The 1,127,727-nt window shown below is 38.6% G+C and overlaps 3 protein-coding genes across 6 annotated transcripts; 2 read left to right on the top strand and 1 right to left on the bottom strand.

Annotated features, from left to right (window-relative positions):
- Positions 1 to 60,561: 60,561 nt before the first annotated feature.
- Positions 60,562 to 62,241, top strand: LOC131662970 (uncharacterized). Its single transcript, XM_058933000.1, has one exon. It carries the CDS (start codon positions 60,562 to 60,564, stop codon positions 62,239 to 62,241), a length of 1,680 nt encoding a protein of 559 aa, XP_058788983.1.
- Positions 62,242 to 178,454: 116,213 nt separating this feature from the next.
- Positions 178,455 to 303,990, bottom strand: LOC131663817 (glutamine synthetase 2 cytoplasmic-like). The gene is made up of 4 exons (XM_058934493.1): positions 303,669 to 303,990; positions 252,766 to 252,962; positions 252,238 to 252,686; positions 178,455 to 179,150 (listed from the first exon to the last, which is right to left on the bottom strand). The coding sequence occupies exons 1-4, from the start codon at positions 303,755 to 303,757 to the stop codon at positions 178,668 to 178,670; spliced, it is 1,218 nt and encodes a 405-aa protein (XP_058790476.1). The 5' UTR covers positions 303,758 to 303,990; the 3' UTR covers positions 178,455 to 178,667.
- Positions 288,327 to 1,105,255, top strand: LOC131663832 (uncharacterized). Of its 4 annotated transcripts, none has more exons than XM_058934535.1 (7): positions 288,327 to 288,367; positions 306,468 to 306,538; positions 627,782 to 628,034; positions 628,101 to 628,435; positions 713,556 to 713,841; positions 874,912 to 874,989; positions 1,105,042 to 1,105,255. In XM_058934535.1, exons 2-7 carry the CDS (start codon positions 306,497 to 306,499, stop codon positions 1,105,068 to 1,105,070), a joined length of 1,023 nt encoding a protein of 340 aa, XP_058790518.1. In that variant the 5' UTR covers positions 288,327 to 288,367; positions 306,468 to 306,496; the 3' UTR covers positions 1,105,071 to 1,105,255. The 4 variants fall into 4 exon arrangements, with proteins under 4 accessions (XP_058790518.1, XP_058790509.1, XP_058790535.1 ...); XM_058934526.1 differs by lacking the exon at positions 288,327 to 288,367 and adding an exon at positions 305,579 to 305,594 and having other exon boundaries at positions 306,473 to 306,538; XM_058934552.1 differs by lacking the exons at positions 288,327 to 288,367; positions 874,912 to 874,989 and adding an exon at positions 305,579 to 305,594 and having other exon boundaries at positions 306,473 to 306,538.
- The last annotated feature ends 22,472 nt before the right edge of the window (positions 1,105,256 to 1,127,727 follow it).

Below are 1,127,727 nucleotides of genomic sequence, written 5' to 3'. Positions count from 1 at the left end.
AAATATTGGAAAAATCTGTCAAGAATGTTTCAGTACATTGGAATTAAATGAATAAGAATTAAAAATTTATATATATATATATATATATATATATATTTCTAAAATTTCTATAATCAATAATATCGAAATAAGGTAAGTAGAAGATAGGCTTTGTAGGCGTTTTTTCAGCGTTAGAAAAATGTTTGATTTGTAGTAGCAAATGGTATGAAATACTATGCTTTAAAATTAATTTTGAAACGGTTAAGACTGATAAAAGTAGAAAAAAATCGTATAAATTTGGTTGCATCAAGTTTCAAAGATCATTTGAAGGTCATATAATAGAATTATCGTCTCTATTGTGACGTCGGTTGACGAGTCATTTCTCTTGCGCACTTTTTGGTTTATCCTATAGGACAATAACCGGGACGTGCGTTACCACTATCGCGGAAAATTCTCTTTTCGACGACGGAGGATTGAAGCTTCACTATACCACACGCTTGGCAATACGTATAGTTATGCTTCGCGTTATTTTACCACACTCTTGGCAATAAAATAACGTAACAGGGAGCCTATCTAGTATGCACTCGACCACACGCTTGACAATCGAGTGTAACTATCTAAAGTAAAAAAAAAACACCGTACGCGAAACTACGAAAGAAAAGAATGAGGAAAGAAATGAACCGAAAATTAGAGAAATTAAATGAAAGAAATTAGTTTTAGTTTCGTTATTTAAATTCTTTTACTTACTTTTTATACTAATGTCCCACACATACGGAGATCTCTTTTATAAAATACTGAACTGAACGAACTGAACGAACTGAACGAACTGAATGAACTGAATGAACTGAAAAAACTGAACGAACTGAACGAACTGGAAAAAACTGCCTAATTTTCTTCAATAGCTTCCTATTATGCTTTTCGCAAGAGACTCCCACTCTAAATTCCTTGTTATTTTTGGGCAGAAAAAACTCAAATTTTCCTGATTTAATTGGTTGGAAAATTTGGGGAGTGTCTCAAGCGTAAGCGAAATTCGAACCCTAATTGGTTGGGGGCGGAGTCTGCGGGAGTGGCCTCACTCAAGTGTTTTGGGCCCTCTTCACACAGATGGCCCTCTATGTACTATTTTCATCTTTAATTATTTAAATTAATTTTATCGAAATGCAATTGTGTGTGTGGTACTCTAATTTTACTAATACAAAAATTTTATTTAATCTATAATAAAACTAAAGTACAGAACAAAAGTTAAGGATTATATTTATCTGAAAACAAACAAGATTTTAATAGTTTTAACTATTAATTAATTAACAAAAACCCATAAAAAATACTAAGAAATTGGAGTTAATTATTATGAATATAATCATTAACTTTCGTTCAAGCCATTCTTAAATTCTCTAACGCAAAGTTGAGTATATTCAACGATTAAACACACAAAATTCACAGTAAAAATCTTAATTAATACGGAAATATATAATGAATTATTTATATAGTTAGTTTATTTATTTACAACTTATATGTTACATTTGGTTTAGATTTCTTAAATTTCTATTTGTGCCTCGTATCCAGTTTGTGTAGTTGATTATGTATGTGTTTTGTGTGTGTGTGTGTGTGAGTGCGCGCGTGCGTGTGTGTGTGTATGTGTTGTGTAAATATGTGCCTTTGTAGGTGTGTCTGCAACTCTTGTGTCCCTGTCTTCTGCGCCTGCCTGTTCCTCTTTTCTTCTCATTTTTCTTCTGATTAATCATTTCTTCCTCTTTCTCTCTCCAAGATCTGCCTTTTCCGGTCTTCTGTTTTCTTTTCAGCTTTTCCTTTATTACTTTCTTTTGCTTTTTCACCTTTGCCTTTCCTTTGCTTTTGCTCTCCTTCTTGCTAATCATTTCATCTATCTTTCTTCTTGTTAAGGCTTTGACACCTTTTTCTTGTTTCCTATTGCTCCCTCTGCCTTTCCTTTCCTCAACCTCACTTATTTTTCCTTAGTATCTTATGATTTGCCTTCTAGTTTACGTTTTTCTTTCTCTTCTTCGATTCTTCTTCTTTTCCATTTTGCTCTATCCTCCAATACCTGCTTCCTCTCGCTTGTGTAGCTGCTTTTACTTGTGTCTTGTGTGTGTGTGTGTGTGTGCATGTGTATGTTTATGTTTGCGCGTATGTTTGTGTTTTGTGTGTATGTGTGTGTATGTATGTGTGTGTAGATGTGTCTGCGAGTCTTGCTTCTCTGTCTTCTGTTTCCGTCTCTCCTTAGGGTCTTGTAGCTTCGTCTTCTTGCTTTTCTTTTTCTTTCTTCTCTTCATTTCTTCTTCTTTTCCATTTTATCTCCATCATCCACGCTATCTTTTCTTTGCTTTCTATTATTATTTTTTCCCATTCTTCCCCTTCCTTTCTGCTTTTTTCACATTTTTCTACCATGTGCTTCCAATTTTCTTCCTCTTTCATACAGATTCTGCATCTCTTATTTTCTTCTTTTTCCCAATACCTGCTTCCTCTCGTTTCATTACCCAACCCAAACCTTTCCCTTATTTGCAGGCCTTTTATTCTTCCCTCTCCTTGAATTTTCTTTAACCTTTACCTTTTCATTTCTTCTTTCAGCTCTTTCGACTCGTTTATGTATCTTGATTCTTCTAGCTTTTCTTCTAGTTCTTTTTCATTTTTTTCTTCAGCTCATCTCTTATTTCTTCCCAAAACTCTTCCCTCATTTCATCTCCCTCTTCTCCCTCTCTGTATATTTTACTTTTTTCCAGCCTTTCCTCTCTCTCCTCCTTCTTATCCTTTTTATCTTTTTCATTTCTTTCCCTTTTCTTTAATTCTCTCCATGCTTCTTTTTTTATTGAGCCATCTCTTTCTTCTCTTATTTTGTTTTCTTACTTCATTGCTCTTTCTAATGCTGTTTCTTTCATTTCTTGTCTTCCTGTTTCCCATCGTATTAGGTAACTTGGCGTGTTTCTATCTAATCCTAATACCCACTTTATGTAATTTAGTTGTAGTCTCTCTATTTCCTCATATCTCTTCCATCCCCAGATTTCTGCTCCATACATAATCACGCTTTTCGCCAGAGAATCGAACAGGTTTCTCTTTAGCTCCCAGTTTTCTCTAAATAGCTTTTCTCCTAGCCCCCATAACATTCCGAGTCCCATATTTATTTTCCCTTCTACCTTCTTTATCTGCTTTTTATTTCCGTTATTTCTGCTTATCACATATCCTAAGTAGTTGTACTCTTTCACCATCTCTATCTTCTCATCTTCCCATTCGAATTCTTCTTCCTTCCCCTTCCTCCTCCTCTCCTGCATTTCATCATCTTTGATGTTCCTACATTTAACTCTAACCCCCTTTCTTCCAGGTATCTTTTTAATTTTTTCAGCATTGCTTTCATTCCACTTTCACTCTTTGCCATCATCACTATATCATCTGCGTATCCTAATGTCCATATTTTCTTCCTTCCTATCACTACCCCTCCTTCCTGCACCTGCTTGATCTTCACTTTCAGGTCGGCGAAGGCAAGATTAAATAGCGTGGTGCTCAAAGGGCACCCTTGCCTTACGCCTTTGTAAGTCTCAAACTCCCCAATTATTTCTCCTCCAACTTTTACCTTACTCCCTGTTTTCTTGTATATTTCTTCTATTCTTTTCCTAATTTTTCTATTTATCCCTTTCTCTTTCATTGTTTCCCATATTTTCTTCCTCTTTATTTTATCAAAAGCGGCCTTCATGTCTGCAAAGAATACGAACAGTTTTCCTCCTTTTTCCCTTATTTCCTTTCCTATTATTGTTTTTAATATAAATATCGCGTCCATTGTTCCTCTTTTCTTCCTAAATCCCATCTGCGTATCACTTAGCGTTTCGTTAGCTTCTAGTTCTCTTTTCAGCTTTTTTCTCCGTATTTCCGCACATATTTTATATCCCGTATCCATCAGCGTTATTCCTCTATAGTTTCCTACTTCTTCTTTCCTCCCTTTCTTATATATTGGTACTATTATTCCCTTCCTCCACTCTTCCGGGTATCCTTCTCCGTTCCATATTCCATTTAAGCATTTTGTCATATCTTTTATCAAGCCTTCCGTGCCTTCCACCCACGCTTCATTTGCTATACCATCTTCTCCTGTCGCCTTTTTCTTTTTCATTTTTCTTATTACCTCTTTCTTTGATTTCTTCACCTTCCTCTCCTTCGCTGTCTTCGGTTTCTTCCCCTTTAATTTCTTCCTGTTCATTCTCTCCCAATTATTCCTTGAAATGCTTTATCCATTCTTCTTTTCCTATATTTTCGTCTAATCCAATTCTTTTCTTCCTATTGCCATTCACTTTATCCCGGAATTTTCTTCTCGTCTTATCTGTTCTTATTTCTTCTGCCACTCTTTTCCCTTCATCTTCTTTTGCTTTTCTTATTTCCTCTCTGTATTCTATCTTTGCTTCTAGGTATTTGCCTCTGTCTCCTTCCCCTTTTCTTACCTTATTTAACTCTGCCATCACCCTATCCCTTTTTGCCTTACATTCTTTTCTCCACCAGCTTTTTTTTGATCCTTTTTTTCCTTATCTTCTCTTTTACAACTGCGTTCTTCACTCTATTTTTTATATCTTTCCATTCATCTGTTCCCTCTATTGCGTCTAACCATCTCTGATACTCCCTTACACCTTCTTCACTCCAGTCGTCTATCATTCTTTCTTCCTCTTCTTTTCTTTCTTCCGCTATTTTGTGTCCCAGTTCCACCTCTATTGGTAAGTGGTCTGACTTTACCCTCTCCTTTATTTAAAGTTTTTTTATCGCCTCATCACCATCATCGTTACCTACTACATAGTCTATCGTTGACATTCCTCTCGCTCCTATATATGTTATTTCTCCCTCTTCATCTCCTTGTTTTCTCCCATTCGTTATCACTAAGCCCATTTCTCCTAGCCATTTTATCATTTCTTCTCCCTCTGCATTTAACACTTTATACTTGGCCTTAATTTCTTCTAGGTTTTCTTCTGTCTCCCATCCCTTCCTTCGTTTTCTGTTCTTGCATTGAAGTCTCCTCCTATAATTATTGTTTTTCCTCTATTCTCCTCTATCTCTTCACTTAGGTATTCATAGTTTTCCTTCTTCTCATGTTGCATATATACCGATGCTATCATGTATTCCCTCCCTCCGATCTTTATTTCTCCTACTATTACCTCACTTGTCCTTTCTTTCTTCCATTCTACCTTATTCATCCCTTTCCTCTCACTTACCGCCATTATTCCTCCCCCTATTTCTCTCCCCCTTCTTCCTTCTCTTCTTGAGTTCCTCCACTCTATGCTGTACCCTTTCAGTTGTTTCTCCATACCAGTTCTTGCCCCTTGCCTCTTCACCCAGGTTTCCGTTAGCCCTATTATGTCGAATTCCCTAACATATTCCCAGTCGTCTTCCTCCATGCTCCTCACCCCTGCCACGTTCCAGAATAGTATTTTTACTGCCTTTCTCCCCTCTCTCTCCCTTCTCTTCTCTCTCTCTCTTTTATCCCTATTGTTTTCGAAACCCTTCCACCCCCTTTCCTACCATTTTTCCCTTTCTCTCGCTCCACCACCATTCTTCTTCCTCTGATTTCATCCCGTTATGCCACATCTTTACCTCTTTACCTTTACTTCTTATTTCTTTCGCTTTCCTTCTTACTTCCTCTTTAATCTTTCTCTGCTTCCACGTCCAGTCCTGATCTATGTATATCTTTTTCTGTGCCAGATTCTTTTTCTTCTTCATAATTCCTTCTTTTTGTTCCCATGACGCGCATCTAATTTGCCACATGTTTTTTCTTCTTTCTCTCCGATCATCTCTCTCCGCTGTTCCTCCTATTCTTCTCAGATTCACTATCTCTCCTTTCATTTCTAATATCTCCCTTAACCAGACCTCTACCTCTCCCTTCTTTTCCCATCTTAACTCACCCTCTAAGTCTGTTACTATTATATAGTTTATTCTACTTTCCCTATCCATTTTTTCTCTCATGTGCTCTAATTCTTCCTTATTGCCTACTTCTGTTCCTCTTTGCTTCTTGTTTCCTCCTTCTATGCTTTCTTCTAGTTTCACGCACTCCTCTTCCAACTGGTCCATCCTCTCTTCCTATTTTTTCTGCAGTTTCTTTTCTCTACGTTCCGCTTTTTCCCTTTCTTCTCTCGTCTCTTTCCTTCTTTCTTCTCTCTCTCTCTCTTGTTCTTTCCTCACTTTTCCTATTTCCTTCTCCCACCTTTCTTTTCTTCTTTTCCCCTCTGCCTCCATTCTTTCCATTTTTCCCATTATTATCATCCACCTTTATCTCTTAATTTTTCTTTTGTCACAAATCTTTCCATCCTATCCCGTACGCCTTAATTCGACTCTCTATAACTACCCGTGATCCCACCTTTATTCCCTGTCTTACCTTTTCTGTCTCTGCCTTTACTTCTTACCGCCCCTCCTCTCTGCCTGCCTTTCCCGCTTTCTGATTTTCTTTCTTAACCTCAACTTTTATTTTTTTCTTTATTCCTTTCTCTCTGCTCTTTCCTGCTCTTCTCCAGGCCTCTCTCCCTCTTCTCTTCTCCACTCCTCCTCCACCTCCACGCTCTTTTCACCTCTATTTCTCTCCTCAAACACTTTTCCTCTTTGACTTTATCACCAAAACTTGCGCTCACATCCATAATACGTCCACACTCCCCTCGAGTCGAATTATTTGTATATTTCTTTATTTATATTTATATATAAAACTGAAGTCGTTCACGAAGAAAATTTTCTTTTCTCAGCTGTACGCGATTTATAATTCTGATTTACGAGCTAAGTGTGTGGCCTGTTTTTTCCTGGTCTCTTTTTATGTCGACCCGCCAATACACCCCTACACTTACACGGTTGCTTAAGGAGTGAAACGAGGAAAAGCAATCTAAACTTAAGATACGGTTCTAAGGATCTTGTCATACAGAGTTATAAACGTGATGAGAACGAAATTAAAGAGATATATATAAAAAAAAGATCTCTTGGCTTCAATATGAAAGAAACCCAAATGATGGCTTGAGAGACGTGGATTGAATTGGTGAAGTAGGATTATTTTGCTTACTCTTAGTTGCTTCATTTTCTGTAGGATGCAAAGATGGATATAGATAATCTGTTTTCGGATCTGAAGCGGCATTCTCTGCTGGTTCCGTGTTATTTTCTGTTACTGTAACTTTAAATGCTAAGTGAACCAAAAGTGTAGTTAAGCTATTCCATATGGCGCCGATTAAATGGAAAGACCATCCATAAATACTGTTTAAAGTTATTCCATTAATAAAAACCTCTATTAGTTTCTTGATGGTTTGTATAATTAGCAAGATTACAAATATTCCAGCGCTGAATGTTCCGAAAGTCATAAATTTAGTCCACATCTTATTCCAGGTATTTACTACTAATTTTTCCATCACATTTTCATCCAAGAGTTCTCCAATTATTCCTACATGATCTTTGACGAAATGTCCACGAATTGCTCGAACTACGTCGTTTACTGCTGTGGGTCGTTTCATAGGAAACATGATACGGTTTGTCAGATCTTATAAATCTTTTTCCGTATATATTCCACGTGTAGCAAGTACGGGGATATTCTGATATTTCCACGTTAATCCAGAGAAAGATTTGAGAGTGGTAGGTGCTTTCGCCTCTACTGCTCTAGGCAAAAACTTATACCAATCTTCATTAAAATAAAAAAACGTGGGTAGCAAAACGTTGAAATCAACTATTGTTCCATGTGCTTTTAAAATGTGAGTTTTCGGAGATAAAAATTTAGTGTGATTGTTATGGATTACTTTCAGTTCAGCATAACACTCTTCACTTTTCGAGACTTTCACATCAACAGGTATGCATTTAACTATATGTACTACTTCCCCTGCCGTCACGGCCATATCTCCAGGTCCTTTTATGAGATTATAAGCAAATTGATCAGGAGATTGCGTGGCAATAGCAAGTGCAATTTTCAAAATACACTGCCGCTTACATAAATTTGGCCACACCATCAAAAAACTGTCAAACTTTGAAGTTTTGTACCTCTATAAGGAATCAACCGATCTAAAAAATTCAAAGTATGTTTTGAAGCTTGTACCAAGCCCTTCAATATATGATGAAAATATTTAAAAAAATAATGTTTAATTAATTTTTTATAAACAAATGAAAAAAAAAAAAATTTCAATTTTTTTCGTCCATTTTCAAATTGGCATGAATTTGTTAAAAATAATCGGATTAAAAAAAAACAAAATGGAGGTTAAAGCTATGGTACTTCTCTTTAAAATGCGCTTTGCAGAATTTCGGTTCATTTATTTTTTAGGGAATTTTTTAATTTTATGTAAAAAAAATCACATTTTTTTCAACAGCTCATAACTCAAAAACTATGAGTCAAACTAAAAAAATCATAAGAGCAAAAATTATGCGTTTTTACTCAACGAATACGCATTCAACGTAAAATATTCAAATTTGAAAAAAAAATTTTTTTTTACCAGGAAAACAAGATTTTTATTTACAATTATTTATTAAAATTTTAGTGAAATATTATATAATGAGTTATACGACTTGTATACGTAGTATTGATTTTTGTAAACACAAGACACTGTTTCGCATATACGAGGTGTGTTCAAAAAGTAAGGTGACTTTGTATTTTTAAGAAAAAATATTTATTTATTTATCAATATTTATGTTGTCCCCTTCAAAGTAATCACCCTCAGATACAATACACTTATGCCAACGGTTTTTCCAATCCTCAAAGCACTTCTCATAAGCACTTTTCGATATAGCCTTGAGCTTCTCCAGCGATGCAGTCTTTATCTCTTCAATCGTTGCAAATCTCCGTCCTTTCATAGGTCTCTTTAGTTTTGGGAACAAGAAAAAGTCACATGGGGCCAAATCCGGTGAATATGGTGGCTGAGGCATGATTGTGGTTCTGTTTTTGGCCAAAAAATCTCTCACAAGCAAAGATGAGTGAGCAGGGGCATTATCGTGATGCAAAAGCCATGAATTGTTTTTCCATAATTCTGGGCGTTTTCTTCGTATTGCTTCTCGCAAACGGCGCATAACTTCAAGATAATACTGTTTATTGACCGTACGTCCATATGGTAAGAACTTCTGATGCACCACGCCATGGTAATCGAAAGAAACAGTGAGCAAAACTTTGACATTTGATCGAACTTGGCGTGCTTTTTTCGGTTTTGGCTCATCTGGGCTCTTCCATTAGGACGATTGGACTTTGGTTTCGATATCATAACCATATACCCATGATTCTACACCAGTTATGACCCTTTTGAGGAAATCTGTGTCGTCGTTGACGTCATTCAACAGTTCTTGAGCGATGCTCATGCGACGGTTCTTTTAGTCAAAATTTAGCAATTTTTTTTTACTCATAACAGTTTCACCGTATGCCACCGTCAACATTTCAAGTGTTTCAGAGCACTTTATTTTATGTTTTACACAAAATTTGATGCAAATCCTTTGATCCATATTTTTCGATAGCAAAAAATCGCCGAGCACGCAAAACACTTATAACCTTTACGCCTCTCACAACCAAACAAAAAATGCTATACACTTCAAACTTGGTATAGATGTTCGGGAAGAGTGTACCAACATAACAAAACAAAAAAATCGATAAGCGAAAGTACGTTGCCCGTGAAATTTGAAAAGTCACCTTACTTTTTGAACACACCTCGTATGTATTGTAATTTTTGTAACTTATTCTACGGTATTAAGTAAATAGTTCGGACTCTAAGATATATTCATAATCGCGTTTCCGAGAGTAAGCAAGAAGTTCACACGTGGAAGCTCTATAAGTTTTGATATTTCTACAATCAACGAATAGCAAACGCAGTGTTCGTCGCTTCGATGAGCCGTTTGAAATACAATTGAGTATTGTTACATCTATCGAGGGAAAGCCCGACAGCGCCGCAACGAATACTCAATTTAATTTCTAGGCAATATTGATTTCAGAGAAGAGATAATCTAAGGCTACTTTTTTCTCATAAGTATGAGTTGAGCACTTTATCGCGAGGAAAAAAAATAGCAGGCTAACCACTAAATAATGAAATCAGTTTCAGGAATAAGCTGAGTCTTTATTTCGTTTAATGCTCGCGCAAGGTAGGATTGTGAATCTTCTTGCCATAGCGACGAGCGAATTTATACTTGAGAAAATGGCTCCTTTCTACGCTTGGTAGCCCCTACAATGCTATTTTTGATATTAGTATAAATTTCGTACAGGTTTTGTCTCAAAATGGCTCGATCGAAATTGAAAATTAGTGTCATAAAAGATCAAGTAGAGAATAACGAATTTTTTGATATAAATCGTTTTTCAAAGAAAAATCGCCTTTTAAAATTATAAGTGATATAAGTTAGATATTTAAATAACACGGAATTTACAATTAATTTATGGAAAATTTTTACATAAAAAAATTACTCATGATAAGTGGAACATTATTCGAAATAAAAACCACTAACTTAACAATCTATTTTCGAATAATAATTAAATAACGAATTTGTAAATTTCTCTTTTAGCCATTATAAAATCAACAAACGGGTAACAATCGTTACCATTAATTTTATAGATACGAGATGAGTTCAAAAAGTACCCGGAATTATCGTTTTTCCAAAAAAATATTTATTTATTCGTTTACATCAATATGGTCCCCTTCAAAGTAATCCCCTCCTAGATATAATACACTTATGCCAGCGTTTTTTCCGATCTTCGAAGCACTCTTGATATTCACTTTTTGGTATGTCCTTGAGCACTCTCAGCGATTCGGCCTTTATTTCGTCAATCGAGGAAAAACGCCGTCCTTTCGTGGGTCTCTTCAACTTTGGGAACAGGAAAAAGTCACACGGAGCTATATCTGGTGAATATGGAGGTTGGGGCACGACTACGGTATTGTTTTTGGCCAAAAAATTACGAACAAGTAACGACGAGTGAGCAGGTGCGTTATCCTGATGCAAAAGCCATGAATTGTTTTTCCATAAATCGGGGCGTTTTTTTCGGATTGCTTCACGCAAACGTCGCATAACTTCAAGATAATACGTCTTATTAACCGTACGACCTTGCGATAAGAACTCATGATGCACCACGCCCCTGCAGTCAAAGAAAACTGTAAGCAAAACCTTCATATTTGATCGAACTTGACGTGCTTTTTTCGCTCTTGGTACGTTGAATGCTTCCAGGTGGACGATTGTGCTTTGGTTTCGACATCATAACCGTACACCCATGTTTCATCACCAGTTATGACCCTTTCTAGCAAACTTGGATCATCGTTGACGTCGTTTAACAGCTCTTGAGCGATGTTCATGCGATTGTTTTTTTGGTCAAAGTTCAGTAGTTTTGGAATGAATTTTGCAGCCACCCGTTTCATGCCCAAAACATTTGAAAAAATGTTATGACATGAGCCAATTGATATTCTAATTGTGATTCGGCGATCATTCAGTACCATTTTTTCCACTTTTTTCACATTTTCATCGATTGTTGACGTGCTGGGTCGACCGGAGCGTTCGTCATCTTCAACGTCATTGCAACCATCTTGGAAACGCTTATACCACTCGTAAACACTTGTTTTTTTCATAGCAGACTCACTATAGGCTTTTTGTAACATTTCACTCACTTTGTTACACTTTATTTCATTTTTTACGCAAAATTTAATACAAATTCTTTGATCCATTTCCATTAAAAAACGAAAATCGCCGAGCTCTTAAAAACACGTGAAACCTTAGCGATTACTGCAGACAAAGTAAACAGTGAATATAGCTGAAAATTTTATCATACTTCAGGGGCATGTATACCAACACAATAAAAAAAAATTTTGACAGTCGGACTCTCCAGACCCGCGAAATTTAAAAATTCCGGGTATTTTTTGAACACACCTCGTATATACAGTCGAATCGTTATCTCGAAACGCAATTTTAATTGTTTATATAAATTATAAATTTTTTATTTATTGACAACTCAGTCAAAAATCAGTTATCAAAGTGTTAAACTCTTGCTTCTCTGTCTTAATGTGCTAGAATCGCTGTTGTATATTCGAATTTGCATCATATTTATTTGTTGCAAAATTACTAACAATATTTACTTGTAAATTAAATTAAACTAACAAATACATATTTAATGACTATAAAACTTGAGATAAAAAATGCTTTTGTTCATTAGAAAAAACTTTGCAATGTTCCATTTTGCATTGTAAACGATAATTTTCCCACGCTCGTGACATCACGCTCCTTATATGGTCTTGTTATCGCCAAATTGCCCTAACACATTTACGCGTATATGAGAAGCGCGCCTTCGCTCAAGTACCGCTTTTCTCCTGTTTTCTTGCATACGACGGATTGCTATTTTGCAGCGGAAAAAAGCGGTAACTCAGACTGGACCGTTACAGAATATGTAATTAAATTTCAGAAGCGAGATTTACCCCAGATACATTTATTAAGAACTTTATCTTATGGCTCTTAGATAACTACTTGAGACATTGTTGATAAATTTATTTCTGCCAAAATTCCTGATGTTCAAAACTCTAGATTGTAAGAAATTGTTTTAAAATATATGATTCATGGTCCATACGGTACTTGGTGTCAGGTAAATGGAAACTGTTCCAAAATATTTCCTAAGCCTTTTGTTAATGAAACAAATATGGATGAAAATGGTTATCCTAATTATCGCAGGAGAGATACTGGAATTTTACATATGCAGACTAATGGTAACGAAACCGATAATAGATGGGTCGTACCATATTGTCCAATTTTATTAGAGAAATTTGATTGTTATATCAGTGTTAAAGTAGTTACCAGTATTAAATCTGTTAAATATTTATACAAATATATTTATAAAGGTCATAACGCTGCCACTGTAGAAATTGGTGAATCCAATTGAGAAACCTTGATTGATCATGATGAAATCCGAAATTTTCTAGACACTAGATACGTTAGACCTGTTGAAGCATGTTATCGAATATTCAGCAAAATACTGCACGACAAAAGTCTTGCTATAATAAGAATCATATTACATTTACCATATCAACAAAATATTACAATACGTAACGAAAACATTACAGCAGAGGTTTTCAGTTCTTGAAGTAGCATGTTACTAGATTATTTTAAATTAAATTCAGAAAATCTAGATGCAAAACTATATTATTATGCAGATATTCCAAGCCAATTTGTTTACAATAAAAGTAAGGTTAATGGTTTATCAGTTTCAAGTTGGCAAGTCCGTAAGCAAGGTTTTAATTGTATTAAACGTGTGTATTCAAGTAATCTAACATAAATAGAATTATTTCATATGCGACTATTGTTACTGCATGTTAAAGATGCTTCAAGTTTTGATTTCTTAAAAACTGTTAATGGCATCACAAACCCTACCTTTACAGCAGCATGTTTAGATTTTGGTCTTATAGAAGATGATGAAGAGTGGATTAGAGCCATAGAGGATGCAACCATGAGGATGATGTCTGAACAACTTCGCCAATTGTTTGTTTCCATTTTGATTCATTGTCAACCCATTCATCCTGAAGAATTATGGAATAAATTCAAAGATTCCATGTTGGAAGATTTTTTACGAAGGAATGAATTAATTGTAAGTTATCAGAAAGCTATCAGAATGAAGGCGAGCCGAAGACGGCGGCATTGGGTCCCGCGAGCGCAGCGGCGATTCTATGTTGCACGAGGATAGGTTGAGCCGGCCCCGATTTCGCCTCCGTCCCGCGTTCACGCGCTCCTCGTGCTCGCGCCTTCTCTCGTCGGACGAGTAACCCGCCGGTGCGAAGCCACCCGGGCCACCAGTTCTTACGAACTGGTAGGCCGGGTCGAGCCTCTGAAGCTCGAGAGGCTTCCACGGCAAAGGTTCGTGTACGTGCCTCTGAGGTGCCACCTTAGGCGCATCAGCGGCCCGCGCACTCTTCCCGGTCGAACTACCGTCGTCGTCGAGCATTTCAAGTACCCCGTTCGTGCCCGTGGAACGTGCCAACGAAGATGGCAGCGGCGTACGGCCAACTCGTCTTCGCGAGTTCGCGCGCGTCTTAGCGGCTCTCCCTATAACCGGTCTAACGGCGCAACTGGCCGCGGGGAGTCGGTCCGGCGACGAATCACTCCGGGAGTCCTCTCCAGCCGGTGGCTGGAACAAACCTGCCGAGGCGGACATCACGCGAGACCTCTCCGCGGCTTCGCGTATCGCGAGAGTCGTGAGTCGGAAGGAAGCGCACTTCCTCACTGCCTCCGACCAGGTCTGCACCGGCTTAGCTAAACGGAGTACCGTTTGAGGAGCCTTGACTTTCCTAGCAAGGCGCAACTGGCTACCCACTTCGACCGAGACCGGTCCCGCCGGCAACGGGGGAGGAATCGGCACGTCGCGGCCCGAACCGGCACTGCCAAGCTGGACAGTCGAGGCTCTTGGAGGCAGTGGTTGAGCCTCGGCTTGAGAGGCCGCCTGCTCTTCCTGCAAAGGAAGAGCGTCAGGTTTCTCAGCCTGGCTCGATTCCACCTGCTCCAGTGCCATCGACTGTTCGACGCGAAGCGCGGCGCTCAACTCGATCGCGGCAACGGATTGTGCAGAGCGATCAGGCTCGACGGGTGCGGCTGCTCCTGACTCCATCGGCGTACCTTCCATAGTACTACAATAATACAAAACCTACAAACAAAATGAAACAGCACATACGAGGTATGTTCAAAAAGTAACGAGAATTTTTAAATTTCGCGGGTTTGGAGAGTCCGCTTGTATAAAATTTTTTTTTATTATGTTGGTACACATGCCCTTGAAGTACGATAAAATTTTCAGCAATATTCATTGCTTACTTTTTAAGGGGCAGCCGCTAACGTTAGACGTGTTTTTCGAGCTCGGCGATTTTCGTTTGTGAAAAAAAATGGATCAAAGAATTTGTATTAAATTTTGCGTAAAAAATGAAATAAAGTGTCGTAAAGTTTGTCAAATGTTAACAAAGGCATATAGTGAGTCTGCCATGAGTAAAGCAAGGATTTATGAGTGGTATAAGCGTTTCCAAGATGGCCACGAAAACGTTGAAGATGACGAACTACCCGGACGCCCAAGCACATCAACAACCGATGAAAACGTGAAAAAAGTGAAAGAAATGGTTATGAACGATCGCCGAATCACAATCAGAGAAGTCGCTGATGATGTTGGCATATCAGTTGGCTCATGCCATCAAATTTTTTCGAATGTTTTGGGTATGAAACGTGTGGCAGCAAAATTCGTTCCAAAATTGTTGAATTTCGAACAAAAATAGCGGCGAATGGAAGTTGCTCAGGAGTCGCTAAATGAAGTCAATAACGATGCAGAACTACTAAAACGTGTTATAACAGGTGACGAAACATAGGTTTACGGATATGATGTCGAAACTAAGGCTCAATCGTCCCAGTGGAGGCATTCTGGATCGCCAAGACCGAAAAAGGCTCGACAAGTACGGTCGAATGTGAAGGTTATGCTCACTGTGTTCTTCGATTTTAATGGCATAGTGCATTATGAATTCTTGCCACAAGGTCAAACAATCAATAAGCAGTACTACCTACAAGTTCAACGTCGTTTGCGTGAAGCAATCCGAAAAAAACGCCCGGATTTGTGGCAAAACAATTCATGGCTTTTGCACCACGATAATGCGCCTGCTCACACTTCATTGCTTGTTCGTGAATTTTTGGCCAAAAACGAAACTGTAACGATGCCTCAGCCTCCATATTCGCCAGATATGGCTCCATGTGACTTTTTTCTATTTCCAAAAATAAAGAGAACATTAAAAGGCCGTCGTTTTACAAGCATAGATGACATTAAAAGCGAATCGCTGAAAGAGCTAAAAGCTATTACAAAGATCGAGTTTCAAAAGTGTTTCGAGGATTGGAAAAAGCGTTGGCATAAGTGTATTGTATCCGAAGGGGACTACTTTGAAGGCGACAACATTAATGTAGATGAATAAATAAATATTTTTTTCATAAAACGAAAATTCTCGTTATTTTTTGAACACACCTCGTACGTTAAACAACTAAAATAAACAGATATACAGTCTACTCACAACCTTTAACTCTACGAGGTGGTATGTATCGCTTCAATTCCGATACATGTACTCTCGCGCTACGGTGTTTGCTATCTGTTTGCAACTCATAAATCTCGGGTGAGACTACGCTAATGATCTTAAATGGACCCTCATACTTCGGATCTAATTTCGCGTTCTTACCCGCGGCAGCGTTAGAAAGCGTATGGACTTTCCGCCAGACTAGATCGCCTACTTGGAAAAGTACTTGCTTTCTACCTCTATCATAGTGACGCTTTTGCTTTTCTTGAGCTTCTTCAATATGTTTCGCCACTAAGTCTCGAAGCGCATTTAATCGCGTTAACCGATCCGTCCACGCTTGCGTATCAATTTTTGTAATAGGCAACTTCTTTTCTAACTCTCTTTTAAGACTTTTAACCGGCCGAGGATCTCTACCAAAGTTTAAGAACGCCGGTGATACCTTAGTTGACGACTGCGTCGCGGTTTTTAAAGCGTGCCTAAACTCGTGCAAATAACGGTCCCAGCTTCGGTGGTCTTTATCAACGAACATAGTAATCATAGTTTTCAGCGTCTTATTGACGCGTTCAACCGGATCGCTCTGCTGATGATATGCGGGGCACAACACGTGCTCGATGCCATGCTCTCGCAACATACCTTGGAAGATCACGCTCTTGTATGCTTTCGCATTGTCACATATCAAATACTCTGGCGTTTCCCATCTAAATAAAATTAATTCCTCCAAGGCAGAGGCAAGAGCAGGCCCGTCCGCTGACCTAAGCGGTTTCAGTTCTATCCACTTGGTGAATGGATCTTGAAACACGACTATATACCGAAACCTATTTTTGCTGCGCGGTAGCTCGACTACGTCCGTGGCTACCACGGCCCAGGGGCGTTCTACTGCACGTTTTCCCATTAGACCGAGCGGCGCCTGTTGTACAGTCTTGTACTCCTGGCACTTTTTACACTCGGAAATGAAGGTACTAACGTCGTACCAAACGCCCGGCCAGTAGTACTCACGTGCTATTCTATCGTAAGTCTTTTCCCGGCCTAAATGTCCAGAGGAGGGCTCGCAATGAGCATCGCGCAACACGCGTTCTCTATGCTCGACCGGCACTACCATGCGCCAACACTCTTCTCTGTTAGTGATCGGATCGAGCAAGTGATTTTGCATAAATTTATAGAGCGTGCTACCTTCTACTCTCCAAGTTCTATACTTTTTCGGCCTAGATAACACGTCCTGTATCCGTTGCAAATACCATTTATCGCTCGTGTCCTCAAACGCGCATACCTCATATTCGCCTTCGAATTCTCTAGATAGCGCTTCTGGCACATGGTGTAATGCCCCTTTCCTATATCTATCTCGCAGTCGTGCTGCTGAAACTCAAGTACCCACCTCTCTAACCGACCTGTAAGTTCTCTTTTATTCAAAATTTTCGTAAGCGCGCTATGATCAGTAACTACAATAAAGTGTGATCCTTCTATGTACGGTCTAAATTTCTTTACTGCGAAAAGAACGGCTAAATGAGTGTTAAGCATTCGGCTGGCATAGCATATCGGATGCTCGCCATCGTCGAATATTTGAACTAAACACGCGCCAACCGCAAAAGATGAACCGTCACAGTGCAAGTAGAAAGGGCGCGCGAAGTCCGGGCGCGCAAGAACAGGCGCCTCAGTCAACGCGCGCTTCAACCTTTCAAATGCGACTTGCTAAGCTTCACCCCAATCCCACGGTTGATCTTTACGAATTAGTTTTGCTAGAGGAACTTTGATATCACTTTCGTGTTTAATAAAGCTAGCGTACCAGCCTACCATCCTGAGAAAGCGACGCAACTGAGCTACGTTGCTCGGAGCCGGATAGTCTACAATCGGTTGCACCTTATTGTCGTCCGGACGCAAACCCTCACTGTCTAAGCGATAACCCAAGTACGTCACTTCTGTGCAGAAGAAATCCGACTTCTCGAGATTAATTTCCAGACCTACGCTAACTAACCTTTTTAACACCTTTTCTAGCCAAAAGACATGACTTTCAAAGTCCGCGCTAACCACTAGTAAATCATCAAGATACCAGAAAACGTGCGGTTCGTATCCAGGCCGGAAAAGTGCGTCCATTACTCTCATGAACGTTGCTGGTGCGTTCACAAAACCAAAGGGCATTCTTTCAAACTCCCACAAACCTAGTCCCGGTACTACGAAAGCTGTATATTGCTTACTTATCTTTGAGAGAGGAATTTGCCAAAACGCTGACTTTAAGTCGATTTTCGAAAGATGGACCGCGCCGCGCAACCTATCTAAGATTGAGTCTATGCTTGGCATTGGATAAGCGTCAATCTTTGTCACTTTATTAACCGGCCTAAAATCTAGACAAAATCTATAACCGCCGTCTTGCTTACGTACGACTACCGGCGCGTTACACCATTGACTGTTCGACGGCCTGATTATCTTTGCTTTCCACAGACGCATCGTTTCCTCCTGCAGGAAAGCCAAGATTTTCGGCGACATTCGACGCATTGGCGTTTTAATCGGGCGCGCGTCACCGACATCGATAATATGTTCGATAACGTTAGTGACTGCCGGTGAATCTCCAGACTCGGGGACGATCCGGCGAACGAGCGCCATGATCGTCTCGCGCTGAGTCTCTTCGTACCTATTCAAACCTGCGCATTCAACAAACACGTCAACTGCTTCACTACCTTCGTCGGCAAATTGACACCAATCGCTCTGATCACCTGACCGCCAAGCACGATTCCCGAAATCAATGTTAATTTGCCAGTTCTTACAGAAATCCGCGCCTAAGATCAGGTCGTGTTTTAAAGTTGACACGGCAGTCACGGTCAGCCAGGCGATTCTACCACCTATCTCAACACACAGTCTGAGATCGCCTAATGTTCGCGCCTTTTCACCTGAAATACCTTGCACGAAAATAGTTGGCGGCCTCAAACGTTCCTCGTATCTTTGTGCAAGCCACGGTCCTACAACTGACACCTGAGCACCTGAGTCCAGCAGCGCGTTATAGACTTCATTGTCTATCTTCACCTTCAAGAAAAACCTATTTTCTGTCACGGCTACTAACGCTTGATCCGACTCTTTCGTTGTTAGCAAAGGTACTGAGCTATCCTCAGTCTCCCCCCTCACCGAAACGGACGGTGCGTCTGTACAGATGTCGATGTCATTTTTACGTGCGGTACCTGGCTTTCGCCTTCACCCGCACGGCACGCCTACGTGCGTAACGGGGCTGGGATACGCCCAGCCAGCGCGAGCCGAGGAGTGCGCGTTCACTCCCCGACTCTATCGATTCCCTTGAGGGAGGGCAAGTCCCCCAAGGACCCTCGCTGGGGGCCGGGACCCATCTAAATCCCTAACGGCTAAGCGGGCCGCTCCCCGAGTTGAGACCGCAACTCACATGTCGCAGCGCGAACAGGTTCCGATCGCCGATGGTGCTTTCGCACCCGAAGCGACCTTCACCTGCCCGCCACTGCTACCCCGCGATATGGGGTCGTAACCACTGCCACCACGAGTCCAACCTAGCGACCGGGACGGGGGAGAAAACTCCCCCGCGGACCCCCGGTCTCCCGTGGTACCGTTTATACTCAGGTACGAGTCCCGGTAGAGGGCCTTGCCGCCCTTGGCACCGGTCAGCCAGCTCGGGTTCGCGGGTTCGCCAAACCCGAAGATCAGTGGAAACCTTCCCCGCTTGCGCAAAGTCGGCGTCCACCGATCCCCCTGCGATTTTAGTTTCCCCCCACCCCTTCCCCTCCCACCCCTTACTTTTCCCTACCCGTCTACATTCATCCTTCCTCTTCCCTTCTCATTCTTTCCATCACGCTTTTCCCCATCCTAAACGCCCTCTCCGCAAACTCACACATCTTCTCATAGCACTCCTTCTTCTTCAGCACCCCACTCACATCCCATCTTCCCTCTCTCCACACTACATTCATCCCCTTCAAATCTCTAAACCCTACATACAAATCACACTCACACAGTACATGCACCCAGTCCTCATTTTCATTCCCACACTCACGCGGGGGGCCCAACGAGATTCCTTTTATAAAGGAACCCGTTGAGGCTCCCGTGACCAGTCAAGATGTAAGTCGCTTCCAGACTCGGGTCGAATCCCTTCGTCCCGGCTGAGAACGACACATCCCTGATCCATTCATACAATACACGCACCTTTAGACTCCTGTCCCATCTCTCCTGCCATCTTTCCATCACCTTTCCTTCCACGAGCTTCCTATCCTCTTCCATCCCGAGTCCTTAACCTGCTCACTCGTTGCCAGATCCCCTTGTCCCAACTGTATCCCTTTCCTCACCTTGTATATTGTTATCCTCTTCCTACACTCCAAGTCCCACGGAGGCGATCCAAATAGGACCTGCATCGCCTCCGTGGAGACTGTCCTGCACGCCCGGGTACAGGCGTACAGGACCTTCCTCTGGCAACGAATGAGCTCCTCCCTGATTCCCTTCCATTCCAACACTTCTTCCCACGCACTCACACCATACATAACCGCCGGCTCTACCAAACCCTTCACCAATATCTTTAACACCCTTTTCCCCAACCCCCATTCCTTCCTCGTTACTCTCCTCAGCTTACCCATAGTTCCTATCACCTTCTCCCTCAATCCCCTCACATGCACCTTATAGTCCATTCACACTCCCATTTTCACCCCCAAGTATTTCACCTCATCCACAAACTTCACCATTCTGTCCACTTCCTCCTCTCCCTCCCCAGTCCTAACATGTATCCTCCTGTTTCGCATCTTTAGCCCCCCCTTCAGCACTATGGCCACTGTCTTCGCGTCCGACACTTCCACTCCCGCTTTTCCTCCCCACTCATGCATCACCATCATCTTACGCTTCGCCCATTCCTCCACTTCTCCTCTGGTACTACCCTCCACTATAAGCAGAAGGTCGTCCGCAAAGGCCAAGTCCACGGCGCTGAATTTCCTCCCATCTCCCTCTTCCTGCCTCCTCTCCAATTCATCCCTCTGCCTCTCCTCGTTCATTCCCCTCAACTTCTCCATCAACTCATTCATACAGACATTCCATATGAAGGTGCCCGCAATCGACCCTTGCGGCGCTCCCTTCTCCAGCCCTCTCATCACCTCATCCATACCATTCCCCATCCATACTACTCTATCTCTGAAATAATCCCCCCATAGCCTAAGATCCCACACTTTACATCCCATTTCTCTAATCTTTCTCAGCGCGTAATCCCACCTTATGTTGTCAAATGCCCCCCCGGAAATCCACAAACACCCCTCATACATACTCGCATTCATTCTCACCCACCACCTCCTTCATTTTGTTCCACGCGTCCTCCGTACTCTTTCCCTTCCTAAACCCAAATTGCATTTCATTCCATTTTCCCTCCATAACCTTCTCCATTCTTCCTATCATCATCCTCTCCAACACCTTTCCTAGCCCGCTCAAGAGGGACACCGGACGATACGAGCGGACTTCGGCCGGGTCCTTGTCCGGGGACTTGAGCAGTGGCACCATCCAAGCCTCCTTCCAAGGCCCGGGAAAGACCCCGTCTCCTCATCCTTCTTCAATCCATCGTAAGCTGCCTTCACCATCTCGTTCGTTATCCCATCAATCCCCGGGGCCCTTCCCATCCTCATCTTTTTCACTGCGTTGTCCAATTCCTGCTCCTTGTAGATCGTCCCTTCTTCCTCGTCCCACTCGCATCCCCCGGCATCCCTACCCTCGCAGGCCGGAAAGAACTCCTCCAGCAAAGCCAGAGCGCTCTCCTCCCAGGTCCTCGTCCACCCTGTCTTTGCTCTCAACTCCGCCAACCCACTCTTCTCGTACTTTCCTAAACATATCCTATATAACTCCGCCACCGCCGGTCCCAAGCCCGGGACCCTGCTACTCAAGAAGCAGGGAAGGAGGAGGGGGAGGAGTAGCAACCTCGTTAAAAAACCAAGGTTCATCTGACCCGGATGATGGCACCTTGTCAAAGGGTCCCCGTCCAGGGAACGGACCCCCCAAGCTGAAGGTGTGAAGCGACCCGTGCCAATGTAGCCTGGTTGGCTCTCGGGGGTAACGGAGAGTCTCATACGGAGCCTTGGGAGCACCTGGCGAAACTCCCCCGTAACTAGCCTTGTCCCACGCATGCGGGGCTCTGCGTGGGATCGACGACATCTTCCCTAGCTGCTCGTGGGATCAGAATGGAGGATAAAAATGAAAAACAAACAACAAAGGAAGACCGTGCCAACGATAACGGTAGTAAGGGTACCCTTAGCCCAGATAAAGATGCTGGAAATGACGCGACCTTGCAGAGTGGTGGCGGCACTGATTGTAGAGGCGAAGCAGCTGCTTCTACAGGTAAGTTGTGGCTGGATGAGTCAGCGGTGATGGGTATCGTCACCAACATCGACGATGCTCTCAGGATTATGAAGGTCGCCCTTGAAGGTTTCGATGAGGTAAAGAAATCTAAAGGAAATCTGGCTAAGGACGCCGTGAGCGAGGTATTAAATTAAATCCGAGGAGCCAGAGCAAGATTGGTCATAGAGAGCAATCGACTCAAAGCTCTGCCGAAAATTCCATCAAGTTCGAAAACAGGTGAATGGCTCACTGTCGGTAGGAAAAGAAGTAGGGAACCCACTGGCAGTAGCCCGGAGCAAAGTCCGGCGTACGCTAAGGTAGAGGGCCCAGGAGGGAAAAATAGGAAACTGTCCGCAAAAAAGGGTCGCGGGTTGGACCCTTCGTCCTTAGCAAAACTGGCGTCTCCGTCAAGTGGTAAGGTAGGTACTACTGCAATAACGAGTCAGCCAAGAAAGGTACCTCAGGTGCCAGTGGAAAAGAAGAAAAGAGCAAAAATGAAAGGTAATGGATGGAAGGCAAACACGGGAGCGATACTAATAAGACCAGAAAAAGGTAAAACGTATGCTGACGTGATAAAGGCCATAAAGGAGAAGGTGGATCCGGCAGCCCAGAGTCAGGTAAGCGGGCATAGAAAGACGAAGAATGGAAGCGTATTACTCCGGTTGAAGGGCAATGTGAGAGAGAGGCAGTCATTTCAGACATCTCTCGAAGAAAAGTTGGGAACCGGGGCAAATATGAGAGACATGACTACACGGGTACACCTGCAGATCATGGATCTCGATTGCACCGACACCAAACAGGATGTAGAGGCGGCGTTGGTTCGAGCTACAGGAGATCTCCGAGATCCGAAGATTTACATTTTTGGCCCCAACAGCTGGGAACAGTATATGGCAGTGTGTGAGATGGAAAAAGGAGCAGCCAAGAAGCTTCTTAAGAATAGGACCATCACGATAGGCTTACAGAACTGCCACGTTAAGGAGATGTACATGCCTCTAAGGTGCTTCCGCTGTTTGGAGTATGGGCACAAACGGACAGACTGCAAAGGTACGGATAGAGGCAACGCCTGTTGGAAGTGCGGAAAAGATGGGCATAAGAGCAGGGAGTGCTCCGAGGAGAATCTGGCATGTTTCCTTTGTTCTGACAAGGGTCACCGGGACACGAAGCATGCGCCGGGCTCAGGAGCGTGTGCTGTTTTCAGGGAGGCGCTGGAGGAGCGCAAAGCAGCGATAAAACGCGATGTCCAAGTTCCTTCAGGGTAATCTCCGCCACTGCCAGGAGGCGCAGCTATTGTTGACCCAGATAGCCACTGAAAGGGAAACAGACATATTGATAATTAGCGAGCAGTACAGAGATTGGACAGTAAATAAGACGTGGTTCGCTAGCGCCTCCGGCATGTCGGCCATCTGGATAAGGGGCTCTGAAAGAGGCCGGGCTAGAGGGTCGTGCGTGGGGCAAGACTTTGTTTGGGTTAAGGTGGGTAACGTGACGTACGTCAGCGTCTATCTCTCCCCGAACGGGCTCATAGCTGACTTTGAAGGTAAAGTTGGTAGATTGGAGGACGCATTGCGGGACATCCCGGGGGAACTAGTTGTAGCAGGAGACTTTAATGCTAGGGCGATAGATTGGGGAATGGATAGAACCGAAACGAGAGGGCCGATACTGCTAGACATGGCCGCGAGGCTGGATCTGACAGTAGCGAATCAGGGACGAAAATCGACATACCTTAGACCGGGATTCGGAGAGTCAATACCGGACGTGACTTTCGTGTCGGAAAGGCTTCAGCAGAGGATGGAGGGATGGCAGGTGATCGATGACTATAACGGCAGCGATCACCGGTACATCGTCTTTGAGGTTGTGGACAGCGTAGGGCGAGGCCAGATGGCTCCACCAAGACTCCCGAGGTGGAGTCTGAAGAAACTCGACAAGGAGCGTTTCTCGGACCTACTGCTGGAGACTCCGGCACCTAAAGACAGTCTGTCAGAGCTTCTAACAGCTAGACAAGCAGCGGAGTTCCTGATAAACGAGACGATGGGGCTGATAGTAAGGGTCTACGATGCCTCCATGCCCAGGAAGAAGGCGCGTCCGGACGGTAAGCGGGCTAACCACTGGTGGACGGAGGAGCTGAGTGAGCTGCGAAAAGAATGCATAAAATGCAGACGTAGGGAGTACAGGGCGGTTAAGAGACATAGGCCAAACGCACTTGCACTCGCTGTGGAGTATAAAGTAGCTAGGAAACGGATGACGACGGAAATAAAAAGGAGTAAGGACGACAGCATTAGACAATTATGTGACGACGTAGAAAACGACCCCTGGGGACTCGGCTACCAGATAGTCACAGAGAAATTAAGGACAGGGGGTGGGATGGAAAGAAGAAGTACGGATACGATGGAAAAAATTGTGGACGTACTTTTCCCGACACATCCGACCACAGAGGAAAACGAAGACGAAGGAACACTGGAGGCCCCAGTTTTCACGGAGGAGGAGCTCAAGAGAGCAATATCCCGCTTGAAGATTAGGAAGGCCCCGGGACCTGATGGAATCCCAGGAGAGATCCTGCGGCTGATATTCTGTATTAGGCCGGGGATCCTCCTGGATATGTATAACGGATGCCTCAAGGGAGGAGTGTTCGGAAAAACGTGGAAAATAGCGCGATTGGTATTATTATGCAAGGGGAAGGGTGATCCGGACGAGCCATCGTCGAACAGACCACTGAGCCTACTTGATACGACAGGGAAATTATTTGAATTGCTAATCAATCCTGTTATACGGGGCGGAGGTATGGGCCGACGCAATGGAAGTGAAAAGGTATCGCGAAAGACTTCTGAGCGTACAGAGGCGAGCGGCGCTCAGGGTGGCGAGCGCCTATCGAACAGTCTCGATGGGGGTCATAATGGTGGTCGCTGGCGTAATCCCAGTGGATCTTCTTGCTAGGGAGCGTAAGATGATCTACAACAGAAGCTCGAACGAGGGTAAGGCAGAAGTGGTAAAAGAGGAGAGAGGTAGGACAGTCGAGGCGTGGCAGGAGCGCTGGTCGAAGGACGGTAAAGGAGCGTGGACAAAAAGACTGATTCGGGATCTAGGGCCGTGGATAGGAAGAACTTTCGGAGAGGTTAATTTTTATCTTACGCAGATGCTTACGGGCCACGGGTACTTCAGATGCTACTTGTATAGAATGGGAAGGATGGGGTCGCCAGACTGTGTTTTGTGTTGAAATGATAGAGACAGCGTGGAACACACCTTCTTTGAATGCCCGCACTGGAATGACGATAGGCAAGAGCTTGCGATTGACATAGGTATAGAAATAACACCTGAAAATGTGATAGAGATAATGATCAGGACTAAAGAAGACTGGGACAGCATAGCAAGATTTGTAGAAAGAGTTCTTAGACGCAAGAAGGCTGCTGGCTGCCTGAAAGTTTAGGTTAGGCAAGACAAGAAAAAGGGGTAGACGATCAATAACAAAGTGGAAAACGGAGTCTTGGACAGGATGTATATACGACATGTGTAGGGATATACGGCACGGTCCCCCAACGGTGAAGTAATGCTAACGCGGTTCCACGTTGACGGGTATATGGTAGGTGGATATTATCTCCTCCCAGTCCCAGCACTCTAAGCTCAGGCCGGGCGGAGCAGGTTTACTGGGTAGGTGCCGCCTCGGATGGTACTGCTGTCATTTATGACGGCCATACCTGAAGTAGGAGGCAAGACCCATGTCCTAGCGGAGGAACAAGCCGGTCAGCTACTGGTCAACTTGACCGCTAGGTGCAATGAGAATTGGCCTGTTTTTTTACCACCTTTAAAAAAAAAAAACATATCCTATATATTTTCCCCCAGGGATCCCGGTTTCCCTCCCTTCTTACTGTTTCCTGCCAGTCCCTATCCTTCTCTTCCTTAATCTTGTCCTTATATTTCCGCATGCAGTCTTTCCACTCTCTCCACTTGTTTCCGTCTTCATCCCCCTCTCTCCTTCTCAGTCTCTGGTACTCTCTCCTCCTCCTCTTAGCCACCCTCCTCAACTTTCCCGTTGACCTCCATACCCTCGAAGTTATCCCACCCCGTCATTTCCGCTTTCTCCCTCAGTCCCTCCGTGTATCTGTTCCAATTGCACTTTCCCTGTCTCCACCTAATCCTCCTGTCCTTCCTTCCTATCTCCTCTCCCCTCCCCATTCTCACCCTTATTTCTATTATTATGGGATTGTGGTCCCCTAGTGGCCATTCCTCTCTCACCTTCCAATCTATTATGCACCCCTCCTCAGTCCCCGCACTCAGTGTGACGTCAATTTCACTCTGGCCGTGTGGGCCCGAGAAGGTATACTGCTCTGTCGGGCAGTTTATGACCTCCAGATCTGATCGCATTAGCCATTCCTCAACCACTTCCCCCCTCCTTGCAGCTCCCGTTCCCCTCCTTATCTCCTTGCTGTGCCACATCCGTGATGTGGCATTCGCATCCATTCCGATCATCAACTTCTTGCCCCTCGCCACATTCACCATCTCATCTATATACTCCAACCCTTCTTGCACACTCCCCCTCGACCTCAAATACACGGATCCCACATACATCTCCCCACCCACCCCTTTTACCCACACACATACCCCATCCCCCCACTTACACTCCTCTACCCGCATACATTCTATCTCCCCCCCTATCACACATATTGCACTAGTCCCGTTTTTCCCCAGGTACACCCTTGCCATCCCAGGCAAACCCCTCACCCTGCCATGCCAGACATACGGCTCCTGGAGGATGAGGATTTGTATTCCCGCCTCCAGGGCGTACTGCCCGAGGTCGCTCATCACTGCGTAGCTACGCTGGCAGTTTAGCTGTAGGAGCCTAATCCCCACCCATTCCCTTACCTCTCTATCCATGATCCGTCCTGTTCCTCACCCACCTCAGTCTTACCTTGTATTCGGGGCACTCCCTCGACCTTATGGAGTGCTCCGCCGGTTCCCCCCTCTCCCTACATCTCCCACATTCCTCCTTCCCCTTACATTTTATTGCCACATGCCCTTCCCCCCCCCACACCTAAAACAGACCACTCCCCTCTTGCATTGATGTGCCCGGTGGTCATACCCCAGGCACTTGAAGCATCTCTCCACCTCCTCATACTCCTCACTCCTGTAGCTCCCTAGTCCCAAATATATCCTCCCCTCCTTTACCACCCTATTCTTCCCTACCGCCGGGCACCTCACTATTACCCTTCCCGTCTTATCCTCCCTCCTAGCGATCCTCCTCACTACCTTCACCCTATTCCTGAACTCTTCCTCCGTCATTACACCCCTCCAATTCTGCTGCCACAGCCCCTCCAACAATATCTCATCTTTTAGCTCCATGTCCACCCCGTAGAACACAATCCTCGGGTCCCTCTTCCTTGGCACCTCCACCTTCAACCCGGCCTCCACCACCCCCTGGTTCCCCAGGAACCGACTCCTCTCCGCCTCGCTCGGCACCTCCACCACCAGTCCCCCACCGGTTTTGGCGGGTCGAATCGATGTGATTCGAACCCCCATCGCGGGTGGCATTACCTCCACCATCCTCCTCTTCACCTCTCCGCCTGTGAGCTCCTCCACATTTCCCTTCACCACCACCGCACAACTCCTCCCTCTACCGTCCTCCTCCTTTCCACTCTTCACCCCTGTCCCCTCCCTATCCAGTCCACCCATTCTCTCCCTTCTTCTCTCCATATCTCCAGTGTCCCAACCCCCCTCTTTCATCCTCTCCTCCAGTCCATCCACCTTCCTTTCGACGCCCTCCAGCGCCTCCTTCACCCTCCCCCATGCATGCCCCACCATTTCCACTAGCTCCCTCCCACTTTTCTCATACCCCCTCATCACCCCTTCCACCTTCGCTTTCTCCACCATCAGCCCCTGTATCAGTTCTTCATACTTCATGCACTGTCCCATTACGCGATCCACCACCCATTTTGTGACCTTATTGGCATCCGTCAACAGGTTGCTCCTAAGGTGATGGGTAATGGACCGCATCTTGGTCAGTGCGTCCTCCCGTGCCTCCTCTCACTCTTTCTATCCACACTCACCTTCTCCTCCCTCTTCCCTTCCCTAGTCCTACTCAATTCCCTATCCTCTATATCCTTCTTTATCATCTTGGGCCCTTTCCTCAAGTCCTCGCACACTATATAGATCTCCTTGTTCCCTCCCTTGTTCCTGTCCATTGTCTTCCTCTTCCCGAACACTTGCGAGGCCTCCCCCAATTCCATCCTCTCCTCCCCTTCCCTCTCCTCCTCCTCCCTGTTCTCCCTCCACTTTACCTCCTCCCGTCTTCTCTCCATATCCCTCCTTTCCCTCTCCCTCTTTTCCGATTCCTTCCTCTCTATTTCTTTCTTGTCCTCCTCCTCTCTCTTCTTCTTCTCCTCCTCTATCTTCCTTCTTCTCACTAGCGCCTCTGCTCTCTTCTTCTCCATATCCTTCTTCATCTTCTGTCTCTCCTTCTTCCCTACCTTTCTTCCTATCGCCTCCCTTTCCCCCTCCTTTCCCTTCGGAGAGCGGGATCTCGATCTCGCTCCCCTTTCCTCCTCCTTACCATCCCAAGACAAGAGGGATGTACTCCTCTCTTCACTGCTCCCCTTCAGGAACGCGTTTTTGTGGGCTGGGTTACCCGATTGGTCGTGCAATTTAAACATATTCTCTTTATTATCCATTCTCATATTTAAATTGGCTTGAAGGCCCTTGAGCAACGGGGCAACCACGCCTCCCTCATCCCCAGAACCCCCAACCTACTTCCACGCGGAGCTTACACGGTGCTTATCAATGGGAGTGGCCTCGGGGCCGGCAACCCGCTGCCTCCTAACGCTACCCGTCCGGGTGCCACCCGGAGCGCTTCGGACAACAGCGGTTTTTACACGCGTTGCAAGTGGCGAACTTGACCCGGGCTCCGGTACTACCGCGCGGCCTGGGCTTGCACTCCCCTCCCTCCGAAAGGAGGAGCTCCCAGTTTCAGCCCTGTACCCTCTCCCACTGACTTACACCGCACCACTCCACGCTTCCGCAGGCTAGAGGTCCAAGGGGTTCGGTCAACGCTGCTCAAAGAGCAGGCCGCCCCGAAGCCCAAGGACCGCCCCACCAGGCGCCAATTGATGGGGCCCCCCGTGCTTGGCCTACTGGAGCGATGTGTATGCAAATACATACACACCGCTCCAGCGTTTCCTCCCTGTCGCGACGGAGACGCGCACGGTGGGTTTGACAGGGGGTGCGTCTGTACAGACAACCGGACGCTTGCCTAAAGCTACGGAGTTGGCGGGTTCGTCAAATATGTGCGCATTATCTATGCGCGAATTTGTTGAGCCCGCCGTGTCGTCGGATGTGGAAGAGTCCACGCTAAGCTGAACTTGGTTTGTTCCGACCGCATCCCACGCATCGTACTTAAGCAATGTTTTGCTTGTCGCCTCGTCCCGCTGTTCATGACCGGCCCTAGCACTAACACGTTGAACCGAGGCTTGAACCTCACTACCCGGCCTACAAACGACTTGCTTACTTTCGTTTGCATCCGAGTCTAATTTCTCGTCTACACCAAATACTACCGGCCTGCAAACGACTTGCTTTCTTTCGCCTGTATCCGATTCTATTTCTAACCTTACGTTAATGATGCGATCAAAATTCCTTATTTCCGACGCAACAGCCGAGTTACTCTTCTTTCTTAGCAACTCGTCTATCCAAACCGTCCGTTCGATTTGCTTTAAGCAGGAGTCGCTGAGCGGTCGGCGGCTCCCGCACCCGAGTTTCCCTGTCTTACTTGACTACAAGTCGGACAATTTCGGAAGACAAACCCAACGGTCCCGCAACGCTGACACTCCGGCTTGGCCTCCGTCGGTCTCAGCGGGCAATTGTTTGCATAGTGCCCTGGTCGTTGGCACTTATAGCACACAATCGGCTGCGCATTTTGCGCGGCCGGGCATTGAGACCTCTGATGGCCAACCAGACCACACGCGAAACACGCGCCAGCAAAGGGACGTTGTCCTTTCGCGTTACCTACTTGGGCACCGTTCGCTTGCCCACGTCGCTGTGGTATCAAACTCGGCGCGGAGAACATCGGCACCTGGGCGGCCGGCGGCTGCGCCGCAACGTTCGGCTGAGCTGCAATATTCGGTTGCGCTGCAACGTTCGGTTGCGCAGCCTGCTGCGAAGAGCGGTTCGTCGCCTGCGGCTTCGTGCCTTGGGCATTAGCCGCGGCAACTTCGCTCTTCGGCCCTTTGCCCTTGGCCTTTACCTTTTTTTTGCTAGCGCGCGTTTCTTTAGCCGGTTCTAGTGTTAAAACCTCATCTAATTCGCTCGCGACTTGTTCTATCGCTACGACTGCTTTCTTTCCGGCCAGTTTCTTAGGCTCGGTATAAGCAGACTCTGGTACAAGCGTAACGTCCGCGCTCGGTGGACGTTGCTACCTTCTCCAACCTATCATACGATCTTCTAACGCTAGGCCGGCATCCTTGAATTGGCTTAGGTCTTTAAACGCTTTCGTTTCAAGGTATCGCCTATACTGCGGATGTAACCCTTCCACAATAATAGCTACTTGCTTTTTGTCAGAAACCGGCGGATCGAAGCGTCTCAAGATCGACTGGAAGGCCGCTACATATTCAGAAATGCGTTCGCGTTCTCCTTGCGACCTCTACATCAATTCCCTCTATAAGTGCTGCCTACTAAGCCGACGACAAAAATTGGCTGAAAAGCTCTTTCTGAATTCCGATAAAGTCGCCCATTGCTTTCGATTAAGCTCGTACCAAGTACGCGCCTTACCACGCAAACTAGTGCCTACTGCGTTTAGCAATTCTTTATCCGGAATTCTATAAAAGCGCTGACAGTCCTCTAGTCCTGATAAATAGCTAATCGCGCTCGTATTACCATCGTCCGAAAAACGAAGCGACCAGGCATTCAGCGCACTAACACCATCGGCTGGCACGCCATTGATATATTTAACGTGCTTTGGACTTTTCTTTTTCTTTTCAGCTTTCGTCGTCTTGTCGCTTTTACGCGACGCGCCTTTCCTTTGATCTCCGATCTCTGACTCGGAGGAGCTCGAGAGGTCTACGGTGCTGCCTTGGTCCGGCAAAGTTTTCGCCTTGACCGGCTTACACTTCGACGCTCTCGTTGAAGCTCTGGACTCCGAGTCCGAGTCTCCTTTTTCTCGTCTAAACACTCGCGCGCCTACGCTAACGGGCGCTCGCACAGCTCTTTCCCATTCAGAGATCCACGACTCTCTGTCAGATGGTGGGCACTCAGAAAAGAGGACCTGACTCACTGGCTGAGCGTTTGAGCGAATCTGGTAAGCAGGGCTGGCGGCCGCTGGCACGTTGAGCGCCGCGCAGCCGATCGTCAGATCGGCTTGCAACGGGTGTTGAGCCTGTTGCGCAGCCTGATCCGCACCACCCTGCATTGCCTCTCTTTCTACCCTATACACGGTATTTGTGCCGTCAGTGATGCCTTGTTGCACTTCCCGTCGGTATATCCATCGCGGAACAGCTGTTATTGCATCCCATACCTGGCTCAAGGTGCCGGCACTACGTCTCTCTGTCTCGGGCGCATTCGTCGCGCGCGCGCCTCGCTCGGGGGGGGGGGGGGGGAATTCTTACTGGACTGGTTACCGGCAAGATAACCTACTCGCGAATGGGCGTCATCGCACTAGCACTCTGAGGCTGAGCCGTACTGACAGCGCCTGTTGCTGGCAAAATTACCTCCCCGCGATCAGGGGTCGTAATCCTAGCGCCCTGCAGCTGAGCTGGCCGATGCAGAGCGGCAACACTTTGTGGTGACAAAGTCGCCTGCCCTGGCAAGCCTGGCTCTACTGCCCTTGGTGACGCGACTCTAACGTATTCGACCGGACCAGTCTGACTTTCGTCGCTGCTAACCGCCGCGTGTGTGGGTTCGCGCTGCGAAAGGTCAGGCACGCGACCTTCTTTAAAGTCGCTCGGTTGAAGCGGTGCTCCTAACTCTGGCCTTTCTATCGCAAGCGTAAAACGCAAGTAGCGTTCCCTCAACTCTTCGATTTTGCCGTGTTGCTCTGTTGAGTCGATACGGCGCTTGACTTCCTTGATGCGGGCGTCGCGGAGAATTCTACGCATGGTTACGCGATCCTTACACGCAAGCGGCATGGTGCGATCGAATCGTTAGTTTATTAAAAAAAATTCAAATGAAATAAATACTTAAAAAGAATTATTTTCGAATCCAACGACGCAGGCGAGTTGCCAACAGACAGCTAACACGCTAAAAGAAAAATATGAACGGAAAAACTATACTATATGTAACCAACCAAGGAAAAGGAAAAAAGAAATAATAAATGAATAGAATAATAAAAAAAACTATGTTCCTTCAGTGTGCTAGGCCGGCAAATTATCGTCTTGCCTAGAACCAGAAAGGAATGCAGCGTTCGAACGTAAACACACTCGGACGCTCAAATTCTCGGAAGCAAACACGTATTGGCGCGAACGACCTTTGCGCGCCGCGACCTGATACTCTAATGCTTATAGTTTCTAAGTTTTTTTTTCCTTAGACAAAGGTGCGTTGTTTTAACACGCTTTGCCCTTGCTAACAAAACGCGACGAAATCACTTTCACAAACCATACTGCCGAATTTACCGTAAAAAAAAAGAAAATGTAATTACTGATGCTACTTATTAGCTATTCGCGCACACCCATGCAAGCACTCTTCTCACTTCTGCTTTGCCCTTCCCCACAAGGGATGCCATGTAATAGAGTCGGCCTACAATGCCGATAAATTCACCACTATTGCTAATTATTTATAAAGGGGGGGAAGGCAAGGGAGGCGGTGTATCGCTCCAAGCAAAGCAGAAAGGAGAGCTGCAGGCAAAATAATTTCACACACTCAATTTCGTTAATAAACCATTTATTACAAACGCACTACCTCGAGTGCCGATGAGAGTACAAACCACTTATTACTAATAACACGCAGACTTACTCTAAACGAGATGACTGGCACGTTAGCGCCATGTCACCTCGTTAACCGGCTCAAACAACAACTTATATTAAACGCTGCCGAAAATTACGCCGGCTCGGGGAAGCTTGGCGTAGCAACGCGAACTGTGAAAATCGCCGAGGAAAAGGAGAGATATAAAGAGAGAGAGGAATAGATGACCTGACCGATATCGGCGGACGTCGCTGTCGTTGGCAGTCCAGAAGGTGCCCCACCGGCGGCTTGGCTGAAAGATCCTTGGCTGCTGTGTAGCCGGTGATTTGGCAGAAGAACCTGTCGGGTACTGTCTTGATGATGGCTTCTTGCAGGAAAACCTACTGACTGCTGCGTCGCTGGCAGAGAGAATCCGCCCGGCTAATCTGGCGAGAACTGCCGACTACTTGCCAAAGAAAGGAGGGCAGGCTTCACAGCGATGGTCACCAACTAATGCGGCCGATTACTCTCGCGTGCGTGCGCGTCACTGTCGCGAGTGCATGAGAGCCGGCTACTCACGCCTTCTCCCACCACTCGCCTCCTAATCGGCGGCACGCGGCAATGCCGGTCGCGACAAGTGCCGCGCGCCAAGCCCAACTACTAGACTATAGCTTCTCTCTCTTTCGCACTCTCAATGTTCGATCGCGTCGTCGCGTCCCTGGCCTCGTCCTCCGCTCTCGTGCGTTGCTGAAAATAAAAATGGGCAGGCATCAGGCACGTGATAATAACGTGCGTTTGATGCCAGCCGCGTGCCTTCGCCCGAGAGAGAGAGAATACAGGCATACACGGTGTAGGTTATGACCAGCCTACACCGTCACACACAAGCCAAGCGATATGCCAACATCCTCAGCAACTTCTGTGATAGTGATTCGACGATTTTCCAGAACAATTTTCTTCAGTGCTTGAACGTTTTCATCAGTTGTTGACGTGCTTGGGCGTCCAGAGCGAGGCTCGTCATTGGCATCTTCCCGGCCATCTTGGAAGAGTTTGTACCACTTGTAAACATTTTTTTTACTCAGAACAGTTTCACCGTATGCCACCGTCAACATTTCAAGTGTTTCGGAGCACTTTATTTTATTTTTTACACAAAATTTGATGCAAATCCTTTGATCCATATTTTTCGATAGCAAGAAATCGCCGAGCACGCAAAACACTTATAACCTTTACGCCTCTCACAACCAAACATAAAATGCTATACACTTGAAACTTGGTACAGATGTTCGGGAAGAGTGTACCAACATAACAAAACAAAAAAACCAATAATCGAAAGTATGTTGCCCGTGAAATTTGAAAAGTCACCTTACTTTTTGAACACACCTCATAAATCATACTAAAACGATCAATAACTTATTTTGTAAAGTTTACATGTTTTAAAACTTTTATATTAATGTTTATTTACTTGTAAATTTAGAAAATTCATTTCCCAAAAATTACGAATAATTCTCCAAGATTCGAAAAGAAATCTTCTGCGAAAATAAGCGGGAAAATCTATGTATAAATACGCTGATTTTTGCACAGGCTGGCATTCACTTCAAGCCTTGCCATGTGAGCGTATGAGATTGAATAAACTTAGCTAATACCTAAGTTCTTTCTCTCATTGTGATTAACTGAGCAAATCCTCTCTTTTCCTATTATAATTCATGCTCGACTTATAGAACACTTGGCGCTATAAAAAACTTGGGCTGAATTATATTCTTTATAAAGACTTTAGCTCTGCTTATGGGACAATTCGCACCATAAGAAACTAGGGCAAAGTCTGAATTTCCTTGAAATTTTACTTATATACTTATACGAGTATACATAATTTTTGATTGATTTCATATTAATAATTAGACTAAATTTGAAAGAAACGAACTATTAAATGAATTATAAGTGTACGAACATCACATTTGACGACTGTGACAGGACTTTTGTAACATTATTTTGCGTTAATTTATTTGTTATTAGTTATTAGTATGCCGAAAAGAATTAAACAACTGCGTGCGATAATATATAAAAATGCATCATTAGAAAAGGAATTAAAAGAATTGCGAACTTTATATATGGAACTTGCTAATTCGTTTGTTAATATAGGTAATAATTATAAGCATAACATGCGATTATTTTATACAAGTTTAAGAAATATTAGTTCAGATTTGAATCATTTAGCTGACATTGTAGGACATATAATAGTATATAGGCCAGCACCCGGTGCTTAATCTACATTGGTCATTAGATTAGTTGTTTAGTAAATTTTGAGTAAGAAACATACAATTATTTTTTAATTTATTTTCATTAATAATAAGTTTGAATTTATTTTATTATTTGTCAAAAAATTTTCTATTACTAAAATTAATTAATTTAAAAGTTATATCATTGATAAGTAGTTTTTGGATTATTTATATCTTTTGCATTTCTTTGATTTGATATTAAAATGTTGAACGAAAAACGTCCAGTTTATAACTATACTGAGTGTACTCCCGAAACAATTCTAAACGAACTTAGTGAATGACTAATTGGTGAAGAATTGACTGTGCAATAAAAAAGAACGCACGAATGGGAAAGAGCTCTAGTAGATGAATTAAAAACATTTCATACTGATCATTTTAAGTTACAAAATGATTTTAAAACAATTTCAGAAACTTTAAATAATTTAAGTCATAAAGTTGATAGATTGATAAATAAAATAATTGAATAAGATCAAATAATTAAAAACTTAAAATCAAATTTAAAAAAGTCAAATGTAATTATTTCTATTTTAAAAGATAGATGTGATGATAATTTCAATGATATTTTTCGAGCGAAAAATAATGTTACTATGGAAATGAATGAAGCATTTTCAGTACTTCGCGAAAATATCGATAAAATTAAAAATAATGATCAAAATAGATCTATTGTAAATGAAACTATTATTGAAACAATTAAACAACCTGCTTTAACGCGTCCAGTTTTTGATGATAGTTATAAATATCGAGCAGTAAAGTATTTAAATGATCTCAAACGTTATTTGCAAGCAAATAATTATAATACTGCTCAACTGTTAAGTTTGTTATCTCAATCTATGGCGGGAGTAAATTTTTCGTGGTATAATTTAGTACAGCGTGAGATAAAAAATTTTGAAGATTTTGAAATATTCTGTGCCGGATTTACATAAGGGTACTTGGGGCCCGGACCATGGGCCCCCAAAAATTTAGGGCACCCACAAAATTCAAGCAACAACAAATAAGTTGCTTTATAAAAATGATCCATTACGCATGTTGGAATAAATTAATGTAATTCGAGTGATTTATGTTTCATTAATTTGATAAAAATTCTATTCTGATTACACTTATTCAAATCAACAACAATAAACTTCATTTTAAAACAACTTTTATTGTTAATGTAAAATTAAAAAAATGCAGTTACTCATAGATAGTTAAATAATACTTTTTATTAAGTTGAGTGATTTTGATGATTAATCAATAGTCACTAATTACACTGAAAAAAGTCAACTATAGCTCGAGACCTCAAACAAGAATTACCGAACACACTCAAACAAATTCCGCTCAAGTTTTTTTTTGCTAGGATTTTCACCTATGTCTCGAGAACTAAGACAGGTGGCGAAAAATGAATTACATCATCGTAAAGAACGGAAAATTTTACTCAAGTTCATCATGCTGAATCCATTTTGATGAGTGTACAATCAAAAAAGCCAAGGCTGTGAAAAAAATATCGAGATAAGTAATTACGAGATCGTAAGAGACAAGTCTCATGTGCGCTTGCGTCGCTTCCATCTCTTCGATTCAACTAACGCACTAAAAATCTCGAGAATTTTTTTCATAGCCTTGGAGTTTTCGATTCTAGGCTCATCAAAATGGATTTAGCATATTAAACTTACGTAAAATTTTCCGTTCTATATGAGAGTGCAAACCATTTTTCGGTACCTGTCCTAGTTCTGGAGATATATGTGAAAATTCTAGCAAAATAAACTCGAGCAGAAGATGCTTGAGTGGGTTTGGCAGTTTTCGCTTGGGTATATATATCTCGATATAAAATTTTAATGAAAAGTGAAAAATAAGAAATAATGAAAATGTTAGAGATTTCTAAATTATGTTCTATTCATAAAAAAACAGCTCTGTTATAGGAAACCGGAACTTTTTCCAATTATCGTTCGATGATGTTTTTTCGCGAACTGTATTCGATACTTATATTCTTAGAAAAGTTGATGAACACGAATCAGCACGTGTACTTTGTTTCTTTACAAACGGAGCGAGCCAAAAAAATCTTTTGTCTGTCATAACGAGTTTGAACACAGTACGAAGAGGAACACCAGTGCATTAATTTGTAAAAAGAATACACGTGTACTAATTTAATTTTCACCCTTCTATTATTTGTATGAATGAATTGGTTTACTACATCTGCTGATTATATTCGAAATCAGAATACTTGATATACTTCGTTTTCTTATAAACTATACCATATAAACAAAAATGTAAAGGCCATTGGAAGACTTCAGTTTTTGACTGAGTGCAAATACTAATAACAGTACGTTATTTTTGCACTAACGTAATGTTTTGAATTTTTTTATGAGTTTAATTCAAGCAAGTGAATATGTGAGTGAATTATCAAAATAGATTCAGTGAATGAGTGTTATATTGCGATTATAAAAATATATTGGGTTTCGAATTATACATAGGTTTGTTATCATCCTTCTCTACTATCAAGAAAATGATTAAGATATTTAGTTTAATTTATATAATCTTTAGAAAATAGAACATGAATCAACAGAACGATCGTCAAAAACACCACGCGTTTATCAAAGTGATGCTGCGAAACGCAAGGCTTCTATGGAAAAACAAAAGAAAGATAATGAACTTCTATCAAAAACTAGGCGAATATCGGATTTCGTTGTTTCGACAATTTCGGTAATACCTCCATGCTCGCAGCAGCAAGAAGCTGATTCTTATTCTGCTAAATCTGAAGAAAATTTTTTCATTTCTATAAGCGTTTCAAATGTCTTGGATTACGAAGAAATTGAGAAGGTAAATATTTTCAAATAATTTATCACGTACATTATAATCCATTATTAATTAAAGTTGGATCTATTTTTGAATACTGTGACGGTAAACGTCAAATTAGCGCTGATAACCTAACTTAATTGCTGCCTGGGAGGGCAGCACCTACCGGGGGCACGAAATACGTAACGAAGGAATTCGGCGGGCGAGGAGACGGAACGCGCGCGATTGAAACCGTACCAGTGAAGCACTGGCCATCATCACGTTCGCCCGTTTTTCGTTTCGCTATTGTCGATCCGTGTGCCGTTAAAGCTAATTATTGAGAGAAGAACGCCCAGATCAGTACCAGCTAGCAGTGATCGCTGTCGTCAAGATGCCATTCAACCACCAAGGGGAGAGACCCGAGCTGACGGAGAAACGTCGCCCGCGAAGAGATCGAGAGAGTGTGTGTGAGGTTTCGCTATCGAAGGCGAAACCACGTGTGCGCGAACACGCAATCCGCGACATAAACAATAAGACAGTTTTCTCGCTGTGCGACTCGTCAGTGTCATCTTCGTACGCCTGCGATATTAAGGTAAGCTGGCCAGCTTAATCTCGCGATCGCGGTTGCATGTTTAATGATTAATTTCCGACATTCGAAGCGTGCATGTAACGGCTCCAATAACAAAGAGCAGCGAGCGTCCCGACAATACGTGTTGTCGATTAGCGAGCGTCGATGTAAACAAACCCGCGGGCCGACCTTATGTAGTATTTGAGTGATAATAAAAGGTTCTGTTCGTGTTACTAACAAGTGTTTTCAACTCGCTTACTTCTTATTGCTTCCACTCACTTTCTTATAGATTAATAGATTTACTGGTTGACTGACACCTGTCTCCCTATGCTCTCCGGATTGTATTTTGAGCATAGATGATTACATTCGCCCTTTCAAAAAAATCGCGCGAATAAAAATAATTAAACAGGGCAACCCCGTTACAATACATGCTTTCGATTCACGTTTAATTAATATCTAAAGAATTTATTTACCTTGAAGCAGGTACTCTGAGTATGAATAAATTCAATAATTGTGATGATTCCTCCTTTTTTATCAAAAATTTCAAAGTTTGGATATTTTTTTCAATTTCTCTATTATATAATCCTTATTCAATTTTTTAAGGACGTTTTTTATTGACGTTATATATGTGAGGAAATAATTTTTATTTTAATCAACATTGCAGTACAAAGCATATTAAAAAACATGTATACTGAGGTGGCAATAAATTGAATTGCGAAACGTTTACAAGAAAAACAAGGTGTGTAATTATTTACAGGGATAACTCCTAAGATCAGAAATTTAATAAAATAAAATTTTTTAAGGAGTTGATTCCAATAGTTATAGTTGTGATTTTATTTTAAATTCAGCAAACAATATATTTTGTAGGAACTAACTTCTTTAAAAAGAGGTCTAGAGAATGACATAGGATTATGGCCTCCGCAAATGAAAGAAAACATCAATTACTGGATTAAAAATTACGATAAACGCATTCAGCATTGCGAAGATAATCAACTTTTGAAAGAGAAATCGCTAGATCAGCTGTTAAGTGACAACTTTTAAAATTCACTTAATCCTGATATATGTATTAATGTAACGTAAAACTTATATGTATTAGTATTATGTATAATTGCGCTGCGCGTATTAATTGTGCACGTTAAGCACGGGTGGGCGGTTCGGCGGCCGCGTAGTAATGCGGTGACGGCGTAGTAACACTCTCGCGCGGCATGACTGTATCGCCCACGCTAACAAAGCAGTCTCGTGCCAGAGCTAATCACGAGCAGTCGTACACTCCATAATCCTCTTCAGATTTACGTACAGTTTTATTCAGTTCTTTCCATACAGTTTTGATCTCAGTTTTTGTCAATTAGTTTTTATTTATCGTTAAATTTCTAAAATCAGAATATTTATATCCTTCCTACCAGCGATTAACTTATACGCGCGACGAAGCGTACGTTCAGACTAATTTCAACACAATTACTTGTTACAAGGATAACAGTTATTATAAGGACCAGCGAAAATAAAAGGATTATATTTCTTGGACGAATATTTTGACAATATACGCATTTATATAACTATATAATTTCAAGGACACGTCTACTAATAATAATAATAAATAAACTTTTAACAAGTAAGTAACTCTAGATTCATTAGTGTAAACTTATTTTCTTCTTACCTATTTTTTTTTCTATAAAAATAATAATACTTGGAATAATTACCATTTGGCAAATTTCCACATATTCATTTCGTGTATAATTACATATATATATATATATACATATATATATGTGTAGACGTGTATGCGTTCGTTAAATTATTAATTATTTTTGCTTCGGTATTTTGCTCTCGCGACTCTTTCCATTTATTATCACAAATACCGGTCGTGCCAGCGTAACGTGATCTTCTCAATTACATAGCATTAAATCCGACGCTGACGAAGTATTTAAAATTTAGGCACGTCTCCAGATAACATGATATGCATGTGTACGGGATAAATAATACGTCTACAATATTACGACAAGCTCGGTTCCAAGCCGCTAAAATTCTTGAGTAAGCTTTAATTCGAACTATATAGAGAACCTATATATATATATATTCCAGTTATTTACTATTTATTTATTATTTAATTAAAGTTATTAAGTTAGTTATTTATTATTTAATTCGAACTATATAGAGAACCTATATATATATATATATATATATATTCCAGTTATTTGATTTTTCCCATAAATATACTTATACGTAAAATATATTTAATAATTAACTAGCGAGCGTTAAATGAGCGGGGCCTCATATATACAGCAATACACCACATCGAGTTATAGTGTCGCTCGTTTGCTAAAAAGACACTAACGACGCGTGTGTTTATAAAAAAAAACACGTAACAAAATGGTAGCAGAGCGTGGTTTTTGCTGTTTTGACGCTCCTAATTAATTAATTATTTACATTTAATATCAAAAAAATATATATATAATAAAAATATTATTTACCAAATAGGGTGTATGATTATAATTATAATATATTTATACTATAATAAAAAAAATATATTTAATTTTAATAAAGTGAATAATTTAATTAATTAAAATTAATTTTAATTAATTAAGATAATTATTAATTGATTTAATTAATTAAAAAATTAATTATTCTAATTTAATTGATTAATTTAATTATACTTTAATTCTTAATATTTAATTTTATTATTTTAAATTTTATAATATACCCACTATACCGTCCCCGAAATAAGTAGTAATATTAAATAACGCGTAATAAATTACGTTACGTTAACGATCTATAAGGACGCACGTTTGGAATATTAAGTTTTAACTAATTAAGCATATATATCCTAAATTATATATATACATATATGTGTTTAACTATACATGTATCTTAAATCGGTAAGCGATCCCTATGATAACGTTTTGAATACATTAAAATAAGAGGATAATATTATGCGATTAGTGTAGAAATCAGGAATAAGACTGATAGCACACATTCGCATTACTTAACAAAACAAAATGGACCCTGCAGCGGTAGCAGCAGCGCAACAGTAGGCGCAAGAACAGCAACAAGCAACTCTAGTTATGCTGTAATCGGCATCAACGAGTTTTGCCTTACAAAATTCCTTGTTAGGAATCCCGGAATTCGACGGAAAGAATCTTCCATTAAAAGATTTTATTCAAGATATAAAAAATGGATCTGCCACAGTACCTGTCGCCCAAAGACCGAATTATGTAAAGGCCGTCATAGCAAAATTAAGGGGACCAGCTAGGGACTGTTTGTATGGTAAAACCGTCAACACTGCGGAAGAATTAACGAAAGCCTTAAAGGAAAGATTAGCACCGTGTAAGGATTTTGCTTATTATGATGCAAGATTACATGCGTTAAGAATGAAACAGGGCGACACTGTCGGAGATTTTCATGACCGAATAAATATATTGTTGAATTGCGCAGAACACGCATTAAAAGACGAATTGGGAGCACAATTTAACGAGATTATGTTGACACCATTGAAGTCAGCCGTAGTAAAAATATTTGTAAACGGTTTACCTAAAGAAATAGGGGACTTAGTGGATGTCAAATGCCCTACTTGTTTGAGCAATGCTTATAAAGAAGCCTTGAGAACTGAGGCTCGAAATAATATGAAACCTAAGTTTGAAGCGAACAAATGGACTGGTTTCAACAAAAATTTGGACGTTGCTTACCTGCAAGAGCAGGGATTGGAATCAGAAGAACAGTTGCCCATTGAATTCGAAGAATTGCCCGCTGAATTTCAGCAACTCTATATCCAAAAGAACCAGTACCAACAGAGGCAATTTCAACAAAATCCAGAGAACGGTAATAACTACCGAAACAATAATAATCAGTACTTCAATAACGGAGGCTACTCTGGAAATAACTCTCAGCATAATAGATTTCAAGGACAGAGGCAATATCAGCCTAGGACTGGGAATTGGATTCCGAGATTCCAAGGCTCGCAAGGCCGCTCATATGAACAAAATAACAGAAGACTATACAATCCGGATACAGACACTTATCTGTATCCTACAGGAAGACGGTATGGCATGATTAGTTATGATCAACCAAGACTTGGATCGCCTCAAGGACAAAACGGCCAGTTGAAACAAATTGGACAATATCTATGAGAATTAAGACCGAATCCGCCATATAACCAACCGACGAATGCTGAGCCTTTAAACTCGCAAACGCCTCGTCCCGACATCAAGGTGACGAGCCTCGCAAAACCAACACAAGCGATGATCGAGGAAGCCAAGGCAGTTCTGGCACGACTGGCAGACCAGCCGAGTCAGAAAGAGGGAATGCCACCGGCACCTGTAATGACAGTGTTACAGAAACCCCTGGCTACCAGTATGGAGGACCAGGCGTCTGCATTGCCGCGAATCGGGGATCTGGCGATGGAGATTGTGAGGTCCATGAGCCGACGAGAGTAAGGTTTTACATACCTGAAACTAATCAAAAATGGACAGTATTTATGGTAGACAATGGCGCTTCAGTAAATATAATTAAATTTAAGACCCTGAGGTGGACAACGACTTTTAATCTGAGGGAAGCTACTTCGCTTAGTGGCATTACAGCTCATACAGTACCGACGTTGGGGACTGTTATGCTAAGCATAAATGGAAGAAGTACTAAATTTCATATTGTTTGGGACAATTTTCCAATTCAAGAAGACGGAATGTTGGGAAGAGCATTTCTGAAAATTACAAGGGCTGTGATATCTTATCACAACGATGCCTTAATGTTAAACAGCGATGTGATGAACCCAGTGCCGTTCCTGCCAGGGAATGTTCCAATAAACAATCTACGTAACGATCTTATCGCTATGTACCCCATCAAGTACCAAGAAATGCTGAAAGAAGGTAAAATACCTCCTTATGAAGGGGAGACTGATTCTTCTGAAATTAATGTAAATGATGTGAACATCAATCATAGCAAGGTAAAATATAAGATACCTGCAAGGTCGCGCCAAGTTATCCAAATAAACTTGGTACGGACAAATCTAGTGGAAGGTTATCTCCCCCGAATCAACGTAGGAGACGATCGAGTATACATGGGGCAAGGAGTAGTAACAAACCAAAATGGAACTTGTAAAATTATGGCTGTTAATACTCATTTTGATAAAGACGTGACAATAGAAGTGGACCCGAGGATCATACTGCCATTCGAGCATATGAACCCCGAAGGTAGTTCGCCCTCGGAAAGTGAAAGCGAATGCACTAGCGCACGGAATGCTGAAATACAGCTCAAACAAAAATATAAGAGGCTACTTAAACTATTGAGAACAGGACATTTGGCACCAAACGAATACAGAAGTAATAAACGTTTGATAAAACAATACCCAAATGTATTTTTACTGCCAGGTGACCCGCTACCATGTACAAGTATTATTGAACATGAAATTCACCTGGAAAACAATGTGCCCATTAACACTAAACAATATCGACACCCAGCGGCTCATAAGCAGTTTATAGAAGAACAAATTACAAATCGACTTAAGGATGGAATTATAGAGGAGTCAAATTCCCCTTATAATTCTCCTTTATGGATTGTACCGAAGAAAGCCGGAAGCGATGGCAAACCGCGTTGGCGAATTGTGATAGACTTCCGTGAATTGAACAGTAGAACTATTGGAGACGCTTACCCTCTCCCTAACATCGCAGATATTTTAGACCAGCTAAGAGGCTGTACCTATTTTTCAACTTTCGATCTTGCAAATGGCTTTCAACAAATTCCTTTGAAGGCCGAGGACAGAGCTAAAACTGCATTTTCTACTTTACGTGGACATTTTCAGTATGTACGCATGCCCGAGGGTTTGGTGAACGCCCCGGCTACATTTCAACGAATGATGGACCATTTACTAAGAGGATTGCTAAACGTCGAGATGCTAGTTTACCTCGATGATATAATAGTTTATGCAAAGGACTTGGACGACCACGAGAGAAAGGTCAGAAAACTATTCGAAAGATTGTCTAATGCAGGATTGGTCCTACAGCCGGACAAAGTAGAATTCTTGCGTAGAGAAGTCAAATTCCTAGAACATATAATTAGCGAACGAGGCGTGGAACCGGACCCAAAACTGGTCTCTGCGGTCATGGACTTTCCACGCCTAACCGGTGTAAAAAGTACCCGATCCTTTTTGGGACTATCAGGCTACTATCGACGTTTTATTAAAGATTACTCGAAAATAGCAAAACCACTGAGTGATCTAACTAAAAAGGACAGAGAATACGAATGGGGATCCGAACAAGAAGAAGCTTTCAATACACTGAAAGAACTCCTATGTAAGGCTCCCATACTGACGTTCCCCGATTTCGAGAAACCTTTCACTTTGACTACCGATGCTTCGGACTATGCTGTAGGAGCTATCCTATCGCAGGAAGTAGATGGTGTGGAACGCCCGGTGGCATATTTATCGAGATTATTGAACAAATCAGAAAGAAATTATACGACGACAGAAAAGGAATGCATTTTGTGTCTATATGCCATGAATCAATTCCGCCCATACCTGATGTGCAAGAAATTCACCCTAACAGCCGATCACGAGCCATTGAATTATATGCACAACCGTAAAGACCCAGGACAAAGATTGATGAGGTGGATGTTCAAGTTCACCGATTTTCAATACACCTTCAAATTTAAACCCGGTAAATTGAACTGCAATGCCGATTCACTTTCCCACAATCCAGTGGACCTGAACGAGTATTTAAAAGAGAAAGAAAAGTGTGAACAGGATCTCAATGACAATATACCTAATATACAGGTAATGATGTTCAAGAAATGGAAAGACAAATCAAAAGAACAAGAAGCCGCTGAAGAAAAGTCAGAGGAAGAAAAGAAAAGAATGCGCAGACGAGCAAACTCGATTGCTGGCGAACCTAAACCGATAGGTAGACCTTTAGGCTCTAAAACCAACAAACAAAGGCCGGAGTTGGAACATAGTGTGATAGCTGGGAGAACGAGGAGTAAGAATCCTGCTACATTGACGACTGCCGCTGACCCACAGCCTAGTACATCCGGTGAAAGGTCAAAGGCAGGGACTAGATTGCCTACGGATAAAAGGGATCTTACGACACGAGCTTCGGGAACTAGACCGAAGGTACAGCAAGGTCAAAACCCGAGTAATGTCTCGACTAACCGAGAAAGCGGAATTAGGACTGACATTTCCCGGAGGCCGCTGGTGCGGAAAGATACGCCTCTAACGGACGAATCTAGTGTAGAAACCGATAGGGTCACTACTAAAAGCCCGACATTTTTTCAGAGGTCTATGATGTCGTCGACGGGTATAGAGGAAACGGACGTTAACACATGCAAACAAGGGAGTTCTGAAAGTGAACCGCCGATTCCGGATTTTACTCGTACTGGATTAAGGGAACAGGAGAAAACCGAAAGGTTAGAAGATTCAGCTCAAAATATACAGGACAAAACATTAGTTGAAAACGCTGAATCGAGTATCCAACAAACGTCTCAATCTGACGAAAGTGATGGATCATTGGATATTGAAGTGACTGGCCCTCAAACGAGTAATAACACTGATAGTACTAATGACGACGACGTCTTTGAGAACAAACACGACTCTACCGAAAAGGAAATCGTGACCAACCTAACTCAAAATGAACTTGCAGAATCGTGTGCTAGGTTCGAGGAGAGTTTGAGACGACATCGTAGTGCCGAGGACGTGACGTTTTATTGGGACAATAGAGATTTAGAACCGTACGAAATCAGCCACTTCTCTGATGGGGACGAAGTAGATCCTGAATTACAGAATGTGTTAGGAGAAATGGATCCATACAGTGACGAAAACTCAGACGAAGAAATGGAAAGAAGAATAAAAAAATTAGTGGAATTGTCGCAACATGCTGTGGAATCCGAAATAGAACAAAGAAATTCTGAACTATAAAGCGATACAATAACGACAGACAATGACTCTGTTCATATCAGTGAACATGAAAAATCTAACGAAAGGGATGAGCTAATCCCTTTGCAGAGACGAGAACTATCGGTGACGCCTAATGTGAAAATTGGTGAACCTAAAAGCCGAAGTACTCCATTAAATAAGGGACAAACGGGTATTAAATTTAAGGGACTCGAAGAAATACCGGAAGAAAAGGAAAGTGTAAATAGCGAGACTACACAATCCCCGGTCGAATTGAATTTTTCAAAGGCTCCCATAGATGATGACTTCTTTTTCATCCTGCCTCACGCAAAGGGACCCATAAGTCAGTATAAAAGACCTAGCGATTATAATAATCCTAGTTCCTCAAATACAGAAGATAGCGAAACCCTTTTGGGTCCTGGGTATTTCACTTTGCAAAATAATGTGAGAAACTCTCAACAATGCTTGACTTACTAGAGAGACAACATAGTACATTTGATTTCACGGGATTGTGATAATACTACGGCAATAGCCAGATTATTAAGCGAGATAGGTGCTATTGACCTACGTAATATGAAAAATAAAAAACCTAAGATTGGACAAATTTTAACGACAAATTATAAAAAACATAAGATATATTCCGTAGTGGTAAAGGACAAATATTATAATTCAACGAGCGTAGAAACTATAAAGGTCGGATTGGCTAATTTAAAGAAGCTTTTAATTCGTGATAAGGTTAATAGCTTCCGCATATCTAGGAAAGGTGATTACGCAGATGATTTGGGACCAGGTCTGTTAATGGAACTATTGATCGGAGCCTTTGAAGGTAGTCCGATAACAGTTACCGTATGTTACGGGAAAACGACTTTGCCTCCCAAAGAAGAGAGAACGAATATCATTAAAACGTTGCATGATAGCTTAATAGGAGGTCATAAAGGAGTAAACCAAACTTATCAGAAAATAAGGGCCCGATAATGTAGATGTTTTGTAGATGTAGAGAAATGACGTACTGGACTATGTTAGGAAATGTCCGAAATGTCTAGAAAAGAAAATAGACAGACATAAAACCCATGAACCGATGATTGTCACCGATACTCCTATAGAAGCTTTTGACAAGGTCTCAATAGACACGGTAGGCAAGCTGAGGACGACACCTCGTGGTAATTGTCATTTATTAACAATGCAATGCCACCTAACGAAATACGTAATCATTGTACCCATAAAGGATTTAAAGGCGACTACTATAGCCGACGCACTCGCTAGACATCTGATTTGTCAATTCGGAGCCCCCAGGGCTATTCTTTCAGATCGAGGCACGAGCTTCTTGTCGGATATAGTTGAATCTTTGTTACACCTCTTTAAGGTAAATCACCTCACTACGTCCGCATATAAGCCTCAAACGAACGGGTCATTGGAACGTAGCCATGCCCCTCTTATGGACTTTATGAGGACTTATTCAGAAAACTTCGATGATTGGGACAGGTTGGTTCCATTTGCAGCCTTCACTTATAACACCAGCGTCCATGCTGCAACGGGCTATACGCCTCATGAACTTGTATACGGACGAGTAGCCCGATTCCCAATGATGATACCGCGGGAAGAAAAACTGCGTACTTATAATCAGTACTCAATAGACCTCGTTAATAGATTATCGGAACTAAAATTAGCTGCCGGTACGAACCAAATAACTGCGAAAGTACGATCTAAAAAACGATACGACAGTAAAATAAACATGTTTAAGGGTAAGAAAGGCGATTATGCCTGGGTCTTAAACGAGCCCCGCGTAGGCAAGGCAGATAGTTATTATAAGAATCCTTTTAAAATTATTGAAATACTAGGACACAAAAATGTTATTTTGGAGTTGCCAAATGGTAAAAGAATTAGAAAGCATGTAGAAAAGCTTAAGTTAAAACCATAGTATATATATATTTTTTGTTCTAATTTTATTATGTATTTATTAATCACTATTAGTTGCGCTATTATATATGTTGAAACTCCTTTCTTCTCATCTTTTTGCTCCTATTTATTTATTATTTTTTACTTTTCTCCTTCCATGACGAATCTGTATTTTTGTTCTTGTTCTTTAGATGTGATTACATCTATTTTCAGGACTATCCTACTACTTTTTTTCTCCTCTTCTTTTGCATTAACCGATATGTGTATTCAATTCTATCTACTGTCGTTGCTATTTCTATCTTTCTTACGGACAAAAGGACAGGAAACATATACAATAGAAAAATTGGACAATAATCCTGGACTGTATTATGAACAATTGAGTCAGGTTAAAATGAAAAGAGCTGATTGGAAAGTTTATATAGCTCTCGATATCGCTTATTTAGTAACACAGTCGCGACAATCGGTAGATTTCCGCTCATTTTATGACAAATGTGTTATTCATCTACACATGGCGACCTGTGCCAATACTTTGGGAAAACAAGGACTGGACCTAAAAATGAAAACTTTAAATAGTTTGCACAGGGACGTCATTCATGTCTCTAAAACAATGGACAGTATTGCCCCGCCCAAAATAAGGAACCCACATAGTATAAGAACTAAACGTCTAACGCCTTTTGGAGGCATTGGTACGCTTAGCCATAGCTTATTTGGACTAGTGACAGAAGACGACACTAATGAGATAAATAAAAATATAGATCGACTATTTGCAGACCAGAAAACTATGGCAAATCTAGTAGAAAAGAAAACTCATGTAATATTAACTGGCATGGACAAATTATATACTATGATGGACAAACATAGCGAAATTATAACACACCTAGAATTGCTAGTTACGGATGCACTAAATAAAATGGAGGACGACCGGAAACAATGGGACTACATTATGCTCTTGTATTATTACGGAAGAGCACTAGAGGCGCGTTTAGATCATTGTATTGATGAATCCAGGAGACTATTGGACATATTGCATAATGTCAGAGAGGGTAGGATACATCCAGACCTGCTTACCACCGACGTACTACACCAAATAACCTCTGATATCAAACACGCATATCATGACTTGGATTTTCCGATACCTTCAGAATATTTAAGAATAGAAGAGATTGTAAAAATTTCTAAGGTAGATGCAATTCACAAATCAGGACGGACATTCATAGTTTTGCATCTGCCCTTAGTGGACAGAAATTCATATAACCTTTACAGGTTGCATTCCATATTAGTCTCTCAACCATACACACCTACAGGAAATTCAGCCTACATAAGATACAAATACCCATATTTGGCCCTGAACAATGATCTAAAACAATATATGCGTTTGGATTATGCCACTCTAAAAAAATGTATAAGTACACATTATACATTCATTTGCCCGACCAAGGCGCCGCTACTGGACATTAACCTCAACCAGGATTGTGAAGTCCGAATGCTATTACAACCGTCGCAAAAGGAAATCTATAATTGTGACTTGGTAATTAGGACACAACAAACGACGCAGTGGAATTACATCGAATCTGACGGATCCTGGTTGTTTTCAGCGGTAAAACCCGACAACTTACGTATCAGTTGTCCGGGTCATAAAGATGAACTTGTCCGTCTGGAGGGCATTGGTATTATTAAATTAGCGCCAGGGTGTATACGACACACAACTGACGCAACGTTAATGACCGAAATAGATAGAAGTGCTACAGAGCAATATATCTACAAATCGGACCTTACCCTCAATGTATCCTTCCTTTACCTTATACTAAACGAATCCCCTAATAACCTCCAAATAACGTCATCTAAACGACAAGAAACGATAAAATGGGCACCGCAATTGGTTGGCTGGAAAAATAAAGAAAGAACATTAACCGAAATAGCGGGCCAGCATAAACGTGTGACGTCCTATCATTCGAATCTAATCTACGGAGGGTTGGGAGTGAATGGAATTATATTCCTAACTGCTACACTCTTGCTAGCTTATAAATGTTGCAAAACAAAGAAATGGGAAACGTGTACTAACAATACTAAGAAAAATAATGAACTGGACATAAAACAGAACCCTGCTACTATAATTACCTTCACCAACACACCAGAAACAACTAGCGTCACTCGACATGATCCTACTAATATGTTACCCGACCCCGAAATTCCCTTCTCCTTAACCAATCGTGAAACAAAATCGGGACTTCCGAAACAAAGCCCTGTAACAATCTAAACTACTGACTAATACAACGGGGACCATTAGTACCGGACTTTATCTCGTGTATGGAAACAGCATGGACGGACCCGTATTTTCTTTTTTCAGCCCTAGCATTCTTCTTGGACATAATGAATAATCAGCTTGCTTCGAGTATTGAAGATCCAAGAGGCATTAGATTCTTGTACTCGGCCGGCATAAGATTGAGTGACTTACTCGTAAAATTGGAATCTGTAGGGACGATTATAGAATTCCACTCTATAGAAAGTACATCAGGACCGGATACAAAATTGGCTCTGTGCCGATACCAAAACACCAAACAGGCTGAAAAGGCTAGAAAGCTGGCGCAAGGCATTACCAGAACTTCCCGAAAGGAAGCCGTATATTCAGCCGACTTGAGATCTCGAATATACAAGAGTATAATAATAAAACCAAAGCTACCCGTTAATAAGAAAAGATTATTTTGTAGACTACCTTGGGCAGTCCCGGAACAAAATAGGGAGATTGAATTTTTCGAACATTTTGTCGAATTTGGACGACTATTATATCATAGAGTAGTAAGAGACAATAGAGGACGGCTTTCATTCGGGTATGTACAATACTGTGATGAGAAGGATGCAACTAGAGCTTTACAATTCAGTAACCCTGAGTATGGTGCACAATATGCTAAAGACCGTGAACAAGAGGCGAAGCAAACCGCATTATGCTGGTTATGTAACGATTATGTCGATGCAAAGCTAAAAGATGAACATTTCTATACTTGCAAGTGGCAATACCAGAGGACATAGTGGTTAAACGAAAATAATTCTGCATTTAACGACAAACAACGTAAAGTTAGCAAAAAACGGCGTACATCGAACTCACTCAAACGACTGTCAGAAAAACCTAGATAGATGTCAAATATATTGGTACAAATAACAAACACCGGTGCCGTCGGCTCCTCTAATACATTGACCGAATCACGAACAGGACATGGAATGGACGTTGCTGAAATATATAGAAAGAAACCAAATTCAGAATCTGACCGTCCAGAAAGAACGGTCATCGAACAAGACTTGGAAATTACTGATGGAGAAATCGAGACTGAGGTCAACTCAGAAGATGAGAAGTACTTAGAAGATACAGCTGCGTCATAAGAAAATATTTTTTTTTATTATTTTTTTTTACTCCTCTCTTACATGAACTATTTTATATATACAATTTTATATAGTTTCGTAATGTTACGAACATTTTTATTTATCAAAACCTGTATTATTTTACCTTAAATTTTAGTATGTAAAACGGGTAAAAGGACAATAATCATATAATCGGACTTCACAGACTGTCTTTATCACTCACAACTTTTCATTTCATTTTTTCATTTTATTTCATTTTATTTTTACAGGAGAATAACTCCCTTTCCACACATTACAAAATTAAAAAAGATTACAAAAAATATAAAAACAAACGTATATATTATAACATATTAAAAAAAAACAATATCTAAATATAAAAAATACAAAACTTAATCAATCTATCAATCGTGACACAAAAATTGGAAAAAAAACAGAGTAATAATACTAAAGAGGTTTAGAACTAAATATATAATGGCAAAGTATACTAATACTAATATCGCAACCAACAACAAAACTTATACACCTAAGAACTATAATTAAAAAATAAATTAAATAATTAGAAATAGCTAACAATAACGCAGGAGTTTAGTGCTAATCGCATTTTTAAATTGTCTCACGGAGCAGGATATTATAGCTGGTGGATTTTGAAGATCGTTTACAATCCTGCACGCCCGATCAATCACCGAAATGTGTCTCAAACCGCCTCTCCTCATGCCGACAGTGAAGGTCACATGACGCTCACGCAATTCTCTCGAACGCTCAACATATCTGATCCTGCCCAAGAGATAATCCACGCCTACCAAGCCATGGCAGATCTTATAAAGGAATAATGCAGTTTGATATTCAATAACTGACGATATTGAGCCAATACTAAACGTCCTGGCCGCAGCAGAGTAGTCATGTGACAGGGGATGCATTCCTGCGCCAAAACGATTTGAGAGGAAACGGATAAATCTATGTTGGACAGACTCAAGCTTAGCTCTATTATACCGCTGTTGCGGCGCCCATACAACTGCCGCATATGTCAGAATGGAACGCACGTGAGCATTATAGAGGACAACGAGTGTGTTCGAGTCACGAAAGTCACGCGTGCCCCTGAGGACAGATGACGGTGCTCTAGATGCCGACAAGCAGATGCGACTCACGTGGAAACTGAAAGTCAGCCTCTCATCAAATGTCACACCAAGATCCTTAACTACCGAGACACGCTCCAAAGCCACACCACAGATCGAGTAGTCGTATCGTGTCAGTTGCTTAGTGCGCCCATAGGACATGACCGCACATTTGGAGGCATTTATGCTCATGCCATTATTCACACACCACGAATGGAACGAATTTATATCATCTTGCAGTGCACGATAGCCAATCGCCTCCGAGGTATTCCTAAAAATCTTCGCATCATCGGCGTAAAAAAGTATGGTCGAGTTCCTTATCGAAGCAAAACAATCATTCATAAACAGAATGAAGAACAGTGGACCCAAATGAGAGCCCTGAATCACACCTGATGAAGCGAGATATGGGGAAGAGCATACCCCATCCATCTGCACGCAGTACACGCGCCCAGCCAGATATGATGTGCACCAACGCAATAAGATTCCAGCACAGCCAAAACACTCCAATTTACTTATCAAAAGCAAATGGCTAACTCGATCAAATGCACTGGTCAGATCAGTGTAAACAACGTCCATCTGCTTTCCAGCATCCAGAACATCAACTACATTTTCCAGAAACACTGAGAGGTTAGACACTGTGGAGCGCTTGGGACAAAATCCATGCTGAGCAGGACTAATACCACGCAGCAGAAAAGACGAAATTCCTTCCGTCACAAGAGCATCGAAGAGCTTAGAGAAAACACACATCTTGGCAATCGGACGATAGTTTTTGATGTCAGCCTTATCACCCCTACCTTTGAACACTGGGATTGCATAAGATTTCCTCCAAGCCTTGGGAAACACACCCTGAGTAAGAGACTGATTTAATAATAAATAGAGCGGCTCAGTAAGCGCCAACCCGATCCGCGAGATGAAACCCGCCGGTAAGCCATCCGGTCCCGGCTTCATGGAGTCACCAATGCCAGTCAAGCCACGTTCAATATCCTGTATGCTGAGAGTTAATGCAGACAGAGAGCTGTCATCAACCCTAAAACTCGCAGGATCAAAAGGCGAATCCGTCGACTGAAAAACCGATGAGAAGTGCCGTGCAAACAAGTCCACGATATGCTGAGTATCATCTGCCCTTTCATCAACGAGAAACATCGACGGTGGATAAGAGGTGCCACCAGAATTTCTATTAATAAAGCGCCAAAATCTGCCAGGATCCGCGCAAAGGGAGTCCTCGGATGCACGCACATACTTACAAAAATCAGCTCGTTGCTTACTCTTACACAACGAGCGTAATCGACGAAACTCAGACAGTGAACATACATCACCATACGCCTTATAGCAGGCATGAGCAGCCTTCTTCTTACTGATTAACTCCCTTAAGCCACGGGACATCCATGCCGGATATGTGGATACAACCCTCCTCACTCTAGGAGTATGGCAACCAATCGCTTCAAACAATTTAATGTAGAACACGCTCACATTGTAGTCCAATGGAGCTTGGTCATCCATCACTTCGCCCCACTCAACCGCACACAACGCATCCATAATAGCCACATGATCTGCCAACCTAAAGTTAAAGGATGGAGGTTGTGATTTCACAACTCCATCCCTTGCCGCACAGCGCTGACCCACCTCGCGAACATACAGCAGATGAGAAGCATGGTGACCATCCGATGGAGATAATGGATCCAGCGGAGAAAGCACCTCGAAAATCCTATTCGTGAAGGCCAAATCTAGTGAATACTCATTCAATCCTTTCGTTGTTATCCATTGGGAGCACTGAAGAGACACCATGCAGCACTGCAAACACTCCGCCGCCGCTCTAATCGATGAATTTACACGACGATCGTCCACAAAACCCAGTCCAGAGCCCCGTGACCATGTGCACAGCGGCAAATTGAAATCGCCCAGGATCGCAACAGGCATATCAGGAGACGATAAGCAGATGCCCTCCAGTGTCTGGCAGTATAACTCCATGGATGAAACAAATGCATGCCCAGATAATGAAGTGATTGGTGGCAAATACGCAACAGATAATAGCAGCTCGTGAGGGCAAATCAGTCGCAGGATCAAATACTCTAAATTAAATGAAGCAGAAGTTATTATTTTGAACGAGTATTGATCATTTAACCAGATAAGCAAACCGCCTCCTCGTGTTTTACCACTCCCAATGATGTCTCGATCAAGACGAACCAAATTATATCCAGGTATCCTGAGAGCGGAATCGTGCACAGACGGGTCCATCCATGACTCTATGATGACAATCAAATCCGTCTTGGGAGAGCACATGAGAGCACCATGTATAAATGATTCCAATTTAGACTTAAGGCCACCGACGTTTTGATAGTAAATGCTGATTGCCGGCGATGAAATTGAAGTGGTTGCGTTCATTAGTTTCCCTGAGTCACAATCTTTGCGATGCCATTTACCGTTCTAATCTTCAAATTACGCTCACCCGCCTGCTCGCGCAAATTCAGCTCAGCGATACACTTTTTCAGCTGCTCACGTTGCTTGGGAGTACGATCAGGACCGCATTTGACACCTTTCTTATCTTTGAAGACCGCTGACGAGTTCCGAATAAGCCAAACCGCATCACTGGATGACATGAATACAATCTTCATTGGTCTGACTGTGGACTCTGATTGTTTACCAAGTCGCACCACCTGCAGGCCAGCACGATCGAAAGGCGCGTCACAAAGTAATGCTTGCAAAGAGGCAAGATCCGCAGCTGCCGATCCCGTCTCAGCAAAGCCATATAATATGCAGTTTTTTTCCCGCCTTCTAATTTCCGTGCATTCAGCAATTATGGCATCCTCCATATCGCTTGGCATGCTTGAGGCGTTTGACTCCAGCTGTGATATTCTCTGCTCATGCTGGTCAATCAATCCAGCATTATCCTGAATCGCGGAATGCAAATCATCAATCTGCTTCGTCAGCGCTACACAAGTATTGTTTATTTCTTGCTGCAACCCCGTTATCTGTTCATTAATAGACGAGAACTTTTCGTTGAGGGAGCTTGTTATTTGCTCAACAATCTGGGACTTTATATCTACTATAAAGCCCTTCATCTCATCCCACGACGATATTGGTGCCCGCTGTGGAGAAGCAAGAGTCTGCATGGACTGGCATACCGGCATATTATCCTTCGATTGGCTAAGGGAACAATTTGCTAAGCCGATATGTGATAATCGCCCTTCACCACCAGTAATGTTAGGCGAATTAAGGGACTTATAGGGATTAGGCAACACATCATCGCCATCCACGGAAATCTCCAACTCCGTTCCAAGCAGAGATCCCGTCCCGGGTCGCTCGATGTCCTTTCTTCCGCAACATTTCTTGAATGCGCCGTTTGACAACTTGACCGCTTTTCCAGCACAGCTGCGATGAAAGTATGATTTACAGCCCGGGCACTGCACTGCATCAGCCAGATTGATGAAACCCTTATTCGGGCAAGAGAAACATCGATGCTCGATCACAGGATTCTGAGGAGGAGCCATCCTTAACAAGGACTATTTAGAGTCACAATGCGAAAAAACTTAACAATTAATAATTATAAACAAAAACTGTAAAATTATTTAATTAGTAACAACTATAAACCGTTATGTTCACGATCGAACAATCACCAACAAAATAGGCTAAATTGAGCGAGGCTTAACTGCTAACCACAATTAATAACACGTCTTACTCTGACAGTAGCTGAGACACAACTTCATTCATTCATATACTCTCTTTAAAACTTTTACTAATGTCTCTCTCTTGTATATCCTTATCCTACTATTATTTTCTTATACATGGACATAATCTTACAGGACATAATCATGTCAACGCCCAATAGGATGAACGCCTTAACGAAAGGGGTCACAGTAGCACCCTACCATCAAGAAGAAAACACCTTGGTGATTACTTTCCCTTGGACTACCGCGGAATCTGATGTAGTCCAAAACCTCCTAACTTATAGACCTATCGAACAACTGCATCAATTAGAGTCTCGACTGGATGGACACAAGTCCCTCCGTATACGCTACTGCGCCCACGCGGACTATCATTCGGCCTTAAACAACTACCTGAATGATAGTATCCAGTCCTTAAATCCCAACTCTCCCAGAGTTGTGATCAGAGAACACGAATTTGGACATCGGGTATTCCTCCGAATCCCGATGTACTGTTCGCGGGAACAAGTATTTAAGGACTTGGCACTCTGTGGGACTCTGGACTATATGTATTTCACGCCTATCACGACATATGGTTCGCACTTCCATTTGACCTGCAGTGTGCGATTTGTGTCCAAGGGTTCTGCTGCTGAGGCTGTCCGACTATACCATAGGGTATATGGAGCCAAATTCAACGAACTGGAAAGGATTGTCCCCCTGTCCCTGCACAACAAGAATCAGTACATCTTTCATGCACAATGCAAAAGCATTGTCATGAAGAGGGATTTCGAAGCCCATAAAAACCTATGTAACAAGCAAATAGGTAAGGATTGGAAGAAACATTGGCTATGTGACAAGTCCTTCGAAAAACGAAGCTTCCACCTCCATCTACGTCAATGTCAATATAAGGACTGGGTGGAACCAGAGCAGTCCGAAGATTCTGTGGGACAAAACTTGGTATTCACCACCATCCTGGAAAACATTTTGGACAAGTTGGCAGCGATGCCCATAAACGCTACCAACCTTTAACTTTATCATTCCTTAGAAACCTTTTTTTTTTCTCTCTTCTTTTCTCCTCTCTTTATAAAAAAAAAATAATAAATAATAATATAACATGTATAGTAACCAATTTAATAGTACATATATTACCCGTTTTCGTCATCCTTAATCATTCATGTTTATTCATTCTCATTGGACATATAATTCCCGAGGACGGTAATCATTCTAAGGGGGGGAGGATGTTAAGTGACAACTTTTAAAATTCACTTAATCCTGATATATGTATTAATGTAACGTAAAACTTATATGTATTAGTATTATGTATAATTGCGCCGCGCGTATTAATTGTGCACGTTAAGCACGGGTGGGCGGTTCGGCGGCCGTGTAGTAATGCGGTGACGGCGTAGTAACACTCTCGCGCGGCATGACTGTATCGCCCACGCTAACAAAGCAGTCTCGTGCCAGAGCTAATCACGAGCAGTCGTACACTCCATAATCCTTTTCAGATTTACGTACAGTTTTATTCAGTTCTTTCCATACAGTTTTGATCTCAGTTTTTGTCAATTAGTTTTTATTTATCGTTAAATTTCTAAAATCAGAATATTTATATCCTTCCTACCAGCGATTAACTTATACGCGCGACGAAGCGTACGTTCAGACTAATTTCAACACAATTACTTGTTACAAGGATAACAGTTATTACAAGGACCAGCGAAAATAAAAGGATTATATTTCTTGGACGAATATTTTGACAATATACGCATTTATATAATGTGACGGTAAACGTCAAATTAGCGCTGACTATTTAGCTTAATTGCTGCCTGTGAGGGCAGCACCTGCCGGGGGGACAAAATAGGTAACGAAGGAATTCGGCACGCGAGCAGACGGAACGCGCGCAATAGAATTTGAACCAGTGAAGCACCGACCATCATAGTGTCTACCCGCTTTTCGTTAACGTTACCGCAGATCTACGTGCCTTTGACGATTACTCGCCGAAATAGCGATATTCAACTGAGAGCCAGTGGTCCAGGACTGCAGCCGCCAAGGAGCCTTCCAGCTACCAACTCGAGGCCCAGCCGAGTGTGTGTTTGTGAGGTTTCGCCATCGAGGGCGAAACCATTGTGTGCGCGCATTCGCGACCCGCGAGCAGAACAATAAAAACAATAAAAACTGTTCCGCTCTGTGCGAGATATTTGTGTTCTCCGATCGCCGACAAATAAGGTAAGCTGGCCAGCTTAATTTCGCGATCGCGATCATACGAATAATAATTTGATGCTAACATTCGATGCGTGCATGCAACGGCTCTAATAACAAAGAGCAGCGAGCGTACCGGCAAAGCGTGTTGTCGACGAGCGAGCGTTCATGTAAACAAACGCGCGGGCCGACCTTTTGTGAATTTTGAGGAATAATAAAGGATACCATTCATATTACTAACAAGTGTTTTTCGATCCGCTTTTACCTCATAGCTTCCACTCATTTTAGTATAGGTTATTAACAATTATTGGTTGACTGACGCATACTTTCTCGTGCTCTCCCGGATAAGTAGTGAGCATTGACAATTACGCGTGCCCTTTTGAAATAATCGCGCGAATATAATAATTAAACGGTTTTACCCCGTTACAATAACTATATAATTTCAAGGACACGTCTACTAATAATAATAATAAATAAACTTTTAACAAGTAATTATCTCTAGATTCATTAGTGTAAACTTATTTTCTTCTTACCTATTTTTTTTTCTATAAAAATAATAATACTTGGAATAATTACCATTTGGCAAATTTCCACATATTCATTTCGTGTATAATTACATATATATATATATATATATATATATATATATATATATATATATATATATATATATATATATATATATATATATATATATATATATATATATATATATATATATATATGTAATATATATATATATATATATATATATATATATATATATATATATATATATATATATATATATGTGTGTGTGTAGACGTGTATGCGTTCGTTAAATTATTAATTATTTTGGCTTCGGTATTTTGCTCTCGCGACCCTTTCCATTTATTATCACAAATACCGGTCGTGCCACCGTAACGTGATCTTCTCAATTACATAGCATTAAATCCGACGCTGACGAAGTATTTAAAATTTAGGCACGTCTCCAGATAACATGATATGCATGTGTACGGGATAAATAATACGTCTACAATATTACGACAAGCTCGGTTCCAAGCCGCTAAAATTCCTGAGTAAGCTTTAATTCGAACTATATAGAGAACCTATATATATATATATTCCAGTTATTTACTATTTATTTATTATTTAATTAAAGTTATTAAGTTAGTTATTTATTATTTAATTCGAACTATATAGAGAACCTATATATATATATATATATATATATTCCAGTTATTTGATTTTTCCCATAAATATACTTATACGTAAAATATATTTAATAATTAACTAGCGAGCGTTAAATGAGCGGGGCCTCATATATACAGCAATACACCACATCGAGTTATAGTGTCGCTCGTTTGCTAAAAAGACACTAACGACGCGTGTGTTTATAAAAAAAAAACACGTAACATCAGCAAGTTGGGAAGAAAATTCGGAAATGTAATATCAGTCTTTTTCAACGTAAATCTTCCATAGGTGAAATTATTCATATTTCTTGGTTATGTTTTTCACCTGCAACTGGTTGTTTATACTGTTTTTTTACTGTAAATTATTCGATGAGTCGTTAGATAGGCAATTTTTAAGTAGCGGTTTTTTCAACTGGAAACATGCATACGAGCGATTATTGCAGCATGAAACTTCAGCATCTTATTTAAATTTTCTAGTCAAATTCAATAATCTAAAGAATCACAGTGGATGTATTGATGCGCAACTTCAAAAGCAAGTTGAATCTTCAACACAGTACTGGTATAAAGTGCTAAAAGGTTTCATACATGTAATTTTATTTTTGAGTGAACGTGGGTTAGCCTTCAGAGGTTAAAATAAAACTGTAGGATCTCCAAACAATGGCAATTTTCTGGGAATTATTGAAAAAGAACGATCCATTTTTACAAGAACATCTGAATAAATACGGAAATTGTGGAAATGGCAATGTCAATTATCTCTCTTCTACTGCGTATGAAGAATTTATAGAAGAAATAGGAAAAACAGTGCAAAGTGAAATATTAAAACATATAAAGAAAGCTAAGTTTGATTCAGTGTCATTGGATGGAACAAAAGATAGAGGTCATAATGATCAATTAACAATTATTTATAGATATGTGGAAGATGATAAACCAGTTGAACGATTTTTCAAATTTTTTTGTAATCAGAAACATAAAGCACAAGATATGCTCAATGTCTTAATAACAACACTTGAAGAAAATGATTTAGGTATTGCAAATTGTAGAAGTCAATCTTACGACAATGCTTCAGCAATGAATGGCAAATATAATGGATTACAGGCTTTAATCAGGAAGAAAAATGTTTTGGCAATCTGGGTTCCATGTTTTGGGCACTTGCTAAATCTGACTGGTGAAGGAGCTTCAATAGCATCAAAAGCTTCCACCTCTTTTTTCATGTTCTTAGAAGGCTTATTTGTATACTTTGTAGCATCGGACATTCGATGGGGATTGCATGAAAAAATAAAAAAACCTGAATTCGCTGATAAGGGAAGAGTAAGAGTTCCTAAAAGGATCGAATGCACGCGTTGGTCTATTCGCGGAGAAGCCTGTGATGCATTTATTAGGAGCTATATACCAATATTAGAAACTCTATCTATCATAAAAGATGACAGAGATAATGTCTACGGAAGTAAAGCACAATGTGAAGCTGACGGACTTCTCACAAAAATGTGTCTTCTTGAAACCGGCATCATGGCTTCTTTCTGGAATGATGTTTTGATAATTTTAAATAATACAAGTAACACGATACAAAGTCCTAAGATACTTATAAATACAGCTACATCGTGCGTCAGGTCATTGCGAAATATTGTAGCAGAAAAAATATCTTCTTTTGCTTATTATGAAAATTTAGGTAAGGAATTAACCAACGTTTCAGAATACAAACAAAATCGTGGCCATCGTAGGAATGCAAGATTGAATTCTTTAGACTATGCTAAAACACTGGAAGTTTCTCCTGAACCATCTGAGTTATTTCGTACAGCTGAATTTATTCCACTAATTGATACTTTCGTAAGTGCTCTAGAAATGCAAATCTCTGCCTATACAGAAATGGAATTGCGATTTGGTTTTTTATCAAATTTTCATCAAATTAGCAGATTGCAAATATCAATATGTGCAAAAAGATTACTTGATATCTACAAAGACGATCTAGAGTCTAATCTTGAGATGGAGCTTTTACAATTCCAAGAGTTTTGTTCTGATTTGTTAGAATTTGATCCAGAAAAGTCATCTAGAGAACAAGCCATGTATACTTTGATAATTCACAAAGAAGTTCATGAGTCGTTTCCCAATGTTGAAATACATTTGCGCATGTATTTAACCATAATGATTAGTAATTGTACTGGAGAAAGATCATTCTCAAAATTAGATTTGATAAAAGATGTGCTAAGAACATCTATGACGCAAAGACGTTTGAACTATTTGACTGTTATGTGCACAGAACGTTATATAGTTCGTCAAATAGATATTGACACGCTTATTAGAATTTTTGCAAAGAAGAAAGCACGAAAAGTTTATATTTAAACGTATGGCAGTAAGCGTAAAATATGTCAATGAAATAAAATTTCTTGAATATTCACTATAAATGAAATAATTTTAATTTTTTAATCCCTTGCATGAGCCCCCACATCATTCGTGCTCATAGCCCTTGGAAAGTTAAATCCGGCGCTGGAAATATTATTTATAGAGAAATTTTCGAACGCTGAAATACGTAGAAATATTACTCGCGAAATAGAATTTGGCTAATATTTTAATGGTAAATTGACTCATTATAATTATGCAATACGTAAAATTAATTTAGCATTTGATAGAAATGAAAATTTAGATTAAGAAGAATTAATAGATAGATTATCTCGGCATTTTGATAGAGATGTACGTTTATTATTTTAAGCTAGACATATAAAGGAAATATCAGAATTTATTAAGATTTTATCTTCTTTAGATAATGATGATTATATTAGTTCACGTCATAACACATGGATCAATAAGTCCCGAGACTAACCCAAAGATGGCGCTCGTAGTAAACCAGTAACCACGTCTTTCTAGAGTACTAACCTTTGCTTGAAATGTGTCAAAATTTTAAGTCGATCGGACCAAAAACAGCTGAGTTATCGAGGTTGGAGTAAAGTCGTTTTGTAGTTTGTTTAAAAAATGGAAAAAACCGAGTTTCGTGTTCTCATAAAATATTGTTTTTTAATGGGTAAAAACACCGTGCTAGCGAAACAATGGATTGAAAAATGTTACCCGGACTCTAGTCCATCAAAAGCAACGATGTATCGGTGGTTTACCGAGTTTAAACGTGGTCGTACCGACACAAATGTCGCGGAACGCTCGGGTAGACCTGTGGAAGCCGTTACACCGGAAAATGTGAGTAAAGTGACAAAAATTATAATGAAAGATCGTAAAGTGAAGCTCCGTGAGATTGCTGAGATGACACAGATATCATATGGAAGTATATTTACTATCCTTCATGAAAAATTGAGCATGAAAAAGGTTTTTTGCAAGTGAGTGCCGCGATTGCTTTCGATGGAACAAAAACAGCAACGAGTCGATGATTCAGAAAGCTGTTTATCCCTATTTACTCGCAACAAAAAAGATTTCTTGTGTCGTTACGTGACCATGGACGAAACATGGATACATCACTACACTCCAGAGTCGAAGCGGCAGTCATCTGAGTGGCGCACAGTTGGCGAAAGCCGTCCGAAACGTCCGAAAACGCAGCAGTCAGCTGGCAAAGTCATGGCGTCAGTTTTTTGGGATACGCATGGCGTGATTTTCATTGACTACCTTGAAAAAGGTAAATCGATCAACAGTGATTATTATATTGACTTACTGGTGCGTTTGAAGGAGGAAATCGCAAAAAAACGACCGCACATGAAGAGAAAAAAAATCCTTTTTCACCAAGACAAAGCACCCTGACACAAGTCGATGAAAACAATGGCAAAATTGAACGAATTGGGCTTTGATCTGCTTCCCCACCTCCCATACTCGCCAGATTTAGCCCTCAGTGATTACTGGCTCTTTGCTGTTCTTATAAAAATGCTCCAGGGAAAAAGATTTGGCTCAAATGAGGAGGTCATCGCTGAAACTGAAGCTTATTTTGAAGCGAAAGATAAATTTTTTTATAAACATGGTATTGAAAAATTGGAAAAGCGTTGGAACCATTGTATCACCCTAAAAGGTGATTATGTTGATGAATAAAAAAAAATTTTGCAAAAAAAATGTTGTTTTCATTGTTGGTTTCGAGACTTATTGATCCATGTGTTACTTAAAAAGGTAGCGGCATAGAACAACAAATTAATAGTATAATCCAATCTAATCTCAATATTTCCAGCGCTCTCCTAATTCTCGCGGCGCTAGCCGCGATTTCCGCGTTCTCCTTTGCTCCTCTTCCTCTCTCCGTCAGCATCCGAATGCTGACGGAGGCTGCGAGATTGGTGGCGAACTGGGCCCGGGATTCGGATCTGCGCCTGAACGCGGGCAAGACCAAAGCTATCATGTTTGGAACTAACAAACATGTCAATGACATTTACGCTGAGGTCTTGCCTGGTGTTGAGGTGCAAGAGGGAGTATTTGTTCCCTTTAGTAATGAAGTGACCAGTCTCGGGGTCGTTCTCGATAGCAAGCTGTCGTGGAGATCGCACATTGACCGGGTCGCGGCGAAGGTTTGGAGAGCTCTGTACGGCCTGCGTTTTGTTAGGCCGTGTACTACGGAGCTGCTCCGGCGCAGACTGGTGGAGTCGATGGTCCAGCCTCACCTGGACTACTGCACCGTGGTGTGTCTGGGGGTCTCGGCGGAGCAGAGGGAGCGGCTGCAGAGACTGAGCAACGCGTGCGTAAGATACATCTATGGTATCCCGCGTGATGTCTCGGTCTCTCCATATAGGTCGCGGTTGGGTTGGCTTCGCGTGGACGTACGCAGGGAATATTTCATGTCCCTGCTAATGTACAGGTGCTTGACCATGCGCGAGCCTGGCTACCTGGCTGAGCTCTTCATAGGGCACAAGTCAAGGTATCCGGGTAGGGCGGGGCAGGCTGAGCTTAGAGTTGCTAAGGTTAGAACGGAGACGGCTCGCAGGTCTTTCCAGGTGATGGGTGCCCATCTCTGGAACACTCTTCCATCTGACTTGCGGCACGCGCCGTCGCTTAGCAGCTTTAAGAGGGGGGCGCGCGGATACTTTGCGTCATTGAGGGCGTAGGGTGGTACCACTGCAGTATTCTTATTTCTATCAGTTTACTGTATAAATGTTTGTACAGTTATTTATTTACGTGTTTGTAGTGAATTATATTTGTTTATTTATTTTTTGTGCTGTTTTGTGTCTGTATGACGAAAACTAGCCTAAACTTTTGACTGCATTACTAGTTATAAGCAAGCTAGACTGTAGTGATAAGAATTATTGTTTCCTCTGGAATATCGAACTGTGAACTAGTCAAATCCTAGTCTATTTATTTTAACGTAATAACTACAATCATAATTTTATTTATTGACTGAGGAACTAAAATTGTAATCGAACTGTGATGAAATGTGATGCCGGTACGGCATAATGTAAACTAAAGCTGTGACAATTACTGTATATATTTATATATTATTGTATTTTATGTTTTGCCATCACGGTGAATAAATTCTTATCTATCTATCTATCTATCTATCTCTCGCTCTCTCTCACTCTCTTCGCACTCTCGCTCCTTCTCGCGTTCTTCTCCGCTAGCCACGCTCTCCTCTCGCCAGGCCCTGCAACGACACGAGCGCGTGAATGCTATGTCACTGTAAGGGTTGAGGATTGAGCAGGAACCACAGTTTTTTTTTTTTTTTTTTTTTTTTATTTACAATGAAATTAACACAACACTAGAACCAAAGTTTATTTATAGTTCGCAATAAAACTTAAAGATACCGCACCAGAGAATCAAAATGTCACAAGGTTGAATTTTAATACATTGTGATTGAACCACGATTGAAGAAAAAAGAAGAGAGAGCCGGCGGAGGCACGCTGCACTCCCTTTTAAATACATTCGTTGCTATGGAAATAACATTCGTTGTTATGTATAAAACAATTTATCGTGCATTTACGCTGTCAATTTTTAATAAACAAATGCGCATGTATTCACGACACTAATCGTTCTTCAAATTTAATCAATAAAATTTTCATGGTTCCGTTTTTATCGCATATTGCCCTTCTTTTAATTTTTTCATAATCTTGATTTCTCTCTTTTTCGTAAATTTCCCGCAATTTTGGGCCTTTTCGTATCACGCCTTCTCGACTCGCCCTCACGACCTTATCTCTCTCTCCGTTCTCCCCTCTCCTCTTGCCTGCACCCCCGCTCGCCAGCCTACCGGACCGAAGGTTGATTTAGCCAGGTTTTCCTCGCTAGCCTCCCTTACCCGTTGAATTTGCTCACGATACGAGGGCTTATCCCTCGTAAGGCCTGCAGCCTCCGAGAGCATTTCTCGGAGCTGATATGACGGCTTCACGGCGACGTTTCTGCGGAATGCGCAAACGTCCACGTCTATGGGTCGAGCTAGTGCTGAGCAAGTGGATAGTGAATCATTTCGAGAAGACAGGCGTGAATAGGCGTATCGTTACAAATTTTTGATCGTAGTCGCTACATTTTTCTTTTCTTTTCGCGTACAAATTTTTACGAGCGTATTACAAATATGAAGATGAAGCTATGCCAAGTGTTTAGGCCCAGGGATGGTTCCTGGTGCATGTTTCACGCGCGTTTTTTTTTTTTTTTTTAAATAGTGTAGTGTGCGCCGCTTACGTTTTTAACAATCTCCCCCCAGTCTAAGAATTATTTGAAATTTTAGACTCCCTGTAAAGGACTAAATATTTTTACTAATTTGTTGACAGGTCGAACGAAATCTTTCTTTCCGGCGCGCACTTTCACGATTCTAACTACTTGATCGGAGGTGTTTCGGTAGATTTCCACAACCTTTCCTTTTTTCCAAGTGTTTCGCGGCGCTTGATAGTCTGTGATCAAGACAATGTCGCCAACTTTTAACGCTGGAACTGAAGTATTCCATTTTTGGCGCGGAAGTAAAGTGGGCAGATACTCGCGCAGCCATCTTTTCCAAAAACCGTTCGCGAGATGTTGCGCGATTTCGTAGGTTTTACGCGGATTTAAAGTTTCTGCTTCATATCTGTCTATTTGCACGTGTCCGGATGACGAGCCGAAAAGAAAATGATTAGGCGTTAGCGCCTCCTCATCCTGCGGGTCTACTGACACATGTGTCATAGGACGCGAGTTAACCATATGCTCTATTTCTATGAGGAGAGTCACGAGTACTTCTTCCGACGGCGCCTGCTCGTTAAGCGCGTGTTTTAGGGCAACTTTTACCGATCTAATGAGGCGTTCCCACGCTCCCCCCATGTGAGGAGCATCAGGCGGATTGAAGTGCCATTTAATTTGGCGCGATTCCGCAAACTGTTTTTGCTTCCGTATGTCTAAGCTTTTAATTTCCTCCGCTAATTCTTTATTTGCCCTTACGAAATTGGTGCCATTATCGCTATAGATTTCCCGCGGGCACCCCCTCCTGCCCCCCAATCTCTGAATAGCCATGATAGTTGAGCTCGCGTTCAAAGTATGTGCTATTTCTACATGTATTGCTCGCGTCGTCATACATGTAAAGAGCACACCCCACCTCTTCTCGCGGCGACGCCCAATTTTCACCTCCATGGGACCGAAATAGTCGATTCCACAGTGAGTAAAGGGCCTAAGACCACTGGCTAAACGACAAGTAGGTAAGTCGGCCATCGGAGGGTTCACAGGTTTCGCTCGGCGTAAACGGCACGTGACGCAATTTTTTGCGAGCCATCGTAGTCTCGTGCGCAAACCAACAATATAGAATTGTTGGCGCAGTTCGTTGATGACGCTTTCGTTGTTCGCATGATCGAACTTACGATGGAATTCGGCTATTAAAAGTTTCGTGGCATAATGCTTAGCGTCTAAGATTATTGGTTGATTTTGAAAGTGCGTGGAACAGAATTTTGAGACCCGACCTCTCGCGCGTAGCAAACCGTGCTTGTCAATGTAAGGCTGTATGTTTATTAATTTACTACCTCGATGTAACTCTTTCCCTTTCTGAAGTGTCTCAAGTTCTCGTGGAAAGTGTGCAGACTGAATTAAACGAAACCACGTTTTTTCAGCTTCGAATATTGCCTCTAAACCATTTTTTGTCGATTCGTTTGCGTTTTGTGGTGACGAGTTGTGCGTTCTAGTTTTACTACGTCTATTTGTCTGAACGCGTTTCTCGCGAGATTTTTGTTTCCAGATAAAGAAGAACTTTCTTACACTCTGCATTGTTCTCACTATTCTCGACCAGCCTAATATCCTTAGTTCGAGCGGAACTTCCCATTTAGTAGGTTCGGTAATGAAAGTCACACCTATATATGCTTTGCGCGATTCTTGTTCGTCTATTTTTTGTTTTTTACACGCTTGCAAGGCTTTCTCTTTTGGCCATGATTCAGGCCGCTCGCGCAAGAATTCGGGGCCGATAAACCAACGATCCTCCAAAAGCATTGACTTGTTTGATTGTCTTGTTGCGTCGTCTGCGGGGTTCAATTTCGTTGGGACCCAACGCCATTCTGAGACTTTGCTCAACTCGCCTATTTGGCCCAACCGATTTGCCACAAATACCTGCTTTTCTCGCGGCTCCCCACGAATCCAGTGTAACACTGTCGAAGAGTCGGACCAAAAAACTCGCTTCCCTATTTTAATGTCTAACTCTTGTTCTATGGTGGCCGCGATCTTTGTGCCTAACAGAGCCGCCTGTAATTCTAACCGCGGGATTGTCATGGGCTTCTTTGGTGCGACTCGTGCCTTTGCCATCACGAGTGATAATTGAACGTCCCCATTATTTGTTTCTATCCTAAGATACGCGACTGTCGCATAAGCTTTCGTGCTTGCGTCGGTGAAGGTGTGTAGTTGTGTTTGCGCGTCGATTTTTCCGAATCTCAAATAACGCGATATTTTACAGACTTGCATTCGCGGAAGGTTTCTTAACCATATGAGCCAAAACTCGAACTCGTCGTCACGAATGCGCTCATCCCAACCGACGGCACTACGCCAAACATCTTGCAGGATCAACTTGGCTTGAATGGTGAATGGTGATATTATTCCCAAAGGATCATACACTGACATCACTATACTGCTGACTTCCCGTTTGGTTGGTATTGCATCACCTCTTAATAGTTCTGCACGAATTTTCTCAAGGCCTACATTAAAGCTAAATGTATCTTCCATCCGATCCCAGTAAAGACCTAATACGCGTTCGTCGTTGTTGCATAAGTTTGTTCGGGCAAGTTTGCTTTTGTAATCGTCGTGTACGTCGTTGATGACGTTCGGATCGTTGGACGCCCAACCGTGCATATTAAAGTTTGCTTCGCGGTTGATGGCAATTACGTTGCGGACACGTTCTCGCATTTCTTCGGCTGACTTCCCCGATGCGAGATAGTCATCCATATAGCTGTTCTTTATTATGCTGCGCACAGCTTCGGGTTTTTCGAGAGCGAAACGTTCGGCGTTTTTGTTTTTGACATAGATTGCGCTGCACGGTGACGATTTTGAACCGAAAATCAAGCTTACATTTTCCCAAACACTTGGCTCACAACTACGGTTTGCCCCTCGCCATAAAAAACGCTGTGCCCCTCGATCACGCTCTATCAACTTGATCCGCAGATATATGTCCTTTATATCTGCTTTTACAGCGATCGCGTGTTGACGAAACCTAAGCAAGACGCCGACCAACGATTCGAGTCGACCGGGGCCAGTCTCGAGTAAGTCGTTCATGGATACCCCCCCAGTTCGCGCGGCAGCGTCAAATACTAAGCGTACTTTATCGGGTTTGTTTGGGTTCTCAACCCCAAAATGCGGCACAAACCATACTCGCGGTCGCCTCACGTTCTCTTTGACCTTTTCGACGTAGCCGTTCTCAATTAACCTCTCCATTTCTTTGTAATAGCGCGTGGCGAAAGACGGGTTATTATCTAATTTGCGCTCTAACGAATAAAGACGACGCAGTGCAGTTGCTCTGCTATTTAATTCCGGCATCAGTCCCTCTTTCCATAATAAGCCCGTTTCCCATTCGCTTCCCGTTTTCCTAGTCGTCGCTTCTAAGATCGCTATGGCTCGCTCATTTTTATCTTGAGATGGTTTCGCTTGCTCTATACCGAGACTTTCATATTCTAAATACCTATGTACTATATTGTCTAGTTCAAATAACCGTTCTTGATCACAGAGTTTCACATCATTTTTCGTAAAACAAGAAAAATGCACTAGTACATCGCTTCTTAGTGATTTTTCCTCGATGTAACCGTGTAGCGACCAACCTAAATGCGTGTGAGAAATCACGAATCCGGTGTTCTCGACCCGTAATACTTCGTCGTACTCGATTAGCGGCCAGTTGTCTTGTCCTATGATAATGCCCAATCTAACATTCTCAAACGGATGAAGTTCGATGTCAAGTATTCTCTTTACGCGCTGTACGACTTCTATAGACAAAGATTGCCGCGGTAGTTCCAAGCGAGGAACTATAATTGCGAGTTCAATTTTCTGTACACCGAAAGGTCCACTCACGGCGAAACTAGTTCTTTGACATTTTACACTATCTGCACTACCGTATAATCCGTGTAAATTTATTTCGATCGTTTTTCCATCAATTCCTGCGCGACGCGTAAGCTCTGAATCACATAACGTAATTGTTGATCCCCCGTCTAGTAAGGCGTACGTTGCGACCGCTTCCTTCGAACCTTTAATGCTTAATGGTACTATGCGCAAAAGGCCCTTTCTCCCGCCTAGTCAGTCTTTTTTGTCGGTCGAATCAATGCCTTGCGTGTGATCTTTAAGTTTGTCGCGTCCCTGGCGACTACTCGGATGTTCCTTTCGCTCATTATCGCTACCTTTCTTATCGTCCGAATAGTTTCGATTTTTATCGTTCCTAAAGGTGTGTAAACGAGTGTGGTGATTCTTTTGACAGATATCACATATAATTCTCGATTGACATTGCTCACGCCGGTGACCTGTACCCAAACACTTAAAGCAGAGCTTCATACGCTTGATAAAGGACCAGCGGCGATTGCTGGTTTCTTTTTGAAATTTTTCACAAGCGCTTATGTCATGGTTGCTACGATCACAAAACTGACATCTGCACTGTATTTTGTCGTTGCTGCTTTCAACAGCACCATTGATTGTTGTGCATACTACCCCGGATCGCGTAGTTTTCGCATGTTTTCTCGCACCGCTTTCATTCCCGCTTTTCGAAGATGCCATTTCAATGTCAAAAATTCCCGCACGCATGGCCATATCCGATTCTTTTGATAAAAACATTGTTAATTTCTGTAGTAACGACGCATCAGCAGGCAAATCCATTGCACTGTCCACGTATCGATAGTATGTAGACTTCATGTCCTCGGGAATTTTATTCACAACGCTCATTAGTAGATCGATGCTACTTAAATATTCACTCATATTTAACGCCTGAAGGGCCTCGACGCCGCTTTTTAATTGAGTCGCAAACACTGATAAATTGCTTTTTCCGGACTTCAGGCATGGTAACGAGTGAAGATCTTTTACAATGTCTTTCGCGATTAAAAATTTATTCCCGAAGTGTTTTTTTAGCTCGTCGACAACTACGGTTGGGCTATCGGTGATAGACAGCAGTGTCTTTACAAGTTTTCTAGCCTCTCCCGACAATGCCTTTTCTAAACGCGATATGTTGCGACGAGCGCTAAACAAGTCTGCCGTTTCCTCGTAGGTTTTATAAAAATGCAGCCACTGCAATGGTCTGCCTGAGAACTCGGGTAATTTCCTGTCAACTTCCTGTTGCTTCGACATACGCGAAAAATTCCTGATCGACGCGCCTTCGCGAATCACATTCATCGTTTCGATTAAAGTTTCGGACCAAAGAAGCATCGCATTTTCTACGGGAGTCTCACGTGTAATTGACGCATTGTTCAGCGTGGTACCTTCATTGTAGTTGTTCGATCCGCCGGTGCTGTTGACGTTGATGTCTTGGGGGTGTTGCTGCCTTTGAGGAGTTGATGTAGCCGGAGTTGGTTCGATGATGTTTACCTCTGCCTCTAGTGGGTAAACAGGATTTGGACGTCATCTTTCACTGGGTAGTGCAGCATCTTGCCGCTGCTGCTGTTGTTGAAATCTCGGTGTTCTTGGTTCTCGCTGCCTTTGTCGTGTAACTCTGCGGGCAGGGGTAGCCTCTGGTTCTGGTTCTGGTATCACGACGGCCTCGATGACTTGATTGAGATTTTCTTCGATAATCTCAGCGCGGCGCCGTCTTTTTTGTTGGTTGCTCCGTGTTGCTGCTGCCGCTTGGCGTTTCCTCGGTGCCATCGTAGAAACGAGGTGAACGTGGTTACGGATCCTGAGCTGAATAGAACTGTCCTGCTCAAAATTTATCGAGGTTCCTCACCCGGGGCACCAATTGTAAGGGTTGAGGATTGAGCAGGAACCACAGTTTTTTTTTTTTTTTTTTTTTTTTTTTATTTACAATGAAATTAACACAACACTAGAACCAAAGTTTATTTATAGTTCGCAATAAAACTTAAAGATACCGCACCAGAGAATCAAAATGTCACAAGGTTGAATTTTAATACATTGTGATTGAACCACGATTGAAGAAAAAAGAAGAGAGAGCCGGCGGAGGCACGCTGCGCTCCCTTTTAAATACATTCGTTGCTATGGAAATAACATTCGTTGTTATGTATAAAACAATTTATCGTGCATTTACGCTGTCAATTTTTAATAAACAAATGCGCATGTATTCACGACACTAATCGTTCTTCAAATTTAATCAATAAAATTTTCATGGTTCCGTTTTTATCGCATATTGCCCTTCTTTTAATTTTTTCATAATCTTGATTTCTCTCTTTTTCGTAAATTTCCCGCAATTTTGGGCCTTTTCGTATCACGCCTTCTCGACTCGCCCTCACGACCTTATCTCTCTCTCCGTTCTCCCCTCTCCTCTTGCCTGCACCCCCGCTCGCCAGCCTACCGGACCGAAGGTTGATTTAGCCAGGTTTTCCTCGCTAGCCTCCCTTACCCGTTGAATTTGCTCACGATACGAGGGCTTATCCCTCGTAAGGCCTGCAGCCTCCGAGAGCATTTCTCGGAGCTGATATGACGGCTTCACGGCGACGTTTCTGCGGAATGCGCAAACGTCCACGTCTATGGGTCGAGCTAGTGCTGAGCAAGTGGATAGTGAATCATTTCGAGAAGACAGGCGTGAATAGGCGTATCGTTACAAATTTTTGATCGTAGTCGCTACATTTTTCTTTTCTTTTCGCGTACAAATTTTTACGAGCGTATTACAAATATGAAGATGAAGCTATGCCAAGTGTTTAGGCCCAGGGATGGTTCCTGGTGGATGTTTCACGCGCGTTTTTTTTTTTTTTGAAATAGTGTAGTGTGCGCCGCTTACGTTTTTAACAGTCACCCATAGCCACGCTCGCCCGCTACATCCATGAGAGGAGAGAGCCGCGCACAGGGCTAGCAAACATCGCTATCAGCCCTGTCACAATTTTTCAATAAAAAAAAGAGTAAGCAATCAAATTATTAATTTTTTTTACTTATCTATATCTCCTCTCTTTTAGAAGTAGCTCGCAATCCAAAAATTTTCCTTTTATCGTATTTGGAAACTACTTTTGATAGGTTTCAAATACAATTTATATTAGGAAAACCGGGTTCTACTATTAATAGGATCCAGGGAACTTCCCGCTTTCAGATTACAACTATTGATTGGAATCCAAGAGCAGAAGTACAGGTTTAGTGGCACTGTCCCCTTTGGTATTATTAATTTTCGAATAATGATCCTGCTAGTTTATGCGAGAAATCGCAGACTAGCAACAACAGAATCCTGAGACTGCGCGAAGTCTCAGGTGCACCTGAGATTTTTTGTTGCCACACCGTCACATAAAAATTTTGAAGGCCCCGGAGGGATCACATTCGAAAATTTAGAAATATTCTTTCTTAAATGTTAAGAAAAAATATAGTTAGGGTTTTTCCTTTCTTTAAATTATATCAGTGATTAATCAGAGTAAAATAAAGTTAAAAATTGATATAATTAAAGTTTTTTTTTGTTGAAATCTGTGAAGAATAAAATAAAAATAAATAAAAGGAAAATTTTTTTGAGAATAAAAATTTATTAGTAAGAAAATCACTGATTTAATTGAGAAAATAAAAATAAGTTTTGTTTTAAGCAAGAAGATAGCTTAAATTGAAAGTGAAAATTAATTGGAGTTTATTTGAATAGAAGTTAGAAAATTTTTTGTTATTGGAAAATTAATGGGATTCATTTTGCAACAAAAAATAGATTAATTTAGAAAATTATTGAAATTTGAATGAGTAAATTAATAAAGAAATTAGAGAAAAATAAAGAAAATTAAGTTGCTTAAGAAAAAGCTTTGAAAATTATTTGAAATTTGAAGAAAGTTTTCTGTTATGTAACGGGGTATTTCGCTCGGCGTGTTAACAAAAATCTCACCCGTTAAAGAAAGGATGTTCCCAGCGTCGCGAGGCTAACCGCCGCCTCGATCAGCTCGTTCGGACAGCCTCGATCTTCTGACCTTTCGCCCTAGAGCCCGTGAAAACCCGCACGTGGAGAACACTTGCGGCGATCCGGGTTGTCCAGTGACTCAAGGTCGGGCAGGTTCTGTCATGGGCGTCAGGAAAGGAAAACCAAAGGGAATTCGAAAGGAAAAGTCTCAGCCAATTGTCGCAATATCTGCAGCTTTATTCCTTCTTATTGCGTTCAATCTTACAATGGTAACGCTATGGCCGAGAGATTCCGCCGGGCATCTCGCGCTCGCGATGAGAGAGAAAGATGCGTACTGTCTAGTTTGGCTTTCCGGTCAACGCGCATTTACATTTAATGTCGGGGACTTACGCTACGGGAACGAGTTGCTGCTGACAAGGTATCCTCGACGGTATCCATGGGTCACGTCGGTTTCTGGCCCTTCCTTGCAGCACACCTTTCAGTCAAGGTTTTCCCTGCCTGGGTTCGCAGTTGCCCGCGATCCTCGACTGTTGCCTCAGATCGCTCTGGGCAACTAGCAGTAATAGGCAGCGAATGACCTTTCCCTGAGCCGTGATTCTCAGCGACCTTGGAACCACCGGGTCTTCGCGTGATATCGGTCGAGGAGCTCCTTAAATTCTCAATGCAACCACTCGTCACTCGTGTTTTTCTTGCCCGCAGGTCCGGACTCGACTACTCACGCATTCCTCCTTTGCGCCTCGCGCACGCCGGCCGGCGGCCTAATCGCTCTCATTCCCTTTCCCCTTTTTCCTACTGTCCCATGCTACGCGCGCCTAACACGCGCTGGCCGGTGCCCTAATCTCTCTCCTCTCTCCCACTTTTCCGTTCGTTCGCCTCGCGGGCGCTTTCCGCTTCTCCTTCTCTGATTTATTCTCGCGGGTCGGCTTTTGCGTCGCCCCACGCGATGGAAGCGCTTAGGCTCTACCTTTAACGAGCGACACTCGTTACAGTTAAAAAAAAGTACAATATCTTGAGAGGAATCATTTTTATGAACTTTTACTGAAAATAAAATTATAAATCAGAATAGGAAAATTGCCAGGAAAAAAAAAAGTCTTTTGGTCTTGAAGAGAAAAATTTGAGAAAGTATTTTAATTACAAAAATTGTCTGAGTTGCTAACCGCAAAAGAATATATTAGTAATAAAAATTAATTTTTGAGGAATTTTTATAAAATTGAATAAACGAATGGAACAATTAATATAGATAGAATAAAATCCGTCTTGAGTTTAATATAGAAAAAGAGTCAATTAACGAAAGATATATTTAAAACTATTGACCGAAGTAAGTTTTTGAAAAGTTACAAAATTGTGGCTAACTAAAAACTACCGGTGTTTATTGAAAATTGAATTTGTATTTGAAAATTATTGACTAAAAGTATACATTTATTTTACTCAGAAATAGGATAAGATTAAATAATAAGTTTTTTTATTTTTTTAATAAAATTTTATTGTTAGCTAAATAAGATTTTTTCTAGTTGTAATGCCACCGTTCGTAAGTTTTAATACTTTTTCTAACGATGTAGTCGATACGGTAGACGAATTCATTGAAGATATTACAAATTTAAAAGACAGTCAAATATCCGTAATTGATAGGGTTAATAACCATATATCCGATATCACAAAAATAAATAATATAGGTCGTAGTCTAACCGCATGTGTCGCGAAACTTGAATTAGAAAATAAGTATAGAATTGAACAAATAGCTAGCTTAGAAAATATTTGCGTAGATTTAATTAAAATTAATAACATTTATAAATAACAAATTAAGACATTAAGTAAACAAACAAAAATTAATAACAAATTGGCCACTCAACAAAAAATTTCAAATAATATTTAAATAATAAAAATAGTAAAACGGACTAAGGCTTTTGAAAATTTAAATTTATAAATCAATTTTACGCATACCTTTTCAAGTAGGAAATAAGTAGAGTAGATTAGATTAAATTAGAAAATAATATTGGCGCGGTAATAAATATCTGTTTTTTCTCCTTTTTGCTAAAAGTGAAAATCCAAGACAAAAGATGCAATTTCCCCAAAAAGCGAAGGAAGCAAATCGCACGGATTTACGCTAATACGCCAGGAGCACGCACTCCTGGAGAGCAACGCATATTTAAGACACTAGAAATACAAAGGAAAAATACGGAAATAGTAGACAACGGAACAAGGTACGAAGCAAGACCGAGTTTAGATGATAGGATAAATCTTTTATTATCCAGTAATATCATTCTAGCTTGCAAGCACGGGAAGAATTCCAGTGCCTAAATTACATTAAAAGTTTTCGAGAACTCCGAAAAAAAAGTCAGAAAACCAGAAGACTATTTTAAAGGAAATCCAAACCAGCAAAAAGCGCATTGATCGCCCTAATAAAAATCAAAAGAAGATTAAAGAATATAGTGAGAAAAAATTAAAGAAATTACACTGAGAGTTATTTAAGCCGGAAAAAGGAATTCTAAAAAATATTAAAATAGCAAAACAAAATACCCAAAGCAGCGAAAAAAGGATTCAAGAAGAAATAACGAAGCTCAACAAAAGAATAGCAGAGAAGCAAAAAGAAATAAACCAATTAATAAATGTTCAAAGAAAAAAAATAAAAAGAAACCAATAAATAAAATTTGAAAATAATTAAATTATTTATAAACAATTTACCTGGCCCAACTCCATCCTCATTTGTAAATAAGATCCGAATTAGAATTGAAATCCTATGCTAAAAAAGTCACAAATATTAAGCGTTATTTTTTGTTGTTGATTAGTCTTCTTTGATTGTTTGAAACTCGAATTTGATAAAAGAAATAAGGCATTAAGAACGCTGTTTTATCTAATTAAGATAACCAGTAGTTAGTTTTGATGAGCGAGAACAGGGATAAACGACTTATACGCAGCCAGTCGAAAACCTCGAGTGTTAGCTGGACATTTAGTAAAGTTGGCGGAGGTCTAAGGCGAGAAACAGAGTCACTTCCTGATTTAAATAATATTCAAGACAGTCCTGCTTTAGATCCAAATTTTAATCCCAACAGAGATTTGCGTTAAGTCGAAACTGCGTCCACTTCACATATCTTAAACGAACCTATTCCAAGTACTGATTTACCGACTCCTTTTATTAATTATAACAAAATCCCGCCGGCATCGATAATAATAGCAAAGCAGAAATATACGCCGAAACCAAAGCATTACCAGTACATGTAGTATCGTTAAATGATGCATTAAGTGTAGTGCCACCATTTGATGGAAGACTAAACCAATGGACTCAATTCTTAAAAGGATGCAAAGAAGCATTAAGTATAATACCACCAAATATAGAGGAAAATTTAACCAAACGCTTAAGACCAAAATCAGAGGGAGAATCACGTGCTACAGTAGTAGGACTAACATTTTCCACTGCAGATGAATTGTTAAACCACTCAGCGAAAGAGTGTCGCATAGATTTAAACAACAACTACGATACAGAAGTTACTTGCCAAATTTGTCGTAAGTCAGACCATTCAGCAAAAGAATGTTATAATACGAGGGGGGGGATTAATAAGTTTTTACAAAAAGAAGGAAAAAAAAGTTTTGCGTATATATTTTTTTTTATTTTTCAACATAATCTCCTTGAAGGTCGATACATTTTATTAAATGGCCTTCCAGTTTTTTTAACCCATCAAAAAAATATGAATTCTGAAAATAGGCATTTGTTTCGGCGATGACTTCTTCATTCGACGTGAATCGTTGTCCGGCAAGCCATTTTTTGAGATTAGGAAATAAGAAAAATTCACTGGGAGCCAAATCAGGTGAATATGGTGGATGGTCAATTAATTCGAAGTTTAAATCGTTAATTTTTGCCATCGAAACTGCGCACGTGTGAACTCGAACATTGTCTTGAAGAAAGAGGCATTATTTTTTGTTCAAGTGAGGACGTTTTTCTCTGATTTTTTCTTTCAGTTAACCTAATAATAACGCATAATATTGTCCAGTGATCGTCTGGCCTTTTTCCAAGTAGTCGATGTAGATGATTCCATACGCATCCCAGAAAACCGTGGCCATAATTTTGTCAGCTGACTTTACTGTCTTTGCCTTATTTGGGGCTGGTTCTTCTGCGGTAATCGATTGTTTGGACTGTTCTTAGGTTTCAGGAGTGTAGTGATGTACCTATATTTCGTCTACAGTTACGAGTCGACGCCAAAAGTCTTCCGGATTAAGACGTATGCGTGCCAAAAGTGCTTCAGAGGTGACCACGCGGGTTCGTTTGTTTTCAACAGTGAGCAAACACGGCACCCATCTTGCTGATATTTTTTATATCCCCAATTTTTCATGTAAAATTAAATTGATTGTATCCTTTGATACACCTGTGGCCTCAACTAATTTTCGCAATTTTAATTTTCTATCACTCAACACCATATCGTGGATTTTGTTGACCATTTCAGGCGTACTCACCTCTATGGGGCGTCCTAAACGAGGTTCATCTTTTGTTGTTGTACGGCCGGGTTTAAATTCATTTACCCAGTTATAAACAGTCTTAAACACAGGGGCAGACTTGCCATGAATGACGTTCAACTCAATTGTGATTTCTTTTGGTGTAAGGCCTTTAAAATGAAAATGTTTTATCACCGCTCGAAACTGTTTTTTCCATTTTTGAAATAAACCAATAACTTTTTGTTCAACCAACGCTCACAAAAAAACGATTTAATGAATCGAGCTCAAACTTTGTACGATATCTAGTTAGTGGTATTGCTTGCCAAAAACATCATAATTTAAGCGTGACAAGCGCAATCTCTTGGATTTTGTAAAGACTTATTGACCCCCCCTCGTAGTAGTAGTGTTACTCCAAACACTAATTGTTTTTATTGCAAGCAACCAGGCCATTATATCCCTAATTGTCCAAAAAGACAACCATATCGTCATCAGATTCAGGGAAACGGGCAGCAGTCCTCTCATCAGAGCGCAATGCAGAGGACCAATTCGAATTAAGCGGATCAATTACAAAAGGTAGAGGTATCGCTCAATCTTATACCGTAACAAATGAATCAAAGATTTCATTTAAAGTCCCAATAACACAGGCACACAAAAAAAAAAGTTATCTGAGTTTGAGACAAGACCCATATACTTACAGGTTTTTGGGTGCGCTGAATCCAAATCCAAGGTCAGATTTTGTCCATCACCCTCCGATTTTCCCCTAGCTAGGGATACCACCCTCCAAGCAGGCTAACCTACATAACCCTGGGCTGAGCGACTTCTATCAACTAGGTATCTTAACAAAAATGCATTCCTCCTTAACAGACAGGCTAACCCACATTAACCCTGCATTTCTCATCCCCACAGACCCTTACAACCATTAAAAACCACCCCTACCAACCCCCAAGCAGGCTAATATACCTATCCCTGGGCAGAACTTTTCTTTTTTTACACAAAAAAAAAGTTATCTGAGTTTGAAGCAACACCCACATACTTATAGGTTTTTGATTTATTAGTTCTTCAATTTCGGACGCAAATCTAGTCTTCAAGTTTTTGAGTGCGCTGAATCGGAATTTGAGGTTAGATTCAGTCCATCGCCCTCAGGTATACCACTAGATAAAGAAGAACCTCGCCAATAGCATGAATAAGTTACTCCCGTGGCTCTGAGGTTGCCTCATCTCTAAACCAGATCCCAGACAATAAGAAGATTCTATTGCAGTGGTCTCATAGTATATGAGGCTATGGAGTACCTCCATTCGAAGCTTTTACAGTTTGGAATAGGTATCCTTCTCATCAAAGAAGATGAAAATCTGAGAATTCCTGCTGCCATGGCATTTTATGGGGGCGATGACAACTGCTCCAATGGAGATGTGTAGAATGATTCGCTCCCCAGAATGTTATGGTAACGAAGCCAGTGAAGGCACGCTGCCCTGCAGGGGGACTTTCGGGTGCGAGGATGATGCCGTAGTGTGTCCGACGACGAGTTGACATTGTCCTCGTCAAAGTCGGAAAGCCCTCATACTTAGCCCTGGAGAGGTATGAGGGTTATCACCTCCAGGACGGCGGACTCATCTGTGATCGGGCTAGGATCCCAAACGTGCGGGGCTCTTTACGAATTTATGGCTACTTCAACTCACAAAAACCAACCTCCAAAAACTACAAATCAACCACTCCACAATTGCCCTAGTGACTCTAATGTCTTCTGCTATGTCTGTGGAAAATTCGATGTCCATAAAAATCGGTTTCCCATCTCTGAAGAGATAAGAAAAATCTATAAAGATTGTTTTAGAAGTAATGTTAGAGCCTTGAATCATAGTTGGGTTCCATCGTCGATATGTAAGGCTTGTAATAACATGTTCACGCGCTGGAAGGCTGCAAAAGAGCAGAGAGAAGAGATTCAACTCAAAATCAAACTACCGACTCGTTGGAGAAAGCCCCAAAATGAAAGGCAATGTTATTTTTGTAATACAAAAGTATCTGGGTTCAACGTAATAAATAAAAGTAAAATAGTGTACGTGGATGTTTCATCAGTTACAAGAGCGATTGAATCCGATCCAATTAATAAGAAACAGAATGAAAATTTACCCTCCCCAGTGAGTCAATCAAAAACTGATGACAGGGGTCATGATTTGAGTGAACAAGATGATAGATGCAAGGAATCAGATAGATCTGACGATGAAGATGAACCCGAGGACGAAGAGGAATCTGAGGACGAAGATGGAGACTTTAAACCATACAATACTAAAAAGAAGCCTATTATATTGTATACACAAAAAGCATTGAATGACTTGATAAGAAATATAGGACTCCCTAAAGACGCGGCAGAATATTTAGCTTGAGATCTGAAGAGGAGAGGTATGCTAGAACATGGTGTTACATCAACTATCTACAGAGATAGAGAAAAGGATTTCCGTAAATACTTCGATGAAGAACAGACTGAAAAAGGTAAGCTAGTCTACTGTAACAACGTTAAAGGACTCATTAATACACTGAAGTCTGATATATACAAGTCTGAGGATTGGAAGCTCTTTATCGACTGATCAACCCGGAGCTTAAAAGGAGTGCTGCTCAATAATAAGAATGTATTCACACCGGTGCCGAGCGTTCACTCAACCTAGTTGAAAGAGGAATATACGAATTTGAAATTACTTTTGGAAAAAATCCATTATTCAGAGCACAACTGGCTTGTATGTGGTGATCTCAAAATCTTATCCATGATTTTGGGACAACAATCGGGATTCACTAAGACACCCTGCTATCTCTGTTTATGGGATAGTAGGGATCGTGAAAACCACTTTAAAAAATCAAAATGGGATCCAAGGCTGACATTTCAAACAGGAGTACACAACATCATCGCTAAGCCACTCGTGGAACCTTCAAAAATTTTGATTCCCCCACTTCACATCAAGCTTGGACTGATGAAACAATTCGTCAAGGCAATTGATAAAAATGGAGATTGCTTCCAATATTTGTGTCAAAAGTTCCCTCAAATTTCAGATGCCAAGTTGAAAGAAGGAATTTTTGATGGACCTCAGATACGAAAAATGTTGAGGGATCCTCAATTCGTTAAAACAATGACAGGTCTTGAAAAATCTGCTTGGCAAAGTTTCCAACGAGTTGTCGAAAATTTTCTAGGTAATAATAAGAGTCATGATTAGAAAAAGATAGTTACAAAACTTGTTACAAACTACGGTAAGTTGGAGTGTAATATGAATTACAAACTTCATTTTCTTGATTCTTATTTAGATGAATTTCCAGAGAATTGTGGAGATTTCAGCGAGGAGCAAGGAGAGAGGTTCCATCAGGATATAAAAGAGATGGAGAGGAGATATCAAGGCCGTTGGGATATCAATATGTTAGCTGACTACTGCTGGACCTTGCTGAGAGAGGATCAAGGGAGAAAAAGAAAGAGACGGAACCCCCTCCACAGGTCGTTTGAAGACAAGAGAACAAGGTATCATCGAAAAACCATACCGTAATCTGTTTTCCGAGAACAGATAGCTCCAAGTTTTATTAATACAAATTTCTGATTTCAGGTCCATATTGATAAGAAAGTCATCATTTTGGATATTGAACAGTGGTGGAGACGAAGAGAAAAAGATGCAAAATAGTTGGAATGATATTGACAGGATCCATTGTCATAAAAGATTTTCCTCGTTTTGAGGTTATGTTCCTAGTGTTATTTATGATGAGTATATCTCATTTTACGTGAACTCAGCATAAGCCCTTGAGTTAGGCAACATCATGGGTCTTGTCTCAAACTCAGATAACTTTTTTTTTTATGTAAAAAAAGAAAAGTTCTACCCAGGGATAGGTAGGTTAGCCTGCTTGGGGGGTTGGTAGGGGTGGTTTCTAAGGGCTGTAAGGGTCTGTGGGGATGAGAAATGCAGGGTTACCGTGGGTTAGCCTGTCTGTTAAAAAGGAATGCACTTTTGTTAAGATACCTGGTTGATAGAAGTCGCTCTGCCCAGGGTTAGGTAGGTTAGCTTGCTTGGGGATTGGTAGGGGTGGTTTTTAAGGATTGTAAGGGTCTGTGGGGATGATAAATGCAGGGTTAATGTGGGTTAGTCTGTCTGTTAAGGAGGAATGTATTTTTGTTAAGATACCTAGTTGATAGAACTCGCTCTGCCCAGGGTTAGGTAGGTCAGCTTGCTTGGGGGTTGGTAGGGGTGGTTTCTAAGGGCTGTAAGGATCTGTGGGGATGAGAAATGCAGGGTTACCGTGGGTTAGCCTGTCTGTTAAAAGGGAATGCACTTTTGTTAAGATACCTAGTTGATAGAAGTCGCTCTGCCCAGGGTTAGGTAGGTTAACCTGCTTGGGGGTTGGTATCCCTAGCTAGGGGAAAACCGGAGAGTGATGGACAAAATCTGACCTTGGATTTGGATTCAGCGCACCCAAAAACCTGTAAGTATATGGGTCTTGTCTCAAACTCAGATAACTTTTTTTTTTGTGTGCCTGTGTAATTAACACAAACTTCTTAGGTGATATCAAATTTCAAATTATGATTGATACAGGCTCAGAAGCTTACATAATGAAAATAGGAATGATTCAAAGTTATACAGAACATATAAATAGTACTAAATGCAAACAGTTAAAAGGAATAGGCTCAGAGGTCTTTATCACATTAGAAACAATTACACTATCGATATTTGATTTACCGACGGAATTTCAATTAGTACTAGATGATTTTCATGATCATGTCGAAAAATTACTAAAGCTGGTATAATACAAGAATCTACTTCACCATACAACATCCCCATATGGATCGTACCTAAGGCAACAGACAGTAATGGAAGAATGGTGTTGGACATGTGCGGATTGAACGAAAAAATAATTGCTGATTCGTATCCAATACCTAACATTACACAAATTTTTGACCAAGTAGGAGATGCTAAATTCTATTCCGTGCTCTATCTCGCTATGGGATTTTATCAAATCAAGATGCACCCAAAAGATGCGCATGAAACCGCATTCAGTACTCCTTTCAGCCACTATGAATTTGTGCGTATGCCATTCGATTTGAAAAATGCGCCCGCGACTTTTCAACGTTTAATGGATACGTTGGTCCGCGGACTTCAAGGGCTAGATCTGTTCGTGTATTTAGACGATATGGTTAAATATGCCAAGACACTTGAAGAACATGATCGCAAATTCCGAATGTTGGTTGAAAGATTACGAAAAGCAGGATTGAAATTGCAGATTGGAAAATGCAAGTTTTTAATGCGACGAGTTAATTACTTAGGTCATATAATAAGTGAAAATGGTTTAGAGCCAGATCCAGAAAAAATTGAAGCAGTGAAGGAATTTCCAAGATCAAAGTCGGTTAAAGCTGTACGTCAATTTTTAGGGTTAGTGGTTATTATCGTAGATCCATTAAAGATTTTGCGAAAATTGCTAAACCTTTGACCAGGCTTTTGCAAAAAGATACGGTGTTTAAATGGACAGATAAAATCAAAAATTGGTTTTGTGAACTTAAAGACTTGCTGTGTAGCGCTCCATTACTACAATTCCCAAATCTTGATATAGATTACATAATTCGTACTGATGCCTCTGGAATCGCAATAGCAGGAATACTCTCACAAAGCACTATTGGATCTGACCAACCTATTGCATACACCTCTCGAGTACTACGTGTCCGGAATTGAATTACGAGGTTTACGAAAAAGAAGCGCTTGGAATTACTCACAGTATCAAAGCATTCAAATCATATGTCTTCGGAAGGAATATCACCATTATTACTGATCACCAACCTTTAGTTTGATTTAAGTCAGCCGACCTCAATACCAGGGTTTTGAAATGGTGTTTTCAAATTTCTGAATATGACTATGAGATAATTTATCGCCCAGGCAAAGCCAATGCGACAGCTGATGCATTATCACGAAATCCGATAGAACCAGTTAATGTAAAACACATACGTCAGAATGATAGAGAAATTAATAATCTAGTTTACTCTTATATTAGCAAACAGACAGGTGAAGAATTTCAATTCTTAATTGATTCTACTTCCACTACCAATATCATTAAATCCTGCTGTGTACCGGACGATATGTATACCTATCCAAATGTCCAATATCATACCCACGCAGGGTATTTTTGCTGAAGATGATTATCAAGAATGTGGATTTGTCAAGTTAACAATAGCCGGAAATGAAATAGTATTTTTAGTTGTTGCAAATTGTCAAATACTATATCACGTAATCATAGGTAAAAATTTCATTTACGACACCAGTACGAGAATAAACTATAATAACAATAGCAAAAACGAAAATAACGCAATAAAATCTGTTATTAGTGAGAGTAACATGCAAAAATATAGGAAAATTTATAATTTATATACGCCCCTCATTGACGAAGAACCTCCTTTATTGAATATATATAATCCAAAATATAGATGGACACAGTATATGATTAATAGTTTATCTGAACAGAGTCTAATAAAGGAAAAATATGCTTTAGAAATTCGCGATGAAATCGATCAAATTGACCTGACAGATATTAATGGTTTAACCTACAGAACTTTAGGATTAATAAAACTGAAATTATTTCAGATACCAATGAAATTCTAAATTGTGCAAAATGACTTTCCTGTAAATTGCGAAGGCATAATAGGATCTGATTTCCTTTTTTCTAGTAAAGCAAGTGTTAATTTTGACACAAAGACAATAAAAGTAGGAGACAATTAAATTCCTTTTAGAAGACGGAAAATACTAACACAAGAGAATAATAGTTACATATCAGTAATCACCGAAGCAGACAAAACTCATCAAATTCCTGAAGTAAATATAGTTACTAGAAGGCAGAGACAACAAATGGAACAGTCATCTGACCCTGTGGTAGTTTAAAAAGATACTGATAAGATAAAACCAATAAAACGTCCACGTGGAAGACCGCGAAAAAACCCTGTTGACAATAATAGTGGAAATGTCACTCCACGCTCCGAAATACCTTCTGTCATTCCTTCAACTAATGAAGCTGCTTCAAAGCGTTATCCGCAAAGAACACGAAAAGATATACCAGACTATGAGGAAAGTGATCTAGACGACAGTGAATTCGAAGGTGAAGCACGGGTTATACCCGAAATACCCGTGCAACCCAATCAGAATCTACCTCACAATATATAAGATACTGATTCTGAAGAGGACTCAATGAATAACAGTTCAGATGAGTCCGTACATGACAAAAACGACATCGCTAATATAGTTAAGGTTAAAGAAGCCATACATGTGTGCAACGACAATGTTGCTTATTTTATAAGCAACAAGACCGCCCAGAATGGTTAACTAATATTAAGGACTGTATACATATTACTTTAAAAACATTAAGAGATATGCTAATTAATACTAATCAAAGTGAAGTCTGTATTGCTCAGAGTAAACATATAGAGAATTTAAGTTGGTCAGAAATAGTGTATTTATTAGATAGTCTCTTTGGAAATAGTGGAATAAAAATAATAATTTGTACGGATAAGTTAGAGTATGTACCCTTAGAACAACGCGACGGAATCTTTTCTGAATTCTATAAATCCCCAATTGGAGGACATCGTGGTGTTTCAAAAATCTTTTACCGCATCAGGCAAGAAAATTATTGGGAAAATCTAAAAGACAATATACAAAGACGAATTCAGCAGTATCTAGAATGTCAATTAAAGAAATTAACTCATTTACAGACCAGACAACCCATGATAATAACTGATACATGTGCTACAGGGTTTGATAAAATTATTGATGATATTGTAGGCCCTCTAAAAAGAATAATAAAAGGAAATGAATACATTTTAACCATGCAGGATCAATTAAGTAAATTTTGTCTAGCTGTCCCATTACCAGACACCTTATCATCAACAATAGCGGACTCTTTTGTTAAGAAATTCATTTGTATTTTTAGGTTTCCGAAAGCTGTACTTACTGATCAAGGCAAAAATTTTTTAAGTTCACTAATTCACCAAGCGATTCAAAATAAAGAAATTAAAAGCCACAACATTCATGCCTCAGTCCAACGATTCCCTTGAGAGATCTCATCACGTACAAATTGAGTACTTAAAGCAATACACCGATGTTGATAACGATTGGGATGATTAGCTCGACCTAGCTATCCTAAACAACAATACCTGTGTACAAGAAAGTACCAAACATACGCCATATTAAGTTGTATTTGGCCGCTTAGCTCGAATGCCCTCAAATAATCCCCCTCGTAAAAGCGATATGTTACCTACATATAAAGGATATATAATAGATTTAGTTGCGCGTTTATGTAGTATTCGAAAATTAGCTTATGAAAATTTAGTTTAAAGAAAAATCAAAAAAATATTATGATAGACATATAAATCCGAAAAATTTCAGTTTTGGTGATTTCGTTTTTCTAAAATCGGGACCTAAACCAACTAAATTCAGTGATCATTACTCAAGACATTATAAAATAGTTAGTATTCTTCCAAAACATAATGTAAAAATAGAGACTAAAAAGGGCACAAAAATAGTTCATTCAAATAGACTCCGAATTTCGCATATAAATTAATCAATCAAAGAAATCAAGCCAAAATAAAAAAAAAAAGAGAGAGGAAAAATATAATATAATATAAAATGAAAGAATAGAAATCATACAATAAATTATATATATTGTGAAACAAACAATAGATAATTGAACAAAAAGAACATACAGGGTGTCCCATTTTAAAGGAACCACCCCGAAATTTTCGACGGTTGGCGTTGTACAAAAAAATTGTTCAGAAAACAGTTGTTTGGGACAATGGGAGCAACCTTTCTGTGAAATCCGATTTGACCTTGAGATTCATTTTCAAGGTCATTTGAAGTTCAAAGTCATTTTTTGAACAGGAACCCATATTTTTGATCCCGGATTCGGAAAGAGCGGAAAATTCTACGTTCAGATAACGTATTATGTGTGGGGTGCGGTTAACCTCCCCCCCTCGCCTAAGGTCATGTATATTGACTCCTACAAATGACCTTGAAAATATATCTCAAGGTCAAATCGGATTTCACAGAAAGGTTGCCCCCATTGTCCCAAACAACTGTTGTCTGAACAATTTTTTTGTACAATGCCAACCGTCGAAAATTTCGGGGTGGTTCCTTTAAAATGGGACACCCTGTATAATAAAATATTTTCTGATTACAGAAATGATGCATTCTTCTTTGTTATCACTGATATTCCTAACAATAACTAATCCAGTTACAGCCATCATAGGATACGATTGCGGAGCAAGATCTCTTAATATAATCACTATATCTTTATTAAATGTGGAAGAATGTGAAATGCCTTCTACAAAAATAAACGTAACAAGAAAATACATTCAATTACTACAGTTAAATAACTATGAAACTGCGCAAGTGATCCAATGTAAGGTCCAAGTAGACCGAACTGTTTATTATTGTGGAATGCATTCACACAATTCCATAATAGAGAATGGCGCAGTAGAATATTTAATGGATGTAAGCCAACAAAGTTGTTATGATTTGCACAAAAGCATAGCTTTTACTTTGACAACTCATATGTACTTAGAGATATTAAAGTTAATCAAATCACAGTTAGACCCGCGATATGTGCAGGAAGCATAGATCAGAATCGAAAATGTAACGATGGTAGTTATTCCGATGCTTATGGAAGCTGGAGTTCCGTAGTTGTTCAAGCTAAAATAAAAGTAACTTTACAAGAATATACCGCTTCTGTCGACTTAGATAATAACCAAATAATATTACGTAGTGGCGTTAGATGTATTTTAGGTAGTGAACATTGTATAGATTCTGAAGGAGGATATACTTTTTGGGAAATTATACCTAAAGATATATGTAAATTTAATCGGTATCAAATATTGTATGAAGGAGCAGACAATCAGATTGAAGGTGAAATAGAACAAACTTTATATTCGTTAGTAACACAAGACATCGCTTTCGTGTTAATATCCAAATCCAAACGTAATGTATGCGGTTACGAAATTATAGTTACCGAACACCCAAAATTATTTGTTTATGTTGTCGAAAATAATGCATTTTTTCTAAGTAAGAAAATATCAATGAATAACCTAGATATATTTGCGTATGTAAATTCTAAATTTGTATATGTAGAACGTCGCATAAAGGTACAATTAAGTTGCATGTACAAGGATGTTGTCGTACGTCGCTGTAAACATGAAAGAGAAATTTCGAAAAATGCACTTGCAATTGCTAGTCATCTCCCGATCAGTTTGCCTATAATCTCATGAAAGAACTCGGATACATGGCTCTAACAGCAGGAGAGGTATTGCACATCGTTAAGTGTATATCCGTTGATGTGAAAGTATCGCAAGGCGACGAATGTTATGCTGAACTGAAAGTAATCCATAACAACCATACCAAATTCTTATCTCCTAAAACACATATTTTGAAAGCTTATGGGACAGTAGTTGATTGTAATGCTCTACTGCCCACATTCTTTTATTTCAATGACGACTGGTATAAGTTTTTGCCAAGAACAGTAGAAGCAAAAACTCCCACCACTCTTAAGCCTTTTTCTGGAATAACTTGGGAATACCAGAATATTCCTTCACTAGCCACCAGCGGAATATATATAGAAATGAATCTACAAGATTTAATGAACAGAATCCTGTTCCCTTTGGAACAACCTGCAGTAATAAATGATATAACCTGAGAAATTCGTGGACACACCATAAAAGTCAGTAACGGAATAATTGGAAAGCTAATGAATGAGAATGTAATGGAGCAGTTAGTAGTCAATACCTGGAACAAAATGTGGATGAAATTCATGACCTTTGGTACTTTCAGTGCTGGTATACTTGCAATTATACTAATTGTCCAAATCATTAAAAAATTAATTAAGTCCTCATCAATGGAATAACTCTACATAGCATTTATGGATGGTCTTTTCATCTGATTGGGGCTATATGGAATAGTTTAACTACCTTTCTGATACATTTAGCATCAAAACCTACAGAAGCGAAAAGGGATGTAGAATCACCAGCAAATATTGCTACCGCTCCTGGACAGAAATTATATCCAACTCTACATAAAAAAGAAAATGAAATAGCACAACACAACCAGAGTAATTCAATTCCAGCATTACAATCTCAAGCAGTTAAACCATCGTTTGGGTTTCTTCCATGTTAGGCCAAGTTCTTCGAGATTATAGAATATAAAACCTTGATTATAGCATGATACGACAAGATCCTTATAATTAGAATTAAAAGTTCGATTGCTCTTCCTCGTTGTACTCCTCTAGCAATCGTTTAAGTGTGGGAGTGTGACGGCGGGCCATATATGATCAAAATTTTTAAAATTTTAAAAGAAAAAATTTTCCTAATATTAAGACCAACGGCAGAGTTGAAACCGTTTCCCATGAGCTCTGAGAACCGAGCCGAGTGTCGCAAGAAAATGTTCTTGATAGTCTCCATAATAGAATCTATAGTCTACATTTATGTAAGTGTGCATTCCTTTTTTCATTACGCTCTTCTGCCCCTCGTACCTTCGCACTTACATATGAAGTGCATGCAGCCTCCGAACACGTGAGCGCTAAGATGCCGATGAGAGAAGAGGGCCATGGGATCGCGTCTGCATCCTATTCACATCATAACCGATGAATTTTTCCCTTTCCAACTAGAAATTAGGCATTAGAAATTATGAAATAATATTTTTTAAACTTGAATATTTTGACTTCAACAACATATCAGAAATAATTTTGGCCTTTCAAAACCTCTTATCGAGTTTTCGCTCCGGAGGTTAGTTTAAGCAGAAAATAGAATATTTAAAAAAATACGATAATTTTAATGAATTCACTGTTCTTTAGCGACCTTTTATTATAAGAAATTAATCTACGAATTGATACAACGTAGCGTGCGAGATAACAAGCATCGCTCTATTTTTATTAGATTTTATTATTAGATAACTATTGATAACTGTATTTTGCGGCGAATTTAATTATAATGTTGATTGTTAGTATAACTAGTTATGTGTTGATTGATTATGTTTGTTCCGACTTCAATTAATTAATAATTACGAAATTTCAAATTAATATTGGCTGCTTATGATACTTGAAGAGCTATTTTACGAGCTAAGGCTTGTACCCTTGCGTCTGCGCCCCCGCTCCAATCAGGGCCCGAAAATCCAGCGAGGAAAATCAGAAGAAACAAACGGACCAATTAACACATCATTGCCTGCTCAACTCCTCCCGAAACCGAGGCTGAGAGAGGGACTCATCACCCAACCACCCACCTGATATAAAAAGGGCTGCACAAGACCCAAAAGTCAGTTGCAATTGCAGTTGCAGTTGCAGTAGCAGTTGCAGTTGTTCTCGTAGTTGTCAGTTATTGTAGTGTGAGTACAAAACAGATATCGAGTACCAGTGAGTGAGTGCTGAAGGAAGCACAAGGATAAGTTAACCAAGGATCTAAGCAGCCAACCAGCCAACCAGCCAACCAGCCAAGAAGCCCAAGAAGCAGAACAGATAAAATAAAACAGATCGACCAATATAGAATAAAGACCCGCAAATTAACAGTGTCAAGTTTTCAATAAAAAAAAAGAGTAAGCAATCAAATTTTTAATTTTTTTTACTTATCTATCTCTCCTCTCTTTTAGAAGTAGCTCGCAATCCAAAAATTTTCCCTTTATCGTATTTGCAGACTACTTTTGATAGGCTTCAAATACAATTTATATTAGGAAAACCGGGTTCTACTATTGATAGGACCCAGGGTACTTCCCGCTCTCGGATTACAACTATTCATTGGAATCCAAGAGCAGAAGTACAGGTTTAGTGGCCCTTCGGTATTATTAATTATCGAATAGTGATCCCGCTAGTTTATGCGAGAAATCGCAGACTAGTAACAACAGAACCCTGAGGCTGCGCCAAGCCTCAGGTGCATCTGAGATGTGTCGTTGCTACGACGTCACATATTAAAATAGCTACACGCCAAAAATCGGTGAGACTAAAGAAATAAATTTATTTAAATGTAAAATGGGATAATCAATATATTAATGTTATTTTCATAATCATACCTAAATTAATAAAAGATTGTATTATCGGTTATGATACAATGAAAAATATAAAGCTCAAACTTGATACATATAATGAACAAATTTATTTTGAAATTAATAATTCTTTAGAAAAGTTAAAATATAACGTTACATTTATAGATGAAAGTATATTTCAAAGCTTAACTATTCAGTATGATACTGTCTCGGAATTTGGTAATGATCTGCCATACTCATCGATCTAACTCATAATGAAATAGACGTAGGTATCACAAATGATGATTTTGTGAATCTAACTCGAGGGGAAATTGATGAGAAAGTAGATGAAAGCTCGAACCTCACCGATGCTCAAAAAAATGTGATAGCTTCGCTTGTGTAGGAATTCAGATATATTTCGTAAAAAACTAGGTTTATTAAAAGTATACACTCATAAATTAATTCTAAAAGATAAAGAACCTTATTGTCCAAAACAGTATCCTATACCGTTAAATTATCGAGAAAACGTTTGAATTGCAATTAAAGAAATGTTAAAGGATAGCGTTATTCGTCGATCAATTAGTAATTATATTAATCCAATTGTTATAAGTATTAAAAAAGACGGATCAGTACGATTTTGTTTATATGCTCGAAAACTAAACAAAAAATTAGTAAAAGATTATGAAGCCCCACTACATATTTAAATAAATATAAATATAAATAATAAATATAAATAATATTTTTCAACATTGTTTCGGAGTATAATTTATTTCTAGTTTTGATTTGACAAGAAGTTTTTGGCAAATTCCTCTCGAAGAAGAAAGTAAAAAATATACGGCATTTATTATCGAAGGTAATACCTACGAATGTAATGTCGTACCTTTCGGTGCATGCACTAGTACAGCAACATTAGTAAAAGCTTTAAATTTGTCAATTGGCGATTTAAAACAATTTATAATACCGTTTGTGGATGATATATTATGTATTTCTAAAACATTCAATGAACATATACATCATTTATGTACATTATTTATATACTGTTGTAGAGATAATTATACATTGAAATTTTCAAAATCTAAATTAGTTCAAGAAGAAATAGAATATTTAGGACATATTATTACTCTATACGGTATAAAAGCTCGAAAAAGTAAATTAGAAATAATTCAAAATTATAAAGCTTCAAAAAACTTAAAAAGCTTGCAAAGCTTACTTGGATTTGTAAATTTTTATACAAAATTTGCAAAAAATTATGCTGAAATATGTAGATCTTTAATGAATTTATTGCAACAAAGCAATGGCTATCAATGGTTACCTGAGCACGACACAGCTTTTAATAATGTGAAAAAAATATTTAGTGATACTATTACTTTGAAATTTCCTGATCCTAGTAAGCCTTATACCGAGTGTTCCAGACCATCCGTACAGCCATTTTAAAATCGAAAATTCGTGTTTTTGTGAAAAATGTTTCAGATGAAAGTTGTTTACGACAAAGGGGGCCATCTATCTGTATAATTAGTTTTGACCTTGAACATTGTTTTCAAGGTCATTTGAAGTTCGAATTGTTTTTTTAAATGGAAACCCCTCTTTTTGACCCCGGATTCGCACATAGCGCGAAACTCAACATAATACTTTATCCAAATGTCGGATTTCGCGCTATGTGCGAATCCGGGGTCAAAAAGAGGGGTTTCCATTATAAAAAACACTTCGACCTTGAAATGACCTTCAAAATGAGGTTAAAGGTCAAAGGTTTTTGGTGCATTGGGTGGCCCACTCTGTTCTGAACAAATTTTGTAGAGGTCATTTTTCGATATCTTAAAAATTAAAAAAACGCTTTTAGGCAGTTTTTCAAGCATTTGACCTTAAATCGACCTTCTCAAGGCCATGAAAAAAAATTTTAAAATCCCGTTTTGGACGTAAAATTTCCCGCTCTTTCCGAATCCGGTGTCAAAAATAGGGGTTCCCATTTAAAAAAAACAATTCGACCTTCAAATGACCTTGAAAACGATGTTCAAGGTCAAAACTAATTATACAAATAGATGGCCCCCTTTGTCGTAAACAACTTTCATTTGAAACATTTTTCACAAAAACACAAATTTTCGATTTTAAAATGGCTGTACGGATGGTCTGGAACACCTGGTATATTAAGAATTGATGCTAGTTATCATACTATAGCCGCTGCTTTGTCACAATTAAATAATGAAACCGATGAAGAAGTTATAACATTTATATCTAGAACTTTATAAGGCGCGGAATTAAGCTATTTCACTACTGAAAAAGAACTTTTAGCTGTAGCTTGGTCATGTCTAAAATTAGAAACATATCTAAGAGGCGCGAATGAAATAGTTATACGTACATATTATGAAGCGTTGAAATTTTTAACTACTTGTAAATTTACAAATGCGAGATTAGTGAGGTGATGCTTGTTTCTTCAAGACCACAACATCACGTACGAGTATTTACCAGGTAATAAGAATAAAGCAGCTAATTGTCTATCTAGACATATAACGAACTGCAGCAACAACTACACCGATGAAATTCAAGTCGCTATGTTGATGAAAGATCCTTCTCGAGATTATATTAAACATTTCAAGAATTTGGATTTATTACAACAAAAAGATGACTATATGGGTTATTTTTGGCTATTTCGATTGACTTATAACCCTTAGGTTACGGATTTTTTTTTATTTGGCACAATTATTGTACACATGAAAGTGAGATTTTTCCCATATTTTGATATCGATACATTAATTATATCAAAAGTTATTAATAATTAAAGAAAGACGATAAATAATTTTCAAACGGCTATATTTTAAAAACTAATAAAGATATCGAAGTCGGATTTTTTGCAAAATACTTATAATGCCTTAAAATTTCGAAATAATTACAATAAACAATAATAATTTTTTTTCGAAAGTTATTGACTTTTTGTTTGAACAATTGCTAATATCTCAAAAAGTATATTTTTTTTGAAAAATTCTTGCTCCTACGAATTGCTATCGAAATCAATTATAAAATTTAAGGGCCCGACATATTGGAAGGCGTAGCCCTAATTAAAAGAAGATGCCTCGGTGTACGTCGCAACGGCAGCGGGATGTCTTCGTGGTCTTACGCCGAGGCGTTTTCTTCTAATTAGGGCTACACCTTCCGATATGTCGGGCCCTTAAATTTTCTGATTGATTTCGATATACTTTTTGAGATATTAGCAATTGTTTAAACAAAAAGTCAATAACTTTCGAAAAAAAATTGTTATTGTTTATTGTAATTATTTCGAAATTTTAAGGCATTATAAGTATTTTGCAAAAAATCCGACTTCGATATCTTTATTAGTTTTTAAAATATAGCCGTTTGAAAATTTTTTATCATCTTTCTTATGATTGATTTCGATAGCAAAAATCCTTAGGAACACGCAGGAACAAGAATTCTTCAAAAAAAAAGTATACTTTTTCAGATATTAGCAATTGTTTAAACAAAAAGTTAATAACTTTCGAAAAAAAATTTGTATTGTTTATTGTTGTAATTATCTCAAAATTTTAAGATATTATAAGTATTTTGAAAAAAATCCGACTTCGATATCTTTATTAGTTTTTAAAATATAGCCGTTTGAAAATTTTTTATGATTTTTGTTAATTGTTAATAACTTTTGATATAATTCATGTATCGACATCAAAATTTGGGAAATATCTCACTTTCATGTGTACAACAATTGTGCCAAATTAAAAAAAAGATCCGTAACCTAAGGGTTATAATTCAACCGAAATAGCTAAGAATAATCCATTTACAAAATTTACAAGGACGATGGACCCACAGACTGATACCATACGTTGGTCCCTGGAAAGACAGAAAACATGGAGAGGTGGATTTCTATCTCACCCAGTTTCTGACCGGACACGGATACTTCCGAAAGTACCTGCACAGAATGGGTAAGGTAATTTCCCCAGACTATGTACTGTAGGGTGTCTTGGGACGACGCGAAGCACACGTTTTTCGTGTGCGACCGTTGGGCCGAGCAAAGATTGAGACTGGAGAAACAATTAGGGCCGATTATGCCAGAAAATGTGACGAACGGAATGTTGACAACAGCCGACGCATGGTGCAAGATCGCGCTATACGTTACGAATGTATTACGAAACAAAAAAACGGATGGATGCTTGGAAAATTGAATGAATGAGAAAATTTCAGAGCTTATTTGGGAATGAATGGGTATTAAAGGGATGAATGTGTGCTTGGACACGCAATGACAGCCGCCCAGTCTGAAGTAATGTGATAAGCAGTTCCGGGCTGGTTGCGAACAAGGAGAGATATGTTTGGTCGGTATTGGTGGCCTAAGCTACTGACTCCCACACTTGGCAGGCTTCCGTCAGTTGTCCGTAAATGGATTCAGACTCTCCTAAAAAAAAAAAAAAAAAAATTTAAGAAATAAAGAAAATTTTGATCATAGATATATAGTTAATAACAACTTAGTATATAAAAAGGATAAAGTTAATAATAAAATATTGTTACCTGAAATAATAATTCAAAATATAACTGATTACGTCGCGACTTGTCAAACGATTTTACGCTGTTTCAATCCGCCGGTCTCGGTTAAGCGTCAATTATCCATCCTCATCGAAGGCTTACATCAATAATACAAGCGGTATCTCGAGACGAAAAAGTTTAAAGATTGAACGGGTTTAAAGAGGCAGGATTGGCATTAGAAGATCGTATAGCAGTTTGGAAAAGGTGGCAACGGTCGCCAACAGCCGACGTGACGTTAATACCAGAATCCGCAGACACTGAGACCAAAAAGTCTCAAGGTAATCGAAAATCGGTAGGAGTTATTGAAGGCCTTAGCGATGGGATAGAAGAATTTAGCGATAAAGCCATCAAAGAAGAAAATCCAGCCAATGAAAAAGCAAGGTAAAAAGGGCGAAAACCAGGGAGGTGAAGTTTCCGTGGCTGCAGCCGGCAGGCAGCAGTCGCCGGCGAGCGTCCGCTCAGCAGAGTTACAAGAGTATCCCCTAGCTTGGTTCCGCAACAGTGCGATCAAAAAGGTGACGTGGTCAAGAGCAAGCACTTGAGTAGATAAGCAATGTATGTTCTGGGACACAATGGAGCCGACAAAGGATGCCGCCAATGTATAGGGATACGTGTATGTTCTGGGACACAAAGGAACCGCCCGATGAAGGTGTCACGGTAGTGAATATATATTTAATATATATAATATCACCATAGTGCTTAAAAGTCGTACTCGATTGGAAAAGAGCGCAGTCTTTCGAGACAGCCCGCTTCACTAACTTTCTTAGCAGTGACAAGCAGTAGTAGTAGTAGTAGTAGTAGTAGTAGTAGTACTAGTAGTAGTAGTAGTACTAGTAGTAGTAGTAGTAGTAGTACTAGTAGTAGTAGTATTACTAGTTATCCTACGTGCTTTTTCATTACAATGGCTTCTATTTTTTATTTTCAAAATACAGTACGCGATTTATGGAAAGCCTATTACAACTCAGATGCTAATAAGGATGATTTTATTAGATGGAAAAATATAATAATTACCGCTTTGCATTCTCTTGAAGAATATATGTTACGGCTTAACTTAACCCATTAACGTCCAAAATGTCAAAATTTCTTGCACGTTTTCAAAGTGATTTTTTCCTATGTAATTGGCGTTGAAAAAATTCTTGAACCACATATTCTGATGTAAAATTGCATGCTCTTTCAGAATCCGTTGCCAGAATCATGATAAATCTCACAGGAAAAGAGATATGCTCGATTGAAACATAAAAAACACCTAAATTTTCGAAAAAAAAAATTTTTAGGATTTTTTTTCAAAGTGTTACGGTGAAGATATCACCTTGCGACCGTGATCAAAGGTGATCATAGGATTTGAAGTTTAACAGGGAATTTTTTTGTTTACTTTGAACCATCGCTTCTTTACAAAATGGCGGAAAAAACGAATTTTTATTTTTTCAATCTTTATCAACTTTTTTCTCAAAATCTATGGTCTTTAGAAAAAAATTCATAAAAACAAAAATGCCTTAGAATCGCTTGAGGAACATTCTCAAATTTTTTCAGAATTTTTTGAGACAATTTTTGATTTTTCGGGAAACTTGGGAAATGGAATTTTCAAAAATGTCTCCAAAAATTCTGAAAAAATTTTAAGATGTTTCTCGAATGATTATAAGACATTTTTTTCTTATGAATTTTTTTCTAAAGTCCATAGATTTCGAGAAAAAAATTGATAAAGTTGAAAAAATAAAAATTCTTTTCCGCCGCTATGTTCACTTTATCAATTTTTTTCTCGAAATCTATGGACTTTAGAAAAAAATTCATAAGAACAAAAATGTCTTAGAATTACTCGAGAAACATCATAAAATTTTTTCAGAATTTTTGGAGACATTTTTGAAAATTCCATTTCCCAAGTTTCCCGAAAAATCAAAAATTGTCTCAAAAAATTCTGAAAAAATTTGAGAATGTTCCTCAAGCGATTCTAAGGCATTTTTGTTTTTATGAATTTTTTTCTAAAGACCATAGATTTTGAGAAAAAAGTTGATAAAGATTGAAAAAAAAAATTCGTTTTTTCCGCCATTTTGTAAAGAAGCGATGGTTCAAGGTAAACAAAAAAATTCCCTGTTAAACTTCAAATCCCATGATCACCTTTGATCACGGTCGCAAGGTGATATCTTCACCGTAACACTTCGAAAAAAAATCCTAAAATTTTTTTTTCGAAAATTTAGGTGTTTTTTATGTTTCAATCGAGCATATCTCTTTGCCTGTGAGTTTTATCATGATTCTGGCAACGGATTCTGAAAGAGCATGCAATTTTACATCAGAATATGTGGTTCAAGAATTTTTTCAACGCCAATTACATAGGAAAAAATCACTTTGAAAACGTGCAAGAAATTTTGACATTTTGGACGTTAATGGGTTAAGTAGTGCAATACTACAGAGATGTCAAATATGCGCTACTCATTTGAATTCAATCGAAATTAATTTAGATAATTCCATAAAAGTCGAAGGAAATGTTAATTCATTACGAGTCATTCCAAACCAAATTGAAGGGGACGGAGTTATTTGGCGCGAAATAAATTCAGCATTTGAAAAACGTATCATTTCTGCATTCATAGCCAATCAAGAACATAGAGATATAAAGTCATTCTTAAAAGCAGCAAATAAACTATTACAACTACAAATACCAAAATATCTTTCAATACATAATACTCTAAAAATAAATATAGAAATGTCAGCTCAATTTACCGTAATAAAAGATAATGTAGAGGACATTCAAGTAAAGTATTTCAACACCGAAAATGTTTCTATTTACAGAACGACAGATCTTAAATTATGGTTTACAGAAAATATTGAAGATGTTATACTTAAAAATTTAGAAGAATTTCAAGGAAAAGATTCCGATTGGACATTAAAAACTATCATCGGTATTACTGTTAATATAAATAAATGTAATCCTTTCAAACTTGGCTCATATATTCAACTACCAAAACAAATAGCAGATAAAAAAGCAATTATCAACGTTCAAAATACAGATAATGAATGTTTTAAATAGGCTGTACTTGCCTGTCTTCATCCAACTAGATTTCATAGCGAAAGAGTTCAAAATTATATGTCCTTTGCGAATGAATTGAAATTCGATGATATAAACTTTCCTGTTGAGGTAAAGAATATTCCTAAATTTGAAAAATTAAATAGTATTTCAATAAATCTATACATACTCAAAAAATACGGTTTTAAATTCGAAGTCTCACCATATTATATATCAACTTTAAAACAAGATAAGCATGTAAATCTTTTGTTACTGCAAAGCGATTATATTGATGAGAAGGAAACAGAAAAATCTAATAGATCAAATAACAATGATAATTTCAAATTAAAATTCCACTATGTATGGATTAAAAACTTATCTACTCTTGTTAGAAGTCAAGTAACGAAACATACCGCACAAATTTATCTTTGTGAACGCTGTCTCTACTATTTTAATAATAAAGAAAAATTGAATATTCATAAGACAGATTGTTCAAAATTAAATAAATATAGAGTTAATTTAACTAATTTTCCTCTTCTGAAATTTAATCATTATGATCGAAAAGAAATGGTTCCGTTTATTATCTATGCTGATTTAGAGTGCTTATTGAAACCAGTAAATAATGGACGATCCTTCCAAGATCATGAAGCCTTTAGTGTGGGGCTTTATATAAAATATAGTTATGATGATTCCAAATCAGTCTTTAAGATGTATAGAAAAAAACTGAATGAAGAACAATCACCCGCACAATGGATTATCAAACAATTTCAGATTTTGTTAGATGAAATGAATCAAATATATAAGAATGCAATAGAAATGAATCTTTCATGGCGTAATCAAATGGATTTCAAGATGAGCAAAATGTGTCATATTTGTAGAAAATATTTTCAATATGATGAAACAAGAGTTAGAGATCATTGTCATTTGATGGGCCGATTTAGAGGTGCTGCTCACGCATCCTGTAATTCAAATTATAAGAATCCTTATTTTATACCAGTCGTCTTCCATAACCTTACTAGATATGATTCTCATTTTATAATAAAAGAAATAGCTACTAGCTCTGATCTTGAGGGAAATGTGACTGTTTTAGCTGAAAACAAGGAAAGATATATAGCTTTCACAAAACACGTGGACGGTAGTACTATAAATTTTCGATTTATACTTAAATGTCTTCATACTTAACCAAACTAAATATCGTAGAGCATGAATTCAAGATAGATAAATATATAAAAACATAAATAGAATTATTGAAGAGAAAAGGCATTTTTCCATATGAGTATGTTAACAGTTTTGAAAGATTAAAACAGACTCAATTACCACCTATCGAAGATTTTCATAGTCAATTGATAGATAGCAACATCTCTGAAGCTGACTATGAGCATGCTCAAAAAGTGTGGAATGCATTTGACATCATTGATTTAGGACAGTATTCTGATTTATATTTAAAAACTGACGTATTACTCTTGGCCGATATTTTTGAAAATTTTCGTAAAACTTGTATGGATGCGTATCAACTCGACCCAGCACACTATTATACTACTCCTGGATTAACATTGGATGCTATGTTAAAGTGTACAAAAATTGAGCTAGAACTTTTAACCGATATAGACACGGTTTTATTCATCCAAAAAGGTATTCGAGGAGGTATTAGTCAATGCTGTAATAGAGACTCAAAAGCTAATAATCGATATATGGGCTCAAAATATAATGAAAAAGAACCTAGCAAGACTTTGATGTACTTTGACGTTAATAATTTATATGGATGGGCGATGACGCAATCATTACCATATAACAATTTTAAGTGGGTCTCTAACATCGATGAGCCTCATTTTTTCAATGTTTCCGATAATAATGAGGTTGGATATATTTTAGAAGTTGATCTAGAGTATCCAAAAAAACAACACGACGAACATAAGGACCTTCCACTTTGTCCTGAACACAACACACCACTTGGATCAAGACAAAAAAAACTTTTAACAACACTGTATAATAAAGAACGGTATGTCATTCATTATAGAGCGCTAAAGCAGGCTATTAAATACGGACTCAAAATAAAACAAATACACAGAGCACTTCAGTTTAATCAAAAGCCGTGGCTTAAAACTTATGTAGATTTGAATACAGAAAAAAGAATACAAGCTAAAAATGAATTTGAAAAGTTATTCTATAAACTCATGATTAATGCAGTATACGGAAAGACTATGGAGGATTAAAGGAAACGAAAAGACGTTAAATTAATTAGTGCATGGAGTGGCAGATATTGGAGCAGAAGCACGGATCGCACAACCCAACTTTCATAGTAGTTCAATCTTTGATGAAAATTTAGTAGCAATACAGTTATCATTGACGTCTATTAGTATTAAAAAACCAATATATATTGGACTTTGTGTGCTAGATCTCTCAAAAACATTAGTATATGACTTCCACTATGGCTACATAAAAGAAAGACTACCTCATAAGGCAAAATTACTTTATACTGATACAGATAGCCTCGTATATGAATTTCAAGATGTTGATATATATGAAATAATGAAAGAAGATATCAATAAATTTGATACATCAGATTACTCAGAAAATAATCAGTTTAATATGCCGATAGTTAATAAAAAGGTTCTCGGTATTATAAAAGATGAATGCAATGGTAATATTATGAGAGAATTCATGGGACTTCGAAGTAAAATCTATAGTATACTAATAGAAAACCATCAAGCAATAAAGAAAGCAAAAGGCGTCAAAACACATACTGTCATAAAAACAATAGATCATGAAGATTTTCGAAACTGTTTATTGGATTTAGAAATTATTAGGCGTGAGCAATGTAATATACGAAGTATATTGCACCAAGTAAGAACAGAAAGAGTGCAGAAAGTAGCACTAAGTCCATATGATGATAAACGATGTATATTCGATAAAAATCCTGATACACTTCCATGGGGTCATTACAAAACTATTGAAACGTCAAAGCTTAAAATCAAGAGTGCGGAACAACACAGGAAAAGAAAGATCATAGAAATGGAAGAAAATCCTCAAGAAAGTTGTAAGCTTCCTCCAACCTCCGATAGAAGTCGCTTAGAACAGAGTAGTAATAGTGGGGAGGAAGAAGGCTTAGTTAGGAAGAGACTAAGGATAGAATAGTGAGAGAGTGGGGACAACGGTAGAGTGGGGAAAAACGGCAGACATGGTGACTGAAGTCTGGGGAGTATGGGCAATGGAATCATATGAGAAATTACTCAAGTGGGGATAAGGCGAAAAGAGAGGGAAATTACGGCGGCTCGAGTTCTCAGAGAGGGGACGCATGGTACAAAACGGAGAACACACCTTAGTCCGTCGCAGTTATTCAGCAGTAGGTTGAAGCAACAGCAGTAGTCTCTCTTCCTAGTTCTCCTATTCGACTTCTAGATTTTCTCTTAAAAGTAAGTTTCTTGTATACGAGTAGCTCTCCAACTATATCCTAGTAGTATTTATTAATGTTTGATTTTTTTTTATTGTAGAATGGATTTTTCATCCATTAACAAAATAGCCAAATCGGCATTCTTACCAAGAAAAAGAATGACGCAATTAGAAAATAACTGCACCTATATGATAACAAAATTAAAATGGTTAAATACTCGCGATGGATTGAGTGTTGTTATAACCGTAGATGACCAATTTGAAATGTTTCTACCTAAGCGAGTAAGCTTAGCGTTAGAAAAAGATGAAGATATGTTGAAGAAATTATTCGAGTCTATGGAAAAAAAGGAGTTGTTTATTTACCATCGAGAAGGCTCGAATTTTGAATTTAAAAATTAATCTAGCATAAAGTGTAAATGTATACATAGTAAATAAATTTATATTTAAAGTTTTAATTATGTCTTTAATCCTAATTTAATTATTCCTTCAAATCCTTTTTTTTTTGGAGAGGTTGAAGCAATTACTTATGCATTCTTTCTGCCGAGTTTCGACTTAGTGTAAAGGTCTCATAAGCAATTTTAGTACTGGAAGCACCTCACAGGTGAGAGCGATGATTGGGGCTCTCACCATTCCCTAACAAAAAAATAAGAAAGAGAGAAAGGAGGCGATATCGGCGGCTCGAAAAGCGAAGTAGTGGGGTTATATTCTAAAATAGCGATAAGATGTTAATAGGAATACCATTCTGTTCGAAGCAGTGGTAAGAAGAAGAAGTAGTAGTAGTAGAAGCTTAGCCATGCTAGCTATAAGAGACAACAGGAGATCTCACTCCTCTTCTAAGCATGTATGGTTTGCGAAGAAAGTTAAAATACATCATCTTCCATACTAAGAAAAAGACTCTAGAAAAGGTATTTGGGAGCAAATAGCACGAGATAACGAATGTTTCCAAAGACGTATTGCTGAATTGAATAAAGTTATATCACGAGTATTACTCAAGAAACGTATATTGATGATGAATAGAATGCTTGGTCCTATATTAGAAAATCATCACACTATATATATGTTAAATAAAATGGAAATCTAATTTAAAGTAGAGGGAGACGGTTGTGGCGGCTCGAAAACCAAAGTATTGGAGAAAGGTTTTAAAAGAGCTGTGAGCCTCGAAGAGCTTCATTCTGCCGCAAGAATCGAGTAGTAGTAGTAGTAGCAGTAGTAGCAGCAGCAGCAGCAGCATCAGTACAAACAGCAGTGAGAGCAGTAGTAGAAGTAGTAGTAGAAGTAGTATTAGAAGAAGAATACGTAACATTCTAGATCTCTTTACCTACAGCAAGATAAATTTTGAAATGTTGAATAACATTGGAATGAAGCTTTTCGATATACTTCCTGAAAAAAGTCATTATGAATTGTATGAAGATGAGAATTATCTAATAACATTCATGTGACAAGATAAATCTCGAATTATTCTTGAACTCGATTGTGAGTTCGAAATTGTTCTACCGGACCGAATGTCAAGAGCTATAATTCATCATTTGGATCTTTTTATTTATCTTTCTGATAGAGTACAAAAATATGCATTATTTATTCAATATCATGGATGTGATCGATTTCAATTTAATATTAAGTAAATGTATTTGTATATCTTATTGTATCTCAATAAAGATTGTATTATATATATTTATTTTCTGGAGAGGTAAATGAGTCATTAGTGTTTCTATTAAAGCAGGTTTCGACTTATCTTCATGAACTCACTAGTGTCGAATATAAAAAATGGAAGTACCTCACAGGTAAGAGCGAAGGTTGGGGCTCTTATCCTTAAAATAAAAAAACAATATAATATTTATAAATTTAAACAATTATTTATTTAAATATAAGCTAGATACATATAAATTTATATTTGTAATTCATTGTTGTATAGTATCCTCATTTATCCAAGAATTGTGAGTATTATCAAAGCCAAGCCATTTTACAAAGACTTCATTACCCCGTCTTTTGAGAATTTTTTTTACAAGATAAATATCAGGATACATAGCTCTCTGTAGTTCTTGCTCATAAAAACCACCAACAATGGGATTTTCTTGATAATCTAGTAGGTGATATGTTACAGGTTTAGTTCTCGAAATACGATGAATAGTAAAAATTTCTGTAGACCAATTAAGCGTATATCCTTTTTCAAAAACGTGTTTAGACTTGCTTACTCGCACTTTATCTCCTACCTGGAATTTCGGTTTTTTGAAAACATAATGATCGTAAGAGAATCGTGTCAAGACCTGCATTTCATTTTCTTTAGTCACGTCTTTAGGCTTCATATTTATTGTACGATGTTTTTGATTATTATAAGATTCTATTAAACTGGGGAGAAAGTCAATCCACTTATAATTTCCTATTAAACTGAATTTTTTCCACATAATATTTTTTAGTGTTCGATTGAAACGTTCACAAATTGATGCTTTAAGATTGCTATAAGTAGAATAAAGGTTTATTTTATATTTTTTCATTAAACTTTGAAAATTTGTATTGTAGAACTCTTTGCCTCTATCCACTTGGAGATTTTTAGGAATGCGTCCCTTTTTTAATAGAGATTCCATTGCGTTAGTGACATCAGTAGCAGTTTTCTGTTTTACTGGAACTCCCCAAGCATATTTAGAGAACGTATCTATAATAGTTAATAGATAGCGAAAACCTTTATTCTCTCTAGAATAGCTTTGCATCTCAACAAGATCAGCTTGCCACGTCTCATCTATTCCGCGTATATCGACTTTTCGACGAGGATAGTTTCCACGTGCTGGTTTATGTAACTCTTCCACCACTCTTTGATGTTTCATTATTTCAATCTATTTGTTATAATTGAATGAATGAAAAGTCAGACAGCTTAATCCTTATTTCTTTCTCCTTATTATTATCATTATTATTTGTTTGTAAATATTGAATCGCTTCTCCATACGATCGTAATTGTATTCTTATTATATTTAAAGATTTTTTAAGATTATTTATTGTAGTCGTAAGCGTATCGACGTTAGCTTCACTAGTTTTTTGCAGATTATTTATTGTAGTCGTAAGCGTAGCGACGTTAGCTTCACTAGTTTTTTGCAACGTTCGTAAGTTTACAGCATCGTTACACTCCTGAGGATCGGCTATATAACAAATTCTTTTGTCATTCGCGTCGTATTGTCCTTCTTTAGTGATATTATACCCTATACCAGGAGGACCTCGATTACCTTCCTTTTTTTTCAATATATGTCCAAACACATCAACACTCATTTTATTACTGAGGAATATTTAGGATTCTCTTAATATATATAGCCAGCTTCACGTAATTCTTCAATGATTGAATAAATTTCATTAATATGACTAGGATTATCAGCGGTTTGTTCGACGATAAGCAATCGCAATCGATCAACGAGCTCGTTTGGATCATCCCAATATACATAATCAAATAATGTTCCTTTTCTTGCTATTTTATAGTTAGGAAAAAGACCTCTTCCATCAATAGTCAATTTTCGCTTCTTAGCACTACCACTTAAAGATAAATTTGGACCAATATACTTTTTGAATTTATTTACATGCTTATTGCGATATTCTCCATTTTTTTCATATCTCTTACGATGAGCGTTAGTGATTTCAAGAATTTTTATATAATTTTCAATATCGGATGAACTGATTAAATTAGAATTAGGTTCTTTACGAAAGAGAAGTTCCATTAATCCAGGCGTCTTGCTGAATGCTTTATCATTCACAGTCACATTATCGTTTTGGAAAGAAATTGGAGAATTGCCTATGACATATGTATTTTCATGCACGCGAACGCCAAATGTCTTGTCTAAATTACTTTTCTGTTGCGGTTCATGCAATAATCGAATATAGTTCCCTACAATCGAGTCATCCAATAGCTGTTTTTGTTGTTTTGTAGTTACATTTGAACTAACATTGTCTAAATTTATTGCAGTTCTATCAAATGTTGATTCACTAGTCTTACTAAATTCGTCTTCATCACCATCATCAGTAGCATCAGCAATAGACATAGCGGATTCAAATGTAGAATCAAGCGGATATGATGTAGAATTTAAGTCATTAACAGTACTATTGAAATATCGAGATTTATAGGGAGTGTCAGCTGTTGTTTTTGACTTGAAAACTTTATCGAACGTAATTTTCTTCTCCTTGTTCGTTTCCTGTTCAGTATTATCGTTAGTTTTATCAATAGCTACCTCCACAAGTTTCTTCAATGGATCAACCATAGGTTTAAAAGTTTCATTCAATGTATTTTCTAAATCAGCTTTGTCACGTTTTATTAGTTGATACTTACGTCTGATGGTATCACGAGCCTCAGATAATTGCTCGAGCATCTTCTTTTCTTTTTCAAAATTAGCCATGTTGACGCTTGCAATTTCTAAAGTTAAATAATCTTCATTCGTTCACTCCGCTATATTTATAGCAAAAGAATCAAATCCTTTTCTATACCATCCATGATTGATTGATCTATTTCTATCAATAACTATAAATCCATGATTATCGTGTCTCCAACATTTTGAAAAAATTGCTTTAAACTTCTCAAAAGTCATATCTGAGTTAACATGATCGTTGTAAATATGTTTAATATTCACGTCATCTTGTCGAAACAAAACTAGTAAATTCATTTTATCTCGAATGAGATTCTTCGGTATGCGAGCGTATGATTGACAGAGATAGAAACTATCTACTTTTTTATGTCTTCCCATACAGAAGAATGCTCTCACGTTGTCCTGCTTTTCAGTGGCTATATCATCAAAAATCATGATGGAATTTGGATAAGCTTTATCCGGTGAAACAACTGCCTCATGCTCGCTGAATGCATAATACTGTATACCATCAATCGGTTCCAATAAATCTTTTAAAAATTTATACTTTGGTTGATTGAGGGACTTTGAATAAACATAAATGTTTTCAAATCTAAGTCCATTAAGATGTGTGATTAGAGTTAGCAAACAGTTAGTTTTCCCGCAGTTACTAGGACCACAGAAAACTGCTCGTATACTGTCAGGCAGTAGTTCACCATGTCTTTTTTCTCGTTTTTCCGTCTCAACCACATTATCAAAATTTATGACTTGCAACTTAAGTAGTTGCTCTTTGAAGTGCATATTGTTTTCTAATCACCGATCGAACGACGAATGAGACTACTAACTATAAAAAGACTGTTTATATATTTTTTAGTTTCATTAAGACTTTGTCTTCTGATGAGGTCTGATCATTTGTTACAAAAGAAAGACTGGTGGTGCTGGCTTAGTGAATAAGATCATTAATAACTTACCATTCGAAGCTCATTTGCCTGGTTATCAGTATTGCGGGCGGGGAACTAAATTGAAAAAACGACTTGTTTGTGATGATGTTGGAAAAAATTCGCTAGACGCTGCTTGTAAAGATCATGATATTGCTTATTCTCATAATCGAGAGAACATTGAGGCGAGAAACGAAGCCGACAAAATTCTAGCTAAACAAGCCTGGAATAGAGTACAAGCGAAAGATAGTAGTTTTGGTGAGAAAGTGGCTGCGTTTGCTGTAGCCAACATAATGAAAGTTAAAAGTAAACTTGGTATGGGTGTTAAAATTTTAAAACGAGGAAAGAAACGAGGTAAGGGATTAAAAAATCGCCAACGACGACAGCGGCGAAAGACACATGTAAAAAGTAAAAATCTATCAATTACATTGAAAAAAATTATTAACGCTACCTCGAGAAGTGTTGTACCTAGTAATAAATCACTCTTTGTCATTCGTTCGGCTATAAAAGGCGCTAAAGAAGCTGTGAAGAAGGCTGGAGGAAGAAGAAAAATGAATTTTCCTCGTATTCTACCAATTCCTAGTAAAGTGGGTGGAGCTCTTCCTTTTTTAATTCCATTATTTGCCGCTTTCAGCGCCATTGGAGCTTTAGCTGGAGGACCTGCTTCAATAGCAAAAGCCGTTAACAGTGCTAAGGCTGCTCAAAATTAATTGAAAGAAGCTCATAGACACAATAAAACTATGGAAGCTATTGCTATTGGTAAAGGACTTTATTTGAAACCACATCGTAAAGGTTATGGTCTTCATCTGAAACCATATTCAAGTGGAAAAGGTTTAAAAAAAAAAAGCTCGAAGTAACTTTACCTAATCGAGCACTGACAGATCATGATATAAGAAAATATGCTAAAATACTAAAAATTGCAAATTTTCGAGGAGTTTTTATGCGTGATGCTCTACCGACCGATGGACCTCGATATCAAGAGACAGCTATTGTAAATTTGGATAATAAACGGGGACCAGGTTACTCATTGGGTAGCATATAAAAAGAAAGGCGATGAGGTTATGTATTTTGATAGTTTTGGTAATCTACAGCCGCCTATAGATCTATTGCTTTATCTCAAAGTTAATAGAATCATGTATAATTATATTAGATATCAAGATTTTAATACATATAATTGGGACCATCTTTGCCTCAAATTTCTTTTAAACAAACTATAGAATAGACAACTAGTATAAAAAAACTTATTCAAAGAATGACAATCATTTGATATCTGTCATGGAAAATACACTGACATTCAACCTCTTGGGAACATCATCCGTACTCGAATCATGTTATTTTCCACCGATCGAATTGATACCAAACAAAAAATATGTTCTTCGTCTAGTTGAGCTATTGACATTTAATTCAATACCAAACATTGACATTGGTTATAATAAATTTTACATTGAAGGTCAAGAAGCTATCACTTTACCGACTGATAGCTACGAAATAGAAGATATTGAAAGCTTTCTCATAGACGCATTAGCACCTAAAGGTATATCGTTTAGCCTAAAACCAAATAATAATACTTTACGTAGTGTCATTCTGTGCAGTCTAAAAATACATTTTAAACCAGAAAATTCTATTGGATCAATTTTAGGCTTCACTAAACGCACGCTTGTTGAAAATGAAATTCATAGTTCTGACTTACCCGTCACTATACTCAAAATCAATGCTTTACGTGTAGAGTGTAATATTACTACAGGCTCTTACATAAACGATCGCAAAGTACATAGTATACATGAATTTTTCCCAGCAGTCCCCCTGGATATAAGATTATAGAAGTTCCCTCTCACGTCATTTACCTTCCAGTCGCTGTGAGGAGCATTGATCATTTTCAAATTCGTATAGTTGATCAAGTCGGAAAACTAGTTAACTTTAGAGGAGAAGTCATCACAGTGCGAGTACATATAAAGACCATATCTTAGTAATGGGTATCATGTACAATATAAAGAGCGGCCGAGGCTGTATTAAAAGACAAAAATGTCGATCAGCAACCAGTCAACAGCGAGCTATCAGACAGCTCACACCTCAGAACATTCAATTCCTGAAAAGCTTGAGACTAGAAGTCGTCGAAAATCGTGGAAGAAAATATTGTGCATATTAGTGTGTTGTATAAAACAACAACAACAACAACAACAATATGGAGGGAATTCTAGACATTCATTCAGCTGTCGCTTTCGATGACTCTATAGCTCATTATGAAGTTCATGCGCATCAGCCTTATTCATTATCATATTTCAATAATCGCGATGAAATTCATATAGCAATTCAACATCAAGATTTATCTCTGCTTCCATCGCGCAGTATGATTCATATTTGTGGTAGGTTGATCAAGCCGGACGGTACTACGCTATTTGAGAACACTTTATTAGTCAACAACGCCCTCTGTCATTTGTTTGAGGAAATACGATATGAAATAAATGCTATTGAAATTGATAAAGTGAAAAATGTAGGCTTAACAACTCTCATTAAAAATTGGCTCTCACTCAATCCATGTCAGAGCTCTATCGCTGAAAATGCCGGACTGAATGGTGATAACAATGAAGTTTTAATATGTAATGCTCTAGGTTTTTTTGATGTTACTATACCTCTCAGTATGTTGATGGGCTTTGCTGAAGATTATCGGAAAATTGTAGTCAATGTCAAGCATGAACTTAATCTCACAAGATCAAGAGATGATTTGAATGCTATTTTAAGTATTCCAGTAAGGAATACTGATGCTTCAGAAAAATCAAAAATTACTTTGACTAAGGTAGAATGGTTGATACCATCAACCATTCTACCTGTTGCAGACAAAGAAAAAATCAAATTACTCAATCAGATCGAACGACATCGTGAAATTACAATGAGTTATCGTACTTGGGAAATGTATGAGTATCCAAAATTACCACTTACATCAAAGCATGTTTGGAGTGTTAAGACTTCCAATCAATTGGAAAAGCCTCGCTTTGTTATTTTAGCTTTTCAAACTAAACGTAAAAGTTCGGCGAGTGTTAATTCTAGTAATTTTGATCATTGTCATATTAGTAATGTGAAGCTATTCCTCAATTCACAATGCTATCCGTATGGAAATCTCAATTTAAATAGCAATCAAAATCAGTATGCTGTTCTCTACGATATGTATACTAATTTTCAAAACGCTTATTATGGTAAAGAAAACGAGCCGTTACTCAATAAAAAAGATTTCATTAATAAAGTGCCGCTAATAGTTATAGACTGCTCCAAACAAAATGAAACATTAAAAAGCGCGCCAGTCGATGTTCGCCTAGAATTTGAAACTCGGACTGATTTTCCTGAAGATACTGCAGCCTACTGCTTAATATTACACGATCGTATTGTACAATATAACCCAATTAGTGGTGATATTAAAAAATTAGTTTGAAATTAACAAGACATTATGTAATCAATGTATACAATGCTTTTCAATAAAAAAGAAAAGAAATTATATATATTGTTGGAATTTAATAAAAACTACCTATAACCATACTATATAGTGACTACGACGCCCTATACTTTCGATTGGTGAGGTATGGTGACTATGGCGCCCTCTACTTTCGAATAGTGAGGTATAGGCTTTATATAGAACGAACACGTGCCTCTACTCTCATAACGATTTTGGGAACTAGTAGAGTTCACATTAACTTCAGCATCTTTTCAAATGGATTTCGTAATAGATTTTCAAGACTTTCAAAGTTTAAACGAGACTTTTGTTTGTAAAGAACTCGCATATCTACCATTCGATAGATACTGTTCCAACTGTGTTTTTCTTCGAACTACCATATCATTGGTTTCAACTTCCTTTCAAGTGTCGAAAAGTGAATCATTTCTTAGAAACGTGTCATCATGGTTTATTATGGAGATCCGGTCTTATTCCATATAAAAATTTAGCACGTGTACTAAACAATCATTTAAATAATTCTAAAAATATTTATGTATAAGGATTAAAAAAGAAACAATGGTTACAAAAAATTTTACCTGAAATTAAGTATTTATATTTTTTTATGTTTTTTGTTAGAAATTAAAATCATTACTAATTAAAAATTTTTTTTCCTTTTTTAGAAAAATTTTAGAACTTGAAAGCGAGATGAGATGTCCACCAATGAGCGCATTACCTTACCCATTAGAAACAATGTGTACATATCATTACAATAAACCAGCTAACTTTGTATGTGCCGTTACAAATGCACAAAGATTGTTTTTATGGATAAAAGCTTGACTGAAGCAATCTGAAATGGAAGGTATTGATGAAGTTGACAATATTACATATAAAAATTCAACTCAATATTTCAATATAGCGATGTCAACTACTGAAAATAAAGATTATAGACAGACTGTATTATATTCAATGTATAGTTGAATGAACAATAAATTAATAATTAAACGAAAATTCTATAAGTTTTATTAATTAATATTCGAATAAAATCAACTGTGAGGTTGAAAGGTTCCCGAAATCTAATGAAAATACTATAGTGCTTGCTTAGAGAAAGAGAGAGAAAGCAGCATATAGCTTGCCAAGCTATATACTACCGTCTCTCCAAGGGCCCAAATATCCTACTATTAAATGAGAGCGAGAGAGAGAGAGAGAGAGAGAGAGCAGCATCCACACTATACAGCGTATGCGTCTAGCAAGCTAGAGACGCTATCCCCCTCTTCAAGGGCTATATGGCGCACGCTCCTAGCAAGCAGCTAGAGACGCTACCCCCTCTCCAATGGCTATACGGTGTACGCTCCTAGCAAGCAGCTAGAGACGCTACCCCCTCTCCAATGGCTATACGGTGTACGCTCCTAGCAAGCAGCTAGAGACGCTACCCCCTCTACTAGGACATGCATCTAGTCAGCATGTTTACTGTTGAAGGAGAGCGAGAGATGAAGAGAGGGAGGGTGAGAGAGAGAGAGAGATATATTTTTTTTAATTTAAATCAATTTATTTAATTTTATTAAATTACATTAAATTTAATTAAATTACAAAAATTTTTTAATTTCTTAATTATTTTTTCTACCACATGGTTTGGTAGGTCGTGTAGGTTTCCTGTTAAAACAAGAAAATACACTAGGGTCCGGGATTATTTTAATAGATTTTACCTTAGGTACCACTTTCTGCGTGCTCGTGGTATTAGCGGTAGGTAAAATCATGCTGCTGCTGCTGCTGCTGGTAGCGATGATTGCTGGTGGAAAGGCATTTTCGATGCTACTCATGGGGTGTCTATCCACAGCATCAGTAGCAACATTCATCTAAAAAATAATATTCATTTTTTTAAATTTAGTTATTAAATAAAAAATGTATTTATCTATAATAATAAAAAATTTCTTCTTTGGTGGAAGAGATGTAAACGCTGCTAACGGAACAGCGTTTACACATTTTTTTTGGCTTCTTTTACGGCTGTTGTTTCGCTCGCAGCCCTCGCAGCCTTTTCGGCTGCAGACTTTGCAGCCCTCGCCGTCTTCTCGGCCGCAGCTTTAGCAGCCCTTTCAGCCCATTCAGCTGAATATTTTGCAGCCTTTGCTGTCTTTTCAGCCGCGGCCCTTTCGAGCTCAGCGGCCCTCTCGCTTACAGCCCTTTCAGCTGCAGCTTTGTCGGCTGCAGCTTTTTTGGCTGCAGCTCTTTCGGCCGCAGCTCTTTCAGCCGCAGCTCTTTCAGCCGCAGCTCTTTCGACCGCAGCTCTTTCGGGCGCAGCTCTTTCGGCCGCAGCCCTTTCTATCCTCTCAACATCGCTCTGTAACTAAGAAAACAATATATATACTTATTTAAATATACTTATTTAAATATAATTATTTATATATATACATACCTTTATAACTACTTCTAATAAATGTTGAATATGTCGCCTATGCGACGGCTCCGTCACGATTATATTTAGCTGAAAAGAAAAAATAAAAAGATTAAAAATAAATATATTTGATATTATATAAAAAATGCTTACCACTCTTAAAATGGCAATCAATAAACAATAAAATATGCTAGTTGGTAAACTAGCTAGCAAGATCGGCAGAGTTGTCTTTGATAAAAAAATAAAAAATTTATTATAAAAACTATCTTGAATAATTAATAGAATATATACATAAACTACTTAAATTAACCATGAAAATAAGCATGGCATTTATTATACTAATTATTTGTACACTATCCATTTCTTTAATTTTTTTTATAAAATCCAAAGAACAGTTACTAAAAAATACTAAATGCTTCGTCGATGTATTCTTCTTGAGCACTACCTAACGATTGACTCGGGAAAAGATTTTCGGAAAAATCAGGATGATTCCTACTCTCCAAAAGAAACTCTAGTCAAATTTATAAAAATCTTTAAAGGAAGAAGAACATTGATTTCGCTTCAGACGCTCAGCATGTTGGGGATGTTAACGCAACTAAACAAGGCTAACTCAAAAACCTTATCTCTAAGGCAAAAAAAAGCAATAAAATGACTAACAGACAATTCGTCATTACGATTACTCTATCTCCAATCACCTGCTGCGTAATACATACTTTTGAACGCATCTTTATTGAAAAAGCAACATCGAATGCGTTTTAACCCTCAGCATGAGGTAAAGCGTTATTGGAGAGAGTGCAAGCTGGTGTCAGTGGTCGAAAGTATCCTAAATTATATGTGGCCCTGAAAAAGGATAGTGCACGCTGCTAGAACGCATCTTCATTTAAAAAGGAACATCGGTTTTGCTTTAGACTCTTAGCAACGACTTCTACAGCAACCTACCTTAACAACCTCTGTAGGTGGGTGGGAGAGTGGGTGAATGGGGGGGGGGCACTGTCGAAGGGCCCACTGGCTTCTGTCCCAGGACATACGCATATACCTTATGCATTGGCGGCGCATCTTCAATGCATAAGCTACATCGATTACCTTTTAGGTACTCAGCGGGAGGTGTCAAAGGTACATCAAATGCCTTTTAGACACTCAGCATGGGGTCTCACTCTGTCGAAGGAGTCCCATCAGCTACATCGACTACCTTTTAGGTACTCAGCGGGAGGTGTTAAAGGTACATCAAATACCTTTTAGAGAGTGAGAGAGAGAGAAAACAGCATCCGTACTATATAGGACTACTATATAGTACTACTGCGATGTACGCACCTAGCAAGCTAGAGACGCTATCCCTTCTCCGAGGGTTCACACTCAGCCAGCATAAGCGCCCTACTATCGAAGGAGAGCGAGAGAGAGGGATAGAGAAAAAGAGAGAGAGAGACTATTATAAAGGGTGTCCCATTTTAATTTACCACCCCCTAAAACAGGTTAATAATTTGCTCTGAGAAAAAAATGTTTCAAATAAAATTTGTTGGGTTTGAAGCGGGGCATCTTTTGGCTATTTCAGCTGCGACCTTGAACATGACCTTCAAGGTCATTTGAAAGTCAAGACCAAATTTTCATATGAAATGTGCATATTTTATGGCGGATTCGGATTCTACTAAAAAAGAAAAACACTTTTTGTATGAATCATTTTTTGAAAAAATCCCAAATTTTTGTTGTAAACGGCTTTAAAAAAGTAGAAAAAATCACTAGATATCTCTACCTTAAACTGAGGTTAGAATTTTTCCCACAGTTAAGAATGATTTTGATGAATGTTACTAGATTCAATGAGGGACATATTGTAGTGACCTTCACCACGAATTTGCTTAAGAGCCATCAATGTCATTTGAAGGTCATCAAGATTTTTTGAAGGTCAAATGTTTATTTATAGGTAACCATTACATTTTATCCGAGGAATTAGAATATTAGAATTAGAATATTTTTCTCGTAAATGCTTTATTTCTCGCTAAAAGACATTTTTTTGCTTCGTTATCGTTCTATTGGTAAGGCTTGTAAATTCTTACAGCTCCTCAAAGCTTCTCATCATTAGGTTTTCATTGACTTTCTGAATTTCAGATTAAATAAAAATTAAATTATTAATTTAAGATTAAATATTCCCTAAAAAATCTACCTACAACAGATAATGGCTGACTACACGCCAATAGAGATAGTCAACATGATCAAGATTCTGGGAGAATGTCACGACAATTACAAGGCTGCAGCGAGGCTGTACGCTGAAAGGTATCCGGACGCTCGTCATCCTACTAGGAGGAATATTAAACTTCTAACGATAAGAACTCAAGGAGGTAACTTAAGAAGGAAGAGGCGACGGACGGGCCCAAGAGAGCATATTGCGCTTTGGGTTCGTGCTGTAATTGCCGAGGATCCTCATATTTCGACGCGACAAATTCAGCGAATGCATGGAGTACCCAGATCAACAGTTTCCCGTGTATTGCGTCATTTTAGATTTCATCCATATCACTTGCACCTTACACATGCCATTGAGCCTGGTGATCCTGCCAGGCGACTTAGATTCTGTCAATGGGCAGAAACACGAATGCGCATAGATCCATTTTTCTTTGATCGGACTCTCTTTACAGACGAGGCAAAGTTCGACAATATGGGAGGAGTTAATCTTCATAACGCGCATTATTATGCAGAAGAAAATCAACATTGGCAGCGAGATCACCGTACACAAAGACGGTGGTTAATTAATGTTTGGGTGGGCATAGTTGGGGAATACGTTGTGGGTCCAATTTTTTATGACCGTAATTTAAACGGCGAGCTTTATTTAGATATTCTCGAGAACCAAATTCCACCTCTTCTAGAAAACATTCCGCTAGAAATAAGGCGAGACATGTGGTTCCAGCAAGATGGTGCTCCCGCTCATCGTCGACTACTTGTCAGGAGATTTCTGAACGCGACATACCCAAATAGTTGGATTGGAATTGGTAGTCCAATCTGTGAATTCCGTGCGCGATCGACAGATTTGACCCCATTGGACTTTTTTCTGTGGGGGGCCGTAAAGCAGAGAGTTTACGCGGAAGCCCCGACGACGGCACAAAATATGATGGAGAGAATTGTTGCAGCATTCCAGGCGTTAACCCCACAAACATTAATAGATGTCCAAAGAAGTTTTCGGCAGAGAATACAAATGTGCATTCAACAAAATGGGCAATTGATAGAGCACTTGAGACATTGAAATTTCCGTGACTAGCTGGACGAAGGGGTCTTGCCTTAAGTGGTTGGACGTGAAAGTCTTGCCTTAAGTGATCCAAAGGATACCTCTGTCTTTGTTTGAAGCTAGTAACATTCATCTAAAACATCTTATTTCTAGAACAAATTCTCTTTTCAGTTAAAGGGAGAGCTACCTACCTATTGATGATCAAAAAATGATTCAGACAAAAAGTGTTCCTCTTTTTTAGTAGAATCCGAATCCGCCATGCAATATGCACATTTCATATGAAAATTTGGTCTTGACTTTCAAATGACCTTGAAGGTCATGTTCAAGGTCGCAGCTGAAAAAGCCAAAAGATGCCCCCCTTCGAACCCAACAAATTTTATTTGAAACATTTTTTTCTCAGAGCAAATTATTAACCTGTTTTAGGGGGTGGTAAATTAAAATGGGACACCCTGTATAGTTTACCAAACACCCTACCAACTTCTACAGCATCCTACCTTAACAACCTCTGTGGGTGGGCGGGGGGGGGGGCACTGTCGAAGGAGCCCACTGGCACGCGGGAGGTGTCAAACGAACATCAAATGCCCTTTAAACACTCAGCATGGGGTCTCACCTTATCGCGATTAAAAGGTGTCACTATCGCGACACCTTCATCGGGCGGCCTCTTTGTGTCCCAGAACATACACATATCCCTTTCGACAATTTCGACCAAAAGAAACGTCGCATGAGCATCGCCCAAGAGCTACTGAATGACGTCAACGATGATCCAGATTTACTCAACAGGGTTATAACAGGTGACGAAACATGGGTATACGGTTATGACGTCGAGACTGAGACTCAATCGTCCCAGTGGAGACATTCTGGATCACCAAGACCAAAAAAAGCACGCCAAGTTCGATCAAATGTAAAGGTTTTGCTTACAGTTTTCTTTGACTGCAGGGGCGTGGTGCATCATGAGTTCTTGTCACAGGGTAGAACAGTAAATAAGGAATATTACTTGCAAGTTATGCGCAATTTGCGCGAAGCAATCCGCCAGAAACGTCTGAATTTGTGGAAAAATAAAAATTAGCTTTTGCACCATGATAACGCCCCTGCTCACACATCGTTGCTTGTGCGCGAATTTTTGGCTAAAACCAACACAGTAACGATGCCACAGGCACCGTATTCCCCAGATCTGGCTCCCTGTGACTTCTTCTTGTTCCCAAAACTGAAGAGGCCCATGAAAGGACGGCGCTTTGCCACGATTGAGGAGATAAAGACGGCATCGAAGGATGAACTAAACAAGATCACAAAAAATGATTTTTTGAAATGCTTTGAGGATTGGAAAAAGCGTTGGCACAAGTGCATTATATCCGAGGGGGATTACTTTGAAGGAGATAAAATAAAAATTGATGAATAAATAAATATTTTTTGAGAAAAATAAAAATTCACCTTACTTTTTGATCACACCTCGTACATTGGCGGCATCCTTTGTCGGCTCCTTTGTGTCCCAGAACATACATTGCTTATCTACTCACTTGTTGTTTGCTACAAGTGTCGATAACAAGGGCATTATGCCAATAATTGCCTGATTCGATCGGCTGAGCGTGTACCAGTTTGTCAAGTTTGCGGGACCGTCGGATTCTTTTTCAGGGATTGCCCTGTCAGTAATCAGGCAAATCAGGGAAACATCCTTGCAGGAGCCAGGAAAGGCGAGAACAAGGCAAAATCTGCCAGTTCAGCGCCTCCTCTCTTAGTTAGGGTAATAGATGAGAATCCGAATGTCAAGCATGTGATTATTATAGAGTACGAGGATTCGGAAGAAAATAGTACAGAGTATGTAGGATTGAGTAATGAACAGCATGAAGCAATTAAAAGCGTGTTAAAGCGTAAGCTTTCTATTTCGAAAGTAGAGAAAATTCAGGAGCAGGATAGCGTAAGTTTAAATTTTCTCAGTAAGGCTAATAATACGACCGAACAGGTAAATAAATGCGATATGGTACAGGGAAATGCAGCATTCAGCTCGAAATGTCGTAACTCCACATCGCACAATTATTTACCAAACGACAAGGCACGAAAAGCTATTGGTCCAGGTTGCGTGTGGCAATTAGCTCGCCCGAGAAGTGTTCAGCGAGGCAAAATCGCTACGCATGAACACAAGACAGGAAGGTTCAAGTATTTCGTCCACGGTTAAGCAGGCTTTGGAAAAGGCCATCGCTTTTGAAAATAAGGACGAACCTGCAGTAGATTTTTCATGTGAGAAAGCGAGCTCAAACGCTGCGCTCTCGTCGGAGCGAGCTTCGGTAAAGGTCGCGGCTATGCGCGGTATAGGTGAGCTTGTTGATGATGTGGTTTGGTTGAGCGAACGTTTGGTCATTGGTACCGACGCACTGTCCGTTTCAATAAGGGGAGGATCTGAATGTAACCCAGGACTTCTTAACCAAACGACAAATGAATCAGATAGAGCGATAGTCGCAATAGTAGAGAACAGGTTCTTTATTAAGGTCGACATAGGCGGGTAAGTCTATACAGCGCTGTTAGATTATGGTGCACAGATAACAGTATTAGGGCCGAAGTTTGGCTTACGGTTTAGGGACAGGTTAAGACCGCCTACGATATTCGTACACCGTATCTCAGGTAAGAAGCCGCGTACGTGGGGCGACTTAAAGCTAAGTATGAAAATCGATGGTAGGACTGATTGGTTAATTGTGACAGTAATGTCTACGCTTAAACATGATTTGATTTTAGGTGCCGATTTTTTAAATAAGTGGGGCATAAATATCAGTTATAGTAATCGCGTTGCCGGGCAGGCGACCAAGGCAATTGGTATCAGCTATCAGAGCGAGATAGCAAAGCGGTAGATGTTTTTGCAGAATGTGCAGGTTTGAGGAGGTATGAGGAGACTCAGCAAAAAACAATCATGGCGTTAGTTCGCCAGATTGTCCTTGAGCCTAATGAATCGTTGGCGGTTACGAAGGTTATCGAGCACGTCATAGACGTAGGTGATGCGCGCCTGATAAAGACGCCGATGCGCCGAATGTCGCCTCTAATATTAGTATTCACGCAGGAAGAAACCATGCGACTATGGAAGGCGAGAATAATTAAGCCATCGAACAGTTAATGGTGTAGCGTGCCGGTGATAGTGCGTTAACCAGATGGTGGTTACAGGTTTTGTTTCGATTTCAGATCGGTAAATAACGGTAACGAAAGTAGACGCGTATCCGATGCGTAACACAGACGCTTTTTTGGATAGGTTGTACGGAGCAGTATACCTGTCGAAAATAGATCTGCGAGCGGCATTTTGGCAAATTCCGCTATCGGAAAATAGCAAACAGTATACGGCGTTTGAAGTCCTAAGTATAGCTCTATAGGAGTTTGAGCAAATGCCGTTCGGTTTGGTCAACGCATTGGCTACTTTCACGCTTCTTATAGATGTGCTCTTCGGTCTAGAGAATGAGCCGGACGTTTTCTGGTATCTCGACGACTTGCTGGTAGTTAGCACAGACTTCGATAGTCGTGTGTTTTGGCTAGAAAAGGTTTTGAAGTGTTTGGTTAGTGTTGGGTTCGAAGTCAATTTAAAAAAGTCCGATTTCTTTTGCACCGAGGTAACGTATTTAGGGTACAAGTTGGATAGCGAAGATTTGCATCCGGATAATGACAAAGTAAAGTCGATAGTAGATTATCTTGCGCCGAGTAACGTAGCTCAATTACGCGGTTTCCTAGGTATGGTAAGATGGTACGCGCGTGTTATCGAACACGAAAGTCCCATCCACGATATAAAAGTCCCGTTGATTAAGCTCATTCAAATATACCAGCCGTGGGAGTGGAAAGAAGAACAGTAAGTTGTATTTAACAAGTTAAATAACGCATGAATAGAGGCGCCGGTACTTGCGCGCTCTGATTTTGCGCTTCCTTTTTTTGACGTTCGTAGATGAGTGCCCTCAATGTCAAAAGTATAAGGTAGTTCAACAAGCGTCACAAGATCTAATGGGTGAAGGGGTAGTAGACAGGCCATGGGTAGTGGTAGCGACTGATGTGAAAGAGCTGCCCCGTAGCAAGAATAGGTTTAAATGTATAGTGAATTTCAGGATTTAAGTAGTATAGCTATGTATGGTTCAGCATGTTTCAGCCCTGGCCTAACCCTTCTATGTTAATTATTATTAATGTTAATAATAATTATTTATAATTTTTTGAAGGAGATTCCTAGGGCTTCTAGTCCCTAGGGACCCTATACCTATTGCTTTCTGTCTAATTTAATTAAATGTATTTTAAAAAAGTTATAAATATTATTGATAATTTACTTGCTACATTGAAAACGAATGAATTGAAATGAAATGAATAGAAAGCGACGATTGAAAAAAATGAAGAGCAGATCGGAGAATCGAACCGGCATCCTCCAGGTTGGCAGGCTAGCGCTCTACCACTAGAGCCAATGCTACATGTACCTTAGAGGATGCTTATTGTGTATATTAGCTACACGAGCATACATTTGGTATAGGGCCCGAGCGTGCGGAGGAGGAGAGGCGCATGCCGTCTATAGTTCTACCTTGAGGATGCGATGTTATATTAGTAAATGCGTGTTTTCTCTCCCTCTCTCTAGTTCTGGCTCAGCGTAGACCACAGCGCGCGGAGGAGGAGGGGAGCGTATGCTGTCTAAAGTTCTGGCTTGATGGGGATGCGCTGCTGTAGTAGTAGTAAACGTGCGTTCTCTCTCTCGCTCTCTCTCTCTCTCCTACTCTCTAGCTAAGCGTGGACCACGGTGCGGGGAGGGGAACGTATGCTGTCTATAGTTCTAGCTCGGGATGCACTGCTATAGTAGGCAATGCGTGCTCTCTCCAGGAAGGAAACTTCACTTAATACCATAGCTGTTTTCGTGAGAATGCTAGAGACTACGAGTGCAGTGGCTCGATTGACACCTCCTTGAGATGTTCTTCCTAAACATCTCTGCTAGGAGAGAACCTTATTCCCTTCCGTTCATCCTTTCTTGCAATCGCAATGATTATTTTATTATTTAAATAAGCACACATTTATTATTTATTTAATATTTATTATTTTTTAATTATACATTAAGTAGGGTATACTTTGTCTATAATCTTTATGTTCAGTGTTCGACATAGCTATTTTTAAATATTCAGTCGAATTTTTGTATGAATTATAGTCGTCTGTAAGTCTTTCGACTGTATCGATCAATTTTGATTTTACTTGTTTTTGTATTTCCATTATCCAATCGTATATCTTTTGTATATTTACCGCAGCGCATACTATATTCTCGCGATTTTGACTATGATATATGCATGATGATTTAAATTTAAGACTTAAATCTTCCAATCGCGGACATCCCATTTCTGTTTCGATATCTAAAATGTTTCTGTAATTAAAAAAAAAAATAATTAAATTCAAATTTAGAATTTTGTACTATTGTATATTATTTGAACCTACTTTTGAGGAATAATTTTTTTGAGCCAATGCTTCTTTTGTAATCCTTTCACATAAATATTTCTACAATTAGGTAAATAACTGCGTATAGTACAATTTAAAAAATTATATAGTAAAATACCATTTTTCCATAATAAACCTATAAAATTGATTATATTAAATATTTCAAATAAAATCAATGTTAATTAATGATAATAAAAAATAAATACCATGATAATGTAATTCCAATCACTTTTTAACACTTTGATATTCAATAGGCAGTTTGAGCCAATGATGCGGAGGTTTAAAGATTTGTACTGTGGGTGAAGTATTCGAACATACTGGTAAATAGGCAAACTCCTTACAAATAAAAATATTATTAGGACTCTGAAAACCTTGAATATCTAAAATATAGTCCATCTTAGAGTGTAAATCTAATTATTCTCTATGATATGTGAACTGAATCGTATCTCAAAGCAATAATGACTATATTTTTATTCTGAAGATCTACATATAAACTCTTTAATACTAAATTAATAAGTTAGAGGGTGCTACAGTCGGTTCACCCCAATCTTTCGTTTTAGCTATCCCTTCCATATACTGCCAACAGAGATAATAGTGTTGCTTGCAGCGCCTTCACTTTGCTAGCAGTGCCCTCATTTTGTAGGCAGCGCCCTCAGTTTGCTGGCAGCGCCCTCACATAACCTTAATAAACCGCTTCGGCCTAGCAAAAGAGCGCAGTCTCTCGAGACAGCCTGCGAGCTAAGTTTGCCTTACCTTACTCCATTTGCAAGTAGTTCCTCAGTAGTTAGTTGAATCCTTATTGATTTGTTAAACAAATCAATATTAATTACCAAATGAAAACGGGTTCATTTTAGAGCTGTTCACTACCTTTTCCATCCTTTCAGCATAATAATCCTTTATACAACTACAGACAAATGACTCTACAAGACAAAAAAAACTAGATAACTAACAAAATGACTTCTATCGCCTATTTTGAAGAAACAATTAATAATTTGTGGAAAGTTTATCATCATTTGGACGATTTAGATATAGACGATTGTATTAGATGGAGAAATCTAGCAATTAATGTTATAATTTCAATTAATGAATTTATAAAACGACCTGATTTAAGTAGAGCAATTCGACAAAGATGTCAAACTTGTGCTTGCCATTTGAATTCTATTGAAGTCAATTTAAGTATAACTATAAAAGTTGGTGGAAGTATACATCCGTTAACAGCTATTCAAGATGAAATTCCAGGAGATGGACTTGTTTGAAGGCCAATTCATTAAGCCTTTGAAAATCGAATTAGTACAGTCTATATAGTTAATCAACATCATTTAGATATAAAAACATTTCTAGTTGCTACAAATCAACTTTTACAAATTAAAATACCTCAACTTGTTACTATCCATAATAACTTGAAAATAAATACAGAAATGGCATCACAATTTATTATAAAGAAAAATCAAGAAGAAGATATTCCAATCAAGTATTTCAATACAGAAAATGTTTGCATTTATAAGACTACTGATCTTGATAGATGGTTTCAAAATAACATTAAAGATATTATACTTAAACAAATCGAAGAATTTCAAGAGTCTCAGGCTGGTCGTTAAAAACTATTGTTGGACTCACTATTAATATAAATAAGTATAATCCATTTAAACCATGCTCATATGCAGGGTGTCCAAAAAAGTTCCGGGACACCCCAGTAAGTCTTGAGATATAACTATTTCCGAGGAGATTAAGGTCATTCCTGTAGTAACTTTGAACGAGGAATCCAGTGGTGAACTTGGTTTTGACCTTGAGCTTGACCTTCAAGGTCATTTCAAGGTCAACTTTTTTTCAAATGGCAACCCCTATTTTTGACAACGGTAATCAAAAGAGCGGGAAATTTTAGGTCCAAACATGTACTCAGGTCATAGGTCAAAGATGACCTTCAAGTTCATTTCAAGGTCATTTAAACTTCACGACGGTCTGACGTTGTGTAAGGTTTTTATTATTTTGGAGGAGATTCTTTTGTAACTTTTCACAAGGAATCCAATTCCTAGACTATTTTCTGTGGGGTTATCTCAAAGATCGAGTGTACAAAACCAAACCTCAAAATTTAGAAGAATTGCAACAGAGAATAATTGATGAATGTGCTCTAATTCCTACCGAAATAATCCAAAATGCGGTTAATGGTTTTTACCATCGTTTAGCTCATTGTCGAAAAGTGGGTGGACATCATTTTGAACATTTGCGATAAAAATCTTGTGCATTCTGTAGCTTAACTAGTCGTGAGAGGCAAGGGGACTCACTCTAATCAAGCACCCCAAAAAGTAAGAGGCAAGGGGACTCACTCTAATCAAGCACTCCAACGGAAACAGATTTTACTACGTCCACGTCGTTGTTCCTGGGTAACGCAAAATGTAAAAAAATTGACCTTAACATGACCCTTAAGGTTAAATCCAAGATGACAATTGGATTCCTTGTGAAAAGTTACTAAGGAATCTCCTCCAAAATGATAAAAACCTTACACAACTTCAGACCGTCATGAAGTTTAAATGACCTTGAAATGAACTTGAAGGTCATCTTTGACCTATGACCTGAGTACATGTTAGGACGTAAAATTTCCCGCTCTTTCGATTACCGTTGTCAAAAATAGGGGTTCCCATTTGCAAAAAAAGTTGACCTTCAAGTGACCTTGAAGGTCAAGCTTACTAAGTTCAAAGTTACTACAGGAATAACCTTAATCTCCTCGGAAATAGTTATATCTCAGGCTTACTGGGGTGTCCCGGAACTTTTTGGACACCCTGTATATCATTACCGTCAAGCTTAAATAATAAAAGAGCCTGTTTTAAGGTTAAAAATGAAGACAATGAATGCTTTAAGTGGGCTATACTTCCATGCCTTCATCCAGTTGAAAAAAAATTAAAACAGAGTAAATAACTACAAGCCCTATGACAATGAATTGAATTTCGGCTTCCCTGTAAAAACAAAAAGTATACCTAAATTTGTAAAGTTGAATAATATAAGTGGAAATTTATATATACTTAAAAAATATGGATCGGAATATAGAGTCTCACCGTGCTATACAAGGTGTCTCATTTAAAGGAACCATCCCGAAATTTTCGACGGTTGGCGTTGTACAAAAAAATTGTTCAGACCACAGTTGTTCGGGACAATGGGGGCAACCTTTCTATGAAATACGATTTGACCTTGAGATTCATTTTCAAGGTCATTTGAAGGTCAAAGACATTTTTGATTAGGAACCCATATTTTTGATCCTGGATTCGGAAAGAGCGGAAAATTCTACGTTCAGATAACGTATTATGTGTGGGGTGCGGTTAACCCCCCCCTGTAAGGTCATGTAGTGGTCAAATTTATGATTTTCTTCATCTATGCACAGGGATGATCGGGCAAGAGTAAGGTTAATTGTAATAACCCAATAACTCGATAATCCAAATAACCCAATAATTCAATAACCCGATAACCCCAATAATTCAATAACCCCAATCTCGCAAAAAAATTATAGGGTCAAACAACAGTGACCTTGAGCTTAAACTTTAGGTTGATTTTCAAAGTCGTCTTCATGTATTCAAAGCCTTCATGAGAAGTGTCATTTTCCATTTTGTAGGATAGCATGTTATTTCGTTCTTTTTTCTGGTGTGATTCCGGACAAGCCTTCTTAGTCGACTTAAAAGGAGGGAATATGCCGGATTATTCGAGAAACGAAATTATTGATATTCGGTTGTCTCTCGGGGCATGTCAAAGCCGATATCGTGCTGCGGCAAGGTATTACCCGCAGCACCCGGCTGGGTAATCAATACCTTGCCTTCATTGGCTGGGTAATCAATACCTTATTAACCTCACCCTTACCCCGGTACGATGGGGGGGGGGGTGAACCGCTCCCCCAACATATTACTTTATCTAAACGTAGAATTTCCCGCTCTTTTCGAATCCGGGATATAAAATGGGGGTCCTTATTCAAAATATCTCTTGGTTATTGGGTTATTGGGGTTATCGAGTTTTTGGGTATTGGAGTTATTGGGTTTATGCAAATAACCTTACCCTTGCCCGATCATCCCTGTGCATAGATGAAAAAAATCATAAATTTGACCCCTACATGACTTTCGGCGAGGGGGGGGGGTTAACCGCACCCCACACATAATACGTTATCTGAACGTAGAATTTTCGGCTCTTTCCGATACCGGGATCAAAAATATAGGTTCCTATTCAAAAAATGACGTTGACCTTCAAATGACCTTGAAAATAAATCTCAAGGTCAAATCGGATTTCACAGGAAGGTTGCCCCCATTGTCCCAAACAATTGTTGTCTGAATAATTTTTTTATACAACGCCAACCGTCGAAAATTTCGGGGTGGTTCCTTTAAAATGGGACACCCTCTATAACGAAATTAAAACAAACTAAACATGTGAAGTTACTCTACTACAAAACGAATGTATTGATGAAAATGATACAATATATCTCGAATACCAATAGATGATGAAAAATTCAAATTAGAAACTTACTACGTATGGATGAAAAATGTATCTGCTCTTCTTCGTAGTCAAATTACTCGACATATTGAAAAAATTTATCTTTGTGAACGTTTTCTTCATTATTTTACTAACGAGGAAAATTTGAAATCTCATGAAATTGACTGTTCCAAAATAAATAAGTGTCGGATTAATTTACCTGACAATGCTTCTTTAGAATTTGAAAATTTTAAGCATAAAGAGGATGTTCCATTTATTATATACGCCGATTTTGAATGTCTGTTAAAACCTATAGAAGATCTGAATAGAAATCTCAATGTTAAGAGATATAGTTTCCAAGAACATGAAGCCAGAAGTATTGGATTATATGTAAAATGCCGTTATGATGATAGTAAGTCGATATATAAGTCATATAAAAAAAAATTAAATGAAGACGAATCACCAGCATTATGATTTATAAAGCAATTGAAGTCCCTAGTGATTGAATTAGAACATATATATAATAATGCAATAGAAATGGACTTATCATTTATTAATGAGCAGGCGTTCATAACGGCAAGAAGATGTTATATTAGCAACCAATATTTCCAAGAGAACCAGAAACGAGTTCGAGATCATTGTCATTTAACAGTAAAATTTAGAGGTGCAGCTCACAATCATTGCAATTTGGATTATATAAATGTTGCTTTTATTCCAGTCGTATTTCATAACTTTACAGGCTATGACTCACATTTTATTATAACAGAAATTGCTACTAACTCAGAATTTGAAGGAAAGATCTCTGTTCTCGCTGAAAACAAGGAGCGATACATATACTTCACAAAAGAAGTTGCAAACAGTCGAATTAGCTTTCGTTTCATTGATTCCTTTCGATTTATGCCTACATCTCTAGATAAATTAGCATATTATTTACCTCAGCTATATATTGTACAACGAGAATTTCAGAAAGATAATTACACTTTAGAACAGATTAATTTACTTTTAAAGAGAAGGAGTTTACCCACATGAATACATCCAAAATTTAAATAGACTGAGACAGAGTTACCATCTATTGAAAAATTTCATAGTCGATTGACAGATAGTGATATTCCTACTGAAGAATATAAGCATACTCAAAATCTATGGAATATTTTCGATAGTATTTGGAAGAAAATAGATTTAGGAATGTATTCTGATCTCTATCTGAAAACTGATGTACTTTTACTAGCTGATATTTTTGAAAATTTTTGATTAACCTGTAAAAATGCATATGATCTCGATCCTGCTCATTATTACACCACCCCTGGATTAGCATGGGACGCGATGTTAAAATATATAAATATGAAGCTTGAACTATTAACAGATATAGATATGGTATTATTCATTTAAAAAGGTATTCGCGGAGGTATTAGTCAATGCTGCAATAGATTTTCAAAAGCAAACAATAAATATATGAGTTAAGAATTCAATAAGGATGAGCCAAACAAAATTTTAATGTATTATGTCGTAAACGACCTTTATGGTTGGGCTATGACTCAATCACTACCATTTGAGGGCTTCAAATGGATCTCAAATGTAGATATGTCAAATTTTTTCAATGTCTCCGATGATAGCGACGTAGGTTATATTTTAGAATTAGATCTAGAATATCCATAAGAGCTATATGATGATAATAAAGACCACCCTCTTTGTCCTGAACATACCAAATCACCTGGATCAAAACAGAAAAAAATTTTGACAACGCTTTAGAATAATGAACGATACGGTATTCATTATAGAGCGTTAAACCAAGCTCTTAAATATAGACAAAAAGATATATAGAGCGCTAGAATTTAAACAAAAACTATGGCTGAAACCATATATTTAATTAAATACTGAAAAAAGGAAGCAATCTAAAAATAAGTTTGAAAAATTATTTTACCAGCTCATGATTAATGTTGTATATGGAAAAACAATGGAAGACGAAAGAAAAAGAAAATATGTCAAACTAATCAGTCGATGGAGTGGTAGATATGGCGCTGAGCTCGAATTTCACAACCAAATTTCCATAGTAGTTCCATCTTTCGTGAAAATTTAGCTGCTATTCAATTATTCTGGACAACTATCAGTATTAGAAAACCTATATACATCGGTGTATGTGTATTAGATCTTTCATAAACATTAGTCTATGACTTTCATTATGGATACATGAAGCAGCGAATTGGTAAAAAATGTAAATTACTTTATATTCATACTGACAGCCTCATTTATGAAATTCAAGATGTTGATATGTATGAGATCATGGAAGTAGACATTGATAAATTTGACACATCAGGTTATCCTGCTGATAATCAATTTAGAATGCCTCTAGCTAACAAAAAAGTTCTCGGTGTTATGAAGGATGCGTGCAATGTTGCTATTATGAGACAGTACATTGGATTACGAAATAAACTATATTCGTACAGTATTGAACTAATAAATAAGGAGCCCTTGAAAAAGGCAAAAGGAATGAAAAAACATATAGTAAAAAATACAATCATTCACTCAGATTATGGAAAGTGTTTAAACGAAATGGAAATTATTAAACGTACCCAAAGTAATATTCAATCTAAATTACATCAAGTAATAACAGATAGAGAGAGGAAAAGACAGCACTAAGCCCTCATGATGATAAACGTTGTATTTTTGATAATAATCCGGACATACTTTCATGGAGGCATTATAAACTCTCGAAATTGCTGAAATGAAATAAAGAGTTGAACAGCTACGAAGAAAGAGGTATAGAGAAGAAGACGAAGTGATAGAAGAAAATAGTAATATGAAAAGATCCGGAATTGAAGAAAATAATTCTAGAGGACACCACTAGCGAAAGAACTTTACTCCTTCGATAGTTACTAGATGGCGCTGATGACTAGTAATGGAGAGGGAGAAGCAATGGATACCTGAGTCTACAGAGTGGGAGAATGGTTTTAGATGAAAAATCATGAGAGAGGAGAGACTGAAAGAGAGGGAAGCGGCGACGTCGGCTTGAGCTTTAAGAGTGTGGATGCCACTTATAAAACTCAGAGCTCACTCTTGTTCGAAACAGTTGCTCAGCTCTCACTCAAGCAACAGTCTTACCTCAACTTTTTATACATCTTCCACTAACCATTGAAACAAGTAAGATATTTAAATAATTTTAGTTTATTAATACCTTAGTAATAAATAAATAATTAATTAATTGTTTGATTTTTTATTTTACAGAATGGATTTCTCAGCAATAAATAAGATTTCCAAGACGACTTTCCTTCCTCGGAAGGCGATGTCCCAATTTACGCCGAATACTTTATACCAGGTTACAAAAGTTAGATGGTTAACAACGAAATACGGATTTAGCGTTGTCATTACAAATGATGATGAATTTGAAGTGTTCCAACCTAAAAAAGAAAATATCACTCTTGAAAAAGATGAAAAAATCCTGAACCTGCACCAGACTAGTGAGAAGGAGGAGCTGTTTATTTATCATAATGTCGGTTCCAACTTTGAATTTAAACATAATTGTATCTTCAACGAAAAATAATTAATGTATTATAATACTAATGTAAATAGCTGCACTATAAATAATATAAAGAAATATATCTAATCGAATAGTTTTTTTTTTCCTTTGTTTAACTATCCTCTTATTTCCTTTTGTGGAGAGGTAAAAGAAGTCCATAATGTAGCCCTTTCCAATGAATTTTATCTCATTGTAAAGGTGACTCATGAGTGACGATTCGAAAGTAAGTACCTCACAGGTGAGAGCGAAGGTTGGGTTTTCACTATTCCTATAATTAACCTTAAGTTCCGATAGAGGGCAGTCATTCGAGTTCTAATATATTTATAAGAAGGATGCATAGTTTGCTTTACCATCATTCAGTGAGAAGAAATAGCTATAGCAAGACTATCCTCTTGTGATTCATCATGGCGCCTATTAGAAGAAGCAAGAAGAGCAATCGTTCTTCGAAGCATGTATAGTTCACTCGGATAATATTCAAATTCATCATCTTCCTATTGAAGACAAAGACTCGAGGAAAGGAGTGTGGGAGCAGCTTGCACGAGATCGAGAACGCTTGCAACGACGTATTATGCAACTAAGTAGTATAATATCGCGAGCACTATTTAAAAAAAGTATAATAATGATGAATCATATTCTTGAACCTATACTAAAATATAATTGTATAGTATATACACTTAATAAACTAAAAATCTAAGTGGAGGTGCAAGAAGCAGCAAGTGGAAGGAGATGAACGTGGCGGCTAGAAAAAAAAAGTGTAGTAGTGGGGTAAAGGTCTTAAGAGAGAGAGAGAGAGAGAAGAGCTCGGAAAACGTTATTCTGTTAGAAGAATCATCACCAGTAGTATCCACTATAATTCACCCAATATCCACATATTTCAATAAAGTATGTACAGTAAATTTATTATAAAATATATTGTGGAGAAGTAAATGAGTCACAGGTGTTTCTACTGAAGCAGGTTTCGACTTGTTCTAATGGACTCACAAGTAATGATGCTCAAATGGAAGTACTTCACAGGTGAGAGCGAAGGTTGGGGCTCTTACCATTAAAAATAAAACAAAAATTATTAATTATTATTATGATATTTATTTGAATAAAAGTTACTTTACTCAAACTTCTTTATTCTTTCATACGTATAAAGTCTTATCTACCCATGAATTGTATAATCTTTATTTCTTTCTCCTTATTATTATTATTATAATTATTATTATCTTCTAACTATTTAATTACTTCTCGATGCATTAGTATTTCTAATTTTATTGTATTCAATGATTTTATAAGATCATTTATCGTAGTCGTAAGCGTAGTAATGTTAGCTTCACTAGTTTTTCAGAACGTTCGTAAGTTTACAGCATTGTTACTCTCCTGAGGATCGGCTATATTACCAATTCTTTTGTCATTCGCGTCGTATTGTCCGTATTTAGTGATGTTATACCCTACACCAGGAGGACCTCGATTTCCCTCCTTTTTATTCAATATATGTCCAAACACATCAACACTCATTTTATTACTGAGCAATATTTAGAATTCTCTTAATATATATAACAAGCTTCACATAATTCTTCAATAATTGAATGAATTTCATTAACATGACTAGAATTACCGGCGGTTTGTTCGGCGATAAGCAATCTCAATCGATCAGCGAGCTCGTTTGGATCATCCCAATATACATATTCAAATAATGTTCCTTTTCTAGCTATTTTATAGTTAGGAAAAAGATCTCTTCCATCAATAGTCGATTTTCGCTTTTTAGCACTACTGCTCAAAAATAAATTTGGACCAATATACTTTTTGAATTTATTTACACGCTTATTGCGATATTCTCCATTTTTTTCATATCTCTTACGATGAGCGTTAGTGATTTCAAGAATTTTTATATAATTTTCAATATCGGATGAACTGATTAAATTAGAATTAGGTTCTTTACGAAAGAGAAGTTCCATTAATCCAGGCGTCTTGCTGAATGCTTTATTATAGTAGTAGTAGTTTTTTTTTTTTTTTTTATATCCGAAGAGGGGGGAAATGCGCAACCGCACCATCAGTGGCCATGCGAGACTCACTGGTGTGTGGGGCTGTACCTTACTTGTACGACCCACTAAAACCCTTCCTTTTTTTACCAGTTCTCATCGAACATGAGAACACCACCCTAGACCCGCTTTCACATTATAAAGGGTGGCCTTTTCTTCGCTGGTATGGCGTTTACTCCTTTCTTTTCCTCTTCTTCCGGAGATCACTCACGGGGTTACTCATCGATGTCCCACGCCCGCCTCCAGGCTTGCGTGGTCTCTTCTTTCTTCTTTCTTCTTCGCCTATGGCACGTCGAAAAAATACTGTTCTGCGCCTCAAAAGACGCAGGGGTGGTGCTAGGTCGTCATCTCATGTGTGCCGTGTATTGTCGACCAAGCATTCTCACGTCTTCGTACTGTCATACCTTAATCGTCGACCAGTCCACGTCCTTTCTTCAACCTTAGAACCGTTTCCACGAACTTGGCTACGGCGTTCCAGTTTTCTTCTTTCTTGAGCATCAACTCCACGATATTTTCGGGAGTGAATTGTCCAATCTTATTCTCTAATAGTCGTCGTTCTGCCTGCCACAGATCACACGTGAAGAAAGTGTGTTCTGCACTGTCGGCGTCGTGTCCGCAGCCGAGGCAGTTAGGGCTTGCTACCTTTCCCCGCTTGTACAGGTAAGATCGCAAGTACCCGTGTCCGGACATCAGTTGGGTAAGGTAATAGTTTACCTCCCCGTGGCCCCTGTCTATCCACTCTTTAAGTTTTGGTAAGAGGCGTGCGGTCCACCTGCCTCGGTGGTCCCCTTCGTACCTCTGTTGCCACTGGTCGACAGTTGCAGTCCTCTCTTCTGCCGCTATCTTTACTCTGTCCAAGGCTTGGCCAGTTCCTTCTGCGTCGCGTCTTCTTTCGTTAAGCGTCTTCCGCTCCATCGCCAGCAAGTCTACTGGGATAACTCCCGCTCCATCGCCAGCAAGTCTACTGGGATAACTCCCGCAATAGCTAATACCGCAGGCTCTGATACCGTGCGGTATGCACTACTAATTCTGAGAGCAGCCCTACGCTGGACTCGAGCTATTTTTATGCGGTAAACTTCCTTTTGCAGTGTCTCTCCCCATATCTCCGATCCATAGAGTAGGATGGAGTCTGTGACTGACATTAGAAGTTTCCTCTTGCTGGCCCTGGAGCCGCCGACGTTTCTCATTAGTCGACTGAGCGATTGTGTAACCGCCGATGCCTTATCCGCTGCTTTTCTGATGTGTTCACCGAAACTCATCTTCGAGTCTAGGGTGAAACCCAGATATTTAATGTGCTCCTTCGTCTCGATATCGAGGCCCTCAACATGCATCTCTTGGATGTTATCGAAGGTAGCCTTATGCTTCCTTGTGAGGAAGATGAGCTCTGTCTTTTCAGCCGCAAGATCCAGGCCGTGGTCATCCAGCCATCTCCTGAGTATCCGCATTACGCTGGATAATTTCCACTGGATTTCCCCCTTGTTTCTTCCTGTGATGACGATTGCTATATCGTCTGCGTAGCCTATCAAGTAACACCCATCGGGCAGTTTCAGTCTCAGGATATCATCATACGATATGTTCCACAGCTCTGGTCCCAGGATTGACCCTTGTGCGGCTTCAGCGGTTACTTTCTTAACTCTCATACCGTCTCTGGTTTCATATAGGAGCTGTCTGTCGTTGAGATAATCGTCCACCATGCGAAATAGATAGGGGGGGACGTTATATTTATCTCTCAGAGGACTCACCATGTTTTCCCATGCGACCGAGTTGAACGCGTTCTTGATGTCGATAGTTGCAAGCAGTACAACCTCCTTCGAATGTTGGTTATTATGTTGTTCTTTCTGAAACGTTTCTCTTACTACTGCAACTGCGACGGCCGTGGATTTGCCCCTGCGAAATCCAAATTGTCTTTCGGAGAGGCCCCCTCCAGCCAATACAGCTGCCTGAAGTCTAGGTCTGATGAGCTTTTCTAGCACTTTGCCCGCTGTGTCCAGCAGGCACAAAGGACGATTGCCCGATGCACTATTTGGGTCACCTTTCCCTTTGCCTATGAGCACCAGTTTCTGCCTTTTCCACCTTTTTGGAAAACACCCTGTTTTCAGGCATGCGTTGTACATGCGCAACAAGGTGTAGGGCGCTATTTCTCTGACCAGCTTCAGAATTTCAGAAGGGATTCCGTCGGGCCCTGGGGCTTTCTGGTTCTTCATGGATCTCACTGCTGTTTTCAGTTCTCTTTCGGTGAAGGAGGGGATCTCGTCAGTCTGGACTTCTACTTGATGAATCTGCCTCTCTTCGTGTTCTGGAAATAGTGTTGCGACTATTTCGTCCATCACTTCGGTGTCGCGTGATGGTGGTTTTGCGTACTTTCCGAGTTTCTTTAGCACGATTTTGTAACCCAGACCCCACGGATCATTATCCACTTCGGCACAGAGAGCTCTCCAGTGCGATAATTTACTCTTCTTGATGGCTAGGCCGACTAGCTTTCTTGCTTTTCTCTCGTCCACCTTACGCGCTTCTATCTCATTCCGATTATTTCCTCTTCTTGCTCGTTGAGTTCTTCTCCTCAGGCGCTGGCACTCTCTTCGTAGATCCGCGATCTCATTATTCCACCAGTAGACTGGGGGTCTTCCTTTTTTGTCGTCCTTCCTTGGCATTGACGCCGCGCAAATACGCTTGAAGAGTTCCATTGTTGCTTCCACGAGGCGTTCCGCATCTTCTGTACTTTACGCCGGCATTTCCGCTAGTGTTTTTTCTCCTTGCCGTATCACTGATCTGAAATTTACTTCGTTCAGCTTCGCTAGATTCCATCTTGGGGCACGCTGTTGTTTTCTTCTCTGCTGGGATTGGCCAGTGGAGAAGGTGATGTATAGATGATCGCTATTGTTAAATTCATCTAGTCCCCCCAGTCATTTATAGATCCTGCTATATCTTCTGATGCAAAGGAGATATCAGGCACAGTCTCTCTTTGGTTGTCTCTTCTGAAAGTTGTTGTACCGTCGTTCAGCACCTCCAGTCCGAGTCTGGCTGCCATATCCAAGACCTTTTGTCCTCTCGAGTTGGTCTCCGCCGATCCCCATTCCAGGGCCCTGGAGTTGAAGTCTCCTCCGAGAATAATGCTGCCTTGCATGTTTCGTAGCACGTCCTCCATTCCGTCGAGGTATTCGTCGATACTGTCTGGTTTGCCGGGGGTGATAGGTCTGAAGTAGCAGCTCACGTAGGTGATCATGCCGCTTTTTATCCAAGCGAATCCGTTCCCATTGCCTCTATCGTCTATAGTCAGGTGGTCTGGCTCTGGAATCCAAACCGCAGCCTTGTGCAGCTTATCCGCGATCCAGTTCGGTCCGTCTATTTGTGCTGTGCCGATTTCGCTTATCAGTGCAATGTCCACCTTTTTTTCTTTGACCATTACCTGTAGTAGAGCGAAAGTCGCAGGGCAGCGACGGATGTTTCCTTGTAGTACCCTTGTCATCTTCTTGCTGTCTTAAAGTTAGGCTTCCCCCATGCCTCGCGGTAGGTCTTACATTTTCCTGTTCCCAGACCGTGCTTCGTGTCCTCTTCTGGTACTCCCGCGTCTATGCAGGCAATACATTTTTCTTCCTTTGTGCAAGCTCCTGCCTTATCCCCTATTTCAGCGCATTTGTAGCAGTAATCTGTTCTGTCTGGGCCTTTACACGTGTATGACGTATGCCCGAACCCAAGGCATTTGTAGCACCGTTTTACGGGATTGTACTGCCTGATCCTGCAGCTAAAGGGGCCTACGAGTAAGACTTTCATTTTCATGAAAGTAACCGCATTCCTAGCTGGTAAGTTAACAAAAGCTATCTCCTGTTCCCTCTGATTTGGGTTTGAGAGTTTCACTACAGGATCCTCAGCCAACCCCGGGATGGCCTTTTTTACTGCTGTTTGGACCTGCTCTACTGTATTTCCGCTGTTTAAGTCGAAGACCCTGACAGAGGTCGTAGCCGGTACGCTTTCTAATTGGCCGGTGGCTTTAACAGCTGTTGTCAGGGCGTTAGTAGCAGCGGTGGTACTCCCAGTCTTACCTTTAAACTTTATCAGCAAAGCTCCACTCCGTGTTTTGCTGAACTTATCAATCTTTGGTCCCTCCTCAGGTATCGTAACCTCGTTAATACTTTTGAAATATTGAAATATCCGCGAACGATTTTCCTGGTGCGGGTTTGATGGTTACCGCATCTTGTGGGGGTCTCGGCTTTCTCCTTCTGTTCTTGTTCTTTTCCTTCTTTTTCTTCTGCTGGCGTTCTGATACGGGTGTTCCCTGTGCCGCTTGCCTACCTAGGTTAGCGCTATTCCTTTGTGCGCGTTGCAAGAGCTGATGTTGCTTTCGGCGGTCTCTTGGGTTGAGTTCCCAACCGCTATTCTCTGAATCCCCGAATATCGAGGATGCTGACGATGGAGGTTTGTTTCCATCTTGGGACCAAACATCGCATGTCGTAAAGGACGCTGCACTTTCGGTCCTAATTCTGGGCACGTTTGCTTGCAGTTGGAGGCCCTTTGCAGGCCTACTCTTTTTGTCCTGCTGTGAGCTCCCACCCGGTGGGCTAGAAGGCTTCCTCTTTGGTCGTTGTGCTTTGGCCTGTTCTCAGAATTTCTTCCGCCCGGCGCAGAAGTTTTTGGCCATCTGCTTCTCGCCTTTTGTAGACGTACTGCAGCTCTTGCACGGCTTGCTGCAGCTGAGGTGTGCCTTTTTTGATGGGTAGTGCCATGTTTTTCTGCCTTTCCATTGCTTTTTGGAACCCTTCAAGTATCTCCAGCATCTTTTTGAGGCTCGCCTGTATGAGCTGGTCTGACTCTTGTACTATCTCTTGGTGCCTGGTCAATAGCTCGACGATCCTGTTTTGGGATATTGTATGCGGGGTTCCCTCCCCTAGCGTTTGTACAACTTCGTTGACAGATTTATTGTGGCGCCACCAGAAACCGTTGGGCCACTGCCGTTGCTCACCCGGGCTCTCACCGGATCGGAAGCATCGGACGGATTGGGTACCGCCTGGTTTACCTCGTTATTTAATAAACCTGTCATATTTGCTTTTTTTTTTTTTTTTGCCCAATTTCTAGCGACGATTGCTTATTCGTCATCTTCGTGCCGAAGGTGCTTATATCGCAACTAGCCAGAATAACTATTGGCCGTTACCCAATTAGGGTAACGTTAGGGAGACGTGCTCAGACGTGGTGGGACTTCCTGATCTGAGGTTCTCTTGATCTCTTGAGTCTGAAGTTATGTTTGTGTCTGTGTGTTGTGTTGTGCCTATGTGCGCGTCTGTGTGTTTATGTGTGTGCGTGTATAAGTGGTAGTTGGTCCACGGGAGGTATTTTATTTCCCTCCAACCCTCTCCCCGCTGACAAGTCAGTGGTGAGCGGGCTTCCCCCATCGGCCATTAGGGTTCGCTCCACATACGCGGTTACCACATCCGCGCACGGATAATAATAATAATAATAATAATACTACTACTACTACTACTACTACTACTACTACTACTACTACTACTACTACTACTACTACTACTACTACTACTACTACTACTACTACTACTACTACTACTACTACTACTACTACTACTACTACTACTACTACTACTACTACTACTACTACTACTACTACTACTACTACTACTACTACTACTACTACTACTACTACTACTACTACTACTACTACTACTACTACTACTACTACTACTACTACTACTACTACTACTACTACTACTACTACTACTACTACTACTACTACTACTACTACTACTACTACTACTACTACTACTACTACTACTACTACTACTACTACTACTACTACTACTACTACTACTACTACTACTACTACTACTACTACTACTACTACTACTACTACTACTACTACTACTACTACTACTACTACTACTACTACTACTACTACTACTACTACTACTACTACTACTACTACTACTACTACTACTACTACTACTACTACTACTACTACTACTACTACTACTACTACTACTACTACTACTACTACTACTACTACTACTACTACTACTACTACTACTACTACTACTACTACTACTACTACTACTACTACTACTACTACTACTACTACTACTACTACTACTACTACTACTACTACTACTACTACTACTACTACTACTACTACTACTACTACTACTACTACTACTACTACTACTACTACTACTACTACTACTACTACTACTACTACTACTACTACTACTACTACTACTACTACTACTACTACTACTACTACTACTACTACTACTACTACTACTACTACTACTACTACTACTACTACTACTACTACTACTACTACTACTACTACTACTACTACTACTACTACTACTACTACTACTACTACTACTACTACTACTACTACTACTACTACTACTACTACTACTACTACTACTACTACTACTACTACTACTACTACTACTACTACCCGAGCGCGGATGTGGTAACCGCGTATGTGGAGCGAACCCTAATGGCCGATGGAGGAAGCCCGCTCACCACTGACTTGTCAGCGGGGAGAGGGTTGGAGGGAAATAAAATACCTCCCGTGGACCAACTACCACACACACACACTCACACACACAAACACACACACACACACACATAAACACACAGACGCGCACATAGGCACAAAACAACACACAGACACAAACATAACTTCAGACTCAAGAGATCAAGAGAACAAAGGAATAGCGCTAACCTAGGTAGGCAAGCGGCACAGGGAACACCCGTATCAGAACGCCAGCAGAAGAAAAAGAAGGAAAAGAACAAGAACAGAAGGAGAAAGCCGAGACCCCCACAAGATGCGGTAACCATCAAACCCGCACCAGGAAAATCGTTCGCGGATATACTCAAAAGTATTAACGAGGTTACGATACCTGAGGAGGGACCAAAGATTGATAAGTTCAGCAAAACACGGAGTGGAGCTTTGCTGATAAAGTTTAAAGGTAAGACTGGGAGTACCACCGCTGCTACTAACGCCCTGACAACAGCTGTTAAAGCCACCGGCCAATTAGAAAGCGTACCGGCTACGACCACTGTCAGGGTCTTCGACTTAAACAGCGGAAATACAGTAGAGCAGGTCCAAACAGCAGTAAAAAAGGCCATCCCGGGGTTGGCTGAGGATCCTGTAGTGAAACTCTCAAACCCAAATCAGAGGGAACAGGTGATAGCTTTTGTTAACTTACCAGCTAGGAATGCGGTTACTTTCATGAAAATGAAAGTCTTACTCGTAGGCCCCTTTAGCTGCAGGATCAGGCAGTACAATCCCGTAAAACGGTGCTACAAATGCCTTGGGTTCGGGCATACGTCATACACGTGTAAAGGCCCAGACAGAACAGATTACTGCTACAAATGCGCTGAAATAGGGCATAAGGCAGGAGCTTGCACAAAGGAAGAAAAATGTATTGCCTGCATAGACGCGGGAGTACCAGAAGAGGACACGAAGCACGGTCTGGGAACAGGAAAATGTAAGACCTACCGCGAGGCATGGGGGAAGCCTAATTTTAAGACAGCAAGAAGATGACAAGGGTACTACAAGGAAACATCCGTCGCTGCCCTGCGACTTTCGCTCTACTACAGGTAATGGTCAAAGAAAAAAAGGTGGACATTGCACTGATAAGCGAAATCGGCACAGCACAAATAGACGGACCGAACTGGATCGCGGATAAGCTGCACAAGGCTGCGGTTTGGATTCCAGAGCTAGACCACCTGACTATAGACGATAGAGGCAATGGGAACGGATTCGCTTGGATAAAAAGCGGCATGATCACCTACGTGAGCTGCTACTTCAGACCTATCACCCCCGGCACACCAGACAGTATCGACGAATACCTCGACGGAATGGAGGACGTGCTACGAAACATGCAAGGCAGCATTATTCTCGGAGGAGACTTCAACTCCAGGGCCCTGGAATGGGGATCGGCGGAGATCAACTCGAGAGGACAAAAGGTCTTGGATATGGCAGCCAGACTCGGACTGGAGGTGCTGAACGACGGTACAACAACTTTCAGAAGAGACAACCAAAGAGAGACTGTGCCTGATATCTCCTTTGCATCAGAAGATATAGCAGGATCTGTAAATGACTGTGGGGTACTAGATGAATTTAACAATAGCGATCATCTATACATCACCTTCTCCACTGGCCAATCCCAGCAGAGAAGAAAACAACAGCGTGCCCCAAGATGGAATCTAGCGAATCTGAACGAAGTAAAGTTCAGATCAGTGATACAGCAAGGAGAAAAAACACTAGCGGAAATGCCGGCGGAAAGTACAGAAGATGCGGAACGCCTCGTGGAAGCAACAATGGAACTCTTCAAGCGTACTTGCGCGGCGTCAATGCCAAGGAAGGACGACAAAAAAGGAAGACCCCTAGTCTACTGGTGGAATAATGAGATCGCGGATCTACGAAGAGAGTGCCAGCGCCTGAGAAGAAGAACTCAACGAGCAAGAAGAGGAAATGATCGGAATGAGATAGAAGCGCGTAAGGTGGACGAGAGAAAAGCAAGAAAGCTACTCGGCCTAGCCATCAAGAAAAGTAAATCATCGCACTGGAGAGCCCTCTGTGCCGAAGTGGATAATGATCCGTGGGGTCTGGGTTACAAAATCGTGCTAAAGAAACTCGGAAAGTACGCAAAACCACCATCACGCGACACCGAAGTGATGGACGAAATAGTCGCAACACTATTTCCAGAACACGAAGAGAGGCAGATTCATCAAGTAGAAGTCCAGACTGACGAGATCCCCTCCTTCACCGAAAGAGAACTGAAAACAGCAGTGAGATCCATGAAGAACCAGAAAGCCCCAGGGCCCGACGGAATCCCTTCTGAAATTCTGAAGCTGGTCAGAGAAATAGCGCCCTACACCTTGTTGCGCATGTACAACGCATGCCTGAAAACAGGGTGTTTTCCAAAAAGGTGGAAAAGGCAGAAACTGGTGCTCATAGGCAAAGGGAAAGGTGACCCAAATAGTGCATCGGGCAATCGTCCTTTGTGCCTGCTGGACACAGCGGGCAAAGTGCTAGAAAAGCTCATCAGACCTAGACTTCAGGCAGCTGTATTGGCTGGAGGGGGCCTCTCCGAAAGACAATTTGGATTTCGCAGGGGCAAATCCACGGCCGTCGCAGTTGCAGTAGTAAGAGAAACGTTTCAGAAAGAACAACATAATAACCAACATTCGAAGGAGGTTGTACTGCTTGCAACTATCGACATCAAGAACGCGTTCAACTCGGTCGCATGGGAAAACATGGTGAGTCCTCTGAGAGATAAATATAACGTCCCCCCCTATCTATTTCGCATGGTGGACGATTATCTCAACGACAGACAGCTCCTATATGAAACCAGAGACGGTATGAGAGTTAAGAAAGTAACCGCTGAAGCCGCACAAGGGTCAATCCTGGGACCAGAGCTGTGGAACATATCGTATGATGATATCCTGAGACTGAAACTGCCCGATGGGTGTTACTTGATAGGCTACGCAGACGATATAGCAATCGTCATCACAGGAAGAAACAAGGGGGAAATCCAGTGGAAATTATCCAGCGTAATGCGGATACTCAGGAGATGGCTGGATGACCACGGCCTGGATCTTGCGGCTGAAAAGACAGAGCTCATCTTCCTCACAAGGAGGCATAAGGCTACCTTCGATAACATCCAAGAGATGCATGTTGAGGGCCTCGATATCGAGACGAAGGAGCACATTAAATATCTGGGTTTCACCCTAGACTCGAAGATGAGTTTCGGTGAACACATCAGAAAAGCAGCGGATAAGGCATCGGCGGTTACACAATCGCTCAGTCGACTAATGAGAAACGTCGGCGGCTCCAGGGCCAGCAAGAGGAAACTTCTAATGTCAGTCACAGACTCCATCCTACTCTATGGATCGGAGATATGGGGAGAGACACTGCAAAAGGAAGTTTACCGCATAAAAATAGCTCGAGTCCAGCGTAGGGCTGCTCTCAGAATTAGTAGTGCATACCGCACGGTATCAGAGCCTGCGGTATTAGCTATTGCGGGAGTTATCCCAGTAGACTTGCTGGCGATGGAGCGGAAGACGCTTTACGAAAGAAGACGCGACGCAGAAGGAACTGGCCAAGCCTTGGACAGAGTAAAGATAGCGGCAGAAGTGAGGACTGCAACTGTCGACCAGTGGCAACAGAGGTACGAAGGGGACCACCGAGGCATGTGGACCGCATGCCTCTTACCAAAACTTAAAGAGTGGATAGAAAGGGGCCACGGGAAGGTAAACTATTACCTTACCCAACTGATGTCCGGACACGGGTACTTTCGATCTTACCTATACAAGCAGGGAAAGGTAGCAAGCCCTAACTGCCTCAGCTGCGGACACGACGTCGACAGTGCAGAACACACTTTCTTCACGTGTGATCTGTGGCAGGCAGAACGACGACTATTAGAGAATAAGATTGGACAATTCACTCCCGAAAATATCGTGGAGTTGATGCTCAAGAAAGAAAAAAACTGGAACGCCGTAGCCAAGTTCGTGGAAACGGTTCTAAGGTTGAAGAAAGGACGTGGACTGGTCGACGATTAAGGTATGACAGTACGAAGACGTGAGAATGCTTGGTCAACAATACACGGCATACATGAGATGACGACTTAGCACCACCCCTGCGTCTTTTGAGGCGCAGAACAGTATTTTTTCGACGTGCCATAGGCGAAGAAGAAAGAAGAAAGAAGAGACCACGCAAGCCTGGAGGCGGGCGTGGGACACCGATGAGTAACCCCGTGAGTGATCTCCGGAAGAAGAGGAAAAGAAAGGAGTAAACGCCATACCAGCGAAGAAAAGGCCACCCTTTGTAATGCGAACGCGGATCTAGGGTGGTGTTCTCATTTTCGATGAGAACTGGTAAAAAGAGGAAGGGTTTTAGTGGGTCGTACAAGTAAGGTACAGCCCCACACACCAGTGAGTCTCGTATGGCCACTGACGGTGCGGATGCGCATTTCCCCCCTCTTCGGATATAAAAAAAAAAAAAAAAAAAAAAAAAAATTATTATTATTATTATTATTATTATTATTATTATTTTTTTTTTTTTTTTTACAAGGAGTTGCGTAATCCTTTTTGCGGATTCCCCTTAGTCTTGATCTAAGGCGGTATGTGGGACTCCCCAAAAAAAAAAGACAGGCCTACCCACTAAACCGCCATCTCCTTGTTGTCCTTCCCCCAGCCAGGGACTATGTTGATATTATTTCTGACTGGGGGTTCTGTCTGTGTTCCCTCGTTCGTATCGTTTTACCGTGCGTCGTTACGTCGCGTCAATCCGTCTGCTCAGTCGTCCTTCAGACAGTCGTCCGCGTTCTTACATCTTAGTATGGTTTCCGTATAGGTAGCGACTAAACGCCACCATTCGGGTTTATGCAGCATCACCTCTACAATGTTATCGGGGGTGATGTTGCCAACTGTTGTCTCTAGTTCTCGTCTGAGTCTTGTCCAGCGGTCGCACCCGAAAAACGTGTGTTCCGCGTCGTCTCGTTCGTGTCCACAATACTTGCAGTCGGGTGTTCGTACTCGGTTCATATTGTGGAGGTACCGTCGAAAGTACCCGTGGCTCGTCAAGAGCTGGGTGACGTGAAAATTCACATCACCAAAATTCCTTCCAAGCCACGGTCTCACGTCCCGTATCAGTCGTCTCGTCCATTTGCTACCGCGTTCTTCTGTCCATCGGTCTTGCCACATGTCGATCGTCCTTTCGCGTTCAACGATTGCCGCGTTCTTTCGTCCTATGTCTGCGCTGCTCCCATAGATCCTTTTGCGTTCAGAGGCAAGAAGATCCATGGGTATTACGCTCGCCACCACCAGGACAGCCTGCGCAGAGACTGTTCGGTAGGAGCAAGCGATTCGCAGAGCGCCCTGTCTCTGTACCATCGTCATTATCTTACAGTACTTCTTTGTCTTCAAGGAATCTGCCCATATTTCCGCGCCGTATAAGAGGATCGAGTGAGCTGTCGCCATTAGCAGTCACCGCTTTCCTGGTCTCGGTCCCGTCGTGTTTGCCATCAGGCGGCTCAAGGATGTTATCCTCTCTGCCGCTTTTCGGGCTGTCTTCTGTATGTGAGACCAGAAGGTCATCTTCGTATCGAGGGTTACCCCAAGGTACTTGACTTCCCCTTTGGTCTCCGTTTCGTATGTACCCACTCTCATGGGTAGTATCGTCTGTATGCGTCTTCTCGTGAGAAGCATAAGTTCCGTCTTTTCTGTTGCGAGTTGCAGTCCGTGTTCTGTCATCCATCGTCCAACTCATCTCATGGTCTGGTTCAACGTCAGCTGCGCCAGCTCGGGAGATCTCTCCGTGATCACCGCCGCCACGTCATCAGCGTAGGCGACGAGGGTCACTCCGAGTGCCATCCCAAGCCGAAGCAGACTATCGTATAGACCATTCCAAAAGTCGGGTCCCAGTATCGACCCCTGAGCCACCCCAGCGGTGACCTGTCTCGTTACCTGTCCTTCGATCGTCTCGTACGTTATTCGTCTGTTTCTCAGATAATCCTCCACAACCCGAACCAGGTACGGTGGAATCCGAAAGTTGCTTTTCAGCGCCTCCAAGATATCCACCCACCTGGCCGAGTTAAAAGCATTTCTGATGTCGAGCGTCGCTAGCAGCACAATGGGTCGTGCCGCATGGCAGTGTCTGTCTAGTTCCAGGAAAGAATCAATCACCTTTTGGATCGCTCCAATCGTCGACCGACCCCTCCTGAAGCCGAATTGCAAATCTGAGAGACCCCCTCCGGCCTGTATCGCGTCCGTCAGTCTCGGTCTGAGTAATTGTTCAAAGAGTTTACCAGTAGTGTCAAGTAAACTCAACGGCCGGTAGGCCGAAGGAGTGCCAGGGTCGCCCTTACCTTTTGGAATAAGAACGAGCCTCGCCTCCTTCCACCGATCGCTGAACGTTCCTGTCGTCAAGCACGTATTGTACAGGTCGAGAAGTATCTCCGGCCGTAGACGAGCCACGAGCCGGAGGATCTCGGATGGTACTCCGTCCGGTCCCGGTGCCTTACCCGTCTTCATCGCATTCGTTGCTCTGATGAGCTCCTCAGCGGTAAAAGCGGGGGGCATTTGTGCGTCCACGTCATCCATCACGTTTGTCCTAATCGGGTGCGTCGGAAACAATCCGTCAACAATCCGTCCTGCTGTTTCGGCATCTTTAAGTTCCGGTGAGACTCGGGCCCCTAGTTTCCCGGTCACAATCTTGTAGCCGGTTCCCCAGGGATCCTCGTTCACCTCCTCGCAGAGCTTCCTCCAGCATCGCGTCTTGCTGTCCCGTATTGCTTTCGTCAGCGTCTTCCGTGCTGTTTTGTATATGGCCTGAAGGTTTTCCCTTTCGGGTCCACCTCCAGCCCTCGTCGCACGTCGCCGATTTGCCAGGCATATCTTGCGTAGCTCGGCTATTTCGTCCGTCCACCAGTATTGTGGTCGTCTTTTTTGTATCTGTCGTCGTTTCGTCATTGTGCTGGTGCACAAGTTGTTTATGAATTTCGCCGTCTCGTCTGTCAGTCTGTCCGTTCTTCGCCGGCCCGTTAGCTCAGGAGGAATCTTCGACCCCGGGGCTGATGCCGCCATCAACTCCTCCGAAAATTTTTGTCGGTCAAGTTTGTTAAGGTTCCACCGCGGGGGTTGGTGGATTCTCGTTTGTCTCGTTTCTGTCCGTCCCGCCACTTCGAAGACAATGTATTGATGGTCGCTGGCTGTATAGTCCTCGACCACCCGCCACCCCCTCAGCCGTGGCAGGATTCTGTCCGACGTCATCGTCACGTCAGGGATGGAGTCTCCAATCCCTGGTCGTCTGTACGTCGGCGTGTGTCCCGTATTAACTACTGCTAGGTCCAACCTTGCGGCCATTTCCAGCAGCAGTCGTCCACGTCGGTTCGTTTCGTTCATTCCCCACTCGATCGCCCTCGCATTGAGATCCCCCGCAACGATGACATCTCCGGGCAGGTCCCTGATCCCGTCCTCTAACAGCGTCGCCTTCCTTTCGAACTCCGCCGCGGTGCAGTTAGGTGTCAAGTAGACGCTGACATAAGTGACAGCGCCGACTGTAGCCCAGACGTAGTCGTCCCCGACTCCGCGGTTGGAGACTCTAAATTGAGCGGCGCCCCTTACCCAGATAGCAGTGGTCTCTGTCCTGTTTGTAAATTATTATTACTATTACTATTACTATTACTATTACTATTCATTACTAGTCATTTAATAAAAAACTCTGATGGAGAACATACTAACGTTGAGTCTGTCAGGACATTCATCAGTTCTTGAAGTAAATTATTTTCCACCAATAGAGCTATCGACTAATAAAAAATATGTATTAGGCTTAGTTGAGCTCTTAACATTCAATACCAAATATTGACGTTAATAATAAATTTTACGTTGGTGAACACGAAATCGTTTTATCGACAGGTAGTTATGAGATAGAGGATATTGAGTTTCCTACAAGAAAAGTTAACGCTTAATTAAATATCAACTAGTTTAAAACCAAACTATAATACTCTACGTAGTGTTATTCAGTGTAGTCATAAAATAAATTTCAAACCAAAAGATTCTATTGGTTCAATTTTAGGCTTTACTAGCCGAGAGCTATCTGCAAATGAAACTCATAGCTCTGATTTACCTGTAACTATACTCAAAGTGAACGCTTTACGCGTAGAGTGTAATCTTACTACAGGTTCTTATATAAACGAACGTAAAGTGCTTACTATATATGAATTTTTTCCAGCAGTACCACCAGGATATAATATCACTGAAGTACCTTCACATATAATTTATTTACCAGTCGTCGTGAGAAATATTGATCATTTAGAAATACGTATTATTGATTAAGACGGAAACCTAGTTAATTTTCGAGGAGAAGTCATCACTGTATGGGTTCACATCAAAGCAATATCGTGATGGAAATCATATTTAACAACAATAAAATTGTAACAATATAATTGTAATAAAATATTTAACAACAATAAAATTGGACGAGGATATATGAATAGACTGCAATGTCAGTCAGCGATCAGTCAACCGACAACTACCGCAGCGCTCACACGACAGAACATTCGGTTTCTCAAAAGTCTAGGACTAAAAGTGAAAGAAAATACATCTGCTGGCGCAAAGTATCTTGTATATTAGTGTGTTGCTTACAACAAAATGGACGAAATTCTAAATATTCATTCAGGTGTCGCATTCGATGAGTCGATAGCTCATTACGAAGTTCATTCGCATCAATCTTATTCATTATCACATTTCAATAAGAATGATGAAGTTCGTATCTAAATTCAGCATTAAGATTTATCCATACTTCCATTTCGCAGTATGATTCATGTTTGAGGTAGATTAACTCAGGAAAATGGAAATGTAGCAGTTAAAACTAAGTTAGTTAATAATGCTAAATATTATTTGTTCTAGGAGATAAGATACGAGATAAATGCTATTGAAATAGATAAAGTAAAACATGTTGGCTTGACAAGTCTTATAAAGAATTGGCTATCACTCAATACGAATCAAAGTTTAATAGCTGAAAATGCTGGTTGGACTAGGGACAAAGAAGTATCACTTACAAATGACGAAGGTTATTTCGATGTTACTATACCTCTCAGTGTGCTGCTTGGATTTGCTGAAGATTACCGAAAAATTGTAGTAAATGTTAAACATGAGCTTATTATTACAATATCGAGAAATGATTTGAATGCTACCATAACTACACCTACCAATACAAATGGAGTAATTAATTATGAAAAAATTAAAATTACTCTGAATAAAATTGAATGGTTAATGCCATATGTAGTAGCAGCTGATAGAGAAAAAATCAAATTATTTAATCAAATTAGTCGTGATAGAGAGATCACTATGAGTTATCGCACATGGGAGTTATACAAGTATCCAAAATTACTTCGCACACCTAAACATGTTTGGAGTATGAAGACATCCAATCAATTAGCAAAACCTCGTTTCGTTACTATAGCCTTTCAAACACAACGAAAAAATGAAGTAACTGCTTCTGCTAGTCACTTTGACCATTGTAACATTTGTGATGTTAAATTATTTCTAAACTCTCAATGCTATCCATATAGAAATCTTAATTTAAACATTAATCAAAACCAGTATGCAGTACTCTATGATATGTACGCTAACTTTCAAAGCGCATATTATGGAAAAGAAAATGTACCATTGCTTAATAAAATAAATTTCATTGAAAAATGACCGTTAATCGTGGTTAGTTGTTCGAAACAAAATGAATCTATCAAAAGTGCTCCTGTAGACGTCCGCCTAGAGTTTGACATGAGAGAAGATTTTCCTGATAATACTGCAGCATATTGTTTAAATCTACACGATTGAATTGTACAGTATAATCCTATCAGCGGGGATGTAAAGAAATTAGTTTGATGTAGTTAATGTACTCTCTAAATAAAATGTAATTAATACATCTAAATATACTCGTAAGCTAAACAAATTAAAATGCATAACATACTATACATCATGTTAAATTTTATGAATAAAAGCATTTAATTTTAAATATATGTCTTGTAACGAGCCGGCTCGTTACAGGGAAAAATCCGCCGAATATAGAGCCATCGCGTGCCATGCGCGGGCCAGCTGCGCAGAAAAACCGTGCGCGAGCGGAGAGTAGAGAGAGAGAGGACGGTGAGGGGTGGTGGTAGTGAGGATGGAGATTCACGTGTGAACCGGCTTGCCGAACGGAAGTAGACAAAGGAAGAACACTGCCCATTAGACGATAAAGGAAAAAGTGGAATCGAAGAGGAATACCGAAGCAAGTACGCCAAGAGTGAGCGTCGTCGCCCAGGTGACACAGGATTTGAGGAGTGTCGAGAGGACCAAGAGGAGGAAACGCCTCCCGGGCAACGAGAACCGTCACGTGAGCTCGGCAACTGAAGAATCGGCAGCTAAATTTTCCGTGGAATTACAGCGAAGAGAAGTGAGTAACTTCTCCGATACGTAATTAACTGCGAAAAGATCACGTTAAATTAGGCGCGCGAGAGTAAATTCGTATGTCTCTCTCTCTCTCTCTCTTGTGAGGCACTGCGCAGGCGATATAAACGCACAGGACGTGCTGATCTCCGCGATGAGCTTATTAGGCTTAATGGCGAGGTCGACGTGCGCATGGAGCAAGAGCGTAATTCCTTCCTTAGCAAGCACTTAACTGACACTCTTGACAGTGGTAAAAATATTTGGAAGGAAATGCGGCGCGTTGACTTGCTGCCGAAGAGCGGTGAGGAGGAGTTGCATGGCTTTACACCGGATGAGCTGAATGCCCACTTTGCGGGGGTGTCCGTCTCTCCGCTCGAGAACATTGATGATGTCATAGATGAATTAATAACTGCGAATGAAGAAGGTTTCACCTTTCGCCATATCGGGCGTAACAATGTGGCTAGAGCTGTTGCACACTTTACTACTTAAGCAACAGGAGTAGATGGATTCCCGCAGAAGCTGGTCATGAAGGCTCTTCCGGTTATCGGTGACCATCTTGTTAAATTGTTTAACTCCTCATTTGCCAGGGGTGCCTTCCCGAGTTTCTGGAAGCGGTCGCGATTGGTTGCTCTGAAGAAGATCGGAACACCATCTTCCACTTCTGATTTCCGACCGATTGCGCTGCTCTGCTTCCTGTCGAAGGTACTTGAGAAGCTGGCCCATGATCAGATCACGGAGTATTTGAGTAATAATAACATTCTTGATCCCTTTCAGACTGGTTTTCGAAGGCATCATAGTACTCAAACGGCCTTGCTGAAGCTGACTGATGACATACGCATGTCTATTGACAAAGGCAAAGTAATACTTTTGCTGCTATTTGACTTCAGCAAGGCCTTTGACACCATCTCTCCGTCAAAGTTGCTGTGCAAGCTTCGCTCAATGGGCTTTTCAAGGTCGGCTTTGCTTTGGATCAAGTCATATCTGCAGGGTCGCACCCAACGGGTATCCTCTAAAGCGGGCGACTCGGGGTGGCTTGAAACCAATCTGGGTGTCCCGCAGGGGTCCGTTTTGGGACCTCTACTTTTCTGTCTTTTTGTCAACGACCTGCAGAATGTGATTGCTGATCGGGGCATTAGCCACATCTTGTATGCTGACGACTTGCAGATCTACATGAGTGTGAGCAAGGGTATGCTTCATGAAGGAATATCGCGGTTGTAGCGTGTGGCGCGTTTAGTGTCTGACTGGGCGGAGTGCTCCGGCCTGCGGCTCAATACTGGTAAGACAAAAGCAATTATCTGTGGTTCGAGACCGAACATTAACACCCTAAACAGTGAGTGCTTGCCAGGCGTGGAGGTGCGGGACGGGGTCTTCGTTCCTTTTCGAGATGAGGTGGTCAGTCTGGGTGTGACGCTGGACAGCAAGCTGTCTTGGCGGCAGCATATAGACCAGGTGGCCAAAAAGGTAAATAGGGCGCTGTACAGCTTGCGCTTTATCAGGGCTTGCACAACTTCATCACTTAGACGGAGATTGGTCGAGTCCCTGGTTCAGCCGCATCTGGACTACTGCGCGGTCGTGTGCCTGGATGCGAGCAAGGAACAGCTACAAAGGCTGCAGAGGCTCAGTAACTCCTGCATCAGGTATATCTTTGGTGTCAGGAGGGATGAGCACATAACTCCTTACAGGAAACGGCTTGGCTGGTTCCTCTCCAATTCTCGCAGAAATTACTTTTTGGCGGTACTGTTGTACAAGGTTCTGCGAATGAGGGAGCCACAGTACCTATTCCATTTATTTGCCTTGCACGTGTCCAGGTACCCGGGGAGGGGCTGTAGTGAGAGGGCCGAGCTGAAGGTGCCATCGGTGAGCACTGAGGCTGCACTAAGATCATTCGGGGTCGCGGGGGCGCGATACTGGAACTCCCTTCCTCAGTCGCTCCGGCAGCTTCCGACGCTTGCCTCATTCAAGGTAGCGGTTCGGGGGTACATCCTGAGCTTAGACAGTGGTCCGGAGGGTCGGGGTGGAGTGGCCAACGGTGTGGCCGTACGGGCCGACTAGTGTTTTTGACTCGGCAAACTTAGCCTCGATTAATGTAACTCCTGACTGTGCAATCAGCACTTAAAACATCAAACACCGGAGTTTTAGATAGAAATCAGCAAATGAACAGCACGTCGTCTCATCTGTTGGCTGTTAATTAGTATGTTATATGACTGATTTTACTTTGTTTTATTTTATTTTATGTTGTATGACTAATCAATTTTTATGTTATACGACTGGTTTTGATTTTATGTGTATGACTCATTCTAATTTTTATGTATGTGACCTACCAAAACTTTATGATATGTGACTTACTGGAAATTTTATGTCATACGACTTTAATTGCTGACATGTTATAACTGTACTATTGTTATTAGTTACACTACATTTGTATTGTAACTAAATTTGTAATTTTTACCGTGGAGTAAATAAAGTTTGTTCTATCTATCTATCTATCTCTTACGGCAAGACATCGCGCGTTGTAAATGCGCGACTGAGCAGTGCGCCATTCGGAAAAGCTCTCGGCCTTTTTCTTCATGAAACGTGTATCAAATGTCAAGTGAATAAAAGGTGTCTATAGTTGATCGGCTGCCTTGTTTATTGACGCGGGCAGAAGCCCACGTGCCTCCACTGCCCAGCCACCCGAACCCACCGACTTCCCCGCGTGAGCAGTGCGCCGAGCGCGCATTCGCCAAGCAGCCGGGAGGTAAGTCTTCCCCCGACGAAGCGGCGGTTAGCTTCGCAACGTGGAAGCGACGGTGAATGATCTTTGTTAACGGATACAGATTTATTTCTTCGGATAAATCTCCACCGTTACAGTCTCTACTCAATACCTAATCATAACAGTATACTATATGTAACTCTCGCTCTCTCTCTCTCTCTCTCTCTCTCTAGCTCTGGCTCAGTATGAATCATAGTGTGCATGCTGTTATAGTTCTAGCTTGGAGATGCACTACTATAGCAGTAAACGCATGCTCTCTCCCCCTCTCTTCTCCGCTTAAGTTGACATCTTTAGTATAGTAGTAAACTACTCCATTTCCTCTCCAAGCTAACTATAGCTACACGCAAGCTCTATAGCGCTCTACACTGTATGCTACGGACCATATATATATATATATATATATATATATATATATATATATATATATATCGCACATTTTCTTACAAAAGAAAAATTAACCTATTATTTATTTTTTTATTTAGTTTATTTTATTAGTTTATTTTATAAATTTTACAAATTTTACAAAGTTTTTTTTTTTTTAATATTGTTTTAATTTCTTTGATCCGACGACCTTCGAGGGGCAAGTATGTTTCCTTACTGTTGGTTGTGCCGGAATCAATATAACTTTTCGTCGAATATACTCGACATTCTTCACCGTTGGAATAGTTCTCTGTAAAAAAAAAAATTTTAATTATAATTTTTAATTTACATTAATTAATTATTTACTTATTTCTATTATTTAAGTACTTACCGTAGCAGTCAAATCGAGTTGCACATCGACTTGTGCTTCTTCTCTTTACAGCATGTGGATATTGCTGTTGATGATGACGATGACGTTGCTGTTGATGACGATGACGTTGCTGGTGATGACGACGTTAACGTTGCTGATGATAACAACGATGACGATAATGTTACCGACGCTGATGATGTTGACGTCATCAAAGATGGTTCATCATCATGATCCATCATGATGGGGGTTGATGATGGTCCAGCTGATGTATTTATGCTGGAAAGCCTTTGTTTAACTTTCGCAGCAAGTTCATATTGCTCTGCTTTAGCCAAGTCTGCTTTGCGTTTTCACTCCAATCGAGTGGATTCTTGCTGCCTCCTCATCGCGTCCGCACGTTTACGTTGATGTATCTGCGCTTTTACGCGATAGTTGACAACCTTATCAATTTGATACGCGACTTGTTGCGCCAACATTCTGGCTGCTATGGATTCCTTGATCCACTGAAAAAGGAAAAAAAAGAGAAAAGACAATTAAATAATAATAAAAATATAAATTAATATAATTTTATATATATCAATAATAATAATAATACTTACTTGTTGAACAATCACCTTTATTTGTTGTATTTGTAGAGCCTGAGGATTGCTTTCGTCTACAAATCTTTGTAACTGAAAAATAAATGAAAAGAAATATATAAACACATATATATATTTATATAATGAGAAAAATACTTTCAGTTATTAATATTACAATTAATAGCCGATATAACCGCTCTCTTGCTACGATCTGAACGATGGGATTAGTAAGCTGAAATTGAATAATAACATCATTTAAAAAAAAAAATTCTAAAATTTATTTACATTATTTTAAAACTATTTAAAAATTGTACTTACATTTTCCAAAAATTGACACGCTCTAATAATGTTATCAATTTTTTATTTTTTATGAAATAAATTTATAAAAAATATATAAAAATCTTATAAAAATTTTTAAATTATAAAAGAACACCACTTTACTGTTAACAGTTTGAAGTTTCCCTTAAGAATGACCATCGAAAATCCTATCGAACGCTCGCATTATTATCATGTACGATTTTTTCTACAATATGCGTAACGCTACAGACAAACGCAGACATTCTTCGAATGAGATAGGGCGTTTGCATTTCCTCTAAAACTACATACATTACAGTAAAACAAATAATGTAGAACGTAATAGCAATCATATCCATTGTAAATATGATAAGCTATGCACGTTCCTAGGTTATAGCTACCTCCTGTTATAGCTATAAAGTAGTCGAGAAGCTTGATCATCTTCAAAACCATCTATGATCTACATTTGTGATAGTCATAGACAACATAATATAAAAGTAATAAGCATAAATGCTCTCTCTTTCTCTCTTCCTAAAAGTAGTGGGGAAGCTTGATCACCGTCAAACCATCTGTGATCTACATTTATGATAGACATAGTTAGTTTAAGATAAGAGGGTAGGTAGTAGGCATAGCTGTTCATGCACTCCCCTCCTCCCCGTGCTCTGGTCCACGTTAAGCCAGACCTAGAGAGAGGGAGAGAGAGATAGATAGATAGATAGATAGGTTCTTTATTTCGCCATGGGGTAACACCCCGTCTGGCAGTGTAGAAACAATACAGGCAATACAAATAAATTATGTAAAAAGAAGAACAAATGAAAACAACTTGTAACAAATAAATAATATTGAAAAACAATAAATAATTAAGATAACGCAGAAACAGTTTCTTAAGAATATAGGCCCGACGATTTGCCAGGACTTACAAAATACAAACGGCACCAGAAAACATAAGTGAAAAGTGGTCGTAAGGTAAACGCCAGTATTAAAACATGTTGATAAGCCGTAGAAAATAAACAGTTACAAGTAATATTAAAATAACAAGACTAATACAAGCAGAATTAATAGTAAGAGATTAGTTATACAATTTAATATGACAAATGTGAGTGAATAACAGTAGATTTAGAATTAAAGGTGTAAGTAAGATAACTTAAAATTAAGATAACTAGTAGAAAGACTCGCGGATGAGGCTAATATTAAAATGTTAAAATTCTGGTTATGTTTTCAGTGAAAAAGACTAGAGATGCAGTGATTTCATGCGCTCAAAAATCACAAAAGTATGGCGATAACGCACATTTATAATAGTTAATAGTTGAAGCGTTTAGTATATAGATTTATAGCACGAGGATGATGTTTAGGGAAAAAAAAAAAAAAAAGAACTTGGACAAGGAGCGGAGGGTACAGAGGACGATTTTTGACGATATAATTTGGTTGATAATGTGGAAGAGTTCAAATGAGGGTATACCAGGGATAAGGTTTAATGGCTATTTAAGCAAGGTGGATGAGATGTAGATCAAGGTAGAGAAGGGAAAGAAAGATACTAGGTTTTTTGTTTTAGAAACCATAGATCCAAAACCAAGTTTTTATGAGAGGTTCCGCAGTCTGGAGCGAAGGCAGTGACGTTTACTGATTCGGGAACAGTTGGATATGTGGAAAATTTGGGTGTTGGTTCTAGTTTTTCGTGTGTAGCGCGCTGCAGCCATAATTTGGTTTCCTGGTTTAAGAGAATGCTGTGTATCCAGTGTTTAAATGTTGAGATTTGGTCCGTAGAAAAACTGGTGACGCTGAGGGCGTTAAGAATTGCGCTGAGCGAGTATGGCAAACGAGTAGTTCCATGCCTCGGTGCGCGGAGCCTTATACTCGAATACTGATGGGAGAAGGCGATTTGAGCGACGAATAGGAGCATTTTCTAGTAGTCGTGAGATATGGTGTACCAGGTAACACGATGACTCCCTGGAAATGGTGGTATAAGCAAGAGTTGCAAGGGCTCTGTAGCGAGTCGAGGTTAGGGAGAGCCAACCTAAAGCGAGTCGGTGGTGAGTGATGTGAGAGTCAAGGGAGATGGTGGGAATGAATGGGATCCAACCGACCACAAAGCGTACACAGGCATTCTGAGCAACCTGCAACCCACGGGCTCGCTTACCGTCAAGCTATAAAAAAACTATCGGGGCGTAATTGAAATGAGGGAAAATCAGTTGCTCCACTAGCTGTTTTTTGAGGGAGATGGACAGAGATTTCCTGTAAAATCGGAGAGAGGCAAGGGATCCATAAACTCTTCTAAGGATGGTTTTCACGTGATCGTTCCAGTTTAGAGTGGACGTTAGGGTTATACCTAGGTTTTTCGCGGAGGAGACATAATCAAGTGGAATGCCGTTTATTGTTATTTTAGGGATGGCGTTTACATCAATGGCCCTGACATATTGGTCACTACCCAATATCATGACCTTGGTTTTGGATAGGTTTAGTGGGATCCCGTTTTGTAGGGCCCAGTCTGCAATAGACTGAGCGTCTAGTTGAAGATTTTGAAGGGCACAGATCAGGTCACAGGGGTGGCAATGCAGGTAGACTTGAGTGTCGTCAGCATACATCATATAATTAGAATAAGATAAGGTCGAGGATAGATCTTTGATGTACATAGAGAACAATAGAGGTCCCAGGATGCTGCCCTGAGGCACTCCAGTGGAGAAACGTGAGTTTCGAAGTTTGAGAAGAAGACGATCGTGGGGAATTACATCGAAAGCCCTGGAGAAATCCAGCAGTAACAAAATAATGATCTTTTGGTCCTCGATGGCTCTACGAACATCATCCAGGACCCCCAGAAGAGCTGTCTGGGTACTATGATGTCTAACAAAACCAGCCTGACGTGGATTTCTGTAATGATGCCTGTCGAGATAGGAAGACAGCTGGTTGTGGACCAGTCTCTCCACCACCTTAGAGACCTCAGATAGTCTCGCAATCGGTCTAGTGTCCGATAAGGAAGCGGGCGAGGGTATCTTGGCCAATGGAGTAATGAGAGAGCGTTTCCACGAAGTAGAAAACAGGCCGCAGGTCAAGGACTGATTTACAAGCCTAGTAAGAGAGGAGATGCAAGAGGATGAGGCAAGTTTAATCATTTTAGTGGATAAGCCATCGTATCCCTGAGTCCTGGATGTTGATACATTCAGAGCATCCAAAATTTCCTGTCGTGTGGCTGGACAAAGGTCAAAGATGATGGATGGAATAGTGGAATTTAGAGTAATCGATGCGAGTATATTGAAGGAGTCGTATGTAATGGGAGGAGCAGAGTTTACTATGTTTGCAAAGTGGGAATTTAGGGAATTTGGGGAAAAAAACTTGAAGGGCGAAGGATGAGATCTTTTGGTGATGCCCAGGTTTCGCAATTCACACCATTTTGCTTTGTAATCCCTGGCAGAAGAAATCTTATTGGCGATGAAGGAGTTTTTGGCGGTGTCGAGTTTATTTAAGATGTCATTTCTGAGACTGCGGAACGTGGAAAGGTCATTGGGAGAGTGGGTGGAACGGGCCAATCGGTAAGCGAGATCTCGCTGTTTCATTAACGAGAGAATGCTGGGACTGACCCATGGCTTACGCCTCGACGACAGAGTAATCTGTCTGAGAGGAGCAACAAGGTCAAAGGATTTAAGGAGAGCCTCGCTGAACTGACGCACTGAGTCGTCTAGGCAGGCAAGGTTTTGGCTATTTAATTGGTCAGTTTGTGGTTGAGATTTCGTGGGGAAGTATAATGCTGTTTGTAGGGCGGGTAAATTGGCGAAACCGTCGTGCAGTGCTGATTCGAGAGCCGACCGATCCACGTGATTCAGTCCTCGTGTGAGGATAGTTTTTTGAACAGGGGTTGTGGATTTAAATGTGTAGATTAGAGAAATGAAATCGTGACCAGCTATGAATGGAGCAGTGGATTTGCTAAAAACCTGGACTGCATTAAGGTCTTTTACAATGAAAAGATCAAGGGTGGTGTGAGAGGGCGGATGTTGGTCAAGACAATGGTGGGTAGGTAGTGTAGAGACGATGTGGAGACGATAAAGATCGAGAAGAGACAGTAAACTTTGGTATCAGGAAGAAATTGAGAGTTAAGGTCAGCATTAAAGTCGCCGGTGATAATAACGTTGTTATAAAGGGGTAGGTAGATTGAAAGGCAGTTGAAAAAGTGGGAGGGAGAGCAAGCAGCAGGGCGCCTATAGACCACAGCAATCAGCAGCTTTGTAAGATGCGATTTAATCTCGCCGATCATAAATTCAGGTGTGTTATCAAAAGATGGGTCTGAAGTGGTCAAGATGTCGAAACTGAGGTGCGATCGAACATAGATGCCAACACCACCCCCCTGCTTGCCTATCCTATCAAGTCTGTAGAAATTAAAGTTGTCAAGGGCAAGATGAGAATCAGAAATGTCAGGCGAGAGGAAAGTCTCAGTGATAGCTATAGCATCATAATGGGTGGACTGTACGTGGTTTTCAAGGAGAGCGAAATGACGAGGAGAGTTTAGACGGTTGACATTTATGTGGCCTAGAGAAAAAGCAGTGGATGAGTTTGCTGATTTGTTATCCGAATGGCGTCATGACGTGGTAGGGGGGTTTGAGGAGTGATTTGTTGGTTGGACGGGGAATTGTGAGACTGTTGGGCTAAAACAATTGGTAGCTGAATTTGAGTGTGCGGAGGTAATATGAGTAGTGTGAGCAATACTAGAGGATAAGACCGGTGGCCTCGATCGGGGAGCGAAGCGCAATTTTTCCGGGGGATGATTTGAAGCCCTCAAGGGTGTAGCATGAGTGGACGTGTCAATAGGACGAGGACCCCGTAATGGCCTGCCATTTCGAGCAGGACGCGGCGAACAAAGATCAAGGTCGCCTTCAGAGAGTACAGGGATGAGTGGAGCTCGAAGACTTTCACGCATGTGGATAATCATGCCGGAGATAACGTGGCGGGCATACCCAAGCTCACGACTACGGGCCTGAGCCTTGACAAACAGGTTATGCAGGGGTTGAGGCAGCAACTGACGAACGAAAATGGGGTTTCCTGAACCACAACCAAACACGTCTCTCGCCGTCTTGCCAGCAAGCCTCTTCGAGCTCTCGATCAGGATGTCCCGAGAGACAGTACAGTTGATTCGGACCACAAAAGCTGTTGTTGTGAGAGAACTGGAGGGCCCCGGTGAAGCCACGTCATTTTGTATTGGGGGAGAGCGAGAAGGCGTCCATTTTCTGGTGGAGGCTATGTGGTTTCGGGCATTTGAGTAGCCCACTGCATCAAAAAGTAACCCAGCGACGTCCTCCAGCGTTCCGGAAAACTTGTTGGGAAGGCCCAAAATCAGCAGCTCACATCTATCCCTAAAACCCAGGCAGGACCTCAATGTCTTCACATCGTCAGCGACGCGCTCCACCCTGGAGAGGACAGAGGCCTGTCCAGCACGCATTTCGCTACGAAGGGCCTTAAAGTCATTCTCGATAAATCGAGAAAACCAAGCCGGAGCAGCGTTATCCATGGCGGGGCTGGAACGGTGAGGAAGAATTAGTGGTTTGTCAGGTAAAGCTGGTGATGAAAGAGTGGAAGGGCTGGTAGACAAGGGATTCGCAGGACAGAGGAGCTTGGTGACTCGAGATGAAGATGGTGAATATGGCGAGGCAATACGCTTACGATTTTGAGCAGGTTGAGTGGAAGCCAGAGAATCTGTGGTGTTATAGGACGAGTATGTGACAGAAGGGATAAGATTTGGAGCAGTGGGATTTGGAATGGTTGTGAACAGACAAGCAGTCGCGACAAGAGAAAACAGATGGATCAGAGGAGAGTGCTAAATCCGAGCAAAAACTATGAGAGAGTTTGGCACAATGAACACACTGCAAGACTCTGTCTGTTTGACGACTCAGTGCATCGCCACACACGGAGCAAGTGGACAAGACCATGAGACAAATATTATAAAATCAATCCGGAGATATATATAAACTAGTGTACAATGGGTAGAAAGAGAAAAATTTTTATGCGAAAACGGTTTGATAATTATTATGTAAAATTGAAATGAGAAATCTCTTGACCTGAATTTGAATACGTGTGACAGAGAGATAAAGCAATCAGACAAGTACGAAAGACTATGCAAGCATATTCAAGTCAAAAAACGAACGAGATCGTTACACGAAATAAGCAATGTAAATGAAATTAAGATATTTAAGATATTTGAATTTGGCGCAATTTAAATGATTATCGACTGAGAGTAATAGACAGAGTATAGAAGCTTATGTATGATAGCGCAAGTGACATAGATCGCTGTGGTAGAAATACACTCGGACGAGAGCATCGAGATTACAAAATGTAAACAACGGATTTAAATTCGAACAGGATGTAAACATTACATGGAACTTGAAACGGATAGACTTAAGACAAAAAGACGATGACAAGAATATAAAATGTAATGAGATGAGACACTTTGCCACAGATGATATAAAATAGATGAAAAACGAACGAACACGAGTGCTGTCAAATACAGACGCAGATGATAACTCGGCGCGACCATGAATTTACTCGCTCTAGTTTTTGAAATTTATGCTAAATGAGAAAAGGAGCGATGATCGGCTGTTTGTTATCGTTGACTCAATTCACTTGAATATGTATTGTTTATAAGCAACAAAAACTTTACAAATTTTACGTTAAAGAATGATTTAAGTATGATTTAAGTATGCGACACTTTTGTAGATAAATTTCAGGCAGACTGAGATGTACGCTCAAAGACAGTGGAGCTCTACTTAGACAATTTTGAATGTTAGCTGGTCGTTTGCAGGATGTGCAGGTAGCCGTAAATAAAGCTGGAGTGCATGTTGATTAAAGTAGCTTGTAAAAATGCTGATTTCTTGGTGCAGGCTCGTTCTCCATGGTGAGCAAGTAAGCCGATGGAAGGTGTGTGTCTTGATTTGAGTTGACAAGTGAGGTTAGGTTGTGAGAGCAGAAATGAAAATCAACCAGTGGCCTGTTTATTTTAGTTTTAAACTAGGAAATCCATTCCAGCGTGAAGGAGGCCAACCAGATGATCTCACCTGCCAGATGTGCCGCTCAAGAGATGCGTAGAAATATTTAAATTATTGAAGGTTTGCGGAGAACATAGATAGTACGTGTCGTTACTCACCGGCAGAGAGAGAGAGAGAGAGAGAGAGAAAGCACGCATTTACTACTATAGCATTGCATCCTCAAGTTAGAACTATAGATAGCATGCGCTCCCCTCCTCCGCACGCTCGGGTCCTATACCAAATATATATGCGCGTGTAGCTAATATACACAATAAGCATCCTCTAAGGTACATGTGGCATTGGCTCTAGTGGTAGAGCGCTAGCCTGCCAACCCAGAGGACGCCGGTTCGATTCTCCGATCTGTCTCTTCATTTTTTCAATCGTCGCTTCATATTAATTTTATTTCACTTCATTCATTTTAAATATAGCAAGTAAATTATCAATAATATTTATAACTTTTATAAAATACATTTAATTAAATTAGACAGAAAGTAATAGGTATAGGGTCCGTAGAGACTAGGAGCCCTAGGAACCTTCCTCAAAAAATTGTAAATAATTATTATTAACATTAATAATAATAATTAACATAGAAGGGTTAGGTCAGGGAACCAAAGGGTTAAATCAGGGACACCCACAAATATTGTTAATAATAATTATTAACAATAATAATTATTATTATTAACATGAATGGGTAAAGCCAGGGGACCAAAGGGTTACGGCCCCCCCTCTCCCGCAGGTGAGCTAAAACATACAATGCTATACTACTGACTTATTAATTAACAAGTAACCCTACCCAAGTGTCACTCACCGATTTTAACCAAACTTGGCACATCGTTAGAGCACTAAAAAATATTGAACCCGTGTTTTTTTTATTTTGGCCGAATCCACTGTTAAGGGGTAGAAACCACCCCTAATAACCCCTAACCAGGCTAACCCACCTAACTCTGGGTAGAGCGAGTTTGATTAATTATTTTTTCACAAGAAAGTTAACTTCTCAACCCGGATAGGCTAACCCATTTATAACCTGATATAACCGATCCCCACAAATTACTATATCCCTTATAAACCATCCCTATCAACCCCTAAGCAGGCTAACTCACCTAGCCCTGGGTAGAGCGAGTTTCATCAGCTGCTTTTCTGTAAGAAAATTAAGATCATAACTATTGATAGGCCAACACAACCTTAACCTTGATATATCTTATCCTAAAAAACCCGTTAAATCCTCATAAATCACCCCTATCAACCCCTAAGCAGGCTAACCTACCTAGCCCTGGGTATAGCGAGTTTCATCAGCTGCTTTTCTGTAAAAAAATTAAGATCATAACCACTGATAGGCCAACACAACCTGAACCTTGATGTACCTCATCCGCACAAATCCGCACAATCCTCATAAACCGCTCCTATCAATTTCCAAGTATTAAAATGCTTCTATCTTTCAATACATAAAAAATATAAAAAACTTAATTTAAATTAACCTTTAAGGTGTACTATCCTAAAGCTTCAGTTTGGTACACTGTGGATGTATTTACGGTCTCTTTTACAATTCGTATCTTGATTTAATTTTCTATTTTATTAAATTTAAATATATTTTATATTTTATTAAATATAATATTTTTAACAAAAGTAAATTTTTCTGGAAATATGACAAACATTTTTTTATTAAAATATAAATATTATATTTAGAGATTTACAAGATCAAAAGTGAATTTTTCACACATTTTTCAATTTTACATCCGGGTATTTTAGTCCTGTATGTACCTTCAGGGTTAAGTTTACGCGCAATCAGATGATATTAATTGATTCTAAGGAATAATATCGAAACGTCAACCTTAAGCATCATTTAAAATACCTATACCAACTAAAAACAGAACATAATTTAAATTTATCTACTATCATTTTTTATATCAACTTATAAGAAATAAATTCAAAGAGAAACAGAAGAACCGTGTGGAATAAATAATTTGATAACTTACGAGTATCTTTTTCTTTCTTTTTATTCAATAATAATTCAAATAGCCCACCATGCTGATGAACCCAAAAAATATTTTGAATTTATTGTATTCTGCATTTAATGACCCAGCATATAATATCCAAAGTCAAATAACAGATGAAGAACGATCTTTTGCTTCGTATTTAACAGACCTAATAAAAGTTTCATCGAATACTAAAATTTTTGTTGAAAATTACGAAACTTTATGTTACTATGATGATAGTGTAGAAGCTAATGCTATAAGCGTGGAAGATGAAGTAGAAGAAGATTTCGATGACTATGAAGAAAAAGAAATTTCTGACCAATCAGAGGATGTCGATTTGGATTATAAACAACGAGCAGTTACTTTTTGGCGTAAAAGTAGTACTAAAAAAAGGAGAAGTTTGGATTCAGTAAAGAAAAATTTTAAGATGGTAAAACATGAGAGAATGCTGTACAGATGGGAAAAAGAAATAGAAGAAGGAGGATCCAGATTAGAAAAGTTACGCAATATTTCAAAATACGTTTTACAGCAATTCAATAATGCTACTGAAAATCGTTTACCTGTTCATGATATCGATTTAAAAAGATGGGGGTTATTGGCAAAAGAAAGTGTACAATTAGCTTCAAAATATTTTAAAGCGTCGCCAAAATGGGTGCATAATTTTAAAGTGAAACATGGAATAGTTTCAAGAAAAATTAATAAGTTTGTTACTACTGTACAGTTGACAAATCAATACGAATTGAAACAAGCAGCTTCTGAATTTGTAGACGAGGTATGGTCAGAAGTGGAAGCAAGAGGTAATAAAAATATTTATAATTCTGACCAATCAGGGTTTAATCTAGAGGTTCCGTACTTTATCAATCATAGGCACCCAAAAAGTAGAATGTCTAGCACAGTCGATAAATTCTTTAACACATAGTTATACAATTCAGCCAATCGTTTCAGCAGATGGAAAACTACACTCACCTTTGTTAATAGTTTTAAAAGAACCTGATGGTAAATTTGGACCATTGGTACAATCTACTATTTATAAAGCAGATAATATTTATGTTTTACCTTCAAAATCAGGAAAACTAACATCTGATATTGTAACTGAATGGTTTAAAAACGTTTTTTTACTTGCAGCTGATACGGATAGTTTGTTAATTTTAGATTCTTGGACTGGACAAAATGAAAAAGTGTTTGAAAAATTGGATACAGGTATGAAAAATATTCAAATTAAAACTATACCTGCTGGAACGACGGGAATGATACAGCCTTTAGATGTCTATGGATTTAGACCTTGGAAAAATTTTGTAAAAAACTTTTCAAATATAGTTATGTTGTACAATTTTAGCATTAACTTACATATACGTAATAACATTTTAAAATTACAATCTCTTACGCATAACCAGTTTTCTTCACCACGATTTACAAACATGTTCAAATATGGATGGTACAAAAGTGGTTACGTACTTGAAAAACCAAATAGTTGGCAAACCCCTGTTCAGTATTGTTTTCAACATACTAATGTTAAATGCCACTTTTGTATGCTATTTGGGATTGTCACATGTGCATGGTGCACCAAATGTCTTTGTATAAACCACTTTTTTGCTCTTGACAATGTCGATAAACCACACTATTGTAAGCAATATGTTAATTCCATATAAATATTAAAATAATAATAGTAATTTCATTATGAATATTTTATATTTTAAATAATAGTACATTTTTTATTGTTTCGTGTTACTTTTGTCTTCACTAATTTTATGATATTTAAACGAACTCCACTTACTATAAAAAATCTTTTAAAATTCCAAACGGCCCTTTTCATGGCCAAATGATGTGCAAAATCTGATCGATAACCTCCACGCGGTGCACATTGGGTCACGCTAATGTCGACGGTTCTTCAAAAAGTAATTTCAAATCACAGTTACTGTTATTCTCAAAATATTTGAGGTCAAAAGATTTTTTTCAACTTTTTAAACCTTAAAAAAATACAAAGATAATACAAGAAAAGTATAGTCGTTGTTACAAAAAAAAGCTTGCGAATGAACATTTTATTTGAAGAAGCTTACTTCCAACGAGTTGGCTGCGGTTTTATTTATTTCTATGAAATTTTTTATATGGTTTTAACTCATTTTTTATACAAAAGTTTTATTACAAAGTAAAATTTTGTTGACCTTTCTCTGGTTGTGATCTTTATTTTCCTATAGAAAAGCAGCTGATGAAACTCGCTCTACCCAGGGCTAGGTGAGTTAGCCTGCTTAGGGGTTGATAGGGATGGTGTATAAGGGATATAGTGATTTGTGGGGATCGGTTATATCAGGTTATAAATGGGTTAGCCTATCCGGGTTGAGAAGTTAACTTTCTTGTGAAAAAATAATTAATCAAACTCGCTCTACCCTCGCTCTACTAAAATAAAAAAACACGGGTTCAATATTTTTTAGTGCTCTAACGATGTGCCAAGTTTGGTTAAAATCGGTGAGTGACACTTGGGTAGGGTTACTTGTATGTGGGTCAAATTAAAACCGCTACGGTCGGCAGACTTTCCTGCTCTCGCCGCCGCGGTCGAGGAGTTAATTCTATTTTGGTGAGAAACTCCTGAGTATATAGTTAGCAATAACGCGAAGACGTAGAAGAGCAAAGTATTTCAGGACAAATTGCGAGAGTACGGTATCGAACACTTACTTTGCCCGGCGTATCACCAGCAGAGTGACTTGGTAGAGCGTGTTAATCGTACTTTAAAAACGATGATAGCGACGTTTGTAGATGCCGATCACAGGAACTAAGACAAATATTTGTATGAATTTCATCATGCCATAAATACTGCGACTCAGGCATCTACAAAGGTACCGTCAGCATTTTTAAACTTTGGTAGGGATCCGCGTCCGGTAAAGAGTTTAAGATGCGAGATTGAACTCCGCCACCGCCGGTCCCAAGCCCGGGACCCTGCTACTCAAGAAGCAGGGAAGGAGGAGGGGGAGTAGTAGCAACCTCGTTAAAAAACCAAGGTTCATTTGACCCGGATGATGGCACCTTGTCAAAGGGTCCCCGTCCAGGGAACGGATCCCCCAAGCTGAAGGTGTGAAGCGACCCGTGCCGATGTAGCCTGGTTGGCTCTCGGGGGTAACGGAGAGTCTCATACGGAGCCTTGGGAACTAGACTTGTCCCACGTATGCGGGGCTCTGCGTGGGATCGACGACATCTTCCCTAGCTGCTCGTGGGATCAGAATGGAGGATAAAAATGAAAAACAAACAACAAAGGAAGACCGTGCCAACGATAACGGTAGTAAGGGTACCCTTAGCCCAGATAAAGATGCTGGAAATGACGCGACCTTGCAGAGTGGTGGCGGCAATGATTGTAGAGGCGAAGCAGCTGCTTCTACAGGTAAGTTGTGGCTGGATGAGTCAGCGGTGATGGGTATCGTCACCAACATCGACGATGCTCTCAGGATTATGAAGGTCGCCCTTGAAGGTTTCGATGAGGTAAAGAAATCTAAAGGAAATCTGGCTAAGGACGCCGTGAGCGAGGTATTAAAAATCCGAGGAGCCAGAGCAAGATTGGTCACAGAGAGCAATCGACTCAAAGCTCTGCCGAAAATTCCATCAAGTTCGGAAACAGGCGAATGGCTCACTGTCGGTGGGAAAAGAAGTAGAGAACCCACTGGCAGTAGCCCGGAGCAAAGTCCGGCGTACGCTAAGGTAGAGGGCCCAGGAGGGAAAAATAGGAAACTGTCCACAAAAAAGGGTCGCGGGTTGGACCCATCGTCCTTAGCAAAACTGGCGTCTCCGTCAAGTGGTAAGGTAGGTACTGCTGCAATAACGAGTCAGCCAAGAAAGGTACCTCAGGTGCCAGTGGAAAAGAAGAAAAGAGCAAAAATGAAAGGTAATGGATGGAAGGCAAACACGGGAGCGATACTAATAAGACCAGAAAAAGGTAAAACGTATGCTGATGTGATAAAGGCCATAAAGGAGAAGGTGGATCCGGCAGCCCAGAGTCAGGTAAGCGGGCATAGAAAGACGAAGGATGGAAGCGTATTACTCCGGTTGAAGGGCAATGTGAGAGAGAGGCAGTCATTTCAGACATCTCTCGAAGAAAAGTTGGGAACCGGGGCAAATATGAGAGACATGACTACACGGGTACACCTGCAGATCATGGATCTCGATTGCACCGACACCAAACAGGATGTAGAGGCGGCGTTGGTTAGAGCTACAGGAGATCTCCGAGATCCGAAGGTTTACATTTTTGGCCCCAACAGCTGGGAACCGTATATGGCAGTGTGTGAGATGGAAAAAGGAGCAGCCAAGAAGCTTCTTAAGAATAGGACCATCAGGATAGGCTTACAGAACTGCCACGTTAAGGAGAGGTACATGCCTCTAAGGTGCTTCCGCTGTTTGGAGTATGGGCACAAACGGACAGACTGCAAAGGTACGGATAGAGGCAACGCCTGTTGGAAGTGCGGAAAAGATGGGCATAAGAGCAGGGAGTGCTCCGAGGAGAATCTGGCATGTTTCCTTTGTTCTGACAAGGGTCACCGGGACACGAAGCATGCGCCGGGCTCAGGAGCGTGTGCTGTTTTCAGGGAGGCGCTGGAGGAGCGCAAAGCAGCGATAAAACGCGATGTCCAAGGTCCTTCAGGGTAATCTCCGCCACTGCCAGGAGGCGCAGCTATTGTTGACCCAGATAGCCACTGAAAGGGAAACAGACATATTGATAATTAGCGAGCAGTACAGAGATTGGACAGTAAATAAGACGTGGTTCGCTAGCGCCTCCGGCATGTCGGCCATCTGGATAAGGGGCTCTGAAAGAGGCCGGGTTAGCGGGTCGGGCGAGTTCTTGATAAACGAGACGATGGGGCTGATAGTAAGGGTCTGCGATGCCTCCATGCCCAGGAAGAAGGGGCGTCCGAACGGTAAGCGGGCTAACCACTGGTGGACGGAGGAGCTGAGTGAGCTGCGAAAAGAATGCATAAAATGCAGACGTAGGGAGTACAGGGCGGTTAAGAGACATAGGCCAAACGCACTTGCACTCGCTGTGGAGTATAAAGCAGCTAGGAAACGGATGACGACGGAAATAAAAAGGAGTAAGGACGACAGCATTAGACAATTATGTGACTACGTAGAAATCGACCCCTGGGGACTCGGCTACCAGATAGTCACAGAGAAATTAAGGACAGGGGGTGAGATGGAAAGAAGAAGTACGGAGACGATGGAAAAAATTGTGGACGTACTTTTCCCGACACATCCGACCACAGAGGAAAACAAAGACGAAGGAACACTGGAGGCCCCAGTTTTCACGGAGGAGGAGCTCAAGAGAGCAATATCCCGCTTGAAGATTAGGAAGGCCCCGGGACCTGATGGAATCCCAGGAGAGATCCTGCGGCTGATATTCTGTATTAGGCCGGGGATCCTCCTGGATATGTATAACGGATGCCTCAAGGGAGGAGTGTTCGGGAAAACGTGGAAAATAGCGCGATTGGTATTATTATGCAAGGGGAAGGGTGATCCGGACGAGCCATCGTCGGAACAGACCACTGAGCCTACTTGATACGACAGGGAAATTATTTGAATTGCTAATAAAAACAAGACTTACGGTAGCAATTGACGCGGTGGGTGGTCTGAGTGAAAAACAGCATGGTTTTCGCAAGGGGCGGTCGACAATAGGCGCGTTACGTAAGATTACGGACAAGGTATTTGAGACGAGACAGGGAAAAAATCGAGATAAGCCTATAATCTTGACTGCTACGCTTGATATTAAGAACGCCTTCAACTCCGTCAGATGGACGGACATTCTAGAAGCCTTGCAAGCTCGCGGGTTGCCCGACTATCTGGTACGCGTGTTGAGGGACTATTTAAGAGATAGGAAAATCTCCATGTATGATACGGCGGACGGTAGAGTCATAAGGGATATCACAGCAGGGGTGGCTCAGGGCTCGATTCTTGGTCCACTCCTCTGGAATCTCACTTACGATGGCTTGCTCGGGCTACAAATGCCCGACGGTGTATCGTTGGTCGCATACGCGGACGACGTGGCTATAGTGATAGAAACGCGAAATACTTGTTTAGCAGAACAGACATTAGATACCGTCATGGTGATAATAGGGGACTGGATGAGAGAGCACGGGCTAGAACTTGCGATACACAAGACGGAACTGCTAATTATGACGACTTGGAAGATAGAGACCATAGTTACAATGACGGTAACAGGGACTCAGATGCAGACTAAGAGGGAGCTCAGGCAGTTGGGGGTCCTGCTAGACACTAAGTTGACTTTTTGGCCACATATAGATAAGGTAGCAGACAGAGCTGCGGAGAGAGTTGTTGCTCTTGGTAGGTTAATGGCCAACCTCTACGGGCCCAGGCAGAAGACGAGACGATTATTAATGTCAACCACAAACTCAATCCTGTTATACGGGGCGGAGGTATGGGCCGACGCAATGGAAGTGAAAAAGTATCGCGAAAGACTTCTGAGCGTACAGAGGCGAGCGGCGCTCAGGGTGGCGAGCGCCTATCGGACAGTCTCGATGGAGGCCATACTGGTGGTCGCTGGCGTAATCCCAGTGGATCTTCTTGCTAGGGAGCGTAAGATGATCTACAACAGAAGCTCGAACGAAGGTAAGGCAGAAGTGGTAAAAGAGGAGAGAGGTAGGACAGTAGAGGCGTGGCAGGAGCGCTGGTCGAAGGACGGTAAAGGAGCGTGGACAAAAAGACTGATTCGGGATCTAGGGCCGTGGATAGGAAGAACTTTCGGAGAGGTTAATTTTTATCTTACGCAGATGCTCACGGGCCACGGGTACTTCAGATGCTACTTGTATAGAATGGGATGGATGGGGTCGCCAGACTGTGTTTTGTGTGGAAATGAGAGAGACAGCGTGGAACACACCTTCTTTGAATGCCCGCACTGGAATGACGATAGGCAAGAGCTTGCGATTGACATAGGTATAGAAATAACACCTGAAAATGTGATAGAGATAATGATCAGGACTAAAGAAGACTGGGACAGCATAGCAAGATTTGTAGAAAGAGTTCTTAGATGCAAGAAGGCAGCCGGCTGCCTGGAAGTTTAGGTTAGGCAAGACAAGAAAAAGGGGTAGACGATCAATAACAAAGTGGAAAACGGAGTCTTGGACAGGATGTATATACGACATGTGTAGGGATATACGGCACGGTCCCCCAACGGTGAAGTAATGCTAACGCGGTTCCACGTTGACGGGTAAATGGTAGGTGGATATTATCTCCTCCCAGTCCCAGCACTCTAAGCTGAGGCCGGGCGGAGCAGGTTTACTGGGTAGGTACCGCCTCGGATGGTACTGCTGTCATTTATGACGGCCATACCTGAAGTACGAGACAAGTCCCATGTCCTAGCGGAGGAACAAGCCGGTCAGCTACTGGTTAACTTGACCGCTGGGTGCAATGAGCATTTGCCTGTTTTTTTACCACCTTTTTTAAAAAAAAAAAAAAAAAAAAGAAGATGCGAGATTGAGGTGAATGCACCGGTTATTAAGTTCGAAGGCATGGAAGGATAGGTTACTGAATTCGTTACGTGACTTGGTCGTTAGACATCGACGAGGCACAGGAAAGGCAGAAGAAATATTAAGACAAAGGTTGGCGTCAGGTGCTCTTTCAGGTAGGCGATTTGGTTTGTCGCAAAGTGCATACGCTTTCAAATGTGGCGGCAGGTAAAAACGCTAAACTTGATCAGAAATACGACGGGCCATTTAAGATAATCGCGGTAATTTCGCTCGAGATATATGAGTTGGCAACAAGCAGCAAGCATCGTATGACTAGGGTGCATATTACCCAGATTAAGCGATACATACCGCCGCGTAAGGTAAATAAATAGGTTCGCAAGACAGGATAGGTGTAATACCTAAGTTGTTTGTTTTAAAGGTCGAAGAGGTTCATTGACGCCAGGTGATGATGGATGACGAAACTGAAGAGTCGGGCCGCATTCCTGAGGCTACTGATGTCCGAGAACTTTCGGGGCAACGGCAGCACGGGCACACACAACGGAAGTTGCGAGGGCCATGGAAGTAGACCGGGTATTGAGATCTGCCGCCCTGCTTTCGGGCGTTGGGCAGGCGACTTCTTATGAAATCGAGGTTGCCTCCTGCACTTCGCAGTTGGCTCGGGCGTCGGTTGATAACGGAGAGGCGAAGGAGCTGCCTTTACTGCTGCCTTTGCCTTCGCCTCCGGTGTCGTTTGTGAGCAACCGGCGTGGGGTTTGCTTCCTAACCGATAACAGAAAGGCGGGTTCGATAATCTATTTGGCTGCACTAACGTACACGTGGGATGAGACAGTGCGTCGGAGTACAACATTTCGGCTCATGACGCTTTGCTTCCGCGAAGCATCGGAGAGGTCGAGGATTAACGTCGCGGAATAGGGAATTGTCTTCCTGCGGGCGGAAGCGAGCAGCCCAGGCGAGAAATAGCCAGGTTCTCGAGCTATCGTGGGTTGATATCTCGCGGGTAGAACGACCGCGTTGCCGTGACGTCTTTGAAATGGAATAGACGCGTGGAAGGTTGATTGAGAAAAAGAGGTCACATGAGTGCCTTAGCGACCCAGTTGAGATCCAGGTTTCCCTAGAGGTGACATAGCTAGAGCCAAGGGAACAAGGGAATCTAAGGTAGTAACAAGCCCTGAATCCTCTGTCGGAGAGCCCAAGGCAAAGAAGCCCAGGCACCGGTGCAGAAGGCGGTTTCGTGAAAAGCTTGCGCGTCGAGCGCAACCGCGATCGACCTGTTCTGGCGTTGTCACCTTCGTGTCACGGAGATCATCGAGGAAAAGATAAAAGGTCAAGCCATCACTCTCTCCTGGATTTTCTCTCTCTCGCAGTGATGTGTAGTCGCGTGAATTTATAGATAGCTTGACGATCACTCGTCGACGACCTTTATTCGATCCTTTACCGCTATTTTGTATCGCCTGATTTACTGTAAAGGTTAAGTAGCTAGGCATTCACTTTCCGGCTATTTCGTATGGACTTTTATGTTAGAATAATTTACGTTTGTTCTTTAATTAGCGTACATAATGTAATAGGTGTTCAATTAATAAATTTATTTTGTGATTAGTTTAAGGGCGCATTTGATTGTTATGTAATAATAAGGTTTTGTTATTTTGAAACTAATAAATGTGGTTTATTTACTCGCCTACTTTTCCGATTGCATTTAGAGCAAAAGTGCCTCTCTTGCCTTTAAAATATGTAGCAGTGTCAAATCTGTTACAACTCATAGTACTACTTTAAAGTGAAAACTCGTGCATCAGACACAGATAAACCGTGTGAGTGTCTTTTATGTAATGAAATAAGGTGTAGCAAAGGAAATTTCAATTTAATTAATAGTTGAAAAGCATTGGCATCTAAACTTGTAAAGCCTGATAAGCGATCCTCTAATTATTTTAGTTTGATCTATAAAGTTGTTAGTCATATTTGCAACAATAGTACATTCTTTAAAACGTTGCAAACCATATACAGAATGCACCTAAATAATCTGACCAATTAACTTCTTTACAATTAAAGAATATGTGACGGTGTAGGCCCGTCATGGCCTGCGCCGTGTGCTTGCCTCCCTCTCCTTCTTAGACAAAGGCGTACGGCCGGCATCAAGCGCACGTTATTATCACGTGCCTGATGCCTGCCCTTTTATTTTTCAGCTACGCACAAGAGCGGTGGAAGGAGAAGCCGTGGACGCGACGACGTTCGAATATTGAGTGCGAGAGAGAGAGAAAGAGAGAGAAAAACTATAGTTTAAGTTGGGCTTGGCGCGCGGCACTTGTCGCGACGGGCATTGCCGCGTGCCGCCGATTAGGCGAGTGGTGGGAGAAAGCGCGAGAAGCCGGCTCTCATGCACTCGCGAAGGAGTGACGCGACGCGCGCGACAGCAATCAGTCGTACGAGAGTTAGTTGGTGACCATCGCTGCCTGCCCTTTGTTCGGAAGAAGTCAGCATTCCTCAGCAGATCGGCCGGACGAGATTTCCTCTGCCAGCGACGCGGCAGTTGCCCTGCAAGAAGCCGTCATTGAGGCAGAACCCGACAGCCTTTTCTGCCAGGTCGCCGGCCACGCAGCAGCCAGGGGTTTTCCAGCCTAGCCGCCGGTGGGACACCTTTAAGGCTGCCAGCAACAGCGACGCCCACCAGAATTTGGTCAGGTCACCGATTCCTCTCTTTCTTTGTATCTCTTCCTTTCCTTGGCGATTCTCACGATTCGCGTTGCTACGCCAGGCTTTTCCGAGCCGGCGTAGCTTTCGGCAGTGTGTAATTTAAGTAATTGTTTGAGCCGGTTAACGAGGTGACATGGCGCTAACGTGCCGGTCATCTCGTTTAGACTAAGTTTCGCGTGTTATTAGTGATAAGTGATTTGTACTCTCGTCGGCACTCTAGGTAGTGCGTTGTAATAAACGGTTTGTCAACGAGTTGTGTGTGTGAAATCATTTGCCCGCTGTTCTCTTTCCTGCTTTGCTTGGAGCGATACATCGCCTCCCTTGCCTTCCCCCTTTATAAATAATTGGTAATAGTAGTGAATATATCGGCGTTGCACGCCGACGCTATTACAAATAAAATAAATTAAACAAATGTAGAAAATAGTAAACTAAAAATATAAAAATATCATTGTCGAAACAGAATGGGAAGCCTGTGACTTTTACAGTTATTCCAAAGAAAAAATAGTAAATCATATATCGTTTGATGATTTATGCAATTTAAAAATTGACTTAAATTTATCTGATAAGCGGGTGCGAAATATTTCAAAATTCATAAAAACAGGCTCAGGAAATATTATTGAATCACATGATTATGAAAATTTCATGCATATGTTTCACACTTTGGATAAGATTTTTGATATAGATTTATGTGACTTTGAGTATGTAAAAAATGGCGTAGTATCCAAAGTTCAAAGCTCTGCAATTGTTTGTAATAACTTAAAGTTATTTACACTGCAACGGTAGTCGATTCAATTAATCGCACCGTTCGCGATTCTGAATTTCGCGCGTTAGTTCTAAGTATTGAGAGAGAGAGGGGGCGCGCGATCTTTCAAATTAGCAGTTACGCCTCAGCTGTTGATACGAGAGGATATCGCCGGAATTTTGTTTGCACTGTTTTCTCGCCGAGTGATAGTTTACCCAGAGTAATTACGCGCGCGAGTGCAACAACGTGATCGGCAGATTACAGCATCACGGTAGCAGCATATTTGCAGCTGATAGGCGGTACGAGACAGCGCAGCTGATATAACAGTTCCGGAGGCAGTTGATACATTTTATTGGCATCAACAATTACGGCTGATCACCGTAATTGCACCGCAGGGTAGGTGCACCTCCCTTAATTATCGCGAGACAAAATATATTAAGTATTTTGTTCAACCGTTTAGTGTTAAATTTTTTGTATTCGCGCCGAGCGTTAGATCGTGCCAATATTCGAATCTTCTCTCTCTCTCTCTTTCTCACCGGAAAATTATTTAATTGTAAATCCTATTCGCGTGCGTCAGTCTTTCGGCCCGACAAAGACTGTATAGATTTTTTATGAATAAACTTTGTTAACTTATTCGCCGATTTCGTCATATGATTTTCCTAATAGTTTAAGAAATTGAAATAGGCTTAGGTGTTAATCCTATTACGCCTAGGGGATTAAGCGGAGAAGGAGTAAAGTCGCTCACACTTCAAACTCATCGAGTGTCACGATACATGTGACTTAAGGTGAGTTCAACTCCGTTTGATAGAAGACAACAAAGAGAAATCATCTGACGTTAAAGCGAATACACGTACTTACATACGTGATTAACGGAGCGGTGGTTTGCTCTGCATCGTGGGAGTTTGCTTATAAATAAATTTCTCATTATTTTGCAAGATCCTCCCCCCTCGTTACAACACATAGTATAATTAGTGAACGAAATCTGTATGATTTTCATTTGAATTTTGGTATTGACAGTAGAAAAGTTTCTTTGAAATTTACATTATATATTAAGTCTAAAAGAGAAGAAACATGTAACAAGAAAGCTTTCAAAAACTGTAAAAAGTGGAAAGACACTCGAGTCAAAAAATATTTATCATTACGCTTGCTCCAGCTATATAAGAAAATTATAATAATATAAAATGTTCATAGCTGAAACTACAAATAAATAAATGTTTAAATAAGTACCCAGTATCAATAACTACGGATCTCAAACTTGATAAAGTAATTATAGGACTAACAAGTAATTTAAGATAAGCAAGCTATTGTGCATGTATTTGATGTAAAGTTACGAAATATAATTTACTTTCATATGGTGATTCAAGAGCAGTAACAAGTTGTCTTAATAATTACAATAACTGTGGTAGTTATAAAAATATAAAATACAAAGTTAAAATTTTTTAAAATTATTCTCATCCGCCATTATTATATGCAGATAGTTATCAATCAGTTTTAGATGTAATTGTTCTTCCTGAACTACATCTTTTGTTAGGCTATGTCAATATGCTCTATAGTAACATGCACAAACAGTATCCAAATTGTACTGTGAAATAGGTGAAAGAATGTTATATTTATAAAAGTTTTATCAACGGTCGTAACTTTTCATTTGAAGGAAATGTACGTAAAAAATTACTAAACATTATTAACAAGCTTCAACAGATATCTAAAAGTGATCTTTCTGATTTAAAAGAATACATGGCCGTACACTGCTGGTCACCTACTTTAAGCTCCCCGCCGCAAAATTAGTCAAAACTTAAAGTTTAAAGTTCAATGTTCTGGTAAAAATTAACGCACAGAGTCGCGTGGGGGCGTGTTTGAAAGGTCTTTCTAAGAGCATTCAAATGGTATGACTCCTGGATGCCAACCATTGTTTTATAATTTTTTGCAAGCAATAGATTAACATTGAAATTCGGAAAATTTTATGTTAACATTGAAAATTTGCCAAATCTGGAAAAAAATCTTACAAAAATGTAAGTTAGAACATTTTTTAGCTTTTATCAAGCTCTATCTGAATCACTGGTCAAAGAATTATTTTCGTCAGAACCGACGCGCGCTCAGGTATTTTTTTCAGGAAGAAACAGATTTTTTAAACATTTTTTATCTCCGTAAATTCTAAAAATTCAAAAAAATGTATAGAGAAGAATTTTTCTAAGACCAAAAAAAAAAAAAGAGAAAATTCATATTTTTACATAATTCATGATATTTATTATGGAATAATATTGAATGAGTGAAAAAAAAAATTGATGTAGTTTTTTATCTTTTTTGTGAACAAGCTGCGAAAAAAGTTTTTTTTTAAATTGTCAAACATTTTTTTTCAAAAAAATTAAATCGGAAGTTAAATCGGAATCTTTCGCCGCAAATATAATTTTTGATTCCACCTTTAAACGCAACGATAATAAGGACGAAAGTCAGTTTCATGAAGCTACCCTTTTATTGGCTTAGCTAATGCGTGACATCAGTGGCGTTCTTCTAATTTGTTCGAATTTTATGAAATTAATATTGATATGGGCAGTTTCACTATGCTAGTTCTAATTATTTGCATGTTTTAGTACAAATCATCATCATTTTCTGGTATATATGATCTTTTACTTGTTCATTTATCGCATATAATATAATTATAATTTACTCGTTTTTATTTACTTTATTATTTATGTACCTTTAAATTGTTCGTTAATCAATTTTTGTCTATTCCTATTCCGCTTTATTTCAATTTTACATCTTTCTCACGCATACTTGTTTGTCTCGGTCCAATATATGAGTCATGTACATCATTTAAAGTACAATTTACTACACATAGTCAGTTTACAGCGTCAATTTCAATTTTCCTCGAATTCACTATCTCGTCTTATCTTATTAATAATCGGTCTCACTTACTTTCATGAGTGAGTTACGCTCGCTCCTGTTTAGTCTGTCTACTCGTTCTTGCTCAGTCTGTATCGGCAAGCCAAAATAGCCGCTGCTGCTCGCGCGTGTACACCGCGTGTTTCGTTACCGGTCTCTGGAACACCTCCTGAAGCGCTTTCCATCAGTTGTGTGTGTGTGTGTTTTCCAGGTGTGTCACCAGTAATGAGCAGCAGTCTCTGTGGCGCTCACGATGCCGTTGATGATGTGCAGCAGCCTGGCACAGCTTATTGTCGACTGCCGCTTCATCTTTGATTTTCTGGTTGCCCTAAGTGTGTCAGCTTTTTCGGAGTGTTTTTGGTGGTGCCTAAATATCCGTCCGTTATTTCATTCGACTGCACCTCCGTTGCATTTTTTTTGCGTTTTTCTTTCCTATTAGCAACACGTAGTCGGGCGTGTGTGTGTCCGTGCTCTCCAATTTCTTCATCGTGCTGTCCTTTATTTCGTCTTTCGTCTCTACTACTTTTCTTATAGTGCGCTTTCAGTCGAATCGCGCTCATCAACTTGTTGCATCGTTTTCTCGGGCGTCAGTGGGTGAATTTGAAAACAAAAGGGTGTTTTCATTAGGGTGCGGGTAGGGAATAATTATTTAGCTAGTTATGGGGCGGCAAGGGACGGGGATGTCTTTCCTGAGATACAGCAAATAGTACTACACTCTTCGATAAAGCCTTATAATGCACAACATTACAGTTTAATTAAATATTCCATTACTCTATAGAACATAATAGTATGCCTTATCTGGTTATAAAGCTTTGTGTAGTTTTGTAGTTGGGCTGATATCTTTCTGACGGGGCCTTGGCTAGAATAGACGGCCCTGTCTGACTCGCTCTCTTTCTCTCACGCAGCTTCGCTCCTTCGCTGTTGCCCTGGCGAGCGTTTGAAAGTTACGAACCGATACCGATGCTTGCATCGCTTTATTTCAGGGCCAATACCTGAGCAGAGCATCGTCATTGGGAGCCAATTGGGAGCGAGAGCGGCTGCGGCAAGAAGAAGAGAGAGAGAGATTGACGCGTCGCGAGTAGAGAGCGAGCGAGTGCGAGTGACCCGTGGCGATCCGCTCGCGAGAGCGAAGCCGCTGGCGTTGCTCAAGCCGACGCGCAAACGGTTGTCGAGAGAGTTCGAGCCGAGATTTTGAGATAAACGGATCGATTTGACGGCCGAGCATGCGCACGTGAGAGAAAGCTAAACAGTCAGGTCAAGACAAAAAAGTCAGACGACGCCGAGCATAGTACAGCACAGATAGGATTTTCAACGACCCTTGGAGCATCGTGAAATCCATCCGAGCCTGCTACAAGCCTGCCAGCAGTTCCTGCAGTATTTTCTGCCAACAGCAGAATCAGCAGCATTTCCTGCCAGCAGCTCCAGCAGCAGTTCCTGCTAGCAGCACTAGCAGCGATTCCTGCCAGCAGCCTTCACCAGGTCAGGTCGTCTCTCTTTGTCTCTCTATTCGCGAGTGCGCGACGCGTCGGCGAAGTGCTCGCGATCATCCGCGAGCACAGCGAAATTAACGAACAAGGCAAGTCCCTCTTTTGTAATCCTCTCAAATTATTGTACCGTGACCCCGTGCGATTGTCTGCACGAGCGTAGCCACGCGGCCGTCGAGGACGACGCGTGAACTCACGTCGTCGCTCTTTTATTGTTAAGCGTAGAGGAATAAATATTGTTAACGGTTATCGGGAGTGATTATTGTGTGCGCCCGTCATTCCTTTCCTCTCAATCCGAAGCCCAAAACGTTAATTTAGTGACGAGGCCCATCGTCACCGTTCAGAGGAGCGAAAGAGCATCCCTTACTTTTCCCCTTTTTAAATAATTTGTGATACGGCGCTTGGGTACAGGCCCTTGCATGGCTCGTGGAAATTACCTTTCCACAAAACGCGTTAAATTTTAATCATTAGTGTCACATCCTCTTTAATAAGATGGATGTGGATAATAATAAATCTACACGAGCTTTGGGAGATAAACGGATTTTATTTAGTAATAATAAGAGCCAAGAGTTCAATATAATTCATTAACAAAAGTTGAATTATCAAAACTATTGTGCGTTGCAATTTAGCTGCCATAAATCGAAGCGTTATTAGGATCCTTGATTTTTCAGTTTTTTGAATTTACTAAGTTCGATTAGTTGCCAAATTGTGAACTTGTAAAAAAATATAACGTATAAGGATGTAACAAATTAAAAAATTATTTTTCTGTCATTATTTATTAGCTTAAATATACATATTAATGCTTTATTCATCCTACATATTGTATGAATCATTTAATTATTATTTATATAGATAATATTATGTTATAACAAATTTGTATAGTGACCCTAATAATGATTAAGTACATAAATCAAGTTTTCAAAGCTTATATTACCTGACTTCATAAAATAGAAAAATATGATATAAATAGAAACTACAAATAATTATAAATTTATATTAAGGACACACGTACGAATCAAAGCATTTGTAACAGAGTAGGGGTCACAATTACTACTAGGTCTACGATCTTCAAGGTATCCCTTGTTGGCTTCTGCAACACCTCGTGGTATTCGAATACTGACATTACGATTAGCTACTCCCGAACTAAAATCATGAATGCTGCTAGTTTCGCATTTTCCAGTAAGTCTACGCTTATTATCCTCGCCATCATTTGGGTCATAGGCTTGTATATGTTGAGAGTGTCTTTTACTCAGCTTTTCAATGGCTCGTTCGATTTCTTCAATACCATTATCGGCACGCATCGTTTTGGTAGAGAAATTACAGTGTGCGCCAGCACCATTCCAGTGTCCAGCCATAGGTTTTGGATCAAGGCTAACAATCACACCAAATTCTTCGGCAATACGATGCAAAATAAATCGGGCGACCCATAATTCATCACTGGCAGCTATACCTACAGTTGGACCAACCTATTTATAAATTTAGTAGTTATTTATTTAGATTATATAACACATAAAGATATTAAATATGTGTATGTATATACGTATTTATGTATGTATGTATGTATGTATGATTCTTAGCTATTTCGATGGACTCAGAGATACTAGGTTACGATTTTTTTTTTCAGATTTTGCAAAATTATTGTATACATTGAATTAAGTTTTTCTAGCAAATTTTCTTTGCGAAGTATTAAATATAAAAAATTATTAGCTATTAAGGAAAAATGATAAAAAGTTTGAAGGGCAATATTTCTAAGTCTAATAAAAATATTAAAGTCAATATTTTTTAAAATACATGTAACATTTCAAATTTTCTATATAATTACAACAGTAAATAGTAATTTCTTTCAAAAGTTATTAACATTGGTTTTAAATGTTTACGGATAACTCAACGAGCAATATTCTTCTTTTAATTCTTGTTTCAATGGATTTATCAGGGTTTTTTTATAGAAATCAGTTATAAAATTTATGTATCCAACATACGGAAATAGTCTAGTAGAATGAGACCAAAATTAGTTGAAATATGGGTGTAAGAACAAGAGATGAAATTCTTATTGAAATGGATCCAAAACATGATGGTAAATGATATACTAATCAGAGCTTCGCAAATATCCTTGTGCATTTTTTCGACCTATTTTCGAATTTTACACGTGAATATTAATTTAATGACGAATATGTATTAAAAGAAAGTTGTATAACATGAAATTCGCAATGCTCAGCTTAGTACATCTTTTATCATGATGTTTTGGATTCAATCCAGCAAGAATTTTATCTTTTGCTCGTACATTCACCTTGAATTGTAATTCTACTGGATTAAACGGCATGGCACAATGTGAAAGAAAACGCTTAGCATGCGTATGATTGCGACGACGTTCCACTGCACCTTGCAGCAAGAGGCCTCTCGATTTTCTCTTGAGTTATTTGGTTTACAAAACTCGATTAAACTATTCCTGTAACAACTATTATGTATTTAAATTATTTAAGTTTTTTCTCTCTACATTTATAAGGGCTTGAGACTGACGGTTATTAATTAGCGGTCGCATGAGAAATGTTGTATCTCTTTACTAACTTTAAAAATTTTGTCGATTACTTTGTTATTTTATTAATAATTCAGTAATTTATATAATTTTGGAAAAGAAAAAGTAACATGGTGGAAGAAAAATTTAATTTATCTAATTTTATCGATAATATATTACCAAAAGATAATCTCATTTATCAATTATATTAAAAGTATTTGTTGTCATTCCATTTGGAATACATAAATACATTGTATAACCAGACAACTAGAATGTATTTATAAAAAATTACTAAACAAGTTTAAAAAATAATGAAATTATGGCAAATCTCAAAGTAGATAAATTAGGAATGTACGGAATCAGACGGGCACGGGATCATTCAGTGGGCGTGCGATTCCAGTCGATGCTGGTGTTCGCTGAAAGAAGAGTGAGGATTTAAGGCATGCGATTCCATCGAATGAATGATTTGAAGATATATAAATTTTTATTCCTTGTATTATTTTTTATATATGTATTATATTTTAACGATACATAATAATTATTAATTTATTTACAAATCATTTTATTAATAATATTATTGAATATTATTAAAGTACATTACTCACGTTCTTCTATTTTAGTAACACAAACCTCTTTTATGTGATTAATTCACCCTACGTTTTTGAAATATTCTCTTTTTTAGAAAATTTCGCAATTACATGATCACGGACCACTGAAAAATGAGTGGACTCCACTCTTTTAATTTCTTTTTATCGTAACTTATTATAACTTTTCTATAGCCTGAGCTGTACGGACATAAAAATGTTTCAGTAATTTTTCACTAAAAGGCTTCAGAAATGTTTCTAACCTTTTATGAAACCTTGCTGAAATTTAGCAGTAATATTTCATGCTATGTGGCAGTGAGTATACAGCTAGTTTAAATCGTTATATTTGGGCTCTAAATTTATGTGACATTACGTATTTTCGGATATTATTTTTCTGAGGTGATTGTGACATGATATCACGTTTTTTCACGTATTCCTTTAAAAATTATAATTACTAATTTAAAATCACTTTTAATGAATATTGAGAAAATAATTACATAGAAAAATAAAACTCTAAATTTTTAAGGATATTCCTTATGGTTAATTACAATAATATTAATTACATTATTTTAAAAGTGTTTTACACGATAAAATACTCTTCAAAGTTAGATATTTTCATCTTAAATAGAACATGCAGAAATCAATAATTCATGAAAATAACTGTATACAGTTTTTCCTCAACAAGTCACCTTTATTAATATTAGAATTACATCAAAATAAAAATACAACCTTATAGAGGAGCAAAATGTGAACAATTTTCTTTTCAAAAAGTTTTCAGTAACATTTATACGTTCTGAGAAAAAAATTATTGAAAATTAAAAAGTGTAAATTGAAAAAATTGTTGTCACAAAATCTGTAGGTTACGCAAAAATATTTTTGATACAAAAATTGTTTATATTTTTGTACTTCAGAAGCTGATATTTTTTATCTTATCCTAATTTTAATATTAAAAAGATGATTTTCTAGGGTAAAGACCATATAAAGTCATTTTCATAAATGATGAATTTCTTATAAGTTATATTGTAAAGATTTTAAACTATATTCATCGTGTTTCAATTAGGAAATGCTAACACATAAAAGCTATTAATTATATTCTTAGATGAATTGTGACAAATTTGATTGCAAAAAGTTTAAATGAAGAAATCTAGATTTTAGTCGAATAATGAAATTTTGTTTAAATCTTCTAAATAAGTGTTGGAATTAATCATATAATGTTATTATTGATTTTTAACATTAAGTATTTACTTTGGAGCTGAAAATTATAATATATGATAAATTTTAAGTTTTTTGACAGAAATAAATATCAATTACTTAAAAAAAACAACTATTAACTTTAATAGCTAGTATATGTAATTTTCTTGTAACAAATATGTTATGAAAAGGGTGAAGGAATATATCTAAGAATAGCATCAAGACATACGCTATGCCCGGCACGAATACATAATGAGAGGCAGGAGGTACGTTCGGGTCACACGGGAAAGCGTACAAGACTATTCATCCCATCCTTTTCATGATAATTTTATTTCACAGGTCACTTTCTGCGTGGTCATTTTCTATACAACACCCATACGATGGGGCACGCAAGAGAGACAAGTGTGGGAACTCGTGTTCGCTCTTAATTACAATAAATTTGGTTTTTACAATTACGAGTAGTTCGGCGTCCGAGATGCAACTCGAGTTGCGCGAAGACTTGTTTGCGTGTAAACACGCATTTGCTGGCCCTCGGCGCCACTGCTCGGGCCCGAAGATGCGAAACCTTGTAACAATAATGTATGCTTTACAGGAAACTATGGGTAGAATAATAATTTTATTGTGTTCGGTACAGAGTCCGTTTCACTGATTGAGTGATGGAGTCTGGCGCGCATAGCTAAGAGTAATTCATAACAAATTTATTTATTATGGTGAAACCCTACTCTATACATATAATAAATTAAATAAAAACAAAAAAATTTATTTATTAATATAAATATATAACAATACTGTTTTAGTATTGGAAACAATCAGTGTTTTAGGCTGAAATAGCCGTTCATCATATATCACATGACTGTTATCCCTATTTATCAAATTATTAAATAGTCGGCTTGCGCAGAGTATTGAAGAGAATTTTTTTTTTCACACATGTGAAGGATTTACGTAACAGTATCAAGCCCCACCTCTATCCGTGAGATTCAACTTATATAACTAATCCCTTTGATCCTTAAAGAAAAACGTTATCTAGCATTTTTAGGGACAGAATTAGTATTGGACAAGTATTTTTTAGAATACTTTTTCCAAGTACTTTTTTCTTCCCCTTGTTTTTTCTATCTCCATCTTTATCATTGAGTTTTATATATGCGCTATTCTATTTTCGTCCCATTTGATTCACTCATAGTTTGACAGTTCATATACACATTATCAAGCGCTGTGTAGTGAATACTGAGGCTTGAATGATCTGCTGTGATGTGAACACACTATAGCTAATTTAGCTTATTTTGCCGTTCCATAACCGACATCGTCACTATTACGACCAGGCAATCCGAATCTCTGTAGCCACTCCTTGTATGTGGCACTAAAGACAAATATATTTCTTGGTTTTCCCAAAGTTACTTTGATAATTTAACCAATTATGTTATAAGGCCAGTCACCCGAACTCTAAGAGATGCCATGAAGATGACGTTCATGCCAAGAGTTCTCTTTCCTCTATTTCTGTGTTGGTCTTTTTTAGCAAAAGGTGATTCGAAGAGTCATATTAAAAGATTTGCTTGTACGTGAGAGGAATAACAGCTAACTCCTTCAAGATGATATCACCTCTAGATGGCTTGAATCCCTGCAGGTCTACTACGAAAGACTTTTCGAATATGAATGACTGTTAGTGCTGATCCTCGTTTTATACTTGTATTCCTTCCTGTTACCCTGTCGAGCCACCTTATCTCCGCTTACAAGATTGTACTGTATAATATACGATCATGTAGAATCAGACAATAGGCTGCTATAATATCTGAAGAATTTCCTTTGGCCTAATTTCTTAAGAAATTCGTTTTGCTTTGAAAAGTCAATCGTTATTAGCAATATTTTCTCAATAAAATCTTTCTTATTGAGTACAAGCTTTACATCTTTATTGTGGTGAGCATTTTGAAAATTTGCAAACATATCGTAAAGCATGGCGTATTGATTTTGATTAATTGTGACGGGCGAATCGATCGTTGAGTTCGATCGCCTTATTCGCCTCTCTCTCTTCCACGTGCCTTCCCCTGAGCCGCTGCCACATCGGTCTCGGTTGATGAAAACCGAGTATCGACGCACGATGTGGCTTTGTTGCAGGTTTGATTCCTGATCGGCGGAGATGGAGCGAGAGCGGGAAACAGAGGAGAGAGAGAAGAATTCCGAGCTAGTTGAGCCTCGCGACAAAAACAAGTGTGTGAATAGTTGATTGCCATCGAGTAACCAGCATTAAAGAGGAAGACCAGCTGCATCCACCTAGAAATCCACCGTTGGAGGACTACATAGTGGGCCCAGCAGACGTGGACTTCCGCAGCAGCGCTCCCTCCTAAGGTCAGGTACCCTTTTTCTTTCTCGGTGCGCGCCTCGATTTCTCTCTCTCCGAGCATTGTATCGGCCGGACGCGGACGAGTGGCTGCACGCGTAAATTCGCATCGCACTCTCGGGAATTCGCGGAACAGTTGTAAGGTGATGTTCTGTTTCCTGTGCGTTAATTCGCACGGAACGGACTAGCCCGGACTTGGCCGACGCATACGTCAAATGCCGTATGTAAATTGCTGTTTTAATAAAGTGTAAATAAATGTCCGAAATGATGAGTTTCTTTGTGCAACCTGTCTCTCTTGTAACTAGGTAAATCGCGATCATCGACATTACCGGAAAACATAAGCCCTCGTTAATTTTCCGCGACGAAGCGAATGTGCCTTATGAGCCTTACCCCTTAAAATAATTTGTGACGCGACGTTGTTCGGGCTTATTTCCTATACGGATTTCAAAATTATTAACGTAACACATGGATCAATAAGTCCCGAGACTAACAATGAAAACAACATTTTTTTTGCAAAATTTTTTTTTATTCGTCAACATAATCACCTTTTAGGGTGATACAATGGTTCCAACGCTTTTCCAATTTTTCAATACCATGTTTTTAAAAAAATTTATCTTTCGCTTCAAAATAAGCTTCAGTTTCAGCGATGACCTCCTCATTTGAGCCAAATCTTTTTCCCTGCAGCATTTTTTTAAGATCAGCAAAGAGCCAGTAGTCACTGGGGGCTAAATCTGGCGAGTATGGGGGGTGGGGAAGCAGATCAAAGCCCAATTCGTTCAATTTTGCCATTGTTTTCATCGACTTGTGGCAGGGTGCATTGTCTTGGTGAAAAAGGATTTTTTTTCTCTGCATGTGCGGTCGTTTTTTTGCGATTTCCTCCTTCAAACGCACCAGTAAGTCAATATAATAATCACTGTTGATCGATTTACCTTTTTCAAGGTAGTCAATGAAAATCACGCCATGCGTATCCCAAAAAACTGACGCCATGACTTTGCCAGCTGACTGCTGCGTTTTCGGACGTTTCGGACGGCTTTCGCCAGCTGTGCGCCACTCAGATGATTGCCGCTTCGACTCTGGAGTGTAGTGATGTGTCCATGTTTCGTCCATGGTCACGTAACGACGCAAGAAATCTTTTTTGTTGCGAGTAAATAGCGATAAACAGCTTTCTGAATCATCGACTCGTTGCTGTTTTTGTTCCATCGAAAGCAATCGCGGCACCCACTTGGAAAAAATCTTTTTCATGCTCAATTTTTCATGAAGGATAGTAAATACACTTCCATATGATATCTGTGTCATCTCAGCAATCTCACGGAGCTTCACTTTACGATCTTTCATTATAATTTTTGTCACTTCACTCACATTTTCCGGTGTAACGGCTTCCACAGGTCTACCCGAGCGTTCCGCGTTATTTGTGTCGGTACGACCACGTTTAAACTCGGCAAACCACCGACAAATCGTTGCTTTTGATGGACAAGAGTCCGGGTAACATTTTTCAATCAATTGTTTCTCTTGCACGGTGTTTTTACCCATTAAAAAACAATGTTTTATCAGAACACGAAACTCGGTTTTCTCCATTTTTTAAACAAATTACAAAACGACTTTACTCCAACCTCGATAACTCAGCTGTTTCTGGTCCGATCGACTTAAAATTTTGACACGTTTCAAGTAAAGGTTAGTACTCTAGAAAGACGTGGTTACTGGTTTACTACGAGCGCCATCTCTGGGTTAGTCTCGGGACTAATTGATCCATGTGTTACGTGTGACATTTATGTACAGTGACTATCGGTAGATATTTTTCTGCTTTTGTCAATTGTATTTTTATTATATTTTGCCTCACCACTTTAAATGTGTAACTGCTTCTGGCTTCAACAGATTTTCAAATGGCGGAATATTTTTTATGTTGTATACAAACATTAGAGGAGATTTATTTTTTAATGTATTCATTTTTTTATTTACTGGATTCATTTCTTTATTTTGATTATCATGATAAATCTCGTACTTGTTGGTGAATTGACTTAACCAGTAATTTAATAATTCAACTTACTGTTTCTTATTTGGTATTTTGTTGTCTGGGCTGCTTCATTGTCTTTTGCTGTTTACAGTTTTTTATTGTTTCGATGTTGTTTTGAGTTGGAGTAGACATTGTGCTCCTTTTTGAATGACCTTTCTGCTGCTACGATAAAAAAAATGGGCACAAGCCAATACAAAATTTAAGAGGTAAAAGGTTTTTATTATCTTCAGAATCTCCGAGAGAGAAACATAGAGACGACTGCACTGCACATATGTTGATGAGGCATTTGTGCAGAGAGTGGTGCGGCAACGTAGTACTGATGCACAGTATACTATTTCCCTTTTTTCCTAAAATCTAATATTTCGAGTAATTCGTCGAATTAGTTTCAACAGTCTTTTTATCATCGAATCGATGTTCCTTAAGCGGCATTTTCAATCGACGAAACAACCAAAAGTCGCAGGCGAGCTATATCAGGACTATATAGAAGCTGGTGGAGCTGCGTAACACTGTATTTCAATAAATACTGCTGTACAAGGTTTGATACATGCGCTGAAGTATTGGCGTGATGAAGAAGCCAGTCACCGGTTTCCTAAAGTTGCGGTAGTTTTTTCCTGATTACATCACGCAATCTTTTCAAAACTTCAACGTAGTACTCTTTATTGATTGTCTGACCTGTAGGAGCATATTGGTGGTGCATAACACCTTTATAATAAAAGAATATTGCTGAATATTGCTTCGACTTTGACGGGCTTTTATTCGGCCGAGGCTTGGATGGAAGCTTCTAGTGCGAAGATTTTTGTATCGTGGCAGGATCATAACTAAACTTTTTCCAGGGTTAACGAAAAATTTTATGCCAATACGGTGATTGGTTCGTTATACCATTTTTAGTAAAAAATGCACTGCGATGAACGCAAAAAAAGTCGTTGTAAACCTCGTACTATCATAGAAATAATCGTCGACATGAAATTCGGAATTATGTGGATTTTGAAAAAATACATTATTCAATTTCTTTTTCAATTTGCAAAAAGCTGTAAAACTTGTAGTGTAACTTCCTTCCTAAGTACTGTAAAAGTCAAGTTTTATTTATTTTTCATTGTGAAAACTCTGCAGTATGTGACAAAACTCAATATCGATATCAAGAATTCAACGGAAATAATGAAAATTATAGTATTTAGTAATTTGTTGCTATCTTTTTAATGGAAGAATTTTTCTTGACAGAACTTTTATTGACTTAAAGATCTGCTTAAATACCGTTGTATTCTACATTTTTATCTTATTTCAAGCATGCTTAGCCTTTTTAATGCACTTTTCAGGATTCGAGAATTACATATTTCATCTTGGTATTTAGATTACAGACAATGAAAAGATGCTCTCGAACATTAGAAAAATGTGTAGCGACTTGATTTTTTCGGCCGTTTAGAAAAAAAATTGTACTATGTTGTCATATATCTATATATTTAACAATATGTACACATCTATATACTTAACAATATGTCCATATCTATATACTTAACCTTTTCGCTCTGGACTGGTCCATATATGGAACAACAAGAAAAACGAACGTAATAGATGTTTATAAGATCAATTTAATGCACTAAATTTAGGAAAAATATTGAAAACAATCATGTTACTTCTTTGACCTTCAAAATTAACTTTGAAGGTCAAACAATGAAAATACGTATTTGCGTTTGAAAATTGGTATACCTACGTTTTATGAGTCACTGAATACGATAAAATTAGTACAAAAATTCTAGTGACTTTTTTGACCTTGAACTTTGAAGGTCAAACAAAATTTAAGATCAAAGAAGTGACTAGAACTTTTTATACTATTTTTATCGTATTAAGTGGTTCATAAAACATAAGTATACCAATTTTCAAGCTCAAATACGCATTTTCATTATTTGACTTTCAAAGTTCAAGGTTAAATATGAATCTGACATTTTTTTCACAATTTTTATTGTAATCAGCACATCAAAAAACACTGTAAAGCGCTCTTAAACCTGCACTTATAATTTTTTATATTAGCCTTAACTTTCTCTCCGGAAGTTGTCCGTATATGAACCAGTACTCCGTGTGGTGACTTGTCATAAGAAGTTTATTGACTTAAGTCATGAAATTCCGCTTTATAAAATTCAGCGGTCAATTTTAAAAAGAAAAACCTCCGGAGCGAAAAGGTTTACAATGTGTACATATCTATATACTGAACAATGTGTACATATTTTGTAACAGGCTGCCGTTTAGTCTAAAATCACGCAAACGTACCTTTAAATGTGACTAAACGACGCCTTGTTATCTATGTGCTTAAAGCACAATAACCTACCTTGCCCCGAAGTGCGCCTGCGCAGAGTCTTCTACTTCTCCGAGTTGGGTTCCCCCAACTCGCCGCTCGGCGGCGCTGTCGCTCTTACTAGTAGCGCTCGTGCGGCCGCCACTGGAACCTAGGTTATTGACTCGCGTCTAGTGATACTCGCACGATTCGTGCTTCGCAACCGGCGAATTCGAATCTCCTGAAAATAAACACTGGCGCGACCTCCGGACAAAGGAATGACAAAATAACGACTATTTAACTCGAATATAACGATTAAGATGCTCTTTATTTAGCTAATTAAATTACACGGGGAATTGGCCGAGAGACTCACGCACGCACGCGTGAATGACAACACACGCTAATCGAGAGAGAGAGAAAAAACAAACTCTTCGCGCTCGCTGCGCGGATTCGCACGCAAAATTAATACAATGATTAACAACAAAGGAAGAAGGTGCACCTACCGCAATATCAATGAGGATACGGTGGCCAACCGTATCCGACAATCAAACAGTTGATCGACTGACTCGCTGCTCGCTGCACTGCTTCCAACACTTTTGCTGCTGTTGTTGTTGCCGCTACTAATGCTGCTGTTATTGCTGTTGCTGTTGTTGCTACCGCAGTTGTTGCTGCTGCTACTGCTGCTGCTGCTGCTGCTAGCACTCACCCACGCAAGTCGCAACGTCAATGGCAAACAAACACAAAATTCGAACGGCTCGGGAAAATGGAGGTTATCGGCACGAACGGACTGAGTGGCACAGTCATACTACCGGTCGGACCCTCCCCTCCCGGTCATTGCCCCTACGCTCTCTCTCTCTCTCGCGAACCGAGCGCGGCTACTCTCGTTTAGCCGCTCGCTAACCTCGCGCGAGTCTACGATTTTCGGTAATCGTTGCAATTTATACACTTAACAATCATTCAGGCATGTTAACTGCCCTATTAACTTGCGTCAATATTCAGGGAATATATACTCCGCAACAAAATTATCACAACAACATTTTTCATAGAAAAATTGCCATTGTTCAAATGCTTGTAACTCGGTCAATTTTCATCGTATTGAGATCATTTTTTTGTAGGGAATTTTGTATACTTTTAAGAAAAAATAATTTCCAATAGCTGCGAGATAATACCACCTTTCTATGTCTTAAGGGAGTACGGTGAGAGATAGAACCAAAAATGAGAATCGTTTGAAACTTTAACTATATCTTTACTAAAATGCTTTAAAGCTATGGTTCAAATTTCGTGATCGTTCAGAGTTTCAAAGCCGATAAATTAATTATTGAAATTAACATGTGATCTTATGGGGAAATGTACTTTTTATCGTTTATTAAAGCTTTCCAAAATGAAAAAATTCCGAAAAAATTCTGAGTTGTGTAAAAAATGATTCTACATCCATATCCGTTTTCAAAATTATCAATCAGAACCTGGTTTGATCGTAATTAAATAATTTCTACCGCAAAATGATGAGTGACGTCAGCGAATAGGAGATACGGCAACGTCGTATCTAACCTGCGCTCCCCGATTCAAATGTGTGTGCTTGAGTGACGCATATGCTTTAAAATATACAACTGTTTGGCTTGATTACAATTACTTAAAAAAAGACTATTAATAAAAAAACAGTAACAAATTTAATAAAATCTGTATTTATTGCAACAATTCTTATAAAAAATAATTAGAAACAGTAATTAAAAAATATTTTCCGAAGTAACAGTCTCCAAGTAATCACTCAACTTACGAATTATTTTCTTATTCTTAGTGACTTGTCCATTCGATAATAGCTGATACAAACCATCAAATTTGTTTGCTTTATAAGCTTCTTTTATCATAGTGCAAGTAATATCAGCAGCTATTATTTTTTTTATCATAATAAGAGACAAACAATTTTCATAAATTTTAAAAGATTATAATTTAGGTAAATTAATTTTTTTATCAGCTTGTAGTTTTTTTTTCCCTTCTTAGGGCAACATATGAGAGCCAGCATATGTGCGACGTTGCCAAACTTACGCTTGCTACTATGTGAGTCAGTGAAAAGTCAAGGCGTTCTCTCAACTAACTAGTTGCGTACCCACCGTACTCCCTTAATTAGGCCTACCAACTTTTTTTTCTTAAAAAACGTAATATTTTGCACGTTTACCTGGATTGGCACAAATTTTTTCTCAAAAAACCACAAATACCATCTTAAAGTTGTAACGGGGTATGAATCCGTATTAATTTCTTTGTCTCGCCTAATGCGCAGTCGTAATGCGCGTCGGAATGCGCGCGACGAGATCGAAATAATCAATTTTTGTTAACTAATCGAGGAGTGGGGAAGGACAGGTATTAGTAAACCAACTCACTACTAGCAAAAGACAACAGTAAATTAATGTTTCAATCATACACAGACTAGTTTATTTGCTATATAACCTATAGTACAACACATTTGGCCCGCGCATTTACGTTTATACGATGTGCGCGACAATCTTACGTGCCACCATTTCGATTACAGTCGCTCATTCGTGTTATTCGTTTGCATATTCGCTCGTTACCGATTTCTTTACATTCGCAGACGTGAGGGGAGAGCTAAAATATTACGCGCGGTTATTTAGCAATAATCATAACGCGAAGCTGACCAGCTTATCTTATACAATTAGTCGCGCTGTCAGGGGGAGCAATTCAACGTCACCTCTTAACACGTAGCTCCGGTTGCCACTTTTCCAAATTGAAAACGAGGCTAACTCTGTCATCCTGCTGCTTATATTCAGTCTAGTATTCGCGCTCCTCGCGACGTTCACGCTCACGCACGCTATTCAATCTCACGTTATTTCTCGATTCTCGCGCGTTGTTGACCACGAAAGGGGTATTTCTTGACTCTCGCATGCGGTTGCTGATTCTAACGTTGCTCCAAGACTCCTGCACGCTGTTATCGGTGTCAAAGGCGCTCTCCCACTAGTCCTTTTGTCTTTGCGCGCGTTCCTTCCCATTTCGGACCGAGTTCCCGTTTTCAACTTCCCCGGGCCGATAGATGTTGTCTTCGCAGGCAACCACGCGATCAAGACGGTAGCGCAAACCGAACGTTTACCGTCACAAAGTATACTTTTCAACAAACACTTAAAAAAAATTCAACCTTCTACGATTTTTTTTGACCGAGTTATGCGATGTCAAAGATATTCCTATGTTTTAGCTAAATACCGCCAACATCAGCATTACCAGAGTTATTCTCGGGGGACGAATTTATTAGGACGGATTTTTATGGTATTTCATACGATGAAAATTGACCGAGTTACAAGCATTTGAAAATTGAAAATTTTTCCATGAAAAATGTTGTTGTAATAATTTTATTGCGGAGTGTACTTTGCTTCCGTAATTGTTTGGTTGTTTTCATATTAAGTTGTCTCTTAATATGAGTGGAGCAGTTAAACAGCGGTGTATTTATCTTCTTGCTATTCTCTTTCCACACTACTGGAAAAAATTAAGGAAACAGAAATATTCGGAAACTTTCGAAGATTTTTGAAGAGCTGTATTTTTGTAAAAAATGATCGTATCGAAATTTTTTAAAAGTATTCTGAAGCTTCTAGCTTTAGAGTTTTGAGTCAAAAATTTACATCTACTATAGCTACTATTGCACAATTCTAAAGAAAGGAGCTTGAAAAATTTTTTTAAGTTCACGAACATCGGAATATTTTTTTCGGAAGTTAAATTTTAGTTAGTTTATTTATTCGACTCCAGATTTATTTTTTTTTTCATCTTTTGATATTCATTTCTCACTGACATATCGAACTTTGAATAAAATGGTCCTTTTTCCTTCAAACGCCAATATATCAGCAACCAATAATCGCAGAACAAATAAAGGGGTAGTTTTAAAAACTAGAATAAATTTCCTACAAAATCTGTTAGTGAATTATTGAAAATAAAAGATTTTTCAATCGTCGACATTAATTTAAATAAAGTACGAAAAATGGCTGTTTGGATTTATTATAGAAAACTTACCGCAACTTGGCAATCATTGCAAAAAGTACTGTAACGGTCGTATCTATAAGCTCTTCTCTTATTTTTACTGGATTACTGCAACCCACTAAACTCATGAATCTACATATATCAATTAATATATTAAACGGTGACACCTTACATATTATATGGTTGTATTAGTGCTAGAGTCAAATTTCATGACCATATAAGAAGCGTGACGTCACTCTATTTATAGATATAGATATGATAAATTTTATTGTTCAATTCAAATGCATTATTAAGAGTAATTTCAATGAAACAAAGTATTTTTTATATAGATTTTAGGATATAGATTAAGATTATAATATTTTTAATTACTTTTAACTACTAAATCGTATTAAATTTTAATGTGCAAAATTAATTTGCTTATAACTTTGTAAATGTTAATTATTATAATAAAGCAGATACTCTCAACTCAAGATAACTATCTAAGAAACATGAGTAAAAATCCGTTTTATTGATAACAACTTAGTTATTACTGTTATCAATAAATAAACAATTAATAATTTATTTAAACAAATAATAGTATATGAATCGAAAGCGTTAATTTTGTACATAATGACAACATTGTTATAATTTATTAATCTTAATTAACCGATTTTATACTTACTGCAACGATTGCCGAAAATCGTTAGGCCTCGCCTGGACTGTCGAGCGTGGCTAAGTGTAATAGCCGTCATCGGCTTAGGTTAGAGAGAGAGAGGGCGCGTTAGAGGTAATGACCGAGAGGGGAGAGCTAGCGAGTCAGTATGACTGTGTTCTTCAGTCCGGCGACATCGCAGCTTTTTTCCCATTCGAAGCAACAACGTGTTAAGCCGTGCCGAGTGATATACAGGGAGAGTAATTAGATAATCTGTGCTGTGAGTGGAGAGGCGAGTGCGCACACTGTGCAACGTGTGCAGCATCGGCAGCATCGATCACAACCTCGGTAGAATCCACTGCGCAGCGTAACTTCGGCAACGAGAGGCGGTTGAAGAGGCGGCGCATTTTTAGCGTAAGCGGATACGGTTGGCCACCGTATCCTCGTCAGATCAGCGGTAAGTGCGCTGCACTCTGTAATTCATTTTGCGTGCGATCCCGCGCAGCGTGCGCGGTGAGTTTTTTAGGTAGCGTGCGTGCGACTAATCCGCGACGTCCGCGAAATCAACTCTCTCTCTCACTCGATATATTTTGTTGATACAGCGTGCGTTCCGACTCTCGGCAAATCGTCCCTTGTACAGGATTAATTTCGTCCAATAAAGTGGTTAGATATTAATAAGAGGCGATCTTATTATTTCGTCTCACCTAGTCCGGTGTCGGTGTTTATGTTTACATTTTGATTCGAACGCACCGGTAGTCCAACACAGATCGCGAAAGCTATAGAAGGAGCTGTTCGTCAACCGAGTTGTCTGCAGTGGCCGACGGAGCGCTGGTAAGCAAGCGCATCAGCGCCCCTTGCGGAGAGTTCGCACATCAAGGTTGGATCGCTGAGAGGACTCGGCGCATGCGTACACCGGGGCAAGATGAGTTAGTGTGCTCGAAGCACACAGATAACAAAGCACCGTTTAGCCGTAGTGATAATTACGTTTGCCGGGGATTTGCGACTGAACGGTAGCCTGTTACATTACATTATAAGATTTTGCAAAAATACGAAAATTGATTATTATTTAAATGTTAGTAACTAATTAGTATAGTAACTAATTAGTTAGTAACTAAAGTAATTCATGTTTGGAATTACTTCTACAAGCTATAAACTACTTTTATATGTAGAATTTTCTTATTATTTTATTGTAAATATTGTGCTATTGTATTAATTAAATTCATTAGTTAATTACTTTTAACTTTATTTTTTGCGATAAGTGTAAATTATACTTAAATTATCTCTATCAACTTCTGTCAATTTTACATGATATAGACTTTTGTTAGTGCTGTCTATTCTATTGTAAACAAGAGAAAATTATTTTGCACATTTGCGTAAACAGCTGAAGAGGGTTGTCCTGCGTAAATAGGCCGGAAAATCTGTGTATAAATACGCTGACTTTTGTACAGGATAATATTCTCTCTTAGCCTTCCAAAGTAAGCGCTCAAGATTGAAAACACTTAGCTTATGCCTAAGTTATTTCACTCTAGTGATTAACTAATCAATTCTTTCTTTTCCTATTTTGATTTACGCTCGACTCATAAAACACTTCGCGCTGAGAGAAACTTGGGCTGAATTACATCCTTTTTTCAAGAGACACTTAAGCTCTGCTTATGGGACACTTCGCACCCCAATAACTCGAATCCAATATTGTTAGTGCCTCTTGTCCTATGACGCGCGACTTTTTGGATACTTTACCGATCAAACTCTCTGATGTTTCTCCTGATACCGTAGGTTATCGTCCTCCTTTCAATTTTCACGTCGTTACTCGGTAGAAAATCCTGGACCTTCTAACTTTCGCCACATCTAGGACTTATGGCTCTAACGGTATATCTGTAAGGATGCTATAACTTGTCTCTTCGTCGTATCTTTCGTCTCTTACGCATCTAGTAAATAGATCCCTACTAAATAGATTTCTTGGAAGCGTTCTTTTATCACCCCACTGGCCAAGATACCCTCCTCCGTTCTTTTATCGGACACTAGGCCGATAGCAAGGCTATCGGAGATCTGAAAGGTACTTGAGAGACTCGTTCACTCTCAATTGTCTTCGTACCTGAATCATTATCGTTGCGGGACCCACGGCAGGCGGGTTTTATGAGCTTTCATAGTACTCAATCTGCCCTATTGGGTGTTCTCGATAATGTCCGAAGGGTCATTAAGATTCGCAGGATGACGATACTGGTTCTGCTGGACTTCTCAAACGCTTTTCACGTTATCCCTCATGATTGCTTGATAGTCAAGCTCCGATCATTAAGCTTTTCTTACTCCGCTTTGCGTTGGTTCTTCAGTTACTTAGCTAGCAGGCTGTTGTCGATGAGAGCGGCGGTGTGTCGACATGGCTTAGTACGGCGACTTGGAGCAGGGCAGCATCTTGAGGCCTTTGTTGTTCGCTGTCTACATCTCTGACCTGCCCATTGTCCTCACTTATGCGACCTACATGATTTATGCCAATGACACCCAGGGATACCTGCATTGCCATCCACACGACCTTGCGATGGCATTGGACAAAGTTCAGCTAGACGTTCAGGCTACAGCGGACTGAGCCTCACTAAATGGCATCCCCCTAAATTTGGCCAAAACAGAAGTCATGATCCTAGGCAGCGATCAGTATGTTAGACATAAATGTGAACTCAAATAGCTTCCCTAAAATCTCTATAAATCATATTACACTTGAATATGTCTCCAGTGCCAGAAACTTGGGAGTTATACTGACGTCTATTCTAAATTGAAAAGAATACGTCAGTCTGGTGGTATGAAGGGTTTACAGTTCGCTTGTCTGGCTTTGCTTCTACCGGAATTCCCTCTCTGTTGAGCTCAGAAAGCAATTGGTTGAGCAGTTGATTTTTGCCTATTTCGATTACCTCTCAGCAGTCTATATCCAGCTGGATGAAGAGCATATAGCCAAATTATAGGTAGCCCAGAACGCCTGCTTACTCTTTGTGGCAAGCTGGATCCCTCATATTTACACAAACCACCTAAGCACTCATATCATCCACCATAAACTGGCTTTAGGCTGGTTGTTGCTCATCACTAGTTGATACAGGGCTCTTGTTATATCGGCCTATGCTGTTGTATCGAGAAAATCTCCACAATACTTGGTCAAAAACTTGTCCATTCTATGCGATAATTCTTTTCGCCGCTCAAATCGTTTGCCACCATCAGCATTTAAATATAAAGCTCCTCGTACTCAAGCGTGGACCAGTCCTTTATTATTCTCACTCAAAGAATGTTGAATTTCCTAAATGTGACCACTTTCTCTCCCAATCAGGTTTCCAGTTTCAAAACTGGACTCGCAGTTAATTTTTGAACCGCGAGGTCCAGGTTTGGATCGATAGAGTATATTCATATTTCATTATATGATTTTATTTCAAATTCAATATTCATATATATTTCTCAAAGTCAAACAAATTCTTACTCATTAACGTGACCGACCATGAGAGTACGAACAAAATATAAATAATAGGTGATATTAACATCACACTACCAATATCTGTAGTTTTTTTGGCTCAATAGATACCAAAAACATTTCTAATTGTCAAAGTGATCAGTTAAACCGTTTTTCCCGACCAAATTTACAAACTTTTGAAAAGAATTAAAATAACACGTTTTTGTTCCTTATATATTAATAAGTAATGTATAACGGGGTTAATACCGTTTATTCAGTTCAATGTGCACGATCGTATCGAAGAGCGCGCGTCATTACCTATACGTTCAAACACGAAAACCGGAGAGCAGGAGGGAACGGGTATCAGTCAACTAACTATCTGCTATTGAAATAAATACGATGAAATTCTAATCAATATCACATGCGAGATCGTTTATTTCCTCTAAATTGTACACTGTATTCGGCCCGCGTGTTTATGTTTACAAGACGCTCGCGCAACAATAACATGCGGAGTCAGATCGCTCGCCGCTCTTTGTTTGCCGAGATAATACATGCACGTTTTCTAGCGAGTACGAGAGATTAGTTATTTAGCAATTCAGTCGCGATCGCGAAATTAAGCTGGCCAGCTTACCTTATTAATTCTCGCACGGGAAACAAGTGATACGAAGAAGGAGGCTCTTGCAGCACACACTAGTCTTTCGGCAAACATTTATATGCGAGTGATGCTGCCTCTCGTTTACGGTTTCACCCTCGATGGCGAAACTCTCCACTCACGCACGCTTGCACGCACATTCGCCGGACGTAAGCTAGGTTACCGCTTTTCTCTCTCGTCTCTGCCTTCGGAAAAACTCGGGAAAATATCCAAAGTGTTCACTGCACGGCCCGGCGATCAAATTCTAATCCTCGACAATCTCAGGCAATCTCGATAGCTGATCCTCGACTACCTCATTTTCATACGCGCGCGTTCCGTCCCGTCGCGTGCCGAATTCCCTCATCACATTTTCCCCAACCGGTAGGTGCTGCCCTCGCGGGCAGCCGCATGGTTGGGCCGTTAGCACTAATAAGACGTTTACCGTCACAAATGATAATGACTAAAAAATTTATTTTTCTCTTTTTGTTAGAAATCTGGGATCGAAAAATTATCAAATTTTGAAAAAAAGAAGAAAAAGAATTTTTGGTAATAAATATAAAATTGTCTTATTATTTATCAACCACCGGTATATGATATTTTATCCATTTTTGAATCATGCCTCTCCGGCATTTATCCCTTGCCAGAAGTCGGTCAACGTGTAATTCTTATTGAAGAGAGTTATACTTGGTTACGTTGGTAATATGTGGAACATGAGCGCATCAGTTGTATACTGTCCCTAAAGACGTTATCGAGAATCAGGTGAATATGATCGTCGACCGGAGCAAGGTTGACAATGGGTAACAACTCCGCCAGATGATCAAGCAATTACTCATCATGCTCGACAAGAACCATTTGTTTATATAAATGCGTACTGTCACTGCGATTGTGACTAAACGATTTTTTGAGAGAAACAACATCACATTACTAACTCATCCTACGACGAGTCCTGACTTCAACTCCATTGAACACATTTGGGATATTATAGGCCATCATCTACGCCAGAAATATCCGAATTTGTTATATTTAACAGTGATAGAATTATATGAATTAAATTATATAAAATTATATGAATGAAAGCTTATATGAATTTCATAAACCAATTATCAATTAGCGATTGGACGATGCATTAATATGCTGAATTGACTGAATGCAGTGATTCAAAGTATAGTTATTTTGTTTTGCTCTTCGTCAGTCATTGTCAATAGTCCATACGTGCAATAAATAACCTACGTCGTGTTTTAACTTTCTCAAAATCTTAAAAATGAATTCCCATGGCGATTCAAGTGTATGCAGTAATGTATACCGGGGGAGTTTTTAGAAATGGCAAAAAACGTGACTTTGAATTTATTCCCGCAATCTCAAAATTGAGGTATACGAAGACGTATAATATATTAAAAAACTGGCGACAAGAAAAAAATATAAATTCTTTTGCTGAAGTGTTTTAGCATATTTTTTACCATTCGTCATCATGACGTTGTGCGGTTTGGAGCCGCCCGACTCTTCTCTATACTAATATTATAAATGTCATCCATCCACAAAAGTTGTTGCAGTGGTTTGCTTAGTGTATAAAAATTTCTATCACACTAGTGAATTAGTGTCCAAATATAACGCAGCAAGATCCATCAAATTCATAAACAATTCATTCGTGATCTGCCAAGACCATCTTAATCTAGCGCTCACCTCATATCTACGATACGATATTTCATATGATCAAATCTATCATATGGTAATTTGATCGAAAAAGCAAGACAACTGATAGCTCAACTTAAACTTGTAAGTAGAGAGTAGATAAAACAGAAAATATTAAATTAAATCATACGCGAAAAATAAACAGAAAATGGCCAAATCATGGAAACGACAACATATGAAAATTTCGAAGAACTACTGAAAACAATTTAACAACAGAACTATATAATAAAATAAAAGAAAAGAACCAATTATTAATTAAACTATTGTTGAAAGAAAGACAAAATAAAATTCAATACCATTAAAAAATTCATATGCTGAGGTTACCATAATGCCTAAACCTACTGCAAAAAAGTATCAAGATTAATAGTTAAAAAAGCAAATAATAACGACGATACTAATCATGAAAACGTTGTAGCTAATTATTTGACTAAGGATAAAACTCTGCAAACTAAAAAGTTATATATAAAAAAACGATATATTTATAATAAATTGCATGAATGAAGACAACTTAACTATAATTGAAAAAACGTTAATTAAAAACTATCAAATAATATTAAAATTCAAAAAGAACAAATTATAAAAGTAATAGTTAAGATTACCGGAATCTATAAAACTCTCACAACTAATGAAAAAGATATTGAAAGAGAGATTAATCCAAAAAATTTTAGTAACTTTGAAGATACATGGAAAGTCTTAATATCTTCTCAAGTGATCGACTAAAGGTAAGTAGTGTATTAATTGAAGTAACATCTAATTTATACAAACATATTAAAAATAACAAAAATATTCATTGGATGCCAAAACTCTAGAGTGTTTGACGTCATTAACACGTATCTGTGTCACAAGTGTTCGAGGTTCCGCCACAGTGGTAATAAATGCAAAAATGAAGCCACATGCACAAATGCGCTGGCAATCATACAGTTAACAAATGCAACAGTAATGCCACTAAATACCCAAATTTTAATTAAATATTTAGAATAACAGAAAGAAACTGTAATATGCATAAATATTAGACATATTAATGCCAAATAAACTGCTAACTTTTATTAACAGTCTAAATAATAAACCTGGTATTACCATATGCACAGAAACTTGGAATGTTGATTATCTCTCGATATTCAACATTGTAGGCTACAATATGTACTACAATAACAGTAGAATCAATAAATTCTATAGAGTAGTAATATATATCAGAAATGATATAAAAGAAAAGACAGAAGTAGTACATCATAAGAACCTTAAAATATTAACCTCTAAGATTATCATGGAGAATAATAACTACTCTCAGCTATATACAGAACACATGACGTGCATAAGACTGAATTTGTAATGAACTTGAAGTCATTTCTAAAAAAATAATACAAGAATAAAAAATGCAATTATTGCTGGCAATTTAAACTTCAATATCCTAAGTGATGACATAATTGATCAAGAATTTCTACAAGTTCTATTAGAAAATGGATATACTTCAGGATTTAGTAATATTAATCGACTGTTCTTAGATATTGTACATAACAACATAGGTACTTACATTGACAACATATACGTAAAATCAAAAAACGCGAATCAGAGGACTTTTCTACTTACAAGTCCCCTTAATGATCATTATTCGCTTTTAAATTTTCTAAATTGCTTCAGTAAAAATATTGACTCACCAAAACACTAAAACAATATTAATTTTCAAAAATTGATAACTATCCCCAAAACTATACGAATAAATTAATAGACGACATACAACATTGTATTAAAAAAGCTCAAATAAACAGCATCACTCCAAAAAACAACAAACAGATGAAACCAAAATGCCATGGATAATTAAAGCAATACTTCTTTCATGTAAAATTAAAAAAAATCTCTAAAAATTTTGGCGTAATGATCCCAATAACATAGATAAAAAATAAAATTATAAATAGTATGTCGAAGTCCTGGACAAAGTTATCAACAAAGCTAAAGAAATATACTCAGCAATATTCAGGAAGTTCAGATGGGAGTTCCTCAAGGTAAAATCCTAGGACCACTGCTCTTTATAATTTATATAAATGATATTTTACAAGCTTTGCCAGATAATACAATTCTCTCTTTTGCTGATATGGCAGTCATCTAAACTGGTAAAAATTGAAAAGAAACAGGCACAAATATTAACAATCAATTGGATGTACTGGTAAAATGGTTAGCCCATAATAAGCTATCAGTCAATATTGATAAAATAGCTAATATTAAATTCGGTAACTACTGTAATAGCACACCTAAAAGTTTGGAAATAAAAATATAAGACATGACAATACACAGAGTTGAATACATTAAGTATCTAGGAGTGATTTTTGATAGTAACATGAAATGGGAACTTCACTTGCGTAATATCTATAGAAGGACCATATATTTAATTTTAGTCTTTTACAAATTATCAAGAATAATGAATTCCGACATACGAAGCATTCTTTACTATGCACTATTTCACAGCATTAATTCCTATGAGAGAATTGCGTGGGAAGGAGCTTATTCAGGAGATTCAGGATCAATTAAAGGATTTCAGAACCCACAAACTAGATTACTGAAAATAGTTAACCGAAACTATTTTGTAACGGAAAAATAGACATTAAATATTGAGCAAACCTTCTCTTTAGAATCATTATTATTCCCCTATAAAGTTTTATCTCATACGAGGTGTGTTCAAAAAATAACGAGAATTTTCGTTTTATGAAAAAAATATTTATTTATTCATCTACATTAATGTTGTCGCCTTCAAAGTAGTCCCCTTCGGATACAATACACTTATGCCAACGCTTTTTCCAATCCTCAAAACACTTTTGAAACTCGATCTTTGTAATAGCTTTTAGCTCTTTCAGCGATTCGCTATTAATGTCATCTATGCCTGTAAAACGACGGCCTTTTAATGTTCTCTTTATTTTTGGAAATAGAAAAAAGTCACATGGAGCCATATCTGGCGAATATGGAGGCTGAGGCATCGTTACAGTTTCGTTTTTGGCCAAAAATTCACGAACAAGCAATGAAGTGTGAGCAGGCGCATTATCGTGGTGCAAAAGCCATGAATTGTTTTGCCACAAATCCGGGCGTTTTTTTCGGATTGCTTCACGCAAACGACGTTGAACTTGTAGGTAGTACTGCTTATTGATTGTTTGACCTTGTGGCAAGAATTATTAATGCACTATGCCATTAAAATCGAAGAACACAGTGAGCATAACCTTCACATTCGACCTGACTTGTCGAGCCTTTTTCGGTCTTGGCGATCCAGAATGCCTCCACTGGGACGATTGAGCCTTAGTTTCGACATCATATCCGTAAACCCATGTTTCGTCACCTGTTATAACACGTTTTAGTAGTTCTGCATCGTTATTGACTTCATTTAGCGACTCCTGAGCAACTTCCATTCGCCGCTGTTTTTGTTCGAAATTCAACAATTTTGGAACGAATTTTGCTGCCACACGTTTCATACCCAAAACATTCGAAAAAATTTGATGGCATGAGCCAACTGATATGCCAACATCATCAGCGACTTCTCTGATTGTGATTCGGCGATCGTTCATAACCATTTCTTTCACTTTTTTCACGTTTTCATCGGTTGTTGATGTGCTTGGGCGTCCGGGTCGTTCGTCATCTTCAACGTTTTCGTGGCCATCTTGGAAACGCTTATACCACTCATAAATCCTTGCTTTACTCATAACAGACTCACTATATGCCTTTGTTAACATTTGACAAACTTTACTACACTTTATTTCATTTTTTACGCAAAATTTAATACAAATTCTTTGATCCATTTTTTTTCACAAACGAAAATCGCCGAGCTCGAAAAACACGTCTAACGTTAGCGGCTGCCACTTAAAAAGTAAGCAATGAATATTGCTGAAAATTTTATCGTACTTCAGAGGCATGTGTACCAACATAATAAAAAAAAATTTTATACAAGCGGACTATACAAACCCGCGAAATTTAAAAATTCTCGTTACTTTTTGAACACACCTCGTATGTATAGCGTAAATGATAAAAACACTACATATAATAGTATGCACTTACCAAAAAAAATAAAAAGTATTAATATAAAAAGTAGCTGTAACAGAGAAATTAAAGTCCTCAATTATAAAAGTTTTCGAAAATCACGCTGCATAAAATCGATTATAAAGCAATCAATCAGTCATTAATCGCTATGTTCAAAGATTTTTTGTATCCTACTTCGAATGTCCATGAGGATACAAATCTCCTTAACAAGATTTTACTGAACGTTAGAATATATTTATGTGCCCAAGGTTTTTGCAACTTATACAATAGAGCCTATAATAGATTAACTTCGTACAATTATACTAAAGTGCAACAAAAAAGTGATAAAGTCCTAAAAGTTATAACAGACTTAGCTAAGACATTTTTGAAATCATGGACTGATTTAACAGACACTGTGAAAATCGCTCTAAAATTAAACATAAAACCTCACACTAAGGATATTAAATATTTACAATTTATGAAAGCTACAACTTTAAAATCAGAATCTAAAGAATCCAAATCATAAGGTAAAATATAAACCAATCGAAACTGTTTTTGACACTATTGATAACATAGCTGTTGAAAACACTAACAAAATTTAGTGCAAAAGACACTGCTAACCCTTGGAAAACCATTATAGTTTGCAAATTATAACAAGATAACCGACAGGATTATTAACTATCTGGAAAACAACAAAGTTCTTCTCTATTTTGATAGAAGAACTAAAGGAACACGAACTTTCATTAACTCAGTTTACTCGCTAAAATTTCAACCAAAACATAAAGAGCTGATAGTTGTAATGATGTGGTGTTCATATATACTTGCAATTGCGCCAATGTTATACAACATCAAAGTATGTTCTCACACTACAGGGAAACATGTGCGATTGGACTCACTTGTCCAGCCCGTCTAAACAAGATGGAAAGGACAATATATTCAAAAGAAAAGAAAGCAAGCATGAAATACTACAACACAGCAAGACAGATGCTAATCAAATTCTGGTTAAGAAGAGAGCAATAGAATAATACAATATTAAGATTACATTTTTACTGCTTAACATGGTAGTATTCACTGCCAAGTTTAGGCAAGCTGTACAATTGTTGCTTTTATAAATAGTAGTTTCCTTATTATTAAAATTTTTTCTTCCTTCTTTTCTTTTTTTTCTTTTTTTCTTCTGTAATTATATGCCAGACCATCACATAGGTATATATTACCTCTACAAATATTTTGTAATGTATGTACGAGGGTGGTCCGATAAGTACTTAGCCTCAACGCCCGATGGCGCCACTCTCGTAAAAGAAATATTCTATCACGTAGTACAACCTTCTCGATGGTTACCGTCAAGATTTTAGCCGGATCGGAGTTGTAGTTTATTTTTGAGAGCGTGTGAAAGCAAGTGTGTCCGTTGATTTTTGAAAAATGGAAAAAGAGCAGTATCGGTTGGTGATTCGATTCTTGTTTTTGGAAGGGAAATCGCGCAGCGAAATCAAAAAGCGCTTGGATGCTGTGTACGGTAACTCTTCTCTTTCGATGGCGACCGTCAAAAATTGGTTTAACGAGTTTAAACGTGGTCGCAAGTCGATTTTTGAAGAGCCACGTCCAGGTGCTTCGAAAACGGCTACCACGAAGGATAACGTGAAAAAAATTCACGATCTCGTATTGGCAGATCGACGATTGAAGGTGCGCGAGATAGCGAAGATCGTAGGCATCTCAAAAGATCGCGTGTATTATGTCCTGCATGAAATTTTGGGCATGAGAAAGCTGTCGGCGCGATGGATGCCGCGTTTGCTCACTCCGGACAACAAGCGCAACCGTGAGACATCTTCAGAGCAATGTCTGACGCTGTTTAAGCGCAATCCGAAGGAGTTTCTGCGTCGTTTCGTGACAGTCGGCGAAACATGGATCCACTGGTATACACCAGAGAAGACAAGAGACAAACAGAGACACATACAGACATACAGAGAGACCAAGGAACAGTTGAGACAGTGGACTTTACCCGGCGAAAGTGCTCCGAAGAAGGCGAAAACTGCCCCATCGGCCGGAATGGTGATGGCCACCGTTTTCTGGGATTCACAAGGTGTTATCTACATCGACTACCTGAAGAGGGGCAAAACGATCACAGGGCTGTACTATGTCGAATTATTGGGCCGATTCGATGTCGAATTGCAGAAAAAACGGCCCCATTGGGCGAAGAAAAAAGTGCTCTTCCACCATGACAACGCACCGGTTCACACCTCCGCCGTCGCCTTGGCCAAATTGGTTGAATTAGGCTACGAACTGCTGCCCCATCCACCGTATTCTCCAGATTTAGCCGCATGCAACTTCTTTTTGTTTCCAAACTTGAAAAAGTGACTCGCCGGGCTGAAATTTGAGTCGAATGAGGAGGTAATCGCTGCCACGGAAGCCTACTTTTCAGACCTCGAGGAAACGTATTTTTCAGACGGGTTAAAGAAGTTGGAGCATCGCTGGGCCAAGTGTATCGAACTAAAAGGAGACTATGTTGAAAAATAAAACGCCACTTTTCCAAAATTTTCGTTTTTCTTTTGTAGGCTAAGTACTTATCGGACCACCCTCGTATGTATTTTGCTAACCATATTACTTATGTAATTATTCTGGTAATAAATAAATAAATATTTTGCTCAAATCATAGGAAATTTTTCGTCGTTGACTTTGTTTGCTCACACACATACCCACACATATACACGCGCGCACACACACTATTAGGACAGCGCTTGCGCTGACGGGACAGGCTGATCCTGACACACCCGAGTTCCTCCAGTGGAGATGGTGATATTTTCCAGGGTTTTACCATTTCCTCAACTAGGCGGTGTGTACAACCGTACCCAGATGGGCTTTTGAGACCGATGGTAATGATATCTCATGCGGTACCTCGAGCGAACATGGCGAATTCCCGAGTATTTAACCTTGTCCCACGCATGCAGGGCTCTGCGTGGAATCGATGACAACTTTCCTAGCTGTACATGAAAATAAATTGGAGGAAAAATCATAAAATCAAACAAAACAAGAATAATTAGGCTGCAATACATTAGCGGCCAATGGCAAGAACGATAGATGTGCGGACGAGATGCAGCGCCTATCTGACACAATAGAGGATCTGTTGAAGATGCTCGAGGAAAAACAGCAGAGAACGGTAAACAACACCACAAGAGGCCTCGCACAGAAGGTGAAGAGTGCTACCAAAACCTGAGGAAGGAATTGAAGAAGAGAAAGACCCTTAAACAGCCAGCAACAACCCATAGTCAGGCATAGAAGTTGGTTGGCATTAGGCTGGAGTAGTTGAGAACCCCAATGAGAAAACCGCTGACGAAAGGTGTAATGGAACACCTAAGAAAAAAACAATCTCTTTGTACAGTCTACATACGAACAGAATAAATAAGAAAGCGAAATAGCAAAGGGCGGCACCTTGTAGTCGAGAGCCTGTGAAACCACAGACACCTCCCCAGCACAGCAGCCAAACGGAAATGAACAAACCCGAGGAGGACTCAGGTTTGGACACCGAGGAGAAAAGGGGAAAGAAGAAGAAAGAGGCGAGGGTCATCAAGAATGCTCAGAAAGCGCGCTGACCTTGTATTCGGCTTGCTGGCTCCTCATAAGTGCGAAAAAATAGAAGTTCTATGTGGACATCTTGAAGAAGAGCAAGGAGATAATACCTAAAATGAAATGGAGGAGAACTTCGAAAACGTACGAAGGACGACATCCGGCTAATTACTGATCATGCTCAAAAGTAAGATAGGAGATCAGACGGGTTTAATCCAAAATTAGGTTGAAGAGATGCTGAATGAGGAAGCACAGATTACCAACAAAACCCATGAGGTGGAAGTATATCGCGGTGAAGAATATCGAGGACACGGCAACCGAAGAAGAGATAAGGGAAGCACTGCAAAAAGCCGTTGGCCAGAACTGCGGAATCAAGACCGAGGCGATAAAGTCGATGCGGAGAGCATATGAGGAACCCAAATTGCCCACATCAGACTAAATCACTGTGACATACTATAGCACAACGCTTATGTAAACAGGAAGGGAGTAGAGAGCTGAGATAGCAATTAGCATATGGTTTTGTCCGGGCATTACTGGGAAATATCAACTTCTATAGTTATCCTGCCCCACCAATCATGGAGACTGACCAGTTTATGGAGTTTCTCAACAGACTACTCAGAGACGTAATGGAACACGAACCAGCAGTTGTTGCAGGTGATCTTCATGCCTGGGCACTGAACTGGGGTAGTAAGAAGGTAAACAAGAGAGGAAGAAAAATACTAGAAGCGATAGCGGACTTTGAGGTAGAGCTTCTCAATACAGGAGAGTTACCAAAGTACGAACGAGAAGGGAGGACATTAATCATCGATCTGATACTTGTTCGCACCTGCCTCCAAACACAGGTAAATAACTGAAAGGTGAATGATATATTCAACGTGAGTTACCATCGGCTGATTTTCTGGGAGATGGGAAAAAGGAAGCCTTCTATAAAGAAAATCAACTCTCGAGGATGGAGGGTGAAAGACTTTGACCAGAAACTCTTCAAAGTTTCCCTGGATACAAGTCCAATCATCGCTACCAATGCAGAAGAAGAGTCAGAAGAAGTCATAAAGAGAGTTACGACTGTCTGTAACGCAACGATGGCCTAGAAAAGTAGTGGCAACCGACTCCCACCGGTATACTGGTGAAATTACAATATTGCAGAGTACCGGAAAAAATATATCAGAGCAAGGCGGGAAGCTACGAGGAGCCGTAAAAAAGATAGAAACTAGGAATAAATCCAAGAAGAGTACAAGACAACTGGACTAAGGTACGTTAAGGCCATAGAAGCCAGCAAAAAGCAATGCTTCCACGAGCTGCAAGAAGAGATGGAATGAGATCCATGGGGAAAGCCCTACAAAGTGGTGATAAAATGTCTTAAAAAGCTAGAAATAAAGCCGCCAACCTGTCCAGTATTGCTGGGAAAAGTGGTCGAGACGCTGTTTCCTCAGTAACCTAAATACGATGTTCAGGTAGACGTGAATGCCGATGAGGAGATTCCATCAGTGAAGATGGATAAACTGATGAAGGTCTACCAAAAGGTGGGGAACTCCAAGGCGCTAGACTTGAACGGTATTCCGAATATAGCACTGAAGGTAGCTATCAAAAACTGCTCTGAACAAGTTCTTGAACATGTACAGCAGGTATCTATGAAAGAAGTTATTCCCAAACAGGTGGAAGAGACAGAGGTTGGTACTTGTCTCTAAAGGGAAGAAACCAGCGGATGAACCAACATTATATCGTCCACTTTGCATGCTTGATACAGCAGAGAAGATACTAGAGCGTATAATCCATGGAAAGATCGAGATGATATCGGAGAACTAATTATCAGGTAACCAATACAGTTTTTGAAAAGGTTATTCGAAACTCGAGCCTATTAAGCGGGTGATCAATATCACGGATATGAAGTATTGTTTTATCGCTGTCCTGGACATAAAGAATGCTTTCAACTCTACGAGATGGAACACATAATAGAAGTGCCAGAGAGGATCAACATACCAGAATACCTGCAGGACAATTGTAAATAGCTATTTTACTAACAGTATTCTGAGGTTTGACGCAGATGAAGGTTCTAGAGAGTACCAAGCTGCAGGGAGTATATCGCAAGGCTCGGTTCTAGGATCACTCATGTGGATCATCTTGTACGATGCTTTGCTATGGCAGATACTGCCAAGGATAGTAACACCAGTGGCGTTCGCAGATGATGTCGCCCTAGTTATCGTCGAAAAATATAAAAAAGATCTGAAGAACCTGTTTGCTATGGCTTCTACAAAGTACCAGAAATACCTAGAGTATTTAGAACTGGAACTAGCCGAACATAAGACCAAGATGGTCCTGGTAACAGGTAGAAAAGTAATTGAGACGGTCACTCTAGAAGCCGATAGATATCACATTATTTTCCAATCGTCCATCCGATATCTGGGAGTAATGAGAAATGCTCGACTAAATTTCAAACAACTAGAGAATGTAGCAACAAGGGCATCTGTAACAGAAAGAGAGCTAGCGAGGCTTATGCCAAACATAGAAAGTCCCAAGCAAGTTGGGAGAGCACTACTGACGTTGGTGATCACATCGATTATCACGTATAGTATTGCATGGTGGTCAGAAGCGTTAAAGATCAAGGAAACTCGCAGAAAGATGGACTCAGCCTACAGAAACAGCGCATTGTGAGTAATAAGCGTATTTCGGACGATCTCCAATGAAGCGGCAGAGGTTATTGCGAGGCTACTGCCAGTTAGCTGAGGAGAGAAGACACATCTGTCATGGGAAGCAGTGACAACCTTCGCAACGGAAGTGCTACAGGAACTACGACGCGAAGAACAGAAGAGGATGAGACTCAAAATATCAGATTAGAAGATAAGGAAAGAAAGTGACTGAATGACGATCATGAAGAAAGAAGAGAACTTCTGAACGCTATGACGCGGTAATACCATCAGGGTTGTAAGGAGATTTGACAACGAAGGAAGAGCGGACAGCTGCTGACACCTCCTCTGGGAAGTAGTACCCAACGGCAGTTCCTCGGGGGATATGCAGAGTAGGTGAAAGATTTTGGGAGTTTTGTGGGTAGTATGCCAAAGGGTTGCCTTCATAGAAACCTGGCAGTGTGAGCCCCACACAGTGAGAAGAAACGTGCCTTCTCTGTCTTGCGTAAATACACTCTTCTATTCCTCTGAAAACACACACATACAGACATAAACAAACACACACACATATTGAGTTAATGTACGAGCAGTTTGTATGAGCAAAAATCCAAACTAAAGAAAAGTTTATTTTAATGACAAAGATTAATTAGTAGAAGTGGTCGCACTTTAAAAAGATTAAAATTAAAATAAATAGATAACTTTCAAAATTTTCATTTCTATAAAACTAATCAATGTTTTATGTGTGATTTTCTAGAGAGAGAGAGAGAGAGAAAAATTAATATTTTCAATGGAATATATACCGATGTTTTCTTTATTGGCGTGTGATGGTGGTATCTTAGTTAATCACATATCGACATCGACATCGTGTATATCGCGATCTGATGAAAGTCCCCCTACTGCTTTAACGTTCATTCCCATGCCCCTGTATGTGCAAGTGATGAATAATAGATGGAATAAAAAAAGTACTATCTGATAAAGATCTGTAGAATTCGTTGCTATGTATGTATGATGTTTCAAAGTTTTATGTTACATTCTGACTTTGACATTAATTTAGTACAATACCATTGGTTTGAAAAAAGCTGGTGATGACAAAATAAAAGTTTCATATACGTTTAAAAAAAATTTTTTATTAGTTATTCGTATTATATAATTTTTATAAAAACAATAATACAAATTTCAAAAGATATCTCTCTAAATATTTTAATCTTATATTACTCTTCTTAATCCTAGCGCGCGATTTTTCATACTCATCAAGATTCTCGATAAGTGATTGATCCTTGCCGGCAGAAATATATCGAACTTTGCTTCGAGCTCGAGGACAACTTTCTCACAGAACTTTATCTTTGCTTTCTTGATTGCAGTTATGACGTAAATTATTTGGATGTCCAAGTCTTTTACTCTCTTGATAGGCGGATAGTTGAGTGTTTTTGCTGTTGCATTGATAGCCTCAATGATTATGAAAAGAAAATGTAACAGAAAATTGAAATGTAATTATAATTATGATAGTCTAGTTTCAACTTATTATAAGTAGAATGGATAATTTTTTTTTCTAATGAATAATACATAAATTAATGAAGAACCTATTTTTATGAATGCAGAAAAAGAAATAACACCACACCTAACGGATATAGGGCTATCTATTTAGCATCTAGCTCTTTGAAAAACGGTTAATCGTTGAACTTAAACGCTTGCACGTTAACAATGATTTTCATACCGAATCTGTAATGAGTCATGAAAGTGAGTTGAAATAATAAGTGAGTAAGATAACATTTTTGCTTACCGTGTAAAGAGTTGAGCACATGTCATAGTTACTTCGCACGATCAAATGCATAGCAGCATCATCATAAACCTCACGTATATAACATTTTTCCTTTTCTATTCTCACACATACGCTAGCTCATCTCTTATGTTCAATGTGATATGAAAAAATGTCTGAATGATAAAGACCTACATATATGCGCGGTGCAACTATGTTCTTTTAAAATACTTAGAGTTCATCAACTGCTACGGGGCTAACACCGCCCGCATACTATCTCATATAAATAAGTCTCAGCGACTAAATCCAATATCCATACAGTAGTTATGTTCTTTTCCACTGTTACAGTACTAAGCCAGCATCGAGCCCCCTATTACTCAATTTTTCGTTGACTCAAAAGCTAAATTTCGAACGTATACTATAACTAAGTCCCTTTTCTAGGTGCATGAGCTTTCTTTTGCTCTACACCGCTATAGCGATAAATCCGCATTTTGCACAGCTTCTCTCTCTTTCTCTCTCTCTCTCTCTCAACAGCATGCCAATACATTTCAACGGCTAAAAGTAGAAACGCATGCAGCGACAATGTTTCTACATACGAATTCGACTATAATTTAGTAATTTTTCATAAATTATTTATTAGTTATTTAATAATTTTTATTAGTTATGTATTATTGTTGTGTTATAGTGTAACGTTTTGTTTGATGTTACGTTATAATAAAATTCGAATACTAAGATATATTTGCAAATCGCGTTTCAAAAAGTAAGCAAGAAGTTGACACATAATATTAGACGCTTGATATGATTGAAATAGCAGTCGTTGTTATATTTCAAAATCGCTATTGACTCAATTATCAAACAGCAAACATAGTAATCATTTACATAGTTCGCTACTTCGACGGGCCATTTAAAATGCGGCTAAGTATTGTTGCATCTATCAGGAAAAGGCCCGGCAGTGTCGGAAGAAGTTCTCGGTCGAATTTCTAGGCGAAATTACTATTATCGAGAGAGGAGATAGTCGAAGGCTGCTTTTTTCTCATAAGAGAGGGTCTTATGAATTGAGCTCTTAGACTATCATATAAAAAAGGTTAAACATTGAGTAATGAAAATTAGATTTTAGATAAATGCTCAGTCTTTATTTCCAAACAGTGCTCGCGCTGCTAAGTAAGGTAGGATTTATAGTTCCCTCTTGTAGCAGCGACAAACGAATTTATATTGGGTGTACAAGTAAGTTTCCAGCGTTTTTTTTCTAAGTTTGAGGCTTTATTATGAAAATATGGTTACATATCCTTCATTCAAAATATTGTCCATCAGAAGTTACAACTTTTTCCCATCTTTCAGGCAATTTGTGAATTCCGGACCAAAAAAATTTTTCATCTTTCGAGCCCAAGAATGTATCAAACCAATTTTTGATTTCCTCTGCTGAAGTGAAGCGTATTCCCGTAAGAGCGTTCTGCATCGACCGAAACAAGTGAAAGTCCGATGGTGCCAGGTCTGGGCTGTAAGGCGGGTGAGGCAGAATTTCCCATCCACTATTCTCCAAATAGTTCTTCACCGAAGTCGCAACATGTGGCCTAGCGTTGTCGTGCTGCAAAATGACGGACTCATGCCTAGTCTCATATTCTGGCCGTTTCTCCTGTAACGCCCGCTTCAGACGAATTAATTGGGTTCGATACAATGGTCCTTTGATGGTTTGACCACTCGGAAGCAGTTCGTAGTATATGACACCCTTTTGATCCCACCATATGCAGAGCATGACCTTATTCACGTGAATATTTCGTTTCGGCGTCGGTTGGGCGAGCTCGCCGGGCTTTGTATACGAATGTCTCCGTTTAGGATTGTCGTAATAAATCCATTTTTCATCGCCAGTGACAATACGATGCAAAAATGATTTATTTTTGTACCTCTGCAGCAACATTTCGGACATGCAAAATCGCCGTTCGACGTCCCTTGGCTTCAATTCGTAGGGCACCCAGTTTCCAACCTTTTGGATGAATCCCAATGTTTTTAGGCGCAGGGAAATGGCTTGTTGTGTGACGCCCAATGCTGCAGAAAGTTCTTTTTGAGTCTGACACGAATCCTCACTCAGCAAAGCGTCCAATTCCTCGTCTTCGAAAGTTTTCGGCTTTACGGAGCGATCCTTGTCTTCAATTTCAAAATCACCAGTTTTGAACCGTTTGAACCACTCGCGGCACGTTGATTCACCAATACATTCCGTACCATAAGTTTCCGAAAGCAAACGAAAGGCCTCAGCAGCACTTTTCCCCATATTAAAGAATAGAAGCAGCGCTTCCCGCAAATGACGTTTATTTGGCTGGAAACTTGCCATTGTTTTGCTCGATAGAATATACGATACTGATAGAAATGCTCAAATGTCATGCTGCATAGTTGTTTACAGATGCACAACCTACAAACATAACACATGGTGTCTGACATTTCTGCCCGAGATCCACTGGTGTCGCCTTCTTTTGACAAACGCTGGAAACTTACTTGTACACCCAATACTTGCAAAAGAGGCTCCTTGATAGCCCCTACAACGCTATTTTTGATATTTATACAAATTTTAAATAAGTTTTGGTCATAGCCTACATCGTGTGTCCCTTCCCTCTCTTTGACATTGGCAAGAACTCACGGCTGGCATCAGACACATTCTTATTCTTCAGTACCTGATGCCTGCCTTTATTTTTCAGCATTAGTACCCGAGAAAGAAAGGGAGGGAGAGAGCGCCCTACTACAGTGCGAGCTGGCTAGAGAAAGAGAGAGAGAAAGAGAGAGAGAGTGCGTCTTAAGAATGCCGGACTATAGGCGCTGCATTAGCCGAGTTCGGCAGTGTCGCGCGCCTCAAATTAGGGAAGTGAGTGATGGAAGAAGGTGTGAAGAAGAGCGGCTCTCACGCATCAGGCAGTAGTCAACACCGCTCATTAGGCAAGAGAGTTCGCCACCGACAGTACGCATTACCACCAGCAGAGGCAGAAGCCTTCCTTTGTCTGCCAGCCCATCGGTGCAATCTGGTCGTCGTGCGGAGAGCTGCATCCTTTCAGTAATTCATTGCTGCCGGTCCTGCTGAATTTTCAAAGGATTTACCAAGGAGCATCGAGTGTCTGCCTGCAAGTTTCTTCCTCATCGTCACTCAGGTTACTGCTTCTTTTCTCTCTTTCTCTCTTGATCATTTAATTTTCCTCTCTTTTTGGTATCCGCGACTTGCGTATTGTGTCAGGCTCTCACAGGCCGACACAAATTGTTTGATTTAGTATTGTTATTTTGATTGAGTATTGTTCTTGTTTTTGAGTCGGTAAATAAGATGGCAAGGTGCTCGCGTGCCGGACATCCTATTTAATTATTATGTTAATTAGGTTAAGATATTTATATGTGTGTGACTTTCGCCGGTACTCGTGGAAGTGCCTTTGTAATAAAGTGTGTTCTTTCAAATCGCATTAAGTTATTGTGTTCACCTTTCCTTTTCGCTTTGCTGGGAGCGATACACTGCCTCCCTTGCCTTCTCTTTCTAATAATTAGAAGTAGTATTAAAATTGTCGGCTATCAGCAGCCGATACTATTATAAATTTAATAAATTTTAAATATTACGTTTTAAGACGCAACATCTTAATTGTTACTTTAGGTGCTGCTTTCAGGAAATGTGTGTTTTTTGAACTTGGATTGTATATTTTATGTCTCAAACTTAAAAAAAGGCTATGAAATTTAATGATAAATAAAAAAGTGATTAGTAAGTAAGATCTTTATAAATACGAGCAAACAGACAATAATGTGTTAAGTGCACTAGATGTTAAGAGAACAGGTAGAGAAGGTTGCGGATCAAGAATACGTCCGAGAAAACGCCAAATATAAACGATGGAGAAAGCCAAACGTAGTGCATGTATTGCAGATGCGCTCAGAAAAAACGATGCTTATATAAGCATATCGAAAGTATAAAAAACTCATAAGTGTTCTTAGGCTTCCGTATAGTATCTATTTGGTAATATTTATTATAAAATTCGAGGGGTGTTCAAAAAGTAAGGTGACTTTATGGTTTTCTCAAAAAATATTTCTTTATTGGTCGATATTTGTAGTGTCCCTTTCAAAGTAATCCCTGTTAGATATAATACACTTGTATCAGCGCTTTTTTTAATCATCGAAGCACTTTTGATTATTATTTTGAGATATAGCCTTGAGTTCTTTCAGCGATGCAGTTTTTATCTCCTCAATCGTTAAATATCGATGTCCTTTCATGGATTTTTTAAGTTTCAGGAAAAGAAAAAAGTCAGTGGGAGCTAAATTCGGTGAATATGGAGGCTAAGGCGTGACTGTGGCGTTGGTTTTGGTCAAAAAATTTTTCGTGAGCAACGATGAATGAGCAGGTGCATTATCGTGATGCAAAATCCACGAATTATTTTTCCAAAGTTCCGAACGTTTTTTGCGTATTGCCTCTGGCAAACGACACATAACTTCAAGGTAATACTCCTTATTGACCATGCAAACTCTTTGTTCCATTCTTCTCGATAGAAGAAAATCGCCGAACACCAAACACTTCTACCCTCTAACGCCTCTGCTAGAAAAACAATACGTGTTATATAGTCAAAGTTATGAATATAAAAGGGCTTCTATCTCTCGAAGCTCGATGCTTCAAAGGTACACGAGCGCATAGGCGTTATCGTGACCGTAAAACCCTTAGTTCCTAGAATTAAGTTCTGGGAGGCTACACGTGATTATAGTTTACCCAGATACGGATAGAATCAGCAAGGAAACTGTTCTAGGGTGGTAGGTTAAAACAAGCGGGAGGACAATTAAGAGAGAAAAGATGAAAAATATAAGAATAGAACTGATCTCAAGCAAACAAACAAATACCTATCGAAATTTAAAAAAAAATACAAATAAAATATTTCAACTTATTCTTGCTTATGTTATCTTTATAAGTTCATCCATTTTTTCCAAATCTCCCTAATAGCCAACTTATCAATATTTTTATCGATTATATACTTCCAATACGTCAGTAATAGACCACGTTGATCTATTTTTATCTAAGATATCTGGCTAATGAATTCTTTTAAACCGTATTTTCCAAGATTCCAGCACTTAATTTTGCGTAAGTCTTGACAGGCTATCTCGTAGTCATATTTTCTGACTGCTGTCTGTGCTAGTAATTTTTTCTTGTTGCTCTTCTACGAGGTGATCTATATGAATACTTCGAGCCAGATGAATATCAAGTTGGCTCACGCTAATGATCTTAATTCTGTGGTCAAATTTTAATATTAGATCTATCATATATTCTTGATGGTGATCTTGAGTAGCTTTTTATACATAGCTTCGTTCTCTGAGCGCTTTGATCATTGACAGATTCGCATTCCCTTTGGTCATTTTTATGTCGAACGGAATAATAGTTTTTCGAATTTAGAACTTGTCGACTCTATTTACAGAATTACTTCTATGGCGTGAAGAATGAGAGGTACGAATGCTCCAGCTACTGAACAACCTGCTAAGTGTGCAAGTTATAACGTTCGCGCGCGACAAAGCTTAAAATCCGGGAAGAAGAGGACACGAACGCACAAATAATAACAATGTTTATTGCCAGCTGATTTATAAAAAATAAAAATAAAAATACATAAAGTACAAACAAGTAACCAAACAAACAAGAATTATGGCTCGGCAATAACATACGTTCTATGCCAACTGGGCGACGCAGCGTCTTCGGAGAAGAATTCAACAGTTGCAGATCGGCACAAATGCTCATTCACAACAATGAGTTTTTCTGTCCTAGCGAGAATCAATTGTATCACTAATACTCATAATTGGGCAAAAGGACCTCTCGGATCAACATTATTCGTGGAAGTCACGCGCACGCCTGATGACAAGGGAGAGATAGAGAGAGAAAGAGTTCACGCTACCGTTGCTGTCACTGCTCCTGCTATTGACCTTAAAGCCGCTGTTGCTGTCTTTGCTGCTGGATCTTTGGTTGCGGGTGGTAACTGGTGAGGTACCAATGGAGCTGCTGTTCAAGCCAGAGCAATCTGGATCATTTAAACATACACCGGAAATCGAAGTCCAGATGCAGAAGTCCGCATCGTTAAGGGAATTCACGTAAGAAGTTACAAAAATCCCTCTAACATCTCGAAGTAAATTTATCACGATTGCTACTGCAAATATAATGAAGCATGCAAATCAATAGCTCAATGGCTCGCGTCGCAAAAAAGATTCAATTAAAGGTATACATTTTATTTCACTCCGAAACACAGTTTCCAGTAACTGTGATTATTATCGATGAACCTACGTGTAATGAGTCGCGAATGCCCGAAATATATAATTTAGTGAATTATTGGTAGTGGAGCGACTATCTCGTCACAACAATTAACTCTGCTGGACATTGGCACTTTACCTTTTTGATTTTGTTGGATCCTCTCAAACCAATAGCAAAATAAAACCTACACGCTATTTGATGAACACAGGAATAATGGACGAATGCTGGCTGGTTTTTTCAAAAAATCACTTTTGCTCCTCTCTTGATCGAGAAAAAAAAATCGTCATTGGTCAGATTTCGTTATTCGGATGTCTGATGCGCCTTTTAATTCTTTCCAATTTTATATTGTTTTATTTCTCTTTATTCTCTACTTTGTCTATGAATACATTTTGGCTCTTGTTTAAAGTTTACTCCATTTTTAATTGGAATTCGCGAAATGACTGTAGACAGGGTCAATTTCACTATTTACTATATCCAATCACTCACTCATACGAGTACAGTTCATCCTATTTGCGAGTCATATAATACTATTATCTCAATATATGACTGTTCTATCTTACATTAAGTCGCATACATATAAATTAATTTTGCTTTATATAAGTCATTTTATTCGCTTCTTTATTGTATTTTTCATACATATATTTTAGGAACCATTCGTATAGCCGCTGCAGTCAATTACCAGATAATTTTTCATTTCATTACATTTCATGTTGATATCAGTCATCTCACACATACTCATTTGCCTCGATACAATATATGAGTTATACACATTTCACTAATATAAAAACTTTTACATAGGATTGATTTGTAGTACTAACTTGTCTCTGTCTGATGATCGTCTTCTCAATTACGTAATTTCATCTCGCTTGCTCTCTCTAGTTTTCTCTCAATTATTTTCTCTAGATTTCTTATGTGACATTAAAATGACAGCCGTCACTTCGCGCGTACAGGCCGTATATCAGTGCCACTCTTTGATTACTTCCTAGAGCTTTTCCTCTCGTCTGTTACGCAGATGTGTGCGTGTGTGTTAAGAAGCCCAGAGCGCTTACGTTTGGCGCCCAGGGCATCGTCAATGGTGCATAGCAGCCTGATAGAGCTGTTTACCGACTGCTGATTTTACCAAGTTAATCTGACTATATTACGTGCAGCAGTTCTCTCTCGCGAATATAACCCGCCCGTTTTTTTCGTGTACATTTTTCCTTGCATTTTTTATTTTTGGAGGTAGCGGTTTCCACGAATACCGGAAACACGTTGTAGCTAGTCTCTTGTGACTTTTTTTATCACGACTGTCTCAAGCGTGGATGGGTGAACACATACAATTGAAGTGTCTAAGTTAGGACTCAATTTGGCGAACATTATTCAGCTAGTTACGGTAAGAGAGAGAGGTAAGGGAGAGAGAGAGAGAGAGAGCGACGGCGACTTTTCTGAAATGTTGTGCAACGCTCCAGAATTTTAATCTTCTAATGCACAGCATTAAATGCGTTATGTTAAGGTCAATTATTATACTTTAATTGGAAAAAAGCATATTTCTCAACATTTCACAGATTTTATTTCTTTCCTAACTTTATTCCATACTAATATTCGTAACAAAAATTGTAAATTAACAAATCAAACAGACCTACAGTTTGATCGTCCAAGTAATTATTACAGTTTTCATGCAATAATGCATAGTTACCAATTATTTTCTGATTTTTCTCCTTGCGTAAGTTTAATTTCATTATAAAAGTAAATTGAATAATATTGATTTAATCAGAAAGGAAACAAACTTCTTCTTTTTTCTAAGTATAATTTGATCGTAAGCCTGCAATGATTTTTGTTTAACATTTAAGAATTTATCTAGTGAGTTTGTTTGATTAAAACAATTGTGCACAGGCCAATAAAATTTTACAAAAGTCAAGAATCTGAAACCAGACATAGTGTATTTAATAGATTTTTATAAGCTGATTTCGAATCTGGACTTAGAACTACTTTATCACCCTTGATTTTCCAGATATCTTAACCTAAAAGCGTCAAAAATACACTTTTTTGCTATATTTGATCACCTGTAACATGACGAAGGATTTTCTGCGTAATTCTGACCACAGTTCCTAAAAGAGCAATTCTTGGGCTACAAAAAGCATTATTCAAAATTAATTTTATAATTTTTTCAACGGAGATATGATCGTTTGAAAAATGTTTGATCTGAACATTCTATTATATAGGCTTGACATCGATCATTGACTTCTTAGATACACTCTTTTTGGTCTACGCCCGCGCGTGTTAATCGGGATGAGTGTATGCATTGTAGATAATGTTTTGGAGCGCGTGATTTTAATTTTGGTAAAGTGCGAATTAAACGCAACATTACCGCGGATGCAGAAGGTAAAACGAAGTGCGACTCTTGCCACAACGACGGTTAAAGAGGGAAAACGACTTCACGAAAGTTAAATAGAGAAAAGAAAGAAAATTTTATTTTATTTTTTGATTTACTTTAATTATTCCTTTTTTATTTTATGCACTCCACTTATCGTAGCTTTGCGCGCTTACAATAAGCTTAATTTGTCTTCACAATCTTCTTTTACTGCTTGGTGTACGGGGACGGCTGCAAGCTTAGTCCAAGGCTTACTCCTGAGTTGGACAGCGAACAGCAGAAAAACTTGTTCTCAAGGGCCGTGTAGGACCTTTTATTAGCTGGGAATGGTTAGGTGGTTTTTCCCTCCTCATCCTCTCAAAAAAGCTTCGTTGTATAGTTGGCTCCATTTTCCTCATTAGCAGCAGGATTTTTTTGTCCAATTTTGGCGGCGTTAATTGCACTAGAGACAGGAGTTTTTCGAGATGAGCGGGGCAGAGCGAAAATTGAAGTTTGAGCCTCTCTTAAGAGACGGACCTACTCATATCGTTTCAGTCAAAATGTTAACTACAATTATTAATAACAATTACGCGCAAAGCTACGTTTAATTAAACTACTTAAAACTAAACAAGAATTTATAATGGTATTTAATTATAAAAAAAACAAATATGGTCCAAAGCTCATGCGTTTATTCATTATTTAATAGTTTATTATAGTTTAATTAATTTCAACTTATAAAAAGCTCAAAGCTTCCGCGAGATTTTATCTAAGGAAAGAAAAATTCTTAATTAACATGAACTTTCTACCATATTCTTCGCTAATTCTTATTAACATAAATTTTGCAGTGTTTACTATTACTAATGTAGAAACATAATTTTTACAATAGACATTTTAGAGCAAGAAATATGAAGATAGCGGTGAATATAGTAGATTATAAAATATTTACTTTTTATGAACATATAAATAATTATTAAATAATTAGCACAAAAGTTTAGGGAGAATGGAACAACATCTTCATTAACATTATACACTTGAACTTAAAGAACACGTCAATTACTCAAAAGTTGAATAATTATAATAATATTACGTAATATGAATATAAATGAAATAAAATGAAAAAATTACGCTCATGTTTTTTATTTTCCTGACTTAATTATATTAAGAATAAAAAAATCAGAAAGAACTTGAACGCTTTGAGCGTATTTAATAGGTAGAAAAATGTGGATATATAAGCCTCATAGATTTAAGTATTGAATTCGTTATTATATTAGGAGAGTGTAGTTGTGCGAAATAACAATTCCAGTGTTTAATATAAGTAATCTTTAATTATAATCAAACAAAATTCAGCCGGCATAAAAAACCCCAGTCCTGAGTGGGGGAAAAGCCATTTGAATAGAAAGAAATTAATACAAATAGTTACAGATAAGTGACTTAATCAATGAAAATTATTAATATGACGCTAACTTGACGGTGAACAAATCAATGAAGTAAGTAAACTAAGAAAATCTGTAATACTGCTGACAATTATAGAACTAAATATGAATTAATACACACGCATACAATTATGAAGGCTCACTTGCCTTTGTCGAAGCGCGGATTGAATGGCCATTCAATATAAAAAAAAAACGTTTACCACAGCCGACAGCACACAGTGCTAGGAAGGTGTCACCTAGAACAATCGTAGTACCAACGTCTTGGTCCTGGGCACCGCCTACTACGTTGTTCCTGGTCGAAGGTGCGCGTATGCAGAAGATGGTAGAGTCGGGCTGAAGCCCAGGCAGTCGGTGACACCTCAAAGAACACGCCCGTGTCCTCAGCTAAAACCTTGATCGGTCTTAACCCTTCCGTCTGGCGCTGGGTCGTACACAAGCCGTGTAGTCGTATATATAGGCGGTCGGCGCGCTTTACACGCACTCCAAGGGCCAGTCCCCTTTTTAGCGGCTAAACAAAACTGTCGGGTCGAACGGAGAGAAACCGAAAGCTGAGATGGTTTGAGAGCGAGAACTGTTCTTGGCGATTTCCCGAATCGCACTGTCGCTCCGTCATTGCTCAATGTGTTTGGGAACAAAGCACATGAAACTTTTTTCAGTGGTGATTGTGTCCATCAGCAGGGACTGGGAATCGAACCCGGACCTACCGGGTACGAGTCTGTCGCCCTACCGACCGAGCCATTGCAGGTCCCTTTTTTTACTTTCTAGTTCAAACGTGATGAGTAATTGGTCGTGTTTGTGGTTTTTAAAGTTATTTTAGTTTGCGGAATCTCATTTATTTAAAATATACATAGACAATAATTAATAAAGAAATAAAATTATTTATACATTCATGTATAGATGTATTTATAATATATTTCTTTATAACTCATTTTTATATCACTATAATTCGTTTCAAAATAATATTAAAAGTTCATACATAACAACATGCAAAGTTTATACATAACAACATGACAATTAGCTCTAAATTTGTTGAAATTGTATGAAATTTTGAATACGTAGGTTAGCGAAACGAGGGTTAGAATGCATTAAAACGTGCTAACAGCGCTTGGGGTATACATACATATGTAACCATGAGAATGCTGTTATCATTATTTATATTCGTGTATTGAAATATATAGATATATTAAAAAAAGAGACAGATGATACTGAGAAAAAAATTAACCTAATTTTGACATTTCGAAATTTCAAAGGCAAAAAAACTTAATATAATGACAGAATACCACGAAAATGATATTTAAAAAGTACGGAAATTAGATCGACAAAAAATATACATGTCAATTAGGACAGCAAGTGAATATAAAATAAGTACAATTTATAACTTTAACCAGAGACTTGTTGAGCAAATAAAAGGGGTTGAAAATACTAGCGTGAAGAATAAAATTTATAGTAATGCATTGGAATTTTATCACTTGAGCAGTGTAATTGATGTTGAAAAATAATTTTATACATTATAACAATAAAAACAACGCAGCAATTGAAATAGATTGAAGATATAGGTTTAAAAAAGCTGAGACACTATCAAATACGCAAGCATTTCATGCCTTTTTTCCCATAAATGATGATGATACATCGATATTTAAGTGTAAAAGTTTTTCCTAATCTTCTGAATATGAAGTAAGGAGAAATAATTGTATGTTAATGTCAATATTATTATCATTTATTTATTATATTTTTAATTTAATAAATCTATTCTATTTTCATGAAATTGAATATCAGTTTGGAAAAAAATAGTTAAATAACTTTCTAATATACGAAATAGTCATATAGTGATAGTTTGATCTAATTTTGTAGACAAAAGGCTCACGAGGAAGCCGAGAGACCTGTTACTGCAAGGCACACTGGAACGTCATCGTAACCGTACGTATACCTAACCCTCTTCTTTTAATTGGTACTGTGCCTTTTGATGTGTTGGGCATTTAAATTTTATAACTATTTTCTAAAAAAAAGCTCTCAGAAATTCTTTAAAGCAAAAAAAATACTTTTGGAGTTATGTACATAAAATATAACATAAAAGCTAGTAACTTTTGAAAAGAAATTACTATTTATTATTGTAATTATTTAGAAAGTTTAATAGGTTACATGTACTTAAACAAAATTTGACTCCGATGTGTTTATTAGTTTTGGAAGTATAGTTTTTCGAAACATTTTTATTACTTTTACTTAATAGTTAATAATCTTTTATATAATTAATATTCGAGATGAAGATTTGGAAAAAATATAGTTCAATATGTATAATGACTGCACAAAATCTAAAAAAAATTCATGAACTCATGTCTCTAAGTTCAATGAAATAACCAAAAATTATTCATTCTTGTACATATTAGGATGTCCCTTATTTTCCACATGGTGTCGTCAAGCATATGAATTTTTAACATTCTGAGAATTTTCCAAAATCGGTTTATTAGAAACCTGGATATTTTATTGAACGCTGAGCATCTAAATGATCAAAAAGTTTGGAAATATCATCCACAAACATTTTATTTACTTTGGTTATATAGGAATAGCTGTTTGTCGAAGAAGATATTCAATTCTTCGCGTGATGGATTCAGCTCAAACATGATTAGTGAATTTCTTTACATAGATATGAAAGCCCTTCAAATATTTTCACCAATGGGTCCTCTTAACCAAGCTATAGACAGAATAACTTTCCATTTTTTACTATAAATTGACTAAATTTATAGTTAATTATAAGACATTAGCATTAATAAAAATTATGTCAGTTTAGCTAACACTTATATACTTATTAAATACATGGGTGCTAGTACAAGCCATTTTTAAACAAAACAAAGTATTTTCAGCCGTCATGTTGTTATCAAAAAACTTACGTATATACTATTTTATCAATAATTAATTGAATATGAAATAGGATCACAAAATATAATTTGATCGGAGCATAAATTCTATTTAGTAAAAATTCTAATTCTATAAAGGTGCTCTACGCTCTTCGATGTTATTACATATATTTCGACAAGTATGTGACGTCCGGGTCACTATCTCAGGTACGTCTGAGACGGACGTAATCTCAGGTCCTCTATTTGGTTTGCGTGCGTACGCTTAAACCGGGACGAGCAATTGGAGAATCAGAGCTTTTCCATTACGCGTTTCGCGTAAAAAGAGTGAAAAAAAAAACTTGACTGCAAACCTTCCATCAAACACCAGGGTACAATGGAATCGGGACTTGGATGTGAAAATCCCAAACCTTGCCGGAATTATCACTGTAACAGGCTGCCGTTTAGTCTAAAATCACGCAAATATACCTTTAGATGCGACTAAACGACGCCTTGTTATCTATGTGCTTAAAGCACAGTAACCTACCTTGCCCCGAAGTGCGCCTGCGCAGAGTCTCTTCGATGTTCCGAGTTGGGTTCCCCCAACTCGCCACTTGGCGGCGCTGTCGCTCCTTGCTAGTAGCGCTCGGGCGGCCGCCGATGGAAGCTATTACCGATTCGCCTCTATTAATCTCAGCGAGCTCCGTGCTACGCTACCGGCGAATTCGAATGAAACGTAAACAAATATAGGCGCGACCTCCGGACAAAGGAAAAACACAATAACGGAAACTCGTTTAAACAGAACCAAGGGATGATTTATTAAATCAAGCAAATTACACGGGGAAATAGCCGAGAGTCTAACGCACGCACACGTGAATGACAAGACACGCTTTTCGAGAGAGAGAGAAAAAACCACGATTGCCGCGAACTACCTGCTCGCACGCAATAAACAAATTCTTCGCGCTCGCTGCGCGGATTCGCACGCCAAAATTATTACAACAATTGATTACGGGAAATAAGGTGCACCTACCGCGATACCGATGAGGATACGGTGGCCAACCGTATCCGAACAACAAGTTGTTACGCCGCTGCGACGCTCGATGCGCTGCCTCTTAACTGTCGCCGCTGTTGCTGTTGCTGCTACTGATGCTGCTGCTATTGCCGTTGCTACCGCTGCTACTGCAATTGTTGCTGCTGCTGCTGCTGCTGATGCTGCTGCTAGCACTCACCCCCGCAAGTCGCAATGTCAGTTAGCACGGACAAGAAAACTCGGGAAGGACGGAGGTTAGATCGGCCGGCAAACAGACTGAGTGGCACAGTCATACTAGCGCTCGGAGCCTCCCCTCCCGGTCATTGCCCCTTACGCGCTCTCTCTCTCTCGCGAACCGAACGCGGCTCACCTCGCTTAGCCGCTTATTACCTCGCGCGAGTCCTACGATTTTCGGCAATCGTTGCATCACATAAAAGAATTTAAGTTTTCTTTAACGGCGCGACTGTCCTGTAGAAAAGTATCCCAATCCTTGTTAAAATATTCTTCTAAGACTTGTTTTTTCGAATTCCGATCTATTTTACTAGAAAGGAAGAGAAAAGATAGAAATAACAATTTTGTTGAAACTTACGTTGGTTTTATTCAATAGACTTGGCTGGTACTTGGAGAATCCGAATCTGACACTTGGTCGAATGTAGTAAAGCTTGAGAGGCTTGCGAGGAGCGAGAGAGTGCACGATTTTCGCTTGCGCACGCCCTTTTAAACCCTGGGGGTGGTTGGGAAGAAAATCCCTCTTTCAGTCCCTCAAAATTTGCAAGAGTGGAAATGCCAGTAAATTCTAATTGGCTGACCGAGATTTTCCCTCCTTTTCTCTTTCGGATTTCGGGCCCTAATTGGTTCAGGGGCGTGGTGAGAATTGGGGGCGCGCGTTCAAGAGTTTGGGCCCTATCTCGCTAGATGACTCTCCAAGTACCATTTTCATTACAGATTTTCTTATAATTATTAATTTATTTATTACGTAAAATTGTTACAATTAATTCTTAATAATAACGCAAGTTTCTTAATATTTAACATATTTTATGCGAAAATCTTTGATCCTACATGTTTACAATTAGTAATTAAAATAATTAACTCAATTCGTTGTTTAATTAATATGGAATGAAAAAGGGGCATTATTTAATTGTGAACTATATAACTGATTTGCTAAAATTCATTTAAGTAACTGTTTTTCGGCTATGTATCTCATTTTCTAATTTATAATTTAAAAACTTTGAGATATTTTCGATGATTGCGCGGTAACTATGTTTCTAATCAAAAAGTGTGTGGGAGGTTTCAAGAAGCTGCGAAATTTTCCTATCATGCTGCTATTTTCCCGATTCATTTGTGTAAAATTAATTATTAAGATTTTTTTTATATAGCAAAAGTTTTAGCTTCTAAAAGTGGAAAACTTTTGGGTGAAATCGAATAACAGGATGCAGGCGGAATTCCGCGGCTCCTTTACTCTATATCTAAACCTACTCAAAAAAACTTTACGATCTTTCGAGGTAAAATTCGGAAAGCGCGCGACAAAGGGACGGCTATTTTCACGTGTCCTCCAGCTGCTTCAGCTGAATGCTCTCCCTTTGCTCATTTACGGAGTTAAAATTTAAGCTACGCAAAAGTACATGAGGACAAAATAATTTATTGATAATAAACGGCCCGACGTTACAAGTACATTACGTGTTTGACGTCGTATCTTTTGTTTCAAGATCATAAGATCAAACATGAAAATCATATAAAAAAAAACAAAAAAATAATAAAATCAACAAAATGAAAAATAGAAATTAATAAAATTAAAAAAAAAAGATACATATTTCAGGTAATAACATCTATTTTGCTTCTAGATCTTTGCATAAATAGAGAGATTTTACGAGGGTCGTTTGAAAAGTCCGTGCAAAGTTAGAGAGATGGCGCTACTAGTGCGTATCAAGGTTATTTTCAGTTAGTGGCATATCTTGGAAGAGCACACACCAAGTTTCAGCAAGATCGGCCAATTACTTTGCGTTTTACATTCGTTTCAATCAAAGAAATCGAGTGGTTGTAAAAAATTGGACGAAAAAGAATTTCGTGTATTGATTAAACATTATTTTTTCAAAGGCAAAACGCCTCAGGAGATTAAACAGAAGCTTGATAAACATTATGGTGATTGCGCACCTTCGATTAGAATGGTTTATAAGTGTTTTCAAAATTTTCGGAGTGGCCATATGAGCACAAAAGACGCTAAACGTTCTGGACGCCCTGTTGAGGTTCACTTCAGAAATCATTGATAAAATCCATGATATGGTGATAGCTGACAGAAGAGTGAAGATGCGTGAGATTGCTAGTACTGTAGGCATCTCGAGCGAACAAGTACATAATATTTTGTACCAACATTTGGACATGAAAAAGCTATCCGCTAGATGGGTGCCGCGATTGCTCACGATTGACCAAAAACGAGATCGTGTGAAGTGTTGCAAGAATGGTTTGTAGCTGTTCCAGCAAAATCCGCAAGACTTTAAGCGTCGTTTCATCACTGTAGATGAAACATGGATACATCACTATACTCCTGAGACCAAAGAATAGTCTAAACAATGGGTTACCAAGGGGGAATCTGCTCCGAAAAAGGCGAAGACAATTCCTTCGGCCGGGAAGGTTATGGCGACTGTTTTTTGGGATTCGCAAGGAATAATCTTCATCGACTATATGGAAAAGGGTAAAACCATTACAGGCGAATATTATTCATCGTTATTGGATCGTTGGAAAACCGAGTTGCTAGAGAAACGTCCACGATTGGTCCACAAAAAGTCCTCTTCCACCACGACAATGCGCCAGCTCACGCCTCACCAGTTGTGACCGCAAAACTGATGGAGATAGGGTTCAAACTCGTTTTACATCCCCCCTATTCTCCAGACTTGGCTCCGTCGGATTACTATTTGTTCCATAATATGAGAAAATAGCTGGCGGAGAAAAGATTTGATTCAAACGAGGAGGTGATTGCAGAAACGCATGCCTATTTTACAGACTTAGAAAAATCCTATTATTTGGAAGGGATTAACAAACTAGAGCAGCGTTGGATGAAGTGTATAAGACTAAAAGGAGACTATGTTGAAAAATAATAAAGATTTATTAAAAAAAATCAAGCAGTTTTTATTTTTGCACGGACTTTTCAAATGACCCTCGTATATGTATTTGAGCACATTTACAAAAACAGACCACTGCGTGTCAACACTTTTCCTTTTAATTCAGAAATGTTTTAGCAATTATAAACATTCCTCACTGATAATATATGCGGAATTAAAGGTGTGCCATGAATTTTATCTATAAAAAGTTAATAATGCATGGTTTATTAACGAAAAGGCATAAAAAAAGCTATGATTTAAGAAAAAATTGTGTGTCGCTAACGATTTATTTTTCATTTCAATTTTTCAACGGGCTATTCCTAATTGTAGAAATAGAGGAATGGTGCATTCCGAACTGTGAGAGCCTGAAATGGCGGAGATTAGGTATGGTCAATGACACCCAAGATTTCTGTCACGTGTAAATTTTGCTTTCTTGTGGCCGCTTCCTGCTGCCATATGGTTATTTTTCACTATTTCCGGTATTCTACGTCTAAATGTCTCTAACTTTCGTACTGGTAGTCTCGACTAGCTCTTGGAGTTAGTCTCTTGACGCAAAGTGGAGTTGCGAAACGAATTAAGAGAACGAATATACTTACATGCAAAATTTCGCTGCGGATTTCCATCCGAAGCGCAACAGAATAAGGTTGCGAATAAACGATTCGACCTCGACTAATTTTTCCCTTCTTTGAAGTACAGAATTTATAAATTTATGTCCACGAATGTCATTCAACAATTGAAAATCTGCGACAGCGTTCACGTTATTTTTTTCAATTAATTCATTTTTAATTTTCATTGTTTAAAATCTATCTCTGACAATAAACAAATGTTGTTTCTATTATATATTTATATAATAAACAGCAGTATACTCCAGTAAGTATACGAGGTGTGTTCAAAAAGTAAAGTGACTTTTCAAATTTTACGGGCAACGTAGTTTCGACTATCGATTTTTTTGTTTTGTTATGTTGGTACACTCTTCCCGAACATCTGTACCAAGTTTCAAGTGTATAGCATTTTTTGTTTGGTTGTGAGAGGCGAAAAATTAACGAAATTCGGGAGCTATAAGAACCTCGCAAACGCCGTGGCGGACAGTTCGTAAGAATTCAAGCCAAAGACTTCATTTCAAACCTCCGTAATACACCCATACGTAAATTTAGTGTAATTATATACATATTTGGTAACTACAGCTGTAAACGACCATAAAACATTTTGTTAAATCCTAATTAAACATTACTTGGTCAGAATAATACTAAGCTAGTCTATTTCTGTATTTCTTAACCTGATCTACAAGATGTCTCAACTATAAGGTCCCAGGTATTGTAACACTCATTCATTTATCTCTCTGCTTCCTCTTTGTTCATATTTCTACTCCATATCTTAAATATATCTGTGAAATGTAAGTGAGCCTTACCCACTAGATTTCATTTTGATACGTTTCAAATGTTAGGTTTTAACGGATAGCTAACGCCAAAGACGTAACAATGTGATAATACAACAAAATAGCGCATAATAAATTATCATTAGTCTTCGTTTCCACAAATTTTGTTTGTTTTATCATTGAAAAAACAATATATATATTTTTTACTATATATTTTTTTTATGATTATTTTAGTCTGCTGTCCATTACAATTTATAAATATTTACAATATTGTATTTTATTATTCATAATATATTATTAATATACGAGTACTGTCCTTGTTTTACAGTATGATTGATATAATTATGTTAATTTATTTACCCATTCTTTAGTTTCTGTTAATTTGGGTGGTTTTAAAGTCTGGAATTATATTTTGCATAGAATTTTTTAATTTCTTTTTTTACTGTTGGTATCTGTAAATCATTTCGGATAATTTTAATCTATACGAACAATTGGGCCCGCACTATACTGCGTAGAACTTTCGATTGAAATCTTTCCAGAATTTCGATATTCGAGTTAAAAGCAGCGCCCCATAGTAGAATGCCATATGTCCAATCTAGTTTAAGTACAGCTTTATATAGTAGCAGTTTATTTTCAATTAACAGCTCCGATTTTGTTTCGATGAACCGGTACATTTTCCTCCATTTTAGACGTAGTCTAGTTTACGTTTAGTAAATATATGTTCTTCACATGTAAGTCTTTGGTCTAGGTGAATACCTAGATATATATTACTTGATTACTTTGCAGAATATATTTCTCGTTTAATCTAATAGGAGAAAAGGTTTCTTTTCGAAGCGTGAATATGGTATGTATTCATTTGCTTTCATTTACTACACCGGCACACTAAAAGAAGTGGTCTGTACTTTTAGGGAGACAAATACACTTTTATCTATGTTGATCCGTTGAATTCGAATGCGTCGTCAGATATGCCAATATACGTCCAAAATCTTGCGCAAAATCGAAAAATAACTTAATATTACGAAAAAACGAGGATAATCGACGTTTTTTACTGAGACATTGAGCACTCTAATCTTTTTATATGTAGAATAGACATGTTTCTTATGTATTATGACACGCTAAATTTAAATCTGCCATCGGAATCGATCGAGCACTCCCAGTTTCTCGAAAAAGTCAAAAAATAGCTCAAAGTCATTGAAAAATGCAGAAAATCGGCATCTTTCACTTTGAGAGTAAGCCTTACAATTTTTCCATCTAGAATAAGCATATTTTTCAAGTATTTTAACTCGCTGAATCTAATTCTGCTGTCAGAATTGACCGGACATCCCCAAGTTTTTCAGAAAAATTGAAAAACTTCTTAAATTTACCGAACAGCCTTTTCTTTATCATTCATCTTCGTCATGAAGTTTTCACCCTGGATAAGAGTTCGAATTTGGGGACCGTAAAAAATACCTTCTTTCAACTTCACATCACTAATCGCTGGAAATTTTTCTCCTTGTATCGAAAACAGTCACCCTCTTTATCTAGAGCTTTAACTAATTGTTTTGTGAGGCCAAGTTTGATGTGGAGTGGCGAAAGTATATAATTCGATGGATTGATTAATGATGCTTGTTTGATATTCTTCGATCCTGAATCAAACTTAGTTCTCTTTGACCGGTCTTTCTTAACGTAATGATTAGTTCGGTCTCTGCTATTCCACAAACATAAGAAGTAGGGATTTTTTGTATAACTTGATTGTTGGCTATAATTGTACTTTATTAAATCCAGTATTGGACTCAAGAGAAATACAAATATGTATACATGATGTCGTATGAGTGGATAGAGTAGGAAGATAATTAAAATAATTCAGAGCATGCCAAGTCATATTCAAATATTGTCACCTTATTCAAATTCGTTACACTTAGTTAGTTTAACTTGTATCGTAGTTACAAATTCGGAGTATGCAAGGTCATACTCGAAGTGTTGTCGCCTTATTCAAATTCCTTATAATCTAAACATCTTTGACCGCTTGATTTACATACGCGCAACTATTTACATTCTCAACCTTGGCTTTGAAATACACAAGCATCTTAAAATTTAATATTAATTCCAAAAGTTTATGAATCCAATTAGTCGGATACACTTAATTATTTGTCATAATTCGCCTTCTCTTATTCACGTGGTTCACAATATTAAGTCTATTAACAATACCATCGATTTTCTCGATTCAAATCATCACTTACATGATAACGACAATATAAGTTGAAATCGCCCAATGCACCGTGGCGACATGGATTTCCAAGAAAGATCATTCATCCAGAAAATCACGCTCCAAATTCCACTGAGCACATTTATCACGTGATTCCATCGATGTTATTGCGCCGAAGAGTCGCTGGCGTAAATCAAAGAAAGGGCAGCCTCCCGGGCCGGACAAGCACCTTGATATTCAGATCGTCGCACGCTGCTAATGTTCCCTTGATGATTAGAACAAGTCACTCCATCCAGAGTAGGTTCGAGGAAATGGTCACTGTATCCAGGGAATGTCCAAACCCGGCGAGCGCTGTTTGAAGAATGCCCGGAGCTAATCGTGCCGCCGGCAAACGCGCGCAAGCGACACCCCCCTCCCCCCATACGACGGCTCTGCGAGCCCGCCAGCAACCGAGCGCTCGAGTCATACGTCACATGGCCTAGAATTAAGATTGCGATTTAGAGATCACCGCAAAGTTTCCACTGATGATCCGAGTAGTTTTATTTTATTCAAAACTATTTTGATGTTTTCATAAATCTCTCAGCTTTATAGAATGAGCTATAGGCATTGGTGCGAAATTATTTCCGTTATGAAGTAATACAACTTTAAGACTTCTTTTTGATGAATAGATGAAAACTCTTCATTCTTTATAAATATCTGGCCTTAATTCATTAATCAGTCTTTTCACATCTGAACAGTACACCAATGAATTCTCTTCGACTCTTGTGAAAAACTTCCGAAAATCTTTCTCTCTGTTCCTATAAACATAACCTTTGGTTTTCTTAGCCAATAAATTTTTCTTCTTTAGTACTGCTGTCAGATATTCTTCTCCATCTTTTACTAATCCCAAGTCCCATAATGAGATTATTTAACTCCGATTGATTGAAAATTTGAGGAACATTACTTGATTCACTCGTTGGTATTAGATATTCATCTTCCTTGTCGATATCAGTTTCGTCTTCTTTCTCGGTTGATTCGATAATATCCATCTCTTCATCCTCGCAGCAGTCTACAAAACATTGACACTCGTGTGTCTGTAACTAAGGTACCTTCTCGCGGTAACAATGTATAACAGGTTCATCTGGCAAAGTCCTTGGGTAAGCGGCTCACACGCCGTCATGGCAGGCACACAGTGTTTTACGATGCAGGGATTGGAAAACCTAGTATCGGCGTCTGGTCAGAGCGAGAAAGCGAGCCCATAGGCGTCCTCATCAAGTGACTGCAGCTCTATAATAGACTTTGGTAGGTTCGAGGTATAAAATAGATATAGTGTTGAATCTAGAACACTGCCCTGCGGTACTCCTGCTTTTATTAACTGACGTTCTGAAATGTTTTTAAAATAACCGTACCGGATCTGCGATCGCGCAAGAAGGTAAGAGAAGCAGGATCGTGCGGCGATGGCAGCAACCAAACCTGGGATCTTACTCACTTATGGAGACTTTCTAGGTAAGGAAATGCCTGTAGGTACCGTCAAGCGGATACAGGAGGTGGTGGTGAAAGATGTAACCGAGCTGGAAGAGGGGGCAGTAGGGGAGGGGGGAGTGCGTAGAACGCACCGGTATAACTTAGTAGTAGGGGGGGGAGGTGAGTCGACAGCGCACGGGCCGATTAGCAGGGGGGAGGGGTGAGGTGAACATGCACACACCTCAACTCACACGCTTCAACTCAGTGAGCTGATACCCCTCTAAGTTGAGGCCCCTCTAGTTTACCTACTCACGTACTTTTTTGTAGCGGCCCATACGGTAATTTAGGTGGTAAAAACAAGGTTGCCAATTATAATTATCTACATACGCTTGAAGTGCATAAGTTGGCGAGACGCTAAATTCAAATTATCATATCTCGGTGAAAGAAAAAGATATCTGAACGATTCAAAATTTATTTTGAAGGGAAAGACTCATACTTAAAAATATATTAATTAGTTTGACCGAAAAAAATTATCTTATGATCTTACATAACCTCAAATATGTGTAAAAGTCGTGTTTTTTGCACTTGAAAAGATTTACAGTGTTTCTTTTGTAATGTTTTTCGTTCTTTCAAGTGGGAAACTCAGTTTTTTGGGTCCAATTCCAAAAACGGGCCCAAATCTGGCTCAACTTGAAAATTTCAAATGGAAACTACTGTTGCTTATGGCAGATTCGAATTATGGGGAAATTACACGTTCAAACGTGATATCAAATTTTACCGAAAAAATTTGTACTTTGAATCCCAAAGTTGCACCAAAAATAAAAACCGGTGGTTTTGGGGACTTTTTGAATTTCACAAACTTCGCTTGTGTTTGTTTCTTAATTTTTTTGTATTGTTTATTATAAATATTATGTACATTTTTTTGAAAAATGATTTTTACGCAGTTTTTCTGGCTCAAAAAATAATTTTATTTTAGTTAAAAATTTTTCTGAAAAAACTATTATCAACCTGTTAACAGTTTATTATGATTTCTGTTATTATTATTATTATTATATTGTTATTTTTAGGAGATGTATTATTATGAATTGTTTAAATAATATTTATAATAAACAAAATATATAATAAAATGTTTTTTTATTGCCACTTTGGGACTCAAAATACAAATTTTTTCGGTAAAATTTGATATCACGTTTAAACGTGTAATTTCCCCTATAATTCGAATCTGCCATAAGCAACAGTAGTTTCCATTTGAAATTTTCAAGTTGAGCCAGATTTGGGCCCGTTTTTGGAATTGGACCCAAAAAACTGAGTTTCCCACTTGAAAGAACGAAAAATATTACAAAAGAAACACTGTAAATCTTTTCAAGTGCAAAAAACACGACTTTTACACATATTTGAGGTTATGTAAGATCATAAGATAATTTTTTTCGGTCAAACTAATTAATATATCTTTAAGTATGAGTCTTTCCCTTCAAAATAAATTTTGAATCGTTCAGATATCTTTTTCTTTCACCGAGATATGATAATTTGAATTTAGCGTCTCGTCAACTTATGCACTTCAAGCGTATGTAGATAATTATAATTGGCAACCCTGTTTTTACCACCTAAATTACCGTATGGGCCGCTAAAAAAAAAATACGTGTCTAATATTTTTTGATACTCTAATCGTATGCAAAGTTTAAAGAAAAGCGGTGACGGACACCTCCCTGCCTTCCCTTGTGAGAGCAAACGGGCACCCCCATCTTGCCGAAATTTTTCTCATGTCCTATTTCTCATGCAAAATCGAAATAACTGTACGTTTTGAAATCTCTGTGGCCTCAACCATTTCGCACAATTTTATTCTTCGGTCACTCAATACCATGTCGCGAGTTTTATTGATCATTTCCGGAATGTTTACGTCTACAGAAGGGCCTGAACGATGTTCATCTGCAGTTGATATACGGCCACGTTTAAATTCATTTACCTACTTGTAAATAGTTGCAAATACAAGAGCAGATACACTATAAACTGCATCTAATTGATCTTTGATTTCTTTCGGTGTAAGGCCTTTTAAGTAGAAATATCTTATCACTGCTCGGAACTCACTTTTTTCCATTATTAACAAGAAACAAAAGTTGTTCACTTTGATCGACGATCAAAACGGAACTACTCGATGGATCTGACTGAAATTTCGGCAGCACTCTATTTATAAATGACGCTTGCTAATATAATATAAGTTGGGATGCTTTGAAAGCCATTTATTGGATTTTCTAAGGACTTATTGACCCACCCTCGTAACTCAGATTTTCGTTTAAAAATAGTAATGGAATTATATTTAATATTACCCAAGCTAAATAAATCATAAAAGGTGCTAAAATAAAAGGTAAATTAATCCGTTTCAATGGATATAGAATAGATAGCAAAAGTTTAAAAAAATATATAAATATTAAATTAAATAGAAAATAAATAAGAAAAAAGAATATACAATTGATTATAGAAAAAGCTATATAGTCTAATAATAGAAATAAGATTTTTAGCCCTTTCAATAAACTTTTTAGTGGTACAGCTACTGAATTCGCAGTGAACGTATCATTTTCAATCATTCCTTAAATTCGCCAAAAAGGAATAAAAACCACATATACTTGCAAATATAAAAAAATACATATAAGCTCATTTTTGGCCTATAATTAACCGTTTAAATTTCAACTAATTTAGTGAAATTGATACTACAAGCCTCCGTGATTTGAGGTGGATTCGGTCATACGAGTATATTAATAATATATTATGAATAATAAAATACAATATTGTAAATATTTATAAATTGTAATGGACAGCAGACTAAAATAATCAAATAAAATATATAGTAAAAAATATATATATTGTTTTTTCAATGATAAAACAAACAAAATTTGTGGAAACGAAGACTAATGATAATTTATTATGCCCTATTTTATTGTATTATCACATTGTTACGTCTTTGGCGTTAGCTATCCGTTAAAACCTAACATTTGAAACGTATCAAAATGAAATCTAGTGGGTAAGGCTCACTGATAAGTGACAACTCGCGCGAGTCGAGTTTGTCCCGTACGAAGGCTCTTTTAACAGCCGAGCGGCCTTAGATTCGGGCGGTAGTCAGGCTTTCGGGCACCCCGGCCCGTTCGCGCGTCAATAATGAAATTTGTGTTAATTATAATTCGATACTCGATATCGTTTTTGTAAAATAAATAATTGAACGTTTATAACGTTCTTCGCTTATTTATTAAAAGCAAAAATGTAATACCGATTCTCTTTAATATAGTGGGGAAGCATATGGATACACTTATGGATGTTTACAATTATAATATTTATTCTAGTCTCTTTCACAACATAAATTAGTTAAACAGAATAGAGATATATATATATATATATATATATATATATATATATATATATATATTCTCAGACGCGTAATTTTCGCGTCGCGATGTCTAGTATTTTTTTTTGGTTACATAAAAAAAATTACTCACTTCGTATTATTATTGTAAATATAAATTGGTCCAGAATATTCGCTTCGTGAAATGGCCAATCACTTTTTCTTTGAATCTGATCAGATCAACTGGTCCAATATGTTTTTTTATACAATGCTGTAGTAACACGGAAGACAATGCTAGTTCCTATGATTTTAGTTGTCTAATATCTTCTTTATCCAATAGCGTAGCAACACGCAAGAAAATGATAATTCCTGTGATTTTTTGTTTACGCAAAATTATTAGAGCAATCGTACTCGACACTTCTAATATTTAATTATGACTCAAACAATTAAAAACTCAAACTTCTATTATGGTTTTAATTTCAGTAGGAAAAATATGCGGCCTTCTTAATTGAGCGCTCGCTTCTAACTGACTAATTCTCTGTCGCTCTGCTTTCGCTGGTTTATTATATAGCCTTTGTCCCTAGCATACCGTTTCTCTCTCGCGCATAAGCTTCAGACGTTTACGCTTCTCGTAGCGGCTCGTCTTACCTAGCTAAGCACGCCGACTGCAGCATGCTGTCGCAGCATGCTGACGCAGCGTGAATCATCCTCTGCCGCTCATTCCCACCGAGTCGCGCACACGAATACTGCTAGCTATACTATGTCCGAACGGAAATCCCGAAAGCAAAATATTATTCGATAGTATATAATTGTAATATAATAGGACGTCACGTAACATCCCTTCCCTCTTAGAATCGTTGCCGTCCTCGGTAACGTTTTGGGTCCAATTAGGATAGTACAAGAATAAAATAATAATATACACAATAATGATAAATAATATAAATGGTTATAAGATAATATAAATGGTCCTCTTTATTCATATATGAACAAAATGATTAATGGAAGAAGGCAAAAGCTCGTTAATTCGGTCCAATTGTTACTTGCGCAACGCAAGTTGACGGTTATCGTGTCCGGCTGTTAAATCTAGTCCCTCTAAATCTAGTAGACAGGAAGCTGGATCCTGGAGTAACAAATCTCGGTCCTTTGGATTGGCTGAGGGAGTTTGCAAGAACAAGGTCAGCTTGTTTATATTGTCAAAGGGGGACCTGTTGTAATCGTAGGTCCCTAAATTGCACTCTTGTAAATGTTGGTCCCAATCGGAAAGGTACACTGACCTTCCACAGAACCAATGCGTTCTCAGAACATTTCTATTTTGGTATCGGCAAATGGTCCCATTTGCTTCCAATTCTGTTTTAGTAACGTAATATCCGCAGGCACTATGATAGACATACATGGACCTGTTCTTGAGTTTGGCTGTGAGACGACGAGGTGGCGAATGTTTCGCCTTGTAACGTTTATTCAGGTTACTCAATGCTGAAGTGACACTCCAGCCGAATATGTATTTGATTACTCCCACTGGCCCGCAAGAGCCTTGCCATATTTTAATGTAATCAACAGGTCCAAACCGCGTGAAGTCATCGTGGATCCGTTGTTCCGGCCATGGTTCATTTCGTTCATCTCGGTGCGGTATGAGGAAATGCAATCGTCGATCGGCATCATCCTCCCTCGCGTAGGCCGGTGCGGTCGATCGTGGCGCGAACCCAATTGGGTTCGTTGTTTCATCTTCGTCCTCCGAAGAGTACTCATCTGAAGTGTGAGATGACCATTCCCCTACGGTACACGGGAAGAATCGTAATACTGCAGCAACGTATTCATGCTCATGAAGAAATTCAATAATGGTTTCTCCATAATGTGAGGAGGATGGGCCTGCTGCCGTTGTAGCGGATCGTATGATCCCCACGGTACTAAATAGTTTGATGACCGCAGCTTCTTGTTACGGGTCATCAAATTTGACTCGAATTGCGGTGGGGGAGTCGTCTACCGGTGCAACAGCTCGGAGGCGAATTCCGTTAATTTCTTCCATCCTAAGGTAAAGTTAGTTAGTCCGGTTAGTTGCGTGATCAAGGGAAAAAGTACATAGATTCAAGACTAGACATAGACAAGAATAAAGAGATAGGTCACAGATTAAAAGTTATGGGTTCACTAAATAACATAGTAATAATACAATTTAAAGGGTCAATAAATTTTCCTATGACTTATAATTTATACAGCTGATTCGAAGTATATTCTATCTTCAGGGTCGATTTCTGTTATCCTGTCTTCTTCCGTGAGGTCAATTCGTCGGGCTTTTCGTGAAGTTGCCCGTGCATTAGGAGTAGGGTCCATTGATTTAATTTCTGTTAGCGTAACAAGATCTGGAAAGGGTCCATTTTTGTCTAATCTTATATTAGGTCAGCTCGTTCCGGTAGAGTTTATTTTATACACTCTTCTCATTTCTGATTTAGGGTATTGTTTTTTTATTTTTCCTTCCCTGAGTTTACTTTGTTGCTGCCATTTGCAGGTAGTATCATGTTCCTCATAGATTGATGCGTCTATCCATTCGTCGCAAAGCCAGTGGTGCCTAGTTTCATCACTATGGTTCCATTTTCTTTTCCTTATATCAGCATATCTAGCGCCGTAAATAGGGTCGCATTCTTTTAAGGCTGTTGCGGCATCACCAGCTTTGTAATACTGAGCGTAGCCTATAGAAAGGGCTCCTTTGTTATCTCGCACCACTTTATGATACACTAAGGGTCCGAACTGTACGAAGTGTTGGAAAAATGAGACTTCTCTATAACTCTCTACAATTATCCAGGGAAGTCGACAAAATAGTCGGGTTTTTTCCGTAGACCTGGAATCATTTGTTCGTAATGGTTTCGGTTTTCCAATACGGGCACGACTTATCTCGCTTATGTTCCAGTTTTTTATTTTTCTTGCTTCGACTGCATGTATAATTCTAGTAAATTTGCAGAGAATAATTCTTGTACTGTTGTTCGTGAGATTTTGTAGTGAATGAAACTCCTCTATGGGTCCGATACTCTCTAATCGTGTCAGGAGTTCGCTTAGCGCCTTATGCTTTAAGTACCGTATCTTGATGCAGGTCGGGTCTATCATGGAGTGGTCGGACATGTTACTCATGGCGATATTGGGTACTTCAGTACCAATGTTTCAACAAATTATCAATAATTTATTTATTAAAATTCATACAGACTCCGCTGTCTGGATTTGTAAACTCGAAGAATTTTCAGATTTGCCAACGGATTAGATATAGTCGCGGAGGGTTTCGGTTTCTTCGAGGGTTGAATGTGAGGGGTTTCAATTTGAGTTTGTTTCTTGAATCGTTCTTCAGGCATCAGGGCAGGCGTTTGCTTCTTCGTAGTCAGTCCGAGGCTATGAAGGATTGGTCTGCGTCGAGGATGCGGTGTATGCACGTGAGGTGACTCGTGTACTATGGTATTATTTAGTGCTTTTGTGCGTACAATGCAACATTTATAAATTATACTGATAATTATGATGATTAGGATATTAATACTGAATCCTCCATAAATCAATCCTGATTGCGTTGTTGTGATTTTTTTATGATTTCTTATTATTTGCGTGTTGTCCGTGATGTCGCTTAATGTTTTTTCTTGGCTAGTCCATGTTTCAGCTTGTGGGGTCCATTCTTCCAATTTAATATCTGTTTCAGATAAGTAGGTTAGTGTCGGGTAAAGATTCGTTAAGTTAAGGGTTAAATTCGGTTGATATAGGTAAACATTTGTATTGTCTTTCCTCACTTCCGTAAACAAGGTCGCATCCTTAGTATAACCGATGCACCCCGGGGCAATTATTAATATTCCTACCCCTTGTATCTCGGTTTTTTGGTCCACTTGGTTCGGGCAGACAATTCGGACTGTATCTTGTTGGTTGGCTGAGTATATCCATGACCCATCCGTTGATATATAATTCCAACTGGTAATTCGTTGTATTCTCAGAACTATGTCACAATGATATAGTTCATGCCTGGATGGTTGTAGTAGTAGTCCTAGTTCGCATTTACTATTTAGATTAGCATCTAAAGCAGGTCCTCCTACCGAACATATAAAAGTATAGTGTGTTCGCACACAACTTTGCAATGAATGGTGGTCCATCTGTATATACTGTCTTTGATCCGAACTTAATGCCAAGTACGGGTATTCGTGTCTGGTATACGTGTATATGCAGATTTTCCGGTTGAGCTTGGTGATTGCGGTACCAATACTGAGTGCAGACGGTATAGATTATAGTAATTCTTGTCAACTAAGGGTACATGAATGACAATATATGTCTTCCTTTCTCGCTGGATCGCGTCAATGCTGAAGATTTTAATAATTTCTTTAATTCGGAGGTGTTCCGTTGGAATTGGGAAATTGAGGTCCGTTACCATGAATTTTATATCATTTGCTATCTGGTGCAACATGTTAGGATCTATAAGGTCCGGATGTATTTTGCCCCTTTTTAGAGCATGAATAATTTCAAGAAGTTTTTCCGAGCTTTTGATAAGATGATCTAATTTTGCCTCTACCATTCTTCCAAGTAAATGTATTGAAAACATGTACCTCAGTCGGGCATTTTCATTTTCTAATTTCCTGAATTTTTGTCGCATTTGGAGGTTTAAATTATAAATCCTGTCCCCGTGGACGTCCATCATTTTATATAGTTTATCCATTCCCGTGGTAACTATATGGGTCCTATCATTAAAGAGTTTAATGATATCTTTTTGGTCTGCATATAATTGATCTATGTTGGCTTCTATTTTATCAGTTTCGTCAATGGTCACTAATCCAAATAAACTATGACTCAGTCTTCCTATGCCTCCAAAAGGTATCAGTCTTTTCGGCCTGATATTTTTAGATCCTTGGACATCGGGTCGCTGAATATGTCCCATGTTTTCAATGGCTCCTTGAATCTTCATTCGTATTTGTTCAAGAGCGATTGTCTTCAGATCAATGTGATCCATGCCGATTATATTACCGCAATTTTCCTCATTGAGATGCCTAGTACAATTTTTCAGTAATGAATGTAGGTCAATTATAGCAGTGGTCTTCGCCAAGAACAAATTGAAGTTGATAGATATGTATATTTTCCAATCCGCCCTCTTTATTCTCATTGGATCTATTCTTTCGTAGTAGATTCCTGGGTTGTTGTTTAACTTCTCTATAGAATAACTTTTGGGGTCCATAATAGACGGGGCCAATACGAAGAGAAAGGAAAGTAAGATTAGATACATACTAAATGAAAGGAAGTATATTAAAAGAAATAGTACCTGAAAGAACAGAACAAAGTAAATAGTATAGACGAAGAATATAGAACAGATAAGATAAGTGAGTAATTGTACTTATATAGCTACCCCTGAAGTTTAAGTTTATCCATATGCTTCCGTATCGTTTTCCCATTGGGTAATTCTAATAAAACGTTCTTATGATTCAAAATTTCAACGATTTTTTAGAGGTTTTTTATAATAACTATCGGCTTTTCCTACCCGAGGTTCGTTTAGTATCCAGGCGTAATCACCGACTTTCCCTTTAAAGGGTCTAGCGTGTTTATCATACTGGTCTTTAGATTTTTCCTTTTCACGAATTTGATTATCACCCGCCGCTATCTTTAGTTCTGTCAAACGTAAGACTAGATCGCGTAGATATTGGTTATAGGTCCCTAATTTTTCCTCCCTAGGTATCTTCATGGGGAAACGAGCGATTCGTCCGTAAACTAGTTCAAAGGGGGTGTAACCAGTTCCATTATGTATACGTTTATTATACGTCAAAACCGCGAAGGGGGTTAATCGATCCCAATCGTCAAAACGTTCCAAGTATATTCGTAAGAAATCGATTAATGGTGCATGGCTTCTTTCAAGAGACCCATTGGTCTGAGGTCTATATCCGGAAGTTGTTAAATGATGGATTTGGAATAAGTGTAATAATGATTCTACAATTTCTACAATTTCTGAAAGAAAGCTTGTCCCGCGATCCGACAATATTGCTCTAGGGGCACCGAATTGGCATATTAAGTGTCTGGCTAACGCATCAGCGATAGTAGTCGCTCTAAGGTCCTTTATCGGTACTACAATTAAGTATTTGATCAGATTGCATTGCATGGTCAGCAGGTGAGAGTTTCCACCAGGAGTGGTTCGTAGTTTTCCTACGGTATCTATTGATACTTTATCGAATGCCTCGATTGGTGTGTCCGTAATCAACATCGGTTCCTTAGTCTTGTGGCGATCAATTTTCTTCTGAAGACAACTTGGACATTTCCGTACATAATTTAATATGTCCTTTCGTAGTCCTGGCCAATAGTATCTTGCTCGAATTTTTTGGTATGTCTGGTTAATGCCCTTATGGCCACCCACTAGGCTGTCATATAGTGTTTTAATTATTTCCATCCGCTGGTTTGCCGGTGGGAGAACCACGTTCCCATAGCAAACAATTACTTTTATAGGACTCTTTTCAAAAATTCATATTAATATTTCCGTTAGTAATCCAGGTCCAAGGTCATCAGTATAGTCCCCTCGTCTAGCAATCCGGAAACTTACTATATTTCTTTTAATCAGTACCTTCTTCAAATTTGTAAGTCCAACTTTCATAGCCTCTATAGTAATGGGGTCATTATATCTGTCTTTTATAACTACGGAGAAAATATTATGGTTTTTATATTTGGTCGTTAATATTTGTTCGACCTTAGGTTTCAAGGATTTCATATTGCGTAGGTCTATGGCTCCAATTTCACTTAATAATTTCGAGATAGCAGTTTGGTTATTACACTCTCGTGACATAAAATGTACAATGTTATCTCGTCGATAGGTTAGACATTGTTGGCTCGTGCTTACATTATTTTGTAAGATATATTTTGCAGGTCCTATTGAAGAATTTCCGCTCCCGGTTTCATTGCTTGAACTCGGGTTCTTATAGTATTCCGGTCTTCGATATTGGTTAATTGGTCCTGTCGGCGGCAACGGGAAGAATAATTCATCATCTACGGGTGTTTTCGAGAAGTGTAACTCCACAGGGCTCTTGTTTCTAGGGTCTGACTCTTCGGGTATACCCTCAAGCCCTCCGAATCTTTCCATGAGTCGAGGTCCTTTAACCATAGGAGTTCTTCTGGCTCCCGGTATTCCTGTCTTAATAGTCGGGGTTACTGATATCTCTCGATATCGTGGCTGTCTTAAGGTTTCTTCAGCTTTCTCAATTCTCTCGGGACTTTCTTCCTTAGTCCTATCCGAGAGGCGTCGATTTTTACTTTCATCCGGGCGGTCTGTGTCCGAGCCACTGTCATGTCCTAGATGAGTTTCCATTAATTTTTGCGAATCTTCCACTAGCTTCGTTATCCTATTCGCCATTACCTCATCAGAATCATTTATTTCATCATATGGGTCAAGCCTCCATAATGTCTCTTGTAGTTCTTGGGGGGGCTCGTCTCCATCTGAGAAATGAGAAGGCATTTCTATGGTTCGGTTGTCTCGCGCAAGGTCCATATCGTCCCAATAGTACGATTCATTATCTAAACTTTTATGTCTTTGCAAACTGGCTTCGAATTTTTCTGCCGATTCCCACACTTCGTTTGCCGACAAACTTGTCCTCTGTGCCGGGGCCCGTTATTCACATCTTTTAGTAGAACTTTCATTTTCTGATAATTCATCGTCTTCCCCAGAATTCCCGCTGGTTTGAGGTCCACTAACTTCTAGCTCTATTCGTTCAGTGGATTCTGATTTATCACTCTGGCCTTCATCGCTTGAGTCGTCTCCTTCCGTTTCGGTTTCTCTTCTCAGCCCACTATGCCGCGGATCTTCTATCGGGGGTCTGTCATCCGTACTGTCTTGGACATTTTTCGGACCTTTATCCTCCATCCTAGTTGAGGATAACAAGGGTCCCTGAGAGGTGCTTGTTTGTTTCATTCCGATTTCGCTGTCGGAGTCTGAAACACTGGCACTAATGTTTTCCTTCTCCAGTCGATCTTAAATATCCTGGACCCGTTTATGTCGTCCACTCGGCAGGTATTGTCCAAAAGATGAATCTTTAACGAACTCGCTGCTATCGATCTCCTTCACGGCAACTTCGATGGCAGATTCATCAGTCGACGTTACTCCTTCCCGCTCTGTAACTTTAGGCGAGGTTTCCTTGTCCGATTCACCGGTTTTCAATCCGGGATCATCTATTGCCGCATCCGATGTAGTTTTTCGTAACGCCTTTAGCCTCTTGGGTAAGGGTTTATCTTTGTCTAATTTAGTCCCTTCTAATTTGAGTTTAGAAGTGCCGGGTCTGGGCTTACTCGGTAATCGGAGAGTTTTTTCTGTGGTTTTCACGAGCTTCTTGCTTCGGGTTCTTTCAGCAACGGTACTATGATCTAAATTTGGTTTTTCCTTATTCGTCTTGGCCCCAACAGGTCTTCCTCTTGTCCTTGGCTTATTTGAAATCGTATGAGCCCTCTTACGATTACCAATCGACTCCCGTGGATCTTCTGTCTCTTGTTCGTCAATTTCTTTTCCTTCGGTCTTACGTTTTAGCATCATTACCTGAATCTTCGGAATATTTTCATTCAGCTCTTTCTCTATCCGAGCCTTCTCGTCCAAATACTCCTGTAAGTTAATCGGATTCCTTGAAAGTGCGTCTGCATTGCAGTTTAATTTTCCAGGTTTATACTTGAATGTATATTGGTAATCTGTGAACTTAAACATCCATCTCATAAGCCTTTGTCCTGGGTCCTTGCGATTATGCATAAAATTTAGAGGTTCGTGATCAGCAATTAGGGTAAATTTCTTGCATAAGAGATAAGGTCTAAACTGATTCATTGCGTATAAAACTGCAACACACTTCTTTTCCGTGGTAGTATAGTTTCTTTCTGCTTTATTTAACAACCTAGAAAGATATGCTACAGGCCTTTCATGACCATCCACTTCTTGTGATAAAACCGCTCCTATCGCATAATCCGAAGCATCTGTGGTTAAGGTAAAAGTCTTCTCAAAATCAGGAAAAGCTAGGGTAGGGGCCTCACAAAGCATCCGCTTCAGCCTTTCAAAAGCCTCTTTCTGTGGCGGTCCACAGTTATATGCTTGATTTTTTCTTGTTAAGTCACTGAGAGGCTTGGCTATCTTCGAGTAGTCCTGGATAAATCGCCGGTAGTATCCAGAGAGTCCAAGAAAAGATCTGATACTTTTCACTCCATTGGGCGTTGGAAATTTCTTTACGGCTTCAATCAATTTAGGGTCCGGCTGAACTCCTTGCGCACTAACAATGTGTCCCAAGAATTTTACTTCTTGACGTAGGAAATTTACCTTGTCCGGTTGTAAGACTAATCCTGCGTCGGTAAGTCTCTCAAACAACTTCCCTACCTTAACTTCATGTTCGTGTAAATTCTTAGCGTAAACTATCACGTCATCCAAATTATTATTATTATTATTAACCAGAGTATAGTACAAAATATTACAACAAGTAGTAATAATTATACAATTTTAAATTACAAATTGGTAACCCGGCAGAGGATAAACCTGTTCGCTGGTCTGGTATTTTAAAACTACTAATACACTAACATTTCTACATTCAGTAGTCCTCGCAGCAACGCATTCATCATTCGTTGAAACGTCGCTGGCGCGTTCATTAGTCCTTCCGGCATTCTGATATAATGAAAATGTCCATCAAAAGTTGAAAATGCCGTCTTCTCCTTGTTCTCAACTCTTAAGGGAATTTGTTGAAATCCACTGATTAAGTCAAACGTCGAGAAATACATTGAACCTCCCAACTGATCTAGAATATCAGCAATATTGGGTAAAGGGTAGGTATCACCAATAGTCTTTTTATTTAATTCTCTAAAGTCGATGACCATCCTCCACCTTGGTGTGCCATCACTTGCCGGGCTTTTAGGAACAATCCAGAGCGGCGAGTTATAAGGTGAGTTAGATTCTTCGATTATTCCTTCCCTTAAGCGTTTTTTGATTTGTTCCGATATAAATTCTCGGTGCACAGGAGGATGCCTATACTGTTTGGTATTAACTGGTACTCCGTTTTCTAAGTGTATTTCATGTTCTATCAAGTTAGTACATGGTAAAGGTTTTCCAGGGAGTAAAAACACATTCGGATATTTCTTCAACAGCTGTTTAATACTCTTGAGCTCGTGCGAGTTAAGGTGTCCTGTTCTAATCAATTGCAATAATTGATTACGCCGTTTCTCGGGTTGGTCCATAGTCCGCGATCTCTGAAGGCTACCTTCCTGATCTGAATTCGTGTCACTAGAGAATTCCGACTTGTAATATTCAAATGGAATAATTTCCTTTGGGTCCACTTCTATGGTTACTTCTCTCTCGTGGGTATTGATGGCCATAATCTTACAGGTCCCATGATCGTTGATGACTATGCCTTCCCCAAGAATCACTTTATCATCCGCCACATTTATTCTAGGTAAATACCCTTCCGCGAGTGTGCTCTTCCGTAAATTAATCTGTATAACTTGGCGAGTCCTTGGTGCTAATGTATATCGTACCATGCCAACCGGCAGTCCCTCTTCGCCATTTGTAATCTTATTATTCACGTTTTCGTTACAACCCAGTCGTTCTATTCCTCTGTATAGGTCCGCTGTAGTTTCAATATCCGATACCTCATCTTCACGAGCTCTAATACTCATAGCTTGTATCAGGTCATCTTGTAATCGGTTAATGGGAACATCATTCGGTAAAAACGATATCGGGTTCATTACGTCGCTATTTACCATTAGGCTGTTATGATAATACGAAATCACTGCATTGGTATCGATCAAGTAATCTCTGCCTAACATCCCGTCCTCTTCAATAGGAAAATTATTCCATATTATGTGGAATTTTGCGGATTTTCCATTAATCGTTAATATCGCCGTACCTATGGTCGGAACGGTGTGTGCCGTAATACCGCTCAAGGTAGTGACCTCCCTCGGATCAAACCTCGTAGTCCAATTTAATGCACTAAACTTAATTAAGTTCACGGCCGATCCATTATCAACCATAAACACGGTCCACTTTTTACTGGTCTGTGGTATACGAAACCTTACTCTTGTTAGCGCATAGATCTGATTATTTCCTGTGCCTAGTCCCCAATTTGAGGCAACTGCGGTGACTGGTTCGTTAACGATTGTGGATTCTTTGGTATTGTCATTACTTTTGCTGGGGGTACTCCCGGTTTTTCGGACGTCGATACTTCCTGAATTTCGGTCAATATTGTCTTCGCATTCGGTTGAACTTTCTCTTGATTCTGGCGGTACATCTGACAGGGGCCCGTTCCATTCGCTGCTGGGCGAGCCCCATCTGAGTTTAAATTACTAGCATAATTATATTGCTGGTACTTTGGATTAGGTCTAAGCTCGCCTCTTTGCTACTGGTCGTAAGCTATTGTTCCATAGCGTTTTCCAGACGGATGATGATAAGAGTCTGTATCTGGGTTATATAGCCGTCCTGCGTGTGGTCCACTGTCCTGAGGATTTTTGTAACGAGGCTTCCAATTCCTATTTTGGTTCTGTTTCCGCCCTTGAGATCGACTCTGTTGCTGTCCTTGATTTCTCTATACAAATAATTGTTGTATTTCTGCGGGTAATTCATCCCACTCATCCTCTAATTGTTCCTCTTGGTCGTTTTGTTGATCTTGAACGAATTAACATTGAGGCTGCGTAATAAATTCGTCCATTTATTAGGGTTCCACCCCCATGCCTCGCCCTTGACTTATTTCTTGTTTCTATACGCAATGCTTCTTTATAAGCATCCTCCAAGGTTTTAGGCTGTTTAATGTCCACTAAATCTCCAATTTCTTTTGGCAATCCATCTATGAAAGTCTTAATAGTTGAGTTGCACATTGAAGTCATCATCGCCTCAGTGTACTCTTCTCCGAGCTCTTCTTTCAGCGCGTTCTGCGCACAGTTCAAAAGGATGTTTATCCTATCATGAAAGTCCCCAACAGTGTCCCCTTGCTTCATACGCAGGCTATGGATTTTGGAGTCGTAGTAAGCGAAGTCTTTGCAAGGTGCGAATCGTTCCTTTAAGATCCTGATTAAGTCATCAACTGCCTTAATGGATTTTCCATAAATGCAGTCACGGGCGGGTCCTCGTAGTTTAGCAATTAGTAAGCGGACAAAATTCTGTTCCTGTGGATCTGTAATCAACGCTCTTCCATTGCGGATATCTTGGATGAAGTCTTTGAGCGACACATTTTTTCCATCGAACTCCGTAATCCCTTGTATTATATTCTGTAGGGTAAAACTTGCCGACATACTAGTCAATAACTGTAGAGTAGCCGACTCCATTTCGTTATGGTCCTAGGTCCTATATTTTTTCTTCTTTTATTTTATTTTTATTTATTTATTTATTTTTTATTTTTTTTTTAATAATAATAAATGAATAAGGCCGATAATACAATGATTATAATTTATTCAAATAATCATTATATTAACAAAATACCAATTATAATTATTAATTAATTATAATTAACAATTAATAATTTATTCGAATAATAATTACCAATAAAATACCAATTATTATCATCAATCAGTAACAATTTATTATATATATATTTATAAGTTTCTATTTTAATAATTAATTTATATTCTTCCATTAATTAATAAATAAATTATATTAATAAAATATTATTCCTAATAAATATATTATTCTTATATTAATAAATACTTTTAGTAGTAAAAGTAAAAATAAAAATAATTAAGGGAAATTTTAATAACTGAATGGTACGGGATAATGCCAAGTGTAAGTCCCCTATTACAACGGAATAAAAAAGAAATAAAATATTTCGCAAACGCGCACGTCAAAATTTTAAACGATCGTTCATAAATCAAGGGAATTTTCCTAAGCCGCGTTTGACTTTCAAATATTTGTAAGCAAAGGATCACGTTACCAATGCTATTCCGTCAACTAATCATGAAATGTGGGAACGGAAAAAAAGAGACGCACCCGGTTTCAGACGCGAACACTCTGATTACGCTTACGTGACCGAAAACGAAACTCCGATGAATTCCTGAGCGCCCGATCGTGTGAAAAAACAATTTTTCCGCGTCTCCGGCGTGGCTTTAGCTTGCTCAAAAACGAGCGTCCTATTCACCCGTATCGCGTTTCGAGATATGAGAGAAAAAAAGATTAATATTAATAATGATGAAAAAGACGGCGGATTAATTAATATGTATGAATATTAATTAATACGCGTCAATATATTAACTATGTAATACTATATATTACACACTGATCAATAATACATATATTCTAATAGTAAAGTGTATTAATACTTATTATATTAATACTCGTGCTACCCAATATATAAATAAATTTATATGGTTATTCGATAAACTATCGAAAATGTTATCAGCGCGAGGGAAAAGCGAAAAGACCAAGCCTGAAAACCACGCTCTGCTACCAATTGATAAGTGACAACTCGCGCAAGTCGAGTTTGTTCCGTACGAAGGCTCTTTTAACAGCCGAGCGGCCTTAGACTCGGACGGTAGTCAGGCTTTCGGGCACCCCGGCCCGTTCGCGCGTCAATAATGAAATTTGTGTTAATTATAATTCGATACTCGATATCGTTTTTGTAAAATAAATAATTGAACGTTTATAACGTTCTTCGCTTATTTATTAAAAGCAAAAATGTAATACCGATTCTCTTTAATATAGTGGGGAAGCATATGGATACACTTATGGATGTTTACAATTATAATATTTATTCTAGTCTCTTTCACAACATAAATTAGTTAAACAGAATAGAGATATATATATATATATATATATATATATATATATATATATATATATATATATATATATATATATATATATATATATTCTCAGACGCGTAATTTTCGCGTCGCGATGTCTAGTATTTTTTTTTGGTTACATAAAAAAAATTACTCACTTCGTATTATTATTGTAAATATAAATTGGTCCAGAATATTATTCGCTTCGTGAAATGGCCAATCACTTTTTCTTTGAATCTGATCAGATCAACTGGTCCAATATGTTTTTTTATACAATGCTGTAGTAACACGGAAGACAATGCTAGTTCCTATGATTTTAGTTGTCTAATATCTTCTTTATCCAATAGCGTAGCAACACGCAAGAAAATGATAATTCCTGTGATTTTTTGTTTACGCAAAATTATTAAAGCAATCGTACTCGACACTTCTAATATTTAATTATGACTCAAACAATTAAAAACTCAAACTTCTATTATGGTTTTAATTTCAGTAGGAAAAATATGCGGCCTTCTTAATTGAGCGCTCGCTTCTAACTGACTAATTCTCTGTCGCTCTGCTATCGCTGGTTTATTATATAGCCTTTGTCCCTAGCATACCGTCTCTCTCTCGCGCATAAGCTTCAGACGTTTACGCTTCTCGTAGCGGCTCGTCTTACCTAGCTAAGCACGCCGACTGCAGCATGCTGTCCCAGCATGCTGACGCAGCGTGAATCAGCCTCTGCCGCTCATTCCCACCGAGTCGCGCACACGAATACTGCTAGCTATACTATGTCCGAACGGAAATCCCGAAAGCAAAATATTATTCGATAGTATATAATTGTAATATAATAGGACGTCACGTAACATCCCTTCCCTCTTAGAATCGTTGCCGTCCTCGGTAACGTTTTGGGTCCAATTAGGATAGTACAAGAATAAAATAATAATATACACAATAATGATAAATAATATAAATGGTTATAAGATAATATAAATGGTCCTCATTATTCATATATGAACAAAATGATTAATGGAAGAAGGCAAAAGCTCGTTAATTCGGTCTAATTGTTACTTGCGCAACGCAAGTTGACGGTTATCGTGCTTAATCTATTATCGTAATAGGACGTCACATAACACTCACTTATATTTCACAGATATATTTAAGATATGGAGTAGAAATATGAACAAAGAGGAAGCAGAGAGATAAATGAATGAGTGTTACAATACCTGGGACCTTATAGTTGAGACATCTTGTAGATCAGGTTAAGAAATACAGAAATAGACTAGTTTAGTATTTTTCTGACCAAGTAATGTTTAATTAGGATTTAACAAAATGTTTTATGATCGTTTACAGTTGTAGTTACCAAATATGTATATAATTACACCAAAATTACGTATGGGTGTATTACGGAGGTTTGAAATGAAGTCTTTGGCTTGAATTCTTACGAACTGTCCGCCACGGCGTTTGCGAGGTTCTTATAGCTCCCGAATTTCGTTAATTTTTCGATATTTGCAGTTTTAAGTAGGTCTTGCTTGCTACACCGCAATTTGCAGAGTACGACATTAGTTTGTCGTATATCTGTTTGTGGCAAGAGTTCATAAGAGTACAATGATTTTTTGCTGACATGTACAGAATTTAAGTTTCTTTAAAAGTTTGAATTTCGGAACTTTATAATACAAGTCAAGAGACGTCGTAAGTCATAACAATATATCTTGCTTGTGAAGGAACGTATCATTGAAATTGAACTGCATGCCAAAAATTCAAAATATATTGATAAAAATTTTACTCCGAAAATCAAATAGCTCATAACTATCACTATCTATTACAGAGAATTTCAAACTGGAAACAATCTAGCCATCGAATATAATAGATCCAAAAGCCTAATCAGACATAGAATTATTATGCTGAGAATAAACAAAACTTTTATTAGTTAGCAACTTTAAGAATATACAAAACTATAATTTTAAAAAGTCACAGACATGTATCTCTTAAAATATTTCCAAAATTCAGCAGTACTAAAAAGAATCTAAACACGAAGAATAAAAAAAGCAGAGAAATTGAAGGAAAAATGAATAAAGGCAATAAGGAGACACTATTAGAAATGAGTGTTTTACACAAAGATAGATTGCTGAATGAAATTGCCATTGTGCAATAATTTATGTTTTTAACTTTTTTCTTTTTCTGTTTCGATTTTTATATATTATGTATCATGTATCATCTTGTGTACCTCTGTACGTTTCGCTATTTAGTAAAAAAATGACGAATTTAAATAAATAAATAATTAATATAAGTTAAATTCTTGTGAGTGATATTTCCAAATTTCAATCATTATTTAGACGTTTCAGCGCAGAAGAAAATATCGATCTTTGTCAAATGGTCATACATACATACGCTCATACGCACATATACATATATCACAGAGTAGAAGCCACTTACCTGAAATTCCCATTGAGAGGGCATAACTTCTGCATTACTGCCTGAAATATTGACCCCAGCATATAGACAAGCACGGTAATGAGCCTCTACAATTTCACGGCCAATTACTCGATTAGCTCCAACGCCACAATAGTAAGGTCCTTGTGGCTCAGGGAAACCATTTTTGGGCCAACCTAACGGTCTACCATCCATATCTAAAAACGTGTACTCTTGCTCTATACCAAACCAGGGTTCCTCAGCTTCAGCTAACTTTATCGCCTCGGCCAACGCGGCTCGTTTATTCGACTTGGTAGGACTCATATCTGAAAGATATGTATCACATAATACGAGAATATTATTACCGCGACGGAAGGGATCTCTATAGATAGCTTGTGGTAACAAATAAATGTCGCTATTGCCACCCTCTGCTTGATATGTAGAACTGCCGTCGTACTGCCATCTAGGTAATTCTGCAATTTTCATTATTAACGTTTATAATAATAATTATTCTTAGCTTATTATTATCAGACCAGTAATATTAAGGATCACCTGTTGCCGTTTTCGGTAAAAAATCAAGAGTTCTGGTTTTACTTCGAATGCCTTCTCCGGTTCCATCAATCCATATATATTTTGCTTGAATTTTTTTTTCAGGCTGCGGTAAAGAATAATACCTATCCAATAGAGTCTTATTTAATGCTGCATTTGGCGAATCTTCAAGAGCAGCTTTGAATATAGTGTTAGTTGAGCTGTCAATTTATAATTAATATATTTGTTATAAATGCATTTGATTTTCAAATGATTCTTTACATAATTACTTTACGATAAAAAAAGTTCAAGATAAAAGTCATGACAGAATTAAATATTTCAGTATTTAAATATTTCCAACAATAATCTTTGTAGATTTGAAAACCGTAGTATTAAAATCTAAAAATACTATATCTTAGGTAATAACAAACATACACACTTCAACAGAAACTCTTGTAAAATACTTTTTGAATTCTTTCAAATGGTATCTTTCACAACTATACAAGATATAAAGGGTATAGAAAAAATAATATAATCTTATAATGGTTGGTTATATACAGAGATGATTTAAGGACGTTCAAGGTAACTCGTCCCTCGGTATGAGGCTAACCGCCGACCCGATAAGCTTCTGGTATGTACAATGTTAGTGAGCATACGTTTCGTGTGGCTGAAAACGAGAGCGTAAGCACGAAGAAAAATTGAGAGACAAATAAGAACAAGTTAAGATTTTTTACTGCGAGCGTTGATTAGTAAATTCTTAAACAGGCAAATATAAAACATAACATGATTTATAACATAAAGAAAAAGATGACTTCATTGTTCCTTTCGGCGACAATATTCTACATCATTTCTTAGTCGAGAGATTTGGATGAACGCAAACGCAAACAAAAACATCTACAAGCCGATGCACTTGTTGACTGCTACGGGTGGGAGAGAGATAAATAAAACAAATTGATCGCGAACTATCAGTGTAAACAAAACCAAAAGAAATTCGTAAAATTATTATTTTTTATTTACCTGGTGGCTGCTGCAATCAACGATACCGGTCAGATTTTATAGACACTCGAGGCTTGTTGATGCTTCTCCATGACTCACCGGTCTTTCCGTTTGACTCGTGGCGTCCGGAGAGAGACAGCCCGGACGACGACTTTTTTATATTTGTAGCACCGGCCATCGAGTTATCAATGAATGCATTTTAGTCTTCCATGAACTGTGTCATCGCGAGGATACATCAATGAAGGATCGATTTTTTTTTCCTTTTTCTTCTCCTTGTCGGTCTTAGTAATACTAGCTGTCACCTAGTCACGTGCTGCTGTCTCTCTTCCACCGTGTTCCTCATGTTTCTCTTTCGTGCACTCCCGAATTTTCTGCCGAGTTCTCTCTTACGTTTGCATACACTGTTATCCGTCGCAATCGCTCTTTAGTATACATGCGCGTTTTAATGAATCCTTATTCTTTAGAACCCCCTTTAATCTAAGAAGGAGCTCCTACGTAGACGATCTTGTAAGAGAAGCGTGCCTATTTATGATGAGAAAGAAGACATGTCTGAACTCTAAATTAAATAACGCATGTTCCGTGGCATTTCCATTATTCTGCCGGGACAGCTCCGCCGGGGAGAACTACAGACGTTGGCCTCTCCGACTGCCCTTGGATAAGATTAACAAATCTCATTTGGAAGATATGATAAATCTACATCCGGTCGTCGTATTTCCTCTCCGAGACCTATTCTCATAAATAAAGTCAGGATAAAAAACTCGACCAGGATAAACAACATGGATTTGGCGTCATCCATCGAGAGTCCATGATATGATTACTTTGGTGTCGTCTCGGCGGAATGGCATATCCAGAGGCTGGATAACACTCCAGAGTCCACGCCTGGGTAAGCTAGAAACTCGTTGAGTCTCCGGAAGGAACTTGGAGCGCTGCAGGTGGAAAGAAGGAAAGCTCACATGTTCTTGACCTGCTAGAGCCCTCTCTCCAATATTACTTACTAATCTATACACGCACAGGCACTGTGACATCATCCAACGAAATCTGAATCAGTTTCTACAGAGCACACCCTAAAGTTTTACCGGTCGCGATTGTCAGTGACTTGAGTTCCACTCACTTCATAAACGAGTCCTAAAAAACCATCAAGTAGTTGTAGTGATTCTTAATTCAGAGTAGCTCAACAACATCCGTTGCAATAACTATCCACGGGTGTTCATCTACCTGCTTGATCATCAGGCCTTTTGGTTTGTACCGGCACCTTGGCATTCAGAATATGATTGCAAAAAATAATGCACGTCATATCACATGCCCTTCCAGAATCACTCGTGTGCAATGCAATTATACGTTTTCTCACGTTCGAAATGACCATTCGACAGCTCGCAATGAGCATCCTGCATGACACATTAAAGAAAGAGGATGTCATCTCCTCTCACGATCCTGGTGCCTCTCCAATTGGTTCCATAGTACCGGAGGTCACGAAGATCGTACATCGGCCTATCTCGGAGATAGCGTTTATACTCTAGGTTCAACCCCGTTATTACCAACCGCACTTTTTGTTTATCGGAACACCAAATTAGCGTCAGCGAGCCTTTCGTTCAATCGGCTGCATGTCCTCTTTCGTCACACCCCCCAATGACTTGAGTACATACTCGTACCATGACACCGGTGATGGCACCATCGGTGGTACGCCCTTTCATCTTTACTGGTAGAGCTTCTAGTGATTGACTCCTCGGACCCAGGCCTTTATCGCGCTACTCTTGCCACACTCGTTAAGTCCGACAACGAGATCGGTAGAGTCGGAGCTCCAATCAACGATAGCTGTCGCTTCTCCTCAAACTCGCTTGAGACAGCAAAATGTTGTCACCATTCACGCACGAGCTTTTGAGGGCATTTGCGTTTGAGAGAGGCAGAATCCGATAACCACTCTTTTCACTAAAGGTCTGCTCCAGCACTTACCGATTGCCTGGAAGATCGAGGTAGTATAGGGAAGGGTTGCTTTACTGACACACTTTCGACGGCGCCACGATTGCAGGACCATAGCCGAGGACTTGTAATACCGCCATCACCTGCTGTAAAAACAACGGATCAAGTGGCGGCACTGGCACCGTTGGGGCTGAGATACCCACAGCTTCTCTCCCAACGCCAGTATCCTCCCTGTAACCCTCCTGAGATCACCTAGCGGCCACCATGGAGTCCTTCGAGATCTCGCCTGAGTTAGAGTTGGTCGAAGCGTTCTTATTTCCCTCCCCAATAATGGTATGGTTGGCATTATCCACGCTGGGTACCGACCCAACCATAGAGGGAGAACCTACCTCTGTACAGTAAAGCTCAGCAAGAACTTGCCCTCGTGGGGCGGAGAACGCAATTGGAGATCACATGTGTTCAAACTACGTGCGTAAGCGTTGGTCCCGTCCCACGTTTTCTACCTCACCATGAAAGGGCTTGGATAAGTTCCTCGACAAAAAATTGAAGGGGTAAAGAGATGCCTCGAAGCCGGACCGCGCCGACGCCATGAACACGCGGAAAACGCGATCCTAGAGTATCACAAATTTACTATCGGAGCTCAGCCTCTGAGCACGCATATGCTCTATCAGATTCTCTCACAAGATCATAACAATACGAGGGGGGGCATCGAAATCATACAGAGCGACAATTGCGATATCATCACTTCGCGATCCTAAATAAAAACGAAAAACGGGTGCTAACAACATATTATTGCAACCGTTTTGCAAATTCCTACTTGCGCACTCGTCGCGCTATCCCCACCAGGGATGCCATGTAGCGGAATTGATCAAACCAATAATTTAATTAAATTCTTGCTCGCGGTCGTCAGTACAATATTTAAAATAAATGAGTGTGTAACCAAACGTGTGTGTTAGTAGTGAGCGAAATAAAGGAAAAAAGGATGCGAAAAAGGATTAACTCGAAATGACAATCGTGAAGTATCAACAATGATTCATTTCTAATCCCAGAACAACTAAAAGAAAATAAAAGAAAAAAATACATGTAATTACTTGGCAAAGTACGCTCATTCCGTCTAAGTTCAAACGGCGGCCTAATACATAAAATCTATTCAATCGGATGATCTACACTGAGACTTGATAATCCAATTGAGCCGTAATTGCGCGCGAGATTTCAGACCCGGCATAGGGGCCAACAATATTGTCAGGCCACACGCGTGCGCGTATACCGACTTCCGAGCAATGCAAGAGAGAGAGAGAGAATAATCAGCACTGACCTCAACCGCTGCTGCCGATACTCCGCCACTAGCTAAGCCTGTATCACTACTTCGCTCCTCTCGCCTTTCTTGGTGATCCACTCCACTACTGCACGCCGAGACTGTACGGGTATTGCCGGTACAGATTTCATTGGTGAGACTGATGCGTACCGGTCGCGCGGCGAGAAAGATTAGCTGGGTGCGACCCAGTCAATTACAAGCAATCCACAACCAAAATTTGCTTACACACATACGCACACATGATGTGCGTATACTCGTAAAGATGTGACGAATCTCCGCACTTCTTGCTGAGTCAAGACTGCGAGAGTTGTCAATCTCCGTCCACCTTGGGCTCAACTCTATAAAATTATTTACGGGTTCTATCGGTACAGAAAGCTGGTGCTGATCTCTCAGGCCAACCGATCGCTCCGGCGTACATGACATAAATAAATCTAACAATAATTAAATTACACTAGGCGATCACTTTTATTAGGATTCATAAACAAATATGCTTAAACTATATTACTCCGACATGTGGGTGAACGAATCCGCTCAGCCTGAACCACGATAAATTTCAGCGGAACATGCGAACGAATCCGCTCAGCCTGAACCTCGATAAATTTCAGCGGAACATGCGAACGAATTCGCTAGGCATACGCGTTATTTAATTAATAATTTAATGAATAATAAAAGCTAGATGTAATTTATCCGCGGTCGTGTAGACAAGCGGGAGCTGGCATAAGAGAAAATACAAATGCTTATGAGACATATCCATAGCGGAGAGGCAACGTCGGCGAAAGCGAAATCCCGTTAGCAGAGGCATCTGCACGATGACCTGATGATGATGCGATACACCGGCTTGGACGTGAATTGGCTCTATCCTCCGTCATCCTTAGTCCAGTCAGATAGTCTCAGATGCTGGCATCGATGTCCTGACTCTGCGTTGAGGTTGCTTATGGTTTCCTGAACTAATCGGTCACTTTCAATCTTTTCGCTCAGCTTGGTCAAAAGAACTTTTATTGCCAGCAGTTGTCTATAAGGCGGCCGCCTTAAACTTTAGCTCGCGTCTTACCGCCCTTCTTTTCTTCTCACTTTTTCTTTTATCGCCACGCGCTGCTCCTCTCCCCACTTTTTCCTTCCAAAATCTTTGTCGCTATCGCTCTCTCTCGCTCTTCTCGCTCTCGCTCAAGGCGCCACTTCGCTAGCCGCTACGATCTCTTCTCCTGGTCCTGCAATGTACGAGCATGTATTCTTTGTCATTACACATGCTTGGTCGCTGCATTCTCGCGAGGAGAGTGCCGCGCACAGGGCCAGCGAACACACTGTAGCCCTGACTCAAGACAACAAAGGAAAAAAATCGAACGAAAGAAAGATCACACTCGCGCATGCTCTTGACCTACCATCGCCATACTACCAAGTGTTCTATGAGTCGAGCCCGAATTACAATAGGAAAAGTGAGGATTTGCTCAGTTAATCACTATGAGAGAAAGTACTTAGGTATTAGCCAAGTTTATTCAATCTGATGCGCTCACTTTGCAAGGCTAGGAGTGAATGTTAGCCTGTGCAAAAATCAGCGTATTTATACAAGGATTTTCCCGCCTATTTTCGCAGGACAGCTCTCTTCGAGTTGTTTACGCAATTTTGAGAAATGAATTTTCCAAATTTATAAGTGAATAAACAGTAATAATGAAATTTTAAAAATATAAACTTTATAAAAGTAGATATTGATCATTTTAGTATAATTTACAATTATCGCAAAAAGTATCTTCAACATTTATTAACTAATAAAGTTAATTAATACAATGGCATAATATTTACAATAAAATAACAATAAAATTTTACATAAATTAAGTTTATCAATAGTAGAAGTAATTTCTAAAAAGAAATACTCAAATTAGTTAATAACATTTGAATTATAATAAATTTTCATACTTGTAACGGTTTTTTCAAAAATCTTATAATGAAATTACTAGATTAATTAATTAAGATTAATGAATTATAAAGCTGTCATTAATATATACAAACAACGATTTCGATCTATATACAACTTTATGTTTAAATAAATTATTATTATTATATATTTAAATAAACTATTTATTTATTGATAACAGTAATAATTAAACTGTTACCAATGAAAGCAATTCTTACTCATGTTTCTAACAAGGGAACCACCCCAACCCGACCTCACAGATTTGAATGATTTTGAGATATGTTGTAGTAATTGAAAAAAAATTAGATACATGTTTTTTTTTATTGGCCCATAAGGGCTTTTAAGGGGTGAAATCCACCCTAAAAATCAACCCCTAAAATAAGTTTTTTTAATATTTCTCAGCATCAAATGAATATTATTCAGTAAACTCAACGTTAAAAAATTTCTTATAAAAAGGCGCTTTTAAGGACATAACATTTATACCGACGAGTTGCAACCCCTTTTTTAATAGGGGTAAATACACTATTTTTTGTACTGTTTTACGACATGTAATATAGTAAATCAGCTCGAGTGATTTAAAAATCGCACTGATAATGAGAAAATACCAAAATTAAATTGACGTGTTTCCGGATTATTAAAAAAAATATGTTTAAAGGGTGTTTCACGACCTAGAAACCACCCCCCTCAAACTATCAACAGGTTAATGCACATAACCCTAGAATAAACAAGTTTAATCGTTTGTTATTTCTTGAAATAATTTTATCCTATGCATGAGCGAGCTACCTCAACTAACCAACCTGCCTCTAACCCACCAAACCCCCATAAACCACACTTACCGAACCACATGCAGGCTAATTCACCTAATCCTGGGAAAAGCAACTTTAGTCGTTTGTTATTTCTTGAAATAATTGAATTTTATACCATAACCGAGTTATCCCAGCTAAATCACATACCTCTTATCCACCTACCCCTAACCTAACTAATCCCCACCCTTATCAACCACCCTTACTGACACATAAGCAGGCTTAACCTCCTAACCCTGGGAAACACGAGTTAAGTCGTTTGTTATTTTCTGAAATAATTTAATCCTACGCCTGAGCGAGCTACCTCAACTAACCAACCTGCCTCTAACCCACCAAACCCCCATAAACCACCCTTACCCAAGGAAATGTAGGCTAATAAACCTAACTTTGGGAGAATTGAGTTTATTAGTTGTTTTTTCTTAAAATAATTGATTTCTACACCGTACGTGGGGTATCCCATTTTTTTTCGATAAAATATATCTGTAGCTCAATCACAATTTATAACAAATAAAAATATGTTTAATACATTTTATTTTAATAGTACCAAAATGGCGAGAAATATCTCTTAAAAATAAACACGAGAATAACACGAGGTCGAATTATCATTTATAGATCTATAAATATATATTTATATTCGTATGTAGATACATAAATATATTTACGTAAGAGCCATCGTACGCGATAGTACATATATTTTGATTTTTCATAATAATTTTCATCTTTTTCTTTTTTTTATTTATTGGTAAATTAAAATGTATCATTCAACGAATTCCTTACAGAAATGAAAATCGTCGAAAAAGTGTTTGAAATATAATGATCTTTTACACCAACCACACTGTATTATAGCAAAATTTTTACATGCTTCTACTTCGCAATGTATATTGCAAGAATCTCCAATACTAAAATCAACAGGTTTATCTGTTTTAGCTGGTTTTTCAGCAATGTAGCCGCTTTTATACCAAGCGTATTTAAAAATATTTGTATATCTTGGTGAAGAAAGCTGGTTATGGACAAGAGACTGCACTTTTATGATGTTATTTCTTAAATGTAGATTCATTTCAAGGTCCATCAAAATTACTTGATCTGATAAACGTCGAACGAAGTTTTTCCAGATAAGAAATCCATAAACATCGAGTGGTTGGATGTTCCCCGTCGTTCCTGTGGGAATTTTTTTTATATTAACAATTTTGTTTCTCGGCATCGTTCCCCTTAGAGCTTTATCGCAATGTCCATTCCAAGAGTCGAGTAAAAATACAGATTGAGGTCCAACATTTGGGTAAAATACTTCTTTCAACCAAATTTTAAAATGATCTAAAATAAAAAAATGTCAAAATTTTTTTATGTCATTGCATTATAATAAACAAAAATATACTAATTTGTCGTTAATTTTCCAGATTTAGATGCTTCCACATGCACATTTTCTGGTCTAAATAATGTTTTTTTGGTGATAAATTTATTTATTTTTTTAGATACTATTCTATGAGCTTTTTTAAATTTTAGTAACCAATTTTGAGAAGCCTCAAATTTTATATCTTCATGGCCAACAATTTTTTGAGCTTGCAATGCCCATTTCCGTATATCTCGATCATGCACTATCGTACCAGCTGTAATAGCTGCAATTTTTTCTCAGCAAGTTCCATTTTTATTAATTGTTTTCGCTCAACGTTTAAGTTGACTTATAGATGAAACTTTTCTGAATCTATGTTGTACAGTATCCAGTTTTAAGTTTTTGTTTTTTCCGCTCCTCCAAAATTCTACGGCTCTTTGTTTATAGTCAAATGTGATTTCATCATCATCATTTGTGCACTGATTTGTTGGTGCAAAATCAGGATCAGGAAAGTGATGTTGTACTTCATCTTCGATTATGTTAGCATCAGTATCTTTATAATTTTCATGAAAATCTAACGTTTCTTCAACAATCATATCAATATCATTAAACTCATACACGGTATCTATTAATATTTCTTTCAACTTTTCTAATTTAATTTCTTTGAAATTTATCTCACTATCTGGTATTTGTAAACTTTGAAAATATACTAATAATAAATTAACTACGTTCAAAGGATTGATCTTCATGTTTTAATCTAAAACAAAATCAAGATATAAATACTCTTTTTTGCAGTTGAATAATTTTACAAAAGACAAAAGAAAACCTAGTCTATAGATAGAATTCGATCATATGTTTTTAACAGTTATATTTCACATGTTTACAAATCAAAATATTTGAATAAAATTATATATGATAAGTGACATAAATACTTACGTAGTAGACAAAAACTTTTCTTCTTGTTATGTACTATATTTTCGTGTTCCGGAAATTTGTATGTAAATATAGAAATAAGTTTATTTATAAATCCAGCACTATAAAAAAACTTTTAAAATTTTTAAATTTTAAAACTTTTTAAATTCATGACTTTTCTTCAACTACTATGAATAATGAAATATGTATCGGATGTCTTATTATCGTAAGGGGCGTAGATTTGATATAACTTATCTTCTTCGAGCCATTGATAAGACAAAATTGTAAATAAGATAAAGTGTACAGCAAAGTAAAGTACCAACAAAAAGTAAACTAAACCACAAGTGAAAATTGAAAAAAGTAAACAGTTTATAAGTATAGGAATTGAGACTATAATAACTATTTATAACTATTAATATAATCAATTATTTGTTATAATTTCTTTTCTCATTGACAAATTGTAAATGATTAAAAAAGAAATAATAACTATATTAAACTTCCACTTTTGAAATTAATAATTTTCAACTGTTATTACTTGTTATTTTTCTTTATTACGATTTAAGTTTACGTTTAAAAAATAATAACTATTGTTATTACTCTTTTATACACTGCTATATGTAATACAATGCAAATAATATTTTTAAAAAAACTGATACTATAACTATTATTATTAATTTCGAAAAAACGAAATAGTTAATAATTATTTATAATTTATTTTAGTCTCAAATCTTATATTTATAAGCCGTTATTAATTAGTTTTATCTTTTTTGTATTTATAATGAAAAGAAAATAATAATAATTATTACATAAAATTTGTAATACTTGTATGCAACATGAATGTTATTCAAGAAATACATTTATTTTTCGCTATTTATATAAGGTTAGCCCGCATCTGGTTCGTTAACGGTGGTTTCTAAGGGTGAAGGTTAGTTAGGTTAGGGGGAGGTGGATAAGAGGTATGTGATTCAGCTGGGATAACTCGGTTATGGTGTAAAATTCAATTATTTCAAGAAATAACAAACGACTAAAGTTGCTTTTCCCAGGATTAGGTGGATTAGCCTGCATGTGGTTCGGTAAGGGTGGTTAATGGGGTTTTGGTGGGTTAGAGGCAGGTTGGTTAGTTGAGGTAGCTCGCTCATGCATAGGATAAAATTATTTCAAGACATAACAAACGACTAAACTTGTTTATCCTAGGGTTATGTGCATTAACCTGCTGATAGTTTGAGGGGGGTGGTTTCTAGGTCGTGAAACACCCTTTAAACATATTTTTTTTAATAATCCGGAAACACGTCAATTTAATTTTGGTATTTTCTCATTATTAGTGCGATTTTTAAATCACTCGAGCTGATTTACTATATTACATGTCGTAAAACAGTACAAAAAATAGTGTATTTACCCCTATTAAAAAGGGGGTTGCAACTCTTCGGTATAAATGTTATGTCCTTAAAAGCGCCTTTTTATAAGAAATTTTTTAACGTTGAGTTTACTGAATAATATTCATTTGATGCTGAGAAATATTAAAAAAACTTATTTTAGGGGTTGATTTTTAGGGTGGATTTCACCCCTTAAAAGCCCTTATGGGCCAATAAAAAAAACATGTATCTAACTTTTTTTCAATTACTACAACATACTTCAAAATCATTTAAATCTGTGAGGTCGGGTTGGGGTGGTTCCCTTGTAAGTTATTCATCATGAATTTAGAGTATCCGCATTATTCTAATAATTAATATTTACAATGTAATAATCAAATCAACTTTGAATATTAAAATTCAATATAATTGAATAATTAAACACAATTAAAATTATTATAATCTAAATCTATGCACTAAAATCTATATAAAAATTGCTTTGTTTCATTAAAGTTACTCTTAATTAACATATTTTAATAAAATAACAAAACTATTATATCTATAAGTATGTGACGTCACGCTTCTTATATGGTCATGAAATTTGACTCTGGTACTCAGACAATAAAATAATATGTGAAGTGGAACAGTTTAATATGCTAATTGATGGAAACAAATTGATGAGTTTAGCGGGTTGCAGTGATTCAGTGAAATAAGTAAATAGCTCATATATAGGACCGTTACAATTGTTAGAATAACTTGCATATACATATACTATAAAACGGGCACATGCGCTAGTGTAAACTGTATGTATACGTTAGTGTCCTGCACGGTACTTAGAATTCTTGGTCTCGACTGAGAGACGTACAGAAATCAAGTATCATTTATATGAGTGAGCCCAGTTTTTATCTTTTCTTGATGTGACCATGGAATACGTACATCAAATTATTGATCAAGAACACGTTTCCATGCCAGTGATTGGACACGCTGATGCCAACAAGAGTAAATAAATCATTTAGAGAAGGGGATTCGGTGCAAATTGTGCAACAAAAACGTTTCATTTTTCCTGTGAAAGTTTATGTGAAATTCGAGTACGGTGCCAAAAATTTAAATTAGAAGATAGTGAAAACCATACAATTTAAATAGTGCCAAACAAAAAATACAAAATAAGTAACATATCGAAATAAATAAAAGAAAGTTGGTAGAAAAGAACATTGTAGAATATAGAGTTAGGAAATAACATTAAAAAAATGCTAAGATAAAAAGAGACTATAAAGTTATGTCAGAAGATAAAGCTAATGTGATAGATTGTAGTTATACATTTTTGTACAACTACTATCTATATAACTACAAACCTCGTAAAACATTAATGAAATATCGGGAAAGCATGAACAGGTTTATACTTCAATGGCAGTGCTAAACATAGATCTCATAAACTTTAGAGAAACCATGAATACAGAAAATTAGTTAGAATAGTACAAAGTAATAGATGAAGAATTAGAGCCAATGAAAAAGAATGATGTACGGAGTATTATAGACAAACTGACTATTACTTCGAAACGTCATAAAACAAATACGAGGTGTGATCAAAAAGTAAGGTGAATTTTGAAATTTAGCGGGCTACGTCCGTTCGATCTTCGACTTTTTTATTTGGTTATGTCGGTACACTCGTCTAGAACATACGTTCCAAATTTCAGCTTTGTAGTATGTTTGGTTTGTTTGTGAGAGGCATCAAGGTTAGAAGTGTTTTGCGTGCTCCACGATTTGCTGCTGTCTAAAAACATGGATCAAAGAGTTTGCATTAAATTTTGTGTGAAAAATGGAATCAAATGTTCCAAAACACTTGAAATGCTGAAAGTGGCATACGGTGAGTCTACTTTAAGCCAAAAAAATGTTTACAAGTGGTATAAACTCTTCCAAGAAGGCCGAGAAGACACCGACGACGAACCTCGTTCTGGACGCCCCAGCACATCAACAACTGATGAGAATGTTGAAGAAGTGAAGAAAATAGTGTTGGGAAATCGTCGAATTACCATTAGAGAAATTGCTGATGATATTGGCATCTCATTTGGTTCGTGCCAATCAATTTTGACGAGTGTTTTAGACATGAGACGTGTGTCAGCGAAGTTTGTTCCGAAATTGAGCGAAAGAAACGTCGCATGAGCATCGCCCAAGAGCTACTGAATGACGTCAACGATGATCCAGATTTACTCAACAGGGTTATAACAGGTGACGAAACATGGGTATACGGTTATGACGTCGAGACTAAGACTCAATCGTCCCAGTGGAGGCATTCTGGATCACCAAGACCAAAAAAAGCACGCCAAGTTCGATCAAATGTAAAGGTTTTGCTTACAGTTTTCTTTGACTGCAGGGGCGTGGTGCATTATGAGTTCTTGCTACAGGGTAGAACAGTAAATAAGGAATATTACCTGCAAGTTATGCGCAATTTGCGCTAAGCAATCCGCCAGAAACGTCCGAATTTGTGGAAAAATAAAAATTGGCTTTTGCACCATGATAACGCCCCTGCTCACACATCGTTGCTTGTGCGCGAATTTTTGGCTAAAACCAACACAGTAACGATGCCACAGGCACCGTATTCCCCAGATCTGGCCCCCTGTGACTTCTTCTTGTTCCCAAAACTGAAGAGGCTCATGAAAGGACGGCGTTTTGCCACGATTGAGGAGATAAAGACGGCATCGAAGGATGAACTAAACAAGATCACAAAAAATGATTTTTTGAAATGCTTTGAGGATTGGAAAAAGTGTTGGCACAAGTGCATTATATCCGAGGAGGATTACTTTGAAGGAGATAAAATAAAAATTGATGAATAAATAAATATTTTTTGAGAAAAATAAAAATTCACCTTACTTTTTGATCACACCTCGTATAAGAGATAGAAAATGGGTAGATAGTAAAGAAAAGTGAATACAGAAAGTAAAATTACTTTCAAGGATAGACTAGTTGTTCGTGCCGCTGCACGTTCTGAAAAGAAAAAAAATTAAAAGAGAGATAACATAAACAGATCGTTAGACTGTAGTCCTCGCTGAGCATGTATTTACTTTATGGTATCGCATCTGGGAAAATCCCAAGAAAATCATCATAGGCCCCTTCGACCACCGCTGCACGTATCGCACGTATCGCATTCTGTTTGAGCCAGGCCCTTGTAAGAGCATCTGAATTTTAACGTTAAGGCGTCCAGCTGAATGAACAGCGTAGTGCCGGCTGTGCCCATAACTGAGATGTCGGCACCACGCTGCTGTAGATGGCATCTCCCTTCTCGCACATGTGTGCAGGAATTGTCGCGTTTAGAAAGTAAGTAGCTCTAACTGAATGTACATTTCGCATAAATAGTGATGAAAAGGTAAATTGTCCCCCTCTCTCCCTCTTATTGTTTGTATGTAAATGACCTAAAGTACGTATTAAAAGGACATGAGGTTTCTATCGTATTTTTATGTTGGTGACTCTCTGCCTCCGATTTAGCAGTAATTTGAATATGTTACAGCTTATTGAAAAATAAACGATACGTGCGGTGCATTTTCCTCTCCTAGTGTTTTTTTTCAGTTTTCTAATTTGTGTTATTACTTCTTTTCTGCTTATATCGTTGATTTCGTTTTTTCCTCATTCTTTTCACAGTCCAATGTTATTTATCTTCTGCTTCATCTAGTTTTTCCATAAAGTGATTTTTTCATTTTTTTATATAAATATTCGCATCTAGTCCTTCCTTTCTTTTCATATATCTGTTTATGTATGTTCATGCTTCATTTTCTGTTTTGATGCTTTTTATTTTCTCTTCTTCTTCTTTCTCGTGTTCTACGACTTTTCTTTTGCAACATTCTTTATAATCTTTTTTCTTGCGCAGGTATTCTTCTTTTTCATTTTTTCCTTTTTTCCATCTTCTTACTATATATCTTAGTTCTCTCTTTTTCGCTTTCCATTCATTATCATGCCATACTCTTTCTCCTAACTTCCATTTATTCTTTCGTTTCTTTACAATAGGTAGGCTTCTGTCACTTTTACCTTTATTTTATTCTACATTTCTTGTACAATTTCTTCATTACATTCCCATTCCTCGCAATTTTCTTGATAAGTATTTCTTGTTTCTTCTGTTCACTCTCTTCTATAAATATATTCCTGTTTGTCCGTTGTACTTTTTGTTGATTCTATTTCGCCTATCTCAAGTTCTAATGGAAAGTGGTCTGATTTCGTCCTTTCACCTATTTCCAGTTTTTTAATTAATTCTACAGCTTCTTGGTTACTTATTATATAATCTATCGTCAAAGATCCGTTCTTTCTACTTTATGTATATTCTCCATTCTCTCCAAAGTTATCGTTTATTATACTTCATCCTCTTTTCTCGACTGTGCTAATTAGTCTCCTCTCTTCTGTGTTTATTACTTCATCTTTGTTTTTCCTTTTAATCTGCCTATTGTTGTCTTTTTCTATTATTCCACTTTCATTCCCAGTTCTTGCGTTCCAGTCTCCTCCTATTATTAGTAGTTCTTCTTTCCTCTCTTCTGTGTTATCCGTGATTTTTAGTATTGTGTCACTTACATCTTGACTGTAAACAGTAACTATTTTCCAAACATTATTATTGTATTGTAGGCACTTCTCTACCGCATTCTCACTCTATTCATACTAATCTATTTCTGTAATCTCATTTTTTATTCCTGTAATGATTCCATTTGTATTTGTTGGACACTATTTTTTATTATGCTTTATTTTCTCTTTTGTTTCTTTGTTTTTTTTCCATCTTTTTCTTCGATCCAAGTTTCTGTTAAACAAATTATATCGAAATTATTTAAATATTCTCATATTTCACTATCTTTATTCATTCTTCCCGCAATATTCTAATTAATTATTTTCATTCCTCTCCTGTGCTTCTCTTTTACTGTAATTATTTCCTATTTATCTTCCCTTGTTTTCATCTCTTTTAGTTCATCCCATCTATACCATTTCTCATTGACGTTCACTTTCATATAACCTATCTTCGTAATGCTACCTTCTGCTTTTTTTCTTATTTCTTTTTGAATTTCCTTCTCTTTTTTTTATATCATTATCTGTATATGGGACGATCCATGTCAACCGGATCACTGCTGTGTCCAAAATTTGATGTGACCAAAAAAATCGTGCAACGACTCATTTTAAAGCTTAGGATATCTACTTTCTGATGCTGTGTGCGCCTTTGCAAAATCCAACATGGCGGCTCCAATATGGCGGCTACAAGAGACAAACTCGTAAACAAAAAATTTTATTTTTTTAATTATTAGTAATAAATGTTAAAAAAAATTAATATTTCATATTTTTTTATGAAAATCTGGCTCATTTCCTACAAAAAAGTAACAGAGACCATTTTCGCTAAAATGAAAAATAAAAATTATAATTTTTTGAAAATTTTCAAAAATAAAAAACTTTGCGATTTTTTACTCAGAAGGAAATGACTTTGGAAAAAAAATTTAAGGAACAAAATTGCTTGAAATTCATCAAGACACAAGTATGAATTTTTTCGAATTCCTTTGTGCGATTTTTTGCTTTCTGGATTTATCGGATTGTTTGAAAAATTAAAAAACTTCCCAAGATCTTTTACAAAAATTCAAAAAAATCGCTCAAAGGATTTCGAAAAAATTCACACTTGTGTTTTGAAGAATTTCAAGCAATTTTGTTCCTTAAATTTTTTTTTCAAAGTCATTTCTTCTGAGTAAAAAAATCGCAAAGTTTTTTATTTTTGAAAATTTTCAAAAAATTATAACTTTTTTATTTTTCATTTTAGCGGAAATGGTCTCTGTTACTTTTTTGTAGGAAATGAGCCAGATTTTCATAAAAAAATATGAAATATTAATTTTTTTAACATTTATTACTAAAAATTTTAAAAATAAATATTTTTGTTTACGAGTTTGTCTCTTGTAGCCGCCATATTGGAGCCGCCATGTTGGATTTTGCAAAGGCGCACACAGCATCAGAAAGTAGATATCCTAAGCTTTAAAATGAGTCGTTGCACGATTTTTTTGGTCACATCAAATTTGGGACACAGCAGTGATCCGGTTGACATGGATCGTCCCATATATATCTCTTTTTAGCTTCTTTTTGTTTGTCATTATTTGTTTTTTCATTTTCCAGTTTTCTAATTTTGCTACTATTATATTTCCTTTCAATATAACGTTTGGATTTCTTACCTGGTACACTTTTTCTACTTTTACCTTTGTCTCCATACGTATTTCTCTGTCTATACTCTTCGATATTTTCTTCTAGGTTGTCATGTCTAAATTTTTCGCCTTTTATCATGATGTTGAGCATTCTCTTTCCTCTCTCGTTTCTCTCTTTTTCCCATTCTATTTTCTTTATCCTTGTATTCAAATTTTTTTTCTTCTTGCCAGTTTTCATTTTCTTTTCCCTTTTTTTCTTCTTTAGTTTTCTATTTCCTTCCATTTCTTCTTTTCATTCTTTCATGTGTTGTACGAACTTATCCTCCACGTTGCTTTTTACTTTTTCCTATTTTTTATTCATTTTCATACCTAGTTCATTAATTGCTTATAACAATCTTTTTTCTGTTTCTGCTTCTGCTTTCGACGGCATTACAAAATTATCAAGTGTTTTGTTGTTTATTACGCTCTTTCTTGTAACTTTTGTTTTTGTCGATGTTTTTTGGTTCATGCCATGTGCGTTTTTAATCTCTATAGCACTTCTATAGCTCCTCGTTGCACATAACCTCTAAAAGCCTTGTTCTGTCTTTTTCGCTTTCAATAACTACATGGCTTGCTTTTTACTTATTTCCTTCAGTCTGTTTTTCTTTCCTCTTGCTATTATTCACTTTCTTACTAATGTTTTGCTCTTATTTTACCATTAATCTTTATATGTCCGTGACGCTTTTCCGTCGCGTGTTGCTACTCTCGCGCTTAAACCGGAAGTCCAAGAGGAGAAGTGTACAAGGTTAACTTTTTTATAAGTTAAATATTGTTGACTAGTGTTCACGTTATTTTGCAACACATAGCAGGTTCCGGCGATCCATTTCTGCTATTGCTTTCACTCTAGAACTAGGGTTTCGATAACCCTCCGGTCTTTTGTACTAATTAATTGGTCCAGACTATGGTGGTAAATTGAACAATATTTCATCATCCGCCAGCGTTTCCGAAGAATGTAAATCCATGGGTGGATCATTTTTTATTTCAGATTATTCGACTATGTCATTTAATCCTTTGAATCTAGACGTAGAACGTGACCCTTTGACCATTGGAGTAGATCTGGCTCTTGGTGATCCCGCTTTCACATTTGAACTAATTGATATCTTCCGATGATGTGGTAGTGCAAGGGTCATGTAATCATTGGCATCACTCGCTGTTGTCCCGCTGTTGTCCGGGTCGATCAATGACGCCGACTCTCGACTTTCGTCTTTGGGTTGGGTTTCAGTTTTCTTCCGTGTTTCGGTCAGTTTCTGAGGTCACTGCTTTTGGCGATTCCTCTACTAATTTCCTCCATAAATTCGTCATTTCTTCATCAGTAGCATTTATATCATCATAGTTAGAAGTCCCAAAGTGTTTCTTGAATTTCTAGAGAGCGACCGTCTCCATCTGAAAAATGTGACGGTATCTCTATGGTTAGATACTTTGTGCAAGTCCTTCATCATCCCAACAATAGGATACATTGTTCAAGTTTTTATGGTGTCACAGACTGGTTTTGAACCTTTCCACCGATTCCCACACTTCATCTGGCGTTAAACTGGTCCTAGGTTCTCCCTCTAGAATGTTTACAACCTTTCCGACTTCTTTCGTTTTGAATACGTTGTCCTTCTCTATCTCTTTGAAGCTTGCGCTCCTTTATAGTCCAGAAACTATTACTTTAATATTCCTTTCGGTTTTTGAGGACGGTCGTATGAGTGCACCATTTTCGTCGATAAACTCCCCAACGTCGACTTGTAATTTTTGTTTTCTTTTTTTGGATATGTTTGGTTACTTCCTTTTCTTAACCCGCTGCGCTACTTTACTACTTTACTACTACTCTATTTTAGTGGAAAATGACACAGAATGCCGTGAAAAGATATATCACTTTCCATTAGCTTCACTATCACACTCTAACGTACTTACTTTCATGTTTTCTCAATCTACCCGATCCAAAATATCTTGTACTCGTTTGTGTCGCCCAGTTGCCGTATACTGTCCAAATGATGTGTCTTTAGTCGAATGGATTATCCTAGAATCTTCCACAACTACTTTTATCTTAGATTTTTCTAACAAGTTTTGCTCCTCCGGTCTAAAATCTATTCTCTGGCACGGATTCAGTACTAGAGCCGTTCATTGAAGGATCTAACTTAGTTGATTTTACTTTCTGTACTCCTTTCGGTAAAGCTTTTTTTTTTTCTGCCTTTTAATATCCATAGCCTTAGTGTTATACGATAATAAAAATAAAATTTATTGTAAAATAAAATAAAGATAATAAAATTTTGGAGATAACATACTAGGTGGTTTCAAAGTTTGGGTAGAAGGTACGACCCTCTTACTTTTCATTTTTTCCGCTATGGTACTATGGTTCAATTTTAATTTTTCCTGGTTTATCTTTCGCCCTACAGGTTGGCCTTTATTTTTAGGCTCACCGAATACTGTATGAGCTCTTATGCGTTTTACGATCATCTCTACCGGGTCCTCCGAAATCGATTTCATACCAGTGATTTTACTTTTAAGCATCATTACTTTGATTTGCGGAGAGTTTTCATTTGATTCCTTCTCTCTTTTCTCCTTTTCATCTAAATATTCCTGGAGATTAATCGGATTCCTTGATAATATATCTGCATTAGAGTTTCATTTTCCTGGTTTGTACTTGAACGTTTACTGATAGTCCGTGAACTTGAACATCCACCTCATAACCTTTTATCCTGGATTCATAAGGAGCTCACTGTCAGCAATCAAAGTGAATTTCTTGAATAATAAGTATGGTCGAAACTGGCTTATTGCATAAAGAACCGCGACGCACTTCTTTTCCGGCCTTGTTTACTTTATTTTTACTTTATTTAGTAATCTTGAAATATAACTACGGGCCTTTCAACTCCATCTACTTCTTGAGAGAGAAACGTTCCAACAGCATAATCAAATCGTCAGTAGTCACCGAAAAAGGTTTCTTAAAGTCTGGAAAGACTAAAATAATAGCTGCGTAGACCAGCCTTTACAGTCGTTCAAAGGTCTCTGTCTGGTTCGGTCTCCATTCATACTTTTGTCCCGTTTTAGTTAGATCACACAAAGGTTTTACTATCTTCGAATAATCTGTAATATATCACCTATAATATCCAGAAAGACTAAGGAAAGATCTGATTTCTTTAACGTCCATGGATCTTGGGAAATTTCTAACTGCCTCCCCTAATTTAGGATCCGGTTCTACGCCTCGTTCACTCACTATGTGTCCTAGGAATATGACTTCCTTGTGTACGAATTCTACCGTATCTGGTTGTAATACGAGTCCTGCGCTTAGTAACCTATGGAATAGTTTCGTAACTTTTACATCGTGGTCTTGTAAGGTCTTAGCGTAGACTATAATATCGTGGAGATAAGCGAGCATCTTTACATTTAGTAATCCTCTAAGTAACGCGTCCATCATTTGTTGGAAGGTCGCGCGGGCATTCATTAGGTCTTCTGTTAATTTAATATATTTATAGTGTTCATGCATAGTAGAGAATGCTGTTTTTAGGTGGTCTTTTTTTGCAAAGGAACCTGTTGGAATCCATTGGCAAGATTGAATGTTGGGACATAAACGCATTCTCCCAATTGGTCCAATATTTCGACTATGTTAGGTAGTGGATACGCATTTCCAATCATACTTTTATTTAATTCTCGAAAGTCGATTACTATCCTCCATCGGGACGTGCCATCGCTAGTGGCTTTTTTCGGAACTATCTATGACGGTAAGTTATAAGGTGAGTTAGATTCTTCTATTATGCCATCCCCAAGTTATTCTCTTATTTGCTCCTCTATGAACGCCTTGTATGCTGGAGGATGCCGATATTGTTTTGTATTTATAGAAACATTGTTTTCTAAGTGAATTTTAAGTTTCACTGAGTTGGTACACGTAGTGGTTTACCAGGCAATAAGAAGACACGCGGGGAATGTTGCACTAAACGCTCAAAATTTTCATATTCATTAAGAGATAAATGTTTGGTCCTCAACAGTTTTATAAGTTTCTTATACTTCATGTTATATTGAAATGTAGAATCCTGTGATACGTTCCAATCACTTTCACTATTAGAAGAGAACGATGACTTTATAAGGTCAAACGGTATTAATTCTTCCGGGTCTACTTCTACGTTGCATTTTTTTCACGGAAATTTACAGCCATAATTTTACATGTACCTTTTTAATTAATTAATAACTATTGATTAAAACAATAACTGTAATTAATACTACTCCTCCTCTTAGAAGTTTCGTGTCGTTGTTCACGTCAATTTTAGGGAGATGTCTCTCCCGTAAATTAGTTTTCATTAAATTTATTTGTATTATGAGGGATCCGACGCTTTAACGTGTATTTTATCATACCGGTCCCCTGTGAGTACATTTTGTACGTCTTCGGCACTTGCGGTACTAAGTAGTATTATGGCATTGTTTGGATCGGATTTCATCCTGTCTTTTGATACTTTATCATACTTTTGTTTAATCGTGAGAAGCTCGTTGAGATCATCTCACAATTTATCTGTCGATACATTGTCTGGGAAGAATGGTATTAGGTGTAACTAATGTTTAATATTATTAATATTATTAATATTATTAATTGTAACGCGGTCTCAATAAGAATTGCTACAATTACCCAGGAATCTCTTTCGATTCCTCGGTGTATTATATTTCGGGTTGTTGTTCCTGAATATAAGCTATATTAAAGGCTCGAAAAAATTTTGACCCATTGCTAATATAATCGTCCACATTTTTCAATTTAGACTTATTTATGGTCTCTATCTGCAGCATTTCTTTGTACGCTTCATTGAGAGTCTCGGGTAGCTTAATATTTACCAGGTCAACGACTTCCTTTGGTAAAACAGGTATACAAGATTTTATATCACAAGTAAGCTATAGTATTCCCGTAGGATCTTGGTGCGCTGAATCCAAATCTGACCTCAGAATTGTTCCATCACGTCAGGTTTTTGAGATATCCTAACCCTAAAAGTACAAAAAACACTGTTTTTTGACATATTTGAAGTTATGTAGCATCGTAAATACATTTTTTACGAAATACTATTTAAAGTATCTTAAAGTACAAATTATTCCCTTTTAAATGCCGTTGGGTTTGCCCAAATATCTTTTTTTTCGCCGAAATATCGTATTTTGAAATTTTTATATTTATGAATTTCGCAAAACTCGGAAATCCATTAACCCCTTGTTGCACGAATTTTTTGGGTCAGTGAATTTACTCGAACATTGTTACTCGGGGGGTTTTGGGGTCCTTTTACGTCCTTCTAGAATCATTATCCAAAAAATACTAAGAAATATATCGTATTCTTCCAGGACAGTTGGCCGAATTTTTAAGCTCATGGTGAAACCTCAAAAATGGCAAATTTCCATTGATGATATCTTGATGAAAAAAAATGATATCTTAAATTTGAAAAATGGGTTTTGAAGGGTAAGAGTGCTTCTTTAAGATGCCGTCAACCGTTTTTGAAAAGAATATAAACTCACGATGTAATCAAGCCTTGAATATGGCCAAAAAACGTGTTTTTTCGACCTTTAGGGGACGATTACTCAAAAACCTGACGTGATGAAGCAATTCTGACGACGGATTCTAATTCTACGCCAAAAATTACTTCGGAAATGACCCTCAGTTGCAAAAGAACAAAACCTTGCAGGCCTGTGTTATTATATACTGGATGTCCCATTTTAAAGGAACCACCCCGAAATTTTCGACGGTTGGCGTTGTACAAAAAAATTGTTCAGACAACAGTTGTTTAGGACAACGGGAGCAACCTTTCTGTGAAATACGATTTGACCCTGTGATTTATTTCCAAGGTCATTTGAAGGTCAAAGTTATTTTTTAAATAGGAACCCATATTTTTGATCCCGGATTCGGAAAGAGCGGAAAATTCTACGTTCAGATAACGTATTATGTGTGGGGTGTGGTTAATCCCTCGCCTAAGGTCATGTAGGGGTCAAATTTATGATTTTCTTCATCTATGCACAGGGATGATCGGACAAGGGTAAGGTTAATTGTAATAACCCAATAACTCCAATACCCAATAACTCAATAACCCCAATAACCTCAATAACCCAATAACCAAGAGATAGTTTGAATAAGGACCCCCATTTTTTATCCCGGATTCGAAAAGAGCGCGAAATTGTTGGGAGAGCGGTTCACCCCCCCATCCCGTCGGGGCAAGGGTGAGGTTAATAAGGTATTGATTACATAGCCAGTGAAGGCAAGGTATTGATTACCCAGCCAATTAAGGTAAGGTATCGATTACCCAGCCAAGGAAGGCAAGGTATTGATTACCCAACCAATGAAGGTAAGGTACCGATTACCCAGCCAAAGAAGACAAGGTATTGATTACCCAGCCAGTGAAGGCAAGGTATCGATTACCCGGCCACTGAAGACAAGGTATTGATTACCCAGCCAGTGAAGGCAAGGTATTGATTACCCAACCAGTAAAGGCAAGGTATTGATTACCCAGCTAATGAAGGCAAGGTGGGAATGCTCAGCCGATCAAGACAAGACGTTGACTACAGATAGAGTTATGGTCAAGATTGTAATACAAACATTTATCTCATAAGATGTTCAAAAATACCCGCGTTCAAATTTATGCAGTGTTGAATTCTACGTTCAAAATTTTCAACTGTGGACATCAAACCGTGACGCGGAATAGCTCTGCAAGCTTGTATGATGCGTTGCATCATATCTTGCCGTGTTGTTGGTTGCTGTGCATAAACAACATTTTTCAAATAGCCCCATAAAAAGAAATCTGGACTTGTCAGATCTGGTGATCTTGGAGACCACTCATTAATGTCACTACCAATGCCTATCCATCGTCTTCGGTATCGTTGGTTCAAGAAGTGACGAACCATTAGTGAGCGATGACACGGTACACCATCCTGTTGCCATAATCGTCTTCTGGTTTCCAAGTCCACATCTTCCAATAATTCTGGTAATTCATTCTGCAGGAAATCAAGATATGCTGCGCCGTTGACATTCCCATCGAAAAAATAAGGCCCTATCAGATAACTATTTATTATACCGCACCAAACTACGAGGCTCCATCTATGCTGATTATCAACATGACGTACCCAATGAGGGTTCTGGATAGACCAATAATGACTATTATGGCGATTGAGTTGCCCATTACCATGAAATGTAGCTTCGTCCGAAAACATGACGTATCTGAAAAATTCAGGATCTTCACGAATCCTTGCTTGTGCCCAATTCCAGAATTCGAGTCTGCGGCGGAGATCATCTGGCATCAAAGCTTGAGTCAAAGTTATGTGATATGGATGAAATCTGTAAAGCCGCAAAAATCTAGCGGCTGTTGTACTTGGAATTCCAGTACGTTTCTGAATTTCACGCAATGAGATATGATGATCCAAATCAACTATTATTAAAAAAACGAGAATTCGTGGATCGTCGTTGTTCTGTCTCATAATGCAACGACGATTTCTGCATATTCGTTGTCGACATCTCTCTCTTCGTTCAATGATTTGGATTCTCACGTGGTTTGGGTACCGAAACCTCCCTGGGTAATTTTGACGGTAATATCTTGCTGCAGCACGATATCGGCCTTGACATGCCCCGAGAGATAACAAAATGTCAACAATATCGTTTCTCGAATAATCCGGCATATTCCCTCCTTTTAAGTCGACTAAGAAAATTACACTTGAACTATCCTGAGAAGGACTGTTCGCGAATCGCTATTGTCATAAACAATACTAAAAAAGTGTTATTAAATAATTTAGTTGAAACTTTGTAGGCTTGTCCGGAATCACACTAGAAAAAAGAATGGAAATAACATGTTATCCCACAAAATGGAAAATGACACTTCTCATGAAGGCTTTGAATACATGAAGTCGACTTTGAAAATCAACTTGAAGTTTAAGCTCAAGGTCACTGTTGTTTGACCCTACAAATTTTTTGGGATATTGGGGTTATTGAATTATTGGGGTTATCAGGATATTGGATTATTGGGTTATTTGGGTTATCGAGTTATTGGGTTATTACAATTAACCTTACTCTTGCCCGATCATCCCTGTGCACAGATGAAGAAAATCATAAATTTGACCCCTACATGACCTTAGGCGAGGGGAACGGGTTAACCGCACCCCACACATAATACGTTATCTGAACGTAGAATTTTCCGCTCTTTCCGAATCCGGGATCAAAAATATAGGTTCCTATTCAAAAAATGACTTTGACCTTCAAATGACCTTGAAAATGAATCTCAAGGTCAAATCGGATTTCACAGAAAGGTTGCCTCCATTGTCCCAAACAACTGTTGTCTGAACAATTTTTTTGTACAACGCCAACCGTCGAAAATTTCGGGGTGGTTCCTTTAAAATGGGACACCATGTATATCACACCGGAGTTGCGTCCTGCGTCCTCTTCTGATTTTCGTTGCTGTCTTCATCGCTCTGCTCACTAGACTATGTCCTCACTCAAACCAACTTCAGATCTCTTCCCAAACCTATTGTACATACTCGTTTGGAATGACTCTTGGCGTTCTGATAGTAAGAAAATGAGAAGTTTGGAATTTGTTCAAAGCAAATTTAAAAAAGTAAAAAATGTTCTATTGCTCTACAGATAGGTAAAACAAGTTGACCAAGACGGTTCAAGATTAAAAACATTATTCGATATATATCAAAATATGTAAATCAACAAGTTAATAATGCCTCTGAAAAATGTTTACCAATACATGATATTGATTTAAAAAGGTAGGCATTTATAGCAAGAAATAATGTTAAATTGTCTTCAAATTTATTTAAGATTTCGGGAATGTGGATGTATAATTTGAAATTGAAGTACAAAAAAGTTTCTAAAAAAATTAATAAGTTTGTGACGACTGTTGAACTATCAAAGGCAAATGATTTGAAACAAATGGCTTCTATATTCATAGAAAAAATACGAACAGATATAGAAGTAAAAGGCAAAGAAAATGTTTATAATTCAGATCAGTCAGGATTCAATTTGGAATCTCATACTTGCCGAACAATATCAATCATTGGAACATAAAAAGTTGAATGTCTGGCTTAATCTTTAAACTTTTTAACTCATAATTACACAATACAGCCTATAATCACGGCAGATAGTAAACTCCCCTCTGCTTTACTAATAGTTTTGAAAGAATCTGATGACCAATTTGGACCAAATGTGCAAAAGACAATTTACAAAGCAGAAAATAATGTGTTTATCCTTTAAAATCAGGTAAGTTAACATCTATCCTCGTTAAAAAATGGTTCGAAAAAGTATTTCTACTAATAGCTGGTATTAATAGTTCATTAATGTTAGATTTTTAAACTGAACAACTATTCCATCGAACTAACAAAGGAAAGAAAGTTGTCAAAATTCAAACTATATCAGTTGGAATGACTGGTCAAATTCAACCTCTGGATGTCTTTGGATTTAGACCATGGAAAAATTTTATTACGTACTTTTCAGACCTAGTCATGCTCTACAATTTCGATATAAATTTACATTTATGCAATGATATATTAAAACTACAATCACTAACATGTTGCCAATTTTTATCACCACGATTTACTCACATGTTAAAATATGCAGAATGGAAGAGCGGCAGTGATGAGAATTCGATGACGCTACAAAAAATTTCATTTTCACGAAGTCGTATCACATCTATATCTTTTTTACAACTATGAGCAAGATGCTTGGGAATGTCGGTTATGAATCTTGATCATACTCGTATAAATGATATAGATACGATACAACTTCATGAAAATAAAATTTTTTGTAGCGTCATCAGATTCTCATCACTGAAGAGCGGTTACATAGCAGACAAGCCAGAAAATTGGCAAACAGCTGTTGAGTACTACTTTCAAAATATTGATCCTCTATGTAAACTTTGTCCTGACTAAACAATTATTAAGTGTGTATGGTACACAAAATGCCTTTGTATGCAACATTTTTTTGCATTAAACGATAAGACTTGGCACATCGTTGAAATAAATATTTTAAATAATTAAGAGATACTCTTAACACATTTAAATAAATAAAATCTCATACTCATCAAAAACCAATCGGCCCTTTACAGGGCTATAAGATATGCCAAATCCGTTTGGCAACCTCCATGTAATGTATATTGGGTTATTCTAATGTTGACAGTACAGAAGATTACATGGCCGATTATTCTATCTATTATTTGCTAACAATATGAATGGTTTGCAAGGTTACTCAGGAATAAGTAAGTTAGAGGACTAGGGCAAATTTATTTGTCAGGATGAGGTACATCAGAATTAAGGTGGGTTAGCCCACCTGTGATCAAGATCTTAATTTTCTTATAGAAAAGCAGTTGATTAAACTCATTCTTCCCAGAGTTACGCGAGTTGGAAGGAGTAGTTTCTTCCCCTAGAAAATGGATTTCGTCAAAATAAAATAACACAGATTCAATATTTTTTAGTGTTATAACAATGTGCCAATATGTAATTGAAATCGGTGAGTATTATTAGAGTTTGTTGTCAGTTCTTGATATGTGTCTAATAAATCAGCTCTTCATTACTATCTCCGCATAGAAAGAATCTCTGAGCAGAGCTATGGGTAGCATTTCCTGTTCATGGTTCTTGAACAGCAGCTACTCCATCATAGAGCTTCTATTGAGCATTTCACCAATCTTGACGCACGCTGTATCCTACCGCAGATGGTTCTTCCTTTTAATGTCTGTGCCTTCACAATTTCAATGGACTATCTTCATATCCCTGGTCGATACATGAATTATAATATCCCTCCAAATTTTCATACTCCCCTTTCATACCTAACAGTTCTTCAATATTCCCTTTAAATCCATATGACCCCTATACATAACAGACACATAATTTTCCCTTATCCTATTGACTCAATCCTTCCGACATATTTTCTGCTAACCCTAAAAATTGAGCCTTCTGGATTAAACCTTTTGCTATTTTTATTGCACTCTATTTTTAGTTTTATTGTATTTATATAGTTCATGATTTATTGCGTTTTTACTGTCTCGGCGTTCACTTTGAATTCTCGTCAAAATTTTTAAAATATTTGAAAAAATGTTCTTAAGATATATTTATTGTATCTTGTCGCTTTCATACTGCTTGTACTTTTAATTTGTATTTTTTATGTTGTATATATCTTGCAGCCTATGGTGTTGTACTCCATGGCTCAATACAGTTTAGTCAGTCTCTCTCTCTCTCTCTCTCTCTCTCTCTCTCTCTCTCTCTATCTCACTGCTACTAATGTACCCCTTAATTTAACGCTTCAATCATTAAATCAATTATTATTTAAGTGCACCTTTTTTGCTTTGACTTACCCCACCGTTCCTTACTTCCGTTGTAGAAAATGTAGAAAAAAAAGAGATATAAATACGACGAGCACGCCTTGGCATAATTTGAGAAAACTCAACGAAAGATCGGTCGTAAAACTAGGGGCTAGTGTTGAGTTTCACAACATCGTTAGAGCCCACGTGTGCGCCATTAGAAATCGCCGCCGGTAGAGCTTGTCGTCATGTATGGGAGACAGCCCTCGGTCGCGTTAAGGGAAAAAGTAACTGTCTCCCAGGGCCGCTCACAACTATCTCGAAAAAAATGTTAATAAATTTCGCCTTAGTTTAGTCCGGCGTTTTTAGTTTAAGACTCGTTGCACTGGGTGGGACGAGCGATTGGCAAATTGCGTGCTTTCGAGTGCGTACTAGCTCGATCGAAGTATGATCACATAGATAATTATAGTGATTGGAGGCTCTCTCACCGCGCTGTGGCTCGCGCTTTGGATGTGCGTGATTTCAAAAAAGCATTGTCGCAGTTGTAACGCCTTAGGTGGCTTCAAGAAGATAACTCCTTGAAGGCTGTAAGCCTCTCGAGGAATGGTATATGATACTTCTGGGAATTGCAGGTCACCCAGAGAATTTTATGCAGAATTTGAATCTCTAGTCAAAGATACGGGTTCCAATTGAAAGCGCAACATTACCTTTGAAATGATCTGAGGGAGGGGGGTTGTTGGAGAGATCATCCGTGCCCAACATTTTATCTGATTTTGATAGATTTTGACAAGGAACCAAAATCCTTGATAAAAAATAGGGGTTTCCATTGAAAAAACAACAATGACCTGGAAATGACCTTGACGGGTCGCGTTCAAGGTCAAATCCAAGTTCATGAATACATGGTCCCCTCGATCCTGAATAATTTTTATATGAGTCATTTTTTGGTTTTTCGGACTTGTTTCCGAGATATTCAGCTGTGAAAGTTAACATGGGACACCCTGTATATTAATATATCCGTGCAACAAAAATACGAAAACAATGCAGAGAATGTTGCTGTAATATTTCTTGAAATATTTTAGTAACATTGTATGAAGTATTTCAGAAACATTTCTATATCGGTCCCATGAAAGTGTTAGAAATATTGCCAAAAACAGTTACTACAATATTTTTCTGAAATATTTTAGATATAATACAAGACATGTATTTAAGTATGACACACAAACATATTGGATATTGTGAGATTGTAAATAATCCATGGGAATACTCAATAGGTAACTTTTGCCAATCCCTTCAAATCCATCAACGAATACAAATTTACTCTCCGCATTTTTTTTATGCGTTCTAATGTTTTATCAAATATTGTTTTTTGTCCTTTTTTTAGAGAATTAATTTTGTCTTGTAATTTATTTCTTGTATTATTATTCTCATCAGTTTTTTTATTCGGTAACATTGTCATTTATGTACGATGTGATTTCAGGTAAATTGAAATTTTCCAAACAATATCCGTTAACTTGTAAAATTTTGTCTGATGATTGCAATGACATGATTTCTCTGACGTTTTGTTTGTATTTCGGATAATATTAATAAATGTTGTATTTGTCATATAATTTTCGAGCATCTCTTGAATGTAGACTACACAAATAAATGCAAATAATTCACATAATGCATAAGAGAAGTTTATTCATTGCATTGCATTCACTAATCTCTAATCAATTCCATTCTCGGATAAATTCTTACAACTTACACTTAAAAAACGCATTGACTGAGTAACCGAACGAGCGTCCGTGAGCGATGTATCCTCGGTTAGTATTATAGTAATATTTCAATGAAAGATTGGAGAAATATTTCAAAACTTTCAGGAAACCTTACTGCAAACTTGCAGTAATAGTTCATCCTGTATGGGTATGTTATAGGTAATAAACATCTATTTATTTCCAAAATCATATACATTAATATACATACGAGGGTGGTCCGATAAGTACTTAGCCTCACCGCCCGATGGCGCCACTCTCGCAAAAGAAATATTCTATAACGTAGTACAACCTTCTCGATGGTTACTGTCAAGATTTCAGCCTGATCGGAGTTGTAGTTTATTTTTGAGAGCGTGTGAAAGCAAGTGTGTCCGTTGATTTTTGAAAAATGGAAAAAGAGCAGTATCGGTCGGTGTTTCGATTCTTGTTTTTGGAAGGGAAATCGCGCAGCGAAATCAAAAAGCGCTTGGATATTGTGTACGGTAACTCTTCTCCTTCGATGGCGACCGTCAAAAATTGGTTTAACGAGTTTCAACGTGGTCGGACGTCGATTTTTGAAGAGCCACGTCCAGGTGCTCCGAAAAAGACTACCACGGAGGATAACGTGACAAAAATTCACGATCTCGTATTGGCAGATCGACGATTGAAGGTTACTTAATTGGCCGGAAAATTTAGGGAGTGTCCCAAGCGTGGGTGAAATTCGGGCCCTAATTGGTCGGGGCGGAGCGTCCGAGAGTGGCCTCATTTAAGCGTTTCGGGCCCTCTTCATATAGATGGCCCTCTATGTACTATTTTGACCTTTTATTGTTTAACTAATTCTATTTAAAATCAATTGTGTGTGTGGTACTCTAATTTTACAAAATATCTCTTAATCTATAATAAAACTAAAGGAGAGAACAAAAGTTAAGAATTACGTTTATCTAAAACAATCAGGGTATTAATAGCTTTGACTATTAATTAATTATTAAAAAGCTTTGAGAAATGCTAAAAAAAATCAGAGTTAATTATAACAAACACAATTAATAACTTTCGTTCAAGCCATTCTTAAATTGTCTAACGCAAAGTTGAGCGCATCCAACAATTATATATACGAAACTCGCAAAGAAAATGAACCAATAAATACGGGAAGATAAATTTCGCAATTTTTCAAGAGACCTGCAAGCAAATCTGCTTCCTTTAATTTAAAAGAAATTAGTGTGACGGCTAGCCGTAACTTAGTTTTTTTTATATTTAATTATTAAATATGACGAACGGAGTGGGAACCTTCCTGATTTCCCACGATGAAAACGCATTCGAAATATAAACTTTGATAGTGGCCCGAGCCTGCGTACTCAAGCTTACAATCAACGCTCTATCCTGCTTTGTCCCACACGTATGTGTTGACAGGGGCCTACGATCATCGCGTATACATCGTGAAGTGTTATCACGCTGATAATGGAAGGGGACCATAAAAATGCAATCTATCTTTTTTTTCCCACCGATTTTTAAGAAAATATCCGTAATATTAAATAGATTTTCATCAATTTTGTAAGCCATTATAATGCGCACCTTTTTGTCACCGAATAACCAATAAATAGAACAATAATGTATTTTATAATAAATCGTAAAAGGTTTGAATTTTTCTGAATGTTCATAATAGTCACTATGTATCGTCATAATTAATTAAGTTTAGTACAATTATGTATAAGTAATTATAAGCTATAGCGTTACTCTTGCTCTTAAAAGTGGCACTCCGAGAGCCATCTCTGGAGAAAAGGGCCCAAGTTAAAAAGGGACCGCCCTTTCTCTCTCTGAAAATTCACGCCCACAGACCAATAAAGAAATTCTGGATATGATTAGAAAATTTCCCACCAATACAAAATTTAGCCGTTATCGCTTCATGGGCCTGAGGAAAGGGATTTCCACCCAACCACCCACGGCTTATAAAAAGCTCTGTACAAGGCTGGAGAGTTAAGTCAGAGGAAGTTAGAGGAAGTTAAGTTCAGATAGAGTAAGTGCGGAGTGAGCACCAGGAAGTCCCTAATAAGAAGTTTTTACCAGTGAGTGAGTCCCGGAGGAAGCATCAAAGAAGAAAAATCACCCAAGTATATTCAGAGCATATAGAGAGAGAAAGAGGCCAAAGAGCAGAGAGAGAACGCAACTTTAATAATAACTAAATTGATAAAATAAAAGTAAGTAAAATCTTAAACCTGGCTATCCTTTTCTTTCTTTAAGTAATCCGCCTTTCTTTTGGAAATTCATTAAGCGTAAGTCTGGTGAATTTCCATTAAAGTCCCTTAAGAACACATTAAGCGTGAGTCTGGTGTGTTCGTAATAACATTTGGTTATTACATTCCGCGTTAGCATACAGTTTTCTCAACGCAACAATATTGCTCGTCCCGGCTTATGTGTTACACGATAGCCAAATCAGAGCAACCCTGAGTTTACGCTTGCTCCAAGCGTACCTGAGAGTGACCCCGACGTCACATTAGCAATAATGAAAATAAATTATTTAAAATAAAATAATACTACTGTTGGCAGGATGCACATGTGCGCTACAGATCTCTACTTTCTAAACATGCGCGCAATCTGGCTACTCTGGATGACGCGATCGTAAAATCGCTCTGATAGTCTCCAGCATCCGAAAGTCGCCAGATGCGCGAGCCGAAAACTGCCGTTCACAGGAAAAATCGTCTTTATTCAGCCGTACGCAGTTTTTCATCTTAATTTACGAGCTAAATGTGTGGTCGGTATTTTTTTTTTATCTTATTCTCTTTTTTTTTTGACCCGCCGTTACACCATAACGGACTTCATTAGACAAATGTGAATTGGTTTTGAAACTACACAATGAAGGTAAAACTTCACGTGAAATATCGGCAACTTTGGCTATGGAAAAATCAACAGTTAATGATATACTCAAAAAACTCAAAATCCATATTTTGAAAAATATATATTACTGATGAAACGCGTTATTAAATTTATGACTTGTAATATCGAAAACTGTAATAAATAATTTATTAGTACTTTCTCAATGGGTTAAATTATTATTGATATTTATCCTACTTTTTTAATATAGATTGCGACATTACTAAATCTTTATTTCACTCTTACACATTAAAAAATCAAATTATCGATTAGTGATAGAAAATATTTGTAATTTTTTACGAAATGATTTATTTGCTGCTAGTTTCATTAAATAAGTCTAGAATAATACATTGCATTATCGCCAAAATTACTCGAATCAATTATAATAAATTAAATTTTTGTCACTATTGTGACGTCCGGGTCACTATCTCAGGTACGTCTGAGGCGGACGTAATCTCAGGTGCTCTATTTGGTTTGCGTGCGTACGCTTAAACCGAGACGAGCAATTGGAGAATAAGAGCTCTTCTATTTCGCGTTTCGCGTAAAAAGAGTGAAAAATAAAACTTGACTGCAAGCCTTCCATCAAACACCAGGGTCCAATGGAATCGGAACTTGGATGTGAAAATCCCAAATCTTGCCGGAATTATCACATAAAGGAATTTAAGTTTTCTTTAAGGCGCGACTGTCTTATAGAAAAGTATCCCAATCCTTGTTAAAATACTCTTCGAAGACTTGTTTTTTCGAATTCCGGTCTAACTATTTTACTAGAAAGGAAGAGGAAAGATAGAAATAAAAATTTTGTTTGAACTTACTTTTGTTTTATTCAATGGACTTGGCTGGTACTTGGAGAATCCGAATCTGACACTTGGTCGAATGTAGTAAAGCTTAAGAGGCTTGCGAGGAGCGAGAGAGTGCACGATTTTCGCTTGCGCACGCCCTTTTAAACCCTGGGGATGGTTGGGAGGAAAATCCCTCTTTCAGTCCCTCAAAATTTGGGAAGAGTGGAAATGCCAGTAAATTCTAATTGGCTGACTGAGATTTTCCTTCCTTTTCTCTTTCGGATTTCGGGCCCTAATTGGTTCAGAGGCGTGATGAGAATTGGGGGCGCGCGTTCAAGAATTTGGGCCCTATCTCGTTAGATGGCTCTCCAAGTACCATTTTCATTACAGATTTTCTTATAATTATTAATTTATTTATTACGTAAAATTGTTACAATTAATTCTTAATAACGCAAGTTTCTTAATATTTAACATATTTTACGCGAAAATCTTTGATCCTACATATTTACAATTAGTAACTTAAATAATTAACTCAATTCGTTGTTTAAATAATATGGAATGAAAAAGGGGCATTATTTAATTGTGGACTATATAACTGATTTGCTAAAATTCATTCAAGTAACTGTTTTTCGACTATTTATCTCATTTTCTAATTTATAATTTCAAAACTTTGAGATATTTTCGATGATTGCGCGGTAACTATGTTTCTAATCAAAAAGTGTGTGGGAGGTTTCAAGAAGCTGCGAAATTTTCCTATCATGCCGTTATTTTCCCGATTCATTTGTGTAAAATTAATTATTAAGATTTTTTTTATATAGCAAAAGTTTTAGCTTCTAAAAGTGGAAAACTTTTGGGTGAAATCGAATAACAGGATGCAGGCGGAATTCCGCGGCTCCTTTACTCTATATCTAAACCTACTCAAAAAAAACTTTACGATCTTTCGAGGTAAAATTTGGAAAGCGCGCGACAAAGGGACGGCTATTTTCACGTGTCCTCCAGCCGCTTCAGCTAAATGCTCTCCCTTTGCTCATTTACGCAGTTAAAATTTAAGCTACGCAAAAGTACATGAGGAAAAAATAATTTATTGATAATAAACGTCCCGACGTTACACTATAATATAAACTCAACTCGAAACCACATCTACACGCTTATTTGCGGCTGCATAACAGTATATCATGTGACTATATCAGCCAATCGGATCACGAATAAAATGCTTGAACACGGTACTGATTATTTTGTGATAAAGGAATTTTGTAAGGGGATAAAACTGGAAAACGATGAATTACATTATGATCATGATGCACTAAACATAATATTTTTTATGTTTTACTGTTTTGCTAAAAACAAATTATATTAGAAATGGCAAAATTTCAACTAAAATCAACTTAAATTATAATGCTTTTTTTATTTATATACATTTATATACAAATAAAATGCTTTAAGAAGGTCGGTCAGGTACATCGTAGGTAGAAAGTAGGTAGAGATATACATATAATTGACTAAAATGGTGATAACTTTGGCAACGTCGCTAACCTATACTGTAGGTATATAAACGCTCGCCGACGCACTTTTAATATCTGTGTTGTTTGTTATTATTGCACATGCAAAATGAATAAAAATGAGAAAGCGAAAAAGTTTCTATGAAAAGGAAAGCGCGTATACAAAAAATTTAAAAAAATTTACGACAATAGGCAACGGTAAACAGAAGTCAGAAAGAAATTGAGAAATGTTTATGGATGTAAGAGTAAAAGCTCTCAGAAAGCTAACCTCAAACACACTCCCTCTCAAAAATACTGCAACCTGTAACGTACAAGGAAAAAGAATTGTGGATATTGGAATGCTTGGAAAATAATTACATTGTCTAAAATGTAAAAACATACTTTTTCTACCCAAGAAAGTTGATAAAGTACGGTTTGGGCTAGCTTTTATTCTTACTGTAAAATGTGTAAATTGTCAAAACACTACAAGAATTTCTACTGATGCAAGGCACATGACGTAACAAAAAGTTGATAGGGCAATGAGATTTCACACTATGATAGAAAGTCCTCGGTAGCAATGGGTAATTTGACAAATTGAAGTATAGCCAATCAATTGCAACAAATTATTCATAACGTATTTATTTCAGGAACTCTCAATGCTGGAATGGGGTACAATCATTTGAACAAAATTCTTGCTGCAATGGATATGCCAATACTCCATCACAATTCATTTAAAGTATACGAAAAGAAGTGGGTATTGCAGTAGGACAAATGGCTGAAAATAGTTGCATGAAAGCATGTATTTTGGAACGTGAACTTACTGTGAAAAATATTTCAGAAATGCAAAAACTTTTGTAAGTGGAATAGGTATTACGTTGAGTGTATCGAGTATGGCTCATTCCTATTAATAATCATATGTTATTTAAATTGAGTTTTTTATTCAATTTTGAGATTGAAAGTAAAAGTTAGATTTATTATAAGTAGCAATCATGATTTTTTTCGATTTTTGTAAAATAAGTAGCTACACAGATTTTATACAATGGCTATACAATCATTTTTAACTGAAACGATTTCTTTTATGTACATACAAAATCGATCAAGTAATTCATATACATATTTACAATTATTAGTATGTGCATTTAATGTTATTTACATACATTATACATTAGTAATTAAGTATTTATATTTATGTGGATATAACAACTTATATTTACTTGTGTTTTATTACAAAAATATAAAATGAATACAATAAAAAATTATATTATTTCCCTCAATACATAAATTTACATGTTTTTCTTTTTATCTGTGATTTTTCTTTTATTTTTATCTTACAGGCCTAGTGAGTTAAGAAATAATTTTATACTTCCAAATCTATGTCACGTAGATTACGCGAATATAAATGGAATCTCCCCAGACATAGTCATTAGAATCGCTGTGGCATATAACATCGGCTAACCAACGAGAGGAATTGGTTGTGAATACGATCGCTTATCCCATGCAGCAGTTTTAATTAGATATTTTTTCAAACAAATTATCGGTTTTGTGTCGAAAAATCGCAAATTTCGCATGTATGATATTGGCCAATGTAACGATCATGACTGTAGGCTCAATTTTACAGGTGTAGCTAAAGCAATGGAATCTGCAGCTGCAGCTGAATTAGCAAACGATAATGAAATTTTTTAAATATATCATGTTGAATTAAGAGTAATGATTGGATATAATGATTGTGCATCTATATTGGCTATTCGGGCGGCAGTGGTCACGAAATTATCTAGCACTCCGACAAAAACCACACATCCAAAAACGTAACAAATGAGTTGCATAAAATCAAAAAAGAGCATAAAGAACTAAATACAAACACGATAAAATATTTAACACGTTGTTTCCACTACTGTGTATCTCAAAATGCTGGTGACACATTTTGATGACTGTAACAATAAGGTATATAGGCAATAAGGATCGTGTTTTCAATAATCACTTTAATTGCGACAGTTGGTGTAGCTACAAAGAAAATCTAGATACATATAAGCATTCAATAATATGTCATGAATTCCGAAGTAAAAAATTACATGATGCACTATACTGGTTGTATGATGTACTAGCTACGAGGGGGGGTCAATAAGTCTTTACAAAATCCAAGAGATGGAGCTCGTCACGCTTAAATTATGATGTTTTTGGCAAGCAATACTACTAACTAGATATCATACAAAGTTTCAGCTCGATTCATTAAGTCATTTTTTTGTGAGCGTTGGTTGAACAATAAGTTATTGGTTTATTTGAAAATTGGACAAAACAGAGTTTCGAGCGGTGATAAAACATTTTCATTTGAAAGGCCTTACACCAAAAGAAATCACAGTTGAGTTGAACGCCGTTCATGGCAAGTCTGCTCCTGTGTTTAAGACTGTTTATAACTGGGTAAATGAATTTAAACGCCAACCAAAAATGAACCTCGTTCAGGACGCCCCGTAGAAGTTAGTACGCCTGAAATGGTCAACAAAATCCACGATATGTTGTTGAGTGATAGAAGATTAAAATTGCGAGAATTAGTTGAGGCCACAGGGGTATCAAAGGGTGCAATCATTTCAATTTTGCATGAAAAATTGGGGATGAAAAAAATATCAGCAAGATGGATGCCACGTTTGCTCACTATTGAAAACAAACGAACCCGCGTGGTCACCTCTGAGGCTCTTTTGGCACGCATACGTCGTAATCCGGAAGACTTTTGGCGTCGACTCGTAACTGTAGACGAAACATGGGTACACCACTACACTCCTGAAACCAAAGAACAGTCCAAACAATGGATTACCGCAGGAGAACCAGCCCCAAAGAAGGGAAAAACAGTAAAGTCAGCTGGCAAGATTATGGCCACGGTTTTCTGGGATGCGTACGGAATCATCTACATCGACTACGTGGAAAAGAGCCAGACGATCACTGGACAATATTATGTGTCATTAATAGGTTAGCTGAAAGAAAAAATCAGAGAAAAACGTCCTCACGTAAACAAAAGAAAATGCCTCTTTCTTCAAGACAATGCTCGAGTTCATACGTGTACAGTTTCGATGGCAAAAATTAACGATTTAAAGTTCGAATTAATTGACCATCCACCATATTCGCCTGATTTGGCTCCCAGTGACTTTTTCTTATTTCCAAACCTCAAAAAATGGCTTGCCGGACAACAATTCACGTCGAATGAAGAAGTCATCGCCGAAACAAATGCCTATTTTGAGGGTTTTCAGAAATCATATTTTTCTGATGACTTAAAAAAACTGGAAGGTCGTTTAATAAAATGTATCGACATTCAAGGAGATTATGTTGAAAAATAAAAAAAAATTACATCCGCAAAGCTGTTTTTTCCTTCTTCCTGTAAAGACTTATTGACCCCCCCCCCTCATACTATAGTTGACAGGAATGCAGCTGGAATATCCAGCTATACAAACGAAAGTTTGAATATCATTATTGCGAATAAAGCTCCGAAAGCATGTTATAACGGAGGATCAGCAGCATATGATTATTGTCTCGAATTTACAGTCAAAAAAAACATACAGGAGAAGAATTTGTACCTATTGGGATCCACACGATAAAATATTATCAAGTACTTGATTCACAGGCAAAAAAAAAGATATGAAAAATCATTGACAAAAGGCTTTAAAATAAACCGCATATTTCTTAAGATAAAAAAAGAATTGCGCCACAAGAAAGAATGCTTTGAAGGCTCCGAAAATTATTAATCAGACATAGGGCTTTTAAATTTCCACTCTTCCTATTTTATAAATCGTCGATAACTTTTCTGCACTTCTAATAGTTCATTTTGAATTGAAGACTGGAGGTTTCTTAAAAAATGCTAACATTTTGCACATCACTGCAAAACACAGAGATACAACTTTCTCTGTTTACATAACTCCAACGCAAAATATTTATGAAAAGACAAGCGAAATAATTGATTTACATATATTATCTGGCAAATTGCATTTACATAAAAATATCGTTGCTACATTCTATTTGTCGGTAGTTTTGCAAGAGTTTTATAAATTGTTAAATGGACTTGATAAGAAATGTATTTTAGTGGCACATAATTGTAATTTCCATCGACCAAGTTTATTGAGAGTAATCTAACGCACATTTCTTACAAATCATTTTTACTCAGTGATATATGAATTTGCGGACACCTTGTCTCTTTTAAAAAAATCAACAGGAAATACTAAAATGGGTGCTAATAAATTAGCAATATATAATTACAATATATCTACTACTCGTATTAATGCGCATGATGCATTAAACAATGTCGTCATGTTGGAGCAAGTAATTATAAAGTTCGGGTATTTCATCAATAACAATGACTAATAGTGCAATGACATGGATAAAAGAGATTTATCATATCAAAATATGAATTACTTAACAATTTGGAAAAATTGGAAATCTTGAATTCTTGCTTCGCTCGCGACGAGAAAAAAAATTATTGCTGCTAAAATTTTCTACGAAATAATATTTGATACTGTTTGAAATACTGTGCGCATGTGCGCGGGCGCTCACCGCGGCGCCTTCTCGTTGCTGCGCTGCTCTGCTGGCTGGCGCTGCCATTCCAGCTATACCATTCCTACAACGCGGAGCTCTTCAACTGGACTTACTTATTCTTTTGCTATTTTTGAGTTGTAACTTAGTTAACATTAGATTAGAGTTTATAATATCTTTAGAGTAAATCATTTATACAGTTTCACTTATATATATGTATTCAATTAAAAGGTGTTTGTTATTTCGATTTATCCTAATATTCCAACAGGTTATCGGCCCTGCCACGCTTCCACTGCGCAGCAAAAATTGTAAATTATAGAGGTATGTTAAAAATTATTAATGTGAGTTGAAAAGAATCTACCTGAGCAACACGAGTTCGCGATAAATAACAAAAAAAAGCAAAGTGAGCTAATAAGCACACGGAAAGTGTCGCATTCCGAGTACGCAAAGTATTCGAAGAACAAATATTTTTTTATTTATCACTCAGTCAGCCGTGCACTAATAAAAATATCGAGCGCGCAGTCATTAGAAAAGAAACGGCATAATATATTAGAGCGAATTAATAAGAGAGGGCTGGAACTCTAGAGTAAATTTACGACATGAATAAAATTACAGAATAGTGCGGTTGTTCTGTCGCGTTTTTTCTTTTATCATGCAGTGGCGTAAAGGCATAGATCGGATCAAGGTTAAAAGTAACAGTAACATTAGATTTCTCGCGAGTGACATAGCTTTGTTCGTGAATTAAACGCAATTGAAAGTCGGTATCATGAGTGACGGTTGAACAAAGGGCTCGACGCCATGACACCCGGCTAAAATACGAGGCAACAAGAAAGCGCGCGATAAAAGAGTAGCATCGCGCATGCGCTAAACGAATAGTATAACGAGAGAGAATGCGCGCGCAACAAACAGCTAGAGGAAAAAGAGAAAAAAGTAGAGGTAGTGAGCGCGCGCGCTACTAAGGTGTGTTCACAACGGTACTTGTGACACAACCTAAGGTCTGTTGCAACTTTGGAGTGAATTGTCAAATACCAGACAGTGACCCGGTATGGGACTGCCTGCGTACATGACATGTACTACGATTAAGCTAATGTAGATCAAAATAAAACTAATACCATATATAAAATAAAATTAAATACAATAGAGGGGGACCGCGTCGTCGGTCAGGAGACGGGGGCGGATGAGACAGGTATATACATAAATATTAACAAATATGATAATTTCTAGAGCTTGGATAGCTATCGAACAATCCTAGAGTAATAGAGTGCGGATCCGCGATTAATCAGAGTTAAGTACCGAATGTTTAAATGGAGATATTGTTCCTTAGCACCCTCAACTGTTACTAGTGACGCATTGTCGTCAACCCCTGCATCATCCGCTTCCGATACGACAGCAGACGACCGGGGCCCCGAGTTCGTCGTCCCATCGAACTCCTTACGACCCACCGCCACAACCAGTGCGAGGACTCGTAACCCCCGCATGATAGTGCCCCTTCGACCTCCTCAAAGGGCTGGCTCGGCTTGCGCACCGCCCAGGGAAGACCCCAACGCTGTCCTCGCCACCCGACTCGAGTCCATAATGGCCTCCGCTGAAAAGGTGGCCGAGCTACAGGCCAAAGCCTGGCCTCAAATCAACGAGGCCATCAAAGAAGCAAGACTTATAATGGACGCCTCACTCGAGTCAAAGCGACTCGAGATCCAAAAACTCACGGTAGGATCAAAACATAAAGACGCCCGTACTAATACTAGCGTGATAACCTCCTCGCCTTTATCAAGTGGTGGAAACCATCCGTTTTCCATCGAAAGAATTTTAGACCCTGCAACATCTAATAATAATAACACTAGAGCTCCTGAATTAACTGATCGAGACATTGTAACTAACCCTGATGCAACGTATCCAGAGATCAACCGAAACAACATTACTACCGATATTAGTAACCAAATAAACCAGACCTTTGGTGCATTGGCCAAAACAATAGAGAGTACTAACTCCACATCCAAAGCATCTTTTAAAAGGGATTATACCCTTACGTCCAAGGCTAATATAAATGTATGGTTGGATCGATTGAAGTCTGAACTATCGGCAAAAGAATTATTAGATGTGATAGATTCAAACACTAGACCCAAAAGAATCTTCGATGTTGACGAAGTTGATAAAAGAAATAGACTAGTTAGAGACATTATAATAAATCATCTAGATGAAAACTATCACAAAATAATTTTTAACATAAATGACCCTAAAGAAATATTAACGAAAATCAGAGAACACAGAAGAATAGAGGCAAACACAGACGATGCTAAAGTGAGAGAGGAGCTGTACAGTATTAAAATAAATAAACAGGATAAAGTTTCAGTATTCATAGATAAATTTGATTCAATTATTAGAGAATATGAATTATGCGATACAGCCATTCCTCTCACCGACGCAGAGAAAACGTCTGCCTTTATGAAAGCTGTGAAAGATACATATCCACGGATCAGAGAAATGGATATAATTACGAAACAGACCAAAGGTAGAGGAATGAACTTTGAAGAAATGAAAAATTTCATCCGACAGCTCGAAGCCGATCTGCGAAGTTCCGGCGTTGCGAAGGGAGCCTCCGCTAACGTGGCTAGACCGGGTGCTGCAGCCACGGCTGGTGCTGGTCCCAGCGGCAAGTGTTTTAGATGTGATCGATTCAATGTCGATCACGACTTTGACTCTTGCCCGCTGATCCAGTACGGGCTGTGGTTCTGCTATATATGCAGAGACTTTGCCCATCACACGGGCAGAACCTGTCCACGTGGAGACGGGTCGCACCGTGGTGGAGAGTATGTTGCAAATAATAATAATAATAACAATAGAGAATCAAAAGAATCAAAAGGAAGAGTTAATTACAGAGGTAACAGGGGAAAATATAATAGAGGTAACGGCAATAGTAAAAGAGGCAAAGGTTATTACGATAATAATAGAGATAACAAAAATCGTAACCCTAGAGGTCGCAATAACGGTAGAGTAGGCAAACGTGGCGCAAGCAGAACCTACTACCCAAGTGGAGACAAAAATAAACAGAAACTGGCGAACGCTGCAGTAGCACTTACTGAAGGTAAGAATAACATTGATACAATAAACTATGAAATAACCTTCCTATTAGATTCCGGAGCCACAGAACATATTACAAATAAAGCTTTTATCTTGCGAAACTTTAAGAAAAGTTCAGGAACTTACATTAAAAGTGAGAACAAAAACAAATCGGCTGATATCGAGATAGACGGAAAAGGAGATTTATATCTAACGAGTTTAAATAATGAAGGTCATACTATTAGACTATCCAATGTTATAGCAGCCCCTGATATATCCGAAAATCTAATGTCCCTTAGGAAATTTGTCGATGCTGGATTTAGTATATATCTAGATGACAAAAATTTAAAAATATTCGATAAAAATGACGGATCTACTTTCCTAACCGGGTACTATAAGAAACCAAACTGGCTTATACAATTAGAAGTAAAGAATAAAATAGAGAACTCGGATAGACAAACATACAATAAATATTATTGTAGAGCACGGTTAATAACGCTAGAAAATATTTCAAAAGACCCACAAAATGTAGAAACAGAAAACAATAAAGACATAGATTTAGAAGTTGGGAGGGAGTTAGTTACAAATGAATCTATACCTAAACTTAGCCAATATAGAGACTTCGAAAATTATTCACTAGATGATCTTAAGAACGAAAAACCAATGGATGATCTATTCACGTCTTTCGAACTCGAGAAAAGATATTCAGAGGAGTTAGATGAAGGGATGTTGTGGCATGTAAGACTAGGACACCCATCATATGATTACCTACTAAAATTGCAAAAGATAAATAAAGAACTTAGCAATGTAAAATTTAATGAAAATATTAAGAACTGTGAAGTTTGCACAATGTCCAAAATGAGTAAACAACCTTTTAAAGAAATAAGAACTAGAGCCGATCATCCGCTTCAACTAACTCACACCGATATAATAGGTCCATTTAAAACAATTACTTATCCTGGTCGAAAGAAATATATAATAACTTTCATAGACGACTTTTCGAAATTTGCCAAAACGTATGCAATAACAAACAAATCTGAAGCAGGAGAATGCTTAGAAAACTATTTAAATACCATGAGGAATCTGACAGGTAAGAATTTGAGAGCTTGCTATATAAGAGCAGATAACGCTAGGGAATTTACAGGAGGAGAATTTCTAGAAGTCATGAAAAAGGAAAATTTAGAGTCAAATTTTTCGAATCCATATACACCTCCCCATAATGGTACTGCTGAAAGATTCAACAGAACTATATTAGAAAAATTAAGATCATTAATGATAAATTCAGGACTACCAAAGTCTTTATGGAACTTAGCCCTGGAAGTAGCTGTAGATGTATATAATAGAACTCCAAATTCGTCTATAGAATTCAAAACTCCTTTGAATACGATATCCCCTAATAAGAAAAATCATTTAGAAAAGATCAGGCGTTTTGGATGTATAGCTTATGCAAAGAAACCATTATCTGAAAACAAATTATCCGAAAAGGCTATAAAAGGAATTTTAGTAGGACAAACCAGTAATGGATATATACTATGGCATCCTCAGTCCGGAAAATTAATTCTAACTAAACATGTGAAATTCCGGGAAAAATTAACTTATAAAAATATTGATAAACATGAAGAAATTACTAGAGAATGGAATAAGGATTCAAACTCTATTCCAAATGACAATGATAAAGAAACACCAGAGGAGACCATGGATATATTCAATACCGGTAACTCGGAAAGCATAAAACGATTAAACGACACAGAATCCATAGGAAAACAATTAGAGACAAATAAAACCAACAAGAGAAAAAGAATAATTGATCACATATCAGAAAAACATAATAGAGTGCAGCCTAAACGAAGCAGCAAGATAAAACGAGACTACAAAGCCATGTCAGAAGGAAAGGCTAATCTAGTAGATAACAGTTTTGCCTTTATAACTCAATATAATGAAACCGAAGTATTGGGAGAAGATGAAAAATGTTATTGTTTGATGGCTACGCTAAACTCTGACCCAACCAATGATAAAGAAGCTATGGAGACTAAAGATAAAATGAACTGGTCTAAAGCAATAAACGATGAATTAGAGTCCATGCGTGAAAATAATGTATGGAATATAGTAGAGAGACCTTCGATGAATCAGAAAGGCAATAAAGCCAACATAATAGACAGTAGATGGGTACTTAAAAGAAAAATTGACTCAGAAGGAAAAACAACATTTAAAGCTAGGCTAGTAGTTAGAGGATTTAAAGATACCAATGAATACGAACTAAGAGAAACGTATGCACCTGTATCTAGGCTGTCTATAATCAGAGCTGCATTCGCTATAATCAATAAATTAGATCTTGAAGTATGTCAACTGGATGTGAAAACTGCATTCTTAAACGGTGAACTAGAGGAAGAAATATACATGGAAATACCAGATGGATTAATGTTAGATAAACACACGAAAGAAAATAGAATTTGTAAATTACATAAAGCTATATACGGTTTGAAAATAAGTCCTAAGAAATGGAATCAAAGGTTTTCGACTGAGGTAGAAAAATTTGGTTTACAGAGAGATATAAATGAACCCTGTTTATTTACATACAGAAAGAATGGCGTAATGATATTACTTATTTTATATGTAGATGATATACTTTTAGCAGGGAATAATTCTAACAAGATTAATGAAGTTAAGAGACACTTAAGCTCTGTATTTAAAATGAAAGAATTAGGAGAACCCAAAGAATACTTAAGTATTCAAATCACTAGAGACAGAGAAGCTAAACAAATAATATTAAGTCAAAGCAAATATACGAAAAAGGTATTAGAGAGATTCAATATGAATGAAAGCAAACCACAAAACACGCCGATGATAACTAGACAAGTCAAAGTTAGAAACAATAAAAATATGGAGAAAGCGGAACAACTGGGAAAACCAGAATTTCCTTATAGGGAAGCAATAGGTAGCTTAATGTATCTTGCGAATGTCACAAGACCTGACATTGCATTTGCTGTAAATTTACTAGCTAGAAAACAATCAAATCCCACCATAGAGGATTGGATTGATGTAAAGAGGATTGATGTAGAGAGTTAAAGAAATAATTGTTAGTTTAGAGAATAGAGAGAAAACAGGAACTAAAAATAAATTGTCTAAAGTACATGGTGATTACATTAAACAGTGCGTAACTGAAGGAAAAGTTAAATTGATTTGGGTACCATCTAAAGAAAATTTAGCAGACATATTTACAAAACCTCTTCCTTTCGATTTTTTTAGAGCTCTTAGAGATAATATAATTAATAACTGACTATGCTCGAGAATGTCTTTGATTATTTACAGACGCGGAAATCAACGGGTCTGAATGAGCTACTTGTGCTCACGCGCATATGCGTACAGTGGAGGGAGTGTTTGAAATACTGTGCGCATGTGCGCGGGCGCTCACCGCGGCGCCTTCACGTTGCTGCGCTTCTCTGCTGGCTGGCGCTGCCATTCCAGCTATACCATTCCTACAACGCGGAGCTCTTCAATTGGACTTACTTATTCTTTTGCTATTTTTGAATTGTAACTTAGTTAACATTAGATTAGAGTTTATAATATCTTTAGAGTAAATCATTTGTACAGTTTCACTTATATATATGTATTCAATTAAAAGGTGTTTGTTATTTCGATTTATCCTAATATTCCAACAGATACATTCGAGGAACATAAATTAATAGACTTAATTAATCTGTTTGGTGATAATTAAATTGGTGTTGTCAGAGTTACCAAATCAAAATCAGTCGCTACAAAAATTTACACATTTTTCTCGCAAATTAACGAGTAAATATTTTTCACTATTATTTAGAGAACTTATGTAATTAATAAAAGCTATTAAAAAAATGCATGAATTCCAAAAATTATGAAATTCTTCATAAAATACAGGTAATAAATTAACGAAACTGCCATTATTTCACAATGATTATTACAAAATGTAAATTGGTTGGATGTTTTAATAAAAAAAATTTTTATTCAATAATCATATTTTTCTTACTGGCTTCCTCTAAATTTTATTGCAGTCAATAATCTTTGGCTGAATTTAATAAATTATATCGTCATATCATTATGTATGTATTGCAACGGTAGTCGATTCAATTAATCGCACGTTCGCGATTCTGAATTTCGCGCGTTAGTTCTAAGTATAGAGAGAGAGGGGGCGCGCGATCTTTTAAATTAGCAGTTACGCCTCAGCTGTTGATACGAGAGGATATCGCCGGAATTTTGTTTGCACTGTTTTCTCACCGAGTGATAGTTTGATCCAGAATAATTACGCGCGCGAGTGCAACAACGTGATTGGCAGATTGCAGTATCACGGTAGCAGCATATTTGCAGCTGATAGGCGGTACGAGACAGCGCAGCTGATATAACAGAACCGGAGGCAGTTGATACATTCTATTGACATCAACAATTACGGCTGATCACCGGAATTGCACCGCAGAGTAGGTGCACCTCCCTTAATTATCGCGTCACAAAATACAATCGGTATTTTGTCCGATCGTAATAGCGTTAATTATTTGTATTCGCGCCGAGCGTTAGATCGCGCCAATTTTCGTATCTTCTCTCTCTCTCTTTCTCACCGGAAAATTATTTAATTGTAAATCCTATTCGCGTGCGTCAGTCTTTCGGCCCGACAAAGACTGTATAGATTTTTTATGAATAAACTTTGTTAACTTATTCGCCGATTTCGTCATATGATTTTCCTAATAGTTTAAGAAATTGAAATAGGCTTAGGTGTTAATCCTATTACGCCTAGGGGATTAAGCGGAGAAGGAGTAAAGTCGCTCACACTTCAAACTCATCGAGTGTCACGATACATGTGACTTAAGGTGAGTTCAACTCTGCTTGATCGAAGACAACCAAGTTAAGTCAGCTGACGTTAAGGCGAATACACGTACTTACATACGTGATTAACGGAGCGGCGGTTTGCTCTGCATCGTTTGCTTATAAATTAATTTCCCATTTTTGCAAGATCTCCCCCCGTTACAGTATACAAATTTCAAATATGTCGTGACGGTAAGGGATTGCGACGTTACCACTACCGTACGTAATGGGGGTTATTATGCAGTGAAATAATTTTACGGAAAAAACCGTAATTGCGAATTTTACAATTACCCTTGTAAGTTTTCTAAGCTTATATAATATTTCTTAGATATTTTTCTCCTGCTGATGATAATTTCATCGAAAACTACTTGTTAATCCTATTTCATATTTCAATTTGTAAGGCTTGAAAATCCAAAGACCCATGAAAGCCTATGTTGAATACCGGAAACTTTATTTATTAATATTGTTACGTCTCAAGCAAGCCAGACACCAGACGCTGATATGTTGTCGAAATAGCAGTTTGCACATGCAAGACTTTTACTTTCTCAAACGGCTAACTGCGCGGTTCCTCGCTTTTGGCAGCTTCGGTACGGATCGACCTCCAGACGGAATGTGCATGTAAGCCGATGCCGTTTCCCGCGGAGAATGAAAGCCACGTATAGCTTTCCGTCTAATATGCGCTTTTGACAAAAGCACGTCGCGGAAGCGGGAGAGACAGTTCTCTTTTCTCACGCTTTCGCGAGAATTGCTGAATAGGATAAGGAACGACTCGCGAAGCTTATTGACCAAATTAGCTCATTGACCGGTGACATTGGTTAGTACGCCAGTGGGTGGACCATCGGGGGCTTTTTCCTCGATTGCAGGGAGGACTGGGAATACTCGGCAACCGGAAGCCAAACGTGAAGTTCAACTCAAACCGAAACATTCCGCTAATCCCTCTCGACTTGTGAAGTGTGACTGGCTGTGAACGGTGCTTTAGGAACATTCCACTACTTGTCAAACGTCGAACTGCAGATCGACAAATCGCAAAGGAAACAACACCCCAAAAGGCGGCGAAGGGTAACCTGCTACGATAGGTTCTTTTTTCCTTTCGATAATTTTATCAAGCTTTGCTTGCTCTAGACTGATTTTTCAGGTAAATTAAATTAAATATTTATAAATTTCAGACGTAAGAAATATCTTATTAGTAATGTACCCAAGTATCTAGAAACTTTCTCAGGTAATATTATGCGCGTTAGTAAGCTTATGTTCAATTTTTCTTCGATACCTGTTTATTAATTATAAACCTAAGCAACCTCCTGAAGATGGTTTCCATCACCTTTTTTAAAAGAGGAAAAAAATTTTCAAAGCAGTAATTGTTTTAACGATTTAGCACCACCCACGTAGTCTGACAAAATAACACCAGAAATTTCTATCTTTGTTCCCTAATAGAATGCAAATTTATTATAAATAATGTTCAAGAAATTCTCATTTATAAATATAAAAATAATTATTTTTAGATATTATATGGAAATAGAGCATTGAAACTGTATTTTTATACATACAAAATTTGTACATGATCAATAACCTTTATAGAACTATAGTTTTTAATAACTGCAACATTTAATAAAAAAAAAATTACATTATGACATTGGGAAAACAAATTGCGTAAATTAATTTGCGCAATGCCGGGACTATGGGGGTTGTGTCTTATTTCTATTATCAAATCAGCTTAAATATCATCTATGATTTTGAAACATCACATACATAATATTTAAGATACGCTGTTTGTAAATTTTTACGTTTTCTTTAAATTTTCGTTAAAAGTTAAAAATCTTGTAACATTGACATTCGGGAACTCTGAGTCGTAATTTATAAGAATATTAAAACTGTCAAATATCATTTACTGGTACTAACAGGTCAGCTTGTTCTTGAATAGGTCAAAGTTAAATTTTACATAGCGAAAATTAAATAAATGAATACTACTGAAATAACGAAGGCTTATCTTAAAGATTCTTTCACGAACTTTAAAATGAGATGTCAGATATATAAATAATCTTCTATTAAAAAATTATAGCTTAATATTTTCATATTGGATTTATTTTCCTATTAATAATAAAAACTATAGTTTTATAAAATTTGTTGATTATCGTATACATATTGATTTGGTGTGTATATAATTACAATATTTCGATCGTTTTTGTCAATAAATAAACAAATTATCTTAGAGAATTTTTTCTATTATTTTAAAAGTTGTATTCTTATAACATTTATGAAAAATATGTGTGAATGAAAAACATTAATTAATTAAACCTTCAATAAAAGCAATTGCTGGGTACGTGTCTGTTGTTTTTTACTATTTAATATTCTAAATTTGTGTTCTATTTGTTCTGCCGCCATCCTTAACGTATCAAAAATTTCTGCTAATGTTTGACAGACCTCAGCTATAGTATAAGTGAGAAATTACAACAAAAAACAAAATACATGTCTTTATGCTAAAACATAAAAAATCAACATTTTTTCCAAAAAAAAAAGTATTTTTTTAAAAAAATTAACATTTTTATAATTTATTTAATACATTACAAATAGTATATCATATACGAACTTCCTATAAGCGCTCATATTAAATACTCTTTTTTTCAAAATTTTGTTCTCAATTTTGCAATTAAATTTAGATTCTTATAAAGATTATTCTTATAAAGAATCTTGATTAAAGCTATTTCAAAAGTTTTAACTCAAAAACTACTTTACCATAGAAACTTTTCAAGCAACGTCGTTATAATATTAAATTTAATGATGTTCGTTAAAATAATACAACTATTATGTACATACACAATATTAGCCGCCAAACAATTTAAGTTTAATTAAACTCTTTAATTTATTTAAATTATCAAATATAAATTTATTGTCTCGTTTTTATATAGTATTTTATAGTATTATACGAAAAATTACTTTTGTGATCGTTATAATTGTTAAATGACTGGTAAATTCGCAATTCAAAATATACATAAATTATTTATTCTTATAAAGTTATTATAATAAGCACTTCAATAAAAATACTCAAGTAAAATAAAAATATAAAACATATAAAAATAATTTGTCATTATCGATTTAAAATACATTCTAGTATTTTACGAAACGGTTGTGAAATATTATCGTCATCAGAAACGATAAGTAAAGTACTTGATAATTCAGACTAACCAATGATAAGAATTACTAACCGCGAAATCAAAAACGACGGTACGAATACCTTTAAACAACTACATAATGTTACTAATAGTGTTCCACTTTTGTTTTGATCAAGTTTTTTTGAATTCATTGAAAAAATAAAATAACGATAACATATTATGGATATTGAAACAAATTTTCTAAATTAGTTAAGAAAATAAAATAATAAGATTTTATAAATAATATGTTGTTAATTAATTTATAGATAAATTGTTATTATTTATCACTCTCTATAATTAAGTATGAAAGTTTAATGAAAAATGTAATATTTGACCTGGCGCGAGTATCGGATCAATGGATAGCTCTAAATATATATTAAAATAGATCTGATAATATGTTTTTAATTGTTACATAGACTATCAATAATTTTTTACATACTCACAAATTTTCCTCATTATTAATACACACATATGTTGAAACGTAGCGACGTGGTCACTAGTCAAATTGCAGATTAAAAATTTTTCATTATGCATGATATTTTTAAGAATAGTAATGAATCAAACAGATTTATCGTAAAATAATTCAAAAAAATATTAATAATAGTAATCAACAAACCAGAAGTATCTGCCAGATGAAAACCATTGGATATTATTTTTTTTCAAGATTACAGCTTCACCAACCGTTATCAATGCTTTAAATTTCATGTTTATGAGTATGCGTATAAATAACAGTTAAATGCTAATTAACTGTTTTTCTACTCCTTGAAGCGAAATTATTGTTACCCCAGATAGTTATGAATAACTTGGAACTGGCGGCGTTCTCTTTTATACAAAATTCGATAACGAAAGAGTTTCAGCTGTTGTTGATCACGTCCACTCACTTGTCTTCTCTCTCCCTCTTTCGCTTTCCCTTTCTTACTATGCTTCACGCATTTCTCTCTTATTATCTCACTCTGCCTTATATATCTTTGTATATTCACTCTCTTTTTCACTTACTCACACTGTCCTTTTTGCTTCTCTCTCTCTCTCTCTCTCTCTCTCTCTCTCTTTCTCTACACATACACACATACATCCACGCGCGCGAGCCATACATGCACAAATACAATACGTACATGTTTTTATCTTTCTTACTTGTTCACGCCCCACTCTTACTTTTTCTCTGTATCCTTTTCTTCCCTTCACTCTATCTTATTATTTTTCATTCTATCTCTCTTTCAGGCTGTTCCGATTCACTAACCAATTCCTCACCTTAATACTTATGTATATACTTATCCATATACTTGTTCGATAACTTATTAACTCACTTATAAAGTCTATTTCTTGTCTCTTTCACATGTAGACTACCTTATGAAATACCTATAATACAATTCTCTCTTAATTAGTAAATTTATTGGTTTGTATACATATTTGCGTACATATATATTATTTGTGTGTTGGCATATGAGATAAAAACATAATCACTGAATACAGTTAATACATATTAATATTATTTATATATAATCTCACATACAATAAATTATTTTTTCGAATAAATTAATATATGTCAAATAGGTATATTTATATATTTTCTGAAGTCATTTCTTAATATGCAAGAAATAATCTGTAATAATATATAATTTTTTAATAGTATATATGGAATGTATAAATTTTTTTTTAGAGTCGTTGAAGAGGCAAAACTCAATTATTTGATACCTTCGCTATAAAAATGAACTGCACTTTATTACCAGTCGCAGTCGATTATTCGTATCAAACGTACTCGTCTCAACTGTAAAAAAGTGGTAAACTATTATACAATGATTGCCAACGAAATGGATTACAGATAATTGTTTTATCGTTTATTAGAGAGTAATTTATATGTTTTTCAACTCTTGGGACACTTTTGTTTGAACTTGAGCAAGTGAGCCTGGATAGCTTCACAGCTGAATGGTCATGCGCACATATGCAATTAACAGATCTAGCCTTAGTTGGCTTTATATAATGAGCAGATTGATCGAGTATGCTGTTTTGAATGTAGCATAAAAATCTGTCATTGAGAAGATGATAATCCTATGACGAAACATCAGCGATGACCTGGCCTCTACCATTTCGTCGGCAACAGGAGCTCCGTCTCTGTGTGGATCGGATTGAGCTTTGTATCAATATGTTACTATAAAGTATCGGTGTTCGTGAGCAGTTTTGGACAACGACGTGAAAATAGCCAGCGCGCGAAGCAGTAGTAATAACTAGCCTACCTATCTGGAACCAATAGCGTGAACGTAATAACAACCAGTTTGCTTGGAACTAACACAAGTACAGCAACAGATAAATCTGCGTTATTATCGAGAGAAAGTGTTATGAAAAAGTTTGTCTTTGATTTATGTTTGACATTGAACATATACTTCGGAAACATAACGTATATAACTGCTAATATAGTATCGGTGCATGAAGAACTTGTGCTTAGATGACGAACAGGATGAAAATATGAAAAAAAAAATTACTGAAAGGATTGAACAGTCTCGATGAGATGTAGTCGATCTTTTATATCAGCTTAAATTTGCAATATGTAAGAAATATTTGAATGCGAAGATTGCTGTGCTTTTTTTAACATGCAGACATGTCACTGCGTGCATGAGATGTGCATCAATTGTTTATGATTGTCTAATACGTCGTCAAGTTATTACCAGGCGTGCTTATGCTTATTTTACATAGATTTTTAATAAAGTAAACATAATTTTCAAATACGTATGTCTTTTTTAGTATCGTGCAGTTAATATTAAATTTTATTTTATTGAAAAATTTATGATAATTTAATTTTGTTATTTCTTCCTCCTTCATTAGGTACCTTTTTTATAATTATTTCCTTATTTTGATCAAACTTTATCCAATATACCTGATACATAAAGTGATATTTTTTAGCTTAATGACGAAATCTGTTCAATTCAATTGAAATTTGGAAATGTGATGTATTTCTTGTTGATTAATATATATCACCGCTGGATTAAGAGAACAGCTAACTGGGAACCCCAAGCCTCGAGGGTCCTTGGACCGCATACTCTCGAAAAAAAAATTTGATACGGGAATCATTATATGACTTTATAACAAGTTATATAACGATTGAAAATTTTTTTGAATTCAGACTTGGAATTAAATGATAAATCTTTTATCTTCTTTCCCCGAGCTAGTGATTCAAGCGTTTTTATTGATTTTCAAAAAATAAAAAAATGAAATGGATTAAAATTTTTTCTAATTATAAGGAATTATAGATGTAATCAATCATAGATTCATACTATCAAAAGTCATAAAGTGTTAATGAAAAGTAACGGATTTTTAAAATTATTTCCATATCATATTTGTTCAGAATTAATTTATATAAAAATAAAAATTTTAAAAAGTAAACTATATAGCCAAAGAAGTATATGAGCAATGTATGTTTCAGGTCAGATTTTTTCCTAGGAACTAGGCCCTATGCTTAAGCATATATCGCCAAATCCATTTAAACTCAGGCAGGTTGGTAGTCCACATGTCACCAAAAATTTTCATACTTAAGAAGCTTGCTCTACTTGAAAAATAAGCCGATACATATTTTTTTATGTTGATATTTTCAAAATTATATTTTGCATGACTATTTTAAGTTTAGACTTAAAATTTCCAATTTAAAAATATTATTTTTTAAATCCTCTGCCATTTGTTGCGATTTTGAACTTTTTGGGCCCTCGTTCACTGCCCAGTCATATAGAGAGGGCCTATTGAATTTGATCTCAGAAAAGTGGTTCCGTATAATTAGGAATTCAGTTTGACTTGTTAAACCAAGACTTTTCCCACAGGGTATACGTATCCAGCCATCCTGGAAATATGTTCCGTCCGTACGGACTACCCCAATTTCACTAAATTTGCTACTCTACTGGACAATATCTTGGTTTTATATATCTAGATTATCATAACTTTATATATTTCTTACATTTTAAGCTTTCAACTGTATTCCATTTTATATATACATAAATTCAGAATTTTATTGTATATATAAAATCATATTATTGAATTAGCACATTAATTCTTAATATTATTTCACAAAAAGAGTCCATATGATTGGAAATAAAAAATTCAAACTACGGATATTCCATCAATTCATATCACTTCATATTACTTTGAAAAATTGTATATTACTATGATTCTAATTAATACAAAAAACAAGTAGTTTGAAAAATATTAATAGTATCAAATAAATAATGTTCATCGCAAACATGGCAAATAACTCATTTTTTTTTCATATTAAATCATTGACTGCATATTAGTATGAGAAATTGTCCATATTCTCAAGGTACTAATAACAAAAAGTAATCTGATTGTACTTATAATTTTATTAGTTCATATCAATTCAATGGTAAAGAAAGTATATTGTTTCATCATATAGAATGTGAGGATAGTTGATCCATTAAATAAAAGGGAATTTTTCAAGTAAATTTAAAAAATCAATTGTGAGCTGCTATCGTTATTATTAATTATACTACTATTTTTTTTCAAGTAAATTTGAAAAATAATTTGTAAGTTGCTACCATTTTTTATTATTTATACTACTATTTTGTACGGTCATTATAAATGATAACAATATTTAACTAAAACTCACTTAATTTCTTAATTAATGTTTTAATGTTTATAATCAAATGGCAAATCATAATAACTCATGTTTAAAATTATTTTCATATTAAAATCTTTGACTGCATATTAATTTGAGAAATTTTCCATATTCTCAAGGTTCTAATTACAAAAAGTAATCAGAATGTACTTATAATTTTATTAATTCATATCAATTCAGTGGTAAAGAAAGTATATTGTTTCATCATATAGAATGTGAGGATAGTTGATCCATTAAATTAAAATGTAAGGGAATTTTTCAAGTAAATTTAAGAAATAATTTGAGAGCTACTATCGTTATTATTATTTATACTACTATTTTTTTTCAAGTAAATTTGAAAAATAATTTCTAAGCTGCTACCATTATTATTATTTATATTAATATTTTGTACAGTCATTATAAATGATAACAATATTTAACTAAAACCTCCTTAATTTCTAATTTAATGTTTATAATCAAATGGCAAATATACCTCAATAAATGTCGATCACCGAAAAAAAAGGGAAGCTCTTTCTATTTGTGGGATTGGAAAAAAACAAAACATAAAAGTATAGGATATAATAGTTAAAGATAAATACTGTAAAATAAAAATTTACATATTATCTTTATTATAGTAAGTTAGACTATAGTAACTATTGAGTTATGAATTGTTTAGATTTGTTACCGTATAATATTTAGATGTATTACATACCATTTTCACACCATTACAATATAAGGAAAAAAAAACAGTCAAAAATATAATAAAAAATCAAATCTGATCGTCAAAATATATGCAAGCTTATATTTATTTTTTTATTATTCTATAGCCTATAATGTTTCTTGATATGAAAATTAGTTATAATATAATTAAAAATATATCGATACCCTAAATTTTACTTCAATATTATTATTTTAACATTTCTCTTTGAGATTTTTACATGTACAATGAATGAAAAAAACGTTATTATACAAAATTGATTGTATATATGCAAATTTTACCTTAACATTGTATACATAATAAATTATAATTTATCGAAATTCAACATGCATTCCAACAAGTAAAAAAATAAATCCTGAGAAAATGAAATAACATTGAACAAATACATGTTTCATCAATAAAAAATATAATGATAAAAGGAATGTCAGAACGAGGGCCCTATGCGAAAAGTAAAACGTTTCGCTTTTGCGATTTTTAACTTTTGCTTGGGTATTAGATAAATTTGTAAGTGAACATTTTTTTTTATTTTTATAATTTTACAATGTTTGAATATATGTAACAAAACCAGTTCTTCTAATTTACGAAATAAATTAGTTATAAATTAAAGTGATATGATGTGAGGATATATGGCATCGAAATATATATAGTTTAAATCGAATTATCTAAGAGTAACAATGATAAGGGATGCCAAATATTGCTTTATTTTCTTGCATAGCAGTTTACTAAATAGTGAAAGGTATATTCTGAACTAGTTTCCAGCAAAAAGTAATCCTGTTGCTGAATTCCGAATAAATTTGTAAGTATAATAAACATTTGATTTTGTACGAGAAAATAAGCATCTTGTAAATGTTCTGATATAATTAGACAGTCAAAGTTTATTCTCGAATTGAATACTGTTAAAGATGGATATTTTTTCTACAAAACAAGTAAAATATCCGATTTTTTAAATGTCCATACAAAAGCCACATACAAAAGTAGTAGAATACTCTTTAGAAAATTAGGCCACTTGGCAGTGTTACTTCAATCTAAATATCCAAGAAAAAATGTTTGGAATCAGATAGTGTTTGTTTCAACTACTATAAAGGTATATTAACCCTTTGTTGCACTGTGGTAACGTGGGTTACCACCAACTTGACTTCACATTTTCGCTATTTAATCAATTGTTAACGTATTTACATCCGGTTTTTTTGTTCATATACTAATTTATTAGTAAGAGAACATAGGAAAATGGTTTATTTGGCAAAATTGTTTCTTATAATTGTTATAAAAATAAACAAACATGAAAAAATGTCATTTTTTTCGGAGAAATTCATTATTAAAAAACATAATCAGTGTATTAACTTGAAATCTGTACTCGGGGATTTTCGAGGTCGCTGATTACGAATATGAAGTCCAAATCCCAAAATTTTCAATTCAAAATGGCGTATTCAAGATGGCGGTTCCAAAATTTTGAAAAAAAGAGATATATCAGCTTAATAATCTCTACTCGGGGGTTTTGGGGTCGCTGATTACAAAAATAAAGTCGGAATTCCAAAGTTTTCAATTCAAAATAGCGTATTTAAGATGGCGGCAGAAATTAAAAAAAAATAAATGTATCAACTTGAAAATCTCTACTTGGGGGTTTTTAAGATTGCCGATCATTAATCTAACATCAAAATTGTCAAATTTTCAATTCAAAATCGCGGATCTAAGATGGTAGTATCAAAATTTTAAAAACAGCTCATAAATCATTACTTGTTGAATCCAATTCGAAATCACTTTATAAAAATCGAGATAAAAATTATATGTAGTTTAGGTTTACATCTAAATCGTAGATGAGGTGATATATTTTGAGGTAATTTTTTGTTTTTATCACAACTCTTTTTTATTATGAATAGGAAATAAACATAATAACTTTTTTTTACAATCCTGAAATATTTTCAAAAATTCTGACTTTTCATTGCAAATTCTATTGATCAAAACTAATATTAATTTTATATTTTTACATGACTTCGTGAGCTTATATTTTTTTTATAAAAGTTACTTTTTGCACATTGAAAGTATTCAAAGTTACAAAAAGTTATAAATATGGGGAGAAAAAAAAATGTTGTTACAACCGAAATTCCTAGCGATTCTGAATCGGTTGATGGGCTTCAAGATTCTGACAACGAAGAAGACGTTGTAAACTCAAGATCACTTTTAGACGAAAATGTTTCTACTGTAAATAATAACGATGACGAAGAAGAATCAATGGACGCAGAAGACATTGATGATTCAAATCAATCTGAGATTTGGGAGTCTGTTTGTCGGCCAATATCGGATTATATGTTTTCTAAAAGCTTTGGTCCAAACACTCCAGATACAGCGAAATCCCCATTAGACATATTCTCTTGTTTATTTTCTTCTGATCTATTGGATCATATTGTACATCAAACTAATCTGTACATTTCTCAAAAAAAGGGTAAGCAAGATCCCATCACAAAAGAAGAATTAAAAATATTTTTAGGCATTAACATTCTGATGGGTATAAAAAAATTGCCGTCTTACCGAGATTATTGGAGTGAAAACCCTCAGCTACGTGATTCTTACATATCATCTCTCATGACTGTTAATCGTTTTAGTTTTTTTCTGTCTCATATGCATGTCAACGACAACTCAAAGAACCAAAAAAAGGTGATCCAAATTACGATAAACTGTATAAGATAAGACCACTTTTAGACGACCTTTCTCGAACCTTCAAAGAAAGTTTTAATCCTGGTAAGCACTAATCTGTAGATGAGTCTATGATAAAATTCAAGGGAAGAAGTACTATGAAACAATACATGCCAGCTAAACCTATAAAGCGCGGATATAAGTGCTGGACTCGCGCAGATGAGTCTGGTTACGTATGCCAGTTTCAAATCTATACTGGAAAAGTAGACAACACTGAAAAACAATTGGGAACAAGAGTTGTAAAAGACCTTACACGAGAACTTGTTGATGGCAATCATCACGTATATTTCGATAATTTTTTTACTGGGATGAAACTTCTTTCATCACTGAAAGAAGATAAAATAAACGCATGTGGCATGGTTCGGCAGAATCGTTCTGGTCTACCAACGAATATCAATGATAAAAAATCCAAAAAAAATGGACATAGGAGAATCTGAATTTATGACTACCAAGACAGTTCTTACCTGGATCAAGTGGATGGATAAGAAACCAGTTTATTTTCTATCCAACTTTCACGATGCATCTGAAGTTACTACCGTAAATCGTAGACAGAAAGATGGCTCTCTAAAATGTGTCAATTGTCCTGTTGTTTCTTCAGATTATAATAAGCACATGGGTTATGTAGATTATGCTGATCGACTTATTTCAGTTTATAAAATTGATCGTAAATCTAAAAAGTGGTGGTTTAGAATATTTTGGCATTTTCTCGATCTAACAATAAGTAATGCATATATTTTGTACAGAAAAAAACATATAAAACCAACGTTGAATTTGAAAAAATTTCGATTAAATTTAGTAGAACAAATGGTAGGATACAAAATTCCAACTGTCAAAGGTCGAAAGCGCAAATCTGACCATTCGGAAGATTTTCGTTACCAGAAACCACAAGTTTCTTTAGAGAAAAGGCGCAATCAAGCAGCTCATATGCCTGTTTCTATTCAAAGCGCAAAACGATGTGTTCAATGCAGTACAAAAAAGGATCAAAGGAGAACAAAGTGGAAATCTATGACTTGCGATGTACCATTGTGGCTTTTGCAAGATAGAAATTGTTTCCAAAATTACCACACTTAGGTAAAGAATAATGCTTACTTTTTCATAACTTCATGGGCAAAATCAAAAGAAAATACATAAAAAATAGTTGGAATAATTCTAAAAACTGAAAAAAATACTAAAAAAATTACTAAATTACTACTAAAATACTAAAAAAAGAATAAAAAAACAAAAAAAAAACAAAAAACAAAAAAAAAACAAAAAACAAAAAAAACAAAAAAAAATGGAGCTAGTACTCTTTTACGTCCTCGTCGTTAGCTCTGGGTTACGCAAAAAAAGGGGTAAATTTTCGAATGTCCCCAATATTTTAGCCACTGTTTATGTCGTAGTATTCGTCATATTAGATCTACAATGATGAACTATAAAAAAAATTATCAGATTCGTAATCAGCAACCGCAAAAACCCTTGGGTAGTGATTTTTAAGCTTGTACATTTAATTTATCGAAAATTCCCGAGCCGCCATCTTGAATCCGTCATTTTAAATCAATAATTTCTGCATTCCGACTTCATATTCGTGATCAGCGACCCCGAAAACCCCTTAGTAACGATTTTTAAGTAGATGCATCTATTTTTTGGAAATTTTGGTACCGCCATTTTGAATTCGCCATCTTGAATTAAAAATTTCGAAATTATGACTTCAGATTCGTGATCAGCGACCCCAAAAACCCCCGAGTAGGAATTTTCAAGTAAAACCACTTAAAAGAAAAATATGTGCAACAATGGGTTAAAAATAGTAATGATAAGAGAAACAATTGAAGATAATCATACCATTTTGAAAGTATCGCTGATAACATTATTGACGATGACAAGAGCAAACAATCGTAAAACGATGTGGAATTTCAAACTTACATGCTTTAATAGATTGTGACGAGAACATGGCTGCATGCTTGCTCCTCATCTATGTTTCTCCCTCCTCCCCTCTTTCGACAAGGCATGGTGGCCAACGTTGGGCGCATTTAAGAACGCGCCTAATGTTTGGCCTTTTGTTTCAGCACCAAGGTCAGACCACTGGAGCCGAGAGCGCTTGAGTTGAGGAACATGGCGAGAGAGTGAGGAACAGAGAGAGAGAGAGAGAGATAGAGAGAGAGAGAGAGGGAGAGAGTGAGCGTTTGGCCTATACAGGGTTAGGCAGGCGCGCGACGCGTGACCGATAAGCGGCGCGTCGCGTGCCGCCTAACTAATAGGTCAGGAAGGGATGGGAGCGAGCGCCGCTGAGCGGCCGCGAGACGGTCAGCGCAGGAAAAAGTGCGTGCGTGAGTGAGTGCAGTTCTTGGATACCTGGAAGGAAGGCCAACTCTACCGGCCATAGCTTTGTCTGCGACTACAGCCAGCCCCACCTGCAAGGAGAGCCAACATCGCCTGCAGATACATCGCCTGCAGATACTTGGCCAGCGATAATAGCCAGCATCGCTAGCAACAATCTGACCAGCAGAGACGACCGGTACTTCCTGCAGCAGCACATCGCTCGAAATTTACGACGTTGCGAGGAGCATTGGAAAAAAAAGTCAAGTCTTCTTTCTTTTTCTCTGTCACTCTCTCTCTGGTAATGGTTATAAGTGCGAGATTGAACAAAGGTAGCTAGGCGCTCACGCACCAGCCACCTAAGGTTTGCGTCTAATCTTAATTGCGTCATTGAGGTTGTAAGCGAGTGTCGGTATTGTCAAGGCATTTATTTGCCGGATAATACCTGGAGTTCTTTTGTATTAGTAATTAAGTATGTATATCCGTATGTAAATAGTTAGAAGTAGGTTTCCTTTATCTAGCGAGTTTATTAAGGGAATGAGTCAACGGCGTAGGTGCATAAGTTTAGGATATTTCTTTATTTGATGTTAAGTGTTTATTGATTAGAGTAATATTCTTATTTGCGCGTATTATTTAGATAATATTGTATCTCTACTTATTATTAATAATAAGATCATGAGTTCGCTTAGATAAAGGTGTCGTGTACTATTTAATTTATTTATTTATTTATTTACCTGTTCTCTCTTTTCTCCCTCAATTACCGTGAGCGAAAGTGCCCGATTGACCCACGCAACAAGAATTGGTGACAGCGAGAGAATTTTGTCACAAAATAGGCAAAATTAATAATGAAATCTTAACAGATAAATTTCCACGAGCAATGTCTCCTTTGAGAAGAAAGCGTAACACCAACCAGTTATTAAATACTAAATATATCGTATGTAGATAGAAAAACAGATGAAATAGTTTTTTTGAAGCAACGAGAGCAAAATTAAGAAAGTTGTACGATATCTACTATACCAGAAATGCCTTTGTACAAGAAAAATAACACGACAGTCATTGAATCGAAAATTTTAAAATAGCTTCCAAGAAATGTTCATCTTATTTGTAAAAGATTCGGTTATTAACATTGCTGCTATCATCCTATTCAAAAAATGATATATTGTATGTCCTACCTGAAATTTCTAAGCACATACTACGTAGAAAAAGCTAGGACAGTGGCGACTCAGAAAGAGGTTTATGCTGAACCAGACTTTTACACTGAAAAAAATTGTCACTCAAAATCAATGTGCGCAACAGAACGTGGCTAAATGGAGTATAATGCCACGCTCATACGTTTCGCGGCGCACCATCGGACTCGATGCGTTGCATGAAGATTCACGCTGCTCGCAGCAACACTGTTCTTTGTTGCACACAGCACGAGGTGATCGAATCCTAAGCACTGTCGTTCGCGTCGCACAAAAGATCTAATCGACATGACTGCGCAATGGCTATTGAAAAATTGATTTTAGACAAAATTCTACCTATTAAATATTTAACTTTAATTTAATTATTTTTCATGAATTTTTGCTTAAATGAAATGAATATTGAATGAAAAATAAAATTGATTATAGATTTTTTTACAATTTTATTTTGATTACTTAGATTATTACAGCTGATGCCTCGAAGCAATATATTTTTTACGATTTATTTCGGCCATTAAACATATATTTCTAGTTGGTAAGTTTACATGCTTGATAATATGCTCTAAGTTCGTATTTTCATTTACATTATAGGCCCAATAGTGTGAAACAAAATAATTAGTTGACATTTTTATGCACTTGACATATATATCTCCATCAACAACATGAACACTAACAAGTATTTTTCCGAATTGTGGAATATCGGAATTGTTATGAGTGACGATGACATTTTTTTTGTAGGTAATATCGTTAATTGTTACATTAATTATTATGATGTTATTTTTGGAGCATGAAAAGTATAAATATAAACTTTTGTCAAAAGTTTTTGGACCATATATAATATCCTCGTGGTAATAGGTCATATATTTCAAATGTATTAATGATAACTGTTGGCGTTTACCAAATACTATCACTGCATTTTTTTTACATTTGCCCGTTGTTAATGAAATTTTGCTCTCGCAGTGTTTTGATTCGCATCGCAAGCTAGAAATATTGACTACAGATCTTAACGGCCCATTTGTGAACGATATGGCGTTAGGAAATGAAATTTGGCTATTAATTACTATATAACAGTTTGTCCTGAGCCTGGTGCTTATCTTTTACTTTTGTTAACATACGTAAATCACCTTCAGATATAATACTGCACGTTAATATGTCACTCATCTGAAGTATAGTAACCATGAATTATCTTTTTAGTAAACGTTATCACCTACCATTAAACCTAAATATCGCACGATAAACAAATTTTCCATAGCTGCTGCTTTCAACATTCTATTTTTTTAATAAATCTATATTTATTTTGCTAGGAAGATTGCTCAATTCAAAATCGAAATCCATAGACTTTAGCCTGTGATTTAAATAATAGATAGAAAAATAGTTCTTTTCTATAATCAAATCTAATAGAATTCTTGCTAAGACAGTATTTGCGACACCCTCACAAAAATTATGCGCTTTGTCTGGTCTAGCATGTTCTAAAACGTTAAAACCCTTTACTTTATGTAGTACACAATCTGAGACATCATTCAATAAAACGTTCACTTCGTAGTTTTCTTTAGTGCGGAAAAGTGAACAATCTTCTTTTGTTAATTTTACCGATTGCTGTGAGCTAGCTTTACAAATGCGGCAGAAGTACGTATTATTGAAACAGGAAGTAAACCCTAACAAGCTGTTCTAACCAAGACTATCGCCAGTTACTAACGCAAGTGCAAAATATACTTTATAAACTTTCTCGTCGATCTTCTAGCTCATACCGTTTATTTTAAACTCATTTATTTCCTTAACTAAGCGTTTAATAATATCATAAATACACTCCGGATATTTTTTTTATGCTTTATATAAAAATAATCAGTAACGACTATACTATTTAATTTTGATGCAAAATTTGAAGGGAAGTATGGGATAGTTGTGTACATCGCCATGATGGAATTATTACCCGGATGACTTTCAAGAGGGTTTCTACCTTTGAAGACATCATATGCAATTTGTAAAGGTATAACTACATCATCATTTTTGAATTCTTTCAATATGTTGCCACGAGCTTCCTATTAATATATTTTGCAAAAAGTTTTTTCTTGGTACAGTTTACTCATGTGTTACGTCTTACGACACATCCTCTTTTGTAACAAATGCATATTCAGGAAATTCAAAACTGCTAAAATATTGACACGTCAGCAGAAAGCTGACAAAACGCGAAACAAATAGCACTCCGAAATAAAGCCACCGAGCACAAGAATGTATATTCAGCAAAAAACAAAATGTCACAATTCGATACTGACCTGAAAATTAACATATAAAAAGCAATGAACATCATTACGAGCGGAGTTGATCAGTAGTCCGTCAGTCTGTCAATAAGTACCTGTAAGACTCAACTCCGTACACACCGGTCCGACAATTGGTGATCATTTTAATTAATAAACTCGCGACTGTTACAAAGTAATATTCGTGCAAGTATTATTCTACAACGTATCCTATTCAATTCAACAAGCAGTTAGAGCCTGCTACAATTATTCAATTCAACAAGCAGTTAGAGCCTGCTACAATTATTCAATTCAACAAGCAGTTAGAGCCTGCTACATTTATTCAATTCAACAAGCAGTTAGAGCCTGCTACATTCATACAATTCAACAAGCAGTTAGAGCCTGCTACATTTTATCAACAATTAAAGGCTACGGTTATCAAGGTAGTACACTTATCAAATATACATTTCCACATATATTTATAAGTGAGACATATCCGACCACTAGTCAACATATTGGAACGTCTCATTCATTAGCTATTCGTAGTTGATGCACGAGACGTAACAATTGGTTCCGGTACGAAAAATACATTCGATTGAGATAAAGGAAATTATTTTTATACATATTAAAACTTAGTTCTTATTAATGAATTAACGTACCAAACATAAAAGAAAGAGTTCAAAAACCGCGGATATACGAGTAGGCGTCGTATTACAGAAGTAAGCAGCACACGTCACTTTCTTTCATAGTGACCGAATTTCAAAATTGCAATTTTGCAAAATTATGAAACTAAGACAACAGCAGAAATAAGTGACCGAGAAATAATTTTCAGCCAGTAGGTTAAATACCATACGTAGATAGAATTTCCTTTTTTCTTTTCTTTTTCCCCTTTTATTTTTGTCATCTCAATAAGCAATTGTGTTTCCATATACTTCTACCATAATTTTTTGCTAACAATAATTTATCTTATTTTATATATTTTTCCTACTTCATCTATTTTGATTTTGTCGAATTCCCTTTGTTTATCCCGTTTATTACGAAAGTGCAATAAATGAGCAAGAAGTCCAGCACAACGAAGGACACATCATCCATAATTAGGAAACTTACGCGATCACAAATCGACAAGAATCCAAAATTAGAAGACCTTTTAGAAAAAGGACTGGATGAGATAGCTTTCAAAAAGAGTAACAAGCTACAAAGATCGCCTATTAAGACCAAGACCCAAGAAGAAATCGTAAGAAAAGAAAAAAACACAGGAGCAATAAAGAAAATCATACCAACATTTGACCAATTAGTTGACCAATTGGCAATAAAGAAAATCATACCAACAGTTGACCAATTAGTTGATTTAACAGAAAAACAAACAAATAAAACCGACTGCACTGATTCAGATAAATATTCACTATTAGACCAGACGTTTGACACATTTGACTCAGAAAAACACGATAGATATTCAGACATTGGAGGATTTTTAGGTGAACAAAGCCTAATATTAGGGACACCAAAAGATATATTATTCAGCATAAACACAAACGAAGAATCTGTCTACACAAAATACTCATTACCAAAAAACTCTGACGAACCTATTAACCAACAACAGAACATCGAAGATTCAAAAAAAGACATTAGAAAAATAAACAAAACACAATACATAAACGAAAAGGAGAGTGAAAGAAACACTCAGCAAATTCAAAGACAAATTCAAGAAAACCAACGTATCACAAGTCCAGCAACAAACCCAATAAACATGGCAAATTCACACCCAATCAAATTATCACTTAAAGAATTGGTAAATTATGTTCCGGACTTCGATGGCAAAAATATGCCACCCGCAAAGTACATCAGAAGATTACGACGAGTAAAAAATTTAGTAGAAGATCAAGATGAACATAATGTAGTAGAATTATTGAAAGTGAGAATAAAGGGAGAGGCAGAAGAAGCTTTAGGAAACAGCTGTGTAGAAACAATAGACGAATTAATTACAGCAATACGAAGTCTATACCCAATTCAAGAAGACATACACGAACTGCGTGCTAGGATACGCAAAATAACACAAGGAACTACAGAATCAATTATCCAATACACAAATAGATTATGTCAATTGGTATTAGAAATAAAAGAAATATATAGAATACAAGAAACAAATGAAATAGCCAAGAAGAATTTCTACGAAGAATTAGATGCGGACGCAGCAAAATGTTTTAAAAAAGGAATGCGAACGGAAATAAAATACGAACTGGGCAATGAGACAACATTACAAGAAATGTCCAAAAAAGCCATAGAAATTGAAAATGACATAAATATTAGAAAAACAACAGACAATGTAACAATTAATAACACATATGCCGAATACAATGATTATTATAGACCTGAATTACCAAAAAAAATCATGATATGTCAAATTTGCCATGACCCCCAACACGAAGCACTGTTTTGCCATTCTGCAGCATGCGTCTATTGTAAAGGATCAGATCACTTTTCTAATAATTGTAAAAATTCATTAGACAAAATCAATTTGATATGCAAATACTGCAGCCAAAAAGGACACTCAATAAGTGCTTGCCCACTGAATAAACGAAGAAATATCCATTGCCAATACTGTCAAGAATTAGGACATGAGGTAGGTCAATGCCCCTACATTGCTGACTACATAAAATGCTGGAAATGTGGAGAAACAGGACATGAAGCCATTAAGTGTAAAAATAAGATCACACAAAAGGTAAATAAATGCGATATTTGTGACGAAGGAAGTCATTCAACGCAAGAATGCCCTGAGGTCTTTTGTAAAAAATGCAATAAAAAAGGTCACTCTATCAAATTTTGCACAACAGGTAAAAATAGATCACCTTATAGAATATGCACCCTATGCCAAGAACAGGGACACGAAGAACAAGATTGTGAAGAAGCGCGAATATATTTCACAGAACAAAGAAATAAATCAAGTTACAAATGCCAATTATGTGATCAATTAGGTCACAGCAAAGTACTGTAGAAAAATCGCGAATACACAACAATCTGCAAACCCTCAGCAAAATCAGCAAAACTATAACACTTACAATAGAAACCACAACAACGGATACAGAAACAATTTTAACAATGATCAAAGAAAAAAATTCTGCGCTTATTGCAAAAATATAGGTCACATAGCAAGTGAATGTAGGAAATTACAAGCATTAAAAAATTATCCAACTCAAAATATTTCAATCACATGCGAAGGTTGCAACGAAACTGGACATAACATAGATAACTGTGAAAAAATTAAAAGATTACAAGAAGAAAGAATATTTTGCAGACTCTGTAAAGGTGTCGGTCATACAACAGAACAATGTCGCAAACATGGGACAAACTCGGAAAACTCTGGAGCTCCTTTGGGAAGGAACGCCTAAAGAATGAGCAGACAATAAAAACGTTCCACGACAAAACACTCACTCTCCCAACACAAACAAAACATCACATAGATACATACAGCAAATTCAAAGAAAATATAAAGGAAATAGAGAGTACCATGCTACAGACAGATATAGCTAAAAATAGTACTGATATTAACCAACAAATTACAAATGACTGTACCAAAATATACATTATCAAACTAAAAAACCTGCTCAAGTACATAGAAATAGCCGAACCAAATTCGAATAATAAACTGCAACTACTAGTAGACAGTGGAGCACAACTAAATATTATCAAAAATAGCAGCATTCCACAAAAGCAGTTAAACAGAAATGAACAAATATCTATATCAGGAATCACAGAAGACGCAATAAGAACAATAGGTTCAACACAAATGTATATTGCAGATGAACCATTTGATTTCCATGTAGCACCGGATAACTTCTCTATTCCTTACGATGGAATAATAAGAATAAATGCCTTATCCAAACACAAATTAAGATTAGACAGAGGATACTTGGAAATAAATAATCAAAAAGTGCCATTAAAAGAAATCACTAGCAGAAATCAAACAAACACATTTACAGTACAAACCTCAAAAGAAATTAATGAACATCATGACACATGGAAACCCATAGCATTTGATAAAAGATACATAGTAAGCAAAAATGATATTGAAATAAATACGATTACACACAGCAAAGAAGTATCAATACATAAAGATGTAATTCAAATCCTAAATATAATAAGCGACATACAAGAAGAAACGAAAAATAGTACGAATGATCAAATATATGGGAATCCAGAAACAAAAATATCTCAACCTAACTATAACTCAAGCGTAACACAATTTATTGGAAACATTAATAAAGCCCTGGAAGACGAATCCAATGAAACCAAGGAGAACTATACTATTAATGATTATTCAAATTTTTGCGACACATTGAGAGATAACGTTACAGGAGAGATCGATAGAAAATATGACAAAATGACGAACCTTCACATTATAAATGATATAGAAAATAACTTCAAAAACATCAATGAAAAATTCACACCTAAAGAAACTAATTTAAAACCGACACATATATTTACAACTACGCACAACGAAATTACACAAAAAGAGACACAAGAACATGAAATAACAATACGACGAAAGCAACTGATAGATACAATAAATTTAGAACACCTGACTCAACGAAAAAAAGAAAACATAAAAAATTTAATACTGTCATTTGAAGACATATGCTGGTTAGAAGGAGATAAACTTGGCCAATGCAACATAGAAGAACACGAAATTAATTTAACTGATGATAAACCAGTATATGTTAAACAATTTCCTCTGCCATATACACTCAAGCAAATCGCATGTGATGAGACAAAAAAACTAATTACAAATAACTTAATTAGACCTTCAACAAGTGCATATAACGCGCCAGTATGGATTGTGCCAAAAAAGGGATTAACAAAAGACGGAAAGAAAAAATGGAGAATGGTGATAGATTATCGAAAATTGAATGCAAAAACTATTCCAGATCCATATCTTATACCTAATATATTGGAAATTTTCGATTGCATAGGAAAAAACAAAGTTTTTACCACCATCGATATGGTTTCCGGATTTCATCAACTAAAAATGAAAGAGTCAGATATACATAAAACGGCATTTAGTATCCCTGGCATGGGACGTTTTGAATTCAAAGTATTACCTTTCGGACTAATAAACTCACCTAGAGTCTTCCAAAGAGCACTAACAAAAGTACTCGGAGACCTATTGGAAAAAGGGTTCTGCTACTTGTACATCGATGATATAATTATCGTTGCAAATACAGTTGAAGAACATAATGAAAGATTCAAATTCATAGCAGAAAAATTAAGAATAGCAGGATTAAAAATTGAAACGAGTAAATGCAAATTTTTCCAAAAGGAAGTAGAATTCTTAGGCCACATTATAAGTGAAGAAGGTATCAAAACAGACCCAAAGAAAATAGAAGCAATAAAGAAATTTCCTATCCCGAAAACTATCAAAAATATCAGAGAATTTTAAGCCTAACAAGCTATTATAGACGCTTTATTGGACACTTTTCACAAATAGCAAAACCTATCATAGATTTACTACAAAAAGAACAACCATTTATTTGGACTGAAGAAAGACAAGAAGCTTTTGAAAAATTAAAAAACGCCCTATGCACAACTCCAGTTCTTCAATACCCAGATATGGAAAAACCATTCATCATTACAACAGACGCTTCAAACTACGCGCTGGGTTGTGTACTCTCTCAAGGAGAGATCGGTGACGACAAACCAATAGCATTCGCATCAAGAATCTTAAAATCAGCAGAGAAAAAATACCATACATACGAAAAAGAAGCACTTGGCATAGTATTCGCAATAAAAACATTTAAGAATTACATATATGGAAACAAATTTACCGTCGTTAGTGATCATAAACCATTGTTATCCTTTAAATCAGCAGACAACAATTCAAGAGTACAAAAATGGAGACTAAAACTGGCAGATTATGATTATGACATTATCTACAAACCTGGCAAAATAAATACAAATGCCGATGCACTCTCACGAAATCCGATAGAAAATATAAAAACAAACGCAGTTACCAGAGCACAAAAAGCAAAACAAGAATCAAAAGAAATAGTAACAAATGAACATGAAAAACAAGAGGAACAAATCAAAATAATAAGAAAACAAGACAAAGAAAAAAGAAATAGAAATAAAAAGATTACACAAACACAAGTACATATAGATGACGAAAATACAACACAGAAACAACAACATAAGATTTACGAAAAAACCCATCGAATCAAGATAAGACAACATTATACATTTTATCGATTACAAACATCAATCATTAGATAACACAACAGAAAGTCTAATGAAAATCAAACATATACAAGCAGACAAAAATCTACAGCCCCAAGAAATTGAAATAATACAGTCAAGAACAAAAAACATCTTCATAGCCTGTCTTGACACAAGACAGTCCGCAATAAGGATAAAGGAAAATCTCAAAAGTCTCTTCAAATTATTAAGAACATTAATAATTCGCAAGAGAATAAAAACATTCAGCATCTCAAAAGACCTAATATTAAAAAACATACACTGGATCGAAATAGAAAACATTCTAGCAACAACATTCAAAAATTCTAAAACTAAAATTATCATTTGCCTAAATTACATCGACTACGTAAAACTCACAGACCGAGACAGTATATTCGACCAATATCACTCAAGCGCACTAGGAGGACATTCGGGAATCAACAGAACATGGAACAGAATAAAGAACAAATACTATTGGGAAAATCTGAAAACTGATATAGAGAACCGTATTAAAAATTGTGAAATTTGTCAAAGAAACAAACTAAAAAGAATAAAAACTAGACAACCAATGATAATAACGGATACTCCCATGAAAACATTCGACAAAATCGCAATGGACATAGTAGGACCTCTAAACGTTACTAATAATCAAAACAAATACATTCTTTATATCCAAGACCTCCTCTCAAAATTCATAATAGTTGTTCCACTCAGTGATCAAACGGCAGAAACAATTGCAGATGCCCTAATTAAAAGATTTATATGTATTTTCAGTTCACCAAAAGTAGTCCTCACCGACAGAGGAGCAAACTTTACAAGTAAAATTTTAAAAGCCATTGCTCGTAGATTTAAATTTGCAAAAATAGAAACCACCGCATTTTCACCACAATCAAACGGCTCCCTAGAAAGAGCACATCACCCCCTTTGTGAATATTTAAAAAATTTTTCTAGTAAAAAAATTGAATGGGATAATTTATTAGAATTAGCCCAATTTCATTACAATACAAGCATTCACAACGCACATAGATTTACTCCGCATGAACTGGTCTTCGCTTATCCACCACGATTACCATCTAGTGAACCATTAAAAACTTCAGAACAATTGCCAACATTTAATAATTATCTATCCACACTTATACAAAACATGCAGGATATTGCATGCTTAGCGCGGGAAAACCTCATAATAGCTAAAGAAAGATCAAAAAAATATTATGATCGCCACATAAACCCTTGCAATTTCAAAATAGGAGATCAAGTGTGGCTCATTAAAGAACCTAAACCGGGAAAATTAGAAAAGAATCAAAACCTGGGTCCTTTTGAAATATTAAATATCACAGACAAACATAATGTAACAATAAATAAGGGTGGAAAACCGAATACAAATAAATTAATATTACACAAAAGTATATAAAATAATAAACCTTTCTCTGTTCTAGGACAAACAAATCATGTATTCAAAAATAACGTTATTCATTACATTCTTTCAAATTACTTATGCATACATTGGATATCACTGCGGCACCACAAACACAAACATCACAACATTCTCCCTACTGGACGCTGACGAATGCGACTTTAACACCAAAACCATAAATTCAACAATAGTAAATGTAGAACTTATCCAAGCAGCCGAATTTAGAAATATTCCAGTACATCAATGCAAAATTGAAATCCATCGGACAGTATACCAATGCGGATTATTCGGACGCCTCGAACCTGAACAAAATGGAGAACAGGAATACTTGTATGAATTGAGCCATGAACAATGCCAAACTATCCACGAAACAAGAATTTTTAAGTATGACAATTTTCATACGATTGCCGATTTAAAAATAAACGCCACAACAACCAAGGGCATAGACTTCGCTGGCGATGCAGGAAGCTGCAGCGGCGTAGCCTACGCAGACAGGTTCGGATCATGGAGTAAGGTACTTGTTCAAGGCACAATTAAAATCACATTAATACAAGCATATGCGAAAATTTGTCTGAGTAATGACAAATTACATTTAAGCTCAGGAACGATATGTAAATTTTCAGACACAACTTGCGTAGACTCTGACGGGGGTTATACATTTTGGGACATTTTACCTCAGGAAGAATGTTTTACTAACACTTACGATATTTTATATAAAGGTCCAGTAACAAAATACTTTAACACACACAATGACGATATAATATACATGGTAAACACTAGCGACATGACCTTTGCTTTAACAGCTAAAGATAAAATACTGAAATGCTACAGAGAATTCATAAGAACAGAACACCCAAAACTCTTTATCGCGGAAGAAAACAATAACTTCAACAAATACAAATTCGATAAAGATACTGTTACTAGCAAAAGCAAGGTCAACATAGATTTATTCACATATGTAAATTCTAAATTTGTATATGTCGAAAAGCATTTGGGCAGACAGCTGAACGACCTTTATAGAAAAATCATTACAGATAGGTGTGAAGTAGAGAGGAAAACAATACAAAACTCCCTATCCCTTGCAACCCTCTCCCCTGACGAATTCGCATACAACATCATGAAGAAACCTGGATACATTGCCAGGATCGCAGGAGAAGCAGTTCATGTCATAAAATGCACCCCTACTGTAGTGAAGGCACAGCACCTTAACGAATGCTACAGCGAATTACCAGTAATTTCAGGCAATGAAACCTGGTTTCTTACTCCAAAAACGCATATCCTCAAAAGAAGAGGTACTCCAATGAACTGCAACTCCATCATACCTACATACTACAAAGTAAATAAAAAATGGATAAAACTAACACCGAAACCAATGGAAACAATATCACCACAAACACTCAAACCAAACACAAACATAAATTGGAAATTTGAATCCATAGAGTCATTAGCAACTAGCGGCATATACTCACAACAAGAATTAGATCAACTACAACAACAAATAATGTTCCCCATGGAAAAAGCATCTCTGCTAAATATTATAGCTAAAGAGATATCAGGAGAAGGAACAACAGGGAATATTTTTACAGAAAATACACTTGCAAAATTGGCAGAAAGCACATGGAATCACATGTTCAACAAGCTAGTCATGTGCGGATCAATCTCATCAGTAATCATCATGATATTAATAATACTGCAAATAACAAAATTGACAATTGACACCATCATCAGAGGATATACGCTGCACATGATTTATGGCTGGTCTATGAACCTACTATGGGCCTTCTTTAGCTCAATAACCCACCTGTTAGTGACACTAGAACGACAAAACCATGGTAACACGACAGAAAATAACGAACAAAATGCAGACATACAACTGGAAACATTACATACAAAAACACTGAATGATACAGACATCAAGATACAAATTTACCCAGATATACACTGTCCTATTCCTCAACAAAATTTACCTCTCGAATCAACAATAATCAAATACAAACATGACCTATTTTCAACAAAAATCTAATTGTCATGTCGTTCAGTACCCCAAATGCTTTACGTCATGGCCACATTTTAAGCGGGGAGGGAAGCGAGATATTCGCTTTAGGATATTAGGCTGAGATGACAAAGGAATTGAAATAAAAAAACAAAGATTTGTTCTTTTTATCTAAAAACAGAAAAAAATATATATTTATTTTTACAAAATTACAAGCATATTTGCAAATATAATCACACTCAGATACAATTGCAATTATACCGGTGGTCCACACTTGGACCTACAATCACATTATAAAAATCACTAAACACTTCTACGCATACCCTACGGAAACCATTGCAATAAACTAACAAACCATAAAAAAATAAGTCACGAAGACCCCAAGTATCTTCGTCTGGCCCATACTCCCCCAGGAAGAAGGCCGTGCGCGTCACTCGGTCGCAATGCCGTAGAGTCCGCACCAATTGCCATCTCTGAAACTAACAAAGCAAACAGGAAACAAATTAATCCATATATATAAAAATACCAATATACATTGCAAAATACTTACATCTATCCTCACATACTTCCGGGTTCCGGGTGTCGGCCCGGCAGGAAGGGGCAAGCCCTCTCGTCTGGCTTTCTTCACAGCACGTGAATGCTGCCAATCCGCAAACTAAAAAAAAAGCATGGCAACAAGAATTACAATCAATCTTTAATACTTACACAGACCATGAAATAACGTTTCCTTAGGAACCCGAACATCGTAAACTGAAAGACTTGAATTGTACAAAGTCGAGCAACTGCACTCCTTATATACTAAATAAAATGTACATACCACAAAATCTCTGTATAAACCGCAAACTAGTAGCTTTGAATTTCAGAAGTATTTTTATGCAAAACATTGCAATCATATTGCAATGTCTTAGGCCCTGGGGTGTTACGTCTTACGACACATCCTCTTTTGTAACAAATGCATATTCAGGAAATTCAAAACTGCTAAAATATTGACACGTCAGCAGAAAGCTGACAAAATGCGAAACAAATAGCACTCCGAAATAAAGCCACCGAGCACAAGAATGTATATTCAGCAAAAAACAAAATGTCACAATTCGATACTGACCTGAAAATTAACATATAAAAAGCAATGAACATCATTACGAGCGGAGTTGATCAGTAGTCCGTCAGTCTGTCAATAAGTACCTGTAAGACTCAACTCCGTACACACCGGTCCGACAATTGGTGATCATTTTAATTAATAAACTCGCGACTGTTACAAAGTAATATTCGTGCAAGTATTATTCTACAACGTATCCTATTCAATTCAACAAGCAGTTAGAGCCTGCTACAATTATTCAATTCAACAAGCAGTTAGAGCCTGCTACAATTATTCAATTCAACAAGCAGTTAGAGCCTGCTACATTTATTCAATTCAACAAGCAGTTAGAGCCTGCTACATTCATACAATTCAACAAGCAGTTAGAGCCTGCTACATTTTATCAACAATTAAAGGCTACGGTTATCAAGGTAGTACACTTATCAAACATACATTTCCACATATATTTATAAGTGAGACATATCCGACCACTAGTCAACATATTGGAACGTCTCATTCATTAGCTATTCGTAGTTGATGCACGAGACGTAACACATGTACTCAAAGAGCTGTAAAAAGATTTTTAATGGATAATAAACAAGTAAGAGAATATTGAAAAGGTAAACGCACGTGAAGCATTTGTTTGGGGGCCATATAAATTAATGAATATTAATTTGAATTTTTGTAAAAGATCTTGGGAAGTTTTTTAATTTTTCAAACAATCCGATAAATCCAAAAAGCAAAAAATCGCTCAAAGGAATTCGAAAAAATTCACACTTGTGTTTTGATGAATTTCAAGCAATTTTGTTCCTTAAATTTTTTTTTCAAAGTCATTTCCTTCTGAGTAAAAAAATCGCAAAGTTTTTTATTTTTGAAAATTTTCAAAAAATTATAACTTTTTTATTTTTCATTTTAGCGAAAATGGTCTCTGTTACTTTTTTGTAGGAAATGAGCCAGATTTTCATAAAAAAATATGAAATATCAATTTTTTTAACATTTATTACTAAAAATTTGAAAAATAAAATTTTTTGTTTACGAGTTTGTCTCTTGTAGCCGCCATATTGGAGCCGCCATGTTGGATTTTGCAAAGGCGCTCACAGCATCAGAAAGTAGATATCCTAAGCTTTCAAATGAGTCGTTGCGCGATTTTTTTGGTCACATCAAATTTTGGACACAGCAGTGATCCGGTTGACATGGATCGTCCCATATATATAATAAATGTAATAAATATACTAATTATAATAAATATTATACATATAAATTTATTATAATTGGTATATCATGAATTATTTTTTGCTGTTCAAAGTGTGTGTGTGTGTCTTATCTACCGAAGATGGTTTAATAGAAAAAAAAGTGCAAGTACCTGTAAAGACAAAGATGAAAAAATGCAACACAAAATCCTGCTTACTTTCTTTTTTATTGATAAAAAATACATGTTATTCTACCTCTCTTTTTTTAAATCTCTGGAAGCGAAAATTTTTGTGGCATCTTTGAGTGTATCTGTGATGATGAATTTATAGAGATTTTCTCGCTTATATTTCTCCGTTAGTCTTCGCCATGGAAAGGAAGATTTGAACAAGCGTACGAGTGGTTTTTCGTTGTAGTTAAGTGGAAGTATCGCTAACTCTTTCACAGCATAAGTTTTGCCAGGCAACATGAAGCCTTGTATATCCACTACGTACTCCATTGCGATAGAAAGCTACTACTGAGCTGCTTAAGGAAAGAATCAATTCTTTAATACCCGTCCCCCCTCTCCTAAGTAAGTTTCTTCACATCTCCATTTATCGGATTATACTGAACGATGCGATCGTGTAGAATAAGACAATACGCTGTAGTTCCTTCGAGAATATTTTCTTTGGCTTCGAACTCCAAGTGCACATCTACTGGAACAGTCTTTAATGATTCGTTTTGTTTCGAACAGTCAATCACTACGAATGGCATGTAATTTTTATATTCGAGTATTTTGAGCATCCATTCGGCATCCTTACTGTAGTATACGTTTTGAAAATTGGCATACATATCGTACAACATTGCATACTGGTTTTTACTGAAATCAATGTTGAGACTACCGTATGGATAGCACTGAGAGTTGAGGTACAGTTTTATATTTCTGATGTTACAATGATCAAATATACTAGCGTTAGAGTTTGGTTCATTTTTTCGTTTGGTTTGGAAGGCTAAAATAACGTAGTGTGGTTTCTCCAACTGATTTGCCGTTTTAACTGTCCAGACGTGATTTGTGTTTGCAGGCAGCGCTGGATATTCGTACAGTTCCCAACTACGAAAACTCATTGAAATACTTCGTTCGCTTTTTAGAAACTCGAATAGACGTATTTTCTTTCCATTCGATGCAGTCACATAGGACATAAGCTATTCGAGACGTGTTACATTAATCTTGAATTCTTCGTAAGCTTCAACGTCGGCGACGATCTTCTTCGTTTGATAAACTGCATTTAAATCAGTACTCGTTCTTATGACAATTAATTCATGTTTCATATTAACTAGCACTTTACGATAGTTCTCAGCGAATCCAAGTATGAAGCTCAGAGGAATCAAAATATCAAAGTCGCCATTCGTATTAGATATTTTACGGTCCTCTTGTTCTGAGATATTTATCCATCCGGCATTTTCAGGAATGAAGGTTTGACTTGGAGTGAGAGATAACTAGTTCTTCATAACTCTTGTGAGACCAACGTTCTTACAATTATTTATTTCTATAGCTTTCAGCTCACACCTAATTTCTTCAAACATGTGACAAATGGCATTATTAACAAAATTAGTATTCGTTAACAAAGTGTTATTGCTGCTACATAATCGTCCACAAATGTGTAACGAGCTGCGAGATGGTAAAAGGCACGAGTCTTGATGTTGAATTGATATACGAATCTCGTCACTATTTTTGAACGATGAATTGTTGTAGGGTTGATGAGCGTGGATCTCGTAATATGCCGAAGATTCATCGAAGACGACATGCGACTGTATTTCTAGAATGTTCTCCATTGTTTCGTTGAAAGCAGCAAAAAAAATTAGGCAATTTATTTTCCAACAGGAACTACTCTCAACCCAAGCCTTTTTAGGAATTTTATGCTTTGACGTGTTAAAGCTTTCGCTTTCCAATGACGATTTGATGACCGGAGTTCGTCGTGTTGACGTGTTCAATTTCAGTCGACGACTGATGCTGGGTTTGCATTGTTCAATGCTTATACGAGACCTATCCGGAAAGTATCGGGCTTACGTTTGTATCTTCGCGCCATAGTGTTCGAGCGACTTCTACCGGACAGAAACGTCAACAGTAAAGCCTCACGAATCTATTGGTTACTTACTAACACCTGCCGGACGTATAGTTCATGCGCAGCATGTCTTTGTTTACAGTGCCTTTTTCGCGTTCGTCGGATTTTGATTTTGTCAAAAATGACTGAAAAACAAGATCCACGAATTTGCATCAAATTTTGCTTTCAACTCGGAAAAACGAGTTCGGAAACTATTGAAATGATGCAAAAGGCCTTCGGAAGCGAGTGTGTGAGCAAGACACGAATAAAAGAGTGGTATAAATGGTTCAAGGATGGTTGCACTTCTGTCGAAACTGATTCTCGTTCCGGCCGACCTTCGACGACAAAAACCGCAGATAATATTGAGCGGGTGCGACTTGCAATCGAACAAGATCGGCGTATGACTGTGCGACAACTAGAAGAAACCTTGGGATATCAAAAACTATCATTTCAGAAATTTTAACCGAAAATTTAGGAATGAAACGCGTGTGTGCGAAATCATTACAAAATTGCTCATAGCAAAGCAGAAGAACATTCGCTTAGAAATCGCTCTGGACAATCTGGAAATGGTCAATAATGATGATAATGTGCTTAGAAAAGTTATTACAGGTGATGAATCATGGGTTTATGATTATGATCTTGAAACAAAACAACAATCTTCACAGTGGAAGCATTCTGAATCGCCAAGACCAAGAAAAGCAAGTCAAAGTCGGAGTAATGTTAAGTCAATGTTGATTGTTTTTTTCGATTGTGAAGGTGTTGTACATCACGAATATGCACCAACAGGTCAGACAATCAATAAAGAATACTACGTTCAAATTTTGTAACGTTTGCGTGATGCAGTAAGAAGAAAATGGCCAGACTTTTTGGAAAGTTGTGACTGGCTTCTCCATCACGATAATGCGCCAGCGCATTCATCCAATCTTGTGCAGCAGTTATTGAGCAAACACAATATCGCATTGCTTCGACAACCTCCATACAGTCCCGATATAGCCCTTTGTGACTTTTGGCTGTTTCCAAAACTAAAAAAACCACTAAAAAGATACCGATTCGATGACACAACAACGGTTGAAAACAATACGACGAGTGTACTTAAGGCTATCCCTAAAAGTGAGTTCCAGGACTGTTTTGAAAAGTGGAAACATCGATGGAACCGTGTTATTCAATCAAGTGGGGATTACTTTGAAGGATCCCACCCACCAGATGATAAAGAATAACGCTAGCATAAAAATATAAAGGTAGGCCAGATACTTTCCGGACAGATCTCGTATAACCCCTACAACTCTTTAAATTGTAAACAATTGCCATCATACGCTTTTCAGGTGTAATCTGATGGTTATGACTTCACCACGAAAATTAATTAAATTTCCGTCTTGATCAACGATGCATAATTGTAAATAATCTACAGACTTTTCCGTAACTGGAAGATAAATCACGTGAGAGGGAATTTCAATAATTTTATATCCAGGTAGTACTATAGGAAAAAATTCGTGAGTATCGTGAACGGTGTTTCCATTCAAGTAAGCTCCAGCGGTAATGTTACACGCGACTTTCACAGTGTTTACCCTGAGAATACTAGATCAGAGTTGTGAGAAACGTTTGCCTCTAATGTACGTTGTGAAAAACCCAACAATCATTCGATAGAATTCTGCGGACGAAAATCGATAGGTTCAGAACACTTGATTGTACAATGCAAAGTGTTGTTGTTTGGTTTCAAACTTAATATTATATTACTATTATTATCAGTGCGGAGAGGCTGCACAGCTTTGCGATGAAATTTATCAATGTCGTCGATCTCGTAGGTTCCGGCAGGTATGTCGATAATTTAATTTGCAACGTAAAATTTATTATTATGTACGGCGATATTAGGTATTAAGTTGAACGTTAGGAACTCGACTAAGTCCAACTTGTAATGTTTATGTTGTCTTAGTTCGATTGGTGAGAAGTTGTGCTCTTCCAACAGTGAAGAATTACCCAAGAAAGTCAGAGTAAACGAATCCTCCATGACTGTCCGAACATGACTACCAATATTTTCACGTTACCTTTATTTTTATACCCTCGCACAAAAACTGTAAGTAAAGATGACCGCATACGTGAGAATTGAAATCTTGATATAATTTCGTATTATATTTGATCTCGATATCACCAAGATACATTATTAAATCAAAGGTGGCCTAAGATCTCCAAAGCTATCGAAATATGTGATGTTTTTTCTGATTTTGCGATAACCTACCCAGTGCGTTCCTGTTCCTTCGACGTCATCAACATTGACTATAGCTGATTCGTGATAATGTTGTCCGGAACTTGGTAAGTCATTTCTCATGAAGACTCCTCGAAAATTTGGTATATTCAAAATTTTTGCATACTTCATCAAGTCCGTGTTTGTGAGGGCTCTATCCGGTAGATTTATTTCGAACTTTTTTATTCAAACCTGATTCCAGATAAGATTTGAGATAAAATTCATAGCCTTTTTTATAAGATTTGAGATACAAGCCTTTACCCAGAGTAATGGCCTCCATCGTTTTGTTGTGTCTCTTGTTCTCTTCCAATTGCTGTTTTGCAGACTTTGCATCGTTCACGGCTTCTGCGATTCCTGCGGCGCCACCAGCTAGAGCGCCAGTTGTATTCAAGCCTGCAAAAAGTAGTATGAGGAAGGGTAAAGCTCCACCCATCTTAGTTGATATTGGCAGAATTCGTGGAACGTTGATGTTTTTTTAACGGTTGTACGAGCTTTTTTCAAAGCAGAACCGATGACTTTGCGCGCACATTTATACTTGGACCATGTGAACGTGGCCGCTTTAATCACGCTTTTCAAATTAACTAACTTTTTAGTTTTCTTGCGTCCTTTTTCTCCTCTTGAGACCCATATCAAACTTTCATTTTAATTTCATGGTGTTAGATACAGAGTAAACAGCTGCTTTCTCATCAAAACTAGAATTCTTAGCGAAGACTCTATTGATCGCTATTTCAGCTAAAATTTTGTCTGCGATATTTCTAGCCTGGATATTTTCTCGATTTTTTGAGTACGCTATATCGTGTTGCTTGCAAACTGCGTCGAGAGGATTGATTCCTGGATCGCCGCGAGCTAAACGTATCTGTAACTTAGTTCCTGGTTCGCAATATTGATATCCTGGAATATGGAGTTCAAATGGAAGTTTATTGATGATATCATTGACGAATCCTCGTCCTTTCTTTGCTCTCTGACGTTTGCATATGATCATCACTCGATCAAGTCCAACACACGACTAAGGTTTGAAACTATAAAAACAGATATATATAGCCATGTGGTCAGTTATCGTTCGAACTCTGTCTCATGAATATGAATTTCAAAAAACAAACTGTGAAACTTCCCGTATAAAATTTTGACGTCATCGTACAGGAGGATAAACAACCAAAACGTCACAGAAATATACTGCCGAATAGCATCAGAGCTATTTTTTGTTGTTCGTTCAACTGTGGTAAGACCAACGGTCTTTTGACGCATATCACTCATCCCAATAGTGTTAGATTTGAAAATGCTTACGAGTACTCGAAAACTCTCGATCAGCCAAAGTATAAATTACTGGAAGAGATGTTAAAGCCGATAAACGAAGTGAAGTATTTTCCATTCAAGGAGCACGAATCCGTGATCGATCCTGAGCATACATTGCCTAATTCGATTATGATATTTGACGACATCGGGTGTGAGAAACAAGACAATGTACGCGCTTTCTTTTGTATGGGCAGACATAGCAGCATCGACTGTTTCTATTTCTCACAAACGTACGCGCGTATTCCTAAGCATCTCGTGAGAGATAACGTCAATTTATTGGCAAATTTTCAACAAGACGAAGCAAATATGAAACATATATACAACGATCATGACAATTCAGATATAACTTACAATCAATTTAAAGAACTTTGTGCAAAATGCTGGTTAGATGATAAATAAGAGTTTTTAGTGATTGACAAAGACAGAGCTATAAACTGTGGAAGATATCGAAAGGGCTTTGATTGTTTTGTTATAAATATATCACGATAGTAATGCGGTAGGCAGTCTCTCGATGATCGCTGAAACGTCAACATGGCTGATTATTAACGGTAAAAACATGAGCTTTCTCAACTCGTAAAAGCGCAAGACGTAATAAGACAAAAATAAAGTATATTGAATCATAGCCGAGAGTATACCGACGAAGTCTTGAATAAGACATTCAAGTCGATCGTTTTAATAAGCGAAGTCGATCCAATCAAAAATTTAATAAGTGAGAAGGAAAAAAAAAATCTTCCCCCGAAACTCCTGATACAGTTAAAAAGCCGAAATTTCTAAATAAAAAAAATCAAATTACGAAATCAATTATTTTGCTGATAACGTCAAGAAGTATGACACTGATCAGTCTAGTGGCGAAGATAGCGATGTTTCTATCTAATCCCAATACCCACTTTATGTATTTTATTTGTAATCTCTCTATTTCTTCATATCTCCTCCATCCCCAGATTTAAGCTCCATATATAATCACGTTTTTCGTCAGTGCGTCGAACAGGTTTATCCTTAGCTCCCAATTTACTCTAAATAGCTTTTCTCCTAGCCTCCATAGTCTTCTGAGTCCTATATTTATTTTCCCTTCTACCTTGTTTATCTGCTTTTTATTTCCGTTATTTCTACTTATCACATATCTCAAACAGTTGTACTCTTTAACCATCTCTATCTTTTCACCTTCCCATTCGAATTCTTCTTCCTTCCTCTTTTCTCCTCTTCTCCTGCATTTCATTATCTTTGATTTTCCTATATTTAGCTCTAATTCCCTTTCTTCCTGGTATCTTCATAATTTTTTCAGCATCGGTTTCATTCCACTTTCACTCATTGCCATCATTACTATATCATCTGCATATCCTAATGCCCATATTTTCTTCCTTCCTATCACTACCCCTCCTTCTTGCACCTGTTTGATCTTGACTTCCAGGTCAGCAAAGGCAAGATTAAATAGCGTGATGCTCAAAGGGCAACCTTGTCTTACGCCTTTGTAAGTCTCAATCTCCCCAATTATTACTACCCCAACTTTTACCTTACTCCCTGTTTTCTTATATATTTCTTCTATTCTTTTCCTGATTTTCCCATTTCTCTCTTTCTCTTTCATGATTTCCCATATTTTCTTCCTCATTATCTTGCCAAAAGCGGCCTTTATGTCGTCAAAGAATACATACAGTTTTCCTCCTTTTTCCCTTATTTTCTTCCCTAGTAATGTTTTTAATACATATATATTGCGTCCATTGTTTCTCCTTTTTTCCTCAATCCCATCTGCGTATCGCTTAGCGTTTCTTTTGCTTCTAGTTATCTTTCCAGCTTTTTCCTCAGTATTTCCGCGTACATATATCCCGTGTCCATCAGCGTTATTCCTCTGTAGTTTTTTATTTCTTCATTCCTCCCTTTTTTATATATTGGTACTATTATTCCCTTCCTCCATTCTTCTGGGTATCTTTCTCCGTTCCATATTCCATTTCAGCATCTTGTCATATCTCTTAACAAGCCTTCCGTGCCTTCCAACCACGCTTCATTTGCTATACCATCTTCTCCCGTCCCCTTTTTCTTTTTCATTCTTCTTTTTACCTTTTCTACTTCTTTTAATTTGATTTCTTCCTTTTCTTTTTCTCCCAGTTATCCCTTGAAGTGATTTAACCATTCTTCTTTTCCTATATTTTCATCTAATCCAATTCTTTTCTTCCTATTGCAATTCACTTTATCCCCGAATTTTCTTTTCATCTTATCTTTTCTTATTTCTCCTGCCACTCTTTTCCCCTCAGCTTCTATCGCGTTTCTTATTTCCTCCCTGTATTCTCTCTTTGCTTCTAGGTATTTGCCTCTGTCTCCTTCCCCTTTTCCTACCTTATTTAACTCTGCCATCACCCTAGCCCTTCTTATCCTACATTATTCTCTCCACCAGCTTTTTTTCGATCCTTTTATTTCCCTTATCTTCGTTTTTACGACTGCATTCCTAACACTATATTTTATATTTTTCAATTTTTCTGTTCCCTCTATTGCATCTATCTATCTATGATATTCTCTTACACCTTCTTCGCTCCATCGTCTATCATTCCTTCTTCCTCTTCTTTTCATTCTTCTACTATTTTATCTCCCAATTCCACTTCTACTGGTAAATGGTCCGACTTTACCCTCTCTTTTTTTGAAGCCTTTTTATCGCCTCATCACCTTTCTCGTTACGTACTACATAATCTATCATTGACATTCCTGTCGGTCCTATATATGAGGTCTGTCCGGAAAGTATCGGGCCTACCTTTACATTGTCGTGCTAGCGTTATTCTTTATCATCTGGTGGGTGGCATCCTTCAAAGTAATCCCCACTTGATTGAATAACACGGTTCCATCGATGTTTCTACTTTTCAAAACAGTCCTGAAACTCACTTTTAGGGATAGCCTTAAGTACACTCGTCGCATTGTTTTCAACCGTTGTTTTGTCATCGAATCGATGTTCTTTAAGTGGTTCTTTTAGTTTTGAAAACAGCCAAAAGTCACAAGTGGTTATGTCAGGACTGTATGGAGGTTGTCGAAGCAATGCGATATTGTGTTTGCTCAAAAACTGCTGCACAAGATTGGATGAATGCGCTGGCGCATTATCGTGATGGAGAAACCAGTCACCACTTTCCCAAAAGTGCGGCCGTTTTCTTTTTACTGCATCACGCAAACGTTTCAAAATTTGAACGTAGTATTTTTTATTGATTGTCTGACCTGTTGGTGCATATTCGTGATGTACAAAACCTTCACAATCGAAAAAAACAATCAACATTGACTTAACATTGCTCCGACTTTGACGTGCTTTTCTTGGTCTTGGCGATTCAGAACGCTTCCACTGTGAAGATTGTTGTTTTGTTTCAACATCATAACCATAAACTCATGATTCATCACCTGTAATAACTTTTCTATGCACATTATCATCATTATTGACCATTTCCAGATTGTCCAGAGCGATTTCTAAGCGAATGTTCATCTGCTTTGCTGTGAGCAATTTTGTGTTGAATTTCGCACACACGCGTTTCATTCCTAAATTTTCGGTTAAAATTTCTGAAATGATAGATTTTGGTATCCCAAAGTCTTTTTCCAGTTCTCGCACAGTTATACGACGATCTTGTTCGATTGCAAGTCGCACCCGCTCAATATTATCTACGGTTTTTGTCGTCGAAGGTCGGCCGGAACGAGAATCAGTTTCGACAGAAGTGCAACCATCCTTGAACCATTTATACCACTCTTTTATTCGTGTCTTGCTCACACACTCGCTTCCGAAGGCCTTTTGCATCATTTCAATAGTTTCCGAACTCGTTTTTCCGAGTTGAAAGCAAAATTTGATGCAAATTCGTTGATCTTGTTTTTCAGTCATTTTTGACAAAATCAAAATCCGACGAACGCGAAAAAGGCACTGTAAACAAAGACATGCTGCGCATGAACTATACGTCCGGCAGGTGTTAGTAAGTAACCAATAGATTCGTGAGGCTTTACTGTTGACGTTTTTGTCCTGTACAGGTCGCTCGAACACTATGGCACGAAGATATAAACGTTGGCTCGATACTTTCCGGCCAGACCTCGTATGTTATTTCTCCCTCTTGATCTCCTTCTTTTCTCCCATTTATTATCACTAAACCCAATTCTCCTAACTATTTTATCATTTCTTTTCCCTGTACGTTTAACACTCTGTCCTTGGCCTTTATTTCTTCTAGGTTTTCTTCTGTCTCCCATTATCTCCCTTCGTTTCCTGTTCTTGCGTTGAAGTCTGCTCCTATAATTATTGTTTATCCTCTGTTCTCCTCTATCTCTTCGCTTAGGTATTCATAGTTTTCCTTTTTCTCATGTTGCATATACACCGTTACTATCATGTATTTCCGCCCTCCGATCTTTATTTCTTCTGCTATTACCTCACTTGTCCTTTCTTTCTTCCATTCAACCTTGCTCATCTCTTTACTCTCTCTTACCGCCATTATTCCTCCCCCTATTTCTCTCCCCCTTCTTCCTTCCCTTCTTGATTCTCTCCACTCTATGGTGGTCCTTCTAGTTGTTTTTCCACCACAGTTTTTGCCTCTCACCTTTTCACCCAAGTTTCCGTTAGCCCTAATATATCGAATTGTCTAAGATATTCCCAGTCGTCTTTCTCCATGCTCCTAATCCCCGCCACGTTCCAGAATAGTATCTTTACTGCCATTCTCTCCCTTCCCTCCTCCCTCTCTCTTTTTTCCTATTGTTTTCGAAACCCTTTCTTCCTTATTTCTACAATTTTTCTTCCTTTTACTTCACCCCGTTATGCCACATCTTTACCTCTTTACCTTTACTTTTTATTTATTTCACTTTCCTTCTTACTTCTTCTCTTATCTTCCTCTGCTTCCACGTCCAGTCGTGATCTATGTCGATATTTTTCTGTCCCTGCATCTTTTTCCTCTTCATGATTCCTTCTTTTTGTTCTCATGATGCCCTTCTAATTTGTCACATCTTTTTTCCTCTTTCTCCCCGATCCTCCCTTCCCGCTGTCCCTCCTATTCTTCTCAGATTCACTATCTCCCCTTTCATTTCTAGTTCCTCTCTTAACCAATCCTCGGCCTCTCCCTTCCTTTCCCATCTTAAGCTCCCTCTAAGTCTGTCACAATTATATTGTTTATCCTGCTTTCTCTATGCATTTTTTCTGTCATATACTCTATTTCATCCTTATTGCTTACTTCTGTTCTTCTTTGCTCCTCGTTTCCTCCTTCCATACATTCTTTTACTTTCACGCACTCTTCTTCCAACCGATTCATCCTCTCTCCCCATTTTTCCTGCAGTTTCTTTTCTTTAAGTTCTGCTTTTTCCCTTTCTTTCTTCATATCTTTTTTCCTTTTTTTTCTCTCTTTTTCTTGTTCTCTCCTAACTTTTCCTACGTCTCTCTCCCATCTTTCCTCTCTTCTTTTCCCCTCTGCGTCCATTCTTTCCATTTTCTCTATTATTTCTTTAAACGTTTCTGTCCTTTCTCTTCGTTCTTCCTCTCTTGCCTCTCTTAATTCCCTTATCTCCGCCAGTATCTTTTCCATTACATTTTCTGTCCCACGATTTTTTCCCACTTCTCTTATCGTGTTATTCAACTCTTTTCTTCCCTGCCCTCGTTTCGCTTCCCTCACTTTCGCCCTTGTATCTTTTTGCTTCTCTTATTTCTCTTCTAATATTCTCCATCAGCCCTTCTTCGCTCTCTCTCCCCCTCACCCTCTTTACTCTTCTTTTCTTTTCCTCTTCTATGTCTTTCTTATCTATCCTTTAATCCTTATCTCTTATTTTTCCTCCTGTCACAAACATTTTTTTCACTAACCCGTATGCCCTAATTTGACTCTCTAATTCTGCGCGTGAACCCACCTTTATTCCCTGTCTTACCTTTTCTGTCTCAGCCTTTACTTCTTACCGCCCCTCCTCTCTACCTACGTTTCCCGCTTCCTGATTTTCTCTCTTAGTCTCAACTTTTCTCTTTTCTTTTTGCTCTACTCCACTTCTCTTCCGCATCCACCTTCTTTCCACCTCTATCTCTCCCCTTAAACACTTTTCCTCTCTAACTTTCTCACCAAAACACGCACTCACAACCAAGACACGTCCACATCCTTCCACAAGTCGAAACCCACTCCTAAATGTATATATATATATATATATATATATATATATATATTTATTTATTTATTTATTTATTTATTTATTTATTTATTTATTTATTTATTTATTTATTTATTTTTAATAACAAATAATTATTACTTACCTTTTCGAGAAGTTGACAACTGTTAATTATATTTTCCATTTTTTCACTAACAAGGGAACCACCCCAACCCTCCGCCTCTCATTTTTCTGCAATTGAAATATGTTATAGTTCGTAAAAAAATAAAATACCCGTATTTTTTTATAGGCGGAAAAAGCTATCTAAGGGATGAAACCCACCCCCAAAAGCAGATCTATAGCAATATCTTTAGTTGTGATTAATATTTTTTTACGAAACAAAAAAAGACAAGATACTTATAAAAAAAGTAACAGACACACATTAATTTTCTCCCCGGGAGTTGCAACCCCTACGTTGTATAGAGGAAAAACTGTATTTTTAAGTGTAATTTTACCTTACAAAATCAAAAAATGATGTTAAAAAAATTTTTAAAATGATATTCTAGTAGAAAATGATAAAACAAAATTGACGTGTTTCGGGATTTTCTTATTATCTATTATTTCAAGGGTAAACTACCCCTTAATGTTATTAATAAAATATAAGCAGTTGTTCATCGCAGATTATGCTTGTTATTTCATGTTCTGTGATGCTCAAAAAAGCCAAACACATGTATACTTTTGTTCTGCAGAATAAACTATTTACAGGGTGAAAACTACCCTCGAAAGTTACCCCTCAACACCATTTTATAGCGAAATTTTCGTATTTTATGCACAGTTTTCGACGAAACAAACTCTAAAAAATTCTTTTAACAAATTTTGGCTAAATATATGGATTTCGTCTAGAAGGGTTGCAACCCAACCCCCTAAGTCGCCTGAAAAAAAGCTGTTTTCAAATATTTTCGTGCAAAATTTTTTCAGAAGAAATGAAGTTTATGAAATTCCATTACAAATCTAACACAAAAGTATACAGTATCCCTCATCAGGGGCTGCTACCCCTTCATTGGAGAGTGTATAGAGCATTCATTTGTTACCCTGATCCCCTACCACCCCCAACCCAATTTCCTTAAACCTCGAGCTAGTTACTCTCCCACGCTATAACCCGTAACTCATACACTCCAAATTTCATCAACCCTCGAGCTAGTTACCCTGCCACGCTATAACCCATAACTCCTACATCCCTTTTCATCAACCCTCGAACTGGTTACCCTGCCACGCTGTAACCCCGAACTCCTGCATTGTAATTTTCTAAAATCCGGAAGTTAAATCCCTGTCATTCATAATCCCGATTTCGAAATATTGGTAGTATCTTCAAATAAAAGGACGTATGCACATTTTTTGTAGAAGATAACGTTTAATTAATTACTTATATTTATGTATAGGTAGGAAATAGCAAATGCAACTACGAAATCATGCAAATTTTTGAAGTTCGAAATAGCTACGGGGAATATCATTTCTAATCATTATGTTCAACAAATATTACTACTATCCCTCAGAAAATTCGATTATTTTGTTATTACGAAAAAATTCATTAGACAATCTGACTTTACCATACTAATAGGTATATATAGGTAATTCTTGGCTATTTCGATTGACTTGTAACCCTTAGGTTACGGATTTTTTTTTAATTTGGCACAATTGTTGTACACATAAAACTGAAATTTTTCCCAAATTTTTGAGACGATACATTAATTATGTCAAAAGTTATTAACAATTAAAGAAAAATGATAAAAAATTTTCAAACGGCTATATTTTAAAAACTAATAAAGATATCGAAGTTAGATTTTTTTCAAAATACTTATAATGCCTTAAAATTTCGAAATAATTACAACAATAAACAATAAAAATTTTTTTTCGAAAGTTATTAACTTTTTGTTTAAACAATTGCTAATATCTCAAAAAGTATATTTTTTTTTTGAAAAATTCTTGCTCCTACGTATTCCTGAGGATTTTTGCTATCGAAATCAATCATAAAATTCAAGGGCCCGACATATCGGAAAGCGTAGCCCTAATCAAAAGAAGACGCCTCGGCGTAAGGCTGCGGTAGCGCTCCAGCGGACTCACGGTCGAAAGGTACTTTAGCTTTAATCTAAAAAACTAATAAAGATACCGAATCGGATTTTTTCCAAATTACTTATAATACCTTGAACTTTCGAAATAATTACAACAATAAACAATAAAAACTTTTTTTCGAAAGTTATTAACTTTTTGTTTAAACAATTGCTAATATCTCAAAAAGTATATTTTTTTTTGAAAAATTCTTGCTCCTACGTATTCCTGAGGATTTTTGCTATCGAAATCAATCATAAAATTCAAGGGCCCGACATATCGGAAAGCGTAGCCCTAATCAAAAGAAGACGCCTCGGCGTAAGGCTGCGGTAGCGCTCCAGCGGACTCACGGTCGAAAGGTACTTTAGCTTTAATCTAAAAAACTAATAAAGATACCGAATCGGATTTTTTCCAAATTACTTATAATACCTTGAACTTTCGAAATAATTACAACAATAAACAATAAAAACTTTTTTTCGAAAGTTATTAACTTTTTGTTTAAACAATTGCTAATATCTCAAAAAGTATATTTTTTTTTGAAAAATTCTTGCTCCTACGTATTCCTGAGGATTTTTGCTATCGAAATCAATCATAAAATTCAAGGGCCCGACATATCGGAAAGCGTAGCCCTAATCAAAAGAAGATGCCTCAGCGACCGGACACCGAGGCATCTTCTTTTGATTAGGGCTACGCTTTCCAATATGTCGGGCCCTTGAATTTTATGATTGATTTCGATAGCAAAAATCCTCAGGAATACGTAGGAGCAAGAATTTTTCAAAAAAAAATATACTTTTTGAGATATTAGCAATTGTTTAAACAAAAAGTTAATAACTTTCGAAAAAAAGTTTTTATTGTTTATTGTTGTAATTATTTCAAAATTTTAAGGCATTATAAGTATTTTGAAAAAATCCGACTTCGATATCTTTATTAGTTTTTAAAATATAGCCGTTTGAAAATTTTTTATCATTTTTCTTTAATTATTAATAACTTTTGATATAATTAATGTATCGTCTCCAAAATTTGGGAGAAATCTCAGTTTTATGTGTACAACAATTGTGCCAAATTAAAAAAATATCCGTAACCTAAGGGTTACAAGTCAATCGAAATAGCCAAGAATTACCTATATACTCGTACATATTTCGGGAGGCGGTTTTAGCCAATATAAAAATACTGACATGAGATAATGTTACTCTTATTATGCACCTTAAACACACTAGAGTATGTGCGTGGCAAAACAAAATCAAACTATGGCATGACGTGGAAAACGCAATTAACGAATGTGGTTCATGTGGTTCGAATAGCAAGATAGGAACTACAGCTGTTTTTTTCCTTAATAGAAACCACAATCAACGAATTAAATTCGTTGATGAAATTGGGGTGTAGGAGATCAGGGTTAGAACGTGGCAAGGTAACCAGCTCGAGGATTGATGGAATTAGGGTGTAGGAGAACGGGGTTAGAGCGTGGCAGGGTAAACAGCTCGAGACTTGATGAAATTCGGGTGTAGGAAATCGGCGTTACCGCATGGCAGAGTCACCAGCCCGAGGATTGATGAAATTGAGATGTAGGAGTTCGGGGTTAGAGCGCGGCAGGGTAACCAGCTCGAGGGTTGTTAAAATTGGGTAACTAGCTCGAGGTTTAATGAAATTGGGTTCGGAGTGATAGAGGATCAGGGTAACAAATGAATGCTCTGTTCACTCTCCAATAAAGAAGTAGCAGCCCTTTGTCACGGATACTGTATACTTTTGTGTTTGATTTTAAACGGAATTTAATAAACTTCTTTTCTTCTGAAAAAATTTTGTAAGAAAATATTTGAAAACATAGCTTTTCTTTCAGGCGACTTAGGGGGTTGCAACCCCTGTAGATGAGATCCATATATTTAGCTGAAATTTGTTAAAAAATTTTTTTAGAGTTTGTTTCGTCAAAAACTGTTCATAAAATATGAAAATTTCGCTATAAAATGGTGTTGAGGGGTAACTTTCGAGGGTAGTTTTCACCCTCTAAATAGTTTATTCTGCAGAACAAAAGTATACATGTGTTTGGCTTTTTTGAGCGTCACAGAACATGAAATATAAGCATGATCTGCGATTAACAACTGCTTATATTTTATTAATAACATTAAGGGGTAGTTCACCCTCGAAATAATAGATAATAAGAAAATCCCGAAACACGTCAATTTTGTTTTATCATTTTCTACTAGAATATCATTTTAAAAATTTTTTTAACATAATTTTTTGCTTTTGTAAGGTAAAAATACACTTAAAAATAGTTTTTCCTCTATACAACGTAGGGGTTTCAACCCCCGGGGACCAAGTAGATGTGTTTCTGTTACTTTTTTTATAAATATCTTGTGTTTTTTTGTTTCAGTAAAAAATATTCATTAAACTAAAGAAATTGCTATAGAACTGCTTTTGGGGCTGTTTTTTGGGGGTGGTTTCATCCATTAGATAGCTACTTCCGCCAATAAAAAAATACGGGTCTTTTATTTTTTTACGAACGATAACATATCTCAATTGCAGAAAAATTGGAAGCGGAGGGTTGTGGTGGTTTCCTTGTAAGAACAATTTTTTTTTTACGGAAATAAGAAAAACTAATTTCTCAATGAGCTATGGCCAGATCCAAGTTTCTCTTGATACTGACCATCGAAAATCCTACCGAACGCTTGTAATATTATCAGGTAATGTTTTTCTACAATATGAGTATAAGATAAGCTGCATACGTTCCTATATTATAAAGAAGTTTGGTAGCAAAACATAGCTGCTTTTTTTTTCTCTCTTCCAGAAAGTAGTGGAGAAGCTTGATCACCCTCGAACCATCTGTAATCTGCATTTGTGATAGACATAGTCTACTTAAGATTAGAGGGTAGTTAATAAGCATAGCTGCTCATGCGCTCCCCTCCTCCTCCGCGCGCTGTGGTCCACGCTGAGTCAGAGCACGAGGGAGGGAGGGAGAGTACACATTTACTATAGTATCGCATCCTCAATTTAGAACTATAGACAGCAGGCACCTCCTCTCCTCCGCACGCTCTGGCACTATATACCAAATGTATGCGCGTGTAGCTAATATACACAATAAGCATCCTTTAAGGTACATGTAGCATTGGCTCTAGTGGTAGAGCGCTAGCCTGCCAATCCAGAGGACGCCAGTTCGATTCTCCGATTTGCTTCTTCAGTTTTATCAATCGTCGCTTTCTATTCATTTCATTTCACTTCATTCATTTTCAATGTAGCAAGTAAATTATCCATAATACGAGGGTGGGTCAATAAGTCTTTACAAAATCCAAGAGATGGCGCTAGTCACGCTTAAATTATTATGTTTTTGGCAAGCAATACTACTACCTAGATATCGTACAAAGTTTCAGTTCGATTCATTAAGTCGTTTTTTTGTGAGCGTTGGTTGAACAAAAAGTTATTGGTTTATTTGAAATATGGAAAAAACAGAGTTTCGAGCGGTGATAAAACATTTTCATTTGAAACGCCTTGCACCAAAATATATCACAGTTGAGTTGAACACCGTTCATGGCAAGCCCCTGCGTTTAGGACTGTTTATAACTGGGTAAATGAATTTAAACGCGGCCGAGCAACAACCAAAAATGAACCACGTTCAGGACGCCCCGTAGAAGTTAGTACGCCTGAAATGGTTAACAAAATCCATGATTTGGTGTTAAGTGATAAAAGATTAAAATTGCGAGAATTAGTTGAGGCCACAGGGGTATTAAAGAGTACAATCATTTCAATTTTGCATGAAAAATTGGAGATGAAAAAAATATGAGCAAGATGGGTGCCGCGTTTGCTCACTGTTGAAAAACGAACCCCCGTGATCACCTATGAGGCTTTTTTGGCATGCATACGTCGTAATCCGAAAGACTTTTGGCGTCGACTCGTAGCTGTAGACGAAACATGGGTACACCACTATACTCCGGAAAACCAAAGAATAGTCTAAACATTGGATTACCGATGGAGAACCAGCTCCAAAGAAGGCAAAGACAGTAAAGTCAGCTGGTAAGATTATGGCCACGGTTTTCTGGGATGCGTATGGAATCATCTACATCGACTACTTGGAAAAGGGCCAGACGATTACTGGACAATGTTATGCCTCATTATTAGGTTAGCTGAAAGAAAAAATCAGACAAAAACGTCCTCCCTTCAACAAAAAAAATGCCTCTTTCTTCAAGACAACGCACGAGTTCACACGTGTGCAGTTTCGATGGCAAAAATTAACGATTTAAAGTTCGAATTAATTGACCATCCACCATATTCACCTGATTTGGCTTCCAGTGACTTTTTCTTATTTTCTAACCTCAAAAAATGGCTTGCCGGACAACGATTCACGTCAAATGAAGAAGTCATCGCCAAATCAAATGCCTATGTTGAGGGTTTTCAGAAATGATATTTTTCTGATGGCTTAAAAAATCTGGAAGGCTGTTTAATAAAATGTATCGACCTTTAAAAAGATTATGTTGAAAAATAAAAAAAATTACACACGCAAAACTTTTTTTTTCTTCTTTTTGTAAAGACTTATTGACTACCCCCCCTCGTATTTATAACTTTTTCAAAATACATTTAATTAAATTAGACAGAAAGCAATAGTTAGGGTCCCTAGGGATTAGGAGCCCTAGGAACCTTTTTCAAAAAATTATAAATAATTATTATTAACATTAATGTCAATTTACATGGAAGGGTTAGGCCAGGGAACCAAAGGGTTATACCAGAGACCCCCACAAATATTGTTAATAATAATTATCAACAATAATAATAATAATAATAATTATAATAATAATTATAATAATAATAATTATAATAATGCCAGGCTGGTCCAGTGAGTGGTAACACCTCACTGGGTAAATGCTAGCTTCCAACGTCCACGACTGTGCCCGGTGGAAACGTCGTCCGTGTCAATGCTCTGAGCAGCAACGTTATAACGGACACGGCCAAGAGGAAGATATGGCTCACAAATGACTCAAAAGATAATGGTATTTTGTCGTTGTGCCCAATCATTAATCACTTACACACACTACACTCACACATTACACAAACACTTACACACACACGCCTCTTGGCAAACCGGGATGAATGAATGCTCGACGACCCTATAAACGTGGCTTACTGAAAGAGCGAATACCGGGGACCCCTATAAACGTAGCCGCCTGAAATCGAATGAAGGGGATCCCTCTAATCGGGTTCTCCCCGTGAACGAAGCCCGGTTTTGCCACTATGGGCACACATAATCACGCACACTCTACAGGCGAACACTGAATACACAGGGAAGAGGAGGGGGAACTTTATGGGCTGTGCGTTGTTCTAGCGCGGTTCGTGCAGTCGCGACCACGAGGGACCTTCAGCACAACGGGACAAAACCAAAAATATAAATATGCACAAGAAAACATTGATATACCTCAAGTGGTAACTTCTTTTCAGGAGGAATCCACCCCGGGTTCCGATCGGGTGAATGGCCCGGTGGCCACGGGCAGCGGCACGGATTTTGAGGGCAGCACTTTTCGCACGGGAATGAGGAGAATGACATGAAAAAACGACACGAACCTACTGAACTTACCGAGACGACAGAGGACGGACAGTGTGTCAAGCGGCGGCAGCGGGGTGAGCTACGTCTCTGCCGCTGACAGCCAAGAACCGACGACAGGACGAACACACACACAGGTGATAACCCTGAGGAAGATGAAGAACGGCTTATGTCTTCTGAAGCTACAGGTAGACGCAGACAAGCCGGACGGATGTGAGATGTTTGGACGACAGATCCAAGATACGATCGGGGAAGCGGGCAGTGTCAGGGCCATGACCTCCAAGGGTCCAATTGGAGATCATAGATCTGGACTGCGTTGCGACTCCGAAAGACGTGACGGACGCACTCAGACGAGACACGGGAAGAGACACGGACTTCCGAGTCCGCATTTTCGTTTCAAACCGCGCTGAGCAGTATATGACGGTCTGCGAAATGGAATTGCGGGAAGCCGACGAATTGCTTCGGCGTGGTCGGATTAGAATTGGCTCGGTACATTGCCGCGCTCGGAAACAACTGACAGTGATAAAATGTTACAGATGCTTGGGCTTCGGCCATGTGAAATCTGAATGCACAGATAAGGACAGGATGAAATGCTGCCGCAAGTGTGACACAGCCGGATATTACGCGACGGAATGTCAAAACAAGCCGGTCTGCCCACTGTGCTCTGAGGCCGGGCACGGGGACGTCGCCCACCTCGCCGGAATCGGTAGGTGTGCCGTGTTCCGGGCCACACTGGAGGAGTGCAGGAGACGGGCCAGAGAACGGACAGAATAATGCAGGGAAACCTGAATCGAAGTAGGACTGCAGACATGCTCCTACCTCAGATAGCCGACGAATATAACGCGGACATCCTGATTCAGAATGAACCATACAGGACAAGGACGACCCAGACATACATTACAAACGCGACAGAGACCACTGCTATCTGCGTACGGGGTGGCACCCAATCTAGAGTCTCCAATCGCGGTGTCGGGGACGACTACGTCTGGGTCACAGTTGGCGCTGTCACTTATTTCAGCGTCTACCTAACACCCAACTGCACCACGATGGAGTACGAAAGAAAGGCGGCACTCCTAGAAGAAGGGATCAGGGACCTGCCCGGGGATGTCATCGTTGCGGGGGATTTTAACGCGAGGGCGACCAAGTGGGGAATGAACGAAACGAATCGACGCGGACGACTACTGCTGGAAATGGCCGCAAGGCTCGATCTAGTAGTGGTAAATACGGGATATACGCCGACGTATAGACGGCCAAGTGTCGGAGACTATTCCCGACGTCACGATGACATCGGACAGAGTCCTGCCACGGCTCAGGGGATGGCGGGTGATCGAAGACTACACAGCCAGCGATCACCAGTACATCGTGTTTGAAGTGGTGGGACGGACGGAAACGAGACAAACGAGAACCCATCAATCCTCGCGGTGGAATCTACGTAAACTCGACGGACGAAAATTTTCGGAAGAGCTAATGGCAGCACTGGCTCCAGGGGAGATAATTCCCGCTGAACTAACGGGCCGGCAAAGTGCGGAAAGACTGACAGACGAGACGGCCAAATTAATAGGCAGCTTATGCAGAAGCACAATGGCAAAACTTCGACAGATGCAACAAAGACAACCACAATATTAGTGAACGAACAAGATAGCCGACCTACGCAGGATATGCTTGACAAATCGGTGACGAGTGACAAGGGCAGGGGGCGGACCCGAAAGGGGAAACCTCCAAGCCATATACAAAACAGCACGGAAGACGCTAACAAAAGCAATACGGGACAGCGAGATGCGATGCTGGAGGAAGCTCTGCGAGGACGTGAACGATGATCCCTGGGGAACCGGCTGCAAGATCGTGACCGGGAAACTAGGGGCCCGAGTCTCACCGGAACTTAAAGATGCCGAAACAGTAGGATGGATTGTTGACGGATTGTTTCCGACGCACCTGATTAGGACAAACGTGATGGATGACATGGACGCACAAATGCCCCTCGCCTTTGCCGCTGAGGAGCTCATCAGAGCAACGACTGCGATGAAGATGGGTAAGACACCGGGACCGGACAGAGTACCATCCGCAATCCTCCGGTTTGTGGCTCGTCTACGGCCGGAGATACTCCTCGACCTGTACAATACGTGCTTGACGACAGGAACGTTCAGCGACCGGTGGAAGGTGGCAAGGCTCGTTCTTATCCCAAAAGGTAAGAGCGATCCTGGCACGCCTTCGGCTTACCGACCGTTGAGTTTACTTGACACGACTGGTAAACTCTTTGAACAACTACTGAGACCGAGACTGATGGATGCGATACAGACCGGAGGAGGTTTATCAGATTTGCAGTTCGGCTTCAGGAGGGGTCGATCGACGATTGGAGCGATCCAAAAGGTGGTCGATTCTTTCCTGGAACTAAACAGACACTGCCACGCAGCGCAACCTATAGTGTTGCTGGCGACGCTCGACATTAGAAATGCTTTCAATTCGGCCAGGTGGGGAGGATTACCTAAAAAACAGCCGGATAACGTACGAGACGATCGAAGGACAAGTAACGAGACAAGTCACCGCTGGGGTGGCACAGGGGTCGATACTAGGACCTGACTTCTGGAATAGCTTATACGATAGCTTGCTTCGGCTTGAAATGCCGCTCGGAGTGACCCTCGTCGCTTACGCTAATGACGTGGCGGCAGTGATTACGGAGTGGTCCCCCGAGCTGGCGCAGCTGGCGTTGAACCAGACCATGAGATGAGTCGGACGATGGATGACAAACCACGAACTACAACTCGCAATGGTAAAAACGGTACTGATGCTTCTCACGAGAAGACGCATACAGACGATACTGCACATGAGGATGGGGACATACGAGATGGAGAGCAAGAGGGAAGACAGTAGTATAGCAATGTATGTTCCAGCACACCTGCGGGGGGTCTGTAACCCTTTGACCCCACCGGGCTTAACCCTTTGGCACCTCTGGCTTAACCCTTTCATGTTAATAATAATTATTATTATTAACAATTATTATTAACAATATTCGTGGGGGGTCCCTTGGTTTAACCCTTTGATTCCCTGGCCTCTATCCCTTCCATGTTAATTATTATTATTAATGTTAATAACTGTTTATAATTTTTGAGGAAGGTTTCTAGGGCTCCTAGTCCCTAGGGCTCCTAGTCCCTAGGGACCCTATACCTAGTGCTTTCAGTCTAATTAAATTTAAATGTTTTTTTTTAAAGTTATAAATATATATTATTAACAATTTACTTGCTACATTGAGAATGAAACGAATAGAAAATAGCGACGATTTTTTGAAAAAAATGAAGAGACAGACCGGAGAATCGAACCGGAGTCCTCTGGGTTGTCAGGCTAGCGTTCTACCACTAGAGCCAATGCCACATGTACCTTAGAGGATGCATATTGTGTATATTAGCTACACACACATACATTTGGTATAGGGCCCGAGCGTGCGGAGGAGGAGGGGAGCGCATGCTGTCTATAGTTCTGGCCTGATGAGGATGCGCTACTATAGTAGTAGTAAACGTGCGCTCTCTCTCTCTTTCTCTCTCTCTCTCTCTCTCTCTCTTACGCTCTAGCTAAGCGTGGACCATGGTGCGCGGAGGGGAGCGTATGCTGTCTATAGTGAATACGTGCTCTCTCCACGAAGGGAAATGTTTTCGTGAGAATGCTAGAGACTACGAATGCAGTAGCTCGACTGACACCTCCTTGAGATGTTCCTCCTAAACATCTCTGCTAGGAGAGAACCTTATTCCCATCCGTTCACCCTTTCTTACAATCGTTATAATTATTTTACTATTTAAATAAGCACACATTTATTATTTATTTAATATTTATTATTTTTAATTATACATTGAATAGAGTACACTTTGTCTATAATCTTTATGTTCAGTGTCTGACATAGCTATTTTTAAATATTCAGTTGAATTTTTATATGAATTATAGTCACCTGTAAATCTTTCGACTGTGTCGATCCCTTTTGATTTTGATTGTTTTTGTCTTTCCATCATCCAATCGTGTATCTTTTGTGTATTTACTGCAGCACATACTATATTCACATATTATATATGCATGATGGTTTAAATTTAAGACTTAAATCTTCCAATCGCGGCCATCTCATTTCAGTTTCGATATCTAAAATATTTCTGTAATTAAAAAAAAAAAAAAAACTAATTAAATTCGAATTTAGAATTTTGTACTATTGTATATTATTTGAACCTACTTTTCAGGAATAATTTTTCTGAGCCATTGCTTCTTTTGTAATCCTTTCACATAAATATTTCTACAATTTTGTAAATAACTACGTATAGTACAATTTAAAAATTTATATGGTAAAATACCATTTCTCCATAATATACCTATAAAATTGATTATATTAAATATTTCAAATAAAATCATTGTTAATTAACGATAATAAAAATAAATACCATGATGATGTAATTCCAACCACTTATTAACACTTTGATATTCAATAGACAGTTTGAGCTAATGATATGGAGGTTGAAAAAGTAGTACTGTAGGTGAAGTATTAGAACATAATGGTAAATAGGCAAACTCCTTACAAATAAAAGTATTATTAGGACTCTGAAAGCCTTGAATATCTAAAATATCGTCCATCTTAGAGTATAAATCCCATTATTCTCTATAATATGTGAGCTGAATCGTATCTCAAAGCAATAATGTCTATATCTTTATTCTGAAGATCTATATATAAACCCTTTAATGCTAAATTAATAAGTTAGATGGTGCTACAGTCGGTTCACCCCCACTCTTTCGTTTGAGCTAACCCATCCATATACTGCCTACAGCGCCCACACTTTGTAGGCAGCGCCCTCAGTTTGCTGGCAGCGCCCTCAGTTTGCTGACAGCGCCCTCACTTAACCTGTAAAAGCCGCTTTGGTCTAGCAAAAGAGCGCAGTCTCTCGAGACAGCCTGCGAGCTAAGCTTGTCTTACCTTAGGCCATTTGCAAGTAGTTCCTCAGTAGTTAGTTGAATCCTTATTGATTTGTTAAACAAATCAATATTCATTACCAACTGAGAACAAGTTCATTTTAGAGCTGTTCACTACCTTTTCCATCCTTTCATCATAATAATCCTTTATACAACTATAGACAAGTGACAGTACAAGACAATAAAAACTAGATCACTAACAACATGACTTCTATCGCCTATTTTGAAGAAACAATTAAAAATTTATGGAAAGCTTATAACCATTCGAACGATTTAGATATAGACGATTGTATTAGATGGAGAAATCTAACAGTTAATGCTATAATTTCAATTAATGAATTTATGAAACGATCTGATTTAAGTAGAGCAATTCGACAAAGGTGTCAAACTTGTGCTTGTCATTTGAATTCTATTGAAGTCAATTTAAGTAAAACTATAAAAGTTGGTGGAAGTATACAACCATTAACAGCTATTCAGGATGAAATTCTAGGAGATGGAGTTGTTTGGAGACCAATTCATTCAGCCTTTGAAAATCGAATTAGTACAGTCTGTATAGTTAATCAACATCATTTAGATATAAAAACATTTCTAGTTGCCGCAAATCAACTATTACAAATTAAAATACCTCAATTTCTTGCTATCCATAATAACTTAAAAATAAATACAGAAATGGCATCACAATTTATCATAAAGAAAAATCAAGAAGAAGATATTCAAATCAAGTATTTCAATACAGAAAATGTTTGCATTTATAAAACTACTGATCTTGATAGATGGTTTCAAAATAACGTTAAAGATATTATACTTAAACAAATCGAAGAATTTCAAGAGACTCAGGCTGGTCGTTAAAAACTATTGTCGGTCTCACTATTAATATAAATAAGTATAATCCATTTAAACCATGCTCGTATATACCATTACCGTCAAGCATACTCGTAGATAATAAAAGAGCCTGTGTTAATGTTAAAAATGAAGACAATGAATGTTTTAAATGGGCTATACTTTCATGCCTTCATCCAGTTGCAAGAAATCCAAACAGAGTAATTAAGTACAAGCCCTATGAGAATGAACTGAATTTTGATGGTATATGCTTCCCTGTAAAAATAAAAATTATTCCTAAATTTGAAAAGTTGAATAATATAAGTGTAAATTTATATATACTAAAAAAATATGGATCGAAATATGAAGTCTCACCGTGCTATATAACGAAATTGAAACAAACTAAACATGTGAACTTACTCTTAATACAAAACGAATATATTGATGAAAATGAGACTAATAGACCACGAATATCAATAGATGATGAAAAATTCAAATTAGAAACTCACTACGTATGGATTAAAACTTTATCTGCTCTCCTTCGTAGACAAGTTACTCAACATACTGAAAAAATTTATCTTTGCGAACGTTGCCTTCATTATTTTACTAACAAGGAAAATTTGAAATCTCATGAAGTTGACTGTTCCAAAATAAATAAGTGTCGGATTAATTTACCTGACGATGCTACTTTAGAATTTAAAAATTTTAAACATAAAGAGGAAGTTCCATTTATTATATACGCGGATTTTGAATGTCTGTTAAAACCTATAGAAGATCCGAATAGAAATCTCAATGTTAAGAGACATAGTTTCCAAGAACATGAAGCCTATAGCATTGGATTATATGTAAAATGCCGTTATGATGATAGTAAGTCGATATATAAGTCATATAGAAAAAAATTAAATGAACACGAATCACCAGCATTATGGTTTATAAAGCAATTGAAGTCCCTAGTGATTGAGTTAGAAAAGATATATAATAATGCAATAAAAATGGATTTATCATTTATTAATGAACAGACATTCAAAACGGCAAGAAGATGTCATATTTGCAACCAATATTTTCAAGATAACCAAAAACGAGTTCGTGATCATTGTCATTTAACAGGAAAATTTAGAGGTGCAGCTCACAATCATTGCAATTTGAATTATAAAAATGCTGCTTTCATACCAGTCATATTTCATAACTTTGCAGGCTATGACTCACATTTTATTATAACAGAAATTGCTACTAACTCAGAATTTGAAGGAAAGATCTCTATTCTCGCTGAAAACAAGGAGCGATACATATCCTTCACAAAAGAAGTTACAAACAGTCGAATTAGCTTTCGTTTCATTGATTCCTTTCGATTTATGCCTACATCTCAAGATAAATTAGCATATTATTTACCTTAGCTAGATACTGTACAGAGAGAATTTCAGAAAGATAATTACACTTTAGAACAGATTAATTTACTCAAAAGAAAAGGAGTTTTCCCATATGAATACATACAAAATTTAAATAGACTAACTAAGACAGAGTTACCATCTATTGAAAAATTTCATAGTCAATTGACGAGTCAAAACGTATGGAATATTTTCGGTAGTATTTGGAAGAAAATAGATTTAGGAATGTATTCTGATCTCTATCTGAAAACTGATGTACTTTTACTAGCTGATATTTTTGAGAATTTTCGATCAACCTGTAAGAATGCATATGATCTCGATCCTGCTCATTATTACACTACCCCTGGATTAACATGGGACGCGATGTTAAAATAAACAAATATGAAGCTTGAACTATTAATAGATATAGATATGGTTTTATTCATTTAAAAAGGTATTCGTGGAGGTATTAGTCAATGCTGCAATAGATTCTCAAAAGCAAACAATAAATATATGGGTGAAGAATTCAATAAGGATGAGCCAAACAAATTTTTAATGTATTATGACGTAAACAACCTTTATGGTTGGGCTATGACTCAATCACTACCATTTGAGGGCTTTAAATGGGTTTCAAATGTGGATATGTCAAATTTTTTCAATATCTCTGATGATAGCGACGTAGGCTATATTTTAGAAGTAGATCTAGAGTATCCACAAGAGCTGCATGATGAACATAAAGACCTACCTCTTTGTCCTGAACATACTAAACCACCCGGATCAAAACAGAAAAAACTTTTGACAACGCTTTATGATAAAGAACGATACGTTATTCATTATAGAGCGTTAAAACAAGCTCTGAAATATGGACTAAAACTCAATTATCAATTTGGAATGCCTCTAGATAACAAAAAAGTTCTTGGTGTTATGAAGGATGAGTGCAATGCTGCTATTATGAGGGAGTACATTGCGTTACGAAGTAAACTAAACAGTATTGAAATAATAAATAAGGATCCCTTGAAAAAGGCAAAAGGAATGAAAAAACATACAGTAAAAAATACAATCATTCACTCAGATTATCGAAAGTGTTTAAACGAAATGGAAATTATTAAACGTACCCAAAGTAATATTCAATCTAAATTACATCAAGTAATAACAGATAGAGAGAGGAAAAGACAGCACTAAGCCCTCATGATAAACGTTGTATTTTTGATAATAATCCGGACACACTGCCATGAGGGCATTATAAAACTCTCGAAATTGCTGAAATGAAAGAAAGAGTTGATCAGCTACGAAGAAAGAGGTATAGAGAAGAAGACGAAATGATAGAACAAAATAGTAATATGAAAAGATTCAGATTTGAAGAAAATAATTCTAGAGGGCAGCACTGGCGAAAGAATTCTACTCCTTCGACAGTTACTAGATGGCGCTGATGACTAGTAATGGAGAGGGAGAAACAATGGATATCTGAGTCTATAGAGTGGGAGAATGGTTTTAGATGAAGAATCATGAGAGAGGGGAGACTGAAAGAGAGGGAAGCGGCGACGGCGGCTTGAGCTTTAAGAGTGGGGATGCCACTTATAAAACTAAGAGCTCACTCTTGTTCGAAATAGTTGCTGAGCTCTCACTCAAGCAACAGTCTTACCTCTAGTACATCTTCCACTAACTATTGAAACAAGTAAGATATTTAAATAATTTTAATTTATTAATACCTTAGCAATAAATAAATAAATAAGTAATTCTTTGATTTTTTATTTTACAGAATGGATTTCTCAGCAATAAATAAAATTTCCAAGACGACGTTCCTTCCTCGGAAGGCGATGACCCAACTAACATCGAACATATTATATCAAGTTACTAAAGTTAGATCATTAACAACGAAATATGGATTTAGCGTTGTTATTACAATTGATGACGAATTTGATGGGTTCCTGCCTAAAAGGGTTAACATAGTACTCGAAAAAGATGAAGAAATGTTGAACAACCTACATCAGACTAGTGAGAAGGATGAGTTATTTATTTACCATATTGTCGGTTCAAACTTCGAATTTAACCTATTAAGGCCCAGGCCAAACTTGGGAAAGATAGCGCCAAACTAACTATGCCAATCGTAGCTAAATCGTAAAAAAAATACCAGTGTTTTTTCTTTTGCCATTTTCAATTGTTTATAAAAAATTATTTAAACAAATTATCAAAAAGTTATTATTTTCAAAAAACTGATAGCGGCAATCGATTCTACGGGAAAAAACATGAAAGAAATGTATATAACATTTTTTTGTCAGACGTCAATTTGTTTAAGAAAATAGGACAGAAAGCTTTGAATTTTCACAAATTGTACATTTGGAAATTTGACTAACATAGTAATTGTTGGGTTACGAAGTTGCAAAGAGTTTGCAAAATTTTTTTTCTATTGAAACCGTATTAGAGATCACGTTTGAGTGGCGGGCTAACGGTTTGAAATTTGAATGTATTATAGAAAATCGCTATTTTACAGTTATTTGTTTTTGGAACAAATTGACATTTGACAAAAAAACGTTATATACATTTCTTTCATGTTTTTTCCCGTAGAATCGATTGCCGCTATCAGTTTTTTAAAAATAATACCTTTTTGATAATTTGTTTAAATAATTTCTTATAAACAATTGCAAACGGCAAAAGAAAAAACAGGGGTATTTTTTTTTTCGATTTAGCTACGATTGGCATAGTTAGTTTGGCGCTATCGGCAATAGATTTTGCTTGGGATTTGGCGTATACACATGTACCTGACAGACTTGCAATTGTTTATAGCCGTTTTACACTAACAAATTGACGTTTGACAAAAAAACGTTATATACATTTCTTTCATTTTTTTCCCGTAGAATCGATTGCCACTATCAGTTTTTTGAAAATAATAACTTTTTGATAATTTGTTTAAATAATTTTTTATAAACAATTGAAAATGGCAAAAGAAAAAACACGGGTATTTTTTTTTTCGATTACCTACGATTGGCATAGTTAGTTTGGCGCTATCTTTCCCAGGTTTGGCATGGGCCTTAATGGGTTAAACATAATTGTATTTTCACCGAATAGTAATTAAATGTATTATAATACTAATGTAAATAGCTACACTATGAATAATAAAAAAAATATATCTAATTAAATAGTCTTTTTTCCTTTATTTAACTATCCTCTTATTTCCTTTTGTGGAGAGGTAAAAAAAAAAGTTCTTAATGTAGTCCTTTCCATTGAATTTTATCTCAATGTAAAGGTGACTCATGAGCGTTGATTCGAAAGAAAGTACCTCACAGGTGAGAGCGAAGGTTGGGGCTCTCACTATTCCTATAATTAACCTTCAGTTCCGATAGAGGGCAGTCATTCGAGTTCTAATATATTTATAAGAAGGATGCATAGTTTGCTTTGCCATCATTCAGTGAGAAGAAATAGCTATAGCAAGACTATCCTCTTGTGGTTCATCATGGCGCCTATTAGAAGAAACAAGAAGAGCATTCGCGCTTCGAAGTATGTATGGTTCTCAGATAATATTCAAATTCATCATCTTTGTAATGAAGACAAAGACTCGAGGAAAGGAGTGTGGGAGCAGCTTGCACGAGATCGAGAACGCTTCCAACGTCGTATTATGCAACTAAATAGTATAATATCGCGAGCACTATTTAAAAAACGTATAATAATGATGAATCATATTCTTGAACCTATACTAAAAAATCATTGTATAGTATATACACTTAACAAACTAAAAATCTAAGTGGAGGTGGAAGAAGCAGCAAGTGGAGGTGGAAGAAGTAGCAAGTGGAGGGAGGCGGCCGTGCCGGCTAGAAAAAGTGTAGGTGGGGAAAAGGTCTTAAGAAAGAGAGAAGAGCTTGGAAAACGTCATTCTGTTAGAAGAATCATTACCAGTAGTATCCACTTCCTTCTCTACTATTCTCAAGTCTTCGATAGACTTAGAAGCAAGATAGACAAGCAAGATAGACTTAGAAATGTTAAATAAAATAGCTATGAAGCCCTTTGATCCACTACCGGAGAAAAATCATTATGAACTTGAAAATCATTGTTTTTTAGTAACAAACTTTAAGGAAAAAGATAACAATCGAATCATTCTCGAGCTCGATTGTGAATTCCAACTTATTTTACCAGATCGAATTTCAAGAGCCATCATGAAACATTATGATCTTTATATATTACTTTCAGATCATGTACAAAAATATTGTTTACAGATTGAATATCATAGCGCTGGTAGATTTCAATTTATTATTTAATGTAACATCAATGTATCTTTATTTCAATAAAGTATGTACAATAAATTTATTATAAAATATATTGTGGAGAGGTAAATGAGTCACAGGTGTTTCTACTAAAGCAGGTTTCGACTTGTTCTAACAGACTCACAAGTGATGATGCTCAAATGGAAGTATCTCACAGGTGAGAGCGAAGGTTGGGGCTCTTACCATTAAAATAAAACAAAAATTATTTATTATTATTGTGATATTTATTTGAATAAAATTTACTTTACATAAACGTCTTTATTCTTTCATACGTATAAAGTCTTATCTATCCATGAATTGTGCGAATTGTCGAATCCCAACCATTTAACGTATACTTGATTACCACGTTTCCTTAAAACTTTTTCAATGAGATATACATCAGGATACATAGCTTTCTGTAGTTCTTACTCGTAAAAACCTCCAACAATTGGATTGCCTTTATAATCTCTTAAATGATAAGTGATAGGCTTTGTCTTCACAACTCGTTGAATAGTAAAAATCTCAGTAGACCAGTTAGGAGTGTATCCTTTTTCGAAAACGTGTTTAGACTTGCTCACACGTACTTTATCGCCTACTTGAAATTTAGGGCTATTAACGAAAAGACGTCGGTCGTAAGAGAATCGTCTCAACACCTGCATTTCATTCTCTTTAGTTACGTCTTTTGGCTTCATATTTATCGTACGATGTTTTCGATTATTGTAAGATTTCAATAAATCAGCTAGAATGTTGATCCATTTGTAAGTTCCTTGAAGACTGAATTTTTTCCACATGACATTTTTTAGCATGCGATTGACACGTTCAGAAATAGTTGCCTTAAGATTGCTATAGGTTGAATATAGAGTTATTTTATACTTTGTCATTAGTCTTTGAAAATTTGAATTGTGGAATTCTTTGCCACAATCCACATGTAGATTTCTAGGAGTGCGTCCTTTTTTTAATATAGACTTCATTGCATAAGCAAACATCTACACCAGTTTTTTGTTTCACAGGAACTGCCCAAGCGTACTTTGAAAATATACCAATGACTGTTAATAGATATCGAAAGCCTTTGTTCTCTCTCGAGTAGCCTTGCATCTCTACAAGATCAGCTTGCCATGTCTCATCTATTCCGCGTACATCAACTTTTCTACGGGGATAGTTTCGACGTGCTGGTTTATGTAACTCATCCACCACTCTTTGATGTTTCATTATTTCAATCTATTTGTTATAATTGAATGAATGAAAAGTCAGGCCGTCAGTAAATCCTTATTTCTTTCTCCTTATTATTATCATTATTATTTGCTTGTAAATATTGAATCGCTTCTCCATAAGATCGTAATTCTATTCTTATTATATTTAAAGATTTTTTTAGATTATTTATTGTAGTCGTAAGCGTATCGACGTTAGCTTCACTAGTTTTTTGTAGATTATTTATTATAGTCGTAAGCGTAGCGACGTTAGCTTCACTAGTTTTTCGCAACGTTCGTAAATTTACAGCATCGTTACTCTCCTGAGGATCGGCTATATAACAAATTCTTTTGTCATTCGCGTCGTATTGTCCGTCTTCAGTGATATTATACTCTATACCAGGAGGACCTCTATTATCCTCCTTTTTTTTATTTAATATACTTCCAAACACATCAACACTCATTTTATTACTGAGTAATATTTAGGATTCTCTTAATATATATAGCCAGCTTCACGTAATTCTTCAATAATTGAATGAATTTCATTAACATGACTAGAATTACCGGCGGTTTGTTCGGTAATAAGCAATCTCAATCGATCAACGAGTTCGTTTGGATCATTCCAATATACATAATCAAATAACGTTCCTTTTCTAGCTATTTTATAGTTAGGAAAAAGACCTCTTCCATCAATAGTCGATTTTCGCTTCTTAGCGCTACTGCTCAAAGATAAATTTGGACCAATATACATTTTGAATTTATTTACATGCTTATTGTGATATTCTCCATTTGTTTCGTATCTCTTTCGATGAGCGTTAGTGATTTCGAGAATTTTTATATAATTTTCAATATCCAATGAACTGATTAATTTAGAATCAGGTTCTTTACGAAAGAGAAGTTCCATTAAACCAAGCGTCTTGCTGTATGCTTTATCATTCACAGTCACGTTATCGTTTTGGAAGGAAATTGGAGAATTGCCTATGACATATGTATTTTCATGTAAGCGAACACCAAATGTCTTGTCTAAATTACTTTTCTGCTGAGGTTCATGCAATAGTCGAACATAGTTTCCTATAATCGAATCATCCAATAGCTGTTGTCTCTGTTCTGTAGTTACATTTGAACTACTTTTGTTCAAATTTATTGCAGTTGTATCAAGTGATGATTCATCATGATCATCATCATTATCATCAATTGAAATAGCAGACTCAAATGTAGTATCAAGTGGTTGTAATGTAGAATTTAATTCATTAGCAGTACTATTGAAATATCTAGATTTGTAGGGAGTGTCAGTTGCTACTGCTGACTTGAAAACATTATCGAAGTCGATTTTCTTTTTTTTGTTCGTTGGCTGTTCAGCAGTAGTAGCGTTACTTTTATCAGTAGTTGCCTCTACGAGTTTCTTCAATGGATCAACCATAGGTTTAAAAGTTTCATGCAATGTCTTTTCTAAATCAGCTTTACCGCGTTTTATTAGTTGATACTTGCGTCTTATGGCATCACAAGCCATGGATAATTGCTCGAGCACCTTCTTTTCTCTTTCAAAGTCAGCCATGTTTACGCTTCTAATTTCTGAAGTTAAATAATCTTCATCCACTCACTCATCTATATTTACGATATAGATAAAAATATATATATATTTTTATAGCAAAAGAATCAAATCCCTTTCTATATCGTCCGTGATTTATTGGTCTGTCTCTGTCGATAACCAAAAACCCATGATTATCGTCTCTCCAACATTTTAAACAAATTGCTTTAAACTTCTCAAAAGATATATCTGAGTTAACATGATCATTGTAAATATGCTTAATATTCACGTCATCTTGTCGAAACAAAACAAGTAAATTCACATTATCTCGAATGAGATGCTTCAGAATGCGAGCGTACGATTGACAGAGATAGAAACTATCTACTTTTTTATGTCTACCCATACAGAAGAATGCTCTTACGTTATCTTGCTTCTCAGTGGCTATATCGTCAAAAATCATGATAGAATTTGGTCGTGTTTTATCTGGTGAAACAACTGTCTTATGCTCGTTGAAAGCATGATACTCTATATCATTAATAGGCTCTAATAAATATTTCAAAAATGTATATTTAGGCTGATTAAGAGATTTTGAGTAGACATATACGTTTTCAAATCTAAGACCATTAGGATGAGTGATTAATATTAATAAACAATTAGTTTTTTCACAATTACTAGGTCCGCAGAAAATGACACGGATACTATTAGGCAATAGTTCACCATGTCTTTTTTCTTGTTTTTCCGTCTCCACCACTCTATCGAAATTAATGACTTGAAGCTTAAGAGGTTGTTTTTTGAAATCCATGTTGTTTACTCATTATTGACACCTTAATGAATGAGTTGTTAGGTATAAAAAGTCTGCTTATATATCTTTTATTTCATTAATATGCTGTCTTTCGAAGAAGTATGATCACGTACTATAAAAGAAAGACTGGTGGTGATCTAGTGAACGAGATTATAAATAACTTGCCTATTGAAGCTCACTTACCTGGATATCAGTATTGTGGTCCTGGTACAAAATTGAACAAACGATTGGCACGTGGAGATCCTGGTAAAAATCCACTAGACGTTGCTTGTAAAGAACACGATATTGCTTATGCGCAAAATCTGAAGGATATTGCGACAAGAAATAAAGCTGACGAAATTCTAGCTAACAAAGCTTGGGAAAGAGTACAAGCTAAAGTTAGCAGTTTTGGTGAGATAGCAGCTGCCTTCACTGTAGCCAACATTATGAAAGTTAAAAGTAAGCTTGGTATGGGTGTTGCTATGAAGAAAGGTAGTAAGAAACAAGGTAGAGGATTTAAAAAACGCCAAGCACGAAAGAAATGTAGAAAAATCAAAAAGACGTCAGTTACTTTGAATAAAATTATTAAGACGGTCTCGAAAAGTAGTGTGCCTAACAATAGAGCTCTTGTAGATATTCGTTCGGTTATAAAAGGAGCCAATGAAGCTGTGAAAAAGGCTGGCGGTAGAAGTAAAATAAATATACCCGTATTTTACCTATTCCCAGTAAAGTTGGTGGAGCGATTCCTTTTTTAATTCCATTATTTGCTGCTTTAATCGCCACTGGATCTCTAGCTGGAGGAGCTGCTTCAATAGCAAAAGCCGTTAACAGTGCTAAGGCCGCTCAAAATCAATTGAAAGAAGCTCATAGACATAATAAAACTATGGAAGCTATTGCTATTGGTAAAGGACTCTATTTGAAACCATATCGTAAAGAGTATGGTCATCATCTGAAACCATATTCAAGTGGAAAAGGTTTAAAAAAAAAGCTCGAAATAACTTTACCTAATCGAGCACTGACAGATCATGATATAAGAAAATATGCTAAAATACTATAAATTGCAAATTTTCGAGGTGTTTTCATGCGTAATGCTCTGCCAGCTGATGGACCACGATATATAGAGGCAGCTATTGTAAATTTAGATGATAAACGTGGACCAGGTACTCATTGGGTGGCATACAAAAAGAAAGGTGATGAGGTTATGTATTTTGATAGTTTTGGTAATCTACAACCACCTATAGATCTATTGCTTTATCTCAAAGTTAATAGAATCATGTATAATTATATTAGATATCAAGATTTTAATACATATAATTGCGGCCATCTTTGTCTCAAATTTCTTTTAAACAAACTATAAAAAAGACGACTAGTATATAAAATACTCATTCAAAGAATGACTATCATTTGACATGAATCTGTCATGAAGAATACACTGACATTGAGTCTCTCAGGAACATCATCCGTACTCGAAGCATATTATTTTCCACCGATCGAATTGAAACCAAACAAAAAATACGTTCTTGGTCTAGTTGAGCTATTAACATTTAATTCAATAGCAAACATTGACGTTGGTTATAATAAGTTTTACATTGAAGGTCAAGAAGCTATCACTTTACCAACTGGTAGCTACGAAATAGAAGATATTGAAAGCTTTCTCCAAGAAGCAGTAGCATCTAAAGGTATATCGTTTAGCCTGAAACCAAATAATAATACTTTACGTAGTGTCATTCAGTGTAGTCAAAAAATACATTTTGAACCAGAAGATTCTATTGGAACAATTTTAGGCTTCACTAGACGTACGCTCATTGAAAACAAAACACATAGTTCTGACTTATCCGTCACTATTTTCAAAGTCGACGCTTTACGTGTAGAGTGTAATATTACTACAGGCTCTTACATAAACGATCGCAAAGTACATACTATACATGAATTTTTCCCAACAGTCCCACTTGGATATAAGATTATAAAAGTTCCCTGTCACGTCATTGACCTTCCAGTCGATGTGAAGAGCATTGATCATTTTCAAATTCGTATAGTTGATCAAGACGGAAACCTAGTTAACTGTCGAAAAGAAGTCATCACAGTGCGAATACATATAAAGGCCATATCTTAGTAATAGGTATCATTTACAATATAAAAACCGGTCGAAGCTGTATTAAACGACAAAAATGTCAATCAACAATCAGTCAACAGCGAGCTATCAGACCGCTCACACCTCAGAACAGTCAATTCCTGAAAAGCTTGAGACTGAAAGTCGTCGAAAATCGTGGAAGAAAAATTGTGCATATTAGTGTGCTGTATAAAACAACAACAATATGGAGGGAATTCTAGACATTTATTCAGGTGTCGCTTTCGATGAGTCTATAGCTCATTATGAAGTTCATACGCATCAGCCTTATTCATTATCATATTTCAATAATAGTGATGAAATCCATATAGCAATTCAACATCAAGATTTATATCTGCTTCCATCACGCAGTATGATTCATATTTGTGGTCGGTTGACCAAGCCGGACGGTAATACGCCAGTGGAGAACACTTTATTAGTCAACAACGCCCTCTGTCATTTGTTCGAGGAAATACGATATGAAATAAATGCTATTGAAATTGATAAAGTGTAAAATGTAGGCTTAACGAGCCTCATGAAAAATTGGCTTTCACTCAATCCATGTTAAAACTCTATCGCTGAAAATGCTGGATGGAATGGTGATAACAATGAAGTTTTAATATGTAATGCTCTAGGTTTTTATGATGTTACTATCCCTCTCAGTATGTTGCTGGGCTTTGCTGAAGATTATCGGAAAATTGTAGTCAATGTCAAGCATGAACTTATTCTCACAAGATCAAAAGATGATTTGAATGCTATTCTAAGTATTCCAGTAAGGAATCCTGATGCTTCAGGAAAATCAAAAATTACTTTAACTAAGGTTGAATGGTTGATGCCATATGTGATGGTTGCAGACAAAGAAAAAATCAAATTACTCAATCAGATTGGACGAGATCGTGCAATTACTATGAGTTATCGTACTTGGGAAATGTATGAGTATCCAAAATTACCTCGTACATAAAAGCATGTTTGGAGTGTTAAGACTTCCAATCAATTGGAAAAGTCTCGCTTTGTTATTTTAGCTTTTCAAACTAAACGTAAAAGTTCAGCAAGTGTTAATTCTAGTAATTTTGATCATTGTAATATTAGTAATGTGAAGCTATTTCTCAATTCACAATGTTATTCGTATGGAAATCTCAATTTAAATATCAATCAAAATAAGTTTGCTGTTCTCTACGATATGTATACTAATTTTCAAAACGCTTACTATGGTAAAGAAAACGAGCCGTTACTCAATAAAAAGGATTTCATTAATAAAGTGCCGTTAATAGTTATAGACTGCTCCAAACAAAATGAAACATTAAAAAGTGCTCCAGTCGATGTTCGCCTAGAATTTGAAACTCGGACCGATTTTCCTGAAGATACTGCAGCCTACTGCTTAAGATTACACGATCGTATTGTACAATATAATCCAATTAGTGGTGATGTTAAAAAATTAGTTTAAAATTAACAAGACATTGTAACGGTCCTATTTATGAGCTATTTATTAAATCACTGAATGACTGCAACTAGTCTAACGTATCTACCTGTTTAGTCAAAACAATACATTAAGCGGCGCTACCTCACTGTTTACGCGACTGTATACAAATAAGAGTCGAATCAAAATAAACAGCGTGACGTCACAAAATAATAGAGATAGATATAATGATTCATGAGATTAAGAAAAATATGTTAATTATAGATGATTTTAATATAACAAAGTATCGATTATATAGATTTTAGCATGTAGATTAATAATATTATAACAAAAATCTCATTCAACTATGAAATAATAATGAATATCAATATGCAAAGTTAATTTATTTATTAACATATGAAATATTAGAAAAATATAAATAATTAATATGCAAAGTGAACAAACATAGAATATGAGTAAGAATTGGTTTCATTAATAACAGCTAAATAATAACTGTTATTAATAAATAAACAATTAATAATTTATTTAAGCAATAAGCTACATATAGAACGAAAATATTAAGTTTATACTTGATAATGATAACTTTATAATTTAGAAATCTTATATAATTAATTTAATAATTGCATATTAAGATTAGAAAAAACCGTTACAAATATGAAAAATTAGTCATAATTCAAATGTTATTAATTAATTTAAATAATTAATTTTGGAAAATACTTCCAAAATTAATCAACTATAAAGTTATATGAAATTTTAATAATTTTCTATTGTAAATAATGTAATATCACGTTAATTAACTTTATTAGTTAATAACTTTTGACGACACTATTGGCGATAATTGTATATTGTATAAAATCAACAAATAACAAATTCTGTAAAGTCTACATGTGTTAAAAACTTAATATTAATGGTTATTTACTTGTAAATTAAGAAAACTTATTTCTCAAACTTCGCGAATGTCTCTCGAATTTTCGATGAAATCTCTCCTGCAATAATAAGCGGGAAAATCTATGTATAAATAGGCCTACCTTTGCACAGGCTAGCATTCACTTCTAGCCTTGCAAGGTGAGCGCATGAGTCTGAATAAACTTGGATTAATACCTAAGTTCTTTCTCTCATTGTGATTAACTAAGCAAGACTATCCTTTCCTTATAATTTGATCTCAACTTATAGAACATCTCGCGCTATAAGAAACTTAGGCCGAATCATATCCTATCAAAGAAAGACTTAAACTCTGCTTATGGGACAATTCGCACCATAAGAAACTAGGGCATTGTCTGACTTTCCTCGATATATTGCACTTACTTATGTATATTTGATTTAATTATTTATTATATTTGATTTATTTATCAATTTTATTGAGAATTAGAGTAAATTCATTGGAAACAAATTCTTACTCATTAGCTAGATTACGAGAGTTCGAATTATTGTATTTTATTTATAAGTGATACGAACATCACAATGTACACGATGCTTTTCAATAAAAAGAAAATAAAATATATATATTGCTAGAATTTAATACAAACTACCTATAATCATAGAGAGAGAGAGAGAGAGAGAGAGAGAGAGAGAGAGAGAGAGAGAGAGAGAGAGAGAGAGAGAGAGAGAGAGAGAGAGAGAGAGAGAGAGAGAGAGAGAAGTATCCACACTAAACGGCGTACGCACCTAGCAAGCTAGAGACGCTACCCCCCCTCTGAGAGCCCAAACTTAGCCAGCATAAGCTTACTATCCTCCCTACTATAGAAGGAGAATGAGAGAGACCATCATACAGCTTACTAAATACCCTACCAACTTCTACAGCATCCTACCTTACCAACCTATGTAGGTGAATGTTGGTGGGTGAGTGGGTGAGAGTAGGTAGGTGGGTGGAATAGGTGAATGGGGGTGGCGGCACTGGTAGATCCTAAATAAATTAAAACATTATTAATTTTTTATTTTAGTTTAATTTATTACTTTTTTTATAAAATTAAAAATACAATTTTTTTTTCTTTTTAATATTATTATTATTTAATTTTTTTTGATCCGACAACCTTAGAGGGGCGAGTCGGCTTCCTCATTATTGGTTGAGCCGGAATCAAAATTACTTTCCGTCGAACACACTCAACGTTTTTTACCAACGGAATTTTTTTCTGTAAAAAAATTTTTTAATTATTATTTTTAATTTAAATTTATTAATTCTTTCTATAACGTAATTACTTACATTAGTAGTGAAATCGAGTGGTTTATCGATTTGGGTATCATCTCCTTTTTGACAGCCTGCGGATGTTGCTGTAGATGAGGTTGCTTTTGACGTCGCTGGTGATGTTGACCTCGACGTTGCTCATGACGATGATAATGTCATCGACGCAGATGACGTTGACATCCTCGAAGATGGCACATTACCTTGATTCACCATGGCTGTTGTTGATGGTGCAGCAATCTTGTTTATGCTGGAAAGCCTTCGCTTAACTTTCGCAGCAAGTTCGTCTTGCTCCGCTTTAGCTAAGTCGGCTTTCCGTTTCCGCTCCAATCGAGCGGATTCTTGCTGCCTCCTCATAGCATCCGCACGCTTATGTTGCTCTAACTTTGCCTTGACGCGATCATTGACAATCTTGTCAATTTGATACGCGACTTGATGCGCCATCATTCTGGCCGCCATAGATTCCTTGATCCACTGAAAAGAGATAAGACAATTAAATATTAATAAAAAATATAAATTGTTATAATTTTATAATAATACTTACTTGTTGAACAGTAGCTTTTATTTCTCTGATTTGCAGTCCTTGAGGACTGCTCTCCTCCACAAATCGTTGCAACTGAAAATAAATGTTAATAAATAAATAAATAAATAAATAAATATATGAGAAAAAAATACTTACAGTTATTAATATTAAAATTAAGAGCCGATATAACGGCTCTTTTGCTACGTTTTGCATGGTAGGAATAGTAAGCTGAAATTGAATAATAATATTATTAAAAAATTCTAAAAGTTATTTTAATTATTTTTAAATTATTTAAAATTATACTTACAGTTTCTAAAAACTCACACGCTTTGATGATATTTTCTATTGTTGTTGTTTTTCTTTTTTATTAATGAACTTTATAAAAAACATAAAAACTTACTAATGTTTAAATAATAAACAATCAGCACTTCACTGTGAACAGTTCGAAGTTTCCTTTAAGACTGACCAACGAAAATCCTACTGAACACTCACACTATTATCAGGTACGAATTTTCTACAATATATGTAACGCTACACACAAACGTAGACATTCTTTGAGTGAGATAGGACGTTTAGTGTACCCTTTTCCACCCCATGTAGGCTAGAAAGTTGTTGGATAGAGGAAACTCGGGGGAATTTCTTCGGCTTCCGGGCTCCTCGGCCAACGAGTGAGAGCGTTTCCCCGACTTTGTGAAGGGCGCCAGACAGCCGAAAATCGGTAGTCGTCGGGGAAAACGTCGGCAAGGCGAGCTTTTCGCAGCTCAAGCCAACCGACGTGAGTGGTACGCTCCACTCTTCCACCACAGCCTAAAAATCACCACAAACCCTTATCCTTGGTCCACGGCTAGCTCCACGCATGTACCTCGATCCAGGGGTAGGTATCGGCCTCGGCTATAAATCGCGAAAAGTGATGTCGGAACAATTAGCGCACGCACCCAAGATGTCCGCCGGTCGTCCGTGCTTTTGGCTCCTTCCTAGTCCTGCTAAAGTCGGAAAAAGGGAAAGGTTGGCAACAAAATCACGGCACTTTTGTCAGAAAACACTTTATTCCACTTGCGTTCCTTACAAACCGGCGCGACGGTTAACGCCTAAATACGCGAGGGGTGATGGCGGCCCAGCGTTCGCGCGAATTTGCAACGGTCGCGACGACGGAATTCGCACGTCTCGCGAACCGATAAATAACGCGCGCAACGCACCAAAAACACACTCGCGTTACACAATTAGGCGGCACTCGTCACCGCAAAGTCAGGCCTGCAAGAAAATGTCGGCAACTTACAAAGATCTCTTAATTCCTCGGCGAATTGGTAGGGAGAGAGAGAGAGAGCTCTGTCGTGCTGTTGCTGCTGCTACGGCGGGTGACAAAATGGACGAGTCTTTTCGCTACTCGTCCTTCCCGGAAATCTCTTCTAAAATCGCGGATTTTCCCCCGCAATCGTCTGTTCATCATAAGAGGCTATGCAAATTAGCCTACCCCTACCGCGGGTTCTTTATCAGAGAGAGCGGAACAAACAAGTTTCAACGCCCTCCCGTCATGTACAAATTTTCACTTAAGTCAGCGGCGCTCGGTCTAAGTATAAAATTTCGCATAGTCTGAATCATTTGTCTAATAGTTGTACGTTTCGCTATACATCATTAATTCGCAGTTCGTGATTTATTATTTTTTTCGCATGTCAGTTACAATGTTTTTGTCCAATTGTCCATTTATTTTGCCTGAATTAACAATAAATTCGCTCGCAATAATTTATTCAAGTTGTCAGCTCATTCAAATTTTCGTCAGTAGCGCCCCTGTAATTGATTTGCATATGTATAAGTCAGTGTGTCTGTTTTATCGGTATTCTCGGTAGTGCGCATGGTCAGTAATTTAAAATAGTCGTCGGAAACTTCGCGCCGCTAGCGCCTTTAATTAGTATTTTCCTTTATCTCTCTCTATCTCTCTCTCGCTCCCTCTCTCTAGTGCTATCTCGCGCGCTCCCCTCCTTGTCGGTCTCGCATACGCGCGCGCTCTCCTACTCTATCTCTCGCTCTCATACACGCTATCGCGGCACATGTGCGGCGTCCAAAATGGCCGCGCCCGCTCGCACACGTGCTCGTCGCGCCTCGCGTTCGTCGTTCTCGGCGCCTCTTGGAGCGCTCGCTCGCCGTCCAGGTCCGCGTGGGTGTGTGTGCGGTTGTTCTTCGTTGGCGACACCTGTGGCCACAGGTGTCGTCATCCTCAGCAGTGTCAGTGTGTGTGCGCGCCACCGGTAGTAGCCGGCCGATCAGCTTTCATCGCTGTCATCACTTTCTAAAAACTATAAATCTTGACGTCCCGCTGACTTTATGGTCATCCGCAAAAAACACATTAAACGCAGGTCACGCGTCCGCGCTAATGAGTTTTGTTTGACCATCCTTAAACCGTCTATGATCTGCATTTGCGATAGTCATAGGCAACATAAGATAAGAGGGAAGGTAGTAAGCATAGATGCTCTCTCTTTCTGAAAGTAGTGGAGAAGCTTGATCACCCTCAAACCAGCTGTGATCTACATTTATGATAGACATAATCAACTTAAGATAATAGGGTAGTTAGTAAGCATAGCTGATCATGCGCTCCCCTCCTCCTCGCACTGTGGTCCACGCTGAGTCAGAGCTAGAGAGAGAGAGCATACGTTTAATACTACTATAGTAGCGCATCCCTATCAGGCCAGAACTATAGACAGCATGCGCTCCCCTCCTCCTCCGCACGCTCAGGCCCTATACCAAAGGTATGCGTGTGTAGCTAATATACACAATATGCATCCTCTAAGGTACATGTGGCATTGGCTTTAGTGGTAGAACGCTAGCCTGCCAACCCAGAGGACTCCTGTTCGATTCTCCGGTCTGTCTCTTCATTTTTTTCAAAAAATCGTCGCTATTTTCTATTCGTTTCATTCTCAATATAGCAAGTAAATTCTGAATAATATATATTTATAACTTTAAAAAAAAAACATTTAAATTTAATTAGACTGAAAGCACTAGGTATAGGGTCCCTAGGGACTAGGAGCCCTAGGGACTAGGAACCTTAGAAACCTTCCTCAAAAATTATAAACAGTTATTAACATTAATAATAATAATTAACATGGAAGGAATAGAGGCCAGGGAATCAAAGGGTTAAACCAACGGACACCCCCACGAATATTGTTAATAATAATTGTTAACAATAATAATTATTATTAACATGAAAGGGTCAAGCCAGGGGGGCCAAAGGGTTAAGCCCGGTGGGGTCAAAGGGTTACAGACCCCCCGCAGGTGTGCTGGAACATACATTGCTATACTACTGAAGACAAGTACCTTGGGGCAACTTTCGATACGAAGATGAACTTCTGGCCTCATATACAGCAAACAACTCGGAAAGCGGCAGAGAGGATAGCATCCTTGAGTCGCCTGATGGCAAATACGACGGGACCGAGATGGGGAAAACTCCGACTGTTAATGGCGACAGCTCACTCGATCCTTCTATACGGCGCGGAAATATGGGCAGATTCCCTGAAGACAAAAAAATACTGTAAGACGATGATGATGGTACAGAGACAGGGCGCACTGCGAATCGCTTGCTCCTACCGAACAGTCTCTGCGCAGGCTGTTTTGGTGGTGGCTGGCGTAATACCCGTGGATCTTCTGGCCTTTGAACGCAAAAGGATCTACGGGAGCAGCGCGGACATAGGACTAAAGAGCGCGGCAATCGCTGAGCGCGACAGGACAATTGACATTTGGCAAGGCCGATGGACGAACGAGGAGAGGAACGAGGTGGTAACTGGACGAGACGATTGATACGGGACTCGAGGCTGTGGCTCGGAAGGAAATTTGGTGATGTAAATTTCTACGTACCCAGCTCTTGACGGGCCACGGGTACTTCCGATGGTACCTTTACAATATGAACAGACTACGAACACCCGACTGTAAGTACTGTGGACACGAACGAGACGACGCGGAACACACGTTTTTCGCGTGTGACCGCTGGAAAAGACTCAGACAGGAACTGGAAGAAACGGTCGGCAGCATCACCCCCGATAACATCGTGGCTCTGATGCTGCGTGAACCCGAATGGTGGCGCTTAGTCGCTACCTATACAGAAACTATACTGCGACGTAAGAACGCGGACGGCTGCCTGACAGATGACTGAGCAGACGAAGTAACGCGACGTAACGAGATACGGAGTAACGACACGAATGGACGAACACAGACAGAACCTCCAGTCAGAAGTAATATCAACATAGTCCCTGGCTAGGGGAAAGACACCAAGGAAATGGCGGTTGATTGGGTAGGCCTATTTTTTTCAGGGAGTCCCACATAACCCCTTAGTCAGAAAGATTAAGGGGAATCTGAAAAAAGGATTTCGCAACTCCTTGTAAAAAAAAAAATCATTTTCAGGATCGGTGACGTTGTTATCGTCGGCTACGACGTCTGCCACATCTGCGACATCATCAATGCCTTAGCTTGAAATTTTACAGGATGAGGCAAAGGATTTGTTAACATTATTGTCATCAGCAACGTCAACGTCATCATCAACAGCAACATCCACATGCTGTTAAAGAGAAGAAGCGCAAATCGATATGCCACTCGATTTGACTACTACTGTAAGTACTTAAATTATAGAAATAAGTCAATGAGTGATAATCATAAATTAAAAATTATAATTAAATTTTTTTTTTACAGAGAAATATTCCGTTGGTGAAGAATGTCGAGTATGTTCAACGAAAACTTATATTGATTCCGGCCCAACCAACAGTAAAGAAACCTACTCACCCCTCAAAGGTTGTCGGATCAAAAAAATTTAAATAATAATATTAAAAAAGAAAAGAAAAATATTGTAAAATTTGTGAAATTTGTAAAATTTATAAAATAAACTAAATAAAAAAATAAATAATGAGTTAATTTACTTTTGTGAGAACACGTGAGGTGTATATAGTACATATATATAGTACGAAGCATACAGTGTAGAGCCCTATAGAGCTTGCGTGTAGCTATAGCTAGCTTGGAAATGGAGAAAAGTAGTTTACTACCATACTAGAGATTTCAACTCAAATGAAGAAGAGAGGGAGAGAGAGTATGCGTTTACTACTATAGTAGCGCATCCCAAAGCTAGAACTATAGACAGCATGCACACTATGGTTCACGCTGAGCCAGAGCTAGAGAGAGAGAGAGAGAGAGAGAGAGAGAGAGAGAGAGAGAGAGTTACATATACTATTATGATTAGGTATTGAGTAAAGACATATATTTAAAATTAATTGCTTTTATTCATAAAATTTAACATGATGTATAGTATGTTATACATTTTAATTTGATTAGCTTATATTTCATTGTATTAATTACATTTTATTTAGAGAGTATATTAACTATATTAAACTAATTTCTTTACATCGCAGCTGATAGAATTATACTGTACAATTCGATCATGCAGAATTAAACAATAGGCTGCCGTATTACCAGGAAAATCTTCTCTCATGTCAAACTCTAGGCGGACGTCTACAGGGGTACTTTTGATAGATTCATTTTGTTTCGAACAATCTATCACGATTAACGGTAATTTTTCAATGAAATTTATTTTATTAAGCAATGATTCATTTGCTTTTCCATAATATGCGCTTTGAAAGTTAGCGTACATATCATAAAGTACTGCATACTGGTTTCGATTAATGTTTAAATTAAGATTTCTATATGGATAGAATTGAGAGTTTAGAAATAATTTAACATCACAAATGTTACAATTGTCAAAGTGACTAGCAGAAGTAGCTACTTCATTTTTTCGTTGTGTTTGAAAGGCTAAAATAACGAAACGAAGTTTGATTGGATGTCTTCATACTCCAAACATGTTTAGATGTGCGAGGTAATTTTGGATACTCGTATAACTCCCATGTGTGATAACTCATAGTGATCGCTATATTGATACGACTAATTTGATTAAGTAATTTGATTTTTTCTCTATCAGCTACTACTACATATGGCATTAACTACTCAATTTTATTTAGAGTAATTTTGATTTTTTCATAAGCAATTACATTATTTGTATTGGTAGGTGTAGTTATGGTAGCATTTAAATCATTTCTCGATATTGTAATAATAAGCTCATGTTTAACACTTACTACAATTTATCGATAATCTTCAGCAAATCCAAGCAGCATACTGAGAGGTATAGTAACATCGAAATAACCTTTGTCATTTGTAAGTGATATTTCTTTGTCACTAGTCCAACCAGCATTTACAGCTATTCAACTTTGACTCGGATTGAGTGATAGCCAATTCTTCATAAGACTTGTCAAGGCAACATTTTTTACTTTATCTATTTCAATAGCATTTATCTCGTATCGTATCTCCTCGAACAAATGACATATAGCATTATTAACTAATTTAGTTTTAACTGCTACATTTTCATTTTCCTGAGTTAATTTACCGCAAACATGAATCATACTGCGAGATGGAAGTATGGATAAATCTTGATGCTGAATTGAGATACGAACTTCATCATTGTTATTGAAATGTGATAATGAATAAGGTTGATGCGTATGAACTTCGTAATGAGTTATCGACACATCGAAATCGATACCTGAATAAATATTTATAATTTCTTCCATTTTGTTGTAAGCAACATACTAATATACACGATACTTTGCGCCAGCTGATGTATTTTCTTTTACTTTTAGTGCTAGACTTTTCAGGAACTGAATGTTCTGACATGTGAGCGCTAGGATAACTCACGGTCGACTTATCGCTGACTGACATTGAAGTTTATTCATATATCCTCGTCCAATTTTATTGTTGTTAAATGATTCTCATCACAATATAGCTTTGTGTGAACACGTACAGTGATGACTTCTCTTCGAAAATTAACTAGGTTTCCGTTTTGATCAACAATACGTATTTCTAAATGATCAATACTTCTCACGGCGACTGGTAAATAAATTATATGTGAAGGTACTTCAATGATTTTATATCCTGGTGGTACTGCTGGAAAAAATTCATGTATATTATGCACTTTACGTTTGTTTATATAAAAACCTGTAGTAATATTACCATCTACGCGTAAAGCGTTCACTTTTAGTATAGTTTCAGGTAAATTAGAGCTATGAGTTTAGTTTGCAGATAGCTCTCGTCTAGTAAAGCCTAAAATTGAACCAATAGAATCTTTTGGTTTGAAATTTATTTTATGACTACACTGAATAACACTACGTAGAGTATTATTGTTTGGTTGTAAACTATATGATATTTGATTAAGCGTTAACATTTCTTGTAGAAAACACTCAATATTCTCTATCTCTTAGCTACCTGTCGGTAAAACGATTTTGTGTTCACCAACGTAAAATTTATTATTACCAACGTTAATATTTGGTAATGAATTAAATGTTAATAGCTCCACTAAGCCTAGTACATATTTTTTATTAGGCGATAGCTCTATTTTGTGGAAAATAATTTGCTTCAAGAACTGATGAATTTCCTGACAGACTTAACGTTAGTGTGTTCTCCATCAGAGTTTTTTATTAAATGACTGTTTTCTCATTCATTACATCTATTTATAGTTTATTCGAAAGAAATTTTAGGTAAAGATGTCAGCAGTTATAGGTATTGAAATCTTGAAATCTCATATAGTTATATTTGACTCTTTTGACTTTGAGATAGAGTAATAAATCTATAGGAGGTTGAAGATCACCAAAACAATCAAAGTATATAACTTCATCATCTTTCTTTTTATATGCTACCCAGTGCGTACCTGGTCCATTTTTATCATCTAAATTGATAACAGCTGATTTTTTATAGTGAGGTTCATCAGATGGTAAATCGTTAGGCATGAAAACACCTCGAAAATTTGCAATATTCAGTATTTTAGCATATTTTTTTTATATCTAATTCAGTCAGAGCACGTTTAGGTAAAACTATTTCAAAGTTTTTTTTTTCTTAAACCTTTTCCGCTCACATGTGGTTTGAGGTGGAGACTATAACCTTTACTATGAGGCTTCAGATAAAAATCTTTACCTATAGCCATAGCCTTCATAGTTTTGTTATGTCTTTGAGCCTCTTTCAGCTCATTTTGAACAGCTTTAGCGCTGTTCACAGCTTTCTCTATTGAAGTAGCTCCTCCAGCTAGAGCTCCAGTGCCGCTTAAAGCAGCAAATAATGGAATTAAAAAAGGAAGCGCTCCACCAACTTTACTGGGAATAGGTAAAATACGTAGTTTATTTTTGTTTTACTTCTACCGCCAGCCTTTTTCACAGCTTCTTTGGCTCCTTTTATAGCCGAACGAATAACTACAAAAGCTCGATTATTAGGCACACTATTTTTCGAGGCCGCCTTAATAATTTTATTCAATGTATCTGATGGCTTTTGGATTTTTCTACATTTCTTTCATGCTTGGTGTTTTTTGAATCCTTTACCTCGTTTCTTACTACCTTTCTTCATATTAACACCCATACCAAGCTTACTTTTAACTTTCATAATGTTGGCTACAGTGAAGGCAGCTACTTTATCACCAAATCTGCTATCTTAAGCTAGCACTCTTTCCCAAACTTGTTTAGCTAGAATTTCGTCAGCTTTATTTCTTGTTGTAATATCCTCCAGATTTTGAGCATAAGCGATATCGTACAAGCAATGTCTAGTGGATTTTTACCAGGATCTCCACGTGCCAATCATTTGTTCAATTTTGTACCAGGACCACAATACTGATATCCAGGTAAGTGAGCTTCAATAGGGAAATTATTTATAATCTTGTACACTAGATCTCCACCAGTCTTTCTTTTATAGTACGTGATCATACTTCTTCGAAAAACAACATGTTAATGAAATAAAAGATATATAAGCAGTCTTGTTATACCTATAAACTCATTCATTGAGGTATCGATGACGAGTAAACAACATGGATTTCAAAGAATAGCCTCTTAAGTTTCAAGTCATTAATTTCGATGGAGTGGTAGAGATGGAAAAACAAAAAAAAATAAATGGTGAACTATTGCTTAATAGTATCCGTGCCATTTTCTGTTGACCTAGTAACTACGAAAAAACTAATTGTTTATTAACACTAATCACTCATCCTAATGGTCTTAGATTTGAAAACGTATATGTCTACTCAAAATCCCTTAATCAGCCCAAGTATACATTTTTAAAAGATTTATTAGAGCCTATTAATGGTATAGAGTATCATGCTTTCAGCGAGCATGAGACAGTTGTTTCACCAGATAAAACACGAACAAATTCTATCATGATTTTTGACGATACAGTCACTGAGAAGCAAGATAGCGTAAGAGCATTCTTCTGTATGGGAGAAGATATAAAAAGATAGATAGTTTCTATCTCTGTCAATCGTACGCTCGCATACCGAAGCATCTCATTCGAGATAATGTGAATTTACTTGTTTTGTTTCGACAAGATGGCGTGAATATTAAGCATATTTACAATGATCATGTTAACTCAGATATGTCTTTTGAGAAGTTTAAAGCAATTTGTTCAAAATGTTGGAGAGACAATAATCATGGTTTTTTGATTGTGACGGGCGAATCGATCATTAGATTCGATCGCCCTGTTCGCCTCTCTCTCTCTTCCGCGTGCCTTCCCCTGAGCCGCTGCCACATCGGTCTTGGTTGAGTAAAACCGAGTATCGACGCACGATGTGGCTTTGTTACAGGTCTGATTCCTGATCGGCGGAGATGCCTGGCGCTGGAGGGATAGGCATAGGCGAAGAGCAGAGGAGGAGAGAGAGAAATAGTGTCGCCGGCATGAGCCGCACATGTGTGCGTAGCCGGCGGCGCTCGGCCGTTGAGTACCTGTAGGGAGGGGGCGCGTAAGAAAGCGCGGAAGCCGCGAGATCGCGGGCAGTATAGTTCTGACCGGCAATTAATTGCCAGCTAGTAGAACTTCGTGACGAAAACGTGTGTTTTGTGCGGTTAAATACTGTTTTGGAGACCATCAGCAAGAGGGAAGATCAGCTACATCGAGAGTCCTGCCTTGCGAAGACTACATCGCTCGCCCAGAGGACGTGGACTTCCACAACAGCGCTCCCTCTCAAGGTCAGGTACCCTTTTTAGTTTATCGGTGCGCGCCTCGATTTCTCTCTCTCCGAGCATCACATAGGCCGGACGCAGACGAGTGGTTAGATGCGTAAATTCGCATCGCCCTCGCGGAATTCGCGGGACGAATTGTAAGGTGACGTTCTGTTTCCTGTGCGTTCACTCGCACGGAGCGAACTTAGCCCGGGCTCGGCCGACGCACACGTCAAGGCCGAATGTACAAAATTGTTGTAATAAAGAGAAAATATTAGAAATGATGAGTTCATTCTGTTAAACCTGTCTCTCTGTAATTGATTAGATTGCGATTATCGATATTGCCGGACGACATAGCCCTCGTTAAATTTTCGCGACGAAGCGAATGTGCCTTCCGAGCCTTTTCCCCTTAAATAATTTGTGACGCAACGTTGTTCGGGCTTAAATCATTAACGTACGTGTTACATGGCATCCCTTGTGGGGAAATCGCGGAAATCGGAATTGAGATGATCGCGAGAAAGAGAGACAGGACGCGAAATTCAAAATAGAAAAGTAATTCGCGTAGACAAAAGAATTTGAAAAGGTCGGTTGACGCCGAGAGGGGAGGTGATCGAACGATCGGCCGAGCTGCGTTGAGCCGCGGCTCGAGCGGTGTTTGTTTACATTCCTCATCTCGGGTTCACAGAGAGCGCCGATCGAGAGAGAGATACGAGGCCGAAAATTGTAGCATAGTTGTGTTGCCGTTGCTATACTCAGGCACGGGCGAGTGAGTCATCGACCTAACGTGTCGAAGGCCACTACTCATCATACCCACGGTATACGGCCAGTAAAAGGACGGATAGACAAGTCCATTTAAGAAGCGGGTGTTGTTAGCGTAGTTAGATACGTATGCGAGATGGCCATTGGGTACTAATCTGTTTAGATCAGCGGATTAGAAAGGTGCGCCCTTGCCTGGGAGCCGCGACGAGAGTGAGAGTAGTTAGTATTTGTGTTTTGATTTTGAGTTTTATTTTGAAATTAAGGACGCAGAGCAGTGCGTATAATTCGCACTGCCTGAAAGTTGATTTTATATTGTTGATTGAATAACGGCCGAACGAAAGAAAGCGAATGCGTAGAAGTCGCATCTGCCGTTGATGAAATTGGCCGGACGATAATTAAGGGCAAGTTAGTGTTGGTCGCTGGTGTTTTTTTTTTTTTAATTTCATTTTATTATTTGGACAGTTGCGCGACGCGGTCGTCGGTTGTGCCCACATCGCGAGCGTGATATTGGATCGAGCGTTCGGGCGGTGTGAGAAGCAGAGGGGCTTGTAAGGATGCCGCCAAGCGGGACGGCAGGCACGATTATGCGCGAAATATTAAAAGATAGGTCGGTACGGGCTCTTAAGCGGCGAATCAACGAAACGCCGCCCGCGGAGTTGCTGAGTCTTCTTAAGAGCTATGGCCTTAGCGTGACGGGTAGCTTTGGGGTACTTCAGGAGCGCATGCTGCGCTACATGATTTCACGTGAAAGGCCGGAGCTTAATCCGCCCCTGAGTCCGGGTGACTTTGAGTCGGGCGTTGTGCCGGGCCCGCCGGAGGCTATTCTGCGGGAGGAGTCGCGCGAGGTCAACATGGACCTGCAGCCTGATAGAGGCGAGGTGAGCCGCGGACGTCTGGAGGGCCAGATCGAGCCTGCGTTAATTCGCAGGCGAGAAAGCTTGGCATCCTCAGACGAGCGGCCGCCGCCGGTAGCAGCGCAGAGAAGCGGGCCAGAGCATAGGAGCGAGGACGGGCAGGATAACGCCCGGGTTGCATCACATGAGGGGGCGACGGCGCTCGCCGATGCCAGGAGAGAGTTGGCGTCTCGCGGAGAAGTGGCGTTCCAGGATGCCGCGGGAGGGCCGAACGTTTTTGGACAGGCATGGAACATCGTCGCAAGCCTGCCTGGCTTGGTTATGCGGAGGGAAGTACGTGCAGCATTATCGGAAAGCGCGAATAACTTATATCGCGTAGAAGAGGCCGCGTTGGAGATGCAGGCGGGTAGGCGGGATGCGCCGCGCGCCGAGGACGTAACGACGACTCGGACACCACATAGACGGGCGCGAGAGGAGCGACGATCTCGCTCGGCGTCGCGCCGGCGGAGGGAAAGTAGCTCGCGGGAGCCGGTTTCGGAAGACGAATTTTTCTCCGAAGTGGAAAGCGACGCCACCGAGGAGAGAGTATTGGGGTCGTTCGACCGGAGAACGAGTACCCCGGCACTGCCACGCGAGGTTGGAGAGGCCATGAAGAATTGGGAGGATTTAGTTAGGAAACTGTTGAAGGACGGCGCGCGAGAAAATTACGCTGTGAAAACCGAGGGAACGTCGCCGCGGGCCAGGCCACGGTTTGCCAACCCAGGGGAATTTAGGGAGAGGTATAGGCCGAGGTGCCCATCGGCAAGCGAATGGGAAGATAGTTGGAGCGAGTCCCCGAGTTCGGATGAGGACGGGCCGGATGGGGCGGGGTTGGTCAGTCGCAGACCGAAGCGCCGGAGTACTTGCAGGCGCTCAGGTCTGCGTCAGCCCCGACGTTATAAACCGGTGGACGCGGTGAAGGCCTTTCGTTCTTGGTCGCTGAAGTTTTCGGGTGACGGGGGAGCGGATGTGGACGGTTTCGTAAGTGATATTAGGAAATGCCAGGATTTTTACAGGTTAAGAAATGAGGAAGTACTCCGGGCGGTAGGCATAATATTAACAGGGAAGGCGGCGCTCTGGTACCGTAACAATGAAAATACTTGGCGAACCCTCGGGGAGTTTCTTACCGATTTAAAGGAGGAATTCGGAAGGCATTATAAGCGGGAGGATTTATATCAGGAGTTACGATTAAGGACGCAGGCAGAGGGAGAGACGCTGGGTGACTACCTAACCGCCTTCCAATGTATCGTTCGCCGTTTTGATAGGCCTCCTTCGGAGAGAAGGCAGGTGGCGATTTGCAAAGAAGGTTTGCATCCCACCTTCGCGAGGTACTTGTACGGGAAGTCGTTTGCTACGCTCAAGGAACTGAAGAGGGTAGGCTGCGAATTCGAGCGTCAGCGGGCAAGGGAGAAGAGGTGGCGGCCACCTCCGGCGGCCGACAGCATGCTGGTTCAGGACGCGGCGTATCGGAGCTCGGCGGGACCAGCGAGAAAGGTGGCAAGGACCGCGGTGTTAGAGGCGGAAAAGGGCGCCGAGGTGACACCAGAGGACGGATCGGGTACGCGACGTTCTAAGAGGCGGTCAAAGGGAAAGAGTGGCGACGCGTCCAAGAGCGAGGTACTCACGGCTGCCGCGCAGCCCGACGGGGGCGGGGGGCCGACCTCGGGTTCCGGAACCGGCGGGGGAATCAGTGCGAATAATTCCGCAACCTCGGCCGTTCCGGCGGATCCAGGTGCGGCGCGGACACAGACCCCGGTTCCGCCAAGTTTAGTTCCCCAGCAGAGGGGCGCGCAGCGAGGAGGTGATGGCGCTGGCGCGAGTTCGCGCGCGTTCGGAGGTAATTGTTTTACGTGTGGAGGTAAGGGACATAGGAGTTCGCAGTGTCCGAATCGCGTTAATCGCGACGGAGGTAGGCCGCCCCCCACTTGTTATCGGTGTAGGCAGGCCGGACACTTTGCTAATGCGTGTCCGGGGGCCGTGGTTAGTTGCCAGGTTTGCGGGACCGCGGGGGCGGTCTTCCAGAACTGCCCCACGTGCGCGGCTGGTCTGGCGCAACAGGGAAACTCGCAGGCGGGGGCCGAAACTCGCTCGTCGACCCCTGCTTGAGTCTGCTCGGGCGAGCGCGGTTGGCGCTTGAGCTGCACCGGAACAGGGTGGCTCGCGCAACGAGAACCGGTAACGGGGAAATCAATGGGGGCGAGAAGGTCGGGCCTGGGGAGGCTGCGTTGTTATTCGCGGCCGAGGCGCCGGACCAGAATAAGAGTGCCGCGATTGAGGGAACGGCGCGCGGAGTTGGAGGCGCATATCCGAAAATGGCTAAGAGTAGCTCAGAGAAATTTTGGGATAGTCTGTCGCGCCGTTATGAGCGGTTGAACGTGTCGGATCTCGAGGATGTCCAGTTCGGGAAAGCGATAGGAAGCGAAAGAAAGGAAGATTGCACCGTCGGGAAAGGGAAGTTAGGAGTAGTGAGAGAGCGATCCGATCGAGCGCAGGATGAGCGCGTGGCTGAAGAGTCACCACGACGCTCCCCGCTGCTCTCGGACGCGCGCAAAATGAGTGAGCGATCCGATCGAGCGCAGGTTGAGCCCGTGGCTGAGGAGTCACCACGACGCTCCCCGCTGCTCTCGGATGCGCTAAAGTGGAGTGAGCGATCCGAGCGAGCGCAGGTTGAGCGCGTGGCCGACGAGCCGCCGCGACGCTCCCTGGAGCCCTCGGGTGCGCCTCAGGTAGGAGAGGGGTCCGATGGAGCGCGAGGGGGGCGCGGAGAAGCGGAACCACCGCGAGCCTCGCCAAGGCTCTCGGACACCGGTGAGCGGTACAGTAGAGTGATGCGACAGGGATCGGTGGGCGAGGATCCGGCGAGCCGTGCGAGGGTGGCGGAGACGCCTTCCGTAGTAACGGAGGGAAGAGCCGAGCCAGGCTCGGATGATCGGTTAGCGAGCCCGCGCGAGGATGATGACGTGGCCCAGGTGGCCGTAGTAGAGAACAGATTTTTTCTAGCTATCAAAATAAATGGGAAAAATTATCTCGCGTTGTTGGATTCAGGTGCGCAGGTTACGGTGGTGGGCCCAGGATTGGCAAATAGGTTTAGGTCACGGTTGGGGCCGCCAACGATATTTGTAAGAGGAGTGTCGGGTGAGGAACCGGACCCGTTGGGCGATCTGAAATTGTACCTCGAGATAGGGGGAAAGAGCGGGACGCTGATCGCGTGTGCCGTGGCGCAGTGCGCGCACGACCTAATCTTGGGCGCGGATTTTTGGAATGCGTGGATGCAGGATATCAGCATCGAGAGACGGGAATGGCGACCGAGGGGCTCGCGAGAATGGATTCCTTTCGTGAATAATGAGGACGGGACGGCGCACGTATTCGCTGAGTGTGCGGGACTCGTGAGTTACGTGAGCGCGCAACGTGAGCGAGTGTTGGCGTTGGTGCACCGCATCGTACCGGAACCCGGAATTGCTCCGGCTGTGACGAATTTGATTAGGCACGTAGAAGATGTGGGGGATGCGAGACCGATCAAAACGCCTATACGCCGGATGTCGCCGCCGATCTTAAAGTTTACCCAGGAGGAGACGACAAGAATGTGGCACGCAGGGGTAATCCGGCCGTCGGATAGTCAGTGGAGTAGCGCGCCGGTCGTGGTGAAAAAGGCAGACGGGACGTATCGATTTTGTCTGGACTTCCGTCCGGTAAACAAAGTGACAAAGATCGATGCGTACCCGATGCCCAGTCTCGACTCGATTCTGGATCGATTGCGTGGCGCCGTATTTTTGTCAAAGGTTGATCTTAGGTCGGCGTTTTGGCAGATCCCTTTGGACGAAAACAGTAAACAATTTACGGCATTTGCGGTTCCCGGGTTGGGGCTGTGGGAGTTCGAAAGAATGCCCTTCGGCCTGGTAAACGCGCCCGCGACGTTCATGCGCTTCATGGACGCTCTATTCGGACCGGAGTTCGCGCATAACGTTTTCTGGTATATGGATGACTTATTGGTGGTGAGCGCGAATTTCGAGGACCACATGCAGTGGTTAGAAAGAGTACTGCGGCGTTTAGTTGAGGTAGGGTTGGAGATCAACCTCGAAAAGTCGGACTTCTTTTGTACGCAGGTGACCTATCTTGGCTATAGGTTAGACGGCGAGGGCCTGCGCCCGGACCCGGATCGGATACAGCCGATTATGGACTACCCGGCGCCTCGTTCGATAGAGCAGCTTCGTGGATTCCTGGGTATGGTGGGTTGGTACGCGCGATTTATCGAAAACGAGAGCGATATAAAGGTACCGCTCACGAAGTTATTGAGGAAAGATCAGTCGTGGGTTTGGGGCGAGGAGCAACAGGAAGCCTTTGAGCGACTGAAAAGGGCGCTCACTGAGGCTCCTGTGCTGGCGAGGCCGGACTTCGAGCGGACGTTTTATCTGCATTGCGATGGTTCGTCATACGCGGTGGGAGCGTGTTTAGTGCAGATTTTTGAGGATGGGGAACACCCGATTTGCTATGCGAGTCGTATGTTAAACGCGCATGAGAAACGATATACGGTGAGTGAGATTGAATTTTTGGCGGTTCGATTCGCAGTTCAGAAGTTTAGGCCGTATATCGAGGGATTTCACTTCGTAGTAGTGACGGATCATAGCGCGTTGACGAGGCTTTTAAGCAAGCGAGATTTGACCGGCCGACTCGAGCGGTGGGTGCTGGATTTTCAACAGCTCGATTGCGAGATAGTGCATAGGAAGGGTGCCTTGCATCATGTCCCGGATGCACTCTCGCGCGAGTTTGAGGACGAGGCAGAGGTCGGCGAATTTACGGCAATCAAGGACTCTTGGTACCAGCGAAGGCGCCAAGAAGTCCGGGAGCGGCCAGAGAAATATAAAAACTGGAAGGTAGAGGACGGCCTGTTGTATCGCTACATGACAGACTATCTGCTTGATCCAGTTACCAATCGTGAGGAGTGCTGGCGAATGGTTGTTCCGCTCGAGTATCGGGAAAGGGTTTTGCAGGACGCCCATTGTGCGCCTTCGGCCGGACATTTTGGACAGGACAAGACGTGCGATCGGGTCATAAGGGAATATTATTGGCCAGGGGTGCGATATGACGTACGGACGTTCGTAAATCAGTGTCAGGTTTGCCAAAAATGTAAAGTCGAGCAGAAAGTACCGAAAGGGTTGATGGGAAGGCGGATGATAGAGCGCCCGTGGGTGGTGGTTGCGACGGACGTGATAGAGTTGCCGCGAAGCAAAAATCGATTTCGGTACATGGTAGTATTCCAGGATCTCTTTACTAAATGGGTCGAGCTCAAACCGTTGAGCTCCGCGGACGGAAAGTCGCTCTCGCACGCGTTTGAGGAAATGATCCTGTTCCGATGGGAAACACCCGAGTATTTGGTTAGTGACAACGCGAAAGCTTATCAGAGCAAGGCGTTTCAGGATACGCTCCGAGAATACGGCGTTGAGCATGTGTTCTGTCCCCCGTACCATCAGCAGGGTGACCCAGTAGAGAGAGTTAACCGGACGCTGAAGACGATGATAGCAATGTTCGTGGACAACGATCATCGGACTTGGGACCGCTACCTGCACGAATTCAGGCACGCGATTAACACCGCGACTCAGTCTTCTACGAGGGTTACGCCGGCGTTCCTGAACTTCGGTCGGAATCCTCGGCCGGTGAAAAGTTTAAGGAGGGAAATGGAGCGGCGTTCTCCCGTGATCAGGATCAAACCCGAAATTTGGCAGGACCGATTAGAAAGACTTAATGCTTTGCGAGACTTGGTGGGACGTCATATCGAGAAGGCGCAGGAGAGACAGAAGAGAGAGTATGACAAGAGGCGAAGGGACGTAGTCTTTAGCGTGGGCGATTTAGTTTGGCGGAGGAACTACTCGTTGTCGTGTGCCGCGACGGGCAGGAACGCGAAACTGGACCCCGAATACACCGGACCGTATAAAATAGTGAAGAAAGTCTCGAACCTAATATACGAGTTGGAGACTGACAATAACTATCGGATCCCGATGGTCCACGTGAAGGACTTGAAGCGTTACGTTCCGCCGCGCGGTGTGGGCAACGGACGGCGACCGACCGCCGTCGGGTAACGAAGTAGACGGGTTGGATCGTGTTTTCGTTTTTTTTTCTTCTTTTAATTGTTTTTTTTTTTACTGATTTTGACCGAAGAAAGACCAAATGACTAATACGCCTTAAATTTATAGATGGAAGATGAGATTACGACGTTGGCCGCTCTGACAGCCGAAATAGGCGTCAGGAGCGAGCCTTCCCCAGGACGAGACCGGACGGTGGACCCAGAACCCGAGAAAACGGAGGCAAGCGTGGCCGAGCCCTCGTCATCTTTGGCTCGGCCCGAGCAGTCGCTTGCCGGCTCCACGGAGGGTAATGGAGAAGAAGAGCTCCCGGATCCGTGCGGCCTGGAAGGTGCGACCGAAGAGGCGGCTCCCGGGACTCTTGAAACCCGGGGTACGCGAGTGCTGAGGCGAGCCGTGGCTATGGTCGCGGAGCTTTCGGCCTATCGCGTCCTGAGCGTCGGCCCGGGGTTTCCTGAAGAGAAACCGGGAGCCGAGGGAGGAGAAGCGGCTGGCCTGATAGTGGACAGCAACGCCGCAGAAATGGAGCTGGAGGAGCTCTTGCTAAGGAGTCCTCCGGCGCAGCCGCAGGAGCTAAGGGGCGAGACGCCTGTGCGTGAATTCGCACGTCCGTCGAACCCTGAGGGCTCTGCGGACCTGCCCGGCCTACCATCATCAGCGGCAGCGGACCGACCCCAGGAGTTGGGCTTTACCAACGGGAGGCTGCAGTTAGAGGGGGAGCCGGTTCCGGGAATTGCGGCGGGCTCGGCGGCGACGACGGCGGTGGTGCGGCCGGAGAGGCACATCCACGAGCCAATGGAGTGGGTGCCTATGCACCAGCAGCAACTGGACCCAAGATACAGTTTCCGCCGACAGGGACCGCCGTCGAGCATCCCGCCTGCCGGGTACCTAGAGGACGAGCGGAGGAGGACCGCGGAGGAGCAGCGGGGCGGCGGCAAGAAGAAGAAGAAGAAGAACAAGGGCCCGGATTTCTCGGCGAGCAACTGGGTCTCGCCCCTGACCGAGGCCAGAGCGGAGGAACCGGAGCAGCCGTCCAGGAGCCACCGCCGCACCGAGGACGCTGGGCCGGGAAATGAGTGCGTAAATTCGCACCGTTTCCATGGCGAGGCGTCCGCGGAGGCAATAGCATTGGGGAGGCGTCCGCGGAGGCTAGAGATAGGACGAGCCCGTGGGCTGCACTGTCCCCGTCGCTCCAGGGAGCCGCGTGTTTCGCCTCCGCGTTCCGGTGAGACGCCGATGGCGGGTGGCCCTGATGACCGTGATGGGGGAGTCTCCGCGAGGCCTGCCCTGAAGCCTCGCGACTCGGCCGGTCAGGTGTCGGAGGCCGAGCCGCCGCGTCTGGTGCTCCGGGCTGGGCGGTGGATCCGGGAGACGGACGGGGCCCGGCCGGTTTTGGGCTTCTTTCCCCATCACCGCCAACTGGAGTGGGAGATTCCTGACGAGAGGCCGCCTCCGCCGGAGACCCCGCGCTTGTCGGCTGTGGTCCGACCCGAGCCGCGACGAGGCGAAGAGGACGGGCCGATTGCCTCAAGTGAGGGCTCGCGGCCCCCGTTGCAGGACGCCATTCCCGCCGAGACTCCAGTAGTAGGAGCCAGGGAGGAGGGCGTCATGATGGGCCGATTGACGGGCACCTTTCTGGCCGGCCTGAACTCGGTGCCGTTCGACCGGGAGTTGGACGTGCGGCCGTTTATCTGTTTTAATTGCCGGACTGGAGAACATCGCCGCTCGAGATGCCCGGAGCCGCCGAGCCCGCGGGAATGCTGCAGGAATTGTGGGCGCCTGGACGCAACGGTTGCTCATTGCGTGCGATGTGCGGCCGCTTACGCAAAGTATTTGCGGACTCGAGCGGGGGCCGACGCTGTAGCCAGGACGCCTGAGGAGCAACAGCACAAGGAGGTGGACGGACCTCAACCACCGAGTGAAAGGAGTGGGGGGGCTCGTAGCGAGGAGGCCGGGGAAGAAATAGCAGCCGAGCCGCGTAAGAAGAAGCAGCGGCGTGGTGGCCGTCTCCGAAGAGAAAGAATGGAGAGGAGACGAGCTCTCGAAGCTGAGCGGGCCGGTCCAGACGAGGCAGTTTTAAGGCTGCGAGAGGACGCGCGGCTGGAACACCAGGCTGCAAGTTCTCTTCAGCGAGACGCCGAGGTTGCCTTGCGGCGCACTCCGCCAGGATCCGGCGACGACGCGGAGAGGGCTGATCCTGCCCCTGGTCCCTCTGGGGAGCCTCTTCAGCCCCGAGCGGAGATGGTGGGGTCGACGCCTGAAGAGCCATGGACGGACGAACAGGCCCAGGAGTTAGGTAGATTGGCTGGGGCGGTTAATCCTAGCCACCCCACCACGGCCGAATACATCAGGATGGTGCGGCTGCGACGCTTCGCGTTGCAAGCCAGCACACCTGATGCCCGGAGTGCCGATTAAGGCAAATGGGTGAGTAATGGTGAAGGTTATTTAATTGGAATGAATGTTGAGTATGATTGTTGGCGTGTGCGAGTGTTGCCCTTATATTATTTCCGTTTTTGTCCCTCTGAGTTTCCGAGGCCGGTGGCGGCGGTGCTAGGGAGGTCGAGGTGGTCGTCCACCGATGATCGGGGGTATCGTTGGACTTGGGAGGGGGTGTGACGGGCGAATCGATCATTAGATTCGATCGCCCTGTTCGCCTCTCTCTCTCTTCCGCGTGCCTTCCCCTGAGCCGCTGCCACATCGGTCTTGGTTGAGTAAAACCGAGTATCGACGCACGATGTGGCTTTGTTACAGGTCTGATTCCTGATCGGCGGAGATGCCTGGCGCTGGAGGGATAGGCATAGGCGAAGAGCAGAGGAGGAGAGAGAGAAATAGTGTCGCCGGCATGAGCCGCACATGTGTGCGTAGCCGGCGGCGCTCGGCCGTTGAGTACCTGTAGGGAGGGGGCGCGTAAGAAAGCGCGGAAGCCGCGAGATCGCGGGCAGTATAGTTCTGACCGGCAATTAATTGCCAGCTAGTAGAACTTCGTGACGAAAACGTGTGTTTTGTGCGGTTAAATACTGTTTTGGAGACCATCAGCAAGAGGGAAGATCAGCTACATCGAGAGTCCTGCCTTGCGAAGACTACATCGCTCGCCCAGAGGACGTGGACTTCCACAACAGCGCTCCCTCTCAAGGTCAGGTACCCTTTTTAGTTTATCGGTGCGCGCCTCGATTTCTCTCTCTCCGAGCATCACATAGGCCGGACGCGGACGAGTGGTTAGATGCGTAAATTCGCATCGCCCTCGCGGAATTCGCGGGACGAATTGTAAGGTGACGTTCTGTTTCCTGTGCGTTCACTCGCACGGAGCGAACTTAGCCCGGGCTCGGCCGACGCACACGTCAAGGCCGAATGTACAAAATTGTTGTAATAAAGAGAAAATATTAGAAATGATGAGTTCATTCTGTTAAATCTGTCTCTCTGTAATTGATTAGATTGCGATTATCGATATTGCCGGACGACATAGCCCTCGTTAAATTTTCGCGACGAAGCGAATGTGCCTTCCGAGCCTTTTCCCCTTAAATAATTTGTGACGCAACGTTGTTCGGGCTTAAATCATTAACGTACGTGTTACATGATTATCGACAGAGACACACCAGTAAATCATGGACGATATAGAAAGGGATTTGATTCTTTTGCTATAAATAAAGCGAAGTGAATGAATAAAGATTATTTAACTTTAGAAATCACAAGCGTCAACATGGCTAATTTTGAAAAAGAAAAGATGATGCTCGAGCAATTATCTGAGGCTCGTGATTCCATCAGACGTAAGTATCAACTAATAAAACGCGGTAAAGCTGATTTAGAAAAGATATTGCATGAAACTTTTAAACCTATGGTTGATCCATTGCAGAAACTTCTAGAGGTAACTACTGATAAAAGTAACGTGTAATGTTCGTATCACTTATAAATAATAACACAGGCACACAAAAAAAACCAAGTCTCTGATATTTGAACGCGACACATATATTCCCATGTAATTTGATCCGCTGATCACGAATCCGCGGTCCAATTGACCCCATGACGTCTGGGTCAAGGGCATTGGAAGGTCAAAATTGAACACGATTTTCTTTTCCTTTTTGGTTGGCTGTTCAGTAGTAGTAGTAGTAGTAGTAGTAGTAGTAGTAGTAGTAGTAGTAGTAGTAGTAACGTTTGTAACGGTCCTATCTATGAGCTAGTTTATATGTCACTGAATCACTGCAACCCGTCAAACGCATGTATCTGTTTACTCAAATCAGTACATTAAACGGCGCCATCTCACCGATTATTCGATTGTATTAGTACAAGAGTCTAATTTCATAACTAAATAAGAAGCGTGACGTCACAAAGTAATAGATATAGATATAATGATCTTTGTTCTTTGAGAAAAATATGTTAATTAGATGTAATTTTGATATAACAAAGTATTTCTTATATAGATTTTATTTCGTAGATTTAGAATATAGTAATACGAATTGCATTTAATTAATAAATAATAAGGAATTGTAATATGCAAAGTTAATTTTTTTATTACACTATAAATATGAATTATTAGAAAAATGTAAATAGTCCATATTCAAAATGAATAACTACAGAACAAGAGTAAGAATAGGTTTTATTAATAACAGCTTATTAATAACTGTTATTAATAAATAAATAATTAATAATTTATTTAATCAATAAGTTGTATTTAGAACGAAAGCGTTAATTTTATAGTTAATAATGATAGCTTTGTAATTTATAAATCTTAAATAATTAATCTAATAGTTACTTTATAAGATTATAAAAAAAGCCGTTTCAAATGTGAAAATTTGTTATAATTTAAATGATATTAACTAATTTCATTATTTCTTTTTAGAAGTTACTTCTAAAATTAATAAACGATAAAGTTATGTAAAAATTTAACAATTTTCTATTGTAAATATTGTAATATTGCATTTATTAACTATATTAGTTAACAACTTTTGACGATACTATTTGTGATAATTGTAAATTACACTAAATCAACCAATAACTAATTCTGTGAAGTTCACATGTGTTGGAAGTTTAGTATTGATGTTTTTATACTTGTAAATTAAGAAAATTCATTTCTCAAAATTCGCGAGAGTTTCTCGAAGATTCGCAAATTTCTCGAAGAGAACTCTCCTGCGAAAATAGGCGGGAAAATCTGTGTATAAATACGTCCACTATTGCACAGGCTGGTATTCACTTCTAGCCTTGCAAAGTGAGCGCATGAGATTGAATAAACCTGGCTAATACCTGAGTTCTTTCTCACATTATGATTAACTGAGCAAGACTTTTCCTTTTCTATAATTCGAGCTCAATTTATAGAACATCTCGCACTATAAGAAACTTGGGCCGAATTATATCCTTTCCAAGGAAGACTTTAGCTCTGCTTATGAGACAATTCGCACCATAAGAAACTAGGGCATAGTCTGACATTCCTTGAAACCTTATTCATATTCGCATATACGAGGTCTGTCTGGAAAGTATTGGGCCTAACTTTATATTTTCGTGCTAGCGTTATTCTTTATCATCTGGTGGGTGGCAACCTTCAAAGTAATCCCCACTTGATTGAATAACACGGTGCCATCGATGTTTCCACTTTTCAAAACAGTCCTGGAAATCACTTTTAGGGATAGCCTTAAGTACACTCGTCGCATTGTTTTTAACCGTTGTTTTGTCATCGAATCGGTGTCCTTTGTGTGGTTTTTTTAGTTTTGGAAATAGCCAAATGTCACAAGGGGCTATGTCGGGACTGTATAGAGGTTGTCGAAGCAATGCGATATTGTGTTTGCCCAAAAACTGCTGCACAAGATTGGATGAATGCGCTGGTGCATTATCAGGGTGGAGAAGCCAGTCACCACTTTCCCAAAAGTGCGGCCGTTTTCTTCTTACTGCATCACGCAAACGTTTCAAAATTTGAACGTAGTATTCTTTATTGATTGTCTGACCTGTTGGTGAATATTCGTGATGTACAACACCTTCACAATCGAAAAAAACAATCAACATTGACTTAACATTACTCCGACTTTGACTTGCTTTTCTTGGTCTTGGCGATTCAGAATGCTTCCACTGTGAAGATTGTTGTTTTGTTTCAAGATCATAACCATAAACCCATGATTCATCACCTGTAATAACTTTTCTAAGCACATTATCATCATTATTGACCATTTCCAGATTGTCCAGAGCGATTTCTAAGCGAATGTTCTTCTGCTTTGCTATGAGCAATTTTGTAATGATTTCGCACACACGCGTTTCATTCCTAAATTTTCGGTTAAAATTTCTGAAATGATAGTTTTTGATATCCCAAGGTTTCTTCTAGTTGTCGCACAGTCATACGCCGATCTTGTTCGATTGCAAGTCGCACCCGCTCAATATTATCTGCGGTTTTTGTCGTCGAAGGTCGGCCGGAACGAGAATCACTATCGACAGAAGTGCGACCATCCTTGAATCATTTATACCACTCTTTTATTCGTGTTTTCCTCATACACTCGCTTGCGAATGCCTTTTGCATGATTTCAATAGTTTCCGAACTCGTTTTTCCGAGTTGAAAGCAAAATTTGATGCAAATTCGATGATCTTGTTTTTTAGTCATTTTTGACAATATCAAAATCCGACGAACGCGAAAAAGGCACTGCAGACAAAGACACGCTGCGCATGAACTATACGTCCGCCAGGTGTCAGTAAGTAACTAATAGATTCGTGAGGCTTTACTGTTGACGTTTCTGTCCGGTAGAGGTCGCTCGAACACTATTGCGCGAAGATATAAACGTAGGCCCGATACTTTCCGAACAGACCTCGTATTTGATTTATCAATTTATTTTATTGACAATTAGAGTAATTTTAATGGAAACGAATTCTTACTCATTAACGTAACGAGATACAAGAGTACGAATTACACAGGCACACAAAAGAAACCATGTCTCTGATATTTGAACGCGACACATATATTCCCATGTAATTGGATCCCCTGATGACGAATCCGCGGTCCAATTGACCCCATGACGTCTGGGTCAAGGGCATTTGAAGGTCAAAATTGAACACACACATTTGAGTTGAAAAAAATGACTAATCTTTATGTTTTTTGGGTCGCTGAATAATAATTCGAGGTCGGTTTGACCTCAAGTAGTAAAGGTCAAGGTCATTTGAAGGTCAAACGTGTTTATTTTAGAAATAATGCATTTTTGACTGCAGATTCTGAAAGAACGAAAAATTTTACGTCCAAAACTGTATTTTTTTTATTTTTTTAATATGATCCAAAGGTCATTTCAAGGTCATTATAAGTGGTGATGTGGGGAATTAAGTTGATGAATGCAGAAATACGAAAATATGGTTCCCTTCACCTATACTATTGCGGTAGTATATTTTGGTGGTTGCTGAATCAGAATACGAGGTCTTTTTGACCCCATCACACCTGGGTCAAGGGCATTTGAAGGTCGAAATTGGGAAAAATATCGTTTTAGTGGAATAAACTACTTATTATTATGTTTTTTGGGTCGCTGCATAATAATTCGAGGTCGGTTTGACCTCAAGTAGTAAAGGTCAAGGTCATTTGAAGGTCAAACGTGTTTATTTTAGAAATAATGCATTTTTGACTGCAGATTCTGAAAGAACGAAAAATTTTACGTCCAAAACTGTATTTTTTTTATTTTTTTAATATGATCCAAAGGTCATTTCAAGGTCATTATAAGTGGTGATGTGGGGAATTAAGTTGATGAATGCAGAAATACGAAAATATGGTTCCCTTCACCTAAACTATTGCAGTAATATATTTTGGTGATCGTTGAACCAGAATACAAGGTTCGTCTGTCTGCTCAAGGACAAGATAAGGGTCGCCCCATTAAGGTAAAAAAAGAACTAAATCTCTGCAGTACTATAAATATGAGACTTAGTTATTGTTTTTTCTTCTATAACGCTTTCTTTTACTTTCGAAGGATCTGTGTAGCGGATTTCTAATTCTCTTTGCGCTCTCGTCATCTTCTGCATCATCTGACACTCGATCTCGTTTCAGTAACCAACAGTAGTCCGCCAACATATTTACGTCCCATTTCCCTTGCCATCTAGTTTCAGGCTCTTTCAGATCTTGATGGAACCGTTCCCCTTGTTCTTCGCTGTAATCTCCCAAGTTATCAGGGAAATAGCTGAGATGAGCATCCATGAAATGAACTTTGTGACTCATCAAACATCCCAAACACTTATAGTTTCTTATCATATTTGCTACAATAGTTTTGTAGTCATCGCTTTTGTTATTTCCCAAAAAGTTCTGACAAACATCTCGGAAACTGAGCCATGCAGCTTTCTCTAAGTCATTCATGGTATCAATGAATTTTTGATCGTTAAACATTTTACGGATTTGAGGTCCATCGAATATTCCTTCCTTCAATTTCGCTTCACTTAATCGAGGGAATCGCTCCACTATGTACTTAAAACATTTTTCACCTTTATCCAACGCTTTGACAAACTGTTTCATCAGCCCAAGTTTTATGTGAAGAGGCGGAAGTAAAACTTTTGAGGGATCAACTAAAGGCAGTTTCAGTAAATTGTAACTTCCAGGAACTAGTTGTGCTCTTGATTGCCAATTTTTTTTTACATAATGGTTTTCGCGATCTCTACTATCCCATAAACATAGGAAGCAGGGATACTTTGTAAATCCTGACTGTTGACCAAGAAGAATCGTTATTATTTTTAGATCGCCACAAATCTGCCAATTATGTTCTTTATATCGTATTTTATCCAATACGTATTCCACATTTTCGTAACTTTCTTTCAATTGCGTTGAGTGCGCTAAAGGTAGACTTGCGTACCCATTTCCATTGTTGAGAAGTACTGCCTTCAGACTCCGTTTTGAGGAATCTATAAACAATCTCCATTCTTCAGGAACATAAATACCTTCTTTCATTTCGTTCATCAAACCTAAAACATCTGTGCAATATACCAGAGTGTCTTCTTCGTCTTTCTTGAAATATTATCGGAATTCTTTTTCTCTATTTCTGTAGACTGATGACTTCGTTCCCCGTTCAAGCATTCCTCGATTTTTCAACACAGCGGCCATGTATTCTGAAGCATCTTTAGGAAGCCCCATATCCCTGATAAAATTACTTAAACTTTCTTGATTGAATAGTTTTACAGGTTTATTTTTTTCCTCCCTCAATTTTGGAATATATTCTTCTTCATGATCATCTTGGTCGGAGCTATCGAGAGATTCTTCTACACTGTTAAACCATTCCTCCCTATCAGTTTCTTTACTCGTTGAAGCTTCATTCATTGATGGACTCGTATCCATTTTTTCGTCAGCACACTCTACCCTAGATTTTGCTGGTACAACGGAAGATACTAGTGCGTATGATATCCGTGACTTTGTTTTAACGTTGAATCCTTTAACATTGGTATTGCAAAAATAACAATCTTTCTCGGATTCAGGTATTGACCATATTACTGGTGAAGTATATTTCAAAATTTTATCATTTCTGGTTTTATCCCATCGGATAAGCATATTAAAACAAGAGCAGCAAATAGTTTCTGGAGCAAACGTTGAATTTTGAATAGAAAGTTCTTTTTTATAACATTTCTCATATATATCTGTACATTTTTTATTCATTGACCTACGATATTTGCTTACTTCATATTTCCCGCAAACGTAACAAAAAACATTTTTATCAGTGCCACAAAAGTGGCTTGCAGCATCTTTAATTCTTCTTGAAGCATCATACTCCTTATTGGCCAAGTCATCAACTAGTAAAGAGCTGCGGTCACTTGATGACGACGATTGCGGGCCCGCTTGCTCACCCTGACCAACCGCCGATACTGGGCATCCAAGATCCTACATCGTAGACTTTCCTGTGCCAGCCATGACGGCATCATGCCTTCATCCCAGGGCTTAGCCGGAATACAAACAAGAAAAACAACGTCGTTTACGCCGTCACCACGTGGAGGTGCCCTGGGTGCTGACACAAGATAGGTATTACTGATAGATACTACTCCGTTCTTTCAGAATCTGGAGTCAATAATGCAGTTTTTTTTCAAAATAAACAAGTTTGACCTTAAAATGACCTTGACCTTCACAGCTTGAGATCAAACCGACCTCAAATTCGAATTCATCGAACCAAAAAACATAATGATAAGTAGTTTATTCCACTAAAACGATATTTTTCCCAATTTCGACCTTCAAATGCCCTTGACCCAGGTGTGATGGGGTCAAAAAGACCTCGTATTCTGATTTAACAACCACCAAAATATACTACCGCAATAGTATAGGTGAAGGGAACCATATTTTCGTATTTCTGCATTCATCAACTTAATTCCCCACATCACCACTTATAATGACCTTGAAATGACCTTTGGATCATATTAAAAAAATAAAAAAAATACAGTTTTGGACGTAAAATTTTTCGTTCTTTCAGAATCTGCAGTCAAAAATGCATTATTTCTAAAATAAACACGTTTGACCTTCAAATGACCTTGACCTTTACTACTTGAGGTCAAACCGACCTCGAATTATTATGCAGCGACCCAAAAAACATAATGATAAGTAGTTTATTCCACTAAAACGATATTTTTCCCAATTTCGACCTTCAAATGCCCTTGACCCAGGTGTGATGGGGTCAAAAAGACCTCGTATTCTGATTCAGCAACCACCAAAATATACTACCGCAATAGTATAGGTGAAGGGAACCATATTTTCGTATTTCTGCATTCATCAACTTAATTCCCCACATCACCACTTATAATGACCTTGAAATGACCTTTGGATCATATTAAAAAAATAAAAAAAATACAGTTTTGGACGTAAAATTTTTCGTTCTTTCAGAATCTGCAGTCAAAAATGCATTATTTCTAAAATAAACACGTTTGACCTTCAAATGACCTTGACCTTTACTACTTGAGGTCAAACCGACCTCGAATTATTATTCAGCGACCCAAAAAACATAAAGATTAGTCATTTTTTTCAACTCAAATGTGTGTGTTCAATTTTGACCTTCAAATGCCCTTGACCCAGACGTCATGGGGTCAATTGGACCGCGGATTCGTCATCAGGGGATCCAATTACATGGGAATATATGTGTCGCGTTCAAATATCAGAGACATGGTTTCTTTTGTGTGCCTGTGTAATTCGTACTCTTGTATCTCGTTACGTTAATGAGTAAGAATTCGTTTCCATTAAAATTACTCTAATTGTCAATAAAATAAATTGATAAATCAAATACGAGGTCTGTTCGGAAAGTATCGGGCCTACGTTTATATCTTCGCGCAATAGTGTTCGAGCGACCTCTACCGGACAGAAACGTCAACAGTAAAGCCTCACGAATCTATTAGTTACTTACTGACACCTGGCGGACGTATAGTTCATGCGCAGCGTGTCTTTGTCTGCAGTGCCTTTTTCGCGTTCGTCGGATTTTGATATTGTCAAAAATGACTAAAAAACAAGATCATCGAATTTGCATCAAATTTTGCTTTCAACTCGGAAAAACGAGTTCGGAAACTATTGAAATCATGCAAAAGGCATTCGCAAGCGAGTGTATGAGGAAAACACGAATAAAAGAGTGGTATAAATGATTCAAGGATGGTCGCACTTCTGTCGATAGTGATTCTCGTTCCGGCCGACCTTCGACGACAAAAACCGCAGATAATATTGAGCGGGTGCGACTTGCAATCGAACAAGATCGGCGTATGACTGTGCGACAACTAGAAGAAACCTTGGGATATCAAAAACTATCATTTCAGAAATTTTAACCGAAAATTTAGGAATGAAACGCGTGTGTGCGAAATCATTACAAAATTGCTCATAGCAAAGCAGAAGAACATTCGCTTAGAAATCGCTCTGGACAATCTGGAAATGGTCAATAATGATGATAATGTGCTTAGAAAAGTTATTACAGGTGATGAATCATGGGTTTATGGTTATGATCTTGAAACAAAACAACAATCTTCACAGTGGAAGCATTCTGAATCGCCAAGACCAAGAAAAGCAAGTCAAAGTCGGAGTAATGTTAAGTCAATGTTGATTGTTTTTTTCGATTGTGAAGGTGTTGTACATCACGAATATTCACCAACAGGTCAGACAATCAATAAAGAATACTACGTTCAAATTTTGAAACGTTTGCGTGATGCAGTAAGAAGAAAACGGCCGCACTTTTGGGAAAGTGGTGACTGGCTTCTCCACCCTGATAATGCACCAGCGCATTCATCCAATCTTGTGCAGCAGTTTTTGGGCAAACACAATATCGCATTGCTTCGACAACCTCTATACAGTCCCGACATAGCCCCTTGTGACATTTGGCTATTTCCAAAACTAAAAAAACCACACAAAGGACACCGATTCGATGACAAAACAACGGTTAAAAACAATGCGACGAGTGTACTTAAGGCTATCCCTAAAAGTGATTTCCAGGACTGTTTTGAAAAGTGGAAACATCGATGGCACCGTGTTATTCAATCAAGTGGGGATTACTTTGAAGGTTGCCACCCACCAGATGATAAAGAATAACGCTAGCACGAAAATATAAAGTTAGGCCCAATACTTTCCAGACAGACCTCGTATATGCGAATATGAATAAGGTTTCAAGGAATGTCAGACTATGCCCTAGTTTCTTATGGTGCGAATTGTCTCATAAGCAGAGCTAAAGTCTTCCTTGGAAAGGATATAATTCGGCCCAAGTTTCTTATAGTGCGAGATGTTCTATAAATTGAGCTCGAATTATAGAAAAGGAAAAGTCTTGCTCAGTTAATCATAATGTGAGAAAGAACTCAGGTATTAGCCAGGTTTATTCAATCTCATGCGCTCACTTTGCAAGGCTAGAAGTGAATACCAGCCTGTGCAATAGTGGACGTATTTATACACAGATTTTCCCGCCTATTTTCGCAGGAGAGTTCTCTTCGAGAAATTTGCGAATCTTCGAGAAACTCTCGCGAATTTTGAGAAATGAATTTTCTTAATTTACAAGTATAAAAACATCAATACTAAACTTCCAACACATGTGAACTTCACAGAATTAGTTATTGGTTGATTTAGTGTAATTTACAATTATCACAAATAGTATCGTCAAAAGTTGTTAACTAATATAGTTAATAAATGCAATATTACAATATTTACAATAGAAAATTGTTAAATTTTTACATAACTTTATCGTTTATTAATTTTAGAAGTAACTTCTAAAAAGAAATAATGAAATTAGTTAATATCATTTAAATTATAACAAATTTTCACATTTGAAACGGCTTTTTTTATAATCTTATAAAGTAACTATTAGATTAATTATTTAAGATTTATAAATTACAAAGCTATCATTATTAACTATAAAATTAACGCTTTCGTTCTAAATACAACTTATTGATTAAATAAATTATTAATTATTTATTTATTAATAACAGTTATTAATAAGCTGTTATTAATAAAACCTATTCTTACTCTTGTTCTGTAGTTATTCATTTTGAATATGGACTATTTACATTTTTCTAATAATTCATATTTATAGTGTAATAAAAAAATTAACTTTGCATATTACAATTCCTTATTATTTATTAATTAAATGCAATTCGTATTACTATATTCTAAATCTACGAAATAAAATCTATATAAGAAATACTTTGTTATATCAAAATTACATCTAATTAACATATTTTTCTCAAAGAACAAAGATCATTATATCTATATCTATTACTTTGTGACGTCACGCTTCTTATTTAGTTATGAAATTAGACTCTTGTACTAATACAATCGAATAATCGGTGAGATGGCGCCGTTTAATGTACTGATTTGAGTAAACAGATACATGCGTTTGACGGGTTGCAGTGATTCAGTGACATATAAACTAGCTCATAGATAGGACCGTTACAAACGTTACTACTACTACTACTACTACTACTACTACTACTACTACTACTACTACTACTACTACTACTACTACTACTACTACTACTACTGAACAGCCAACGAAAAAGGAAAAGAAAATCGTGTTCGATAAAGTTTACAAATCCGAAGTAGCAGCTAATACTCCCTACAAATCTAGATATTTAAATAGTACTGCTAATAAATTAAATTCTACATTGCAACCGCTTGATGTCACATTTGAGTCTGCTATTTCTATTGATGATGATGATGAAATTCATAAGATTGATGAATCATCACTTGATACAACTGCTATAAATTTGATCAAAAGTAGTTCAAATGTAACTAAAAAACAGAGACAACAGCTATTGGATGATTCGATTGTAGGAAACCATGTTCGACTATTGCATGAACCTGAGCAGAAAAGTAATTTAGATATGACATTTTAATGGAATTTCTCTTTCGTAAAAAACGTGATTCTAAACTAATCAGTTCATCGGATATTGAAAATTATATAAAAATTCTTGAAATCACTAACGCTCATTGAAAGAGATACAAAACAAATGGAGAATATCGCAAGAAACGTGTAAATAAATTCATATAGTATATTAGTCCAATTTATCTTTAAGCAGTAATGCTAAGATGCGAAAATCGACTATTGATGGAAGAGGTTTTTTTCCTAACTATAAAATAGCTAGAAAAGGAACATTATTTGATTATGTATATTGGGATGATCCAAACGAGCTCGTTGATCGTTTGAGATTGCTTATCGCCGAACAAATCGCCGGTAATTCTAGTCATGTTAATGAAATTTATTCAATTATTGAAAAATTACGTGAAGCTGACTATATACAGGGTGACCCATTTTAATCTATGGACCCGAATTGATTCTAAACCACGACATCTGCAAAAAAATGTTTCAGACAAAAGTTGGTCAGGAGAAAGGGGGCCATTTAACGGTACCATTAGTTTTGACCTTCAAGTTAATTTTGAAGGTCATTTCAAGGTCAAGATGGTTTTTTCAAATGGGAACCCCTATTTTTGAGTGCGGTTTTGGGAAGAGCGGAAAATTTGAAATCAAAATTGTTTTATGCAAAAATTGTTTTTGTGACCTTGGGAAGGTCAAAAATGAAGGTCAAATGTCTGAAAAAACGATTATTCATACTTTTTCTAAAATGACATGGTTTTCTTGGTAATATTACCATTTATAATGCTTGTGAAAGATCAATAAATGCTAAGGGTGTTAATTACTTTGATTAGCTTGACCTTGGCATCAATTTTCAAGGTTATTTGAAGGTTATAACGCATTTTTTATTGGTAAACCATATTTTTGACTGCAGTCCCTGTTTTATGATATTAGATCCTAAAAGAATGTAACTTCTTACACGACGACAGAGATTTCTTAGTTTTTTAACCTAACTTTAAGAAGATCATATCAAGGTAAATTTAGGAACCTTTGTTTGATTGCTGATTCTTCTTCAGACATGAGTGGCTTTTTGTAATACAAGAAAAGCAAAACAAAAGTTCTTTTATCTTACTTTTAGCGTTACCCGGAAACAACGACGTGGACATAGTAAGTTCTGTTTCCTTTCGGGTGCTAGATTATCGTGAGTCCCCTTGCCTCTCACGTCGGGGTGCTAGATTATCGTGAGTCCCCTTGCCTCTCACGTCGGAGTGCTAGATTATCTCGATTCCCCTTTCCTCTCACGTTCGATTAGCCACGGATTAATTGTTCGAAGTTTCCCTTCGTTTTCAGAATTTTTTTCAGAGTACAGTACCTTGTCTAGCTAATTTTTGTTTCAAGTTTCTTTAAAATGCACTCGAAAATCGCTTAATCCCTAGTCTGACGCTCGTACTGCGTTCACCACTGTTAGATTTATTTTTGATATTGCTGTATCAATAAATATGTATAAGATCTAACACAGAATGGCCCTAGCTTATTGATACAATTTCTTTTTATTAATTACGAATTAAAATAATAACTGATTGAAGGATCTGACTCAAGATTTAAAACGTACTTAAAATTTTATTTTTTGTCTCCGAGATATTAAAGCTCAAAGATTGACCGATTTTCATTAGATGGCGAAATTTATCGTGGTACTATCATTTTTCAACTACTTTTAATTGTATTATAGAAAAAAATTGAGCTTATGTTAGCCATTGATTTATTTGTAATATTTTATTTATTCCTTGAAATCTACCTCGTTATTAAATCACTATTCACACTTCTTGTACTTGATCCGGAAGAAATTTCGTAATATGGCTGATTATCCACCAACACAAATTGTTGATATGATATTAATTTTAGGAGAATGTCACAATAATTTCGCCGCTGCATCAAGACTTTATGCTGTACGCTTTCTAGATAGAAGACTCCCTTCTGATATGACAATAAGAACCTTAACTGAAAGAGCTCGCGAAGGGCACCTTGTTCGCCAACGCCGTCATCATGATTATGAAGATAATGATGTTCGAACCTTAACAATTCTCGCAGCTGTCCACTTAGATCCGCACATTAGTACTCGACAGATTGAAAGAGAAACGGGTATACCGCAAAGTACAGTTTCGAGAATCTTAAGATATTTAAATTATCACGCTTATCACATCACTCTAACGCAAGCCTTACAGCCGCGTCATATTTTAGCGCGAATTAATTTCTGCCAATAGGCTTTGCAAACCATACAAAATGATCCCTATTTTTTCGATACTTACTTTTCTCCGACGAAGCTAAGTTTTATAGCGACGGGCAGCTGAACAGACATAACTGTCACTATTGGTCACACGAAAATCCTTACTGGTTTAGAGCTGTAGACCATCAAAATCGATGGAGTCTTATGGTCTGGTGCGGAATCGTAAAAGGATATCTTATTGGACCTTACTTTTTTGATCAAAATGACAGGCATAGCTACTTAGCGTTGATAAGGAACCATTTACCCGGTCTCTTGAAAAATGTTGACTTGGCAACGCGACAAAGAATGTGGCTTCAACAAGATGGTGCTGCGCATCATTTTGCACGTATTGTACAGGACTTTTTAAATAATCGTTATGATGGCAGGTGGATTGGACGAGGAGGACCAATTGAATGGCCTGCTTCTTTGCCGGATCTCACGTCACCCGACTTTTTCTTGTGGGGGTACGTGAAAAATGTTGTTTTTGCACAACGGCCAACCTCGAGGAAGGATATGATGGAACGAATCCGTACAGCTTACGCAGCCATTCCTCGAGAAACATTGCTCAGGTCTGTGGACAGTTTTGAAAGACGTGTACGCATGTGTCTTCAAGCCAACGGAGAAAACTTTGAACAATTTATCCGTGGTTAACCGTAGCCATTGTGAGAGGCAAGAGGACTCACGATAATCTAGCACCCCAACGCGAGAGGCAAGGGGACTCACGATAATCTGGCACCCCGACGTGAGAGGCAAGGGTCTCACGATAATCTAGCACCCCAACGCGAGAGGCAAGGGGACTCACGATAATCTAGCACCCCAACGCGAGAGGCAAGGGGACTCACGATAATCTGGCACCCCGACGTGAGAGGCAAGGGTCTCACGATAATCTAGCACCCCAACGCGAGAGGCAAGGGGACTCACGATAATCTGGCACCCCGACGTGAGAGGCAAGGCTCTCACGATAATCTAGCACCCCAACGCGAGAGGCAAGGGGACTCACGATAATCTGGCACCCCGACGTGAGAGGCAAGGGGACTCACGATAATCTAGCACCCCGACGTGAGAGGCAAGGGGGCTCACGATAAACAGAACTTACTACGTCCACGTCGTTGTTTCTGGGTAATGCTAAAAGTAAGATAAAAGTACTTTTGTTTTGCTTTCCTTGTATTACAAAAAGCCACTCATGTCTGAAGAAGAATCAGCAATCAAACAAAGATTCCTAAACTGACCTTGATATGACCTTCTTAAGATTAGGTTAAAAAACTAAGAAATCTCTGTCGTTGTGTAAGAAGTTACATTCTTTTAGGATCTAATATCATAAAACAGGGACTGCAGTCAAAAATATGGTTTACCAATAAAAAATGCGTTATAACCTTCAAATAACCTTGAAAATTGATGCCAAGGTCAAGCTAATCAAAGTAATTAACACCCTTAGCATTTATTGATCTTTTACAAGCATTATAAACGGTAATATTACCAAGAAAACCATGTCATTTTAGAAAAAGTACGAATAATCGTTTTTTCAGACATTTGACCTTCATTTTTGACCTTCCCAAGGTCACAAAAACAATTTTTGCATAAAATAATTTTGATTCAAAATTTTCCGCTCTTCCCAAAACCGCACTCAAAAATAGGGATTCCCATTTGAAAAAACCATCTTGACCTTGAAATGACCTTCAAAATTAACTTGAAGGTCAAAACTAATGGTACCGTCAAATGGCCTCCTTTGTCTTGACCAACTTTTGTCTGAAACATTTTTTTGCAGATGTCGTGGTTTAGAAGCAATTCGGGTCCATAGATTAAAATGGGTCACCCTATATATTAAGAGAATCCTAAATATTGCTCAGTAATAAAATGAGTGTTGATGTGTTTAGACGTATATTGAATAAAAAGGAGGGTAATCGAGGTTCTCCTGGTGTAGGGTATAAAATTACTAAAGACGGACAATACGACGCGAATGACAAAAGAATTTGTTATATAGCCGATCCTCAGGAGAGTAACGATGCTGTAAACTTACGAACGTTGCGAAAAACTAGTGAAGCTAACGTCGCTACGCTTACGACTATAATAAATAATCTACAAAAAACTAGTGAAGCTAACGTCGATACGCTTACAACTACAATAAATAATCTTAAAAAATCTTTAAATATAATAAGAATAGAATTACGATCGTATGGAGAAGCGATTCAATATTTACAAGCAAATAATAATGATAATAATAAGGAGAAAGAAATAAGGATTAGGCCGTCTGACTTTTCATTCATTCAATTATAACAAATAGATTGAAATAATGAAACATCAAAGAGTGGTGGATGAGTTACATAAACCTGCACGTCGAAACTATCCCCGTAGAAAAGTTGATGTACGCGGAATAGATGAGACATGGCAAGCTGATCTTGTAGAGATGCAAGGCTACTCGAGAGAGAACAAAGGCTTTCGATATCTATTAACTGTCATTGATATATTTTCAAAGTACGCTTGGGCAGTTCCTGTGAAACAAAAAACTGGTGTAGATGTCGCTTATGCAATGAAGTCTATATTAAAAAAAGGACGCACTCCTAGAAATCTACATATGGGCCGTGGCAAAGAATACTACAATTCAAATTTTCAAAAACTAATGACAAAGTATAAAATAAATCTATATTCAAGCTATAGCAATCTTAAGGCATCTATTTATGAACGTTTCAATCACAGGCTTAAAAATGTCACGTGGAAAAAATTTAGTCTACAAGGAAATTACAAATGGATCGACATTCTAACTAATTTATTGAAATCTTACAATAATTGAAAACATCGTACAATAGATATGAAGCCTAAAGACGTGACTAAAGAGAATGAAATGCAGGCGTTGAGACGATTCTCTTACGACCAACGTCTTTTCGTTAAGAGCCCTAAATTCCAAGTAGGCGATAAAGTACATATGAGCAAGTCTAAACACGTTTTCGGATGAGGACACACTCCTAACTGGTCTACTGAGATTTTTACTATTCAACGAGTTGCGAAGACAAAGCCTATCACTTATCATTTAAGAGATTACAAAGGCAATCCAATTGTTGGAAGTTTTTACAAGCAAGAAATACAGAAAGCTAGGTATCCTGATGTTTATCTCATTGAAACAGTTTTAAGGATACGTGGTAATCAAGTATACGTTAAATGGTTGGGATTCGATAACTCGTACAAATCATGGATAGATAAGACTTTATACGTATAAAAGAATAAAAACGTTTATGTAAAGTAACTTTCATTAAAATAAATATCATAATAATAATAAATAATTTTTGTTTTATTTTTAATGGTAAGAGCCCCAACCTTTGCTCTCACCTGTGAGGTACTTCCATTTGAGCATCATCACTTGTGAGTCCATTAGAACAAGTCGAAACCTGCTTTAGTAGAAAAAAAAACCTATGACTCATTCACCTCTCCACGATTTATTTTATAATCAATCTATTATTCATACTTTATTGATATAAAGATACATTTTTTGTTACATTAAATAATAAATTGAAATCTACCAGCGCTATGACATTCAATCTGTAAACAATATTTTTGTACATGATCTCAAAGTAATATATAAAGATCATAATGTTTCATGATGGCTTTTGAAATTTGTTCTGGTAAAATAAGATGAAATTCGGCATCGAGCTCGAGAATGATTCGATTGTTATCTTCTTCTTTAAAGTTTGTCATTCAATATCAATGATTTTCTTCAAGTTCATAATGATTTTTCTCCGGTAGTGGATCAAAGGGCTTTATAGCTATTTTATTTAACATTTCCAAGTTCATCTTGCTATCGAAGACTTGAGAATAGTGGAGAAGGAAGTGAATACTATTGGTGATGATTCTTCTAACAGAATGACGTTTTCCGAGCTCTTCTCTCTCTCTTAAGACCTTTACCCCACTACTACACTTTTTTTTCTAGCCGCCACGACCGCCTCCCTCCACTTGCTGCTTCTTCCACCTTCACTTAGATTTTTAGTTTGTTAAGTGTATATACTATACAATTATTTTTTAGTATAGGTTCAAGAACATGATTCATCATTATTATACGTTTTTTAAATAGTGCTCGCGATATTATACTACTTAATTGCATAATACATCGTTGAAAGCGTTCTCGATCTTGTGCAAGCTGCTCCCACGCGCCTTACCTTGAGTCTTTGTCTTCAATAGGATGATGATGAATTTGAATATTATCCGAGAACCATATATGCTTCGAAGCACGAATGCTCTTCTTGCTTCTTCTAATAGGCGTCATGATGAATCACAAGAGGATAGTCTTGCTATACCTGTTTCTTCTCACTGAACGATGATAATGCAAGCTATGCATCCTTCTTATAAATATATTAGAACTAGAATGACCGCCCTCTATCAGAACTTCAGGTTAATTATAGAAATAGTGAGAGCCCCAACCTTCGCTCTCACCTGTGAAGTACTTCCTTTCGAATTATCACTCACAAATCACCATTACAATGAGATAAAATTCATTGGAAAAGGCTACATTATGGACTTCTTTTACCTCTCCACAAAAGGAAATAAGAGAATATTTAATAAAGGAAAAAAAAAGACTATTCGATTAGATATATTTTTTTTTATTATTTATGGTGCAGCTATTTACATTAGTATTATAATACATTAATTATTATTCGCTGAAGATACAATTATGTTTAATTTCGAAGTTTGAACCGACAATATGGTAAATAAAGAGCTCCTCCTTGTCGCTAGTTTGATGTAGGTTTTTTAATATTTCTTCATCTTTTTCTAGGAGTACATTAACTCTTATGGCCAAGAACACCTCAAATTCATCCTCTATTGTAATAACAACGCTAAATCCATATTTATTTGTTAACGATCTAACTTCAGTAACTTGATATAATGTATTTGGTGTAAGTTGGGACATCGCCTTCCGAGGAAAAAAGTCGTCTTGGAAATCTTATTTATTGCTGAGAAATCCATTCTGTAAAATAAAAGATCAGAGAATTAATTATTTATTTATTTATTACTACGGTATTAATAAACTAAAATTATTTAAATGTCTTACTTGTTTTAGTGGTTAGTAGAAGATCTATTGGAGGTTGAGGGTAAGACTGTTGCTTGAGCGAAAGTTGAGTAACTGTATCGAACAAGAGTGAGCTCTCGATTTTATAAGTGTCAACCCCACTCTTAACGCTCAAGCCACCGTCGCCGCTTCCTTCTCTTTTAGTCTCTTCTGTCGATCACTTCTATCAATAGTGATTCTCGTTCCGGCCGACCTGCGACGACAAAAACTGCACATAATATTGAGCGGGTGCGACTTGTAATCGAACAAGATCGTCGTATGACTGTGCGAGAACTAGAAGAAACCTTGGGATACTCAAAACTATCATTTCAGAAATTTTAACCGAAAATTTAGGAATAAAACGCATGTATGCGAAATTCATCCCAAAATTGCTCACAGCAGAGCAGAAGACCATTCGCTTAGAAATCGCTCTGGACAATCTGGAAATGGTCAATAATGATGATAATGTGCTTAGAAAAGTTATTACAGGTGATGAATCATGGGTTAATTGTTATGATCCTATATAAAGGTATGATCCAAAATAAATAATAATGATAATAATAATAATGATCGAAATATAAAGGTAGGCCCGATACTTTCCGGACAGACCTCGTACTTACACAAATCGAAGAATTTCAAGAAAGAGACTTAGGCTGGTCGTTAAAAACTATTGTTGGACTCACTGTTAATATAAATAAGTATAATCCATTTAAACCATGCTCATATATACCATTACCGTCAAGCTTAAATGATAAAAAAGCCCGTGTTAATGATAAAAATGAAGACAATGAATGTTTTAAGTGGGCTTCACTTTCATGCCTTTATCCAATTGGAAAAAATTCAAACAGATTAAATAACTTATGAGAATGAAGTGAGTTTCGACGATATAAGCTTCCCTGTAAAAACAAAAATTATACCTAAATTTGAAAAGTTGAATAATCTAAGTGTAAAATTATATATACTTAAAAAATATGGATCGAAATAGTTTCCAAGAACATGAAGCCTTCAGTATTGGATTATATGTAAAATGCCGTTATGATGATAGTAAGTGGATATAAAAGTAATATAGAAAAAAATTAAATGAATTCGAATCACCAGCATTATGGTTTATAAAGCAATTGAAGTCTCTAGTGATTAAATTAGAACAGATATACGAGGTCTGTCCGGAAAGTATCGGGCCTACCTTTATATTTTCATGCTAGCGTTATTCTTTATCATATGGTAGGTGGCATCCTTCAAAGTAATCCCCACTTGATTGAATAACACGGTTCCATCGATGTTTCCACTTTTCAAAACAGTCCTGGAACTCACTTTTAGGGATAGCCTTAAGTCCGCTTGTCGCATTGTTTTTAACCGTTGTTTTGTCATCGAATCGGTATCCTTTGTGTGGTTTTTTTAGTTTTGGAAATAGCCAAAAGTCACAAGGGGCTATGTCGGGACTGTATGGAGGTTGTTGAAGCAAAGCGATATTGTGTTTACTCAAAAACTGCTGCACAAGATTGGATGAATGCGCTGGCGTATTATCGTGGTGGAGAAGTCAGTCATCACTTTCCCAAAAGTGCGGCCGTTTTTTTCTTACTTCATAACGCAAACGTTTCAAAATTTAAACGTAGTATTCTTTATTGATTGTCTGACCTGTTGGTGCATATTCGTGATGTACAACACCTTCACAATCGAAAAACCAATCAACATTGACTGAACATTGCTCCGACTTTGACGTGCTTTTTTTGGTCTTGGCGATTCAGAATGCTTCCACAGTGAAGATTGTTTTTTGTTTCAGGATCATAACCATAAACCCATGATTCATCACCTGTAATAACTTTTCTATGCACATTATCATTATTATTGACCATTTCCAGATTATCCAGAGCGATTTCTAAGCGAATGTTCTTCTGCTCTGCTGTGAGCAATTTTGGGATTAATTTCGCATACACGCGTTTTATTCCTAAATTTTCGGTTAAAATTTCTGAAATGATAGTTTTTGATATCCCAAGGTTTCTTCTAGTTGTCGCACAGTCATACGCCGATCTTGTTCGATTGCAAGTCGCACCCGCTCAATATTATCTGCGGTTTTTGTCGTCGAAGGTCGGCCGGAACGAGAATCACTATCGACAGAAGTGCGACCATCCTTGAATCATTTATACCACTCTTTTATTCGTGTTTTCCTCATACACTCGCTTGCGAATGCCTTTTGCATGATTTCAATAGTTTCCGAACTCGTTTTTCCGAGTTGAAAGCAAAATTTGATGCAAATTCGTTGATCTTGTTTTTCAGTCATTTTTGAGAATATCAAAATCCGACGAACGCGAAAAAGGCACTGTAAACAAAGACACGCTGCACATGAACTATACGTCCGCCAGGTGTCAGTAAGTAACCAATAGATTCGTGAGGCTTTACTGTTGACGTTTCTGTCCGGTAGAAGTCGCTCGAACACTATGGCGCGAAGATATAAAACGTATGCCCGATACTTTCAGGACAGACCTCGTATAATATCTTTAACGTCATTTTGATACCATCATACCGTGTCCGAATTCCGCGTTTCAAGTTCTTTTTGTTTAAAAGAGGGAAAATAAGAAAATCCTCAATTGTACAATATGTAGCTATTGTTTGATATAAATTTATGTCAGCCTCGTGAAGTACTGATTATTTATTTTCAAATATAATTCTATATGTAGCCTATTAGTAAGAGCAAACGTCCAAAGAAAAAGGTATTTCAACAAATATAGTTTATATTCTCATACTATTTATTAAAGAACTATGAAAAATGTAGACATGTTGTAAATTGTCAAATCCTAATTAGTTTATTTTTATTTGAGCTCTGTAAGTCTATAGGTTATATGGTACATTTAGTAAATTATAATTCTTGTTTGAAACATTTTAAATTCTAGTAGTATAGCAATGTATGTTGCAGCTCACCTGCGGGAGTCCGTTACCCTTTGGTCACTGGCTTAACCCTTTCATGTTAATAATAATTATTATTATTGTTAATAATATGACGGTAAACGTCTTATTAGCGCTAACAGCCCAACCATGCGGCTGCCTGCGAGGGCAGCACCTACCGGTTAGAGCAAATGTAATGAGGGAATTCGGCACGAGACGGGACGGAACGCATGCGAATCCGAAAATGAACCAGTCGAGGATTAGCTATCTAAACATCCAGCCGTAATTATCACGGACGAGAGTTTCCGAGTGCTGAAGTGAGCCAGCTGAATCAAACCACCTTAACCGAAAGCCGTACTTTTGTCGTCGCTATGGTAGCGAGTGTGTGTTTCGCCATCGAGGGCGAAACCAAGACCAGACCATTCCTGTGAAAGACTAACGCTAGCGGACTTGTCTCCTTTTTCCATTGCGAGTAGTGCTCTTGATAATAAGGTAAGCTGGCCAGCTTAATATCGCGATTGCTATGATTGCTAATAACTAATCTCTCGTACTCCATAAGAAGCGTGCATGTATTAACTCGGCGAACAAAGAGCGGCGAGCGATCCGACACTGCATGTTATTGTCGCGCGCGCGCTTTGTAAACATAAACACGCGGGCCGAATACATTGTAGAGATAAGAGGAAATAAACGTTTTTGCGTGTGATATTGACTGTAATTTTGATGTTATTATTTCGCACTAGTAGAAAGTTGGTTGACTGACGCTCTTTCCCTCCTGCTCTCCGATTTTCGAATTTGAACGTTTAGGTCATCCCGCGCGCTCTTCGATGCGATCGCGCGCATAATTAAATAGACGAATATCCACCCCGTTACAATAATTCTTATTAACAATATTTGTGGTGGTCCCTGGTTTAATCCTTTGGTTCCCTGGCTTAACCCTTCCATGTTAATGATTATTAATGTTAATAATAATTATTTATAATTTTTTGAGGAAGGTTCCTAAGGCTTCTAGTCCTAAGGGATCCTATACCTAATGCTTTCTGTCTAATTTAACTAAATGTATTTTAAAAAAGTTTTAAATATTATTGATAATTTACTTGCTACATTGAAAATGAATAAAGTGAAATGAAATGAATAGAAAGCGACGATAGAAAAAAATGAAGAAACAAATCGGAGAATCGAACCAGCGTCTACTGGGTTGGCAGGCTAGCGCTCTACCACTAGAGCCAATGCCACATGTACCTTAGAGGATGCTTATTGTATATATTAGCTACACGCGTATACATTTGGTATGTAGTGTCTGAGCGTGCGGAGGAGGGGAGCGCATGCTGTCTATAGTTCTAGCTTGGAATGCGCTGCTATAGTAGTCAATATGTGCTCTCTCCACGAAGGGAACTTCACTTAATACCACAGCTGTTTTCGTGAGAATGCTCGAGACTACGAGTGCAGTCGCTCGACTGACACCTCCTTGATATGTTCCTTCTAAACATCTCTGTTAGGAGAGAACCTTATTCTCGTCCGTTGACCCCTTTTTGCAATCACAATAATTATTTTATTATTTAAATAAGTTCGCATTTTATTATTTATTTAACATTTATTATATTTTAATTATACATTATTAGTGAGTTACCCTTGCCTCTGACTTCCGGGTGCTTTTTAATAATGAGTTCCAGTTGCCTTTCACTTTGGGGTGCTTTTTAATAGTGAGTTCCCCTTGCCTCTCACTTCGAGATGCTTTTTGATAGTGAATTCCCTTGCCTCTCACTTCGAGGTGCTTTTTAATAGTGAGTTTCCCTTGCCTTTCACGTAAATGAATTTACAACAGATGTTCAAATTGTTCTCCATTCGCTTCTTAACAGTAACAAATCTTATTGTAGAATGATTGAGTTGCATTTTGGATCCTCTGCCGTGGAATGGCATTAATTTCTTGATCTATTCTACGTCTTAATTCTTCAAGATTGTGTGGATTACTTCTGTATACCCGATCTTTTAAATACCCCCACAAAAAATAGTCCAAAGGACTTAAATCTGGAGATCTTGGAGCCCACTCAACTGTACATCTTCCACCTTTCTATTTATCAAAAAATTTTTCATTGAGGTATTGTCTGACATTTACACCGTAATGAGCTGGATCACCATCTTGCTGAAACCATGTATTTTCACAATCGTCACCTCATAAGGCCTGGATAGCTGGAACAATTTGATTTTGCAAAAGTTCAGCTTTCAAATTTCCTACGATAAAAAAGGGACCTATTATTGTAACGCCTACTATTCCTGCCCACACGCTTAATTTTTTAGAATATTGAGTGTGACTTTCAATGAGAATTTGTGTTGGACCAATATCCAAAGTTATGATCATTGACTTCGCCATTTAATTGAAATGTTGCTTCGTCTGAAAAAACAATATTTTGTAAAAATATTAGATTTTTAGTAATCATTTGTATCATTGTCTCACAAAATTCTAGTCGACGATCAGGATCATCCTCATTCAATTCCTGCACAAGTTTCATTTTATAAGGGTGAAACTTGTTTACCTTTAAAATTTTAAAAACAGATTTTTGGTCGATCTCCTGTTGTAAAGCTACTGATCGAGATGATTCATGTGGATTTTCCACAAAAGACAGTAAAACATCTAAAGACTATTCTTCATTTATTGCTGTTGGTGGTCTTCCAGTAACAGAACGATTTTTAATAGATCCCGTTTCTTGAAAACGTCTTAAGGTTTTTAAAACTGTGGATTTAGACTCAGGAGTTTCGCCATCACCGTTTCGAAACTTTCTATTAAAGAGATTAACAACATTAGTATACGATCTTTGTTGATCACCCCAATCCCTTATTATTAGAAGAAATATTCGTTCCCTTTTAGACAAACGAACAATTTTAATAGTTTGAAAAAAACAAAAATTTAATATTGTTATTATAACTAAAAGAAACTATGAAACATTTGGTGAATTTGTCGAATTTGTTTTTTTTTATTGGTTAAGTATTTTTTTTTCTAGAACCTATTTACTATGAAAACAACAAAATATGGTTTCAACTTCCAATTAGTAGAAGTCAAGAACAAATAAGATTTTAAAATCTAAATGATAACAATTTTTTAATTATATTTGTAAAAGCACTTTTATTTTGATTTTAAATTTTCACTTCTTTCAAATACCTTCAAAATAATTTTGTATTTCTAATAAACAATTAGCTTTACAGTCCATGAAAGAGGAGAAAACGTAACTTTAGACGAAAAAAAACATGACTGATATTTTATGCTCAAAGTAATGACTTTCTATCTTCTAAAATCAAAGATGAAGACTACGAAAAAAATGACATCCAGATGAAGTGTGCAGTGTGAAAAAAGAGTTTTCTTCTTTTTTTAAAATTCTAAAAAATACGAGAAAGACATATCTTCAAATTGCTTTTTATTCGTTTTCTAGCAAAAATGAACCCTGTTTTTCTATTTAAAAAAAAAATTGTTTTCTCAGACGAAGCTACATGTCAATTAAATGGCGGAGTCAATCACCATAACTTTAGATATTGGTAGGATAAAATCTTCATTGGTAGGGATGTTTCTTCTGCCGGGCACGCGTCACGGCCGCATCAAAGGACCATCAACTGGCCATGGAGGCCGAATGTGTCCGCCCGGAGCATTTTATGCTCAGTAATGCTCCTTGCGCCAGATGTATCGGCAAGGAGGTCTTATGTAGGTTCCAGAGGAGCTTGCAGGTTCACCGTTTGGAGTTGCTGTAATCCTGTCCCAAATCCCTCCTATTTTTAGAATAATAACACAAAAAAAATAAAAATAATAATAATAATAATAATAACAAAAAAAACACAACACAAAAAATAATAAGACACAAAAAAATATCATAATAATAACAAAAAAGACACAACACAAAAAAATATATTGCAACGGTAGTCGATTTAATTAATCGATCCGTTCGCGATTCTGCTTCTCGCGCGTTAGTTTGAACAATTAAGAGAGAGAGGGGGCGCGCGATCTTTTAAATAGGCAGTTACGCCTCAGCTGTTCACGCGAGTTTACCACCGATTTGTGTATTGCATTTTGTTTCCCCAAAATTAAGTTTTCTTGGGACAATTACGTGCGTGTGTGTAACGGCATTCCCGTGACAGTTAATAGCAGCAGTACAGAAGTAGCATCAAAGTTATATTGAGGCAGATCGAGGCAGCGCAGCTGATTACTCGAGGAGCAGCGGCAGTTGATATTTTGCATCAACAATTACGACTGATCACCGTAATTGCACCGCATGATAGGTGCACCTTCCGTCATTATATACGATACGAAATACATTCGGTATTTTGTCTAATCGTGTTAGCGTTATTTTTTTATATTCGCGTTGAGCGTTAGTTCGCGGTAGACTTCGAATCTTCTCTCTCTCTCTTTCTCACCGAACATAGTTAATTGTAAAATCCTATTCGCGTGTGTTAGTCTTTCGGCCCTACAAAGATTATACTGATTTTTATTAATTAAAGTCTGTTAAATTTATTCGCCGTTTTCGTCATTTAATTTTCCTACTAGCTTAAGTAATTGAAAAAGGCTTAGGTTTTAATCTTATTACATCTAAGGGATTAAGAAGATTAGGAGTAAGGTCGCTCACACATAAAACTCATCGAGTGTGACAAAACACGTCACTTAAGATGAGTTCAACTCCGTTTGATAGAAGACAACTAAAATAAATCATCTGACGTTAAGGCGAATACACGTACTATCATACGTGTTTAACGGAGCGGCGGTTGCTATTGTGGGAGTTTGTTCTTAAATAAATTTTCCATTTTTCAGATAACCTCCCGCGTTACAATATATAACAAAACACAACACAAAATGCCAATGCCATCATCAACATTGAAATCAGTTTGTTGACAGTAATATAGCAATGTACGTTTCAGCTTACCTGCAGGGGTCCATAACCCTTTGGTCCCTGGTTTAACCCTTTCATGTTAATAATAATTATCATTATTGTTAATAATTATTATTAACGATATTTGTGGGGTCTCTCGTTTAACCCTTTGGTTTGCTGGCCTAACCCTGCCATGTTAATTATTATTATAGAAAGCGCTATAGAAAGCGTTTTGTTGTATAGGATCAGTGTATCTGTATCAAAGATTTTGGTCGCGTTATTGCAGGTGTAGGTCACGGATCTTGCCGGTTACCCGCGTCAGGGACGGATCATTTGCGCCGAGAGGTGTCGTAGAATGGTGATGTCACGATGCCGTCCCCGCGACCGATAAATCCCGTGATGCGCGAGATCTTGAAGGTTCGAGGCGTGCGAGCGCTGAAGCGGTGCATCACCGCGACCCCACCGACTGAGCTTATAGCTCTGTTACAGAGGAGCAAGTTAAGCGTGAGTGGCACATACGAGGACCTGCAGGATTGCATGCTGCGGTATATGATCGCGCGCGAGAGACCTGAGTTGAATCCGACCCATTTGAATTTGTCCTAGGGACGCCTGAAAGTATTCTCCATGAGGAATCGCGGGAAATCGCGATGACCGGAATGGTGGATGGCGAAGGAGCAGGAAACGGGCGAACAGCAAGCCCGGTCGAGCCTGCGATGAGTCGTGGCCGACCGCGCGCGGCGTCGCGACGCGTAGAACCGCGTCGCGCAGCGGTGCATAGCCGAGGCGCCAGACTTGGTTCGGGGAACCGACGGACAGGAGGCGACGAGTTGACGCGCGCGGATGAAACACTGACGACGAGCACCGAAGAGGAGCCGGCTCAAAATCCCGGTGTCCGGTACTATAGACAAGAGGGTGAGCCTGGCATCCTAGGTTAGGTGTGGAGCGTGTTTGCGCAGTTGCCGCGTTTAGTGATGCGCCGAGAAGTCCGAGAGGCCCTGTCCGGTAGCGCTAACAACCTATATCGAGTAGAGGCTGCGATAGGAGTGCAGGCCGATGGGCGAACGTAACGAGCCTCTGCCGTGCCGATGGTTACTCGAGCCTCGGAGATGCGACCGCCGAGCCGTCCCCCTCTACCGTTAGCGAAGCGGAATCGGAGAAAGAAGACGAGCAGGAGTTCTTCTCGGATGAAGAAGTGAGTGAAGCCGCGAGCAAAGTGCCGATTAACGCCGGACAAGAGTCAAGCACGCCGATAGCGGCGGGAGAGCAGGCGGACCAGGCTAGAAGCTTGAAGGAGGTTTTCCGGGAAATTTTGTGCGAGTTAGGCGGAGAAGGGTGAACGATCCGGATTAAGGACGAAAGAATCAAGGGCGGAGCAGATGTCCACCGCGAAGAGTGAGGCGATGGTACCGGAGGTTTGAGTGTGGTGGACGCCGCACCCTTGGCTACCAGGGCGAACGATTCGGGACAGGCGCGATAGCAGGGCGCGACGCCGCCGAGTTTGGTTCCGCAGCAAAGAGGGCAGCGACTTCGGAATAGTGGCGGGCTTGCGGGTAGCCGCCCGTTTAGCGGAGTTTGTTTCACGTGCGGAGTGAGTGGGCATAGAAACGCGCAGTGTCCGGGCCGGAGCACTGGAGGAAATCGCGGAGGCGGCGAGAACGCGCCGCGATGTTTCAGGTGCCAACTGCTAGGGCATTATGCTAACGCGTGTCCGGGGACCTCGGTATCGTGTCAGGTTTGTGATATGCCGGGCTTCATATTTAAGGAGTGTCCTACTTCATATTTAAAGAGTGTCCTACGTGTACGGGTAATGTGAAGCCTCAGGGAAACCCGCAAGCGGGGGCCGGGATTCGCTCACCGACCCCTGCATAAATTAGCTCGAGCGAGCATGGCTGGCGTTAAAGGTACATCGGAAACGGATGGCACGCCCAGCGCATGTCTTGGCGATCATAGGTGAGAGAGGAAAGTTCGAGACAGGCGAAGTGGTGTTCGCATCCACCAGTACCACCGGCCTCGAACACTGGCAGCGGAGTAACAAGTTAAGAGAAATTGGAGTCAGATCGGGTACGAGTAGTCGGAGACCGGGTTGAGAGCGGTCTTCTAGGAAAATCTGTCGAATAAGTAAGAACGGTTGAGAGTACTGACCTTGACAGCGAAGATTTCTTTGAATCGGAAGGAGCGACGGGTAGGTCGCGAGATAGCCGTTTGTCCGCGTTAATGCCGGCGTTCACATGGCAGAGGTCACACAGAGGCGATGCCTTGAGTGAGGTATCCTTGACTCGCGTCCAGTCAGGGGACGTAGCATAGGAGGAACAACGAGGCTTAATGAAATCGGTTAAGGTGATGACAGGAAAGTCTGAACGAGCGACGGAAAAGAGCGTAGGTCTGGGGGAATCGTGATGCTCCGGCCGCGGCGAGTTAGGCCGCGCCGTTGAGGGCGAAAACCCGGGCAAGAAAAACGAAGCGCTGAACAGGGGCCAAGTTGAGCGGACCGCGGAAACGTCGCCCTTACTCTCCTTGAGCCCTCCAGCGGGTTTAGAGGTCAGAAAACGGGGCGATGAACTAGTCAAGCCAGCAGCGACGGAGCCGCTGCGATGCTCCTTGAGACCGCCCGTGCTGGTCGATTTAGCAACGAATGGGTCGTTAAAAGACAGTAGAGTCGTTGCCGAAGACGTGAGAGAATCGGAAAAGGTGGCGGAAGTACCTTTCGTGTTAAATAAGGGGAAGGCCGAGTCAAGATCGGGAAGCTCTACTACAAGAAAAACGAGTCGCAAGGACGTAGCGCATATAGCGATAGTCGAGAACAGGTTCTTCGCCACAATTAAAATCAACGGTACGAACTACTCGGCTCTGCTTGACTCGGGTGCGCAAGTGATCGTCGTAGGCACGGGGTTAGCAAATAAATTCAAGTCACGACTGAAAACTCCGACTATAGAAGTAAAGGGAGTCTCGGGCGAAGAACCAGGTGCGCTCGGAGATCTGAAGTTGCACCTGGAGATCGGCGGAAACTGCGGAGCTTTGATTGCATGCGCGGTAGAGAGATGCACGCACGATCTGATACTCGGTATTGACTTCTGGAACGAGTGGATAGAAGAGTTTAGTATTGAGAGACGAGAATGGAGGCCGAAAGGCTCAAGAACGTGGATCCCGTTTGCAAGTAACGAGAAAGGGTCGGCGCACATATTTGCGGAATGCGCAGGATTGACTAAATATCGTGAAACGTAGCGAGAACAGGTGTTGGCACTCGTGCACAGAATTGTACCGAAGCCCGGTGCCGCGCCGGCCGTAACGAACTTGATTAAGCACATCATAGACGTTGGTGACGCGCGGCCTATCAAGACGCATATGAGATGAATGTCGCCTCCATCTTGAGCTTTGCGCAAGAGGAAACGATGCGGATGTGGCGCGCAGGAATCATAATACCGTCGAATAGTCAGTGAAGTAGCGCGCCGGTGATCGTTAAGAAGGCAGACGGAATGTTTCGATTTTGCCTGGACTTTCGCCCGGTGAATAAAGTAACTAAAATCGATGCATATCCGATGCCTAATCTCGATTCGATTTTAGACCGGCTGCGCGGCGCGGTTTTTCTCTCGAAAATCGACTTGCGATCAGCATTTTGGCAGATTCCGTTAGAGGAGAATAGCAAGCAGTATACTGCGTTCGCGGTACTGGGATCAGGACTATGGGAATTTGAGAGAATGCCGTTCGGTCTAGTGAATGCCCCCGCAATGTTTATGCGATTTATGAACGCGTTGTTTGGCCCGGAGTACTCGCCGAATGTATTCTGGTGTATGGATGATCTATTAGTAGTGAGTACGAGTTTCGAGGATGACATGGCTTGGTTAGGTCGAGTGTTGCGTAGGTTAGTGGAGGTAGGCCTAGAGATAAACTTGAAAAAGTCGGACTTCTTTTGCACCGAAGTCATGCATCTCGACTACCGATTAGACTGCGAGGGCCTACGCCCCGACCCGGAAAGAATTCATCCGATCCTGGATTACTCGGCGCCAAGGAGCATAGAGCAATTGCGTCGATTTTTAGGTATGATCGGCTGGTATGCACGATTCATCGAGAACGAAAGCGATACCAAAGTCCCGCTTACGAAATTGATCAAGAAGAATCAACCGTGGGTGTGGGGCGAAGAGCAACAGGAGGTGTTTGAGCGGTTAAAGCGAGCGCTCACGGAGGCTCCTGTGCTTGCACGGTCAGATTTTGAGCGAACGTTTTATCTGCACTGCGATGGTTCTTTGTACGCGGTAGTGGTGTGCTTAGTGCAGATATTTGAGGACGGTGAACGCCCGATTTGTTATGCGAGTCGCATGCTAAACCCGCATGAGCGTCGGTATACGGTTAGCGAGATCGAGTTTTAACTGGTTCGCTTTACAATTAAGAAGTTTAGGCCGTATATCAAGGGATTTCATTTCGTGATGGTAACGGATCACAACGCATGGACTAGATTGTTGAGTAAGCGAGACCTCAGGGGGCGACTCGAGCGATGGGTGCTGGAGTTCCAACAGCTCCATTGCGAGATCGTGCACAGGAAAGGTGCTTTGCGCCATATCCCAGATGCACCCTCGCGCGAGTTCGAGGACGCGGCGGAGGTTTGCGAGTTCTCGGCTATTGAGGATACTTGGTACCTGCAAAGGTGCCAGGAGGTTCTCGAACGGCCTGAGAAATACAGAAACTGGAAAGTGGAGGATAATTTACTGTACAGGTACATGACAAACCATCTGCTCGACCCAGTTACCCATCGCGAAGAGTGTTGGCGACTCGTAGTTCCGTTGGAGTATAGGGAAAGGGTGTTGCGAGATGCACACTGTGCGCCATCCTCAGGGCATTTTGGACAGGAGAAAACTTATGATCGCATGGCTCACGAGTACTACTGGCGAGGCGTCTGGTATGACGTGAAGACCTTTGTCAACCAGTGCCAAGAGTGTCAGCGGTACAAGGTCGAGCAACGAGTGCCCTAAGGGTTAATGGGAAGGCGCTTGATTGAACTTCCTTGGGCGGTGGTCGCGACCGACGTAGTGGAGTTGCCGAGGAGTAAGAATCGTTACCGGTATATCGTAGTTTTTCAGGATTTGTTCACGAAGTGGGTAGAGCTTAAACAGTTGAGTTCGGCGGACGGAAAGTCGCTTGCATGTGCGTTTGAGGAACTGATATTGCTGCGATGGGAAACACTGGATTACCTCGTTAGCGATAACGTGAAAGCGTACCAGAGTGAAGTATTTCAGGATACCTTAAACGAGTATGGCGTGGAGCATGTGTTCTGTCCTCCCTATCACCAGCAGAGTGATCCGGTAGAGCGAGCGAACCGAGTCCTGAAGATTATGATCGCTATTTTTGTCGATAACGATCACAGAGATTGGGATAGATACCTTCATGAATTTAGGCACGCGATAATTACCGCGACTCAGGCCTCGACGAAGGTTTCCCCAGTATTTCTGAACTTCAGACGTAATCCGCGACCCGCGAAAAGCCTAAGCGTGAGGTGGAGAGAAAAGTACCTGTTAAACGCACTGCGCGATTTAGTGAGTAAGCATATTGAGAGCGCTCAAGAACGAGTGAAGAGTGCGTATGATAAGAAGCGCCGATATGCTGCGTTTAGTAAGGAAGATTTGGTTTGGCGCAAGCTTCATCCGTTGTCGAGTGGGCCAAAACGCCAGCCTAGAGCTTCAGATCGTCAAAAAGATTTCGGACGTCGTGTATGAGTTGGAGGTAAAGGACAAGCGACAGCTCCCGATGGTGCACGTAAAAGATTTAAAAAGATACGTTCCGCCGCGAGTCGTGGGCCGGATCCAGTGATTAGCGTGTCGTCTAGAATGTAATACAGAGTTGCGTTATGTATGTAATATTGGTTTCTTCTCTTTCTCTATTGTATATGTAGTGTAATTGTAGTAATGATGTTGGTTTTGCCTTTACACAAGGAACAGCGAGCGAGAGAGTCGGTGCCGCAGAAGGCGCTCCTCGAGGAAAGCCCCGGGAGGGGAGAAATGAAGATCCTGAAACCCCAATTTCGCCTGAAATAACCGCCGTGGTGGACGAGCTTACGATGCTCCGGGTTGTTCACGTTGAGCCGGAGCACTTGTCCCCCCCCATAGGGTCCCCAAAGTAGGAGAAGAGATAGCCATGGAAGTGGACAGCGCAGCAATAGAGGAAGAGCTGGATGAACTTCTATTGAGAAGTCCGGTAGCTCCCTCCACTGAGGCTGTCCCTCCGATGGAAGGTAAAGAAGATGTTCCTGTGAAAAAGGCAACTGGCCGCAAAACGGCGAAGATCCCGGTTCAAGGATTTACAAACGGCCTCCTTGAAGCCATTGAGGAAGAAGTGGAGAATACGCAGAGGCCTGCAGAGGCAGATATGGTCTGAATTGTGAAATACTCCATACTATTGCTAATAGTTCGAGTCGAATAGCAGGGTAATTACTTTCAGCAAGTGTGAGGGTACGTGAGATGTATGCTACAGCGTGTTCTCGCTCTTCGTCATCAAATTGAGAAAGCGACCTTGCGATTCCGATTTTGGATGCGTCAGTGGTAAGAAAAAATGTCCTGTTGAAATCCGGGTGTCTGAGCACCGGAGGTTCACATAATTTATTACGTAGTGTATCGAAAGTTCTTTGCTGCTCTTCCGCCCAAACGAACGACTGGCGTTTCTTTAATAGAATAGTAAGTGGTTTAGCGATTTTAGCAAAATTTTCTATGAATCATCTATAGTATCCTGCCAGCCCAGTCTATAGTATCATACCAGGAGTCTGATTGGTACTTCGGAGGTAGTATAGATCTCGTGCTCGATAATACTCGTGGCTCCGAGCTTGTCGCCCTTAACAAAAAATCTGTCGCTGTAATTTTCGACGATTTCTTCAATTTTTGCCCGTTGATCTTATTCGATATGGTCCAATTTAATTAATTAAAGTAACTGTTTGACTCTTTCGTGACGATTATTAATTTCTGGGTTAACAAGCAGTGCTGCGCGACGCGCTCTAGGTACTTTTGCCATAATAATCGAGCGGGTTGTTACTCGTAATAATGCATTTAATGCATTACTAACTAAATTTGATTTTTGTAAGTTACTTTATGATTTAATAATTGGATCGAGGTATCTATTTGGTATTTCGAGCAAGTATACGCGATCGCTATTAATTTCAGATTCTTTATTATTTAAGCAACTAATAATACTGTTAGTTAATTCTTGTATTAGCGGATAATCTGATTCTGATTTTTCTGATTTTTTAATCATTTCTGATGCTTTGTTTAAAGCGTAGAATAAATCGGATTCGTTTTCCAGAGTTTGCATGCGCATGCCAGAAGTTATAGATACAGAGTTGATTTTTTTTGAGTTCTCGGAAAAGTCGTTAACAGACAGGTTGTTGTACAGATTGTCGAATTCTGATTTTTTTGTGTTTCTCGGATTTTGTTTTCAGACCGCTGAGGTATATACTCTTTAGGAGTCACTGTGTCATTCTGTTTTATGGCATCTTGACCATTTTTTTTTCATGGGTTTTGTATACAGGTGCCTTCGTCCTCTGAGTTTCGACCGCTAGGTCCGGCAGTTTCCCGGTAGGGCCGTCGACATAATGCGACGAGTTATCGCCAGACTGTGCCTGCCCTTCGTTTGCGAGAAGTATCTTGCTGGATGCCTGGTTAATTTTTTTTGCTACGGGAATAGCTTCAATGTAACAGGATTTACTTTCGGTGAGAATTGGGAAAAACAAGACGTTAATTTTTAAGAGATTCCTGGCGTAATCAACATGCGCTTTGTACTTTTTTAATGACTCGCTTCCTATTACACCGTCTTCTATTATAGGAAAATTTTCCGGTACTAGGTGAAAATCTAGTACAAAGTTATGATAGGTTAATGAAATTTTGCCTAATGTCAAGATACTTACTTGCGAGATCCCTCGTAGTTCATATCTGTATAAAATATTTATGTGGACACCGACTGGTTTGCTTGAAATTTTAAGTAGTGAGACTGCTGCTCCGGTGTCTATAATGAAGCTAAATTTTTGTTTAGTTGTATTTATTTCAAGCTGTATTGTGGGTGACTGACTGTTAAGGTATAAAAGGATGATTTTTTGTGCGTGCGACGTTTGAGGCGCTGTATTTACAGGAGTTCCCGGGCAGCGCCGAGTGTCTGGGAACCTTTGTCTTTTTCCGCTTGTTGCAATTTTTGATTTCTGAGTTTTCGTTTTTCGCAATCACTCTTCCAGTGTCCCGTTTCTTTACAGTAATTGCAAATCGATGAATCAGTTTGTTGCAATTTTTCTTGCGAATTTAAATTTACTGGGGCACTTGTTTTTACTTGATTTTGGGCGGCCTAATGTGGCTGCTGGTTGGAGCGGGGACTAGGGCTATTGTTAGCTGCGCGTGAGGCTCCGCCCACGGCTGCTGTTTGGGCTACTGCCGTTGCTGGTGCGTAGTTAGCCGAGTCTGATTTTGATTCTGCGGTATTTGATACCAACAGTCTTTAGCTGTGTGTTTTGGTTTATTGCAAATTTGGCAGATGTTAGTATCCTCTGCTTTCATTATTCGAACCGGCTCTATTTTAGGTTGGATTAGCGCTTTTACTGTTTCGGTTATTTCCTCAGATTCCTGTACGTTGAATTCTCGTTCAATTTCTATTGCTTTAGTTGTGGCTAATTCTAAATTTTCGGCTTCCCCCATCGCGCTTTGATGACCCAATATAAACTGCAGATGAAGAATTTCACTTTATCTTTTTCAAGTTGGCTTTTAAATCCAGCATAGTTTCGATTTTCCCTTATTGCTGCTTCAAAAAGTTCGTCAGCTATTGTTTTCACTCTATTAGAAAATGTGACTACATTCTCACCACGTTTTTGTTTTAAGGTTGCTAATTCGCCTGTTAATTGATTACAAGTTTTTGCTGATCCGAACAGTAAGTCTAAAAATTTAATCATTTGTTCTACATCATCAAACGCTTTTCCTTGCACGCTTTTAAGTGCCTCACCGCTTAGTTTGATTTTAATTAACTTGGTGAGATCATTTTTATTGATTGTCGGGACTATGCTGCGTGTCTCGCGACAACCGTCGATAAATACGTGTAAAGGTATGTTGAATACATAGACTTTAGGTACGAAGTTAACAGCGTCTTTCAAGCTAAAATTTTTTATTGGTGATACTATGTTTTGTGTGGAATTCATTAGTCCTGTTCTGAAAATCCCCGGCGTATAATACGTAGTAAATGGGCTGCTTGCAAAATTAGTTTTGTTTGTATTAGCAAAACGTCGAGTTGGATTGAAATCAACTTTTTCCGATTTATTATGAATCATTTCTGTTGATTTGGAAGCGGATGGTGTATTAGTCATAGACACGTTTGTTGTGGGCGCGTTATACGTGTCTGAATTTGCAATTGCTGTTTCGTTACCTGTTTGATTTTCAATGAGCTCAAGTAATGGAATTTCAATTTTATCTAATTTTAATTTTTAGAAGTTTATTTTCGTAATAGTATCAAGGAGGAATGCTGGATTTAAATTTTTACTAGTTATTTCAATCAGGATGTCGAATATTAGGTAATCTTTACATAGAAAGTCCAATGAGTTTGTATCAATGTATTCTTGTAAATTATATTTTAATTTTTGTAATTCCTCGACTCGGGTAATTTGCTTTGTTTCGGCGGGTGGATGTCTTTGATGCAGATATGCGAGACATTTTGTAAGGGTAGGTTCCCTTTTTGTCACAAAGTTTGATTCGCTAATTTTTTTAATTTATATTTTGAGTATAATTAGTTTTCGTTCATAAGGTGTTTCTGCCATTGTAATTTTTTTGCGATAAGATCCTAATTACCAAGAATGAGGGGCCTCTAATTGTTATGTTTAGGCGAGGAGATGTTACGGCTAGACGTAATAATGTTTAAAATACTGTCGCGTTGGTAAAAATTGGATCTTAGTCAGGAGTTAAGCAGAAGTTGATTAAAGGGATAGCGCCTTTATTATATGTGGCGTGCTTAGGTAAATAACTTAGTTTCTTACCTTGTTAGGACTGGGTTTTAGAAGAATTTTTTATAAACAGTCTCAAGTGTTTGCGCTTGATTTAAGATTTATTGTTTAAAGACAAGTTTATAATGCTTAGTAGAGTATAATTCTGGTTCTGAGTAGCCGGGTAGTGAAACTTAGAAATAACTAAATCAGTATAAGTACGAGTACTAGATTTTAAGTGTTAATCTGAGCTGCTAATATGAGTGTTAATGTAATCTGTAATATGAACTGTGTTGCGCGGATCCCGATCCAGCCTTTTTATACCATAGGCTGATGTGCCCTTTTCTGTGTTTTCGCCGAATTAATATGCGGTAAGTAATATTCGCTGAAATATTATGGAGAACGTGCTTTGACTAATCTATCCCGCTAGATAGATTCAAATACAAATTTTCCCGGGAGGGTTGATACGATAGGAAATTAAATTACCGATACCCGGTTAGTTACCATAACCCGTTATGTGCGACATTTACTTATCATAGTTCGTCACGTACGTTTTTTTAGTATCGACGTGACAATGGTAACAAATAGGACCAATGTTTTTACGTGGATTTTTGTTATTTTCTATTGAATTCTCTTGAAAATATTAGAGTTTGGTATAAATATTATAACATTTCACGAGTTCAAGTTTCTTTTAGGGAATAATCAATAACTATACCCGTTTAAGTGATTTTGGATTTTGTAAACGATTTAGTTTGATACTGACTCTCTTCACCTGCAAATCACTACCGGTTACCCTAACAACCAACAGAAAAATTCCTATAATTGAGAGTGGTAGCGGAATATTATTGTCTTTTTAGAGTATAAATAAACTACTTATTTTGTATCTTTTAGATATAGTGCAAGGTGTAGTGTACTATAAACACTGTTCTAGGTTATTCTTCTGCATATAACAATGCTATTAAATAGAGCACTGAATATTGTTTTTAAAATTATTATATCCAATGGATTTCACAGCTTAAATGTTAAATGAATATTTACATACAATCTTGATACTGAACGTAAAAGTAATAAAGGAATTTTCAGTTTTAATGAAAAAAATTCATTCACGATGTTATATAATTATATGTATAATGAATAATTAAGTTGTAAGTAGTTTTCCGTTTTTGATTTAAAAATTTTAGGGATTTATATTTATGTTATTTTAACATTACACATCTTATTAAAATATAACTTAGTTAATTCTTGTTAATTTTTATGAAAATATAAGTTTGTTTTATGTAAATATTTATTAAAAATTTACAGGATTTTCAAAGTATGAAGAAATAGTCATAAATATTGTAATTTCTCATTATCATCATCATTGAAGAAAATTTTAATCATTATTTAATTTCATCTTTGCTATTTTCTTTTATGTTATATATTTTTATTAGTTTATTAGAATATTAATTACAATGTTCATTATTATTATAAAGATATCTAAAATTTAGATGTTAAAATTTCGTTGACAAATGATTTATGTTCGTAAAATTATTTAATTAATCAGTACTTTAAAAATATAATAAGAGAAGATTATAAATACCGAAAATTAATTGTACGTTGTTATGTAAATTTCATATTATCCACAGAAAAAGTTACTATTTAAATTAGTTCGCTCGAGCGCAACTTGAACGTATACTATGAACTAAAGAATAGTAGGAGCAACTATAAATCACTGTACAAGTGGCACTGTTGGTTAGTAAGTTTAGTAGTTGTGCTGAGATTCTCGACTTATTTCAGTTTTGTTATGGAGGTATTTTAGGATAAAAAAACTCTCCTATTTATAAATTTTCATAATTTATTTCAACTTTATTATTTTTTAACATTATCTCTGTCTTTATATACCTCACTGGTATTTTATTTTAAAACTTTCTCTCTCTACCTCTATTATGCTCTTTTTTCTCTATCTTGATCTCCTAAGTTTTCTTTTACTTTATTTATTTATTTATTTATTTATTCAATATACTAATTGTTATCTAATATTTAACTTGATCAGAACAAAATTTAATCTTAATGACATGCTCAAGGTATTTTTGACCATGTCTTTTTTAATGTAACATAATCCATTTAATACAGAATCTTTAGAATTTATAATATCATATGATAAGCTACTTCAGTAACTCTAGTTGAACTAAAATTGTATGTTAAATGTTCCCTTTTCAATTATCTCTCTCTCTTTCTCTCTCTTTCTCTTTTGCTCTCTCTTTTTGCATTTCTGCCTTTCGTTATAACGGAACATAAATGCTAATAGCGAACTATGTAATTTTGGATGTGAATAACCATAGTTTTTCTTAGAAAATTTTTATAATTTTACTGTTACATTTATACAAATTATTAAAATATTTAACCACTCTATAAACCTTTATACATAAAATCATAAAAAACGGAGAAAATGATTTTCCAAAAAACGAGACATTAAATACTTTCTAGCGTAGCGTTCAAAACGAGCGTAGTTCTTGGAGTGAAAATAAGAATAAGAATAATAATAATTTTACCAGTATAATTTTTATTCAATAATAATAATAATAATAATAATAATAATAATAATAATAATAATAATAATAATAATAATAATAATAATAATAATAATAATAATAATAATAATAATAATAATAATAATAATAATAACAATAACAATAACAATAACAACAACAACAATAATAATTTATCAACCATGTAAATAAATATTACAATATTTTCACCAAAGTAAACATTTATCTGTTATGATTATATTCCATTATTATAAATTTGTAAGTAATTCCATTATTATAAATTTGTTTGAAGTATAAACTAGTGCCTTCTAATAACAATATTACAATATACATCGGTGTTATTATTTTTTTCAGTAAATAACATTCCGTAAAATTTCAATTATTAATGATACATGTTATGTTAGTATTTATGAATAATAGAGTGTAGTTCTGTATTCATTTTCTCATGTAAGGCATTGCATCACAAAACTACCATTACCGCCTTTCACAGAAATTGAACATTATTATAAAAGGCAGTAAATTTATCAAGTAAATCGACTATTCAACACGGTAATAAAATTCGAGCCACTGATTCGAGCCTCTGAATCGTTAAAAGAGAAATTCCTCAATGTTAAAACTGCCAAGAATATCGGTTATACAGAAAACTATCGTTAATAAAGTGCTATGGTCATAAAATGCGCTGAACAACACCAAACTAAAGAATGCCCAATTAAACAAAAAATAGAAGACGTAACATGTACAAATTGCGAAGGAAATCACATCGCAAACTATAAAAGATGCCCAGTTCCTAAGCAATTACTGCAAAAACTATTTCCTAGACTAAGAGGAAAAACGTTAAATCAAAACAGTATTCAAGTTCATCAAAATTCAAATTCAAATTTAAATGCTAACAACAATAGAGTTAGACCAAATATAACTTATGCACGGGTAATATCAAAACAAAACGATCACAGTGAGATAGAAATATCAAAACATACAGTTTTTTCTAGCACAGCTAAGTAGACATACTAACGAAGTAAACACAAATAATAAACTGAAACATATGATGGAGCAGCTGATGCAAAGAATGAATACTATGTTAAAATTTTAACTGTTCCAGTAAACAAAATGGCATAGTGAGCAGTCTAAAACTCGCTATCTGGAACGCAAACGGTTATATGCAGAGGACATAAAATTATAAGAATTTTTAATCTATAAAAATATAGATATCATGTTGGTATCAGAAATACACTTTACAAGTAAAATTTATCTTAATATATCAAACTACACTATAAATAAAACCAATCACCTGCTTACTAGCGATTATAATAAAAATAAAAATAAACCACTACATCTCAATTTACACTAGTGAAATATATTTACAAGCAACCAGTGTAATCATCAAGGATAAATCGCTTTATAGTAGGAGGCGATTATAATGCGAAACATCCGTGGTGGGGATCAAGATCATCAACTCCGACATACAGAGGCAGAGTACTCTATGAAATATTACAAAACAATAACTACATTCCGATATTCACTGGAGAACCAACATACTGGCATACAGATACAAACAAGCTTCTGGATTTGATTGACTTTGCTATAGTAAAAGGTATAAACAAGAATTATTTTAAAGTGTCATCATACTTAGATTTATCATCAGATTATTCACCGGTACTAATTATTCTACACCACCAAGTATTTAATAAAGTAAACAATAACATACAAGTCGACTGGAAAAATTATAGTCTTTTCAGAGAGGAATGGATAACGTGCAACTTTCGTCTTAAAATAGCTAGTAATGTAGAAAGCAACATTAACTCACTTAACGTAAGTTTAACTGAATCTATTAAAAATGCTCTACGTTAATAAATAGAAATAAAACACAGCAAATCACGTCCTCTAAACTAATGTAAAAAATCAAAGAAAAGAGATTAGTAAGAAAAAGGTATCAGATAACTTGATCGAGTCAAGACAAAACTAAAGTAATTAAAGCATTCAAAGATTGTAACAAAACTCATTCCTTTGTTACCAATTCTTTTGCGGGGTAAGTGAGGCACTTTCGCTCATGACAATTGAGGGAGAAGAACGAGGGGAGGTTGATAAATAAATTATACACAGACAAGAATCAAATCTCACTTACAACCTATTATTATTAATAATCATTCACACTGAACATACGCGCGCATAACATAATCTAAATTACCGACCAACAAACTGCAAATAGAACAATAAACTACTTAAGATAATCACAAATGAACATTTCGCATTTCACTAATACCTAATCGCGTACTTAACCTATTACAAACTTACTTAAAACTACGCGAACTAATACCGGGTAAATTGCCCGGCACGTGGGCGCCTGGACAATTCACCGGTCGCAACTTACGTCACTGTGAATTAAACCTAGCGCGAACCTTCAGATAGCCGGCACGTGAGTGCCAGGCTATCTCTTTCCACGCGCACCGGTCGTCGCATCAACAGAGAGAGAGAGTGTAGAGAGAAAGAAGAAAAGGAAGGCTTGACCTTTTATCTCCTGTTCCTCGCAACGTCGAGAATCCTGAGCGACGCGCTGCCGCAGGAAGTACCGGGTGTCGTCGCTGGTCAGATCGTCGCTAACCGCTGTCGCTGACCAGGTATCCGTAGGCGACGTTGACTCTCTTGGCAGGTGGGCTTGCTGCAGTTGCTGGCAAAGCCGTTGCCGGTAGGGTTGATCTTCCTTCCTCCCGGCTATCCCAAACTGCTCTCTCTGCTAGGCTCGGACCTCCGCACTCTAGTAGGACTAGGCTTCGACTCCCTTACTCTAGTCAGACTCGGCTGTGACTCTCTCACGCACTAATTCTTGCGCGCATCTTGCAGCCGCTCAGCGGCGCTCGCTCCTCTCCCTACCTTGACCTATTAGTTAGGCGGCACGCGACGCGTCGCTTATCGGTCACGCGTTGCGCGCCTGCCAATCCCTGCATGGGCCTAATACTCTCTCTCTCTCTCTCTCTCTCACTCTCTCTCTCCGCGCTCTTCAACTTTTCTTGCGCTCAACTGCGCTGGCTCGTCCTTGGCGCTGAAACAAAAGGCCAAGTGTTAGACGCATACTTAAATGCGCCCAACGTTGGCCACCACGCCTAGCCGAGTGGGGGAGGGAGAAACGCGGACGAGAGACCGGCACACGGCCTGCTCTCGTCACAAGATCTAAAAAAATGTTATATGAAGAAAAAATCACACGAACGTAGAATTATCTCAGATCACTGAGTTCTACAGAACCAATAGATTAATCATTATGGACTAAGCTACTAAAAGTTACTAAAGCTACTAAACGACTTAAAAACTAACTACATTTATACCGCCTATCAGAAAACCTGGTGGAGTAGGTAAACCAGAGGGGCCTCAACTCAGAGGGGTATCAGCTCACTGAGTTGAAGCGTGTGCATGTTCACCCCCCCCCCCCGATCGGCCCGTGCGCTGTCGACTCCCCCCCCTCTTACCGAGTTATACCGGTGCGTTCTACGCACTCCCCCCTCCCCTACTGAGTTGATCTGATGTCGCGTGCGTTCTTCCCTCTCTCCCAGCCTACTGATTTGATTCCTATGCGCGCGTCACCTCCCCCTCCTCCTACTGAGTTATACCGGTGCGTTCTACGCACTCCCCCTCCCCTACTGAGTTAATCTAATGTGGCTTGATCTGATGTGGCGTGCGTTCTCTGCAGCACTTCCCCCTCTCCCACTGATTTGATTCCTATGCACTGCGCGCGCGTTCTGTGTTACGCGTTTTGATTTTTTTATTGTGTGTGTGTGTGTGTGTGTGCGTGTGTGTATGGGCGCGTGTGTGCGCGTGTGTTAAAAATTTTTAGATTTATCTGAAAAAAAACGGACGGATCGGGGGATCGAACGCGCGTCCTCCTGATCCGCAGGCCGATGCTCTACCGCTAGAGCTACAGCCACTGTTACCACGGGCAATACCGTATTGTGTATACTAGCTACACACGATTAATATGTGGGGGGCGGCGGCGGCAGCGGCGCCGGCGGCTGCTACTGCTGCTGGGGAGGGCCCAAGCGCTAATACATACAAATGATAATAAATTTTAATAAATATACTAATTATAATTAGTATATAACGAATAATAATTTTTTTATGTTCGATGTGTGCGCGCGGGCACGCGTGTGTGTGCGTGCATGCGTGTCTTATCTACCGAAGATGGTTTAATAGAAAAAACGTGCAAGTACCTGCTTACTTTCTTTTATTTGTAGACTTCGTGGTTGTAAGCTACTATAAATAGCACAGTGTAAGAATTATCGAATCTTTCATCAACCAGCATTCACATAAAATGGATCGCTACTCTAAAGTAAAGTACTCTCGTCTTCCACAGGAAGACCCGGACGAAAAGAAGAACAAAGAATCATCGACATGGAAACAAAGTATTTCCAAATTTTCGAGCAATACTAAAAATTTTCCTGAACAAAAAAGCTATCAGCAGTTCAATAACAAAAAGAAGAAACAATCATATTTATACATGTTATCATTGTACACCACCTCAACTAATAAATAAACATTTTTTTGTCTAAATTCTATGTTGTATAAATTTTTTTTGTTGATAAAAAAAATACAAAATTTATTATAAAAAGATGAACTGCTGCTGCTGCTGCTGTCATCATCAAAGTCAGCGAAGAATTTCGCTTTTTTTGGATGGTTTAATAAAAAATAAAAGAATATTTTTTTTGTATCAATTGAAACAAAAATTTTTTTATTGATAAAAAATATATCTTATTCTACATGTTCTTAAAAAAATACATATTATTCTACAAAGTATTTACTTAAAAAACAAAATCACTATAGAAATCCTTCAACGACTTCATCGCTCTCTTCCCAATCCATACAACAGCCATCGATATAAAACTTTTTCATGATTTTAACGTTTTGATGTGCACATGTCGTTACGTATTTGCCGTTATGATTAGGGCACACGGTAACTAATTTCAATTTTTCGAAAGGCGAATAGCCCCAATCAATCAAATCGAAAACTTTGAGGCCATATCGTTCTAACCACTCTTTTTTCAAATCACCGGAAACAAAAATTTTTGTGGCATCTTTGAGTGTATTTGTGATGATGAATTTATGCTCTTCGTATTTATAATCGCCAGAGTTCCATGTTAATCCATGATAGTAGAGTTCTAACCAGAGATTTTCTCGCTTATATTTCTCCGTTAGCCTTCGCCATGGAAAGGGAGGTTTGAACAAGCGTACGAGCGGTTCTTCGTTGTAGTTAAGTGGGGGTATCGCTAATTCTTTCACGGCATAAGTTTTGCCAGGCATCATGAAGCCTTGCATATCCACTACGTACTCCATTGCGATAGATAGCTACTACTGAGCTGCTTAAGGAAAGAGTCAATTCTTTAATACCCTTCCCCCCTCTCCTAAATAAGTTTCTTAACATCTCCATTTAACGGATTATACTGAACGATGCGATCGTGTAGAATAAGACAATACGCTGTAGTTCCTTCGGGAATATTTTCTCTGGTTTCGAACTCCAAGCGCACATCTACTGGAGCAGTCTTTAATGATTCGTTTTGTTTCGAACAGTCAATCACTACGAGTGGCATGTAATTTTTATATTCGAGTTTTTTGAGCATCGGTTCGGCATCCTTACCGTAGTATACGTTTTGAAAATGGGCATACATATCGTACAACATTGCGTACTGGTTTTTACTGAAATCAATGTTGAGATTACCGTATGGATAGCACTGAGAGTTGAGGTACAGTTTTACATTTCTGATGTTACAATGATCAAATATATTAGCGTTAGAGTTTGGTTCATTTTTTCTATTGATTTGGAAGGCTAAGATGACGTAGCGTGGTTTCTCCGACTGATTTGTCGTTTTAACTGTCCAGACGTAATTTGTGTTTGCAGGCAGCGCTGGATATTCGTACAGTTCCCAACTACGAAAACTCATTAAAATACTTCGTTCGCTTTTTAGAAAGTCGAGTAGACGTATTTTCTTTGCATTCGATGCAGTCACATAGGGCATAAGCCATTCGAGACGTCTTACATTAATCTTGAATTCTTCGTAAGCTTCAACGTTGGCCACGGTCTTCTTCGTTTGATAAACTGCATTTAAATCAGTACTCGATCTTACGAGAATTAATTCATGTTTCATATTCACTAGCACTTTGCGATAGTCCTCAGCGAATCCAAGTATGAAGCTCAGAGGAATCAAAATGTCAAAGTCGCCTTTCGCATTAGTTATTTTACGGTCCTCTTGTTCTAAGGTATTTATCCATCCGGCATTTTCGGCAATCAAGGTTTGACTTGGAGTGAGAGATAACCAGTTCTTCATAACGGTTGTGAGACCAACGTTCTTACATTTATCTATTTCTATAGCATTCAGCTCATACCTAATTTCTTCAAATATGTAACAAATGGCATTATTAACAAAATCAGTATTCGTTAACAAAGTGTTATTGTTGTTGCGTAATCGTCCACAAATGTGTAACGAGCTGCGAGATGGTAAAAGGCACAAGTCTTGATGTTGAATTGATATACCAATCTCGTCACTATTTTTGAACGATGAATTGGTGTAAGGTTGATGAGCGTGGATCTCGTAATGAGCCAAAGATTCATCGAAGACGACAGGTAACTGTATTTCTAGAATGTTCTCCATTGTTTCGTTGAAAGCAGCAGCAAAAAGAAAAAATTAGGCAATTTATTTTCCACCTGGAACTACTCTTAACCCAAGACTTTTTAGGAACCTTATGCTTTGACGTGTTAAAGCTTTCGCTTTCCGATGACGATTGATGAATGGAGTTCGTCGTGATGACGTTTTCAATTTCAGTCGACGACTGATGATGGGTTTGCATTTTTCAATGCTTATATAGTCCCTACCACTCCTTGAATCGTAAACAATTCCCATTATACGCTTTTGAGGTGTAATCTGATGGTTATGACTTCACCGCGAAAATTAATTAAATTTCCGTCTTGATCGACGATGCGTAATTGTAAATAATCTATAGACTTTTTCGTAACTGGAAGATAAATCACGCGAGAGGGAATTTCAATAATTTTATATCCAAGTGGTACTGCTGGAAAAAATTCGTGAATATCGTGAACAGTGTTTCCGTTCAAGTAAGCTCCAGTGGTTATATTACACTCGACTCTCACAGCGTTCACTCTGAGAATACTGACGGGAAGATCAGAGTTGTGAGAAACGTTTGCCTCTATTGTACGTTGTGAAAAACCCAACAATCGTCCGATAGAATTCTGCGGACGAAAATCGATAGGTTCGGAACACTTGATTGTACAATGCAAGGTGTTGTTGTTTGGTTTCCAACTAAATATTATATTATTATTATTATCAGTACGGAGAAGCTGCACAGCTTTGCGAAATTTATCAATGTCGTGGATTTCGTAGGTCCCGACAGGTATGTCGATAATTTGATTTGCGACGTAAAATTTATTATTATGTACGTCGATATTAGGTATCGAGTTGAACGTTAGAAACTCGACTAAGCCCAACTTGTAATATTTATGCTGTGATAGTTCGATTGGTGGGAAATAGTGCGCTTCCAACAGTGAAGAATTACCCGTGAGCGTCAGAGTTAACGAATCCTCCATGACTATGTGAACATGACTACCGATATTTTCACGTTGCCTTTACTTTTATACCCTCGCACAAAAACTAAGCAAAGATGACCGCATACGTGAGAATTGAAATCTTGATATCTTTTCGTATTATATTTGATCTCGATATCGCCAAGATACATCATTAAATCAATAGGTGGTCTAAGATCTTCAAAGCTATCGAAATATATGACGTTTTTTCCGATTTTGCGATAAGCCACCCAGTGCGTTCCTGTTCCTTCGACGCCATCAAGATTGACTATAGCTGATTCGTGATAATATGGTCCAGAACTCGGTAAGTCATTTCTCATGAAGACTCCGCGAAAATTTGGTATACTCAAAACTTTTGCATACTTCATCAAGTCGGCATTTGTGAGGGCTCTATCCGGTAAATTTATTTCAAATTTTTTTTTTTTTCAAACCTGATCCCAGATAAAGTTTGAGATAAAATCCATAACCTTTTTTATAATATTTGAGATACAGGCCTTTTCCCAGAGTAATGGTCTCCATCGTTTTCTTGTGTCTTTTGTTCTCTTCCAATTGCTGTTTTGCAGACTTTGCATCGTTCACGGCTTTTGCGATTCCCGCGGCGCCACTAGCTAGAGCGCCAGTTGCACTCAAGCTTGCAAAAAGTGGTATGAGGAAGGGCAAAGCTCCACCCATCTTAGTTGATATTGGCAGAATTCGTGGAACATCGATGTTTGCTTTTCCACCAGCTTTTTTAACGGTTGTACGAGCTTTTTTCAAAGCAGAACCGATGACTTTGCGCACACATTTACCCTTGGACCATTTGAATGTGGCCGCTTTGATCACGCTTTTCAAATTGGTTTTCTTCGCGAGACACATACCAAACTTTGATTTTATTTTCATGGCGTTATTAACTAACTTTTTCGTTTTCTTGCGTCCTTTCGTCTTGGTTTTCTTTCTTCTCTTCGCGAGACCCATACCAAACTTTGATTTTAATTTCATGGCGTTAGATATAGCGTAAGTAGCTGCTTTCTCATCAAAACTAGAATCCTTAGCGAAGACTCTTTTGATCGGTTTTTCAGCTAAAATTTTGTCTGCGATATTTCTAGCCTGGATATTTTCTCGATTTTTCGAGTACGCTATATCGTGTTGCTTGCAAGCTGCGTTGAGAGGATTGATTCCTGGATCGCCGCGAGCTAAACGTGTCTGTAACTTAGTTCCTGGTCCGCAATATTGATAGCCTGGAATATGGAGTTCAAATGGAAGTTTATTAATGATATCATTGACGAATCTTCGTCCTTTCTTTGCATATGATCATCCCTCGACCGACTCCAACACACGAATAACGTTTTAAACTATAAAAACAGGTATATATATAGCCATGTGGTCAGTTATCGTTCGAACTCTGTCTCGTGAGTGTTACGTCCTGAGACGTAAAATTAAATCATTTTGAGGTCAACGGCAATCATGCGAATTGAAAGTAGCAAAATAAGCACAAAATGTATTTCACCTACTTTTTTTTATTTTACGAAACGCAAAAATTAATAAATCAAATTCAGCAGAAAACTCAATTGAGAAATTGAAACATCAACTTGATTACTCGACAACTAAATGTAAGTCACGTAAGCCAATATATAAAACAGCGTCTCAATTTTTCAGTCAGTTGATTCGCGACTCGCGACAATTCTACTGTACCAGTTGACTCTGCCACTCATTGAGTGAAATCCAATTATTAAATAAAGTGTTATTAAATATTATTAAATAAAGTGTATCAAGTTCATTTCTATAATTTCCATACGAAATATTCTCAATAATAAAGAAACCAATTTAAGAAGAAAATAATATAAAGGAACAAGGAGTAAGATAATAATTTATCAACATCTTCAACAATATATATATAACCCAGGTAAGTCCTGCCATTATACATATTATATCATAATCATACCGTGATAAAATAAATTTTACTCATATTAAACAAATACATGTCACGGCTACGGAGTCGCGACATAACAAATTGGTTCCGGTACAAAAAGGGTGTTTACTTTGCATCAAGTAAAACTTAAAAAAAAAATTAAATTTTAATGAACAATAAAGATTCTTCTAGTTCTGACAACGCGAAAAGACTTACGCGACTGCAAGTAAAAACTAAACCAGAATTAAAAAGCGGTATAATTAAACCAAGCACATCTATTACAAATCCTTTTAAAAAATCAAATAAACTCGCGCGTTCTCCTCCTAGAACAAATAGCGAGAACAATAAAATAAAAATTTCAGAAAATCTAGAGAAGTTAAATAAACAAATAACACAAGAAAAATTAATTGATATATTAGACACCGATATTCCAGAAGAAAACTCACAATAAAAATTAACATTAAATTTTGAATATCCGAATTCACCGTCCAATTTAGACTTCACTTTCGATCAAAATTACGACTCTTCATTTAATAATAACGAATACACGGACATCGGTGGTATTTTAAACGAACATTGTATTTGTAGTGAGTCAAAAAACTTAATAAACAAAAACGAAAATTTCGGACAATTAGTGCCTTATAATTCAAACATCCAATTACAGAAAACTGAACAAATCGAAAATATTAATACGAAAGCAAACGTCAGCGAAATGTCGCAACCGCTGAGATTACCACTCAAGTATGTCGCGGATTTAGTCCCACAGTTCGACGGCAAAAACATAACACTCAGCGAATATATCGACAAATTAAAAACTGCAAAGTCAATAGTTTCTGAAATAGATGAATCAAATTTAATACCAATTTTAAAATGCAAGCTAAGTGGAGAAATTTATAAAGCATTAGCCAATATAAAAATCAATAAAATAGACGATTATATTAAAGCTATAAAACAATTATTTCCTTCTTTAGATAATATTCATAGTTTATACGGGAAACTTACGGATATTATTCAAAAACCAAACGAATCAGTTCTTACATATGCAAATCGGTTGAAAGATCTAGTTGTACAGATCAAAGAATTAAAAAAACTACAAGTAGATACTGATGAAACCTTTAAGGCATTTGAAAAAACAATAAATGAAGACGCATTAATAAATTTTAAAAATGGCTTACAACAAAATATTCGAATAGAATTAAAAGATTATAACAATTTAAGCACTGCTGTACAAGAAGCCATACAAATCGAAACAAAATTCAAAAAACATAAAATATTAATGGGTGGAATTACCGACATTACCCAAAACACACCTGATTCAACTACCGTTTCGGCAAATGTTAATAATATTTACAATTGTCAAATTTGTGAAAGCTACAATCATGAAGCTTTATTTTGTCACAACGGGTCATGCGTATATTGCAAATCTAACGACCACCTATCAAACAATTGTAAAGTGGCAAAATCAAAAATCGAACTCATATGCAAATTTTGCAATGCTAAAGGACACTCAATAGACGGTTGCAAATTTAACAAAATAAAAGGAAACCATTGCCAATACTGTCAAGTGATGGGACATTCTGTCATACAATGCCCATTCATTACAGAATACGAAGTATGTTGGAAATGTAAAGAAAGTGGACACAGCCCATACACCTGTTTAAAACTTCTTAAAACACCAGATCCTTGTGCGGCTTGTGACAGTACAGGACACACAGTATTGAATTGTCCAAATGTAACATGTAAACGTTGTAATAAAATCGGCCACTCGGTAAAATTTTGTCCAAACTCAGACGAAATGAGAAATTACAGAATCGCAGCGTGTGCAATTTGCAACGAAGAAAGTCATGAAACAAACGACTGCAAATTGGTAAAAATTTTGAACACCTACACTAAAAACAATAGAAGCAATGATAACAGAGATAATACAAACTCAAATTTTAATAACAATACACGTAGAAATGGAAACAACGATTACAACAGTAGACCTACACGATATAATAATTTTGGAAGAAACAACGATACAAAATGCGACTATTGTCACATGCGAAATCACACAATCGAAAATTGCTTAAAAATAAAAGCACTTGAGAAAAATGCAAAAAAAAGCATTGTATGTTCTTATTGCAAAGAAACAGGTCATAAAATCGAAGCATGTCCAATTATAAAATCACTAGAGAGCAGTCAAGAAAAATTCTGCTCAATTTGCAAACGAACGGACCATACAGACTCACAATGCTTTAGACAAAATAATCAGGGAAACGAATAGATTCTTCCGAAATCAAGTGCACGGAAGAACAACATAGTGAGTCACTTACTACAGAAGCAAAAAGCAATATAATGACAACACTAAACGTTGAAACTGCTGACACAAACGAACTTGACATAATTAACTCAGCAAATCAAAATAACGTGAAAATAACAACAGAAGAAAAATTATGTTTCGAATGTAAAGAAAACGTAGAATTCAAAAATACATTCAAAACTAAAGTATCAATGTATCTTTTAAAATTAGATAATTTATTACAATATATACAAATACCAAATCCATTTTCAAGCATTAATTTCAACTTACTGGTTGATAGTGGAGCTCAAATAAACATTATAAAAAGTAACCAAATACCAGCAAACGCCATACTAGATTCCGAGAAAATTGCACTATCAGGAATTACTGACAAAACAATAGAAACATTAGGACTAGTAAAAATAATCATCAATGGATTATTAGTCGATTTCCACGTTGCTCCAAAAGAATTTTCAATTCCTTACGATGGAATACTAGGAATACCTATTCTGAAAGAACACAAATTAAGACTAGACGAAGGTTACTTGGAAATAAATAATCGGAAAATACAACTCATATCAGTCCCTTTAAATACAAACAATTCAATTGCTATTAACGAAAAAAAAGAAAGGACAGCAACAAGAATAACAGAAGAACAAAAAATTTTTCTAAGCAAAACTCTACAAAACATTAATAAAGAAAATAAAAAAGAATGTGAAAAAGAAAAAGACAAAAATTATACAGTACCTGAAAATAATTATAATTTACAACAAAATGATACAAAAATAATATACCCCACAATCACCGAACAAATGAACACCGCAACAGCAAATAAATTAAACTATGAAATAATTTCATCAGACAATACGAAACAGGATATAGAAACTTGTAAAGAGTCAACCAAAACATTCTTCCCTTCAAAGGACTTACAAATTTCAAAATTAGAATTAGAAAAAAATCCTTTACAAGTAAAACTTTTGATTAACCATATAAATATGACAATGAATAATGACAATATATCCAACACAAATGACGAATTTATCGAAAATTATAACTATAAACAATTTATGTCTGTCATAAAAGAAAATACTGAAATAGAATTCCCTCCTGAAAACAACATAATAGAAGAAACTCGAACATACCAATATATTTCTTTCGATTTAGACAATTTTCCAGACAATATCGACCTAACGGAAAATACAGATTTCAATGTCAATGAAAATGAAATTTTTCATGCAGGCAGTATAAACTTCCTAGGAGAAGAACAAGAAGAATCAGAAAATAATCAATTAAACCACAAAGAAAAAGTCTTCGAAAAAATAAATTTAACTGACCTACAAGGAAATGATTATAAAAAAATGAAAAAATTGATTGAAAAAATTGAAGACATATTTTGGGTTGAAGGCGATAAATTAGGTACCTGCAACATAGAACAATACGAAATAAATTTAATTGACGATAAACCAGTCTATGTGAAACAATTCCCCTTACCACATAAATTACGAGACATCGCAATAGAAGAAGTGAAAAAACTAATATCTCAAAAACTAATCCAAAATTCAAAAAGTGCTTTTATTGCACCAACATGGATGGTTAAGAAGAAAAGCTTGGCAGATGGAAAAACCAGATGGCGATTAGTTATCGACTACAGAAAATTAAATGAAAAAACTGTTCCCGATCCATATTTAATTCCAAACATAACCGAAATGTTCGACCAACTAGGGAAAGCAAAATATTATCACGTCGTTGACCTAAAATCAGGCTTTCATCAAGTAAAAATGCATCCAAAAGATATTTTTAAAACAGCATTCAGTATACATCCTTTAGGACGATTTGAATTCCTTGTTTTACCATTTGGCCTAATAAATTCACCTAGAACATTTCAAAGAATACTAAACACAGTTCTAGGCGACCTAATTGCCAATACATGTTTTGTCTTTATTGACGATATAATTGTTTTCGGAGAAACAGTAGACGAAGTCAACGAAAGATTTTATACAGTAGCCCAAAATCTAAGAGAAGCTGGTCTAAAACTCGAACCTCAAAAATGTGACTGGTTAAAAACAGAAGTATCATTTTTAGGACACATTATAAGCGAATCCGGTATCAAACCAGACAAAAAAAAAATACAAGCCGTCGAAGCTTTCCCAACACCAAAAACTACAAAAAACGTAAGAGAATTCCTCGGACTCTGCAATTACTATAGACGTTTTGTTCCGAATTTCGCTGAAATAACAAAACCATTAACTATACTCTTACACAAAAATGTAAAATTTTTCTGGAAAATAGAACAACAACAAGCATTAGACAAATTAAAGAAATTACTATGTGAAGCTCCTATTCTACAATATCCAAAATTTAATAAACCCTACATCGTTAGAACAGATGCATCAAACCATAGCTTAGGCGCAGTACTATCTCAAGGAGAATTGGGACACGATAGACCCATCGCATACGCATCAAGAGTTCTAAGTAAAACAGAACAAAATTATATGACTTACGAAAGAGAAGCTCTGGGAATAATCTTCGCAATCAAAACATTCCGAACTTACTTATTCGGTAACAAATTTACTGTTGTAACGGATCACAAACCCCTACTATCATTAAAATCAGCCGATAACAATAGCAGAGTACAAAAATGGCGATTAAAATTAGTCGATTACGATTTCGACATAATTTACCGCCCGGGTAAAGAAAACGGCCCAGCTGACTGTTTATCAAGAAACCCTATAGAAGCTAAAATATGTGTCACAACGCGAGCACAGAAAGCAAAATCAAAAAATGGAATAATACCAACTCAAAAATTAAATAACAACGAGAAAATAAAAATTATGAATAACAAAAGAATTCAAGAAAAGAACAAAAGAAAACGTACACGGAAGTTCAGCAACACGAATAATAATCAAAACGAAAAAAATAAACACACTAACAAAAACAAAAATAATGACACGAATAGTGATAACATCGTTTACAGTAAAAATTCAATACAATTTCGAAACGACAACATAATTCACATAATATCCGAAAAACACAAAGAATTAGATGAAAACACTAACAGTATACTAATAAAAAAGAACCTAAAAATCAATGAAAACTTATCTATAAACGAAATAGATACATTAAACTATGGAAAAAAGAAAATATTTATTTTATGTCTAAACACTGCTACATCAGCAGAAACAAAAAAGCAAAATCTAACCGAACTGTTCGAAAATTTAAAACACCTTTTAATACAAAATAACATTTCAACAATAAGTATTTCAAAAAATATCAACATAATAAACATATGGTGGTCGGAAATAGAAGACATAATCAAAACAATCTTCAAAGAAAGCAACATTAAAATCATAGTTTGCATGAACCACATCGAATACATAAGCGATCTAGATCAAAGAAACGAACTATTTAAAATATATCACACTTCTAAACTCGGAGGTCATTCAGGAGTAAACCGAACCTACAATAAAATTAAAGAAAAATATTGCTGGGAAAATTTAAAGAAAGACATACAAAAAAGAATTTCAATGTGCCAAGAATGCCAAAGAAACAAACTAAAACGAAAACCAACAAGACAACCGATGACTTTAACAGACACACCTTTCAAACCATTCGATAAAGTTGCCATGGACATAATGGGACCATTCGAGATTACAAAAAATAATAATCGATACATACTCTCAATTCAAGACCAACTTTCAAAATTTATTACTCTCACAGCGTTAAAAGATCAAACCGCGGAATCGGTAAGCGAAGCCTTTATAAAAAGATTCATTTGTATTTTCGGAACACCAAAAGGAGTATTAACCGACAAAGCTCAGAACTTTAAAAGTAAACTGCTAAAACAAATAGCAAAACGATTTCAATTCGAAAAAATCGAAACAACATCATTCTCACCACAATCCAACGGCTCTGTCGAGAGAGCTAACCATCCTCTCTGTGAATTTATTAAACAATTCACATCAAAAAAAATGTGAATGGGATGAACTTTTAGAATTGGCACAATTTAATTATAACACAAGCATTCACACTGGTCATAATTTCACGCCACATGAACTTGTTTTTGCCTTTCCAGCCAAATTACCATCTAGCGTACCGCTGAAAAAATCCGAACAATTACCAACATTTAACGGATACTTAGAAAATTTAATAAAAAACATGAACGAACTAGCACACATGGCTAGAGAAAACTTAATAATTTCAAAACAAAAATCAAAACAATACTATGACCGATTTATGAACCCTATAGAATTCAAAATCGGAGACAAAGTCTGGTTCATGAAAGAACCAAACCCGGGGAAATTGGAGAAAAATAAATACTTAGGACCGTTTGAAATACTAAAAATAACAGAAAAAGGCAGCGTTGTAATAAATTACAACGGGAAACCAAAAACAGTTCATGCGAATAAATTAAGTTTAGTTAAACAAATAAATTAATATTCTTTTTATTCCAGAAAATACAATGGAACAATATTCACTAGTTATATTAATACTAATCACTCTCATTCAAACAAGCAAAGGGCTCATCGGATTTAACTGCGCTTCAACCAACCCAACCATTACAACATACTCCCTTGTGGACACTGGAGAATGTGACTTCCACGAAACAAAAATAAATTCAACACAATCTACAATAGAATTACTACAAAAAACCGAATTTAAATCGATAAAAATCATCCAATGTGAAATAGTAATACAACGTACAGTTTTTCATTGCGGCATGTTTAGCCATTTAGGCCCAACAGAAAACGCACTTCAAGAATACGTTTACGATATATCACACGATAATTGTAATAACATACACCAAACGGGTATTTTCAAATACGATAACGTACACATTATAACAGGACTAAAAATTAACTCTACAACATCCAAAGGATTAGACTTAGCAGGAAAAGTAGAGGGAAAATCTTGCTCAGGAGCAACCTATGCCGATAATTTCGGAACATGGAGTAACGTTTTTGTACAAGGTCTTATAAGAATAACTCTATGGGAAAGTTACGCAGCAGTTAGATTAGAAAACGACAAAATCAAATTAAATTCGGGTACGGTATGCAAATTTTCAGACCAACACTGTATTGATATGGAAGGAGGCCACACTTTTTGGCCATTATTACCACGCGAAAATTGCTTTAAAAATCAATATGATATTTTATATAGAGGCTCGGTCACTAAAATAACCTCACCTAACCAAGAAACAATATTTAGCCTAAATACAGAAGAAATATCTTTTGCATTGTCAACTAGAGGGAATATAAGTTTTTGTAATAGAATCCTAACAAAAACCGAACACCCAAAACTTTTTGTATATGAAAAGTCTAACATCAATGTACTATATGACAATGACATTCGGACAAAGCAAGGGATACTTAATTATGATTTATTCACGTATTTTAATAGTAAATTCGTGTATGTAGAGAAACATTTTAGGTTAGAAACAAAAAACCTTTACTTAAATATTTTAAAACAAAAATGTGAACTGGACAGAAAATTCCTATACAATTCCCTATCCATTGCATCCATTGCACCTGACGAATTTGCATATAGCCTCATGGAGAAACCTGGGTACATAGCTCGGCTGGCAGGGGAAGCCGTACATATCATACAATGTACGCCAACTGAAGTCCAACTACTTCACACAAACAGATGTTTCGTACAACTTCCAGTAAAATCAAAAAACGAAACATACTACCTCACACCAAAGACACACATCTTACTGAAAACAGGAACAGAAATAAACTGCAATGCAATCATCCCCCAATACTACAAAATTGGAAATCAATGGATAAATCTTACACCAACACCAAGAAAAGCAACTAACGCAGTTTTGACATTGAAACCAAATACTACAATAACATGGCAACCAACCGAACTAGAGTCATTAGCAACCAGTGGCATTTATTCTCAAGAAGATCTGCAACAGTTACAGGACCATATACTCTTTCCTATGGAGAAAACAGCACTCCTCAACGTAATTGCAAGAGGTATGCAAGGCGACGAAAGTATGCAAGGAGGACTAATATCAAACTTGATATTCACTGAAAAAACTCTAACCGATCTAGCAGAAAACCTCTGGACCAAAACCATCAATAAACTCACTAAATTTGGCTCTATAAGTTCCGCCATTATAATGAGTATTATCATATTTCAATGCGTCAAAAGCGTGTTTAACGTGATAATCAGAGGATATACGTTGCATTCAATATATGGATTTTCAACATATTTGCTAGCAGCAGTGTTCAGCTCTATCACACACTTACGGATAGCGTTAAACAAACCACTCGCCAAACAAAAATACAAAGACACAACGAAAAATAATGAATATGAATTGCAGCAAATAGTGATTGACCACCCAGAAACCACCATACAAAAATCACCACCTCTATATCTCCAAACCATACACAAAGAACCACCAAAAATCATACCTGCAGCACCAATTCCAAACAAAATTTCCAAAACAAACAAATATGATACTCCAATCTTCACATTAGACTTGCATTAATAATAATCACAAATTTATATAAATAAAGACCCTAAAATGGAACTCTACTGCACCGTTATACAAAAAATTATCATTTTCAGAATATAATTACTATTAGTTTTAAGATAAAATTTATAACCAAGTAAAATTGACGAAGACCTCAAATTGATATAAACTTAACTATTTCTTTCTTTTACGTTGATATCGCATCGATATGCAACTATCTAGCCACGGAGGTGTTACGTCCTGAGACGTAAAATTAAATCATTTTGAGGTCAACGGCAATCATGCGAATTGAAAGTAGCAAAATAAGCACAAAATGTATTTCACCTACTTTTTTTTATTTTACGAAACGCAAAAATTAATAAATCAAATTCAGCAGAAAACTCAATTGAGAAATTGAAACATCAACTTGATTACTCGACAACTAAATGTAAGTCACGTAAGCCAATATATAAAACAACGTCTCAATTTTTCAGTCAGTTGATTCGCGACTCGCGACAATTCTACTGTACCAGTTGACTCTGCCACTCATTGAGTGAAATCCAATTATTAAATAAAGTGTTATTAAATATTATTAAATAAAGTGTATCAAGTTCATTTCTATAATTTCCATACGAAATATTCTCAATAATAAAGAAACCAATTTAAGAAGAAAATAATATAAAGGAACAAGGAGTAAGATAATAATTTATCAACATCTTCAACAATATATATATAACCCAGGTAAGTCCTGTCATTATACATATTATATCATAATCATACCGTGATAAAATAAATTTTACTCATATTAAACAAATACATGTCACGGCTACGGAGTCGCGACATAACATGAGTATGAATTTCAAGAAACAAACTGTGAAACTTCCCGTAGAAAATTTTGACGTCATCGTGCGGGAGGATAAGCAACCAAAGCGTCATGGATATTTACTGCCGAATAGCATCAGAGCTATTTTTTGTGGTCCGTCCAACTGTGGCAAGACCAATAGTCTTTTGGCGCTTATCACTCACCCCAATGGCGTTAAATTCGAAAACGTTTACGTGTACTCGAAATCACTCGATCAGCCAAAGTATAAATTATTGGAAGAGATGTTAAAGCCGATAGACGGAGTGAAGTATTTTCCGTTCAAGGAGCACGAATCCGTGATCGATCGCGAGCATGCATTGCCTAATTCAATTATGATATTCGACGACATCGCCTGTGAGAAACAGGACAATGTACGCGCTTTCTTTTGTATGGGCAGACATAGGAGCGTCGACTGTTTCTATCTCTCGCAAACGTACGCGCGTAGTCCTAAGCATCTCGTGAGAGATAACGTCAATTTATTGGCAATTTTTCGACAAGACGAAGCAAATATGAAACATATATACGACGATCATGTGAATTCAGATATGACTTACAATCAATTTAAAGAACTTTGTGCAAAATGCTGGTTGGATGACAAATATGGGTTTTTAGTGATCGACAAAGACAGAGCTATAAACTGTGGAAGATATCGAAAGGGCTTTGATTGTTTTGTTACAAATATATCACGATAGTAATGCGGTACACAGTCTCTCGATGATCGTCGAAGCGTCAATATGGCTGATTATTAACGGTAAAAACATGAGCTTTCTCAACTCGTAAAAGCGCAAGACGCGATAAGACGAAAATATAGTTTATTGAAGCATAAACGAGAGTATAACGACGAAGTCTTGAATAAGACATTCAAACCAATAGTCGACCCTCTTAAAGTCATAATAAGTGAGAAGGAACAAAAAAAAATCTTCCCCCCGAAACTCCCGTTACAGTTATTAAAAAGCCGAAATTTCTAAACAAAAAAAAATTAAAATACGAAATTAATTCGGCTGATAATGTCGACAAGTACGAAACCGCTCAGTCTATGGCGGAGATAGCGATGCTACTGTCACGCACAATACTACACAGTTTTATAACAGTTTATCCGACGAACTGAGCGAGGATGAGCATTTAGCTGGCGACAGGTACACGAATGCATTGCATAAAAGTGATTCGAATTTTGTGCACTTGATTCATGGAGTACGTAAAGCACGAAATGGATCATACATGCTTGGTAAATCTACGGTGATTTTTGACAAAGATAACGTAGACGTCGATGATTTCAAGTATACAAAAACACAGGGTTTGATGGAGTTACTGGTTGCAAAGCAACCTGATCAAAGTTTAATCACTTCCAATGATCTCAAGAGCTACAAAGAAATCTTGGAGATTTCTAATATTCATAGGAAGAAAAATAACACAGGCCTGCAAAATAGAGAGTCGTCACTGTTCTTATATAATGATTCTAGAATCATTATCCAAAAATTACTAAGAAATATATCGTATTCTTCCAGGACAATTGGCCGAATTTTTAAGCTCATGGTGAAACCTCAAAAATGGCAAATTTCCATTGATGATATCTTGATGAAAAAAAATGATATCTTAAATTTGAAAAATGGGTTTTGAAGGGTAAGAGTGCTTCTTTAAGATGCCGTCAATCGTTTTTGAAAAGAATATAAACTCACGATGTAATCAAGCCTTGAATATGGCCAAAAAACGTGTTTTTTCGACCTTTAGGGGACGATTACTCAAAAACCTGACGTGATGGAGAAATTCTGATGACGGATTCGAATTCTACGCCAAAAATTACTTCGGAAATGACCCTCAGTTGCAAAAGAACAAAACCTTGCAGGCCTGTGTAATCCAAACGAGGCTATACGAGCGCACAATAGTAATAAATTCAATAACATAATTGGTCCGTTATTTGGTTTGACTAAAAAAAATACAAAAGGAGGCGAGGGGCTGCTACAGACGACTGATACGTCTTTGCCTACCTACAAGATTGCTCGAAACAATACTTCTATGGATTACGTATACTGGGATGATCCGAATGAGCTCGTTGATCGTCTTCGATTGTTATTGGCTGAGCAATCAGCTGGTAACAATAATCACATCAACGAAATTCATTAATCATAATCGAAGAATTACGCGAGGGTGGATATATATATACTTAGAGCACACCTATCGTTCGAGCATTATCAAAATGAACGTCGACGTATTCGGACGTAAATATAAAGAGCAAGGAGTTCACGGTCTTCGCGGTCCGCCCGGTATTGGGTTCAAGCTCACGAGCGAGTACCATTACGATCTAGAGAATAAAAGAATCTTTCTCCTCCGCGGAAGGCTAAAGATGCTATAAATTGGAAAACTGCGGAAAACATCGTTCAGATGGCAATCAAATCTACAAGAAACGTGATCACACGATTAAGGAGTGATTTTGAGGATTTGGATGCAATTATCAAAGAGGAATTACCACGAATAAAGTCAAGTGTTGAAAATTTAGAAAACAGTCGATTAGATGGAAGCGGTGGTGGAGGAGTTGCACAAACCAACGAGACGTAATTATCCAAGACGAAAGTACGACGTTCGAGGTATCGATGAGACGTGGCAAGCCGATCTCGTCGATATGCAGGCTTATTCTAGACAAAATCGCGGCTATAATTGGCTTCTCACGATAATTGATAATTTTTCCAAGCACGCGTGGACTGTGCCAGTGAAAAGGAAAACCGGTCGCGATGTGACAGCGGCTATGAAATCTATTTTAGCGAAAGGTAGACGGCCAAAGAATCTTCATACGGATAGAGGCAAGGAATTCTACAATGCAGATTTTTAAGCTCTCGTGAAAAAATATAATATCAATCTGTATTCTACCAATAGTTCGCTCAAAGCTTCGATATGCGAACGATTTAATCGCACGTTGAAGAACGCTATGTGGACAAAGTTTTGTCTCCGTGAGAACTACAAATGGTTCGACGTACTACCGGAGTTCACAGCTGCTTACAATAATCGCAAACATAAAACTATTGGTATAAAACCTATCCAAGTTACAGCGGCGAATCAAGCTCAAGTATTAAAAAAATTTATACAATACGTGGGAAGAAGAAGAGAAAGAAGAAAGCCAAAGTTCAAAGTTGTCGACAAAGTCAGAGTGAGCAAAGCGAAGCAAATATTTGAAAAGGGATATACAGTGCCGGTCAGCCACTTTTACCCCCCCACGGGCGAAATCAGTCTAACTTCAAAGTTTTATATCTCTGGTAGAAATTAACGTACAGAGACGCGCATGGGTGCGTTTGAAAGGTCTTTCGGAGAGCTTTCAAATGATATGACTCACGGTTGCCATCGATTGTTTTTTTAAATTTTGCAACAATTATACAAAATTGAAAATTCTGAAATTTTTTTATTATTTTTGACAATTAGCCAATTTTGGAAAAAAAATCGTACGAAAATTTGAAGTACACCATTTTTTAGCTATTACCAAGCCCTATCTGAATCACTCATCAAAAATTTATTTTCGTCAAATATGACGCGCGCATGGGCATTTTTTCCTGGAAGTGACAGTTTTTTTCAACATTTTTTATCTCCGTCAAATTGTAATAATCGAAAAAAATTTTATAGGAGAAAAAATGTTTGTTTTTTCACGTAGAATACTGCAATAATTTTTTTTTCGGTTTTTCGAAAAATTTTTTTTTTCGGTTTTTTTCAATTTTTTTTTTCTCACAGTCGGTACGCTCAAAAGATGAGAAACCACAAAAAAAAAATTTTTTCCACCCATTCAATAATACTACATAACAAGTATCGTAAATTACATAAAAAAAAAATCTTTTTTTTTTCGACCTTGAAAAATAATTTAAACCGAAAAAAAAATTTTTTCGAAAAACTGAAAAAAAAATTATTGCAGTATTCTTCGTGAAAAAACAAACATTTTTTCTCCTATAAATTTTTTTCGATTGTTACAATTTGACGGAGATAAAAAATGTTGAAAAAAACTGTCACTTCCAGGAAAAAATGCCCGTGCGCGCGTCATATTTGACGAAAATAAATTTTTGATGAGTGATTCAGATAGGGCTTGGTAATAGCTAAAAAATGGTGTACTCCAAATTTTCGTACGATTTTTTTTCCAAAATTGGCTAATTGTCAAAAATAATAAAAAAATTTCAGAATTTTCAATTTTGCATAATTGTTGCAAAATTTACAAAAACAATCGATGGCAACCGTGAGTCATATCATTCGAAAGCTCTCCGAAAGACCTTTCAAACGCACCCACGCGCGTCTCTGTACATTAATTTCTACCAGAGATATAAAACTTTGAAGTTAGACTGATTTTGCCCGTGGGGGGGTAAAAGTGGCTGACCGGCACTGTACACCAAATTGGTCAACGGAAATATTTACAATTGTGCGCGTGGCACCAACAAATCCAACTACTTATCATTTGAAAGATTATCAAAATAAGCCTATCCTAGGTGGCTTCTACGAACAGGAACTTCAGAAAACCAAATATCCCGACATCTATCTAGTGGAAAAGGTTATTAAGAGGCGTGGTAATCGAGGTTTCGTAAAGTGGTTAGGATTTGATGATTCGCACAAAAGTTGGATAAATAGAACCGTATTGTAGAGAAAAAAAAGAAAAACTATGTGGATTGAAGAATTAATAAATAAACACACACACATATTTTGATTTGAAAAAAATATAAAGGAAGTTTATTCTCTTCTTTTTTCTTGTTATGCGTACATTGGTATACATATATTTATGCAGTTGTAAATTCTATACAACCATTACCCTTATGGCTGAGAAACAATTTAAGTTTATTAGCGTAATCCGACATATCGTTGAACAGCTTTTCATTCACGATCAGTGCACTCGATACCTTGTTTGGTAGAAACAGCTGAAACTCCTCGTTCACTTCGGCTACGATTTTTGCACCGTATCGTGTTTCAACTTGTTTGAGTCTGGTGATCATATACTTGGATTCTGTGTCCAATTCACGAATCTTCATAGTGGGTTTGAATTGATTACAAGCTAAATTATTCAGCTACGCGAGATCCATCTGTAGAAAAAAACAATGATATTTAAACTCATTTGACTTGAAACAAAACACACACACAAAATCACAACTACCTCGTGTAATTTTTTTTAATTTTTTTCTAATTTTATCGACAAATCGAGCTTCCAGTAACTTTCTTTTCCTCGGTGCAAGTTGACTAAGAATGAAATTTGAAGACTGCTGCTGTTGCTGCTGTTGTTGCTGTTCGCTACTCGTCGTCAACGTTGCTGGTAACTTTGTCTCGATGACAATGAGCTGCGAAGCCTCGGGTGTTGATTGATATAACCCGTCCCCCACTCCGCTCTTTTTCGGCGACGGCGACTCGACAGCGGCCGCGGCGGCGGCAGGCGGCTCGGCAGCATCGGCTGGCGGCTCGACGGCGGTGGTTGGCAGCTCGACGGTATCGGCCGGTGGCTCGACGGCGTCGGCTGGCGTCTCAATGGTGGTGGTGGTGGTGATGGCGGTGGCGGCGGCCTTGGCGTCGGCGGCGGCAGCAGCGATCGTTGGCTCGACTACGATCATTCCCAACGCCTCTATCCGCCCCTCCCTCTCCACCAATAGAATGCCGTAATGGCCCCAAGGAAGCGTATCGGTGGTTCCGGGCAGCAAGAAGCATTTATCGTCGTGCGCGCTGAGCGCGATCTTTGTTTATCTCTCGCTGTACAACTGATGATGACGCGATCTGATGGACTTTTGCTGTCGGCTCAAAATCACATTTTCTCGGAGACATTTGACGTAGTCAGCGAACGTAATCGTGGTATTCAGCACCGAATTCTTGATCCCCTTTGCCTTCTTTATCGCATCTCTATTCCGAACTCTCACGCTGTACATTTTGCTTCTGAGTTCCACGAACTCGAGCATGAGCATCCCGGCGTTCTCGTCCTTCATCTTGCCAACCACCCTCTTATTAGCTCTGGGAATCGCGAAGCGATTCGGCTCTGGAAAATCCGACGTATCGAATTCGCGAATATCACGACGCATGACCTCGTACATGTCTACATTGGTGATCTCGTACACGAGACTGTCCGTGTCGGTGTACAGAAGCTTGCAACGCTCCTCGCCAACGGCAGCACCGCGCATGTAGTCGTAGTGGAATCGATACACGAGCGTCTTGGACAAGTCAAGAACAGCGAGACCTATGTAAATGGGTTTTCTCACGGTGATTTCCGTACGCAACAGTTGAATCGCCACCAGTTCGTCGTCGAAAATGTCGCTACTGTGGAAATTTGGTCGAGCTATCAGAGCCTCGGCACCGTATCGCTCCTCCCACTTGTTCGCCAACTTCACGTCGATGCGTTTCTTCTCGTTTTCCATGGTCTTGCCGTACACCGCATTGTTGAACAGTTTGTACAGCATTTTTTCGAATTCGTTTGCCGCTCGCTTACGCAACTCGCTATTCAAATCGATGTACGTCTTGAGCCGTGGACTCTGTTTAAACTTTAAAGCCCGATGTATCTTCGCGAGGTGCAAGCCATGCCCTATTGCTTGTTTTAGAACTCTGTAATGGATTACGTAACGCTCCTTATTATGGAGAGTCATGAGCTCTTTCTGTTTGGATCCCGGAGCGGCTTTGTGCTCCGGACAAAATGGCATATCTCTGTGCGCATCGTGAATTTCTTCTGGATACTCCAAATCTACCTCAAGTATGTAACCGAAGGCTAAGTCATCGGGAATATCGAAGGAAAAGTTGGCGGCGGCGTCAAAGTCGCACCATTCCAAATCACCGAGTGGAAGTGGCTCGGTCATACTCCAACCGTAAAGGTTATTGACGTCAAAATACATCAAATATTTGTCATCCTTCTGTGGATCGTAGTTGTCGTCGTCGTCGTCGTCGTCGTCGTCGTCCATATATAGATTGTTCGCGGCAGCGTACCTATTACAACACTGGCTAACTCCACCACGAATGCCGCGCTCGACAAACATGAGCATGTCGATCTCCGTCAAGAGCTCCAACCTTATACCCGTATACTTCAACATGGCGTCCCAACTCAATCCGGGCGTCGTATAGTAGTGGGCCGGATCCAAATGATACGCCGTTCGACACTTGGCTCTGAAATTTTCAAAAACTTCGGCCAACAAGAGAATGTCCGTCTTGAGATACAAATCCGAATAGTTGCCGAAATCGGCGATGTCGAACATTCTCCAAACGTTCTCCGCGTGACTGTACTCCTCGTCGCTGATATCCGAATCGTACAGACTGCTGTAAAAATCTTGCTTTCGTGGAAGCGTCGTCGTCTCCTCGAGTTTTGTAAACGACGACACATAGTCATACGGAAATACACCTTTTCTCTTGAGTAGAGCAATCTGCGGCAGTGTGTATCCGTCATCTTGCTGAAAATGTCGCTCTAGAATATCGTGTTTTTCCAAGTACGACGATAGTTTGTCGAGCGAAGACGCCATAAATCGAAACGAATCGACGAAACGCAGCTTTATATCGGTACCTTCCACGTACTTCGTAAAAGATATGTATTTTTCCTTGGTTTGAGGAATGAGGCTCACTCGACCGGGAAATTCGTTCGCGATTTCCCGGATAAATAGATGCGCATCGTATCCGCTGAGATTGTGATAAAAACGGGTATAGTTCGCGATTCTTGATAAGCAATGTTACACGTGCTGTGAGCAGCTCCACGATACTTTCCCGTAAAGTGACAATGATCGCGAACTTTTCTGTCTTTTTTTTTCATTCTCGACAAAAGGCCTATTACGTATATGACATAGCGTAGCACGAAGAAACCTAAATGCCTCTTGGAACGTTAAATTTTCCATAGGCTGCGGGCTTCTGTACAACTCTTGCAGATACTTGGCCAAATCGTGAAGATTGCGAACGAACCACTTGGCCGGACCAACGTCATCGACGGTTTTCTGTCCTTAGCTTCGATAACGCGAAAGAGAGTCATCGTAGCTACACTTGACGAAAAAGCTAATGCTGTACGGTTTGTGACGTTGATAGATCCGCTCGTCGTTGGATACCGCTTCCAAGAGACTCTCAATATCGGCGTACACGACGAACGGTACCGCGCACTCATTTTTAAAGTTTATTTATCCTTGACACTGGAAAGCACAATTTTACAAATATTCACATTTTTACAGTCGATCTCGTGCGTTTTCAATCTCTCTTCAGTTAGAAAATAGTGCAAGCAACGATCGCATATGTACGACTTACATTTGCGAAATGACAACTGTCGATACATCAATCGAGATAAGTCTTTTATCCAAACGTAGTGCACTTTGTATGGTATACCGGAACGGTCCATTTGCTGCTGCTGTTGCTGCTGTTGCTGCTGCTGCTGCTTTTCGTTCACATCGATATAATAATTTTCCACTAGAAGAAGATTCACGTGCCTGTCTTTTTTCTCATCGGTCAAATGTTGCGGTAACACATCGTAGGACCCATTATTCAACTTTAAAAAGTACACGTTCACTGAAACGTTGTTTTGCTTTTCAAATTTCAGGACTTCTTTCGGGTGTACCGGAAATGATAGATCTTTGAAATTATAGTTATCTTGATGAGCAGTATAGGCAGTGACACAGCATGCATTCCTTGCGACTGGATGTAACGCCGAAAGGATGGCCCATTTGAAGCATTCGTTGTCGTTGTTCCGCACGTTCACACAGGCTCTCTTTCATTCAATAGGCTTGGGCAATTCAACGTAAGAACCAGCTCTCATAGGATTGTACTTGCTGATATTTACGGTTAAGTTTAATATAAAGCGAAGAAACCAGCCCGAGTCTTGCTCTTGAAATTCTTCCGTGCTCTTACTGATTGGTTGTAAAACGTTTTCGACGAACCACTCGTCTGTGGTTAGGTATATCGGCGCCATCTTCGTATTGAAATACTTCACATCGAGCTTTTCATCGCAATTATTCTTTTCGACTACATACTCGGCATCCAGTACGGCATTAACTTTTAAAGAACTATGTTTCTTCAAGGTCTCCTTAATTTGAGCATGGAATAATGGTTTGGCATGCCTCAAAAACTCATTTAAATCCAGATGTTTCAGCTTGGTTATCACACCAGTCTTTATTCTGCGTTTCAACGCACTATTGATGTCGTTCCAGTGAACTGTTGAGTCTTGAGCTGGATTAACAACATCTGGTGTAGTGGTAGTAGTAGTAGAAGTAGTAGTAGTACTAGCTGGTTCGAGACCTTCACCAACTACATCCAAAATAACGAGAGGTTCGTATATGGATTGTTCGCTATGCTTGCTCACCACAGGTTCGGCAATCGATGAGGTGGCAATGGGGGGCTGTGCCAACAGCCTACTCTTGTATTCGTTTAGCAGATATAAAACGCTTCTAATCATGCACATAGCTGTCTGCAGCTTCTGTCTGCCAGACACGATCAAGCTAGGCGAACGAACCCGGGTTCATCGGGTTCATCGGCTTTGCGCAAAGCCAATGAACCCAGTGTCAACCATCTTTCGATGTCTTCGTCACTAGCATAACCTGCATTCGCCAGACGATGTGCGCGCAAGAGCAACAAAGCTGTGCTCTTGAAATACTCAGCCATGATGCTAGTTATTCAACTGAGCAGATTTGACAAATCTATCGCGTTATATTCATTACTCGTCAATGCTGATTGGTTGGAAAAAGTATAGAGGGGGTGATCGATTGTGATTGATCGAAAAATTATAGTGGGACATCAACAAGTGCAAGCTCAGTATAAAAAGACATTCATTCGTCTGTATTGACGCAGTCGTCGACGTCGATTCCTCAGTTACTACGATGGATTTTGTTGTAGACGTACAGGGCTTCAAAACTACCTTAAACGAATTCGTATTCAAGGAGATTGCTGTTTGTCCTCTGGAAGAAGATCCAACTCCATCGATGCTTATGTTTAAACCACCTTACCCATGGAAGTGGTTATTAAAGAAAAATCAGTGTGAAAACCGGTGGTTAGCGAGAAATTTTCATGGTATTCCGTGGGAATCTGGCGATTTACCGTAAGACGATCTTGGAAAAATAATGAAAAAAACACTTTTTGGAGCAACTATTTTTGTCAAAGGTCTTGAAAAAACAAAATGGTTGAGAAATTTGTTGACCAATGCACAGTAAGTGTCTTTTCGTCGCGTATCATCTTAAAGAGAAAAAATGATATCTAATGATTTTTTTACAGAACGACTGTGGTTAACGTTGAAGATTTGGGTTGTCCATCACTCAAGAATCTTTCAAACGATAGCATTTCCATATGCAGTAACCACAACGCGTATCTATCAAATCCACCGTGTGCCTTTAAAAACGCGCTGGCTATCAGTAGATGGATGCCCGCTCGCAAAAGTCGTGATATGTAATTTGATTTACTTATATCTAAGTTTGAAAATAAATTTAAAAATTTAACGTATTGATCAATCCTTGTTTTTTACTCATTTATAATATATAAATTTTAGAAATGTGTATTATTATTATATATAAGAAACAAAAAAAATTTAACATTAAAATACAAAAAGTTATTAGATTAAAAGAGAAATACATTCTTATAACCGCGTACAAATTCTTCGCAAACAGATACCATACCAACAGTTGCATTTGCTATGGTTTTCGAAGCACATTTCTCCGTCAAATGTAAATCGGAAAAAAGCTTTGTAACAAGACTCTCAATCGATAACGATAACGCAGGCTCGTCTGTACTCGAAGGTGGGCTAGTTGTTGCGCACGCTGTTGCTGCACGATACTCGAGCTTATACGGTCCACAAACATCTTTACTTTTTCTTCGAGGAGGAGGAAGTACCGGTACGGGGCTCGATCCGATCGGCACATTGCCGCAACTTCTGTTACGAATGAAAAGGCAGCCACCATCCCAGCGCTTATGTTAAATAGGGTCGTCACCTTCTTCCCAACGACAGATTTCCATACCACATTCAAAACAACGCACTTGATCTGGATGCGAATGCGACTGCTGATGAGATGCAGCTCATTTTTATAACGGACGATTAAGATTTCCCCCCTCCATCCTCCATTAAAAAAATTCCATACATGCCATACATTCCATTCATTCCATACATACCATACATTCCATAAAAAAAAAAAATTTATTTAATTTTTATGAGTTATACATACACGTGCGCGCGCGCGTGCGTGTATGCGTATGTAAAGCATACAACTTGTGGGGAATTGACTCAACGGCCTATGCGAGTGACGTCATTTAAAACTGTCGCATATACACACTGATTTTTTTAGAGACATTTGTTGTTGTTGTTTTTAATAACGATATTTCAATTATTTTTAATTAAGAAGAAATTACCTGTCCTTTCTGTTAAATTTAATTGTTGACAATTTACATATAAATAATTAATTGTCTACATCTAATACTCTATAAGAAAAAATTAGTAACATTATTTATCGAATTTTTTTCTCGTAATAATCTTTCGGTAATAGACATACAGGAGAATCGAACCTAGCCTCCTTTGCATCTATACGACAGTGCTCTACCGTCTGAGTCATTGTCGCTCTTTCTAAAGATAGTGCATACTAACTGTATATTACTTTATGATTTAGGAACAAAATTATCATTTTTTTAATATTATTTTGTACACTGAATTAAACGAACTATTTTTAATTTTGTATATTTTAAATATTATATTGATTAACTAATTAAAAAAATACCTTTAACTAATTAAAAAAATAATTAAAAACTAATTTTTTAACTAATTAAAAAAAATACTTACCTTATACTTACCTGCTCGTTTCACTGAAAATGGAGGGGGTAAGAATAAAGAAAAACACAAGGTTAAATTTATTCGTAATTTCAAATTGTTATTGTTTTAGTACTTACCTTTGCGGCTACGATATATTTGCACATACGTTTGAATAGCACTTAAAAGTGCTGATTTATTAAAAAATTATATAAGTTTTTTATTAAACAAATAGTTAGTCTATGTTATATTTAACCATACGTTTGAAGAGCACTGAAAAGTGCTGATTCATAGAAAAATAATATAAGTTTTTTATTGAAAATTTAGCACTGAAAAGTGCTGTTTTAAATTTATCTGATCTGATCTTGATATCGATTAACTGTCGGGATTGTACAGCTTCGTCAACTTGAAAAAAAAGTGGCCCAGAAAAGGGCCGATCGTTCGTTCGCTGCAACTTGTCACTACCAACGGCTTGCCACCACCTACTCTTCGTCCGTTGCGTGAGAAAAAAAGAGCGTACGCGCTATCGCGATCCTATATTAATACACATTGGCGTCTTTTCTCCGCACTAATCACATTTTCTTTAGCTACTCCCACCACTAATTATGATCGTCTTATGCGCGCGACAAAATCAGTGCTATCGCGTAGTCTCGCGTCCCTACTCCCAAATCTTCGACCAATGACCAAAACGCGGCAAGTGTTTCAAAAATGAATAAAATTCGAACGCCTTGCAACGATACGTCATTGTGATTTTTTTTGTCGTGAAGTTAAGTTCAGTGAAGAAAAATGCAGCGTGAAAACGATAGTGCAGTGAGTGATGAATTGTTGGAACAATTGTTTTCGCCGGACGATGTGTCGTGACAAGAGGCAATAATTCAAGCCATAGAAGCACTTGGTGAGGACGTCGATCTTTACGAAGATGACGAAGTCTTTGGAGTAAATAATTTACCAGCACATAAAGCAGCGGTGGACGAAGTCGTCGAGAAGCCGCGAACACCTTCGCTGAGGAGAAACGGCGACGACATCCACGAAGCGGCAACAATACGGATGCCGCTGACACCTCCACCTACGATATTATTATTGTAAGTATCTATTTTTTTCATTCTCTTTTACTCTCTCTCTCTCATTCTGTTTTTTACAATATAAAGAACAAAATCATTAAAATGTAAATAGATATGTTCTTATTATTATAAAATTTTATATATAATTAATACCATTATACTAATAACACAATTATATTTAAATTTTATTAATTTATCAATATAATGGTATTAGTTATACATAAATTTTTTATAATAATAAGAGCATATATGTTCTTTACATTAAAAAAAGAGGTTCTGTTCTTTTTTTTCATTGAATAATATTGTATTATTCGTTATATAATATGTATGTACGTGTGTATATGAGAGAGAGTATTTCCAATTTTAAATTTAATGTCCCTTTCTCTCACGTAGTTAGAATTTCTTGTTTTGTTTTTGGATCGCGTTTTTTTTTTTTACGATGTCTGGTTTTCGTCGTCGTAGTCGTTATCGCTGTTACTCTCATACTTTTATTATACATGTGTTTCCTATTACAGCAGGCATCGGTCGCCACTTGAATCACTGCCACCGTCTCCAAGCTTGCGATTGCTACCAACGGTGAATGTGTAAGTTGAATATTGTTATATATAAATAGATATATGAATTAATTTTTTTCAATTAAAGAATCTTTTTTTTGCAGGTCTGATGACGATGACGACGACGACGTGGAGATGGTCTGCGAGGTGATTGTCGCGTGTCGATCACCACCACCACCATCATCACAACACGTGACACACGTCGACCCGGTGACGCCTCGAGCAGCACCTATGATCATCGACATCACAACGCCACAACAGCCGCTCTTGATGAACTTAGTTTCACCAGAGATACAAGAGACGCCCTGCCGCCAACGAGAACAGGTATGATTTTTTTCTCTTTTCTTTTTTTCTAATCGGCGGTAGTATGTTCAAAGTTTTTTTCATTTTTTTGTTGCAATAATTATTAATAATAATATGTCTTTTTTATTTCACCGATCAGACACACACACACATACACGCGCACATCGAACATAAAAAAATTATTATTCGTTATATACCAATTATAATAAATATTTATGTATAATATTTATTATAATTAGTATATTTATTAAAATTTATTATCATTTGTATGTATTAGCGCTTGGGCCTTCCCCAGCAGCAGCAGCCGCCGATGCCGCCGCCGCCGCCGCCGCCGCCCCCCACATATCAATCGTGTGTAGCTAGTATACACAATACGGTATTGCCCGTGGTAACAGTGGCTATAGCTCTAGCGGTAGAGCATCGGCCTGCGGATCCGGAGGACGCGCGTTCGATCCCCTGATCCGTCCGTTTTTTTTCAGATAAATCTAAAAATTTTTAACACACGCGCACACGCGCACACACGCACACACACACAATAAAAAAATCAAAACGCGTAACACAGAACGCACGCGCAGTGCATAGGAATCAAGTTAGTGGGAGAGGGGGAAGTGCTGCAGAGAACGCACGCCACATCAGATCAAGCCATATCAGATTAACTTAGTAGGGGAGGGGGAGTGCGTAGAACGCACCGGTATAACTTAGTAGGAGGAGGGGGAGGTGACGCGCGCATAGGAATCAAATCAGTAGACTGGGAGAGAGGGAAGAACGCACGCCACATTAGATTAACTCAGTAGGGGAGGGGGGAGTGCGTAGAACGCACCGGTATAACTCAGTAGGAGGGGGGGGGAGTCGACAGCGCACGGGCCGACCGGAGGGGGGGGGGAGGAGGTGAACATGCACACGCTTCAACTCGGTGAGCTGATACCCCTCTGAGTTAAGGCCCCTCTGGTTTACCTACTTGGTGGTAATAAATAAAAATAGACTATAATCAAAAAATGTAGATAAATATCGAAAGGAAAATAAATCATCCCTATCTGGAAGTGTTTCACTATCTAGCGTCCCGCTGTTTTATAGCAAGGCCCGCCGATGCCCAAATTCGTTTCGGCCGCGTGGTTCGAAAAAAAAAAAAAAAGAAGTAAAGTCGTGGAACCTTTCCGGTGCGTTTCTCTTTTAATTTTTCCGCTTTCCTACACACCTTAAAATTTAACATTTGATAGTGTATATTTTGTTATTAAAATTCATATTTCTCCGATGAAGTAACTCTTTTATAAAGAACAAATTGTTATAACCAAAAGTTAAAATAGTAAAATTTAATATAATATATGATTCACGTTTAAATTAGGAAAATAGGTTTTATAGTTATACTTTATTTTGTACGATCGCATTTTTTTAAATGAAAATCAATTAATATAAATAATTACGTTCATCCTTTTTCAAGAAAAAATGATAATTGAATATTAAAGGAATTTTAATCTGCAAATCCAACAAAAACTCAATTAAATTAAATAAACAATAAGAAATAACACTCATAACATGTTCAAATAATAATTAATGAATCATATAGAACTACAAATTAGTTTGTTAAAAGATGAATAAATTTAAGGAAACTTATAATTTAATCGAGTTACATTGTAAGCCTTTAGTAATTTAAGAAAATAACAATTGAAAATAAAGATTGCTCTTACTCTCATTAAACTACTTATTGTATGAATTTGATTAATTCATAAAATAAAATGCAATTGAGAGCTCCAATCGTTATGTTAGAACACTAAAAGTTTTACCTAAGCTATTTTGTATTTAGATTAATAAATCCTTACACGCTATTAAAATGAAATAATGACGTCCCGAAATAATTCAAATACCGAAACACATAACTTCTTCTGAGGAGAAACCGAATGCCCACGCCTACGATACGCTTAGGGTATAAAAGCGAGCCCGCTGCCCCGAAGGGTCAGTCTGCAGCTCTCAGTTCAACCAGCAACATAGAATTTCCAGTGGACGACTTCATCATCGCTCCTCGCCAACAATCCCCAAGTTATACCGAATAGCATATAAGGCTATTGAAAAGTTGTATCGCCTCCAAGTTAAAAAAGGCAATTAAACCTCTAAATCAAGAAAAGAGTAAGTCTATAATAACACAAATAATTCATATAGCTTTCTTTTGTTGCTATTTCTTTTTCTCTATGCTGCTCTCTATGCTATGTTGCTTTTTTCTCTGCTATTTCTTTTTCTCTTCTATATACAGGGTGATTCACAAACATATGTAAGTATGGATACCGTTAGAGTTCGTCTTGAAAATTTATTTAAAATGCTATTATTAGTTTTTTTTCGATAATTAGATAATTAGATAATTAACTTGAAACATCGACCAGTTAGCACGTGGCTTTAAAAGCTACGGCGAGCGCGGAGCAGCTAGGGAGGCTAGCCAGCACGCGCCGCGACTATATGGACGCGGTGCTCAACCTTGATGCGCGACATATGCTCCCCAAGCCGATAGACTCATATTCAGTTTATAGATCGAGTCATATCAGTTGATCGACAATAATATGAAATTATGAGGACGCACGATTAATTAACGAAATCAATAATCCAATCATAATTATTTTATAGACCAAGTAAGTAAGGTAGCATCACGTACGCTTTAATCAATGCGAAAATCAGCGCTCAAAAGCCAAATTGTTAAATGATAAATTCTTCAACGTGATTATTCGCACGATCATGGTAAGTAAGAGACTGCTATCACCTAATTAGGGGACTCGTAAAGTGATTTTCTTGGGGTTCTGAGTGTCTAATATTACAAAGTCCTCAAAAATATCCTCGTAAAAGTCCTCGAAAAAGTCCTCAAAAATGTCCCTGTAAAAATTCTTGAAAAAGTCCTCGTAAAAGTCCTCCAAAAAGTCCTCAAAAAAGTCCTCGGAAAACTCCTCGAAGAATTTCTTATAATAAACCTTTAAAAGTTTCAAGTAATATATTGGCCAATTTTCTGGGTCCACAGCTTGTATAACTTGACACCCTAGGTGAAGTGTATAGGATTTTTCGTACCAAGATGCTACAAATGTGGAAACTCTTTACTGCTGACATAAAAATATGTTTTTGCTTTGACAGATTCATAAATTCCATAAATTTGCAAGCTAAAATTATTAAGTACGTAGCTCATGAATTAGTGACAGGGAAAAACTGTAATTGTTCAAAAAAAGACTCCTAGACTCTACCAGGTGATTTTTCTTTGATTCACTTAAGTATTTGACTACGGTCACATAATTACGGGTATTTTTGCGAAAAGTTTATATCCGAAATTTTAGCGCCAAACGAAAATAAATATGAATATTTTCAGAAACGGCCAAGCTATAACGTTTTTTCCTTACTCCCGGAAATAATCTCTACAAAAATTATTATTTCCGGATTTCCCATTGTTAAAATATGCAGAAATCAAAATTCGTATTTTAAGCGCAATGGCTTAAAGGTGAAACATTTCGGATTATACAAATATATTGCATTGAATAAGTAATAAACAGGAAAAGTTCTTCACTTCCGTAATCGGGCACTGTCATTATTTTCCTTAAGATAGGTGATTCATCTTAACGGCCGTATGACAGAAATAGGAGTTTTCCAGTATTTCGGGTAGAAATTTTCACAGGAAAATTTACGTAACTCCAAGCTAGTCGAAAAATTAACCTGACACTTAGAACCCCAAGAAAATCACTTTACGAGTCCCGTAATTATGTGATAGCAGTCTCTTAATCTTTGTGCGAATAATCATATCGAAGAATTTTACATTAAAAAATTTGGCTTTTGGGCGCTGCTTTTCGCAATGATTAAAGCGTATGTGATGCTACCTTACTTACATGGTCTATAAAATCATTATGATCTATCTAATTATCTAATGATATCTAAGTCGAACGGCTTGAGGAGCATATGTCGCGCATCAAGGTTGAGCACCGCTTCTACATAGCCGCGGCGCACGCTGGCTAGCTCCCCTAGCTGCTCCGCGCTCGCCGTAGCCTTTAAAGCCGTGCGCTGATTGGTCGATCTTCAAAGTTAATTATCTCATTACCTAATTATCGAAAATGTAAGACTAATAATTGCATCTTAAATAAATTTTCAAGACAAATCCAACGGTGTATATATTCCAAGATAGACGATCTTGAAAAAAGAGTGATTTAAAAAATAAAATCATCGTAACTTAAAATCAGCTCTATAAAAAAGAATGTGGTTACACTCATTTTAAAAAGGGAGCAAATACGTATCCATTCCATTTTATTTTTCAAAAATCTACAGACTCCTTCAAATGTTAGAAAGTGCTATTTGCGGTTTGAAAAAAATGAAAAAGATCTAATCTAGTTTTTTTAGTGTAAAAAATGCTAATTTTAATCGCTAAAAAAAATAGCGAAATATGAAAGCTATTACTTTACCCTATAAAATGAGCCCCCCGCGGGTTCACCTACGACTATTTCTAAGTGAGCTACAAAACTTTGAATTTTTAATAATTTCAGTATAGGCTGGCCAAAAACTTATGCACGCAACTATACATGTCTATATATCAAGGTTTTAAGTATAAAACGGTCTTGTAATATTTAAATATACTTACTTTCTAAGCTTAAATATTTAGCTTAAACTATTAGATTATTACTATTTATTTGACCAGAAAATACAGGGCAGAGTTTATAGTAATATAGTTAGCATAAGTTGTAAAGAGTAATTTAGGCAATTTTAATATTGTACTATTACTTTTTACAATTGTCTTTTATAACATGCTTTTTGACGAAAATAGTTCCACGTTCTTCATGCTACAAAAAAAGAGAAAGTTTCATGGAAAATTTTTGTAAACAGGATACAGATTTGTGGCGGGGAATTTCGGGGGTTTTAACCGCCCTACGAGTTTCTTCCGCCACAAGGCCTGTTTGACTCATTACCCCCGATTATTTAGGGGGCCAGACCGCCGGCTAATTAGGGCGATCGTCGGGGGTAGGGCCAAAATGGAATTTCGTCGTGGGTATCCCGGCTTTCCTTCACGGCGACTGCGCGGGGTAGGCAAGCGGGTGAGTACTCGCGATTTCCTCAGTTCAGGCCTCGGTGTCCAACTACTCGATTCCAATTTTTCCTCCTCAAGTATGGTAAGCCGGCAGCTCAGATGATGGCTCCTTAATCCAGGTCGTAAGTTCGTTCGAATTCGCGCGTATGTTACCTATCGTGGGACACGAAAATATAGCGTATCAGCGTTACCCGATTATAACCGCCCGCGGCTGAAAATCACCAGCATGCAATTAAGGCAGGATAACAGAAGTAAATTATATGTAAAAGAACAATTAATCACTTTATTGACGTATTTATTAATTTATAAGCAAGAAGTCAGAGTGATTAGGGTCAGTATAACTCTGAATAATTATGAAATAGCAAGTGTACAAATTAATTGAAATTTAATAATTTGCCGGTCGGTCATCGATTAACAAAGATGGTGGAATGGTCAGCGCAAATAACTAAATCACGAATTTTCTTTATCTGATCTTAACGCTCACGTTCGGTTTGCGAAATGGCGGGAAGGTCAGCACAATTAAATAAGCACGGTAAGTGTATTCGGCTAATTCTGCGTTCACAATAAATCGTTAGCGAAAGGTCAGCGCGAATATCCTAAATCACGAATTTTCTTTGTTTGATCTTAACGCTCACGTTCGGTTTGCGAAATGGTGGGAAGATCAGCACAATTAAATAAGCACGGTAAGTGTATTCGGCTAATTCTGCGTTCACAATAAATCGTTAGCGAAAGGTCAGCGCGAATATCCTAAATCACGAATTTTCTTTGTTTGATCTTAACGCTCACGTTCGGTTTGCGAAATGGTGGGAAGATCAGCACAATTAAATAAGCACGGTAAGTGTATTCGGCTAATTCTGCGTTCACAATAAATCGTTAGCGAAAGGTCAGCGCGAATATCCTAAATCACGAATTTTCTTTGTTTGATCTTAACGCTCACGTTCGGTTTGCGAAATGGCGGGAAGATCAGCACAATTAAATAAGCACGGTAACTTTATTCGGCCAATTCTACGTTCGCAACAAATTGTTAGCGAAAGGTCAGCGCGAATAACTCAACCACTGTTTCTAATTCGTATAAACCTGACACGCACTTTAGATCTAGGAAATGGCGGAAAGGTCAGCGCGATTAAATAAGCACGGTAAGTGTATTCGGCTAATTCTGTGTTCGCAATAAATTGTTAGCGAAAGGTCAGCGTGAATAACTCAACTCGCGAATTTTCTCTGCCTGATCTTAACGCTCACATTCGGTTTACGAAATGGCGGGAAGGTCAGCACAATTCAATATGCACGACAATTCTATTCAGTTAAATGGCGAGCAGGTCAGCGCGAATAAATTAATCAAAAATGTTATTCGCCTACTTCTGCGTAAGCAATAAAATTCTATACGGCAAAAGGTCAGCGCGGATAATTAATCACGACCTCTAATTCGTATAAACCTAGCACTCACGTTTAATCTACGAAATGGCGGGAAGTCAGCGCGATTCGATAGGCACCGGCATCGACGGATCCACGCGTCGCGATGACCTACGACACTGAGAATTTCACTCCCGTACTCCGCGATTAATATAAGTGAGTGGCACTTTGCCTACTTACGATTCTTCCTTACTGTTTCAGCGAACAAAATTAGCTAGTACAGAATGTTCACGTAATTAGTCATGTGTGACAAAATTATCTGGCTCAATCACTCCTTCTAGCTAGAAGACCGGTGGCAAAATGGACGAGAATCGGCTTTTCGCGGTCAAAGATCGCTTTTCTTCTCCTCTTTCCGAGAAGAAATGTTATTATTGGTCGGTATGCTAATTTGGATATCGGTAGCGCCCTCCGAATATTTTACCATTGGTCCGTATGTAAATTAGAAGGATACAGCGCCCTCCTTAACTCTCCTACTTTTGTCGTTATTTACCCTCTCTCACCCCCCACTAAGGTAGCTATCATTAATTGTCGGAAAAGATCTACCCCTACTCTTATCTATTTTTCTATCAGGACGGAAATCAAATTTTATTCTAATTCGCTGATTGGTCGTGACGTCACTAGCGAATTTCGTCAGAGGTTCGAACTCTGTCGGTTAATTTATTGCTTAAACCTAACGGGGTAGTTGTCGCTCGCTATTATAATAGGGGTGTCGGTCGCGTGCGAATTTTACAATTCGGTATCTATTCCATGTTCATTCTTTTTCAATTATAATTTTAATTTTAATTTTAATTCGTCATGAATACGTATATAATATACGTCGTTTCAATTGTAGCGCCCTCATCCTCGCATTTGCATATTATTCTATTCATCATTTCATATCATCTGTCTCGCTCGCTCTTGTTTAGTCTATTTCACTCGCTCTGTGTTGCCAGCTCTGTCTCAATCTGTCTCGCTCGCTCTTGTCTAGTCTACTTCGCTCTCTCTGTCTCGCTCGCTCGCTCTCAGTCTGTCTCGGCGTTTCAAAATGGCCGCTCGGTCTCTCGCGCGTACGTCTCGTGTTCCTGTATCGGTTGCTGGAGCGCCTCCTGGGGCACTCCCGTGTCTGTTGAATGACGTGTTCCCGGGTGTTTGTGTGGTCGCTGTTGTGCTTGTGTGTGGCGCTCAGGATGTCGCCGATGGTGTTCGGCAACCCGACACAGCTGATTGCCGACTGCCACTTCATCGGCGATTTTCTGCTCGCCCTAGGAGTGTCAGTGCTTTGTGAGTGTTGGTGTTGGTGTCTGGGAGTGTAACGGATCTGCATGTGTCATCAACATGCATTTCCGTTGCATTTCCCAGTCAAGTTTTTCCGTTTTCTTTTGCCGGTCGGCCACGTGGTCGGGAGTGAGTGTGTGCGTGCGCTCTCTTTTTCCGTGGTGCGCTCCTTTTTTTTTTTTTCTCTTCTCTTTGTGTGTCCGTTGGATCGCGTTTGTCGAGTTCGTTTTGCCAATATCTCCGGTGTGGTTGTTCGGACATAAAAAAAAGTAATCGTTTTATATAGGGCGCGTTTATCTTTATTTTATTCAACCGGTTACGGGGCGGCAAGAGTAGGGAATGGCTTTTCTGAGATGTTGCAAATAATGCAGCGCTCAGGAAAGGCCTCGTAATGTACCACATTACAGATTGTGGTTTAATGCTTTCAGGTCTGGCCAGAACGCTGGGGAGGTAGAAAAATAGAGCATGATGGTTAGCGACGGCCAATGCTTTTCTTGTGAAGAGTTTTTTTATATAGACTTCTATTTAATTCTATTTAATTACTTATTCTAAACTCTAGCCTGCGATTTTCGTTTGAAAACTTTGAGAAATATTTTTCGAGCGAGGATACTAAACTTCGTTTTCTTACAACACAAATGTTGTTATTTCTTACTCTCAACTTTGAACAGTTTGAAGGAGAAAGAGGAAAGAAAGAGGAGAGACAAAATAAAATGGCTCACCGTTATAGTAAATAAGCTTGGAGTAATAATAAAAAAAAAATTTCCAGATAAATTGAAAATTTGTATATAACCTGTACTTAATCTTATTTTATTATATTTTTCTATAAATGGTAACATTATATCATAGATATTGTAACGGGTTGGATTAGCTGGTACAAATAGAGTTTATTAAAGAACAAACTCTCACGATGCAGAGCTAACCGCTGCTCCGTTAAACACATATGAGTATACGTGTATTCGCCTTTACGTTTGATACTTTCGTTCTGTTGTCTCCTTTCCAATAGAGTTGAACTCACCTTAAGTCACCTGACTTGTGACTCTCGATCTATTTTAGGTGTGAGTGACCTAATGTTTACTCTAACTATCTCCTAGATGAAATCGGTTTAAAATTTAACCGGTGACGGATCCGTTTAACTAAAAGGGAAAGCAATAACGTAATGCGGCGAATAAAATCAAGATCGTTTATGACTAATAAAATACAGTCTTTGATGGGCTGAAAGAATTACGCACGCGAATAGGATTAACAACTTGTTACAATAATACGGGGGGAGAGAGAGAGAGAATTCAAAATTCAACTGCGAAAACTAACGCTCGGCGCGAACACACAAACGGTCGCGATAGACAAAATACTCTCGTAAGTATTTTATCGCGTAGAAAAAGGGAGGGGCACCTACCCTGAGGTGTAATTACGGTGATCAGCCTAATTGTTGAAGAAAACGAATTCTTTTCCCGAAATGGTTGCGCTGGTTCTCCTCGCTGCAAATTAGCTATTGCTGCGCTTAATGAGCAAAACGGCAAAATGCAGTAGAAAATAATTTGGCGGTACTCTCTCACAAGCAACAGATCAGGATTAACTGAAAAATTGAACTCTCGCGCGCCCCCTCTCTCTCTCTTAGACGTTCGCTCTAGCATCGCGAGTGCTACTGAATCGCGAACGTATCGAATCGACTACCGTTGCAATATTTATTATTCATAAAATAATAACCCGTAATAAATATGATATAACATTTGATTATTTCCAAATATTTAATTGCTGTCATAATCTTCATCAGAATCGGATTCCTATTCGCCATGTTCAGACTCATGTGGAATTTATTTTTGTCTAGCTCGACTAAAGCCTGATTCTTTTTAATCGTTAACTTCTTACTTCACTGATTCCGTTTGTATGGGGCTTATATTCTATATAACATTTGTAGCTTTTGTCATTTACATGGCATAACCTCACCGAAAAAGCAATTATATTCTCATTTTCTTTAAATTACTTCAATTGCGATTCATCGATCTCATCTAGTATTTCAGACAAGTATAAAATTGCCAAGCTGGTAAGTCCTAGAAAAGAGAATTCTTTAATTTCTTTCAATTATCTATGGAAAATCTTCAAGATCACTCAAATCCATTGTTTTTCAACTCTACTTTCCATATTGTGCTGCTTTTGCAAGAGTATTTTCTTCGTGAGTTGTATTTAACATTCTGTTGATAATATTTTCATTAATATCATCATCGATTTTGAATCTTTTACCGAATTCCTTATTTAGAAAAAAGCATTTCGACACAACGATTTTACTTTGGGAAGTAATTTATTGTCTAGCAGATAAAATAATAATTCATATTTTAGCTTAAAATTGTCTGTGAACTGCTTCAATGACCCAAAATAGTTTTGTTACAAAACGGGATTCATTTGCTTCTAGTTTAGTGAGATGTTTTCTTTTATACTTCAAAACTGACATAAAAATAAAACCTTTATCTTCTAGCAACCTAACAACATCTCGAAACCCACAGTCAACGCTAATAATGTCACTTTATTTCAATCTGAAGACATTGTTAAAGTCAACTAACAACTTTTTTATAATTTCGGTATCATTAATTGTACCTTCATCTGGACCAGTACTTTTAATAATTAATCGATTAGTAGTACTAATTGTACACGGCTTGATCGAAGAAGCTTTCTTTCAACCTAAAAACGAATGGCATTGGTGTTTATTATTGTTACTTTTTTTATGTTTGAGCTATATACCGTCCAATATAACAGCCAGATGATCTTCATGTAATTGCAACAATCTCCGTACATCTAACAAGTATGATTATCGATTAAATTTTTTACACCAAAACGTGTTGGTAAAATATGGAATACAAGTTGTATCTAGTCGTTGTGCAACGACGAACTACACCATACCAAAACAGTTTTACAAGTCCATCAATAGTAATGAACAAAAAAAACATTATTATTCATTTATTTTGAACTATTGATGTTTGTCTGTTCGAGAGTATGCATACTAAGGAATATTCTAATTCTTGAACTATTGAGAATTCCGTGCTTAAGTTGAGAGAAATCAATAGCGCGATAGCCAAAATCCATTACTCTATGTACACCATTCATTTATTGATTGAAACACGTATTGCACGTAACGTATGTAACTACAATGTACCTAATGCCTATTTGTAATGTACGAATGATTTGAGCTTTGCGCGTCGTGCGACTCATCGTTCGATAAATCCTATGATCGTTTTAGCATTAGTAGCGTTAAGCTGTCATCGATTTGTGACAGCTTCTATATCGTCAGTCAGTCAGTCTGAGCTCGGCATACGACGTGACGACAACATTTGGGAATTGAGAAGATATTGTAGTTACCGAATTATATGACATCATGATTGGCTTACGCTTTGATGTCTCCATCACGTCAACATTCCTAAAGATACAGGAAGTAGAATGGAGTCGAGATACGTCATATCTAGGCTGCAAAACCCCACCACGTCATCGACACAGTCACGACCACATCAGCTGGCAACACAAGCGCCTGAATAGCATCGAGCTCGTTGGTCGTTCCTGGAGCGCAACGAGATATCGAGCGATCCAGCAATCATTCGTTAGTGATCATTGGTCATCACGCAACAATGCACAAGATTTCCATTAGAACTAAGAGCTATCCAATAATTTCATTTGAATGTGGAGAAGCGTGAATAAGAAATTCAAATGTTGTATATGTGAATGCGATAGATGAGATTTATCGATTTCTTGTTGTATTTGTCGTGATCGAACATAATTGGGTTCAAGCGAATGAGAAAAGGTGTATGTTATATAATGAATAAGTCAAAATAAATATCGAACAATGATTGCGTTAAAATTTAATAATAAGTCGACCTAGTCACGTTTTCTTTTATCGCGGTTTATGCCGGGCAAATATTTTCATTTTGTTTTATTTCGTATCACTCATTAATATTAAATTTACATATTGCAACTATTCATGTAGTTCAATATGCATTTCTTAAGTACACAAGTGATTGTACAGAGTACAATAATTACGTGTATAATTGAATTATTACATTACAACGTTTTTTTGAATAATTTATATTTATATTATTATTGATATTCATAACATCAATATACTCCGACATAACGATTGCTAGCAGTGACATGTCCAGATTTGAGTACCGCTATCACCTGTTGTTCAGTATGCGTATGTCGACCTCCATTCTCCATAGCGGCTTATCGTCGCGAGTCCCGTCGGCCGTAGTCAGTCGCTCATTAACTAACATTCAGTCACGATTATCTAATCACACAGTTATCAAAAAAAATTTTAATTGCGCCATTTTATTTAATGTTTGAAGATGATTCCAATGGTACGAAACTCTTCATATGTTTCAGGATCAACCTGTATATATTATAACGAATTTAATTCATTCGTTATGTCTCTCTCTTCCCACGCATGCATGTACACAATTCATATACTTATACTATATTTGAATTCACATTATATTATACAGCAGCCTGCAGCTGCCGACAACGTCGAAGTGTAAGATAAGAGAGAGAGAGCCCGGCATGTCTATTAACGAGCCTATAAGCAGGGAGAGTCGCGTCCGCGTGTATGCGCGTGGTCGCGCTGCCGAAAAGCGCGATGAAAGAGTGGGGACGCCTCCCGCGGTAATTGACTGGCGGACGTAACACGGGCGACACGTGCTTGAGCGCGCTTTAAAGGATTTGCCTTTTTTGCGGATTCGGACTTCCGACCCGGCATTGCCTTAGATCATTCGCGAGTGCGTGCAGTGGTGCGACACCTTGACACGACGGTGTGTGCGTGCAAGGACGTAGTGCTAGGTAGCCCACATTTCGTCACCACTGCAACCGGCGTCCGGGAACGCTGTTCAGCGAGCGAGCGTTTACCGCACGGAGGGCCTGGCCATTGACGCCTCATTGTAAGTACCGGCTCGATTAGCTCTCTCTCGCTTGCCCGCTCGCTTCTCTCTCTATCTTTACCGATTTACTACTGTACGCTTTCTCCTTAATAATTTATATAAATTATCTTTATCCTTCGTATTCTCTGCGTTTCTTTGACTTTGCGCCCGACTCCCACTCCCAATCCTTGGCGAATTCTCTGCGCTCGTCACTACTTTTCGCGCTTTCCAGCCACCACTACCTGCGACGCTCTACGCGGGTCACGAGGCTGCTTGACATTGCGGCTGGTTGAAAGGCTTGGCCACACATGCACCAGCGTACTAGCTCCGTGGCATTAGTAACTGATTAAGCCGAGCTGTCAATTAATCTATCCTCTCGATTATAACGGCGGGTTAGCCAAAACCCCGTTATAATATATAGTAAAAATTTATGAATTAAATCAAAGGACGCCGCAACTGAATTGCATTGAAAAATATTATTTATTATTTTATTACATTTTCTATGGTAATAACTGAAAATTGAAAAGAATTGTTTTTTTTACAAAATAAAATACTGATAACGATAAAAATTTTAAAAAATATAGAATATTGATATCGATTGATTTTTTATTCAAAATTATTTTTCCACAAAATTAAAGGCTGTTTGCGATAAAAAATTGAGAAAATCAGAAAAGGAATTTTTTTACAGTTCTGAAGGTTATGGGAAGTTAAGAGCAGAAAAGTGATCCTTTAGATTTTTGAAAAATTTAATCGAATAAAATAAAGAAACGGTTCAATGAATTTAATTTATACTGTGAAAGTGAGTATATTGAATTGTAAAAGGCACATAATTATATTACTTATTACTCGGTTGTCTCGGTCATATCTTGTTGATTTTCTCGAAGCAAAGGTGTAAAAAGGAATACATACAGAAATAGTTTGTATTCAACACAACTTTGGTAACTATGCTACCTATTTAGATGTTACATTATTGGAAAAATAATTTTTTCGAATCACAAAATGTAAAGTAGTCAATCTTTTAAATACCTAATATTTATTAATAACAAATATTTGTTAATAATACCTAATATTTGTTAATAACACATATGCATAAAAAATAAAGGAGGTTTAAAACTCATGTTACTAAAGGTTGTAGTTATGACTAAAGAAAATGCTGGAAATATTGAGCATTTATATATTGTAACGGTAGTTGATTTCTTCGTAATTGCAAATCGCCGTCCGTTAACAAGATATCTATATCGCCGTTGTTTCCTTCTTTTCCGGCTAGCTCCGTGTCGAAAGCGCAACCTGAAAACGAGCGCGAAAGCACGGAATAGCGAAGAAGAGCGACGGTTGCAGGTTCTCGGAAAATGTTACGAAGGAGAAGGGAACGTAGAGAAAGATTTGGTGTCGTCGAATAAATTCGCCGTCTTGTTTAATGTGATCACAGCGGGTTTTATTCGGTTATTAGTTTACAATCTAGCGCGCATTCCGTATTGACCGAGAGATTCGAGACGCATGGTCCGCTTAAACATACGCGTGAGAGAGAGACGGAAGATACGACTTCGGTCGGCGCGCAGCCCGCACAGTATTTCGAGCGCAAAAATTACAATTTCTCAATAAACTTACGCGAGCGAACGCTACTGCAGACAGCTTCGCTTTACGTCCCAAGTCTAATCTCGCGAAGGTCGTCGCCCAAAGTCGTTGAAGTCAAGCAAGCCGTCGTTCAGTCCTTATTTACAGTGGGCGACGATTCGCGGCGGGCCGGATTCCTTCGCTCGGATGGTGTCTCTCAATCTATTCACTTTGGCGCGATAGCCGGCACTGGACGCCAATCCTATTCACCACACTGCCACCTCGTAATAGTGGCTACACCTTTTTTTTATTGCTACACGCACACGATGATGACCGAGCAAAAGGGAACGAAAAACGAAAACGATCTCGGACGTGTGTTCTCCGCTCGCCGGCTGCACGTGTACGCTCTCGAGCCCGCGTGTCGTAGTTATCTCTCTCTCTCTCTCTCGCTGCGCGGGTCTTTTGCGCATGGCGCGCTATTTCAAATTCCGCTTATCTGCCCCTTAACGAGCCCACTCGTTACAGCCCCCCTCTAGTCCAGACTTACCGGAGATTTGGACGATATCGATGGGGCGAAGATGAGCGATGGATGGCTATGGATGATTATGGAGTATAATAATAATACGGTTTTTCGTGCTCGAATGAAATTACTTTATTCAGGAGGAGAGGCTAAAGGGGTCGACTTGGTTTCCCCATTGGCGGGTGGTTCAATATGTTGGGACATCTGCTGGATCGAGTCACACCCGGACGTCCACACCGGGCACATCCCTGTGCCTGTGAGAAGGAGAGCCCCTCTCTCCTGTTATTGGGGTCGCAATGGTTCGGGTTCGGCTTCCGGTCCGGATCGTGATTGCGCCGACCCCGCTTCCTTTGGAAGTTTTCGGGCAACGCTTGTCCGCGTTGCCCACACTGGCCCGTTTCTCTCTCAGGGGCGATGGTGATATTCACCGTCCCTCCCCTGGATGAGGATGCCTCCACGCTGATGTTGGCGCTGGAGGTTGGCCCGGAATGATGGCGGTGGGTCTCGTCTGAGGCCCCTCCGCGGTTTCCGCGAGCCCGATCCTCTCGTTCCTGGGCTCGGTCGGCTCGCACCTTCCGAATGGCCGCGGTGTAGGATAGCCAGATGGCGACCTTCTCCTATATTCACCTTACGGTGGTGTTGTGAGTGAGGAGTCGCACGAAGTTCCAGGCGCTGTCCACTTCTTGGAGGGCGTTGTGGAGGATCTTCCACTTCTCCTCCAAGGAGGATTCCATTGGCCAGGCCAATGGAGAGGTAGGCCAGTCATCCCGGTTATATAGGCGACCTCTCCTGAGGTATCCCGGCCTATCCGGTTGTGCGGCATTGGAGTCCTCCGGTCCCGTGCCTGTTGGCTGTCGGTCCGGCGTTGCGGCCGCCGCGCGGGGATCATTGGTGGGCTTCCGATCGACCGAGGAGCCCATGGAGGAGGAAGGAGCCCCTGCGTTGCCAGATGTCTCGGGGGAGGGAGCAGCCTCGGTGTTGGTTGCTGCCTCTGCCGTCCGCGTTCGCCTCATCCCCACTGGTGGGAGTGGGCGCTTTGGAGCTGGTCCTCCCTTGCTGGTGGGCATCGGTAGGAACTTCTCCCACAGTTCCTTCAAGCCGTCTGATGGAGGTGGCGGGGCCAATCCCGGTCTGTGCGTGACTACCGGGACTCCCGGGGTGGGGTCCCTTACCTCGACGATGTGGATTGGGCGACTCTTCGTCCGACCGCCTGGGGCGAGCATCGACTCCCCTTGGTCGTGGGCGCGTCCGAGTTGGGCGAGGAACCGCACTTGCGTGTGTACAATGAGTTCCCTCGCCACGCGCCCAAGGTTGACTTCGCCCAATTCGTTGAGGGCCGCATCGGCCACGCTCACCATTGTCTCCTCCACGTGGACCAGGTCCTCGAGATCTCGGGCCCTGACCAGCCTTCTTTTCATCCGACCCAGGATCTCTGTGACCCTTGTCTGCGCCGAGTCCGACAGGTGGAGATATCGGAGTTTTTCCTCCATCCAATCGGCATTCCTCCTGATCGTGGTCTCCATCCTAGGGTTGGGGGAGGAGGAGGTCATCGGGTTGAGGTAAATGAATGATATATGACATGAGTATGATGCATGATATGATATGTTTGAAAATGGTAAATGGTTACATAATATAGATCGCCTGTACCCCGGGGTGGGTATCACAGTTAATGAGTTCGAGTTACGATTTCCGAGGTCGTCCGCGTTTTCGTATGGGGGGGGCTCGTCTCCCCGCTTTTCGTTCGACGCCGCGCGCTCGACTACCCGACGTACCACCGATACGGCTTTCCTTGGGCGACCCCTGCCCCTCTTTTCAGGGATTGGGGGGCCCTGACTCCGTGGTCCTCTAGGGGGCCGCCCACGTCGTCGCCGTCTGGGTGTGTTCCCCACCTCGGAATCCTCAGCTTCCGATTGCGGAAGTACGTCGGCTGAATCCGGAGTGCATTCGGAGCCTTGCCCTTCGCGATTTCCGTCGTCCGATTCATCGCATGTCGCTGGCGGGTCGCGCTTCGCCTCGATGTCCCTCGGGGGTCGAGTGTCCTCGTCTTCTTCTTCTTTGGTCGCCTCGTGGAACGGTTTAAGCTCTTCGGCGTGAACCGTACCCTCGATAGTCTCCTGGTGATTGGCTATTCGGAAGGTATTGGCCCCCAGTTTTTCGATGACGACGTATGGGCCCTTATAAAACGGCGCCAAGCTAGCCGAGATCCCCTTTGCCGCGGATGAAAGGACGCGGTTACGGTACCACACCCAGTCGCCGACCTTGAAAGGGACTTGGCGTCGCTTCTGATCAAACATTTTCGCCTGACGTTCCTGTTCTTGCCGCCCCCTTTCCGTAACCGTTTCGAATAGCTTGGGTAGGTGACTCAGGTGATCCGCCCAGTCTTCCCGCGACTGGTTTTCTTCGTTTTCTGCTCTTATTGCTTCCCGCTCGCGTCGGATCGTCGCAGGCGGCACTGGTTGTCTCCCATAGTTTAGCATGGCGGGATTAACTCTAGTTGAGCTATGGACGGCGGTGTTAAGGGCGAAACAGAGATCGCGAAGCTTCTCATCCCAGTCCTTGTGTTGTTCCTCGAGGTATGATCTGATCATGGTCTTGAGGGTACGGTTGTATCTCTCCGTCGGATTCGCTCGTGGACAGTAAATTGGCGTCAGGCCCCGCGAGATGCCACTTCTATTAAGGTATCCTTCCACCAATTTATTTTTGAACTCGGTGCCATTGTCTGATAGGAAGACCTCTGGCGCGCCATACCGCGTAACTTTTTGATCGTGGAATTCTCGTATGATATTCTTAGCCGTGGCCTTTTGAAGGGGGATACATTCTACCCACCGAGTGAATAGATCTACGAACACCAAGATGTATTCGTGCCCTCTTGAGCTTCGAGGAAAGGGTCCGGCTATATCCGCGGCTACGATCTGCCATGGTTTTTCCATTTGGCGGCGCCCTATGGTGCCGTAGGGTGGGCGCTGCTCCACCTTACATTGTTGGCACACCATACAGTTCTTCACGTATTTGGCGGCATCATCTGTGAGGGTTGGCCAGAAGTAAAAGCGGCGTATCCGGGCGAGAGTCTTTTCTCGCCCAAGATGCCCAGCCACCGGGGCGTCGTGGCACTCAGCCATGATGGATTTCCTCTGTTCCTTGGGCACGGCTAGCTTCCATGCCTCTTCCTCGTCGCTCAATTCACCGAGTTGTGCGTCTGGGCGGTAGGTATACAAATTTTCCCCCATGACCTTCCATGTCGGGTTCTTCTCCGGCTCGTCCGTCACTGCCTGCAGGGTCTCCAGAAACCACTTATCCTGGGTACATTCACTCCAGGTCAATGCGCACAGGGTCGGATCTTCCTCGCCATCTTCTTCGTAAACTCTTGAGAGGCAGTCGGGCACGTGATGCAGGGCGCCTTTGTGATGTTCTACCTCAAAGGTGTATCCCTGTAATTTAAGCGCCCAACGAGCCAAACGGCTTGTCGGATTCTTCATGCTCCTCAGCCACTTGAGACAACTGTGGTCGGTTATCACTTTGAAGTGATAACCCTCTATGTACGGCCGGAACTTCTCGATGGCCCACACGACTCCAAGGCATTCACGTTCGGAAATCGAGAAATTCCTCTCTGGTTGGCTCAACGTACCACTGGCGAATTCGATGACTCTCTCGCTCCCTTCTACTATCTGAGTCAACACCGCTCCCAAGCCTGTATCGCTCGCGTCGGTGTGTAATACGAAGTCCCCCTTCGGATCAGGCGGCTGGAGTATAGGTGCCGTCGTCATCAGTCTTTTTATTAGCTCAAATGACGCTTGCTGCTCGGCGCCCCACTCGAATGGGTATTTCTTTCTCAGAAGTTTGTTGAGGGGTTCTGCGATTGTGGCGAAATCGTCTACGAATTTCCGGTACCATGAGGCCATGCCCATGAAGCTACGGAGTTTCCTTATGTTCCTGGGGACAGGAAACTCTAAGATTGGGCGTACCTTCTCGGGATCGGGGCGTATCCCGTCTCGATTCACTAGTACGCGCAAGTATCGTACCTCCGACTTGCAGAAGGCACTCTTCTCCAAGCTTACGGACATGCCGGCTTCCTTGAGCGCCTCTAATACCTTTCGCAAGTGCTCCTTGTGCTCTTCGAATGTCGATGAGACAATAATAATGTCGTCGAGATACGCGAAGGCGAAAGGATCCATGTTAGGGCCAATTACTGAGTCTATGGCCCGTTGAAAGATCGCTCCGGCGTATGAGAGGCCAAATGGCATCTTCACGAATTGGAAGTGGCCCATGCCTGGTACTGTGAACGCCGTCATTGGGCGGGATTCCTTTTTCAGGTTGATTTGATGGTAGGCCGAATTGAGGTCGAGGGTCGATATGAACTTGGCGTCTCTTAGCCTGCGTAAAATATCTTGCATGAAAAGGATGGGGTACGCGTCCGGTTCCGTGACTGCGTTTACCTCCCTTAGATCCATGCAGAACCTCCAGGCTCCGTCCCCTTTCTTGACCATCACCACGGGGCTTGACCATCCGCTCTTGGATGGCTCGATGACCCCCGCCTTCAGCATCTCGTTAACCTGCCGATGCATTTCCTGTTCGACCTTCGGCGAAACCGGATAATACCTCTGCTTAATCGGCCGAGCGCTTCCGACGTTGATTTCATGCTCTACCCCGATAACACAGCCTAGGAATTTTCCTGGCTTTGGCAAGATCTTGGAGACCATCTGGCTAATCTCGTCTCGCTGGGCGTCCGTTACTTCCGCGATGCCCACCGATGCTAGTTGAGCCAGTCCTTCGATGCTCGCCATCTCCATGCGTATCTTGACCTTTTCGTCTTTGAGGAAAAGTTCATTTTCTTCCGAGTCTATCACGGCTTTGAACGCTTTGATGAAGTTGACTACAGTGTAACACTCGTCCGCTAACCTTGGGACGATCGCCACACGGATTTCCCTTGTCACTCCACCTACTGTCATGGGCATGAGAATGTGACCCGTTATGGATACCTTCGTGCCATCCGGCAATCGGCAGGAACCCGCGTCTTTCACCTCTAGTCTCAAACCCAAGTGCGAAGCGATTTCCAGTCCTAAATTACCCATCGCAGTGCAAGATGCTCCCGAATCGAATAATGCTCTGATCCGGAACCCCCCTATTTTGATGGGCAAATACCATCTCGTCTCATCTTCGGGTTCGTATTCTTTGTTCCTAGGCCGACCTCGACTGTCGCCTTTGGCCGATCCGATAGCCGGTGGGGGTGGTCCTTTCTCCGTGGGCGCGCATTGGTTGGCTTGCTTCTTGCAAATTCCTTCCTCCGTGGCGCCCAAGGACTCTTGGCCATCCTTCTCCTCCTCCGGGTTCTCCTGTGGACCTGCACTCGCGACGTCTAAGTCCCTATCCGTGGAACTCGATACCTCCATACCCTTAGATGGTCGATTTATTAACTTGGATTCGCTCTCCTCGCTCGTTCCCTGCGTGCTGGTCTCGGTCGAATACTCACCTCTCACTCCTGATACTTTCGCCAGCGCCTTGACAGGGGTAACTGCCTGGTTCGCCTGCGGGATATCCTTGCCCCACTGACTATCGGAGTGAGGGATCCTCCCTGTTTTTGGAACGGTAGGGACCCCCTCTAACCGTCCCTTATCTCGTTTCCCGACTTTGGGCTCTCTTTACAGTCGGGACAATGTCTAATGCTGAAGCCCAACCTGCCACACTTTACACACGTAAGTGGTTTTGAGAAATCGATCTCTCGTCGGGGCCCCTTTGATTTCATCTTTGGGCTTCCGTTTTTCTCGGGGGTTTTCGGTTTCTCAGCAGGTGGGATCGGGCATTGGCTCCTCCGGTCTACTATTTTCGAGATTAGACTCTCCAATCCCTGTACCATTGCGAACGAGAAGGCTTGCTCCATCAGGCCCGCTATTTCCGGTACTGTTGGTTCTTTCTTTCCCTCCTCGTCCTCTTTCCCATCCGACATGCCCGCTACCTTCGGCCTACGGTTACTCGCCGTTGCTTCTCCGCTCGTGGGTTGATACGCCCACTCAGGGAAGAGGGAGGCCTTGGACTCCAGCAGCGTCCGTTTTTGTCGGGCAAAAGTGATGTCGTTCTGCGCTTCCGTCGCTAACCGGCATAGTTCCCTAACAGATACGGCGTTTCTTCTCTTCACGTGAATCTTTATCTCGGGAAGTAGGTTGGAGTACATTAGCTCAAGTATCTCTGCCGGTGGCATCGGTGGATGTAGCTTACTCACCATGGCCTGTAGTTTCGTGAGGTAGACCTTAGCTGGCTCGTTTTCACCCTGGTATCTCGATTGAGCTTCTCTTTTGAGTCTCTGCTGCTGTTGGATGCTAGTACCGAACCATTCTCTCGCGTCCGAAATAAAGTCCTGGTAGTCTATCCAGTCCTTGTTGTTATTCAGGTACCAGGTGTGGGCTATCCCGGTAAGTACATCGGGTAGCCAGAGGAGCATCTCTTCCTCTGAGAGACCAGCTGCCAATCTTTGGGCATCGAGTTTTTCCAGGAAGACGTCAACGCTCTGGTCGTCTCCTCCGGAGAACTTGACTCGCCAGCCTCTCACGATCCTTCCCACGTCTCGTGTAGTTGACAGGCCCATCGTCGTGTTTTGCCCATAGCTGCCTGTATTTCTTGCGAAGCCACCTTCAGCAGAATTATTCACTGTATTCTGCTGTCCACTCCCTCCCGAGGGTTGTATTTGGGGGTCTCCCGGTATTCTGGGGTTCCATCGTGGTTGTTCCGTTGGTGGTGGTCTTTGCGGAGTGCTTCCTGGTATTATGGTGTCATAGTGTAGTGTCACCGTGTCCTGGAAGTTCACTGTTTTGCTGGGCAGCTGTTCTGTTTCTCTGGTTGGTGACGATGGTTGGTTTTCCTGGAGTAAGTATATCTCGTTTTCGATATTGCCTATCCTTTGCAGAGCCCTAGTCATTGATGTTTCCGTGGCCTGGGTAGCGCATATAGTTTGTGCCATTTGTGCTATTGATAACACGTACTGGCACTCTCTTTCCATAGCCTTTTCGACTCTTCTAAGTCGATTTATCCATTCGTGCATAACTTCCTTGATCTCTGCGGGGATTGTAACGGGCTTGCCCTTTTCATTATATAGCATGGGCATCTCCGTGTCTGACGCTATCGAAGCTTGGTCTTCTTCGTGCTCCTCGCTTCTTGAGATCCTTTCTGCCCCTTTTGATAGGGATTGGCTTGTTGATAGATTGAGCTTGATTGCAATCTCATCATCGGTGAGTAGCCTATATAGAGGGTGGTTTTCGCGATCGGTTGCTCCTGTGTCTTCCAGTGTTTTGCATTCCTTGGAGATGTAGGCGTATCTCAATTCATTTCTTCGAATAGGGTCTTGGGCGATTTCTTGAGCTGTTGTTTCGTCAAAGTCAGCAGCTGTATAGTCGCCCATTAACCAACGCTGGAGTCTCTGTGCCCTGGTTGTTTTTTCACCGTCGCTTCTTAATTCTAAAGTTGTTAGAGTCTGATGTAGTCGATCATCATCTAGGTTGTTTATTTCTGTTTCTGTGTCGTCCATGTCCTTCATGTTTGACGTTCTTCTATCTAATATTGTCGGTGAGTGTGCGCTGAGTTAGATCTTGTGATGTTTGTTGTGTGTGTGTGTGTACTTTTATCTTTTTAATTTTCGGTATTATTTGCCGAAATAACAAAAAAAAATTTTATCCGAAGTAAGAGAAAAAAAAATGTTAATCTGTTAGGTTAATTAAACTTTTTATTTTTCTTTATTATTACGGTGGTATTCACCATGAGGTTTCTTGGTTTGCCTTTTCTACGCTGATTTTACAATTATCCTACCTATTAATTTTCACTTACTGTTTGTAGGTGAAAATTTGTTAGTTTTTATTGGCGTAATTAATTATATAAATTTTGTCGTCGTACAGTGAGCAGTTTTCTATTTTTAGATTTTCTATTTATAATTTTAAATGAAAATTTTAATATTTTTGAAAAGGAAATTTTATTGAAGCGAACAATTTTTCACGCCGTGATATTTCTGCCGAGGGAGCGTGCTTAATTTAATTTGGTTTAGTTTCGAAGGGGATTAATTAGATTTTAAATAATTAATTGTAATATTATTAAATCTTATCCCTTAATTAATCAATAATAATCACTATTTCTTATTAAATATAAATGTATTTGTCTGGGTATTGCTCGCTGCTTTATGTTCTGCAGTTAGCCTGTTGCCGCTGTGTTTTGCTCGCTCTCTTTCTTCGCGGCTTATGACGTCACGGCGGCGGTGTTATTTGAGCGCGTTGTCGCGGTACAAGTCTGCGCGCTCACTTTTCGTGCTCACTGTACGGTTCTCTGGCCTCGAAATTTTGTTTGGATTAGTAAACACTCTCGGTCTTACAATCGTTTGTATATACACTGTGTTTATTTCGTGGCCAGAGTACGCTCGACAAATTTTATTGCTCTGAAACCTCGTGGTGTTTCTTTTTACATACACACACACACTATTTATTTAATTTAGCGCGAGTCTCTCTCTCTCGGAATTTTTGTCGCGCGCGCCTTATCAATTCTCTTGTCGGGGTTCGTCCTTTTTCTCTTCTGCTTTGTTTTCGTTTAGTTGGGCGCCACTGTAACGGTAGTTGATTTCTTCGTAATTGCAAATCGCCGTCCGTTAACAAGATATCTATATCGCCGTTGTTTCCTTCTTTTCCGGCTAGCTCCGTGTCGAAAGCGCAACCTGAAAACGAGCGCGAAAGCACGGAATAGCGAAGAAGAGCGACGATTGCAGGTTCTCGGAAAACGTTACGAAGGAGAAGGGAACGTAGAGAAAGATTTGGTGTCGTCGAATAAATTCGCCGTCTTGCTTAATGTGATCACAGCGGGTTTTATTCGGTTATTAGTTTACAATCTAGCGCGCATTCCGTATTGACCGAGAGATTCGAGACGCATGGTCCGCTTAAACATACGCGTGAGAGAGAGACGGAAGATACGACTTCGGTCGGCGCGCAGCCCGCACAGTATTTCGAGCGCAAAAATTACAATTTCTCAATAAACTTACGCGAGCGAACGCTGCTGCAGACAGCTTCTCCTTACGTCCCAAGTCTAATCTCGCGAAGGTCGTCGCCCAAAGTCGTTGAAGTCAAGCAAGCCGTCGTTCAGTCCTTATTTACAGTGGGCGACGATTCGCGGCGGGCCGGATTCCTTCGCTCGGATAGTGTCTCTCAATCTATTCACTTTGGCGCGATAGCCGGCACTGGACGCCAATCCTATTCACCACACTGCCACCTCGTAATAGTGGCTACACCTTTTTTTTTATTGCTACACGCACACGATGATGACCGAGCAAAAGGGAACGAAAAACGAAAACGATCTCGGACGTGTGTTCTCCGCTCGCCGGTTGCACGTGTACTCTCTCGAGCCCGCGTGTCGTAGTTATCTCTCTCTCTCTCTCTCGCTGCGCGGGTCTTTTGCGCATGGCGCGCTATTTCAAATTCCGCTTATCTGCCCCTTAACGAGCCCACTCGTTACAATATAGAATATGAATTAATATATAAGTACTGTAACGGGGTATGAATTCCGTGTTAATTCCTTTGTCTCACCTAATACGCAGTCATACTGGAAAGCGGGCGATGAGAATGAAATAATCAATTTTCTTAACTTACCGAGGAGCAGAAAAGGACGGGTATCAGTCAACCAACTTTGTGAGTCAATGTTTTTTTTTTGTGTTCATTTAATCTAATTTTAAAAGATCGCTTACTTTCACCTATGTAGACAGCTGAACATTGTTTGCAGTTAAAACTGTAGACAATACCAGTGTTGTCTAATAAATCATATTTGTCTTTTCCTAAACGTATGAACTTGTGACGAGAGCAGGCCGTGCGCCGGCTTCTCATCTGCGTTTCTCCCTCCTTCTCCACTCGGCAATGCGTGGTGGCCAACGTTGGACGCATTAAAGTATGCGCCTAACACTCGGCGTTTTTGTTTTAGCGCCAAGGACAGGCCAGTGGAGCTGAGCGCAGGAAAAATTGAGGAGCGCGGAGAGAGTGAGAAAAAGAGAGAAAGAGAGAGAGTGAGCATTAGGCCTATGTAGGGATAGGCAGGCGCGCGACGCGTTACGGATAAACGGCGCGTTGCGTGCCGCCTAACTAATAGATCAGGAAGGGATAGGAGCGAGCGCTGTTGAGCGGCCGCGAGACGGTCACCGCGAGAAAAAATGCGTGCGCGAGTCTATTCCAGTTCCGAGCAGTGAGAAAGGAAGAGAGTCAGAAAAGAAGTCAACACCCTTGATTGGCAGAGCAGGAGTGACCAGCTTATCGTCGTTCCCGATAGACAACTCGAGGGCAGCAGCCTTGTCAACCACCACAGCCTTCCGGGACAGCAGCCTCCACAGTTTCTACTGTTCCCCGGAACAATGATCTCGCCGCAGTCGTAGCTCTCCTCGGAAAACGACCCCGCCACCAACAGTAGCTCTTCCGGGATTGCAACCTCGCCGATTGCAGCTCTCGACCGAGTAGGCAGCAACACGATAAGGTCAAGGTTCTTTGTTCTTTTCTGAATCTCTCTTTCTCTCTATACTCTCTCTCCGGTGATGCAACGACCGATGCGCATTGAATATATAGCCAGGCATTCACGTGCCGGCTATCAAGAGGTTCGCGCTTAGTTTTAATTTGTGTTAGTGGTTGTTGCGACCGGCGAATTGTCAAGGTGCTCACGTGCCGGGCAATTCATCCGGTACTGGTTTCTGTGTAATTTTTAAGTAAGTTTGTAAGTAGAATAAGTGCGTGATTAATAATTGTATAGTTTGGAAAGACCGCGATACATTTATTCGCGATGATGCTAAATAGTTTCTTTTGTTTTATTTCTTCGTTAGTTAGTCAATAATTTTAGATTATATTATGCGCGCGTATGTTTAATGTAAATAATTATTAATAATAATAGGTTGTAAGTTTAATTTGATTTCCGTCTTTGTATAATTTATTTATTGACCTTCTCTCTCTTTTCTCCTCAATTACCGTGAGCGAAAGTGCCTCACTTACCCCGCAAAAAAATTGATGATAACGAGAGAATTTTGTCACAAACTCTCGTAATGGTTTTTGTAATAAAGATATTGGAGTAATGTCATGTTTTTTTAATACAGAAGAATATTTTTTAAAGATGTTGCAATTATTTGGAATAGTGACTGTAGGTAGTTTTTGATTTATTGATTTTTAGAATTATTCTTACCTTTTTTGTGTTTGTTAATCCATTTATGTATGTGTTTTTTGATAAATTCAGATGGATAATTATTCTTTTTCAGGAAGAACAAGGTTTCCTTGTCCAAACGCTACTTTTTATTAAGATGTAGAAGCAATGACATTCTACCCATTCTACATATTATACCCATTCTACACATTTTTCAATATATGACAAAACTATAGAATATCTCTCTCGTAAATAGACATTCCAAAAATTAATTTAATACAGTTCTGTTAACTGTTGCATCGAAAATCTTAAAAATTGAAATACAACATATAAATAGACATATTAAATTCTTGGAAAAACAATTAGACAAAACGACGTCCTTATTAAGGAAATCAAAAATTGACAATAAAACTTTAGACAATTATTTGTACATGACTGAATTAAACTTGAATAATTTTACAAAAAAGCTTGACTTATCACATAAAATGAAATTCCAGAACTTGATGTCAAAGAATCATAACAAAAAACAACATAAATTCACTAGTTGCAAAAGTTGGATAAAAAATTTAACAAACATTGATCTTCCTAAAGAGGTTTCTCAAATAATTTCACTTGGTCCAAACTTTTGTTACTCCACTGAGGTTTATAAACCACAAATATTAACTACTGTAAAAAATGTAGAAGAGCTATTAGAAATAGACTATATAAAAACGACTTGTGATAAACAAGATATCCTTAGTAAAATAACGAGAATATTAGAAATAGCTAATAAAAACGTAAAACATATATCTATTGAACAAAACGAATTCAACAAAAAAATAAAATCAACAAAAAATTTTCTGAAAAAGTATCCAGATATTAAGTTTACAAACGCAGACAAAGGTAATGTCACAGTAGTTATGTCGAAAAAAGAATATTTAGAAAAAATGAATACTTTATTAGATGATAATATCACTTATATCAAAGTTAAATCAAATCCTCTGAAAAAATTACAAGGAGACGTAAAAATAATTTTAAAAGATTGGAATGATAATGGTTTTCTGAATAAATATTGGCATAATAATGATTTAACTCAAACCGATACATCTATATAAAACTGCTATGGATTACCAAAAATACATGAAGAAAATATGCCACTACGACCAATAATTTCATCAATTAATAGCCCTACTCACAAATTAGCAAAATTCTTATATAATGCTCTTAAAACAGTTATAAATAAACCTAACTCTCACATTTTAAATAGTTGACAGTTAAAACTGAAATTGAAAGATATTTTTATTCCAAACGATCACGTTTTAATATCATTAGATGTAAGTTCCTTATTCACGAACATGTCTTGTGATTTAGTCTTGGAAGGATTGGACAAACATTATAAATGAATTAAAAATTGTGACATTCCAATGGAAGAGATTCGGAAAGGTATAACAATTTTATTTAATAACACATATTTTCTGTTCAACAAAATTTATTATAAACAAATATTTGGAAGCCCGATGAGCTCTTCCATCTCTCCCTTATTGGCTGATATTGTAATGGAAGAACATTGCCTGAACGTGTTGTGGAATAAATATCAAATTAATCCTGTTTTCTACTATAGATACATTGATGATACTTTGATGTGCGTTCCGAAAGATAAAATTAATTTAGTTGTCGAGACGTTCAATTCTTATCATAATAGACTACAATTTACGTTCGAAATTGAAATGAATAATTTTATTCCATTTCGCGACTTAAAATTGATCAGAAATAATAATAAATTAGAATTTGATAGGTTTAGAAAAACAACACAAACTGACAGAATTTTAAATTTTAAGTCATAACATACAATTCATAAAAAAGTTAATATAGTTTCAAATTTAGTTGACCGGGTATTTTTACTTATGACAAAAAATTTCGTTCACGCAATTTAAAAATAGTTACTAATATCCTGATAAAGAATAATTATCTATCTGAATTCATCAAAAAACACATACATAAACGGATTAATAAACATAAAAAAAGAAAGAATAATTCTAAAAAATCAATAAATCAAAAACTACCTACAGTCGTTATTCCAAATAATTGCAACATCTTTAGAAAATGTTCTTCTGGTTAAAAAAACATGACATTACTCCAATATCTTTATTACAAAAATCATTACGAGAGTTCATACGTTTAGGAAAAGACAAATCTGATTTATTAGACAACACTGGTATTGTCTACAGTTTTAACTACAAACAACGTTCAGCTGTCTACATAGGTGAAAGTAAGCGATCCTTAAAAATTAGATAAAATGAACACAAAAAAAAACATTGACTCAGATACAGTAGTAGCTACACATAGATGAATTTTCTCTTACGAATTTGACTGGGACGAAGCTAAGATATTGGATTATGAAAAGAATTACAAGAAACGCAGCATATCCAAAATGTTGCACATCGGCTTACATAAAAACACTTGAAATAGAAAAGAGGATATACAATATCTTAGTCATATTTATAAGCCTTTAATAAGATAGATGAGAAAGGGATGATAGATGAAGAATACGAGGGTGGTCCGATAAGTACTTATCCTCCAAAATAAAAACGAAAATTTTGGAAAAGTGGCGTTTTATTTTTCAACATAGTCTCCTTTTAGTTCGATACACTTGGCCCAGCAATGCTCTAACTTCTTTAACCCATCTGAAAAATACGTTTCCTCGAGGTCTGAAAAGTAGGCTTCCGTGGCAGCGATTACCTCATTCGACTCAAATTTCTGCCCGGCGAGTGACTTTTTCAAGTTTGGAAAGAAAAAGAAGTCGCACGGGGCTAAATCTGGAGAATCCGGTGGATGGGGCAGCAGTTCGTAGCCTAATTCGACCAATTTGGCGACGGCGGAGGTGTGAGCCGGTGCGTTGTCATGGTTTAAGAGCACTTTTTTCTTCGCTAAATGGAGCCATTTTTTCTGCAATGAGACGTCGAATTGGCCCAATAAATCGGCATAGTACAGCCCTGTGACCGTTTTGCCCCACTCCAGGTAGTCGATGTAGATCACATCTTGTGAATCCCAGAAAACGGTGGTCATCACCTTTCCGGCCGATGGGGCAGTCTTCGCCTTCTTGGGAGCACTTTCGCCGGGTAAATAACACTGTTTCGACTGTTCCTTGGTCTCTGGTGTATACGAGTGGATCCATGTTTCGTCGACTGTCACGAAACAACGCAGAAACTCCTTCGGATTGCGCTTAAACAGTGTCAGACATTGCTCTTGAAGTTGTCTCACGGTTCGCTTGTTGTCCGGAGTGAGCAAACGCGGCACCCACCGCGCCGACAGCTTTCTCATGCCAAAAATTTCATGCAGAACATGACCCACACAGTCTTTGAGATGCCTACGATCTTAGCTATCTCGCGCACCTTCAATCGTCGATCTGCCAATACGAGATCGTGAATTTTTGTCACGTTATCCTCCGTGGTAGCCGTTTTCGGAGCACCTAGACGTGGCTCTTCAAAAATCGACGTGCGACTACGTTGAAACTCGTTAAACCAATTTTTGCCGGTCGCCATCGAAGGAGAAGAGTCACCGTACACAATATCCAAGCGCTTTTTGATTTCGCTGCGCGATTTCCCTTCCAAAAACAAGAATCGAATCACCGACCGATACTGCTCTTTTTCCATTTTTCAAAAATCAACGGACACACTTGCTTTCACACGCTCTCAAAAATAAACTACAACTCCGATCCGGCTGAAATCTTGCCAGTAACCATCGAGAATGTTGTACTACGTGATAGGATATTTCTTTTGCGAGAGTGGCGCCATCGGGCGGTGAGGCTAAGTACTTATCGAACCACCCTCGTATATATTGTTATATGTCGGACCGTCGAACGTCAAGAAAAGAAGATCAGAAGGTTGCCAAGCAGTTGTTGTTGTTGTCGTAAAGTTAGTTAGTTGTCGGGTAGCCTTAAATCGTGTCGCTAGGGTTATGTAGTAAATAAAGTTACATCCTTTTTTTATAATTATTTCGTGTTATTTCTTATACGGGAGTTGGTGATCGTTACATTTTGGGGGCTCAGCCGGGATATTTGGTTTGAAATAGACTTTGAAATGGATCACGTACACCAACACGTGTACCATTTCAAACGAAGACGAGAGCACGCGCTGCTGCTGAAATCGAGGTCGAAACTGCTGCTGCTATTGTTGATGTTGAAACTTCGGCTACTGTTGTTGTTGATGTTTCGAAAAAAGGATCGGAAAAGAAATAGATGAGATTTGGACGTTCTTCGGCTATGATGCGTTACGCTGGCGGACCGGAGCTGACAGTATTGCTTTAGTAGCCGCATTTTTTTTAGGCGTGGACGAAAACCAGCTAAGTCAATTTTTATATTTTAGATAGATTGTTAGGGTTACTTGTTAGATTATTTGTGATTTTCGTAATTTAATGAAAAAGATCAGGTTAAGTTTGTAAAGCGTAGTCTATGGTAATCAAATTTTGCTAGGTTAAGTTATCGCGGGTCACGTATCTTAACTAGATAAGATTTTGGCGAAGCTAGTGACTGGCAATAACACCTCCAAACTTGTTCTCTCACTATTTTTCGATTTTACAGATCTGAAAGTCGTTTGGTGTTCGAGGTCGTTGGGAGCACTCTATACATGTTGATGCGCTTGTCTATTAGTTGATGTGAGGCTTTTTCCTAGAAGTAGACGATTAGGCTTTGCTCGATTGATTGGAGATAAAAGATTCCATTTTATCGATTGGCTGACAATTGAATGTGACGATTTTGCTGCTCTGCTCACGGTTGTTTTGAGTCGTGGTTTTTCCGTGAGCCACAGGACGAATGTCGGAGCAGGGATAGAGATGCGGATCCACGACGTGTCAATTCCCCACTCTTATCCAAACAGATGATGCGACGACGATGTTGACGGCGTGTAAAAAGATGTCAATAATGATGATGATGATGATGATAATGATGATGATGATGATGATAATGATGATGATGATAATGATGATGATAATGACGATGATAACGATGATTATGAAATTATTCTACTATCAAGAGACGACCTCTTCGATGAGTTGATCGAGTCAAGGATCAGGCCGCTTGTAAGTCGGAAGATTTCGAGATGATTTCAAGAGCAGAGATGAACGCCTATTCAAGAGACGGGCCCTTTTGGCCATGAGCGAAGGATCAGCCCGCTTGGAGAGGATTTTATCTTTACTTGGATTTGGAAGAAGAGGTTAATTTTTCAAGAGACGGGTCCTTTGGCATGGTGAGTCGAAGATCAACCCGCTTGAAGAAGACAACCTTTCCTTCAGTTTTGAGATTGTCGGGACGACAATCTGAAAGAAGAGGAGATAATGTTATATGTCGGACCGTCGAACGTCAAGAAAAGAAGATCAGAAGGTTGCCAAGCAGTTGTTGTTCTTGTCGTAAAGTAGGTTAGTTATCGGGTAGCCTTAAATCGTGTCGCTAGGGTTATGTAGTAAATAAAGTTACATCCTTTTTTTATAATCATTTCGTGCTATTTCTTATACAGGAGTTGGTGATCGTTACAATATATATATATATATATATATATATATATATATGTGTGTGTGTGTGTGTGTGTGTGTGTGTGTGTGTGTGTGTGTGTGTTGAAATACTTGATTTCTTACTGTATTGTAACGTGACTGGCTACGAGCTATTCGTTTTAGCCTATAATAATTATACGCCTTTAAAATTACATTTGCAACTTTATTGTTAATAATTTGTTGTTTTTCTGTTAATAATGCCTGAAGAGGTCAGCAAATGTGCTGACGAAACGTTGCTGAATATACTTAAAATTAAGTGAATTTCCATCTCTCACTATTTCCTTTCTTTCCATTATAACAAAATTTATCATTTAAAAAAACTATAAGGGAATCAAGACAGGATGTTACGTATAATTCTTTCTATCTATTACAATCCAATAAATCCGATACTATGTGTGTGTATATATTAAAGTGACTACTAAAGGACAAAATGAGTGTCGGAGAATTATAATTGCAGCCTGACTATTCGGGCGCTCACTTCCGACTGCCTCTCCTGGTTCTTGCTATTACTTCGCACGCTTTGTTTCCTTCTCTTATTCCTACACTATTTCTCTCTCTGAATCACGCGTTTTTAATTGCTGCTTTAGTTCGAAGTAAACATGCTGACTGTACCATGCTGTCGCAGTATGCTGCCACAGCATGCTATAGCAGCGCACTCGATCTTTCCTATTCGTTCTTGTCGAGGCTCGCACACATGTATGCTGCTGACCATAGCATCTTATCACTATGCGCTTTCTTGGTGCGATGCAATTGAAGCTTTCGCAGAAGAACTCTTAATTGATACATATAAACATAGAAAATGGTCCGTCACATAACACAATATACTGTGATTATTACGTACGATTGTTGTATTTTTATTGTTCTTAAAAATACTTAAGTGAAAAGTTACTATTTAAAAAAAATCAGTATCTTAGGTTTTTCATAGGTAGAAATTTAAGCTTACTAGCCTGTCGTTTATGCACAGTTATTACATCATCACGTTTGAGTAACCAAAAGTAGTCAGCTATCATAACAGAATCCCATCGTCCTGGATACCAGGATACCAGAATTCAATAGTTAGTAGGTACTAGTGAAATCTCTCTCCCTACTCATCATTTTCATCACCTAAATTTTCATCCGGAAAGAAATCGAGATGGTCATGCAAAAAATGTAGTTTTTGACTCATACGGCTTCCTAAATTTTAAAATTTTTTCAACATATCTTTTACAAGCTCTTTGCAATTGTTTTCTTTTTTATTTCCTAAGAAACCATTTATAACTTTTTTAAATGCAAACCAGGCATTTTTTCTTTGATAGACATAGTTTTCTTGAAATCGTCAATTTTACAGAGCAATTTAATTTGATGTTCAATAAAAATTCCTGATTTTATTTTTGCGTCATTAAATTTTGGAAATTTTTTATATATATACTGAAAACATGCACTTAATTGATTGAGTGCTTTTACGAACAGCTTCATCAGATCTAATTTTATATGCAGTGGAGGTAAGAGAATTTTTTTTGGATCAACTACGCTTCATGAAGGATGTTCATGGATCCGGGTATCAGATTCTTCCTGCTAGGCCAGTTCTTTTTAACCTATTGCTCCTTATCAGGTCTGCTATCCCACTCGCAGATGAAATATGGTTATTTTGTGTATCCACTTTGTTGACCTAGAAGAATGGGTGTAACTTCAAACTCACCGCATATCTTCCATTTATGTTTTTTGTAATTTATTTTTTCAAGAAACAGTTTAGTGTTTTCCTATTTTTCATCTAAAACTGTTAAACATCCAATAAGAACGGACGTATACAGATTTCCATTTGAAGGAGAGATGCCTTCAAACTGTAGATAGAGGAATCTGGATTATAAGTTTTAAGGCCTAAAGCAGCCATTAAACGTGAAACATCGTTGCAGAAAGTTAATGATTCCGCTTCCGTAAAATATTTTCGAAATTCTACCTCGCGATTTTTGTACCAAGTGTAATGTGGCACATTACAAGGCCTTTCCTGAGTGCTGCATTATTTGCAACACCTCAGAAAGGCCATCCCCATCCCTTGCCGCCCCGTAACCGGTTGTTTAAAATCAAGCTAAACACGCCTTATACCGAACAATTATTATTTTCCATGTCCGAACGACCACGCCGGAGATATGGGCGAAACAAACTTGCCCAACGCGATCAGACGGACGCTCAAAGAGCAGACAAAAAAAAAGGAGCGCACCACAGAAAAAGAGAGCGCACGCACACACTCACTCACATACACTCCCGACCACGTGTTGCCGGCCGGCAAAAGAAAAATGCAAAACCTGACTGGGAAATGCAACGGAGATGCATGTTGATGACACATGCAGATCCGTTACACTCCCAGACATCAACACGAACACTCACGAGGCACTGACACTCCTGGGGCGAGCAGAAAATCGCCGATGAAGTGGCAGCCGGCAATCAGCTGTGTCGGGCTGCCGAACACCATCGGCGACATCCTGAGCGCCACACACACGAAAATCAGCGACCACACACACAAACACCCGGAAAAACACCACAGAACCGACACAAGGACACGAAGCGTACGCGCGAGAAACTGAGCGGCCATCTTGAAGCGCCGATATAGACTGAGAGCGAGCGAGCGAGACAGACTGAGACAGAGCGAGCGAGACAGAGCGAGCGAGACAGACTGAGACAGAGCGAGCGAGACAGAGCGAGCGAGACAGAGCGAGCGAAATAGACGAAAGAAGAGCGAGCGAGTCAGACTATTTAAAATAATAGATAGAATAATATGTAAATGCGAAGATGAGGGCGCTACAAATGAAACGGCGTATATTATATACGTATGTCTGATAATAAAATTAAAATGTTAAATTAGAAAATAATGAACACGAAACAAATATCGAATTGTAAAATTCGCACACGACCGACACCCCTATTATGATGGCGAGCGACAACTGCCCCCTTTAGGTTTAAATAATAATTTAACTAACCGAATTCGAACATCTGACAAAATTCGCTAGTGATGTCACGACCAATAGGCAAATTAGAATAAAATTTGATTTCCGTCCGCATAGACGAATAGATAAGAGTAGGGGTAGATCTTTTCCGACAATTAATGATAGATACCTTAGTGGGGGGTGAGAAAGAGTAAATAACGACGAAAGTAGGAGAGTTAAGGAGGGCGCTGTATTATTCTAATTTACATACGGACCAATGATAAAAATTCGGAGGGCGCTACCGATATCCGAATTAGCATACCAACCAATAATAACATTTCTTCTCGGAAAGAGGAGAAGAGAAACGATCTTTGACCGCGAGAAGCCGATTCTCGTCCATTTTGCCACTGGATCTCTCGAAAGAAGGAGCCTCTGCCAGATACTCTTGCCGTCAGATTATTAGCGCTAGACGCCAGTCATACTCCTTCCGCCAATTTTGTTTGCTAATACCGCAAGGAAAATTTGTAAGTAGGCAAAGTGCCACTCATTTTTAATTAATCGCGGAGTGCGGGGATCAATCGTTCAGTGCCGTAGGTCGTCGCGACGCGTGGATCCGTCGACGTCGGTACCTATCGGATCGTGCTGACCTGTCCGCCATTCCGTGAATATAAATTGAGTGTTCGGTTTACGAAAGCGAATTGCGATTTAGGATTCGCGCTGACCCTTCGTTTACCAGCTATTAAGTGTAGAGTTTACGAAAGAAAATTGCGACTTAGTATTCGCGCTGACCTTTCGTCGACTTTTATTAAGTGTTCGTTTTACGAAAGAAAGTTGCGACTTAGTATTCGCGCTGACCTTTCGTCGACTTTTATTAAGTGTTCGTTTTACGGAAGAAAGTTGCGACTTAGTATTCGCGCTGACCTTTCGTCAACTTCTATTAAGTGTTCGTCTTACAAAAGAAAATTGCAATTTAGTATTCGCGCTGACCTTTCGTTAGTTAGTTATTACCAACGTAGGTTCCATTGAATCAAATTGTATTGATTAATTAGTTGTGCTGACCCTTCCGCCATTTCGCAAACAGAATTTGAGCGTTAGGTCTTACAAAAAGAAAATTGCGACTTAGTATTCGCGCTGACCTTTCGTCAAATTTTATTAAGTCCGTTTAACGAAAGAAAATCGCGACTTAGTATTCGCGCTGACCTTTCGTTTACTAGTAATTGAGTGTTCGGTTTACAGAAGAAAATTGTGATTTAGTATTGGCGCTGACCTTTCCGCCATTTTATGAACCGAGTGTGAGCGGTAAGATCGGACAAGGGAAATTCGCGACTGAGTTACTTGCGCTTTTTTGTCTCTTTATTAACCGAAGACCGACCGGAAAATCATTAACGTCCGATTAAATTGTACTTTAAGGATTAATGAAAATTCAGAATTTTACCGACCATATTTATTCCGACCTCGTATGTGAGAAATATTTAATGCATCAATAAAGCGATTAATTATCTTTATATTTATAGATAAAATTTACTTGATAACCTACCTCGGTTGCATACTAGCGATTTTCAGCCGCGAGCGGTTACATACGGGTTTCACTAATTCGCTATATTTTCGGGTCACTCGTTAGGTGAAATACGCGCGATTTCGAACGTCCTCACGACCTGACTTAAGGAGTCATCATCTGAGCTGCCGGTGTACCCTAGTCAAGAAGAAATCGAAGGAGAGTTGGATACCAAAGGCCTGAAGCTAGGATACCACGCGTATTCCCCCCATCTGCCCACTCTGCGCAGTCGCCGTTAGGCAGACCGGGATACGCGTAACCCTACTGGCCTTACCCCCGACGATCGCCGTAATCAGCCGACGGTCTGGCGCCCTAAACAATCGGGGGTAGAGCCAAACAGGCCTTGTGGCGGAAGAACTCGGAGCGCGGTCAACACCCCCGAAATTCCCTGCCACACAAGTAAAAGTTACCACGGAAGATAGCGTATCTTTTTCTTCCAATCTTGAAGCTAAGAGCATCGACTCTTCTTTTGAATTCTTTAAATCCCATTTTAAGTTATTCAATTTAGCCTGATTAAACGTACAAGGTTTACCAAACGATGAGCGCAGTTCGTTGCTACTATAAAAAACTTCAAATTCATTTTCATCTTTGTTATCTTTGTATCTTTGTTCTCTTTATTCTTCTTCTTCTTCTTCTTCTTCTTCTTCTTCGAGTTCTGCTTCCACTTTGATTTTTTAAACAGGAATAGGATTTTTAGGCATATAAGAAGCAGATCTTGTAACAGATTGTACGTTTGCATATTTCATTCTGTATAATTTTTTTTTATTGAAGGTATTGATTTATTTACCACCATGGTATAAACAACAATAGTTATAATTAACGTAATTTTTTGGTTCTCGCCATACTGTGGGAGTGCCAAATGGCATATACTTTCTTTTTCCATTTTTCCAGTGTGTTAAATTTATTCTGCACGTATAGTAGTAGATAAGCAATGAATCTTCTGGGACACAAAGGAGCCGACAAAGGGTGCCGCCAATGTATAAGGGATATGTGTATGTTCTGAGACACAAAGAGGCCGCCCGATGAAGGTGTCGCGGTATCACACTACCGGGACACCTTTTAATCGCGATAAGGTGAGACCCCATGCTGAGTGTCTAAAAGGCATTTGATGTACCTTTGAGAACCTCTCGCGTGCCAATGGCCCCCTTCGACAGAGTGAGACCCTATGCTGAGTGTTTAAAAGGCTATTCATCTACCTTTGACACCTCCCGCTGAGTATCTAAAAGGTAATCGATGTAGCTTATGCATTGAAGATGCGTCGCCAATGCATAAGGTATATGCGTATGTCCTGAGAACCCCCCCCCACCCACCACCACCCACTCTCCCACCCACCTACCTACAGAGGTTGTTAAGGTAGGATGCTGTAGAAGTCGGTAGGGTGTTTGGTAAACTATATGATGATCTCTCTCTCTCTCTCTATCCCTCTCTCTCGCTCTCCTTCAATAGTAGGGCACTTAGTAAGCTTATGCTGGCTGAGTGTGGGCCCTCGGAGAGGGGGTAGCGTCTCTAGCTTGCTAGGCGCGTACGCCGTATAGTGCGGATGCTGTTCTCTCTCTCTCTCTCTCTCACTCTTCTTCGATAGTAGGGCGCTTAGTAAGCTTATGCTAGCTGAGTGTGGGCCCTCGGAGAGGGGCTAGCGTCTCCAGCTTACTAGGCGCAGCAACCATCACCCACCTTCACCCACCTCCCATCTTTCGTCTGATTACCCCCTCGTCAACCTACAGCGCCGAAACCGCTGCTTTCAGCACCACCATAGTGCTAAAAAGCCGTGCTCGATTGGAAAAGAGCGCAGTCTTTCGAGACAGCCCGCTTCACTAGTTTTCTTAGCAGTGACAAGCAGTAGTAGTAGTACTGGTAGTAGTATTATAGAAGTAATAGTATATACGTACTAGTTTATATACGTACTAGTTATCCTACGAGCATTTTCATTACAATGGCTTCTATTTTTTATTTTGAAAATACAGTACGCGGTTTATGGAAAGCCTATTACAACTCAGACGCTAATAAGGATGATTTTATTAGATGAAAAAATATAATAGTTACAGCTTTGAATTCTCTTGAAGAATATATGTTACAGCCTAACTTAAGTAGAGCAATACGACAGAGATGTCAAACTTGCGCTTGTCATTTAAATTCAATCGAAATCAATTAAAATAATTCCATAAAAGTCGGAGGAAATGTTAACCCATTACAAGTCATTCCAAATCAAATTGAAGGGAATGGAGTTATTTGTCGTAAAATAAATTCAGCATTTGAAAAATATATCATTACTGCATTTATAGCCAATCAAGAACATAGAGATATAAAGTCATTCTTAAAAGCAGCAAATAAATTATTACAACTACAAATACCAAAATATCTTTCAATTCATAATACTCTAAAAATAAATATAGAAATGTGAGCTCAATTTACAGTAATAAAAGATAATGTATAGAACATTCAAGTAAAGTATTTCAATACCGAAAATGTTTCTATTTATAGAACGACAGATCTTAAATTATTGTTTACAGAAAATATTGAAGATATTATATTATTAAAATAGCGGAGTAAATTTAAGTAACTGTGGGCAAAAAGTAAGGTGAATTTTCAATTTAAACTTCGCGGGCTTAACATTTCGGGCTAGTTCTTTTTTTCTTCAGTTGGTAGGACTGCGAATGACATCTGGGACAAATTTCATGTCAATGTCATCATCAGTAATATATTTACGCTTGTGTTTACCAAACGACCAAGAGTGCATGTTTCGATTTTTACAATGTCTGATTTAATTGAGCAAAGAAGTGCCATCAAATTTTGTTTGCGGAATGAAATTTCGGCTGCGGAAACAATGAGGATGTTGCGGAAGGCCTTTGGTGATTCTACCATGTCGCAGAAAAATGTTTATAAGTGGTACAAAGACTTCAAAGAGGGTCGAGAACGTGTTGATGACTTGGAGCGCTCCGGACGACCATCGACGTCAACAGATGACCAACACGTCAATAAAGTGAAGGAATTAGTGCTCGAAAATCGTCGGTTGACTGTTAGAGACCTTACTGATATGATCGGAATATCAGAAGGATCTGTGAAAACAATTTTGAAAGACCATTTGGGCCTACGAAAAGTCAAATCTCGTTTGGTACCGAAAACGCTCAATTTCTTGCAAAAAAGTCACCACGTTGATGTGTGTGAAACAATGCTTTCTGACTATCAGGACAAGCTCAAATGCATGATTACGGAAGATGAGACTTGGATTTATGCTTACGACCCTGAAACAACCGACCAATCAAGCGAATATCGTGCTAAAGGCGAGGCCAGACCGAAAAGAGCACGTCAAAGTCGTTCAAAAATCAAGGTCATGATGACAGTTTTCTTCGATTTTCGTGGTGTGGTGCACTATGAATTCTTTCCACCCGGCCAAACTGTTAATAAGGAATATTATTTGAGCGTTATGCGTCGTTTGCGTGAAGCAATTCGTCTAAAAAGACCAGAATTATGGGCCAACAACTCTTGGTTTTTGCATCACGATAATGCACCATCTCACACTGCACTCGTTCTTCGTGACCATTTCGCCAAAAATTCGACGCATATCGTTCCGCAACCACCGTATTCGCCTGATTTGGCTCCGTGTGACTTCTGGCTATTCCCAAAACTCAAGAGACCACTCCGGGGAACGCGTTTCGAGTCGATTGAGGAGATAAGAGCTGAATCGAAGAAGGCGCTGATGGCTATACCGGAAAGGGACTATTTGGCATGTTTCGAGGATTGGAAAAAACGTTGGCATAAGTGTATTTTATCGGGAGGGGATTACTTCGAAGGGGATGACATTGATGTAGAAGAATAAATAAAGATTTTTCATTTTACAAACAAATTCACCTTACTTTTTGCCCACAGTAGAAGAGTTTCAAGAAAAAGATTCCGGTTGGACATTAAAAACTATCATCGGTATTACTGTTAATATAAATAAATTTAATCCTTTCAAACCTGGCTCATATATTCAACTACCAAAAAAAATTGCAGATAAAAAAGCATGTATCAATGTTCAAAATATCGATAATGAATGTTTTAAATGGGCTGTGCTTGCCTGTTTTATTCAACTAGATTTCATAGCAAAAGGGTTTATAATTATATGCCCTTTGCGAATGAATTGAAATTCGATGATATAAGCTTTCCTGTTGAGGTAAAGTATATTCCTAAATTTTAAAAATTAAATAGTATTTCAATAAATCTATACATACTAAAAAAATACGGTTTTAAATTCGAAGTCTCACCATATTATATATCAACTTTAAAACAAGATAAGCATGTCAATCTTTTGTTACTACAAAGCGATTATATTGATGAGAATGAAACAGAAAAATCTAATAGATCAAATAACAATGATAATTTCAAATTAACATTCCACTATGTATGGATTAAAAACTTATCTGCTCTTGTTAGAAGTCAAGTAACGAAACATATTGCACAAATTTATCTCTGTGAACGCTGTCTCCGCTATTTTAATAATAAAGAAAAATTGAATATTCATGAGACAGATTGTTCAAAATTAAATAAATATAGAGTTAATCTACCTAATTTTCCTCTTCTGAAATTTAATCATTATGATGGAAAAGAAATGGTTCCATTTATTATATATGCTGATTTAGAGTGCTTATTGAAACCAGTAAATAATGGAGGATACATCCAAGATCATGAAACCTTTAGTGTAGGGCTTTATATAAAATGTAGTTATGATGATTCCAAATCAGTCTTTAAGATGTATAGAAAAAAACTGAATGAAGAACAATCACCCGCACAATGGATTATCGAACAATTTCAGGTTTTGTTAGATGAAATGAATCAAATATATAAGAATGCAATAGAAATGAATCTTTCATGGCGTAATCAAATGGATTTCAAGATGAGCAAAATGTGTCATATTTGTAGAAAATATTATCAACCTGATGAAACAAGAGTTAGAGATCATTGTCATTTGACGGGCCGATTTAGAGGTGCTGCTCACGCATCCTGTAATTTAAATTATAAGAATCCTTATTTTATACCAGTTGTCTTCCATAACCTTACTGGATACGTTTCTCATTTTATAATAAAAGAAATAGCCACTAGCTCTGATCTTGAGGGAAATGTGACTGTTTTAGCTGAAAACAAGGAAAGATATATAGCTTTCACAAAACACGTGGACGGTAGTACTATAAATTTTCGATTTATGCCATCATCTCTCGAAAAACTGTCTACATACTTAACCAAACTAAATATAGTAGAGCATGAATTCAAGATAGATAAATATACAAAAACACAAATAGAATTATTGAAGAGAAAAGGCGTTTTTCCATATGAGTATGTTAACAGTTTTGAAAGATTAAAACAGACTCAATTACCACCTATCGAAGATTTTCATAGTCAATTGATAGATAGCAACATCTCTGAAGCTGACTATGAGCATGCACAAAAAGTGTGGAATGCATTTGACATCATTGATTTAGGACAGTATTCTGATTTATATTTAAAAACTGACGTATTACTCTTGGCCGATATTTTTGAAAATTTTCGTAAAACTTGTATGGACGCGTATCAACTCGACCCAGCACACTATTATACTACTCCTGGATTAAGATGGGATGCTATGTTAAAGTGTATAAAAAATGAACTAGAACTTTTAACCGATATAGACATGGTTTTATTCATCCAAAAAGGCATTCGAGGAGGTATTAGTCAATGCTGTAATAGATACTCAAAAGCTAATAATCGATATATGGGCTCAGAATATAATGAAAAAGAACCTAGCAAGACTTTGATGTACTTTGATGTTAACAATTTATATGGATGGGCGATGACGCAATCATTACCATATAAAAATTTTAAGTGGGTCTCTAACATCGATGAGCCTCATTTTTTCAACGTTTCCCATAATAATGAGGTTGGATATATTTTAGAAGTTGATCTGGAGTATCCAAAGGAACTACACGACGAACATAAGGACCTTCCACTTTGTTCTGAACAGAACACACTACCCGGATCAAGACAAAAAAAAACTTTTAACAACACTGTATAATAAAGAACGGTATTTCATTCATTATAGAGCGCTAAAGCACGCTATTAAATACGGAATCAAAATAAAACAAATACACAGAGCACTTGAGTTTAATCAAAAGCCTTGGCTTAAAACTTATGTAGATTTGAATACGGAAAAAAGAAAACAAGCTAAAAATGAATTTGAAAAGTTATTCTATAAACTCATGATTAATGTAGTATACGGAAAGACTATGGAGAATGAAAGGAAACGAAAAGACGTTAAATTAATTAGTGCATGGAGTGGCAGATATGGAGCAGAAGCACGGATCACCCAACCCAACTTTCATAGTAGTTCAAACTTTGATGAAAATTTAGTAGCAATACAGTTATCATGGACGTCTATGAGTATTAAAAAACCAATATATATCAGACATTGTGTGCTAGATCTCTCAAAAACATTAGTATATGACTTTCACCATGGCCATATAAAAGAAAGACTACTTCATAAAGCAAAATTATTTTATACTGATACAGATAGCCTCGTATATGAATCTTAAGACGTTAATATACGAGGTCTGTCCGGAAAGTATCGGGCCTACCTTTATATTTTCGTGCTACCGTTATTCTTTATCATATAGTGGGTGGCATCCTACAAAATAATCCCCACTTGATTGAATAACACGGTTTCATCGATGTTTCCACTTTTCAAAACAGTCCTGGAACTCACTTTTAGGGATAGCCTTAAGTACATTCGTCGCATTGTTTTCAACCGTTGATTGTCATAAAATCGGTGTCCTTTGAGTGGTTTTTTTAGTTTTGGAAACAGCTAAATGTCACAAGGGGCTATGTCGGGACTGTATGGAGGTTGTCGAAGCAATGCGATATTGTGTTTGCTCAAAAACTGCTGCACAAGATTGTATAAATGCGCTGGCGCATTATCGTGATGGAGAAGCCAGTCACCACTTTCCCAAAAGTGCGGCCGTTTTTTTCTTACTTTATAACGCAAACGTTTCAAAATTTAAACGTAGTATTCTTTATTGATTGTCTGACCTGTTGGTGCATATTCGTGATGTACAACACCTTCACAATCGAAAAAAACAATCAACATTGACTTAACATTGCTCCGACTTTGACGTGCTTTTTTTGGTCTTGGCGATTCAGAATGTTTCCACTGTGAAGATTGTTGTTTTGTTTCAGGATCATAACCATAAACCCATGATTCATTACCTGTAATAACTTTTCTAAGCACACTATCATCATTATTGACCATTTCTAGATTGTCCAGAGCGATTTCTAAACGAATGTTCTTCTGCTCTGCTGTGAGCAATTTTGGGATGAATTTCGCACACACGCATTTCATTCCTAAATTTTCGGTTGAAATTTCAGAAATAATAGATTTTGGTATCCCAAGGTCTTCTTCTAGTTCTCGCACAGTCATATGACGATCTTGTTCGATTGCAAGTCGCACCCGCTCAATATTATCTGCGGTTCTTGTCGTCGAAGGTCGGCCGGAACGAGAATCACTATCGACAGGAGTGCGACCATCCTTGAACCGTTTATACCACTCTTTAATTCGTGTTTTGCTCATACACTCTCTTCCGAAGGCCTTTTGCATCATTTAAATAGTTTCCGAACTCGTTTTTCCGAATTGAAAGCAAAATTTGATGCAAATTCGTTGATCTTGTTTTTCAGTCATTTTTGACAATATCAAAATCCGACGAACGCGAAAAAGGCACTGAAAGGCACCACGAAAAAGGTTTTAAACAAAGACACGCTGCGCATGAACTATACGTCCGGCAGATGTCAGTAAGTAACCAATAGATTCGTGAGGCTTTACTGTTGACGTTTCTGTCCGGTAAAGGTCGCTCGAACACTATGGCGTGAAGATATAAACGTCGGCCCGATACTTTCCGGACAGACCTCGTATATGAAATAATGAAAGAAGATATCAATAAATTTGATACATCAGATTACTCAGAAAATAATCAGTTTAATATGCCGTTAGTCAATAAAAGAGTTCTCGGTATTATGAAAGATGAATGCAATGGTAATATTATGAGAGAATTCATTGGACTTCGAAGTAAAATATATAGTATACTAATAGAAAACCATCAAGCAATAAAGAAAGCAAAAGGCGTAAAAACATATACTATCATAAAAACAATAGATCATGAAGATTATCGAAACTGTTTATTGGATTTAGAAATTATTAGGTGTGAGCAATGCAATATATGCAGAAAGTAGCACTAAGTCTATATGATGATAAACGATGTATATTCGATAAAAATCCTGATGCACTTCCATGGGATCATTACAAAACTATTGAAACGTTAAAGCTTAAAATCAAGACTGCGGAACAACGAAGAAAAAGAAAGATCATAGAAATGGAAGAAAATCCTCAATAACGTTGTAAGCTTCCTCCAACCTCCGATAGAAGTCGCTCAGAACAGAGTAGTAATAGTGGGGAAGAAGAAGGCTTAGTTAGGAAAAGACTAAGACCGATGCGAAAACAGCCCGACACAAATAACATTTTATAAAAAAAAATAATCATATCTCACGTATATCTAATTGTACTTCTCGAAAAAATAATTATTTGTTATTGTACCATTATATTTCTCATAAAAAATAAAAAATATCGTTATCGGTAATTCACCTCCTATTTATTCACATAAAAGACATAATTAAGCAAAAATAAATTCACAGAAAAATTGTACCTTCTGTAGTCTAAATTGTACCATCAGTACAAATCTATAAATTTGTTTCTAAAAGAAATAATAGGACAATTACAAAGCTTTACGCCTGCGCAAAGTGCATTTCCAGATGACATCCTTGTAATTTGTAACAATTAGTGGTAATTCGTAATTGTCCTATTATTTCTTTTAAAAACAAATATATAGAATTGTGAGAAATATAATGGTACAATAACAAATAATTATTTTTTCGAGAAGTACAATTAGACATACGTGAGATGTGATCATTTTTTCTTATAAAATGTTATTTGTGTCGGGCTATTTTCGCATCGGTTAAGGATAGAATACTGACAGAGTGGGGATAACGATAGAGTGGGGGACAACGGCAGACATGGCGGCTGAAGTCGGAGGTGTAGGGCAATGGAATCATATGAGAAATTACTCAAGTAGGGATAAGGCGAAAAGAGAGGATAATTACGGCGGCTCGAGTTCTCAGAGAGGGGACGCATGGTACAAAATGGAGAACATACCTCAGTCCATCGCAGTTATTCAGCAGTAGGTTAAAGCAACAGCAGTAGTCTCTTCCTAGATCTCCTATTCGACTTCTAGATTTTCTCTTAAAAGTAAGTTTCTTATATACGAGTAGCTTTCTAACTATATTCTAGTAGTATTAATTATTGATTGATTTTTTTATTGTAGAATGGATTTATCAACAATCAATAAAATAGCAAAATCCGCATTCATACCTAGAAAGACAATGTCGCAATTAGAAAATAACTGTACCTATATGATAACGAAATTAAGATGGCTGAATGCTCGCTATGGAGTCAGTGTAGTAATAACCGTAGACGACGAATATGAAATTTTTCTACCAAAGCGAATAAGCTTAGCGTTAGAAAAAGGCGAAGATATGTTACGGAAGTTGTACGAGACCGTAGAGAAAAAAGAATTATTTATTCATCATCGAGAAGGCTCGAATTTTGAATTTAAAAATTAAATTACTACAATGTATAAATGTATACATAGTAAATAAATTTATATTTAAAATTTTAATTATGTCTTTAATCCTAATTTAATTATTCCTTCAAATCCTTTTTTTTGGAGAGGTTGAAGTAATTACTTATGCGTTCTTTCTGCTGAGTTTCGACTTATTGTAAAGGTTTCATAAGCAATGTCAGTAGTGGAAGCGCCTTACAGGTGAGAGCGATGGTTGGGGCTCTAACCATTCCCTAACAAATAAAAATAAGAAAGAGAGAAGGGGGCGATTTCGGCGGCTCGAAAAGCGAAGTAGTGGGTTTATATTCTAAAATACCGATAAGATGTTAATAGGAAGCCCATTCTGTTCGAAGCAGTGGTGGTAAGAAGAAGAAGTAGTAGAAGCTTAGCTATACCAGCTATAAGAGACAACAGGAGATCTCACTCCTCTTCTAAGCATGTATGGTTTGCGAAGAATGTTAAAATACATCATCTTCCATACGAAGAAAAAGACTCTAGAAAAGGTATTTGGGAGCAAATAGCACGAGATCACGAACGTTTCCAAAGACATATTGTTGAATTGAATAAAGTTATATCACGAGTAGTATTCAAGAAACGTATATTGATGATGAATCGAATACTTGGTCCTATATTAGAAAATCATCACACTACGTATATGTTAAATAAAATGGAAATCTAATTTAAAGTAGAGGGAGACGGTTGTGGCGACTTGAAAACCAAAGTAGTGGGGAGAGGTTTTAAAAGAGCTGTGAGCCTCGAAGAGCTTCATTCTGTCTCAAGAATCGAGTAGTAGCTATTATAGTAGCAACAGCAGTAGTAGCAGCACCAGCACCAACAGCAGTGACAGCAGTAGTAGTAGAAGTAGCAGTAGAAATAGTATTAGAAGAAGAAGAAGAAGAATACGTAACATTCTAGATCTCTGTTGGTTTGACACCTCGCCGGCGCCGCCAATGTATAAGGGATATGTGTATGTTCTGGGACACAAAGAGGCCGCCCGGTGAAGGTGTCGCGATAGTAACACCTTTTAATCGCGATAAGGTGAAACCCCATGCTGAGTGTTGCATTTGATGTTCGTTCGACACCTTCCGCGTGCCAGTGGGCCCCTTCGAGGGGGCTAGTGCCCCCCCCCCTCGCTCTCCTTCGATAGTAGGGCGCTTCACCCACCCACCCACCCACAGAGGTTGTTAAAGTAGGATGCTGTAGAAGTCGGTAGGGTGTTTGGTAAACTATATGCTTATGCTGGCTGACTGTGGACCCTCGGAGAGAGGGTAGCGTCTCTAGCTTGCTAGGCGCGTACGCCGTATAGTGCGGATGCTGTTTTCTCTCTCTCTCTCTCTCTCTCTCTATCCCTCTCTCTCGCTCTCCTTCGATAGTAGGGCTCTTATGCTGGCTGAGTGTGGACCCTCGGAGAGGGGGTAGCGTCTCTAGCTTGCTAGGCGCGTACGCCGTATAGTGCGGATGATGATTTCTCTCTCTATCTCTCTCTCTCTCTCTATCCCTCTCTCTCGCTCTCCTTCGATAGTAGGGCGCTATGGGGCCCCTTCGACAAAGTGAGACCCCATGCTGAGTGTCTAAAAGGCATTTGATGTACCTTTGACACCTCCCGCTGAGTACCTAAAAGGTAATCGATGTAGCTTATGAATTAAAGATTCGCTGCCAATGCATAAGGTATAAGCGTATGTCCTGAGACAGAAGCCAGTGAGCCCTTCGACAGTGCCCCCCCCCCATTCACCCACTCTCCCACCCACCTACAGAGGTTGTTAAGGTAGGTTGCTGTAGAAGTCGTTGCTAAGAGTCTAAAGCATAACCGATGTTCCTTTTTAAATGAAGATGCGTTCTAGCAGCGTGCACTATCCTTTTTCAAGGCCACATATATAATTTAGGAGACTTTCGACCACCCACACCAGCTTGCACTTTCTCCGATAACGCTTTACCTCATGCTGAGGGTTAAAACGCATTCGATGTTCCTTTTTCAATGAAGATGCGTTCGAAAGTATGTACGCAGCAGGTGATTGGAGATAGAGTAATCTAAATGACGAATTGTCTGTTAGTCATTTTATTGCTTTTTTTTGCCTTAGAGATAAGGTTTTTGAGTTAGCCTTGTTTAGTTGCGTTAACATCCTCCAACATGCTGAGCGTCTAAAGCCAAATCAATGTTCTTCTTCTTTTAAAGATGTTTATCAATTTGACTAGAGTTTCTTTTGGAGAGTAGGAATCATCCTGATTTTTCCGAAAATCTTTTCCGGAGTCAATCGTTCGGTAGTGCTCAAGAAGTATACATCGACGAAGCATTTAATATTTTTAGTAACTATTATTTGCTTTTTATAAAAAAATTAAAATGGATAGTGTACAAACAATAAGTACAATAAATGCCATGATTATTTTCATGGTTAATGTAAGTATTTTATCTATATATTCTATTAATTATTTAAGATAGTTTTTATAATAAATTTTTTATTTTTTCAGACTCCTCCGATCCTGCTAGCTAGTTTACTAACTAGCATATTTTATTGTTTAATGATTGCCATTTTAAGAGTGGTAAGTATTTTTTATATAATATCAAATATATTTATTTTTAATCTTTTTATTTTTTCTTTTTAGCTAAATATAATCGTGACGGAGCCGCCGTATAGGCGACATATTCAACATATATTAGAAGTAGTTATAAAGGTATGTATATAAATAATTATATTTAAATAAGTATTTTTAAATAAGTATATATATATATATATATATTGTTTTCTTAGTTACAGAGCGATGTTGAGAGAATAGAAAGAGCTACGGTCGAAAGAGCTGCGGCCGAAAGAGCTGCAGCCGAAAAAGCTGCAACTGAAAGCGCCGCAAGCGAGAGGGCCGCTGAGCTCGAAAGGGCCGCGGCTAAAAGAACAGCAAAGGCTGCAAAATATTCAGCTGAAAGGGCTGAAAGGGCTGCTAAAGCTGCGGCCGAGAAGACGGCGAGGGCTGCAAAGACTGCAGCCGAAAAGTCTGCGAGGGCTGCGAGCGAAACAACATCGGTAAAAGCAGCCAAAAAAAGATGTGTAAACGCTGTTCCGTTAGCAGCCCTTGGGCCCGGGATTCGGATCTGCGCCTGAACGCGGGCAAGATCAAAGCTATCATATTTGGAACTAACAAACATGTCAATGACATTTACGCTGAGGTCTTGCCTGGTGTTGAGGTGCAAGAGGGAGTATTTGTTCCCTTTAGTGATGAAGTGACCAGTCTCGGGGTCGATCTCGATAGCAAGCTGTCGTGGAGATCGCACATTGACCGGGTCGCGGCGAAGGTTTGGAGAGCTCTGTACGGTCTGCGTTTTGTTAGGCCGTGTACTACGGAGCTGCTCCGGCGCAGACTGGTGGAGTCGATGGTCCAGCCTCACCTGGACTACTGCACCGTGGTGTGTTTGGGGGCCTCGGCGGAGCAGAGGGAGCGGCTGCAGAGACTGAGCAACGCGTGCGTAAAATACATCTATGGTATCCCGCGTGATGTCTCGGTCTCTCCATATAGGTCGCGGTTGGGTTGGCTTCGCGTGGTCGTGCGCAGGGAATATTTTATGTCCCTGCTAATGTACAGGTGCTTGACCATGCGTGAGCCTGGCTACCTGGCTGAGCTCTTCATAGGGCACAAGTCAAGGTATCCGGGTAGGGCGGGGCAGGCTGAGCTTAGAGTTGCTAAGGTTAGAACGGAGACGGCTCGCAGGTCTTTCCAGGTGATGGGTGCCCATCTCTGGAACACTCTTCCATCTGACCTACGGCATGCGCCGTCGCTTAGCAGCTTTAAGAGGGGGGCGCGCGGATACTTTGCGTCATTGAATGCGTAGGGTGGTACCACTGGAGTATTTTTATTTCTATTAATTTACTGTATAAATGTTTGTACAGTTATTTATTTACGTGTTTGTAGTGAATTATATTTATCTATTTATTTATTGTGCTGTTTTGTGTCTGTATGACGAAAACTAGTCTAAACTTTTGACTGCATTACTAGTTTTAAGATAAGCAAGCTAGACTGTAGTGATAAGAATTATTGTTTCCTCTGGAATATCGAACTGTGAACTAGTCAAATCCTAGTCTATTTATTTTAACGTAATGACTACAATCATAATTTTATTTATTGACTGAGGAACTACAATTGTAATCGAACTGTGATGAAATGTGATGTCTGTACGGTATAATGTAAACTGACTGAAAGCTGTGATAATTACTGTATATATTTATATATTATTGTATTCTATGTTTTGCCATCACGGTGAATAAATTCTTATCTATCTATCTATCTATCTATCTCTCCCTTCCTCTCTCACTCTCCTTCAACAGTAAACATGCTTGCTAGCAGCGTACACCGTATAGCCCTTGGAGAGGGGGTAGCGTCTCTAGCTGCTTGCTAGGAGCGTGCGCCGTATAGCCCTTGAAGAGGGGGATAGTGTCTCTAGCTTGCTAGACGCATACGCTGTATAGTGTGGATGCTGCTCTCTCTCTCTCTCGCTCTCCTTTAATAGTAGGGTATTTGGGCCCTTGGAGAGAGGGTAACATATAGCTTGGTAAACTATATGCTGCTCTCTCTCTTTCTCTAAGCAAGCGCTATAGTCTTTTCATTAGATTTCGGGAACCTTTCAACCTCACAGTTGATTTTATTCGAATATTAATTAAAACTTATAGAATTTTCGTTTAATTATTAATTTATTGTTCATTCAACTATACATTGAATATAATACAGTCTGTCTTTAATCTTTATTTTCAGTAGTTGACATCGCTATATTGAAATATTGAGTTGAATTTTTATATGTAATATTGTCAACTTCATCAATACCTTCCATTTCAGATTGCTTCAGTCTAGCTTTTATCCATGAAAACAATCTTTGTGCATTTGTAACGGCATATACAAAGTTAGCTGGTTTATTATAATGATATGTACATATTGTTTCTAATGGGTAAGGTAATGCGCTCATTGGTGGACATCTAATCTCGCTTTCAAGTTCTAAAATTTTTCTATAAAAGGAAAAAAGTTTCTAATTAATAATGATTTTAATTTCTAACAAAAAAATAAATAAATAAAAATACTTACTTTTCAGGTAAAATTTTTTGTAACCATTGTTTCTTTGTTAATCCTTTTACATAAATATTTCTAGAATTATTTAAATGATTGTTTAGTACTCGTGCTAAATTTTTATATGGAATAAGACCGGATCTCCATAATAAACCATGATAACACGTTTCTAAGAAATGATTCACTTTACGATACTTGAAAGGAAGTTGAAACCAATGATATGGTGGTTCGAAGAAAAACACAGTTGGAACAGTATCTACATCTAATGGTAGATATGCGAGTTCTTTACAAACAAAAGTCTCGTTTAAACTTTGAAAGCCTTGAAAATCTATTACGAAATCCATTTGAAAAGATGCTGAAGTTAATGTCAACTCTACTAGTTCCTAAAATCGTTATGAGAGTAGAGGCACGTGTTTGTTCTATATAAAGCCTATACCTCACTATTCGAAAGTAGAGGGCGCCATAGTCACCATACCTCACCAATCGAAAGTATAGGGCATCATAGTCATGTAATATTAAGCAGTAGGCTGCAGTATCTTCAGGAAAATCAGTTCGAGTTTCAAATTCTAGGCGAACATCGACTGGCGCGCTTTTTAATGTTTCATTTTGTTTGGAGCAATCTATAACTATTAGCGGCACTTTATTAATGAAATCTTTTTTATTGAGTAACGGCTCGTTTTCTTTACCATAATAAGCGTTTTAAAAATTAGTATACATATCGTAGAGAACAGCATACTGATTTTGATTGATATTCAAATTGAGATTTTTATACGGATAGCATTGTGAATTGAGGAATAGCTTCACATTACTAATATTACAATGATCAAAATTACTAGAATTAACACTCGCCGAACTTTTATGTTTAGTTTGAAAAGCTAAAATAACAAAGCGAGGCTTTTCCAATTGATTGGAAGTCTTAACACTCCAAACATGCTTTGATGTACGTGGTAATTTTGGATACTCATACATTTCCCAAGTACGATAACTCATTGTAATTGCACGATCTCGTCCGATCTGATTGAGTAATTTGATATTTTCTTTGTCTGCAACCATCACATATGGCATCAACCATTCAACCTTAGTTAAAGTAATTTTTGTTTTTTCTGAAGCAGCAGGATTCCCTATTGGAGCACACCAAATAACATTCAAATCATCTCTTGATCTTGTGAGAATAAGTTCATGCTACATTGACATTGACTACAATTTTCCGATAATCTTCAGCAAAGCCCATCAACATACTGTGAGGTATAGTAACATCATAAAAACCTAGAGCATTACATATTAAAACTTCATTGTTATCACCATTCCAACCGGCATTTTCAGCGATAGAGCTCTGACATGGATTGACTGAAAGCCAATTTTTCATGAGGCTCGTTAAGCCTACATTTTTCACTTTATCAATTTCAATAGCATTTATTTCATATCGTATTTCCTCGAACAAATGACAGAGGGCGTTGTTGACTAATAAAGTGTTCTCAACTAGCGTAGTACCGTCCGGCTTGGTTAACATACCACAAATATGAATCATACTGCGCGATGGAAGCAGAGATAAATCTTGATGTTTAATTGCTATATGAATTTCATCGCTATTATTGAAATATGATAATGATAAGGCTGATGCGCATAAACTTCATAATGAGCTATAGACTCATCGAAAGCGACAGCTGAATAAATGTCTAGAATTCCCTCCATATTGTTGTTGTTGTTTTATACAACACACTAATATGCACAATATTTTCTTCCACGATTTTCGACGACTTTTAGTCTCAAGCTTTTCAGGAATTGAATGTTCTGAGGTGTGAGCGGTCTGATAGCTCGCTGTTGACTGGCTGCTGATTGACATTTTTGTCTTTTAATATAGCATCGGCCGCTCTTTATATTGTAAATGATACCCATTACTAAGATATGGTCTTTATATGCACCTGTACTGTGATGACTTCTCCTCGAAAGTTAACTAGGTTTCCGTCTTGATCAACTAAGAGCCTGTCGTAATATTACACTGTACACGTAAAGCATTAACTTTGAGTATAGTGACGGGTAAGTCTTCTGACTTACCCGAGTTTCGTTGTATGTGTTTCGTTTTCAACGACCGTGCGTTTAGTGAACTCTAAAATTGATTCAATAGAATCTTCTGGTTCAAAATGTATTTTTTGACTGCACTGAATGACACTACGTAAAGTATTATTATTTGGTTTTAGGCTAAACGATATACCTTTAGGTGCTAATTCGTCTATAAGAAAGCTTTCAATATCTTCTATTTCGTAGCTACCAGTCGGTAAAGTGATAGCTTCTTGACCTTCAATGTAAAATTTATTACAACCAACGTCAATCTTTGGTATTGAATTAAATGTCAATAGCTCAACTAGACCAAGAACGTATTTTTTGTTTGCTATCAATTCGATCGGTGGAAAATAATATGATTCGAGTACGGATGATGTTCCCGAGAGACTCAATGTTAGTGTATTCTCCATGACAGATGCATATCAAATGACAGACATTTGTCGAATGAGTATTTTTTATACTAGTTGTTTTTCTATAGTTTGTTTAAAAGAAATTTGAGACAAAGATGGCAGCAATTATATGTATTAAAATCTTGATATCTAATATAATTATACATGATTCTATTAACTTTGAGATAAAGCAATAGATCTATAGGCGGCTGTAGATTACCAAAACTATCAAAATACTGACATAACCTCATCACCTTTCTTTTTATATGCTACCCAATGAGTACTTGGTCCATGTTTATCATCTAAATATACAATAGCTGTCTCTTGATATCGAGGTCCATCGGTCGGTAGAGCAGCACGCATGAAAATACCTCGAAAATATGCAAATTTTAGTATTTTAGCATATTTTCTTATATCATGATCTGTCAGTGCTCGATTAGGTAAAATTACTTTGAGCTGTTTTTTTTAAAACCTTTTCTACTTGAATATGGTTTCAGATGAAGACCACAACCTTTACGATGTGGTTTTAAATAAAGTCCTTTACCAATACCAATAGCTACCATAGTTTTGCCGGGCCGGTCCAGTGAGTGGTAACACCTCACTGGGCAAATGCTAGCTTCCAACGTCCACGACGTGCCCGGTGGAAACGTTGTCCGTCGCGTCAATGCTCTGAGCAGCAACGCTATAACGGACACGGCCAAGAGGAAGATATGGCTCACAAATGACGCAAAAGATAATGGTATTCTGCCGATGTGTCCAACCATTAATCACTCATACACATACACACACACACACACTACGCAAACACTCACACACACACGCCTTCTGGCAAACCGGAGAAGTGAATGCTCGGTGACCCTATAAACGGGTCTTACCGAAAAGCGAATGGTCGGGGACTCCTATAAACGAAGCCGCTCGAAAGCGAGAGAAGGGGATATCTCTAAACGGACTCTCCCCGTGAATGAAGCCCGGTTTCGCCTATGGGCACTCACGTACACGCACACACCACAGAGGGGAACACTGAACACACAGGGTAAACATACAGGGGGGGGACCTCAGGGGCCGTGCGTTGTCCCAGCGCGGTTCGTGGAGTCGCGACCACGAGGGACCTTCAGCACAACGGGACAAAACCAACAATATGAATATGCACAATGAAAACATTGATGTACCTCAAGTGGTAACTCCTTCTCAGGAGGAATCCACCCCGGGTTCCGATCGGGTGAAAGCCCCGGTGGCCACGGGCAGCGGCACGGATTTTGAGGGCCGCACTTTGTGCACGGGAATGGGGGGAAAGACAGGAAAAAACGACAAGAAACTACTGAACATACCGAGACGACAGAGGACGGATAGTGGGTCAAGCGGCGGCAGCGGGGTGAGCTACGTCTCTGCCGCTGAGGGCCAAGAACCAACGACAGGACGAACACCGACAAGAACTAGTGATACACGAGACGTGACGGTACCGCTGCGGCGCATACAAGTGCCACCTGCGCGGAAAAACGAGGGCTCCGAAAAGCAGACCTCCAACACTGACGCCGACATGAAAGATGTGGACAATGACAACGGACATATGTGTAATAGCGTCGGCGTGCAACGCCGATATCTTCACTACTATTACCAATTATTTAAAGGGGGAAGGTAAGGGAGGCGGTGTGTCGCTCTAGACAAAGCAGGAAGGAGAACAGCGGGCAAAAGAATTTCACACACACAATCCGCTAACACACGTTTATTATAAACGCACTACCACGAGTGCCGACGAGAACACAAATCACTTATTACTATTAACAACACGCGCACTTATTCTAAACGAGATGACCGGCACGTTAGCGCCATGCCACCTCGTTAACCGGCTCAAACAATTACTTGAATTTACACACTGCCGAAAACTACGCCGGCTCGGGAAAGCCTGGCGTAGCGACGCGAACCGTGAGAATCGCCGAGGAAAGACAGAGATATAGAGAGAGAGGAATCGGTGACCTGACCAAATTGGTGGACGTCGCTGTTGCTGGCAGCCTTAAAGGTGTCCCACCGGCGGCTAGTCTGGAAAACTCCTCGCTGCTGCGTGGCCGGCGACCTGGCAGAAAAGGCTGTCGGGTTCTGCCTCGGTGACGGCTTCTTGCAGGGCAACTGCTGCGGAGCTGGCAGAGCAAGTCCCGTCCGGCCGATCTGCTGAGGAATGCTGACTTCTTCCGGACGAAGGGCAGGCAGCGATGGTCACCAGCTAACTCTCGACTAATTGCTGTCGCGCGCGTCGCGTCACTCTCTCGAGTGCGTGCGAGCCGGCTTTTCACGCTTTCTCCCACCACTCGCCTAATCGGCGGCACGCGGCAATGCCCGTCGCGACAAGTGCCGCGCGCCAAGCCCAATACTCAAACTATTGCTTTTCTCTCTCTCTCTCTCTCTCGCACTCTCAATACTCGAGCGCGTCGTCGCGTCCACGGCCTCTCCTTCCACCGCTCTCGTGCGTAGCTGAAAAATAAAGGGGCAGGCATCAGGCACGTGGTAAAAACGTGCGCTTGATGCCGGCCGTGCGCCTTTACCTATGAAGGAGAGGGAGATAAGCGCACGGTGCAGGCCATGACCGGCCTACACCGTCACAGCCCCTCCGAAGGCCGAAGCTCTCCCTTGGAGACAAGGCCTTACCTCCCTTTAAGCTCTCTTTAGCTCTCTTTAAGCTCTCTCTCTCTTTCCGGCAAATGGCTCACGGCTCGGTCAAACGCTACAAACTAAAAATAGCTTATACATAAACTTATAACACTTAAACTAGCTTAATCTAAGTTTCATTATTTAAACGAAGATTCGAATCAATGACCGAACTATACGCGCCAAGTCTTACAACATCAAACACAAGAGCAAAACGATTATTCTAAATGAATCCAAAAAAAGAACTTTTAATTAACGCAAAACTCGATCGAATCAACGGCGCACCAGGACGCCACATGCACGTATCCGCCTCATAAAGAATACCATACCTTCGTTCGGAGACTAATCTCTCCTCTCCAAATACTTGAGTCAGAGGGCTCTTAATTCCTCCGCCACCGGGGTAAGGGAGCCAGCACCATTGAGCCGTTGACCGCTCGCGACGGCTGCTATCGGCGGGGTCGCCTCCGATGTTTCCATCGGGGCAACTTTCGCCGGGAGCGAACTCGACCCGTTGGGCGACCGAGACTCAACGTCGTTCGTCCGCTGCCGAGCGCTTTTTCGGGCCAGCCTTTCGCGATACACCTTTCCCGAACGATGGCGTTTCTTCCTAGCCACTCCCGAGGTGGCCGTCACGACTGTCGGCGAAACCGAAACTTGGGGCTCCGGTTCTCGAGGAGCCTGCTGTGGCGCGGGCCTGTCTCGTAGGACAGACACCACACTCGCCAGCGGCTCACTCGAGACCGAGGTCGGGGCGTCCCGAATCGCTCGCAACTGCGCTTGCTCCAAACAAAAGTCGCTTCTGAGTGGCGGCCTCGTGCAGTCAGTCCTGCGGTGGGAGCCCGTCCGACAGTTAAAACACCGGTACGGTGGGAGATCTAGTTGATCATTCCACGGCACCGAAGTCAACCCGCAGAGGAAGACTCCCCTCGCAAGCCTGACCTCAGGGTTCGAGGCGCCTACTCTAGCCGGCGTATTCATCGGCAACGACCTTTCCGCGCGTGCACCCTCGCGCCTTACTGGTGGGCACGCCTCTGATAATGTCGAGGCGCGCTCAACAGTCGGCACGGGGAGGACCGGCGATGGTGACAGAGGAGACGGCGAGGGCACCGACGGCCCGTCCACCTCCATAGCGCCGACACCACTCCCGCAGGGCCCAAGCCTTCGAGCCACAATGTGACTCGCCGCTCGACTCGCCGAAGCCCCGGTACGTTGGTCGGGGTCAATTAACGCAACGTCTGCGACCAGGCGAGCCGAAGACGGCGGCATTGGGTCCCGCGAGTGCAGCGGCGACTCTATGTTACACGAGGATAGGTTGAGCCGACCTCGATTTCGCCTCCGTCCCGCGTTCACGCGCTCCTCGTGTTCGCGCCTTCTCTCGTCGGCCGAATAACCCGCCGGTGCGAAGCCACCCGGGCCACCAGTTCTTACGAACTGGTAGGCCGGGTCGAGCCTCTGAAGCTCGAGAGGCTTCCACGGCAGAGGTTCGTGTACGTGCCTCTGAGGCGCCACCTTAGGCACATCAGCGGCCCGCACACTCTTCTCGGCCGAACTACCGTCCTCGTCAAGTATTTCAAGTACCCCGTTGGTGCCCGTGGAACGTGCCGACGGAGATGGCAACGGCGTACGGCCAACTCGTCTTCGCGAGTTCGCGCGCGTCTTCACGGCTCTCCCTATTACTGGTCTAACGGCGCAACTGGCCGCGGGGAGTTGGTCCGGCGACGAATCACTCCGGGAGTCCTCTCCAGCCGGTGGCTGGAACAAACCTGCCGAGGCGGACATCACGCGAGATTTCTCCGCGGCTTCGCGTATCGCGAGAGTTGTGAGTCGGAAGGAAGCGCACTTCCTCACTGTCTCCGACCAGGTCTGCACCGGCTTAGCCAAACGGAGCACCGTTTGCGGAGCCTTGCCTCTCCTAGCAAGGCGCACCTGGCGGCCCACTTCGGCCGGGACCGGTCCCGCCGGCAACGGGGGAGGAATCGGCACGTCGCGGCCCGAACCGGCACTGCCAAGCTGGACAGTTGAGGCACTTGGAGGCAGTGGTTGAGCCTCGGCTTGAGAGGCTGCCTGCTCTTCCTGGGAGGGAACGAAGCGCGGCGCTCAACTCGATCGCGGCAACGGATTGCGCAGAGCGATCAGGCTCGACGGGTGCGGCTGCCCCTGACTCCATCGGCGTACCTTCCATAGTACCACAATAATATAAAGCCTACAAACAAAATAAAACAGCACATACGTTAAACAATTAAAATAAACAGATATACAGTCTACTCACAACCTTTAACGCTACGAGGTGGTATGTATCGCTTCAGTTCCGACACATGTACTCTCGTGCTACGGTGTTTGCTATCTGTTTGCAACTCATAAATCTCGGGTGAAACTACGCTAATAATTTTAAACGGACCGTCATACTTTGGATCTAATTTCGCGTTCTTACCCGCGGCAGCGTTAGAAAGCGTATGGACTTTCCGCCAGACTAGATCGCCTACTTGGAAAAGTACTTGCTTTCTACATTTATCATATTGACGCTTTTGCTTTTCTTGAGCTTCCTCAATATGTTTCGCCACTAGGTCTCGAAGCGCATTCAATCGCGTTAACCGATCCGTCCACGCTTGCGTATCAATCTTCGTGATAGGCAACTTCTTTTCCAACTCTCTTCTAAGACTTTTAACCGGCCGAGGATCTCTACCAAAGTTTAAGAACGCCGGTGATACCTTAGTCGACGACTGCGTCGCGATATTTAAAGCGTGCCTAAACTCGTGTAAATAACGGTCCCAGCTCCGGTGGTCTTTATCAACAAACATAGCAATCATGGTTTTCAGCGTCTTATTGACGCGTTCAACCGGATCGCTCTGCTGGTGATAGGCAGGGCACAAAACATGCTCGATGCCATGCTCTCGCAACATACCTTGGAAGATCACGCTCTTGTATGCTTTCGCATTGTCGCTTATCAAATACTCTGGCGTTTCCCATCTAAATAGAATTAATTCCTCCAAGGCAGCGGCGAGGGCAGGCCCGTCTGCCGACCTAAGCGGTTTCAGTTCTATCCACTTGGTGAATAGATCTTGAAACACGACCATGTACCGAAACCTGTTTTTGCTACGCGGTAGCTCGACTACGTCTGTGGCTACTACGGCCCAGGGGCGTTCTACTGCACGCTTTCCCATTAAGCCGAGCGGCGCCTGTTGTACTGTTTTGTACTCCTGGCACTTTTTACATTCGGCAATGAAGGTACTAACGTCGTACCAAACGCCCGGCCAGTAGTACTCACGTGCTAACCTATCGTAAGTCTTTTCCCGGCCTAAATGTCCAGAGGAGGGCTCGCAATGAGCGTCGCGCAACACGCGTTCTCTATGCTCAACCGGCACTACCATGCGCCAACTCTCTTCTCTATTAGTGATCGGATCGAGCAAGTGATTCTGCATGAATTTATAGAGCGTGCTACCCTCCACCCTCCAAGTTCTATACTTCTTCGGCCTAGATAACACGTCCTGTATTCGTTGCAAATACCACTTATCGCTCGTGTCCTCAAACGCGCATACCTCATATTCGCCTTCGAATTCTCTAGATAGCGCGTTTGGCACATGGTGTAATGCCCCTTTCCTATGTACTATCTCGCAATCGTGCTGCTGAAACTCAAGTACCCACCTCTCTAACCGACCTGTAAGTTCTCTCTTATTCAAAATTTTCGTAAGCGCGCTATGATCAGTAACTACTATAAAGTGTGACCCCTCTATGTACGGTCTAAATTTCTTTACCGCGAATAGAACGGCTAAAAACTCGATCTCACTAACTGTATAGTTACGCTCATGAGTATTAAGCATTCGACTGGCATAGCATATCGGATGCTCGCCATCGTCGAATATTTGAACTAAACACGCGCCGACCGCAAAAGATGAACCGTCGCAATGCAAGTAGAAAGGGAGCGCGAAGTCCGGGCGCGCAAGAACAGGCGCCTCAGTCAATGCGCGCTTCAACCTTTCAAATGCAGCTTGCTGAGCTTCACCCCAATCCCACGGTTGATCCTTACGAATTAATTTTGTTAGAGGAACTTTGATATCACTCTCGTGTTCTATAAACCTAGCATACCAGCCTACCATACCGAGAAAGCGACGCAACTGAGCCACGTTGTTCGGAGCCGGGTAGTCTACGATCGGCTGCACTTTATTGTCGTCCGGTCGCAAACCCTCGCTGTCCAAGCGATAGCCCAAATACGTCACTTCTGTGCAGAAGAAATCCGATTTCTCGAGATTAACTTCCAAACCTACGCTTACTAATCTTTTTAACACCTTTTCTAACCAAAACACGTGACTTTCAAAGTCTGCGCTGACTACTAACAAATCGTCGAGATACCAAAAAACGTGCGGTTCGTATTCAGGCCCGAAAAGTGCGTCCATTACTCTCATGAACGTTGCTGGCGCGTTCACCAAACCGAAGGGCATTCTTTCAAACTCCCACAAGCCTAGTCCCGGTACTACGAAAGCCGTATATTGCTTACTTATTTCCGAGAGAGGAATCTGCCAGAACGCTGACTTTAAGTCGATTTTTGAGAGATGAACCGCGCCGCGCAACCTATCTAAGATTGAGTCCATGCTTGGCATTGGATAAGCGTCAATCTTTGTCACTTTATTTACCGGCCTAAAGTCTAGACAGAACCTATAACCGCCGTCTTGCTTACGTACGACTACCGGCGCGCTACACCATTGACTGTTCGACGGCCTGATTATCTTTGCTTTCCACAGGCGCATCGTTTTCTCCTGCAGGAAAGCCAAGATTTTCGGCGACATTCGACGAATTGGCGTTTTAATCGGGCGCGCGTCACCGACATCGATAATATGTTCGATAACGTTGGTGACTGCCGGTGAATCGCCAGACTCGGGGACGATCCGGCGGACGAGCGCCATGATCGTCTCGCGCTGAGTCTCTTCGTACCGATTCAAACCTGCGCATTCCACAAACACGTCAACTGCTTCACTACCTTCGTCAGCAAATTGACACCAGTCACTCTGATTACCTGACCGCCAAGCACGATTCCCGAAATCAATGTTGATTTGCCAGTTCTTACAGAAATCCGCGCCTAATATCAGGTCGTGTTTTAAAGTTGACACGGCCGTCACGGTCAGCCAGGCGATTCTACCACCTATCTCAACACAGTCTGAGATCGCCTAATGTTCGCGCCTTTTCACCTGAAATACCTTGCACGAATATAGTTGGCGGCCTCAAACGTTCCTCGTATCTTTGTGCAAGTCTCGGTCCTACAACTGACACCTGAGCACCTGAGTCCAGCAGCGCGTTATAGACTTCATTGCCTATCTTCACCTTCAAGAAAAACCTATTTTCTGTCACGGCTACTAACGCTTGATCCGACTCTTCCGTTCTTAGTAAAGGTACTGAGCTATCCTCAGTCTCCCCCCTCACCGAAACGGACGGTGCGTCTGTACAGACAACCGGACGCTTGCCCAAAGCTACGGAGTTGGCGGGTTCGTCAAATATGTGCGCATTATCTATGCGCGAATTTGTTGAACCGGCCGTGTCGTCAGATGTGGAAGAGTCCACGTTCAGCTGAATTTTGTTCTTTCCGACCGCATCCCACGCATCGTACTTAAACAAAGTTCCGCTTGTCGCCTCGTCCCGTTGTTCATGACCGGCCCTAGCACTAACGCGTTGAATCGAGGCTTTTCCGCCGCGCGAAATGCTCGATTTTTGGTTCTCTGGCTTTAGGGGCCCGTCCAACGCCGAGGAAATAGACTCTCCTTTAACTACGAGATCTGGTTTCTCCAGCTTCTCGTCAGCTACATCGTGAACGACCTCACTACCCGGCCTACAAACGACTTGCTTTCTTTCGATTGTATCCGATTTTAACCTCTCACCTACATCCAATAGTACCGGCCTGCAAACGACATGCTTTCTTTCGTTTGTATTCGATTCTATTTCTAACCTTACATTAACGATGCGATCGGAATTCCTTATTTCCGACGCAACAACCGAGTTGCTCTTTCTTTTTAGCAGCTCGTCTATCCAAACCGCCCGTTCGATTTGCTTTAAGCAGGAGTCGCTGAGCGGTCGGCGGCTCCTGCACCCGAGTTTCCCTGTCTTACTTGACTACAAGTCGGACAATTTCGGAAGACAAATCCAACGGTTCCACAGACCTGACATTCCGGTTTGGCCTCCGTCGGTCTCAGTGGACAATTGTTTGCATAGTGCCCAGGTTGTCGGCACTTATAACAAACAATCGGCTGTGCATTCTGCGCGGCCGGGCACTGAGACCTCTGATGGCCAACCAAACCACACGCGAAACACGCGCCAGTAAAGGGACGTTGTCCTCTCGTGTTACCTGCGAGAGCGCCGTTCGCTTGCCTCCGTTGCTGTGGTATCAAACTCGGCGCGGAAAACATCGGTACCTGGGCGGCCGGAGGCTGCGCTGCGACATTCGGTTGCGCTACAACGTTCGGCTGCGCAGCCTGCTGCGAAGAGCGATTCGTCGCCTGCGGCTTCGTGCCTTGGGCATTAGCCGCGGCAACTTCGCTCTTCGGCCCTTTGCCCTTGACCTTCGTTCTTCTTCTACTAGCGCGCGTATCTTTAGCCGGTTCTACTGCTAAAACCTCATCTGATTCGCCCGCGACCTGTTCTACCGCCGCGACTGACTTTTTTCCAGCTAGCTTCTTAGGCTCGGTATAAGCAGATTCCGGCACGAGCGTAACGTCTGCACTAGGTGGTCGCTGCCACCTTTTCCAGCCCGCCATGCGGTCTTCTAGAGCTAACCCTGCTTCCTTGAATTGACTTAAATTTTTAAAGCTTTTAGTCTCTAGAAAACGCTTGTACTGCGGGTGTAGCCCTTCCACAATGATAGCTACTTGTCTCCTATCGGTTACCGGCGGGTCGAAGCGTCTTAAAATTGATTGAAAAGCAGCTACATAATCCGATATACGCTCGCGCTCTCCTTGCGATCTCTGCCTCAGCTCTCTGTACAGCTGTTCGCGATTAAGCCGACGACAAAAGTTAGCTGAAAAACTTCTTCTAAATTCTGTAAGATTTTCCCATTGTTTACGATTAAGTTCGTACCAAGAACGCGCCTTGCCACGAAAAGTAGTGCCAATAGCATTCAGCATTTCTTTATCCGAAATGCCATAATAGCGCTGACAATCCTCTAGTCCTGACAAATAGCTCATCGCGCTCATGTCATCGTCGCCAGAGAAACGAAGCGACCATGCGGTCAGCGCACTAACACCATCGGCCGGCACGCCATTGATATACTTAACGCGTTTCGGGCTCTTTCCTCTTCCTTCAACTTTAACCGACCTGTCGCCATGACGCGATATGCTATTCTTACGATCCTCAACCTCTGACTCGGAGGAGCTCGAGAGGTCAACCGTGCTGCCATGGTCCGGCAAAATTTTTGTTTTTGCCTTGACCGGCCTGCTCTTTGACACTCTCGTCGAAGCCCTAGACTCCGAGCCCGAGCCTACTTTCTCTAACTTTGACGCGCGCGCGCGTTCACTACAAGGTGCGCGTACAGCCCTTTCCCATTCACGAATCCACGTCTCAGTGTCAGGTTGCGGGGGCGATTTATAAATAGTTTCGAGAGAGCTGTTTGGAAAGAATGTCTGATTCACCGGCATTTCTCCACACGGAGGAACGCCTGGGTGAATCTGATAGACGGGGCCGGCGGCCGCTGGCACATTAAGCGCCGCGCGGCCGGCCGACGGATCGGTCTGCAACGGCCGTTGAGCCTGTTGCGCAGCCTGATCCGTTCCACCCTGCACTGCTTCTCTCTCTATCCTGTACAACGCATTGGTACCATCGGTGATACCTTGCTGCACTTCCCGTCGGTAAATCCATCGCGGGACTGCTGTTATCGCGTCCCAAACCTGACTAAAGGTACCGTTGCTGCGTCTTTCCAACTCAGGCGCGGTCGATGTGCGTACTCCCGCCTCCGGTGCCACCGCACCAGCGGCGACGGTGGCGGGTAAAACTTCTTCCTCTGGTATGGGAGTGATAGCCCTGTCACCCGGCGGCCGAATGGGCTCAGGCAGGACGGCAACACGTTCAGGTGATCGCATCGCCTGTCCTGGTGATCGCCATTCTGCCGCCTTCGGCGGCGCAATCCTAACCGATTCGACCGTCCTATTCTCGCTCTCGTCGCTATTAATTGCCGTATGCATCGGCTTGTCGCGCGATCTATCAGGCATGCGACCCGACGCAAAATCACTCGGCTGTAAGGGCGACCCAAGTTCTGGCCTCTCCGACGCAATCGTGAAACGCAAGTACCTCTCCCTAAGTTCGTCCATGTCGCCGTGCAACGCTAGCCCGCGGTAACGCATTAATTCGAGTACGGAAACTGGCTCCGTCGAATCAATGCGGCGCTTGACTTCCTTAACGCGGACATCGCGAAGCAACCTACGCATCGCAAGCCGATCCTTGCACGCGAGCGGCATGTTGTCTAAAAAAAAAAATTCTTTTTCTTTCGACGGCGCAGATGCAATAGCAACGAACAGTCAAGCAAACGCGCGGAACGCGGTAACTAACACGCTAGAAATTCAATAACACACCAAAACAAAACAAAAATTATGAGAGTAAACTAAGCAACCCGAACTAGCCGCGCCTTCTTTGAGTCATATGCTGGCAAGTTATCGCCTCGCACGAGACCACAAAGGAATGCGTCACGCGGGTGTAAATGAACACCTCAACTAGCCGAATTCCACAACAAAACACGCCACAGCACGAAAGAGAAAAAAAAAACTAATTGAGAAAAAAAAGGAAAACCAAAATCGAAAGAGAATTTTGTTCCTTCACTGAACTAGGCTGGCAAGTTATCGCCTAGCCTAGAATCACAAAGTAATGCAGCGCTCGAGTGTAAACAAACTCGGGCGCTCGAATTCTCTATGGCGAACACGTGTTAGCGCGAGCGACCTTTCCGCGCCGCAACCCGATACACTAATGCTTTCAATTTTTATGCGTTTTCTATTTTCTATTATTTTTTTTTTCTCGACAAAGACGCGACGTTTCGATGCGCTTTGCCCTTGCTAACAAAAGAACGCGACGAATCACTTTCACAATTTCACTCACTGCCGACTTTAATAAATACAAGTTTCACTTCCGCTTTGCCCTTCCCCACAAGGGATGCCATGTAATAGCGTCGGCGTGCAACGCCGATATCTTCACTACTATTACCAATTATTTAAAGGGGGAAGGTAAGGGAGGCGGTGTGTCGCTCCAGACAAAGCAGGAAGGAGAACAACGGGCAAAAGAATTTCACACACACAATCCGCTAACACACGTTTATTATAAACGCACTACCACGAGTGCCGACGAGAATACAAATCACTTATTACTATTAACAACACGCGCACTTATTCTAAACGAGATGACCGGCACGTTAGCGCCATGCCACCTCGTTAACCGGCTCAAACAATTACTTGAATTTACACACTGCCGAAAACTACGCCGGCTCGGGAAAGCCTGGCGTAGCGACGCGAACCGTGAGAATCGCCGAGGAAAGACAGAGATATAGAGAGAGAGGAATCGGTGACCTGACCAAATTGGTGGACGTCGCTGTTGCTGGCAGCCTTAAAGATGTCCCACCGGCGGCTAGTCTGGAAAACTCCTCGCTGCTGCGTGGCCGGCGACCTGGCAGAAAAGGCTGTCGGGTTCTGCCTCGGTGACGGCTTCTTGCAGGGCAACTGCTGCGTCGCTGGCAGAGCAAGTCCCGTCCGGCCGATCTGCTGAGGAATGCTGACTTCTTCCGGACGAAGGGCAGGCAGCGATGGTCACCAGCTAACTCTCGACTAATTGCTGTCGCGCGCGTCGCGTCACTCTCTCGAGTGCGTGCGAGCCGGCTTCTCACGCTTTCTCCCACCACTCGCCTAATCGGCGGCACGCGGCAATGCCCGTCGCGACAAGTACCGCGCGCCAAGCCCAATACTCAAACTATTGCTTTTCTCTCTCTCTCTCTCTCTCGCACTCTCAATACTCGAGCGCGTCGTCGCGTCCACGGCCTCTCCTTCCACCGCTCTCGTGCGTAGCTGAAAAATAAAGGGGCAGGCATCAGGCACGTGGTAAAAACGTGCGCTTGATGCCGACCGTGCGCCTTTGCCTATGAAGGAGAGGGAGATAAGCGCACGGTGCAGGCCATGACCGGCCTACACCGTCACATATGACAGAAAACCTCCAGCTGTTTCGCACGCAGCTCAGGCGCATTGATGCCGCGCTCGAAAAGATGGAGGCACGGACTAAGATACAGAGAAATATTAGTACGGCCATAACGACTAGTATGGCTGTAATAAAGGAGGCGGTGGAGATTGCATGGAGTGAATGCGACCGCCTAAATCCCCTACTGGAGTCCGTAAACGATAGGAGGACAGAAAGACAGAAAAGAACGAGGGAGGACACGGGGGCCAGCCCTGAGCAAGCCGTGGCCTATCAAAGGGTTGCGGACGAGTCAGGCTGGACCACGGTGAACTCCGCGAACAGAAAAAAGAGGAAGTCTAAACAGAAGACTAATGACCAAATGACGGAGACGACTTCCCTCAAACAGAAGACGCAACAGACTACCCCTGTGGTGGCGCTGGGCGCGCGGAGGGAGAGGCCACTAGCTTCGACATCCGCAGCGGCGGCGCCTATCCACGGGAACAAACGGCCCGAACTAGACAAGAACCGGCCCAGGGCGGCTGGTTCCCGCCGGAAGGGGGGGACCAACGTTATACTGGTACGGCCAAACGACGGACGAACGTACGCGGATACCCTGCGCCGACTAAAGACGGAGATTAATCCCGAGGGCTCTAAAGTGAGTATCTCGGGATATCGGAAGATTAAGGACGGAGGACTCCTCATGCGCTTTCGCTGTAACGCAGACGCAAGACGGAAGTTCCAGGAGAAACTCCAGGTTACTCTTGGAAATGAGGGTAATGTACGAGACATGACACACGGACAGACGCTAGAGATACTAGACCTCGACTGTCTTACAGACACGAATGATGTACAGAACGCATTGAAACGAGAAACAGGACAAGATGCGGACTTTAAGATCCACATTTTCGGACCGAATAAACACGACGTTTGTATGGCAGTGTTCGAAGCAGACAGAGACACGGCCCACAAACTGCTCAAGAAGGGTCAACTGTCGGCTGAGAGAAAGATTGACGGTCCCGAGGTGCTACCGGTACCTCGGATACGGACATAGACGAACGGACTGCACAGGACCTGACAAAGGACAGTGCTGTTGGAGGTGCGGGGGGACCGGCTATGTCGGGAGAGCCTGCCCCACCAAACAGCCGACGTGCTTCCTATGTTCCGAGGCGCGTGCAACGGAGAGGGCGCACGTCCCGGGAACGGGAGCGTGCGCGGCCTACCGGGCAGCGCTGGAGGAGCGCCGGAAGCAGACACGACAATGACAGGAATCTTACAAGGAAACCTGCGTAGGTGCGAGGCAGCCCAGCTGCTTATATCACAGACAGCGAAGGAACGAAACGTAGACATACTGATACTGAGCGAGCAACTGTGGGACTTACGAGAACAGGACGGCTGGTTCTCGAATACCCTCGGTACGTCGGCCATATGGGTCAAAGGCAAACCGGCTAGGAGAATACAAGCGTCTGGCAGGGGGGAAGATTACGCGTGGGTGAGGGTAGATTCCGTCACCTACGTTAACGTATATTTGACCCCAAACTGCACGATGGCAGTGTACGAGGAAAAAGTCGGTAAGCTAGAAGACGCCCTCACAGGTCTCCCGGGTGACTTTGTCGTCGCGGGAGACATGAACGCAAGAGCGGTCGAGTGGGGTATGACAACGACGGACAAACGAGGAAGGCTGCTTCTGGAAATGGCCGCAAGGCTTGATCTGGTAGTGGTCAACCAAGGGACGACAACGACCTATAGACGACCGGGCTTCGGATACTCAATACCCGATGTGACGATGACGTCAGACAGGATCTCGTCGCGGATAAGAGGATGGCGGGTGACCGAGGACTATACAGCCAGCGATCATCAGCACATCGTCTTTGAGGTGACAGATCAATCGACGAACATACGAAACGGACAAACTAGAGACAGGACTTCAACGTATTGGAACTTACGACGACAAGATAGAGAGCTGTTTGACAAACTGCTAAGGGAGGCACCGTTACCCGCCGAGTCTGTCCCGGCAGAGCTTGGTCTGCGGGAGCGTGCCGAATGGATAACGGACAAGACAATGGAACTGATAACGGAACTGTGCGACGCCACGATGACTCGACGCAAGGGCCGAACGTACAAACGAGCAATGTACTGGTGGACGGACGAGATTGGCCTCCTCCGTGGGGAATGCATTGCCTGCCGCCGGAGGATGAACCGCGCACGGAAAAAGAGCAGACCAGACGCGGACGAACTATCGACAGCGTACAAGATGGCACGTAAGAGACTGACTACTAAAATAAAGGACAGTAAAAACCGATGCGCTAGACAGTTGTGTGAAGAAGTGCAGCGGGACCCCTGGGGACTTGGCTACAAGATTGTGACCAAGAAACTGGGGGCCCTTGGCCCTTCTGAACCAAAAGACAAAGACACCATGAAAGCAATAGTAGATGGACTTTTCCCAAACCAACCAGAGACGGAAGAAATGACGAACGAACAAGAGACGACAGTGCCAGAGTTTGTCGGGGCAGAGCTTATTAAGGCTGTGTCCACGATCAAGCCTGGTAAGGCACCCGGACCAGACGGTATACCGGGAGAGATCCTCCAGCAGATCGTGGGCGTACGTCCAGGACTCCTTCTGGATAAGTATAACGCGGTCTTACGTGCGGGCATTTTTCCCAGACGATGGAAGACTGCTAGACTGGTTCTCCTGCATAAAGGAAAAGGAGAGCCGAATAGTCCGTCTTCCTATAGGCCCCTGAGTCTTCTAGACACAGCGGGTAAACTTTACGAAGCGTTATTGAAACCAAGACTGACGAACGCGGTAACTGCAAACGGAGGACTTGCAGAAAACCAGTACGGATTCAGACGGGGCTGCTCAACTATAGGAGCGATTCGACAAGTGACCGACGCCTTTCGGCGGACGAGGCTCGTGTGCTACGGAGCGAGGCCAATAGTACTTCTCGCGACTCTTGATGTCAGGAATGCCTTCAACTCCGCTCGGTGGGGGGATATTCTGGAGGCTCTACAAACTTTCAGGGTTCCCGAATACCTGATGCGGGTGATGAGGGAGTACCTACACGACAGATGGATTCGATACGAGGCGACCGACAGAACAGTGACCAGACGAATCACAGCAGGAGTCGCCCAAGGTTCAATCCTTGGACCCGACTTCTGGAACATACTGTACGACGCACTACTAAGACTACCGATGCCACCGGGGGTGGAGCTGGTTGCCTACGCCGATGATGTGGCTGTGGTGATAATAGCCCGTACCCCGGAGCTGGCGCAAATGCTTCTGAACCGCGCGAGGTTACGAATCAATAGATGGATGACTGAACGCGGACTTAGCCTTGCCCTGGCCAAGAGAGAACTCATCCTTCTGACGGGAAGCAGGATTAATACCCTGATTCCCATGACAGTCGGAGAGGTATCGCTGCGGACCAGTAGGGCGGTCGAGTATCTGGGGGTGACCCTAGATACGAAGATGACCTTCTGGCCGCATATACAACAGACAGCGAGGAAGGCGGCAGAGAGGACTTCCGCTCTCAGTCGTCTTATGGCAAATACATTTGGACCGAGACAATGGAAGAGACGACTACTGATGACAACGACCTACTCGATCATGCTCTACGGGGCGGAGGTGTGGGCCGACGCGTTGAGGGTCAAGAAATACTGCAAACGACTGACAAACGTACAAAGACAGGGAGCACTGAGGATAGCCTGCGCCTACAGGACAGTCTCGGCTGAGGCTGTCCTGGTGGTGGCGGGGGTTATCCCGATAAACATGCTCGCCAGAGAGCGGAAACGCGTGTACGAACGAAACAGCGACATGACCAGAACGGAAGCTGCCCAGGACGAAAGAACTAGGACGATGACGGACTGGAACAAACAATGGAGGGTGAGCACGAACGGAGCATGGACTAGACGACTCATTGACGACCTGAGACCGTGGACGGAGAGGCAATTTGGGGAAGTGAATTTTTACCTGACCCAGTTTCTTACCGGCCACGGGTACTTCAGGAAATATCTGTTTGACAGAAACAAAGTTAACAGCGCCGACTGTAAATACTGTGGATACAAATGTGATGACGCAGAGCATACATTTTTCAAATGCTCACACTGGAACGACGAAAGGCAAAGACTGGAGACGACACTTGGAAACATCACGCCCAACAACATTGTGGCAAAGATGCTACAAGACAAAGACTACTGGACGGTAACGGCAACGTACGTTGAGACTATCCTACGAGGGAAAAAGGCGGACGGTTGCCTGGAAGTCGAGTGTTAGACGAGAAGAATGCGAGAGTAAATGGTATGAACAAATGGATGAATGTGAATAAACGGACGTAACGAAACGATACAGGACCCGTGGACAACGAGAGGACTTGACGCGGTTCTCCAGCGGGAAGTAATGCTTACGCGGTTCCCCGCTGGAGAATGGTGTAGGTGGACTTTACTACTCTTCCCCGGATGGTTTACCCTCCGGTTGAAGAGAAGCGGGATTTGGGCGGTCAGCTGGTCTTCGACGACCCGGAGGCTCCTTGCGTTCGATTGATAGATCGCTTGAAACAGCCCGGTCTGAGAGGATCAGCGAGTCACGTCACACGGCGGGTGGGAGAGTGTAGGTGGGTAGCTTCGGTGAACTGCCGTCACACTCCAACCGTTATGGTCCATGAGGATTTATCCTGTTTTTTTACCACCATAAAAAAAAAAAAAAAAAAAAAAAAGCTACCATAGTTTTATTGTGTCTATGAGCTTCTATCAATTGATTTTGAGCGGACTTAGCACTGTTAACAGCTTTTGCTATTGAAGCAGCTCCTCCAGCTAAAGCTCCAGTGGCGCTCAAAGCGGCAAATAATGGAATGAAAAAAGGAAGAGCTCCACCCACTTTACTAGGAATTGGTAGAATACGAGGAATACTTATTTTTCTTCTTCTTCCAGCCTTCTTCACAGCTTCTTTAGCGCCTTTTATAGCCGAACGAATGACAAAGAGTGATTTATTACTAGGTACAAGACTTCTCGAGGCAGCGTTAATAATTTTTTTCAATGCAATTGATAGATTTTTACTTTTTACATGTGTCTTTCGTCGTTGTCGTTGTTCTTGGCGATTTTTTAATCCCTTATCCCGTTTCTTTCTTTGTTTTAAAATTTTAACACCCATACCAAGTTTACTTTTAACTTTCATTTTGTTGACTACAGCAAACGCAGCAATTGTCTCACCAAAACTACTATCTTTCGCTTGCACTCTATCCCAGGCTTGTTTAGCTAGAATTTTGTCGGCTTCGTTTCTCGCCTCAATGTTCTCTCGATTTTGAGAATAAGCAATATCGTGATCTTTACAAGCAGCGTCTAGCGGATTTTTTCCAGGATCACCACAAGCAAGTCATTTTTTCAATTTAGTTCCCGGCCCGCAATACTGATAACCAGGCAAATGACCTTCGAATGGTAAGTTATTAATGATCTTATTCACTAAGCCAGCACCACCAGTCTTTCTTTTGTAACAAATTATCATACCTCATCAGAAGACAAAGTCTTAATGAAACTAAAAAATATATAAACAGTCTTTTTATAGTTTGTAGTCTCATTCGTCCTTCGATCGCTGATTAGAAAACAATATGGACTTCAAAGAGCAACTACTTAAGTTGCAAGTCATAAATTTTGATAATGTGGTTGAGACGGAAAAACGAGAAAAAAGACATGGTGAACTACTGCCTGACAGTATACGAGCAGTTTTCTGTGGTCCTAGTAACTGTGGGAAAACTAACTGTTTGCTAACACTAATCACACATCGTAATGGACTTAGAGTTGAAAACATTTATGTTTATTCAAAGTCCCTCAATCAACCAAAGTATAAGTTTTTAAAAGATTTATTGGAATCGATTGATGGTATACAGTATTATGCATTCAGCGAGCATGAGGCAGTTGTTTCTCCGGATAAAGCTAATCCAAATTCCATCATGATTTTTGACGATATAGCCAGTGAAAAGCAGGACAACGTGAGAGCATTCTTCTGTATGGGAAGACATAAAAAAATAGATAGTTTCTATCTCTTTCAATCATCCGCTCGCATACCGAAGCATCTCATTCGAGATAATGTGAATATACTAGATTTGTTTCGACAAGATGACGTGAATATTAATCATATTTACAACGATCATGTTAACTCAGATATAACTTTTGAGAAGTTTAAAGCAATTTGTTCAAAATGTTGGAGAGACGATAATCATGGATTTATAGTTATTGATAGAGATAGACCAATCAATCTTGGACGGTATAGAAAAGGATTCGATTCTTTTGCTATAAATATAGCGGAGTGAACGAATGAAGATTATTTAACTTTGGAAATTACAAGCGTTAACATGGCTAATTTTCAAAATGAAAAGAAGGTGCTCAAGAAATTATCTGAGGCTCGTGATACAATCAGACGTAAGTATCAACTAATAAAACGTGATAAAGCTAATTTAGAAAATACATTGAATGAAGCTTTTAAACCTATGGTTGATCCATTGAAGAAACTTGTAGAGGTAGCTATTGATAAAACTAACGATAATACTGAACAGGAAACGACCAAAGAGAAGAAAATTACGTTCGATAAAGTTTTCAAGTCAAAAACAACAGCTGACACTCCCTATAAATCTCGATATTTCAATAGTACTGTTAATGACTTCAATTATACATTACATCCGCTTGATTCTACATTTGAATCCGCTATGTCTATTGCTGATGCTACTGATGATGGTGATGAAGACGAATTTAGTAAGACTAGTGAATCAACACTTGATAGAACTGCAATAAATTTAGACAATGTTAGTTCAAATGTAACTACAAAACAACAAAAACAGCTATTGGATGACTCGATTGTAGGAAACTATATTCGACTATTGCATGAACCGCAACAGAAAAGTAATTTAGACAAGACATTTGGCGTTCGCTTGCATGAAAATACATATGTCATAGGCAATTCTCCAATTTCTTTCCAAAACGATAATGTGACTGTGAATGATAAAGCATTCAGCAAGACGCCTGGATTAATGGAACTTCTCTTTCGTAAAGAACCTAATTCTAAATTAATTAGTTCATCAGATATTGAAAATTATATGAAAATTCTTGAAATCACTAACGCTCATCGTAAGAGATATGAAACAAATGGAGAATATCGCAATAAGCATGTAAATAAATTCAAAAAGTATATTGGTCCAAATTTATCTTTAAGTGGTAGTGCTAAGAAGCGAAAATTGACTATTGATGGAAGAGGTCTTTTTCCTAACTATAAAATCGCAAGAAAAGGAACATTATTTGATTATATATATTGGGATGATCCAAACGAGCTCGTTGATCGATTGAGATAGCTTATCGCCGTACAAACCGCTGGTAATTATAGTCATATTAATGAAATTCATTCAATCATTGAAGAATTACGCGAAGCTAGCTGTATATATTAAGAGAATCCTAAATATTCCTCAGTAACAAAATGAGTGTTGATGTGTTTGGACGTATATTGAAAAAAAGGAGGGTAATCAAGGTCTTTCTGGTATAGGGTATAATATTACTAAAGACGGACAATACGACGCGAATGACAAAAGAATTTGTTATATAGCCGATCCTCAGGAGAGTAACGATGCTGTAAACTTACGAACATTGCAAAAAACTATTGAAGCTAACGTCGCTACGCTTACGACTACAATAAATAATCTTAAAAAATCTTTAAATATAATAAGAATACAATAACGATCGTATGGAGAAGCGATTCAATATTTACAAACAAATAATGATAATAATAAGGAGAAAGAAATAAGGATTACGCCGTCTGACTTTTCATTCAATTATAACAAATAGATTGAAAAAATGAAACATCAAAGTGTGGTGGATCAGTTACATAAACCAGCACGTCGAAACTATCCTCGTCGAAAATTCGATATACGCGGAATAGATGAGACGTGGCAAGCTGATCTTGTTGAGATTCAAAGCTATTCTAGAGAGAATAAAGGTTTTCGCTATCTATTAACTATTATAGATACGTTGTCTAAATATGCTTGGGGAGTTCCAGTAAAACAGAAAACTGCTACAGATGTCACTAACGCAATGGAGTCTGTACTAAAAAAGGGACGCATTCCTAAAAATCTCCAAGTGGATAGAGGCAAAAAGTTCTACAATACAAATGTTCAAAGTTTAATGAAAAAATATAAAATAAACCTTTATTCTACTTATAGCAATCTTAAAGCATCAATTTGTGAACGTTTCAATCGAACACTAAAAAATAATATGTGGAAAAAATTCAGTTTAATAGGAAATTATAAGTGGATTGAGTTTCTCCCCAGTTTAATATAATCTTATAATAATCGAAAACATCGTACAATAAATATGAAGCCTAAAGACGTGACTAAAGAAAATGAAATGCAGGTCTTGACACGATTCTCTTACCCTCATCGTCTTTTCAAAAAACCGAAATTCCAGGTAGGAGATAAAGTGCGAGTAAGCAAGTCTAAACACGTTTTTGAAAAAGGATATACGCCTAATTGGTCTACAGATATTTTTGCTATTCAACGTATTTCGAGAACTAAACCTGTAACATATCACCTACTAGATTATCAAGAAAATCCCATTGTTGGAGGTTTTTATGAGCAAGAACTACAGAAAGCTATATATCCTGATATTTATCTTGTAGAAAAAATTCTCAGAAGACGGGGTAATGAAGTCTATGTAAAATGGCTTGGCTTTGATAATACTCACAATTCTTGGATAAATAAGGAGACTATACAACAATGAATTACAAATATAAATTTATATGTATCTAGCTTTTATTTAAATAAATAATTGTTTTCATTTATAAATATTACATTATTTTTTTTTTATTTTAAGGATAAGAGCCCCAACCTTCGCTCTTACCTGTGAGGTACTTCCATTTTTTATATTCGACACTAGTGAGTCCATTAAGACAAGTCGAAGCCTGCTTTAATAGAAACACTAATGACTCATTTACCTCTCCCTAATTTATAAATCCTCCTAATTTATATAATACAATCTTTATTGAGATCTAATAAGATATACAAATACATTTACTTAATATTAAATTAAAATCGATCACATCCATAATATTGAATAAATAATGCATATTTTTGTACTCTATCAGAAAGATCAATCAATAGATCAAAATGATGAATTATCGCTTTTGACATTCGGTCCGGTAGAACAATTTCGAACTCACAATCGAGTTCAAGAATAATTCGAGATTCATCTTGTCTCATGAATGTTATTAGATAATTCTCATCTTCATGCAATTCATAATGACTTTTTTCAGGAAGTATATTGAAAAGCTTCATTCCAATGTTATTCAATATTTCAAAATTCATCTTGCTGTAGGTAAAGAGATCTAGAATGTTACGTATTCTTCTTCTAATACTACTTCTACTACTACTACTTCTACTGCTGCTCTCACTGCTGTTTGTACTGTTGCTGCTTCAGCTGCTGCTGCTGCTGCTACTACTGCTACTACTGATACTACTGCTACTACTGCTACTACTGCTACTACTCGATTCTTGAGGCAGAATGAAGCTCTTCGAGGCTCACAGCTCTTTTAAAACCTTTCCCCACTAATTTGGTTTTCGAGCCGCCACAACCGCCTCCCTCTACTTTAAATTAGATATCCATTTTATTTATATATAGTGTGATGATTTTCTAATATAGGAACAGGCATTCTATTCATCATCAATATACGTTTCTTGAGTAATACTCGTGATATAACTTTATTCAATTCAGCAATACGTCTTTGGAAACGTTCGTGATCTCGTGCTATTTGCTCCTAAATATCTTTTCTAGAGTCTTTTTCTTCGTATGGAAGATGATGTATTTTAACATTCTTCGCAAACCATACATGCTTAGAAGAGGAGTGAGATCTCCTGTTGTCTCTTATAGCTGGTATAGCTAAGCTTCTACTACTTCTTCTTCTTACCACCACTGCTTCGAACAGAAAGGGCTTCCTATTAACATCTTATCGGTATTTTAGAATATAAACCCACTACTTCGCTTTTCGAGCCGCCGAAATCGCCCCCTTCTCTCTTTCTTATTTTTTTTTGTTAGGGAATGGTGAGAGCCCCAACCATCGCTCTCACCTGTGAGGTGCTTCCACTACTAACATTGCTTATGAGACCTTTACACTAAGTCGAAACTCAGCAGAAAGAACGCATAAGTAATTACTTCAACCTCTCCAAAAAAAAGGATTTAAAGGAATAATTAAATTAGGATTAAAGAGATAATTAAAATTTTAAATATAAATTTATTTACTATTTATACATTTACATATTATGCTAGATTAATTTTTAAATTCAAAATTCGAGCCTTCTCGATGGTAAATAAACAACTCCTTTTTTTCCATCGTCTCGAATAATTTTGTCAGAAATCATTTTCTCGAATCTTTTTCTAACGCTAAGCTTACTCGCTTAGGTAGAAAAATTTCGAATTCGTCGTCTACTGTTATAACAACACTGAAACCATAACGAGTATTAAGCCATCTTAATTTCGTTATCATGTAGGTGCAGTTATTTCCTAATTGTGCCATCGTTTTTCTTGGTAAGGTTGCCGATTTGGCTATTTTATTAATTGATGAAAAGTCTATTCTACAATAAAAAAATCAATCAATAATTAATACTACTAGGATATATAGTTAGAGAGCTACTAGTATACAAGAAACTTACTTTTAAGAGAAAATCTAGAAGTCTAATAGGAGAACTAGGAAGAGAGACTACTGCTGTTGCTTCAACCTACTGCTGAATAACTGCGACGAACTGAGGTGTGTTCTCCGTTTTGTACCATGCGTCCCCTCTCTGAGAACTCGAGCCGCCGTAATTTCCTTCTCTTTTCGCCTTATCCCCACTTGAGTAATTTCTCATATAATTCCATTGCCCATACTCCTCAGACTTCAGTCGCCATGTTTGCCGTTGTCCCCCACTCTACCGTTATCCCCACTCTCTCACTATTCTATCCTTAGTCTTTTCCTAACTAAGCCTTCTTCCTCCCCACTATTACTACTCTGTTCTAAGCGACTTCTGTCGGAAGTTGGAAGAAGCTTACAACTTTCTTGAGGATTTTCTTACATTTCTATGATCTTTCTTTTCCTGCGTTGTTCCGCACTCACGATTTTAAGCTTTGACGTTTCAATAGTTTTGTAATGACCCCATGGAAGTGTATCAGGATTTTTATCGAATTTACATCGTTTATCATCATATGGACTTAGTGCTACTTTCTGCATTCTTTCTGTTCTTACTTGATGCAATACACTTCGTGTATTACATTGCTCACGCCTAATAATTTCTAAATCCAATAAACAGTTTCGAAAATCTTCATGTTCTATTGTTTTTATAACAGTATGTGTTTTTACGCCTTTTGCTTTCTTTATTGCTTGATGGTTTTCTATTAGTATACTATATATTTTACTTCGAAGTCCAATGAATTCTCTCATAATATTACCATTGCATTCATCGTTCATAATACCAAGAACCTTTTTATTAACTAACGGCATATTCAACTGATTATTTTCTGAGTAATCTGAAGTATCAAATTTATTGATATCTTCTTTCATTATTTCATAAATATCAACATCTTGAAATTCATATACGAGGCTATCTGTATCAGTATAAAGTAATTTTGCTTTATGAGGTAGTCTTTCTTTTATGTAGCCATAGTGGAAGTCATATACTAATGTTTTTGAGAGATCTAGCACACAAAGTTCAATATATATTGGTTTTTTAATACTAATAGACGTCCATGATAACTGTATTGCTACTAAATTTTCATCAAAGATTGAACTACTTTGAAAGTTAGGTTGTGCGATCCGTGTTTCTGCTCCATATCTACCACTCCATGCACTAATTAATTTAACGTCTTTTCGTTTCCTTTCATCCTCCATAGTCTTTCCGTATACTGCATTAATCATGAGTTTATAGTATAACTTTTCAAATTCATTTTTAGCTTGTTTTGTTTTTTCTGTATTCAAATCTACATAAGTTTTAAGTCACGGCTTTTGATTAAACTGAAGTGCTCTGTGTATTTGTTTTATTTTGAGTCCGTATTTAATAGCCTGCTTTAGCGCTCTATGATGACTGACATACCGTTCTTTATTATACAGTGTTGTTAAAAGTTTTTTTTGTCTTGATCCAAGTGGTGTGTTGTGTTCAGGACAAAGTGGAAGGTCCTTATGTCCGTCGTGTAGTTCTATTGGATACTCTAGATCAACTTCTAAAATATATCCAACCTCATTATTATCGGAAACATTGAAAAAATGAGGCTCATCGATGTTAGAGACCCACTTAAAATTTTTATATGGTAATGATTGCGTCATCGCCCATCCATATAAATTGTTAACGTCAAAGTACATCAAAGTCTTGCTAGGTTCTTTTTCATTATATTCTGAGCCCATATATCGATTATTAGCTTTTGAGTATCTATTACAGCATTGACTAATACCTCCTCGAATGCCTTTTTGGATGAATAAAACCATGTTTATATCGGTTAAAAGTTCTAGCTCAATTTTTGTACACTTTAACATTGCATCCCATGTTAATCCAGGAGTAGTATAATAGTGTGCTGGGTCGAGTTGATACGCGTCCATACAAGTTTTATGAAAATTTTCAAAAATATCGGCCAAGAGTAATACGTCAGTTTTTAAATATAAATCAGAATACTGTCCTAAATCAATGATGTCAAATGCATTCCACACTTTTTGTGCATGCTCATAGTCAGCTTCAGAGATGTTGCTATCTATCAATTGACTATGAAAATCTTCGATAGGTGGTAATTGAGTCTGTTTTAATCTTTCAAAACTGTTAACATACTCATATGGAAAAACGCCTTTTCTCTTCAATAATTCTATTTGTGTTTTTGTATATTTATCTATCTTGAATTCATGCTCTACTATATTTAGTTTGGTTAAGTATGTAGACAGTTTTTCGAGAGATGATGGCATAAAACGAAACGAATCAATAAATCGAAAATTTATAGTACTACCGTCCACGTGTTTAGTGAAAGCTATATATCTTTCCTTGTTTTCAGCTAAAACATTCACATTTCCCTCAAGATCAGAGCTAGTAGCTATTTCTTTTATTATAAAATGAGAATCATATCCAGTAAGGTTATGGAAGACAACTGGTATAAAATAAGGATTCTTATAATTTAAATTACAGGATGCGTGAGCAGCACCTCTAAATCGGCCCGTCAAATGACAATGATCTCTAACTCTTGTTTCATCAGGTTGATAATATTTTCTACAAATATGACACATTTTGCTCATCTTGAAATCCATTTGATTACGCCATGAAAGATTCATTTCTATTGCATTCTTATATATTTGATTCATTTCATCTAACAAAACCTGAAATTGTTCGATAATCCATTGTGCGGGTGATTGTTCTTCATTCAGTTTTTTTCTATACATCTTAAAGACTGATTTGGAATCATCATAACTACATTTTATATAAAGCCCTACACTAAAGGTTTCATGATCTTGGAAGGATCGTCCGTTATTTACTGGTTTCAATAAGCACTCTAAATCAGCATATATAATAAATGGAACCATTTCTTTTCCATCATAATGATTAAATTTCAGAAGAGGAAAATTAGGTAGATTAACTCTATATTTATTTAATTTTGAACAATCTGTCTCATGAATATTCAATTTTTCTTTATTATTAAAATAGCGGAGACAGCGTTCACAGAGATAAATTTGTGCAATATGTTTCGTTACTTGACTTCTAACAAGAGCAGATAAGTTTTTAATCCATACATAGTGGAATGTTAATTTGAAATTATCATTGTTATTTGATCTATTAGATTTTTCTGTTTCATTCTCATCAATATAATCGCTTTGTAGTAACAAAAGATTGACATGCTTATCTTGTTTTAAAGTTGATATATAATATGGTGAGACTTCGAATTTAAAACCGTATTTTTTTAGTATGTATAGATTTATTGAAATACTATTTAATTTTTAAAATTTAGGAATATACTTTACCTCAACAGGAAAGCTTATATCATCGAATTTCAATTCATTCGCAAAGGGCATATAATTATAAACCCTTTTGCTATGAAATCTAGTTGAATAAAACAGGCAAGCACAGCCCATTTAAAACATTCATTATCGATATTTTGAACATTGATAAATGCTTTTTTATCTGCAATTTTTTTTGGTAGTTGAATATATGAGCCAGGTTTGAAAGGATTAAATTTATTTATATTAACAGTAATACCGATGATAGTTTTTAATGTCCAACAGGAATCTTTTTCTTGAAACTCTTCTAAATTTTTAAGTATAACATCTTCAATATTTTCTGTAAACCATAATTTAAGATCTGTCGTTCTATAAATAGAAACATTTTCGGTGTTGAAATACTTTACTTGAATGTCCTCTACATTATCTTTTATTACGGTAAATTAAGCTGACATTTCTATATTTAATTTTAGAGCATTATGAATTGAAAGATATTTTGGTATTTGTAGTTGTAATAATTTATTTGCTGCTTTTAAGAGTGACTTTATATCTCTATGTTCTTGATTGGCTATGAATGCAGTAAAGATACGTTTTTCAAATGCTGAATTTATTTCACGCCATATAACTCCCCTGCAATTTGGTTTGGAATGACTCGTAATGAATTAACATTTCCTCCGACTTTTATGGAATTATTTAAATTAATTTCGATTGAATTCAAATGAGTAGCGCATGTTTCACATCTCTGTCGTATTGCTCTACTTAAGTTAGGCCGTAACATATATTCTTCAAGAGAATGCAAAGCGGTAATTATTATATTTTTTCATCTAATAAAATCATCCTTATTAGCGTCTGAGTTGTAATAGGCTTTCCATAAACCGCTTACTGTATTTTCAAAATAAAAAATAGAAGCCATTGTAATGAAAATGCTCGTAAGATAACTAGTAATACTACTACTACTACTACTAGTACTACTACTACTACTACTACTAGTACTACTACTACTAATACTACTAGTACTACTACTACTACTACTACTACTACTACTACTACTGCTTGTCACTGCTAAGAAAGCTAGTGAAGCGGGCTGTCTCGAAAGACTGCGCTCTTTTCCAATCGAGCACGGCTTTTAAGCACTATGGTGGCGCTGAAAGCAGCGGTTTCGGCGCTGTAGATTGAAGAGGGAGTAGTCAGACAAAAGGTAGGAGGTGGGTGGGTGGTGGCTGCGCCTAACAAGCTAGAGACGCTACCCCCTCTCCGAGGGCCCACACTCAGCTAGCATAAACTTACTAAGCGCCCTACTATCGAAGGAGAGCGAGAGAGAGAGAACGGCATCCACACTATACGACGTACGCGTCTAGCAAGCTAGAGACGCTACCCCCTCTCTGAGGGCCCACACTCAGCCAGCATAAGCTTACTAAGGAGAGCGAGAGAGAGAGAGAAAACAGCATCCACACTATACGGCGTACGCGCATAGCAAGCTAGAGACACTACCCCCTCTCCGAGGGTCCACACTCAGCCTGCATAAGCGCCCTACTATCGAACGAGAGCGAGAGAGAGGGATAGATAGAGAGAGAGAGAGAGAGAGAAAACAGCAACCGCACTATACGGTGTACGCGCCTAGCAAGCTAGAGACGCTATCCCCTCTCCGAGGGTCCACACTCAGCCAGCATAAGAGCCCTACTATCGAAGGAGGGCGAGAGAGAGGGATAGAGAGAGAGAGAGAGAAAACAGCATCCGCACTATACGGCGTACGCGCCTAGCAAGCTAGAGACGCTACCCCCTCTCCGAGGGTCCACAGTCAGTCAGCATAAGCATATAGTTTATCAAACACCCTACCGACTTCTACAGCATCCTACCTTAACAACCTCTGTGGGTGGTTGGGTGGGTGAAGTGCCCTACTATCGAAGGAGAGCGGGGGCTGGGAGGGGGGGGGGCGTTGGCCCCCTCCAAGGGGCCCACTGGCACGCGGGAGGTGTCAAACGAACATCAAATGCAACACTCAGCATGGGGTCTCACCTTATCGCGATTAAAAGGTGTCACTATCGCGACACCTTCACCGGGCGGTCTCTTTGTGTCCCAGAACATACACATATCCCTTATACATTGGCGGCGCCGGCGAGATGTCAAACCAACATCAAATGCCCTTTAACACTCAGCATGGGGCCCATTGGCACGCGGAAGGTGTCAAAGGTACATCAAATGCCTTTTAGACACTCACCATGGGGTCTGACCATAAATTAAAAGGTGTCACTACCTTCACACCTTCATCGGGCGGCTCCTTTGTGTCACAGAACATATACGTATCCTTATACATTGGCTGCATCCTTTGTCGGCTCCTTTGTGTCCCAGAACATACATTGTTTATCTACTAAGCTAGAGACATATAAATTTATATTTGTAATTCATTGTTGTATAGTCTCCTTATTTATCCAAGAATTGTGAGTATTATCAAAGCCAAGCCATTTTACGAAGACTTCATTAACCCGTCTTCTGAGAATTTTTTCTACAAGATAAATATCAGGATACATAGCTTTCTGTGGTTCTTGCTCATAAAAACCACCAACAATAGGATTTTCTTGATAATCTAGTAGGTGATATGTTACAGGTTTAGTTCTCGAAATACGATAATAGTAAAAATTTTTGTACACCAAATAGGCGTCTATCCTTTTTCAAAAACGTGTTTAGACTTGCTCATTCGCACTTTATCTCCTACCTGGACTTTCGGTTTTTTGAAAAGACGATGGTCGTAAGAGAATCGTATCAAGACCTGCATTTCATTTTCTTTAGTCACGTCTTTAGGCTTCATATGTATTGTGCGATATTTTCGATTATTATAAGATTCTATTAAACTGGGGACAAAGTCAATCCACTTATAATTTCCTATTAAACTGAATTTTTTCCACATAATATTTTTTAGAGTTCGATTGAAACGTTTACAAATTGATGCTTTAAGATTGCTATAAGTAGAATAAAGGTTTATTTTATATTTTTTCATTAAACTTTGAAAATTTGTATTGTAGAACTCTTTGCCTCTACCCACTTGGAAATGTTTAGGAATGTGTCCCTTTTTTAATACAGACTCCATTGCGTTAGTGACATCTGTAGCAGTTTTCTGTTTTACTGGAACTCTCTAATCATATTTAGAGAACGTATCTGACCGGATCCATTTCAGATCGGGCAGGCCTACGGCAATGATATCTCCGATTGACTCGGCTGTGGAGTATGTTATTCTACTTCAAAAATAAGCCGACACGTATTTTTTTTTTTCGATTAGACCTCTATATCATTTTTTACGAGTATTTTAAAAAAGTGGTTAAAAAATAAATTTTCTAAAAATCAAATATTAAAATTTTAAAAAATGCTCTATATTTTCTAATTTTTTTACTTAATATGTTATTTATATCTTATTTTACTGTATTTCTTATACTCTTTCGAATGCGCCATGCAGAATAAAAAAATATTGAAAATTGGCGGGAAAAACTCAATTTTTCGAAAAAATTTCAAACTCAATTTTCTCAAAAAAGTCATCGTTTTTTTTTTTCAAATTTTTATGATAGATTAAGCATTACAAGACCTTAAAATTGGTATAGGAGTGATCGCGTACTTTTACGTTTATATATATATATATAGATAGATATTTATATATACATCCATATATACATATACAAGAATTGTACGTTTGATAATAGTCTTGCGATTTTTATAGAATTACATTCCTTCTTCTATAAATAGCTTATAAATATACACGTGCTCGCATTACTGATATTGCAAAATATGATTTTAATAAATATATGTTTTTGAAAACTCTATTCATAATAGAATATTTTTAAAACGAAAATGTATTACTTTACAAAGAATAATTATTAATTGTGTGGGTATCTTACCAGTATCATCTTGCTCATCGCTTGAAAAAGGATCACCTGTTTTGCTACTTTCATATTTTAAACATAAAAGATTGTAACAAGTTATACACACATTATCAAACGGTTCAAATTTTTTTCTTCTATAAATAGCTTATAAATATACACGTGCTCGCATTGCTGATAGCACATAGTTTAGTTTCTATCAGTCGTAAATTGTGTACACACAGAGAAGCATGCATGCTTTCTAGGTGTGTATTATATATTAAAGCAAGTGTACGTTATAACAAAAATCACTTTAGATCATAACTGAGTGTTTTATTTCTGTGTTTATAATTATGACTCCACTTAGTACATATTCAGATAAGAGAGTTAAGTGTTGTGACTTTTTAAAAAGGCATAGATCATGTGTATATAAAACTAAAAACAAGCGATTTAAAAGCCTTGGTGACTTAGCTAATAAATTGAAATTGAAGTTTGGCAGAAAAAAATTTGAACCGTTTGATAATGTGTGTATAACTTGTTACAATCTTTTATGTTTAAAATATGAAAGTAGCAAAACAGGTGATCCTTTTTCAAGTGATGAACAAGATGATACTGGTAAGATACCCACACAATTAATAATTTATCTTTGTAAAGTAATACATTTTCGTTTTAAAAATATTATATTATGAATAGAGTTTTCAAAAACATATATTTATTAAAATCATATTTTGCAATATCAGCAATGCGAGCACGTGTATATTTATAAGCTATTTATAGAAGAAGGAATGTAATTCTATAAAAATCGCAAGACTACTATCAAACGTACAATTCTTGTATATGTATATATGGATGTATATATAAATATCTATCTATATATATATATATAAACGTAAAAATACGCGATCACTCCTATACCAATTTAAAGGTCTTGTAATGCTTAATCTATCATAAAAATTTGAAAAAAAAAACGATGACTTTTTTGAGAAAATTGAGTTTGAAATTTTTTCGAAAAATTGAGTTTTTCCCGCCAATTTTCAATATTTTTTTATTCTGCATGGCGCATTCGAAAGAGTATAAGAAATACAGTAAAATAAGATATAAATAACATATTAAGTAAAAAAATTAGAAAATATAGAGCATTTTTTTAAATTTTAATATTTGATTTTTAGAAAATTTATTTTTTAACCACTTTTTTAAAATACTCGTAAAAAATGATGTAGAGGTCTAATCGAAAAAAAAAATACGTGTCGGCTTATTTTTGAAGTAGAATAACATACTCCACAGCCGAGTCAATCGGAGATATCATTGCCGTAGGCCTGCCCGATCTGAAATGGATCCGGTCATCTATAATAGTTAATAGATAGCGAAAACCTTTATTCTCTCTAGAATAGCTTTGCATCTCAACAAGATCAGCTTGCCACGTATCATCTATTCCACGTATATCGACTTTTCGACGAGGATAGTTTCGACGTGCTGGTTTGTGTAACTCATCCACCACTCTTTGATATTTCATTTTTTCAATTTATTTCTTTTTCTTTTTTTCTATTTCTCTCCCCTTATTATTATTATCATTATTATTATTTGCTTGTAAATATTGAATCGCTTCTCCATACGATCGTAATTGTATTCTTATTGTATTTAAATATTTTTTGATTATTTATTGTAGTCGTAAGCGTAGCGACGTTAGCTTCACGAGTTTTTTGCAAAGTTCGTAAGTTTACAGCATCGTTACTCTCCTGAGGATCAGATATATTAGAAATTCTTTTGTTATCCAGGTCGTATTGTCCGTCTTTAGTGATTTTATACCCTACACCAGGAGGAACTCGATTACCCTCCTTTTTATTCCATATACGTCTAAACATATCAACACTTATTTTATTACTGAGCAATATTTAGGATTCTCTTAATATATATAGCCAGCTTCACGTAATTCTTCAATGATTGAATGAATTTCATTAATATGACTAGGATTACCAGCGGTTTGTTCGGCGATAAGCAATCTCAAGCGATCAACGAGTTCGTTTGGATCATCCCATTATACATAATCAAATACGAGTAATGTCCCTTTTCTAGCTATTTTATAGTTAGGAAAAAAACCTCTTCCATCAATAGTTGATTTTCGCACCTTAGCACTACTGCTTAAAGATAAATTGGACCAATATACTATGTGAATTTATTTACATGTTTCTTGTGATATTCTCCATTTGTTTCGTATCTCTTTCAATGAGCGTTAGTGATTTCTAGAATTTTTAAATAATTTTCAATATCCGATGAACTGATTAAGTTAGAATCACGTTCTCTACGAAAGAGAAGTTCCATTAAACCAGGCGTCTTGTTGTATGCTTTATCATTCACAGTTACGTTATCGTTTTGGAAGGAAATTGGAGAATTGCCTATGAGATATATATTTTCATGCAAGCGAACGCCAATATCATATATAAATTACTTTTCTGCTCACGTTCATGCAATAGTCGAATATAGTTTCCTACAATGGTGTCATCCAATAGCTGTTTTTGTTGTTTTATAGTTGAACTAACATTGTCTAAATTTATTGCAGTTCTATCAAGTGATGATTCACTAGTCTTACTAAATTCGTCTGCATCAGCATTATCATAACCATCAGCAGCAGTATCAGCAATAGACATAGCGGATTCAAATGTAGAATCAAGCGGATGTAATGTATAATTGAAGTCATTAACAGTACTATTGAAATATCGAGATTTATAGGGAGTGTCAGCTGTTGTTTTTGACTTGAAAACTTTATCGAACGTAATTTTCTTCTCTTTGGTCGTTTCCTGTTTAGTATTATCGTTAGTTTTATCAATAGCTACCTCTACAAGTTTCTTCAATGGATCAACCATAGGTTTAAAAGCTTCATTCAATGTATTTTCTAAATTAGCTTTATCACGTTTTATTAGTTGATACTTACGTCTGATTGTATCACGAGCCTCAGATAATTTCTTGAGCACCTTCTTTTCATTTTGAAAATTAGCCATGTTAACGCTTGTAATTTCTAAAGTTAAATAATCTTCATTCGTTCACTCCGCTATATTTATAGCAAAAGAATCGAATCCTTTTCTATACCGTCCAAGATTGATTGGTCTATCTCTATCAATAACTATAAATCCATGATTATCGTCTCTCCAACATTTTGAACAAATTGCTTTAAACTTCTCAAAAGTTATATCTGAGTTAACATGATCGTTGTAAATTTGTTTAATATTCACGTCATCTTGTCGAAACAAATCTAGTATATTCACATTATCTCGAATGAGATGCTTCGGTATGCGAGCGGATGATTGACAAAGATAGAAACTATCTACTTTTTTATGTCTTCCCATACAGAAGAATGCTCTCACGTTGTCCTGCTTTTCAGTGGCTATATCGTCTAAAATCATGATGTAAATTGGATTAGCTTTTTCTGGTGAAACAACTGCTTCATGCTCGCTGAATGCATAATACTGTATACCATCAATCGGTTCTAATAAATCTTTTAAAAACTTATACTTTGGTTGATTGAGGGACTTTGAATAAACATAAACGTTTTCGAATCTAAGTCCATTAGAATGTGTGATTAGTGTTAGCAAACAGTTAGTTTTACAACAGTTACTAGGACCACAGAAAACTGCTCGTATACTGTCAGGTAGTAGTTCACGTGTCTTTTTTCTCGTTTTTCCGTCTCAACCATATTATCAAAATTTATGACTTGCAACTTAAGTGGTTGCTCTTTGAAGTCCATATTGTTTTCTAGTCACCGATCGAACGACGAATGAGATTACTAACTATAAAAAGACTGTTTATATATTTTTAGTTTCGTTAAGACTTTGTCTTCTGATGAGGTATGATCATTTGTCACAAAAGAAAGTCTGGTGGTGCTGGTTTAGTGACTAAGATCATTAATAACTTACCATTCGAAGCTCATTTGCCTGGTTATCAGTATTGGGGGGCCGGGAACTAAATTGAAAAAACGACTTGCTCGTGGTGATCCTGGAAAAAATCCGCTAGACGCTGCTTGTAAAAATCACGATATTGCTTATTCTCAGAATCGAGAGAACATTGAGGCGAGAAACGAAGCCGACAAAATTCTAGCTAAACAGACCTGGGAAGCGAAAGATAGTAGTTTTGGTGAGAAAGTTGCTGCCTTTGCTGTAGCCAACATAAGGAAAGTTAAAAGTAAACTTGGTATGGGTGCTAAAATATTAAAACAAGAAAAAAAACGAGGTAAGGGATTAAAAAATCATCAACAACAACGACAGCCACGAAAGACATGTGTAAAAAGTACAAATCTACCAATTGCATTGAAAAGAATTATTAACGCTGCCTCGAGAAGTCTTGTACCTAGTAATAAATCACTCTTTGTCATTCGTTCGGCTATAAAAGGCGCTAAAGAAGCTGTGAAGAAGGCTGGAAGAAGAAGAAAAATAAGTATTCCTCGTATTCTACCAATTCCTAATAAAGTGGGTGGAGCTCTTCCTTTTTTAATTCCATTATTTGCCGCTTTGAGCGCCACTGGAGCTTTAGCTGGAGGAGCTGCTTCAATAGCAAAAGCCGTTAACAGTGCTAAGTCCGCTCAAAATCAATTGATAGAAGCTCATAGACACAATAAAACTATGGTAGCTATTGGTATTGGTAAAGGACTTTATTTAAAACCACATCGTAAAGGTTGTGGTCTTCATCTGAAACCATATTCAAGTAGAAAAGGTTTAAAAAAAAACAGCTCAAAGTAATTTTACCTAATCGAGCACTGACAGATCATGATATAAGAAAATATGCTAAAATACTAAAATTTGCATATTTTCGAGGTGTTTTCATGCGTGCTGCTCTACCGACCGATGGACCTCGATATCAAGAGACAGCTATTGTATATTTAGATGATAAACATGGACCAAGTACTCATTGGGTAGCATATAAAAAGAAAGGTGATGAGGTTATGTCAGTATTTTGATAGTTTTGGTAATCTACAGCCGCCTCTAGATCTATTGCTTTATCTCAAAGTTAATAGAATCATGTATAATTATATTAAATATCAAGATTTTAATACATATGATTGGGACCATCTTTGCCTCAAATTTCTTTTAAACAAACTATAGAATAGACAACTAGTATAAAAAAACTCATTCAAAGAATGACTATCATTTGATATCTGTTATGGAGAATACACTGACATCCAACCTCTTGGGAACATCATCCGTACTCGAATCATGTTATTTTTCACCGATCGAATTGATACCAAACAAAAAATACATTCTTGGTCTAGTTGAGGTATTAACATTTAATTCAATACCAAACATTCACATTGGTTATAATAAATTTTACATTGAAGCTATCACTTTACCGACTGGTAACTACGATATAGAAGATATTGAAAGCTTTCTCAAAGAAGCACTAGTACCTAAAGGTATGTTGTTTAGCCGGAAGCCAAATAATAATACTTTACGTAGTGTTATTCAGTGCAGTAAAAATACATTTTGAACCAGAAAATTTTTTAGATCAATTTTAGGCTTCACTAAACGCACGGTCGTTGAAAACGAAACACATAGTTCTGACTTACCCGTCACTATACTCAAAGTTAACACTTTACGTGTAGAGTGTAATATTACTACAGTTGATCAAGGCGGAAACCTAGTTAACTGTCGAGGAGAAGTCATCACAGTGCGAGTACATATAAAGACCATATCTTAGTAATGGGTATCATTTACAATATAAAGAGCGGTCGAGACTATATTAAAAGACAAAAATGTCAATCAGCAGCCAGTCAACAGCGAGCTATTAGACCGCTCACACCTCAGAACATTCAAAAACAACAATATAAAGTGAATTCTAGACATTCATTCAGCTGTCGCTTTCGATGAGTCTATAGCTCATTATGAAGTTCATGCGCATCAGCCTTATTCATTATCATATTTCAATAATATCGATGAAATCCATATAGCAATTCAACGTCAAGATTTATTTCTGCTTCCATCACGCAGTATAATTCATATTTGTGGTAGGTTGACCAAGCCAGACGGTACTACGCGAGTGGAGAAAACTTGATTAGTCAACAACGCCCTCTGTCATTTGTTTGAGGAAATACGATATGAAATAAATGCTATTGAAATTGATAAAGTGAAAAATGTAGGCTTAAGGAGCTTCATGAAAAATTGGCTTTCAGTCAATCCATGTCAGAGCTCTATCGCTGAAAATGCCGGATGGAATGGTGATTACAATGAAGTTTTAATATGTAATGCTCTAGGTTTTTTTTATGTGACTATCCCTCTTAGTATGTTGATGGACTTTGCTGAATATTATCGGAAAATTGTAGTCAATGTCAAGCATGAACTTATTCTCACAACATCAAAAGATGATTTGAATGCTATTTTAAGTATTCCAGTAAGGAATCCCGATGCTTCAGAAAAATCGAAAATTACTTTAACTAAGGTTAATGCCATATATGATGGTTGCAGACAAAGAAAAAATTTAATTACTCAATCAGATTGGACGAGATCGTGCAATTACTATGAGTTATCGTACTTGGGAAATGTATGAGTATCCAAAATTACCTCGTACATCAAAGCATGTTTGGAGTGTTAAGACTTCCAATCAATTGGAAAAGCCTCGCTTTGTTATTTTAGCTTTTCATACTAAACGTAAAAGTTCAGCGAGTGTTAATTCTAGTAATTTTGATCATTGCAATATTAGTAATGTAAAGCTATTCCTCAATTCACAATGCTATCCGTATGGAAATCTCAATTTGAATGTCAATCAAAATCAGTATGCTGTTCTCTACGATATGTATACTAATTTTCAAAACGCTTACTATGGTAAAGAAAACGAGCCGTTACTCAATAAAAAAGATTTCATTAATAAAGTGCCGCTAATAGTTATAGACTGCTCCAAAAAAAATGAAACATTAAAAAGCGCGCCAGTCGATGTTCGCCTAGGATTTGAAACTCGGACTGATTTTCCTGAAGATACTGCAGCCTACTGCTTCATATTACACGATCGTATTGTACAATATAATCCAATTATTGGTGATGTTAAAAAATTAGTTTGAAATTAACAAGGCATTATGTAATCAATGTATCCAATGCTTTTCAATAAAAAAGAAAATAAAATATGTATATTGTTGGAAGTTAATACAAACTACCTATAATCATACTATATAGTGACTATGACGCCCTATACTTTCGAATGGTGAGGTATAGGCTTTTTATAGAACAAACACGTGCCTCTACTCTCATAACGGTTTTGGGATCTCATGGACAACTTCAGCATCTTTTCAAATAAATTTCGTAATAGATTTTCAAGGCTTTGAAAGTTTAAACGAGACTTTTGTTTGTAAAGAACTCGCATATTTACCATTAGATGTAGATATTGTTCCAACTGTGTTTTTCTTTGAACCACCATATTTTTGGTTTCAACTTCCTTTCAAGTGTCGAAAAGTGAATCATTTCTTAGAAACGTATCATCATGGTTTATTATGGAGATCTGACATTATTTCATATGAAAATTTAGCACGTGTACTAAACAATCAGTTAAGCAATTCTAGAAATATTTATGTAAACGGATTAAAAAAGAAACAATGGTTACAAAAAAGATTACCCGAAAAGTAAGTATAAAAATTATTTTTATTTTTTGTTAGAAATTAAAATCATTATTAATTAGAAACTTTTTTCCTTTTATAGAAAAATTTTAGAACTTGAAAGCGAGATTAGATGTCCACCAATGAGTGCATTACCTTACCCATTAGAAACAATATGTAAATATCATTACAATAAACCAGCTAATTTTGTATGTGCCGTTACAGATGCACAAAGATTGTTTTTATGGATAAAAGCTAGACGGAAGTAATCTGAAGTAGAAGGTATTGATGAAGTTGACAATAATACATATAAAAATTCAACTTAATATTTCAATATAGCGATGTCAACTACTGAAAATAAAGATTATACAGACTGTATTATATTCAATCTATAGTTGAAAGAACAATAAATTAATAATTAAACGAAAATTCTATAAGTTTTATTAATTAATATTCAAATAAAATCAACTGTGAGGTTGAAAGGTTCCCGAAATCCAATGAAACTACTATAGCGCTTGCTTAGAGAAAAAGAGAGAGAGCAGCATATAGCTTACCAAGCTATATGCTACCCTCTCACCAAGGGCCCACATGCCCTACTATCGAAGGAGAGCGAGAGATAGCAGCATCCACACTATACAGCGTATGCGTCTAGCAAGCTAGAGACGCTACCCCCTCTCCGAGGGCCCACACTCAGCCAGCATAAGCTTACTAACGAAGCACCCTACTATCGAAGGAGAGCGAGAGAGAGAGGGACAGAGACACTTTTTATTATATAATTTATTTATTTATACAGTTAATATATAATATATAATATTAATTGTTACAATTATTATTGATATATTTATTTATTTATTTATATAATGTTTTTAATTTTTTTTTTACCGTAATTGTTTGGAAGGTTGTGTTGGCCTTCGAACCATTCTTGTATACAACATATTTACGTTTTCTATTTTCACAACTTTTATTTTCCGCTTGTTGGTGATACCGGTGTTGGTGGTGGTGGTGGTGGTGCCAGTGGTAGCGATGGCAGTGGTAGTAGTGGTGGTGGTAGTAGTGGTGATGGCGGTGTCAGCGGCAGTAAACTGTGATGTTCGTATCACTTATAAATAAAATAATTCGAACTCTCGTATCTAGCTAATGAGTAAGAATTTGTTTCCAATGATTTTACTCTAATTGTCAATAAAATAGATAAATAAATCAAATGTAATAAATAAGTAAATCAAATATACATAAATAAGTACAATATTTCGAGGAAAGTCAGACAATGCCCTAGTTTCTTATGGTGCGAATTGTCCCATAAGCAGAGCTAAAGTCTTTCTTTGATAGGATATAATTCGGCCCAAGTTTCTTATAGCGCGAGATGTTCTATAAGTCGAGCTCAAATTATAAGGAAGGGACAGTCTTGCTCAGTTAATCACAATGAGAGAAAGAACTTAGGTATAATCCAAGTTTATTCAAACTCATGCGCTCACCTTGCAAGGCTAGAAGTGAATGCTACCCTGTGCAGAGGTGGGCCTATTTATACATAGATTTTCCCGCTTATTTTTGCAGGAGGGATGTCATCGAAAATTCGAGAGACATTCGCGAATTTTGAGAAATGAGTTTTCTTAATTTACAAGTAAATAACCATTAATATTAAGTTATTAACACATGTAAACTTTACAGAATTTGTTATTTGTTGATTTTATACAATATACAATTATCGCCAATAGTGTCGTCAAAAGTTATTAACTAATAAAGTTAATTAACGTGATATTACAATATTTACAATAGAAAATTATTAAATTTTCATATAACTTTATAGTTGATTAATTTTGGAAGTATTCTCTAAAATTAAATATTTAAATTAATTAATAACATTTGAATTATGACTAATTTTTCATATTTGTAACGGTTTTTTCTAATCTTATAATGCAATTATTAGATTATTTGCAGTAATTCAGTGATTTAATAAATAGCTCATAAATAGGACCGTTACAAAACTTTGCCCTTAGAAGGGAATTTTTAATACTGCTCAAGGGCTCTCAAGCAACATCGTTTATCTGAAAAAAATAATAATTTTTTTATTTTAATTTTATAATTAATGATATGATTATTAAAATTATACCTTAAAAAATTTTTTTTTGGTGGTAACAACGCAAACGGATTCCTCCTTTTCCTCGCTGTTTCACCAAAGCCTTTTCGGATGCAATCTTTTCAGCTACAGGCTTTTCAGCTGCAGGCTTTTCAGATGCAGCCTTTTCGGCTGTAGCCTGTTCGGCTGCAGCCTTTTGAACAGCGGCTGTTTGAGCATCAGCCCGCTGTCTTGCTGAGCGCTCAGCAAACTCCAATATCTGCTGCAACTAAAAAACAAACAAATATTTATATATTTATATGAAGTAAATTATAAAAAAAGTAAAATTTCTTACCTCGATCACTCCTTGCAGCAGCTGGCCAATTCTTAGTTTTTGAGTAGGATCTATCATGACTGAATGAAGCTGAAAAAATATATATAAGATTATAATAATTAAAAATAAATATATAATAAAATTACTTAGGACTGATAATATCGCCAGTAGTAAATGGCAAAATAATGCTGTCGGAATGCCCGTCAGCAGGTTTTGTTTGCGCCTTTTGCGCTCCAAGGATAAAAGAGAGAGAGAGAGAGAGTGTGTGCATGTGTGAACGATGCTTCGAAGCAGAAAATACAAAAACAACCAACGATGGTCCGTAAATCATCACGAATGCCGCGCCGGCCTTCATGACGTCTGTTAGAAATGAGCACGATTAGAAAGTTTCGAGCACTTTTGTCCGTTCGCTTTAACAACCCGCGTTGCATCTGTGTTTCGTCTGTTTAAACAGCTCGAATTGCTGTCCTTTACTTTTATGATGTTTTTCCGAAAATATAAGAGCAAAACACATGTGCGTAATCCGAGCAATTCTTGGTCTCAGCACGTCTGGGGAAACCTAAATTGCTTGATGACCGACGCGCGCCATAAAAAAAGGGTCAGTTCCGACCACCCGCAGGTAGAAAACGGACTCTGTGCGGAGTGTTTTTTTTGTCATAAAAATCGCTGGTTTCTGATTCGTCCGCAGGGGATGGGCCCAGAGAGTAGGGAGGAGTTTTCCCAGCTTCCCTCGGTTTCCTCGATGCCGAATGGAGTACCAGGGGTTAGTTCCGTTTGGAAATTCGATAGCTAAGCACGACTAGCTCTGCTTACCCTTGCCGGTTCATATCTCGCTAAGTTCGGCGCCGCGCCTGCATCAACTAAAAGGTGTCTTGTACGACACAGCCATTTCTTTGTTCTACAACTGTGTAGGTGTGAATGTGCGTGAGCGCCGAGCCGTGCTTGAACAGTTGTTGTGTAATCACCGAGTGACGAAAAACTGTGTGATCCGAGAGTGTTCGAGCGTGTTTTGTCATCAAAAGGTCTGAGTGTGTGATCATCGTCTACAGTAAGGACCAATTACGTTGTCTGGCGACGTCTGCGTGTCCCTGAGGTGTTGCCTGGGATTCAACTCTGTCCACCAGCGCGGCAACTTAGGTGTTACCGCAGTACGCGTGTATGCCCTAGACGTCGGGGCTGCGGTGCGCCCGTGTGTGTGTCGAGCAACACCTTCCTTCCAAATCACCTGGCTAGGACGAGTAAGTAAGAATTTTACCTGAATGGCCATTCAAGCGTGCGAAGCGTTATAGGCTCTGCGAGCCTCAATTGATCGCCGGTGTATATGTATAGATATAACTACTTTATGGCTCTCTCTCAATCTGCATTTACTGTACCTATGTTATACTAACCCAGCTAAATTCTCTTTCTTACGTGTCAATATTTTGCAAGCGTAACAAATATTTTGTCCAGTTTTGTATCTATATAATTGTTACATCATTATTTATATTTGTGGTTTGTATTTAAATGGCTTTTCCCCCACTCATGACTGGGGTTTTTTATGCCGGCTAAATATAACGCATTCTCATTCATTTTCTATTTAAATAAATTACAATCATTAGTTACATTAAATCTCAGCGTTATCTATTATAAATTGCACACGCCTTCCCATGCTAACCTTGAGCTCCCTTTTGTTTGTTATTTTATGAGACTTATAATTATTTTCTTATTTATTAGCATTGAATTTGAACAGGTTTGGAGAAGTCTAAAAAAAGATATATAAATCGAATTATAATATTAATAATAAGATTATTTTTTTTTTACTTACATTCACCATGAATACGATCATGGCGTTTATTGTTCGTATAATTTCGAATGAATTCATGATGCACTTTTTTTTCAATCACTTAACTTTACTCACTTTTTAAGAAGTCTTGTTAGCGAAACTCAAGATGAGGCTAACTTGGAAAACCTATCACTTAGTTTCAGGCATTAAGATAACTATCGGACGATACACATAAATTTAGTTTTAGTTGCTCAGTATGCGATTCGTTATTAAGAAAGAAGGCAACTCATAAATAAGAAGTAAAAATAAGTAAATAAAAATAAATAAAAAAAAAATAAATAAATAAATATAATTAAGTATGAAACAAAAATACTAAATAAATAAATAAACGCTTGAAATGTACCGTAAAACAAAAACAATAGACTTTATTTTTGTAAAGAATTCTCGATATTTTGAAAACTTATACGTTAACCCACCTCTCAAACACGATTTTTGACACGGGTAGTAATATTTGCACTGCTAGTAACAAATCAGAACAACAGGGTGTCCCATTTTAAAGGAACCACCCTGAAATTTTTGACGGTTGGCGTTGTACAAAAAAATTGTTCAGACAACAGTTGTTTGGGACAATGGGGGCAAACTTTCTGTGAAATCCGATTTGACCTAGAGATTTATTTTCTAGGTCATTTGAAGGTAAAAGTCATTTTTTGAATAGGAACCTATATTTTTTATCCCGGATTCGGAAAGAGCAGAAAATTCTACGTTTAGATAATGTATTATGTATGGGGTGCGGTTAACCCCCCCCCCCCCTCGCTTAAGGTCATGTAGGGGTCAAATTTATGATTTTCTTCATCTATGCACAGGGATGGTCGGGCAAGAGTAAGGTTAATTGTAATAACCCAATAACTCGATAACCCAAATAACCTAATAATCCAATAACCCGATAACCCCAATAATTCAATAACCCCAATATCCCAAAAAAATTGTAGGGTCAAACCACCGTGACCTTGAGCTTAAACTTCAGGGTGATTTCCAAAGTCGACTTCATGTATTCAAAGCCTTCATGAGAAGTGTCATTTTCCATTTTGTGGGATAACATGTTATTTCCATTCTTTTTTCTGGTGTGATTCCGGACAAGCCTATAAAGTTTCAACTAAATTGTTTAATAACACTTTTTTAGTATTGTTTATGACAATAGTGATTCGCGAACAGTCTTTCTCAGGATAGTTCAAGTGTTATTTTCTTAGTCGACTTAAAAGGAGGGAATATGCCGGATTTTTCGAGAAACGAAATTGTTGATATTCTGTTGTCTCTCGGGGTATGTTAAGGCCGATATCGTGCTGCGGCAAGGTATTACCCGCAGCACCCGGCTAGGTAATCAATACCTTGCCTTCATTGGCTGGGTAATCGATATCTTACCTTCATTGGCTGGGTAATCAATACCTTGCCTTCACTGGCTGGGTAATCAATACCTTATTAACCTCACCCTTGCCCCGGTGGGATGGGGGGGGGGTGAACCGCTCCTCCAACATAATACTTTATCTAAACGTAGAATTTCCCGCTCTTTTCAAATCCGGGGTAGAAAATGGGGGTCCTTATTCAAAATATCTCTTGGTTATTGGAGTTATTGGGTTATTACAATTAATCTTACCCTTGCCCGATCATCCCTGTGCATAGATGAAGAAAATCATAAATTTGACCCCTACATGACCTTAAGCGAGGGGGGGGGGGTTAACTGCACCCCATACATAATACATTATCTGAACGTAGAATTTTCCGCTCTTTCCGAATCCGGGATAAAAAATATAGGTTCCTATTCAAAAAATGACTTTGACCTTCAAATGCCCTTGAAAATAAATCTCAAGGTCAAATCGGATTTCACAGAAAGGTTGCCCCCATTGTCCCAAACAACTGTTGTCTGAACAATTTTTTGTACAACGTCAACCGTCGAAAATTTTGGGGTTGTTCCTTTAAAATGGGACACCCTGTATAAGATTCCAGATAAAATTCATTTGATACAAATTTATAAATATACCTACTTTTTATATTAATTAATTACCATCCTAATTAACTTTTCATAACGCTTATATACATCGTTTGATGTCGGAGGTATGTCATCACAAGCAAAAATTTTATTTAAAACAGTTTATTCAGCACTTGAATACACTGCATTCGAAATGATAAATGCACTTATAACTAACTTCGTTTTATTATTTGGTATACTATAAATAATACTGTAAATAAACTTTATATTGTAAATAATAGAATTATTTTGGCAATAACAGAAAGATCAATTTTACACGACTTACCTATCACCAAACCAGCAGTTACTTCTGATACATTATCATCCACAATCCGTGTTTACCTCTGTAGCGGCTTGACAATCATTATACAAAATCGTTAATATTGAATTACATCCGATCAATCTTTCTTTTATTACTTTATTCAAATCTAGTACTTTGGCACATTGTCGACATTTAGAATTTTTTGCTAGTTCTCCTATCTGAACCATACGCAAACCCTCGCAAATATGATTCTTTTCTTTTTGGCATCAGACATTGCTTGTAAAGCTTTTGTGTTACGCACAGATGACTTCTTTAATCGGAATTAATTAAGTGAAACCAAGTTTATTTCTCGATTTACTGTTCTTTTTTCTGTTTTCACGGATTAATATTTAATTAATTATGTTTACATTTACAAATAGCTAAAAGTTACTCGTACTACTGACACGTAACCTCTCGGAAACATGATTTCAACATACAACATAAGCAAGAGAGAAGTGCGGTCTTGACAAGTCAGGTAAATCGGCGTAGAAGACGCATTCTGTTCTAGTGCGAACAAAACGTCGCTCATTTCATTTCAGAAGGAACCCGGGAATCAAGTATGCCACCTGCAATAGTATTGTATGAACGTATCTGTAGGCAAGAGAATATCCTTAATGAATTAAAATTGTAATTTGTAGGTTTTAGACATAGACTCAAAGCGGATTGGAGTAGGTAAACAAGAGAGGCATCAGCCCAGGGAGGTATCAGCTCACTGAGCTGATTCCCTGAGCTGATGCCCGTGCGTTCTATGTACGGCACTGTAAACTCACCTCCCCTTACTAACAAGGAAACCTCCCCAACCCCACCTCACCGATTTCAATAATCTTTTGATATGTTATAGTTCATCAAAAAATAAGACATACGTATTTTTTTTTATCGGCGGAAAAACACGTTGAGGGGGTGAAAACAACCCTCAAAGTTCACCCCCAAAAATAGATTTTCCAATGTATCTCAGCATATAATTGATATTTTACGACCAAACAAATTTCATATCACTTCTCATGTGAAAAGCAAACTAGCACATGCAATTCCGACCACAAGGGATGCAACCCTTATTTTTTTTATTTAAAATACTATCTATTTCATGGCTATTTTTATGAAAAAAATTAAAATAACCCGAAAAAAATTGGAAAAAATATTACCCTACATAAAATACAAAAATAAAGTTAATCTATTCAAGCTTTTTTTCAAACTACTCCCTTAAAGTTGAAAAACCACCCCTAAAAAATTGTTTTCAATACATTACAGGTGGTGTTGATAATTTACTGTAAAATACGTTGCTCATCACTTATAATGTACAAACAACTATCTCGTGCAGTTTCGACCACAAGGGTTGCAACCCCTAATTTCTGTCATCGAAATTTTTACCTTCTTTGTACCTATTTTTTAAGAAAAGTTCATAATGAGCTTAAAAAAATTAGAAAAAATATTACCATGGATAGAATAAGAAAAAAAAATTTACTTCTCATTTTTAAAACCACCCCCAAAAAATTGTTTCCAATACATTACAGGTCCTGTTGATAATTTACTGTAAAATACGTTGCTCATCACTTATAATGCACAAACACATTTATCTCGTGCAGTTTCGACCACGAGGGTTGCAACCCCTAATTTATGTCATCGAAATTTTTACCTTCTCCATTCCTATTTTTGATAAAAAGTTCATAATGAGCTTAAAAAATTGGAAAAATTATTATCGTGGATAGAATACGAAAAATATGTACCAATTCAAGATTATATCACCCAACAAGACTCAGAACTGGGACAACGTTTTTCCAAAGTATTTTGTTGCGCCGATTCCGAATCTGTCCGGAAAAATGATCCATCACCCAGTAGCAATTTCTAAAACTCCCCTTATATCCCAATGGCAATTTCCCGCACTAACCCGCACTATCAGAATGCTTACAACCCCCCCTAATAACCCCCTAAAAACCTCCAATGAAAATGCCGTTAGCCCCCCACTAATAGCCCGAAGACATAGCTGAGCCCCCTTGCAATCTTATGGCAATGCTTGCAACCCACCGAATAACATAATGGCAACGTTACCAACCCTGCTAACTACTGGGGTTATTAGGGGGTTATTAGGGGGAGGGTCTTATTGGGGGGGGGGGAGTTATTAGGAGGTTAATGGGGGGTTGTAAGCAATGCCATTGGGGGATATTAGGAGGGTTATTAGGGGGAGGTTTATTACCATCGCCATTCGGTGATTAGGAGGATTGATAGCATTGCCATTGTTTTTGTTGGTTGAGTTTTTCTCCTTTTTTGTGACTAAAATTGTAGACTGCCAAGTAATATATATTTAATTGATTTTTATATGCGTTACTATAATTCATTCAGTTACCAATTAAAAACAATCAAAAAAATTAGGACGGATTTATTGTTCATACTTCTTACAATAATGATATTCTTCATAGAAGTGCTCGAAACATAATGATTTTTTGCACCAACCGCAACGTATAATAGCCACATTTTTGCATCCTTCTATGTCACAATGTGTATTGCAGGAATCTCCAAAACTGTAAGCAACAGGATTGTCAAAATTTTGTGGTTTTTTAGTTAGGTAACCACTCTTGAACCAGGAATATTTAAAAAGATTAGTATATCTTGGTGAAGATAATTGATTGTGGACTAACGACTGAAGTTTAATGATGTTGTTTCTTTTACTATATGTAAATCCAAATCATAATTCATCAAAATTACGGTATCTGAAAATTGGCGGACAAAGTTCTTCCATATGCGAAATCCAAAAACATCAAGTAGCTGAATTTTTCCCGTTGTGCCAGTCGGTATTTTTTTAAAATTTATAATTTTATCACGTGGAGTTACAGTTTCTATGGCACTGTCACAATGACCGCTCCAGGAGTCAAGCAACAGCATCATATTGGAACCTACATTAGGGAAATATACTTTTTGCAGCCATATTTTAAAGAGATCTAAAATCAAAAATCTTATTTGTAAAATCATGTATAATGACATTAATTGTAACTAGATGGGATTATGTATACCTGTAGTCAACTTTCCAGATTTAGATGCTTCTACGTAAACATTTTCGGGTCTAAATAAAGTGGTTTCAACAATGGGTCCAAACTCACCGCTAGATTCCTTCAAAACTAAAAAGAGTGGTGACAGTAATTCTCCTGCGGCTGATATGAGTGGCTGTATAGTATAACTGTGGGTTGTTGAAGAAACTGACTGTACTAAACACTGTACCTGCTTTTCTCCTTCAACCGCTAGCGTTCTTCCGGAGTGCATTTCCAGTTGGAATCCGCTCTGATCAGAATTAAACACATTATGAATTCCAATTATTCTTATGCCTGCTTTAACATCAGCAATAAAAGTATTTGCTTTAATCGTTAGTTCTGAATTACTTTCTAGTGTTTTCTTGGTTATAAACTTATTTATTTTCCGGGATACTATTCTATGAGCTTTCTTGAATTTACAAAGCCAGTTATCCGAAGCTTTGAGTCTTACATCTTCTGATCCTATAATCTTTTGAGCTTGCAATGCCCATCGACGTATGTCACGTTCATGAATGATGTAACCAGCGTCTACTGCTGCTTTAAAATTATCAAAAGTGTACTGACAAATTCTTGCAATTTTTTCTCTATAAGTACCACCTTTGTTGACTGTATGAGCCCAACGTTTCAACTGACTCACAGATGAAACTTTCTTAAATTTTTGACGTACACTTTCAACACTTAAATTTTTTTTTTTGCCACTTCTCCAGTATTCTACGGCTCTTTGCTTATATTCAAAACTGACATCTTCATTGTCTTTGGTACAATGGTCGGTGGGTGCTTCGAAATCGTCAGGAAAATGGTGTTGAACTTCATCTTCTACTATTTTTGCAGCATGATCTTTGTAATCTTCTTGAAAATCTAATGTATCTTCAACGATCATATCTACTTCATTGAAATCATTCACGGAATCTATTAAAATGCTTTTAATTCTTTCCGACAATTGAATCTCTTTATAATTTGTCTCTCTTTCAGGTATTTGTAGAGTTTGAAAGTAAGCTAATAATAAATTTAAAACGTTCAGAGCGTTAATTTTCATTTTTTAATCTGAAATAAAAAAAAATATATATATATATATTTTATATATCTTCTATTATATTAAACAGAAGGCGCGAAATTCTCCGTGCGTCCGTCCATCCATCCGTCCCCTTTTTTTCCTTATTTTTCCTCTGTATAGGTCTCTCCTGATTTCGCTGGGGAATAAGAAATAAACTGAATAACAAATAAACAAATTAGGATAAAAACAAATAAATAAACAAATTGATAAGTAAACAATAATGATAAACAAACTTATAGAAAACATTCATGAAAAAAATTAATTAATAAATTAAAAAGTAAACATATTAATTAATAAACAATAATAATAAACAAATCAATAAGTAAACAATAATTATAAACATCATTAATTAATAAATCCTCATAATCAGTGTAATTTCAATTTTTTTAATAACAAATATTAAAAAGCCGTAAAATTATTTGCATATAAAAAATAATTTTATAGTTATACTTACGTAGCAGGTACTACGAAATACGAATTAACGAAATAGTATCTTATTATTATTTGTACTTATAATCTTATATTCTTATTACTATTTATTATGCTGTTAGTTCAATAGTCGATACAATACGTCCAACAACAAGAAAGTTGTGTTGGCTACTGATGAAGAATTACTTACTCATATTTATCAATCATGAAAATAACAGACAATCGTCAGAGACGCTGATAGTAGGACGTAAATAAAATTATGATAATACTATCATTCATATACCAAAATTTTTGCGCATCCGAGAAACTATACTTATCTTCTAGGTATACTTATAATATTATATTATTCTTGACTTGTTTTTTTATATAATAAAAGTTATTTATTTTTTGATAGAATTAATAAACGATAGAACGTAAAAAATTTAAAAGAGAGCAACAAAATAGCTATGGAATCATAGCTTATTTGATTTAGAAGAGATTGCAACGATATGTCAGAAACTTTTTTTAGGATGGTTTTTCAACATTAAGGGTGGTTTTGAAAATAAGTTTGAACAGGTAAATTTTTTATTCTTATTCTATCCACGGTAATATTTTTTCCAATTTTTTAAGCTCATTATGAACTTTTTTTCAAAAATAGGAATGGAGAAGGTAAAAATTTCGATGACATAAATTAGGGGTTGCAACCCTCGTGGTCGAAACTGCACGAGATAAATGTGTTTGTACATTATAAGTGATGAGCAACGTATTTTACAGTAAATTATCAACAGGACCTGTAATGTATTGGAAACAATTTTTTGGGGGTGGTTTTTCAATATTAGGGGTGGTTTTAAAAATGAGAAGTAAATTTTTTTTTCTTATTCTATCCATGGTAATATTTTTTCTAATTTTTTTAAGCTCATTATGAACTTTTCTTAAAAAATAGGTACAAAGAAGGTAAAAATTTCGATGACAGAAATTAGGGGTTGCAACCCTTGTGGTCGAAACTGCACGAGATAGTTGTGTTTGTACAGTATAAATGATGCTTAACGTATTTTACACTAAATTATCAACACCACCTGTAATGTATTGAAAACAATTTTTTAGGGGTGGTTTTTCAACTTTAAGGGGGTAGTTTGAAAAAAAGCTTGACTAGATTAACTTTATTTTTGTATTTTATGTAGGTTAATATTTTTTCAATTTTTTCGGGTTATTTTAATTTTTTTCATAAAAATAGCCATGAAATAGATAGTATTTTAAATAAAAAAAATAAGGGTTGCCATCCCTTGTGGTCGGAATTGCATGTGCTAGTTTGCTTTTCACATGAGAAGTGATATGAAATTTGTTTGGTCGTAAAATATCAATTAGATGCTGAGATACATTGGAAAATCTATTTTTGTGGGTGAACTTTGAGGGTTGTTTTCACCCCCTCAAAGTGTTTTTCCGCCGATAAAAAAAAATACGTATGTCTTATTTTTTGATGAACTATAACATATTAAAAGATTATTGAAATCGGTGAGGTCGGGTTGGGGGGGTTTCCTTGTAAGTTGACGATGCATTCTATGTTTGGCACTGTTGACTCACCTCCCCCCTTATTAAGGTAATGCCAGTCCGTTGTGCGTGCGCGTGTGTGTTTACTGAAATAAATTATTATATTATTATTCATTTATTAATATATACGTAATTATAACAATAAACTTAAAATACAATTTTATAAAATATAAATATCAGTTGATAAAATATCAATCAGTTGTCGTGGTCATCGTCATCGTCATTGTCCTGGTCGTCCGTGGGGAAAAATTTTCCGATTTTGTAGCGCAGGGCACCGTCGAATGCGTCGTCCATGAGGAAAAGTCGCTTTTTCCCCGAGTTAACGAGATCTTACAGCATCTCCGATATGGATCGTCCTGGGAGGTATTTTTGGGAGCTGGCGCACAACATGTCTAACAGGTCCAGTCCGATCGACGTGCCGTCTGCTGCCGACCGCAGCGCAGTATGCGCACTCCCAGCCCTCGCATGCGAGCATGATGTCGTCGTGATCATCGATCTGCAACAAAGAAACTTATAATAAACTACCCTGATAAGAATAAAAAGAGTATTCTTTGTATTGAAAAAAAAAATTCATATCTGTTCTTGTTGGACACCTCTTGTTACTCTGGTGAAATTAAGTTCAAATAGACAGTCAAAAGTAAAAACAATGAGAAAGAGAATCGTCATAATATAATGATAATAATAATATAATTAATAGTAGATGTACTCTTATTATTAAAAATTTATATATCTAATATATATATATATTTATATATATATATACAGGGTGTCCCATTTTAAAGGAACCATCACGAAATTATCTACGATTGGCGTTCTACAAAAAAATTGTTCAGACAAAAGTCGTATGGGACAATGAGGAAACCTTTCCCATCTGATTTGACCCTGAGATTTATTTTCAAGGTCATTTGAATAGTCAAAGTAATTTTTTGAATAGAAACCTATAATTTTGATCCTGAATTCGGAAAGAGCGAGAAATTCTACGTTCAGATAAGGTATTATGTGTGGGGTGCGGTCAACCCCCCCCCCCCCTATCCTACCGGGGCAAGGGTGAGGTTATAAAAATAATAATAATAATAATGATAATGTCGGGCTGGTCCAGTGAGTGGTAACACCTCACTGGGCAAATGCTAGCTTCCAACGTCCACGACGTGCCCTGTGAAACGTTGTCCGTCGCGTCAATGCTCTGAGCAACAACGCCATTACGGACACGGCCAAGAGGAAGATATGGCTCACAAATGACGCAAAAGATAATGGTATTATGCCGATGTGTCTAACCATTAATCACTTATACACATACACACACACACTACGCAAACACTCACACACACACGCCTTCTGGCAAACCGGGGAAGTGAATGCTCGGCGACCCTATAAACGGGTCTTACCGAAAAGCGAATGGTAGGGGACTCCAATAAACGGAGCCGCCCGAAAGCGAGTGAAGGGGATCTCTCTAAACGAGCTCTCCCCGTGAAAGAAGCCCGGTTTTGCCTATGGGCACTTACATACACGCACACACCACAGGGGGGAACACTGAACACACAGGGTAAACATCAGGGGCCGTGCGTTGGCCCAGCGCGGTTCGTGGAGTCGCGACCACGAGGGACCTTCAGCACAACGGGACAAAACAATAAATATGAATATGCACAATGAAAACACTAATGTACCTCAAGTGGTAACTCCTTCTCAGGAGGAATCCACCCCGGGTTCTGATCGGGCGAAAGCCCCGGTGGCCACGGGCAGCGGCACGGATTTTGAGGGCCGGACTTTGTGCATGGGAATGGGGAGAAAGACACGAAAAAACGACACGAACCTACTGAACTTACCGAGACGTCAGAGGACGAACAGTGTGTCAAGCGGCGGCAGCGGGGTGAGCTACGCCTCTGCCGCTGACAGCCAAGAACCAACGACAGGACGAACACCGACAATAACAAACGATACACGAGAGATGACAGAACTGCTGCGGCTCATACAAGAGATGGCGACGAAAATGGCCAAGGCAGCAAACATACAAAAGAACATGAACATGATAGTGAAGACGGGAATTAAGACAATTCTTAAGACTGTGGACATCGCGCTGCACAAGCGATCGGACACAGTTTCGGAAAGACGTTTCCAAGACAACAACAATACAGACAGGACAGCGGCGAATAACGAAGAAACGAGACGGACGAAACGAAAACGTTCGCCGGTTGGTACCACGCCGGAGCCCTCACAAAAGAGGCCACCGACGATCGTACCGACCAAGGACTGGCAGACGGTAACTTATGTCTTCTGAAGCTACAGGTAGACGCAGACAAGCCGGACGGACGTGAGATGTTTGGACGACAGATCCAAGACACGATCGGGGAAGCGGGTAGTATCAGGGCCATGACCTCCAAGGTCCAATTGGAGATCATGGATCTGGACTGCGTTGCGCCTCCGAAAGACGTGACGGACGCGCTCAGACGAGAGACGGGATGAGACACGGACTTTCGAGTCCACAATTTCGGTCCAAACCGCGCTGAGCAGTATATGGCGGTCTGCGAATTAGAATCGCGGGAAGCCGATGTATTGCTTCGGCGTGGTCGGATCGGAATTGGCTGGGTGCATTGCCGCGTTCGGAAACGACTGACGGTGACAAAATGTTACAGATGCCTGGGCTTCGGCCATGTAAAAGCTGAATGCACAGGCAAGGACAGGACGAAATGCTGCCGCAAGTGTGGCACATCCGGACACTACGCGACGAAATGCCAAAACAAGCCGGTCTGCCCACTGTGCTCCGAGGCCGGGCACGGGGACGTAGCCCACCTCGCCGGAGGCGGCAGGTGTGCCGTGTTCCGGGCCGCGCTGGAGGAGTGCAGGGGGCGGATCAGAGGACGGACAAAATAATTCAGGGAAACCTGAATCGAAGTAGGACTGCAGACATGCTCCTACCTTAGATGGCCGACGAATATGACGCGGACATCCTGATTCTGAGGGAACCATACAGAAGAAGGACGGCCCAGACATACATTACAAACGAGACAGAGACCACTGCTATCTGGGTACGGGGCGGCACCCAATTTAGAGTCTTCAATCGCGGTGTCGGGAACGACTACGTCTGGGTCACAGTTGGCGCTGTCACTTATCTCAGCGTCTACCTGACACCCAACTGCACCGCGATGGAGTTCGAAAGGAAGGTGGCACTTCTAGAAGACGGGATCAGGGACCTGCCCGGGGATGTCATCGTTGCGGGGGATTTTAACGCGAGGGCGACCGAGTGGGGAATGAACGAAACGAATCGACGTGGACGACTACTGCTGGAAATGGCCGCAAGGCTCGATCTACCAGTGGTAAATACGGGACATACGCTGACGTATAGATGGCCAGGTGTTGGTGACTCTATCCCCGACGTCACGATGACATCGGACAGAATTCTGCCACGGCTGAGAGAATGGCGGGTGATCGAAGACTATACAGCCAGCGATCACCAATACATCGTCTTTGAAGTGGTGGGTCGGACCGGAACGAGACGAACGAGAACCCATCAACCCCCACGTTGGAACCTACGTAAACTCGACGGACGAAAATTTTCGAAAGAGCTAATGGCTGCACCGGCTCTAGGGGAGAGAATTCCCCCAGAACTGACGGGTCGGCAAAGAGCGGAAAGACTGACAGGCGAGACAGCCAAATTAATAGACAACTTGTGCAGAGGCACAATGCCGAAACGTCGACAGATACAACAAAAACAACCACAATATTGGTGGATGAACGAAATAGCCGAGTTACGCAGGATATGCCTGACAAATCGGCGACGAATGACAAGGGCAGGGGCAGACTCGAAAGGGAAAACCTCCAAGCCATATACAAAACAGCACGGAAGACGCTGACGAAAGCAATACGGGACAGCAAGACGCGATGCTGGAGGAAGCTCTGCGAGGAGGTGAACGAGAATCCCTGGGGAACTGGCTATAACATTGTGACCGGGAAACTAGGGGCCCGAGTCTCACCGGAACTTAAAGATGTCGAAACAGCACGACGGATTGTTGACGGATTGTTTCCGATGCACCCGATTAGGACAAACGTGATGGATGACGTGGACGCACAAATGCCCCCCGCTTTCGCCGCTGAGGAGCTCATCAGAGCAACGAATGCGATGAAGACGGGTAAGGCACCGGGACCGGACGGAGTACCATCCGAGATCCTCCGGCTTGCGGCTCATCTACGGCCGGAGATACTCCTCGACCTGTACAACACGTCTTTGACGACAGGAACGTTCAGCAACCGGTGGAAGGTGGCAAGGCTCGTTCTTATCCCAAAAGGTAGGGGCGATCCTGGCACGCCTTCGGCTTACCGACCGTTGAGTTTACTTGACACGACTGGTAAACTCTTTGAACAACTACTGAGACCGAGACTGATGGATGCGATACAGACTGGAGGAGGTTTATCAGATTTGTAGTTCGGTTTCAGGAGGGGTCAATCGACGATTGGAGCGATCCAAAAGCTGGTCGATTCTTTCCTGGAACTAGACAGACACTCCCACGCTGCGCGACCTATAGTGTTGCTGGCGACGCTCGACATTAGGAATGCTTTTAATTCGGCCAGGTGGAAGGATTTCTTGGAGGCGCTGAAAAGCAACTTCGGGATCCAGCCATACCTGCTTCGGGTTGTGGAGGATTACCTAACAAGCAGACGGATAACGTACGAGACGATCGAAGGACAAGTAACGAGACAGGTCACCGCTGGGATGGCACAGGGGTCGATACTGGGACCTGACTTCTGGAATGGCTTATACGATAGCTTGCTTCGGCTTGGGATGCCACTCGGAGTGACCCTCGTCGCTTACGCTGATGACGTGGCGGAGGTTGTTACGGAGAGGTCCCCGATCTGGCGCAGCTGGCGTTGAACCAGACCATGAGACGTGTCGGACGATGGATGACAGACCACGGACTACAACTCGCAACGGAAAAAACGGAACTGATGTTTCTCATGAGAAGACGCATACAGACGATACTGCACATGAGGGTGGGGACATGCGAGATAGAGACCAATAGGGAAGTCAAGTACCTTGGAATAACCCTCGATACGAAGATGACCTTCTGGCCTCATATACAGAAAACAACCCGGAAAGCGGCAGAGAGGATGGCATCCTTGAGTCGCTTGATGGCAAATACAACGGGACCGAGATCGGGAAAACGACGACTGTTAATGGCGACAGCTCACTCGATCCTTCTATACGGCGCGTAAATATGGGCAGACTCCTTGAAGACAAAAAAATACTATAAGACGATGATGATGGTACAGAGACAAGGCACACTGTGAATCGCTTGCTCCTACCGAACAGTCTCTGTGCAGGCTGTTTTGGTGGTGGCTGGCGTAATACCTGTGGATCTTCTGGCCTTTGAACGCAAAAGGATTTACGGGAGCAGCGCGGACATAGAACGAAAGAGCGCGGCAATCGCTGTATGCGACAGGACAATTGACATTTGGCAAGGCCGATGGACGAACGAGGAGAGGAACGAGGTGGTAACTGGACGAGACGATTGATACGGGACTTAAAGCTGTGGCTCGGAAGGAAATTTGGTGATCTAAATTTCTACGTCACCCAGCTCTTGGCGGGCCACAGGTACATCCGACGGTACCTCTACAATATGAACAGACTACTAACACCCAATTGCAAGTACTGTGGATACGAACGAGACGACGCGGAACACACGTTTTTCGCGTGTGACCGCTGGACAAGACTCAGACAAGAACTGGAAGAAACGGTCGGCAGCATCACCCCCGATAACATCGTGGCTCTGATGCTGCGTGAACCCGAATGGTGGCACTTAGTCGCTACCTATACGGAAACTATACTGAGACGTAAGAACGCGGACGACTGCCTGACAGATGACTGAGCAGACGAAGTAACGCGACATAACGAGATACGGAGTAACGACACGAACGGACGAACACAGACAGAACCTCCAGTCAGAAGTAATATCAACATAGTCCCTGGCTAGGGGGAAGGACACCAAGGAGATAACGGTTTAGTGGGTAGGCCTATTTTTAATTTTTCGGGGAGTCCCACATAACCCCTCAGTTAGAAAGACTAAGGAGAATCCGTAAAAAGGATTCCGCAACTCCTTGTAAAAAATAATAATAATAATAATAATAATAATAATAATAATAATAATAATAATAATAATCGATACAGACCGGAGGAGGTGTATTACTTCAATTGACTTTACGACAAAAAAAATTACAATAACGTATCATTGCGAGGCGATCGAATTTTTATTAATTTCCGCAAACACTGGCCGCGCATCGGTCATTGATCGATAAATTGGGAGTGGGAGACTACGCGACTGCTCTGATTTTGTCGTGTGCATAAGATGATCATAATTAATGGTGGGAATAACTAAATCAATAGCGATTAGTGCAGAGAAGAGATGCGAATACAGGATCGCGATAGCGCGTGCGCTTTTCTTCACGCAATGGACAAATCGTAGGTGGTAGCAAGCCGTTGGTAGTGACAAGTTGTAGTGAACGATCGACCCATTTCAGAGCCACCTTTTTCAAGTTGGCCAAGCTATACAATGCCGACAGTTAATTGATATCATCGATTATAAATTTAATTTTAATTTAATTTTACTTTACAGTGCTAAATTTCAATTATAGACAAACTATTTGAACAACTTCATTAGTATATGCAGAAGAGAGAGAGAGTGAGTGAGTACTAGGTAGGTCCAAGGAAGTGTATGTTATTTAGAGGTTCTATATACAGAGAAGAGTCGCAGTTTTTTTTTGTATCCCCCGGATTAGGGAAGAGACCGCACCTAGCCGGCATAAAAACCCCAGTCACAAGTAGGGAAAAGCCTTTTAAATGCGGCAACTTTATTGATAAAAATTACAAATAAATAGAACGCAAACATCAAAATAAGTCCGGCGCAAAGGCGTCGCTCGCCTTTGGGCTCTCGCCCTTATAACTTTCCGCGTATGTGCGCGCGTAATCCGGTGGATCATCCGTTCCACTTACCGCTTGATTTAGGATTCGTGAGAGTGGGAGAAAGATAGAGAAAGTGTCTCCGAAATTAAAGGAACGGTGTAGCCCCGACGTCTCGGGAACGGGCACAGCCCTCGCTACAGCGTCACCTGAGTAAGCTGATGGGCACAGAGCCGTGTAGTTGGAGGCACTTCTGAGGGCTGGTCGCACCCTCACCTACGGCAGCAGGTCTCCCGGTCCGTGGCCCAGTAACCACGAGTCGCTGGTCGCGGTGACGGTCAGTATTCTCGCCGGAACCATCACCGCAGCGCACAGAACAATCACAAAGTTCGGATCTGTCAAGGAAGACGTACGAACTTGAAACTGAACTCTCGGGAAAGCGATGCTCGTCTTATAAGCGCGAAGCATTCCCACTTCCCCCCGCATTAAGGATCCGTGGTACGATAGAGAGACAAAGAGCGCTACTTGAAATGCGAGCGCGTCGCACGGTCGGACCCCGCACATACCGTACCGCGGTTGGTTGTCGAACACATGTTGATAATGACGCGCTGATGCATCGCACATGCATCACAGCTGATCCATTCCCAGACGCGGCACAGGTAGCCGGGAAAATATGCCAGCTTATCGCGAGATCAACGCGATGCATGTGCGATGCAGCAGCGCTACACGAGGACCACAGACGCTTCGGACACCCAGACGCAGATACCGTAAACACTATTTGTTCAATAAAAAAACTTATATAATTTTTATAAATCAGCATTTTAAGTGCTATTCAAACGTATGTACAAATATATCGTAGCCGCAAAGATAAGTATTACTTTCAACAAAAAAAAACTATTCCAAATTACGAATGAATTCAACCTTGTGTTTTTCTTAATTCCTACCCCATTCTCATCGAAACGAGTAGGTAAGTATAAGGTAAGTATTTTTTAATTAGTTAAAAAAACTATTTTACAATAGTTCATTTAATATAGTGTACAAATTTTTTTTTTATTTACTCCTAAGGTACTTTACAATCTGTCTACATGAAGATAATAAGTAAATTTTTATAACTGTATGATTAATTTACATGGATACAGAAGATCACTCCAGTGAGTATTCTTACTAGTTCTTAACATTAACGAGAGACATTGTACAATAACCTGTTTAAACTTTCATTAATTTATGTTTCTTGAGTCTAGTGTTTTTGATTGAATCTTTGAGTAGTTTGCTGATAGGTTCGTTTGTGTGGTTTTAAAGTCTAGTATTGTATTTTGCGTAGACATTTTTAACTTCTTCTTTTACTGTTGGAATCTTTAGATCCTTATAAATGATTTCGTTTGGGACAAACCAAGGCGCGCGTACAAGTACTTTTGATTGGAATCTTTCCAGAATTTCAACGTTCGAATTTGAAGAAGCACACCACAATTGAATGCCGTAGATCCATACTGGTTTGAGTATAGCTGTGTATAGTAAAAGTTTATTTTCCATTGTCAGCTCCAATTTTTCTTCTACGAGCCAGTACATTTTCTTCCATTTTAATTCTAACTGTTTTCTTTTTGTAAATATGGGCTCTTTCCATGTTAACCTTCGATCCAAGTGTATACCTAAATATTTTACCTGTTCGCTTTGAGGAATGTATTTGTCATTTAATTTAATAGGTGGACAGATGTCTTTCCGAAGAGTAACTGTAGTGTATATTGATTTGCTCTCGTTTACTACTATTCTCCACGAGTTAAGCCAGTAATGTAAATGTCGATTTATGTATTCCTGTAATATTTCTGTTGCTATTTTTGCTTCATGATGTGTTTTTATATTTGCTGTATTATCAGCATAAGTTGGTGTTATAATGCTTGGGGACTTTGGTACGTCCGACGTGTATAGCAGGTATAGCATTGGGCCTAAAATACTTTCTGGTGGCACTCCTGCTTTTATTGCTTGATGTTGCGATACCTTATCACTTATTTTAACTTGAAATGAACTGTTTTAGAGATATGATTTTAATAACTTATAGTGACGTTCAGATAACATTCCCTTGAGTTTACAGAAGCCCAATGTGCCAGACTTTGTCAAACGCCTGGGCGACGAGAAATATGCCTGTACAGTACTGTTTGTCTTCAATGGCTTTTCTAGCAAATTTAACGATTCAGTTAACTTGTTCGATCGTTGAGTGATTACATCTAAATCCGAACTGATGATCTGGTATAAGTTTTTTATTAACAATAATTGGACTAATTCTATTTAGGGTTAAATTTACAAAGACTTTTGCGAGTATTGGTAATAGACTGATTGGTCTATATGAAGTAACAAGTGTCATTTGTTTACCGGGTTTAGGTGTTAATATAATCTCTGCTATTTTCCATTAAGAGGGAAAATAGCAAACGTGGAAACATGCATTTAAATCTATTCTTATATATCTTATTGTTATTAAGGGTAGTTTTTTGATCATTTTCCCTGTAATTTTATCACATTCGGGAGTTTTTTTGCAATTGATATTGTTAACTATTTGTAATAGTTCCTAAAATTTCACTGTTTTTATTGGTATGTTGTAACGGTCCTAGTATATATGAGCTATTTTCTTATTTCACTGAATCACTGCAACCCGCTAAACTCATCAATCTGTTTACATCAATTATCATATTAAACGGCGCCACCTCACATATTATTTGATTGTCTTAGTACCAGAGTCAAATTTCATGACCATATAAGGAGCGTGACGTCACATACTTATAGATATATATATGATAGTTTTTGTTATTTGAATAAAATATGTTAATTAAGAGTAATTTTGATGAAACAAAGCATTTTTTATATAGATTTTAGAACATACATTTAGATTATAATAATTTTAATTCCGTTTATTTATTAAATGATATTGAATTTTAATATGCAAAGTTAATTTGTTTATTACAATGTAAATATTAATTATTAGAAAAATGAAAATACTGTAAATTTATAATGAATATCTTAAAAACATGAGTAACAATTGGTTTCATTGATAACAGTTTAATTATAACTGTTATCAATAAATAAATAATTAATAATTTATTTAAACATAAAGTTGTATATAGATCGAAAGCATTAATTTTGTACATAATAATGAAAGCTTTATAATTTATAAATCTGAATTAATTAATCTAGTAATTACATTATAATATTATAGAAAAAACCGTTACAAATATGAAAATTTATTATAATTCAAATGTTATTAACTAATTTGAGTATTTCTTTTTAGAAATTAATTCTACAATTTATAAACTATTAATTTATGTAAAATTTTATTATTGTTTTATTGTAAATATTGTGATATTACATTAATTAACTTTATTAGTTAATAACTTTTGACGATACTATTTGTGATAATTGTAAATCATACTAAAAAGATCAATAACTAATTTTGTGAAGTTTACATGTTTTAAAATTTCAGTATTAATGTTTATTCACTTGTAAATTTAGAAAATTCATTTGTCAAAATTGCGTAAACAACTCGAAGAGAGCTGTCCTGCGAAAATGGGCGGGAAAATCTATGTATAAATACCCTGATTTTTGCACAGGCTAGCATTCATTCCTAGCCTTGAAAATGGAGCGCATGAGATTGAATAAACTTGGCTAATACCTAAGTTTTTCCTCTCATTATAATTAACTGAGCAAATCCTTTCTCTTTCTTTGGAATTCATGCTCGACTTATAGAACACTTCACGCTATAAGTAACTTGGACTGAATTATATCGTTTATAAGAAAGACTTTAGTTCTGCTTATGGGACAATTGGCATCATAAGAAACTGGGGCAAAGTCTGTCTTTTCCTTGAAATTTTACTTACATACTTATGGGTAATTCTAGGCTATTTCGATTGACTTGTAACCCTTAGATTACGGATTTTTTTTTAATTTGGCACAATTGTTGTACACATAAAACTGAGATTTTTCCCAAATTTTGGAGACGATACATTAATTATATCAAAAGTTATTAACAATTAAAGAAAAATGATAAAAAATTTTCAAACAGCTATATTTTAAAAACTAATAAAGATATCGAAGTCGGATTTTTTTCAAAATACTTAAAATACCTTGAACTTTCGAAATAATTACAACAATAAACAATAAAAATTTTTTTTCGAAAGTTATTAACTTTTTGTTTAAACAATTGCTAATATCTCAAAAAGAATATTTTTTTTTTGAAAAATTCTTGCTCCTACGTATTCCTGAGGATTTTTGCTATCTAAATCAATCATAAAATTCAAGGGCTCGACATATCGGAAAGCGTAGCCCTAATCAAAAGAAGACGCCTCAGCGTAAGACCACGAAGACGTCCTGCTGTCGTTGCGACGTACACTGAGGCATCTTCTTTTGATTAGGGCTACGCATTCCGATATGTCGGGCCCTTGAATTTTATGATTGATTTCGATAGCAAAAATCCTCAGGAATACGTAGGAGCAAGAATTTTTCAAAAAAAAAATATACTTTTTGAGATATTAGCAATTGTTTAAACAAAAAGTTAATAACTTTCGAAAAAAAATTTTTATTGTTTATTGTTGTAATTATTTCGAAAGTTCAAGGTATTATAAGTAATTTGGGAAAACTCCGATTCGGTATCTTTATTAGTTTTTTAGATTAAAGCTAAAGTACCTTTCGACCGTGAGTCCGCTGGATCGCTACCGCAGCCTTACGCTGAGGCGTCTTCTTTTGATTCAGGCTACGCTTTCCGATATGTCGGGCCCTTGAATTTTATGATTGATTTCGATAGCAAAAATCCTCAGGAATACGTAGGAGCAAGAATTTTTCAAAAAAAAAATATACTTTTTGAGATATTAGCAATTGTTTAAACAAAAAGTTAATAACTTTCGAAAAAAAATTTTTATTGTTTATTGTTGTAATTATTTCGAAATTTTAAGGCATTATAAGTATTTTGAAAAAAATCCGACTTCGATATCTTTATTAGTTTTTAAAATATAGCTGTTTGAAAATTTTTTATCATTTTTCTTTAATTGTTAATAACTTTTGATATAATTAATGTATCGTCTCCAAAATTTGGGAAAAATCTCAGTTTTATGTGTACAACAATTGTGCCAAATTAAAAAAAAATCCGTAACCTAAGGGTTACAAGTCAATCGAAATAGCCTAGAATTACCCTTATATACATTATTTGTTGATTTATTACTAATTAGAGTAAAATTGAAAGAATTGAATTCTTACTCATTAACGCGACAAGACCACGAGAGTACGAACTATAAAATAAATTATAAGTAATACGAACATCACAATGTCTTCTTGAATATCTGAGTTTTCTTATAAAATTTTTTCTTCTTGTTCGGTGATTAATCTTTGATGAGGCTTAAAGACTTAGTATAGATGTTTTGCGAATATTTCTGTTTTTTGCTCGTCAGATCTGGCCTAATTACCACAGTTTTATCTAATAGCTGGTATAAATGAGGCTGGTCTCTTAAGTCGTTTAGTTACTTTCCATAATGAGTAATCTGTTATTTCTGTAGGACTGACAGATTTAGACTATTTTGCATTTGTTTATTTTTGTCTTCGTGTAACATTTTCTTTAAAATTTTAATTACTCTGTTTAGTTTCTTTTTGTCTTGAGTCGATCTTATTATTTGGTACCTTTTTCTGAGTGATCTCTTTTCTTTTATTTTTTTAGCAATATTTTTCGGTATGATTTGCTGTATTTTTTTACTATTTGCAGTAGTGGAGTACTTACAAATAGCTTCAGTTAGGATTGACTTTAAAGTTGTAATGCTGCTTTCTATGTCAGTAGCTGTTTTAAGAGGAACATTGCACGTTAAACGTTTCTCAATAAAGAGATTGTATTTATCTCAGTCAGTTATTGTAAAGTTGTTTTCTTTTGATTCACTTGCGAGTGTAGAGTGATTAATACTGGAGAGTAATCTGATGTTAAGTCTAAGCATGAAGATGTTTCAAAATATGTTTTTTTTATACCTTTTAATATTGCAAAGTCAATTAAGTCCGGTAACTTGTTGATATCAGTTGGCCAGTATGTTGGTTCAGCGGTTAATATTGGAAAACAGTTTTTTTTTGTATAGCATCGTAAAGTATTCTGCCTCTATAAATAGGAGTTGACGATCGGGATCCCCACCACGTGTGCTTCGCATTGTAGTCACCTTCAGCAATAAAGCGATTTCTAATGTTTTGAAGAAGTCTGCTCAGTCTTCTTTTGTTATCGCTTTATTGAGAAGACAGTATACAGCTGATACTGACAAGGGGCCGTTGCTATCGCTTATGATGATACTAGTTGCTTGAAGATAAATTTCACTTGAGTGTGCGCAAACAAAATGTTTTATTTTCGTTTTAATTAATATCTCTGTTTCTCCATGGGCTCTGTTGAATGGGTGATTTGTGTTATGTACAGTGTAATTTGGAATATGTAGGTAGTTTTTGTTGGTAAAATGTGTTTCTGTTATTAACATAATGTCAATATCTTCGTAGATTAAAAATGCTTTTAATTCTAGAAATCTCTGCATTAATCCATTTGCGTTCCGATACTTATTTTCAGTAAATTCATTAAGCTAATTTACTCACTAATGTTATTAACAGATTTAACATAGTGTCCATCCTTTGCATTAGTTTTTCCATCATGTGTTCAACTTTATTTCTATATTCTTCTTTAATGTGATTATTTGTTTCTGACTGATTGTTTGTTTTGATTCCTCTGTCGTATTCTGTTTATTTTGATTTGCCGTTACTTGGGCATATGATATGTCTGATTTCACTCTGTTTTCATTTGTATTTAAATTAGGCTAAGCTTGGCTATTGTTTTTTGTAACCAATTTTACTCTTAATCTGAGAAATAATTTTTGTTGTAATTTTTTACGAATTAGACATCCTTTGTAACTTGATGTATGATTACCTTTACAATTTACACATGTTACTTCTTTAATTTTTTTTTTTGATTGAACACTCCTTTGTTTTGTGATTTTGTGCACATTTGACACATATCGCTCTTTTATACAGTAGTTTAGTGTGCCCAAATTCTTGGCAATTTTGACATTGAGGGATGTCTCTTTTTACGTTTGGTGGTTCAAATTTAATTACTGAATTTAATAATCTGTTGATTTTATATATTTCTTGGCTATTGTGGTTGTGTTCAATTTCAACAGTAAATAATGGCATCGGAAGTTTTGTAACTCGGTGTAGCATATTGCGAATACTTATCACGTTATGTCCGTATTCTTCAATAGCTTTTTTAATGTAATTAATATCGACTGATATATGCATACTTCTCAGGATGACTCTGAAACCTTTGTCCTTTCTGCGCTGATAGGTGTATAATTGAGTGTTTTTCTCTTTTAATGCATTTACGATCGGCAGGTATTTTTCGGAAGTCGTCGGTTGTATTTTTACTTTGTTGTTAGCTAACACTTTCAAAGTGTAACTGTCTTTGGCTACCGTGTTAAGAATATTTTCCAGCGGTCGTATTTTTTCTACGTAATAGACAAGGATCGGGGGTGCTACGTTTTGTGTGATGTTATCTTCCTTGGATTTTGCACGATTATCTCCTTGACTTTAATTTTCATTGTCAATTTGTTGCAGTACAGAAAATTTATTTACAGATTGACTTAACCAGTAATCTGTTAATTGAGCTCGTTTTTTCTTGGGAGTTTGTTCTCCTGGGTTGGTACGCAGCCTTTTATTATTTCCACGTATCCATTTTTCCGTTTGGTTCGTTATTGAGGTAGACATATCGTCCCCTGGTTTTATTTCCATTTTTTGGCTGTTATACCCCTTTATTATGAGGTTAGTAGTTTGTGTAGTCTCTAAACTAGATTTGCAAACTATCACTTCACTTAGTTGGCTTATAGGTTTACTTTCAAGAGAACAGAGCGCAAATAAAACGTATGGCCTCGTTGAGGTTCAAACATAAACTGCGTGTACAAAATAATACTAAAAATATTAATTTTTTCCTAAATCATAAAGTAATATATAGTTAGTACGCACTTTTTTAGAGAGAGCAAGATTGGCTCAAACATTAGAGCACTGTCGTGAAGATGCAAAGGAGGCTAGGTTCGATTTTCCTGGATGTTTATTCTTTTTTTATTTTTTTTATTTTTTTTATTTTTACATGAATTTTAACGATAAGTCACATATTTGTTACTAAAAGATTATTAGGAGAAAAAAATTATAAATAATGTTTCTAATTTTTGTTCTTATAGAGTATTAGATATAGACAATTAATGACTTATATGTACATATGTCAACAATTAAATTCAACAGCAAGAACAGGTAAGTTCTTCTCAATTAGAATAGTTAAAATATCATTATTAAAAACAACAACAATAAAAAAAATGTGTCTAAAATCAGTGCGTATATGCGATAGTTTTGAATGACGTCACTCGTACATACCGTTGAGTCGATTCCCCACGAATTGTTTACTATACATACACATACATACGCGTGCGCACGTGTATGAATAGTTCATGACTAATTAAATGAATTATTTTATAGGATGTGTGGTATGAATGGCATGTATTAAATGAATGGAATGTATGGTATGTATGGTATGTATGGTTTTTTTTAATGGAGGATGGAAGGGGAAATCTCAATCGTACGCTATAAAAAATAAACTGCATCTCATCAGCAGTCACATTCTCATCGAACATGAATTAATGTAAAGTGTAAAAGAAAAAAAAAGTGATACCAGTATTCTACAATGAGCTCCAACAAGATTGACTATAGGTAATTATTTGTTTTATTGTTTATAGAATATACTTTCTATTTTTTTTCAATATTTGTATTTGTGCAGATTTGAGTAGGCGTATCTGGATAGCTTCACGTCTCAATGGACATGCGCACGCGTACAACCAGCAGATCTTGCTGCGGCTGGCTTTTACTATACGGGGCAGATTGTTTTTAATGTGGTCTGGAAGTCTGTCGTTGAGAAGAAGGTGACAACCTTATGGCGGAACATCAGCGCTGGGCTGGTCGCCGTCTTTTTATTCGCAAAAGAAGTTGCGGCAATTTTGGGTAAATGTCTTCTTTTTTTAATAAAGTGCCTATTACTTTTAAAAATTTTTGTGTAATTTTTTTTCTCTTTTAATCTACTATTTTGTATTTTAATGTTAAATTTTCTTTTGATAAAAAAAATCTGTTCAAATTAATTGAAAATGTTGGAAATATGATTTTTTTATCTTCCTTATATATATATATTGCAACGGTAGTCGATTCAATTAATCGATCCGTTCGTGATTCTGTAACTCGCGCGTTAGTACGAACAATTAAGGAAGAGAGGGGGCGCGCTAGCATTTGAATAAGCAGTTACGCCTCAGCTGTTTACGCGTCATTACCGCGGAATTTATTTTGCACTGTGTTTCGCCGATTGATAAGTTTTTCTGGGACAAATTTTACGTGCGTGGGTGCAACAAAGTTATTGCAGCAAGCAGCAGCAGATTGGTAGCAGCAAAGTTATAGCTGATAGGAGAGCGAGGCAGCGCAGCTGATTAACAGGAGGAGCAGCGGCAGTTGATTCTTCGTCATCAACAATTACGGCTGATCACCGTAATTGCACCGCAGGGTAGGTGAACCTCCCGTTATTATTACGTGACAAAATTCATTCGAAATTTTAAGGTATTATAAGTATTTTGGAAAAAATCCGACTTCGGTATCTTTATTAGTTTTTTAGATTAAAGCTAAAATGCCTTTCGACCGTGAGTCCGCTGGAGCGCTACCGCAGCCATACGCCGAGGCGTCTTCTTTAGATTAAGGCTACGCTTTCCGATATGTCGGGCCCTTCAATTTTATGATTGATTTAGATAGCAAAAATCCTTAAGAATACGTAGGAGCGAGAATTTTTCAAAAAATATATACTTTTTGAGATATTAGCGATTATTTAAACAAAGAGGTTAATAACTTTCGTAAAAAATTTTTTATGTTTTATTGTTATAATTATTTCGAAATTTTAAGGCTTTATAAGTATTTTGAAAAAAATCCGACTTCCATATCTTTATTAGTTTTTAAAATATAGCCGTTTGTAAATTTAAAAAAAATTTTTTTTTAATTGTTAATAACTTTTGATATAATTAACTTATCGACATCAAAATTAGGGAAAAATCTCACTTTCATGTCTACAACAATTGTGCCAAATTAAAAAAAATCTGTAACCTAAGGGTTATAAGTCAATCGAAATAGCCAAGATAAACCCAGATACACGTTGTGGTTACTGCATACGGAAAGGCTATAGTTTGAAAGATTCTTGAGTGATGGACAACCAAAGTCTTCAACGTTAACCACAGTTGTTCTATAAAAAAAAAGAAGCAAAAATAAACATTGGATATCATTTTTTTTCTTTTTACGATGATATACGTATTTATCCGAGAAATCGCGAACGAATTTCCCGGTCGAGTGAGCCTCATTCCACAAACCAAGGAAAAATACTTATCTTTTACCAAGTACGTGGAAGGTACCGATATAAATCTACGCTTCGTCAATTCGTTTCAATTTATGGCGTCTTCTCTTGACAAACTATCGTCGTACTTGGAAAAAACACGATATTCTAGAGTGAAATTTTCAGTAAGTTGACGGATACACACTGTCGCAGATCGCCTTACTAAAAAGAAAAGATGTATTTCCGTATGACTATATATCGTCGTTTACAAAACTCATGGACACGACTCTTCTACGAAAACAAGATTTTTACAGCAGTATATACGATTCAGATATCAGTGATGAGGAGTACAGTTCTGCGGAAAATGTTTGGAGAACGTTCGATATCACCGATCTAGGCAACTATTCGGATTTGTATCTCAAGACGGACGTTCTCTTGTTGGCCGAAGTTTTTGAAAACTTCAGGGCCAAATGTCGAACAGCGTATCGTTTGGACCAGCCCACTACTATACAACGCCCGGATTGAGTTGGGATATCATGTTGAAGTATACGGATGTAAGGTTTATGCACAGTTTTCGACGAAACAAACTCTAAAAAATTCTTTTAAAAAATTTCAGATAAATATATGGATTTCGTCTTGCCATCCCCTAAGTCGTCTGAAAGAAAAGCTATGTTTCCAAATATTTTCTTGCAAAACTTTTTCAGAAGAAATGAAGTTTATGAAATTCCGTTTAAAATCTAACACAAAAGTATCCGTCAACAGGGGCTGCTACCCCTTCATTGGAGAGTGAACAGAGCATTCATTTATTACCCTGATCTGCTACCACCCCGAACCCAATTCCCTTAAACCTCGAGCTAGTTACCCTGCCACGCTATAACCCGTAACTCCTACACCCGAATTTCATCAATCCTCGAGCTGGTTACCCTGCCACGCTCTAACCCCGAACTCCTGTACCCAAATTTCAACAATCCTCGAGCTGGTTACCCTGCCACGCTCTAATCCCGAACTTCGACACCCGAATTTCATCAATCCTCGAGCTGGTTACCCTGCCACGCTGTAACCCGTAACTCCTACACCCCAATTTCATCAACCCTCGAGCTGGTTACCTTGCCACGTTATAACCCCAAACTCTTAACCCCAATTTCCTTAACCCTCGAGCTGGTTACCCTGCCACGCTGTAACCCGTAACTCCTACACTCCAATTTCATCAACCCTCGAGCTGGTTACCCTGCCACGCTGTAATCCCAAACTCTTAACCCCAATTTCCTTAACCCTCGAGCTGATTACCCTGCCTCGCTCAAACCCCAAACCTCTACACCCCAATTTCATCAATCTTCGAGCTGGTTAACTTGCCATGCTGTAACCCAAACTCTTAATCTCAATTTCCTTAACCCTCGAGCTGGTTATCCTGCCACGCTCTAACCCCGAACTCCTACATCCGAATTCCATCAACCCTTGAGCTGGTTACCTTGCCCTTTTCAATTTTCTAGTCCGAAACCCAGTTATCTTTTATTCATAATCCCAATTTCGACATATTTGTAATATCTCTGAAGAAAAGGACATAGGCGTAATGATTGTAGAAGATAACGTTAAATTTATTTTATTTTTATGTTATATTTACGTTATATTAATTCGTTCATTTCATCTGATATTGAAATTATATTTTTTGAATATTAAAATCAATCCTCGAGCTGGTTACCCTGCCACGCTGAAACCCTGAACTCCTGCATTCCAATTTTCTGAAATCTGTAACCCAGCTCCCTGTCATTCATAATCCTGATTTCGAAATATTTATAGTATTTTTAAATAAAAGGAAATATGCACATCTTTTGTAGAAGATAACGTTTAAGTAATTACATATATTTATGTATAGGGAGGAAATAGCAAATGCAACTACGAAATCATGCAAATTTTTGAAGTTCGAAATAGCTACGGGAAATTTCATTTTTAAATCATTATGTTCAACAAATATTACTACTATCTCTGAGGAAATTCGATTATTATGTTATTACGAAAAAATTCATTAGACAAACTGATTATACCATACAAATAGGTATATGTACGTTTTTCGCGAGGCGGTTTTAGCCAATATAAAAATACTGACATGAGATAATGTTACTCTTATTTTCCACCTTAAACACACTCGAGTATGTGCGTGGTAAAACAAAATCAAACTGTGGCATGACGTGGAAACCACAATCAACGAATGCGGTTCATGTGGTTCAAATAGCAAGATTGGAACTGCAACTGTTTTTTTCCTTGGTAGAAATCGCAATCGTTGGCCTATTTGATAAGCCAAGATCTAACAGTGGAGGAACCCTGGGCAACTTAATTTGATATCGGTTTGTGTGGTGCCAACTTTAAAACATGTTTTGTTCACTTACAGTATATATAAGCTTATTCGATCTGCATACTTCAGTAAATTAGTAATAAAACTTTACTTTACATCTACGTTTTTGAATATCAAAATTGTGTTAGATTGGCAATTGAAATTCACGTCATTCAAAAATTACTGAAAACATTCCACATAAGTGCGGTTGTAGAAAGCATACCTATATTAAACGATGCTGAGAAGCAGCTACACGATTATGTTGAAGATATATTGAGAAAAAGCATTGAAACGAATTCAAGTATTGAATGTGAGACAAGTGAGAACTTACGTTTCCTGGATGATGATTTTGATATTAATCCAGAAGTAGTTGACGATCAATTTGAAGAAATACATGGTGTAGACTATGCCGAGGTACCTACTTGTACGGTAACAAATACGGTACTCGACGATGGATATAAAAGAAAAGCTGTTGAATACTGGGAAAGTGTCAAGAAAAAGAAACTTTAAGTTCCGTCCATAGTAAATATAAACAAGTTTCATCAGAACATTAGTTGAAAACATGGAAACAGCAAATTTTTACAGACGGGACAAAAAGAGAGAATCTGTTTAAAGTTTCAGAATATACTTTACAACAACTCAAAGATGTTTTAGATCGGAAGTTAACAGTCCATGATTTAGATCTTAAAAGATGGACTTTACAAAAAAGTATGAGTTAGATATGCCTTGGTTTAAACCTTCACCCAATTGGATATTACTATTCAAAAAAAACATAAAATTGTATCGCGTAAAGTAACTAAATATGTGACTAAAATATCTGTTGAAAACGAGGCTAGTTTAAAGATAGATTGTCAAAATTTTATCAACCTCATAAAAACAGAATTATCAACCAAAAGTGCAAGTAACATATATAATTCCGATCAAAGTGGATTCAATTTAGAAATGCATACTGGCAGAACATTGAGCGAAAAAGGTTAGAAGACAGACGAATCAGTAGTACAATCAATATCATCGACTACGTATAGTTCAACCGATAATATCTGCAGAAGGTACATTGCTATTATCCCTTTAAATGATATTAAAAGAAACAAATGGAGAGTTTCGACCCACTGTTTCAAAAAAACTATTCAATGTACCTAATATATTTTTGCGAGCAAGTGCATCAGGAAAACTGTCGAGTGAATTACTTCAAACATGGTTGCAACGTGTATTTTTTCCTAACTGTGGGAAAACAGCAGTTTTATTGCTAGACTCATGGAGTGGACAGTGTGAACGAACTGTAAGAGAAGTGATACCAGCAGATACAAATTTTCGATTAATGACAATTCCTATGGCTACGACAGGCAAAATTCAACCACTGGATGTATTCGGTTTTCGATTTTGGAAAAACTTTGTAAGAAAAATATCTGATGCCATTATTTTATTCGGATCAGACATTATTTTACATGAGAGGAATAATATTATAAAATTACAGTCTATCACACATAATCAATTATCTTCACCTAAATTCAAAAGCGTATTTAATTATGCTTGGTACAAAAGTGGGCACTTGGATAAAAAAAACTCATTCGTTCGACAATCCTGTTGAATATTGCTTCGAAATTTCAGAACAGCCTATCTGCGAGATTTGTGAGAAAATAGCAATTATAAAATGTGCATGGTGCAAGAAACTAATATGTCTACAGCATTGATTTATAGAGTATCATTATTGTTCACAATATGTACAGTGATAATGAGCGCGGATCCTCTTTTTATATTCAAAAAATGTAATCTCAATGTCAGATGAAATGACGAATTAATATAAAGTAAATATAACATAAAAATAAAATAAATTTAACGTTATCTTCTACAATTATTTCTCCTATGTCCTTTTCTTCAGAGATATTACAAATATGTCGAAATTGGGATTATGAATAACAGAGAACCGGGTTTCGGACTAGAAAATTGGAAAGGCCAGGGTAACCAGCTCGAGGGTTGATGAAATTCGGGTGTAGGAGTTCGGGTTTAGAGCGTGGCAGGGTAACCAGCTCGAGGGTTAAGAAAATTGGGGTTAAGAGTTTTGGGTTACAACGTGGCAGGGTAACTAGCTCGAGGGTTGATGAAATTGGGCTGTAGGAGTTCGGGGTTACAGCGTGGCAGGATAACCAGCTCGAGGGTTAAGGAAATTGAGATTAAGAGTTTGGGGTTACAGCATGGCAGGTTAACTAGCTCGAGGGTTGATGAAATTGGGGTGTAGGATTTACGGGTTATAGCGGGGCAGGGTAACGAGCTCGAGGGTTAAGGAAATTGGGGTTAAGAGTTTGGGGTTACAGCGTGGCAGGGTAACCAGCTCGAGGATTGATGAAATTCGGGTGTAGAAGTTGGGGGTTAGAGCGTGACAGGGTAACCAGCTTGAGGGTTAAGGAAATTGGGGTTAAGAGTTCGGGGTTAGAGTGTGGCAGGGTAACCAGCTCGAGGGTTGATGAAATTGGGGTGTAGGATTTACGGGTTATAGCGGGGCAGGGTAACGAGCTCGAGATTTAAGGAAATTGGGTTCGGCGTGGTAGGGGATCAGGGTAACAAATGAATGCTCTGTTCACTCTCCAATGAAGGGGTAGCAGCTCCTGGTGACGGATACTGTATACTTTTGTGTTAGATTTGAAACGGAATTTCATAAACTTCATTTCTTCTGAAAAAATTTGTCAAGAAAATATTTGAAAACATAGCTTTTCTTTCAGACGACTTAGGGGGTTGCAACCCCTGTAGACGAAATCCATATATTTATCTAAAATTATTTGAAAACATTTTTTAGAGTTTGTTTTGTCGAAAACTGTGCATAAAATACGAAAATTTCGCTATAAAATGGTATCGAGGGGTATCTTTTGGAGGTAGCTTTCACCCTCTAAATAGTTCATTCGGCAGACCAAAAGTATAAATGTGTTTGGCTTTTTTGAGCGTCATAGAACATGAAATAACCAGCATAATCTGCGATTAACAACTGCTTATATTGTATTAATAACATTAAGGGGTAGTTCACCCTCGAAATAATAGATAATAGGAAAACCCCGAAACACGTCAATTTTGTTTTATCATTTTCTACTAGAATATCATTTTTAAAATTTTTTTAACCTAATTTTTTGCTTTTGTAAAGTAAAAATACACTTAAAAATTCAGTTTTTCCTCTATACAACGTAGGGGTTGCAAGCCCCGGGGTCCAAATTGATGTGTGTCTGTTACTTTTTTTATAATTATCTTGTGTTTTTTTGTTTCATAAAAAAATATTCATTACAACTAAAGATATTGCTATAGAACTGCTTTTGGGGCTGTTTTATGGCGGTGGGTTTCATCCCTTAGATAGCTTTTTCCGCCGATAAAAAAAATACAGGACTTTTATTTTTTTACGAACTATAACATACCTAAATTGCAGAAAAATCGGAGGCGGAGGGTTGGGGTGGTTCCCTCGTTAGATAATTTGCGAAAGTTGCCGTTTTTTCCTCGTTTGGTCTGGCCCATGTTCCATATTTTTTCACATGGGTGGTATGAATGAATTTGGTCATTTTAGACATTTAATCGCTTTCTACAATGAGTAATTTGTTCCTTCGGACGGACTAAGTGCTTAAGTGCTCTGAGATTCTTCTGTATATCTACATTTTTCTAAACGTACAATATTTTCTTCAGTTCTTTAAGTGCTCTATTTAGTTTCGTTTTATCTTGGCTCGATTTAGTAATCTGATATCTTGTTTTTAGTAGTCTTTTATCTTAGATTTTTTGTTTTACTGTAAAGAAGATAATTTGTTGAGATTTTCTCTTCATAACAGTAGTAGAGCATTGGTTAATGGCTTCAGTTAGAAGTGAGTCAAGTGTTTGAATACTGTTTTCTATATTAGTAGTAGATTTGAGAGGTACATTACATTTAATACGTTTCTCTAAAAATCGTGTATATTTTTTTCAATCTGTTATTCTGAAGTTCTTTATAGTTTTGTATATTGTTGAGTAATATGATAATATTGGGGAATGATCTGATGAAAGGTATAATCATGAGGAAGCTTCAATGTGTGTTTTATTTATACCTTTAACTACAGCAAAGTCAATCAAATCCAGTTTCTTGTTTGTGTTTGTTGACCAGTATATTATTTCACAAGTAGATATTGGTATGTAATTATTTTTAAGGAGAGTTTCATAACGAACGTTGCCTCTATATGTTAACTTGGATGATCATGAACCCAACCATGAATGGTTTGCATTAAAGTGTTCTCCTCTTAGAAAACGATGTCCCAGAGTTTTCAAAAAGACTATCCAGTTTCCATTCGTAATTGCTTTGTTTAGGGGATAGTAGATAACTGTTACTGTTATTGGACCATTGTTGCTATTCATGATTACACTAGTTATTTGCAGGTTGTAATGCGGTACATCACAAGGCTTTGCCTGAGAGTGTTGCATTATTTGCAACACCTCAGGAAAGCCATCCCCGTCCCTTGCCGCTCCGTAACCAGTCGTAAATCACGAACACAGACGCGCCCTAAAATAAATACTCAACTTTTTTCATGTCCGAACAACAAAACCGGAGAAATTGGCGGAGCAAGCTAGATGAACGCGATCCGACGGATACTCAAAAAAGGGAGCGCACTACAAAATAAGAGAGCGCACGCACACACTCACTGTTGCCACGTGTTGCCGACTGGAGAAAAAGCACGGGAAACTTAACTGGGAAATGCAACGGAAATGCATGTTGATGACACATGCAGATCCGGTACACTCCCAGGCAATAACACTAACACTCATGGAAAACTGTAAACACCTGGGGCAAGCAGAAAATTGCCGATGAAATGGCAACCGGCAATCAGCTGTGTCGGGCTGCCGAGCACCATCGGCGACATCCTGAGGGCCACACACTCACAACGATGACCACTAACAAACACCCGGAAACACATTATCTGACTGAAACAGGAGCGCTCCAGGAGGCGCTCCAAAGACCGTTACGGGAACACGAGGTACACGTGCGAGAGAGCGCGGACATTTTGAAGCGCCGAGATAAACTGAGCATGAGCGAGTGAGACAGACTGAGAGTGAGCGAGATAGACTAAATAAGAGCGAGCGAGATAGATTATATGAAATTCGCGAAATGATAAATAGAATTCGTATGTAAATGCGAAGATGAGGGCCCTACGAATGAAATGACTTAAATTATATTATTACTCGTAACTAATTAAAGTTAAAATTAAAAATGAACATGGAAAAATAGCGAATTATGAAAATTCGTATGCGACCGACACACCCTTTATTGTAATAACGAGCGACAAATATTCCGACAAATTTAATTGATAAATTAACCGACGAAGTTCGCTTGTGACGTCACGACCAATAAGCGAATTAGAATAAAATTTTATTTCCGTCCGCATAGAAAAATAGATAAGAGTAGGGGTAGATCTTTCCCATCAATTAATGCTAGCTAACCTAGTGGGGGGGTGAGAGAGGATAAATAGCGACGAAAGTAGGAGAATCAATGAGGGCTCTGTATCTTTCTAATTTACATACGGACCAATGATGAAATATTCGGAGGGCGCTACCGATATCCGAATTAGCATACCAACCAATAATAGTATTTCTTCTCGGAAAGAGGAGAAGAAGAGCGATCTTTGACCGCGAAAAGCCGATTCTCGTCCATTTTGCCGGTACTCTTCTAGCCAGAAGGAGTGATTGTGCTAGCTATTTCCACGCTAATTTTCGCTCGTTGAATCTTCAGCAGGAAAACTGTAAGTAGGCAATGTGCCACTTACTATTAGAAATCGCGGAGTGCGGGTGTGGATTTCTCGGTATAATAGGTCGACTAAGAAAGGCTTTAGGAAAGACCTTAGCCGTAGCTTTAGTCGTAGGAAAGACTTTTTGTTGCAGTTGTATACGCAACGGACATTTTTTAAAGCTTACTGTGTGATTTCCTTTACAGTTTGCATACGTTACTTTTAAAATAATAATTTTTAGTTTGCCTGAATTCTTCGCAGTTATAACATTGGGGTCTGTCTCTTTTGATATGTAGTGGTTCGAATTTTTATACTGTGTTTACTAGTCTGTTAATTTTGTAAATTTCCTGGCTCTCATAGTCGTGTTTTATTTCGACAGTGAAAAGAGGTAACAGTGTTTTTGTGATCCGGTGGCATATGTTGCGGATGGTAATTACTTTATGCCCATGTAAATACTTCGAAAGCGTTTGTTAATTTCTCTGTATCAACTATAGGTTGGATGTTTCTCAAGATAACCTTAAGCCCTTTTTCTTCTTTGCGCTGATACATGTAAAACACGATTTTTTTTTCTTTTAGTGCGCTGAATATCGATAAATACTTTTCCGAAATTGTAAGTTAAATTTTAACCTTGTTTTGCGCTAGTTCTTTAAGGGTATAGTTATCTTAAGTTATATAATTTAGTAAATTTTTTAACAGACGAATGTTTTCCACGTTGATTAAGGATATTAGGGGTGATTTCTGTTCTTTTAAAATTACTGTTGCTTCATTACCGTAAGCATTTTTTTTATCTTGTAAAATGTCAGACTTTTTATTGTTTTGGCTCAGCCAATAATCGGTTAGATATGCTTATCGTTACTTTTTCTTTTTATCTAAATTATCCACTTCTCAGTGTTGTTTTGCGTGGATGTGGATGTTACTTCCCCTGTCCGGGTGACCATTTTGGTCGTTACTATTTCTTTAATTTATTATGTGGTTTGAATTTTAGTTTCAACTGTCATTTCACTTGATTGACTATCACTTAGCTATTTGAGTAGAGCGTGTAATAGGTATGTCTGCTCTTCTCAAATATCAAACGTTGACTGAATAATGATAATAATAATCGATTTTTTTTATTATAAAACATTTTTACATTGTTCACAAGATATCTAACCTTAGTATTTTCATTAACTTTCTTATTTTAAAGATTTATTCATGAATTTTTATCAAAAAATAATTATTTTTCCATTAATTGACATGTATTTTTGTTAAAAACGGCCTAGAGGGTGATTATTATCTTTACTTTAAAATACTCCTGATTTATCTAGAAAACGTATTCAAAGATAAAATTCGATGTTTTCTATCAAGAACATTTAAATTTGTTCAGGTATACAGTGGCATATTATCCGATAAATCATTTTGAAGCTTTTGCAAATGCCTTTCGAATGACTAAATTTACTCAGATATTATTATTTCCGGCTATCATACAAGTCATCAAATTTGTTCCAAAAATTTTAAAAAATTTTACGTTTTTGCGCATGCGCAAAACAGATATACTTATCGCAAACGATTTTCTTTTTTAGTACTTTGGAAAAGTATTACAAAACTTTAAAATTAGCCGTATAGAAGTTTTCTACGCTACATAGAACCTGAAATAATAAACTTTTCAAATTTGCAGTATCCATTTAGGGTGAGCTTAAACTTTTGAACAGTATTGTACTTGAATTCTTCCACAAATTTTGAACTTTATGGACTATCTGTACTTAGCTTTGTTATTAGCTTTACTTAGTTTGAGTTAGAGTGTCATATGAACAAATTTAAGATGACTCCAGGATAAAGATTTCAATTGAAAAATGTTATTGATTTTCCCTTAAACTTCAAATAATATTTAGAGATTTTATAAAATCAGTGATGTCAACGTATACATTTTTTGACCTCCACATTACCTTTGGGGTTATGAGATATACACACAGATATCATCAGAAAATCCCAATCATATTTAAGAGAATGGGGTTACTTGGCGAGAAGTTAATTCTACCTTTGAAATGCGTATTATTACTGCAATCATTGTCCATCAAGAACGATAACGAGTAATTAGGGTACCATCTTAGGTCATTAATTTGAATTGTCACTATTAGTCGGACATTAATCCACATTGACACAAGCAGATAGATTATCAAAATCGTTGGATCATTGATATGTGGTGTGGAACTATAAATAATTACCTCATAGACACATAATTTTTCCAAAAAAAATGTAAATGGATATAATTTTGAGAGTATTTGAGGATCTATATGGGACTATTTTCCTGTACTTCTCTTAGAATGATTTGCATACAAGATTGAGAATGTGAATTTAATTAGATGGAGCTCCTCCACACTTTCCTCGAATAGTTCAAATATTTCTTAACCAAAATTACTGTGACATATGGACTGGATGTAATGGATGTAGAGATTTAGATATTCGATAACTATCAAGATCACCATATATGACATCACCCGATTTTCATCTGAAGGGATATTTAAAAAACGTTGCTTATTAACATCCAACAACTAGGGAAGATATGGTGCTCAGCATATGAACCGAACCGCTTGTGCAAACATTCCAAAGGCTGTGTTATTAAGAATAGTAGAGGAATTGAGGAATGTCAGCAGCGAGTAAACGTGTGCACATTATAAAATGGTGTTGTTTTCGAGCCGGTACGTTCAATTCTGGAGATAAGAATGAGGCAAGGAAATTTACTTTAATCCAGCATCCCAAGGAACATAATCCTTTTACGTCCACGTCTTTGTTCCCGGATGATGTTATAGATAGAATAAAAAATGTACCTTTAAATAACCTTGGGTATTCATGATAAGATCAAGGCTAATGTTACATTCTAATATTAAATTTTTCCATTTTCGAACCCTTAAGAAAAAGTTCTCTCTCAAAGTAACCACTTTGATCTTTATATGACCTTGAAAAGATAGGATGACTATTTAGTCTACATTCTTTTAAATGTATCTTCGCAACATTTATTATAATAAAATATTTGAAGAGCACAGCTCTTGGGCAGTTTTTTAAGCATTTTACCTTGAATTGATGATGGTCACTAAAGCAAACTTGAAATATCATTTCAGACGTAAATTTTTCCGCTCTATATGATTTCAGGGTCAAAAATAGAGGTTTCCATTTAAGAAAATACTGTAATCTTCAGATGATCTTGAAAATTAAGTTGAAGGTTAGGGTTGTTGATATCATTGGGTGGCGTCCTCTGTCTCCTTCAACTTTTATAGAGGTTATTTTTTTATATCATTCGATTTTACAAAGCTTACCTACGTGGATGGATTAAAACGGAACACCCTGTGTATGTTAATATAGGATCACATATGGTCAATTTACATATGATGCAACGGTAGTCGATTCAATTAATCGAACCGTTCGCGATTCTGATTTTCGCGCGTTAGTTCTAAGTATTGAGAGAGAGAGGGGGCGCGCGATCTTTTGAATTAGCAGTTAAGCCTCAGCTGTTACTTGTGTAGTACCGCCAAAATAGTTTAGCACAGTGTTTCACCGATTCGCCAATAAAAAAGTTTACTTGGATTTTGGATACGTGTGCAACAGTGAGCGAGGAAGCAGCGACAGTAGCAGCATCACGGAAGCAGCAGCAAAGCAACAGCTATTATATAGCAGATTTGCGATGGCAGCACAGCTGATTCTGATTTGAGGAGCACCTTTAATTTGCTTCAACAATTACGGCTGATCACCGTAATTGCACCGCAGGGTAGGTGCACCTCCCTTAATTATCGCGTGACAAAATACATTTGATATTTTGTCCAACGGTGTTAGCGTTAATTTTTTGTATTCGCGTCGAGCGTTAGATCGCGCCAATATTCGTATCTTCTCTCTCTCTCTTTCTCACCGAAAGTTATTTAATTGTAAATCCTATTCGCGTGCGTCAGTCTTTCGGCCCGACAAAGACTGTAGAGATTTTTTTATTAATAAAATCTATTAAACTTATTCGCCGATTTCGTCATATAATTTTTCCTAATAGTTTAAACAATTGAAAAAGGCTTAGGTTTTAATCCGATTATAACTAGGGGATTAAGTGGATTAGGAGCAAAGTCGATTACACTTAAAACTCATCGAGTATCACAAGGCACGTGACTTAAGGTGAGTTCAACTCTGCTTGATCGAAGACAACTAAGTTAAGTCAGCTGACGTTAAGGCGAATACACGTATTAACATACGTGTTAACGGAGCGGCGGTTTGCTCTGCATCGTGGGAGTTTACTCTTAAATAAATTTCTCATTTTGCAGATTTATCCCCCCGTTACAATGAATCGTGCATGTATGAATCATATCTAATCATGTATATATTTTTTCTCCAGTTCTTAATATGAGGTCTGTCCGGAAAGTATCGGGCCTACCTTTATATTTTCGTGCTAGCGTTATTCTTTATCATATAGTGGGTGGCATCCTTCAAAGTAATATCCACTTGATTGAATAACACGGTTCCATCTATGTTTCCACTTTTCAAAATAGTTCTGGAACTCACTTTTAGAGATAGCCTGAAGTACACTCGTCGCATTGTTTACAACCGTTGTTTTGTCATCGAATCGGTATCCTTTGAGTAGTTTTTTTAGTTTTAGAGACAGCCAAAAGTCACAAGGGGCTATGTCGGGACTGTATGGAGGTTGTCGAAGCAATGCGATATTATATTTGCTCAAAAACAGCTGCACAAGATTGGATGAATGCGCTGGCGCATTATCGTGACGGAGAAGCCAGTCACCACTTTTCCAAAAGTGCAGCCGTTTTCTTCTTACTGCATCACGCAAACGTTTTAAAATTTGAACGTAGTATTCTTTATTGATTGTCTGATCTGTTGGAGCATATTCGTGATGTACAACACCTTCACAATCGAAAAAAACAATCAACATTGACTTAACATTGCTCCGACTTTGACGTGCTTTTCTTGGTCTTGGCGATTCAGAATGCTTCCACTGTGAAGATTGTTGTTTTGTTTCAGGATCATAACCATAAACCCATGATTCATCACCTGTAATAACTTTTCTAAGCACATTATCATCATTATTGACCACTTCCAGATTGTTCAGAACGATTTCTAAACGAATGTTCTTCTGCTCTGCTGTGAGCAATTTTGGGATGAATTTCGCACACACGCGTTTCATTCCTAAATTTTCGGTTGTAATTTCTGAAATGATAGTTTTTGGTATCCCAAGGTCTTCTTCTAGTTCTTGCAGAGTCATACGACGATCTTGTTCGATTGCAGGTCGCACCCGCTCAATATTATCTGCGGTTTTTGTCGTCGAAGGTCGGCCGGAACGAGAATCACTATCGACAGAAGTGCGACCATCCTTGAACCGTTTATACCACTCTTTTATTCATGTTTAGCTCATACACTCGCTTCCGAAAGCCTTTTGCATCATTTAAATAGTTTCCGAACTCGTTTTTCCGAGTTGAAAGCAAAATTTGATGCAAATTCGTTGATTTTGTTTTTCAGTCATTTTTGACAATATCAAAATCCGACGAACGCGAAAAAGGCACTGTAAACAAAGACACGCTGCGCATGAACTATACGTCCGGCAGGTGTCAGTAAGTAACCAATAGATTTACTTTACTGTTGACGTTTCTGTCCGGTAGAGGTCGCTCGAACACTATGGCGCGAAGATATAAACGTAGGCCCAATACTTTCCGTACAGACCTCGTATATAATATGAAGAACAGTGGTCCAATTATAGTACCTTGTGGTATGCCCATTTCGACTGTTATACGACTATGTCTGTGATTAATTATTATTCTTGGATACTGATTTGGTAATTATTAGATTGTGAAAGCTATTCCTAATTCTATAATTATATAACTTGTCCAGTAAAGAGTTGTGATCAACTATATCAAAAGCTTTAGCTAGATCTAAAAAAATGATTGCAATTAAATCTCTCACATCGAGTTTCTGCTAGATTATATTCGTAATGAAGTTTAGCGTATTTTTTGTGCTCGTCTTTTTTTTTTTAATTCAAATTATTTGTTTGATAATAATTTGCAATTATCTAAAAATTCTATTATTCTGAAGTGTAAAATTTATCATAATTTTTGCTAAGTTAGATATTAGTGTATAGCCAGGTGAACAAATAGACTATCGTACACAATTTTTAAGCTAGCACTTATTCTAATGTTTTCTTTAATATTTCGTTTGACACATAAATTAATAAATATACAAAAGTACAAGAACATCTAACATAAAGAAACAATTACAACTCTTAAAACTAAAATAGAGGCAATAAAATATAATGAATGTGTATAAGAAACTAATACAAAAGCAATTAGTATAAATTGAACGTAAAAATCTCGTAAGCATGTATAACAGATTTAAGGTACCCTGTCTCATTGTGCTTTGGGATCAGTTTGCCGCAAAGTTTTTCTCATTTCCCTGCCGTCAGCTAGTTCATCTTCCTCTCTTGCAACATCACGGTTTGTCCCTCTGACATCAATAGTGGGCGCGGCCTATAAGCCCCATTGAATATTGAAGATCTCTCTATATTTCTGCTATTTATGGTACTGATTCGCTTACAAAGATTTTTCTTAGGGTACTTTGATCAAAATCAGTGCACAAACTCTTCGTAGTTATACGAGCCAAATTCAAAGATTTTAAATACAATCTAGCTATCCTATCTTACCTTATCGTTTACATACAGAAAACAGCAATCTCCGTCCTACAGCCCATTCTATCGCTAGAGGAACTACTGCTGCATCCAATCATACTCAGCCTTTACTGCAAACTCTTCCCGTATTTAAAAGGCCACCTACGAGGTTGGTCCGATAAGTACTTAGCCTCATCGGCCGATGGCGCCACTCTCGCAAAAGAAATATTCTATCACGTAGTACAATCTTCTCGATGGTTACTGTCAAGATTTCAGCCAGATCGGAGTTGTAGTTTATTTTTGAGAGCGTGTGAAAGCAAGTGTGTCCGTTGATTTTTGAAAAATGGAAAAAGAGCAGTATCGGTCGATGATTCGATTCTTGTTTTTGGAAAGGAAATCGCCCAGCGAAATCAAAAAGCGCTTGGATGCTGTGTACGGTGACTCTTCTCCTTCGATGGCGATCGTCAAAAATTGGTTAAACAAGTTTTAACGTGGTCGCACGTCGATTTTTGAAGAGCCACGTCTAGGTGCTCCGAAAACGGCTGCCACGGAGGATAACGTGACAAAAATTCACGATCTCGTATTGGCAGATCGACGATTGAAGGTGCGCGAGAAGGCTAACATCGTAGACATCTTAAAAGACCGCGTCGGTCATGTTCTGCATGAAATTTTGGACATGAGAAAGCTGTCGGCGCGATGGGTGCCGCGTTTGCTCACTCCGAACAACAAGCGCAACCGTAAGACAACTTCAGAGCAATGTCTGATGCTGTTTAAGTCGTCGCTTCGTGACAGTCGACGAAACATAGATCCACTGGTATACACCAGAGACCAAGGAACAGTCGAAACAGTGTACTTTACCCGGCGAAAGTGCTCCGAAGAAGGCGAAGACTGCCCCATCGGCCGGAAAGGTGATGGCCACCGTTTTCTGGGATTCACAAGGTGTGATCTACATCGAATACCTGGAGAGGGGCAAAACGGTCACAGGACTGTACTATGCCGAATTATTGGGCCGATTCGACGTTGAATTGCAGAAAAAATGGCCCCATTTGGCGAAGAAAAAAGTGCTCTTAAACCATGACAACGCACCGGCTCACACCTCCGCCGTCGCCATGGCCAAATTGGTCGAATTAGGCGACGAACTGCTGCCCCATCCACCGTATTCTCCAGATTTAGCCCCGTGCGACTTCTTTTTGTTTCCAAACTTGAAAAAGCCACTCGCCGGGCAGAAGTTTGAGTCGAATGAGGTAATCGCTGCCATGGAAGCCTACTTTTCAGACCTCGAGGAAACGTATTTTTCAGATGGGTTAAAGAAGTTGGAGCTTTGCTGGGCCAAGTGTATCGAACTAAAAGAAGACTATGTTGAAAAATAAAACGCCACTTTTCCAAAATTTTCGTTTTTCTTTTGTAGGCTAAGTACTTATCGGACCACCCTCTTACAAACCCCATAAACCCCGCAAGTAAGTAGGTCATCGTCCCCCCTATTATGGCTCAACCTTAACCCCAAACAAATCGAAACAAAAAGCGGAGAAATCGTAGCTTTATCCTCACTCCTCCCGTTAATCAATTGCTCAAACTTTCATTCACATGCGGATCACAGAAACAAATGCTACGAACTCTGATACTGAACTTGACGATCTTTTTTCGTGACCATCAAATATCAATACAAATCAGATTAAGAATGTCCCTCTCTCATCTTATCTGCGCTATATTACTGTCAGCTACATGAATATTAATTGGCTTAACACATCATCTCACTTGATACTCTTACAAATAACTATCTCCACAAGTCATTATGATGTAATAGCCATAACTAAGACATTTTTCACTCCTGATATCCCAGACACACATCTCCAGCTCTTTGATTTTAAATTCTTACGGCTTGGTCGCGTACGAAAAGAATGTGGAGGCATTGCATTGTACGTGCGTGCTTCGTTGATAACTGGTATTCTGTTTAAATCTGATCTGCTCTACGATAATACTTCTAAATTCATACTCGTCAAAACAAAATTAAACTCACTGAGACTACTATGCACCGTTCTTTATTGTTAATAAGGTACCTCACCCCCTTATTACTTTTTTTATTCCCTCAATTCATACCTTCCTGAGTACAACAATGTTTCGAAAACGACTGATTTCAACACCGATCTGCAGTCGAACATCAAAAATGAAATAAGATCCTGCATGACTTTTGACCTCTTTATTACCTCTGATCTCACATCCACTTTACACTTTTCAAAATTACATGCATCTTTCGTCATAAATCGTGATTTTATTGAAGTTGACTTCAATTTTATTACCTAAAAATTGTTACCCAAACAAATTTTAATCAGATCACTAAAAAGATTTCGCCCAGACATTATTAATTCAGATATAACTGCTCGCCTAACTATTCTCATCACCACTCACTTTAACTTTCACTTGATCAGATCATCAGATCATAACACAGCCTATCTCACCGCAGCCATCATCCAATCACTTGGCGCACTTACCCCTCTTCGATCGGTTATAGTATTATCTAAACATAAGTCTTGGATCTCTCCAGCCATTTTCCAATAAATGAAAGCTCGCGTATATGTACATGCCAAACCATATTGCTCTTTATCACTCCCTAAGATTCAAAGCTTGAAATCATCTCGACACTGCCAAAAATCATTTTTACTTTCAGATCTCCTGTCGTATCTTCGATTCTTCCATTCAACTTCTCTTTATAGCGCTATTAATATGGACTTCCCATTGGAAAACTTGTCCCTTGGATAATTTGTATAATCTTTAACTATTATTTCTGATTTACGAAATTAATGATGTAAAAAAATTAGATTAGTTGACTGTATTTTTTAAAGCGTGATTTGCTAATATATGTTTGAAGAAGGCGAGTTGCTATTGAGTTGGGATGAGCTTGTAACCTCTTTTTGTATGTATTGAAGTATGTTGTGATTTCTTTTTTCACTGTTGGTATCTCCAGGTCATTTCTGATGATATCGTTAGGAATAAACCAGAGTGCGTCAACTAGTGTCCGTAAGGTCTTAGTTTGAAACCTTTCTAAAATTTCTATATTTGAGTTTGATGCCGTCCCTCAAAGTTGAATTTTATAAGTCCATACTGGTTTAAGAATAGATTTGTATATAAGAATTTCGTTTTGAAGAGTTATTTGTGATTTTCTACCGATCAACCAGTACATTTTTCTCAGTTTGAGATTCAGCTGTTTTCGCTTTATCCAGATATGTTCTCTCCAGTTAAGTCGACAATCCAGATGCATTCTAAGATATTTTACTTGGGTACTTTGAGGGACATTTATTCCGTTTAATGTGAGTGGCGAGAAGGTTTTTTTTTGAGTGTGAACGTTACTTCACTACATTTGTCATCGTTAATTCTCTAGTTGTTCAACCAAGCCTGACTCTTGTTAAGATATTTTTGTAGAGTCGATGAGGCTTCACCACAATTTTCTTGTGTATTTAGCAAAGCTAAATCGTCATCACATGTTCCTGTTGTTATTTCCTTTATTACTGGGATATACGGTGGATAGATTGTGTATAGAGTAGGACACTTCCTTGTGGGACACCTTCTTTGATTAAAAATTTATCTGTAATAAAATCGTCAAATTTAACTCTAAAATATCTGTTTAATAAGTATGATTGTAGTAGCCTAGCCATGTTTGTGGAAAAGCCCGCTTTGATTTTGTAACAATCGTTCGTGCCAGACCCTATCAAATGCTTGTTAGATGTCAAGAAACACATCTGATCAATACCTCTTATCTTCCAGTGCTTTTCTTATCTGAACTACAATGCGATATACTTGCTCTATTGTAGAGTGCTTGCGGCAAAATCGAAATTGGCGGTCTGGAATAAGGTTTCCTTCCTCTATGAATGGTTTCATTCTAGCAAGAATTACTTTTTTCAACATATTTGAAAAGGCTGGCAAAAGCCTGATAGATCTATAAGATGTGACTTGCTCTACATTCTTCCCAGGTTTTGATATAACTATAATTTGCGCCATTTTTGAAATAATTGGAAAGTGGCACAGACAGAGACAGGCTTTATAGATAATTGTAATATGTCTGATTGCTTTGGTAGGTAGTTCCTTGGCAATTTTTACACTTATACTGTCGAAACTAGAAACTTTCTTGTTTTTCATTATCTTGACAATATTAATTACTTTAGCCATTTGAATTGATTTAATCTGGATATCCGACTCTATATTTGAATTGCTTAGCAATTGTTTTTCCTCTAATTCTGTTATACTTCTGGGGTTCGGTGTAAACATATTGCTTAGATGTTTTGTAAAGGCCTCGGCTTTCTCTTTATTGTTCTATGCTCAATTACCGTAGGATTGACGGACTGGTGAGATAAACTGGTGTATATTCTTAAGGTTTCTGGTAGCTTTCCAAAGTGATAGGGTCTGTGTATACTGTGAGTGTGAGTACACTTATGTAACGGTCCAGTCTGATTTGCCTTTTCTTTCATCTTTCCCTGCAAAACAGCAACCATACACAAGAAAACTGAAGAAAAGCGGTATCAAAGCTAAGGCGCTACTTCACATACACGCGTGAATACGTTAGGGTAATTCGGCGAAAATCAAGACCATATAAGGAGCGTGACATCACGAGCGTGGGAAATTTCTTGTTTACTATGTAAAATCAATATTTGCAAAGTTTTTTTTACGAACAAAAGTATTTTCCAGCCAATTTTCATGCGCTAATCTCGAATCTCAAGTTATTATAATCATTCAATATGTATTTGTTAACTTAGTTTTATTTACAAGTAAATATCGCTAGTAATTTTGCAACAAATAAATATGATGCAAATTCGAATATACAACAGCGATCCTAGCATCTTAAGAAAGAGAAGCAAGAATTTGACACTTTGATAATTTCGACTGAGTTATCAATAAATAAAAATTTATAATTTATTTATACAATTAAAATTGCGTTGCGAGATAGCGATCCAACTGTACATACATACAAAATTACTGATAACGATTGTTACTCGTTTGTTGATTTTATAATGGCTACGAGGAATTTACGAATTCATTATTTAATTATTGTTCAAAAACGGATTGTTAATTTAGTGGTTTTTATTTTGAATAATGTTCCACTTACTATATCACGAGTGACTTTTTGATGTAAAAATCTTCCATAAATTTTTTTGTAAATTCCGTGTTATTCACTTATCTAATTTAAATCACTTATAATTTTAAGAGACAATTTTTCCTTGAAAAACGATTTATACTAAAATATTCGTTATCTTCTACTTGATTATTTAGTCATTAATTTTTAATTTCGAGCGAACCATTTTGTGACAAAACCTGTACAAAGTTTATGTGAATATCAAAAATAGAGTCATAGGGGTTACCCAGCGTAAAAAGGAGCCGTTTTAGCAAGTATAAATTAGCTCGTCCCTACGGCAAGAGGACGTATAATCCTACCTTGCCTAGCAGCGCGAGCACTGATTGAAATAAATACTCAGCTGTTTTCTGAGACCGATTTTCATTATTTAGTGGTCAGCCTGCTATTCCTTTCCTATATGATAATCTAAGTGCTTAACTCGTAAGACTCTCTCTTTTATGAGAAAAAAGCAACCTTAGATTATCTCCTCTTCAAAATTAATATTGCCTTGAAATTAAATTGAGTATTCGTTTCGGCGCTGTCGGGCTTTCCCTCGATAGATGCAGCAGTACTCGATCGTATTTCAAACGGCTCATTGATGCAGTGAATTACGTGGATAACACTAGCAATATCAAAACTCAAAGTACTTTTACGTGTCAACTTCTTGCTTACTCTCGGAAACGCAATTATCAATAGATCTTAAAGTCCGAACTATTTATTTCAATAACGCAGGATAAGGATCAAACGTTACACTTAGGTGTTTTTCCACTTCCCAATTTCTTTCATTTTGTAACATGTTTTTTAATGTTTTTTAGTGTTTACTTATAAAATGTGTGTCTAAAATCAGGATGACATGATTTCTTCATGAATGAGACAATTTTTAAATTCTAGTTTCTTTTGACTCAAACCGTTAGCGTTCCAAATTATTATATTTAGTTTTTTATTCATTTTGATATTTTGCTAATCAATGCTCTCAGCAGGTTCAATATTGTATCCATTCTATCCATAAGTTTTGCCATCATTACTTGGAACTTTTTTTAACTGTTTGTTTTAGTTGGTCTTGGTTGGAGATTTATGATGATTTCTAATTTATTCTAGATCGCGTAATCAGTCCGTAGTGCACCAGCCGCGTCTTTTGCGTACAGTGCCGGTCAGCCACTTTTACCCCCCCACGGGCAAAATCAGTCTAACTTCAAAGTTTTATATCTCTGGTAGAAATTAATGTACAGAGACGCGCGTGGGTGCGTTTGAAAGGTCTTTCGGAGAGCTTTCGAATGATATGACTCACGGTTGCCATCAATTGTTTTTGTAAATTTTGCAACAATTATGCAAAATTGAAAATTCTGAAATTTTTTTATTATTTTTGACAATTAGCCAATTTTGGAAAAAAAATCGTACGAAAATTTGGAGTACACCATTTTTTAGCTATTACCAAGCCCTATCTGAATCACTCATCAAAAATTTATTTTCGTCAAATATGACGCGCGCACGGGCATTTTTTCCTGGAAGTGACAGTTTTTTTCAACATTTTTTATCTCCGTCAAATTGTAACAATCGAAAAAAATTTATAGGAGAAAAAATGTTTGTTTTTTCACGAAGAATACTGCAATAATTTTTTTTTCAGTTTTTCGAAAAAATTTTTTTTTCGGTTTAAATTATTTTTCAAGGTCGAAAAAAAAAAGATTTTTTTTTTATGTAATTTACGATACTTGTTATGTAGTATTATTGAATGGGTGGAAAAAATTTTTTTTTTGTGGTTTCTCATCTTTTGAGCGTACCGACTGTGAGAAAAAAAAAATTGAAAAAAACCGAAAAAAAAAATTTTTCGAAAAACCGAAAAAAAAATTATTGCAGTATTATACGTGAAAAAACAAACATTTTTTCTCCTATAAAATTTTTTTCGATTATTACAATTTGACGGAGATAAAAAATGTTGAAAAAAACTGTCACTTCCAGGAAAAAATGCCCATGCGCGCGTCATATTTGACGAAAATAAATTTTTGATAAGTGATTCAGATAGGGCTTGGTAATAGCTAAAAAATGGTGTACTTCAAATTTTCGTACGATTTTTTTTCCAAAATTGGCTAATTGTCAAAAATAATAAAAAAATTTCAGAATTTTCAATTTTGTATAATTGTTGCAAAATTTAAAAAGCAATCGATGGCAACCGTGAGTCATATCATTTGAAAGCTCTCCGAAAGACCTTTCAAACGCACCCACGCGCGTCTCTGTACGTTAATTTCTACCAGAGATATAAAACTTTGAAGTTAGACTGATTTTGCCCGTGGGGGGGTAAAAGTGGCTGACCGGCACTGTATGTGAAGTTCGGATATGTTGTTTGTGATATTAAATTTTTTGATTTTGTAATTGCTACGTTACGTGGATCAGTCGATTTTTCTCTTAAGGCGGGAAAAAGTTTTTGTTCTAGTTCTTATGCACTGAGCGATCTCTGAAACTACCAGGATGATTTCCTTTATAGTTTGCACATATTACGTCGATCGTAATTCCCTTCAATAGGCAGTTTTTGGAGATATGCTGGTCAGCACATTTGACACATACGGGAATCTTGGTGCAGTTATTCTCTATACATCCAAACTCTTGACAGTTTAGGTACTGCGGAGTTTCGCGACTTTTTCTTAACGGCTCAAATGTAACCACAGAACTGAGCAATCTGTTTATCGTAAAAATACTCTTGTTGTTGCTTTTTGTTTCCAGTTCTATTATGAAGAGCGGAATTGATTTCTTGGTAACTGTAGTATGTATATTTGTTATTTTCATACGTAACATACTGTCTTGATTCCCTTTTAGTTTTCTTAAATGATAAAATTTGTAATAATGGAAAGAAGGGAAATAGTGAGAGCTGGAAATTCACTTAATTTTAATTATATTCAGCACCATTTCATCAGCACATTTGCTGACCTCTTCAGGCTGATTTCTCTCGTAGTCAAATTATTATAGGCTAAAACGAATAATTCGTAGCCAGCCACGTTACAGTACTTGTTATTAATGTTATTTTCATAATTTTGTGTTGCTTTTCTTCCATTCCACTCTCTAATTCTTGAGTATTTATCGAAGGGTGCAATTCCCTGACTACTTTGAAAGCTTTATCTTGTTTACGTTGAAAGATGTAGAATTGTGTTTTTCTCTTCTACAATGCAGTAACTTTCGGCAGATATTTTTCTGAGTCATTAGGCTGTATACGAACCTTATCCTTGCTAATTACTTTAATAGTATAGCTATCCTTAGTTATATTGTTTAGAAGCTTTGCTAGTGATTTTATGTTTTCTACGTTATCTATATAGATTGATAAGTATTTATAGACCTGTGTAATGATTTCCCCAGTTTCTGTTTTATTGGAATAAATAGGCTCGAAACGATTTGCGACCTCTATTTCAGCCGGTTTCACACTAAGCCAGTAGTCACGCGTATGAGCTGAACGTTTATTACACCTAATATTTTGTTCAATACTGAGTTGTAACATTTTTCCTTTTGCTGTCTTCCACTTCCCACTATTCACATCATTTTCAGATCGAGTTTCCATTTTTTATTTTATTCTATCTTTTGCAAGAACAAACAATGAGCAGAAACTAAACCACTTATCGCAATGTGACTAATTCTCTATTTCACTCGTGTAAATGATCACTCTCCCTAATTCCTTAATTTTCAAAACAAGAGCAAGCAAAAACAGATCCTTTCAATGAGGAATCCGACTAAATACTAATTTAGATATAAGAGGCAATTATATTGAGAATTTTCTAATTTACTACATTTTTCTTAGCGAGTATTTTGGGAAAATGAGGTTTGATTTTGCATTCATACAATTTTTTTTTAATTTATTCTATTTTCGTGATCAGCAACCCTAGTAATCATGAAAATGATAAGTATCATGGAAATGTAATGAATTTGTCCAAAAATGCAGATCGTGCAGGTGGTACGGATGATGCAGGTGGGCAGATTAGTTAGAAAATTATCAAAAAGGTCCAATTTCAGAACTTTTAGAACATTATTAAAGTAATTCTTTTCCTACTGTCGGTTACCTTCTTGTTTCTTAATTATTTCAAGAGTATTTTACACTTTATCCGGTTCATTTATTTCAAAAATTCGCGTAATACGAGGGTGGTCCGATAAGTACTTATCCTACAAAAGAAAAACGAAAATTTTTGAAAAGTGGCATTTTATCTTTCAACATAGTCTCCTTTTAGTTCGATACACTTGGCCCAGCTATGCTCCAACTTCTTTAACCCATCTGAAAAATAGGTTTCCTCGAGGTCTGAAAAGTAGGCTTCCGTGGCAGCGATTACCTCCTCATTTGACTCAAATTTCTGCCCTGCGAGTGACTTTTTCAAGTTTGGAAACAAAAAGAAGTCGCACGGGGCTAAATCTGGAGAATACGGTGGATGGGGTAGCAGTTCGTAGCCTAATTCGACCAATTTGGCCATGGCGACGGCGGAGATATGAGCCGGTGCATTGTCATGGTGGAAGAGCACTTTTTTCTTCGCCAAATGGGACCGTTTTTTCTGCAATTCGACGTCGAATCTGCCCAATAATTCGGCATAGTACAGCCCTGTGACCGTTTAGCCCCTCTCCAGGTAGTCGATGTAGATCACACCTTGTGAATCCCAGAAAACGGTGGCCATCACCTTTTCGGCCGATGGGGCAAACTTCACCTTCTTCGGAGCACTTTCGCCGGGTAAAGTCCACTGTTTCGACTGTTCCTTGGTCTCTGGTGTATACCAGTGGATCCATGTTTCGTCGACTATCACGAAACGATGCAGAAACTCCTTCGGATTGCGCTTAAACAGCGTCAGACATTGCTCTGAATTTGTCTCACGGTTGCGCTTGTTGTCCGGAGTGAGTAAACGCGGTACCCATCGCGCCGACAGCTTTCTCATGCCCAAAATTTCATGCAGAATATGAGCCACGCGATCTTTTGAGATGCCTACGATCTTAGCTATCTCGCGCACCTTCAATCGTCGATCTGCCAATAAGAGATCGTAAATTTTTGTCACGTTATCCTCCGTGGTAGCCGTTTTGAAACTCGTTAAACCAATTTTTGACGGTCGCCATCGAAGGAGAAGAGTCACCGTACACAGCATCCAAGCGCTTTTTGATTTCGCTGCGCGATTTCTCTTCCAAAAACAAGAATCGAATCACCGACCGATACTGCTCTTTTTCCATTTTTCAAAAATCAACGAACACACTTACTTTCACACGCTCTCAAAAATAAACTACAACTCCGATCTGGCTGAAATCTTGACAGTAACCATCGAGAAGGTTGTACTACGTGATAGAATATTTCTTTTGCGAGAGTGGCGCCATCGGGCCGTGAGGCTAAGTACTTATCGGACCACCCTCGTACTAGATTTTTAGCCAAAATTATACCGATCCTACACACTGTGCTCCGGTTTATTCTTACACTGCCTGTTTGCATTGGAGTCAAAAGGTTCGTGCTCTCCGTTCTTGCTGCTTATCATTTGTTGACTTCGCAAGTTCTTTTTTCGTTTTCGTTTTTTTGGCTTGCGTTGTCTATGCTTAATATTGCGCAGTCTGAATAATTTTAAAAAATTTCATCTTTCTCATCGTTTCATTTACTTTGCAGTTCGAACTCATGTCGGATTTCATTTTGACGGCTAATTGACTAATCGATTTTCGTGAATTTTGTCGTACTTAATTTTCGCACTGTGATTCTCTGTTCTGCATCTATATTAATTAGAAATAGAGGAATATAATATGTTTCCTTCAGATGAAAATGTATAAATTCATGGTTCTCGTTTGCGCGACGTGGACAATATTCTGACTCATTATTGTCTTTAATATAGTGAATGTATACGTTCTAATCATATATTTATAAAAATACATGTACACAATTGCTATCTCCGAATAAATTGTCGGACTACATTATTCTAACCGTTTCGACCAGATCGCTGCTATCAGCTACTGCTAAGTTCGATAATAGTGGTTCTCGTGACCGTTCCGGTGTCGTAACGAATTTTGTCATGCGTATAAGCGATGAAAATAGACAATCGTCCACGCTTCTAAGGTGTTATCACGCCAAAACTTTATATGCGGTTGCGTGCATTCAGTATGATGTAACAGCCGAAACTACTGAGCCTATGACGGAAATCATATTTATATTGATGTTCTGTAAGTAAAGAAATGCAGGGCATTTTATAATTTTACGGAATCGATATTCTATCACCGTCAGGTCATCTTATTTCGTCTCGTAATTTGTGAGACATGACGTTGTCAAGTTACGGTTTTGGACATTTGTTTAGCGTAGCGCAGTTGTGATATTTTTCATGTTTCAATTTTTTCTGTTAGCTACTCCATATCAATCTTATATTATATTAAAATAATACTTTGTTTTTCTTCGTAACGTCCGTCCCACAGATTTTTAACTCTAGTAACCCATCTTCATTATTGCTTTATTTTAATGATGGAGATGTATCACGATCATGGGATTTCTTGGTTCACCGGACTTCCCGTGCATGTCCTCGTGGATGGTGCTTCGTTGACCCGGTGGATTACCCTGGCTCCTGGACATCGTCTTCAGGGTCGATCTTTTTTTTTTGATAAAAACATCATATACCTGATGCACGTTCTCGTAGATATTTTCTCCTCGACCTGGTGGGTCAACCTAGCACCTGGACATCGTCTTTAAGGAATTCTAGAAACTTTTTCTCCGCGTTGTTACACACTAGGTGCTCATCCTCGTGGACGGTGTCTAGTCGACCCAGGGGTCACCCTGGTACCTGGACATCGTTTCTTGAGTAAGTCATGATTTTCCGACGGAAACGCTATATACCTACATGAGGTCGGGGATGGTGTATCGTCGACCTGGAGGGTAACCCTGACACCACGAACGTGTCGTTTTAAGCGTTTCGTCCGAGCCTATCATATTTGTGATACCTTCCTTAGACACTTTTTTCTAAAATTATCTGTCAGATTGGACTCATCAAGAAGGATTTCATGAGTAATAATAATTGGGAAAAATTACCCAATGCGTATATTAATTGCGTTTTTATATTTCAATATAATGCTGCGTGTTTTCAGCGCTGCATATAATATGCTGGTGCCGAGTTTCCAGCGCTACATATTTCTGTGTTCTGCTGCCGTGTTTCCAGCGTTGAATATTTCTGTGTGCTACTGCGGTGTTTCCAGCGCTGCATATTTTTCTGTTCTGCTGACGTGTTTCCAGCGCTGCATATTTTTGTGTGCTGCTGCTGTGGCATATAGCATAAAGTCCATAATTGGGTGTATGAACTGTTATGGTTTTCAATTATAAAACTTCTTTGAAAACGATATTTTTAGTGTTAATTTTATTGTTATTTTTTTTGTCATTTCTTTTTATGAAAGCATGGTTCAGTAATATAATCTTTCAATTATTTTTATTTTTCGATCTGGATAAGGCAACATACGAGGTGTGTTCAAAAAGTAAGGTGACTTTTCAAATCTCACGGGCAACGTACTTTCGATTATCGATTTTTTTGTTTTGTTATGTTGGTACACTCTTCCCGAACATCTGTACCAAGTTTCAAGTGTATAGCATTTTTTGATTGGTTGTGAGAGGCGTAAAGGTTATAAGTGTTTTGCGTGCTCGGCGATTTCTTGCTATCGAAAAATATGGATCAAAGGATTTGCATCAAATTTTGTGTAAAAAATAAAATAAAGTGCTCCGAAACACTTGAAATGTTGACGGTGGCATATGGTGAAACTGTTCTGAGTAAAAAAAATGTTTACAAGTGGTACAAACTCTTCCAAGAGAGAGAGAGAAATGAATGCAAATACTCGTAATTCCCATAGTTCATAAGAGAATTTCGCTTTAGAAGCTTCTTGTAGACACCGATGCCATTCCTCGTCTTCTTTTACCAAATTTTTAGCTTGAGCTGCTTCATGAAATGTATCACAAAGAACATTTTCAACTGTATGTAATTCTTGGAAGGATTTTGCTCCTTTGACATAGAGAAGTAATAGACTATAAAATATCTATCTCGATTCTTTACATTTACAAAATACATTCGGCTAAGTATAGGTTTATTAGTTTTTTTCTTTTATATTTTTTCAACTTTTTATTGAAAGTATAATTTATAGGTATGTTTGAATATAAATATTCTCGTACCTTTAAGTCTATTTTATTCAATTCGAAATATGCTATTAATGTACTGTAACGGGGTGGTTATCTAGCAAAAATGAGAAATCTATTTAAGCACAAACTCCCACGATGCAGAGATAACCGCCCCTCCGTTAAGCATGTATAGTTATACGTGTATTCGCCTTTACGTCTGATGATTTCGTTTCAGTGTCTTCTTTCCAACCGAGTTGAGGTCTTTGGCATGGAAGAGTTCGGGTAGAATCTCCAGCTGATTGTTCAGTCTGTACGTGTTGCAACCGCAAACCTCTTCAATCACGTATGGACCGGCGTATTTCGGCGTTAATTTGGCTGAAATGCCTTGGACAGCTGAAGAGAGAATCCTGTTCCTCTTCCAAACCCAATCTCCGATCTTAAACTCGGGTTGCCGTCGCTTTCGGTCGTAATAAGCCGCCTGAGGGGCAGCTTCCTTCTTTGACTTGGAGTTGGCCCTCTTCCATAAATTATGGAGCTTCTCCATATGTTCAGCCCAATCTACCACAGCTTGACCCTCCGAACACTCAAGAGCCTGCTGATTTTGGGCTCTTCCAAACGTCAAAGGAGGTACCGGCTGATGCCCAAACATGAGCATCGCAGGACTATATATCCAGTGGCGCTATGAGTTGCCGAGTTCAACGTGAAGTTGAACTCTGACAGGTGTTCGTCCCAGCTCTTATGATCACGGCTCACCTAAGACGTGATCATGGTTTTGAGCGTCCTGTTTACTCGCTCTGTGAAATTCGCTAGCATATGATTCACGGGAGTTAAGGCGCGCTGGATGCCGTTCATTTGGAGGTATGAATTGACTTTCTGATTCTTGAATTCGGTTCCATTATCCAACAAGAATACCTCTGGCGCGCCAAACCTAGTAACAATCCTCTCGTGTAATTCCCTTGCGATTGTCCTCCCATTGGCTTTGCGTATCGCAACGCACTCTACCCAGCGACTACATAAGTCTACAAAGACTAAGACATACTCAAAACCTCGAGAGCTTTTGGGAAATGGATCAGTGATATCACCGACCATCACCTGCCAGGGTCGTGACTTTTGTCTACGACCCATCAGTCCGAAAGGTGCCCTTTGTTGATCTTGCACTGCTGACATACTGGGCAACTCTTTACGTACTCCCTGACCTGATCGTACATCTGAGGCCAGTAGTACAAGCCCCTAGCCCTGGAGAACGTACGCTCTCGTCCTTGATGTCCTACCGTAGGAGCATCATGGGCCTCCTGGAGCACCTGGTGCCTTTACTCCGTAGGCACCGCAAGCTTTCACACTTCATCGTTGTCGATGGACGCTTCACCGTCCTCATAAGGCTGATAGTGATACAGTCTCCCCCCCACTACCTTCCAAGTAGGGTGTGAGTGTGGGTCTTGGCATACTTCATGGTATTGTTGCAAATACCAGGCGTCAGTTGTCTCCGGCAGACTATTTATGGCACTCACTTCAATCCCCTCATCCTCATAGGCCTTAGACAATGCGTCTAGCACCATATTGAGATCTCCCCCTTGATATTCAATATCGAAGACATTGCCTTACAATGCTAGCGCCCACTGCGCTAGTCTTCCCGTGGTATTTCTCATACTGTGGAGCCATTTCAGGTGATTTGATCAGTGATGACCCTGAAGTGCTGCCCTTCAATATACGACCGGAACTTTCCAATAGCCCATACCACTGCCAAGCACTCTTTCGCGGAGACCGTATCATTCCTTTCAGCGCTGTTGAGTGATCGGCTGGCGTATTCTATCACACGCTTCTCTCCATCGACATCCTGCGTGAGGACCACTCCGATCCTTCTGTCGCTGGCAGTTTGTAGAATAAACTGACCGCAAGGATCGGGTGGTTGCAGTATTGGGACGGAAGTCATCGTATTTTGCAACCTCGTGAAAGCTCGCTTTTGCTCCTCCTCTTAAGAGAATTGTACATTCTTCTTTGTCAAGCGGTTTATAGGTTCAGCGATCATGGCAAAGTCGAGTATAATACGTCTACACCACGAGGTCATTCCCATGAATCGCTTCATCTGTTTGACAGTCCGGGGTGTTGGATATTCTAATATCGGTCGTATCTTCTCGAGATTAGGTCTTACTCCGTCCTGGTTCACGAGAAATCCCAAGTACCTGACGTCCGTCTTGCAGAAGTGGCTTTTGGCTTTCTAGGCCATTTCTAGTTGCCGCTTATGCTCCTCAAAAGACGAAAAAACCACAAGTACGTCGTCGAGGTAAGCAAAAGCGAATGGATCCATATCCGGGCCTATCACCTTGTCCATCAACCTCTGGAATGTCGTTTCTGCGTATGACAGTTCGAAGGGCATTCTCTTGAATTGAAAGTGCCCTAATCCAGGTACTGTAAACGCTGACATAGGACACGATTCTTCCTTTAGGGGAATCTGATGGTATGCACATCTCAAGTTCAGCGTGGATATGCAATTTGCATCCCTTATCCGTCTTAGGATGTCGTTCATATATGGTAAAGGATAGGCATCAGGTTTGGTAATTACATTTTCCTTTTGGTAATTCACACAAAATCTATACTTCCCATCAGCCTTCTTTACCATGACTACTGGCGTTGACCATCCGCTTGTCGCTGGTTCGATTACAACTTTTTCCAACATATCTTTGACCAGCGCGTGCATTTCCTCTCGCACCCTATCAGAAACTGGGTAGTACTTCTGTTTGATTGGTCGAGCATCTCCAACATCTAATTCATGCTCAACCCCACGGCACAGCCTGAAGCATTACCTCCGTCAGGAATCAATCTTTTAACGAGGTCTTCCATTTCCTCAAGCTGTGTTTCCGTAGCCTCCCACAGTCCTACTGGTGCGAGAAATGCCGTACCATAAATTCCAGCCAGTTCCATTAGTACTTTTACCTGGGTGTCCGTAAGCCATAATTCATCCTGATCGTTCAATAATTCATCATCATTCAAAACTGCGCGGAACTCTCTTATAAAGTTCGCGCCTACGCAGCAGTCGTCTGTGAGCAGTGGTGTAATGGCAATTCGAATTTGCTTTGTGATTCCCTCTACTTTAGCCTTGCATCGCCCGCCCTGGTCACATTCAATCTCAGTCCCATTTCCGATGCCAATCTTAACCCTAATTAACCCATGATCGTGGATGAGTCGCCGGTATTATAGAGTGCTCTAATTTTAAAATCACCTATGTCTACCCGCAACCACCACCTTCGGTAGGGGAACTTTTTGGGTAAAGGGACCCGAACCTTTCAGATCATCGGGTTGCTCAATCCTCACATCAATCGAGTCTTCCCCCTCCTCCAAAACTCGTATGTGGCCACCTGGTCTTTCCAGGATGAACTCTCTCCTATTCTGCCGAGGGCTGGAATGGGGCTCGATCGCCTTCTGCTCCGATGTACCGCTAGGTCCTGGGCTCCCTTGATGCTCTACTAGGACCTGTTTGGATTTCTAGGTCACCGACAACTTGCTCTTTCCCGTCGACGACCCGCAGCGAGTGGTCGAATCTACTGGAGGACCGAAGATGACCTCTTCTCTTCGCTCTCCTTGCCGTTTCCCTTGTTGCAATCTGAGCAGAATTTACGACTAAAACTCAGTTTGCCACAAGCGGAACACTGGAGAGGCTTGGCGAAGTCGATTTTCCGCCTCTGTCCTTCTCGTCGCTCTCCAGAAGACCTGGGAGAAGGAGAATTTTTTCTTCCCCCAGCGATCGGCTTTTACGCTGTTCTGGAGGGCTATCTTGCCTTTCTTTGGCCAATTTGCGCAAAATCCGCTCAATGTCCTCCAGGCGCTCCTTCCTCTTCTTATCAGAAGTGGAAGTTTGCGTAGCCGATACCGTTGCTTGTACGGTAGGCCTACTGGCAGGGTTTTCCATGCCCTGTCCGCGCTGCGAATTTCCCTCCTTCTTCGCCCGCGCCTTCCCTTCGATAGCCACTGCAGCGATTTTGGATTTACTACCAGCCGTTCTTTTGCTCAGCTGGTAGGCGTGCTGATGGAAGATCGTCGAGTTGAGATCCGCGAATACACATGGACAACGACCGCAAGATAAGGTGTTTTGAACTTCGGTCGGCCTCCTGTTAAACTCGCATATCGACGTCAACTTGCTCCGACGCAGCTGAATTTGGATGTTTGGAAGGACGTTTGCATGGAGTAGGTCTAATAACCTCTCCAAGGGCATTGGTGGTTCCAGTCTATTGACAAGAGCCACCAGGTTGGAAACGTAGTCTCGCACTAATTCGTCTTCACCCTGGAATCGATTTTGTGCTTCCTGCAACAGCCTTTGTTGCTGTTGCGTACTTGTGCTGAACCGTTCTCGGGCGTCAGCGACGAATTAGGCATAATTGAGTCAGTAGTACTAATTGTTATCGCACCAGATCCTCGCTTTACGAGGATCTCTGATATGGAACAAAGTACTTCGTCATCAATCAGCCCTGTGCCCACGCGCAGATCTTCCGACCTCGACAGAAACGTATCTATGATCTGTACCCTACTGCCCGCAAACCTCAATTTTCATCCACGGACGATTTTCTCAACATCTCTGGTTGTGGAGAGCCCTGAGGATAATTGAGGACCGGTACAAGACGATCCGCTTCGACTTCTCTGTCGAACAGATGCGGATCTCCCGTACTCGTACTACTTCTCTGGATCCTCTTCACCTCCTCTTCTTTAGAGGACTTCCGGTGGGGTGGCATTTTTACATAATCCTTTAGGATATTTTTTGACAATTCTTTACGTGTTTCGTCAACATTTGAACTCTAATGAGTTGCACCCATTTTGTACGGGCACAGTTTTTCATACTCTGTTATTGTGTGTTTGATTTTTGTTTTATTATATATTCTGTAACGGAGAATTGGCCGGTCCCGCCTGGGTAGCTCGCGACCGCCCACACAAATTATTTATTCCGAGGATTCGGGAAGCAAAAGATGTTCCCACGACTGAATAACGCGTCGAGCAAAACCACGTTAAACGCACAGATTAGGATTCAGGATGAGGAGCGACACAGTAGCAAATAAACACAACAGTGGATTAACACATTAAACCTTCACTCATCAATACTAAGTTTAAAAAACGGCGATCTCACGCCGATAGATTACGAGCGGCAAAATAACAAATCGCGAGTGGGAGGGTGAATCGGTGGCTGGTCAGACTGCCGATTTCCTTTTAAACTTAATTATTACGATTAATGTCCGATAAGAACTTCGCCGTTAATGAAGTCACTGGGGTAGCCGGCAGACTTACAACACTATCCACCCATCAGCTCGCGCTCAAACATGCAAGAGAGTGAGAGAACGTTTTCCAGTCCCTCTGACGATTGGAACACGTTGTCGAATGACGTCACTGCTGCGCTCCTTCCCGATGAGCGTTCCGCTGGTGTTATTAGCCCCGCTCTTCGTTGTCTCGCTCGACCACTCGCTCGCCCTATCAAATATTACTGCTCCAAAATCGTCGTCGATCGTTGTTGTTCTGCTACGATCGCTGTTCCTGCTGTTGGTCACTCGCTCGGTGACGGCAGCAGCGACGATAACCGCTCACGCGTGAATCCACGTACCTCGCCAGCTACCGACACGCACCGATGCCGGATATCCTTCGGGATACGACTGGGCATGACCCAGCCATAACACCCTGTTTCTCGTCCCCGCACCGGGCATGCCTCCGAAAATGAAACGTTGTCAAGGTCGCGAGGACGACTCCGGAAAAACCGTTGAAAATTCGGTTCAATCCGCGGGCGTGACGGTTTCCATTAATGCCCAACAGATATTCTCTCTAAAATTAGTACGGGGATTCGTAACTGGAGCATGTTCTCTCTCTCTCTCTTTCTCTCCTCTTATTTTTTCTGCGCCATCTCAATCGCTCCGTTCATCAGCTCAGCTCGTACGCCGCACCTCGGAAACAAAAGTCAAGATGAGTGTGCGTGCCACATAAACTCCCAGCTTGGCGCAACGTGCGGACATTGGCAAGAAATAATTGGACGAAATCGGCCTAGCCGAGATTTTCCGTTAGAATTCTTTTTCTTGAGCGTGTCATGATGAGCGCACGCGCTGATAAGATGTGCAGATTTTCTTTCCATACTTATCAGTTAATTTGTATGCGCATCAGTATGCGCATTTTTTTTCCTAGGCGGTAAATAATCTCAAAGTCAAACCCTTGATGTTCTGTTTGTAAGCGATTAAACCGCAAATTAGGTTTTTACGATATTTAGAAATGCTCAAGTAGTTTATGATTTATTACGACCATATAAGAAATGTTTAAACTTCTTTGTCGCGAATATTATCGCTTATAGTTCTCAATTACAAGTCTGATATCGTAATTCGCTGCCTTTCAAATATCGAAATGCATATGCGCAAAGCCGATTAGAACCTAATTTGCCCTAACTTAAAATTGTTTCTACCGAAAAATCTGAGGAGTCGTAAATAACAATAAAATCTTACAACAAGTCGGATGCAAATAGAACTGATTCACTACATAAGATTTTTTGTAATTGATGGAATGCTTCGTGATGTTTTTCCACACAAATTTGTATGTTTTGCCTGTCAGTTTTTCTAATGGGCGCGCAATCTTGCGGTAGTTTTTTATAAATTTGTGACACTAATGATTAAATTTAACGCGTTTTAGAAAATTATCTTTTTAATAATTCCCATGAGCCATACGATGGGCCCATGTCCAAGCGTCGTGTCACAAATTATTTAAAAGGGAAGGTAAAGAAGGCTTTTTCGCTCCTCTGAAACGGTGACGATGGGCCTCGTCACGAAGTTAGCATTTTAGGTGTTGAATCGAGAGGAAGAAAATGGCGGGCGCACACAATGATCACTCCCGATATTCTTTAACTATATTTATGCTCAAACGTTTCACAATCAAAATGAGCGGCGACTCGGACTTACGCGTGATCTTCTGTGGCCGCGTGTCTTCGCTCGTGCGGACAGACGCACGGGGGCACGGTACAATAATTGAAAGAATTTCAAAGGAGGGACTCGCCTTTTTGCCGTTTTTGCTGTGTTCGCGGATGGTCACGAGCACCTTACCGACGCGTCGCGCGCTCGCGAATAGAGAGAGAGAGAAAGAGAGAGAGACGACCTGACCTGACGAAGGCTGCTGGCAGGAAATGCTGCTCGTGCTGCAGGCAGATTGGCGGCAGATCCAGATGAAGTCTACTATGCCTTGGGCGTCGCTGGGAATTCTCTCCTGGCTGCAACCTCCTCGGTGTCGTATCGCTTCTTTGTCTCTGTTAAGCTATTCGGGTTTCTAACGTGCGCACGCTTGGCCGTTACAATTGATCCTTCTCCTTCAAGATCTCGGCTCGAACTCTCTGCCCAACCGTTCGCGCGTCGGCTCGAGCAACACCAGCGGCTTCGCTCTCGTGAGCGGATCGTCGCTGGTCGCTCGCGCTCGCTTACTCGTTACGCGCAACGCGGCAACCTCTCTCATTTCTTTTTGCCGCAGCCGCTTTCGCTCCTAATTGGCTCCCAATGATGATGCCCGGCACAGGTATTGGCCCTGAAATAAAGCGGTGCGAGCATCGGTATTAGTTCGTAATTTCCACCACGCTCACCAGAGTAACAGTGAAGGAGCGACCTGCGAGAGAGAGGAAGAGTGAGCCAGACAGGGCCGGTCACTCCAGCCAGGATCCTGTCACAAATTTTCTATAATATGACGCCAGCCGTAGAAAATGTTTCGTCTTTTTATCGCTCGTAGGTATGGAGTAATTTTTTACATCTTCAAGCTTTTTGGGATTGGGCTTGACTATGCCGTTTCTGCCGATGTGATTTCTTCAATATATTTCACTTTCAATATGTTGGGATCAAATTCTTTAAATATTTTCTCCTATTTTGATTCGTTATCAGTATTTTTAAAATGCTTGCAGTATTGTTCTCGTTTACGACAGGTATATTAATATCATCATTGAAGAAGCTTATCACGTTTTTCGGTTGTCTCGTATACTTCTAATATTACTTATGGCACCTTAATTTTTATCCGCCTTTCTGTTGTATATATTATAACGGGATTTTTTTTCAACGCAAAGCCCTATATAATATATAATAGAAAATATATATATATGTGTATATGAATAATGAGTAGGGTGAATTGCAGGCTACGACAGGGCTATTCGAAGCCCGGCCCGGTCGATCAGATATGCCGCTCATAAGGCTTTTCTGCCTATGGGCTCGAAATGGCGTCGTACGAGGGTCGTTTGAAAAGTTCGTGCAAAAATAAAAACTGCTTGATTTTTTTTAATAAATCTTTTTTATTTTTCAACATAGTCTCCTTTTAGGCTTATACACTTCATTCAACGCTGCTCTAGTTTGTTAATCCCTTCCAAATAATAGGATTTGTCCAAGTCTGCAAAATAGGCATTCGTTTCTGCAATCACCTCCTCGTTTAAATAAAATCTTTTCCCCGCCAGCCATTTTTTCATATTAGAGAACAAATAGTGGTCAGACAGAGCAAGGAATAAACAAGGAATCGAAGAGGCAGAGCCAATTTGAATTATGTACCTCACTTATTAACACGCCTATTCATTTTCTTATACATATGTTAATCACCATTAGAATGATAAGACAGAATGATAAGGAAATTAAATATATAAGGGCAAGGGAGCTTAGCTGAGCACTTTTATTCTGGCTATCCTCTCTACTTGTCGTTACTCTCTCCGCTATTGTCCGGATATACCCATCGCTAAATGAGAGAAAACGCGAGACCTCCTAAACTATCCTTGTTGAGGCAAAAAGAGAATTTAAACTCCGCCTATCTATCTTAACCGATTGAATGAAAAAGCCCTTTTCTAAGAACCAAATAATTGACTAAACTTATTTCGTGAGTTTACGTTCCCGCGATGAAGTGACAAGACGAAAATCCCTTCCATATAAGTAATGTAATGACGCTGGAGAACGCGAAGGGGATAGCTAGAATGAAACAGGGGAGAGGGGCAACTATAACGCTCTCTAAAATATTTTCAAAAACTCTAAATGATATACTTTTGAAGAGTAAGATTTATATAAAATGGTAAATAAAAGAAATAGCCATTATTGTTTTAAAATACGATACAGTTCTCAAATCTCTGGGAGAACAATAGGATTCATTCTCTAAAAATGGGCTATATTTTCAATATGCAAAGCTTTTAGGGCCCCGAAAATATTTTTATTTGTAAAGAGTTTATTTATTTACCAGTATGTTCTACCACTTACTCTACAGTACTATTCTTTAAACCTCCGTAGCATTGGTACAAACTTCCTATCGAATATCAAAATGTTAATAAATGGCTGGAAATACATCATCCTGATATTTATTTATACATAAATCATATTAAAAATTAAAAAATATAGTCTGTGCTACAATAAATACACAAAAAACATACGACTGGTTGGAGGAAAGGCAAAAACAAATAGAATCGAGAGGGATAGATACAGTCAAAAGATTTACAGACGATTACGATTTGTATAAAAATTCAACTGAATATTTTCAAATAGCCATGACAAATATTGAATAGAAATATTTTTAACGAAGTGTACTTTACTCAATATAGAAGTAAAAATAATAAATAAACACAAGTAAATAAATAATATACGTAATTATTACAATTACCAGAAAGGATAGGGAGAACGGATACTATAAGAGGTTCTCTCCTAACAGAGATATTTAGGAGAAACATTGCAAGGAGAAAGCAGTCGAGAGATTGCGTTCGTAGTCTATCTCTAACTTTTGAAAATGACTAGGGTAGCATACAAGGACAAGCATGACAAGGGAAGCATGACAAGGGAAGCATGACAAGGATTAACGGGAATTCAAACAAGTATATTTTCTCTTCACGAAGAGAGAGAGAGAATGGTCTCAAACGACTCTGAGTTAGAATAAGAGAGAGCTAGAGAGACCGAGAAGGATAACAGTTAGTGTATGTGTGTTGTTCACACTTTTCCGCTTTGAGGGTGACGCAGCATAATCAAACATTACCACCACTCTCTCTGGACGCCAATAGGTTGGCATACCCCACTGTCTTTCACTCCTTCGCTTTCAAACACTTTGGAGATCCGGAAGTCAAGTTTGCTACGACATCCCTGACGCACACAGCGAGTCGGAACCTTTTTGATCTAAGGCGGCGACCTCCTCGAAATGAGTACCGATCTTTTCACGGTTCGACGCTCAAGGAGAGCGGAACTAAAGGCTTGACCCTCGGTTTGGGCGCGTGCCCCAACGTCTGCTACGTCGGTAGCACGCAGCATAAAAATTTTACGAGATTTGCTTGACCTGGTACCACTACCCCGCAGAGGCCAACCCAAATTGGGATGTCAGAAGAGAGACTCAGCTAGGACAGCGAGAGAAAATTCCTAAGACGATCAACCAGCTAGACCTCCCCTCTTGGGCTTGCGTTCGAAAAACATCCCACCCTGCGTACCTGTATTAAGAGATTTCTCCCACGACTCACAGGTCCATCGCTTCGACGTACCGAGGCACGTCTTCCCATTGGTCATCCCCGCTCACGCTGGTGGGTATCCATCATTCGAAAAAGTTTTGTTACCCGGTTTTCGCCCCAAAATCGGATCTCGCTTTCTAAAGAATGGTTTTTATGACTGGCTGATACTGGGATTTGCTCTTTAGATTTAGTGTTTTTGACTGTTAGGTCAGGCCGGGTCTCGTCTAGCCGACAAGGTGACTTCCCAGGCAGTTTTCAGTATTCATGCCGGTCATGCCACGCATTGAAATCAAAACTCCGACATTAGGTTAAATAGGATAATTCACGTTCAAATTATCGAACTTCAGAGTTTAGTTCTGAAATTTGATGTTCAAAATTATCGTTCGAATTTCAAGCTTTATAAGCTTGTCTAGGTTCAAAAATTAGATTATCGTGCGAGTTTTTGTCCTTTGGTTAGGGACCTTGTAAGAGGCGGCGTCTTTCTACCATAGTTTGTAACTATCTTTATGCGCTTTCTCTTTGTTATAGGTGCTCCTTCCCTGGGCTCTATTACTTTTCTAACAAAGTCTTCAAAGATTTTGTAGATTTTCCTGCTAGATACTAGGGCTGTTTCCAGGCAAGGTCATGTGTGGCCCTCCTCTTCAACGGCCTCTATTAATGGCTTTCTTAGCTCCCTTACATCTTCGCAGTTAAAGAGAATATGACTTTCGCTTTCTATTTCTCCACAACTACACATTTAGTCTTCGCATAATCCTCTTTTGTGGAGGTATGACTTAAAAGCACCATGTCCAGTCATGAACTGTACTGTATAATGATTGGGATTTAGCCGCCTCTTCTTTAATCTGTCCTTGATTACTGGGAAGTAGCAGTACGTTCTCCTGCCATTTGTGGCTGACTGCCATCTCTCCTGCCATACCCTTTCTATTTCATCATTGATGAGTTGTATGGCTTTTGAGATTTTTAGTCTGCCCGATCGAAGTTCCTCCGATTTTATTCGGATGCCGTGCATTTTAATCGATTTCCCTTTCCTGACGCAGTACTTTGCTACTCTCGCGTCAAGCTCGAAAGCTATTGGTCGGGAGGCTGCAAGCACGTGCGCCGCTTCATGAGAGATCGATTTGTAGGCTTTGAGTGTTTTGCAAAGAACTGATCGCTGCAATCTTTCTAACGCAGATTGATGTTTGATGTTGGTCCTTTGCCACCAGCCCGCAGCGGCATATATAACTTTCGATAGTAGCAAGCCATAATATTTCTTTTTCATGGAATTGAATTTTATGCCCCAGTTCGCTTTTGCTATTTTACTTAGCTCGAAATAGGTGTTATTACAGTCTTGAATTACGTTTAGAATATGTTCTCCCAATTGGAAGCCCTTCGAGATCGTGATTCCTAGGTACTTGACTGTTTTGTGCGTTCTAATGTTGTCTTTTCCAATTTTGACTGTAAGGTTCTTATTCTCGCTTAGTTGGCCTTTTAGCCACATTAGTGCTGACTTTTGTACTGCTAATTTCATTTTATCAGACTTGCACCAGTCCGTCATTATATTAATGATTTCTTGGGCTTGTCTTTTCAAATCAATGCGTGTCTTCGCCTTGATGATGGGAAGCACATCGTCTGCGTAGGCTAGTACTTCGTATCCTGCATCCTTGATTGCCCGAAGTGGTTTATCGAAGATGACGTTCTAGCCTACCGGTCCAAATACTGAACCCTGAGGGCACCCCTTCGTCACTGTTTTCAATGTTGCTTGAAAGTGAGTATATCTGCCCACTTCTCGATCACTGAAGTAACTCTGGAGGAGCTTATAGACATTCTTCGGACAATTTCTTTCTTTCAATTGGGAAAGCAGGCTTGGCCACCATAAGGCATCGAATGCTCCTGAGACGTCTAGTGGAATAGCGGCTACGTACTTGGTCGACGGATCAGATTCTGCCTCTTCTACTATTTCATATATTCTTCTAATGGCATCCTCTGTGGATCTATTTGCCTTAAAGCCAAATTGATCCTCTGAAGACTAGTCCGAGCTGTTTAGAATGTTCGATATTCTTTGAATCACAAGCCTCTCGAGTGTCTTCCCAGCTATAGGGAATAGACATACGGGTCTATATGATTTAATCTCGTTCTCGGGTTTTTCAACCCCTTTGAGCAACGTGATTAGCATTCTACTTTTCCATCTTCTGGGGAACACTCCGCATTTTAAGCAGGCGTTGAAAAGTCGCGTCAGTTCGTGATGTAATGGTTTAGCATTTACAAGCATTTCTGACTCTATTTTATCTTTGCCTGGTGATTTCCCTGCCTTGTTCGCTTTAAGGGCCATTTCAACTTCCCTTGTTAGGAAAGGCATTGCGTCGCCGGTTTCTGGAACCTCCCGCATATCTCTGCGAATCTTTGCATGTGCATCGTTTTCGCAGCTTGGGTCGTCATCAGGTATTAGTCCTTCTAATAGAGCCATGCTTGTTTCTTTCCAGTCTTTTGTGACTGAACCATTACGGTTAACCATGCACATCGCTTTTGAGAATCTGACTTTATTGGATGCTCGTTTGTACGGATACGCCCAAGCATTCTTTTCGCTTTCAATAGTGCAGAAATTTCGCTAGCTGTTGCTTTTCGCTCTTTTAAGAGCCGTTGCATATTCGGAATTCATTAGACTCAATTTTCCAAGTAATCTCTGGAAGGCTTTCCTTTGTTTTCTATTCGGTCCTTTCTTGTCTTTCAGAGCGACGATTTTGCGTTGTCCTTGTATCGCTCGTTTCTTACTTCGCAAGTCAGGATTCCACCAGGGTTGAGAGCACGTTCTTCTCATTTTTGATGGAATAGAGTCCTCTGCTGCCCTTATTAGAACCTCTTCCAATTTTGAAACATGTGTTTCAATGTCTTCAGAGGTTCTCTTTCTCGAATTTACAAAGTCTCCCGAATTTCTCCCAATCAGCTTTACTTATATTGAACCTTGGTTCTAATGTTTCTTCGGTTCGTATGAGTTTGGCTGGTTGTGAGGCAAAATCCATTTCGATCGCTATGGGCCTGTGGTCACTGGTAGCCCATTTTTTCACCGCCCAGCTAGCCAAGAGGTTTAACAGATTTGATGTATGTAAAGTTACATCGATGTCCGTCTCACCCCTCGTACTATGGCACGTTGGAAGTTGGCCCCTCCTGTTGGCCACTATTAGCCCGAATTGGTCTATGAATTCTTCAATGACTGTTTCATTCTTGTCCTGTGTATTAGACCAGATCTTTGACTTGGCATTTGCATCCATTCCAACTAAGACTCTTTTGCCTTTCAATTGCTTCAGAGTCTCAGCTAGTTTATCAAGATAGGTCTTCCTGCTGTGGCTGAACTGGCAAAAGACGCTTATGAAATAAATTTCGCCAAAGGCTCGGACTACTTGTGCACAAACACAGTGAGAGTCACATAGATTAGAAATCTTGGTAGCAGTGACCTTGTGCGGGTTATAGAGTATCGCAGCTTGAATCATTTCGCCTTTTTTGGCTCCATGAATGGCTGCCACACTGCCGATACCTGAAATCGCGTTATTCCAGTGATATGGTTCTTGCACCAGTGCCACTTGTATGTCAAGATTTCTGTCTGTCATGATTTCTTCAAGCTCATCGTTAGCTACTTGCCTTTTGTTGAGGTTCAATTGTATGATCCTCAGTTTCGGGCCTAGTTCAGGGTTTTGTTATGCGTTCAAGTTAAACCTCTTAACTGGTGGGCAATCGTCTTTGCTTTCGTCAGAATGGTTTGGTTGCGAAGGAAACTGAGTTGACGCCGGAGTATTAGAGCAGTGCTCTGATTTCTCAACGGTCGCATCCTGCTTACGTTTCCTCGCCTTTCTATACCTATAATGGTTGACCATATCGCTTTCGAGGTATAACGCAATGTCTAGTTATATATTTCCTCCTTTGGGATCGCTGTTGGCGATTCTGGAGTGTGGCTTTCGATTATTAGTTTCAGCGTTAACGTGCGCGTTCAAATTAAGCGAGTGGCGTTCGAGTGCAAGCAGTGAGTATGTTTGTGCGTGTTGACTTGAGCTTCGATTGTTACCTTGTCGAGTTTCCCCATGGTTTTCCATGGCTCTTATACGAGGTGTGATCAAAAAGTAAGGTGAATTTTTATTTTTCTCAAAAAATATTTATTTATTCATCAATTTTTATTTTATCTCCTTCAGGGTAATCCCCCTCGGATATAATGCACTTGTGCCAACGCTTTTTCCAATCCTCAAAGCATTTCAAAAAATCATTTTTTGTGATCTTGTTTAGTTCATCCTTCGATGCCGTCTTTATCTCCTCAATCGTGGCAAAACGCCGTCCTTTCATGGGCCTCTTCAGTTTTGGGAACAAGAAGAAGTCACAGGGGGCCAGATCTGGAGAATACGGTGCCTGTGGCATCGTTACTGTGTTGGTTTTAACCAAAAATTCGCGCACAAGCAACGATGTGTGAGCAGGGGCGTTATCATGGTGCAAAAGCCAATTTTTATTTTTCCACAAATTCGGACGTTTCTGGCGGATTGCTTCGCGCAAATTGCGCATAACTTGCAGGTAATATTCCTTATTTACTGTTCTACCCTGTGGCAAGAACTCATGATGCACCACGCCCCTGCAGTCAAAGAAAACTGTAAGCAAAACCTTTACATTTGATCGAACTTGGCGTGCTTTTTTTGGTCTTGGTGATCCAGAATGCCTCCACTGGGACGATTGAGTCTTAGTCTCGATGTCATAACCGTATACCCATGTTTCGTCACCTGTTATAACCCTGTTGAGTAAATCAGGATCATCGTTGACGTCATTCAGTAGCTCTTGGGCGATGCTCATGCGACGTTTCTTTTGGTCGAAATTGAGCAATTTCGGAACAAACTTCGCTGACACACGTCTCATGTCTAAAACACTCGTCAAAATTGATTGGCACGAACCAAATGAGATGCCAATATCATCAGCAATTTCTCTAATGGTAATTCGACGATTTCCCAACACTATTTTGTTCACTTCTTCAACATTCTCATCAGTTGTTGATGTGCTGGGGCGTCCAGAACGAGGTTCGTCGTCGGTGTCTTCTCGGCCTTCTTGGAAGAGTTTATACCACTTGTAAACATTTTTTTGGCTTAAAGTAGACTCACCGTATGCCACTTTCAGCATTTCAAGTGTTTTGGAACATTTGATTCCATTTTTCACATAAAATTTAATGCAAACTCTTTGATCCATGTTTTTAGACAGCAGCAAATCGTGGAGCACGCAAAACACTTCTAATCTTGATGCCTCTCACAAACAAACCAAACATACTACAAAGCTGAAATTTGGAACGTATGTTCTAGACGAGTGTACCGACATAACCAAATAAAAAAGTCGAAGATCGAACGGACGTAGCCCGCTAAATTTCAAAATTCACCTTACTTTTTGATCACACCTCGTATGTACAATTGATTGAGCTAGTTATTTTCCTAGCTTTCTAACTTTTGTTAGATCATTTAATTATTTTGATTTTATTTATTTGATTTGATTTTATTTGATTTGATTTTATTTGATAATTCTTAAATCTATGATTCTTACTTATTTTTAATTTTTAATTTCTGATTTTTGATTGGTAACTTTTCTTCATCTTATTCTTAATCTTATTCTTAATTAATTTACTGCTTAAATTATAATTAACTGCTTAAAACTAATTTGATTATAATGTAATTTAATACTACTTACGAATGTACCGGCGTGCTTAACTTCACGCTAGGTTTGATATTAATCAAACCTCGTCTTGGTCAGGGTTAGGTGTTTGACGAATTGCAACCAAAGTAGCACTTGAGTGAGCATGTCGGGTTTTCACCTTTTCTATCGTCTTAGCCAGTGTTCACCTTTAGCAGCACTGGATTTGATGGACATTTAGTGCATAGTTTTCGCTTTCAAAGAGAGCTGACAGCCACTAATTTCGCTTTCAATTGTAAAATTGCTTTAGCTATTAGGGCTTGAAAAATTCCTTAGCAGGAAGGATGCTGCCCTCCTGTAGAAATATTTTTCCTAAGGGTTTCGGCATCCGTAGTGCGTTCTAGTCATCGAGAGTTACTCGGACCAATGGACTGTTTTCTCGCATAATGGTGTCGGGCCTTACTCCAGGAGCTCGAGGCAAAGAACTTTGGGTGGCTGCTATAACCACGGCCACGACTCTTTACCCACAGTAGTGGTACCTACCGATTGCCAATTTATTATCTACCCGAATTAAATTCGGATTGCCGGGACCATTGGTCCTCTGCAACTAGCTCCCGGAGCGGATTCCCGTCCTCTAAGAGGGTGCGCGGTACCACAATCCCGAGACATTTCCCCTCAAGTGAATCCCGGATTTTGGCTTTTCTGGGTTCAAGTTGAGCTCTTGGGGTGTGGTAGACTCCGCGTTGAATGTTTGGGCGTTTACAGGCCGCACCTCACCTCGTGTTGTCATGGTCCGTGTTATTTATTTTTGTTTGGCCGGTTGACCTTTTGCCCTAGGGGCAAGCGTTGTATGTTTTGCCTACTATTTCTTTACAGAGACAGCGTTTTCAGCCCCACTACGTGAAGGTACACACATCTGCGCTTGTGATTGCAAGTCTTCGTTCAAATACACATTGCATTTACTTCGGGTCGACTAGCATTAGTTGCATGTCGAGGGCAATCGGTGACGCATTTTGTACTTCAGCATTTGCATTTGCATATGCCCATACAGGAAAGAGAAGTTTACGACATCCTCTCCCAAAACAACGAGTTGTTTGTTTGAGAAGACTCCATTCTCTGTTGAGGAAGACAATTACTGTCCGCCGCTTTAACAAAAGATTTTTGCACAAAGTGACCTGGCCAGCCTCGCGGCTGGCCATATGGTGCTCTATGTGCATCATCTACGTTTTTGCTAAGCGGACCATAATCGAGCTTCCTGAGAGCGTCGTGATTGCAACCGCCCGAAAACGATAACAATGTGCTCCCCTCCTTCGCGCGCGTTCATGCCACCAAGCCATGCTGAACTAGAGAGAGAGAGCATGCCCTTCATTTCCCCGCGGCATGTTCCCAGCCTCACTTAGCCAGAGAGAGAACTCCCCTCTTCCAGCGCACACTCGAGCCCTATATCTATTGCGTAGCTAATATACACGATAAGGACTTTCCAATGCACATGTGACAGCAGTTCTAATGGTAAAGCACTGGCCTGCTGATCCAGAGCACGCGGGTTTGATTCCCCGATCTGTTCCTTCATTTTTTTTAATCACCCCTTTCTCTTCATTTTCAAATTAATATTTAATTCATCTATTATTAATAATCTATAACTATTTAAATACATTTAAAGAATTTAACACAAAAAGTACTAAGGTCACTAGTAGGGACTTTCTTCAACCACCTGGTCCTTACCTGGCCCAGAACGTATATACGTAAATACGTATGTTCTAGGCCACCTTCACAGAGGGAAAGGTGACCTAGAACATACATTGCTATATGACTTCAATTCATGAAGTCATTTATCCTCCTAAGTAAAAATTGAATCTAAGAGTTTCATTCATACAATCTGCATAGATATATACGTCTGTTAAATTATTATACTTACCATTTTCTAACGAATCTAATTCGTTACTATAATTAAGAATAAATTAAATTATAAACAGAGTATAAAATGAAATTTATACACTTTTGCAATTATTTATTCACAGGTTTCAGTGAAACAGCTGAGCATTCTTCTATTGATGATAGCGATGTATTCTAAAAGTTGTAGCACTAGTAATTACCGTAACTCTAACTTATTCAAGAATAAGATTATGAAAAGTCATGATGAATTTGACGTAAAAACCGTGTTACAGCAGTTTAATACATTTAATATATCGCATATGATTGAAGGTGAAAATAATACAGGAATTATTAGAAACTATAAAAATGAGTATAGCACTGAGCAATTTCGATTAAATGGTAAGATTATTATAATATTAAGTTAATTTCTTTAACTATTTTTAACTAATAATGTTTTGAATATAGATAAGAGAAAATTAAACGATCATCACAAGCAACGTTGGGTTGAACTTAAGAATTTGAAAATTCATAATAAGTACACTGGTCAACATACTAGAGATGAAACATTTCAAATATATTCACTCGAAAGATCAAAGAGAGATATATATAATAATTACAAGATTAATCAACATAGTAGCTACGGATCAGGAAATCCAGGATTTGGTGATTTTATTTCTAGCCTTACGGGACAAATAGCCGGCAGTTTTGTAGATCTCTCTTCTAGTGCTTTTAAAAAATCATCCAATTCAATGAATCATCATCAACCTGTAATATTGTACAATCCATCAATTCAGAATGAAGTAGGTAATTTATAGTCTTAATTATCCCTAGGATTTTTATTGTTTCAAATATTATTTTTATCTGCCAATATTCCAAATAATTAATATTTTGAAGTAAGCATTATTTATATCGTACATTTATTTTATAAACAAATTATAGCCATACACTGAATTTTATAATATTTAGAAAATTATGTAAGGTAATGAAACTAGTTAAGACAATCTCCAATGATAGAATAAATGATAAAATAAATTATTTTGTCATTTGTGATTGATACCCGCTGTTTCCAATAATAGTCAGTTCAATTACAAATTTAGTTTTCTATTTTAAAGTTGTTAGCTCCTCCGATATGCTTCTCTTACTTATTAGAGACGATTATTAAAAAACTGCCTAATTTTTGCTCTTTCAATCAGTCTATAAAATACAATAAGTAAATTTTATAAATAATAGTTATAAATTATTGATAAATTAATACATGAAGATACATCTTCCATAACCCACACCTATTGTTGCATATTTATATTGTTTCAAATAGAAGATAACAATATAAATGTTAGCAATATAAAAATGGTATTTTATATATTTTGAACTTTGAAACATTAGGTATTGTATCAAACAAATTCTTCGCCAAACGATTAGGATTTCCAGATATTTTGTTTGTGTATTTTGTAACGGAAGAATTTTAAGGTTTTATTCACCAGCAAAATCTCGCATCACGGCTTATTCCGATTACCTCGTTTCTCCGACAACTGCAACAGTCGTCGGGGATTTCAATCGGACAATGCGAAAAAACTGCTGGCGCCTCTCAACTACGACAAGTTTGAGATTTTGCATTCTCCATATAAAGTGAGAGGGTGTGATCCAAAATGGTGGTGTAACTTCAACAGCTCGCTCTTTATTCTTATTCTTATACAATTCCTGTTCCAGAGCACGGTTGTAACAAAAGGGATTTTAACTGACTTTTTTAGTTTTACTCGGAGCATCACGAGTACAAGTCAGGTCAGTTAAAAATTTTGGATCCACCTAAGAATTGGCGAAAAATCCGTTAACTTTGAAACTCGCTCCGAGATCTGAAACTGCACCATTTTGGCGATCGTAGTTGAAAATAAATGACTGCGTATGAAGGAAGATAGACGGCTTTGGTCACAGTGCAAAAAAGAATTAGCTTCCATGCATCAAGAACTATATCTTGCTAATTATTTAGTGGATTTAGCTCACTTCCACAGCTATAAATTAACATGATTGGCTGAGATTGCGTAGAGGACAATGATTTAAATATAATACATAAGTTCTCGGATAAATACGAAATGGCAACTCTTATTTCCGCCAACAGAGAAATAAAGAACCTTAAATCAAGTACAACATAAGAGATGAGCTCAATCGCTCAAACCACGGTGCTTATCGCCTTTATAATTGTCGATAAGGTATGAGCAAATTCGCTTCATGTAACACGGCGTAAGAGGTTGAAAAGCAAGTAAGTCACTTTTTCACACACACATACACACACACACACACACACACATATTACACGTATCGATTATAGTCGCGAAGTAGATAAGCTATGACAACACTTATTGCGTCATAAAGTGCAATTTTTTTATTCTAGAACCGCCACAGCTTTTCAACGGTGTTTTTTAACCGTCATAGGGTTTTCAATGAAAACTACTATAGATGTTTATAAAAATTTACTTATTACATTGTAACGGAGAATCTCGGCTAGGCCGATTTCATCCGTTTGGCTCTCGACTTCGTGCACCGCACCAAGCTGAGAGTGTGCGCGTGTGGTACACACACTTATGATTGGATCTTTGTTTACGAGGTGCTGAACACGGGCTGAGCTGACGACTGGAGCGATGGAGATGGCGCAGAAGAAGAGAAAGAGAGAGAGAGAGAGAGCAGTAGTATAGCAATGTATGTTCCAGCACACCTGCGGGGGGTCTCCGGTGTGCTGGAATATACGTATGTTCCAGCACACCTGCGGGGGGTCTGTAACCCTTTGACCCCACCGGGCTTAACCCTTTGGCCCCCCTGGCTTAACCCTTTCATGTTAATAATAATTATTATTGCTAACAATTATTATTAACAATATTCGTGGGGGGTCCCTTGGTTTAACCCTTTGATTCCCTGGCTTCTATCCCTTCCATGTTAATTATTATTATTAATGTTAATAATTGTTTATAATTTTTGAGGAAGGTTTCTAGGGCTCCTAGTCCCTAGGGCTCCTAGTCCCTAGGGACCCTATACGTAGTGCTTTCAGTCTAATTAAATTTAAATGTTTTTTTTTTTTAAAGTTATAAATATATATTATTAACAATTTACTTGCTACATTGAGAATGAAACTAATATAGAAAATAGCGACGATTTTTTGAAAAAAATGAAAAGACAGACCGGAGAATCGAACCGGAGTCCTCTGGATTGGCAGGCTAGCGTTCTACCACTAGAGCCAATGCCACATGCACCCCTTAGAGGATGCATATTGTGTATATTAGCTACACATGCATACATTTGGTATAGGGCCCGAGCGTGCGGAGGAGGAGGGGAGCGCATGATGTCTATAGTTCTGGCCTGATGGGGATGCGCTACTATAGTAGTATTAAATGTATGCTCTTTCTCTAGCTCTGACTCAGCGTGATCCATAGTGTGAGGAGGAGGGGAGCGCATGATCAGCTATGCTTACTAACTACCCTATTATCTTAAGTTGATTATGTCTATCATAAATGTAGATCACAGCTGGTTTGAGGGTGATCAAGCTTCTCCACTACTTTCAGAAAGAGAGAGCATCTATGCTTACTACGTTCCCTCTTATCTTATGTTACCTATGACTATCGCAAATGTAGATCATAGACGGTTTAAGGATGGTCAAACAAAACTCATAGCGCGGACGCGTGACCTGCGTTTAATGTGTTTTTTGCGTATGACCATAAAGTCAGCGGGACGTCAAGATTTATAGTTTTTAGAAAGTGACAAACTTTCTAGCCTACTTGGGGTAGGAAAGGGTAGACTAAACGTCCTATCTCACTCCAAGAATGTCTACGTTTGTGTGTAGCGTTACATATATTGTAGAAAATTCGTACCTGATAATAGTGTGAGTGTTCAGTAGGATTTTCGTTGGTCAGTCTTAAAGGAAACTTCGAGCTGTTCACAGTGAACTGCTAATTGTTTATTATTATTTAAACATTAGTAAGTTTTATATTTTTTATAAAGTTTATTTCCAACAACAATGGAAAATATCATCAAAGCGTGTGAGTTTTTAGAAACTGTAAGTATAATTTTAAATAATTTAAAAATAATTAAAATAACTTTTATAATTTTTTAATAAAATTATTATTCAATTTCAGCTTACCACTTACCAGCTTCCTACCATGCAGAACGTGGCAAAAGAGGCGTTATATCGGCTCTTAATTTTAATATTAATTACTGTAAGTATTTTTTTCTCATATATTTATTTATTTATTTATTTATTTATTTATTTATTTATTATTATTTATTTTTAGTTGCAACGATTTGTGGAGGAGAGCAGTCCTCAAGGACTGCAAATCAGAGAAATGAAAGCTACGGTTCAACAAGTAAGTATTATTATAAAATTATAACAATTTATATTTTTCATTAATATTTAATTGTCTTATCTCTTTTCAGTGGATCAAGGAATCTATGGTGGCCAGAATGATGGCGCATCAAGTCGCGTATCAAATTGACAAGATTGTCAATGATCGCGTCAATGCACAGTTAGAGCAACATAAGCGTGCGGACGCTATGAGGAGGCAGCAAGAATCCGCTCGATTGGAGCGGAAACGAAAAGCCGACTTAGCTAAAGCGGAGCAAGACGAACTTGCTGCGAAAGTTAAGCGAAGGCTTTCCAGCATAAACAACATTGCTGCACCATCAACAACAGCCATGGTGAAGCAAGGTAATGGGTCATCTTCGAGGATGTCAACGTCATCTGCGTCGATGACATTATCATCGTCATCAGCAACGTCGAGGTCAACATCACCAGCGACGTCAACAGCAACCTCATCGACAGCAACATCCGCAGGCTGTCAAAGAGGAGATGATACCCAAATCGATAAACCACTCGATTTAACCGCTAATGTAAGTAATTACGTTATAGAAAGAATTAATAAATTTAAATTAAAAATAATAATTAAAAAATTTTTTTACAGTAAAAAACGTTGAGTGTGTTCGACGGAAAGTAATTTTGATTCCGGCTCAACCAACAATGAGGAAGCCGACTCGCCCCTCTAAGGTCGTCGGATCCAAAAAAATTAAACAATAATATTAAAAAGAAAAAAAAAATTGTATTTTTAATTTTATAAAAAAAGTAATAAATTAAACTAAAATAAAAAATTAATAATGTTTTAATTTACTTAGGATTTACCAGTGTCCCTACCCCCGTTAACCTATTCCACCCACCTACCTACTCTCACCCACTCACCCACCAATATTCATCTCCATAGGTTGGTAAGGTAGGATGCTGTAGAAGTTGGTAGGGTATTAGTATGCCATCGATTGTTTTTTTAAATTTTGCAACAATTATGCAAAATTGAAAATTCTGAAATTTTTTTATTATTTTTGACAATTAGCCAATTTTGGAAAAAAAATCGTACGAAAATTTGAAGTACACCATTTTTTAGCTATTACCAAGCCCTATCTGAATCACTTATCAAAAATTTATTTTCGTCAAATATGACGCGCGCACGGGCATTTTTTCCTGGAAGTGACAGTTTTTTTCAACATTTTTTATCTCCGTCAAATTGTAACAATCGAAAAAAATTTTATAGGGGAAAAAATGTTTGTTTTTTCACGTAGAATACTGCAATATTTTTTTTTTCGGTTTTTCGAAAAATTTTTTTTTTCGGTTTAAATTATTTTTCAAGGTAGAAAAAAAAAAGATTTTTTTTTTTATGTAATTTACGATATTTGTTATGTAGTATTATTGAATGGGTGGAAAAAAATTTTTTTTTGTGGTTTCTCATCTTTTTAGCGTACCGACTGTGAGAAAAAAAAATTGAAAAAAACCGAAAAGAAAAATGTTTCGAAAAACCGAAAAAAAAATTATTGCAGTATTCTACGTGAAAAAACAAACATTTTTTCCCCTATAAAATTTTTTTCGATTGTTACAATTTGACGGAGATAAAAAATGTTGAAAAAAACTGTCACTTCTAGGAAAAAATGCCCGTGCGCGCGTCATATTTGACGAAAATAAATTTTTGATGAGTGATTCAGATAGGGCTTGGTAATAGCTAAAAAATGGTGTACTTCAAATTTTCGTACGATTTTTTTTCCAAAATTGGCTAATTGTCAAAAATAATAAAAAAATTTCAGAATTTTCAATTTTGCATAATTGTTGCAAAATTTAAAAAAACAATCGATGGCAACCGTGCGTCATATCATTTGAAAGCTCTCCGAAAGACCTTTCAAACGCACCCATGCGCGTCTCTGTACGTTAATTTCTACCAGAGATATAAAACTTTGAAGTTAGACTGATTTCGCCCGTGGGGGGGTAAAAGTGGCTGACCGGCACTGTATATATATAATTTTATTTTTTTTATTGAAAAGCATTGTGTACATTGATCATATAATGTCTTGTTAATTTTAAACTAATTTTTTAACATCACCACTAATTGGATTATATTGTACAATACGATCATGTAATATTAAGGAGTAGGCTGCAATATCTTCAGGAAAATCGGTCCGAGTTTCAAATTGTAGGCGAACATCGACTGGAGCGCTTTTAATGTTTCATTTTGTTTGGAGCAGTCTATAACTATTAACGGCACTTTATTAATGAAATCCTTTTTATTGAGTAACGGCTCGTTTTCTTTACCATAGTAAGTGTTTTGAAAATTAGTATACACATCGTAGAGAACAGCAAACTGATTTTGATTGATATTTAAATTGAGATTTCCATACGGATAGCATTGTGAATTGAGGAATAGCTTCACATTACTAATATTACAATGATCAAAATTACTAGAATTAACACTTGCTGAACTTTTACGTTTAGTTTGAAAAGCTAAAATAACAAAGCGAGGCTTTTCCAATTGATTGGAAGTCTTAACACTCCAAACATGCTTTGATGTTCGAGGTAATTTTGGATACTCATACATTTCCCAAGTACGATAACTCATAGTAATTGCACGATCTCGTCCAATCTGATTGAGTAATTTGATTTTTTCTTTGTCTGCGACCATCACATATGGCATCAACCATTCAACCTTAGTTAAAGTAATTTTTGATTTTTCTGAAGCATCAGGATTCCTTACTGGAATACTTAAAATAGCATTCAAATCATCTTTTGATCTTGTGAGAATAAGTTCATGCTTGACATTGACTACAATTTTCCGATAATCTTCAGCAAAGCCTAGTAACATACTGAGAGGGATAGTCACATCAAAAAAACCTTGAGCGTTACATATTAAAACTTCATTGTTATCACCATTCCATCCGGCATTTTCAGCGATAGAGTTTTGACATGGATTGAGTGAAAGCCAATTTTTCATGAGGCTCGTTAAGCCTACATTTTTCACTTTATCAATTTCAATAGTATTTATTTCATATCGTATTTCCTCGAACAAATGACAGAGGGCGTTGTTGACTAATAAAGTGTTCTCCACTGGCGTAGTACCGTCCGGCTTGGTCAACCGACCAAAAATATGAATCATACTTCGTGATGGAAGCAGAGATAAATCTTCATGTTGAATTGCTATATGGATTTCATCACTATTATTGAAATATGATAATGAATAAGGCTGATGCTTATGAACTTCATAATGAGCTATAGACTCATCGAAAGCGACACCTGAATGAATGTCTAGAATTCCCTCCATATTGTTGTTGTTGTTTTATACAGCACACTAATATGCATAATATTTTCTTCCACGATTTTCGACGACTTTCAGTCTCAAGCTTTTCAGGAATTGACAGTTCTGAGGTGTGAGCGGTCTGATAGCTCGCTGTTGACTGATTGTTGATTGACATTTTTGTCTCTTAATATAGCCTCGACCGGACTTTATATTGTAAATGATACCCATTACTAAGATATGTTCTTTATATGTACTCGCACTGTGATGACTTCTCCTCCAAAGTTAACTAGGTTTCCGTCTTGATCAACTATACGAATTTGAAAATGATCAATGCTCCTCACAGCGACTGGAAGGTAAATGACTTGAGAGGGAACTTCTATAATCTTATATCCATGTATGACTGCAGGGAAAAATTCATGTATAGTATGTACTTTGCGATCGTTTATGTAAGAGCCTGTAGTAATATTACACTCTACACGTAAAGCGTTGACTTTGACAATAGTGACGGGTAAGTCAGAACTATGTGTTTTGTTTTCAACGAGCGTACGTCTAGTGAAGCCTAAAATTGTTCCAATAGAATCTTCTGGTTCAAAATGTATTTTTTGACTGCACTGAATGACACTACGTAAAGTATTATTATTTGGTTTCAGGCTAAACGATATACCTTTAGATGCTAATGCTTCTTGGAGAAAACTTTCAATATCTTCTATTTCGTAGCTACCAGTTGGTAAAGTGATAGGTTCTTGACCTTCAATGTAAAACTTATTATAACCAACGTCAATGTTTGGTATTGAAATAAATGTTAATAGCTCAACTAGACCAAGAACGTATTTTTTGTTTGGTATCAATTCGATTGGTGGAAAATAATATGTTTCGAGTACGGATGATGTTCCTGAGAGACTCAATGTCAGTGTATTCTCCATGACAGATGCATGTCAAATGATAGTCGTTCTTTGAATGAGTATTTTATATACTAGTCGTATTTTCTATAGTTTGTTTAAAAGAAATTTGAGACAAAGATGGCCGCAATTATATGTATTAAAATCTTGATATCTAATATAATTATACATGATTCTATTAACTTTGAGATAAAGCAATAGATCTATAGGTGGTTGTAGATTACCAAAACTATCAAAATACATAACCTCATCACCTTTCTTTTTGTATGCCACCCAATGAGTACCTGGTCCACGTTTATCATCTAAATTTACAATAGCTGCCTCTTTATATCGTGGTCCATCAGCTGGCAGAGCATTACGCATGAAAACAACTCGAAAATTTGTAATTTTTAGTATTTTAGCATATTTTCTTATATCATGATCTGTCAGTGCTCGATTAGGTTAAATTACTTTGAGCTGTTTTTTTTAAAACCTTTTCTACTTGAATATGGTTTCAGATGAAGACCATAACCTTTACGATGTGGTTTCAAATAAAGTCCTTTACCAATAGCAATAGCTTCCATAGTTTTATTGTGTCTATGAGCTTCTCTCAATTAATTTTGAGCGGCCTTAACACTGTTAACGGCATTTGCTATTGAAGCAGCTCCTTCAACTAAAGCTGTAGTGGCGCTCAAAGCGGTAAATAATGGAATTAAAAAAGGAAGAGGTCCACCTACTTTACTGGGAATAGGTAAAATACGAGGTATATTTATTTTACTTCTACCGCCAGCCTTTTTCACAGCTTCATTGGCTCCTTTTATAGCCGAACGAATAACTACAAGAGCTCTATTGTTAGGCACACTACCTTTCGAGACCGTCTTAATAATTTTATTCAATGTAACTGACGGCTTTTTGATTTTTCTACATTTCTTTCGTGCTTGGCGTTTTTTAAATCCTTTACCTTGTTTCTTACTACCTTTCTTCATAGCAACACCCATACCAAGCTTACTTTTAACTTTCATAATGTTGGCTACAGTGAAGGCAGCTGCTTTCTCACCAAAACTGCTATCTTTAGCTTGTACTCTTTCCCAAGCTTTGTTAGCTAGAATTTCGTCAGCTTTATTTCTTGTCGCAATATCCTCCAGATTTTGCACATAAGCAATATCGTGTTCTTTACAAGCAACGTCTAGTGGATTTTTACCAGGATCTCCACGTGCCAATCGTTTGTTCAATTTTGTACCAGGACCACAATACTAATATCCAGGTAAGTGAGCTTCAATAGGCAAGTTATTTATAATCTCGTTCACTAGATCACCACCAGTCTTTCTTTTATAGTATGTGATCATACTTCTTCGAAAGACAGCATGTTAATGAAATAAAAGATATATAAGCAGACTTTTTATACCTAACAACTTATTCATTGAGGTGTCAATGATGAGTAAACAACATGGATTTCCAAGAACCACCTCTTAAGCTTCAAGTCATTAATTTCGATAGAGTGGTGGAGACGGAAAAACAAGAAAAAAGACATGGTGAACTATTGCCTAATAGTATCCGTGCCGTTTTCTGCGGACCTAGTAATTGTGGAAAAACTAATTGTTTATTAACATTAATCACTCATCCTAATGCTCTTAGATTTGAAAACGTATATGTCTACTCAAAATCCCTTAATCAGCTTAAATATACATTTTTGAAAGATTTATTAGAGCCTATTGATGATATAGAGTATCATGCTTTCAGCGAGCATGAGACAGTTGTTTCACCAGATAAGACACGACCAAATTCTATCATGATTTTTGACGATATAGCCACTGAGAAGCAAGATAACGTAAGAGCATTCTTCTGTATGGGTAGACATAAAAAAGTAGATAGTTTCTATCTCTGTCAATCGTACGCTCGCATTCCGAAGCATCTCATTCGAGATAATGTGAATTTACTTGTTTTGTTTCGACAAGATGGCGTGAATATTAAGCACATTTACAATGATCATGTTAACTCAGATATGTCTTTTGAGAAGTTTAAAGCAATTTGTTTAAAATGTTGGAGAGACGATAATCATGGGTTTTTGGTTATCGACAGAGACAGACCAATAAATCATGGACGATATAGAAAAGGATTTGATTCTTTTGCTATAAATATAGATGAGTGAGTGGATGAAGATTATTTAACTTCAGAAATTAGAAGCGTAAACATGGCTGACTTTGAAAGAGAAAAGAAGGTGCTCGAGCAATTATCCATGGCTCGTGATGCCATAAGATGCAAGTATCAACTAATAAAACGTGGTAAAGCTAATTTAGAAAAGACATTGCATGAAACTTTTAAACCTATGGTTGATCCATTGAAGAAACTCGTAGAGGCAACTACTGATAAAAGTAACGCTACTACTGCTGAACAGCCAACGAAAAAGAAAAAGAAAATCGAGTTCGATAATGTTTTCAAGTCAGAAGTAGCAACTGACACTCCCTACAAATCTAGATATTTCAATAGTACTGCTAATGAATTAAATTCTACATTACAACCGCTTGATACTACATTTGAGTCTGCTATTTCTATTGATGATAATGATGATGATCATGATGAATCATCACTTGATACAACTGCTATAAATTTGAACAAAAGTAGTTCAAATGTAACTACAGAACAGAGGCAACAGCTATCGGATGATTCGATTATAAGAAACTATGTTCGACTATTGCATGAACCTCAGCAGAAAAGTAATTTAGACAAGACATTTGGTGTTCGCTTACATGAAAATACATATGTCATAGGCAATTCTCCAATTTCCTTCCAAAACGATAACGTGACTGTGAATGATAAAGCATACAGCGAGACGCTTGGTTTAATGGAACTTCTCTTTCGTAAAGAACCTGATTCTAAATTAATCAGTTCATTGGATATTGAAAATTATATAAAAATTCTCGAAATCACTAACGCTCATCGAAAGAGATACGAAAGAAATGGAGAATATCGCAATAAGCATTTAAATAAATTCAAAAAGTATATTGGACCAAATTTATCTTTGAGCAGTAGCGCTAAGAAGCGAAAATCGACTATTGATGGAAGAGGTCTTTTTCCTAACTATAAAATAGCTAGAAAAGGAACGTTATTTGATTATGTATATTGGAATGATCCAAACGAGCTCGTTGATAGATTGAGATTGCTTATTGCCGAACAAACCGCCGTTAATTCTAGTCATGTTAATGAAATTCATTCAATTATTGAAGAATTACGTGAAGCTGGCTATATATATTAAGAGAATCCTAAATGTTACTCAGTAATAAAATGAGTGTTGATGTGTTTGGACGTATATTGAATAAAAAAAAGGATGATAATAGAGGTCCTCCTGGTATAGGGTATAATATCACTGAAGACGGACAATACGACGTGAATGACAAAAGAATTTGTTATATAGCCGATCCTCAGGAAAATAACGATGCTGTAAACTTACGAACGTTGCGAAAAACTAGTGAAGCTAACGTTACTACGCTTACGAGTATGATAAATGATCTCTCAAAATGATTGGATACAATAAGATTAGAATTAGTAAAGCATCGAGTAGTTATTGCTCAGTTAGAAAAAGATAATATTAGTAAACATAAAGAGAAAGAAAAAACTATTCGACCGTTTGACATTTTAAAAACTATTGGACCGTTTGACATTTTAAAAAAACAACTTTAAAAAATGAAACATCAAAGAGTGGTGGATGAGTTACATAAACCAGCACGTCGAAACTATCCCGGTAGAAAAGTTGATGTACGCGGAATAGATGAGACATGGCAAGCTGATCTTGTAGAGATGCAAGGCTACTCGAGAGAGAACAAAGGCTTTCGATATCTATTAACTGTCATTGATATATTTTCAAAGTACGCTTGGGCAGTTCCTGTGAAACAAAAAACTGGTGTAGATGTTGCTTATGCAATGAAGTCTATATTAAAAAAAGGACGTACTCCTAGAAATCTACATGTGGATTGTGGCAAAGAATTCTACAATTCAAATTTTCAAAGACTAATGACAAAGTATAAAATAAGTCTATATTCAACCTATAGCAATCTTAAGGCAACTATTTGTGAACGTTTCAATCGCACGCTAAAAAATGTTATGTGGAAAAAATTCAGACTTCAAGGAAATTACAAATGGATCAACATTCTAGCTGATTTATTGAAATCTTACAATAATCGAAAACATCGTACGATAGAAATGAAGCCAAAAGACGTAACTAAAGAGAATGAAATGCAGGTGTTGAGACGATTCTCTTACGACCGACGTCTTTTCGTTAAGAGCCCTAAATTTCAGGTAGGCGATAAAGTACGTGTGAGCAAGTCTAAACACGTTTTCGAAAAAGGATACACTCCTAACTGGTCTACTGAGATTTTTACTATTCAACGAGTTGTGAAGACAAAGCCTATCACTTATCATTTAAGAGATTATAAAGGCAATCCAATTGTTGGAGGTTTTTACGAGCAAGAACTACAGAAAACTATGTATCCTGATGTATATCTCATTGAAAAAGTTTTAAGGAAACGTGGTAATCAAGTATACGTTAAATGGTTGGGATTCGACAATTCGCACAATTCATGGATAGATAAGACTTTATACGTATGAAAGAATAAAGACGTTTATGTAAAGTAAATTTTATTCAAATAAATATCACAATAATAATAAATAATTTTTATTTTATTTTAATGGTAAGAGCCCCAACCTTCGCTCTCACCTGTGAGATACTTCCATTTGAGCATCATCACTTGTGAGTCCGTTAGAACAAGTCGAAACCTGCTTTAGTAGAAACACCTGTGACTCATTTACCTCTCCACAATATATTTTATAATAAATTTATTGTACATACTTTATTGAAATAAAGATACATTGATGTTACATTAAATAATAAATTGAAATCTACCAGCGCTATGATATTCAATCTGTAAACAATATTTTTGTACATGATCTGAAAGTAATATATAAAGATCATAATGTTTCATGATGGCTCTTGAAATTCGATCTGGTAAAATAAGTTGGAATTCACAATCGAGCTCGAGAATGATTCGATTGTTATCTTCTTCCTTAAAGTTTGTTACTAAAAAACAATGATTTTCAAGTTCATAATGATTTTTCTCCGGTAGTGGATTAAAGGGCTTCATAGCTATTTTATTTAACATTTCTAAGTCCATCTTGCTATCGAAGACTTGAGAATAGTAGAGAAGGAAGTGGATACTACTGGTAATGATTCTTCTAACAGAATGACGTTTTCCGAGCTCTTCTCTCTCTCTTAAGACCTTTACCCCACCTACACTTTTTCTAGCCGGCACGGCCGCCTCCCTCCACTTGCTACTTCTTCCACCTCCACTTGCTGCTTCTTCCACCTCCACTTAGATTTTTAGTTTGTTAAGTGTATATACTATATAATGATTTTTTAGTATAGGTTCAAGAATATGATTCATCATTATTATACGTTTTTTAAATAGTGCTCGCGATATTATACTACTTAGTTGCATAATACGACGTTGGAAGCGTTCTCGATCTCGTGCAAGCTGCTCCCACACTCCTTTTCTCGAGTCTTTGTCTTCAATAGGAAGATGATGAATTTGAATATTATCTGAGAACCATACATAATTCGAAGCGCGAATGCTCTTCCTGTTTCTTCTAATAGGCGCCATGATGAACCACAAGAGGATAGTCTTGCTATAGCTATTTCTTCTCACTGAATGATGGTAAAGCAAACTATGCATTCTTCTTATAAATATATTAGAACTCGAATGACTGCCCTCTATCGGAACTCAAGGTTAATTATAGGAATAGAGAGAGCCCCAACCTTCGCTCTCACCTGTGAGGTACTTCCTTTCGAATCAACGCTCATGAGTCACCTTTACGTTGAGATAAAATTCAATGGAATGGGCTACATTAAGAACATTTTTTTTTACCTCTCCACAAAAGGAAATAAGAGGATAGTTAAATAAAGGAAAAAAGACTACTTAATTAGATATATTTTTTTTTATTATTCATAGTGTAGCTATTTACATTAGTATTATAATACATTTAATTACTATTCGTTGAAAATACAATTATGTTTAAATTCGAAGTTTGAACCGACAATATGGTAAATAAATAACTCATCCTTCTCACAAGTCTGATGATGGTTGTTCAACATTTCTACATCTTTTTCGAGTACTATGTTAACCCTTTTAGGCAGGAACACATCAAATTCGTCGTCAATTGTAATAACAACGCTAAATCCATATTTCGTTGATAATGATCTAACTTTAGTAACTTGATATAATGTGTTCGATGTTAGTTGGGACATCGCCTTCCGAGGAAGGAAAGTCGTCTTGGAAATTTTATTTATTGCTGAGAAATCCATTCTGTAAAATAAAAAATCAAAGAATTATTTATTTATATATTTATTACTAAGGTATTAATAAACTAAAATTATTTAAATATCTTACTTGTTTCAATAGTTAGTGGAAGACGTATTAGAGGTAAGACTGTTGCTTGAGTGAGAGCTGAGCAACTATTTCGAACAAGAGTGAGCTCTTAGTTTTATAAGTAGCATCCCCACACTTAAAGCTCAAGCCGCCGTCGCCGCTTCCCTCTCTTTCAGTCTCCCCTCTCTCGTGATTCTTCATCTAAAACCATTCTCCCACTCTATAGACTCAGATATCCACTGTTTTTCCCTCTCCATTACTAATCATCAGCGCCATCTAGTAACTGTCGAAGGAGTAGAATTCTTTCGCTAGTGCTGCCCTCTAGAATTATTTTCTTCAAATCTGAATCTTTTCATATTACTATTTTGTTCTTCTCTATACCTCTTTCTTCGTAGCTGTTCAACTCTTTCTTTCATTTCAGCAATTTCGAGAGTTTTATAATGCCCCCATGGAAGTGTGTCCGGATTATTATCAAAAATACATCGTTTATCATCATGAGGGCTTAGTGCTGTCTTTTCCTCTCTCTCTGTTAATACTTGATGTAATTTAGATCGAATATTACATTGAGTACGTTTAATAATTTCCATTTCGTTTAAACACCTTCGATAATCTGAGTGAGTTATTGTATTTTTTACTGTATGTTTTTTCACTCCTTTTGCCTTTTTCAAGGGATCCTTATTTATTATTTCAATACTGTATAGTTTACTTCGTAACCCAATGTACTCCCTCATAATAGCAGCATTGCACTCATCCTTCAAAACACCAAGAACTTTTTTGTTAGTTAGAGGCATTCCAAATTGATTATCAGCAGGATAGTCCGATGTGTCAAATTTATCAATGTCTACTTTCATGATCTCATACATATCGACATCTTGAATTTCATGAATGAGGCTGTCAGTATCAGTATAAAGTAATTTACATTTTTCACCAATTCGTTGCTTCATGTAACCATAATGAAAGTCATAGACTAATGTTTTTGAAAGATCTAATACACATAGACCGATGTATATAGGTTTTTTAATACTGATAGTTGTCCAGGATAATTGAATAGCAGCTAAATTTTCATGAAAGATGGAACTATTATGGAAATTTTGTTGGGCAATTCGAGCTTCAGCGCCATATCTACAACCCCATTGATTGATCAGTTTGACATCTTTTCGTTCTCTTTCATCTTCCATCGTTTTTCCATATACTGCATTAATCATAAGCTTGTAAAATAATTTTTCAAACTCATTTTTAGCTTGCTTTTTTTTTAGTATTTAAATTAACATATGGTTTCAGCCATTATTTTTGTTTGAATTCTAGCGCTCTATATATCTTTTTGAGTTTTAGTCCATATTTGAGAACTTGTTTTAACGCTCTATAATGAATAACATATCGTTCTTTATCATAAAGCGTTGTCAAAAGTTTTTTCTGTTTTGATCCGGGTGGTTTAGTATGTTCAGGACAAAGAGGAGGTCTTTATGTTCATCATGCAGCTCTTGTGGATACTCTAGATTTACTTCTAAAATATAGCCTACGTCGCTATCATCAGAGATATTGAAAAAATTTGACATATCCACATTTGAAACCCATTTAAAGCCCTCAAATGGTAGTGATTGAGTCATAGCCCAACCATAAAGGTTGTTTACGTCATAATACATTAAAAATTTGTTTGGCTCATCCTTATTGAATTCTTCACCCATATATTTATTGTTTGCTTTTGAAAATCTATTGCAGCATTGACTAATACCTCCACGAATACCTTTTTGAATGAATAAAACCATATCTATATCTATTAATAGTTCAAGCTTCATATTTGTATATTTTAACATCGCGTCCCATGTTAATCCAGGAGTAGTGTAATAATGAGCAGGATCGAGATCATATGCATTCTTACAGGTTGATCGAAAATTCTCAAAATATCAGCTAGTAAAAGTACATCAGTTTTCAGATAGAGATCAGAATACATTCCTAAATCTATTTTCTTCCAAATACTACCGAAAATATTCCATACGTTTTGAGCATGCTTATATTTTTCAGTAGGAATATCACTATCTGTCAATTGACTATGAAAGTTTTCAATAGATGGTAACTCTGTCTCAGTTAGTCTACTTAAATTTTGTATGTATTCATATGGGAAAACTCCTTTTCTTTTGAGTAAATTAATCTGTTCTAAAGTGTAATTATCTTTCTGAAATTCTCTTTGTACAATATCTAGCTCAGGTAAATAATATGCTAATTTATTTAGAGATGTAGGCATAAATCGAAAGGAATCAATGAAACGAAAGCTAATTCGACTGTTTGCAACTTCTTTTGTGAAGGATATGTATCGCTCCTTGTTTTCAGCGAGAACAGAGATCTTTCCTTCAAATTCTGAGTTAGTAGCAATTTCTGTTATAATAAAATGTGAGTCATAGCCTGTAAAGTTATGAAATACGACTGGTATGAAAGCAGCATTTTTATAATTCAAATTGCAATGATTGTGAGCTGCACCTCTAAATTTTCCTGTTAAATGACAATGATCACGAACTCATTGTTGGTTATCTTGAAAATATTGGTTGCAAATATGACATCTTCTTGCCGTTTTGAATGTCTGTTCATTAATAAATGATAAATCCATTTTTATTGCATTATTATATATCTTTTCTAACTCAATCACTAGGGGCTTCAATTGCTTTATAAACCATGATGCTGGTGATTCGTCTTCATTTAATTTTTTTCTATATGACTTATATATCGACTTACTATCATCATAACGGCATTTTACATATAATCCAATGCTATAGGCTTCATGTTCTTGGAAACTATGTCTCTTAACATTGAGATTTCTATTCGGATCTTCTATAGGTTTTAACAGACATTCAAAATCCTCGTATATAATAAATGGAACTTCCTCTTTATGTTTAAAATTTTTAAATTCTGAAGTAGCATCGTCAGGTAAATTAATCCGACACTTATTTATTTTGGAACAGTCAACTTCATGAGATTTCAAATTTTCCTTGTTAGTAAAATAATGAAGGCAACGTTCGCAAATATAAATTTTTTCAGTATGTTGAGTAACTTGTCTACGAAGGAGAGCAGATAAAGTTTTAATCAATACGTAGTGAGTTTCTAATTTGAATTTTTCATCATCTATTGATATTCGTGGTCTATTAGTCTCATTTTCATCAATATATTCGTTTTGTATTAAGAGTAAGTTCACATGTTTAGTTTGTTTTAATTTCGTTATATAGCACGGTGAGACTTCATATTTCGATCCATATTTTTTTAGTATATATAAATTTACACTTATATTATTGAACTTTTCAAATTTAGGAATACTTTTTATTTTTACAGGGAAGCTTATACCATCAAAATTCAGTTCATTCTCATAGGGCTTGTACTTAATTACTCTGTTTGGATTTCTTGCAACTGGATGAAGGCACGAAAGTATAGCCCATTTAAAACATTCATTGTCTTCATTTTTTACATTAACACAGGCTCTTTTATTATCTATGCTTGACGGTAATGGTATATACGAGCATGGTTTAAATGGATTATACTTATTTATATTAATAGTGAGACCGATAATAGTTTTTAACGACCAGCCTGAGTCTCTTTCTTGAAATTCTTCGATTTGTTTAAGTATAATATCTTTAACGTTATTTTGAAACCATCTGTCAAGATCAGTAGTTTTATAAATGCAAACATTTTCTGTATTGAAATACTTGATTTGAGTATCTTCTTCTTGATTTTTCTTTATGATAAATTATGATGCCATTTCTGTATTTATTTTTAAGTTATTATGGATAGCAAGAAATTGAGGTATTTTAATTTGTAATAGTTGATTTGCGGCAACTAGAAATGTTTTTATATCTAAATGATGTTGATTAACTATACAGACTGTACTAATTCGATTTTCAAAGGCTGAATGAATTGGTCTCCAAACAACTCCATCTCCTAGAATTTCATCCTGAATAGCTGTTAATGGTTCTATACTTCCACCAACTTTTATAGTTTTACTTCAATTGACTTCAATAGAATTCAAATGACAAGCACAAGTTTGACACCTTTGTCGAATTGCTCTACTTAAATCAGATCTTTTCATAAATTCATTAATTGAAATTATAGCATTAACTGTTAGATTTCTCCATCTAATACAATCGTCTATATCTAAATCGTTCGAATGGTTATAAGCTTTCCATAAATTTTTAATTGTTTCTTCAAAATATGCGATAGAAGTCATGTTGTTAGTTATTTAGTTTTATTGTCTTGTACAGTCACTTGTCTATAGTTGTATAAAGGATTAATATGATGAAAGGATGGAAAAGGTAGTGAACAGCTCTAAAATGAATTTGTTCTCAGTTGGTAATGAATATTGATTTGTTTAACAAATCAATAAGGATTCAACTAACTACTTAGGAACTACTTGCAAATGGCGTAAGGTAAGGCAAGCTTAGCTCGCAGGCTGTCTCGAGAGACTGCGCTCTTTTGCTAGGCCAAAGCTGCTTTTAAAGGTTAAGTGAGGGCGCTGTCAGCAAACTGAGGGCGCTGCCAGCAAACTGAGGACGCTGCCTACAAAGTGTGGGCGCTGTAGGTAGTATATGGAAGGGTTAGCTCAAACGAAAGAGTGGGGGTGAACCGACTATAGCACCATCTAACTTATTAATTTAGTATTAAAGGGTTTATATATAGATCTTCAGAATAAAAATATAGTCATTATTGCTTTGAGATACGATTCAGCTCACATATTATAGAGAATAATGGGATTTATACTCTAAGATGGACTATATTTTAGATATTCAAGGCTTTCAGAGTCTTAATAATACTTTTATTTGTAAGGAGTTTGCCTATTTACCAGTATGTTCTAATACTATACTTCACCTACAGTACTACTTTTTAAACCTCTATTTATTTTTATTGTATTTATTTTTATTATCGTTAATTAACATTGATTTTATTTGAAATATTTAATATAATCAATTTTATAGGTACATTATGGAGAAATGGTATTTTACCATATAATTTTTTAAATTGAGGTTATATTGTGACTTGGATGAGAGTAGACGTGTCTTGTGTGAGTGCTGAGTATAGGCCGATTCTGGAGAGAAGGAGAGCAGGAAGTGAAGAGAAAAGTGGAGAAAAGGTGTAGGAGGAGTGGAAGGGCGTTCGGAGAAGAGAAAAAGAGAACGAGACAAAGGGCGAAGGAAGAAAGGTGAAAAAAAAATAAAGGGAAAAAGGATAGGTTAGGGTAGATAAGACAGAAGGCGGGAAAAGAGGAGCGTAGGAGAGGGGCATAAAGGCGAAGACAGAGGGAATAAGAGAGAGAGTTAAGGCGGGAGCAAGGCAGGGAATTGGAATAGGAAACAGGAACGAGATGTTTACAACGCCAGGAACAGCGAGAGAGAGGGACGGTAAAGGGGATAAGAGGAAGGCAAAGGAGGTGAGAGGTAGAGAGAGTGAAGAGGGCATGAGAGGAGAAAACAAGGAAGAAGTGAGGCAGACGAAAAGGTACAAAAGTGAAAGGGAGGGGAGTGAAACAGAGGGGGATGAAAGGAATGAAATGGACAGAACATTGATAGGGGTGGGGGAGAGTAAAGGAGAAGACAATGCATTTGAAAGAGTACTAGCAGAAATGAGAGAACTGAGAAGAGAGTGGAAGAAAGAGAAAGAGGAACTGCTAAATGAAATGATGAGACGAATGGAAGAGGCGGAGAAAAAAAGAGAGGCGAAATGGGAGAGAGGTTTGGAAAAACTTAGAGAAGAATTAGAGAAAGATAGAGAGGAAAGGAAAAAAGAGAAAAGAGAAGAAAAAAGAAGACAAGAGAAGTGGGAAGAAAGAATGAAAGGATTGGAAGAAGAGATGAATAAGATGAAAAAATACATGGAAGGAAGAGAGACAAGGGTAGAAGAAAAAGGAGTAGATAATAGGGAAGAAATGGATCACATGAAGGAGAGGATGGATAGAGAAAGTAGGGTTAATAATATAATTGTAACAGATCTGGAGAGAGAACTGAAATGGGAAAAAAAAGGAGATGCAGAGGAATGGTTAAAGGACAGAATGGGAATTAAGGGGGAAATAATAAGCCTGAGAAGGATACCCGAAGGAATGGAGAAAGGGAATAATAATACCAGTATACAAGAAAGGTAAAAAAGAAGAAGTAAGCAATTACAGGGGTATAACGCTGATGGACACAGGTTACAAGATATATGCAGAAATAGTAAGGAAAAGACTAGACAGAGAGATAGAAGAAAAAGGAATACTAAGCGATACGCAAATGGGATTCAGACTAAAAAGAGGAACAACAGACGCAATATATGTGCTAAAAACGGCAATAGGAAAAGAAATCAGGGAAAAAGGTGGGAAATTGTTTGTCTTCTTCGCTGATATGAAAGCAGCGTTTGACAGGATAAGAAGACAGAAGATATGGGAAATAATGAAGGAAAAAGAAATAGATAAAAGGACCAGAAGAAGTATAGAAGAAATATATAAAGAAACAGGATGCAGAATAAAAATTAGAGGAGAGATAATAGGGGAATTCGACACAGAAAAGGGAGTAAGGCAAGGGTGCCCGCTGAGCATCACGCTATTCAATCTTGCCTTTGCGGAGTTAGAAGAGAAAATGAGTAAAATTCAGGAAGGAGGAGTGGTAATAGGAAGAAAGAAAATCTGGACGATAGGATATGCGGATGATATAGTAATGTTGGCAAAAAATGAAAATGGGATGAAAGAGATGCTGAAAAAACTAAGGAAATTCCTAGAGGAAAGAGGGTTGGAATTAAATGTAGAAAAGTCAAAAATGATGAAATGTAAGAAAGGAGGAGGAAGAGGAAAGGAAGAAAATTTTGAGTGGATAGGAAAGAAAATTGAAATGGTAAAAGAATATAACTATCTGGGATTCACAATAAACAAAAATAATGGGAATAAGAGACATATAAAGAAAATAGAAGGTAAAATAAATATGGGATTAGGAAAAGTATGGGAGTTGGGAGAAAGATTATTTAAAAAAAATTGGAAGCTAAGGATGATGTTATTTGACGCGTTAATGAAAAGCGTGATAATGTATGGAGCAGAAATATGGGGGTGGAAAAGATACGAGGAAATAGAAAGACTACAAATGAAATACTATATATAATACTATATATAATAATGGTATATAAAATGGGTACTGGGTTTGGACAGAAACACACCGAGTTACCTGATAAAATGGGAAACAGGAAGAAAAGAAATAAAAGAAAAAGCAATAGAGAGAGAGCGATGAGATATGAAAATAAAATAAAAGAAGAAAGGGATGGAACAATAAAGAAAGAAGCATGGAGAGAAATGAAGAGAAACGAAAGGAAAAGAGAAGAAAGAAATGAAAAAAAAGGAGAGAGAGAAGAAAGACTAGGGGAAAGTAAAAAATAGAGAGAAGAAGGAAACAATGAAAGAGAAGAGTTCTGGGAAGAAGTAAGAGAAGAATTGAAGAAAAAAGAAGAAAAAGAAATGGAAGACAAGATGGAAGAATCAAGATATATAAGAGAGTGGAAGGGGATAAAGGAGGAAATGAAGAAGAGTAGACTAAAAGAAATACAAAATGAAGGGAAAATAAGAGGGCTACAGATAAGAGAGAGGTTTAGGTTAGGAAACGAGATAAGAGGGTGTAGATACTGGGAAAAAGATGAAAATAGGAAATGTAGATTGTGCCAAAAAGAAGAGGAAGACTGGAAACACATAGTAGAAAAATACGAAATGACAAGAAAAGAAGGAGAAAAGTGGGAAGAAATAATGGTTGGGAGCAAAGAAAAAATAGCATGGATGATGGAACTAAAGTGGAAAAGAAGAAGAAAAGAAGAAGAGAAAGAGAAAGAAAAAGAAAAGTAAAAAGAGAGAAGAAAGAAATTGGTAAGAGAGAACTGTAGTAAGCATGAGTGAAAGCAGAGGGAGCGGAGGATATCGCAGAAAAGGTGTAAAAGCCCTAATACGGACAGATGAAAGAAGAGGAAAAGGAAGTGCAAAATACACTAACACAAACAAAATACAATCACACGCATATACAACACAAAACATTAGCAAAAGAAACAAGACACGTCACTCAATAAAATTGAAATGTACATTGTAAATAATCAAATTGTAACATTAAGTTGAATAAACTCTATATATAATTTTTTAAATTGTACTATACGCAGTCATTTACATAATTGTAGAAATATTTATGTGAAAGGATTACAAAAGAAGCAATGGCTCAAAAAAATTATTCCTGAAAAGTAGGTTCAAATAATATACAACAGGGTTATAACAGGTGACGAAACATGGGTATACGGTTATGACGTCGAGACTAAGACTCAATCGTCCCAGTGGAGGCATTCTGGATCACCAAGACCAAAAAAAGCACGCCAAGTTCGATCAAATGTAAAGGTTTTGCTTACAGTTTTCTTTGACTGCAGGGGCGTGGTGCATCATGAGTTCTTGCCACAGGGTAGAACAGTAAATAAGGAATATTACCTGCAAGTTATGCGCAATTTGCGCGAAGCAATCCGCCAGAAACGTCCGAATTTGTGGAAAAATAAAAATTGGCTTTTGCACCATGATAACGCCCCTGCTCACATATCGTTGCTTGTGCGCGAATTTTTGGTTAAAACCAACACAGTAACGATGCCACAGGCACCGTATTCTCCAGATCTGGCCCCCTGTGACTTCTTCTTGTTCCCAAAACTGAAGAGGCCCATGAAAGGACGGCGTTTTGCCACGATTGAGGAGATAAAGACGGCATCGAAGGATGAACTAAACAAGATCACAAAAAATGATTTTTTGAAATGCTTTGAAGATTGGAAAAAGCGTTGGCACAAGTGCATTATATCCGAGGGGGATTACCCTGAAGGAGATAAAATAAAAATTGATGAATAAATAAATATTTTTTGAGAAAAATAAAAATTCACCTTACGTTTTGATCACACCTCGTACATCGACTGTCACAAGTCATGTGACTTAAAGTGAGTTCAACTCAGTTGGAAAGAAGACACCGAAACGAAATCATCTGACGTAAAGGCGGATACACGTGCAACTATACGTGTTTAACGTACCGGCGGTTAGCTCTGCATCGTGAGAGTTTGTGGTTAAATAAATTTTCCATTTTGTTAGATAACCTCCTCCGTTACAATACATTAAACAATAAAAATAAATAATAGTTAAGTAATAAATATTTTGTTAAGTCCTTGCACGTTAAAAGTTTAAACAATAGCGTATTTTGCACACGATTTGTCATAAGTAACTTCATCTGTATTGGAAAACTCGAGAGAAAACTGCAGTCTACAGTGTCTTTCACTCTTTAGAGAAAATTTCCACCAATCACTTTTAGAATTTTCATTACCAAATCTTTCACAGCCTCTTGCGGCCTTATTTTGAAAAAAAGCGCATACCGAGAGATTATGTTAAGTAGTGCGCGAACTGCTTGCCACTGCTACGCCATCCACAGTCAGGACTGTTACGCTCTCCAGACCTTCTCTCTTTCAGTGGCAAGGACTATTTTTGAGACAAAGATAATTTAATTCTTTTAAGTTGTGAGCGTGCAAGGTTCAATGTTTAAAGTTATAATTTTCATTTTTAATTGTGAGGAAGGATTTCAATTTCTAATAAAAGTAAGTTCAAATTATATTTATAGAACACATAACTTCCTTTTACTAATTTGTCTTTAAATCAATTTTTCCAGTTCCATATTACTCTATCCTCTTGTTACAAAATAAGTTGGATAGAATTGATACTTAGGTCAACACTCAGAACTTGGATCAATAGGATCTTTATAGGTTTGAATGGAATCTATAATTGAAAATTCTCTGTGCCTATTGAAAAGATTGGCGCTAGAATAATCAATTTAGATTCAAGGATTAGCATAACAAATTTTCTGTATTTTAGCCAACACCAATCATTCCTTACCCAGGTAAAGTGAGACATCACAGCCTGAAATGGATTAAAAATTCCAGCCTCACAATTAGTGAGACGTAACACCTGCCTCGGGATTTTATGAAAAAAAGTTTCAAAATGTGATGAACAACTCCTAAAATGGATATTATGCCTTTTCAATATTATATATGTACATATAAACCGATTCGTTTTTATTCTATGAACTCGAAATTAATCAAAATTTAATGAATAAACTGTCGTCGAGAAAAAATTCACCCCCTGAGAGGGAAAAGAGCCACTTATTTAAGAAAGTATTTGATTTTCCTTTATTGTAAAAATAAGTTACTTCTCTAATTATTACTAATTAATTCGATACGTTGTTAAAAAATAAGATAATTAAAAAATAAGTTTGACCTATCCCGGGATTTCACGAAAAAAAATTTCAAAATAGGGTAAACAACTCCTAAAGTGAATATTATGCCGTTTTAATGTTATATATGTACATATAAACCGACTTTTTTTACGTCAGTTAACGCAACATATTTCTTAGGCACGTCTGAAGTAGACGTAGTCTCAGGAGCAATTTTTGGTCTATCCTTTCGGACAATAATCGGGACGTGTGTTACCACTATCGCGGGAAATTCTCTTTTCGGCGACGGAGGATTGAAGCTTTACTATACTGCTCACTTGGCAATATAATTATAATACACGTTACCTTATCACACACTTGGCAATAAAATAACGAAAAAGGGGGCCTATCTAGTATGAACTCGACCACACGCTTGGCAATCGAGTGTAACTATCTAAATAGAAAAACGTATGCGAAACTAAGAAAGGAAAGAGTGAGAAAATAAATGAAGCAAATTAGAGTTTTAGTTTTTTTATATTTATTAACTTACTTTGTAAGACTTATTTCCCATACACATACGAAACTTGATAAAACGAAGTTCCTTTTTATAAAGTTGCTGAACTGAATTAACTGGGGAAGAACTACTTACTTTTCTATACGAGCTTCCCTTTATGCTTTTTGCGAGAGAGACCTACTCTGAATTTTTTTATCATTTTAGGTAGGAGAAACTTAACTTTTCCTGGCTTATTTGTCTGGAAAATTCGGGGAGTGTCCTAAGCATAAGCGAAATTCGGACCCTAATTGGTCGGGGGCAGAGTATGTGGGAATGACCTTATTCGAGTGTCTTGGGCTCTCTTCACATAGATGGCCCTTTATGTACTATTTTCATTTATACTTAAAAATTTTTAATTATTCAAATTAATTGTCTGTGTAGTACTCGAATCTTGCCAATACAAAAATATTATTTAATCTATAATAAAACTAAAATAAGGAACAAAAGTTAAGGATATTATTTATTTGGAAACAAATAAGATTTTATTAGTTTTAATCGTTAACTAATTATCAAAAGTCTATAAGAAATACGAGAAAATCGAAGTTAACTATTATAAATATAACCTCAACTTTCATTCAAGATATTCGCAAAATTGAGTGTAATTAATGGTTAAACATAAAAAGAACGGATATATATATTTTATAACAATATAGCCGTATCCTTATTAATAATGATTGCGCAAGAGTGTTATACAAATAAACATATTATAACTGTCGATCCACCCGTTTATTAAAATTAAATTAACTAATAAAGGGGACGAAAACGACATTATTTGACAATTTAAATTTTAATAGCTACGAATTTTAGTTTTACAAAAATATAATAAATTATTTAAAAACTAAAAATGTTCAAGCAATAAACAGAAACTATTATTCAAAACAGTCTTTTGCTGATTACTCGAAAACAGCTTGAAATAGTTGTTGAGGACAGAAAAGCATTTCGAATAATCGTTAGAAGTGGAAAAAAAAAAAAAAGAAGGGTTCTCTCGAATTCGGTGCGATAGAAAAAAAAAAAAAATATCGCATGAAAAATAAAGGGAAAAACATCGAAAGACGCGATAATATCTTGAAACGCGCCTGGCAAGCACATGCAAGGCAGATTTGGGAAGCTTTGTTTCTGTCGTTCGCTCTTAATTTCCTTACTTTATTTTGTTTTGCTTTCTGTCTCGCGAGCAAGAAGATACCAAAGATCTCCGAACCCTGCTGTTTGTAGGACGGCTATGAAACCGACGTCCGAAGACACGAAATTTAACAACCGATCGAGTGTCGCTCCTGATGACCATATGGGCACGAGTTTACACGCGCCCAGATGTTTTAATCCTTGCCAGTTTCCACGAATAGTGAACAGAAAAATAATAACATGTAACCTTTACCTTTAAGTTGTGTGAGCGTTATGAGAAATTTAGAAACTAAGCTATGACTAAGTTTGATTGTAATAACGAAAGTACGAATTATGATGTTGTTCAAGCGCGCCTCGATTAATTGTAAGACAATGATCTACTTTGTAACAGCGAGTAAATGGAATTAGCCGATTAAAATGAACAAGTAGCAATTAAGATGCGAGGCCAATACATAGCTGTCCTGCGCTCTATGTATAAAAGCCCTGTATAGGCACATGCGGCTATAGGCCGAAAAAGCCCTGTATAGGCACATGCGGCTATAGGCCGAAAAAGCCCTGTATAGGCACATGCGGCTATAGGCCGAAAAAGCCCTGTACAGGCACATGCGGCTATAGGCCGAAAATGCCCTGTACAGGCACATGCGGCTATAGGCCGAAAAAAGCCCTGTACGGGCACATGCGGCTATAGGCCGAAAATGCCCTGTACAGGCACATGCGGCTATAGGCCGATAATGCCCTGTACAGGCACATGCGGCTATAGGTCGAAAAAATGGGGCTCTAGGTCCAAGAATCGAAGTCAGAGCAAAGGACGAAACGGCGTGTCATTGGTTGAAGGTTGAACGAAAGAGAAAAGGCGGCACCCACGGACCATTGGGTCTGAAAGTGGGGGCGAGACTTTAGAGCGAGGAAAAATGCGAGCTCGGCGACTAAGGGCTCCAGCGAAATAAAAAGAAACGGCAGAACGTTTTTCTGGCCCTTCAAGGCAAGTTGCCCTTTTTGTAGAGGCTCGCGTGCGCAAAACTTTGTATTCACTGTCGTACACTTCCTATGGTTACAACGATTGCTACCGAGGCAGTTTCTTATATTATTGTGTATAAGTGTAAAAAACCATTTGTGTTTGTAAAATTCCTTGTACTTCAAACATTTCATATCGATTGATTACTGTGTTAGTATTGTGAACTTATTTCTCGACATAAATAAACAGAGAAATCTTTCATTATTTTCATTCAAGACTGTTCTTTATTACACACTCTCCTTAACCCCAACAATAGTCAAGTTTCGCAAATGTTTGAGAGATCTGCAAGAAAATGTGCCTCCTTTAATTTGTAAAAAATTAATAAGATAAAAAAGTTAATTAAAATAACATGATTATATTATACAAGATGCACATGTGCACTGCAGCTCCCTATTTTCCTGTTAACTATTTCTGATTAATTTAACCCATTAACGCCCAAAACCAGAGACTTTTAGACTGATTTTCGAGCCATACTTTCCAATCGGAAAATGAGATATACATTGACCAAACCTACTTTACTTTGTGTTTTCGGGTCCGCTCTTTCGATTTCTGACGTCAAAATTACGTTTTTTTGCATTCCAAATCCAATATGGCGGACTTTATTAGAAAAAGTCAGGCTATTTTCAAAATTTTTTTTTTTTTACTTTTTTTTTCAATTACATAAAAAACTTCGATCTATTTCAAACTATGGACAAGGATGGACAAAATAGCTATAGTTTATGGAAAAAATTTTTTTGGTCAATTCCAAATTGTTTATCATGACGAAAATGGCGGCTAATTGCCAAAATTTTACAAAATCAGTGGATTTTTGCATTATTTCATGTATTATAACGAGTCGCATTCTCGTTATGTCTCTCTCTCCCTGCAGCCAGTTTGTTTATTAATCATACTTATACTTTACCATGCATTATAATAATTTGTAATTTTTAGGGCAGTTGAAATGTCAGCGAACAAGGTAAGAGTCGAGTCCTACGATCTATACTATCGATAGTCCCTAGTGCGGATGTCGCGGAGAGACCGCGATCGCGAAGGGGAGAGAGAAGGAGAGCGCGCAATGAGTTAGTTGGCATGCGAGTAGAGACAAGTACGGATGCTATAATAGTTTGACAGTAACATCTTTTCTTATGCGTTACGAGAGATCTCGAAGGAGTAAGCGAGTACGCAGTGGCGATTCTACGAGTCCAAAGATCGCCAGCGATAAGCGAAGGCGCATAGCTGATGTTGACAGGAATTCCGTCAGCTATAAGGCTAGGAAGCGAGAACGCCCGCGCGAGTGTAGGACAGGAGTAAGCGTGGTCGCGATCTACTGTTCGTGCGTTGCTGCCGTTCTAATAATCGACGACAACTACTGTAAGTACCTACTCGATTCTCTCTCTCTCTTAGGCTCTCTCTCTCCTATTGCTTGCTAACTGCATTTGTCACTTTAGTCTTTCGCCCGACTTACGCACTCTGTCATTTTGCTCGGCATTGCGTCTTGCCTCGAGCCGCTTTAAGCGAATTCGTTGTCCGATCTTGTTCGGTTGCTGACAAGATCGGCGCGCCGCGTCGCGTCGTCGCCTTGTTCGCTGCCGCTCACATTTCGCCACCACGCGCGCTTGTATGTATTCGTAAGTGCCTGAAATACACGATTCGTTTCTACCAAAATCCGCAGCAACTTATTCCGATACACCTGCCCTATGGTATAACTACTTCGCCGCTAGACTCTTTAGGTTGTCCATCACCAAGTAACCTGTGGCTCACGACACTCTCCGCGGGCCGAATTTCTACGTAAGGAAGGAGGCAAGCTGATGCCGCTGGACCCAAGCACTGTTCGCACTGGCGGACAGGGTTTCCTTGGGTAGCGCACTTCGCTTTGTTAAAATATTAATCCGCGAGAACTATTTATTATATAACTGATTTAGCCCGAAAAGAGCACGAGCTAAAACCCCGTTATAGTATGAACTTAAAATGGATGACTTTTTTATACTCAAACTGTCTCAGTTCTATTGCCTGACCTTTATAAGTAATTTCCAACAAAATATACGTTATGCCTAATGGCGGATTCAATATGGCGACCGGAAAACTGGAAAATTAACCTGTTTTTTCCACATTTCCACTCATAAAAGTTCTAAATCCTAAGTTTACATAGGTTTCTCTATGATTCGCTATATCGTAAAAGAGAATACTTTAACGGATTTTAGAAATTCAAAATGGCGGATCTAATATGGTGGACGAAATAATGAGAATTTTAATATAAATGTATAAAAAAAATTGCATCATATTCTAGGTTTTATTTTGATTCAAAAATGTCTCTAGCGTTTTTTTGATTAGATGCAAACATTCTCAGGAAAAAATTCTTGAAATTTCGGAATCATCAGATACGGTCATCAGTAGTTTGCGATACTTTTGTAGACCTACCTATGTAAAATCATATGACGTGCTTATAATTTTTATAGTTTTCATTACACTGTTAGCAAGCAATAATACACCATTGGCCTGATTGTCTGAATTGATACTCTGCTAACACCTCAGTTATTACATTTTGGTGTACAACTTAGAGTAAATTCTTTTTCCGCTATCTCATGCCTATATAAAAAGTTACAAAATGCCTAAACGAAAAAAATCGTTTATTGACCAACATGAACTATACGAATCTGATGATTCTGATGATGATTGTGCTGAACTCATTGACCTTCCAAACCCGGACGATTCCGGAGACTCAGATGAGGAATCTGATAATGAGGATTTTCATAGCAGCAATCTTGATGGAAATATTGAAGATCTTCTTTCTCAATACACATATAGAAAAATTTCTAAATGCTATAGAGATGATCAAACAAAATTGGAGAATGAACACGTATATTAGTGGGTAGATGGGGAAAAAATTTACAACAATGATATACAAAATGAATTATTGCTGAGTAATACAGAAAAAGCAAAAATTTGTAGATCTAGCTATGTTGAGTTATTTGAAATGTTCTTCACAGATGACATGAAAAATTACATCATCGAAGCGACTCGTGAAAATGGCTATGATCTTTCAAAAATAGATTTGAATACTTTTTTAGGTGTAATTATTTTATCGTCATTCAATGAAAGGAAATCTCAGAGATTATTGGTCATCTGATCCTCTATTGTCTTGCGATATAGTTCAACAAGCCATCACACGCAATACATTTGAACAAATCAAATCTCATTTGATATGCTCTAAGTCTGCAGATAAAAATCCCAATGATAAGGCATGGAGAGTAAGAGTTTTGATGAATAAGTTTAGAAAAAATATTTAAAGATTTGGTTATTTTCAAACAGACTTATCCATAGATGAAATGATGGCTAAATCATACGCCAGAACATTCTTGTTACAGTTCATTCGAGGAAAACCTATACAGCGTGGTTTGAAGTTTTGGGGATGCTGCACATCTGACGGATTTTTATTAGATTTTAATTTATACTGCGGTAAAGATTCAAATGCAAATCTTCTGAATAAATGTTCTCTTGATTCTCGAGTTGTGATGAATTTACTGGTACCATTTTTCAAGAAATTATCTAGTACAGAAATTCCTCGATTCCATCTTTATTTTGACAATTTTTTTACGAATTTTGATCTTATTTTACATTTGCAAAAGCAAGGACTAAGATGCACGGGAACAATAAGAGACAATCGCGTACTCAAAGAAACCAGAAATGTGATTGATAAAAAAGCTTTAAGAGGTACATGTATTGCAAAACATGATCAGAACAGTGGAATAAACTATATAAGTATTAAGGACTCGAAACAAGTGTCAATAGCATCATCGATTGCAGGTGTTAGCCCAAAATTACCATCACAAAGATATAGCGCAGAGAAGAAAGCAAGAGTTGATGTACATTTTCCATGTGCCTTTCATACTTACAATAAATTTATGGGTGGTGTTGATTTACACGATAATCATTGCAACAGTGTTCTACCATGCATACGTTCAAAAAAATGGACATGGGTAGTTTTGATAAGGCTTATTCAATCTGCAATAGTCAATACACTGGTGCTGTATAACACTTGTAAATCAGAAGATAAAAAGGTAGGATCTAAAGATTTTACAATGAGTATTGCCAGACAATATCTTGAAAATGGTAAGAAACATAGATCAAAGAAGCACGAAGTTTCGTATAAAGAACTAAAAAAAAACTATTCCACTGCAAAATGCCCGATCAGAACCGCAAAATTTTGCAACACATGTTCTCTATATTTCTGTAAAACATGCTTTGATGATAACCATGAAAAATAAGGTACGGATTATAGAATTTAGAAATTACAAGTAAGGATAAAAAGAATTATGCAAATGAAAAATGAAAAATGTAAATAATAATATAAATAAAAATACAAAAAAAAAAACATAAAAATAAAAAATACAAAAAAATTTAAAATAAAAAATACAAAAAAATAGAAAAATTAAAAAGCTCGTGATTCCGAAATTTCAAGAATTTTTTCCTGAGAATGTTTGCATCTAATCAAAAAAACGCTAGAGACATTTTTGAATCGAAATAAAACCTAGAATATGATGCAATTTTTTTTATACATTTATATTAAAATTCTCATTATTTCGTCCACCATATTGGATCCGCCATTTTGAATTTCTAAAATCCGTTAAAGTATTCTCTTTTACGATATAGCGAATCATAGAGAAATCTATGTAAACTTAGGATTTAGAACTTTTATGAGTGGAAATGTGGAAAAAACAGGTTAATTTTCCAGTTTTCCGGTCACCATATTGAATCCGCCATTAGGCATAACGTATATTTTGTTGGAAAATACTTATAAAGGTCAAACAATAGAACTGAGACAGTTTGAGTATAAAAAAGTCATCCATTTTAAGTTCATACATGAAATAATGCGAAAATCCACTGATTTTGTAAAATTTTGGCAATTAGCCGCCATTTTCGTCATGATAAACAATTTGGAATTGACCAAAAATTTTTTTCCATAAACTATAGCTATTTTGTCCACCTTTGTCCATAGTTTGAAATAGATCGAAGTTTTTTATGTAATTGAAAAAAAAAGTTAAAAAAAAAAATTTTGAAAATAGCCTAACTTTTTCTAATAAAATCCGCCATATTAGATTTAGAATGCAAAAAAACGTAATTTTGACGTCAGAAATCGATAGAGCGGACCCGAAAACATAAAGTAAAGTAGGTTTGGTCGATGTATATCTCATTTTCCGATTGGGAAGTATGGCTCGAAAATCAGTCTAAAAGTCTCTGGTTTTGGGCGTTAATGGGTTAAAGCGTTATTCTCCAGTATGACACATATACTGCGATATTTTCACTTTGCGTACTATGTCGATTTATGCAATAAAGATCAACATGTGCAATAAAGATCAACATGTACTGAATATATTTCAGAAACAGATAGTGTTATACCAGTTTTCATCCAGTTAAAAAATTATCTTAAAACCAAAATTCATATCTGTAAACATATTGCCATGTCCTACTTATGCAAATTAACTAAAAGAAAGTTTTACCTATTCAAAATCCATTAGTATGATTTTTTAATATATAATTTGCATTAATATATAGTACAGTTAGAAAACACGTGCTTGTTTATAGGTTCTATAATAAGAATTGTATTTCAATATTACTTAAAATGTGATATTTATGTTCTATATTTAAAAACTTAAGCATAGATTAATATACAATATTATTATTATAATCTTCTGCGAATAATAAAAGGACAAATATTTTACTGGAATTAGGTAAACCTATGTAAGTGCCATTTCCAATTTCTCTACTCATTTTTTCAGATTATTATAAGAATTTAGTTAGCTATGTAACGGGGTGGTTATCCTACAAAATGAGATATTTATTAACGCAGAAACTCCCACGATGCAAAGCTAATCGTCGCTCCATTAAACACGTATGTTTATACGTGTATTTGCCTTTACGATTGATACTTTCGGTTCTTTTCAACCAAGTTGAACTCACCATAAGTCACCTGACTTGTGACACTCGATCTATCTTCAGTATGAATGACTTAATGCCTAATCCGCCTAATCCCCTAGAAGAAATTGGATTAACACTTAAGCCTTTATAGATCTATTAAGCTAATAGAAAACGAAATGACGTAAACGTAATAAAATTAATAATTTTTAATTAATAAAAAACTACTCTCTTTGATGGGCCAAAAGATTAACGCACGCAAATAGGATTTACAATTATTGATTATAATTCGGTGAGAAAGAGACCGAGAGAGAGAATTCAAAAATTGCCGCGAAATCTAACGCTCGGCGCGAATACAAAAAATTTACGCTCGCGATTGACGAAATACTTTCGAAAGTATTTTGTCGCGTAATAATAAAGGGAGGTGCACCTACCCTGCAATTACGGTGATCAGACGTAATTGTTGAAGAATCAACGGTGCTCCTCAAGTAGATCAGCTGCGCTGCCTCTCTCAAAAGTCTGCTGCTTTTGTTGCTGCTGCCGTAGATGATGCTGCTGTGATGCTACTGCTTTGATGCTGCTTGTTATCACTCTCGCACACCAAAATTCCCAGAAACTTTCGATTTGCAAAATAACGGCGAAACACAGTGCAAAAACTAAATTGCGGCGATACTATCGCGAAAGCAGTTGAGGCTTAGCTGCCTATTTTCAAAACCTCGCACGCCCTCTCTCTCTCAGTCGTTCGAACTAACATCGCGAGTAGGCGAATCGCGAACGGATCGATTAATCAAATCGACTACCGTTACAGCTAATATAAATCGGTAACGACTATTACAATAGGAATAAAATTAATAATTACAATTGCTAGATTATTTCATCACAAGAAAATAGTATGTATTTTATGCTTATAAAGTTTACAATTTATTGAATTTGAAATATATTTTTCAAGGTTTTAAGATTACGAATCTGATTGGGAATTAAATCTTCAGATCTTCTATTCGCATAAATGGAAAGAATCGTTTCAAGATTCTAAAGATAGAATCTTTGAATCTTTGCGTGTACAGTATAGTAATTATATTATATGTATTTTTAATTTCAAAGAGAGTATTAATTATGTTATAGCACTCGGAGACATAAATTCGAGCCTACGGCTCGCCATTGCGAGTTCTGGCCCAGACACGTATTAAGTTATAATTGAATTAAAAAAAACTTTCTACCATATTCATTTAAGTACCAAAACATTCAGAATTGATAGAAGAAGTCATAAAAGCCAGAAATAAATTACTCACAAATATGATAAGAAAATTTACTCAATTTTTAGGTTAAATTAATAATAACCATATATTGTATGTTCATTTTTTTATTATAAACCATTCATATAGAAACGTAAAACAATTGTTTCTAATTGTAACTTAAAAACAATTATATTCAAAACTATTGGAATGTCAACAAAAAAGTGAACGTACAAGGTAACAATACAAAGCCTACATGTGACAGGATATTTAAAAATATGCCTATACCAGGTCTGCCCGGAAAGTATCGGGCCTACCTTTATATTTTCGTGTTAGCATTATTCTTTATCATCTGGTGAGTGGCATCCTTCAAAGTAATCTCCACTTGATTGAATAACAGGGTTACATCGATGTTTCCACTTTTCAAAACAGTCCTGGAACTCACTTTTAGGGATAGCCTTAAGTACACTCGTCGCATTGTTTTCAACCGCTGTTTTGTCATCAAATCGGTGTCCTTTGAGTGGGTTTTTTAGTTTTGGAAACAGCTAAAAGTTACAAGAGGCTATGTCGGGACTGTATGGAGGTTGTCGAACTAATGCGATATTGTGTTTGCTCAAAAACTGCTGCACAAGATTGGATGAATGCGCTGGCGCATTATCGTGATGGAGAAGCCAATCACCACTTTCCCAAAAGTGCGGCCGTTTTCTTCTTACTGCATCACGCAAACGTTTCAAAATTTGTTTGCGAAAATTTGTTTGCAAAATTCAAAATTTTTCTTATACTCTCCCTTCCGAAGGCCTTTTGCATCATTTCAATAGTTTCCAAACTCGTTTTTCCGAGCTGAAAGCAAAATTTGATGCAAATTCGTTGATCTTGTTTTTCAGTCATTTTTGACAATATCAAAATCCGACGAACGCGAAAAAGGCACTGTAAGCAAAGAAACGCTGCGCATGAACTATACGTCCGGCAGGTGTCAGTAAGTAACCAATAGATTCGTGAGGCTTTACTGTTGACGTTTCTCTCCGGTAGAGGTCGCTCGAACACTATGGCGCGAAGATATAAACGTAGGCCCGATACTTTCCGGACAGACCTTGTATATGGTGTATATTAATTACCCTCTTCAACCAAATTTTTTCATGATCCATTCGATTTATCTGTTATTTATATAAATTTATTTTATGATTTATTGATTAATTATTTACGGGCAGGGGGCTGTGCCCATCAAATCCCTCTGCCGGGCAACCACCCTCATTATATTTAAAAATCTAATACATTTAAATTACACTTGATAGAAAGAAAACAAATTTTTTCATGATTATTCGATTTATATATTTATTTTTTATAACCGGGAAGTTACGTGTTTACACTAATGGCGGATTTATATCGAACTAGGGCGATAGGTTACATTTGTTGGCTCAAGGTTTAGCTAGCTAACTCGCCGGACCAATAACGTAAATGTCACTTATTGCCCTAGGTACGATAATAACTTTAAAGAATAGAGTATTAATTGTTTTCTTATAATTATGTTATTACTTCAATCAAAATAATTGTAAAAAATTTGTGTAAGTTGATGCAATTAATGTTTACTTTTAGGTAAACATATTGAATAATTAATATTAAAAAGTTTAACGTTGATAATAAATATTTATTTTGAGTCAAACAACTTGAAAAATAATCAACCCGATCAACTTTATAAATTTATTGATGTTATCGTTTCAAGCAATGAACAGAGAATAAAATCCTGTTATGAAAGACGAAATTGCATTGAAGAATAGCATAGAAAATTTATTATTAAATTGAATGAATGATTTTCGTAAACCAGAATTGATTGAACAAGAAACATTAGATTTCCAAGAGCCTTTCAAAGATGTTGAGATGAAAATTGTTGAAGGTAATGATAGAATAAGGACAGAATTTATGGATGAAAGTTAACGAATTGGATACGGAAGATCCAACATGAGATCATTGATTAGAAAACTTTAAAAATGCTCAAACAACAGTCATCAGACAAATAAACAAATTTGTGACAAAGAAAACTTTAGAGGAATCGGTATATCAACAGATTTAGAGGGTCGTTTAACAACAGATTGCTAACGATTTTCTTTCCGAAATAAAAGAAATCATTAAAATCATTTCAAATTGAAATGTATTCAGGAAGAACACTATCCATTTAAGGAGAAAGATAAGTCGAATGTCTTGTAAAAACTGTGAGTTCTACATCTCATAGTTACACTGATCAGCCCTTAATATCAGGTGATCAATAATACGATAAAGGTAGTTTATCCGTACGCAAAGTCAGCATACCGTAGTGTATATGTGTTTAATGTACCCGTAGAATAACGCTTTACATTAATTAGTACAGTTAGGAAAGAAAATTTTATGTTTTCAGAGTTCAAAAGTAATAATTGCCTACGTCCACTTTTAGGATGTGAATACTTTCTTGATGGAAGTGAATTTATTAAATTTTGATTAATCTTGAGTCTCCCGAATAAAAATTAAAAAGAATCACTTTATATGTACATATATCATATTGAAACGAGATAATCTTCATATTAGGGATAGTTCATCTTTGTCAAATAGTTTTTTCATAGGGTCTTTATTTAATTTATCAGACGAACATCGTACTGAATTAATTAGCAGTTAGTAAAGAAACTTTTATTTTTTTAATGAAGAAAAATCAAACACCTTCTTTAATAAGTGACTCTTTTCTTGGCTCTTCTGGAGTCTTCTATTGAGACGATTGGGCTGTAGTTTCGACGTCATAATCATAAACCCATGATTCATCACCAGTTATAACTCTTTTGAGCATATCAGGATCATCATTGACGTCATTTAACAGCTCTTGAGTGATGCTCCTTCGACGGTCTTTTTGTTCAAAATTAAGTAATTTCAGAACAAATTTTGTTGCTACATGTTTCATGCCCAAAACTTCTAACTAGCCTGCCTAATTTAAAAATTCATCTTACTTTTTGAACATACCTCGTATATAATATTGAAACGCTATAATATTCATTTTAGGGGTTGTTCACACCGTTTTAAAATTTTTTTTTTTGCAAAATCCCGACACAAGTTAGCTTTAACTTTTTAATTATAATTATAATAAATGTTATTCAGATCCACTTAGTGTTATAAATTTTCGATGAAAAAAAATTTAAAAGATTTTTTTTTTCTTGTATAAAAAATATGAGTTTCTATTTCTCAGATTAGAAATATTGTATAAATATTTTGTATATATGTTTTTTGTAGGAGAACGATGTTGACTTTGTTCCATCAAAAAATTTGCATGATCTCGTATCAGTTGAGGTCATCGATTCTGTTCGTTTTTGAGATTCTAATCTATTCTAGTTCTAGTATCAGACAAATGCCAAAAAGTGATTTAATTGCATTTTTGACTATTTGAGGATTGACTAGAATTCTTAGATTCTCTTTTATTCGCAAGGCAATTAAATATTTATTGGTTTTTTTAGTGACTTTTGCTCTCGCAAGCCTTACATTTTTCAAGGGTCGAAGTCTGTTCTTTTGTTAAAGCGCAAGTACATCTATGCAAAAGAGTTGATTCTTTACTGTACAAAATACACTAAATTGTCTGTGACTAACAAAATATTATCTTGGATTTCTATAATAACTCTACCTCCGAATTAATGCCGCCTGAGCTATCGTCGTGGTTGGTATCGCTATCAGGATGTTAGCTCCAAGAGTGATATGGCCCTTAGTAATTTCGATTGTTGTTCGTCAGGTCATTAAATTTGTTAGATGCATTGCCGCTTGGAACATCCTTGCAGTTTTTCATTTCTATTTTCAAGGTTGGGACTAGTGAGTAACAGATTGTCATCATTGGGATGACTATCTGAGTTGGATTCTGACTAGTTCTCGAAAACGTCTCTTGGTCCTTTAGCTCTTGTATCAAGTCTTTGTTTTAAGTAGGTGTTTGCGTAGGATGTAATAAACAAATTAATTTAATGATGATGAAATTAGGTGAGGTAAGGAAGCGTGTATGGATTGTGCGAAATAATAGGATAAAATTTTAGTAAATTGATTTTGTTTAATGGCATAAAAAAACCTCCTCGAAGTGAGAAGGAAAAAAGCCGGAAGGTGAAGCAAATTATAAATACAGTAATTGATAAGAGATTGGGATTACAAAATAATGCACTATTATTATTACTATGATGAGTGAGTAAAGCAAATTGATTACGCTGATGCGAAGTGATAAGGCTCGCAGAGCCTTTAAAAACGTTGCGGTGGAATGGCCATTCACTTATTAGAATTCGAGAGCTCTTTTACCTTTGGACGACGCACACGCACACAATGATTGAGCGAGCGAAGGGAGAAGGTGCTGCCAGGTATCAAAGGTGCATGCAGCTCCAATGCCTTGGACACGGGTACAGCCCTTACTGCGATGTCACCGAGTTGCCGATCTGAGGGCGCGGGGTTTGACAGCACCCCAGAGGAAACTGAAGTCGCCTCTACTAGCGCAGCGAGTTGATTCGTCGCTAGTCTCTTTGGGGTGGTCGTCAAAGGGGTACACACACTGCGGTACAACACACGCGTTTTGCTCGGAGCACGCGAGCACACACAAGAATATAAGCGGTCGAAGACGGCGCGACACAAATGTGTTAGCGATCGCGCGTCGGTATAACTGTAGAAAAAGAGATGCGCACGAGAAGGAACGTAATAGTTGGCTACCGTTCCGGTCGAACTCTTTTCCCAGACTAAGTTCTGACGTGGCGTCTTCTTGGGGATGCCACTATGGCAAAAAGCGCGGAAAGGCGGGAAAACTATCCTCTCTCTTTGGGTTCCTTTCGTATATACTGGCAACTGACTGGTAAAACTCGGAAGCTTGTCTGAACATCGTTCGTAGTTCAGCGTCAGCTCCGCGAAACGTCGTGGCATTGTCGCTGTAGAGTTGTTTGCACATGCCACGTCTGCTCACGAAGCGGCGGAAAGCTAAAATGAACGTGGCTGAAGTCAAGTCGCTCACGACTTCGAGGTGAATCGCCTTGGTGGCGAAGCAGATGAAGAGCACTATGTAGCCTTTGTATGACTTGTGGCCCCTGCCTTTCGTCGTACGTATCTGGAAAGGGCCGGCGTAGTCCAGGCCTGTCGTGGTGAACGGGCGCGCTGGGGTGACGAGCGCTGCTGGTAAATCGCCCATGATTTGATGAGCCAAGCGAGGCTTGTGCCGTTGACAAGTAACGCACTTGTGTACAAAGCTCTTAACTAAAGGGCGCATGCCCACGATCCATACAAATCGCAATAAAGTACTTAGTGTAAGCGTCGGTCCACCATGGAAAGCTCTGTAATGAGCATGTGCAACGTATAGTCGGCTTAGAGCAGAATCGCGCGGTAGCACCGGCGGTCGCATGGTAAATCCGTGTTACTCAAGCGACCGCCGACTCGTAAAATACCATCCGACCCAACGAACGGTCGCAATTTACCTAGCGGGCTGAGCTTAGGTAAATCTCGGTTTGTCTTTAATAAGTCGATTTCTCTCGAAAATGCGTGTGATTGCGCCATGCGAATTAGCGCCAGACGAGAGTTATCGAGCTCTGCAACAGTGAGAGTTTTCGAATAGGAACCCTGTCCGGCCTTACGTCTAATTCGCTGCAAGAATGGACGCAATCACCATGCAGTAACGCGTGTCAGTCGGCTCAAAGTCGAGTATCGTGAGAGGTAGGCTGGCTCTTTCAAACTCGATTTGGTGTGCATAGCTTGCACTGCGGTAGGTGGCTGAGGCCACTGTGTCGGGTCAGAAGTGAGCCAGCCTGGCCCATACCACCACAAGTCGGTTTTTCCCAGTTCCGCGGGCAGGACCCCGCGTGTTGCCAAGTCGGCTGGATTCTGTTTGGTTGGGACGTGCGACCAGGTGGCCGTGGGCAACTCAGTTTGGATAAGAGAGACGCGATTCGCTACGAAGGTTTTCCAATGACATGGATGTTTTTTGAGCCACATGAGAACGATTAGACTATCGGACCATAAATGTATCGGAACGTTAGTTAGGAATTTAAGCTTTCGAAGATGTTGTACGAGTTGAACGAGGAGTGTGGCGCCGCAAAGCTCGAGATTCGGAATGCTTTTCGTTTTGATTGGTGCGGGTTTCGTTTTTGTAGCTAGGAGCTTGACCGTGAACATGCCGTTGCCTTGATCGACGCGTATGTAAACAGCTGCGGCATAAGCGCGTCGAGAAGCGTCCGAAAACCCGTGGATTTCTACTGGGCTATCAGTTTTCGTTTTTAACCAACGATCTATCGACAGCGAAGGTAGATCGGTGAGAGCTTGACAGTAATTTTGCCACTGCGAGCGAAGCTCAGTAGGCAAGGGCTCGTCCCAATCACACTTCGCTATCCATATATCCTGCATGATAATTTTAGCTATCACGGTCGTTGGCGCGAGCCATCCTAAGGGGTCGAACAAGCTCGCGATCTCTGAATAGACAATTCTCTTTGTTAAAGCTCCCTTGCTGTTTTTCGAAGCTTTCGTCGTAAAGAAAAATTGATCGGACGAGGGATTCCAATTGACACCGAGAGTCTTAACAGCACTGTCGCAATCGATCTATTTAATTTTACCGTTTTTACTCGACTGACTTTTATTTGGGAGCAAATCAGAGTGATTTGCCGCCCATTTATCTAATTCAATACCAGCTGATTTGAGAATTCCAATTAATTCATCTCGCTTGCGAAGTGCCGTTTCAAGATCGTCAGCGCCTGCAAACGTGTCGTCAACGTACGTATTCTCTTCGAGGCATTGCGCGCCAAAAGGGAACCGAGCCTTTTCGTCTTTGGCTAACTGAAGCAACGTGCGAATTGCGAGATAAGGCGCGCAAGCGGTCCCGTATGTAACTGTAGTGAGTCGGTAGTCAGTAGGGGGAGCTCCCGGCCTAGCTGGCCACAAAATTCGCTGGAGATCCTGATCCTCGATCGCGACACTAATCTGCCTAAACATTTTAATAATGTCGGTTGTGAAAACATGAAAATACCAACACCATTCTAGTAAAATTAGCAACAAGTCAGCCTGCAGAGCTGGACCAGGCATACACCTATCATTTAGGCACCATTGGTCTCGCGTGCGGCGAGAGGCATCAAACACGACACGAATTTTTGGAAGCTCCTGGTCCCCTGTGATCACGGCGTGATGTGGTAGATAGCACGAAAGCGGGTTTTTCAATTCCGATGGCGGCACGGGCACCATGTGTCCGAGCTGTATATAAGTGTTCATAAAGTCGTGATAAGCGTTAGATAACTTGGGTTCGCGCGAGAGCTTTTGTAATTGGTGTTTGAGTGAGCCAAACGCCATTCGTCTTGTCTCGTCAGCTACTCGCGGCGGCTCCGATTTTAGTGGCAAGAATACTCTGTAACGTCCGTTTTTGTCACGTGTGTGCTTATCAGCGAAAAGCTTTTCGCAAGCTTCATCCTCCGGTTTGAGTTTGCCTGCAGCGGAAGGTACTTCCTCGATCGTCCAAAAGCGTTCGATGGCCGTGTTTAAATCGTCGTTCACAACACAGCGCGATGTGGTGATAGAACTGTGGTGGGTGGATACCGCCCGCCGTGAGCAAGGCTCTTGAGCGGGGCCTAAGACGATCCAACCGAATGCCGTGTTCTGCGCGACTAACTGAGTCGAGGAGAAAGTTTTGAGGCCCGAGCGAAACAGCTTGCCGTAAAGATCAGAGCCAATTAGTATGTCAACGCGATCCGAGATGTAAAACTGGGGATCGGCGAGACGTATAGTGCCGGTCAGCCACTTTTACCCCCCCACGGGCAAAATCAGTCTAACTTCAAAGTTTTATATCTCTGGTAGAAATTAATGTACAGAGACGCGCGTGGGTGCGTTTGAAAGGTCTTTCGGAGAGCTTTCGAATGATATGACTCACGGTTGCCATCGATTGTTTTTGTAAATTTTGCAACAATTATGCAAAATTGAAAATTCTGAAATTTTTTTATTATTTTTGACAATTAGCCAATTTTGGAAAAAAAATCGTACGAAAATTTGGAGTACACCATTTTTTAGCTATTACCAAGCCCTATCTGAATCACTCATCAAAAATTTATTTTCGTCAAATATGACGCGCGCACGGGCATTTTTTCCTGGAAGTGACAGTTTTTTTCAACATTTTTTATCTCCGTCAAATTGTAACAATCGAAAAAAATTTATAGGAGAAAAAATGTTTGTTTTTTCACGTAGAATACTGCAATAATTTTTTTTTCGGTTTTTCGAAACATTTTTTTTTTCGGTTTTTTTCAATTTTTTTTTTCTCACAGTCGGTACGCTCAAAAGATGAGAAACCACAAAAAAAAAATTTTTTCCACCCATTCAATAATACTACATAACAAGTATCGTAAATTACATAAAAAAAAATCTTTTTTTTTCGACCTTGAAAAATAATTTAAACCGAAAAAAAAATTTTTTCGAAAAACTGAAAAAAAAATTATTGCAGTATTCTTCGTGAAAAAACAAACATTTTTTCTCCTATAAATTTTTTTCGATTGTTACAATTTGACGGAGATAAAAAATGTTGAAAAAAACTGTCACTTCCAGGAAAAAATGCCCATGCGCGCGTCATATTTGACGAAAATAAATTTTTGATGAGTGATTCAGATAGGGCTTGGTAATAGCTAAAAAATGGTGTACTTCAAATTTTCGTACGATTTTTTTGCCAAAATTGGCTAATTGTCAAAAATAATAAAAAAATTTCAGAATTTTCAATTTTGTATAATTGTTGCAAAATTTAAAAAAACAATCGATGGCAACCGTGAGTCATATCATTTGAAAGCTCTCCGAAAGACCTTTCAAACGCACCCACGCGCGTCTCTGTACGTTAATTTTTACCAGAGATATAAAACTTTGAAGTTAGACTGATTTTGCCCGTGGGGGGGTAAAAGTGGCTGACCGGCACTGTAAATCTTCAAAAGGCGTTAAATCAAGCTCCATCAAGCTGCGAGCTGGTAAGTTCTCTGTCAAACGAGATAAAACAAAGGCTTTTACATCGCGTTTGAAGCCTGCATCCGACGTTGAGCACATCGTAAATTGAGCGATAGACTTGATATTTCCAGCTTTGCAACCACCAACTCCTATCAATCTCGTATCCGTACTCTCAGTCTTCAGATCAAGCAAATGAACCAGCGATTCGGACACGAAGGTCGCCTCGGAACCTTGATCGAAGAGTGCACGCGCACGAGTCTGTTTGCCATGAGGACCGACGATTATTAATTGAGCAGTCGCGAGAAGGACCGAATTTTTGAGAGGAGGTGCTCTCGCTGCGCAGGTGTGAACCGGGAGATCAGCACTGAGCGATACGTGCGTTGCGTTAGTTGACTGTTGCGGTGGTGGGAGCGTGGGCTTGACATTCGGAGTGCTCGTACCTGTCTCTTTTTTTGGACGTTTGTCGAAATGAAGGAGCGAATGGTGCTTACCACCACAGCTTTTGCAGCGACTGCTAGTTTTGCAACCATTAAACTTATGTTTACCGAGGCAATTAAAGCACAGTTTGTGGTGTCGTACGTCAGTCTGTCGATCATAAACTCGTTTGCCTAGAAATTTCGAACACTGCCAAATGCCGTGCTGTTGCTCGAGACAGAGAATGCACTTTGAAGCCTTTGCAGGAGGCGCATTACGTGCATGATTCACTCGCTGCGAGTTCTGCTGCTTGCCTTTATTAGGCTGATTAGGCTTTTTGTCATCTTTAGCGGCGTGAATGACCGAGAGAGACTGTGTGCGTCTCTCCAAAAAGGCGATAAAGTCTACGAATTTTGGAAAACGTGAGGCTCCGTCATTCACGCCCGCGGGCGCCAGCAAGGCAATTTGGCGATCGTTGGCGATCAGCTCCGACTCCCACGTTTTTCTCGATTCCGGATCGACTCACACCTCAACAAGGTGCACCAGCCACATGTCCTAATAGGCTACTGGTGCTTTAAGATTCGTCAGCGCACAGACGATTCGTTGCACGTTATCCACGAAAGAGCGGAGGTCGACCGCGGATTCTTTAGTCAAGTACGGAAGGTTATTTAAGGATTTTAGTAACTGATTGATTGTTAAACGCGGGTTATGAAAGTGATCCCGCAAAGCCTTCCAAGTTGACGCATAATTGATACCCAAAATCGTCACGTCTTTCACCAGATCGGCCGCCGCGCCGGTCAAGCATGATTTTAGATACTGCAACTTTGTGGAGTCCTTAACGCGCGGGAAATCGTGCACGAGAGCGGTAAACTGATCGGAGAAGCTGTCCCAATCCTCGTAATTGCCCGAGAATGTAGGCAAATCGAGCTTTGGCAGCTTCACGTTGAGATCATACTCGTCGTCCTCGTCGTCGCCCGCGCGGCGTCTTTGGTTACGTCTGTTATCAGTAGCGGCTGCTGGATCAGCGGTCTCTACCAATCGCGCCAAAAGCCAGTCCATCGTCTCCTCGTAGGCGCTGCGCATCGCCTCGTACCGATTTTCCACCATGTACGCGTGCGTCGCTGCGTCATTTCTCATCGCGATCTCCTCATGAGTCGCTTTGATGTTGTTCCATACTTCGTTAACCGATGTTATTCGCGCCTGAACGATTACATTGTTCAGAGTATCGGGCTGCCGAGCCCTCATGCGATCACCGATCGCGGTGATCTCGCCGATACGCTGTTGCTGCCGCTCAGCCAGCTTGTTCACGGTAACGCGTGCTATCGTGACAATACTGTGCTACTCGCAACGTGCAAATAAAACGCGATATACTACTGAGTGGTGGACCTGACACTTACACGCACAACACTATATATATAACACAATAAAATATGCTGAAAAGTTTACAAATATACGTAGCGTCGAGATCGTATAAATAATCCTATTATTTGCACAATCACACACGCCCACCCGAAGGCGCCAATGTTTGCGTAGGACGTAATAAACAAATTAATTTAATGATGATGAAATTAGGTGAGGTAAGGCAGCGTGTATGGGTTGTGCGAAATAATAGGATAAAATTTTAGTAAATTGATTTTGTTTAATGGCATAAAAAAACCTCCTCGAAGTGAGAAGGAAAAAAGCCGGAAGGCGAAGCAAATTATAAATACAGTAATTGATAAGAGATTGGGATTACAAAATAATGCAATATTATTATTACTATGATGAGTGAGTAAAGCAAATTGATTACGCTGATGCGAAGTGATAAGGCTCGCAGAGCCTTTACAAACGTTGCGGTGGAATGGCAATTCACTTATTAGAATTCGAGAGCTCTTTTACCTTTGGACGACGCACACGCACACAATGATTGAGCGAGCGAAGGGAGAAGGTGCTGCCAGGTATGAAAGATGCATGCAGCTCCAATGCCTTGGACACGGGTACAGCCCTTACTGCGATGTCACCGAGTTGCCGATCTGAGGGCGCGGGGTTTGACAGCACCCCAGAGGAAACTGAAGTCGCCTCTACTTGCGCAGCGAGTTGATTCGTCGCTAGTCTCTTTGGGGTGGTCGTCAAAGGGGTACACACACTGCAGTACAACACACGCGTTTTGCTCGAAGCACGCGAGCACACACAACAATATAAGCGGTCGAAGACGGCGCGACACAAATGTATTAGCGATCGCGCGTCGGTATAACTGCAGAAAAAGAGATGCGCACGAGAAGGAGCGTAATAGTTGGCTACCGTTCCGGTCGAACTCTTTTCCCAGACTAAGTTCTGACGTGGCGTCTTCTTGGGGATGCCACTATGGCGAAAAGCGCGGAAAGGCGGGAAAACTACCCTCTCTCTTTGGGTCCCTTTCGCAGGATCCAATCAGAGATTAGCGGGAGCGTAGCGAAGAGAGTCCGCGCGGAGTTCGGCTACTCGAGGGCCAGCGGCGAGCGAGAGAGAGAGTCCCCTTTTTTTATTGCCCAACGCTGCGGGCGGAGCGGCCCGGGCAATTAGGGAAAACCCAGACGTGCCGAACTCGTTTATGATGGGATTAGCGTAAAGGTACGATGGAAACAATGAACACATGTAGAGAAGACTCAACACGTTTATTTTTGGAAATATCCAACACGTTTTTGGGGAATCCCCACCGCAATTAGAGAATAAGCACGTATTTTGAAGAGTGATTTGCTGCGAGAAATAAAGTAAAAGGTGAAGCGAGAGAACGCGTAATTGTAAAATAAGGGAGCGGATTCGCCGCGAACAGTAGGGTCTCTTGAATTGTTGAAGAAAAGGGTATTGAAATGACAGACTTGTGTTAGAACGTAGATTCGCGCTTGAAGGAATCACTCTTAAAATTATCCCACATGTTCAATTTAAAGTATAATGTTTATTTTGAGAATATAATCTTGACCGGAGAATCGTTGTTATTTTCTACTTGGAGTCTGTATAGCCATCTAAATTATATGCTATTTAATTTTCGCTGTAACGTAAGGGTTTAGGAATTTTAAGGTAGAGATGCAGCCTCTCTAAAATGAGGTTATGCTTTTAATGGGTACCTTTAGGGTTCATTTAGTCCATGGTAGGACTTTCTGGATCATTTTATTCAAGAAGGTATATTGACTCATCGGAGTTTGCAATACTTTCTGTCCAAAATCAGCTAAGGGGTAATTTATTCTGAGAAAAGCTTGAGTGCTGATGAGGAATTGGTCAATTACAATAATAAATTTAATTTGTGAGCCATCTTTGCTTATATTGGTTATACCTTTGGTTTCTATTTCAATGCCTGAGGCTCCCCTGATAAAGGGAGCATCGTTAATGTTAAGTTAAACATTGTCTTGCAATGTTGCAATTTTTATGAAATTTGATTCGACACCGGAGTCTATTATGGCGCCAACCTAGTCATGACTAAAATCATTGGAAGCAATTTCGATAATGAGAATATCGTCGGGGCTTTCTAGAAAGACGTTGTAAATTGGTTTTTTACGTCCCTTGCTATTAGTATTAGGTTTACTAGGCGCTGTTTTTCGATCGATCACAACGCGCCTTATCCTGCTCGGTTTGGCCGTGCATTTCCCGGTGACTATGAATTCACGCCCTCGTTTATATTTGAGGCCCAAGCAGTCATTGACGTTATACCCATTCCTCTTGAAGTAGCTGCAACTTGCTTATGGTTTATAAGGTACCTTCTGGAACTGTCGCTGATTTAGTTTCATGGGTCTTGACTGATATGCAGGACCGTCGTTGTGATAAGTAGACAATACGTCTTGATTGGTATTGATGTTTTTGAGGATGAGTTGTTGGGATGGTTTCTTGCTTCATGTCCTGGGTACGTTATGCATGGTTTGCGTAAACCCGTGCCATAATTATCGTGCTGTTTGGCTTTCTGTCTGACGTTCTATGTTACAGTCTGTCGCGTACTCGTTGCTTGTCTGGTCTCATCGCGTCGTTGAAAACCTTTTCTATGAACATGCTTGGTATTATTTGAAATCGGCTTTGAAATCCCTAGTGAAGCCCATCCCTGAATCTTTCGATGATCTCACTAACGAGCTTAGCTTTCTGTATCAAAGTCATTATTCTGTCATTTTCTAGTCGCATAGCGTCAGCAATACTATCTTGGATGGATTCTTTTGTTGTACTAGGGTTACCAACTTTCCCTTGTAGGTATTTGCATTTGAGGAACATACCTATTTTAGTTATCCTGTGAAGTCATCAAAGTCCGTGAAGGTTACCTTTGTATAGGTGCATATGCCCTGTCTTCTAATTTGTTAATAAGTAGCGTAATCATTTCAAACTGAAATTCTTGCAGTATTAGGGCTTTTGCGCGGTGGCACGCTCGTATGAACGCGTGTAAATTAGTACCATCCAAGCTGGAAACGTTAGTCAGGGCTTCTTTAATTGTGATAGTAGAAACAAAACTATAAGGTACCATAGGTGAACTTTTGAATGAATTTAATGGCGGTATATGATAAAAAGATATGCGCTGTCGTACTCGGGACAGGGAGTTATCTGGCAAACATGAGTTCACAGGTATTGGTGTTAAGTTGACCAAATTTTGGTTTTGTTTGATTGAGGCAGTCGAATTCTTCATCTGGTCATATACCGTGCTTAGTAACGTGATTTGTTTCTCGACATCCTTAGTCTTCCTGTTTTCTTTGTTAAGAGAAATGGTAACGTCCTGCGTAATTTTTCCTCTTTTTCGTTGACGCGGGCTTTTTCGGCAGCAAGGGCCACTTCTCGGAGATCTAGTTCTCTTTTTCTGCAATCGAGCTCCGCTAACTCTGTTAGATTCTCCTGAGAATTTTATAAATATATGTTGTCACGTAAGTCTTCATTTGGTATCGGCATTTTGTCTGATGGGTTTGTGAAAGTAGAATTAGCGTATTAAAGTGTGTTAAGATATTCGCGAGCAATATATTTTATGGTCGGAAGCTCTAGTATGCTAATTTTTGTAAATTTTCATGTAAATATAAAAAGGGAAAAGAAAAAAGATAGAAAAAAATATATAAAGAATTTATCGGAAGGTTAGAAATCTTTAGCTTGTGTTAAAAAGTTGTGGAGTGCAGTTGTAATGTACACCTGATATGTAATAGCGATGCTAATGTGTACATATAGGTTGACTAGCAAATTCGAGGTTGGTGACTACAAGTCTTATTGTGTAGTATAATTAATTTTGTTATTAAGGCTGGGTAAAAATACTCTATTGAAAGAGTATCCCACCGTTGCTGTCATCAATGTTACGTTTTGTTTTTGTGTTATAATTTGCAAGTCCGCGCAAATAGCGAATTGTTTAAGAAATAGTACTGTGAGAAACGGAAAGGAAAGCGATACCGTAGTATAACACCTTTGAATCATATGTGCTTCACGTTTAAGCTAAATAGTTTTAGGGTAAATGTGGCGAAAGTATCGGAGCCATAAATCATAGTTATCGACACCCAGTTAAAGTCCAACACATGCGATCGGTCGGGTTTCATGTGCCTTTGTTCGCTTTGACACATAGCTCTCGGGTGGCATTCGATAATAAAACATAAAAAAAAAATGCTCTAAAGATTTGGCTGTCAAAGGACGTTTGTTTGCGTGCTCATAAAATTAGTTATAAGTTTGTCTTTATTGTATAATTTGAACTGAATTAATGAATTGAAATTTTGTTTACCGAATGTGTGACCTTAATATTGAAGATTACATGTATGTATGTTAACTGTAGTGTAAGTACGAAGCAGCCGCGAAACGAAACGCGCAGGGATGCGATCCATTAAGGCCGGGGGTGGGCACACCTCTTTTTTAAGCAGATGTTTGCACATGACGTATATCGCTCCTTTAATTCACTTATTGACATGCACAAGGTATATCATAGCCGTAACGCCAAAATTATCAGGTTCGCAAGAGCAATTGGCTCCATGAATGCTATTCGATCCACGGGAGGCATAAGGCCTTCGAATATTGCGATCACACTTTTACGGACAGGGAAGGAGCCTTCCCTAGGCCGATCGGCTGGTGAACAAGTGAGGGTGAGCGAGATAATGAAGGGCGTGAGTATTAGTGAGAAGAGTGGATGCACGCGATGATTGGGCCCGATTTGGGTCGGACGAGGAAATTAAGCACCGCGTGAGACAGTTTTTCCACCAGAGACTGTAGGAGATGGTGGTCCACGCAGAAGCTTTTCGGCAGTTGGTAGTCGTTAGGCAACGAGTTCGCATTAATACAAAATAGTTGTTTGATTAACACTTAAGGGTTTATTTGTAAAACAACGGCTTTTTTCCTACGGGTTTTATCTTGCGTTTAGTTTAAGTTTTTAATAATATAAAGAAACATTAATTTTTATTCAAGTGTCAACCTTATTCTACTCTACCTCACCCCTTATAATTTCCTGTAATAGTGTGGAAGCAATTATGTTGAAAAGAATATTGTTAATAAAATAATAAACAAAATTGTTACCTCAAGTGATGAGAGATTTTAGCTCTCATTATCTATCGATGTGTTGGATAAATTTCGTAAGTTGAATTATTACTTTGCTCGGCTGTCTTTGGTATTCCTTTCACTAGTGTCTGCGCCTCAGATTTATTATTAACAGTGTTGAGGATTACGTGTGATTCCGCCTATATGCGAGAATTGTTACACGAACGTGTCGTTCACAGCCAATCACACTCAACATAAGATCATCGAGGGATTGGTAGAATAAACGGCAATTGTAAAATCAATATGGGTGAAGCTATTTGTTGCACTTGTGTGGTTGGAGATGTTTATTTCTTGAAAAAGAGGGAATGATAAAAAGATAATCTATGAACTGAACAATATCTTATATACTACTTATCGAAAGAAAGTTATGCAATTTAAACGTGATGTTCGAGCTAGACTGACTCTTTATGATAAAAACTGCATCGTGAGAGCGTTAATTTTTCCACCTTGACTCATAGCGAAATAGGGAAATTTAATATTTGCGCACAGAGATAATGCGCTCTTGCCAATGATCGCGTAAACAGAGTCGTTTTACGTCTAATCCGCGCTCACGGATCAATTGTAATTTTCGCTTCGTGAACTAATTTCGCCTGCCTCTACTGCTCGACTCTGCGAAGACTTTTTTGAGTGCCCTTCCACAAAGTCAGTAACAAGATACACGAGTTGACGACCTTGTCTGTGTTAGCCTTATCGAGACATTACATGCTTTTTAAATAGCTGTGATTTGACTAGAAAATAGTGTCAAATATGATGTTAGTAGATAAGCAATGTATGTTCTGGGACACAAAGAGGCTTCTCGATGAAGTTTTCGCGGTATCGCGATAATGTGACACCTGTGTATCTGCCAGTGGCCTCTTTTAAAAGAGTGTACCCCTCTCCCCCCTATACAGGTTGTTGAGGTAGGATGCTATAGAAATTGGTACAGCGTTTGGTAAGCTATATGCTCGCTAGGCATGAACATTGTATAGCGTGGATGCTGCTCTCTCTATCTCTAAGCAAGCGCTATAATAGTCTCATTCGATTTTGGAAACCTTTCAACCACTCTCTCCGCCTTGCACTCTCTGTGACAACACTTCATCTCAAACTGAGGGTCTAAAGCACAATCGATGTTACTTTTTCAATGAAGATGTGCTGTAGCAGCGTGCGCTTTCTTTTTTTCACGGGCTGCATGCTTTTCCTAATGTATAAGATATACTTGTACATTTAGAGACTGCGCTATGAGATAATTACGAATTGCATGCTGAGCGTCTTAAACTAAATCTATGTGTATCGCCCCATAGTTTCTTAATGTTTAAAGCGAAGTGAAATGTATGAGTATCCAAAATTACCTCGTACATCAGAGCATGTTTGGAGTGTTAAGACTTCCAATCAATTGGAGAAGCCTCGCTTTGTTATTTTAGCTTTTCATACTAAACGTAAAAGTTCAGCGAGCGTTAATTGTAGTAATTTTGATCATTGGGACATTAGTAATTTGAAGCTATTTCTCAATTCATAATGTTATTCATTGGAAATCTCAATTTGAATATTGATCAAATTAAGTATGTTGTTCTCTACGATATGTATACTAATTTTCAAAATGCCTACTATGGTAAAGAAAACGAGCCGTTACTCAATAAAAAAGATTTCATTAATGTAATCTAATAAAGTACCACTAATAGTTATAGACTGCTCTAAACAAAATGAAACATTAAAAAGCGCACGAGTCGATGTTCGCCTAGAATTTGAAACTCAGACCGATTTTCCTGAAGACACTGCGGCCTACTGCTTAATATAACACGATTGCATTGTACAATATAATCCCATTAGTGGTGATGTCAAAAAATTAATTTAAAATAAACAAAACATTATGTAATCAATGTACACAATACTTTTCAATAAAAAGAAATAAAATATATACATTGGTGCAATTTAATACAAACTATCTATAATCATACTATGCAACTCAAGGGAGGGAGGACTATGGCGATTATGACGCCCTCTACTTTCGAATGGTGGTAAGGTATGGGCTTTATATACAACAAACACATGCATGTACTCTCATAACGGCTTTGGTATCTGTAGAGTTACATTAACTTCTTCATTTTTTCAAATGAATTACATATTAAATATTTAAGGCTTTCAAGACTCAAATAAGTCTTTTGTATGTAGAGAACTTGCCCATTTACCTTTATATATTGATACTTTTCCAACTGTGCTTTGAACCTCCGCATTATTTATTTTCAGGCTAAACGATATATATTTAGGTGCTAATGCTTCTTTAAGAAAGCTTTCAATATCTTCGATTTCGTAGATACCAGTCGGTAAAGTGATAGCTTCTTGACCTTCAATGTAAAATTTATTATAACCTACGTGAATGTTTGGTATTGAATTGAATTTTAATAGGTCAACTAAACCAAGAACGTACAATAGCTGTATCTTGACATCATGGTCCATTGACTGGTAGAGCATTACAATATAAAAAAGTATGTTAAACTACTGAAAATTGCAAATTTTCGAGGTATTTTGATCTCGAAATATCGTGTTCTGTCAGTACTCGATTAGGTAAAGTTACTTCGAGCATTTTTTTTAAACCTATTCCACTTGAATATGGTTTCAGATGAAGGCCATAACCTTTACGATGCGGTTTCAAATAACGTCCTTTACCAATAGCGAGCTTTCATAGTTTTATTGTATCTATGAGCTTTTTTCAATTGATTTTGAACGTTTGAACGGCTTCAGTACTGTTAACGGCTTTTGTTCAGTAGCAGCTTATCAACTTGAGCTCCAGTGGCGGTCAAAGCGGTAAATAATGGAATGAAAAAAGGGAGAGCTCCACCTACCTTACTGGGAATAGGTAAAATACGTGGCATATTTATTTTACTTCTACGGTCGGCCTTTTTCACAGCTTCTTTGGCTTCTTTTATAGCCGAACGAATATCTACAAGAAAAATAATTCTATTTTTAGCCTTCTTCACAGCTTCTTTGGCGCCTTTTATAGCCGAATGAATGACGAACAGTGATCTATTACTAGGCACAACACTTCTCGAGGCAACGTTAATAGTTTTTTTCAATACAATTGATACATTTTAACTTTTTATAGGTGTCTGATTTATTTGAGAATCTAACCCCACTACTTCGCTTTTCGAGCTGCCGAAATTGCCCCCTTCTCTCTTTCTTATTTATTTTTTTTTGTTAAGAAATAGTAAGAGCCCCAACTATCGCTCTCACCTGTGAGAGACTTTTACACTAAGTCAAAACTCAGCGGAAAAGACGCATATGTAATTACTTCTACCTCTCCAAAAAAAGGATTTGAAAGAATGATAAAATTAGGATTAAAGACGTGGATAAAATGTAAAATATTAATTTATTACTTATTAAATATACAGGGTGATTCAGAAGGATTATAGTTCCCGAAAATAGGCTGTAGAAAAAAATTTTCTGAATCGATTGCCGTTTTCAAAAAATTTTTATCATCAATACTTTCCGAGAAAATTAATTTCAAAAATTAATAATTTCGACCAATCAGAGTGCCGTTTCGGTCGACTTCCAAATTTTTCCTCTTTTGCTGTTTTCCCCTCCACTTGGCCGTAGCAACCGAAGCGGTGATTGAGACGACGCGGTATCTAACATTGCAAAATATCATTGGTTGCTTAGCAGCGCATCGAAGAAAGAACCGCCTTGTAAAGACGTCATTTTCTTAGAATAAACGGTCTAACAATGTCTTATAATTTATTTTTTTTATAACTTTATAACAAACATATATATTTAAAGTAATTTTACGTAATTTTATAATAATTTTACGTAATAAGCGTACGAAAAAACGCGACTTCGATATCGATCTTGGCAATATTTTGCCACTTGAATTCGAATGAAACCTTTTTCATTCAAAATATCATGATAAGATGTGTTCACGAATTTTTTTCTGACGCTCGGAAAAGCCTCTAACATTAACCGGAGAAGAGAGGGAGAAAGCCGTGCAGCCGTGTCCTCGTGAGTATCCACCTTCGATGGCGTTTTTGGCAATGTTTTGCCACTGTTATTCGAATGAAATCTATTTTATTCGAATGATCATAGAGGAGAGAGGCTGTAAAATTTTGCCGGCGCTCGAAAAAGCCTCTGACATTAACCAGAGAGGAGAGAGGGAAAGTTTTATCATTTATTTTTGTTAATAACTTTATAACAATCATATAAATTAACAGTAATTTTTCTAATCAAATCAAAAGTGATTATTTTAGTTATTACTAGAAATACAAATAAATAGCATTTAAGTAAAAATTTAATACTGAGACTTTTTATTTTCAATTATTGCTTATTGAGTGAGATTAATTGTATCTCGCTCACCATTCGGTATTACTGACGGTGACATTACTGTCCGTGAAACTTTTGCCGACACTCCGAAAAGCCTCTCACATTAGCTACAGAGAAGAGGGAAAATACGCGCGGACAAGCGTACGAAAGTACGCGACTTCGATGTCGATTTTGGAAATTTTTTGCCATTTCTATCGGAATAAAACTTTTTTTCTTTATCATTCGCTGTTGTTTATAAAAAATATTTTGAATCAATTATTCAACAATTTTTTATTTTAAAAAATTCAAAGTACAAAAACAAACATAAACTTCATAAATTAAAATCTTGAATTTGACGGAAACTTTTGTATTTAAAATTAAATATCAGAACATGTTTATTGAAAAATTTGATGCGTTTCTGTTGTCAAAGTTTTTTTTTTACTAACATGTGGTGGCGCTATCCTTTACAATAAGTTTCATCATAGTGTGCAACCAATTTTGTTTAAGTTATGTTCGGTGCGAATAAAAGTGGCAATTTCTATACTACATTCCGGCATTAATTATGGGTGATCGCGGGGGTCGTGGCGGTAGAGGTGGAGGTCAAGCTCGAGGTCGTGCGGGTGGCCGAGGAAGGCCTGTCGGTCGTGGTGCACCGTATACGGGAGCCGAGTATACGGAGATGATTATTTTTTACGGCAACAATGCAGACATCTGTTCCCCGCAAGTGGTCTTTCTTCATCGTCCCCTTGTCCCTCCGCTGCAGCGCATATCACAGCAGCTCTCGGCCTCCTCGCTGAACCGTCGGTGCACCTTGATAACGCGATCTGGATGTCGAATATCCCAGCACGCACTACCATATCCGACTCCCTGCTCATAAATTTCACGAGCTTTTCCAGAGAGGATGCGTCGGACAGCAAGTCGCTCGCATTTTCGATAGTATGTCGATTTCAATTCGTTCGGGATCTTACTAGCCACGCTTAATAGCAAATCCATGCTATGCAAATATTCGTTCAGTTTTAGCAACTTCAGCTCATCAACACTACATTTCAGCTGAGTCGCGAACGAAACCAATTTGTCTTTGCCAGATTTCAGACACGGCAGCGCATACAGGTCACGAACGAGATCCTGAGCTATCATAAACCTATTCCCGAAGTGTTTTTCTAACTCGGTTATGACATCTTTCGGATCCTCGGTTGTTGCCAAAAGTGTCTTCACGAGGTCGTAGGCTCGTCCTTTCAACGCTCTTTCTAAGCGACCGATGTTACGACGATCGCTAAAATTACTCGCGGACTCGGCGTATGTCCTATGAAAATGAATCCATTGCAGAGGCTTTCCGGAAAACTCCAGTAATCGCTTGTCATAATCTATTTGATCGCTCGCCAGAACATTATTTGCTGCGCTCTCGCGGATTACATTGGCTGTACTGATTAAACTACCGGATAACAATGATACCGCTCTTTCGAGTAAATTTACGCCTTGAAAATCGCTAACGCTTGCGCTACCATGATCGTGAAGTTGACGATTCGCCTCGCTGTTGACCACGTAACTCGTTGATGCTGCTGTTGAAGACGCTGTACTAGTGACGTTGACCTCCGGCTCGAGCGAAGGACTCAGCTGCAGTCGTTGCCGTTCATCAGTGGAGTCGATTCTGTCGGTGACACTACAAGTGGCTCGGTTGTTCGCTTCCGTTGACGGCGGGTGGGCCTTAGTGCCCTTTGCGCACCACCGCTCCCTGACCTCGTGCGGGTGACTTCCCTTGGCGGAGCTGCTACAGGAGTTGCATGTGCCGCAGGTGCAGCTGCTGGCACAGAAGGTTCGAAGTCGAGCAGTTTGTGCGGTGACTATGATTCACACTTCTCGTGAACGTGCATGTCTCATCTCACGTGACCCATTTCGTCCATTATTTGATTTTTAATGCCTTCCTCGACGTTTTTTAGAAGTGTTATTAATTTCCTAAATTGTTCTTCGATGGCTCTAAAGCAATTTCTCTTTTGAGGAAACAGGCGACAACGAACACAACGCTTGCGCTTTCTTTTTAAAAAAAACAGGTGAAAGTGAACACAACCCTTACACGCGTGCCTAACCCGCTCGGGCGCCTTAATTTCCCTATTTCCCAATGTGCTACGCTTTCATTTTCAAAGGTCCGTCCTGCACACCACGTGTACAACTCAAAAACTCTTTTTCGTCTGCATAATCCCTTGCTCGATATTTGGAACGTCCGGAACAAATTATGAATGTGAAATTCGTAACATTAATTTGCACGTAAAACATTATTTTGAAATTAATTTTTAACTATTTTAGTCGACTCGTGTGACCTTAGTAGTGATATAAAACTACATATTAATCAATAATAACCCTTAATAACAGCCCTGAAATAACTAACCCTAAGAGCCTAGTTCGCTCTATGACGATATCGCAGTACACGAATGCGATGGCATTTTTGTCAATGTTTTGCCACTTTTATTGCAATGAAATCTTTTTCGTTCCAAAGATCATAGTGCAAAGAGGCTGTAAAACTTTTGCTGGTGCTCGGAAAAGCCTCTGTCCCTTGCAACATAGAAGGGAAAGCGCGCGGCCGAGAATACGTAGTTACGCGACTTTGATGTTGATTTTGGCAATGTTTTGTCACTTTTACCAGAAAGAAACCTTTTTTATTCGAATGATCATAGTCGTAAGAGGCTGTAAAACTTTTGCCGACGTTCGGAAAAGCCTCTGTCCCTTGCAACATAGAAGGGAAAGAGCGCAGCCGAGAATACGAAATTACGCGAATTCGATGGCGTTTTTGGCAGAGGTGTGACACTTTTATTGGAATGGCACCTTCTTCATTCGGACATAAAGTATTCGTGAAACTTTTGCCGATGCTCGGAAAAGCCTCTGACATTAACCAGAGAGGAGTGGGAGAAAACGTATTCATCTTCAATTTACTCAGTGAATAATGGTAGTGGTATGGTTGTTATGCGATGCCGAATATTCCGAATGCTTAAGACTTTATATCCACGTTCCGTATGGCAGATTTCAAATCGTCAATGATGACCGACGGATGCATAAACTTCTCAATATCACTTTAAATCCTTTCTATTCTTTACGCTGTTATGTTTTTTTTTCTTTTAATCCATTTATTATTGGTAGATATTTTTCAGATGTTGTTGGTTGCATATTTATTTTGTTTTGTCCCAATATTTTCAAAAGATAGTTTTCTTTGGCTATTCTGTTTAGTAGTTTTTCCAATGTCCAACGAGAAACTTAGTAATAAAACAATTAAGAGGAAGTGGCCGGCTGCTCAAATAATTTTATTGTGTAGAGCCTTTGTGTATTACATTTACAGCATCATCGTTAAATGGTTTCATTTGTAATATATTAGTAATAGCAGTAAATGTAAATCCACAAAACATGTTTTATTTGTCGTTAGATTAATCTAATTTATATTCGATAATTTATATCTAATCACTATTCTATATTTTTAACTTAGGTACAACGGATCATTAAGGAGAACTTCCTCCATGCGTATCACTTTCGCAAAGTTCAACAACTGAACGAAGCAGATTACCATGTGCGGGTTGAATTTTGCCAAAGGTTATTACGTAGAATCGATAACGATGAACATTTTTTAGAAAACATTTTATTTACCGATGAACTACTCATTTTGATAGTTTGTTTACTAATACGATTAAGGGATTGAGCATAGTGTTCATTCTTTGCATCAGCTGCTGCATGATATGTTCAAGTTTATTTGTGTTATTATTGTTGGAGTGTTTACTGGGCTTTTGTGTAGTACTTGTAAATCAGCCTGATAAGTAAATACAATAATGAATAATAATAATTAAACTTAAATCTTATTACGTTTGATGTATATAGAATTTTTTTTTAAATCAGTCTCTGTATCTCAAGTATATTGAAAATACAATTTTTTTATTATATTCACATTCAGATTGGTCCAGTACAAATGCCCAATTATTTGGGCGCTGATAATTACGTAGACTTCCTGCAAAATCAGCTTCCGAGATTGTTGCGCTATTTACCTAATGAAGATCGGCAAAACATATGGTATCAGCATGATGGAGCTCCCGCTCATCGAGCTGCTGGAGTGATTAATCTGCTGAACCATTTGTTTCCGAACAGATGGGTTGGTCAAGGTGGAAAAATCCATTGGCCTCCACGATCACTGGATTTAAACCCACTTGATTTTTTTTTATGGGGTTATTTTAAAGATTGTATATACGGAACAGAGATAGAAAATTTAGAAGATCTGGAAAACAAAATAACAATGGCGTTTGACAGCGTAACGCATGAAATGTTAGCTGCAGTAAGACGGAATTTTGTACGCCGATTGCAGTGCTGCATTGAAAACGGAGGACGACAATTTGAAAACTGTCTCTAAGTTAGTTATTCTAATTTTCAAAATAATATAATAACAAATTTGAGATTATAAACGTGTCTTATTATTTCAGATCAGCATACTCAAGCACTTGTATATATTTTGTGTTTAGAGCTTTGTTCGCGATAAGAGTAGTGTAAATAAAAACAATTATTACTGAACAAATTGGATAATTCTTTAGTAGAAATTCCAAGTTAAATATAATCAACACAGAAATTCGAATCATCTATAAGAAAGAATTTATAAGTCTCATGTATATCAAGTTCTTTTAAATTAATACGGATATGGTGCGTGAATATTGAATAAATAAAGGATATGGATTTAATTTTATTATATTTTTATCAAGTATGATTAGGCTCGTATTTATCCGGCATAAAAGCCCCAGTCATAAGTAGGAAAAAGCCATCTAAGTATGAGCAAATACAATCGACAAATGTACAAAGAGTTATACTACTTATTTACAATTAATAGATTTCGTCAGGCTCGCTTTGCCTGTGAATGGCCATTCAAGTTAAAACTCCTCGCTTACCACACGACGCTCATTGCATCTTGTGCGAGAAGGAAGGTCGTCTCCTAGAGCAGCACAGTGCCAACGTCTTGGTCACGGGCACGGCCCGCATTATGCTGCCCCTAAGAGTAGGGCCGAGTTGCTGCTGTTTGAGCTGCCCAGGGTCAGAGACGCCTCAGAGGATATCACGCATATCCTCAACTAGGCCAACGGTGCCGGTAGCCCTTGTTGCGATCGTGGGTTCGCCAAGTCACAGGATAAAAGGCACGACACTGTACTCGCACGCAACTGTTGTCCACAGAACGTGATGTAAGACCAGGAACCCGCACTCACATTCAGCACACACGTTACCAGTGAAGGCTATTACAATAAACTATCACAACGACGTAAACAACTGAAAGCAGCAAGTTAACTGAGAGAGCAACTAGGTAACTGAAAGAGAGTGCAACGAGGTGCCGAGAGAGAGAGAGAGAGAGATACGAGGTGCAAGGATCGAGTTCTCGAGAACTACTGACTGCTTCCTCCTTCCTGAAGAAGGATCAGAGAATTTTCTCCAGTATTGGGCCTGTTCGTGGGACCAATTAGAGATGCCAGGGTTATAGTGCCGAATTTTCCTCCAAATGTTTACCTGCGCGACAATTGCTGGACGACCATACCCTTTTTTCTTTTGCATCGCGCGCGCATCGTTGGAAATGCCGCACATGTTCATATTCTGAGTTTTCCCCATCCGCAAAAAAAAAACATTAAGCGACAAAGACCGCATCTCCTAATAAACTTTCACTTTTACAATAACCAAAAAAAATGTTATAAATTATTACTCTCTACTTTCGTGCTACGCACATGGAGCGCAGATGCCGCGAACAATTACAAAATTATATCTAATTTATTATTATGACAAAAAATTATTAGTATTTATTAATTATAAATAAACAAATGAAATCAAATTGTAAAAATAAATAATGTCTTTAGACGATCGGAAATTATAAGTGTGTTTGAATCGAGTTAATAACGAAAAGACAATTTGGCTCGCTGATAGCTTTCTGACTAATACTTGAATGATGCCTGCCAAACGAGCCGAGAAACCAATGCATTATTCTCCTCCATCCTTTTCTTCCCTTCAAAGGGATCTAGAGGTGGAAGGCGTTAGTTTTCGTTTTCAGCTTATCATTTGGACTATACGCATAGCTATGCGCACCATACTGCTCGCTCTATCAATTGATCGTGTGTCTTTGCACGGCTTTTCAAACGTTCAAATAATGGTGTAATGTTACACGCTAAAAATGCTTAAATGAGAATGTGCCTTTGCACGATAAACATTCAGCAATGATGTGCCTTTGCACGACAAAAATTCAACAATGATGTGCCTTTGCACAATAAATATTCGAAGATGGTGTGCCTTTGCACGATAAATGTTCGAGGTTGCATATATTGCGGTATGCATAGCTCCCATCCGATCTATGGATGTGCATGCGATTCGAGTTGCAAGCTTGAGAGCAGGTGGCAGTAGCTTTCGTATTTTTTGTTTAAACATGATATGTGGCAATTGTACGGTTCTACTTTCGATCAAATTCTACTCAATGTTTGTTATAATTCGACTCGCCTCGGCTGGCATCATTCTGCATAGTTTTAATCGCTCGGTTTACAATAATTTTCGCCAATAAATTATGATTGCGCTCACTCATTCAGCTTATGTCAAGGTGATTGATACTACGGAGGTTACAAGTTATAATTGCAGAGAAAACGTGAAACGGTTTAAAATTAAACAAAACTTAAATGGCTGGCATAAAAAATCTCGCCGTCTGAGAGGAAAAAACCTGCTATTTTACAAGCTAAACTTAATCTAAAAAGGCGCAGAGACAATATTAAAAGATGGCATAATCACGTACATTTCGTTGCAATTTATTTTTCTTCTTCGAAGAATTTTTCGAGTGTCGGCTCGGCGACATTTGATTGTACGGTCGTAGATTCGAGAGCGAAGGCTTTGTCGGATTTTGTATGCGTATACAAATTGTATCGTATATCGGCTATGAATCATGGGACAAAGAGAGAAATTTGAAATAGAAACACACCATGAAAATTAAGACACACGTTATCGTCGGCACGAGTTTCGATTTTGATACAAGCATCTTGATTTTGTTGCAAGTAAACCACGGTTAAATTATACTCGGTCGTACGGAACAAGCTTTGAAGATTTATAATTACAGTTTTTTTATTCCTCTTTTATTCAATTTTTTCTTTAATTCCATGATTTTCATGTTTCATTCTTTGTTATATACACGGTGATTCAAAAACATATGTAATTAATAATTCCATTCGATTCGTCTCGAAAAATTAATTCAGAATTATGTTCTTAGTTTTTCGATCAAATAATTAGGTAATTAGATAATTAGCTTCAAAGATCAGCCAATCAGCCCACAGCTTTAGCAGAACGGGTGCTTGGTGATGAGCGCGGAGCAGTGAGGGGGGGCCAGCGGCGCGCGCCGCCGCTGATTGCAAGCGGTGCTCAACCCAGTCGTGCAACACGGAGCTCCCATGTCTACATACTGATATACGTATTCATTGATTGAACGCGTATCAATAATAAGAACGATTCAATACCGATTGACTAATAACAATGATGCACGTGAAAGCTTTTGTGTTTATTTTGCGAAATAGGTTATTTAGTATCCGTGGTCGTCGAATTCAAACTCGCTGCCTTACTTGAGAATTATGTTCATTTAATGCTGAAAATGGCTGTGATCGGCTACTACATCATTGCTTTTTTTTGCGTTTGAGAAAATTGAGATCAATAGGTAGAGGCGTACAGTGTGTTTCCAATTAGCTTAGTTATACGTTTTTTTAAGATTAAGAAATACAATAATAATAAATAAATACTGATAACCCTCGGCTGAAAATTCCCATGTGGGAAATTCACCCCCGATGTGTCATCACACTTGGAACAAAGTCTAAATTCGCGTGTGCGAGACGATTTACACTAGTCACACACAGGAAATCCATTCTAACATTTCTCACGCATGCGAATCGTATCACATCTGAATTTGAGACTATGGGTAAGACTCTAATAGGGTCTATAATAGAAGGAGCTTTAAATCTCCGAGAAAAAACGCGTATTGGCAAGTAGGCGGCTCGTAAACAAAAATGCTGTCGCTACGATGGCTTGCAGCAACTCGGCGCCTCGAATCAAGTAAGTGAAATTTGAATTTCAGTAATGATCATTAGTCATAAAATTATTTCCAGCACATAATAATTATAAAGAAATATTGCAATCCTGAAGACTAGATCTACAATATATGGCGCATTTCTAAAACCACGCATCAATTTGATATTAATTTTATTAGCACAAATAAAAATACATAAGTGATATTATTATCAATCTAACGAGCAAGCTACAATTATCAAAATAGGATTATTGTAGAACCCATCAGAACTTTAAGTCGTAGTCTGGGAAGCGAAACGCTTTTCATAAAGTGCGTAAATGTGTGTACATCAATTTTTCTAAGTTGAATTAAGAATTATAAATAATCTCTAACGGAGAATCCCGGCCGTACCCGTCTGGGTTGCTCGCGACCGTCCGCACAAATTATTTATTCGGGGATTCGGGAAGCAAAAGACGTTCCCACGACTGAATAACGCGTCGAGCATAAACACGTTAAACGCACAGATTCGAAGTCGGGATGAGGAGTGATACAGCGGCGAATAAATACCACAGCGGATTAATACGCTAGTCTTTAATTGTCAACAAACGATTACAATACGGCAACCTCGGACTTACACACTACGAGCAGTACAATAACAAACGCGAACGCGAAGGTGAATCGGTGGCTGATCAGCCTGCCGATTCCCTTGCGAAAACTAAATACTATAACAAATGCCCGACAAACAATTTCCGCCGATAGTCTACCAACGGGTAGCCAGCAGATCTGCCGTGCTACTAGCCATAAGCTGGCGCCCAAACATGCAAGAGAGAAAGACAAGAGAAAAACCTCGACCTTCAGCCTCTCCGACGGCTAGAGCGCTCTGCACCGTGACGTCACTGGTGTGCTCCTCGCTGGCCGTCTCGTTGGTATTTTCTTTTGTCGTCGCTACCTTCCTCCTTCTCGTCCTCTCGTTCGCTCCACAATACTGCTGTTGTCTTCGCTATTATAACAAATGCCCGACAAACACTTTTCGCTGATAGGCTATCGACGGGTAGCCAGCAGGTCTGCTGTGCTACCAGCCATAGACTGACGCCCAAACATGCAAGAAAGAGAGACAAGAGAAAAATACGGCACCGACTTCGACCTTCAGCCTCTCCGACGGCTGGAGCGCTCTGCACCGTGACGTCACTGGTGTGCTCCTCGCTGACCGTATCGCTGGTATATTCTTTTGTCGTCGCTATCTGTCTTCTCGCTCGTCCTCTCGCTTGCTCCGCAATATTGCCGCCTCAACCGCAACCCGCTCGTTGATCGTTGTTGCTGCTGTCTTCGCCGCCTTTTTATTGTTCTGGACGACAGCACGTCCTGACTGCTCGCGCGCGTACCCGCGCACCTCGCCGATAACTCACACGCACCGGTGCCGGGTATACTTCGGGACATGGCTGGGCGCGACCCAGCCTCACACTCCGATACTCGTCCGCGCACCGGGCGTGTCTCCAAAACGAACGATCGTCGACGAGGTCGCGAGACCAACTTTGAAAAACCGTCACCGTCGGTTTTATCCGCGCGCGCGACTTCCTCTCCTCCTCGCTTAGCAGAGACTCCCCAATTTTTCGCGGCGATCCGCAATTCGAGCGCGCGCGCTCTCTCTCTCTCTCTCTCTCTCTCTCTTTCTCTCTTCTTCTGCGCCATCTGCATCGCTCCAGTCGTCAGCTCAGCCCGTGTTCAGCACCTCGTAAACAAAAGGTCCAAGCATGAGTGTGTATGCCAAACGTACTCACAGCCTGGCGCGGCGCACGGACATTTGCAAGAGCCAAACGGACGAGATCGGCCTAGCCGAGATTCTCCGTCACAAATCAAAAACTGAAAATTATAAAAGTCGTCGCCACTTTTCGGTGAAAAGAAATTCCAAAAACAAATTTCCATAATTTCTTTTAAAATCAATCTCTCGTTGCCACTGTTCCGCATGTAACTTCATCGTTTAATAAACCGACATATGAAAGAAGATCCGTAATGAGTCAAAGGTGCCAGGCTGCTCGGAGAGAGTAGTGAATGTGGCGAAAGTGCGGATTTTGAGAAGAATAAACGAAAAGGGGGGGATGAGGCTGGGGGGCATGAGAACAGACGAACGCAGTGCGACCTAAGAGAATTGCGGACGCCGACGGGGCGGCCCATTGAGAGTTATTTTGAATTTAAAATGAGCAAAAATCTTATCACCGTCGATTTTGGCTCTGAAAAAAATTTTGAAAGCAGCAAGTTGTATCTTGAAGGGCCTAGAATGAAAAAGGATACCAATTTTTGCGATTACAAAGTTCGGTGTGATACTTTTTCTCGAGCTCACAGTCAAAAACTGGAAAATTCAGTTTTTCGCCTTCAGCAAGGTCGCGCTGGCAATTGTACGCTCCACAATTGTTTTTCGATCTCGAAAATATGTTTCCTATTGTATTTTTTATCGCTGAACACGAATCTGAAATTAAATTGTTTCGACAACTTAAAAGTTCGACAAAATTTGATATGCGGAAACAGAAAAAGTCACCCTACTGTTTTCGCGTTTCCTGGACGCGAGTTTGAAGTCAATTGTCATCACAGCTGTCATGACAACTACTAACTGTCAAACTGGCAATTTGACTTGAGATTCGGAGTCAACGACAAAAAGTACAATGGAAAAAACTTTTTTTGGGAAAAACATGATGCTTTCAAAATTTTTTTAGAGCCGAAATCGGCGGTTATAAGATTTTTGCTCTTCCATGATCATAATAAACCACAGTGCGGCATCAGAAAAGCTGCGCACGAAGCGAGGCTCAAGTAAAAATTCTGATGACGCCGAGATTTAGGCGAAGAGGGCAGACGTGCGCTAAGCTGCTCTGAGAAAAAGGTCACATATAGCAGAGGCTCGGGGAGGAAAAGAAGACGAGCACGGCGCGGCCTTAGAAATAGGCAGGAGGAAGCTGGGACTTATTAAGCAGGGCAGACGAGCGCAAAGATGACTGAAAATACGACAAGCGAAGCAACGGTGCTGGGAAGATAGCAGACGAGCCCAGTGCTGTTCGGGAAAAGTCAAAGGAGCCGAGCGCTGGTCTGATGAGAGCGGACGAGCCCAGTGCTGCTCTAAAAAGGAGCGGACGAGCCTAGTGTTGCTAGGATAAAGGTGTATGAGTCCAGTGCGGATCTGTAAAAAGGCAGATTAGCGAGGGCAACATTAAAAAGTGTAGACGAACGAAGGGCTGCGTCTAGAAGGGCAGACGGGCAGAAGGCTACGTCAGAATAGGACGGCTGAGCCGAGGGCTCTGTGATGTAGGGCAGAGGAGCAGAGATCTAGGTCATAATATGACAAAAGAGTGGAGGGCTGCGTTCAAAAGGGCAGACGATGAGAGGGCTATGTTAAAACAAGACTGACGAGCGGAGGGCTGTGTAAAATAAGACAGACGAGGGAGGGCTGCGTCCAAAAGGGCAGACGATCAGAGGGCTATGTTAAAACAGGACAGACGAGCGGAGGGCTGTGTAAAATGGGGAAGACGGGCGGAGGGCTGCGTCATAAAGTGCAAACGAGCAGAGGGCTACGTCGAAATTAGACGGACGGTGATGGGATTCGTCGAAATAAGACGGACGAGCGGAAGGCAAGGTGTAATAAGACGGACGACCGGAGGGTAGAGTTTAAAAAGGGGGACGAGCGGAGGACTAGGTGAAATAAGACGGACGAGCGGAGGGCTGCGTCTAAAAGGGCAGACGAGCGGAGGGCTGCGTCTAAAAGGGCAGACGAGCGGAGGGCTACGTCGAAATTAGACGGACGGCAAGGGGGAGACGTCGAAATAAGACGGACGGGTAGAGGGCTGGGTGAAATAGGGCGGACGAGCGGAGGGCTGTGTGAAATAGGGCGGACGCGTAGAGCGCCATGTCTAAAGGGGCAGACAAGCTGAGGGCTGGGTGAAAATGGACGGACGAGCGGGGGGTTGCGTTCTGAAGGGTAGACGAGCACAGGGCTATGTCCGTGTTCGAGTCCGCAGAAAAGAGTGCAGATGCGTTGTGCTGAATGGAAAAAACGGCAGACGAAGCGGTTGCATAGATTGTAGCCAGTCGAACATGGGGAGGCCTAGTAAAAGATTCAAGCAGTGCGGACTCGAAAAAATTGGCGAAGAAGCCCAGAGCTGTTTTAGTAAGGGGTCAGTCGGAGTGAGGGTGCGGAAAAACGCTTAGGCAAACGCAGTGCTGACTGGGAATAATGGCACATAAAAACGAGGGCGCTAGTTGTAGGCTAGAGGAGCAGGGGGTGGCCTTGGAAAAGGGTCAGGCTTAGTGGGGCTCGAGTAAGATGGTGGTCAAGCCTATTTCTTCTCTGGAAAAGGCCAATCGAGCATAGTGTTAACTTGGATTGACAGTTAACGACGAGCAATAACAGCAGGCGACTTGGGGACAAGATAAGGCGGTCATAGTAGGGTCTTAGGAATGGGTCCGACGGAGCAATGGCGCGGAAATGATCCCAGACGACCACATTGCTAACTAGAAATTATGTCAAACGAAGCGGGTTCTCGGAAAAAGAGGACGGATGTGTCCAATGCAGGTTTGAAATAGAGTTAGTCGAAGTGGAGTCTCAAAAAATAGGGCGGAGCGAGCATAGTTTAAGAAGATGGGAAGGTAGAGCAATGACTCGGAAGAAAAAGTGGTCAACCTCAGGGCTTTCTCAGAAGTGTGTCAGATATATAGAGATTTGTGTGAAGGGCAGATATGCTCAGTGCTGCTTGATAGAAGAGTCAGAGTCAAACATGGACTTTGGTAGAAAGGCAAAGGAGCATAGTGTGGCCTGGTTTATCCGTAGAAGACGTGAAGATAATATTGAAAAGACAAAAGCAATGGGCGGAACAGGTTATGCAACAGACCAAAGGTAAGCTGTGGTATAAGTGTCAATGATCAAGAGTTAGACGTAGTCGATATTTTGGGAAATATGGGAAAGGAAGGACGAGAGCGGAAAAAAAGGTAGAATAACGAGAACGGTCTCACCATCCTACGCTTATTTGACCTTTCGTCAGTTGACATTCTGTCACCTCACCCACAATTATTTGTGTTAAGTGACAACTTTTAAATTTTCTTAATCCTGATTAATATTGTGTATTAGTATTATGTATAATTGCGCCGCGCGTATTAGTTGTACGCATTAAGCGCGCATGGTGGCGCTCCCGCACTGCATTACTGTAGCACCCACGCCCAATAATTCTTTCCCGTGCGAGAGTTAATCACGAACAGCCGTGCCACAACTTTGTTCTCTTCAGAATTACGTTATACAGATTATATTCAGTTCTTTTGTAAATTTGTCTTTCTTGTTTATAATCGGTTTTCATCTCAGTTTTCTTATCTTAATTAGTTTTTGTCATTAATTTCTAAAAACGTGCGGCAAAATTCAAGCATAATTACTTATTGTAAGGACAAGAATTATTATAAGGACTAATCGAGATAAATGGTTATACCTTTGGACAAACGTTCTAACAATATATACACATATATAGCAATATAAATCCAAGGACAAGTCCATTAATACATATATAAATATAGCGATATAATTGACACCAATTAATAAATAACAAATAAACATTCAACAAGTAAGTAACTCAAGGTTTATTATATAAAACTGTCTTCTTCTTACTTATTTTTCTATAATAATAATTATTCTTGGAGTAATTACCATTTGGCAAATTCCACGTATTCATTTTGTGTATAACTACATATATATATATATAAATACATATATGTATATATATGCGTGATTGATAAATTCTTAACTATTTTGGCTTTGGCATTTTATTCTCGCGACTCTTTTTATTTTATTGTTATAAATACCGCTCGCGCCGACCGGTCGGATTAGCGTCATACGACCTCTACGAAAACGTCGTATAATAGCTTTCGTTGACGAAGTGTTTAACAATTAAGCGCGTTGCCGGATAATATGATATGCATGTGTATAGGATAAGTAGTACGTCTGCAATATTTTGATTATATTTAAAAGAACTTAATTTCAAATTGCTCGTCAAACGCAGCCATTTCTACCTTTTATATCTTTGTCTTCAACCAGTGCACTCGAGACTAATAAGAGTTTCGATCTATATCATTATTTTATTATATATATGAATAATTGTGCCTATATTTGCGATAGTAATAGAAGGACCCCTATATAAATATATTTTAGTTATTTGATTTTATTTAATTACTATTTATGTCCCATAAATATACATATATATATAAGTTATATTTATCAAATAACTTGCGAGCGTTAAGTGAGCGGGGTCTCATACATGCAGCAATTCACCACAACGAGTTGTAGTGTCACTCGTTTGCTAAAAGTACACTAACGACGTGTGTGTCTAGTCGAAAACACGTCTCAGATGGTAGCAGAGCGTGGTTTTTTGCTGTTTTAACGCTCTTAATTAATTAATTATTAACATTTAATATCAAAAAAATTTAATTTTTGACATAAAAAAAAAAATAATAAAAAAATATAATAAAAAAAAAATATATAATATTTACCAAATGGGTGTATAATTTATACCCACGTCCCCGAAATAAATAGTAACATTAAATAACGCGTAATAAACTAGGTTACGTTAACGATTTGTCAGAACGCACATTCAGAATATTAATTTTTAGCTAATTAAGTATATATATCCTGAATCATATATATATACATATATATATTTAACTATATATATCCATCTTAAATCTGTAAGCGATCCCTATGATAACGTTTTGAATACGTTAAAATAGGAGGATAATATTATACGATTAGTGTAGAAATCAGGGATAAGACTGATAGTACACATTCGCATTATTTGAGAAAGAAATGGCAGACCCTGCAACAATAGCAGCAGCGCAACAGCAGGCACAAGAGCAGCAACAAGAAACGCTCGTTATGCTGCAATCGGTATCAGCGAGTTTCGCTTTACAAAATTCTTTGCTAGGAATTCCAGAGTTCGATGGAAGGGATCTTCCATTAAAAGATTTTATTCAAGACATAAAAAATGTATCTGCCACTGTACCTGTCGCCCAAAGACCAAACTATGTAAAGGCCGTCATAGCAAAATTAAGGGGGCCGGCTAGGAACTGTTTGTATGGCAAAATGGTTAATACTGCAGAAGAATTAACGAAAGCTTTAAAGGAAAGATTTGCACCGTGTAAGGATTTTGCTTATTATGATGCAAGATTACACGCGTTAAGAATGAAACAGGGCGACACTGTCGGAGATTTTCATGACCGAATAAATATATTGTTGAATTGTGCAGAACATACTATACATTAAAATACGAATGGGGAGTACAATTTAATGAGATTATGTTGACACCATTGAAGTCAGCTGTAGTAAAGATATTCGTAAACGGTTTACCTAAAGAAATAGGGGCTTTAGTGGATGTCAAATGCCCTACTTCTTTGAGCGAAGCTTATAAAGAAGCCTTGAGAATTGAGGCTCGAAATAATATGAAACCTGAGTTTGAAGCTAACAAATGGACTGGTTTCAACAAAAATTTGGACGTTGCTTACGTGCAAGAGCAGGGTTTGGAATCAGAAGAACAGTTGCCCATTGAGTTCGAAGAATTGCCTGCTAAATTTCAGCAACTCTATATTCAAAAGAGCCAGTACCAACAGAGGCAATTTCAACAAAATTTAGAGAACGGTAATAATTACTAAAATAATAATAATCAGTACTCTAATAACGGAGGTTACTCTGGAAATAATTCTTAAAATAATAGATTTCAAGGTCAGAGACAATATCAGCCTAGGACTGGGTATTGGATTCCGAGATTTCAAGGCTCGCAAGGCCGCTCTTATGAACAAAATAATGGAAAATTATACAATCCGGATACAGACACATATCTGTATCCTACAGGAAGACGGTATGGCATGATTAGTTATGATCAACCAAGACTTGGATCGCCTCAAGGACAAAACAGCCAGTTGAAACAAGTTGGACAATATCAGCGAGAATTAAGACCTAATCCGCCATATAACCAACCGACAAATGCTGAACCTTTAAACTCGCAAACGGCTCGTCCCGACATCAAGGTGACGAGCCTTGCAAAACCAACACAAGCAATGATCGAGGAAGCCAAGGCAGTTCTAGCACGACTGGCAGACCAGCCGAGTCAGAAAGAAGGAATGCCACCGGCACTAGTAATGACAGTGTTACAGAGACCCCTGGCTCCCAGTATGCAGGACCAGGCGTCTGCATTGCCGCGAATCGGGGATCTGGTGATGGAGATTGTGAGGTCTATGAGCCGACGAGAGTGAGGTTTTGTGTACCTGAAACTAATCAAAAATGGACAGTATTTATGGTAGACAATGGCGCTTCAGTAAATATAATTAGTTTAAGACTTTAAGGTGGACAACAACTTTTAACCCGAAGGAAGCTACTCCGCTTAGTGGCATTACAGCTCATACCGTACCGACATTGGGGACCGTTATGTTAAGTATAAATGGACGAAGTACTAAATTTCATATTGTATGGGACAATTTTCCAATTCAAGAAGATGGAATGTTGGGAAGAGCATTTCTGAAAACTACAAGGGCTGTGATATCTTATCACAGCGATGCCTTAATGTTAAACAGCGATGTGATGAATCCAGTGCCGTTTTTGCCAGAGAATGTTCCAATAAACAATCTACGGAATGATCTTATCGCTATGTACCCCATCAAGTACCAAGAAATGCTGAAAGAAGGTAAAATACCTTCGCATGAAAGGGGGACCGATTCTTCTGAAAGTGATGTAAATGATGCTGACACCGACGGTGGTAAGGTGAAATATAAGATACCTGCAAGGTCACGGCAAGTTATTCAAATAAACTTGGTACGGACACATCTAGCGGAAGGTTATCTCCCCCGAATCAACGTAGGAGACGATCGAGTATATATGGGACAAGGAGTAGTGACAAATCAAAATGGAACTTGTAAAATTATGGCTGTTAATACTCATTTTGATAAGAACGTAACAATAGAAGTGGACCCGAGGGTCATACTGCCATTCGAGCATATGAATCCCGAGGCTAGTTCGTCTTCGGAAAGTGAAGGCGAATGCACTAGTCCACAGAATGCTGAAATACAGTTCAAACAAAAATATAAGAGGTTACTTAAATTATTGAGAACAAGACATTTGGCACCAAACGAATACAGATGTATTAAGCGTTTGATAAGACAATACCCAAATGTATTTTTACTGTCAGGTGAGCCGCTACCATGTACAAATATTATTGAACATGAAATTCACCTGGAAAACAATGTGCCCATTAACACTAAACAATATCGACACCCGCCGGCGCATAAGCAGTTTATAGAGGAACAAATTACAAAACGACTTAAGGTTGGAATTATAGAGGAGTCAAATTCTCCTTATAATTCGCCCTTATGGATTGTACAAAGAAAGTCGGAAGCGATGGCAAACCGCGTTGGCGAATTGTGATAGACTTCCGTGAATTGAACAATAGAACTATTGGAGGCGCTTATCCTCTCCCTAACATCGCAGATATCTTAGACCAGCTAGGGGGCTGTACCTATTTCTCAACTTTCGATCTTGCAAATGGCTTTCAACAAATTCCTTTGAAGGCCGAGGACAGAGCTAAAACTGCATTTTCCACTTTACGTGGACATTTTCAGTATATACGCATGCCCGAGGGTTTGGTGAACGCCCCGGCTACGTTTCAACGAATGATGGACCATTTACTAAGAGGACTGTTAAACGTTGAAATGTTAGTTTACCTTGATGATATAATAGTTTATGCAAAGGACCTGAACGACCACGAGAGCAAGGTCAGAAAACTATTCGAAAGATTGTCTAATGCAGGATTGGTCCTACAGCCGGACAAAGTAGAATTCTTGCGTAGAGAAGTCAAATTCTTAGGACATATAATTAGCAAACGAGGCGTAGAACCGGATCCGAAATTGGTCTCTGCAGTCATGGACTTCCTACGTCCAACCGGTGTAAAAAGTATCCGATCCTTTTTGGGACTATCAGGCTACTATAAACGTTTTATTAAAGATTATTCGAAAATAGCAAAACCGCTGAGTGATCTAACTAAAAGGGACAGAGAATACGAATGGGGATCCGAACAAGAAGAAGCTTTCAATACACTAAAAGAACTCTTATGTAAAGCTCCCATATTAACGTACCCCGATTTCGAGAAACCTTTCACTTTGACTACCGATGCTTCGGACTATGCTGTAGGAGCTATCCTATCGCAGGAAGTAGATGGTGTGGAGCGTCCGGTGGCATATTTATCGAGATTATTGAACAAATCAGAAAGAAATTATACGACGACAGAAAAGGAATGCATTTCGTGTCTATATGCCATGAATCAATTCCGCCCATACCTGATGTGCACGAAATTCACATTAATAACCGATCACGAGCCGTTGAATTATATGCACAATCGCAAGGACCCAGGACAAAGATTGATGAGGTGGATGTTCAAGTTTTCCGATTTTCAGTACACCTTCAAATTTAAACCCGGTAAATTGAACTGCCATGCCGATTCACTTTCCCGCAATCCGGTGGACCTGAATGTGTATTTAAAAGAAAAATAAAAGTGTGAACAGGACCTCAATGACAATATACCTAAAATACAGGTAATGATGTTTAAGAAGTGGAAAGATAAATCAAAAGAACAAGAAGCCGCTAAAGAAAAGTCAGAGAAAGAAAAGAAACGAATGCGCAAATGAGCAAACACGATTGCTGGCGAACATAGACCGATAGGTAGACTTTAGGCTCTAAAACCAACAAACAAAGGCCGAAGTTAGAACATAGCGTTATAGCCGGGAGAACGAGGAGTAAGAATCCTGCTCCATTGACAATTGCCACCGACCCAGAGCCTAGTACATCCGGTCAAAGGCCAAAAGCAGGGACTAGATTGTCTACGAATAAAAAGGATCCTACGACACAAGCTACGTGATCTAGACTGCAGGTACCGCAAAGTCAAAATTCGAGTAATATCTCGACTAACCGGGAAAGCGGAACTAGGACTGACATTTCACGATGGCCGCTAGTGCGGAAAGATACGCCTCCAATGACGTCCAAAATAAAAAAACATCCGAGAGTCCAAGAAATCCAGAGTCAGGTTGCCACTGCAGGATCTTATGAGGCTCTGACGGACGAATCCAGTGTAGAAACCGATAGGATCACTGCTAAAAGCCTGACGTTTTTTCGGAGATCTATGATGTCGTCGACGGGTATAGAGGAAACGGACGTTAACACACGTAAACAAAGGAGTTCTGAAAGCGAGCCGCCGATCCCGGATTTTACTCGTACTGGATTAAGGGAACAGGAGAAAACCGAACCCGAAAAGTTAGAAGATTCAGTTCAAAATATAAAGGACAAAACATTAGCTGAAAACGCTGAATCGGCTACACAACGAACGTCGCAATCTGACGAAAGTGATGGATCATTGGATATTGAAGTGACTGGTCCTCAAACGAGTGATAACACTGATAGTACCAATTACGACGACGTCTTTGAGAACAAACACGATTCTACCGAAAAGGAAATCGTGACCAACCTAACTCAAAATAAACTTGCAGAATCGTGTGCTAGGTTCGAGGAGAGTTTGAGACGATACCGGAGTGCCGAAGATGTGACGTTTTATTGGGACAATAGAGATTTGGAACCGTACGAAATCAGCCACTTCTCTGATGGGGACGAAGTAGATCCTGAATTACAGAATGTGTTAGTAGAAATGGATCCATACAGTGACAAAAACTCAGACGAACAAATGGAAAGAAGAATAAAAAAATTAGTGGAATTGTCCCAACATGCTGTGGAATCCGAAATAGAACAAAGAAATTCTGAACCACAGAGCGATACAATAACGTCGGACGACGTATAACGACTCTGTTCATGTCACTGAACATGAAAAATCTAACGAAAGGGATGAGTTAATCCCTTTGCAGAGACGAGAGTTATCGGTGACTCCTAATGTGGAAATTGGCGAACCTAAAAGCCGAAGTACTCCATTAAATAAGGGACAAACGGGTATTAAATTTAAGGGACTCGAAGAAATACCGGAAGAAAAAGAAAGTATAAATAGCGAGACTACACGGTCCCCGGTCGAATTGAATTTTTCAAAGGCTCCAATAGATGATGATTTCTTTTTCATCCTGCCTTATGCAAAGGGACCCATAAATCAGTATAAAAGACCTAGCGATCATAAAAATCCTAGTTCCTCAAGAACAGAAGATAGCGAAACCCTTTTGGGTCCTGGGTATTTCACCTTACAAAATAATGTGACAACTCTCAACAATGCTTGACTTACCAGAGAGACAATATAGTACATTTGATTTCACGGGATTGTGATAATACTACGGCAATAGCTAGATTATTAAGCGAGATAGGTGCTATTGACCTACGTAATATGAAAAATAAGAAACCTAAGATTGGACAAATTTTAACGACAAATTATAAAAAACATGGCGCTACTTAAAGAAGTAAAAATAATCGATATCTTTGAAATACATCCGAAGTTATAGAGTTATGTTAATAAAGACCAGAAAGACATTGTTAGCCCCAAGGATATAAATATTTAAAAAGAATCAGCCACATACGTTGATGACTGTGCGATCGGAACGCAAACTTTCAAACATCAAATATTAGTCCTGCAAGTGATTTTCTTGAAACTAATGGTAAGCAGATTTACAATTAATTTAAAAAAATGTCAATTCTTATTAAGCAAAATTCTTTTTCTTAGTTTCGTTTTATGATTTCACGGGATCAAAGTTAACCCGGATCGTATTCAGGTAATAGTAAATTTTTTAATTCCAAGAAACAAACAACGGCTGCAACATATTTTTGGCGAATGCAACTACTACAGACGTTTTGCGATAAGATATAACGACTTTATTACCCCTTTTCGTGATCTATTGAAGGATGATAGTGGCTGGTTTTGTACAAAGGAGCATACCAACGCATTTGACGTTTTCAAGCAAAACTTTATAACGCCGTTTGTTTGAGTCATGTCATGCCGAATGTGTAGTTGGAAGTCTTTTTTGAGATTGACGAAAACGGGGATAGTTGCATAGTTTCCCTCGCGAGCAGATGTTTGACAGATACAAAAACAAGGTGTACGACCACAGAGCTGGAACTTTTAGCAATCATTTACAGTATATCAAAATTTAGTATGTATCTGATCGGACAGAACTTTAAAATCGTGACCGATCACAAATCATTGGAATTTTTGAATTCTACGATTTTTCACAAGTCTCGTTTGATCAGGTAGTCGCTTTGCCTTCAACAATTTACATACACAATTGTACATTCCCGGGGAAAGGACAACACAATAAATGATTTTTTTAGTAGAAACTCCGATGTAAAATTACATTACATGAACACACCAAGGAAACAATCGTTATTTCATCGCTACATAATTACAGCAAACTAATCATAAAAATCATCGGTAAAATGCAAAAAAATGACGTTGCCCGTCAAAAGATTCTAGAGATCATAGAAAGCAAAGGAAATGGAAATAACTGTTTGCAGTTATACAACGAGTACAATATCATACCACTTATAAAAGAATAAAAACAACTGTTGGCGCATAATAGTCCCAACCAAATTAGAAAAAGATTTAATAGAGATAAGGCATTTGCAACTAGAACACCCCGGAGATAGCATGTTATTTATAAAATAACATGCTATCTGAAACGGTATTACTATTGGCAAGCTATTTCAAAAGACGTACATCGGACGAAGACCGTTTCCCTTATCAACATCTCAAACATCGTATCATCGCCAGAAACGCAGCGAACCCGATTAACTTGGGTAACAGAGGACTCAACATCTCCATGCCATGTAAGCATCAAATCGCCTTTCCAATACGGGGTTTTGATAATGTCTGTAAATTAGCAATGTTTGCGAATTAATGCGCCACGGAAATCCGAATATGATGATAAAGGCTCGACTCCAAGATTAATATAATTGTCACGCGATTTTAATAAAAACGAGAAACGAAATATTTTGTTTGCCGAAATAAAATTCAAGTTGGAAAAGAAAAGTGCTCGCTGATTATCTTTTATAATTGACTTTAAATCCCGTCACCGCACACTCTCTGGCGTCGACTTGCTTTGTGATCATCGAGTCTAATAGCAAATAAAATTTACAGATCTCATACACATCTAAGTTATAAAGTATGTAACGGGGAATGCTCGCTCACGAGCTTGCCCAGTTTTTCGCTCCACCGTGCCTGTCTGTCGCCACAAGGTCATGAGCAAGGAGAATTCTTGCTGATGTGTTGTGTTTTCATTTAGGAGATGCAACGTGGCAATGTGGCGACGGACCAACGGCAACGATAACGGCGACGAGGAGGGCAGAGCCAAGACGTGAGAGAAAAAGAGAAAAGCATATGTGGTACACGCGCATACAGCGGGGTCGGCTCGTTGGGGGCAACTTTACGCGTGTCCGCGCCGCGAGCGGAGATGTTCTTCTCCATCCGGCGGTAGTGGCAAGCAGACGCATCCCGCAGCAACAAGCGAACAACACAAGATTTGTGTACGACGACGACGAAGTATCGTGGGCGATACATCTGAGAGGGCAACTAGACCTGAGTGCCGCAGCTCAGCAACAAAAACTTAGTAACAGCTTAGCAACAACAGTATTAACAGCCTCAACTACGGTGAGCCCCTTCGGTCGCTCTCTCTCTCTCTCTCTCTCTCTCGCTCACTCGCGCGCGAACACTAGCAGTCGCCGGATCGCGCCATTATTGCGACATTGTGTGCAGTTCTTGCGGCCACGCGCAGTATTTGACGTTTTCGTCACAGGCTTTCCTCGGGGCAGCCATCGTAGCGGTACATTAGAGCGGTCTGCGATTCGGTATTCTCGGGTGAATCACAACAGCGAAGCAATTGTAGGGTCATCTGCTAGTTCGTAGGGCAGAGTGAATATTTTTATACGGATAATGTCACCAAATAATAATATAATTGTTATTTTTTATACGATGCAGAAAATACCTTATTAAACCAAGTAACTTGTACATACTGCGCTTCAAAAAGCATAAAGCTCCAGTTTCAGCATAATTTTATTTAATAAAATAATAACTTTAATTACTCACTACTACTTTCTATTATTTCCGCTTCAAACCATTTCTTCCCAAATTTTACTTCGATTCTATTCCTATTCTGTCTCACGTTTTTGCTTTGCACAACACTATACTCTTTCAGGTCACCTTTCCACAGAACCAAAATATACTTATTTTCCGCCATAGCCAAAAAAAATACAATTGCCAACTAACCACTTCGCTATTAGCAATTTGGTTATAAACATTTAACAGTTACTAAGACATCGATTTGTTCGAATAGTCCCACCAACAAAAGAAAAAATAATTTTTCAATGTGATTGAATATATTTCAATATGATATTTTTCAATATGATTAAATTAAATAGCATAGTATATTTAACGCTATGTAGCATAAATTTTCAATTTAATGATCATTGGAATGAAAAAAGTTTCATTCCGATAGAAATGGCAAAGCATTGCCTAAATCGACATCGAAGTCGCGTTCTTTCGTACGCTTGTCTGCGCGCCATTCGCCCTCTCCTCTGTAGCTAATGGCGAAGGCTTTTCCGAGCATGGGAAAAAGATTGACGGACACATCTTATCATGACCTTTCGAATGAAAAAGGTTTCATTCGAATAAAAGTGGCAAAATATTGCCAAGATCGACATCGAAGTCGTGTACTTTCGTACGCTTGTCCGCGCGTATTTTCCCTCTACTCTGTAGCTAACGTGAGAGGCTTTTCCGAGTGTCGACAAAAGTGTCTGCAAAAGTTTCACGAATAGTAATGTCACCGTCAGTAATACCGAATGGTGAGCGAGAAACAATAAATATCACTCAATAAAAAGTCTTAGTATTAAATTTTTACTTAAATGCTCATAATTTGTATTTCTAAAAATAATTAAAAGAGTCACTTTTCTATTGATTAGAAAAATTACTTTAAATTTATATGTTTATTATAAAGTTATAAAAAAAATAAATTATAAGACATTGTTAGACGGTTTATTCTAAGAAAATAGCGTCTTTACAAGGCGGTTCTTTCTTCGATGCGTTGTTAAGCAACCAATGATATTTTGCAATATTAGTTACCGCGTTGTCTCAATCACCGCTTCGGTTGCTATGGCCAAGTGGAGGGGAAGACAGCAAAAGAGGAGATATTTGATCGTCGACCGAAACGGCGCTCTGATTGGTTGAAATTATTAATTTTTAAAATTAATTTTCTCGGAAAGTATTGATGATAAAAATTTTTTGAAAACGGCAATCGATTCAGAACATTTTTTTCTATAGCCCATTTTCGGGAACTATAATCCTTCTAAATCAACCTATATATATTAAATATACACACACACACATATATATATATATATATATAACTTTCATGATTTAAGCTGCATGACCGACAACGCTCTCCGCGGGCCAATTGGCGATCTGACCTACCGGGCCGGTCTTAAGTAGCAGAACGTAATGCCGCAAAAAGCTGCAATTGTGCCAGCTATTACTTGATCTCGGTTTAATGAATATATTGTAGCAGTCTAAATCCCCGTTACATTTTGACGCCCAACGTGGGGTAATTTCGAACTTAAATCTGTGTTTTTTTTTGTATGTATAGGTTTATTGAAATACTGTTCAATTTTTTAAATTTAGGAATATTTTTTACCTCAACAGGAAAGCTTATGCTATCGAATTCCAATTCATTTGCAAAGGGGATATAATTAAAAACCCTTTTGCTATGAAATCTAGCTGAATAAAACAGATAAGCACAGCCCATTTAAAACATTCATTATCTGTAATTTAAACATTGACACATGCTTTTCTATCTGCTATTTGTTTTGGGAGTTGAATATATGAGCCAGATTTAAAAAGATTAAACTTATTTATATTAACAGTAATACCGATGATAGTTTTTAATGTTCAAACGGAATCTCTTTCTTGAAATTCTTCAAAATTTTTAAGTATAACATCTTCAATGTTTTTTGGAAACTATAATTGAATATCTGTCGTTCTATAAACGGAAATATATTCATTGTTGTAATACTTTATTTGAATGTTTGCTATATTATCTTTTATTACAGCAAATTGAGCTGACATTTCTATATTTATTTTTAGAGCATTATGAAATGTAAGATATTGTGGTATTTGTAATTGTAAGAGTTTATTTGCTGCTTTTAAGAATAACTGTATATCTGTATGTTCTTCATTGGCTATATACAGTAATGATACGTTTTTCAAATACCAAATTTATCTTACGCTAAATAACTCCGTCCCCTTGAATTTGGTTTGGAATGACTTGTAATGGAATAACTACTACTATAACTACTACTACTACTATAACTACTACTGCCACTACTACTACTACTACTAATGTTACTACTACTACTACTGTTACTACTACGACTAATACTACTACTACTACTACTATTACTAATACTGTTTATCACTGCTAAGAAACCTAGTAAAATGGGCTGTCTTGAAAGATTGTGGACTTTGCCGGACGAGCATGGCTTTTAAGCACTATGGTCGCGTTGAAAGCACCGGTTTCAACATTGTACGCTGAAGAGGGGATAGTTACACGAAAGAGTGGGGTAAAGGTTTTGTATAATTTATATTCATAGATAAATCGTCATAACTACTAGAGAGAGAGAGAGAGAGAGAGAGAGAGAGAGCAGCAGCATCCACGCTATATGGAAAGTGTACGTTGCTAGAATTCATGAGATTTTGATTGATTGATTAATCTTTATTAAACCATAGGGTAGGACCCCGTGTGGTTGGAAGAAATACAGCGTTGACAATATATAATAGTGATAGTAACAATAGTAGTATTGTAAGCGTACAAACGGCATGTTTTTGTTTAGCAAAGCGGTTGTTGCATGACAGTAGTTGAATCTTGTTGATACATAGAAGTGCAAGGCAGCGCAAATGTACGTGTAAAGACTCAAGCTAATTGTATAATCTAAGAATTACAAATAAGAAAACCTCAGAGAGGTGCGCACGAGCTTAATATATAAACTTAATTTAACGCAGTGGGGGGGGGGGGTGTATTTACAGTTTTGATTGGAGGGAGAGATTTCGTCCATCAGTCAGGAATCCATAATGCAAATATCTGCCGCCCACCAGTAGATATGAGGGGTTAGGAGCGAACGCAGAGACATTATACGGGCGTGAGGTATGGGGTAGGTAAGCGAGGGCGGCTGTACCTGTCATTTGCTCCTGGGCAACCCGGATAGAGAATCTGTCGATTTCAAGGAGTAAAAGGAAATCAAATAACCAGTACTTGAATTCAGTGAGTCGTTCCAAGGAAAAAGTGGTCACTGCAAGCTGGTTAGGAGATCTATACCTCTAATTGCAAATGATCTCTTCCAGGACTCAGTGCGTGGAGCGCGAAAATGGAAGGCCGCGGGTACATTGCGGGTAGAGCGGCGAGTGATAGTAAGTTGGTTCAGTAGTGATAAGTGGCCGGTCAGATACGACGGACCATTGTTGCAGACGATCTTATAAAATAATTTTGCGAGGGCGAATTGACATGTCGATGATAGTGTGAGCCAGCGTAATTTCAGGCGGTGGAACGTAACGTGAGAGGTGAGGTCGTTATTTGGTAGGAATGGGATATTACCAGAGACGAATCTGACACAGGCGTTTTGCGCCACCTGGAGGTCACGAGTGCGTGTCTTGTCAAGATCCATGAAGAAGATGGACGAGAAGTTTAGTAGTGGGAGTACCAGTGACTCAACCAGAGTCTTGCGGAGAGTGAACGACAAAGACCGGCGATAGAACTTAAGAGAGCTGAGAGAGCCGTAAACCTTCCTCACAACGTTTGAGGTGTGTGACTTCCATTGAAGCGTAGGAGAGAGGGTGACCCCAAGGTTCTTTGCCGCCATCACGAAGGGGATCATATGACCATTGACGGTGATGCGTATATATATGCGTATCATAGCCTTCGTTTTAGCAAGGTTGAGATCAAGGCCATTCCCCAAGGCCCAGTCAGCCACGGCCTGTGCATCTCGCTGGGCCTCGGCGATGCCACGCTCAATGTCCCGCGGGGAGCAGTGCACATATATCTGCGTGTCATCCGCATAGATGATATACTTGGCAGATAACAGGACTATCGGAAGGTCGTTGATGTAGATGGCAAAGAGTAGTGGGCCAAGGACACTCCCCTGCGGGACACCGGTAGCAGCGCGGAGCCATTCGGAGACAACGCTTCCCTCATCGACCACCGCCTGTAGGCGATCTGCCAAATAGTTGAAAAACCATTTGAGGGCTTTGTCGTAGAGGTTTATCTTGCGCAGCTTGGTGATCAATCGCAAGTGGCAGATACGATCGAAGGTTTTTGAGAAGTCAAAAAGCACAAGGATGGTGAGAAGCCTATTTTCGGTAGCGAACCGAACATCGTCGAGAAGACCAAGGAGCACGGTCTCGGTGGAGTGTCCCTTTCTAAACCCAGCTTGACGGGAGTCGAGAAGCTGATGTTGCTGAAGGTAGGCTGACAGTTGACGATGGACGAGGCGCGCTCGAAGAGCTTCGAGGGCTCACAGAGCTTAGCGATAGGTGGCGTGTCCGAAAGGGAGGTAGGAGACTTCACTTTGGAGAGCGGGACGATTTGCGTGCGCTTCCAGAGCATGGGGTAAAGTGAGTTGGCAATTTAGTGGTTAAAAAGCATGGTGTAGTATGGAAGGATAGTTTGCGAAACCATCGAGAGCATTTTCAGCGAGATCCCGTCCTCTCCTTTTGACTTTGAGTGGGCATCCGCGAGAGCAGCCTCTACGTCCTTGACCGACACCGGGTTTAGATTGAATTGAGGAAATGAGAATGAGCGAGAGAGTGGCATCGATGTCAGATTGTCGTAGCAAGAAAGAGTAATAGGCGGAAGCTGGTTGACGATTTTGGCGAAGTGATAATTTAACGCTGTGGGTGAGAAAAATTATAGTGGAGAGGGCATGGATTTTTGGGCAATGCCGAGACAGCGAAGCTCTCTCCATTTGGTCTTGGGATCTGTGGCAGATGCAAGTTTAGCCGAGATGTGCTTACTTTTTGCAGTGTCAAGCTCGTTTGAAACGCGATTTCGAAGGTCTTTGTACCTCCGAATGTCACCTGAAAGCGCAGTTATTTTTGCTCGCTTGTACGCCGCCGTGCAAGCACGCATGAGGATGCGAATGTCGGCTGATACCCACGGTTTCGCCTTGGCAGACAGTTTTGTCTGGCGAACCGGGGCGAGGGTGTCGAAGGCTTTCAGCACGGTATTTGAGAGGAAGCCCTCGAGTGAATCCAGGGACATTTGAGTTGGGTCAGTAAGGGTGGTCTGCGGTGATGGGTACTGTGCGGCAACGTACTCGGCAACCAGTGAGTTTAGCTGCACTGTGTCAACGCTTTCAAGTTTGCGAATGAGGAAGGTTTTCATGGCTGAGGGGGGAACCGTGGCATAGATAGACAGCTTGATAAGGTCGTGACAGTTAATAAAAAGGGCCGGCTTTGCTGAAAAGGAGTGGATATCTGTGTCGTTTTTAATTAAGAAGAGGTTCAGAAGAGTGTGAGAAGCATGACCATCCTGGAATCGATGACAAGTAGGCAGCAAGCGTAGCGCTCGATTTGTTCTCGGAGCACATTGACGTAGTGTAGAGAGAGAGAGAGAGAAAGAAAGAGAGAGAGATAGAGAGAAAGAGAGAGAGAGAGAGAAAGAAAGAGAGAGAGATAGAGAGAAAGAGAGAGAGAGAGAAAGAAAGAGAGAGAGAGAGATAGAGAGAAAGAGAGAGAGAGAGAAAGAAAGAGAGAGAGAGAGATAGAGAGAAAGAGAGAGAGAGAGAAAGAAAGAGAGAGAGAGAGATAGAGAGAAAGAGAGAGAGAGAGAAAGAAAGAGAGAGAGAGAGATAGAGAGAAAGAGAGAGAGAGAGAAAGAAAGAGAGAGAGAGAGATAGAGAGAAAGAGAGAGAGAGAGAAAGAAAGAGAGAGAGAGATAGAGAGAAAGAGAGAGAGAGAAAGAAAGAGAGAGAGAGATAGAGAGAAAGAGAGAGAGAGAGAGCAGCATCTACGCTATACGGTGTACGTACTTAGCAAGAATATAGCTTACCAAGCTAGAGACCTCTCTCCAAGGGCGCAAACCTAGCCAACATATAGCTTACCAAGCGCCCTACCAAATTCTACAGCATCATACCTTAACAACCTCTATAGGTGAGAGGGAAAGTGCACTCTGTCAAAAGGGCTCATCTGGGAGATAGACAGATGTCACATGCATTGGCGCTGCTGGAACGCATCTTCTATACAAAAGGTACATCGATTGCCATTTAGATGCTCAGCATGAAATCTCACCTTATCACGATAACACACATCTTACATTATCGCGATACCGCGACACCTTCATCGGGTGGCCTCTTTGTGTCCCAGAACATACATATATATTGGCGGCTTCCTTTGACGACTCTTTTGTGTCCTAGAACATATATTGCTTATCTACTAGTGTTTGATTTGTTTCTGTTAACTATGTCAGTTGAAAAACCTTTCATAACTACATTAAATTTTTACTTAGGGAATTCTAATACTGGTACGATCTAATACGAGGGTCGTTTGAAAAGTTCGTGCAAAAATAAAAACTGCTTGATTTTTTTTAATAAATCTTTTTTATTTTTCAACATAGTCTTCTTTTAGGCTTAAATACTTCATCCTATGCTGCTTTAGTTTGTTAATCCCTTCCAAATAATAGGATTTGTCCATGTCTGTAAAATAGGCATTCGTTTCTGCAATCACCTTCTCGTTTGAATAAAATCTTTTCCCCGCCAGCCATTTTTTCATATTAGGGAACAAATAGTAGTCCGACGGAGCCAAGTCTGGAGAATAGGGGGAATGTGAAACGAGTTGGAACCCTATCTCCATCAGTTTTGCGGCCACAACTGCTGAGGCGTGAGCTGGCGCATTGTCGTGGTGGAAGAGGTCTTTTTTGTGGGCCAATCGTGGACGTTTCTCTAGCAACTCGGTTTTCAAACGATCCAATAACGATGAATAATATTCGCCTATAATGGTTTTACCCTTTTCCAGATAGTCGATGAAGATTATTCCTTGCGAATCCCAAAAGACAGTCGCCATAACCTTCCCGGCCGAAGGAAAGTCTTCGCCTTTTTCGGAGCAGATTCCCCCTTGGTAACCCATTGTTTAGACTGTTCTTTGGTCTCAGGAGTGTAGTGAGGTATCCATGTTTCATCTACAGTGATAAAACGATGCTTAAAGTCTTGTGGATTTTGCTGGAACAGTTGCAAACCATTCTTGCAACACTTCACACGATCTCGTTTTTGGTCAGTCGTGAGCAATCGCGGCACCCATCTAGCGGATAGCTTTTTCATGTTCAAATGTTGGTGCAAAATATTATGTACCCATTTGCTCGAGATGCCTACAGTACTAGCAATCTCACGTACCTTCACTCTTCTGTCAGCCATCACCACATCATGGATTTGATCAATGATTTTTGAAGTGGTAACCTCAACAGGGCGTCCAGAACATTCAGCGTCTTTTGTGCTCATATGGCCACTCCGAAAATTTTGATACCACTTATAAACCATTCTAATCGAAGGTGCACAATCACCATAATGTTTATCAAGCTTCTGTTTAATCTTTTGAGGCGTTTTACCTTTGAAAAAGTAATGTTTAATCAATACACGAAATTCTTTTTCGTCCATTTTTTTATAACTACTCGATTTCTTTGATTGAAACGAATATAAAACGCAAAGTAATTGGCCGATCTGGCTGAAACTTGGTGTATGCTCTTCCAAGATATGCCACTAACTGAAAGTAACCTTGATACGCACTAGTAGCGCCATCTCTCTGACTTTGCACGGACTTTTCAAACGACCCTCGTATGCTGAGATAATCAAACATGATGTATACTCTAGATGTTTTGTGTAAAAAAAATGGCAATGTACAAAAAATCTCATTTTACATTTTAATCACTTTTGGATATTATTTCAGTTGTATCGGAAGGAGTTTTCCTTCTGGGATTTTAAACGAGCAGTGATAAGTACGCTAATTCAAGTAATAAAAGCAATCGGTGGCAGCATTACAGCATTAAAAGGTCAATTAATTAAAGGAAGTGGATTTGTTGTATCATCAACAGGTCGTATAATCAGTAGTACTGGAAATGTAATAACTGATTTAGGTACAAAATTGGCAAGAAGTGCTATTGTACAACCACCATTATCAATAGATTCCATTTATCAACATTTTCCTCATACCTATCAGTTATCTAACATTCTTAGTAAGTAAATATATTTTATTTTTCATAATAAGCAAATAACAATTATTTTCTACCATAACACTGATATAAATACATATTTTTCTGTTGTCTAATACTGTATAAGATATACTGCTATAATTTTTCAAATATAGTACCAGTAAATTGCTATTGCCCAAGAAATTGTTCAAAACCTTAAAATTTCATATCAAAGAAGAAATAAAAGTACTTAGACCAGCCTTGGTGATTTTGAAAAGTGATTTTAAAATCTTTGAAATGATATTTATGTCAAATACAATTGATATTTTCCTCTGATTTTTAACAATCTGACGATAATATAACTTTGAAAATTGAAATATTTTTTTACCAATTTGGACTCCTGCCTGTATATTAAAAAATTTTACAAAAATTCAAAGTAAATCATTTTGTTGCTTTTTTTGAGCACTATCCAAAAATGAGCCCTTGTATTCATTGCATCCGAGCATTTTCAAGAACATAAGTATTATTGCTTTCTTGGATTACATTAGTTTCTACGATAACGTCACCTTTACCTATTCAACTGTATTTTTTAAATCTTTTTTAAAAATAATAGTGTACTCGTATTAATGGAATATAGTGAATGAGGTGTAAAAGATCATCGAGAAATTGACCTCTCAACATGAATTTAGAAACAATAACTATGCCAAGCACTAAGGTTATCATTTGATTCTCTAGAAAGGTAATATTTTTGATGGAAGATTTTAATGTTGAGTTAATATATTATATCAGACATCGATTATCAAATAATATATAATAATAATTTTATTCCAGATAAGTACAATTAAGAACTTACGAGGGTGGTCCGATAAGTACTTAGCCTACAAAAGAAAAACGAAAATTTTAGAAAAGTGGCGTTTTATTTTTCAATACAGTCTCCTTTTAGTTCGATACACTTGGCCCAGCGATGCTCCAACTTCTTTAACCCTTCTGAAAAATACATCTCCTCGAGGTCTGAAAAGTAGGCTTCTGTGGCAGCGATTACCTCCTCATTCGACTCAAATTTCTGCCCGGCGAGTGACTTCGTCTCTCAACTCCAACCTCCTATCCTCTCTCATTTATTTCTTATTCTCCAATTTCTTGTTTCTTTCTATCATCTTCTCGAAAGCTCTTATATATTGACACGTGCCATAGTCTATCCTTCTGTCTAGTACTTTTCTCAATTTTCTTATTAATTCTTCTCCTCTGCTCTCCAGTCATCCAAAGCCTTTACCCATTCTTTTCTTATAATCTTCCTCGCCGTCTTGCATATCCAGATGGGTTGTTGATCCTCTTCCTCGTTTCCTCATACTCTGCATATTTGGTTGGTTTAACCTTTGTTCTCTTCCTTCCCTATGCTCCCGCACCTTATTATTGCCCATTCCTCTTTCAGATGGCCCTCACTTCCACCTTCTCTCCAGTAATTTTCTCTCCCTAATGATTTTTTCCATTCCCTGTAGTACTTCCAATATTTATATTCGTCGATCTTGTTCCATCTCACTTGAATGTCTTGTTCTGTCCTTATTTTTAAGTTTCTTTCTGTGATTTCCGTAAATTTTTCTTTCTCTAACTCGTTTTTCATTAGTATTTTTTGTTCACCATTTCCTGCCTTATTGATTAATTCCAACCACCCCCTTCCCCATCTTGTAGGATTATTATTCCTTATCCCTCTCATTCCCTCCTTTAAACATATTTTCGGAAGTCTTCTGTCATCTATTTCAGCGATCTTCCCTGTGCAATTTGTCGCCCTCTTTATCGTTTCCAAATATAAGCCTCCTAAATATAATACTCCTGCCTCCATTTTTCATATGTAATCTGGTGTATTCTTGTTGATACCTAGTGTCATCTTGACTACCTTTGCTTGAATTTTTTTCATATCTTCTTCTGTGTTCAGCCCCATAACTCCGATCCATATAAACATCCCGCTCTCCCCATTGAATTCAGTATTAGCAGTCTCCTTACCAGTGTGTTAAGTCTTGCTCTTTTCATTAAATCCCATATGCTATTCACCGCCTTCTGTGCTTTTTACTTCATTTTCTTTATATTCTTTGTAGTAAACCAAAACCCTCAATACTTATATTCTTTTACTACTTCTAATTTTTCTCCTTTCTAACTACATTTTGCATCTCTCCTTAACCTTCCTCCCCGTCTTATCACCATTACCTTTGTTTTATTTACGTTTAGCTCCATTTCATTTCTCTTATTATATCCTTGCATGCTATTGAGCATTTCTTGCAATCCCTCCTTGGTATCGGCCATCAGTACTATATCGTCAGTGAACTTTAATCTATAAACTTTTTGGTTTCCAATTACTGTTCCCCCTTCCTTTTTGTCAGTCCACATTTTATCTAAGTCGTTTAAATAGATATTAAAAAGAGTAAGACTTAATGGGCAGCCTTGTTTTACCCCTCTCATGGTTCTGAATTCCTTTAAAATCCTTTTGTCCATAATCACTTTGCATATTGTTTCTCTGAATATCTCACTTAATATCCTTAGAATTTTTCCTGATACCCCTTCCTCTTCAAATTTTCTCATCAGAATTTTCCTGTCTACCGAATCGAAGGCTCTCTTGAAGTCAATGAATACCAAGTGTATGTTCCCTCTTTCTCTCTTAATTTTGTTCTCTGTTATGCTGTTTAAGGTGAAAATATGATCCCTCATTCCTTTTTCCATCCTGAATCCTACCTGACTCTTTCCTAGTATGCCTTCCTCTTCGATCCTGGATCTAAGTCTGTCATTTTAAATTCATACAAAAATCTTGTAACCCACATCTAACACGGATACCCCTCTATAATTCTCCGCTTTATTTTCCTCGCCAGCTTTGTAAATTGGAAAAATGCGGGCTTTATTCCATTCCTCTGGTATCTTTCCGGTGGCCTATATCTCGTTCAAAGACTCTGTTAGTTCTGACAGCAAACCTTCCATCATATTTTTGTAGAACTCTCCGGAAATTCCATCTTGTCCCACTGTTTTGGCTTTTTTAATGCCCTTTATAGCCCTCTCTACCACTCCTCTAATTATCACTTTATTCATAACGCTCTGGTTGCATCAGGGCCTCTTTCCATCTTCCTCTCTTTTTTCTTCACTTCTTTCTTCTTTTCCTCCCGTGAACTCTTCTAGTTCCTTTTGAAGGTCAATACGTTCCATTCTTTCTTCTTTCACAGGGTTAAAATGCTTCAACTATTCCTCCTCAGGGATCCTGGAGGCCTTCTTACCCTTCGCTTTTCCAAAGCTTTTCAATGCTTCTCAGAAATCTGTTCCTCTCCTGCTTCTTTCGAGCCTTCTCCACTTAACTTCCGCTAACTCCTTTTTCTTCTTGTTTTCTAACTCTCTTAGCATTCTCTTTGTCTCATTATATTCTTCTCTGTCCTTATCTTCCTTTGTCCACAGGTATTTGTTAAGTTTTTTCCAAACTCGTCTTCTCATCTCCTTATATTCTATGTCCTTCCATTCTCTTTTCTCTGCTATTTCTCTCGTCCTATTCTTAATCACTCTTCGTAGTCCTAGTTTTTTTGCTATATCCTGCAAACTCTCGTTTATTCTTTTCCATCTTCCTTCTTTTATTTTCGTGTTCCAATCCTTCTTCTCATCTTCAATTCTACTCTGTACTCCGTTTTATTTCCTTCTTCCCATACTATCCTCGCTGCTTCGCTCTATTCGTTGTCTTCATCATCCAGCTCCTCCCCTACTTCAGCGTTTCCCTCTATTCCTGCGTCAATCTCGAATGAAATGGGTAGGTGATCCGACACTAGGCTTCCCTCTATTTTCATCCTTTCCACTATGTCTCCTGTTGCATTTTGCCTTTCAACGAAATACTCGAGAGTAGAGCTGCATCCTGAACTAATATATGTTATCTCTCCTTGCCAGTCGCCTTCAGTGTTCCCATTTCTTATAAACCCCCCTAGCTTCTCACGAAGTTCTAACATTCTCTCTCCTTATTTGTTCCTTATGTTGTCCTGTGATCTTCTTCTTCGGCCGTTGCTTTCTTCTTCCTTCCCCTCCCCCCACTCTTGCATTGAAGTCCCCAATTATCAGTAGACCATTTGCTTTTTCTTCTCTTTCCTTTAGTACTTTTTCCAGCTCTCTTTTTATTGATGCCTTCGTTGATATACACTGCTACTACGTCACATCTTCTTTCAATTGAGATCTTATTCCTTCAGCAATCACTCCAAATTTCCATTCCTTCATCTTAACCCCTACAGCTATCCATTTTTTAATTCCAATTAAGACTCCTCCGCTTGCTCTCCTTCTTCTTTTGGGTTTTACAGCCGGTAAAACTCGTGGTGTCATTTCTGTCGAAGACGATTCATAGATGGTGACTAATAAATATCTCATCAACATCTAGGATATCTCAACCAATTTTTCCACAAGACAATCTTTTGCAATTAAATGAGGTTAGAACTCAATTGAATCGTTATCATAGATGATCCAAAGAGATTAAAACTGATCGTAGAGCTGAGCCTGACCATCATCGAAAACTAAAACAACCAACACAACTACAAGTACGAGATGAGAAAACTACTCAGCGTGAACGAATGGTTAATAAATTACAGACAGAATAACTCTCCTTTCAGGAACAATTGACTTAGTTTTTTATTCAAAAATCAAATGAATTCAACTTTCTCTATTATGTAAATAATATCAATAACAATCATAATCAACATGAACACACCATAGATTAGGTTAGAAGCTGAAAATTTGAATACAATTACACCTTTTGAATTGGAGGTTGGTTATAACATGAAAACTGGTACTTACAATAGCACGACTATATTACATGATTATTTGAATCAATTTATCGACAAGGGAAACGGTTACTTCAGTTGTTTCTTTACGCAATAAAGAAAAGGGCATATTGAATAGTTATACAAGTGAAGAAACTTTAGATTGACGAAACTTGTTGGAGAGTATATCTTTCACCAAGATATACTAATCTTTTTAAATATTCCTGGTTCAAGAGTGGTTACCTCACTAAAAAACCAGAAAATTTTGACAATCCTGTTGCTTACAGTTTTGGAGATTCCTGCAATACACATTGTGACATAGAAGGATGCAAAAATGTGGCTATTATACGTTGCGGTTGGTGCAAAAAATCATTATGTTTCGAGCACTTCTATGAAGAATATCATTATTGTAAGAAGTATGAACAATAAATCCGGCCTAATTTTTTTGATTGTTTTTAATTGGTATCTGAATGAATTATAGTAACGCATATAAAAATCAATTAAATATATATTACTTGGCAGTTTACAATTTTAGTCACAAGAAAGGAGAAAAACTCAACCAACAAAAACAATGGCAATGCTATCAACCCTCCTAATCACCGAATGGCGATGGTAATAAACCTCCCCCTAATAACCCTCCTAATATCCCCCAATGGCATTGCTTACAACCCCCCATTAACCTCCTAATAACTCCCCCCCCCCAATAAGACCCTCCCCCTAATAACCCCCTAATAACCCCAGTAGTTAGCAGGGTTGATAACGTTGCCATTATGTTATTCGGTGGGTTGCAAGCATTGCCATAAGGTTGCAAGGGGGCTCAGCTATGTCTTCGGGCTATTAGTGGGGGGCTAACGTCATTTTCATTGGAGGTTTTTAGGGGGTTATTAGGGGGGGTTGTAAGCATTCTGATAGTGCGGGTTAGTGCGGGAAATTGCCATTGGGATATAAGGGGAGTTTTAGAAATTGCTACTGGGTGATGGATCATTTTTCCGGATAGATTCGGAATCGGCGCAACAAAATACTTTGGAAAAACGTTGTCCCAGTTCTGGGTCTTGTTGGGTGATATAATCTTGAATTGGTACATATTTTTCGTATTCTATCCACGATAATAATTTTTCCAATTTTTTAAGCTCATTATGAACTTTTTTTCAAAAATAGGAATGGAGAAGGTAAAAATTTCGATGACAGAAATTAGGGGTTGCAACCCTTGTGATGGAAACTGCACGAGATAGTTGTGTTTGTATAGTATAAATGATGCTTAACGTATTTTACACTAAATTATCAACACCACCTGTAATGTATTGAAAACAATTTTTTAGGGGTGGGTTTTCAACTTTAAGGGAGTAGTTTGAAAAAAAGCTTGAATAGATTAACTTTATTTTTGTATTTTATGTAGGGTAATATTTTTTCCAATTTTTTTCGGGTTATTTTAATTTTTTTCATAAAAATAACCATGAAATAGATAGTATTTTAAATAAAAAAAATAAGGGTTGCATCCCTTGTGGTCGGAATTGCATGTGCTAGTTTGCTTTACACATGAGAAGTGATATGAAATTTGTTTGGTCGTAAAATATCAATTAGATGCTGAGATACATTGGAAAATCTATCTTTGGGGGTGAACTTTGAGGGTTGTTTTCACCCCCTCAAAGTGTTTTTCCGCCGATAAAAAAAAATACGTATGTCTTATTTTTTGATGAACTATAACATATCAAAAGATTATTGAAATCGGTGAGGTCGGGTTGGGGGGGTTTCCTTGTAAGAACATTGTTAGAGCAGCCAATATCAAGTAGCTTAAGCATAAGAGTATCGATATTTATATAATTAAATGCACTTTTCAACAAATGCAGCAAGAATACTTTTTTCGACAAAAGCTTTGTGCATTTTGAGCGTAAGGTTAACTAAATTATCGATTGTTGACTTGTCTTTTCTTATTTCGGCTTGACTATTGGGTACAAGATTATGATGCTCTAACTACTACTCTATCCTAATTTTAAGTAGAGTTTCAAATAATTTACACATACAAGATGTGAGGACAATGGATCTTAAAGACGTGCTTTTATTTAAAAGTATTTCTCAGCTACATGAGAATATATTACTAGAATGTAATTTCATTGAATATATCTAGTAAAATTAACTTAAATTTAATATTAATTTTTTAAAAATTTCAAAATTTATACCATCCACACCAGGGTTAGAGAGAATTTTTTTGTTTTCTAATGCAAAGTTAAATTTTGAAAAGCTGTATGGAGTATCAAAACATTTATTTTTACATGTTTGCCGGGAGTATATTTTGGATCAGTTTGGCCCCATGGTGAGGCAGTCTCGTCCAAAGCTTCTTCGACTTTGTCTTTGGTCACCAAATTTTCAGAGTTATTAGATTTGAGTTTGATACGGCTAATTTTAAGGACTTTGCGTGTAATCAAACTTAGATCGATGCATGTATTGAAGGTAAATAGAAACTGTCTACAGTGTTCTTTAAATTTAGTTTTGAAATTTTTTTGTCTAGGGCTGAATATTGATTGTATTTAATAAGATCATTTAGTTCGTCTGAAAACTGTTATTTTCTATATGTATAACACCGTAACCTTTTTATTTTAGAACAATCTACGTCCCACCACGCAACGGGATTAATAATTTTGTCTTTGTTTCTAATTATTTTACGAACTGAAGAACTAAATTTTACAGCTTTGGAAATGCGTTCAATAAAGAATTCATATTTTTGATTAAATAATAGCTATACGTAATTGTAAGATAAAAATTCATTATACATTTTATCAACATTTTCCTGGAATTTCAGGGAGTCAGTTCTAACAGATTTCATTTTGAAAAAAGTTTTAACTTATTATTCTTTTTTCACACTGCTATCCAGAAAAATTTGGTAGTGATCTAAGCCCCGGAGCTCATCGTAAATATTTGAATTAATTTTATGCGCTAGATCGAACAAGGAAAACACAAGATCAATGTTGGATTTCGTATTGCTATATTTATCAAAATATGTGAAAGCATTATCGTAATATAAATGTCAGGATCTAGGTGAGCAAAAATAATAATGATGAAAACTTTAATGTATTTTGTTTTTATATTTTATCTTTCTTAATTTATTATGAGACCATACGGCATAAAAACCCTGGTCCTGTGCGAGGAAAAGCCTAGCTAAAATACTAAACAAAAAACCCACAATAAACAAAGTACCAAGACAACAACCTGCACGCGCTACTTGGAATAAAGGATAACTAACCGTGTCACAATCTTATTTGCTTGCCGAGAGGTAGCGAGAGAATGAGCGCAACTGAGAGAATGCCCAACTCATTCTCTCCTTTGAAGGGCACTGCTCTACCTTCGCCTATTCCTGCGTGCACGCATCAATACTAACTGAGTAATTTAGAGTTCGTCTTCCCTACTCCCTCCCTCTCTTCGATTTCTCGCTCTGCTGCCTACCGGCCTAAACACAGGCGACCTTCAATACGCAGAAGCATAGTTTCTCGCGAGGTCTTAAAACTTCCAAGAGTCAAACTCTTGAAGTTGGCGGCTTTATGGCCATGGTGACACGTTTGCGCCCATGCTCATTATTTCGAGCTTCAAACAATAAAGAAGAAAAGAGATACTGGGGAATCGATCGATCTTCTCCTAATTACAGTTTTCTTTCACTTGATCTAATTCCCATACACTTAACGCTAGGGACAAGGAGATGCAAAATATTGAGAACAGCAACGCCTTTTTACTGCGTGATCAACAAAAAAAAACGACACGTTTAAATTGGAAATTTTGGGAAAAACCCGAATAGCGATGGCTTTCAAAATAAAGGCTGTTTCACACATGGGCCTTTGCCAGCTGAATCAGGCCTCAATTTGGCCTAAAGCTGTTCCGTATATGGGCTTTTGTCAGCCAAAATAGACTTCAACTCAAACAGAAAAAATAAATTAAATTTGCTAATAGAAGATTGTAATCTCAACTCATCTGTGTTACTTTTAGAACAATTTCACTTCATATTATGAGCATTAAAATAACGAATGATAATAGCATTATTATTGTTTACATGTAACGGTGTAGGCTAGTCATGGCCTACACCGTGCGTCCCTTCTCTCTCTCCGATATTGGCAAGGAATCATGGCAGGCGTATGTTTTCGTGCCTGATGGCAACCTTTTGTTTCAGCATCAGTTTCTCTTTTCCACAGGAAAGAAAGAGAGTGCAGCAGCAGTATTAGTGGGCAGGAGTGTGCGACAACTTGCGCTCTCGTTAGTCACCGATAGAGAGAGAGAGAGAGAGAGAGAGAGAGAGAGAGAGAGAGAGAGAGAGAGAAAGAGTGCAGCTATAGTGCGGCTAGGCGTGCGACACTGGCCACGCTTGGCGGTGCCCCGTGCCGCCGATTAGGTAAGTGAGTGGGGAGGGCGCGTGAAACAGTCTCTCACGCACTATTGCGTTGTTTTCTCGCGAGCATTAAGGAAGTGACCCTGCGAGCGAGAGCATACCAGCTTGACGCACCGCCACAGTATTTTCGAAAGCGGCATTTGTCCATCAGTCACGCCATATCTCAGGAAGTCACCAGCCGGCAGAAAAAAAATCAACGAGCCAGCCCAGCGGACTTCGCCAATTACACAGGTCATACTCTCTCCTCTCGTTTCTCTTTCTTAATAGGTTTAACCCTTTTTGGCTATTCGCGACTTGTGCGCTGTGCCAGGCTCTCGCGGGCCCGCACGGCTAAACTAGTGGTTGAGTTCTCTTTTATTTATTGTGTATCCAGTCGATAATGAAATGGCAAAGCACTTACGTGTCGGTCATCTCATTTAGCTGGTAAGAAGTTATTGTGTATTAGATTAAGGTTTGATAAATTGTTCTGCTCGTCATGGCTCGAGGTAGCGATTTTATAATAAATATATTTGGTTGGTAAAAGGTGAGAATAGTTATTGCGATCGCCTTTCCTCTTCTGCTTTGCTGGGAGTGATATACCGCCTTCCTTACCTCCCCTCAAATAATTAGGTGATAGCGGGAATGGATTGCCGGCCAAAGAGGTCGACGCTATTACATACATTTGAAACAATGCAATTCCATTGATTTTGTGTAAGAGAAACGCCCGGCTTTGATATTCCATAACAGATAATAAATTCGATATATGGTTTAATATTCGTAATTTTAATACCGCACATTTAAACAAATAGTGAAGAAGAGTTAATTCCTAGAATTTGATCATATTTAAGTGATTCTTTAATAAGTATAATAATAACTCCACCGCGATTATTTTTTATACAATCCATTCTGTTCTTCCTATATTCTGAGAATCCAGGAATTTTGAAGTCCTCACCTTCGATAAGCCAAGACTCAACGCTGGTTATTAGATTATTATACCTTATCGTATTTTTATTTCTCTTCAGTAGTAATTTTTTTTTATAATGGGCTCTTTTTGTTTTTCAGAACATAATTTTGAGTAGATAGTCAGTTAATATAGCATTAATAGCCACTATAAAGATTGAATGAATTGATACTACGCATGATCCCTGTTATACTCATTAAAACTATCACTACAAATGTTTTCATGCTTCGCGTTGGATAGTTTTTTTTATTCTGTCAATTCTCCGTTTCAGCCTAGCACCTATAATATTTAGTTAAACGGCCGTGAGAAGAGAGATCAGCACTTTTATATAAGCTGATAGCCCTATGATATATTTCACGCTCATCAAATGCGATGAGTAGAAAGTCAACAGTTTTGTCATAATTAATTCGATAGTGTTTATTTGAGTCTTTAAAAATACTTTTGATATAAGGTATCTAGAAAATGATGTCATCATGCGATGCTTCCATTGGGCTTGCTTCCAAGATTTTTTGAAACACATAAATGTTTTCTTGTTCTGGTGTTTCCTTACTTTTATTACTATCAATAATAGAACTAGATACCTTCGACGTGGAAGTAGAAAGTTGTTTTTTTGGTTGAGTAACAGGCGGTAGCATATCTTTTGAGTTATTACCATTGTTTTGATTTACAGTAGTCGGAGTAATCCTTGCTTCAGTGATTATGGTCTGCTGTTGTGTTTGTGTATCAACGGTATTTGATAACTTCACGCTACTGCCTGATAGGTCGTCATAGCTATCTTAAGAATGGGGGAGACAGTTAGTTGAAATGTTTTTGCAGTTCTTTTGTAGATGCTCCATTTTTCACATTTTTTTGTCATCGTATGAGATTATTAATGAGAGAGGTTGTTTGTTACTTGCCCACCAACATCAACTGGCTAAATGTACATATGTCTTTTGAAGCTAAGAATATACGACATTCCAGCGCTAGCCGAACCAACATGTAGAAATAACATGTCCGGTGCCGGTACGATGCCGGTACGATACCACAACTGTTGAGCTTTTTCATAATAACACTGTGAGGTATAATAGGGCACACATTTGACATGATGATTCTCTTCAATCTTAACATCAGTGACCTGATTTTTAAAACGTCCTCACCTATCTTGATTTTCGTGGAATTTTCTATGCGTTTTTCAGCGTTTTCCTTAATATTTAGGTAAACGCAAACACAACCTCCCAAAATTCTCGAAATGAATCTGATGTTTTGCGTTCCAATTACTTTAGCTAGTTAAGTTATATATTCTTGTCTAAAGTATCCGTCAATAACGTCAACTACTATGGCCTGTTCTCTGGTAGGAAAGACTTGTTACAGTGCTTGTGAGTAACTAGTTTTGAGTAAAAGGAAACCGTTTGGAGACGTCATTTTGAGAAAAAATGACAAGTACAAGTATTCCTCGTTATCAGAAACACTTGCTGCTCTTTTTAAGAAATAGAACAAGAAAGCCTAGAATGAGCATGAGGCTCCGAAAAGCGAAGCTGAACTATATACTACACACAGTAATTAGTACTATTATATCATTACTCGAAATGCAAGCACATGAGAACTGGCCGCTGGCAAGAGCAACGCGTAAACCCATTTGGTGTGATAGCTCTAGGTCTACTATAAGGTTTTTTGGTATTGCTAAACTTCTCTACCGTTTAACTAAGAAGAAAACTATATTGAATTGAACAATCAACTGTGAAAACTAATTTTTGAAATTAAAAGAAGTTCTATTAACTCTACCTAATTTGGCTTTCCCTTGTACAGACTTATGTTTTATCTAAGACACAGATACTTCGTGTAATGGGAAAGGACTTGTCTAATTTTAAATTCAAGATGGAATAAAAAGAGTTATAGGTTATTCAACGTCAATTGGTTGGTAATATTAGATGAAGTTAGACATTTCCATCACTACATATATGGTACGCCTTTCTTCATTCATACTGATTTTTCAGTATTAACATGGTTTCTTTCCTTTATGAATTTGAATGGTGAATTAACAAGATGAGTAGAAAAATTAGATTAGTATGATTTCAAAACTTTCACAATAAAGGTACTTCACATGATAATGCAGATATATTTTCTAGATAGTCTTATAATAATATCTATGATAGTCACTGTTTTAATATAGAATTAAGATAAACAGTTGATGATTATGTAGGACGTATTATATTTTATAAAACTTCTTATGAAATTTGGTGAAATCGACAACATCAGGATAGCGTCATTAAAACTATCTCAAATAGTAAAAAGAAGGGAATTACATTGACGTGATAAGGTATTTCTTTTGAAGAGGAATACAATGTATATTTTAACGGAACTGATTAGTTGTTGTAGATGAAAATCGTACAGAGTGGAATTTTTCTAGTTTGTGACGGAGAATTACGGCATGACCGTCGTTTCTATCGTCTGGCTATTATCGGGGTCCGCATATCGCGCCAGGCTGTGGGAGTGTACGTTGCGAGCACACACTCAGCAAGCCTTTTTCTATTCCTAAGGTGCGCGCTAGGGCAGCGAGGACAGAGAGAGACAGCTGAGAGAAATGGAAGAAGATGCGACCGAATTTTTGCGCCGATTCAGAGATTAATACTCGTATGTATTAGGTATTATATGAGCCGCTTATTTTGAAAGTGGCCTAACTCCATTCATTTTCAAATCGAGATATTAAAAGTTTAGGCCATTTTCAAACTACACGGCTCAGTTATTCAATTAATTCGGAAAACTTATGTGTAAAAAATGTATTATTTTCTCTGAATATAAGCAATCTGAAGTGCGTCACTGATAAATAACATGAAGTTGTACATGTAACCATTGTAATCGGCAGAAAATTGAAAAACGGAGTTAGGTCACTTTCAAAATAAACGGCTCATATGAACCATCATGTGCGCTGTCTATATTGTCGATTTTCCGCCATTTTAACTGAGTTTTTCCGCGTCTTCGACGTTTTGAGTTTCAAGGATACGCACATGCTGTGCAAAATTCCGTTTTGGTGTCAAGAAGAAAATTCGCTGGGTTGCGACCAGTCTTAGATATCCACACCGGTGCGTGTGACGTTTCTGGCGAGGTGACACGGGCGTGCATACTTTAGCGACCGTCGCTAAGAGAATTTGTGCGACGAGGTTAGCGGTTGGAGTTTTGGCTGAGTTGTGAAAGAGGAGGTGAACAACAACAGCAAACAACAGTAACAACACCAACGACTGCAGCAACAACAATGGTAACAACATCAATGACTACAGTAACAACAATAACAAAAACATTAACAACAGAAACGAAAACACTGTTACCGATAACAATAATAACACATACACACACCGATATACACACACAAGTTTAAAGTCAAAAGTTTTTTAACTAATTGTACCGAGAAACTATATTGATACTGTCTTGGAAGAAGTTCATGGTTCCTCTTTTAGTCATTTTGGCATTAATAAGACGCTACAAAAAGTCCGTAAAATATTGTATTGGACTTCTTACAAGAAAAATGTTACAATTTTGTTGCTGATTTTGTTGATGTAGGTTTGTATGAATTGATTTAGGTTTAGTCTAAAATATGTACCAAGAAAGGGACCTTCAGATAAAGGTCATAGTCAGATGAAGATCTACAATTAGAATTACCTTTTAAAAAAGTTTAAACAAATATTTTAGGTACTTTCATAAAATCTTTTTTGGAAATAAATACCTCCCTTGATAACAAAATACTTTAGGGTTGGCTTGGGTTGGGTTGTGGATACACCTGCATATCTGTTGACAGAAAGTATATAAAGTTTTTTTAACAAATGTCATTTATTTATTATGGAAACACCTTTTTTGTACCAAATATCAATGCGAACAAACGCATCTGCTTTGTGCTATAAGCATATTAATTTTTGTGTGTATTATTACAAATCGAAGTGAATCAATGAAGATAAGTGTAATGCATATTTATTCAGTAGGAATTTATTCCTATTTTGTGGTGCAATATCGATTGCAACCAATATGTTAACATCAACAATTTTTTTCATCACTTCTCAAAATAGCTGGTAAATTTGATTGTGGGTATCGAAATTAGTTCGGCTGTATGCACTTGTATTGTTTTTTTGCAAAATTGTGAAATATCGTTGTTGATTGAGCCTAGCTACTTAGTAAGCAATGCCTAATGAAATATACGTGTGTTAATAATTTTTTATGTTTCCATGTATTTTTTTTTACATTAAAATGTTAAATGTGCTTTTATAGACATCTATATATCCAAAATATATGCATTTGGTGAAAAATTATGAGCAAATGGGTGTCCCCTTTCCCCTACTAAATATGTCGAAGCTTTCCCACTTTCCAATATGAGGACAAAGACTGTTGCTAAAGTATTTTCATGAAAATGTCTGTAGATATGAAGTTCTTTTCGAAGTTCTTATTGATCAGGGATATAATTTTAATACAAATTTATTGAAGGAATTGTCTCAAAAAAATTGACAAAACTAGAATAACACCGTCATATCCGTAGTCAAATAGACAAGTACAGCGAATACATACTCGTATAATACAGCGATTTATAGTAACAGCGAACTTGACACCGTGTGAGCGAAGTCGCCTTGTTATGGTATGCGCTTGCTCGACTCTGGATTGTCAACAAAGCAGCCTTGCGCGAGCTGTTGAGTTATCGGCGTGTGGACGAAAATTAAATTTCACACTTCCAGCGACACATTCCTTTGTTGGGCGCCGAATTATATAACGGAGACTTAGCCCGGTTTACCCTGTGAATATATAAAAAAAACAATAAATGGGGAATGATCGAACAAACGAAGTCTAAAGCTTCCTGGACTTAGTCGTCCTCCCAGGTCCGGTGCTCCTCACGACGGTGGTAGGACGGCCGAATCAGCGCAGATTCGTAGTGTTGGCTAAGGAATGTGAAAGTCGGAAATTCAAAAGCGGTTGTCGGCGCGAGAAGGCAGGATGTTCGAACAAACCAGCGGGATACGATTAAGTTAAAACGTTTATAAAGAAAAGTATCTTTAATCAAGAAAAAGTTAACACAGGAGGTCGGAAGGAGGGAGAGAGCACGCTAAGTGAACGGATAGAGAGAGAGAGAGCAAAGCATCAAGCCGGTACTTACAATACAGGTGCCTGAACTCTAGATACGCGCACGACTTCTACAGTTTGAGTTGACGTGAACGGGCGAACAATAGGACACCACGTGCACTACGCAGCTCTGTCTCCTTTTGTAATGGTGCCTAGCACAACGATGCTCCACACTACCGGCTGCAGCCCACGTGTTTAAATTGTCTGCAGAGCCAGGCGACATCGCAATTCCTCCTTGAACAGGGACACACACTCCAAGGGCGAAGAAAAAGGGCGGCAGGCCTCAGTCAAGGTCTAACAAAAGAAGGCAGTTCGAACAAAGGACTGATATAGAATTAATTTTAATACCAGTATCGCTAATTAATTAATATCATTAATATCGTGTCTAGAACGCTACTGCTCGCGCCGCGGGCTCAACTACTCGATTCCGTCTTAATGAACCAATCAGTGCGCGCGGTCTCTCGCTAAAGCGCAACTATATTTCTCTCTCTCTCTCCTCGCCTTGCTGTCGCATACGGAAGTATCCCTGCGTATTCGCATCTCTCTCTCACCTCATTTACCTTATATCAGAACAGAAGTGTAACTACATATGTAAATATATATATTAAATGAATATAAATTGTAACGGGGGGCGTAAACCTGCAAAATGAGAAATTTATTTAAGAGCAAACTCCCACGATGCAGAGCAAACCGCCACTCCGTTAACACGTATGTTAATACGTGTATTCGCCTTAACGTCAGTTGACTTAACTTGGTTGTCTTCGATCAAGTAGATTTGAACTCACCTTAAGTCACGTGCCTTGTGACACACGATGAGTTTCAAGTGTAATCGACCTTGCTCCTATTACACTTAATCCCCTAGCTATGATCGGATTAAGACTTAAGCCTATTTCAATTGTTTAAACTACTAGGAGAAATCATATGACGAAATCGGCGAATAATTTTAATAGATTTTATTAATAAAAATTACTACAGTCTTTGTCGGGCCGAAAGACTGACGCACGCGAACAGGATTTACAATTAAATAACTTTCGGTGAGAAAGAGAGAGAGAGAGAGAGAAGATACGAAAATTGGCGCGATCTAACGCTCGGCGCGAATACAAAATTATCAACGCTAACGCGGCTGAACAAAATAATAAATATATTTAGACACGCGATAATAAAGGGAGGTGCACCTACCCTGCGGTGCAATTACGGTGATCAGCCGTAATTGTTGATGTCAGCAAAATATCAACTGCCTCTGTCCTTTGAATAATTGGCTGCGCTGCCTCACTCTGCTTATCAGCTGCAAACTGCTTCCGAAGCCCCGTACTTGCTGTAATATCGCTATCACACTCACGCACGAAATTGTCCCAGGAAAACTATTACTCGGCGAGAAAAAACAGTGCAAATAACTTCGGCGATATCTACTTGTCACAACAGCTGAGACGTAACTGCTAATTTGAAAGATCGCGCGCCCCCTCTCTCTCTCAATACTTAGAACTAACGCGCGAAAATCAGAATCGCGAACGGTTCGATTAATTGAATCGACTACCGTTGCAAAATATCATAAATTCATAAATACACAGTATAGGTTCGGAGATATATGTTACATTTACTTATCGCTACTAGAGAGAGAGAGAGAGACATAACGAGTCAGCAATTTCACTCGTTATAGTGTTTGCAGATATATTTGCATGTATGCGGACATACGTAAATAATATGTGCATGTGTACATGTGTACTGTAACAAGCTGTTTTCAAAGAAATAAATTTATTTATAAATTTAATTTTAATTTTGCGAAGCAGTTTAAATAGCCAAAGGCTAGTTCTCTCCATATTTGGTATTGTACTAGAGTGTTAGCTCTAAGAATTTAGTAATAATTATTTTTATATTTTCTTTTCATGTAAAGGATGAGCACCAACGTATTAACTATGCATTAAAATTTCTACGAGCTGTTCCTTCAAATTTTATTACCTTCAAGCCAATAGTAACTGATCTAAACCTGCAATCATCAATAAAAGTATTAGTAATGGTGGCCATATTGGATCCGCTATCTTGTAAAATGAAAATATGTTATGATATTTGGATATAGTACCCTTCAAAATATATAAAATGATTATTCGCTTGCTATGAATTGGCGAAAAAAAAATTGTAATAGCGGCCATATTAGATCCGCCATTTTGAAAATGTTTCGTATTAACGTTTTCACATCTTTCCCATCTATTCTACATTTCAAGGGTGCAATATAGTTAGTTTTCAAACCTTATTTTTTCGAATAAAACAATACAAAAATTGTTAAAATCAGACAGATGGTGCTTTCAGTTTAGCTATTTTCAGGCGGCTATATTGAATTTCTAGGGGTAAATTTTTCAAATCTGACCTCAGATTCCGAGAAAGCAGGTCTTTTTATTCAAAAAAAAAGAATTTGGTTGTCTTATGTTTTTAGAGACGAAAACCAACCGTCTGTCAAATGTTCGCTTCGGCGTTAATGGATTAAATTAAATGTCCAAAAAGAACTCTCGCAATAATAAGTTTATAACACCACAATGTACTTAAAACTAGCTCTAATTGTAAATTGCAGCTCTCGCAAACCACCCCGAAACATCGGATATTACCCTTCAATCGGTATGAACAGCGCCGTAAACGTTATATACATTGGCATTTGTTGACGTATCTGACGGAGCATATTTACAAATCCACTTTGCTATTAAGTTACATAACTGCATTTTATTGGTTAACTAACGAGCTGCGAATTTCTTAGAATTGATCAATACTTTTAAAACTTCTCCTTTAACGATGTTATTACCTTTCGGCGATTTTACCATACGTACAAGATATTTTGTATAGGCAAGTGAATGAAACAGGATCTGAATCATCTTCAGGACCAGTTGCTATTCTCAAGATACCAAAAAATTTTTAGATAGTGATATAACTATGTTTTTTTCAGCGCTATGAAGTCAGTAATTTTATTTAATAGTTCAAAAATATACCTTAATTCAATCTGAGCATAAACCATTGGTGATAAAGTACTGATATTCTTATTCTTGGTTTAAATAGTCGAGTAACTTCAAAGTTGCTTTGAGAGTTATAATGAAGCTTATATATGCTTATCATTCAAAGTTTTTGCTTTTTATTCCTGCAGATAGACAATAAAGCTTACAATTGTTTATAAAATAAACGTGAATTAATCTCAGGTTAATATGGAAACTACTAGATAAGTGAGTATTAAATATACTGAGTTATGAAATATTATATTATAAACAGTAATCACCATACGGCGGGAGTGATGCTGATCGGCATTATCTTAAAATCGAGCCATATTACTCCATTTAGAATTTATTCTAGGGAAAAAATTTTGAAGGTATGATTGGACTAATTCACAAGTACCAGCTACCTGGAGGTTAATTGTCTTTACCCTATCTCTGGTATAGTTTTCATCTATGTGCAATGTATAGTCTGAGATACGGAACCTAGTTGCATTCATTATAGCTTTCCATCGAACAGAAATCTCCAAAGCTAAAACTTGCAGGGTCGTCGAAATCGCTGGGTCGATTTACAAAATATTCACTTTTATACCACGAATATTTAGATAGATTTTCATATCGTAGAGATGAAAATTATTTATAAACCAAAGACTTTTTAAGTATGAATTTTGAAGACCCTGTAAGTTTTAGCTTTGGAGATTCCTGTTCGATGCATTCTGAGATAGAGGATTGTAAAAGTGTTGTAATTACTAGACGTTCTTGATATAACAAATCTTTATGTTTAACCTTTAGAGAACGGGAAAATTTCAGTTTAAATTGAGTATCGAATTTCACCATAATTGTCATAAATTTTCATCGAACTACTCAAGATAAATGTTCGATTTGGCCGGATCGTTCTTATAGGGACCATCTTCGTTCTCAACAAAAAGCCACTGAAAACATTTTTTTTTGCTTTTTTTAGCCTTAAATTTCATATACGAATTTTTTAGAGTTCTGAATTTGAATTCAAATGAGAAAAAAGATGCAGTGAGTAACTTTAACCTTGACCATCGACAGGTCAAAATCAAATTGACATCGGCAGTCACTCTTTTTGGTTTTGGTTCCATCTATAACAACTATACTGTAATAATTTAATTTTACATTGAGAAGATATTTTCGATGTCAAGAATTACTCTAGATTTTTTTACAATTTTTTCAATATTTCACACGCTAAATTTTGATATAAAAAACATCAAATATTGATACGTATATGGTGGTCCCATAAGGAACCATCTACGTCCTCTAAAGGTTAAAAAATTTTTTTGAAGAATATCATTATTGTACAACCTATAATTCATAATGCTTCTAATGAATTGACAAAAAATTATTTTCTAATTGTAATACTTTCAATTTCATGTAGCAATATATAATAATAATACAATGTTTATCCTTAAATCAACACCGATATTTATATTAGTTATTATTTTATTTCGTATTTTTTCTGGAACTTGTAACTAAAATTATATTGTTTTCTTAAAAAAATTAATTTTACGATATTATGTTAACTTTTCCATTATTATTTAAATTAATTAAATTATTTATATTTAAAAAAATGGTAATAAAGAAACACTTTTGTTATTCTAAGAACAAATGGAAGCTACAAAATAAACTAAAAACTGTATACAGGGTGTCAATTAAGTCCCGGGACGCCTGAATATTTTCTGAAGTACTTCAGTTCTGAAAAAGGTCAAGGTCATTCCTTTAGTAACTTTCAACGCGGAATCCGATGGTGACCTTGGATTTGACCTTAAGATTGACCTTCAAGGTTATTTCAAGGTCAACTTTGTTTTTTTAAATGGGAACCCCTATTTTTGACAACGGCAATCGAAAGAGCGGAAAATTTTACGTCCAAAACGGTATTTTAAAATTTTTTTTCATGGCCTTGAGAAGGTCGATTTAAGGTCAAATACTTGAAAAACTGCCTAAAAGCGTTTTTTTAATTTTTAAGATATCGAAAAATGACCTCTACAAAATTTGTTCAGAACAGAGTAGGCCACCCAATGCACCAAAAACCTTTGACCTTTAACCTCATTTTGAAGGTCATTTCAAGGTCGAAGTGTTTTTTGTAATGGAAACCCCTCTTTTTGACCCCGGATACGCACATAGCGCGAAACTCAACACAATACCTTATCCAAACGTCGGATTTCGCGCTATGTGCGTATCCGGGGTCAAAAAGAGGGGTTTCGATTGCCGTTGTCAAAAATAGGGGTTCCCATTTAAAAAAACAAAGTTGACCTTGAAATAACCTTGAAGGTCAATCTTAAGGTCAAATCCAAGGTCACCATCGGATTCCGCGTTGAAAGTTACTTAAGGAATGACCTTGACCTTTTTCAGAACTGAAGTACTTCAGAAAATATTCAGGCGTCCCGGGACTTAATTGACACCCTGTATAATATATATATATATATATAATGTTACCAAAAGTAGCGCAGTACCTTTAGGAATAAAATGTTGCTTATATAGGCAAGTCAGTGATAATATAAAAATAATTATTTTATAGGAGTGATAAACTTACATAGATAACCTTCAATCCTTTCCCACAGAGCATGAATTAATTCACTGAATTAATTCTTGAATTAACGCAAAGAATTAATATAAAAATAATTTTCTAAGAACAGAAAATTATTTCTTAATTAATACATGAAATATTACAAAGAAATATTCTAAAATTCTATTAAAAATAATTCAGGTAATGATTCCTGTAAAAATAAACAAATTAATACATGAATTAATTTAGAAAGGATTTTGAAAGGAACCATGATTAATTTACAACATAAAACTAAAATTATATCTTGAAATAATTTAAAACTATTTCAAAATGATTTCGTGATATGATTTTTGTAAAAATACATAAATTAAATCATTCATTAATGTTGAATTAATCCAAGAAATATTATAGGTTTTAATCTCGAAATTAACGCAACAAATGATTCTGAATTCATTTAAAATTAATTCTTAAATTATATGAAAATGCAAAATTTCGATTCACCCGAATTATTTCAGAAAATAATTCAAAATTATTTCTGAATTAATTCGTGATATGATTTTTGTACAAATATACACATTAATTCACGGATTAATGTTGAATTAGTCCAAGAAAAATTATAAGTTTAAAGTTACAAATTAACGCAAGATATAATTATAAATTATTTATTCTGTTACGGTGCATCTTTCGAATAGTTCTTATTCGAATATGTATCCGCTGCAACATTAATTTGTATATGTTGTTTGTTTATGTTTGTGATAGAAAACACAGAATAGTTAGTTAACACTTGGTTATCTGTTTGTAAACACTTTTTAAAATTAATAAAGTAAAGTCTAAGTCTTTAAGTTTAAACGTAACAATACATTAATTCTTCCATTATATTAAAATGGAAAATTTTGATTTACCTGAATTATTTCAGAAATTAATATAAAATTATTTCTGAATTAATTCGTGATATGATTTTTGTAAAAATGCACTAATTAATTTACGAATTAACGTACCGATAATCAAAGAAATATTATAGGTTTTAATTTCGAAATTAACGGAAGGAATGATTCTGAATTAATTCTGAATTAATTTTTGAATAAATGAAAATGCAAAATTTCGATTCACCCGAATTATTTCAGAAAATAATTCAAAATTATTTCTGAATTAATTCTTGATATGATTTTTGTAAAAATGCACTAATTAATTTACAAATTAACGTACCAATAATCCAAGAAATATTATAGGTTTTAATCTCATAAAAAAGCTTTTGTACGCATTACTGAGCATATGAAACGTTCATGAAAGTACCTACCTTACCGGCATTTACAGAACTTGAAATATTGCAGAATCAAAGTTAGATTAATAATAAAAACGCTTTTTTAGGGTGTAGATATATGTCCAAGAATTACTCAGTTCAAATTTCACACAATTCTATCGAGTGGTTCTTTCAAAATTTGGTCAAGCAGCACCAAATCTTAATTTCTTCGAGGTGTTATCAGGGGCGTTTCATATCTCCTTAAGGGAATTTTAATTCAGGATTATTTAAACCTCTAGCATTGCGTTAAGCACTTCCATTTTTTATTATTATTCGTTAAAATTGAAAGAAATTCAATGTGAAAATTCGATAAGAAATCTGCTTTATGTAATATTTATAATGTATATCTAATATATATCCATTGTGACGGTAAACGTCAAATTAGCGCTAATAATATAACCTAATTGCTGCCTGCGGAGGCAGCACCTACCGGGGAGACGAAAAACGTAACGAAAGAATTCGGCACGCGAGCAGACGGAACGCGCGCGATTGAAATTGAACCAGTGAAGCTTTGACCATCAACGAGTTCGCCGGTGTGTACGAGACCAGCTGTCACTTCCCGAGTTATCGAAGCAGAATTCCGTTCGCAGAGCACCAAGACCTGAGTTCCAGAGATCGTTGCAGCCGAGGTGCCGTGCAGCTCACAAGGGCGAAGGCTTGAACCAGCAGACAAAGGCGCCATGCGCGGTGATAACGCTAGTGCGTGCGTGAGATTTCGCCATCGAGGGCGAAGCCACGTGCTTTTAAGTTCGCGACTCGCGACACAAACAAACAATAGACCTTTTCCGAGTGCGACTTATTGGTGTCATCTTCGAGCGTCCGCAAAACAAAGGTAAGCTGGCCAGCTTAATCTCGCGATTGTGGTTGCATGTATAACAATTAATTTCTCGTGTTCGAAGCGTGCATGCAATAGCTCTGTTAACAAAGAGCAGCGAGCGTCCCGACACTGTGTGTCCTCGATGAGCGAGCGCTGATGTCAACATAAACTCGCGGGCCGATCCAGTGTAATATTTGATAGACAATAAAAGATTCTGTTCGTGTTATTAACAAGTGCTTTCGACTCGCTTATTCCATATTGCTTCCACTCATTTTCGTAGATTAGTAGATCTATTGGTTGACTGACACCTGTTTTCCCATGCTCTCCGGATTATGTATTAAGCATAGATGATTACATTCGCCCTTCAATAAACTTGCGCGAATAAAAATAATTAAACGGTAAGAAACCCCGTTACACCATATACTAGATAATATTAAAGTAAACATTAAATAAAATACTGTACGTTTATCAATTATTTTATTTCGTGTTCTTCCATAATTATATAAAATATAGCACTTTTAATAATTTTAAAAATTTTACTTATATATTCAGTAAATAATTTATTTATAGTATATCTAGTTGTGTTATATAATTTTAAATATTTTTTATAATAATTCTAAAAGTAATTAGATAGTATTTTATAAAATAATTCTTGTGAAATGGATATAATCTTTTAAAATTATTTTAGTGAATCAATTCTGTATTAATTTTACGCCAGCTTTTTATTACTTAAGTATCATTTTGAAAATTAATTTTGAAACAATTCAAAACATTCTTACTGTAATGATTTCAAAATTATTATAATAATATTTCATAAAATAATTCTTCTAAAATGCATGTAATATTTGAAAATTATTTCAGTGAATCAATTCTGTATTAATTTTATGTCCGCTGTTTATTTCTTCAATATTAATTTTAAACATTAATTTTGAAACAATTCAAAATATTCTAACTGTAATAATTTCAAAACTATTACGTTAATATTTCATAAAATAATTCTTCTAAAATGCATGTAATATTTGAAAATTATTTTAGTCAATTAATGTAGTAATAATATTCGTTATATTTCTAGAGGAAAAAAAACGGACATAAAATTAATACAGAATTAATTCATTGAATTAATTCTAAAATAATTATATTATTTCATGAATTAATTTTGAATTATTTTAGAATTAATTCATGCTGTGTGGGTTAAGATGTTTTATCAGCAGATAAAAGTAAAATTTTGTTCACTTAGTGGTCGACATAATATATCAACAATAAACATTTTACGTATATTTCTCCTTGAATTCGACTCGAAAAATAGATTTTTGAAAAAAATGTACGATAATTTTTTTAAACAAACATGCAAATTTCTCAAATTTAATGAAAAATTTCCATTTTACATTACCCAAAACTAGTAAAATAATATATCATTTGTCCGTGTTACAAAACGAAACATTACTATATTTACGGGTAACTATTATTATTATTATTATTATTATTATTATTATTATTATTATTATTATTATTATCGCGACAAATAATAATTTAAGCTAGAACCACAAAACAAATGAACTTTATTTTTTTATTTTCTTTCACATAGACTCAGTTTTAAGGCGACATACATTTTATTGTAATTTTTATAGCTAATAATTGGCGAATAAACTTAATTTTCTTTTTAAAAAAATTGACTTCACTATCCATACCATTGAAACTAATGTTATTTTGTAGCCTTTTTCATTCTACAATTTCTAACGTTGATTTCATCGATCCATCTTTATTTGTTCGTGAAATATTTGAAAAAACGTTCTGGATATGAAATTTCGGAGTGGATTTTACCTTCTAAGATTGCGTATTAGCCCGCATGAAAAATATATGTGTTTTATTTCTCAATGAATTATAACATATTGCAATATTATCTAAAGTAGTGACATACACTTGGGGTACCTTCTTTACCAGTGATGATAATTTAGACAGGTACTTTGCTAAATTGAGGCCATTACTATCTATTCTGAAGAAAAAGAACATTAACCAGTGATGACGATGACGCTACGAAAAATTGCATTTTTATGAAGTCGAATCACATCTATATCATTTATATAACTATGTCCAAGATACTTGGTACTGCCAACTGTGAATGTTGGGTATAGTTGTATAAACGATAGTAGATAAGCAATGTATGTTCTGGGACACAAAGGATGTGGCCAATGTATAAGGGATATGTGTATGTCCTGGGACACAAAGGATGCCACTAATGTATAAGGGATATGTGTATATTCGGGGACACAAAGAGGCCACCCGCTGAAGGACTAGTGTATTTAGGATAGTTTGACACGTGTTTGAAACCTATTTATCCGCGTTTGACACGTGTTTGAGACCTATTTCTCCGTCAGTGGGCCCTTCGACAGAGTGCACCCCTCACCCACCCGCCCATCCACAGAGGCTGCTAAGGTAGGACGCTGTAGAAGTTGGTAGGGTGATTGGTAAGCTATATGATGTTCCCTCTCTCCCTCTCCTTCGATAGTAGGGCGCTTAGTAAGCTTATGCTGGCTTAGTGTGGGCCCTCAGAGAGGGGGTAGTGTCTCTAGCTTGCTAGGCGCGTACGCCGTATAGTGTGGATGCTACTTTCTCTCTCTCACTCTCTCTCTCTCGTAGCATTTCTAGCTTGAGGTGTGTTGGCTAAGCTACGGCTCGGTGCATTCCTAATAGTATAGATACTTCTCTCTCTCTAGCATTTGTTACGATTTATCTATGATTTCAAATTAAAGAAAACCTTTACCTTACTCTTTCGTATGACTATCCCCTCTTCAGCTTACACCGCCGAAACCAGTGCTTGTAACGACACCATAGTGCTTAAAAGCCGTGCTCGACTGGAAAAGAGCGCAGTTTTTCGAGACAGCCCGCTTCACTAACTTTCTTAGCAGTGATAACAAGTAGTAGTTGTAGTAGTTATCTTACGCACATTTCCATTACAATGGCTTCTATTTCTTATTTTGAAAATACAGTACGCGATTTATGGAAAGCCTATTACAACTCAGACGCTAATAAGGATGATTTTATTAGATGGAAAAATATAATAATTACTGCTTTGAATTCTCTTGAAGAATATATGTTACAGCCTAACTTAAGTAGAGCAATACGACGAAGATGTCAAACTTGCGCTTCTCATTTGAATTCAATTGAAATCAATTTGAATAATTCCATAAAAGTCGGCGGAAATGTTAACCCATTACGAGTCATTCTAAATTGAAGGGGATGGAGTTATTTGGCGTGAAATAAATTCTGCATTTTAAAAACATATCATTACTGCATTCATAGCCAATCGAGAACATATAGATATAAAGTTATTCTTAAAAGTATCAAATAAACTCTTACAATTACAAATACCAAAATATCTTTCAATTCATAAATGCTCTAAAAACAAATATAGAAATGTCAGCTCAATTGTCCGTAATAAAAGATAATGTAGAGGACATTCAAGTAAAGTATTTCAACACTAAAAATGTTTTCGTTTATGGAACAACAGATCTTAAATTATGGTTTACAAAAAATATTGAAGATGTTATACTTAAAAATGTAGAAGATTATTACCAAAACAAATAGCAGATAAAAAAGCATGTATCAATGTTCAAAATACAAATAATGAATGTTTTAAATGGGCTGTGCTTGCCTGTCTTCATCCAGCTCGATTTCATAGTTCATCATCAAAATTTTACGCCCTTTACGAAAAAATTGAAATTCGATGGCATAAACTTTCCTGTTGAAGTAAAGAATATTCCTAAATTTGAAAACTTGAACAGTATTGAGTATATTAGCTGCACGCACATACATTTGGTATAAGGCCCCAGCGTGCGGAGGAGGGGAGCGCATGCTGTCTATAGTACTAACTTGGGAATGCATTGCTATAGTAGTAAATATGTGCTCTCTCTCTCTCTCTCTCTCTCTAGTTCTGGCTCAGCGTGGACCACAGCGCGCGGAGGAGGAGGAGAGCGCATGCTGTCTATAGTTCTGGCTTGGGGATGCTCTACTATAGTAGTATACGCTTGCTCTCTCCACGGAGGGAGCTTCACTTACTACCATAGCTGTTTTCGTGAGAATGCTAGAGACTGCGAGCTCAGTCGCACTTCTGACACCTCCTTGAGATGTTCCTCCTAAACATCTCTACTAGGAGAGAACCCATCCGTTCACCCTTTCTTGCAATCGCAATGATTATTTTATTAATGTAATTAGTTAAATATTATTTAAATAAGTTCGCATTTTATTATTTATATAATATTTATTATATTTTAATTATACATTGAGTATAATACACTTTGTCTATAATCTTTATGTTCAGTCTCCGACATAGCTATTTTAAAATATTAGGTCGAATTTTTATATGAATTATAGTCGTCTGTAAATCTTTCGACTGTATCGACCCCTTTTGATTTTACTTGTTTTTGTCTTTCTATCATCCAATCGTATATCTTTTGTGTATTTAACGCAGCACATACTATATTCTCTCGATTTTGACTATGATATATGCATGATGATTCAAAGTTAAAACTTAAATCTTCCAATCGTGGGCACCTCATTTCAGTTTCAATATCTAAAATGTTTCTCTAAATACAAAAAAAAAATTCAAATTTATAATTTTGTACTATTGTATATTATTTAAACCTAGTTTGAATAATTTTTTTGAGCCATTGCTTCTTTTGCAATACTTTCACAGAAATATTTCTACAATCATGTAAATAACTACGTATAGTGCAATTTAAAAAATTATATGGTATTATACCATTTCTCCATAATATTGTTATGTATGGCTCATCTGTAGAGCAAAAGAACGTTTACGTTGCTAAGCAACCTCTCTCTCGTCGGTGTTATGATTTTTTCAGTTAGTTGTATTAATAGTTCGATTCTGATAATATCTGTTATTAACCTATTTTTGAGTTTCGAAAATAAAACTCGTTATCATTCTTTAATAATAAAGTTGTTATTATTTTTTGTGGGTGTGTGAATTTAACATTTTGGGGACTCGTCCGAAGATTTTCTTGAAGACTACTATGTCCGGAAAAACGCCACGAACACCGCCTCGAGTACCATTTCAAATAAAAACGAGATCTCGAACTGCTGCTGACGCTACTCCTGCTAATGTCGAGGGAGCTGCTGCTGTCACTGCTACCAATGCCACGGACACCGATTTTGCCGCTGCTAATAACCAACAACATCAAGCAGGTACTCTTGACCGTGCACATACTCATCCAGTGCTTATCGATTTAGACAATCCACGTGACGAGCTGCACTCGGCGCCTGATGACTCATGCTCCGATGATTTGCGCGATGGTGCGCGCTCGACGGGTGGCGTAGCCCCGCCGGCAGTTGGTGCCTCGCTGACAGCCGCTGACGGCGCATCGATAGTGCCCAACATCTTATCGACGGCGGCCGATGCTTCTCCACTCGTGCGTGACGTCCCACCATCGCTGCCTGTACCCCAACCATCTCTCCTTCGCGAAGCGCTCTTAGAGCTCAACGAATCTAGGACGCAACTGGATGCATACCGACGACAGCTTGAAACGTTGGAGTCTATTCGAGAGATCGAACGTCAACATCGTCAGCAACTTGAAGCGACGTTACAACAACGTATTGAGAAAGAACAGAGTCTTGCGGCAGAGCAACGCGTGCGTGACGATGAGGTCATCGAGGGTCGATGCGTTATCGAAGGACTGCAGTAGGAACAACTATCCCTCAAACAACAGTTTATCCAGCTTCAACAACGATTGAACCAGATGAGTCGAAACATGATTTCTCTGTCACACACAGAACCAAATACTACAATGACACCAAACGATACCAACAACACTACGTTACAAATAAACGATACAAGAGATGGTTATGACCCGAACACACAATTACACACACCAAATCCAGTTACGACTGTCGATTTAGGGTTAGGTTACAGTCTGAAGCCCGACACTTATGATGGCTCAACCCCTTTGTCTGAATATCTCAATCAATTCAACTTGGTTGCTAGAGCTAATAATTGGAGTGATGAAAAACAGGTAGTCGCTTTAGCCGCTTCTCTGCGAAAACCGGCAACGAGCGTGCTGAATAACTTTAAGAATACAGAGACCTTAAATTTAAAATTACTTCTTGAAAAATTAGAGGCACGTTTTGGTGAAAATTTGGGAGCGAATAGCTATTCATTATTTCAAAATAGACGTCAAAACCCGGTGAAGATCTATCTACTTTGGCATCCGAAATAGAAAAATTAGCTGTATTAGCTTACCCAGAATGTTCGATAGAAGTTCAGGATAAAATTGCTTGTTTTCAATTAATCAATGGAATTTATCACACGGGGGTCAGAGAAACTCTACGATTAGAACGTATTACTTCTCTTAAAGTAGCTCTTGCACGAGCCTTGGAAGTGAAAATTATTAAAGAACAAAATAAGAATTTGGCTTCTCAACGTTTGAAAGGTTCTTCAAATAATAATCAAAATTCTTCACAAAAGAAGTTTGACGATAACGCAAAAAGTTCTGACAAACAGGCCCAATCTTTCGATCATCAAGAATGGTTGAAAAATCTTGAATGTTGGGGTTGTCATAAAAAAGGACACACGCGTTCTCGTTGTCCTGAACAGGGAAACTAGCTCGTGTCAAATTTTCAGGGGCAAGTTTGACACCCGATAAAGAGGCTCCTACTGATTTTACTGGTGAATCGGATTATAAGAGTTTGCATGGTTGTAGGGTTCTTCAGAACTTAAAAACTTTTGAATTTGAAGGTAGCATAAATAAAAGATCGTGTGTTTTGAAAATTGATTCAGGTCCAAACGTTACTATTCTGAATTCTAAATTTATTACTCCGAATTACCATTAAATCTCTCTCAATAAAAAAAATTTGAAGTATCCCACTGGTGAAAATGTTCCTCTTCAGTTTAAAACACTTGCTAGAATTGATTTAGGTCAATATTCAGTTTAGATGATTGTTTTTGTTGCAGATATTACTGACGATTGCATACTTGGGTGTGATTGTTTGAATAAGACTGGAATTACAGAGTCGATGTATAAAATGTTAAATTCACACACCCACAAAAGATAATAACAATTTTATTATTAAAGAATGATAACGAGTTTTATTTTCGAAACTCAAAAATAGGTTAATAACAGATATTATCAGAATCGAACTATTAATACAACTGACTGAAAAAATCATAACACCGACGAGAGAGAGGTTGCTTAGCAACGTAAACGTTCTTTTGCTCTACAGATGAGCCACACATAACATTTTATTTATTTATTATAATTTAATATTATTATTATAAATTAGCACGCTGGATAGGAAGATTAGACCAGTATGATTTCAAAATTATACATCGCAAAGGCGTTTCTCATAGCAATGCAGATGGACTCTCTAGACGACCTTGTCCTAATACATCTTGCAAATATTGCTTTAATGTAGAGTTAAAATAGAGAATGGATTTCTTCTAATTTAAAAACCAAAATTCTTCAATTAATTGTACCCAGAAATTACATCGACGTGATTTTGGAAGAAGCTCACGATTCTCCTTCTAGTGGTCATTTTGGAGTTAATAAAACACTAGAAAAAATTCGTAAAAGATTCTATTGGGCTTCTTATAAAAATGATGTTGAAAAGTGGTGTAGATCTTGTTCCATCTGTATCGCAAAAAAAGGTCCTTCTAACAAAGGCCACAGTCAAATGAAAATTTACGATGTAGGTTTACCTTTTGAAAGAATTCAAATGGATATTTTAGGACGTTTCCCAATTTCTTCTTCAGGAAATAAATATCTTTTAGTTTTGATATTTAGATTGTTTTACTAAATGGGTAGAAGTTTTCCCTCTTTACAATACGAGAACGAAAACTATTGCGGATGTATTTGTTCGAGAATTCGTAAGTAGATATGGAGTTCCTCTTGAAATTCATACAGATCAAGGTCGTAATTTCGACTCTAAATTAATCAAAGAATTATCTCACTTACTTGGTATCCGAAAAACAAGAACAACATCGTTACATCCACAATCGAATGGTCAAGTTGAAAGACAAAACAAAACAATACTTGAATACTTGTCTAAATACATCGCAAATAATCAGAAGGATTGGGATCGTTAGGTTTCATTATACCTTTTAGCTTACAGATCTTCGATACATACAACAACAGGAGTTACTCCAGCCGAGATGGTTACTGGATTTGACTTACGACTTCCATTAGACCTGATGCGTGGATCTCCACCCACTGCTGATCTATTCACCCACGGAACCTACATACACAAACTCAAGACCACACTCAACAAAATCCACCATTTTGCAAGACTCAACATTGGAATTTCTTCTCAAAGATCAAAGAAAGCCTACGACAGAACAGCTCGAAAAGTTGATTTTCAAGATGGTCGAAAAGTTTAGTTTTACAATCCTCGTCGCATCAAAGGTAAAATACTAAAACTCCAAAGTAACTGGGAGGGACCATTCAAGATCATAAAGAAAATCAACGACGTGGTATTTTGCATCCAAAAGACTCCAAAACACAAGACAAAGATAGTTTACATTGACCGACTGGCAATTTATCACGATAGGTAACTCATCTGCTCTGCTTACGGTTATTTTGAGCTGTGGTTTTTTCCCGTGAGCCACAGGGCAAATGCCAGAGCAGGAACAGAGTTGAGGTACCACAGCACATCAACATTCTCACTCTCGTTCTTAATATATCAAAGATAGGTCCTTTGACCGGATGAGTTGAGGATCAACCCGCTTGACAAGTGGATGATTCCTGATGATTCTATCGAAATTTCAAGATGGATCAATTCAAGAGACGGACCCTTTGGCCATGAGCAAAGGAACAGCCCGCTTGAAGAGGATGCCATTTTTGAGAAGTAGAAGATTTTGAGAAGACTATGCTAATTTTCAAGAGACGGGTCTTTGGTTGAGAAAACCAAGACTCAACCCGCTTGATGTCTTCAGTCTTTTCTTCCCTTTCTTTTTGAGATTGTCGGGACGATAATCTGAAAGACGGGGGGATAATGTTATGTGTAGCTCATCTGTAGAGCAAAAGAACGTTTACGTTGCTAAGCAACCTCTCTCTCGTCGGTGTTATGATTTTTTCAGTCAGTTGTATTAATAGTTCGATTCTGATAATATCTGTTATTAACCTATTTTTGAGTTTCGAAAATAAAACTCGTTATCATTCTTTAATAATAAAGTTGTTATTATCTTTTGTGGGTGTGTGAATTTAACAATATACCTATAAAATTGAATATATTAAATATTTCAAATAAAATCAATGTTAATTAATGATAATAATAAATAAATACCGTGATGATGTAATTCCAGCCACTTATTAACACTTAGATATTCTAGAGGCAGTTTGAGCCAATGATGGAGAGGTATAAAAAGTAGTGCTGTAGGTGAAGTATTAGAACATACTGGTAAATAGGCGAACTCCTTACAAATAAAAATATTATTAGGACCCTGGAAACCTTGAATATCTAAAATGTAGGTCATCTTAGAGTATAAATCCAATTATTCTCTGTGATATACGAGTATGAACTGTATCGTATCTCAATAATAAATAATAATAATAATAATAATAATATCTCAATAAAGCAATAATGACTATATTTTTATTTTAAAGATCTATATAAACCCTTTAATACTAAATTAATAAGTTAGAGGGTGCTACAATCTGTTCACCCCCACTCTTTCGTTTTAGCTATCCCTTCCATATACTATCTACAGAGATAATAGTGTTGCTTGCAGCGCCCTCACTTAACCTTTATGAGCCGCTTCGATCTAGCAAAAGAGTGTAGTCTCTCGAGACAGTCTGCGTGCTAAGTTTGCCTTACCTTACTCCATTTGGAAGTAGTTTCTCAGTAGTTAGTTGAATCCTTATTGATTTGTTAAGCAAACCAATATTAATTACCAACTGAGAACGAGTTAATTTTAGAGCTGTTCACTACCTTTTCCATCCTATCATCATAATAATCCTTTATACAACTATAGACAAGTGACTGTACAAGACAATAAAACTAGATAACTAACAACATGACTTCTATCGCATATTTTGAAGAAACAATTAAAAATTTATGGAAAGCTTATAACCATTCGAACGATTTAGATATAGACGATTGTATTAGATGGAGAAATCTAACAGTTAATGCTATAATTTCAATTAATGAATTTATGAAACGATCTGATTTAAGTAGAGCAATTAACTTCCCACTTCTCTTATCGTGTTGTCCAATCCTCCTCCCCCCTCCCCTTCCATGTCGCTCCCCTCACTTTCACTCTTGCATCTTTTTGCCCCTCTCATTTCTCCTCTAATATTCTCCCTCAGCCCCTCTCCGCTCTCTCGCCGCCTCACCACCTTTACTCTTTTCTTCTTTTCCTCCTCTGTACCTTTCTTATCCATCCTTTCACCTATATCTCTTAATTTTTCTGTTGTCACAAATCTTTCCATCACTATCCTGTAGGCCTTAATTCGTCTCTCTACTTCTACTCGTGATCTCACCTTTATTCCCTGTCTTACCTTTTATGTCTCCGCCTTCACTTCTTACCGCCCCTCCTCTCTGCTTGCCTTTCCCGCTTCTTAATTTTCTCTCTTAACCTCAACTTTTCTTTTTTTCTTTATTCCTCTCTCGCTGCTCTTTCCTGCTCTTCTCCAGGTCTCTCTCTCTCTCTCTACTCCACTTCTCTTCCTCCTCCATGCTCTTTTCACCTCTATTTCTCTCCTCAAACACTTTTCCTCTCAAACTTTTTCACCAAAACTCGCACTCACAGTCAAGACACGTCTACTCTCTTCCACGAGTCGAAACCCACCCCCTAATAATTAATGTATTGTAATACTATTGTAAATATCTGCTCTATAAATAAAAAAAAATATCTAATCGAATAGTCTTTTTCTCTTTATTTAACTGTCCTCTTATTTCCTTTCGTGGAGAGGTAAAAGAAGTCCATAATGTAGCCTTTCCCTGCTAAAAGAAGGACATTCAACCGGATAGAAAATCCAATCCGCTTCGAGTCTATTTCTGAATTCTACAAATGATAATTTAAATATATCAAACTAAAATCGATCTGAATCCCCTTTAATATTTTTCTATCGTGAAATTAATTATTATAATATGTAAAATTAATTTCGGGATAAAAAACATTAAAGTGAATTAAAATTCATTCTACTTTAATGAATTTCAATTATCATTTGTAGGCTTCAGAAATAGACTCAAAGCGGATTGGATTTTCAATCCGGTTGAATGTCCTTATTTTGGCAGGGTTTCCAATGAATTTTATCTTATTGTTAAGGTAACTCATGAGTGACGATTCGAAAGGAAGTTCCTCACAGATGAGAGCGAAGGTTAGGGCTCTCACTATTCCTATAATTAACCTTAAGTTCCCGATAGAGGGCAGTCATTCGAGTTCTAATATATTTATAAGAAGGATGTATAGCTTGCGCTACCATCATTCAGTAAGAAAAAACAGCTATAGCAAGGCTATCCTCTCTTGATTCATCATGGCACCTGTTAGAAGGAGCAAGAAGAGCATTCGTGCTTCGAAGCATAATGTATGGTTCTCAGATAATATTCAAATTCATTATGTTCCTTTTGAAGACAAAGACTCGAGGAAAGAAGCTTGGGAACAGCTTGCACGACATCGAGAACGCTCCCAACGACGTATTATGCAACTAAGTAGTATAATATTGCGAGCACTATCTAAAAAACGAATAATAATGATGAATAATATTCTTGAACCTATACTAAAAAATCAGTGTATAGCATATACATTTAACAAACTAAAAAACTAAGTGGAGGTGGAAGAAGTAGCAAGTGAAGAGAGGCGGTCGTGGCGTCTAGAAAAAAAGTCTAGTAGTAGTGAGGTAAAGGTCTTAAGAGAGAGAGAAGAGCTCAGAAAACGTAATTCTTTTAGAAAAATCATCACCAGTAGTGTCCACTTCCTTCTCCACTATTCTCAAGTCTTCGATAGCAAGATAGACTTTGAAATGTTAAATAAAATAGCTATGAAGACCTTTGATCTACTACCGGAAAAAAATCATTATGAACTTGAAGAAAATCGTGGTTATTTAGTGACAGACTTTAAGGAAGAAGATAACAATCGATTCATTCTTGAGCTCGATGCTAAATTCTAACTTATTTTACCAGAACGAATTTCAAGAGCCATCATGAAACATTATAATCTTTATATATTACTTTTGGAACATGTACAAAGATATTGTTTACAGATTGAATATCATAGCGCTGATAGATTTCAATTTATTATTTAATGTTACAAAAATGTATCTTTATGTCAATAAAGCTTATACAATAAATTTATTATATAATATATTATGGAGAGGTAAATGAGTTACAGACGTTTCTACTAAAGCAGGATTCGACTTGTTTTAATGGACTCACAAGTGATGATCCTCAAATGGAAGTACCTCACAAGTAAGAGTGAAGGTTGGGGCTCTTACCACTAAAAAATAAAACAAATATTATTTATTATTATTATGATATTTATTTGAATGAAAGTTACTTTACTGTAATGGTCCAGTCTGATTTGCCGTTTCTCTCACTGCAAAATAGCAATCCGTCGTACACAAGAAAACTGAAGAAAAGCGGTACTTGAGCGAAGGCGCTCTTCTCATATACCCGTAAATGTGTTAGGGCAATTCGGCGAAATCAAGATTATATAAGGAGCGTGACATCACTAGCGTGGGAAAATTATTGTTTACAATGCAAAATCGACAATTGCAAAGTTTTTTCTAATGAACAAAAGCATTTTTCAGTCAATTTCTATGCGCTGATCTCGAATCTCAAATTATTATAGTTATTAAATATGTATTTGTTAGTTTAATTTAATTTACAAGTAAATATCGCTAGTAATTTTGCAACAAATAAATATATTGCAAATTCGAATATACAACAGCGATCGTAGTGCATTAGGACAGAGAAGCAAGAATTTGACACTTTGATAACTGATTTTTGACTAAGTTATCAATAAATTAAAAATTTATAATTTATTTAAACAATTACAATTGCGTTGCGATTCGACTATACATATCTATAAAATTAATTATAACGATTGTTGCCCATTTGTTGATTTTATAATGGCTAAAAGGGGAATTTACGAATTTGTTATTAAATTATTATTGAAAATTGGATTGTTAAGTTAGCGAGTTTTATTTTGAATAATGTTCCACTTATCATGAGTGATTTTTTTATGTAAAAATGTTCCGTAAATTATTTGTAAATTTCGTTTTATTTAAATATCTAACTTAGGTCACTTATAATTTTAAAAGTCGACTTTTGCTTGAAAAACGATTTATATTAAAAAATTCGTTATTCTCTACTTGATTTTTTAAATCACTAATTTTCCATTTCGATCGAGCTATTTTGCGATAAAACTTGTACAAAGTTTATGCGAATATTAAAAATAGCGTTGTAGGGGCTACCAAGCGTAGAAAGGAGCCGTTTTCACAAGTATAAATTCGCTCGTCGCTGCAGCAAGAGGATACACAATCCTACCTTGCTTAGCAGCGTGAGCATTGAACGAAATAGACTCAACTATTTCCGGAGACTGATTTCATTACTCAGTGGTTAGCCTGCTATTCCTTTTCCTCACGATAATCTAAGTGCTCAACTCGTGAGACTCTCTCTCTTATAAGAAAAAAGTAGCCTTAGATTATCTCCTCTCTGAAATCAGTGCTTAGAAATCAAATTGAATATTTGTTACGAAGCTGTCGGGCTTCCCCTCGATAGATGTAACAATACTCAATTGTATTTTAAACGGCTCATCGAAGCGGCGGACACGGTGTTCGCTATTCGTTCATTGTAGAAATACTTATAGAACTTTCACGTGTCAACTTCTTGCATACTCTCGGAAACGCGATTATATATAAATCTTAGAGTCCGAACTATTTATTTTAATAACGTAAGATAGAATCAAACGTTACATTACATTAACCTCTTTATTCTTTCATATGTATAAAGTCTTACGTATCCACGAATTGTGCGAGTTGTCGAATACCAACTATTTAACGTATACTTGATTTCCGCATTTCCTTAGAACTTTTTCAATGAGATAAACATCAGGATACATAGCTTTCTGTAGTACGTGTTCGTAAAACCCTCCAACAATTGAATTGCCTTTGTAATCTCTTAAATGATTAGTGATAGACTTTGTCTCCGCAACTCGTTGAATAGTAAAAATCTCAGTAGACTAGTTAGGACGAAAAAACGTTGGTTGTTGCTCCCATGCAACTGTTGTCTACAAAACGTGATGTAAAACCAGGTATTCGCACTCACATTCAGCACACGCGTTACCAGTGAAAGCTATTACTATTAAAGATCACGATGAGGTAAAGAACTGAAGGAGCAGCAAGTTAAGGTAGTTCGATGATCAGGTATTGAAGGGGATGTGAATGAGGGGTAACCTATGCTTTAACATTGGAAAAGTAGTCACTGCCAACTCACGATAACGAAATTTTCATTTTTTCAATACCTAAGCGTCAATTATATCAATAAAAATATGTTCTAATCATTTAATTTAGCAATTAGAAGCGTTTTAAAATTTTTCAGAATTTTTCATAAACAAATATTATTTTTATAATGTGTGCATAAACTGTTGCGAAGTTTTCATTTCGTAAGTTACCACCTTGTCATTCAAGCAAGCGCAAGTGGCAACAGCGTACGCCGGCACGTCGCACATATATTCTAATAACCTCTATCTATAACAGTCAGTGCCATTGGTTTTTGATCTAATTATTTAGTTTTTCGATCAAAATGCCCAAAGAAAAGGTGTACAAGTGGAGAGGACGATTTGTTAAGCAAAAAGTTTTTGAAGCTATGATGAAGAGATCGCAAAATGCACAGGATCGTTTGAAAAAGCGTTTAATCCAACGTCAACAACAGCAAGAGCAAACAAAGTTACCATGTGTTCAAGGCAACAGAATCATTGACATGAATTACATGTCTTAGCAGATGTACTGTAAATCTTGCGGAAAAGAACTATTAATGCAGTACATCGAAAAAGAACATATTATTGTACTCGCTTCGTCTTTTCAACTACGGTGCCAGGAATGTTTGATTTTGAATACTGTAAAGTCTGGAAGAGAGTATCAGCCGCTCTCGAGTGAAAAACCAGTTTTTTCTATAAACACGAAAATTGCACTAGGTAAAAATATTAATAATGACAACTGGGCTCAATTTTTATTGTACATGAATGTACAATGTTATTTTTAATTCTTAAAAAAATTGAATTATTTTAGGAGTGGTTCATACTAGCACTGGTTAATCTAACCTTAATGAATTGTTTATTGTGATGGACTTGCCTAAAATCAATGCTCAACTGTTCAAAAATCAGGAACGCATCATCGCATCAGTTATTGAATTTGTTGCAAAGGAAAGCTGTTCTAAAGTTACTGCCATGGAGCGCATATTGACAGTAGAGAGTATCTATAAGATTAAAAAGTTGTTGTGAGTGTCAACGAGTCATGAATTATTTTCAAATGTGCTACGTCATAAGACAGATTAATTTACTTGATAATCTATTTTTTATTTATTTTTGATCAACTTACTATTTTTGAAAAGTAATCCTGATTGTATTCGTCTTGTTTAAGTTTAGTTTTATTCCAGCGATTTTTACCTTGCATTTAATCATGTAATAAAAGTGATCTTATTTTCTATAAACGAATGTCATTAATGTTAGGTTTACATTGCACATTCACGTATCCTTTTTTTTTTATTTATTAGACCACCTGATCTTCAACAAGGGTTTTTGATAGTGGATAATGAAAAATCAGAAACTAGTGGAGAAACTATTGTAAGGATTTTTGATATCATATGATATGGACCGGAGTCAACGAGGAAATGGGTATTCGTATGACAGTTTTAATGGCTATTGTGCGTTATTTTGTTTAAAAACTGGCAAGGTACTTGATTATTGTACTCGAAACAGAAAATGTAAAATGTGTGATGTAGAGATGAAAACTGGCATACATAAAGACCATGACTGTCGATTAAATTTTACTGATAGTGCTAAAGCTATGGAAGCTGATGGTGCAGTTCAACTGGTAACTCAAAGTAAAATTTTGAGAAAAGCCAATGTACAAGTTGGAGTATTCATCGGAGACAATGACAGCTCTTCGATTGTAGCCATTCAAGAAGCTAGTACTCACACAATTGTCAAACAATCGGATATAAATCATTCAACAAAGAATGTTGGAAATTGGTTCTACGATATTCATAAAGATGTAAAAAAAGATCCTGAAAAAGAATTACCTTTACCTTCTGATGTAATAAACCATATAAAACGCTGTTTCACATTTGCTGTTCATCAGAATAAAGGTGATGTTGTAGGTATTCATTCAGTATTGAGGAATGTACCCGAACATTTGTATGATAACCACACAAATTGTGGCAACTGGCGTAAGAACGAGTCGGATAATTCATCCGGAATTCGTCTGTCTAATCTCCAGTTATACGAGTTATTAAAAAGCTGTTTTTCTGACTTGCCAGACAATGCTTATAAATTTGACAGTGCCGCCAGTAGCCAGGCAAACGAAAGCTTGAACCATACAATGTGTTCAAAAGCGCCAAAAGGACAATCATATGAGTACAGTACATCTGAATCTGTAGCTCAAAAAAATATGGGTAAAAAATATTTGAATAAGTGTATAGATCTGTTGAATATTGTATACAATGAAGAAAATTTTGAAAATCCTGCCAAAGAATATGATGAATTGATAGGAAAAAAAAATCCAAAACTAATAAACCAGAGTACAAAAAAAAGGTTGGATAATAAAATGAAGAGAACTCTGTTGAAAAATAAAAAAGAAAAATCTGAAAGCCACACATACCAAAGCGGTACGGCGCTTATTGACACAGTCCAACCTAACAATTTCATGCAGATTATTGACGTTTCCAATGAACTATATAAATATGACAATCTAAATTTAGCAATAATTTATTTTTATTTAGAAAAGACTAGTCTGAGCAGTAATTGTGATATGGTACAAGTTAGCATGAAATACCACCAGTATACATTGAATATTTATATTACGCCAACTCAATCTATTCAATCTTCTGCAACCAAAATAAATGGATTTAGTAAGATGCACAAGAAACTTTTTCAACATGGTTAAGAAGTTTCATCAGTACCTAAAAAAGACGCGAGCACAAAAATGATTGAATTTTTCCAGTTGTTTGAAAAAAAATGTATTCTTGTAGCACATAATTGTAACTTTGACTCTACCAGATTATTGCACATGATTAAACAGTTATCGTTATAAGAACTATATGAAGAATATATCTATGGCTTCTGCGACACTTTGCAAATGTTTAGACATAAATTTCCAAAAAAGAAGAGCGGATACAAGCTGACAAATTTAGCTGGTGAACAAGGTCTGTCCTGTGATGGAGCACATGATACTTAATTTGATGTATTTTTATTAGAGAAGCTTTGCCTTTAGAATTTCAACCTTCAAGATATAACAAATGCTGTCAAAACTTGGCATCAAGTTATCGAAGACCTAGAAAATAGAGAAAACACACAAAAATATTGCCATCATTTGAGCTAATGAAAAGCGTATTGAGCTCAGCCATGCAGAAAAAGTTAACTTCTCATGGAATTACATACAACAAGATTTTGGAAACATTTGAGAAAGAAGGCATAGAAAAAACTATAACATTGTTGCAGAATAAAGTTGATGGTCGCTCCACACTTATGAAATCAATGAAGCCAATTAACAAAGTTATAGAGTACTCGTCTAATTTAACATGAGTTATTATAATAGAGTTTGTTGATAAAAAATTGTGAATAGAATAGATATTTGTTCAATGTTTTTTAACTAAGATAGACTCATACTTTAGTACTTAAAAAAATTGCGAATAGAAAGGACTTTTGTTGAATGTTTTTTTAATTAAAATAGACTCATACTCTAGTACTTTTATGTTAGAAATTGTCAGATAATTGAATGAAAGTCATATAAAGTGAGTAGCGGTACAAACAACACAACACTTGAAAATGTAATAAACAATTATTTATTCATCAGAATCAACAAACATTCACTCGAATTCACATACAAACTTGACGACTTGCATCAACGAACTAAACGAACATTCTCAAAGCGTGGTTATGTTATTACTGACAAACTGATGCAACGTTGCCATGTCTCTGCTACGCCATCTTCAATTTAAAAAAATTATTTGATAGTTTAACTTTGACTTCCAAGATCTTTGATAAATGATCTGTATGGTATATTAATAAATGTATAAAAAGATTGCTTGAATGATTTTCTATGATATTGGATTAAAAATTTTGAATTCTCTTAACTATTTTAGCACGAAAAATATGTGAATTCTATCGAGTATTCGCTTTTCCATAAGAGCCCATGTTATTTCACGCAACGTTTATTTATTCGATAAAATGGACGGTATTAAATATTGAAAAAATTCTCAAAAGCTTCGGACATTATGTAGTTTAAAATATTAAAAAATCAAAAAGTTCTCTTAACTTTGACCTGATCATCGAACTACCTTAACTGAGAGAGAGCAACGAGGTGCAGGGATCGAGTTCTCGAGAACAACTGACTACATTCTTCTTCCTGAAAAAGGACCAGAGAGTTTTCTCCCGCATTAGACCTGTTAGTGGGGCCAATTACAGCTGCAAGGGTTATAGTGCCGAATTTCCCACCAAACGTTTACCTGCGCGACAATTGCCGGATAACCATACCCTTTTTTTATTGCATCGCGCGCGCACCGCTGGAACTATCGCACGTGTTTATATTCGGGGGTTTCCCCATCCGCAAAAAAAAACCAATTAAACGACAAAGGACTGCATCTCCGAATGGATTTTTACTTTTACAGCAACCAAAAAAAAATGTTATAAATTATCATTCTCTATTCTCATACTACGCACATGGAGCGCAGATACCGCGAATACATAGGTTTAAAATTTTCATGCAATGTCTTTTCTAAATCAGCGTTATCGCCTTTTATTAGTTGATACTTGCATCTTATAGCATCACGAACCTCGGATAATTGCTCGAGCACCTTCTTTTCTCTTTCAAAGTCAGCCATGTTTACGCTCGTAATTTCTAAAGTTAAATAATCTTCATTTGCTTACTCCACTATATTTATAGCAAAAGAATCAAATCCCTTTTTATATCGTCCGTGATTTGTTGGTCTGTCTCTATCGATAACTAAAAACCCATGATTATCGTCTCCGAGATTTTGAACAAATTGCTTTAACCTTCTCAAAAGACATATCCGAGTTAACGTGATCATTGTAAATGTGCTTAATATTCACGTCATCTTGTCGAAACAAAACAAGTAAATTCACATTGTCTCGAATGAGATGCTTCGGAATGCGAGCGTACGATTGACAGAGATAGAAACTATCGACTTTTTTATGTCTTCCCATACAGAAGGATGCTCTTACGTTGTCTTGCTTCTCAGTGGCTATATCGTCAAAAATCATTATAGAGTTTGGTCATGTTTTATCTGGTGAAACAACTGTTTCATGCTCGCTGAAAGCATAATACTCTATACCATTAATAGGCTCTAATAAATCTTTAAAAAATTTATACTTGGGTTGTTTAAGGTATTTGGAGTAGACATATACGTTTTCAAATTTAAGACCATTAGGATGAGTGATTAATGTTAATAAACAATTAGTTTTTCCGCATTTACTAGGTTCACAGAAAACGGCACGGATACTATTAGGCAATAGTTCACTATGTCTTCTTTCTTGTTTTTCCGTCTCTACCACTCAATTGAAATTAATGACTTGAAGCTTAAGAGGTTGTTCTTTGAAATCCATGTTGTTTAATCGTCATTGATACCTCAATGAATGAGTTTGTTAGGTATAAAAAGACTGTTTATATATCTTTTATTTCATTAACATGTTGTTTTTTGAAGAAATATAATCACGTACTATAAAAGAAAGACTCATGGTGATCTAGTGAATAAGATTATAAATAACTTGCCTATTGAAGCTCTTTTACCTGGATATTAGTATTGTGGTTCTGATACAAAATTGAACAAACGATTGGCGCGTGGAGATCCTGGTAAAAATCCACTAGACGTTGCTTGTAAAGAACACGATATTGCTTATTCGCAAAATCGAGAGGATATTGCGACAAGAAATAAAGCTGACGAAATTCTAGCTAAAAAAGCTTGGGAAAGAGTGCTAGCTAAAGACAGCAGTTTTGGTGAGAAAGCAGCTGCCTTCACCGTAGCCAACATTATGAAAGTTAAAAGTTAGCTTTGTATAGGTATTGATATGAAGAAAGGTAGTAAGAAACGAGGTAGAGGATTCAAAAAACGCCATGCACGAAAGAAATGTAGAAAAATAAAAAAGCCATCAGTTACATTGAATAAAATTATTAAGGCGGCCTCAAAAAGTAGTGTGTCTAACAATCGATTTCTTGTAGTTATTCGTTCGGCTATAAAAGCAGCCAAAGAAACTGTAAAAAAGGCCGTCGGTAAAAATAAAATAAATATACCGCGTATTTTACTTATTCCCAGTAAAGTTGATGGAGCACTTCCTTATTTAATTCCATTATTTAATGCTTTAAGCGCCACTGGAGCTCTAGCTGGAGGAGCTGCTTCAATAGCGAAATCTATGAACAGCGCTAAAGCTGCTCAAAATGAGCTGAAAGAGACTCAAAGACATAACAAAACTTCAAAGGCTATTGCTATAGGTAAAGGTCTTTATCTGAAGCCTCATAGTAAAGGTTATAATCTCCACCTCAAACCACATGTGAGTGGACAAGGTTTAAGAAAAAAAAAACTTTGAAATAGTTTTGCCTAAACGTGCTCTGACTGATCTAGTTATAAAATATATGCTAAAATACTAAAAATTGCAAATTTTTGAGGTGTTTTCATGTGTAACAATTTACCATCTGGCGAACCTCACTATCAAGAATAAGCTGTTATCAATTTAGATCATAAATATGGACCAGGTACGCACTGGATAGTATATAAAAAGAAAGGTGATGAAGTTATATACTTTGATATTTTGGTGATCTTCAACCTCCTATAGATTTATTACTCCATCTCAAAGTCAAAAGAGTCAAATATAACTATGAGATATCAAGATTTCATACCTATAAATGCTGACATCTTTGCCTAAAATTTCTTTCAAATAAACTATAAATAGATGTAATGAATGAGAAAACAGTCATTTAATAAAAAACTCTGATGAAGAACACACTAACGTTAAGTCTGTCAGGAAATCCATCAGTTCTTGAAGCAAATTATTTTCCACCAATAGAGCTATCGCCTAATAAAAAATATGTACTAGGCTTAGTGGAGCTATTAACATTTAATTTATTACCAAATATTGACGTTGGTAATAATAAATTTTACGTTGGTAAACACAAAATCGTTTTACCGACAGGTAGCTATGTGATCGAAGATATGGAAAGTTTTCTACCAGAAACGGTAACGCTTAATCAAATATCAATTAGTTTAAAATCAAACAATAATACTTTATGTAGTGTTATTCAGTGTAGTCATAGAATCAATTTCAAACCACAAGATTCTATTAGTTCAATTTTAGGCTTTACTAGACGAGAGCTATCTGCAAACGAAACTCATAGCTCTGATATACCTGTAACTATACTAAAAGTGAACGCTTTACGCGCAGAGTTTAATATTACTACAGGTTCTTATATAAACGAGCATAAAGTGCATACTATATATGAACTTTTTCCAGCAGTACCATCAGCCATTAAAGTACCTTCACATAAAATTTATTTACCAGTCGCCGTGAGAAGTATTGATCATCATATTGAAACCTAGTTAATTTTCGAGAAGAAATCATCACAGTACGTATTCATTTGAAAGCAATGTCGTGATGGGAATCATATTTTACAACAATAAAATTGGACGAGGATATATGAATAAACTGCAATGTTGGTCAGCGATAAGTCGACCGAGAGCTACCGCAGCGCTCACACGTTAGAATATTCCGTTCCTGAAAAGTCTAGGACTAGAAGTAATAAAAAATACATCAGCTGGCACAAAGTATGGTGTATGTTAGTGCGGTGCTTAAAGCAAAATGGACGAAATTCTAAATATTCACTCAGGTGTCGTTTTTGATGAGTCGATAGCTCATTATGAAGTTCATGCGCATCAACCTTATTCATTATCACATTTCAATAATAATGATGAGTAAGTTCGTATCTCGATTCAACATCAAGATTTATCCATACTTCCATCTCGCAGTATGATTCATATATGCGGTAGATTAACTCAGGAAAATGAAAATGTAGCAGTTAAAACTAAATCTGTTAATAATGCTATATGTCATTTGTTCGAGGAGATACGATACGAGATAAATGCTATTGAAATAGATAAAGTAAAAAATGTTGACAAGTCTTATGAAGAACTGGCTTTCACTCAATCCAAGTTAAAGTTTAATAGCTGAAAATGCTGGTTGGACTAGTAACAAAGAAGTATCACTTACAAATGACGAAGGTTATTTCGATGTTACTATACCCCTCAGTATGTTGCTTGGATTTGCTGAAGATTATCGAAAAATTGTAGTAAATGTTAAACATGAGCTTATTATTACATTATCGAGAAATGATTTGAATGCTATCATAACTACACCTACCAATACAAATAGTGTAATTACCTATGAAATTTATTTTGGCCGTGGCCTACTTATTGTCTTCCTTAGAACTTTTGATTGCAGTGGATCGGCATGAGTTAATCCCATAACGAGATTACGTACAACGAACTCGTAAGAGCCGGCTAGATATTTGTACATTTTTCTTTCGATCTATTGCACGCCTGTAGGTTTATAATTATCCGTTTTCTATATCCGGCCAGGGTCTCTTCTTAATTACAAGAAGACTCCCCAGTAAGTGCATTTATATCGACTTGTCGACTCACTTCGTTTATTCAAGTTAGATTTAGGTAACTTAAATTATACTTCTTTGCTCATGCTGTGTCCTAGCAGCGTAATGTCCTCGAGTTTTAGCTCTGACAGCTTACGCATTGCTTTGGAATTTTATTTTACAAAAATAAGCTCACGTCTAACAGGATTTGCGCCCTGCCAGTCGGATTCTTCTATGTTTTCGTGTTTCGTTCGAGTTTTGATCTTACAGATCAGCTATATGACTACAATGATATGACCGAGGTCGAGTCTATATTCATCCCTTATGAGATCTAAAAAATTGTTCTGAATGGAATTAAAAATTAAAAAATGACGGATTGCTTCTTGCTGGCCGGCTTTTTGTTTTGTTCGTCTTTCAAGGGTGTCGAAGATTGACCACTCCTCTGATGCATTAGCCTAAGCTAATTTATCTAATTCATGATCTCACTTCTCATCTTGATCCATGGATACATCAATGAATCGCGACGATAGTCACTATATCTTACGACAACTCGATGTGGCCTTGTCGGGTAGAGTTTTGTTCATTTTCTGCGTAGTGTTCAAGTTAACACCCGGTAACCAGCTAAGGTACCAGTGAAGGTATCCAGCTGGCTTAGCATAGATAGAAGCTATATTCTCCGTTAGCATCAAAAGTCGACACTAACGAGCATTATAATCGCTTGCCATACTTTGTAACAGGCCGCCGTTTTACCTTGAACCTATTAAACGTGTCTATTAGTTCGGTCAAACGACGCCGTGTTAGCTACGTGCCGTAAGCACGTTAACTCACCTTGTCCGGGAATGCGCCTGCGCAGAGTTCTACTATCGATCGAAGTTGGGTTCTCGATCTCTCCGATGGTGGCGCTATCGCGCTTGCTTAGCAGCGCTCCGTCAGCTACTACTGGTACCTCAGTTGGCGAACCGCCTCTTACTTCGCCTACGTAAACCGTGCTATTTTACCGGCTTATTCGAATTGGACGTAAACAATGACACGGACAAAGGGAAGACAATACAATACGATCTTTAGGAATAACCACTGACCGCATTATTGACCTTAATGTGTTTCACGGGAGGGATTTGCCGAGAGACTCACGCACGCTAAATCGACTGACAATATGAACGGGGAGAGAGAGAGTGAAATTCGCGATCGTCGCGGACTAAATGCTCGCACACTTTAAATAACTCTACCGCGCACGCTGCGCGGGATCGCACGCCAATTACTATCAACAATATTGTACACCTACCGCGGGATTGATGGGATTACGGTGGCCAACCGTATCCGGCGTACAAGCTACGGATTAGCTGCCTCTACGCTCGCTGATCCGCTGCTGTTTCTCCGCTGCTTGTTGTTTGGCTTGCTGCTGCTAATGCTGCTGAGGTTGCTCCACTCGCTGATGAAGCCACACACTTTTAGCGGTGCGCGCACTCCACACTCGGGTTCTCACTCGGGAAAATCGCACACACAGTTGTCTCTTACTCTCACGCTCGTAAAAACTATGTTGCTGCCGGACTGAAAGACACAGTCATACTGGCTAGCAAACTCTCCCCACCCGGTCATTACCCCTACGCGCCCTCTCTCTCTCAAACCGATCGCGGCTGTTACGCTCAGCCGTTCAGTAATCTACGCGAGTCAAAACGATTTTCGGCAATCGTTGCAACTTTTTCGAAATCACTATATGAATTGATAATCTTGGCCGAACTTTATAATGTCCGCCAGTTCAGGGTGTCCGAAATCACCCTTTCTGGTTGTCTCACCCTAAGATCTGATACCAATCATCTCTTGCAGTGATTTCGACCAGACCATGTGCTCAGAATGTCAGTCATCGACAGGCAAACGACTAATATGATGAAACATTCAGTTCTTGAAGAGTCTTGGCCTAAATACGCCACTCAAATAAAAAGAAAAAAAATAGTAAAAATTATGAAAAATTAATGTATTGCTGTGTTACGTCTTACGACGCATCCTTTTTGTAACAACTGCACACTCGTGAAATTCAAAGCTTCTAAAACTATTCGCACGTCAGCAGAAAGCTGACGAAACGCGAGGTAAATGATACTCCGAAATAAAGTTGTTACACCTTACGACACATCCTCTTTTGTAACAAATGCATATTCAGGAAATTCAAAACTGCTAAAATATTCACACGTCAGCAGAAAGCTGACAAAACGCGAAACAAATAGCACTCCGAAATAAAGCCACCGAGCACAAGAATGTATATTCAGCAAAAAACAAAATGTCACAATTCGATACTGACCTGAAAATTAACATATAAAAAGCAATGAACATCATTACGAGCGGAGTTGATCAGTAGTCCGCCAGTCTGTCAATAAGTACCTGTAAGACTCAACTCCGTACACACCGGTCCGACAATTGGTGATCATTTTAATTAATAAACTCGCGACTGTTACAAAGTAATATTCGTGCAAGTATTATTCTACAACCTATCCTATTCAATTCAACAAGCAGTTAGAGCCTGCTACAAATATTCAATTCAACAAGCAGTTAGAGCCTGCAACAATTATTCAATTCAACAAGCAGTTAGAGCCTGCTACATTTATTCAATTCAACAAGCAGTTAGAGCCTGCTACATTCATACAATTCAACAAGCAGTTAGAGCCTGCTACATTTTATCAACAATTAAAGGCTACGGTTATCAAGGTAGTACACTTATCAAACATACATTTTCACATATATTTATTATAAGTGAGACATATCCGACCACTAGTCAACATATTGGAACGTCTCATTCATTAGCTATTCCTAGTTGATGCACGAGACGTAACAATTGGTTCCGGTACGAAAAATACATTCGATTGAGATAAAGGAAATTATTTTTATACATATTAAAACTTAGTTCTTATTAATGAATTAACGTATCAAACATAAAAGAAAGAGTTCGAAAACCGCGGACATACGAGTAGGCGTCGTATTACAGAAGTAAGCAGCACACGTCACTTTCTTTCATAGTGACCGAATTTCAAAATTGCAATTTTGCAAAATTATGAAACTAAGACAACAGCAGAAATAAGTGACCGAGAAATAATTTTCAGCCAGTAGGTCAAATACCATACGTAGATAGAATTTCCTTTTTTCTTTTCTTTTTCCCCTTTTATTTTTGTCATCTCAATAAGCAATTGTGTTTCCATATACTTCTACCATAATTTTTAGGTAACAATAATTTATCTTATTTTATATATTTTTCCTACTTCATCTATTTTGATTTTGTCGAATTCCCTTTGTTTATCCCGTTTATTACGAAAGTGCAATAAATGAGCAAGAAGTCCAGCACAACGAAGGACACATCATCCATAATTAGGAAATTTACGCGATCACAAATCGACAAGAATCCAAAATTAGAAGACCTTTTAGAAAAAGGACTGGATGAGATAGCTTTCAAAAAGAGTAACAAGCTACAAAGATCGCCTATTAAGACCAAGACCCAAGAAGAAATCGTAAGAAAAGAAAAAAACACAGGAGCAATAAAGAAAATCATACCAACAGTTGACCAATTAGTTGATTTAACAGAAAAACAAACAAATAAAACCGACTGCACTGATTCAGATAAATATTCACTATTAGACCAGACGTTTGACACATTTGACTCAGAAAAACACGATAGATATTCAGACATCGGAGGATTTTTAGGTGAACAAAGCCTAATATTAGGGACACCAAAAGATATATTATTCAGCATAAACACAAACGAAGAATCTGTCTACACAAAATACTCATTACCAAAAAACTCTGACGAACCTATTAACCAACAACAGAACATCGAAAATTCAAAAAAAGCCATTAGAAAAATAAACAAAACACAATACATAAACGAAAAGGAAAGTGAAAGAAACACTCAGCAAATTCAAAGACAAATTCAAGAAAACCAACGTATCACAAGTCCAGCAACAAACCCAATAAACATGGCAAATTCACACCCAATCAAATTATCACTTAAAGAATTGGTAAATTATGTTCCGGACTTCGATGGCAAAAATATGCCACCCGCAAAGTACATCAGAAGATTACGACGAGTAAAAAATTTAGTAGAAGATCAAGATGAACATAATGTAGTAGAATTATTGAAAGTGAGAATGAAGGGAGAGGCAGAAGAAGCTTTAGGAAACAGCTGTGTAGAAACAATAGACGAATTAATTACAGCAATACGAAGTCTATACCCAATTCAAGAAGACATAGACGAACTGCGTGCTAGGATACGCAAAATAACACAAGGAACTACAGAATCAATTATCCAATACACAAATAGATTATGTCAATTGGTATTAGAAATAAAAGAAATATATAGAATACAAGAAACAAATGAAATAGCCAGGAAGAATTTCTACGAAGAATTAGATGCGGACGCAGCAAAATGTTTTAAAAAAGGAATGCGAACGGAAATAAAATACGAACTGGGCAATGAGACAACATTACAAGAAATGTCCAAAAAAGCCATAGAAATTGAAAATGACATAAATATTAGAAAAACAACAGACAATGTAACAATTAATAACACATATGCCGAATACAATGATTATTATAGACCTGAATTACCAAAAGAAATCATGATATGTCAAATTTGCCATGACCCCCAACACGAAGCACTATTTTGCCATTCTGCAGCATGCGTCTATTGTCAACGATCAGATCACTTTTCTAATAATTGTAAAAATTCATTAGACAAAATCAATTTGATATGCAAATACTGCAGCCAAAAAGGACACTCAATAAGCGCTTGCCCACTGAATAAACGAAGAAATATCCATTGCCAATACTGTCAAGAATTAGGACATGAGGTAGGTCAATGCCCCTACATTGCCGACTACATAAAATGCTGGAAATGTGGAGAAACAGGACATGAAGCCATTAAGTGTAAAAATAAGATCACACAAAAGGTAAATAAATGCGATATTTGTGACGAAGGAAGTCATTCAACGCAAGAATGCCCTGAGGTCTTTTGTAAAAAATGCAATAAAAAAGGTCACTCTATCAAATTTTGCACAACAGGTAAAAATAGATCACCTTATAGAATATGCACCCTATGCCAAGAACAGGGACACAAAGAACAAGATTGTGAAGAAGCGCGAATATATTTCACAGAACAAAGAAATAAATCAAGTTACAAATGCCAATTATGTGATCAATTAGGTCACACAGCAAAGTACTGCAGAAAAATCGCGAATACACAACAATCTGCAAACCCTCAGCAAAATCAGCAAAACTATAACACTTACAATAGAAACCACAACAACGGATACGGAAACAATTTTAACAATGATCAAAAAAAAAAATTCTGCGCTTATTGCAAAAATATAGGTCACATAGCAAGTGAATGTAGGAAATTACAAGCACTAAAAAATTATCCAACTCAAAATATTTCAATCACATGCGAAGGTTGCAACGAAACTGGACATAACATAGATAACTGTGAAAAAATTAAAAGATTACAAGAAGAAAGAATATTTTGCAGAATCTGTAAAGGTGTCGGTCATACAACAGAACAATGTCGCAAACATGGGACAAACTCGGAAAACTCTGGAGCTCCTTTGGGAAGGAACGCCTAAAGAAAGAGCAGACAAAAACGTTCCACGACAAAACACTCACTCTCCCAACACAAACAAAACATCACATAGATACATACAGCAAATTCAAAGAAAATATAAAGGAAATAGAGAGTACCATGCTACAGACAGATATAGCTAAAAATAGTACTGATATTAATCAACAAATTACAAATGATTATACCAAAATATACATTATCAAATTAAAAAATCTGCTCAAGTACATAGAAATAGTCGAACCAAATTCGAGTAATAAACTGCAACTACTAGTAGACAGTGGAGCACAACTAAATATTATCAAAAATAGTAGCATTCCACAAAAGCAGTTAAATAGAAATGAACAAATATCTATATCAGGAATCACAGAAGACGCAATAAGAACAATAGGTTCAACACAAATGTATATTGCAGATGAACCATTTGATTTCCATGTAGCACCAGATAACTTCTCTATTCCTTACGATGGAATAATAGGAATAAATGCCTTATCCAAATACAAATTAAGATTAGACAGAGGATACTTGGAAATAAATAATCAAAAAGTGCCATTAAAAGAAATCACTAGCAGAAATCAAACAAACACATTTACAATACAAACCTCAAAAGAAATTAATGAACATCATGACACATGGAAACCTATAGCATTTGATAAAAGACACATAGTAAACAAAAATGATATTGAAACAAATACGATTACACACAGCAAAGAAGTATCAATACATAAAGATGTAATTCAAATCTTAAATATAATAAGCGACATACAAGAAGAAACGAAAAATAGTACGAATGATCAAATATATGGGACTCCAGAAACAAAAATATCTCAACCTAACTATAACTCAAGCGTAACACAATTTATTGGAAACATTAATAAAGCCCTGGAAGACGAATCCAATGAAACCAAGGAGAACTATACTATTAATGATTATTCAAATTTTTGCGACACATTGAGAGATAACGTTGCAGGAGAGATCGATAGAAAATATGACAAAATGACGAACCTTCACATTATAAATGATATAGAAAATAACTTCAAAAACATCAATGAAAAATTCACACCTAAAGAAACTAATTTAAAACCGACACATATATTTACAACTACGCACAACGAAATTACACAAAAAGAGACACAAGAACATGAAATAACAATACGACGAAAGCAACTGATAGATACAATAAATTTAGAACACCTGACTCAACGAAAAAAAGAAAACATAAAAAATTTAATACTGTCATTTGAAGACATATGCTGGTTAGAAGGAGATAAACTTGGCCAATGCAACATAGAAGAACACGAAATTAATTTAACTGATGATAAACCAGTATATGTTAAACAATTTCCTCTGCCATATACACTCAAGCAAATCGCATGTGATGAGACAAAAAAACTAATTACAAATAACTTAATTAGACCTTCAACAAGTGCATATAACGCGCCAGTATGGATTGTGCCAAAAAAGGGATTAACAAAAGACGGAAAGAAAAAATGGAGAATGGTGATAGATTATCGAAAATTGAATGCAAAAACTATTCCAGATCCATATCTTATACCTAATATATTGGAAATTTTCGATTGCATAGGAAAAAACAAAGTTTTTACCACCATCGATATGGTTTCCGGATTTCATCAACTAAAAATGAAAGAGTCAGATATACATAAAACGGCATTTAGTATCCCTGGCATGGGACGTTTTGAATTCAAAGTATTACCTTTCGGACTAATAAACTCACCTAGAGTCTTCCAACGAGCACTAACAAAAGTACTCGGAGACCTATTGGAAAAAGGGTTCTGCTACTTGTACATCGATGATATAATTATCGTTGCAAATACAGTTGAAGAACATAATGAAAGATTCAAATTCATAGCAGAAAAATTAAGAATAGCAGGATTAAAAATTGAAACGAGTAAATGCAAATTTTTCCAAAAGGAAGTAGAATTCTTAGGCCACATTATAAGTGAAGAAGGTATCAAAACAGACCCAAAGAAAATAGAAGCAATAAAGAAATTTCCTATCCCGAAAACTATCAAAAATATCAGAGAATTTTTAGGCCTAACAAGCTATTATAGACGCTTTATTGGACACTTTTCACAAATAGCAAAACCTATCATAGATTTACTACAAAAAGAACAACCATTTATTTGGACTGAAGAAAGACAAGAAGCTTTTGAAAAATTAAAAAACGCCCTATGCACAACTCCAGTTCTTCAATACCCAGATATGGAAAAACCATTCATCATTACAACAGACGCTTCAAACTACGTGCTGGGTTGTGTACTCTCTCAAGGAGAGATCGGTGACGACAAACCAATAGCATTCGCATCAAGAATCTTAAAATCAGTAGAGAAAAAATACGAAAAAGAAGCACTTGGCATAGTATTCGCAATAAAAACATTTAAGAATTACATATATGGAAACAAATTTACCGTCGTTAGTGATCATAAACCATTGTTATCCTTTAAATCAGCAGACAACAATTCAAGAGTACAAAAATGGAGACTAAAACTGGCAGATTACGATTATGACATTATCTACAAACCTGGCAAAATAAATACAAATGCCGATGCACTCTCACGAAATCCGATAGAAAATATAAAAATAAACGCAGTTACCAGAGCACAAAAAGCAAAACAAGAATCAAAAGAAACAAATGAAAAACAAATGGAAAAGTAACAAATGAACAAGAAAAACAAGAGGAACAAATCAAAATAATAAGAAAACAAGACAAAGAAAAAAGAAATAGAAATAAAAAGATTACACAAACACAAGTACATATAGATGACGAAAATACAACACAGAAACAACATAACATAAGATTTACGAAAAAACCCATCGAATCAAGAAAAGACAACATTATACATTTTATCGATTACAAACATCAATCATTAGATAACACAACAGAAAGTCTAATGAAAATCAAACATATACAAGCAGACAAAAATCTACAGCCCCAAGAAATTGAAATAATACAGTCAAGAACAAAAAACATCTTCATAGCCTGTCTTGACACAAGACAGTCCGCTATAAGGATAAAGGAAAATCTCAAAAGTCTCTTCAAATTATTAAGAACATTAATAATTCGCAAAAGAATAAAAACATTCAGCATCTCAAAAGACCTAATATTAAAAAACATACACTGGATCGAAATAGAAAACATTCTAGCAACAACATTCAAAAATTCTAAAACTAAAATTATCATTTGCCTAAATTACATCGACTACGTAAAACTCACAGACCGAGACAATATATTCGACCAATATCACTCAAGCGCACTAGGAGGACATTCGGGAATCAACAGAACATGGAACAGAATAAAGAACAAATACTATTGGGAAAATCTGAAAACTGATATAGAGAACCGTATTAAAAATTGTGAAATTTGTCAAAGAAACAAACTAAAAAGAATAAAAACTAGACAACCAATGATAATAACGGATACTCCCATGAAAACATTCGACAAAATCGCAATGGACATAGTAGGACCTCTAAACGTTACTAATAATCAGAACAAATACATTCTTTCTATCCAAGACCTCCTCTCAAAATTCATAATAGTTGTTCCACTCAGTGATCAAACGGCAGAAACAATTGCAGATGCCCTAATTAAAAGATTTATATGTATTTTCAGTTCACCAAAAGTAGTCCTCACCGACAGAGGAGCAAACTTTACAAGTAAAATTTTAAAAGCCATTGCTCGTAGATTTAAATTTGCAAAAATAGAAACCACCGCATTTTCACCACAATCAAACGGCTCCCTAGAAAGAGCACATCACCCCCTTTGTGAATATTTAAAAAATTTTTCTAGTAAAAAAATTGAATGGGATAATTTATTAGAATTAGCCCAATTTCATTACAATACAAGCATTCACAACGCACATAGATTTACTCCGCATGAACTGGTCTTCGCTTATCCACCACGATTACCATATAGTGAACCATTAAAAACTTCAGAACAATTGCCAACATTTAATAATTATCTATCCACACTTATACAAAACATGCAGGATATTGCATGCTTAGCGCGGGAAAACCTCATAATAGCAAAAGAAAGATCAAAAAAATATTATGATCGCCACATAAACCCTTGCAATTTCAAAATAGGAGATCAAGTGTGGCTCATTAAAGAACCTAAACCAGGAAAATTAGAAAAGAATCAAAACCTGGGTCCTTTTGAAATATTAAACATTACAGACATATATAATGTAACAATAAATAAGGGTGGAAAACCGAATACAGTTCATGCAAATAAATTAATATTACATAAAAGTATATAAAATGATAAACCTTTCTCTGTTTTAGGACAAACAAATCATGTATTCAAAAATAACGTTATTCATTACATTTTTTCAAATTACTTATGCATACATTGGATATCACTGCGGCACCACATCACAACATTCTCTCTACTGGACGCTGACGAATGCGACTTTAACACCAAAACCATAAATTCAACAATAGTAAATGTAGAACTTATCCAAGCAGCCGAATTTAGAAATATTCCAGTACATCAATGCAAAATTGAAATCCATCGGACAGTATACCAATGCGGATTATTCGGACGCCTCGAACCTGAACAAAATGGAGAACAGGAATACTTGTATGAATTGAGCCATGAACAATGCCAAACTATCCACGAAACAAGAATTTTTAAGTATGACAATTTTCATACGATTGCCGATTTAAAAATAAACGCCACAACAACCAAGGGCATAGACTTCGCTGGCGATGCAGGAAGTTGCAGCGGCGTAGCCTACGCAGACAGGTTCGGATCATGGAGTAAGGTACTTGTTCAAGGCACAATTAAAATCACATTAATACAAGCATATGCGAAAATTTGTCTGAGTAATGACAAATTACATTTAAGCTCAGGAACGATATGTAAATTTTCAGACACAACTTGCGTAGACTCTGACGGGGGTTATACATTTTGGGACATTTTACCTCAGGAAGAATGTTTTATTAACACTTACGATATTTTATATAAAGGTCCAGTAACAAAATACTTTAACACATACAATGACGATATAATATACATGGTAAACACTAGCGACACGACCTTTGCTTTAACAGCTAAAGATAAAATACTGAAATGCTACAGAGAATTCATAAGAACAGAACACCCAAAACTCTTTATCGCGGAAGAAAACAATAACTTCAACAAATACAAATTCGATAAAGATACTGTTACTAGCAAAAGCAAGGTCAACATAGATTTATTCACATATGTAAATTCTAAATTTGTATATGTCGAAAAGCATTTGGGCAGACAACTGAACGACCTTTATAGAAAAATCATTACAGATAGGTGTGAAGTAGAGAGGAAAACAATACAAAACTCCCTATCCCTTGCAACCCTCTCCCTTGACGAATTCGCATACAATATCATGAAAAGACCTGGATACATTGCCAGGATCGCAGGAGAAGCAGTTCATATCATAAAATGCATCCCTACTGTAGTGAAGGCACAGCACCTTAGCGAATGCTACAGCGAATTACCAGTAATTTCAGGCAATGAAACCTGGTTTCTTACTCCAGAAACGCATATCCTCAAAAGAAGAGGTACTCCAATGAACTGCAACTCCATCATACCTACATACTACAAAGTAAATAACAAATGGATAAAACTAACACCGAAACCAATGGAAACAATATCACCACAAACACTCAAACCAAACACAAACATAAATTGGAAATTTGAATCCATAGAGTCATTAGCAACTAGCGGCATATACTCACAACAAGAATTAGATCAACTACAACAACAAATAATGTTCCCCATGGAAAAAGCATCTCTGCTAAATATTATAGCTAAAGAGATATCAGGAGAAGGAACAACAGGGAATATTTTTACAGAAAATACACTTGCAAAATTGGCAGAAAGCACATGGAATCACATGTTCAACAAGCTAGTCATGTGCGGATCAATCTCATCAGTAATCATCATGATATTAATAATACTGCAAATAACAAAATTGACAATTGACACCATCATCAGAGGATATACGCTGCACATGGTTTATGGCTGGTCTATGAACCTACTATGGGCCTTCTTTAGCTCAATAACCCACCTGTTAGTGATACTAGGACGATAAAACCACAACAGTATGACAAAAATTAATAAACAAAATGCAGAAATTGAACTAGACACAATACACACAAACCTGAACGACACAGACGTCAAGATACAAATCTACCCTGATACCCACTGTCCTATTCCTAAACAAAATTTACCTCACGAATCAACAATAATCAAATACAAACATGACCTATTTTCAACAAAAATCTAATTGTCATGTCGTTCAGTACCCCAAATACTTTACGTCGTGGCCACATTTTATGCGGGGAGGGAAGCGAGATATTCGCTTTAGGATATTAGGCTGAGATGACAAAGGAATTGAAATAAAAAACAAAGATTTGTTCTTTTTAAAAACAGAAAAAAATATATATTTATTTTTACAAAATTACAAGCATATTTGCAAATATAATCACACTCAGATACAATTGCAATTATACCGGTGGTCCACACTTGGACCTACAATCACATTATAAAAATCACTAAACACTTCTACGCATACCCTACGGAAACCATTGCAATAAACTAACAAACCATAAAAAAATAAGTCACGAAGACCCCAAGTATCTTCGTCTGGCCCATACTCCCCCAGGAAGAAGGCCGTGCGCGTCACTCGGTCGCAATGCCGTAGAGTCCGCACCAATTGCCATCTCTGAAACTAACAAAGCAAACAGGAAACAAATTAATCCATATATATAAAAATACCAATATACATTGCAAAATACTTACATTTATCCTCACATACTTCCGGGTTCCGGGTTTCGGCCCGGCAGGAAGGGGCAAGCCCTCTCGTCTGGCTTTCTTCACAGCACGTGAATGCTGCCAATCCGCAAACTAAAAAAAAAGAAAAAAAAAAAAAGCATGGCAACAAGAATTACAATCAATCTTTAATACTTACACAGACCAAATAACGTTTCCCGAACATCGTAAACTGAAAAACTTGAACTGTACAAAGTCGAGCAACTGCACTCCTTATATACTAAATAAAATGTACATACCACAAAATCTCTGTATAAACCGCAAACTAGTAGCTTTGAATTTCAGAAATATTTTTATGCAAAACATTGCAATCATATTGCAATGTCTTAGGCCCTGGGGTGTTACGTCTTACGACGCATCCTTTTTGTAACAACTGCACACTCGTGAAATTCAAAGCTTCTAAAACTATTCGCACGTCAGCAGAAAGCTGACGAAACGCGAGGTAAATGATACTCCGAAATAAAGTTGTTACACCTTACGACACATCCTCTTTTGTAACAAATGCATATTCAGGAAATTCAAAACTGCTAAAATATTCACACGTCAGCAGAAAGCTGACAAAACGCGAAACAAATAGCACTCCGAAATAAAGCCACCGAGCACAAGAATGTATATTCAACAAAAAACAAAATGTCACAATTCGATACTGACCTGAAAATTAACATATAAAAAGCAATGAACATCATTACGAGCGGAGTTGATCAGTAGTCCGTCAGTCTGTCAATAAGTACCTGTAAGACTCAACTCCGTACACACCGGTCCGACAATTGGTGATCATTTTAATTAATAAACTCGCGACTGTTAGAAAGTAATATTCGTGCAAGTATTATTCTACAACCTATCCTATTCAATTCAACAAGCAGTTAGAGCCTGCTACAATTATTCAATTCAACAAGCAGTTAGAGCCTGCTACATTTATTCAATTCAACAAGCAGTTAGAGCCTGCTACATTCATACAATTCAACAAGCAGTTAGAGCCTGCTACATTTTATCAACAATTAAAGGCTACGGTTATCAAGGTAGTACACTTATCAAACATACATTTCCACATATATTTATTATAAGTGAGACATATCCGACCACTAGTCAACATATTGGAACGTCTCATTCATTAGCTATTCGTAGTTGATGCACGAGACGTAACAGCTGTCATCTCAAAGATGGAATAAATACTTAGTATACAAACACCGATAATTTATGATGAGTCTGTGCTCACTATGAACTTCATGGATACGAGCTTTATATTTTGCAAAACTTTAATAATAGCAACGAAATTAAAGTATCGATCCAACATCAAGATGAATGACTCCTGTCATTAAAAAGTTCTCTGCATAATTATAGAAAAACTTCGAAGAGACTAATGCTAATGAGATAAATCGATACAAAAATATTGGATTGACAATTATTATGAAAGGTTAAATTTCATTCAATTAGAATCAAAAAGGCAGGATGGCTTGACATTGAAGAAACTCGAAATATAATAGACCATAATGGTAACTTTGAGGTACCATTACCACTCTCAATAAATTTAGAGTTTACTGAAGATTATCAAAAAATTCTTGTGAGTGTTGATCATGAACTTATTTTAACGCGATTAAGAGATAATCTTAACGCAATCATAGAAAATCATGTTAGAATTAATAATAAAGATAAATATTACTGTGATCAAAAAGTAAGATGACATTGTTTATAGAATGTAATTTCTTTATTTATTCTTCCAAATCAATTTCATCTCCTACAAAGTAATCCCCGTCCGATAAAACGCACTTGTTCCAATGCTTTTTCCAGTCCTTAAATCAGTCGGAATAGTCTTTTTCTGGTACAGCCTTCAAGGCCTTCTATTCGGCTTTTATCTTCTCAATCGTATTAAAACGGCGTCTCCGCATTGGCCTTTTAAGTTTGCTGAATAGCCAGAATTCGCACGTAGCAAAATTAGGCGAATACAGTGGTAGTGCAACGATATGAGTCGAGTTTTTGACAAAAATGTCGCGAAGAACCAATACAGTATGACATGAAGCATTATCGTGATGAAGGTACCAAAAGTTGTTCGCCCATAATTCCGGCCGTTTTAGACGAATATCTAACGCACAAATAATATTCTTTGTTGATAGTTTGGCCCGACGGAAGGAATTCGTAGTGCACCATCACGATAATCAAAGAAAAATGTCATCATAACCTTGATTTTCGATCGACTTTGCTATTGTTTTCGGTCTTGCTTCACCTTTTGCACTACGATATTCGCTGGATTGTTCGTTGGTTTCAAGGTCGCATGCATAAACCCAAGTCTCTTCTCCAGTAATAATGCAAATCAAGTGGTCCTGATAGTCCGATAGCAGTTTGGGCTGAGCCAAATGATATCCCAACACTGTCAGCGAGATCTTTAATTGTCAATCAACGATTTTTAAGCACCAAATCTTTGATTTTGTGAACGTGGCCCTCATCGGTAGACGTTGATAGTCGCCCGGAGCGCGGTTCGTCTTCAACGCGTTCTCGGCTCGCTTTGAACTCGTTGTACCAGTTATAAACATTTTTTTGTGTCATATTTTCATCATCAAAGGCCTTTTGAAATATTTTCAACGTATCCGCATAAGAATAGTCATTCCGCAAACAAAGTTTGATGCAAGTTCTTTGCTCAATAAAACCACGCATTATAAAAATCGAAAAATTCACTTTTGATTGTTTACAAAAACACGTGTAACTTGGAGATAATTAAACCTTTTGACAACAGACGCTTGGCAAATGTTATAGACTGTCCTATCAACTTAGAAAAAAAATTACCTGTGCCTTCCTAATACTCAGGAGTTTTAAATGACAATTTCATCTTACTTTTTGATTACACTAATATGAGACTCTAAAATTAGAACTTTCTAAAATTAGAGTTTTCTACCACGGGAGCTTTATGATTATTCAGAATTACTTCATAAATCTAATCACATTTGGACCGTAAAAACATCAAATCAATAAAACCGAGATTTTTTATTCTAGGTTTTCAGATTGAATGTACGAGGTCTGTCCGGAAAGTATCAGGCCTACCTTTATATTTTCGTGCTAGCGTTATTCTTTATCGTCTGGTGGGTGGCATTCTTCAAAGTAATCCCCACTTGATTGAATAACACGGTTTCATCGATGTTTCCACTTTTCAAAACAGTCCTGGAACTCACTATTAGGGATAGTCTTAAGTACACTCGTCACATTGTTTTCAACCGTTGTTTTGTCATCGAATCGGTGTCCTTTGAGTGGTTTTTTCAGTTTTGGAAACAGCCAAAAGTGACAAGGACTCTATGGAGATTGTCCAAGCAATGCGATATTGTGTTTGCTCAAAAACTGCTGCACAAGATTGGATGAATGCGCTGGCGCATTATCGTGATGGAGAAGCCAGTCACCACTTTCCCAAAAGTGCGGCCGTTTTCTTCTTACTGCATCAGACAAACGTTTTAAAATTTGAACGTAGTATTCTTCATGGATTGTCTGACCTGTTGGTGCATATTCGTGATGTACAACACCTTCACAATCGAAAAAAACAATCAACATTGACTTAATATTGCTCCGACTTTGACGTGCTTTTTTTGGTCTTGGCAATTCAGAATGCTTCCACTGTGAAGATTGTTGCTTTGTTTCAGGATCATAACCATAAACCCATACTTCATCACCTGTAATAACTTTTCTAAGCACATTATCATCATTATTGACCATTTCCAGATTGTCCTGAGCGATTTCTAAGCGAATGTTCTTCTGCTCTGCTGTGAGCAATTTTGGGATGAATTTCGCACACACGCATTTCATTCCTAAATTTTCGGTTAAAATTTCTGAAATGATAGTTTTTGGTATCCCAAGGTCTTCTTCTAATTCTCGCACAGTCATACGACGATCTTGTTTGATTGCCAGTCGTATCCGCTCAATTTGATCTGCGGTTTTTATCGTCAAAAGTCGGCCGGAACGAGAATCACTATCGACAGAAGTGCGACCATCCTTGAACCGTTTATACCACTCTATTATTCGTGTTTTGCTCATACTCTCCCTTCCGAAGGCCTTTTGCATCATTTCAATAGTTTCCAAACTCGTTTTTCCGAGTTGAAAGCAAAATTTGATGCAAATTCGTTGATCTTGTTTTTCAGTCATTTTTGACAATATCAAAATCCGACGAACGCGAAAAAGGCACTGTAAACAAAGACACGCTGCGCATGAACTATACGTCCGGCAGGTGTCAGTAAGTAACCAATAGATTCGTGAGGCTTTACTGTTGACGTTTCTGTCCGGTAAAGGTCGCTAGAACACTATGGCGCGAAGATATAAACGGAGGCCCGATACTTTCCGGACAGACCTCGTATGTCTGAGAAAACAAAAAATTGTAGCAATTTTGATCACTGTAATGTAACAAATATAAAGCTTTTTGTTAGATTTCAGCAATATCTGTATGGTAATTAATATCTTGATATCAATAATAATCGATACTCGATATTGTGTATGTATGTATAGTTTCAACATATCTACTACAACAGATCGTATGTTTAATTTACTTTTGGATAGAAAATAATTTTAAATTCATCCACCTTTAATAGTGATAGACTATTCAAAGCAAAACGAGGCATTGAAATAAACGGCTGTTGATGTACATCTAGAGTTTGAAAGAAAATGAATATATACTACGAGGAACTGCTACATATTGTTTGATTTTTCAAAATCGCATAGTTAAGTACAAGACTATTAGTGATAATATTTATATATAACTGCACTTATTAAAATAATATGTAATAATTTTGTTATCAGAAATAAATAAAAATGTTTTCTAAATATTGTGTTTCCCTACATTTTATTCATTTTAACTATGAAAATTCATTTGTTCGGGTATATACTGGGTGGATCTCAAAACAATTATGATCTGTCTGATATAGGCTATGAAATTACAGAAAAGAAACATTATGACTTGGAAAATAAACGACTCTGTAATATGGATAATGCTATTCCTTCTACTGACGCTGTAAACGTAAAGACTGTTTAGCATATTCTGTCAGTAGAACTTGCAAATATATGTTAGGTGATACGAAAGAAATAACCCAGGTATAAGCCAAGATTACTCATTTTCAAGTACTCACTTTGTAAGACTAGAAGAGAATACCTCTGGCTTATGTACGAGGGGGGTCAATAAGTCTTTACAAAATCCAAGAGATGGCGCACGCTTGAATTATGATGTTTTTGGCAAGCAATACTACTAACTAGATATCGTACAAAGTTTCAGTTCGATTCATTAAGTCGTTTTTTTGTGAGCGTTGGTTGAATAAAAAGTTATTGGTTTAATTGAAAAATGGAAAAAACAGAGTTTCGAGCGGTGATAAAACATTTTCATTTGAAAGGCCTTACACCACACAAAATCATCAGATTGACAGAATCAGATTCACAGATCAGAAAGAAATCACAGTTGAGTTGAACGCCGTTCATGATAAGTCTGCCCCTGTGTTTAAGACTGTTTATAATTGGGCAAATGAATTTAAACGCGGTCGTACAACAACAAAAGATGAACCTCGTTCAGGACACCCCGTAGAAGTGAGTACGCCCGAAATGGTCGACAAAATCCTCGATATGGTGTTGAGTGATAGAAGATTAAATTGCGAGAATTAGTTGAGGCCACAGGGGTATCAAAGGGTACAATCATTTCAATTTTGCATGAAAAATTGGGTATGAAAAAAATATCAGCAAGATGGGTGCCGCGTTTGCTCACTGTTGAAAACAAACGAACCCACGTGGTCAGCTCTGAGGCTTTTTTGGCACGCATACGTCGTAATTCGGAAGACTTTTGACGTCGACTAGTAACTGTAGACAAAACATGGGTACACCACTATACTCCTAAAACCAAAGAACAGTCCAAACAATGGATTACCGCGGGAGAACCAGCCCCAAAAAAGGCAAAGAATACTGTCTAAAGTAAACCCGAATAACACAGAAACGTTTAAAAAACGTTTTAAAAACGTCTTCAGGAGAACGAATAAACGTTAAACGATTCAAGTGTAAAAACCGTTTTTCTAACGTTTCCAAAACGTAAAATATGTCGGCAGAATTTGTATATTTAGGAGATATCGTTCGTTTTTCAAACGTTTTGATAACGTTTCGAAAATTTTTGTGAGCGAAAATTCATTATCGCGGATACATTGCCACGTTTATCAGACGCTTCCAAAACGTTTGAAAAACGGATTATTCGTACAAATTCAATAATTCTTGTATGATCTGACGTTCTCTAATCGTTTTGATAACGTTTCGAAAACGTTTTATGGGTGAAAATTCATTATCGCGTATTCATTGCCACGTTTATCAAACGTTTCCAAAACCTTTAAATAAGTGTTATTCGTACAGATTCAATAATTCTTGAATGGTCTCTAAACGTTTTCATAACGATTCGAAAACGTTTTATTGATAAAAATTAATCGATATAAGCAAATGCATTGATACGTTTACTAAACGTTTCCAGAACATTTGAAAAACGTTGTATCAAAATAAATTAAAAAATATTAAAATGAAATCTTAAATCTTACGTTGGTGAAACGTTTCAAACTCATTCCGAAATCGTTTTATCGCTAAAATTTCGAATGAGCTAATATGTATTTGAACTTTGGATAAACGTTTTTACTGTGATTTTCAACATAACTGTGTCCTGTTCGTATCACATATAAATAATAATAATTCGAACTCTCGTATCTAGCTAATGAGTAAGAATTTGTTTCCAATAATTTTACTCTACTTGTCAATAAAATAAATAGATAAATCAAATGTATTCTGATAATAATAAATAAATCAAATATATATAAATAAGTACAATGTTTCAAGGAAAGTCAGACAATGCCCTAGTTTCTTATGGTGCGAATTGTCCCATAAGCAGAGTGTTAAGTGACAACTTTTAAATTCAATTAATCATGATATATGTAATAGTGTAATGTAGAAAAGAGAGAATTTTTTATATGTATTAGTATTATGTATAGTTGCGCCGCGCGTATTGGTCGTACGCATTCAGCGCGCGTGGGCGGCCGCGTAGTAATGCAGTGACCGCGTAGTGACACTCTCGCGCTGCATTACTGTATCGCCCACGCCTAACAAAGCATTCTCGTGCCAGAGTTCAATTACGTACAGTTTTTATTCAGATCTTTTGAAATCTTTTTGTTTTTTTTGTTTACTATCAGTTTTCATCTCAGTTTCTTGTCAACCAGTTTTTATTATTATTTCCTAAAATCAGCATATTCGTATTATTTTTGTCAGTGATTAACGCATACGCGTGACGAAAGTACCAGCGTTAATAAACGTATTATATATATATATATATATATATATATATATATATATATATATATATATATATATATATATACGTATACAGCGTACGATCAAACAAATTCCAATACAATTACTTATTGCAAGGACAACAGTTATTATAAGGACCTGTTAAAATAAAAGATTATATTTCTTGGACAAATATTCTAACGATATACACATATATATACAACTATATAAGTTCAAGGACAAGTCTATTAATAATAATAACGAATAAACATTTAACAAGTAAGTAACTCAAGGTTCATTATTATAAAACTGTCTTCTTTTTACCTATTTCTCTATAATAATAATAATTCTTAGAGTAATTACCATTTGGCAAATTCCACGTATTCATTTTGTGTATAACTACATATATATATGTATATGTGTATGCGATTGTTAAATTCTTAACTATCTTGGCTTTGGAATTTTGCTCTCGCGACTCTTTTCATTTATTGTTATAAATACCGGTCGGACCAGCGTAATATGATCTTTTCGATTACATAGTATGATAGCCTACGCTGACGAAGTGTTTAAAAATTAAGCACGTCCCCAGATAAAATGATATGCATGTGTACAGGATAAATAGAACGTCTGCAATATTTTGACTATATTTAAAAGAACTCGGTTCCAAATTGCTAAAACTCTTGGGTAAGCTTTAACTTCAACTATACATAATTATAATTAAATCAACGATAAATCGGCTACAAGAGAAATTTCCTTAACGAATAGATTATTACTTGTAATTCGGAAATATATATAAATTTAGTAGTATATTAATTGTTACGAATAATTTTTCAATAGTTTAAATCGCAGCCCTATTACTACCTTTAATACCTTTGTCTTTAACCAGTCGAGTCGAGACTAATGAGAGTTTCGACCTATATAATTATTTTATTATACATATATAAATAATCGTGCCTATATTTGCAATAGTAGTAGAAGGACTTCTATATAAATATATTCTAGTTATTTGATTTTTTTTATTATTTATGTCCCATAAATATACCAATACATAAAATATATTTAATAATTAACTTGCGAGCGTTAAGGGGGTATCCCTCAATAGATCGATGAAAAAAGTCTTTTTTGTTTTTTGCATAGATCGAAAGTACATCATTTTAAGAATGTGCTGTTAAAATATTGGACCGAAATTCAGAGCGGTTCAGCCGCTATAGCTATTTTCGTATAGAAACTCTGGCGCGCAGAGCAGGTAGGCAGCTGCGCGCTCGAGCGGCAAGGCGCCCCGCTGGGCGGTGCGCTGCAGTTCGCTTCCTACTTATAATATACAATAGATTAGATGTTTCTCGATCTTCCTTTGTATAAACTGTACGTTCGTTTACAGGGTCAGGCTAGGTGTAGCATAGTAGGTACAAAGATTTCTGGGGAAAGGTAGGGATTCGTTTGGGAGACCGTTACTACAGTTTGCTCAGTTTTATTTCGGCTTTTGGGTAGTGAGCATCGTGTTTCTAGTTTTCACAATTTGAAAATGAGTACTAGTTATCCTAAGGGCGAAAAAGAAGAAGGCTATCGTGCCGCAAAGAGACGAAGATCTTTCCGCAGTAATCAATTCTCAACTGAAGAAGGCGGGCAAGTAGGATGTTTATGAGCATCCAGCTCCACTACACCCAGATGTACAAAAACATTTAATCCCGATTTATCAAGTTTTATCGAAAGATGATTTATTGAAAAGATGCTTAGGTGGCTACACGCAAAATGCAAACGAAAGTTTCAACTCAGTCATTTGGCGATTAGCTCCGAAGCATTTACACTGTGAGCCAAAAACTGTTGAAATTGCCGCTCATACAGCTGCTGTACTCTTCAATGACGGATTCTATGGTGTACTAAGAATTATGAAATCGCTGCAGTTCAAGACCGGGCTATCCGCAGCCAACTACGCGAAGAGCGCTGACGATGAGCGCGTGAAGCGTCAAGAAATCCGCAGCCAAGAATCCACAAAAGCAGCTAGGACTGCTAAAAAACTAAAAGCTGCGAAGTCAAATCAACAGTATGATGAAGAAGAAGGTATCCTTTATGGTGCTGGTATTGCTGATTGAGTGAAAACCAATTTTATTCGATGTGAGTATGAAAAAAAATGCCGTTTTCGCCTGCCGCAAACTTTAAACGTGTTTATCTCCGAATCATTTTTTTTCGATTTGTCGATTTGGCGGGCGCTCTTACTCAGCGAATTTTGAACTTAAAAAAAAAAAAATACCATTTGAACGAAAATTAAATAATCTCGTCGATGTACCTATAAAATTCTGTCAAATATTGTTTGTTAACCGCTTTTCTGCATGAACAATAAAAAAAAAAATATATTTTTTTTTTTAAAATCCGCCATTTTGTTAAATAATTTTTCCGAGCAATAAATTTAGGTTCATCGACGAGAAATATGTCTAATGAAACTAAAAAAATGTTTTCTGTATGTTTCAGAGTGATTGGAAAGCCAGGATTTGAACCGCCAAAAAGGAAAAAAAAAAAAAAGTTTATAACTTTGAACGAGTACTGCACATTTGTTTATTACAATATTTCTCTAAAAAAAATTTTTTCTAATTTGCTAAAATTTCAATAAAACACAGTCTAAATTTCATGAAAAAATATTGAATATTTTTCTTTTAAAAAATTCCCAAAGTTTTCGTCGATTTTCTGCGATCTATTGAGGGATACCCCCTTAAGTGAGCTGGGCCTCATACATGCAGCAATTCACCACATCGAGTTGTAGTGTCACTCGTTTGCTAAAAGGACACTAACGACGTGTGTGTCTACTCGAAAACACGTCACAGATGGTAGCAGAGCGTGGTTTATTGCTGTTTTAACGCTCTTAATTAATTAATTATTAACTTTTAATATAAAAAAAAAATTTTAATTTTGATATAAAAAAAAAAAATATTTACCAAATGGATGTATAATTTATACCCATGATACCGTCCCCGAAATAAATGGCAATATTAAATAACGCGTAATAAATTACGTTACGTTCACGATTTATAGGAACGTACATTCAGAACATAAGTTTTAGTTAATTAAGTATATATATCTTGATTCATATATATATATATCCATATATATATTTAACTATATATATCTACCTTAAACCTGTAAGCAATCCCTATGATAACGTTTTGAATACGTTATAATAGAAGGATAATATTATACGATTAGTATAGAAATCAGGGGTAAGACTGATAGTACGCATTCACATTATTTGAGAACAAAATGACAGACCCTGCTGCAGTAGCAGCGGCGCAAGAGCAGGCGCAAGAGCAACAACAAGCAACTCTCGTTATGCTGCAATCGGCATCGACGAGTTTTGCTTTACAAAATTCCTTGCTAGGAATCCCAGAGTTCGATGGAAGGAATCTTTCATTAAAAGATATTATTCAAGACATAAAAAATGGATCTGCCACGGTACCTGCCGCCCAAAGATCAAACTATGTAAAGGCCATCATAGCGAAATTAAGGGGGCCGGCTAGGGACTGTTTGTATGGCAAAACCGTTAATACTGCAGAAGAATTAACAAAAGCTTTAAAGGAAAGATTTGCACCGTGTAAGGATTTCGCTTATTATGATGCAAGATTACACGCGTTAAGAGTGAAACAGGGCGATACTGTCGGGGATTTTCACGACCGAATAAATATATTGTTGAATTGCGCAGAACATGCATTGAAGGACGAACTGGGAACACAATTTAAGGAGATTATGTTAACACCATTGAAGTCAGCTGTAGTAAAGATATTCGTAAACGGTTTACCTAAAGAAATAGGGGATTTAGTGGATGTCAAATGCCCTACTTCTTTGAGCGAAGCTTATAAAGAAGCCTTGAGAATTGAGGCACGAAATAATATGAAACCTAAGTTTGAAGCTAACAAATGGACTGGTTTCAACAAAAATTTGGACGTTGCTTACGTGCAAGAGCAGGGATTGGAATCAGAAGAACAATTGCCCATTGAATTCGAAGAATTGCTTGCTGAATTTCAGCAACTCTACATTCAAAAGAGCTAGTACCAACAGAGACAATTTCAACAAAATTCGGAGAACGGTAATAATTACCAAAACAATAATAATCAGTACTCCAATAACGGAGGTTACTCTGGAAATAATCCTCGGAATAACAGATTTCAAGGTCAGAGACAATATCAGCCTAGGACTGGGAATTGGATTCCGAGATTTCAAGGCTCGCAAGGCCGCTCTTATGAACAAAATAACGGAAGATTATACAATCCGGATACAGACACATATCTGTATCCTACAGGAAGACGGTATGGCATGATTAGTTATGATCAACCAAGACTTGGAGCGCCTCAAGGACAAAACGGCCAGTTGAAACAAGTTGGACAATATCAGCGAGAATTAAGACCTAACCCGCCATATAACCAACCGACAAATGCTCAGCCTTTAAACTCGCAAACGGCTCGTCCCGACATCAAGGTGACGAGCCTTGCGAAACCAACACAAGCAATGATCGAGGAAGCCAAGACAGTTCTGGCACGACTGGCAGACCAGCCGAGTCAGAAAGAGGGAATGCCACCGGCACCAGTAATGACAGTGTTACAGAAACCCCTGGCTCCCAGTATGCAGGACCAGGCGTCTGCATTGCCGCGAATCGGGGATCTGGCAATGGAGATTGTGAGGTCCATGAGCCGACGAGAGTAAGGTTTTGTATACCTGAAACTAATCATAAATGGACAGTATTTATGGTAGACAATGGCGCTTCAGTGAATATAATTAAATTTAAGACTTTAAGGTGGACAACGACTTTTAATCCGAGGGAAGCTACTTCGCTTAGTGGCATTACAACTCATGCAGTACCGACGTTGGGAACTGTTATGTTAAGCATAAATGGACGAAGTACTAAATTTCATATTGTTTCGGACAATTTTTTAATTCAAGAAGATGGAATGTTGGGAAGAGCATTCCTGAAAACTACAAGGGCTGTGATATCTTATCACAGCGATGCCTTAATGTTAAACAGCGATGTGATGAACCCAGTGCCGTTCCTGCCAGAGAATGTTCCAATAAACAATCTACGGAACGATCTTATCGCCATGTACCCCATCAAGTACTAAGAAATGCTGAAAGAAGGTAAAATACCACCTTATGAAGGGGAGACCGATTCTTTTGAAAATAATGTAAATGATACTAACATCAACAATAGCAAGGTGAAATATAAAATACCTGCAAGGTCGCGCCAAGTTATTCAAATAAACTTGACACGGACAAATCTAGTGGAAGGCTATCTCCCCCGTATCAACGTAGGAGACGATCGAGTATACATGGGACAAGGAGTAGTAACAAATCAAAATGGAACTTGTAAAATTATGGCTGTTAATACTCATTTTGATAAGGACGTAACGATAGAAGTGGACCCGAGGGTCATACTGCCGTTCGAGCATATGAACCCCGAGGCTAGTTCGCCTTCGGAAAGTGAAAGCGAATGCACTAGTCCACAGAATGCTAAAATACAGCTCAAACAAAAATATAAGAGGCTACTTAAATTATTGAGAACAGGACATTTGGCACCAAACGAATACAGAAATATTAAGCGTTTGATAAAACAATACCCAAATGTATTTTTACTGCCGGGTGAGCCGCTACCATGTACCAGTATTATTGAACATGAAATTCACCTGGAAAACAATGTGCCCATTAACACTAAACAATATCGACACCCGCCGGCGCATAAGCAGTTTATAGAGGAACAAATTACAAAACGACTTAAGGTTGGAATTATAGAGGAGTCAAATTCTCCTTATAATTCGCCCTTATGGATTGTACAAAGAAAGTCGGAAGCGATGGCAAATCGCGTTGGCGAATTGTGATAGACTTCCGTGAATTGAACAGTAGAACTATTGGAGACGCTTACCCTCTTCCTAACATCGCAGATATCTTAGACCAGCTAGGGGGCTGTACCTATTTCTCAACTTTCGATCTTGCAAATGGCTTTCAACAAATTCCTTTGAAGGCCGAGGACAGAGCTAAAACTGCATTTTCCACTTTACGTGGACATTTTCAGTATATACGCATGCCCGAGGGTTTGGTGAACGCCCCGGCTACGTTTCAACGAATGATGGACCATTTACTAAGAGGACTGTTAAACGTTGAAATGTTAGTTTACCTTGATGATATAATAGTTTATGCAAAGGACCTGAACGACCACGAGGGAAAGGTTAGAAAACTATTCGAAAGATTGTCTAATGCAGGATTGGTCCTACAACCGGACAAGGTAGAATTCTTGCGTAGAGAAGTCAAATTCTTAGGACATATAATTAGCAAACGAGGCGTAGAACCGGATCCAAAATTGGTCTCTGCAGTCATGGACTTCCCACGCCTAACCGGTGTAAAAAGTACCCGATCCTTTTTGGGACTATCAGGCTACTATCGACGTTTTATTAAAGATTATTCGAAAATAGCAAAACCGCTGAGTGATCTAACTAAAAAGGACAGAGAATACGAATGGGGATCCGAACAAGAAGAAGCCTTCAATACATTAAAAGAACTCTTATGTAAAGCTCCCATATTGACGTTCCCCGATTTCGAGAAACCTTTCACTTTGACTACCGATGCTTCGGACTATGCTGCAGGAGCTATCCTATCGCAGGAAGTAGATGGTGTGGAGCGCCTAGTGGCATATTTATCAAGATTATTAAACAAATCAGAAAGAAATTATACGACGACAGAAAAGGAATGCATTTCGTGTCTATACGCCATGAATCAATTCCGCCCATACCTGATGTGCAAGAAATTCACCCTAATAGCCGATCACGAGCAATTGAATTATATGCACAATCGCAAGGATCCAGGACAAAGATTGATGAGGTAGATGTTCAAGTTCACCGATTTTCAGTACACCTTCAAATTTAAACCCGGTAAATTGAACTGCAATGCCGATTCACTTTCCCGCAATCCAGTGGACCTGAATGTGTATTTAAAAGAAAAAGAAAAGTGTGAACAGGACCTCAATGACAATATACTTAATACACAGGTAATGATGTTCAAGAAATGGAAAGATAAATCAAAAGAACAAGAAGCTGCTAAAGAAAAGTCAGAGGAAGAAAAGAAAAGAATGCGCAAACGAGCAAACACGATTGCTGACGAACCTAGACAGATAGGTAGACCTTTAGGCTCTAAAACCAACAAACGAAGGCCGGAGTTAGAACATAGTGTGATAGCTGAGATAACGAGGAGTAAGAACCCTGCTCCATTGACAACTTCCGCCGACCCACAGCCAAGTAAATCCGGTCAAAGGCCAAAAGCAAGGACTAGATTGCCTACGAATAAAAAGGATCCTACGACACAAGCTACGGGAACTAGACCGCAGGTACCGCAAAGTCAAAAATCGAGTAATATCTCGACTAACCGAGAAAGCGGAACTAGGACTGACATTTCACGGTGGCCGCTAGTGCGGAAAGATACGCCTCCAACGACGTCCAAAATAAAAGAAATCCAGAGTCAGGTTGCCACTGCAGGATCTTATGAGGCTCTAACGGACGAATCCAGTGTAGAAACCGATAGGATCACTGCTAAAAGCCCGACATTTTCTCGGAGATCTATGATGTCGTCAACGGGTATAGAGGAAACGGACGTTAACACACGTAAACAAAGGAGTTCTGAAAGCGAGCCGCCGATTCCGGATTTTACTCGTACTGGATTAAGGGAACAGGAGAAAACCGAACCCGAAAGGTTAGAAGATTCAGTTCAAAATATAAAGGACAAAACATTAACTGAAAACGCTGAATCGGCTACACAACGAATGTCGCAATCTGACGAAAGTGATGGATCATTGGATATTGAAGTGACTGGTCCTCAAACGAGTGATAACACTGATAGTACCAATTACGACGACGTCTTTGAGAACAAACACGATTCTACCGAAAAGGAAATCGTGACCAACCTAACTCAAAATGAACTTGCAGAATCGTGTGCTAGGTTCGAGGACAGTTTGAGACGACACCGGAGTGCCGAAGATGTGACGTTTTATTGGGACAATAGAGATTTGGAACCGTACGAAATCAGCCACTTCTCTGATGGGGACGAAGTAGATCCTGAATTACAGAATGTGTTAGTAGAAATGGACCCATACAGTGACGAAAACTCAGACGAAGAAATGGAAAGAAGAATAAAAAAATTAGTGGAATTGTCCCAACATGCTGTGGAATCCGAAATAGAACAAAGAAATTTTGAACCACAGAGCGATACAATAACGTCGGACAACGACTCTGTTCATGACAGTGAACATGAAAAATCTAACGAAAGGGATGAGTTAATCCCTTTGCAGAGACGAGAGTTATCGGTGACGCCTAATGTGAAAATTGGCGAACCTAAAAGCCGAAGTACCCCATTAAATAAGGGACAAATGGGTATTAAATTTAAGGGACTCGAAGAAATACCGGAAGAAAAAGAAAGTATAAATAGCGAGACTACACGGTCCCCGGTCGAATTGAACTTTTCAAAGGCTCCAATAGATGATGATTTCTTCTTCATCCTGCCTCATGCAAAGGGACCCATAAATCAGTATAAAAGACCTAGCGATCATAAAAATCCTAGTTCCTCAAGTACAGAAGGTAGCGAAACCCTTTTGGGTCCTGGGTATTTCACTTTACAAAATAATGTGAGAAACTCTCAACAATGCTTGACTTACCAGAGAGACAATATAGTACATTTGATTTCACGGGATTGTGATAATACTACGGCAATAGCCAGATTATTAAGCGAGATAGGTATTATTGACCTACGTAATATGAAAAATAAAAAACCTAAGACTGGACAAATTTTAACTACAAATTATAAAAAACATAAGATATATTCCATAGTGGTAAAAGACAAATATTATAACTGAACGAGCCTAGAAACTATAAAGGTCGGATTGGCCAATTTAAAAAAGCTCTTAATTCGTGATAAGGTAAGCTTCCGCATGTCTAGGAAAGGTGATTACACAGATGATTTGGGACCAGGTCTGTTAATGGAACTATTAATCGGAGCCTTTGAAGGTAGTCCGATAACAGTTACCGTATGTTACGGCAAAACGACTTTGCCTCCCAAAGAAGAGAGAACAAATATCGTTAAAACGTTGCATGATAGCTTAATAGGAGGACATAAGGGAGTAAACCAAACTTATCAGAAGATAAGGGCCCGATATTACTGGCAGGGCATGAGAAATGATGTATTGGACTATGTTAGAAAATGTCCGAAATGTCTAGAAAAGAAAATAGACAAACATAAAACCCATGAACCGATGATTGTCACCGACACTGCTATAGAAGCTTTCGACAAAGTCTCAATAGACACGGTAGGCAAGCTGAGGACGACATCTCGTGGTAATTGTCATTTATTAACAATGCAATGCCACCTAACGAAATATGTAATCATCGTACCCATAAAGGATTTAAAGGCGACTACTATAGCCGACACACTCGCTAGACATCTGATTTGTCAATTTGGAGCCCCCAGGGCTATTCTTTCAGATCAAAGCACGAGCTTCTTGTCGGATATAGTTGAATCTTTGTTACACCTCTTTAAGGTAAATCACCTCACTACGTCCGCATATAGGCCTCAAACGAACGGGTCATTGGAACGTAGCCATGCCCCTCTTATGGACTTTATGAGGACTTATTCAGAAAACTTCAATGATTAGGACAGGTTGGTTCCATTTGCGGTTTTTACTTATAACACCAGCGTTCATGCTGCAACGGGCTATACGCCTCATGAACTTGTATACGGACGAGTAGCCCGATTCCCAATGATAATACCACGGGAAGAAAAACTGCCTACTTATAATCAGTATTTAATAGACCTCATTAATAGATTATCGGAACTAAAATTAGCTGCCGGTACGAACCAAATAACTGCGAAAGTACGACCTAAAAAACGATACGACAGTAAAGTAAACATGTTTAAGGGAAAGAAAGGCGATTATGCCTGGGTCTTAAATGAGCCCCGCGTAGGCAAGGCAGATAGTTACTATAAGAACCCCCTTAAAATTATTGAAATACTAGGACACAAAAATGTTATTTTGGAGTTGCCAAATGGTAAAAGAATTAGAAAGCATGTAGACAACCTTGAGTTAAAACTATAGTATATATATATATATATATATTTTGTTTTAATTTTTATTATTTATTTATTAATCACTATTAGTTGTACTATTATACATGTTGAAATTCTTTTCTTCTCTTCTTTTTGTTCCTATTTATTTATTTTTTTTACTTTTCTCCTTCTACGACGAATCTGTATTTTTGTTCTTTACATGTGATTACATCTATTTTCAGGACTATCCTACTATTTTTTTTTCTTTTCTTTCACGTTAACCAATATGTGTATTCAATTCTATCTACTGTCGTTGCTATTTCTACCTTTCTTATGGACAAAAGGACAGGAAACATATACAATGGAAAAATTAGACAATAATCCTGGACTGTATTATGAACAATTGAGTCAGGTTAAAATGAAAAGAGCTGATTGGAAAGTTTATATAGCTCTCGATATCGCTTATTTAATAACACAGTCGCGACAATCGGTAGATTTCCACTCATTTTATGACAAATGTGTTATTCATCTACACATGGCGACCTGTGCCAAGACTTTGGGAGAACAGTTAGTGTTTGTGTGTTGTCATACTTTTCCGATTTGAGGGATGCACAGCGTAATCAAACATTACCACCACTCTCTCTGGACGCCAATAGGTTGGCATAGCCCACTGTCTTTCACTCCTTCGCTTTCAAACATTTTTGGAGATCCGGAAGTCAAGTTTGCTGCGACATCCCTGACGCACACAGCGAGTCGGAACCTTTTTAATCTAAGGCGGCGACCTCCTCGAAAGGAGTACCGATCTTTTCAAGGTTCAACGCTCAAGGAGAGCGGAACTAAAGGCTTGACCCTCGGTTTGGGCGCGACAGGACTCTAGTTGCCCCAACGTCTGCTACGTCGGAAGCACGCAGCATACAAATCTTACGAGATTTGCTTGACCTGGTATCACTACCCCGCAGAGGCCAACCCAAATTAGGATGTCAGAAGAGAGACTCAGACAGGACAGCCAGAGGAAATTCCTAAGACGATCAACCAGCTAAGCCTCTCTTCCTGGGCTCGCGTTCGAAGATTATCCCACCCTGCGTTTCTGTATTAAGGGATTTCTCCCACGACTCACAGGTCCATCGCTTCGACGTGCCGAGGCACGTCTTCCCATTGCGTTTCGCTCATCCCCGTTCACGCTGGTTGGCGTCCATTATTCGAAAAGGTTGTGTTCTGATTTTTGCCCGAGTCTCGGATTTCGCTTTCCATGGAAGGCTTTTATGACTCGCTGATATTGATCTCTGCTCTTTCGATTAATTTTCTGACTTGGGTCAGAGGCGGGGTCTCGCCTAGCCGACAAGGCGACTCCCCAGGCAGTTTTCAATATTCGTGTCAGTCATGCCACTCATTCAAATCAATTTCCGAGATCCAGGCTCAAATTAGGTGTTTTAGCGTTCGAGATTAGCGTTCAAATTGTGTTTTCTCACACAAAGATGTCGGGTCTTACTTCCGGAGCTCGAGGCAAAGAACTTTGGGTGGCTGCTATGACCACGGCCACGACTCTTTACCCACAATAGTGGCACCTACCGATTGCCAGTCGATAGGGAATAATTTTTTATCTACCCGAATTAGATTCGGATTGCCGGGACCATTTGTCCTCTGCAACTAGCTCCCGGAGCGGTCTCCCGTCCTCTAAGAGGGCGCGCGGTATCACAATCTCAAGAGATTTCCCCTCAAGTGATTCCCGGATTTTGGCTTTTCTGGGCTTGAGTTGAGCTCTTGGGGTGTGGTAGACTCCACGTTGAATGTTTGGGCGTTTACGGGCCGCACCTCACCACGTGCTGTCATGATCCGTGTTGTTTATTTTCGTTTGGCCGATTGGCCTTTTGTCCTAGGGGCGAGCGTTGTGTGTTTTGCCTACTGTTTCTTTACAGAAACAGCGTTTTCAGCCCCACCACGTGAAGGTACACACATCCGCACATGTGATTGCAAGTCTTCGTTCAAATACACATTGCATTCACTTCGGGTCAACTAGCATTAGTTGCTTGTCGAGGGCAATCGGTGACGCATTTTGTACTTCAGCATTTGCATTTGCTTATGCCCGTACAGGTAAGAGAAGTTTACGACACTGTCCGCCGCTTTGACAAAAGATTTTTGCACAAGGTGACCTGGCCAGCCTCGCGGCTGGCCATATGGTGCACTATGTGCATCATCTATGTTTTTGCTAAGCGGATTATAATCGAGCTTCCTGAGAGCGTCGTGATCGCAACCTCCACTTTGGGAGAACAGGGATTGGACCTAAAAATGAAAACTTTAAATAGTTTGCACAAGGACGTCATTTATGCTTCTAAAACAATGGACAGTATTGCTCCACCCAAAATAAGGAGTCCACGTAGTATAAGAACTAAACGTCTAACGCCTTTTGGAGGCATTGGTACGCTTGGCCATAGCTTATTTGGACTAGTGACAAAGGACGAAACTAATGAGATAAATAAAAATATAGATCGACTATTTGCAGATCAGAAAACTATGGCAAATCTAGTAGAAAAGAAACTCATGTAATATTGACTGGCATGGACAAATTATATACTATGATGGACAAACATAGCGAAATTATAACACACGTAGAATCGTAAGTTGCGGATGTACTAAATAAAATGGAGGACGATCGGAAACAATGGGACTACATTATGCTCTTGTATTCTTACGGAAGAGCACTAGAAGCACGTTTAGATCATTGTATTGATGAATCCAGAAGACTATTGGACATATTGCATAATGTCAGAGAGGGTAGGATATATTCAGACCTGCTTACCACCGACGTATTACACCAAATAACCTCTGATATCAAACACGCATATCACGACTTGGATTTTCCGATACCTTTAGAATATTTAAGAATAGAAGAGATTGTAAAAATTTCTAAGGTAGATGCAATTCACAAATCAGGACGGACATTCATAGTTTTGCATCTGCCCTTAGTGGACAAAAATTCATATAACCTTTACAGGTTGCATTCCATATTAGTTCCTCAACCATCCGCATCTACCGGAAATTCAGCCTACATAAGATACAAATACCCATATCTAGCCCTGAACAATGATCTAAAACAATATATGCGTTTGTATTATGCCACTCTAAAAGAATGTATAAGTACACATCATGCATTCATTTGCCCGACCAAGGCACCGCTACTGGACATTAACCTCAACCAGGATTGTGAAGTCTGAATGCTATTACAACCGTCGCAAAAAGAAATCTATAATTGCGACTTGGTAATTAGGACACAACAAATAACGCAGTGGAATTACATCGAATCTGACGGATCTTGGTTGTTTTCAGCGGTAAAACCCGAAAACTTACGTATCAGTTGTCCGGGTCATAAAGATGAACCTGTTCATCTGGAGGGCATTGGTATTATTAAATTAGCACCAGAGTGTATAGGACACCCAACTGATGCAACGTTAATGACCGAAATGGATAGAAGTGCTACAGAGCAATATATCTACAAACCGGACCTTACCCTCAATGTAACTTTCCTTTATCCTATACTAAACGAATCCCCTAATAACCTCCAAATAACATCATCTAAACGACAAGAAACAATAAAATGGGCACCTCAATTGGTTGCCTAGAAAAATAAAGAAAGAACATTAACCGAAATAATGGACAAAATGGAAGTAGTGGGCGAACATAAACGTGTAACGTCTTATCATTCGAATCTAATTTACGGAGGGTTGGGAGTGAATGGAATTATATTCCTAGCTGCTACACTCTTGCTAGCTTATAAACGTTGCAAAACAAAAAAATGGGGAACGTGTACTAACAATACTAAGAAAAATAATGAATTGGACATGAAACAGAACTCTGCTACTATAATTACCTTCACCAATACACCGGAAACAACTAACGTTGCTCAACGCGACCTTACTAATATGTTACCCGATTCCGAAATTCCCATCTCCTTACCCAATCGAGAGACAAAATCGGGGCTTCCGAAACAAAGCCCTGTAACAATCTAAACTACTAACTAACACAACTGGGACCGTTAGTACCGGACTTTATCTCATGTATGGAAACATGATGGACGGATCTGTATTTTCTTTTTCAGCCCTAGTATTCTTCTTGGACATAATGAACAATCAGCTTGCTTCGAGTATTGAAGATCCAAGAGGCATTAGATTCTTGTACTCGGCCGACATAAAGCTGAGTGACTTACTCGTGAAATTGGAATCTGTAGGGACGATTATAGAATTCCATTCCATAGAAAGTATATTAGGACCGGATACAAAATTGGCTCTGTGCCGATATCAAGACACCAGATAGGCTGAAAAGGCTAAAAAGCTGGCGCAATGTATTACTGGAACTTCCCGAAAAGAAGCCGTATATTCAGCCGACTTGAGATCTCGAATATACAAGATTGTGATAATAAAACCAAAGACACCCATTAATAAGAAAAGATTATTTTGTAGACTACCTTGGGCAGTCCCGGAACAAAATAGGGAGGTCGAATTTTTTGAACATTTTGTCGAATTTGGACGACTATTATATCATAGAGTAGTAAGAGACAATAGAGGACGACTTTCATTGGGGTATGTACAATACTGTGATGAGAAAGATGCAACTAGAGCTTTACAATACAGTAACCCTGAGTATGGTGCACAATATGCTAAAGACCGTGAACAAGAGGCGAAGCGAACCGTATTATGCTGGATATGTAACGATTATGTCGATGCAAAACTAGAAGATGAACATTTCTATACTTGTAAGTGGCAATACCAGAGGACATTGTGGTTAAACAAAAATAATTCTGCATCTAACGACAGACAACGTAAAGTTAGCAAAAAACAACGTACATCGAACTCACTTGAACGACTGTCAGAAAGGCCTAAATACATGTCACATATACTGGTACAAATAACAAACACCGGTGCCGCCAGCTCCTCTGATGCATCGACCGAATCACGAACAGGACATGGAATGGACGTTGCTGAAATATACATGAAGAAACCAAATTCAGAATCTGACTGTCCAGAACGAACGGTCACCGAACAAGATTTGGAAATGACTGATGGAGAAAAAAATAATAATAAATAATAAATAATAATAAACACTTATAAATAAAATAATTCGAACTCTCGTATCGAGCTAATGGGTAAGAATTTGTTTTCAATAATTTTACTCTACTTGTCAATAAAATAAATAGATAAATCAAATGTAATCTAATAAATAAATCAGATATACATAAATAAGTACAATATTTCGAGGAAAGTTAGACAATGCCCTAGTTTCTTATGGTGCGAATTGTCCCATAAGCAGAGCTAAAGTCTTTCTTTGATAGGATATAATTCGGCCCAAATTTCTTATAACGCGAGATGTTCTATAAGTCGAGCTCAAAGTATAAGGAAGGAACAGTCTTGCTCAGTTAATCACAATGAGAGAAAGAACTTAGGTATAATCCAAGTTTATTCAGACTCATGCGCTCACCTTCCAAGGCTAGAAGTGAATCATAGCTGGTGCAAAGGTGGGTGTATTTATACATAGATTTTCCCGCTTATTTTTGCAGGAGAGATGTCATCGAACATTCGAGAGATATTCGCGAATTTTGAGTAATGAGTTTTCTTAATTTACAAGTAAATAATCATTAATATTAAGTTTTTAACATATGTAAACTTTACAAAATTTGTTATTTATTGATTTTATACAATATACAATTATCGCAAATAGTTTCGTCAAAAGTTATTAAATAATAAAGTTAATTAACGTGATATTATAATATTTACAATAGAAAATTAATAAATTTTTATATAACTTTATAGTTGATTCTATTTAGAAGTATTTTCTACAAATAAATATTTAAATTAGTTAATAACATTTGAATTATAACTAATTTTTTATATTTGTAACGGTTTTTCCTAATCTTATAATGCAATTATTAGATTAATTATCTAAGATTTTTAAATCATAAAGCTATTATTATCAAGTATAAAATTAATACTTTCGTTTTATATACAGCTTATTGTTTAAATAAATTATTAATTGTTTATTTACTAATAACAGTTATTATTCAGCTGTTATTGATAAAACCAATTCTTACTCATGTTCTATACTTATTCATTTTGCATATAGATTATTTACATTTTTTTTTATATTTCATAATGTTTGAGTAATAAATAAATCAATTTTGCATCTTAAAATTCATTATTATTTCATAATTAAATGCAATTTGTGTTATTCTGAATCTACGTACTTAAATTTATATAATAATTACTTTGTTATATTAAAATTATCTCTAATTAACATATTTTTCTTAATATCCAAAATCATTATATCTATATATATTACTTTGTGACGTCACGCTATTTATTTTGATTTGACTCTTGTATGAATACAATCGAGTAAACAGTGTGGTAGCGCCGCTTAATGTATTGATTTCAATATACAGATGGATACGTTAGACTAGTTGCAGTAATTCAGTGATTTAATAAGTAGCTCATAAATAGGACCGTTACAACTGCGATTAAATTAGGCATTAAACAAAATTTAGACTTGTCAAAATCGTGTGTAAAAAAAAAGGAGATCTGAGAAACAAATCAATGATCAGATCAAAGATAAGATCTCAAACTTTTGTTATGTTGGACCAGAACAAGTCATCATTATTCATGATCTATCTTCCAAATATCGAGTTCCTCTGGTGAGTGCAGCACAATGAGCACAGCTGCAAAGAGTTTACTACTTATTGTGCGAATGTCAGAATGTGCCAAGTGGAAAAAAAGACTCCTATCAAATGAAGATTTGATAGGAGTAGTATAGTAAGAATTATTACTTTCTCTCACTATGTATTACAATACATCGAGTTTTGAAAGAAGTGAAAGAATGAAAATAATGGTATATGTAACTTATACGTTAAATGCTAGGTCACCAATAATTTATATAAAGTTTAGATAACTTTCATTCTTGCCGGGCCTTTGTCTGATTATAATGAATCAAAATTTATCATATAAATGGAATAAATAATTTAAAAAATTTACCATAATTTAAATCTTATTACATATTAGATTATACCATAACATGCATATTAATTTAAAATATTTTAAGACATTTTCTTAATAAATTAGTGCTATAATAAAAGTATAAGCTATGTTTTGCGTTTTCATTTATGAAGTGTTAGTAAGAAGTAGTAAATAGCCAATTTGTGATTTACACAGTAAATTATTTCTTAAAATCCTTATTGAAACTTACATTTTCTGTGTGTATATATGTACACACACACACAGAAAATGTAACTTTCAATATATATATATATATATATATATATATATATATATATATATATATATAGATTGTAACGGGGGGAAAGCTGCAAAAATGAGAAATTTATTTAAGAACAAACTCCCACGATGCAGAGCAAACCGCCGCTCCGTTAACACGTATGTTAATACGTGTATTCGCCTTAACGTCAGCCGACTTAACTTACAAGGAAACCCCTCCAACCCGACCTCACCGATTTCAATAATCTTTTGATATGTTATAGCTTATCAAAAAATAAGACATACGTATTTTTTTTATCGGCGGAAAAACACTTTGAGGGGGTGAAAACAACTCTCAAAGTTCACCCCCAAAAATAGATTTTCCAATGTATCTCAGCATCTAATTGATATTTTACGACCAAACAAATTTCATATCACTTCTCATGTGAAAAGCAAACTAGCACATGCAATTCCGACCACAAGGGATGCAACCCTTATTTTTTTTATTTAAAATACTATCTATTTCATGGCTATTTTTATGAAAAAAATTAAAATAACCCGAAAAAAATTGGAAAAAATATTACCCTACATAAAATACAAAAATAAAGTTAATCTAGTCAAGCTTTTTTTCAAACTACCCCCTTAAAGTTGAAAAACCACCCCTAAAAAATTGTTTTCAATACATTACAGGTGGTGTTGATAATTTAGTGTAAAATACGTTAAGCATCGTTTATACTGTACAAACACAACTATCTCGTGCAGTTTCGACCACAAGGGTTGCAACCCCTAATTTCTGTCATCGAAATTTTTACCTTCTTTGTACCTATTTTTTAAGAAAAGTTCATAATGAGCTTAAAAAAATTAGAAAAAATATTACCATGGATAGAATAAGAAAAAAAAATTTACTTCTCATTTTTAAAACCACCCCTAATGTTGAAAAACCACCCCCAAAAAATTGTTTCCAATACATTACAGGTCCTGTTGATAATTTACTGTAAAATACGTTGCTCATCACTTATAATGTACAAACACATTTATCTCGTGCAGTTTCGACCACGAGGGTTGCAACCCCTAATTTATGTCATCGAAATTTTTACCTTCTCCATTCCTATTTTTGAAAAAAAGTTCATAATGAGCTTAAAAAATTGGAAAAATTATTATCGTGGATAGAATACGAAAAATATGTACCAATTCAAGATTATATCACCCAACAAGACTCAGAACTGGGACAACGTTTTTCCAAAGTATTTTGTTGCTCCGATTCCGAATCTGTCCGGAAAAATGATCCATCACCCAGTAGCAATTTCTAAAACTCCCCTTATATCCCAATGGCAATTTCCCGCACTAACCCGCACTATCAGAATGCTTACAACCCCCCCTAATAACCCCCTAAAAACCTCCAATGAAAATGCCGTTAGCCCCCCACTAATAGCCCGAAGACATAGCTGAGCCCCCTTGCAACCTTATGGCAATGCTTGCAACCCACCGAATAACATAATGGCAACGTTATCAACCCTGCTAACTACTGGGGTTATTAGGGGGTTATTAGGGGGAGGGTCTTATTGGGGGGGGGGGAGTTATTAGGAGGTTAATGGGGGGTTGTAAGCAATGCCATTGGGGGATATTAGGAGGGTTATTAGGGGGAGGTTTATTACCATCGCCATTCGGTGATTAGGAGGGTTGATAGCATTGCCATTGTTTTTGTTGGTTGAGTTTTTCTCCTTTCTTGTGACTAAAATTGTAAACTGCCAAGTAATACATATTTAATTGATTTTTATATGCGTTACTATAATTCATTCAGTTACCAATTAAAAACAATCAAAAAAATTAGGACGGATTTATTGTTCATACTTCTTACAATAATGATATTCTTCATAGAAGTGCTCGAAACATAATGATTTTTTGCACCAACCACAACGTATAATAGCCACATTTTTGCATCCTTCTATGTCACAATGTGTATTGCAGGAATCTCCAAAACTGTAAGCAACAGGATTGTCAAAATTTTCTGGTTTTTTAGTGAGGTAACCACTCTTGAACCAGGAATATTTAAAAAGATTAGTATATCTTGGTGAAGATAATTGGTTGTGGACTAACGACTGAAGTTTAATGATGTTGTTTCTTTTATGTAAATCCAAATCATAATTCATCAAAATTACGGTATCTGAAAATTGGCGGACAAAGTTCTTCCATATGCGAAATCCAAAAACATCAAGTGGCTGAATTTTTCCCGTTGTGCCAGTCGGTATTTTTTTTAAATTTATAATTTTATCACGTGGAGTTACAGTTTCTATGGCACTGTCACAATGACCGCTCCAGGAGTCAAGCAACAGCATCGTATTGGAACCTACATTAGGGAAATATACTTTTTGCAGCCATATTTTAAAGAGATCTAAAATCAAAAATCTTATTTGTAAAATCATTTATAATGACATTAATTGTAACTAGATGGGATTATGTATACCTGTAGTCAACTTTCCAGATTTAGATGCTCCTACGTAAATATTTTCGGGTCTAAATAAAGTGGTTTCAACAATGGGTCCAAACTCACCGCTAGATTCCTTCAAAACTAAAAAGAGTGGTGACAGTAATTCTCCTGCGGCTAATATGAGTGGCTGTATAGTATAACTGTGGGTTGTTGAAGAAACTGACTGTACTAAACACTGTACCTGCTTTTCTCCTTCAACCGCTAGCGTTCTTCCGGAGTGCATTTCCAGTTGGAATCCGCTCTGATCAGAATTAAACACATTATGAATTCCAATTATTCTTATGCCTGCTTTAACATCAGCAATAAAAGTATTGGTTTAATCGTTAGTTCTGAATTACTTTCTAGTGTTTTCTTGGTTATAATCTTATTTATTTTCCGGGATACTATTCTATGAGCTTTCTTGAATTTACAAAGCCAGTTATCCGAAGCTTTGAATCTTACATCTTCTGATCCTATAATCTTTTGAGCTTGCAATGCCCATCGACGTATGTCACGATCATGAATGATGTAACCAGCGTCTACTGCTGCTTTAAAATTATCAAAAGTGTACTGACAAATTCTTGCAATTTTTTCTCTATAAGTACCACCTTTGTTGACTGTATGAGCCCAACGTTTCAACTGACTCACAGATGAAACTTTCTTAAATTTTTGACGTACACTTTCAACACTTAAATTTTTTTTTTGCCACTTCTCCAGTATTCTACGGCTCTTTGCTTATATTCAAAACAGACATCTTCATTGTCTTTGGTACAATGGTCGGTGGGTGCTTCGAAATCGTCAGGAAAATGGTGTTGAACTTCATCTTCTACTATTTTTGCAGCATGATCTTTGTAATCTTCTTGAAAATCTAATGTATCTTCAACGATCATATCTACTTCATTGAAATCATTCACGGAATCTATTAAAATGCTTTTAATTCTTTCCGACAATTGAATCTCTTTATAATTTGTCTCACTTTCAGGTATTTGTAGAGTTTGAACGTAAGCTAATAATAAATTTAAAACGTTCAGAGCGTTTATTTTCAATTTTAAACTGAAATAAAAAAAAATATATATATATATCTCATATATCTTCTATTATATTAAACAGAAGGCGCGAAATTCTCCGTGCGTCCGTCCATCCATCCGTTCCCTTTTTTTCCTTATTTTTCCTCTGTATAGGTCTCTCCTGATATCGCTGGGGAATAAGAAATAAACTGAATAACAAATAAACAAATTAGGATAAAAACAAATAAATAAACAAATTGATAAGTAAACAATAATGATAAACAAACTTATAGAAAACATTCATGAAAAAAATTAATTAATAAATTAAAAAGTAAACATATTAATTAATAAACAATAATAATAAACAAATCAATAAGTAAACAATAATTATAAACATCATTAATTAATAAATCCTCATAATCAGTGTAATTTTAATTTTTTTAATAACAAATATTAAAAAGCCGTAAAATTATTTGCATATAAAAAATAATTTTATAGTTATACTTACGTAGCAGGTACTACGAAATACGAATTAACGAAATAGTATCTTATTATTATTTGTACTTATAATCTTATATTCTTATTACTATTTATTATGCTGTTAGTTCAATAGTCGATACAATACGTCCAACAACAAGAAAGTTGTGTTGGCTACTGATGAAGAATTACTTACTCATATTTATCAATCATGAAAATAACAGACAATCGTCAGAGACGCTGATAGTAGGACGTAAATAAAATTCTGATAATACTATCATTCATATACCAAAATTTTTGCGCATCCGAGAAACTATACTTATCTTCTAGGTATACTTATAATATTATATTATTCTTGACTTGTTTTTTTATATAATAAAAGTTATTTATTTTTTGATAGATTTAATAAACGATAGAACGTAAAAAATTTAAAAGAGAGCAACAAAATAGCTATGGAATCATAGCTTATTTGATTTAGAAGAGATTGCAACGATATGTCAGAAACTTTTTTTAGGATGGTTTTTCAACATTGAGGGTGGTTTTGAAAATAAGTTTGAACAGGTAAATTTTTTATTCTTATTCTATCCACGGTAATATTTTTTCCAATTTTTTTAAGCTCATTATGAACTTTTTTTCAAAAATAGGAATGGAGAAGGTAAAAATTTCGATGACATAAATTAGGGGTTGCAACCCTCGTGGTCGAAACTGCACGAGATAAATGTGTTTGTACATTATAAGTGATGAGCAACGTATTTTACAGTAAATTATCAACAGGACCTGTAATGTATTGGAAACAATTTTTTGGGGGTGGTTTTTCAACATTAGGGGTGGTTTTAAAAATGAGAAGTAAATTTTTTTTTCTTATTCTATCCATGGTAATATTTTTTCTAATTTTTTTAAGCTCATTATGAACTTTTCTTAAAAAATAGGTACAAAGAAGGTAAAAATTTCGATGACAGAAATTAGGGGTTGCAACCCTTGTGGTCGAAACTGCACGAGATAGTTGTGTTTGTACAGTATAAATGATGCTTAACGTATTTTACACTAAATTATCAACACCACCTGTAATGTATGGAAAACAATTTTTAGGGGTGGTTTTTCAACTTTAAGGGGGTAGTTTGAAAAAAAGCTTGACTAGATTAACTTTATTTTTGTATTTTATGTAGGGTAATATTTTTTCCAATTTTTTTCGGGTTATTTTAATTTTTTTCATAAAAATAGCCATGAAATAGATAGTATTTTAAATAAAAAAAATAAGGGTTGTATCCCTTGTGGTCGGAATTGCATGTGCTAGTTTGCTTTTCACATGAGAAGTGATATGAAATTTGTTTGGTCGTAAAATATCAATTAGATGCTGAGATACATTGGAAAATCTATTTTTGGGGGTGAACTTTGAGAGTTCTTTTCACCCCCTCAAAGTGTTTTTCCGCCGATAAAAAAAATACGTATGTCTTATTTTTTGATGAGCTATAACATATCAAAAGATTATTGAAATCGGTGAGGTCGGGTTGGGGGGGTTTCCTTGTTAGTTGTCTTCGATCAAGCAGAGTTGAACTCACCTCAAGTCACGTGCCTTGTGACACACGATAAGTTTTAAGTGTAATCGACTTTGCTTCTAATCCACCTAATCCCCTAGCTATAATAGGATTAAAACCTAAGCCTTTTTCAATTGTTTAAACTACTAGGAAAAATCATATGACGAAATCGGCGAATAAATTTAATAGATTTTATTGATAAAAATTACTACAGTCTTTGTCGGGCCGAAAGACTGACGCACGCGAATAGGATTCACAATTAAATAACTTTCGGTGAGAAAGAGAGAGAGAGAAGATACGAAAATTGGCGCGATCTAACGCTCGGCGCGAATACAAAATTATCAACGCTAACGCGGTTGAACAAAATAATAAATGTATTTTGTCACGCGATAATTAAAGGAGGTGCACCTACCCTGCGGTGCAATTACGGTGATCAGCCGTAATTGTTGAAGCAAATTAAAGGTGCTCCTCCGATCCAAATCAGCTGTGCTGCCTTGATCGCAAATCCGCTGTTTAATAGCTGTCACTTATGCTGCTGCTTTTGTGATGCTGCTACTGTAGCTGCTTCCTCGCTCACCGTTGCACACGTATCCAAACTCCAAATAAACTATTTATTGGCAAATCGGTGAAACAATGTGCAAAACTATTTTGGCGGTACTACACACGTAACAGCTGAGACGTAACTGCTAATTTAAAAGATCGCGCGCCCCCTCTCTCTCTCAATACTTAGAACTAACGCGCGAAAATCAGAATCGCGAACGGTTCAATTAATTGAATCGACTACCGTTGCAATATATATATATATATATATATATATATATATATATATATATATATATATATAGTCGTAAGGGGGCCTCGGAATCTGATCCCCCCCCTCCCCTCCCCAATTGATATTTTTAAGATTGCATAAAAATTAGAGAAATTCACCGTGTTTTCACTGTGTTTTTGAGTGAGTTGATGAAATTTTTAATTTTTCATGGCCCCTCCCCACATCAAAAAATGAAAAATGACCCCCCCCCCCCTCCCCACAATTTTGCCCCCCCCCCCCCTCCCCATTTGTTCATTTACATGTTTTTATGCGAATTTTAACAAAATATATTTATGTTTGCATTTTTTTTAATGAATGCCATGTATTTACTTCTAATATTGATAGCATATCAATAGTAGAAGTTCAAAGAAAGCTTCAGCTCACGTATTGAAACCTCGCCATGCATACAGAAAGGATGAGTAAACTAAAAGTTAATCTAAAAATTTTCAAGAAGTAAAGTTTTATTTAAAAATGGCTTTGCCTCCCGATATGCTCAGCTTGATCGACCGAACCGTTCAATCGAATGTAAACTGACTGGGATTTTATTAAGCAGTTGCATTTTTTTTTATTAGTAAAAGTTCAAAATAGAGAGCACGGTCCCCATACTGAAAGGAAAATTAAATTTACATTAAAAATATGATTTATTTGAAAAAATAATATAATTTTATAATTGTGTGAAGTAAGGGAAGTGTGGAAAATTCAAATTTGCTGACAGTGCTGCTGTAACACTGACGTATGCTGTAACAAGTCAAATTTGTTTACAAGCGCTACTTCCTACGTTGTTAGGTTTGTTGTTATGACTGTTATCATTGTATTTCAGGATTACAGTGAAAGTTAAAATGAATAAGAAGCCAGTATTTGTGGAAATAATAATAATACCCTCTAAATTCAAAAAAAATGTAAATGACGTTGAAAAATTACCTGACAATGATAAGCAAGTCCAATGTAATTTTCAAATTGAAATGAATATGAATAATGTTGCTGTTCAAACTCTTTCTTGTGTCTGTGATAAGGCAACACAGACAGAAAATGCAGATAATTATAAGTATCAGAAAGGGAAGGGCGAAATTTTTACGAGTAAAAATAAATTATTTTTCATTGATGGACCTGGGGGATCTGGTAAAACTCATTTATATAAAACAATTATATATAAGTATTTATCAATGGGACGGAAAACGTTATCAATGGCTTGGACCGCAATAGCTTCTATATTATTGCCTAAAGGTATGACGAGTCATAGAACGTTTCGATTACCTTTTGATTTAACTGACATAAAATCAGTATTTTTGAAATATGATAGTGATAAAAGAAAATTACGAGAAGCTGAATTAATAATTTGGGATGAAGCTTCTATGATACCAAAAAATGCTTTAGAAATCGTTAATAAGACTTTGATGTATGTGATAATGAAGAACCATTTGGAGGAAAATTAGTTTTGTTAGGCGGAGATTTCAGACAAATTTTACCAGTTATGAAATATTCATTCAAAAACACCATAATAATTAATACTATAAAACATTCTTCTTTATGGCCTTTGTTTACCATATTAAAATTACACAAAAATATGCGTTGCAGTAATAAAAAATTTGCTAAGTTTCTATTGGATATTGGGGAAGGAAAAATTGAAAATTTTATAATACCTAAAGAAATGAAAAATGATAATGTTTGTTCAAAAATATATAGAAATTCTAATATTTCTCATTGGTATGACCGAGTGATTTTAGCGGTTCATAATGATGATATCAATAAGTTGAATACTAAAATTTTAAAATATTTGAATGGTAAAATGGAAAGTTATTATAGTATTGATTATGCTACACATAAAGGGGTTGATCAAACAGATCATAATATATATCTCAAATATCCTATAGAAACATTAAATAAAGTAAGAGAAGGTCTCCCACCACATAAATTAGATTTGAAAATAAATGCAACAGTAATGTTGATTAGAAATTTAAATATACATGAAGGATTATGTAATGGGACTAGATTAAAAATTATACAGTTATATAAGTATAATATTGAAGTTCAAATATTAACAGGTGGAAATATGGGGAAGAAAGTTTTTATACCAAAAATAACATTGAACACTGGAGAAAATTCTACGTTACCATTTATTTTATACCGTAAACAGTTCCCTATCGTTTTAGCATTTTCTATGACAATTAATAAGGCACAAGGACAAAGTTTTGACTCAGTAGGATTGTATATTGATAAACCATTGTTTTCACATGGTCAATTATATGTTGCATTAAGTAGATGTCGAAACCGTGAAAAAATTCATATTCAAAATAATTCAAATGATGATAACTGTATTCAAAACGTTGTATGGGAAGAAATATTTTTTGATATTTGAAATTATCAAATGATGAAATGTTAATATAATTAATTAATTAATCCACAAGTAGTACTGTATCGATACTATATGATAAAAGAAAATATGTCAAAATATTGACACTATATTACAAATAAAAAAATTATATTATCATATAGAGAATGCAGTAGACCACAACAAATTAATACTAGATATTAGAACATTTATTTGTGCAAATAACAATTGCAATTTATCTCATAAAAGATCACACAAAAGAATCACCCAGTATAACTATGAAAAAATGCTGAAAGGATCAACACAAGAAATCAACAGGATCGCAAAGCTAGCTAACAGCCTCTTGAATAATATGAAAACAACTACAGCTACACAAATCAACAGAATAAAATTCACTAAGTCCACACTCGAAGAACATAACATAAACAGTAATAACAAAATGTCCATAGAAACAGTTTTCGATGCCATTGATGAGATGGCAAATGAAAATAACTATAGAGCACTGTCAAGAAAACCGATGCCAGCCCCTGGAAAACTGATAGAACAATCAAATTGTATCAGAATGACCTATGGAGACATAAACTATCTAGGCAACAATAAAGCCCTGTTAAATTTTGACAGAGGTATTCAAGGAGCACAAATTTTCGAGAACTCAGCATCACCTATAGAATATCAACCACAACACCTAGACATTGTAGTTGTCGATGACATAGTGTACACCTCAACTTGCAAATGTGTCTCGAACAGACAACACAAAGAAATTTTTCCACACTATAGAGAAACTTGCGCAATAGGACTAACATGTCCAGCAAGATTAACAAGCTTAGAACGTGTCATCTACAGAAGAACCAAGAATGCAACAACAGGATATTTCACTACAGCCAGACAGATGCTAAATAGAACATGGGATTAGAACAACAAATCACGAATTTCTTTATACAAATTACTAATTAGTTTTAAGTATTAGTATTAGTTTATTAAACATGCCAGACCAGCGTACAGGAAGAAATTCCTCTGCTGGATTACATGTATATGTAATGTAATTGTATATTATTAAATATTATTAATGTATATTTACTCTGGAGTTAAATAAATAAAATAAATAAATAAATTACTTAAGCTAATGGGAAAATTAAATGACGAATTAAATCGGCGAATGCAATTAAATAACTTTAATTAATAAAAAGAAACTACAGTTTTTATTGGGCCGAAAGACTAACGCACACGAATAGGATTTTACAATGAATATTATTCGGTGAGTGAGAGAGCGCGAAAATATTCAAAATTTACCGCGAACTAACGCTCGGCGCGAATACAAAAAATCGCTATCACGTTTGACAAAATACCGAATGTATTTTGTCATGCAATAATGACGGGAGGTGCACCTACCCTACCGTGCAATTACGGTGATCAGCCGTAATTGTTAATGAAATAGATCAACTGTCGCTGCCCTCCTATTTATCAGCTGCGCTTCCTCGATCTGCATTTATCAGCTTTTATACTGCTTCTGCGCTGCTGCTGTTAATTGTGACGTAAATGCCGTTGCACTCACGCACGTAATTGTCCCAAGAAAACTTTATATCGGCGAAACAAAGTGCAAAACACAAATCGGCGGTAAACTCGCGTGAAAAACTGAGGCGTAACTGCTTATTCAAATGATCGCGCGCCCTCTCTCTCTCTTAATTGTTCGAACTAACGAGCGAGAAGCAGAATCGCGAACGGATCGATTAATTGAATCGACTACCGTTGCAATATATATATATATACTAGTGGGGCTTCGCCCCCCTACTCGCTCCGCTCGTCAACCCCCCAAAGGAGAGTTGAGTAAGATTGAGTTACATGTTGCAATTTAAAAAATAGGAACTGATAATATTATATTCAATGAAGGATATTATTTCCACACCACCATGGAGGTAAATATCATGGCGCGTTTATTTTTATAGTGGTATCCCCGTTTATAGGCCTAATCCACTGAAAATATTTTTCAATATATAAACTGTTCTATATTGAATACCTCGATTTATAAAACCTTTTTTTAAGTCGATAACTCACTATATTTGCTTATTGCGTATACATAATATTTTATTTATTTATTTATTTATTTATTTAAGTCCAGAGTAAATATACATTAATAATAATTAATAATATACAATTACATTACATATACATGTAATCCAGCAGAGGAATTTCTTCCTGTACGCTGGTCTGGCATGTTTAATAAACTAATACTAATACTTAAAACTAATTAGTAATTTGTATAAAGAAATTCGTGATTTGTTGTTCTAATCCCATGTTCTATTTAGCATCTGTCTGGCTGTAGTGAAATATCCTGTTGTTGCATTCTTGGTTCTTCTGTAGATGACACGTTCTAAGCTTGTTAATCTTGCTGGACATGTTAGTCCTATTGCGCAAGTTTCTCTATAGTGTGGAAAAATTTCTTTGTGTTGTCTGTTCGAGACACATTTGCAAGTTGAGGTGTACACTATGTCATCGACAACTACAATGTCTAGGTGTTGTGGTTGATATTCTATAGGTGATGCTGAGTTCTCGAAAATTTGTGCTCCTTGAATACCTCTGTCAAAATTTAACAGGGCTTTATTGTTGCCTAGATAGTTTATGTCTCCATAGGTCATTCTGATACAATTTGATTGTTCTATCAGTTTTCCAGGGGCTGGCATCGGTTTTCTTGACAGTGCTCTATAGTTATTTTCATTTGCCATCTCATCAATGGCATCGAAAACTGTTTCTATGGACATTTTGTTATTACTGTTTATGTTATGTTCTTCGAGTGTGGACTTAGTGAATTTTATTCTGTTGATTTGTGTAGCTGTAGTTGTTTTCATATTATTCAAGAGGCTGTTAGCTAGCTTTGCGATCCTGTTGATTTCTTGTGTTGATCCTTTCAGCATTTTTTCATAGTTATACTGGGTGATTCTTTTGTGTGATCTTTTATGAGATAAATTTCAATTGTTATTTGCACAAATAAATGTTCTAATATCTAGTATTAATTTGTTGTGGTCTACTGCATCCTCATGGACTTCCGATGTCGGATACAGAGTACCATAGAGATCAATTAATTGTCTTATATTTTTGCAGTTTAATCTATTTGCCATATTGGGTTTCCTTTGATCCATTTTTTAAGTTTGTTTTTCCTAGTTGTCGTGTTGCTAATTGTTTTCAAGTCATTTGGTAGTTTATTGTATAACATAATTGCTCTTACATAACTGTTTTTTATGCTGATAGTTAGTGTTCTTTTTGGGTGTTGGATTGAGGCGAATCTTTGTTTTTCTTTCTTTTCCAATATATTTGTCCTTAAAAGTATCGTAGTGGAATAATAGAGATTCCAATGAAAAGCATTGATCTAAGTTAAGTGGGTATTCATGTGTCACAAATTGGTTTTTATAGATTATTTTTAATAGTCTGTTTTGCAAGTTTTGTATTACTTCAATTCGACCTGTGTACGCTCCTCCCCAAGCTATAATTCCATAAGTCATTATGCTGTGAAAGTGCGTAGTAGATCATTTTTAATGTACTAGTATTCATTATTTTTGATAACTTATATAGGACAAATGTTAGATATTTTGTTTTTTGGTATAGGATTTGTAGATGTAAATCCCATTTCATATTACTGTCAAAAGTAACTCCAAGATATTTTGTGTTTTCAACTCGGTGTATTGGATGTCCTAAGATTTCAATTTTCAGGTTTTTTGGCGTACTGTCATGATAATTTCCAAATTCCATGTACGTTGTCTTGTCTATATTCAAAGATAGTTTATTAAGAGCAAGCCAAATTCCCACTATTTTTAGATAACTGTTCATATTAGTTTCAGCTTCTTTCCAATTCTTACCTTTTGCTATGATTGCTGTATCGTCTGCAAAAGATAGTATGGATTTTTCTGGTAGTATCGTTAGTAGATCATTTATGTATAGTAGGAAAAGTAGCGGACCCAGTATAGTTCCTTGTGGAACGCCCATTTTTACTATTTGTTTATCGCTACTTGCATTATTTACCTTCACACATTGTTTTCTATTTATTAGATAGCTTTTGATAAGGTTATAGGCACTACCCCTAATACCATAGTTGTATAATTTTTGTAACAGTATCTTGTGGTCAACTGTGTCGAAGGCTTTGGCAAGATCCAGAAAAGTTATTGCTATAGGTTTACTTGCATCTAATTGTTCATAAATGTTGTCTGAAATATAATTTAGTGCATGTTTTGTGCTTCTGTTTTTTCGAAAGCCAAATTGATTTGTGGAAAGCAAATTACAGTTGTCAATGAAAGATTGAATTCTTCTATGTATTATTTTTTCAAAGATTTTAGCTATGTTGGAGATTAGAGAAATAGGTCTGTAGTTATTTGCTAAATGTTTTTCTTTTGATTTGTGGATTGGTATAATATCCGCTCCTTTTAAAGCATAAGGCCAAGTTTCATTAATAATGCACTTATTTATAGCAAGTGCAAGTGGTTCAGATACGTAGTGGATTAATGATTTTAATAATAATGAATTAATTCCATCAACTCCTCCTTTTTTGTTTTTTAGTCTGCCAATTATTTTCTTTACTTCTTGTTCATTTGTAAAATTTAAAAATATTGTTTTCGGGTTTATTTTTGGGAGGTTGAGCGTTGCATTTTGCGGTTGTATTATATTATTGCTAAGTTCCGTTCCGATTTCACAAAAAAATGTGTTCATTTTGTTTGCAATTTCTTCTGGATTGGTGATTCTATTATTTTTGTCCGTGATGTAATCAATAGTTTTGTTATTCTGAGTATTTCTCCCTAGTTTGTTGTTGACAACTGACTATAATTTTTTAGGATCATGTTGCACCATTTCTATGATTTTTTTATCGTAATTTTCTTTTGTTATTGTAATTATCTTATCTAAAATTTTGATAAAATTTTTATAGTTATTTTTTTTTGTTGTATCGTGAGGATTATTTTTCCATTCAATATATAGGTTTTCTTTAGTTTTACATGAGTTTATTATGCCTTTGGTGATCCATTTTTTTCTTGGCTTCAAGCTATTAATAGTTTTGTTTGTGACATTTTTCTTTTCTGCCTGTTTAAGGCAATATTGTATTTTCATGATTAATTTATTGATAGATTGATTTGTATCATTAGTTTCACTATTTTCATTCCAGTTTATAGTTTGAGCTATATGTTGAAGTTTTCGGTAATTAATTTGTTTTTTATTATGTGAGTGATTTATGCTTTTTGTTTGGTTCTGCAACGCCATTGTTTGGTTCTGCAACGCCATTGTTAGTGGATAATGGTCATTGAACGGGGTGTTGACGTTGAAAGTTTTGTATGCGTTATTTTCCATTTTTATAAAAAAATTATCTATACATGTTCCACTGTTGTTGTTGTCCAGCGAAGGTCTGGTAATCGTATTAAATCCTGGATGGTGTCCTTTTTCCATTAACATTTGCAAGAATTCTTGATCCCAAGGATCTTGGCTTAAAATGTCGCAGTTGAAATCGCCTATTAGTATTGAATTTTTTTTCTTTATGTGTTGAGTAATGTATGTTTTGATCGATTGTATGAATTGTGGTTTGTGTAGGTCATGTGATCTGTATATAGCTGCTAACAGTATAGTTTTTTCATTTTCTAACTGTATTGTAGTTTGTAAAATTTTTAAATTTTGTATTTGAATTATTTCTGTTGATTCAATTATGTCGTCTCTGATATAGGTCACCACGCCATCAGCCTTATTAATACTACTGTTGTTATAGTACATACTGTATCCTTCAATATTGAAGACTAGGAAATGTTGTAAATTCCATGTTTCAGTACATATTATAACACTTGGTTTTTTTTGTAGGTTGTTTATAAATGTTAGAAGTTTGGTGTAATTGGCATTCAAACTTCTGATATTAACACAGATAATAATTTCCTTTTCTGTTATTATGTGCTCATTTAATTCATCAGTGTTATTAATAATAATTTCGTTGCTAATATTTTCATCGATGGGATGCATTTTTATTTGTATTTCGTATTATTGTTACCATGTAAGTTGAGCGAGGATATGGAGGATAATGACGCTAATGATGCGCCGCTTGATAGAGCAGGACGCGCGTTAATTGTTGGTTTTTCTGCAGCCGGGTGTTCTATTTTTCCGAAGTAGCGTTGGTGCGTTGGCATTATCGGGTAGTCTGTCATTTCAATGTATTTGTTTATTTTTGCTTTTAAAATTTCACAAGATTGGCTGTCAATTGCACTGTATTTAGTATCAAATTTAGTTTTGTATTTAGTATTGTGGTATGTGCAATTAGGACATGTTTGTGTTTTATTGTTGCATTGACTACCAGTGTGATTACCGCCGCATTTGTAACACGTGGCTTCATTTTTACATCTGCTCCCACTATGTCCAAACCTAGCACAGTTATAACAAGGGCTTGTATTTATAATGTCATAGACTTTGCAGTTTTGGCAACCAACAAAAAGTCTGCTTTTATTCTCTCTAATGTGTTTGTACAAATTAGCTGATACCTCCATTATAACTGTCATAGTTTGCAATTTCTCATTTGTGTATGTGTGTATTACTTTACCTTTGTCATCATAATTGTGGAAATTTCTTTGGTTTATATCTGACTCAATGTCTCGCATATTTTGTGTGAAAGATTTGCTGATGCCAGTAACTAACTGTTGGTTTCCTAATTTGCTCTTTTTCAATTTTAGCAAAAGTGTGTATTTTTTTGTGTAATGTTTTTTCTATAGTGTTAATACTCTCTTCATTCATGCAGTTAATTATGACAGTATCGTTATTTACTGTTTTAATTTTTTTTGTTTGTATTGTTTTATCTTTGATAAGATAATGAGCTACGGTATTTTCTAAATTAGTGGTATCATTTTTATTAGTTCGTTTGATAATAAGTCTTGGTACCTTTTTTGGCTTAGGCTTTGGTAAACTCAATGTTTCTGCATATGAATTTTTAAATATGTTATTTGGTTTATTTTTCTTTTCTTTTGCTAATAACTCATTCCTATTTTGCTTTTCTTTGATGAGTAATTCATTTAGTAATTCATTTTTTTCCTTTGTTTCTTTGTAGAGTTCTTTCAATAAGTTATTTTCAGCTTTTAGTTATTGTATTTCATCTAATTCACTTACTTGTGTTAAATCCATATGTTCATCGTTTTCGTTCATTATTTGTTTCTCATGCACGAGCTCATTTAGTATTTCTTGTTTTATTTCCTCTCTGCTTACCAGTTTGAATTGTGTTATGAAAGCACTAGCTTGTTCACTTAAGTCCCCATATGGCAAGTTTGATGTTAGTGCAAAATTTGGATGCTCCTGGCATATTATGAATGAGCTGTTTATTAGTTTGATTGCATTTCCTGCATTGATTTTTGCTACTATTTCACTCGTATGATAGAAATTTCCACAGACTAAACACACAACTGCTCCTACTTTTGTATTTGGATGACACTTGAAATGCTTATGTAGCGATGATGCGTCAGGCGGTTGCACTTCCGCACCGCTTGACGGCGACATCGCGACTGAATTTTTTGTAAAAATTTGTAAAAGGCTTAGATTTTAATCCGATTAGATCTAGGGGATTAAGCGGATTAGGCGTAAAGTCGCCCATACATAAGATTCATCAAGTGTCACAGGGCACGTGACTTAAGGTGAGTTCAACGCCGTTCGATAGAAGACAATCAAGCGAAATCATTTGACGTAAAGGCGAATACACGTACAATCATACGTGTTTAACGGAGTAGCTCCTCATCGTGGGAGTTTGTTCATAAATAAATTTCTCATTTTTCAGTTAACCTTCCCCGTTACAATATATATATATTTCATACGTACCGTTTTCTACCAATAGTTTGTGAAACATTTCAAACTCTCTTGGAAAATATATTCTTCAAATAGTTTATTTTAACTCTGAATAGTTTTTCAAATATTCTCAGCATATTGCCAACATCTTTACCATTTTCCCAATCATGGAAAAAAACTCAACGACGTGTATTCTTTTCACATTATCTTTATTATTTAATGATAAAGTATCGTTTCGTACCCATATATTCACTGAAAGTGAACATACGAACGTTACGGAAAGTTAAAGTAATTTCCGAAAATGAATTTTCCGTAAATTTTCCAAACATATTTATTTACAATAGATAATTGCTACTTGGTTTTACATAGGGTGTATTATCATACCGTATTACAATGGGTAGACTGAAACAATACGAGAATTTTGTTTTTTTTTTTGTAAATTCATGCGATTTTCTGAAGAAAATAATGGATAATAAAAGTAGGAGCGACGTAACGTCTTTTTCTATGTACTAAAACTATTGACGAAGACGAAAATTGAGGATCTAACAAAGATGCCAATTCTAAAGCTACTTTAATCTGATGCGCGAACTTTTCTCAACATCGGAAACACACATGTTTACTGGCAGTTAGTGTCATTACAGTATCAAGAGTGCGTTAATTACCTACTTGATAATTTCATTAAAAATGAAATATTATAACAGATTGTGTTTCATTGACTGCTGATCTGGATAGTGCGAAATTTGTTAGTTCTATAGAGCAGGGCTTCTGTTTTATGGCAATGTCAAAAACTTTTTTGGGTAAAAAGTCATTAGTCATCATAATGATGGACAGAAACCCAAAGACAACGACGAGATATATGACAATACCACTGAATAATTTGATTTTTGAAGTGTTTTTTAGATTTACAAGTACTACCAAAATGAAATTATTCACTGGTTCAGACGTAAAAGCCAGCAATGAGTGGAATTCCGAAATTTCGACGTCGTCTTAGATTATTTATATGGATCTAATTTATTTTGGAGTTACTGTCAAACTAATAAAATTAAGGATTTAGTGCAGTGATCAGTGAGCTAATTAATCCAAATTTATGTAAATTCGTGCAATATGATAATTATGCGTTGTTGATTCATTTTGTGCGAAATTGAATGGTTTGATTTAGTATTGCATGCTGTGAGAGTCTAATGTCGATGCCTCGAAAATGCAATAGGCAAATGGTCTCATAGAAATCAGAGCAGCTAAAGAATAGAATGTTGAATGTTGAAAAATCTAATGCAACGCTTCCGTACGAATCTAATTCAGCAAAAGTATTTTTATCGTAAATTGAAAATTAAAATTAATTAATGAATTGAATTTGAAAGTGTCTGTGAATGTTTAATTGATTGGTTAAGGGAAAAAAAATTAATGAATACCGAGATAGAATCACAAAAAGCTACGACTGCTTGTACGTATGAATGAGCGGAATAGTGACAAAATTGTTGTTAAAAGGATACCTACAAATTTTAGCTAGGATTGATTCGTAGGGAAATATTTCAAGAGATTTCGTAGTTTTTTCAATTATGTTGATATTCAGGATATCAGATTTTATAGGTCTTTCGTAAAAATCTTGAACTGTTTCAAGTGGATGTCCTTCAACGCGTACTATTCCGTCATTGTCTCTAAAAAATAAGTGGAATTTTATATAAGTACCATTATCCAGTAGTACGAACTTGTCTCGCTCATTACGACAATTTATTTTTGTATTTTTTTTTTCACAACGTGAAATGGAACCATGGTTTTTAGTAACTCAAAGTTTGTTTCTTCCGAATAATCATTATCATCGGAAAATTCATTCGCTGCTTTGATTTCTGCAAGACGATTAGCAATTTGCTGCAAGACCTTGTCTCCTTTTCTCGTCAATTGCTTGACTTTTTGAATATGGTTTTCGAAATGAAAAGCACTAAAATTATCTGATCGAACATCGTTTACCAGGTGCAAAACATTGTGAACATTAAATGTCATGTTCAATTTACCATAATACCGTTCAAACGAATGAACGAATATAATCAACCAATTTTCAGCATAATCCAGATATAGCTCACGTTTGCATAAAACGGGGTTAAATAGTATCGATATTGCTACGTGTAAAGTTAAAAAATGTGTGTATAATTCCTCCGGTAGAATTTCGAAGAGAGCAATTGGACCCGTGTATAACAAAAATATGCGCAATTCGTGAGCTTTCCAAAGGCGTTTTACGTTTTCAAAATTTCGTGGCTGCGACTAAAATCAGAAGGATGGTATTCTTTAAAACGAGATAAGTTTTCTGAAATTTTGAGACGTTCATACTCTGACAAAACGCACTTGCTATTTGCAATCCACAATTCTATCAGTCTTGTTAAAACTCCTAAACAAATTAAATGCATGTAATCTAAAACTACATCCGATATAGGGCTAAATTTTGGAATTTTCTTTAACATAGTTTCCCCTTGTTGGTATTGGTCACTATTGCCCTTAATAGGTTCGTGAACATATTCTTGATTTTGGAATTTCTCGTCAGTTCGCAAAACAGCATTATCCATTTGTGGTATAGGAAAATGGAGTTTAGTTTCGTGCTCACCTTTTATGGTACATTTTGAGCAACTAAAGTATCCAGTATGCTGTTTCGTTTTCATAATGTACGATTTAGCTGGGGCATCAAACACGAAACAATGAAAAATGACATTGTATTTTTTACTGTCAAATACAATGCCATCATTAATAAAATTTATCAATTCACCAATAAAAATTTTTACTAAATTATCGCTATCTTTGGGCTTATGCTCTTCTTTGTAAATGCCAATAACTTCAACTAAATTTAACATTGTCTCGGAAACCGATATAATCTAGGTACCGTCTTCTGATGAATTAGCAAAGCACGCGCCATCAATATTTGCAATCAATCGTACACAGTCTACGTCAAGCCCTTTGCGATTGTATGTTATTAAAAAATTTGATAACGCACTCTCGATACCATAATGGCAGTACATGCCATCGCCAACTTTGTGCGTTATTGCTGTTCTCGGTGTTTTCAAAAAAGTTCGAGCATCTTTTGGAAATGGATACCCGGTCCCTTCCCTCAATTTTTCCAAGAGTCGATTGATGAATGTGTGAGGGACAGTGTGAATGTAATCTACACATAAATTTCGTATGTCATTCATGTAAATATACTTGGGATCTTTTTCATCGAGCGACATTAAGACATCGAAAAAATTATCTTCATTGGAATCTACTTCATCACACTCTAATTCGTTATAATCTTCATGTACTGTTTTGATTAGATTAAAAAAATCAAAAGAAGGTTCAACTCAAATGTCAAACATTTCATTACTGGCATCGGTACGATAAACTGGTTTATTATTAAATTCTTTTGATGATTCATTACATTCACCATATGGTTTCTCTGAAAATAAATAATTTAGAAGTGAAGCGCAACAAAGACGACTTTCTTGGACAGTTTGATCAACGACAGTTCCATCTTTATTTCCAGTCAACGACGCGGTAACCTTCGTACTCTGACGTGATTTACGGTATTTCTCAAACACACTTGTTCTTTTTTCAACTATTTTACAAAACACATCGATATCACGTGATATTCTCCGACGTTTTTGTCGGTCAGACAATTCGCTTGTAAGTTTTCTTTGGTTCATTTTTGTGATTTACCAATCAAGCTGGAAAATAAAGAAGTATTTATTATCGCAATTCATAGAAAACGTTACGTTAAATCTTTGAAAAATTATTACATCGTTGGATTTTTCATACATAGTATTATTGCGGGTTGCAGAGATAGCCTACCAAAAAAAAAAAGAAGATAATAGGACACAAATTTTGATACATAAGTCAAAGTTTTCTATTTGTCCAGTTATTATTACTACTTATTGGATAAATTCCCAGGATTATCTGATGCAAAAATAAAGGAAGGTATTTTCATAGTTCCGGATATAAGAAAGATGATGAAATCGGCTGATTTTCAACAAACGATGACAAGAAAAAAGAAGGCTGCATGGGTGAATTTTGCAGCGGTTGTAGAAGGATTTTTGGGAAATAGAAAAGTAGAAAATTATCACGTAGTCGTTCAAAATATGCTTACCAGTTTCAAAGAGTTGGGTTGTAACATGAGTTTAAAAGTAAACTTCCTGAATTCTCATTTAGATTCTTTTCCTGAGAATTTTGGAGCCCTAAGTGAGGAGCAAGGAGAAAAATTCCACCAAGACATCCAAGAGATGGAAAGAAGGTATCAAGGTAGATGGAATGTTAATATGTTAGCTGACTACTGCTAGGCTCTTAAACGTGAAGATGATGGTCTACAGCATAAGAGAAAGTCAGGAACCAGAAGCCTAGACAAAAAAAAGAAACGATTCCACAAATCAGAAAATTGATAACATTGAAGCATCTGACATAATGTGGTTAATAGCATTGCTATTGGGTAATTAGGTGGTTCCTAGCATTCTCATTGCGTTATTAGGAGTTTATTAGCTTAGTTCATATTCGAGGGTTATTAGGGGGGAAGTATATAGGGGAGGGGGCTATTAGGGGGTTGATAGGATTGCCATTGAGTCATTAGGGGCATTTTCGTATTGCCATTACGCTATTAAGGGGTTCATAGAACCGTTCATATTAGGGTGGTTATTAAGGGGTTACTAGGGGGGTGATAGCACTGTCATTGCGTCATCAGGGGGTTATTAGCATAGTTCTTATTAGGGCGTTATTCGGGGGGGTGAGTTATTAAGGGGTTGATAGGATTACCATTGGGTTTTTAGGGGGTTCATAGCATAGTTTATATTAGGGGGTTATTAGAGGTTTATTAGGGTGTTGATAGCACTGTTATTACGTTATTGGGGGTTTATAGCATCGTAATTGTGTTATTAGGGGGTTCATAGTGTAGTTCATATTAGGAGGGTTATTAGAGGGTTATAAGGAGGTTGGTAACATTGCCATAGAAATATTAGGGGGTTATTGGTCAGATTAACCTTAAATTCGGGTTTATTGAATGCATTTTTTTGGATTTTACCTTGACCTAACCTTAATTTTGAGCCGACCAGGTCAAACGCACCCCAGATTCGAATTCAGCGACCTCAAAAACTTATAGAAACAGTACCTGGACCAAGATTAATGGGATAATCTTGATTTGACTTTGATCTGAATTTGACCCCTGAGCTAATCGGGTCAAATGAATCGTGGATTCGGATTCAGCGACCCCAAAAACATAAATGTAATGGTATTACCTTTTGCACTTTTGTTTACATATGACTTTTTCGTGGGGCTGTCATATTTGTATTGTTGATACTGTTGTTATGAAATCGCTAAAGTGGTGAAATTCATTCGATGATATCTCCGCGAAAAAAAAAGATTTGTTAAATTTGAAAAATGCGTTGGAAAGGGCAGAAGCAATACTTTCAGATGGTCAAATTAGTTTTCAGTAAAAAAAATTTTTTGCGGTGTAATATAGCTTCTAAAACAGCATAAATACGTGTTTTTCGCACTTTTAGGTTAGAATATCTCGAAAATGTGACGTGATAGAGCATTTTTGATACCAGGTTCGTGTTCAGCGCATCAAAAACCTTCGGAATATGTTGCTCATGTTCGTGTAATATAAATCATGTTGACCTGTGTTATTATTCAAAATTGGATAATTATATTAATCGTTTTTAATTTAAATAATGTTCCACTAATCACAAGCGATTTTTTAATGTAAAAATTTTCCGTAAAATTATTGTAAAATTGGTGTTATTTGATTATCAAATTGCATCACTTAGAACTCTAAAAGGCGATTTTTCCTCGAGAAACGATTTATGTTAAAAAATTCGTTATTTCATACTTAATTTTTTAAATCATGAAATTGCAATTTGGATCGAGCCATTTTACGACAAAACATGTGCAAAGTATATATCAATTTCAAGAAAGCGTTGTAGGGGCTACCAAGCGTAGAAAGGAGCCGATTTCGCAAGTATAAATTCGCTCGTCGCTGCGGCAAGAGGATTCACTATCCTACCTTGCTTAGGAGCGCGAGCATTGATTTGAAATAAAGACTCAGCAATTTCTTGAGACTAATTGCTTTATTCAGTGGTTAGCCTGCTAATTCCTTTTCTTGCGATACCTAAGTACTCAACTCATAAGACTATCTCTCTTATGAGAAAAAAGTAGCCTTAGATATCTCCTCTCTTCAAATTCATTAACTGCTAAGAAATTGAATTGAGTGTTTGTTGCGGCGGTGTCGGGCTTCTCCCCGATAGATGCAATCATACTCAATCGTATTTCAAAACGACTCATCGAAATAGAAAACTTTGTGTTTGCTATTCGATGAAATTTGATATTTTATTTCTTGTAGAATATATGCGTGCCAACTTCTTGCTACTCTCGGAAACGCGATTACAAATATAATAGAAAGAGTCAGAACTATTTATTTGATAACGCGAGATAGACTCAAACGTTACAGTAAATATATTTATAATGAAACAGCTGCTGATGACACTAGTACTTTGAAAGAATATTTAAATTCAGAAAAAGAAATATTATTATGTGTAAACATAAGAAGTATAAACGTAAACATAAACGAACTTACTGTTTTTATAAACAGCCTCTAATAAAACCTGCTATAATAGTGTGTACTGAATCCTAGAACATAGAATATCAACAAATTGTCAACATTCACGGCTATATATATTACAATAACAGCAGAATAAATAAATCTGACAAAGCAGTCATATACATCAGAACAGATACTCAGAGACGTTTGGCTTACCGAGCCCCCAGTTTGAGAAGACTCAAGACGTTTTACCTTGAGTCCATTCCGCACGTACACCCTCCATTTACATTTCTGTCATTCCATACTATGGTAAACCCTTCAATTTTAATAATGTGATCGTCAATAATGGATCCCAAACATGTTTCGGTCAAACCGAATACATGGTAAGAAGAATTTTCTGCCACAATAAACAAAGCTTCGCAATCCTCGCTCTTATCGAATTTACATTGAGAAACCCAACCCCGTCCTCAGCGCAGCAGCCCATTCCCGTTTCCACGGAACCGAAGCTAATCAGCACGCCGATTGCTGACCCTCCCCACACACCGCATTTTTCATTTGTTTTACGGTCGCTCTCGGAACGGGCGTTTGTACCCCGGCCCGAGATGACCCCCCACGAGAGCCATCAGTGCATGCAAGTCCAATGTTCTGCAAATCAGTTACAGAATCGAAAATATCATGCGCACGTTCACCAGTGCGATATACAGGGTGGCCCATTTTAAGTGATCCACTCAGATATCTAGATTGGAGTGAGTTTTATCGAAAAAAGTTTCAGACAAAAGTTACTCAACTTTGAGGGGGCCATGTTTCTATGACCTTGGATTTGACCTTGAACATGACATGTCAAGGTCATTTCAAGGTCAACGAATTTATTAAATAGGAACCTCTATTTTTTATTCCAGAATCGAATTCCTCGTTAAATTCTACGTTTAGAGGATATAACATGTGTGGGGTCAAAACCAACCCCTCCCCCTAATAACCCCCCCTATAACCCCCCCCCAAGCCATTTCGAGGTCAACGTTTTTTAAATTAGAAACCCCTATTTTTTATTCCGAAAACGCATTCCTTGTCAAATTCTAACTTCAGATAACATAACATGTGTGGGGTCAAAACCACCACCTCCCCCCAATAACCCTCCAAGGCCATTCCGAGGTCAACGTTTTTTTTTAATTGTAACCTGCGTGTAATTCTACGTCCACGAAATGTAACATGTCTCGGGGCCCCTTGCCTCTCACTGAGGTACTTTTTTATCGTGAGTGCCCTTGCCTCTCACTGAGGTGCTTTTTTATCGTGAGTCCCCTTGCCTCTCACTGGGGTGCTTTTTTATCGTGAGTCCCCTTGCCTCTCACTGGGGTGCTTTTTTATCGTGAATCCCCTTGCCTCTCACTATTTTTATCCACGTAGCCGGTGTTCAAAGTTTCCGCCATTTTCTTCAAGGCATAGATTCAAACGTCTCTGAAAATGCTCAACCGTTCGCAGCAACGTTGCCCTGGAAATAGCTCTGCAAGCTTGGCGAATGCGAACGATCATATTCTCCCTCGTTGTTGGCTGTTGTGCGTAAACAACATTCTTTAGATATCCCCACAAGAAAAAATCTGGCGAGGTGAGATCTGGTGAACAAGATGGCCAGATAACTGGACCTCCTCTTCCAATCCATTGATTTCCATAAGTGATGTTCAAAAAGTTACGAACCAGTTGCGCAAAGTGTGGTGGTGCGCCATCCTGCTGGAACCACATTCTTCTTCTTGTTTCCAAATCAACATCTTCTAACATTTCTGGTAACCGATCTCTTATTAACTCTAGGTAGGTGTTTGCATTAACGTTTTTTTCGAAAAAATAAGGTCCGATCAAGTGACCGTTCACTATACCACACCATACTATCAGACTCTACCAGTGTTGTCGATCGACCGTTCTGTGCCAAAGGGGATTTGTATCTGACCAATAATGACAGTTATGTCGGTTTAGTTGGCCATCATTGGAAAACTTGGCCTCATCAGAGAACAGTACAAATCTGAAAAAATCAGGGTCTTCTTGTATCATTCTCAAAGCCCACTGGCAGAAGTTGATACGCATAGCAATATGATGTTGCCTTAATTCTTGTTCTAAGGTTATATGGTAAGCATAATATTGAAGTCTACGAAGAATACGCAAAGCTGTGGTTCTAGGAATGCCGATTTCCCTCTCTATTTGCCTGCTGCTGATGTGAGGATTGAGATGAACAGCTGCTAGAACAGTTATCGTGCGAGGATCCATTTCATCAAAGGCAAGGCGTCTGTGTCGATTTGCAAATTGCCCATTTCGAGCTCGTTGAGTCAATCTCCGTAATGTTGGGTGGAGAGGATGTCTTCTATTTGGGAAACGTTCTGCATAAAGTCTTGCCGCTGCTCTGTAACTGTTCCGGCTTTCTCCCAGAATTAGAATCATATCATAAATTTCTTCTGGAGAGTAGTCCCCCATGTCATCTAAACGTAGAATTTGACGAGGAATTCGATTCTGGAATAAAAAATAGAGGTTCCTATTTAATAAATTCGTTGACCTCGAAATGGCTTGGGGGGAGGGGGGTTATAGGGGGGGTTATTAGGGGGAGGGATTGGTTTTGACCCCACACATGTTATATCCTCTAAACGTAGAATTTGACGAGGAATTCGATTCTGGAATAAAAAATAGAGGTTCCTATTTAATAAATTCGTTGACCTTGAAATGACCTTGACATGTCATGTTCAAGGTCAAATCCAAGGTCATAGAAACATGGCCCCCTCAAAGTTGAGTAACTTTTGTCTGAAACTTTTTTCGATAAAACTTACTCCAATCTAGATATCTGAGTGGATCACTTAAAATGGGCCACCCTGTATATTTCAAACGAAGCTACTGTGCAGCGGACTTCAAACTATTGAAAATCTGGAATTTACTGAAGGCAACATTTCATTAATTAATATCTTCCTTTGTGGCATAAGAGCGACAACGCGCCACGCGTGATAGTCGCGACACACCTTTGCGAAGTAACTTCTTGTCTACGCTCATGTAGATCTGTAAATCATCAGCATAGAAAATGTGGCTAATATCTCGATTATCGAGGAGGGCGTACTGCAGGTCGTAAACGAAATGGCAAAAGAGTAAAGGTCTCAAAACGGACCTCTGTGGGATACCTGGATTGGTCTCCAACCATTCCGAGTTGCTCACCTTAGAGGTTACCTGTTGGGGAAAGCCCTGCACGTACGACTTGAGCCACAAGAGAACCGATCTAGAGAAGCCCATTGACCTGAGCTTGTGCAAAAGCTTAGACGGGGAAATGGTATCAAAGGCCTTGCTGGAGTCAAATAGTAATAGTAGCGTTACTGTATCCCTGTAAATGGACATACGTGTTACGTCTCGTGTACTAGTTACGAATAACTAGACATGACATACGTATGTCACCCATCAAGCTCAGCAGAGCCCTCTGTGTACTATCATGCCTTCGGAAACCAGTCTGTTAAGGGTCAAAAATGTTATTGGCATTAAAGTGCTCCTTGATCTTATCGTGAGCAATTAGCTTCTCGAGAACCTTTGACATGAACCGATTTTCGTTTTGCGTCTACACACTGCTTCAAGTTTAGTGATTATAAGAATGTCTATTTTGTGTTGGGAAGCGAGTGCCATAGTGACGTCGGCTGACGACCTGAAGGTCATCGGATCAGCCTCCTCCTCTACTGAGGATGGGCTTTTCTAGGTCAGCCATCTTGTGGCTCGAGTTGTACTTGCAGGATCGCACTCAATGGGTAACTCCAAGGCGGGTAAAAGCTGTATGGTTGGAGACGAGTTTGGGTATCCCACAAGGGTCCGTTTTGGGACCTTTACTGATTCATCTACTCGTCAACAACCTGCAGTATGTACTTGAAGACCATGATATTAGGCAACCTTATTAAATAATTATACTACTTAAAAAATAACAATGGTGATTGGTAAATAATTAAAATACATGATCAATAAACTATCTCTACTCTTTGAAAAACAGTAAATAGTCCTGTATGTTGGGAGAAATGGGTCATAAATTTTGGACAGTAATTTTCATTTTATTTATATGTGGTGGAAATATAATTTTTGATTAGATCTCATAGCGAATTCAATATTCGTATTTGGAAAATAAATTCTCAACTTTTATTGGAATTGTGAATCTGATTTTGAATCTTTTCCCAGTTGCTTCTGAACTAATTATAGTTGTGGTGGCAAATTAATAAAGACTTCTCATATTCTTTGCAAATTTATAAGATATATACAGAATTTTATCAAATGACAAGTGGTATTTAAAAATTAAAAATACAGTGAAACAAAACGTGACTTGTTAAAACGAAATCACCTACTTGAATTTTTTTTAAATTTCAGTATCAACGATTTTTTTTTAAGATAGATATATGAATGTTTATAATGTACGCTACATATTTTACAGTTCCCCATTCAACATATTATTTTCAAGAGTGAAATTCATTAGAAATAAGTATTTTTGGTTGCATACCAATTAAATTATTATCTTTGTTGGGATAAAAGGGATTAATATGACACTATATTGACTTATTTTGAACAGTTCCACGGTGTCAGAAAATTTTATTCGATTGGTCTCAAAATAAAAAAATAATAACTAATTAAACTGAAACTAGTCGACAGAAAAGAATGAATCTATATATATATACGGATAAGTATCATGTAAATAAAATTAAATAATGCAGTGTCTCTAAAACTTTGGAAGGGATCAAGTTTGACAGGATCAATCTACAGGAATGTATAGGTATCCGAGTTGGAAGTATATACAGTAAGCTATCTTACAAATAAATTATGGTTGGATATAGGATAATTTTTACAGAAGGTAGTATTTAGGAATACTCACAAGGAAAGTTTGTACATTAAGGCAAGGCATGGAAATAGGCAAATTAGTGCGAGGAAATGGATATAATATTTTTAATTGATATCATCATTATGCTGATAATTCAACCTTATATATGCAATAATTCGGTAAACTGTGGTAGTCATAAATTTAAATTAGTTGAAACTTGAGAATCTTGCACTATCCACGTACTGAAATTGTGTATTTGACGATCTGAAAGAACAGAAAAATTTATATTAGTCAAATTGAACAAATAAGATACTGTATAATCAATTCTTTATATCAAGCCTTGAAGGTGTCAAATTAAAATGTGCTGCATATGCTCTGGTATTATTTTCCGATCATTAGAGTGAAGAAATCGAGGAAGTGGTCTTTTTTTTTTGAAGAAATGAAGTGTAATAATAGCTTACTTATATTAAAAAAATGCCTAGGCTCTGTAAAAAATTTAATTAAATTTAGATTATTGATATCAGATTTTTTTTATTGAGATTATTGAATTTTGCTATAAATATTCTATTTCAAGTAATTCTATTTTCAATTACTCATTAGAATCAAATATGAAATAAAATATTTCCTCAGTACACATTGAAGTGGATATGATAATGATTTTTCTCAAACATAAAATTACATATAATACGCTAATATACTCACTTGCACTAGGTACAGCCTGGAGAGGTTACCAATGACCTTTGTAAATAAAATTTCTATAGCAGTGGTAGGTATAATAATAATATATATTTGGAGACGACGACCGAGGCGGTCCCTTGCGCGGGACGGTCAAACGTTCCAATACGAGAATGCGGGAGATAAATAAAATGCAGTGCTAAAATGAACTTGACAAACTTTATTAATCCTTAACAGAAGAAGTAACTCGGTGGCGAGAGGAAAAGAAGTGAGCGCGTGTACACAATTACGTAACACCACGTGGCTAAATTTCCCGAGCGCGATGGTCGGATAACGCTCCGGAGTCGGTGGCGCCCAGCAGGCGAGAGAGAGCGTGCAAGAGAGACGGTTCCGCTTTTCATGGAACGAATCGGAGCTACCCCCTCTTGCCGCAGAAGGTGACGTCAAAGGTCGCTAGCGAGCATCAGCGCTCAAGCGGGAAGTTGGCTCGCCTCTTGCCATCGTTGTCGCCCGAGTGGTGTCAGCACCGACCTCGTGCGGAACGCCACATATATACTGCCCAGTTTTAATCCAAATTTATGTTTTAGTTGACTTGACGACGGTATAATATAAATTTACAAATGATATATCTTAGAGAAAAATTGATATCAATTTCAATTTCTCTTATGTTAACATGTCAATCGTGGTATTTCTAGATTTTTATACCCGTGACCGTCGTAATGAATGATCTAATTCTCAGCACTGCCATGCATATTGCAGAGGCGCGACTTTCAAATGTTCATCTTGTTATAGTTGCCTTAACGATGGTATAATAAACAGTGAGCAAATCACATAGAGTTTTTATTTAAAATTTCGCTTAAATATACTGAACAAATGAACACGATTAGCTTAATTAACATGAATAATATGGTTAATTTTCTTCCTGACAATAAACAATGAATGATTGTTTATTTCGACGACGCCGACTGTCAAATTGAAGATGTTCAAAGTCTCGAAAGGGCATTAAAAACTGTCGGAATGCAAGTTGTGCCAGACTTTTGGATCAATGAAAAAGAACTATCAGTTAGGTGGCCAAATTTCAAAGATGATTTTAAATTAAATCTTACCTCATATACCCGGGTGATCCCACAAGAAGACTGGTTGACACTAAATATTTTGCAAGTTACACATGATACTGGTGAGTATTTTTAAAGTAATTATATTTTATTGATATGAATTGTTATAATAATTTTTTATTTGAATAAGATTTGTTACAAAATATATATTTCATTTATTTTTAGAAATTCTCAAACTCTAATTTACAATAATTTAATTAAAAAGTACTTCATTATAAAACACTTCAGTTTGAATTAAGATAGAGTACGTTCAATGAATTAAGGTCGAAGTAGGTTTTTATCAAAATTTGTCTTGTCAATATTATGATGACATTTTACCATTACAATAAGGAGAAAAAGTTTTGAAAAATAGTAACGCCTTTTCAAATTAATAGCATTGTACTGTACAAGCCTCGTACAAATTATACTGATGACTCCTATATACTTATCGAATTTTTTTAGCAATTCCCATTTCACATTGAACAGGAGAAAATGAAAAAAAATTTGAAACTTTTTTGTTGTTTACAATTATTCAACGTCCTTGTCGCTGATATATAATTGAATATAAACAAAGGATATATTGCAAATTTGTTTGTCTACAAATTTTGGGAAACTTTGTGTAGCTAACTATGTTTAGGTTATTAGGCAGTAACAATCAATATGATTTGTTTTCAACATCCAAAGTAAAATTGCAATTACCTTATGCTCCTTGCTTTAATTGGTTTATATAAAATTATAATCGTGGTTTGCTCTTCATTACTTGTGACTGATTCTTGTCTTCTATCAGAAGTAATGTGCAAGACTGCTATATCATTTTATAAATTTTAAATGCACCTGAAAATGAAATTTGAGTTAATAAGAAAAATTGAGTTAATAAGAAATAAGTTTATAAAAACTTGTTATTCATTTTTCTATTGCAAGTCCATACACTGTATTTTCTTTTAATTCTGATTTAAAGTAAAATCGCATTTATCTTATACTTCTTGCTTTAATTATGGTTTATATAAAATGATAAACGTGGTCTGCTCTTCATTGTGACTGATTCTTGTCTGCATTCATTTGTGACTGATTCTTGTCTTTTATCAGAATTAATGTGCAAGGATTCACTGATATTTCATTTATAAATATTAAAAGCACCTGCCAATAAAATTGAGTTAATAAGAATTAATAGTTTATAAAAACTTGATATTCACTTTTCTATTGCAAGCCCATACACTGTATTTCTTTTTAATTGTGGATTTCGGAATATAGAATAACAACAAAGTCGTATTAAGAAACGTTACGATGGTCGTAACAAAAAAGCTCCCAATATGCAGCCAACTTTTCGATCCTCCAAGAACTCCTCCCTATTCCACTTATTCCACGTGTATAGTTTTCAATGCGGTTTCGCGCGCAATGTAACGCTTCGTACCTCTATATGGCGAACTTCGTACAAATAATTTTAAAGGTTTTAACAAAATAATCTGTTTTTTAAAGTTTGAGAGTCAACCCAAGAACTAATTACAATAAAAAAAATAAAAATAAATACACAACTATCCATTTTTCATGACGTTTCGCTGGTGTAGTGTCCAGCCTCTTCAGATCTTTATTCGAAAATTTTTAAAAAAATATTATACATAGATATATAAAATTATAAAAGGTTAGTTATTAGAATTCTTACCAATATTTTACAAATCACATATTAATCAAAAAAATTTTTTTATCTGAACATTTTCTACTTTTGCAAAATATTAGCACTCCAACCATGTTTAGTCGAAATAATTTTATAAAAGCTCATCCTATTCTGAGTCTGGTCATTATTCCTTTGTAAACCGCATAACGAATTAAATATAATATCAGTCTCCATTTATTTAACAAAATAATCTGTTTTTCAAAGTTTTAGAGTGAATCCAGTAACTAATTACAATAAAACTAAATAAAAATAAATACGCAACCATCCATTTTTCATGAAGTTTCGCTAGTGTAGTGCCCAGACTAAATATGGTTGGAGAAGTGCTAATATTTTGCAAAAGTAGAAAAAATTCAAATAAAAGAATTTTTTTAATTAATATGTGATTTATAAAATATTGGTAAAGTTTCAATTTATTAAGTCTCGTAGTTTATTAATGTCGAACAGCCAGTCTGTTGGTTCGCCCGTCGATATTGGTATTAAATTTTCGGTTTTCATTACTGTGTATAAAATTGCTCCTTTTGGATTTGGAATCCTTCTGGATTAATATTAATCTCCACCATGAATGTTTAGCATTGTGATTACCTCCTGCGAGAAATTTTTCAAGCTGTCAAAATATTTATTGTATTGCTCTTTGGTTATTTTGTGTCTAGGGAAGGCAGTATCGTATAACGCTGAGAATATTATTTGTCTGTGATTGTCCGTTATTACGACGTTTTTTGCTTGTAATATAGTCGTTATTATGTTCTTTCATTTCATGATGTTTTATCGTGCTTATGATTAGTATTGCTGTCCCTCCGTATACTTTGCCATCAGGATGGTTTGTACTATATATCATGTATCATGGAATTAAAAAAAAAAACTTTTAAGTGTGAAGTGAGTTTCAAATATTAAATGTAACGGGTAAATTAATTTAAGCTTCAGCCCGCGCGGGCCCTCGCACTTATTACCGTCGCTATGAATTCGCGCGATCGTTGTGAAACAAATAAAAAAAAAAGAAATACGTGAAAGGTGCTGGCCAGCCTACCGTAGGTTTTCTCTCGCCGTTGACTGCGAACGATTGCGGTAGCTTTCGTGTACGCTGTAACGTCCTTCATGCCGCTTTGGCTTACGCGAGCTTCGTAGCTCGTTTTAGTGCAGTAGAGTTTCTGTCGCCTTGCACGCACAGCTCAGATAATGCGCTCTGATTATTAAGGGCTCGGCATTCGCACGAATTAGATCTCAGGTTCTTACGATGCGGTTTTTGTTAACTTAAACACAGCTATTTCACCACGTGGCTTACGCAATTATACTAACTTTCCTCTGCCGATTATAGCTGCGCGCGCATGCATCGCGTGAAGGACCGAGTCTAATAGGTGCTGCCCTCGTAGGCAGCCGCTGTTGCCGATAACATGCGCGGATGTAACGAATACTCGTTACATAGCATTATATCAATATTATTTTCTATGAGAAAACGTTTTACATCTATGCTTCTTTGCGCTAAACCGTTAGTATTCCAAATAGTTATTTTTATTTTTGTATTTATTTGATCTTGTTTATAAGCGTAGTAAGTAAATTTGGCATTTTGTCCATTCTATTCATTAGATGCGTTATCATGTGTACGAGTTGACTGTCGTTGGTGTCCACAACACCCATCAAACGTGGTTTTTTAGCGTGGTATCTCTATCAGGCCTTTTTTTATTTCATTTTCTTCGTATGTGCTTGATGCATTTTTTTTTACGTTTCTCTAGGTATTAATAATTTCTGATACCCTGAAATCACAAAATTCATTGTTCTTTTCATTAGAGGTACTGTTTGTCATTGTTTCCCTCTATTTTCGTTCTAAATATACAAATAACCCAAATTTATTTCCGCAGCTAATCTCTTGTTAAAGTTTTCATACAAATCGCTTTTGATTTTGAGATATCTCTGATCCTAAATTTCCTTTTTGTTAATGATTTTCTTGTGTTCTCTTAATGATATGGATTTTGAATTTATTCTACCCTTATTTATTTCAAAGAAATTTAATCTAGTCTCAATTAATGTTTTTTTCTAAATTGCAATACTTATAAGTAGTCATCAGAAAGTATGAAAAGTTCTTTAAGTACAACAAAAGTATCAAATAAAAATATATTGTTATTTAAGATGGTTGTATCAAAAACCGACCTACGTTGAGATTAAATTTTTTTTCTTATAAAAAAATTGAAACGCGAGCTTTCTGATACCTTCAAAAGAATTGGGGGTTGCTGTTGGCTGCTTCATGTGACCGACCGAGCGCCATCTTAGATTGCTAGTTCTTACTAGAGAGACAGCGCTAATTTAGTTATAAGAAAGATCGTCTCACTCAATGGACAACCGTCATTACGAGCACCACGATCATAACTTTAGTTAGATAGTTTTGTATTTTTGATTTATTCAGAGTTGCGCAGTAAGTGATACAAATCAGATTAATTCAGAGCTGAATTAAATATATAAAAAGAAAATGTTCGTCATTGTTTTCTACGTAAATCATTTAACAGTTGCCGATTTAAATAAAGGGAAATAAATGGTCAAAGTCAAGCCTTTATACATTAGTGCGATAAGAGGTTAGGCACGCGTGGACTCGTGTTCTTAAATTGTTTCAAAACCAAACGAACTATCTTACTGAAGAATACAGATGTTGCACAAATGAAGCCGTGGGCATGGGATACTAATAATAAATTTAGTGACAGAATGTTTATGTTAGGTAAACTTGGTAATAATTTTATCCATGACACTATACACTACACACAACGGTGATACAAACTTGGTCGCATGACTCGACAGAACGCGGAAAGAAGATCAGGCGTTCTAGAGCGAGATCTCGTCGCGGCGGTGGTTCGAGCCAGAGTAGTCGACCAGCTTTTGTCAAAGCGATACCCCCATTCGGGAAATCGTGAGGAGAAGGAATAGGTCCCTTTCAAGAGGTCCGAGGGAAAAGTTTACCGGGACCGAGGGTCGTTAGCCGAGGGACAGATATAGTTGCCTTGCCCGTCATAAAAGGAGATTACCGACACGTTCTCGGCAGCCGTGATTTATTGCTGAACGATAGAAAGAGTGTCTATCGCACAGGTACCGAGACGCTCGCCGATCCATTCCCTTGTCATATGTAGGAACTGGGAAATTCCCAGACAAACAAATGTAAGGAAAGCGCACGCCACACAAAATTAAATACTGTACAAACGATTTGTACTGAGCCATCTCTATAAAGATAGTTTCGTACGGAGTCGGAGTTCACTGGCTCCGTACAGAGATGCTAGTACGTAGTCGACTCTTTACCACTCTTCTCGGACAGAGACGATACTAGTGGATTTCGTATTCATAGAGATGATTGAACTAGGCCTGCGACGAGCGTATCATACTCTATATATTAGTTATCACAAATATTTCAAATCGTCGAATTATCAACGATTTTATGTATAAGATGCAACGGAGCTTCTCTATAAAGGGTTAATGCGTTCTGTGAAGTGTAGATGTATAAGCAAATGTTCAACGGATCGATGTGCATGCCGTAAGAAGGGCGTTTTAAAAAACTAGACATACCATAATTCCTTGAGTTGTGATAAAAAATGAAATATTATTATTTGACTTTCCTCCCATTTAACTATTCACTAGTTTATTCGTAATTTGAGATTTGTTGTTTTTAGCGTTTTTGCAGAGAACCACACGCTCGTCCCTGGCTTAGTGCAATCATTTCTCCAAAAACTAATCCCGCCTGTCTTGACTCCATACAAGAAGCTTTGAACAGAGTCGATTCAGTACAAGCTTCTACGTACGGAGCCAGCGAGTTCCGGCTCCGTACAAAACGGCATGTATTATCGCTTGTATAGAGCCAGCTGTACAACTTTCGGCTCGGGAACATATACATATGCATATAATAAAATATCCACAATTTACTTCAAAACTTTTTCCTATCTTTTGATCAGCCATTTTACCGCTTTTATAGTATAAAATCTTTTCTTAGCAACACATTGAAAATTGGTGGTTGTCGTGGTTGCCGAGAGAGGTAGATTTATATTACGTAATATCACAACTGAACCGTCATCTGTTTTTATTACTTGATCATTAATAGATATTCTGTAAATGAGTTCTTGAATAAATTGAGAACTAATAATGATAAGAAACATCAATCTCAAACAGACGACTAAGTACGAATTTTGAATGTTAACATTAACATTTACATTTTGAATGTTTTTAAGGATTTGGTGTCAAAGCTAGTTGAGGACGAGTTATGGAATAACTATAATCAAGTTTTCAGGAATTTGTTGACAAATATATCCACCACATATTCTTCAACCCTACATCTAGTACGTCAGTAGTCAATCCTACATTGACTTGGACGTTAAATAATTATATATGAGAAAAATTCCGGCTTTTATCTACTGGAAGTGCTTCTACGAGGATGGTCCGATAAGTACTTAGCCTACAAAAGAAAAACGAAAATTTTGGAAAAGTGGCGTTTTATTTTTCAACATAGTCTCCTTTTAGTTCGATACACTTGGCCCAGCGATGTTCCAACTTCTTTAACCCGTCTGAAAAATACGTTTCCTCGAGGTCTGAAAAGTAGGCTTCCGTGGCAGCGATTACCTCCTCATTCGACTCAAATTTCTGCCCGGCGAGTGACTTTTTCAAGTTTGGAAACAAAAAGAAGTCGCACGGGGCTAAATCTGGAGAATATGATGGATGGGGCAGCAGTTCGTAGCCTAATTCGACCAATTTGGCCATGGCGACGGCGGAGGTGTGAGTCGGTGCGTTGTCATGGTGGAAGAGCACTTTTTTCTTCGCCAAAAAGGGCCGTTTTTTCTGCAATTCGAATCGGCCCAATAATTCGGCATAGTACAGGCCTGTGACAGTTTTGCCCCTCTTCAGGTAGTCGATGTAGATCACACCTTGTGAATCCCATAAAACGGTGGCCATCACCTTTCCGGCCGATGGGGCAGTCTTCGCCTTCTTCGGAGCACTTTCACCGGGTAAAGTACACTGTTTCGACTGTTCCTTGATCTCTGGTGTATACCAGTGGATCCATGTTTCGTCGACTGTCACGAAACGACGCAGAAACTCCTTCGGATTCCGCTTAAACAGCGTCAGACATTGCTCTGAAGTTGTCTCACGGTTGCGCTTGTTGTTCGGAGTGAGCAAACGTGGCACCCATCGCGCCGACAGCTTTCTCATGCCCAAAATTTCATGCAGGACATGACCCACGTGGTCTTTTTCGATGCCTACGATCTTAGCTATCTCGCGCACCTTCAATCGTCGATCTGCCAATACGAGATCGTGAATTTTTGTCACGTTATCCTCCGTGGTAGCCGTTTTTGGAGCACCTGGACGTGGCTCTTTAAAAATCGACGTGCGACCACATTGAAACTCGTTAAACCAATTTTTGACGGTCGCTATCGAAGAAGAAGAGTCACCGTACACAGCATCCAAGCGCTCTTTGATTTTACTACACACTTTTCATTATAAAATCCGACCGATATTGTTCCTTTTCTTTTTGTCAAATCATCGGACATACTTGCTTTCACACGCTCTCAAAACAGAATTACAAGTCTGAACTGGGTGAAATTTCGTCAATAGCTGTCTACAGAAAGGTACTACACTATAGTGTATTTCTCTTGCGATAGTATCGCCATCGGTCAGTGAGGCTAAGTACTTATCGGACCACCCTCGTATTACTTGTTTATTCCAAGATTTATAAGCTTTTGAATAGATTATATTCACAAGTCATTATTGGTAACGTGCAGGCATGCAAATTTTTCAATTTCATTTATTCAATAACTTGTTATTTGCATGAAAGTTTCTTGAAAATTTCTTCGCACGCCTTATTTATGTTATCGTGTTTTTCCGGTCTACTAAAATTGCTAACAAAATATTTTTTTTCAATTATATTGAAATGTCTTAGACCAATATGGTATTGCTCTAATGGAGTGAGTGCTGACTATTAGTTAACGTTTTTGTGTGCTTTTTTAATATATTGTATGCATACTTGTTTCGAATTGTTCTATATCTGAAAGTAAATGAAACTATATATATTGATAGGAAAATATGTTACTTTCAATGATGTATTGCTAAAACAAAATTCTTGATATTCTCAGCATCTACAGATTACTATACCGTAAGGGACATGCTAGATTATTGCAAAGATAATTCTTCCAGCGCGGAAGAAGTTTTGAAAGCTTTAAAAGATAAATCAAAAAGGAAATTGAGAGCAAAAAATCGTCAATTTCTGGAAGATTATTATGATTTGTCACAAGTTCAAAAGGGAGAGAAAGAAAATGATTATAAAAAGATTACAAATTTCCCTTCCGTAACTCCTCAGGTTTTGAGACCTGTATCTTCAGGTCTGTTTCATATTTTGTTTTACTCGAGATAAAATTCAACTGACACAATTAATGTTAAACATCTTCCGAGCAGCAAGGTAGGAAAAACTTTTTTTAAACAAATTTTTTTGGTGCAGGTTTAATATTGCTTAACAATTTATTAGAAGAAAATCCTTGTAATTATAGGCATATCAAATTACAAGTAAAATAATTAGAAAAATTTTTTCAGCTAAAACTACTCATCCTGCTAAAAATCAGGTAAAAAACAACCAAGAAATCAAATCAAAGATATTAAAAATAAAGTACTGTCAACAAAAGAGAAACCCCGTATAATTGAGTCAGTAATACTTAATTCAGAAAGAAAAATCGAGATTAAGAAAATGCCATTGAAAGAAAAGAATTCAGATATTTAGAACAGAACAAGTGAGTTTAAAAGATGTAACACTAATGATTTAATTTATCAGCGCGTTTTAGGGAATTATACTTTTTTAATAATTCCCATGAGTCATGCAAGGGCCCGTGCCCAAGCGCCGTGACACAAATTATTTAAAAGGGAAAAGTAAGGGAGGCTCTTTCGCTCCTCTGAACGGTGACGATGGGCCTCGTTACTAAATTGGTGTTTTGGGCTTTGAGAGGAAGGGAATGACGGGCGCACATAATGATCACTCCCGATATTCTTTAACAATATTTATTCTCCAATGTTCAACAATAAAAAGAGTGACGACGCGGGTTTACGCGTCGTTCTCTGCGGTCGCGTGCCTTCGCTCGTACGGATAAACGCACGGGGGCACGTTACAATAATTGAGAGGACTTCAAAGGAGGGACTTGTCTTGTTCGTCGATTTCGCTGTGCTCGTGAATGATCCCGAGCACCTCGTTGACGCGTCGCGCACTCACGAATAGAGAGAGAGAAAGAGAGAGAGACGACCTGACCTGATGAAGGCTGCTGGTAAGAATTGCTGCCGATGCTCCTGGTAGAAAATGCTGTTAATGCTGCAGGCAGGAAATGCTGCTGGAGTTGCAGGCAGGCTTGCGACAGGTTCAATTCAATTCCACGATGCCTCGGGCGTCGCTGGCAATTCTCTCCGGGCTGTACTCTGCTCGGCGTCGTTTCGCTTCTTTGTCTCCGCTTGGCTATTCGGATGTGTAGTGTGCGCACGCTCGGCCGTCACAATCGATCCTTCTGACTCAAAATCTCTGCTCGAACTCTCTCCCCAACTATTCGCGCGTCGGCTCGAGCAACACCGGCGGCTTTGCTCTCGCGAGCCGATTGCCGTGGGTCGCTCGCGTTCGCTTACTCTCTACGCGCGATGCGTCAATCTCTCTCTCTTCTTCTTGATGCAGCCGCTCTCGCTCCTAATTGGCTCCCAATGACGATGCTCTACTTAGGTATTAGCCCTTAAATAAAGCTGTGCGAGCATCGGTATCGGTTCGTAATTTTCACCATGTTCGCCAGGGCAACAGTGAAGGAGCAAGCTGCGAGAGAGAGAGAGAGAGAGAGAGAAAGAAAGATAGAGAGAGCCAGACAGGGCTAGCTATTCTAGCCAGGGCCTCGTCACAAAGATTTTAAATATAGTAAGGAAAGGGGAGTAGTAAAGGTAATTCAATGATTGAGATATTCTGTATTATTTAACAAATACAAACTTTGAATCATCTCAAACGAAGCACACCAGTGTCTCTGCTTCTTACATCGGTGGTATCTTTTTTGAACTCGTCGTAAACGCGCTCTTTCACATATTCGTCGCTTGAGCGTCCATAGATTTTAGAAAAAATATCAGCATGTTTTGACTTGACAAGTGAACATTTCTCACAAAAGAAGCAAAGAATCTTCTACGAGACCGAAATTAGGTTTTCTTCCATCTACATCCCCTAGATTTCTCCCAGGTTATCCATCTTTCTTTCTCCATTATATAGTCTATTCTCACGCACTCTTTTCGGTATGGCATTCCTACCTCCTATTTTGGGTGCAAGCCTGTCTCCACACCCCGCTTGGCCAATTTATCCGCGCTCTCATTACCTTTATACCCTAAGTACCCAGATCCCAATGTTATGGTAATGGTCTTTCTCGTAGCCAACTTATTCAGCACTTCTTTGGTCTCAATAACCACTGCTGACATCGTGCCGGACTCTCAAGTGCCTTAATTGACGCTTGGCTGGTAGTGCAGATTTTTATGACTCTGCTTTCCGTTCTGTTTTGTACCAGATTCTTAGCACACATCTTTATCGCGGTCATTTCCGCGTTAGCAGGATACTATCCGGTTCTGAAGTATTATAAGGTTCGAAGGTATTTCTTGTCCATTTCATCTTTTTCGGAGTTACTATTTTTGCCGCGGTCTCCCAGTCCCTTGATGCACGATTTACCTCTTCTAATCTATTTGTTTGACTATCAATTTCCCCCTTGATGAAATCAGGGAAGTTCGTCTTGCGTAGGAGTTCTAAGGTTTGCTCCTCAATTTCCATGCAGGTGCCTGGTCCGTCCCTAAGACTCTGTAGACAAGCACTGTTTTCGTTTATCAGCTGCCAAACTATTTTTTCAAAATTTGACAGGCTTTCAATGCTTATACGAGCTCGTACAGTAGCTCTGTCATGTCTCTTTTTTGGCTTACTAACCTTCTTCTTGAAGTTTTTCAGAGTTTCTTTATGCCTCTTCTAACCTTCAAGAGTATTTATTTAGTTTTAGTATTTATTTTATTCGCCCTATTAAATGCTTTTCGGGCTTTTCTTCTTGTCATTTCAATGTATTTATTCCGCCATGGCGTGTATCTTTCCATTAAATTTTAGTGGATAGTTGTTCTCGTGTGACTTTACCATGGCAACGAATTCCACAGTTTCCTCTAGATCCGTTCTGGTACCGTAATAACCATTGAAATGTACCAGTCTATTTTCTAACTCTTGCTTATACTCTCCCTAATTAGTGTCCTTGGGTTTCCTCTTAGGCATTCTTATCCGTTTGAGGGCCTCAATTCCGAAAATTATGGTTCTAATATCCGACATGGAGGGTTCGTTTTCCATTATCCATCGATGTAATTTACCTTTGATACTCATTGAAACCAGAGTGAGGTCCAAAACCTCCCTACTATTTGAGGTAATGAAATTGGCTCCTTCCCTCTGTTTAAAATGTCCATTTGTGTATATGTAAGGTATTCCAGTATGCTTGCGCCCCTTTCATTCATATCGGCCCCCCCACACTTAAAGTATGATATGCATTGGCGTTGTAGCCAATAGCCCTTGGTCGAGACATGAAGGATCGTTACTCCTTCACTCCTTTTCCTCAACTTTCTATTTAAGCCAAACTTTGGAATAAACCGACCCTCTGATACAGCCTGTTGCTTTATAAGCCTTCTATTCTGCGCCCCACTCAGGTGTCGATTCAAGCCCGTCCCTTCGTGGTTCGGGGGTCTTTTGATTCGGGGAAGAAAAATGTCTCTAAGGTGTTAGAGTTCGGTTCAAAGTCCCGGTCCTCCTTTCCTTCATTGGGATTTTCAACATTTTTACTACTTGTGATCATTTTGGCTCCATCAGTAATGCGGATTCAAAGTGTCCGCCTGGTTGGTCCACTACACCGGATAAAGCTTAGTAGTTCACGATACAGCCCCCCCCCCCTGTATCACGCATCCTTCGGCACGGTATCTCACACATTGAATTGGGGTGGTATAATACCCAACCGTACCCATCTTTTTAATTGGGGGTTGTTTGTTGGTACTTCTAAACTTGTGGGTCATCCTTGCCCACTCCTTAGAGAATACAAGGCATCTCTGTCCACAACCACAACCTGCCAAAGAGCCGGTTTATAGGGATTTGGCAGCCTCGCGTGGTTCATCCCAGTCCCGGCAGCTGAGATATTATGACCCACATTCAAAAGGTAAGCCTCCCCACCGGCCTGTTAGAGCTCACGTCAAGGTCATACAATTTATAGAGAAGGAAGAGGAGGTAAATAAACGAATTTGAGCCCTCCGGGAAAATTAATTTTTTTTGCATTCTGATGCCTTAAATACCTCAGACCCCTTTACTAGAATTGAAAGTCTAGAACACGATCTTATTTGAAAAAAATTCTTATGTACTCAATGCTTTACTAACAAAGTTATTTGAGTTATGGCTTATCTTATAGATAAAAGTACCAGATTCATCTCTCTATCCCAAAACTTCATGAAGATTTTACAGGAAAAAAGATGCCACTTAACCTACATAACAACGTGCGCGAAGTTGACCTAGCGACGCGTAGGGGCCGTGCTACTGTTTGAAGATAGTATTGATAGTATAATTTGTTGAGTCACGGATGTAAAGATATATAGCAAATAATGTAAAAGGTCAATATATTTCTATTGGTAGTAATCCTGAGATTACGTGTACTGCGTATCTGGAAACGATTTTAAAAGCACGGGTCACTCTTAGTAACATTTGCCGGCCCACTGTATGTATCTTTCTTTAGCACTCCTGTAGCTTTAATGCGCTTGCCTAAACGGTAGTACCATAGGTCAGTATTGGTATGACCATTGACGCTAGGAGGGTTCGTCTTCTTGGTTTGCGCCCACCGACATTTAGCATTTTATCTTTTTTGTTGATGTTTTGCTGCTTCTTCTCCTTTTGTCCTTCTTTTAGTTACTGTTGGCCATTCTGCTCCGGCAGTGTTTTCTTTCATTTTTGGGTGTCTGTGTCCACCTACCAGTGTTTGTGGTTGCTTCTGACTGATCTCATCTTTTCTGAGTGTGACGGTGTAGGCCTGTCATGGCCTGCACCGTGTGCTTATCTTCTTCTCCTTCCTAGGCAAAGGCGCACGGCTGGCATCAAACGCACGTTTTTATCACGTACCTGATGCCTGCCCCTTTTCATTTTCAGCAACACACGAGAGCGGATGACGAGGCCAGGGACGCGACGACGCTACCGAATATTGAGAGTGCGAGAGAGAGAGAGAGAGAGAGAGAGAAACTATAGTCTAGTGGTTGGGCTTGGCGCGCGGCACTTGTCGCGACCGGCATTGCCACGTGCCGCCGATTAGGAGGCGAGTGGTGGGAGAAGGCGTGAGTAGCCGACTCTCATGCACTCGCGACAGAGAGTGACGTGCACGCACGCGAGAGTAATCGGCCGCATGAGTTAGTTGGTGACCATCGCTGCGAAGCCTGCGCCCTTTGTTCGGGAAGAAGTTGGCATTCCTCGACAGATTGGCCGGACGAGATTTTCTCTGCCAGCGACGCAGCAGTCAGGAGGTTTCCTGCAAGAAGCCACCACCAGGACGGTACCCGGCAGGTTCTTCTGCCAGATCACCGGCTGCACAGCAGCTAAGGGTTTTCCTGCCAAGCCGCCGGTGAACACCTTCGAGACTGCCAGCGACAGCGACGTCCGCCGAAATTGGCCAGGTCATCTATTCCTCTCTCTCTTTATATCTCTCCTTTTTCTCGGCGATTCTCACGGTTCGCGTTGCTACGCCAGGCTTTCCGGAGCCGGCGTAGTTTTTGGCAGTGTATAATTTAAGTAGTTGTTTGAGCCGGTTAACGAGGTGACATGGCGCTAACGTGCCGGTTATCTCGTTTAGTCTAAGTTTGTGCGTTATTGTTAATAAGTGATTTGTATTCTCGTCGGCACTCGAGGTAGTGCGTTTGTAATAAACGGTTTATTAACGAGTTGTGTGTGTGAGATCATTTTGCCTGTACTTCTCCTTCCTGCTTTGCTTGGAGCGATACACCGCCTCCCTTGCCTTCCCCCTTTATAAATAATTGGTAATAGTGGTGAATATATCGGCATTGCAGGCCGACACTATTACATGAGTATAAGACTCGGAGTTTACTGGGTCTTTTTATCCAGTGTTCCTGCCCTCGTGTACTGCTGCACGTTACCTTCGACACTTCATAGTATCTTTTACGAGGTTTTTATGGATCCTCCTTGGTCCTTGATGAATTTGTGAACATTGTGCTTATTCTTGATGTACTCGAGCAGTTCGTCGATTTCATTTCCAAGTCGATCCAGTGACGATCTTCTTTATGCCACATTTTTGGTTTATTTTCCGGGGTTTCTTCCATTGAAATGATTGTAATGCTTCCCCCAGAATCACTGGAGCTCACAGCCACCACTAAGGCTTCTATCGAGTAGGAATCACTGGGAAGATTTCCGGCATTACCGGAACTACCTAGGGTAATTTGTTTGAATCATCAACCATTTTCATCCATCTGGTTTCGACTGTTCGCTCTGAATTGAAGCAACAAAATGTAACAGTGGTGTGTGTGTGCGTGTATATGTTTGTATATTTTTTTATTCGAAGAGCTGGAGAATGTTTTTTAGACACCATGACAGGAGCCCTGCGGGGCTCCTCGTATGTAGGTCTCACCAAGATGTATACGCAACTTATCTCGTCAGATGGACAGACCAGATCCTACTTCTCTTAAAATTGGCCCCTTACCCACTGAGCTTTAGTCTCTTTGTCTTACTTGGTCCAATTACTCCACTCTCCATATACAATCTCCAATTATTATGCTAGTTAATTGGAGGTTCAGGATATGATGGCCTCATCTTTTAGAACTGTCGTCCCCTTCTTTTTCTTACATCTTCTAATCGTTTTTTTCTTTCGGTATCGTCTCGTCAACTTCAGTCAGTATTATCTGGATATCAATAAAAAACGTTTTGATATTGCCATATAAAATTTGATAAAGGATTACTGAAAATTTTTAATATTTATATGAATGAATTTGAACATAAGATAATCGTTAATAATTTAATTCAGCTCGTTTATTTCTATTATATTATAGATTATTACTGATCTCCCACTTTAAGACAAAATTAAAATACATTTTCTTATTCTTTGATACAACAACTGAGTTTGGACACTCATTCTTGTATTGCTTTTCCATGTGGTCTTAGAATCCAGATTAAAATCATTAAAAACGTAATGGTAATATTGGCTTATATTTATTTAATATTTTCATAGGTGAAATATTTGCTTGAAAAAATGGAAGCAAATAATTGGAAATTGACGGCGAGGGCAACATTAAATGCAACAATGCATATCGAGGTTCAAAAAAATTTTAGTGGCAAAGGGCAGAAATGGAAGAAGAGTTTAAAGGCCACGAATATATGCCATATATTTGATAGTAAGGTTATATATATTTTTTCTGCCCAGGGCGCGCAAAGTATGACTAAACTCCTTGGTATCAGGGTAGAAAGCTCGTACTTTACGCATCCTGAGACAAAAAATAGTATAGTAACCATGGGAACAGTAATAGTAAGCCCTTAGCACGTGCTTGCTACTCTCGGCTTTGCCTCTGATATAGATTTCACATGATGTAGGCTAGTCAATGGTTTAAATTCCTTTGGTTAATAATATACAATTGAAGGAACCGGAGTAACAGTTCATAGGCCTGAAAAATAAAGAACCTATATTGTTCCTTTGCAACTGAGGGTTATTTTCGAAGAAATTTTGAGCGTGAAATTCGAATCCAGTGTCATTATTGCTTCATCACGTCAAGTTTTAGAGTAATCATAACCTAAACCTTGAAAAAATAAGTTTTTTTGCCCGTATTCAAGGGTTGATTACATCGTTAGTTGATATAATCAAAAATGGCCACCATCTCAAAGAAGCACTCTAATCGGTTACAATCTATTGTTCAAAATTGATATATTATTTTTTAATATCTAGATATCGTTAATTGAAATTTGCCACTTTAGAGGTTTTACCATGAGCTTCAAAATTCGGCCAAGTTTCTTGGAAGACTATGCAATATATTTCTATGATTTTTTGGACAATGATTCTATAAATTACGTAATATATACTATAGAACATTTTATAACTCCGAACCCCCATAGCCTAATTTCTTTAACACACGAGGCTTGTAACTTGCGAGTTTATAACGCCAAGCTCCCATACCTTAACTTCATTAGCCCTTGGGCCCTGTAATCTGCGAGTTTATAACACAAAACCTACTGCTAGCCTTAAATTTTATCTGCGGGATTGCGGCTGGTAAATTCATGAAATAGTTAGCTTAATGAAAGTACAGACGTTTAATGCAAATTTTATGAAAGGCGTTGTTAACAACAGAAGGTCAATGAAGGTTCTAGTCATTTAAGACCCGATTAAATAGAACGTAGGTACCTTGGGCATGATTTATCCGTGTAGATTAAGCATTCTTAAATGCTTAACAATCATTCTTAAATGCTGTCATTTCAAGTATGAATATATTAAGTGCTATTTTGAATGTTATGAGATCATTTCTTTTCATTTACCAAACTACTTGTTCTGGATCTTTTTTTATGTCCAATATTTGGCTCATCACTTAGAAGACACTAGCAGTAACCAGCCAGCATAGATATAGTCCACTCCCTTTGTTACCATCGTTGATCTATTTCTTCCACATCCTGGTGGAAACGTTTACCTTGCTCTTCACTGATATCATGTAAATTTTTAGGAAACCATTTGAATTTTGAATGCAAACAGTGCAGTTTGATACTTAAGTTGCATTCTAACTTTTTGACGTTTTGAAGCATATTTTCTCCTGATTTTTCATAATCATCAGCCTTAACATTGCCTAAACAATTTTTGACAACTTTTTTTAAGCTAATCCAGGCATTCATTTTGTTAGATGTCGTCACTTTTTGATGTCTGTTAATTTCGTCAATTGACGCATTTGTGGGCGAACAAATATTCCTTTTTTGATTTTTGCGTCACTCACAGCAGGGAACTTTTCTGAAAGGTATTTTGATTTTTTATTATAACAACACCTTCATTATCAAAAGTCTCTACGAATTGCTTCATTAATCCTAGTTTAATATGAAGCGGAGGTAGTAACATTTTCTTGCTAATGGATTTTTGAGAATATCAGGGTGTACAGCTTCAAGAGAATCACATCGGGGCCAATCGTTTTGAACATAATGATGACCTCTATCTCTACTATCCCATAAACATATAAAGCATAGATATTTCATATGACCTGACTTGTCCAAGAAGCATGGATATGATCTTTAAATCTGCACATATTTTCCAGTTGTAATGTTGTCTACATTGCCATAAGATTCTTTCAAGTATACAGAATGAATAATAGGTATGGAAGCATAACTGTTTGTATTATGCAGAAAAACTGCCTTCAAACTCAACTTAGAAGAAACAATAAACAACCTTTAATCAGTAGAATTGTACACCAGTTTTATTTTTTTGCATTAGGCCATTGATTCTGCTGCAATAAACATAACATCACCTTCAGGAAAAAATTCTGTTAATTATTTCTCTCGATGTATATACCAGTAGAAAGTAGTTTAGGGGCAAAAAGATCTCTTTCTTTCAGTCGCGTACCTAGAAGCTCAAATTTTTTTTGATAACCCTAAATCTCTTACCAAATTATTAAAGGTTGCCTGACTGAAAAGAATAGGCTCAAAGTTAGAAAGTTCCTCATCAATTGAATCAGAATTATTTTCGACATCACTGTGAACCTTTTCTTTTCACGAGTGGTGGAGTAGGAGGTTTATTATTAGGACCGTAAGGGACCGTTTTTGTGACACTAGTAACATCCACATATTTAGGTTTGACTATTGAAATCAAAATTTTTAGTCAAGCAGAAATAACAATTATCATGACTGGTAGGTTCACGCCAGATCATGGGTATCTCGATAAGCATTGGCGTTATAATCTTCACGGCAGTATGCCAACGTTTTAATTCTGCAACACACGATGCGCAGTATGTGGAGCCCAAGCTTTGTTTGAATAAGAAATTACGATATCAAAATAAACCTTATATTGATTCAGAATAGTGCAATTTGTTGGGATCAGTCAAATACTTGCGCGAAGGCATAGTAGAAATAGATAGATGTTGAAATACTTCTCTTCGTATAAATTAAACAAATTAAACAAAATAGTTTTTTAGAAAAACTGAAGATAAAATACTTTCAGCAGAGTCGTAAAAAAGACTAATTAAGAAAAGTTCGACTGTGAATTTACGCGAAAACAGCAGCCGTAACAACGGCTGATTGAAAATCTTGGAGAAAAGACACTCTAAAAAGAGTCGGAAATGTACCGATTGGAAATGGATGAATTGTGTAGTTACAGGAAATAACGAAATTTGTTATAAAAATAAACCCTTCCAAATTATACGGTTTCGGAGTGATAATATAGTATGTCACCTTGTAGATCACACCTTTTTTGAATAAAATATCAACTCACGATATAATCAAGATCGAAATACGGACAAAAAACGTGTTTTTTCGACTTTTAGGTTAGGGTTACTCAAAAATCTCATGTGATGGAGCAATTCTGATGCCGGCATAAAATTCTACGCTAAAAATTACTTCAGAAATGACCCTCAGTTGCAAAAGAACAAAACTTTGCAGGCCTGTGATATTATTATTAAAAACGAAATATCTATCTTTAGACTTGGTACTTGATGCCTCGAAGGATGCCAGAGGTAAACCCACAGTCACCACCAGGCAGATCTCTACATACTTTGGAGAATATCTGAAAACTGCCAAAGCAAGAGCAGGGGAATGTGAGTATCCTTTTATAAGAGTGTAGCCAGTTTAATCATGATCTTATTGGCTGCGGATTAGTCGCGTTATAGAACTCAAATAAGCGGTATGCATCATGCTTTGACGTCTCGAATTATAAAAATAATAGATCTGAGTTAACTTAACTCGTACCTTTCATAAATTTTATCTTCACAAAACCTTTATTCAAACTTTTAGATAAGAGTCGAAGGAAAACATCCACTGTCAAAATTGTAAAACAGTTATTTGGTGTCGGAGACACGGAAGCTGATAAAGAAACTGATGAGAAAACCGATGGAGAAATATTAGGTAAAGCTATTATTATTATTATTATTATTATTATTATTTTATTGCCATAAAAGTACAGATACATCGCACTCTCTTGCAGAGGTAAACAAGTTTCCTATACGCAAGTTGACATGACAAAAATAAATAATAAAAAAGTATGAACTAACTTTCAGAAACACCAAGAGCAAAAAAAATGAAGCTGGATCAACAACAGGCACAGGCTCTAAGAATTCAAAACGATTCGCTCGATGCAATAAATAACTCGCAGAGTTCAAAAACAGATGAGGAAGTGTATGAAAGATTTGAAAGAGTAGATTATTCGGAGGAAGATGAATTGGTTTCACAGTATTTTTAAATTTAAAAAAACATTTTTTCAATAATAATTTATTTTTAATATTTATTGTCTTTCCTTCTATTCAATTTTTGTTGTCTTTCTCTCTCCCTCTCTCTCTCTCTCTCTCTCTCTCTCTCTATATATGTATATATATATATATATATATATATATATATATATATTGTAAGGGGGTTGCTTACCGTTTAATTAATTTTATTGAGGCGATCGTGTAAATACGTTCGTAATCATCTATATCAAACAGGGAAGTCGGAGAGCAAGGGGAAACAGGTGTCAGTCAACCAACTAACTACGAATACAAAGAGAACGCTCCGAAAGTACTGGTTAATATCATGTACGAAAACTCTTTATTATCTTTTAAATGCTACATTAGAGTCGGCCCGCGTGTTTATTTTTACATCGGCGCTCGATCGACAACAACATGCAATGTCGGGACGCTCGCTGCTCTTTGTCCGTAGAGCTATTACATGCACGCTTCGAGCGCGGAAAATTGATTATTACGCATGCAATCGCGATCGCGAGATTAAGCTGGCCAGCTTACCTTTATTCTGCAGACGCACGAAGACAAAAGGAATAATTTGCACTGCGGGAAAGTCTGTCTATTCTTTTGTCGCGGATCGCGAATTCGCGCGCACGTGGTTTCGCCCTCGATGGCGAAACCTCACATACACACACTCTTGATGTCGCAGGTACGATGGCCTTCAGCTGGCTCAGGTCAGCACTCCAGACAACTCGGTGACAGCGGCCGCTGATATTCGGCTCTGGTTCGGACACTTCTATTGTAGAGTTCGGTCTGGTGGCTCGCGTATCGGTAACTGGCGTCGTAACCACGGGCGAACGTGATGATGGTTAGTCCCTCACTGGTTCATTTTCAATCGCGCGCGTTCCGTCTGCTCGCGTACCGAATTCCTTCGTTACATTTTGCGTCCCCGACAAGTGCTGCCCCCCCGCAGGCAGCAATTAGGTTAGAAAATTAGCGCTAATTTGACGTTTACCGTCACAATATATATACGTATAAGATTTTCTTGTTTTTATAAGGGGATAACGCGGTGTTAATTTTTTATTAGCTTGGCCCTTATGTGCATTATTGGAGACCCTATAGAATTAATCAAACTTACCTCGGAGTAGTATCTCTCTGAGCAATCGAAATTATTCAAATGAGACTCGTTAATGGATAACGAAAGAGAGCAGGTTTCTGTATAAGATATGTGGTAATTGAACAGAATAGGATTTGGAAATTTACTGGTTAGCAAAGGTGACAATGGGCTTAACTTGAACACAACATTTATTATAATAACAAACCAAAAAAATAAATAGATAAATAAAAAGGCTTATGAATAATGAAGTCTTGTCTGATTAACAACACAATGTTAACCAGACAAAGAGGCAGTTCATACGCTAACTTAATTAAGACTTGGATCAATTCTTACAAATGCCAAATAAACTAATTTGCCAACTTAAATTGTACGATGCGCTGAGCTAACCCATAGAGCCGACAGATAATAATATCGTGAAGATAAGGGATATCAAGTAAAAGGCTTACTGATTTAGATAGTTAACGATTCCAGAATTCACTTACGTGCGCAATAAGGTAACGTGCAGCACGATCATTTGAAATTGACAGAAGTAGATTAAACTAAATTTTGACCTGATTATTAACATATTCAAAACGGTTAAAAGACTATGCCGGAGAAAAGCTAATATCGTAGCTAAATTAAATGGTCGAATAAAGAATGATTAAAAACAATAACATTTTTTTCCTTTTGTGTGAACGTTTTCACGTTCGATTGAACAAGGAGGTTTTTTGGAAGTTCCAAAACTTGATCAAACCGTTGAGGAAACGGAAGGCCATTACAGAATTTCCGTATCATATGAATTGGCGTTCGCTTTTGTTAACTGCAGCACACAATGGTAATAAATAGCGGCGAAACTTGGAAGCTACCTAAAACACAAAGTTTTTGCCTTACTTCTGCCATTATCCCTTATAAATCAAATGGAGTTGTCGTGAGTTGCACCCTCTTTAATTTCTTGCGATGAACAATAACACGTTTTTCAAACGATTCAAGAACGTCAGACCATTGAAGAATTATTGAATCTGTACGAATAACACGTTTTTCAGACGTTTTGGAAACGTCTGATAAACGTGGCAATGTATCCGAGATAATGAATTTTCGCCCATGAAACTTTTTCAAAACGTTAACAAAACGTTTGAAAAACGAACGATATCTCCTAAATATAAAAATTCTAGGGACATATTTTACGTTTTGGAAACGTTTGAAAAACGTTTCTTACACTTGAATCGTTGAACGTTTATTCGTTCTCCTGGAAACGTTTTTAAAACGTTTTTTAAACGTTTTGTGCTATTCGGGAAAGTCAGCTGGCAAGATTATGGCCACGGTTTTCTGGGATGCGTATGGAATCATCTACGAGTATATCGATTACTTGGAAGAGGGCCAGACCATCACTGGACAATATTATGCGTCATTATTAGGTTAGCTGAAAGAAAAAATCAGAGAAAAACGTCCTCACTTGAATAAAAAAATTGCCTCTTTCTTCAAGACAATGCTCCAGTTCACACGTGTGCAGTTTCGATTGTAAAAATTAATGATTTAAAGTTAGAATTAATTGACCATCCAGCATATTCGCCTGATTTGGCTCCCAGTGACTTTTTCTTATTTCCTAACCTCAAAAAATGGCTTGCCGGACAATGATTGACGTTGAATGAAAAAGTTATCGTCGAAACAAATGCCTATTTTAAGGGTTTTCAGAAATGATATTTTTCTGATGACTTAAAAAAACTGGAAGGCCATTTAATAAAATGTATCGACCTTCAAGGAGATTATGTTGAAAAATAAAAATAAATTACATACGCAAAACTTTTTTTTCCTTCTTTTTATAAAAACTTATTGACCCCCCCCCCCCCTCGTACTCTATAAAAATTGAAAACTTTTTTACAAGAATTGGATAAATTATATGATATTCACCCAGAAGAGCTTAATATGAAATTGATGAAAATTTATTCTGACATTGAAAAGTTGAAAAAAAAATTAATTAATCTTACCTATATTTTCTATCCAATCAAAAATATCAACTATTTAATATAAAGCAGAACATTTTTTATTTTCAATTATTCTTCATCAGCATGGGGCAGAATAATAATATATCATACACGTCACTTAGAAAATAGTAAAAATCCAAACCTAAATCACAAGAAATAAGATCCTTTCAGTGGAAATTATACACCGAAAATTATTCAATCAACATCAAATCCATATAAAAATCAGAAGGATATGAAAAACATTGAACTATCTACATATAATATGTTATATTATAACATTAATGTAAAATTTATTATAATGTACATCAATTTCTTCCTTCATTACTCAATCATCATATTATTATTTTTCATAACGAGGGTATGAGAATGGAGCATGAGGTACCCATGTCGGAGAACGGGCCCCTGCATAGGTCAATCAAAACTAGCATGGAGTTAGGATGTCGGTAGAGAACAATTGGGAGATCAAAAGAGGTGCTTATAAAAAGCAGCTCTTCCATCGATAAACCGACGACAAAGTAGAACGATGTTCGGCAACACGCGGGCCGATTACGTTATTACCGACTGATGGAAAGAATGAATTAAAGCTCGCATGATAAGTCGTTCAGGGCTCTTATAGCCTCTACTTCTATTAGTATATTTTAATTAAACTAAAAATAAATTTAATTTAATATAAATATTAAATATTTTTTACCTGTATAGCCATCAAAATGTTCATCGTCTGACAGCCTTAAGAATTAAGATGATTTAAAGTTAAAAAGTAGATGATTTTCAAATTATAATGCAGAAATGATTCACGATTCAAAATAGCTTGCTACTGAGTCATCAGAAGTCTAAAAAAGTAAATATAATTTAGTGTCGACACATTCCAAGAAGTAAATATAAATTTGCAATGAGACAATACGGCTCGTTACTAATTATTTGGGGCGGGAAAGAGAGGTAATGACGCTCTAAGCAACTGAGAGAGGATTCGAGCAAGAGAAAGGAAAAATAAAGCAGTGTAGAACTCGTAAATTCGAAATCTTATCCTATACTTATACGATAACTTAACCTATTGTACAAAGGAGCTCGACAGTCGGTCAGCTCGTTGCCTGGCGAGATATTGCCACGGCAACGACGCGAACACCGGCACAAACGACCATCACAATAATTGGTGGATGAACGCCTGACTATTTGAAAGAGCACTTGACCTTGAGACTGCTGCGGCTCTTCAATGAGCGGTACGTGGTGGGCCACCTTTCTCACAAGCGCGTCGTCGTCTTCCGTTGAGCAGTTTCTTTTCGACTTTTTGCTCCTCGTACTTAGCCTCCTTTCACGACCTCTGCTGTGCTCATTCCTCGCATTCGCTTGGCCATTGACATCCACCGCTGACTATCTCAGTCTTGCTCCTTGCTTCGTGCTCAACTTTTGACCTTAGTTCTTCGACAACCTTTTCTTCAGTCCTCGACTATCTGTACCTCACTCTTTGAGTCCTTCTTCCTGATTCTACTGCCTCGACCTAATTTCTTGAGTCCTTCTTCCTGACCCTATGATTACCTGTACCTCACTCCTTGAGTACTTCTTCCTGATTCTCTGACCATCTGTACCTCACTCCTTGAGTTCTTTTTTCTGACTGTCGCTCAACTTTTTCTTCTTTTAACGCTCGGTGCATCCTCTCTTGATCTAATTTCGCGGTGGCGCGGGATCGATTATTAGCGGCGTCACGTGCTAGCCGCGAAACATTGCCCAATACCGGCACTGACAAAACGTCGTCGCCTGCTCCAGTCACAAATTTGTTTTGCACATAATGATAAATATACAATAAAATAAAATTTAATTATTCAAAATTCAAACAGCTTTATAATAAGCCTGTGTAAATTTTTTTCAAAAATACAATGGATCTGATAAAATCAGTCTTTGTCTGTCATCGACGGGATGTCTGTAGCACACAATGTTTTTATCGATACCTTTCTTGGTTTGTGCTCATCGATTTACACTTACAGTTTCCATACTAATCACAGCTGCCTTCAAACCAGTTCTCTCAACAGTATTAGAGCTTCAATTAGTACATTATCTAAAATGTCACTACTAGTGTTGCTTGCAGCAAAATCTCCTAAAGTCTAAAAAATAAAAATTTTTTAACACACTTGTAAGAAACGAGTAAATGGAATATAAAAAATCAAAAGTGTCTTACATGCATCCACTAGCATTTAAGGGGTGAAAATCACTTCGGAAATTTACCTTTAAAACTTATGAAAACAAGGAAATGCAACCGTTATTGGTAAAAATAATATATAAATACTTGTTTTTGAACAACAAACAATATTTATTTTAATTAATATTTATTTTGATTAGAAATAATTTTCGAAAAATGTAGTAAAAACCGTTTTTAGACATGAAATTTAAAGGTGCGTTTCACTCTTTAATCACCAAATAAGCACGAACGAATAGACAGGGATAAAATATTGTTCAATGTACTACAACATATTAAAAAATGAAGAAAATCGATGAGGTTTACCTGGAGTAGTTTCCCTGTAAGAGATATTTCGTCTACCAATATAATCCTTAGAAAACTATAAAAAATAATATTAATATAATATACCCGTGAGTTAGTATTACTCAATCAAACACGTTTCATAAAAATTAGATACTCGCTTCTTCTTTCCTGACTATATAAACCATCAGCCTGTATTTTTAAACTTTCATAAACTACATTGTGAAAGCCATAGTTTCTATCAATGGCGCCTGTTTGAGTTTTGATTGTACGAGCTAAGCAGTAGAAGAATGCCTCGTTCTCTCATTATTCATACAATGCACTGCTTTTTGTATGTATGATATAAACAAACACAAATCTACTCGTGAAAATAACGTATTCTATTTTGTTCAAGCCAGCGAATTTTACGATCATGCCAAAAATTTTTTGTTTGACGTCGGGCAAAAAGTTCAAAACTTTGTTCTTCGGGTTTTTTTCCAAGTTAATAATTTTTTGTTTCAGTTCGGTAATAAATTTTTTCGCTTCATCATACTAGAAACAAAAATATAATATTTAAAATAAAAGAATAATTTTTCAACAAATATATTAATTGAAATTGTAAAGCATGACATTTTTGGTGCAATAATCATACTTTTTCTTCAGTAATCTGTTGCTTTTGAATAATTTTTTGTATTTGTAACAAGCTTTCCTTCTCGTTACCAATTTTAAAGGTGGGTAAATGAAGCGCTCTCACTCAAAGCAATCGAGAGGAAAGCCGGAAAGAGGACAAATAAATATTTAGTCGTGTTTCCGGAAATGAAACCTTTTTCTTAATATAATTAAACAAACATGCAAGTATATAATCTAAATCTATTCGTAATCACACAAAATTCTAATCTTAATAACACATAACAAAAACAAACTACTCTAACCACGCTAAACAAAAGAAACGATATTGGCCGGCGAGTGATCGCCTTGGTGATTCGCCGACTTAGAACTAGACCGCTGGCCATGCGACTTTCTACCTGACGGAAGCTGGCGCGTTCACGCCTTGCCACCTTCTTGAACGCGCACGTCGCCGTATTACCAGAGAGAGAGAAACAGAGAGAGAGAGAGAGAGAGAGAGAGAGAGAGAGAGAGAGAGAGAGAGAGAGAGAGAGAGAGAGAGAGAGAGAGAGAGAGAGAGAGAGAGAGAGAGAGAGAGAGAGAGAGAGAGATAGATAAGAATTTATTCACCGTGATGGAAAAACATAAAATACAATAATATATAAATATATACAGTAATTGTCACAGCTTTCAGTCAGTTTACATTATACCGTACAGGCATCACATTTCATCACAGTTCGATTACAATTGTAGTTCCTCAGTCAATAAATAAAATTATGATTGTAGTCATTACATTAAAATAAATAGACTAGGATTTGACTAGTTCACAGTTCGATATTCCAGAGGAAACAATAATTCTTATCGCTACAGTCTAGCTTGCTTATCTTAAAACTAGTAATGCAGTCAAAAGTTTAGACTAGTTTTCGTCATACAGACACAAAACAGCACAATAAATAAATAAATAAATATAATTCACTACAAACACGTAAATAAATAAATAACTGTACAAACATTTATACAGTAAGCTAATAGAAATAAAAATACTCCAGTGGTACCACCCTACGCACTCAATGACGCAAAGTATCCGCGCGCCCCCTTCTTAAAGCTGCTAAGCGACGGCGCATGCCGCAGGTCAGATGGAAGAGTGTTCCAGAGATGGGCACCCATCACCTGGAAAGACCTGCGAGCCGTCTCCGTTCTAACCTTAGCAACTCTAAGCTCAGCCTGCCCCGCCCTACCCGGATACCTTGACTTGTGCCCTATGAAGAGCTCAGCCAGGTAGCCAGGCTCACGCATGGTCAAGCACCTATACATTAGCAGGGACATAAAATATTCCCTGCGCACGTCCACGCGAAACCAACCCAAGCGCGACCTATATGGAGAGACCGAGACATCACGCGGGATACCATAGATGTATCTTACGCACGCGTTGCTCAGTCTCTGCAGCCGCTCCCTCTGCTCCGCCGAGGCCCCCAAACACACCACGGTGCAGTAGTCCAGGTGAGGCTGGACCATCGACTCCACCAGTCTGCGCCGGAGCAGCTCCGTAGTACACGGCCTAACAAAACGCAGACCGTACAGAGCTCTCCAAACCTTCGCCGCGACCCGGTCAATGTGCGATCTCCACGACAGCTTGCTATCGAGAACGACCCCGAGACTGGTAACTTCATCACTAAAGGGAACAAATACTCCCTCTTGCACCTCAACACCAGGCAAGACCTCTGCGTAAATGTCATTGACATGTTTGTTAGTTCCAAATATGATAGCTTTGGTCTTGCCCGCGTTCAGGCGCAGATCCGAATTCCGGGCCCAGTTCGCCACCAATCTCGCAGCCTCCGTCAGCAAAGAGAGAGAGAGAGAGAGATTAAAAAGATAAAGAACTTGACCTGGCTGGAAAACCGCTTGCCTCTTGGGGAAAAACTGCTGTTGGGGAGGCTGTTCTTAAACAGCTGCCGTTGGCAAGGCTATTATCCTACTTCTTTACCCCCAGCAGGTTGTCGCCGCATGAACCTGGGCCTGCATGCCGAAAGCGGGTTCGAGCTGGCTGTTGCCGGTGGTGTCGGGCTGGAAGTTACCGGTGATGCCTTTTTGTGGTGGACCTTAGGCTTCTCTTCCTTCCGCTTGCTCTATCTCTTTCTGACTGACTGCCGAAACTTTCCTGTTCGCACTTTTTTAGCGCTCGCTTTCTCGCGGCCACCCGCTAGCGCTCGCTTTTTTCCTCACTTGACCTATTTCTTAGAAGGCACGCGACGCGCTGCTTATCGGTCACGCGTCACACGCCTGCCTAAACCTACGTAGACCAATCGCTCACTCTCTCTCTCTTTCTCTTTCTCTCTCTCTCCGCGATCCTCAATTTCAGCGCGTTCGGCTCCATTTATCAGTCCTCATCACTGAAAACAAAAGAGGCCAAGTGTTAGGCGCATTCTTAAATTCGCCCAACATTGGCAATCGCGCTTTGTCGAAGAGGGGAGAAGGGAGAGATACGAATTGAGAGAAAGCGTACTGCTTGCCTTCGTCATATATATTCATTCTCAGCCAATAATTTATTGACCACCGAATTCATTTTTTATTTTAAAACAAATGAACGTCTTTCGCCGATATTTTTAGGAGCGTAGTAAGTGTCAGCTCCTCTATAAAAAAAGTTTTTTAATTGTTTAAAAAGTATTCTGATGTGCCAGAGAATTCTTAATTTTTTTCCGTAAACATCTTTTGTGCAAAATACTAATGCCGATACACAATTATTGACCTTATAAATAGTGCAGAATTTCAGTAATATATTGAAATGATGTATTTGAAGTTATATGTGGAAAGCTAACCACTTCTTTTTCTCAGACAAATAATATGAAAATTTTAATTTATAAATTAATAATATTTTTAAATAGTTTGTAACGGTAAACATCAAATTAGCGCTAATAATATGACCTAATTGCTGCTGCGGGGGCAGCACCTACCGGGGAGACGAAAAACGTAACGAAGGAATTCGGCGCGCGAGGAGACGGAACGCGCGCGATTGAAATTGAACCAGTGAAGCACTGGTTATCGTCACGCTCACCCGCAACTACGACGCCGATTACTGATACGTGAGCTAGAGATCGAGTCATAGAGTGAAGCTTTGACCACCGTCCCGCTCGCCCGCTTTTGTTGTTTTGCTACTACCGATCTACGTGCCGCCAACACCGAAAACCGACGAAGATCATCCGTGCCATTGATCCAGGAGAGTGATCGCAGTTGACGAGGTGCTGTGTGCCTGCGCAAGGAGAGACCTGAGCCGGCGGAGAAACGCCGCCCTCCACGAGACCGGCAGAGTGTGTGAGGCTTCGCCATCGAGGGCGAAGCCGCGTGTGCGCGCATTCGCGACCCGCGACGCTAACAATAACTGTCCTCTCGCAGAGTGTGATTCTATCGTTTCCTTCGAACGTCTGCAATATCAAGGTAAGCTGGCCAGCTTAATCTCGCGATCGCGGTTGCATGATTAACAACCGATTTATCATATTCGAAGCATGCATTCAACAGCTCCAATAACGAAGAGCAGCGAGCGTCCCGACAATACGTGTTGTCGATGAGCGAGCGTCGATGTAAACAAACGCGCGTGCCGACCTTATGTAGCATTTAAGTGATAATAAAAGGTTCTGTTCGTGTTACTAACAAGTGTTTTCGACTCGCTTACTTCTTTTTGCTTCCACTCACTTTCTTATAGGTTAATTAGAATTACTGGTTGACTGACGCCTGTCTCCCCATGCTCTCCGGATTGTGTTTTGAGCATAAATGATTACATTCGCCCTTTCAAGAAAATCGCGCGAATAAAAATAATTAAACGGTGCAACCCCGTTACAAGTTACTATTACAAGTGAAAATGGTAAGTAATTTATTTGTTACTAAAATATTTCAATGTAATTGTAGATTATATCTGATTGCTAATGTATTCAAATAAAAAAATATAAAGAAATAATGTAATCTTTTTCTTCCTAGGCCCAATTTTCTCTGAGATTTTTTTAGAATTTGAACAACACGCGGTATATTAAATTGATTGCCAATGGTGTCTTGAAAAATTTTTATTAATCAATGTATTCTTTAATAACATGAAATAACGATTAGAATTCATGCAACTTACGTTATTGACAGTATTAGCTTCATACTGAAAATGAATATTTATTCACTTTTAATTACCGCTATTCATTACTTCAATTAAATGGCAATATAAAAATTATAACATAACAAATAATTAGTTATGCTCACTACTGATTTTATATTCTTCAAGGGTCGGGCATTACGATTCAAAAATCAAAGATTACATTATCTTTTCTCGAACAGATAAAACGACCTCGCTATTAACGATAATTATGTCGTCACTTAGATTAACCTCTTCATAAAAAAAGTGTAACTCTCACACTTTATAAGTATCTATCAATTTCAATCATAATCTTTCTGATCATTATGACAAGAGCTCCTCAACTAGAGAACTCCGTTAAGATCTCTTATCAGAAAGTGCTGAACTCCAAGGCTATAGAAATTAAATTGGGAAAAAACTGTTGTGAATTTTTAAATATTTAAAATTTGTTCATACTACATTGTTTGTCAACATCTCAAAAGTATATGTATCAATTTTGAGCTCTTAATGTTCATTAGATAAAATTATAGAAGCATTTTAGTGAAGTAGTGTGATGATTTTTCTACCCTTTTTAACAATATTTTTGTTAATAACTTTTAAAAAAATTGGTTAAATACTGATTGAAAGTTTATTTCAAATTCAAGCTATTTTTTATTACAGTGAGATTGTTGGCTACGTTAAAGAGTTCAATGCACCAAGACAAATTCGAGTACAAATTGTTCAAATTTGAATGGAGTAATGGCAATCGCAAAATACCTTGTATTATTTTATACAAGTTTAAGTAAGAGACAAAGATCATAGTTAATCGCGTAAGTAAATATAAATATTAAAAAACATTTATGAGTGAGCTTAAGATAATATTGTCTGTTCTTTATGTAAATCTTGCACATTACTGGAGTTAATGTGCAAGATCTATTTTTGACTAAACATGCATACACTAAAAAAATTTATGGGTAAGTACTCTATTATATCTTTGGCAATATCTAAGGCATAGTAGTGATGTTTACATAGTTAACTTTGAATACACTACATTTTTATATCATTCGTATCTTGAGAGTAGTTTTGTAACACTTGACGCTAATTGATTCATTTTTGAAATGTTAAAATCAATCTTCCAACAATAGATATTCTACAAAAATTGAAGACTCGATATGTGTAATTTTATCGATAGAAGAAGACAAATAAATTAAATATTAAAATGGTATTAAAACATAATTTTCTAATTGTTACAGCAATTACAGGATTCCTGAAGCAAACCTTCAGAGTAATTGAAAGCAGATTCGGTAACATAAGCTACAGAAATGCAGCTATAATTTATGGAGTGATGAAAATCAATGTTGACATCACAAATTTCATCCCACTATATTATCCTATCGATTCAAGAGTAACGAAGATTTATGTATTTGACATTACTGATATATTAAATATGTTATGACGGTGAACGTCTTATTAGCGACCGTCTTATTAACGACCCAACCACGCGGTTGCCTGCGAGGGCCGCACCTACCGGTTGGGGTAATGAGGGAATTCGGCACGCGACGGAACGGAACGCGTGCATACGAAATTGAACCAGTCGAAGATTAGCTACCGATACCTCCGGCCGCAATCAACCAAGAAAGAAAGTTTTTCCCGAGTTTTTCCGGAGTACAGAGACGAGTAGATAAGGAGCGACAGGAGCCGTGCCTTCGCATAACCGACACGAGTGTGTGCAAGTGAGCGTGAGTGCGGGGTTTCGCCATCGAGGGCGAAACCAAAAGCGTGAACCGCTCAATCAGACGCAGATTTCCCCGAAACATTATCACGAACTTTTTCTTTCGTTCTCCGTGCGACTGCTAATAAGGTAAGCTGGCCAGCTTAATTTCGGGATCGTAGTAGAATTGTTAATAACTAATCTCTCGTACTCAATAAGAAACGTGCATGTAATAACTCGGCGAACAAAGAGCGGCGAGCGATCCGACTCTGCATGTTATTGTCGTGTGCGCTCTTTGTAAACATAAACACGCGGGCCGAACATAGTGTAGAATTAAGAGCCGCGTTTTAAAGCGAGGTCTCTTTGAACGGCAGATCTCACAAGTGCCAACTGCTCCGCCTCAACGGGGTGACGCGGTGAACACCCAGAAGGGTGGCCAAAAGGCGGCTCTGGCTAAGCTTGCCAAGCAATAAAGGCCGTGGATAGCGACCACGATAAAAAATGTCGAACTTGAACGCGATGAACCCCGTTTTTGACCCAACGACAGAGTTTTGAAAGATCTGACTTTGGGACGGAACGGGGTAAAAACAACCTTTCGAATGACGGATACCCACCAGCGTGAGCGGGTTCGACCGAAACGCAATGGGGAGACATGCCCCGGCACGTCGAAGCGATGGACCTGTGAAATCCCTTAATACAGGAACGCAGGGTGGGATGTATTTTGAACGCGAGTCCAGGAGGGAGGCTTAGTTGGTTGATCGTCTAAGGAATCTTCCTCTGGCTGTCCTGGCTGAGTCTCTCCTCTGACATCCCAATTTAGGTTGGCCTCTGCGGGGTAGTGGTACCAGGTCAAGCAAATCTCGTAAGATTTGTATGCTGCGTGCTTCCGACGCAGTAGACGTTGGGGCAACTAGAGTCCCGTCGCGCCCAAACCGAGGGTCAAGCCTTTAGTTCCGCTCTCCTTGAGCGTCGAACCGTGAAAAGATCGGTACTTCTTCCGAGGAGGTCGCCGCCTTAGATTAAAAAGGTTCCGACTCGCTGAGTCGCGCCAGGGATGTCGTAGCAAACTTGACTTTCGGATCCCCAATATATTTGAAAGCGAAGGGGTGAAAGACAGTGGGCTATGCCAACTTATTGGCGCCCAGAGAGAGGGGTGGCAATGTCTTGATTACGCTATACCACCCTCAAATCGGAAAAGTATGAAACAACGCATACACTAGCTGTAGAATTAAAAGGCAATAAACATCTCGCTTGTAATATTGATCGTAATTCTGATGTAGTTATTTCTCACTGGTAAATAGTTGGTTGACTGACACCCATTCCCTTCTGCTCTCCGAATTTCGAATTTGAACGTGTAGATAATCCCGCGCGCTCTTCGATGCGATCGCGCCCATAATTAAATAAACGGATAGCTACTCCGTTACAAAGTATACGTTGAAAATTGTTTGTAGGCTCTTATGGGGACAGCATGAAAAACTGTAATAATAAAGGGCTTCGAGGTATTTTAACAATAAAAGATTTATAATACAATATATTACATTATAATATGTAATATGTTAAATATGTTGCAATATAATACAATATTCTACATACATATAATACATGTATATTACAATAAAAATCTGAATCAACTCCGTCTGGAGAACTATTTCATTCGATTCTTCGATTAAAAATACGTAAGTCATGACGCAGGCGCTATAGGAATATAAACAACGTATAATCGTTACTATCGGTGATTTTCGAGTCTTTAGTTGATCCGTAATTGAATATTCTTAATATTTTTACAATTTCTCTCGGTATTCTTATACCTGACAGCTTTTTCCAACACGAATATATATTCAACAATTTTTTTTACAACTTAAGAGCTGGCTGGAACGATTTTTCAGGCGATAAAATGCCCTTTTTTTAGGTTTTTCCGCTTTTTCATCTTTTTAAGAGTGATTCCGGTCCTGCGCTGATTTGAAACCTATTTAAGTCAATTCCTTGGTAAAAAATACAAAGGAATATGCCTGTAAAAATTAAAAAATTTCCGTGCTATAAGTAGAACAAAACGGGAATACAGTGCAAAATTATTTACATTGCTAATTTTCTGTTGAAAATTGTCGAACAATGAATCAACAATAGATAATACATATTTACAAATATGTTTTTTTTTCCAGATTATTATACCAAAATTGAACTTTTTATATTTTCTCATTCCACTATTAGAAAAGAAAGCTATTTAATCAAGTAGAAAAAGTTCAATTCATATGTTCTACTGTGTGACACGTTCATTTTTTCAATTTCTGACTTCACGATTCGCGTATCAAAAATAGTGCCCAAATAACGTCGTGTCACTAATTATTTTCAAAGGCGAGGGTACGGAAGGTACATTCGCTTTTCCACGGAAGGCGTCAATGGGTTCTCATTGTCTGGCAATCCTGAATACTGCCATTATGAGCCAGGGAGAGAGAATAGGAATTATCGAGAATTATTCATCTACTAACATTCTTTAGTCACTCTTATTATTCAATTATAATACTCCGATGCAACTTTACGCATTGGAGGAAAAGGCCGTGTGAGCTCGTCTCCGTGTGAATGAACGCACCAGAAACAAAGCATTGCCTCACACTAGCTCGTCAAACCGACCAGGTAGACGCGGTACAATTTAAGCGCACTCGTATCTACTTGTCCACGTCTTGATGATTTTTACAGTATAGAGCTCGTTGTTTGTCACAACTTCCTCGCCGCTTCTTGGTTATCACAAGCGAAGGCAGATGTCCGTTGGAATTTCTCTTATGTGTCTCGACACTGAAGTTTTCTCGCTTAATTACTTTCACGACGCTGGTTCGGCCTTTACTGCTCGCACTCTCTTGTTCTTTGTAGCATATTCTTGCCCCTACCCTCAATACTCAAAATCGATCAAGCGCCACCGGCTACGTACACATGTACGGATTACGCCGGTGACACTATCTCTCTCTCTCTCTTTTTTTCTTCTCATCATATTATTCGATAAAAAAATATATATCGGACTAGTTAATCTGAGTAAATTGAAAAAAGAAAAAGCGATTGATGACTATCATGCGCACACTCTAAATCATTCTTGAAGAGCAGAGAGAGAGAGAGAGAGAGAGAGAGAGAGAGAGAAAGAGAGGGAGAAAGAAGAGCATATACTGAGTTGATTGCCCAGCTGCCACACCTTTCCTTCCAATGGGCTCGGACATCGGGTTATAGAGAAAACGTTGATGGTTGTGCTGCAGTGATCGGGGACGATCCTGCTCACCAAATCACTGGCCAACAAAACCATACAAAAATTTCTGCAGTAATAACTCTTCTCTGCTACCAATGTTGACATCCCGAGACGATTCTTCAGATATAATACCTCTCTGCTACAAACGGTGACACTCCGAGCCGAATATTTATATACAATAATATAGAGAGAGAGTATTACTGCCACCACTTGACATAAAATTAGGTTTAATGAAACAGTTTGTGAAAGCCTTGAATAAAGAAGGTAAATGTTTCAATCATTTGAAAGCCAAATTTCCGAAATTGAGTGATGCAAAAATTAAGGAAGGCATTTTCACTGGGCCTGATATACGAAAACTCATGAAAGATGATACATTTATCGAAACCATGACTCTCGTTGAAAAGAATGCTTGGTTAAGCTTCAAAGATGTTACAGAAAAATTTTTAGGCAATAATCGAGACCCGCAGTTTGAAACTATTGTGTCCAACATGTTACAGAATTTCCGAAAAATGGGTTGTCTAATGAGCCTTAAAATACACTTCCTTCATTCTCATTTGGACTATTTCCCAGAAAATCTTGGAGCATATAGTGAGAAGATGGATGAACGATTTCACCAAGACTTTAAACAAAAGGAACAACACTACCAAGGAAGGTGGGACGAAAAAATGATGGCCGACTACTGCTGGTCATTGAAAAGGGATGATAATAACCCTACTAGTCACAAACGTAAATCTCTTCAACGATCGTTTGAAATGAAGCGCCAACGTTTTCACAAAAAGAAAGCATAACATCACAGAATTGGCGGTTATAGGTTTAAGAATATACATTCTAAAGATTGTCAGCTTCTTAGTGTAACCTCTCTAACTACATTGGAGCTTAGGTTGAAATGCTATGGATTACAGTCCACTTAAATTTATTTGTCCTGTGCTTGACCCTCACTGTTCACTGCATTTAGTTTAACCTGTTGTGAGTTTAGCGCTCGCAGATCATAGCGAACGTAAGTTCACCTGTAGTGGTCTAGAGCTCGAAGGTTACTGTGCATATAGGTTATACTGTCGTGGATTCTAGTTTGCAAGTTATATCGTTGTGACGGGCGAATCGATCGTTGAGTTCGATCGCCCTGTTCGCCTCTCTCTCTCTTCCGCGTGCCTTCCCCTGAGCCGCTGCCACATCGGTCTCGGTTGATGAAAACCGAGTATCGACGCACGATGTGGCTTTGTTGCAGGTTTGATTCCTGATCGGCGGAGATGCCTGGCGTTGAAGGGATGGAGCAAGAGCGGGGAACGGAGGAGAGAGAGAAGTAGTGTCGCCGGCATGAGTCGCACGTGTGTGCGTAGCCGGCGGCGCTCTGCCGTTTTGGGTACCGATAGGGAGGGGCGCGTAAGACGTCGCGGGAGGCGCGAGATCGCAGTCAGTGTGGCTTTGACCAGCAATTAATTTGAGAGTTGAACCTCCCGACCGAGAAGTGCGTGTGATAAGTTAATCGTCATCTAGTGAACGGAATCGAAAAGGAGGACAGGACCATCTGCATCCATCCAGAATTCCACCTTTCGAGGACGACATCGTTGGCCCAGTGGACGCGGACTTCCGCAGCAGCGGTCCCTCTTAAGGTCAGGTACCCTTTTCGTTTCTCGGTGGCGCCTCAATTTCTCTCTCTCCAAGCATCGTATAGGCCGGACGCGGACGAGCGGCTGCATGCGTGACTTCGCATCGCCCTCGCGGAATTCGCGGGACAAGTTGTAAGGTGATGTTCTGTCTCCTGTGCGTTAATTCGCACGGAACGGACTTAGCCCGGACTCGGCCAACGCACACGTCAAACGCCGTATGTACATTGTTGTTGTAATAAAGTGTAAAATATCTGAATTGATGAGTTTATTTGGGCAACCTGTCTCTCTCTTGTAACTAGTTAAACTGCAATTATCGAGATTGCTGGACGACATAGTCCTCGTTAATTTTCTGCGACGAAGCGAGTACGCCTTCCGAGCCTTCCCCCTTAAATAATTTGTGACGCAACGTTGTTCGGGCTTAAATTATTAACGTACGTGTTACATCGTACTCAATATACCTGTTGCGGATTATAGCGCGCTTAAATTAACCTGTAGCAGGTTATAGCGAATTTAGGTTAACTTGCCGTGATTTTGAGCTTGCAGGTTATAGCGCACTTGAATCAACCAGCTGCGTATTATAACGTACTTAGCTTAACCTCTCGCGGGTCATAGAGCGCTTAGGTTAACTTGTCGTGGTTTCAAGCTGAGTGTAGGTTATAGCGCACTTAGGCAATCCTGTCATGGTTTTGAGCTTGCAGGTTATAGCGCACTTAAGTTAATCTGTCGCTGGTTCTAGAGTTATAGGATTTTCAGTGCATTTAGGTCGTAACCATCTGCCTTAGCCTGCCCTAAATTTATAGCTGCCATTTTAGAGTGCATTTAATAAATTCAGCTAGATTCGCCGTAAATTAGTACAATGGTAGACCTTTATATGCCAGTGTAAGTTTTTCCTACTACTAAAGATTGCAAAAAAAATCAAGATTTTTCATACTCCAGTATAAATCAATTGATAAATGGCACATTTCAATTGACGGTATCTCTGCTGGAAAAAGACATAAAAAAATCGGTAATGCATTTTGTCGGTCAAGAGTTGCTTTTTTAGATGCCGTTGTCAGTGTTGCATGAAAAAATTTATTCACAATGTTATAAGGTACCGAATATAGCCAAAAAAACGTGATTTTCGCACTTTTAGGTTAGGATATCTCAAAATCCTGATGTGCTGGCACAATTCTGAGCTCGGATTTAGATTCAACGCAGTAAAATCCTTCGGGTGTACTATGTCTGGTCACTCGTTCTGTAGTGTCGCAGTATAAACAAATTCATAGGTGTTAAATTTCAAACGATGATATCTCCATTACCAAAAGACACAATAACAAAAATCGGTAGTGCATTTTGTCGGTCAAGAGTTGCTCTTTCAGATGCCGTTGTCAGTGTTGCATGAAAAAATTTATTCACAATGTTATAAGGTACCGAATATAGCCAAAAAAACGTGATTTTCGCACTTTTAGGTTAGGATATCTCAAAATCCTGACGTGCTGGCGCAATTCTGAGCTCGGATTTGGATTCAGCGCATCAAAATCCTTCGGGTGTACTATGTCTAGTCTCTGGTTCTGAAACCTTGTTAGCCTGTGTAATCAATAATCCTCATCCTTCGCTCTCATATATTCTCTCTTCCTCTCCCCGCACGCCTCTTCAATTCCATGGCTTGCAGGAAGCTATGCAGCTTATTGTTCCCAATCCGTTAATTCGCTACCTCAAGTCATATAAACCGGATTGCGTTAGGGCATTAGTAATACGCTAGCGCAATTACACCGATGCTCAGCTTAACGATAGCGCGCGCAGACAGCGAGAGGCCAGGGATGACGGTAAAATCGTTACTAAGCGGTTTTCTTCGTCAAAATATATTCTTATGTATTTTTACACGCTGGAGCAAAATCCGCAGTCAGTTTGGCCTTAGCACGTCAGAAACAATGGCATTTAAAAGTCCAATTCAGGAAGAAGTCGTTTAAAAGAAAGTAACTAATGTTTCTATGGTTTTCAGGGTTGCTGAATATGAATCTGGAGGTTGCTTGATCTTATCATGTCTGAATCAAGATCATTCCAACTTTAAATGTGCCTATTACACAAAAAGTGAAATTTTAATAACAGATTCTGAAGTACGGAAAATTTTATGTTAAGATACAATAATTTTCATTTTAGTATGACTAAATTAAGCGTTCGAATAGCTCCAAGAATATGTCAATCACGTTTAATATGCAAATAACTCATGACACTTTTATCCAGATATAGAACAAACTTGTGCTATGTAATACTTTTAAATCAATTACGATACTCTAAGATTTTGTTTACAACAAGGTTTTAGGATAATATAAACTATCAAAATTTACTTTTCTCTTTTTGTACCGGATTCTTCTACTTCTTTTGCGTTTTATATTTGTTTTTCTTTTCATGAATCGAGCGAAAATCTACAATCATATTAATATCCCATTTTTCTTGATATTTTGATGAAACCAACCACCCTGTTCTTCGCTCTAGTCTTCGAGGGATCTATGGAAGTTCACAAGTCATTTGCGTGAGAGGAAATAGAAATAAGTGAATGCTCGATGCGGAATGCGGTATTTCCAAGTGATACTGAAGAAGATGAATATTGACCAGTCGTTATCAAAAATAAGACCCTAGAATCATTCGAACGAAAAGATTTAAATGATTTCATAAAAAATTTAGATTATTAAAGATATAGCTAAGTATCTAAACGAAGTATTGAAAAAGAAAAGCTGTCTATAGGGACAAAATGTTTCTGTTCCGGGATCAGAAAATGATGTTTGCAAGTTATTCTAAATAAAAAAAGATGAAGTTTACCACCAATCAGACCTTTCTAGACCACTCCTAAGCCGTTATATAGCTAAAAAACGGCAATTTTCGTTTTTACTTTTTTTCTCCAAAACTAAAATAGCTATCGACACTGGATTTACGGCATTATCTTCTGTGTGTAGCTTGTATTTAATTTTTAAATCGCTGTATCTTTTTTTTGGAGGGGGTTTCAGGGCTGGATTTAACATATCATCAAAATCTTCGTTTTGTTGTAAACAATAAAAGGAAATAATGTCCGAACCGTATTTTATTTGGCGCCATGCTCAAATTTTCAAAAAATCCATTTTTTAGCAGTTTTTTGGTCCTAGCAATTTTTAGGTTACTTCTATGATGAAACTAACAGCATCATCGTATTTTACGCAAAAAACTACATCGAAAACATGTATCTTTTTCTTAGAAATAATTCTTGGCAACCCCTAAAAAATTTAGCAAATAAGTCCGATCGGCTCGGATCAGGGTATGTACATTCCATATTTATACTTGTCTCAATTTGAAGGGCACATAAAAGTTATTTTTAAAGTTGTGATACATTTTTTCGGTGTACTTTTTTGTGTAGAATAACATGATACTATCTGTTTTATCGTAGGGCTTATTTAGTAATCACTAGAGGCGAAAAACCACTGAAAAATCCAGTTTTTCGCACTTTCTAGAGTAATTCTAAGATAAAACCGATTGCTTCATCGTATTCTACGTAAAAAAATACATCGAAATCATGTGTAATACTTTCATCATTAATACCATTATATCGTAAAAAATTAGCAATGAAACTCTTAATCTTCGTGTATCGTATACCTGTACATAACATTCGAAATTTTCGAACGCGATACAAATTTCTCATGTTTTTATTTTCCCGCTGAATACAATCTTTCGAAATCATTCGTAAAATATTGAATTTTCCATTTAATAAGGAAATGTGTTTTTCTTTATTGAAATGTAATCAACCTGTATGACATGTTAATATGAAACATATTTATTATGATCAGACAATGGATATATTAATTTAATATCTGTTGCCCTGGCGTGTGCTCGTTCTATCGAGGTATATTTCTTATCATGATACTTCTATCTCTTGGCTCTCCAAGTAGCCGACTTAGAAACTACATGGTTTGACAGTTAGGGCGTAAACGTGTTCATCTGTACAACGCCCTAACTAATTTTAATTTTTTGAAATATCAAATAATGTCGTACAAATTAATTATAACGAAACTTCAGGTTTATTATTTGACGTATTATTAAATGGTGTAATTAATTTTTTAATCTTTTATAATTGTTTATTTTCCTGGTGTTCACTTTTAATACATTACATATTGTTTATTCCGTGTATGAGTACAATACCGGTGATACATCTAGAGGTTTTATAGGTATTTTTAATTCTCTAATTACTAATAGTTAATAGCTTAATAGTTTTATATGTCTTGAATTTTCTACTTAGAAGATTTATTTAATATTGAAAGTTCGTTGAAGAGTAGCGTGTAACGGTCCTATTTATCAACTATTCTCTTATTTTCACTGAATTACTACAACCCGCTAAACACGTCAATATGTTTAAATCAATTAGTATAGGCCCAAATGGCGTCACCTCATATATTATATGATTGTCTTAGTACCAGAGTCAAATTTCATAACTATATAAGGAGCGTGATGTCACCTACTTATAGATATAGATATAATATATTTTGTTTTTTTATTAAAATATGTTAATTAAGAGTAATTTTGATGAAACAAAGAATTTTTTATATAGATTTTAGGGCATAGATTTAGATTATAATAATTTTAATTGCGTTTATCTACTAAATTATATTAAATTTTAATGTGCAAATTTAATTTGTTTATTACATTGTAAATATTAATTATTAGAAAAATGCGAATACTCTAAATTCATAATGAGTATCTTAAAAATATGAGTAAGAATTGGTTTCATTGATAACTGTTTAATTATTACCGTTATCAATATGCGAGAGGGTACAGCCACCGTACGTCTTGGGCTGAACTCTGCTAATTTTCAACGGGTTCAATCCCGGTAAAGAAAGCCGGCGCTGACTTTCACGGGCCGACGTTCGCTCTGGTTGGGTGAGGATTTAAATGAATAAACTCGTCAATGAAAATTTAATACACTTGGCAATCTCATTTATTTACGCCTTTACAAGTGTACGCTACAAAGTTTCTTCGCCGTGGCGAGCGTGCTCGCTCAACCTTTACCGCGACCAGATTTCGCGAGATCACGCGAGCGAAATCGCTCAGCGTGCGCGATAAAGTTCGCTTAAAATTCCGGAAATCCGTAACTGAGCGAGGGCTGGCGCGAGAGAGACAATATTACGTTTGGACACACCGGGTATCAACGGGCCGTCGGTAGAGAGACGACGCCGGCGAAAACGTAGTCTAGCAGGAAACGGAACCCTGGCGATGATCGGTGCTGCTGCAGGAATGGCCGCAGCTCGGCCTTTGCCTCATGGACGTGGAATGATTGCTGCTCGAGGTGGCTTGGCTGCAGACAAATTCCTTTTCCTGGCGATCTTAATAGTGGCACTTGTGGCAGCAATTGACTTACAGGAATCTCCGTCCGATCCTCTTTCTCCATACGGCCCTAATTGCTCCAGAGCTCACGCCTAACTGCCTTTCTTCACACCTATTTGCTTAGCCACGCGCCGCCGCGCTTCCACTTCTTCCACTCGCCGACCGTCGCACTCCTGTCTCCCGATCCTGCAACGACATAAGCATGTAGCCGCTGTATAGCACATGCTTGGTCACTGCGTTCATGCGAAGAGAGTGCCGCGCACAGGGCCAGCCTACTCGCTGTAGCCCTGTCACAAATAAATAAACAATTAATAACTTACTTAAACATATAATTGTATATAGATCGAAACTGTTAATTTTGTACATAATAATGACAACTTTATAATTTATTCATCTTAATTAACTAATCTAGTATTTACATTATAAGATTTTACAAAAAACCGTTACAAATACGAAAATTGATTATAATTCAAATGTTATTAAATGATTTAAGTATTTCTTTTTACAAATTACTTCTACTAGTGATAAACTATTAATCTATGTAAAATTTTATCATTGTTTTATTGTAAAAAATGCGCTATCACATTAATTAAATTTATTAGTTAATCACTATTGACGATACTTTTTGCGATAATTGTAAATTATACTAAAATGATCAATATCTACTTCTATAAAGTTTACATGTTTTAAAATTTCATTATTATTTTTTATTCTCTTGTAAAGTTGGAAAAATTATTTCGCACAACTGCGTAAACAACTCGAAGAGAGCTGTCCTGTAAAAATAGGCGGGAAAATCTATGTATAAATACGCTGATTTTTGCACAGGCTAGCATTCACTCCTAACCTTGCAAAGTGAGCGCATGAGATTCCATAAACTTGGCTAATACCTAAGTTCTTTCTCTCAAGTGATTAATTGAGCAAATCCTCTCTTTTCTATTGTAATTTGTGCTCGACTCATAGAACACTTCGCGTTATGAGAAACTTGGGTTGAATTACATCCTTTTATAAGAAAGACTTAAGCTCTGCTTATGAGACACTTCGCACTATAAGAAACTAGGGTAAAGTATATCTTTCCTTGAAATCTCACTCATATAATCATATATGTTATTTATTATTTTATTGCAAAGTTAATATTTAGAAGCTTTTTAAAAATCGAAACAAATTCTTACTCATTAACGCATCAGACCACGAGATTACGAACAATAATATAAATAAAAGGTGATACAAACATCACAAGCGGTAAGAGTTCTGTATTCCTCCAAGTGGTATCTCCAATTATCTCATTTCTATTGCATTTTAAGTTCTATTCTAGTAATTAATTTTGATATAAAGATAACTAATAATTATTAGGTGATAATTGTTTTTGAAATTAAAGCAATTTCGTGAAAAATAAAATATAAGTTAGTAACATTACTAGATTTTTGGAATATTAATTAATCGATGATGTTATATGTTATATTTCAGTAAACTAAGTAGATTGAGCTATTTTATTAATCGAGAAAAATTAGTTATAAAAATTTTTATGCAATAAAATATAGGATTCATTCAGGTGGCAGATTCAGTACCTTATGGTACTATCTGCTTGTAAATTGTTTTGAAATATTGAACTAGTCCTGTTTTGTGCGAGGTTCTATCATAGTAAATATAACAGATGTTTAATTGATATAATATTGAGTTACTTACCGACTTCATGTATACGCTACGTTAGATGAATGTGAATATTATTTTAATTATAAATTGAACAAGTATTTCATTATTTTAATAATAAATGCAACAAATATAAATCATAATACGTTTTTCATTGCAATATTTGGGAAGTTTTTATGAAGAGGATACCCGTTGTACTGTGCTTTTTATTTTTTTAGAATCTAGAAAGATTAACTGATAAAAATAAGCACGACGTTGTTTCAAAATATATTAGTTAATTTCATGACAAAATTAAGCTGATTCTGAATTTGCATTGTTGCAGCTGACATACTTTTTACATTTATTATTTAGAACACTAACTGTTTATACTTAATACGAGTACATAAGAGAAAATCCCTAAATATTTTTTTCCTTGCATTATTATTCTTGAATGATAATAAAGAAAATACTTGCCCTCAGTTTCGATGTAACCTTTTTCTTTATGAAACTGTGTTTCTAACTAAAAAAAAATATTTTTATATACAAAATTTTTCTTATTAGTTTTAATCATAATATATTATACGAAGGAGCGTCAATAAGTCTTTACAAAATCCAAGAGATAACGCTCGTCACGCTTAAATTATGATGTTTTTGGCAAGCAATACTACTAACTAGATATCGTACAAAGTTTCAGCTCGATTCATTAAGTCGGTTTTTGTGAGCGTTGATTGAACAAAAAGTTATTGGTTTATTTGAAAAATGGAAAAAAACACAGTTTCGAGCGGTGATAAAATATTTTCATTTAAAAGGCCTTACACCAAAAGAAATCACAGTTGAGTTGAACGCCGTTCATGGCAAGTCTGCCCCTGCGTTTAAGACTGTTTATAACTGGGTAAATGAATTTAAACGCGGTCGTACAACAACAAAAGATGAACCTCGTTCAGGACGCTCCTTAGAAATGAGTACGCCCGAAATGGTCAACAAAATCCACGATATGGTGTTGAGTGATAGAAGATTAAAATTACGAGAATTAATTGAGGTACAATCATTTCAATTTTGCATGAAAAATTAGGGATGAAAAAAATATCAGCAAGATGGGTACCGCGTTTGCTCACTGTTGAAAACAAACGAACCTGCGTGATCACCTTTGAGGCTCTTTTGGCATGCATACGTCGTAATCCGGAAGACTTTTGGCATCGACTCGTAACTGTAGACGAAATATTGGTACACCACTACACTCCTGAAACCAAAGAATAGTTCAAAGAAGGGTTACCGCAAGAGAACCAGCTCCAAAGAAGGTAAAGACAAAAAAATCAGCTGGCAAGATTATGGCCACGGTTTTCTGGGATGCGTATGGAATCATCTACATCGACTACTTGGAGAAGGGCCAGACGATCACTGGACAATATTATGCGTCATTATTAGGTTAGCTGAAAGAAAAAATCAGAGAAAAACGTCCTCACTTGAACAAAAAAAATGCCTCTTTCTTCAAGACAATGCTCGAGTTCACACGTGTGCAGTTTCGATGGCAAAAATTAACGATTTAAAGTTGGAATAAATTGACCGTCCAGCATATTCGCCTGATTTGGCTCCCAGTAACTTTTTCTTATTTCCTAATCTCAAAAAATGGCTTGCTGGACAACCATTCACGTCGAATGAAGAAATCATCGCCGAAACAAATGCCTATTTTGAGGGTTTTTAGAAATCATATTTTTCTGATGGTTTAAAAAAACTGGAAGGCCATTTAATAAAATGTATCGACCTTCAAGGAGATTATGTTGAAAAATAAAAAGAAATTACATACGCATAACTTTTTTTTCCTTCTTCTTGTAAAGACTTATTGACCCCCTTCGTAAGTTATTTGGATGAATATATGTGGTGTATGTACTTCGACATTCATATTCAGTTTTTATAATTTATTTATTAGTTTTTAAGGGGTATCCTCGGATAGATGGTAAAAATTTGATATAAATATGAGGAACATTTGTTAAAAAAACTATAGGATGGATGTTCTTGTTACTGGCCATGGTCCAATAACCGGCCAATTTTATTTTACCTTCTAATAAATTAATTTCAATGATATAATGAAAATAATTAGTTTAATATTAATCTATTGAACCTATTGGATTCATTAAAACTTACTGCATTATATACAAATATCAGATACATTTATTTTAAAAGATTACAAAAGTATTCAGGTAGTTGGTACATACAACTTTTTCTTAAGACCTATTATTAGCCAATGCAAAAAATTCTAATAAAGGACCATCTTTTTATATTCGTTGTGTAAACTTGCTTTTTATTGCAGTACACATTAAACAAAATGATATTATTTTTATTTTATATTGTATTTGTCTAAATTGTGTACAGTTTAAAAAGCCATAACTGATACACTGATACCTTACACATTCGAGAAGAGAAACGTTCACCATGAGTAGATAAGCGATGTATGTTCTGGGACTCAAAGGATGCCGCTAATGTATAAGAGATATGTGTATGTTCTGGGACATAAAGAGACCGCCCGATGGAGGTGTTGTGTATTTAGGATAGTTTGACACGTGTTTGATACCTATTTATCAACGTTTGTCACCTGTTTGTCTGCCAGTGGGCCTTTCGACAGAGTACTTCCTCCACCCACCCAACTAAACACCCAACCACCTAAACATCCACCCACCCACAGAGGTTAAGGTAGGACGCTGTAGAAGTTGGTAGGTTGTTTGGTAAGCTATATGATGTTCTCTCTCTCGCTCTCCTTCGATAGTAGGGCGCTTAGTAAGCTTATGCTGGCTGGCGATACCTTGACACCTGTAACTCTCCATGCTGAGCGGCTAAAACGTAATTGATGTGCATTTGACACCTTCCGATGAGTATCTAAATTTTGAGACCACCTGCTAAGCGTCTAAAGGTAATCGATGTACGATGAAGGTGTTGTGTTTTCACGATATTTTTGACATCTGTTTGTCTGCCAGTGGGCCCTTCGAGAGAGTGCACTGTTTACTCAGAGATAATGTTTTTAAGTTAGCCTCTTGTTCAGTTATGCTAATCCCCCACATACTAGCCATCTAAAACGAAATAAATGTTCCTCTTCCTTTAAAGATTTTTTCGCAGTATGACTAGAATTTCATTCAGAGGTTGGGAATCATTTCGATTTTACAGGAAAATCTTTTCCAAAGTCAATCGTTCGCCAGTTGTCGACGAGAGTAAAATGCGTTATTTCTTCTATAGAAGAAGTTTCTTTTTTTCTTTAGAAGAAGTGAATATTTATTGTGTCGTTTTTGTGATTATTGAAAAAAGAAAAAAAATGGATAATTTTCAAATTATAGCAACAAACAATGCCATGGTTGTATTCATGGTAAATGTAAGTACATATATTCTACTAATTATTTAAGCTTGCGTTTTTGAAATAAATTTTTATAAATTTTATAATTTTTTAAACTTCACCGGTTCTGTTGATAAGTTTGCCAACAACTATATTTTATTATTTATTGATTTTTATTTTCAGAGTGGTAAGTATAACAAGCATTTTTATATGATATAAATATAAAAATATATTTATTTTTAATCATTCCATTTTTTCTTTTCAGCTTAATATACGAGGTCTGTCCGGAAAGTATCGGGCCTACCTTTATATTTTCGTGCTAGCGTTATTCTTTGTCATCTGTACACGGCTGCGGGACATCGCCCCGATGATATGGATCATTGGAGTAAGGTGGTGTCCCGCCGGCGCCAGTTCGCGCAGGCACTAAAAGAGGTCCAGCGCCGTCACCGCCAGGCCCCCGAGGGCCCGGCGGGTGATACAACTATTGGCCTCTCCCAGCCTCCAACCGTCGGAGCCAAACCAGCGGCTCCGGAGATCGGGTCAAGGGCCCCGACACACCACGGCCCGCGGATGTGCGGGGTAAACTTGGTGGTCAATTTGGACGGCAGCAATGGGGGCCAAACAACGGGACCCATCCACATAAATCTTGTGGTAGGGTCCACGGGGGAGGACCCCACGGTCGAAAGGCCGTTGTGGTCCGCCCCGAACCGGCGGGACGGGTTGCCACTGACTCCCAGAGAGCGAGGCCTTCCACGGGGCACCCTCTCCCGCGCTCAGTGAGAAGGGTGCAACGTGTGCCATTACCCCGGGGTGACCCGTACAGACCGCTGTCCCCGTGTGCGGCAACACGTCGACCTGGTCCAGGAGAGGCTGGGATGGGAGGCACGCGGGCGTCCCCCGTTAGACGAAGAAGGCCAGGAAGAACAGACAAGACCAGCCAGGTGAACGATCCCTTCCCCCGTGGGCAGGGCCGCACACACACTTTCTCCAAATAAAAAATTGCTCGAAATGGACTATGACCATTTATTATCCTTTCTCCTCTCCACCTCAGAAGGGACAGCGCTAATATTGTTATCGTCGAGGACCCCGTAGGTCCAGACTGGAAGGGGGCTGTGACAGTAAACGTCGAATTAGCGCTAATAGCCTAATCTAGTGGCTGCCTGCGGGGGCAGCACTTACCGGTAGACGAAAAATGTAATGAGGGAATTCGGCACGCGACGAGGCGGAACGCGCGTGATTCAAAACGAACCAGTGAAAGATCAGCCATCGACACGCTTAGCCGAAAGTGCCGAAGCAGCTACCGATACACGAGCCAAAAGTCGAGAATTAGAACCCGATCGCATAGCTGCGCTACCAAGACTCTTGACATTTCCCAAGCTTTTCCGGAGTGCCGATACGAGCCGAGTCGGAGCTGTGACAGCGGTGCCTCCGCCTGTCTGAAAAGCGTGTGTGTGAGAGTGCGCGTATAAGGAGTTTCGCCAGCGAGGGCGAAACCAAAAACGCGAGCTTCCTCGTATTAAAGACAGATTTTCCCGCAACGAGAGTGCGAACCATTTCTTTCGTTCTTCGTACGACTGCAAAAAAAAGGTAAGCTGGCCAGCTTAATTTCGCGGTCGCGATATAATTGCTACACGACTAATCCCTCGATTCGACAAAAAGCGTGCATGTAACATCTCGGCAAACAAAGAGCGGCGAGCGATCCGACACTGCATGTTGTTGTCGTGCGCGCGGCATGTAAACATAAACACGCGGGCCGAATACGATGTAATGTTAAGAGGTAATAAAAGTTCTCGTATGTGATATTAAGAGTACTTTCGAAGTGTTCTTCTCGTATTTGTAGATAGTTGGTTGACTGACACCCGTTCCCTCCTGCTCTCCGATTTTCGTATTTAACATAGGTAATTACATGCGCTTTTCGATACGATTACGCGGATAAATTAATTAAACGGTATTTACCCCGTTACAATGTTTAAAAAAAACTGTCACTTCCCGGAAAAAATGCCCGTGCGCGCGTTGGTTTTGACGAAATAATTTTCTAACCAGTGACTTAAAGACTTAAAAGACAGAGCTTGATAAAAGCTTAAAAATGCTCTTATTCAAATTTTCATAAGATTTGTTTCCAGATTTGGCAAATTTTCAAAGTAGCAAAAAATGTTCAGAATTTTCAATGTTGAATTATTGCTTGCAAAAAATTAAAAAACAATCAATGAGCCATACTAGTTAAAAGCTCTTGGAAAGACCTTTCAATCGCGCCCCTGACGACTCTGTATGTTAATTTTTACCAGTAACAGAACTTTAAAGTTTTGACTAATTTTGTGACGGGGGCCCAAAGTAGGTCACCGGCAGTAAAAATGTCTGTCCTTAATTTTGTATTCTTAATTACAGACATTTATCATATCATACAGCGCATATTACATTAATTTATATTCCATAAAGATATATAAACACCTATAGACAATTAGATTATCATTTTCAAAACTAGAATTGCAGCAGATCAATCCTTTAAACTACAATATATTCGAATTTATGTGATTGAAATCCAAATGCATCCTAGATACTGATGATACAAAATTATTTTTTTAATAATTGATCTATATATACTAAGGTGTGTGCAATTAAATGAAATTCACATAATTGCGTCAAATATTTAAACAAAATTAAAGGAAAAATAGGAATATCCCATTTTAAGACCTACGAACTGTTTCAAAAATTCAAGTGCTGCTGGAATAAAAATAGACACTTAATAAACTATCAGTATATTATAAAAAAAAATTTCCAGAAACATCATTTATAATCGACGGAAGAAAATATTCATATAAATTTCACTTGTTTTGTGCATCATTTCTTAAAATTATTTTATTTAACACTTCGTATCTTCTTACAATCACCTCTACATTTTCCTTAATCCGTGTTAATACCTTATCTTTATTAAAGAACTACGACTGAATTTCATCATCAGCATATACTTACAGCTCAAACAGATAACATCTATTCTGGACCTCCACCAAGTTCAGGATCTTATTACTCTACTTTTGGCTCTCCTACAGATTGTAAGTATTGTATGTTTAACAAACATTGAAAAATTCATTATAGTGGTTATATAGTTGTAAAACTCCATTTGGGAGAAATAAAATTAAAAATAGAATCTATAATAAAATTTTTTATTTTTATAAAAGCAATTACATATTTAATATATAACATATAAAGTGTCTTAAGATTACTATAAATATGTTTTTTTTATACTACTATAATTATGTAAAATATGTAACGGTCTGGATTAGCTGGTACAAAATGAATTTATTAAAGAACAAACTCTCGCAACGCAGAGCCAACCACCGCTCCGTTAATCACGTAATCGTATACGTGTATTCGCCTTTACGTTTGATCCTTTCGTTCTAATGTTTCCTTTTCCAACAGAGTTAAACTCACCTTAAGTCATCTGAATGTGACACTCGATCTATCTTAGGTGTGTGTGACCTAATGTTTACTCCAACTATCCCCTAGATGAAATTAGTTTAAAAATTAACGGGTGACGGATCCATTAAACTAAAAGGGAATGAAATAACGTAATATGGCAAATAAAATTAAGATCGTTTATGACAAAAAAAAATTCAGTCTTCGTAGGGCCGAAAGACTTGCGCATGAGAATAGGATTTACAACTTTTCAATAATACGGGGAGAGAGAGATAGAGAATATAAAATTCTACCGCGAAAACTAACGCTCGGCGCGAACACATAAACGGTCGCGATAGACAAAATACTCTCGTAAGTATTTTGTCGCGCAGAAAAAGGGAGTTACACCTACCCTGCGGTGCAATTATCGTGATCAGCTGTAATTGTTGAAGAAAATCGAAATTTTTCCAGGAACAGCTGCGTTGGTTCTCCTCGCTGCGAATTGGCTGTTGATGCGCTTAATGCTGCTGCTCGCTTGCTGCTCCTGTGAATACTGCTGCTATTTATTCTAGCACTCGTACCAATCAAAAAACTAAGAAAACTTTTGATGGGCAAACGGCAAAACACAGTAGAAATCTATTTGGCTGTACTCTCACAAACAATAGCTGAGGCTTATCTCAAAAATTAAACTCTCGCGCGCCCCCTCTCTCTCTTAGACGTTCGCTGTAGCATCGCGAGTGCTACTGTACGTATTGATTGATCGAATCGATTACTGTTGCAAATACTTATATTCACTTACATCAGAACATTCATTGACAGTCATTTTCTAATCTCAATATTTCATTATTTAGATAAAAAAAATATTACTCTATTGAATACGTAACAGAATTATATACATTTTATACTGTACCGAGTAATATTCTTTATAATATAAAATTGTAATGCGCTTATACTGAAATGCGATTTCAATAGCGAATCGATAACGCGAACGAGAAGATAAAAGCGGCATGCGATTAGGATAAATTAGTATAGCTTCAACCGGTGAAATACTAACCAATTAGGAATTTCCTCTGGTTCTGTCACTCGTGCTACGGTCTAAATACTTTTGACCTTCAGAAAAATTTTTAATCATTTGAAGGTAATTTTGTAAATGTAAATCTAGTTTTAAGACCGGATTTGGAAAGAACGGAAAATTTTACGTCTAAAACTGTATTTCAAATTTTTTTCATGATCCTTTGAAAGTCATTTTAATATTAAATTCTATAGGATATGCCATTTTAATCGATCGATCGAAAAATCTCGAAAAGTTAGCGTTATCCGAAAAAATTGTGCTGGAAAATGATGTTCAGGATAATTAGCGCCATCTTTGTATCATATCATTTGTGACCTTGAGATTGATTTTCGAGATCATTGCAAGGTCAAAGTGATTTATTTAATAAAAACTCCTTCTTTTTACACTAGATTTGATACTTACCAATTCGATAATTATCAATTTTCGATAACCGACTTCGGAACATACAGCATACAATATTGTCACAGAGCTCCAAAAATACTTGAATCTCTCTTCGAAATACTCAAATTTAGACTTTGAAATACTTTAAAATACTTGAATCACTATTCCTTAAATTCGCTTTAGCAAAATTAGCAACATTAGCAACCTCGAACACTTTCATAACTTAAAAATACCATACACTTGACCTGATTCGTATTAATTCCTTTATTAAATTTTCGAATATATTAATCCTTAATTTACTTTAAGAACTTAAAAGCTCCTGAGTTAGAAGTCCTCTAAAAATTGGAAAGCAATTTCTAAAAATATCTACTTATAATTTCGATTAAAATTGTGGCAGATTATCAACAGTATGAAAAGGTCGCTAGCCTAATGATTATTGGCAAATGTCACCGTAAGTATCGACAGGCTGCTATTCTTTATCGAGATTCAGACAGAAGATATCCTAACCACACTGTCATTCGAAATATTTATTAAAGATCTGGAGAAGGGCGTCAAAGATGTGTTAGACTACGATTTATTTATGATGAATCTTATGTTCATATTACTCTGGCAGCTGTTTACTTAAATCCTTACATCAGTACCTATCAAATCGAAATGCAATATGGAATTCCTAAATAAACTGTTAGCCGAATACTCCGCAGTCTATGTTATCATCCATATCGTATTATTTTAACACGGAATGTTACACTTATGGATATGTAGATACGCTTACAGATTTTTTTTGATTTGTTATGTTTTCAAATCGAAATTTGAAATCAAAATCGAAAACGAAGCGCAATTCAAAAACAACGGAGATTTCAACAGACTTATTTGTCACTATTGGTCGGATGTTAATGCCCATTGGTACAGACAAGTCGATAACCACAATCGCTGAGACCTTAATGTGTAGTGTGGAATTGTGAACGGATATACCTAATACGTTCCTTTTTTTTCAATGATAATATTGATAGAAATAATTTTATATAGTTGCTTAGAGACCATCTTCCAGTACTTCTCGAAGAAGTATACTGCCGGTTACCTATTTTAGGCTCCCCGCTGCAAAATTAGTCAAAACTTTAAGGTTCATTGTCTCTGGTAAAAATTAACGTATAGAGGCGCCCGGGGGGGAGGGCGTTTAAAAAGTCTTTTCAAGAGTTATCAAATGGTATGATCTATAAATAATATCACCAATCGTTTTTCAATTTTTTGCAAGCAATAATTCAACACTGAAAATTGAGAAATTTTTTTGCTAACTTTGAAAATTTACCAAATATGGAAAAAAAATCTTATAAAAATTTTAATCAGATCGTTTTTCAGCTTTTATCAAGCTGTATCTGAATCACTGGTCAAAAAATTATTTTCGTCAAAACCGACACGCGTACTGGCATTTTTCTCCGGGAAGTGACAGATTTTTTAAACATTTTTTATCTCCCTAAATTATAAAATTTCAAAACTAGGGGTTTTCATTTAAAAAATTACATTGACCTTTAAATAACCTTGAAAATCATTCCTAAGGTACAATGAATTTTGTCAGTCAGGTGGACCTCATTGTCCTGTGTGACGTCCGGGTCACTATCTCAGATACGTCTGAGGCGGACGTAATCTCAGGCGCTCTATTTGGTTTGCGTGCGTACGCTTAAACCGGGACGAGCAATTGGAGAATTAGAGCTTTTCTACTTCGTGTTTCGCGTAAAAAGAGTGAAAAATAAAACTTGACTACAAGCCTTCCATCAAACACCAGGGTCCAATGGAATCGGGGCTTGGATGTGAAAATCCCAAACCTTGCCGGAATTATCACATAAAAAGAATTTAAATTTTGTTTAATGGCGCGACTGTCTTATAGAAAAGTATCCCAATTCCTGCTGAAATACTTTTCGAAGACCTATTTCTCACGAGTTTCGATTGGCTACTCTAACAAGAAGAGGAAAAGGAGAGATAGTGATAAAAAATTTTAGTTTCAACTTACTTTTCTTTTTATTCAATGTACTGGTACTTGGAGAGATGAATCTGGACCTGGCACTTGGTCGAACGAGGTGAACTTAGAAGCTTGCGAGGAGCGAGAGAGAGCGATTTTCGCTTGCGCACGCCCTTTTAAACCCTGGGGGTGGTTGGGAGGAAAATCCCTCTTTCAGTCCCTCAAAATTTAGGAAGAGTGGAAATGCCAGTGAATTCTAATTGGCTGACCGAGATTTTCCCTCCTTTTCTCTTTCGGATTTCGGGCCCTAATTGGTTCAGGGGCGTGGTTAGAATTGGGGGCGCGCGTTCAAGAGTTTGGGCCTTATCTCGCTAGATGACTCTCCAAGTACCATTTTTATTACAGTTTTTCTTATAATTATTAATTTATTTATTACGTAAAATTATTACAATTAATTCTTAAAAATAACGCAAGTTTCTTATTATTTAATATATTTTACGCGAAAATCTTTGATCCTACATGTTTATAATTAGTAACTTAATTAATTAACTCACTTCGTTGTTTGAATAATATGGAACGAAAAAGGGGTATTATTTAATTGTGGACTGTATAACTGATTTGCTAAAATTCATTCAAGTAACTGTTTTCGACTATTTACCTCATTTTCTAATTTATAATTTCAAAACTTTGAGTTATTTTCAATGATTGCGCGGCACTATGTTTCTAATCAAAAAGTGTGTGGGAGGTTTCAAGAAGCTGCGAAATTTTCCTATCATGCTATTATTTTCCCGATTCATTTGTGTAAAATTAATTATAAAGATTTTTTTTATATAGCAAAAGTTTTAGCTTCTAAAAGTGGAAAACTTTTGGGTGAAATCGAATAACAGGATGCAGGCGGAATTCCGCGGCTCCTTTACTCTATATCTAAACCTACTAAAAAAAAACTTTACGATCGTTCGAGGTAAAATTCGGAAAGCGCGCGACAAAGGGACGGCTATTTTCACGTGTCCTCCAGCTGCTTCAGCTGAATGCTCTCCTTTGCTCGTTTACGGAGTTAAAATTTAAGCTACGCAAAAGTACATGAGGAAAAAAAAATAATTTATTGATAATAAATGGCCCGACATTACACCTGAACAACATTTGCCTGAACAATTTTTTTTGCGTGACGTCAATATTCCGACATTGTCCGGTGGATCAATTAAAATAGGACAACCTGTATATATATTACTATATTTATAGTAAAGGATTGGATAATTTGAGAGCTCATACACTCGGCAGAAATCGGCTAAAGTCGATCGCTAAGTGGCTGTTTACACTCCATATTGCGCTTGTTTACGTCACGCTATGCCACGCTTATGCTTGCTGTCTTCTAACACGTTGGGTACCACGAAAAGGGGTGGATAATTTAAAAGTGCACATACTCGTCAGATATCGGAATATTTGCCTTTGAGGGCACGATTTTGTCTATCACACATCCATCTCGCATGCGCTTCGATGCTGGCTCCTCTGCAATGCCCCTTAAAATGCAAGAGCATGTAAAACGCCTCGCATTGTTGATCACAGTAGAACGCCGTTACTGAAAGAGTGTACGAAATCGCGAACACTTCTTTGGAATACGTACCAATCATGATTAAACGGGGAGTAAGATCGTGCAGGGCCAAGCACAATAAAGAGTACGCGTGGTTACTGGAAATTTCTACGCTTTATTCAGTAGAGTGAAAAAGTTTGGTACAAAAGGGAAGCAAATAAATCAGTTAAGTCGGGAAACGACGCTACGAACGTCGAATCGAGATAGAGATAGAAAGAACGTCGCAGTTAACGCAAACTATTAGTACGGATAATACGCTTTCGCGGAGAATGATCGTGCGCACTCTGCAAATTCGTGCTCACCAGCTTACTTGTTTTTATAACGTCAGTGACTTCGCTCTGTCTATTCTCTCTTTTATTCGAGCGCTTGTCTTGCCTCTCCTTGCGATTTGTTCGTAGGTCTCTCTTTCTTATTTAGGATAGGGCGGCCTCTCGCACCAGTTGTCGCAGGTTGAAGATGCTCGGTCGCTGGTGATTGAATGATCAACTACTTCTTCGATCAATCTCTTTTCATGTGTGCGCGCGCTGCCCGATCATCCAGTTATGAGTCGATCGGAGTCGCCCTCATGTCCGCGGTGGCAGCTCAGGCAAGCGAGCGCTCTTAATGAGCAGGGCTCGTTATAGCAGATATGTGTATGTGTGTGTGTGTCAATCTATGTCTAAAATAGTAGATTATCAAATAATCGTGAATGGGCTCAAAATTTGCGCCTTACACTCTACTTTTTTCTGCAATGTTGCGACTTTGAAAGATCTAAAATTACGGCTTAAATAAGGCGGTTCAAACAAAAAATTTTTTGATAAGATTATGATACCCACAAGTTTTACGTGTCGCTGAATCCGAATGGGGTTCCTTTGAAATGTTGAATGATGTTGTTTACAATCGATTTTTAAAAATTTTTATATGAAATCTCTAAATTTTAGCCGCTATATTGAGCTACCATTTTAGATATTTTAAAATCGCCATATTGCACAAGAAAATAGAGAATAAGGCAAAAATTTTGAGCCCATCCATGATTTTTTTGGAAATCTACATTTTTCAACAAAGCCATTATCCATTTGACGTAATTTGACCCTAATATATATATTGCATCGGTAGTCGATTTGATTAATCAGTCCGTTTGCGATTCGATACACTCGCGATATTAGTTCGAATGACTAAGAGAGAGAGAGGGGGCACGCGAGGGTTTGAAATTTCAGTTAAGCCTCAGTTGCTTTCGTGAAAATACCGCCGAAGTTTTTGCACTGTGGTTCACCGTTAAATTAAAAATTTCCTGGAACTATTTTGATACATGCGTGAGTTACGAGAAAGCAGTAGCAGCAGCATTTTAGCAGCACCAGCAGCATTGCAGTAGCAGCTAAGAGCAACGGGATTTTGAGTGAGGCAGCGAAATTTTTATTAATTTATTAAATTTTAAGCTGAGTTATCTAGGGAGCACCGTTACAACTTCGCGTCAACAATTACCGCAGATCACCGTAATTGCACCGCAGCGTAGGTACACCTCTCCTTATTGTTGCGCGACAAAATACTTTCCAAAGTTAATCGCGATTGTATTTTTTTGTATTCACGCTGAGCGTTAGATTTCGCAGCAAAATTCGAATTCTCTCTCTCTCTCTCTCTCTCTCTCACCGAATTATAATTTATAATTGTAAATCCTATCTCGTGCCTTAGTCTTTCGGCCCATAAAAGACTGTAGTTTTTGTTAATTAAGCTTTGTGAATTTTATTCGTAATGTACGTCATTTCATTTCCTATTAGCTTAATAGATCTATAAAGGCTTAAGTCTTAATCCGATTCCGTCTATCCCTTCAAAACTCTTCTTTCAAATTTGAAAAATCTTTTTTTTTTCCGGTGAGAAGTTTTTTTCGATGTTTGAAGTTTCATATTTTGACGATTTCGCTTGTAAGCAGAAACGGTAAGATTCACTTCACAAGACATTTCCAGGCTGAAAGACTACAGTTTGGTCCATGTCAATTGTATATATATATATATATATATATAGAGAAAGAGAGAGAGAGAGAGAGAGAGAGAGAGAGAAAGAGAGAGAGAGAGAGAAAGAGAGAGAGAGAGAGAAAGAGAGAAAGAGAGAGAGAGTGGGTTTCGCCTTGACGAAGGGAGTGGACGTGTCTTCGCTGTGAGTGCGAGTTTTGGTGAGAAAGTTAGGGAGGAAAAGTGTTTGAGGAGAGAGATAGAGGTGAAAAGAGCGTCGAGGCGGAAGAGAAGTGGAGTAGTGAGAAGGAGGCTTGGAGAAAGCAGGGAAAAGCAGAGAGAGAGGAATAAAGAAAAAACAAAAGTTGAGGTTAAGAGAGAAAATCAGGAAGCGGGAAAGGCAAGCAGGGCGGTAAGAAGTAAAGGCGGAGACAGAAAAGGTAAGACAGGGAATAAAGGTGGGACCACGAACAGAATTAGAGAGACGAATTAAGGCGTACGGGATAGTAATGGAAAGATTTGTGACAACAGAAAAATTGAGAGATAAAGGAGGAAGGAGGGATAACAAAGGTATAGAGGAGGAAAAGAAGAAAATAGTAAAGGTGGTGAGGAGGAGAAAGAACGGAGAGGGGCTAAGGGAGAATATTAGAGGAGAAATGAGAGAGGCAAAAAGATGCAAGAGTGAAAGTGAGGGGAGCGAGATGGAAGGGGAGGGGAGAGAGGGATTGGACAACACGATAAAAGAAGTGGGAAAAAGTAGTGGTGCAAAAGATATAATGAAAAAGATACGGGTAGATATAAGGGATTTAACAGAGGCACGGAAGGAAGAAAGGAGAGAATGGACAGAAATGTTCAAAGAAATAATGGAAAAAATGGAGAGAATGGAGGCAGAGGGGAAAAGGAGAGAAGAAAAATAGGAGAAAGAAATAGAAAAATTTAGAAGAGAACAAGAGAGAGAGAGAGAGAGAAGAAAAAAAGAAACGAAAGAAGAAAGGAAAAAAGCAGAACGTAGAGAAAAGAAAATGCAGGAAAAATGGAGAGAGAGGATCAACCAGTTGGAAGAAGAGTGCATGAAGTAGGCAATAAAGAAGAAATAGAGTATACGAGAGAAAAAATGGATAGAAAAAGTAGGATAAGCAATATAATAGTGACAGACTTAGAGGATGGGTTAAGATGGGAAAAGAAGGGAGAGGCAGAGGACTGATTAAGGGAGGAAATAGAAATGAAAGGGGAGATAGTGAATCTGAGAAGAATAGGAGGAACAGCAGGGGGAGATGATCGGAGAGAAAGAGGAAAAAAGATGTGGCAAATTAGATGCGCTTCATGGGAACAAAAAGAAGGAATTATGAAGAGGAAAAAGAAGCTGGGACAGAAAAAGATCTACATAGATTAGGACTGGACGTAGAAGCAGAGGAAGATAAGAGAGGAAGTAAGAAGGAAAGCGAGAGAGATAAAAAGTAAAGGTAAAGAGGTAAAGATGTGGCATAACAGGGTGAAGTTAGAGGAAGAAGAATGCTGGTGGAGCGAGAAAGAGGGAAAAATGGTAGGAAAAAGAGCGGAAGGGTTTCGAAAATAATAGGGAAAAAAGAGCGAGAGAGGAGGGAAGGAAGAGAGGAGAGAAGGGAGAGAGGAGAGAAGGGAGAGAGGCAGTAAAGATACTATTCTGGAATGTGGCGGGGATTAGGAGCATGGAGAAAGATGACTGGGAATATGTTAGAGAATTCGATATAATAGGTCTAACGGGAATTTGGATTAAGAGGCAAGGGGCAAAAACTGGGGTGGAGAAATAATCGAAAGGGTATAACATAGAGTGAAGAAGGGAATGAAGAAGGAGAAGAGCAATAGAGAGAGGAATAATGGCGGTAAGAGAGAGGAAAGGGATGAGTAAGGTTGAATGGAAGAAAGAAAGGAAAAGTGAGATAATAGTAGGAGAAATAAAGATCGGAGGGAGGTATAGTGATAGCAACAATGCATATGCATAATGAGAAAAGAAAACTATGAATACCTAAGCGAAGAGATAGAGGAGAATAGAAGAAAAACAATAATTATAGGAGGAGACTTTAACGCAAGAACAAGAAATGGAGGGAGATAATGGGAGATAGAAGAAAACCTAGAAGAAATAAAGGCCAAGGATATAGTGTTAAACGTCGACGGAGAAGAAATGATGAAATGGCTAGGAGAAATGGGTTTAGTGATAACGAATGGGAGAAAAGAAGGAGATGAAGAGGGAGAAATAACATACGATGTCTGTCCGGAAAGTATCGGGCCTACGTTTATATCTTCGTGCCATAGTGTTCTCTACGGGACAGAAACGTCAATAGTAAAGCCTCACGAATCTACTGGTTACATACTGACACCTGCCGGATGAATAGTTCATGCGCAGCGTGTCTTTGTTTACAGTGCCTTTCTCGCGTTCGTCGGATTTTGATATTGTCAAAAATTACTGAAAAACAAGATCAACGAATTTGCATCAAATTTTGCTTTCAACTCGGAAAAACGAGTTCGGAAACTATTGAAATGATGCAAAAGGCCTTCGGAAGCGAGTGTATGAGCAAAACACGAATAAAAGAGTGGTATAAACGGTTCAAGGATGGTCGCATTTCTGTCGATAGTGATTCTCGTTCCGGCCGACCTTCGACGACAAAAACCGCAGATAATATTGAGTCGTATGACTGTGCGAGAACTAGATCAAGACCTTGGGATACCAAAAACTATCATTTCAGAAATTTCAATAGTAAAATTTAGGAATGAAACGCGTGTGTGCGAAATTCATCCCAAAATTGCTCACAGCAGAGCAGAAGAACATTCGCTTAGAAATCGCTCTGGACAATCTGAAAATGGTCAATAATGATGATAATGTGCTTAAAAAAGTTATTACAGGTGATGAATCATGGGTTTATGATTATGATCCTGAAACAAAACAACAATCTTCACAGTGGAAGCATTCTGAATCGCTAAGACCAAAAAAAGCACGTCAAAGTCGGAGCAACGTTAAGTCAATGTTGATTGTTTTTTTCGATTGTGAAGGTGTTGTATATCACGAATATGCACCAACAGGTCAGACAATCAATAAAGAATACTGCGTTCAAATTTTAAAACGTTTGCGTGATGCCGTAAGAAGAAAATGGCCGCACTTTTGGGAAAGTGGTGACTGCGCATATATCCAATCTTATGCAGTAGTTTTTGAGCAAACACAATATCGCATTGCTTCGACAACCTCCATACAGTCGCGACATAGCCCCTTGTGACTTTTGGCTGTTTTCAAAACTAAAAAAAACACTAAAAGAACACCGATTCGATGATAAAACAACGGTTGAAAACAATGCGACGAGTGTACTTAAGGCTATCCCTAAAAGTGAGTTCCAGGACTGTTTTGAAAAGTGGAAACATCGATGGTACCGTGTTATTCCATCAAGTCGGGATTACTTTGAAGGATGCCACCCACCAGATGATAAAGAATAACGCTAGCACGAAAATATAAAGGTAGGCCAGATACTTTCCGGATAGACCTCGTATATACGGAAATATTGAGAAAAATGCTGGAAAGAGAACTAGATGCAAAAGAAACGCTAAGCGGTACGTAGATGGGATTCAGGAAGAATAGAGGAACAATGGACACAATATATATATGTGTGTGTGTGTGTGTGTTTTTTTTTTTTTTTTTTTTTGAAGAGAGTTGGAAAATACTTTATGCACATAACGGCCTTCCGGTTCGTCCTGTGTGGGAATCCCTAAGCATGGTATACCCACTAAACTCCCATCTCTCTATATCCTGCCTGTATCCCCCGCGGGAACCGCCGCTAGGCATTACTTTGCGGGGGGGCTTCTGCTATATTAGCCTTGTCTTCTTCATTACCTTTCGGCTGTGTCGATTTCTTCGATCTTCATCGTCTTCGGCTATGTTAGCCTCGTCTTCTTCTTACGGCATCGATTTACACGTCTTCTTCCAACGGTATCGTCCGGTCGTCTTCTTCTATCGGCATCGTCCGGTCATCCTCTGGACAGACTCTATCTCGACACCTACGTTCCTCTGCATCGGGTGAGGGAGTCTGGGCTCAACCCAATGTCCTTTGCTCTCCCGCAAAGGCAGGGGAGCGCTTTGGATAGGCTGGCGCCTTGTTATCCTATGGACTTAGGTGACCCCAGAGCCTACGTTCCTCTGCATCGGATGGGGTAACCGCGCTCTACCAACTACTCTGTGGTAGTTTAGGAGCACTTTTTAGTCCCATAGTCTGGCACCTCGCTCTATCTATGCATGATAGACCTATCGCGTCTTCTCTCTTCCTCCTTTCTTACTTCGGTCAGCCGGTTTACCGCTGACGTGGCAAAGGTCACGACCGTTTCCCATCCCTCTGGCGTGCCGAGCAGGCAAGCTCCGAGCCCTTCGGGACTCATTGAATCATTCCACTCCGTGCGGAAATGCATCCGCTCTTCAGCGAAGCGGGGACACACAACTAAGACATGTTCTAAGTCCTCGTCATTGCCTGGACGGGCTGGGCATTCGGCACTCGTATATACACCGATATGTTGGAGATAAATGTGGAAGCAGCCATGACCGGTGAGCACCTGTGTCAGTTGGAAGGTGAGGTGTCCGTGGCGCCTGCCTGTCCACTTGTCAATGTTCGGGATGATGCGATGAGTCCAGCGACCTTTCACTGCGTTGTCCCATTTTCTCTGCCATTCTCGCATTAAATTTTGCGTCCACCGTTTGCTGTGGACATGTCTATCAGCATTGTTCTCTTCGTTACGACCTCCTTCACGGTATATTTCTCCTCTGTCGCATGCTAGTAGGTCGATAGGCGCTATTCCAGCGATTACCGAGACTGCTATGTCTGATACAGTTCGGTATGCACGGGCAACTCGTAGCGCTGCTGCTCTGCAGGCTCTTCGACACGTCCCTCCGTAGCTTGCATTATTTCTTAGCGCATCCGCCCATATAGGAGCTCCGTAGAGAATTACCGAGCTTATGATCGACGATAGGAGGGTTCTGCGTGGTTGCTTTGGCCCCCCGACGTTTGGCATGATACCTGCCAATGCTCTAGCAACGTTAGTGGCTTTGACACCTGTTTTCGAGAGGTGTTCCTTAAACGATAGCCGCGCATCTAGTATAACTCCCAAGTACCTCACCGTGTCAGTCGACTGAACTCGCTTATTTTCCACCGTGAATGTGGCGTATTTCCGAGCTTTCGTGCGGGAGATGAGCACCGCTTCCGTCTTTTCCGCAGCGAGACTGAGCCCATGCCCTTTTAGCCATCGAGCCACCACCTCGATGGAGACGTTTCCTATATATTCTATCTCCTCAACGCTCTTTGCCGTGACCTCTAGTGCTACATCATCGGCAAAAGCTATTATCTCTATTCCCCTTGGCAACTACTGTCTTATTAGTCCGTCATATAGGACTTTCCATAGCAAGGGGCCAAGCACCGATCCCTGCGGCACTCCTCCCGTGATGTTGTATGAGTGTGTGCCATCGTCGGTGTTATAGTGCAGGATTCAGTTGCTTAAGTAGCTCGATAGGGCTCTACGCAAATACAGCGGCACCCTCAGTCCTTCCATGGCTGTCATAATGATGTCCCATCTTGCCGAGTTGAACGCATTTCGGATGTCTAATGCGATCACAGCGGATATGCGTCTTGCGCTCCGTCCTCCGCTAATGGCATCTTTGGCCAAGTCCACAACTCGACCAATAGCGCCTAAGGTTGAACGGCCTTTTCTGAAGCCGAACTGGTTTCCAGACAGGTCCCCTGCTTCGGCTATAGCTGCCTCCAATCTGGCATGGATTACTCTTACCAGCAGTTTTCCTATTATGTCCAACATGCACAGTGGTCTGTAGGACGAAGGCTGCTCGGGAGGCTTATTTCCCTTGGGTAGCAGCACCAGTCTTTGCAGCTTCCACGAGTTTGGAAAATGTCCTTCTCGCAGGCACGCACTAAATGTATCGCGAATTATTTCCGGGGCATTCAGTGCTGCCGTCTTGATGGCAATTCTCGGTATCCCATCCGGCCCTGGCGCTTTCCGGGTTCGAACTTTCTTCGCGGCTACTATCAGTTCTGCTTGAGTTACTTCTGTAAACTCGATTTCATCGTCTCTTTCCATTAGGCCTGTTTGTTCTGGTCTCTCCCGATGTCTTGGGAACAGATGTCGCACTACTCTGTCGAAGAATAATGGGCAAGATGGTGGTGCACCACTCCTGGGCATGATGACCGTTTTATACGGCCGGCCCCAGGAGTCCTTATCTACTTCCTCGCAGAAGTCTCGCCAGCACTGTCTCTTAGCTGCTTTGATGGTGACCTTGAGCAGTGATCTTAGCTCTTCAAATTTTTCGGTCAGAGCTCGGAAGTTGGGCTTGTTTCTTGCTCTTTGATGGCGCCTTCTGGCTGTAAGACATTTATGCCTCAGGCTTGCGATGTCTTCATTCCACCAGTAAACCGGTAATCTACCCCTTGCGTTGCTCTTGACAGCCATGGATGCATCACATGCAGTGTTGAGAGCTCGTATGAGGCCCTGCGCCTTTTCCTCCGCGGTTCCGGATACTGATATTCCTTCAAGGGAGTAGAGAAATGATTCTCTGTCGAAGGTATTTGGTGCCCACCTCCTCTTGTTTTCCGTTGTCCTGGTGGATACCGCTTTTTTGATCAACTGGAGCCGGTATGTTATGGCTTGATGGTCACTGCCCGTGTACCGATCGCTGACTCTCCAGTTGAGCTCCTCTGTCAATAGTTTGGCATCTATGAAGGTAACATCCACTATGAACGATTTCCCCGCCTTGGAATAGGTCGGGGTCGTTCCTCTATTGGCTACCTCGAGCTCCAATACTCCGAACACCTCTAGAAGTGCATGCCCGCGAGCATTTGTTTTCGCGCTTCCCCAGTTTACGGCCCATGCATTAAAATCGCCTGCGATGACCACCGGTAGGCGTGATGTCATTGCGCTGGTAACAATGTCATCCAGGGATTTCTTAAACTCGCTTATCTCTTCGCTAGGTGGGAGATAGCAACTATATATATACGCATGCCAGCCACTTCTATCCACGTAAAGTTTGAGGTTGGATCGGTCATCCTTGCCGATACGTGTAGGTGTCCGCATACCCAGACAGCCGCCCTACCAGTCGCATCTTTCACCCAGTTCGGCTCATCGAGATCACGGTACTTTTCGCTAACTATGACGATGTCGGCCTTTTCCTCCCTTACCAACTGGTGCAGCAGGTCCTGAGCCGCTGCACAGTGGTTGAGGTTGATTTGGAGGACTTTAGTCATTTTTAGCGTGAGATCCCTCCGTCTTTGCGTCCGTGCAGTCCGCTGCCTTATTCCCCTCCTTTCTGCACCTGAAACACTGCTTGGAGCGGTCTTCATCGCTTTTGCAATCCTTTGCGATGTGACCATTCTCCAAGCACCGGTAGCATCTTTGTGTCGGTGTGTAAGGCTGAACTCTACAGTTCACCCATCCTATTCTCAGCTTCCCATTTTCAAGTAGCTTTCTGGCCGCTGCTACCGGGAGCTGGATATGTGCCGCTTGTGTGCCGTTGTACAGTCCTCTGATTTTTATGCTGCTACTTGCAGCTGCCTCTGGTCCGATAACTGCAGCTACAGCTTCTATCATTTCCTCAGGTGTGGTTTTGTCTCATCCATGTCTTTGATCCTGAGGGTTTCTTTATCGGTCATGAGGTGGACTTCTGCTGACTCCTCAAGTGTGGCCAGGACCATCTCTTCTATGTTTGGGGACCTGGTTCCCGGTTTTCCCAGTTCGAGGAGTAGTTCTCCTGCTCTAGTACGCTGTATTCGGGTGACTCTTTCACCTATCTCCTTCATGTTGGGTGCTGCCTTGACCTTCCTCAAGATGTCGGCATACGAAGTCTCGCCCAGTGCTTTGATCTTACTAGCTTCTGGGCGAGGCTTCCTGCTCGTGGTCTTAGTGGTTTTACCCTCTCTAGTGCCTTCTTTTTTATTGGCCTCTTTTCTCTTCTCTTCTTTCTTCTTGGTTTTGCCCTTTCTTCTTACCTCTTTCCATTCGGAGGCTTTTTTCTCGGCAATCTCCTTTCTTTCTTCGCTCTCCCTTGTGAGCAGGGTTTTTTCCTGGTCGCTTTTGGCCTTCTTCGTTGCTGGAGGGATCGTCGGCGATTGCGTCTCTAAATTTCCATGCTTTTTCGCTTTTTCTCTAAAGATGGGCGATGTTTGGGTCTCATCGTCCCTTACCGTCAGGTTTTCTGTACTTCTTTTGGCCCCCTGGCAGGAGAGCACGCGCAGCTTCGCGTACTCCTCTATCATACAATCTGCCGTTCTGGCCATGGTCTTCAGTTCTGCGTGGAGGTTCTTCTTTTCTAGAATAAACTCCACCAGCTTTTTGACCTTTCTCTCCAGGCTCTTGAAGCATTTATCAGCTTCACTGCGGTCTTTTTCTTTTTGATTTGATTGATTATTCTTCATGTTGGTCCCACGAGTAGCTAGGGAAGTTGTCGTCTATCCCACGCAGAGCCCCGCGTGCGTGGGACAAGGCTAGATACGAGGGAGTTTCGCCAGGTGCTCCCAAGGCTCCGTTTGGGACTCTCTGTTACCCCCGAGAGCCAACCAAGCTACATCGGCACGGGTCACTTCACACCTTCAGCTTGGGGGGTCCGTTACCCTGGACGGGGACCCTTTAACAGGGTGCTATCATCCGGGCCAGATGAGCCTTGGTTATTTAACGAGGTTGATACTCCTCCCCCTCCTCCTTCCCTGCTTCTTGAGTAGCAGGGTCCCGGGCTTGGGACCAGCGGTGGCGGAGTTGTGTGTGTGTGTGTGTGTGTGTGTGTGTGTGTGTGTATACATATATATATATAGTTTTTAATATATATATATATATATTAAAAACAATAATAGGGAAGGAAATAAGGGAAAATGGAGAAAAACTGTACGTATTCGTTGCCGACATGAAGGTCGCTTTTGACAAGATAAAGAGGAAGAAAATATGGGAAATCATGAAAGAGAAAGGGATAAATGGAAAAATCAGGAAAAGAATAGAAGAAATATATATGAAAACAGGGAGTAAGGTAAAAGTTGGAGGAGAAATAATTGGGGAGTTTTAGAATTACAAAGGCGCAAGACACGGGTGCCCTATGAGCTATTTAATCTTGCCTTCGCCGATATGAAAGTCAATATCAAACAGGTGCAAGAAGGCAGGGTAGTGATAGGAAGGAAGAAAATATGGACATTAGGATATGCAGATGATATATTGATGATGGCAAAGAGTGAAAGTGGAATGAAAGCAATGCTGAAAAAATTAAAAAGATACCTGAAAGAAAGGGGATTAGAGCTAAATGTAGGAAAATCAAAGGTGATGAAATACAGGAGAGGAGGAGGAAGGGGGAAGGAAGAAGAATTCAAATGGGAATGAGAGAAGATAGAGATGATTAAAGAGTACAACTACTTGGGATATGTGATAAGCAAAAATAACGGAAATAAAAAGCAGATAAAGAAGGTAGAAGGTAAAATAACTATGGGACCCGGAAGACTATGGGGGCTAGGAGAAAAGCTATTTATAGAAAATTGGGAGTTAAGGATAAACTTGTTCGACGAGAGAAGCGTGATTATGTATGGAGCAGAAATCTGAGGATGGAAGAGATATGAAGAAATAGAGTGATCACAACTAAAATACATAGAGTGGGTGTGACGGGAGCAGGCCGTGTGCCGGTCTCTCGTCTGTGTTTCTCCCTGCTCCACTCGGCAAGGCGTGTTGGCCAACGTTAGGCGCATTAAAGTATGCGCCTAACACTTGGTCTTTTTGTTTCAGCGCCAAGGACGGGCCAGCGCAGTTGAGCGCAAGAAAAAGTTGAGGAGCGCGGAGAGAGAGAGAGAAAAGGAGAGAGAGAGAGAGTACTAGGCCCATGCAGGGATAGGCAAGCGCGCAACGCGTGACCGATAAGCGGTGCGTCGCCTGCCGCCTAACTAATAGGTCAAGGTAGGGAGAGAAGCGAGCGCCGCTGAGCGGCTGCAAGACGAGCGCAAGAATAAGTGCGTGAGAGAGTCGAAGCCTAGTCCTACTAGAGTGCAGAGTCGAAGCCTAGTCCTACTAGAGTGCAGAGTCGAAGCCTAGTCCTACTAGAGTGCAGAAGTCCAAGTCCAGTACTGCTAGAGTGCAGTGAGTGCAGTTTGGGATAGCTGGAAGGAAGGTCAACCCTACCGGCAACAGCTTTGTCTGCGACTGCAGCCAGCTCCACCTGCAAGGAGAGTCAACGTCGCCTGCGGATACCTAGTTAGCGATAGCAGCCAGCAGCTAGCAACGATCTGACCAGCAGCGACGACCGGTACTTCCTGCGGCAGTGCATCGCTCAGGATTCCCGACGTTGCGAGGAGCAGTGAATAAAGGTCAAGCCTTCTTTTCTTCTTTCTCTCTACACTCTCTCTCTCTCTCTGGTGATGCGACGACCGGTGTGCATTGAATAAGATAGCCTGGCATTCACGTGCCGGCTATCTAAAGGTTTGCGCTTAAGTTTAATGTATAGTAGTGTAAGTTGCGACCGGCGAATTGTCCAGGCGCCCACGTGCCGGGCAATTCACCCGGTATTAGTTCGCGTAGTTTATAAGTAAGTTTGTAATAGGTTAAATGCGCGATTAAGTATTAGGATGGAATGCGAAATATTAATTTGTGATTATTATAAGTAGTTTACTATTTTATTTTGTAGTTAGTTGGTTAATAATTAGACTATGTTATGCGCGCGTATGTTTAGTGTGAATAATGATTAATAATAATAGGTTATAAGTTTAAATTGATTCATGTCAGTGTATAACTTATTTACAACCATCCTCTCATTTCTCCCTCAATTGCCTTGAGCGAAAGTGCCTCACTTACCTCGCAAGATAATTGGTGACAAAGGAAGAGTGGATCTTTGTTACATGGGTATTGGGATTAGATAGAAACACGCCAAGTTACCTAATGCGATGGGAATCAGGAAGACAAGAAATGAAAGAAATAGCATTAGAAAGAGCAATGAGGTATGAAAACAAAAAAAGAGAAGAAAGAGATGGCTCAATAAAAAAAGAAGCATGGAGAGAACTAAAGAAAAGGGAAAGAAATGAAAAAGATAAAAAGGGTAAGAAAGAGGAGAGAAAGGAAAGGCTAGAAAAAAGTAAAATATACAGAGAGAGAAAAGGGAGACGAAATGAGAGAAGAGTTTTGGGAAGAAATAAGAGAAGAGCTAAAGAAAAAAGAAGAAAAAGAACTAGAAGAAAAGCTAGAAAAGTTAAGATACATAAACGAGTGGAAAGAAGTGAAAGAAGAAATGAAAAAGTATGGATTAAAGGAAATTCAAGGAGAGGAAAGAATAAAAGGCCTAAAAATAAGGGAAAGGTTTAGGTTAAGCAACGAAACGAGAGGACGCAGATATTGGGAAAAAGTAGAAAATAAAAGATGCAGAATGTGTATGAAAGAGGAAGAAAATTGAAAGCACATAGTAGAAAAATGTGAAAAAAGCAAAAAGGAAGGGAAAGAATGGGAAAAAATAATAATAGAAAGCAAAGAAAAGATAGTGTGGATGCTGAAGCTAAAATGGAAAAGAAGAAGAAAGGAAGTGGAGAATGAAAAAGAAAAACAAGAAGACGAAATTACAAGACCCAAAGGACAGACGGAAACAGAAGACAGAGACACAAGACTCGCAGACCCATCTACATACGCACACATATACACAAAACACGTGCACTCACGCAAACACACACATACACATGCACACATATACACAAAATACAAGTACTAGTAACTACACAAGTGAGAGGAAGCAGGTATTGGATGATGGAGGAAAAATGGAAAAGAAGAAGAAACGAAGAAGAGAAAGGAAAAGGAAAACAAGAAGACAAATTATGAGACAGTAAGGAAAATAAGTGAGGCTGAGGAAATGAAAGGCAGAGGGAGCAATGGGAAATGAGAAAAAGGTGTCAAAGCCCTAATAAGGAGAAAGGCCGGTGAAATGATTAGCAAGAAAGAGAGTAAAAGTAAAAGAAAGGCAAAGGTGAAAAGGCAAAAGAAAGTAGCAAAGGAAGAAGTCGAAAAGAAAATATGCAAGAAAGAGGAAAAACAGAAGAGCGGAAAAGGCAGATCTCGGAGAGAGAGAGGAAGAGAAGATTAAGCAATAGAAAAATGGGAAGAAAAGCTGAACAGACAGGCGCAGAAGACAGAGACACAAGATTTGCAGATACATCTAGATACATACACATATACACAAAACATACACACACGCATATACATACACAAAACACATACATTAGCAACTACACAACGGGACACGAGACACAAATAGTGAAGTAAGAAATGTAAACCAAATGTAACATAAGTTGTAAATATATATATATACACACACGTACATATACAGGGTGAGTCATTTTAATTTCCCCAGTCTAATAACTTTTGAAACAAGCAAATTACGCAAAAATGTTTCAGACCAAAGTTGTAGGAGTTCAAGGGGGACGTCTAGGGGTGACTTTGAAATTGACCTTGAGCTTGACCTTGACGGCTTTCTCAAGGTCAAGTCTATTTTTTTATTGGGAACCCTTATTTCTGACCTCGGAATCGGAAAGAGCAGGAAATTTTACAGGATTTAAATTTTTTAAATTTTAAAATTTTTTAAATTTAATTTTTTTAAATTTTACGGGACTATTCTTGTTTCCGTTCCCTATCCTTTTTTATTTTTCACCGGACTGTATGATTATTATTAATAAATTTCAAATATTGGAAGTTGTTGCTAATAATTTGCTATTACAAGTCTATTAAATTAATGAAACTATTTCAGTATCAATCTGATGTTCTGCAAAGAAATAAGAGTAAAAGTTAAATACATAAGGATAAATTTCATATTCAATGAAGAATCTATTACATTTGGAAGTCGTTTAGAAAGTAATCGCAATACGTTCAGTCGTGATTTCAATTTTGAAAAAGCTTTAAATATTACTTTTGTTTTAACCATGCTTGTGTTCATTGTATCACTATCATTATTTCTTCATATTTGAATAAGAGACCTTTCTTATTGCCATCGATCATATGAAATCTAATTTGGACAATATTGCCTCTGTTTTCAGTAATATTTAATTTGTATCATCTTTCTATGATCTTTGCCTTTGTTGATTTGTATTGAGGTTTTTTGAAAAAATCTTTTAAATATGACTGATTTTACCCCAACAGAGATAGTTGATATGATTTGGATTTTAGGAGAATGTAGAGGTAATTACCGTGAAGCGTCAAGGTTGTATCGAATTCGATACCCACAAAGACGCCATCCTGATCACCGCACCATTCATCGTCTTGAAGAAAGAGCTCGACAAGGGCATCTACGAAGAAGTCGACCAAGACATGAGTATGATGATAGAGATGCTAGGGTTTTGGTTGTCTTAGGATTGGTTCACCTAAATCCTCATATCAGCAGCCGACAAATAGAGAGAGAAACAGGAATACCTCAGAGAACCGTTATTAGAATTTTAAGAAGTAATAGATATCATCCGTATCATATTACCTTAACGCAAGCATTAAACGCTAATGATATGAGAAACAGAGTAAATTTCTGTCGGTGGGCTCTACAGATGATTTTGCAGGATCCGAATTTTTTTAATTATGTCCTTTTTTCTGATGAAGCTACGTTTCATAGTACTGGCCAATTGAATCGTCACAACAGTCATTATTGGTCTGATCAGAATCCTCATTGGTACAGACCAGTCGATAATCAACATCGTTGGAGTGTAAATGTATGGTGTGGAATAGTTAATGGTCATCTCATCGGGCCATTCTTTTTTGAAGAAAGCGTCAACGGCAATGCTATTTTAGAACTTTTAAGGGATCATCTCCCACTTTTACTTGAAGACGTAGATCTTGAGACTAGACGTTGAATGTGGATACAACTGGATGGTGCAGGACCGCATTTCGCTTTAATTGTACGAGAGTTTTTAAATAGAAATTTCCAACAAAGGTGGATTGGAAGAGGTGGTCCAGTTGCTTGGCCTGCACGATCACCGGACTTAACTTCCCCAGATTTCTTCCTTTGGGGATACTTAAAAAATACTGTGTTCCCCGAAGCGCCCACAACAAGGGAGAATATGATAGAAAGGATTAGAGTTGCATGTAGACAAATCTCTAGAGATATCTTACTGCGCACTATTGAAAGCTTCGAACAGAGGCTCAGGCAATGCATCGACGTAAATGGTAATAATTTCGAGCAAAACCAATAGGAAATAAGTTTATTCTAGTTTCATCACGAATTGTGAGAGGCAAGGGGACTCACATTAATAAAGCACCCCAAATCGTGAGAGGCAAGGGGATTCACGTTAATAAAGCACCCCGAATCGTGAGAGGCAAGGGGACTCACGTTAATAAAGCACCCCAGAGGGAACATAATCCTATTACGACCACGTCGTTGTTCCTGGGTAGTGCTAAAGATAGGAAGTTTATGATCTTAAACATCAGCATCGTTAGTACATGGCCAGTCCCTTATTCTTTGGAAGTTTATTTAACAACGGTCATATGCGATAAAAGCTTCGCCTCGAAATGTAACAAAAATAAGAGAATTTTCAAGAATTTGACCTTTGCTTCACATTGAGAATAGAAGTACGACAAAGGTCTTCGATGCTCGTTAAACCTTTTGATGTTTGAAAGCGGCTTCAATTTCTTAAGTAAAAACTGAAATATTGTTTATGTTCTTATGAAAAAAAACTAAATAGATACTTGAACGTAAAATTTCCCGCTCTTTCTGATCCTGAGATCAGAAATAGGGGTTTCCATTAAAAAAATAGAAATGACCTTGAGAAAACCGTCAAGGTCAAGCTCAAGGTCAATTTCAAAGTCACCCCTAGATGTCCCCCTTGAACCCCTACAACTTTGGTCTGAAACATTTTTGCGTAATTTGCTTGTTTCAAAAGTTATTAGACTGGGGAAATTAAAATGACTCACCCTGTATATATATATATATATATATATATATATATATATATATGGGTAATTCTTGGCTATTTCGATTGACTTATAACCCTTAGGTTACGGATTTTTTTTTCATTTGGCACAATTGTTGTACACATAAAACTGAGATTTTTCCCAAATTTTGGAGACGATACATTAAATATATCAAAAGTTATTAACAATTAAAGAAAAATGATAAAAAATTTTCAAACGGCTATATTTTAAAAACTAATAAAGATATCGAAGTCGGATTTTTTTCAAAATACTTATATTGCCTTAAAATTTCGAAATAATTACAACAATGAACAATAAAAAATTTTTTTCGAAAGTTATTAACTTTTTGTTTAAACAACACAGGCACACAAAAAATAAAAAGTGGTCTGTATCAAAAACAACACACATATATTCCCATGTATTTTGCCACGCTGAATCCGAATCCGTAGTCAGTTTGACCCCAGCACGTCAGGATCAAGGTCATTTGAAGGTCAAACTCGAATAAAAGTAGTATAAAAAAATGTAACTAGTATTTCTATGGTTTCGAGGGTCGCTGAACATAAATCTGTCATCCCCTTGACCCAAGCACGCCAGGTTCAAGGTCATTTCAAGGTCAAACATAGATATTGCACGAAAAGTTAAATTCTGACTACAGATTTTGAAAGTACGGAAAAAATTACGTTCATAGACAATTTTTTCAATTTTTTTTATCGTGAATCCAGCGGTCATTTCGAGGTCATTGTATTTTGATCCCATGAAAATCAGTATGACCATTTTGAAAAAACAGAAGTACGTCTTCAATGAATAAAAGAACTCTTTCCATACGTTTTGACGGTTGCTGAATCCAAATCCGTGATCTCCGTGACCCAAGTACATCAGGTTCAAGGTCATCTGGAGGTCAAACTCAAGAAAACGTAGTTTAAAAAAATGTAACTACTATTTCTATGGTTTTGAGGGTCGCTGACTCCAAATCCAAAATTAGAATTGCTCCGACTACTCGAGTTTGGTTTGCAAAGTGATAGAATTTATACTTCTCTTCTCTTGTAACGGACCCTTTTATCTTCAAAAGATCTATGCAGCGGTTTTCTTTTTCTTTTTTCCGTTTCTGACTCGTTTTCCCTTTTAAGCATCCAGCAAAAATCTGCCATCATATTTACATCCCATCTTCCTTGATACCGGCGTTCCATCTCTTTGATATCTTGATGAAACCGTTCACCCTGTTCTTCGCTATAGTCTCCGAGATTTTCTGGGAAGTAATCAAGATGAGAATGTAGAAAGTGCAATTTTAAATTCATTAAGCATCCTAATTCTTTGTAGCTATTTAATAAATTTTCCACCAAAGTTTCGTAATCTTCACTTCTCTGATTCCCGAAGAAATTTTCTGCTACTTTCTTGAAACTTGACCATGCAGCCAATTCTACAGGGGTCATCTTTGTGATAAAGTCGTTATCTCTGAATAAAGTGCGGATTTGGGGATCATCAAAAACACCTTCTTTTAGTTTGGCATCACTTATGCCTGGAAACTTCTGTCCTAAGTATTCAAAACATTTTCCATCCTTGTTCAGAGCTTTGACGAATTGCTTCATAAGACCAAGTTTGATATGAAGGGGTGGGAGCAAAATTTTTGAAGGATCTATTAAAGGATCCCGGAGAACGTTTTGTACGCCTGGATTGAAATCAGTTCTTTTTGGCCACTCTTTCTGTACATAGTGATGCTTTCTATCTCTACTATCCCACAGACACAAGAAACAGGGATATTTTGTAAAACCTGACTGCTGACCCAGAATCAGAGTTGAAATTTTAAGGTCACCGCACACTTTCCATTTGTGATCCGAGTAATTGATTTTTTCTAATACAACTTCCAAATTCTGGTATGTTTCCTTCAACTTCGTTGAATGAGCTATCGGAATAGGCGCAAAAGAGTTTCCATTGTTCAAAAGTACAGCTTTGAGGCTTCGTTTAGAAGAGTCAATAAATAACCTCCACTCTTCATCTTTATAAATATTAGGTTTCAATTCATTCATTAATCCTCTCACATCTGTACAGAATGTCATCGAGTTCTCTGAATCTTTGGCAAAGAACTTACGAAACTTCTCTTCTCTATTCCGATAAACATAAGCCTTGGTCCCCTTGGACAACAAATTCTTCTTTTTCAATACTGCGGCCAGATACTCGGCTCCATCATTAGGTAATCCCAAATCTCTTACGAGATCATTCAACTCTTTTTGATTGAAAGTTTCGGGGGTATTATTCGAGACAACGCTTGGTAAATATTCATCTTCTTTGCTATCACTTTGACTGTCACTTTCCTCATCTGAGGATTCAACAACTTCCATTTCCTTTGGTGCAAGTGATGTATCAACTTCCATAGGTTCTTGGTCAGTAGCTTCCTCTTCTAACGGTATTGGCTTTTTTACTGATGCTACTTCAGCGTACACGATTTTATTTTTTGTAGTTGCGTTAAAGCCAAAAGTCTTGGTCATACAGAAATAGTAATCGTCTCGACATAAAGGTTCAGACCATATCATAGGCTGTGAAAATTTGAGCTGACTACGAGTCCGATATTTCTCCCATCGTGATAATATTGTTCTGCAACAATTGCAAATCATATGAGGTACCCAGACTGTATTTTGGCTGACAACCTTTAAATTAAAACATTCTTCGTAAATAGTTATAAACCTATCTGATAAGAGCCTTCGATATTTTGGCACTTCAAATTTTTCACAAACATAACAGAAATCATCTGTTTTTCCATCACACCTATGAAAAGTAGATTCTATTCTACTAGACTTGCGGTCACTTGATGACGACGCTTGCGGGCCCGCTTACTCACCCTGACCAACCGCCGATACTGGGCATCCGAAACCCTGCATCGTACCTTCTCGTGTGCCGGCCATGACGGCATCGTGCTTTCACCCCAGAGCTTTGCCGGAAAACAAAAAAAAAAAAAAAGCCGTTTCCCGCCGTCACCGCGTGGAGGTGCCCTGGGTTCCGGCATACGAAAAACGTAGGTGTGATATAAAATCTTACGCTTTCAGGCTATAGCGAATAACAGGGTGAACGGTTTCATCAAGATATCAAAGAGATGGAACGCCGGTATCAAGGAAGATGGGATGTAAATATGATGGCAGATTTTTGCTGGATGCTTCAAAGGGAAAACGAGTCAGAAACGGAAAAAAGAAAAAGAAAACCGCTGCATAGATCTTTTGAAGATAAAAGGGTCCGTTACAAGAGAAGAGAAGTATAAATTCTATCACTTTGTACACCAAACTCGAGTAGTCGGAGCAATTCTAATTTTGGATTTGGAGTCAGCGACCCTCAAAACCATAGAAATACTACATCACTATGTACAGAAAGAGTGGCCAAAAAGAACTGATTTCAATCCAGGCGTACAAAACGTTCTCCGGGATCCTTTAATAGATCCTTCAAAAATTTTGCTCCCACCCCTTCATATCAAACTTGGTCTTATGAAGCAATTCGTCAAAGCTCTGAACAAGGATGGAAAATGTTTTGAATACTTAGGACAGAAGTTTCCAGGCATAAGTGATGCCAAACTAAAAGAAGGTGTTTTTGATGATCCCCAAATCCGCACTTTATTCAGAGATAACGACTTTATCACAAAGATGACCCCTGTAGAATTGGCTGCATGGTCAAGTTTCAAGAAAGTAGCAGAAAATTTCTTCGGGAATCAGAGAAGTGAAGATTACGAAACTTTGGTGGAAAATTTATTAAATAGTTACAAAGAATTAGGATGCTTAATGAATTTAAAATTGCACTTTCTACATTCTCATCTTGATTACTTCCCAGAAAATCTCGGAGACTATAGCGAAGAACAGGGTGAACGGTTTCATCAAGATATCAAAGAGATGGAACGCCGGTATCAAGGAAGATGGGATGTAAATATGATGGCAGATTTTTGCTGGATGCTTAAAAGGGAAAACGAGTCAGAAACGGAAAAAAGAAAAAGAAAACCGCTGCATAGATCTTTTGAAGATAAAAGGGTCCGTTACAAGAGAAGAGAAGTATAAATTCTATCACTTTGCAAACCAAACTCGAGTAGTCGGAGCAATTCTAATTTTGGATTTGGAGTCAGCGACCCTCAAAACCATAGAAATAGTAGTTACATTTTTTTAAACTACGTTTTCTTGAGTTTGACCTCCAGATGACCTTGAACCTGATGTACTTGGGTCACGGAGATCACGGATTTGGATTCAGCAACCGTCAAAACGTATGGAAAGAGTTCTTTTATTCATTGAAGACGTACTTCTGTTTTTTCAAAATGGTCATACTGATTTTCATGGGATCAAAATACAATGACCTCGAAATGACCGCTGGATTCACGATAAAAAAAATTGAAAAAATTGTCTATGAACGTAATTTTTTCCGTACTTTCAAAATCTGTAGTCAGAATTTAACTTTTCGTGCAATATCTATGTTTGACCTTGAAATGACCTTGAACCTGGCGTGCTTGGGTCAAGGGGATGACAGATTTATGTTCAGCGACCCTGTAATTATTTCGAAAGTTCAAGGTATTATAAGTAATTTGGGAAAAATCCGATTCGGTATCTTTATTAGTTTTTTAGATTAAAGCTAAAGTACCTTTCGACCGTGAGTCCGCTGGAGCGCTACCGCAGCCTTACGCCGAGGCGTCTTCTTTTGATTAGGGCTACGCTTTCCGATATGTCGGGCCCTTGAATTTTATGATTGATTTCGATAGCAAAAATCCTCAGGAATACGTAGGAACAAGAATTTTTCAAAAAAAAAATATACTTTTTGAGATATTAGCAATTGTTTAAACAAAAAGTTAATAACTTTCGAAAAAAATTTTTTATTGTTTATTGTTGTAATTATTTCGAAATTTTAAGGCATTATAAGTATTTTGAAAAAAATCCGACTTCGATATCTTTATTAGTTTTTAAAATATAGCCGTTTGAAAATTTTTTATCATTTTTCTTTAATTGTTAATAACTTTTGATATAATTAATGTATCGTCTCCAAAATTTGGGAAAAATCTCAGTTTTATGTGTACAACAATTGTGCCAAATGAAAAAAAAATCCGTAACCTAAGGGTTACAAGTCAATCGAAATAGCCAAGAATTACCCATATATATATATATATATATATATTCGTACATATATATACAGGGTGTCTCATTTTAACTTGGACTGTAGAATAACTAAAAACATTGCCAAGTATACGAAAAATGTTTCAGGTAAAAATTGTATGGTTCAGAGTGGTCAACTAACGAGGACATCAAACTTGGCCTTCAATGTGATTTTTAAGATTATTTGAAGGTCAACTTTATTTTCTCAAATATCGTCAAAATACAAAACTTTAAACATCGATATCTCAACGAAAAAAAAATTTTTTTAATTTGAAAGAAAGGTTTTGAAGGGTTAGAGTTCTTCTTTAAGATGCTGTCGACTGTTTAAAAAAGAACTTTTAGTAGAGATCTGACATAACCTCAAAGTTAGCTAAAAACAGTGTTATTTGCACTTTTAGGTTAGGATATCTCGGGAACCTGATGTTATGAACAAAATCTGCCGCCGGATTTGGATTCAGCGACTCAAAAACATTCGAAAGTACGTATCTAGTCACGGTTCTAGATCTTTTTGGCTGTTGCCCTGTGAATTATTTTAACCGAGGGGGAATAGTGCCCCTAAACCTATACTTCTGCCTTTAGATCCAAATTAAATGTTATAATCTGAGAGCGAGAAGTACCCTGGGTTATCAATAGTAGTACTCGATTTTTCTATAAAAATCGTACCTAGAGTCTATCAATAGTAGTCTCCAGATAAGGAAAAGGAAAGAAATTTGAGTCACGATCTGTTTCTAACAATAAGATAGAGGAAAGAAGGATGAATTAGATAATTTTTTCTTTGTTTGCTTACTTTTTATTGAAAATTTCGCGTTTTCTGGACACGCATACTCTGTTCTGTACTGGTTGTTTGGCTGCTTGACTTGATTCGCTTGGCTACTTGGCTGCTTGGCTGCTTGACTTGATTAGTTTTCTTGGCTTGATTCGTTTTTCTTGGTCTGCTCCTTGCTGGTAGCACAAGAAAATCTTATCTTTGGGACTTGTACAGTTTTTTCATACTCGGTAGGTAAGTCTCTCTCTCTCAGCCTCTCGGTTTCGGGAGGAGTGGAGGAGCCAATGGTGCACTAATTGGCTTGCTTGTCTCTTCAGATTTTCCCTCGCTGGGTTTACGGACCCTAATTGGAGTGGGGGCGTGGAGAAAATCGGGGGCGCGGACACTGGGGTACAGGCCTTGGCTCGTGAGATAACTCCTTGAGTACCGTACGCAGCTAAGATTCGTTCAAAAAGTTTATAATCATTTAATAATTAATTTTGGAGCAAAACCTAATCGGCCGTACATAACTTACATACTGCTTAATACTAAGAACAATACTACAATTAAATCCGCCGCAAGGTAGAGTTAATTATTATTTGCGTTGTAATAAAAATAGTAAGATTAGGCAACGCTTGTTATTTTGCACGGTATGTGTTACAAATTTTTGAACTGTCTATTATTATTTCAAAAGTTTAGATTATTTGCTAATTATATAGTTTGATTGATTCGAAACTTTATTGGGGAACAAAATTCTCTTATAACTTAACTAACCGCTTGCTAGATAATTTTTCCTAATTTCTTAAAATTAAGATTCGCAAATTAACAAAGGACTAATTAGAAAGAATATATAATTTTTTAATCATTTTTCTTAATTTCTGCTTAAACTAAGCTCCGGAGCGAAAACTCGATAATAGGTTTTGAGAGGTCAATATTATTTACGACATATTGCTGAAGTTAAAATATTCAAATTGGAAAAAATTATATTTTCAATTCCAATGTGTAATTTCTAACTTGAAAGAGAAAAATTCGTCAGTCATGATGAGAACAGATGCAGTCGCTGTTTTATGGTGTGATGTTCATATCACTTATAAATAAAATATTTCGAACTCTCATATCCAGCTAATGGGTAAGAATTTGTTTTCAATAATTTTACTCTACTTGTCAATAAAATAGATAGATAAATCAAATGTAATCTAATAAATAAATCAGATATACATAAATGAGTACAATATTTCGAGGAAAGTCAGACAATGCCCTAGTTTCTTATGGTGCGAATTGTCCCATAAGCAGAGCTAAAGTCTTTCTTTGATAGGATATAATTCGGCCCAAATTTCTTATAACGCGAGATGTTCTATAAGTCGAGCTCAAAGTATAAGGAAGGAACAGTCTTGTTCAGTTAATCACAATGAGAGAAAGAACTTAGGTATAATCCAAGTTTATTCAGACTCATGCGCTCACCTTGCAAATCTAGAAGTGAATGCTAACCTGTGCAAAGGTGGGCCTATTTATACACAGATTTTCCCGCTTATTTTTGCAGGAGAGATGTCATAGAAAATTCGACAGACATTCGCGAATTTTGAGAAATGAGTTTTCTTAATTTACAAGTAAATGACCATTAATATTAAGCTTTTAACACATGTAAATTTCACAGAATTTGTTATTTGTTGATTTTATACAATATACAATTGTCGCAAATAGTGTCGTCAAAAGTTATTAACTAATAAAGTTAATTAACGTGATATTACAATATTTACAATAGAAAATTATTCAATTTTCATATAACTTTACAGTTGATTAATTTTGGAAGTATTCTCTAAAAATAAATATTTAAATTAATTAATAACATTTGAATTATAACTAATTTTTCATATTTGTAACGGTTTTTTCTAATCTTATAATGCAATTATTAGATTAATTATCTAAGATTTCTAAATCATAAAGTTATCATTATCAAGTATAAACTTAATACTTTCGTTTTATATACAGCTTATTGTGTAAATAAATTATTGATTGTTTATTTACTAATAACAGTTATTATTCAGCTGTTATTTATAAAACCAATTCTTACTCATGTTCTATACTTATTCATTTTGCATATGGGTTATTTATATTTTTCTCATAATTCATATTGTTAGCGTAATGAATAAATTAACTTTGCATGTTGAGATTCATTATTATCCTATTCCTATTTTTTTTATTATATTAAGCGTGATTACCGATTTTCGTTATCAATCGTTTTTTTCCATTCGCTACACATCTTAGCCCAATGGTTCGCCTATGATGGATGGATTTCGATTTTGGAACCATCAATTGGTAGCTGGCACCGAGTGCTATCCATTGATATACCCATATGGTCCATACCATGGTCATGGGCCGAGATGCGGACCATGAAATTTTTTTTTACAGCCTTTTTTTTTCTACGTTTTTCAATATTTTTGCATTCTTGACTTTTATCGTGGTTTACAGTGTTTTATGGTGGTTTATGGTATGTTATGGTGATTTATGGTGTTTTACGGTGGTTTATGGTGTTTTATGGTACTTTAAGGTACGTATTTTTGGGATTTCGTGTGTGTGTGCGTATATTTGTTTTCGCATGCGTCGTAACATTTTACCGCCATTTTCGCGCATGCGTCGTAACATTTTACCGCCATTTTCGCGCATGCGTTGTAACATTTTACCGCCATTTTCGCGCATGCGTCGTAACATTTTACCGTCATTTTCGCGCATGCGTCGTAACATTTTAACGTTATTTTCGCGCATGCGTCGTAACATTTTACCGCCATTTTCGCGCATTCGTCGTAACATTTTACCGTTATTTTCGCGCATGCGTCGTAACATTTTACCGCCATTTTCGCTCAATCGTCGTAACATTTTACCGCCATTTTCGCGCATGCGTCGTAACATTTTACCGCTATTTTCGCACATGCGTTATCGTTGAAGTTTTCTTTGGAGATTTGTATTAATCGGTCATCGTATCTACAATGCTCAGTTCATACATTTGAATTGAACCATCATTTGCTCTATTTTAGTACACCCATGAAAACTGGATTCTTAACAAATTGTACAATGAAGTATTTGTAAGTATTTTTCATTAAAGATTCATTCATTTTTAATGTTGATATAGTGCCAGTGACAATGGAAATACGTCCTATAACGTTGATACAATGTAGAAATACATGAGAAATATGAAAACCTTATTGTTTTCGGAAATTTTCATTAACTTATTTATTTTATTTATTATTCAATTCAAATGTATGAACTAAGCATTCTAGTTTCGATGACCGATTAATACAAATCTCCAAAGTAAACTTCAACTTCAACCGAGCGACCGTTAGGGAGTGAGGTTTCATTTGCTAGGTAAGATACGTATTTTTGGTATTTCGTTTGTGTGTGCTCCTGCACCTGAGACTGGAGTTCTTGAGCGAACCGTCAGGCACTCCCCACCTCGTTGATCCCCAGACGTACGTGTCTGAAGTCGAGGAGGAGAGTAGGCTGCTCAGGGATCCGGGGATGATTGCAGACCCAGTGCGAGGCCCCACAGGTTTCCCTGGGTCCTGGGCATTGGCTCGCACTGTCCGACGTAAGGGTTACGCCGGACTTGAGGGTCTGCACCCCCTGGTCTACTGTAGACTTGGGACGTTCGACACTGTCCTGTTCCTCGGTCTGTGTCGAAGCGTCCCGAGAAGCCTTCTTCGGGGCGACCCACGACGAATCCCGGAGAACCTCTGCCACCGAGGCATTGCGCCGATCCCTTCGGGTGGTCCCTTCCAACTGAACCCTGGCGAAGCTTCGCAGATCTTCAATTAGCTGCGTCGCATCAGGGCCCAGTTGCAGATCTATCAACATCTGCGTGACCACCTCGAAGGTCTCCTCTTCGACGACGATTCTCCGGTCCATCTGAAACATCCAAAAAACAACAAATTTCGGATGAATCTCCCTGCGCGAAGAAATAATCCTAATAATAGCCGCATCCCACCGAGTTAGACGCTCCCTCGCGATTCTTTGTGGGAACGTCCTGGCCCTCGTCGGTTACCGCTCGGTTTTATCGGCCCAACCGTCCTTTGTACGACGGGCACGGTCTTTCGAGGCCTACCTCTCCCTCTATTCGCCTTCACGGGAGAGTTGTTGCCCCTCGCTGGACCGGTGACCGTCTCTGGAGCCTTTCGAGGTCGACCTCGAGCTCTCTTAGTTGGGGCAGATACCGGTAAATCCGACATCTAGGTGGGAACTTTATCTACGGCCGTGGGGGCTGCTAACTGGACCCTCTCGCTATCTGATAAATCCCCTCCCGGATTTTCGCGCGCATTCGCGGAATCGTTCGCATCCTCCGACGGCAGTTCTTCTGGCGGCTCGCGAGGTTTGATGACCTCCTCGCTTTCCCCATCCTCACCCGGACCGTAATATGGTTTAAGGTCTTTGGCATGGAAGAGCTCAGACAGGATCTCCAGCTGATTGCCTAGCCTGTACGTGTTGGAACCACAAACCTCTTCAATCACGTACGGACCGGCATATTTCGGCGCTAATTTAGCTGAAATACCTTGAGCAGCTGAAGATAGAATCCTGTTCCTCTTCTAAACCCAATCTCCGACCTTAAACACGGGTTGCCGTCTCTTCCGGTCATAATAAGCCGCCTGACGCGCAGCTTCCTCCTTTGACTTGGAGTTAGCTCTCTCCCACAAATTAGGAAGCTTCTCCATATGTTCGGCCCAATCTTCTACAGCCTGACCCTCCGAACATTCAAGGGCCTGCTGATCTTGGGTTCTTCTGAACGTCAAAAGAGGTACCGACTGACGCCCAAACATGAGCATCGCAGGACTATATCCGGTGGCGCTATGAGTTGCCGAGTTCAACGCGAAGTTGAACTCTGACAGGTGTTCATCCCAGCTCTTATGATCACGGCTTACGTAAGACGTGATCATGGTCTTGAGTGTTCTGTTTACTCGCTCTGTGGGATTCGCTTGGGGATGATACACGGGAGTCAAAGCGCGCTGGATGCCGTTCATCTGCAGGTATGAATCGACCTCCTGATTCTTAAATTCGGTTCCATTATCCGACAAGAATACCTCTGGCGCACCAAACCTAGTGACGATCCTCTCCTGTAATTCCCTTGCGATTGTCTTCCCATTGGCCTTGCGCATCGCAACACACTCTACCCAGCGAGTAAACAAGTCTACAAACACTAAGATATACTCAAAACCTCGAGAGCTTTTGGGAAATGGACCAGTGATATCACCGGCCACCACCTGCCAGGGTCGTGATACTTGTCTACGACCCATCAGCCCGCAAGGTGCTCTTTGTTCCACCTTGCATTGCTGACATACCGGGCAACTCTTTACGTACTCCCTGACCTGATCATACATTTTAGGCCAGTAGTACAAGCGCCTAGCCCTGGAGAACGTACGCTCTCGTCCTTGATATCCTGCAGTAGGAGCATCATGGACTTCCTGGAGCACCTGGTACCTTTTCTCCCTAGGCACCGCAAGCTTCCACGCTTCATCGTTGTCGATGGACCCTTCACCATCCTCATCAGGCTGATAATGATACAGTCTCCCTCCTACCACCTTCCAAGTAGGGTGAGAGTGTGGGGCCTGGCATACTTCCTGGTATTGTTGCAAATACCAGGCGTCAGTGGTCTCCGGCCGACTATTTATAGCACTCACTTCAATCCCCTCCTCCTCATAGGCCCTAGATAAAGCGTCTGGCACCACATTGAGATCCCCTCTTCGATATTCGATATCGAAGACATTGCCTTGCAATGCTAGCGCCCAACGCGCTAATCTTCCCGTGGGATTTCTCATATTGTGGAGCCATTTCAGGCAACTATGATCAGTGATGACCTTGAAGTGATGCCCTTCAATTACGGCCGGAACTTTCCAATGGCCCATACCACTGCCAGACACTCTCGTTCGGAGACTGTGTAATTTCATTCCGCACTATTTAAGGAGCGACTAGCGTACTCAATGACGCGCTCCTGTCCATCGATTTCTTACGTCAGTACGGCGCCGATCCCGCTATCACTCGCGTCCGATTGTAAAACAAACTGTTCGCTGGGATTCGGCGACTGCAGGATTGGTGCAGAGACCATTGCGTCTCGTAGCCTTCCGAAAGCTTGCTCTTATTCCTACTGCCAAGTGTGACTCCGTGGCTTCCCATAGTCCTACCGGAGCGAGAAATGCCGTACCATCAATTCCAGCCACTTCCATTGGTACTTTCACTTGGGCGTACTTAAGCCATAATTCATCCTCATCGGGATCCAAAATTGCGCGGAACTCTCTTATAAAGTTCGCGCCTACATAGCAGTCATCTGTGAGCAGCAGCGTAATGGCGACTCTGATTGTCTTCGTGATTCCCCCTACTTTAAAAGGGAACATCACGTGACCAATTATAGGGCACGGGCGTCCATCAGCAAGCCTTGCATCGCCCGCCCTGGTCACATTCAACCCGAGTCCCATTTCCGATGCCAATCTCAGCCCTAATTGACCCACGGCCGTGGATGAGGCGCCGGTATCATAGAGTGCTCTAATTTTAAAGTCACCTATGTCTACCCGCAACCACCACCTGGTCTCATCCTCTAGGTCATATCCACGAGTCCCATCTTCGCCTCCTTTCATCGTGCTTTTCAGCGGCTTATTTCCTTCCGCGGCCGCGACGACGGTGGGCTGGCTTTTACTCGTGGATCCCTTCGGCAGAGGAGCTTTTTGTGTGGAGGGGATCTCCCTGGAGTCTCCCCCCTCCTCCACAACCTGTATGTGGCCATCTGGTCCTTTCAGGATAACCACACCCCTATTCTGCCGAGGGCTGACATCGGGTTCAATTGCCTTCCGCTCTAATATACTGCTATGTCCTGGGCTCTCTTGATGCCCTTCCAGGACTTGTTTGGATCCCTATGCCGATGGGAAACAGCAAGTTGTCGGCGACCCGCAGCGAGAGGTCGAATTTATTGGAGGCGCGAAGATGACCTCTTCTCTTCGCTCTTCTTGTCGTTTCCCTTGTTGCAATCTGGGCAGAACTTGCGGCTAAAACCCAGTTTGCCACAAGCGGAACACTGGAGAGGCTTAGTAAAGTCTATCTTCCGCCTCTGCCCTTCTCGCCGCTCGCCAGGAGACCTGGAAGAAGGAGAATTTTTCCTTCCTCCACGCCATCGGCTCTTACGCTGTTCTGGAGGGCTGGCTTGCTTGTCAGCGGCCAACTTGCGCAATATCCGCTCGATGCCCTCCAGACGTTCTTCCATCTTCTTATCAGAAGTGGAAGCTTGCGTAGCCGATACCGATGCTTGTTCGGTAGGCCTCCTGACGGGGTTCTCCACACCCAGTCCGCGCTGCGGATCTCCCTCCTTCTTCGCACACGCCTTCCCTTCGCTTGCCATTGCAGCGGTTTGGGATTTACTACCAGCCGTTCTTTTGCTCGGCTGGTAGGCATGCTGAGGGAAGATCGTCGAGTTGGGGTTAGCGAATACACGTGGACGGCGACCATAAGATAAGGTGTTCTGTACCTCGGTCGCCCTCCTGTTGAATTCGCGTATGGTCGTCATCTCGCTCCGACGCAGCTGGATTTGGATGGTTGGAAGGAGGTTTGCATGGAGTAGGTCCAATATCCTCTCCAAGGGCATGGGCGGTTCTAGTCTATTGACAAGAGCCACCAGGTTGGACACGTAGTCTCACACTAGTTCGTCCTCACCCTGGAACCGGTTCTGGGCTTCCTGCAACAGCCTTTGTTGCTGTTGCGTACTTGTGCCAAACCAATCCCGGGCGTCCGCGACGAACTCGTCATAACTGATCCACTGGTACTTTTTGTTATCGTACCAGGTCCTCACGTTACCTTCGAGGATCTCTGATACGGAACAAAGCACTTCGTCGTCAGTTAGTCCTGCACCTACGCGCAGATCCTCCAACCTCGACAGAAACGTATCTACGCTGTGTGCCCTACTGCCCGCAAACCTCAATTTCCATCCGCGGACAATTTTCCTAACATCTCGGGTTGTGGAGAGTCCTGAGAATATCTGATGTCCGGTGCCAGATGATCAGCTTCGACTCCTCTGTCGAACGGGTGCGGATCTCCCATAAACTTCCGAATCCTCTTCACCTCCTCTTCGTTGGAGGACTTCCGGTGTGGTGACGTCCCTTCTCCTAGGAATTGGTCTTGGAGGAGCCGGTGTACTCCCCGGAATCCCCGAGTCGTAGTGACAGGTGTATGTGTCCTGAAAGTCCACATTACGTCCGGAGCGCGGTTGAACCGAGTCACGCTGAGAAGAACGGTTAGCACTGGCCATGTCATGCATTGCGTCTTCCAGCTCTCGAATTCGTATGCGTATGTCCTGCGCCTCGCGCTCCGCACACACCTGTAATCCCTGCAGAGTCTGAAGGGTTTCTAGGATTCGACCTACCAACTTTTGGTTATGGTCTATTCCCTCCTTCAGATACTCTATCTCTCGGAAGGCTTCACTCAAGGATAATTCTTCCTGAGGTTCCTTCCGAGTGCAGGATTCCTGCGACCTGGGGTCCGGATTGCTCCGTCTCCTCTCCTCCTTCTCCTGCTCTTGCGTGCTAAGGGCCTTCTAGATGAGTTCATCCTCTTCTTTGCGGCTGGCTTCACCCCCAGAGTCCTCATCCGGGCAGGTGAATGTCCTTGACATATCAGTCAATGATATTCCCCCCCTATTGATGATCCTGAGGGGATGGTCGCTGTTATCTTCCGCGTTGGAGTTTTCCAACTCGTCACAGACTGTGTCGAGCCACGCTTGTCGGGATCGCCTCCTGCGCCCCGCTACCTCTTTGCTGTGCGTGGTCTCTTGAAAATCTGTGGCGGTGTACTCACCCAGCAACCATCTCCCAAGCCTAGCCGCCTGTTGGATGACACTTCCATCCTTGCGCAGTTCCAAATCCGCTAAATAGCATTCGCGCTGTGCGGAGGTCAGCTCTAATGCCCAATTGTCGATTTGAGCTGACAACAGAGCCATCTTGCTTCCGCACGGGTGTAGAATGCGGTTGAGGTTTAAAATTTCGGCCTAATCGACCACTACCGCTTCCTATCACCCAAGGTATGAGCGGGGTGTACACTATTTAGTGTCGCTACTTTTAATACCTCCTTTTATAAGGCCTTTTAAAAGGAGATTATGAGCGCGTGCAGTCTCCGCAAACTTTCTATAAATTATATTCTATATATTATAAAAATATCCTACCTAAGGTCGGAGCCTGCTGTTTGCTTGCTCCGCCTGGCTAATATTTGGACTACACGCTTGGGTCGCGCTCTCTGCTTTATCGTTGATCAGGTGCTACCAACCCCCCTTTATCCACCAAACTGTGGCTGAAATGGGTTAACACTTGATTATCCCGTACGATCTGAAATCACTTCGACCTACCAATAATTATCGCTTTCGGCCCTTTTTACAATAATCTTAACAATTTTTAACCAAAGGTTCGAAGTGGTTTTGTTTTTTCCCCAGCAGAGGGCGTACCGCTCACGATCTCGCTCTACCACCCGCTCAAACCTTCCTAAGCGCTCGCGCAATCGTCTCTCTCTCTCGTGCGTCGATTACCTTCGACGCACAATCCTATTCGCACGACACGGGTCTTAATACCAGTTGGGCGCCATGTAACGGGGGGATAAATCTGCAAAATGAGAAATTTATTTAAGAGCAAACTCCCACGATGCAGAGCAAACCGCCGCTCCGTTAACACGTATGTTAATACGTGTATTCGCCTTAACGTCAGCCGACTTAACTTAGTTGTCTTCGATCAAGCAGAGTTGAACTCACCTTAAGTCATGTGCCTTGTGACACACGATAAGTTTCAAGTGTAAGCAACTTTACTCCAAATCCACTTAATCCCCTAGCTATAATAGGATTAAAACCTAAGCCTTTTCTAATTGTTTAAACTACTAGGAAAAATCATATGACGAAATCGGCGAATAATTTTAATAGATTTTATTAATAAAAATCTCTACAGTCTTTGTCGAGCCGAAAGATTGACGCACGCGAACAGGATTTACAATTAAATAACTTTCGGTGAGAAAGAGAGAGAGAGAGAAGATACGAAAATTGGCGCGATCTAACGCTCGGCGCGAATACAAAATTATCAACGCTAACGCGGTTGAACAAAATAAAAAATGTATTTTGTCACGCGATAATTAAGGGAGGTGCACCTACCCTACGGTGCAATTACGGTGATCAGCCGTAATTGTTGAAGCAAATTAAAGGTGCTCCTCCGATCCAAATCAGCTGTGCTGCCTCGATCGCAAATCCGCTGTTTAATAGCTGTCACTTATGCTGCTGCTTTTGTGATGCTGCTACTGTTGCTGCTTCCTCGCTCACCCTTCTACACGTATCCAAAATCCAAATAAACTATTTATTGGCAAATCGGTGAAACAATGTGCAAAACTATTTTGGCGGTACTCCACACGTAACAGCTGAGACGTAACTGCTAATTTAAAAGATCGCGCGCCCCCTCTCTCTCTCAATACTTAGAACTAACGCGCGAAAATCAGAATCGCAAACGGTTCGATTAATTGAATCGACTACCGTTGCATATTTTATTTGTTCCTTCTTTGATTCTTTTTTGTATGCATATACATTTTTTTTTCTTCCATGGTTGCCCGTTTATTTTTTTTTTTATTTTGTTTTTTTTTGTCTTGCCTTGATTGTATATTCAATTTTTTTTTGCTCTATCCATGTTTTTCGAATTATTCATTGCATTGATTTTTTTATGTTTTTTTTTCTTGTTCTTTTTTTGATGCATTTTTTCAGCAATTTTGTTGACAGTTTTTTTTTGTATTCTCCCCATTTCTTTTTTAATTGTACATTTGCTTGAATTTTTTAATGCTCTTTAATTATCATTTTTTTTTCATTTGATGCATTTTTGGAGCTACTGTGTAAATTATTTTTTTTGGCAATCGATCATTGTTATTTATTCTAACTTGTGTAATCTTAATATTTATATAAATTATAATATTTCTTTGTATACGATATTTTTTGTATATATTATTTCTTTCGATTTTTTGTTACCCTTAATGTTGTTTGCATTTTTGTATATTGGATTATTTAATAATAATACCTTCAAGGTTTTCTTGCTTCTTGCCCTAGAAAGTGCAACGTATAATTGACCATGACTGAAAACTGGAGTTGGTAGATATACCCCAACATTATCGTATGATTGTCCTTGTGATTTATTTATGGTCATTGCAAATCCCAATCTAATTGGGAACTGTCGTCGTTTCATGTTAAACGGTATGTCTTCTTTTGATGGTGATAAGCTTATTCTCGGTATGATTGCTGTTTTTCCAATATGTGTTCCAGATAAAATTTCCGCACTTATCGAATATTTTTGTAAAGCTTTCATTATCAATCTCGTGCCATTGCATAAACCTTCTGTTATATTTAAATTTCTCATTAATATAATGAATGCTCCAATTTTCAAGTATAATTTATGTGGCGGAAGTCCATTTGGTGTTCTTTCGTTTAAAAATTCTGTTGGCAACATGACATCCAGATTCTCTCCATTATCGTCCTCTGCCGTGTCGACACTCAGATATTGTATCGATTTTCCTTCCATTTTATTTAATATTTCATTATTTATGTGCATTACGTCATTATTTGTTGGTGCTAATATAACTTTTTTGCTGATTGTTGTATCGTTATTTTTCAATTTGCTTCCAAATATTTCTTCCACTATGTCATTTCTTTTCGTGATCATTGTTTTTGGAATTTCTTGCAATTCATGTTCCTCTTCAAATTCATTTGACCGTTTGCCTTCACCAACTTGTAAAAGCCAATTTTTGAATTGTCTGTCGTCATCCGATACACGTACGTTATCTGTTAATGCCATTCGTTTGAATGTTCTCCATACTTCACAGTTTTTTACTAAATTCTCAATTATTTCAGTACGACTACCGTGTCTAACGACGGGTAGGATTTGTCTGAAATCTCCTGATGCAATGATTATTTTTCCTCCAAATGGTAGGTCATTATTGCATATGTCCCTTAATGAAGGATCTACAGCTTCGAATGCCATCTTCGATGTCATTGATATTTCATCCCAAATAATCACTTTGGCGATGCGCATTATTTCTCCTTCTTTTGAGTTTGGTTTTATATTGCACACTGTTGTTTCTGTTATAGACAATGGCATTTTGAATGTTTTGTGTACTGTTTTTCCATTCTTCAATAAGTTTGCTGCTATTCCTGTCCATGCTACGCAAAGTAATTCATGTTTTTGTGTTTGTAAATAGTCAATTAAAATATTTAATAAATAACTTTTTCCAGTTCCTCCTGGTCCATCTATAAATATGCAATTTTCTTTATTTTCATTTTTAATGGTGTTTATTATATAATTGAATATTTTGCTTTGCGCTTCGTTTAATGTACTTATTTTATTTTCTAATGTGTCATTGCTGCTTTCATTATTTTCTAATAGCATTTCTGTGAGATCATCATCAATTCTGTTGTCATAATCTGGTAGAGAATAATTATTTAAAGTGTATCCGTGTACTTGTAATATTTTGTCAATTTTTTTTAGAGCTACATTTTCACCCATTTCATTTGTGTATTTCGGATGATAAAAATGTGTTTTATATTTTTCATATAATTCTCTTGCATTTGTTGGATTATGAAACACACATATTATTGCAAATAATTGACATAAAGCATCTGGAAATTGTACTTTTGTTGCTTCTTCTAAGCATTTGTCCCATTCTTCGTCTTCGCCTATCAATTGTCTTGCTTTTGCAGCTTCAAAATATGTATTATGTAATATTCCATCAACTGTACGTAATTCTTCAAATGATCGTGGACCGCTCACATGTAATAATAATAATCTTATGTAATATCTTTCTCGGTCTTTAGGATTAACCAAATAAATCCTGCTGAGTATTAGTTTATTTGTTTTCTTTCTTGGTTTCCATGATTTTGATTTTTCGTCGAAAACGTAGTGTGACGGTATTTCGCTATATAAATATTTTCGCGATTCTTCATCTTTTTTATTCAATTCGAAATATGCCGTTAATGTTGTCCCCTTACTCTTTACAAGTTCTTCTTCTCCTTCCTTGAAATATACATCTTGCTGTCCATCCTCGTGGATTGCCAATCTTATTATTGCATGTGACATTTTGTAAATATCATATTTGAATAATCGCCACATTGCCTCCGATGGACATAAATATCTTGTATTCAAATATTGTTTCACCTCGTCGTGATTGTAAATTTCGTCCTCTACATTTTCATTGTCGTTGGTGTTATTTCCCTTTTTGAATTTTATTCCCGCGTGTTTCAGTTCTATGTACGCACAATCGTGTCCTTTGTAAATGTACTTAAATAAATATTTTATACATTGAACAGTTGAGCATACTTCTACGTTTATGTGTGCGTTAAATTTTTTCAATAAATATGGATTGTATGGTACAACAAATCGATTATCCGCTAATCTACTAGATTTTTCTCCTCCAAATCTGATTTTAACGCCGTCATTTCTTCGACGATAAATTGGATATCCATTCGCTTTGACCCCTGTTACGTCTGTGTATTGTTTTGGAAAATCCTTTGTACATTTCTTTGTCTCCGTGTTCATGCATGGACTGTTTTTATTGCTTTCGCCACATGGGCCATGTATCATAAATTGTTTAACTATGTCATATAAAATGGGGTACCAATCTTTATTTGGAATTTCTGCACTTATTAATTCGTCTATCTTTTCTGGGGGTGTCTAATTTATGCTCTCCATCTAAGAACAGTAACATATGCATGTGTGGTAGTCCTCGTTTTTGAAATTCAATCACTGATGTATGAGCAATATGTTTTCCAAGACAATTTTTCTTTATTACTAAATCCCTAAATTCTTCAACTTTGGCATGAAATACCCTCGCCACTAAATCTGGTCTATCCAATGCTGTTATATGGTTCCAAGTGATCTGTTATTTCTTTCCATTTTGGGTTACATGTCATCGTAATAAATAAATCTGGTTTCCCATAGTGGTTGACTAAGACCATAGAGTCCAAAAAATTTTGTTTTAAATATCTCGGCCCGCCAGTAAAACTAGATGGCAATATAAACATTTTGCCTATTTTAACATTTTCATCTTTTTCCTTTGTCTGTAAATAATCCATTAATCCTCTATAACAATCTGTTCTTAAGGTGTCTTGTTGTTTTTTAAAAAAATATAATCTTGAACTTTCTACTTTGGCGAATGCGTCAACTGCGGCCTGCTGTGAAACTTTCCCAAGATTTAAATATGGATTAAAACCATTTCTGCAACTCATACGGTAGTTGTAAAATTGTAAATGTGAAATTTTATTTGTTCCAATTTTCTTTTTCATTTTTGGCATCCAACCGTATCCGCCATGTGGATAAATTAATGGATACGTCATAGGATCTGTGTGCTTGCTGATATTTGGTAGACTCATGGGACGATCATGCCGTGCATGTACTACAATGTCACGTTCTGCTGGAGGTAATCCGTTTTCTCCGACGAATACCATTGCCACTTCATTGCATGTTGATGGGTTATATGTATTTTTGTCTAAATGTACTTGTCGCGTTATGGCCATCGTAACTTGTCGTGGTGTTACACCTTGTTCTTTGCATCTTTGTATTTCTTCCTGTTCCACTTCATGCATCATTTTATATGCTTTAGCATATGGATTGTTTTTTCGTATAATTTCATCTAACGTTTTTAACATTTCATGATTTATTTCATCTTTCTTTGCAGTCTGCGTTCGTTCATTCGTTGCCATTTCATTGTCTAAAATGTATAATTGACCATATTTTCTAGCTTCATCTTCGTTCGGATGTAATGCATATACATTATGATATACTTGGCCGCAAATTCGTATGACCCGTGGTCCTCTACCTGGCAATCTGTCAAAGTTCGCTCCAAAACTTGCGAATGCTAATGAATTATTATATAATCGTATGTTTTTTCTGAATTCTCCGCTATCTTGTGTATTACCAGTAGCGAGGTCTTTTAATAATTTTGGATAAGGGGGGTTATCTTGCATTTTTATTTTACTTTTGTCACAGCAGCTGATAAATTTACCATTTGTGTCTTTTTCATTTTGAAAATGTAATGCATCGCAGTTGCTACATTTGTATGTCATATTTCCTATGTTGTTCTCATCAATAAGACTTTCATCAAATTAAATATTTGCTATCCTTCCTATTATGTTTGATGTATTTAATAATTTTAATTTGTCGTCTTCGCACGTTTTTCGTCTTCGTTTGTTTTTTACGTAATTTTGTTCTTGGTCTAATGAATTTACTCGATTGATTTTGATTTCGTTTAGCATCTTTCCTGAATTTGGCATTCCATGATTTTCAAGCAAGTATTCGTCTAATTTTCTCTTATTTCTATGATTGTTTTCATTTACTTCAGATTTATATTCGTTGATTGATTTTTTTGCGTTTTTTTGTTGGGTATTTGGGTTGTCACTCCTTTCATCAACCACACTCATATTTAGAAAATGTTTTATCACATTGTTAATTTTCTTATTTTTTCTATAACGTTTCATTGCTGTTTTTACTTGCTGTAGTCTTTTTTCTCGTTGTTCCTGATTGCTTTTTTCTAGCTGTTTTTCATTTTTATTTTTTTTTCGTTGATAATATTCTTTTTGCCGTTTTCTTCTCTTGACATCTCTTTCTGTAATTGATCCACCAACATTCCTTGTCTTTTTCTCAGTCCTTCCGCCACAATTTTTGCCGTTTATAGTCGTCATCATTTCGGAATTTGGCAATACTTCATCATCTATCACCATTATCTCAATCGATCGATCTATGTCTTGCATGATTTTATCCGTGTTTTTGCTTTGTTCATTATTCTGTTTGTAGGAGTTCATCAAACATTGTTGTTCCTGTTGATAGGCATCTTGTGACTTCTTTATTAGTAATTCGATTTCTTCGATGCTAAGATAATATTTTTGGGATTGATTCTAAACCTGTGACCATAATTATTGGGCATTTGCTCAGAATAGAATGTATTATTTGCGTCGTAAATTTGTTTTATCGGAAACATATTCATTGTCTGTGTCTCATATATGCCCAGTAAATGTGCCCGCATCTTTCCAATGTCATATTCAACTTGACACGGACATACTCCTTTAATAGCAGATATTGCATTTGCAATTGAAAATATCCCGCAGTCATAAACATTGGTTTGTGATTGTACTGATTCAAATACGATTTTGCATTGTGTAAGATATGGGAACAATTTGCTTATATAAATTTTATGATCATTTTGTAAAAATTGTGCATTCATACTGTCGTAAATATGAATTGTTGTCCCTCGTTTATGTAATGTAATCCAGTGTCCCGATTTCTTGCTGCCCGAAAATAATATCTGAACATAATCAATTTCAATTGGGACTGAGCTTATTATTTCTGGTCTTTGCAGTAAGAGAGTTGATTGCATATTGTACGTTGAATGTGATTGTAAAATTTTATTAAATTCATCGATATGTGTGTCAATTAACATTGAATTTTCATTTAAATATGAACTTTTTCCTTCTACAATCAACTTCTCTTCTGCTGTTAATCGCATCATGTTATAATTCTTTTTAATCCCTTATATCTCCGTAGTTGCTGAAATTAGAATGCACAGTAATAATATCATTTTAATTATATCATTGTAATTTCATATAAAATTATATATTGTATAAAATAAGTGATTACTATTTATGTACTGGAAATTAGAAATTACTACATAATATTACAATCAACTATTGATGCTATAAGGAAAAGTGTTTTTTTGTGCTCCATTTTTGGATATTAAAGTATTTTTAATAATGAATACTTGCTTTCGAAAATGCTGATCTGCTAAATATTTATTAGACAAATATTTATCCGTCAATTGCGATCGTTCGATCTGTCAAAATGGGTATTACGAAATAGATTTTACATTTAGGAATGAATTTAATCATTCGAATTTTCATCATTTGATAGTACAAACATAATAGTATTTGTGTGGCGCTGCTGGAGCACCGGAAACATTTCAAAACTGCATAAAGTCCAATATTATGTATACTCCAATATTGGGTACTCCTATCTTTTATTATGCGTAATGAATATTCAATTTTTAATGAGTTGTGCATACCGTAACACACGTTGCGAAATAAATGTTTTTGCGGCTTTTATTATTAGATCGAATTATGTTATTATATCACGAATCAATCGTTCTTTAGTCACTTTAATTAAACTTATCGATCTATCTATATGTTAATTTGAATTTACCAATTTTTTTCGTGGACATATGCGTAACCTAAATCATGCTAATGGGAATTAAAAGATGGAGCGATTAATCATCATAATCATTCATCACGAAAATAATTTTTATCAGTTTAATATTTGCAGCCTTAGAAGTTTTTTTTTCAATAATAGAATATTGCTGTCTTATAAAAGAATTCATTTAATAAGCATATGATAGTAAATCTTTCTACCAAATCTCAAGACATTTTCTAGCTAACAATACACCATGCAAGATTTATTTAAGAAATTTAAATTGATTGCATTTTGTCTTTTCCTAAAAGAAATGATTGTAAGCATTGACAGTTGTGTAATTTGTTATGATGATTTTTCTTTTATGATATATATTTTAAAGTATCAAATCATTAATTTTACTACAAATAACAAATTGGGTTTAATATTAGTGCCTACCGTATAATACGTGTCGAGACAGAAATTGTTGTATAGTGTATATCAATAGATTGTATTAGATTATTATATCTACAATTCAATCATTATTAGTCACTTTCATTAAACTTATTGTGCTATGCATATTTTAATTGAAATTGACAATTTTTTTAGTAGACACATGAGTAACCTGAATTATGCTGATGGAGTATTGAAAGGTGGAGTGTTTAATTATCATATTCATCACGTAAATAATTTTTATCAGTTATATTTTTGACGTAGTCTTAGAAATTTTTTTTTTAAATTCTTTTACGTTGTGAAAGCATTAGTGGATATATTTTTATCTAAAATTTATAATGGGAAATTTATATTTATTTTTAATTTATTTCATTAGTAAACTTTTTTAATAATATACTATTGCTATCCAATAAAAAAATTACAATAAAGTTTTTCCACAAAATCTCAAGATACATTCCAGCTAACGATAGACTGTACAAAATAAAGTAAACAAGTTTTTATTGATTGTACATTGTCGTTTTCTAAAAGAAATGATTGTGGGCATCATGATGTTTTTTCATTTTGTTTACATATTTTAAAGGATTGAAGCATTAATGTTGCTACAAGATAAACATTGGATTTACTATTGGATTTACTATTGGATTTACTATTTCATTTGTAAACTTTTTTAATAATATACTATTGCTATCCAATAAAAAAATGACAATAAAGTTTTTCCACAAAATCTCAAGATACTTTTCAGCTAACGATAGACTGTACAAAATATAGTAAACAAGTTTTTATTGATTGTACATGGTCGTTTTCTAAAAGAAATGATTGTGGGCATCATGATGTTTTTTCATTTAGTTTACATATTTTAAAGAATTGAAGCATTAATGTTGCTACAAGATAAACATTGGATTTAATATTAGTTATTCAATTCATTTCATTTATGCCTTTTTTCCGAATAGATTATTTTTTATATAACGTGGAAAATTCAATCAAGTACATTTTTTATCAGCTACCGATAGTATATTGTGAAATATCTCTATGAAGAATAAATTAATATAACATAACATATACATTGTGACGGTAAACGTCAAGTTAGCGCTAAATACTTAACCTTATTGTTGTCCGTGAGGGCAGCACCTCCCGGGGGGGACAAAAATATGTAACGAAGGAATTCGGCACGCGAGCAGACGGAACGCACGCGGTAGAATTCGAACCAGTGAAGCATCGACCGTAGTTGAGTCCGCCCGCTTCCGTTATTACCGCCGCCGATTCACGTGCCCTAGTCATCTATACGCTTCGTTAATTAGCAGCCAGTGATCCAGGATTATAGCCGCCGAGGGGTTGTCCAGCTTCGAGCCAGCGGCCAGATCCAGAGAGAGTGTGTGAGGTTTCGCCATCGAGGGCGAAACCGGTGTGTCCGCGCATTCGCGACTCGCGAACAAAACATTAAGCGACTGTTCTGTGCTGTGCGATTTGCTGTGATTTTCTCCGATCGCCCGCAATTAAAAGGTAAGCTGGCCAGCTTAATCGGAATTGCATGTCGGATAAATAACTTTCGGTATTCGATGCGTGCATGTAAGGCTCTAATAACAGAGAGCAGCGAGCGTACCGGCAAAGCGTGTTGTCGGTGAGCGAGCGTGCATGTAAACAAACGCGCGGGCCGACCTTTTGTGAGTTTAGAAAGATAATAAAAGATCCCATTGACCCCACTAACAAGTGTTTTCATTAATTCTCTCTTCTCACATAGCTTCCACTCAATTTAGTTTAGGTTATAAACGATAATCGGTTGACCGGCGTATGCTTTCTCGTGCTCTCCCGTAATAGTAGTGAGCATTAACGATTCACGCGTGTCCCCAGTAGCATAACCACGCGACATAATAATTAAACGGTTATACCCCGTTACAACATGAATAACATATAAAGTAATTAACATTTTATATCTTCACTATTTTAAACAACATGAATATTTTTATTTTCTAAATGAGAATATAATATTTTTATGAAATAAATAATATAATAAAATAATATAATAAAATAATATAATGAGAATATAATATTTTTATGAAATATTTTTTTTCGGTTACCCTATGATTACAATTATTTAGCAATATATTTATTGACATTTCTATAAGCACTGTAATAAATGTGCTTTTCATTAGTATATATATATATATATGTTTGCTTTTTCTTATTGTTATGTAGTTTTAATTTTGAGCCAGCTCTCAACAACTTCTTACAATGTTTTTAATCTACCCTGAATATGATTGCATTCTGTTCTAAATAATGATGTAGATTTCAGAAAAAAACAGAGCAAGAAAATTAATTAGAGATGATTCATAACGTTATAATTACAGTTGTAGGAAAAAAACGAAGCTGATTTCAAATAATATGTCCATCGTAATCATTCGTTATTTTTGAAATATTGTATGTTTATTTACTTGTATGTTTGACCGACAAAATATTTACCAACAATATATTTTCAATTACATATTGTACAAAAAAATTACCTTCGAGCACGATATTAATGCAATTGTCGTTGTAACTCAAAGTTTTATGATATACAAGAGAAAGTTTTGCTCTAGAATAATGTTGTGCCTGTATAAGCTTATATATTGAATAGATTGATGTCTACTCAATTCGACATTCTTCTCAGTTTGTATAATACTTACAGCGCTCTCCAGAACTGAAAAATGAGACACATTTAAACTTCATATAGATATATACAGATATTACTTCAACAATTACACTAACAAACTCTGACAAATTTTGCCATAATGACTGAAAGATAATATTGTCTTCAATAATTGATAAAAACAACTGACAACGAATACTAAACGTTTATTACATAAATAAATTTACGTCATCATACGAAGATTGATCGGTAATTAATTAATCGCGTTTTATGGCATTAACTAAAGAAATACATCAGGGAACGACGTACTGTGTATGTATACAAGTTCCCTATTTGCTGAATGATTATATACATACAAACATAAGATGAGCCAACAGATATAAGTTCAAGAGCGGCGCACGTGTACAATGTGCATGTAAACAAATAATAATACAATCAAAGAAATATGAATTTTCACCGTAAGAGCGCTGTAAGTATTATACAAACTGAGAAGAATGTCGAATTGAGTAGACATCAATCTATTCAATATATAAACTTATACAGGCACAACATTATTCTAGAGCAAAACTTTCTCTTGTATATCATAAAACTTTAAGTTACGACAATTGCATTAATATCGTGCTCGAAGGTAATTTTTTTGTACAATATGTAATTGAAAATATATTTTTGGTAAATATTTTGTCGGTCAAACATACAAGTAAATAAACATACAATATTTGAAAAATAACGAACGATTACGATGGACATATTATTTGAAATCAGCTTCGTTTTTTTCCTACAACTGCAATTATAATGTTATGAATCATCTCTAATTAATTTTCTTGCTCTGTTTTTTTCTGAAATCTACATCATTATTTAGAACAGAATGCAATCATATTCAGGGTAGATTAAAAACATTGTAAGAAGTTGTTGAGAGCTGACTCAAAATTAAAACTACATAACAATCAGAAAAAGCAAACATATATATATATACTAATGAAAAGCACATTTATTATAGTGCTTATAGAAATGTCAATAAATATATTGCTAAATAATTGTAATCACAGGGTAACCGAAAAAAAATATTTCATAAAAATATTATATTCTCATTATATTATTTTATTATATTATTTTATTATATTATTTATTTCATAAAAATATTATATTCTCATTTAGAAAATAAATATATAATTTGTTATATTTATATTAATTCATGTTTGCTATTTGCCATAGAATTCAAGTTAGTTTCTTTCACAATGCCACCTTTACATAACAGAAAAAGAGAATTAGAGAATAATGATGATGATCAGAATGTTTTGAAGAAAAAGATCAAGATCACCAGATATGACAGTTTTAATAAGATTTGTGAACTTATTAACAGGTATAAATTAATTAACAGGTTTGTTTCCTCGCAAAATTGTTATATGCATTTAAAATTACGATTAAAGTAGAATAATAAATTAAAGTTGATTAAAGTTGATTAATAAATTTTGTAAATATTTCATTTCTGTTATCATAATTTTTACCACATACATTCCACAATGCAATCTTCATTAATAGATATATGTAGAAGTAAATTAAAAGGAACTTTTGAAATAAATTAACTACAAAAATAACTTTTGTCTATTACAGACTACGCTTTTGAGTACCGAGCTAGCGTCAGCAACATTTTTCTGTGCTTTAATGAGATCTCTGCCTACTTTTTTACGATACTCCGATAAATTCAATTTAACGTGGTTTTGAATAGGCAATAAAATCGTTTATTAAATATATTGTACTTATACCACCTGGTCCATTAATTTATATTCAATTTTTATTACTTTAACACTCATACTTAATCTTAGAATCATTTCCAAATAAACAGACAGAAAGTATGTTCTCTATTTACTAACGACATTATTTATCGAGCCAAGCGAGCGTTTACGAACGAGGTTTTTTAAATATAACTGTCGCTTAATCAATAGAAAAATATAAAATTGAACAGACTACAATTATGTTTTCCATTTACTGACGACCTCGTTTTGCGTAGCGAGGTTTTTTACGCTAGTTTAATAATTAAATGTAATTTGTATAGTTTTATTATGAATCTACATGCTAAAATCTATATAATCAATACTTTGTTATATTAAAATTATCTCTAATTAACATATTTTTCTTAATATCCAAAATCATTATATGTATATCTATTACTTTGTGACGTCACGCTGTTTATTTAGATTCGACTCTTATTTGTATACACAATCGCATAAACAGTGAAGTAGTGCCGCTTAATGTATTGATTTGAATAAACAGATAGATACGTTAGACTAGTTGCAGTAATTCAGTGATTTAATAAATAGCTCATAAATAGGACCATTACAATGGCTCGCTTCTCTTATAGACATGTTGGAGCCCTTCGATCAAGTGTTCGGAGACTGCCTGCATTTTGTATGCAAGAGCGAGGGTGCGATGAGCGGAAGAACACACTAAAAAAAAACAAACGTTTACATCAACGTGGAGTACAGATTTTATTGCTGTTTGAAGACTGTCAAGAAAATTTTTCCAGCGATACTCGACTCGATTCCCACCGCTCACGAGCAACGGTTCTCACTCCGTCTTCGGTTTTAATACTAAGAAAAAAAAATTTATTCCTTTTTGGAATTATACTGCCCTCTTGTCACATTACAAACTAATAAATATTTAAAGAGCGATTTTTTTTAAATACGTGTAAAGCTTTAAGCTTTTGAAATAGTTGCAACGATATACGATAATTTTTTATTACAAAAAGTAATTAACTTTTTTCTTCAAAAAATTACCAAGGTCGAATTGTCAATCAAACTCAAAGTGAAAACATTATACATAGCCATGCTTTTATATAATGTTATCATATACGTAAAATCACTACAAAATTATATTGACGTTTAACTATAATCTCTTTTAAGAAAACTTAACAACAGATTATATGAATAATTTAGAAATTGTATATCTTTTTTCTTATTCAAGGTGTAATTCGATAAAACAACACATAGTATTTCTGAAAAAATATACGTTTAGGAATAGATAAATATATAAAAAAATAGTTACAGATAAGATTAAGAACATTAATAACAAAATACATAAGAATATATAATATAGTCTTGTTTCAAGACTTTGATTGAAATAATGCTGAGATATAAGGAAATATAGTGAAACTCATAGACACATGCTTTTGAAAGGTCAAGCACACAAAGACCAATGTAAATGAGTTTTCTAATGTGACTAGTCATTGAAGATAGTTGTGTTGCAACTAAATGTTGGTGAATGATAGAGCTACTATGAAAATTAGGTTGGGCAATGCTTCTGCACCATACCGACCAAACTGTTGAGTAACTAATTTAAGCTTACTTCCTTTCTTTTGTATTTAAATCCACATAAAGTTTAATCTAAGGTTTCTGATTAAATTTTAGCGCTCTATGAATCTTTTTGAGTTTTAGTTCAAACTTTATAGCTTGTTATGACGCTCTATAATGACCAAAATATCACTCTTTATCATAAAGCGTGGTCAAACATTTTTTCTCAGTCGAAGCAGGTGGTTAGTTATGCTCAGGACAAAGAGGAAGATCCTTATGTTCGTTATGTAACTCTTTTGGATACTCTAGATCTACTTATAATATATACCCTATCTCACTCATATCATCAATAGTGAAAAAATTTAAAGTACTAACATTTGAAATTAACTCAAATTTATCATATGGTAAAGGTCATTGCCAATCCATATAGATAATTACATCAAAATACATTGAAATCTTGTTTTATTCATTCTCATCGAACTCTGCCCCCATATATTTATTATTTGCTTGTGAATGCCTGTTAGAACATTGGCTAATATCTCCACAAATGCCTTTCTTAATAAATAAGACAATGTCAATATCACTTAACAGATCGAGTTCAATATTTGTACACTTTAACATACGAGTAGCATCCTATGTTAATTCTAGAGTTGTGAAATAATGTGCTGGGTCAAGTTCATACATATTCATACAGGTCATATGATATTCATCAGTTAATAGTAAAACGTCTGTTTTCAGATAAAGATCAGAATACTGACTAAAATCTTTAATTTGAAAAGTATTCCTAACGTTTTACGCCTGGATGTAATCTGCTATGGATATATCACTATCTCTTAATTAACTATGAAATCCTACGATAGCAGGTAATTGATTTTTTGTCAGACTATTTGAACTGTTAATGTATTGGCATGGGAAGACACCTCTCCTTTTAAGTAAAACAATTCGTCTTGCAATGAAATTATCTTTCTCAGATTGTCTTTATACAATATCTAGCTTTGGTATATATGATGCTAATTTATCTAGAGATGATGGCATAAAACGAAATAAATCAATAAAACGGAAAATAATGATATAACTCTGAGCGTTTTTTTGTAAAAGGTATATAACGTTCTTTATTCTCTGCTAGAACAAACATTTTTTTCTCAAAATCTGGATTAGTAGCAATTTGTGTCACGATAAAATGAGAGTCAATGTCTGTAAAATTGTGAAATACTACTAGAATGAAATTGGCCTTTTTATAATTCAAATTACAATGATAGTGAGCAGCTTCTCTAAATCTACCAGTAAACTAACTATGATCTCTAACTTTTCTTTCTTCTTCCTTAAAAGTTTTGTTGCAAATGTGACACTTCGTAGCCCATTTAAATGTATACTCATCTGCATAGGTAAGATTCATTGCTAAAGCATTTTTATATACTACTTCTAACCGAACAAATAATATTTTAAAATGTTTTATTAGCTATTGAGCAGGCGTCTCATCTTCAATTATTTCTTTCTATAAAATTTGTACTCTGACTTTCTATCATCATATCTACATATTATATATAATCCAACGCTAAAAACTTCGTGTTCTTGAAAAGCACGACTGTTGCCGACTGGTTTCAACAAACATTCTAAGTCAGCATATATGACATACGGAACCACTATTTTACGTTCCAAATGTTTGAATTTTAGAATTGTATCATTAGGTAGATTGATTCTACATTTATTAATTTCTGAACAATCAACATCATGAGCTATTAATTGATCTGCAGTAGTAAAATAATGGAGGCAGCGTTCACAAAGATAGATTTACCGATTTAGCGATTACCTCCTCATTCGACTCAAATTTCTGCCCGGCGAGTGACTTTCAAGTTTGGAAACAAAAAGAAGTCGTACGGGGCTAAATCTGGAGAATACGGTGGATGGGGCAGCAGTTCGTAGCCTAATTCGATCAATTTGGTCATGGCGACGGCGGAGGTGTGAGCTGGTGCGTTGTCATGGTGGAAGAGCACTGTTTTCTTCGCCAAATGGAGCCGTTTTTTTCTGCAATTCGACATCGAATTGGCCCAAAAATTCGGCATAGTACAGCCCTGTGACTGGTTTGCCCCTCTCCAGGTAGTCGATGTAGATCACACCTTGTGAATCCCAGAAAACGCGGCCATCACCTTTCCGGCCGATGGGGCAGTCTTCGCCTTCTTCGGAGCACTTTCACCGGGTAAAGTCCACTGTTTCGACTATTCCTTGGTCTCTGGTGTATACCAGTGGATCCATGTTTCGTCGACTGTCACGAAACGACGCAGAAACTCCTTCGGGTTGCGCTTAAACAGCGTCAGACATTGCTTTGAAGTTGTCTCACGGTTGCGCTTGTTATCCGGAGTGAGCAAACGCGGCACCCATCGCGCTGACAGCTTTCTCATGCCCAAAATTTCATGCAGGACATGATCCACGCGGTCTTTTGTGATGCCTACGATCTTAGCTATCTCGCGCACGTCCGACCACGTTGAAACTCGTTAAACCAATTTTTGACGGTCGCCATCGAAGGAGAAGAGTCACTGTACACAGCATCCAAGCGCTTTTTGATTTCGCTGCGCTATTTCCCTTCCGAAAACAAGAATCGAATCACCGATCGATACTGCACTTATTCCATTTTTCAAAAATCAACGGACACACTTGCTTTCACACGCTCTCAAAAATAAACTACAACTCCGATCCGGCTGAAATCTTGACAGTAACCATCGAGAAGGTTGTACTACGTGATAGAATATTTCTTTTGCGAGAGTGGCGCCATCGGGCGGTGAGTAGTATGTATGTATGTATAAGTACTTATCGGACCACCCTCGTACTCTCTTTGAATTAAAAGAAGAATAACATGTTTGGATTTTTTTGAACTAGTTACATGACATGAATCCTATTCATTTCATTCACCCACGATGAGAAATGTGGCACAGACAAGATAACGTCAATTATTGTGACGAATTTAAAAATAAAGCCACCCATACTATACGCTGTAGAGATAGAAGTGATCGTTCAATTCATTCAAGGCGAACTCATGGAACACCTCCTTACTTGTTTTTAGAAAAAGAGGCCGAGGCACCGCATCCACTTCCGTATATTTTTACTTTCATGAAGAGTGCTAAAGAGATGACTGTGAAGGAAATGAGTGCGCTTCTGTTCCATACGGGCGTCGATCTTATTGCTGAGCTTAAAAAGATCCCCCAGAACGTCCGCCAACCCAATTCGCTTATGACGTCTATGTATGGCACCACGTCTGTCAACGAGGTTTCTCAGCTTCGTATCTAATATTAAGAAGCATATATTTTCTTGCAGCATATTGTTCTCACAGATTCTAGAGCATCCATTGCATTAGTTAAATTTTCGCTTAGACAACAAACAGCTCCCTTGAGATTCACTTTGAAGGCCTCAGTGAGCACTCAGCCGCAATTTCTCAGGAACTTGCTAGTTTCTCCGAGCAAATAGCTCGAAGATTCCGACAGGTTAAACTTTCCTATATAAATGATGGCACATAAATGTCTATTATACCGTTAATGATGGCATGCCTATCAAAGCTAAGCAATAGTTCTACGTTTTCCACTATTAGGCTAAGCCAGGTCTCATCAATCTCAAAGACATGATTTGCAGGTGCCTTCACCAAGAGTAGGTAATGCCTCGCAACACACGCTCTCAAAGAGTTTATATTGAGAAATCTCGCTATGAAAAAATACATTCATGTGCAATTCTTGGAGTTCCCTTGGTGGGTAGTGATGCCGTCATCTGTTTGCCACCAGCATCGCTCCCCTTTGATCCTCCGTTTTTCTCTTGCAACTCCTTTACTTTTTCTTCATTTTAAGATGCAATTTTTAGATACATCTCGAGCGAAGTCTCCCACGTAGACCTAATGGCCTATAGTCTTGCCACTCTCTCACTCGTTCTGCGTCGGACTAGGAAACGCCCATCACTGTGCCACACGTACCTGAAGCTGAATACCTTTACAGTAGGCTTCAGGTTTCGAAATATTTTAAATTGTGGTAGGGGCAATAGCTCATTTATAAAAATGTTTCTTTGTGACACAGTGACAAGCAGCTCCGAGATAAGCAGATCCTGATCCAGATCAGCAGCAGTCAGAAGTTAAGTTAAGTTAATTTTAGTTAAGTTCATAAGTGCCGGTTAGCCCTCGTTGGTCTTCTAAGATCTCCTAAAGTAGCTTCTTACATTCAAGCTCTACTATATAAAAGGACAAAGTAGGTCTTGTCCCCCTACTCCAGACCCGAATATCAGCATTGATGGGGCCCTCATAGGTCACCGTTGAGGATGTTTCCCGGTACCAGGGAAGAGCGAATAGCTTTGGGAACCGGGAGGGACAATTTATTTATCCTGAAAATTCTGAGTTGTTGGTCAATAGATCATTTATAATTACTTCAAAATTTCCAACGTCCTCATCACCAAGTTTCAGGTCCACTCTCACTTCCACCCTAAGTCGTTCAAAGTCACTGTCCATACCACTGGAGTTTAAAGCAGGTGTTTCAACGTTACCACTTTTGTTCTTATTTGTTCTAATATTATTGTTTATATTATTCAGGCTGCATTTATTACTAATACCAGGGACTCGGAAATTACCCCGAAAAACACCAGACATCAGGCAAAATATTTTAAAGTCTCTTTTCCAGAGAGTAGTTGTATCCTGCAGTTTTTGCAGTTTTGAGACTAGTCGGATTACGCCCTCTCTTACCTCTCAATAGCATCAAACCTTTGGCATAATAATTTCAGGATACTTGTCGGAATTAATATGTTATTTACGCTAGGCAACTCCTGTATCCCTAGGAAGTGGTTGACAATGTTCTTGTGTTCTTCGTTTTCATTTAACACTTTCACGTCAATGTAAAATTGCTGCGACGGTTGTGCTATTTGGCTAGCCTCGAGTTCAAGTACCTACATGTTAGCAACCCGTTCCGTCGAGACACGAATTTCTGTTGACGCCCGCACATCTATAACCGATGGATTCGTTCTTGGGTCTACATTTAGTGTCTGACCCACCGGCCAACGCTCGTGTTTGGCGACTGTCTCTTTTTATACGGGAACGTACTAAAAGCCTTCAAATAACGGTTTACTGATGCACCCGTAATATTTGTGCGCAGCTTACTCGCGTGGTTCTTCTTCACCAATGAATTTTGTGTAGCGCTCATAGCAGTTTCCATCGATCTTCGCAATGCCCATTTATTTGCTGCACTACTCACTACTGTTGCTGTTATCGATTTCGTTATGTCGACTCGACAGTTGTTGCATGAGCCGTCTTTTCTAATGTCAGAACACTTGCTGTGCCGGGGTTTCTGCATATCGTTCAGATTTTCAATTTTCTTGTCGAGATTTTCCTGCAAATGACACATTTGGAGTCACTCATGTTGTCCAAGGTGTTTGAATTTTGGCGGGTCTCGATATGAGTTGCGGTGGTTGGTGCATGTGTTATGTAGCCGAAATTTCGCACCAAAATTTACCAAAAACTACATTCTCCTTCCGAACCTCTCTCGTATAGCGAAGTCACACACGATCGCACAGACTACTTATCGGAGAGAAAGAGAGATCTCACACTGGTGATGCCATTGCTACTCCTACTATTGCTAATGCTACCGCTGCTGATATCATTAAAACTAAAAAAAAATTCGGGAAGATAGTGGCAACTGGTGAGGCGGCAGTGAAACCGCTGTGATGGCCGGGGCAACCCGTTACAACAAACAATAAATAAAAGCCATACTCAAAATAGCTCAGCGGTCCGTGGGTCTTTCTCTTCGAAGCTGATAAAGTGGTGTCCTGCTCGGGAGAGATACACGGGAAACGGTGCTCTCAGGTGCATTCAATCTTTCACACATTGAGCCTTGCATTCCTCTCTCTCTCTCTCTCTCTCTTTGTCTCTCTCTCTCTCTCTCTCTCTCTCTGTCTCTCTGTCTCTGTCTCTCTCTCTCTCTCTCAATCGATGGCGTTATACTCTATGGCTAAATGAAGCTTACTCTCTCTCGCTCTGTCTCTTTATCTCTTTTATTTTATGCGTGTCTTTGCCTTCACAGCCAATCAGAAGCCTTGCTGTTCATTGTACCGAGCTTCGCCAATCAACTCTTTAAAGAAACAGATTGATATAAGTATTATAGTCACACAAATACTTATACATTAATTTAATTCCTTTGAGGATGGCGCAAGCGAGGTCCCACAGCATACTGAAGACCTGATTATCCCTAATGGTAGGCTGCGCTAATGAAAGGATCGAAGACCGCTTAGTACCGCCTTGAATGAGAAGGTATATCCGCCCATTCTTATACATCCTGTAAAAAGTGCCGTCTTTGCTCATAATCGTTTTCGAGGTGAGAACTACCGTATTGTGCGCTAGGTCGAAAGGCTGTCACATTGGCACCAACCTTCACTGTGCAAGCCATCCACACGAGAGCCGGGGAAGTGTCGGCAGACTCGGCTGGTGTCACCGCCTCCCTTGTGGCTTCATCGTGTGCAACAGACCCTTGGCTCATCAGGAGGGTTGCCGTTATTACAACTGTTACGGATTTTTTTATTAGAGTTGTTCGTAAGTCGTCGATGTCGTTGACCACGTGGCTGACACTGAAAGGTCGGAACCCGTGGACACGAGTAGAATGGTTCTTTGTGTAGCCTCCGAAATTCTCTGCTGTTTCGGTTGGCGCTTGGTTGCACGATGTTGTTCGAACGCTATTGCTGGGCATTTGTCGCGAGCGTCTATAAGGATGAGGCCAGCTGGAACGATTTCGGTGCGCAGGGATTAGCCACAGCTTGCGTAGACTGGAGACTCGGTGCATTCGACGATGACACAAAAACGCTCATTGCACTCGTAACTGGATCCTAATATCGTATGCTGACAAATCATGGCTGCCCACTTTTTTCGGCAACTGTCGCTTTTTAGCCACACTTTTCTTCTATTCACGGCTCGAACTGTTCTTTATTGAGGCTACAAACATGTTCATGACAGGAATTTACCTTGGATGGTAGTAAACACTCGAATTTGTCGCGATAATACTAGGTCACGCAGGTCTTCAATAGCTTTCTCGTCCAAGTAATCTCGGTACATGGGATGTAAGCCAATCATCAATAACTTATGTTGATTTTTTGCTTATGACTGCAAGCTCATCTGGCGAATAACATACTGAGAGACAGTTATATGAATGGCGATCGGACTATCCTCGGCCTGGGTGAGTTGTAGATAATCATATAAATATTCTCTGTCCAATCTGTCGCAGAAATGTTGCTAAATATCGTCTTCAAAGTCCATAGTCATCCAATTCACCGACATTATTAATGAATCACACCACTGCATGATCGGTAAACACCATCTCCAAAACCTTAAAATCTTCCTCTTCTCGGAAGTTGTAGAAATACGTGCATTTCCGCAATTTCTTCAGGAAGCGTCCGATAACGGTTTTGGCTGTTCCCAATCCAAAAATGTCAGATCCCAAGCTTCAAATGTCCCCACGGTAAGTTGGCTATACATCAGCCTACCGACCTATATCGTGGATCGGTTGGGAAGCGTGCGAATTCCACAATACGGACTCACATTTCCGCTTCTACATATACCAACGTACGTCTCCCAGAGGGTGATCCGCGTGTTTTCGTTGTGCACGTGGTATTTGCCCCTTGTCGCTCAAATGACTTTCGACGTTTTTGGTTTCACATTCTTCAGTTCTTAAAGAAACCCTATTCTGGTATCTCATTACGTGTTCGCTACCTCATGTTCGCGGGCTAGACGGTCTCGACACTCGCTATCTGTCATAATGTACAACTGGCTTTCCACCGCTTTTCCAAGCTTTGCTCAAACTATGAATGTAAGTTGTCATTTACGGTGAATAGATCATCCGCACGTTTAGGTTGAATTAATTGCTCTGCAACGCATAATTGGACGGATATGCGGAAGAATCACAATCGGTTCATACACGCGAAAGGTATTCACGGAAAATACGCTGTCTTGAAATATCCACTATTTTTTTGCGTAGAGAAAGGAAGGCGTAAATGCTTCAACTACTAAGCAACATGCTGGACGTGTAAGCTGCGACGTACGCACGCAAGTGAATAGAAAGGAAAGGATGCAATACTAAAATCAATTTATTGCCGGCTCATTTACAACAAAATAAAAAAATTAAGGAAAACAAAAATCGGGCAATAAGACGCCCATAATCGTAATTGAGCGAGATGACAACTTCGAAGATGTAATCAATCACTGGAAACCAGAAAGAATGCTCACCCGCAAAACAGTGTACCTCTTTATCCAACAACAAGGACCATAGATTGCTCAACCGAGGCACTAATGCTCATGATTGGGGAAAAAGGTACCTCGGGTCGTCGACGTCGCACGGGCGTATAGTGACAGTAGAGAGAGAAACAGGTAGATAGATAGATAAGAAACCCTTTATGTCCCGAAGAAAAAATAAAAATATATTATTTAACAATACACATAATTTCATCAAAGACCTATCACAATGCGTATATATAAATATATTCAAAGACCTATATAAAAAAATATATAAATTTTGTATATATATATTGTATTGATAATTTTGTATGTATATATTGTCTATATATATTTTTTGTACATATATAATTTTGTATATATATATTCAAAGACCTATTCAGCAAGACTAGTACAATTTATTTTAATCTACAGAGAGACTAATAATGCAGTCATTAACAGTATAAAATACATAATAATAACTCACGTACTCAATATGCAACAAAAAAAGGAAAATCAATCACAAAACAGACTTAACGGTCGAGAGCAAAATCAAGGCAATCTTCGCGCACCATCTTTGAAGGCAGAAAGCCATGGCAAATTCTATTGGCGAGCCCCAGTAACTAGTAAGAATCTAGACCTAGTCTCAGTTCTTATCCTGGGAATGTTGAGCTCTAGCCGTTCTCCCCTATTAATAAAACTAGACCTGTGAGCAGAGAAAAATGTAACTAAATACTTGGGATCACTCATACGTGTAATTTTGTAAAAGAGTAGAGCAGTATAATAATTTTCACGAGAATAAACGCAGAAAAAACTCAGCTGTTTCTTGCAGGGTGTAATATCTTCATTAATACTAACACTAACTGATTATCTACAGTTAAACTTGCTATAAACCCTACCATGCAATAATTCAGATGCACCTGGATCAAAGATTCTATCAGTCTTCTGCGCAACGTCAATATACAAGGTCTACTACAGCGCAAACTATACAGTGTCTTATCGACCTTTACTGCTACCTGATTAACGTGCTGACTATATCGATTTACTATCTTTTTTTTAACGTCGCTCTAATTATGCTCCATCAGTACAAATTAGTGATGGAGACTTGAGGATGTGATGCTATAGTAGTAAATGCGTGATCTATCTCCTTCTCTCTAGTTCTAGCTCAGCGTGGACCACAGCGCACGGAGGAGGAGGGGAGCGCATACTGTCTATAGTTCTGGCTTGGGGATGCGCTGCGATAGTAATAGTAAACGTGTGCTCTCTTTCTCTCTCTATCTCTCCTACGCTCTAGCTAAGTATGGACCACGGTGCACGGAGGTGAGCGTATGCTGTCTATAGTTCTAGCTTGGGATGCGCTACTATAGTAGTAAATGTATGCTTTTACTCTCACTCTTTGTCTCTCTCCCACGCTCAAACGTAGCGTAGCTTGGGACCATTCTCTCATAGATGAGATATTTTAGTTCTCTCCAAGGAGGAGAGCTATATTTGCTTGAATCCTCGCTAATCCTTGCCTGCTATCCTAGTCATTTTCACTTAAATCTATTTAAAGAGAGAGAGAGAGAGCGAGAGAGAGAGAGAGAGAAAAGAGAGCAGCTATGCTTACTACCTACCCTCTAGTCTTCAGTTGACTATGTCTAACACAAATGTAGATCACAGCTGGTTTGAGGGTGATCAATCTTCTTCACTACTTTCAGGAAGAGAGAAAGAGAGAGCATCTATGCTTACTACCTACCCTCTTATCTTATGTTATCTATGTCTTTCATAAATGCAGATCATAGATGGTTTAAGGATGATCAAGCTTCTCCACTACTTTCGAGGGTAGCTATAACCTAAGAAAGTGCGTAGCTTATCTTATTGATGATGGATAGGACTGCTATTAGGTTCTACATTATTTATTTTACTGTAATGTATGTAGTTTTAAAGAAAATACAAACGTCCTATCTTACTCAAAGAATGTCTGCGTTTGTCTGTAGTATTACGCATATTGTAGAAAAAATCGTACCTGATAATAATGCGAGCATTCGGTAGGATTTTAGCTAGTCAGTCCTAAGGGAAACTTTAAGCTGTTAACAGTGAAGTAGTATTCTTTTTATTATTTACAAATTTTTCTAAAGTTTTTATATATTGTACTAGGGTGGTTATCTAACAAAACTGAGAAATTTATTAACGCACAAACTCCCACGATGCAGATCTAACCGCTGCTCCGTTAAACACGTATGGTTATACGTGTATTCGCCTTTACGTTTGATGATTTCGTTTCAGTGTCTTCTTTTCAACCGAGTTGAACTCACCTTAAGTCACTTGACTTGAGACACTCGATCTATCTTCAGTATAAATAACTTAATGCCTAATCCACCTAATCCCCTAGACGAAATTGAATTAAGACTTAAGCCTTTATAGATCTATTAAGCTAATAGGAAACAAAATAACGTACATGGCGAATAAAATTAACAAAGTTTAAATAATAAAAAACTAGTCTTTTATGGGCCGAAAGACTAAGGCACGAGATAGGATTTACAATTATTAATTATAATTCGGTGAGAGAGAGAGAGAGAGAGAGAGAGAGAGAGAGAGAGAGAGAATTCGAAAATTGCCGCGAAATCTAACGCTCGGCGCGAATATAAAAAAAAATGATCGCGATTGATAAAATACTTTCCAAAAGTATTTTGTTGCGCAATAATAAAGGGAGGTACACCTACTCTGCGGTGCAATTACGGTGATCAGCCGTAATTGTTGATGAGAATCAACAGTCGATGCTCCTTCAATATTAGCTGCGCTGCCTCGCTCAAAATACTGCTGCTGCTTGCTGATGCTTTGAATGCTGCTGCTGTAATACTTCCTATCTGCACTCGCACGTAATTAACAGTCCCAGGAAAACTTTTGATTTATGAAAATAACGGCGAAACACAGTGCAAAATTAATCACGGCGATACTCTCGCGAATGCAGCTGAGGCTTAACTGAATATTCAAACCCTCTCTGGCCCCCTCTCTCTCTTAGTATTTTGAACTAACATCGTGAGTGAATGAATCGCGAACGGATCGATTAATCGAATCGACTACCGTTGCAATATTTTTTATAAATTTATTTCATAAAATAAAATGGAAAACATTATTAGAGCGCGTCAATTTTTGGCAAATGTAAGTACAATTTTTAAATAATTTAAATAAATTTTGGAATTTTTTTTTAATTGAATCGACTACCGTTGCAGCCCCCTCCAAGTCCTGACTACCCGGGCAGGACGAATACCCGCGATTCGCCGCCATCAGGAGCCTGAAAAAATAAAGAAGGAAAGGAACCAAATGAATTAAAAAAACTTCCCTTCTTTAGGTAGGGCTATTTTCTTATTAGCCCTCCAGGTCCTACATCATTTCTTGGCTACACCTGCCGCTCGATGTTTCGGGTAGCGCCAGTGTGTAGCCTTCTTCGAGAACCTCTGGGAGTTCGTCACCCCAGGCTCCCCACATATGTAGCAGCCCTTCAGCTGCGATCGGGACTGAGTAGCCTCCCGATCCGATGTGGTCTGTTCAGCTGACCGAGGGAACTGCTGGGCGCTGACACCCTGGGAGGCGGAGATGGTTACGCCTCCCACCGTGGCGGTCGCACGTCCATCTTGCGACCTTACCACGATTGTGGTGTCAGGAACCACATGCCCGTCCACATGGACCGTGAGCATCAACCCAGCACCAGTAGCTCCCGAGGCTCTCTTCTCGTGAGCCGCCGCCAGAAGCGTTGTGGAGAACTCCTGTCCCTGTCCCACCCGCAGCAGGGGCTCTCCGAAGGCCCTCTGGCGTTGAGCCGCCTCTGCCCACTCCCCGAGCAGTTCTTCTGCGCCCTGGCGGTTCATGAAGCGTCTCAGGTGCTTCTGCACCTGAAACTGGAGGTCCGCTGTGAATCGCCAAGCACTCTCCACTTCGTTGCTCCCCAGACGTACGTATCTGAAGTTGAGGAGGAGAGTTGGCTGCTCCGGTATACGGGGGTGGTTGCAGACCCAGTATGATGCCTCATAGGTTTCCCTGGGTCCTGGGCTCTGGCTCGCACTATCCGACGTCTGGGGTACGCTGGACTTGAGGGTCTGCACCCCTGGTCCAAGGTGGACTTAGAACGCTTGTCCTCTTTCCGGTCCTCTGTCTGGGTACAAGCGTCCCGGGAAGCCTTCTTCGGGGCGACCCACGATGCGTCCCGGAAAACGTCCGCCACGGATCCATTATGGCGTTCCCTTCGGGTGGCCCCCTCCAACCGAACCCTGGCGAAGCTACGCAAATCTTCTATAAGCTGCGTTGTATCAGGGCCCAGTTGCAGATCTAGTAACATCTGCGTGACCGCCTCGAAGGTCTCTTCCTCCAAGATGATTCTCCAGTTCATCTGTATCATCCAAAACAAAAAAAAGTCTCGGATGAAACTCTCTGCGCGAAGAAAAACCCTATCAAATGCCGTATCCCTCCGAGTTATTCGTTCTCTTGCTATTTATCCCGGGAACGCCCTGGTCCTCGTCGGTTACCGTTCGGGTTTATCGGTCCAACCGTCCTTTGCACGACGGGCACGGTTTTGTGAGGTCTACTTTTCCCTCTAGATTCCTTTAAGGGAGAGTTGTCGCCTCTTGCTTGACCAGTGACCGTCTCTGGGACCTTTCGAGGTCGACCTCGATCTCTTTTGCTTGCGACAAATATCGGCAAATTCGATCCGTTAGCTCGACAAATCCCTGCCCGGATCATCGCACGCTCTCGCGGAATCGCTCGCCTCCTCCTGTTCTTCTTTCCGCGACTCGATAGTTTCGCTGTTGGTTGCTTCTTCGCCCTCTTCTTCGACCGGACTATAATAAGGCTTAAGGTCCTTAGCATGGAAGAGCTTGGGCAGGATCTCCAACTGATTACCTAATCTGTATGTGTTGATGCCACATATCTCCTCAATCACATACGGACCGGCATATTTCGGCGCCAATTTGGCTGATATGCCTTGGGTAGCCGAGAAGAGTATCCTGTTTCTCTTCCATACCCAATCTCCGAATTTAAACTCGGGTTGCCGTCTCTTCCGGTCGTAATAACCCGCCTGATGCGCCGCTTCTTCCTTTGACTTGGAGTTGACACGCTCCCATAAATTAGAGAGCTTCTCCATATGTTCAGCCCAATCTACTACAGCTCGACCCTCAGAACACTCAAGAGCCTGCTGATCTTGGGATCTTCTGAACGTCAAAGGAGGTACCGGCTGATGCCTAAAGATGAGCATCGCAGGACTATATATCGGGTGGCTCTATGAGTTGCCGAGCTCAACGCTAAGTTCCATATTCGGGCCTATCACCTTGTCCATCAACCTTTGGAAGATCGCTCCTGTGTATGACAGTCCGAAGGGCATTCTCTTGAATTGAAAGTGCCAACTAAGCCAGGTACTGTAAACGCCGATATCTGACGCGATTCTTCCTTAAGGCGAATCTGATGGTACGCACTACTCAAGTCCAGCGTGGATATGAACTTGGCATCCCTTATCCGTCTTAAGATGTCGTTCATATATGGTAAAGGATAGGTATCAGGTTTGGTAATTGCGTTTACATTTTGGTAATTCACGCAAAATCTATACTTTCCATCAGCCTTCTTTACCATTACCACTAGACTTGATCATCCGCAGTTCGCTGGTTCGATTACAGCACCTTTTCCAGCATATCCTTGGCCATCGCGTGCATTTCCTCTCGCTCCCAGTCACACACTGGTTAATACTTCAGTTTGATGGATCGAACATCTCTAATATCTATTTCGTGCTCAACCCCCACGACACAGCCTAAAGCCTGACCACCGTCAGGAATAAATCTTCTAACGAGATCTTCTATTTCCTCAAGATGTGTTTCTGTGGCCTTTCACAGTCCAACCGGTGCGAGAAATGCCGTACCATCAATTCCAGCCACTTCCATTGGTACTTTTACCTGGGCGTCCTTCAATCATAATTCATACTCATCGGGATCGAAAACTGCGCGGAACTTTCTTATAAAGTTCGTTCCTACGTCGCAATCATCTGTGAGCAGTGGCGTAATGGCGACTCTAATCTTCCTTGTGATTGCCCTACTTTAAAGGGGAACGTCATGTGACCAATTTTGGGACATGGTCGCCCGTCGCCGAGCCTTGCATCGCCCGCTCTCGTCACATTCAGTACGAGTCCTATCTCCGATGCCAATCTTAGCCCTAACTGACCAATGACCGTGGATGAGGCGCCGGTATCATAGAGTGCTTTAATCTTGAAGTCACCTATGTCTACCCGCAACCATCATCTGGTCTCATCCTCTGGGTTATTTCCACGAGTCGTATCTTTTCCTCCATTCGACGTGCTTTTCAGCGGCTTCTTTTCTTCCACTGCTGCTACGACGATAGACTTGCTCTTACTCGTGGATTCCTTTGGCAGGGTTGCTTTTTGTGTGGAAGGGCCCGAACCTTTCACACAAAAAGTTTTACGTCTTCGGGTTGCTCGATCCTCAGATCTATCGAATCTTTCCCCTCCTCCACAACTTTTATGTGGCCACCTAGTCCTTCCAGAATGAACACCCCTTATTCTGCCGAGAGCTGGCATCGAGCTCGATCGTCTTCTGCTCCGATGTACCGTTAGGTCCTGGGCTCCCTTGATGCCCTACCAGGATCTGTTTGGATCCCTGGGTCGCCGATAACTTGCTCTTTCCAGTTGACGACCCGCAGCGAGAGGTCGAATTTATTGGAGGCACGAAGATGACCTCTCGCTGGCTTTGTGAAGTCGATTTTCCGCCTCTGTCCTTCTCGCCGCTCGCCAGGAGACCTGGGAGAAGGAGAATTTTTCCTTTCCCCGCGCCATCGGCTTTTACGCTGATCTGGAGGGCTGTCCTGCTTTTCTTTGGCTAATTTGCATAGGATTCTTTCAATGCCTTCTAGACGCTCCTACATATTCTTATCAGAAGTGGAAGTTTGCGTAGCCGATACCGTCGCTTGCTCGGTAGGCCTCCTGGCAGGGTTCTCCATGCCATATCCGCGCTGCGAATCTCCCTCCTTCTTCGTGCGCGCCTTTCCTTCGCTGGCCACTGCAGCGGTTCGGGATTTACTACCAGCCGTTCTTTTGCTCGGCTGGTAGGCGTGCTGAAGGAAGATCGTCGAGTTGGGATACGTGAATACACGTGGACGACGACCGTGAGACAAGATGTTTTGTACTTCGGTCGCCCTTCTGTTAAATTCGCGTATCGACGTCAACTCGCTCCGACGCAGCTGATTCTGGATGTTCGGAAGGAGGTTTGCATGAAGCAGGTCTAATAACCTCTCCAAGGGTATTGGTGGTTCCAATCTATTGACAAGAGCAACCAAGTTCGATACATAATCTCGTACCAATTCCTCTTCGCCCTGAAATCGGTTCTGAGCTTCCTGCAACAGCCTTTGTTGCTGTTGCGTACTTGTGTCGAACCGTTCTCGGGCGTTGGCGACGAATTCGGCATAATTGAGCCACAGGTACTCGCGTTACCTTTGAGGATCTCCGATACGGAACAATGTACTTCATCGTCCGTTAGCCCTACGCCCACGCGAAGGTCTTCCAACCTCGACAGAAACGTGGCTACGCTCTGTGCCCTACTGTCCGCAAACTTCAATTTCCATCCGCGGACGATTTTTCCAACATCATGGATTGTGAAAAGCCGTGAGGATAGTTGAGGACCGGTGCGATACAATCCGCTTCGACTCCTCTGTCGTACTGGTGCGGATCTCCCGTAATCCTCTGGATCCTCTTCATCTCCTCTTCTTTGGAGGGCTTCCGGTGGGGTGACGTCCCTTCTCCTGGGTATGTGTCTTAGAGAAGCCGGTGTGCTTTCGGGAATCCTAGAGTCGTAGTGACAGGTGAATGTCTTCTGAAAGTCCACATTACGTGTGGAGCGCGGTTGAACCGAGTCACGCTGAGAAGAACGAGTTGCATTTCGTGCATTCCGTCTTCCAACTCTCGTATTCTTTGGCGCATGTCCTGCGCCTCGCGCTCTGCACACACCTGTACTCCCTGTAGAGTCTGAAGGGTTTCTAGGATACGACCTATCAGCTTGCGGTTGCGGTCGACTCCCTCCTTCAGGTACTCTATCTCCCGAGAGGCTTCGTTCAAGGATAATTCTTCTTGAGGCTCCTTTCGGGTGCAGGATTCCTGCGACCTCAGATTTGGATTGCTCAGTCTTCTCTCCCCTCCTTCTGTTCCTGGGTATGGAAGACCTTCTGGATGATCTCATCCTCTTCTTGGCGGCTGGCTTCACCCTTCGTGTCCTAATCCGGGCAGGCGAATGTCTTTGACATATTTGGCAAGGATATTCCCTCCATGTTGATGAGTCTCAGGGGATGGTCGTTGTTCTCATCTGCGCTGAGGTTTTCCAACTCATCACAGATCGTATCGAGCCACGCTTGTCGTGTGTGCCTCCTGCACCCCGCCACCTCTTTACTGCGCGTGGTTTCCTCGAAATCTGTGACGGTGTACTCTCCTAGTAACCATCTCCAAACTCCCTCGAAGAAGTTGGGGAGAGAGAGCACGTGTTTACTACTATAGTAGCGCATCCCCAAGCTAGAATTATACGAGGGTGGTCCGATAAGTACTTAGCTTCACCGCCCTATAGCGCCACTCTCGCAAAAGAAATATTCTATCACGTAGTACAACCTTCTCGATGGTTACTATCAAGATTTTAGCCGGATCGGAGTTGTAGTTTATTTTTAAGAACGTGTGAAAGCAAGAGTGTCCGTTGATTTTTGAAAAATGAAAAAAGAGCAGTATCAGTCGGTGATTCGATTCTTGTTTTTGGAAGGGAAATCGCGCAGCGAAATCAAAAAGCGCTTGGATGCCGTGTACGGTGACTCTTCTCCTTTGATGGCGACTGTCAAAAATTGGTTTAACAAGTTTCAACATGGTCGCACGTCGATTTTTGAAGAGCCAAGTCCAGGTGCTCCGATAATGGCTACCACGGAGGATAACGTGACAAAAATTCACGATCTCGTAGTGGCAGATATACGATTGAAGGTGCGCGAGATAGCTAAGATCGTAGACATCTCAAAAGACCGCGTTGGTCATGTCCTGCATGAAATTTTGGGCATGAGAAAGCTGTCGGCGCGATGAGTGCCGCGTTTGCTCACTCCGGACAACAAGCGCAACCGTGAGACAACTTCAAAGCAATGTCTGACGCTGTTTAAACGCAATCCGAAGGAGTTTCTGCGTCGTTTCGTGACAGTCGACGAAACATGGATCCACTGGTATACACCAGAGACCAAGGAATAGTCGAAACAGTGGACCTTACCCGGCGAAAGTGCTCCGAAGAAGGCGAAGACTGCCCCATCGGCCGGAAAGGTGATGGCCGCGTTTTCTGGGATTCACAAGGTGTGATCTACATCGACTACCTGGAGAGGGGCAAAACGGTCACAGGGCTGTACTATGCCGAATTATTGGGCCGATTCGACGTCGAATTGCACAAAAAACGGCCCCATTTGGCGAAGAAAAAAGTGCTCTTCCACCATGACAACGCACCGGCTCACACCTCTACCGTTGCCATGGCTAAATTGGTCGAATTAGGTTACGAACTGCTGCTCCATCCACCGTATTCTCCAGATTTAGTCCCATGCGACTTCTTTTTGTTTCCAAACTTGACAAAGTCACTCGCCGGGCAGAAACTTGAGTCGAATGAGGAGGTAATCGTTGCCACGGAAGCCTACTTTTCAGACCTCGAGGAAACGTATTTTTCAGACGGGTTAAAGAAGTTGGAGCATCGCTAGGCGAAGTGTATCGAAATAAAAGCAGACTATTTTGAAAAATAAAACGCCATTTTTCCAAAATTTTCGTTTTTCTTTTGTATACTAAGTGCTTATCGGACCACCCTCGTAGACAGCATGCACTCTATGGTTCATGCGGAGCCAGAGCTCGAGAGAGAGAGAGAGAGAGTTACATATGCTGTTATGATTAGATATTAAGTAAAGACATACAGTGCCGCTTACGCACTTTTACCCCCCCACGGGCAAAATCAGTCTAACTTCAAAGTTTTATATCTCTGGTAGAAATTAACGTACAGAGACGCGCGTGGGTGCGTTTGAAAGGTCTTTCGGAGAGCTTTCAAATGATATGATTCACGGTTGCCATCGATTGTCTTTTTAAATTTTGCAACAATTATGCAAAATTGAAAATTCTGAAATTTTTTTATTATTTTTGACAATTAGCCAATTTTGGAAAAAAAATCGTACAAAAATTTGAAGTACACCATTTTTTAGCTATTACCAAGCCCTATCTGAATCACTCATCAAAAATTTATTTTCGTCAAATATGACGCGCGCACGGACATTTTTTCCTGGAAGTGACAGTTTTTTTCAACATTTTTTATCTCCGTCAAATTGTAACAATCGAAAAAAATTTATAGGAGAAAAAATGTTTGTTGTTTCACGTAGAATACTGCAATAATTTTTTTTTTGGTTTTTCGAAAAATTTCTTTTTTCGGTTTAAATTATTTTTCAAGGTCGAAAAAAAAAAGATTTTTTTTTTATGTAATTTACGATACTTGTTATGTAGTATTATTGAATGGGTGGAAAAAAATTTTTTTTTGTGGTTTCTCGTCTTTTTAGGGTACCGACTGTGAGAAAAAAAAATTGAAAAAAACCGAAAAAAAAAATTTTTCGAAAAACCAAAAAAAAAATTATTGCAGTATTCTACGTGAAAAAACAAACATTTTTTCTCCTATAAATTTTTTTCGATTGTTACAATTTGACGAAGATAAAAAATGTTGAAAAAAACTGTCACTTCCAGGAAAAAATGTCCGTGCGCGCGTCATATTTGACGAAAATAAATTTTTGATGAGTGATTCAGATAGGGCTTGGTAATAGCTAAAAAATGGTGTACTTCAAATTTTCGTACTATTTTTTTTCCAAAATTGGCTAATTGTCAAAAATAATAAAAAAATTTCAGAATTTTCAATTTTGCATAATTGTTGCAAAATTTAAAAAAACAATCGATGGCAACCGTGAATCATATCATTTGAAATCTCTCCGAAAGACCTTTCAAACGCACCCACGCGCGTCTCTGTACGTTAATTTCTACCAGGGATATAAAACTTTGAAGTTAGACTGATTTTGCCCGTGGGGGGGTAAAAGTGCGTAAGCGGCACTGTATATTGAAAATTAAATGCTTTTATTCATAAAATTTAACATGATGGATAGTATGTTATACATTTTAATTTTTTTAGCTTATATTTAATTGTATTAATTACATTTTATTTAGAGAGTATCTTAACTATATTAACCTAATTTCTTTACATCGCCACTGATAGGATTATACTGTATAATTCGATCGTGTAAAATTAAACAATAGGCTGCAATATTATCAGGAAAATCTTCTCTCGTGTCAAATTCTAGGCCGACGTCTACAGGAGCACTTTTGATAGATTCATTTTGTTTCGAACAATCTATCACGACTAACGGTAATTTTTTAATGATATTTATTTTATTAAGGAATTGTTCATTTTCTTTTCCATAATATGCGCTTTGAAAGTTAACGTACATATCATAAATTACTGCATACTGGTTTTGATTAATGTTTAAATTAAGATTTCTATATAGATAGCATTGAGAGTTTGGAAATAATTTAACATCACAAATGTTACAATGGTCAAAGTGACTAGCAGAAGCAGCTACTTCATTTTTTCGTTGTGTTTGAAAGGCTAAAATAACGAAACGAGGTTTTTTCAATTGATTAGATGTCTTCACACTCCAAACATGTTTAGATCTGCGAGGTAATTTTGGATACTCGTATAACTCCCAAGTGCGATAACTCATAGTGACTGCTCTATCACGACTAATTTGATTAAGTAATTTGATCTTTTCTCTAGTAGATACTACTACATATGGCATTAACCATTCAATTTTATTCAGAGTAATTTAAATTTTTTCATAGGTAATTACACTATTTGTATTGGTAGGTGTAGTTATGGTAGCATTCAAATCATTTCTCGATAATATAATAATAAGCTCATGTTTAACATTTATTATAATTTTTCGATAATTTTCAGCAAATCCAAGCAGTATACTGAGAGGTATAGTAACATCGAAATAACCTTCGTCATTTGTAAGTGATACTTCTTTGTTACTAGTCAAACCAGCATTTTCAGCTATTAAACTTTGACTCGGATTGAGTGTTAACCAGTTCTTCATAAGACTTTTCAAGCCAACATTTTTTACGTTATCTATTTCAATATCATTTATCTTGTATCTTATCTCCTCGAACAAATGACATATAGCATTATTTACTAACTTAGTTTTAACTGCTACTTTTCCATTTTCCTGAGTTAATCTACCGCAAACATGAATCATACTGCGAGATGGAAGTAAGAATAAATCTTGATGCTGAATTGAGATACGAACTTCATCATTATTATTACAATGTGATAATAAATAAGATTGATGCGCATGAACTTCGTAATGAGCTATCGATTCATCGAAAGCGATACCTGAATAAATATTTCGAATTTCGTCCATTTTTTCTCATTCATTACATCTATTTATAGTTTATTTGAAAGAAATTTTAAGCAAAGATGTCCGCAGTTATAAGTATTGAAATCTTGATATCTCATATAGTTATATTTTACTCTGTTGACTTTGAGATAGAATAATAAATCTATAGAAGGTTGAAGATCACCAAAACAATCAAAGTATATAACTTCATCTCCTTTCTTTTTATATGCTACCCAGTGCGTACCTAATCCATTTTTATCATATAAATTGATAACAACTGATTGTTGATAGTGAGATTCGTCAGATGGTAAATGGTTACGCATGAAAACACCTCGAAAATTTGCAATTTTTAGTTTTTTAGCAAATTTTTTTATATCTAAATCAGTCAGAGCGCATTTAGGCGAAACTATTTCAAAGTTGTTTTTTTCTTAAACCTTGTCCGCTCACATATGATTTGAGATGCAAACCATAACCTTTACTATGAGGCTTCAAATAAAGACCTTTACCTATATCAATAGCCTCCATAGTTTTGTTATGTCTTTGAACCTCTTTCAGCTCATTTTGAGCAGCTTTCGCTATTGAAGCAGCTTATCCAGCTAGAACTCCAGTGGCGCTTAAAGCAGCAAATAATGGAATTAAAAAAGGAAGTGCTCCACCAACTTTTAATATTTAATTTAATATTAAATTTAATATTAATTAATTTAACTTTTAATATTTTTAATTGGGAATAGATCAGATACGTGGTATATTTATTCTACGTCTACTGCCAGCCTTTTTAACAGCTTCTTTGGCTACTCTTATAGCCGAACAAATAACTACAAGAGCTCGATTGTTAAGCGCACTACTTTTCGAGGCCGCCTTAATAATTTTATTCGATGTAACTGATGACTTTTTGATTTTTCTACATTTCTTTCGCACTTGGCATTTTCTGAATCCGATACCTCGTTTCTTACTACCTTTCTTCATGTCAACACCCATACCAAGCTTACTTTTAACTTTCATAATGTTGGCTACAATGAAGGCAGCTGCTTTCTCACCAAAACTTTCTCAAGCTTTTTTAGCTAGAACTTCATCAGCTTTATTTCTTGTCGCAATATCCTCCAGATTTTGCGCATAAGCGATATCGTTTTCTTTACAAGCAACGTCTAGTGCATTTTCACCAGGATCTCCACGTGCCAATCGTTTGTTTAATTTTGTACCAGGACTACAATACAGATATCCAGGTAAGTGAGCTTCAATAGGCAAGTTATTTATAATCTTGTTCACTAGATCACCACCAGTCTTTCTTTTATAGTACGTGATCATACTTCTTCGAAAGACAATATGTTAATGAAATAAAAGATATACAGGGTGATTCAGGAGAATTATAGTTTCTGGAAATGGGTTATAGAAAAAAATTTTCTGAATCGATTGTCGTTTTCAAAAATTTTTATATCATCCTTATTTGCCGAGAAAATTAATTTTAAAAATTGATAATTTCAACCAATCAGAGCGCCGTTTCGGTCGACTACCAAATTTCTCCTCTTTTGCTGTTTTCCCCTCCACTTTGCCGTAGCAACCGAAGCGGTGATTGAGACGACGCGGTAATAAATATTGCAAAATATCATGGGTTGCTTAGCAGCGCATCGAAGAAAGAACCATCTTGTAAAGAAGCCATTTTATTAGAATAAACCGTCTAACGATGTCTTATAATTTATTTTTTTTATAACTTTATAACAAACATATATATTTAAAGTAATTGACGTAATTTTATAATAATTTTATGTAATAAGCGTACGAAAGTACGAGACGTCGATGGCATTTTTGGCAATGTTTTACCACTTTTATTCGAATGGAATCTATTTTATTTGAATGATCATAGAGGAAAGAGACTGTAACACTTTTGCCGACGCTCAGAAAATCCTCTGACATTAACCAGAGAGTAGAGAGGGAAAGTTTTATAATTTATTTTGTAACGGTGAATTTCGGCCGTGGCCGTCTGGGTTACTCGCGACCGTCCATACAAATTATTTATTCGGGGATTCGGGAAGCAAAAGACGTTCACACGACTGAATAACGCGTCGAGCATAAACACGTTGAACGCACAGATTCGAAATAGGGGTGAGGAGTGATACAGCGGCGAATAAACACAAGAGCGGATTAACACACTAATACTTTAATCGTCAACAATAGGTTGCAAGACAGCGACCTCATACTTATACACTACGAGCGGCACAATAACAAACGCGAACGCGACGGTGACTCAGTGGCTGGTCAGCCTGCCGTTTCCCTTGTTAGAACTAAATATTATAATAAATGCCCGACAAACACTTTCCGCCGATAAACTAACAACGGGAAGTCGGCAGATCTGCCGTGCTACCATCCATAAGCTAGCGCCCAAACATGCAAGAGAGAGAGAATCAAAAGAAAAACACGGCACCGACCTCGACCTTCAGCCTCTCCGACGGCTAGAGCGCTCCGCAGTGTGACGTCACTGGTGTGCCCCTCGCTGACCGTCTCGCTGATGTTTATTGTCGTAGCTGCCTATCTTGCTCATCCTCTCGCTCGCTCCACAATACTGCCTTAATCCGTTGTTTCACCCGAGAATTGCTATTGTCGTTGTTTCTGCCGCTTCTCTATTGTTCGGTGCTGCAGCACGTCAAATTCCTCGCGCGCGCACCCGCGCACCTCGCCGGTTACCCGCACGCACCGGTGCCGGGTATCCTTCGGGACACGGCTGGGCGCGACCCAGCCTCACGCTCTATTACTCGTCCGCGCACCGGTCGTGTCTCCGAAAACCAATAAAACGTCGGCGCGGTCGCGGGGCCAACTTGGAAAATCGTGACCCTTCGGTTTTAACCACGCGCGCGACTTCCTCTGCTCATAGCTTAGCAGAATCTCTCTCGAATTTTCCGCGGTGATCCGCAATTCGAGCGCTCTCTCTCTCTCTATCTTTTTCTCCTTTCTTCTGCACCACCTGCATCGCCAGTCATCAGCTCAGCTCGTGTTCAGCACCTCGTAAACAAAAGATCCAAGCATGAGTGTGTGTACCAAACGCACACACTCTTAGCTTGGCGCGGCGCACGGACATTTACGAGAGCCAAACGGACAAAATCGGCCTAGCCGGGATTCTCCGTTACAATTTTTTTTAATAACTTTATAACAAACATATAAATTTGAAGTAATTTTTCTAATCAAATCAAAAGTGATTCTTTTAGTTATTACTAGAAATACAAAAAAAAGAGCATTCAAGTAAAATTTTAATACTGAGACTTTTTATTTTCAATTATTGCTTATTGAGTGACGTTAATTGTATCTCACTCATCATTTGGTATTACTGACGGTGACGTTACTATCCGTGAAACTTTTGCCGTCACTCGGAAAAGCCACTCACATTAGTTACAGAGGAGAGGGGAAAGACGCGCGGACAAACGTACGAAAGTACGCGACTTCGATGTCAATCTTGGCAATGTTTTGCCACTTTTATTCAAACGAAACCTTTTTCATTCGAAAGGTCATGATAAGATATGTCCACCAATCTTTTTCCGATGCTCGAAAAAGCCTTCGACATTAGCTACAGAGGAGAGAGGAATGGCGCGCGGACCAGCGTACGAAAGTATGCGATTTCGATGTCGATTTTGGCAATTTTTTGCCATTTCTATCGGAATAAAACTTTTTTTATTTATTATTCGCTGTTGTTTATAAAAAATATTTTGAATCAATAACAATTTTTTATTTAAAAAAATTCAAAGTACAAAAAAAAACATAAACTTCATAAATAAAAATCTTGAATTTGACGGAAACTTTTGTATTTAAAATTAAACATTAGAACATGTTTATTGATAAATTTGATGCGTTTTTGTTGTCAAAGTTTTTTTTTTACAAACAAGTAGATTCTTTTACAATAAGTTTCATCATAGTGTACAACCAATTTTGTTTAAGTTGCGTTCGGTGCGAATAAAAGTGACAATTTACAAATTATATTCCGTCATTGATTATGGGTGATCGCGTGGGTCGTGGCGGTAGAGATGGAGGTCGAGCTGGAGGTCGTGCGGGTGGCCGAGGAAGGCTTATCGATCGAGATGCACCGTATACGGGAGCCGAGTATACGGAGATGATAATTTTTTACGGCGAGGCCAACGAAGCCGCGCGTTTGTACAAGGCTGCGTTGGACCGCAGGAACCCGCCTGATTAGGAAGGCGTCCGGATGCAAACGTCATTTTGGGAGTGGTACATCGACAAGGAGTAGTCGGTGCACCACGTGTTGTACGCAACGTGGAAAATGAAGAGAATGTTCTAGAGTGCTTAGAAGAGGATCCAACTAGAAGCATTAAAAACGTGGCAGGCATGCTGAATCTAACCTACTCCACAGTAAGTAACGTAAATTATGTATGTGAAGTTCGTAACATTAATTTGCACGAAAAACATTATTTTGAAATTAGTTTTTAACTATTTTAGTCGACTCGTGTGATTCTAGTAGTGATATAAAACTACACATTGATGAATAATAACCTTTAATAATAGCCCTGAAATAACTACCCCTAAGAGCCTAGTTCGCTCTATGACGATATCAGAGTACGCGACTGCGATGGCATTTTTGGCAATATATTGCCACTTTTATCGGAATGAAACCGTTTTTATTCGAATGATCATAGATGTAAGAGGCTGTAAAACTTTTGCCTGCGTTCGGAAAAGCCTCTGTCCCTTGCAACATAGAAGGGAAAGCGCGCAGCCGAGAATACGTAATTACGCGAATCCGATGGCGTTTTTGGCAGAGTTGTGTAAATTTTTTTGGAATGGTACCTCCTTTATTCGGACCTAAAGTATTCGTGAAACTTTGGCCGATGCACGGAAAAGCTTCTGACATTAACCAGAGAGGAGAGGGAGAAAGCGTAGTCATCTTCAATTTACTCAGTGAATAATGGTAGTTGTATTGTTGTTATGCGATGCCGAATATTCTTAATGCTTAAGACTTTATATCCAGGTTTCGTATGGCAGATTTCAAATCGTCAATGATGACCGACGGATGCATACACTTCTCAATCTCACTTTAAATCCTTTCTACTCTTTACGTTGCTATGTTTTTTTTCTTTTAATCCATTTATTATTGATAGATATTTTTCAGACGCTGTTGGTTGAATATTTATCTTATTTTGTCCCAATATTTTCAAAATATAGTTTTCGTTGGCTATTCCGTTTAGTAGTTTTTCCAACGTCCAACGAGAAACTTAATAATAAAACAATTAAGAAAAAGTGGCCGGCTGCTCAAATAATTTTATTGTGTAGAGCCTTTGTGTATTACATTTACAGCATCATCGATAAATGGTTTCATTTGTAATACGTTAGTAGTAGCAGTCAATGTAAAGACCAAAATATGTTTTATTTGTCGTTAGATTAATCTAATTCATCTTCGATAATTTATATCTAATCGCTATTTTATATTTTTAACTTAGGTACAACGGATCATTACGGACAATTTCCTCCATGCGTATCACTTTCGTAAAGTTCAACAACTGAACGAAGCAGATTACCATATGCGGGTTGAATTTTGCCAAAGGTTATTACGTAGAATCGAGAACGATGAACATTTTTTAGAAAACATTTTATTTACCGATGAATCGACGTTTGGGAGAGACGGAACGTTCGACATGCATAATAACCATTATTATGCTGTAGAAAATCCCAGATTAGTTATTGTAAATAGGCACCAGAATCGATTTTTCTTGAATTATTGGTGTGGAATCGTGAAAAATGAAGTTGTAAGTATATACAAATATATTTCTACACAAAGATATATATTTTTTATTTATTTACAATCTGTAAATCTTACATAAAAAAACAATCAGTAAATTATTTTACGATATAGACAATTTTACATGTTATCAGCAGAGTACTCCAGTAAGTATTCTATCTTGATCTTGTAATGCGAAGATACTGCTTTTTATCTTGAGTTATATTGTGTCTTCTTTATTTTATGTTTCTTAAGTCTAGTATTTGTAACCGAGAGAAGTTTGCTAATACGTTTGTTTGAATGGTTTCCTAGTTTTGTGTAGTATTTTACGAATAAAATTTGAATTTCTTCTTTCACTGTTACGATCTGTACATCATTTGAAATAATTTCGCTTGGAACGAACCACGGCGCGTGTGTTATGCTGTGTAGGACTTTCGATTGGAACCTTTCTAGGATTTCAATGCTCGAGTTATAAGCGGCTCCCCATAGTTTAATGCCGTAGGTCCAGAGTGGCTTGAATACTGCTTTATATAGCAGAAGTTTATTTTGAATTATTAGCTCCGATTTTTCTTCAATAAGCTAGTACATTTTCCTCCATTTCAATCCTAGTTGTTTCCTCTGTGTGAATATACGAGTATGTTCTTTCCACGTCAACCTTCTATCAGGATGTATACCTAAGGATTTGACATGGTCTTTCTGCGTATGTATTTGTCATTCAACGAAATATGTGGACACGTATTTTTACGGAGAGTAAATGTGGTGTGAATTGATTTACTCTCGTTTATTATTATTCTCCATGCATTTAGCCAGTTTTAGAGATAGTTATTAACATAATTTTGTAGTGTTTCCCATGCTATTGTTGTTTCTTGTGTGTTGTTAATATTGCTGTATCGTTTGCATATATTACTGTCAGAATATTTAGAGGCTCTGGTAGGTCCGATGTGTATAGCAGGTATAGCGTTGGGCCTAAAACACTGCCCTATGGTACACCTGGTTTTATTACTTGCCGTGTTGATACTTTTTTATTGATTTTCACCTGAAATGTTCTGTCTTGCAGGTAAGATTGTAGTAAATCACTGTAACATTTGGGAAAAAATCCCTTCAGTTTGTGTAAAAGTCCCTTGTGCTAGACTTTATCAAACGCCTGTACGATGTCGAGAAATATACCTGTATAGTATAGTTTATTTACTATGGATTTCCTCGCTGTTGATACTATTCTTTTTACTTGTTCGATCGTGGAATGATGACTTTTGAATCCAAATTGGTGGTCCGGAATAAGTTTTCTATCTATTACGATTTGATTTATTCTTGCTAGTATGATTTTTTCATAGATTTTTAAGAGTATAGGCAGTAAACTAATTGGTCTGTATGAGGTCACAAGTTCATTTTCTTTACCGGGTCTAGGTTATATATTGAGAAGGTAAATAGCAATGACGGAAGCATGCACTAAATATTATTGTTATATATCGAATTACTATCGTGGGAAGCTTTTTAATCATTTTTCCTGTAATGATATCATGACCGGGGGCTTTTTTATTATTTATGTTATTAATGATTTTGAGTACTTCCTTTAGTTTAACTAGTTTAGATGGAGTGTTATCCTGTGCATTATGATCTTCTAGTAAGATTTCTTTTTCTTGTTTAGTGATTATACGTTGATGTGGTTTGAACACATCGCTTAGATGATTTACAAAAGTTGCCATTTTTTCCTCGTCCGATCTGGCCTACTTTCCACAGTTTTTAAGTATGGGTGGAAGGAATGAGGTTGGTCTATTTAAACATTTTATCGCTTTTCACAGTGAGTAATCCGTTGCTTCAATTGGACAAAGTGTTTATTCTGTATTTCTGTATTTTTCTGTACAAACAATACTTTCTTCAGTTCTTTAACTGCTCTATTCTAGATTCGTTTTATCCTGGCTAGATCTTGTAATCTAATACCTTTTTCTTAGTAGTCGTTTTTCTTTGATTTTTATTCTACTATAAAGATGATATGTTGATATTCTGTCTTCATTATAGTAGTGGAAAATTGGTTAACGGCTACAGTTAGGAGTGAGTTTAATGTTTGTATAGTATTTTCTATGACAGTAGTTGATTTGAGAAGTATATTACCATTTATACGTTCCTCTAAGAAGCTTGTATATTTTTTCCAGTCTGTTATTGTGAAGTTGTTTACAGTTTTGTGCAGAGTAGAATTTAGAGTGACTATTACAGGTGAATGATCTGATGTAAGGTCAAAGTATGAGAAAGCTTACATATGTGTTTTATTCATACCTTCAGCTATTGCGAAGTCAATCAAATCTGGTTTCTTGAACAGGTCCGTTGGCCAATATGTTGGTTCTCCAGTGGATATTGGAATGTATTTGTTTAATTGTAATATTTCGTATAGTACTTTGCCTCTATATGTTGGAGTTGTTGATATTGAACCCCACCACGAATATTTAGCGGACCATCTTTATCCTCAATTATTACATTGGTTGCTTGAAGGTAGATTTCTCTGGTGTGTGTGTGAACGTAGTGGATTATTTTTGTTTTGATTATTATTGCAGTTCCTCCGTATGCTTTATTGAGTGGATGATTCGTTTTATATACGGTGTAGTTTGATATACTGAGATAGTTCTTGCTTGTAAAGTGTGTTTCTGATATCAACATGATGTTTATATTTTCATAGTTTAAGAATGATTTGAATTCCAGGTGCCTTTGCATTAGACCGCTTGCATTACAGATAACGAATTTTAAACTACTTATTTTGATAGTTTGTTTACTAATATTGTTAAGAGATTGAGCATAGTGTCCATTTTTTGCATCAGCTGCTGCATGATATATTCAAGTTTATTTGTGTTATTATTGTTGGAGTGTTTACTTGGCTTTTGTGTAGCACTTGTAAATCAGCCTGATACATAAATACAATAATGAATAATAATAATTAAACTTAAATCTCATTACGTTTTACGTTTGATGTATATAAAATTTTTTTTTAATCAATCTCTGTACCTTAAGTATATTGAAAACGTTATGTTGTGTTACGGATATGATGATTCGTTAAATATAAAAAATACAGTTTTTTTTTACTATCTTTTTTTTTTTGATTTTCCAACTGGAAAAAAGCCAATGAAGCTATATTTACTCACGAGAATAGTGAGAACCACCATAAATGTATAGTAAAGTATTTGGTTTTTTCGTCAAAGAGTACTCGCATTGATAAAAGTGTGGTAAAAGAATTCGAAAATGAAGTGCGCTATTGGTATCAAGTACTTGAACGAGTTCTGTCGGTCGTGCGATTTCTCGCTGTGTAACGGTGCCGGTGAATTCGACCTGCACCGTGTGTTCCCCATCTCTCCCTACCATCGGCGAGGACTCATGGCAGACCTATAGCACATAATTCACGTGCCTGATGCATGCCTGTATGTTTTCAGCATCGCCACCGCTACGAGCAAGAGGAAGAAGGATAGAGAAAGGCAATGGCATTAGTCGGCAAGAGCGCCTGTTACTATGCGCTCTTGTAGGAGAGAAAGAGAGAGAGTGAGAGAAAGAGAGAGATAAGAGAGAAAGAAAGAACGCGATTAGTGTAGGCAGGCGCGTGACACTAGCCGCACTTGACGGTGCCGCGTGCCGCCGATTAGGCAAGAGAGTGGGGAGAGCGTGAGAAGCAGTCTCTCACGCACTCGGAAGCGTACTCGCGACGAGCAGTAGAAAGTGGCCATTAGCAGAGAGAGGTGTGCTGACCCCCTGCAGTCAACCGCAAGAAAAGATTAGAGGAAACCGAGACGACATCAGTATCGGCTACAGATCTAGCCTATCTTTCGGCGAGTCTTCCGGCCACGGACAGATTTGCCTGCAGCTAGACGCTAATACCATCTTCGGCGAGGTCCTGCATCGAAGATCTTCAATCGTCAGGTCAATTTTCTAATCTCTCTCTCTCTAATTCTCACTCTAAGGCTACTTACGGCTTGTGCGCTGCGCCAGGTTCTCACGGGCCGGCGCGGCTGGTTCGGTTATTAGCCTAAGTTTAATTATATCGAGTCGGTATCGAGATGGCAAGGCGCTAACGTGCCGGCCATCTCTTTCAGCGATCGTAGATTGTAGTGTAGATAAATAAGACGCGCGTTTGAATGTCCGAACTGTATGCTCAGGGTAGCATGATGTAATAAAGGATTTATTAAGATAAAGGGAATGATTATTGCGTCCACCTTTCTCTTTACCTTGTCAGGAGCGATATACCGCCTCCCTTGCCCTCCCCCTTTTAAATAATTGGTAATAGCGATAGGTGCATCGGCGTTGCAAGCCGACTCTATTACAGCTGAAAGAGTTCTGCCATTTCGTAGAACGACGGAAAAAATTGATCCACTAGATGACGGCAACTTTATAGGTATAATTGAGTGACTGGCTCAATATGATCCTATTATAAAGTTATATGCAAATAAAGGACGTGGAAATGTGTCCTACTTATCAAAGACAACTTATGAGGAATTTATCAAAGATGTGGTTAACAAAGTATTACAGCTCATTATGCATGAAATAAAGAGGGCAAAGTATTGGGGACTTATAATATCGCAAGTTATTGGAAAATTTAATGAGCAGGATCCTGTATCTATTTCTTGCAATTTTATGGTCCTCTTCGACTACGTCATTTACAAACTCTAAAAGAATATAACATTTTCAGATTTCATTTCGGATTTCATTTAATTGAATACAATAAATTATGATAAGTGGTATCAGTGCCTACCAAGAACTCCTTAAAATATCGACGTTGGGATTGGTTCACTATCTCCTTTGCCAGTTGGCGTTATCTTGATAAAATATTCTCGATTTATCAAGGAATTCATCAGTTTACTGACCATACGGTGGCTATTTTTTATAAACTTTGACTTAATTTCTTCAATTTCCATCTTCAAAACGTAAATTTCTAGGCTTTACGTTAATCGTATCTAAATATAATAATAGAAATATAGTAAGTTTCAGTGTAATAGGACTATAATAGTATGCATGATTGGGTGAATTTTTGTTTAAGTGTATGCTTATGTGCTTATATATATGTATGTTCAGAAAATATAATCCTCCTGAATCACCCTGTATAAGCAGTCTTTTTATACCTAACAAACTCATTCATTGAGGTATTGATGACGAGTAAACAACATGGATTTCAAAGAACAGCCTCTTAAGCTTCAAGTCATTTATTTCGATGGAGTGGTAGAGACGGAAAAACAAGAAAAAAGACATGGTTAACTATTGCCTGATAGTATCTGTGCCGTTTCCTGTGGACCTAGTAAATGCGGAAAAACTAATTGTTTATAACATTAATGACTCATCCTAATGGTCTTAGATTTGAAAACTATATGTCTACTCAAAATCCCTTAATCAGCCCAAGTATAAATTTTTGAAAAATTTATTAGAGCCTATTAATGGTATAGAGTATCATGCTTTCTGCGAGCATGAGACAGTTGTTTCACGAAATAAAACACGACCAAATTCTATAATGATTTTTGACGATATAGCCACTGAGAAGCAAGATAACATAAGAGCATTCTTCTGTATGGGAAGACATAAAAATAGATAGTTTCTATCTCTGTTAATCGTACGCTCGCATTCCGAAGCATCTCATTCGAGATAATGTGAATTTACTTGTTTTGTTTCGACAAGATGACGTGAATATTAAGCACATTTACAATGATCACGTTAACTCAGATATGTCTTTTGAGAAGTTTAAAGCAATTCGTTCAAACTATTGAAGAGACGATAATCATGGGTTTTTGGTTATCGACAGAGACAGACCAATAATTCATAGACGATATAGAAAGGGATTTGATCCTTTTGCTATAAATATAGCGGAGTGAGTGGATGAAGATTATTTAACTTTAGAAATTACAAGCGTATACATGACTGACTTTGAAAGAAAAAAGAAGGTGCTCGAGTAATTATTCATGGCTCTTGAGGCCATAAAACGCAAGTATCAATTAATAAAACGCGGTAAAGCTGATTTAGAAAAGACATTGCATGAAAATTTTAAATCTATGGTTGATTTATTGAAGAAAATTGTAGAGGTAACTACTGATAAAAGTAACGCTACTACTACTACTACTACTAATACTGAACAGCCAACGAAAAAGAAGTAAGAAAATCGCGTTCGATAAAGTTTTCAAGTCAGAAGTAGCAGCTGACACTCCCTACAAATCTAGATATTTCAATAATACTGTTAATGAATTAAATTTTACATTGCAACCACTTGATACTACATTTGAGTCTGTTATTTCTATTAATGATGATGATGAATTTCATAAGACTGATGAATCATAACTTGATACAACTGCTATAAATTTGAACAAAAGTAGTTCAAATGTAACTAGAGAACAGAGACAACAGCTATTGAATGATTCGATTGTAGGAAACTATGTTCGACTATTACATTAACCTCAGCAGAATAGTAATTTAGACAAGACATTTGGTGTTCGCTTGCATGAAAATACATATGTCAGGTAATTCTCCAATTTCCTTCCAAAACGATAACGTAACTGTGAATGATAAAGTACACTGCCTGTCAATCACTTTTGCCATGCTTACCTCAAAATTAGGCAAACTTGAAAGTTTTGTATCTCGGTCGGAAATCATCGTATCACAAAAAACCGCAGGGCATTTTAAAGGTAATTGCAAAAGCTTCCATTTAAGATGTGCAGAGACTTAAAAATGAAAATATGTGTTTTTTACAGTAAAAAAACTGATTAAAAAAATTTCAATTTTTTGAACCTCGACTTAAATCAATGCCAATTTAGAACCAGGCGGTGGAGGGCAAATCGACCGGAGGAGTTCGGAGGGTAATGTCTTTCCCTTTAAAATTAGCCCCCGCGGGGTTCTATCCGATGTTTTTTAACCGACTTACGGCGTTTTTTGTAAAAAAATAACCTTTTTTTCAATCCTCAATTACTTCGACTTGCGTACGTTTTGGAAAAAAATGCCAAGGAGAAAAAAGTTTCATTTTGTGCCCAAGAATACGAAAATAAAGTCAAAATAAAGAAATAGAGAACAAAATTTTTTTTCGGTTTTTTAGCGCACTAAAAAAATAAAGGAATTTAATTCTTTTTTTACGCTTAGTTTTAAAATGTCTAGGGATGTAGCAAATCACAAAAAAACTAAAACTAAGCGTAAAGAAAGAATTAAATTCCTTTATTTTTTTAATGCGCTAAAAAACCGAAAAAAAATTTTGTTCTCTATTTCTTTATTTTGACTTTATTTTCGTATTCTTGGGCACAAAATGAAACTTTTTTCTCCTTGGCATTTTTTTCCAAAACGTACGCAAGTCGAAGTAATTGAGGATTGAAAAAAAAGGTTATTTTTTTACAAAAAACGCCGTAACTCGGTTAAAAAACATCGGATAGAACCCCGCGGGGGCTAATTTTAAAGGGAAAGACATTACCCCCCGAACCCCTCCGGTCGATTTGCCCTCCACCGCCTGGTTTTAAATTGGCATTGATTTAAGTCGAGGTTTAAAAAATTGAAATTTTTTTAATCAGTTTTTTTACTGTAAAAAACACATCTTTTCATTTTTAAGTGTCTGCACGTCTTAAATGGAAGTTTTTGCAATTACCTTTAAAATGCCCTGCGGTTTTTTGTGATACGATGATTTCCGACCGAGATACAAAACTTTCAAGTTTGCCTAATTTTGAGGTAAGCATGGCAAAAGTGATTGACGGGCAGTGTATACAGCAAGGTTTAATGGAACTTCTCTTTCGTAAAGAACCTGATTCTAAATTAATCAGTTCATCGAATATTGAAAATTATATAAAAATTCTTGAAATCACTAACGCTCCTCGAAAGAGATACGAAACAAATGAAGAATATCACAATAAGCATGTAAATAAATTCAAAAAGTATATTGGTACAAATTTATCTTTGAGCGGTAGTCCGCAGAATCGAAAATGGACTATTTATGGAAGAGGTCTTTTTCCTATCTATAAAATAGTACGAAAAGGAACATTATTTGATTATATGTATTGGGATGATTAAAATGAGCTCGTTGATCGATTAGACTGCTTATTGCCGAACAAACCGCCGGTAATTCTAGTCATGTTAATGAAATTCATTCAATTATTGAAGAATTACGTGGAGCTGGCTATATATATTAAGAGAATCCTAAATATTGCTCAGTAATAAAATGAGTGTTGATGTGTTTGTACGCATATTGAATAAAAAATAGGATAATCGAGGTCTTCCTAGTGTAAGGAATAAAATCACTAAAGTCGAACAATACGACACGAATGACAAAAGAATTTGTAATATAGCCGATCCTCAGGAAGTAACGATGCTGTAAACTTACGAACGTTGCGAAAAACTAGTGAAGCTAATGTTACTACGCTTACGACTACGATAAATGATCTTAGAAAATCATTGAATACAATAAGATCAGAATTACTAATGTATCGAGAAGTGATTAAACGGTTAGAAGAAGATAATAAAAATAATAATAATAATAATAATAATAATAAGGAGAAAGAAATAAAGATTATACCATCTGACTTTTTACATCAATTTTAACAAATAGATTGAAAATGAAACATCAAAGAATGGTGGATGAGTTACACAAACCAGCACGTCAAAACTATCCACGTAGAAAAGTTGATGTACGTGGAATAGATAAGACATGGCAAGCTGATCTTGTAGAGATGCAAGGCTACTCGAGAGAGAACAAAGGCTTTCGATATCTATTAACTGTCATTGATATATTTTTAAAGTACGCTTGGGCAGTTCCTGTAAAACAAAAAACTAGTGTAGATGTTGCTTATGCAATGGAGTCTATATTAAAAAAAGGACGCACTCCTAGAAATCTACATGTGGATAGTGGCAAAGAATTCTACAATTCAAATTTTCAAAAACTAATGATAAAGTATAAAATAAATCTATATTCGACCTATAGCAATCTTAAGGCATCTATTTGTGAACGTTTCAATCGCACGCTAAAAAATGTCACGTGGAAAAAATTCATTCTACAAGGAAATTACAAATGGATCGACATTATAGCTAATTTATTGAAATCTTACAATAATCAAAAACATCGTACAATAGATATGAAGCCTAAAGACGTGACTAAAGAGAATGAAATGCAGGTGTAGAGACGATTCTCTTAAGACTGACGTCTTTTCGTTAAGAGCCCTAAATTTCAAGTAGGCGATAAAATACGTGTGAGCAAGTCAAAACACGTTTTCGAAAAAAGGATACACTCCTAACTGGTCTACTGAGATTTTTACTATTCAACGAGTTGCGAAGACAAAGCCTATCACTTATCATTTAAGAGATTACAAAGGCAATCTAATTGTTGTAGGTTATTAGGAGCAAGAATTACAGAAAGCTATATATCGTGATGTTCATCTCATTGAAAAAGTTTTAAGGAAACGTAGTAATCAAGTATACGTTAAATGGTTGGGATTCGATAACTCGCACAATTCATGGATAGATAAGACTTTATACGTATGAAAGAATAAAGACGTTTATGTAAGTAACTAGAGCCATATCTGGCGAATATGGAGGCTGAGGCATCGTTACAGTTTCGTTTTTGGCCAAAAATTCACGAACAAGCAATGAAGTGTGAGCAGGCGCATTATCGTGGTGCAAAAGCCATGAATTGTTTTGCCACAAATCCGGGCGTTTTTTTCGGATTGCTTCACGCAAACGACGTTGAACTTGTAGGTAGTACTGCTTATTGATTGTTTGACCTTGTGGCAAGAATTCATAATGCACTATGCCATTAAAATCGAAGAACACAGTGAGCATAACCTTCACATTCGACCGCACTTGTCGAGCCTTTTTCTGTCTTGGCGATCCAGAATGCCTCCACTGGGACGATTGAGCCTTAGTTTCGACATCATATCCGTAAACCCATGTTTCGTCATCTGTTATAACACGTTTTGTAGTTCTGCATCGTTATTGACTTCATTTAGCGACTCCTGAGCAACTTCCATTCGCCGCTGTTTTTGTTCGAAATTCAACAATTTTGGAACGAATTTTGCTGCCACACGTTTCATACCCAAAACATTCGAAAAAATTTGATGGCATGAGCCAACTGATATGCCAACATCATTAGCGACTTCTCTGATTGTGATTCGGCGATCATTCATAACCATTTCTTTCACTTTTTTCACGTTTTCATCGGTTGTTGATGTGCTTGGGCGTCCGGGTCGTTCGTCATCTTCAACGTTTTCGTGGACATCTTGGAAACGCTTATACCACTCATAAATCCTTGCTTTACTCATAGCAGACTCACTATATGCCTTTGTTAACATTTGACAAACTTTACTACACTTTATTTCATTTTTTACGCAAAATTTAATACAAATTCTTTGATCCATTTTTTTTCACAAACGAAAATCGCCGAGCTCGAAAAACACGTCTAACGTTAGCGGCTGCCACTTAAAAAGTAAGCAATGAATATTGCTGAAAATTTTATCGTACTTCAGGGGCATGTGTACCAACATAATAAAAAAAAATTTATACAAGCGGACTCTCCAAACCCGCGAAATTTCAAAATTCTCGTTACTTTTTGAACACACCTCGTATGTCTGATGATTGTACTACCTTTAATTGTCGATAAAATGTAGCAGGCTCTAACTGCTTGTTGAATTGAATAGGATAGGTTTGAATAATACTTGCACGATATTACTTGTAACAGTCGCGAGTTTATTAAGAAAAATGATCACCAATTGTCGGACCGGTGTGTACGGAGTAAAGATAATTTCTGCTCACCTTTCGGGTGGTTCGTCTTATATACATAAATTTGTGCTTAATAAATCGCTGATGTTTCTTGTGTAGTTGAGTAATTTTCTTTTTGAGTTCATTGTGTGTTGTGTAATGCTGAGTATGGTCTTTGTGTTTTGCTGCTGTATCGTTTTCTGGTGGACGTGTATATAGTTTTGATTTTACGAAATTCAGGATTGCACTTTTAAAGAATGTAAAATGAGTAAAGATACGTCTTGAGACATAACACCTCGGGGCATAAGATATTGCAATTAATATGTATTGATTGCAATGGTTGGTTTTCGGTGAAAAGATTATTTCGTTATGTGCATTTCCGAGTTTCGGAAGTGTTGGAATTTGATTGCGTCGGTGGAATCATTTTTCTGCAAGGTGTATAAATTATTTGGTATATAAAGGCTGCGTCGCTTTGATAGTTTACAAAGTGTTCTCTGCGCTTGTGACCAGAATTCAACATGTATGGTTTCTCGAGAAAACGCCGTTCGATGGTTTGCGTAAGTATTTTACAATTTGATTTCTTATTCATTTTTATTATTATCATTATATTTCTTTGTTCTAGTTTGCGGATTGGCAGCATTCTCGTGCAGTAAAGAAGGCCAGACGGGAGGGCTTGCCTTTACCGGTCGCACCTAAGCCTGGGACCCGAAAATATGTGAGAATAGATGTAAGTGTTTTACAATGTATGTTTGTATATTGGTATATTGATATGTCTGATTAATTTGTTTCCTATTTGCTTGTTAGTTTCAAAGATGGCAGTTGGTGCGTACTCTGAGGCATTGCGATCGAGTGACGCAGACGGCCTTCTTCTTGGGAGAGTATGGTCCAGACGAGGACACTTGGAATCTGCGCGAATTATTTTTTTATGATTTATTAGTGTATTGCAATGGTTTTCGTCGAGTATGCGTGGAGGTGTTTAGTGAGTTTTATAATGTAATCATAGGTCCTAGTGTAGATCATCGATACAATTGTAATTGTATATAAGTGTAAATGTAAACATAATTGTAATTTTGTAAAAATATATTTTTCTTTTGTTTTTTAGATAAGGAATTTGTTTTTAATTTAGATTCCTAAAGCGAATATCTCTCTTCCCTCCCCGCTTAAAATGTGGCCATGACGTAAAGCATTTGGGGTACTGAACGACATGACAATTAGATTTTTGTTGAAAATAGGTCATGTTTGTATTTGATTATTGTTGATTCGAGAGGTAAGTTTTGTTGAGGAATAGGACAGTGGGTATCAGGGTAGATTTGTATCTTGACGTCTGTGTCGTTCAGGTTTGTGTGTATTGTGTCTAGTTCAATTTCTGCATTTTGTTTATTAATTTTTGTCATACTGTTGTGGTTTTGTCGTTCTAGTATCATTAGCAGGTGGGTTATTGAGCTGAAGAAGGCCCATAGTAGGTTCATAGACCAGCCATAAACCATGTGCAGCGTATATCCTCTGATGATGGTATCAATCGTCAGTTTTATTATTTGCAGTAATATTAATATCATTATGATTACTGATGAGATTGATCCGCACGTGATTAGTTTGTTGAATATGTGATTCCACGTGCTTTCAGCCAATTTTGTAAGTGTATTTTCTGTAAAGATGTCTTTTGTTGTTCCTTCTCCTGATATTTCTTTAGCTATAATATTTAACAGAGATGCTTTTTCCATGGGGAACATTATTTGTTGTTGTAATTGGTCTAATTCTTGTTGTGAGTATATGCCGCTAGTTGCTAATGAATCTATGGATTCAAATTTTCATTTTATGTTTGTGTTAGGTTTGAGTGCTTGTGGTGGTATTGTTTCCATTGGTTTGGGTGTTAGTTTTATCCATTTGCTGTTTACTTTGTAGTATGTAGGTATTATGGAGTTGCAGTTCATTGGAGTACCTCTTCTTTTGAGGATATGAGTTTTTGGAGTAAGAAACCAGGTTTCGTTGCCTGAAATTACTGGTAATTCATTGTAGCATTCGTTAAGGTGCTGTGCCTTCACTACAGTAGGGGTGCATTTTATGACATGAACTGCTTCTCCTGCGATCCTGGCAGTGTATCCAGGTTTCTTCATGATGTTGTATGCGAATTCATCAGGGGAGAGGGTTGCAAGAGATAGGGAGTTTTGTATTGTTTTCCTCTCTACTTCACACCTATCTGTAATGATTTTTCTGTAAAGATCGTTCAGTTGTCTGCCCAAATGCTTTTCGACATATACAAATTTAGAATTTACGTATGTGAATAAATCTATGTTGACCTTGTTTTTGCTAGTAACAGTGTCTTTATTGAATTTGTATTTGTTGAAGTTATTGTTTTCTTCTGCGATAAAGAGTTTTGGGTGTTCTGTTCATATGAACTCTCTGTAGCATTTCAATATTTTATCTTTGGCTGTTAAAGCAAAGGTCGTGTCGCTAGTATTTACCATGTATATTATGTCGTCATTGTGTGTGTTAAAGTATTTTGTTACTGGACCTTTATATAAAATATCGTAAGTGTTAGTAAAACATTCTTCCTGAGGTAAAATGTCCCAAAATGTATAACCCCCGTCAGAGTCTACACAAGTTGTGTCTGAAAATTTACATATCGTTCCTGAGCTTAAATGTAATTTATCATTACTCAGACAAATTTTCGCATAGGCTTGTATTAATGTGATTTTAATTGTGCCTTGAACAAGTACCTTACTCCATGATCCGAACCTGTCTGCGTAGGCTACGCCGCTGCAGCTTCCTGCATCGCCAGCGAAGTCTATGCCTTTGGTTGATGTGGCGTTTATTTTTAAATCAGCAATCGTATGAAAATTGTCATACTTAAAAATTCTCGTTTCGTGGATAGTTTGGCATTGTTCATGGCTCAATTCATACAAGTATTCCTGTTCTCCGTTTTGTTCAGGTTCGAGGCGTCCGAATAGTCCGCATTGGTATACTGTCCGATGGATTTCAATTTTGCATTGATGTACTGGAATATTTCTAAATTCGGCTGCTTAGATAAGTTCTATATTTGCTATTGTTGAGTTTATGGTTTCGGTTTAAAAGTCGCATTCGTCAGCGTCCAGTAGAGAGAATGTTGTGATGTTTGTGTTTGTGGTGCCGCAGTGATATCCAATGTATGCATAAGTAATTTGAAAAAATGTAATGAATAACGTTATTTTTGAATACATGATTTTTTTTTCCTAAAACAGAGAAAGGTTTATCATTTTATATACTTTTGTGTAATATTAATTTATTTGCATGAACTGTATTCGGTTTTCCACCCTTATTTATTGTTACATTATATTTGTCTGTGATGTTTAATATTTCAAAAGGACCCAGGTTTTGATTTTTTTCTAATTTTCCTGGTTTAGGTTCTTTAATGAGCCACACTTGATCTCCTATTTTGAAATTGCAAGGGTTTATGTGGCGATCATAATATTTTTTTGATTTTTCTTTTGCTATTATGAGGTTTTCCCGCGCTAAGCATGCAATATCCTGCATGTTTTGTATAAGTGTGGATAGATAATTATTAAATGTTGGCAATTGTTCTGAAGTTTTTAACGGTTCACTAGATGGTAACCGTGGTGGATAAGCGAAGACCAGTTCATGCGGAGTAAATCTATGTGCGCTGTGAACGCTTGTATTGTAATGAAATTGGGCTAATTCTAATAAATTGTCCCATTCAATTTTTTTACTAGAAAAATTTTTTAAATATTCACAAAGGGGGTGATGTGCTCTTTCTAGGGAGCCGTTTGATTGTGGTGAAAATGCGGTGGTTTCTATTTTTACAAATTTAAATCTACGAGCAATGGCTTTTAAAATTTTACTTGTAAAGTTTGCTTCTCTGTCGGTGAGGACTACTTTTGGTGAACTGAAATTACATATAAATTTTTTAATTAGGGCATCTGCAATTGTTTCTGCCATTTGATCACTGAGTGGAACAACTATTATGAATTTTGAGAGGAGGTCTTGTATAGAAAGAATGTATTTGTTCTGATTATTAGTAACGTTTAGAGGTCCTACTATGTCCATTGCGATTTTGTCGAATGATTTCATGGGAGTATCCGTTATTATCATTGGTTGTCTAGTTTTTATTCTTTTTAGTTTGTTTCTTTGACAAATTTCACAATTTTTAATACGGTTCTCTATATCAGTTTTCAGATTTTCCCAATAGTATTTGTTCTTTATTCTGTTCCATGTTCTGTTGATTCTCGAATGTCCTCCTAGTGCGCTTGAGTGATATTGGTCGAATATATTGTCTCGGTCTGTGAGTTTTACGTAGTCGATGTAATTTAGGCAAATGATAATTTTAGTTTTAGAATTTTTGAATGTTGTTGCTAGAATGTTTTCTATTTCGATCCAGTGTATGTTTTTTAATATTAGGTCTTGTGAGATGCTGAATGTTTTTATTCTCTTGCGAATTATTAATGTTCTTAATAATTTGAAGAGACTTTTGAGATTTTCCTTTATCCTTATAGCGGACTGTCTTGTGTCAAGACAGGCTATGAAGATGTTTTTTGTTCTTGACTGTATTATTTCAATTTCTTAGGGCTGTAGATTTTTGTCTGCTTGTATATGTTTGATTTTCATTAGACTTTTTGTTGTGTTATCTAATGATTGATGTTTGTAATCGATAAAATGTATAATGTTGTCTTTTCTTGATTCGATGGGTTTTTTCGTAAATCTTATGTTATGTTGTTTCTGTGTTGTATTTTCGTCATTTTCCATATGTACTTGTGTTTGTGTAATATTTTTATTTCTATTTCTTTTTTCTTTGTCTTGTTTTCTTATTATTTTGATTTGTTCCTCTTGTTTGTCTTGTTCATTTGTTACTATTTCTTTTGATTCTTGTTTTGCTTTTTGTGCTCTGGTAACTGCGTTTATTTTTATATTTTCTATCGGATTTCGTGAGAGTGCATCGGCATTTGTATTTATTTTGCCAAGTTTGTAGATAATGTCATAATCATAATCTGCCAGTTTTAGTCTCCATTTTTGTACTCTTGAATTGTTGTCTGCTGATTTAAAGGATAACAATGGTTTGTGATCACTAACGACGGTAAATTTGTTTCCATATATGTAATTCTTAAATGTTTTTATTGCGAATACTATGCCAAGTGCTTCTTTTTCGTATGTATGGTATTTTTTCTCTGCTGATTTTAAGATTCTTGATGCGAATGCTATTGATTTGTCGTCACCGATCTCTCCTTGAGAGAGTACACAACCCAGCGCGTAGTTTGAAGCGTCTGTTGTAATGATGAATGGTTTTTCCATATCTGGGTATTGAAGAACTGGAGTTGTGCATAGGGCGTTTTTTAATTTTTCAAAAGCTTCTTGTCTTTCTTCAGTCCAAATAAATGGTTGTTCTTTTTGTAGTAAATCTATGATAGGTTTTGCTATTTGTGAAAAGTGTCCAATAAAGCGTCTATAATAGCTTGTTAGGCCTAAAAATTCTCTGATATTTTTGATAGTTTTCGGGATAGGAAATTTCTTTATTGCTTCTATTTTCTTTGGGTCTGTTTTGATACCTTCTTCACTTATAATGTGGCCTAAGAATTCTACTTCCTTTTGGAAAAATTTGCATTTACTCGTTTCAATTTTTAATCCTGCTATTCTTAATTTTTCTGCTATGAATTTGAATCTTTCATTATGTTCTTCAACTGTATTTGCAACGATAATTATATCATCGATGTACAAGTAGCAGAACCCTTTTTCCAATAGGTCTCCGAGTACTTTTGTTAGTGCTCTTTAGAAGACTCTAGGTGAGTTTATTAGTCCGAAAGGTAATACTTTGAATTCAAAACGTCCCATGCCAGGGATACTAAATGCCGTTTTATGTATATCTGACTCTTTCATTTTTAGTTGATGAAATCCGGAAACCATATCGATGGCGGTAAAAACTTTGTTTTTTCCTATGCAGTCGAAAATTTCCAATATATTGGGTATAAGATATGGATCTGGAATAGTTTTTGCATTCAATTTTCGATAATCTATCACCATTCTCCATTTTTTCTTTCCGTCTTTTGTTAATCTCTTTTTTGGCACAATCCATACTGGCGCGTTATATGCACTTGTTGAAGGTCTAATTAAGTTATTTGTAATTAGTTTTTTTGTCTCATCACATGAGATTTGCTTGAGTGTATATGGCAGAGGAAATTGTTTAACATATACTGGTTTATCATCAGTTAAATTAATTTCGTGTTCTTCTATGTTGCATTGGCCAAGTTTATCTCCTTCTAACCAGCATATGTCTTCAAATGACAGTATTAAATTTTTTATGTTTTCTTTTTTTCGTTGAGTCAGGTGTTCTAAATTTATTGTATCTATCAGTTGCTTTCGTCGTATTGTTATTTCGTGTTCTTGTGTCTCTTTTTGTGTAATTTCATTGTGCGTTGTTGTAAATATATTTGTCGATTTTAAATTAGTGAATTTTTCATTGATATTTTTGAAGTTATTTTCTATATCATTTATAATGTGAAGGTTCGTCATTTTGTCATATTTTCTGTCGATCTCTCCTGCAACGTTATCTCTCAATGTGTCGCAAAAGTTTGAATAATCGTTAATAGTATAGTGCTCCTTGGTTTCATTAGATTCGTCTTCCAGGGCTTTATTAATGTTTCCAATAAATTGTGTCAAGCTTGAGTTATAGTTAGGTTGAGATATTTTTGTTTCTGGGTTCCCACATATTTGATCATTCGTACTATTTTTCGTTTCTTCTTGTATGTCGCTTATTATATTTAAGATTTGAATTACATCTTTATGTATTGATACTTCTTTGCTGTGTGTAATCGTATTTGTTTCAATATCATTTTTGTTTACTATGTGTCTTTTATCAAATGCTATGGGTTTCCATGTGTCATGATGTTCATTAATTTCTTTTGAGGTTTGTATTGTAAATGTGTTTGTTTGATTTCTGCTAGTGATTTCTTTTAATGGCACTTTTTGATTATTTATTTCCAAGTATCCTCTGTCTAATCTTAATTTGTTTTTGGATAAGGCGTTTATTCCTATTATTCCATCGTAAGGAATAGAGAAGTTATCTGGTGCTACATGGAAATCAAATGGTTCATCTGCAATATACATTTGTGTTAAACCTATTGTTCTTATTGCGTCTTCTGTGATTCCTGATATAGATATTTGTTCATTTCTATTTAACTGCTTTTGTGGAATGCTACTATTTTTGATAATATTTAGTTGTGCTCCACTGTCTACTAGTAGTTGCAGTTTATTATTCGAATTTGGTTCGACTATTTCTATGTACTTGAGCAGGTTTTTTAATTTGATAATGTATATTTTGGTATAATCATTTGTAATTTGTTGGTTAATATCAGTACTATTTTTAGCTATATCTGTCTGTAGCATGGTACTCTCTATTTCCTTTATATTTTCTTTGAATTTGCTGTATGTATCTATGTGATGTTTTGTTTGTGTTGGGAGAGTGAGTGTTTTGTCGTGGAACGTTTTTGTCTGCTCTTTCTTTAGGCGTTCCTTCCCAAAGGAGCTCCAGAGTTTTCCGAGTTTGTCCCATGTTTGCGACATTCTTCTGTTGTATGACCGACACCTTTACAGATTCTGCAAAATATTCTTTCTTCTTGTAATCTTTTAATTTTTTCACAGTTATCTATGTTATGTCCAGTTTCGTTGCAACCTTCGCATGTGATTGAAATATTTTGAGGTGGATAATTTTTTAGTGCTTGTAGTTTCCTACATTCACTTGCTGTGTGACCTATATTTTTGCAATAAGCGCAGAATTTTTTCCTTTGATCATTGTTGAAATTGTTTCTATATCCGTTGTTGTGGTTTCTATTGTAAGTGTTATAGTTTTGCTGATTTTGCTGAGGGTTTGCAGATTGTTGTGTATTCGCGATTTTTCTGCAGAATTTTGCTGTGTGACCTAATTGATCACATAATTGGCATTTGTAACTTGATTTATTTCTTTGTTCTGTGAAATATATTCGTGCTTCTTCACAATCTTGTTCTTCGTGTCCCTGTTCTTGGCATAGGGTGCATATTCTATAAGGTGATCTATTTTTACCTGTTGTGCAAAATTTGATAGGGTGACCTTTTATATTGCATTTTTTACAAAAGACCTCAGGGCATTCTTGCGTTGAATGACTTCCTTCGTCACAAATATCGCATTTGTTTACCTTTTGTGTGATCTTATTTTTACACTTAATGGCTTCATGTCCTGTTTCTCCACATTTCCAGCATTTTATGTAGTCAGCAATGTAGGGGCATTGACCTACCTCATGTCCTAATTCTTGACAGTATTGGCAATGGATATTTCTTTGTTTATTTAGTGGGCAAGCGCTTATTGAGTGTCCTTTTTGGCTGCAGTATTTGCATATCAAATTGATTTTGTCTACTGAATTTTTACAATTATTAGAAAAGTGACCTGATCCTTTACAATAGACGCATGCTGCAGAATGGCAAAATAGTGCTTCGTGTTGAGGGTCATGGCAAATTTGACATATCATGATTTTTTTTGGTAATTCAGGTCTATAATAATCATTGTATTCTGCATATGTGTTATTAATTGTTATACTATCTGTTGTTTTTCTAATATTTATGTCATTTTCAATTTCTATGGCTTTTTTGGACATTTCTTGTAATGTTGTCTCATTGCCCAGTTCGTATTTTATTTCCGTTCGCATTCCTTTTTTAAAATATTTTGCTGCGTCCGCATCTAATTCTTCGTAGAAATTCTTCCTGGCTATTTCATTTGTTTCTTGTATTCTATATATTTCTTTTATTTCTAATACCAATTGACATAATCTATTTGTGTATTGGATAACTGATTCTGTAGTTCCTTGTGTTATTTTACGTATCCTAGCACGCAGTTCGTGTATGTCTTCTTGAATTGGGTACAGACTTCGTATTGCTGTAATTAATTCGTCTATTGTTTCTACACAGCTGTTTCCTAAAGCTTCTTCTGCCTCTCCCTTCATTCTCACTTTCAATAATTCTACTACATTATGTTCATCTTGGTCATCTACTAAATTTTTTACTCGTCGTAGTCTTCTGATGTACTTTGCGGGTGGCATATTTTTGCCATCGAAGTCCGGAACATAATTTACCAATTCTTTGAGTGATAATTTGATTGGGTGTGAATTTGCCATGTTTATTGGGTTTGTTGCTGGACTTATGATACGTTGGTTTTCTTGATTTTGTCTTTGAATTTGCTGAGTGTTTCTTTCACTCTCCTTTTTGTTTATGTATTGGGTTTTGTTTATTTTTCTAATGTCTTTTTTTGAATCTTCGATGTTCTGTTGTTGGTTAATAGGTTCGTCAGAGTTTTTTTGTAATGAGTATTTTGTGTAGACAGATTCTTCGTTTGTGTTTATGCTGAATAATATATCTTTTGGTGTCCCTAATATTAGGCTTTGTTCACCTAAAAATCCTCCAATGTCTGAATATCTATCGTGTTTTTCTGAGTCAAATGTGTCAAACGTCTGGTCTAATAGTGAATATTTGTCTGAATCAGTGCAGTCGGTTTTATTTGTTTGTTTTTCTGTTAAATCAACTAATTGGTCAACTGTTGGTATGATTTTCTTTATTGCTCCTGTGTTTTTTTCTTTTCTTACGATTTCTTCTTGAGTCTTGGTCTTAATCGCCGATCTTTGTAGCTTGTTACTCTTTTTGAAAGCTATCTCATCCAGTCCTTTTTCTAAAAGGTCTTCTAATTTTGGATTCTTGTTGATTTGTGATCGCGTAAGTTTCCTAATTATGGAGGATGTGTCCTTCGTTGTATTGGACTTCTTGCTCATTTATCGCACTTTCGTAATAAACGGAATAAACAAAGGTAATTCGACAAAATCAAAATAGAGTGAAGCAGGGAAAATATATAAAATAAGAAAAATTATTGTTAGCAAAAAAAAATTATGGTAGAAGTATATGGAAACACAATTGCTTATTGAGATGGCAAAAATAAAAGGGGAAAAAGAAAAGAAAAAAAAGGAAATTCTATCTACGTATGGTATTTGACCTACTGGCTGAAAATTATTTCTCGGTCACTTATTTCTGCTGTTGTCTTAGTTTCATAATTTTGCAAGATTGCAATTTTTGAAATTCGGTCACTATGAAAGAAAGTGACATGTGCTGTTTACTTCTGTAATACAACACCTACTCGTATATCCGCGGTTTTCGAACTCTCTTTTTTCCGTTTGATGCGTTAATTCATTAATAAGTTTTAATATGTATAAAAATAATTTTCTTTATCTCAATCGAATGTATTTTTCGTACCGGAACCAATTGTTACATCTCGTGCATCAACTACGAATAGCTAATGAATGAGATGTTCCAATATGTTGACTAGTGGTCGGATATGTTTTACTTATAAATATATGTGGAAATGTATGTCTGATGATTGTACTACCTTTAATTGTCGATAAAATGTAGCAGGCTCTAACTGCTTGTTGAATTGAATAGGATAGATTTGAATAATACTTGCACGATATTACTTGTAACAGTCGCGAGTTTATTAAGAAAAATGATCACCAATTGTCGGACCGGTGTGTACGGAGTAAAGATAATTTCTGCTCACCTTTCGGGTGGTTCGTCTTATATACATAAATTTGTGCTTAATAAATCGCTGATGTTTCTTGTGTAGTCGAGTAATTTTCTTTTTGAGTTCATTGTGTGTTGTGTAATGCTGAGTATGGTCTTTGTGTTTTGCTGCTGTATCGTTTTCTGGTGGACGTGTATATAGTTTTGATTTTATGAAATTCGGGATTGCACTTTTAAAGAATGTAAAATGAGTAAAGATACGTCTTGAGACGTAACAATATAATAATACTTCCTTTCGAAACGTCACTAATGAGTCATCTTTACATTGAGATAAAATTCATTGGAAAGGGCTACATTATGGACTTTTACCTCTTTACAAAAGGAAATAAGAGGATAATTAAATAAAGGAAAAAAAAAAGACTATTCGATTAGATAAATTTTTTTTTATTATTATTTATAGTGTAGCTATTTACATTAATATTATAATACATTATATATTATTTGCTGAAGATTATGTTTAAATTCGAAGTTTGAACCAACAATGTGGTAAATAAAGAGTTCCTTCTCGCTAGTTTGATGTAAGTTTTTTAACATTTCTTCATCTTTTTCTAGAAATAAATTAACTCTTTTGGGCAAAAACACCTCAAATTTATCATCTATTGTAATAAGAACGCTAAATCCATATTCGTTAACGATCTAATTTTAGTAACCTGGTATAATGTATTCGGCGTAAGTTGGGACATCGCCTTCCTAGAAAGGAAAGTCGTCTTGGAAATCTTATTTATTGCTGAGAAATCCATTCTGTAAAATAAAAAATCAAAGAATTAGTTGATTATTTACTTATTACGAGGGTATTAATAAACTAATATTATTTTAATGTCTTACTCGTTTTAATGGTTGATCGAAGATCTATTAAAGGTTGAGGATAAGACTGTTGTTTGAGCGAGATCTAAGCAACTGTACTGAAGAAGAGTGAGCTCTTGGTTTTATTAGTGGCCACCCCACTCTTAAAGCTCAAGTCGTCGTCATCGCTTCCCTCTCTTTCAGTCTTCCCTCTGACGATTCTTCATCAGAAGCCATTCTCCCACTTCATAGACTCTAGTATCCGTTGTTTCTCTCTTATCATTGCTAGTCATGAGCGACATTATTAACTGTTGAAGGAGTAGAATTCTATCGCTAATGCTGTCCTCTAGAACCATTTTCTTCAATTCTCGATCTTTTCGCATTGCTGTTTTCTTCTATCACTTCGTCTTCTAATCTATGCCTTTTACTTCTTAGTTGTACAATTCTTTCTTTCAATTTAGCAATTTCGAGAGTTTTATAAGGCCCCCATTGAAATGTGTCCGGATTATTATCAAAAATACAGCGTTTATCATCGTGAGGGCTCAGTGCTGTCTTTTTCTCTCTCTCTGTTATTACTTGATGTAAATTAGATCCAATATTTCATTGGGTACGTTTAATAATTTCCATTTCGTTTAAACACTTTCGAATATCTGAGTGAGTGATTGTATTTTTTACTGTATGTTTTTTCACTCCTTTTGCCTTTTCAAGAGCTCCTTATTTATTATTTCGATACTGTACAGTTTACTTCGTAATTCAATGTACACTCTCATAATAGCAGTATTGTACTCATCCTTCATAACATCGAGAACTTTTTTGTTAGCTAGAGGAATACCAAATTGATTATCAGCAGGATAGTCTGATGTGTCAAATTTATCAATGTCAACTTTTATGATCTCATACATATCGACATCTTGAATTTCATAAATGAAGCTGTCAGTATCAGTATAAAGTAATTTACATTTTTCACCAATTCGTTGCTTCCATAATGAAAGTCATAGTCTAATGTTTTTGAAAGATCTAATAGACATAGACCGATGTATATAGGTTTTCTAATACTGATGGTTGTCCAGGATAATTGAATAGCAGGTAAATTTTGATGAAAGATGGAACTACTATGGAAATTTGGTTGGATAATTCGAGATTCAGCGCCATATCTACCACTCCATTGATTAATCAGTTTGACATCTTTTCTTTTTCTTTCGTCTTCCATCGTTTTTCCATATACAGCATTAATTATGAGCTTGTAAAATAATTTTTCAAACTCATTTTTAGCTTGCTCTCTTTTTTCCGTATTTAAATCAATATATCGTTCCAGCCATAGATTTTGTTTGAATTCTAGCGCTCTATATATTTTTTTTAGTTTTAGTCTATATTTAAGGGCTTGTTTTAACGCTCTATAATGAATAACTGATGGTTCTTTATCATAAAGCGTTGTCAAAAGTTTTTTCTGTTTTGATCCAGGTGGTTTAGTATGTTCAGGGCAAAGAGGGAGGTCTTTATGATCATCGTGTAGCTCTGGTGGATACTATAGATCTACTTCTAAAATATAGCCTACGTCGCTATCATCGGAGACATTGAAAAAATTTGACATATCTACGTTTGAAACACATTTGAAACCCTCAAATGTTAGTGATTGAGTTATGAGTCAATAGCCTAACCATAAAAATTGTTTACGTCATAATACATTAAAATTTTGTTTGGTTCATGCTTATTGAATTCTTCACCCATATATTTATTATTTGCTTTTGAAAATCTATTGCAGCATTGACTAATACCTCCGCGAATACCTTTTCAAATGAATAATACCATATCTATATCTGTTAATAGTTCAAGCTTCATATTTGTATATTTTAACATCGCATCCCATGTTAATCCAGGGGTGCTGTAATAATGAGTAGGGTCGAGATCATATGCATTCTTACAGGTTGATCAAAAATTTTCAAAAATATCAGCTAGTAAAAGTACATCATCTTCAGATAGAGATCAGAATACATTCCTAAATCTATTTTTTACCAAACTACTACCGGAAATATTTCATATATTTTGAGCATACTTATATTCTTCAGTAGAAATATCACTATATGTCAATCTACTATGAAATTTTTCAATAAATGGTAACTCTGTCTCAGTTAGTCTATTTAAATTTTAGATGTATTCATGTTGGAAAACTCCTTTTCTTTTGAGTAAATTAATATGTTCTAAAGTGTAATTATCATTTTGAAATTCTCTCTGTATAATATCTAGCTGAGATAAATAATATGCTAATTTATCTAGACATGTAGGCATAAATCAAAAGTAATCAATGAAACGAAAGCTAATTTGACTGTTTACAACTTCTTTTGTGAAGGATATGTATCGCTCCTTGTTTTCAGCGAGAACAGAGATTTTTCCGTCAAATTCTGCGTTAGTAGCAATTTCTGTTATAATAAAATGTGAGTCATAGCCTGTAATGTTATGAAATACGACTGGTATAAAATCAGCATTTTTATAATTCAAATTGTAATGATTGTGAGCTGCATCTCTAAATTTTCCTGTTAAATGACAGTGATCTCGAATTCGTTTCTTGTTCTCTTGGAAATATTGGTTGCTAATATGACATCTTCTAGCCGTTATGAACGCCTGTTCATTAATAAATGATAAGTCCATTTCTATTGCATTATTATATATCTGTTCTAATTCAATCACTAGGGACTTCAATTGCTTTATAAGTTATAATACTGGTGATTCGTCTTCATTTAATTTTTTTCTATATGACTTATATATCGACTTACTATCATCATAACGGTATTTTACATATAATTCAATACTTCTGACTTCTTGTTCTTGGAAACTATACCTCTTAACATTGAGATTTCTATTCAGATCTTCTATAGGTTTTAACAGACATTCAAAATCGGTGTATATAATAAATGGAACTTTCTCTTTATGCTTAAAATTTATAATTTTTAAAGTAGCATCGTCAGGTAAATTAATCCGACACTTATTTATTTTGGAACAGTCAACTTCATGATATTTCAAATTTTCCTCGTTAGTAAAATATTGAAGACAACGTTCACAAAGATAAATTTTTTCAGTATGTCGAGTAATTTGACTACGAATAAGAGCAGATAAATGTTTAATCCATAGGTAGTGAGTTTCTAATTTGAATTTTTCATCATTTATTGGTATTCGAGGTCTATTAGTATCGTTTTCATCAATATATTCGTTTTGTATTAAGAGTAAGTTCACATGTTTAGTTTGTTTTAATTTCGTTATATAGCACGGTGAGACTTCATATTTTGATTCATATTTTTTAAGTGTATATAAATTCACACTTATACGAGGTGTGTTCAAAAAGTAAGGTGACTTTTCAAATTTCACGGGCAACGTACTTTCGATTATCGATTTTTTTATTTTATTATGTTGGTACACTCTTCCCGAACATCTGTACCAAGTTTCAAGTGTATAGCATTTTTAGTTTGGTTGTGAGAGGCGTAAAGGTTATAAGTATTTTGCGTGCTCGGCGATTTCTTGCTATCGAAAAATATGGATCAAAGGATTTGCATCAAATTTTGTGTAAAAAATAAAATAAAGTGCTCCGAAACACTTGAAATGTTGACGGTGGCATACGGTGAAACTGTTCTGAGTAAAAAAAATGTTTACAAGTGGTACAAACTCTTCCAAGATAGCCGGGAAGATGCCGATGACGAGTCTCGCTCTGGACGCCCAAGCACGTCAACAATTGATGAAAACGTTCAAGCAGTGAAGAAAATTGTTCTGGAAAATCGTCGAATCACTATCAGAGAAGTTGCTGAGGATGTTGGTATATCGCTTGGCTCGTTCCATGAAATTTTTTCTAACGTTTTGGGCATGAGACGTGTGTCAGTGAAGTTTGTTCCGAAATTGCTAAATTTTGACCAAAAGAACCGTCGCATGAGCATCACTCAAGAACTGTTGAATAACGTCAACGACGACCCAGATTTACTCAAAAGGGTCATAACTGGTGACGAATCATGGGTATATGGTTATGATATCGAAACCAAAGTCCAATCGTCCCAATGGAAGAGCCCAGATGAGCCAAGACCGAAAAAAGCACGCCAAGTTCGGTCAAATGTCAAAATTTTGCTCATGTTTTCTTCGATTACCATGGCGTGGTGCATCAGGAGTTCTTACCATATGGACGTACGGTCAATAAACAGTATTATCTCGAAGTTATGCGCCGTTTGCGAGAAGCAATACGAAGAAAACGCCCAGAATTGTGGAAAATCAATTCATGGCTTTTGCGTCACGATAATGCTCCTGCTCACTCATCTTTGCTTGTGAGAGATTTTTTGGCCAAAAACAACACCACAATCATGCCTCAGCCATCATATTCACCGGATTTGACCCCATGTTACTTTTTCTTCTTCCCAAAACTAAAGAGACCTATGAAAGGACGGAGATTTGCAACGATTAAAGAGATAAAGACTGCATCGCTGGAAGAGCTCAAGGCTATAGCGAAAAGTGCTTATGAGAAGTGCTTTGAAGATTGGAAAAACCGTTGGCATAAGTGTATTGTATCTGAGGGGGATTACTTTGAAGGGGACAACATAAATATTGATAAATAAATAAATATTTTTTCTTAAAAATACAAAGTCACCTTACTTTTTGAACACACCTCGTATTATTCAACTTTTCAAATTTAGGTATACTTTTTGTTTTTACAGGGAAGCTTATACCGTCAAAATTCAGTTCATTCTCATAAGGCTTGTACTTATTTAATTAGTTTGAATTTTTTTCAACTGGGTGAAGGCATGAAAGTATAGCCCACTTAAAATATTCATTGTCTGCATTTATAACATTAACACGGGCTCTTTTATTATATAAGCTTGACAGTAATGGTATATATGAGCATGGTTTAAATAGATTATACTTATTTATATTAATAGTGAGTCCAATAATAGTTTTTAACAACCAGCCTGAGTCCCTTTCTTAAAATTCTTCGATTTGTTTCAGTAATATCTTTAACGTTATTTTGAAACCATCTATCAAGATCGGTAGTCTTCTAAATGCAAACATTTTCAGTATTGAAATACTTGATTTGAATATATCTTCTTCTTGATTTTTCTTTATGATAAATTGTGATGCCATTTCTGTATTTCTTTTCAAGTTATTATGGATAGCAAGAAATTAAGGTATTTTTATTTGTAAAAGTTGATTTGTAGCAACTAGAAATGTTTTTATATCTAAATAATGTTGATTAACTATACAGAATGTACTAATTCGATTTTCAAAGGCTGAATGAATTGGCCTCCAGACAACTCCATCTCCTGGAATTTCATCCTGAATAGCTGTTAATGGATGTATACTTCCACCAATTTTTATAGTTTTACTTAAATTGACTTCAATAGAATTCAAATGACAAGCTCAAGTTTGACATCTTTGTCGATTTGCTCTACTAAAATCAAGTCGTTTCATAAATTCGATAATTGAAATTATAGCATTAATTGCTAGATTTCTCCATCTAATACAATCGTCTATATCTAAATTATCCGAACGATGATAACCTTTCCACAAATTTTTAATTGTTTCTTCAAAATAGGCAATAGAAGTCATGTTGTTAATTATTTGGTATTTACTGTCTTGTAGAGTCACTTGTCTGTAGTTGAATAAAGGATTATTATAATAAAAGGATAGAAATTATAGTGAACAGCTCTAAAATGAACTCGTTTTCAGTTGGTAATTAATATTGATTTGTTTAACAAATCAATAAGGATTCAACTAACTACTGAGGAACTACTTGTAAATGGAGTAAGGTAAGGCAAACTTAGCTCGCAGGCAGTCTCGAGAGACTGCGCTCTTTTGCTAGGCCGGAGCGGTTTATAAAGGCTACGTGAGGGCGCTGCCAGCAAACTGAGGGCGTTACTTACAAAGTGATGGCGCTGCTATCAAAGTGAGGGCTCTGCAAACAACACAATTATCTCTGTAGGCAGTATATGGAAGAAATAGCTAAAACGAAAGAGTGAGGGTGAACCGACTGTAGCATCCTCTAACTTATTAATTTAGTATTAAAGGGTTTATATATAATTCTTCAGAATAAAAATATAGTTATTATTGATTTCAGATACGATTCAGTTCATATATTATAGAGAATAATTCGATTTATACTCTAAGATGGACTATAGACTATAGACTATAGACTATATACTATTTTAGATATTCAAGGCTTCAGAGTCCTAATAATATTTTTATTTGTAAGGAGTTTGCCTATTTACTAGTATTATTTTTTATTATCGTTAATTAACGTTGATTTTATTTGAAATATTTACTATAATAGTTTTATAGGTATATCATGGAGAAATGGTATTTTACCATATAAATTTTTAAATCGTACTATACGAGGTGTGTTCAAAAAATAACGAGAATTTTCGTTTTATGAAAAAAATATTTATTTATTCATCTACATTAATGTTATCGCCTTCAAAGTAGTCCCCTTCGGATACAATACACTTATGCCAACGCTTTTTCCAATCCTCGAAACACTTTTGAAACTCGATCTTTGTAATAGCTTTTAGCTCTTTCAGCGATTCGCTTTTAATGTCATCTATGCTTGTAAAACGACGGCCTTTTAATATTCTCTTTATTTTTAGAAATAGAAAAAAGTCACATGGAGCCATATCTGGCGAATATGGAGGCTGAGGCATCGTTACAGTTTAGTTTTTGGCCAAAAATTCACGAACAAGCAATGAAGTGTGAGCAGGCGCATTATCGTGGTGCAAAAGCCATGAATTGTTTTGCCACAAATCCGGGCGTTTTTTTCGGATTGCTTCACGCAAACGACGTTGAACTTGTAGGTAGTACTGCTTATTGATTGTTTGACCTTGTGGCAAGAATTCATAATGCACTATGCCATTAAAATCGAAGAACACAGTGAGCATAACCTTCACATTCGACCGTACTTGTCGAGCCTTTTTCGGTCTTGGCGATTCAGAATGCCTCCACTGGGACGATTGAGCCTTAGTTTCGACATCATATCCGTAAATCCATGTTTTGTCACCTGTTATAACACGTTTTAGTAGTTCTGCATCGTTATTGACTTCATTTAGCGACTCCTGAGCAACTTCCATTCGCCGCTGTTTTTGTTCGAAATTCAACAATTTTGGAACGAATTTTGCTGCCACACGTTTCATACCCAAAACATTCGAAAAAATTTGATGGCATGAGCCAACTGATATGCCAACATCATCAGCGACTTCTCTGATTGTGATTCGGCGATCGTTCATAACCATTTCTTTCACTTTTTTCACGTTTTCATCGGTTGTTGATGTGCTTGGGCGTCCGGGTCGTTCGTCATCTTCAACGTTTTCGTGGCCATCTTGGAAACGCTTATACCACTCATAAATCCTTGCTTTACTCATAGCAGACTCACTATATGCCTTTGTTAACATTTGACAAACTTTACTACACTTTATTTCATTTTTTGCGCAAAATTTAATACAAATTCTTTGATCCATTTTTTTTCACAAACGAAAATCGCCGAGCTCGAAAAACACGTCTAACGTTAGCGCCTGCATTAAAATATATCTTACTTAAAAAGTAAGCAATGAATATTGCTGAAAATTTTATCGTACTTCAGGGGCATGTGTACCAACATAATAAAAAAAAATTTTATACAAGCGGACTCTCCAAACCAGCGAAATTTAAAAATTCTCGTTACTTTTTGAACACACCTCGTACTTATTTAAATAATAAAATAATCATTGCGATTGCAAGAAAGGGTTAACGAATTGGAATAAGGTTCTCTTCTAGTAGAGATGTTTAGGAGGAACATCTCAAAGTGGTCAGTCGAGCGACTGCACTCGTAGTCTTTAGCATTCTCACGAAAACAGCTATGGTATTAAGTGAAGTTCTCTTCTTGAAGATAGCACGCATTGACAACTATATTACTATAATACTATAGCAGCGCATTCCAAGCTAGAACTATTGATAGCATACGCTTCCCTCCGCGCGCTGTGGTCCACGCTGAGCTAGAGCTAGAGAGAGGGAGAGAGAGAGAGAGAGAGAGAGAGAGAGAGAGAGAGAGAGAAAGAGAGCACACGTCTATTACTACTATAGCATCGCATCCCCATCAAGTCAGAACTATAGACAGCATGCGCTCCCCTCGTCCTTCATGTGCTATGGTCCACGCTGAGGCAGAGCTAGAGAGAGGGAGAGAGAGCATTTACTACTATAGCATCGCATCCTCAAGTTAGAACTATGGACAGCATGCGCCTCCCCTCTGTGAAGTTGGACGTTTTTCAATGGAGCTAATTTATTTTTGACTGATTGCAAGTTAGAGTTTAACTTTCCTACAGCTTCTTCTAAATTAGATCACAAAGTTTCAATGGCTGCTCAGCTACAGTTCATCAGAAAATCCGTAAGCGTTTGCAGATAAATGCTTTCATAATCTCTGTAGAAATATGAATTTCTTACAGGAGCTGGAGAGAAAATATCAATTGTTACATCGAAAACCAAGTGCATACCAAAGCTGAGTAGCCATTCGTTCATGTAATTAGTCACTACATTAATGCTATCTATCAGAATAATGTCAGTTAATTTTATGTGATGTACCTGTAAGGTGTGTCAGTCTGTAGTCAATTATCTGGAGGGACAGCTCATTCGATAAACATCTTATCGTCTTTGCATCAGCATCTGTCACCGATGACATATCTGCATTCAAATCTCCTATCAAGATCTTCTGACTGTAATCACTACTTCATTATCAGAGAACTAAGCAGTCAGCACTGAAAAGAACAGCGTCTTTTTAAAAAGCCATTTTGTGTGACCTGTAAATAACACCAATTAAAATTGAAGGCGAGCCATTCTATTTTATGCAACAAAAAAGGAATTCAAAGATATCTGAATTCTGAGGACTCTCCGTTGCTGATAAAGTGAGTGTTTTTTATCTACTTTTCTACTTTTAGCGATCAAGTGAGTGTTTTTTATCTTGAATTCATTACGTATATATAGAATGACTCCACCGCCATTGACATTTCGATCATTTTTTAGTATCGAGAACTCCTGGATCTGAATAAGACCATCATCGACCCTAAATCCAAGTCATGACTCAACAATCGTAAAAATTTAAAGTAAGAGTGATTTTCGGCCAGAAATAGACAATCTTCCGTCAATGCGTAGCTTGATATTGACACTGAGAAAACGCGCACAAGCGGATCCCATACCTCTATTTCAGTTTCACTAGAAACTGGCCGGCACTATACCATATATATATGGTATATATATATGGTATAGTGGCACTATACCATATATATATGGTATATATATATGGTATAGGGCCTAGACTACAAATATATATGGATATATTTGTAGTCTAGGCCCTTCGCAATAGATCTCAGGCTTTTGTAGTTCTTAAACCATACTCAATGTAGTAGTTCATTTATTAAAATTGTCTGTTGTGGCAGAAAGGCCGTTAATTCCGGTGTCAATATATTTCCATTCAAATCATTTATTATCAAATAATTACACACAGTCTCCACAGTTTCAAAAAAAGTACCAAAAACTAGACCAAGGTCCAGACTAGACCAATATTTTTTCGTCGTCGCTGATTTTGAATCCGAGGTCGGTTTAACCTCATCAGTTCAGGTTGAAGATCATTTCGAGCTCAAATCCATAGAATTTATCAAATATATCTTGAAATAACAGGTTATACGTTTCTCGAATAATTGACTTCGTAGTTGGAATCGATTTGACAATTAGGTAAGTTTTAAGTTCACTTTAATGTCTCTGACATAAATAGACAAACATAGTTGGACATGTACTCACATAAACTATAACAAGAAACGAAGTATATTTTTACACGTTAGTATAAGCACGTACAAACAAAATGAAACACAGAATTCAAAGAATAATAACAGAATCAAAAAAATTAATATTACATATTTAAAATATATTATAATCAGCTGTATTTTAAGCGGTAAACAAAAATTGTACCTTTAGAAATTATATGAAATCGCTTCAAATTTATTAATCTTTTTATAATATCGAATAACTTATTGTCAAATGATATACGAAGTGGATTTCTCTTCCGTGTTTTTGGTTCTGGTAGTAAATCTCTTCTCAAGGATCAGTAGTAATCTGCTAACATAGTTATATCCCATCTTTCTTGATATCTATTTCCTTGATATCTTAATCGAATCTCTCTCGTTTTGCATCACCGTAATAATTCAAAATTGTCCACACGTTAATATAAAAGTGTAGCTTCAGGATTAATAAGAAGCTTTAATTTTTATAGCTTTTTACCAAAATTCGACACTATTTCTTTATAGTTTAGACTTATGATTTCCCGGAAAGTTTTTGACTAGATGTTTGAAACACAACAATGATGTTTTCTTTTATTTATTTTTGTAATAAAACTATCATCATTTATCAACTTATAAATCTTACGAATCTGACGTCTCAAAATCCCTTCATTCATTTTAGCATCATTGAATTTGCGAAACTAATTTCAAAGATATTAATAGCACCTTCCATCTTTGTTTAAAGATTTTACCGATTATTTCATAAGTCCCAATTTAATTTACAGAGAACGTATAAGAATTTTTGATGGAACAACAAGGCGTTCCTTTAATACATTCTTACAATCAGATTCGAAGGTTTTTTTGGAGGTCACTCTTCATATAATACTTTCCTTGATCTCTGTTATCCCATTCGCATAAAACGCAAGGATATTTTGTAAATCTTGATTATTGATCTAGTTGTATAAAGAGAATTTTAAGATCCCTTTAAATTTGCCATTAATGTTCATCGTACTTTAATATTATCTCCATGCTACAGTACTCTTCGTCCAATATAACTCAGTATGCTATCGGAATAAATGTATAAATATTTGTGTTATATAAAAGAACGAGTTTTATTGTTTTTGTCGACAAATCCATGAAAAACGTTTGTAACATCCTATTTTCGGTTAACTTATCAATGCAAATATACGAGGTCTGTCCCAAAAGTATCTAACCTACATTCATATCTTCATGCAGAGAGACTCAGGCGACCTGTCGAGAGCATGAACGTCACCAGCAACTTCTAACCTTGTCATCAGTAGCCCGAGATACCGATGAAATGCTTTAGTTGCCGCGTAACTTGTATTTTTTTGTAACGACTTTTTTACGTTCATCGCAATTTGTTTGGTGCTAAAAATGGCAGAACGAATAGAACAGCGAATTTTCATAAAATTTTGCTTTAATCTTGATAAAAGTTGTACGAAAACTATTGAGATATTGCAAAAGCCTATAAAGAAGAGCGTATGGGCAAAACACAAATAATAGAGTGGTATTAGCGATTCAAAAGTGGCCGCAGATCTGTTGACAGTGATCCTTGTTCTGGTCTGTTTTGTTTCGATTATTAGGGTATTGTACACCACGAATATGCTCTTACAGGACAAAAAATCAATAAATAGTACTACGTTGAAGTTTTGAGAAGATTACATGATGCAATCAGGAGAAAACGACTATTTTTTGGGAACCGGTGACTAGTTTCTTCATCGCGACAATGCTCCAGTGGACGCATCAAACCTTGCGTAGCAGTATTTATTGAAACACACTATTGCGCAGCTTTGCCAGTCTCCATACAGTTCCGATATAGCTCCCTACCACTTTAAGCTGTTTCCTTGATTGAAAATGCCGCTTAAGGGTTATCGATTCGACGACAAAGAAACTATTGAAACTAATGCGACGAATGCACTAAAAGGGATCCCGAAGTCTAACTTTCAAGAGTGCTTTAATAAGTAGAAACATCGATATGAGCATCTTATTAAATCAAATGGGGACTACTTTAAAGGATTCGAAGCAGGTCGGATACTTTTGGGACAGATTTCGTATCATTGCAACATACTAATGAAAATTTCTCATTTTTTGCAAAATACTTACGACATTCCTTATCTCCGTCGCAGTAGTACAAACCTTTAATTTTTTCAGCTACCCTAGTATTTTTTCAAGCCATGATACTAGATACTCTGCTCCATCTTTTGGCACACCCACATCCTGAATGAGATCATCTACAACCTCTTTAGTTATTAGACAGTATAACATGAAATGTATTCCGCATGACTTGCATCTACTTTACTATTACGATATGTTTATCACTCAAATCTTCGTCTTCTCTATCGTTTTCATGAGAAACTTAATTAATTTCTTCTTGTAAGCTACTTATTTTCATCTTCTTGATGTGATGTTCGTATCACTTATAAATAAAATAATTCGAACTCTCGTAATCTAGCTAATGAGTAAGAATTTGTTTTCAATGATTTTACTCTAATTGTCAAGAAAATAGATAAATGAATCAAGTATAATAAATAAGTAGATCAAATATACATAAGTAATTGCAATATATATCGAAGAAAGTCAGACAATGCCCTAGTTTCTTATGGTGCGAATTGTCCCATAAGCAGAGCTAAAGTCTTTCTTTGATAGGATATAATTCGGCCCAAGTTTCTTATAGCGCGAGATGTTCTATAAGTCGAGCTCAAATTATAAGGAAAGGATAGTCTTGCTTAGTTAATCACAATGAGAGAAAGAACTTAGGTGTTAATCCAAGTTTATTCAGACTCATGCGCTCACCTTGCAAGGCTAGAAGTGAATGAATCTAGCCTGTGCAAAGGTGGGCCTATTTATACACAGATTTTCCCGCTTATTATTGCAGGAGAGATTTCATCGAAAATTCGAGAGACATTCGCGAATTTTGAGAAATGATTTTCTTAATTTACAAGTAAATAACCATTAATATTAAGTTTTTAACACATGTAAATTTTACAGAATTAGTTATTTGTTGATTTTATACAATATACAATTATCGCCAATAGTGTCGTCAAAAGTTATTAACTAATAAAGTTAATTAACGTGATATTACATTATTTACAATAGAAAATTATTAAAATTTCATATAACTTTATAGTTGATTAATTTTGGAAGTATTTTCCAAAATTAATTATTTAAATTAATTAATAACATTTGAATTATGACTAATTTTTCATATTTGTAACGGTTTTCTTCTAATCTTAATATGCGATTATTAGATTAGTTATCTAAGATTTCTAAATCATAAAATTATCATTATCAAGTATTAACTTAATATTTTCGTTTTATATATAGCTTATTGTTTAAATAAATTATTAATTGTTTATTTATTAATAACAGTTGTTATTTAGCTGTTATTAATGAAACCAATTGTTACTCATGTTCTATGCTTATTCATTTTACATATAAATTATTTATATTTTTCTAATATTTCATATGTTAATAAATAAATTAACTTTACATATTGATATTCATTATTAATTTATATATGAATGATATATTGTGGATCTGCATGTTAAAATCTATATAATCGATACTTTGTTATATTCAAATTATCTATAATTAACATATTTTTCTCAACATTATGGATCATTATATCTATGTCTATTATTTGTGACGTCACGCTGTTTGTTTTGACTCGACTCTTATTTGTATACAGTCGCGTAAACAGTGAGGTGGCGCCGCTTAATGTATTGTTTTGACTAAACAGATAAATACGTTAGACTAGTTGTAGTGATTTAATAAACAGCTCATAAATAGGACCGTTACATTGAAAACTAGGCTGAATATTCGTAGTATCAGTTATGTGTAAGTAATGTTTTTTCTTCTTCATTATTTAGTGATACATATGTTGATTTCATTACACTTTCGACATTGACATAATTAATTTGTCACTTCTTTTTGCTATTTATTGCCTGTAAATTTGTATCACAATAATAACAATCTTCTTTTTTAATTAGTTTCTCTCATATAGTTTAAACTTTAATTTTTGCTGCAATATGACCATTTTTGAACATTTTAAGCATTTTTCTACATAAATTACATATAATATTTCGTACGCAATCATGCTTCTCATATTTTATTTCAAAGCCAAACAATTTTTCATAGTCATTTTTAATACCAACATTGATATTTCTTCCGTTACCTTTAACTTCAAAACTAATACTCATTGCGCAAAAGCAGTCTCGTTTACTACATTCATGATCTAAACTCAACCGAAAATTTCTTAGAGTTTTGAACTCTTCGGTAGCCAAAATTTCCACTATCAAGGAGCTGCAGTCGCATGATAATGACGACTGCGGGCTTGCTTGCTAACCCTGATTCGGAACCTTAGTATCAGCGGCTGATATTCCGAATTCCGGCATCGCGATGAGCTTGAAGCTATAGTTTGTGTAGTTGAAAGATTTTTTTGAAAATTTGGATTATCTCAGCAATGAAAAAAGGGATATTCCATCAAGAGACCAAAAAAATAGAGCATAGATTTCAAGGAAGATGGGTTATAAATATGTTAGCAAATTACTACTGGTCCTTGAAAAGAGATTTACCACGGGAATCAAAAATACGAAAGAGAAATCCACTTCGTAGATTATTTGATAACAAAGTTGTTAGATATCATAAAAAAAGTAATAAATATGATTTTGAATATGTCTTATTTATTTTTTGTTTCAGTCATCACTTTTTAGATTCTGTGTCTTCATTTTATCTGTATATGCCTATGCTAACGTAGGAAAAAAACTTCGTTCCTCGTTATAACTTATGTGAGTGCGTGTTCAACTACGTTTGTCTATTTATAAAATGAACTTAAAATTTACCTAATTGTCAAATCGATCCCAAGTACGAAATCAGCTATTCGAAAAACCTATAGACCCCTTATTTCAAGATATATTTAATGAATTTTTAGGATTTGAGGTATTAAACCGAGCTCTAATGTAAAATCAGTGATCTCATAACAATATAAATGCTTTGGTCTACTTTTTAGTACTTAAAATTTTTTTATGGGGCTGTGTTAAAGATAAGTCGGCATTTTTTCTCATGGTGTTCCACAGCAGCTCCCGGTCATCGAGTGTCACCATGTAAGAAGGTAGTGCATTTCGCAATTTTGATCCATTGTCAGATTCATCATCACGTCCTCCAAACCGACGCCTTGATCCCATGACTCAAACCCCGGACGATTCACCTCCTATGCATCGAGGGAAGGACTCTACTGAGGATTGTAAAAGCGATGTCACCCAGTATTTCTAGCAAGGGAGAACAACTAGAACACCATAGAGCGTCACCTCGTTACCTTGTACGTATATCTTCATTGCTAAAACCGGAATCTAAACCGGCAGTGTCTGCCAACGGAAAGGTATGTTCGTGTGATTGATAACTTTTTTACTATTTAGTCATTATAATGGTAGAATTGGTACTCTTATGAAATATAACTTTACTACTAACGTAAGTATCAGGACTACAATTTTTATTATTATTGTTATTCCAGTTACTACCCTGGCTGTCTTCTGATTGCATTATTTTACTGTTGTTTAAAGAACTAATTGTCACTTAAAAACAGGTCACATTTAAGATGTATCTCCAAAATATTGAGGCCTGAGCAGTAATCAACCCTTGGAGAACTGAAACACAGTCAACCACGGTTCTCTTAGTGTAGGATAGTGTGTGGAAATCTAAGGATCCGTTTACAATTCAAGTTCATCTACCCGCTCCTCAAACCTATAAAAACGCTGGAAAAGCAAATTCAATGTGATTACCAGAATCAAAATATTATTTACACTAGGCAGGTTCGGGAATCAAAGAAAATAGTTATCAATAGTACAGCACTTTTGTACAGCCTCATTGATTCAATTGCCGGTAGTAATAGTGAGCCCTGTTTCCGTGCTTCAGGCTAGGAAGCTACAGACGCAGAAAGTGCGTGCGATATAGGCTCTTGTAAGTTTATATCCTATCATAAATATAAAATAAATAAATGTTATTACTGTATGTATATGGAATTCAGAAGAATGCTCCAGTAAGTCTTGTGATCCTTAGTAAGTCAAGTTGTTTGGACCCGGCATGCACGCGTTTCGATGTTGAAAAGAGGATGAAAATCTAATAAGATTTCGTCATTCGGGTAAACAGCCTTGTCGCCACGTTTCGGAATTATTTAATTGGTTCTATCGAGTGGTCAGACAAGAACTGCAGAGCACTAATTTCTAACTACCTCTCTTCTGACCATAAGGAAAGGAGCAGATGATACGTGTGAAATTCAACATTTAGCGACAGGCTAATTCTGTGCGCTAGCGAACAGAGTAACGATGCGTTCGATACGAGACCAGAATCCCAGTGTGCAATCAAGTCCGTTCTTATATATACTCTGACTGTAGGTGTGTCTTGTTTAAATCCACGCTTGAGCCTATCTATTTGGTGTTCGCAGCTTCCGTCGGTCATTGCTCTAATAATCCTCTATTTATTTCGTTCGAGCTCCATGTATTTTACAATATTCTGTTTTTATTTTAAAGTATAAATGTGTAAAATAGATTAAGATTTATTTATGCATTTATTATCTTATGTTTTCTAAGTCTGATGTTGGTAATCTTAATTAGGTTTCAGCTTACCTTCGTACAGACGTTATCTCAGAAACATGGATTTAAAACATCTAAATTTATCTGTTCGGAAAGTACCGGGCTGACCTTTATATTTCCCTACTGGCATTATTCTTCATTATTGGGCATTCTTCAAAGTATTTCTCATTCGATTGAATGTTTCAGAAATGTTTCTATTATTCGAAGCATCCTGGAACTCACTTTTAAGGATGGCCTTGAGTATGCTGACCGAATTATTTTCAACCGTCGTTTTGTCATTGATAAGCTATCTTTTGAGTAATTTCTTGAGTTTTATAAATAGCCAAAAATCACAAGGGACTATGTTACAACTATACGGAGATTGTTGAAGCATAAATGCACTGGGGCATTATCGTGATGGAGAAGCCAGTCATCATTCAGTCAACAATCACATTGACATTTGATTAGTTTACTCAGCTCTCGCTAGCATTTTTAATCCTTATCTGTTCTCAGTGCAATTAGTCGTAGGATCCATCCATTTTGGTTCATAATGACAGCCCTCTGTGAATCATCGTAAAGGCATACGGCTATTGTATCCCGTTGGCCTATTTTGGCTCATCTACGGATCAGCTTGTATTCGACGTATGTATACAAATCTTGTGTCTTTTTAATCTTGCTGTTGTGGCGTAGCTTCCATCGGCCTTATAGAGATCATGCTATACACAGATTTATGCTATTGATGAAATTACTCTAGTTTTAAGGTTCAGATGTGTCGAGCTGATGCTGGCTACGTCGTTGTACTCGTAGTGCACTGCTCCAACCGTGAGTGATCGCTTGAAGATCACGTTGATACTGGTGCTCCTGAAGTCCTCATATTCTCCTTTTTCTTTTCAGATTTTATTTCAGTGTTCTACTGCTGGCTGAAGTACACTACTAGCCCAATTAATAGCCATCATTAATAAACTAATAGCCAAATATTGCTACATGGCTTTTGTTAGTCTGGCTTCGGTAAACGATGTCTTCCATCAATTCGCTTTTGTGCAATGAACTGGACGATGGAACCGACTGGCTAATGGCTCTAATTGGCACTGGTTGCAGAACTTCATTTGTTCCATTGGAAACCGCGAAATACCGCTTCCATTTGTACGTGAGCCTGCGCTCGCCTAAGGAAAACGGGCTTCAATAGCTTTTCTGTTTGCTAAGGCACCGTTATGGTACACAGTGGAGCTATCAGTGATACTTGTGGACCTGTAGCGCCTCCAATATCTTCTGGAGGATCACTGAACAATTTGTTACGCCAGAGCCAGCGAGGTGGGAATCCTCCAACCTCTCTTCTAGCGCTCTCGCTAATTTTCTCTCTATTGATCTCTCCATGACGGACACCCGCAAGCACAATCAATCCGTCCGTATCCTCCTCTGGATCAGAGCCGGATGGCATACTGTCAGTTACCCTCTCGAGAATCGTACGATGAGTACTTTCCATGTTGATTGATGGACGAACTACTGAAAGAGAGTGTTCAACATGTTTTTAAACTGACCTAATACAACGAAGATGTCACATCTGTTATCCTGGACGTTGAGGAGGAGAATGTATTTCAGGTTCAAATGTGCTTGAAATGTTAGCACACACATTCTTACCTCGCCTTGAGGATGCTCAGGTAGCCACCTGTCTAGAAAATCGTAGAGAAGAAGAGGAAGAAGGGAGCTCCGACATCGAGTCGTGCTGACATTATTAAATCCCGAAAAACGCAATCCTGAAGCATTGATGACTTGCTCTTTATGTTTAGTCTTTACACCAACATATAATTTACCAATATCGATGATGAAATTTTTATAATGCGTTGTCTAAGGTGCTGTATAATTTAGGGCAAGTTAGTGTTGGTCGCTAGTGTTTTTTTTGTTTGTTTAATTTCGTTTTATAATTGGACAGTTGCGCGACGCGGTCGTCGGTTGTGCCCACATCGCGAGCGGGATATTAGATTGAGCGTTCGGGGGGTGTGAGAAGCAGGGGGCTTGTCAGGATGCCGCCAAGCGGGACGGCAGGCGCGATTATGCGCGAAATATTAAAGGATAGCTGGGAGTTGCTGAGTCTCCTTAAGAGCTATGGCCTTAGCGTGACGGGCAGCTTCGGGGTACTTCAGGAGCGCATGCTGCGCTACATGATCTCGCGTGAACGGCCGGAGCTTAATCCGCCCCTGAGTCCGGGTGACTTTGAGTCGGGCGTTATGCCGGGCCCGCCGGAGGCTATTCTGCGGGAGGAATCGCGTGAGGTCAACATGGACCTGCAGCCTGATAGAGGCGAGGTGAACCACGGACGTCTGGAGGGCCAGATCGAGCCTGCGTTAATTCGCAGGCGAGAAAGCTTGGCATCCTCGGACGAGCGGCCGCCGCCGGTAGCAGCGCAGAGAAGCGGGCTAGAGCATAGGAGCGAGGACGGGCAGGATAACGCCCTACGGTTAAGGACGCAGGCAGAGGGAGAGACGCTGGGTGACTACCTAACCGCCTTCCAATGTATCGTTCGCCGTTTTGATAGGCCTCCTTCGGAGAGAAGGCAGGTGGCGATTTGCAAAGAAGGTTTGCATCCCACCTTCGCGAGGTATTTGTACGGGAAGTCGTTTGCTACGCTCAAGGAACTGAAGAGGATAGGCTGCGAATTTGAGCGTCAGCGGGCAAGGGAGAAGAGGTGGCGGCCACCTCCGGCGGCCGACAGCATGCTGGTTCAGGACGCGGCGTATCGGAGCTCGGCGGGACCAGCGAGAAAGGTGGCAAGGACCGCTGTGTTAGAGGCGGAAAAGGGCGCCGAGGTGACACCGGAGGACGGATCGGGTGAGCGACGTTCTAAGAGGCGGTCAAAGGGAAAGAGTGGCGACGCGTCCAAGAGCGAGGTACTCGCGGCTATCGCGCAGCCCGGCGGGGGCGGGGGGCCGACCTCGGTTTCCGGAGCCGGCGGGGGAATCAGTGCGAATAATTCCGCAACCTCGGCCGTTCCGGCGGATCCAGGTGCGGCGCGGACACAGACCCCGGTTCCGCCAAGTTTAGTTCCCCAGCAGAGGGGCGCGCAGCGAGGCGGTGATGGCGCTGGCGTGAGTTCGCGCGCGTTCGGAGGTAATTGTTTTACGTGTGGAGGCAAGGGACATAGGAGCTCGCAGTGCCCGAATCGCGTTAATCGCGAGGGAGGTAGGCCGACCCCACCTGTTATCGGTGTAGACAGGCCGGACACTTTGCTAATGCGTGTCCGGGGGCCGTGGTTAGTTGCCAGGTTTGCGGGACCGCGGGGGCGGTCTTCCAGAACTGCCCCACGTGTGCGGCTGGTCTGGCGCAACAGGGAAACTCGCAGGCGGGGGCCGAAACTCGCTCGTCGGCCCCTGCTTGAGTCTGCTCGGGCGAGCGCGGTTGGCGCTTGAGTTGCACCGGAACAGGGTGGCTCGCGCAACGAGAACCGGTAACGGGAAAATCAATGGGGGTGAGAAGGTCGGGCCCGGGGAGGCTGCGTTGTTATTCGCGGCCGAGGCGCCGGACCAGAATAAGAGTGGCGCGGAAGAGGGAACGGCGCGCGGAGTTGGAGGCGCATATCCGGAAATGGCTAAGAGTAGGTCAGAGGAATTTTGGGATAGTCTGTCGCGCCGTTATGAGCGGTTGAACGCGTCGGATCTCGAAGATGTCCAGTTCGGGAAAGCGATAGGAAGCGAAAGAAAGGAAGATTGCACTGTCGGGAAAGGGAAGTTCGGAGTAGTGAGAGAGCGATCCGATCGAGCGCAGGATGAGAGCGTGGCTGAAGAGTCACCACGACGCTCCCCGCTGCTCTCGGATGCGCCAAAAATGAGTGAGCGATCCGATCGAGCGCGAGATGAGCGCGTGGCTGAGGAATCACCACGACGCTCCTCGCTGCTCTCGGATGCGCCAAAAACGAGTGAGCGATCTGATCGAGCGCAGGTTGAGCCCGTGGCTGAGGAGTCACCACGACGCTCCCCGCTGCTCTCGGATGCGCTAAAGATGAGTGAGCGATCCGAGCGAGCGCGGGTTGAGCGCGTGGCCGACGAGTCGCCGCGACGCTCCCTGGGGCCCTCGGGTGCGCCTCAGGTAGGAGAGGGGTCCGATGGAGCGCGAGGGGGGCGCGGAGAAATGGAACCACCGCGAGCCTCGCCAAGGCTCTCGGACACCGGTGAGCGTTACAGTGGAGTGATGCGACAGGGATCGGTGGGCGAGGATCCGGCGAGCCGTGCGAGGGTGGCGGAGACGCCTTCCGTGGTAGCGGAGGGAAGAGCCGAGCCCGGCTCGGATGATCGGTTGGCGAGCCCACGTGAGGATGATGACGTGGCCCAGGTGGCCGTAGTAGAGAATAGATTTTTTCTAGCTATCAAGATAAATGGGAAAAATTATCTCGCGTTGTTGGATTCAGGTGCGCAGGTTACGGTGGTGGGCCCAGGATTGGCAAATAGGTTTAGGTCACGGTTGAGGCCGCCAACGATATTTGTAAGAGGAGTATCGGGTGAGGAACCGGACCTGTTGGGCGATCTGAAATTGTACCTCGAGATAGGGGGAAAGAGCGGGACGCTGATCGCGTGTGCCGTGGCGCAGTGCGCGCACGACCTGATCTTAGGCGCGGATTTTTGGAATGCGTGGATGCAGGATATCAGCATCGAGAGACGGGAATGGCGACCGAGGGGCTCGCGAGAATGGATTCCTTTCGCGAATAATGAGGACAGGACGGCCCACGTATTCGCTGAGTGTGCGAGACTCGTGAGTTACGTGAGCGCGCAACGTGAGCAGGTGTTGGCGTTGGTGCACTGCATCGTACCGGAACCCAGAATTGCTCCGGCTGTGACGAATTTGATTAAACACGTAATAGATGTGGGGGATGCGAGACCGATCAAAACGCCTATACGCCGGATGTCGCAGCCGATCTTAAAGTTTACCCAGGAGGAGACGACAAGAATGTGGCATGCAGGGGTAATCCGGCCGTCAGATAGTCAGTGGAGTAGCGCACCGGTCGTGGTGAAAAAGGCAGACGGGACGTATCGATTTTGTCTGGACTTCCGTCCGGTGAATAAAGTGACAAAGATCGATGCGTACCCGATGCCCAGTCTCGACTCGATTCTGGATCGATTGCGTGGCGCCGTATTTTTGTCGAAGGTTGATCTTAGGTCGGCGTTTTGGCAGATCCCTTTGGACGAAAACAGTAAACAATTTACGGCATTTGCGGTTCCCGGGTTGGGGCTGTGGGAGTTCGAAAGAATGCCCTTCGGCCTGGTAAACGCGCCCGCGACGTTCATGCGCTTCATGGACGCTCTATTCGGACCGGAGTTCGCGCATAACGTTTTCTGGTATATGGATGACTTATTGGTGGTGAGCGCAAATTTTGAGGACCACATGCAGTGGTTAGAAAGAGTACTGCGGCGTTTAGTTGAGGTAGGGTTGGAGATCAACCTCGAAAAGTCGGACTTCTTTTGTACGCAGGTGACTTATTTTGGCTATAGGTTGGACGGCGAGGGCCTGCGCCCGGACCCGGATCGGATTCAGCCGATTATGGACTACCCGGCGCCTCGTTCGATAGAACAGCTTCGCAGATTCCTGGGTATGGTGGGTTGGTACGCGCGATTTATCGAAAACGAGAGCGATATAAAGGTACCGCTCACGAAGTTATTGAGGAAAGATCAGTCGTGGGTTTGGGGCGAGGAGCAACAGGAAGCCTTTGAGCGACTGAAAAGAGCGCTCACTGAGGCTCCTGTGCTGGCGAGACCGGACTTTGAGCGGACGTTTTACCTGCATTGCGATGGTTCGTCATACGCGGTGGGAGCGTGTTTAGTGCAGATTTTTGAGGATGGGGAACACCCGATTTGCTATGCGAGTCGTATGTTAAACGCGCATGAGAAACGATATACGGTGAGTGAGATTGAATTTTTGGCGGTTCGATTCGCAGTTCAGAAGATTAGGCCGTATATCGAGGGATTTCACTTCGTAGTAGTGACGGATCATAGCGCGTTGACGAGGCTTTTAAGCAAGCGAGATTTGACCTGCCGACTCGAGCGTTGGGTGCTGGATTTTCAACAGCTCGATTGCGAGATAGTGCATAGGAAGGGTGCCTTGCATCATGTCCCGGATGCACTCTCGCGCGAGTTTGAGGACGAAGCAGAGGTCGGCGAATTTACGGCAACCAAGGACTCTTGGTACCAGCGAAGATGCCAAGAAGTCCAGGAGCGGCCGGAGAAATATAAAAATTGGAAGGTAGAGGACGGCCTGTTGTATCGCTACATGACAGACTATCTGCTTGATCCAGTTACCAATCGTGAGGAGTGCTGGCGAATGGTTGTTCCGCTCGAGTATAGGGAAAGGGTTTTGCAGGACGCCCATTGTGCGCCTTCGGCCGGACATTTTGGACAGGACAAGACGTGCGATCGGGTCATAAGGGAATATTATTGGCCAGGGGTGCGATATGACGTACGGACGTTCGTAAATCAGTGTCAGGTTTGCCAAAAATATAAAGTCGAGCAGAAAGTACCGAAAGGGTTGATGGGAAGGCGGATGATAGAGCGCCCGTGGGTGGTGGTTGCGACGGACGTGATAGAGTTGCCGCGAAGTAAAAATCGATTTCGGTACATGGTAGTATTCCAGGATCTCTTTAATAAATGGGTCGAGCTCAAACCGTTGAGCTCCGCGGACGGAAAGTCGCTCTCGCACGCGTTTGAGGAAATGATCCTGTTCCGATGGGAAACGCCCGAGTATTTGGTCAGTGATAACGCGAAAGCTTATCAGAGCAAGGCGTTTCAGGATACGCTCCGAGAATACGGCGTTGAGCATGTGTTCTGTCCCCCGTACCATCAGCAGAGTGACCCAGTAGAGAGAGTTAACCGGACGCTGAAGACGATGATAGCTATGTTCGTGGACAACGATCACCGGACTTGGGACCGCTACCTGCACGAATTCAGGCACGCGATTAACACCGCGACTCAGTCTTCTACGAGGGTTACGCCGGCGTTCCTGAACTTCGGTCGGAATCCTCGGCCGGTGAAAAGTTTAAGGAGGGAAATAGAGCGGCGTTCTCCCGTGATCAGGATCAAACCCGAAATTTGGCAGGACCGATTAGAAAGACTCAATGCTTTGCGAGACTTGGTGGGACGTCATATCGAGAAAGCGCAGGAGAGACAGAAGAGAGAGTATGACAAGAGGCGAAGGGACGTAGTATTTAGCGTAGGCGATTTAGTTTGGCGGAGGAACTACTCGTTGTCGTGTGCCGCGACTGGCAGGAACGCGAAACTGGACCCCGAATACACCGGACCGTATAAAATAGTGAAGAAAGTCTCAAACCTAATATACGAGTTGGAGACTGACAATAACTATCGGATCCCGATGGTCCACGTGAAGGACTTGAAGCGTTACGTTCCGCCGCGCGGTGTGGGCAACGGACGGCGACCGACCGCCGTCGGGTAACGAAGTAGGCGGGTTAGATCGTATTTTCGTTTTTCTTCTTTTAACTGTTTTTTTTTTATTACTGATTTTGACCGAAGAAAGACCAAATAACTAATACGCCTTAAATTTACAGATGGAGGATGAAATTACGACGTTGGCCGCTCTGACAGCCGAAATAGGCGTCAGGAGCGAGCCTTCCCCAGGACGAGACCGGGCGGCGGATCCAGAACCCGAGAAAACGGAGGCAAGCGTGGCCGAGCCCTCGTCATCTTTGGCTCGGCCCGAGCAGTCGCTTGCCGGCTCCACGGAGGGTGATGGAGAAGAAGTACTCCCGGATCCGTGCGGCTTGGAATGCACGACCGGGGAAGCGGCTCCCGGGACTCTAGAAACCCGAGGTACGCGAGTGCTGAGGCGAGCCGTGGCCATGGTCGCTGAGCTTTCGGCCTATCGCGTCCTGAGCGTCGGCCCGGGGTTTCCTGAGGAGAAACCGGGCGCCGAGGGAGGAGAAGCGGCTGGCCTGATCGTGGACAGCAACGCAGCAGAAATGGAGCTGGAGGAGCTCCTGCTAAGGAGTCCTCCGGCGCAGCCGCAGGAGCTAGGGGGCGAGACGCCTGTGCGTGAATTCGCACGTCCGTCGAACCCCGGGGGCTCTGCGGACCTGCCCGGCCTACCATCAGCAGCAGCAGCGGACCGGCCCCAGGAGTTAGGCTTTACCAACGGGCGGCTGCAGTTAGAGGGGGAGCCGGTTCCGGGAGTTGCGGCAGGCTCGGCAGCGGCAACGGCGGTGGTGCGGCCGGAGAGGCACATCCACGAGCCAATGGAGTGGGTGCCTATGCACCAGCAGCAGCTGGACCCGAGATATAGTTTCCGCCGGCAGGGACCGCCGTCGAGCATCCCGCCTGCCGGGTACCTGGAAGACGAGCGGAGGAGGACCGCGGAGGAGCAGCGGGGCGGCGGCAAGAAGAAAAAGAAGAAGAACAAAGGCCCGGATTTCTCGGCGAGCAATTGGGTCTCGCCCCTGACCGAGGCCGGCGCGGAGGAATCGGAGCAGCCGTTAACCAGGAGCCTGGAGGCTCGGGTCGGCCACCGACGCACCGAGAACGCTGGACCGGGAAATGAGTGCGTAAATTCGCACCGTTTCCATGGTGAGGCGTCCGCAGAGGCGATAGCATTGGGGAGGCGTCCACGGAGGCTAGAAATAGGACGAGCCCGTGGGCTGCACTGCCACCGTCGCTCCAGGGAGGCGCGTGTTTCGCCTCCGCGTTCCGTTGGGGCGCCGATGGCGGGTGGCCGTGGTGACCGTGATGAAGGGGTCTCCGCGAAGCCTGCCATGGAACCTCGCGAATCCGCCGGTCGGGTGTCAGTGGCCGAGCCGCCACGTCTGGTGTTCCGGGCTGGGCGGTGGATCCGGGAGACGGACGGGGCCCAGCCGGTTTTGGGTTTCTTCCTCCATCACCGCCAACTAGAGTGGAAGATTCCTGAAGAGAGGCCGCCTCCGCCGGGGGCCCCGCGCTTGCCTGCTGCTGTCCGACAAGAGCCGCGGCGAGGCGAGGAGGACGGGCCGATTGCGTCGAGTGAGGGCTCGCGGCCCCCGTTGCGGGACGCCTTTCCCGTCGAGACTCCAGCAATAGGAGCCAGGGAGGAGGGCGTCGTGATGGGCCGATTGACGGGCACCTTTCTGGCCGGCCTGAACTTGGTGCCGTTCGACCGGGAGTTGGACGTGCGACCGTTTACCTGTTTCAATTGCCGGACTGGGGAGCATCGCCGCTCGAGATGCCCGGAGCCGCCGAACCCACGAGAATGCTGCAGGAATTGTGGGCGCCTGGACGCGACGGTTGCCCATTGCGTGCGATGCGCGGCCGCTTACGCGAAGTATTTGCGGACTCGAGCGGGGGCCGACGCTGTAGCCAGGGCGTCTGGGGAGCAACAGCCCAAGGAGACAGATGGACCTCAACCGCCGAGGGAAAAGAGTGGAGGGGCTCGTGGCGAGGAGGCCGGAGAAGAGACGGCAACCGAGCCGCATAAGAAGAAGCAGCGGCGTGGTGGCCGTCTCCGAAGAGAAAGAATTGAGAGAAAACGAGCTCTCGAGGCTGAGCGGGCCGGTCCGGACGATGCAGTCTTGAGGCTGCGAGAGGACGCGCGGCTGGAACACCAGGCTGCGAGTTCTCTTCAGCGAGACGCCGAGGTTGCCCTGCGACGCACTCCGCCGGGATCCAGCGACGATTCGGAGAGGGCTGATCCGGCCCCTGGTCCCTCTGAGGAGCCTCTTCAGCCCCGAGCGGAGATGGTAGGATCAACGCTTGAGGAGCCGTGGACGGGCGAACAGGCCCAGGAACTAGGTAGATTGGCTGGGGCGGTTAATCCTAGCCACCCCACCACGGCCGAATACATCAGGATGGTGCGGCTGCGACGCTTTGCATTGCAAGCCAGCACACCTGATGCCCGGAGTGCCGATTAAGGCAAATGGGTGAGTAGTGGTGAAGGTTATATTTAATTGGAGTGAATGTTGAGTATGATTGTTGGCGTGTGCGAGTGTTGCCCTTGTATTATTTCCGTTATTGTCCCTCTGAGTTTCCGAGGTCGATGGCGGCGGTGCTGGGGAGGTCGAGGTGGTCGTCCACCGATGATCGGGGGTATCGTTGGACTTGGGAGGGGGTGTGACGGGCGAATCGATCGTTGGATTCGATCGCCCTTTTAGCCTCTCTCTCTCTTCCGCGTACCTTCCCCTGAGCCGCTGCCACATCGGTCTTGGTTGAGTAAAACCGAGTATCGACGCACGATGTGGCTTTGTTGCAGGTCTGATTCCTGATCGGCGGAGATACCTGGCGCTGGAGGGATAGGCATAGGCGGAGAGCAGAGGAGGAGAGAGAGAAATAGTGTCGCCGGCATGAGCCGCACATGTGTGCGTAGCCGGCGGCGCTCGGCCGTTTGAGTACCTATAGGGAGGGGCGCGTAAGAAAGCGCGGAAGGCGCGAGATCGCGGGCAGTAGAGTTTTGACCGGCAATTAATTGCCAGCTAGTCAAGCTTCGCGACCAAAAACCAGTGCTTGTGCGGCTAATTGACATATAGCGACCATCAGCAAGAAGGAAGACCGGCTGCATCCAATCCCGCCTTTCGAAGACAACATCGTTGCTCAGAGGACGTGGACTTCCGCAGCAGCGCTCCCTCTCAAGGTCAGGTACCCTTTTTAGTTTATCGGTGCGCGCCTCGATTTCTCTCTCTCCGAGCATCATATAGGCGAGTGGTTAGATGCGTGAATTCGCATCGTCCTCGCGGAATTCGCGGGACAAATTGTAAGGTGACGTTCTGTTTCCTGTGCGTTAATTCGCACGGAACGAACTTAGCCCGGACTCGGCCGACGCACACGTCAAACGCCGAATGTATAGTATTGTAGCAATAAAGAGAAAAATATTAGAATTGATGAGTTTATTCTGTTCGAACCTGTCTCTCTGTAATTGATTAAATTGCGATTATCTATATTACCGGACGACATAGCCCTCGTTAAGTTTTCGCGACGAAGCGAATGCGCCTTCCGAGCCTTTCCCCTTAAATAATTTGTGACGCAACGTTGTTCGGGCTTAAATTATTAACGTACGTGTTACAAATTAAACAACGCACATCATTCAAATATTCAAATAATTTTGCCGAATCACTTTAAGTTGCAGGTACACATGTCTCCCTATCGCTTTTACCGTGTTCTATATAATCACCAACATCGTTCTCTAATCCATCATCCCCTCATGGCTCAAGCTACCACCTCCTCCACCGCGTCTCATAAAAAATTAGCACGAGAGTTTACATGCATACTCTCAGTCTAAACGCGGCAAACAGACGATTATGAGATTCTGAATGGCTCAGTATTAGCATAGTTTTTATTATCTTTTACAACCTATCGTTACATCCGTATAAGAACGCACAATATAAAATACGTTGGTTTATTTTAATCAGGTTAACATATCATTGATCAATGTGCAAGAGTGTCAGTGATCATGCGCTAAGGGCCGAGCTTTGCGATTATTATTTAGGGTTCTAATCGGTAAAAAAAGCTGGCGCTGACTTTTCCAGATAAAGCAATCGTTTTAATTGGGAGATATTAGCCGATATAAAAGAATCACTCACAATTAAGTTACGAAAAGGTATTTATTACGCCGAAATCAACACAAAATCTGGTTTCTCAGATCGCGACAATAAAGAACTCGTGCAAGCGAGTTCGCTCAGCTTGCGCGTTTATTACACGAAAATTTGCGATTGCTGTATCGAGCGAGAGCTGGCGCGAGAGAGATTTTAAATGCTCATGAAAGCGATCCACCAGGCATCGACGGCCCGTTAGTGGAGAGGCGGCGTCGGTGGAAGCGGAGGTCGGCCGGCAGCGGTGCCGCCGATATTATCAGCTCATCCACTATACCACTATATGCACAATTTTTGTCGCCGTTCCAGAGTTTGGATACCTCGCCAGATTTTTGCTATCACCAATGGTGACACAGCTCTGCTATTATCCCACTCATTCGGCGTATTCGCTTCTGTAGTGGGTGGCCGCATATCAACCAGAACCAGCTCGTCGTTGGTTTCAGCATTGCTACCTCGCCGTTGAAACCGCGTCTAGGTGACGGTTTCACCATGCCCACCGGCAGAACTCGGTTGTTGTCCTCACATCTTTAAGCACAGCAACACTCCGGCCAGATGGAAAAACAGCGTCGCACAGTGCGCCTCTCATTGGAGCACACTGGAAACGCTCACACACAGAAACGCCTTGCTCCGCGAGCGCCCACAACAGCCCCATCGTGGTCACTCACGCGACCACCTCTCCGACTATATTGATTTCGGCACTCCCTTCGAACAAAGAACCGACGTTGACTCTGCCCTATTGTTGCGCCTGCGTCGACGAGATTACTCGCACTCTTCACGATGGCAATCGATGCTGTCTCCGTTTCTTCTGGCTGGCCTGCTCCTATTGCTACGGATATCTCGGCGTGCTCATCAGAATTTTTTCCTACATTACTATTACACCTGTAATAAACCATGTAACTATTAGCACAACAAAGCAATCACTCCAATAAACGATATCTGATGACTCGTCCAGATTACTGCAACTCTTGCTCTCTTTTCGGTTTACTCGTGAAAACAAAAAAAAAACAAAATAGTTATTACGTATTCGATACTCATTCAATCACACCATACAACACTTAAATCATTCTTGGCTGTTACTTTTTCTCGCGTTTCGCGGTAGCACGTATCTTGTAAGCTCAGATAATGTGCTATTGGTACCCGTTTGTTATTGCTTGTGATCAACATATATAAACCCGTCAAAACTACGCGTAAAATCTTATATGGACCAGTGAATCAAGGATCTAGTTTCTCGTTTCTGCTCGTCCTCGCACTTGATAACGTATGTGCGCGTCGCAAGACCAAATCACCGACCGAAAATTCAGTGTCTTGCCGTTTCCTGTCATAGTGTTTCTTCTGGCGATTCTGCATTTTCTCAATGGGTTTTTATTGCCAGATCGCGCAGCGTGTCAAGTCTCGCCATTCGTTTGCTCCAATCTTTTATCGACGAGCGGATGATTGGCGCTCGCTCTTCTACTTCACATCGCAGACTCTTCACGACCAAAATTCAAGAACATCGGGAAAACTTTCGTGCTCGTTTGAATCATCGTATTCTTCACCTACCTAAATTTGTGTAAATACTTATCCCAATTTCTGTATTCTTGGTTCATGAAAATTGCTACCATCAGCTTGAGCGTTTTAATCGCGCGCTTGGCGTTGATGGTACGGTGAGCAGAGTACACGCTTGATCTCGTACTCGTCCGGCGTCGTTTGGAACTCATTCCCACAGAAATGCTTATCGTTATCCGTCACGATACCCTTACTACTTCCTCGCCGTCTTTCTACGCGCACAATAACGCATTTGGCGTGTGATGTAGGCGATCTTTCTTATACACGATCTCAAAATCGTACTGTTGAAGTTCAAGAACCCATCGCGCAAGTCAACCCGTAGACTCTTTCTTATTACGTAGCCACGTAAACACCTTGTGGTCCGTGACTACCACTAAATGCATTCCCTCAACGTATGGACGAAACTTTTTTAATTCCCATTATCGCAGATGCGCATTCCAACTCTGATACCGTGTGATTCCGTTCATGAGTGTTAAGCATTCTACTCGCGAAATAGATCGAGTGCTCTAAACCATTTGCATCTTTCTAAATCAAACACGCATGACCATCTATGATCATCCAATGCGTATGGCGACGCATCGCAGTGATGTAAAACGCTTTCGCAAAATCGGGTCTCGACAAAACCGACGCCTCCGTCAGTGCTTTCTTGAGTTTTTCGAATACTTCGGTCTGCTCTTACCCTCAATGCCAGCGTTCACTTTTGTGCGTGAGCTTTGTGAACGGTACTTTTATCTCATTTTCGTGCTCAATGAATCACGCATACCACCCGCACATGCCGAGGAAACGTGGCAGTTGTTTGATATTTCTGGACTGAGGAAACTCAATCACCGGCTAAATTCGGCCTATGTTAGGTCGCAGCCCCTGGCTATCCAATCAGTATCCCAAAAACGTTACGTCCGGGCAACTGAATTTTCATTTCTTCACGTTAAATTCGAGTCCCGCGTCTACTAATTTCCCCAGCGTCCGCTTAAGCCACACTAAATGCTTATTGAAAGTTTCTGTTATCACTATCACATCATCCACATATTTAAAAACAAACAGCTCGAATTCTAAACCGAAGAGCGCGTCCATCAAACGCTTGAATGTTGCCGATGTATTCACTAATTCGAAGATCATGAAATTGCATTCGAACAACCCCATTTCCAGGACTGCGAATGCCGTATATTTCTTGCTGTCCTCACTTAACGGTACTTGCAAGTATGCGTTTACTAAAGTCAACCTTACAAATGTAACGCGCCCCACATAGTCGATCGGTATCGGATATGCATCTGTTTTCACATGTTTTTATGCCTTGTTCACCGGCTTCAGATCTATGCACATTCGGTTCGTGCCATCTTGTTTCCTTACTATTACCGGTGCGCTACTCCTATCGCTTGTCGATTTCTGAATCAGCTCTGACTCCAGCCATTCTTTCATTTCGCTTCGCATGAATTCCATCATCTGTGGCGAATATCGTCTTAAGAGAGTCTTTACTGGACGTACGCTCTGCACATTATTCTCGTGCTTAACTAAATGTTTGCGTGCAGATAATTTTTCGAGGCCCGCATGCCACATAAGGTGTTTCGCGGTCTCGCGTTGTGATGGTAGTAGCTCAGGAAGACCAGCGACTTCAGCTCTGAAGCGAGCACAGTTGAGCCTAGATTCACTAGAAAACTCAACCTTTTCGTGTTTCCATTCCGCAAAAAAATGCCAGGGGTCATTCTTTATGTGCCAGTATCCTTCCACATGCTCCGTACCAATACTAAATTTATCGATAAAATCCATCCCGATTATCATGTCGTATTGCGTATTGCAACATCTACAACTCGCGCTGCGATTACGTGTCACTCCGTCAATCTTAACTCTGAGTCGAAGTTTCCCTATGATCCTAGCTTTTGCGCTCTTAAAATCTACCCATCAGTGCCAAACTAACTGTTACTTGGTTACTCAGCACCATGAACTCCATGGACGAGATGACGGATCGCGACGACGTCTATTTAAACCGGTAAGTTCGTCAGTTTCTGGTCTCATGGTCTGCTGTAGCGACCTTACAGTCTGAGTCTGTTCTAAGACCTGCCGCGCACGCCTGTATTTCCCTCCCAACTGGTCGAAGACCGTGTGATTTCAGCAGTCTCCTCGCAGTCCTGTCCACCCCACGCGTTCTTGTCGATTCACGTATCGACCCACGCTCGGACGTCCGATCACCTCGAAAATTTCGTCGACGTTCGCACGTTCTACCTGGATATAGCTTCTCCTCTGATTTATGCGCGCGCCCTATCAGCTTGCATTCGGGATCCACTTCACGCAATTTCAACCACTGTACGTTATATTCGACCTAATCGAATTCTTTCCTCGAACTTCCTCCAATTGTACGGTTCGTGATTCATGTCACACTGAGACTTCAGACCCTCGTGTCATTCGCGTCTAGGTTAATTTCTCCTTGCTCAATCTGTTTCCGGAATTCCGCAAATTTGCTATAAAATAGACTCATGAACGCGACTTTCCCTCCGTTGGGCGCCCTACTACGCGCAATTACGCGGAACCCATTGGGCAACTGGATTCCGCTTTCAAGATTCTTACGCCCTTAAACCAAACCTGACATTGCGGATACGTTTCTAACGTTATGTTTTTCCTGCTACAACCCTGACACTTTAGCACCATCTAATCTTCATGGGTACACCTGTTCGCGTAATGATCTAGCTGTTGGCACTTGTAGCAGCGCACTTCCGATGCCCTAGCCTCCGCATCTGCAATTTACGCCTTGAAATGTTGCGCATCCTGCTGCATTATTTGCTACAGTATTTGCACTTCCCCTCAGCGCGCCCTTCTGCGTCCGTACTAACTGTGACAATGTAGCTACCATGTCCTTCAGTAGCCTTTTCAACGAGTCCGCTGCCTGTCGTAGAGTCAAATTATTCCCGTTCGAGCTCCGGTTTTCGCCTACGAATTTCGTTGCCAATTTACCTTTTCTTCCATATTGGCCCTTCTTATTCTCGCTCTCAACCGAAGAGACCTGTTCTCTCACCGCGAAATTTGCACTTATGCGACTACTCGTTTTCACGATTTTCTTTGACGGACTTTCGCGATACGTGACTTCAGGCATCAGTGACTCCTGCGGCGCTGGCGACGGGCGATACCGATCATCAATATCGCGTCTACGTTCAAATTTTTCCCCGTAATCGCAAAGATTTTTTAGCGTTTCAACTTTTTTCGACCTATTATTCCAACGCTATTTCAGGTACAAATTACATTTAATTAACTTGAACTGCCTGCACTCTAAAAGTTTCTATTCTAGCCTACTCGCGATATACAGAAAAGTCGTGAGGTATTCACCCACGTCGCCTTGTGTTCGTCGACGCAGCGCGTTATAAACGCCCTCGCGTGATCGCCATAAGCTAAACTGTCGCCGGAATTTATCTTTGATCTTCTGCAGCGCTCCTCAGCTCGGAATATTCATCTCCCACCAAAAGCCATCTCTACGCTGGTAAACGATATCATCAATGCTGACAATATCTCCCCGTTCCCGAATTTATAATACGATTGCACCTCGTGCAGTCGCCTCAAAATCAGTTCTACCGTCAGTCCGTCCTTCCTCATGATCATTACCGCACGTAACGTTTTCAACGCAGTAAGCACATCCGCAGATCACCTGTTAATAAATCGGCCCTTCGGTTTTCCCGTGCGCTCCTCGTCTGACGCGCGTTCTTGCCAAGTTTTGTCATCATTAAGCGCCGAGTCATAATCCATATCATCGGCTTCCGTTTCGACGCGCTCCTTGCTAGTTTCTCGTTTACTTTTCGACGTTCTCGCGAAGGTGTTCTCGCGCTCTCGGTCGTGTTTCGAATGATCCATCGCGATTGGTTGGAATTTAATCTTGGGCTGTGCGCTGTTCACGCATCGGCGTGCTGGTATTTCTGGGGCTGCGTGTTATTGCTGTTCGTAATACACCCTCATATTTGCCTTGGGTTTCTACCTTATTCGCCATAGGCGCTGCCGAGCCCAACCATGTCCGCCAAAACGCTCTCACTGCGCGCTGCCATGGCAATCGATCCTGTCCGTGAAAACTCTCCGGTTGCTGTTCCGCGCGCGGTCTCGCGATCTCGGTTTGCGTATTCGTAAAATCCAATGCTGGCGCGAAGTCGACCGGTAACGAAATATGCAATCCCACTCTCGCATCCGTTCCGCGCGTTCTCTCATATGCAGCAGTACCTTCTGTGACGCGAGCTTGTGTTTCAGATGACACCACCTGGCTGAGCTGTGTGTCTTCGCTCTATGCTCGCCGAGCGTTTATGACTGCACTCACTCCTGCCTCGACAGCCCTCAACAACGATCCAGCCCGTGCCGATGATGCGAGTCTCGCACCATCAGTGATCGATATTTCGCCCGACAGAAAATCATGAGATTTCAGACTCATGATGCACAGTATACAAAAACGTGCGAAATGGTCTATCCTGCACGATTGCGGTCGTTCCATCCATGACCAAACCATTCACTGTCATCCAGGTCAACAGCTGTTGGAGTTGCATTCTCTGAATGCGCTTCCCATACCGACTTAACTGCGGAAATCCTCATGAGTCTCCTTCTAAAAATTTCCGGCCACGGTCGCGATTCTACCGCTTTTTGACCCTTGGGTGACTGCGTCACCGGCATTGTACTACCCCAACCTCACGCTACAAACAAAATAGACATCAAACCGACTTAATTCTCTGACCTATTCCATCTCTAACAGGCCTAAACACGCTCGTTCGCTAAGTTTCTAAGAACATCCTAATACGCGCAAGCAATGTTCAACAGCAGCAATGACTTTGATACGAATACGAACACAAAGTCTTTGCCGCTGCCTGTAAACATGCTTAACCCTGAGCTATTGACTATCGAAAATTCAGTATTGCGAGAAATATTCGTTGTGACTCACAACTCACAAATTAACCACTCATTAATTTTAAACACACATAAAATTTACCTATTGCCGAAACACTAGACTCATGCAGTCGCTATCTGTGCATAACAGTATGCTCTACTCTATAGCGTAATCGTTTAATCTGAAGACAGCGACTTTCGCTTCTGCCTGTTTCACTAGCTTCGGGTTTCAGCGTAACATGAGCCATGAGTATCGATGACACAACAACAAACGAAAAATGAAATATCACATACAATAATAAAATTCAAAATTTTGCGAAACATGCTCAACGTCTCTCGATCGCAGCACCGAGAAATCGTCAGAAAGCAAGGATCAACCAAGTCACAGCACTGTTCGAAACTTAACACAAAGATAACCTCCTAAGAAGCCTTTCTCCAACCAGAACAAAACGATGCGACAAGTTATGCCTGCCAAGATCAAACAAAAGATGCCATGCAAGAGTGTCAGTGACCGTGCGCTAAAGGCCGGGATCTGCGATTATTATTCAAGGTTCTAATCGGTAAAGAAAACTGGCGCTGACTTTCCCCGCAAAGCAGTCGTTCTAATCGGGAGATGTTAGCATATATTTAAGAATCACTCAAAATTAAGTTACAAAAAGGCGATCTCTTTTATTACGCTGAAATCAACACAAAATCTGATTTCTAACAACAGCAAATGGCACGGACATGCTCGGTTAACCCAGATCTCGACAATAAAGAACTCTCGCGAGCGAATTCGTTCAGCTTGGGCGTTTATTACACGAAAATTCACGATTGTTGTATCGAGCGAGAGCTGACGTGAGAGTGATTTTAAATGATCATGAGAGCGACCCACCAGGCATCGACGGTCCGTTAGTAGAGAGGCGGCGTCGGCGCACAGTGTTCCAAATCAGAAACAAATCTCCAAAATGAAATAAATCGCGAACCAATACCCCTAGCGAAATAAACCCAACGGCATTTTAAAGCTGAAATGATGTAGTATAAAGGAAAAATTGTCGCGTATGAATCACTTAAACTTTTGACCTTCAAAATGAAGGTCAAAGTTCAAATTTTCTCAAGAAAAAAGAGTTTTTCGAGTTTTAAACATGGTTCAGTAATTTTTTTTTAAAAAGTAAATAGGCCATTTTGTAGCTTTTTCAATAACAAATAATAACCTGTCATTCAAAATTTCTTTTTGTTTATTTTTGAACAAAAAAACTTAGGTCAAAGTATCAACATTTTCAATGAGTCTATAATCTCAGCACACAAGACAAAAAATATCTATAACAAGCATATTATATAGATTATTTCTATGTAATTTTTCCCGCTGAACACCGCTCCGTAGTCAGAAGTGACCTACCACGTCCCGTTATCATTTTTAATGCGAAATACTCCTTAAAATACGGCTAATTCGCGATTAAAAAATGAACGGAGCATTATGAAGCAATTCTACTTCAGGTTCAGATTCAGCGAATCAAAATATATAAATATACTTAATCAATTAACTGCTTATTACATTTTCATTACTGAACTATTTTTTTTAAATAAAATAATCTGTTTTTTTTTGTTCCACCTATTTCACCTCTAGCATGAGACTCATAGATTTTGAATATATAACTACCTCGTTAATCGTAATCACTATAAGAATCTTCAAAATTGAAAACATCGTCAATTGTGCAATCCAAAGGATCTTTTAAGCTTCCATCCTCGATATTATCTTTATCTTGAATTGTTACAGTACTACAAATTATAAATCATTTCATAGATTTAAATAATATAAGTTAATAATTTATTAATATCACAATCGTAGAAAAAAATACCTTATAAAAAAAATTTCAATTTTTTCTGGAAAACATTGAGTTTGCTTTCGTGACTGTAAACGTTCTCCAAGATGTAAGAGTGATATTTTTGGATCTGATAAGTACATGGCTCGATTAAATACATCCAAAAGTCTATGTTATCGACTGTTTTGGCGAGCCCTATGTATCATATTCCTCCTGTTTAATTTGTGCCATGTTTCACTCGAATCTTCGGAGTAATATGCTATAGGCAAAGAAAATTTCCGAGAGATTTCGCATCCTTGCCTTAATAATTTATGCGTGGAAACGTTCATTCTACTCCACGAATATAATGTATAATGTAGTTTATATGTCTCAAAACAAAACTTTTCGAGTTTATCCAAATCTAATCGGTTTTTTTGACTTGAAGCAAATTAAAATTTGTGCTATATTTTTAACTAAAGTATGGTCCAACTCTAAACTATCAGCAAACAATATAGAATCACTGAAGCATCTTCTCGCCAGATTGCCCGTATTAGTCGTTCCGTGCCCTTGTAAGCATAAATCGACTTTAACTCCAAAGTTATCGTATAGTACTGTTTGAATTTTCCGTTTCTGTTGCTTGAAAGTTTCTAATGAAATAAAATCAAAAATTTAAGCAATAAGCAATCATCTTTAATTATAAAATCAAATAAGTCAACAAATATATAACCAATGATAGGATAATCTTACCCTGAAAATTGGCACGCACATCCTATGTTTTTGTTGTTAGTCTATATGACAAGTGTAATACATTTTCAAACGCTTTTATCTCGGCATGCAGTAGCCCTAATCCAAATAATAATGAGTCTTTATTAGGAATAAATTTTTCTTTCATATTTCCGAATTGGTGTGTCGTTTTTAAACACATAGGGTATCTGGTGGTAGCAGAATTTCCTACCAAAGTATTAACGCATTTTCCGTCAAACATTGTTTTATGTAGAAGATATGTTGCGCAGACCGATTTGCCATTTTCCAATTTAAATTTATGTTTTTTCAAATAAGTGATTTCTTCATTTAATCGTCCAATCTCTTTTGTTATTGCCGCAGTATCCTCCTTTTCAAAAGACATTCTCAGTAGTCGAGTTAAACGAATGCTTTGAGGTGTAGGGTTTAACCAAACATAATTATCGTTATAACTATTGGCAATTTGAATAACATTAAAACAGGTAACAAAAAGAGACTGCTGAGCACTGGTAATATTTTCATCTGGACTATTAGATTTTTCTTGAGGACTCAAATGATTAGCAGAGCTGTCAAAGCCAAGATTTACTGTCATCTCTAAATTCAATAAACTCAAATCGTCCCAATCTTTTGCCTCACTGTTAGCTAAGCGTTCAACAGTTTTATTTAAAATAGCTTGCAAGTTTACTATGATTTCAGTTTCGGACTCAACCTCTGTGCCAATAAGACATTCTCTTTTGCCACCTCTATCTCCAAATAAGGTGGGAAAATCGAACAATTTTTCGATTTACAATATGCTACCAACCCTTTGTATTGACGCACACTATAGTCATAGTCTAAATAAAATGCTAAAGCAGAATCTTTATCATGCCGAATTATTGAACTCTCATTTTCTTCATTTTTATCAATTCGTGAATTAATATTACACTTTATTTTTACAATTTGCAAAGCCCGTTCTAATAGTGCGATGTCATTATTACATTGAGTTGCAATTTCTTCAGCTCTTCTATTAAAAGTTGATATAGAGACATTAGATTTAATATTCTTGCGTTTCCTACCAGTGCGCACTGTTTGCCAAACTCTTTTGCGAGGCTTTCCTTTTCTATTATGTGCTTTTGTATTGGGCCTTTTTTTTGTTCGACCCATGATGTCTAATATTGTGAACAGTAAATGTAAATCTAGATAAAGAGCGTTTTTTCACATTAATTGTTTATAATACACATATTAATAAATTAATTTATGCAATTTCTCATCAAATATTGATAAGTTAGATTTGCAAGAGTCTAAAAAATATATATGTGCACGTATAGAAATTAAAAATTTAATGGAAATATAAAAGAAACCGAGACAAAAAAAGTTGAACTTATATGTATTATAGTTTGCCATCTTATTCAAAAGAGTTGTAACACTTAATATGAAATGATTTTGCTGATTCATAGGTTTTGTTTAAAATTTTGAAAAGTGTTCTCATATGTAATCTTCACAATGACCTCCTTTCCACATCATTCAAAAATGAGTCATTGAAACTTGTAGCATGATTTTTGTTATCATCATCAGATTTAATCGTGTTTTTGAGCTTATTTTCTTCTATATTTTTCTTATCATTTTCTTGATTTATTCTTTCAAAAATTTCCCTAAAACTCCTTTTCATTTTTCCGAAATTTTCGACATCAATTTCGTATGTAATTTACTCAATGAATGTGTTTTATTACAATCAAAGAGGATAGTTTCAAATTTCAAATTGATATTAATTTCCAGATATCATTGCTCTAATCTTAATTTATGTTTTTTCAAAATAGAATGGCCTACAACTCTATCATGTAAATTATTCTTAATTTTTTCCACTCCTAATGTTTGATAATTATATTAGTAATCTTGATCTTAGGAGTCATCCCTATAAATAAACTACACACTTATTTTATTATAAAAGTTTCGCAATTTTATTTATTGCCACCTCAATACATCTGTTGAATATATATATTATTATAAATAAATGAATTCTTTCAATATTAGTATTGTATTATAATATAAACATACGTTTTGTAATGTAGATAAAATTGAATAAATTAAAAGTTCTTCCGCACATATATAGTCATTACACTTTAATTAAATAAATATTAATTTTTCTGTCTAATAATAAATATAAATAAATTAACAATCTTTTGTCAGTTAGGTAAAAACATAATTTGTCAATTAGGTAAAAACACATCATGATCAGCAAATTAAAAGCCAAGTAACTGTTATGAATATAATAACATATCGTACTGTATATGAAATAAAAGAGAAAGACAGAGAGAGACACAACAAGAGAAAGAGTGTACTTGATGAGTGGGGGAAATACTGGAAGGAAAGGGAATTAGTGATGTAGTGTATTCATTTATTTATAATAATATATATATTCAACAGATGTACTGAGGTGGCAATAAATAAAATTGCGAAACGTTTATAATAAAATAAGTGTGTAGTTTATTTATAGGGATGACTCCTAAGATCAAGATTACTAATATAATTATCTATCATGTAAAGTTTTACAACTTTCTGGAGCAACATAGAAATTGAATGACCATCCATTTTTACTTACAATTAGCTTTAGAATTCTTAATGTCTCAATTTTTTCATCTTTAATGTTATACAATAAAATTTTTTCATAGTTTATTATTACACTTGATGGTAAATGGCATTTTTGTATATTAAATTTTGTTCCACTATCGACTATCAGTTTGAACCTTGCGTTAAAGAATGGGTTCGGTATATGAATATATTGAGATATGTCTTTTGCTTCGACATCATTTATTTATTTGTTATACGAATAATTAAATATTTCATGCAGAAAATGAAAGTCGCACTTATTTTCATTTTTAATTCCTGAATCGTAATTACCTACGAAAGCAGGTGTATCAATATCACGAAGTTTATCGTTTTCAGCAGCTTTGACAATATGTGCTAACGATATATTATCCTTACTGTTTGATTTGTCACAATGAGCAGCATAATTCTATTTCCCAATGTACAAGTAAGTAAACAGGAGAGACCTCAGCTCAAGGGGAGTATCAACTCATTAAGCTGATTTCCTAAGCTGATGCCCGTACATCTTCAGTTCAGCACTGTCAACTCACCCCCCCCCCCCCCGTTTTTATTGAACTGATGCCCGTGCATTCTGTGTCGTGCTTCGACACTATCGATTCATCTCCACCCTCCCCCTCTTACTAAGCTGATGCCCGTGCGTTCTATGTTCCACACTTTCGGTTCATTGTGCCCCCTCCCCTACTAAACTAATGTGCTCTCTGAGTCGATGCCCGTGCGTTTGCATGCTTTCCGTTCATCGTGTGTGTGTGTGTGTGCGTGTGTTAAATTTTTTAGACGTAATAAGGTAAATTTTTATGGAAATAAACGAACGGACAGATCGTGAGATCGAAGCCGAGTCCTCTGGATCCGCAGGCCGATGCTCTACCTCTGGAGCCACTGTCACTAGTACCCCGGACAGTTCTTATTGTTTATATTAGCTATACGATTGGTATAGGATCTAAAAGCGCTAATATATATAACTATTAGTAGGTAAACTAGAGGGGCCTCAACTCAGAGGGGTATCAGCTCACTGAGTTGAAGCGTGTAAGTTGAAGTGTGTGCATGTTCACCTCACCCCCCACCCTGCTGATCGTCCCGTGCGCTATCGACTCACCTCCCCCCCCTACTGAGTTATACCGGTGCGTGCTACGCACTCCCCCCCCCCATCACTACTGAGTTGATCTGATGTGGCGTGCGTTTTTCCCCCTCTCCCAGCCTACTGATTTGATTCCTATGCACTGCGCGCGTCACCTCCCCCTCCTCCTACTGAGTTATACCGGTGCGTTCTACACACTCCCCCTCCCCTACTGAGTTGATCTGATGTGGTATACGTTCTCTGCACTTCCCCCTCTCCCACTGATTTGATTCCTATGCACTGCACGCGCGTTCTGTGTTACGCGTTTTGATTTTTTTTTATTGTGTGTGTGTGTGTGCGCGCGTGTGTGCGCGCGTGTGTTATAAATTTTTAGATTTATCTGAAAAAAAACGGACGGATCGGGGGATCGAACGCGCGTCCTCCGGATCCGCAGGCCGATGCTCTACCGCTAGAGCTACAGCCACTGTTACCACGGGCAATACCGTATTGTGTATACTAGCTACACCATTGATATGTGGGGGGCGGCGGCGGCGGCGCCGACGGCTGCTGCTGGGGAGGGCCCAAGCGCTAATACATACAAATGATAATAAATTTTAATAAATGGTCTATAACGAATAATTTTTTTTCGCTATTCAATGTGCGCGTGCGCGCGTGTGTGCGTGCATGCGTGTCTCATCTACCGAAGATGGTTTAATAGAAAAAACGTGCAAGTACCTGCTTACTTTCTTTTATTTGTAGACTTCGTGGTTGTAACGGTGCCGGTGGATTTGACCTGCACCGTGTGCCTCCTATCTCTCCCTACCATCGGCATGGACTCATGACAGACCTATGGCGCATAGTTCATGTGCCTGATGCCAGCCTTTATGTTTTCAGCATCGCTACCGCAACGAGTAAGAAGAAGAAAGATAGAGAGAGGCAGCGGCATTGGTCGACAAGAGCGCGTAGTAACATGCGCTCTTGTAAGAGAGAGAGAGTGAGAGAAAGAGAGACAAAAGAGAGAAAGAAAAGAACGCGAATAGTGCAGGCAGGCGCGTGACACTAGCCGCACTTGAAGGTGCCGCGTGCCGCCGATTAGGCAAGTGAGTGGGAAGAGCGTGAGAAGCAGTCTCTCACGCACTCGGAAGCATACTCGCGGCAGTCAGTAAAAAGTTGCCCACAGCAGAGAGAGGTATACAGACCCTCTGCAGTTAACAAGGAAAAGTCGAGGAGACCAAGACGGCAATAGTAATCTGCCCGGGCCCAGCCTACTACTTCCAGCGAGCCCTTCGAGCCACAGATTTGCCTACGGGACGCCATATCTCCATCACCGGCAAGGCGCTGTATCGGAAGGAAATCTGCATACATAAGGTCGTTCTCTAATCTCTCTGACACTCTCTCTTTTAAACTTTATCTAACGGCTACTCGCGGCTTGTGCGCTGTGCCAGGTTCTCACGGGCCGGCACAGCTAGTTTAAGTGTTTAAGGTAATTTAAATTATATCGAGTCGGTAGTGAGATGGCAAGGCGCTAACGTGCCGGCCATCTCCTTTAGCGATCGGAGATTGTTAGTATAGATAGATAAGGCGTGCGATGGAATGTCCGAACTGTTACGCTCAAGATAGCGTGGTGTAATAAAAGGATTTACCAAGATAAGAGGAATGATTATTGCGTTTAACTTTCTCTTTACCTTGTCAGGAGCAATATACCGCCTCCCTTGCCTTCCCCCTTTTTAAAATAATTGGTAATAGCGATAGATTCATCGGCATTATAGGCCGACACTATTACATGGTTGTAAGCTACTATAAATAGCACAGTGTAAGAATTATCGAATCTTTCATCAACCAACATTCCAATAAAATGGATCGCTCCTCTAAAGTAAAGTACTCTCGTCTTCCACAGGAAGACCGGGACGAAAAGAAGAACAAAGAATCATCGACATGGAAACAAAGTATTTCCAAATTTTCGGTCAATACTAAAAATTTTCCTGCAACTACAAAAAGGCTATCAGCAGTTCAATAACGAAAAGAAGAAATAATAATCATATTTATACATGTCATCATTATACACCACCTCAACTAATAAATAAACATTTTTTTTCATCTAAATTCTATGTTGTATACATTTTTTTTGTTGATAAAAAAATACAAAATTTATTATAAAAAGATGAACTGCTGCTGCTGCTGTCATCGTCAGAGTCAGCGAAGAATTTCGCTTTTTTGGATGGTTTAATAAAAAAATAAAAGAATATTTTTTTGTATCAATTGAAACAAAAATTTTTTTTATTGATAAAAAATATATCTTATTCTACATGTTCTTAAAAAATACATATTATTCTACAAAGTATTTACTTAAAAAATAAAAGCACTATAGTAATCCTTCAACGACTTCATCGCTCTCTTCCCAATCCATACAACAGCCATCGATATAAAACATTTTTATTAATTTAACGTTTTGATGTGCACATGTCGTTACGTATTTGCCGTTATGATTAGGGCACATGGTAGCTGATTTTAATTTTTCGAAAGGCGAATAGCCCCAATCTTTCAAATCGAAAACTTTGAGAACATATCGTTCTAACCACTCTTTTTTCAAATCTCCGGAAACAAAAATTTTTGTGGCATCTTTGAGTGTATCTGTGATGATGAATTTATGCTCTTCGTATTTATAATCGCCAGAGTTCCATGTTAATCCATGATAATAGAGTTCTCACCAGAGATTTTCTCGCTTATATTTCTCCGTTAGTCTTCGCCATGGAAAGGGAGATTTGAACAAGCGTACGAGCGGTTCTTCGTTGTAGTTAAGTGGAAGTATCGCTAACTCTTTCACAGCATAAGTTTTGGCAGGCATCATGAAGCCTTGCATACCCACTACATACTCCATTGCGATAGAAAGCTACTACTGAGCTGCTTAAGGAAAGAGTCAATTCTTTAATACCCTCCCCCCCCCTCCTAAATAAGTTTCTTCACATCTCCATTTATCGGATTATACTGAACGATGCGATCGTGTAGAATAAGACAATACGCTGCAGTTCCTTCGGGAATATTTTCTCTGGTTTCGAACTCCAAGCGCACATCTACTGGAACAGTCTTTAATGATTCGTTTTGTTTCGAACAGTCAATCACTACGAGTGGCATGTAATTTTTATATTCGAGTTTTTTGAGCATCGGTTCGGCATCCTTACCGTAGTATACGTTTTGAAAATTGGCATACATATCGTACAACATTGCGTACTGGTTTTTACTGAAATCAATGATGAGATTACCGTATGGATAGCCCTGAGAGTTGAGGTACAGTTTTACATTTCTGATGTTACAATGATCAAATATACTAGCGTTAGAGTTTGGTTCATTTTTTCGATTGGTTTGGAAGGCTAAGATGATGTAGCGTGGTTTCTCCAACTGATTTGTCGTTTTAACTGTCCAGACGTGATTTGTGTTTGCAGGCAGCGCTGGATATTCGTACAGTTCCCAACTACGAAAACTCATTGAAATACTTCGTTCGCTTTTTAGAAAGTCGAGTAGAAGTATTTTCTTTGCATTCGATGCAGTCACATAGGGCATAAGCCATTCGAGACGTGTTACATTAATTTTGAATTCTTCGTAAGCTTCAACGTTGGCCACGGTCTTCTTCGTTTGATAAACTGCATTTAAATCAGTACTCGATCTTACGAGAATTAATTCATGTTTCATATTCATTAGCACTTTGCGATAGTCCTCAGCGAATCCAAGTATGAAGCTCAGAGGAATCAAAATGTCAAAGTCGCCATTCGCATTAGTTATTTTACGGTCCTCTTGTTCTAAGGTATTTATCTATCCGGCATTTTCGGCAATCAAGGTTTGACTTGGAGTGAGAGATAACCAGTTCTTCATAACGGTTGTAAGACCAACGTTCTTACATTTATCTATTTCTATAGCATTCAGCTCATACCTAATTTCTTCAAACATGTGACAAATGGCATTATTAACAAAATCAGTATTCGTTAACAAAGTGTTATTGTTGCTACGTAATCGTCCACAAATGTGTAACGAGCTGCGAGATGGTAAAAGGCACAAGTCTTGATGTTGAATTGATATACGAATCTCGTCACTATTTTTGAACGATGAATTGGTGTAAGGTTGATGAGCGTGGATCTCGTAATGAGCCAAGATTCATCGAAGACGACAGGTGACTGTATTTCTAGAATGTTCTCCATTGTTTCATTGAAAGCAGCAGCAAAAAGGAAAAATTAGGCAATTTATTTTCCACCTGGAACTACTCTTAACCCAAGACTTTTTAGGAACATTATGCTTTGACGTTTAAAGCTTTCGCTTTCCGATGACGATTGATGACTGGAGTTCGTCGTGTTGACGTTTTCAATTTCAGTCGACGACTGATGATGGGTTTGCATTTTTCAATGCTTATATAGTCCCTACCACTCTTTGAATCGTAAACAATTCCCATTATACGCTTCTGAGGTGTAATCTGATGGTTATGACTTTACCGCGAAAATTAATTAAATTTCCGTCTTGATCGACGATGCGTAATTGTAAATAATCTATAGACTTTTTCGTAACTGAAAGATAAATCACGCGAGAGGGAATTTCAATAATTTTATATCCAGGCGGTACTGCTGGAAAAAATTCGTGAATATCGTGAACGGTGTTTCCGTTCAAGTAAGCTCCAGCGGTTATATTACACTCGACTCTCACAGCGTTCACTCTGAGAATACTGACGGGAAGATCAGAGTTGTGAGAAACGTTTGCCTCTAATGTACGTTGTGAAAAACCCAACAATCGTCCGATAGAATTCTGCAGACGAAAATCGATAGGTTCGGAACACTTGATTGTACAATGCAAGGTGTTATTTGGTTTCAAACTAAATATTATATTATTATTATTATCAGTACGGAGAGGCTGCACAGCTTTGCGAAGAAATTTATCAATGTCGTCGATCTCGTAGGTCCCGACAGGTATGTCGATAATTTGATTTGCGACGTAAAATTTATTATTATGTACGTCGATATTAGGTATCCAGTTGAACGTTAGAAACTCGACTAAACCCAACTTGTAATGTTTATGCTGTGATAGTTAGATTGGTAGGAAATAGTGTGCTTCCAACAGTGAAGAATTACCTGAGAGCGTCAGAGTTAACGAATCCTCCATGACTGTGTGAACATGACTACCGATATTTTCACGTTGCCTTTACTTTTATACCCTCGCACAAAAACTGTAAGCAAAGATGACCCCATACGTGAGAATTGAAATCTTGATATCTTTTCGTATTATATTTGATCTCGATATCGCCAAGATACATCATTAAATCAATAGGTGGTCTAAGATCTCCAAAGCTATCGAAATATGTAACGTTTTTTCCGATTTTGCGATAAGCCACCCAGTGCGTTCCTGTTCCTTCGACGCCATCAAGATTGACTATAGCTGATTCGTGATAATATGGTCCAGAACTCGGTAAGTCATTTCTCATGAAGACTCCGCGAAAATTTGGTATACTCAAAACTTTTGCATACTTCATCAAGTCATTGTTTGTGAGGGCTCTATCCGGTAAATTTATTTCGAACTTTTTTTTTTTCAAACCTGATCCCAGATGAGGTTTGAGATAAAGTCCATAGCCTTTTTTATAAGGTTTGAGATACAGGCCTTTTCCCAGAGTAATGGTCTCCATCGTTTTGTTGTGTCTCTTGTTCTCTTCCAATTGCTGTTTTGCAGACTTTGCATCGTTCACGGCTTTTGCGATTCCCGCGGCACCACCAGCTAGAGCGCCAGTTGCACTCAAGCCTGCAAAAAGTGGTATGAGGAAGGGAAAAGCTCCACCCATCTTAGTTGATATTGGCAGAATTCGTGGAACATTGATCTTTGCTTTTCCACCAGCTTTTTTAACGGTTGTACGAGCTTTTTTCAAAGCACAACCGATGACTTTGCGCGCACATTTACCCTTGGACCATTTGAATGTGGCCGCTTTGATCACGCTTTTCAAATTAACTAACTTTTTCGTTTTCTTGCGTCCTTTCGTCTTGGTTTTCTTCGCGAGACCCATACCAAACTTTGATTTTAATTTCATGATGTTAGATATAGCGTAAGTAGCTGCTTTCTCATCAAAACTAGAATCCTTAGCGAAGACTCTTTTGATCGCTTTTTCAGCTAAAATTTTGTCTGCGATATTTCTAGCCTGGATATTTTCTCGATTTTTCGAATACGCTATATCGTGTTGCTTGCAAGCTGCGTCGAGAGGATTGATTCCTGGATCGCCGCGAGCTAAACGTGTCTGTAACTTAGTTCCTGGTCCGCAATATTGATAGCCTGGAATATGGAGTACAAATGGAAGTTTATTAATGATATTATTGACGAATCGTCGTCCTATCTTTGCTCTTTGACGTTTGCATATGATCATCCCTCGACCAAGTCCAACACATGACTAACGTTTTAAACTATAAAAACAGGTATATATATAGCCATGTGTCAGTTATCGTTCGAACTCTGTCTCGTGAGTATGAATTTCAAGAAATAAACTGTGAAACTTCCCGTAGAAAATTTTGACGTCATTGTGCAGGAGAATAAGCAATCAAAGCGTCACGGAGATTTACTGCCGAATAGCATCAGAGCTATTTTTTGTGGTCCGTCCAATTGTGGCAAGACCAACAGTCTTTTGACGCTTATCACTCACCCCAATGGCGTTAGATTCGAAAATGTTTACGTGTACTCGAAATCGCTCGATCAGCCAAAGTATAAATTATTGGAAGAGATGTTAAAGCCGATAGACGGAGTGAAGTATTTTCCGTTCAAGGAGCACGAATCCGTGATCGATCCCGAGCATGCATTGCCTAATTCAATTATGATATTCGACGACATCGCCTGTGAGAAACAGTACAATGTACGCGCTTTCTTTTGTATGGGCAGACATAGGAGCGTCGACTGTTTCTATCTCTCGCAAACGTACGCGTGTATTCCTAAGCATCTCGTGAGAGATAACGTCAATTTATTGGCAATTTTTCGACAAGACGAAGCAAATATGAAACATATATACGACGATCATGTGAATTCAGATATGACTTACAATCAATTTAAAGAACTTTGTGCAAAATGCTGGTTGGATGATAAATATGGGTTTTTAGTGATCGACAAAGACAGAGCTATAAACTGTGGAAGATATCGAAAGGGCTTTGATTGTTTTGTTATAAATATATCACGATAGTAATGCGGTACACAGTCTCTCGATGATCGTCGAAGCGTTAACATGGCTGATCATCAAAGGGAAAAACATGTGCTTTCTCAACTCGTAAAAGCGCAAGACGCGATAAGACGAAAATATAGTTTATTGAAGCATAACCGAGAGTATACCAACGAAGTCTTGAATAAGACATTCAAATCAATAATCGATCCTCTTAAAGTCATAATAAGTGAGAAGGAACAAAAAAAATCTTCCTCCCGAAACTTCCGTTTCAGTTATTAAAAAGCCGAAATTTCTAAACAGAAAAAAATTAAAATACGAAATCAATTCGGCTGATAATGTCGACAAGTACGAAACCGCTCAGTGTAGTGGCGGAGATAGCGATGCTACCGTCACGCACAATACTACACAGTTTTATAACAGTTTATCCGACGAACCGAGCGAGGATGAGCATTTAGCTAGCGACAAGTACACGAATGCATTGGATAAAAGTGATTCGAATTTTGTGGACTTGATTTATGGAGTACGTAAAGAATGAAATGGATCATACACGCTTCGTAAATCTACGGTGATTTTTGACAAAGATAACGTAGACGTCATTGATTTCAAGTATCCAAAAACACGGGGTTTGATGGAGTTACTGGTTGCAAAGCAACCTGATCAAAGTTTAATCACTTCTAATGATCTCAAGAGCTACAAAGAAATCTTGGAGATTTCTAATATTTATAGGAAGAAAAATAATCCAAACGAGGCTATACGAGCGGACAATAGTAATAAATTCAATAACATAATTGGTCCGTTATTTGGTTTGACTAAAAAAAATACAAAAAGAGGCGAGGGGCTGCTACAGACGACTGGTACGTCTTTGCCTACCTACAAGATTGCGCGAAACAATACTTCTATGGATTACGTATACTGGGATGATCCGAATGAGCTCGTTGATCGTCTTCGATTGTTATTGGCTGAGCAATCAGTTGGTAACAATAATCACATCAACGAAATTCATTCGATAATCGAAGAATTATGCGAAGGTGGATATATATATATACTAAGAGCACACCTATCGTTCGAGCATTATCAAAATGAACGTCGACGTATTCAGACGTAAATATAAAGAGCAAGGAGTTCACGGTCTTCGCGGTCCGCCAGGTTTTGTGTTCGAGCTCACGAGCGAGTACCATTACGATCTAGACAATAAAAGATTAGAAAATCTTGCTCCTCCGCGGAAGGCTAAAGATGCTATAAATTGGGAAACTGCGGAAAACATCGTTCAGATGGCAATCAAATCTACGAGAGACGTGATCGCACGATTAAGGAGTGATCTTGAGGATTTGGATGTAATTATCAAAGAGGAATTACCACGAATAAAATCAAGTGTTGAAAATTTAGAAAACAGTCGATTAGATGGAAGCGGTGGTGGAGGAGTTGCACAAATCAACGAGACGTAATTATCCAAGACGAAAGTACGACGTTCGAGGTATCGATGAGACGTGGCAAGCCGATCTCGTCGATATGCAGGCCTATTCTAGACAAAATCGCAGCTATAATTGGCTTCTCACGATAATTGATAATTTTTCCAAGCACGCGTGGACTGTGCCAGTGAAAAGGAAAACCGGTCGCGATGTGACAGCGGCCATGAAATTTATTTTAGCGAAAGGTAGACGGCTAAAGAATCTTCATACGGATAGAGGCAAGGAATTCTACAATGCAGATTTTCAAGCTCTCGTGAAAAAATATAATATCAATCTGTATTCTACCAATAGTTCGCTCAAAGCTTCAATATGCGAACGATTTAATCGCACGTTGAAGAACGCTATGTGGAAAAAGTTTAGTCTCCGTGGGAACTACAAATGGTTCGACGTACTACCGGAGCTCACAGCTGCTTACAATAATCTCAAACACAAAACTATTGGTATAAAACCTATCCAAGTTACAGCGGCGAATCAAGCTCAAGTATTAAAAAAATTTATACAATACGTGGGAAGAAGAAGAGAAAGAAGAAAGCCAAAGTTCAAAGTTGGCGACAAAGTCAGAGTGAGCAAAACGAAGCAAATATTTGAAAAGGGATATACCAAATTGGTCAACTGAAATATTTACAATTGTGCGCATGGCACCAACAAATCCAACTACTTATCATTTGAAAGATTATCAAAATAAGCCTATCCTAGGTGGCTTCTACGAACAGGAACTTCAGAAAACCAAATATCCCGACATCTATCTAGTGGAAAAGGTTATTAAGAGGCGTGGTAATCGAGTTTTCGTAAAGTGGTTAGGATTTGATGATTCGCACAATAGTTGGTTAAATAGAACCGAATTGTAGAGAAAAAAAAGAAAAACTATGTAGATTGAAGAATTAATAAATAAACACACAGACACTCATATTTTGATTTGAAAAAATATAAAGGAAGTTTATTCTCTTCTTTTTTCTTCTTAAGCGTACATTGATATACACATATTTATGCAGTTGTAAATTCTATACAACCATTACCCTTATGGCTGAGAAATAATTTAAGTTTATTAGCGTAATCAGACATATCGTTGAACAGCTTTTCATTCACGATCAGTGCACTCGATACCTTGTTTGGTAGAAACAGCTGAATTTCCTCGTTCACTTTGACTACGATTTTTGCACCGTATCGCGTTTCAACTTGTTTGAGTCTGGTGATCATATACTTGGATTCTGTGTCCAATTCACGAATCTTCATAGTGGGTTTGAACTGATTACAAGCTAAATTATTCAGCTGCGCGAGATCCATCTGTAGAAAAAAAACAATGATATTTAAACTCAGTTGACTTGAAACAAGACACACACACACAAATTCACAATTACCTCATGTAATTTTTTTAATCACAGAAATTTTATTTTTTTCTAATTTTATCGACAAATCGATCTTCCAGTAACTTTCTTTTCCTCGGTGCAAGTTGACTAAGAATGAAATTGGAAGACTGCTGCTGCTGCTGCTCGCTACTCGTCGTCAACGTTGCTGGTAACTTTGTCTCGGTGAGAAGGAGCTGCGAAGCCTCGGGTGTCGATTGATATAACCCGTCCCCCACTCCGCTCTTTTTCGACAGCGGCGGCGGCGACGGCGGCCGACGGCTCGACGGCGGTGGTTGGCGGCTCGACGGCGTCGGCTGGCGGCTCGACGGCGGTGGTTGGCGGCTCAACGGCGTCGGCTGGCGTCTCGATGGTGGTGGCGGCGTCGGCGGCGTCGGCGGCAGCAGCGACCGTTGGCTCGACTGCGATAATTCCCAACGCCTCTATCCGCCCCTCCCTCTCCACCAATGGAATGCCGTAATAGCCCCAAGGAAGAGTATCGGTGGTTCCGGGCAGCAAGAAGCGTTTATCGTCGTGCGCGCTGAGCGCGATCTTTGTTTGTCTCTCGCTGTACAATTGATGATGACGCGATCTGATGAACTTTTGCTGTCGGCTCACAATCACATTTTCTCGGAGATATTTGACGTAGTCAGCGAACGTAATCGTGGTATTCAGCACCGAATTCTTGATCCCCTTTGCCTTCTTTATTGCATCTCTATTCCGAACTCTCACGCTGTACATTTTGCTTCTGAGTCCCACGAACTTGAGCATGAGCATTCCGGCGTTCTCGCCCTTCATCTTGCCGACCACCTTCTTATTGGCTCTGGGAATCGCGAAGCGATTCGGTTCTGGAAAATTCGACGTATCTAATTCGCGAATATCACGACGCATGACCTCGTACATGTCTACATTGGTGATCTCGTACACGAGACTGTCCGTGTCGGTGTACAGAAGCTTGCAACGCTCCTCGCCAACGGCAGCACCGCGCATGTAGTCGTAGTGGAATCGATACACGAGCGTCTTGGACAAGTCGAGAACAGCGAGACTTATGTAAATGGGTTTTCTCACGGTGATTTTCGTACGCAACAGTTGAATCGCCACCAGTTCGTCGTCGAAAATGTCGCTACTGTGGAAATTTGGTCGAGCTATCAGAGCCTCGGCATTGTATCGCCCCTCCCACTTGTGCACCAACTTCACGTCGATGTGTTTCTTCTCGTTTTCCATGGTCTTGCCGTACACCGCATTGTTGAACAGTTTGTACAGCATTTTTTCGAATTCGTTTGCCGCTCGCTTACGCAACTCGCTATTCAGATCGATGTACGTCTTGAGCCATGGACTCTGCTTAAACTTTAAAACCCGATATATCTTCACGAGGTGCAAGCCATGCCCTATTGCTTGTTTTAGAGCTCTGTAGTGGATTACGTAACGCTCCTTATTATGGAGAGTCGTCGTGAGCTTTTTCTGTTTGGATCCTGGAGCGGCTTTGTGCTTCGGACAAAATGGCATATCTCTGTGCGCATCGTAAATTTCTTCTGGATACTCCAAATCCACCTCGAGTATGTAACCGAAGGCTGAGTCATCGGGAATATCGAAGGAAAAGTTGGCGGCGTCAATGTCGCACCATTCGAAATCACCGAGTGGAAGTGGCTCGGTCATACTGCAACCGTAAAGGTTATTGACGTCAAAATACATCAAATATTTGTCATCTTTCTGTGGATCGTAGTTGTCGTCGTCGTCGTCGTCGTCGTCGTCGTCCATGTATGGATTGTTCGCGGCAACGTACCTATTGCAACACTGGCTAACTCCACCGCGAATGCCGCGCTCGACAAACATGAGCATGTCGATATCCGTCAAGAGCTCCAACCTTACACCCGTATACTTCAACATGGCGTCCCAACTCAATCCGGGCGTCGTATAGTAGTGGGCCGGATCCAAACGATACGCCGTTCGACACGTGGCTCTGAAATTTTCAAAAACTTCGGCTAACAAGAGAACGTCCGTCTTGAGATACAAATCCGAATAGTTGCCGAGATCGGCGATCTCAAACGTTCTCCAAACGTTCTACGCGTGACTGTACTCCTCGTCGCTGATATCCGAATCGTACAGACTGCTGTAAAAATCTTGCTTTCGTGGAAGCGTCGTCGTCTCCTCGAGTTTTGTAAGCGACGACACATAGTCATACGGAAATACACCTTTTCTCTTGAGTAGGGCAATCTGCGGCAGTGTGTATCCGTCATCTTGCTGAAAATGTCGCTCTAGAATATCGTGTTTTTCCAAGTACGACGATAGTTTGTCGAGCGAAGATGCCATAAATCGAAACGAATCGACGAAACGCAGCTTTATATCGGTACCTTCCATGTACTTCGTAAAAGATATGTATTTTTCCTTGGTTTGAGGAATGAGGCTCACTCGACCGGGAAATTCGTTCGCGATTTCCCGGATAAATAGATGCGCATCGTATCCGCTGAGATTGTGAAAAAAAACGGGTATAGTTCGCGATTCTTGATAAGCAATGTTACACGTGCTGTGAGCAGCTCCTCGATACTTTCCCGTAAAGTGACAATGATCGCGATCTTTTCTGTCTTTTTTTTTTCTCGACAAAAGGCCTATTACATATATGACATAGCGTAGCACGAAGAAAGCTAAATGCCTCTTGGAACGTTAAATTTTCCATAGGCTGCGGGCTTCTGTACAACTCTTCCAGATACTTGGCCAAATCGTGAAGATTGCGAACGAACCACATGGCCGGACCAACGTCATAGACGGTTTTCTGTCTGTAGCTTCGATAACGCGAAAGAGAGTCATCGTAGCTACATTTGACGAAAAAGCCAACGCTGTACGGTTTGTGACGTTGATAGATCCGCTCGTCGTTGGACACCGCTTCCAAGAGACTCTCAAAATCGGCGTATACGACGAACGGTACCGCGCACTCATTTTTAAAGTTTTCAAATTGTAAATATTTATCCTTGACACTGGGAAGCACAATTTTACACATATTCACATTTTTACAGTCGATCTCGTGCGTTTTCAATCTCTCTTCATTTAGAAAATAGTGCAAGCAACGATCGCATATGTACGACTTACATTTGCGAAATGACAACTGTCGATACATCAATCGAGATAAGTCTTTTATCCAAACGTAGTGCACTTTGTATGGTATACCGGGACGTTCCATTTGCTGCTGCTGCTGCTTTTCGTTCACATCGATATAATAATTTTCCACTAGAAGAAGATTCACGTGCCTGTCTTTTTTCTCATCGATCAAATGTTACGGCAACACATCGTAGGATCCATTATTCAAATTTAAAAAGTACACGTTCACTGAAACGTTGTTTTGCTTTTCAAATTTCACGACTTCTTTCGGGTGTACCGGAAATGATAGATTTTTGAAATTATATTTATCTTGATGAGCAGTATAGGCAGTGACACGGCATGCATTCCTTGCGACTGGATTTTACGCCGAAAGGATGGCCCATTTGAAGCATTCTTTGTCGTTGTTCTGCACGTTCACACAGGCTCTCTTACTTTTAATAGGCTTGGGCAATTCAACGTAAGAACCAACTCTCATAGGATTGTACTTGCTGATATTTACGGTTATGTTTAATATAACGCGAAGAGACCAGCCTGAGTCTTGCTCTTGAAATTCTTCCGTACTCTTACTAATTGGTTGTAAAACGTTTTCGACGAACCACTCGTCTATGTCTGTGGTTAGGTATATCGGCGCCATCTTCGTATTGAAATGCTTCACATCGAGCTTTTCATCGCAATTATTCTTTTCGACTGCATACTCGGCATCCAATACGGCATTAACTTTTAAAGAACTATGTTTCTTCAAGGTCTCCTTAATTTGAGCATGGAATAATGGTTTGGCATGCCTCAAAAACGCATTCAAATCCAGATGTTTCAGATTGGTTATTACACCAGTCTTTATTCTACCTTTGAACGCACTATTGATGTCGTTCCAGTGAACTGTTGATTCTTGAGCTGGTTTAACAGCAGCCGGTGTAGTGGTAGTAGTAGTAGTAGTAGAAGTAGTAGCAGTAGTAGTAATAGTAGTACTAGCCGGTTCGAGACCTTCACCAACTACATCCAAAATAACGAGAGGTTCGGATATGGATTGTTCGCTATGCTTGCTCACCACAGGTTCGGCAATTGATGAGGTGGCAATGGGGGGCTGTGCCAACAGCCTACTCTTGTATTCGTTTAGCAGATGTATGCGTCAGTTTTTTATAAATATTTATACATTTTTTTGTATTTTTTGTAGATTTTTTATATTTTGTTTTATTTTTATATAATAAATAATTATTAATAATAATATGTCTTTTTTTATTTCAGCGATCACACACATGCCCGCGCGCACACATTGAACATCAAAAAAAATTATTATTATTCCTTATATACCAATTATAATAAATATCTATGTATAATATTTATTATAATTAGTATATTTATTAAAATTTATTGTATTAGCGCTTGGGCCCTCCCCAGCAGCAGCCACCTCCGCCGCCCCCCACATTTCAATCGTGTAGCTAGTATACACAATACGGTATTGCCCGTGGTAACAGTGGCTGTAGCTCTAGCGGTAGAGCATCGGCCTGCGGATCCGGAGGACGCGCGTTCGATTCCCCGATCCGTCAGTTTTTTTTCAGATAAATCTAAAAATTTTTAACACACGCGCGTACACACGCGTACACACACACACACACACACACACACACACAATAAAAAAAATCAAAACGCGTAACACAGAATGTGAGCGCAGTGCATAGGAATCAAATTAGTGGAAGAGGGGGAAGTGCAGAGAACGCACACCACATTAGATCAACTCAGTAGGGGAGGGGGAGTGCGTAGAACGCACCGGTATAACTCAGTAGGAGGGGGAGGTGACGCGCGCAGTGCATAGGAATCAAATCAGTAGGCTTGGAGAGGTGGAAGAACGCACGCCACATCAGATCAACTCAGTAGGGAGGGGGGGGGGGGGAGTGCGTTGAACGCACCGGTATACGCCACATCAGATCAACTCAGTAGGGGAGGGGGGAGGGCATAGAACGCACCGGTATAACTCAGTAGGGGGAGGGAGGTGAGTCGACAGCGCACGGGACGATCAGCAGGGGGGTGGGGTGAACATGCACACACTTCAACTCAGTGAGCTGATACCCTCTGAGTTGACGCCCCTCTAGTTTACCTACTACTATTATATGACATAATAATAAGCGCTAATATATAATATAATAATGCTATTATATTTATTATAATTAGTATAAAATGAATTTTTTGCAGTTCAACGTGTGTATGTGTGTGTATGAAGGTGTGTGTATGTGTGTATGTTCACTGAAATAAAAGATATATTATTATTCATCGTATATACATAATTATTACAATAAACTTAAAAAATACAAAAGAACAGTTAATACTCAAATTTATAAAATATAAATATAAATACTAAGTACACGGTCAGTTGTCATTGTTATCGTCATTGTCATCGTCGTGCAGATCGCTATCTGCGGGGAAAAATTGTGCTATTTTATAGCGTAGTGCGCCGTTGACTGCGTCGTCCATGAGCGACAGTGTTCTTTTTTACACGATAATGAGATCGCACAATACATCTGAGACGTTCCCAGATGGGTATGGTCCTGCGAGGTATTTTTAGGAGTTGACGACCTTGATAGAAATAATTGACGCACGATATGTCTGACGTGTACGGTCTGATCTCGTGCCGCCTGCTCCCGTGCTGTGGTGGAGATTTCACCCACTGCCGCCGCCGACTGCAACGACCAGCAGCACAGTATGAGCAGTCCCAGCCATTGTAATCTGGCATGGTCTCGCCGTCGTTATCGTCGTCCTATAATAAAGACGCGCAGTCCTAGTCCTCGCAGTCAGACATGGTGTCGTCGTGATCGTCGACCTGCAACGAATAAACAAAAGAAATTTATAATAAATTACCCCCGATTAGAAAAAAGAAGTATTATTTGATTTGAAAAAAAAATTCATACCTTTCCTCGTTGCTCTTGTTCCTCTGATGAAACTAAATTCATCAAGAGCGGTTGAGGCGTCGCGAAATCCACAAAGGATGCTGGAGGCGTCACCAGATCGACGTGTATCACGCGTCGTGGTAGTGGTAGTGGACGCCTGACGATAACCTGTCACGCCATATCCACGTCATCATCATCAGATCTGTAAAAAATTATTTATATATTGTTATATTCTATATAATATATATTAAAACAATATAGATTAAAATTAATATACATATACAGAGTGTTTCATTTTAATCCGACTACGCGCATAACCTAGTAAAAACAAACGTTATCAAAAAATGACCTCTACAGAAGTTGTAGGGGACTGAGTGGGCTACCAAATCCTATCATCAACTTTGACCCTTAATTCGATTATCAAGGTCATGTGGAGGTCAAAGTGCTTTTTTTAATTGAAACCCCTTTTTTTTGACCCCGGAATCGTGCAGAGTGGGAAAAATTACATCCAAAATGATATTTCAAGTTTTATTTATGACAATGAGAAGGTCAATTGAAGGTCAAATACTCAAAAATCCTCCTAATAACTGGTCTTTAAATTTTTTGGTAGAATAAATATTGTAAAGATACCTTTTGAAAGTAATTATGTAAAATGCTGTCTTTAAGGCCATTTTTCAAGATCATTTGAAAGTCACAGTGCTTGTTGTAACAGAAAATGTTTTTTATCAAGGATCCGAAAAATGGAAAAATATACAATTTGAATATGACAATGTCCTGGACCCTATTATCGATATTCAAGATCATTTGAAGGTCAAATTTTTATCCTACCATTAGCATCACCCAGGAACAACGACGTGGACGTAATAAGATTGTGTTCCCTTTGGGGTGCTTGATTAGAGTGAGTCCCCTTGCCTCTCACTTTTTTTCAGAATTCAACATAGGTTTTCAAAGATACCACCATTTTCTTGTATACATAATTGTATTCGCTGCTGAAATTGTTCTACTGTTCTGAGTAATATGTGACAAAATTCTCTCCTTGTCACCAATTCTTTGCGGGGTAAGTGAAGCACTTTCGCTCAAGGTAATTGAGGGAGAAAAGAAAGGGGAAGGTCGATAAGTAAATTATACAATGACAGAAATCATATTAAACTTAACCCATTATTATTAATAATTATTCACACTAAACATACGCGCGCATAACATAATCTAAATTATTGACCAACTAACTGCAAAATAGAACAGTAAACTACTTAAGATAATCACAAATGAATATTTCGCATTTCATCCTAATACCTAATCGCGCACTTAACCTATTACAAACTTACTTAAAAATTACGCGAACCTATACCGGATGAATTGCCCGGCACGTGGTCGCCTGGAAAATTCGCCGGTCGTCATTTACACTACTACGAATTAAACTTAAGCGCGAACCTTTAGATAGCCGGCACGTGAATGCCTGGCTATCTTATTCAACGCGTACCGGTCGTCGCATCACCAGAGAGAGAGAGAGAGAGAGAGAGAGAGAGTGTAGAGAAAAAGAAGAAAAGAAGGCTTGACCTTTTATCCACTGCTCCTCGTAACGTCGTGAATTTCGAGCGATGTGCTGCTGCAAGAAGTACCGGTCGTCGCTGCTGGTCAGATTGTTGCTAGATGCTGGCTGTTGTCGCTGGCCAAGTATCTGTAGGCTACGTTGGCTTTCCTTTCAGCTATCCCAAACTGCACTCTCTGCACTCTCACAGGACTAGACTTGGACTCCCGCAAGCACTTTTTCTCGCGCTCCTCTCTCTTCCTTGACCTATTAGTTAGGCGGCACGCAACGCGTCGCTTATCGGTCACGCGTCGCGCGCCTGCCTATCCCTGTATAGGCCTAATGCTCTCTCTCTCTCTCTTTTTCTCACTCTCTCCGTGCTCCTCAACTTATCCCTGTACTCAGTTCCGCTGGCCCGTCCTCGACGCTAAAACAAAAAGGCCAAGTGTTAGGCGCATACTTTAATGCGACCAACATTGGCCACCACGCCTTGCCGAGTGGAGGAGGGAGAAACGCAGACGAAAAACCGGCACACGGCCTGCTCTCGTCACAAATACAGCTCTTGTGATATTTTCAAAAGCGGTTCGAATTCTTTGCATCGTGTCTTCTTTTGTTGTTGGTTCGTGTTCATAAATAATATCTTTTAAATATCCCCACAGATAAAAATCTCATAGTGTTAGGTCTGGAGATCTTGGTAGCCATCGAACATCAAAATCTCCACGCTCGGTGCGTCCAATGCACCTGTCACGATAATATTGATTGAGATATTGTCTAATTATTCGAGCATAGTGTGCAGGAGCTCCATCTAATTGAATCCACATTCTTAATCTTGTGTACAAATCTACTTTTTCGGGAAGTACTGAAAGATGGTCTCTCAGAAACTATAAAAAATTATGAACATTTGTATTTCCATAGAAAAAGTACTGGCCTATAAGGTATCCATTATTATATCCATAATTCCACACCACATGTTAAGGCTCCATCGATTTTGATTATCTATCTGCCTGTGACAATGCGTATTAACATCCAACTAATAATGACAAGTATGTCGATTAAGCTGGCCATTGTTTTGAAAGTTTGCTTCGTCTGAAAACATTACGTATCGAAGAAAATTTGGATCATTGGCAATCTTTTATCGTGCCCATTGGAAAAACTGTATACGTAATCTCATATTAGCAGGTGTGATGGCTTGAGTTAAAGTGATATGATACGGATGATAACGACGATTTCTTAGTATTCTCCAAACAGTAGCCATTAGTATACCAGTTTGCCTTATGTCATAGGTACTGATGTTATGATTTAAATGAACCATTGCCAGAACCACTGTTATACGAATATCATCTTCATTGTAATTACGACGTGCTCGAAGCTGTGCTAGTTGCCCTTGTTAAGCTCTACGGTAAATTTCACGAATTGTTGTATGACTCGGATGTCTCCTGTCGGGATATCGATTTTGATAAAGAGCAGCAGCTTGTTGGTAATTACGTCTACATTCACTAAGAACAAATAGAATAGCAACCCTTTCAGCCGCTGGGTAATAAGCCATAGTGAAAATTTTGATTATAACAAAGTAAAAAAAATGAGATAATTTTCCTGCGACTATTAAATTTAAGAAGAAAACAATGTTAAACAAAAGAAATTTAATTACACTCCTCGCAAAAATTAAGGGAACAAAAAAATTTGTCAAATTTTTGGCTGATTTTCAACAGGCGGTATTTCAGTGAGAAATGGTGGTACAGAAAATAAAAAAATAAAGCTGTTGAAGCTTGAAAACTCTACGGGCATGGAAAAATTTGTTCGAGCTACGCCAATACATAGGTCTTTTAGCCTGTTTATTCAGCTTCACGCTGCTTTTCGCAGAGCTCAATTACGATCATTTGTCTCAGAGATATCGAATTTCGAATGCAAAAGGATCCTTTTGCATTCGAAATTCAATATCTCTGGAACTACTGGTTGCACAGCGAGCGGACACCGAATTTCATCATCTGCATAAAATTTCCGATGAAATACAGTCAAACGTTAGTAAAGAGAAAAATTTTTTTCCATCTCTAACATTGATTGAGTCGGATTTATGCTTCATTTGTGCTTACGCACGTGTGCGAATGATTTTTGGAAAGAAGAGACCCCGTGGCTCGTCAGCTCCACAGTATTTTACGATTCTAAACTCACTTTCCAAAGTGTATGTGTGTGTGTGTATGTGTGTGTATTTAGTATCGAGTATTTCCACCTGAATCGCAACTTGCAATCGCTGCCGCATATTGAAAATGCAATTGCGGATCATCCGCTGAGGAATCTGACGCCAAACTCTTATCAAAGCAATCTCTAATTCAGCTAAATTTCGGAGGTTTCGGTAACTCTGACGCAATCGGCGGCCCAAAATGTCCCAGACATGCTCAATTGGATTGAGATCAGGACTCATTGCAGGATGCCTTAACAACTGAATGTCGTTTCTCTCGAAGAATCGACGAGTGATGTTCGCCGTATGAGGCCTTGCGTTATCCTGCGTAAGAATGAATCTTCTCGCGTTTCTCCAGATTGGTAACACATGAGGTCTCAGAATCTGGTCGATATATCGCCTGGCATTGAGGTTATCTCGAACAATAACCAAAGTAGTTCGAGATCCTCGTGAAACTCCCGCCCAAACCATTACTGATCCTCCATTGTAAGCTGCTACTGAACGCATCAAGCGTTGTGCATAACGTTCTCCTGTACGGCGCCAAACTCGAGGTCTTCTGTCGTTACCATACAGACAAAATCGAGATTCATCTGAGAAAAGAACATTGCTCCAGTTTCTCATGGGCCAGTTCACATAGTTACGAGCATACTGCAAACGAGCTCTACGATGTGCAGCGGTCAACATCGGCCCACGAGCAGCATTTCGAGCACGCTGTCCAGCTTCGTGAAGGCGATTTCTTACTGTTGTTCGAGAAATGTTTCGAGGCGGTTTTTGTCGTTGTCGTTGTCGTTATTGTTGTTGTTGTTGTCGTTGATGTTGTTGTCGTTGATGTTGACGGTTGGGGAAGTTTTGGGCGATGATGTTTGCTGGAGCAAAAGGTTCTTGAAGGGCGTGTCGAATGATTGCTCGATCGTCTCGGCGAGTCTTCTCTCGATGTCGGTCTTGTCCAGGGCGTCGCTCGAATCGATTTGTTTCCAGGTATCGGTTGTAGGCACGAAACACTACCGAGGGACTGACACCAAGTCGTTCACCCACCTGCCGATATCTATACCCCTCCTGAACAAGAGTTACTAGCTGAGCGACTTCTGGGGCAGATAAATGCAGCCTCGGAGGCCTTATGAAAAAAATTGATGTTTACGAGAATCAAGCGACCGTCAAAAATTTCTTTAGAATTTACGAAAAGAAAAGTTTAGTTTTGAAAAAACTGTTGAGTGGTTTTTTACTAAAAAGTCGGAGAGTTTAGAAAAAACTGTTTTTTTTTATCACGTTTTGGCTTCATTGAAGACGTTAAAAACTTATCGCGCGGAATTTCACAGACCGAGTAATGGATACGCCTTAGGGGTATCAACTTTGATTTTTTTCAAATCAATTTTTTTTAAGCGTAATTGATGCTTGAATGTATCCATGATTTAAATGAATCAAAATGAGTGACTAATCGATTATTAATTTTTTTTCAGTAAAGAAATTGAAAATGTTATTTTTTTTTTAATTAAAAAAAAATTTTTTTTTTCAAGTGTAAATCAGTCATCAATCAGGATGGCTAAAGAACCATATTTTATAGTCAGTGGAAAAATAGAAAAAAAATTTTTTTTTTGATTTTTGAAACATTTTTTTGATATTTGAAACATTTTTTTAGATTTTTGAAAAATTTTTTTTGATTTTTGAAAAAAAATGCTTTTTTTCAATTTTTTTTCAAAATTAATCGTAAACAGACGAAAAAAAATGGAATTTTTTGATTTTTAAAAAGTTTGCTTCAAGTTAAGGAACAAAAACCTTGTTCCTTTAATTTTTTATAAATTTTGATCAATTGGTGCGGAAAAACCGCTGAACCGATCGCTCCAAAAATTTAGGGGGTTCTTTGGGGGACATTAGACTATAAAATTGCTGTTTAACCGTACCTTTTTCGCCCATATTACTGAAGATACAGTCAAGTAATCAAAAAAGGGGAAAATGTCACTTTTTTTCACTTTTTTCAATTCAATGTTAAAGATGGAAAAAAATTTTTCTCTTTACTAACGTTTGACTGTATTTCATCGGAAATTTTATGCAGATGATGAAATTCGGTGTCCGCTCGCTGTGCAACCAGTAGTTCCAGAGATATTGAATTTCGAATGCAAAAGGATCCTTTGCATTTGAAATTCGATATCTCTGAGACAAATGATCGTAATTGAGCTCCGCGAAAAGCAGCGTGAAGCTGAATAAACAGGCTAAAAGACCTATGTATTGGCGTAGCTCGAACAAATTTTTCCATGCCCGTAGAGTAAGAAACAAAATGTAAAAAATTTGGATAAAATTTTTTTTGCGCTTTGTATAAGGATTGCATGAAAAACGGATCTCAAAAAAATTTTTAACCAAAAAAACTAAAAACTAGAGTTTTCAAGCTTCAACAGCTTTATTTTTTTATTTCCTGTACCACCATTTCTCACTGAAATACCGCCTGTTGAAAATCAGCCAAAAATTTGACAAATTTTTTTGTTCCCTTAATTTTTGCGAGGAGTGTAGTTTAACTATTCAATAAGTAGTGCTATATTAAATATAAACTGCATGTAACAATATGTAGGGGTCAAAGTCAATTCGAAAAATTATTTTTAACGAAAAAAATTATCTACTTCAATAATAAATAGAAGGCAAATTCATAATGGAGATTCAGAGAACTAATTAATTGAATTAATAAATTGTACAGATACATCGGTATGACAAAAATACAGTTTTGTGAGCATTTGACATTTAATTGACCTTCTCAGGTCACAAACAGAAACTTGAAATATTATTTTGGATGTAATTTTTCCCGCTCTACATGATTCCGGGGTCAAAAGTAGGGGTTCCAATTAAAAAAAGCACTGTGACCTTCAGATGACCTTGTAAAACGTATTAAGGGTCAAAGTAGATGGTAGCATTTAGTGGCCTTCTCTGTCCACTGCAACTTTTGTAGCGGTCATTTTTTGATAACGTTTGTTTTTACTAGGTTATGCGCGTAGTCGGATTAAAATGAAACACTCTGTTTTTTCTAACTAAAATATACTACATTGTTTATTTCTTACCAGTAAAATTGGAATATTTCTAGACTTTATATGTATATTTTTATACTTTTTACAAAATTACACGGAAAGAGTTCATACTTTATCAATCATATTAACAACTGCCAATATTGACAAAAATATTCAAACAGTCAACTTCGTCAACGCACTGTAATTTTCATTACTGTGGAAATGTTCTATTTTATTTTACACGATCAAAGATAATTAGTTAGAATCAGTTATTTTATCTATATTGTGAGGCATGCTCATAGCATACAACATTTCTTTTACACGTGAGTAAAAAAAAATTAACTTTCTTCTAATCAATTCATTATCATTATTTATTTAGTCTATTTCTTCCATGCCTACAAAAGTACTATATATATTGTATATATATAATAATAAAAGAAAGAGGATAATATACTTTGAAACTAGAATACGGTCTATTTTGAAATATTATTGTGACGGCGGACCATTTTTTTCTTAAAATTTTAATATTTCTGTATAGCATTTAAGACAAGCGGAGAAACGAGAACAGTCGCTCAAAAGCGAGGGGGACCGAAACAAGTTATTAGAATTTTTCCCCGAAAAACAATAAAACCGCGACTGCATCCGAGCCAGCGTTCTCCAACGCATGCAAAGAGCGTGTAGCCCCTTGTATGTGTTTAACACGTGTCAACATGTCGATGAGAGGAGAGAGTCATAAAACTGCGACTAACATCCTGTATGCCACTTTTCCAACGGATTTTTCCTCCTTTTAGAATGCTCAAAAATTTACCATTGAAATGAAATAAAATTAAAATTATCTAAACACAATTGTTTCATTATCGCAATACATCCCGGATAATTATGACTTCTCAAACCTCTCATCGAGTTCTCATTTCGAAGCTAGGATTAGTTAGAAAATAAGAAAAACAGAGAAAAATCCAAGAAAAAATTATTATATACGCGCACTATATTGTTAAACGGATTTTTATTGTAAGAAATTAGGAGATAATCGCCTTGTTAAGTTACATAAGTTTTGTATTAATACTCCGATTAAAACTGAAATAGAATTGTATGATTAGTGAAAAATTTAATACAATATTGTTCCTAGCACTAAGCAGCTTGTAAGTTATCGAGTTTATAAAAAAAAAATAATTTTTAAATTATTGTAAATCCGCTTATTGGATAAATCTTAGTTCAGAATGGTACTCGAGGAGCCATCTCACGAGCCAAGGCCTGTACCTCTGCGTCCGCTCCTCCGATTTTCTCCACGCCCCCGCTCCAATTAGGGCCCGAAAAATCAGTGAGGAAAATGAGAAGAGACAAATGGGCCAATGAAAGCATCATCGCTTACTCCACTCCTCCCAAAGCCAAGACGCTGAGAGAGGGACTTACCACCCAGCCACCCCCAGTGTATAAAAAGAGATGTACGAGCTTCGAGCGACAGTCGTGGAAAAAAATCAAGAGAAGAAAATTAAACATTGTGCTATCAGTGAAGAAGCAGAGAGCCAAGCAGCCAAATAACAGAATAAATCTGGAATTGGACAAGGAGAAGACATCCAACACCAAACTCAACAAAACTTCTTAATAAAAAAAAAGACAGTAAGCGAATAAAAAAAATCCTTTATTTCTATACTTTCCTCTCTCTTTTCTCTAGCGAAGTAATAGCTCGTGTTTCCCCTTTTTTTTTATTAGCTGGAGACTACTTTTGATAGGCTCCAGGTACTAATATTATTAGAAAATCCGGGTACTACTATTGATAGGACCCGTGGTGCTTCTAGCTCAAAGATTACGACTTTCGATCGGAATCTGAGAGCGGAATATAGGCTCTGTGGCACTTCCCCCCTCGATTTAGACAATTTCTTGACGAGTGATCCACGCCAGTTTAGGCGAGAAATCGCAGTTCTGGCGACAACGAATCCTGAGACTGCGCTAAGCCTTAGGCGCACCTGAGCTGTGTCGTTGCCACGACGTCACATTATAAATGCAGCTTAATATGTTATATTATGTTGAACTAATTATGAAACGTAGTCTATGCTGATATGTTTTTTTTCACCAAACAAGGCTTTCAACAATTTTGTCTTACACTGAATTCAATAATGCGTATACTACTCTCAATACAAAGTTTTCTGTGGCTGAAAGAAATAATTTTAATTTGTTGGATTTTTTTTATCAATTTGAAAAATTCAATAGAACTTTAACATTTATGTTGAATTAAATGTTGATTAAATATTTGGTTAATCTTTCATATTGCTTGCATATTTTTTTTCAGTTCAGTTTTTTTTTCACTGAATATGGGTGATTTTAATGCAACTGATCAATGCTGCAACTGCTACAAAAAAAAATCTTAGTGAATCAATAGTTCAGATACAGATTATCTATTCGAAGGATGAAGCTGAAGTTGTTTGAGAACAGCTAAATGTAGATAATGTTGATGTTGGATTCAAACTTTGTGACAAATGCAGAAGACTTGTTTTTTTTGTGCCAAAAAAAACTATTGTTGATGAACAACCTTCGACCAGTGTAGAAAGTTAGCTAACGAGTTATAGTTGACTATGGAAGCTCCTGAATTTCAAAGTTCAGGGAGTATGTTTGAAGTACAATTAAAACCTCATGAAGAGAAAGCACCTACAGTCGAGCTGTCCCTCAAAAGGACATTCTCCTCTCATAAAGTGTGTTGTGTCTGTAGAAATAAAAATAACTTAACACTTGTGCCGTTGAAAGCTAGGTTGTAATGTTTCAATGAATTGAAAATTTTTATTCGAGGTGGAAATCAAGTATGCTCTGAACATTTAATAAAAAAACGATTTTATGAAGATGATCCGAAACTAATACAAGTATACAGTAGTATAAATTCCTTAACTACGAACTAAATATCTTTATTTTTAAATAAAATATCAATTTCCAACTCGCAAACATTTTTAGATAAAGTAAAGTCATCAGAGCTTAGTGAAAAACAGCTATTGTCTTTTACAAGTCTGTTGATCAATTAGAAGGGCTGAGGAAATTATTAGTTTCCATCAGATCATCAAATGTAAGGGACATTACTAGACATGCTCTGGTCATATTTCTATTTAAATTACGAACCAGATCATCAAATAATTTGATTTCATCTATTTTGGAATAGAAAACGACATTCAAGTTTCAGATTTTTGTGAATCAGTAATCAATTCTTTTGAAAAAGATGTCTTGCAAAAACACTTTGGAGTAAAGAGTACGACAAGAGAAGAACTCATTCATGATCATACTTCTATTTATGTCAAGAAACTTTTTAATTTAACGAACGAGCTTTTTTTGATTTTCGATGGCACTTATTTGCGTCACCAAAAAAGTAAAAATAATGAATATCAACAAAAGTTATATTCAGGACAGAAGAAATGGCCTTTAATTAAGCTATTTACGATTTGCGCCACAGACGGACCGATGCAAAGACAGCCCGACACAAATAACATTTTAGAAAAAAAAATGATCACATCTCACGTATGTCTAATTGTACTTCTCGAAAAAATAATTATTTGTTATTGTGTGATGATGCGTCATCACACGAAAAAATATACACTACCGGCACTATGCGGCAGAACAGCCACAACCGCATACACCCACCCACGCACGACCGGATCTCGCAAACTATGGTCCCCGGAAGTCTCCCTGACCGATTCGCACGACCCTTACGCTCGCATACAACCCCTCGCGCACTCACGACCCGATCCGTCAGCCCCCCGGGAAGCTGGAAGCCCTTAAAGTTTCCAGCCGCGATCAGCTGATCGCAAGCCCCCGTTAACTAAGGCAGACCTAGTTAGACTAGAAGTAGGGGCAACCGAGCGCACGAGAGCGAGTGAGACCGCCGATACTAGACCGATCGGACGCGAATGAGGGGAATCGGTAAGACCAACGAGCAATGGATAGAAAAGGATAGACAAGAGACGCTAGTTGACCAGCCAATCGTTATCGGCTTAGGGGTGGTTAGGCTAATGAGACGAAACCGACGCTATCTCCGCGACCAGTAGGTAAATTAGGCGCGAAGAACCGACCAATGAATAAATTACGCGGGCTAGAAAGATCGGTATAGACGGCGCTGAGACCCGGCTTAGCAACAAGCCGACCAATCAACAAATGGTTAAGGGGAGGTAAGCTAGGAGAAGCGGCGCGTCGCCGAAAAACGGCGCGCCAGTACCCGTTGAGCCCTGCTGACGAGAGGTACTCGTTAAACCGCTGACCAGCAGTGCCCGCTGAACTCCGGTGCCGACCGGTGTGCCGCTGAGCCCCGGAGCTACAAAGGAATTTCCGCGCGAGTGCTCGAGTAATCGTGAGCAATTGAGCAATCGTGAGCATATTGAGCATAGTGAGCATATTGATCATAGTGAGTATATTGAGCATCGTGAGCATATTGAGCATAGTGAGCATAATTGAGCATCGTGAGCATAATTGAGCATCGTGAGCATAATTGAGCAACAGTGAGCAAATCAGCATTCGCAGCAGCATTAGCATTAATAGTTCAGCACCCGCATCAGCATTAGCAGCAGCTTAGCAACAGCAACAACGGCAACGCAAACAGCAATAGTAGCGGCCGCTACAGCGGCCTTGGCGGCGGCAGCCGCGACCGTAATCACTCGTAAAATTTGCCGGAGTAAGTACATCTCTCCTTTATTAATTTTCGCATGATCGACGAACGTGGAATTGCCGCGCATTTGCCGACCGCCGCGTTACGGGAGTGCCGCACGACCTTCGCGCGTCCGATGATACTTATTGCCGACCTATCGAGCATCTTTTGTCGAGCCGTAGTAGTGGTCATTGTCAGCAAGACGAAGTTGTCACGTAATTGCCGAACGTCCGCGGTAAGGGAGTGCCGTATGACCTCCGCGCGCATTACGCCTCGCGATCATGTACATTTGCCGTTGATTTTCCGAACTTCTCCTTTGTTGCGTCGTCTCATCGTCCTATGTCCGGAAGGCGGACTACCGCCGCATGACTACCGAACGTCCGTGGCGCGGATATGTCGCATGACCTTCGCGCGCCCGTCTTCGTTGTTACGCGTGTTTTCGCCACCGACCTTCCGAGCATTGTCTTGTGCGTCGTTATACCGTTGATATCCGAGAAACGAGTTTTCTAAGTGTGCGCGTCTATGAATTCCTTTTCCGAGCCGATTGAAAACATCGCGCGAGTGGCGCCAGATCTTCGCTTGACCGGCAAAGTTTCGGTACGTATCGTTGTCTTGTTTCGTTACGCGATCATCGCTATGAAGTGCTAACAACATCGCGAGCAGTGACTAACCTTCGCGCGATCGACCGAATTCCTAGGCGTATTTACCTGAAATGAGCTGGAACTTTCGCCGCGAGTAAACAAATCGATATTACGTAACTGTGTCCGAGATCCGAAACTATTCGTCCGAGTTATTGTCCGCCTAGCTTGACTTCGCGTCGTAGTGCGCCACTCGTGTCCCCGTTAACTTAGATCAGGCTGACCATCGCGAAGGGTGACTACTGGGCTGACCTTGGGACTGTTGGCTTAATAAATCTGAATCGTATTTAAATTAATTTTATGATTGACTACACCCATTTGATTGTCCCATCCCCCGTAGCTTTCGCGGTCGGTTTGAGACCGGTAGACGCGTGCGCGAACGACTTGATTGCTGCCTGGCCGATAGCCACTATCGCGGGAACCACGCTACCAGTCCACGGAAGGAGCTATCCCCTAGACTACTGGTCCGTCAGTCGGGGCGCCCCTGTGACGCCCCCCTCGGTATACCCGCTTCTGAGTTAAGAGCCGCCTTGCCCTGAATTACACCTAGCTAGCCGAACGAGCCGCAGCCGTGGGTTGCCTTGTAAAAACCACCCGTTGCCCATTTTCCCCTTTCGCTCGACGTGTCTCCCCGCTTCGGACTCGAACGAATTCTTAGCCTAGGACTTCGCGCTCCCACTTCATTCTTCATAGGTGATAGACACGCGCAAGGCCGCCGGCGACGAGGAAGGAGGCAGCGGGGAAACCACCCGACCATCACAGCGACCAGCAGAACCAGCTAACGTTGCAGCGCTACCTGCTCTTCTAACGCGAGAGCACGGTAGCTGGCGCCCAACAAATTAAATAAAGCTGCATACGTTGTCTCGGCTAACTGCGTCGCTGGCGACAGTGCGAGATCGGAAAAGTTTGTCACACTTATTTTTCCCCTCCCTCTCCCCCGTCGCAATTGTACCATTATATTTCTCATAAAAAATAAAAAATATCCTTATCGATATTTCACCTCCTATTTATCCACATAAAAGACATAATTAAGCAAAAATAAATTCACAGAAAAATTGTACCTTCTGTAGTCTAAATTGTACCATCAGTACAATTCTATAAATTTGTTTCTAAAAGAAATAATAGGACAATTACAAATTACCATTATTTGTTACATCTTACAAGGATATCATCCGGAAATGCACTTTGCGCAGGCGTAGAGCTTTAAACAGCGGAAAAATTTTGAAACCAACAATATTACATACATAAATTTATATAAATTCAATTGATGATTTAGTATAGCAATAATTTAACTTGTCAGAAAAAATAATTTTCTTTCATCTAACTAATTATTTTTATATTATAAACCTCGAAAATCATTGACAAAGAGGAAGATAACAGCGACACCGAATTGATTTCATGCTAATGCTTACTTTATCCAGATATAGCAATTTAAGGACATCTGTATCTCATTCATCGAACATCCGACTTAATTGTACCGCAATTAGTTTTTCAAACAATTAATTTGTTGCTTACTATTTATCGATTATTAATGAAGAATTTTCAATGCAGATTCGAGGTTAAGTACGTTGCGCCGACGCCGTCGGAAGCGGGGAAATTCAAAATATTGCAGGTGGAACTTTCAATGGGTTGAATTTTTGTTCAAGTATCGATATTTGGAAATAACGTTGATAGAACCACTCGCGGGCACAATTTATTCAAATTGTATCGATCATTATCATGTTATGTCTCCCGAAAATCAATGGCAAAGAGAAAGATAACAGCTACACCGATTTGATCTCATGCTAATGCTTACTTTTTCCAGATATAGCAATTTAAGGACAACTGTACCTCATTAATCGAACATCCGACTTAATTGTACCGCAATTAGTTTTTCAAACAATTAATTTGTTTCTTACTATTTATCGATTATTAATGAAGAATTTTCGATGCAGATTCGAGGTTAGGTACGTTGCGCCGACACCGTCGGAAGCGGGGAAATTCAAAATATTGCCGGTGGAACTTTCAATGGGTTAAATTTTCGTTCAAGTATCGATATTTGGAAATAACGTTGATAGAACCACTCGCGGGCACAGTTTATTAAAATTGTATCGATCATTATCATATTATGTCTCCCGAATATCAATGGCAAAGAGAAAGATATAGTAACAGCTGCACCGATTTGATTTCATGCTAATGCTTACTTTATCCAGATATAGCAATTTAAGGACAAATGTACCGCATTCATCGAACATCCGACTTAATTGTACCGTAATTTAAAGTTGAGTAAATGAAATTTAACATTTTTTTTTCAATGCTAAGTGGAAATTGGTAGAAATATTTTAGGTGAATGGTACAAATGTATATTGAGAGATGTAGTAAAATGACTTAATGACATTTATGTTGCTCCATATGTAATAAGTTGGATGGATTTTAGTGATTAATACATTTGCAGTATCAACAACATGATCTGTATAGTTCCAAAATAAAATATTTACAAACTATCAATAGTATTGAGATATGTTGAATATCGTTTATTAGTCTTTTTTCGTTGTAAAAGTGTTAACGTTGATTCAAATAAGTGAATGAGGAAATATAAAAATTCTAAATTGGCTCTGTAAAATACATAAATGACAAGCTCAACTTGTTCTTTATTTTTTCTAACATTTCTGCAAAAATTGCTCAAATTGATTGTTTGCATAAATTGCTGTACTTAATATTAGCTGTTCTTATAATACATAGTTTAATTTTTTTGATTATGAAATTTGTTCTGGAATAAATTACTTTCCTTACAATGTCTACCGACTAGAATAGTTTACAGTAACAATAAACCGTTATATTTTTCTAATAATCATCAATAAAATAGTAATTTATTTGCAGAACTTGTACAAATAAAAAAATATATATACAATTTCGGATGATTCGAAGAGTTAGTTTTGTAATTTACTGTTTAAAGTTGAGGAAGACGATGATGATAAAGACAAGAGCAATAAAAAAATATTCAACTTTCTTGACAATCACTCTACATGCGCCTTTTAAACTCCTAATAATTTCATTATTCAACATATAAACAGTTTTACTTTCTTGAAGAAGTCTTTTTTTTGTTTCTTCATCTAAAGTATCTGCAATCCTATTCATTGTGCTGCGCAATTCACGTTTTAATTCGTAAATACTATATTCACCGAAGTCTGTAAGTTTAATTCCACCATTTGATGTATCTTGAAATGGACTATTTTTTTGTATAATAGCCCTTTTTTCTAAGAATTATTCCATCACTTAGTAAATCCATATATAGATGATAAATATATGCCATTAACAGTAATGAATCTATGTCTTCTACTTCTTTAAGTCTTATTAGGTACCTAGCTACACTTTCCCTGGAAAAATGTGATGCAAATAGTTGTGAAACATTTGCAAATGTATGTAAAAGTGTTGAGTAGTTTTGAATTAATTTAAATACATGCCTAATTGGTATGTAAATTTTCATCCAGTGTAAATTTTCATTCCATAATTATGGTACAATTAAGTCGGATGTTCGATGAATAAGGTACAGTTGTCCTTAAATTGCTATATCTGGAAAAAGTAAGCATTAGCATGAAATCAAATCGGTGTAGCTGTTATCTTTCTCTTTGCCATTGATTTTCGGGAGACATAATATGATAATGATCGATACAATTTGAATAAACTGTGCCCGCGAGTGGTTCTATCAACGTTATTTCCAAATATCGATACTTGAACGAAAATTCAACCCATTGAAAGTTCCACCTGCAATATTTTGAATTTCCCCGCTTCCGACGGCGTCGGCGCAACGTACCTAACCTCGAATCTGCATCGAAAATTCTTCATTAATAATCGATAAATAGTAAGCAACAAATTAATTGTTTGAAAAACTAATTATGGTACAATTAAGTTGGATGTTCGATGAATGCGGTACATTTGTCCTTAAATTGCTATATCTGGATAAAGTAAGCATTAGCATGAAATCAAATCGGTGCAGCTGTTATCTTTCTCTTTGTCAATGATTTTCGAGGTTTATAATATAAAAATAATTAGTTAGATGAAAGAAAATTATTTTTTCTGACAAGTTAAATTATTTCTATACTAAATCATCAATTGAATTTATATAATTTTTCCGCTGTTTAAAGCTCTACGCCTGCGCAAATCCGGATGATATCCTTGTAAGATGTAACAAATAGTGGTAATTTGTAATTGTCCTATTATTTCTTTTAGAAACAAATTTATAGAATTGTACTGATGGTATAATTCAGACTACAGAAGGTACAATTTTTCTGTGAATTTATTTTTGCTTAATTATGTCTTTTATGTGAATAAATAGGAGGTGAAATATCGATAAGGATATTTCTTATTTTTTATGAGAAATATAATGGTACAATAACAAATAATTATTTTTTCGAGAAGTACAATTAGACATACGTGAGATATGATCATTTTTTTTTCTAAAATGTTATTTGTGTCGGGCTGTCTTCGCATCGGTGACGGACGGCTTTGTTGTAAACGTTCCTGCTCCATTTTAAGCCACTGAAAATGATGCAAGCATTATGAAGAAAGTTATGGAAGATCCAGATGGTATAAGAACTATTATGAGAAAATTTGACATTTGCGTTGTTGATAGAGGTTTCAGCGACGTGGTTACTTATTTAAAAAATCTTGGTTTTAAAATTCTCATGCCCAGCTTGAAAGGGAAAAGGCCCAACTTAACAGCAATTGAATCCAATGAATCTCGTTATGTTACAAAAATGAGATGGGTAATAGTGGCCGTTCACGGGAATCTCAGAAAAAAATATAAACTTCTCCATCAACAGCTAGATAATAAACTTTTTGTAACGGTCCTATTCATGAGCTATTTATTAAATCACTGAATTACTGCAACTAGTCTAACGTATCTATCTGTTTATTCAAATCAATACATCAAGCGGTGCTACCACACTGTTCAATCGATTGTGTATACAAATAATAGTCGAATCAAAATAAACAGCATGACGTCACAAAGTAATATATATAGATATAATGATATTAGATATTAGGAAAAATATGTTAATTAGAGATAATTTTAATATAACAAAGTATTGATTATATAGATTTTAGCACGTAGATTCATAATATAATAACAAAAATTACATTCAATTATGAAATAATAATGAATATCAATATGCAAAGTTGATTTATTTATTACGTTAATAATATGAAATATTAGAAAAATGTAAATAATTCATATGCAAAATGAATAAGTATAAAATATGAGTAAGAATTGGTTTCATTAATAACAGCTGAATAATAACTGTTATTAGTAAATAAACAATTAATAATTTATTTAAACAATAAGCTGTATATAAAACGAAAATATTAATTTTATACTTGAAAATGATAGCTTTATAATTTAAGAATTTTAGATAAATAATCTAATAATTATATTATAAGATTAGGAAAAACCGTTACAAATATAAAAAATTAGTTATAATTCAAATGTTATTAACTAATTTAAATATTCATTTTTGGAAAATACCTCTAAATTAAATCAACTATAAAGTTATATAAAAATTTATTAATTTTCTATTATAAATATTATAATATCACGTTAATTAACTTTATTAGTTAATAACTTTTGACGACACTATTTGCGATAATTGTATATTGTATAAAATCAACAAATAACAAATTCTGTAAAGTTTACATGTGTTAAAAGCTTAATATTAAGGATTATTTACTTGAATTAAGAAAACTCATTTCTGTAAATTCGCGAATATCTCTCGAATATTCGATGACATCTCTCCTGCAAAAATAAGCGGGAAAATCTGTGTATAAATAGGCACACCTTTGCACAGGCTAGCATTCACTTCTAGCCTTGCAAGGTGAGCGCATGAGTCTGAATAAACTTGGTTAATGCCTTAGTTCTTTCTCTCATTGTGATTAACTAAGCAAGACTGTTCCTTCCTTATAATTCGAGCTCGACTTATAGAACATTTCGCGCTATAAGAAACTTGGGCCAAATTATATCCTATCCAATAAACACTTTAGCTCTGCTTATGGGACAATTCGCACCATAAGAAACTAGGGCATCGTCTGACTTTCCCTGAAATATTGTACGTATTTATATATATTTGATTTGTTTAGTATTATTAGAGTACATTTGATTTATCTATTTATTTTATTGACAGGTAGAGTAAAATTATTAGTAACAAATTCTTACTCATTAGCTAGATACGAGAATTCGAATTATTATTATTTGTATCAAAAGTAGGCTCATATTATAGAATTGCATGTTTTCTAAACAACCGTTTTGAAAAACGTTTGAATAGTGTTATGGATGATGATGGCTTGCAAGACATTATTATAGAAGGAATGTTAAATTCCAATAAAATTGAAAATACTTGGCATTAGAAGCTGAAACAGCCAGATGGTCAAGATGGCCCACTACAACGACCAAGGTATCATCCGAAGATATAACTGACTTTCCTGAACTGATCGAGAGAGATCTCAAAATATTTTTTTCAGGTACATATCAATTAGGTTAAGCCATTTGTTATCTGGCCGAGTTAATAGATGATAGTGAAAATATCAATTTAGTGTATATAAAGATGAAACCAAATATGATTAAAGTCTTAGTAAGGTCAAAGCATATAAACAGTAAAATCTACAAGTGTTACGTTAAATACAAACCTGATTCGATTAGATTTAGCGGTATTAAACAGCTTGCGTGCGACTGTGCCAATGGCTTACAAACCGTAGGTTCTTGTTCTCATATTGCAACAGTCGTATATTATCTCACAATCAGTCATGCTAGTTACAAATCAAAAATAATTAGACCAGCAAAAATACTTACTGATATATTTTGTACTACGGATATTGATCCAGTTATAGATGAAAATAGTGATGAAGACTAATTGAAAGTATTGTAATTAAGAATTTTGATTGATATAATATTGTCTTTTTTGTCATAAAACATAATTACTTCTCTATTTTCATGAAAAAGAAAGTATATTTATAACTTTTCTTCTAAAAATTATATTCATTTCTATTATCCATTGTAGCTTACTTTTAGGTTTTAATTCATTATAATAGTAAAGGATTAATCAAAAATATGAAATTTTCCTGCACCTTGGCTAAACGAGGTCTTTCAATCATTAGCTGGTACAACTTGGGTTTATTAAAGAACAAACTCCCACGATGCAGAGCTAACCGCCGCTGCATTAATCACGTATGAGTATACGTGTATTCGCCTTTACGTTTGATACTTTCGTTCCAATCTCCTTTTCCAACAGAGTTGAACTCACCTTAAGTCACCTGATTTATGACACTTGATTTATCTCAGGTATAAGTGATCTAATGTTTACTCGAACTATTCCCTAGATGAAATCGGTTTAAAAAATAACCGATGACGGATCCGTTAAACTAAAAGGGAGCAAAATAACGTAATGTGGCGAATAAAAACAAGATCGTTTATCACTAAAAAAACTACAGTTTTCGTAGGGTCAAAAAACTTGTGTACGCGTATAGGATTTACAATTAGAATACAATAATACGGGGAGAGAGAGAAAGAGAGAATTCAAAATTCTACTGCAAAAACTAACGCTCGGCGTGAATACACAAACGGTCGCTTTCGCAAGTATTTTGTCGTTTAGAAAAAGGAAGGTGCACCTAACCTTCGGTGCAATTACAGTGATCAGCCGTAATTGTTAATCTGCAAAACAACAGGTGCTCCTGGAGAACTTGCTGCGCTGCCTCGCTCACAACGATTAGTTGTTGCTCCGCCAAATGCTGCTATTTCGCTGCTGCTTTAGTTGCTGCTGCTATGATTGCTGCTTCCTTTACTGTGTACTAGCGATCACTCGCGCATGTATCCAAAAAAACCAGAAAAACAACTTTTGGAAAACAGTAAGAACACAGTAGAAAATATTTGGCGGTACTAAACAGATGAAGCTTAACTGAAAATTGAACTCCCGCGCGCCCTATCTCTCTCTTAATCTTTCGCTCTAGCATCGCGAGTGCTACCGAATCGCGAACGTATCGATTGATCGAGTCGACTATCGTTGCATCATATTATTTTATAATAGAAAATATTAATGTGAGTTGTGAAATTAGGCCTTTTGGAGCTGTAAAAGAAATTTTGAAGTATTCTTGAGTATTCTATTACTTTTTAAACTATATAATATTGAGGTTATATGTCAAAAATATGGTAAAAATGCCGAAAAAATCAGTTTTTTCAAATTTTGAGCAAAAAAGAGTGAAGCAAAAAAAATAATTTAAAAAAAAACAAGTTTTTTTATCATTGTAAGTTCCTATTAAATACCTAAAGGGTTGAAAATTTGTCTGAAGAAGTTTTAAAGTATGTCCTTTTATACGACCAACTTCAAATATAAATACAGGTAGGGGCAATTTTAACATCCGTATCCCACTATAACCTTTCTCAGCCATTTTGTTTTTTCAAGACCTTTGACAAAATAGTTGCTCCATAAAGTGTTTTTTGCATTATTTTTCCAAGGTCGTCATACGGTAAATCACCAGATTCCCACCGAATACCATGAAAATTTCTCGCTAACCACCGGTTTTCACACTGACTTTTCTTCAATAATCACTCCCATGGGTAAGGTGGTTTGAACAGAAGAACCGATGGAATTGGATCTTCTTCTAGAGGACAAACAGCAATCTGCTTGAATACAAATTCGTTCAAGGAAATTTTGAAGCTCTGTACATCTACGACAAAATCCATCATAATAACTGAGGAATCGACGACTCACCAATTTTTTTTTCTAACCAATTAGATTCTCTTCTGCTTGAAATAACATTTTTTTTATTACAACTATAATTTTTCGATCATTCACAATCGTTCACCTCCTCCATACTTTTGCCAACCAATCAGCATTGACGAGTAGTAAATATAACATGATAGATTTGCCAAATCTGGTCACGTAAGTAATTAGCTCAATATTTCAAGAACGTAGTCTTGTTGCTTTTGGACGCATATCATCTGGAGAAGGCTGGTCATGCTAGTATCGAAGACATCGAAAGATGGTTGACACTGAGTTCATTGGCTGTGCGCAAAGCGGATGAGCTTTCTCGTTCGCCTAACTTGATTGTGGCTAGCAGACAGAAGCTGCAGGCAACTATGTGCATGATTAGAAGCGTTTTACATCTGCTAAACGAATACAAGAGTAGGCTGTTGGCACAGTCGCCCATTGCCACTTCACCGGTTGCGGAACCTGTTGTGAGCAAGCATAGCGAACAATCGATATACGAACCTCTCGTTATTTTGAATGTAGTTGGTGAAGGTCTCGATGCGGTTAGTACTATTACTACACCGGCTGTTGTCAATCCAGTTCAAGACTCAATAATTCGCTGGAATGACATATATAGTGCGTTCAAAGACAAAATAAAGACTGGTGTAATAACCAATCTAAAACATCTGGATTTAAATATGCTTTTGCGGCATGCTAAACTATTATTCTATGCTCAAGTTAAGGAGACCTTGAAGAAACATAGTTCTCTAAAAGTAAATGCTGTACTAGATGCCGAGTATGTAGCCGAAAAGAATAATTGCGATGAAACGCTCGATGTGAAGCATTTCAATACGAAGATGGCACCGATATACCTAACTACAGACATAGACGAGTGGTTCATTGAAAACGTTTTAGAACCAATTAGTAAGAACACGGAAGAATTTCAAGAGCAAGATTTGGGCTGGTCTCTTCGTGTTATATTAAACTTAACCGTAAATATCAGCAAGTACAATCTCAATCAACAAATAATTAGCTGTAAGCCTCTGCGGAAAAAACGAGAAATACCCCAATGTATGCACTGCCGAGGATATGGCCGCACTAAAAATTACTGCTATAGAGCACCAGTCTGCGTAAAGTGCGCGAAAAATCACCACACATCAAATTGTCCTATTTAAACTAAAATAAAAGAAGTTAAATGTGCTCATTGCGGAGGAAATCATGTAACTAGCTGCAAAGGATGTAATACGAAAAAACTTCTGCAACAAAAATTATTTCCAGCACTAAGGCCAAAATATGCAGTAAGCGAAGTAAATAAACTCGTACCACGTCTCTTATGCGCAGGATACTGGAGCAAAAATATACGCACCTATAGAAGAACCCAAACAAATACAAAAGTATATAAACTAGAGAGGTCTCAGATCAAGGAGAGCCTTATATCAGTGATCTGAAGCGTATAAACTATCAGATCAGCACTCTTAGATCATGCGCAAGAATTCCTGCCACCCCCCCCCCCCCGCCCAACGAATAAGAAATACGTTTTAATTATTAAAATATATTTCTGTTTGATTGAATTTAATTAATTTATGCAATTTATTTACGTCTATACAGTGTAATACAGATTTAGCTCAGTAAAATAAATGGGCAGACACCAGGGGGAATCGATCTCGCGTCCTATGGATCGATAGACCGCAGCCTCTAACAACTGAGCCACGGCTGCTTTTAGCTCTTGATAGCTCTTATTGCGTATATAAGCTACACAAACAAAAAACGACTAGAACGGCGTCCCCGCGCCTCTCCCGCTCTGAGTTGTCCAGATGAGCATCCATATGTGTGCGCGTTATCATTTATATGTGTGTGTGTGTGTGTGTGTGTGTGTGTGTGTGTGTGTGTGTGTGTGTGTGTGTGTGTGTGTGTGTGTGTGTGTGTGTGTGTGTGTTTTAATATGTATAATAGTAAATATATACATCTTTTTTTCTTAAATAAAATTTTTTTATTGATAAAAAATAAATCTTATACTATTCAAATTACTATTATATATATGTATATATATTATCAGTCTTCTTCGTCGTTAAACGGCATCGCCGTTGTTTCGTCTAGCTCACATAAAATTTTCCTTTTCTTGAGAGCGAGCAGTTGTGATGTGTTGCTTCTTTTCTGAGGGCTGTCGTTGTCAAACAGCAGCCTCACTATACCTGGTGGAAAAAAATATTGAAATTAATTTCAATTAATAAATAAAATAAAATAATTATTTATTATATAAATACCTTTTAATTATTCTTCCCGCTTTATGCGGTACCTCCATGGACTACCGGCAGATGTAGGCGATTCTTTCCACGGCACAGCTTTGTTCTGCGTCGTGGTGATTGGCCTTGGACTGACAAGGTCACGTCGATGCATGATATTGGTGGAGTGACTAGGTTGATATGCACGAACCGCCTAGGTTTTGGTTGGTGCACCTCGCACACAATCTCGCAATCAGATCTGTAAAAAAAGTATAATATAAAGTATTACACACACACACACACACTTACACGTCTGGTGATTGTTTCACACATTCCGGTGATGGACGCGATGGATGACGCGGACGGCTGTAAATAAAAAATAAATAATTAATAATTAATAATTATATATATTTTCATATAATATTTTCTCGAAAGAAACTCTTTCATTTCTTTTTTCGTTCTGAAATCGAAAAAAAAACCGTTTCATTCCTTTTTCAGTCTTCTCTCGACCACCCCTACATTCCTCACTTTTGTTTTGTCTAGCGCATATCCGTTACTATTTTATATTACAGACATCGACCGTTTTCTTTTATATTCATTTCTCACTCTTTCTCTTATACTATTTTTTTACTACGAAATTTACAAGGGAAGTCTACGATTGCGCATATAATTATTTTACACAAATTATTGTGTATAGTATAGTAAGGTACAGTATATCCATACATCAATTTTCACATATGTTATTATACACAACAGTTTACATGCACAAATAATTATGTGCATGATTGTCAGCTTACCTTTTATGTTTTATTTCAATGAATAATAATTTTTTACCTCTTTCTTGCATACGAATTTTTTGAAGTAACGGTAAGTGAAACGTTTTTTTAAGTAATGATTACTTTGGAAAAGATAGCTTAGCTAGTTTTTACATAAATTATGTTATTTATTTTAACTTCTTTTTATTTTTATATAATATAACATCACAATAATCAATACTAATATCAATACTAATGTGCTAAAATTCAAAAAATCTTTGTTACTTGAAAAAATAATTGCATAATGCATGCTAAAACTCACAGACAAATGCAGTTCAGTCCTGTTCTAATTATTCATTTGTTTAAACTTTCTTTGTTGTCGTTTATTAATTTATTGCGTGAACGTGTTACTATCCGTGGTCATGGAGCGCGTACAATATATGGCCGCGGAGTATACCGATATAGTATTATGTCTTGGTTAGGTAGAAGGTAATCGCGAAGAGGCAGCTCGGGAATACCATCGTCGTTTTAAGGGTATAAGAGAGAATAGGCCCACACCTAAAACTATTACGGCGATGGGACGGAGGTTACGCGAGACAGGCAGCACGACCGTGCGGAATCCTGACGGTGGACGCAGCGATGAGCATTTGGTCATCCATGCCAATCTTCTTTTTCTCCTATTCGTAACGCATCTAGGTGTGTTGTACACTTGTGGCTGTTCTATCATTATACCGTGTCCGAATTCCGAGTTGCAAATTAGTTTTGTTATAAAGAGGGAAAATAAGTATATTCTCAATTGTACAATATGTAGTTATTGTCTGATCATTGATGTTAGCCTCGAGAAGTACTAATTATATATTTTCAAGTACAATTTAATATGTAGCCTAGTAGTAAGAGTAAAAGTCCAAAGAAAGAGGTATTTTAACAAATATAGTTTATATTCTGTGGCAGGGAATTTCGGGGGGTTTGACCGCGCTCCGAGTTCTTCCGCCACAAGGCCTGTTTGGCTCTACCCCCGATTATTTAGGGCGCCAGACCGTCGGCTAATTCCGGCGATCGTCGGGGGTAAGGCCAGTAGGGTTACGCGTATCCCGGTCTGCCGAACGGCGACTGCGCAGAGTGGGCAGATGGGGGGAATACGCGTTGTGTCCTAGCTTCAGGCCTTTGGTGTCCAACTTTCCTTCGGTTTCTCCTTGACTAGGGTACGCCGGCAGCTCAGATGATGACTCCTTAAGTCAGGTCGTGAGGACGTTCGAAATCGCGCGTATTTTACCTAACGAATAATCCGAAAATATAGCGAATTAATGAAACCCGTATGTAACCGCTCGCGGCTGAAAATCGCTAGCATGCAACAGGGGTAGGTTATCCAGTAAATTTTATATATGTAAATATAAAGATAATTAATTGTTTTATTGATGCATTAAAATTTTTCACATACGAGGTCGGAATAAATATGGTCGGTAAAATTCTGAGTTTTCATTAATCCCTAAAAATACAATTTAATCAGTTCCTAAAATGGCGGAAAGGTCAGCGCGAGTAACAAATCGCAATTTTCTGTTATAAGACCTAACGCTCAAATGCGGTTTGCGAAATGGCGGAAAGGCCAGCACAACTAATTAGTCAAAACAATTTAATTCAATTGAACCTACGTTGGTACTAAGTAACTAACGAAAGGTCAGCGCGAGTAATAAATCGCAATTTTCTTTAGTAAGACCTAGCGCTCAAATTCGGTTTGCGAAATGGCGGAAAGGTCAGCACAACTAATTAGTCAAGACAATTTAATTCAATTGAACCTACGTTTGTACTAAGTAACAAACGAAAGGTCAGCGCGAATACTAAATTGCAATTTCTTTTGTAAGACGAACACTTAATAGAAGTTGACGAAAGGTCAGCGCGAATACTAAGTCGCAATTTTCCTTCGTAAATGAACACTTAATAACTGATAAACGAAAGGTCAGCGCGAACCCTAAATCGCAATTCTATTTCGTAAACCGAACACTCAACTTATTTTCACGGAATGGCGGGCAGGTCAGCACGATTCGGTAGGCACCGGCGTCGACGGATCCACGCGTCGCGACGACCTACAGCACCGAACTAAACAATTTAACTAATTTAACCCGCACTCCGCGATTAAACAAACTGAGTGGCACTTTGCCTACTTACAATTTTCTCCTTGGAGTATTAGCAAATGAAATTGACACAAATCTGAGGCGGCTAGCGCTAATAAATCGACAGCGAGATTAGCTGATAGAGAGAGGCTCCTTCCTTGCGGATATCCAGTGGCAAAAATGGACGAGAATCGGCTTCTCGCGGTCAAAGATCGTTTCTCTTCTCCTCTTTCCGAGAAGAAATGTTATTATTGGTCGGTATGCTAATTCGGATATCGGTAGCGCCCTCCGAATTTTTATCATTGGTCCGTATGTAAATTAGAATAATACAGCGCCCTCCTTAACTCTCCTACTTTCGTCGTTATTTACTCTCTCTCACCCCCCACTAAGGTATCTATCATTAATTGTCGGAAAAGATCTACCCCTACTCTTATCTATTCGTCTATACGGACGGAAATCAAATTTTATTCTAATTTGCCTATTGGTCGTGACGTCACTAGCGAATTTTGTCAGATGTTCGAATTCGGTTAGTTAAATAGAATGGACCGAAATAGGGCTTGAGGTCCTTGGCGTGGATCAGCTCGGGCAACTCTTCCTGCTGGTTACCTAGGCGGTAGGTATTAGTCCCACATACCTCCTGAATTACGTATGGACCAGCATACTTCGGCGCCAACTTCGCCGAAACGCCCTGAGCTGCGGAAGACAAGATGCGGTTCCGCTTCCACACCCAGTCCCTAACCCTAAAGTCGGCCTGACGTCTCCTCCGGTTGTAGTAGACCGCCTGACGGTCCGCCTCCTCCCTGGACTTAGAGCCGGCGCGTTCCCATAAATTGGGTAACTGGCGCATGTGCTCACCCCATTCGGTCAGTTCTTGGCCCTCGGAAGCTTCCCGAGCCAACTGATCCTGGGCCCTCCTAAAGGTCGAGGGAGGAGTGGGCTGTCTACCGAAGACCAGCATGGCCGGGCTGTAACCTGTCGCGCTGTGAGTTGCCCAGTTCAACGCAAAGTTGAACTCTGGCAGGTGCTCATCCCAGCTCTTATGGTCCCGCTCCACGTACGATATGAGCATGGCCTTGAGGGTTTTGTTCACTCGCTCTGTGGGGTTTGCCTGTGGGTGGTAAACTGGGGTAAGGGCGCGCCGGATGCCGTTCCTCGACAGGTAGGCATCGACCTCTTGATTTTTAAATTCGGTCCCGTTGTCCGAAAGAAATATCTCTGGCGCCCCAAACCTGGTTACCACCCTCTCGTGCAATTCCCGTACAATGGTCCTTCCATTACAAGGCCTTACGTACGGGTACACACTTCACCCACCGAGTGAACAGGTCTAAAAAGACCAAAATATACTCGAACCCTCTTGAGCTCTTTGGGAAAGGGCCAGTAATGTCACTGACCACCACCTGCCAGGGTCGCGAGACCTCTCGACGACCCATCAGCCCGCAAGGCGGCCTTTGTTCCGCCTTGCATTGCTGACATACCGGGCAACTCCTCACGTACTCTCTGACCTGATCGTACATCTTCGGCCAGAAATATAGGTGCCTAGCCCGGGAGAACGTCCGTTCTCTCCCCTGGTGTCCCGCTGCTGGCGCATCGTGTACCTCCTCGAGTACTTGATGCCTCTTCTTGGCAGGAACCACTAGCTTCCAGGCTTCCTCATTGTCGATGGACCCTTCGCTCTCCTCAGTCGGATTGTAGTGATACAATCTCCCTCCGACCACCTTCCAGGTAGGTTGAGAATGTGGATCCTGGCATACTTCTCTATACTTTTGAAGGTACCAGGCATCGGCAGTTTCCGGCTGATGAGTCATGGCACCCACTTCTACCACCCCCTCCTCATAGGCCCTAGATAAAGCGTCTGGCACCACGTTGAGGTCTCCCTTTCGATACTCGATATCGAACACATGCCCTTGTAGTGCTAACGCCCAACGCGCTAGCCTTCCTGTAGGATTCCTCATACTGTGGAGCCACTTAAGGCAACTATGATCGGTGATGACTTTGAAGTGGTGCCCCTCAACATAAGGCCGGAACTTCCCGATAGCCCATACTACTGCCAGGCACTCTAGTTCGGAGACTGTATAGTTCCTCTCCGCACTGTTTAAGGAGCGACTGGCGTACTCAATTACGCGCTCCTGTCCATCGATTTCTTGCGTCAATACCGTGCCTATCCCACTATCGCTCGCGTCCGTTTGTAACACGAACTGCGCGCTGGGATCTGACGACTGCAAGATCGGTGCCGAGACCATTGTGTCTCGTAACCGTTCGAAAGCCTGCTCCTGTTCCTGCTGCCACGCAAACGGGATACTCTTCTTCGTCAGGCGGTTTATCGGCTCAGCGATGGTTGCGAAGTCGGGTATGAAGCGACGATACCACGACATCATCCCCATGAATCGCTTCACCTGTCTGATCGTCCGTGGTACTGGGTACTCCATGATGGGCTTGATCTTCTCTGGATCTGGCCTTACCCCTTCACGGTTCACTAGGACCCCCAGGTACTTGACTTCCGACTTACAGAAGTGGCTTTTGGTCTTATTCACAGTGAGGCCAGCACCCAGGATTCGTTGTAAAACTAATCCCAGGTGTCGCTTATGCTCCTCAAAAGACGGCGAGATGATAATCACGTCGTCGAGGTAAGCAAAAGCAAAAGGATCTAAATCCGGGCCAATCACTCTGTCCATCAACCTCTGGAAGGTCGCGCCGGCGTAAGACAATCCGAAGGGCATTCTCTTGAACTGAAAATGCCCCAGGCCGGGGACTGTGAACGCCGTAATGTGGCCCGACTCCTTTTTAAGAGGTATCTGGTGGTACGCGCTACTCAAGTCCAGTGTCGAGATGAACTTCGCATCCCTGATCCTTCGCAGGATGTCGCTCATGAAGGGTAATGGATAGGCGTCCGGCTTGGTTATTGCGTTTACCTTCTGGTAATTTACGCAGAACCGGTATTTGCCATCTGCCTTCTTAACCATCACCACTGGACTTGACCACCCGCTGGTTGCTGGTTCAATGACGTCGTTGTCCAGCATGGCCATGACCAGCGCGTGCATTTCGTCTCGCACCCTGTCGGAGACCGGGTAGTATTTCTGTTTACAGGGTCGAGCGTCTCCGATATCTATCTCATGCTCGACCCCCACAGCATAGCCTAAACACTCGCCTCCGTCTGGAATTAATCCATCGACGAGGCTAGCCACTTCTTGACGCTGTGCTTCCGTGGCTTCTACCAGGCCTACGGGTGCGAGGCACGACGTACCAGTGACGCTTGCCACTTCCAACGGTACCGCCACTTTGGCTTTCGCCAAGTACAGCTGGTCCGTGTCAGGGTTCAGGTTGGCGCTGAATTCCCTTACGAAATTCGCGCCGACATAGCAGTCATCAGACAGCAGTGGCGTTATAGCGACCCTTACATCTTTTGTGATTCCCCCTACCGTGAAGGGGAAGATCACATGACCCAAGATGGGACATGGGCGACCGTCGGCGAGCTTCGCTTCTCCCGCACGCGTGACGTCCAGGCCCAACCCCATGTCTGATGCCAACCTAAGCCCGAGTTGACCCATTACCGTCGATGAGGCCCCGGTGTCGTAGAGTGCCCTTAACTTGTAGGCACCTATCCCCACCTGAAGCCACCATCGGGTCTCATCCTCGGGTCTATACCTGCGGGGAGCTTTCGCCGTCTCTCTCCCCTCTGTGGATGGGAGGCTTTCACGGCTCTTCTTGCCTTGGGCAGCCGCTACTCGTATCGACGTGCTCTCACCCACAGGTGTCTGGGTCGCCGGCGTATCCTCCGGAGCGTCAGGTGGTCTCCTGGAGCTTTTGGGTCTGACGGTCTCCTCTCCGACCCATTCAAACCCCTGCTCCACCACCTGAATCCGGCCTCCGTACCCTTCGAGGATACAAAATGCCCGGTTACCCAGATCAGGCATCTGTTCGGTCGCTGTCGCTTCCAACGCCACCGCACTGCCAGGTCTCGTAGGGTCCGATATCCCTGGCGAGACCTTCCTGAACCCTGGGGTCGCTGGCGGGCCCCTGCCCCGTTCCAGCAACCCGCGACGAGAGGTCACCTTTACTGGGGACGCGGAGGGGACCTCCGTCCTCCGCTTCCCTGCCCGTTTCCCTTGTTGCAATCCGGGCAGTACCTTCTGGTAAAGCCTAGTTTGCCACAAGACGAGCACTTAATCGGTTGGGAGTAGTCTATTTTCCTCCGCTGACCCTCTCGTCGCTGGCCAGGAGACCCTGGGGGGGTTTTATTCCTTCCCTTTTCTTGCGGCCGAGGGGTCGGCCGCCTGGGAGAGTTAGCCTTCCTCTCCTTAAAGTACCGGTCCATATCTCGTCGCAGGGTCGCAATTTGCGACGACAGATCCTCAAAACGGTCTGTCGCCTGCGTTGCGGCGATTGTGGGCCGGTCCTCGGGTTTCCTGGCCGGGGCTTTAACCGGTGACTTGGGTTGCAGCTGTTCCCTACCCCGAGGCTTGTTGGACATGGCCGCCGTTCGGGGTCCTGCCCGGGGCGGTGGTGCCTTAGCTGACACCCCCATGTGCTCGGGGTACAACGTGGACGTTGGCTCCAGCCTGGTCCTCGGGCGCTCGTCGTCTCGCAAGGCGGTCTCGATCTTAGTCGCCCGGGCATGGAATTCGTCCACGTTGGAGAACGCATTCCTCCGCAGCTGCATCCGGATGGTGGGTAGGAGATTTGCATACAACAAATCTAACTGTCTCTGCTCTGGTAACGGTGGTCGTAGCTGGGCTAACATGAAGAGGAGGTGACAGGCATATTCTCGCACCAGCTCTCCCTTCTCCTGGTATCGGGCTTGGGCCTCTTGCAGCAACCTTTGTTGCTGCAGCTCACTCGACCCAAACCAACGTCGAGCGCCTGCCACGAAGTCGGCGTAACTCCTCCACTTGAACTTGTTAAGCTCGTACAAGGTCCTCGCAACGCCTTCGAGGAGCTCTGATACCGAGCACAAGATTTCGCCGTCCGTTAGCCCTGAGCCCGCGCGTAGATCCTCCAGTCTTGATAGGAAGGTGTCTACGCACTCTGAAGCCGTGCCAGAGTATCGCAGCTTCCATCCTCGGACAATCCTACCCGCGTTCCGAGTCGCATAGTACCCCGACGCCGCATTAGCGTCATACCAGGCGGATCCTTCCGGGATCGCCTGATCTTCACCCATGTCGGCGTCTCTTGGTCCTCTTCTTGGTGGCTGTTCCGTCCTTGAAGGCACCTGCCTTTGGGGAGCCTCTCGAGGTTCGCCAGGGGTCGGTCGCTGGGGTTCCGGGGTACTTCCTGGTACCCTTGGGTCGTAGTGGCACGTATACGTGGACTGGAAGTCCACGGTCCTCCGGGGCCGCTCTGGTATGACCATTCGTCGATTGGTGGGGTCCCTGTTCCTTAACTGCTGGACCTCCACCTGCAGAGCGGTCACCTGGTCGCTCCACCGCGCGCATACCTGATCGTGTCTTTCCAGCATCTCTAATATGCGGTTTATCCCGACCCGGTTGCGCTCGATCTCTTCCTTTAGTCGTTCGGTCACGCACCGCTCTTCCTCTTCTTCTGGAGGTTGTAGCTCCGCGTTTTCGAAACGACGGGCTCTTCGCCTATCCGGCGATCCGGTGGAGCCCTTGTGCTCACTACTGACCCCCTCCGTGGGCCCCTTGACCTCGCCGGTCCCCCCTTCCTCTGCGGGCTCTCGCTCCCCCGTCTCGCTCTGACTCTCCTCTTCTAAGTTGTCATAGACCGCGAGAGTCCGCGTCAGGTTCGCCTCTACCACCTCATCTCTATATAACAGCATGAGTGGGTGGACGACAAGATCCTCAGCATCAGCTGCTTCTAACTCTTGTCGCCTGGACTCCAGCCACCTCTCTCGGCTCCTTCGCCTGCGTTGTGTGGCCTCCCTATCCAACGCCGCTCCTTGGAAGTCTAGGTCGATATATTTGCCTAGCAACCAATACGCTAATCGAACTGCCTGCATCAGCTTGGGACCATCTGTGCGCAACTCCAGTTGCGTCAGGTATCTGTCCAGCTGTGTCGAAGGCAGTTCCGAAGCCCACCGGGTTATCGCGTCGGCGGTATCCTCCATGTCGCTTATGCTGGGGCGTAGGTGACGGTTGAGGTTAATTTCCCTAGTCGACCACTACCGCCTCCTATCGCCCAAGGCGCGAGCGGGGTGTTGCGATTTTTATCGCCAACTACCCCAATACGCCTTTAATTACAAGGCAACAATACGCGTGGCTTGTGGGTTGTTTGCAGGTGTCGCGTACTCTAAGGAAGTACGAACTTCCACTTCGCAACTACCTGCCTATAGGTGGAGGCTAACTGTTTGCTAGCTCCACCGAGTTAGTAAGTCTAACCCTGCACACACCCACAAGCCCCACGTTGGGCGCCATGTAACAGGCTGCCGTTTGGTCGATAATCTCTTAAAAGTGCCTTTATTACGACTAGACGAAGCCTTGTTATCTCTGTGCTCGAAGCACAGCAACCTACCTTGCCTCGGAGTGCGCCTGCGCAGAGTCTCCTTACTATTCCGAGCTGGGTTCCCCCAACTCGCCGCTTGGCGGCGCTGTCACCCTTACTAGTAGCGCTCGTGCGGCCGCCGCTGGAACCTAAGTTGTCGATTCGTGTCTACCGGAATTCGCACGATTCGTGCTACGCAACCGGCGAATTCGAATCTACTGTAAATAAACACTGACGCGACCTCCGGACAAAGGAAAGACTAAATAACGACTATTTGATTTGAAGGTGACGATTAATATGCACTTTATTTATGCAACTTAGTTATACGAGGGTTTGGCCGAGAGACTTACGCACGCTTGCGCGAATGACAACACACGCAGATTGAGAGAGAGAGAGAAAACCGCGACTACCGCGAACTAACCGCTCGCGCGCAACAATTAATTACCTCGCGCACGCTGCGCGGGATCGCACGCTAAATACAACGGTAAAAAGGGGAAGGTGCACCTACCGCGAGAACGATGAGGATACGGTGGCCAACCGTATCCGAACAACAAATCGCTAGAACGCCGCTTCGCTGCTCGCTGCACCGCCTCGAATACTGTTGCTGCTGTTGTTGTTGCTGCTGTCACTGCTACTGCTGTTGTTGCTGTTGCTACTGCTGCTATTGCTGTTGCTACCGCACCCAGCACTCTGCACCAAAGTTCGCTATGCTCTCGCACTATCACCAGGACACGAAAAAACTCGGAAATGGAGGTTAGCTCGACGCTGACAGACTGAGTGGCACAGTCATACTGCCGGTCGGAGCCTCCCCTCCCGGTCATTGCCCCTACGCGCTCTCTCTCTCTCGCGAACCGAACGCGGCTCCTCTCGTTTAGCCGCTCATTTACCTCTCGCGAGTCTAACGATTTTCGGTAATCGTTGCAAGGCATAACATTTAGGGTTCCTAGACAGATTCTTTATACCTTTTTTATTTTTGAAGAATCTTAGTGCTGTACAAGCTTTTTTGGCATTATAATGAATACAAGTGTTTTTTGGAGGGATAATTTTCTTTGCTAATATCTCTGCTCCAATGTGAACAAAGCAATTTTGTCAATGGAATCTTTCAGCTGTCTTTCAATATTTTGTGGGGATATTTTTTGTGGGGATCATCGAAGGACAAAGTTTACCATGGCGAAGTACCTCAGAATATTCATGAATTGCGTCTACGAATAGAGGACTTCGCCGATCATCTTGATCCAGACGTCATCGAAAGAACGACACAAGATGTAAGGCGCAGAGCTACCATGTGTATTCAACAGCACGGTGGCCATTTTGAGCAATGTTTAGACAGCCCGAATCCGATATATGAGGGAAATGACCACGATGACGATAACGATAACGATGACGATGACGATCCTGACTGGGAAATGAATGAGATACGACTTGTGTACGACCTTTTTACGACTTTTCTAGAAAAGTCGTAAAAAGATCGTAAAAAAGTCGTAAAAAAGTAATTATAAAGTCGCAAATAAGTCGTATAAAAGTCGTATAAAAGTCGTAGAAAATTCATAGAATAATAGGAAATTAATTGAAAAATCATTTTAAATAAATAACACAGTCCGACAAAATTTTTGCACAAGCAAACTATACATGGTTCGCCGAAGAATTTTTGGCGTTGAAACTGAATCCGGCCTCAGAATTTTTCCAGGACGTCAGGATTTTGAGATATCCTAATTTAAAATAGCGAAAATGACGATTTTTGCCTATATTTGAGGTTAAGTAGCACCACGATATTCCCTATACACAAAAAACTACAAACGATATCTTAAAGAAGCAACTTAGCCCTTTCAAATGTCTTTGAATTTGCTCAAATAGCTTATTTTTTCTTTGAGTTATTGCATTTTAAAGTTTTTGATTTCATGAATATTGTACCTCTCAGAACATACGGCTTTGAACGTTTCGACGTCGAATTTTGTGTCAAGCGTCTTCAATCAATTACTGTTCTACAACAAAATTAAGATATATACCATGGACAGGCCAACCCACCTTTAACTGTTTTCTCCTTGATATACTCTATCCCCAGATACCCCTACAACCCTCATAAACTCTCTCTACCAACCCCCAAGCAGGCTAACCCACCTAACCCTTGGTAGAGGAATTTTAATCAACTGCTTTTCTATAATAAAATGAATATCTCATTGATATTGTCTCTGATATACCCCTCTTCAGGTAGGGGTGGCTTATAAGGGTTGTAAGAATTCGTGGATATTAAGTATATCAGCTTTAAGGTGGGTTAGCCTATTTGTGGTTGAGGTATTAATTTTCTTACAGAAACCAATCAATTAAATTCGCTCTACCCGGAGGTAGGTAGGTTAGCTTGCTTAGAAGTTCGTAAAGGTATTTTCTATCCTCAAAAAGGAAAGTTTATAAAACTAAAAAAATACCGGTTCAATATTTTTTAGCCTTCTAACGATGTGCCAAGTTTAGTTAAAATCGGTGATTGGCATTTGAGTAGGGTTAACATAGGGCTTTGAACGTTTCGACATCGAATTTCGATACTTGTGTTGTCAATTTCAATTCTATTACTTTTCGTAATTTTTTTTGTCTTATGGTTGCTACCACCAAAATGTACTATTTCTAGAATTTCATCTCTGAAGCCACTCTCCCCTATGTACCATGTAGTAGGAAAAAAAGTTGTGAAAAACGTAAAACAGCTATCTAAAAGTATTCTGACTCTGGTATATTTTACTAACAAATACGAACCTCATACACCTAAACCTTGTAAATCATCAAATATACAAATTTTAGTACCTACAAGTCATATTTAAACCTCGAGCTCATGGACCATCATGTGTTAATTTATTAATTGATTTTTTAATTTTAATAAATTCTTTCATCTTTGTAAAATATTGATTAAAGTTAGTACGCTGTAATATCTTAACTTAGGGACAGCTTTTTATTGATATAGAAATCGTATTATATTTTGAACTGCATATGTTCATGCATTCACCCTAGCAGATACAGTTTTTATATTCATTTAGTTTCAAAATATGTTAGATATTATTGTTTTATAAACAAATAATTCATGCAAAAAAGATTAATCTATACTTTGAAATAATTTTTAATCAAATTTTACACGACTAATTAGATGTTATTATAAGTGTTTATAGTAAAATATGTCTCGGCTTTGTCGAACTCTTCCTGATCATTTCTGCTACATTTGTGGAAAATACATGAGAATACAGTGGTGAAAAACGTAACATGACCGAGAAAATTCATGAAGTCTATCTTCTATATTTTAAATTAAGTTCGAATAACGGAAGACGCTCAAATATACCTAATTTTTGCTGTATTAAATGTAAATCTTCACTTTTAACCTGGACGAGAGGTTTCGTTAAGAGTATGGAGTTTGCAGTACTAATAATTTGGAGAGAACCAACAAATCACATTTCGGACTGTTACTTTTATATTAACGAAACATTTGGTTACAATAAATACAATAAATGTCAAATAAAATATCTTGTAGTAAATTCAGTATCAAAACCAGTTCCTCATGATGATGATCATACTATTCCCATTTCTCCAAATAAAATTGATGAATCATCTTCAAGCTATAATGCAGGATACAGTTGAGTATCTGGAGAAGGATGATAAGTTAGATGTATTAGAAGAAGGTCAACCTATTTTGGTGAATCAAAAACGATTAAACGAACTTATAGCTGTTTTAGATTTTTCAAAAGAAAAGTCTGAACTTTTAGCATCACGTCTTAGTGAGTGAAACTTGTTAGAACAAACGACAAAAATCACTGTATATCGTAACCGACAGAAAGATTTCGTACCTTTCTTCGATGTATCGTAAGAATTATACTTTTGTTCTAATATTGATGGAGTTATAACTAAAATGATAGTAAAATATATCCCAAATAAATGAAGACTCTTTATTGACACTGATAAATCAAGCTCAAAAGCAGTTTTATTATACATAGGGAATAAAGATCCCTCTATTCCAATAGGATATCCAAAAGTTCACAAAGAATCGTATGATATATTAAATTTCTATTCGAAAAAATACAATATTCAAAGTATGTATAGTTGATATGTGCTGGTTTAAAAGTAGTAGCATTAATAACAGGTTTGCAATCGAGTTATACCAAAATCCATGTGTTTTTTATGTGAGTGGAACAACCGTGATAAAACATTTCATTTCAAAAAAAAAAGGTTTGGCCAAAGCGTAAAACTGATAAAGTAGGTGAACTAAATGTACAAAACACTTCATGGTAAAAAAAGAAAAAATTATTTTACCTCCATTGCATATAAAGCTGGGGATTATGAAAGTTTTTGTTAAAGGTATGGATCAAAATGGTGGAGGTTTTACGTTATTAAAGGAAAAATTTCCTGGCCTTAGCAACGAAAACATCCAAGAAATAGTATTCCTTGGTCCAGACATAAGAAAACTGATAAATGATGAAAATTTGTAACAAAGTTGAATGATGGAGAGAAAAAAGCTTGGAAAGCATTTAAGAGTGTGATATCTAACTTTTTAGATAACCACAAAAATAGTAATTACAAAAAGCTTTTTGAGGATTTGCTCAAATTAATTAGGTTGGATAAATAATGTGAAGTTACCGTTGATGGTAATTTGTTAGTCTTTAACACCGAATTCGAATTTCATTAATGTTTATATTAATTTCGTATTTACTCGTTAGATTACATTTATATTTATTTCACTCGGTTTTTTTCCATGAATTCTTATTAAAATTAAACATAATTTTTGTTATGCAAAGATTAAATCAATTTTTTGTTATCATTTGCGATGAATATAACATTTTCAAAAAAGGGTCTAGCCAGGTAAGATAGTGAAATCTGCCTTTGAACGGTGAGGAAAACGGAATTTACCCTTTCATTCCTCATGTATAGGAACCCCTTTTCCCAAATTTTCAGACCCCTAGACCCCAGGGGGGCCGGCTGAGACGTGACTATACGCTATTCAGTTTTTTAACGATGTCTCGGTCAATTTTGAAGCTAGAAAAAAAAACAAAAAAACCAAATTGTAGGATTTTTTGAGCCCCACAAACCTATGTGACTCAAAAAATTTTTAGCGGGAAATTCAAATTTTCACAGCCTTTTGAAAACTTTAAAAATTCGTATTAAAAAAACAAAGACCGACTCACCGCTGAAAAAAATATCTCACGTATTTTTTGCACAAAAATGCCTGTGATTTTTTTCAGATTTTTAAAAGTGGTGGAACGACCTTGAAAAAATAAAAATCTCTAAAAAACACCTTTTTTCGACTCTAGCTCCTTATATATCAATTCTATGCTGAAATCGACTACGCCATCGTATTCTACGCAAAAAAATACATCGGGAACGTATATATATTTTTTTTTCTAGGATTTTTGCATCCCTTCAATAATTCGCCAAGTAAAGTTGATCGGACCGGCTCGCAATGTTTGAAATTATTGTTAGCTTAGAATGTAATTTAAAAAAAAAGTAATATATACTTATACTGTTCCTTTTTACATGGAATACGATGGAGCAATTTGTTCTATCGTTGAACTTACCCAGAAAACATTGGAAGTAAAAAAATTATGTATTTGGCCGCTGACGCTTTGTAGAGAGATTTTACTATGAATCCGTTTGCGTCATCATATTTTTTTTACTATATTTGAAGTTCATGTTTGTGTGTACTCAATAAATAATAAGAGGATGAATAAAGTAGGAACGAATAAATTATTATTCAATAATATAATATTTAAAAAAAATAAAATTAGCTATATAATTTGTAACGGGGTATGACCGTTTAATAATTATGTCGCGTGGTTATATTACTGGGGACACGCGTGCATCGTCAATGCTCACTACTATTACGGGAGAGCACGAGAAAGCATACGCCGGTCAACCGATTATAGTTTATAACCTAAACTAAATTGAGTGGAAGCTATGTGAGAAGAGAGAATCAATGAAAACACTTGTTAGTAATATAAATTGGATCTTTTATTATCCCTCTAAACTCACAAAAGATCGGCCCGCGCGTTTGTTTACATGCACGCTCGCTCATCGACAACACGCTTTGCCGGCACGCTCGCTGCTCTTTGTTACTAGAGCCTTACATGCACGCATCGAATACCGAGAGTTATCTATCAGTCATGCAATTCCGATCGCGTAATTAAGCTGGCCAGCTTACCTTTTATCTGCAGGCGATCGGAGAAAACTATCACGGGTCGCACAGCACAGAACAGATTAACGCTGTCTTATCGTTCGCGAGTCGCGAATACGCGCACACACCGGTTTCGCCCTCGATGGCGAAACCTTCCACACTCTCTCTGGATTTGGCCTCTGGCTCGTACTCGACGGCTCCTTGGCGGCTGTACTCCTGGATCTCTCGTCGCTGTTATTACTAAAGCGTCAAGGGCACGTGAATCGAAGAGACGATAGCGTAAACGGACGGACACTATGATGGTCGATGCTACACTGGTTCGAATTCTACCGCGTGCGTTCCGTCTGCTCGCGTGCCGAATTCCTTCGTTACATATTTTTGTCCCCCCCGGGAGGTGCTGCCCTCACGGACAACAATAAGGTTAAGTATTTAGCGCTAACTTGACGTTTACCGTCACAGCCCCCTTCCAGTCTGGACCTATAGGGTCCTTGACGATGATCCCGTTAGCGCTATACTTTCCGAGGAGGAGATGAGGAAGGATAATAAAGGATCATATTCCGAGTAATGTCAAATTTATGTTTTATTGGACGACAGGGCGATGTATCGGTGGTCCTGCCCACGGGGGCAGGACATTATCACCTAGCTGGCCTCGGTGGTAATTCCTGGCCCTGGTCGTCCAACGGAGGTCGGCCGCGCGCCTCCCACCCCAGCCTCTCTTGGACCAGGTCGGCGTGTTGTCGCACGCGTGGGCAGCGGTCCGTGCGAGTCACCCCGGGGTAGTGGCATACGTTGCACCCTTCCCACTGAGCGCGGGAAAGGGTGCCCCGCGGGAGCCCTTGCTCTCTGGGGGTCAGAGGCAACCCGTTTCTACGGTTCGGGGCGGACCACAATGGTCTTTCGACCGTGGAATCCGCACCCGAGGGGCCTAGAACCACATTGATGTGGATGGGCCCCGTTGCCTGACCGCCTTGGCTCCCGTCCACATTAACCGCCAGGGTTACCCCGCCTTCTTGCGAGCCCTGGTGCGGCGTAATCCCCGACCTGGTTTCCGGAGCCGTTGTTCTGGCCCCGGCGGTCGGAGACTGGGGAAGGCTGTTGGTGTTGCCACTCGCCGGGCCCTCGATGGCCTGGCGGAGGCGCTGCTGTACGCCCCTGATCGCCGACGCGAACTGGCGACGGCGGGACACCACCTTGTCCCAATAGTCCAAGTCTTCCGGGTGGTGTCCCGCGGCTGTGTACGCATCGAACTCTGCGTACACAGTCCGTTGGAGGGTGTTGAGGGTCGTCCAGCCGCGCTCGACTTCCCTCAACCCCTCGACGATGTCTCCCCAGGTCCGCCCGCCAGACGGGGGTGTCTGACTGGTGAACCTGGGGCGCCAGGTCGCGTCGGTGGCACCCTCCTCCGTTTGGGTGCCGATGGTCGCGGTCGGGACTTTCCGGGGAATTGGTCCTCCCGGGGGTCCGGGCAGCGGCGTGGTGTCGTCTCGTGCGATGCCGTGGGTCCTCGACGGCATCGCGGTCGACTCGTCGGCCGGGAGCTCTTCAATGAGCACGGATGACGAGCTCTCGTGAGCTCGCACCCGTGCTCGCTCCTCTTCCTCCTTCTTTTGGGCAAGCAGGTGGAGCGCGGCATGAACCACCCCCTCGACGGCGGGACCTAAGTCCAGGCCGATGAGGGCGGCTGCCGCTTGCTCGAACTGATCGAGGGTAATCTGCATCCTGTAAATGTCCGGCGAGTTAGTATTCTAAAAACAACTTTGGATATCGAAGGTGGGCGCCTGTTCGGCTGCCCAGGGCCTTCGTCGCCGGAATTGAAGGCGGGATCCTTGGCGTCGGTCTCCCAGGTCCTTCGTTCGCCGTGTATCATGCATCCACGGTTGTCGCTTTCGGTGGTCTGCCCCTCTTCCTCTTCACGATGATGGGAGGAGGGGCTCGTGTCGTTTGTCGATGTTGTGTGGTGTGTGTAGTTCGCGCGGATTTACGAGGTCTTCCTCGTGGGCGCTTCGTCGGGTTAGTAGGAGGGATATCTAGTGGGACTCGGCTGGGGGGATTACGGCGAGTACGGCGAGGTGATTTCGGAGTTGTCGCGTCGTCATTTCGGAGTGTATTATCTGAAGTGTCGGTGCTCCCGTTTCCGTGTATCGATGTATCGCTCGCGTTAGGCGGGACGTTCATCGCCTCGGTTCCCTCGGTGGTAGAGGTCTCGTCGCCATCTCGCGTTCGGGGCCCATTTGCCGGTATGTCGTCGTCTCGTCCATAATAGGGTTTGAGGTCCTTAGCATGTATTAGCTCTGTGACCTCTTCCTGTTGTTGGCGAGGCGATATGAGTTGGCGCCGAGTACCTTTGTGACGATAAAGGGGCCGATGAACTTGGGTGCTAACTTCGCGGAAATGCCCTGTGCCGCGCAGGACAGTATGCGGTTCTTTTTCCACACCCAATCACCTTCTTTGAACCTGTGGTCCCTGTGTTTGGCATTGTAGTACTTAGACTGCCTCAGGGACTCATCCGAGGCGCTCTCGTGAGCTTGTTGAATGGCGGAACGGCTCTTCTGCATGTGCTCGTTCCATTGTCCGATTCGAAGCAAACTCTCTTCCTGTTCGGCGAGCTCGTCCATTCGTTTCCGGAGAGTATTCGGGGCTCCCGGTTGTCTGCCGTAATTGAGCATGGCCGGACTAACCCCAGTGGAACTATGGACGGCCGTATTCAGCGCGAACATGAGTTCGGGTAGCGCTCGGTCCCATTCCCTATGATTCCCCTGCAGATACGACGTTATCATCGTCTTCAGGGTGCGGTTAACCCTTTCCGTAGGGTTAGCCTGCGGGGTATAGGTTGGGGTGAAGGTCCGTTTTATCCCCTGATCTCTCAGGTACCCGTCCACCAACTGATTGCGGAACTCGGTGCCGTTGTCAGACAAGAAGATCTTGGGTGTGCCGAAACGTAGGATTATTCGTTCCCGAAGTTCCTTCACGATCGTCTTGCCGTTAGCACTACGTATGGGTATGCATTCGACCCAACGTGTGAATACGTCGATGAATACCAAGACGTATTCGTGCCCTCGTGGGCTCTTTGGGAAGGGTCCGGCGATGTCGCCCGCGACCACTTGCCAAGGCATAGACCATGTTCGGTCCTGCATGAGCCCGCACGGTGGCCGTTGCTCGACCTTGCACTGTTGGCAGACCTGGCACTTCTGGACGTATCCCTTCACATCCGAGTACATTCCCGGCCAGTAATAGGACTGGGCGACACGGGCGAAGGTCTTCTCGCGTCCTAAGTGTCCTGCTGTTTCTAGGTCGTGATTTTCGAACAGCACCGCTTTGCGTTCTTCTGGGGGCACGACGAGTTTCCATTCGTCGCCATACTGATCTCCTCCTGGATGGTCGTGATTCGGCTTTCGGTGATACATCACCCGGCCGACAACCTTCCAATTTGGGTATTGCTCTGGTTGGCTCTCGACGCGTCGGAATTGATCCGTGTACCAGGCGCTGTCCCTTGGCTTCGGCTGGTCCATTGCGCCAACTTCTGCCTTCGTGGGCTCGAAAGCGCGTGATAAGGCGTCGGGCAATACATTGTCTGCCCCCTTTCGGTATTCGATCTCGAAAGTATGGCCTTGAAGTTGTAAGGCCCATCGGGCGAGACGTCCAATTGGATTCTTCAGGTTGTATAGCCATTTCAGGCTATTGTGATCAGTTACCACCCTGAACGGGTACGCTTCTATGTATGGGCGAAACTTTTGGATGGCCCACACGACCGCCAAGCATTCGCGCTCCGTAGCTGAGTAGTTTTGCTCAGCCGGATTAAGGACTCTGCTAGCGTACTCTATGATTCGGTCGCCGTCTCCTGCCTTTTGTAACAGGACGGCCCCGATTCCGGTAGCGCTAGCATCTGTCTCCAGCACGTACTGCCCATCTGGTTCTGGTAATCCCAGGCATGGTGCGGACATCATGAGTGCCTTAATTTTGGCGAAGGCTTGTTCCTGTTCCTCTCCCCACACATATTCGCTCTTTTTTCCTGTTAACCTCGTTAACGGTTGAGCGTGTGTGGCGAAGTCGGTCAAGAATCTGCGGTACCACGAAGCTACTCCTAGGAAGGTGCGCAGCTGTCGCACATTTCCTGGTCTTGGGTACTCCATGATCGAGCGCACCTTTTCAGGGTCTGGCCTGATCCCTTCGCGGTTGATCAGCAGGCCGAGGTATTTGGCTTCAGACTTGCAGAAGACGCTTTTCTCTCGATTGATCGAGAGGCCAGCTTCGCACACCCTGTCCAATACGGTTTTTAGGTGTCGTAGGTGATCCTCGAAACTGGACGATACCACTATGATATCGTCCAAATAGGCGAAGGCAAACTCGCCTAATTCGGGACCGATTACACTATCGATCAACCGCTGGAAGGTGGCACCGGCGTACGAGAGACCGAACGGCATCCGTACGAACTGGTAATGTCCCAGTCCGGGTACGGTAAAGGCCGTAATCGGTCGAGACTCGATCTTGAGTGGGATCTGGTGATACGCGCTACTGAGGTCGAGCGTAGATATATAGCGCGCATTTCGCAAACGCCTTAGTATATCTTGCATAAACGGCAAGGGATACGCATTCGGCTCAGTGACTTTATTGACCTTTCGGAAGTCGATACAAAATCTGTATGAGCCGTCCTTCTTGCGTATCATGACTACTGGGCTCGACCAGCCACTGTCGGCTGGTTCGATTACCCCTTGGGCCAACATTTCCCTTACCAGTTTATGCATTACTTGATCGACCTTGTGCGATACTGGATAGTAACGCTGTTTAATCGGCTTCGTATCACCGACCCGAATCTCGTGCTCGATGCCTGCCGCACATCCCAAGCCCGTCGGGGCTCGGGATAGGGCCTCGTTGATGGTCTTCTGCAGCATGGTCTGTTGTGTAGCCGTAACCTCGGCTAGTCCGATTGTGGCTAATCTCGGACCAGCCTCCAAACTAGCTACTTCTAGCTCCATTTTGGCCTGCGATCCCTTGAACAACAATGTGTTATCGTCTGGGTCAAGTACCGCTCTGAACAACCTGACGAAGTTCACTCCTAAAATACATTCTTCGACGAGGGTAGGGAGGATGGCTACTCTCGTCGGCATCGTCAATCCTCCCACGGTGAAAGGTAGCATAGCGTGACCGACGATCGTTAACTTACGACCATCTGGTAATCCTGCTGTTCCCGCGTGGGTGGTATCTAATCTGACGCCTAGCACAGTCGCTATTTGTAGAGCATTACTACCCATGGCTGTGGTGGAAGCTCCCGGGTCATAGAGGGCTCGTATTTGGAAGTCCCCTATCTTCACCGGTAGCCACCAACGCGTCTCCTGATCCGGGGAATATCGGGAAACAGTTTCGACGGCCCCACAGCTTTGCTCTTTATTCGTTATAGCGCTAACCATTGTGCTCTTGCGTGGTCGAGTGACATTACTTGTCGTCCGAGCCCCTTTGGTTCGGACGATCGGAGTTTCCTTGAGGTTCTTCTTCGACGGTTTATTTGCCTTAGCCCGTGCCCCCGAGGGCGTGTGCGATCCGTACGTCACCGCCTCGGCTGGTCTAGGGTCTTTGGCTTTACCAGCGTCGTAACCTTTCTTCTCCGGGCGCACTCTTCCGCCACGCTTATCTTTGGCGTCAGCAATGGAGTTCTCGTCCTCGACGCCCAACACGCTCGCTGTTAACGGCGTGGGCTGTGTTGGCGGAGGCCGCGAGATCTCTTTGACGGGGTTTGGGTTATTGGATAAAGGAGTGGGATCAACCCCACCTAACCACTCCTTTGGTCGTTTCCCTTATTACACTGGGGACAGAACTTCCTATAATAACCCAGTAGGCCGTACTCGGCACATTTGATCGGCCCAGAGAACTCTCTTCCTCGTTTACGGGGAGTCTCCGGCCTTCTACTTCGGTCCCCGGAAGTCGAGCTTTTATCGGTGCGGTTACTCTTCATTTTCGCCGATATTTCCTTAAGGGATAACAGGATTTGGTTGAATGCGTCGAAGGGTGGGACTTTCTTTTCACCATCGACGGCTTCCAGACTCGGGTTAGGTGCTGCCCCCGGGGGCGTCGGTGTGTAGACGACCTGGTGCGTCACCTTCTCGAGTACCTTCTCCATGCGTTCCAATCTATCGCTGACTTCCGGTTTGTCACCGGACATGGAAGCCACTTTCCCTTTACGAGCCTTGCTCGCATCGGTGCGGGGATGATATGCCATCTCAGGATACAAGGTCGACTGAGGGTCTGGCATCGTCTGCTCCATCCTCCGCTGATGCAGGTTGTGCTGGGCCGTCATGGCCAGGACGTTTAGGGTTCGTACGGAGTCCACTTCTGATCTCCGTATTTGGCTTTGGATTTCCGGTAGGAGGTTGGTATGAAGCAGGTCTAGCTGACTCTCGTGCGTCATCCTGGGGTTTAGCCGACTCATTAGGCCCATCAGGTTCGCGATATATACGTTCGCGGGTTCGTCTGGGCCCTGATATCGGCCTTGAACCTCTTTGATTAGACGCTGCTGCTGTTGCCTGCTAGTTCCAAACCATACTCTGGCGTCTGCCTCGAAATCTGCGTAGGAGAACCATTCATTCCTCATCGCCTCGAACCATACAAGGGCAGGACCGGTGAGCAACTCGGAGACAGCCGTGAGCATCTCGTCTTCCGTGAGTCCAGCGCTGCTCCTCGAGTTGTCTAATCTCGTTAAGAAGGTGTCGATGCTCGCGTTGCCTTCTCCGGAGAACCTGAGCTTCCATCCCCTGACGATGCGGCCGACGTCCCTTGTTGTGGATAACGGGCTTGACGTCTGTTGGGATGACCACATGCTCGGCGGGTGGTTGTTCACTTCAGCATTAACTCCACCGAGTTGATGCTGTCCACCCTCTCCAAAAGGGGGCGTTCGGCGGGGGGTCCTGTCGGGGGCCCCCGTGGGCCTCAGGCCGGGTCCGGCTGGAGTGCTCTGGGGTAGCCTTGCGTCGTAATGGCATGTGAAAGTGTCCTGGAATGCGACACTCCTACGCGTGTTTTCGGGTTGCGGTTCCTCATTGGAACTGTTTGACTCGTCTTGCCGCGTAATTTTGTTCACGGCATTCTCCAGTTCCGTAATCCTGGTTGCTAGGTTGTCCATGTGTTCCTGCACCCTGATGTTGGTCTGGACGATTTCTTGCATTACTTGGGTTAGGTCAGACGCATTTCTATTTCGCGATTCTTGTACCTCCCATTTCCTCTCATGTTCCCTGCATCGGAAAATGAGGTCTTGAATCATAATTGCGAATGCCGGCGGGAGTTTAAACTGGTATCCTTCGTCAGTTGTTATAGTAATTTCTTTATTACTATTAATTTTTTCTCCGCTGTCCAGGGCATTCGCGATGTTTATCGCGGTTTTTTGAACCCGCGATATTACGTCCGCACTCTGTAGTAGTTGGGCTAGCGGGTGTTCTCCTTCCTGCTCGGATGCTGTGTGTTCCTGGCATAGGGACGCAATTAGCTCCGAGCGTAGGGCGGCTCTTTTGGCTGGACTCCTGTTTTGGTGTTCGACTTCCGCGAAATCTGCTGCGGAATAGTCGCCGAGTAGCCAGTTGTGCAGTCTTGCAGCTCTCGAGAGCTTGCTCCCGCTAGTCTTGAGCTCCAGCTGGTCGAGGTATTCTTCTATCTCCTCCTCCTGGAGCGTCCATACCCAATTCTCTACTTCAGTATGAGTGCGGTCCATGATTTGCTGTTAGGTTACTTGCGGTTGACTTTTATTTAAGTTTACAGGTATGTTACGCGCGTGCGAGTGTTATATTAAAATTCGTGCGCCGAATTGACAGATAAAAAAAATTTTTATTTGTCAGCACTGGGCTTGATCAAGGGCGCTTTACGGATTAATTGCCGAAAGATTCTTTGCTCGTCAATACGCAATATAATGATCCTACCTATCAGGCGTACTAACTGTTTGTTAGCACGGCTGTGTGAGTTAGTATCTAAAATATTGTAATGAGCGTTGTGCGTATTTCTGGCACGTTTTTGTCCCTTTGACGTTGTCTCTCTTTTTATCGTCCTGCAATAATCTGCTAACATATTTATATTCTATCTTCCTCGAAATCAATGTTCAAATTCTTTTAAGTATTAGTGATACTTTTCAGCTTGCCCATCACTAAAGTCAGCGTTATTTTCAGAAAATCGATCAATATGAGAATCAAGAAAATGAAGTTTTAAATTCATTAGGCAGCCTACTTTCTCGTAAATATATACCATTCTTCTGACAATATTTATATAATCTATATCTTTTGAGGTACCCAAATTTTTGTTGACATCTCTTTAAAGCTTGACCATGCTGTTTCTCAAATTCATTCATAGTTGCGTCAAAATTTTCATCTCTAAATAAAGTACGGATTTCAGTACGGTCAAAGATGCCTTCTTTTAATTTAGCATTTGAATATTAGCCATTTTTGTGTAATGTCTTGACTAATTATTTCATCATCCTAAGCTTTATATACAGAGAAGTTATCAAAATTTTGGACGGATTTACGGGTGGTGCTTTAAGAATATTCTATTTTCCAGGTTCAAATGACTCTTTTGGTGGCCAATCCAGTTTTCTGTAGTGATTTATTTTATCTTTACTATCGAACATACACAAATAACATGGATATTTTGAGAATCCAGATTGTTCTAATATCATGTATAAAATTTTCAAGTCTTCAAATATTTTCCAATTATGTTCTTTGTACTTTATTTTTGTCAAAACCAATTCAAAATTTGAATACACTTCTTTGAGCGTAGTTAAATATGCTAACGGTATAGGAGCATATTTGTTTGTATTGTGAAGAAGTACTGCTTTAAGGCTGCGCTGTGATGAATCAATGAACAGTCGCCTATACTCAGATTTGTATACGTCTGGCTTTAATCCATCGATAAGTCCTTTTACGTCAATTCAGTAAACTAGATCTGTCTCTTCATTAAAATACTTACGAAACTTTTCCTCTCGGTTACGGTATGCACTTAGTACCCTTATTATACCTTAGTACCCTTTGTCGTCATATTGTTTTTCTTTAAGTCTGAAGCTAGTAATTCCAATTATTCTTTGGTTCGACCAATCTTTCTAATTAAATTACCCTCAGTGAAAATTATCCTCGTGCAATCAAAAGCAAAGGTTAGCTTGAATTACTATAAAATAATACTAAGTTGTAGGATAGAACGTAAATTTTCAGAAAAATTTGGCCTAGATATGAAAGGAGGATACACATTCTGGAATATCCTATGAAAAGGTAAATGCTTCAAAAACAAATATGATATGTTATACAAAGGACTAGTAACAAAATACTCTAATGATAAGAACCACGAAATAATCTATATGTTAAATACCAGCGAAATAACATTTTCACTAACAACTAAGGATAATATAATAAGATGCAACAGAGAAGTCATTCGAACACCTAAAACTATTTATTGCCATAAAAGAGAATTACTTAAATACGTACAAATTCGAAAATGACGTCAGTAATAGAGATAATGTAAACTTAGATTCATTCACATATATCAATTCAAAATTCATATACGTACAAAAACATTTCAGGATACAACTTAACAATCTATATCTAGATCTTATAACAAGTAAATGCGAAATCAAAAAGAAAACAATGCAAAATTACGGATCCATTACAATTCTTTCCCCATGAATTTACATATAACATAATGAAGAAACCAGGATACATGGCAACAATCGCAGGGGAAGTAGTACTGTAACACGTACGTTAATAATTTAAGCCCGAACAACGTTGCGTCACAAATTATTTAAGGGGAAAGGCTCGGAAGGCGTACTCGCTTCGTCGTGGAAAATTAACGAGGGCTATGTCGTCCAGTAATATCGATAATCGCGGTTTGACTAGTTGCGAGAGTGACAGGTTGCATATATAAACTCATCGGTTCGGATATTTTACACTTTATTAAAATCACAATATACATACGGCGTTGACGTGTGCGTCGGCCGAGTCCGGGCTAAGTTCATTCCGTGCGAATTAACGCACAGGAAACAGACCTTCGCCTTACAACTATCCCGCGAATTCCACGAGGGTGATGCGAATTCACGCATACAGCCACTCATCCGCGTCCAGCCGATACGATGCTTGGAGAGAGAGAAATCGAGGTGCGCACCGAAAAACAAAAAGGGTACCTGACCTTGGGAGGGAGCGCTACTGCGGAAGTCCGCGTCCACTGGGCCAACGATGTCGTCCTCAAAGGCAGATTTAGATGGATGTAGCTGGTCTTCCTCCTTGATGATGGTCGCTCGGTGGCAATCAACTGCACACACACTGGTTTCTGTCGCGAGGCTCAACTAACTAGTAATTAGTTACCGGTCAAAACCCTACTACTCCCGATCTCGCCTTCCGCGACGTCTTACGCGCCCCTCCCCACAGGCACCCAAAACGGCCGAGCGCCGCCGGCTACGCACACATGTGCGACTCATGCCGGCGACACTACTTCTCTCCCTTCTCCTCTGCTCTCCGCTCCTGCCCTATCCCTCCAACGCCAGGCATCTCCGCCGATCAGGAATCAAACCTGCAACAAAGCCACATCGTGCGTCGATACTCGGTTTTAATCAACCAAGAACGATGTGGCTGCGGCTCAGGGGAAGGCACGCGGAAGAGAGAGAGAGGCGAACAGGGCGATCGAACTCAACGATCGATTCGCCCGTCACAGTACACATAATAAAATGTATACCTACAACAGTCAAGACATTATACATCAAAGAGTGCTACAACGAACTACCTGTCTCAGGAAACTAAACCTGGTATCTGATACCTAGAACGCACATTCTAAAAAAACAGGGTACCCAAGTAAACTGCAACTCAATACTACCCACATACTATAAGATCCGGAATAGATGGATAAAATTCGCACCGACACCAACTAAACCAACATCTCCCCCCCCATATACTCAAGCTAAATACCAAAATTGGGTGGACGTTTGAATCCATTGAATCTCTAGTAACAAATGACATATACTCTCAAAAATTAGGCCAAATACAAAACCCGATAATGTTTCCAATAGAAAAATAATCACGACTAAACGTCACAGCCCAAGAAATGGCTGAAGAACAAACATTGAAAAACATCATCACAGACAATTTATTAAAGAATTAGCCGAAAGCACATGTAACCTGCTCATTGATAAACTCATCACATGTGGATTAATTTCGTCAGCAGTTATCATGATACTTATAATCTTGCACATAGGAAATCTAATAGTTGACACTATCATTAGCGAATACACTTTGTATACAATCTATGGTTGGTCCCTACGTCTTTTCGATACAATTTTCAGCTTAATAATATACCTACTTACAACTCTACAAAAATCAAACCATCACAAAGAAGACATCAAACTCCAAAAAATAATAATAAACTTGCCACCACCAAATTCCACATTATTATCTACACCTATTTTGAATAAATCATTTCCTTCTCCAAAATAGGATAACTAATACCTTAAACATTAAAGTAATAAATGAATTATTTTCTTTAGACACATACTAAAAAAGTAATAATATTAACATTTGACATTATTTTGTCACCTTAAATACCAAACGTAGCAAAAGAGAAGATGTCTTATATTATCTTAACAATTAAAAGGTTTGAACAAATGTATATTATAATAGATTACAATTTCATAGTACGCTACATTTACCACTGCGCAACACACTCCGCATCTGAGGGATGCTTTTGCAAAATTATTGCGATACAACACTTATATACATCTAAATACAATTACACGCATAACGTTGCACTATACTAGGGCCAATAACCATATTAAAATAATCACAAAAAACCTCCATATAAACCCGTCGAAATCCATTACAGTACACCTAACAATTCGTAAAAGAACAGGTGCTGAAGGTATACCAGTATAATTAAAAACTCTGTAAAAAGATATCAATCGTATTTAGACAGTCATGGAAGAATCATTGACTTTTATTCTCTCGGGTAATTCTTTTCTACTGTAAGCGCAATATTTTTCACCCATTGAACTATGAGTAAATATAAGATAAAGTTTCAAATCAATACCCAATATAGATATAAATAACAATAAATTTTATGTTGGTGACAAACCACATGATACTTTACCTGTGGACAGTTATTAAATTGAAGATATTGAAAAATTTCTTCTTAAAACCTTAGAGCCTGAAATTACAGTGAGTCTGAAACCGAACAATAATATTTTACGTTGTGTAATTAAAAGTTCGGAAGATATCGACTTCCGTCCACAAGATTTCATTGGTTGAGTACTGCGATTTGTACCACGAAAACTAGAAATGAAACAATTTTCACCATTCGGATCTTCCAGTAAAAATTCTAAAAGTAAATGTTCTGAGTCAAGTGGAACATTACCTCAGGTGCATATATGAATAGGAGTAAGGTTCATGAATTTTTTACCTGCAGTATCACCTGGATATAAAATTATCGAAGTTCCTTCAAATGTGATTTATCTCCCAATTACAGTAAAGTGTATAGACAATTCGCAATTACGCACCGTTGACCAAGACAAAAATTTAATAAACTTTCAAGGTGAAGTGTTAACAATTAGATTACACCTGAAAAGTACGCGATGGGAATCGTTCACAATTTAAACAGTAGTGGCAGCTATATTAACATTAAAATATACAAACCAAACATCAGCCATTAATTGAAAGTAAAAGCGATAACACGGCGATTTTTGATTGACAATCGTCATCGGAAAGCAAAAGCATTGACACATCAAAGCACAATGTTCCTAAAAAATCTAATTTCTGGTGGAAAGTAACTTGCATTATTTTTTACTGCTTTCAACGAAATAATAGAGAACGATCTAGAAATATAGTCATCTGTCATCTTTGATAAATCCTTGGCTCATTATGAGATTCATACTCATCAACCGTACATCAATACATTTTTCAAAAATAGCGATGAAATTCGCATATCAATCCAACATCAAGACTTGTGTCTGTTACCGTGTCGTAGCTAATTGCATATATGTGATAAATTGTGCGATGAAAAGAATGCAGTCTTAACAAATACTTTGTTAGTGAACAATACCATCTGTTACTTGTTCGTGGAAATTAGGTATTAGCTAAATGCGATAGAAATCGATAAGTACAAAAACGTTGATCTAACAACTATTATAAAAAATTGGCTATCACGTCAAACAAGGCAGTACGCTCCTTTGCGAACTAAATATAAATGTAAGCAAATAAAAAGCTAGCCATATCTGCATCGACATCTTGTAGCAGGGTCAGGGCACTTTCACCTTTTTTTATTATTCATTCGACGCCAGGATTCTAACAATTACTCTCGCGCATATTCTTATTTCGACCATCGCTACCATTGCGCGTAAAAGATTGCAAAAAGCCTACATCCAGATTAGATGACAATCACGCAATGCAAGTCAATATGTAACTTTTGACTAAATAAAACGTGTGTAACGTCGGTTGACGAGACAATTCTCAGGCGCACTTTTTGGTCTATCCTTTCGGACAATAACCGGGACGTGCGTTGTCACTATCGTAGGAAATTCTCTTTTCGGCGACGGAGGATTGAAGCTTTACCATACTACACGCTTGTCAATGTAGTAATGCTTCGCGTTATTTTACCACACTTTTGGCAATAAAATAACGTAAAGGGAGCCTATCTAATATGCACCCGATCACACGCTTGGCAATCGAGTGTTACTATCTAAAAAAAGAAAAACCGTACGCGAAACTAGGAAAGGAAAGAATAAGGAAAGATATGAACTAAAAATTATAGAAAAATTAACCGAAACAAATTATAGTTTAAGTTTTATTTAAATTCTTTATACTTACTTTTCGTATTTATTTTCCCACACACACACGGCGGTTTTGTTATACTTATTGAGCTGAACAGGCTGAACAGACTGAACGAACTGGAAAAAACTTGAACGAACTAAAAAATGAAAACTAAAGAGACTGAACGAACTGGAAGAAACTGCCTAATTTTTTTCAAGAGCTTTCTTTTATGCTTTTCGCAAGAGACTCCCACTCTAAAATCCTTGTCATTTTTGGGCAGGAAGAACTCAAATTTTCCTGATTTAATTGGTTGGAAAATTTGGGGAGTGTCTGAAGCGTAAGCGAAATTCGAACCCTAATTGGCCGGGGGCGGAGTGTGCAGGAGTGGCCTCATCCAAGTGTTTTGGGCCCTCTTCACACAGATAGCCCTCTATGTACTATTTTAATCTTTAATTATATAAACTAATTTTATCTAAATGCAATTGTACGTGTGGTACTCTAATTTTACAAAAATATTATTTAATCCATAATAAAACTAAAGTACAGAACAAAAGTTAAGGATAATATTTATCTGAAAACAAACAAGATTTTAATAGTCTTAACTATTAACTAATTACCAAAAAGCCCTAAGAAATACTTAAAAATCAGAGTTAATTATAATGAATATAGTCATTAACTTTCGTTCCAGCCATTCTTAAATTTTCTAACGCAAAGTTGAGTGTATTCAACGATTAAACACACAAAATTCGCAGTAAAAATCTTAATTAATACGGAAATATATAATGAATTATTTCTATATTTCTATATTAATATTTATATATAAAACTAAAACTATACGAGCAGTAAACAAAAACTATTGATCAAAATAGTCCTTGTTAATTACTTGAATACTATTTGCAATAGATAAGTCTCGAATATTTTTAAGAGATCTACAAGCAAATGTGCTTCCCTTAATTTAAAAGAAATTAATAAAATTGACAATAAATTAAAAATAAAATAACGGTATTATGGATAGGATGCACTGTAACGGGGTAACACCGTTTAATTATATTTTTATTCGCGCAACTTTGTCGAAAGGGCGAACGTAATTATCTATGCTCAAAATGTAGTCCGGAGAGCATGCGGAGACAGGCGTCAGTCAACCAATAAGTCATCTAATCTAGGAAAAAGTGAGTGGAAGCAATAAGAATTAAGCGAGTCGAAAAACACTTGTTAGTAACACGAACAGAACCTTTTGTTATCACTCAAATACTACATAAGGTCGGCCCGCGCGTTTGTTTACATCGACGCTCGCTCATCGACAACACGTATTGTCGGGACGCTCGCTGCTCTTTGTTATTGGAGCCGCTACATGCACGCTTCGAATGTCGGAAATTAATTATTAAACATGCAACCGCGATCGCGAGATTAAGCTGGCCAGCTTACCTTAATATCGCAGGCGTACGAAGGTGACACAGACGAGTCGCACAGCGAGAAAACTGTTCTATTGTTTATGTCGCGGGTCGCGAGTTCGCGCACACGATGGTTTCGCCCTCGATGGCGAAACCTCACACACACTCTTTCGACCTGGTCTCGAACTGGTAGTTGTATGGCACCTTGGCGGCAGCGATCACTGATAGCTGATACTGATCCGGGTGTTCTTCTCCCAATGATTGACTTAAGCGGCACTCAGATTGACAATAGCGAAAGGAAAAGCGGGCGATCGTGATGATGGTCAGTGCTTCACTCGTTCGGTTTCAATCGCGCGCGTTCCGTCTGCTCGCGCGCCGAATTCCTTCGTTACGTATTTCGTCCCCCCCGGTAGGTGCTGCCCTCCCAGGCAGCAATTAAGTTAGGTTAACAGCGCTAATTTGACGTTTACCGTCACAGCACATGTGCGCTGCAAATTTCTATTTTCCAAAGACGTTCGCAATCTGGCTACTCCGGATGGCGCGGTTGTAAACGCGCTCTGATTATTATGATACTTTTCCAAACATCCGAAAATTGCCAGATGCGCGAGACGAAAACTGCCGTTCACGGAAAAATTTTCTTTTCTCAGCTGTATGCAATTTTTCATCCTAATTTACGAGCTAAGTGTGCGGCCTGTTTTTTCTTGGTCTCTTTTTATGTCGAGCCGCCGTTACACGTGACTTTCCAGTTTTTGACAATTTTAATATTTTATGCTCAAAGTAGTGACTTTCTATTTTCTAAAATGAAAGATGAAGACTGCGAAAGAAATGAGATCTAGATGAACCGTGCAGTGTAGAAAAAGAATTTTTCAAAATTCTAAAAAAATACGAGAAAGACAGATCTTCAAATTGCTTTTTATTCGTTTTTTAGCATAAATCAACCCTGTTTATGTATTTTTAAAAAAATAATGTTTTCTCAGACGAAGCTACATGTCAATTAAATGGCGAAGTCGATCGCCATAACCTTAGATATTGGTACGATAAAATTCTGATTGGATGAGAGAAAGTCACACTCAATATCCTCAAAAATTAAACGTGTGAACATAAATGGTAGGCGATACAATAGTAGGTCCCTTTTTTATCACAGGAAATTTGAACGTTGTAACTTTTGTGAAATCAGATTGTTTCAGCTATCCAAACGTTAAGATGTGATGATTTTGAAAATACACGGTTTTAAGGAGGATTAGGAGTCGCTATCTTTCGCAGTTTCGATGGCAAAAATTAACGATTTAAAGTTCGAATTAATTGACAATCCACTAATTTACCTGATTTGGCTCCTAGTGACTTTTTCATATTTCCTAACCTCAAAAAATGGCTTGCCGGACAACGATTCACGTAGAATGAAGAAGTTATCGCCGAAACAAATGCCTATTTTGAGGGTTTACAGAAATAATATTTTTCTGATGGCTTAAAAAAACTGGAAGGCCGTTTAATAAAATGTATCGACCTTCAAGGAGATTATGTTGAAAAATAAAAAAAAATTACATACGCAAAACTTTTTTTCCTTCTTTTTGTAAAAACTTATTGACCCCCCTTGTATTAGTTTCGCTTTATTGATTCGTTCCGTTTCATGCCATCAGCTCTAGAAAAGTTAGTTTTATACTTAAGTTGTAACAAAACTTAATCCTTTGTTACCAATTCTTTTGCGGGGTAAGTGAGGCGCTTTCGCTCATGACAATTGAGAGGGGAGAATGAGGGGAGGTTGATAATAAATTATATACAGACAAGAACCAAATCTCACTTACAACCTATTATTATTAATAATCATTCACACTGAACAAACGCGCGCATAACATAATCTAAATTACCGACTAACTAACTAAAAGTCGAACAATAAACTGCTTAAGATAATCGCAACTGAACATTTCGCATTTCACTAATACCAAATCGCACACTTAACCTATTACAAACTTACTTAAAACTACGCGGACTAATACCGGGAAATTGCCCGGCACGTGGGCGCCTGGACAATTCACCGGTCGCAACTTATATCACTACAAATTAACCTTAGCGCGAACCTTCAGATAGCCGGCACGTGAGTGCCAGGCTATCTCTTTCACCGTGCACCGGTCGTCGCATCAACAGAGAGAGAGAGTGTAGAGAGAAAGAAGAAAAGGAAGACTTGACCTTTTTTTTTCTTGTTCCTTGCAACGTCGAGAATCCTGGGCGATGTGCTGCCGCAGGACGTACCGGCCGTCGTCGCTGGTCAGATCGTCGCTACCCGCTGTCGCTGACCAGGTCTCCGTCGGTGGCGTTGACTCTCTTGGCAGGTGGGCTGGCTGTTGTTGCTGGCAAAGCCGTTGCCGGTAGGGTTAATCGTCCTTCCTTCCGGCTATCCCAAACTGCTCTCTCTGCTGGGCTCGGACTCTAGCAAGACTAGGCTTAGACTCCCTCACTCTCGTAAGGCTCGGCTGCGACTCTCTCACGCACTAATTCTTGCGCGCCTCTTGCAGTCGCTCTGCGGCGCTCGCTCCTCTCCCTACCTTGACCTATTAGTTAGGCGGCACGCGACGCGTCGCTTATCGGTCACGCGTTGCGCGCCTGCCAATCCCTGCATAGGCCTAATACTCTCTTTCTCTCTCTCTCTTTCTCTCACTCTCTCTCCGCGCTCTTCAACTTTTCTTGCGCTCAACTGCGCTGGCTCGTCCTTGGCGCTGAAACAAAAGACCAAGTGTTAGGCGCATACTTAAATGCGCCCAACGTTGGCCACCACGCTTAGCTGAGTGGGGGAGGGAGAAACGCGGACGAGAGACGGGCAAACGACCTGCTCTCGTCACACCCCCTTCCAAGGCCAAAGTTCGTACCCGCGAACGGCCTGACTCCGTGTCTCCCTCTCTCTCTCCCTGTCGACCGGCAATGGCAACCAACGATAGACGCTAAGTCATATAAGAATACCTTAGATTTAGCTTAAATTATACTTAATTCTAAGTTGGTAACAACCAAATCAACTAAGAGCAAAATCTAACAAACCGAATAGTTTAATCCGAGTTGTATGCCTAACCTTTCGTCATAGCAAGCCGACTAATCCACTGCGCCAAGATCGCGACTATCTCAGTACTCAATTAAACCAAGGATCTTACCATTCACTGCCGCTCCAACGACTCCAAATACCGGAGCCTGAGCGTTCGTAGTTCCTCCGCCGAAGGAAACGAGGCACTTGCCCCGGAGAGTCTTTGGCCGGCATCCTCAGTCGCCTCGGGCTCAATCACCCCGGCGCTCCGATCGCTCGGCTCACCCGCGGGGACCGACGCCTGCTCCGTCCGCGACGCGACTTCCATCCCCGTATCTTCGACCGAACCGGCTTCAGTCCCGGCTCCCTCTGCAGCAAGCGCCTGTGACCTACGCGCGAGCTTAGCGCGAAAACGCTTGCCGCATCGGTGCCTGGGCTTTTTCGCCTTGGGCTCCCCGACGGAGGATTCAGGGCTGGCTACCTCGGGCATTGACCTAGAAGTTTCGAGCTCCGGCTCCACAGTCTTTGGCTGCGTCGCCAGGAGCTCTACTGGTTCGCCCGGGCGAGCCCGAACCCTTGCCTCCTCCATCGACCGTGCGCGCGCCTGGTCTGCCATAAAGGCATCGCGGCAACGCGGACAGTCTTGCACGCGGACATCGAGTCGCCCACAGTTCCTACAAACCGGACGCGAGAGAGGCGGGTTCCTGCAGGCTGACCTGGGATGTGACCCCGTTCTGCAATTGAAGCAACGGAACGAAGGCACGTCCAATTCCTCATCCCAGAGGACCGGAGCCAGGTTTTGCAGGAAGCTACCTCTTACCAATCGAAACCCTGTTTCATCGACCCAACACGGCGACGCAGAGGACGAGGCCGGGCTCGCCACCTGAGGAGTCGGGACAGGTCGTACCGGCCTAAGTGTTGGTCGCTCCGGCACAACCGGCTCCACTCTTCGTGGAGTCGGCGGCACCACCACTTCCATCCTTGTGCCTGCCTCTCCCGTCTTCTCGGTGACTGTGCTCGCACTAACTCCCGAGGCTTTCCCTTTGTCGACAGCCAACGAAACCGATGGCTGGAGGGCGCCTGTTGCCTCTGCAACGGCTCCCTCCGCCATCTCAGGTAGAGTTGGCGTCGAACCGGAGGTTGGCCTCTCAAAGTTACACGCGGATAGGTTGAAACGCATCGTGCGCTTCCTCCTACCCGAATTCTGGCGAGCCTCAGCCTCCTTCTTTCTCTCGTCCTCCAAATACCCCGCTGGGTAGAACTGCGCGGGCCCACCCCTGCGGACGAATTGGTACGCGGGGTCTAACCTCTGTAACGCGAGCGGTTTGAAAGGGAGGTTAGGATGGACGTGTGGTTGCGGAGCCACTCGAGGCAGCTCCTGCACCGGCATCGCCTCATCCTCGGAGTCGCTCGAGCTTAGCACCACCTCCAGTATCCCGTTGGTGGCGCCTCGCTTTATGGGACTCCAGTTTCCCCTTCCAATACAAGCTCTCGCGGTACGGCTCCGATTTGCTGCCCTACCCGCGAGATGTCCTCCCGCGGCAGCTCGAGAGCCCGGCGATTTCTCGCCTTGGCTACTCGTGCCCGCCTGCGAGAAGACAATTCCCTCTTTTGCGGCGATAACTCTCGACTTCTCGGATGCTTCGCGTATGCAAAGCGTCGTGAGCAGAAACGCTGCGCTGCGACGCACTGCCTCGTCCCAGGTACGCGTGGGCGCAGCCAGACGAATTATCGAACCCGCACGACGATTTCCCGTTAGCAAACGGACCCCTCGTCGGTCGCTCACGAACAGCGTCGGGGGTGAAGGCAAAGGCGGCGGCAAAGGGAACCCCTTTGCCTGCCCGTCACTGTCCCCGCCAACCGACGCCTGTGCCAACCGTGAAACACAGGAGGCAACCTCGCCGTCAAAGGAGGCCGCCTGCCCAAGGCCTGAAAACCGGGCGGCAGACTCCGACGCTCGGTCTACCTCCATCGCCTCAACAATTCCCGCCGAGTTCACCGATGCGGTCACGTCGCCGTGAGCGATGTGGCCCGACTCCTCGGTTTCAGCCATCATCACCTGACGTCGATGAACCTCCTGTACCTTTAAAACAAAACAATTCAGTTATTACACCTATCCTATTTCGCAAACTATTTCTTTACCTTACGCGGTGGTATATATCGCTTAATTTCGGAGACGTGTACCCTAGCTGTACGATGCTTACTGTTCGTCGTTAGCTCGTAGATCTCGGGCGAAATCACTGAAATAATTTCAAACGGTCCGTCGAATTTCGGATCCAGTTTCGCGTTTTTACCATCCGCTGCGCTCGAAAGCGTATTCACTTTGCGCAAAACCAAGTCACCTACCTGAAAAAGTACCTGACGCCTACCCTTATCGTAGTGTTTCTTTTGCTTTTCCTGAGCTTCATCTATGTGCCTAGCTACTAAGTCGCGTAATGCATTTAAACGTGATAGCCTATCTTCCCACGCCTTCGTATCTATCTTAACAATAGGGGCCTTTGCCTCGATCTCGCGCCTTAAACTCTTTACCGGGCGCGGATCCCTACCAAAGTTTAGAAACGCCGGCGATACTTTTGTAGACGCCTGAGTCGCCGTATTGATAGCATGACGAAATTCGTGCAAATGCCTATCCCAGCTCCTGTGATCGGCATCTACAAACATCGCTATCATCGTCTTTAGCGTACGATTTACGCGCTCAACCGGGTCACTTTGCTGATGATACGCAGGACAAAATATATGTTCGATACCATATTCTCGCAACCTGTCTTGAAATACTTTGCTCCTATATGCCTTCGCATTATCACTAATGATATATTCCGGAGTTTCCCACCTAAACAGGATTAACTTCTCAAGCGCGGCAACAAGAGCAAGGCCGTCCGCCGATCGCAGTGGTTTCAGCTCGACCCACTTAGTGAATAAGTCTTGAAAAACCACCAGGTATTTAAACTTATTTTTGCTACGGGGCAGCTCTACGACGTCAGTCGCTACTACGGCCCATGGTCTTTCTACCACGCGCTTACCCATTAGACCTTGGGGTGCCTGCTGGACTACCTTGTACTTCTGACATTGAGAGCACTCACTTACGAACGTCCTCACATCATACCATACTCTTGGCCAGTAATACTCGCGAACAATCCGATCGTAAGTCTTTTCACGGCCGAAATGTCCAGCGAATGGCTCGCAATGAGCGTCTCTCAACACCCTTTCTCGGTACTCCAGCGGCACCACCATGCGCCAACATTCCTCGCGATTAGTTATCGGATCGAGCAGGTGATCGCGCATGAATCGATACAACACGTTATTCTCTACTCTCCAATTCTCGAATTTCTTCGGTCTTTGAAGAACATCTTTCACGCGTTGTAGATACCAAGCATCCTGTATCTTATCAAACGCGCAAATCTCGAGCTCGTCCTCAAATTCTCGCGAAAGTGCGTCCGGCACATGGTGCAGCGCTCCCTTTCTGTGTATTATCTCGCAATCCAACTGCTGAAATTCTAATACCCATCTTTCCAATCGACCCGTAAGTTCGCGTTTATTAAGAATCCTAGTAAGCGCACTATGATCCGTAACGATGACAAAGTGTGAGCCTTCTATATAAGGCCTAAACTTTTTTACCGCAAAAAGTACTGCCAAAAACTCAATTTCGCTCACCGTGTAATTTCGCTCGTGCGCGTTCAGCATCCGACTGGCGTAGCATATGGGATGCTCGCCGTCGTCGAATACCTGGACCAAACACGCGCCAACCGCGAAGGAGGAGCCATCGCAGTGCAAGTAAAAGGGGCGCGTAAAATCAGGGCGCGCGAGTACCGGCGCCTCCGTTAATGCGCGCTTTAACCTCTCAAATGCAACTTGCTGTTCCTCCTTCCATTCCCATGGCTGGTCCTTTCGGATGAGCTTGGTCAACGGGACCTTTATCTCACTCTCGTGTTCGATAAAACGCGCATACCATCCAACCATACCTAGGAATCGGCGTAATTGAGCTACGTTATTCGGCGCAGGATAATCTACTATCGGCTTCACCTTGTCGTCGTCCGGACGTAGACCCTCACTATCTAACCTGTACCCCAAGTAAGTTACCTCGGTACAGAAGAAATCGGACTTTTCTAAGTTGATTTCTAAGCCAACGCTTACTAAACGCTTCAAAACTTTCTCTAACCAGATCACGTAGCTATTAAAATCTGCACTAACTACTAGCAGATCGTCCAAATACCAGAAAACGTGCGGCTCATATTCTGGACCGAAAAGTGCGTCTATGAGGCGGGTGAAAGTAGCCGGCGCATTTACCAAACCAAACGGCATTCGCTCAAACTCCCATAAACCAAGACCTGGGACCGCGAACGCCGTATATTGTTTGCTATTTTCTGAAAGCGGAATTTGCCAAAACGCCGCTCGCAGATCTATTTTCGACAGATAGACTGCTCCGCGCAACCTATCTAAAATAGCGTCAATGCTAGGCATCGGATACGCGTCCACTTTCGTCACCTTATTTACTGGTCTAAAATCGAGACAGAACCTATAGCCGCCGTCCTGTTTACGTACGATTACCGGCGCACTACTCCACTGACTTTTCGATGGCCTAATTATTTTCGCCTTCCATAGCCGCATGGTTTCTTCCTGCGTGAATGCTAATATAGGAGGCGACATTCGGCGCATCGGCGTCTTTATCGGGCGCGCATCGCCTACATCGATAATGTGCTCGATAACTTTTGTAACCACCGGAGATTCACCAGGCTCCGGGACAATCCGGCGAACAAGCGCCAAGATTGTCTCTCGTTGAGCCTCCTCGTAGCTGCTTAAACCTGCGCATTCCGCAAAAACAACTATCTCGTTACTATTCTGCTCTGCTAACGGATACCAGTCGCCTTGGTCACCTGCCCGCCAAGCGCGATTACCGTAGCTAATATTTATATTCCACGCTATCCAAAAGTCAGCTCCTAAAATCAAGTCGTGCTTAAGCGTAGATACTACCGTCGCAATTAACCAATTCGTCCTACCGCCAATTTCAATACTTAACCTCACGTCGCCCCACGTTTGCGGCTTCTCGCCTGAGATGCCCTGTACAAAAATCGTAGGCGGCTTTAACCGATCCTTAAACCGTAAACCAAGATTCGGCCCTAGTACCGATACCTGAGCACCTGAATCTAGTAGCGCTGTATAGACTTGCCCGCCTATGTCGACCTTAATAAAGAACCTATTCTCTACTACTGCGACTAACGCTGCATCTGATTCATCTGCCGTTTTCTTCGGGATTTCTGAGTTCCACTCAGACCCTCCCCTCACTAAAACGGAAGGTGCGTCGGCACCGACGACCGAACGTCCAAACAACAAAACCCTAGTATCAACAAGCCCACTACTATCGCGCGTGACCATGACCTTTGTCGCAGCCCGCTCCGACGGGAGCGCAGCGCCTGAGCTCGTTTCCTTACCAACAAATTTCTTCACAGGTTCACCCTGATTTCCTAAAGCAACGGCCTTTTCCGAAGCCTGCCCAACCGTGGGCGAAATACTCGAACCTGCCTCATTCGTGTTCGTGCGCGACGATGGCAACTCATTTTGCCTCGCTGGGCACTTCTCAGGCGAGCTAGCTATCGCGCAAAATTTATTAAACCCTATCGGATCACGCATATCCTTATCGGGCAAAGTTTTTCGCGCGATAGTGTGTCGATCTTTTTGAAGACTTTCCGCGTCCTGTTGTAACGAGTCGCGTCTATTTGCCTCTTCGGGTTCATTGCTGATCCTACTAGGGAAATTTACGCCCTCGTCACTCTGCGCCTGAACTTCTTTCAATGTCGAACGACTAAACTCGCCTTTAAACACGTTTTTAAACTCAACGATTTCCTTACTTCCTTTTTCCGAATCCTCATACTCTACAAATACTGCACGCTTGACCTTAGCCTTGACTTTCAAATACTCTCCTATTACCTCGTCTAAGAGAGGTGGCGCAGAACTGGCAATTCCCGCCTTGTTCTCGCCTTCCCTTTTTACTAAGTTCATAAAAGGAGGCGCAGAACTGGCGGTTTCTGCCTTGTTCTGGCCTTCCCTTTTTACCTCAACTCTATTCCCTTCTTCTACGGTGCTTTCGCTCCTTGCGCGAAGCACTTTCTCTACCTCAATAGCCCGCTCAATCCATCTTAGGCAGGAGTCGTCGAGCGGTCGACGGCTCCCGCGCTGAGGTTTCCCTGCTTCACCTGATTACAAGTAGGGCATTCTCTAAACACGTAACCTATTGTCCCACAAACCTGACAATATAATGTCGACTCTGAAGTTCGCGTTGGACAGTTATTAGCGTAATGCCCCGGTTGTCGGCATTTATAACAAACTACCCGCGGATTGACCTGAGCTATCGGGCATTGCGCCCTCCTATGTCCCACCGCGTTACAATTGAAGCAAGCCCCCGTGAATGGCCTATTTAAGTTGCTACCTCCCTGATTGCGCTGCTGCGGGACCAGACTAGGGGCTACACCTGCAGCCGGGGCCAACGAAGCCTGCGCGCTCTGGGGAGCAGGCGCGGCTTCGTTCGCAGGCTGGTTTCTTGCCTGTGGCTGTTGCCTATCGGCAATAGCCACGGCAATTTCACCGTTCTGCTTCTTGCCCTTTTTACCTAGTTTTTTGTTTCGCTGCTGCGCTTTCTTTCTAGGAGATTCGACTATTAAGACCTCGTCAATCGCGTCGTTTAAACCGTCAATGGTTTCGACCGATTTTTGCTTACCGGGCGACTTCTTCGTCTCTGTGTACGCGGATTCCGGAATTAGGGTTACGTCAGCCGTGGGCGGTTTTTGCCACCTTTTCCAACCGGCCATGCGATCTTCGAGCGCCATACCCGCTTCTTTAAAACTATTTAGATCGGAGAAGGTCTTAGTTTCAAGATATCGCTTGTATCTTGGATGTAGACCCTCTATGATCATAGCTAACTGGCGTCTCACCGAAACGGGCGGATCAAAACGGCGTAATATCGTCTGAAAAGCCGCGACATAGTCCGTAATGTTCTCATTCTCGCCCTGTGTTCTTTGACGCAATTCGCCGTAAAGTTGTTCTCTATTCAATCGTCGGCAGAATTCGCTAGAAAAACTCTTTTTAAAGTCTTTCAGCGTCCTCCACATACCGCGATTAACCTCGTACCACGGACGCGCCTTATCGCGGAATGCGGTGCCTATTGCTATCAGCATTTCTTCGTCCGAGATGCCATAATAGCGCTGGCAATCACTCAAACCTGATAGAAAACTTAGCGCGTTTGTACTATCCTTACCGGAAAAACGAAGAGACCAGGCATTGAGCGCGCTTACTCCATCCGCAGGTATACCGTTTATATACTTGATTCTTGGAGGAGCACTCTTTTTGCTTGGTCTTTCCGCTCTAACTTGCTCAGTTTTCCGCGGCGATTTAACTTTATAGGTGTTGCAGCTATCAGTATCCGATAGACTCGAGCTAGTGTCGCTTCCACTGATATTTTCTACCTGTCTCACCTGTTTTTGTTTAGGTCGCCTTATGCTCATTACGCTCTTCTCGCTAATGATCGAACCTTCACCTAACGGAGCTGGTATTTCCATTTCCTCTCTAGTAGCTACCCGTACCTCGCGCTCCCAGTCTTCAACCCATGAACTTACTCTAGGCGCGTGATATTTCGTGCTCGCCGATCTATTTGAATCGGCATAGAGAAATGTACTATCTGCTCTATTGTTTGGTGCGTTCGCGTGGGCCGATGGCTCAGTCGCAACCGCGGGCGCGTTTAGCGTCTCGCGGTCGCCGAGCGGCTTGGCCTGAGGCGGCAATGAAGCCTGCTGTTCGGCCTGAGCCGCTCTACCGTGCATCGCCTCTCTTTCAACTCTAAAAACTGCATTCGCACCATCCGTGATGCCCTGTCTAACCTCGCGCCTATAAATCCAACGCGGTACTGCAGTTAAAGCTCCCCAGATTTGGTTTATCGCGCTAGTGCTACGCTCGCCTCGGTTTTCCGCGACTTGTTCGCGTGCGCGTTCGATCCTGTTGTCCGACGGCGAGCGAGTCGCCATCGGTAACATGTCGTTGTCACCGAGCGCGACTGCATTTTCGCCCGGCGGTCGAACTTGTTCGCGAGGAGCGGCAACACTTGCTCTTGCCGGTGTCGCCTGCTCTTGCTCACATGATAATTCGGCCGCCAAAGGTGCTGCAGCTGCCGCGAATTCATCGCCTAGGTTCGCGTTCCGCGCACTGCTTACCGTTGTTTCTTGCTGTTCGTCATACAGCTTTTCTGGGATTCGGCCTGACGCAGAATCGCTCGAGCGCAACGGTGGCTGCAAATCTGGCCGCTCTCTTAACAGCATATATCGAAAATACCGAGTTTGTAATTCCTCAAGATCACCGTGTAGACTAAGTTCGCGATAGCGCATTAATTCTAACAGAACAGCCGGTTCTGTGGATTCAATTTTGCGTTTTAATTTTTTTGCATGCGCGTCGCGTAATATTCTGCGCAAGACTATTTTATCTCTACACGCTAGCGACATTGTTATTTCTAAAGTGAAAATCCGTAACTTGACTACGACGCGAGCCTATGGGGCTAAGCAAGTCTCGACAGGTCCGTGTAACCTGATACCTTACTGACTAATTTCTTTCCAAGCTATAAGCCGGCAAGAAATCGCCTTACTTACGCCTATAGAAAGAAATTATAATTTATCAAAATTTACTTACCGTAATTTTGAATAGGCAGTCTAGTAAAATTCTTAAAACACAAAAAAAACTAAAGCGAAGAAAGAACGCAGTCGTCTAGCGTCAAAGCGACTCAATGACGCACCGTTGTCATCGGACACCGCTATTAAAAAAAGGTCACTGGCAAGCACTAACAAGAATTCAAAATACCGAAAACTCGAAATTCTTTTACGCGCACTCTTTTGCCCTTAGTTCACAAAGAAAATCAGTTAACCGTTATTTCTAAAATTTTATTATCAAACCATTTCTCTCATCTATCTCCCAATTGTCAGACTCACAAGGGATACCATGTAACAAAACTTAATCCTTTGTTACCAATTCTTTTGCGGGGTAAGTGAGGCGCTTTCGCTCATGACAATTGAGAGGGGAGAATGAGGGGAGGTTGATAATAAATTATATACAGACAAGAACCAAATCTCACTTACAACCTATTATTATTAATAATCATTCACACTGAACAAACGCGCGCATAACATAATCTAAATTACCGACTAACTAACTAAAAGTCGAACAATAAACTGTTTAAGATAATCGCAACTGAACATTTCGCATTTCACTAATACCAAATCGCACACTTAACCTATTACAAACTTACTTAAAACTACGCGGACTAATACCGGGAAATTGCCCGACACGTGGGCGCCTGGACAATTCACCGGTCGCAACTTATATCACTACAAATTAACCTTAGCGCGAACCTTCAGATAGCCGGCACGTGAGTGCCAGGCTATCTCTTTCACCGTACACCGGTCGTCGCATCAACAGAGAGAGAGAGTGTAGAGAGAAAGAAGAAAAGGAAGACTTGACCTTTTTTTTTCTTGTTCCTTGCAACGTCGAGAATCCTGGGCGATGTGCTGCCGCAGGACGTACCGGCCGTCGTCGCTGGTCAGATCGTCGCTACCCGCTGTCGCTGACCAGGTCTCCGTCGGTGGCGTTGACTCTCTTGGCAGGTGGGCTGGCTGTTGTTGCTGGCAAAGCCGTTGCCGGTAGGGTTAATCGTCCTTCCTTCCGGCTATCCCAAACTGCTCTCTCTGCTGGGCTCGGACTCTAGCAAGACTAGGCTTAGACTCCCTCACTCTCGTAAGGCTCAGCTGCGACTCTCTCACGCACTAATTCTTGCGCGCCTCTTGCAGTCGCTCTGCGGCGCTCGCTCCTCTCCCTACCTTGACCTATTAGTTAGGCGGCACGCGACGCGTCGCTTATCGGTCATGCGTTGCGCGCCTGCCAATCCCTGCATAGGCCTAATACTCTCTTTCTCTCTCTCTCTTTCTCTCACTCTCTCTCCGCGCTCTTCAACTTTTCTTGCGCTCAACTGCGCTGGCTCGTCCTTGGCGCTGAAACAAAAGACCAAGTGTTAGGCGCATACTTAAATGCGCCCAACGTTGGCCACCACGCTTAGCCGAGTGGGGGAGGGAGAAACGCGGACGAGAGACGGGCAAACGGCCTGCTCTCGTCACAAAGTAAGCTTGATATTTTAGATTATGAATATAATGAATATAAGTATAGTGGATCACAAACAGAATTGTTGAAAAAAAAGGCGTTTTTCCATATGAATATGTTAATAGTTTCAAAAGATTAAAGCAGACAGAGCAGCAAACATTTTTAACCTTCTATTAAAGATTTTTATAGCCAGTTGACTGATAATAATATCTCTGAGGCTAACTATCAGTATGCGCAAACATTAAGGAATATTTTGAATATTAAAGATTTAGGAGATTATTGTGATTTATATCTAAAAACCGATGTAATGCTATCAGCTGATATCTTCGAGGAATTCCGAAAAACTTATATGGATGCGTATCATTTTGACCCGGCGTACTATTATACAATATCGATATTATCATGAAATGCTATGTTAAAGTGCACAGATATTGAATTAGAACTCTTAACTGATATTGATATGGTTTTATTCATTCAAAAAGGTATTCGAGGAGGTATTAGCCAATGTTGTAATCGATATCCGAAAGCTAATAATCGTTACATGGGAGCAGAATATAATAAGGAAGAGCAGAGTAAGATTTTGATGTATTTTGATATCTATAATCGATGCAGATGAGCCATGACACAGGCACTACCATATAGAATGTTCAATGAAAGGTTAAAATTTTATAATATTAAATAGTTGAAGGGTTAGATTTTTATAATATTTCTAATGATAATGAGGTTGGTTATACTTTAGAAGTAGATTTAGATTATCTCTTAGATCTATATGACGAATATAAAGACCTTTCTCTTTGTCCTTAGCATATTACTATACATCTCCCGCATCAAAACAGAAAATGCTTTTAACAACACTTTACGAGAAAGATCGTTACATAATTCATTATACAGCGCAAAAGCAACCTCTCAAATACGGATTTAAACTGAAAAAGATACACAGAAAATTATTTTTTAAGCTCATAGTGAAAGATAGCGGAAGGTGTTAAATTAATTAACAAATGGTGTCGTCGATGTGAAGAAGAAGCACGGATGGCACAACACAACTTTTCCAGTAGCTCCATCTTTCATGAAAATATATTAGCAAGATAATTAACATGGACGTCTATTTGTAATAAAAAATCTATATATATTGGACTATCTATACTCGATCCTTCAAAAAGCATAATATATGACTTCCACTACGGATATATGAAAGAAAGGGTAGCTGATAAAGTGAAATTACTCTATATGGACACAGACAGCTTCATGTATGAAATTCAAGATGTATATATTTATGAAATTATGAGAGATGACATTGATAAATTTAATATGTCCGATTATCCAGAAAATAATCGATTCAACATACCCCGAGCCAATAAAAAAGTTCTTAGACTAATGAAAGATAAATGTAATGAAAACATTATAAAATAATTCATTAGTTTTCGAACTAAAATGTATAGCATATAAATAGAACATCAGCAAGCAATAAAAAAAAACCCATAAGGTTAAAAAAAGTATATCTCAAGAAGATTATTGAAAATATTTAATGAAATTAGAAATTATAAGGATCGAGCAATGCTGTATACGTAGTATACTACACGAAATAAGGAATAAGAGAGAGCAGAAAATAGCACTGAACCCTTATGAATATAAACGTTATATGCTTGAAAATAATCTACATACACTTTCATGGGGGCATCATAAAACTATTGAAGCCGAAAAACTAAAAGTGAACGCTGTAACACAGCAAAGAAAGAAAAAGGCTAAGGATATTTGTGGCGAAGATATATTTCACCGTAGTGATCACATTCCTTCAACCACTAGCAGAAGTCGTTCAAAACAGCTATTCGCGGTGAAAAGGAATAAGGGCCTATTAAAAGGAAGCGACTAAAATAACAAAATGTTGAAAAATAACCAAAAAGGAACAGGACGGAAGGTTGTATCAAAACCAAGAGCTCGCTCCAGCCCAAAGGATCTGAAGGATCAAATTTTTAATTTTCGAACTCTAGTAATTAAGGAATTAAGAAAAAATCTTCTTTTGTATTAGTAATATGAGTTATAATAAAAATTCATTAACCTTAATTACTGTCTTCAATTATTTAATCTTTATTCATCTCTTTAATTATCGCCGTTCTCACTATTATTATTATTATTATTATTATTATTTTTGTAACACGTACGTTAATAATTTAGGCCCGAACAACGTTGCGTCACAAATTATTTAAGGGGAAAGGCTCGGAAGGCACACTCGCTTCGTTGCGGAAAATTAACGAGGGCTATGTCGTCCGGTAATATCCATAATCGCAATTTAACTAATTACGAGAGAGACAGGTTAACAGAATAAACTCATCAGTTCAGCTATTTTACACTTTATTACAACAATAACGTACATACAGCGTTCGACGTGTGCGTCGGCAAAGTCCGGGCTAAGTTCGTTCCGTGCGAATTAACGCACAGGAGACAGAACATCACCTTACAACTTGTCCCGCGAATTCCGCGAGGGCGATGCGAGTTCACGCATGCAACCGCTCGTCCGCGTCCGGCCTATACAATGCTCGGAGAGAGAGAAATCGAGGCACGCACCGAGAAACAAAAAGGGTACCTGACCTTGGGAGGGAGCGCTGCTGCAGAAGTCCGCGTCTTCTGGGCCAACGATGTCGTCCTCGAAAGGCGGGTCTCTGGATGGATGCAGATGGTCCTGTCCTCCTTTTCTATTCCGTTCACTCAATATGCTTATCGCACACACTTCTCGGTCGCGAGGCTCAACTCTCCAAATTAATTGCTGGTCGAAGCCGCACTGACTGCGATCTCGCGCCTTCCGCGACGTCTTACTCGCCCCCTCCCTATAGGTACTCAAAAACGGCCGAGCGCCGCCGGCTACGCACACATGTGCGACTCATGCCGGCGACACTACTTCTCTCTCTCCTCCTCTGCTCTCCGCCCCTGCCCTATCCCTCCAACGCCAGGCATCTCCGCCGATCAGGAATCAAACCTGCAACAAAGCCATATCGTGCGTCGATACTCGGTTTTATTCAACCAAGACCGATGTGGCAGCGGCTCAGGGGAAGGCACGCGGAAGAGAGAGAGAGGCGAACAGGGCGATCGAACTCAACGATCGATTCGCCCGTCACATTATCATAATAATAATCATTATTATTATTATTATCACTATTATTATTATCCTTTTAGTGAAGAGGTAAAAGTAGTAATTATGCGATATTACTACCAAATTTCGATTCCATATTAAGGTATCATGACTGATAAAGATATTACCTCAAAGACGGCAGTGTTGGTTCGGACTCCCGCTATTTATCTCATAAAAGTGTATAGTAGGTAAAGAATTCAAGTAAATAGGAAGAGAGAGGGGCGATTTGAAAAAGGCTTAGTAGTTGAGTTAGATCCTAAAATAAAAGTCGAAAAGCGAAGACTTGAGTCAGTCTATTAGAAGAATTGGTAACAAACAGTAGTAGTAGTAACATATTAATATCCTTGTCCCCATTCTCAATCATATTGCGAAACTTACGAAAGGCGTTTTTTTAATTTTGTTTATTTAACATAATGTTTTTGCACTTGGATAAAAAACGTAAAATATTATTTATTATTAATTATGTAAAATTTCTACATAAAATTCTACCGTTAACTAATTAACACGGAGTATTTTATGTAAAATATTTCTTTAGGAATAAATAAATATTTCAGTCAATTATGTTTAAAATTCTGTTTCGAAAATGACCAAATGTATTATATTGTAAGATATCACGGTGGGTCTGAGCGACATTTAAATAAAAGTGAAAGCAGGTTCCAATTTTTTTGCATATTTCGGTAAAAATACTAATAATTAGAAGATCCCAGAAAGAATTAAAAAAAATCCCTGAGCCCTTTATGAAAAAATCAATTTTTAAAATTTTTTATCAAAAAAAAAATAAAAAAATAATTTTGGTTGTGGTTGATGGTATTAATAAATAAATCAGTATTTTTTCGATATTTACACAAATGCACATTTAATAAAAAAAAAACGTTAACACGAGTCATACTTATATATTATAAAAAATTAACAACATAACATTACATAACACAAGAAAATAATCAATCGCCTGAGGCTACAAGACTATGGAAAATCATAAAAAATAACTTTTCTATTCACCAACAAATAAAAATTATAAATGTTTGCTGTTATATTCTTGCACAGCTTTGAGCAAATTATTTGCATAATTAATATGGGTCTTTTTAAGCTTGTATTTATTCCAAATTTGCTTGAAATCTGAATGAACAAACTCCATAGCCTGTTCACTGTAATATCCTAGCCCTTTTTGAGTCTTTTTACAAAAATATTCTACATGGAAAAATACTGCATGCACCTTCGGTGTAATACTAATCCCTAAGTAAGAATAACTTCTTCGAAAATCAGTAAATATATAATTATATATTGCTTTATAATATATAATTATATATTATATAATATATAATTATAATTATTGCTTTATAATATATAATTATAATTATTGCTTTATAATATATAATTATAATTATATATTGCTGATTTTCGAAGAAGTTATTCTGACTTAGGGATTAGTATTACACCGAAGGTGCATGCAGTATTTTTCCATGTAGAATATTTTTGTAAAAAGACTCAAAAAGGGCTAGATATTACAGTGAACAGGCTATGGAGTCTGTTCATTCAGATTTCAAGCAAATTTGGAATAAATACAAGCTTAAAAAGACCCATATTAATTATGCAAATAATTTGCTCAAAGCTGTGCAAGAATATAACAGCAAACATTTATAATTTTTATTTGTTGGTGAATAGAAAAGTTATTTTTTATGATTTTCCATAGTCTTGTAGCCTCAGGCGATTGATTATTTTCTTGTGTTATGTAATGTTATGTTGTTAATTTTTTATAATATATAAGTATGACTCGTGTTAACGTTTTTTTTTTATTAAATGTGCATTTGTGTAAATATCGAAAAAATACTGATTTATTTATTAATACCATCAACCACAACCAAAATTATTTTTTTATTTTTTTTTTGATAAAAAATTTTAAAAATCGATTTTTTCATAAAGGGCTCAGGGATTTTTTTTAATTCTTTCTGGGATCTTCTAATTATTAGTATTTTTACCGAAATATGCAAAAAAATTGGAACCTGCTTTCACTTTTATTTAAATGTCGCTCAGACCCACCGTGATATGATATGATAATATTTTTTATTTGAATTAATCATTTCATTTTTTTTATGCAGAAAGATATAATATGAGATAATATTTCACTTTTTAACAAAATAGTGTTTTATTTTTCGAGTACAATACAAAAGTATTACGTTAAATTAACAAAATTAAAATACAGAATTAAATCTTGTATGATAGGTATCTATAAAACCTCACCCTTTGAAAGCATCTAAAAGTAAGTTAGAACACCTGTGTTAATTTTACATACATTTGATTACTTTCAAAGATTTGAAATAATTTTGTAAACTTGATTAAGTTTATAATAAAAAATTATTTATAATTAAGAAAATTTTTTTTGTAAAATCTAATGTGTATTTACCCAGCACATATATTACAAAGTGTAACAAGGTGGATTAACTAGTACAATAGGGATTTATTTAAGAACAAACTCCCTCGATGCAGAGCTAACTGCGGCTCCGTTAAACACGAATGGATATACGTGTATTCGCCTTCAGTGTCTTCTTTCTAACAGAGTTGAACTCACCTGAAGTCACCTGACTTGTGAAACTTGATCTATCTTAGGTGTGAGTGATCTAATGCTTAATCCGACTAATCCCCTAGATGAAATCGATTTAAAATTTAATCCGTACTAGATCTGTTAAACTATTTGGAAACGAAATGACGTAATGCGGCAAATAAAATTAATATGTTCAATTCTAGAAATTACAGTTTTTTACGGGCCGAAAGACTAACGCACGCGAATAGGATTTACAATGATTAATAATAATACGGTGACAGAGAGAGAGAATTCGAAACTTTGCCGCGAAAACTAACGCTCGGCGCGAATACAAAAAATAACGATCGCCATAGACGAAATACTCTCGCTAGTATTTTGTCGCGCAATATAAGGGAGGTGCACCTACTCTGCGGTGCAATTACGGTGATCAGCCGTAATTGTTGTAGCAAATTAAAGGTGCCCCTCATCTCAGCTGCGCTGTCTCGCTCGTGAACAATTGTTGCTCGCTCCATCAAATGCTGCTTTAGTTGCTGCTGCTTTAGTTGCTGCTGCTTTTATGTTTTCTTGCTAACACTCGTGCACTTCCAAAATCCCGGAATCTTGGTTTGCAAAAAACGGCGAAACACAGTGAAACAATTTGGCGGTACTGTACAAGTAACAGCTGAGGCTTAATTGAAAATTTTTAAGCTCTCGCGCTCTCTCTCTCTTTCTCTCTTTTAGTCGTTTGTTCAAGCATCGCGAGTGTACCAAATCGTGAACGGATCGATTAATCGAATCGACTACCGTTGCAGAAGTTATTATGTACAGTATCGCGTAAAACTTACGTCATTCATTGGACGTTGCTGAGAACTTTTTTGAAAAGCATAAGGATAGGAGATAAAAAATGAACGGTATTTCTTATAGACATTTTATTATCCTTCTCTTTATATTTCTAGAAATCTCAATATGAATTTGCTTCATTTCAAATTATTCCGATACACAGAAAGCCACGCTCCTGGCTTTCGCGACCATATAACTTTTTGCTGATTCATTTTCTTGTGCATCTCGCTCAAACTGCAATATGGAAATGAGATAACAGTTCCGAAAATTGCGCTGGGCAAAAGCTTTTCATAAATTATCATGTAATTAATATATGTAAATCTATACAGATTTACTGTCATATGTTATTTAGCTAGTTTCATATATTATATGAGCTCGATACTAATAGATTAACTATGGACTCATAAAATACACTTTTTTTAACAATATCCGAAAAGTGTATGCCAGTATCTTCACAGATCAATTAATATTTGCCTAACCAGTATTTTTCAAGTTGTATATATAATCCATTTTGGACATCCCATAAATTTTATGAAATATTGTATTGCATATGAATAAACTTTGGATTAATAAATTGAAATTTTGAGAAATATCCTTCATTATTGATAACCAAAATTACAATCCCAACATTTTAAGCTTATATTTCTGTTTCTATGACAGAACTTAAGATTTCTAACATTTTTGCAGTGGTATATTCGCATGCTTATCATCAATAGTGTGACCAGTTTCAAAGATTTAACTGAATTAAGGAAAATGACGAAGTGTGTTATAAAGTACGAAATAATATCAAGATTAAAATAGAACACAAAACACTTACATCAATAGCTCGATGATATCATGCTGAACTTTTGTGAAAATTAAACTGTTTCAACATATTATGAAGACATATTGTGTTATGTTAAATAAATATTAAAATAATGTACGTATATTGATTGAATATATTATTTACATAGAATAATTGAATAAGTATACCGAATAAGCTTACATCTTAACAAAATTGCAATTCGATCGTTATGTTATTTTTTTTGAAGCTCTCATCTGGTAATTGATAAATATAGACATATATTATGATTATACGTGAGTAATTTATTCTAAACCATTTTTGCTTTGAAAAACTTGAGGTAAAGCTCTCAAAATTTAAGTCGGTCACGTTCTGCTATTATTTCGCTTATTAAGCGACTTTTCCACATTATAGTGAGTTAACTGCAAAGAAAAGTTTTGCAGTGATTTACGCAGGTACCTATAGGTATATACATAAACACAAGTATGTAAAAGAAAAAATGAATTCAAAACCAAACAAATACCTCACATTAAAATTTAACACTGTACAATAATTTAATTTATGCCAATTTTACTAGCTTTGTGGTGTGTTCTATATTCAATTACAGTAAGTTATTTCTAATGTCTTTTATCCAGCTTTCAATGATTGGTTTTTTCTTTTTATTGTAATGGAGAAATACGGCTGAGAAACGGAAGGGTTCGTATCCGTGACCGTTCATACAAATGATTTGAATAGGGATGGACTTAGGAGATGCAAACGCTTCGTCGACTAAATAATATACCGGGTGTGTAAATTAATCGTGCACAAAACCAATTTTGGTATGAGGATCGGTGATAAGCGAATTACGATGATACTGAGTTAAATAACACTTACGTTTATTCAAAAAAGACCAAAAAAAGAATAGAAAGCGCAAAAAATTTCAGAAGAATCAAAACTAAAAAAAATGATAGACCGCATACCAGCCTAATTTTCATGCCATCAGAGAAAATTCTATCCAATGTTGAGAACACTTCATAGGCTAGAAGCATTCATTTTATTTCCTAGACAACCATTAAAATATTCTTATACGAGCTACAATTATATCAGGTCGAAATACTTAGAAACTGATAACTCCAGGTAACTGCTCTAGGATAATGCTCCTCGATCGCTGCGTGACCAAGAATATATGAATTTCTATTGTAACTTTATAATTTCATCAGTAAATTTGAGAAATTTAGTCTTAGAAAATAAATATCTTTATCTAGAAGCGCCATGTGCGATTTTACTAAGATATGTTTTATGTACTAAAGCTCATAAAAGTGAACCGCTTATAAGTTAAACTATTAAGTAATCACCAAGGAGAGGAAATTTATAAGGGTAACTACTGAATAAACAAAACATATCTCAATTCCAGGGCTGAGAATTTATTCCACTTATATACACAGTCCTCAAGTTGCAAGATAAGGCTCGAATTAGAGTCCTAGACTGCCACAATAGCGAGCGAATTTATAGCCGTGTTCAAGGTCCTTTTCCACGCTGGATTTCCTCTTCAGTCCTATTTTCCCAATTTTGCACAAATTTTCAATAACTTCTTACGCGAAACCATGTACGCGCAGTGAAAAGATTGTATTAAAAAAAATCAAATCCTCCTCATCACCCATAACACAGTCCAACAAATTAAAGTCGACCTTTTGACCTAGAAACTAAAGTATAAAATTTCCGAACGTTTTCGACGCGCTAAATCAAAATCCGAGGTTTTGTTCTCTTAATTAGCTCTGGTTTCCGTGATATCCTAACATAAAAGGGCGAAAATAGCGTGTTTTATCTATTTTTTAGGTTTGTAGCACCGAATTTTATTTTTTGCTGAAAGAAACTTGTATCGGGGTAGCTATCCGTTTATTTAATTATGCGCGCGATCGCATCGAAGAGCGCGCGGGATTATCTACAGGTTCAAATTTAAAAATCGGAGAGCAGGAGGGAACGGGTGTCAGTCAACCAACTTTATACTAACACAAAATAATAATATCAGAATTACGGTTAATATCACATGCGAGATTGTTTATTTCCTCTAAAGTCTACAATGTATTCGGCCCGCGTGTTTATGTTTACAAAACGCGCGCGCGACAATAACATCCAGTGTCGGATCGCTCGCCGCTCTTTGTTCGCCGAGTTATTACATGCACGCTTTTTGTCGAGTACGAGAAATTAGTTATTATCAATTCTACTACAATCGCGAAATTAAGCTGGCCAGCTTACCTTATTAGCAGTCGCACGGAGAACGAGGGAAAAACTTCGCACTCTAGTTGCGGGAAAGTCTGTCTTTATGACCGAGCGGTTCTCGCTTTCGATTTCGCCCTCGATGGCGAAACCTCATACTCACACACACTCACACGCACTCGGCTCCGTCAGGCGAAGGCACAGCTTCTATGTCTCCTAATTAGCTCGTCTCGACACTCAGGAAAACTCGGGAAAAACTCTCTTTGTCACTAGCTGCAGCGGCGTGCTCAGGTTCTGAGTTTTAACTAACTGGCTGGAGATATCGACAGCTAATCCTCGACTAGTTCATTTTCATACGCGCGCGTTCCGTCTCGTCGCGTGCCGAATTCCCTCGTCACATCTTTCCCCAACCGATAGATGCTGCCCCTGCAGGCAGCCGCATGGTTGGGCTGTCAGCGCTAATAAGACGTTTACCGTCACAAACTATAAACAAATTTGCTCTTTTAAATGCTGCTAAGTTTGCTCAAATATTTTTTTTATGCCAAAAAATCGCATTTTGAAATTTTATACTATAACTGGTATATATCAACCTATTAAGGATCACGCGGGCATCATATAGTCGGTTGATTTTCGGTTTCAAAAATAATTTCATTATTTGAAAATCAATAACTTGTGGATATTTTACTTTCTCAAAAAGACCTGCTCTTTCGGAATCCAGATTTAAATTTTCAAAATTTTTCGAAGAAAATTCAATGTAGCCGTCTAAAGTTGACTTAATTTGAATCGTTAACTTTGGAATTTTTACAAATTATTTCTTCGGTAAGTTGCAACAATACAATGATTTTCAATGTTTTTGAGGTCGTCGAGTTTAACTATGGTATTATTTTTTTATTTTCTTCGAAACATTACAAAATATTTCAAGAAAAATAACAAGGTAACCTCGAAAAATAGGTATTTTCCAAAAAATGTACATGAGTATTGTTTTTGGATATGATGCAAGTTACGTGATTTAAATTTTAGTTTGGGAATTGTGAGTTTGGAATTGGTGAGTTTAGATTTGGAATTAGTGGGTTTCAAGTTTGGTTTGAGGTAGATATATCTATGATAGCCAAACCTCTTAAATTCCAGACTTCTAATCCCGTAATCCCAAATCCTAAATCCTCAAACCAACAACATCTAAACTAAAATTCGAACTACGGGACTTAAAAATTATCGAAAAAGAAGTCTCAATTTACTCGTACATTTTTTGTAAAAATTTTATTTTCCGAAGTGGCCTTGTTATATACGATATTCTTTTGACGAAAATGAAAAATTAACATTAAAAGAAATTCAGCAATGTCAAAAATATCGAAAATTAATATATTGTTGTAATGCTACAAAAAAAAATTTTTAATAAATCTATAGTTGATAATTCAAATTTTGTTGTTTTTGGGCGGTTATATTGAATTTTCTTTGGGAATTTTAAAACTTAACAGCGTATTCCAAAAGAGCAGATATTTTTGCAAAATAAAATAGTTATAAGTTATTGAGTTTCGAATAGATTCATTATTTTTTAAGTTGTAAATTTATCGACTGTATGATGCCCGCATAGTCCTTAATAGAATGATATACGAGGTGTGTTCAAAAAATAACGAGAATTTTCGTTTTATGAAAAAAATATTTATTTATTCATCTACATTAATGTTGTCGCCTTCAAAGTAGTCCCCTTCGGATACAATACACTTATGCCAACGCTTTTTCCAATCCTCGAAACACTTTTGAAACTCGATCTTTGTAATAGCTTTTAGCTCTTTCAGCGATTCGCTTTTAATGTCATCTATGCTTGTAAAACGACGGCCTTTTAATGTTCTCTTTATTTTTGGAAATAGAAAAAAGTCACATGGAGCCATATCTGGCGAATATGGAGGCTGAGGCATCGTTACAGTTTCGTTTTTGGCTAAAAATTCACGAACAAGCAATGAAGTGTGAGCAGGCGCATTATCGTGGTGCAAAAGCCATGAATTGTTTTGCCACAAATCCGGGCGTTTTTTTCGGATTGCTTCACGCAAACGACGTTGAACTTGTAGGTAGTACTGCTTATTGATTGTTTGACCTTGTGACAAGAATTCATAATGCACTATGCCATTAAAATCGAAGAACACAGTGAGCATAACCTTCACATTCGACCGTACTTGTCGAGCCTTTTTCGGTCTTGGCGATCCAGAATGCCTCCACTGGGACGATTGAGCCTTAGTTTCGACATCATATCCGTAAACCCATGTTTCGTCACCTGTTATAACACGTTTTAGTAGTTCTGCATCGTTATTGACTTCATTTAGCGACTCCTGAGCAACTTCCATTCGCCGCTGTTTTTGTTCGAAATTCAACAATTTTGGAACGAATTTTGCTGCCACACGTTTCATACCCAAAACATTCGAAAAAATTTGATGGCATGAGCCAACTGATATGCCAACATCATCAGCGACTTCTCTGATTGTGATTCGGCGATCGTTCATAACCATTTCTTTCACTTTTTTCACGTTTTCATCGGTTGTTGATGTGCTTGGGCGTCCGGGTCGTTCGTCATCTTCAACGTTTTCGTGGCCATCTTGGAAACGCTTATACCACTCATAAATCCTTGCTTTACTCATAGCAGACTCACTATATGCCTTTGTTAACATTTGACAAACTTTACTACACTTTATTTCATTTTTTACGCAAAATTTAATACAAATTCTTTGATCCATTTTTTTTCACAAACGAAAATCGCCGAGCTCGAAAAACACGTCTAACGTTAGCGGCTACCACTTAAAAAGTAAGCAATGAATATTGCTGAAAATTTTATCGTACTTCAGGGGCATGTGTACCAACATAATAAAAAAAAATTTTATACAAGCGGACTCTCCAAACCCGCGAAATTAAAAAATTCTCGTTACTTTTTGAACACACCTCGTATACCCATTTTCCAAACAGCGATTTCAAATTTTAAATAGCGATATCTCGACATAGAAAAGATATTTGAGAAAATTCAATGGTATATAAAAGAATAAGACTTTTCCTTAAAGGTGATATTCATAGTTTTTTAAACAAAAAATAAAATTCGGTCCTGTGCAACCTCAAAAATAGGTAAAACACGTTGTTTTTGCACTTTTAGGTTAGGATATTTCGGCAACAAGAGCTGATTGAGAGAATTAAACGTCGGATTTCGATTTAATGTATCAAAAACATTTGGAAACATATATTCTAATTTTTAGCCCATTAACGACCAAAGAGGTCAGTTTTTGGACATATTTTTGATCGCAAAATTCATTTGTAAAACGAAATAATAAATTGATCCAGGGTACCATACCTTATGTTTTAGGGTGTGCTGAATCTAAATCCGGGCTCAAAATTACATATTTAAATATGGCCGGTTTTTTATAAAAAAAAAGGGAAATTTTGAAAAAAAAAATTTTTGGAATTTTTTTTCAACCATAACATATGTCAATATCGAAATATTTCGTCAACCATGAGTGCACAAAATTGTTGAACTTTAACAGAAAATTTTTATATTCAAAGTTTTTTTTCCAAAATGGCGGAAAAAATGCCAAAATCTGAAAAAAAAATGCGTTTTAGGTTACTATTTTTTTCTCAAAAACTATGAGGTTAAGGAAAAAGTTTTATGTAACAAAAATATCTTATAATTTGTCAAGGAACACTCTAAAATTTTTTCAAATTTTTTGAAAATTTTTTTTAATTTTTCAAAAAATTACAGAATTGAAAATTTCAAAAAAATTTCGAAAAATTCTGGAAAAATTAGAGAGTATTCTTTGACTAATTCTAAGACAATTTTGATCTTATAAATTTTTCCCGAAAGCCTATAGTTTTCGAGAAAAAAATTCTCAAAGAATTGTGGAAATTCTATTCAATCGTTTCAACTTTTGGAATTTCATAAGATAAGTTGGGGTATAAACGTACCGAAGTTTAATTTATCAAGAGGTTCTAAATAAAGTATTGCGTAAGTACCTCTAAAGTGTGACTACTTTCAGTTTATATTTATATTTTACTCTTACCATTTTATTTTATCGTATTTTATTTTATTTTTATTTTGTCGTAACCCAGAGATAACAGCGTATACGTAGTAAAATCATGTCTTCTTCGAGGTGCTTGTTTATAGTGAGTTCCCTTGCCTCTCACTGTACGAGGTGCTTTTTTATAGTGAGTTCCCTGGCCTCTCACTGTAATCAGACATGCTTTGCTTTCATGCATGCACTGCAAAAAAACAAATTGCACTTCTCACAGTACACATATGTTCTTATTGGACAAATGGAACACATTTTCTGTTTCTTTTTTCGAATTGTTGTATGCTTTTCCTTATTTTTTTCAGCATCATGAATGTAACTTTTCGCTATTGACATTGCAAATTCTTTAGTTCCAACTTCTTTTTTACTATCATCAGCAGCATTGAATATTACAACTGCATTTGTAATTGCTGCTTGGATAAGTCTAATGAAAACCACCCACGTCCACTTCTTTAAACGAATACTTGGCAACAAATTGTTTCAGTGACCGTCGTATACATCAACTCCACCAATGGACTAATTATAAAGGTAAAAAGCTTGCGGAACTGGTATATCGACTTTTTCTTTTTCGATCGTACTGTATCTCTTTGCTGACGATAATGGAGTGACCCCTGCAGCTGTAGATAGTATTAATACTGGCTTTGAATCCATAACCGTGATGTAATTTATGCCAGAGTTTTTTTCATGCTTTACTGCATATGTTCCACGTGAAGCCTTTTTATGAATGACATTTTTTACTAGGACACGATTGTCTCTAACAGTTCCAGTACATTTCAATTTTAATCGGTTTAAATGCACAACAAGATCTAAATTTGTAAAATAATTATCAAAATAAAGATGATAAAGAAGAATTTTTGCATCAGAAGTCAATTCAAAAAAAGGCTTCAATAAATGTAAAACCACGTGAGATCCTAAAGCGCATTTAGATAACTTATCTCCTATTACAGAGTTTTTTCCACAGTATAAATCTATATTGAATAAGTATCCATTAGCAGCGCACAAACCCCAAAATTTAAGACCGAATCGTGTACGTTTTCCTCGTATAAACTGTTTCAAACACGTTTCAAACACGTTCATTTCATCCACTGATAAAGCTGATTTCCAAAAGCCAAACTTCAGAATATTCTTTTGAAACAGTTTCAACAAAGCACGAACTCGCCAAGCCTTATCTTGTGGATATTTATCTTTGGCCTTTGAGAATTTCAATTTAGACTTTATCATTTCAAAATGATTCTCGTGATATTGCTGAAGAAATTTTTTCACAAGATAAAAAAGGGTCAGTTGACCAATAATCTCTTTGAGATTTTCGTTTATTGAATGAACTTGTTATAATGATTCCAATGAATGTATTTAGATCGACTAATGATAAGTCAAAATGATTTTCCTTACATTCATCGATAATATAATTTTTCATTTCAATACAAAAAAAATGTTCAAACAGTTCTCTTAGATCACATTTTCTAATTTTTTCTTTTGTGTGACGGTGTAGGCTGGTCATGTCCTGCACCGTGTGCTTGTTTCCCTCTCCATCCTAGGCAAAGGCGCACGGCTAGCATCGGACGCACGTTATTTTACGTGTCTGATGCCTGCCTTTATTTTTTTTAGTATTGCAGCTAGAGGGAGAGAGAGAGAGAAGGCAGCGAGCAAGAGAAATGGGAAGGAAATATCAAGAGTAAGAGAGAGAGAGAGAGAAAATATATGTAGCGCGGTGAGGCTCGGCGCGCGGCACTTGTCGCGCTGGGCAGTGCCGTGTGCCGCCGATTAGGAGGACAGTGGTGGGGAAGGCGTGAGAAGCCGACTCGCACGCACTACTAGATCGTCGCACGCGAAGGAGATCGGCCGCACTGGGAAGGATTGCCATCTTTCCTTTGCCTCGAACCCGAAAGAGAGTGTGAGAGCCGTGACATGGAGAATTGGGCCACGTCTTGCGATAGCCATCTCACCTGCAGCCCACCTGCCAAGCAGCCATCACTTTTTGGTCAGGTTTAGTTTTCTCTCCTCTCGTTTCTCTCTCTCTCTCTATTTTCCTCGGCATTGTCTTGCCGTTTTGTGTGCGGCGCCAGGATTTCACGAGCCAGCGCAACGTATCTTCGTTACTTAGTTTTAGTTTGAGCCGGTTAATGAGATGTCATGGCGCTAACGTGCCGGTCATCTTATTTAGTGTAAGTTTTGCGTATTATTAGTGATAAGTGGTTTTGTATTCTCGTCGGCACTCAGGGAAGTGCAAGTGTAATAAAAGGTCAATTAACGAAGTTGAGTGTGTGAAATCATTGAGTGTACACCTTCTTCTTCCTGCTTTGCTAGGAGCGACATACTGCCTCCCTTGCCCTCCCCTTAAATAATTCGGTAATAGCAGCGAAATTGTTGGCATTTAAGGCTGACGCTATTACATTTGTAGATCTAGGAAATAATATTTTATCTTCAATTATATCAGAATATATCTTTTCACCATCTACCCAATCAAATTTATGATTTTTTTCAAGCTTAGCTTGATCAGCTTTATAACTTTTTGAAACTCTCTTGTAAGTAGCTTTCGGTATTTTTTCATCACAGTAATTATCTGAATCACTATCTGAATCATTTTCAGAATCTGACGAACCAGAATATTCTGCATTTGGTATCATGCAATTTTCATCATCGTCTGTGGTGCGTGATTCAGATTCACTTCCAGATTCAGAAGAAACAGCACTTCTCGATCTTTTTCGAGGCATTGCTAGTATAAACACGAAAGTTTTAAGAAAATCTCCTAATTTCAAAGGATAAATTTGAATAACTTTTGAGTTGAAAAACCACGTTATGTTTATCGACTTCAATCGATATTTTGCCCAAATAGGTTTTGGTAAAACTTTTCTAAGAGAAAAGATGGGCTACGCTGAGAGTAAAATCTAAATATAAATGTTATGAGCACTCAGGTAATACGATTTTTTCCTCCAACCTCATTGAGAATGGAAATCCCGTACATTTGCATCCCAACTTATCTTATGAAATTCCAAAAGTTGAAACGGTTGAATAGAATTTCCACAATTGTTTGAGAATTTTTTTCTCGAAAACTATAGGCTTTCGAGAAAAATTTATAAGATCAAATATGTCTTAGAATTAGTCAAAGAATACTCTTTAATTTTTACAGAATTTTTCGAAATTTTTGTGAAATTTTCAATTCTGTAATTTTTTGAAAAATTAAAAAAAAATTTCAAAAAATTTTTTTTTTCAAAATTTCCCTATTTTTTTATAAAAAATCGGCCATATTTAATTCTGTAAGCAAAATTTTTGAATTATGAGCCCGGATTTAGATTCAGCACACCCAAAAACATAAGGTATGGTACCCTGGATCAATTTATTGTTTCGTTTTACAAATGAATTTTGCGATCAAAAATATATCCAAAAACTGACCTCTTTGGTCGTTAATGGGTTAAGTAAAAATGTTGTCGTTCTATGTAATTGTCAAATTACACGATCTGTCAGGAAAGTATCGGGCCCACTTATATATCTCCATTCTGGCATTATTCTCCATCATCGGGCGGGTGGAATCCTTGAAAGTAATCCCCACTTAATTGAATAATATGGTTCTAGTAAAGTTTCCAGTTCTCAAAACAGCCCTGGAACTTACTTCTAGGGAATGACTTTGAGTACGCTCGTCACATTATTTTTAACCTTTGTTTTGTCATCAAATTACTCTCTTTTGAGTGATTTCTTAAGTTTTAGAAACAGCCAAGTCACAGGAGACTATATCGGAACTGTATGGAGGTTGTCGAAGCAATGCGATATTGTGTTTGCTCAGAAACTGCTGAACAAGATTCGATAAATGTGCTGGCGTATTATCGTGATGGAGAAGCTATTTACCACTCAACCAGAAGTGCACCAATTTTATTTTAGTGCTTCACGCAAGTGTTTCGAAATTTGAAAGTAATATTCTTTATAGATTGTCTGACCTCTTGGTGCATATTTGTGGTGCATAACACAACCTTCACAATTGAAAAAAACAATTAACATTGACTTAATATTGCTCCGATTTTGACATGCTTTTTTTGGTTTTAGCAATCCAAAGTACTTCCACTTTAATGACTGTTGTTTTGTTTCAGGATTATAACCATAATTATATAATTCATCAACAGTAATAACCTTTCTAAGGTTAATATATATTCAATTCATACTGCTAAATAAACATTAAATTCACAGTATCATCGCTATTAACCATTACTAAGGTATCTTGAGCAATATCTATTGTAAGCAAAGCTTTTTTTGCTCTGCACTGGGCAATTTTAGAATGAACTTCGCATACACCCACGACATTTGTAAATTTAAGGTTAAAATTTCTCAAATTATAGTTTTCGGTATTGCGACGTTTTCTTCTAGTTCCCGCACAATCATAGGACAATTTTCTTTGATTGAAAGTCGCATCCGTTCAATTTTATTCAATTTTTTTGTCGTCGAAGATCGGCCATCACGAGAATCATTATGAACAGAAGATCGGCTTTTTTTGAAATAATTATATCACTCTTTTATTCGTGTTTTGCTCATACACTTATTTCCAAAGGCCTTCTGCATTATCTGCATAGTTTCCGTACTCATTTTTCCGAGCTAAAAGCAAAATTCGATGCGAATTCACTGATCTTGTTTTTTAGTAATTTTTAACAATCACAAAATCCTACAAACTCGAAAATAGCTTTGACAATTTGAAGACACGCTGCATATGAACTTTACGTTCGGCAGATAACCGATAGATTCGTGAGACTTTACCGTTGACGTTTATCAACATTAAAGGTTGTTTGAATGTTATGGCGCGGAGTCATAAAGGTAAGCTCGATACTTTCCGGGCAGATCTCGTATGCAATTCCATGTTATTACTTGCTACATTTCTAGAAATATTATAAATATTTCTTAGAGTACTTTATCCTTTTCACATAATTTGATTTGTATAATTTGTAAGAGGATTCGATTTCGCAACGTATTGCGCCAATGTTCCGCCCTGCAATTTATTTTTAGTGGGTCTGTTTTTAGTAAAAGGAGACGACGTGAACTTCCATGAGCGTGAATTCGACACGATGACGGGGAAAGGCGAAAGAAATAAGCAACCACAGTTATTATCTAAAACAATATAATTATAGACAGCGATCTCTTTAAACCACGCCAACGTAAATACAGAATGAAATCTTAATTCTACATACAAATAAGGGGAGCGAATTTGCTTAACCCAATTAGGCGATAGAATAGCGCGATTTGACGAAGAAGCGATCTCGCTCACTTTCTGACGCGGGAGATCTATTTCGATAGCGTTGTACCGGGCGGGAGCTAGTGCGAGAGAGAAAGAGCACTTATAAGTATTTAAGCGATCCACCGAATGCTTCGGCCCGGAGCTCATTGGTGGAGAGCCGCCGCACATTGTGGTCAATAGGGGCGGTTGCGATCACGACGCTCTCAGGAAGCTCGATTATAATCCGCTTAGCAAAAACATAGATGATGCACCATAGTGCACCATATGGCCAGCCGCGAGGCTGGCCAGGTCACCTTGTGCAAAAATCTTTTGTCAAAGCGGCGGACAGTAATTGTCTTCCTCAACAGAGAACGGAGACTCCTCAAACAAACAACTCGTTGTTTTAGGAGAGGACGTCGAAAACTTCTCTCTTTTGTGTACGGGCATATACAAATGCTGAAGTACAAAATGCGTCACCGATTGCCCTCGACAAGCAACTAATGCTACTCGACCCGAAGTGAATGCAATGTATATTTGAACGAAGACTTGCAATCACAAGTGCGGATGTGTTTACCTTCACGCGGTGGGGCTGAAAACGCTGTCTCTGTAAAAAACAGTAGGCAAAATACACAACGCTTGCCCCCAGGGCAATAGGCCAACCGGCCAAACAAAAGAAACAACACGGACCATGACAACACGTGGTGAGGTGCGGCCTGTAAACGCCCAAACATTCAACGCGGAGTCTACCACACCCCAAGAGCTCAACTCGAGCCCAGAAAAGCCAAAATCCGGGAGTCACTTGAGGGGAAATCTCTTAGGATTGTGGTACCGCGCGCCCTCTTAGAGGACGAGAGACCGCTCCGGGAGCTAGTTGCAGAGGACCAATGGTCCCGGCAATCCGAATTTAATTCGGGTAGATAAGAAATTACTTCCTATCGACTGGCAATCGGTAGGTGCCACTACTGTGGGTAAAGAGTCGCGGCCGTGGTCATAGCAGCCACCCAAAGTTCTTTGCCTCGAGCTCCTGGAATAAGGCCCGACACCTTTGTGCGAGAGAACAGTCCATTGGGCCGAGTAACTCTCGATGACTAGAACGCACTACGGAAGCCGATACCCTTAGGAAAAATATTTCCACAGAAGGGCAGCATTCTTCCTGCTAAAGAAGTCTTAATAGCTAAATTAATGACTCCGCGCCATAACATTCAAACAACTTTTAATGTTGACAAACGTCAATAGTAAAGTCTCACGAATCTATCGGTTATCTGCCGAACGTAAATATGCAGCGTGTCTTCAAATTAAGCCCTAATAGCTAAAACAATTTTACATTTGAAAGCGAAATTAGTGGCTGTCAGCTCCCTTTGAAAGCGACAACCATGCACTAAACGTCCATCAGATCCAGTGCTGCTAATGGTGAACACAGGCTAAGATGATAGAAAAGGCGGAAACCCGACATGCTCACTCAAATGCTACTTTGGTTGCAATTCGTCAAATACCTAACCCTGACTTGACCAAAACGAGGTTTGATTAATATCAAACCCAGCGTGAAAGATAAACACGCTGGTACACTCGTAATTAGTTTTAATTTATGTTATAATCAACTTAGTTCTTAAGTAGTTAACAATAATTTAAGCAGTAATATAAGCAGTAGTGTAGTAAATAGTATTAAGAAAGTTACCAATCAAAGTTCAATTAAAACTAAAAATAAGAAAGAATTTAAAATTACAGATTAAAAATTAAAAATTACAGATTTAAACCTATAGATTAAATCAAAACAAAAGAAAGAAAATCAAAAGAAATAAAACAAAATCAAAATAAATAATCTAATAACAGATTAAAAAGCTAGAAAAATAACTAACTTAATCAATTGTAAATAAAAGAGCCATGGGAAACCATGGAGAAACCCGCCAAGGTAACTAACGAAGCTCACGTCAACATACACAAGTACTCACTGCTCGCACTCGAACGCCACTCGCTTATTTGAACGCGCACGTTAACGCCAGAACTAGAATTGAAAGCCACCCTCCAGAATCGCCAGCAGCGATTCCAAAGGAGGAAATATATAACTAGACATTGCGTTGTACCTTGAAAGCGATATGGTCAACCATTCTAGGTACAATAAGGCGAAGAAACGTAAGCAGGAGGCGACCGTTGAGAAACCAGAGCACTGCTCCAATACTCCGGCGTCAACTCAGTTTCCTTCGCAACCAAACAATCTTGACGAAAGCAAAGACGATTGCCCACCAGTTAAGAGGTTTAAATTGAACGCACAACAAAACCCTGAACTGGGCCCGAAACTGAGGATCATACAATTGAACCTCAACAAAAGGCAAGTAGCCAACGATGAGCTGGGAGAAATCATGACAGACAGAAATCTTGACATATAGGTGGCACTGGTGCAAGAACCATATCACTGGAATAACGCGATTTCAGGTATGGGCAGCGTCGCAGCTATTCATGGAGCCAAAAAAGGCGAAAAGATCCAAGCTGCGATACTTTACAATCCGCACAAAGTCACTGCTACGAAGATTTCTAATCTGTGTGACTCCCACTGTGTTTGTGCACAAGTAGTCGGAGCCTTTGGCGAAATTTATTTCATAAGCATTTACTGCCAGTTCAGCCACAGCAGGAAGACCTATCTTGACAAACTAGCTAAGACTCTCAAGCAATTGAAAGGCAAAAGAGTCTTAGTTGGAATGGACGTAAATGCCAAGTCAAAGATCTGGTCTAATACACAGGACAAGAATGGAACAGTCATTGAAGAATTCATAGATCAATACGGACTAATAGTGGCCAACAGGAGGGGCCAACTTCCAACGTGCCGTAGCACGAGGGGTGAGACGGATATCGATGTAACTTTACATACGTCAAATCTGTCAAACTTCTTGGCTAGCTGGGCGGTGAAAGAATGGACCACCAGTGACCACAGGCCCATAGTGATCGAACTGGATTTTGCCTCACAACCAGCCAGACTCATACGAACCGAAGAAACACTAGAACCAAGGTTTAACACGAGAAAAGCTGATTGGGAGAAATTCGGGAAACTTTGTAAATTCGAGAAAGAGAACCTAGCTAAACTCCCTTTAAGAACCTCTGAAGACATTGAAACATATGTTTCAAAATTTGAAGAGGTCTTAGTAAGGGCAGCAAAGAACTCTACTCCACCAAAAAAGAGAAGAACACGCTCTCTATCCTGGTGGAATCCTGACACTTGCGAAGTAAGAAGCGAGCGATACAAAAAGAACGCAAAATCGTCGCTCTGAAAGACAAGGAAGGATCGAATAGAAAACAAAGGAAAGCCCTCCAGAGATCACTTGACAAATTGAGTCAAATGAAATCTGAATATGCAACGGCTATTAAAAAAGCCAAATGCAACAGCTGGAGAGACTTCTGCACTATTGAAAGCGAAAAGAATGCTTGGGCGTATCCATACAAACGAGCATCCAACAAAGTCAGAATCTCAAAAGCAATGTGCACGGTTAACCGTAATGGCTCAGTTACAAAAGACTGGAAAGAAACAAGCATGACTCTACTAGAAGAATTAATGCCTGATGACGACCCAAGCTGCGAAAATGATACACACGCAAAGATTCGCAGATATATACGGGAGGTTCCAGTAACCGGCGACGCAAAGCCTTTCCTAATAAGGGAAGTCGAAATGGCCCTTAAAGCGAACAAGGCAGGAAAATCACCAGGCAAAGATAGAATAGAGTCAGACATGCTTGTCAACGCAAAACCATTACACCAGGAACTGACACGACTTTATAACGCCTGCCTAAAATGCGGAGTGTACCCCATAAGATGGAAAAGTGGAATGCTAATCACGTTGCTCAAAGGGGCTGAAAAACCCGAGAACGAGATTAAATCATATAGACCCGTATGTCTACTCCCCATAGCCGGGAAGACACTCGAGAGGCTTGTGATTCAAAGAATTTCCAACATTCTAAACAGCTCGAACTGGTCTTCGGAGGATCAATTTGGCTTTAAGGCAAACAGATCCACAGAGGACGCCATCAGAAGACTATATGAAATAGTAGAAGAGGCAGAATCTGATCCGTCGACCAAGTACGTAGCCGCTATTCCACTGGACGTCTCAGGAGCATTCGATGCCTTATGGTGGCCAAGCCTGCTCTCCTAATTGAAAGAAAGAAACTGCCCGAGAAACATCTATAACCTCCTCCAGAGTTACTTCAGTGATCGAGAAGTAGGCACTGAAGAAACACTGAAAACAGTGACGAAGGGGTGCCCTCAGGGTTCAGTTTTCGGACCGGTAGGCTGGAACGTCATCTTTGACAAACCACTCCGGGCAATCAGGGACGCAGGATACGAAGTACTAGCCTACGCTGACGATGTGCTTCCTATCATTAAGGCAAAAACACGCATGGACTTTGAAAGACAAGCCCAAGAAATCATTAATATAATGACGGACTGGTGCAAGTCTGACAAAATGAACTTGGCAGTACAAAAGTCAGCACTAATATGGCTAAAAGGCCAACTAAGCGAGAGTAGGAACCCTACAGTCAAAATTGGGAAAGACAACATTAGAACGCACAAAACAGTCAAGTACCTAGGAATCACAATCTCGAAAGGCTTCCAGTTGGAAGAACATATTCGAAACGTGATTCAAGACTGCAATAGCACCTACTTCGAGCTAAGTAAAATAGCAAATGTAAATTGAGGCCTAAAATTCAATTCTATGAAAGAGATATATAATGGCTTTCTACTATCGAAAGTTACATATGCCGCTGCGGGCTGGTGGCAAAGGACCAACATCAAACAGCAATCTGCTTTAGAAAGATTGCAGCGATCAGTTCTTTGCAAAACACTCAAAGCCTACAGATCGATCTCTCATGAAGCGGCGCACGTGCTTGCAGCCTCCCGACCGATAGCTCTAGAGCTTGACGCGAGAGTTGCAAAGTACTGCGTCAGGAAAGGGAAATCGATTAAAATGCACGGCATCCGAATTAAATCGGACGAACTTCGATCGGGCAGACTAAAAATCTCGAAAGCCATATAACTCATCAACGATGAAATCGAAAGGGTATGGCAAGAGAGATGGCAGTCAACCATAAATGGCAGGAGAACGTACTGCTATTTCCTAGTAATCAAAGATAGATTAAAGAAGAGGTGGCTAAACCCCAATCACTACACAGTACAGTTCATGACTGGACATGGTACTTTTAAGTCATACCTCCACAAAAGAGGATTATGTGAAGACTAACTGTGTAGCTGTGGAGAAATAGAAAGCGAAAGCCATATTCTCTTTAACTGCGAAGAATTAAGGGAATTAAGAAAGCCATTAATAGAGGCTGTTGAAGAAGAGGGCCACATATGGCCCTGCACAGAAACAGCCCTACTATTCAGCAGGAAAATCTACAAAGCCTTTGGAGACTTTGCTAGAAAAGTCATAGAGCCCAGGGAAGGAGCACCCATAAAGAAGAGAAAGCGCAGAAACGTAGTTATAAACTACGGTAGAAAGATGCCGCCTCTTACAAGGTCCCTAACCAAAGGACAAAAACTCGCACAATAATCCAAAATTTTTGAATAATTTTTAAACTTGAACAAGCTTATTAAGCTTGAAATTCGAATGATAATTTTTGAACATCGAGCTTCAGAATCGAACCCTGAAGTTAGATAACTTGAAAGCGTGCTGTATTACCTGATTTAGCCTAACCGCCTGAGCTGATTTGAATGCGTGGTATGACCGGCACGAACACTGTGAACTGCCTGGGGAATCGCCTTGTCGGCTAGACAAGACCCCGTCCTGACTTAAAAGTCAAAACAAAAATCGAAAGAGCAAACATCAATGTCAGCCAGTCAAAAAAACCACCCCTCAGAAAGCGAGGCCCAAAGTTAGAGCAAAAACTGGGAAACAACCTTTCGAATGACGGATATCAACCAGCGTGAGCGGGGATGACCGAAACGCAATGGGAAGACATGCCCCGGCACGTCGAAGCGATGGACCTGTGAATCGTGGGAGAAATCCCTTAATACAGGTACGCAAGGTGGGATGTTTTTCGAACGCGAGCCCAGGAGGGGAGGCTTAATTGGTTGATCGTTTTAGGAATCTTCCTCTGGCTGTCCTGGCTGAGTCTCTCTTCTGACATCCCAATTTGGGTTGGCCTCTGCAGGGTAGTGGTACCAGGTCAAGCAAATCTCGTAAGATTTGTATGCTGCGTGCTTCCGACGTAGTAGACGTCGGGGCAACTAGAGTCCCGTCGCGCCCAAACCGAGGGTCAAGCCTTTAGTTCCGCTCTCCTTGAGCGTCGAACCGTGAAAAGATCGGTACTCCTTTCGAGAAGGTCACCGCTTTAGATCAAAAAGGTTCCGACTCGCTGAGTGCGTCAGGGATGTCGTAGCAAACTTGACTTCCGGATCCCCAATGTATTTGAAAGCGAAGGGGTGAAAGACAGTGGGCTATGCCAACCTATTAGCGCCCAGAGAGAGGGGTGGAAATGTTTTGATTACGCTATACCACCCTCAAAACGAAAAAGTGTGAAACAACGCATACACTAGCTGTGGTCAATAGGTTCAAAACCACCTAGAGGCCAGAAATCTTGTTCAAACTTTATAATTTTTGGTGAGAATCTTTTTTATACTATATGGAAGAGAGCTACGAAGCCCATTCTCCAAACTCATAAACCCCAAACACCAAACCCACAAACACCAAACCCCAAACCCCCAAACCCACAAATCCAATACTCCAAACCCACAAACCCCCAAACCCACAAACCCCAAACCCACCAACCCAAAACCCCAAACTCCCAAACCCACAAACCTCAAACCCACAAACCCAATACTCCAAACCCACAAACCCAAAACCCCAAACCCCAACCCCCCAAACCCACAAATCCAATACTCCAAACCCACAAACCCAAAACCCCAAACCCCCAAACCCACAAACCCCAAACCCACAAACCCAATACTCCAAATCCACAAACCTCTCTCTCTCTCATAGAATTCATTTAACACATTGCACTTCATTATCTCTTTTTATCCTGACTTCATCATTTTTTTAAATAACAGATTTCAATATGTAAGCTCTGTATCAATTATAAATTTTGATTTCTTAATCGTGTAAGTTCATATACTTATACAGTAAATTGTAATCCCAATTTATTCTACATCATTAAAAGCTTATAATGGTGAAAGTTTGAAAGTTACTGTTTTATGTTTATGGTAAAAATCTAAAACAACTATGTATGGCTGTCTATTTTCCTTTCTATAGTATGCAACTTATTATAATGTATTGCGAGTAGATCGATTTACAAACCTAAATCAGTTATATTACAAGAAAAAACTATAGATAAAATAACATTTTACAATTAGAACAAGCAAAATTGAATATGTCAAATTCAAGTAACTCAAATTGTAAATGAAATGGAATAACAGTAGTCGTTATCAATAAGAATAAGATGTATACAAAATTTAACCACATATAACGTTTAAGTTAAAATTTGCTAAATAATTTCCTTTAATATTAGTAATATTCATTAGTAATACTTATAAGTCATATTTGTATTGTATTATCTATAATTATTCACATCACATTCATTCATCACAATCATTCGAGAGCCCATTTTTTTAAATTTTAGTGTATTTAAAAAAAAATAAAGACTTGTGCATACTTGCAGTATTATTAGTATTCTTACATCACACTTATATCACACTTAATATTTTAAAATGGAATCTCTTACTCTACCCCACTTAAACTTATGTAACGTATTGTTCAAAGTTGATAAAAATGAACAAAATGTTGATTGCTTAATCAGTTATGTTAATACGATTTATCCTGACTTAGACGAAAAACAGTTATCGCGCGTGAAAAAAAAACTTAGTATTAGTTTGCTGCGCATCTTCAAAATGAAATTATCTTCTGCATTTTACAAAGAAAATGTATTTAGAAATAAAAATTGCCAGTGGTTATCAGAAGATGTTATTATTGATCTTAAAGAGGATGCCTCAAGTGGTGGCAGACCATCATTAGATAATTACGATGGTAGTTCTAAATCTACTAAGCGCAGAAAAATACTACTTCTGTCTGAAAGTTATTCAGAAGAAGAAATAAAACAGGCTTTTTATAAAAACTTAAGATATTCTGGAAAGAAACATTTGATACATGTTATTGAATGCATTTTAAACAATGAAGAATGCAACTTACTTACATTTACCGAAACTGAATCATTAGCTCTTATTGAAGATACAAAGTTATCTCGGTGGCAGTATGATACGATTCGAAAACGATCTAAAGAAAAGAATGCAGATACTTTTATACCTTATAAAAAGCTTGCAGAACCAAAGGCAGAATGCTATCCTGTACCTTCAAGTATATTAATAACTGAGAAACACGTTTCCATTGATTTGCAAGCTTTATTAGATCATACATGTAATTTCTCTCATACCTAAAAATGTAACTGAAGTATCTCTTATAATGACTTGTAAATGGAGATGTGATGGTGCTTCTGATCAGAGTGAATATAAACAAAAATTTACTGATGGCACTACATCAGACAGTAGTATTTTTATGATCTCTATGGTACCGCTTACATTAGAAGAAAATATACCAAATTTAAGAAAACAAATTTGGTCTAATCCACAATCTGGCTCGACTAGATATTGCCCAGTTATCAGTTTCGAATATATCAAAGAAACACCAGAGAACACTCGTGATAAAGTAGCTCGAATAAAATCTGAAATCAACGCTCTATCACCAACGTCACTAGAGATTGCTGGTATAAAAATTCATGTAAAGCACTCGCTGCATCTAACTATGATAGATGGAAAAGTCGTACAGACATTAACAGATACACCTTCATCCGCATCTTGTGTAATATGTAAAGCAATACCATCACAAATGAATAATTTTAATGAGTTATCGAAAAAAACTGAGATACTTGATAATTTTAAATATGGCTTATCAAGTTTGCATGCATGGATACGATTTATGGAACGTATTCTTCATATAGCATATAGATTAGATTTCTTCAAAATCGATTGAAGAAAAAGAACAAATGAAATTAGCTAAAACTAGGATCCAAAAAATGTTCAAAGATAAAACAGGTTTACTTATAGATTACCCAAAACAAGGGACAGGATCTTCCAATGATGGTAATACTGCAAGAAGATTTTTTCGTGATCCTGACTTGGCATCCCAAATAACAGGTGTCGACAAACAATTAATCGTCAGATTTGGAATCATATTACAAACTATTGCATGTGGTATAAAAATTGACACCATGAAATTCAAGTTTTATGCAAAAGAAACTTTACAATTATATATAAATTTATATAATTGGTACTATATGCCAGCATCTCTGCATAAGATACTTTATCATGGAGATAAAATCATTGACCATTTTGCACTAATTCCAATAGGTTTATTATCTGTAGAATCTCAGGAATCTCGAAACAAGGACGTGAAGCATTACCGAAAGTTCAATACAAGAAAGTGTAGTAGAATCGCTACTAATACCGATTTGATTCATAAATTACTTATTTCATCTGATCCATAGATCTCTAGTTTGAGATACAAAATAAAAAACACTAAACTTGAAATAGATAAGGCTACAAAAAATATGTTAATATTGGAATAATGGTAAATTATGATTACAAGAAGAACCTTTTTAGTTTTAATCAAGCACCCCAAACAGTGAGAGGTAAGTGGACTCACTTTAATCAAGCACCACAAAGGAAACAGTCCTTACTACGTCCACGTCGTTGTTTCTGGGTAGCGCTAAAAGTAAGATTAGCTCATTTAAAGCAACAGCTTCTGAGCACTTGTAAAAAATGAAATTTTAAAGTACAATTTCAGACTTAAAATTTCTCACTCTTTTCGAATTCGGTGTCAAAATAGAGGTTTTCTATTAAAAAACTCTGACCTTCAAATGACCTTAAAAATTATTCTAAAGTCAAATATATTTGCACAGACAGATGACTCTGATTATCCTAAATTTATTTTGCCTAAAACATGTTCTGGAACCATGCTTAGGAACGGATATGAAGTGGACATATACAGGGTGAGTCATTTTAATTTCCCCAGTCTAATAACTTTTGAAACAAGCAAATTACGCAAAAATGTTTCAGACCAAAGTTGTAGGGGTTCAAGGGGGACATCTAGGGGTGACTTTGAAATTGACCTTGAGCTTGACCTTGACGGTTTTCTCAAGGTCATTTCTATTTTTTTAATGGAAACCCCTATTTCTGATCTCAGGATCAGAAAGAGCGGGAAATTTTACGTTCAAGTATCTATTTAGTTTTTTTTCATAAGAACATAAACAATATTTCAGTTTTTACTTAAGAAATTGAAGCCGCTTTCAAACATCAAAAGGTTTAACGAGCATCGAAGACCTTTGTCGTACTTCTATTCTCAATGCGAAGCAAAGGTCAAATTCTTGAAAATTCTCTTATTTTTGTTACATTTCGAGGCGAAGCTTTTATCGCATATGACCGTTGTTAAATAAACTTCCAAAGAATAAGGGACTGGCCATGTACTAACGATGCTGATGTTTAAGATCATAAACTTCCTATCTTTAGCACTACCCAGGAACAACGACGTGGACGTAATAGGATTATGTTCCCTCTGGGGTGCTTTATTAACGTGAGTCCTCTTGCCTCTCATGATTCGGGGTGCTTTATTAACGTGAATCTCCTTGCCTCTCACGATTTGGGGTGCTTTATTAATGTGAGTCCCCTTGCCTCTCACAATTCGTGATGAAACTAGAATAAACTTATTTCCTATCGGTTTTGCTCGAAATTATTACCATTTACGTCGATGCATTGCCTGAGCCTCTGTTCGAAGCTTTCAATAGTGCGCAGTAAGATATCTCTAGAGATTTGTCTACATGCAACTCTAATCCTTTCTATCATATTCTCCCTTGTTGTGGGCGCTTCGGCGAACACAGTATTTTTTAAGTATCCCCAATGGAAGAAATCTGGGGAAGTTAAGTCCGGTGATCGTGCAGGCCAAGCAACTGGACCACCTCTTCCAATCCACCTTTGTTGGAAATTTCTATTTAAAAACTCTCGTACAATTAAAGCGAAATGCGGTCCTGCACCATCCAGTTGTATCCACATTCGACGTCTAGTCTCAAGATCTACGTCTTCAAGTAAAAGTGGGAGATGATCCCTTAAAAGTTCTAAAATAGCATTGCCGTTGACGTTTTCTTCAA

Source organism: Phymastichus coffea, unplaced genomic scaffold (assembly GCF_024137745.1).
Source record: "Phymastichus coffea isolate CEN01 unplaced genomic scaffold, Cenicafe_Pcof_1.1 PCOF00002, whole genome shotgun sequence".
Taxonomy (NCBI): domain Eukaryota; kingdom Metazoa; phylum Arthropoda; class Insecta; order Hymenoptera; family Eulophidae; genus Phymastichus; species Phymastichus coffea.
Note: the sequence above shows the minus strand (reverse complement) of the source record. Positions and strands in the feature narration are given on the sequence as shown.

What these genes read in the sequence shown, in the direction of transcription:
- LOC131662970 (XM_058933000.1), top strand. Translation starts at nt 60,562, where the DNA reads ATGGCAATTTTCTGGGAATTATTGAAAAAGAACGATCCATTTTTACAA.
- LOC131663817 (XM_058934493.1), bottom strand. Translation starts at nt 303,757, where the DNA reads ATGAAATTTAAAGCATTGATAACGGTTGGTGAAGCTGTAATCTTGAAA. An exon ending in TCATCTGGCAGATACTTCTG is followed by an intron (nt 252,963 to 303,668) that starts GTTTGTTGATTA and finishes ATAAATTGACAG; the next exon opens with CTCAACTAACACTATATTCA. An exon ending in TTTACCGAAAACGGCAACAG is followed by an intron (nt 252,687 to 252,765) that starts GTGATCCTTAAT and finishes TGAAAATTGCAG; the next exon opens with AATTACCTAGATGGCAGTAC.
- LOC131663832 (XM_058934535.1), top strand. Translation starts at nt 306,497, where the DNA reads ATGCTTAAGCATATATCGCCAAATCCATTTAAACTCAGGCAG. An exon ending in TGAGCAATTTCGATTAAATG is followed by an intron (nt 628,035 to 628,100) that starts GTAAGATTATTA and finishes TTTTGAATATAG; the next exon opens with ATAAGAGAAAATTAAACGAT. An exon ending in TCAGTTATCTAACATTCTTA is followed by an intron (nt 713,842 to 874,911) that starts GTAAGTAAATAT and finishes ATATACTTACAG; the next exon opens with CTCAAACAGATAACATCTAT.